This window comes from Microtus oregoni, unplaced genomic scaffold (genome assembly GCF_018167655.1).
Source record: "Microtus oregoni isolate MIOR12 unplaced genomic scaffold, Mior012 000040F_ref0000088, whole genome shotgun sequence".
NCBI classification, from domain to species: Eukaryota; Metazoa; Chordata; class Mammalia; order Rodentia; family Cricetidae; genus Microtus; species Microtus oregoni.
This window is the reverse complement of record NW_024543207.1, coordinates 7312111-8465543: the sequence shown is the minus strand read 5'-3', so window position 1 is coordinate 8465543 and position 1153433 is coordinate 7312111. Positions and strand designations below refer to the sequence as shown.

Genomic DNA, 1153433 nt, shown 5'->3' with positions numbered 1-1153433 from the left:
TTGGGTCATTCCCACAGTCAAACATAGTGGTTCACAACTGCAAAATTTTAATACTCAGTTAAATACTATTTAAATAAAATGGTTTCTTTATTGTTCAAAAATGGTTATATGGATATTAATGAAATATGCCACTACTAAAGATATTCCTATAATTTTATATATTTCTTTTATCAATTACTATGTTTTATATTCTTCCCTTCCAGGATTAGCTGAGTTTCTTCTGTTATTTTCATGTTTTAGATTTATTTATTGAATCTCACACACACAGAGACATATGAATATTTCACCTACATGTAGTCATATGTCCTATGTGCCTCACATTGCTCGTGAAAATGGAGTTACAGATGGCTGTGAGCCATCATTTGTGTGCTGGAAGCTAAACCAGTATTTGCTGGTGCAACAAGTAATTATCTGCACTGACCCATGCTCCAACCCCTTAGTTACCTCTTAAGAAATAAACCACTGTAAGATTACTTGTGCAATATAAAGCTTTTCAAAGGTCAGGACTTCCAGGCTTAAGTAAAATCATCTAACTGGTTCTCTGCTACACTTTGTATCTGTCTGCCTCTCTCTGTACCACATACCTCTGTCTGTCTTGTCCTGAAATTCTCCCTTTTCCCCTATTTTTTTCTATAGGTTTTCTCTTCTGAGTAAAGTTTCTATGTCTAGTCTCTAGGTATAGAATTCCATTACAAAAATCACATAGAGAAGAAGGGTATTTCCAAAAGCATGAGAATTCACATGGGAATAACCCTGGTGCTCGGGATCACAAGCAGCTATGTGAATGTAGCTGCCTATAGGTTTAGAATGAATGTTGGTGTCCTCCTAAAGTGACCTGTGAAATTTTCCACTGGGCTGATATGATATGTAATCAGGTCTGTGCTCCTTAATGGGAGGGGCTCCCTTACAAAAGCGGCATGCAACTGCTACTCTATGAATCTAGTGAACAGACAGTCAATTATGAATCATGAAACATGATGTGACCACAATCCAAACTTACAACCTCTTTAATATGTGATTTTTCAGAATTGAGCAATGTAAGAGATAAGTTCTGATTGCTTGTACTTCATCCAACAGCAAGTAATCTGTTATCACTGTATGAATAGACTAAGCCAAAGCCCTTGCAAAGCAGTTAATGGTCTCGGAGCATTCAACTTCAGTCATTAGTTGGCTGCCGTATTGAATCATGAGATAACTGGGTATGAACCCACTTCTTATTGTCCTTTGTAAAGTATATGATAAATATCTGGTAGCTTAAATTTCTGTGTATTATGGTAAAGGTTGCATGGGAATTAATATTGCATGGTCACTTATACAGTTCTAATTGAGTAAAACATGTTCCAAACATCATTGATCGACTATAAAATTCTACAAATGTGAGTTTTTATATTTTTCTATAAACACAGGAACCAAGAAGGTAAAATAATTCCATAAATCCATATCTGAGGGCTTCAGAATTACTTATTGTCACTCTAAATGATATCTGGTCCTAGTAGATTACCCTTGCCAATTTGATACATGAGAGATTTAATGGTAAGAAGAATCTGATTTGGGAAAATCTCTCCATCAGAATGCTTCACATACACACACACACACACACACACACACACACACACATGCACACACACACACGTAACTGTACATATTTCTGTATAATTTTCTTGATTAGTTATTGATATAAGTGGCCGCATTAGCTGGGGTCGATGTTGGGTGGTCCCAGCACTGGAAGGTGGTCCTGAATTGTGTAAGAGTGATGAAAGCATGTAGAAATAAGTCAGTAAACACCACTTCTCCATGGCTTCTGTTTCAGTTCCTGAATCAAGATACTTACCTTAAATTCTAGCCCTGACTTGCTTTGATGAGACAAATTTGCTTTGATGAGGGACTGCAAAAAGGAGGTAGAAGATTAAATAAACTCTTTTCTTCCCGTGTCTGCTCTGGTCATGATGTTTTATTACAGCAACTGAAACCGTAATTTAGTAACATTTCTTTGATGAAATTATATTTAGAGTCCCAAGCAAAATACAATATTTAATATTTATATGTTAATTATAGACACTTAAAAATTCTAATGATAAAATACTGCTTAAAATATTATATTACTTCTGAAAACAATATTTACTTCTTCTATACCATGACTGCTAGAATTCTGTGAGTGAATGCCAAATAGTTATGATGAAAAGGAACTATTTGATTAAGTCTAAAAGCCTTATATAAAATTATGGAGTTAAATAGTGCTGAGTTTAAAAAAAAGACAAAAAAAGGAGAGGTCTAACATTAGAACTACTTCTTTCTCTCCATGCGTTGTGGAAAATCGAAGGGAATGGAAAAGGAAACAAAAACCTGGAGATCAAGAAAATAGGACTCATATTTCACTGCTCTCTTAGAATGTGTGTTTCTATCTAAAGTTCCAGAGTGCTCTGAAATATACAGAATAAATGAAGAGTGAATTGAAAGATTAGATAACTTATCCTAATCTAAAATGAGCATAAAGGGTAGGAGTCTAATTTATTATGTATTGTCATCTTGTAATTGAGACAAAAGAGAAGAATAATACACCTCAAATTATAAGGTGAGTAACAGATCGGATCATGTCATTAGCATTCACACTAAGCATCAGATTTAGGATAAGAAGTTTCTATCTAAAATTTGAATAAGAATCACAGAGCTATTAAATTAACTGATTTAAAAAGCTGTAGGTTTTTACTGAAGGGTAAGTCTTCTATGTATGAAAGATAATCAGAATGTGGTGAGATTGGATAAACTGTGGCATTTCAGAGAGCAGACAGGCATCAGGATAATCTGTAGTGTATTAGTTTACAGTATGTATGGAGCTTTTATGGCATTCTATAACAGGACATTTCTGGATTCCATTTTGCGCTATGAGAATTTAGATGATTTGTAGGACTACAAGAAGGAAGAACACACGTTGTACTAAAGATCATAAAGGATTTCTGAACTTCAGTAGAGATTTAAATCTAGGTCACATGTATGTATGCTGAATATACTTAAGTAACTTAGATTTCCCCCTGAATTCAGTGAAATCAAAAGGGATAAATATTGCTTTCCTGTCTGCTTTATACTGACACCTTTCAATAGAAATCACTTAATGTCCTCTCTTTTTCCCCTACAGGTCATTTGTGTATATATTATGACTTCCATTAAGTGTTTTTATGGGATTTCTAAGTAGCTGAAGCACTGGGTCTCTGTTTCTTTTTCACTCTACTGGGCTCTTTCCCTTCTGCTTGTTTGTTTTTGGCCAATTATAATGTATTAGTTTTCTTTTGTCTTATTAAACTTTATTTTATTATAGTTTATTACTGCCCCATAAAAGCTTGTCTGCTTTCCAATAAGAGATAAAAAGAAAGTGAATATGGATGGAAAAATAGGAGGGGAGAAGCTAGTAGAGAAAGAGAAAAGGAAAACTGTAATCAATATATATGATAGAAGGAAAAATCTCTTTTTTAATAAAAGCAAAATAGTTATGAAGTAGAATTATAGAATAATAAACACCCATGTCTATTTAAATTCTCCCAGATGTTAAAAAAATTAAGGGTAAGTATCAACATTATCAGAAACTATTTCTTTCATAGGAGAAGTAACCATAAAATTCAGGTTTTCCAGGAAGATAGAAGAAACATGTGTGGCAGGAAGTTAATTCTCTTCTCCCCAAGTTGGATTAAATTCAAAAGATAGCAGCTAGTGATATTTGATGATACTTGATTGAAAATTATAGGGGCGTAAAATGGCATCCATCTAATAGATAATTTGTGTTTCTTTGAGAAGACTGTAACTGTAGTCTTGTGGTATTTATAATATGTTCCATTAGGAATTATAATATATAAGCAAATAACCTTAGTGTTTGCAAGAGCTTATGGAAATTAATGACATTTTAAATGAGATAAGTAAACACCGAAAGAAAGGAAAAGATTGATGTTTGGAGAAAAGTAGAAAAACAGGAGTATAAATGAATTTAGTTGGATTGAACTTGAGAAACAAATTAACTTGTAGAAATGATAGACTGTTGCAGTCAAAGAGAGGAAAATGAATTAATCTAGTAGGCAGTTGAAATGAAAAAGGGAAATGGATTACAGAGCAGGTAAAGTGTGTCTGTTTACCAGCTTCTGAGTCTAGAGGAAAAGAACATCCACATAAAATCAAGCCATGCATTTTTACAAATACAGTTAGGCAGAGGGGGACAGTGGTAGCCTGTGGTGCCTCATGAGATATTCTTACAAGTTTGTGAAAGATGTCCACATATATGGGATATCAAAACCACGAACATGGGATTTCAGAATGACAGCACAAGTCTCACTCTGTACTTTGAGGTCATAGGGTTAACTTGGCTAAATTTCGTGAAGCATATCTTGCTTGATATTTAGAGACTAAAAAAGAAAAGAATACAGGCTGTTCTAACTAGTCCAGTCTCCTCCTCATTACATATGTTGTATTCTCTCCACTGTGTGTGTGTGTTTGTGTGTGTGTGTGTGTGTGTGTGTGAGAGAGAGAGAGAGAGAGAGAGAGAGAGAGAGAGAGAGAGAAGGGAGGGAGGGAGGGAGGGAGGGAAAGAGAGAGAAAGAGAGACAAAGTTAAGAATTTATAAGAATTCATAGAAACTCAATAAAAAATTTTTCTGAAAGAAATAATGAAACCACCTCAATTCCTAAATCCTGGTACACTAAGTCATTAATGTTCCTTTGAAGAAGCTACTAACTTCAGGATTCCTGCAAGCAGAATATATACCAGTGCCAGTTTAACAATACAGAAAGGTCTCCAAGCATGAAATGATAGCTTCAAAAGGCACACTGAAAATAATGGAAGTTGAAATTTATGAGTACCAGGTGTTTAGTGCAGCAATGTTAAAGAGATGGAGAACACTCATTGATTAGGCTATGAAGGGAAAAATATAGAAAGAATAGTAGTCAGCGTAAAAATTTGCATATTTATATGATATTCTCATATGTATCTGTTGAATCAAATGGGAAAAGTTCCTGGGTTGTTTCAGTAATTACTTAGACAATCGGCGTAGAGGAATCTCAGTACCAGGGAAGGAACAAAGCAAGACAGAAAGTGTTTTAGCAGAACTGTGTTCTAAGTTTAATGTAGAACATAAACAATCAAGGTTAGTCTTAAAGTAATATTAATTTTCTAAGAAACCAGATACCCCTTAGTTTCTCAGGTACATCCCAAATTCATATAAGACTACCTTAAGTAACCCTAAGTTCAATGTTCAAACACACTCATTTCCATTTTCACAGCGGTTTTTCAAAAATTACTTTAAAAAGAATACATAGAAATAAGGAGCAAAAAAAGGGAAATGAATTGCAGTAACATTTTAGAATTTTGTGCTCTGAAAGACCACATATAAGGATTTTTGGAGTCCATTCCCTCTGGTGGAATACCTTGCTCAGTCTTGATATAGGGGTGAGGTGCTTGATCCTACCTCAACCTTGTATACCAGATTTTGTTGACTCCCCAAGGAGGCCTTACCTCCTCTGAGGAGTGAACAGGGAATGGAATGAAGGAGGTTGGGGAACAGAAGAAGAGAAGGGGGAGGAGGAGGGAATTATATTATTAAACATAATCATCAGACATGTCATATATTCCTTGAAGCCATTAATCTTTAATAATTGAAATTTTATGTCAGTACTCAGCATTATTAATTTACAAGGAAATGCTAGACAAGCTGCAAGTCAATGTTTCCTTATACCTCTTGAACTCACTACATCAAAAATCAAGATGATGGAGAGAATAGAGTGATATCTCCTGACCTCTATATTTGAGTAAAATTTAATACATCCATTGTGAAAACTTTGGGGAAATCTTCCTCATCTATCCGCTCCACCATATATGGACATCAGGAGTATTTCTTAAAATCTATTTTCAGTTACTATTTTATTTAATAATCATGTATATGCAAAATGTGTTGGAGTCTAATCTATCACCAATTTTCTCCCCTTTCTTTCTTCCCTTCTCTTTTACTCCCAAAGTCTCATGCTTTCTTTCTTGTGGATTTTATTTAATACCTTCTGGATCCATTTGTAGGAAGCACTGATTCCCTTCATCCACAGAGAAGCACGGGGGGAATCAAAACTGTTAAACATACAAGGTCGTCTCCTCCAATGGAGAAATATATAGCCTGCTTGTCATCTAGAAGGCTTGGGGCAAATGGTTAAGAGCATGTTGATCCTTGTGATATCTGGGTGGCCAAGACCATACTAGACCTTACCCCAGAGTCTTATTATTAGCTTTTTTCCCCAGTTAATCTACAGAATCTATCCTTGTGGGAAATTAACATGTACTTTACAAATATTTTGATGTAATCATACTTTAGGCTTTCTTGTGCACATGAAATTGAGTCAATTATCAGCCAAAACTTTTCCAAATTGTGCTGTACTTCTGAAGCAACATTGGCTACTGAGGATGTGTAACCAAAGTGCTGTCTTGTTTCCTGCTGGTTGTTACTCTTCTGCTGCAGTACTCACAAAGACCCTTGCTTACATATAATGTCATCTGTGTATGTATGGGATTGTGACCATTTTCTAGAGCTTTGGTGGTCTTTCAGGGCATGGAACCCTGAAGAACACCCACCTCCATAGACACCAATTATCAAAAACGTATTGAGAGACTCTCTCCATCCCTAATCTGTTTCAGGGCTGGGCCTATACAGTTTTGATAAAGTTACATTTGACAGCATCATATTTTTCTTCTTCAACTCATCAGCTACTTAGTACTTCTTTATTTGGAACTTATAAGCCAGAAGTCACTTATTTTTACCAGCAAGCTTGATTAAACTGAATATTATATGAATTAATTAAATGAATTTTTTTATGTTTCTTTGTGTTTTTTCCAATAAACATTCAGATTTGAAAAGAATGTTTTCTGGAAGTCATAATTTAAAGATGTAGAAAAAATATTGATCAGAAAAAAATCAAACTTCTAATATTGTTCTTTTACCAATGCCCAGAATATATTTTAAATTTCCCTTAACTGATGGAGACATATAAAGGTCAAAAGATTTTGTTTCTTGAAGTTGTTTGTTTTACTTTTGAAAAAAATTCTGTAATTGTGATTGAATGGTCCTTTGAGTGTTTGTGGTCATCACTAATATCCACCAATAGCAGAGCTCTTTCACTACCCTCAGCCTGACAGCCCTGCCCCTATTAAATAGAAAAAAGTATTTCAAAATAGTGTGCAGATTAACTTTTCCTCACTTGGGAGCTGTGACCTTTTGATGATAAATGTGGCAAAAACGCAGATATTGTACGTGACTTTAAAAGAATCGTCTTTGTCAAAACCTGGGAAAAGAGATTCTTTTCAAGCTACGTTTGAAACTGATTTATAATATTAAAATATGATGAATGAGAAGAGGAGGAAACAATAAATTCTAATGTGACTGAGCTTTCAATAACTGGAAAATGCATGCTCATCAGAGAACTCAAGCTAAAAAGTTTAAATCTCATAACTCAGAGATTTCATATCTTGATCTTAGTGAAAGCAACTGATCTCCTTACAAATCTGAAGATTATTAGATTCTTCTCCCACATTTTAAAGTCAGTAATAGAATTGCATACAGTTAGCATTTTCTCCCAAGTGAATTTCTGTAGTTGGAAAAACTGCATTTACAGCTTGCTACAACTTCCCACTTCCTACTCAGCATATAATTTTGACAGTTTAGTTAATGTAATAAGCACTTTCCTATAGGTGTAAAATGTGCAAAATATTTGTACCTAAACCATGGGATTAATTAAAGTAATATATGCAGAACACAGTCAAACTTTGTAAATATTATTCATTCTTTTACTGTTTATTGATAATAAAAGTAAATAAATAAAATATTTGAAATTTATAGTCAATCTGATTTCAAGTTAATGATTTTCTTATCAAGTAGATCTTTTAATATATTTTTAAAATCTTCCCTGAGTTTGCCACTGTGCAAATCAGAAATTTTCAGGTAAAAAAATGGTTGATAGAAATGGTTTGATTATACTACTAATTTGTTTATTAAGGTAATCTAAGTAGGAAAAGTTAAACATTTTGTGAAATACCTAACACAGGGACTTTTTAATTTTCACTAGGTAACAGCACTAGAATGGTTTAAACAGTTAGGCATCAGGTTTCTTTCTCTTCTGATACAAGATAACTCTCTCAATTCATGATTTTAAAGAGGCAAAAGACCACTCCAGCATTCCTGAGTATTCAGGTCAGGTAGAAGAGTTAATTTTTGTGTATCATAAAAATGCAATTTCATTAACATGTGTACCTGATGTCCCTGGCTTTTATTATCTGGGTTGTCAGAGAAAATCAGTAGAACATTATGGGAAGCCCAAGTAGGAGAACATTCCTAAAACCTTCTCTAACAAAGAAGAGAGTTATCAGACACAATGGCCTCTTTCTGAGTACTCAGATCTGCTAAACTACCCAATGACAAAGTGAAAAGAGACAGCGTCTTCCTATTATCAATATTATACTTACTTGTAGCACACAGGCAAATATTTAGTGAAAGGATGAAACCCCAAGGCTTGAAACTCATCTATAAATCAAAACATCACAAGAAAATTAGAATACATGCAAGGTTATCTTTTTATTTAACGTAGGATAAAGTTAGTTTGTAATGCTTCTTCTTCTATTGAAAGAGAACTGATTTATGTTTAAAATAAGATTTAAGTATATTAAATAACAGATTTCTGAAAACCATGAGCAAAGATTTAATCCTGAGGGACACAACAGTACCTGAAAGGAGAGGTTGGCATAGTTCTGAGAGTCTTTCTCTGAATTCACTGAGAGTGGAGAACACTTGGGACAGGGACATGTGCTAGCCATCATAACCTTTTGCAGAAACTTTATTGTCATTCAAAGATAATCCAAAATGATTAATAAACATCAAGCAAACACTCCTGCCCACGCAGCACTCATTCAGTAAGCTCACGTTTCTTCCTCCAAAGCTTCCTTAAGAATCTGGGCTTGAAACCAGGTTAAGTTCCTGTCCCTTCTTTCAGTCTCTGTCTTTTCCACAGGAGATGGGCAAAAGGGGTACAAGAAAGAGACCCAAAGTGGATGCTCCTTTCTCACTCTGAGACCAAAAAGATTAAGATTCAATTGAGAAAAATTTTAGAAGATCCAACCTGAATATGGATGGCTTTTCTAAGAACAGTCAGTTCAGTCCTCTGGTCTGAGAATGAAAGATATCATGCTGCTTGCCAATCAAGCATTGACAGATACAGAGAAGGACATGTTTTCCAGGCTACAGAGATTGATGGTAATGGATTACATGAAATTAATCAGTAAGTAAAAGTATTGACAGAGAGAAGATGAGTTCTATTACTTTTAGGCACACTGTCCCTTCTGATTACTCTAAATGTGCTGACAGCTTTTCTTCAGGGAAAACAAAAAGAACATATTCTATGCTGTATCTTATGGGCTAATACAAAACTTCACCAAACTCATGAATTATGTCAAACTGTCCTAAAAAAAAAAACACAGGTACCAGAAGAATTTTTTCATATTTTTTTCTTGAGACACTCGGGGAGTTTTTAAAATCACCAACCCAAATTCTGAAGCAGCAAAAAGATTCCTGACCCTGAGAGGCCACTAAAGCCTGAATGAAGCCAAAAATCAGAATAAAATTTAACACATTTCCCCTGAGATACAATAACACCCTGGATACCTACTAAGAAGCACCACCAATGAGTTTATAATTGAGAACAGATGTAAACCGAGACTGCACATTCATTTTCCGACTGCTCAGACCCAAATAATCACACAGAAATACTGTCATAGGCCACCGTATTTCTTTATTAACCAATGGTAATAAAATATATTCACTGCATACTGAGGGGAATCCCACAACAATCAGAATGATTGCCCAAAGAAAGAAAATTAAAAACAACAACAGAAAAAGGTATTAATCTAGTAGTTGCCATGACAACAGCTTAGCCAAGGCCTGCTGAGAAGAGGAGGCCTTCTTCATTGATCAAGATATGTGTATTTTTTATTAAGAGTTTTTGAGAGGTAAGTTTAAGCTGACAATAAGACAACCGAAGTGTCCATAATCACCAGAAGGTAAACAGTATAGCAAACAGACTATGGGTTGTGACCCTATAGAGGGTCAAAGGACCCTTTTACATGAGTTGCTTAAGACTGTAGGAAATATCAAATATTTATATTTATGATTCAATACTGTAGCAAATTTACAGTTAAGAAGTAGCAGCAAAAGTAATTTTATGATTGATGTCACCACAACATGAGGAACTCTATTATTTTTTTCACTTTTAAAAATACACATGGCATTTCATATGGTTACTTTTATAAAGATTAAATGATAACCAGGGAATAATGGCCTGACTTTAAGGAACAGTTATATAGTAATAACTACCTGAGAGGTTGATCTTAAAATACAGGCAATGAAGTATGGACATGCAGTGAAATGAAGTGTCACAGCGAATTATGGGAATGACTTTTCATTTGACATTCATTATCAAGGTCTGCATAACTGACTAGAATCTGTTTCACATGTTTATTTGTGAGAACGGATTTCTTTGTTAAAGATAGTTTAATGAAGAAAACTAGACTGAAGCCAAAGAAAGTTTTCATGGGTTACCACTCTTAGTGGCCAATCATCATTTGATATTATCTGTCAGAGGGATGTTTTACTGAATGACGCTCGATAAAATATTTAATTTATCCTTCATGCAATTTTAAAGGGTGGTTATCTGCACTGATCAATTAAATATGAAGCAATTTTAAACCTACAGTAATTTATAGAACAAAAGAACATGAGCACAACATTCCCATCAAATGCTCATACTCTATAATTAATTTTAATTGCCATTCAATTGAATTTAACGGATGTGCTTAATGGCTCCGTATATCATTTTCATGTTCTTACTTCAAATCCTACATTTTTATTGCCATAGTTTTAAGGTTTTTTGAATGTCTTTTTAAAAAATGTGCCATTTTTGGAAAGATTTATTATGTATTCATTGTTTTGTCTGCATGTATGCCTGCAGGCCAGAAAACGGTACCAGATCTCATTATAGATGGTTGTGAACCACCACGTGGTTGCTGGAAATTGAACTCAGGACTTCTAGATGAGCAAGCAGTGCTCTTAATTGATGAACCATCTCTCCAACCACCAGTTTTCTGTCTTTATCTGCAAAAACTGCAACACATTTGTGACCAAGAAAGTCACAGGGTTTTACCTCTCATAAATTTATGGATCAAACAAAACAGGTCTTCATCAAAAATTAAGGAGAGTATTTCAAAGTACGTATATGGAAAGAAAGGTATCATGGAAGCCAGTCTCTGAGAGTAGTTACCAAATACTTTTCTACAACCAATTCTGTGTATTTTAAATGCATGCACATTATTAAGAGGTGGTTTGTGATATGTATGCCTAAGTGAAAGCATGTGATTCTCTTCATTTCAAATGTATCGTCTCTTTTACATTGCCTATTTCCATTTAAAGTATTAGTACTTTTACTTTTGATATTATAATGTAGCCAATATCATTGTCTTTTTGCTTTACTCCTTCCAAATGTTCCGTTTCTTCTTCTTGCTCTTTTTCAAAGTTCTGACCTTATTTTAATTAATGGTTGTTATATACCTGTGTGTGTATGTGTGTGTGTTTATATGTGTACACTGCTAAATGTATGCGTATTACATGCTTAGTCTGTGCATGGTTAGTTTTATGTATGCTTTCAAGGCTGAGCATTCAGTACAGGATAACCAAACTGTGTTCTTCCCTAGATAAGCCTATTTATTCTACTCTCAACATTCCTCACTTGACTTTATTTCTTTTTGTGGTTTTCACCCCATTCACATCTACATATCTATTGGTATCAATCACCTTTGTTCTATATACAATACTTAACAGATGATTGTTCTTCTGAACACATATAAAAACAATATATTGCAAACCAGGAACCCAAAATAGATGTGGCACTCACATATTCCTGTCCAGAGAAATTGTATGCAATAATTTTCATACAATTTTCAAAAATTCAGTATCGTTTTCGGCCGCTATGCTTTGAAGAAACCAATTGAATAAAAGAGATTGCAAATACATGATACACCACAGATATTATTCAACCAACATTGTCTTTCTTGTTTACACTGTTTGATTGATGAGGCACTGTATCATTAATTTGATTGTTTCAATTTATAAAATGCCTATAATTTATATGTGTGATATTTTAAAATGTAGCAGGGCATAAGTCAGTTTGCATATTTCAGTTTCAAAATTTATGTTCCGTTTTGAGGAATTGGATATAAATTATTGGTTTTGTGAAATTTATGGGACAGCAGTTACTTGTGTTCCAAAAATGCTAGATATTTTTAGATTACTCCAAAAAGAGTAATATAATATATAAACCCCACAACAGTATGTATTCACTTACATATGCACTACCAACCATAATTGAGATATTAGGGTTAATCTTTCTGATATAATGTTATTTTCCCCTAATTTATATTTCAAACTATATAGTACCTTACTTAAAGACTTTTCAAAAAATATGTTTTATTATAGTCTTTCCCCTCCTCTAAATTCTTCATATATCTCTTCACAATTTCATGGGGTTTTTTTTTGTCTCTTAATAAACAATAAAAAAGAAACAACAAAAACCCGAAAGAACTAAGAACAAAATGTTGAATGTATACTAAATCAAAAAATAACACACACTCAAGAAAGAGTAAGGTTCATTTTGTGCCAGCAAACTAATCCTGATTGTGAGTTTGTCCAGGACTGTGGTGGATATGCCCAGTAAAACTCTATTAGAGAAAACTGATCTTTCTTGCTGGAAGGTATAATTGCAAATACCTTCTTGGTTAGGATGTGGGACTTGGTGCCATTTCTTTTTTTTTTTTTTTTTTTTCTGTTCTGGAATTCTTTTCTGACTTCAATTTGCTCACGTCCTGAAAATATTGTCAGTCTCTGTTAGTTCATATTGCAACAGTCCTGATCTGGGAGCATGAAGAGGTTCCTCAGTCATTCCCCACCTCTGCCTTTTAAAATCTTTCCCGGACAATTCTCTTATAGATCTCTAATCACCCTAGCAATTGAGAGAGGGCTTTGCGATGGATATCCCACTTAGGAATGAGTACTGCAAAGTCACACACTGTGCACATTGTTCATTTGTGAGTCTCGGTGTTACTTATTTTCCACTACAGGAAGAAGTTCTGTGATAAGAGCTGTACTACGTTGTGATGTACAGGTGTAGCATAATGAAATTATGTTCCTATGTTCAATCAACGAAATAACAGTAGTAGGTTTTCTTTAGGGTCTGTGACCATTAAAGCCCTGTAGTCTCAGGTCCTTCACATCATTTTCTTTGCAACATGATCAACCTTAGATGTCAGTTCCATCTCAGAGTAGGCGGTAAATCTGATTTTCAAAAAGTTATTGGTTATGCCCATAGCAATTTTGCCAATATTGTATGAACATCTTGCAGAAAGTTTGTAGGGTTTGTAGTTGGGTGAGATTGGTGATTCTTTATGGCATGAATTCTATTTGTTATTAATAGTAAAATCCCAGAGTCAGATACAGGGGTTAATGCTGAAGAGCAGAGAAGCAGAGCATAAGTCATTAGAGAGTTGTTTTTCCTCTACCAATGCTCAGACAGAAGGGGCAATTCTATCTCAGACTGTATCTCCAGACTGCATCTGTCTCTGACTGCAATGAGCTCTTGTCTCCTCTATCCCTATATTACTCTCTACACCCAGTCATATCTCTTCCTGTCTCCACCTTCTTAGTGCTGGGATTAAAGTTGTGGTACTGCCAAGCACTGGAATTAAAGGTGTGAAAGCCACCATTTTAATGGCTTAGCTCTGCACTCTGATCTTTAGGCAAGCTTTATTTGTTAAAACGCAAACAAAATATCACTACAATTCTTCTTTTCTTGTGCCAGGTATAGCTACTTCTGGCACTATGAATGCTAGTCAAATGGGTGAAGCTTCTTATTGGGCACCTGCTCTGTTTTTCTATGGTCAGGGACATGAGTAAATTATGTCTTTGGACAAAAGATTATAAGGACCTGTTATGGAGGACCACCAAAGGCATTGGCAATGACTCATAATATTTGGTAGCCTATGGGACAGACACCTTTTACAAATACCTCATCAAAATTTAGCCCATTCCTGGTACTTGAGGCTTTACTTGGTAACATAAGATGTCTAATTAAGGCATTTTGTTCCCATTATACGGTAGCTATATTTACTCTTTTGTATATGTATGCATCTTATGAAGCTTCTAGAATAGTAGGATACCATCTGAGTTATTCAAAAAGCTTTTAGTATCAGCTTTTATTCTCTATAATTCCTACCTTGCCTGCCGTTCGAACACACGCCTCATTTAATCCTTCTAATCCCCCCTTATTTTCTCATAGCTCAATATTCTCTTTCACCTTCCCTTGAGAATCTTCTTTTCCTTCATCATCCCCAATGAATTCTCCAGCTTTCATAGGTGTTCTAAGTAGAACATACACATCTAAGACACTTTAACTTTATTTTATTTTATTTTATTTTTTAACTATGTGGGTGTTTTTCTTGCAAGTAGGTCTATGCAACAGGCTCTTGTTAGTATCCTAGGAGGCCAGAAGAGGGCATCAGAATTACTAAAACTAGAGAGTGAAAGAAAGCGATGATAGTTAACATAGATACTAATAATCAATCCCAGGTCCTCAGAAAAAGCAGGCAGTGCACTTAAGTGCTGAAATGTCTTTCAAACCTTAATATAATTCTAGCATGCTGAACCTTACCCTAGCCTTTTAATTTATGAGTGTTTACCAGTCATCTAAATATTTTGGTTTCCCACTTTATGATAGAAAGACTTTGAACATATCAGATATTATATGTTTAGAAACTCTCAGAAGGATTATTTTCATATTCTTTTTTAAAACTTCCTGTTACTTTAAAAATAAAAAAAAACACATGCCATGGAAATATTAATTGTATCCCTCATACATGTACACCTTATTCACTATACAGCTTTGCAAAATAGATGAAATTATTGCTTTTCTTCATCCATGTGTTTTCTGAATACATTTAAGAAAGAGACATATTTCAGTTGACATATGGCAGTTAGTTCTAACAGCTGTACATATGTTAAACATTCTGGATAAAATTTGAGAAGATAAAGTCATCATATGCGCTCAAGATAATCTACAGAACCATAGCTCAAACTCCAGGAGATATTTTTAGCACAAAAAAAATTACATGCAGTTGCAAAGACACTGCAGTATAATTTGGTGGGGTTACAGTGATTATCTCTATAAATCATTCTAACCAGTCTTAGCTTCCATTCAGGAAAAGCTTAGTATTGAGAAGGATTTGGTACGGTCAATATGAAAAGTAGAAATAGGGTATTTCTGATAAAGGTATGGAAGCCAAGTGTACTGGCATGAATGTTGTGATTCACTGAGATTCAAAGGTGTTGGGGACATCACAGTGATTTAATGTCTGGTCAGTTGAATGAAAAAAAATTAAATATGCAAGAAATGCCTAATTATAAAAGTTGTTCATAAACAATTGGAATATAAGAGTTGTTGTATGACATTGTTATAAAGCATAACCTCAGTAGAAGCAATACTCTGGGTTTATCCTCAAAACTACCTAACAAAAGACAGAAAGGTAATAGTTAAAATATTTGTGAACCTAAGATAAAGTTGAAGTATTAGAAATGATAAGAAAAATACTGTGCTAGCTCAAGATAGACTGAGTTTCCAGAATCAGAAAAGATAATTATACAGTCAGAGCATATGACTGTTTTTTAATCAAACTGCATTCCACATAAAAGAAAAAATATTATTTTATACAGTTTCTATAACTTGTTAATGAAAATTGAGTTGAAATGTGCTCAATAATTCACAAATGAACTAAACTATGCAAAATCTCATTGCAATTTATATGCAATAATGTAATTCTTTTAAAATTTACTTTAACTAAAACTTTTACAGAAAAATATTGATATGTTCATCCTGAATCCTATAAGCAAGCACTATTCAATAGGAAAACAGGAGGCCTTCCTATTAGTGTCATGCATCTACGCACCATGTAAGAGTTCACTGATGAGACATGTTTGAACGTAATAGCAATATTAGGTTCAGTCTTTATGATTTCATTTCATAAATGAAATACAAATTTGTTAGGTTATATCAGGCTTGAAATTTTTACTATATCATGATGTATCTATTTCAAATCTATGCAGTTCAACATTGTGTATGGGTATTCCAAAACAGGTAATTGAACTAATAGAAACTATTAAGTTCAAGCAACTCTCGTCAGAATTGGATGAAATTATACTCAGCCATGTTATCTGAAATAAGGCAGACAAAGTCATACAAAAGTTTTCATTTGTACGTGGAATCTAAAAGCAATGAAAAGAGAACAGGTGCCATTTACCATGATTAAGGGTAGTAAAACTATTGGTCAGGGGAGGTCTGAGAGGCTGACAGGATGATAAATACAATGATGATGTGTATCAGCAAAATATATAAATGTTCATATAAAAGTTTATAGCAAGTATTCCTCAGTTCTTCCTTTGTTTTGAAAGATATAAAAAGGGGTAAGGAAAGATGATATGAACCCAATTTTAAGATCAAGTCAAAGTTTGCTTGCAGAATATGTCTGTTTAATTGTAATGCATACTATATTAGAAATCCTTATTTTAGATTATCATTATTTTGGTAGACTCTTCCAAACTTCACCACAATTAGTTTTTTTTATAATAATGAAGGATATTCTGAAGATTTTAAATAGCTGTCTAGCTAAAAATTTTAGCTGACATATGAGTGTAGATGCCTCCAGAAAATGGAACCTTTGAGACACAGATGATGATCATACATAATTCACCTGATTGAACTTAAGTTTCAAGTTCATTTCTTCTCTTTGCCAATTTAATCTTCTGGGGCAAAGGTAGAGAGTTAGGTGAGTTTGGGAACAGGATAGATGGTCCTACTGCTACTGATCACCCTGTGTCTATTAAATGTGCCCAAATTTTACCCCAGAGACAATATGACATTTTTTGTCTTCAGAAGAAATGTGTCAAAAATAAAAATAAAAAAATAAGAGAAATGTGTCCACTTCCTCAAAAAGTGATTCTATTTTTGCTTTCCAAGAAATCTCATAATAAGGCATGCTTCAAGCCATCATGGAGAACTAACATTGACAGGAGATCCTGAAGATGCCACAGAAGAATACCCCCTGAGACCCTGTTTGCTCCCTCTCTCCTGAACCGCCTCTCCAAACACTTTAGAGCCTCGGCTACATCTTCTTTACACTGGCACTGTCAGCTCTGCTGCGCGGTCGTTCTGCTAAAATTCTCTCACTTATTTCTTTTAGATAATTCTCTCTGTATTATGTGCAGTGAAGACTATGTCAACTTCACTGAAGAACTTGAATGGGAAACAGTTAAATTGAAGTTTTAACTTTTTAGAAATATTACAAAAGTCTAAATGTCATGTTTTCTATTTTCACTGGAGCTTATTCTTCAGGCTTTTTCCTTCATTTGTAACTATGGAGAGTGCCTTTCTTGAATTTCTCCATCATTTGTAATGTGTTTTTATAAAATCTCTCATTATTTAATTTTAGAAAAAGTTTCAACGAGTAAAACATCTTGTTTGCTTTTGTTGTTATTATTTTTAAAAGAGTATTTCAAAAGAAAAAAAATAATCGGATTTCTGGTTTGGAGAGGAATCTCAGAGTAGATGAAATACAGGGCTGTATACAAATGTGTAATTTTTCTTCACTTCATCTTTAGGCAGTTAGCTGAAAATTAACTAGATAATAACCATTAAAGCTAGAAATACATTAGTGGATTACATTGACAGATATTCATATGTTGAACCACCTCTGCATCTCTGGGATGAAGCCTACTTGATCATGGGCGGATGATTTTTTTTCATATGTTCTGACATTTTATTGAGCATTTTTTGAATCAATGTTATGATGGAAATCAGTATGCAGTTCTCTTTATTTGTTGTGTTTTGGTGTGCTTTGGGTATCAGGTAACTATAGCAACATGGAAAGAGTTTGGCAATGTTCCTTCTGTTTCTGTAGTGTGAAACAATTTTATGAGTATTGGTATTAACTATGTTCTGAAATTCTGGTAGAATTCTGTGCTGAATCCACCTAGCCCTGGGCTTTTTGATTGTTTGTTTGTTTGTTTGTTTTATAGTTGGGAAACTTTTAATAATTGCTTCTATTTCCTTAGGGGTAATAGGTCTATTTAATTTGTTTATCTGTTTTTTGTTTGTTTTTTACTTTTTTAAAAATTTATTTATTTATTAAAGATTTCTGTCTCTTCCCTGTCGCCGCCTCCCATTCTCCCCCTCCCCCCATCAAATCCCCCTCCCTCATCAGCCCAAAGAGAGATCAGGGTTCCCTTCCCTGTGGGAAGTCCAAGGACCACCCACCTCCATCCAGGTCAAGTAAGGTGAGCATCCAAACTGCCTAGGCTCCCACAAAGCCAGTATGTGCAGCAGAGACCCACATTGAAGTATCGGACAGAAATCTCATGGTCCAAATTAGGAGCAGAAGGAGAGAGAGCTTTGGTATATGGTATTTATCTAAAAAAGTGTCCATTTCCTTTACATTTTCCAGTTTTGTGGCATACAGGCTTTTGTAGTAAGATCTAATGATTCTCTAAATTTCCTCTGTGTCTGTGGTTATGTCCCCCTTTTCATTTCTGATATTATTAATTTGCAAATTCTCTCTCTGCCGTTTGATTAGTTTGAATAGGGGTTGGTCAATCTTGTTGATTTTCTCCAGGAACCAGCTTTTTGTTTCATTGATTCTTTGTATTGTTTTCTGTGTTTCTATTTTGTTGATTTCAGACCTCAGTTTGATTATTTCCAGTCTTCTACTCCTCCTGGGTGAGTCTGCTTCTTTTTTTTCTAGAGCTTTCAGGTGGGCTGTTAAGTCTCCAATGTGAGCTTTCTCTGTTTTCTTTAAGTGGGCACTTAGTGCTATGAACTTTCCTCTTAGGACTGCTTTCATAGTGTCCCATAAGTTTAAGTATGCTGTTTCTTTATTTTCATTGAATTACAGGAAGACTTTAATTTCTTTCTTTATTTCTTCCTTAATCCAGGTATGGTTCAGTATGTTCAGTTTCCATGAATTTGTACGCTTTCTGGGGGTAGCATTGTTGTTGAATTCTAACTTTAATCCATGGTGATCTGATAAGACACAGGTGGTTACTAATATTTTTTTGTAACTGTGGATGTTTGCTTTGTTACCGACTATGTGGTCAATTTTCGAGAAGGTTCCATGAGCTGCAGAGAAGAAGGTATATTCTTTCCTATTTGGGTGGAATGTTCTATAGATATCTGTTAAGAACATTTGCTTCATTAGCTCCATTAACTCTCTTATTTCTCTTTTAGGCTTCTGTCTGATTGACCTGTCCGTTGGTGAGAGAGGAGTGTTGAAGTCTCCTACTATTAGTGTGTGCGGTTTGATGGCTGCCTTGAGTTTTAGCAATGTTTCTTTTATGTACGTGGGTGCTTTTATATTAGGGGCATAGATATTCAGGATTGAGACTTCATCCTGATGAACTGTTCCTGTTATGAGTATAAAATGCCCCTCTCCATCTCTTCTGATTGATTTAAGTTTGAAGTCTACTTTGTTAGAGATTAGTATGGCCACACCTGCTTGTTTCTTAGGTCCATTTGCTTGATAAGCCTTTTCCAGCCCTTTACTCTGAGTAGGTGCCTGTCTTTGTGGTTGAGGTGTGTTTCTTGTAAACAGCAGAATGTTGGATCCTGTTTTTGTATCCAATCTCTTAGCCTGTGCCTTTTTATAGGTGAGTTGAATCCATTGGCATTAAGTGATATTAATGACCAGTGGTTGTTAACTCCGGTCACTTTTTTAGATGTAGAGTTTGTGTGTTTCCCTTCTTTGAGTTGTGTTGGTGAAGGGTCTCTAGATGTCTGAGTTATTGTTATTGTTGGACTCCTTGGTTAGTGATTTTCCTTCTATTACTTTCTGTAAGGCTGGATTTGTGGCTACGTATTATTTAAATTTGTTTTTATCCTGGAAAATTTTGTTTTCTCCATTTATACTGAATGAAAGCTTGGCTGGGTATAGTAGTCTGTGCTTGCATCCATGGTCTCTCAGTTTCTGCAGTACATCTATCCAGGACCCTCTGGCTTTCATGGTTTCCATGGAGAAGTCAGGTGTAAGTCTGATAGGTTTACTTTTTAAGTAACTTGGCCTTTTTCCTTTGCAACTCTTAATATTCTTTCTTTATTCTGTATGCTTTGTGTTTTGATTATTATATGGCGAGGGGATTTTTTTTTTTTTGATCCAGCCTATTCGGTGTTCGGTATGCTTCTTGAACCTTCGTAGGTATATCTTTCTTTAGGTTGGGAAAGTTTTCTTTTATAATTTTATTAAATATATTTTCTGGACCATTGAACTGCTGTATAACCCCAGCAACACAGACATTAAGTGCAACATTGAATAAATGGGACCTACTAAAACTGAGAAGCTTCTGTAAAGCAAAGGACACTGTCACTAAGACAAAAAGGCAACCTACTGACTAGGAGAAGATTTTCACCAACCCCGCAACAGACAAAGGTCTGATCTTCAAAATATATAGAGAACTCAGGAAACTAGACTTTAAAATGCTAATTAACCCAATTAAAAAATGGGGCACTGAACTGAACAGAGAATTCTCAACAGAAGAAGTTCAAATGGCCAAAAGACACTTAAGGTCATGCTCAACCCCCTTAGCGATCAGGGAAATGCAAATCAAAACAACTTTGAGATATCATCTTACACCTGTCAGAATGGCTAAAATCAAAAACTCCAATGATAGCCTTTGCTGGAGAGGCTGTGGAGGAAGGGGTACCCTGATCCATTGCTGGTGGGAATGCAATCTTGTGCAACCACTTTGGAAGTCAGTGTTTTGGTTTCTCAGGAAAGTTGGGATCAACCTACCCCTGGACCCAGCAATACCACTCCTGGGAATATACCCAAGAGATGCCCTATCATATGACAAGAACATTTGTTCAACTATGTTCATAGCAGTAATATTTGTAATAGCCAGAACCTGGAAACAACCTAGATGCCCTTCAATGGAAGAATGGATGAAGAAATTGTGGAATATATACACATTACAGTACTACTCAGCGGTAAAAAACAATGACTTCTCAAATTTTGCATGCAAATGGATGGACATAGAAAACACTATATTGAGTGAGGTAACCCAGATCCAAAGAGATGAACATGGGATGTACTCAATCATAATTGGTTTCTAGCCATAAATAAGGGTCACGGAGTCCACAATTGGTGAACCTAAAGAAGCTAAGTAAGAAAGTGAACCCAAGGAAAAACATATAGTTATCCTCTTGGCTATGGGAAGTAGACAAAATTGCCGGGAAGAAAATTGGGATCTTGGGGGTGGGGTGAGATAGGGGTAAGGGGAGATGGGGAGAGAAAAGTGAGAAGGGGAGGATGGGGGGAACTTGGGGAAAAAGGAGGATTGGGATAAAGGAAGGTTGGATAGGGGAGCATGGAAGCACAATTCTTAGTTAAACAATTCTTAGTTAGGGTTGGCAAGAGACTTGAACCTAGAGTGGCTTCCAGGAGCCAAAGGCGATGTCCCCAGTTAGTTCTTTGGGCAGCTGAGGATAGGGAACCTGAAATGACCCTATCCTATAGCAATACTGACGAATATCTTGCATATCACCATAGAACCTTCATCTGGTGATGGATGGAGATAGAGACAGAGACCCACACTGGAGCACTGGACTGAGCCTCCAAGGTCCCAATGAGGAGCAGAAGGAGGGAGAACATGAGCAAAGAAGTCGGGACCACGAGGGGTGCTCCCACCCACTGAGACAGTGGAGCTGATCTATTGGGAGCTCACCAAGGCCAGCTGGACTGTGACTGAAAAAGCATGGGATAAAACCGGACTCTCTGAACATGGCGAACAATGAGGGCTGATGAGAAGCCAAGGACAATGGCACGGGTGCTCCCCCCTCCGTCCATATCTAGGAAGGTGAACATCCAAACTGGCTAGGCTCCCACAAAGCCAGAACATTAAGTAGGATCAAAACCCGGTGCCATTGTCCCTGGCTGCTCTTTGGACTGGAGAGGGAGGGAGAGAGGAGTAGGGGGAGGGGGCGAAGGGTGGGAGGAGGGGGAGAGAAATGGGAGGCTGGGAGGAGGCGGAAACTTGTTTTTTTCCTTCTCTCAATAAAAAAAAAAAGAAGGAGAGAGAGCAAGAGCAAGGAACTCAGGACCGCGAGGGGTGCACCCACACACTGAGACAATGGGGATGCTCTATAGGGAACTCACCAAGGCCAGCTGGCCTGGGTCTGAAAAGGCCTGGGATAAAACCGGACTCGCTGAACATAGTGGACAATGAGGACTATTGAGAACTCAAGAACAATGGCAATGGGTGTTTGGGTCTTTTTTGTTTTTTAGTTTTTTGAGACAGGGTTTCTCTGTAGCTTTGGAGCCTGTCCTGGCACTAGCTCTTGTAGACCAAGCTGGCCTTGAACTCACAGAGATCCGCCTGCCTTTGCCTCACGAGTGCTCGGATTAAAGGCATGCGCCATCACTGCCTGCAAAAGGAAGAGAGAAAAAATGCAAATAAGCAAAATCAAAACTGAAAAGAGACCATAACTACATACACTGAGGAAATCCAAAGAATCATCTAAGAGAAACGGACTATTTTCTGCATTGATACCACATGCTAAAGTTAAAACAAAACCAATTCTGTAGAGTACAGATTTTTGAAATATGACCTAATGATTCTTTGGATTTCCTCAGTGTTTGTAGTTATGGTCTCTTTTCACTTTTAATTTTGCTTATTTGTATTTTTTCTCTCTTCCTTTTGATTAGTTTTAATAAGGTTTGATCTATCTTGTTGATTTTTTCAAAGAATCAATTCTTTGTTTCACTGATTCTTTGTATTGTTTCCTATTTTTTCATTTTAGTAATTTTAGTCATCAATTTGATTATTTCCTGGCATTCAAGCTTCCTGGGTGAGTTTGCTTCATTTTGTTCTTGAACTTTCCAGAGTGTGTTAAGTTGCTAGTGAAAGATTTCACCAAATTTTTTATGTAGGTATTTAGTGCTAACAACTTTCCTCTTAGCACTGTTCTCACAGTGTTCCATATGTTGGGTATTCTGTGCACTTATTATCACTGAATTCTAGAAAGACTTTATGTTATTTCCTTATTTCTTTCTTGAACCAGTGGTGAATTCAGTTGAGTGTTTTTAGTTTGCATGGGTTTGTAGGTTTTCTGTAATTTGTGTTGTTGTATTTTTTTTTACCTTAATCCATTGTGATCTAATATGATAAGGGGGTTATTTCAATTTTTTTGATTCTATTAAGATTTGCTTTGTGACTGAGTATGTTCTCCATTTTAGAGAAGGGTCTATGAGATGCTGAGAAGAAGGCATATTTTTTTGTGTTTCAGTATATATAGCAGAGTCCAATCTTTGTCAACAATAGTGGAGCAGTCTTCTGGCAGGTGTCTTACCTGATGGCCAGCTGCTAGAACTGTGATGGACAGGGAAGGGCATTAAATGTGCCCCCAGGCCCTGTGGAGTAGATAGTGGGGCTGTTGAGGAGGTCTACCAGTCACTCAGCTCTTCCTCCATTGTTTGTCATTGATAGTGGAGTAGTCTGCTTGCAGGTGTCTTACCTGCTGAGCTGTTGCTGGAACTGTGATGGACAGGGAAGGATATGAAATGTGCCCCCAGGTCCTACTGCATAGACAATTGGGCTGTCCAGGCGGTAGATTAGTCACTCACCTCTTTCTCCAATAAGTATAAATCATACCAGTGTTCCAGTCTTTCACTTCAAACACATGATTTTTTTCACTAAATATGCATTATGGCCTTCATTTGTTGTTAAAACAAATTTATTCTTTCAGTTAAACACTTTGTAGTGACCAGATAATAGATATTGGGATTTTTTTGTGTGCATTCTTTTTATCATTTATTAGGTTTTAAAACAATACCAATCCAAGTTCTCACTCCTTCCTCTCCTCCCATTCCCTTCACAACCCTTCCACCCCATCCCCATCCAATCATCAGAGAGGGTAAGGCACATTGTTTTGTGGAAGGTCCAAGGTCCTCTACTACATCTAGCCTGAGCAAGGTATACATTCAAAGAAATTAGGAACCCCAAAACACAGTACATGCAGTAGGGATAAATCCTGGTGTCACAGCCAGTGGTCCCTCAGTCTGCCCTAGCCATGAGATTGCCAACCACATTCAGAGGAACTAGTTTGATCATATGCTTGTTCCTTCCTAGTCTGGCTGGTGATGGTGAGCTTCTATTAGCTCAGGCAAACTGTTTCAGTGTATGAATCCATCATTGTCTTGACCGCTTTGCTCATATACTTATTCCTTCTACTCTTCAACTGGACATTAATAGCTCAGTTCAGTGTTCAGATGTGGGTCTCTGCCTCTGTTTCCATTAGTTGCTGGACAAAGGTTCTATGGTGATATTTAAGATATTCATCAGTCTTACTACAGGGAAAGTAAAGATCAGGCCCCCTCTCCTCTATTGCTTGGGGTTTTAGCTGGGGTCAACCTTGTGGATTCCTGGGAATTTCTCTAGAGCCTGGTTTCTGCTAACCCTATAATGGCTCCCTCAATCAAGATATTAGGAATGACAGAAATGAAAGCAAGGAAATGAATATTGGAATTTTAACTTAGAAAATATTTACTATTCTAGTTATTCATTTGGAGAATTTCCTAGGCTACTATTTAGTTTGAAACAAAACATAGATTATTGTGTTCTTCAGGAGACTTCATGAAACTGTATCCAAATATCTGAGATGGTTTAAGAAGGGAATTTGTGTTTTGCTCACAGATTCTGAGAGTTCAGCCCATAGTCAGCTGGTTCCACTGTTATTATTTTGTAATTCTATAATTAAGGGAAAAACATGATTTCAGTGGTTGTGTGTGATTCAGACTGCTCATCACATTGCAGCCTTTGAACAGAGAAAAACAACAAGAAAGGTTCAGAGCCAGACATTCCTTTGAAGATGTGGCTTCACTGATACATTTTCTCCAACACAGTCCTCATTACAAAATTGCATAACCTCTCAATAGACAATTAACATTTATATCTGTGTATAGATTATTCTATTGATTATTACAAAGTCCTCCTCACATTGACATCTCTGAAACAAATCACTGAAAACCAAATGCAGCCTTCAGTGATCCAGTCACTATTGCAGTCAACAAATTGACAAGGAAGATGAAGCATGTGTTTACCATACTGTATTGGTTTCCTTTCTGTCTTCTTCTTTTTTTTTTTTTTAAAAAAAACAGGTTTTGAGTTGTTGTTAGCTTTCTTTCTGTCTTTGTTTCTTAATATGATTAATAAGACATCCTCTTGACTATCAGGCATTATTTCTCATCACATAAAAATGATGGAAGTTCAGGCAACTGTATTATCTTTTAAAGAACTAACATTTAGGTAAATACTTTAAATGTTATTATATAAAATTCAATATATTTTATGCTTTTATCTATTAAATTTATTTTGCCCAACAAAGTTGGTAATGTCATATTTGTATTTTATAATTTTGTGCTGTTATTAGAAATGGTTAAAGCATTTACCACAAGCAGTGAATAGGTCTCATGGAAACTGAATAAAACAGCGTTCCTTTTATTTCTTCCACCATTTATGAGTAAAATAAATTAGTTTGAATCTGTCCTTATTACATACAAGATATAATGCACAAAGGAAAGCAAGCTGTTATCAATGATAATGTCAAAGGACATTTGGTTTTATTTTCATAGTGGAATATCAGCTTCCAATTAAAAGTCAAATCCTATGTTTCAAAAGGTTAAATAGAGTAATATTTAATGGGAATTATGGTAGGCTAAATTAATGCAGCATATGCACAATAGAAAACTAATCCCTGGCCCCATTGAAATGTACTTTGGACATACTCTGTTAGCCTCTTTAAGGTCTAAAATTCTTGTAAATGACCGTCTAAGACTTGTATGAAGCTACTTCATAAAAACATCTATAAAAGAATTAGTTTTAGTGCAATTCTGTTCAGATATTTAAATTTAAAATGAAATATTAATATGGCAGAGTATACAGGCCTGGGAAAGGGTAAATAACAAATTAAAATTTGAAAAGATCTAAGTGTGACTTATGATTTGGTCACGTCCAGGTGACTCTGTGATAAAGTGAAATTATGTTAATGGTCTGTTTCCTTGACTGAATGCACTGATCACGATGGCTGAGTCACAGGGCACACTATGATGTGTTCTGTTTATTTCATTACTGTGTTCTATCTAGGAGGTATGGGTCTGCTATATAGCTCATAATCAAAGATAAATGTAAGGTACTGTTTCCCAGATCAATCAAAAGTAACTTCTGAAATGCTCAAAGCTGAAAATTTGAAGTTGATTTCTATTGAAGATACTTTTACAAGCATCTAAACTGAAGAATGTGAGTGGTTCCATCAGGCACTGGGAGGCACCTAAACACCTATAGGTCACATAAATAGTCACAGAGCGCTTGCATTAATTACGCTTCTTGTTGCTGTGACAAAATACCTAGTGAGCATCAACTTAAGAGTAGAAGACTTTATTTTGATTTGCACTTTGAAATATTAATTTTGTCGTCCTGTGGAGAACATTGCAACAGAATCAGAAGTAGATTGATGGCACTGTGTGGAAAAAAGAAAGTGAATAGGAAGTGGGGGGGAAGATAGAAAATCTCCAGGACCACCTTCAATGATCACTCCAGGGATGCTTTAATTCTTAAAGGTACCATTGACTATCCCAGACATGACCACTAGCTGGAGATGAAGTGTTCAGAAACTCTAGCCTACAGGGGACAATTAGAATTCTAAAGCTTAGCAGCATTAATGGAATGAATATTTTCCACACTACAGATAATTATCAAGTTACATTGAATAAAGCATAAAAATTTTGAATTTTCTCAACATGATGTCTCAATATCAACAACATTTCCTTTTCCACTCCTATTATGTGGCTTAAGAGATTTTTTATTTTTTTATAATTATAATTTAACTTTTTTTTTTCTCTTGTGTTCATATGCCTTTACTTGCAAGTTTTCATTGCAAATTCACTGGCCTAGTTTAGGACCTCTGATTTCAGCTACACTATCAATCTTGTGCCCTCATTGGAACTCCTCTGGGATATCATCTTACTTCTCTGTGTTGTGGTGCTTTGGGTCTGCAGGACCAGCCCTTTTACATTCTCCCATATATCATAGGTGGGGTAGCTGTTGGGGTGGGCTAGCTCATAACTGTGGTTTTTGACCTGCAGGATTGGTCAGCCCACCAGGCTTCCTGGTGGGAAAGCTGGCCCTCCGGTCAAAAGAGCTCGAGAGATGTCCATGCCCTCACCAGCTGCAACAATCTGTAGAATGACCCTAGCAATTCACCTAGGCAACAGAGTAAAGCTAGCCTTGATGATCGTGGTGTTTCAGGTCCCAGTCTGAGAAATGAAAGCAGGTGAACTGGCCCCATTCCTTGCTCATTGCTGCGAGGAGTGAACTAATCCAGACAATGCTGGGGAGCTTACTCTGGTAGTGAGAACCAGGATTTTCTAAAGTTTCAGGATACCAATTCCATGACCATTTTGGCAAGAAGCGTTATATTAGGCACGTAAGCATTGACTTAGACAGTAACTGAGAGCTTACATATTAACAGCAAAATAGAGACATAAAAAGAACAAGATGGTGTGTACGTTTGCAAGCTCACAGCCAATTCTGGCAGACACACCACTGCAAACAAGCTTATACCTGCTAATCCGTACTAACAGCTCACCAATTATAAACCAAATATTCAAATGACTGAGTTTTTGGGTTCCATTCTCTTTCAAACTACCACATTAAGCATAAAAGTAATTAAGAAATGTAAAATTCAATTGGAGAGATAATAAATTCTATTTGTTATGCCAATAGAGCAAAATTATTTGAATGGAAGTGAAAAAAGTATTATTTTCTACTAACGTTCAACTTCCAAAGTCCTTATACACATAAACTTGCTGGGAGTGACCACTATATTTTCTTGATGTTTCCAGGCAACAAATGCTGTTTAACTCAATGTTAGGTTTGTATATAATTGATTCTGCAATAGAGACATTATAATCCTGAAAATACCATATAGATTACTTTAATTTGTGTGTGGAGAAACATGATCCACAACTGAGAGAATAAAAAAAAATTGTTCATTTTCCTTTACTGAGTATGCACCTCTGCATTTTATTACAAAATAAAAATGAATATGAAGGAATCTATTTGAGTGATAAAATGGCCTTTTTAAAATAGATACTTACATGACCCTTCCCTGGTGCAAATAAGTATTAACTCTTTAAAACACTAGGGGAATATTTACTATATGGAGAACTTAATCTAATAGGACCTGAAAACCAAGTTACTCTGTGGGAGAATCTGGCTTATTAAGTTCAGTGATGCAGCACCCAATGGTATTGAATTTTAAAAGAATTCATGAACTTAATATATCATCCAAAACTTCAAATGAAATATAATTTATGAAATATTTATTACCCATGATTATCATGTATTAAACATAGAATTTAAAACTCTCAGCAAATGTTGTATTTATCTCAAGAAGTATTGAATACCATTTGACATTAAGCAGACTTCATATTTCTAATGAACATCATCTCAGACTTTGATACCTAGCTCATCATGTTGTCATTCAGAGGTCTGTATACATCTCTAATCATTGTCCATATCCTTTGAATTGACTTCAACACTACCTATTCATGTCTTTTCAGGGAACTCTATATCTATGTAGCTAAGTTCACTCTTTGTCACTTTGACAAAAATTAAATTAGATTATATAGAAATATTTTAACAAAAAATATCCTATTATAACTCTAATCAGTATTTAATATATAGTTACTTGTCTGCACTAGTACAATGAAATGAAACATTTGCTTTAACTTCTGTCACCCCATTGTTAAAAGCAGACATTATGAACAGTTTCCTTCATGTTGAGTGTGTGTCAAAGAATGTCAAAAGTTCTCAAAAGATTAACCTTTCAGATTTTACCTTATCATCAACTGACAACTTATCAAGAAAGAACTTACCAAGAAATTCAAGCTACCTATTGAAACATTTAATTGATATAAAAGTTGATAAGCTTTTATTGTGCAGTATCCTATAATAACATACTAAATGAAATACAAATACTGGATACTGCAAACTGCACAGATATTCATATTTATTTCTCAAATAATAAAAGAAAATATGTCCAGGATTTTTTTTATTTTTAACAGAATATAATTACTAAAATTCTATAAAATCTCTTAAAATTATCAACACGCTACCAATATTCTATTAAGCATTTGCCTTCTTGTAAACATTATCATGACAGAAATATGAAACTATTTTTAAGAAAAGTATGAACTTATTTAGTTTTCCAATGACAATTATATAACATAATTGCAGTAAATTCACACATAAAATTTAGCATATACACAAAGAGGCAAATACTGCTATATTTTAGAAAGAATCACATTTTAGTTTCTAAGTTGTTTTTCATATTGTACTTTACTAAAATAATAAATTAACATTTAATGTGTTCACTTATTTTTTAAACTAGTCAATAGACACATTAAGGTTTTCATTGTGTTTCAGGGGCATGAGAGCAAACAGAAATTCAGGATTCTCATAATCCAGTTAGGAAAAAAAAATATTACACAGGATTACAGATGAAAATAATTCACATGTCACATGGAATATATGCAACTTAAATAGGCACAATTAAGAAATAGAAAGTCTGAGAATATATGAAGAAGTTTTTGCTGTTTTTTTTTTTCAGCCAAGGGAAAAAGTAAAGACAAAGATAACAGTGTGCCCATGCAGCCATGTGCAAGGACATGATGAACTGGTATAGGTTGTCTGAGAAAATGAGGTTTGGATGAGATGTGAATGGGGGTCAAGGTTCATGGGCTTTGGTAAGGGTTTCCTAAAGGCTTCATAAAATCTTCTCCTTTTATTCTGAGTAAAACTTGGAATAGTTGAAGGATTTGTGTCAAGTTCTCATTCACATTTTTAAAGGGTGAAGGATGAAAAACATCAACATGGGGGGGGGGGGTCTTACTTGTTCCATTTGTCACTTTTTTTTCCCCTGACACTAGGTGAAGATTGACATTACATGATTACACACCACATGGAAGCAATGTTTTCTCAGTGGTGAATCTACAAAAGGACATTTAGCAGTCACCTTTAAGCATGGTTTTTACTAAATCAATGGCAATCTACTTTGGAATTACAATCGATACAGAAAAATAAAAAAGTCCAGGATCTTCTGTAAAGTGCAGAAAAAAAAATGCATGGATTAGGAACAGAGTGAGCAAGTCTCTCTCTCTCTCTCTCTCTCTCTCTCTCTCTCTCTCTCTGTGTGTGTGTGTGTGTGTGTGTGTGTGTGTGTGTGTGTGAAATTTCAGATAAATATTCAGGAGCTTATGACAGAGTATGGTTTTCACCATAAATAAGAGAAGAAGAACAGGAAGTAAATTCAGGTCAATATATAGCAATGAGATTTGGAAAAATATTAGTTGAGACATTCAACAAATATCCAAAATGAAATATCTGCAAAAGAGTTAGTTATATATACTAAAGAACATTATATACTAAAGTTTTGTGATTAACAATTAGTTTGTAATAATATATTCATTTAACCTTTATACAGTTCCTATGAAAATTCAATGTAAACTTTTGCTTGCCATTCAAAAATTTCTTTTAAGAAAAGGAAGGTTTGCTCTAGTTTCAGTGTCCGGTAACATCTAATAACATGTGCTTTTATTTTGTGATTTCAATAAATAGTAGAAGAAATTTATGAAGGTTTATTTGACGAAAACCTTTTGTGGTCCCTGAGACCATAGTGCCCAAACGAACTCATGTAGACAAGATGATCAGCTAAGCACTGAAAACATTGCATGAGAAAAAAAAAAATTGCCAGGACAGGTTGGATCATTGTGCCATAAACTAGTATTCCCACAGTCCAAAGGGATTTGAAAATATTAAATAATTCATTTCAGATATAATTTGCATTTTAAAGTATTCATCATTTTGTATAACATATTGAAGTCTCATGCCTTCCACTTCATCCTGCTGAAATCGTTAATTCTCTCTTTGTCTTCTGTTTCTGTGACATGCTCATTCCACCTAGGAGTCACTTCCTAACCCGGTGACCACCTGCCTTAATGTCACGGTTCCAAGTGTTTTTGATCAAGCTATATTTAGGCAGAAGTCTAACTCCATTTCCTAAATCTCCTAGACTATTGTTAACCTCTCATTTTGCTTTGTGTATAATGCCTATTCATATGTATATACATAAATTATAGTTATATATTTATATATAATTATAAATTCATAATGGTCATGAGTATGGTAAAAAAAAGCATAGTGTATTTAGAGTCCTAATTATCTGAAACTTCTTAATTTGGCAGAGATCTTGAAAGGTTTTTCTGTACATAAAGTGAAATATTGTATGCTTGACTATAAAAACCAATTCAAATGTTTAGTGTGCTTAATCACAAATATTTTCACTGTTAAAAGAATATATAAATATAAAATTATGGAATATATAGTGATATATATGTATCACTAAACAGATTCGTGTCCGTAATCTATCTTCAGTATTAGAAAATAGGTGGAATATAGATTTATGTCAGTCAATATAGTGTTATATTAGTACAAAGAAGCTATGAAATAGATCACCAGTTCCTCATAAAAAAAGGTATTGTAGTTCTTGCATGGAAAGTCAGTACTTTGAACGTGGAAGTAGGATCAGAAATTCAAGTTCATTGTTAGCTTTACAGTGAATCTGAGGCAAATTTGTGCTATCTGAGACTGTCCCAGAAACAAAATCACTCAGTGTGATTAAGTCAGACTTCTGTTACTCATTATTCCCCATTGTCCTGAAAAAGTCACACTATTATCTACAGAACAGAGGCATTTAAAGTTTATATATATATATATTAAATATATATATTAAATATATATATATACAAATATATACATATAAATAAAGTTTATATATATAAATAAATATAAATATATATGAATAAAGTTTGTGTATATATATATATATATATGAGTGAGAATATTCTGTTTAAGTAATACCTAAAGTAATTCTGACAATTAAGACAAAAGTAGATATGTATCCCTTTCTAACAGTAAATAAAGTATTAGAAGCTATCTGGCAGACAGTAAGATCACAAAGTATTTCAGTGTCAAAGAACTACAATGATTTAACATATGTATGCATCAAGTTGTGCAGTTTAATTCTGAGGATCATAGCAACTTTTCAATTTCCATTGTACATAGGACAGGTAACATCCTATTTATCAATCCAATAAAAATATAGATTCTGGCCTGCTTTTTCTATTGAATCCTCAACTTAAAGTAAATGTTAATAGATTAAAAACATTTATTAAGAAGAGTAATAGAAGAGATTAATGGATCTGTTCATTGTTGGCCTGCTGAAAGACTGATGTTAATTCAATGTATGATTTCTATATGTACTTAAAATTAAGTTTACCATAATTTTAGAAAAGTATAGCTCTTTTTATTCACTTACACATTTGTTCCCTCAAGTTAGTTTGAAAGCAAAATGCCCTGTCTATTGTATACATGTTGGCTTAATTTCCTGTTTAAAAACTGACATTGTTACTTTCAACTAAAATCTAATTAGATAAATTACTTTATAATGAAGCTAAACTACACAAAATTCACTCCTTAGAATAATGCTTTAGTGTGAACAATTAATTTGTTTTCTGAAATGAACACTAATGATCTGATTTCAACTTTATGTTCTTTTATACTCTATGCTATGCCTCTTAATGTTTAGAACCATTTATGCAATAGATATTCAAAAGAAGTTGAATTAATAAGCCACTACGCGGAGGAGTTCATTTTATAAATGTTAGAGATTTATGGTATGTCTTTCACTAAATTTTTATACTGCATATTTAAAACCACCACTTCCCTAGTTAAGAACAATGGATTAGATGTCACGAACAACAGCCTGAAATCCAGGAAGATTTTAATAAAAAGGAACCACTTGTTTGGTAATAACAATCCATCTACTTCATCTGCTTAGCATATAAATTAAAGAACATGGATCAAAGTGATTACTATAAATTGATTAGTTCTCTGCTTAGTGCCAATGCTGCTGTGCTAGACAAAGACTAACACCTGTTATAAACATCACCTCAGAAAACTCAAATTTTATTGAAATAATTTTGTTGTGTTCCTACAAAACTTCATATTCTTTATGAATTTAAACTCTATAACAGAAATGCTAATAACTAATAATAAAAAGCAATGGTAAATATTATCAAAGATATTCATAAAGATACAAATAAAATTCTATTATACTTTCTTCATATATTCTAATGGGATATGTGCCTTCTTGATACCAATCTGAAAGGCTGTCTAAATGAATACTCTATTTAATCACAGATATATGAATTTTATTATTATGCACAGGTGAATATATTTGTAAATATATTTGGCCATATAATATCAATTTTAACTATTTTATAAATAAAAGTATATATTTTATATTAAATATAGTATAATCTAAAGGTTATACTAATTTGATATATAATTTATATTAAAAATAGAATTTGTTATAACTGTTATAAGGTCTCACTAAGCAGGTTACATAGTGAATGTTTGAATATATTTTTGAGAGTTTTCTCTGTATGTTTTGTAGCTTCTAAATTTCTCCTTGCGTTTCTTAGGTTCCCCTGGTACTTCTAAACATACTTCTCTTTTTAATTACTGAACTAAGCTCATGGAAACTTATGATCTCTAGACAGACAGCTGTGGAGCCTCTGTGATACCAAACTAGGTTCTCCATATGTGGAAAACAGTGGTGAAGCTTGGACTATCTGACCGGCCCTGGCAGTAGAACTAGAATCTATCCCTGGTGCATGAGCTAGCTTATTGGAGCCCATTCTCTAAACATATTTCTCACATCTTCTATGCAAGATGATGCATGTCTTTAATACTAGCACTTGGGAGGCAGAGATGGAGCAATTCTGAGAAGTTCAGGCCAGGCTTGTCTATAGAGTTCCAGACCAGCAAAACCACTTAGTGAGACCCCATCTCACAAAAACAAGAACAAAACAAAACAACAAAAAGGAAAACCTTTCCTTTTCCATGATTTTTTATTTTAATATTTTGGGGTAAGTTAGAACATATATATTCCAAAAGTAATTTTTGTAAAGGAAATTAGTTTACTTCTAATTTAGGGTAAATTTTTATTACATAAGTTATGTAAAATGAATTGAAGACCTTGTCTTGGAGTGTGCTACACTTAAGATTGAGATATAAGTTAGAAACACTTGGCATTGTTATGCAACAAGACTAAAGAATAAACGAGAATGCAGCCTTTCTACATTTCATAAATATTTAGAGCATTTTCTACTGGTTGTTTTCTCCACTTAGTGCAAAGAATAATGTGGGATGTTGTTTTGTATATGTGTTGTTTTTATTGGTTGATGCATAGAGCTGTTTTGGCCTATGGCAGTATATAATATTGCCAGGCAGAAAGAGATATATAGAGTAGGCAGAGTCAAGGAGACCCCATATAGCTCCTGAAGGAGGCAGACACCATTTGGCTGCGCATGAAGCAGGAGGTAACAAGCCACGTGCCCCATTGTAAAATAGAAAATAATAGAAATGGGTTAATTAAATATATAGGAGGTAGCTAGCTCTATGCATAAGTGATTGGCCAAGCAGCGCCATTATTAATACAGTTTCTGTGTGATTATTTGGATCTGGGCAGCCAGGAACAAAAGAACAGTCTCCCTTTACAAAGGAATAACAAAACAATGAAAGAAACTCCTTTTCTTTGATGAATACATACTCAAAGTATATTGGAGTCATGGAGACAAATAAAATCTTGTGTACTATAACAGCAAAAACAAAGTAATAAAAAAGGCACAAGTGGAAAATAGGTATCACCCAATTCTGACTGAAAATGGGGAAACATAGAGGTAATTTCACAGGCTAGGTATTGTTTACAAAGATGGAATGTGATTGATTGATTGATTAATGGGCATCATAGCTACAAGAGTGCTTACTTTGTAGTGTGACCCCCAGTTCAAAAGAAAAAAAAAATGTGAAACCATTATCAGTTACGACAGGATAGAATCAAGAAAGTAATTCATCAGTTGAACTTCTGTAGACTGGACATAGCCTTTCTGTAGGAGATCATGGTCATTGGCCTCCTGAGCTGGACAGAGAAGTCACACTGTAGATGGCTGCTCCTGATGCATTGGGGAGTTGCTATGGTCCACAAAAAAAATTTCTTTCTTTGTAGTTGATAAAAACACATCAAAGCTGTATCTGTCCACATTGCTTTAGATTTCACTAAGCTGGTAGTTGCTTTTTTGTTGTTGAGACAAAATATCTGACAAGGGTGGCAGGAAAGAGGAAGTGTTTATTTTATATCATAAATTAAGAAGGGGGAAGGCGTGGAAGCAAATATGAGGTGGCTGGTCACATTGCATCCTTCTCAGCAAGTCAAGAAAAGTTAATGAGAGTGTAAAAACCTTAATTACTGCTGTGCAACGCTCCCATGTGTCTGCGCTCTGTGCGCCAGCACCCAGTTCACGAGTTTCGGGCAAGGGGACTGGAGGTTAAAATACACAGACACACACAGACAGAGAGACAGCGACACTGGTCATCCTTGAATTCCCCAAGAATACCCCCTTTATTGTGTTCAGGGGCAGATTATATAGAGATAGCCACGCCCCAGCCAAACCCACCAGAAACCACTCTCCTGCCATCAGGAAATCCTGAAGGTCTCCTGCTCAGAGCAGCTGTAGGGACTCAGATCAGGGGATTACAAGAAATTCAGGATCTGGGGTCTCACTGCTCCCAACATCTTACCTCTTCCAGTAACCTACTTCTCCCAGTCAATGTTCAAGTTCTCAACCAAAATTATTAGCTGGAGACCAAGCAAACACATGAGCACGCAGGAGAGATTTAACCACAGCAGACATTGAAAAAAAGCAAACATTGAAAGGCTTAACAAGCAACAAGCAAACAGTTATAAAATACAATTCTCGAGTCTTTAGAGTTAGTTCATGATTAGTTTCCAGATTTGCTATCTGGTGATGGTTTGATCGTTGTCTCTAGGCATTCAGCAAGGGCTTTGTTATGTTTAGAAAAAAAATGAGCTTTTCTCTAACTCTGCAGTAATGCCTAAGTTTTTGTTGTATTTTTATACGTAGTTGTCGTCCATGTCTTCACTCTTCAATGCATGCCCTGTGAAATTGACAAATAGTTAGCATACTTGTCACTGGTGATGAAATTCCACATCTCTTCTTTCCAAAAGTTACAAGCATTTCATTTGTAATTTATGGTCACACACGCTTTGACCAGAGGAGGGCTTTATTATCATTTGTTCTGGTAACAGAAACATAACATGTGAAGAAAAAGTTCCCAGGGGAATGCAATAACTACTTTAACTCTAGATGACAGACGTCTGCTGAAATGGTGGAAATTCATTATGGCTGCTGACACTTGCACCGGAGAAAACTGATGCCAATGAAGAAATACATCATAGTGTGAGCTTTTGTCTATGTAGCCTATTGTCTATAGGCCAATTACCATGAGCATTCTATATAATTTACAGGCAGCAGGGCATAACAGTTAAATTAAATAACGTATTTGTAGTTAAAAATAGAAATGAATCAAATTGAAAAGCTTCAATACCACATATGATAGTTCCTAATGACTGAGTATCATCACAATGGCCTTGACTAGTGCTTTCTTTGATGTGACTAAATGGTTTCAAGCAGATGTTAAGATGGGAGAAATAAAACACAAGCATTTAAAAAAATTCTTTAGTTCATAATTTATATTAACTACCATGTTGATCATGGCATTGTTTATTAGAGATAAGTAACATGAAATTATGAGTGTGTCAACAGATAAGATGAAGGAAATATAGATATATATATATATATATATATATATGGGTACCTATAAAAATTCACATGCCAAATGTTGTGTATTATTATTTAGTCATGTAGAATAATGAAACCAAATCATCTTCAGGAAAATTAATGGAACTGAAGATTATTGTATTTAAAGGCACTGTCATATTCAAATCAGGACATGTTGAAAATAACACTCACTGCCCACTTTCTCATATATGCAGTCTATATTTAAATGAAAGATGTGCTAGTCAGTTGGAGACCATTTTGGAAGAGCAAGGAAATCAGGATGTTGGTGATGCAAGAAGAAAAGAAAATGAGAGTTGAGCCCATTTCCTATGGTGTGGTGCAATGCTTTGCCTTAATACAGAGGGGAGGAGCTTAGTCCTACTTTAACTTGATGTGCCAGGCTTTGCTGGCTCCCCATGAGAGGCCTTACACTATGAAAGGAGTGGATGGGTGTGGGCTGGGAGGTAGACTTGAGGGGCGGGAGGAGGTGGGTGGAAAACTATGATTGGAATGTAAAATGAAATTCAAAAATTAAGTAAATAGATGGGGTATTAAGGTTTTGTTCAGACAAGAAGTGAAAGTTTACAGCTATATTTAATAAAAGTGTAGGAAATTACACAAGACTACATTATGTATGTTTCATGAAAATGAAACCCATCATACTGTATAATTAAAATTTACTAATATAACTAAATGAGAAATATCACTGAGAACTACAACCACTACTTAATTTTCCCTTAATTGTTTTTGCTTGTTAGATGATTGGTCTCACATTTCATTGATGCCTCCCCAGTGATAGGAAACCATATTTCCCAGAATTGAATTAATTACAGACAAAACTTGCACAATACTCAATAGGTCCACTTAAATAAATCTTCTGTAAAGTTGAGGTTAGTCAGATTATCAGAATACTGTAAACAATAACAACACTGGTTGCATAGAAATGCTTCTAATGAGGCAAAACAATTTTCATGATAGAGAGTCATAACTTCAGTCATTATCAACCTCACACATAGAAAGCAGAAGAGTGACCAGGCCCAGGGCATCTGAACTGCTTTGGTAGCAGCCGACACGCACACATTAACAACCTTTTATACAGTAATCAGTGTCCTTTGCTACTGCCTCATTTACACTTCTAGCTTTGCCGAGAGCTTATTTCAACACTTTTTCATCAGCATTTTACAAGTGTCAGGAAAATCTTTGTAAAGAGAAACAAATAATTTAGAAAGGCATTTTAAAGTGAATAATGGTTTCTAGACTATCACCCCTGTCTAAGGAAACAAACAAATAATTCCGAGACTGCTTTAACAGCAAGTCTTAGTGTTCCTTGTAGCCTGAAAGTCTAGTTACTAGAAAAGGTGGATTCCACCTGAACATTTTCTAGAGCAGTACTTATATACTGTTTGAAAAATGAGAAGCTCTTTACCTAAAGCTCGGTTTGGGAAAATAATGGGCTGGTAGTCTTTCATAATTGCTAAGTTGAGTCATGGCATTTTAAGGTGTCAGTAGGATTTGCTCAGGGAGAGGGTAAAAATCCAGGTAAAATTAAAGGTATATGAGACTGGAATCCAAATAAATACTGCCATGAGAGACCCAAACCAAAGAGTTACATTCCTTCAAGCGGTAGCTCAGGGGTCCCTGGGGAAGCGTGATCTGCTAATTCAACTGAACTCCCCTTTAGGCAGAGCAATTTCAGTTTAAAATGTTCAGTGATGTTTTATTTAACTGCTTCCACTGGAGTTCTTTTGATCAAGTGGGAAGGCTGTGAAGTCCTGAGCAGTGGTAGCTCCTAGGTTGCTGCCTCCGGGGTCCCATGATGACACTGCTGACTACTGTCCTGTACTTCTGCTGTCTGCCATATACGTCTCCCTTCAGTGGGAAAGGTAATTAGAAAGTTTCTGTGTTGAAGATGTGCTGAAAGAAGTCTGAGGATGTACTGCTGAAGGATTTATGAATTAAATTTCCCCGCTGAGCTTCAGTGAAGGTGACAGCTTCTCCACTTACAAGCATGTTTTTAATTTAGACAGGCTATGCATGGCAAGAAACAACAACAGTCATTTCCTTTTACAAGCCTTATTACTCATAAATCATGGCAGCATCAGAGCTGTGTTAATTTCCAGAAGTGAACAGACAAAAATTCAAGGCAATGTTATGGATTTTACTTCTCACCCCCACATATGTGTAGATAAAATAACATTATCTCTACTTTCAAAAAAAAATGTAAAGGTAATGCTGACGTGTTCTCACGGAAACATTGTGAGCTGTCAGCAATTGTTTTAAAAAGCATTAAAATTAATGTTTTGGTTTGTGAACAAGACACAAAAAGACAAACAAATCCAACATTATACAATATTAATGGTAATATCTCTGTCTTATGTATATGGATGCTCACTATACTATGTCAAACTAACTGTTGTAAATTTCACGAGAAAATGTTAGAAAACAGAAGGAGATTTTACAGTACATGTGAATATATGTGTACTCACACATATTTGACAGTTGCCAATTATTATTTGTTCTGAAATAAGTGATGTTAGTGCAAATGTCTTGTATGTAAGTTTCTCAGTAAGAAAATTGGAATTCTTAATGTTTTGGAGGGAGGCTTGGAATTAGTGACTCTTGCAGCACTATTATATGCTAGTTACATAAGAAAAGTAAATTATAGTTGAGAAATTGATTCCATTTAATTTGCCATCATCCAAGTTGACATCTGTCTCTCTCTCCCCAATATATTGCAATTCAGTGATGAGAATATGAAATTTAGCCTTTGAATGGTGCTTAAATTTAATGATGATCACACATCATTTGGCATTTTGCCTTTCTGTTTTTATGCTCACTTGGTCCCACGCATTAATCACTATTGAAAAATAACCTGAAGATTCTTTAAATAAACTCTAGTCAGTATCACATGCCAAAGCAGATGATCAAAATTCTGGTGAATGGTTTTAGTCAAACTAAGTTTCCAGCAATGCTTTAATGGATAAGGAAACTGAAGAAGAAATTATCTTTTTTGATAAAGACCAAAAATATGCCATTTTAGAGAACTTAAATAGACTCAGGGGGCATGATCCTAAATAACCAGCCAGATCAAAGAAAAAGGAAGATAAAGAAGTTCTCTCTTGTCTGTGTAATCTAAAGTAATCACGCTCAAAGATGTATAGGGGACAATGATGACAACTGAAACCTGGGTGTAGAAGATTGGGGAAATGTTGATCAACTGGTGACCAGTTTTTCTTCAACATGTAGAATAAATGCAAACATCTGTGTATAAATGTTGCAAGGAGTTTTCTTGATGAGCGAAGAGAACTGCATTTTCTTATGTGTATAAAAACAAAGAGAGAGTAGCTACGAATTATGATGATTTAATAAATAAATGGTTGTAGGTTCTCCAGGATCAATGAATTCACTAGCGTCAAGTTAGTTAGCTTGATTTCCTGTACCGGGCTTGATTTCTTTCTATTGAGTGTGCTTTAAGTACACCTAGAGAGCTGTTTGCCACATAGGTGTGTGTACCAGCCACTCTTGCACCGGGAGGTTGTCCTGCCATGCTATCAAGAGTGGGGTGCAGTGAAAGCACTCCAGAACGAGATATTTACAGAAGTGAGGGTTCATATCAAGACACAAGTTTAAACATAGAGCTTTTACAGCTAGGACTGTTCCAAAACAAGGGTGTCTTGTGTCTATGTGAATAAAAATATCTTCAGTCACAAGCAAAATTTTTGTCAGTGTCTCCTCTGTTTTTTGTCGTCTTTTTTTCTAGCTAAATCTTTCAGTTTTTGTAAACCAGTTCCTGAATATGCCAGGTATTCCTTCATTTCTATTTTCTGGGTTAATTTTTGATGTTTATTGAAATTGTTAAGCTTGTAAGAGACTAATTAGCAACACAAAGAAATACATTCTACCTCAAGTAGTGCTGTCTATGAACTCACTGTTGATGAGTCCCTCTTGAATCCTTAATGATTCAATTAATTGTTTCTCTGAACCAGGCACTCACTGTACAACAGGTAGTAAATCCCTAGCCTCTTTTCTAGACTATGAGCTATGACAAAGATTTTAAAACTATAGTGTAATGACATCTCATATCCGCCCAAACCACGATTCTGCCATCAGAATTCTACTTTCTTATAAATGAACTATTTTCCTTTCTATACAGGGACACTTTATAATTGATAGGAATATTTTTAAAGGTTGGGGGAAATAATTAGAGATAAATTATTTCTCCTTTTATGTATAAGTGGACATGAAATGCAGTTTATACTATACAAAAGGAACATTTAATTTTTATAATATATTATTATTCTTCACTTCAATAAATCTATCTATTTATTTATTACTCCTTTTAACTAGAACTGGCCTCTCTAATAAACTATTCGCTCAAATATTTCTTCCTCCAGGTTGACTTTGTATACAACCCATGTGACAAAAACCCCAATATTACAGCTATAAAATGAAGGAGTTCCAAACTAAATGGATAGGGATCTTATGAAAATGTTTCCTGCTGGAGTCATCATAGTGAGAACCTGTGTCTGCCTGTAATCTTTAACTTGAGAACATCTTAAGGTTAATCTTTCCATTCAGACACACTAAATTGGTTTTATTTAAAGCTTCTATTTCTATTATATTCATTGACAATATTGAGTTAGATCATATTGGGATATGAAAAGGAATTTGGGTGAGTAGTATATCTCTGTAATACTTTCAAAGAAGTACATTTAATGGTAAATGGGACTTCCCTCCTATAAAGGTTTGCTGCAACATTTTATAAAATATATTAAATTTAATACATTTCAATGCCTAATTGTGTCATACTGGCACAAGTAATATTACATTTATCTCATTTATAGAATAGAAAACATATTAGCAAGAGATTATATTATAGTCCTTTCGTTTTGAAGCCTTTCTCCTGTGAAAGAATGCATCCAAGCATTCCCTAACACAGAAAATTTGAGGCAGTGTTTTCTTGATTGAAAAAATCAGTCTTATGAATAATATACTTAAAGCAGTTATGAATTTGATTGCCTAGATTTTTTTCATGTATCACATATGTTCACTTTTCATTTAAAGTGAATATGAAGCAGAACACCTAATTTCAAATACTATCTTCTCTCACTTTTCCACTTTTTGAATATGAAAGATTTCTGACTTGATTTGCTTAATGGAGCACATAAAAACTAATGTATTAGTTTTTATGATATAATAAACTAAGTTAGAAAAGCCAGTAAATCTGTCATTTCAATTGAACTGATCTTAAAACATATAATACCAATTATTCTTGGAGATAAAAGCACAGTATTTAAAATGAATCTGTATATTACATACTAAAATTGGGGAAATGGTAATTTATTTATATAGTTAGAAAACACACATGCTTGAATAATCTACATGAAATTCATGTTTGTTTTGATTATTCTAATTACATTTTAATGTTGTAGAATGTTTTCAGAAAGTTGTCTCTTCCTGATATAGCATTTCCATTCAACTTCATAACATATTATATGTACATTTATTTGAATTTATTGATAATTTAAGTTTATTATGAATTCCTATTGCTATAAGTCAATCTCATTTTCTTCAAAGGAATGACAAATACATAACTTATGTATGACAATAAGTGTAAATATATATAATGTATAACATATGTATGATCATAAATATAAAATGTTTATATTAAGTAGTGTTACTTCAATAATTGGGAAACTTTTATATTCAATTCTACTTTGTTTTTATCTAATGATTTCAAGTCATTAGATTGAACTAACCTGAAATATTTATATATTTCCAATACTCATCTGTTTTCCCCTTGTTATTTTTTTGTTATTGTTGTTGTTTTCTGAGACAGGGTTTCTCTGTCCTGGAACTAGATCTGTAGCTCAGGCTGGCCTTGAACACATTGATCCACGTACCTATGCCTCCAGAGTGCTGGGATTAAAGGTGTGTGCCATCACTGCCCATATTTTTATATAGAATCTATTTATTTTTATTTTAGTGTATTTGGTGCTTTATCTGTGTGTATGATGTGTGAGAGTGTCAGATTCCCCTGGAAGTGAGTACTAGACTGTTGTGAGCTGCCATGTAGGTGCTGGAAATCAAACCTGGGGTTCTGGACAATCATTCAGAGCTCTTAACCGCTGAGCCATCTTTCTTTATGTATATATGATGTATGTAGAATTATTTAAATTTTCTTCATCCTATACTATGTCTCTCCAAATAACCAGCCTTTGATTCTAACTCTCTTGCCATTGATATACTTACCAAATCTTTTAAAAGTTTTTAATATTTTAAAACATTAATATAAAAATCAATGTAATACTCATATATTTATGTGTATATGTATTCATGTTCATATATAAATATATATTAGATCATGCTGGCTTCAAAGTCTCTTTGCAACTTACTATAAATGACCTTGAACTCATGATTCTCCTGCCTTCACCTCTTTGGTGTTAGGATTACATGGGTGAGCCACCATGTCCACCATTTTACACTTATTGTAATACACTATTAGTTTTTGAGGCATGCCTATGTATTTCAACAGTCTTATGTGATCATACATTTTGATCTCACCTCATATTTCTCCTCTGATAGGAAATAATTCCAAATATTTTTATTTACCCCATGCTGAATCACATGACACATTGTGACCTTACATTCTATCTCACTTCATTTTGTTCTAGGCATATAATATTGTGTGTTTGTACACTACTGTTTAAACTTCTATGAAAGCAGTTAATTTAAAAATTCACATAGCTTTGGCTTTTAAAAAGCTAACTAAGGGGACAAAAATTTACCATACTCAGGTTTAAAGTATACCTAATGAACTAATGCTCCAGAGATTTAAAAATTATAAAGAGCTCCTCAAAATTCTAAAAGATCTTATCATAGAAAATCACCATAATGGCATTTCAATTTAATGCATTGTCCCTAGGCTCCTATATAAACTAACCAACTAAGCGGGTTTTTTTTTTTCATTGTAATCTAGCCTATACTCTTAGGCTAGTTTGCAAGTGTTTCTGTGTACATGCAATCACTGTATACATTTAATAATACCCATGGTAAACGTGAAATTTACTCCTAATGTTGAATTTTTATATAGTTTCCTTTCTATTGCTAAATGAAGAATTTTTGGGGATGAGTTAATTCAAAATATCTGAAGTCAGTCTGAAAATGTATCCTAGTCTTTATAAATTTTCTGATAATACAATCCTTTTAGATTTTTTACATTAACTAATATATATATAAGTTAATATTATTAAATTCAATATATAAAACTGTAGATTCATAAAAATATTCCACTTATTAAACAACTAATTATCTCAAAAATAGGAAGAAGATAGATAGATAGATAGATGATAGATAGATGATAGATAGATAGATAGATAGATAGATAGATAGATAATTAGTAGTGGTTTTGATGAGACTGGCCCTTCATATATTTTCAGATTAAATTAAAAATCGATGAGATGTCACAGAAGGATTAGGAAGTGTGGACTTTTTGAAGTATGTATGTCTTTGTAGGAAGAATTTTAGTAGTAGGAATGGGATTTAATATTTCAAAAGGCCCTACCAGGCCTTCTTTCTCTCCCTTTCTCTCTCTCCCTCTCTCTCTCTCTCTCTCTCTCTCTCTCTCTCTCTCTCTCTCTCACACACACACACACACACACACACACACAAACACACACTTACTCACTCTCTTGCTCTGTCTCCCTGTCTTTTCTTCTCTCTCTCTGGCTACTGCCTTAGGATCAGGATATACGTTACTAAGATGATAATGCCCTGCAACTAAGTACCCAATTAAATGTTTTTTTTTTTTTTTTTTTTTTTTAATAAGAGTAGCTTTTGTTGTGTCTATGAACAGCAATAAAACAGTGACTAACACAGAAGTTAGTGTCTGGGAGAGATTTATTGTTGTGACAAGTCTGACCATATTACTTGTTTGCAGAATGGACTTTGGGACTTTAAACTAGAAATGCTGTTGAACACTTGAAAGAGGACTTAATAGACCATACTACTAGTGAGAACTCGGATAAATGGTAGGGAAGGAACTGTGAAAAGTGGGGGGATGGGTCCAACTCAAGATATTTACAAAGAGAAGGCATTGGTGAGAAGCCTGGAAACCATTCTTGCAACACTATAGTAAAGAATGTGGCTGCTTTCTGCCAGCTCCCCACCACGCCCCCGCCAAAGAAAAAAGTTAGCCTGAGACTTAACTGAAGAGTTGTTTGGAGATACTAAAAGATCTTTAAATGCTGCTTAAAGGCCATTCCCACCTGTTTAAAAAATACTACAGTGATGGTGGTTGTGCATAGGATAGGAGACCTGCATCATGCCTGGTGTATTTATGACCTCTTATTATTTCCATTTGGAAATTAAGTTTGATATAAGGAGATACAGTTTGGTGACAAATTGATAGGGTTTTCACTTATGAAGAGATGTTCAAGGAAGATCTTTAATATGGAACTTTTGAAGTGGCAAGGTCCATCTGTAATCTGGACCACACCTTCTCATGGTAGCCTATTTAAAGGCTAAGGATGACAGAGGTTTCTGATTTTTTTTTCTTTGCCTTAGCTCCCAATTCGCTAGTATTAGGGAGAGCCTTCTTCTTTAGAATTCTGACAGATACTGAAGGGCAGCTTAGACATCCAGCCTCATGGATGGAACAACTATTAGATCTTTAAACAGTTCAGTGGAAGATAGTCGTTGTTAGACTAGCTTTTTCGCAGTCTTTATGCCGCTTTCATAAATCAGTAATTTATATATGCATTACTGATTTGTTGTAATATATAAATACACACATATATAATATATATACATACATACATACAAACATGTATACACACTCACATTTTGGGATATATCTGGTATACCTGCATAGAAAACATTTGCTATTTATCTGAAATTCAACTTTAAATATCTTGGTTTTTATCTGGAAAGTCAAAGTTAAGAATAAACGTTTATTTATTTTTAGTTTCCAGAATTTTCCTGTATTCATTTTTAAAGTATATAATATTTCAATATATTACTTTTCTGTATATGTACCTGTAACTTTTTATTTATTTGTTTGTTTACAAGATAAAATATGAAACACTTATTGAATTCCTCTCTTGACCAATAAATGTGATAAAACACACAACTTTTTTTTGGAAGATACAATTTTCTGGAAATTTGTAGTAACTCATAAATCACAGCGACATGAAGTGGGTATTATAATAGAAAAATGTATCTCAGTGGCAAGAACATGCCTGTGTTAGGATCCAATATTCACAATGAGCAAAGATGAATGAATATGGGGTGATGAAAAATGGTCTAAGTGTGGACATCAGCATGACAGTATGAGAGCAGAGAGCGTGAGTATGAGAGGAGGAGTTTAGGTAAGACTGGACAATCACATGCTGTGCAGAAACAGTGACAAGTGATTATACAGTGGAAAGACCTTTTGCACTTTGCAAAGATACCACAATGTCCACAGTAATTATAAGACCAAGCAGTAAATAACGAGTGTGCATTACAAGAGAAATAAGTAGTATTTAGTTTGAGAAAAGGTGATTAAATTTGTAGCTTAGCCAGAGTCTCCAGTTATGTGAGACAGTAAGAACAGGCAATTTTATTCTTTCTGCTTCTTTGTAATACCATTTTTTAAATATTTATTTATTTATTTTTAATTAATTAATTTATTTATTAAAGATTTCTGCCTCCTCCCGCCACCGCCTCCCATTTCCCTCCCCCTCCTCCGATCAAGTTCCCCTCCCTCATCAGCTCGAAGAGCAATCAGGGTTCCCTGACCTGTGGGAAGTCCAAGGACCACCCACCTCCATCCAGGTCTAGTAAGGTGAGCATCCAAACTGCCTAGGCTCCCCCAAAGCCAGTATGTGCAGTAGGATCAAAAACCCATTGCCATTGTTCCTGAGTTCTCAGTAGTCCTCATTGTCCGCTATGTTCAGCGAGTCCGGTTTTATCCCAGGCTTTTTCAGACCCAGGCCAGCTGGCCTTGGTGAGTTCCTGATGGAACATCCCCATTGTCTCAGTGTGTGGGTGCACCCCTCGCGGTCCTGAGTTCCTTGCTAATGCTCTCTCTCCTTCTGCTCCTGATTTGGACCTTGAGGTTTATGTCCGGTGCTCCAATGTGGGTCTCTGTCTCTGTCTCCTTTCATCACCTGATGAAGGTTAATATTCAGGAGGATGTGTATATGTTTGTCTTTGGATTCACCTTCTTATTTAGCTTCTCTAGGATCGCGAATTATAGGCTCAGTGTCCTTTATTTATGGCTAGAAACCAAATATGAGTGAGTACATCCCTTGTTCCTCTTTTTGGGTCTGGCTTACCTCACTCAGGATAGTGTTTTCTATTTCCATCCATTTGTATGAAAATTCAAGAAGTCCTTGTTTTTTACTGCTGAGTAATACTCTAATATGTATATATTCCATACTTTCTTCATCCATTCTTCCATTGAAGGGCATCTAGGTTGTTTCCAGGTTGTAATACCTTTTAAAAGTCATTTTAGTAAAAATAAAATGCTGGAACATGGATGACTGTATCAGCAAAAGTCTTGCTTCACAACATTAGGACTTGACTGCAAACATCCAGTAGACACTGAAATAGATGAGAATGGTAATTCCAGTGCTGCAGACCTGGAGACCTGGAGAGAGATGGATCATTGGACTGCCATTCTATCATGCTTGCTGAACACCAAGAATAGTAAGAGATCCTGCCTCAAACTCTAATGTAGGTATCTGTTAAAGAAGACACCTGCTATAAAATTCTAGACTGCTCAAATGCTGCACACACACACACACACACACACACACACACACACACACACACACACCGAGAGAGAGAGAGAGAGAGAGAGAGAGAGAGAGTAAGAGAGAGAAAGAGAGACCTTATTCCTTATTACAGGGTTAAAAACACCAAGGGTGACTTAAAATCCTTAAGAAAAATTTATTTCATATATTTTATATTTATCTTAAATCCCTATATATAGAATTTAAGCATATGCACCTGCATGCAAAAACAATTTGAATGAAATTATACCAGTTTGAAGTGATAACCTTCCCTCTAAGAGCTATAGACTATCTATAAAAAAGAACAGTTCTAGATATGGAAAACCTCTCTTGAAGCTGTTGGTCACAAGATTCCAATCTCTAAAAGCGATATAAGCTACTGACATTGTCCTTAGTTGGCTCCAAAACCTTGGAGATATGACACTATAGATTAGCGTATAGGAACTGGAAATATCAAGCTGAAAGTGACCTATATGTACTCATTGTATCCATGGTAACAGAAGATGCAATACAAGCCACCGAGGAAGAGGAGAACTTTGTAGTTTTTCCCAGCTGTAAAGCCTTTGAACCTCAATGATGACCAGACTTGGGAAACTGTCACAATGATGCAATAGTGGCACTTCTTTTTGAGGTAAACAACTACTTCTAAAGCTGACTCAACAGAAGAGAATCTATGTCAGAACCCAAACCTTAGTGGTCAGCCTTGGACATATATTTTTATAAGCAAAGCTAAATGGACTCAATAGTTTGCATACATATGTACATATATGTATGCCATTGCATAGTTCAAAAATAATAAATAAAAATGTCTTTATGAAATTTTAAGTGAGAAATTGAAGAAGTTGGAAGGAGGAGAGGGATGTGGAAAGATATAGATTCAGTGCTTGTAGATAAAGTTCTTCAAGGAAATAAAATTAAGCAAAAATGCACATATAATATAAATTAAAATCAGTCATCATATCACAAATTACTTTACTTCAAAAAATACAAACATTTTGAATTACATCCAATTTATAACTTGAGTTCCTTGGTACATTGCTTATGAGGTCATAGATTTGAGTAAAAATGGGACAAATATTAATTAAGGATGATAGTTATTATGCTTTGTTAATCTACTTTTACATTCTAGTCCATTAAGCATACACGTATATTTGTAATATTTTCCCATGAACATTGCTTTCAAGTTATTTTATTTATTTTAATTATATCACTATTTATACTGAAAATTGACAAAATCCAAACTGTTTATATTTTTCCCCATCTAGAAGATGAAAAAACAATAGTTAATTGATTATTTTAATGAAAACGTTTATGGTGATATTACATTCTCTTTAACTTCAAATTTAAATCTATTCCATAATGGTCTCTATTTGGATAATTAACTGTTAATATTCAGTCAAAGAAAGCGCAGTTGCCAAGTATAATCAGTCTGGACATTCCAGGTTGGTTTCCTAGATGTAGAAAAAAATCAAAGGATTCTTTGGGTATTACCATGTTGGATGGTGGACAGCAAACATAAGAACCAGAAAAATTGTAAGTCAGAGAAAACGGATGTTGTCATTGGGTGGCACCATCCTTTAATTTGCACACTTCATGTACTGATCCTCGTCCCATTTCTGTATCCACATTCAGCAAAAGCCACTGCCATGCACTGCACTCACTTGCACAGTTGTTATTCTACCACTGCAATGAGATCCATAATTGTTTCTGTAACAGACGTTGAACTTCTGTCTGTAATATAAAGACTGTAAAATTGAAAGCTATAGTTAGTGATAGTGGTTATTCTAAATATTTTTCCCTATAATATTGTCAAATAGAAAAAATTCCTAAAGAACAAATTTAAAAGAGGTAACATTGGAACATATTGAAAGTATCTTCCAGCAAGAAAGCTAATGAAATATAACAAATGTGATACTGTCTTGTATGTGTATCCACAAAATTAAAGTTTTATGATTCTGAAGTTTTGCCCTGTAAAGGTATTTTCAAAATAGTTTTAAGAAAGAAAAATGAAAAGGAAGTCTTTCTCTAAAGCTGTGCAGGTCTATTTATTATAACAAAGTTCAAAAGCAAATTTATGAAACTAACCTTTAAAAAAAAATCACTGGAAAAACTGTTCCCAAGCCATATAATCTACCATTTCTTGTAAGAAATAACAAGAAAGATACTGCTGAATTAAAATAAAATCAAGTGAGAGAATATATAAAAATAAAAGGTAAAACAGAGAAGAAACGGAATGGACTTCCATCATTTTCTTGAGGTATTCTTTAGAAAAAAAAGGGCTTGACGAGTAGGAAGTCCTTCTGTATATGTGTTGCTTTTATCAGTTAATGAATAAAGAAACTATTTTGGGCCTTTAGTAGGACAGAGAAGAGCTAGGTTGGGAAAACTAAATTGAATGCTGAGAAAAAGAAGTCAGAGTTAGAGATAAACAATGGAGCCTCCAGAGGAGGAAGATGCAAACCACCTGTTGGAACCTAATCAGTAGGCCATGAGCCTGGTGGTAAAATATAAAATAGTGGAAATGAGTTAACCAAAAATATAAGAGCTAGATAGCAATATGCGTAAGCTATGAGCCAAGCAGCGTTTAATTCATATAATCTCTGAGTGATTATTTTGGGGATCTGGGTAGCCAGAAAACAAATGAGCAGCCTTCCTCAACAGAATGTTGTTTTTGGTTTTGTATCACTGTGTGTGTGTGTGTATGTGTATATGTGTATATATGTATATATATATATATATATATATATATATATATATATATATATATATATATTATTTTAGTTACTGCCGTTACAAAGGTCACCAGAATATAAAGGGTAAAGGCTGGACCCAAAAGCCAGACCATTAAGATACAAAATAGCATTTTTTTCAACTTTCCACTCTATAAGTTTCTTATAGATATGTTTCTTAAAAATTCATTTCCAAAGCTTAAGTATAAATATGCACTATTAAAGTTATTGTCAAGCTTAAATATATTAGATATATTCAATGAGATATAGTCATCTGATAGGAATAGGACACAAATATAAAAATACATATCCGTAGATTAAAAAGTTTACTGTTAAAATGCCTTTTAATCATGCCTACTTTGTCATTATTAATTGTATTTGGATATGAAGACTTCCTACATGGCAAGAAAAGGCTCCTGGATAAAAAAAAAGGTGGCATATGTGTTCATCAGCCATATAGAAGGACGCAATTATGCTTTATGAAGGGAAAACGAGGGAATTGGGAAACCATCATGGAAAGAGAAACAAACCAGTTATAGAGGATAAGTATCTCATTTCTGCCATATGTTAATCTAAAAAAAAAAAAAAAAACAAGAGTGAAAGAAAAATGTGACCACACGGAGAATGGAAATCTGAGGCAGACGGTGAGGAGAATGGGTGTTGATAGAGGAAGTGAATAAAGAAAGATTCAGTTGTGCTGTTTCCATATGGAAAAGTTTCACAAAATGTCAAGTGTTAATATCTTAGAATTTATCTTGTTAGAGTGAAAGAAATGGTTGAAACCTTCAAGTGTGTTCTGTGGGATTTTCGAGATCACTGGAGGTTTAAATTTAGTATAAATAACAATTTTTCTCATATCTTCATATCACTTCAATGACCTGACACAAGGTAAAATTTGTCAGTGAAGACCATCCCACAGTGATGCGTGGCTGCATGGCCATAGGCTTAAGTAGAGGGCAAGCAACAATGTACTAACATCTCTAAAATTATTAACAAAAAAATAAGCCTTTATTTTCTTAAGGAGAGTAATCTCATATATCTGTTACACTCACGGTAACTTCACACATCCATTGGCAAACTGACTCAAATTTTGAGGCCCTGCTATGTGCTTATTTTGATCTATACTATGTTTCGAATATATAAATCTATTCAAAGAAAGTTTTGTTACTGATTTGAACTAGTGTCATTTTGTCATCTTTTCAATAGGCCTTGAAATTCGAACATATTTCTGCATTTTTCTCTTTTATTTTGACATATTTCCTCCATTCTACCTTTCACTAATTCCTGGTACCTTTCTTTCTTTTTTTTTCATTGTAAACTTTCTTTTTTTATAATTAATTAATTTATTTATTTATTAAAGATTTCTGCCTCCTCCCCACCACCGCCTCCCATTTCCCTCCCCCTCCCCCAGTCAAGTCCCCCTGCCTCATCAGCCCAAAGAGCAATCAGGATTCCCTGCCCTGTGGGAAGTCCAAGGACCACCCAATCCATCCAGGTCTAGTAAGGTGAGCAATCAAACTGCCTAGGCTCCCCCAAAGCCAGTATGTGCAGTAGGATCAAAAACCCATTGCCATTGTTCTTGAGTTCTCAGTAGTCCTCATTGTCCGCTATGTTCAGCTAGTCCAGTTTTATCCCATGCTTATTCAGACCCAGGCCAGCTGGTCTTGGTGAGTTCCTGATAGAACATCCCCATTGTCTCAGTGTGTGGGTGCACCCCTCGCGGTCCTGAGTTCCTTGCTCGTACTCTCATACCTTTCTTATCGTGCCTGGTACCTTTCTTAAGCATCATTTAAAATCCAATCTTTTGATACTCAAATTTGGAGCTTCTGTTTCCATATTTTTATTTCCTGTCTCCAGTTTCTGTTTCATTCATTGTTATGTCAATTTAAAATTGAATTTATTCCTTTGTGTTGTTGTTGGTCACAACATGCAAAATATTTTCTTTCCTTGGAATTTGAGTGACATGGTTAAAGGACTTTTCTTTACTTGATTGATTGCATGTATAACGGGGTCTGACAGAGGGTCACTAGTTAATGAATATTTGATGTTGTTGCTAACTTTGTTAGCAAGAAAAACAGTCACAACAAAGCATGAATCCAGGCACCACAGAAAATAATATGCAAAACACACTTCTTACTGGAAGGAAATAGTCTCTTAGAGGTTCAATTTATTAACTCAGAGATAAAAGAGTAATTGAAATATGAGTGAAGTAGTTATAATGATAATTCATTGTAAAGATAAAAATGTAATAAATGCCTATCTCTCTGAAATATAAAAGAGTCAAGGATAGATCAGAAAGGAATACTTATGGGACAATGTTCATGGTGGACAGGAAATCTGGATTAGAATGACCTTCTGACCATAACAGAGTGTAGTAATAAGGGACGGCGGGGCTGCATCCCCAGCACCCCAGCTGCCTGGCTAGCTTATGCCCGAAATAACAACCCACAAACTGTATTCATTTAATCACTGCTTGGCCCATTTCTATCTAGCCTCTTCTAGGCTAATTCTCACATATTAATTTAGCCCATTTCTAATCATCTGTGTTGCGCCCCTAGGTGTGCTTACCGGGAAGATTCTAGCCTATGTCCATCCTGGGTCGGAGCTTCATCGCGTGCGTCTGCCTGGGAACTGGGAGCATGGCGTCTCTCTGAGGCATCCGCTCCCTAGAGGAGAGCTGTGGAGTCTGAGCTCACTTCCTCTTCCTCCCAGCGTTCTGTTCTGTTTACTCCTCCCACCTATCTTCTAACCAATGAGGGCCAAGTAGTTTCTTTTTATTTAACCAATGACCTTCCTCCATCATTTCCCCTTTTTTGGTTTAAACAAAAAAAAAAGGCTTTAACTTTAACATAGCAAAATTACATATAACGAAACAGTTATCAAGTAAAAGTTACAATAATCTTTATCATAACTAAGGAAAACTATAACTATATCTAACTATTCTTAACTCCATCAAAGACTACAGAAAGATACAATACTACCTAAGCAAACAAGAAAAAAAACAACTTTTAAAACTCTAGAAATGACAGAGACATCTCGCTACGTGGACAGTCACCCAATGTTCCTCTGTACCGTTGGGGCATCCATCTTCAGCCTTCAGGCCCATGGTATCCAGCAGACATTTCCATTAAGCAGGAAAATTCAAAGTAAGTTCAGTCACTATCTGTTGTGTCCTGCAGAATGTCTCGCAGACTCTTTCATGAATCAGGAACCCCGAAAGATCATCTCACCTTAGGCAAGTTCAGTAGTCCTCTCTCTGCGGGTTCTCTGTGTCCAGTTTATGCAATAGTCCAGGCAAGAGCAGTTTCTTGCCCCAATGGCTATCAAACTCCATAAGGTGCCTCTTCGATGCCCATCTTCCTCTTGAAGTAGATTGGTGCTGTCAGGAGAAGAGTGTCTCATTGTCATGAAAAGTCCTAAGTTATTAAAACAATTAAAATGCCATATTCTATAATCTTTGAAAAATATGAAGAATGCCTATCTAAAATATATCTACGCACATCTAGAAAATATTAACTAACATGACTACAAACTTGACTATTATTTATGATTATCCATCAACAACCTATATTTCCTAATTATACATTACATTTTAATAATGAACTACACAATCACAATACCTTTATCAATATAAGAAATACATATACATATAACAAAATTGACCATGAATCTCTATCAATAAAGCAAAATCTATACTAATGCAAATTATTCATACCTATATCATATCCCCCTTTAAATGTAAAAGAACATTTATAAACATTTTTTGGGAATATGAGCGCAGTTTTTTCTCTCCAAAAAGCTTCCTGCTGAATGGGGGCGTTGTTAATTCATGGCATAACCTGTGTGCTAGTTTCATCTCAGTTGGCAGTTGAGCGAAGCAATTTTCTGAAGATGTTCACAACAACCCTTCAGGAGGGCGTGGTCCATCATATCAAATCGGAATAGAAGAAATGAACAGGGTCTCACCCTCTGTAAAAACAAAATAAGAAACTCCTTTCCAAAGCATCATGTCCTTAGATCCAAATTTCAAAGTCAAGGCATCAAAATATCTATGTTGGATTAGTTCATCAGCATTTATAAATAAATATCTTTTAGCATCTGTTGCTCCTTCCTCAGCATTTAAATAATTTAAAGAGAGCATAATAGTATACAATATCAAAATTCTCTGTGTATTTTCCATCTTTGTGCAGCTTTGTTTTAACCTCTATTTTGTTTATTTTTACTTTTAACTCTTTGCTTTTTGAGACAGGTTCTCTGTATCTTTGACCTGAAGTAACTCTGTAGACCAGGCTGTCTTTGAACTCTCAGAGATCCGCCTGTCTCTGCCTCCCAGGAATTCGGGATTAAAGATGTACACTACTACACCTTGAACTCACAGAGATCTGTTTGTCTCTGTCTTCTAGGCACTGGGATTAAAGGCGTGTGCTACCACACCTTGAAGTCACAAAGGTCAATCTCCCTCTGCTTTCCAAGTGTTGGGATTAAAGGTGTGTACTACCACACACAGCAACTCTCTTCCTTTTTTTTTTTGTTTTTTACTTTAAGAACTTCAACTTTTAGTCTGCATATATTTTTAACACACTGTAAACCATTTAAAAATTTTCTTTGTCTTTGAATCTCTCTTTACTGTATATCTCTCTTTTTCTGACCACATGAGTCTTTAATTTACCAAGCAATATCAGTAGGATTAAAGGTGTGGCTTTGCCGGCTAGATGTCGCCCATTCCTTAGCTTTCCAGCCTCATGGCTAAGGTACTGGCTGTAGTCATGTTTACTGCCACAACTCTATGGCATTTCAAGGTCCCTGCCAGCAAGCCAGCTTCAGCAGCCTGTGCTTGCAAACCGCACGAACCGCCTGCATAAAAGAGTCAAAGAGTTTGCCCTGGCCGGACAGCCCAGAAAGCTGGCATTTTTGGCATTTTTAAATGGCACAGCTTTTTTCCTGCTATGGCTGAAAACCGAAAAGCATGCATTCAGCTTTTTGTCAACACCATTTAAGTGTTTCGTGGCAGGACCTCTTAATGAGCTGCAGGGTTTTGCAGCTAAAGCTGAGTCAGGAAGCTTCTCTTTGATGAGAGCGCTTGCTTGCCTCTAACAAGCAGAGTGCCAGAAATGCTTTAAAGCAGAGTTCAGGCTGGCAGCACAGCCACAAGAAGCTGCACTTTAAAATGACACAGCGTTTTTTTCTGCTGCTGTTGCCGAATCAGGAAATCTCTCTACAGCACGCTACCAACAAACAGCAAAAATCTGTGTTAAACTCTCTCTCCCTTATTTTTAAGCCTTCTCAGGTTTTTTAAGTGGGTTTAGTCCATCACATTGGGAGCCATTTGTAGTAAAAAGGGGCAGCGGGGCTGCGTCCCCAGCACCCCGGCTGCCTGGCTAGCTTATTCCCAAAATAACAACACACAAACTGTATTCATTTAATCACTGCTTGGCCCATTTCTATCTAGCCTCTTCTAGGCTAATTCTCACATATTAATTTAGCCCATTTCTAATCATCTGTGTTGTGCCCCTAGGTGCGCTTACCGGGAAGATTCTAGCCTATGTCCATCCTGGGTCAGAGCTTCATCGCGTGCGTCTGCCTGGGAACTGGGAGCATGGCGTCTCTCTGAGGTGTCCGCTCCCTAGAGGAGAGCTGTGGAGTCTGAGCTCACTTCCTCTTCCTCCCAGCGTTCTGTTCTGTTTACTCCTCCCACCTATCTTCTAACCAATGAGGGCCAAGCAGTTTCTTTTTATTTAACCAATGACCTTCCTCCATCAACAGAGTAACCTTGGTGTTTGGCTAGATTTCTCCAAATATAACATAAGTCACTATCATTTCTAACGAGGGAAATAAATTGAGAAGATATTCTTAATAGATTTATCTGTGAACAAGCCTGTTGACATTGCTTTTCGTGCTGTGATAGCGCAGGTGGCCTTGAACTGCTTAAAAAGTAAGCTGACTAATCTGCTAATCAGAGCTCTTGGTCTCTGCTTCAGTTACTTCTTCCTGAGAACCATTCTGACTGCTAATATACTCTCCTCTTCAAGGTTAAGGTGATCTTGAAATGAAATTCTCATAATGTAAAAATAATTATCCATTGACTATGGTATGCCATGTCGTGTGTACATGAAAAGAAAGACATTTTCTGAAGGGAATTCAAATACTGAGTGTCAACACTTTAGCTGAGAACTGGTCAATTGAGTAATGAGTCATATTATAGGCAGGATTAGTTTTGCAACAGATTCAATGCACTCCTATGATCTGTCTCTCTAGTGGTGATAGAACATTCTGTAACTGTTCAATGTGATTTACAAAATTAGTTGTTTAAGATAGAATGAATTTATAACATAACTCTTTCAGATAGGATTCAGTAATTAGGCTTTCTTCTTAAAATAAGCAACTGCACAGGACTAAATGTCTCTGGGATTCGCTAGACATGACTGACTTCCTACGTCTGAAGCTTCTAGATTCTACTTCTGGGCACACATGTTGCTTATTTCTTCTAAAGCCACTGAATCTCTTCTGAGTTGCTTTTGTTAGCATATCTTTTTCTGAGAACAGGGCTGGAAACATATTCTCTATTTAAAGACTCTATTTAAACATTGGATCTACCTGAATAATTAAGAATTATTTCTCCAAAATAAAGTCTATAATCTTAATCAGTCCTCCAATGTTCATTTTTATCAATAACAGAAATAAATATAGCACATGATTATCTCTGATGGCCCATACTTTGTCTACTGGTCCAATCACTTTCTTATTGAAGTAAGTAAATTTAGTATATTACACATACTAAATGAAAATTAAGATTATTCATATTTTATCAAATATATTATTTGCAAAATTGCAAAACTATTTTTTACAACTGTGGTGGAAATTTGCCAATATTGCAAATATCACTTTAAAAATAAATGTTACATTATTAAATATTCTACTTAAATTTTTTTTGTGTGTGTGTGTGCTTATTGCTTTAGCTGAGATTTGAAGCACTATATTGAACAGAAAAGTATTGATAACCTTTCTTGTCCTTTATTTTATTGGAAACACAGATTTTTGATGATTTTATTTAATAATGTTTGATTGATTGTCTTGTTTTTTGTTTCTCTTTGTTTTTTCTTTTAGCTTTTGATGGCTGTATGTTTGTGATGTGCAGTCTTCCTTGTGTTGTTGACATACAGAAGACTGTAGGCAAGCATGTAGGTCATTTTCTTAATTAGTAATTGGTGGGGGGGCACCCTACCTTGAATGTTTCTATCTCCAGGCTGGTGATCCATAGGTTCTATATACAGCAGGGCATACAATCCATGGAGAACAAATCAATAAGCAAAAGTAATCCAGTAAGTACTTCTGCATCAGATCCTGCCTCTTGGTCTCTAACCTGTTTGAGTTCCTTTTCTGACTTCCTTTTATGATGACCAATGATGTGGAAATATTTGCCAAATACCTGCACCCCCACCCATACACAAGTTGCTTTGATCATGGTCTTTCATTGCAGCAATAATAAATCTGATTAAGCATATGCAAAGTGAGTAGCAGTGTCCATCTGACAAAAGAGGGTATTATATTCCTCAGAGATAGAGGCACAGGCTGTTGGCACCCTTTGTGCCTGGCTTCTGGGAAACAAATTCTTGTCTCCTGCAAGATGTGAGCAATCTCTTCATTCTCAGAATTCATATTTTCCAAAGATATATTATTTCCTCTCTACTTGCAATTTCTTTGAAGGCATTCTTTTAAATACTTGCTGTTATTATTCCAGTTTGGGAAACAGTGCTTGAGTTTAATTATATTAGTGTATTACTTATAACAAATGAACACAAATAAATGAAATGAGAATAAATATTCCTAAGGTGTAGAGCAACACTAATGTCTAAGATAGTCCATATCATAACTAAAATTCACTTGACTCATTTTATTCATTTAATAAAGAGCTACAGCAATACTAGGCATAATACATAGTTCTCCAAAACATATTAAAAGCATATTTTTTAATTTAGTTTGTTTTTTATGTAGACCCAAGAATACTCTTTTCTATCAATATTCTATTAAATATCTTAACATATTTGGCCCTAAAATACTTTTAATATACTGCTTGGGAAATTCTCAAATTGTTTTAGTCTAATCTCATGAAGTTATTGTGCTACAAAATCAATAATCAAGCTCCTAGCAGCCCATGATTTCCCTAATGTATACCTCCTGATAAAACAGCAGTGTTGTAGATCAGCTGCTTTAGCATGAGAATCTCAGGCCAACGGTATAAAGTCCACCAAACATAATGTCATGCCAGATAATTTAAATTGCCAGGTGGCCATGTAAACATTAAATCAGCCTGCTGTGCCTAAAAGGAAAAAAGAAAGCAAATTGTTCTTGATTTTCAGCATGAACTATGATGTCTAAGATCACACAAGCCAAATCAATTGCTGTACATCAATCAGGAGTAAGAAAAATCATCTTTCAATGTAGAAATGTCATCAGTAACAGTTATCTTCTAATTGCTTTTTGAATCTATGAATTATTCTATTTCTACTTCATACATTGTTACAAGAATCCATCTGAATTTTGCATGAGCCAAATTGATTTATTTTGCTTTTTTGCTTTGTTTTGTTTGAGACAAGTTTTCTCTGTTAAACAGTCCTGGCTGTCCTGGAACTCACTGTGTAGACAAGGCTGTCCTCAAAGTTACAGGGCTTTTTCTGTCTTTGCCTCCCGGGTGCACCAGCATTGTCTAGCTAACAGCAGTTAAAATGACATCATACTTAGGATAACACTGACATTGGATATGGTTTACTGTTTTTTTTTTTATATTTGTATTAAAGTTCTACATATACTTCTTTCAATATTGCAATTATGATTTTATGTATGCAGTAGAACACCCTTCCAATGGGTCTCTTTTTCTTTCTGTTCTGTGGGGACATCTGATAAATGGGGATATAGTAGTAGGTTTTGTACGTATGTTGTGCAGGCATAGATAAAACTTTGTTTTTGGTCCCTAAGTCTATAATAAAAACACACAGACAAGTGGATTGCCAACATCCTTTAAACCACTCAAAAATTATAGATGCTCAAAGTTTGAAACTGAAATATCTTTAGGGTCATGCTCTGAAATTATGGAGGTTTAAGGGCAATCTGGACTATATAATAATGCTCTTTTAAATCTAAACAAAACAATCCATTAATTCTTATAGTTAGAACATTATATCAGCAATCATAATTCCTGAATTAAGGACAGAAAAGAGTACACTATTAAAAAAAGAAAAGAAAAAAGAAAGGAATTGTCAATGTGATCTGTTCAGGATAATTACTTTCGGGAACAGATGTGTTCAAAGGTCCAGTAAACCTCTGGTTTCTTCATTTATAAAACTTGAAGAAGTATAGAGTTGACTTCATTAAAATAAAATATTTTGTAAATTTTGGACAAGTCACACACTCCTATAAATTTTTATAACTTTAATTTGATGTTCTTAATAACTCCAAAGACAGTGACAGAGCTCTAACAAAATTATTGCATATGATTTCAGTGAAAAACAAGTCATGTACCCTTAACCTTTAGTTACTTTTATGTTCTCAAATAGACACATGTCTATCTTTCTGGTTCATTTTAGCCTATTTTTCATCCTTTGCTTTGAAATATTTTCATAAATTATATCGCTATAGTGCAGCATCTATATTGCAGTCCAGCAAAGTTCCTACCTCTGTCTTATCCAGTTAACTAGTTGTACCTTGTTGAATTATCAAATATCATATAATCATGTGACAAAAAGCAACTGGCATCTATTTTAACTGATATGGTGGAAAGGGTGAGTGACAGGAATTGTTATCCGACTTGAAGTGTTTACCCCAGATGTTAAATAATGTTCCCTTTGACAAATACTTCTGTCAAAGCAAAGACTGATGAATGTCTGAGCCATGACAAAGTAGACACACTTCCTTGCCTACTCATGTCTGAGCCTCATCATAGCAAATCTTAACCGCAGTTTCTAAGCAGTTTGTCTTCTTGTTTACTTTTCCTAGTAATCCAAAACATAATAAAAACTCACTGTTTTCAAAATGTTTTGGAAGTCTATAGTAGTTTTGAAATTTATCGTATCACTTTGGATCTTTTATATAACTTCATCCAGTTGGAAGATTGTTTGTGTGTGATTCATCCATTTTTAGTGTCTCTCTCTATACAGTTTTCAATCATTAAATACAAGAGTGGCTTTCATGTGGTATAGCTGTTGCTTTCCACATTCTATCTATTAAAACCAGACATGGATTTGGTTAAAATTAAAATTCATGGAATAGATAAGTAGTCTCATCTTTTATGTGAGAAAATTCATGTGGTAACTTATCAGTATAGGGCAATTAGTTTACAGATAGCTATTCAATATTGATATTTTTAATTCTAGTTCTTAAAGTCAATAAAGCATAATAGTACAGGATAATTTCAAGGACCCCCATAAGGATAGCAAAAAGAGAGAATGAAGAATACAGGGAGAGTTTTAGCTATAAAGATATTAGATAATAAAAAAAAATCACCATAAAACTGCAAGAAAAACAAGTACAAAGAAAATCAAGTAGCTGTAGAGATGAATTAAAATGTGTGAAAAGACTGTACTCTCTACCCAGGACTTGTCACATGGTGATGGTTTCCAAAAAAATTAATTTTATTTTTCATCTATTCCACTGAAGCAAAATTATGGATGCTGATAGGATATAATTAAAACATACTGTTATTGTTCAATTCACATTGAAATATTTTCGCATCTGGACAAAGAAGCACTAAAAATAGCAAGAATGATTTTTTTTTATAATCAGAATCAAGACATTAAAGATGTCAAGATATGAATTTTCAAAACTGTATGCCATTTAAAATGTACACATATTATTTTGCTTGACAATTTCAAAGGGCATTTCATTGTGTCATATGAGGAAAATCAGTACTTTTTTCCCTACATTTTATTAAAGCAAAAAGAATTATCTATAGCCAATTGCCCAAAACCTAAAACAGAAGTTTTACTTTAATTCCAATTGAGTATCTTACACAATATGTTATATGACACATAACTTTGCAGTTTTAGATAAAATTTCAGAGGACATTTAAAGTATTTAAAGACAACAGATTTAGCAAATACAACAGACTTACAAATTTTTGAAATAGTTCATCACTATATGGATTTACAGCCAAACAACTATATCCAATAGAGCAAGAACTATTTTGTTAATAGAAAGTCTTAAGTTTAATGGGCTCAGATTACAGTTAACATTTTAGCAATAGTACTTCGAATTAGAAATCAACATTGACTTTAGTGCTTTTTATTTTCCTTGCTGCTGATTTCATGGTCTGTTAAGAGAAATTATAGAACATAATCACAATTACACTAACGACAGATCATTAACAAAGTAAGCCACCCTATAAGAAAAAGCTAAAAAATATTTCTTAGGCAATATTTTAACAATAATAACTTGCATAGTTATCAATATTTTATATAGAGTTAAGCTAGTGGCATGGTATACTGCTTATATTATATAAATTACTTAATTTTTAAAATATGATTTGTGAAAGTAATGACATGTGAAGTAGGAAATTAAAATGGCTGAAAATGTCTTTATAGAAAAGGGTTTATATGAGGATTCAGAAATTCTCAGATAATTACTTCTCACTGATATTTTATTAAATGAATAAAAGTTTAAATTCACATAAAATATCAAAATTAAAATATTTATGAATGATAGTTTAACTGAATTAGACTGAAGTGGCATACTCAAATATTTTCATATATCTCTAGAAACATAATCTTATAGTAATAGGTAGAAGATAACAGGTAGATTATTACCATTTAAACAGAAAAAAATGTTAAACTTGCCTATGCTTAAGAAGAAATACGCAGTAAGAAGAAGTAGGTGTAAGGCAGCAGTGATTCAGGCTTATTTATTCAGTGTTTTAGAATTCCTGTGGTAAATGAAAGGTATTGTCTAGAAGATTTAAAGAGCCTTATAATGTTTTTTTCTATACTTTACTCCTATTATTCACTTAGGAGTGAACACATACCATGTTTGTCTTTCTGGGTGTGGGTTGCCTCACTCAGAATGATTTTTTTTTTTTAGTTCCATTTACTTGCCTGCAAATTTCAGGATATTATTGGGTTTTGTTTTTTTGTTTTTGTTTATTTGTTTGTTTTTGCAGCTAAGTAATACTCCATTGTATAAATATATCACATTTTTTTCATCCATTCTTCAGTTGAAGGGCATCTGAGTTGTTTCCATGTTCTCGCTATTTTGAATAAAGCTGCTATGAACATAGTTGAGCAAATGTCCTTGTGGTGTGATTGAACATCCTTTGGGTATATACCCAAGAGTGATATTGCTACATCTTGAAATAGACTGATTCGCAATTTGCTGAGAAATTGCCATACTGATTTCCAAAGTGGCTGTACAAGTTTACAATCCCACCAGCAGCAGAGGAGTATTCCCCTTACTCTACATCCTCTCCAGCATAGGCTGTCATCCGTGTTTTTGATTTTATTCATTCTGAAAAGTGAAAGATGGTATTTCAGAGTTGTTTTGATTTGCATTTCCCTGATGACTAAGAATGTTGAATAATTCTTTTTTATTTAATTTTTTTGTCATTTTACATACCAAACCCAGTTTCCCCTTTCTCCTCTCTCCAACTCTCAACCTCTCCCCTTTCCTGCCCTTCCACCCACTCTTCAGAGAGAATATGACATCCCTTGGGGAGTCAACAAAGTCTGGCATACCAAGGTGAGGTAGGACTTAGCCTCTCCTTGCTGTATCAAGGCTAAGCAAAGTATTCCACAATAGGGAATGTGCTACAAAAAGTCAGTTTCTGAACCCCTGATTAGTCCTTGACCCACTGCCAGGTGCCTACCAACAGATCAAGTCACATAACTCCCATCCACATTCAGAGGGCCTATTTTGGTCCCATGCAGGTTTCAGCTGTCAGTCCAGAGTCCCTGAGCTCCTACTAGTTCAGGTGAGCTGTTTCTGTGGTTTTCCCTATCATGATCTTTACCGCTAATTTTTTTTATGGTGCTTTCTTTTTTTAAAATTATTTGATTGAGTGATATGTTTTTCTCTGTTCCTCTTTCTTCCTCTCCCCTCCCCATTAGCTCTCTCCCATGAACACTCTCCCATGGTCCCAATGCTCTAATTCACTCAGGAGATCTTGTCTTTTTCTGCTTCCCATGTAGATTGGATCTGAAGACCCTAAGAGAGACCCCTCTTGCTCATAGGCTCCCTCCTTTCTCTCTTCAATTGAACTCCAGGATCTCATCTTGGTGCTTGGCTGTGGATCACTTCATTTGCTTCCATCAATTATTGGAAGTAGGTTCTATGTTGACAATTAGGGTAGTCACTAATCGTATTATAGTGGAGGGCCTCTTCAAGAACCTCTCCTGGAGGAGGAGGTCACTTGTTCGTTTCGGCCACACAGAAACTGTATTATTTAAATCACTGCTTGGCCCATTAGCTCTAGGTTCTTAATGGCTAACTCTTACATATTAATTTAACCCATTGGTAGTAATCTGTGTATCGCCACGTGACTGTGGCTTACCGGCTAAAGTTCTATCTGGCTCCAGCAGGGCTACGTGGCTTCTCTCTGATTTCGCCTTCTCCCTTCCACATTCAGCTTAGTTTTCTCTGCCTAGCTCTCTGCCCTAAAGCTTTGCTATAGACCTAAAGCAGTTCCTCTATTTATCAATGATATTTACAGCATACAGAAGGGAATCCCACATCCACTCTCCACTATTGCTAAGAATCTTAGCTGGTGTCATCCTTGTGGATTCATGGGAATTTCCCTAGCACCAGATTTCTTCCTTACCCAATAAAATGGCTCCCTTTATCGAGATATCTCTTTCATTGCTCTCCCCTTCTGTTCCTCTACACTTATTTTATTTAAACCCAAATGAGAGGGCATTCCTAATTCAGTTAATGTAATCTAGTGCATTCCTCACAGACAAGCCCAAAAGCCAGTTCAATCAAGAAAATCCACTGATAGCCTCATCTCAGCTGATTATGTCAAACTGATAATTAAAAGTGACTATTACAACTTCCTTTCATACTTGTTTCTTAGTAAGTATTTGGTCACAGTAAAAGAAAAAATAACTAATAGGCTTACATTTAATATAGAACAGATAAAACATGTGGATTTAGGTTTAAGTTCATTATACATTTGAAAGAAAACCTGAAAAATCATATCTAAATAAATAAATGAATGAATTATAGAAAATAAATAAAACAAAATAACAATATTGGGTGAGGATCAAATATTACGCAGAGGATGATGCAGTACAAATTATTTCCACTCAGCCAAAAGAACCAACCCAGCATGTGTAGAAAAGATGCTTTTAGTAGATTCTATGACAGAAAGTAACAGCAAAGATGCATAAAGAAAGGAAGGAAAATTCAGTGTAGTTGCTCTTGGAACAGTAACTTGTCTTGGCCCTGAAAGCAGTACATATCACAACACAGACAGAATCTGAAGAAATATCTAAGTTCCTTGCCTAGCACTATTTCTTACAGACCCTTAGAAGAAACAAGATAAAAATATTCAAAATTATTCCATCACCTAATGTCTAAAAGAGCTTTATGTGAAAATTCTCTTTTATAAACCCAAATTGGAAGTCATATTTTAGTCTGTGAGCTAAATTGGTCTTTCTGACTTTTTATCTCACCATTTGCCGGTATAGAATCTCAAATAGACCATCTGTTTCTGCACATTCTCTTATCTAAGATGAAAAATACAACTGGTTCAAGAGAAAAAAAAGAGAGGAGAGACCGCTGACCTTACACTGGGGTCACTGGTTAGATGAACTTCCTAGTGTTACAGCTCATTATCTATTGCAGAATGGTGTGGAGGGATGAGCTCATGCAAGCAAGACAGCCTATTTACAGAATTGAAAAAAAATTGGAAGACAAGGAATTATTATATAATGAACACACAAAATAATAAAAGTATTTAAAACAGGGTTATTTAGATGCATCTGTGAAATATTTTAGACATCTAGTTTTGAAATTGAACATCGTAGTTTTATTTTTATCTCATTTCTGCCTTCTATAATGATATACTAACAAAATATGTAATATTCCTTTTATTATAAAGGTTTTAGACAGCAGCTTCTTGACACTATGTAAAGCATATATCTGTTGTGGTTCCTTGAGGAAGATAGACACCTAAACTAAATATCTCCTTATTCATTATGGGGACTGCAAACAAGCCAGGATCTCTACATTCTCTTGATATTTAAATTCGGCAAGGAAAATTTTGAAACATATTACACACATTTTTTTGTCCATTTCTGATATGTGTCATCTCTCGGTGTCCTTCATAATTTAAAGACAACTTATTAACATCAAAAGCAAAGTAAAAATATTGTTTTGGGTACAAAAAGGTTAATTCTTAAGGATAGTTTAATAAATTGGACGGAAAAAAAGGTCTATGTGATTTTGAATAAATTTTACTTCATTTGAACACAGTAAAATGCTAAAGTAGAAAAGGTGATTTACCACTTCTACCTACTTTAAAGCAGGATGAAAATTGGTCACTATGAAGTCATCTGGTATTGACCATGGAACTGACCTTATAAATAAGAGGAGGTTCATATTCTTGGGAGATCGTCATTCATGAACATTAAATGAATTCCAGGACAGTGATATCCTGTAGAGGGTCCCTCAGGATATTTTCCAGGGGCTGTACCTTAGTAAAAAATTCACTGTATTTGGCGGACTTCTCGACAGGCGACAAAGAACGACCACCACACCAGGATTCCACTCAGATCACGCTTTTACTGGAGTGCCCTTGATTGATGGGGAGCAGGGAATGAGAGGGCGGGAAAACGAGGAACAGGGAGCTGAGGGGAAGGGAGCGAGGGGAGAGGCAGCAGGAAGCGAAGGGACCGGGGTGCACTTAGGCAGCCGCTTAAATAGGGAATTGGCACACGGGTCGCCCTGTGATTGGCTGCCACCAACAGCTGACACCAGACCGCATCGGGATAGGTTTAAGGATCCTCATCCACCGCACATGCGGGAAGCCGGGACATGCAGCTCTCAAAGCCATAGCCAAATATGGAGTTGTTTATAACCAACAAGACAGGATGTCGGTGCCATCTTGTAATGGCGATCCTGTCCGGCTCACTACAACTGTATAGATATATGTTTTTTATATGTAGAGATAAAACTTTTTATGCTAATGTGCTATTATTTCTCATATGACTCCCCAAAAAACAAAGTTTGGCTAATTCACTTTATATCCAAAATTTTAAACTTGGAAATAAAAGTGTGTTAATATTAGACAAACTTTATTTTTAAATATCTGTAATGCATATGACTTCCATACATAGTGCCATCTTTCATAAACATTTATGTCTTCTACATTTTATCTGAAAAAAAAACACAATTAAGGTCCAAAGCAATGTCAGGCACACAGTAATTTTTTTCCAGATTTTTTTTTTTTTTTTTTTTTTGGTTTTTCGAGACAGAGTTTCTCTGTGGTTTTGGAGCCTGTACTGGAATAACTTCCTGGGCCATACTATCCCTCAAAACTTGTCGAATAATCCCTAAACCCAAAGAAACAATGGTTCCTTTCAGAATGTAAGTTAGTTGTTTTGGATACCATATGCCAATCAAAAGTCCTGATGCAGGAATCTCAGAGAACACTCAAAGATGTTAAAAGTAGGAAGCTACTTCCCTGTCCAGTTGTGTGTTCTCCATGTTTTTCATAGCCTGTGTTTTATGTAGTTATTTTTTCCCCCTTGAGTAAGAGCCTGGAAAGAAAGCTCAGAAAATGTCTGGCAGTATTTTGTCAATAACAATTAATAGAGTCCATATCAAGAGTCATACAAGGGTCTATATATTATGGGAAGTACGGCAATATGATTTATAAATACAGTGTTTAACTAGAAAGAATGCATTTAGTGTAGCACCAAACCATATTGATTTGAGTAAATTGGAGTAAATGTTCTGATAGCTGTTGGGTGACACTTTAGCCAGGGTGTTCTCTGCTGCTTTACAAGATTCAGTGCATGGCTGCTTCAAGATCTTTGGGTGTCCAAGCTTTGTTTTCCTTTTATTTTGAACTAAACACAATGCTGTAAGACTAGACCCATGTTTTTATTGTTCTTCAACTATTGCACTTTAAAAACTATTTTAAATGTTTATTCCCAATTGTTTTTTATTTTATTTTCCATCTGGTTGGTTAAATTTATAGTCACGCTTGCTTCAGGTCTTCTGACAGAAATACTTCTTCATTGTCCCATTTAATTTTTTATGTGATCTTTCTTTTCTTCCCGAAACAAATAATACTTGTCCAATTTTACAAGCTTTCATCATTAGAACCAGGTGTACTTGAAAGGAAACAGTGCACCCTTCTGTCCCCTTAACTCTTCAATCTAGTTTAAGGAAGAGAAAAATGAAAAATGTATAGGTCATGTGTTAAGAGTCTTGAAAAAAATATGTTTGAAAGAGTGTGAACAGAAGAGATGGTAGAAAAAAAATTGCAGAGAAACGTAAAACACTACAATCTTAGCATAGACAACCAGGAAAACATTGGGATATATTTTTAAGTGACTTGTTTCTTTTATTTTTGGTTAAGAGTGTTGCCTGGAAGTTTAAATTTTGGACCATCTGTGTGCCTGGACCTCTAGAGACCAGAAGAGTCACGGAAATTGGAAGTAGCTCTGTCTCAAAATCAGCAGCTGCTGAATCATCTTCTTGCCCAAAACACTGAGATAAATATAAGATTCTTAAATATGCCACCTTCCCCCCACCTCCATAACACAGCCATATACGAAAGGAGGAATAACTGGAGTTTAAAAAGCTCTGAAGGAAAGAAAACACTAAAGCACTCCCTACCATCTGCTGCACAGCATGCTTCTGGGGATCTCAGTGCCCTCCAGTCACCTACCCAAGGCATGACACAAGGCTTGTCCTTCTACTACATAGCAAGGCACAGAATGCTTGGTGTCATGACCAGCAACAAAGATGACTGTGAGTCCATTATGAAAAGACTTCAGTCCACTTTCTAGGTATACCTGATCATGGACCATGTGTACAGATCCATGGGTATTTAGCAAACCACACAAAATGTGGAAGCGTGCCAATGTGAGAATATATTCATATAGATTGGCTTTGCTGGACTTTCAGATTACAATAACAAAACACAAGTCCAACAAAACCTGCCAGCTTTTTGAACAAAATAGATCAAAAAATGAAAGGACCGAGTCAGGCAGGACTGGATAGGTGAAGTGGTCATACTTTATGTAGAGAAACTGTGTAAATAGGATGGACGTCACCCACAGCCCAAAGAGGAGCAACTGGCAGATACTAATCTACTGCTAGTAGGTACCTGACTGAGTACAGCATGGCATGGTCTATGGGGAAGATTCACCTTATCAGAATATTAAAATTCTACTTGTGAAGCAGTTTGGAAATACACTCATTAGTAATGAAGTTTTCATTTTGGTTTCAGTAGACTTTAAATTTGGACATGTGGGAATTGTTTTGAAAATCATTGCTTTGTTCTGGAAATTCCTGATACTGTATCCCCCTTCACACACTTCTAATTAATTTATATATTAAATTGTAGCACTTTAAAAGGAATTGTAAAATATGAATTAGCTGTGCTTGAATTACAATTAGAGAAGAGAACAAAGAACAATGAAAAACAATACAGAGCGGTGTACCATGAAAAGTTTGTGATATCTCACTAATTTATGAGTCTGTTTGAAATCAAAATCTTAGTTTTATACTATGTATTTGACATTTGTGAAATTTATATATGCTATACTTCAATATGCTTTACATTGAATGCTTTTTTTTTTTAAATTTATTTATTTATTAAGGATTTCTGCCTCGTCCCCACAACCGCTTCCCATTTCCCTCCCCCTCCCCCCGATCAAGTCCCCCTCCCTCATCTGCTCGAAGAGCAATCAGGGTTCCCTGACCTGTGGGAAGCCCAAGGACTGCCCACCTCTATCCAGGTCTCGTAAGGTGAGCATTCAAACTGCCTAGGCTCCCACAAAGCCAGTACGTGCAGTAGGATCAAAAACCCACTGCAATTGTTCTTGAATTCTCAGTATTCCTCATTGTCCGCTATGTTCAGCTAGTCCGGATTTATCCCATGCTTTTTCAGACCTAGGCCAGCTGGCCTTGGTGAGATCCCAATAGAACATCCCCATTGTCTTAGTGTGTGGGTGCACCCCTTGTGGTCCTGAGTTCCTTGCTCGTGCTCCTTCTCCTTCTGCTCCTGATTTGGACCTTGAGATTTCTGTCCGGTGCTCCCGTGTGGGTCTCTGTCTCTGTCTCCTTTCATCGCCTGATGAAGGTTAATATTCCTGAGGATGCCTATGTGTTTGTCTTTGGATTCGCCTTATTTAGCTTCTCTAGGAACATGAATTATAAGCTCAATGTCCTTTATTTATGGCTAGAAACCAAATATGAGTGAGTACATCCCATGTTCCTCTTTTTGGGTCTGGCTTACCTCACTCAGGATAGTGTTTTCTATTTCCATCCATTTGTATGCAAAATTCAAGAAGTCCTTGTTTTTTACTGCTGAGTAATACTCTAATATATATATATTGCTGGAGAGGTTGTGGAGAAAGGGGTACAATCACCCATTGCTGGTGGGAATGCAAACTTGTGCAACCACTCTGGAAAGCAGTGTTTCGGTTTCTCAGGAAATTCGGGATCAACCTACCCCTGGATCCAGCAATACCACTCTTGGGAATATACCCAAGAGAGGCCCTATCATACAACAAAAGTTTATGCTCAACTATGTTCATGGCAGCATTGTTTGTAATAGCCAGAACCTGGAAACAACCTAGATGCCCTTCAACGGAAGAATGGATGAAGAAAGTATGGAATATATACATTGAATGCTTTTTTGCATTGAATATTTTACTTAGTATTTGTACATGTAAGTAAAAGCATGGTTGGATCTGATATAGTGGTACTTAACATTTCTAATGCTATGATAATTTTGTGCAGTTCCTCATGCTGTAGTAAACTAAAGTCATAAAATTATTTCATTGCTACTTAATAACTGCAAATTTACTACTGAAATCTTCATGAAATTTGACTCTTAATGAAAATTGTGAGTCTCAAAGGGGTTGCCAGCAACCCACAGCTTGTGAACAACTGATCTGATACATCCTCCATTCTCTTTCTTCCTAATCTGTCTCTTAGGGTCTCCCACAGCGACTGTAAAACTACTTAAAACACACACATTAGAGAGTGAATGACTGAGGATGGAAGTGGCCTCCTAGTTTGGAGTACTTTTGATGCTTGTTTGAATTGGGGACCATGCAGTTCTTCGAGGATTAGGTTGTTCTCACATAGTAACCAAAAGACAAAACTTAAATCACAATGACAACATAAAGAAACTCATAGAGAGAAAGACAAAAGTAGGGGTAATAGAGGAACATTGTGTGGTGGCACACAACTTTAATTTCAGTAGCCACACTAGTTAGCCATAAAAGTCAGGTGGTGATGATGCATGCCTTTAATCCCAGCACAAGAGAAGAATATAAGATGGGAAAGACATGTCTCAGCTAAGTCTCATTCTGAGGATTCGTGGAGGCAGAATTGCCATTTCACTCTGAGGTAGAGGAAAAAACTAGTAGCTAGCTGCTTTGCTCTTGTGATCTTCAGGTTGAACCTTAGTATCTGTCTGAGGGTTACTATTATTTGTGCTAAAGTAGATTATTTATTTCATGTGTAGCTTGAATATACGCAAAATGTGAATTTTATTTTAAATGATCTATGGTTAACAGATCCTACCTTAAGGCATTGACTAGTGGCATTTTTCTCCCCAAGTACACACTATTTTACACCTAGTAAACTGTCTTTCTTTACAATATGTCACAATTTAAAGCTCTTGTTTGTCTTATATTTCAAAATAATATGTGATAATACATTCTAACAAGAAATTCCAATTACTTTTACATTTTCCTGTGTGTGTGTGTGTGTGTGTGTGTGTGTGTGTGTGTGTGTGTGTGTGTTTCGGGGATGTATGGAATTCATATTTCTGTTCAGCTCTAAAATGACATATATACCAATGAATCTGTTGGAGGAGGCCAGACTAAGATGTCCTTTTTCAGATACCACCCTTGTTTTTGAAGTAGGATTTCCTCCTGGCTTGGAACATACTTCATAGCCTGATTGACCTTTAAGACACAGAAATCCACCTGTCTTTGTCCTTCATGGTTGGAATTACAAAGACCTGTTATAGCATTTTATTTAATGTAGGTTGTGGGAATTGAACTAAGTCCTTCATATTTGTGGGACAAGCATTTACTGACTGAATTACTTCAGCTAATTATTTTTTGTATTTATAAACTAAATACAATCATTGCTGCTAAAATTATATTTTGCCAGCTCTTGGGAGTATAAAGGTAAACTAAAGAATCATATTTAGAAGCCATTGTAGTATCATCTTGCTTTACATTCGTATTCTCAGCTTCTAAGGAAATCAAGTCATTGAAACATTAACAAGAGGAAGCACCCAAAAGAAAATTTTAACACGAATGAAATTGTATTAAGTCAAAAAGGAGGAAGCACTAAAGAGAACAGAACTGGGATCTATGGTGTACTAATAAAGTAACTAGTTCCCCAAGGAGCTGACCCTGCCCCTCTTAATATTCAATATGCAATTCATATCATGAGGGCTAGTTGCACAGCATTATATAGCATCATTAATATTCTATTATATATCATCTCTAAAGAACAGACACAGCTCAGTTTAGCCAGAAAGAATTTTACTTCAATGATTTTGCTTGTGATTAACACAATTATCTCTTTTACTATAAGAAGAGATTATATTTGATGGTTTTGTTTCCCGCAGCAAACTAATTTTCTGCATGACCAGCAGTGATGTAATGTTGATGATTTTAATTAGAGGCAATTATTTTCAAACTTAAACCAAAGACAGGATGCAGATTGTAATAATATGCCTGAGATACACAGAAAATTATGTCACTTAAAAAATAACCTCTTAATCTCACAATGTGCTTTTGTCTGGAACTGTGTAATAAAGAACACATGACTGCAACAGATAAAGTCCCATGTCTTCTGGAAATTCCCCATAATATTGAAGCTGACAAGGTAATGTTCCCTTTTAATGTGTTCCATAATTGAATGTGCTATATTGCTTTCAACTTAAAATAAAATATTTTGACTGAGACAAGGAAACATGAAAAGTGAGTATAATAATGATGGTTTACTTACCAAACTAAAATGTTAATATCAGACTTTGGAACATAATCAAAGATCCAAAGTGAATTGGAACAAAACTAAGCTATCAGTAGTTGTTAGGACATTGAAATGGAGGTCATCTCTGAGGACACCAAACAATGTACTGAAGCTGTTCATATTCTTCCACAGGTAATCCTCTTTTAAAATTGGGTTTCATATTTGAGCATAGTGTTAGTATGATTTAGGAAGTGACTTGAAGCTCACATAAAAAGACTAGACAGAGAAGAGTATAAACTTAATATGTTTAATTGTCTATAAAATAACTTCATTGATTTTCATTTGAATTATTTCCCATGAGCTATCATTAGTGATTATTTTTATCTTTTAAAATTAATTGTTTATTAGTTTCATTTAAAAATGTTATATTATACTAACAATTTCTTAATTTGTATGTATGTATATAGTATATAATAGGATCTTCCTTTGAGAGAGAAAATGAATTGTTTCCTCAGTTCATCCATTTTCTCTCAAATTTTGTAACTTTTATTTTCCTTACATCTGGATTATAATTCATGTTATATTTGTACCAGATTTTCATTGGCAATTCATTTGTTGATGTACAATTAATATGGCTCCATTTGCTTGCAAACACGAATGCAGCAGAAACAAACAGGTGCAAACATCTCTCAAGGTGCATACACAGTTCTCTTAGTATATGCCCAATTATGAGCATTGATGGTCCATAAGATACTTAGATATTCATTTTTTGGTAATTTCTGTACTGATTTAAATACTGTTTGTATTAATGTTTACTCATACCAGAAGTAAATAAATCACCTTCTTTCCATTTCTTCAAACATTTATTGTCAGATTTTGACGATAGCTATCTTCCTTGGGTAAGGTTGAATCTCAAAGTAGTTTTCTTGCCTTACCTGCATCACCATGATATCCAGGGAAGATAAATACCTTCCTTTAAAACAACTATTGATGTCTGGACAAATAGATTATCAGTTGGAAGCATTTGCTGCTCTTGCAGAAGAAAATGGCCCAATATACAGCACCCACATGGCAGCTTATAACTGTATGCAACTCCGTTTCCAGGGGAAATGATGTTCATTTCTGGTCTCTGAATGCCCCAAGCACATGCATGGTACACAAACATACATGCAAGTGAAACAGTCATACACATAAAATGAAATAAAAGTGCATGTTTTTAAATATTTATTGATCATTTGTATTTCTTGGAAGACTGCTTACTCAATTCATCAGACTTCTTGTTGATTGATAGTTTCATATCCTCAAACATTAAGTTTCTGTGATTCTTTGTAACTTGTAAATATTAGCCTATGTCTGAGGTATAAGTCACAAAATTTTCCTTCCATTTTGTAGGCTGTCTGTATGTTCTACAGATGCTGAACTGGGGTAGAATAGCTGTCTTTCACAACCATTTACCATTTGAAACTCAGTGTCACACTTTGTGGAGTTTATATTTCATTGCTCAACAAAAAGAGTGGTAGGTGAATAAAAGTATAGACTACTTTTCATGCTTTTTACTTTTGCAATATTTTAAATATAGAAATTGTATTAATTAAAATAGAGAAACTGTTTTAATATCATTATTTTGCATTAATTAGATGCATAACACATTTTTCCCAAGGGCATGTTCCTAGTCATTGCAACTCCAACCATGGTATGCTCTTGACATTTATCTAAGTAATAAAACCTTCCCAACTCTGCAGGAAAGTGGATTAGATAAAGTGCATCATGTTCTGTGTAATCACAGCTTCAATGTCCCAAAAAAACAACTCTATCCATTTAGTGCTACTGGTGGTTTTTTTACTTGTTATAAAGCTCTCTATTATATTGCAATATAAAGACTCTAGAAGATACTTTGTTAATCCACATATAGATTAGCCAAGCACTATGTCTAGGATCTAGGTAAATGTAAGACAAATATGCATCAGCTAGATTTCCAGGTCCCACATTGGCAGGAACGAAGAATGGCATTTAATCTTAAAAAAAAAAAAATCCATCACTCTACCTTAAAATTAAGTCAGAATTAAGGAAAAATATCAAGGGTCAAAGAGATTGCTCAGCAAATAAAGGCTTTTGTTGAAAACCTGGGGGAACTGAGTTCTATCCTGAGCACATAAATAAAAGTATAATGAGAAAACAGACTCTACAACGTTGTTACCACAAATATGGACACATGTGTTATTATAATATTAACAATGATAGATAAAAATTAAGAAGAAAAATAGCACCAGCAAACAAAAGGATTTCTAATGTATAACAATATTGTACATTAATACTAATTGAAATATTATTTTATAATGCTACATGCTTTGAATAATATTGACTTTTCAGTAACAATAAATTAGATTTTCAGAAGAACTACAAAATAAAAAGTCATAAATTGTTCTTACCAATTTCATATATTCTATCCCTTAATGTATCAAAATTTTAAAATAATTTGTCCATTCAATACTAGACAACGATATTCAGGCTGTTAATCCCCAACAACTACTTTTTTCAGAATAACTTAAGGTAACATATACTGTCTAACAGTATTAGTACCATTTCCTAGTTTAGATATAGAGCTTCTAGACTAAAGCCATATTTTTTCCAAAACTTAGTTTATAGATTAGCATTCACAGCTTTTTTTCAAAACAACAGCATGATTATGATTTATATTAAACACAATGTGGATTCAATCTTGATAGCACACATGGTAGGGCAAACTCAAGTTGTCAGGAATGAACTGAATCAAATCCATCCTGACTTCTACTCCATCCGTTGTTTCATAGTGCATAATGTAATACAAATGTCTCAGACATTCTGACCTCCATCCACTCTCTGCCCTGTTGGCAGACTCAGCTCTTGCTTTTTGTTTGCTTTTGTTTTTTTTTTCTTTTCTTAATGCATGTTTATTTCTCGAATCTTTTCCAGTTGATCACTAAACTTTAGTTCCTCTAGGCAAATAATAATATTTCAAACTTCAAGTTTTATTTCTTTAGCATAAGGAATTTGGAGAATATTTTTAAATAACCCCCCAAAATTGGGAAAAAATCTTGCAAACATTTCCACAGTTCTAAAGATACAAATAATTTGATAGTAACAAATATTTTTGGAATACTTTTGGTTTCTCTTCTTCCTTTTACTATTTTTGTTGTTATATTTGTTTTGTGTGCTTATGTATTTATTTATTTTTTTGTGTAGAGCTGTTGGTGGGAAACTGCTTGTTGGTTCCCAGCCTCTCAGCCTTGAAATAATGACACAGAAACTATATTATTTAAATCACTGCTTGGCCTATTAGCTCTAGCTTCTCATCGACTAGCTCTTACATTTTAATTTAACATATTTCTAGTAATCTGTGTATCACCATGTGGCTGTGGCTTCCCAGGCAAAGTTCCATCTGGCTCCAGCAGGACCACATGGCTTTTCTCTGACTGTACTGATGGAGGAAGGTCATTTGCTAATAAAGGAACTGCCTTGGCCCATTTTATTGGTTAGAACATAGGTAGGTGGAGTAAACAGAACAGAATGCTGGGAGGAAGAGGAAGTGAGCTCAGACTCCACAGCTTTCCTCTCGGGAGCAGACGCCTTAGAGAGACGCCATGCTCCCCGCTCCTAGGAAGATGCACGCGATGAAGTTCCGACCCAGGATGGACGTAGGCTAGAATCTTCCCGGTAAGACCAGTGCTACACAGATGATAAGAAATGGGCTAGTCCAGGTGCGAGAGTTAGCCTCGAAGAGGCTACATAGAAATGGGCCAAGCAGTGATTAAAAGAATACAGTGTCCATGTAATTGTTTCCGGTAAAGCTAGCTGTGCGGGTGGCGGGGTGCTAGGGACGCAGCCCCGCCGCTCTTACTTCAACACTCTACCTTCTTTTTCTCAGCATTCAGTTTAGTTTTCCCCACCTAGCTCTGTTCTACCTTATCGCGCCAAGGCAGTTTTCTTTATAAATTAGCCAATCATATTCACAGCATACAGAGGAGAATCCAACATCATAGAGTCTCAGGCACCCCAGACTACCCTTTAACAATTTATATAACCGAGGTTGACTTTGAACTGCTGAGCTTCCAGTCTCTACTTCCTAAGTAAGAAGATTAAAGGAATGTCCAAACACACAACTAACATATTTTCTTGCTAAGTACAATCTATAGTAAGAACACTGAGCTATGACAAAATAGGTTTAAAGACACAATATATGCCAATACTGACCAACTGGAGCTCTACTGGCTGCTAATACATTTTCTATATTCGTAAATTGTGAAATGTGCCATTTACATATATTGAATTCATATTTCTGCAAACTCAACAAAAATACTTATATATGTTTAACATAGTTCTCTTTACTTTATTTATACCTTGTTATGTTGTTTAAAAAATGAAAGTAATGACCTGGTGAAATGATTTTGATTTTGTTTTTATTTTGCTGAAAGTAATTTTTCTACAATCCATTTTTATCAAGTTTAATATCTGCCAACCAAGTATTCAAAACCAGTCATTTATATTCTTCTTACAATGGAGGTCAGACCTGAAAAATATCACAAGAGGGCATAATGGTAGGCAAAAGTTATAAAAGAAAAATAAGTTCCAAAAAGCATAAATCAGTTAGGTCCTGGTACTTTAACCACCTTCTGCTATCAGGTAAAGGTCATGTCAAAGAGTGTTTGAATTATAATATATGGAAAACTAGAGAGAAATGAAATAATTCTTTACAGATACTGATAATTCTCTCCTGTGCGGCTTGTGCTGCATACAACATATTTGATGGGGATTTAATAGCTGTCAAGGTCAACAAGAATAAAAGATACACTTATCAGTTTAGTCAGAGTGGGTCATGACCAAAGAAAAAGGTATGTCTCACTTCTATCTTATTTCTGTTGCTGGCCAAAACAAATGTATGAAATGCTGTTTTTTACCTCATAATTTGACTCACCATCATTATTGGGGAAGTCAAGTAAGGAATTCAAGTAACTGCTGTCATCATATTCACAGTAAAGATCATACAAAAGTGAATGATCCATGCTGTCTGTTTGTTTGTTCATTTCATTCTCATAAAGTTTTCTCTGCACTTACAGACTCCAGGGTCTACACACCATGAAATAGCAGCACCAAAACCTGGTTGCCTCTTCCTACACTAATTAAAAATCAAGACAACCCTTCAAAGACATGTTCACTGGCAAACTTGATCTATACAATTTATTCAATTGCAACTGCCTTCCTAGGTGAGTGGAGGTTGAATCAAGATGATAGTTAAAAACTAAACACTGTAGACAAAGATTTTGACTCTGTTGAAGAAGACTATCCACCTCAAAAGGAAGAGCTGAAGTATTAATTGTACTTATGTCTAAATAAAAAACAAATCATATTTACTATGATTTTCTGGCCATTATGTTGGCAAATAAGGTGGACACTGATGTATTAAGACCCCTCTCTTTCTTTTGGGTTGCATGGTCCAGCCTTATATGAGGGTTTGTGCTTAGTTTTATCAAATATTGTCATGCCATGCTCATTTGCTATCCCTGAGAGCGCTGCTCTTTTCTGAAGGTAAATGGCAGAAGAGTGTATTTGGGGTAGAAGGGGTATGTGGGGTGGAACAAAGAGAATGGAGGCATGGAAAACTGTGGTTGGTATGTATTGTATAAGAGAGGGGATAAAAGGAAGAAAAAAACTGTCATCAGTAACCACGATGAATCAGCAGAAACCAAAACAGGAATAAAATTACCTGTAACATCTTGAGTTAGATGTGTGGCTTTTCCCCAGTGAATTTATACCTTTTACCTAAACAGGATGCACACTTCCTTCTGTCTGTCAGGAAAGATCAGCCCAGTGATGGAATGATATCCTCTTAAGAGAATGCAGAGTTGGAGTATGGACAACGCAGGACTACTGAATATGACCCTCTTTAAACCCAAAACATCATTTTAAATTCTTTTTGGCTATTACCTAATACAACTACTATGTTCTAATTTTGTTGATAGCATACCTTCCCTTATTTTATAGAACGATAAGTGTTTCTATTTATTGTTTTCAAAACAATATTGATGTTGGTCTGTTAAGGAAGATAAACATAGAAATTTTGAACTACTTACTTCTAATCAAATATGAACCATGGGTTATGTTTTGGTTGTAGTGAGGGGATGTACTGTACACAGAAGGATTCTTTATTGATGGTCAAATTAGTATGTCATAAAATGTTTCACTTCCTATCTTAAATCAGCCCTCTACTACTCCTTGAACATTTAACAGCTCCCTGGTTACTTAGACACATGGCAGAGTGATAAAACTATTAATATCATTTCTCTACTAATACACACTTGAATGTATCCATGCAATGACTACCTGGATAGAAATGCAAATCTTATATGCAAACACATGGAAAATCTCCTTAAATATGTTCTTATATTGCAGTTACTTCTTATTTCTTTTATGATAAATAGAATAACTGAGTGAAAATGCTTTAAATGCAATGTTGTGATATTAAAGAGATCACATTCTGCATGCCATAGTGAGGACCTGGATAATATTCCTCAAAGCTTGGCAGATCAGCAGACTATTTCGCAGCTAGAGGGAATGATGCATAGAAGATCCTCTGAAGATAAACCTTTCTCTACCTAAGAGGAGAGCTGCTTAAACTAAGGATAAACAACTCAATAGTTTCAGGAATTCCTTGAAACTGAACTGATACACTAGTCTCCTCACTCTATAAACTATGTTTGTGCTTTTTTTTTTAATTTTAAACTGTGACTTCCATGATTATAATGTTGAAGTATAGGCTTTTGGCTCATTTTTAATAATCTTTCGTGTGACATGTTGTGACATGAGAGCCTGTCCCTTTTTATTCTTTCCTTGCAGGTCAATCTTGGATAATTATTTAAAAAGCATGTTTTCCTCATTCAGCATTCTTGTTAAAATCAACCGACCCTACACATAGGGGCTACAACTGAGCACTTGCTTCTCAACCACTGATTGTGTTTCTAACCTCAATTCAGCATAAACCCATTTTTGTCACAATAATTTTTTTTTTTGGATTTTTCGAGACAGGGTTTCTCCGTAGCTCAATAATTTTGATATAAAAAAGAGAACTTCATAGAATCTATGAAGACCCTTTGATTCATGTGGTTTTGATGATGTCTTTCTTATTTTGAAAAGAAAAATCATATTGGAATTTTGGGGCAAGTCACATTTAATCTGTAGGTCTCTTTAATTGAACTGAAAATATATAATATTTTTTCAGTCATGAGCACAAAATATTTGTTGTTTATAATGGTCTTTAATTCAATGGTATTTTGTGATTTTTGATTTACTATAACTGACATTTCTAATTTATTTTATTTTGAGTTTTTTTTTCTTTTGCATAATCTTATGAAAGCAACTGTTTTATTAAACCTTTAATCTATTTATCAGATTGTATATTTAAGGTGAATAAAATCATGTTGATTTTGGCTTTACATGTACACCCTGCACCTTTACTGAATTTAATAAAAACAGGAGTGGCCAGGAGTCAAGGAAAGGTTGAGAGGTTTATTCTTTGGAGTTTCTTTTGTCTTTTTGGGCCACATACATTGTCATGGATTTCGTTTCCATTATAGAAGCATATGGTCAAATATTTACTGTATAATAATAGAATACTGTCTACTCTACACCTTGTCATCATTGAGGAATAAGTTTTAGATATTAATTTGCATATGGATATAATATACAAAGAAGATGAAGGCATTATTTATGGCTTATTCATTACTAATCATTTGATGGCCATATGATTTTCTAGGATTTTTGCTGATTTGCTTTTTTTCCCCCAGTTTCTTTTCCATAGAAATTTTGTGTCTGACTTTGTATTTGTTAACTTAATGAAAGAAATTTCAAGTTCTAAATTCCTAATTCGACAATTAAAAGTTCTTTAGACTAGTAAGGCATCAGTAAAGGCACAAGTACTACTTATTGCCACCAATTAATAATGATTTTCAAAGTTACTGTACCTAAAATACCCTGTACCAATACAATCTTATGTTAAAAATTTGCAAAGATATGACTCTAAAATATCTAAGCTATTTCGATAAAGTGAAAGAAAAGTCAAAATAAATACTATGTATTTCACCCATTTTTATCTTTTTCCCTTGAACGGGAAAAAAACAAAAAGAAATAACATTTGCTTCACGTTAAGTGATTTAGGTCAGAATTCTCACTTGAAAAATTGCATTTCTTTTTCTTTGGCTCTTAAGTAGAAACTGTTCCTTTAAATTTTCTTTAAAAATAAGACACAACCTCAAATTTCATTTACAAACTTTTGCATTACATAGAAGTGATCAAGGACCCAGAACTTATAAAATTAAATTTAATTGCCTGGAAATACATGAGAATTGAAAGAGCAATTAAATGGACACTGAAATTACTCCTTAGACTTTCATTCTTTTAGGAACAGAGTACAATCCATCTCATTAAGACTAAATCTTCTGAAACGTGTGTAGTTAGCAATGAAAGTTTTAGATAACACTCAATTCTGTAGACAGGAGAAATTTGACTTCTGCATATCCCTGACTGAGATCCCAACGGGTGTTGAAAGTAATCTGTAGTTCTGAAGAAATTCTTGAAGACAGCTGGATTCTAACACCCTTTAGTGCCAGGTACCTTTTGTCTTCATAATACTGAAACAGCAAAAGTACTTCTGGAGGCACTAAATGTATTCCCCAGTGTTCTTCAGGTTTTGTAACCTATGTGACAGACACTTTTGTTCTATTTTGTTTTGTTTTAAGTGTGCAGTAACATAAACAAAAGCCCTGTGTTTTCTTGACTAAGACTGTTCTCTACTAATACTTCTAAATACGAAGAAATTGATGGGAGAATTTGATGATTTTGAGATCACAGTTAGTAGCAGATGCAAAGTTGGAATTACTCAATCCAAGAAAATATGCAATAAATATAGCAATTTCAGCTTTATCATATCACCAGGGTTAAGAATTGAAATAAAGTATCATAGCATAACAGTAATGTGAAAGATTTGGAGAACAGAAAGCAGCTCTTTATTCTTGAAAAAACATATTTATGAAGGCATAACTGGGAAAGTTGTCTTCCCAAACCATAATAACCAGCAGAGGTGGGTGAGACCTTTTGTTACTTTTCTCTTATTCTTATTCTTTTTTTTTCTTGCTTAAAGTCTTTGATATAATGAATAGTTATTCTTTTTTATATGTGTTATGATCATTAATATATAGGCATACACCAAATTAAGTCATTTGATATTTCAACAAACTTTTTCATCATAGTATCTGGAGACAGGCTCCAGAGACTTTGGCTAAGTAAGTCTTCACTCCTCCCTGCATCAATACCAAGTTCCTTAGACACCAAAAGTCTCACAGAAAAAAAATTCCATCATTCCATTTGAAATGTTTTATTGATGTATTTAAAATAAGATTTTACCTTAAAACTAAATTGTTGTTTAAATATTTATGTTTCATTCTTTAAGTAATGTAAATTTTTAAGATTATTCAAATCTATATTGTTAGTGTCTTGCTGTAAGGAAGCATTCATTGCAGAAGCTTTAATCTGTACTAAAGTCCTGATCTCAATCTTTTCTCATACTGAGAGCATCAATGTTGACACAGTTTAAGTGTTGTAGAATATTATTTTAATGATTGCTATTTTGTTTATGCTCTGGAACATTTGCTTATCGATGCAAAGATGTGTTTGATTAAATAAAGTTCATCTGTGCTCTGGAGGCTGAGTCAGCACCTAGCTGACAGGAAGTAGTAGGGAGGATCCAGGTGGAGAAAAGTTTATAGGGCGTGAAGAAGTGCAAGGACAACAGGAACAGGTGAGCTAGGTGAGCTGCTTGCTATTCAGCGTCTCTGGGAAGCAGGATTCTACCTCAACCTTTCAATCTTCTTTAGTGGGACAGTGATTACGTAAATTCACTTAGTGGTTTTGAAAGAGTCAGTGCCTGAGGAAACAGAATGTCTTCACACTATGGCTCTTGTGGTCTAACTGCTGCTGGTAGCAATGGAGTTACGATTGCTAACTAGGATAGCTTTAGTTTAAAAAGCAGACAGAACAGTGAACAGCACTTACACAGAAGTAAACAGGGCAGAGAGGTATTCTTCATGGGTGTTATGGTAATTTTTAGTGAAAAGAAGCAAGATCTTACTCCTTCTCAACTATTTACATTCTTCACCATATGCTTTGTTACAAAAAATTAAATACCCAAAGTTTCATCACACACTTTCAGAAAACAACGCTCACTGTGTCAGCGCATTGGCTACTGTGCAGCATGAATCTGTCATAGTGTCAAGTTCTGCTGATAAATTTCCAGTCCATTTTCATGAAAGAGGCCAAAGGTCTGCTATGTTAAGAACATTATTTGTGTGTTTAAAATACAGAGTATTATTCAGGGAAAGCATCTTACCTGGACTGGGCATCTTCTATAATCAGGCAAGAATTTCAGAGGAGAGAGTGGGACACAAACTCAGGTATATAAACTTGGACCTACAGTGTATCCTGTCTACAAGATGGAATGGGTAAGGGTGGTGCAGAGATTATAGGAGTGGCCAATGAATGACTACTCCAGCCTCAGACCCATACTATAAGAGATAGTCCAACAATGACACTGCCTGAAGCAATGGGACAGAGAGGTTGGATAATCAAGAAACCTAGGATAGAACTAAACAACAATGAAGAAAAAATATCAACATAATGAAGTCTGGCAGTATTCTGCTAGACTCATAGATTGATACCAGCCCAATTGTCGTCAGAGAGACCTTTTCCAGAAACTGATGCAGAGACCCACAGTCAAACACTAAGCAGAGCTAAGGGCACACTACTGAAAGAAGGACTGTAGGAGCCAGAGAGGTCAATGACATCAGAAGAAAATCAATAGAAACTACTAACATGGACTCAGTTGTTTACAGCAACTGAAAGGACAACCAGGGAGCTGCATGAGACTGACTCAGGCCCTCTGCACACAGTTACAGTTATGTAGTTTGGTTTTCTTGTGGGACTCCTAACAGTGGGTACGGGCAATGCCTTTGACAATGTATTGGCTTTAGACACCATAATTTTCACACTGGGTCCCCTTGCTCAGCCTTAATATAAAGAGAGGAGCTTACCCTTATTGGAACTTGATATGATATCCACTGGGGGCCAACCTTTTCTGAATAGAAATGGAGAAGGAGAGGATTGGGTAATAGGCATAAGAGAGGTGGCAGGGAGGAACGAGAAAAAAGGGGGATGGACAGCTGCAGTTGGGGTGTAAAATAAAGAAATCAATTTGAAATTTTAAAAAGGAAACAGAAAATGAAGAAAAACAGGATTGCCTACTGTTTTGAAGTTCAGACTCTATCAAGAAGGAATTAAAATAATTTTAATATTTATGGAATGATTTGAATCCACTGGATAGTAAGGACCACACCAGACAATGCAAATATTTAATTCATGCATATGTAATTTTATATACATAAGCAACAGACTGAAAATTTAAAATTCTATTCACAAAGATATATCCTCACAGTCCCAGTACTCAATAGCTATGTATAGCTCATAGTTAAAATGATATAAAGCATTTTTTCAACTGTAGAAATTTCATTTCAGCCATGCTGTGCCTGTCAAATAAGGGAATAGGAGAAAAAGAAAGATAATATTTCCCCATCTAGGAAGACTCATGAAACAGCATTTTTTGCAGAGAATTAAAAACATTTTTCATTAATAAAATATAAATTATAAGGTTATGAGTAAAGGGAAATGTAATTGGATTTTTAGCCAAAGGCAAGATTATGGCCTTTTATGTCAGTTTAAGTAACCTAGAATTTATACTCTAGGCCAGGGCATATTTCTGCAATAATGTTCTTGTAAGCAGGAATTCGTCAGACATTAACAGGGCTGAAATGAAAAAGAAAGTGAGAGAGAAAGAAAGATTTCACAAACTAAACAGAGAAGGGCAAGGATTTGCTCTAAGTCTAAGGATTTTATTCACTTTTGTGAATAAGAAACCCGGTCTTGGGGCTAGAAAGAGGCAATTGTCTGTGGTGGGTCTGCAATGAGTGCTGACCTCTGAGGACAGAAAGACAGTGAGCCTGGGCGAGAAGGCTAGATGCAGGTAATCAGGCACATGCGTTTTAGAAATTATTTTCTTTATTTATTGCTTTATAAATAATACCATTCAAAATTTCCACTTCCTCCCCTCCTCCTGCTCCCCTATTCACCCTCCCCTCTCTCCCTCCAGTCCTAAGAGAGGGCAGGATTAAAGTCCAAGGCCCTCCCCCTTTAATCAGGCCTAGGAAAGTGTGCATCCAAACAGACTAGGATCCCAAAAAGCCAGTACATGCAGTAGAGACAAATCCCAGTGCCATTATCACTGGCTTCTCAGTCAGCCCCCGTTGTCAGTCACATTCAGATGGTTTGATCCCATGCTCCTTCAGTCCCAGTCCAGCTGGCTTTGGAGAGCTCCCATTAGATAATGAAAACAGGTTGGTATTGGCATAAAAACAGAGACATTGACCAATGGAATTGAATAGAAGACCTGGATACTAATCCACAAACCTATGAACACCTGAGTTTTGACAAAGGAGGTAAAATTATGCAATGGAAGAAGAAAGCATCTTTAACAAATGGTGCTTGCGTAACTGGATGTCAACCTGTAGAAGAATGAAAATAGATCCATATCTATCACCATGCACAAAATTCAAGTCCAAATGGATTAAAGACCTCAATATTAATCTGAACACACTGAACCTGATAGAAAAAAAAAGTGGGAAGTAGTCTACAACAAATGGGCACAGGAGACCACTTCCTATGTATAATCCCAGTAGCACAGACAATAAGAGCAACAATGAAGAAATGGGACCTACTGAAACTGAGAAGCTTCTCTAAAGCAAAGAACATTGTCATTAAAACAAAAAGGCAACCTACTGACTGGGAGAAGATCTTCACCAACCCCACATCAGACAAGGTCTGATTTCCAAAATATATAAAGAACTCAAGAAACTAGACATAAAAATTCTAAATAACCCAATTAAAAATTGGAGTACTGGACTGAACGAGAATTCTCAACAGAAGTAGTTCAAATGACCAAAAGATACTTAAGGTCATGTTCAACTTCTTAGCGATCAGGGAAATGTAAATCAAAACAACTTTGAGATAACATCTGACACCTGTCAGAACGGCTAAAATAAAAAACACCAATGATAGCCTTTGCTGGAGAGGATGTGGAGTAACAGGAACACTAACCCATTGCTGGTGGGAATGCAAACTTGTACAACCACTTTGGAAATCAGTGTGGCGGTTTCTCAGAAAATTGGGAGTCAACCTACCTCAATGGAAGAATGGATAAAGAAAGTGTGGAATATATACACATTATAGTACTACTCAGGGATTAAAAAATAATGACATCTTGAATTTTGCATGCAAATGGACGGAAATATAAAATACTATACTGAGTTAGAAAACCCAGACCCAACAATATGAATATGGTATGTACTCACTCATTAGTGGATTCTAGCCATAAACATAAAAATTAAATAGTCTGGCATATTATACGAGATTCTCCTCAATCTCTCATTCCAAATTTATGTTAGTTGATTACGTAGAATAGCTCATTTTCTCTTTGGACATATCTCTTTCTACTTATGTTAGGAATGAGTATTTTATTCCTTCTTACTTAGATAATTTTGGAGGTACTCAATAATTGCCTTATAATTTGTAATTGCATTCTAATTATGAAAACAATAAGCCACTTTTTCTTTGTCTCTTCTCTCTAATAGTGGTGTTAAAATTGTCTTTGAAAATAAGAATACACAGTTTATCCTGTCTTTTGTAATATACTAAATATCAATCCTGTTTCAATTCATCAGAGGAATTTTCAGGATCATTATGGCATATCAGTTTATCAAACTGACAAAATATCAAGTTTGCCAGTATGCAGTGGACCTTTGCCACAAAAAAATTCTAGAAATAATTATCTGGTTTCATTCTGTTTGATATTGTAGTCCACAGATATAATCACTATAATAAACTTTATTTCTTAGGAGAATCAAATTGCAGACACTTATTTTGTCCCTTATGAACCAAATGATTATGCTTCATCAAGCTTGAATTTGTTTGGATGTCACTGTAGTTTACTCAGCTGGTGAAGTTCTTTTTCTAAACTAGTAATTATGCACAGAATTGCAGTTTCAATAGATATTAGACCACATGATTTATTTGTAGCTATGATTTGCCTTTTTATGGTGCTGGTATCTTGTCATTTATTTTTTTAATGAGGTTATGAATTTGTGATTAAAAGCAGTTTGCTGAATTTCAATTACTTTGTTCCTATTGGTTATTTGGGCAGCAATACATGTATACATATAAATTTTTGTAAAACCTGGATTTCAGCACACTCACAAAGGGGAAGGGGCTGGAGAGATAATTCATTGAGCAAAGTAAAGAAAAAGAATGAAAACACGGATGAATATTTCCAGGAAATAAAAAATATAATCACATTGGTCTAATATGTTGGTAGGGAGTACAGAGGAGATGATTCCTAGGGTTTACTGTACACAAACGAATCAAAGGTAAGAGAGCCATAACTTCATTGACTGACCCTATATTGGGCCAATAAAAAGACGCATGATAAAGAAAAGAGAAATTCCCAATAATTTTCTCTGTCCTTTACTTATATGGACATGGGTGTGGATCTCTAAATATTCCTATTCAAAATATTTACACACACATATATACCTCACAAAATTGTAATCAGTATATTAATGAAGCAATCAGTCAGTCAATATCTCTTATTATCAAATGATTCTTCCAATACTTGAAGTTGTTATACAAATGATTTTTATAGGAACCTCCAAACAAGTGGGGCAACAACAAAAGCTATAGGATATTTTCCACAGCCTGATGAAAAGGACTTAATGGTGAAGACAACACCTATACAACTTACTGAGCACAGAGAAATTGAGCTGGGGCCTTATTAGAACTTTCACCTTGCTATAGACCAGTGTTCATGGTACTGGTAGGAAATCTAAATGCTACCAAGGGAGAAAGGTAAAGATCAGCCCAGTGTTCTTGTTTGTGGAGTCAACAGCCAAGATCTGAGTTTATTTAAGGACCTATTCATAAAAAGGAACTCAGATTAAATACAGCTCAGGTAACCATGTACCTAAGACTGAGGGACCAGGAATCTAGGGGAAAACCAAATAATATTATTATATTAAAGGAATATAGCAATAAAAGACCCCTAACAACAGTCTGCCCTACTCATAGATTCCTTACCTTGCTCAGCCATCATCAGAGAAGCTTTCTTCTACAGTAGAGGGAAACAAATATGAATAATATGCAGAAAGTAAGAGCCCTAAATGTGATGTCTCCATCAAACCTGTCCCTTCAGGGCTCAGGGACTTCTATAGAGAAGAGACAGGATAAGCATAAGAGCCAGAGGAGATGGAGGAAAAGAATAAAACAAAATTTTCTCTAAGCACAGGGGCTGGAGAGATGGCTCAGCAGTTAAGAGCATTTTCTGCTCTTCCAAAGGTCCTGAGTTCAATTCCTGGCAACCACATGGTGGCTCACAACCATCTGGAATGAGGTCTGGTGCCCTCTTCTGGTCTGCAAACATACACACAGATAGAATATTGTATACATAATAAATAAATAAATATTAAAAAAAAATTCTAAGCACAACAGGACCAACCCACCAATGCATAGCCATTAGCTTTCTCCATGGGAGTTTCACTGGGAAAATAAACCACTCTAAAGGGTGGTCCTGTGACTAGAAGTAAATGGTCAGCACAAAGTGATTTCAAAAGCATCTTTGGAGGTTCCTTGTCTCGCAATGTTGTGTCACAGCATTTTTTTTTTCTTATTCACCTTCCAAGTCCTTGATATTATCACTTCTGTTTTTGTGAATTTATTAGTTCCAATACGGGTCTGGTAACTCAGCTCAGGTACTCTACAGAAGCAGAACATTCTTTCTCCTGCAGAGTCATCTCTCCAGCATAACAATTTCTTTCACAATATTAAAAACAGAGAATAACTAATGAAATGTTCGAAAATACTTTATGTGTTAGGCAATATATTAAATGAGTTACGTACAGAGTTAGACTTTTCAAGCAAACATACTTTAAATTATTTTTAATTTTATTGAAACACTATTTCTAAATATTCTGGGCTACAAATCCTAGTAGTTTGAACCCTAGTAGTAAAAAACAACTCGAGGTGTTTAACTTATTTGGCATCATGAGTTGCTATACTTTTTATGCTGAGGTAGTCTGCATACTGAAAGGGTAAGAAATGTTTCTATGGTTTATTTTATTGCTAGTTGTATGTTTGTATGTGTGCATCTATGTAGGTGTGTGCATATGAGAACAGGTGGCTATGGAGGCCAGAAAAGTGTTTCAGGTACTCTGGGCTCCGTTGTGGATTGGAACTGAATTCATGTCCTCTACAGAAGAAGTGAGTGTTCTCATTTGCTCACTCATCTCTCCAGGCTAAGGATACATGTTCTTTCAATATTCAAAATGTCATGCTTTTGTTTCGCTGCAGAAAAGAACTATTTGCCAAATTTCATTTTGCTAATGTATGCACTGAAAGTTATTCAGTCGTTAAATCTGAGATTAGTATAGCAGACTATGTCATTCATACAGATTGACATCTCTCCTTACTAAAAAACAAAAAATAATAAGTATATCAACTTCCTCACTTTAAAAATGATGGCTCATATTTGTGTGTAAGATATTATAAGTGAATGAAAGAAATAAAAAAGGAAAGAAAGGGAACATGAGTGTGCTAAGGAATGGTACACGTGAAGCTTTAATATATATAATAGGGAGAGCATAGTTGGAGGCGGACAAAGGCCATCTGGGAGAGCTCAGAATGGACGTGTCCAGACTGAGCTGTTTCCTGGGCAGAGACCAGGAAGTGAAGTGGAGAGAGGGGAAGAAGGTGCAGCAACCAGGAGGTCCATGAATGCAAAACGAGATGGCAAGCGAAATAGTTGGGTTATATAGGGCATAAGAGCCCAGCCCCTGGCCTAAGAGTGGTCTGGGACAGATAGGGGCTGAGGAATGCAGGGACCCTCGTGACCGGGTTCACTTTGATATGTTAAGTAGGCACCTCAAAAGGCATCCATTGACCGGGTTGGAAAGCTAACAATAAAAATTCCAAATTATGAGGTAAATTTGTAAGAAACTGTGTGTCTCTAAGCAAATAGTTTCCTGAAAGTAAATTTTAAAATGTAGAGAAACATAGTTTGATCTTAAATTCTAAAGACAGACTAACTCCTATACACTACTTAGGCTTCTATTCAAGACTCAGCTGAGGCCTCAGACCCTCCATAAAATAATCTACCCATCACAGAGTTTCTGTGTATGTATAATATGACACGTAAAACTTGGTTCACATAGCAGTGAATGGTCCTGGCATGAGGCTTATTATAAGCTGAATCATGTTAAGAATTTACAAAGAAAGGGAAGTCTACAACCGAGAATAAATAGATTCATCAATAACACAAATGGCACCATGTGAGGGAGAGACATTTAAATTATTAGGAGGAATAAAGTTATTTAACAGAACCTGGGAAGATATCCAGAAATATTTTATGTTTTCCCTGAAAGATAATTTAATATACTAGAAGTATAGGACAATTTTCATGGGAAAGTCCTAAAGAAAGGAAACATTCAAATACCATCAAATAATGCTTCCTTCAAATGATTACTAATATTTATATTATTAAGAGGATATGATCAGATTATTGTTGTCTATGATCAATTTTCATAATAAGAGAAGATACTGTAATAAACTTTTGAATTTTATGATGGTTTTACAATATTTAACTTGATGTTAATGAATTCCATAAATGATCTTCAAGATCACATTTGAGTATTAATAAATGCATCTCCATCATTGTGAAAAGCATTACCTTTTTCCTATACTTGCCAAATTTAGCTCATATTGTTTTAATTAAAGTATAATTGCATTTCTTACCTCTTCCTTCTTCTCCCTCTAACACCCAACATATCTACTCCCCCAAATTCTCAACCACTTTTTCTGTAGCTGTTGTTGCAATGTGTACATATAAATAAACAGATAAATACCCCTGCTGAAAATTCTTTCACTACTGCCTTCATGCATGTTTCAAGTATCATCACTCAGTATCAGGGGACAATCAGAAGACTCATTCCTGGGGAACACTAATTCTTCTTCTCACAGAAGTTGTTAAATTGTTTGTATCTTTCCATCTAGAGTGGGACACTGTGAGATTTATAAATCTACATTGGGGTTTCTAATATTGTTGAAAAGGTTCAAGTCTTGATTAAACAGCTATGTTGTTGAAATTTGATGGGTGAAGCCTCTGTGTTAAAGCTAGAAGACACAATCTCACTGAACCCTCTCTTTCTATGGCTTTTAATACCCTTTCTATCCCCTCTTCCATGATGTCCCATGAGGAATAGGTGCAAGAATTGTGTTGTAGATACATCAGTCTGAGCTGGGCACCTAATGTTAGTTGTTCTCCACATCCTGACTAGCTGTTGTTTCTGAAATGGTCTCATTCTCCAGATTTTAAAAAGAAGCTTCTGTGATAAGTGTATAAATAATGATGTAGAATGAATTAAGGATTATATCAGAGGTAAATCAGAAGTAGCAATAGTAATTCCTTCTCTGAGGTCCCTGACTTCACTAACCATGGATTTGAATAAGTTTTCAGCCCTATTATGATTTTGTTCCTGTTACACTTGCCTTAAACACACCAGATAGCTGTTGGCTATCCCCAAGATGTAAGTGCCACTATTTCACATAAAGGGGGATCTAACAATGCTGGTCATCATTATGGCTCTTAAGTACCAGAACTAAATAGGCATATTGATTGCTGTCCTCCCTTGGCAGCTTGAATAATACCTTCCAGTATAATGACATGTAGTCTTTAGCGAGATGACTTTCTAGTCAGATCCAAAGTAAATCTTTGAGTCCTATGTACAAAGTAAGTAGTATCTTTTAGCAATTTATTTGAAGGGATTTACCTTCAACTTATGGGAGGTCGCCAAAAGCTAACATATATTGTTTTGAAAGTCTCTTGGTTTGTCCTGACCAACAACTTGAATAGGAAGATTTTCACACTGGCTTATGGGTTTATTTTTATGTGTTTGTTTGTTTGTTTTGTCGTTTTCATTTTGTTTTGTTTGGTTAGGTAGGCTACACCTCTTTGAGGAAATGATGTCATCCTAATGGCATAGTTTTATAAAGTTGTGTGTGTGCATGTGCCCATTGCTGTGAAGAGACACCATGAACACAGCAACAGCAACTCTTTTAACAGAAAGCATTTGATTGTGATTTGCATACATTTCCTGAGGTTTATTCCTTTATTGTAATAGCAGGGAGCATATGGGCATGCAAGTAGACAGTGTGCTCGAGAAGTAGCTGAGAGTTCTACATCCGAATCCCAAAGGCAGCAGGAAGAAAGAGTTGCTGGGCCTGGCTTCAACTTTTGAAATCTCAAAGTCAATATCCAATGACATTTTTCTTTCAATAATACAATGACACCTAAACCTTCCCAAGTAGTGCCACTCCCTGATAACAAACATTGCAGTAATTCAAATAGACTCATGTCTGTGGGGGTCAGTCTTATACAAAGGACATAAATGTTAGTGATATAATATAAATACATATGAGGATTTACGTGAAAAGCAAGAGTGTTGGTGAGAAGGCAATGATTTGTGGCTTCCATTTTGTTCTTTCTCAGGCAATGGTGGAAGAAACATCCCAAGGCATCCTAGACTTGTGGGGTAAGTTTGCTTTGCCATGAATCCCGTTTTTCCATGATAAGAGCTTACTTTTCCTAGGGTTTATGCTTCTTTACTTTATAGAACTTTACTCAAAAAAAGACAGTTATTATTGTCTGTATCTTATGAAGTTCCCCTTAGTGTTTTCTCTAAGCACATTTTATGGAGGATGCTGGCCAAAGCACACAATGAAACTGCTAGTCAAACCAATGCCAATATCTAATTTTTCATTCATTATATATATATATATATATATATATATATATATATATATATATATATATATATATACAATAATATCTTCTAGTGCCATGTCTATTTGATGCCTATGAAAAACAAGAGGAGGGTTTTAGGTGCTTTTATTTGAAGTTACAGACAATAATGAGACACTATCTCAGTGCTGAGAATCAAACCAGGGTCCTTCGGAAGAATTGCGATACCCTTATCTGTTGAGGTAGATTTCTAGTCCCAACAACACATCAGTGTTCTCTGACATAAACAAAGGAAAGTTTTGGTGGGCAGAGTCTATGTTGAGCAATGAAAATAGTCAACTAAGAATGTACTTAAATTAAGGTTTTCTGGGGATTCAAAAGGCAAAACTGCTCACAAGAGATGAGATCAAGAATGTTTTTCCCTCGGGTATTGACATGACGCCTTTTGAGAATGCTGCCCTCTGAATTAAGTGGAATCTCAAGATTCAAATGATAAAAGAAAGGAGGAAAAGGAGAACAGACAGACAGTAGAAGACAGTGGTGTGTGTGGTAGAATACAGCACAGTGGGTGACTACTTGCTTAAAACACATGAAATTTCAGATTCTGGAAACAAAAATAGAAAATATTTCCAAGCATGTATAAATAAATTGATAGTTTTCACATGCTTGCTTTTAAATGATTTCAAATATATTGTTACTTCTCTAGTATAAAATTTGGACTGTGAGAATAAAAATAGGGAGAAACTGAGGTACCAAATAATCATATTTTTTGGTGTGTGATTTTTATCTGTCAATTTTTTCAAACTGAGTTAGAATTACTAACTTTCAAAATTCAGAAACAGATATATTATTGCAAACTTTGGTGAACAATAGCCTAACGTTCAAAACCTTTATGGTAACACAGAATAAATTCATTGATAAACAAGAATATAGTGTTGATTTATAGGATAGTATTTAAGGTATCACACGCACATACGCATACATATATATAAATATACATATATAGGTTTACGTGTGTGCATGTGTATGTATGTCAAAAATGCAGTGATTGTCTCTGGAAAAAGAGGAAAAGTACTTAGGCTTTTATATAATATATGTTCTAAAGACCATTTTTATTAAATAGTCATGTCATGTAGGTATTTCATCAATGGTTATAAGTATATTATTTCTCCACAAAACACGTTTTTTCCTGAAAAAGTCATTTTCTATCTACACTGTGTGTGTGTTTGTCTCTATGTGTATATTATTTTTTTCCACTGTCTCATGGAGTGAGTAGATCTTCATGTACTCCAATATTGGAGAACTCACCTAATACCTAAGGCTGCTTTACTTAGAAATATCTTTCTGGCATTTGCTCTGCAGCAAACTTTGTGCACAGACTAATTTGTTCTAATGTTCTTCCCTTCAAAACAAAAACAGAACTTTCTATTTCTTTTAAAATTACATTTGCAGAGAAAGCATTACTGTACTTTATTCCCATATATCTTTCCAGGAAGCTGTTTCTGCTGTCAGTATTTTGTTTTATGTGTTAAGTTAAAATTCAAAATCTAAATATTTCATTACATTGCTAGAGGAATAGGCACTGAACGTGTACAAATAGAGGAGTTTTCTATATCATCCATATTCAACTGTTACAGCATTTTAAATACGTTCTTATTTACATACTTTTCTTAGTATGCAACTAACTATATTAGGGCCACAGTACTAAATGTGTTAATACATTTCTACTTCGACTTAATAAAAAAGTATACTTTTCTAAATCACACAATGTACATCTATATACATACATTCTATATACCATGAACTGGTCCCTAGTCAGCTGTCTCCTATTCTCCATGAGCCATTTTATCAACTAATATTCCATACTTTATATTTTTACATGTCTCTGTACTTTTTCAATCTGGAATAAGCATAATTACCTCTCAGTAATTTTCCTATTCTTGATTTCAGTATCTTCCAATAATGCCTGATATAAATGCATTATTTCATAAGCATCTTCTAAGTAATAATTAGAAATGAATTAAAAAGGAGACTAGAAGAAGAGAAATCCTGCACATTCCTTATCAGAGGAGTTCATGTTTCCCAAATGGAGATTTAACCCACATACAGGAAAGATCATTCTAAAGACAAAGACTGCATGATCAGGTATTGCTTTCTCATTTACTGGGCTTGTTTTCCTACAAATTTGCAAAGGATTCTTGATGTGAAATGCCCCTCTGTATGCTGTGAATATGCTTTGTTACCATTGCTAATAAAGAAGCTGAAATGTCCAGTTACAAATTGGGCCAGCATGGAGCAGGTACATCCACATAAAGACTGTGAAAGTTTAAAAAGGAATGATTCTAGAAACATAAAAACAGAGTCAGAAACGGCTTCTTAGTAGCTGCATTTTTTTTTTTTCAGATAGTCTCCTTTTGCTGGCAGCAAGCATATGCATGGCTCCTTTAAGACATGGCTTTTTGGTTCCTGCTGGTGGTACTGAAAGCGTTTTCAGGAGCTCTTGATATGGAGCACTTGAATGGGGTTTTGGCAGCATATTTCAAGCTGCTACATGGAGGTGTACTTAGAGTTTGGGACATGAGCCTGACTCTCATTACGGGCTGTGAATTTACATCTACCATGTTGGAAAGCTGAAGATGGTGGAGCAAACAACCAAAGCCTTGGCTTTGGTCCTAGTCATGCCTGCTTAGCATATTAAAAATAATTCCCCTGGTCAGAAAATTATTACAGATACAAAATAAAGACAGAATCAGATCATAAGGCCTCTAAACAGTTCACAAAGTGTTTGATAAATATCCATAGACTTAGCATATAGAAGATAAATGATGGAGGAGGGTCATCTGTCTATGTGTTACTTTCATTGGTTAATAAAGAAACTGCCTTGGCCCTTTGATAGGACAGAAAATTAGGTAGGCAGAGTAGACAGAACAGAATGCTGGGAAGAAGGCAATGAGGCAGACACTATAGCTCTCCTCTCCAAGATGGACACAGGTTAAGATCCTTCCCCATAAGCCATCACCTCGTGATGCTACACAGATTATTAGAAATGGGTTAATCAAGATGTGAGAATTAGCCAGTAAGAGGTTAGAGCTAATGGACCAAAGTAGTGTTTAAAAGAATACAGTTTGTATGTTGTTATTTCTGGTGTAAAGCTAGCCATGCCAGAGCTGGGCAGGAACGCAGCCCGCCACTCCTTCTACATTAAGCAATTTGTAACATGCTGATCACAGACTACAGTTAAGAGCTCGACCTCCTGAAAGAGCCAGAGCTGTTTGTGCAACTAGCACAAATCAGGAAGCTGCTGTTTCTTATTCATATGAAATGCTATAACTCATTTCCAATTAACTCAATAAAATATACATAAATTCTAATATATTAGTACACATTAATTTTTTTTAATCTGAATTTAATCAGGTGACTGTAAACTTTACTGTAACTTTGTTTAAGGTATATATAAAAGTGAAATTTTGTGTATATGTATTACACTCACAGTAGGAAGAATTGATGTATTTGTTCTATGAGCAAGATTACAGTATTGCTAAATTCCACTTAATACATTTCTAATCTTAGTAGTTCACACAACATATTCGGCCCTTATAACCTCAACCAAATACCTGCCCAATATAGTGCCAAGTTAATAGATTTTGTTTGCTCAACTGAAAAATCTCAAGAGAGACAAATGTAATGAAAATCTCTGGGAAGTGGTTCAAGTAGTATAAACGAATTTAAAATTTCCTACTTTTCCCTGATAAGAAGGGCAAAAATCGTAAACCAGATGACACAGCAAAATACCATTTAACATAGAACTTCAATATTATTTCACTGTCTTGGTAACATTTTCTTCTCTACCTGTGTTCATTTATTGTTATCAGAAATGATAACAGCATATACTTAAAATTCATAGATAAGATGGACATTTTTATTTTTTTCTTTTTATTTCTTTTTAATTTATTTTTTATTTTTTAAATTTCATCTTATATTCCAACCCCATTTCTCCCTCCCACCCCTCCTCCTCCCTCATTTGTCTCCCCACCCACCCAGTCCCCCATCAACTCTTCCCAATAGCTAAGGGCTCCTATGGAGAGTCAGCAAAGTCTGGTATATTGAGTTGTGACAGGGCCAAGCTCTCTCCTCCTACATTAAGGCTGAGCATGACATCCCACCACAGGGAATGGTCTCCAACAAACTAACTCATGCATCAGACACAGAACCTGGTCTTACTGGCAGGAGTCCCTCAGAGAGTCTGAACTTCAGAATTGTATTTCACAGATGGAAGTCCTAGACCATGAGAGAATGGAATAGTCAAGGAGGGAGAGAGACAGAACTGGAGAGACATGAGTTTGGGAATATTTTCTCTAAACTACCAATACTCAGGATAATTATTGTTTTAAAAATAAATAAATAAAAATTAAAAGCAAAGAAAAATAATATCCTTGGTGAATTAAAGAGAAATAGAAGTCTACATAGCTTCTACCATATATCCAAGAGAATCAATTTAGGAAAAAAAAACTATTGAATCAACACCCTCATTGTTCCATTAAGCGGCACTACCTACCACTGGAGTTCTAAATTTTGGATATTTGAAAATGTTGCTTCTTTATCACATTTAATAGATTTATTTATAATTCTGAGTTTACTTACATATTTTTTATAGATAACATATTTTTCAATTCTACTCTTATGTGTTCTTTTTAAAATTTCCTTAAGAAATCCATAGACTTATTAGAATGGGAAGCCAGTGTACAATTGTCCTGTTTCTGATGTTTTAGGTGAACTTTATAATCTTCTCTCTGCTAATGCCTCTTGTTTTTTAAGTACTTAGATGCATTTCTGTGTATTTTCATAGTTTTCAAATACAATTATACCTTCAGCATGTAAAAAACCAACTATTGTTGATAATTGACAACTTTATCATAAAGATAAGTGTCACCCTGCTTTGACTAATAAAAACTAATTAACATCTTCATATCAATCACTGTATCCAAACAATATTCATTCCCCCCTGTTCAGCTTCTCAATTCCTGGTAAGATGTCACCATACCCTATGACAGGCAATGTAACTGAAGATCATTCAACCTTATAGCACTAAGTTCTTTATAAAGAAACAAAGACCACTGTATTTTCACCGTGGATTAGCAATAAACAAATGATAAAGAAACTCAGTTAAAGTATATCTGACCTTTTCTGTAAATCACTGAGGGTATTAGAACATTGCTGTTCAACATTGTATAAGCATGTATATTATCCGAACTTTGAGAAGTCTTTCCATCTTCATTTAGCATCCACATTTAATTTCCTCTCATAATTAGTATTAAATGTCCCATTTAGAGCTTGTAGGTCCTTATGCTCACTTTGAAAGTTTCTTCTCCCCTGTCACTTTATGTAATTTCTGGGTCATTCATTTTTCTTTCCTCCCAATGGGATTTCTCTCATAAAAGTTACTAGATTGACAATGCTAGTGAATTATACTTCTATCTCTTTTTTTCTTAACAGTCTGAAACTATTCAACTGTGATAAGGCCATTTGCACCAAAAGAAATACATTTGGGCCTAATTAACTTCTGTTCATTAAAAATGACCTTGTTGCAGCGAAACTGGCATTTCAACAGATAGAGTTAGAGGTAGCAATGAAGGAAGGGGCTGTTTTAGACCTCTCTCAGCCCTCTTCTCATAATGATTCAGATAACATTAAGTTTTGGCGATGGGATTAGTATAATCATCTTTAATAATATGGCCTATTTGTGCATCAATGCAAATAGTTTCTTTTCCCCCAGTGAGCATGCTGTTATAAGAAAATCTCCTCACTGCTTTGTGCTGCTAACACCCGATGCCCACTTCCAACAAATGTGTCCTAAGAAGGAAGACAGAAGCCACAAATTTCCCCCAAATACACTGCCGTTTACCATGCCAGAGGAGCAGCGAGTTGTAATAGAAGTTCCAGGTGTCAGTCCACCAGAAGGGAATCTTCTGAAGTGTCAATCTCGTTTAGGCAAGGCCATGGGACCATAGACCCTGAAATGTCTTTTGTTTCTGCTGTGCCTTTACATGTTTGCTGTAGCTCTCTTTCTCTGGTATTTAGCATATTGTGAGTGGAGAATCCCACTGCCTCTAAAATGATGTGTTTATCTCTTGGAAACACCCCATTCTAAGGGGCATTTTTTTTTTTAATTTTTTATTGAGAAAAAGAAATAAAAAGTTTCCGCCTTCTCCCAGCCTCCCATTTCCCTCCCCCGCCTCCCACTCTTCTTCCCCTCCCCCCACTCCTCTCCCCCTCCCTCTCCAGTCCAAAGAGCAGTCAGGGTTCCCTGCCCTGTGGAAAGTCCAAGGTCCTCCCCCTCCGTCCATGTCTAGGAAGGTGAACATCCAAACTGGCTAGGCTCCCACAAAGCCAGGACACGAAGTAGGATCAAAACCCAGTGCCATTGTCCTTGGCTTCTCATCAGCCCTCATTGTCCACCATGTTCAGAGAGTCCGGTTTTATCCCATGCTTTTTCAGTCACAGTCCAGCTGGCCTTGGTCTAAGGGGCATTTTTAAACTGTGGTTTGTCATAGAAATGACCCTACCATAAGCTGTACTGTCTAATTTGATTATAATAATGGTGGTTTATACAGAATAAAAATAAATACAAGGATATGTTCCACAGGGTCTGTGAGTTTCACCTTAGGAGTTACATGGATTGTAGCTCAAGTTAATGATTACCAATTGAGTCCCAGAAGCCCAGCTGATTTAAATTATTTTAACCTTAATATTGGGAGGTGCGCTTACCTCAAACTCACAGAGATCCGCCTGCCTCTGCCTCCCGAGTACTGGGATTAAAAGTGTGCACCACCACCACCTGGCTCACTGATTCTTTTTCATATATAAATTTAAGCTTGTGATTCCTTTAAGATTCCTTATAAGATTACCTTTCAAGAGAAGTAATTGGCTTTTTCTTTGTGACTGCAAAATACATTTTGCCAGTAAAGACCTGACAAGAACAACCTTGCTTCCCCTTGTGGTTAACCAGAAACAAGTTGCTTGGGTATGAATGTATGTGGGATCTTGGGGAAATTTGTTTTTCAACTGTAATACATAAAATGTATAATCATGTGAGGCAATGAAAAACATGTTTTTATATATAATCATTCACTTAAGAAATGGAATGAAACAGTTTTGACTCTTGTATTGCTGAAAGATTCTGTCGGTGTTAGAAGCTGTAAAACAATATGAGAAAAGACAGAGAATAAAGAAAAAAAAAATAAAGAAGAAAACTATCAAGAGAATTTTTGAGTGACTTTTTTCCCTAACCCCACTCAGTTTGAAAAGTCTATCTTCTCTGACACCGTGAATTCCTTTCAAAGCCCTGTACTGCTGGAAGCTTCCACACACAGTCAGTAATGTATGCAGGATTATATTGCATTAAATCATAACACATTTGTTTTTGAAGAAGAAATAGAAACTTTATAAACAACACTATTCATTATGTATGTTTACATCTGTATTTATTTCTTCTTTTCCCATAGTTCACTAGTACATAAGCTGTCTTTAGCTTACTGTTTTTTCATATTATATTCATAACAAGAAAAACATAAATTCTTTATGCTTTTGTCTATTTATTAAAAATATTTTATTCATCCACAGTGGTCACTCTGCTTATTAACAAGTAGTAAACAAGGATAATCAAATAGTGGAAATTCTCTTTCAATATTTTATAAGGTATTTTCTTAGCTCAGAAATTCACTTTATTTGAAGTAAATTTGATCTCTTAGTTCACATTTGCCAACAGTGCTCTCCATCATGGCTTTTATCCTCATCTACATATTCATACTCCTCATGATATGCTAGCTAAATGTGACAGAAATGCATGTGCATTATAAGTTACTATGATGGAATGCCTATTTGATATCCAGTACTGAAATTAAATCCTGGTTTTTATGTAGAAGAGAAAATCAGGTCATATTATCTTTTTAGAATATCTAAATTCATATTTAGATGGCAAACAGTATTTATTGGAAACAATATTTTTAAGACAGAATTTTGTTAGTTCAAATAAATCTATGTAGACTTAAAATTGGAAACTGCAATTTGGTTTTTATGTGGGCTTTAACTAACATTTACACTATTCCTTATAATATAATAGTGATAAGTGAAAGTTTTGTCCCACAATGTTAAAATATGTAGGTTTGAAGTTGGGTGCATTTAGCAATCTGAGTCCCTCATGACTTACCCACTTTGTGACCTTCAGTTTCACATCTATAAATTAAGGATAGTATGTATATCAACAGTCTCATACTGGCTTATATTTTCAAAGTAGTCTGGGATACTTTAAAAGCATCCGTGTAGTCCAATGAGGAGAATTTGTCTGGGATATATCTGAAATAGACATAACTTAAACGTCACTGGGCAAGTTGCTTTCAGAAGCAACTGATGAAACTGATAGTATGATCGCTAATATGTCCAGTAAATCAATAAAATCAGAACATATCAGTATACTATATGTTTAATGTTGATAAGATATAATGTTTAGAGACTCGAAATGTTGAAATATACCCTCGTGGAGCACTGAAGTATATGTGTCATGTGAAAAAGATAATTTCTGTTCAGTTCTTATGACTATTCACCACTGCCTGCGAACATCAGCATGTGTTTCTAGGAATAGATTCTCCCTGGTGCTTTTAATGACTGAAGCTTCCCACACTTGCCACTCATCAGAAGCTCGAGCCCTGTGGGTTGCCACTGTACAATTGACTTGCTCACGAAAAGTCATAGGAACACAGGAACACAGAGCTCTGAGCACTGTGGAGCACAATCTCAGGATTCCAATTATTCTGCAGTGCTTGGGAGACTAGAGAAAACAAAATCCATCCCCAGCTTTAATTCTCAGAGACATGTCTTTGCGGCAATACAAGCAGGCTACTTAGAACAAATCAAGAGTTCCTGATAACCTACAAAACTCTACTTCTAGGAATCAGATTTTCATGGGTAGTATCAAAGAATTCAATATATATCTTACTTGAAAATTGTTAAGTATTAACATAGGGAGAACATGTTCTTAATCTTAGAATAATTCCTTCATGTTGGGGGGGCTGATATCATGTGCACTGTCTCCTCTTCAGACTTTAACTAAAAAGTGACACATTCTATTTTATAAACTTTAAACATATTCAGTATCATATTCATGGAAAAAAGGAACATATATGATGTGGGAGTATCATATATCAATCTGTTGATTTCATTGGTTAAGCAATAAAGAAACTGCTTGGCTCTCATAGGTTAAAACATAGGTGGGAGGAGTAAACAGAAGAGAATGGAGTTTTTTATTTTAGCCATTCTGACAGGTGTAAGATGATATCTCAAAGTTGTTTTGATTTGCATTTCCCTGATCGCTAAGGAGGTTGAGCATGACCTTAAGTGTCTCTTGGCCATTTGAACTTCCTCTGCTGAGAATTCTCTGTTTAGTTCAGTGCCCCATTTTTTAACTGGGTTAATTAGCATTTTAAAGTCTAGTTTCCTGAGTTCTCTATATATTTTGGAGATCAGACCTTTGTCTGTTGCGGGGTTGGTGAAGATCTTCTCCCAGTCAGTAGGTTGCCTTTTTGTCTTGGTGACAGTGCCCTGTGCTTTACAGAAGCTTCTCAGTTTTAATAGGTCCCATTTATTCAATGTTGCCCTTAATGTCTGTGCTGTTGGGGTTACACATAGGAAGCGATCTCCTGTGCCCATCTGCTGTAGGGTACTTCCCACTTTCTCTTCTATCAGGTTCAATGTGTTCTGACTGATAGTAAGGTCTTTAATCATTTGGACTTGAGTTTTGTGCATGGTGATAGATATGGGTCTATTTTCATTCTTCTACAGGTTGACATCCAGTTATGCCAGCACCATTTGTTGAAGATGCTTTCTTTCTTCCATTGTATACTTTTGGCTCCTTTATCAAAATGAGGTGTTCATAGGTTTGTGGGTTAAAATCTGGGTCTTCTATACCATTCCATTAGTCGACTTCTCTGTTTTTATGCCAGTACCACACTGTTTTCATTACTGTAGCTCTGTAATAGAGTTTGAAGTCAGGGATGGTAATGCCTCCAGACAATCCTTTATTGTATAGGATTGTTTTGGCTATCCTGGGTTTTTTGTTTTTCCATATAAAGTTGATTATTGTCTTCTCAAGATCTGTGAAGAATTTTGATGGGACCTTGATTGGGATTGCATTGAATCTATAAATTGCCTTTGGTAGAATTGCCATTTTTACTGTGTTGATCCTCCCAATCCAAGAGCAAGGGAGGTCCTTCCATTTTCTGGTATACTCCTCATTTTCTTTCTTCAATGCCTTAAAGTTCTTGTCAAATAGATCTTTCACTTCCTTGGTTAGAGTTACCCCAAGATATTTTATGCTATTTGTGGCTATCGTGAAAGGTGAAGCTTCTCTGATATCCCTCTCTAATTCCATATCATCTTACACCTGTCAGAATGGCTAAAATAAAAAAACTCCAATGATAGCCTTTGCTGGAGAGGCTGTGGAGGAAGGGGGTACCCTCATCCATTGCTGGTGGGAATGCAATCTTGTGCAACCACTTTGGAAATCGGTGTTTCGGTTTCTCAGGAAATTCGGGATCAACCTACCCCTGGACCCAGCAATACCACTCCTGGGAATATACCCAAGAGATGCCCTATCATATGACAAGAGCATTTGTTCAACTATGTTCATAGCAGTATTATTTGTAATAGCCAGAACCTGGAAACAACCTAGATGCCCTTCAATGGAAGAATGGATGAAGAAAGTGTGGAATATCTACACATTAGAGTACTACGCTGCGGTAAAAAACAATGACTTCTCGAATTTTGCATGCAAATGGATGGAAATAGAAAACAATATCCTGAGTGAGGTAACCCAGACCCAAAAAGATGAATATGGGATGTACTCACTCATAATTGGTTTCTAGCCATAAACAAGGGTCACGGAGTCTACAATTGGTGATCCCAAAGAAGCTAAGTAAGAAGGTGAACCAAAGGAAAAACATATAGTTGTCCTCTTGGCTATGGGAAGTAGACAAAATTGCCGGGGAGAAAATTGAGATCTTGGGGGTGGGGTGGGATGGCTGTAAGGGGAGATGGGGAGAGAAAAGGGAGAAGGGGAGAATGGGGTGAACTTGGGGAAAAAGGAGGATTGAGATAAAGGAAGGTTGGATAGGGGAGCACGGAAGCACAATTCTTAGTTAAGGGAGCCACCTTAGAGTTGGCAAGAGACTTGAACGTAGAGTGGCTCCCAGATGCCCAAGCCAAGGTCCCCAGTTAGGTCCTTGGGCAGCTGAAGATAGGGAACCTGAAATGACCCTATCCTATAGCAATACTGACGAATATCTTGCATATCATCATAGAACCTTCATCTGGTGATGGATGGAGATAGAGACAGAGACCCACACTGGAGCACTGGACTGAGCTCCCAAGGTCCCAATGAGGAGCAGAAGGAGGGAGAACATGAGCAAAGAAGTCGGGACCACGAGGGGTGCACCCACCCACTGAGACAGTGGAGCTGATCTACTGGGAGCTCACCAAGGCCAGCTGGACTGTGACTGAAAAAGCATGGGATAAAACTGGACTCTCTGAGCATGGCGAAAAATGAGGGCTGATGAGAAGCCAAGGACAATGGCACGGGGTTTTGAACCTACGTAATGTGCTGGCTTTGTGGGAGCCTAGCCAGTTTGGATGTTCACCTTCCTAGAAATGGACGGAGAGGGGAGGACCTAGGACTTACCACAGGGCAGGGAACCCTGACTTCTCTTTGGACTGCAGAGGGAGAGGGAGAGGAGTGGGGCGAGGGGGAGAAGGGTGGGAGGAGGGTGGGGCGAGGGGGAGAAGGGTGGGAGGAGGGGGAGAGGGGTGGGAGGAGGGGGAGGGATATGGGAGGCTGGGAGGAGGTGGAAACTTGTTTTTTTTTTTCTCCTTTTCTCAATAAGAAAATGGAAAAAAAAACAGAACAGAATGCTGGGAGATAGAGGAAGTGAGCTAAGACTCAACAGCTCTCCTCTTGGGGGCAGATGCCTCAGAGAGACACCTTGTTCTGCTCTCCCGGCAGATGCATGCGATGAAGCAAGCTGCCAGGTTAGACATGCTGAATCTTTCCCGGTAAGACCGGTGCTCACAGATTATTAGAGATGGGTTGATCGGGATATCAGAATTAGCCAGTATGGGCTAGAGCTAAAGGGCAAAGCAGTGTTTAAATGAATATAGTTTGTGTGTTGTTATTTCGGACATTAGCTAGCAGGCGGCCGGGGTGCTGGGGACGCTGCCTCGCCACTCTTATTACAACACATATATATCATATATAATAAGTAATTTACATAGTTGTGTTTAAATAACAGCTAATGTGCATTGTGTAAATATAATGTGTATTATAAAAGTGTATTTATATATAACTACATGTAATTTACATACTGAAGATAAGTTGAAGTAAAATATTTATCTAATTTCCATGGCTATCCTTATTCATCATAATAAACTATGATCTAATACATTTATATATTAGGGGTTTATCAGTTAATTATTATTATGAACATGAAAGTCACTGAATAGTTTAAAAATATCATTTCCCACTAACATCTATGCTTGTTAGCTCAGGACCTAGAAAGCTCATTGTGAATCAAATCTGTGTATTAAGTTCACATCTCCCTTTAATGTGTTCACATTCTTACTTACTGACTACACAAAATATACTGTCTTATGATAATGATATGAGGCAGGGTGCTTTTTTAAGTTTTCTCTTGAATGCAGAATATGGTGATAATAACTTATCTAGAACTTGACTCTGGAGAAAGGTTAGACTAGTAGTTAGCTATAAATACTTTATTCTAATATTAACTTATATAAACTTAAACCACTTTCAAACTAGTCATTAGCATTTTTCTGTCATTTAAGTATAAATATATGTATCTATCTATCTACTGTCTACAGAGATTTGATTCTACATTTGACATTGTGTGAAATACAAAATATGAATAAATACTCAAAAGTGTGTAGAAAATGTGATTATCTTCTAACCCCAGCATTGGGGAAGCAGGTGCAGGATTATGGGGTACTCAACTAAACAGGGACTTTCAAGACCCTCTTAATCAAAAATAATAAAAATTATCTGTAGCAAACAAAATGAAAAATGTTCTGCTTATATAGTATGTATGTGGTAGTCATTTAAAGATACTAGTTTTCTGAAAAAAACTGAATCATCAGGAAGTTGGCCAACTGTACTTTAATTCGAGTGGAATCTGGCTACCATTTTCTAAGTAGAGTTCATGTTCCTGGGGGAAGCACAAGCTTTGGTTGAGGCTCAAGATTATTCCAAACTTACTACCAGGATTTTCTTGGAAAAATCTCATCTGACCATTTGATGCTAATAAAATAGAAATACATTAAAAGTTAAATATAAGCCAGTCAACATGGATAGGTTGCATCCCTCCTTCGTAGAGCAGAGAACAGATAGTTTATTCTTTTGTTTATGTGTGTGTGTGTGATTGTGTGTGTGTGTGTGTGTGTGTGTGTGTGTGGTATTTGTGTAAGAACTAGGGCTTTGCAGCAGTACCCGCCTTTATTCCTCCACTGCACTATGATTTCAGGTGCAAGTTATGAGGTTCAAAGCAGCATTCCTCAAAAAGCTGGGCCCTAAACAGGACTCTGACTGAGCAAACAGAAGCTGGATGTAGGTCTCTGTTTACTGTAAACAACAGATGATTTTGCTTTTGCTTTTTTTTTTTTTTTTTTTGCATTAATGTTGTTTTGTTATTTTGCTGAGACAGGGTTTCTCTGTGTAGCCCTAGTTATATTGGAATTCACACTGTAGACCAGGATGGCCTTGGACTCAGAGTTCCTCCTGCCTCTGCCTCCCAAATGCTGAGATTAAAGACTTGTCACTATGCCTGATTTAAAAAAAAGAAGCATTCAAGGTAAATTTCTACCAGAAAAGCGGCTATCCTAAACTGGGTTTCTATTATCAGGGACTACCTTAAACTTCACCCAAAGGTAAATTCTAGGCAAGGGTACCTCGTACCTGGTCTATCCAAACAGTCTCTTTCAACTCATCACTCCATTCTGATGACATAAAATGCCACTTTACTCTTCTCTCTGCCCCAACCCGGAGACAGCTTGGCAGTTTGATTCCCAATAGACCTTTCTTTCCACCCAAGAAGCAGAATTGATTGCTGGGTTCAATGCCCTTGCTTACACCAGGAAGTTCTGGGCACTTTCTTTATACATGAATCACTTCTCTCCTTTGATTTTAGCTGGCACTCTTTTGCTGTGTGTTGGAGGCAGCATCTTCTCAGTGTGCAAACTCTTTACTAAAATAAACTTTCCAAGAATTTTATTTTTCTTTCTTACCACGTTTTTTCTTTTCTCTAATTGGTAGGAATTAGAAACACTGTTCTGCAAAAAGAGCTATTACTAGATTAACAGGTCATGTGACCTTACAAGTTGATACAGTTGTTTGAGACAATTTTCCCTGCAGTCCTGTAGGGGTTTAGGAGAGACTTCTGTTCAAGGAAATGGAATTCATCTGGCCTCAGTGAAGAGCTGAAAATCCAAAATACTAAAGCATAAAAGTTAATCCAAGGGACCACACATGAGGAAGACTGATTCATCGGAAGGCATCTTGGGAGACGGAGTGAATAATTACATCTTCAATGGCATAATTTACTTTTCCTTCCCCCAAATCACTTGCTCAGAGCAGTCATTTAAGGATCTGCAGTCATGTGGTTAGTTGAAGACTGACTCCTTTTCTGAATTATTCAGAAAATCATAATTTCTTTTTCATTTCCACTCCTTCTGATTTTGTTTGGGGCTGAAGTGAATTTTATCTGGTATTCTTGGCTGTTGCATATGTTATGAAGCCTTCCTCCTTGCCATCCTGATGCTTGTCTGCCATGTGACTGATGTGTATGACTGATTAATTTAAATGGCATGTCTCTTTTAATTCCCTAGTGTTTATATCCTTTCTCTGGGAAGCTACAGGGATTTGCAGTTTACCTGTCTTGGATTTTCACTTTTAAATCTAATAAAATTGTCCTCAAGCTTCTGTTGGTTCCAAAAATGCTAATAAAAAGACCAGTGACTCAAATCATCGTCAAATTACTTAATCAAGCATGTTATTTCATTTTGTATATGAACTGTCTCCTCTTTAAAGGCAGGGTTCAAGAAAGCAGCAACAAGGTATACATAATAACAGGTGGTTATAATAACCTTCAGAAACAAAAGTAGGATTGTAAGTACATATTAATTTTTCAAAACAAAGCATGATTACCCTTTCCTGGAACAAGCAGTACAAAATGATTTGTAGTTAAGGTTACAGATGAGTCATAGCCCAAACTTTAAAAAACAGAGGGGATGCTGTTCAAACCTAAAATGGAGGCAGACTGGTTCGTCACTTCCTTCAAATTCCATTCTTTGCTTCTTTATTAATGGTAATAAAATTCCTGAGAAATGCTCCTAGCCACCCTAATGACATGGCATTCCAGATGGGACTCTTCAAATTTTTGGGTGAAACAATGATTGGCCCGTGAGAAATCCCATGATTTGTTTTCAACAGATGGGTTTAATGGTTATGTGTCTTCTTCACTTCATGCTCCCTCCCGGACAAAACCTTCTTTGTTATTAATTTGTCAGATATGCTTGCTTGATCTAGAATTCCTGAAAGGCTTTAACTTCTAGAATTACCTAATTCTGAATTCTTCTTCAGTTCTTTCCCCCTTTTCATATCAGTTTCTAAATTAGCCAAAGTCATTGGAATTAAGGTTGACTCTTATCCAATAAGGAAGAGCTAAAGGATATAGGATTGCATTAAGGATAAAGCACTGCGGCCCTCTTGGCTATGCATGAAGTTATCTAACAGCATATTCTCTTTAGAAAATGACTGCATTATTGGGTGATTTTGTGTAGACTGTTTAACCATCCACATTGCCTCCGTGTTTTTATATCAAAACCATTTGTCAGTTTCCCTAATATGAACTTTGGGGTGTTTGGCTCTTTTTTGTCCCTTAATGGCCATCTTCTCTCTGTTACCAAAGCTGCTTCCGAAAACATTTTCTAAATATAGATTTAGTTTTGCATATGTAAAATAGGTCAGAATTATTGAAATGCCTTTTTATTAATAGCTAAGAAGCCAATGGGATAATTTTCATTTGTCTCCACACAGGAAATTTTCAGAAAATGTTCATCTGTGAATACATATGGGGAAGCCATTGAGTGGTATTTCAAAGCCATTACCAAAAGATTTTATGGTCCTTTTAGCAAACGGACCGAAGATGAGCAAACGGATAAGTCAGATGTCAAAAAACCTCAGTCACTTTTGCTAACACAGTTTACTCTGAAAATGTTTAGGTTTCAAATGTGTTCATCTTCAGCCGGGCTTTTAAATATAAATCAAAGAAAAACTAAAAAATGAAAAAGCGAGGAAGTGAATAGCTAAAGAAAAAGAAAAGGGATATGAGCAAAGGTTTTGAAATATTTCAGAGACTACAGCAAGACGATTTCTATGCTCTTTAGCTTAGGGTGCTTTTTTTATGTTGGATTCCTTGTTCTCCACGAGAGCTGCCGAGAAAAGCAAGTGGGAGAGCCTGTGAAAGGAGAGAGCAGAAAGGATGTTCTTTTATATATTCATACTTACTTTTTAAATCAGTCATTTCAGAATAAAGCACAGCTATATAGATTTTTTTTTAAAGGAAAACTCACAAAAATATAATGGGATATTTCTGGTCTACAAGTTTTAAGTTGAAGTTTCTTAATGAGTATTAATTTTAGGCCATTCTCTATATGAGAACAATGGATTTCAGCAGAATTATATTGGCCATAGGTATTGCTAGATAAGAGAGGAAAAAAAGATTTAGAAATTGAAAAACACAATGACAATATGCCAGCATAAGATTTATTTTAAGATCCTTGGCATGACACACATTATTTGCTCTAAGGTCAGCCCCTTGACCTTCCAGTACTCATTCTGAAAGAGCTGTTGTTAGCACTAAATTTGAGAGTCACAACATATGCATCAAGACAGTCTCAGCTATCTGTTCTCACTAAACCAATTTAAAAAGAGAGAGATTAATAGGGGAAAGGCCACATGAATAAGTAATAGAGGTCTACAAACTCCACAAGTCTTCCTTTGTCATTCCTGGAATAAGAAAAAGTTGAAATAGAAGACCAATGATTTACACATCAAAGCATTCCTATCCAAGTGTGACCCATCTCTCCAGAGGGCCATCATTGACTACATCTTCTAAGGTGGGTCTTGCCTCACCATCACGCCCCCCCCCCCCCATCTGCGCTCTATGTTCTAGAATCCAGTTCGAAAGCTTCGGGCAAGGGGCTGGAGGTTGAGGAAACACAAGCAGAGACAGACCAACACACAGACCTCCAATTGCTAGTACAAAAGCCTTTCTTTAATAGCACCATGGAGGCTTAAATACCCAGAAGTCAATGGCCAACAGGTAAAAATCCCATCCTCTGATCCTCTAGGCAAGGCACAGCTTTTAGTAACTTCAATGAGAAGGCTCTAGACAGCTGAAGGCCAGGACTCTAAATGGTCCCTACAGACCATTTGGATAGAACTTCGTGAAATTTCTTTCCAGGAGACAAACTTCTTTTCTGTTATGTCTTTTCCTCTTTGGAAATGCCTGGGTAAATATTTGTTTATCTTATGTACATTATTTCAAGACCAATAGTTATATTGAGAGTTACAGAAATCTCTTTATGTCTTTATTTATGTTGGGCCAGTTACACCCATTCTCATTCAAGGACAAATAATTCTTCAGTCATCCTATAAATCTCCATGGTTTTAACAAGAGGTATCCATACTGTTAGATCGCAACACTACCAGTAGGTAGTGTTAGGTCTATAAGCTACCATTGCTACCTGTTACCATACATTACATAGCTACCAGTACTCTCAAATGTGTCTGAGCTTAACCAGGGAAGGAGGCCATGAAGAAAGAGAAACCCAATCACACACAATACTCAGGAACTCTGTAAACTCAGAGACCCGTTTCTTTGTCTGGAGATAGCTTCCCTTTTCGATTATCATTTTGCCTATGTATTTGAGGCGGAATTTTCTCTTCTACTTTTTTAACAGTCCATGGCATTTCAACTACCACAAAGCATATCCTACTTTATTTTGGACTATCTCCTGTTCTGTCTCTAGAAACCTAAATAAAAGTATTTATAACCATAGGGACTGGTCACTTACTAAAAATACTTTAATTAGGAACAAAAAGCTACTTCAATTTGAGAAGTATATATTAAAAATATAATACAATCCTAATTAGTCTTATCAAATAAAAACACAGGAGTCAGATATTGGGGTAAATGCTTAAAGATCACAGGAGCAAGCCGCTCTAGAGACTTCTTACCTCTATCGAATCCTCAAACAAAATGGTGGTCCTATCTCTTCAAATCTTCAGACTGAACATCATGAGTTCTTGTCTCCTCCTGCCAAATATTCCTCTCTCTGTCCCCTAGTGATGGGATTAAAGGCTCTTAAGAACTGAGTTTGAAGGTGTGAGGTCTGTTTCTTTTTGAGACTGGATCAATCTAGTGTAGCCCAGGGTGACCTTGAAACTCACAGAGAATATACCCAAAAGTGGTATTGCTGGGTCTTTAAGAAGGTTGTTTTCTAATTTTCTGAGAAATCACCATACTAATATCCAAAGGGACTGCACCATCTTGCATTCCCACCAGCAATGCAAGTAGTATACCCCCTTTTCCCACAACTTCTCCAGCATAAATTGTCATCAGTGATTTTGATCTTGGCCATTCTTACAGGTGTAATATGGAATTTCAGAGTTTTTTTGATTGGCCTCTCACGTTCCAACTTGCAGCTGATTGTTTGTGTTGTTACCGCCCAATCGGTGAGAAGGAATTGAACGAAAGATGGAATTACTTGACTCAAGATGCTCGATGCTGGATGGACAAAGCTGAGCAATCCAGGAACAAAGTACATCTATTAAAGCCATAATTACCTTTCCAAATTAGGCTTGCCTTCTTCTTACCTAATCAATTAAGAACCCACTATCAGTATTCCTCATAGTTTGACAGTATTTAAGTGATTTCAGTAAATTTTAGAGATTATAAATTGCATATAATTATATAATGTAATTATATAATTACATAATTTCTCCTTCACTTTCCTCACTCCCATATGTGCCTCTTTGCTCTCTTCCACACTCCTGATGCCGTTTTCATTAATTGTTGTTACAGGTATCATTACTACTGCCTATTAAGGGCCACATAGTCAAAACTCATTGTCTAAATTATAAAAAACTCCATTTTGCTATGGAAAGTCACTGAAATTTTAATTATAATTTTTTCAGATTATAAGATTATGTTTTTTGGAGTTTAATCTCAAGAATAATGGAAGAAAAACACTATTTTTTTATTTTTAAACTGTCTTTGCATTGTTTTCCACTTAAAATATTTTATAATTCATCAGTTTCTTTTAGCTTACACATAAGAAAATGTAGCCCCCATCTAGTAGACACTGAGATGTGTATTATGTGTGGAAAAATAATATACACAATGAAATGATACTGATGGAGCCTTGTGAAATGGATATTAGTTGCTTTTTAAGAGACCAAGACAAATACAGATCTGAAATCTTTCTTTTTTTTTTAACTTTTTTTTATTGAGAAAAGAAAAAAAAAAACAACAAATTTCCTCTTCCTCCCAGCCTCCCATTTCCCTCCCCCTCCTCCCACCCTTCTCCCCCTCCCCCCACTCCTCTCCGCCTCCCTCTCCAGCCCAAAGAGCAGTCAGATTTCCCTGCCCTGTGGTAAGTCCTAGGTCCTCCCCCCTCCGTCCATTTCTAGGAAGGTGAACATCGAAACTTGCTAGGCTCCCACAAAGCCAGCACATTACGTAGGTTCAAAACCCCGTACCATTGTCCTTGGATTCTCATCAACCCTCATTGTTCGCCATGCTCAGAGAGTCCAGTTTTATCCCATGCTTTTTCAGTCACAGTTCAGCTGGCCTTGGTGAGCTCCCAATAGATCAGCTCCACTGTCTCAGTGGGTGGGTGCTCCCCTCATGGTCCCGACTTCTTTGCTCATGTTCTCCCTCCTTCTGCTCCTCATTGGGACCTTGGGAGCTCAGTCCAGTGCTCCAGTGTGGGTCTCTGTCTCTGTCTCCATCCATCACCAAATGAAGGTTCTATGATGATATGCAAGATTTTCGTAAGTATTGCTATAGGATAGGATCATTTCAGTTTCCCCATCCTCAGCTGCCCAAGGAACTAACTGGGGACCTCGGCTTGGGCATCTGGGAGCCACTCTACGTTCAAGTCTCTTGCCAACCCTAAGGTGGCTCCCTTAACTAAGAACCGTGCTTCCATGCTCCCCCATCCAACCTTCAATGATAGCCTTTGCTGGAGAGGCTGTGGAGGAAGGGAAACCCTCATCCATTGGTGGTGGGAATGCAATCTTGTGCAACCACTTTGGAAATCGGTGTTTTGGTTTCTCAGGAAATTCGGGATCAACTTACCCCTGGACCCATCAATACCACTCCTGGGAATATACCCATGAGATGCCCTATCATATGACAAGAGCATTTGTTCAACTATGTTCATAGCAGTATTATTTGTAATAGCCAGAACCTGGAAACAACCTAGATGCCCTTCAATGGAAGAATGGATGAAGAAAGTGTGGAATATCTACACATTAGAGTACTATGCTGCGGTAAAAAACAATGACTTCTCAAATTTTGCATGCAAATGGATGGAAATAGAAAACACTATCCTGAGTGAGGTAACCCAGACCCAAAAAGATGAACATGGGATGTACTCACTCATAATTGGTTTCTAGCCATAAACAAGGGTCACGGAGTCTACAATTGGGGATCCCAAAGAAGCTAAGTAAGAAGGTGAACCAAAGGAAAAGCATATAGTTGTCCTCTTGGCTATGGGAAGTAGACAAAATTGCCGGGGAGAAAATTGAGATCTTGGGGGTGGGGTGGGATGGGGGTAAGGGGAGATGGGGAGAGAGGGGGGAGAGGGGGAGAATGGGGGGAGCCTGGGGAAGGGGGAGGATTGGGATGAATGAAATCTTTCTTAAAACAAGGGCTCAGGCTACTTTCTCCCTAGATACCAGCATTATCAAAAGACTACAAATCATACTGTATGCACTGACTCAGCATATATGGTAAAAAAGGGTTATCAGGCTCTGTTGTATTGGTATGTTTTAATATATATGTGTATATATAAACATATATATGTGAAATAAATATATTTGCAATATAATTAGATATAATTATAATTTACTTAATAAATTTTAGTTACTTATCTTATTCTCAAAATTCTTCACCATTTTCTTATATTATCATTATGGTTTAATCAAATAGACTTCCTCCATCTGTGTCATATTCTGAACACAGACTCCACACTATCTGAAACAGTTTCTCCTGAATGACAATTCCTATGACAACAAATGAATTCGTGTCATCATAGGCTTCTTGAGTACAAATCAATTGGAATACATTTGTTAGATGTTAGAAATGGACATTTCTTATCTTCTCTGCTCCCCACCAAAAGGGGAACTGAGCTAGAAATCCTAACCTTACTTTGGATCTGTGCAACGAAGAAGGACTAGAAATTGAATTAATCACTACTGGTCATTAATGTAAATCACAATACGTACATAATGATGCCCCCATTAAAATCAAGAAGGATATGCTCAGTATTCCCAGGTAGATAAATAAATAAAGGTGCCTCGAGGCATTTATTTAACTGAAGAGGACAAAGAAGCACAGTGAGCTGTCATTCAAATGATCCTTCTCTTCATTCTTCAGGATGGAAAGGTGAATAAGTAACTAATATTTTATGAATTTTTGTGGGTCACTCTCATAATGATGAGTAATGGTCTCTTTTTTATTTCTTTGCCAGTAATCAGATGTACAAGTGACAAACTCAGTATGTAATTGACAGTTGATAAGTAGGCAGTTTGTGAAATGCAGACATTAATCCCAGGATTTAAACAGTGTCAGGATTGCAGAAGTCAGCTAAAATGTAAGAAACTGTGCTGCTGTCAATTGCTAGCTTTATTGTCTATGTTTAGAGCAGCGTATTCATAGACTAAAAATGAAAAGGAAGCAAATTTTTTGCATTTTACTTATGACTCCAAGTAGTACTAGATAACTATAATGCAACAGAATCAGAAAGGCTACTATTATTAACCAATATGACATTGTTATAAGTGTGCATAGTGACATGTACATTGGCTATTTGCTCATTCTTTAAAGAACTTTAGCCAACAATGTCTCCTTGATGAACACCAATAAAATATTAACAAATTTGATGTTATGAATGCAGCATCTAACTGATATATATGTTTTCTGTTCTTTTTTGAAAGAAGCATCTTTTTATTTTATTTAATTTTGTTTCATTTTTCTACATACAAATCCCATTTTCCCCTCCCTCCCCCTCCCCTTCACTTTTCACAATTTCCCCTTGCCCCACCCAGCATATCTTCCTCAGAAGCCTTAAGGCCTCCCATGGAGAGTCAATGATTTCTGTCAGAGCACCACTTTGAGTCAGGACCAAGCCCCCACCCCTCCCATGTCTAGATTGAGTTGCTCTTCATAGGAAATGGGCTCAAAAAGCCAGATCTTTCATTAGGGTTTGCTACTGGTCCCACTGCCAGTAGCCCCACAAACTGCCAAAGCCACCTACTGTCACCTGCTGAACCAGGGGAGCTAGATCTTTCTTATGCAGGCTTCCTGTTTGTCTGTCTGGAGTCAGTGAGCTCCCACTAGTTCAGTTCAGCATTTACTGTGGGTTTCACCATCATGGTCTTGACCTCTTCGCTCATGTTATTGCTCCTCCATCTCTTTGACAGGACTCCTGGGAGCTCTGTCTAGTGGTTAGTTTCACACCTAATTACTCTGCACCTGCATTTCTGCATCTGTTTCCACCAGTTATTGGATGAAGTTTTCAGGAGATCATGTTTATTTCCTCTTCCTAGGCATACATGTATGCCTCTCTTCGGGTCTACTTTGTTACCTAGCTTCTCTGGTGTTGTAGACTGTAGGCTGGTCATCGATTGTTATGCCTAATTTTTACTTGAGTGAAATACCATATTTGTCTTTTTAGGTCTGGTTTACCTTACAGAATGTTTTTTTTTTCCACTTTTGTTCATTTGTCTGCAAATTGCTTTGAGATACCATCTAAGAAGTGTCAGAATGGTTAAGATCAAAAACTTTGAAGATAGCTTATGCTGGAGAGGATGCAGAATAAGGGGAACATTCCTACATTGCTGGTGGGAATGCAAACATGTACAGCCACTTTGGCAATCAGTATGGAAAGTTCTAAGAAGGTTGAAATCAATCAACCTCAAGACCCAATAATACCACAAGGACATTTGCTCAACTGTGTTCATAGAAGCATTATTCATAATAGCCCGAACCTGAAAGCAACCTAGGCTGAATCAACAAAGAAAATGTGATAAATTTACACAATGGAGTACTAGTCATAACATCTTGAAATTTTTTTTTGTCCTTGTGAAGAACTGTGAGTGTAGTGTTAACCATATTCACCTTTTAATGGTTTGTAAACTATTATAATTTCTTTCTGAGTTTCTAAAGTTTAGAAATTTTAGGAAGTTACCCAAATTGTAAAACTAGCAGAATTCACACTCAAGCTTGTTTTTAACAGAAAAAGAAACATGTGTCAGATAATAGCATGACTACTTCTGCATGATATTTTATAGATGTAAATATATTTCCTAAATCTCACTATATGCATTATTTTGTAGACATAAAATAAGCTTCTATTTGGTAGGGTGGATGTGACTATTCATGTGGATTGTCAGAATAAGAGCAAAGGCTTTCACTAAATTAATATTTACACGCCTAAACTGGAAGAAAACGAAAATGAAAGGAAAAGTCAGAAGACCATGCAGAATATTAACCTACTTGTTTATTCATCTTCTATGCAAATATTTATCAAGCATCTCAAGCATCCAGCAGTGTTTGCTTTCCCACTGTCTCTGTTCATCTGTTTGGCTGTAGCTCTATCCTGAAGCATTATTTTGTAAAATTAAAGTTTGCCTAATCTGATTGGTCCATATGCAAATTCTAAATAAGGCAAAATCTGTACAAGAGAAAACACATTCACACACCTCTCAACACCATTCCAACGTCAAGGGACATTTACACTAGAACAAACGAAGGAATAAACACTATTTATTCCTCATTCATAGTCAGAGAATAATCTAAGAATTCTTTTTTTTTAATTTATTTATTTATTAAGGATTTCTGCCTCGTCTCCGCAACCACTTCCCATTTCCCTCCCCCTCCCCCGATCAAGTCCCCCTCCCTCATCTGCTCAAAGAGCAATCAGGGTTCACTGACCTGTGGGAAGCCCAAGGACTGCCCACCTCTATCCAGGTCTCTTAAGGTGAGCATCCAAACTGCCTAGGCTCCCACAAAGCCAGTACGTGCAGTAGGATCAAAAACCCACTGCGATTGTTCTTGAATTCTCAGTATTCCTCATTGTCCGCTATGTTCAGCTAGTCCGGATTTTTGTATTTTTTTGAGATTATACTATAATTCCCTAAGTTACCTCTTTCCTTTCTTCCCTGCATTCTTTTACATGTATCCCAACCTGGCTCTCTTTAAAATTCATGGCATGTTTTTCTTTAATTGCTTGTATGTACATGTGTATTCCTAAATGCTTATAAAATTGGCCATTTCAGTTTGTCTAAAGTCACTTGTATGTGTAATATCAGGACTGATCATTTGGCTTTGGATTGTCAAATCATGTGCTCTTTCCTGAGGAAGAATAATTCTCTATCACTCTACATTTTTTATTGCCTGTAGTTGTTTGGTAGGACTTAGGCCTCTTGAGCGTTCCCTTTTCCACAGTAGCATATGTATTGCTCAGATTTGTTCAGCTAAGTTTAGGCACCCACGGTGCCAAGACTCCATGGGCATAGCTTCTCTGACATTGCTAGGAGACTCAATCTCTTAAGAAACTTCCTGTCCCTCTAAAACTTAAGAGTGTTTTCTTTCCATTTCTACAAGGATCTCCCAGCTTTAGACATAGGAATTGTGTGGTAGATTTATCAGCTGGGACTAGGCTCCACAGCTCTTCATTTTGATCAGCATGTTTTCCTGCAATGGTCTGTGCATATTTCAAAGAGAAGTTTCTGTGAAGAGCCTGGTAAAATTTTATTAACTCATTAATATAAACTTCAGTAGTTAGCAGTTGTAAATTTCCCTGCAAAATATGTGACATCACAGCCTCAGGTAGTTGGTTAAACAATCCTTTTTTTCTTTTTTTATTGCTTTATAAATAATACCATTCAAATTTTCCACCTCTTCCCCTCCTCCCATTTCCCACCTGCTCCCCGACTCACTCTCCCACTCCCTCTCCAGTTCTAAAAAAAGGACAGGGTATCCTGCCCTGTGGGAAGTCCAAGGCCCTCCCTCCTTCATCTAGGCCTAGGAAGGTTAGCATACAAACAGACTAGGATCCCAAAAAGCCAGTTCATGCAGTAGAATAAAATCCCAGTGCCATTATCATTGGCTTCTCAGTCTGCCCCCATTGTCAGCCACATTCAGAGAGTTCAGTTTGATCCCATGCTCATTCAGTCCCGGTCCAGCTGGCCTTGGTGAGCTCCCATTAGATCAGTCCCACCGTCTCCAACACTAGACATAAGAATACCACTTTTATGTTTTAGTCAGAGTTTTTCAAGGGTCTCCCAAACACTGTAGGTTGTTGTTGTCATTGATTGCTCCCAAGAGTTTGAAGGTAAGTTCCTATTGCTAGAGACATAATATCCTTCAAACAAAGAACCAAGAGCATACAAACTAGTTCTGCCCGTGCAGACTATTCCATTATGAATAGCTTTCATGTTAACAAAAGACACCATGCAAGCTACCAAAAGAGGTGAGCAACCAACCGGCCAACCTATCTATGGAATCTATGAACTATAACAATGACTTTCAGGGCACAACAACACTAAGAGTGCAATTGTGGCTCTTGGTACTAACCAAGAGCTCTTTATTTGGGCTTTCAAAATATATTTAACTCACTTCTTTATCAATTCATGTAAGTAAGTCATTGCTCTATTAAAAGAGCTAGAACAGAAAAGGAACTGAGACTTAAACTATCATGCCCCTCAGGGTCATACAGGTAGACTTTAGTGACATTACTGTAAGAATATTTGGTTTCTCAGTTCATTTCCATGCATTATTAGTGTTAATACTTCATGATTCTTAAATGATTTAAAAATCACCATTCAAAATCAATTTATCTTCCTAATGAAATGAAATTCATCTGTTTTATGTTGTGGAATATTCCTTCACACTGTGTGAAGATATGTCACTGTGACTGGTTTAATGATCAATAGCTAATTAAGATTTTCTGGGCAGAGAGAATACTGGGAAGAAGACAGAGTCTCCAGACTGTAACAGAGAATGCAAGACATGCAAGAGGCAAAATCCACAGGCTACATAGAAATGCACAATGAATTAAAATGGGTTAAATTTAAGTTTTAAGAGCTAGTTAAAAATAAGCCAGAGTCATAGACTGAGCTATCATAATTAATAATAATATCATAATTAATAATAATTCTCCAATGTGATTGCAGGGGAAGGCCAGTTCAAGCACCCTCTCTGCTACTGCTAAAAGTCTTACCTGGGGTCATCCTTATAGATTCCTGGGAATTTCCCTAGTGCCTTGTTTCTCCCTAACTCCATAATGACTCCCTCTATCAAGATATCTCTTTATTGGTCTCTCATACCATCTGTCCCCCAACTCTACCATACCATTCCCCCATATTTTCATTCCCCATCCTCTCCCCTTTATCGCCCCCACCCCCAGTTTACCCAGGAGATCTCAGCTATTTCCGTTTCCTAGGGCATTCCAAGCTTCCCTTTTATGGTCCTCTTTGTTACCTAGCTCCTCTGGAGCTGTGGACTGTGATCTGGTTATCCTTTGCTTTACAACTAGTATTGACTTATGAGTGAGTACATATCATGTACGTCTTTCTGATATCAGGATGATCTTTATTGTTACATCCATTTGTCTGCAAATTTTATGATGTCATTGTTTTTTTTCTTTTTCTTTTTTTGTTTTTTTTTCAACATTGTGTAAATGTATGGAAGAATGGAGAAAGAAAATGTACATTTACACAATGGAGTATCACTCAGATGTCATTGGTTTTTATAGCTGAGTGATACTCCATTGTGTAAATGTACCACTTTTTTTATCCATTCCTTGATTAAGGGTCATGTAGGTTGTTTCCAGTTTCTCCCCTTCCCCTGTAATCAGATTGGTGACTACCCTAAATGTCATCACAGAACCTTTATCCAGTAACTGATGGGAGCAGAAGCAGCCAATCACCAGTCCTAGATCCAAAAACATAGTGGAAGAGGGAGGAGGGATTATATGAGCAGAGGGGGTCAAGGGCATCAAGAGAAACTCACAGAGAGAGGCAACCTGAGCTTGCTAATGCTCATAGACTCTGGGCTGATAGTTTGGGAGCCTGCATGGGACCAAATTAGGCCCTCTGAATGTGGGTGACAGTTGTGTGGCATGGTCTTTTTATGGGTTCCCTAACAATGGTAGAAGGATCAGTTTCTGGTGCATGAGCTGACTTTTTGGAACCTCTTTGCTATGGTGGAATGCCTTGCTCAGCTTCAGTGCAGGGGGAAGGGCCTGTCCAACTGAGTGTGCCAAGCTTTATTGAATCCCCATGGGAGGCCTTACCCTTTCTGAAGAGTGGATGCATAGTGTGGATTGGATGAGATAGAGAGTGTGGGAGGAGGGAGGAGGAGCTGTGGTTAGTGTGTAAATTGAATAAAAAATTAAAAAAAATAATGAAATATGAAACAACCAAAAAATAAGTATCCATATCATTATTGGGGAGCCAACAGGCCTGACAAACAATGACTACACTTTCATAGTGAGAAAAATAATTGCACCCTTTGTTCTAAACTGTGGACTAAAATGAAAGTCCACTTTGAATTTGATCAATATAATAATACCTAAATATGATATTTGACTTAAAATTTGCAGATCTGGCTTTAGTCACTGTGAGAGCTATATGTATTATGACAACATATTGAAAGTGTGTAAGAAAGATTTGTGATACTGACAGGGGATTTAGGATACAGCAAACGAAAGCCTAACATTTTAAGGAGAAAAGCAGTACAGGACTGAAGGAACATCTAACACATGCCTGAGCCACCACCTTGAAACAAAGAAGGGAACTTCTCAGCTGCCATTGAGTGCTAACTACTAGGAAAAGGTAGAGATGTGTGACCTAACACCTAAGAGACCTTTCATTGGCTCCACTCAACACTATACTAATAATGCCTGCTTGGAGATGTAAGCTTGAGCATTTTCAACTTTGAATGATTTGTCCATCTCAGTTCACTGTCCTTTTCAGAATATTTTCCAATACCAGGGACTGCATTCGAGATGAAAAAAATATTAGAGCTATATAATATATAATTTCAGCAAAAAGGTTGTTTTGCATTGTTATATTCTTTTCACTCAGGGTGAGTTTTCTCCATATATCTAACTGTAGTTGAACTAAACAAATTGAGTCCATGAGCATCATAACTTACAAGCAACACAAGTAAAGATTCTACTTGAGCTTTCTAGATTCTAGCATTTTCTTCCTTCTTTTCTTTCTTTTTTTTTTTTTTTTTTTTTTTTAAGGAGAAGAAAATGCACCTTGTTAGCCAGAGCTACTTACTTCAGAGTGACTGTTCAAAATTATCCTTCAGGGAGAGTTTGACATTGAACGCAACAAGAACTGGTTCTGCAGTGTGTTATAAATATTAATCGACTCACCGCTCTTCTCTATTAAATCCAATCTTCAACTGAGGCATTCTTTAACACATAGTAGTTTTCTATTAAAGGTCTCCACCAGTGAACAAATCGCTCAGTTAAACTGTTGACAGTAAGGTTATTTTTAACTTTATCTTGTAACATGAGATAATAGGCTATTTTAAATAGGACAAATAGTGCAATTTTGTCCAAAACACAATAATGTAAGTTAAGGTGTTATAATCTAACTATTAAAACACAATTCATTGTTTTCTTTAATATAGAATCTAATCCTATAAGCAAGGTTTATTCAACTGAATAAATAAAGTCTTTGGTATAAAATGAGAAAGTTTAGCTATATTTTACCCAAATACAAATATATTTTAAGCATAAGTTTTTTCCTATTTCAAAACATCTATAGATACAAGTTTCTTTCAATGGTTAATCTAAGTACACACATTTAAACTGTTTGAAAAAATTTAAACTTTACTATTAAAATTCTACAAATACTTGCTTTATATGCCCCCCTTCCTCCTCATTCTTTGTGGTGTTTGGTGTGTGTTCCTGCACCTGTGTTCCATTATGTCTTCGCAGAGGTCAGAGAACAAATTAGGGAAGTAGTTTCTCTCCCTCCACCTGTGGGTCTCAAGGATGGCCCTCAGAATTTCAGGAATGGTGGTAGGAAGGGACCTTTACCTGGTAATCATGCTGCTATTGTAATGATGTTTGCACCAGAGGGATCCTAAGGTTTGGTGCAAGCCCACACTGTGGGGGTGAGGGACAGACAATTGGCCATGCAGATTGAGCTTAAGTGAGAAGTTTATTGAGAGAAGGGCTAAAGGGAAGGAAGAGACCAGCCTCTGGGGACAGGAGCAGCCAAAGAGAGGGGGAGAAGGGGGACAGGGAGAGAGCGGGGAAGAGGGAGAAAAGAGAGGTAGGTGGAGTTTGCTTTTTAAAGAGTCAGGATACTGCCTGCCTGCACACTGGTGTGATGCAGGGCCACTGACTGGTCCTCAAAGGGCAGGGCCAGGTGTGTCTGGATGTTAATGACTACCCCTTAATTATTTCTGAAGTTTGGATTTTAAATGAGTCTAGAGAGATTTTAGACAATAAGATTTTAATAATTTGGTTCAGGAAGTTAATGATATCGTATTTAGTTTTGGCAAACAAACCTCAATGTATACTGACTGACTAAACCTGATGAGACCAAGGTACTTACTGTGCTAGCTAAGAACTATCAGATTGTATAATATTTTTGAAGAATGCTACAAAAGTGAATTCTCTTGCTTAGTTTTCTCTCTGTTCCGTTTTAGTTTCTCTCTCTGTTTCCTGTCTGAGTATGAGAAATAATTTTGAAAGTTCCTGTACCTGTCCCTTGCTGCAATGGAATTTTGCACCTCTGAAAATATAAACTAACACAAGAGCTTTCTTTTATCAGTTACTTTGGCCATGGTACTTTATCTTAGCTACCAATAAGTAATTCATACACTTAATTGAATGTTTAACTTAATTGAATTGAATGTTAAAATTTGTCATTAATTTTCTAAAGACAAGGTTAAAAAAATGCATGTTATTTTAATGATAAACAACCAGTTACCAACCATATAATTATATAATGTTCAGCACAAAGTAAACACCATGGTCTGCAATACGGGACGTTAATAAAACATATTATTTTGCAAAATGATTTATTTCCAGTTTTAGGTTTTTATTGTTTGGTAAACTCATACAAGTAAACAATGTGTTTTGATCAAATCTATTCCCCATTTGTTTTCTCCCTTCTAGATCCTTCCACACCACATTGCATTAGGAAATGTGAGACATATCCTTAAGAAGCTCATGTTTGGAGCCTGATTTCTGTATTGTTTTTGTATTCTTCTTGGGAAGTAATGGGACATTTAGAATATGACAATGTGCTGCAAGACGTATGTCACTGTGGGCAGCGTTTGGTGCTTAAAGCCTTCACCTACTTCTGCTTTGCTCTCTGTTTTCTGTCTGTGGATTAGGTATAATTTTGAAAATTCCTGTTTCTGTCACTTGCTACAATGTATTTTTGTACCTCTGAAAATATAAACTAACACAAGAACTTTCCTCTATATGTTACTTTTGCTCATGGTACTTTATCTTAACTACCAATAAGCATTTAATACACACCAGCACAACCACTACTTTCCCTTTCTATTTTATGCATTGTCATTACTATTTTATCATCATCATCATCATTATTAGAATCCACTGAACCTGCTTAGCGCTGTCTGTATGATCATGATGACAGGATAACCTACCAGAGCTTTGGAAATCTCTCGGGGGAAAACTGACTGTTTATGCCCAAGTGGCCACCAATTGCAAGTGCAATTACTTAGGAGTGAAACTTCATGAGCCCCTCTCACAACTTTTCTGATGAGCATTAATAGAAATGCTAATCAAAAGTACATTAATGAACACTAGTAAGCACAAATAAAGGTGTTCTTCACAGATTTCCCTCAACTTCAACATACTTCTTCAAGTGAAAATGGAGAAAATGCCAAAAATAAAACACACTGTGTAACATACCATGAAATATTGCTCAATCACAACCTAGAGAATGGAAGGCTAATTATCCCTACCTTGGTGGAAATAAATAATGAACGAGCATACCATCTAAAGACAGTACACATCTTTAAAACATTAATGAATGTGGGAGTTTGCAAATAGAACACTTCAATTTGGAGGAGGCAACTACTCTGAAATGCCAAGTCTTTTTTATCCACACATCAAATATATTACTTTAGGAATTCCTTCCCCTGCTGATATTTCGGGCCAGGGTAGAAAGCGTGAATTATTGATCAGATCACCATGAAGCAGTCATTTACAATAGTATCTACCACAGATAAAGCGCACTGCCACGGCAACAGAGCCTCACTTCTCATCTTTAGTGCTATCGGGACAGAGCATGCTTCAGAATCGCACCGTACTCAACTCAAAGATTTATGAGCTTCTAGCCCAAATGCAGCATTGTATATCCAGTGTCATGGGAAATGATGCAGACGCTCCACATCATTTATTTGGGCTGGCACTGGCATTGATCCGCAGGTGAGTAATAGTTGCCCCTAAGGTTAAAACACGGGATGAAGCACACGTTTTTCAGTTTTAAAATGTGAACATTAGTCTAACATCTAGAAAGTGAAAGGAATATGTGTTTAAATTAGTTGACTTTTTAACTTATTAAAATAAAGAAATAAAACTTTTGTCTGAAGTCTTTGTATAACTCCCTATATCCACAGAATCTGAAGTAATGTCCGTTTTCCATTCAGTCCTTTCTTCTGAAAATAACGTTTTTTTAGCTTGTTCTTTTTTTATTGACACAAGTTAGTTAAAGGAAAGATGTCTAATGTGAGAACAAATTCTGTTATCAATCCTAGTAAGGAGTAAATTCATCTTTATATTGATATATCAGTATGCAAAATTAAACTGTAATAGTATAATTTCTAAAAAATGAATTATAAATTGACATGAATTGAATGCTATCTAATATTAAAAACAATTAATGTTAATATTCATATTTCTTTGCCTTTATTAATGTCCTTTTAACATTAATTAAGAATTTAAAATTACTGCTTGTCAGGAGCTACCTTTTTGGGGTGACTCCTGCTGTGAATCCTAGCCAGAGAAGATTGGTAGGTTCCAGGGTAGGGGTATGGGGATTAGAAAAATTTAGGAGGAACAGAGTTTAGAAAGATTCACATAGCCAGAATAGTAACTGGAGGGCAACTCAGCAAACACTGGATGGTACATTCTTCTTTTGAAGTCTGAGTTCTAAGTTTGTTTCTCTTTACTTTTCCTTTAACATGATGAAAAGTATAAGCAGAACAGTTATTTACTCTAATACTTGAGATATCAAGTCATTGTTTCTTGAGACAAGCATTCTGTTGTATAGGCAATGAACCCACCCTAGACCAAGTATCCTGAAAGGAACCACTTCCTAGGTAAAACCTGCTCTTTCAAAAGATGGAGCAGAAGTATATTTGAATTCTCTGACATTTGTTCATGGTGGATGGAATTTTCCTCTATGGGCTGACTTAATGTTCAAAATACCAAATAACCACACCCTAGGTCAGGTTGTGTAGCCACAGTTGTTGTCAACAACTTTAAGCAACCTCAAACTCTCTGACCTTCAGACAACATGGAATAGGCCCATATGTTTGACCTTCCACAAATGTTAAACTGAGAAAACCTTTACAGTATTGAATAAATGTAAATTAATGTAAATAATTAAGTGCAATTCTTAATTCAAAATGTAGAATATCATTCAAAAAATATTAGCAGCCGAAGAGATATCCATGGCTGTCAACACCTTCTAGCGTACTTTTATTTTTATACATGTTTTTCTGATATGAATGGCACATAGCAAACTAATAAAACATAAACATAAGGAGTGCGAATCTATAATTGTATGATATATCAATATAAGAATACTTTTGTAAGCAAATAAAAATATCACTTTCTTGAGTCTAAGTAAGTTCACAAATGAAAAGTTTGCTTTGTAAGATATGGTGCCTATATGAACACAAGTGCGTATCAAAAATGTATTATCTGCAAAGAGGTGATTTGTTTCTTTACATTCTTTTGATGCACTGAACCTGACTGATGGAACATGACAAAGTAGGGCTCACTAAGACCTTCTTTTTCAGAATGGGAAAAGACATGCTGTGGATGAAATATTCCCTGTACAGTGGTGAATGATTTGAAGTGCAAGCTCAAACTGATTTCCTCTTGATGATTTAGGGCTGGAAATGCAAAAGCTCTTACTTTTTAGAGTATAAATTGGCAATGGAATTCAACCCTGTGTTACTAAGAGCCGAACTTATTGTCATAGTAGCCAGAGTGCTTGACAAAATGGCCGATAAGAGCAATGTGCATCACTATTAATTAAAGAGTTGAAAGAGGTGCCTCTGTGCATGCTCAGGATGCTTCTCAGGAGGTCCCGTGACATACATTTCATAGAATTCTTAATTTAGAAATATTCAGTGGGTATTTCCAAAGAGAAAGTCAGAACCCGACCTTTGGACATTGTGTAGACAGGCACGAAAGGTCATGCAGGAAGTGTCCATTCAGTTTTGGAATGACTTTGCCTTTGTCCATGCCAAACAAGTAGATACAGTCAATGTACTGGGTAGCCTCAAAAATACAAAAACATTTTTTAGGAGTATTCCAGAGAAAATATTTGTTGCCTTCCAAATGGAAACAAAGATATAGAGTGGTCATGAATTACTCATTTTTGACAAAGTTATTATATATCATTTTGGCCAAGAGGTAAGCTATAGGTGGTAATAGGAGTCATTTCTGACTCCCTTAGCCAACTATATGTGCACATCTTTTTTATTTTTGTTTCTATGCTTGCTTGCAATGTTTTGTTTTATTTTCTGAGACATGGTCTTTTCATGTAGTCCTAGCTGTCCTGGAACTTTCTCTGTAGAGCAGACTGGCATCATATAAATCACAAACATTTATATGTTTCATCCGCTTAAATTCTGGGATTAAAGGTGTGCTTCCACCAAAACACCCACCATCTACGTCCATCATAAAAATGTGGTCACCATCAATAAAGATATGGTAGTAATGATGTTTTTGTGGCAACTTTTACCTCAGCTGAGCTATTCCCATGTTTGTCTAAACAACAGAATCTTGAGTTCCTGAGCACTATGATCACACTAGCTGATGTGGGCAAGGCCTAACTATCGCAAGATAAACACACACACACACACACAAGAAAAACTTATAAAAAGACTTCTCAATGGTGACAGCTTTTCTGTATTGAAATTTTGCTATGCCATTGAACTTGACATTCTTACAAATATACTTACATATATTGACCATAGTGTTGACATTAATATAGAAGATGATGATGGAAATACCATCCCCACTGCAACTGTTGAATGTAGACTTGTCTTGCAATAATTCTAATGAAGGAGGTGAAATGATCATGCAGTGAAACTTTTCAGAAACATGAAGAAACTGAACATATACTAGAAGACGGAAATAATTCCCACCCACATGCGGTTTTTGAAAATGACCATGTTACTAAAAGCAATCTACAGAATTAAGGCAAGTCCCATAAAAAAATTCTACATAATTCTTAATATACATGAGAAAATAATAATAACAATATTAAAATAATAATAATAATCTTATATTTCTGAAACTACAAAAGACACAGGTTAGTTAAAGTAATCTCTAACAATAAAAATCTGCTGGAGGTATCATAGTTAAAAATTTCAAGTTTTACTACAAAAATGTAGTATTAAAAACAAACAAATCCATGGAATTGGGGTATTATCAGACACAATGATCAATGGAATAGAATTGACTTACATATAAGGCCTTACTCCTTCAACGACCTGATTTTTGATACAGATGCAAAAAGTACATATTATTGAAAAGATAGCAACCTCATCAAATGGTGCTAGTCAACCAGGCTATATCCACGTAACAAAATTTAACTAAATCCTTATCTCTAGTCTTGCACAAACATCATGTTCAAATGAATCAAGTCTTAAAATAACACCCCATATCTTGAAGATAATAACATGCTCAAACTTTCCAGTACAGGAAAGTCTTTCTGAACAGGACTCTAAGATTTGGTTTGACGTAAGTTTGTATAGGGCTTTCGTATTTATAACCACTGTGAATCCATAGGTGGATGGATCTACCCTGCTGTAGTCAGAGGACACCTTTTCATTTCAATCACCCACTTCCTCAATTGGGTGTCACATAAAGTATTTTAATCAAGAGTCTTTAAAAAATCTGGTGCTTTACCTGTTGTTTTGGTTAGTTTTATAGGAACTTGGCATGAGCTAGAGTCATTTGGGTAGTCGGATTCTCAAAACAAGCACTCCTATAAGATAGGCCTACGAGCAAGTCTGAGAGGCATTTTCTTGATTAGTGAATGACATTCAAGGATCCAGCCAACTGGGAGTGGTTCCAACCTTGAGCAGGTGGCCCTGTTTTGTATGGAAAAGCAAACTGAGCAAGCGATAGAAAGAAAGTCAGTGAGCAGTGTTTCTCTATGGCTTCTGCTTAGTTTCTGCCTTGATTTATGCGATGACTTCACAGACTGAAGTAATGTAACCTCAGAGTTTTAAGAAGAAATAAACTTTCTACTCCCCAAGTTATTCTTGGTCATGGCATTTGATCACAACAATAGAAGCCTAAGACATCATTCTAACAATATGAAAGATATGGTTGTCTGCATTTTCTTTAAATAGCAATTTTAGTATACCAATATTAACATTTTCAGTAAGATACTTTTTACTGGATATTTGGTGACTTATTAACTGAAATTGGTGGTTGGAATCATTAAATTTACCTATAAATCCAGTGAAAGAATTTTGTTTCCTGGTGTAGATTTTTAACTCACACATTTACATCAACATAAATCAATATTCTGATAAGTTTATAGTTACACAGTTTAAGGACACCAACACACATACAAAGACCACAGCCACCACCATGATCACTAACAACATTACCAACACCATCAACAGTGTCATCGTTACCAACACCAGCACAGTGCTACTGGAAGCAATTTTAGGCAGTTCATAATCAGCATGAAGCAAAGATCCTGGTCATAAAGTATATGGAGACTAATCTGACTCTCATCTGTAACCAAGCAAGGCATTCTGTGGCGGAACTGGGACACCAACTCAGCCGCAAAACCTTCAATCTACAATGTGCTCTGTCTATAAGATGTGCTGGGATAATGGTAGCTCAGAACTTGTGGAAGTAGCCAAACAATGACTGAATAATCTTGCGACACAGTCTGTGAGGGAGGGCCCAGGCCCTCCATTGTCTGGGTAGCAAGGCGCGCTGGGAGCAGGATAGCTCAGAAACCTAGGGTGGAACCAAATATGTGTGGCAAAAAAAAAAAAATAATAATAATAATAAAATAAAAAGCCAATGAAATTATTTCTAGTCCAATTATCATTAGAGAGGTTTCCTTGGATAGCTGATGATAACAGATATAGAGGCCCACAGCCAAAAATTAGCAGATCTGGGGAATCCAGTGGATGAGGGTGAGGAAAGATTGTGGGAACCAGAGGGGTCAAAGGCACAGCAGAACATGGCCGACAGAACCAACATGGCAGAAATCAAAGGGGCTCATAGAGACTAAACAGGCAATCACGGAGCCTGCATGGGTCTGCACTAGGTCCCCTGAAAATATGTTAGGGTTGTTTAACTTGAAGCTTTTGTGGGATGCCTAACAGTCGGAGTGGAGGTGTCTTTTCCTGGTTTTGCCTGCTCCTGTTGCCCGTTTTCTCCTACTGGGTTATCTTGTGCAGCCTTGATATAAGGGTTTGTGCCTAGACTTACTACGTCCTGTTATGTGTGCTCAGTTAATATCCCTGGGAGAAGCCTTCACTTTTCTGATAATTAATGGAAGAGCAATGGTCTGGGGGAGAGGGGAGGTGGAAGGGGATAGGGGGAGTGGATGAAGGGAAACTGCAGTTGGTATGTAATGTATGAAAGACAAGTAAATAAAAAAGAAAACACCGGAGAAATTAGCGTTAGAATTAAAGAATACTGGTGGATTATTTACAAATATTTATACTCTTTTTTCCCATTAAGCTTTTAGGGCTATAAAATTGGATATTTATTATCATTATTCCTTCTATGGAATCCTATATTATAATTTAAGCATTCTTATTTATTATCATGTAAGACAGACATAACAATGTAGAACACGCAAGATTTCTCATCACATAACTCACGTACTTATGGTGAAAATAAACATTTAAGTTTAATTAACTAAGAAACCTGAAGTGTAAACTACCATTACACTGTCATTCAATGGATCCATAAAATGTTTGAGGGAGATTCTAAACCATTTTACCTCAGAATATTTAATGTACAGAGCAGGTTTAATAAAGATGCAGGAAAGGCCTCTCCTTTTTTTTCTGAAGTATCCACAAATATCTATTTGAGGTGGACACCCACACTTTGTGTTGCAATGTGAATAGTTTCTGAACTAAGTGATCCAGTTAGGGAGACTTCACATTTTCCAAGAGCACACTTCACATTTTCACATGATTCATCTTTCTTATCCATTTCTTTTTTCTTTTTTTTGGGGGGGAGAGGGGGTTTCAAGACAGGGTTTCTCTGTAGCTTTGGAGCCTGTCCCGGAACTAGCTCTTGTAGACCAGGCTGGCCTCGAACTCCCAGAGATCCGCCTGCCTCTGCCTCCTGAGTGCTGGGATTAAAGGCATGCACCACCACCACCCGGCTGTTATCCATTTCTTGAGCACTCAAAGTTACAGAGAAAACAATTCTAGAGTCCCAAATGTCCTGATTTATGTAGTGGGGAGGAAGAGTCAAGTGTGATTCCAGCCAGGCATCTTTAGGAAGGATAATTAGCAGGAAGTTGGGAATGAGAGCCTGGGGAATATTTTATTTTCCGCAGGGTCTAAAATTAGAGAAACTGGTCCTCAGAAGTGACTCCACCAGGCTATAGTTTCAGAAAGATCACATCACATGTAATTAGCATATCACCATGCACAGGAAGGATTCTAAAGTCAAGGTCTTAAGCTTCTGCTGCTGCTGTCAGGCTGACTGTGATTAGCATTCTAAAGGCAGATAATTGAAAACTCTATTCTCCCAATGTGTGATGCCAGGATCACTGCAGAAGGCTGCAACTCAGTTAAAACACTTAGGTTTGTTCCAAGAATAAAATTGAATTTTGTGCCTTTTGGGTGTAGAAACATCCATTGCCTATATTTATTAATAGTGGAGAGATTCTCTTTCCGTCTCGATTAATGTGTGCACAAATATAAATACTGTTTGCTTGTAAGATTAATTATATTCACAATCTTAATTATGGTAAGAAATCAAGTACTTGTGCAAATATAGAGTCTGTGGAACTGTAATAGACAAGTGTCACCTCCAATTTCTTTCACCTTGGAAATCTAAATTTTATTAAATGGGCAATGAAGAGTGAGTAACAAAATGTGTTTTAGCAAATGCAGATACTCAGGGAATGCATATAAATTTAAAATCAAGATTTATGTAAAATGAAGCAAAAAGTAAAATAATTTTTACTAAAGCTGATAATATAATACCAGTTTGGAAAAGTACTTCTTGCTATTATTTAAATAGGTTGGCGCATGAAATATTTATTAAGTCATAAGATATAGAAAACAGCATAGAATTCATCTTGTTGTTAAAATAAATTTCTTTAAAATTCAAAAAATCCAAGCAATAAACATTATGTATGTAGCTAAATATGTATACATGTATTATTTGTGTATCAATTATCTTTCTCTATCATCTATCTACTACGTATCCATTAATTCCCACTACCTAGCTATCTGTCATCTATCTCAATCAAAATTTCATCCTCACTAAGTTTATAAGTGATGACATGAAGGTGAGGCTGAATTTAAAAAGCTCTGATATCTTATTTGAATTGTGTAAATTAAGTGAATTACAATCTCTCTCTCTCTCTCTTTCTCCCCCCCCCCCCGTGTGTGTGTGTGTGTGTGTGTGTGTGTGTGTGTGTGTATTGCTTAACTGTTCCCTGGTGTATATTGATTCCACTGAAGCTTTCTATGCACATTTCCCATTTATCTCTGGAGCTCATTTCTATCCCTTTAGAATGTCAACTGTTCGGTGACTGCTTGGACCATTTGGATGGGTGTGGCTGTGCCAATTCCATGTCTACCATGTACAAGGGCTGCCACGTCTTACATGGAAACCTCAGTTATTCTATAGAAAGATTGAGATCTGAAGAAGATGGGTAGGGTTCTGGACAGATTTTGAAAACGTCCTCCACCGGGTTCAAAACTCTTAAAATCTGTTAGGACCTTTGTATAAGAGTGATATCATCACTTCATTTTCTTCCTGCCAAGATCTGCTACCAGCTGGACACTACTTGCAACCTAATGTTACTTAACCTATAACTATCACAACTTGATTCAGAAAATCTTCAAATCTAAAGAAAAAAAGAATAGGTTTGGGGGATTAGTTAAAATTGTGGAAGATTTTTACATAGTAGCTGATTATTGAAATATTTTTCTACTACTGTATGGCAGATACTGAATTTAATAACAAAATTTTGTTCAATTAAATGTCAACATTATAAGACAAATAGCTTCATTTTATAATACGAACTTAAAAATTGAAGAATACTTAAATAGCTCAAAAGATTAAAATAATCTATAATTCAACTGTGGTCCCTATAAATATTTATGTTTAGTTACATCAACCTTTTGTGGTAAAGAGAAAATTCTTACTCTTAAACAAAGTACTCCTTTAAACCTTACATAAAGGAAATCTCTAGCAGTATATTTAGGTGACTCATTAAGCACTTTCTTCAAAAATGCATCTAGAGCATCTGATAGAAGGTCATCTAATGATCAAATCATGCTCCTTCACTAAACCAGTAGATGGGAAAATGTAATTTCTTCTTACTGAGAGACAAAAATAAATTTTGTAAAAAAATCAAAGCAAATGAATTGATAAAGGGTATATTACAACTAAATGTTGCTGTTGTTATTTAAAACATATCTCGTTGTCTTGCTTCACAGCCTTCATCTCCCGTGTGTAAAAATCTGTGCTCCTTAAGTCACACTTAAATGGCTTTCCTAGTAGGCGTTCCCAAAAGTGAAAGCACCAGTTTTTGCTATAATGACAAATGATTTCTTCAACCAAAGAGACATACATTTGTTGACTATTCTGAAACACAACTTGAGTCATTTTTTTTCTACATTTCAGTCTTTCACAAGAATCATAGGGCAGAATTGCTAAAGATGTCAAAAGCTGAAAGGTTCAAGTTAGGGTCTCAGTTAAGCACCTAGCTCTGTGGCTTTCGAAAGGCCTTTTATATCGTTTTCTCTGTAAAAGACTTTCTTCACTGTGTCTGTGAAAATGATAAATGGAGAAAGGAAGAAAGAAAGAAGACACAGAGAAAGAATCTTGTCATTTAAAACATGTTAAGTTTAGGTACTTGGCATAGTGTCATTACTCAGCAAATTAACTATCATCAGCATCTAATTGCATTCAGATTTTCTCCATGCTCCAATTATGCTTGGAATTAAATGCATATGGTTTGTAACCTTAGCATTTTAATATTGAGACACTCTGTTGTTAATATATTTAATGGATAAATATGTAAATTCTTCCCATTGTATAACATGTACTGTATCACTTTAAAGATTTCTTAAGATAAGTTATGGTAATGTGAATTTTATGTCAAATATGAGAAAAGACTCAAGGTTTTTCATATTTTCAAAACTTCATTTATTAAGAGTTTATATTTCCCAAAACAAAGTATACAACTATATAAAATCTTCTTATGCACAATTTGAAAAAATCATAATGTCATATCCTATATTATCCTATATTAGAAATTAAAATTTTTATGCATAAACATGATGCATACATATTGTATATTTGAATATCTTATTCTCTGAACTAAACAGTCTACACATGGTTTGTCCCACTTATCTACATCATGATTACAAGTATATTTCTACATTGCTTTTCTTACTGCTATCATCAATGCTTAAAGAGAAGCAATGCTAAGAATGCCTTGCTTATTCTGGACCACAGTTTTACTGTGTAATCCGTGATAAGAAGTTTTTGGTAACAGGGGTGGTTCTTACCAGTTGTGGCAGAATGACAAAGTTTGTTTCTCACAGAGTATATGAGGATGTAGAGAAAATGGCCTGCATTCTGTTCATTTAGTTGGCTTTCTTTCTTCATTTCTTTCTTTCTAGCCTTCTAACTTTTTTCTTTTGTGTTGGACCTATGCTCATGTCACCATACTGCACCCTATCAGGACAGATATTCCTTCGTCACTAAAACCATCACAGACATTCCTGGCAAAGCTCCTAAAGATAAAGACAGTCAAGGAGGTAATATTAAAAGTCATTAAATTAGCCATCACAATTTCATCGTCCGTAAAATTGATGAGCACATTATTTTGAACCATAACATTCTGCCTATTATCTCTAACTCTCATGTACTTCTCGTAAAGCAAAGCGTTTAGTCCTCATAGAGTTTCTGAAAGGATTCATGCCATTCCAGCATGATTCAGTAGTCAAAGATCTATTCTGAGATTCAAGTCAACCCCTTCACTGTGAAACTTTGTAAGCTAAATAGAAAATGTTCTAGATAGTTCCAATACAGAATAGGAAAAAATACATAGTTTTGTTCTGCAATTATTAATATTGTCAACTTGACGACATGTGCAACCACAGAGGAGACTAATTGTATTTCAATGTCAGAGTTTCTAGATTAAGTTATTTGAGTTAAGATTGAGGGGACAGTGCTATTCTATGAGATAGGTGAAAAAAGGTGAGTTAAACATTCATCAGCACCCATCTCTCTATTCTTTATGATTGTGAATCCAATGTAACTAGAGGCATCATTCTTCTGCCTCCATGCCCTTCTACCATGATGGACTGAACATAAGAAATATCAACCAAAATAAACTATTCATTCCTTACATTGCTTTAGATTAGAATTTTGTCACAGTAATCAGAAAATAATACATTTGAAAAGGGAAGGAGGAGAGGGTGAAACAAGACATATTCAGGCAAAACACAACTATAATCAGAAAGAAAAACACAAGAACTAGTATGGCTGTTATATTGAGAATAAATTTGAGCAATGATGGTGAAGATACTAAGTATGGAAACAGTGGAACAAAAGTCAAAGGTTTGGGGTTATTCAGGATAAAGAGAGAACAAATCATTGAATTGTTATATTTGATGCTTAACCAATGTAACAAACTTCATAGTTGCCTGTGGAGATTATACAGTTAACATTTAAGGGGCAAATAAAAATCACTGAGTTAGTAAAGAATGCTATAGTTTGTTTGATATTATGTTCTCGATATGAGTATCAGTCTTCTCTTGTACTTCTAATCATCCTTCTTTTATCTATACAGTGTTTGAATTACAGTATTACAGTACCATATGCTGTTAAGAGTACTGAGGAATCAAGACAATCTTAAGCTAACGAGAAAAGTATTTAATGGGTATACTTGATGGCCAGGTGAACTTAGTAACCAGGTAAGTGGCTATAAAACTTTGTTGTATTTAAGAGAATAGGATGCCATTACAGCTTAGTGTTGATTGGTATACATAGTACTGATCACATACAATCATTTGGTATGATTTTTATATGATTTTCTTAAAGCTATGAATAAAGAAGGGTGTGTATCTAGAATACTTATGGATTTGGGAATGTACAGTAAATGATGTTGCTCATATCTTCTGCTGTGGTACCAGAGATGATATAATCATCTGCCAGAATCTAATGACCCTTTTATCAGAATCAAAGTAGACATGGTTGTAACATTTGTCAAAAACCCAAAACCTATAAGTAATTCTAAATTACAGAAATCTTAAAACAACTACTAGAAATACATATAATTGTGTAGTGCACACACACACATACATACACTCATACACTCACTCAAACACACATTACACTGCACACACACACACACACACAGAGAGAAAGAGAGAGAGAGAGAGAGAGAGAGAGAGAGAGAGACTGAGAGGGAGAGAAAACAGAAAGTAAACTGGTCATATCAATATACTCAGATGTAAAAAACCTAATTATGTGCCAAATTTTTGTAACTGGGTTAGTTCTGAAATATATCATCTAATGAAGAAATTATTGGATTTTTAGTTCATAACCAGAATCATTACCCTAAACATATAAGCCAAAACTCTGATGCACCTAATTTTATTTAAAATTGTGCTACTTTAAGTAGATTTAAAGATACATACTAGCATTAATCCATTAATAGTATGGTTTTAATGCCCCATTTTTCCAATCGACAGGTCATTAGGACAAAAAATATAACAGAGAAGCATAAACTTTATTTTTAGTGATGACAAGGTTTTTGATGAGTTTTGTTTTAAATTACAGATCTATAAAATTTCACACAAAGTAAGAACTCTTTTGTCCAGGAATACATTCAGGTACATTAATCACATTGTCTCTTGAAGTATGCTTATTATAAAATGATAATGTGTTCATAGCAGATACAAGAGCAAAAAGTTAGGCTATGTGAAATTCATTCAACGTAGTGATTTATTACATTACGTGGAAGAATTCAAGTACTTTCATCCCTATGTACTAGCTAGACAGATTTAACACTATCATTAAATAGAATGCCAGACCATGTAGTTATTAATTGCTATATTGCTATCAATAATGACCAGTGTTAGTATTCCTACTGTTAACCCACCTAGTACATCATTTCTGAAACTTTCAATATGATGGTTTGCCTTCCTGGTTTCCAACAACTGTACCTCAATCTTCGACAGATTATCCTTGTAAGATTGTTGGAAATGTTCCAAGTATAGATGGGATGCACTCAAACCAAGTGGTTTTGTGGGTCTTCTTCATTTAATCTTTAAATTATAGCAATGCATGCACCAGATCAGAAGTGGAAACAGAAGCAATTTCAAAAAATTAATGAAAACATCTGTTTCTCTTTCAAATTCTGAGTGGAAGTTTTCTGCCTGGCAATCAGATGAAGAATAGCTTGTTAATCTTTAGGACAGTAATATTATCAATTCATATACCTAGTAAGAGTTCCCATCAAGAATTTGTAACGGATTCTCCTGATTCAGTAGGATAAGTTAAGTTTTTCTGATTCACAATAAGCAAATGAGTCCTCCAGAGAAGACTCAGATGCAGACAAAGAAATCAGCAGAACTATCAACAGAGCACAGGGAATCTGTCATAGGGAACTGTTACATCATATCTAATAATATAGCTATTGTAGAAAAGAAGCAGATATTTGCAGTGCATGTGAAAAATAAGGCTTATACATGTTTTGTGATATGCAACTTTTTGAGTCTTTGTGATGTATCATACAGTTTTTCCTTAAATAGTTCAAATGGTCAAGGCCAGAAACTCTAACTATTCAGAACATCCCAGGAAGGCAGATCATATGTTCAAGACCTCCCTGGGCCGGGCGGTGGTGGCGCACGCCTTTAATCCCAGCACTCGGGAGGCAGAGGCAGGCGGATCTCTGTGAGTTCGAGGCCAGCCTGGTCTACAAGAGCTAGTTCCAGGACAGGCTCCAAAACCACAGAGAAACCCTGTCTCGAAAAACCAAAAAAAAAAAAAAAAAAAAAAACCTCCCTGGGCTACAGCCCAAGTTCAAAATTCTAAGACAAGAACTGGAACTCTAAGGCAACCCTGGCTCAGAATAAAATAAATGACAATAGTTAGAAAAGGGCCTGGGAAGATGGCTAATAGGTTAACAGCAAGATTATTACAGAAGATTTGTGTTTCTAACCAGCCAATCACAAAGTAAATACTGTGGTGTCACTTATGAGAAATTAAAAAAAAATCAATTTCAAGATAGAGAACAGACAAGAAGTTTCTAGAGGGGGAAAGTATAATAATGTTTGTCACAGGGGAGAAAATTTCAGTTAAAATTTGAATGTGTTCTAGGGAGTAAATATACAAGTTTGGTGGTAACGGGTATGCTAAATTTTGGATTATGGTAATCATTATACCATATATGAATATCATTGTCAAATAATCATGTGTACCCACTCAACCCCCCACATATGCACAAACACATACACTCATGCATATACCATAAAGAAATGGAGAAAGCATAACCTGTTGTGTGTTCCATAAAATCATGGAAACAGCTTTATCATGATGCTATAATTTTGTTCAGAGGTTGATAATATATTTAGAAAGTTGTAGGGATAAGTCCCGCCCCTTAAGGGGCGTGTTCGCCTCGGGCTAATGTCTGCCTATAAATTTGGTGAGCAAGCTCCGAGCTCGCTTCTGCTTTCCTGGTCTCCGCGGGAACGGTGGTTCTGTAAGTCTATTTCTACATTAAAGCTATATATATATTTTTACACTCTGTCTGCATTCGTTTACGCCGCTACATTTTGGCGTCCAACGTCGGGCTATTTTGCCCCCGACTCAAGCGGGTAGCCCGCTAGCTAACACAGCACCCTCCCCGGTGCTGTTTTTCAGTTCGTGACTCTGGCCCCAGTGCCGAGTCCGAGACACACTCGGTGACACAGGCCCATTCTGCCTGCCTTGGCTAAGTTTTGCAGCGGATCCCCACTGCCTGAATTAGCAGAAGCTCAAGTACTTGCGGTTTTGCAACAAAAGCTGCCACAGCGTCAGATTTGGTCTGTTACAAAGTGACTTGGCCGGTTGTGGTGGCGCACGCCGGTAGGATTTGCTGAAGGAGGCCGAGGCAGGAGGATCACAAGTTTGAGGCCGGCCAGGCAGTGGTAGAGCACGCCTTTAATCCCAGCACTTGGGAAGCAGAGGCAGGCAGATCTCTGTGAGTTTGAGGCCTGCCAGGCCTTGGTAGTGCACGCCTTCAATCCCAGCACTTGGGAGGCAGAGACAGGCAGATCTCTGTGAGTTCAAGGCCAGCCTGGTCTACAAGAGCTAGTTCTAGGACAGGCTCCAAAAACACAGAGACCACCACTGGCAGGAACCGATCTTTGCAGGTAAAAAAATTTTCTTTTATAAATAAAATGTCTGAACACATTACTGTTCAAGAATTTAATGATTTTTTTAATTGTACCATGTGGGAGATTTTACAAGAGGTGTCTATCACCCCACATATATGGATCCTTCTGGGATTCATAGTTTTCATTGGCACCAAATGGTTTGATAATAGAAATATGATAAAGTCTTTACGAGACGAATCCAGGATTCTTAAGGTAGAGATTGAACGCTTAAAAACAATTGAGAATGATAACAATCTTCTCAAGAATCAGTTTGAAGTTCTCCAGGCTGATAACAATCTTCTCAAGAATCAGGTTGAAGTTCTCCAGACTGATAACAATCTTTTCGAGAATCGGTTTGAAGTTCTCCAGGCTGATAACAATCTTCTCAAGAATCAGGTTGAAGTTTTTCAGGCTGATGTTAAGGAGAAATTCGTTACTATGGAAGAGGGAACAGCTGATCTGGACCATAAGATTCAGTCCCTTTCTGTAGGAAATGAAACATTAACTGAGAGAATCAAAACTGCTGAATGTGACAATCGGATTTTGTCTAAAGCTTATGACAGATTGACGGAAAGATTGTCAATACAAGAAAGCACGGTTTATGCCATAAAAATTATGTCCAAAGATGAGATGTTATCTCTAACGGACAAACTTCATATTTTAGAATCCTCAATGAAGGCTTTGGAACATAATTCTGGACAGGAGATTCAGACATTGCAGAAGGCAATGGTGAATAGAATTGAAAAGATTGAGGAATTTCTAAATTCTGATGAGGAAGAGCAAAGGGTAGAAAGGCAAATTTTAACTACATCTGTGGGTAAGTCTCTCCGGGACAATTTCCACAAAGCTCTACCTACAGCTCTACCTGCCTTTCCAGTAATAACAACAGAGAAGGTGATTGGTTCCAAAAACCCTAGGGTCATCAAGGAGGATACATGGGAGCCTGTGCGTATGAATGATCTCAAGGAAATAAAACAGGCTGTCATGACTTTTGGGATGCAAGCCTCTTTTGTTAAAGAGATGCTAAGATCTTGGGCCACGACAAGCAGAGCAACCCCCTCAGACTGGCTCCAGCTGAGCTCTGCGGTACTCGAGAGTGGACCACAATTGAAATGGAAATGCTTATTCAGGCAAGAGGCTAGACTCTTAGAACAGCAGGAAAAAGCGAAGGGAATTGACATTTCCCTAGATCAAATTCTAGGTGAAGGGCCCTTTTCCGATCCTCAGGAACAAGCTAATTTGGATGAAAACACACTCTCCATGTGTACTACAGCAGCCTTAAGGGCTTGGGACAGGGTACAAGACCCAGGACAGAGAATGGAATCATTTGTCAGAGTTAAACAGGGTCAGAGAGAACCCTTTAGTGACTTTTTACAAAGATTAACTAAGGCTGTACAAATAGGGATATCTGACCCAGAAGCAAGACGTATAATGATTGAGTCTTTGGCTTATGAAAATGCAAATGTGGAATGCAAAATGATTTTGGGTCCTTTAAAGCTCAGATCAGCGCCTTTGGAAGAATGGGTCTTGCATACACTCAATGTTGATACATTTGATTATGGCACTGAAGCATGGGTAGAAGAAGCAATTTCCAATGGTAAAAGGAGACACCAGAATACCAAATGTTTTAATTGTGGCAAAATGGGTCATATGAAAAGGAATTGTAGACAACGGGTTTTCAGAAATAATAATAATTATAATAATAATGCATCTTTCAGAAATAATAATAATAATAATAATAATAATAATAATAATAATGCATTATCTAGAAATAACAGAAATAGGAGGACTCAGCCTTCAGGTTTATGTAGAAGATGTGGAAAGGGCAGACATTGGACGAATGAATGCAGGTCTACAAGAGATAGACAAGGCAACCTGATACAGTCGGGAAACGTGAGAGGGGGGGCCTCACAGGCCCCCATGGCAAACATGGTTCAGTCATATCCAGTTTCTGCAGAGAACGTGCCTCATCAGGACAATTGGGAAGCCCCATGCCTACTGTTACAAGCAATAATGATCAGAAAGATAAGTTACGTGTGTTTTGGCAAACTTCTATAAATGATCAAAGACCTAAACTGAGAGTGTGTGTAAATGGCATTTTTATTACTGGCCTGCTGGACACAGGTGCTGATGTAAGTATCATTACCCCAGAATCTTGGCATCTGTATTGGCCTCTTCAGAATGTAAATGTTCAGCTCCTAGGAATTGGAACCCTATCTCGAGTAAGGCAGAGCACGAGATGGGTTGAATGTATAGGGCCAGAGGGACAAATAGGAAAATTAAAGCCATATGTAGCCAATATTGCAATGAATTTATGGGGTCGTGACCTATTACAACAATGGAATACTGAAATTAACATTCCTGCTAAATCTAGAGCCTATATTTCTGAGAATAATATTAAAAGATATTACAAACTGAGAAAACCGGCCATTCGGGCTGTAAAAGAACAAGCAATTGATGTCCCTTCAGAGATACCAACAGCCTTGCCTCTAAAATGGTTGACTGAGAAACCAATATGGACAAAGCAATGGCCTTTAGCTGAGGAAAAGTTACAGGCTTTAGAACAGCTGGTACAAGAACAATTAGATGCTGGACATATAGAAGAATCTACCAGCCCTTGGAATTCTCCTGTATTTGTGGTTAAGAAAAAATCAGGTAAATGGAGAATGGTGACAGATCTCAGGGCCATCAACAAGGTTATTCAACCTATGGGCCCTCTGCAATCTGGAATTCCTTTGCCCTCTTTATTACCAAAAGGATGGCCTCTCATAGTTATTGATTTAAAGGATTGTTTTTTCACTATACCTTTGCAAAAAGAAGATAGAGAAAAATTTGCCTTCACAGTGCCTACTTATAACAATTCTCAACCTTCGAGGAGGTACCACTGGACCGTTCTCCCCCAGGGTATGTTAAATAGCCCCTCCCTGTGCCAATATTTTGTGAACCAACCATTGCAAATAATACGCAAGAAATTTCCCAAATCTATAGTATACCATTACATGGACGACATCTTGTTATCCGATTCAAACATGGATACCTTGAACAGACTGTTTGAAGAAATAAAGATACTTTTACCTAAATGGGGATTGCAATTAGCTCCTGAAAAGATTCAGAAGGGAGATTCTGTTAATTATTTAGGTTATAAAATAGGTTTGCAAAAAATTAAGACACAAAAAGCACAAATTAGGAGAGATCGCCTACGGACTCTTAATGACTTTCAAAGACTGTTAGGAGACATTTCCAGTCTACGACCAGCTATTGGAATAACACCTGATTTAATAATTCATTTGAACAAAACCTTGGATGGTGATAAAGATTTAAACAGTCCCAGAGAATTAACAGCTGAAGCAGAAAAGGAACTGACAATGATTGAGGAAAAATTACAACAGGCACATGTGGACAGGGTGAATCCAGAGCTCGATTGTATTCTCGTCATACTACCATCAAAATTTTCTCCTACAGGAATTTTAATGCAGAGAGTTGATATTATTTTGGAATGGATCTTTTTACCACATAAACCAAGTAAGAAACTGAAAACTTATGTGGAAAAAGTCTCTGAGTTAATTATAAAAGGCAAGCTGAGACTTCGTCAACTAGCAGGCATAGACCCAGCAGAAATTATAGTGCCTTTCACTGCTGATGAACTAAAGAAATTATGGGAAGATAATGAACCATGGCAAAGAGCTTGTGCTAATTTTTTGGGAGACATTAATAACAACTATCCAAAAAGCAAGCGGCTTAACTTCATAAAGAGAACTTCTTGGATTCTTCCTCGAATTGTCCGTGATGCTCCAATAACTGGAGCCCATACATTCTATACTGATGCCAATAAATCAGGGAAGGCAGGTTACAAATCAGAAGACTTGGATAAGGTGGAACAAAGTCCATATACTTCTGTCCAGAAGGCGGAGTTATATGCCATTCTTATGGTACTAAGGGATTTTAAATAACCTATTAATATAGTTACAGATTCACAATACGCAGAAAGAGTTATTTTACATATTGAAACTGCTGAATTTATACCTGATGATACTGAACTAACCTCATTGTTCCTCCAGGTTCAAGATTTGATCAGGAACAGGCTTTGCCCTATGTACATAACACACATCCGATCCCATACGGGTCTGCCAGGTCCTCTAGCACAAGGTAATGCAGAAATTGATCAATTATTGATTGGTAGTGTCCTACAAGCCTCTGAATTTCATAAAAAACATCATGTTAATAGCAAAGGTTTGAAGAAAGAGTTTTCAATTACATGGCAACAAGCTAAGGAGATTGTAAAGAAATGCCCTACTTGCTCTTTCTATAACCAAACGCCACTGCCTGCAGGGGCTAATCCAAAGGGCACCCAAAGGAATGAAATCTGGCAGATGGATGTGTTCCACTTTGCAGAATTTGGCAAATTAAAATATGTACACCACACCATAGACACGTATTCAGGTTTTCAATGGGCTACTGCCCTGAGCTCAGAAAAGGCTGATTCAGTAATCACACATTTATTGGAAGTTATGGCCATCATGGGTATACCTGCGCAAATAAAGACAGATAATGGTCCAGCATATGTATCTAAGAAAATGAAACGCTTTTTTGATTATTATAATATAAAACACATTACAGGTATACCAAATAATCCTACAGGTCAGGCAGTTATAGAAAGATCAAATCGTACTATAAAGGATATGCTGAACAAACAGAAAGGGACTGAAAATACCCCCAGAAATAGATTACATAATGCTTTACTAACCTTGAATTTTCTTAACGCTAATGAGAAAGGAACGACAGCAGCAGAAAGACATTGGATAATGGAAAAGTCTGCTGAACTAAATCAACCGATTTATTTCAAAGATGTGCTGACCTCTCAGTGGAAGCCAGGAGATGTGCTACATTGGGGAAGGGGTTTTGCTCTTGTTTCCACAGGAGAAGAAAAATTGTGGATACCATCAAAATTAATAAAGTTTCGATTTGAAGAGGAGAAACCTCTTGGAAAGGAGAAATGACAACTCATCCACAACGATGATATTCATACAGGTGGTAAGAAAAACATATAGAATGGGGGCAGGGTTCTGTTCTTATCTCCACAGGAAAACACTCATCTTTGAGAAATTCAAGGGACCCTGGATGTTTGGATACTGACAGATGGAAAAATACCTGCCCAATAGGAAATATCAAGACAACTGAATGGGTTGTGTAAGTAATATTAAACCATATTTCTAAATTTATAAAGCTGGTTTTGAAGTTGGACTCTGGCTCAGTCCCTCTCCAATTCCAAGCCTGTTAGTAAGAGAAAAACCCAGAGTTTCTGGAGTTTCTGTCTCATGTCAAGAGCCATGATATGGGACAGAAAGAAATATGAGTTTAGAAAACATCTTTGCTTTTCTTCATATCTATCATACTTTTCATTGAATATATCTATCACGTCTTTCATTGAATATATATATATATATATGTGTCTATATATGTTTATATGATTAATGTTTAAGTTTTTCATAATGAACAATGAGTTTTTCCTGAAGTGACATTTGAAGTTTCCAGGAAGAAGATGGGGCCCCATAACAACAACTCCACCTGGTTGATATGACGTCATGATACTGATAGCGCTACTACAAGACCTGCTTTGGGTACCAGCTGCACAAGACAGTTCCAACTTGGTTAGCTGAAATGGTGCACATCTTATACAACATTTTGGCCAGACCTGCACAAAAATACTCAGAGACTATTTGCAATTTTAAAAGACATTATCTTGAAATTTAACCATCATTTTACTTTCACAGGATCCCCCAGAAAGAACGTCGCCCCATGACAGCTGGAAGTAATTCTAGAGAACGACGTCCCCTCTCCCAGTAAAGTTTGCCCTTAGGTTTAGGGACATCATTTAGGGGTTGATTATAATTAGTATATGATTGAGGGTTGGGGGAGGAATTTTATAAGCTCAGGGATCATTTTGAAAAAAAAAAAGAGGGAATGATGGGATAATAGATTTATAATTGTGAGTTACTGCTTTTAGACAAATATATTGGTATCAATTCTTGTATATTGAAACAAAGTTAAATTATATTGACTATTGTACGCATGCATGTTTCTACCTCTGTTTAAAACATTTTTATGTATTGACATATATTGTATTGATATATATATATATATATTGTATATATTTACCACATTGCAGTGTACATTTCTACCTCTGATTAAGATACTTATATAATATTTGTGTATTGATATATATTTACCTACTGCAATGTATATTTGTACATTGTTTATATTTGGAGGTCATTGTCCTCATTTGTTTCACAGTCGTTTATTGTCTTAGTCTTTAAGTTAGATAGATATTGAGAATTATATAGACTAATTGTCATCTAAGTTTGTCATTTATAATTAGACTAAGCAGGTTCTTTAGATATATAGAGATTATACTCAGTATAGATAGATAATCTTCAACCTCTTCAAAGAGCTGTAGAAAATGGCCTTTAATCTAACTCAGAGTTTCGTGATAGTGAGACACAATTGCTCCTGGCAACACCGCTCTATTCCCGAGAGAATGTTGAGCACCAAAAGCACTCCATCTGGAGCCTTTCTATTTGGCAGAACTGGCCTTTGGGCAAAGAAATGCCCATACCTCAACCACTGACACAGATACAGAGCGTGCATCAATGGATAAAACAGGACTGTCATATCCTGCCAAGACAGGGTAAGATAGTTTTGAAAAGTTCCTTGCCTTTAATAATGGTACGTCAGTTATGTTAGGCCTTAGCCAAAATTGGTTGACTCAACGTTGCAAACGAGACTTTGGGTGATTGCCCAGGTAGTCAGTTGTCTCTGTCAATTGTTGCACATTTTGGATATATCTCGTTTGTTGAGTAGTGTTTATTCCCTTCTCAGATCTTTGACTGAGTTGAAGATTATATAATTGTAGTTACTCTTTACATTATTTGGACTTCTTGAGATAGAATGTTTAGCAAAGCTTTTGTTCTCAATATTGTTTGTTGTATTTATTATTTGTTGTTATTGTATGTAGTTGTATTTGGTTTAGTTCTGTCTTATTTAGACAAAAAGGGGAGATGTAGGGATAAGTCCCGCCCCTTAAGGGGCGTGTTCGCCTCGGGCTAATGTCTGCCTATAAATTTGGCGAGCAAGCTCCGAGCTTGCTTCTGCTTTCCTGGTCTCCGCGGGAACGGTGGTTCTGTAAGTCTATTTCTACATTAAAGCTATATATATATTTTTACACTCTGTCTGCATTCGTTTACGCCGCTACAGAAAGTAAACAAGCTGTGACTTTGTTTTTGTTTCTGTGTTCTAGTTATTATAAACCCTGGCATTACCTTAAAGCAAAGTGTTTCTATTGAGTTTCTATCTTTAAATCCACTGTCCTTTGACAGATGGGGGCCAGCCAGTATCTAGTATGCCCTCAAGGCATCTTTCTTATTATTCCTCTCAAAGTATTTAGCTATTTCAAATGAAGCGAAAATCTACTTACTGTGTGTGTGTGTGTGTGTGTGTGTGTGTGTGTGTGTGTGTTGTCTGCATGTTTGTCTGTACACAGCATGAAGTGTTTTTTGTGGAGACCAGAGTAGGTCATTAAGTGGATGAAGCTGGAGTTACAGATGGCTGTATGACACCATGTAGGAGCTGGAATCCAATCTACTGAAAGAGCAGCCAGTCCTTCTAATCACTGAATCAGCTCCCAAAGGATGATAACATACCTTTCTTGTCTCCAACTTTACAGGTGTGTCTTTTTTTAACTAAACAGCAAGTTTTTTGAAGCCATTTAATCTGTTTGGACTCATAATATTCACTGTAAAGCTAGCTAAGACATCTGGAAATACTCATGCCATGGCCCGATGCTGTGCTTTTTAGTTGAAATTTCTTACACTTAATAAAATGATCTATCATGGCAATAATCAGCCCTACAAAATGATGCAGAGGATATAATATGTAAACAAGTGATCTGTCACACAAGATAAAGAGCTTCTTGTTTTTTCCATCTGCATCCTCATGCACAGAGTCTACACAGCTTATTTTTCTATTAGCCCTTTGATCATTCAACTTTATATCAGAAGTACCTGTAATCTCCAATACAATAGTCTCAGCCTTCTCTAAGTCTCTTTCTCCAAATCTTTCCAAACTCCCCATCTATTTCAGAAGCTTGTGAACCCAAGGGTCATCCAAGTATGCCTGCAGCAAATTTCTACTCCTTGAATAGATTTCCTTTGTGACCAAAACTAACCAAATGAAAAGTGAAATGGCAAATATTCCTGAAACAAAGATTTCAAAGAGGGAAAAAATTATATTGGCTTGAGGGTTTGCAGTCTGCAGTCAATGGGCATTTGGGCTTTGTTTTCGGGCTTGTTGCACAGCAGAGATGCCCTGACAGCAAAGAAAAGCCCTCAGAGAGGAAATCTGCTTGAAGGATCAGCACATCATGGTTGAGAGAAAGAGGACTAGAATTTACCTGGAAGGCATACCTCCAGTGATGTCTTCCTTTAAATACATTATAATAGCATAATGACCATATGGATTAACCCACTGATGAATGAAGATAACACTCTGGTTTGGTTTTGTTTACTTTTTATTTTCATTTTACATACCTAACCCAGTTCCACCTTCGACCCTTCTCCTGCCATTTACTCTTTCTATCACATATACTCTTCAGAGGACTAAGAACTCCCTTGGGGAGCCAATGAAGTCTGGAATACCAAGTTGAGGAGGGACCAACTCCCTCCCCCCTTGTACTAGGAGGCCACTTGTTTGTTCCTGGCTGCTCAGCCCCGAAATTACCACACAGACACTGTATTAACCAAATCACCGCTTGGCCTCTTAGTTCTGGCTTCTTATTGGCTAGCTCTTATGACTTATTTTAACCCATTTCTATTAATTTGTATTGCCACGTGGCTGTGTGACTCTGCCTTCTTTCTCCCACTATTCAGTTTAGTTTTCCCCACCAAGCTCTACTCTGCCCTATCACTGGCCCAAAACAGCTTTAGTAACCAATGGTATTCATAGCATAGAGAGGGGAATCCCACATCACTCCCTGTATCAAGATTCAGCAAAGTATCCCACCACAGGGACCACAGGGAATGGGATCCACAAAGCCAGTCTATGCACATGGAATAAGTCCTGGTCCCATTGCCAGGGTCTGGCCTAACAGATTAAGTCACAAAACTGTCACCTACATCTTAGGGCCTAGATCAGTCCCATGCAGGTTCCCCATCTGTCAGACATGAGGCTAAATTTTTTTTTAGTAGCTAGTCCAAACCAGAACTTATTTAGGCAGTTTCTGTATCCTGTATCTGCTACCTTAATATTTGATATATTTCCCTTTTCTTTGTCATACCTCATTATTTTTCTTTGAGTAATATAGCATAGGTACCCTTGAAATAAATGTCTCTATCATCTTAAAATTTGCTCTTGTTTATGTTTCTTGTTTGTTTGATTGTTTTCTTATTGGCTTTCTGATACTATTCATTACAGTTTAAGTTCTTTACCTAACAAACCCATGCAAGTCATTGTTTTCCTCATTAGCTCTCAAACAAGTAGAACTTAATTTTATATTTCTGAAACACTACGTTCAAGTTCTGCATATATTGACATAAAATGTTAACACTGTTTTAAACACTAGTTTGCAAGTGCTGCTTAACTTTTACTCTCTGCTTGCATGCTAATGAAACCTAGACAGATGTAATGGTTTTATGGTCCTTTTGATACCTGTGTTTACATATGCATGGGCATGTCCATAGCAGAAGGGTAATTGTAGTGCTTCATATTTCAAAGAATATCAGCACATTTTGAAGTCTTTTGTAGCAATCTTCCTCACCAGATTTTCTTTTTATACAATTTCCTTAGCCTTTTCTTGTCTGTCTTCAATAATTATTTTCCTCTTCAGGTAGCACCAATGTTAAATGTTTGCATGTAATTTTCCTTCAAAATGTGCTCAGGAAAAATATATTCAATCCGGGAAAACTCCCAGTAATATATTCTGGAGGTTAATTTTGCAAATAGGACTGTGCGATCACCAGATATATCTAACAGTGAGTGTTTTCAAGGAATTAATGTTTCAATAAGCTTCAATTTTATTTTTCTCCTTTAAGGCTGCCATGCTGTGGCTTACAGGCTTTTGGATTTTGAGAATATTGTGGAGAGAAAGGAAAATAGAAATGTAGTTAGTTAAAACATCCCCAAGTTGGCTGTTGTTACTGTGATGCCTGAAATTTCCTTGAACAAGGCCTCTCTGAATTGCTGAAGGCTTTGGCTAATGTCTGAACTTGTAAATTTTATGGAGAGAGAGAGAGAGAGAGAGAGAGAGAGAGAGAGAGAGAGAGAAGAAGAAGAAGAAGAAGAAGAAGAAGAAGAAGAAGAAGAAGAAGGAAAAGAAGAAGGAGGAGGAGGAGGAGGAGGAGGAGGAGGAGGAGGAGGAGGAGGAACAACTGAGAGACATGAGAGGAGAAAGTGAGAGGAGATCCTTGCTTTGGGTTTGCATTTGCTGATACATCATTTGCCTTAGAATCTTTTTCAAGTTTGGTTGGCTAAGCAGCTGATACTTCTGTTGCTGCTTGTATGCTCAAGCACTGATCTGACACGCAGCTGGAGCTCATGAGAACAACCAGTTTTCAGAGCCTTGAAAGCATCTCTATCTAGTTTTATAAATAGTTCACATCTTCCAGTGCAAATGCACTTTCCACTCTCACACAGTAGTGATCTCTTGTCTTTTTCTCGCTGATGTCGGAAATTCTGGGGTTTGATCTTTTAATTTGGAATGCTTGACTGTCGGATTACAGAAAAAAAGAAATACTGAATGTCCATATTTCCAGAAATACCATTGCTGGCCTTATTTTGTAACATATCAAATTTCCTTCAGAGTAATTAGAATCAGTTACCTGTGTGCCATTCTCCCAGTTACATTTATTTTTAATGCCTTGTTCACCAATCTAAATATCAATCCCTGGCTATATGCCAATATCCAATCTTCAAAGCAACTTATGATCCAGGCAATATAATACACTAACAAAGGTACAGAGGTTTCTGCCCTTTTGTCAATCTCCATTTGACCCGGTTCTAAGGGATGCCTTTCGTAGGACTGTGAGAACACATAGTACAGCTGAGCATACATAAACCTCCAATGACTGGTCTGACTGGTTATATGAAAGATACGTGTATCCTTTCCTATATACAGTAACTTCCCCTTATACATGTTCAAATATACAGGGTCTTACTTTATGATAATGAAATACAAAAGGAAATTGTTAAGAATTTACCTCCTGGTATTTCCATATTCAGTCTATTTATTTAGCAAGGTCTTCATAGACCAGACAAGTTCGCATCATGAAGGCCATGAAACAGCAACACCCATCACTCCTGCTGTTCCCTTCATTTTCTTTTTTTTTTTTTTTTTTTTTTTTTTTTTGGTTTTTCGAGACAGGGTTTCTCTATGGTTTTGAAGCCTGTCCTGGAACTAGCTCTTGTAGACCAGGCTGGTCTCGAACTCACAGAGATCCGCCTGCCTCTGCCTCCCGAGTGCTGGGATTAAAGGCTTGCGCCACCACCGCCCGGCTGTTCCCTTCATTTTCCTTCCCACATTTGAGTCCACCAGTACTCTAATCCGTGAAGGGTGCTAACCACATCAGGATGTAACTTTCCTCACAGTTTACCCACTTTAAAAACATACTCAGATTCTTACCCAAAAGTAAGCCCCTTTGTCTCCTAGGTTATTCTAAATCAAGTCAAGATGATGGTGATAGTTAATTACCAGAGTCAGAAAAATGTCTACTATTCTCATTAAATTTCCTTTTTCTTCCTATGGCCTATTTAAAGATGATTCTATTTTAATTAGAAGTGGTATGCCCTTTCAAAAGCAAGGAAATTGCAAGAAAATTTGGCAGTTCAAGTGTTTCTATTGTTCTGTTGTTCTGTCCACATTTTAATCTCTCTCTCTCTCTCTTTTTTTTTTTTTTTTTTTTTTTTGGTTTTTTTCGAGACAGGGTTTCTCTGTGGTTTTGGAGCCTGTCCTGGAACTAGCTCTTGTAGACCAGGCTGGTCTCGAACTCACAGAGATCCGCCTGCCTCTGCCTCCCGAGTGCTGGGATTAAAGGCGTGCGCCACCACCGCCCGGCCACATTTTAATCTCTTAATCTTACATTTAAGAAATCTTCTCTTGACCATCTGATGTTCATTACATAACCTAAGAAAGTTATTAAAACCAAATGTTTTAATGCTGAAACAATGCAACCCACAGAAATGGACTTGATTGTCAGCTAAGTCTACCCAGGGACAAACATAATTAAGCTAAAATATTAAAATCTGAGAAATGAAGCCAGGTGGTAGTGTCGCACGCCTTTAATCCCAGCACTCGGGAGGCAGAGGTAGACTGATCTCTGTGAGTTTGAGGCCAGCCTGGGCTACAGGAGCTAGCTCCAGAACTGCCTCCAAAACTACAGAGAAACTCTGTCTTGAAAAACCAAAAAAGAAAAAAACAATCTGAGCAATGATATTGAACATAAATATCAATGTTTTATTTTTTATTCATAATGGGTTTCTGATTATTTCTTCACAATTTTTTAATCTATAGACTGATTACTTTGGAAAATCATTACTACATCTAAATAAGAATCAATATACAAATGAAACATTGAAAACGTTGATTAAACATACTTCTTTTGTTTTTAGCAAACCAGTTTACATAAGTATAATATAATTAGAAAAATCTTTAAGAAATTGTATATATAATATACATATATTAATATATATTATACACATTTACCTTTTCTATTTTTTATTATACTTATAGTACTGGGAAAAGCCAAGTTCTCCTGCATGCTAGGTAAGCTACTTTCTCATCTAGCAATGACTCTGTCCCCATACTATGGTTGGTGAATTTCCATACCTTTGTCAACAATGATGAAGATTTCTACCATTCAAAATTTGCCTAAGTATGATATTGTATTATATCTAGCTAATAATCCTGTGTCAAGCAAACCCTATTCTACATTTTTTAACCCACAAATGTGTTTTAGTTCTCCAACACTTTGCAAATATAATCAAATGTTATGTACTCTTTTGGTTTCCTTAATTTATCATAATTATTTGGAAATTCATCATTGTAGCTAAAAAATATAGTGATTAGTTTAATTTCATTGCTAAGCACCACTGTGAGTTCTTTTTACACAGTCTGTATCCACTCACACATTGAAAGACGTTGTTTATTTTGTTTTGCTCCTTGGTTGACATTATGAAAAATGTATAAGTAAATACCCATTTCAAGACTGAAGTGCACATACAACAGTAAACTAACTTTCAGTGTGGTAATGGTCCATATGGGAACTTTAGGAAATGGTTTAGCAGAGGCTGTATCTTGGTGCTTTTTCACTCTTGGCACAAGTACTATTGTTACTCTATTCTTTTAAAGTATCATATACTTTCTTCAGACATTCAGGAGAGTGCCCACTCCATCACAGTGTGGTTTGATTAGCAAATTTAATAATGAAACTGTTTTACACTTTAATATACTTATTTAACACTTAGATGTGGAATATTTTCACATATTTTTGCGAGCTTCAGGCAAGGGGGCTGGAGGTTATAATACAGAGACACACACAGACAGAGAGACAGCGACACGGGTCATCCTTGAATTCCCCAAGAATGTCCCCTTTATTGTGTTCAGGGGCAGATTATATAGAGATAGCCACGCCCCAGCCAAACCCACCAGAAACCACTCTCCTGCCATCAGAAACTCCTGAAGGTCTCCTGCTAAGAGCAGCTGTAGGCACTCAGTTCAGGGGATTACAAGAAATTCAGGATCTGGGGTCTCACTGCTCCCAACAATCAAATTATCTTATTACTTAACCTTTTATTATATTAATATTGAGATGCAAACAGATATAATAATGTTATTATTGAGTTATATATTATGGAGATATAAACTGATATAATAACATGATATAATATGTTTATTAGAGCACACTGCCAATTTATTCAGCTATCATTTTCTCATTGAAATTGTATGGGATAGATTCAATATTTCTTTTGTTGAAGTCTGATATATGTATGCTATTTCTCATTGTTATTGTATGTTTCATAAACTTTTACAGTTGGTTGTGTATCCCTAAAAGCATAGGTGGATCTGCATCAGTGGCACCTCTTGTATGAATTTGTTTTATTGTATTTCCATCCTATCAGACAGTCATGTAGAAATATATGATATTTCATTATTATTACATATATATTTAATCGATTTTTCTAAGTATTTTCTAAGATTTTTTTTCTGATCTTTATAGCCATATTATTAAGTTTTGAGGTTCCATTTTTAAGTCCTGCATTCCATTTTACAGGAACATATATTATCACTTCTAATTAAATTATATGGGTTCAGATTTGGAATTCAAGGCTAAAATAAATTGCATATAAAAATGATAGTATATACATTTTAAAGATGCTATTAAAATGTTATATTATATCATCATTGTTTTCTTTAATTAACATGCCAGGATTAAGAGCTGGTGCTGTAGTTCAGCAGAATGTTTGTCATGGATGTATCAAGTCTAATATTAAAAAAATACATCTTAAGCATTCATTATCTCAGACAATTGTATGCTATATGTATTTTTAGTTTTTCAAAAATATGTTTAATATTTTTAATTTTATTCATGTACAAGAGAATGTTTGTGATACATTAACAGAGGATTTCATCACAGTGAAAGTAAGATTCATAAATAGAAAGTGTTGGTCAGGAAAAGAAAAGAAGTTAGAATTTTTTGGCGTATTTCTCTCTCCCTTGGCAAGCTGATTTGCAGAAAACTATCACAAAGATTACCCTACCCTCGAGCAAACCAAGACCACTTATAAGGGAATGTAATTTCAGTTATTTATGGCTTTCCAGAGACACCATCTGAATCCAATACTGTCTTGCTTCTCTCTGGGCAGTGATGTTGTTTTTCCATCTCCTGACGTCTTCACTTTACTTAAGCCAGAATTGCAACATTTCCCTCTTTATGATCCCCCAGTATACCTGTATTTGATTTCTCAGCCTCTGGCATATCAACTTTATGAATGAGCTATGAATTCCCAGTCTTACTATACCAGACATGACTGTTGAAATTTGAAACTGAGAAAATTCTCTTGGTGTATTTGCTGTCAAAAACAGATAGACTGGTTTTGGCATCGAAATATAAAATCTATAGACTTTCATAGAAGACATTTCTATGCTTGGATAATTTTTATTCAATAATATTTTGTCTCTGTCCCATTTATTTCCTTTTGTTACTGTTTACATATATGTGTATTTGTCACAGTCTCTTCTGAGAATATTGGTATGTAATTCATTTCTGGTAATTAACACCTTTATTATTTTATTATTATTGTTGTTGTTACTATTCACTATGTTGTTGACTATTAAGTTCAGTAAACCTTTTTATAATTTTTTATAAGAATCTTGGCCTAATACACAAAATTTAGACCATCAGGCTCAATGATATAAATATGCCTCTGAAGTTAATTACACATTTAATTTTTTTAAAAAGCTACTAAAGTAGATAACAATGGAAAATATTAAATAGTACATCATTCTTTTGTAATTAAGCCGGAAATAGCATATTCTCCTGGTGAAGATCCGAGGCTTCCTTCAGAATTCTTAGTGTTATCTCCAGGTTATAATTCAGTCTTAAGCAAAAACTTCTACTAAAATTTCTCAGCATACTTTGAAAACTTAATAGCAATGAGAATTCAGAAATCACCCTCAGAGCATACAATTTGCTTTGGAAAATGAGATGAACTTGCCAAAATGTTTTAAAATTCTTTTCATGAATAAGGCAGGACCACGTTTGTTCAAGAATAACACTTTTTCAGTGTTGGTCATCACTATATTTTTATACATGTTTCTGTGTTAACTTAGTCTTTGTTTGTTTTTCCCAATTAAAAAAAATACCTAAGTAATTATGTAAAAGCACAGAATAATACAATTTGGGATTTAGAATTGCCTTCTCAAAGTTCAAGTCTCATAGTATTTAATAGACTTCATTTTGAGCTCCACTTCATTTTTTTTTTTGTTAGAAGAAATACTTCAGGCATACTCTACAGTCTTTGTGTGACTTTTTCATTCTCATAAAATGAATATTATTAACTTCAGTTTCATTATCTGTGAATGTTAATGATACCATTATCAGTTTCTGCTTTCATTACAATACACAATAACAATGGGGCCTGTTTTGTTAATTCTATACAATTGTAAACTACAATTAGAGATTTGATCATTTCCTGTCAAAGTACTATTTGGTATGATATGATACAGTCTCAAAAGGCTGCAAGCAACAGGGAATGGTGCTTTTTATTGGCTACACAGTCCAGAGGAAGAGAATAGTGTTACCCTGCAGCTTATTACGTGATTACATAAAGATGTTTTTACTTAGTACATGTTCATTGCCTTGTTGATTATGGCATAGTCAACACCTGATGGGTTTATTGGGATGTTTTACAGAAGTGTTGTATTTGCACCACATTTAAACTAACTGTTTCTAAAGCATCTCTGATAAATCTAAATATTACCAAAAGGATGAGCAGCCAAATCAACTACACATGGAACTTTATTAATTGTTTAAATGGAACATTAAAAAAAAAACACAAAATGTCTGAAACAGCCTTATAAAATAACCCTTACTGTCTTTAACAGGAAGATATTATGACTTCATATTGAAAATAATTGTAAACACAAAAATGTAATTTTATTTTCCAAACTTCTTTTTCTAATATTCTGTCATCATTTATGACTACAAGTTCATTATCTACTTTGTGGTTAGCCATACTTCATAAATCTAGCAGTTCGCTTAACATTAAACATTTTGCGTACACTACATTCATCTCCTTAATATGTAATAGACAGATAGTTCTTGTACATTTCTGACAAACAATGTTATTTTAACATCTTTTTCTTTACTTAAGATCTCTCAATTTACCCAGGAAGATAGAACATGATGTTAGTTTATATACCTCATATTTTTTTTTAATTTATTTTACCTCAGTACTACAGTTTCCTCTCCCCCCTCTTTTCCCTTTCTCCCCATCTCCTGTCTACCCTTCTTTCAGAAAGAGCCAGCCCTCCACCATGGGGGTCAATAAAACAAGTCATATCAAGTAGAGGCACGGTCAAACTCCTCCCCCTGCATCAAGGCTGAGCAAAGCATCCCAGCATGGGGAATAGGTTCCAAAATGCCAACTCATGTGCCAGGGACAGACCCTGATCCCATTGTAAGGCCCTGATAAACATAGCAAGCTACACAACTGTCACCCACATGTAGAAGGCCTAGGTCTGTCCCATGAAAGCTCAATAGCAGTCTCCAGATTCAGTGAGCTCCCCAGAGCTCAGGTCAAAAGTCTTTGTGGTTTTCCCCATTATGATCTTGAATCCCCTTGCTCTTACAATCCCTATTCCCTTTCTTCAAGGACAGCCAGTTCAGGTATCCTCTCCACTCTTGCTAGGAATCCTACTTTGAGAAATCCTTGCGTATTCCTGGGAATTTCCCTGGCACCAGGTTTCTTCCCAACCCCAAAATGTCCCCAGCACATCTTTCCTTCCATTAGTCTTGTTGTCTGACCAGCCCTCTACTTGACCAAGCTGGTCCTTCATGTTGCCTTTGCACCATACCCTCCTCTGCCACTTCGCCTGTCTTCCCCCAGTTTACACAGGGGAGATCTCTCATCTATTTCCCCTTCTCTGGGAAATCCATGTGTCCCTCTTACGATCTTTTTTGTGACCTAGCTTCTTTGAAGCTGTGGATTACGGACTGGCTATCCTTTGCTTTATATCTACTATCCATGTTTGTCTTTCTGGGTCTGAATTACATCACTCAGGATGATCTCTTTTCTGGTTCCATCCATTTGCCTGCAGATTTCATGGTTTTTTTTTTTTTTTTAATACAGCTGAGTATACTCCATCATGCAAATGTACCACATTTTCTTTATTCATTCTTCCACTGAGGGGCATCTTGGTGGTTTCAGATTCTGGTTACTACAAACAAAGCCTTACAGAAGGGTTTTTTTTTTTTTCAGTTTCAGGAGGTCTCACTTAATAATTGTCAATCTTGGCATCTGTGTTATATTTAGGAAGTTTTCTCCTGTGCCAATGCGTTCAAGGGTAATTCTCCCTCCAGATGTGTCACTCAATGCAAATCTTTACAGAGGCATTCCATGGTGTTAGGATATGAATACTTTTTCCATTTTTTAAAGTCTCATGAAGTCTATAAAGTATATAAACAAGCATGTTATATGGTTTACATAAAGTTCATCTAACTCCAATTTTTCTATTCTATCAAGTGATCCCATATTGATACCTACATTAGTCTTTGAAGGACAATCAGTGAATTTCTTATTCATAAGTATTTTTACTCAGTTGTTATCTTCTTCCCCCTTGGCAATGAAAACAGAATGTCTTGCTTTCATATACCTTAACGTGTTCTGTATGTGTTCTCAGAATAATTCTGCTCTCAATATTCATTGCTAGTGCTTAACCTTTTTCCTCACAGCACTTTCCAAGGGTGGAAACATCAGATCAGTGTGTCTGTTTTGTAACACCTCTATCCCTCTTTACTCCATATGTAAACTTGAAAGAGTAGTTTTGTGTCTCAACAACATCTTCGATTCTAGGTTTCTTTCTTATTTTTTTTCCATAAAAGTATCTTAAAATACTGACCACTATTACCATCTATTGCATCCTCCTTTACTAAAGGGGCCCTATTTTCAAAGTCCAGGACTTGGTTTTTAAACAGTTTATTCTATATTTATAAAACACAGAGTACTACAGGCAGGCTAGGCTTTAGAGTCAAGCTTATTTTAGCTCAGATTCCAAATTTTGAAGTTTACCTTTATTTTATTAATTCTTAGAAAACTAGATCACTAGTTAAAATTCCCTATTCTTTCAGGAAACATCGTGAAAGTCCGATTCCTAACTTTCTAAAAGAATTTCGTTCTCACTCAATTAGTATATAGTAATCTATCCATTAATCTAAACATACACATTATATGTTCAAAGTAACTGCATCTGGCCATATTATATTCTTCATCTAAATATATCAACCCTCCTCCATCATACAACATTAGTGCTCCATTGATCTTTTCATTCTGACTGAAGGAAGACAATTTCAAAATTGTTTTAATTTGCATTGCCCTAACTGATATGGACAATAGATACTTTATTGAAATATTCCTTAGCCACTCTTTTTTTTTCTTATTTTGAAAACTCCCTGTTCATTTACCAGAGACCTTTTACTTGACACTTTTTTTTTGTGGGGAGGTTTCGTTATATATTCTGGATATTAATCTTTTGTCTGATTTATTGCTACAAATATTCTCCCATATTATATAAACTTCATCTTTACTCAATTGGTTATTTCTTTAGAACAGCAAACACTTTTTAGTTCTATCCAGTCCCAGATGTCAACTGTTAGCCTTACTTCCTAAGTTAATAGAGTCCTATTCAGAAAATCCTTTTTAGTTCTATCCAGTCCCAAATGTCAACTGTTAGCCTTACTTCCTAGGTTAATAGAGTCCTATTCAGAAAATCCTGTCCTATACCTGTAATATGTAGAAAACTTAATATTGTCTATTTTTCTTCTATTAGTTTCAGTTTTAAGGTTTAGTTCTTTGATTCATTTGAAATCAGTTTTTATTCAAAGTAATATGTACAGATCTAACTCCGTCATTCTAAAGGTGTGCATCCAATTTTCCCATATCCATTTCTTGGAGATGCTTTCTTTTCTCCAATTCAAGCTTTTGGCATCTTTATCAAATGCTAAGTGACTGAAGTTACCTATATTGATGTTTATTTCTTCAGTTTTGTCCCATTGGACTACCTGTCTGTTTTTGTGCCAGTACAATACTGCTTTTATTACTATGGCTCTGTGATAAATCATAAGACATAAAATGTTTCTATCCAACAACGTTCTTTTAGCTTAGGATTCTTTTCACTACCTGGGATCTCTTAGCAGATTTCAAGTTGGTGCAGGCATTGTGGAAATAAATGTTAAGAATTCTCAAAAACTGAAAATAAATTTACCATATGAGCCAGTTATAACACTATTTGGCATATTCCCCAAGAGCTTACTATCCTATGGTACAGGCATTTTACTACTGTTCTATTCATGCTTGTTAGGAAAGAGAAATGATTTAAATGTTCTTTAATCCATGAACAGATAAGGAAAATGTGATACATATATACTATGGAATGCTATTCAGCTGTAAAGAAAAATTATCCTATGAACTTTTCATGGTGTTAGATTTTTTTTCTTTTACTTTAGCCCCATGTTAAAATGCCAAAATTTTGTTGGTTGTTTTTCACCCTATTTATTCTTTGCACTTTTGGGCGCCCACTACCCAGTTCCCAAATAAATCACACAGATGGAGGCTTATTATCACTTACAAATGCCTGGCCATATCCTGGATTGTTTTAGGACAGCTTTTTTTTTTTAACCTTATCTCTGCTATCTTTTGCCTCTGAGCTTTTATCTTTCTCTATTTCTTTATACCTTTCTTTACTTCTTTCTCCATGACTTGCTGTGTTTCTGGGTGGCTGGCCATAAATGCCCTTCTTTCCTCTCCTTGTTCTATCTTGCTCCTTCTTTTTCCTCCCAGATTTCTCCTCTTATTTATTATCTCTGCCACCTAGCCCCGCCAACCTTTCTCCTTCTCCTGTTGGCCATTCAGCTCTTTATTAGGTAATCAGGTGTTTTAGCCAGGCAAATAATCAAGCTTCACAGAGTTAAACAAATGCAAATTAAAGAATGAAACACATCTTTGCATGATTTAAACAAATCTTCCACAGCATAATCAAGTGTAATACATCTTACAATAATATTCTAGAACATTTGCAGATAAGTGGATGGAACCATAAATGATCATACTTAGAGAGGTAACCCAAACCCATTAAGCAAATACCACATGTTCTCTATCGTAGACTCTGTCTTCTGTTTCTTTAGATGTACTAATTGAATTCATCAGGAAATTTAAGTATTATAGGACAATTGCCAGTAAAGGAAGTTTGGGGAGCAATAGAGAAAGAACATCAGTATACATATAGTATGATCATAGAAATTGGAATGTGTGATTTTAAGAAGAGAAATAAAGGAATGGGGTATGGGTAAATAAAGACATAGAAGGGGAATGGCAAAATAACAATAAAGGTGTCTGGAAAAGTCTTAATCACAATATTATCTATTTACCTTACAAATCTATGATGCACGTAACTGTTAGGAATATTTCTTAACACGAGTTCCCTGCTGACGCAAAAATTCCCAATTAAGCCCAATCAAAACAAGCCAAATTAAGAAATATCCAGGTTTAATGTAAGATCTGCCCTCTCGGGTGGCCCCAAGGGAGAATCGGGAAGCTGCAGCCTGAACAGTCACTCAAGGGTCCTCTGTAGCATTGGCTCATCCATTTTTGGCTTTCAGGACTAGAATATTTGACAAATATTTCGGTGAAGCAGGATATTCTGCAGGGTTACCTTGTTCTAGAGAAAGTTCAGCAGTCACTTTCTTTTGTGTTCTGCTTTTTCTATTCGGATGGCATACTGTTAGCAATTGAGGCAAAGGCTGTTTCTTGCCCAGTGACTAACATTTGCCACAAAGAAAGTAAGCTCCATATGGAGTTTCTTCAATGTCCGTCGTCTTCTCTGAAGTAGATTGATGTTGCCATTTATTACCAATCTAAACTGTATATATCCATACACCCTTGTGATTTCCCCTTGAATAATCTACAAAAAAGAATAAAGTGTCAACAGGAATAGATCAGAGGTAGAGAGAATTCTATATTTTTGTCTTAAAATCCTCTTTATTTTTCTAGAATTTGGGGCTTTTATCATCAAGTAGAAAAAGAGGCATTCTAGGTTCAAGAAGCATTTCAAGTAGTAAATGACTGTGATTTTAAGAACATCTTAATCTGTGCAATACAATATTGAAAATTTGTGAATATTTCTCATTCAAATGGTATGAGCGGCTAAAAGAGTTATATAAATGTTTGTAATTATTTATAATAAACATTACTCTCAGCATGTAACCATTGCAAACAGTAGACTGCTATGATGGGAAAAGAAAGGCAATAAGCTTTGCTTATATCCAACTAAGTGGGAGAGAAACTAGATTTTATTATGCGAAATTGTATTAGTTTTCTATTGCTATGCAGTCAATTATCACAAATCTACAGACATAAAAGTACATTGACATAACACTTCCCATTATTCAGAAGTCTGGATGGGCAGCAACAGCACATTTCTGTGTAGGATCACCCAAACTAGGAGTTATAGTGGAAATTTAAGTCCAAGTTAATGCCAGTTAACAGTCAAATTCTGCTCTTGTAGGTTGACAATTAATATCCCTGTGACTTTTTTTTTGTCCTCATGGCTATTGATAGTGATCCACTTCATCTTGAAGAATTTAACTTTGTACTCGTATTATGGATCTCGTTCTCATTCATGGCACTAAGGGAGTCTAAGCCCTTGCCAACTTTAAATAATCTGAATTTCTGATTTGCCAAAAGATGGCACAAAATTTTGTTGCCATAAATGCTCTTAGAACTACGTCAACACAGCATATATTAACTCCTCCAGCTAAAGCCACACTAGGATTGTTATTTTATTATAGTTTCCAAGACATTTTTATCATCAACTTTATTCACATTGGTTTCAAGTTAAAACAGTTGAAAATATGAAGATGGGTTACTCAATTTCAAATAGTGCCTAGCACTGGCATTTTATATTTAGAAGACTACTGAATACATATATTAACAATTTTACAATTTTAAGTAAAAACCTTGGGAAAGTCACTATTATCATTCAATTTACTAGGTGAGAAATTGAGATTTATGAAATATTCCTTCTCTTCACTCAAGTGCATTTACTTAAATTTGGGTGAATTCCAGATACAGTCTTTTAAGTCAGATGTCATCACAAGTCTTGAAGGAAAGTAATATTTGATAAATTGACATGTTTGGATGTTTGCATTATCTTCATAGATCTTCTTTATGAAAATGGCCAATTCTAAGAGAAATTTCAGAGAAAGCTGAAAACCTATAAAATGTGCTATCATTGGGTCTTTCCATATTCTGTCCAGTCCAGCAACCTGGTCACTTACATAAGCCTCTTATTTCTCTGTCACTTTCTTTCTTGATGAAGGATCTTCTTCATGAGTTTTATGCAACAGAGGAATATTTCCTTCCTTTCTTTCTTTCTTTCTTTCTTTCTTTTTGTACAGGAATACTTTCACATTCCTGGTTTAAGATTCAAGTAATGGGTCAGTTTTGAAGGATGGGAAGGTAAGTCTCTTAAAGTGTTTCCCTGCAAAGCTTTTCTTAGTCGGATATTGAGGAGACTAATTGGAGTTAAGTTTTAATTGAAATGTTTTATATATTTGTCTTATTCAAAAATCAGATGAAGCTAATAAAAATCACTAAAAATGTGTGACAATAATTAAAGAATATCAAGTAGCAAGATGTTACAAGTGATCACTATAATTTGTCTAAGTCATTCAATGGTTGTTTCAAAGAGCATGCAAATATGGATGAAAATGCAGTTCAAATATTCAAAATCAACTCAAATTCTACACAATTACAAATAAATTAGTAAAGGAAAGAAAACTATTTTTATTTGTATTAAAACCACACATAAGAAATTTAAAATGTTTAAAGTAAATTCAAAGGTTTACTACAGTTTTGAACTTTTTTTTTTCTAAATTTCTAAGACATGGAGTGATTTGGAGCTAAGATAAACTATTCAACAGGGTGGTGGTAGTCCATGCCTTTAATCCCAGCAGATTTAGGCAATTCTCTATAAATTGGGTGTTTTCTAAATTCTAGAGATACAGTGAAAGATATGGTAGTGGCATTTGCCTTTAATCCCACCACACAGGGACAAAAAGTCAAATAAAGCTTTTAATAGGCATTTTTTTTGCATACTAGAGAAATAACAAACCATATTAAAGACTATTATAAAATCCTCTATATAGTTACTAGAAAGGCAGCTGATTTCCAAGCGGAAAGGAGCAAAAAAAGGCATTTGTGACTACCAGTAAAGTCTTCTCCAGGCAGCAATCCTGACCAATATTGAAGCAGAAAATACTATAATTACGGATATCATATTTATTGGTGAATAGGAAACTGATAACTCTTCATGAATCAAAAAGTATCCGATCAACATTTGCCTGTTGGCTTCTATTGCAAGGCTTTCCATATATGGAGAATAGATATTCATTCTTTGATAAACAAATCTTGATAGATAATGACTCATGGGGAACCTTATACTCAGTCATTGCCAACCATTCAATGGTCAAAAGAGTAATTTTTGCAATGATGGTTTGGATCCATTCAAAGACAGAGTTTTTTTGCAAGCTAAGCCATAGAAGGAAAGGTATTCCAGTGGGAATGGTACCTATCTGAATTCCCTTGTAAGCAGGATGTGGTAGCAAAGAAGTCTCTGCCTTCCTGCACTAAGGAAATATCTCAGTTGTTTTCAATTCCCATCCCTAAACCACCCAAACCTCACCCAAAAGAGGAACCTATTGAACTGTGGGAACCAACAGAATGGTCACAGCATTTGGCTAACACAAGGGTTACTGATTGTATAGTAGTTACTGAAAGAAACAAAAATAAATCTGAAGGGATAGCCTATAGACAGGGAGATGGAATGAATTTTAATGGGGAATGAAGAGACAAATCGACACAGCACACTGAAGAAATAGCAGCACTATTGGCTATAAGAAAAACATAAGGAAGACAAAAGGAAAGTCTGTCTTCTCCAATTCATGGTACCTGTGCAATGGTATATTTACATGATGATCAAAATGGAAAACTACTAACTGGCAGATAAGTCACAAAGTTATCTGGTCATGAGATGTATGCGCGGAAATGGCAAAACTTAGTAAAACTTAGCAAAGACATCAAATTTTATATAGCTCGCACAGGCAAGACAGACAAAACATCTGAAAATAATGAAATAGTGGACAAATTGGCCTCATGTTTAATTATGACTAGCATATTAAGATTTTTCTTGGAACAGATTCAGAATAAATCAGAAAGAATGAGAGACTATACATTTTAAGAACTTGAAATTTTTCCCTAACACTAAAATATAAGGAGAACCAAATCAAACCAAGACAACTCTATGAGAATAACTATTATAAGGAATCCATGGGCAGGTGGTGGTTCACACCTTTAATCTCAGCACTTGAGAGGCACACACCTTTAATCCCAACACTAGGCAGGCAGAAGCAGTTGTATACGAATTACAGTCATTTCAACTTAAATGCTGCTTTCAATAGGCAGGCAAAAATTCAAAGTGAATGTCTTTGTGATCTAAAAATAAATACAATTAAACATTGAATTTAAATATAAAGAAAAAGGGAAATATAGATAAATTTATCCACATATTATGGTATATTTAGTTTCAAAACTTCAAAAGAATTTTTAATTGAAAGATAATACTTTTTGAAATATAATACTATATTTATTGCCAAAAATATTTAAATATTTTGCCCTAGAAAAGTTATCTCCTCCCCTGACACAAAAAAAAAAAACAATCAAACAAACAAATAAAAGTCCAAAATTAGGATTTGGGCAGTGTTTTGCATTTATCCTTTCAGGAGAGTAAAAGCTAAGGAAACCAGAAATCCGTGGACAGGTGTAACATCTGAAGAAAAATGATGATGCATCAAGAGAAAATTTGCCAAAAAAAAAAAAAAAGAATAAATTAGGAAAGTAATATCACCCACTTTCAACTGACCTGCCTGAAATCCTTACCCAGAGCCCCAGATTAGCATCAGATTCAATCTTTACTCAGTGACTGTCCCTTGCCTCCAAAAACCATCCGAAGATCAGTTTTGGACTACAAACTGCTCAGGCCATCCAAATTGCTAAGTTCATATGAGACTGACAGGAACATTTTACCGAACTTTGACCTCAAAAATACTTAATCCTAAAACTGCTGAATACAGACATTGTGGAAAGCTTGGCAGAAATAGCTTCATTATTAAAAATAGTTTTATCTTATTAGAGTTAAAATCTGTTCTTCTTTTCTACACTGTTATGTGTTTTTTTTTATTCTATTGAGCTATAATTTTTTTCTCTGCTCCCCTTCCTCTCTCTCCCCTCTCCTTCAACCCTCTTAATGGTCCCCATGCTCCCAATTTACTCAGAAGATCTTGTCTTTTACTTCTTTCCTTGTAGATTAGATCTATGAATGTCTCTCTTAAGGTCCTCATTGTTGTCTAGGTTCTCTGGGATTGTGATTTGTAGTTTGGTTTGTGTGTGTGTTGTGTGTAAAAACCACTTAAGAGTGAGTACATATGATAATTGTTTTTCTGGGTCTGGGATATCTCACTCAATATGATGTTTTCTAGCTCCATCCATTTTCCTTCAAATTTCAAGATGTCATTATTTTTCTCTGCTCTGTAGTACTCCATTGTGTAAATGTACCACATTTTCCTTATCCGTTCTTTGGTCAAGGGGCATTTAGGTCGTTTCCAGGTTCTGGCTATGACAAACAATGCTGCCAAGAAAATAGTTGACCACATGTTCTTGTGGCACAATTGAGCATCCTTTGGATATATACCCAAAAGTGGTATTGCTGGGTCTTGAGGAAGGTTGTTTCCTATTTTTTTTTGAAAAATTGCCATACAGATATCCATACAGGCTGTACCAGCTTGCACTCCCAACAGCAATGCAGGAGTATTCCCTTTACCCCACAGCCTCTCCAGCATAAGTTGTCATCAGTGTTTTTGATCTTGGCCATTCTTACAGGTGTAAGACAGAATCTCAGAGTTGTTTTGATTTGCATTTCTCTGATAACTAAAGATGTTGAGAATTTCCTTAAGTGTCTTGCAGCCATTATAGATTCCTCTGTTGAGAGTTTTCTGTTTAGGCCTGTACTCCTTTTCTTTATTGGGTTATTTGTTTTTTTGATGACAAATTTTTATGAGTTCTTTGTATATTTTGGAGATCATAACTGTCTCATGTGGGGTTGGTGAAGGTCTTTTCCCATTCTGTTGGCAGTCATTATGTCTTGTTGACCATGTCCTTTGTTTTATAGAAGTTTTTCAGTTTCAGGAGGCTCCATTTATTAATTGTGTCTTTCAGTGTCTGTGCTACAGGTTATATTTAGGAAGTGGTCTCCTGTGCCAATGTGTTCAAGTGTACTTCCCAGTTTCTCTTCTATGAGGTTCAATGTGACTGACTTTATGTTGAGGTCTTTGATCCATTTTGACTTGAATTTTGTGCATGGTGATAGATATGGATCTATTTTTATTCTTCTACATTTTTATATCCAGTTATGCCAGCACGATTTGTTAAATACGCTTTGTTTTTTCCATTTAATATTTTTTGCTTCTTTGTCAAAACTCGGGTGTTCGTAGGTGTGTGAATTAATATCTGGGTCTTCAATTTAGTTCCATTGGTCCTCCTGTCTGTTTTTATGCCAGTACCAAGCTGTTTTTAGTACTGTAACTCTGTAGTAGAGTTTGAAGTTAGGGATTGTGATGCCTCCAGAAGTTCTTTTATTGTAATGGATTATTTTGGCTATCCTGGGGTTTTTGCTTTTCCATATGAAGTTGAGTACCATTCTTTCAAGGTCTGTGAAGAAATTTGCTGGGGTCTTGATGGGCATTGCATTGAATCTGTAGATAGATTTTGTTTACTATGTTAATTCTACCTTCCAAGCGCATGGGAGATCTTTCCACTTTCTGGTGTTTTCTTCAATCTCTTTCTTCAAAGATTTAAAGTTCTCATAAAAGTCTTGCACTTGTTTGGTTAGAGTTACTCTGAGACATTTTATGCTTTTGTGGCTATTGTGAAGGGTGATGTTTCTCTGATTTCTTTCTCAACCCATTTATCATCTGTGTAGAAGAGGGCTACTCATTTTTTGAGTTAATCTTGTATCTTGCTACATTACTAAAAGTGTTTATGAGTAATGTCTTTCTGTGTTTTGGGTATCAGGATAATTGTAGCCTCATAAAAAGAGTTTGGCAGTGTTCCTTCTGTTTCTATTGTGTGAAACAATTTGAGGAGTATTGGTATTAGTTCTTTGAAAATCCTGTAGAATTCTGAGCTGAAATCATCTGGTGCTGAGCTGTTTTTGATTGGGAGACTTTTGATGACTGTTTCTATTTCTTCAGCAGTTATAGGCCTGTTTAATTTGTTTATCGCATCTCAACTTAATTTTGGTAAGTGATATTTATCCAAAAACTTGTCCATTTCCTTTAAGTTTTCCAATTTTTTGTGGAGTACAGGTAAAAATTTTCCATTTTAATTAGACAAAAAGAAGGAAAGGTTGCAGGGTAAGTGATCACACTGTGAAACCTGAGATTATTAGAGAAATCTCTTTTTCGCTGTGGCGTGAACTCAGCTTTAACACACACTTTCGTTTAAGAGCTTTCTCCTGGGATTTTGTAAACAGGATTAAGTAAAGTCAACCCTAGGTCAAGAGGCAGAGCAAGCAAGCAGCTGACAGGAATCAACCTAAGATTATAAGAGGGATTCATGAGGATGGATACAGAAATGTACAGATAGTAGAGGAAAGGATATTCAATTTGAGGAATTTTGTTTGAAACAGCTTAGAATAAAGGCTCTTTTTCAGAAGTCCACAGTTGAGAAAGGTCAGACATATACTTTTCTGCTTCTCTGAGCCTGCAGGTTTTCACACCAGTATCTGGCTCCCAAGTCTTTATTGGTAAAATCAAATAATTGAGATTTAGATAAAACCAACAGTACAGAAAAAAAAATTTGGACATAGCTGTGGTACTTTGGAATTAAATACGTAAATATTCAAAATATAAAATACTTACCTCATTAAAAGACATGTTTTTTTTTTTTTTTTTTTGATTTTTTGAGACAGGGTTTCTCCGTAGTTTTTTTTTTTTTTTTTTTTTTTTCCTGTCCTGGAACTAGCTCTTGTAGACCAGGCTGGCCTCGAACTCACAGAGATCTGCCTGCCTCTGCCTCCCGAGTGCTGGTATTAAAGGCTTGCGCTACCACCGCTTGGCCCAGATTTTTTTTTATAGTACTGACCCTAAGGACTCGAAAGCTGCATTTTATAGAGCCCATGCTCATTCATTTTACATAGACCTAACAAGGTTCTCTCTGCAATTACTAGGCCTGCAGTCCATATATTATAAATATTCACTTTCCCCATTATTTGTAGATGAAGCCCTAGAGTAATAAATAATTACTCATTTCTCTTTTCTTTTTTTTCCTTTGACACAAAGAGTAACAAAGGCTCTCTAGAGTATCGTGGAAGAAGAAGAATCAAAAAGAGATGAAGGGAGCAGGCATCCTGTTAGGAACTCTATGTAATTCCAGAGAAATATAATGAATATCATAATATATGTTTATTATAGTAATATATTTAGTGTAGTAAATATTCACTTCTATATATGTGTTCACTCTCATCTGATTACAGTACCTGTATTAATTCAGTGCCTCAATAGTCTCTTAAGTATTGCTATGCTATAAACATTACATAGAATTTTTTAGTATGAAAGCACATTAAATTATGTCATTGTATCCAGTAAAACTAACAATATAAAACAAACCAACAAACCTGTTGTTTTTTTACATTAAGGAAACAAGAACAAAAGTGCTGAGAATGTTGATAAGGAAAGAGGCTCAAGTCTTCCTCTCAGGGCAAGTAGAATATTTTTTCTTTGTGTTGTTTTCTTTGGATAGGTTGTAATCACGTCTTTGCAGCCGACTAGAGAAACATATCTACAGCAAATGGAAAACCCACCTGGGATGTAGACTGTAGAAAGAAAATAATGAAGGCTTTGAAGGAACTTTACATAGGTAATCATCCACACTAGGTTTCTCAATGGACCTTCGGATTATTCTGGCCTTCCAATCACTGAAGCTACAAAAATGATTGAACTCAGAAAGTGATTAAAGAAGCCATTCGAGGTAAGACACTGCCTGTACTAGAAGATCACAGATTTACTGTGGGATGTGAAGTTTGTTTCAGAAAATAAAATTATGAACTGTGAATTAGAACAAGAGTTTATAGGTTAAATAAAAGAGGTTATAAGTTAAATCTCTATACATTACCGGGGAAAGAAAGTATATTGTGGGAATATTTATCACACTTGTTTGAAAAGAAATACACCTTGGTAAATGATAGGTTAGGAAGTAGTCATGAGATAAATTATCTAATTATGAAGTGGACGCTGAAAAAATATAAATTAAAAATATCTTAGAAATTAGAAAATGCAATTGTAGGATTTTAAGCTTAATTGCATTACTGGAAATAGCACTTTCAGCCATACTGACTGTATCTTGTTATATTTCTGAATGTTATAGAAGAGCAAGGGCTTTGAAAAAGGCAAACATTGCTAAAATGAAGTTCATATTCATAATCAGATTAATGAAATAGGTTACATAATTCTAATGAACTTTGAATTCTGAACGACTTTACACAGTATTAATTTTACATACAAAGCAAATTAGAGTCCAATTTTATAATGAATTTTTTCTGCCCTATAACAGCAGGATACAGAGTTATTAGTAACACTCCATGTTTGTGCTAAAAGATGTCAATGTCCTTTTCTCAATTATTTTTGCTTTTTGAAAAATTTTACTGTATACTCTGTTGTAATTTTCTCCGAATTTTAACCTGGAGGGAGGAGGAAGATTCTAAATACTCAGATGTTCAGCAAAATATCCCACACTTAGAAATCTCAAACTTACAATGAGCTGTTTGCAAGTCATATAGGGAAATCCAGGGAACCAGTTCTCAGGAATCCATCCAATCTGCGATACACTTCTTAGTGAAGTTGTCTTTAAGTTATCTATGCTTCTGTAAGTGACTCTTTGTTCACGTATTTTTAAGAAATCTCAGTAAACCTAATATTTTCCTTAATCAGTTTTGGTTGGAATCCTTCTTTTGCACTTTTGACAAAGCCTTGTCAGAGACAAACAGATATTCTATGATCCTCCTTGAAAAGTCAATCAGCATTGTTTCTTCTTTATCCTGAACCTTTGACCCTGGTCTATGCTAGACATTCCTATTTTCTAGGCAGAAATCAATACCAATAGTAGCAAGGAAAACACAAATTCAGGTGTTCTGAAATCAAGGGAAATTCATATCCTTTTTTGGAATGAAACCTCACGAGTACTTTACAAAATATGAGAAAAGAGTTTTCTTGAAACCAACAAGTCTTGTCTGATAAATTATATGAAGAAGTCATCACACCGTGCTCTCATAGGTAAGTCCTATCGAGTTGTCACACAGGTTACCTTATGTAACAACATATCCAGACTATGGCATATCCTTTTCCAAAAATCCATCTCAAATTTGCTTCTTAAGAAGATATGTCTGAAATTTCCTAACAAAATCAATTCCTTAAAAACAAAACAATATACTCAAATAAATAATAACCTATAGGTTTTAGCTGACCTATATTAAGAGTTTAGTATATCAAGTAAATAACCAAGTAAGTCCCAAATATTTGCCCTTGGAATTCAGAAAAGGCAGAAAAGCTAGAGGATGAAATCGGCCACAGAGCTGTCGATCTACCTCTTTGTTGCAGTAACTGAGCTCTGTATTGTTCTTAGGGGCATAAAATATGAGAAAGAAGTCATGATCTAAGTTCCAGACAGCATTTGCCCCAGGAATTCTGTCAGACTATAATAAAAGAGACAATCATCACAAAAATGTCAATTGTCAATTTGAAGAGTAGCTACACACTTGCAATAATCAATCATTCAAATGTAAAAAAAGAAATGAAGAATTCTGGATGAAAAATGTATTCTGAAATATATAAAATATTGTCAGTTTTCTATTGCAAGTTATACAGTATGGAAAAACTAAATATAATTTAAAGTAAACATAAATTACAAGATTCTAGTTGTTTCCTTCATAGGTGTTATTTTACTTATATTTATCTTATTTTAATTTATTAAAAAAGCTGTCTTTTCTTGTTTTACATGCCAATTCCATTTCCCACTCTCTCCCCTCATCTTTCTCCCTCCACCTTGTCCCCTACCTCTCCCACCCACTATCCACTCCTAGGAGATAGTAACGCTTCCCATAGAGAATCAACAAGTTCTAGCGCATTGCTTTTGAGGCAGGACCAAAGCCCTCCCCAATATATCTAGCCTGGGCAAGGTATCCCTCCAGAGAGAATGGGTTCCAAAAAGCCAGAACAAGCACTATGGTAAATACTGGTCTCACTGCCAAGGGCCCCACAGTTTGCTCCAATTGCCCTTATTATCACCATTATCTTTCTGGACCAGAGTCTGCACATCCCATATACTTGTTCCTGTGGAATTTATCAACAGTAGAAATGAATTTCAATGTAGCCACCACATCTGAATTGCTGATAGTCCTGACTACTGAGAAAGCGACCATTTCCTTTTTTTTTTCTTTTTCACAGATGTATTTCATTTTTCTCTTTGGCGGGACTGAGTGTTTTATCCTGGGGGCAATGACTTATGACTGGTTTGCTGCAATCTGCCATCCTCTGTCCGACCCAGTGATTATCATCAAAAGGGTTTTCGTGAAACTAGTGATATTCTCATGGATATCAGAGATCATGATAGCAACTGTGTAGACCACATGGGTGATCTACTGTGGTCACAGGAAAATTAACAACTCTTCTATGAGATTCCTTCGGTCCTGCAGCTTGCATGTGCAGACATGTTCCTGTTTGAAGTTTATGCCTTCACAGTCACATTTTGATTATCATGGTACCTTTTGTCTTGATACTCTTGTCTTATGCTCGAATTCTCTTTGCCATTCTCAGGATGCCATCCACCACAGAGAGGCGGAAGCCTTTTTCCACGTGTGCCTCTCATCTCACGTCTGTCACCCTCTTCTATTGCGGCCAATATAACTTATACCCAAATCCAGGTACTGACCAGACACCAAGAAACTGATGTCATTGGCTTATACACTGCTTACTCCTCTGCTGAACCCACCGATCTACAGTCTGAGAAACAAGATGAAAAGAGCTGTGGTGAAATTATGGCAAAGAAAAGTGACTTTACTCACAGCTTGATTTGTTTTGGAAGTTGGCGTTTTCTATTGCGTTATTGAATTCTATATGGATTTTTAAGGTGGTGAAAAAATAGAACATTTTTGGTGAGTATTTTCTCTCTTAATGTCTCCATACTTGAAAACATATCAGGCTAACCGTCACTTTTAATACTGCCGTCGGTTGTTTTAAAGAAGTATAGTCTTCTGTAACACATGATGAACAGATGGTTGATCCACTTTGTATTATTAACATACACATCATTGCTAGAGTATTGCTATTAAGTAGGTTCTTTAATAAACATACAATTCTTTGAAAGAAGAGTTTAGAGAATCTAGGCAAATAAATGTAAAAAGCACGTTATCAAACTTTCACTTCACATTGTTGTATATAGTTAAACAATCAATGATTATTCCACACAAATGACTGGATTGTAGCAACAGTTTGAGTGTCAAAGGGCTTTCCAACCATGGTGAACATAAAGAATACTCCGTTTTATTTCTTTATATTTTATTAAAGATTTTTTTCATACAATATATTCTGAGGATGTTTTCCACTTCCCCTATGCCTTCCATTTTCCTTCCTCCTCCCCTCCTATTCAGTTTGCCTTTGCATCTCTTCTTAGAAAAAAAACAGGCATATAATGAATAATGATAAAATAAAATAATATTTGAAAAAGAATAGAAAATTGGAATCGGAAAAAACAAGAAAACAGAAAAAAAGAACAAAACAAAAAACACTAGACAAATGCACAGACACAGAAACAATTGTACACAAGTTTATACAGACAAGAATCCCATAAATGCATAAAACTGTAAGCCATAAATATTCACAAAGAACTTGTTATATATATATATATATATATATATATATATATATATATATATATGCCATTATTCAGCATTAAGTGGCAAAGACGCTATAAAGTTTCTTCTTTTGGAAAACAGAAAACAGTGGATCGTGCTGTTGCAACAGGAAAGACCAGATAGTAAGCCATAGTGGAAACAAAGATGATTCTGCATGATCCTGCTTCAGGCTTAGGGATTACAGTTGTGGTAAAAGCCTTGGGGCCAATGGAAGTAAAGCCAAAATCAAGGAGTGAACTCCCCATCCACAAAGTGGTCACGAACAAGAAAATCAAGTTTGTGGAGGAGATCAACCTGTTCTCCCTGCATATGAAGTATTTCAAGATTATTGACTTTTTCTGGGTGCATCTCTGAGAGAGGAGATCATAAACATCATGCCAGTGCAAAAGTCAGTGGACTGGTCTCAAGGCCTTTGTAACTACTGTGGACTACAATGGTCATGTTGATCTTGGTGTTAAGTGCTCTGAGGAGGAAGACACTGCCATTCCAGGGGCCATCAACTTGACCAAGGTTTCCATCACCCCTGTGCAGAAAAACTACTTTGGGTACAAGACTGACAGGCCCCACACCATTCTATGAAAGATGAAAGACCACTGTGGTACTCTGATGGTATGAGTCGTCTCTGCACACAGAGGCACTGGCATCTTCCCTGATCCTGTGTACAAGAAGCTGTTGCTGATGGCCAGTATTGATTACTACTGCATATCAGACAAAGTCTGCACAGAGACCCAGGGAAGTTTTGTAGAGGCTACCTTTGAGGACATCTCTAAGACCTACAGCTAGTTGATTCCTGATCTCTGGAGAGATACTGTGTTCAGCAAGTCTCCTTACCAGAAATTCACTGATCACCCAAAAACAAACAAAACAAAACAAAACAGAACAACAACAACAAAAACCCCACAGCAGAATTTCCGTTCATAACACTCTTAACATAAACAAATGAGGCATAGTTTTATCCACAACTTTTTAAAGTATTTTCTATATTGTTTTCATTTATTTTAGGCACAAAATTTAGTAAGTTTTAACCAGTATTAGAGTGCATTCCATATTATTAAACCTTTAAAATCGTTTGAATCATGCAGTCATTAACTGCGATTGGAAAACTAGAATTAATGTGAAGATGGGATTCTTTTTTTTTTCTTGTCTGAAACAAAAACTGCAATTGTGATATATTGAATAATATAAGTCAATAATAAAATGAAATCGAGAGTACTCCATGTCCTTTACTCTACAGTGGATATGAAATAGTTAATGATTTTGCTTTCTGGTTGGGAACTTTGCTGTACTATTATTGTGTACTATTTGTAGAGTGCAGAAGCACAAGTTTGAAAAGAAGCAAAATAAATGGAAATTTTTAAATTATATTTTTAAATCGCAAAATCTGTAAAGATCTTTTGCTAATAAGTTATAAACATCAATTTCAGAGTGAAATGATACATATTAAAGAGGAATGCTCACTGTGCACACGTCGCTAACCGTAGCCTTGTGAGCCAAATACTGTTATACAAAAGATACTCAAAGCAGTCCTTTATTTATTTATATATAGCACAGGAGACAACAGGAGGTTGGATAAACTGTGAGTTGGACCCCACGGTACAAAAACTGCCAAGGGGCAGAGGATGTGTCTGACTTATTCTACTGTCGAGGGGTAGGAAAGGCAGCCCCATTCAGGTTAACCTTGTGTTACCTGTCTCACTAGACTCCACTATTAAAATATGATTACACTTCTTAAGCACAATATCATTGCTGAATGTGGTGTTCCATACCAGTTATTCAAGCACTAGAGGATGAAGGAAGAAGATGCAAATTCAAGAACAACCTGGGTTACATATTAGCTTTAGGTCTAGCCTAGGCTATAAAAGGTACACATTCTCAAAAGCTTTTAGCATCAGAACAAAACACAATTGATAATAATACTATTCTTTATAAGAATACAAAACACATTTTATACAAAATGATTAATTTGATAGTACTATTAGGTATAAAAACATTTATGTTTCTAAACATTACTAGTTTAATAATCAATTTTTTTATTAGTGCAGTGATGGTAAGGTTGCAACTTTATAGTCATCTTTATTAAGAATACTTATTTATAATGCCTAATGTTTTAATCTGAATTATCTCTCTATTTCACAATGACTGTTAAAATATTGTTAATATGCTGTGTAATTGCTAATGAATATAGGCACCCATTAAAGTAATAGCTGCTTATTAGGGGTAGCAAAGACTGAATTATATGTAGCTGATTTAATCTCTCTCTCATATCCAATTACAATAAATTACCCTTAAGGACTATCTCTAAAATTAAAAAGTAATTAAATTAAATCCAAACATATTTTTATTAATAATTGTAGGAAGACCTTTAAAATCATTGTATGTAACATAAATATTATCATCTAAACGTGTGCTCATAAATGAGATGAGTGCACTTCAGAATCCTTTGTAATTCCAAGAAGATCTACTGGTTTTATAATTTACCTAATGGATTAACATGAGTTAGCATATTTTTTCTCACTAATATGAAAGGTGATCCTGGACATCACAGTTAGGAAACTACAGGCAATAGTAACAGTTACAGAGTCCAGAGGGGATGAATCCTGCTTCATTATTTTTCTGTGGAGACCCTAGGAATAAATCCTCCTTGGTAATTCCAAACTTCAGTGATAGACTCAGTGTATTCCTGCCCAAGACAATAAATTTGAGTTTCCAAAACTGAAGTTCACATATTGAAACTAGTTATCTAATTGTTATTTATGTGGTATGGATCCTTATTTTTTACAGAGAAAGCAAGTGGAGACACAATACAGTCTCATTCTGAGGACAATATCTAAGCCAATCTGCAAACTAAGTAGAAATAAATGGTTTTTAAGCTAATTAGTTGTAAATAGAATATGATTCCCCAAGAGTCTGAAGAGCTTTTTCTAACATCGTACGTAGTTTCTGAAGTTGCACATTCTTTGTAAAAAACACAAAACAGCTCAAATACAAGTTTAAAAACCTTCAAACCAAATGAGGAGCAGAAGGAGGGAGAACATGAGCAAGGAAGTCAGGACCGCAAGGGGTGCACCCACCCACTGAGACGGTGGGGCTGATCTAACTGGAGCTCACCAAGGCCAGCTGGACTGGGACTAAAAAAGCAGGGGATAAAACCGGACTCTCTGAACATGGCGAACAATGAGGGCTGCTGAGAAGCAAGGACAATGGCACTGGGTTTTGATCCTACTGCACATACTGGCTTTGGAGGAGCCTAGGCTGTTTGGATGTTCACCTTCCTAGACCTGGATGGAAGGGGGAGGACCTTGGACTTCCCACAGGGCAGGGAACCCTGACTGCTCCTTGTACTGGAGAAGGAGGGGGAGGGGAGTGGGGGTGAGGAGTGGGGGGAAGGAGAGGGAAAAAGGAGGCGGGGAGGAGGCAGAATTTTTTTAAAAAATTTATTTATTTATTAAGGATTTCTGCCTCCTCCCCGCCACTGCCTCCCATTTCCCTCCCCCTCCCCCGATCAAGTCCCCCTCCCTCGTCAGCTGGAAGAGCAATCAGGGTTCCCTGACCTGTGGGAAGTCCAAGGACCACCCACCTCCATCCAGGTCAAGTAAGGTGAGCATCCAAACTGCCTAGGCTCCCCCAAAGCCAGTATGTGCAGTAGGATCAAAAACCCATTGCCATTGTTCTTGAGTTCTCAGTAGTCCTCATTGTCCTTTTAATAAAAAAATAAAGTAAAATAAAAACCTTCAAACAATGGGTTATATTGGGTTGCTATTTTAGGGGCTTATTCTTTTTTCTTTCTTTCTTTCTTTTTTTTTTTTTTTTTTTTTTCGAGACAGGGTTTCTCTGTAGCTTTTATGGTTCCTGTCCTGGTTCCTCTTGTAGATCAGGCTGGCCTTGAACTCACAGAGATCCGCCTGCCTCTGCCTCCCGAGTGCTGGGATTAAAGGCGTGCATCACCACCGCCAGGCTGGTGTCCTGTTTTTCTTATTCAGATCACAGTTAATTGTTTTGATGACTTCATAGGTATAACTCCTCTGATATTTCTAGAAAAGGAAAGCTTACAACAAAATCTCTGTGCTTCTGTCTTTTAACCCTCTTCTGCAATGATCTCTGAGATTTAGGTACAGGATATGTGTTCTACATATATCTCATGAAGATAGGTATCCCAAGATCATTTGTTCATTGTGATTTGATATATTGTGATTAGCTGTAATAATCTCGGTCTTTGCATGGAGACAATTTAAATTGCCTGTTGAAAACATAATATTCCATTTTTTAAGACTATTAGTTTATAAAATTAATTTCATTTTTATTTCATGTTTAAATCACTGATCTAGGTTAGTTGTACATAGACAATGAACACTTGATGAGCGACTGAAGAGCCGCAAGGAACGCAGGCTTTAATCTTTTCTGTTTCGCAGCAGTCCAATTGCAATAGGCACATGTTGCAAGTGCTGAGGTAGACAGCACGGATCTCAGATTACAAAGTACAGGCATTACCTTGGATTGCCACTTTATCTGGAATTCCGTGGCAGATGCTGCCAGTGCCGAGCCACATCCTTTTGCTATTGCACGCTCCCTGTGTCCTCAAAGTGAGTTCACACAGACAAATGTCAGAAGTAAAAGGAAACTCAGACTGTGGAGAATACTTCTTAATGACAGAGGTAGGAGACAGACTAAGTTGTCGTAAAAGTCTAGTGTGTAAATGCCAAGGTCACCACCGGACACAGGTTTAAAGGTAAAAAAAAAAAAGGTAGGCAAAGGACTTGCTCACTGTGAGAGTCTATTTTCTAAAGAATCCTTTTTTATGTTCTTCCCTTCTATCAGCTCACCACACTCTATGGTATCTCTGGAATCACTTCTCAGTTAAACCCAATTGTCACTGTCTTACTTCTCTTGCTCCTGGCGACTATGTAAGCTTTCCTCCTTCAAGTGTCTCCACATCAATGATCTTACTTTTGCTTCAGTAATCAATGTGTGGGGCAGTGAAGGTGTTTTTCCCTACTCCCTCACATATGGGGATGCAGCCTGAAAACTAATATCAACTAAGAAATATTTCATACATATTTGAATGACTAAGGAAATAAATGCATGTGTGATCAATAAAAAATAAGGCATGAAATCCCAGATAACCCAGTGGTGATTATCTATGTTCCAACTGCCTCTGGGCTGTTAGAATTGCTGCCTTGTTCTGATGCTCGTCTGTTGATTTCATTTTTAATCTCCTATTGTTGGTTTTGATGTGCATTTCCTTTCTCTCCTTTTTCCATATTTCCTCTCAAGGATCCGTTCACATATTTGCTTTGTTAGATGGCCAATTCTGTTTCAATGATTTTTTTTTCTCAATGTTCTTTTTTTTCTTTTTCTTATCCTGAAAAACTTTCCTCCATGTATAGATGTCTTTTTTGTATTACATACTGGATTGCTGGATCTGAGATTCTATTTAAACCATGTAAGTAATCATATCCCTTAGGACGGCATACCTTTATTCTTGACAAGTGCAGCGCACTGCGCCCCCGTTTGCACTCTCTGTGCTAGAATCCAGTTCTTGAGCTTCGGACAAGGGGCTGGAGGTTGAGGAAACACACACAGAGACAGACAGACATACGGACCTCCAATCGCGGGTAAAAAAAAAAAAAAAAAAAGCCCTTCTGTAATAGCACCATGGAGGCTTAAATACCCAGTAGTCAATGGCCAACAGGTGAAAATCCCATCCTCTGATCAACTAGGCAAGGCACAGCTTTTAGTAACTCCAATTAGAAGGCTCTAGCAGGGAAGAGCAGCGGAAGGCCAGGACTCCAATTGGTCCCAACATCAAGTAACTTAGAAAAAAAGAATAAGTATTTTATTTTGAAATTTCAACTTCAGTTAAATAAAAGAACTTATAATATTTTAATTAATACAACACTTTCAGTTCATGAAAGTCCATAAAGAAAAAAAGGTAATATGGTTTAACTCGATATATGTGTGAATGTTGAAGTTGTAAAGAGATGACAAAATTGCTAAAGGGGTTCTCTGTGACGTACTCAAGGAATAGCATAACCTATGCCTAACAAAAGTCACTATTGTATCCCTAAGCTCAAAGAATCAATTGTAGGGAGATGATCTGAGCATGAGGGAGAGAGTACTGTACCTAAAGCATCATTTGGAGGAGTAGAGAATTATCTTATAGCACCTTGGAGATTTTGAGTTTCCCACATATAAAAACAAGGGAATATAATGACTATACTGGTTTGGATATCTTCTGTTGTTCTTGCATTTATTACTGACTGGTCAAAGGAAATAAAAGTGAGAACACATAAGTCATTTAATTTCTACAGAACAACCTGCCACAATAATGGATCAGAAGAAGCTATGCTACAGAAGGAATAAATCAGCAAATAAAAGGTGTACACACTCCTCACAGATAAAACCTATCAGTGCCACTCTAGGCCTGTAATTTCCCAGTAACTATTAACTGAGCATCATAAATATTTTGAATATTATTTAAATATCACAGAAATACTTCCTATTTTAACTATGTCACATTTATGATATTCCTCAGGAAAAGATGACAAATAACACACTTGTCATTTAAAAGGCTCCTCATTCACATAATTTAAAAAAAAATTAAAACTGGAATGACAACTCAAGTAAATCTACCAATTTAAAGAGTATTTGCTTCCGTCTATAGTTAAAATAGGAAGTACTGTTGAGGTATTTCATAGAAGTTATACTAGAAATGGTAATTTTATGATATCTATTAAAATTTATAACATGGTTTTGAAGGTTCATCAAATCAATTAATGTTATTCTATAATAAAGACCTTTAAAATCATTTCACAGTGTTCATATACCTCTAAACATCGGATTGTTGAAAATTTAACACATTTAAATGTTAAAAGTATAATAAATTTAATTTAAAAATCCCTGAGATCAATGAGATTGTGTGGCTTTTACATAGGAGCTGTGCAGTAATGTCTGTCTAGTCAAGCTAGGAAAATGATGACAGAACATGTGGAGTGAGCAATGATTATGATTTTCACTTAGTCTGACTTCAGCAAAAATCAGAAAGGCCCTGCAGTGAATTGCAGGAACATTATTCTAATGTTGTCTTCACTTTTAATGGGAAGACATAAGAATGGTCAGGCTATCAGCTCTTGAAACCTTGTTCCTCCAACAATGAAATGTAATGCTGCTATTTATTAAAATAAGGATTTTTTTTTATTATGGACATGGAGATAAGTAGTAAAGCCTGAATTGGTCTCCTTATTTGTTCAATTAGCCTGACCTGGTATAATTGTCAAGGAAGCTCAAGTAAGTCACAACATTTTGAAAAAGGGTTAACCATTTGAATATCTTTGCACCCAATCATACACCATAATGTAATCGAGGCCAGGAAACTTAAAGAGTAAATATTAATTTTTATACTGATCATATCAAAGAAAAACGGTGTTGTCTTTTTACTATTGGCAGAATTATAATTTATTTTTTTTTAATTCTTTTTTTTTTTTTTTTTTTGGTTTTTTTTGAGACAGGGTTTCTCTGTGGTTTTGGAGCCTGTCCTGGAACTAGCTCTTTTAGACCAGGCTGGTCTCGAACTCACAGAGATCCGCCTGCCTCTGCCTCCCGAGTGCTGGGATTAAAGGCGTGCGCCACCACTGCCCGGCTTCAGAATTATAATTTCATCATCAAAAGTGTTTACGAAACATTGTAATATCTTCCATAGAATAAATTTAATCATGTTATAATAAAAATAAAATTTTGGAGTTTGAAAACAGTGTAACACCGAAATCTGGCATTCACAAACTCTTCAACTTATGTAATCCCCACACTTCTGTGGTGAAGGATATATACCGCTTCTCTGTTTTATTTTTACTGAAAACAGATTTTTATCCTCTTAAAATATATCCCAATTATGATTTTTCTCTCTATTTTTTTCTGTTCCTCCCAGTTCTTCCTCTGCTCCTCTCCCATCAGGATTCACCCTCTTTCTGTTTTTTATTAGAAAACAGGCTAATAAAGTATAGAATGATATAAAAAGACAAAATATAATAAAACATTGTGGAGAGGACAAAACAAACGGACAGAAAAGAGCCCAAGCCAAGGCAGGAAGGACAGTCAGAGATGCAGAAGCCCCCTCATTCACACAGTCAGGAATTCCCTAAGACAGTGAATGAATTGAAAGCCATACTACATATGCAAAGGATCTACAGGGTAAAAGAGAGAGGAATATATACATACATATATAGAGAGATAATACAAATAATGTGAAATTGAAAATAAAAAAAAAACCCACTGACACACCATCTTGAGAAAAGCATACTTCAAAACTGCGGAACCTTTTTTTTTTTTTTTTTTTTTTTTTTCTTTTTTTCCGAGACAGGGTTTCTCCGCAGGTTTTTTGGTTCCTGTCCTGGAACTAGCTCTTCTAGACCAGGCTGGCCTTGAACTCACAGAGATCCGCCCGCCTCTGCCTCCCAAGTGCTGGGATGAAAGGCCTGCGCCACCACTGCCCGGCTAAAATTGCACAACCTTGAAGGGAGGAATTGTTAACGATGTCCTCCTATTTAGGACAGAGGGACCCTAAATCCTTTGCTCTCTGCACATTTTCCCATTGTCTATCTTTGTTTGCATTCCCATGTTGGTTTTTATTTTCATTTTTTGGGTGATGTTTGAGAGAGAAATTTCTTGACTGTGAGAGGGTAGAAATTGACGGTAGTGAGGGAATGGAAAGGATATCATCAAAATATACAGTAAAAAATAATTTAAAAAGGAAAAATTTCTCAGAATGCATTTATTGTGGCATTCTTCAAAAGTTAATTCCTCTTTATTCAATTACAAACTACTTCTTTCACTGTTTCATTTTAACCACAAAGAAATACGAATAATAGCAATCAAAATTTAAAAACAAGACATAATTATATGAAGCAGAGCCTTTGATTATTTTCATTTTCCCCTAGTCTTATCTTTAATACTTCCATAATGCTTATAATTAAATTTTATATATAATGTTGTGTTTTCTATCATCTTCATTTTCTATTTTTTAGAAGGTACATTGTGTTAGTATTTTCCTACAATTAAAATCATTATGATATACGTCCACGTTCTCTTTTGTTCCTTTCTACTTATTTCATTTATTTGCAAAAACATTTCTTTGTCCTAAGGTTAATCAATTCTCCACCAATGTCAAACCGTCCCACCAATAACTGGCACTTTCTTCCACAATGTGTAGGTTTCTGTGCTTACTTTCAATACTGACATTTGCTCAAGGTCCAACACTTTCATTCAGAGAAGACTTGCTTTTCTGATTATTTGTTCAGAGAATGATTCTCCCCACACACAGTCAGGAGGTTCTACAACTCATGTTGGAGACCAGGTTGACAAAAATTCCACCTCAATTCTATGCACATTCTTTCCCCGTGTTTCAATCCTGCAGTCCTCTATACAACAAACAGAATTTCATTTAATATCCCACTCATATAATGTCATATGTATGTATAGTGAAATTTTTGAATACACAATCTTATTTAGAATTGTTGACTGATAAAATTTGAAAAGAATAGATGGGAAGTTAAGGAAAAATTGTCTCTGTTATTATTTGAAAGAAAATGAATCATTTAAAATGATTAATAATAATCTTGACACCTATAGGGACATCCTAAAACTTCAGGTCAAAAGTTTGAAAGAAAAATTAATTATTCATACTTTTAAGTAAATGAAATGGCCTAGAAATATGAAATTGAGTCTCACATAACTGTCTTCTCTTATCTCTCTTAGGATTTCTCCATGGAGTTCTGTGCAGAAAACATCATTCTTCACTGTTACTGATGTGGTGTTAGTCAAAGTTTATGTCTTAATAGTAAAATAATTAAAAATATTAACATGAGTCTTAGTTCTTTTTTATTCATTAGTATTATTCACACTTTTTACCCAAAATGTGTGAGATCTCACCATTTAGACAGTTCTCAATAACACATCAGAGCTAAAATGGGTATATGGTCAGAAACAATAAAGTCAGAGGCAAATTAATCTGCAGAAGAAACTCACAATTTCCTGAGAAATATAAATCTATTTTTTAAGAGGAATCTAATGTATCAATTTTATATACTGGGGATTTCATAGGTAGTATAAAATTCAACAGGGAAATGAAAACCAAATAAATGAAATTCATAGTGAATTATTTAAGTCTCTGAATAATTTAAAACTTCACTGATGCGGCACAAAAACAGACTTAGCCACTAAAGAAAGAACCTCAAAGTGTGCAAACGATCCTGAAGGACAGACAACTGGAAACTAAATTAAATACAGGACCACATTAAATATGTGCAGGAGTGTGGAATTTGAAGTTCAGAATCAAATCAAAACAAAATAATAACACCGAACACTGTAGTGTATAACAGGATTCTCAGTCATGTATTGTTTCAAGATTTACAGGAGTGAAATATTTTACCCTACTTTGTGAAATTTGTCAGGTAGTTGCTTCAAAAGTTTAATATACCCAACAAGTTCAACACAGGATAAATGTAAATGAACACAAGAGGGCATTTTAGAATGATGTTCATATCAGCTTCTTTATATAGGTAGCTATAAATTTCCTAAGTATTTAACAATAAAAGAATCATTAGTAGAAGTACCATTTTGTGTATCTTCATTGATTGAAGTATTCTCGATGGTCAACAGAAACAACCACCTCTTTGATACAGGGTCTTTCCCTCCTAATTGAATATTTCCTTAAGGCAGTCACAGCACTCTTTCCATAGATTCACCTACAGAAAGGACACATAATCTGTACTGCAGAATGGTTGTGATGTGGCAATGAAGTTCTTCCTCTGTTTGAAGCTTACTTTTCTCCTGTTTTATCAATTTAATTCACCTAAGGAGGAGTTTATTTGTGTGTACTGTTCGCGACAAATATTTCAAAATGACTGGAGAGGCAGGGCAGCAGGCAGCCAGAGTGGAGACCTGAGACAACACACCTTAGCCATAGACACAATAGGGAAAATAGACAGTAGACATGGGGCAAAGATGTAGATCTTCAATGTCTGCTCCCGGTGACACGACCTTGGGGAAGCCTCCAGATTTCAAAGGCTTCATAACCTCTCCAAAGAGTGAAACTATTGATGAACTATCTGAGAAAATGGGGGGATGTTAGCATAAACTCCTTATTTCATGGTTATTTTGCTAATTTAACTCTTTATTGATTCTGTGTGGATTTCACATCATGCATCTCAAATTCACTCATCTCCCTGATCCTTTGCACCTGCTCTCTGCTCTTGCACCCCCCCCCCCGCCACGGTAAAACAAAATAAAATTTAAAAGAAAAGGAAAGTCTCTTGAGGGGATCCTAGGTGTCCACGTGGATGTCCCCAGCTAGGTCCTTGGGCAGCAGAGCAGAGGGTGCCTGAACTGGCCTTGCCCCACTATCACACTGATGATTATCTCGATTATCACCATAGACCTTTTGTCCGGCGATGGATGAAGATAGAGACAAAGTCCCTCATCAGGGCAACGGAATGAGCCCCCAAGTTCCACTTGAAGAGCAGAAGGAGGGAGAAGATGAGCAAGAAAGTCTGGACCGCGAGGGGTTGGTCCACCAACTGAGGCAGTGTGCCTGTTCTAATGGGAGCTCATCAAATGCAGCTGGCCCACAACTGAATGAGCATGTGATCAAACCGGACTCTCTGAATGTGGCTGAAAATGGGGGCTGACTGAGAAGCCATTGATAAAGGCGCTGGGACTTGTTTTTAAGGCATGGTCTGGCTTTTTGGGACTCTAGTCTATAGGGATGCACAGCTCCATAGGCCTGGATGCAGGGGGGGGGGGGCTTGGACTTTCTACAGGGCAGGGTTCCCTGCCCTCTCTTAAGGAGGGAGAGGGAGGGAGGAGGGGGAGGGAGGAAGGGAGCAGGAGGGGAATGGGAGGAGGGGACGAAGTGTACCTTTTTGAATGGAAAAATAAATAAAAAGAAAAAAAGAAAAGGAAAAAACTTGAAAAAAGAAATAGCTCGTGGAAACTATAGTGTTGTAGTGTGACACAGTGCGTCACTGTCGAAAACGGACCCTCACTGGGACTCCTCTTAGATATCCTGCTGTTCTCCTGTGTCATGGAGAACCTGCAAATTTGGGATTACAGGACAGTCCCCTTCATGTGCTCCATCAAATTGTATACTGTTGGATGTTGGCGTGGGTCAACTAATGGCTCAGTTCTGGGCATGGCGGGGGGGGGGGGGGGGTGGGGGTGGTGGTGGGGGGTTATTCAGGCTACTGGCTCTTTCTGGTCCTCAACATGAGGATGAGCTCTCCAGCACTGCCCAGGCTAGATTATGCTATGCAGTAAGCAGCCAGGGGTAGGCACCATTCTCCTGCTTTCATGTCCTAGGAGCCTGCCCACCGACACATAAGCCACCAGGAAGAGCTCTACGTTGCTCAGGCAAGGTACAGGGGCCACTATCTGCAAAGCTGCACTGGGTGAGAGGCAGCGCCAAATCTCCCACTTGCCACAGGCAATGGGAGCAGGACATCTTTATGTTACTCTTGCCACCCTCATCTACAAGGTCAGCTCTACTGTGCAGCAGGCAGGATGCCTGCTTTCCTGAGTGCTGCAGCTGGTGTCTCAAGAGCCTGGGGACAGCATTCCCACCTGGCATAGGTAATGAGGGTCGGGGGCTGGGGAAGGAGAGCATCTCCCTCTTTCTTATGCCACCATGTGGCAGATGAACTGTTGGACCTTCAATGCACACATTGTTGGGATCAGCTCACCCTTGCCCATATCAGAAGGGTCGGCTCCACTGTGTTGCCCAAGTGAGGTACAGAGTCTATGGTATTCCTAGCGCTGCATCTGGTGAAGGATTGCGTCAGTTCTTCTGCCTGCTGAAACTGGTGAAGGGCAAGAGAGGTGGGTATTTTTTGCTAACCCAGGCCACCACATGGCAGACAAGGGGAACAGAATCAATGCTTGACACTCACAACTTCATGGTCCTGTGACCCTCATACTGGCCAGCAGGGTTAGCTCTGTCCTGTTGTCCAGGAAAGATTCAGGACTTGCTCTGTCTTGGTCTGTGTTCTGTGAGGTGAAAAGTCAATTTTCCTTAGTGTTGCAGCTAATGAGGGGCGGGGCCAACTCTGTGCAGCCCTATCTTCTCTGCCTTAAGGGGTAACAGGCACATCAGCATAGACCACGGCTGAGGCAGGGCCATTGGCAGCACCTCATGCCCTATCCCCGGGTGACAAGCAGGTCACACACATCAGCCCACTACTCAGTGCTGTCACCTCTTTGCATATACCTCTTTCCACAGGCCATGAGCCATTATGTTTCTCCTCTATAGCCCACGCTATGTTTTCTAACAATAATAAAGACTGAACAGCATGTGGATCTTTTATTTCTAATCACTCATTTGTGGAAGATCTTTAAGGATAGTGCATTAAAATGAAATTAAGAGTCTGAGTGTGGAAACCACTTAGATATTTCTCTTCTGTTTTCCCACTTGCATTCATATATTATCTTATGATCTTCAAATTATTTTGAAAATAAACACACTTATTGCATTTTATCCTGATCATGGTCTTCCAAGCCAGAAACGAAATGTCAGAATGTATTGAGTAATAACATAATACGACCTACATTTCTATTATATTATAATTTTTCAAGCAGGTAGTTAATTGTTCATAAATATTGCTCCTTTTATTCCAATGTATATACGTCTCGTTGCAGTATCGACTCTTTTCTCATATTGCACACTAAAGAGTAACTAAATATGGATCTATGAAGGTTACATAATTTTTAACAGTGAGTTAAGGCCTTGGCAAAGTTCAAAGTGTTCCAACAGAATTAAGAGCAGACCGAATACTGATAAAGGTGAAATGCATGCATGGGAGTTGCATGAGGAGTTCTTAGTGTCTGAGATGAATTGAGCAGCATGGCTAAATCAAATCATCCATGGGTTCATGTAGAATGAGGGAAGCCGAAAAGGTGTGTGCAGAGCATTGTCCAGATACAGGAACAGATAAAAGCATTTAAAGTAGAATGTATCTTGAGATTTCTGTCCGGTGCTCCAATGTGGGTCTCAGTCTCTGTCTCCTTTCATCGCCTGATGAAGGTTAATATTCAGGAGGATGCCTATATGTTTGTCTTTGGATTCACCTTCTTATTTAGCTTCTCTAGGATCGCGAATTATAAGCTCAATGTCCTTTATTTATGGCTAGAAACCAAATATGAGTGAGTACATCCCATGTTCCTCTTTTTGGGTCTGGCTTACCTCACTCAGGATAGTGTTTTCTATTTCCATCCATTTGTACGCAAAATTCAAGAAGTCCTTGGTTTTTACTGCTGAGTAATACTCTGATATGTATATATTCCATACTTTCTTCATCCATTCTTCCATTGAAGGGCATCTAGGTTGTTTCCACAGGAGCAGAAGGAGAGGGAGCACAAGCAAGGAACTCAGGACCGCAAGGGGTACACCCACACACTGAGACAATGGGGATGTTCTATCGGGAATTCACCAAGGCCAGCTGGCCTGGGTCTGAAAAAGCATGGGATAAAACCGGACTCTCTGAACATAGCAGACAATGAGGACTTCTGAGAACTCAAGAACAATGGCAATGGGTTTTTGATCCTACTGCACGTTGCACGTACTGGCTTTGGGGGAGCCTAGGCAGTTTGGATGCTCACCTTACTAGACCTAGATGGAGGTAGGCGGTCCTTGGACTTCCCACAGGTCAGGAAACCCTGATTGCTCTTCCAGCTGATGAGGGAGAGGGACTTGATTGGGGAAGGGGGAGGGAAATGGGAGGCAGTGGCGGGGAGGAGGCAGAAATCCTTAATAAATAAATAAATTTAAAAAAATAAATAAAAATAAAAATAAAAAAAATAAAGTAGAATGTATCAACACTGGAAATCCAGGTAACTAAAAGTCCTTTGGAATGAGTGAGTTGTTGAAGGTTGAAGTGTCATTATGGAATTTAGGTGAGGTTGTAATTATATTATACTTCCTATATATTTACATTCTCACACATAGCTTTTTCTGTTACAGCTTTAAAATGCTTTGTTTTTAAATGATCCTAACATAACCATATTGGTAGAAATGAAGACATTCTAAGACAGTGCTTGTGTCCCTCATTTTGGCTCTCAGACTACTGAGGAAATACCTTTTGCCCTGGAATTAGGGTTGTACCAAAAACATCTCAGGTTGAAGAAAAAAAAAAAAAGGCTTGCTTTCTTGTGTCAGCCAAAAAAAAAAAAAAAAAATAGCACCTAATCAGAACACCTTATGAGATAGACTGGAGCTAAGACCCTGACAGATGGTACTATACTTTGTCCCAAACTACTTAATTATATCTCCCCTTTTCCTATATGTTAGGACAGTGGAAATGAACTCAAGTTGTGTATCACTGCCCCTCTTTCCAACTTTTCCTAATGTTTGGTCATCAAATTGACTAAATTTCTCTCTCTCTCTCTCTCTCTCTCTCTCTCTCTCTCTCTCTTATTATTTGTTATTTTATTTGGCGTGTTGTTGATGAGTTGATGGCCCTCCCTTTATTAAGGGCTTCTAGGGCACAGAATTGATACTTGTAACTCCTAATTGTTTTAATATTAGCATATAACCTTCTTAACGTTCAGTAGCAAGTTATTCATAATTTTCTGCATTTTGCCTCTGGTTGGACAGTGATTTCACAGGAATGATAAAGGACAGAGTGAAACTGTACTGCAATCAAAATGGAGGATTTCAAGGTGAGGAACATCCAAGAAAAATATTGTTTAGGACAATATAGTTTAATCCAAAGCCAGAGAAATCCTGCTATTGACATTTTTGAAAGACTATTATTTATCTTTGCTTCTGCTGAGTGGTGCAAGGTCCTCTGAACTTTTCCTGAACCTTTGTTATATATTACACTAAGTTATTTATGAGCATACAACAAAGGAACAAGAACAAATGAGAAAAAAATTCAATTTAGAAACTGCTGACTTTAAATGGGAAAATAACTGTGAATTTATAATGCCTCTATATTTCTATACAGATGGTAATTATCACTGAATGTATCCCATATTCATCATGTCTTACTTGCTACTGGATCAGTCTAAGCATAGATCTTTGTATCATGCCATATTTGGAAAGATTCTTTAAAATAATATACCTTACAGCATTTTTAAAATGTGGATCACTTCCAGCATGGCCTGAACCCTTTGTTGCAGTTCTGGTAACCTCTCAAGCAGATCAGTGAGCTCCAGTCACCAAACTCTGTGTGCTAAAAGAGTCTTGATGTCCCCAGCTATAAAATTCTTGATTTTGGTAATATCCCACATGTTTTATAGAGGACCAACTAGGCATACTTGTCAGGAGAATAAAATCAGAAAAGTAATAGCAAACATCCTGATATTCAAGAAGTTTTCAAGCTTCTTCATAGATTGGACAGTCCAGCTCTAAGTAAAACTAATTGCATCACATGACTAGGTCAAGATGATGACTCCCTTCAAGATAATGTCTATAGAAATGTGAAAATGACCGTAGTATTTGCCTGAAGTTCTAGTTTAAAGTTAATTTATATATATAGTGCATGAGAGATAATTTTATCACTTATCATATCTAAGGAAACATATTTCTAGAACTTTCTTTCCATGAAAACACCTAAAATGCTTGTGTCCATAGCTACATACTTGAAACTTTATTTCTCAATATTAAGCTAGCCAACAAATTCTATCACCATTTTGGAAAATCAAGCTGACATTTATTACAATAAAGTATTTCTGACAATAACATAATCAATACAGAAGAGATTCTCAAGAAAGTTCTTGGATATAAAAGTAGAGAGAAGCTGGTAGCTATGGATACACAACATATGTGGATGAGGGTATAGAATCAGGATGCTGTCTTTTATGCTCATCAAGTTCTCTCACTAAACATCCTTGAGTAGTTGTGTTGTGTAAATATTACCAATATTTACTAGTTGTCAAAAGTCTTCAAGCTTATTCAACTGTGATCTCATTATGAAGAAAATGGTAGAATGGGGCACTTTATTGTTTATTCATCTAAGAGTGGTTTCCCATTTTCTAAACAAATAACATCCTCATGAGAGGCTTCATGTCCCATATTCTGAGAGGAAGAAGAGTGAAAAGAAGCTAGTTATTAATTACAAATAATGCAAAGCTGAACAAATAGAAGAACTGACACCAGAAGTTACAAGTATGTAATATGTGGGTAATGATAGTGGTGTATCAAACTTATACAGTTATTGGTTTGAATTATAGAAGGGTTTATTCCAACTAGGAAGATGTTCATTTGCACATCACCCTTGAAGAACAATGGGATTGTCTCATCAGAGGTTCTTTTTTGTTGTTGTTGTTTTTTGTTTTTTGTTTTTCGAGACAGGGTTTCTCTGTGGCTTTGGAGCCTGTCCTGGAACTAGCTCTGTAGACCAGGCTGGTCTCAAACTCACAGAGATCTGCCTGCCTCTGCCTCCCGAGTGCTGGGATTAAAGGCGTGCGCCACCATCGCCCTGCTTCATCAGAGGTTCTTAAGTTTGACCTGAAAATTACATATGTGTGAAATAACTTGTACATTGTGTGAAATTAATTTTAAGGGCATTTTTATGTATTTCTCATCCCATCTAAATTGAGTATATTATAAACTTATGTCCAGTGGATCAATGTATTTTATAGAATTAATGACAGAAGTAATCATCTTTTAAAACATTACACTGTAAAATTTATTAAATCCAAATAATTTTAGAATATTTTTCAAACAGTCTTGTTCAAAATGCAATCTTTCTAGCTCTTGATTTTATACAACTACTGTGAAAACAATCCTTTTTTCTTAAATAAATCCTGGAGCAATGTGGTATTGACTTTAATTAGCAATCACAATAGCCTGTGTTTGATAAAAGAAGGTTGATTCTTCATTTTTTGCTTTGTAGTAAATAAAAAACTATGTATTTATTATTTGTGGGGTATGAATGCATTGCTACTTATCAATAATATATTTAACTTCTATGTGCTTTATTTGACCTAGAGTACATAGCCATAGTTATTGTATATTTTCCAAATGTAGTTAGTAGAGCAATAAAAAAGGCATACACCATGATATTTCTTTAAAGTATTTGAATATTAATGAGTGCTTTTATGAAAGTGTAAACAGATTATAGGTGTAGTCAGAAACTTCAAACTACGTATTGGTTTTTAGGAGGAAACTATTTTAAAAAATAGAAATATCTAAAATGGTGTTAATTAAATTTCCTCCCTTAACCCTGGTTTGCAATCATTATACATTTAAAGTAGCATTGACACTTTTAGAAATTGTCTCAACGCCTTCTCCAGGACAAGACACAAAAGAAGAATGACGAAGTGACAGAGAACAAAGGGATTTTCTAGCTACTTTATAAAGCTGAATCCTGATTTTCTGTCGAGATTCCGAAGTGGAAGAGCTTTGTGGCAGGGATTGGAAATTAATCTAGTAGATAATTTTTAAACAACTTCTCTACAGAATGAAAAATGAAACAGGCTGGAGATAAGTCAGAGATTATCTACCTTAGGTATGTCAACAGGAGACAGAGAAATGTTCCAGAGACAACTTAATCACAGAAGAAAGTCCAACAAAGATTTGTGTCAGACTTCTGAAAATTATTACCTTGGAGTCCAAAGGAACTGGAAATTATACCTCAGAGTGTCTCAATTTTCTCATCTGAGAGAAAAAAAGTTTAAATCTGACAGCTAAGACACTGATGAAAATTCTTTGTTAACATTTTTTCCCCTGAAGTTGTAGCACAATACACAATATGGGTTGCAATAAATAACTGTTTTTTGGTATGATCATTTTCTCTGAGAGTGAAATTCACTGGGCAGCATGGCCTCCTTCAGATGTTAGATTTCTTTCAAACAAAACTGTGCAGATGTGTCGGCAGATGGGTCTCTTTGTCTTCATGCAGCATGCTTCTTTGGAAAGTGTAATGTTTGGAGACATTGTTGCAGTTATGTTTACTGATTTTAATTTTTGCTCTAAGAAATTTTACTTAAGAAAGGTGTGACTGCAGCTAGATAATTTAATGAGATAGAGAAAAGTTTTCTTTGATATTATACTGAAATGAGGAGCATTAATTTGGCAAAGTTTTATGTGGAATTATATGGGACAGGAGTTCACATTAATTAACGTAATGTTGTTGCTAAATATTCATTAATATTTTCTCCCATATGTAAAAATTATATGCCGATGTTTTCACTATTTAGTTGTACACTTACATCTAGCTTATTTTACACAATGAACTATGGAAGTATTTATCAAGTATTCTTCCTAAACTTTAAATTGATCATATTTTTTGGGTAGGCAGCATAGCAGTAATAGTCTTTAAAATAATTGCAGGTTGCATTCTGGACATGACCTACCTACACATCACTGGATCTTAATCTTCGGGTAATTATCTCAGATTCCTATCTGCTTCTGTGTCTGCTGTGGGACCATTCATAAACCGAAGACCTGGTGTATTACGCTCACTTTGTTTTGCATGTGACCTTTTCAGTGTTTTAAGGCACTTCTTTTCCTTTTATTGAAAAGAGATTATTTTCTCAAATAATATATCCTGGTTACAGCTACTTTTCCATTTTAAGAAGTTTGTAAAAATGTCATTATAAGTCATAATTAGTAAGGTTTGAGGTTGCATTCTACCCACTGCTTGTGTCTTCAACTTCATACCTTTTTAAAAAGTGACAACTTCTGCATTACATTCCTAATTAGCAACTTTTCAAGGAAGTATATTTCGTAATTTAAAAAAAAATACAAATTTTGTGAAATTTCATTAAAAAAATTGAGCCAGGTGGTGGTGATACATGTCTTCAATACCAGCATTCAGGAGGCAGAAACAGGTGTATCTCTGTGAGTTTGAGACAAGCCTGGTCTACAAGAGCTATTTCCAAAGCAAGCCCCAAAGCCACAGAAAAACATTGTCTTGAAAAACCTAAATAAATAAATATGTAACGTAACATTTACAAAAGGACTTATTCAACTTTCCTTTATTTATTGAAAGTTTAGAAATCGTAGTTTACATTTTGGATTCTTAAATAGTTCATATTATCATGTTTTTTAAGATGCCCAAGTTTGATTATTCCTATTTTATATCTATCACCATGCACAAAATTCAAGTCCAAATGGATTAAAGACCTCAATATAAATCTGACCATACTGAACCTAATAGAAGAGAAAGTGGGAAGTAGTCTGCAACACATGGGCACAGGAGACGACTTCCTACGAATAATCCCAGTGGCACAGACAATAAGAGCAATAATGAATAAATGGGACCTCCTGAAACTGAGAAGCTTCTGTAATGCAAAGGACACTGTCATTAAGAAAAAAAGGCAACCTACTGAATGGGAGAAGATCTTCACCAATCCCGCATCAGACAACGGTCTGATCTCCAAAATATATAAAAAACTCAAGAAATTAGACATTAAAACTCTAATTAACCCAATTAAAAATGGGGTACTGAATTGAATAAATTTTATATATATTGAAGTATACATTATCATTAAATGAAAACTTTAAAAGTACCAAAGTCACAAGTTTTGCAAAACATTGAGAAAATAGAAACACGGCAATAAACACAGATGTATCACCTTATTATACTTGCCTGTGCCAGCCATCAGAGGCTTATTGACACTGATGTCTATGAATAGAATTGCATAGTTCTCCCACACTTTCTCAGCACACAGGAACCTCTATTATTGAATCTGAAGCATAGCAGGGAAAGGCTAACATAAACAGAATGAATTTTTTAAAATTATTTTGAGGCTAAATAAGTTTCAATTTTAGAATCATTCAAATCTTGGAAAATTTGAATATGTAAATTTAGATCTCTGGAAGATGGAAGCCAAGCCCAAATGCAGAGGCATTTATACTTTATACATACCACATGATTTCCTTTACACGGTATGCTTGCTGTGTTTGTATTTTGATTCTGTTCAACTGCATGATAACATTTAGGTGTCAAAAAATTTCATATGTTGAAGCAGTGGAGAGATACCCATCATTTGATAAGCTACAGGTATGGGGACATGAGAGCATGTGCTGCATTGACACTGAAGATAAAAGAGGACATAGTGCCCTGGACCTATCCTTGCAGAGTTCTAAAGAGCAGAAACCTGAAGCTGCCAGGGATGTGGTCTGCTCAGTTGTTAAAATGGGAGACAATGTAACAAAGAATATGATGGAGAATATTTGAGCAAGATTCTCAACATTGACCATTTGGTTAACACATAAAATAGACACAGAGAAAGAGAGAGAGATAGTGACAGAGACAGAGAGAGGAAGATGGAGACAGGGACAGAAAGAGAGACCAAAAACAGAGACACAGAGAAAGGCAGAATATATATACACATAAAATCAAAAAAAAAATATTTCGAGAATTTTGCATTTCATACATTTTGAACTAGGATTTGTATTTTGGATTTTAATTGTGCACACAGGAACAGTTTAAAGACATGAGAGGTAAAATTATTGCCAAAAATATACAAAATTTGACAATAGTCAGAGAACAATAAGGTGACTATAGATTTCCTATGAGGACAATTTTACTGCAGATTTCCATGAAAAAAATAATGCATTTATCGGGCATGAAAGAAGTAATAACTTATCAAGACTTCATTTTTACATGTATTTTATACGGTCAGATTGAAAAAAAAAAGTCAAAAATGAAAACTCCTGTATTCAGTTACTAATTTTGGTTGTTTGGGGCAGTAAACAATAGTAGATAGGCAAAGAATCAGTGAAAACATGGTGACCATGGGTCACCTTTAACTGATATTTATCAACTCCTCCATCCAAAATAAGTACTAAGAACTGTCTTTTCAACATGGCATGGAGAGTCACCAGGAGAAACAGTATTCTGAGTTTTAAATGCATGTTAACAACATAAATAAAACAATTCATGTTCTCAGTTAACAATGGAATTAAAATTATGAATTAAAAATCTGGAAATTTCTTCAAATTCTAATAGAGTAGACAAAACCTCTTAAGAAGACACTCAATTAAAGAAAGTTTTCAGAACTTGAAGTATGTTTTGGACTAAATTATAGACAAATTTCATCATTTTACATTTTTAAACATTCATTGTATTCAGTTTTGGAACGTGTCTATCACTAATACATATACAAAAGAAGATAATATGTCTTCTATGTAACTGAATGTTGGAACTAATAAAAAGCCTTCAATATACCTGAATATTATACCAAAAAAATCAAAAAAAGAAAAAGAGAAAAAAGAACATTTCTAAAATTATTAACTAAAGCATAGGTAAAGTTACTAAAAATGAGTAAGTGAAAGAGATAACCGAATGAAGATGAACATAAATTTATAGAATAAATAAAATAAAATTGAGAACATTCACACAACACCAGCCAGTTAAAGAAGGCAGATGATGCAGAGAAGCAGTCAAGAAATTAAATGCCGGAGGAACGCAAGGGTAAGGACATGAAGGAAAGTCAGAAGATTAGGAGTATCCGGCAACTCAGGAGATCTCCTGAGTAAATCGGGAGCATGAGGCCCTAGGTGGAGGGTTGAAGGGGAGAGGAGAGGCAGGGAGGGGAGCAGAGCAAAGTGTAGAGCTCAATAAAAAATCAATAATAACAAACAAAGATAAGGAGTGGCTAAAATGAGAAATTCTATCAAACTTTGAATGATTTACAAATGTCGACCCTTTTTCCTCATAAACTAAAAAAATCCACACAGGACACACAGATACTGCTGTATCTATTAATTAATTGAAATCTGCAATCAATATGCTTTCATCAATAAAAGTAACATGTTCTGCTTAAATCACTGTATGTATAATAAAGCTTTAAATATGAACTAATGTGCTATCATAAAATCAATTTCCAGAATAAAAAAATGTAACACTAAACTATTTCTTTTTAAAATTACATGTTCTAATATTGAACTAGCTAGGTTGTTAATATATTTTATGAAAAGATTATCTCACACTGCTCTCCATATTGCTAACAACATTATTAAACTTTTTCTAGATAAAGGGAAAAATGATATAGACATCACAAAAAAGGAAATGTTTGTAGTTGAATATGAAAGTAATATTGTCATAGCACTTAAATAGCTTACAGATCTCCTTTAAAATAGTAAACACAATAAATGGCAAGATGCAACATCATTTAAAATTAAAACCAATTATTTTCCTATATTTCACTATAACAATTAGAATAAAATGAAACATTTATGATGCACAACAAACTAAAACTAAAATTATTAAATTATGACATGTATTCATATAAAGAATACTGCCAAATTATTAAAAATGACTATCACATTGGCCTACCAGTATAGGAGTTCAATGATTCAATATTGTTGAAATATTCATTTTCGCTTACTAGATTTATGAATCCAATGCAATTCAGAAGGAAATTAAAAAAAATTACTTTCTCAACATCACAAATTGGTGACAACATTTTTAAACAAAGGAAAAAACTTGAATAGCTTGTGAAATATTGAAGAGCAAAGGAATAATATAGCGATCAATGAACAGTGTGGGCAAAAAGAAATTCTTGTTAATACAACCAACTAATCCTCCAGTAAAAGATTCAAGAGCAAATTGTCAATAATTTATTAGTAAAAACTGTGCTTTAACAAGTGGATGGTAGGCCGGGCGGTGGTGGCGCACGCCTTTAATCCCAGCACTCGGGAGGCAGAGGCAGGCGGATCTCTGTGAGTTCGAGACCAGCCTGGTCTACAAGAGCTAGTTCCAGGACAGGCTCCAAAACCACAGAGAAACCCTGTCTCGAAAAACCAAAACCAAAAAAAAAAAAAAAAAAAACTAGTGGATGGTAATGTTCATGATCCCCAACCAATTACCACATTCTCATATCTGATACAATTCAATGGAATATCATCATAAGCCAAAAAATAAAATAAAAAATATGTGAGCTGTAGAACTGCATCATCTCTAAAGAGCATTTGATATTTGTGTGGAGAACCCAAGTATGGTTTCCCGCATGCATATCAGGAAGCTCACAAAAGACATGAACCTGTAAGTACTGATGATCTGACACAATCTTCTGATGTCTGCACCCTGGCATGCTAGTGGACTTACACACATGCAGAGACATACTTATAAAAATTAAAACATATTTATTGATAATGGATTTCAGCTAAAAATCAAGAAGAAGGAAAATAAAAAGCATGTGCTTTAATAATGATACTTTGAGCAACTAAAAATCTATAAACTGGTAAAAGTATATTCAAAACATGTATCTAATCAAGGAATTTCACTCAAACACAATTTTTAAAACTAAAGAGAATTTAAAGCATTATGTTTAAAACATATATACAGGAACAATGAACAAATATCTCAAAAGTGCAAACATAAATGCAGCAGGGTATGTAATCATATGAAAATGTTCTTAGAATTATTTGTCCTGAGAAATAAAATATCTAACATGCATGAGCAACATACTGTTCCATTCCTATGAAAGCAGCTCATATCAAAGCAAACTGGCAATGCCAATATTGTCAAGACAAGAACCCTCAGTTGTGGGAAAGCAAAGCATTGCACACTTGCTCTTTTTTCAGCAGTGACTTCTTTGTGGTGTTAATGTCCTGCCATTAGGCTTCTCAGTATTCGCCTTCATGATTTAAAATCATATTGACACAAAGACCTGTGCATGAACAATGATAGATGTACTATTGCTTATAATCAAAAAGATCTTCACACAAGCTAGACACCTTTCATTTGAGGGCTAAACTATGGAAAATCCATACAAGGAAATGCAATTCTATTAAAGTCAATGGATTATCACACTCATGAAATCATGTATGAGTCTGAAATTCAGATTGCTCAGTGAAAGAGCCAGACTGTAAAGGCATCATACTCTATCATTGTAACTAAGGATATTATAGAAAAGAAAATATGAAGCTGGTAAATAAATTCATGTATTCTAGTTCAGGGGAGGCACTGCAATGTGTGAAAGTGTGGGGGTCTTTTTGAGCAAGCAAAATTCTATTCTTAGAAATGTAATATTGATATGAGCTGACCACTTCCAGTCTGTCCATGGAAGCTGATGAAGTCAAGGTACCTACTAATCTCAATGCATGAGGTTGGGCATAGTTGAGCAAGATACATTGAGATGACTTCTAGTCTCTGTCTTTGCACAAAGGTATACAAAGAAACACACAGACATGTGCATAGATGCACATATAGGCACACACAGTAAAATCTTATCATAATCCAAATATAGAAGTCCATATTCATAGGAATAAATAATCAGACTAGATAACTCTCTCATGGATAATTTAAATGCATTTTGTAGATTATTTTTCATTAAGACAAGAAACATCACTCTGTACTTCATTCATACAGACAGTATAGACAAATTTTCTTTCAAATACTGCAGTGAGCTTGGGGGAAGTATTTAATTTAAAGTGATGAATTTGTCAGTGTGTTTCTGCCAGATGTCAGGGAGCCAAGTCATTTGGCTAAGGTACCTCTGGTTTGATTTGGTGTGTATGGCACATTATCTCTGATTTTCTTCCCAAAGCAGGTACTGTAAGAAAAATTTCATCAGGAAAATATCCACAAAAAACTCAACGTGAAGGCCATGCAACAAAAGATCTGTTGTTGCAAAAACTGTAAGGAACGTAAAAACCAAAGGGTGAAGAGATGATGAGATCTTTGAGAATGCTGAGGAAATCTGAATGATCTGAACGTGTACCTATTGTGGATGGAATCTTAGAAGAGTAAAACTCATTAGATAAAAATTAGAAAATCAAAATAATCATAAATTTTAGTTGAAATGTATTTGTGCTGTGCTAATTCAACAATTATGAAAATGTGTCATAAAATAATATGTCATTTGGGAGGTTTGATTCTACATATATGTATTTTCTATATCATATTAGCAATTTTTGATTAATTATTTAAGGAATAGACAATATAGCAGTAAGACAGTCAATTCCAATACTCAAAATAATGATTCTGAATTTCTTAGAGGAAGTATAGTAGTTTTATGGAGAATATGTGAAGAGGAAAGGTGAAAAGAGACGCTTGTTGATTATGGGGAGGTAGAGGAGAGGAAAAAACGGAAGAAAGAGGAAACTGAAGGAACAGGAGGAAGGGAGGGAAGGGGAAGTAGGAAGGCAGTGAAGTGGACAGAGGATGGGAGGGAAGGGAAAGTAGGAAGGCAGCGAATTGGACAGAGGAAAGGAGGGAAGGGAAAGTAGAAAGGCAATGAAGTGGACAGAGGAAAGGAGGGAAGGGAAAGTAGAAAGGCAGTGAAGTGGACAGAGGAAAGGAGGGAAGGGAAAGTAGAAAGGCAGTGAAGTGGACAGGAGGAAGGGAGGGAAGGGAAAGTAGGAAGGCAGTGAAGTGGACAGAGGAAGCAGTTCAGAGCACAAACAAAATGGAAATTCTAGATTTAGAAAAGGATCAGATAGAGTTAAATGTAATGAATTTGAAATCAAGAAATGCATCTCATATGGATGTATTTCCACATAATTTTATGGTGTAATGTGCTTATATAAAAATATGTATGCATATGAATTTAAGAACTAGCCATTGAGAAATAAAATTTGCAAGTAAATGGAAGAAAAAAATCATTCTTTGTGAGGTTTCTGAGACTCAGAAAAACAAATGACATGTGTTCACTCATATGTGGATATGACTTTATAAATTAATAATAACCAAATTACAATTCCTATAACCAGAGTGGTTAGGAATGGACACAGGCAGGGCTTCCTATGAAAGGATAAAGAAATTGATAGTTAAGGATGGATGTGGGGCCTTGAACAGGAAGATCTTTTGTCAACAAATGAAGTTCTTGTTACCAGATATGGGCTGCATTTAATTGAGTTTTTGGACAAAAGGGTCCCATATGAATATCCAGACAAGGCAGGCTATTGCTAAGACTGCACCTGACTCTTTATAAACTGACTGGCAGGCCCCATTACTGAAGACAAAACCTACACAACTCATTGAACATGGAGAAGTCAATCTGGGGCCTACATAATGCTCTCACCTCTACATTCTAGTGTCTTGATACAGGAGGGCGCTCTTCAAAGACCAATATAAATAATGTAAACACTCACTGAGACAGAAAACCTTTGATCCGCAATATTGTTCTCCTACAAAATATGCTAGGACAATGATGGCACCAAACATGTAGGAATAACTAAGCAATGTCTCATTTGACTTAGGGCCCAGAACTGATTGGGTAACCATGAACCAGAGAATATATAGGCCTGAGATTTGGGTAAAACCAAACACTACTCTTAAAATAATGTAATAATAAAATGACTCCTAATGGCATTCTACTATACTAATAGATCACTGCCTTGCTTACCAGTCACCAGAGAAACTTCCTCCTGTATCAGACAGAAACAAATATAAAGACCCCCAGACAGAAATTACACTAAGAGTAAAAGTCCTTGGAATGCACAGCCCTAAACGTGAAATCTGCACAAAATTTATTTCCTCAGGATTCAGGGAATCCTGTGGGAGATGATATATAGAAATGGGATATAAAATATAAAAGAATCATGGGTAAAAGAGTATACCAAGAAAAAAATGCCTTCTAAATCTACATTATTGAGACTCACATGAACTCACAGAGGCCAAGGCAACATGCACAGCATTGCATGGGTCTGTACCAGGTTTTCTGATTATACAAAATGTTTTAGTGTTTACGTGGGATTCTTGAGTGTGAAAACTATCTTGAGTGTGTCTCCTGTCTTGGACTCTTTTCTTTACATTTGTTTGTCTTATCCAATAATGATGTGTTAGACTTTGTTTTATCTTATTTTTTCTTGTTTTATTATCATGCAACAAAAGCTTCTTTGTTTTCTAATGAGAGACTGAAATGAAGTGAATGTGAATGGGATGGGAGGTAGGAAAAAACTGGGAGAAGTAGATGAAAGATGAAAGAAGTAGATCAGGATATAGTTTATGAGAAAAATATTTTCAATAAAAAGAAAATAATTTTCGCAGGGCGGTGGTGGCGCACGCCTTTAATCCCAGCACTTGGGAGGCAGAGGCAGGCAGATCTTTGTGAGTTCGAGACCAGCCTGGTCTACAAGGGCTAGTTCCAGGACAGGCTCCAAAACCACAGAGAAACCCTGTCTCGAAAAACCAAAAAAAAAAAAAAAAAAAGAAAAAGAAAAAAGAAAATAATTTTCTTAATAGCATTGATTGGCTAGAGGAATTTATTACAATGGAGAGGAGTAAATGTTATTGATAAAGAAATGAAAGCATAGTGACAACTCTAATGGTAGATTTTTACTGGAGCTATGCAGGTACAGAGTCTAAGAGAAGGGAAAAAAAAATCAAGTGAACCGGGAAGTAGAAGGAGGAGTGGGAAGATGAGGGATGATCATATTCCATCCTCTTTATCAATTGCAGAAAGATGAAAGTAAAGATCACTGAAGTTTCAATTATGGAGGTACTAGTGAACTTCAAAAGAAATGGACTTCAGTTTCTATGGCACTGAGAACTGAGTGAGGTGGGAGTCTGCAGTTTGCACTTCAGAACTCTGCCAAAATCTCAGCTCTGCCACTGCTAATTATGTCTTATTGTCTATAGTTCCTAATAAGACCAAGATGTACTTACTCATATGAAAAATAGATATGACAACATTTGTCTTATCAACGTTCTGTAACCGTTTCACATTTAGAATAATTTAGGCATTGTATCCCTCAATATTAAAGGTATCACTTTAAGAAATGGAGGTAGCAGTCAGTGAAGAATAGTTACTGTCTTAGATCATTTTGTTAAAAATATATTCAAGTTTTCAGTCATGACTCATACTTTCTTTAATGATGACCAATTGAGAAAATACAAGATATGAAAAGTGCATTTAGAAACCGCAGTTTTAAGGAGGGTAAGACCTCTGAAAAGGCTGGACTTATTAGAGGATGAAAATGGAAAATAAAAATAAATGGATTAAAGATTCTTTGCTGTATTAGGCTTAGGTTGTTGATACTGATGCTTGAAAAGATGCTTTATGATATTGTTTCTAATATATGGGCTGTCAGTAATACACAGATATATCCTTTCAATCAATTTTTCTTTTACTATGCACTTCATACTTTGAATATTGTGTAAAATATCAATTAAAGAACCAATAGTGTGTAGGTTATTTTTCTTAATAGTTTAATGTTGAACTATAATATGACCTAGAACTTCCAGAGGCCACTGTTAATGACATTTGTAAGCACAATATAATATTCATTAGCCTGAAATTTGGAAGATACAAACAGGAAGAGTTCCATTATGGATATTGAAATTAGATTTATTCAGATTGTCACAGTTAATGGGTTTTAATCCCTTATTTATTGTTTCTCATTCTTACTCAAATTGTTTGTATTTTCTTGCATCATATTTCTTCAATTTTCATAAAACTTTACACGTGTAAATAAGCTTAGCTGCCAAGGTAATTCAAAACACTTTTAATAAACTTGCCAGTTAGATTGATTGCTGAAAAATCTGTATCATTAGAAATTATGAGAAATTCAGTGAAGGAATTCAGTGACATTTCACTAAACTAATTGGAAATATCACCCTATGTAGTCATATGTATAAGTATTATGTATACATAAACAACAGGAAAAACTTGTTCCCTTTAGCTGTTTGTTACAGTGAATTTAACAACTAAATTCTCAGAATTTTTCCCGATTTTGTTCATATGTGTATGTCTGAGAAAGATTAAAATGATAACTATTTAAATGATAAGGGAATATGTGTGTTTTTTTTTTTTTTTTTTTTTTTTTTTTTTTTTTTGGTTTTTTGAGGCAGGGTTTCTCTGTGGCTTTGGAGCCTGTCCTGTGTTTTTGGAAATCATTTGTTTACACTGTTTTTATAATAAACATACATGGATGTGTCTGTATTGATGTTTTATGTTTTCTCTAAACCAGGTGTCATGTAGTCCACATAGCAGTGAGTGTTTGGGGTGTATGAGTTGAGGGCTAATGGTGCAGTGATAGGATTATAGGCAGAACTCCACGGTGGATCATCACGTTATGGCAAGAGTGAAGCTGGTCATCCAAAAGCATACTTTGTCAGATGCCACTAAAATATGTCGAAATCTAGACATTTCAAGGAGGGAGAAAATTGGAATGAGGAAAGTGGCTGAGGGGAGTAAATCTGAAGGTATTTCTAAGACAATATGATTTCCTTCCCTACGCTGCGACTTTGCATCTGACTCAGTGAGAAAGATGAACATGTAATTGCTATATGCAGCTCTAATCAAAGTGATAGGAAGCTCAAGATGTAACTCACATATTATTAATTATAAAATAGAAATAAGAAAAACAAATTGTAACAAACACCTCTGTAATTAAACAGAAAATCCTTGTAAAGAAGATGGTTATAACTAGAAGACATAAATGAGATGACCACCACAAAATAGGATAAAATATGCTGGAAGTAAAATTTAAAAGATAATACAGTTTACTATTAAACAATGAATATACAATAACCAAATGTTTAAATTACAACAAAGTAAAACTTAAGATTGCACCAAAGTGAACAAAGAGAAATATCACAGTATCACAAGTTCCAAAGCTCCATAATAAAAGGGGTAGAAAAGACTTAGTTATTAAAATGACAACATAGAGGCTTAAAAGGGAAGTCTTTAACACTGAGAGTAGGAAAATGATGATTATCCTCATAAAAATACTATGGCTACTTTGATGAAGGATGGATACAGGCATCACTCTGTATCACCTAATGAGTTGATGATAGAATATGAGACAAAATAACTTTCTCAAGCAAATGTGTTTTACATTTAAGCATGTGTATATGTGTGTTTCCATTGACAGGTATCCACATGTGTGTATTCAGGTACATTTTAAGTCCAGAAGTGGGTATCAAAATCCCTGGGTAAGGGAGTTAATGATAGCTGTGTGCCATCCTGATGGTGGTGCTAGTAACTAAACACTGGTCCTTCTTTAGAACCATAAGTTCTCTTAAAACTGAGCAATTTCTCCTCTCTCCACATTATTTTTTAACATAATGAGAAAGCAATGGTTTGAAGTAAGTTTTGGATAACTAACCAACCTACTACCTTTTAAATGGTAAAATGAAAATTTTTTGAGCAAAAGATCTTATGCAAACCATCCTCTCATAATCAATTTTTTTGTTAGTAACATAGTACTAATTTAAACCACCTCTATTCTAAAAAATACACTTAATCAGGGAGCCACTAAAATACAATACTTTCATATATATATATATATATATATCCATTTAAATTATTATTTATTGTTTTTCTTGTTGTTGCTATGATTTTTATTGTTCCAATGTATTTGTAATTCTTGTGGTGGATTGCCTGCTCTCTTATGGTATTGCCCTGTATTATATAACACCCTCATATTTTCTAATAATACTGATGTTTTTGCATAATTTTTAAGGAAGGAGAACATCCATCCCTCAATATCTGGGTTTTCATTATGTTATGATGTTTTTATATTTTTACTTCACAGAATAATTTTCATATATATCAATAGAAATAGTTGTATAGTTTTCTGAAGTAGAACTAGAGAGTTTTAATGAATGATCAATCAAATCCCTACTCAATTTAAATATTTTTTTATGTACAACTTCAAATATCCATGAGTCTTTAAATGATCTTAGTCTGTAGGTAAAATATTTGCTATGCTTCATACAGTCATTACTCTAACTTAAGGACAAGAAAATTTCAATTAATTGTACATGGTACTGCATATAACAAATACGTTTCACTAAAGAGAATAAAACACTGGAGGCCAAGGAATTTGATCCAGAGGACATTTTGAGTCAAAAGAGTGAATATGGTTCAAAGCACGCAAATTTGTTTTTAGTATACATCAATAACACTGCTTCACTTTTCTATATTGATTGTACACTTCTTTGAAAAGCATTGAAGGCAACAGACAAGTCATATATATGTACATATGTAGATCTATAAAGATAGACATGCAAGCCAATAACAAAATGTGGTTTAGTTGTTTACAGCTAAAATCATTCATATAAATTTTCAGCATTTTTATATTGCTTAATGCTTGAATGAAAAACAATACCTATTTGCATGAATAAAAACATCCCAAGTGTAACCGATATTGAAATATTAGGCTTAGTCCTTTCACTAGCCTAAAAGATATTATTACCCCTCTAATGTAAGCACCAAAGGATCTCTTTTACACATCATATATTATTTTGATCATTATATCTAAGCTTATTTTCATATTACTTTTATTGGTCATTGTCAATCAAATGCTAGTTAAAAAGTATATATTGTTACAGTCTTCAGATTGGGATTGGACAAATCCACATGCTCAAGTACCAACCCAAATTCCTTAGACTGGGATACTATTTGGTGATAAGGCCTTTAATAAGGTAAACCAGGTAAAAAGAGGTCTGTGGGTAGATGCTGCTCTAATAAGAAGGCTGCCTTATGAAAAGAGAAACAGAAACAATCAGAGACCATACCAAAGTAGAAAGAGATAAAAACAAAAAAGGAAGGAAAAGAGGTTTTCTCCAAGACTAGGAGAAGATGGTGAGAGGAAACCCCATCTCCAAGACATGAGGAAACATTGTTGTTTAAAGACATTTTGTCTGTGATAAGTTGTTATGATCATCTTAATAGTTAATGATGTAATGTAGGAAATGACAAAGATATTTGGAGTGGTATGTGTGATGAAAATCAAGTGCTCCACATTGCATATTTTCATATCTTCTTAGTTTTGTAGTTTAAAACAATCTGTCTCTCAGATCTTCATGTCTTCATGGCTTCTTCTTAGCAACTTTTTGAAAAGGCAGTTATATTTCCTGTGAAAATACTAAAAGCAATGACAATCTTTAATAAAAATCCTGTCTTTATAGGATGTGGTCTGGCATATCAACCTCCTTCGGGAGACAATCTTCATACATAGTGAAATAAGAAATAAGTCATATTAGGTGTTTTCTTCTCTAGTATTAAATGCAATTATAAGTTCTATAAAACAGTTGCTTTTCTCAGATGTGAAATCCTGAAATTATTTGTTTCTTTATTACATGAAAACGGAAACAGCAGTGGAATGGTTTGCTGACTCAGAACGTTAAACCCTATCACAAAGGGGAAAGATGAGCCTGAAGAAGAAGGAAAGCACAGACACAATGGGCATATCCCTACATTATAAAATATTGGAAAATATGCATTTGAGAATTGGCTAAAATTTATTTGTCCATCCTTTACATTTCTAAGACCCACAGTGTGCAATTTTATTTTCACAGCCTCACAAATGATAATGATATTCACAGATATTTTATAACATATCTTATGTATGCATATTTAAATAACCTTAATTATTCTCTATGTATATCATAGGTAGAAGTGGTCAGTTGTTACAAACACATTGTTAAGAATAGTTGTTACTTTATGTTTAGTTTTCATTTGCTGTATCACGTGAAATTTTGAATAATGGATTGCCCGTGTTCAATTGATTTGAGCCTTGTTTATTAATGTTGTCATAAATCCTACCATTTCTCAGAATTTGCATAAACTGTAGAAGTTCTATCAGAAGAATTATAAGGAGTAATTTACATTAGGATTTTTGTAGATGAGAAACTGAAAAAAAGTGACTCTGAGCCAATATAAAAACTGAGTTGACAAAGTTCAAATCAACATCACTAGAGCAAGTGAATCAGCTTCCTGGCATTGAAGTTTTTCTCCCTTTGGGATTTAGTCAATGCTTTGATTTTAGAAGTCCCTGACTCTTATTTGTTCAGTAGTACCGATTAAAAGTTCGTACATGTTATAAATCACATTATTTGATATGCATTTTCTTGGAATCATTCATCAAAGTACCACTGACGAAAATGCTAGGAATTTGAATGGAGACTTTTTCTCATGTTTAAATGAGCAGTATATTTTTCTTTCAGAAATTTCAGGAGAAACACATCTGAAACTTTATCTTCGACTGGAAAATTAAAGGATTTGTTGATATTTTAAAACCAGTTTTCACATACCAGTTTAGAATTAAGCAAACCAATGTTTATTTGAAGGTGGAATTTGAGCCCTGAGGCATCTTTTTACAAAGAGGGATCGTTATAATATCCTGTATATAATTTTAGTTTTTGGAAAAGTTAACAGCTTAATTAACATCTTTAACATGAAATAATGTTATGATTTAAGCATTGCTCTTAGAATTCATGACTTACATACGGAATTTCATGTCTCATTTATTCCAGTTTCTGAAAGAATAGGAAAAAACAAATAATTTTCAGTTTACAATTTTGAAAAGGAAACATTTGCCTTCTAAAAAGATGGGGTTTGGGAAGTATTCTTCTTTGTTCTTGAGAGGAATGAGAGTCAGCATGTCGCTATTGCTCCTTGACAGAGACACGCCTGGTTTGTTCCTCTTCATCTCGGACTCCTGCAAAGCCATCACAGCGGAATGTTGTGTACACCACGTTCAATGATAAGAGTTTCAATAGGCACTTTAGTGGAATTAAGAAAAATCTCACACTCTTCCACCGTGATGCCACATAGCTATCTTCATTCTAGGTTGTCATGCCAGTGAATTGTATTTAATATACCTGAGCTCTGCTCAGAGTGTTCCTGAAATAACAAGACAAAACAAAGCAAGGACGCATTATAGGATTTATCTTGTGTCATCAGAATAACTCAAGATGACAAGACAGTAAATAGGACAAATTGCTAGAAACTGGATGATCAAAGGAATCTTGTCCTGTAGATTCTGGAAGTGTGTGTGTGTGTGTGTGTGTGTGTGTGTGTGTGTGTGTTTGTTTGTTTGTTAACATTTTTTTCTTAATATTTTTGATAAAATTTTCTTCTCTAGATGTGTATTAACCAGTCTTTTTGTCTTCCCTAGGTCACATTATCAGGACTGTGTCTCTCCTCTTCTCCAAACATGTCTGCCAAGACTTTAAAGCGGGGCCCCCAGTCTGTGAGATAGTCGTAGTCCTGGTCTGCTTCTGTCGTGAGAGAGTCTATGGAGCTGAGTGACTCTGCCACTGACCCATTTCCCTCATACGCATAAGTGGCCAGGGAATCATATGGTGGGGCAGCTGGATCCGCATCATTTTCCTGTAGCCTTTGGTGAATAAAATCCCTTATGTCTGTGTTGTCTTCCGCATGTGGTCTGTGACGAGGTAAACAGAGGGAGTCTGGTTTTATATCCCTGCGAATTTTATTCTCTTCAATCACCTTGGGATTTCTCAGAGCCCCAATGTCAAAAGCCTGGGTGTCTTCCTCCCCACCTCCTTCATCATCATAATGGATGACATTGTCTCTTATGTCTTCCTTAGATGTCATCAAGGTGTCTTTCTTCCTCTGCCTTCTCAATGCTACATACAGCACAACTATAGCTAGAAGGACACACAAAAACCAATTTGGTAAGTGGAAGCACATATATCACTTACTCTCTATAAATGCGAAAGTAGATCAAGAATAGCTAAATTTCTTTAATGGCCTCATAATATGTTTATAGTTATAATAATATGATCAATAAGGTTATCACGCATATGTTTATGAATTTTCTAATGCCAACTTCACATTGAAATGCTAAATAGTAGAAAACTATAGAAAACCATTAATAATATTAAATATTTTTCTATTACATTTTAGTATTTTGGGCTCAGAGAAAATATTATGGCAATAAAAAATGGATATGTACTTAGCCGGGCGATGGTGGCGCATGCCTTTAATCCCAGCACTCGGGAGGCAGAGGCAGGCGGATCTCTGTGAGTTCGAGACCAGCCTGGTCTACAGAGCTAGTTCCAGGACAGGCTCCAAAGCCACAGAGAAAACCTGTCTCGAAAAACAAAAAAAAAAAAAAAAACAAACCAAAAAATGGATATGTACTCACTCATAAGTGGATACTAGCCATAAAGAAAGGATATTGACCTATAGTTTACGATCGTAGAGAAGCTAAGTAACAAGTGAACACTCAGAGAAACATATATAGATCCACCTGGAAAGTTGAAATAGACAAGATTACCTGACAAAATTGGGAATATAGTAGTGTAAGGGGTGAGGGACAAGGTGGACGAGGAGGGGAGAAGGGGAGGGGTGAGGAGAACATGAGGGAAAGGGATAGTCAAGATGGAAGAAAGACGGAAAATGAGAGCAAGAAAAGAGATATCTTGATTGAGGGAGCCATTATGTTGTTAGCAAGAAACCTGGCTTTAGAAAATTTCCCAGGAATCCACTAGTATGATTCCGGGTAAGACCCTAAGCAATAGAGGAAAGGGTGCCCAAACTGGCCTTGCCCTGTAGTCAGAGTGAAGAATATCTTAAATATCAACATAGAACCTTCATCCCAACATCCAGTTGAAGAGTGAGAGGAATGAGAATATGAGCAAAGAGGTCAACAACATAATGTGTACACCCACTGAAAAAGTCTACCTTAGCTAATGGGAGCTCATCAACTCCAGCTGAACTGAGAAGGAACAAACACAGCACAAAACTACTTCCTCTGAATGTGTTTGACAGTTGCATGACTGGGGCAGACTGAGGAGCCACTGGAGGGACACCAGAATTTATTCCTATTGCATGTATTGAGTTTTTGGGAACCTATTTGCTTTGGGATATCTAGCTCATCCAAGCTATAGTATGAAGAGCCTTGGATCTTCCCCAGTGCAATGTGCCTTACCCTTTCTGAAAAGAGGATAGGGTGGTATGGGGGATATGTGGAGGGAATGGGAGAAATGGGGGGAGTGGGAACTTGGATTGGTATGTATAATGAGAAAAAATAGTTTGTTTTTTAAAAAAAATTAAAAGATAAAAATAAAATAATGTGGTGTACCTATTGATTGCAATTGTTATTTTATCTTTTTATTTCTATTTTCCGAATACTCACCATTAAGTTAATGGTATTTATTATTGAAAACATAAGCAGGAACATAACGACAAGATGAAATAAGTGTTCATCTTTTGGACAACAGTCTCACGTCCTTCCAAAAGAATAGCATTAGTATAAAGGCAAGTGTGTATCTTTTTTTCATAGCAGAGATTAAATGAGAGCCTAGAAAATGTTCAATGGTAAGAGATGATGTGTTTATTCCCTCTCTCACCAAATTTAAAGTTGAGCATATTGGAAGGAAAGTGGAGCCTTAGATGTTGCTTCTTAAATAATCCATGAATGGTATTTAGGACTGTACAGTCTTCCTTTGGCATATAGAATATTCAATGCAAAGTCACTGATGCTGATATCCCAGGGGTTGGGCAATATACTGAAAACCTTGAAGAGCATTACTATGTGTCAAAAGATTTAACAGTGCAAAGGTAGAGAGTCAGGCTCTATTTGATTTGGAGGAAAGCTATCTATAAGAAATACCAGGCATGCAGGTTTCTATAGTTTATCCTCACTCCTTAAAAGGAGACTAAAACTGTGCAATAAACAGTATGTGGCTGAATATTCAGGAGTAAATGTATTTTGAAACAGAGTCTTATATAAGACAATGATAAAGTGATTATTATTTATGAAGAAGAGTGTTAATAGTACCTAGACTAGTACAAGAAAACTATGGCTATTCAGGAGGAATTATGGAAGATAATTACACAGCAAGCACCATCGATATTGGTGAGGTAACAATTTGTTTGTTTACTTCATGAGGGAACATGAGCCAAAGGAGAATACCTACAATAATTTGAGCCTTGTTATGAAGATAAACAAGTACTTCCAGATTCAATTAGCTTCATGTTTACAAAGGAGAATGGGTACATTTGAGTTGATATCTAATACTAATTAAACATGGATAATTTCTATGTGAGAAATCTATTTGAATATACAGCTTGAAGTTTGTAACACTAGTAAAAACATATGCTAGACAAATGTCGCCTTGCATTATGAAGACATAATTGAATGCTTTGTTCATGTAACCAAGCTCTCCGCAGAGAATTAATACTTACACTGTTCAAATTCGTCTAGAAGTTACTGTGCAACAATGAGTGTCGATTTTGGGAGTTTTCTCTATAAGGTATTACTCACTGCTTATCATTATTTCTATTCTAGAGAAAAAGCTATTGTCCTGCTTTTTAAAGAATTTTTAAATGATGACTATTGTGTAAGCTCAATTCCCGGGTTTATATCCGTTTTCTTTGATTTTAAAGAGTGACCATAAAAATTTTAAGTTATTTTAGGATGGCAGTGTAAGCAGAATGTAAACATATTTAAGGTCCCTTTAATCTCTGCCTCTTTCATAGACCCTTTGCTTTCTTCTTTTCTTTGTTAGATGGAAATTACAAAGTATTACTCATCTGGGATATTTTAAAACTACCATATTGTTTTTATTAGGCAGTGACAATTAGTAGTTTTCAAAGTTAATAGAGAAATTGTTTTATTTTGTTTTTTATAATAAAAATTTATTTAATGGAACTCATTGGAAGTATAATTTTGATAATTAAGGATTGTATTACAAAGCATGAGAATTTATGTAATCCTATTGTAACTATCTTTTAAGCTCAAGATTATTGGGAATAATTAGCAAGATTTTTATGAATGCCATATATTTTAGAAGGTTAAAAAATTTCAAACCCAGTTTACACACATAAATCTGAGAAATGTTTTTAAAATTGATAGTTATCACAGAGATTTTCTTGGTAGAAAAGAAGTAAAATTTTCAACATTAACATTCCTCATGACGTAAAGACATTGATGATGTTATATGGAAAATACAAAATGGAAAACATATTTAATAAAAATTGTTTCTAATAATTACTAATATTCTAACCAGCTCAGTAAATGTAATTAAATAGACATGATAATTTGATGTGGCATATAATACAGAGATAGAGAGAGATACAGAACATACGGTTATATGGAAACTAACCTAAGAGTATAACAATGCATAGTAGTATTGCAATCAGAGCTCCAGTGCTCAGTCCTACAGGTAGGAAAATTGCTTCCACATTACAGGACAGGATGGTCCCATCAGAGTCACATCTGCAAACACGAATCGTCATTGTGCTCGTGCTGCTCTGGACAGGGTAACTGCTGTCCTCTATTACAACTGGGAGGAAATACAATTCTTGCTGCCTGCGGCTGTATCCATTTCTCCGGGTTTCAATTCCAGCTGTGTTGTCTGCAAAACATAATATTTATGATAACGTAGTTTCTGTGAGTTTCATTTCACCTTTTAAATTGGTGTCTGCTAAGTAGTAGGAAAGTCTTCTTAAATCAGTAAAATGCATTCTTATTTAAATTATTGATTAGATTATTATTGAAACTGTTTAAATGTAATCATATGTAATTAAAACAATCCTCTGAGAAAGAAGAAACATTCATCTTGATGGTGTATGTATTAAATGTTCCATTGAGAAAGAAGAGCTTTATAAGGATATGTAAGAAGTTAGGTTCCCTCAAGTTTTTTTTTTCCTGATATCAAAATCAAATTCAGTGGAGGGAAACTTCTATGAATATTATTATTATAAATACAAAAAGTCGAATATTCAAAAGTACAATATTAATAATATCTTTTGAGATGTTAATAATATATTTAGTTCATTGTATCTTTAATGAAGCCAAAAATTATATTTCACTTTGACTAATACAAAGAAAATACCTAAATATATGATATCAAATGCATTTATTCTTACATAGAGAATCCAGCATGAGAGCCAATGGAAGCGTTCTCGTTCAAATGATCACAGGCCCCATTTCTTTAGACATCAGTATTTTTAATGTACTGTTATGTAAGTACTGACATCTTATATATTGTAAAGTGTTATTAGCTTCATGATCAAAGAATGAGTATGCTAGTTTTAAAATCATACATTTGGTGTATTTTTTTATTCACAGATATTTATCACATCACACCATAAGACAGAGCCATACCATTCAAGTTCATTAGTGAGAAATATGGATATTCAGACTTCTCTCTATTCACCCACAACATATGGTTTTCTCCAGACAGTCTTTCATTTGGCCCGTTGTCCCCATCATCATGATATCATATCATTTTACTTGTTTGAAAAACAAAATCCATTAGAACTTCAGTTTTCTCATCAAATATAATATCAGGTGCTTGGAGTAGATTAATGCACAAAGTCACAGAAGTAAAACTTGAAACTTAATACAATTGATTCTGGCATAGAAATGACTTGGCTTACACTTTTTAACTTTATGATAGTAAGAAAGCGTCTCAAAACAAGTACTCTGTTTGTACTTGTAGCAAATACCTGATGCATTTTAAAGCTTTTCAAAATTTGTTAGATAATGTTGTCCAGTGGGAGTTAGTGTGGATGTTCTTCTCACACATAAGGAAGTCTAGAGTGAGCTTTACACTAGATAAGTTATAATACATTATCTGCCATTGGATGTTTTCTGTTTTTAGATTTAGATGGTTGAGAAACATTCCCACCATGAAATGAAGAGTACCCATCATCTAATACAACAAATGTTTCCGTGCTGGGTGTAATATTATCAGATACAGTAATATAAGAGAAGTGTTGATAGTAGAATATAATTGTGGAAGTATAGTGGAAGAAACGATTTCAGAAGCTGTATCTAAAATTATTTTAATAGACTCTTTTGAAGTATTGTATTAAAGGTTTTGTATGTGATCACAATAGAGAAGTTCTGAGTTCTACATTAATTAGGAAAATACTCCCTGTTGTGGCCCATGGGAAATCAAGCAGTGAGAATGAAATCCTGTTCATTCTAATTGAACTGTCTGATTCACAACCTCTGTACTATTTGTTGCTCAAATAAAAGAAATGAATACAGAATTAATTTGCATGGATAAGATATTTGCATATTATTATATGACTTTATTCCAAATAAGGATGCAATCAATTTCTCAGAAAAATGCTTTATTTGTTTAAATAATTAAAAGCCCTTTATAAAGAAAGTAAGCTGTCTTATCTATGCGTTGTAAAACTGTTTCTAGGAAAAGCAGTTGAATCATCCTCTTGTGCCCTTTGACAAAATTCCATTAGAGGTGAGTCTGTAAGTGGTTATACTTACTTCTGAAGTCATGAACTGTAAAATTTGGTTTGATGGCAGCCTCTGGTGGTAATCTAAAGGAGAATTGCTGCCCAGCAGGTGAAAGATCTCGGTCTGCAGCACTTACTGTCTGAATTATCTGAGACAAAGTTGAGATTAAACTTGAAATCACTCATGAATTTCACAGGGAACTCTACACAACAGTCTAATAACTTTATTTAATAAAGAACATAGATAGAGAGAAATGCCACTTTTCGAATCAATATCAGTGGTCAAATTACTTACACATACCTTTTGTAAGCATTTCCCTAAGGTTTTGCAGATAATAATGGCAGCTACAATCAGAGGACACATCCTAATTATAAATCAATATCTGTGTAACGAAAAAGCATTGAAAATTTCCCAAACAAACAAAGAAAAAGAGCCTTTCTTGCATGTTAAATTAAGTGATATATATGTGTTTCAGACTAAATAAGAAATTCTACTAGAAACAACGCATCTGATTACATCAGTGTTCCTGTAAGAGCAAAATTAAAGAGCAAGTACATTGTGAGTGCTGATTTATTTAAAAAAAAACTATAAAAAGAGAGACAAATTAAAGAATACATGCCTGTTTGTGTTGCTATATTACTCTACCCATCCTCGATTGCTTAGGATTAAATAATACGTATTTCTATGTTACTTGGACAAGGAAACATTCAAATCTCTGTTTCAAAGTGTCTCCCAAGTTGTAAGTCATTGTTAAATCTAAATAATTCAGCATTGATCTCTTAAAATTTAAACTAAAAGTAACTTTAGTTTATCCTGGAAAAATGCAATTAGTTGATTCACAAATGAGAAGGAAAACAAAATAGGATATCTAAAAGCCATATACTACAGAAAATATTTGGAAATATGTTAGAGACAGGACAGAGAATATAGAAAACTTTCAAGCATATGAATTAAACAATTTTCTACAGTAAGAGTTTGGATGTTCCACACAATGGTAAATGATAGAAAAATAAAAGGATAGATAGTAGAAAGTTTCATGGTAGATTCTACTCTATAGATATGTAGATAATTAGATACAACCACAGAGCATATACATACACATATTCATATATATGTGTGTGTATATGTATGTATGTATTCTTATTAGACAATGATACAGGATAGATAATCTATCCTTATATATAGTTCATAGACAAGGGACATAATAGATGGGTCCAAGTTTAACGTGCCCCAAACCTACATATTCTGAACTCTCAAAGAAGATTTCAGGGTCATCTCTTTTTAAAAGGGTTTTCTAATAAAAAAGAAAAAGGGTATTTGTTAAAATAGAGCCTCTGGGCACACAAGCTTATTTTTCATTACTTTCCCCACATGAAAGGAAAGGAAGTTTAACTCATATAAATTTTATTTTTGCCAAAGTTCAAATCTTTAAGGTGTAACAAACTCACATTTAATTTTGTAGAGGATAATTCCCAAAGGCATTAATTCAAATAATTATAAGATTTTTATTTTTTTTTTGAAATTTTTATTAGATGTAAAATAAACTTAATGTAGTGGGACATTCAAAAATTAAAAACAATCTAATATACACAATTTTAGTTTATGTATTCTAATATTTCAAATAATCAAATTGACATTATTTATTAATAGAGAAATAGTACTTCATCATTTACTATTTCAGTCTCTGAATCAAGAGGTGGTTATATTAATTATCTTTGTTATATTCTGTATCCATAAAAAATTGAGGCTGCTACATTGTTCTTTTATTAGCTTTACATCCATCCATCTACCATTAATTCATATGAGTCTAGCTTCATTCATATTAAATTTAATAAAGACATATAATGCCGGAAAATAATTAACTCATGTGTAATTTTGTCTGGACTTAAAACTTAAAGCATAAACATACAGGTCATTGTACACAGTTTGTGAAGAGTATTGAGAACATACCTGCCCTGGTTTGGCATTTTCACATACAGCTGTTTCATATGGCACAGATATTTCTGGCGGAAATTCATTGACATCTAGGACATTAATCAGTATGTTGACTTTGCTGGTCAATAATGGGTTACCTGTTGAATACATAAAAAGATAATATTTGTAAACATGGATACTGCTTCTCTGAATGATATATTTGTTCTCAATAATTTTTTATATAAAATGGAAAATAATCTTCAGTTGTAAGGTATCAACTGCAAAAAAAAAAAAAACAATGACCAATAAGAGAGTTATTGAGGAAAAACTAATGGAGAAGGAAAAAGACACAGTCACAGGTAGGAGTAACTGTACTGGAGGAGGACACACTCACAGGTAGGAGTAACTGTGTCCTGGAGGAAGACACACTCACAGGTAGCAGTAACTGTATACTGGAGGAAGACAGAGTCATAGGTAGCAGTAACTGTGTCCTGGAGGAAGACACAGTCACAGGTAGGAGTAACTGTGTCCTGGAGGAAGACACAGTCACAGGTAGGAGTAACTGTGTCCTGGAGGAAGACACAATCATAGGTAGGTAACTGTGTACTGGAGGAAGACACAGTCATAAGTAGCAGTAACTGTATACTGGAGGAAGACACAATCATAGGTAGGTAACTGTGTACTGGAGGAAGACACAGTCACAGGTAGGAGTAACTGTGTCCTGGAGGAAGACACAGTCATAGGTAGCAGTAACTGTATACTGGAGGAAGACACAGTCATAGGTAGGAGTAACTGTGTCCTGGAGGAAGACACAGTTACAGGTAGGAGTAACTGTGTACTGGAGGAAGACACAGTCACAGGTAGGAGTAACTGTGTACTGGAGGAAGAATCACTCACAGGTAGCAGTAACTATGTAGTGGTAGTGGAGAACCACATGGTAGCAGGAAGGAGTAACTGTGTAGTGGAGGAAGACCAGGTAGCAGGAAGTGTACTAATACATTAGCAATAGTGTGGGACTTTTTGCCTAGTGTGATTTATTTATCTTTTTAAAGTTAATTCACTGATCTTACCTTACCAAATAATGATACTTAGTTTACTAAACAAAATACAATTTTCTGTGTTGCACACATATAGTCAGAAGTTTTAATATCTGGAATATTTACGATATATACATAAATATCTCAAACTCATCTTCTATTGGCGTATAGATTTAAGTAAAATAGAATTAAGGGGTTGATTATAGAAAGACAGAAATTATCCTTAAATTATTTCTGGAACTAAGAAAAAGTAAATTTTTGATTAAAACTCATTTATTCCTTTATGACCTCCCCACCAATGTCTTTGGAGCAAGGAATCACTGCCTAATGTGAATTTTATATTTTATCCCCTGCCAGTGTTCATACTTGGATTCATATCATGTGTTGAAAAATAAGACTGAAAATTAATTATTAAGGATAAAAGCACAAAATACATAATATTTTTAAAGCTACCTTAGAAATAGTTGCTTAATTAGTGTAAATGTACTTAAAAATTTTAGTAAATAGGTAAAACTGTGTTTTATTTTCTAAGGAAACTAGAAATCAACAATAATCATAAAACAGTGGCCCCTTCATTGTAACGTTTAGTGTGTATTGATGATCCATAACATATTGCACAGGTGAGTTCAGACTCACAGCATATGAAATATAGTCATTATGATAAGTTTCTTTTTTTTTTCTTTTAAACGATTTTTTTTATTGAGAAAAGGAGAAAAAAAAAAACAAGTTTCCACCTCCTCCCAGCCTCCCATTTCCCTCCCCCTCCTCCCCCCCTACGCCCCCTCCTCCCACCCTTCTCCCCCTCCCCCCACTCCTTTCCCCCTCCCTCTCCAGTCCAAAGAGCAGTCAGGGTTTTCTGCCCTGTGGTCTTTTTTTATGTAAAACTCTGAAGATTGGTGGTATAGATTTCTATTAAACTTACAAATGGAAATAATAAGGACAAAATTTTAAATAAAGGCTTCTGGATCATTGTAAATTATTTTACATAAATATAACAATATTTTGACTATAAAACCATGTAGTGAACTAATCCATAAAATCAAACACTAATAAAATTCATGAAAAGCAACACACTGGTTTAATTCTACACTAACTGGTAAATGGATAGTCTCTACATTATCTGAGATGCAGAGCTCACGTTCAAAGTACAAGATTCACACTTTATTTCATTAAGTCTCTGTGGAGTTGAGTTGTCTTTGACAGGAAGAGAAATTTCTCAACTGCATTTATAAAGAAATTACTTTAATAATCTATAAAAATAATTTAAATGTATTAGTATAGTGATATTTTATTATGTTTTAATTAATAAAGCTCTCCTAAACACAAGAAAAGGAAAACAGCCAAACCACTAGAGAAGTCTTACCTCTACCACGGCTGGGTGATTGCAGACTAAGCGGACTAAGTCTCTCTCTCCTCTCATTCTATATTCCCTCTAGTGCAGGATTATAGGCACCATCCCCTATCTTTGCTTCTGCATTGATCTTGTGTACCCTAAATCCAGAGATTAAAGGTATGCGCCACCACTGCCTGACTTCTAGTGGCTTAGCTTTGCTCTTCCGATCTTTAGGCAAGCTTTATTTATTAAAACATAAAGAAAATATTACTATATACTGGACCAATTTTAATCCACCACAAATTTATCACAAATTTGTATATTGCTATTGTTTGGTTGCTTGAAATTTAAATTAACACCCATTTCCATAAGTAAATTGTTGAAAATATTAACATTATCTTGTTAATAGTCTTTCTCCAAAGGACTTTTTTATTTTTCACATTTTAACTAATACAAATCTTTGTTGTGTGTAATTATTCTGTGCACTGTAGGATATCTAGATTTTCCAAAATTAAATGTCACAAAACATCATTGTAGATATCAGAAAACGAATGTTCAATTACGGAAAAAGGAAAACAATAACAACAATTTTACAGGGTTGAAGTGAGTAATAAATTCACTGACTTAATTCTAGCATATTTTATTCTATCATGTATGTTTAATTTATTTTATGGTATTATAATACTATACAAACCTCATTTTTAATTCTTAAGTGCCTACTACAGAAGTAAAACATCTCTTTAACGACTAGTGTTATAAAATAAATATGAAATAATTTGTCAGTATGTAATTTATAGACCAAAACAGATTTACTTAATTTAAAGATATAATTTATTTTATTTTGTTGAAAATAAAGTGACCTGTTTACTGAGTCATCATAACCATATTTGGGACAACTATGACAAAATTTCTTTATATCTAGTATATCATGAAGATTTTGATGAAAATCCTAGATAGTAAAACCACATAGAGTTTACATAGTATTGGGAGTATTTCAAAAAATATAAATTGTGAATTTTTCCTGGAACAAATTATGGAATCAAAACATCTTTAAAAATAATAGAGAAGTGATATTTTATAACTAAAATATAATTTAGAATTCATATAAAGTTACAATTTTCATGCTAGTCTTCTTAATGTTAAATGGTACCATCAATAGCAAGAAGCGAATACATTAGCTTAATCAATATTTCTCTTTATGTAGAATATTAATGATCCTTATAGAGTTTATAAGATAAACTCTAAAATCTATAGATGAGGTCCAACGTTACTGTTGAGTTATATATGAGACCAAACAGGAATTTAGATCTGTGCCGAAGAGAATTCACTGTGATGACAAGCACTGTCAACCCCGCCAGAGGACCTGAGTTTAATTTCCTGGAAGCTTTCAATATTCTATAACCCTATTTTGAGTGCTGAACCCATCTTCTGGCTTCCTTTTATACCAGGCATGCAGACGTGACCTGAATACACACACAGACAAAGAACTAAAGACATACCTCTGGCTTCCTGAAAATTTTGAACACATGTAAACTTACTCTGTCATGCACATGTACACACAAACATACACACACTCCTACACATATGTTAAAACATTTAAAAATATAAACACAGCTCTTCCATAGTTACACCCAGACTGATTTGAAACTGAGCAACGCTCCCAGAACAGAATAAATGTTTGTAGTACTTTTTTATTTGAAATGTAAAATTAATATCTAAAGTATTACAAATTTCTGCCAGGTGCTCAAAGTAATATAAGGAGGGAAAAAAATATTCCAAAGGGAATTGACAAAACTCTCAAAAGACCAGAGCAGAAGGAAGGAGACCAGGTGTTTCTCATAAAGATACTCTTGCCAATAGCTAAATATTAAATATTCTCCCTTTGTAATTGAGAAGGATGTGAAACATCTTTGAGTGCATTATCAAACAAATAAGTTCTGCTTTCGCTCTAAGTCGGGAAAATTGTTTCCTGTGCCACAAGCAAGCACAAGGAACTTCAAACAATCTGTGTATTCTAAGTAAGTGTCTCAAAAAGTCCACTTAAAGCTTTAGTATAATCCACACTTATCTTAATATATGTTCTCTTGAAAAGAGAAAAGGATAGCTTTTCAAGTTCTTTCCTCAAAATTCAGAAAATATTTCACAGTAAGTGACTTCATATGCTTATTTTCTTCTTTTTAAACTTATACAACTCTGAATAACATAGATACAAAGAATATCTGTAGAAGAGAAGTTGATACTTCTGCAAATTCTGGAAAGTGATGAATAGAAAAGGGTGAGGTTACACAATGAAAATCACTTCTAGGTATTCCTGCAATCTTGCAAACAGGGCTCTCTGGCAGCTGTCACAATTTCTCTGGACTTATGCTATGAGGCATAGGAACAGGTTTCTGAGTTTCCCCGGGAGACTATTCAGCTGTCAGTCCTAAAATAAAAAAGACCTCAGCAGGGACTCATTTAAGAGTGTTAAATCCACAGAATTTCAGTTTAACGTTGATTCTGCCCACGCCATACTTACTAACTTTACTTGCAATTATGGAGAAATTATACTGTGCCGTGCTCTCTCTGTCCAGTAATTCATTCGTGGCGATGGTTCCTTCCGTTCCATCTATTGTGAAGTAGCTGTCCCCATCACTCTTCCAATCTATAAAGTACCTGCACGTTAAAAGAGTAGATGCAAATGTGCAAGGATTACACATGAATCATAATGGCAGTGGGGCTAACTTGACACAGTTACTTATTTTCCACCCTGTAGCTATTACCCACCATGCAATAAAGAAGACTGTAAGTGGCAACTTCTTTATTGTAAAGTCGGTATGCTCAAGGGGAAACTGGAAATAATGAAAGATTTAGTACTCTTGCTGTTCGGATTATTTTAGGGCCTTGACACTTTGAAAGCTCAGTAGAGACTAAGTTTCGAAAGCTGATCATGGTTTTCCTTAACCTGCTGAATAGTAAAACTCTAGCAAGGAGTAAAGGAATTCCTCAGCGATAGCAGTGGGAAAGGTGAGGGTTGGAGAGCGATGTCTGCAAACTGTTAAAGCTGTAGGCGGAACAGACACAGTCTTTGTGTTTCCTTGAGAGGGAAAATACTAACAGTACAGGAAGCAGATGAAAATAAACACAAAGTTTAAAGACTCAAGAAAATTATTTCTCCTTAACCAGTTATGACTTCGTAACTTTTAAGTTTTTGAACATCCTTAGTCAGATAATACTGTTTTCTCTGCAATACCTAGGGAAAAGAATCAGAGAATATGAATAATAAAACAGAAATTAGATTTTCTTAACATTCAGATAATGAGATACATGTGGGATGATAGGGATATTTTTGTTCATAATATCAAAACAATTTTTTTAGAGTATTGGATTAAAATTCTAGAGCCTTGAACATGCTAGAAATATGCTTTGGCACAGAGCTACACACAGAGAAAGACCAAGCATTATAAAAGGTAAAAGCTAGCACTGTTTTTCATGACTGTAATCATTAAATAATTCATCTTCATAATTATTCAAATTGAGCATTATATATATATATATATATATATATATATATATATATATATATATATATATATATATCATATGAAGAAAGCAAAGCCCAGAATCTGAAAAAATTGCTTGTGTTTATGGACCAATTTAACAGTATTTGCCACATATCCATCACTAATTTCCATGTACAACTTGAGATAAAATGCTGTATTGGAAAGCTAGTTTGCTAAAATGGAGGTATAATGTGCTGCATACTGCCTAGGTATTTCATGTCATATGAAACCCATAGAAGTTATAAAACAGCTGGGCGATGGTGGCACACTCCTTTAATCCCAGCACTCGGGAGGCAGAAGCAGGCAGATCTCTGTGAGTTCGAGACCAGCCTGGTCTACAAGAGCTAGTTCCAGGACAGGCTCCATAGCTACAGGGAAACCCTGTCTTGAAAAAACAAACAAACAAACAAAAAAAAAAACAAAAAAAAAGAAGTTGTTAAACAGAGAGGTCAGTGCAAATGATAGTTTTACACTTGACCAAGTGAACATTTCCAAGCCACAAATGAGCAATTATTTTAATCATGAAAATTTAGTGATGAATTGTGCACTGTATAACGGGTTATTATTTTGAGAAATGTTATGTGAAACTCATGTGATTTCAGCCATTGCACTGAGAGATCAAATGCAGTTGGCCTTTACAAAAGAGCTGTATGAGCTTGACATGCCAATATCTTTTAGTAACTGATCCAGCAACAAGTTGTTATTGTTATTGCAAGGTATGATCCATGCTGTTGATCTAACTTTGATATCTCAGATATCTCTGAATAACATAGATACAATAGATCTGTGATTTTAGAAAGCATTGAAGTCTCACAATTTCAGTGGAATAACTTTTACTATAGGAACACTGTTCCCAACACAAAAGCAGTTATGGCGCATTTAAAAGTTAAGGAACTTTGAAAATTTTATTTTTCTTTTTTCGATTGCATGCCTTTTTCTAAACAAGAAATGTTTTATCACATTATTCTTTTTCTTGGCACCTCTATTCAACTAAACATATACCTAACTCAAAAAGAAAGTTGCAGCTTGTTAGCCTCGTTAATATTTTAGGAGGCACCATTAATGCGGATTGTGTTCTCTGCATAATGGACAAGTGTCTAACTACACACTAAACACCATGCAAGAGGTAACTGCATAAAATGAAGTATAATGCTCACTCCCGATGGTGTGAAAAGACGTTTATCTCTAGATGATCTCACCATCTGATAGATGATCAGAAAAGGCCTTGCAATAGTGTCAAGAAAAAAAAATGCCTCATATAAAATAATGGCTGAAAAAAAAATCTCCCAGCATCTGATGATTGGAAGGTACTAGAAGGCTGTATAGAAATGGTTCAGGGAAAGACTAGCAATCACAGACAAGAGAGAAAGAGCCAATTTCACCTGCATTAGCCGTAGAAACCCTAGGAAGGAGCTATAGAAAAGCTGTGCTCTTAGTTATTATCATAGAAAGAAGATAGAGGGGCACAATACCAGAAGTGATTCCATTCCTGGAAGTATTTTCATATTATAATAAGGCGCTGAGTCTATATGTGGTAAATGACACATTATTAAGGGGAATACTAAAGCACCGATTAAACATCAATTGCTTTGAAAGCCATGTGTTGGAGCATTCAAACAAGACAGCATTGTTAAGTAAGCTTGTTTTGCCTTGCAGAATCTTCCAAAAGACAGAGTAACCTAGGCGGCAAAACAGGATTTGATTCATGAAACTTTAAGAAGTGGTTAAAATATGATAGAGTGGGCTGCTAAATGAGTCAAGATTCAAACACTCACTGGGTAGTTAGTATTTTTTAAAGATACAGAAAGCAATAGTGTGTGGGCAGGAGGGGAAAGAATGAAGAATTAAGTATGTATTCATTATCAGGATTTTAAAAAAATCATATAGAATCAGGATAGTATGAAAGAATAAAACGGTGCTTTACCTGAAGAATATTTAAGACATTATTTTTACCATGTTTAAAAATTATTAGTTACTAGGTAGTCCTTATTCCATGATATGTATGTACAAGGACCAATACTCCATTTTCTCTTAAAATACTTGTAAATTGCAATAAAGTTGTACAAATGTTACAATAAAGGCCATATTTCCAAAGTTAACACTTTCATATTTCCTTCAGAACTAAAATATATCCGTATATACTGATATTTAGAACTCACATATGAGAACATTTTACAGAAGCCATGGCTTTTAAGCCCAAAATGCTTAAATAAATTGTTCCAAAAGCAAAGACAACGGGTTTGTTCCAATATTGTAATTATAGTGACATGTTCATGTCTATGCAGAAGCACATCTGTGTGCAAGCATGTGTGTGTGTGCCTGTGTGTGTATGCAAGCATGTGTGTGCATGTGTGTGTGTGTGTTTGTGTGTGAAACATGGATACTATTCTTCTACAGAAGTTTTCCAAATATTTTGAGACAGGCTGTCTCATTAACCTCGAAGTTGTCAGTTAGGGTTGATTGTCTGAGCAGTGAACAGCTATTTCTTCTTACGCTGCCAGGGTTTATAATTGCTTGGCACCAGACCTGTTTTTTTTATTATTTTTGTTAACATGAACTATTGAGATTATTCTCAGGTCTTTGAAATTGCATGCCAAATACGTTGCTGACGACCCTGCCTCTGATGTCCTTATTTCCTTTTTTAATCTCTGATCCAATGCTTTTGTTTACATTGAATATTTTCAAATGCTATATGAATTTGTTTAATATGATTTTTACTTTTAAATCTACATTATCTTTTAATAGCTACTTTGAATTTTACCATGTGCATACATCTGATTTGAATTCATACTAATTTAGATCCAGAAAGTTATAAAATTTTTACTTCAATTTGTTTATGCATTATGACATATTTTGTAATTATTAACATATATTTTTATATATTATATTAATACATCTCACAAGTAGAGCTAAGCTTTTTTGTAGTCATTTGCTCTTATAATTTATGCTTATTAAAGCTAAGGAAGGTATTTGGGGACCAACTATTTAGCTGTCTATTTTTATGGGTTATTTTACCCTGGGTACCTCCTCTCAGCCTGTCTTAGGTAGGGGCTAAAGGAGATTCCTGTCTTCCTATTTTCTCTTGTGAGTCAAGAATTGTTACCATGAACTGGAAGAGCCAGCTTGGGAGAAATACAACATATAGGAGGAAATGGATGAGCAAATAAGAAACAGATAATTTAGACTCAAACAGCAGAGATTTACCTTCTGTTATTTGTAGTAGGAGGCAATAAGGAATGTTGCTACTGTGAAATCCCCAGTGTGGTATTGTGAACCTGCATATGATTGCTGCCTAGGAAAAAGCTATGTGTCCTTACCATAGACAAGTCTATGGTAGGCGTTTATGTCATGGTACATGATAGATATTCATGAATGTGTTGTGTACATAGATCTGAGGTCTAACAACATAATCTGTTAGTGGACTCAAGGACTGTTAATTGTAACACAATAACACTAAGGGTACAGGAGTGGAACCTATATTTTTCCAGCAACCAACAGCTCTCTTATTGGATTTAACTTCTGCTCAACAAGAAGAAAATCATACCGGTACCTGTTGAAAAAAGTTTCTGTCCCACCAGGTCCCACAGCAGTTCAGTCCCAAAGAAACACACAAAGCTCTACCTTAATTATAAACTGGTTGGCCTAATAGCTCAGGCTTCTTATTAATTTTTACATCTTACATTAACCCATTATTCTTGTTTGTGTTAGCCACGTGGTTTGGTACATTTGTCAGCGAGGGAGTCTCATCTTGCTTTCTCTGTGGCTGCGTGATAATGGCTGACTGACCTTTCCTCTTCCCAGAATTATTCTGTTCTCGATGTCCTGCCTCTAACCCTGCCTTGTAACCCCAACTATACTTCCTGCCTGGCTACTGACAAATTAGCATTTTATTAAAAATAATACAAGTGAGAGGATAAAAGACCATTGTCCCACAGCAGGTACCAGAAACCTAAACAACTACCAGGGCTGGCAAAGTCATTAACTTTGTGTGAGAGCATTCCAACATCACTATACTAAGCCATCACAACCATTAGCTACACTCCAAATATTATACCCACAGGGAAGTATAGGCCTCATACTGAATCAAGAAAATTTCTCCTTGAAACAGACAAAGAACATTACAGAAAGCAGAAACCAATTGAAATATAGAGTTGTGGAGCCTGGTCATAATACATATATCCACAAACCAGTTCCAAAATGTATGTTTCGGTGAACAATGTGAAAGAAGCAACAGAATGATTATAAGAGCCAGACAATAAAGAAGTTTGTGGTGATATTGTTGGAAGTTACACCTATAATGTCTCTTCCTAAGCATGAGCTCAACATGGAAAATAACAATAGATGTGCTAAAGCAGGAGAAAGAGAGTTCAGGAGGCCTCAGTCATACACACAAAAAAATGATGGACACATAAGGAATACTCAGAGAGGAAGAAATAATCTTTCAGAAGAAAGAGCACAGCACTTTGTGTTCGATAACAAATATTCAGCCCTGAAAACAAATATAAAAAATTTTGTGCATGTTAATCAGTATATGTTTAGAAAAAAAAATATATATGCATGTTGCAACAACTCATGTAAAAGAAGCCATGAATTCAGAAGAGACCGAGAAAAGGTATGTTTGAGGTAGGAAATGAAAGGTAGGACTTGGTATTTATATTATAACCTCAAAAATAAAACAAAAAAGGAATTAAAAAGTTTTCATTGCATTTCTGTAATAAGCTCTTTATATGTTGTGTTCTCATGGAAAATTTTCCAGAAAGAGTAAATAAATACTTTTTATTAAAAATTGTTATTACTATTTGTGTATGTTTATCCTGGATAGTTGCCCAAAGAGTTGCACTTTTGCCATTTATTAAATGACATCTCCATCATTTTTTTAGGTCATTTATCCTAATGACCTAAATTATCTGAATTACCTAATGTGCAATAGCTGTATGCAATGATTATTTCTTCTGGGAATATAACAAGATAGAATAACACTTATTTAGAGTGTACAAAGCCCTAGACTCAATTCACAGCACCAAATATAGAAATAAAATTAAATAACATACTTACACTTCTCTAATCTTTTTAGGTAAAGGTATACATATATTACGAAGAATAAAATAGCTACTTATCTCATTATACAAGCTTTATCTTTTAGTTTAGTGTACCATCCATATGCAGTGTGGTATATTTTTATGAAATAAATCACAAAAAAACATTAATTTTGTTCATATATGGTATGATTGGTGACCGTGTCATTCCTTCCAGTGTCTATTTTCCTTGTCTCCATTGTAATATTGGAAATAACTACAGCTTTAACTAGTTGTCAAAAGCAATACAGAATGTTATAAATATGAAACGACATAAATAAGTTGCTCTAATAAATTATTCTGATTAACTTCTAAGCATACTTTTCACTTCTTCCATCTTTCTTTTATGCATTTTGGAATCTTTTAAAATTTATTCCTTTTTATTTATGTTACATCATCTGTTTGTCAATGCCAAAAATAATCTTTTCACACATTTATGCTTATTTTGGGCATTAAACTGTGGAAAACATCAACCTGACTTTAGAGAAGTGGAACCACACGCAGTCCTCCCGCATCTTTTCAGCTTTAAACTTTGGTCTTTAAACTATGAGTACAAGGATGCAGGCTCTGTCAATCCCAGTGATTTTTTAGCCTCTTTACTGTTTAGCACATCTTATCTTTGATGAGTATCACTTGGTGAGATCTGACACGTTTTCCTCTAGATGATACCTGGGAAGCATGATTATTACATGCTGCAATATGGCTGACCTTGGTATTTGGCTCAACTAAATATCCTCAGCATCATATCACAGTTGACCAAGTTTAAAGCTGGGGCTTGCTTTTAGGTTCTACTCTGTTGCCTTTTACAGACCTCAATGAATTCTCTACCTGACTAAAGAAACAATTTTTAACAGTTTCCACTTTTTACTGTAATATTTGCCCAATTAAAAGAAATAAAATGTCTGCAGAATATTGACAAGGCAAATATCCTAACATATCATGATATTTGCAGAATGATATACCTCTAGAGTATTGATGAAATTATCAGGGACTAGAACTTTCAGAATGAACCCTTTCATGCCTTGCTTTGGATGCTACAGTCTGACTTTAATCTAAACGTTCACTTCCCTAAGACTTACCTTTCACCCAAACTTCTGGAAACTTTTATTTAATACCTAAGTGTCACCTCATGCCATTGACTTCTGCTATTTTAGGTTCAGAACTCTGAATATTAGTTACTCAAAATTTAAATATGCCTGAGCCATGAAAGCCCATGGTGCATTCTGATTCCAAATAAATTTCAAATAACCTTGATAATAAACATTGTACAAAAGTAATTTAATAACTAATAAGTAAAGAGAAAGATATGTTAAATATGTGTTTCCTCAGTACTGCAAGGTAGTCAATAACCTACCTTTCAGAAGGTAAAACGTAAATACAATTAGTTCAGATTAACGACTTGAACCATAATCACCTGAGCCAGCTTTTTTCTGGTGGTGGGAATTGATTGACATGAATCGTAGCAGGATAACTTCAAAAATAAATCCTCTAGACACGCCGGGCAGTGGTGGCGCATGCCTTTAATCCCAGCACTCGGGAGGCAGAGGCAGGCGGATCTCTGTGAGTTCGAGGCCAGTCTGGTCTACAAGAGCGAGTTCCAGGACAGGAACCAAAAAGCTATGGAGAAACCCTGTCTCAAAAAATCCAAAAAAAAAAAATCCTCTAGACACCATAATTAAATATACCAATAGGATAATATGAAATTATTTGAAAATGAAAAGTTAGGATTTCTTGTTTTAATCTTCATCAAAATCATCAGAGTGTATAGGTCTGCATCATGAGGTCATGATGTCACTGAATTTTCCTATAGACCATTAGCTTGTCCTAAATCCTTTCTTTTCTCTCCTTTCTTTCTTTTTACTTTTTCATCCTGGGATTCTCTGTAGCTTTGGAGCCTGTCCTGGAACTAGCTCTTGTAGACCAGACTGGCCTCTAATTCACAGAGATCAACCTACCTCTGCCTCTTGATTGCTGGGATCAAAAGTGTGTGACACTATTGCTCGGCTTGCCTAAATCTTTTAAGAAGTTAAAAGTCATATTTAAAAACAAGAATATATATTTTGATTTTTACTCCAACTTGATGAATTGTATATTTTCAAAGTTAAACATGACATATTTCAGATTTAGTTAGGTTTCTGCCAAGGTTAAATCATATAAATGTGTATAAAGAATTTAAGTGTTTTCAAGTATTCAATAGATTCCAAATATACCTAGTATTCTAAAAAAATCTCCATTGTATAATTTTACTGTCTCTATTGATTTATTTAATAAATTGTTGAAAATTATAAAATTAAAAAAATAAATATAAAGTAACTAAAATCTTTCACGCATATAAGTACTCTGTGGTTGTTTGAAGAAAAATATTCTCAATAGATTTAGGCATTTGAATAGTTTGTCGCCAGCTGAGTTTTTGAGATGGGGCTATGATGGAGAAGTTATATCACCAGAAACAGGTTTTTATGGTATATGGCTTTATTTTATTTCTAGTTTTTTTTTTTTTTATCTTCCTATGTAATGTTTACTGTTGAGGATGTGGGATCTCAGCTTTCTGCTCCTGCTGCCATGTCTTTCTAACATGATGGAATACTCAATCATCTGGATCCATAAGCCAAACTAAACTTGTCTGTTTCCCCATAAGTTGATTTTGCTCATCGTGTTTTATCACAGCAACAGAAAAATAATAATTTATACTCAGAATACATTTAAGAAAAAGATGAATCATGTCTCCTTCCCTGGAATATGGATACTTTTGTTCTAAAATATCCTTATCCTTACTGAAGCCATGATTTGATACCATAAAAAAAAATGTCTAGTCTCTCTTTAAACTAAGGTCAGGGAATGTTTAAGGAAATCTGGGCAATTTTCTCCTTCATAACAAATAAATTTTTAGACATTTTGAATTCATTTTATATTGATGGCATTTATCACCAATATAATTAAATCCTTAGACATTTAACTGATGGAAGGCCTAGTCTGGCATGCACATTTGAGTTCAGACTCAAACTGGTGCATCCCTGGAACACCATCTGCCCATACTATCAGCAAACTTGAGGCAGCCTTTGTAACACCCTCTGTATGCAGGGCTAGTCAGGGGAATGCACAAGATGCTGGCCCACCCACATAAACTCATGCTCCAAGCTAAAACTGTGATAGCACTGTTTGCCCACAAATCCCAAGAAGATTCGACTAATTTGTTTTGTTCATGTAAGTTTTTGCTTTGCCTCTGAATTGGAATCACCCCTGTTCCTCCAACTCAGAATCAACACCGAGTATCTGAAGACCAATCACCCTCCCAATTCCTCATTAACCATACTTGAGTAATAACAAAACAGAACAAACTTACACACCAGCAGCCTAGAATCTACATCAAACACATGAATGTTTTCATATTGTGGGCTTTATGTTACATAAACCTAGCAACATTTCCTCTTGTCAAACCTCATTTTCTTAGAAAAAAAATGTTTTTAATGTGTTTTTCAGGTGTTTATTTTAGTAAAGAAATCCCTCTGTTCTCTAGTGTCCATAAACACAGCTATTGGAAACTAAATGACTTTAGCACATTTGCAAGTAGTCTTCATGCAAAAAATTGACTCAGAACAATAATTCTCTTGGGGGGTCTTAAATACTAAGAATAGCATAGCAGCAGCAAGTCAAACAAAACAAACCCCAGAGATTAGCAAATTCAGCCACTGCTGCAGTTTCTGTATTACGACTTGTCATAATGGTTTACTTTTCCTTGAGTGCCATTGAGGTACTTCCTACTAACTTCTACCTTCCTGATCTCATCATGAACATCAATTTACCCATAGTATTTCTATCTCGTCATTGATATTTTTGGATAGTGTCTGTGAGTTTATTTCCTGCATATTTTTAAATGATTTAAGAATACATAATGTATGTTTCAGTGGATTCAGTTTAGGCTTTTGTTAAATGAGAGTGGTTAGCTTTATTTATAATTAATGAAATAATCCAGGAATAATGGTTTCTGTCATAGAAACCAAGATATATTTTCTTAGTGTAAACATTAAAAATTCATCCTCATAGACTCTACTTTTCTGGATTACAGTGTAAGAAGTTTTTCATATACTATGTTTATTAATTAGAAGATAGAATACATTTTGCCTGTTTCCTTAAAATAATGATTATTTCAATAGATATTAGAATGAAAACAAACAGTCACAAGACAAATTAAAATGTTATTAAAATACAGAATACCTTTGAGGCTTATATATTATTTCATTTGGTATTTATAATGAAAAAAATAATATATGTATCTTAGATCTATCAAAATATCCATGAGCCTTCACCAATACACATAGGACTAAAGGAAACCAAGTAATGCTGAGAGCAGGAGAAACAGTCTTCTCTAGGGAAGAGCCCAATTAGTGATTCAACACCAAATAATCAGTCCTGAGACTATACATACTAATGACATTATATGAACTGAACAGGTTGTATTCGTGTATTTCAGAATATGTCTGTATATACATGTATGCATGTAAAAACTATTGAAAACATGAGGCAATGGAGTTGAAAAAGTATATGGGAAGGTTTGGAGCAAGGAAAGAGGAAAGAGAAGTGCGATAGCTATGTTACAATCTCAAAAATAAAGAAAACATTAAATGTGTATGAGAGCTGGGGCACGGTGGTGAGTGCCTTCATTTCTGAAAGCAGCACAAGGGAGGGAGAAGCAGGAAGATCTCTGTGAATTCAGTGCCAGTCTAATCTATATAACTTCCAGGAAATCCAATAATATGTGGAAAGAGCCTCTTGAAAGAAAGAAAGGAAGGAATAGAAAGAAGAAAGAAGGAATAAATATTATACATTTCTTCTTTATTCTTCTATACATGTGTATGTATATAAACATAAATATATATAAACAAACAGTTGTTTATATAAAAACTATCCATGTAAATTATAATTGTGGTCATTCTGGGAGTAATTCCTAAGCTAATTAATAGGGATAAACTTATTTACATAAATACAAGAGTTGAAATACAGAAATCTTTATAGTTTCCTATATGCTTTTCTATCTTTGTGATAACTCTCATAGCTGGAGAGAAGGTTTATAGGTTAAGAGAATTTGTCACCGTGTAGAGGACAATAGCAAGTTCTGAACAGCTACATGGTAGCTCACAGCTATTCATAATATCAGATCAGATTCAGCAGTTTTCTTCTGACCCTCACAGGTGGCAAGCACACACATGGCAAGCATACATGCTGAAAAAAAGTTCAAAGACTTCAAACAATATGTAAGTCTAAAATACAAAACAAAAGAGTTATTTTAGTAGCTAGATAAATTAACACAAATCATGACATTTATTTAAGGAAATGTCTTCACTTTTTATGATGTGTTAGACTGTATTCGAGATGTATGGATTGCATCAGAAGGAATGTATCGACACAATTCCTCTTGTGGAGTTATATACTGATAGAAAAAACCACCATAATAAGTCACATGCTCAGTTTTTAAAAGGTGCAAAAATTATATCAGCTCTTCCTTCCTCTTATTAGCCTCAAAAAATCTCACACAAGCATGTGAAAAACTATGAATAATTCTCTAATGTTTGTCTTTCCCTTGGGATAAGTCAATTATTCATTTTATAAGCAGTTTTAGGGAGGTGGTAATTCTGTGCCAGAATTCTGTTATTTTGCAGTGCTTAGATTTCTGCACTTGTGATAAAATGTCAAGTTTATTAGATATTATGCTCAAAATTAGCAGATATCCAATGTCCATGTGACTCATGAGATATCTTTTCCTAAAAATGACAGAATAACAAGCAGAACCTCAAAAAATAGATGCCAGGTAGGAAACCAGACTATAGTATAGTTTGTATTTAAAATTGTTCCCAGAAGGCCTGTATAGTCAATGCTTATTTGCTAGCTGATGGGATAGTGAGAGATGAACGTATCACAAAAGTTAAAGATTGATCATTTGAATTATCCCCTTGTAAATTTATAGATAGATGGAATACTAGGAGTTAGGGAAGTGCTAAATAATGCAGACCATAGGTGTATGAAACTGATTGGTCTTCCTTTTCAAAAGCCTTTTCTAGTTCTTTTTCTGAAATCAGATGCCATGGGTTGAACAGCTTTGTCTCACTAGCGAGTAATTGTCAGAAGTTGCCAAAGTAAGGAAACATAGCGACAACAACTGACTGAACCCACTCAACCTGATCTGAAAATCCCCATTCTCCCTCAAATAAGATATGTTTGGGTACTTAGTCACAGTGCTGGAATATCAGCAACACAACACACCAAACGACAAAGGCTAGCCAAGTGAAGGTAGGAAGAAATGAGCATGGCTGTACTGGTGGTGAAGATGGAATAAGGTCCACCTCTGTCCTATATGATGAATATTAAACCAAAGTAAACCTTTCTGTGGCAGCTGACCAGTTCTTGATAAAGGAATTCCAATTTTGGTTTTTGATGTGATTAGTATGATAAGGGTGACTATAGGATTGGTAACACTTATAAAAATACCCAAAGAGGAAAATCATGATCAAATGCTGCAAAAGATGGGAATATAAAACACACAAATATAAAATTGAATAATATTATGTAATTTTACATTTTATAGATTTAAGAACATATTTTTCCTATTATTAATAAATGAGCAAGCAGATTTTTACAACAAAAAGACGACTCAGGGCCCATGTTTTCTCAACTGTCATGATTCAAGTTTCTTGTTTACTACAAGGAACTAAGGTTTCATGTCATTCAGTAATACGTCCGTCTTTTGACAACTCCTCACAGGGATCAATTAGCTCCATCTGTGTCTGTTCTTTTGGGGATGTAAGTGCTTTTCATGAGAAGTAAAGTGAGGATATTACTTTAATTAACTTATAGTCAGACTATCAGATGGTAGCATCTGTGACAAAGCCTAAAGAAACAGTGGCTGCAAGATATTTTTTTTATATAAAATATGACTTTCTATTGTTTCCCTCATGTAGCCATGTTTTTGTGTTTTCCAATTTGGAAGTCTGTCCTATTACCTAATAATATGGTTCACTTGCAGACTTCCCACATTTATTAGTTGAAAATATATTCTTGTTGCTCTGTGCGTATCATTATGCCTTGTCACTGTTCTTAACACAATATCCGAGCAACTTTTATTAAACAACTCTGTGTGTAATCTAGATATCCAGGGCCATGATGAACATAAATGTTCTTTTGCTGAACTATCCATTGTTTCTACCAATAGTTAGACTGTGGAGAGTTAGATATACATTTTCACATTTGTTATAAACATTTAACATTTCTGAAATAACATGTTGTAGAATATTACTTTAACTAGGCAAAGGTGTGTTACATTAGTTTATGCTGTGAACTATTACTCATTCTGTGTAGAAGTGTGTTACATTTATTTATGCTGCATTGATTCAATTTATAAAAGTATATTACTTTTGTTTATGCTGCATTTGTTGAATTATGTAAAAATGTGTTGCTGTTTCCCCTTGCCCACCTAAGGTAGATGATTAATCCATTAAAACAATGAACAACAAATAGTTAGTCAGGAGAGGAATAGGTGAACCTTGCCTGTAGAGAGAATAAATAGGAGGAGCGAAGAAGGATGAGAAAATGAGAGAAAAAGAGAGGGACATGCTCAGGATGGAAGCTACCAGACAGCCCAAAACTGGGGGAAGTGGAGTGAGACATGCAAAAAAGAAAGAAAGGTAAAAGAAATGTAGGTAAAGAGAAACAGGATAATTCAAATTATAAGAGCTAGCAAGAAATAAGAGCTAAGGTAAGGCTAAACATTCAAAAACTAATAACTCTCCATGTCATGATTGGGAGCAAGTTGGTGGTTCAAAAGAAAGCCTGTTATGATAACCATTTATGTTCTACATAAAGTAATATAAATCTCTTCATCAGATGATTTTATTGCCAATAAAATTCATCAAGAGTGAGAAGGGCTTCAGCAACTGACTGACAAATGACAGCACACCAATATATAGCAGTTTTGTAAATCTCTCACCAATCACTGTATGTCTGTGTATAGTTTTTAAAGGTTTGGTAATAATAAGAAGTATAAAAATAACTAGTTTCCAGTTAAGAACCTGGAAAGCATTCCACTGAAATATTGAGTTTCCAGTAGCTGTTTGTCTCCCCTTAAATTAGTCAGTTGTACTTTTTTAGAGTTCCCACTTGAATAAAATATGCTTTGCAGAATATTCCTAGGCACTGTGTGAAAACGTGTAATTGTAGTGGGTTTAATAAAGAGCTGAATGGCCAATAACTAGGAAGGCAGAGGGTAGGCAGGCCTTCTTGGGACAGAGAAATTGCATGGAAGGAGAAAGCCAGGGTTAACATCCAAACACAGAAGAAGAAGGACATGAAAAAGGAGAGATAAAACCTGTGAGTCACATGGCAATATGCAGATGTATAGAACTGGTTTACATAAAGTCATAAGTGATAATTAGAAACAAATCTAAGTTAAGACTAAATTTTCATAATTAACACCAAGTCTCTTTGTCATTATTTGGGGGCTTGTGGTCCAAAAAATCTGGTATAAGATGAAAAGATTGAGTATATTGTTCCAATATCCAAGCCCAGATATAAAAAATGGCATTTCTTTTAGATTTGCAAGTTGTGCGGACTTTATCCAGTTAGGATTTGGAATTATGAAGGTAACATTGCTACTTCCTTCCATATTTTATATACGGAATAAGAATGTGTGGTCCAAGCCAGGCGGTGGTGGCGCACGCCTTTAATCCCAGCACTCGGGAGGCAGAGAGGGGCGGATCTTTGTGAGTTCGAGACCAGCCTGGTCTACAAGAGCTAGTTCCAGGACAGGCTCCGTATCTACAGAGAAACCCTGTCTCGAAAAACCAAAAAAAAAAAAAAAAATATGTGGTCCAACCTTACATGACACATACATTCAAATATCATTATTTATTTTCAAAGTCTCAATGTAAGATAAGAACTTGCAGAGAATGGTTCTAGCCAAGAATCTCTCCTATGTCTTGTTTAGCTGCTATTTATAGGAGACATTAGATGTGAGACTCTTGTGTTAATAATGGAATAATTTAAGAATTTTGGGAATGTTTATTTGGAATAACTATATTGATTTGATTTGTGAGAAGATAAGAAAATTGGTGATGCGGATTATAATGTTAAGGTTGGGAGATTTGTGTTGCCTTTTCTAAAAGGATCTTGTCTTTAAATTCTCCCATTACTAATCTTGAGAATCGTTTAAATTTGTGTTGTTCAGTCCCTTTTATAAATGATGTTTGAGTGATATGTTCAGCATGACACCACTGTAAACAGTATTGTAAGGATATGTAAGTATGTAAGGACTTTTACTGGCTGTTTCTGTTGAATTTTATAGCAATAATTCTATCCTTATACTAATAAGCATTCATCAAATTTTGTGGCACATTCTCTGCTACTTCTTGGCCTTACCTTTAGTAATTGTATTCATTTTCTCATGTTGGCATAGTTAAGCTTTGCTTGTCTAATGCCCATTAAAAATTGTTCTTCTTACCTAACAGCACTACTGCCCATATCTAGGTCTTGGGCTGTGACAGCCCCGATGATGGTCCCCACAGGAGTGTCTTCATAAACCTCCATGGTGTAAAGTGGCTTGCTGAACACCGGAGGCTCATCCACATCCAGCACACTAATTTTGACTGTAGCAGTGTCTTTAAAGGGGCCAGCAGAGTGAAAGCGGTGGTCGAGGTGAAGGTTGGAGGCCTCTACTTTGAACGTATATGCCTTCTTCGTTTCAAAATCCAAAGGCTGTAAGAAGGACAAAATGAGGATTCACGTTTACATAGATCTGGGCAGAATTGTTGAATACTGTTTCTAAGCAATCTGTCAGCTGCTCCCAATTAATTACATTTTCAGCTTCCCTCCTTGAGAAACACGGGGCAGAGGAAACACAAGGTAAATATTTAAGAATACTAAAGATCAATAGCATGTAGAAGTAACCTATAATGTTAATTATGTAAATACACAGAATTGAATATGTCTACATGTGCACATCAAAGTAGACAGGGCAACTCATGTTTCTCCTAAGCAATGTGCAAATAATAAGGAAAATGCTAGTTTGCTTTTATCCAATACTGACATCTACTGGACAAAAGTAAAGATAGGTGAATTTGGAAAAATAGAGCAACAATGAAATTGGATTGTCTGACTATATAGATTCCAGGTGCATGAAGAATGCTAGACACTCGCTTTCCTTTTATTTTTCCACTGGTGCCATTTTCTTTTAAAAGTCTTAAATGCACACGTATTTTATTAGGAAGAAACTATAAAAATTTAAAGTAAGTACAATGGTAATTAAAGTTGCTTACATCGCAGGATTATATGCAAGACCAATGTGTACTGAACTGCATGGCCAGAACACATCACCAAGCATCACGACCTCGAGCATATTGGTAAATTATAGATGACCTTGAAGGTAACCTAAGAAGTCAGTTGGGCATATGCACGGATACAGTTTAGGTGGGTCCCACTTGCAAATATAAGTTCTTTCATCTCCGTATGACTCAAATCATTGCTCTCTAGGAACACTGTGGCACTTAGACACATTTTAGGAGGAGTGCCTGTAGACAAGGAATCCCATCATGTCACTTAGGCTGGTTCTGAATTAACAATCATGCAGTCTCAGTTTCCCTAGCGCTGTGATGACAGGTGAGTCTTATCACACTCAGCTTTGTGTTGCATGGGCCGCATAACATAGTCCATACAAGCCCAAAGGAAAGCTAGTTGCCTGGAGAAAGGAACAAATATTGCTCATGTTGAAGAAAGAAGAAACTGCTACAAACATGAGAATGTTCATCTTGGAAATGTTAGCACAAGACAAGGGAGAAACACATTTTTGAAGGGTCTTCGTGAAGAACAAAGGGGTTAGAGAAACAGTTTGAATTCTTAATATTGTAATTTACAAAAAGGGATTTTCACACATTCCTTTTAATGGGGTACATGCTGGCAGTACATTATGTTTCTTTTATCTTAACAAGAATGTCTTCATTGTTTAAGAACATAATACTTTTAATGACAATGAGACACATATGCTCCTGGCAGCACCAATTACTTCAAGAGGAAGATGGGTATCAAAGAGGTTCCTTATGGTGTTGGTTAGCCATTTGATCAAGAAACTGCTCTTGCTTGGAATGCTTGTCTGGATATGCAGGACCCACAAAGAAATAACTGTTGAACTTGCCAAAGGTAAGATTATCCTTCAGGGTTTCTGCTTCATGAAATACTCTGCAAGACATTCTTCAGGATACAGAAGAAAGTGACTGATCTGTCTTTGAAATTTCCTGGTTCATGGAAAAGTCTGCTGGAAACTTTGGGCTTCTAGGCTGAAGATGGATAAACCAATGGTACAAAAGACTTTGTGTGATTGTCTAGGCAGTGAGATGTCTCTGTCTTTTCTACAGTTTAAGTTGCTTACACTGTACTTTCTGTTTACTTAGGTAATATATCCTCTGGAGTCCTTGATGGAGTGAATAAATTTATAGTTATAGTTTTCCTTAGTTATAATAAAAGATGAAGTAGATATAAACATTGTAACTGTAATTCTTGCTTGATAACTGTTTTGTTATATGTATATTTACTATGTTAAATTTAAAGCCTTCCTTGTTGTTTAAACAGAAATGCGGAAATGATATGGGAGGTTCTTCTATGTGTTGCTTTTATTGGTTAATGACTAAAGAAAATGCCTTGGCCTGTTGATAGGGCAGAACTTAGGTAGGCAAGGATTGAATGAATGCTGGGAGAAGGAAGGTGGAGAGAGAAACCATACAGCCACCACTAAAGTCAGACATGCTGAAACTTTGCTGGTAGAGCACAAACTCATGGTGATATACAGATTAATAGAAATGGGTTAAATTAATATGTAAGAGTTAGCCAATAAGAAGCTAGAGCTAATGGGCCAAGCAGCGATTTAATGAATAGAGTTTCTGCGAGGTTATTTTCAGGTGTAAGCTGCCAGGCAGTAGGGAAGTGGTCTCTCCATACAGCAAGGATGCAAGTATGAGTATGACATTCTCTTCACTTTTCTCCCTGCTTTCTCCTACAAATTGAAATGCTTATACTTGTGCAACTATGAAAATTCATTCCAGATAAACCTGAAAATCATTTATTTATTGATTTTTTATTGCTTACAAACTTCACCAGTCTGAATGAACTTGGATCCCTACTCATATGTCAATTTCAAGCAAAGAGAGGACAGTGAATTTCTGAATCCCTTTCTCTTTTCTAATAGTCATTATTTTGAAGACAGGCTAGACTATTCCTTTTCAGAACTCCTGATTTAAAACAATAGGCAAAATTTTAGTTAAGGTTAAGAGAGAAAGAGACAGAGAGACAGACAGACAGACAGAAAAGACAGACAGAGATAGGAAATAACTTATTTATATGTATAGGATGTTATACAACTGAAAATTTACATACTGACATCTGGAGAGAAAAATTTTAAGAGAAACACCACAGTTACATCCCAGTCATGGTTCCTTCTTCAAGGCCCTGACACTTAAGCAACTTCTCCTCACAAAACGCTGCATCTCAGTAAGAGCAGAGAGAATCAGCAGTCAGCCCTTTGATTGCATGTAACCACTCATTCTTCTTATTACCATCTTAATTTAGGGGTAATGAACTTAATTGGCTAATGATCCCCATAAAGTGCCAGCATTTAAAAGAAGTACAATATAATCAAGGTTCATTTAGAATTTTAGAAAATGAACTATTTGTGATGAAATTGAATTTTGTGAAGCTGAGTGTATTTCATTTTTGCACAATAAATACAAAGTAAATGCAAACCTTCTGACACTACTCACAGCCCATCAGATCTTACAAATGTTTTTAGATGGTTAAGAAAGTGATTGGGAAAATAGACTGATAGACTGCGTGTGACAACGTCCGTTCCCTCAGCTAGAAATATGTCACCTATAGTCAGATTTTCAGGGGGAAAATCACATTGTAAGGAGCTATGCAATAAGCGCTGACAATTTTACTGAAATGGAATATTTAGTTTTAATATCTCCCTAAATAAAAAAGAAGAATTAGGCTGGGTAGTGTGGCACACCTGTAATCCAAGCCAGAGGCAGAAGCACACAGATCTGTACCTTTGGGCCAGTTTGGGATAAAAATTGAGTTGCAGGACACAGAGAAATCCTGTCTCAAAATAACAATAAGCAAACAAAAAAATAAATAAATACATACGAATTATTAAAGTTATATAGCGACTTTCCCCTTTTACATTTTTGTTATGTCAATACTATAGAGAGTATTACAATCAGATAATTTTTTTCTCAACTTCAATGATTGTAAAAGTTGTTAACCTTTAGGTGAGTTATTCTCCATGTGATTCTTGAGTTCCTGCTTCTACATAATATTATGTGGAATTTGATGGATTTCATTATTGGCTTTTTGATGAATTTAAAACTAAGTAACATGAGCACACAGAATGCACCATCATCGTCATCATCATTATTACTCTATCCCCAAAGATGGCTAGCATCTGTATTGTGTGATCCAAAACTGAGTGTGGGAATGGCCTTTTAATAATAGCATATCAACCATCAAGCTATTAAGTGTTAAAGAAAAACAAAGTATACAGTTATAAGGAAGGTACCTATTCATTTGAAATATGATTGATACTCCAACTTAATTTGTTGATGTTTTCAAAGCAAGTGAAGAAAACAGCCTGGGCTACCTTCTCAGAGGCTACTTATGAGGAAGGATACGTGTATTCATATAGTCAGTCACAGAAATGATAGAAATTAAGGATGATTACATACCAAAATCTAGTGCAAAAATAAATATCAGCACTAAACCACAGGCAAATAAAGTCTGGTGGCAATTGTATGCATGGAAATGGTCCCTAAGGTTGATATCCTGGCAGCAAATAATAATTCCTGTTGAATAGTCCTGAATAAAGGACATGGTCACTAATATTTTGACCAACAGCAATTATCATTTGTCAATCTTTACATCCTCTTGTCCTTTTGCTCCATATTTCGTGATGAACATGCATCATTTTTCATCAACACAATAAGGCAATCAATCACTCTCACAAAAATACATCCTGCACTAAGATTCTGCCTTGCAGAGTTGAACAATTCTTAACAGTCATTGAAATGGTATGTTTTCAAGGAACTTATGATCAGAAGGTGTCATTATCTGAAAAGGAAGAGATCACTTGTGGACAAAGAATTTGAAACAGAGTTTTTAACAGACTAAGGCAGGACAGAAACATATTGGCAACATCATCTTGTAAAGTAAGCTTACTATTCTTCCTGGAAAATAAAGATAAAGCAATCAGAAAGACGTTGGTTTTGGAAAGAATCAGTTTCAGAGACATAGTTTTAAGCTGAGTAATCTCAATTTTTTTGTCTGAAAATAGGCATAAGAGACTGGACATATGTCACAATCAGAGTTCAAGTGTTCAAATCAATATTTCAATAAAATGTGATCAAGCACTCAATAATTCAAAGATGCCTCTGTACTAGGTAAGCATGTGCCTGTAAGGGAGAAACAGACTGAAACTTGAACTTTTGAAGTAAAATTCCTCTATATGTATATGTGTACAATAAAAGCCAAATTTTCAAGCAAAATATTTTCTAAATAAATTATGTAATTATGAAATACAGTTTTCTTGCAGCTTGTTCAAAAAATCTTAAAACAAAACTATTCATTAGATATTCAGTCATTTTTTTCTATACAAATATTTTTACTTGATTCCACATTTATTACAATACTGCCAAATATTGGCAGTTTTAATAAATTAACTTAAAATTAAGTGGCACTATTCCAATGACTGCAATTAATGACAATAATATTAAAATCCATCCAGTAGTTGATACAACGCAAACCAAATCAAATACAAAACTGTAAGAACATCTAGTACTTCTCTGCACAGATTCAGCAAATATTTTCCTAAAAATAAAATATCTAATAAAATACTATATTATTGATTTAAAAACACACATATGTATCATTAAATACATTATAAATAATTTCTTAACACAGACTTTTTCACATGGTTGAACACCTATGCATTTTAAACTTATGATTTCTAGCAAGCTGCATCTGTCTGAAAGAGTTATCTTTCTTCTTTGAACCACATGATTTCCATTTGTGTAATTAACTTTATTTTTTTAATATTTATAAAATATAGCTAACTTTGCGTTTCATGCGATTAAAAATAAGAAAATCAATATACCAAAAATGAGAACAGTAAGCCAACCTAAAGTACTCCTTTAGCCAATGATAATTTAAAACCTTCTATGTACTGGAGTGATATTTTTTGCTTATGCAGCAAAACTACAAATGTGGTGAACTACTTTTGGGGACATAAAACACAATGAAAACAAATATTCTAAAAGCATGTACCATATGCATCATAGGAGATTATGATCAAATGTTTGCATTTTGGTAATAAAGAAAGAGGTAGGGAAAAGATTAATGAAGACCTTCATCCTGCAGGGCTTTCTTTGTAGAAAGAATAAAGTGTAGAATTGCAATCAGTCTGGTGTCCTGTGATCTTACTTATCTGTGTCTGCTGAATATACCCAAAATGGCATCAGAGACTGTGAAGCCTCTTCTGTACATTGCTGGGGTTGAATGACAGAGAAGGACTCACACAGGACATTCAGATGGAGCTTCATACACTCACTTTCGGAGCAAAGGATAGAAAAGAGAAGTAAGTGGGATGGCAGGAAGAGAAGCCAATGGAAAGTTAGAAATGAGGAACAAAGTAGACTTAGGTCAAAATATAGGCTGGATAGTGGAGTGCTAACTGTGATTAGGAAAAAAAAAAGCTGGCAAAAGTAGGTCCAGTGACTGGAAAGCAGGTTCGCCAGATTCATAGTTTAGGAAGTGTGAAAGAGAAAATAGGAGAATATGTTTTACATTTATACCTACATTTTATGTGAGGCTTCATATATGCGTGTATATCCATGTGGAGATGTATGTGTATGCATTTATACCTTATTATGAAGGACTTTTTATTTTAAATGAGGTCCATAGGACATGTCTTCCATTATTGCTTTTCATCTTATGCTTTTAGGTAGGTTCTATCCCTAAAACAGGAACTCATCAATTTCCTTAGACTCGACTGGCCTTTGAACCCAATGTATCCACCTGTAACAGCCTCCACAGCATTAGGATTGCAGTCTCATTTCCGAGCTGAATATGGATCTGAACCAAGTCCTTGTGCTTAAATAAAATATCCTTTATCTACTTGCAATAATGTCATATCTCTAACTCCAAATATAAAAATTTCTGTAGAGAGCAGATATGGAATATATTGCTATATCGTTTGAATAGTAAGTCAAACTTTAAGAGTTTTAAATATAAAAGATAGCACAGAAATCTACCTTGAGTATTGCAAATTTTCAATAATTTAGAACTGAGGATGTTTAGATGTCTAGAAAATTGAATTAAGGTTTTTATGATATGCATGTGCGATACATACATTGATAGTGACTGACAAGTATATATATCATGCGCTGATTGCCACATGCATGCTGTGCCTGTGGCGGTTAGGATAGTGCATTGAATCACAGTATTAGAGTTACTGACAACTGTGAACTGTCAGGCGGGTGCTAGGCCCCTTGGCAGAGCAGAGGGCACTCTTAACACACAGCCATTCCTCCAGTGCCAGTTAAAGGAAAACCCAGATACTTTTTAAAAGAGAAACCTAATGTTCATAGACACAAAGTTTACAAATTTTTTTCTTTAGAATAAGACATAGTAAAGTAGACACAAAAGTGATTAGAGAAATAGCAGATGTATGTACAAATTTTGTCATGTTCCAGAGTTTTTCTCCAAACCAACCACATGGTGGTGCTAAACTACCGCATTACCTGAAAAGGAATCTAAAGTCTTCAATATTGCTAAAAGGAAGAGGAATTTGGAAAGTTACCAGTTAGTCAGCAAATACAGTATAAAAAGTTTCCAATAGAACTCATTAACACCTGCCCATTGTTTGCATAAATAGTAAGTAATGAATTTAATAACCCATGCTGGAAATCATTCTGCTTTGAATTTAATGTCTTCTATAGTTTATATAAATGTTAACTAGAACTTACGCCAGCTAGTATAACAACTTAAAGATTTTTTGAATTTGTAGAGTTGCTTAAATTATCATAAAAAATAACATTTTGATTCCTTACTTAACAAAGTTTTATTATCACTTGTTGGTTAATAAAAGGTATTTTATTGAAATAGTACAGAATTATTGATGAAATTTTGCATGTTACTAAATCAGACTTTCTGTAACATAAATGTTCATTTTAATATTATAATTACACAGACAAGAGATAAACTGCCAAAAAATATTTCCTTGAATAAGTTTGTAGTTTCTGTTTTGAAAAGTTTTTAATCAAATTAATTATTTATTTGTATAGATATTAAAGAAATACACAACTTATTCTCACTTATTAATTGTTAATTTTAAAAATATAATTCATGCAGCTTTTAAACTATCATATTTCTTTACTCAATGTTACCCATCTCTCACTTTTTACACGAGAACAAATTTGATGGCATTTTTATTCTTGTTTTGCTAGCATTCCTATAGCTACAGTTCTCAACAATGTTTAAGATGATTTTGATATTTTATTCTTAGCTCAGTACACTATGATATGAAGTGAGTCAGTGTCCTTATTTTTTTCAATATCTTGTGCCTTGAAGAAGTTTTTAAAGTGTCATGGTGCTACTCTGAATTTAAAGTGACAGAGAAATGACATTCTGTCTGAATCTTCATAAAATGAATAAAAGTTGAGTTTAAAACTAAAATAAATAAGGATGTCTTCCTCCATTCTCCTCAGCTCATATAAACCTGAGCACTGTATTCATCTACCTACATCCCTGCTCCTCCGAGGACAAGAAGGAAATGAAAGTAGTAAATAGGAAGCAAGGGTGAGATAAAAGATAAAACACAATGGAAATGTTCACTTCACAGCACAGAACATTCTAAAGCTTAAAGCAGATGCTAAAAAAGAAAATAATCATAAAAAGCTAAGAACCTCACACTTTATTCCTTAGTTGCATCTCTGAATTTTTAATTGAAATCTAAAGAAGTTCTTTTAAAAGCACTACATATTCATTTCTCAAATAGAGTTTTGACCTTCCAAATGAATTTGGTGTATGTAAAACTGTGAATGATGAACTTCATTTTTCACTGAAACCCTTACATTGGGTTTCCATGTTGAGATTGCAAAGGGGGAAATATTCTAACTAATTTTAGAACATAATGTAACCTGAGGTTTGTATAGACTTTTGTTTTCATCTTTATTTTCATCGAGTGACTTCTAATAATAATAATGTCAAAGTGGCCTCCTACTAATATGTTGATTAGATGTTTGAAAATTCGAAATATACATTTACCAAAGAAGATAGACAATGTCCTTTAAAAATTAATATGACTTGTTGTTGTTGCTGGGTTTTTGTTGTTTGTTTCTGTTTCTGTTTTTAAAAGAATAATTGATACTCCATTGTACCTATACTTTGGTTGAGGGACATTGAAAAAGGGCATCATAAAACTATTAAAAAAAGTCATACCTGAGTGAAGCAACCCAGTCCCAGGAACACAAGCATGGTATAAATTCACTTATAAGTGGATATTAAGTGTTAAGTTAAAGGATAATCATACTACAGTCCACAGACCTTAAAAATCTGAGAAACAAGATCGGCTCAAGGGAGAACACATGGATCTTCCAGGGAAGGGGAAAAAGATTATGCAGGTAAATGGGGGAGTGTGTAGGAATAGGAAAAGAATGAAATCAGGGAAGGGGTCAGAAGGAAGTAAAGAGAGTATTAAAAGAGGTTATTGGATATAGGGGAGTTGGTGTCGCGCTCTGTGGTCCCCGACTGCTCTCTATGCGCTAGAACTCAGTTTGCATGCTTCGGGCAAGGGGCTGGAGGTTGAGAATACACACACACATAGACAGACCCACTCACAGACCTTCCAACACTGGTACCAAAATACCCTTCTTTAATAGCATAATGGAGGCTTAAATACTCTGCAATCAATGGCCAACAGGTGAAAATCCCATCCTCTAGGCTAGGCACAGCTTATAGTAAATTCGATTAGAAGGCTCTAGACAGGGAAGAGCAGCTGAAGGTCAGGACTCAATTGGTCCCAATAGTTAGGGAGAGATATGGAAACCTAGTACAATGAAAAACACCCTGAAATCTACAAGGATTACCCTAGAAGAGACCCCTAATAATGGGGGATATGGCTCCTGAACTGGCCATCTTCTATAACCAAGCAAGGCTTCCAGTGGTGAGACTGGGACATCAACAAATTTGCAAAATTGTTGACCTACAATTTGTCATGCACACAAGACATGCTGGCATAATGGTCACTCAAATGCCGTAGGAGTGGCCAACTCATGACTGGTCTAACTGGAACTAGAGGCAGGACAGTCCAGAGTCAAAGGAGAGAACCAAACACTACTGATCAAAACAACAACAACAAAAATAAATAAAAACTAAAAAAGAGTCAATTAAATTATTCCTAATGATATTCTGCTATACTCATAGACCAGAGACTAGCCTAACCCAACAGAGAGGCTTCACTCTGCAGTTAATGAGACCAGATGCAGGAATCCATAGCAAAAATTGCGTGCAGCTTGTAGAGCCCCACTGAAGATGGGAATGAAGGATTTTAGGATCCAAAGGAGTCAGTGATACCACAAAAACATAGAACACAGAAAGAATCAAATAACCAGGGCTCATAGGAGTTCACAGAGACTGAAGCAACAATCATGGAGCATGCATGGGTCCCAGCTAGATTCTCTGCGTGGATGAGGAGATGTGTCAAGTCTTAATGCAACATATATATATATATATATATATATATATATATATATATATGAGTGGATGTTGATCAAGTTAATTTTGGAAATTTCATAAATTTTTCACCTGTATATTTTTATTATTTAAGAACCCTTAGCAAAGGTTTTAATCAAGAAATGCATCTATGAGTGTTCAGGTATAGAAAAATCTTTTTCCATACAGTACAACATAATCAATGAGCGATGATACAGAAGTTTAGGCTTTCTTGCAACATCTGCTGCATTTTTTTATTTTAGGTATACTTTTTAGAGTTACTCAAATGAATGATAAAATTTTCCAAGGAGGCTGAGTATCTATAAAAGTGCACTTTTCTCTTCAAAAATACAGCAGGATCATCATCAGTTCATACATCTCATGTCTGTAAGCACCGTATTCCAAGCCTATAGCACTTTAGTGGATTATGTATATGGTACCATCACTAGGCTATTTCTATCCTTTCTCCTCAGTCACAATTTTCATTAATGCAACCCGAGTGAATGAGCTTTGGGTATATGAAAATGATTTAGTCTAAACTCATGGTTGTTTATCATGATCAGTGTCAGAGTCGTACCCTGCTTATAGGTTTTCCTCCTCCTCTTGGGTCTTCTCTCTTCCCAGCATCCTCTCCCCACTGCCCTGGCATGATCTTTCTCTTTGTCAGTATTCTTCATCAGAGGTTTTGGAAAGATTACTGCTCAGGTTTTCTGGGAACATACATTATCCGAGCATCACAGTGTTAAGCTTGCTTCCTTCAGCTGCAAGTCTTTCTTGACCAATTCTCTAAAAGACTCTTCCCTCTATGTGCTTATTGACACTTTATAGCAATGTATGTATTTCCAGCTTTAGTTTACCACTATCAAGTCAGCCCACTTCTCAAAACTGCTAGAAGCTGTACAAAAATGTTTCTATTTCAAATTTATCTTCCAAGTCTTGGGTAAGTCTAGTATTCAGTAGCTGCTCCACAAATGTCTACTGAATTTTACTTTGATGTTGTAAAATTTATGGTGATGAATTAGATGTAAATATTGATTTTAATATCAATACAATGAATAATGTTCTATTACAGGAAGAAACAAGAAACATAAAATGAAATGGATGAAAACCAAACAAATACTCTAGAAGAGAAGCAACCAATGGTCATTCACAGGTATGATGCCTATGAATCACAATAACCTACAAAGCACAATAACTTTAAAAGGTGCAGTAATGGCACATATAACTTACATGTAAGCAACAGCTTACTAATTTAAGTTAAGGCCCACTGATCAAGAGGGAAGTCATGCCTGGTACCAGACAGCTAGCCAACTACCCTTGGCTAGTTAAGTCATGGAATTTGGAGGAAGGTTACAACTGCTTCTTTACTAATCCATTATAATCCCTAACCCCATAATACTTTATGCCCACAGAAGAGATTAATTCTCACATCTCACTAAGGAAACTCGTCTTTCGGACAGACAGAGAAAATATAGAAAACCACAAACAACTGAAATGCAGAATTGTAGAGCCCAGTCCTGATGGGTATACCACTATACAGTTTGTAATACTGTTGAAAGATGGAGAAAATAGTATGCAGAAACCAAAGGAAAATGGAGTTTGATATTTGATGTGAGTTTGTGTCTCCTAGGAATGTCACAAGCTACAATAAAGTCTCATCAAAATGAGGGATGAAACACAGATTAGCATGGGGACCATAGATATGCTAAAGCACATTTTTGGATGGGTGGTTTGGGAAAAGTCCAGAGGGCTTCTTCCCAATACAAAGAACTATGGGAATCTGAGAAATGTTTATAGTGGGAGAGTATACCCCATGGAAGAGCAAAACCACAGGAGTTAGCCCTGAAAACATGAGATGGAGTTTTTCACTAAACCTAAAGCTTTTCAATTTAGCTATGCTGAATTTCCAGTAATTTTCAGGAACTCCCGCCTCATTGCTAGAATTCCAGAATTTTACTGTGTGTGTATGTATGTATGTATGTATGTATGTGTGTGAGGTGTATGTTACTCTGTGTGTATGTGCGTGCATGGGTGTTTTCCTGTATGTTATGCCTTTCTTGTGTTCTTTCTTTGTTTCTTTCTTTTTCATTTTTGTGTGTTAGTTTGTTCATTTTGTTGTCCTCTTCTGTTTGTCATTTTTATTTCCTTATTTGTTTTCTTAAGGAAAAGGGTTTGGAGATGAGAGTATGAGAGGTTATGAGAATCTCGGATACTGTGGAGGGGAAGGGGTAAGCCCTGATCAGAATATATTGGATGTAAATAATTTTACTTTCAATACAAATTCTTCATAAAATTCTAACATCTCTTTAGTACAAGCTGCTATAAAATAAAACACACACACACACACACACACACACACACAAACTTATGATAGCTCAAAATGAACTTCATCTTTCAAATTGGAAGTGAAATAAATATCCAGAGGAGAAAACACCAAATCTTACAGCTAAATGTCCATCAACTGTAGTATATAATGTAATTTTATAGACTGCAGAGCTTAGGCAGTCCCATCCCTCTACTCTTACCCTTGCAGCTCACACAGCACTATCTTAGCTAGAGGCTTGGTCCCCACTTCAACCCAGCTTGATGAATCATCTATGTCCTGACAGCTCGTGTTTTGATGCCTCCACCAGTTGAGACTTTACCTTCACAGCCACAGTCAGGAGCTTTTTAGTGCCTTTGTTAATTAGTTTCATGTCATTTTGACCAAAGATAGTTAACTGAAATAAAGGAACCTCAATTGAGAAAATGCCTCCATAGTATCCAGCTGTAGGCCACTTCCTTAATTAGTGATTGATGGGAATGGAGGCCAGTCTTTTGCTGAGTGGTGCCATCCCTCAGCTGGTGGTTCTAACTTCTGTAATATAGCAGGCTGAGCAAGCCATCATAAATAACCCAGTCAGCTTATTATTACCCTCCATGGCTTCTGTATTAACTTCTGTCTGTTTGAGTTCCTGTCCTGATTTCCTTTAGTGATGAACAGTGTTGTGGAAGTATAAACTAATTGAATTCTTTCCTCCCCAACTTGCTTTTGATCATGGTGTTTCATTACCATAATAGAAACCCAAAGACAGTGCTTTTCTATGGGTACTTCTTAGAAGTGGAACTTTGATCCACAGTTCCTAGCTTTATCTGCTCTCTGTATCCCTTTTGTCTTAGTTAGGGGTTTTATGGCTGTGGAGAGACACCATGAGCACGGCAACTCTTAGAAAAAAATCGCCTAATTGGGGTAGCTTGATTCCAGGTTCAGAGATTCGATGTATTATCATCATGATGGGGAGTATGGAAGCATGCAGGCAGACCCAGAAATTAACCAAATCTATGAAACATCTAATTAAGAATGTGTTCCCATGTGATTCTATATTCTGTCAAGTTGGCAAAACTAAACCTCACTCTCTGTCAGCACCCTTTTCCCTAAGTATTCTGTTGCATGGCATCTCTGTTAGCCATTCTGTCTCTGCCTCCCTGCACCTTCTCCAGTTCTCTGGTACTTCCTTTCCCAACTCCCGTTCTGTTTATCTTTCTTTAAAACATTTTACTTTTTACATAATTATTTAAAGATCCCCTCATCACTTTCTTGCTACTTCCACTAAATCATTTGTTACATTCATCTTCATTTAGAACTTTAGAAAAATGGGCAGAATAAAGTCAAATTCTGATAAAATACTACACAAATCACTCCTCCCATCAGACACCGTTCATATTCCCCAAAGACTCCTCATAAGCCAGAACTTAGCTGTCCATGCTTATGTCAATTCTTTTCCTTCAAGCTTTGACTAGAATAGCAATATAATAGTAGTCAATGGCTTTTCTGTCCTAAATCTTATCTACACAAGCTAGTAGTCTTTTAAGGTAACATTAACAATTATGCATAATGCCAATTACATATGTGCTTCTTTAAGTAGTTACAATTTGATCATTTCAACTATGTTAGTGTAAGCGGTTTTCTCTATACCTTATTTAAAAATTGATCTTAACATTTAAAATGTTACATGACCAAACTAAGAGATCTTAATGCTCTACTGAAGATATACATCTATAAACATAGACATACATTGTGTGAGCTTATATTTCATAAGTATTTTTAGTTGTAGAAAAGTGGCTATCAGTTTCGCTGCTTTTGTTTTTTTATTTATAGTTTGTCAACATTCTGAAAATTCGTCTATATACCTTTTTCAATTTGATGATTCCTTCTTGTGTATCTTCATCTGTGACAATGTCAAACAAATTTCCCCCATCTCCTGGAACAATGTTGTACTCAATTTCTGCATTTTTTCCAAAATCAGGATCTACTGCCCTTATCCGTCCAATTGCTGAACCAATAGGAGAAGACTCAGGGACTTTCAGGTGGAAGATGCCTAAAAAGAGACACATAATTTGCACAGGCATAGGAATCTGTTTGCTCTGTTTTAAAGTATAGATATCAATAGTAAATCACTGATAGCTTTATAAATCAAATTCAAAAATACTTGATAGCTAAAGACTATAATTATATGTAATTGTTTCCTGATGTAACATTTTAACTGAGCACAGTCAGTAATGGAGCATGATAAATCACAACTACTTTGAGAAAATATTCAAATGCCAATTATATATAAGTGGATTAATTATTAAACATGATCTTAGAAGCATTCCCAATCAGTATCAATAAGATTAATCAATACCAATAAAATAAGGTAGGAAGCAAAACCCAGAGAAACCCTAGATAAACCCAACATAGATAAATACATAAGTTGGATAGTTACCAAAATTACCTATATTTAGATATTTTATTGTTTTAGTGTTCTTTTTAAAAAGTTTAATATAGTCAATAATTTTAAGTCAAGCAAAAATATTCTGTTATGAGTTATATATAGTCCCAAAATTTCATTTCAAGAAAAAGCTAAATATAAAATGCTATAGTGTAATTTCAATAAATTTTAACATGAATTAACTTGGAACATTAGAAAATACTTCAATATAGTTATTTAATCAAGATTTAAATTTGATACCTTAATTACTTTTAGTATTAAAAAATGGACAATTAAAAAATGGTAATTTCTACCACCAGGTGGAGCAATACTATTACTGAAAAATTGACATTGAAACAGAAACTATTATAAGATTTTTAATGAAGTGTAAGACTGAAAAATAGTATTATAAATATAAATTTTGACATATTAAAAGTTCTGGGATTTCAAATAAAAGTATGTAACTAATACAGCACACAATTATCTTACAGTTTTTGCATTGCCTATAAGCCCAGATTAGTGTTTTAGTCTATGTTCTGTTGTTACAGTAAGGAAAGGACAAAAATGGAAGGAAAAAATAAAACACAAAAGTCAAAGTCTTCATTTGTTACTGACATTCCAAGTTCAAATTTCATTAATGGGCTTTGAAAAGCTCTTTTCTACTATGGAAGTATCACTGTTATACATTGTATTTTCAATTTCTAGTTGCATCAGTTAAAGTTAAGATAGGAAGATAATCAGCATGTTTCTTGTACAATGACATTTCTTTAGAAAATCATCTATTAGGACATATAAAAGAACATTGTTGAATTTCAGTTACTTTATTTCTTATTCATTATGTGTAAATGTGTACAAACTTTCAAGTTTTGTTAACTTAAAGAACATGGTCATTTTCTCAGAAAAGATGTCTGCCCTGCCTTTTTAAGATATGTTTGTATCCAGTGAACATTTCTGCAATAGAATATATATTTGACTTCAAATGCTTAAACATCCACCTACTGTAAAATAAATTTCTGCTTCATACATTGTCATTTATTTCTCAAATTGCAAAGCTTATAAAAGATTTTGAAATTAAGGCAAGTAGTAAACCAAGAAAATAAAACAAAATGGAAAACCAAAACAACAAAAAACAGCCACATGGCAGATGACCATGTTTTCCATTGTGTCTTTGCAGATTAGGATAAAAGCAGACATTCAAGTACAGTAAGATTTTTGTAGAAAAAAGGTGTGTAACAGAGGTCTACCCAGCTTGGGTCTCCTACTTTGTCGAGGAAAATGAGAACATGACCACTACTAGATATGTTTAAGGAAAAGAAATGGTTTGTTGTAAGTAGGAAGGAAAGAGTAGCTGAAGACATCTGGAAGAGTCCAGACTTACTTAAACCATGAGAAGAGAAAAGGTGAGACGGGAGAGAAAAAAAGAGACAGAGGGATTGGCAAGCTTACCAAGAAAGGAAACATGGACCAAGAGGAAAAGAGGCCAAAAGAGTGTGTACTCAAAATGACTGAATAATTATAGGCTCAGAAACTGGGGGAAGAGAAATCCATTCCCTGGGCTGGAGATGTTTAGCATAGGGGATAGGTGCTTAGAGAAGCCATTGGTACTGGGTGATGCCGGGAGGGCTGACCAGAGTCCATTTTAATATGTTAAATAGGAACCTCTCTTAGTCATTTAGTCACTTGCCCTGGGATTGCCTTTAAACCTTTAAATCCAAAAAAGAAAATATTTTCTTTCTTTCTTTCTTTCTTTCTTTCTTTCTTTCTTTCTTTCTTTGATTCTGTGTAGATTTCACATCGTGCATCCTGATCCCAATCATCTCCTGTCCCTTGGCTTATGCAGTCTACTCTTGCTACCTTCCCTCCCAAAGCAAAACAAAACTTAAAAATAAGACCAAATAAAAATCCCAACTCTTTCTTAAATTTTAGCTTTCACCAAAGTCTTACTGGGAAATGCCTGCGATAATACCAACTACAAATTACTTGAATTTTTCATTAATGTGGCAAGATGTTACAAGTCATAGCTATTTAAGGCACACCAAGTTAACTTCTCATAGACAAAATACAAAGCAAAAAGTCAAGCACAGAGTATGTTTCATTTTTTTCCTTTCATTTTTAATATCAAATTGAAACATTAGAAGCAGTATTTATATTATGTGCGTGCCTGAGTAGTTATAATTGACATAAAATTCTGAAGCTACATCACGTCCCTTGAACTGGTGGATGAGCAGATGTAGTACAATCACATGGCCCAGTAGTACTGGGAATGTTCTTGAGGATTTCCTGACAGGACAAAAAGATGGAGGTCTGTGCTGAACAATCCACTGTAAATCCTCCTCTGTTCAGGCATTGAATAATTATTGCTAAATGTACGAAGGAAATGGCTGACAATGAATGTGAGAGCAACAGGAATCTGTAGATTTCATTGGAGACAGTGGGAAACAATGAGGGCACAGTGGGGGTGCAGCTGCGGGAGGGAGGGGCAATGTACAGATGAGACTTTAAAAATATAAGGCCATGAGTCAAAGGCCGTGGAATATTTCTGCTTATACTTTGGCATCTGTTCACAGAGAACAATTTCAAATTATAGATTAAGTTCATAGTGTAGCGTTTGATGGCAAAAACTTAAAATTAATGTTAAAGTAACTATCAAGGAGAAATAACATAGTCTGATGTCATCTCTAGGGGATTATAGTTAGTGAAGTTGTATTGTCAGAATTAAGACTTCCCAGTGTGTTTGCAAGGGGGCATCTTAAATTCTGAAAGGTAATCTAAAGGCCATCAGGAAACTCAGACTAGAGATGAAATGGCCTCCTTTTCTAGGCAATCTGCTGAGATATGAATTTCCTGTTTTATAGAAGGGCATTTTATGAGGCTAATAACAGAAAATGTGAAGACAGCTATTCTTTGTTGCACTTTATCAATATAAGCTATGTTGTGAGAGCAGTTCTTTCTGAAGACTGTCAACACATATGTCCAAAAGTCGATTATTCTCTAATGGTAGTGGAAAACCTGTGATAAATTGGATTCTTCTCATTTTTCACCAGTGATTGACTTGATACTAAGAACTCAGTAGGCATCCTTGAGAATTAAGATATAATCAAAGGAAAGCAGTGGGTTGTGAATTCAATGTTATTGACCTGAACTTTTAGAATGCCTATAAAACACAAAGGCACAGGGCAGTGTTTTTTCTGATCTTTGCATTTCAGGCATACACTTTTATTGACATGGCAGACATCTGTGTTCATCATGACTAGTATATTATAAAAGAAAAAAAATATAACATATGTTGTGATAAAATCTACTGAACGTGGGGGAAATCAGTGAAACTTTGTGCTTGTCATGTAAGGTTGTTTAGGTTTCCTCCATTTATTTATTTTCCAATGACTTGGCATTTTATCATTGCTAGAATCTAAACAGCAATGCAGCTGAGGTCATTCAGATTCATTTAAAACTCTGAAGTTATGCCCAACTGTGCCAAAGCTAAATCAGCAAGACGTACAGTGACATTACATTGCCATCATTTCTGGTTGCCTCATTTTGATGCATATAAAGCATTGGAATGGTGCTACCTGTACAGCACAGATTAAGAAATGAAATCAGGGACAAAGAATTGTTCTCCAAGTCTGTCAAATATATGCTCTCATTTTTATCAAATATACACATTATGCCTAACAACATCACCAATTCCCGAGAAACAGAGAAAATTGTATGCAGGAGATTATGTGGAATTTCAGTGATTGATTCTGTAATTTCTTACAGACAATGTTTTGTGTTATTTCCACTGCAGTAAACATAGCTGCTGCTATAGGTTAATTCACATTCTTTAAGTGACGTTGCCATATGAAAAAATCATGGCTTGATTATATTTGGAGCATTACAACTTATTTTGTAGGGAGAGGGAAAGAGAAGTCAGAATCTATTGCCACCCAAAACCAAAGCTCTAAAATATACTTTCTTTTATTATTTTGTTCCAAGAAAACTAAGAAGAATAAGTGAAGAAAACTATATATATACATATATATGTGTGTGTGTATGCATGCATAATTAACAAAATTATATTATACCTTAAATAATTATGTGATTTATAAAGCCTCCAAGAAGAAACTGCACAAATGAATTATAAAATACCATAATAACATTTGGCAAATGAAAATAAAAATTAAATAATCCAGTACATATTCTTTTGAAGCACAGCATATTTATAAAAAAAAAATAGGAATTCAGATTTCAACTGTACTTAGAAGTGAGCCATCCTTGTAACTGGGAGTTCGAAGCAATCCAAAACAATGTAAATCAAAGCAAATGCTAAGAGGGAGATTTATGTGTCTGGGACTAAGCAAAGTTTTTCTCTAGAAAGGAAAAGCTTCATATTCAGTCTCTAGAAACATAAAAATGTAACTAACTTAAAGTAAATTCAAATCAATTGTAAGTATTAGAATATTAGCAATATTGGAAAACTTAAAATAATTCTTTTCAGATTGATTAAAATACTGATAATTTTGAGTTACCAAAAACATAGTAAAATATTACATTTGAGAATGAAATTTAGGAACTACTTAACTACTAAACCTGTGATTAAGTGATTGGATTTAGACATTGATCCAGTGATAATCCTCCATTGTCTCTGTGACTTACTATCTAATGTCATACAAACAGAAAATGTAGACAAACAAAAAGTTGCTTTTTCTGTTTTTCTTCTATCTTTATGCCAAAAGGCTAAAACCTACAAGAAACCATCTATGAAGACCTAATAAATTCTGATCGGAATTATGAAAGTCAGTTTTTTATCTAACAGAAAACAAACTTATATATTTATGGAGAATTATCAGATTTCTTTATTGTTACACTGATGGGCTAGCTGCAAACGTAAGGAAGCAGTTTCATTCCACGGCACTAGAGTGACATTTTACCTCTAAGGAGAGTTGCAAATTCTATTCAATGTTTATGATATGTAGACGGAAAACACGAGCTGGGTCCTTGTGGCATTGAGCTTGTGTGATCAGCTAGTGGGACACATTCCAAAATGAACCAGACGACAGTTTGATAAGTTCATAATTTCCTGCCTCACTGTTTTCTCCTCACACCCAATGTGGCCTGTCAATCCTGCCATCAGAAGGCCTTTACACAAGTTGACGTCTCCACAGCCCTCTTCATGTTCCTTGATTCCTAACTAAAAGACGGGGCTTATTATTTCAATTCATGTTATCCACTAATTTACATATTTTAATGATCTTTTTGTTAATGTAATTTGACCAAAGCCACCTTTAGTTAATTATGACTTTACAGAATGCAAGAATTGGTTAGCAGAGCAAACTCCAAGGAGTAGCCTGGTACCACATATGCTGGGACCATTACATTTTAAACGCATCATCAATATTGCTTGAAAATATGCAGATTTTAATGCGAACTAATGGTCATTTCTCTATGACTTCTATTTTTATCTTCTTATAACACTGTTTGCCTTATTAATTTTACTGCTTAATCAAATGGTGGATTTGAGTGGACTTCAAATACAAACAAATAAGAGTAGTTTCAGCTTCCCCACCCTTCAAATGCTGCCACATTAGTGATCAGAGTTCAACAGGCACATAGAGTGTCGTGTCTTTCTTTAGGGTCCGATCACTCCTTCAATTTTTTTTTTTTTTTTTTTTTTTTTTAGGGATTCTATGCTTTGTTTCTCCTTGGATAAAGCCAATGCTGAAATAAAATATCAACTATAACATAACTGATGCTACTTTAATTGTAAGCATCTCTAATACCCAGTTTACCTTTATTAATTAGTAATGCCTTTTACATTTTATTAACTAGTGCACCAACTGTTTTAGAATTAGAACCACTCCTCCCCTGTCTGTAAGACAACCAGGACCTGCAGCAGGTGGGAAATTAAATGCACAAAACATGGCAATCCTTTCTCTGTCGAGTTTTTGGTTACCATCATTTTGCCTGGGGTATTTCCACACTCACGTGGGACAGCTAAGCTAAGGATGGATTGCACAGCTTTAATCCTCTCCCGTCCATTGTTCCTGTTGGCATGATGGTTTTTGACAGGCGTTCCTCACACAGTCTTCAACACAGAAACATTGCCTGTGTACTGATGGCACAGTACCCTCAACATCCAGATTCTTCACTGGTCTACTCACATCCATGTCTTGTTTCATTAGATTTCTCTGGCAGATCTTTGCATAACTCTGGCTTTATTTCCCTTTTGCAAAGACATTCTTTACTTCCCTGTTGTCGTGTAATTAGTTTTTCTAATAAATTGTATTCCTTCTCCTCTCCTTCCTTTCCTCGGACATTTTAACTTTTCTAAACACAAGGCAAACATTGTCATGAAATCTCCAATCATTGTCATGAAAAGAAAATTGGGCATTATTATTAGCTCAGGGCAAGCAGAAGGCTCTCCACCAAACCTAGCGAGGAAAGGTAATTTTCCACTTCTTTATGAGATGACAATGCTGCTTCCCTCTCCACAATAGTTCCTCTGGGCAAAATTTTCCTATCATCCCTCACTGTAAAATGATGTTTTAATAACCATTAAATACAGGTTTTGACTGATGACTTGAAATATTTTTTTTTTAAAAAATGTGTTTTTACTAAAATTTCTGAAATTTCACCTGTTCATGAATTATTCATCTAATTCTAGTATCAGCATTGAACTACCCAAATCATTTCTCATTATATCTTTTTTTTGGGATGATTAGAAAAAGAAGGCAGCACAGAAATAAGTAAAAATACATCAGTGTAATTGTTCTGCGTTATTCTTATGTGCATGATTCATTAATCTACCCATAAACTACCTGACAGTCAAGGCCAGAAACCTCAGACTGTACTTAGACTCTTTTTCTTTAGTCTATTTCCTTACTCTTTTTTCTTCTTCCTCAATGTTTTTATATTTTGGATCCATTTTATATGCATTTTCTTAGATTTATATTTAAAATTATTATCAAATATCTGTGTATACATATATCACATATATAATAGTTATAGTATTTAAAACTAATATTTTAGATAGATAGATAGATAGATAGATAGATAGATAGATAGATAGATAGATTGAAAAACTAATATTTTAAATATCTTCCCTGAAAATCATAGTATCTTGGCCTACACACATTGTGACTTAGCTCTGAAATTCTCTAAAGCCCCTACTGCCCAATCCCTTTACTGATAGTTGACTATTTCAGTGAATACTACAATAGTATTACAATTACATTACCTGGAGTCCTTCCTCCAGAGCAAAACGTCCCTTAACATCCTAAAATCAACATACTGCTTCCTAGAGAGTATCCTAGGCATTGCTACTGGGAATACACAGTGCAAACCTTATGTCTGTGCTACGTAGTGGGCTTCGAACTTTATTTTGCTTACTACTTTCCTCTTCTTCAGGTGACATATTTTTGTCACACATAACTGAAAATATAGAATGAATCCTTTCTGTTGTACTCATAAGCACCATGTTAATTTTTATTCTACCACAGAGATAATTTGGAAAGAAATATATGAAACCTTTAGGCAATCTGGGTTTCAACACAAAGTAGAGAATATACTTGTAGCAATCAATCATGTAGTCCTTTCCATTTTCTGTAATTTTTTAAGCATTTTATTAAAGTTAGTTAATTTTATCCTCACATTAATACTATGAGATTGACACTACTATAATAATTTACTGTTATTCAGGTCCTAGTAAATGTTTAACAACTATATTGGAGGAGGCAGAGGCACTAAGTCTAGGAAATAATTTTAAGTGTACGTTCGTTTCTGTTGTGAAAAGTTTCCAACCATAGCCTTTTACAGCTCAGTATGTGATACGATTGAACATAGATTTAAGAGACGAGCACAATTGACTTTGATGATTGGGTTGAACCAACTACCAGTCTATAAAATTAAAAAGTCCAGGTCCCAAGCCTGATGGAAAGGACAGTGAAGTGGTATTGGTATTATTATTTTTTTTAGCTACTACATGATTCTGCATTCACTCCACCCACATCACCTGATCCCCCTTTCTGTAAATCCATCAATACTGGACAGAGGCATAAACTCTCAAAAAACATGAATGACTCAAAATTCATAACCTCAATGCCACTGTAATATGCAAATACCAGTGTAAGTGTTTTGATAAGTTACTTGTAAGGAGATTATTTCCAAACTTTGAACACAAAGTTCAAGGTAACTAACTGCCTTTTGTAAAAGCATTAGAAAACTCAAGGTGATATTAGAAGAAACCATAGCTCTAACTGTGAATTGATTAAATTTTCTTTAAGACAAAAAGGAGGAAAATTGATTGTAATTCTTCTTGTTCTAGTTACTTTTTCCTTCATATATTGTATTCCTGCATTATAGGTAACTAACATTATATTTAATACTACATCTGTGGTGATTAGAAGAAGCATTGAAAACATATGTATATTATCATAGAAGAGTCTTCTGCCTATAACACTTTCTGAAATTGGATATGTCAAAGAAGCCAATTCCATCATTTAATAACTGCCAACATAATGCTTCTGGTTCTACAAACTATGTATATTTAATATACTTAATTTATAACCTCTATTACTGTTACAGACTACTAAGTATGATGGAGACCTTGGCAAGAGCTCACAGTATATCAAACACATCAATAACGTTCCATTGTTCATCAATTATACAGAATACATTTAATATTCCCCTAAAGTCTCCATTAAATATGTAAACATTTCATTTATTTGCTTTTTCTATGTAATCTCTTTCCCACCTAATAAAGTGGGCCACGCTGGCAGTTTCAGGAATATGGAACAATATTATAGCATATCTTAAAATAACTGTAGTTTTCTTTTAAATTATTAATAAAGTGAACACCTAATGTAATGATCTGCTAAGAAATGTAAGGATTTTAAATTTTCTTTAGTATATTTCTTTTCTTCAAAAATCCAGTCTCTCATAATTTCCCTTTGTGTGACATTATGAAGATAATCAAGAAAAGATTGAAAATCTCATTATATCAACATTTTACTCCAAAGTAGTTACTTGAAAACCACTATTTACTGACTTTTAAATCTGATGCTCAGTTTTAATTTTCTGCTTTTTGCCTGCATTTTTGAAACATTACCTAAGTCTTCCTAGGTTTTTAGTTCATATCTTAAATAGCTTTCTTCTGATATTCATACAATAGAGACTATCCCCACTTTTAATTTGGTAATTACTTAGAAGTGTTTTTTCTTTCTTTCGTTTTTTTTTGTTGTTGTTGTTTTTGTTTTTACACTGCTAGGTTGCTAGTAACTCCATATATGGACTTCTTTCGATATTACCTTATGTTTTTAACTGGTCTCACAACTTAGGAGTCTGTTTGTTCGCTACTAATAAGTCTTAGAATAGCTCTCAGTAAATGATATTGATGTTTTCATTTCCCAACCCTCTAAGATTTGCTCCATGTGCTTGCAGATGTCCTTGTGCATTTCTATCATGTGCATATCTCTATAATAACTTTTATTGCAATTTGCATGATTTCCTATTAATTTTCTAATTATCCTCATCATACAGCAACAGCTTGAGAGAACAGATTAAAATTTCATTCCCTTTATAGTGTATGAAACAGAAATCACATGCGTTTTGTTAATTTTAGCTAAATAAAACTTGCAATAAAACTTCCTTGTCTGCTTTATCACTTTGATCAATTATAAGGTAAAAGGAAACAAAGAATTATAAACCATATTAAATACATATCAATGTTACAATGATTTTGTTTGCATGATTAAATATTGGCACTATTATCAAAAATTACTTATTAAAATTTAGAGGTATTTGTATTTATTACTTTTCTTATCACTTCATTATTCTTTGATTATCCTTTAGACAAAAATTAAGCAGAGTGTCTTGTCATTAATCTGATTTTATCTGCGGCTCGAATCCTCATTTACAGTTTCTATGTGCTGCTTAGAAATGCTCTTTAGAGTCTCTTACATATTACAGATTTGATATTTTCATTATCTCTTATTCATGTCTTTCACAACACATTTTGTAAGCAGAGAAAATGATAATTTCTACTAGGATAATCTGTTATTTAGGTTTCAAGATAACAATGTCTTTCACTGTGCATCAGCATTTCTTTTTTTCTTCTTTTTTTAATTCTTTTCGCATTTCTTTTGTCTCAATGTTTACTCATATAAACCATGTAATTGCACAGCGACCCTATGACATCATCTTCAGCATCAAAATATACCACATCCTTAAAGACATTATTCTAACATATTGATATATATGTAAACAGTCCACTGAAGTTGCACACATCAATACAGAAATGTACATCCCTATTTTAGCACTGCAGCATTCTACAAACAATTGTTTTCTGTACCCATATGCTCAATTACAGAACAGGCTGGCCCTTAAATATGCTATGCTTGGCATGCATTGAAGATTTTAATAATATTCCTCCTTATCCTTGGAATACATTCTCTTCTCAAATTCTTCTGTGACATACTAGATAATTTCCACTCAAATGCTCAGTCTATACAAATATTTCCCTACTAATCCAATGGAGATATACTTGTGTTTCTTATTGATAAAAATTATAGCATCAATGATATTCTTACTTTTAGAAATAAATTAAACATTATAAATTCACCTCCCTCCTTGCCATAGTGTATTTTTTTCTGTTTGTTAAGTGAGGAAATATATATTTTAATTCCTATCTTTTCAGTATCAATAACAAGATGTTTATATGTGTATATGCTTATACAAATACATGCATACATATGTATATACATGTTTTTCTGTGTGTGTTGCTTTTATTGATTGATTAAAAAAGCTGTTTCAGCCAATGGCTTAGCAGAGTAAAGCCAGACAGGAAATCAAAAGAGAAATATAGGGAGAGAGTAGGCATAGTTAGACAGATGCCATGTAGCTTCTGAAGGAGGCACACAGCATATAATTTCCCAAGAATCATGAGGTAACACCCCATGAACCTCACAGTAAAATTTAAAATAATAGAAACTGATTAGTTTAAGATTTAAGAATTAGCTAGGAATACACATACATTATTGGCCAAACAGTGTTGCAATTAGTATGTATACCTTATATGTGATTATTTGAGTCTGGGCAGGTGGAAAATGAATGAGCAGTGTCTGTTTACATTTACATAAACCTAAACTGTATATGTATATATAAAATGCAAGCTAGACTGCAGAAAGATATTTTCCAGTCAGATCCAGATCATGTTACCTGAGTTTCATATCTTAATTGTGTGATGTCTTCAGCAATAGAGACCTCAAACCCTAAGAGTCAACCAAGTGCTACGCTAATTATTATTTTTGTTGTTGTTATAGAAGATGAAGGCTTTCAGCATTGCAACTTAGACATCAACCCAGCCATAAAAACTTCAACCTGCAATTTGTCTTGCCTATAAGATGAGTTGCGGTAATGGACACATAGAACTTGTGGGAATGGCCAAACAATTATTGGTACAACTTGAGGCCAGTGCCAAGAGAGGTTTTCATTGCCCTACACTCTTTAGAGGGCCATGAACGAGAGGCTGGACAACCAATATTCATATCCCATAATATAAAATTAGAATTTTAATGAATTATTTAAATAAAAAATATTTGAGTCACAAGAATTGTACCTCATTATCATAGATGACAAGGCTATTGAAATATGTACATATAATGGAGTCTAAGTATAGCTAATTAATCTGCATTAAAGTATTATGGTTTCTAATTTCCTTCCATAATATTTGACTATCAGACTTTTATTGATCATGAATTGAAACCTTTACACAAAGAAAATATATTGCAATTTTTTAAAAGAAGTTAAGATGATGATATAAAATTTAGAAAAAAACAACAAAACATCTAAATAGAGAAATAGTGTCAACAATGCAAATTTTCTTATGTAATCCCAGGAACAAATAATACTTGTATTAAAAGTAAAATATTCTGTATTTCAATTTATTTAAAACTGATGAGGAAAAGAACTACAAATGATTAAATCATGCTTCCTCTAAAATCATGAATGAAACCACCCAGCCTTAGTATTCTAATTCTGTGGAGCACAGAAATAATCCTCGCAAATACATCAGAAAATGAGTAAGTACCAACTCATGTTAAATGTAACACTCCAAAGAAACCTGGATGAAGCAAGTGTGAGAAGCATCATATCTCTAAAGGAGACAGTTATAGAGAAGTAAGAAGTGAGAACCATTCCATTTTCCCAGAAAGTAAAGCAATTCTCACCTATCACAAATCTACAATGAGGTACATATTGATCAGAATAAAAGCAATATTCAGAAAAACAACATGACAGATTCTAAACTTCTCAAATGGTTCAACACATGCCCTTGCTAAAAATAAGTCACAAAATCTATATATGGCAACTGTTTATTATAAAAAGCATGGTAGCATATGTTTATAGTTAAGTCTTGCCTCATATTTTATGCATTTAGATTAATTTTTTAGTTAGCAAGCTATCATGGTCAGTACACTAGCAAGTTGCTAGAATGTAATTTCACTCCACTTTAATAGCAAAGGTATGATTACACCATTATGGACCCGCCTATGTGTTGTGTGATATTTTGATCGTGTTCTGACAAATGAAACTTGCTTGGAGTCAGAGAGTAGAGCTGGGCACTAGTTGACCATAATTGACCACAGATGTTTTGGGTGACTGAGGACAGAAAGTAAGGCAGGGCAGAGAAGGGTCTCGGTTTCGGCCCTTTATGAGGAAGAAATGGAACAGGTAGGAGAGGACTGGTGGCTTTTCTGCTTCTCTGATCTTTCAGGTTTTACCATGATGTCTGACTCCCAAATGTTGATCAATAATAATTAGACTAACTCTTCCATATTATCATAACACAAAGCACAATTTCCTTTAAAACTTAAAGGCATATATATTTTATTAAAATCTATAATAACCTGCTTCCTGGATATCAATAGTGTTTAGAGATGTTTTTTTTTTCTTTTTGCGGCATTAAGATATAACATGGTCACTCACCTCTTAAACAGTTTACCTGAGTTAATGGGAGCTCATCAGCTCCAGCTGGAGAGGGAAGGAACCAGCATAGGACCAATCTAGACCCCCTGAATGTGAGTGACGGTTGTATGGCTGGGCAGCCTGCGGGGCCACTGGCAGCAGCACCAGGATTTATCTCTACTGCATGGACTAGCTTTTTGGGAACCCATTCTCTTTGGATGGATACCTTACTTAGCCTAGATATAGTAGGGAGAGCCTTGGACCTTTCCCAAAGCAATGTGCTTTACCCTCTCTGAGGAGTGGAAGGGATGGCATTGGGGGTTATGGGGATTAAATAGAAGGATGAGAGGGAATGGAAACTGGGAATGCTATGTAAAATTTAAAAAAGATAGTTTGTTTTCTTTTTTAAAAAAATAAAAAAATATTAAAAACAGATATGTCATAGTATATTTTATTATTTTATATTATATTATTATCCTTTAGAAGCCTGTTTTTTTTTTCTAATGAGAGACAGAGATAGAGTGGATTCAGATGGGAGAAGAGATAGGAAGGAACAGTAGGAATAAAGGGAGGGGAAACCAAAATCTTGATATATCATGAAAGAGAAAAATATGCCATGGTAAGTAATTTCTTTTAGAAACATTTGCAAATATGGTGAACATGTAGCTGACATACTTTTCGGGAATCGAGGTGGGTTGTCATTGACATCAGTAAGGGTAATATTGACAATTGTTGTTCCAGCGAGGCCACCGAGTTGTCCTCCCATGTCCTTCGCTTGAATGAGGACCTGGTACTGCTCTTTGACTTCTCTGTCCATGTTTGGCAACGCTGTCCTAATAACACCTGTGGGGGAAAGTGATAGCAGACTCAATACCACAAACAGAATGCTTCCCCTGACTCAGTTAGACAGAAATAAAAGAAAGTAGTTATGTCTATATTTATTATCAGTGAAACATTAAAATAACCTAAGTACCCTTCCATCTGGAATGTGGCTGTTTATTTATTTATTTATTTATTTTGATCTTTCCCAGTCGCATCTTCAAATGTAGTCACGAGGGAAACAAGAGAGTGACAGTGTTTCTCAAAGCCCAGGACATCCCACCCCAAGTAAACTAAGTTACAGCACATTTATATATCTGGGTCAACTCTGGGATGAAAAAATTGTTAAAACTTTTAGATTAAATTTACACGTAGAATAATTCAGGTAATTAAACTTGCGAGTGTATAATTCTAAAGACTACTATTAACATCTCAATTCTTTAATGTTTACCAAAAAATCCACCTAATTTAAAACACATAAAATGTCTTATTTACGTAATGTGTCGGTTTTGTCTTTCGGTAATTTCTCTAATTATTTTAGCTGAAAAATTCCATTTTCTCCCACTCCCTTATCTGTCATCAGATATAATTATTATTGTGTGTTATTTGAGACTCCTTCCATCAAGGTAATTCAGTGTCCAGGATAGTGTCTTATGTTTAAAACTCATTTAGTATGTGATTGAATAGATTAACAATTGGGTGAATGAAATTTTTGCAGTTTTGAATCTGTATCGCATATGCATATTTACATACAGCAGACATTTTTATTTTTGTATCCTGGTGTAAGAAATACTTTATATTTCTGTTTATTCATGGTAAAAAAAGTAAAACTTTCAGAATAATATGGAAGTTGAATTATTTATTTTATATCAAATTCCAATAGCCAAGAGTTGTAAGAGGTAGATATTGAAGAATCTTTATTTTAAGTACACATGACTTTGACAGTAGTAGGTTATGTCTTAACTAAAAATGCATGCATGAATAATAAAATATCAGGCATCAATACAGTATATACCATTCAGATCAGTATGCCAGCATACATCCATATATCTGAGCTTGCTACCATCTACTTTCCCGTTGCTATATTTTTGCTAATGCATATTGAACTGCAATCTGAGAATTCGTCTGTCACTTGGCAGGAAATAGTTACAGAAAAGACATCCATCACTTTTGGTCCTAATGCTTTATTCATGAATTGGTACTGACACCATTTGATCCGATCTGTCTTCTCTTCAGCATGCGCTTCTGATGCTCTATTTTCAATGTTAGTAAAACTACGACTTTTAAACTTCACATCTCAGTGTTGTCTTACATACCTTACACTATGCGGCATCTATCTGATGGACAGTGTTCACATTTTCAAAATAAATGCCTGGTTTTGACACTTGTCATTTGCTGTCTCTTCATATCACTGGTCATGTACAATTTCTACTCAACTCACTATACAAAAAGTCCTTTATTTTCAATGTCCATATAGCTTTGACTCTACATCACCCATTTCTCTACCTTATTCATTCCAAGGTTAAAAATTTCAAAGCCGAGAAAATACTATATGAAATGGGATAAAAAGAAGAGGGTGAGAGAGAGAAGGAAAGAAAACAAGAGATAAGAAATGATGCTCCAGGGTTCATCATCAGTGACTTGCTTCCTTCTATTAATAATGCTATACTTTGGGTTCACTGTAGGTGAATATATCTATAATGTCCCATTTGTCATTAATAATTAATAAAAAAGTTTTCAGTTTTTGGCTATAGCTACAATCAGATACTGTGTTATAAATAAATGTGTATGAAAATAATAAGTAGGCGCTGTGCAGATGGCTCTGTGGAAAAGTTTTTGCCGTGTACTTGTCATAGGATTGGGCTCCCAGGTATTTATGTAACTGTCATGTGAGTGTGGTAGACCACTTGTAATCCTGGCACTGGCAGACGGAGAGAGGAGATCTTCAGAGAACACAGACTCAACAGATCTCCTGACTCAGCGAACTTTTCTCTCCACCTACAGACCCTGCCTCCATATATAGTGCGGTGAGGAATCAGAGAAGCCATACCTGGTGGCCCGCTGTGCTCCACATGCCCCCATACAAATACGTGTGCTCATGTCATACACAAACACAGTTGCTAAAATAATAACAGTAATTCAGTCAAGCATAGATCATTTATTGTATTTTCCATATAGCACATCATCTAGTAGTGTCAAACTCAAATTGTGATGAGACTTTTACTTATAATTTTATTAAATATTTAATACTTTAGTGAGAATGCATGTGCCACAGCATGTGTATGTGAGAAAATGTCAAAGTATACCTGCAAGAATCTGTTCTAGTCCTCTCCTTCTATCATGTGGACTCCAGAGAGCCAATTCAGTTTCTTAGGGTAGGCCTGATAGGATGCACCTTCAGCCTCTAAGTTTTGCTAGTGTTTTCCCATTTAGTTGTCAAGGAACAACTATAAACTCTTATGCATGCATAGGTACAAATGAAAATGAGACCAAAATTCTTTCTTCCTATGACTCAGTTTAGTCATTGATAGCCTTTTCCTCACTACAAAAAGCAATTACATTTTTCTATATGACAAGTCTATCATTTTCTGGATTCATGCACACCTTACACAGAAACAGTTTTTCCTTTATTTTCTTCATGTATTATATATATATATATGTGTGTGTGTGTGTGTGTGTGTGTGTGTGTGTGTGCATGTGTATGAAAGTATGTGTATATACATGCCTTGCACAGCGCCCTCATGTCTGCGCTCGGTGCGCTATTACCCAGTTCGCGAGCTTCGGGCAAGGGGGATGGAGGTTAAAATACACACACAAACAGAGAGACAGCAACACGGGTCATCCTTGAATTCCCCAAGAATGCCCCCTTTATTGTGTTCAGGGGCAGATTATATAGAGATAGCCATGCCCCAGCCAAACCCACCAGAAACCACTCTCCTGCCATCAGGAACTCCTGAAGGGCTCGTGCTCAGAGGAGCTGTAGGCACTCAGATCAGGGGATTTCAAGAAATTCAGGATTTGGGGTCTCACTGCTCCCAGCATATACCCATTTGTGTAAGACCAAGTTTGTGTTGGAAATCAGAGGACAGTTCTGTGGCATTAGTTCTCTTCTTAAACCCTTTGTTCTTTAGGAATTGTATACAAGTTGTAAGGCGTAACAGCAAAGGTCCATAATTGCTGAGCTGTATCACTCACTCAATATTTTCCTTTCAAGACTAAACCCTCCATGACCATTCTGTTGATGCGTGTATCTCATCATTCCTTTAGCAAATTCATCAATTTATTCAGTGCATTTTTGTTTGCGTGCATTGGTGTGTATAGTCATTTCTGTAGCAGTTTACAGAAACATCATTTCTGTGTATGAGGTAGGCAGAGTACAAACTTGTGTGTCTTTCTCAGGAGTTAACTTTCATAGATTTTTGAGACAGGTTCTCTCCCAAAGACCTAGAGATTCCTGACAGCTCAGCAACCCTGAGGAACTGCCATCTAGCTTTGGGATTACAAGCATACACCACTGCACTTGGCATTCCATGTAGGGTATAGATATCAAACTCAGCTCCCCTAGCCTGGGCAGAGAGAACGGTCTGAACATTCTTTTCCTGCAGGCCCTGCACATCTCATTTCTAAAACTGACACTGTTCTGAACTCTTGAGATCTCTTGAAATCTGAAGTTGAGGAATTAAAGAAAATAATGCAGACAGAAGTTTCTGTCCTGCCTGGTCCTGTAGCCATTCAGTCCCAAATAAACACACAGAGGCCTATATTAATAACAAACTCAATAATATTACTCTAGTAATATGAATTACTAACTTAGTCAGTAGAGCATGAGACTCTTAATCTTAGGGTAGTGGGTTTGGGCCTCACATTGGGCACCATTTGTAATCTGAAACTGCACTTTCTTTTTCCATCTGCGCAGACCCAAATAACCACACAGAACCTTTAAAATCATATTCTGTTTTGTACTCTATGCTCACATATTGTTATTGCACATGTTGCAGAACAAAAAGAACACAATATCTGTGTTTCTCTTATTGGGTGAGTATTTTCCTTGACAAATGTTTGCTTCTTAATATACATTTACTTCCATTGATTCTCTTGTACTTGCATGTACAGAGTCATATCAGTTTATTCATCCAGATAAATGAATAAAAGATTGATTACTTTGTTTCGGTAAACTCCCAGCTTTGTCTTTAAGGGAAGAAATTATTGTTTACCAATATTAACTTAAACATTTGAATTCTGTAAGACTGTATTCTGAACTTGCACCAAGACAAATTTCAAGTAATAAAGCATCATAAGGACTCATAATATTTGAAGGATTGCCTCAGTACATATGATGTTGACCTTTGTTGAAATTTTAGTATCTGACCTTACAGGAATTAACCCTGTTTAACCTTAAAGCTACCTATAAATATCAATGTTTATACTTGAAGACAAACACTAATTTCGTGCATGAGAAGCTCTTCTTACAAGGAAGGATCGTGAATGTGGTAATTCAGAGATCCTTAATATTGTGAGAACAAGCAGTACTTGAGTGCTTATCTATGAACAAAACCATTACATAATCTCTAACTTAAAGCCATACCACAGAGGACAGAAGAGAAAGAATTTAAGAGGCACAAGACCAGGAGAAGGGCAATGTAATACTATCTCCAGGGTATGAAACAGTTTTTGCAATCATAGAGTCCCAACAACCACTCTTGCCTACACTGGGCCTACATAAGACTCAGCCTGTTGCCAGTCAATTGTTGCCAGTTGAATTTGGGATATACTTGTGGGATTTGGTTCTGCCATAATCCACCTGGCTGATGTATTGGTTATTGGGAGGTACTTGGGGACAGCAGTCATTGTGTTCAGGTTTTTGGCTTCTATGGAGTTCACTAGGTTTCAATAGCTTGTTTCAAACCATGGCACCAGAAATGCTTCTGGTTGACTTAGTCACCAAAGAAAATAAAGGCACGAATGTGGCATATGATGTGTAAAGGAGATAGCAGAGCTTAGTGGGTGAAAGCAATCAAGTTAACTTTACACATACACAAAATTTCAAAAATTCAGATTTAATAAAGTTATAAAAAATAAGGATGAGATATCATATGGAAGTAAGTTTTATTTTGGACACAGTCTTGGGATTTTTGCTGCTAAATGTAAGGGATACATTCGGGTGCAAGTTTCTTGAGAATTTCTCCATAATTGGGCAATCTTTATCAGGTTTCTTCCTATGAATTCTGAGGTGGGCAGGGTTGTATAATTTAAAGTATCAAAAGTAGTAAAGGAAGAAATCAAGTAGATTCTATAGTTTTATTCTTACTGATTATGAAGAATTCAATAAATGAGCAGAAAAGAAAAATTATAAGAGATATGTTTTCTTTCTAAGAATATTAACCATATCTTAAATATTTGATTAAAATTCTGGAGACAGTTATGTTGTGTTTATGGAATTACATATAGGCTTTTAATGATAAATTGCACTTGACATGGTAAAAGTCACAAATTTTATATTACATATATTTTTGCCATACTATAAAAAAAGGATTTTAAATTAAATAAATGATCCTGAAATGAAACATAATAAACCTTTCTCAAGTGCAACCTGTTTATTTAAAAAAAAATATAGCCACATGACACAATGCACTAATCTATAGTTGTTTAAATTAGACTAGCTTGCAGAAAAAAAAAACTCTTAAAAGAATTTTATAGAAACATTAAGACAATAGAGTCAACTATTCATAGTAACATTGGTTTCTTCAAATGGAAGATTGCTTTCATGGGCATGGAGACACAGTGTCCTGATGTCAACGTCGTAGATTAAATGTACTACTATTGGTGTGCGTTTTTTTTCCACAGACTATAGTTCTTCTTGAGCTATATATTTTGAGATGATACATGTGTGATGCCATGTTTTATTGACCTCTTAAAATATCACCCAAGAAGAGATTCTAGATCAGGAATTATTTCCATAAGCTGCCATGGGCATGCCTCTAATGCTTTGGCTTAATTATTAACTGACATGGCTCAGTATGGATAGCTCCATTCCATTTGGCATGACTTTAATTTTATAAAAGCAAAGAAAGCTACCTGAGCCTCAGGTGATAATATGTAAGCAAGGATCTATGCATTTATTCTCTTTTTGTGAATGTGGTTGTAATGCTTCCAGTGCCTATCTTGGCTTCTCACAGTAATGGACTAAATGCTCTCAAGGTGGTTTTAGTCAGGGATTTTGTCACAGAAACAGAAATTAAACTGAACCAACTGTTTAATATAATGTTTACCATCACATAACCATAAAATATGATATATGAATTTATGATATTTTAAAAACTCACATATCTTCTTATTTTAAAATTCTACTGAGTAATTGTTTAAGATAAAGAAATGAATATATACAAAGTAAATTACTTCTTGGTTAAAGCAAATAATTTGGAAATAAAAGAACTTTTATGAGAAGTGAATTTTTTCTTGGTTCACTTCACAGGCTGCCTCATTTTCCCTTAATGCCTATATACACACACACACACACACACACACACACACACACACATACATAGGACGTTTGCTATTATCCACTGTGAAAGTAGAGTTAGGAATGTTCATCAAACAGTAATATTAATACAGAAATCATTTACATATTCTCGTTTCAACTGAATAAGTAATGAGTATATTTATCTCTTTCTAAATGTGTAAGCACCAACAGTTTTTATGAGGCTCTCCCATTAATAATAGTTTTAAATGGTCTCTACATTCAAATAAAAATGTTAGATAATTTTGGTTTCCATGTATTTTATTTAATAACAGCAAACTGAATCAGAAAAGGCTCTAGATAGCTGGAACAAATGGAGACTATTTCTGAGAAATTGCAGTTATACTTGATTTTTGATTTTCTTTTATCTACCACAAGGTGATAAATTTGACAAAAGTCATCTTAATGGTTTTTGTGCATGAAGGACTTGTTTTCATTCTCTTAATGAAGTGCCTCAACATCCATTCTTTTCCTGGCTAGTGGTCTGAGGCATTGTTACAGCAAGACTTCTGTCTCCAATCAAAATCAATGCCTCTGAAATTTATTATGCAGCTGATGTTTAGAAGAGATTTACCTTTACCTCTAAATAGCAAGGTTCATAGCAAATTTTAAATACAAAGTTATGGAGTTATGAAGCACATACATTTTCTACTGCAAAATAATACTTTTCATATACATTAGGATTTACTACCTTACATACAAAGTACGTAGAGTTTTAGATTTACTCACATAATTTTATATGTGGTTTTATTTTATAGCAATCATTTTAGCTAATTTAATATGCTAAAAATTATTTTTCCTATATTTTTTATTCAGATAATGCTTCAATCCATCACACCTACAATAATATTTTTATTAGATTTCAGTCTTCCCGGGAAACATGTTTGAGTTTGCGTAAGTCACCCGCCCTGTAGAATTCATCACCACAACTCTAAGTTTGTGGGCTCTCTTACTCCACCAACCACTCCACACATCAGGGTTACTGTCTGCTTGTCTTTGTGTCTCTGCAAGGGGTTCCTTAGGGACTAAAAGGGGTTAAGCAACTGAGAAGATCAGTGCTTTTATTTCTAGTCATGGTTTTCATTAAGGGAGATCTATAAGAAGAAGGGGCAAACAGGGCCTCCATGAGAAGATGGAAGGTTCACAGAAGTTTGCTTAATAGCCAGGCTGTATATTCTATCTACTGTTCTATTTCTGAGAAACTTTGTCAACTTTACATTTACAAAAGAAATTCCTGAATCATTTACCTCTCCATCTTTTCATTTTTTTTCCTGCAAATATGTGTGATTTTCCCTAGTTAAACTTCAGTAACTGGTCAAACAATATTCATGTATGTCTTCCCCAATTTTCTCTCCTAGTTCTTGGGTAAATAAATTGTAATCATTATTTCCACAGCTCATAGTCTTTTAAATTGGGTAGTCTTGCCTTTAATTTCTGACACTCTGTCCAACTAAAAGAGAGTCACCATTTCTAGACCTTCTTCAGTTAAAATTCCCTCTAAACACATTTCTTAAAGTGGACAAGTGAGAAGATTTAGAAGAGAGAACTGCTGGCTGTCAAGTCTGATGGCTTCAGTTTTATCCCTGAGCATTAGAGTTCGGAAGAAGAGAACCAACATATTCCCACAAACTTTTCACTGATTTCGACACATATGCTACTGTGGTATGAGTATGCATAAACACACACACACACACACACACACACACACACACACACATTCTACATGCCAAATAAAATACAGTATCTTAAAAATATTTCTTCAAAACTTTATTTGAGACTTTTCTTCTTTGAGATTTTTCATATTTAGAATTGATAAAAGAACATTATATGATGTGTATGAAATTTTTAAGCAAGTAATGTAAAATACAATGAATTCACTTAAAGATATAAATTTAAATTTTCCATTTGAACAAGGATGATACCAATGCAAATGCCAAAATGGATTAAAAAAAATGTTCTCAACTTTCAGGAAAAATTGAGGAAAGGTAGAAGAAAGGCATTTTTCCCCAAAAAAAGAGTACATCTTGGTTGCCCAATGTCAAATGATCAGTCACATAATATAAATTCAAATAACAATATAACAATATATGGACTAGTTGATTATATTTAGGAATGCATATTAATTTATATATTTTCATATGCATAAAATAATAACTAGTAAAAAAGGAAGCAATGAATTTGAAAAAAATGAAGAAAAGTGTATGGGAAGATTTGAAGAGAGAGAAATGGAATGGAGAAATATAATCTCAAAAAAGTGAAAACATTTCATTTTAATTTGGATGTATTCCTTCTATTTTGTTTACAATTTTATATTATACTAAGCTACCATATTTATATTGAAATCTATTTTAACCTATATTTAATAATTATTTTAATAAGTGCTATTCTGAAGTTCCTCTTTAATTGTGATATGTGATGTCTTGTTTTTTTCACTGGTCACAGTAACTGTCTCCTTAATGTAACTCAGCATTTACAACCAGATAATCTGCAAAGGAACCTTCTTATCATTCAAACCTGGAGCCCTGGATCAATTGTGAATGCTGACTTACTAAATACAGGCATCAGAACTGATCTCTCTTGACACAAATTGAAAAGACAGAAGGATTGAATAAAGAAAAGAAACATAAAATTGACCATGTGTATATATCCAAGCACTTAATATGCTACGTATAATAAAGCTAGTTTTGAAATTTCAAATTCATTTATAGACTTGTTCAAAACAGAACAAAATAGAACCAACCCACCAAACTAACAGAAAACATAAAAAAAAATGGATCTGTCTATAAAGAACATTTCTAAAAGAATCAATGTTTTGGTTAATTAGGTTCCCAAGCGCTCAGTTTCCCTCATTGCAAGCATATGTGTTGTATTTCTCAAAACCAACCCTCTATAGTACTTCTGCAGATAGCAAAGGAAAGTACAGATACTTCTGAGTCATGGTTAAACAATAAAATTGAACACAACCTAGAAATCTGATATGAAATGATAAATAAAAATACGAGTTTAAACTGATGAATAAAAGATTAGACATGAGATATTTTTTTAAAAGGTAAATAACTCCTAGCTAACAAGTTTGGACCTCTTTCATAGACATGCAAACATTTATATTTACAAAAAGCTCAGGAAATATTTAAGTATTTACTCAGTAAAAGAAAATATACCTCCAGCAGTCATATAAGTTGGTATCTCTTTTTTCAAATTATGGCTCACTGATTTTATATGACTACAATGAAATGGGCAATATTTGATTCCAAAATTTAATTAAAGTTGAATTTTTTTGAGAGAGTGGTGATAATGTTGTGTCAAATTAAAACATTACCTGTCTTGGGATCAATAGAGAAGTAAGGTTGGCCCTGAAGGATGCTGTAAACGACTCTGGCGCTGTTTCCATAGGTGGGGTCATCCGCATCTGTGGCCTTGACCTGGAGCACATAGGCACCTGCAAAGTAACATTATGTCATTTTCCTAGACATAGATAAAAGTCACACTTGACTGCTCTATGAATGTTTTCAAGACATTTTGTCCCCAACAATTACTTAAGCAATGTAATCAAAATATTGGGCAGTTTCAAGTCCAAGTGATGGTGGTTAACCCTCAACCAACCACAAATTGAATTATCTTAACTACTGAACAAAGGCAGCAAAAACAAAAAGAGAAGAACCCTTGAAACTACTGGCAATAATGCTAATATTATTTCACAGCAAAAATCCAAAATTTATTTATTTTATTGGTTTTTACTGAGCTCTGTATTTTTCTATGCTCCTCTCCCTGCCTTTCTTCTCCCTCATTCAACCCTTCCCTCAAGGTCTCCATACTCCCAATTTACTCAGAGAATATTGTTCTTTTCTACTTCCCATGTAAATTAGACCTATGTAGGTCTCTCTTAGTGTCCTCATTGTTGTCTAAGTTTTCTGGGATTGTGATTTGTAGGCTAGTTTTCTTTGCTTTGTGTTTAAAAACCACTTATCAGTGAGTACACACGATAATTATGCAAAATTTATTTTTTTAGTGCCAATATAATGGAATACTGTGATATCGTAAGTCTACTATGTGTGTGTACCCATGTAAAAGCAAAGAAAATGTTAAAGAGACATCCACACTGTGGAAACAAGAAAGTCCTAATATTATGACCCAAAAATTGGAAAGATGCTAAGTAACCATTAGCCAATGAATGAATAAAAAAATACAGTACATAAACACAGTGTGATACAACAAAACTATGAAAAATACCGGAATCCTGGTGTTTGAAGTAACACAAAAAACTTCAAGTTCTTTGTCTTAAGTGTTATAAGCCACCCGAAGAGAGAAAACACCAAATGATCACACAAATGTATGTGATCAAAACTAATGAGCCTCACAGAAACTAAAGATTTAAGGGTGTTTACAAGAGGTCTGGGGATGTAGTGGGAGAGGATGAATCTTGGTCAATGCTTACTGAATTTCACTTGCACAGGGACAAGCAATTTTGGTACACTATTGCAGAGTGAGGTAACCATGATAAAATAACGAGCTTTAGATGTCAAAAACTAGAAGAAAGCTTTATTAAATTTTTACAATATAGAAATGAAAAACATTTGAGATGAATAAATAATTATATTTAACTTGATTTTATGATTAAATGTATCATGTATGAGAACTCTCTTTGTATTCCATGAAGATTTGCAATTTTGTCTATACATTATGTTCTATGTTTTATGTTTAATGAATGTGTGTATATAAACTATAACAAGTGAACAAGCTTTAAAATGTAGGCAACAATAGAGTTGTTGTTGCATTTGATACATATACCAAATACGTTTTAAAAGCTATTTCTTTCCAGGACACAGATCACTGAACTGAAAGGCATAGCAACATTTTTATTGATTTACACACCAAGGAAACCGTTGGTTACCATTTACATGAGCTCATCTGCTCATTGTGGATGCTTGAAATTCATGATTCAAATATCAATAGAGGAGCTAAAAGTTTTAGAGGCTGCTAAGTGATATATAACTTCATTTATAAATCAGTAATGGCCTCTTACCATTAGGAAACCTTTAATTAGAAACCAATATTAAAGAAATCAAGAAAGCAAAAATGATCGCAAATAGTGGCACTGTCCAAAAGCAGGAGAGGGTCTTTGGGTCTCCAGACCCAATTAATTGCAAGGTTTGGGCCATAGGAAATGATTATAGCTAAGTCAAACTATTTGAATCTTTTCTCATTTTCTTAGAATTGTGCATAGACTTAGATACTAAGAAGAACAGGATATTTTTGCATATATATATATATGTATATATTAGTTTATAACCACTTTAAAACTAACTCTTATAAATGCTATGCTCAACATTACTGTTCTTAGTTTAGAATAAAAAAATGAACAAGATATCACAAATTATAACCAAAGTCTTCACTAAGCAGAAAAGGGTCAATCACGTCATAGTCTGTAGCAATTTCTAAAAATATGTAAAATGTGCATATAATAATGCAAATAAAAATAAACAATGTATATATTAATATAGAGAAATGTATATGTAACTATATTTCACGTAAATAGTTAATACCACATATATCCAAACTATTATGTGGAACGAGCTACTTAAGTTAATTGGGAGATGTAGTGTAAACAACTGACAGTTAACTGTCAGGATTCAGGAACTAATCATTCTCCTATCAGTACTTTCTGCACTAAAAAAATAAAAGAAAAAAAAAACTACACTATTTAAATATAGAAATAATGTTGTAAAAATCTAATGTTATATATTTATCTTTGAGATTATTTTGGAGTTTTCAAACTGTATGACTCGGTCAAAGCTAAGTAAGAAGGTGAACCCAAGGAAAAACATATAGTTGTCCTCTTGACTAAGGGAAGTAGACCAAATTTCCGGGGAGAAAATGGGATCTTGGGGATGGGGTGGGATGGGGGTAAAGGGAGATGGGGAGAGAAAAGGTAGAAGGGAAGGAGGGGGGACCTGGGAAACAGGAGAATTGGGATAAAGGAAAGGTGGATAGGGGAGCACGGAACCACAATTCTTAGTTAAGGGAGCCAGTTTAGGGTGGGCAAGAGACTTGACCCTAGAGGGGCTCCCTAGTGCCCAAGATGAGGTCCCAGTTAGTTCCTTGGGCAGCTGAGGATTGGGAACCTGAAATGACCCTATCCTATAGCAATACTGACGAATATCTTGCATATCATCATAGAATCTTCCTCTGGTGATGGATAGAGATAGAGACAGAGACCCACACAGGAGCACTGGACTGAGCTCCCAAGGTCCCAAGGAGGAGCAGAAGGAGGGAGAACATGAGCAAAGAATTCGGGACCACGAGGCGTGCATCCACCCACTGAGACAGTGGAGCTGATCTACGGGGAGCTCACCAAGGCCAGCTGGACTGTGACTGAAAAAGCATGGGATAAAACCGGACTCTCTGAACATGGCGAACAATGAGGGCTGATGAGACACCAAGGACAATGGCAGGGGGTTTTGACCCTACTTAATGTGCTGGCTTTGTGGGAGCCTAGCCAGTTTGGATGTTCACCTTCCTAGATATGGATGGAGGGGGGAGGACCTAGGACTTACCACAGGGCAGGGAACCCGGACTGCTCTGTGGACTGGAGAGGGAGCGAGGGGGAAGGAGTGGGGGGAGGGGGAGAAGGGTGGGAGGAGGGGAAGGGAAATGGGAGGCTGGGAGGAGGTGGAAACTTGTTTTTTGTTTATGTTTTTTTTTCTTCTTTTCGCAATAAAAAAAAGTTAAAAAAAAAGAATATAGTATAGTAGCATTTTATAGGTGAACTGTACCCAATGCCAAGAAACTGCAAGTAATGACTTGTAATACACATAATTATCATTAGTATTTGTATTATTATCAATAATAATATATTCAACTTAGTATCTAAGTTGGAACTTGTGCAAAAGCTTTTTTCAAGCCTTCCACATATAAAGAAATCCTTTTTCGTTAAATATTACCTTTTTCTGGAACCATCCTGTAACTACCTTAACAGGTTAGCATCCTTATTTTCTTAACAGAGCATAGCTAACACGCTCTTTACCTATTTTTCCGTCCAACTTAGTTTACAGAGATGCATGGTTTCTCACTCAACAAACAAAAATTATGTCTCTTTCTATTACAATTTAAAGTTAAAGATAAGACAAAATCAAACAATCCTTTAGTAGATTTGTATACCTAATGGTACTATCTCAACTCAGCTGTCTCCTTTATGCCTTTGCGACAGATTCCAACCATACTTCCAGAGAGCCTTGCTCTTCCTTCCTTTCAGTTTATGATGAGTCTTTCAGGCAGGGTGTTCTTGCTGATCTAATTAACCTGCTACCTGGAAAAAAATGGCTTTTCCAGCAGCTTCCCAGCCTCGATTTGTATCAGGGTGTCCTTTGTCTGATTACCCATTTACTACTTTATACCCATCAAGCCTTAGTACATTTGGATTCCTTTAACTCTTAAGCATCTTCTGTGCCCTCTCTATCTCCAATGACTACTACAGGGGAATCTTCTAAGGATCCAGAACGCAGTCTTAGAAATTCACCTCAGATGGCTTTATTTACTGCTCCTGTGCCAGCTCTCAACTTTTAAATATCAGAAGACAGATTTGGTAAACAACCAAAACTGAGAAGATTCATCCTTTGTAGTCTTCCTGTAATCAACCAGTCAGTCGACTCTGTACCATGTCATTATATACTGTGTCCTCAGCTATGAATGCCAGCTTCGATGGTTCTCATTAATGCGATCTGGTACACATTTATCTGTTTTCTTTATTTGCTTAAAGTTTTATTAAATGAGCAAATACAACAAACTTCAATAAACTTTTTCATATAATAATGGGCATTTTTAAGTGTTTGGTGAAAATGCCCACAACAAAGCTATATAAATACATTATTCATGGAGTGTCAAGTACATAACTTCCAGCATTAATGAGTCATGTTCTTATTCACTTGTGAATATTTCAAAAACTCCTTTGAATATTATACTCCTATGGATGATTAAAAAGGTGATATGTGGATGTATTTTTCACACATATTAAAATACAAAAACTCACATTATAAACCTTGTTGGATTTTATATTTTTTTTCTTATTTCAATTAAAATGTAATTTTATCACTTTATTATTCCTTTCTTCTTTTTATCACTCCCCCGTCAGATCCTCTCTTTTATACATATAAAATATTTATACATATGCATGTAAATGAACAAACAACCAATAGTATTTGATGAATATGTCTGCTTCCAGGACTCTTTGGATCACCTCACAGGGGGCTTATCCCTGGGAAAGACATTAACTCCCCTATGTAATTGCTAGTTGTCTATAGCTCTTGATCTAGCATTTAAAATTTCCCTCTCTACACTCAAATGTCAACTGGTCTTTGAATCTTTCAGGTCTTGCTTAGGAAACCATGTTCTTGATATTTTATGGGTAGTTTCTCATAATCACCACATAGCACAGTCTCATAGCATTCTTTCTGATCTTCTGGATCTTGAAATCTTTCTGTTCCCCATTTCAGAATTTTCCCTGAGTCTTAATTTCTAGAAAAGACCATTTATTTTCCTTTTTAAATTTATTATTATTATTATTAATATTATTAACAACTCAACTTCAAATTCCCCTTCTTCCTCTCCTCGACATCCCTCACCCCACCTCCCCTCTGCCCTACCATCCACTCCATTTCTTTTCAGAAAAGGGCAGTCTTCCCATGGATAGCAACAAAATAGGGTATTTCAAGTTTCAGTAACATTATGCACTTCTTCTTGTTTTAAGGCTAGTCATGGCAACGCAGTATGAGAATTAGGATCACAGAAGCCAGAAAAAGTCAGAGACAGTCCATATTCCCACTGTTAGTAGCCCCACGAGGCGACCAAGCTACACAACTGTAACATATATACAGAGGGCCTTGGTCAGTTCTGTGGAGGCTCCCTGGTTGTCAGTGCTGTTCTTTGAACCCTATGAGGCTAAAATGGCAGATTCTGTGAGGGTTTTTTTTTTTTGTGTGTGTGTGTGTGTGTGTGTGTGTGTGTGTGTGTGTGGTATCCTCGATCCCTGTCTATCTTAAAATCCTTCTTTCCATTCTTGTGCAGAATTCCATGAGCTCTTCCTAATACTTAGTGGTGGGTTTCTGCTTCTCTTCCCACAAAAAAGCACATGTTCTTAAAGATACTGTAGAATTTGTATGTTGATTAAGTCCGTTTGAGATAACCAGAACTATTAAGATAGACTGGGAAAGACATCGCCCATTAGTGTTCCACAGAGTGTTGGGTAAGTCTCTCCAACTACAATTCTAGTATCAGAGCTGTCCATTTTTCTTTTCTTGGCGCCTCATCCGACAAAGCCCTTCCTTGCTCCAGAGTAACCTCAGTACATATAATCATGTGGCATTGACTCATGATTCTTTATTTGGTCCAAAGAGGCAGAAGCAATTTGAGGTCATAAAATCTCTTGCTACATACGAACTAAACATTTTAGACTATACATATTTACACCTCTTGATCAAGTAGTACATTGATGGATAAGAGCATCTATTTTTATGAGCACTTCATCTCGTATCTGTATGCCAAAAATTCTATTCCATGAATATCAATGCAAATGAAAATGCTTCCTGCAAGAGTGCTCTGAACTTCAATTTATGGCTAGGGCACAATGCTGCATCTTTCCTGCCTAATACCATTTGAAAGTGTCTTCACAGATACTGTTAAGAAATTCAACAGAAATTATGATAAAATGTGTGAGATTGTAATGCATTTACTCAGGGGCTCTCAGAATCTAATAGCTATTGCATTTATTTCCTATGTCCCAACATGTTCTTAAAAGAACACTGAAATTTCAGTTAATTCAAACACATTCAGAGAAATTGCCATGGCCTGAACTATATGTCAATTTAGATCTCATTTAATAACTATAAAGATATGGAACATGATTTCTTTTACTTGATTATACTGCTTAGTCACGACAAGTATTAGATGGAGTATTCATTTATCAGTCATTTATCTATCACCCTGTTGAGTTAGATGTAGCAAAATCATTATGTTTAATATGTTTATAAATATATAATATGTTTACATAATATATTATATATTATATAATAGTATATATTTATATGTATATGAAAAATCCAAATCCTGGAATCAACTAAGTAGATGTAGCATCTATCAAATATTACTAAAATAATAATGAAATTTTCACAAATTTACCTTTCCAAACTTCGCTAAAATAATAATGTAGTTTTCACAGATAATTTATAACCCCATTGTGAATCTTAGCATATATTGTAAACTACTCATCTGTGAATTCATATATCACTATGTACATTATGCTTCTCAAATCAAATCTGGAGACGTCAATAAGATCAAGTGTAAACTAACACAGCTCCTGCCCTCCTTTTTCTGGAGAGCATTGATTGTTTAAGTGTTGCGTAAGTATTACATTTCACGTTGGACTAACAGGAAGAGACTTGCAGTGTCCTGCTAGGAAAGGCTTCTTTTCTATGACTACTATGTGCAAATGATTAAAGTACATAACATTCTTTCAATAATTTGAAGGACACATGGCAGGAGAAAGCCACCCAAGAAACCACAGAAAGGAAATGAATGCTCTTGATTAAATCTGAACAAATCTCAACCTCCAAACACTGTGATGGTTTGAGGACATAAATCCTGTTTCATGTGCTATTTTGGACTCAAAGTTAGAGTGACAATTTCTGTTTCTCACAATTCACAAAATTTTGGTACGTCATTGAAACCTATTCTTGGTCACATCAGTTTTATAATGGAGATAAGACCTTCAAGAAAGTCATTTATGAATTAGCTTATGTGAAAATCCCTGAGCAAAATAAATGATGCAAAGTACAATTTCATAAAAAACTCTACCATTTCTTCAGCTTTCTAATGAAAGCAGAAGGCACCAGTGCATATTAAAAATAATAACGACTCGGATTTTCCACAGTAACTTCCATATTACTGAAGATGGATCTATTGGACATGGGAGTTTTCAGCTATCACTACTCAAAACCTCTAAGGAAACATGAATAGCTGTTTACAATGTGAGTAGCAAGATTATTTGCTACCTGAAATCTTTGTTTTTTTTTATTTAAAATGCATTCAATTTCTCCAAATATCTTCTGGAAAATCCCTTTTCACCCACAGAGCTTTGTCACTTAATTTAAGGGAGGTAATTGTCTGATAGTCTCACTGGAGAATAGACAAGTGAGTTTCACTAGGATAATGATAACAATAAAAGGACTTAGGCAGGATTACACCTACTTCTTGCTGTTTGCTTCTTAGATTAAGACTGAACTCCAATTCTCTTTTCACTGTCTACACCAGCCATGGAAGAATTAGATGTTCACTAAGTATACTTCACAGAGTGACACCATCAGAGCTTTCCGTAATTGGGGTGTTAGTCTTCTTGGAGCCCAGCATTACCCTTGGACGATTGTTAGTCTATACACATGTTCCTTCAGTTTCCTCAACACTGATTCTGCTATACTGAATTCTTCTGCAAAGAAAGAATGGTGTTCCATATATTCTCCCGTTTGCTTGATGGTATTTAATTTCTTGATAGAAATCTCTTTAAGTTGTCTCTATTAATGAATTTCTCAACATCATTTATTCTGGCTCTCACTTGCTTCTCTGGTAATTTCTCTTCCTTAAAGAGTTCTTTTCTCCTCCCTGCATTAAAACGTTCATGTGTCCCCAATCCAAAGAAGCTAAGTACCAAGGAGGTCTTAAGTGGGAATGTTTGTATCTCCCTGGGAAGAGGTAATAGATTTCTTGAGTATATTAGAAGTGGCTAAGTATAGAAACAGGAGGGATCAGGTGGAATAAGTGGAATTGAAAGTACTGAAAGAGATGACTGGAAAGGGGGTGCATTGTGTGTTGAGGGAGAAACAATGCAATGGAAAACTCCAGGAATCTATTTAAGACTCTGAGCAATATCAGACAGTAGCTTGAACTGGCTATCTCCTGTAACCAGGCAAGATTTCCAACAGAGGGATTGGGACTCAAACCCAGCCATATAACCTTTGACATAAAATTTGTCCTGCCTACAAGGTGAACTAGGGTAAAGGTAGCACAGAAATTATGATAATGGACAAACAATGACTAGCCCAGCCTGAGGACTAAGCTGCAAGAATCAGCCCAAACCTCACACTGACTGGAATGTCAGGACTCAGAAGGGGGGTATACAGAGACCTAGAAAAGAACCAAATATAACTGGAACACAAAATAAAACAAAAGTCAATGTAATGGTGCCTAATGATGTTTTGCTATACTCTCATATTAGTGCCTAGCGCATTGCCACCAGAGAGACTTCACCCAGTAACTAATGGAAACACATGTAGAGATCCACTGCCAAATATTAGGTAGAGCTCTAGGAGACCAGCAGAAGATGGGGAGAAGGGATTTTGGAAACTAGAGGGGTCAAAGACGTCACAAGAAAATTCACAGAATTATAAGGACTTAAAGAGACTGAATGGGCAAAAAAAGGAACCTACACAGAACTGACCCAGGCCCTATGCTTAAGTTACAGTTGTGTGGTTTGGTTTTCTTGTGCGACTCATAACCCTGCTAACCGGGGTAGTCTCTTACTCACCTGTCACCCTTTTGGACTCTGATATTCTTACTGAGTTGCCTTGTCTAGCTTTAATATAAGGACGGGTGCCTAATCTTACTACAATTTGATATGCTACGCTTCTCTCCATGATATCCATGGGAGAAGGTGAGGAGGGACTGGGAGGGGAGGAAGGAAGGGAAACTGCAGTTAGGATATAATAATATTACTAACATTTTAAAAATCATTTGAAAGAGTTAAAATAAATTCATGTGTCCTAGATTTTTGTCTCTCTTATTTGACTCAGTTAATAGCCCTCTTCATGTACCTCTCAAGGTACCATTGACAGACCTAGATCAAGATTCTTATATTCATGGTGCTTCACTGTAACAATTTGAGTTAACTTCCTTAAAACAAACTTGCATTATATTCTAAATTTTTTATTCAATATTTAAAATTATTATCATTTATGTTCACTGTCTTTCTCATTGAAAATATATTGTTAAGCCTCCCATAAGCTTCAGCCACATTTGTCTCTTTTTTCATTTATTTTTGAGAATTTATTTATATCCTTTCCTCCCTATTTTCTCTGTGGTAGTTTGAAAGTAATTGGCCTCCAAAAGCTCATATGGGAAGATTATCATGATGTGTGGCCCTTTTTGAGTAGATGTGGCCTTGTAAGAGAAGGTAAAGCCTTCTTGAATGCAGTTCAACTTCATTTTCATCATTACTTTCTTTCTTTCTTTTTTCTTTTTTTTCTTTTTTTGGATTTTTCGAGACAGGGTTTCTCCGTAGCTTTTGGTTCCTGTCCTGGAACTAGCTCATGTAGACCAGCCTGGCCTTGAACTCACAGAGATCCGCCCGCCTCTGCCTCCCGAGTACTGGGATTAAAGGCGTGCGCCCCCACCGCCTGGCTCACTTTCTTTTTTTTTTTTTATTCATGTTTTCTAGATGGTTTTTATTTCTTGTTTCTAATCATTTATCATAGATACATTAGTATTTACTCACTGTGACCCAGAGAGTAAATTTAGTTTAGCAATAACACTAATTTTGTTTACTAATTTTTGAAATTATATGGACTCCTCAGCTTTTTAATTATTCATTCAAACATCACTTTTTGGTTTATTATGAAACTGTTTATTCTATATTTGTTTTTTTGAGACAAAGGGTTTCTGGTTGTGCTGGAACTAACTCTGTCCTAGAAACAGGCTGGCATAAAACTCATAAAGATCAGTCTGGTCGGCCCCCCAGCCCTGGGATTAAACACATGTGGTACCACACCCGGCACTGTTTATTATCTTAAGAGAAATAGCCAGGTGGTAGTGTTGCAGGCCTTTAATCCCAGAACTTGGGAGGCAGAGGCAGGTGGATCTCTTTAAGTTTAAGGCAAGTCTAGTCAAAAAGTGATAGTTTCAGGACAGTCACCAAAGTTATTCAGAGAAACTATTTCAAAAAATTTACATACATACATACATGCATACCCATACACGTGGGTATGCATGTATGTATGTATGTAAAATCCCTGAGTTTTGCATATGCCAATAGCTTTTATTTAGAGGTCTTGTTATTAGTTCCTTGTATGATTAATATCCAGGTTATCATCATCATCACTTTCTTAAATGATTATCTTGCCTCTGAATGTCTCTACGTTTCCACGTGTATCTCCCACACTACCCAACTGTTCTCTATTGTCTCAATAAAAGAAAGGTCTCTTATACATAGAGTGCTGTTTCTAATTCTCTTCTTGATACATGCTGCCATGGAATGCAAAAGAGTCCCTTTACATCCATTTTACAGACAGGTTTTAATATCTCCTCTTTCAGAAATTCAGTTCTGTGTTAAGAGTACCCTATCTCATATCTCATTTTCTACTTAATTTACTTTGAATGTATTAGTGGCGGTAAGGAATTAATAATGTGTTGTTTTCTTCATGAAAAAACTAGAAATAATTGTAGAGTTTGGCACACGATTCTTAACTTCATAGGTGTTCGTTGTGTATGTGAGTATAAGAACAAACTTGAGCTGGGCGGTGGTGGAACACACCTTTAATCCCAGCACTAGGGAGGCAGAGGCTGGCATGTTTCTGTGAGTTTTAGGCCAGCCTGTTCTACAAGAGCTAGTTCCAGGACAGGCTCCAAAGATACAGTGAAATCCTGTGTTGTAAAAAAAAAAATACAAAAACAAAAAATAAAACAAATATGTGTGGCAAAAAAGGAGAAAAAGAACAATAAAATGTCTTTGAATAACCAATATTTAGATTGTTTGAAAAAGGCCTAGGTACATGACTCCAGAAAATTCCTACTATGCAATCATGAGGAGCTATGTTCCATTGCCAGCACAAACACACACACACACACACACACACACACAGATACACACACTTATGCACACTCACATGCACACATATCTAATTATACTGCAATGTAGGTATTGCAGCTTTTTCTGCTGGTTAATTCAAATAATTGGATCAAGAAGAGAGATACATAGAAAGAATAGCTAAGAAGAAAATTAGGTGCAGATATGATTAAACTACCATGTATAAAGAGGGATGAAATTTTCATTTCTTTTTAAAGAAAAGGAAAAAAATAGTGTATTTTAGGTCCAGTTAAAGGAGATTGTTACACGATGGCTGAGAGGATCTGAAGGCATGTGTGGGAAGTGTGCTGGAAGAAGTCTTCCTGGTCATATTGCATCCATACTAAAGAACTGCAGAGTGGAAGGACTGGGCTCAAAGCTACACACCTTTGAGAGCTGTCCCAGTGCCAACCCCTTTCTCCAGTAAGACTTTCTTTCATTGAAGGCACACAAAATTCCTATACAGTACCACAATCTGAGGACCAAGTCTTCAAACACATGAACTTATAAGACATATTTCACATTCGAAACACAGTCAATGCTATTCCACAAATTAAATGATCTTTAAATACCAGACTTTACAAATGATCTAGTAGATCATATAACAGTTGTATCATTATAAATAAAGTCATAATATGTATTATTGCATAAGCAATTTTATTCATATTTGAGATTCAATCCATTTTAAACAAATATACAAAGTACTTGAAACAGAGAAAAACATACCCGATTATATATTTAAGATAAAAAGTAACATGGATGTTATTCATTAAAAAGATTGGATATAAATATATTTCATTATCCATAACAATTACATGCTGTTTTACCTAAAAAGGCTTCAATAAAGAAAAAGGGAAATAATCCCTGCCCATATTTTCTAGCAAATAACATATATATATATATATATATATATATATATATATATATATAGTGTATATGTGTGTAGGTACATATATGTGTATATATATATGCACACATATATATTTGTTTTTATTTCTGAAGTAAAAACTGCTTTACAACTTTATTTATTTTCTTTCCTTTAAGATGTGTAGCTAATTAAAAGAGCTCCTGGAGAAGAACGGGAGATGTGGTGGTTCCTGCCTCACTGCAAAGGTGCATTGCAATGAGATTATGAGGCCTCAGTTCACTGGACATATTTCCTCACAGGTCCCTACTGTTTATAGCAGAACTGTAGTTGGAGAAAAGACAGCATTGCATTTGTGAAACTTGGTCTCATAAAAACATCACAAATAAAATTCTCTGAAGTTCAACCCTGTTAGCTGTTTGGAAAATAAAAGATTTTACTGAAAGAAGCCTTTTTTTCCAATGTACACATTCATGTGTCTGACCTCGGCAAGAAAGTTCCCTACATTATTAAGACATTTACTGCTTAGCAAACCCAGAAAGATGCACCCTCCAGACTTTTTGAATTCCAAACCCCTTAAAATAGAGTTTGACTTTCTTTGTTTTCGCTACTTTTTTTCTACTGGATATTGAAGTATGTACATTTATAAAAGCAACAGTGGTGCTCTTGTTTTTCAATATAAATGATGGATAATGACTTCCTTTACTAAGTACACTTTGTGTTCGCATCACAGGCCAAAGCTGTTTATTCTTAGCATGTAAGTTCCCCCATCCTGGCAATGTCTGACATTTATTGCCTACAGAAATAGGTAACACATCAGTTGTAGTCTAGGACACTTCCCCTTACAACTATATTTGTCTAACAGAAGATAAATGTAAAGATCGTTTCTGTCACACAGGAAATGTAGGAAGCAAATTTAACTGACTGATATTAAATGCATCAAGTTCTCCAAAGTCTATCCTACTACTATACACTATTTTCTATTTAGAAACCAAATACAGTTCTAGAAGTGCATTTGTTTAACACTTAGTAATTTTCTTTCTTAAAATCTATCTTTGTCTCTCTGAACCTCTCTCTAATTCTTTTTCTCTCTCCTCTCCTCTCTTCTCCTCTCCTCTCCTCTCCTCTCCTCTCCTCTCCTCTCCTCTCCTCTCCATTCCTCTTCTTTCTCTCTCTCTCTCTCTCTCTCTCTCTCTCTCTCTCTCTCTCTCTCTCAGTGTGCATGCCATAATCATAGGTGCCTTCAAGGTCATAAGATGTCAGAGCTTGGCAAGTTGAAGTTATGACTGGAAGAAGTGGGTGCTGGAAAACAAATAGAGGTTCCACGGGAAAAACAGGATGTGTTCTTTACTTTTGAGCCACATCTGCCTCCCCCAACAAAGATTTCCTTTTCCGTGCTCACATGTTGCCTGTCCTTTGGTGATTAAGATCTCTTTCATATACATTCATGGATTCCTAACTCCCACATTTCCATAATACGTCATCATAACTTTTTTATGATAGATCAAAACTATTTATTTATTTATTATATATACAATATTCTGGTTTTTTTTTTTTTTTTGGTTTTTCGAGACAGGGTTTCTCTGTGGTTTTTGGAGCCTGTCCTGGAACTAGCTCTTGTAGACCAGGCTGGCCTTGAACTCACAGAGATCCACAATATTCTGTCTGCGTGTATGTCTTCAGGCCAGAAGAGGGCACCAGACCTCATTACAGATGGTTGTGAGCCACCATGTGGTCGCTGGGAATTGAACTCAGGACCTTGGAAGAACTGGCAATGCTCTTAACCACTGAGCCATCTCTCCAGCCCCCATCATAACTTTTTGGAGGAATTCTTCAATGACTATTTTAAACTCTATACTTTCATTGATGTTATGAATGGGGAAAGTTAATTATTTAATATTTGGTACAATAATGAAGGAGAAATAAAAAATAAATCCTGAAGTTTACTGTCAGTTATTTTATGTGAAAAACAACTTGACTGATGCATCTTTACTATTATAACTCCTACAGAGCTATAATCTCAATGGACAAGAAAAAAGATAATTACTATTTTCATATTTTATCATATGTGCACAATTTGGAAATGTGTTACATTCATTAAGACATATTTTAGAGGTAAAATAGCTCATTATGCATTCTCTGAAGCGATGATGTGTGTAAAATACAGGATGACACTTTCCATGTATTTGTAAATGAGAAAAACAATAAAATCTAGTTTTATTAAACTAGACTAATATGAAAAATGATAGTTGAGAGAGAACATGCATCATTTGCCTTTTGTGGTCTGTGTTATATCACTCAATATAATATGTTCTAGGTCAATCAATTTATCAGTAAATTTCATTTTTCTTTACAGCTAAATAGTATTTTTATGTAGATATAGTACAATTTTCTCACCCATTCATTTATTAAAGTACATCTAACTTGTTTCTATTTCCTGCCTATTGTAAGTAGGCAGTAGTAGCCATGGCTGCGCTAGAATCTCGGGAAGGATGCCAAGATCTGTAAGCATATACTACCATGTGGCATTGCTGGCTTCTATGGTAAGTTTACTTTCACTTTTTTGAGTATTCTCCATACTATTTTCCAATGTGGCTGCATCAAAGTTTACTTCCACAAATTTGAAATGAAGGTTTCTCCCTTTTGTCAGTTGTACTGTTGATATCAGCCATTCTCACTGGAGTGAGAACAAATCTCAAAGTTTTTAAATATATAATACCCTAATTCCTAAAGATGATAAACACTGTTTTATGTGTTTTATAGTCATATTATTTAAGTTAGTTCCTTAACAACTTTTATAAGTAAGTGCAGAACATGGTTGATATTTTTGGTGTGACAAGGCAGTCACCCAAAGTGATGATCAGTGTCACAGGACTGCTGATGGCACAGCCTCACCCTGCATGGCCAAATTCCCCATGACTCTCTGAGTGGTGCTGGAGGGCAGCAGACCCCTTGAGTTAAGGGCAGGCGTGTGAACAGCATCTGCCTGATGCCTTATTGAGAATTCTCTGTTTAGATACTTAGTTTTCCAAACCCTCAAATGTAAGTATACAAAAATATGTATAATACATAGGCATAACATACACTAGAGGAAGTTAAGACACTGGGGTTGATAATGCCCCCAGAAGGATCAGGGATTAACAAAAATTAAAGCATCAGGCATGAAAAACCTCATTTTGAATGGTAGGTAAAAATAATCTAATATCAGAAATATGTCAGAGCCAACAGACATGTTCCTGTGGAAGAGGGAAATTTTCATGGGGTCGCTACTCCTAGATAAAGAGGTAAAGGAATTTAATGACTGCTGTGAGAAGGAAGGATGGCCTCTGCCAGGTATGAGTCAACTTATTGGTTGTGGAACATAGAGTCATCAACCCTGAAACCATGTATAGAAAAGCAGCATAAGCAGACTTAGCAGACTGTGTGTAAATATATATATCAACTTTGGTTGATAGAAGGACGATGGAATAACAAAAGTTACTATACCATGTATAAAAAAAACCCCACCATTTGAATGCTTAGTCAAGATATCCCACGTGATTCCCATAACCATGTAGATTATAGATATAGCCTTTATATATCTCTCAGATTTTGTGGGATAGTTCCTAATTATAAAGAGATTACACATTTAGGACACACTTGTTTGTGTGTGTACAGCAGTAAAACAATAATAAAGAAAAAGAGCCTTTAAATTGAGGGGTTATACAGGGGATTGAAGGAGGGTAGCTGGTAGAGGCTTGAGGAAGGAAGAGGAATGGTAACAGTGATATAGTACTACTTCAATCAAGATATATTAAAATATTAAAGCAAACAAATATATGTTCTGGCAGAAAATGTAACTACTACTTTTGAGAAATAATGAAGATGAAAATTTAAGAAATTTAGAAATAATCAAACAAGTTTACAATAGTAATTCTTTTTTATAGTTGGTATACCTTCTGTAATTTTCCTTTGTATAAAATGTATACAAACACCATGATGTTTTGATAGAATGTTTTGTAGGTGATCACAATTATGATGGATGATAAATAAGTTCAGATATTAAGATACGTCAATTTACCTAGACATCTGAAAAGAAACATTCACATGTTCTATACTGAAATGAATTTGCATATATTGTGATTGCAGTTCATATATCTTCATGACACATGTGTTCTTATTATTTTTAGGATCTTTACAACATTTTAGATAAAGCAGAATTAGGAAATTGTTGTCTATAAAAGATATATTGAATATATGATAATATACCATTACCCTTTTTCCACCTCTACGTTTACTTACAAACACTGAAATTTTACACCTGATTTGGGAAAAACATTATAAATAAATATTAACTTTCCAAATTTGATAGTCTCATAATTGATGAACCAGTGGGTACTTAATCTTACATTTTTTAACTCTATTTTATGTGTCAATAGAAGGTGTTAAATGAACTATATAAGTTTATCTATCCTACTGTAATAAGAAGAAATGGAATTCTTGCCTTCAAAACCAAAGCGTGTTCCTCTCTCAATCCTAAAACAAAGCTTCCCTCCATCAATACTGACACAATATGAAGCAATGTTGCAGTTTGTTGGTGTGCTAAATGTAGTAAACATAATTACAATTAATTCAAGTTGTCTTCCTTTCTATTGTTTCTTTTCACAATAAGTACTTTTAAATGCTTGTCAGTGAACTAAACACCAAAGGTCAATATTTTGATAAAGTCATGAAATGTGGCTAAGTTCAAAGTAGCTGAATTACTCTCGAAGGGAAACAACAAGAGCTTTCTCCTAGCAAATCAATACTCCATAGTGAGAGCTTCTATTTTTACTTAACCTTTCCTGCCAACTTCATCTTATTAATTATTTGGGGAAAAAGGTCCTAGAATATAGCTGGATGAAATACAAAGTTTAAGAAGGAAGGAAAGAGGAAGACCAGAAAGGGAAGGTGTAAAACAAGACATTTTAGTGAAAATTGTAAAGAGTCAAATCTAGTTTTAACTGCTGGATGCAAGTCTGAATTTTTTTGGAAATGTCCCAAGTCCCCCAAGAAAGTCATGTTTGGCTGATGTGATACATTCCACTTTCAGTTCAATGTAGATAGAATCTTCGTGTTCGTATAAAAATCAGGCTGAAATTCTTACCATTTCCAATAATAACTAAGGCAATAACACTGAGAAAATCTTCTCTTTGTGGAATGAAAGCTGTGAAAGTTAAAATGATGGAGGGGTGATGTTTAATTTGTTCAATAAGCAAAGATCAGTGATAGATGCACAGCTACTGGATTTAAAAACAGATCCTTTTTGGAGATGAGTCACATGATTATTCACTGTGGCAGTGAACTTTCTGGATGGTTCCTATTATATTTTCTGAAATGGAATATCTTCCTTCAGTCTCTAAATTTTAGAGAATATTGTAGCCATGGTGGTATCATGTGTCAGTGAGGTGAGAAGGGTCTCATTTTTGGTATTTTACTCAGATTTCTCAATTGCATGCTTTCTTAACTCGAATAAGTAGTTAATAGGATTATAAAAATAATAAGCTTAACCTATTAGTATAAGTTTTTCCTCTGTGGTTTTAAATAGTACATAATATCTCAGTGGTTTATAGAACATAAGAAAATGTTTCATTTGCACAAATGTATGCTACTTATGTCATCAGACATTTGTGTCTGTATGAATTCTCTTACATATGCAACCCTTTTGGAATCTAATGGGAAGAGTTGCCAGAGATTAGGGCTATCTGTTTTCTGATATGTATAGGGCATGATGCTGACTTGGATTGAGAAAAAACAAATTAGTTATCCTATTTGTTTTACCCCACCCCCACGCTACAAAACTTTCTTGACCAAAGAGTCCATGTTTAGTGACTATAAACATCCTCTGGTACTGTAACAAAATGAAGGATTTATGGGACAAGAGTTAATGCCTAAACCATACACCACTGATGTGGGATTCCACTCTGTATGCTGAGAATATCACTGGTAAATAAAGGAACTGCTATGGGCCTATAGCAGAGCTATAGGGGAACAGAGCTAGGTAGCGAAAACTAAATGGAATGCTGAGAGAAAGGAGGCAGAGGCAGAGAGAAACCATGGAGCTGCCACTGGAGAGAGATGTGCTAAGACTTTGCTGGTAGGCCATGACCTCATGGTTATGCACGGATTAATGGAAATGAGTTAAATTAAGATGTAAGAGTTAGCCCATAAGAAGCTAGAGCTAATGGACCAAGCACCAATGTAAATAATATGTTTTCTGTGTGATTATTTTGGGGCTAAGGATCCGGGAACCAACAAGTGGGCTTTCTTTCAACACACCACCATTACAACTACATAAGTACACTCCTCACTTTAGGTGAAAGAATTATGTTGACTGCCATTTCCCCTCCATTTCTTTTGTATCTAAATGTTATCCAAGGTAACGTTCTCTGCATCATTTTCCCATTTTTATCTTTTTGAATATCAGTATTTGTCAGTGGTCATCTCATTTTCACTGCACTCCGAATGACCTACATTTTCATCATTGCCTCTTGGGTTCATTGCAATGTTTTAAGCATTGATGGATTTTTATGAAGGTTGCTTTCACTGACTATTAAATAGAAACAGTTATCAAAGTAGAAAATAAGGTCTGGGGATTTTGCTAAAAACGCAGGATAAAAATTGGTCATCAGTTGTACCCTTCAAAGCCACTGAATTTTCATTATAATATCATATAATATCATAAACTAGGAATTTTGGAGATATTCAAATTCTCATAATTAGGCATTTTACTATTATATTGTTGGATTTAAATGCATTTGGAATCACTCTAATCTCTGCTGTTGAAACTGTTTTCAATAGTGTACTATGCAGCTATATTCACTAACGTGAATATAAATAAGCAAGCATGACATTGTATCACCTCTTTCACTAATGGTTTTTGTAGTGCACTAGACTTTAAAGAATTCGTTCTCAATAAATGGATCATGACTCCTTTGGGGGTCAAACAATTCTTTCACCAGGGTGACATAGCAGATATCCTGCTCATCAGATATTTACATTACAATTCATAACAGTGGCAAAAATACAGTCATGAAGGAGCAATGGCAATGAATTTATGCTTGGGGTTCACTACAACTTGAAGAACTATATTAATGGGTGGCAGTGTTATGAAATTTGAGAACCACTAGTGGACTCCTGAGAGAAATATAGAAATAGAATAAATACTTACTTAGGCAAATCAAGCAAGGATATTTTCTATGCTTTTTAAAAGTGTATGCATGCATGTGCACGAGTGTGTGCGTGTGTGTGTGCACGCGCTTGAGAATGTACAAGTATCTCTGTAGGAGATTTCTGATGCATGTACCTGTGAAATCAGAGTTTAACTTTAGGTACTCTTCTGTATTGTTCTGTACCTTATGCAGACTAGATCTCTTATTGATCGTGGATCTCATCATTTCTACTAGCCTGGTTGATCAGAAACCCCTTTGAATTGTCCTGTCTACAGTCATGGAGTGACAAGCATGGGAAAAAGCATCCAGCTTTTCCCCTGAGTGCTGGGCACCTGACTGAGGTCCTCATGCTTGCACAGCAAGCACTGAGCGATCTTTCTATGCTTCTTCAAGGAGTTAAAAAAATAACATAGAAGAGTAAATCAAAGTTATTATTATTACTATTATTATTTTATTTTTATTATCAGCTGTAAAACCTTAAATGCTTGTGTTGAAAGCTTTTATTATGACAGCTTATAGAGACAATAGAAAGTAGTATGTCTTGAGCTATACATAATTTATGTGTAACTGTTTTATAATCAGTACAAAATATATCTCAACACATAATGCACACAAGCACACACTAGAACCAAGACACAATGAAACAAAGAAAGAAAGGGAGAAAGCTCTGTTTCTACTGACAAACTTGTAAAAAAAAAAATTACTCACCGAAGTTAGAGAATGCTACTGGTCTCCATTTGGTTGCTTTCAAACATTATGGACCTACCTCCAACACCAAGTTAATTAATTCTGTTTCCATTTCTATCATTTGCTTTTAAATTGTCATTGTAGCAATTTTATGTCACATTTTTATAATTTATAAATATCTTTCTGAATTTTTGTGGATATTCTTCTCCACTTCCCTAGTATCCTGAAAAAAGTCAATAAATTTGCTTGGTATTTACAGTTCCAAAAGGTGTTCTGAGAGAGCCTGAATTTGTCCTTCTGTCTGCTCTTTCTACTATAAATTCTTTGGAGATTTTATTTAAATAATTGTTTATATGGAAACCACAAATGAATTCTGGGAAGGCATTATGGTTCATATGGGAAGATAACAACAGAAGCAAAGAAGGCAGCCCTGGCTCTGTGTAGGGAAATTAAAACATGGCTCTGCACGCATACATATCTTAATGCTTAGAATCATCTGACTAAGTTCATCATAAAGGTCATCCTTTTGCTGATCAAAACGTCTGCAGGACTTTTTCACAAGCATTATGCATATTCAATAAGAAAACTGCCATGCCTCATTGCCTTACTCAAGGTGCAAATGCACTGCTGGCATTAATTACTTTGCTGCCACACACACACACACACACACACACACACACAAAATGCGTCAAACTTCATCTAGTCCATTGTTCCTCATTTCCAGCTGATCCACTGCACCGTATCTCCTGCTGGTTAGTGCACAGAGTTCATTCCCTCCATTGGGGAAGTAGTTTAACAAAGCTGTGTGACTAGGTACAAGCATTAATTTGTGAGTGTAAAAACGGATAGTAAGAAAAATTCTATATGAAACTGTATGATAGTACAGCTTGTAACTTTGTCCATACATAGAACAAGCATGGGATAAAGGCCTACTCCAGTGTTGTATAAGACCTTGCAAATTTTGTTTATGGTATTGCATTACCATCTTTTAATATCAGCCAAAGGATAAGCATGGGCCAGGCTAAATGCCATTTCCTCCATGCCTTGGAATTCTTAAAATCAGTTGGAACCCTTAGGAAAGAAAGATGGGATTTCTAACTGTCTAACATGTGTGCTTTCCAAGCAGAAATGTTGATGTATATGAATACATTCTTTAGCATAATGGTTAGAATGATGAATAGATTTTTCTAGATGGCTTTGACTATTTGACTCAGCCTAGAGTCACCTGCAAAGAGGATCCCGATGGAAGAGTTGTCCGGATGAGATTGCTTTGTGAGCATGTCATTGGGAAATATTTTGAGTGCTAAATGCATCTCATTTTCCTGAGATAAGAGCTGGATGGGAAGCAAGCCCAGGTGACCCTCTTGTCTCCACTTGCAACCCCAGCAGAGCAGGCATGTGCGATCACACCCAGGTTCTCTTGCGGGTTCTGGGAATTTGAATTTTGGTTCTCATCCTTGTGCAGCAATTGCTCTTACACATTAAATGTTCTCACTTAACCTCCCTGGGAGTTTAAAAAAATCCACATTTTAAAAAGTAGGCTATTATTTCATATATTGCACATTCACAAAATAGCTAAAATAATTTCCATCTCTAAATCTGGTAGCACATTCTTTCCAATATACTTACTTCATACCTGAATATCATAAGAATTCATAGCACATTCTGAAAATTAGCTCCTCTCTCTTCTCCTTGTGAAATTTTAGTTGTCATAACAAGTTTTAATGACAGAAGTTGATACAAATTCTGCAAAACCCAATCATCAATTCAAGACAAATTGCAATGCAATTTGTATATGAAAAGTAATGTTCTGTTGACACAGTTTTCTTATTAAGTTTGCTGATGAGGATTTAACCTTGAACTTTCCATATAATAAACATATATTTTAACATTAACCAGTACATTAGTGAGTCAAATTTCAAAATGTGTATGTGCATCTGTATGTGATATCTAAGATTAGCAAATAACTGAAAATGCGTGAAAGAAAATGAACTCTAATATGATAAATATTTAAATTTTTGATATGGCTTGTTTCAGTGCTTCAAAAACTGATGCCACCAATACATCATGCCTTAAACCTATAACATTTAATGTAATTTGTCTAAAGTTCCATTACAAAGTTTAAATTGTATACTGTTAGAGGAAAATTCAAAATGTAAAGAACTAGAATTATTATTCTTTGGTCTCATGATATGTGGGAAATACAAGACCACTGCTATAAAACTGGTTATGAGTAAAGCTGAAAAAACAGTACAACCTCATTAGTGTGCACATTGAATAATGTAGTACAACATGACAGCAAACAAATTCAAGTAAAATATTGTTCTATAAGGGAATTTAAAATAGGAGAAAAATGTTATTTTTATTTTAAGAGACTATGCTCATGGGCCCTTTTTTTTCTCCTAAGTATGGTTAAGAGAAATTTTCATAAATTTTCATCATCATATTAGGAATTCAAATTTATTGAGTCAAATTATATGCTAGATGTAGATGTACAACATCTAAATATATGTCATGTACTCTTATGGTATTATTATAATTTGGATTTTTCTTTTGAAACAATCTCTGAATGATAACTTCATGACACAAGATGATATTGGGTACATGAAACACAAGATGGCTGTTACACAGAAGGAAAACATAACAGCATCATGATCTTTGGGTTTGAGTAAGAGCATAATTTGAGCATAGCATAATGTACTTAATGCCTCAACATTTTGAACTATCCCAAGTTAATGCTGGTAGATAAGAATATATAATTAGATGACCCTAAACCTCCTTAAAGAAACTTTAAAAAAAGAACTTGCTGTCTATTCATAGTATGGGTAGAAAATTTCAATAGGACATTTTTCATTTAATGTTACAATGAGCACACAACCCCAAGTCTTGCACTCATCCAGGTGAGATCTAATGCTAAGGGATATTCCTGGCTCCTTTTCCTTTTTCTGAGACAGGTTATAAGATATCTGGTTTACCTTGAACTCACCCTACATCAGACAAATTTTTTCCTTTTTGATTATTGAAATAATCACAAAACATAATTATGATAATATAAACAAAACCAGAATATGACAAAACCAAAAATGAACTACAAAACCAAATACTGAGAAAAAAGCAAAAGAAATAAACACACACACACACACACACACACACGAAAACACAAATCCCATCAAAATATAAAATATGAAACCAAGATATATGAGCAAAGAGCTGTAAGGTAAGAAAAAGTGAAGAAAAAAGACAGATGAAGCAGTAAGACAAACCAACCAACCAAACAAAAAAACAAAACATCCTGTAACATGGTCATGGATCCTTACCTTTTTTTTCTTAGTTTTTTTTTTAAGTAAAATGAATATCGAAAATAAAACTATATTTTTTTCATTTTATATCCCAATCCCAGTTAGAACTCCTTCTCCTCCCCTACCCTCCACATATTTCCCCAAATACACCCTCCATCCACTCTTCAGAGAATTTAAGGCACATTGCTTCGATGAAGGACCAGAGAAATGGTTCACAAAAGCCAGCACAAGCAGTATGGATAAAGTATGGTCCTACTACCAGGGATCCAGAAGTCTGCTACAGCCGTACAACTGTCACCCACATTCAGAGGGCCTAAGTTGGACCTATGATGGCTCCTTTCATGTCTGGATGGAGGTAGTGAGCTCCCATTAGCTCAGGTAAAATGTGTCAGTGGGTCTCACTCCTCCCACTTTTCCACTGGACTTTGGGAACTCAACCCAGTGCTCTATGGTGCCATAAAATAGTCATACAAGGCCAGTTTGGGCACCATATCCACTATTGCTGGGGGTCATCCTTGTGGATTCCTAGGAATTTCTCCAGGGCCAGGTTTCTTGCTAGCCCCATAATGGCTCCCTCAATCAAGATATCTTTTTCCTTATTCTCCATCTCTGTCCTTCCCCCATCCTGTGTATCCCTATCACTCAACTTCTGCTCCACCTTCCTCTTCTCTTCTCTTCCTCCTCTTCAGCCCTCCGTTCTCTCCCAATCCTCATGTTCCCAAAATTTTCAGGAAATATTGTCTATTTCCCCCTTCCAGGGGGATCTATACATATTTTTTCTAGTTTCATCCATTTGCATGTAAATTTCAAGATGCCATTGTTCTTTTACTGCTGAGTAGTACTCCATTGTGTGAATGTACCATATTTTCTTTATTCAGTCTTGTTTGAGGGGTGTCTAGGTTGTTTCCAAGTTCTGTCTATTAAAATTAGGCTGCTCTGAACATAGCTGAATAAATATCTTTGTAGTATGATTGAACATCCTTTTGATATACGCCCAAGAATGATATTGCTAGGTACTGAGATAAGTTGATTCCCAATTTTCTGAAAAACTACTATACTAATTTCCTGAGTGGTTGTATAAGTTTCCAAACCCCCCAGCAAGGGAGGAGCGTTCCCTTTTCTCTCCATCTTTTCCAGCATAAACTATCATTGGTGTTTTGAATCGTAGCCATTCTGGCAGATGTAAGATGTTATCTAAAAATCATTTCGGTTTGCATTTCCCTGATGGTTAAGGATGTTGAGGATGTTGAACATTTCTTTGTCTTTCAGCCATTTGAGATTCTTCTGTTGATAATTCTATGTTAAGATCTGTACCACATTTTTAAATTGAATTATTTGATATTTCTATGCCTAATTTCTTGTGTTCTTTATATACTTTGGAGTTTAGTCCTATACTTGATGTGGGATTGATGAAAACCTTTTCCCATTCAGAAGGGTGCTTTTTTTGTCTTATTGACTGCATCCTTTGCTTTACAGAAACTTTTCAGTTTCAGGTGGTTCCATTTATTTATTGTTGCTCTCACTGTCTTTGCTACTGGTGTTATATTTAGGAAGTGGTCTCCTGTGCCCATGCCTTGAAGTCTAGTTCCCATTTCCTCTCCTACCAGGTTCAATGTGGACCAATTCATATTGGGGTCTTCAATCCATTTGGACTTGAGTTTTGTACATGGGGAGAGATATGCATCTATTTTCACTCTTCTACATGTTAGCATTCTGTTATACCGGCACCATTTATCAAAGATGCTTTTCTTTTTTTTCTTTTTTTACTTTCAAAGATGCTTTTCTTATCATTGTATAATGTTAGCTTCTTTGTCAAAAATCAGGTGTGTGGCCTAATATCTAGGTCTTAGATTAGATCCCATTGGTCAATCTGCCTATTTTTATGCCAATACCAGATTTTCATTCCATTAGCTCTTTAATAGAGCTTGATGTCAGGAATACTGATTCCTCTGGAAGCTCCTTTATTGTACATGTATGTTTTGGCTCTCATGAGTCTTTTATTTTTTCACATAAAATTGAGTATTGTTCTTTCAAGGTCTGTGAAGAATTATGTTCGGATTTGATGGGCAGGGCTTTGAACCTATAGATTGCTTTTGGTAGTATTGTCCTTTTTATTATGTTGATCCTACCTAACCAAGAACATGGGAGATCTTTCTGTTTTCTGGTATCTTCTTCAATTTCTTTCTTCAAGACCTAAAGTTTTTGTTTAAGAGGTCTTTCACTTCTTTGTTTAGTGCTACGTCAAGATATTGTATGTTATTTGTGGCTATTTTCAAGGGCAATGTTTCTCTGATTTCTTTCTCATCTTTATTTTATCATTTATGTATAAGAAGGATATTGATTTTTTGAGTTGTTTTTGTATCCTGCCACATTACTGAATGTATTTATCAGCTGTAGGAGTTGACTGATAGAGTTTTGGGGAGTCATTTATGTATACTATTGTTGGGAGCAGTGAGACCTCAGATCCTGAATTTCTTGTAATCCCCTGATCTGAGTGCCTACAGTTGCTCTGAGCACGAGCCCTTCAGGAGTTCCTGATGGCAGGAGAGTGGTTTCTGGTGGGTTTGGCTGGGGCGTGGCTATCTCTATATAATCTGCCCCTGAACACAGTAAAGGGGGCATTCTTGTGGAATTCAAGGATGACCCGTGTCGCGGTCTCTCTGTCTGTGTATTTTAACCTCCAGCCCGCTTGCCCGAAGCTCGGTAACTGGGTGCCAGCGCACAGAGCGCAGACACGGGGGTATGGTGCAAGGCATACTATCATATGCAAATAGTGAAAGCTGGACTTCTTCCTTTCCAATTTGATCAAGATCCCCTTGATCTCCTTTTGTTGTCTTATTGCTCTAGCTAGAACTTGAAGAACTATATTGAATAGATATGGTAAGAGTGGACAGCCTTGTCTTAATCCTGCTTTTAGTAAAATCAATTTGAGTTATTCTCCATTTGATTTGATGCTGGTTGTCAGCTTGCTGTATATTGCTTTTATATATTTTGTATTTTTGTATATTTTTTAGATATGTTGTTTGTACCCCTGATGTCTCCAAAACCTTTATCATGAAGGGGTGTTAGATTTTGTCAAATGCTTTTTCAGCATCTAATGAGATTATCATATGTATTTTTCAGTTTATCTATATGGTGGATTACATTGATAGATTTTCATATATTGAACAATTCCTACATCTCTGTGATAAAGCCCACTTGATCATGGTGAATGTTTTTAAATGTGTTTTTTGATTTGGTATATTGGGGCTGGAGAGAGGGGCCCAGTAGTTAAGAGTGCTCATCTAGAGGAACCAGGTTCAATTCCCAGCACCTGCATGGCAGCTCACAATGGTCTAATGGTCTAATTCTAAGATCTCACACTCAAACACAGATATACATACAGGCAAAACACTAACAGACATAAAATAAAAGTAAATAAATAGTGGTTTGTTAACACAGTGATGCTCCTCCAGAGAAGGCTAATTTATCATTTATGAGTGATTATCAATAGCAGGTAGATCTTCCAATCAAATCACCTCTTATTCAGTGGGGTTCCCTAAACTCTGAGGAGACAGAATGGATGAAGACATTAAACTTAGGTTTTATGTTCCAAGGTCTCTCCCTCTCGGTACAATGTCCAGCTGTAGATCATTGTATTTATTCTCATCTAATGCAGGAGAACAATTCTCTGACAATGTCTAAACAAGTCCTTGACCTAGTTTCATAGCAGAATGTCTTTAGGAGTCATTTTTTGCAAGGTTTCTTTAGCAAACAGTAGTATTTGATTTACCCCTATGCCCCTGGCCTATTTAGCCTCAGGTTTGTGATCATCTCAATAGTGCCACAGATGGATTCCTCATGGAGATGCTGCAATTTCAGTCTGGGATTGTTTGGTTCTTTCTCAAGTTTTGTGCCTCTGTTGCACTGATACATCTTCTATTCAGGTCACCATTGTAGCTGGAAGAGTTTTTAGTTCAGTTGGGGTCTATGTGTCTTATTTGGTATCATGCGTAGTTCCTTCCAGCAGCGTGACCACATTAGTCTGTAGGGGGAGATGGCACTAGGTAGGAGCTAGCGTAATTTCTCCATTTTCTGTGAGTTTACTTGGTGCTATCTTCAGCAATAGTCTTTTCATCAGTGTGCTGCGAGAATCCAATTACCTCAGCAATACCCTAGGTTGTCTGTGTTATCTCACAAGGCCCCTTCAGTCAACAAGTTGATTAGGTATTATCAATTACCAAAACAAAAACTTCATTTGTGACAGGAATCTCCATTTAGGTCTTATCACACAGGCTAATTTTTGAGTTCATTGAGATCACCTTCAAATACGTATGTAGTTTAGGAAACTTCATTAGGTTTCCATACACTCCTCAGCATCCCTCCTAAGGATCTGAGATTATAGGCCAAAACCCAGAAGTTTGCATATCAATACTCCCCATGTTATAATTTTAAGTATTATATATACAATGTATGAGATAAAATAAGGCTGCAAAAAATTAACAATGACATTTAAAATAAAAGTAAAAGGAAAATAAATTAAATGAAAGTCATCTTCCATCTTTGCCAATGAATTACAAGATTTCATAATAACTATGGACCCAAAAGAGCCGGGCGGTGGTGGCGCACGCCTTTAATCCCAGCACTCGGGAGGCAGAGGCAGGCGGATCTCTGTGAGTTCGAGGCCAGCCTGGTGTACAAGAGCTAGTGCCAGGACAGGCTCCAAAGCTACAGAGAAACCCTGTCTCGAAAAACTAAAAAAATAAAAAAAATAAAAAAAATAACTATGGACCCAAAACAAAAATTATTGAATGATTAAAATTGTTAGTGCTATTAGTCCAGTATTACAGGAAAGAAAAACATCACTAAACATGTAAAGGACTTAGCATCTATCTTGCCATTTAATATTATAATAGCTGTGGTATTTTTTTTATCAAAGTCATCATAAAATTGAAAGGTTCCTTGTTAATGACAGGCATGACCTTATGTAGTAAAAGTTCTATTTTGAATATTCAGCAACTACTTAAGTCATCAGAATAAATCAAAAGGTTGGCTTAGCTCATGAATAAATTAGATAAGGAATTCATATTATTAAAATTCACTGAAGAAATGCAATTGTGAAAAAATGAGGTGAAATAGCTTAATTTTTATTTTATGTTATGTTAGTTTTTTAGAAAAACTTGAAGCACCAATTGAAGTTGTACATGTAAAGGAGTTGAAAAAAAATGGGAAAATGTTGATTTGAACTTGTTTTTGTGGACTCACTCAGAAATTGCTACCTGAGAAATAAGGAACCATTTATCATAGAAAGGACAGATTCCCAGTGGATGAAATTTTTTTTTCAGCTTATTCATCAGAGTTTGCCAGATCATTCAGGAAATCTCAAGCTATGTTCCCCAGTAGAGTTGTTACAAATCTATGTTGTCTTGCAATCTTTATCCTACTATGAGGCTGTTTTTTTTTTCTCCTTTTTATATTGGCTGTAAGTATACCCATGCTTGAAACCCAAATTTAGCTATCCTTACCACTGTAAATTGATTTTTCATTTTTTTTACTAGAATTCAGTTTCTCTCCTGTACTTTTACAGCGCTTTCTACTTCTTTAAAATTAAACATTTATTGCATGCCCACTCAGATTATAGAACCTCTTGACACTGCTAGCTCATTCATTTCTTTTGGTATTAGCTGATCTAATGGGAACTCACCAAGGCCAGCTGGACTGGGACTGATGGAGCATGTAATCTTTCTATCTTTCTTTCTTTCTTTCTTTCTTTCTTTCTTTCTTCCCTTCTTTCTTTCTCTTTTTTTCCCTTTCAAATCGCTAAAATTTTACAAAGATCTCACAGGCCCAAGGATCAGATGGATCAATAGTGAGAAACCTGGTCATCCTACCAAAAGAAATGTGCAAATTCAGTACAGTCCCAATGAAATTCCAGGTCATTGTGTATAGACAAAAAAAAAAATCCTGAAATATATATGGCAGGACAAAAGACCAAAAAGAGCCAAAGCAATCCACAACCAAATTAATACTAAGAGGGACATCATAATATCTGATACCAAGCTATACACTACAGAGTCTTGTAAGAAATACAGAATGGAATTTTTGTATAACAGAGACATAAGTCACAGAAATAGACTTGACCTTGCATGTTCAAGGACACACAACTACACCTAACAGATTTTGGACAAAGAAATGAAAACTTTTTTGTAGAATAAAGATGTCTTCAACAAATGGTGATAGGAAACCTAGAAATCAATATGTAGAAGAATGGAACTAGATTCCCATTTTTCACCTTGTACAAAACTTAAGTCAAAATGAATCAAGAACCTTACCAAAAGACTTCATACCTTGCAACAGCTAAAGGTAAAAATAAGAAGTAAATTTTGGCATGTAAGTATAAGCAAAGGATTTTCTGAGTAGGATTACAGTAGTAAGGGAAAATTGACCTGCTGGACAGAACATGCTCATGGGTGCCATAGTGACAGGACTGCTACAGGTAAGTCACTGGTTCTTTACTGTATCTCAGGCTTCTCTACAGGAAGGAATCTGTAACTGCAGGTTTCTCATCCCCCTGGTCCTGCAGCTGCTTGTAAAATAACCACATAGAGGCTTAATATTAATTATTTACTGTTTGGCCTATTAGCTCAGGCTTCTTATTAACTAGCTTGTACAAGTTAATGCATTTCTATTAGCTTATATTTTAGAGGATCGTGGCTTCTTACCACATATTTTGCTTTTCCAATGGTTGCTTGCATCTCCCTGATTCTGCCTTCTCTTTCCACATTTTGCTTGGATTTCCTACCTGGGTCTATTCTGTCTGGCTATTGATCAAATCAGATTCTTTATTAACCAATGGTAATAAAGCATATTCACAGCATACATAGGGATATCCCACATCAGGAATCCATGTTTAGTACTAGAAACTTAGTCAAACACCCATATCTAAGGAGATAATAGAAGTATAATAAAGCAAACTATTAATTTTTAGCTAACTTGGCAAGTCATCAAATCTCTTTCTAAATCTCTTATGTTTATGCTCATAGACAAAGGATACTCTCAGTCTCAATCATGGAAGCTTCTTCAAGCATTAGACACATGTGAATTTAGAGAAACATCCCATAGCTCCACAAAATGCTGAGAATGACAGACATATGAAGGATTACCTCTAAGCCAGCCATTTATAACATTCCTTAAGGCTTAGGAATCATTGCTGAAGAGGAACCTGAAATATCGTAACATCTAAAAGATATGAGAAGGGCTGTGAAATGCCAGCCATTAAGTACAGCATGGCTTTGATAATCATGAGCTCGTTGTAGCCGTGTGCACTGACACTGGACCTATACAAGTTGGTCTTCCAACGTTATTGTTTATGGATGAGGAAAGTGCTTATGAAGTCCTAATGGGAATGAACTACTGTCACTTGCCCCATTCTATGATGTGGGAGGGTAGTACCTTCCAGTATATCTTCATTGGTAAACCTATCAGACCCTAGTGGATTATTCCAACCCATGCTCACACAGAAGGGCAGGCCCCAGCTAAACACTGAGATTCAGCACAAGACCAAAAAGCATGGTTATGGGAAAGATATTTATTTGTAGTGAAGCAACTGGTTACCAGTAGAGAGAATAAAAGAATAAAACAAATATATCATAAACATTTTGGGAATGCTTCCACAATAGCATTCCTTAATAAAAATATTTTGTTTGTAATAAACAGAATATAGCATAATATTTCCATATAGCCAGAACTCAAGAAATGTGTGGAATATGAAGAAAAAGACAAAGATGTTAACTGATGAATCTACTGAAGTTATAGTTTACTAAAATGTTATTATGACGTTTTTAACTATATGATTATCTATCATAAGACCAATCAAAAATATCTGCTCTTTCTTGGATACTTGACAACAATATTAAAGCAAATTCTGGGTCTCAGTTCTTATTATTCAAATAATGACACTATATATATGTGTGTGTACATATATATATATATATATATATATTCATGTGTAGAAAAAATTAACTTGAAAATTCTTAAGTTCTGTTCCATATTGATTAAGAGAGAATATGTTTTCCTGGGATGTCAAAATGATTCATATGTACATTTTAGTATTGAAAATTATGCTCTGAAAATTTTCAAAATTTAGGCAGTCATTATGGGGGGTACTTGATATATCTATTCATTTGGTAGACATTTATTTCTGTGTTTAGAAAGAATGAATTCTGTAGTGTTTTCTGTAGCTCATAGTGAGATTTTGACACATACTTTGGAGTGTAACAACACCCTATGAGCAGCAGTATAACAAAGAGGAACTCTAAAGAGTGACTGGGACAACTTTGAAATTCGTCTTTCCACATTGCTCTGTAGAGGAAGGAAAGGTGGGAAGAGGTGCTGAATAATAAACTCGGTGAGTCACTTTCTGACCCTGCTTTCTTACGTGACTTACTGAACATAACCCTTTTCGCAGACATTACAACTTTTGTCTTTCATGTCCCCCTCCCCAAAGGTTGCTTTCTATTTGAGGTTGCAATTTTAATATAAGAGACTGAACAACTGGATCCGAATTTAGGGGTTGCTGACAAATGTGTCTAAAGGCTAATCATGCTCTGCCCTTCCTTGACCAGTACAGCCCTTTGCTATGTAAATAGATCCTTCTCATCCTCTGTCTTACTCCAGTAGCCCACTCCTCATTCTCAAAAATGAGTTTTCTTGATAGAGCTCCTGTGAGTATCAGTAGTGAATGTGATGAACTAGTCATCACAAAAGACAGTTTTTGTCTCTATAGAAGTACAAACGACATCTAGGGAGACTTATTTTCTGGGATGGATGATCACAGAAATTCAGAAAATTCCCAGAAACAGTGGAAATTGTGGCTGCAGATTAGCTGCTAGGTAAAAACTACTAAGAGGGATGAGGGGTTAAAAAATATGGATGAATTCCTTTTAAAACCTCCTGTCAACTTTCTCTTGTGAGTGTTTCAGTAGAGTGTGTAAGCACACAGCCAGTGACCCAGATAGGAAAGGAAAGAGAACAGGGGGATGAATTTCTCACTAATCTTAAAAGCACTGAGTAGGATTTAAGTGGTAGCTATGTGTGAAACTGCCAAGCAAGCATTTAAAATATAACTTTCTTCCATGTTGGCAAGGGGAGGGAGTGCAGGTGGGTACTGTGGAAATCTGTATCATGCACCGTAAGCATGATGAAAATTGATTCAGGAAAGCATACGATTGCTGTACCAGTTTCATGTGGGAACTTAAATGGGATTTCTCATGTATCCCTTAGTTGCTTCCACAGTCAACCCAGATGATAATCTAAGATGATTCATTTGCTTGCTTCCTGCCCCCAAACTCTAGAGCTATGCAAGACTGCTGGGGCAAGAAGTTGGTAGAAATAGTTATTATAGGCTCATCTGTTATTAGGAGTTGCTTGGGCTCTCATTTTCAAGTGTCAGTAGCAAATTCCACCATATGTATTCCTGCATTAGAAAATAAAGTTTATTTGCTTACCATGTTCTCCCCTAACACTTTGAATGCCCAGAACCATCATCTGCTATTCAGTCACCACAGTTTGATCTCATTCTTTGCATCTACATGTGTTTTCATTCTGAGGCAAAAGTTGGTGATGCATGCATGCATTTCAGAGTGTACTATTTCACCATGACAATCAGGAGACCATAGAAATGAAAACCCACATGTACATTATACATTGCCAACTTATATAGGTTTCTTGTCTCTGAAGGTCCTGTTTAGCCACATTACTAAAGACATCCTAGGGTAGTCATACAGAAAGTGCCGTGGAACAAATGTTGTGGATGTGCAAGCATATTAATATTCCATAAAGTGATCCCATTTTTAACTCTTCTGTCCCCAAATCATTGGCAGAAGAAGAATATTTTTGTTTATGTTTGCAGTAGGTGTAGAGTTTGATGTTGGATAGTTATTTATTTCTTTAATTTAACTACCTGAAAGATGTTTCTCAAGTTAGCCCTGGGGTCATATGAAGATATCAAGGGGTTATTTTCTTTATGTTCTTTTTTTCAAAACTTTTCTGACTCAATAGCACTCTCAAACTTACTGTTTGAGACATTTCTTTTCCTCCCTTACTAATGTATGTTACCCTTCTGTCCTCTTCTTACAGCTGATCAAATAAAATGATAAAGAAAATTCTTCTGACTGAATCTGTGTGAACATCAAATCTAACGATGCCCTATGCCTTCATCATAGGGGCATTCTTCCTGCCTCTGGGGATGGGGTGAAGGCACTGTGACCTGTCCATTGATGAAATTCTGGACAGAATATCAATACCCACACTGCTGTATCAATATCATTTAATAGGTTAGTGACCCATGTCTACTGAAACATGTTGGCTAAGTAAAAATTCTTACACCGCCTAATGAAAGCTGAGAGGCAGAGAGTTAACTGTGACTTCAAAACATACAACTAAAAGATTATTATATACTTTCCTATTTTTTGAAGTTTTCTAACTAGAAGTACGATGAGTCATAGCTTGTTATCATCTTTGTTAGCTAATATCCCTCCTCTATTTGACAATATTTACAATACCTGAGAGATAATCTTCTGGATTCACCTGTGAGAGATTCTGTAGATTATATCAACTTCTATAATTGTCTATGACAAATTCTATTTCTTAGACAAATTGAAACCACACAGTCATCCTAACTGTAAAGAGTGCCTTCTGAAACCCAGAAATCAAAGGGAGAAACTTTCATTTACCATCTATCTTCATTTCTTACTGATGGGTTCATCTGCTCTGTTGCTGCTACCACCACAGTGACTATTGCTGTTGTTATTGCTTCGGTCATGCTTCATTTACATCAAGACCCAGATTTTTTATCCTTTCAACATGGGCACAGGACTAGGAATTCCAGATCCAGATCTGTGCCAGCCTGGGCTTGTGGAAGCATCCAAATACCTGGACTGAGCATCTATCTGGATTTTCTCTTTTGCGATATGAAAACAATCATTATTGCACTATACAGATCACACTGGCAAGCCAAACTAATAAACTTCCTTTTATTATTTATTTGTGCTATTGGTTCAGTTTCACTAGAAAACCCTGACTCACCACCCATCAGGATCAGGTAGTGGACGTTTAAGGGCAGTAGCATGTTTCTATAACTCCTGCTAGTGATCCAAAATGTGTTTCATAATTGTCATCAAAACAATGATAAAAGACCCTAATATGTGGTTAAGTCCCAACAGAATTGGTTTCAGATGGTGATATCCATACTCTTTTCAGTTATATGGAGATTTAACAAAGACAAACAAATTGCAGAAGCTGCTGTTTACCACCTTAGAGTTGACTCAGCACTCAAGTGAAGCTATTGCAGTGACAGAGAACCAGAGTTTACTTCCCAGCACTCGACTCTGGCAGGTCATGACCACTTGTAATTCTTCCTCAAAGCAATCGAATGCCCTCTGAGAAGGACACACATGCACACATACACAAATAATAAATAATGTTTATTTCCAAATGTGGTGAGTTTATTTTACTCTGAGATTTCATGACACTACAGGGACTGCCATAAAAAGTTGTGGGAAAAGTGAAATGGGAGGAAGAGGATGTGACGTAGTTGCGGTGAGTCAGATCATTTCCTTTAACACGACACTTCATTGAGACCGAGGAACACATTTAACACTGCAGAATTTAAAAAACAACAATGACAACAGCAAAGATACAGCTTTGTCTCCTTAGAGTAGAACCAAAAAAATTACTGATTTTATGAAAAGGAGTTCTTACAATCAAAGACAATTTAACTTGAAAAATAAGCAGCATATCAGTGTTCCACCATTTTCTTAATTTTCCACTCATACACCCTAGAGCAGACCCTAGAAACAAATACTTAACCATTACCATACTTAACTTGGCAGTATGGAATTTCGAATCTTGTGGGGTACAGTGGGGATCAGATGGGAATTTCTTCTGGTCATGGAGAGAAAATAACTGTAATTTGACACAAAGCTAGATTGTTCCATTTTTTTTAAAAGTCTGTTCCTTGATTATTTTATTATCTACAAGAGAGTGGTCAAAAGTTATTTCACATTTTATGCCCAGGCAGGCACTTATCTAAATAAGTTGCCACCTAGAAAATGTATATGTGTTTGAAGTGGAGCATTTTAGATGCACTACTGAGCAAACTCCCACTTAACAATGGCTATAAAAGCAGCCTACACTGTCTTAATAGAGAAGCATCCCTTAGAGAGTCACGCAGCAGCAAGGCCAGGAATGGTGTAGTAAAACACTTTGGATCTAGAGGTTAAAATGATTTCAGCTGGTCAGCTGCGTTTGCACCATGGTTCCTTTTTATGCCCAAGCCTCTTGATTCAGACAAGAAAAAGGTACCTCCTTGCAGCTTCTGCTCTGCACGTTTGCTCTCAGCCACATTGCGAGAAAAAGAGATACACTTTTCTTTGATACAGCTCCAACATTAGAAGATTTTCACAAGTGTGTTGGTTTGAATAAACATACTCCCCCTCATAGACTCATGTGTCTGAGTGTTCGGCCCATTTAGTGGAATTATTAGGAGGTACAGCCTTGTTGGAGTAGGTGTGGCCTAGTTGGAGAAAGTATGCCACGTTGGAGGCAGACTTTGGGGTCTTACATAAACCAAGTCTTATATAAGGTTACACAAGCCCAATATGACACCCAGTTTTTCCTACTGCTGCCTACAGATCAAGATGCAGAACTCTCTGCTTGTTCTCTAGGAGCACACGTGCCTACATCACTCCAAGAACATGTCTGCCTACATCCTGCAATGTTTTCTGCCATGACAATAATGGACTAAATCTCTGAAACTGTAAACCAGCACCAGTTCAATGTTTTCCTTTCTAAGAGTTGCAGTGATCAAGTTGTCTCTTCTCAGCAATAGGAACCCTAACTAAGAAAAGAAAGGGAAACTATATTTTCTGTTTCCTCCCTCCCTCCTTCCTTCCTTTATTTTTAAATCAAAAGAACAAAAAGGTTATGCTAAGTGTCTTAGTTATGGTTTCTCTTGCTGCGACCAAAGTCCTTTACCGAAAAGCATGTTTGGGAGGAAAGGGTTTATTTGGTTTGTACTTCAGCATTGCTGTTCAGCACTGAAGGGTGTCAGGACAGGAACTCAAACTGGGAGAGCGTTGGGGAGTGCAGCTTACCAGCTTGCTTCCCCTGGCTTATTCAGCTTACTTTCTCATAGAACTCAGGTTCACTGGCCCATGCAATGTACCACCCACCATGGACTGGGCCCTCCTCCGTCCATCACTAATTGACAAAATGACTTACAGCTGAATCTCATGGAGGCATTTCCTCAACTGAGGCTCCTTCCTCTGATGACTCAAGTTGACCCACAAAACCAGCAGTGCACTAAGATATGGGGCAAGGGGAAGAAAACTCTGTTACATCAAAAGGCTTAACAACTCAAACCTCTCTAAAGGCTTACCCAAATCAAGGTTTAAACCCTGCTTATGTGGAAGAGTGATTCAAAGACCCTCATCCTCCCTACTACCTCACCCCTCCACAGCACTTTTCCTACCATAGGCTTTAGTAATCCCAGTCTCTGAGATCACAGTGCTGGAGACCCCAGCCAAGACCAGTTAGTAACTTTGTTTCTGGAAGCCAGCTGCTCTTTGTGGACATTAATTGAGGTTTTTATCCATGTTCTGGATAGTACCTGGTAATAGTCCTTGGATTGTTTGAAAGAAATTAGTTATTTCAAAACAATTTATAATATATAAATTTAGAATGCTTTAGTCTTTCCAAAAAATAATTACTTTCTGAAGCAAAAACTTAGTGATAACCATTTTTGTTCCTTTCACTAATGACAATGGGATTATTTATTTTAGCTTAAGTAGTTCTTAGACTTTAAATTATATTATATGGAAGAATTTTGAAGCTTCCAAATATCTAATGAAAGTAGGCCTATTCTAAGTTAGGAAAATTGAAAATATTTTGTTTTTGTTTGGTTCTTTTTTTTTTCCCCCTCAGGACAAGTTTCCTCTTTGTAATAACTCTAGCTGTCCTGGCTCTTGCCTTGTAGACCAGACTGATCTTGAACTCATTGAAATCTGCCTGCCTCTGCCTCCCAAATGCTGGGATTGAAACTGTGTGCCACCACTGCCCAGGTGAAAATCATTAATTTAAAAAATGTATTTACTAGAACTATCATTACCACTGATAATTAATTTTGGGTGAATATTGGCTGGGTTTTAAAACGGAGAGTACAGCTGAAAGAAACGCCACTGTGATATTCATAAAAAATAATTTTAACTTTTTTTGTGAGGCATCTAGTTCTCAAAACTCATGTTAGATGATGTAGAATGGACTAAGTATGGTTGAAATCATTCAGATAGCAGACACTGAGCATTTACTTACAAAAAAATTAATAAAATATTACTGTAAAATATCAAAAATATCAAATAGAAATGTACCAGATTTTCACCTTTATGGCTTATTAAATTTATACTAACTATTTTCATTTGCACTCACTTGTGTTTCTTGAAGAAAAATGTGTTATGTAGTTGGTCATTTGAGCAAATGCACTCCTCAGAAGAAAAATATAAAATTCTATAAATATCATCAATTGTTAATACTCATGTGTATTTAGTTTAAAATTGACTAAAGGTCAAAAATCATTATTTTTGTGTTTGTTTGTGTTATTGCTCCAGAGCATGGTGGCTATATTGTGGGACATATGCCATTTTAAATACCCCAATCAAAGTTAATGAAATCTACTGCCTAAGGTAACACTGAGACTTATAAAGACAAATCAGTTCAGCATTTTTTGTACAGTTTTCAATCATAAAGTGGAAGAAAAGTAAAGCAGGCCGAGACTGTGTGTTCATATATTTCAAGATAAAATTAAGAACTGAAGTGTAATGTTTTGAGATACGCAGTTCTAACACGCTTCTCATTCCAATAAATAGTAGGTAGGATGAATATGATCCAGAACCTGAGGACAGGTTATATGATTTCCTGAGTGAAAACAAAATGAGGCAGAGAAAGGAAATGGAGTAGAAAATTGGTAAACAACTCCATTGCTTCCCCGAGAGACTTACATAACTCTAAATGCAAGCCATTAGCTCTATATTCAACCAGGTCACTTCAATAAGCTCTTATACAACAGGATTTAAGGAAACTCATGTGTTCCTGATGTTTCAATACCAAGACTGAGGAAAAATGATACTATTCCACCCCATTTTGTCCAGATTGTTCTAAAACCCAACTGTTATATGCAGACTATTTACAGCTCTACTGGTAACTGAAGACAAAGCACTGTCTTTTTTAGATTACTAGATAATCTCTTGTAATGTGCATCTTTAACAAAGTAATTGTCAAATTGAACTTTATCAACAATAGTGGAAGATGTCCATTCCATGACAGGAACACAACATCACAATCTGTAGCCAGTGAGGAGGTAGAGGCTGGCAGACCTTAAGGCTGCGAGGTGATTTTGGAATGTGATCAGTTGAGACCAGTCATGGGTGCTCTGGTTCAGTTTCCACAAGACAGGTGAAGAGAAGAAAAGACTGGTAAGGGTGATTGCTCTGTTGGGGAGCTCAGGTTTTAGAGGAGTTATTATTGAACTACAAATAAAAATTTAAGGATGTGAGGGGCAAATAATTGAGAGAGCAAGTTTAAACATTGAGAAGCAGGTCTACTCTTACTGAAGAGTATAATGAGTTTTGAAAGCTAGATATAGATTTCCTCTATAAAGAATGCTTATTCAAAAAATGGGGAGAGTCACTGTGGAACCCCCTCCCCAAATGCATGCTAAACAAATGAGGCATTCATTGTATGAGAGAGGAAGATGCTTCATTATTTGAAGTGAGATAACTCCCAGATGGCCACGATAATCCCAAAATAGAGGTTAAAATGTAAGGCTACACAGGTAACTCAATATATTAACTATCAAAAGAATAAACAACCAAAGCAGTAATCATCATTCCCTTACCCCCTCATACTCTACATCATTTGTTCTCATTTGATTTTTTTTGAATATTACCATTTTGACAGGAGTTAATTGGGATCTTAGAGTAGCTTTCAATAACATTAATTTACGAGTTAATGAAGTTTAATAATTTTTGAAATGTTTATTATCCATTTACATGTCTTCTTTTGAAAATTCTTCATTCAAATCAACAGCACTATCCAAAAGCAAAAGCACAAACAGCTAATAAATTTGAAAAAATGATCATGGAGAGTGTTCAGTATCTTTAGCTCTTAGGAAACTTTAAATAAAAACTATACTGAGTATTGCACACTGTATACAGACAAGCAGGCTAGTAGTCATATAAAAAGATATTAAAATTTGGACTTTTATCTCATGCAGTCATATTAGATTTTAAGACACAGAAAATGGACTCTTGTGTGAATACAGGATAATATAGCCAGCACAGAGTGCAAGAGAAAGGTTCTTCTAAAACAAAATATACAACTATCAGTTTATTTAGCTGTGTTGTTCTTGACTATGTACCCAAGGAAATTTGTCATTATCATAGAGTAAATATCTTTATGTCCATGTATGTTTCTCTGGTCACAGAAGTCAAAATACAGATCTATATTTCATGTTCAACAAATGAAAGAATAAAAGTATGTATATGTATAATGGAGTATTGTGTCCTAAAGATGAATAAAAGCATATCATTTTTTTTGTACTTAGAAACTGTCATGTTCAATGAAATCTGGTAATTTAGAGTCAGGTGATATTAGGGTCTGATGTGGGAGTTTGCCCCTCATCTACAAAGGTTAGTTCTAGTCTGCCCTTTGGTATTCTGGGGAACCTCTTTTTAGTCAAGCACTATTCCCCATGTTCCTGTGAAGTTATTTGGTAGATATGGTTTAAATCACAATAAATTAACTTCAAATGAACATCAGCAAATGATTTCAGTGGGCCTTACCCATTCATTTTCTGTAAGAAAGAGGATGCCTGGGGAAAAATATGCAGCTGAAAGTTTGAGACCCAGCTAATGCTCCACTTTTCAATTTTCAGATGACATGCAGGTTTTAGTTTTCTCGATTAGTATGAAACCAAAATCCCAACAGTTTTCCCTGTGTATGACTCTCCCACTTGCTCTCCATCATTCTTTAATCATGCACATGTATACACACATTCATTGATTAACAAAGGATATGATGTCATTTCTGTTGACAACACAGCGTGTGGCAACATTTTCAGTGGACTCTGAGAGAACATGTGGCAAAAGACAGCTCATCTTCTGACATGATAGCTACCTTAGTTTGTGTAAACTAATGGAGAGAACCCTAGCACAGAACGTTTCTCTGGACAAACATTCTTCATTAAGTAAAACAACTTTATATTTGTATGTATCAAAGTCTCTGAATATGTTTAAGTCCAAGAAATTAAATAAGAAGGATGATAACCCACCCAAATATGGATAATGCTTACCTTTATTCTTAAAATCTTCAATAATTATACCTCAACCCAAAGTGTGAAAACCATGTCTAGTTTCCCGTTTGATTGCATAATTTCTTTCATTATTTTTCTTTTTATGAAAAGTATGCACATTAACTTAACTTAGCAATAACTTCAGAACTCATTAAAAGAAAAATTAAGTAAAACTATTTCAAATAATGTTACCACATTACTGTCCAAATTTGTATCCAATATTAATGATAAAATTATTAAATCCTTTAAAAAGTTATTATCTATTTCTTTAAAGGAAATATCATTTTGTGAAATAATTTAGGCATGGAAAACTAATCTATTACCCTCTCTAACGTGTCTATAATTAAAAATCTAAATAATTTACATTTTATCCTATAGTGTCTAAGAAAAAAATGATGTTTAATAGTTTCCTTTTTCTGTGCACATAGTGAAGAGTCTTGAAATTGTTTTCAAAGTCTGAGATTCCTTTATAATCTGGAGGTGATTAATAATAAAGGAAACTTGGGACACATTATTCATGTGTCAGATAATCAGATTTCAGCACTCCCCTAATCATGAGCCGTCTAGAAATGTGTAATTAAAGGTAAAAGACACTGAGAAGATATGTAACATAGAAAAATGGAAATGAATGAATACTATAAACAACATTACCTTTATGTATTGTTGGTTTTTATTAATTCTTTTGAGAATTGTGTACAATGTCTTTTCACTATATTCAACACCCAATGTGTCTGACATCCACTCACCTAATATCATATCTTTTTTTATTTTTATTTTTTAAAAACACCATCAATTAATTTTTTGATATTTCAAAATACAGTTTCTCTGTGTATTTTTGGAGCCTGTCCTGGAACTCATTCTATAGACCAGGCTGTCGTCAAACTCATAGAGATTGCTGGCCTCTGCCTCCCAAGTTCTGGGGTTAAACGCTCATTTATTCTTAAATATGGTCTTCTCCATAATTCGTATGACCTACCATGGTCCACTACCTTAAAAAATGATGTTCTTCCTCTCAAATTATTGGTTTTACTATAGATACAAATCTTTATACTTTTTTAAAAGCAAAATTATTTAGTTATGGGGAAAATCTAAAAAAATTTCATATTATGTTTCAGCGTACCAATTTCAAATTAACTTGTTTTAAGACAATATTACTATAGAATGTTTACTTTTTAAAAAGTGTTTCAGGGGATAGAGAGTTGATTTAGCAGTTAAGAGTCCTTGCTGTTTTTTCCAGAGAACAGAGTTTGAGTCCCAGAAAAATTCAATAGATATGTATTGAGCTAGTTTATATGAAATGCAATAATAAACTCAGGGAAAAGATCAGCGTTTCTTTTTCATCCAACACTTAAAATCAGTGTGAAAGAAGAAGTTAAATATTATTACAGTTTGGGCAAGAATTTGAATCTAATAGAAAATGTCAAAATCCTGAGTATTTCCTAGGAAACGCACACACACACACACATGCACACACACACACACAGACACACACACACATTCTCTCTTTCTGTATCTCTCTGTCTCTCTTTTCTCTCTCTCTCTCTGTTTCTCTCTCTCTCATCACACACACGCACGCACACACGCACACACATTCTCTCTCTCTCTCTCTCTCTCTCTGTTTCTCTCTCTGTCTCTCTCTCTCTAATACACACACACACACACACACACACACACACACACACACACACACACAAACTGTCTGTAGCTGCCATCATGCCCCACAACAGGAAAACAAGCAAACCAGCCATTAATAATTATGATTTGTAGTAATTTTGTAGTTCATGACATATGGTTTTACTACAGCTCTTGCTATGGCTTTAAAAATTGAGATATTTTAACTGAAACTAATATAAAGCAGAAAATCGTAAGTAAAACTTTATAATGCTATTATCATTCCAACCCACTTTTTCAACTGAACCAAAAAAAAAAAAAAGAAAAGAAAAGAAAGAAAAAAAATTGATGTTCTACACTGTTTGTGTCTGGAGATTGCTTTCTGGGAGAAAAAAGCAATCATATTTTAAATTTAGGTATTTAATGAGAAAGAGATAGCTTGGACAAATATTTCTATATAATTTTTAATTTTATTATTCATTCTGCTGCAGACAGTCATAGATCATAGGCAGCGTTTTCATTATCGTTATACAAAGCAACAATCTTCACATTAGGAAAGTAGAAAAGTAGTTTTCATTTTACCATGAAAAAGGGGAAATAAACAATGAACCATAAAAATGGTTCGGACACAGTTCCATGTGCACGCTATTGCAGCTTGACGTCATTATGCAAAAAGAACTACTTCAGATTAATTAATCTTTCTTAGATTATTTTTTCATGAGATGGTTTTGTTATTGTCTCAGATCTTCAAGAAATTCTTATTTATGGCTACTTTTGTACTTTTTAAAATTGCTTTCAGTAAAAGAAAAATGAGAATGCTATTTTGTCTACAATTTTTATTTTCACATGATATGAAATTAATAATATTTTATAAAGAAAAAATAGATTTCTAAAGAGGAAGTATGGGTTACTGGATGTACTTTCAGTGATGTTGGAGCCTTAAAGAATTTTATGATGTCAAAGGGTGTGAGATGTTTTTATCCAGATACTTCTGAGCAAGTATGTTCAGTAAAAAACTAAGGGATATATAAATATTTATCATCAATTGACATATAATTGACTACGAATTGTTGGATGTAGTCAGTTCAGTTTTGGAACTACTATATTTTCAGATTCATTTTCTGTTTTAATGATTTGTTTTGAGGATGTGTGTGTATTTGTGCACATGAGTTCTGATATCCATCGAGGCAAGAGACATTTGATTATCCTGGATTTAGAGAAGTTATTGAACACTACACATGCTTTCTGTGAGCCAAACTTCTGTCCTCTCACAGGAGAGAATGGACTCCTAACCACTTAGTCACATAACAGGCTCCACAATTATTCTTTTTAATACTTATTTTAGGGGGATAGTAAATCAGTGTTCTTTGATCTCTCCATTATGCCTGCTATAATAGCTTAATAATCCACTCCATTAATAAATCAGTAAAATTTTGAACACATATCCATTTTAGCTGTGTACAACTGGCTTAAGGAAATTTACTCAGCAGTAACTCCTTGCCATATACTTGATAGGATTTGTGTTTCTACCAAACACATAGTGAAATGAAAAAAATGATGGCTTACTTTTCTCCTTCAGTTTCCATAAGCATTCTGCAACTAATCTACATTACCTGCTTAATTAGCCTCTTTATTGAAATGCATCTTTTATTATTTATGCCACATTATCTAATAACTGTGAAAATACATGTGACATACACTTTCTTAGTACAATGCTGATTCTGACCACTAGATGTCATGACACCACTTACAAGAACAATTTGTTCAATGGCTCACTGGAAAACACAGTAATAAATACATAATTAATTAATTCAAAAGTCAACATTATCTGTGAGGAATCATTTATAGACATTAAAATCTAATTAATATAATATTTGCTGCATAAAGTTGATTATAAATGTGTCACATGAGAATCGAGCCAAAATAAACATTCTTATTATTAAAGTTTGCTTCTGAATTACTTCCCTTCAAATATTCAAGAAAATAAACATTTCTCTATCTTCCTTAGTGATGACACTTCCAGTGGTAATATTAGAACAAATATTCTCATATTAAGTTTAAGAAGTAGATGAGAACATATTGTTTGATAGTTTATTTTACATAGTTCCTTACTACCCGTCTAGTACTGTCCTGATACATTGTTTAAGAGCACACTGAGCTTAAAAATAAAACAAATTTCAAAAATGCATTAGATCATTTGTCATTTTTCTCCATCACTGAAAATATATGTTGAGACATCAATGTCTCAGCATTGTTTCTGCTCCTGAGGGAGCATCAATGAATAAAGCAGAAGATACCAATGGAGGGCATGGATGGAATATCATGTTCTGGTGTAAATGTAAAGCTATCATTTATTACAATACAAAGGAAATACTAGAAAGAGTGACTTCTGTCTGAAATCAGATATTCTATCTTTTTCAGAGGATATCAGGTTTCTTTTACAAAACTGAGAACTTCCCATCAGACCTTAAGGAACATGAAGTTGATCAGAAATTCCTGAATCAAAAGGGCATGTTTGTGTGACGAGGCTCAAAATCTGTTCAGAGAAATTAGGTGCCTTATTATGTTGCTGTTGTCATGGTTTATGGGCTGTACTTGCTACCATTTCATGCCAGCCATCTTCTTTGCTTTTGTACTTCCAACAATCCAAAACTATTTAAAATGTGATGGCGTAAAAACAGGCACAGTGGTGACACAAGGAAGGAGTCAGGACTGTTAAGATAGTCAGGTTTGCTTCCGCAAAAGAAAACCGCCTAGGCAGCTGATCCTTGCAAGCTTCTGATTCTTCCCAGTTCTGCATCTACTGCTCACATTTTGAAGATTACTCCACAAAGGAGAGAGCCCTTTCTTCTAAAGCAATAGAATGTTCATGTCTCTTTGGGGTCTGACCTTGAGGAAGATAAAGTTGATCAATTTATTGCCTGAGAAGATTGTATTTTTGAAATGCAAGGAATAAAGAAAATGATCACATGAAGGCAATCAAAAGAAGCCCTGCAGTTTGGAAGAAGAGAAACATACGGCTTCAAGCAGTAACTACATTCAAATTATTTAATACTCACAGTTATAAAGAAATAAAAGCATGTATGTACAGACACACACACACACACACACACACACACACACACAGCATTATACATATACCTGTTAAAGTGTTGTGTTAAAATAGTTCAGGCAGGATAGCACTGATTTCGCCCAATGGTCCTGAAGCTTATGTGTTTACTGTGTTTCTACAGGGAAACGAAATTCCACTTTTTTTAAATTTAACGTTCCCTTAAAGCAATTTTCTTCTTTATCCACCTTTATTTGGTACTGACCGACCGAGTCCATTCGTTCTGATCTAAAGTGTGTGTAGCTGGAATCCAGTGCTAGTGACCATGCCTATTCCATCCATGAAAGCCCTCTTTGAATTAGCTCAGGCAGCCTCAGTGGGAGGCAGTCAAGTTGACTGGGGCCACTCCAGTCACCAGATGAAAGCAAGTCAGTCCTTGCTGTTTCCCCATGGCTCAACTGATGCCAGCTCAGTTTTCTCTTTTACACATGATGGGGGAAATCTGCCAGTATGGATTTTCCTCTCTGCATTATGAACTAAAACTCTCGCTGTGCTTTCTACTGCCTTAAAAATAAACAACATTGACCCCCAAGGACTCAGGGAAATCAAAGGAAAGTGCATGAATGCCTCTACAAGCACTTGCCCTTGTAAAATACCTGGAGTTTGTCTCCATTGATAGGTGCTAATTTTAACATCACATATCTCTAGGAGTCAGTTTATCAACGTGAGGTCATGTTTAAAATTCTACATGAAGGGAACAGGGCAAATCTTCTATGTAACGTATGTGTAACTTTTTTTTTTTTTTTTTTTTTGGTTTTTTTCGAGACAGGGTTTCTCTGTGGTTTTTGAGCCTGTCCTGGAACTAGCTCTTGTAGACCAGGCTGGTCTCGAACTCACAGAGATCCGCCTGCCTCTGCCTCCCGAGTGCTGGGATTAAAGGCGTGCGCCACCACCGCCCGGCCGTATGTGTAACTTTTGTAATTACTTTATCAACTTCTTATATGAAGGATACTCAATGATTACCTTGATCAGATAATAAATAAAGGAAGTGCTAAAGAAAGTTTCCTTAGCCTCAGGAAGATTTGAAACTCTACTCAGCAAGTCACCAAGATGTACAGAATCACAAAGTCCCTCCATTGCTAGGGTTATATGAGCAGTATATGAGTCCCCAGGAATCCTGTCACACAATTAATACTAAAAGTTCAGTGCAAACCCATATTTAAATAAAAGTAATAGAAATTCACCAATTATAACTTAAAGAGTTATTATTATTGTTGTTACTTTTATCTTTTCAAAATTTGGGAAGTGTCTGGCAAGATGGCTAAGAGTGTTTGCTCTTCTTGCAGAGGGCTGAGTTTGGGTCTCAGAATTCGCATGGCTGCTTACAACCACTTAGCACTCCAGTTTCAGAGGACCTAGCATCTTCTTCTGGCCTCCTTGAGCACAGGGCGTACATGCACTTCACTTTTGAGATTGAGATGTACAACCCAAGTTGTTTCATTCTAGCTTGTTCTTGGTGCGAAATCCTTTAATAATTTTGAAAACTATTGAAGTTCACTTTATTCCTTGATCCCCTCAGAATACATCCAGGTTGTTTCTGCTTTCTTTATTAATTCTCCATAAAGAATATTATATTAATAACAATTCTTTGTTTGTTAACACTTGATAGTTTGGACATCATTGTTTTCCATGACCTTGCAGTGGATTTTGAAGAGATTATGTAAGCCAAAGAGATGCTAGTATGAATTTCAAAATTAAAATTCTGTTTTCTCTGGGAGCTTGTGCTAAGTCATGGATTGGATTTTTTTTTTCTGTTGCTGTTGTTCTTTCTCTTCTTTTTAGGGTCAGAACAAGGAAAAATGAATCATTACTTATTTTTAGCAAAAAATAAAAGGAATTTGACTAATTATTGGCCCTCTAGATATAAACCATACAATCGATGTGTCTTTGAGCAGGAAGGTGAGTGCTGTCAGAAAAGATGAGTGTGCTGCCTCTTTCCTCTCTGCACAGCTTGCTATTTCAGTTTAAGGCAGCCAGTGTTTGAGCTGAAATAACTCCACTGATGCTGCTGACTCTAACTTTGAATGTTATGATTACAGTCTTCTTGTACATGCATTCCATGAACTCTGGAAGATAGGTTGGCAGTTAGAATGGACAAGGGCCAGGGTGATATGTTCAATGGCTAAGAGTTTTTTTGTTCTCTTCAGTCCTGACTGAACTCTGTAAGTCTCAACACTTTAAGCTGATAGGTAAAGCAAATGCTTTAATCACCAAACACTTTAATTCACTGGGTGCTGGGTTTCATCTAAAGCACTCAAGCTCACAAAAAAACAAACAAAAGTTGTTAAGAAACGTTGTGTTTGGTTTGACCTCTGAATGTGAATCCTTAAACTATTTGGTAGAGTTATTTTAGAAAAGAACATGAAAACAAGCATTTCACTACTGGATATGGTAGGATTTCATAACTTTCCCTTATGTAGCTTATAGGTAATAATACGTTGAAGCTTTACTTCAAATCTTTCAAAACAATTGTTTCAATACATTCACTTTGCATCTTCAAAATGGATGCATAGTCTAAGAATTTTTGATTGATATCAGAAATAGGGGTGTGATTTATATATTCATATTCACATGTTATTGCTACTTCTTATCTTTTGACTGACAAGTCTTTTAGATCAATAATATGAAAAATATAAAACAATGTGATTGGTCATTAAGAGCATGATCCAATTTGTTCAGGAATTAGCATTTAATTTGCTCTATATAGTAAAGCTGAAACAAACCAAAAATACAAGAAAAAAATTAAAAAAAAACCAACAAAAATGGAACAAACAGCTTTTCATATTCCTGGAGCAGCATGGATTTGGGGGTCAGTTTGTGCATGTTGTTATTTCTGTCTCCACAATGTTTAATACGTGTGGAGATTTCCTCAGGAACTCAGTTCATTTTACAGCTTCTCTCCTTTTGAAGAACAAGAAGATGCTTAAAAACCCTGAATAAAATCAAAATTGGTTCAAAAGGAAATTATTCTTCAAGTCTTCCAAAGTTATGTTTCAGAGATATTTAATTAGATAGACCCTTAAGTCATTAGCAAAATAATAATAAATTTGAAAGGCTCTGACTATAGTTAATAATAACATAGTAATCTATTTTGAGGCTACAAGTACTTTTTTTGCTATTAAAATCTAAAATACTTTTCTGTAACACAGCACAACATATGTGGTCAAGATAAACAGATGTTACATATGAATATATACAACAGCCATATAATTAAGCACTAAATTCAATTGTAAAATTCATTTCTCCACGTGGATTTATTATACCCGATTTTGTTCTTTTGCATTCATACTTTTCTGTATTCTCATATTACCTAAGATATTTGAAGATAATCATAATATTTTCCCACCACTAGACAGTATTTCTTAATGTTCAAATAATAACTGTGAACATTTATTCATACACAGTAGCCCCTCTTCAGGCAAAGCCAGGCCAAGAGATGACTTCAAGAAACTTGAAAGCATAGTTGTTTATACCCCACTGACTTTTTATTTCATTTCCTTGGAAGTGAATTATGACTCCAATAATATGATTTTGGTTAAAAAGTAGAAGGAATGATTTCTGGCATCTTGAAGGGGAAGATCTAAAGAGGTTTTAAATTATATTTTGTCGTGAAAATACGCATCTTGTTATCTTTCTTTAGATGTTAGAATCTTTCATCTTGCTTGAAAGTTCAGATTGATCTGTAACCTTTCTTTTTTGAAAAAATTGTATGTCAGACACTTTGATGTGTTGTGCATATTTTTGCTCAGAAAGCTATACTGATGCTTTCAGACCACAGCTGAGTTGCAATTGAATTTTATGTACTATCCTATGACATTGAGATAGTGCTGGTTTGCCCTGGGAATCAGACTGGCCTACTTTCAGTTTTGTGAGCAATTCATCAGCTGAATTATTGACTTAAATAATTACATGACTTAAATTCTACAGATGAGGATTACACAAAGATGATCATCTATTAGACACTGATAAAAAGTTCTTGAAAGGACTTTCATTTGTGGGTGAGAACCAATGAGTATCATCATTCAGTTTCAGACATCCCCCTTTCCTTCATCTTCTCATACACTATAACCCATCCTCTTACTACAACCTCCCACTCTCCCATCGTTATAAATTTTTAACTTCCTTTCTGTCTGCTATCTTCCAGCATTCTCTCCTCCTACCTCCTTAAAAATAGATCTTCTTCAGGCATTTCCATTCCAACAACTAATCATACTGGTAATTAAAATGTAAACACTTACTGGCTTGAGAAATAGTTTAAATAAACTATCGAGTAATATTAATTATACAAACCAAGTGGACTTTAATGAATTAGCTCACAACTGGATATACTTTTTCCATGGACAAAGGGGTGAGTATACACTTGGATTATTAATAAATCTTAAACACTGAAAATAAATGTCATAGCAAAGGGAATGTCTATCCCATGCCCAGAAAAAATGAGGTACAGTTATTGTCATGATGTAGGTAAAATAAAGTAATGTTGGTGGGATGTTTTTATTCTGTTTTCTATATAGAAATTTAATTAGACAAGAACTAAAAAATGAGGGAGTGGAGAGGAAGCTGGTTATTTGAGGAAACCATTTTAAGATCTGGAACATTTTCTAGGACAATAGTTGATTTGTTGGACAATGGTAATATCTGGTGAGAAATCCCATCAGCAGATGCCACCTCTTGCAGAAAATTCAGCATGGGTACATTTTCCCTCAAGGTAATACAATAGTAGAAATGTGGAATGGGGGGAGACATGAGAGTAAAAACAACTGGTTAATTCTGGAATGATTATTTTTTAAAGAAAATTTAAATATGTGAAACAAATTGATTACATACAAAATCTAAAGATACTTAAAAATTACAGAGAGTCTTTGGTAGGGAGGACTAAAATGGAGAAATTTTTATTACATCCTAGTGTGTGTTAATAAGCATTAACTTATTCTGGATAGCTGAAATGGTTATAGCAAGGATTAAGTTTCTGGAAAGTAACTGGCAATAATAATAACGATGAACCATACTCTTAGTTATCTATCTCTTTGGGGGAATACCAAAATCACCAAGAATCCCAACAGGCATAGTAGTAGCAAGAATACGTATGGGCTTCATATGTCATAATGTGAAGGGCTAGATGAGCTCCCATGTGTAGGGGGGACAAGAAGCACTTTAAGCTCTTATCCCAGGGCTCATGACAGGGTGGTGCGCTTTACATGGAAGTAACTTGTGGTGAAGTCAATGATGATGAAACAAAATTCAGTTTTTGTGAGAGCAAGGCAATGAAGAAACTATAAGAAATTGAGAAAATCTATGTTGTTATATTTGTTCTTGTTTTTTGTTCTGTTCTGTTTTGTTTTTTTAATGACAGAACACATGTTTGAGTTGCTGAAGAACAAAAGATATGATGTGCAATGGTTTGGAATTCTATAAATCATCATAGGAATTTATTGGATATATGCCTTCTTTCTAAATTGGGTGTTTATGCATTTTCTAATTTTGTTAATAGTTTTTGTTGACATTATGTAGGTCATATGCTTCATTTATTTGCTAGTAAAGTTATTTATGTGAGCAGATATTTTGCCCTTTCAATTTTATTTTACTTAGGTTTGACATTAATCCTAAAAGAGAAAAATTCACATTTGCTTTACATTTTGGGGTGAGCAATAACATCAGAGGCAGAGATTATCCTTTCTTCTCTTGTCTTCTTCCCACACTCTCAGTTCATCCTCTCGGTTAACCGCACAGGCTATAAGAAATGGCCTCAAACAATCACTTCTCATAGATTTTCAGGACAGAAAGGAGGAAAGATAATCTTGTCAATATGAATATTTTATGGAATAAAGAAAGATGTGAATCCAAAAATGCATTCAAAATTTTTCTAAAATGGAGTGATATGTACTTTTTTATTTTTATTTTTTTTATTTTTTTTCCAAGTGTTGACCATTTATAAATAAGTACATTTGCTTTCATACATACAGCTCATTGTACAGTTGACGCTCTTTGTTCTCAGCCTAATATATCGAACACCACACAGTCGTGAACTCGTGCAGTGGGGACACCCCACACCCAGCGGAGGCCTCCAGCCCCGTGTATAAGGAAGACATTTCCTTTGCTGTACTTGCTTGAACAGTTTTATTGTCTGTACATGTGAGCTGTGTGAGATAGATGTGAAAAGTTTAAATGAATGCATTTTCCTGCCCCATGTATACAGAGTGATATGTACTTTTAAAAAACTCAGTTCACAGGAAACGGATGGATTGAGTGGCTTAAATTATGATCATGAAACTAAAGTAGATTCAGGCTGTAAAATAGCAAGGACAACAAAATAATTGTAACTTGTGGAAACTGTTATATTGTTCTAAATCTATTCATTGTTTGCTTTGTTCATTTTCTCCTTTCCTCCACTAGACTTCCCCTGGGGTTACTCTGGGAAATCATGCTTTCAGAAATAGAATATGTATTAAGACATATTAGTCTTGATACTGAAAGAAACAAATGATTACTACTTTTTACTAATTTTCAGACAGATCATATATATATATATATATATATATATATATATATATATATGAAAAATAAGGAACTCAAACACTTCAAGACACTGTGACATTCGATCTGGATTTGTACACCTAAGCAAATGAGACTAATAAGACTGCTCTTATTTATTTTAATATCCAGTTAACTAAAGGGGTTACAAAATTTCTACCCTCTCTCACTTATTTTGAATACCAAATGATTCTTAAGGATAAAATTGACTACACTGATAATTTGGTGTTAGTTAATGGAATCTGAATGGTTTTACTAACCAGAAAGTGATAAAACAAATACATGTGTTGTAATTTGGCCACTTAGCTTTTGTGTCCTGACCAAGAAAAGTCAATATCAAAGATTGATTAGCAGTATCAAAAAAGGATGTTGCAATAGCCATGTAATCATTTGATGCCTGAATGACTTTTTGCATCTCTCGTATGTTAGCTTTTATGAGGAATAATATATTTGTTAATCCTGTGGTAACATGTGGAGTGTATGTGCCTGATGGTTTTTATATCAAAAGTACCTGCTTGTTTGCCAAGAAAAAAAATCTCAATTTATGTTGTTTTCACATTTTACTCTGTTTTAACAGCAATTTTACATTCAAGAACTATGTTAAAACTCTCCTTGATGGAACTTGTTCATCAAGAATTTTTCATTTTTTGATTTTGTGCCAACTTTTTTTAATATTGGTCATTTGTAGAAAGATTGTAGCACACAAGGTATGTTACATCCTTTTTCTCTTATATGAATGGTTGTAAAAATGAAGAAAGGAAACTGAACAGTCTTCTATATTCATTGTTGTTTGCTTCTGACTCTAAGCTGCCTACAGCTCCTACCACCTCGACCCCCCTGAAACGAATGAAGAGACCTTGAACTGTGAAGTAAAGGAACCCTCTCTTTCTGAAATCGCTTTCCTCAGAATATTTTATCATGGAAATGGAGCAATGGGAAAAAGAACCAAGACAGTGGGTTTTCACGGAACAATCTAAGTCTTTTAAAAGAAGTATTCTTTGCGTTAGTTTCAATACATGCAACAATTTGTGCATGCAAAATCCGCTGGTTGGAACTTCAAGTGGTCCTGATGGCCTCAGATGCTGCATCTTCAGAGCTATAACAGTGTATCTTATTAGTATTCTAGAGCATCTGATGCAACGATTTACAGTATTCAAAAGCCTGTGAAATTGTGAGAATATTAAAAGATGTGATAGAGGAAAAAAAAAGCAGCTAAGGAAAAAAAGAAGAAGAAAATGAACATTTCCTTCACACTTGTTCCCAGCTGGGATTACAGCTGCTTGATTCATACCATCTGGGGGTGCCTAATTAGAAACTACCTAGAATAGTCTTTTAAATAAGTAATTTGAGAATCAACTTAACATCAGTGGCAGTTCATCTCCCTTAGGGTGGGAGTTAAGGTCGCAGGATCTTGTGGATCAATGAACAAAAGAAATACATACTACTCACCGTGTTTGAACAGTGTTATTCTTCAAAGAAGCAAAATGCCACTTGTTCCGACAAAACGTAATAAATCGGTTGCTGACTGATGAACCATTAAAGTAGTAAATTGTGAAAAAAAAAAAAGTCTTGCCTCTCAGATACATGAACAGGCTTATTACTTCATGGTGTTTTAGGGAGCTTTTCAAATTCAAATCTAATTTTCAAAATACAATAATGCATCAATTGCGAAACAAACTGCACTTTTGTCTACCAAATCATTCGACTAATTATGGGTAGATTTTTCTTCTTAAAGGGTTTTCAATACCTTCGGGACAGACCTAGGGAGGTTTAAAAGAAAAGTTTTGTTTCCTGTTTAACCTAATGATTAAAAATTTCATTAACCGATCAGGTTGTTTTTGATTAGAAAGTGTCCCTAAGTTCCTTAAAATCAGACCCATGCCTCCGACAAACAAATGGTTAGTAAGCACAAAGTGAAGCTTGTATTTTGTGACTGAAGAAAAAGACTCTAGAACTTTGAAATGTGTAAACCTTTCATTTTAAGTGTCTTCATTCATGTTTGTTATCTGTCACCGTCTTTCAGCTTTATAAAATAATGTTTGTGTACTACAGGAAAATGAAAAAAAATATCATTTCGATTGCTATCATAATATGGTGATTTTTTTTTTTTTACCTGAAGCTAAGTTGAATACGGAAAACTATATTGCCCATAGGAACTTGTGCAGAGGCAAACTGAAACCGAGGAGAGGAGTCTGAGAACTCTAGGGTTAGTATTCATCAGTTTCTCTTCTAATCTGACAATTCAGCTGCAACAGTGAGACTTAGCTGTCATTAATCCTTACTGAAAATGAAATAGAATTGTTTCAAACATTGAAGACAACATTTCAGTGTAGGCACTTATATTCACATGAGATTGTTGAAAGGAATGTAAAGGAAAATGTTGATGAAATAATTAATAATTTATAATAAATGATGTTTTATATGATCATATATAGCTCTCTTGGTAAGACTAAGATTAACAATGTGGTTTCAATTTCTCATTGTCATTGAGTGTCTCTGTCCTTATCAATTATTTGTTTTACAACCTCCCCTTTGGTTTCAGAGTAGTTATATTTTGCAAAAGATCCATAAAATCTTATTTATTTATGATTTTATTTAGTATCTGAGAAGTGTCCTGGACAATCTTCAGTCTCAGCATAAGTAGAAAACAGTGTATATTCATCAATAGTACATTATCATCCATTGTCATCAACTCATTTTGTTATAATAAGCAGAGAATTCCCAGATGATAATCTGAGAGTTTGATATTTAGTTCTTAATAACTAAGCCTATTTACCAAAAGGTACAAAATTAAAAACATATTTTATATCAATTTGTAATTGATGGTGTTCCTTCTTTATTATAACTTATTTTACTACTTAGAATATTTATTTTATTTGTGTAAACATCAAATAATCTATACAGCTAAAATTATCTATGCTGCTGACCTAAAGAGATTTACACACAACAAAGTGATCACCCAACTGGTCCTCAAAAGACACTGTTGGAACAAGGAGCAAGATGGGGTTAGTGACAATTTTGTACTTCAAAAGTGGACTTCAATAAGTCAAATTTGTCACACTTTCAAAGGGTTAAGGACATTTATGTGTATGTGTTAGAAATATAAAAAGACCACATTTAAAACATCATTTCAAGAACAATGGCAATGGGTTTCTGATCCTACTGCATGCACTGGCTTTGTGGGAGCCTAGGCTGTTTGGATGATCACCTTACTAGACCTGGATGGAGGTGGGGGTTCCTTGGACTTCCCACAGGACAGGGAACACTGATTGCTTTTCGGGCTGAGGGGGGGGGACTTAATTGGGGAAGGGGGAGGGAAATGGGAGGCGGTGGCGGGGAAGAGACAGAAATCTTTAATAAATAAATAAATTAAAAAAATCTGAAAAAAAACATCATTTCATGGAAAATGAGCTTTATGATCCACAATATATAATATGTTCATGCAGGTGGAATCTCTTTTGACTCAAGATGTATATTAATGACACAAGCAGATCTACACAGGTAGATCGGTGGAAGATGTCAAATGAAAAACAACTTGCTATAAATATATTCACTGAATGGTTTAAACCCCCGCATAAGAATAGGAGATAGTTACAGACCAGTAATCAGATATTTAGGAAGAGGTTTACATATGCCCAGCGTTGAAAAGAGGAAATGGAGAGGCAGCAAAGCAGAAAAAAATTCATTCCCCATTCTTTCCCTGAACTCAGATGTGGCAGTGTGCAGTGATGTGAAACTTTTATAATCAAAGAGAAGATAAAAACTCACCAAAAGCATGAAGAAGTTGCTAAATCTTTTTACTATATATGGATTCTAGGCACAGCCATGAGATTTATCTGATAAAAGGGTTGCTTGAAAACAGCAAATTTTATCACTGTGTGTTTTTCTTTGGAAAATATTATATCTCTTCAACTTCCCTAAATTCAGACTTATGACTCCATAATGCACTGACACAGAGTCCTGAGCACTGTATTCATTTTGACTGGTGAATTTCATAAGTTTCAAATTAGGCTCTGTCTCTTATTTCTGTGTCTCTGTATCAGTGTAGGTCTTCCCAGCCAAGTGCTCTATCAGTCGGCCACACCCCTAAGGTCACTGAGAAATATTTCAATGGTAAAGTAAAGCATCTACATGATAGGCTGGTTCAATTATTAGAATAACAATGGTGATTAATAAAAGGATCCCCAGAATTCCACATTGATGATAGGGGGAAAGAAATTTTTTGTAACATAAACAAAATTTACATAACTTCCAACTATACCAAATAGAAATATGTACTATTACTCTAATACAAGTAACTAGTGGGATGCTCACACCCTAATTGACAGCCAGAGTATAGATTTTTTTTTTTTTTTTTTGGTTTTTCGAGACAGGGTTTCTCTGTGGCTTTGGAGCCTGTCCTGGAACTAGCTCTGTAGACCAGGCTGGTCTCGAACTCACAGAGATCCGCCTGCCTCTGCCTCCCGAGTGCTGGGATTAAAGGCGTGCGCCACCATCACCCGGCCCAGAGTATAGATTTTTATCTTGAAGGTGTACCTCTTAGTTCTTAGTGCAGTGATATTTATGGTACAATGTATATTTGAAGCACAGTCAATGTATCTATGTGATTTACACAAATGTTTTTCACATAGCATCTGTGCCAGATTTTTCAACCAGGACATCTCTTACCTCCATGGTAAAATCATAAAATTCTGTTAAAAATATGATCAACAGGTAGTTCAAACACAAGATTTCCCCTGCCTTTCCAAAATAACAGCATCATAAACATGAAGAGATTCTTGATAACTTTCAACTCCTTTATAAATAAAATGAGTGTAATCATCTCTTTAGTTTTTTATGCTCAGTCATTCTTTAATTTCCTTGACCATCCTTTCTGTGATGCATGGTGAGTGTCTTATTTATAATTAACTGATGAGTGATTAAATAAAATTATGCAAAAATAAAAGTTCTAATGGACATATTCGAAGTATTTCATTTGTTAATTTAAATAAATGAGTTGACATTATAATTTATTACATATAAGAACATTTGTCCATTAATAGAGGTTTTCAATTAAATTCTGATACAGCCTCACAAAATTCTTGGATTTATTTTTTCTGTTTTTCTTTTTTATTGATTTTTATTGAGCTCTACATTTTTCTCTGCTCTTCTCCCTGACTCTCTCCTCCCCTTCAACACTCTCCCAAGGTCCCCATGCTCCCAATTTACTCAGATCTTGTCTCTTTCTACAATCCTTGTAGATTAGATCTTTGTATGTCCCTCTTAGGGTCCTCATTGCTATCTAGGTTCTCTAGGATTGTGATTTGTGGGCTTTTATTTTTTGCTTTATGTTTAAAATCCACTTATGAATGAGTACATGTGATAATTGTCTTTCTGAGTCTGGATTACCTCACTCAAAATGATGTTTTCTAACTATATCCATTTGGCTGCAAAATTCAAGATGTTGTCATTTTTCCTGTTCTGTAGTACTCCATTGTGTAAATGTACCACATTTTCCTTATCCATTCTTTGATCGAAGGGCATCTACATTGTTTGCAGGTTTTGGCTATGACAAACAATGCTGCTATAAACATAATTGAGCACAAGTTCTTGCGGTAAGAGCATCCTTTGGATATATACCCAAAAGTGGTATCACTGGGTCTTGAGGAAGGTTATTTCCTAATTTTCTGAGAAATCACCACACTGACATCCAAAGGGGCTGTGCCAGCCTAGTATTGGCATAAAAACAGACAGGCAAACCAATGGAACTGAATCGAAGATACGGATATTAATCCACACACCTTCGAACACCTCATTTTGACAAAGAAGAAAAAAAATCGAAGGGAAAAAAAAGGATATTTAACAAATTGTGCGGGCATAACTGGATATCCACATGTAGAAGAATGAAAATAGACCCGTATCCATCACCATGAGCAAAACTCAAGTCCAAATGGATCAAAGACCTCAACATAAAGCCAGCTACACTGAACCTTATAGAAGAGACAATGGGAAATGCTTGGATTTATAATGGCAAATAATGTCTTATTATGTAGAATTATCCCCAACATATAAACAGAAAAAAAATGATAAAAATTAAACTTTCTTCAAATACAAAAAAAATGATGCATTCTTGACCTTACACTCTCACAAGACACAAAATGAGTGCACACATGTGTCTCTGTGTTGGAGGAACAGTGCCTAGCATTACCATAAAAAGGAATAAGAGGTTCTTTTAATTGTCCACTTCACCTAGTCCTCCTTTCTCTCCTCCACTTTTTTCCCTTCTCACTGCTTCCTAGTTATCTATCTGTTTACTTCTTTTCCTTCTAATCCATCATGTTCGCATGACTTTGCTACAGCACAAAGAGACTGTAAAGTGCAGTGTTTTCTCAGACTTGAGATCACAATCTAATTGTTAAAGTTTTATTCTATGCACACTTCCATGAAAACCCAATTTGTGTTATTAAAAGTTCTTATTTAGTTTAATCTTGGTTCATGCAGACACTGCCAAATTTTCACAGCACAAAGTTTCCCAATCCTCATAGATAGAGCAGTGAAGATGGATGAGTGCTTAAACTAATGAATTTCTGCTATAGTAGAATGCAGCATTTCTTTCTTGCCCTTCCCTCGTATTTCTAAACAATATCTAGGCACTTCAATTCTTACCTTTGTATATTTTAATTTTAAAGTATTTTTAATATATGCACATTCACTATACAGCTTATATTAATCATTTGATATTCAGTAGAGGTAAATATTCAAATAACCAAAAAAAGAAGAGTTTATAAGCATTAATCCTCTTAATCACAGAAGATGAAGTCATTCAAACCAATGATATCTACAGGTTGTAAAAAATCACATCAGAAGCATTTCACAGGGGGACAAGTGAGAGGAAAAAGTAAAAATTTCCCTCCGTTACTGTCAGGGAAATCATAGTAAAGAAGATCCACTTTAGTAGAATTTTTAAGAAGTCATGGTAACTGCTTGAGTGGAAATAATCGCTTCATCAAAAGAAATTTCAGGCCTGAGCAAATACATTAGACAGCCCTGGGATTTCTCGGGTGGGAGGAATAGTGTGAGGGTACAACAGAGGGAAATTGGCAGAATAATTGGTGTCCTGAGGGTCAGCTCTTAAAGTCACATAAGAGGTGAGGTGAAAGGAGGATTTTACTTTCTCATAGGGTGAGTGCTTTGTGCAGAAAAGTATTTTATTTAGTTTTTAGATTGCAAAGAAATGGCTTTCCAACTTGGACACTTTTTTATCACTAAAGGGAAAAGAAAGACCATATTTATGGGACTGTTGCAAAGGTCCATCTAATGATAATTTGAACCCAGAACTATGGTAGAAGTTGAAGAATCAGCAGGAAATATCAATTATAGGTTGATTATATGGACTTCCCAGGAAAAAATGAATGAGTAAAGGTACAAATTTTATCTTACATACTGCCTGAATTATTTGTTAGCAGTTACCCCAACTTAGGTCTCAGGAAGGGACACCAACTGTACCCTAAATCTTCTATATTATTTTTAAGAAAAAAAAATACTTTACTTGCTAGAATCCATGGAGGGAAAGTTCCATTCCCAACTATGATATTTATTATCTAAAATAAGCCTCTGTCAAGAACAATGGTGATGCCTATACATTTAAGGTCCTTTAAGTTAGAGACCTCTTTACAAAGGGCCATTGACACATCTCTCTAGGCACATTTGCTGTCTATAAGGAGCATTCCATTTCAATATTCAGCATTTTGCTCTACTTCAGGAGTTTTCTGTCTTCTTTAAGGGCGCAGGGGACATCAGTAAGAAAATGATGCCAGAATGTTGAGCCAATAACTCTAAATCAGAATGTTATACATTAACAAGAGATCAAGGAGTAGTAGACACTGTCTCTATTCTAGCTACATAGATATGACTTACTGTTCTACCTTCTAGTCCATTGTATAGAGGATCAGCTTCCCTGTTCTCTTGCTCACCCTCTCTCTCTTTCATCTTTCTGTCTCTCTATTTCTCTCCTTACCTTTCTGTCTCTGTCTTTTTCTCTATGTGTCTATTTCACTTTTGTAAAACAATAAACAGATGAATATAAATAAATAATGTATTGTATAAGTTAACTTTAATTTCTTTACAAGTAGTGTGAATTTTGACATATTTACCTGGTGAGCAACAGAGCCTGGGGAATAAGTTTAATAGTAAGATTCGCACATGATAGAAAACTGAATCTATGTCATTAGGAGAAACTTCCTAGTGTATGTGTTGTATGCAAATAAACAGAGAAAGTACAGAACACAAGCCTGCTCTGAAGTAGGATAAACCCTATTAAAGGAATCCTGATTATGTTGAGTAAGACCCCAGAGAGAAAATTCTAAGTAGTTTATAATGCCGAAGATGAGAAGAGGGTCCTGTGACACACAACACACTTTTCCAAATTCTCCCACTGTTCTCACTGACCAATCTTTTGGTTGTTAATTTCTAGCGTCACTCACCGGCATTCATCCTTGTACTTTCCAAACCAGTCTGTACTTTTTTAAAATTTTGGCTTTTATTTTCTGAACTGAATTCATTCTGGGAATACTGTTTCTCTATTAACTCATTCACATTTTACTCCTACTTGAGTTTTTTTCTCCATGACTCAAGAAAGGTGATTTTTTTTTCCTATATCAGGACATGGCATTGCCTAAGCCATTTAATGCATATTAACAATATTTTAATAATTTTTCATAAAGTAAAACAGAAAGTTAAATTGTTAATATATATGTTTATTGAGTATATTGTGTGTGTATGTTTGTGTGTGCAGGGTTGTGGCTCAGCATTAGGGCATGTGTGGAACAGGCAAAAGGACTTATCTGCAGGGTCCATCACAGAAACTAACAATAAACAAAATAAGCTCTACAACACCTAATCATAAAAAATATAAATAATATATTACTAGATACTTAAAAAAGAAATGCTTTGTGACTAAAATTGATGGAGAATATTGAATAATCAATAGCATACATACATAATCTTCAAATTTAGCAAGCACATAAAATGATGCATTAAGAAAGGAGGATATTTGAACCTTATTGGGCATGTATGTGAAAAGTTTGAGAGACTCTGTAAGTCTTAATATTAGCGAGAGAAACAGAAATGTATACAAGAAGACAGCATGCATTGTGATTCTGTGTCACCTATCTTAATTAGGATTTCTCTTGCTGTGAAGAAACACCATTACCACAGCAACTTCCATAAAGGAAAATATTTAATTAGGTGACTTACAGTTCAGAAGTTAAGTCCATTATTGTCATATTGGGACATGGCAGCATGCACACAGACATGATACTGGAGAGGTAGCTGAGAGTTCTACATCTTTTATAGGCAACAGAAAGTGGTCTGAGACATTGGGAGGTAACTTGAGCAGATATGAGACCTCAATTCTCTCTTATATTGTGACATACTTCCTCCAACAAAACCACAGTCACTTCAGTAAAACTACACCTACTAGCAGTGCCTCTCCTTTTGGGGTCTATTTTCTTTCAAATCACCACAATCTGCTCTCTGATCTCAAAGTCTTGTGGATATATATTATAATGCAAGAATATACTCAATCCAATTTCAAAATCCCTATAGTCTATAATAATCCCAAACTTATTAAGAAGTCTAAAGTTTAAAGTCTCTTCTGAGATTCATAAAATCTCTTAACAATAATGGACTGCAAATTCAAAATAAGAAAGCAGATCACATACTTCCAACATATAATGGGATAGGATATATATTACCTTTACAAAATTTAAGAAAGGGAGAATAGTGAGAAAATACCACACAAAAGTAAGACAAAAGCCCTGGGAAAACTACCAACTGTGCATTTCCATATCAGATGACAAAACACCCTTCAGATACCCTACATCTTACAGCTTTGTAGACTGCAATATACTTCTTTTTTTGGGATGGTTACTCTACTTATTAGCAGCTTTTCTTAGCAGGTATCGCACAATTCTGGCATCTCTAACATCTTCAAGAATCCAAAGCAACCCAAGATTCACCTTCATAATATCATGCAATGGCCTTCTAGGCCTGGTCTCCACAACTTCCTTTAGTTATGGAGAACAATTCCACAGCCTCTTTCTTCTATGCTTAGCTCTAGAACCTTGTGGGAAAGCTGCCAAGTCTTGTTCCTTTCTGGGCCTGGGACATGGTCCTCTCATTCAATTACATCCTCACCAACTTTCTGTTTTTAATGGTTTTCTTCACTGCCTAAGTGTGGCTTGTCTTGAACTTGTTCTGTAGAAAAGGCTGACCTCAAACTCAGAGATCCACCAGTTTCTGTTTCTGGAGTACAGGGATTAAAAGTATATACCACCACACCTACTCTACGTTTTCTTAAAGTCCTTTTCACAAGTTGGAAATTTAGCTGGGTGGGGTCTTTCCCTGAGGTCACCATGCCCTCTATTACATTTCTTAGTGGATTTTTCTCTTTGGGTACAAGACTTAGCTACATTCTACTTCCTGGTGCTGCTTTTCTCCTCAATTTTTACATTCTGTAAATTACCCTGCTCATCTTGCTCCTTTTAATTATAAATCTATTTAATAGTTACTACTAATAACCACATGACAGTCTAGACTAGGCTGTTTTGAGATTTCCTCTGCCAACAGAATTAATCCAAAACCTTCACTTTAGCCTCAGGAAGACACCAGGCAAAGGGAAAAGACAATTGCTTTCTTCATCAAAATATCACAAGAATGATCTTAGGCCACATATTAACATTCTTATCTCCAGAAATCTCTTGAGACAGACCCCTATAGTTCATCAAATCATACTCTGCCAAACTACCATCCATGTTCCTGTTCATGTGGCCCATTAAGCAGCACTTAGTACTTTCAAATGCTTTTCCAATCCACAGTCCCAAAGTCCATATTTCAGCAAAAGAAAAGGATGATCAGACATATCAGAGTAACATCTCAACCACTGTTACCAACTTCATTCCCTTATTGTCATGACAGAGCATGACAGCTTGAAGGCAGACATGGTTCTAAGCAAAAGCTCAGAGATCTACATCTGGCACTGGCAACAGGAAGAGGTCTTAGACACTGGGAGGTATCTTGATCACAAATAAACCCCTCCTATACAGTGACACACTTCCTCCAACAGGATCACAAATACCCCAACAAGGCCTCACCTCCTAATATTGCCACTCCTTTTGTGGACCCTTTCCTTTCAAACCAACACACCGTCTTGGGTACAAAGGGTCCATGGGGTAATAGATTTCTGTGTTTTAGCACAGTCTATGGGAACCATTTTGATTCTCAAGAAAAATATTAGCTTCATAAATTACAGTCAGATTCTTCATGTCAATACTTATCATGAGACATCCATAATTTTAGTGTCCAGGACACTGGTTTCATTTCAAAGTTTAGTTGTTTGAGAACAGATTCTTAATCTCAATACTTTTCATAGTGCATCCTTAATTTTAGTGTACCACACAGTGATTTCATTTCATATCTTAGTTGATCATGGACCTAGACAAAGATAGGCAACAATTATTCTGGTTGTTAAAATTCTTTTGTTTTACCAGTGAAGAGAGTAATCATAAGCCCAGCATGATCTAGAAAGCATCAGTTTAGAGAAATTCTGCATATAGAACCAGCTGCTTTCCCAAATATCCACCACTGTTTCTCACATTTATCAACACTATAAAAGGAGAAAATCCATCCTTTCAAATTCACCATCAGAGGAATGCTTGAAAAAGGGCTTGTGTTAAAATTACAGATTGAGATTATTTTTGTATTTAAACATGTTGACTCATACTTAGACAGCTGTTGATTTAGAACTATCTGATTTAGCAAAAAAATTTTTTTAGCACTCCTAAGATTCTGACTGATCTCTACAACTTTGTCCTTTTATAAACATTTAACTACAAACTCATCCAGCACACGAGAAAGAAAATACTGGTGCCATTTTGTCCATAACTATAATTTGCGTAAAAGAAGGACATTTTCTTTTCTACCTCTTATTCTGCATATCTTCTGATTCTTCTCAGAAGTTCTTTGGTCAGATCACAGAGACGAGACTGCTTTTCAAACTATTCTCCCCTTTTATTTTCTTATAACACACTTGAAGGAAATAGTTCACTGATTAGAAATTATCTGAAAATTGCTATTGGGATTTTCTGCCTAAATTGAAAATGTGGAAATATTCTGCTATAACTCCAGATGCAGTTAGAAATATTTTTATTCTCAAATGAGTTCAAAAGATCTGCAAAATGCTTACACAGAAACTCTGTTTACATAATGAAAACAAGAAGTACCATTAATAGACATGGAAAAGGAAGTTTAGTAAGTCAGGTTATAGATGAATAAATTATATGTGCACTGATAAAAGAAAATTGTAGCCAATACCTCTACAGTGTTATATGAAAAAAATCTTTGAAAATATTATATACATAGAGCAGGAAAAATTGCTTGCTCATTGAGCTTAGATGTTCTGAATGTTTAAATCTTCTCAAGTATTTACAATAATAAACATTTTTGAAGTTAAAATATTTTCAACATAGTTATAAAAACAAAGTCTTTTATTTTGTATTCATGATAAACAAAAACACTGATAAAGGTTATGTAATTCATTGAAAGCAACCCTGAGATTAGAAAACAGGCAAATCTTCCTTTGGACTTTTACAGTCATTTTAGGAGACTGAAAACATGCTTCTGTTTAAAACAGTGTTAATGATGTTTCATTTATTATCAAAAATAAAATCACTATTGTTTGTGCTCATTTGATACAAAAGCAGGAATATGTCCAAATTGCTCCAACACAAGAACCTTGTGCAGTGAATCCCAAATAAATTAAAATGTTTAGAACTATTTCAAGACAAAATTCGTTACAAGTACCAACTGAGATGAGCAGAGACACTTGTTTCAAATCCTAATAACCTACATGACACATTTTGCACAAATATGATGGAAAAAAATGTTACTGCAGATTGTTTTGTTGTAACTTGGTGTAAGTTGCCTACCATCACTGGCTACACACAATGAATGATTGTATGAATGGAAAAACAAGAGAAAGTATCATTTTCTAAATTTCATTTAAAAACTTTAAGGCATGATCAGTACTCAGTGAACTCTAAATTTTTGCTGACAGTGACTTATGAAAATGTTATATATCATTTCTTTTAATGTATAAACATTTTGCAAGGCAATCCAAAAGGAAGTATCACAGACATTTTCATAAGTGTGTATGGCATTTGGATAATTTCTTTCTTCTTTCCATCCCAAATGTTCTCCTTTCTTCCCTCAATGTCGTATCCTCAATTTACATACATTTTGAAAAAAACTACCAGAAAGTTAGAAATTTACCTGTGAATTGTTTGAAATATATGTTGTGCTCGAGTCTTACTGTGAGCACAATACAGTCAAATCTCACCAAGTTCTGTAAGTCTCCCTCACTTCAAAAGGCACGGAGTCTCTGAAATGAACTTTAGTACAGCCATTATAATATTCGCTGCTGCCTCCAAGCTAGCTTCAGGTTATTTTAGTTACTGGAAGCAGCATTCATTTTCAAAGTCTTTTTACAACTATTCATAGGTAAAATTTTGTAGACACATACTGCAGCCAAAGGCAAGTTTTAAAATGGCAAAAAGTCTCTCTGAGGAAAATATACTACCAAGGTATCAAATGAAAATGCACCTTGTTTAACAACTTTTACAACTTGATAATGGTTTATACAACTGTCCAACTTTTATGAAAAGCAAGAAATAAAAATAATAGGACTTTTAAATGGCATGTACTCTCAAGTCCATAAAACCACACATAATTTTATGGGAAATTCATCCTTAAATTACATTTTTTTAAGTCCAGATGTTTCAAATTATAATTATTTTGTCAAGTAGTATTTAAAACTGAACTTGGAAAATGTGACTGGTCACTCCCATCAAAAAATTCCATTCCAATCTGTTTGAAATCTGTATCAAACCCCAATCAGCATTTGAGTAGTTAGATATCACTGTAATCTAAGAACTTCATGAAGTAATTCGTTTAGAACTGACTATATATTTAGTAGGCTGGCTGATGTTCTTTGATTTCACAGTAAAAGAGAAGTGCCAAATGGCAAGTAATATAGGGGTAGGAGAAAGAAATTTTCATCTGGAATCCAGATCAGAAGATTAAACTTTCTTAGATTTTAATGAACAGATCTGCTCTAGGCTTATTTTTCTAAAGTAGATTACTTGTCCAAGTATTTCACTGTCAAGAATGAAAAGTGATAAATGTGTACTAATTGTCAATGTGGTAGACAGACACAGAGGGTCTGCACATTTCACAACCCAATCAGTTATACTTGTTAGTTTGCTAGCTAGCATGGTAATACAGATATTATTATTCTGGTGGTATGCTGCTCCTGGCTTGCTCTACATGACTTGCTTAGCCTTTTATGATATACCTTGCAAGATCATCAGCATGAGCATTGGTGAATTGGGCCATTCTACACGAATATTTGTCAAGAAAATCCTCTATGGGCTTCCCACAGGTATGTATTTTACTGAGGATCACTCTTCCAAAATGACTCTTTGCTTGAGTCAAGCTGACATCAGAATAAGTACCAAAGGAATGATTTATCCCAATTCGAGGATCTTGTCTAGTGTTTTAGGCATGTATGAGTGGTAGGTTATTGAAGTAGCCAGTAACATTATATCTTCAGTCAAGAGTAAAGGGAATCTTATGCACCCCTAGCTATATTTTCACCTCTTACATTGATAAAATATTTGAAACACGATTATTAAAAACTCAGAGATGGAAATTGGGGTTCAACCTAAAGATCAGAAAAGTAAAACAGACACTTGCTCTTACTTCTACTTCAGTCCAAAATGGCATCCTGCCTACAGGAATCTCAGAATGAGACTGTGATTGAGAGCTGTCTCTTCCCATTTTATAAGCCTCTCTACAGCTGGAATTAAAGGTATGCACCTCCAGTATTAAAGGCATGCACTGCCTGGTTTCTCTGGTAACTAGTTTGGCTACTGAGATTAAAGGTGTGTATTACCATTGCCTGGCTGACCAGTTGAGTTGTTTTATGTTCTGATAGTCCGGTCATCTTAATTTATTAAATGCAAGTGAAATGCCACTGCAAATACCCACTTATGGAATGTGCTGCTATATCTTCGTACACCAATTAATTTTGGACAATGCTCTGTAGATGTTTTCAAAGGCTGATCTAATATAGACAGTCTTTTATTGAACTTCTCTTCACAGGTAGATTATGTTGGCAAATAAAACTAGCTATCATGCTTATATTTGCATGGTATTAATTTCATGTTCTTATTTTTTCTCAAGTTCTTTTAAGTAAAAAACAACCATCATTAACATGATTTTAAAGCCCATGTTAACTTTATTTTTCAAGGTAATAAAATTTTGTTATAATTCTCTTCAATATGGTTGTGGAGGAAAACAATACGATCTTAAAATTTTAGTGAACTAAAGATTTGAATTTTAAGAAATTCCTTATACTAGCTGACACATAAGCAATCACCTGGAATATCATCTTTTCTTTGGTGTTGCGTCCTGGTGATAACTTCATCTTTGTACTTTTTGCCCCTTCACTGAACTGTACAGCAATTGAATGATAGTTGTTTCCCCTATCTAAGGGGCTCATTATTCAGTCTCAGCTTACTTAGAACTCACCATATAGATCACATTAACAAATACAGAAAGTAGATAATAGAATAGAAAAAAATAGGTTTGAAATCTAGTGTCTTAAACCAATTTTGTAGGAGACGTAACCTAAAGTTTCCAGAAACAGAGGAAACCCTTAATGATAAACACCCCAATATATGCCAAAAGAATGCAATAACAATTAAAACTGTGAGCAATAAAAAAGTTATGAAAACACATAAAATTAAATAACATACTTATAGAAAACAGCAATTAGATTAAAGCAGATTTTCTGTAGTACTGTTTCATTTGTATTTTAGTAAATAAAGCTTGCCTGAAGTTAAGAGGGTAAAACAGCTGCTTACAGACTAAGCAGTGCTGACACACACCTTTAATCCCAGTAGCCTCCACTCGTTTACCATAGAAACTGAATAGTAGTGGTCCACATCTTTAGTCCCAGAACTATAGAGGATTAGAAAATGCGGAGAGACAGCTCTCACTCACAGTCTCATTCTGAATAAGAGCCAGTTGCTGGCTCTTTTGCTTTTCTGACCTTAAGGTTGAACCAACATTTCTGTTTCAGGGTTTTTATTAATTGTGCTATGTTTTTTTTTTTTTTTGTCTGAATCTGGGAATGCAGGGTGCTGGAGAGATGGCTCATCAGCCGAGAGTTCTTACTGTTCTTGCACATAAGTGAGTTTTTGTCTCATAACACAATATCATGGTTCATAACCACCTGTAACTATGTCATTATCTTATTATGGAGCTCCTTAGATGACAGGGTTCTAATTTTTGCTTTTATGGTACAAATACGTTCTTAAGTTCAAAATAATTATAGCTTGAATATATTTAATTAGATTTTTTGAAGGATTTCTTTTAATTCTATCACCTTCTGCTCTGTTAGATACCTTTGATTGGTTTTTGTTTAGAGATTGTTTTGCGGGTCACACACTCTCCATTTTTCTTCATTTGAGAAAGTTTCTGTATCTTTAGCCGTTGAAAGTTATTATTACTAAATGTACAATTCACAGTTCAGGCTTTTTTTTAAACTTCAAACATAATTTATTGTTTATTGTTTTCTATTCTGCATAAAATTTGCTGTCAGTTATGTGACAGTGTTTGGAATAATGACTTGCTTATGAAGCAAGAATTCTAAAGAGAACCATATGGAAATATTCTTTCTGAGGTGTCAATTAAATTTTCAAAATATTTATGTTGTAACACCAAAGTAAATACCCCCACCCTCACACCCCACTGCTCTAATATATATATATATATATATATATATATATATACAATATAATATATATGAGAGAGAATGATATATAATATGTAACTTGAATAAAACTTATAGTATCAATAAACTAACCTAATGATACAGGAAAGCAATAAAATGTATTAAATCATGCCTTCTTCACATGAAAGTAATATGCCCTAAATTAATAAAACCAATATTTGAAATATAACAAACAGGATAAAAATAAGAAGAAGCTGAAATGCACAAGAAAAGCAAGTTCAGGAGTGGGCTTTTGGAATGTATTTCAGGAGTGGGCTTTTGGAATGTATTTCAGGAGTGAGCTATTGAAATGTCTCAGAATTTAAAGGTCCTTATAAATGCAAGCATGAGAGATCTGAGCTCTAATGTCATAGCACACATGGAAAAGTCAAACAAGGTTATGCATACCTTTAAATCCCATCCTTTGTGAATTTAAGACAAGTGGATTGATAGCATTTACTGGTTTCTTGCCGAGTTCCAGAATTAGTGAGAAACCAAATATGAATGGCATAATTCAGAGATAGAGCAGGGTACTCAATGTCCACTGCCTTCTGTATGAGAAACCCTCACATGTGCATGTGAACTCTATACACACATACTCACATATACATATAAGAAAAAATAAATGCATAATGTCCATGTTAGCCTATATCAATATTATATTGATAAGAAATGGTAATATATTTCAGGCACAGTATCCTCAAGAAATGCCCATTGGTTTAAGAGTTAAGAGAACAGCTTCTCTCTATGTTATTACCTATATTTTCCTTACATGTACAAGTAGTATACCTTTCTTCATTCTTCTCTCTCTGTACTGTACTTATTGATTTATTCTGTGACAGATAGTACCCCATTGCATACATTAATTTATATGTTGCATTAGAATTTAGTAGGAAAAATATTTCAGATCTTAGACAGTAAAATAGGTTAAAAACTTTATAATGTGTTGTCAAATATGACTGATGCCAAAATTGTTAAATATGCCTGATGCTAATATTACCAAATCTGGTTAATGCCAATATTGTCAAATATGGCTGATGCTAACTAGTACTGGGAACAAGGGGGAGGAAATAGAGAAGAAGACACAATACTTCCTTTCACAGTTTTACTTGATATGAATGAGTGAAGATTGTTGTTGTTTGAATATGAAGTACAACCCATGAGCTAATGTATTTCAATACATGTTACCTTCCTGGAGAAATAGACCTCAGGGCTTTAAAACCCAGGCCTTCTTTTTATTCATTCTCTACTCCTGGTTACTGGGGTTTTCTGACTATTCATCCTATTGCCCTAGCTAACAAATCTCCACCATGATGGAGAGTACCCTTGTTATAATGTAAACTCAAATAAATCTTTGCTTTTCCAATTCATTTGCTGTGTAGTAGGCTGCACCAAGTAGAACAGTAACTAATACAGCTAATACAAAAGTGTGGTTTTGTAAATGATATCATTGTGGTAACAAGCCTGAGGAAATGGAGACCTCAGAATGTTGGAGGTGCCATAACCATCCCTGAAGGACAGTTGCAAAAATAAAGAAGGATCAAATGCATGAAAATCTGTGTTGATAGTTACGGCTACCTATGGCATTTAGATCCACAGTGAGTCTATCAAGAGGCCCCAGATACCAGACATGGAGCTCAGATTTTGGTATATGCCCTAATGAATTAGTCTCTGCTTCAGTGTGCTATTAACTTATTAGGCTCCCCAATTCTCTGTTTTGAAATAGGAATGTTATCTTTGTATCAATACATGTTCTATCATTTTTGTTTGTTTGTTGTTGTTGATTTTTCGTTTGTTTTTGATTTGTAGTTATCCCAATAAGAGATTGTCTTAAATTTCAGAAGATATACGGCTTTCTAATTAGTGCTGATACTAGATATGAATAAGAGTTTTGCAGACATAATTATTATATTTTACATCATGAGATAGCCAGGAGTTAATGGAGTTTACTAGAGGAACACTGTGATTTATATGTAAGGTACCTTGTTTAGGCACATGTGTTTAAATATTTAATAACTAGATGGTGGTACTGTTTGAGAAAGTTGTGGAAACTTTAGGAGGTGAACGCTTCTAGAAGGAAGCAGATTATTGAGAGCATGAAGTAAATTATTATAACCCAGACATATTTTCTGTACAGTTTCTACTTCCTGACCACCTGAATAATAATAACTCTAGCTCCTTCTCCTGGCACAATGTGAGCTCCACTATGAGAGACTGTATTACACTTGAGGGGTGAGCAAAGCAAACCCTCACTTCCTTACATTACTTCTTGTCTAATATTTTGTCACCGTGAAGAATAAAGTACCAAATACAAAGGTTGTGCTGAAAAGCTTTTTTAATATATAGCTAAGAGTTGATTAGAAGAAAAATTGCTTCAGTTAATTGCTATTATTCTATAGTATAATATGTCTTTGAAAATTTAGAATGCTTTGGATTGAATTTGCAGCACCACACCTGTTAAGTAAGTTAGACAAATGTTCTACTACTAAAGTACATTACTACCCAAATAACACTGTTAAAAGTCATTTCAAATTCAGACGGGCTCAGACTTTCCTCTAAATTCTTATATAGTTTGTAGTCTATAGATAAAGTATCTAGTAGACAAGCAGAGAAATACTTGTAGACAGATTCATGCATATAGATAGATACGTACATATACATACATACATACATACATTCATACATACATATTGTGATGCTTTGTTTTCAATTGTCAGTTTGACTGAATTTAGTTTCATGGAAGATATACAACTCTGGGTTTATTTTGGAGGATGTTTCTAGAGACTGAGGAAGAGAGAACTACTGTCATCTGGGAAGCACCATCCCTGGGAGTGAGATCCAGGACTGAACAGAAAGGAAAAGGCTAACCACCAACAATTATCTCCTGACTGTAGCCACAAAGCTGTGTACTCCTGCTGGCATGCAGTCTCTGCGGTGATACGATGTACTTTCTATCTGAGTCAAAGCCCTTGTCTTCAACTCTTTAGTCAAGTACTTTGTCATCTTAATGAAAGTAATAACTAATATATACTATATATATATGTATATATATATGCTAAGCTTATGAATAAGCTTAGTCACTAAATACATTAGAGAAACTTGAACGCAATAGTATATTGTCCAGATTTTATGAAAAATATAAGCAAATGGACCAGAATGGCTAATGAATCAATAACACAAAAATTTTAATTATGTACATTTTTAAAGTCACAAACAGCAGAAATATTATAAGATATAAACTAAATATTATCACTGTACTATTTCAGTACAAGATCATTTCATCATGCTGTCTTGGTAATGTTGTCAAGTATACAAATGGTTGTTTCCTAGAATTTACAACTACTTTTTTATGGCATTTTTCATTCTGGCCCACTGATTAGAATCAAGAAAATTACTTAACTACATATCCTAGTTATTAAAAAAATCATTTTTCTTTAGGATATTCATGAATAGCGTTTACTTATTTTGTGTGGAAGCAGTTGCTTCTCATATATTGCTTCGTTGTGCTACTTGTTTGTGTATATGAGTTCCTTATATATCTGAATTACTGGTGAGCTCTTATTAAAATATAAGAGCATTTAGCAATAGGCCAAGAAAAAACAAACTCAATGGCATTATTGGAAGTTCCTTGCCACACAATATTATGTCAAGGCCATATATATATATATATATATATATATATATATATATATATATGAGTCCATTTTACCATGATAGTCTTTTACATGTATATTTATGACTTCTAGTTTAGTGTTTTTATGAAACCTAAAAAGCACGTACATGGGACAGCTTATAGGGAGGAAAGGGCACTGGAAGATGATGCAATTCAATGATAATCTGAAAATAATTGATCCCCTGTAAGCAGGAAAACCAAAAGCACAAATCCCTAACCAATCCTGCATCCCACATTGGAAAGAAAGGTACTTAATTTCTGAGGTACCAAGTCAGAATAACTTTTTACGTAAACTAAAATATCATTTTTAAAAATATCAAGTTAATATCCAGAAGTGAAACTTCATTTTTTTAAATTCTTCAGGAGGCTTTTAACTACCAGAGCATCTGTCTGTTCTTTTATTTTATAAAACAAGAGGGATTTTACAAGTGGAGGAACAACTGATGTGTGTCAGGAAGAGGGAGAGATTAGTTAATTGAATCGAGGGTTGGTTTGTCTCAGTAGCTTTCCTTCTCTGGGTACTATTTGATGATATTTTTAGCAAAGAGATTATCCACCATTAAGTTTAAAATCAACAAGAGAATAGCGGGATTTTAAGAAAGACAGGAAAATTGTATGAGTGACATATTTTGATTTATATGGGAAAAGAACTGGTCCCAGAAGATGCAGAACACAATTCATGCTGTTGAGTAATGTTTTTATATTATTTTCCTTGTGAAGCTCATGTAGAAGAATTTGCTGGAGGATAAGAATATAGCAAACTAAACATGGGCATTATATTATTTTCAGCAGTGTGATATTTGTTTGCATGTTGTTTGTATATGCAAATGAGCGAATTGTGTGAAACTAAACCACACCTTCCCATGTACTTGGCAAAGAGTGTGTGATCAAATCTTCAGTCCTGTCTAATTTTCACCCACAATTTTCTTTACATACATATGGTACTTATGTATCCCATTTTTTTAAAGTGGAAAAAATAGGTAATTCCAAATGATAAGTTACATGGCTACATAATTTATATGCTAAGATTATGAAATGAACATTATTTTGATCAAACACTACTCACTTTGTAAAGACTCCAACCTCAGTAGAATACTTTCTCCAAATTCATTCTACTTAATGAGTTTTTCCACATATCAGCAACTATTTAAACACATTTACAGTAAATTTACAGCTATTTCCTGAAAAATTTAACCTTTGAAAATGTAAGAATGATTTCTTGTTCTGGAATATGTAGTCCTTTATATAGTCCCATGTAAATAAGATTAAAGGATACTATGATTATTTGTAATATTAAATAATTAAAAGTGTAGAAAAGTGTTTCACAGTAAAAAATTATTCAAAAAGTTTATTAAATGTATTACTTTTAGTTACCTTAGAATTTAGGCTTTCTGTGACAATTTTACAATTGAAATTTTGAAATTATTTTCCATTTCAACATTCTCTGAATTTGAATATTATAATTATCAACATAAATGATGATTTTTTAAAATAGTGAAATAGGCAATTCACCATATTTTAAATGAGAGTTTAATAATATTGCATTATTTTACCTTTCTTGTGCCAGGTATTTATTTACTTTCTATCTTTTAATTGTTAATCTACTGTTTTTAATATTACATAAAGGCATTCATAGCAGATAACTAGGCAGGTTTTATCAAATCTGGATATTTCTACTTCTTAAATTTGAGCACACGTTACATATGAAAGAACATTTCCTGAAAAAAGAAAAAGAAAAAAAAACAAGTCATTGTTTTGCTCCCACATTTAACGGTGAAGTCTTATTTGTTAGAAATTTATTTCATATAATACTTTTAGAGTTCTTCAAGTTGAGTTGATGTTATTAGGCTCCACTTCTTGTAACATGATCTGCATTCTGGTAAGGCGAATAAATTCAGGCAGGGACTTGCACACCATTGGAAAAAAATAAACAAAACATGGATTGGACATCTTAATTACTTGTTTCACACTTTTTTATCTTATTATTTATTCATTCATCTTTTGTCTATTTATTTATTTTAGAACAGTCTTTTCTCATTTTACATACCAATACCAGTTCCTTCTTCCTCCCCTCCTCCCCACCTTCCACCCATCCCACCCAGTAATAGCAAAACTTTCATAGGGAAATGGGGAATAATAGTTCATCAAATCCTGTAACTAGGTGAGAATCCCTTGTCAGTTGATATTCGCTGGGGAGGGAGGAGTCAATGTTTGTTTCAGGGATGCTCTGGGGGTATTTTCACCTTGATTGATTAGAGCAATCCATCAGTTTCTGTTGGTTGACAGTTGTGTCATTAATATTAGTGCATGCTTATCATTATTCCTGGACACATTTTACAATGAGAAGTAAACATAAATGAATTTAGAAACTAGACCTGGCTTCTATGTGGATTATGTAGTCAAAGCAACCGAACCTCAGTCATTTCCTGTAGCCATCACTGGGTTATGTAGGTGCCACTGCTCTCTCATGATCGCTTACTATAAAGCAATAGACAATTGGGCCTAGGTAGCCTCCTGTCTGCTTTTGTGTACAAAATATAAATAGAATATAGCAAATAAGAGAAAACAGCCCCGCAGCTGGAAGGCAACTTTAAAGAAAAATGATGTTCATAGCTATCCTGCCAGTAGCTGGCAAAGCACTTCTTCTAAAACATATTTAATGTTTACAACCACTCGGAGGCTGGGGAAAGAGTAATGCTTTGAAAACACGTTTAATGTTTTGTACCACTCTGTGGCTAAGAAGTGAGGCCTGTTAAAATATATTTAATGTTTAGAGTCATTTGGCAGTTAGGCAAAAAGAAACTTGTTGTTAATTTTTAACATTTATTGCTGCTCAGTGACTCTGAGCACAACTATCGCTGCTGCATGCTTTATGTTAGGGGACACACTGTGCTGCTCCTAAAACAATCTGTACATTTCTCTCAAGGCTACACAAAGACTGTCAATAGCCTTACCTTTGCAATTGTGCCACTAATAAAAATGCAGAAATCAAATACAGAAATAAAACGTTCCTTGGACACATAGTCATAACATCCTATGGCCTTGGAAATAGCCCTGCCAGGCAGGATGCTAAGGACACTTCACAGCTGACACAGGACGGACTTTCAGGCACAGCTCACTTTCATCAAATGTGTTAAGGCCACTCAACAGATTGGGAAGTGCAAGTGTAATCTGATAATTGATGTTTCTTACAAATCAACAGCTTGTCTGCCCACATTAAGGTAACAGAGTCCTCTACACCAAAGGAAATGTAAATTGCAAGAAAAGGTCGATTTTGTTTTTAAATAAACTTGGTTTAGTTTACAGAAAGGGTGAAGGAAAACACTGAGGTTTCTTTGTTGGGGTGGGGGGGGGGGGGAAGAACTGGCTGTCTGAGAAAGGGGAAAACGATAAATAGCCAGGACCTCCGTAATCAATGCCTTCTCTAGTAGTCTCCAGAGAATGAGTAACAAAATTTTACTAGGACCCTTCTCCACATAAAGTACATTACACAGGAATAGTCTAAGTGCTCTATATGTTTCTCTTGCATATTTTTCATAACCTTAAGAATAAAGTATTATTATTATTTCTTAGTTTCAAGTGAGGAAATCAGAGAACAACTAAGCCAAGTAATTTTTATAGACGCCCAGCTCTGGAAAATGGTAGAGGGTCTCTTCAAAGGAGGAAGGGCATCCAACTATGAACAATTAAAATACCAGCATGCCACTAAAACAGGTTATACAATATAAAAGAAAGAGGAATGCAGACAGAGGAAGCAAGAGCCTAAAATAGGGACTGTGCAATTATGTTTATTCCCCAACTCTCAAGTCTAGTCAGCTGGCCAGAATGATTGACGTATAATGACTCAGTCCTCTGTGTTGTGCTGGAACCCATTTTTCAGCAGATATATCAAGAAAGTGATTTCCTGTCTTTCTCACCATTTTATCTTGGGTGTACCTGGGTTAAGAAGGTAGACTTACTAGTGTCACATATCCCCAGAACTAAATCTTGGATACCTGTCCCCAAAGAGAATTCAGTTTTTTGATGTGGGACTCATGTTTTACAAGGATGGAGATTTGAGCATCTTAGAACAGACTAGATACACGACTGCATAGGGTAGATCACAGTGCATGAAGTGACTGCTCGGATCTCCACTAGGCACAGTTTCATTGTGTTTCTGATCTGGAATACCCCATTTTCTGAATGAAGGTGGGCCTGATTATAACAGCTAGAGTGGTGCATGAATGAGGAGAAGTTTTAGATTGATGCAGCAGGAACTAGAGACTATTGTTATCATAAGTACTCTCACCAAGTGGAGCTTTTCGTCTTAGCACACCTTTAGCCAAGACCTTGGCAGCTTACTAAGATGTCACGAGTAAGAAATACCCTGCTTAGGTACTCAGATATTTATATTTATGTAGGTTAAGGAATATATGTTGTACATTATTATAGCCTTTGGACAACTATCACATAATATTAGGTAGTTATTGCACAACTCTCCCCAAGTACTGAAACAACTTCACCTGTAAGGAAACAGATCAAACTATATTACATTTGGTAGGATAACAATATAAAGGTGACAATAGATGTTTCTATTGGACAGGAAAGATGGCTCATCACATAGTACTGCTTGCCACACGAACACAATGATCAGGTTTCAAATTCCATAGCCTGTATAAGAATTAAGCACTATAACAGTTCTATATACCTAGTGATTCTATATAGAGATGGGAGAGAGAGACAGAAGAACTGGCAGCTCGTGGATTAGAGTTTCATCTCTACAAAGTAGTAAAACAAGAAGAACGGGTCCTATCTCAAACAAGGAAGAAGGAAATGACTGACACATGAGGATTCCCTCTGACCTCTAGGTAGATCCTTTGGTACACTTGTAGTACAACTAGCACTTGAACACACACACACACACACACACACACACACACACACACACACACTCAGACATATACATACTCACATACACATGAGAGAGAAAAATATGAATAAAAAAACAAGAAAAAGTGTTTATCATTAATTTCAGACAATTATAAACATCCTTATTTCATACTTGTTGAAACCACATAAATCCAAAATATTCTAAAATATACCTAGGAAAAAGTTCACAAGTTTTAGCATAATGTATTTCAAAAAAGACTTTCTTTACTGAACAGAAGTAGTAGAACAGGAAATACATGTTATTATGTGTTTAAAATTTTAGATGCATTGTGAGTTGAAGCACTAGTGTAAAATTATTGAGACACTTGATAAAGTTCTGATAAAATGGAGCCTAAAATTTAGAATGCAAATTCCAGACTTTAAAAATTATATTTTGATTACTCAAGAATATCTTAATAGGGAAAAAGCCAAAAACAAAACAAATAAAAGTAGTATTATTGCTTTAAGCTTCTGACAATAGTTTGCTAATTTAGTATATATAAAAGTCAATTGTCCTTGAATTTGTCCTATCTTGAGATTGGAGAAGGTGCCTGAACTGGTCTTTCCCTGTAATCAGATCGATGGCCACCTTATTTGTCTTCATAGAACCTTCATCTAGTAACGGATGGAAGCAGAGGCAGAGATCCACAGCTAACCACAGGCCTTGGCTCCCTCAGAACAGTTGAAGAGAGGGAGGAGTGATAATATGAGCAAAGGAGTCAAGAACATGACGGGGGAAACCCATAGAAACTGCCAACCTGAACTAGTGACTGCAGGCTTAATGCTGGGGAACCTGTATAGGACCAAACTAGGCCCCTCTGATTGTGGGTGACAATTGTGTGGTGTGGATAGTTTGTTGGGATACAATGGGGGCAGGATTCATCCCAAGTGTATAAACTGACATTTTGGAGACCAGTCTCTACGGAGGGATGTCTTGTTTAGCCTAGATTCAGAGGGGAGGACCTCCTGCCTCAAGTGATGTATTAGATTTTGTTGACTTCACATGGGAAGCCTTACGCTCTCTGAGGAGAAGATGTGGGGAGGAAGGTAGGGGAAACAGGAGAAGGAGAGGGAGGGTAACTGGGATTGGTATGTAAAATAAAAAAAAAGAAGATTGTTTTTAAAAATAAAATAAAGTCAATTGTGGAATATTATTTAAGTATGTAAGATGTGTTACATTTGTTTAACTATGTAAAGATTGTTGCATTTGCTCAATTATTTAAAGATGTTTTGCTGCTTTAAGCTAATAGTTGGATAAAGGCATCCAATTTAGAACTGAACACTTCAGGGTAGTTTACTTTCACTTAGAGTCATTTATCACATCCTTCCTCTCAAGGTTTAGGGATCCATGTGGAATAATGACAGTAAGGACTGTAAAAGCCAGAGGTTTAAGTAATTTTAGAGAAGCAACATTTCCCGACACAATGAGAATGATACACATATGAACTTAAAGAGACACAGACAAACTGCACAAGTTTGAGACTAAATAAATAAATAAAGGTCAGAGGATGTTAGAGAATAAGTATGAACAAAACGGCAACCCTGTTCAAGAAGCAATTTGCTAAAGATTGCAGTTGGGGAAGGGGAAATCAATGTTCTTTGAGTGACATTGCTTACATCAACCACACTGAAGAACAGGCTTTTTGTTCAGGAAGAATTGTTCAGCACTCATTGGACTCTATGCTTGTAGAGCCTTTTTTAAGTGATAGAACTTGAAGTGCAATAGGTAGGGGTGAAGAGAGGATATGGAAGGAGTTGAGGTATAGAAAAAATATTATAAAATATATTTGTGAAATTCTTAATGAATAAGTAAGTTATCAAAAGATCAAAACATAACAAAATTTCATTTAATGGTTCTTAAAAAAATATCATGTAAAAGCAAATAATGATCAAAGGGGGGAAAGGAGACCTATACTTGTTCTTTATATTTATTTTCAGTAGTTTAATTCTATTTATCCGATTTCTTTAAATTTATATTAGTCTTACTTGTTAACTTGAACAAAAAGAAAAACACCTACTACTTTGGTAAACTTTAAGCAAGAAGCCCTATCATCAAATTATGCATTATACCTAAATATAGCATAATGAAAATGAGACAATATCATAATTTGCTTTAAAAATCTTTAAGAAGGGCCATTAATGTTGTATACTGAATTTAAATTTTTCAAAAGGATTTAATAGTGGCTAGCCAGAACAAAAGCAGAATGAGCAGTTGTGATTAACTTTGTTGTAAACCCATCCCTGACTCCTTATGCATAAAAATTATGACAGGATGGTTTTAAGACATCTAAATATGAAGAGAGACACTCATCTCCAGCGTAATCATCTGGTATTTAACAATTGTTTAAGTAATGATAAAACACAGTCCATAAATCTTGTTTCATAATTGAAAAGTCCTAACATCAGTCATAGAGACCCAGTCATTGACATTCCAATAGACTATCCCATATGACTAAGGTGAGTGTTGTAATAGGGAGCTGCGGGCTGTGTCCCCAGCACCCGGCCGCCTGCATTGCTAGCTTATGCCCCGAAATAATTACACGGAAACTGCATTCTTTTAAACACTGCCTGGCCCATTAGTTTCAGCCTCTTTTTGGCTAGCTCTCACATATTGACCTAACCCATTTCTAATACCCCTGTAACACCACGAGGTGCCTTACCAGGAAGATCTTAACCTGTGTCTGTCTGGAGTGGGAGAGCCATGGCAACTCCTTGACTCAGCTTCTTTCTCCCAGCATTCTGTTCAGTCTACTCTGCCTACCTAATTTTATGTCCTATTAAAGAGCCAAGGCAGTCTCTTTATTTAACCAATGAAATTAACACAAAACAGAAGACTCTCCCCCATCAGGTGAGGGAGAAGAGGGTATAGGCTTGGATGCGCATTTAAAATGTAAACTTTCTGCAGTCCAGAAAAAAGTAAATGAAACCCCTTGATCCCCAGATGCATTATCATCAGATATTAAGGAAGGCACATTATTATAATTCACTGTGCTGTTCACGGTCTTAAAGAATTAAGAGCACATTCATAAAGTACAAATTTGTCTCCAAGGAGCTGGATCAAGAGGCAATTTCCTTGGGTCAAAGCAGAAGCACTTTGTCTTTGAGCATGCATCCCTGGCAGATTGGATATAACTGAAAATTTTATCGGAGCAAACGTCTTGTCAAACAGCTCATAAAGTCATTAGGATAAATTTGAATTTTGGAATATTAAGTGCATTGTATTGTCATTAAAATATTAATTTCCTTGAAATCTCTACTTCACTTTCTTACTATTTCCTTCACTTCCATACTTGCAGTCTTTGTAATACTCACTTTGTATAATTTTCAATGTACAGATATTATCTTTCCTTTTTATAATAACCTGTGATTAAATTTACCTTTATATAATAAACTTTATTTATATATCTGTTTATGTTACAAGTACCATCTCTTTATATATTTGTGGGTTTTTTATGAATATCTTTTTATTTTTGGTGTTATCATTATATAAAAAATGGCTTTTCTTATAACACACACACACATGCCACATACCTTGAGTGGGCTATTCTTGTTATTTTTTTTTCTGTTCACAGTCATTGGTTAAAAAATGTTTATTATTAGAGAACACCTAAATATCTGTATATGTTGGATATGTTATAGAAATAACTATATTGTCAATTAAGTATGCAACATGCCAGTGAATCTGGGTCAACAATATTTAGCAACCCAAATAAAATAAAATGAAAAGAATTGCATACCAAAAAGAAACTAGAGAAAACATCTGCTCTTAGATTATTAAAATATTGAGGTTTTCCCAAATGGCAATATGGCTCTTGTGCTGAGTTGAAGTAGTCCAGGAAAACAAGGAAGTGTTATGCTCAGAATCCCTTAGAGTAGTTGATTAACTTTATGTTTGCTATGAAAAATACAAGTACAAGTTGTCACAAGTCCAACTACCCTCCAGAAACCTCAATTTGATATGTATAAGTAAAAGGCCCATATACAATTCTTTGTACCTATCTGAACATTTAATTTATAATGTATTTAATACCTCTTTTTTAAATTTAAAAGTAGAAAATTTTGCTTATATATTCAAAGAATATATACTAACACAGAATATCACATGCTTTTGAAATTTGATTAACACTCTTCTGCTATATCTGTCTTTGTTCTCTAAGCATCTATATTATATGATAAATTATTGATAGATAGTAAGATGATAGATAGATAGATAGATAGATAGATAGATAGATAGATGATAGATAGATGACAGATAGATGATAGATAGATAGATAGATAGATAGAATGATAGATAGATAAGATAGAGAGATAGATAGATAGCCTGACAGATGATAGGCAAATAGGAATAATGGAGAAGTACAACCATAACAAAGTTAGTAGTGGTATCCAACAGCCTGTTTGAATTTATTCTCATAAAAATTGCTATAATATCTTAATATAATAAATTACCTGTTATCCCAATATTTCAAAATCCAAGACCACTTTAGTTCTCACTTCCCTACATTCCTCCAAAATTTTCAGACTAATTATTTTTTATATGCTAACTGAAAAAATTTATTTAAGGGCTTCCTTGGAAGGATGTATTAATTTTTCCATTAATGTGATGAATTAACTATTAATATTATGATACAGAATTCTTCTAATAATATAGGTGTGTTTGTGTGTGTGTGTGTGTGTGTGTGTGTGTGTGTGGTCATATGGATATTGTTTTGACTTAAACATATAATTAATGATTTTTCTAAATTCATGCTGATATTTCCAATTTACACAAAGTATGCTAAACAGCATTACCACTTAAAACATTGTACTATTATTTCTTCTCTATCTAGAATATCAAGATTTTTTTCTGAGATTACTTTCTAATAAGATTTGTTTCCGTCTGATTGCTCTTCTAAATCTTCTGCAATTATAAAACTGCATTAGAAAGGCATCTCTGTATCAAAAAACTCCCAAGACATGCAGTCCGCACTATGCACAGTAAAACTAGAAATTTACATGAACTATTTCAGCTGGTTTCTCAATTGACAAAGAAAATGCATTCCAGAATGTTTGATAAGTCACATGCAGAGTGTAAATCCATGTGACGTTTCCTTAACCACTAAGGTGCTTCTACCTTTGGATTGTGTGCATAATATACATTGCATAGTTAGGACACTGTAGAAAAAGCAAAGATCCTCTAAGACACACAAGACTAAGGAATACAACAAAGTAGCACACGTATGGTTCAAGTTAGAATCTGTTAGAAAACATTAACTATACCTTCAAAAATTGATAGAGACTAGGAATTACGTTGAACTTTAACTGTGGCTGGGCTATAGTGTTGCAATATTCAAGACATACTTTAAAATTTCCTTTAAGAGGATCAGATGTCTCGATTAATATGCTTGTTATTGTCAATCAAGCATGAGGCACTGAGTTCAGATCCCCTGAACTCACATAAACGTCCAGTTGTGCCAATACAATCCCATAATCCAGGTGATGTGGAGAAACAGTGGGAAGACTGACAACAGGCCAGCTGATCTGGTTGCCTATAGATAATTGTCTCAAAAATTATGCGAGAGAGAGACTAAAGACAATACTCCATGTGTACCTATGTCCTCCACATGCCTACACATATATTCAAATACGTGTACACATAGGAACATTTACACAGATACTAAATTAAATTCCATTAAGTTAGAATATTTTATTTACCAAATTATATTGTATGCAAAATAGGACTTTGCAAATTTATGCTGATGCTAAAATGTTACAACAAATTTCTGTCCTTTTTATTAATTATTTTGAGCCAAGGTCTCTATTAGAGCTGGATAAACTTAAACTCAAAATGTATCCACTGCTGACCTTGAACTTATGATTCTCCTGGCTTACATGTCCAAGTGCTGGAAGTACAGATATTCATTGTCCATTCACAGGTTTAATAAATGTTCTTAATAATAATGATATCACTGTACTTCAATAACTAATTTCTAACAATAACATCATGCTAGTAGATTTATAATTTGAAGACAGGGGAGATATATTTAAACAAGAATTGATTTTACACATTTTATTCTAGGAAATATACAAAGAAAACAATATGTCTTCTTTTTAGGTTCATTTCTGGTTACAATGCAATGCATACTTTAGCACTGTACTGTGATTTAAGAATTACTGTATGGTTTTCAGAGGTAATTGATAGTTAACTCCATCACTGAATAGTGTCAATGACAACCAAGTACATGCCTGAATGAATTATACATTTAAATATATGAAGATATTATGAGTTCAAGTAAATCAATTAACTAACAAATAGTTCAGAATGGTGCATATTCCATTTATATGTATTCTTAGTGGTGAAGAAATAATGGAAGTTCCTAGAGCAAAATAAATTTTAACTTGTGAACAGTAATTACTTCCTGCAAATAGGATGTCTTCATCAGTATACAGAAAAATTATTGAATAGGACTCAGAGCAACTGATAGAAATTTCATTTGTCTACTCACCCACAGGGGACATTTCTGGAACACTAGCGACATAAGGTCCATCCAAAAACTTTGGCTCGTTATCGTTAATATCCTGCACTTTAATGATGAACTCGGATTCAGGCTCCAAGGGTTTTCTCGTTTCTATGTCCACTGCCTGGGCACGAAGTGTGTAGAAAGGTTTTTCTTCTCTGTCCAGACTTCTTATTGCATGAATGTCGCCTGTAGTTTCATCAATTGTAAAAACGGTCCCAGCACCATCTCCAGAGAGCGTGTATTTAACAGTGCCCTCTCCTTTGTCCAAGTCAGAATGCAGCTGAGAGAGAGACATAGAGACACTGAGATGATTATATGCAGTGCAATTTATTTAATCAGAGAAGTTAAATAATTTCTTTATAGGCTTTCATATTATATCTACAACTTCTTGATTATAGCAATTAAAAAAGTGGGTGGTGAGCTAGCAAAAAGTTGAGAGCTTGTTATATAACAAAGGATCCAAGTTCAACCTCTAAAACTCATGCAATGCCATATACAGTAGATAGCATTGTCTGTAATCTTAGCATTGCTACTGCAACATGGAAGACAGAAACAGGAGAAGCTCAAAGAGTGTAGAGGCAAATTATAATTCTATACAAGACAGCAAAGAAGACTCACTGTTATATATAATATGGAAAGTAAGATAAACACTCAAAGTTGTCCTCTGACCTCCAGACAAAACATGGCTTTCACATACCTACACCCATTCATTTCCATATGCCCAGAAATGTTTTGAAAAGAATGAAATAAATTTTAAATGCCCAAAAGTTTTATTTTAATGCACTAGCTACATGTGTACCTATATTTACTGACAATTTTACATTTCAATATTTTAAAAATATTGCATGATCAATCTTATTTCTGGATACTTCACAAATATCAGAAATTTAACAGTCCTTAGTACACCAGCAGGAATCAAAATAGCTGTTTTGACAATTTTCTTGGTAATTAAACATGTTTTCAAGAATAACATATTCATAAAGTGGAATAAAACACATCTTAAATATAGGTATTGTTTCATTTCAGATAATCACTGTTTAAAGAAATATTAACTGAAAAATTACAAGTCAGAAATTCCAGAAAGACAGAAGATAGAATCCAAGGACTGAGTCCAGCTAGATGGGAGGTAAAAAGAAATTATTGAAATGTGTCCTGAAGGGAAGGGTGAATTCATTCAGTGCTATAAAGAATATCTCATTTTCAGAGTGTTCAAGTCAGTTGTCCAAGACTAGGTAGTTGGTTGGGGAAACCAATGAATATTCTTTCAGAAAAACAGATAATTTACTTCTACCTTTCTATCTTTATATGTGTATAAATACATTTTTATATTCTAGAAATACTGTGATTCAGTTAGTTTATTTTAATATTCAACACATATTCATGTTAATATATTATATCATATAATTAGTTACACATTAAGGTCAATCAAAGAGAGACTCAAAAAAGAATATATTTGTCATTATGATACTATGAGTCATTATGGTTCAACGTGGAGTTCAAGAGTAATTGGATGATGAATATAGCCTGGGAAATTTATAAGGCTTCTGAGAACAAATGAATACATGAAATATTGTGTAAATGAAAGATTATGTTACATATAAATTTGTTGATAATATTATATGCAATATAAATAAAATGTATTAAAATTTTAACTATAATATTTAATAATTTTATTTTAGTTTTTATTTATATGTTGTGTGTAGGTACATACATTTGAGTACACTACTTTCAGAAGCCTAGAAGAGGGCATTTGGTCACATGAAACATGAGTCAAAGATGCTTGCGAGCTGCCCGTTGTGGGTGATGGGAATCAAACTAGAGTCCTCTGCAAGAGCAGCCAGCATTCTTAACCTCTGAGCATTTTTTGAGCCTCCAAAATTATAAATTATGTTGTTTTTATTCAAACATTACTCAAAATACTGTAAACGGCTCTTTTGAGAACAGATATTTGGTTTAATTATCAAAGTTTACTCTGAGAGTCTGTTTTAATCAGCACATCACTCAAAGGAAAGCCTGTTATACTTGATAGTCCCTGTAATCATTTTTGCCTTGACCTTAAAATCTATATATATGCACTATTCTACTATAAAAGATTTTGTTATGAGGACTTTTGCTTTTATTAATGTTTTAACATGAAAGAGGGCTTTGAAATTATTTTCAATTATATGTTCATTCTTTTATACTTAGATTTCTGTGAATTGGCAGTAAAATATATCACTGAAAAATGTAATTAAAAATGTAATCTCTGATTTTATCTTTAAATGTCAAATTGAGCATTTCAGATTAGTTTCAGTATAATAATACCATTCATAATGTAATTAAGATGAATTCACTCATGTTATAAATTTGTATTCATATCTAAATTTCCTCTCAAATATATTTGGTTTTTGAATGTAATTATATAAATTTATGAATGCTTGAGAGAAATACTTAAAGAAATAAAAAAAAGTCAGACTCTGTGGTTTGGATTATTCTTTAAAAGTTTTTATGTGTTTTATTTCAACATAAGGGAAATTTCTGGGAATGATGGGACGAAGGATTTTTTTTATACTGCTGTAAAGCATGGGGAATTTGAAGCGTAAAATCAAGCTGTAGAAACATGTTCTTTAAACTTATGAATTTCAAATCACAATTGTCAACCACACTATTAAAGATATTCAGTGCAGTGGGTCTTACTTTCACTTTCAAATTTATGTTAAGGTATAAGATAGGCAAAGGCTCAATGCAATAGGGATGGTTTTATGAGCAATAACCCGTTTGCAATGGCTTAAAGAATATGTGCAGATATTTTGGGAACTGAGTGAAAATCTTAATTGAGTTTTCACAATGTGGTTCAAGTAAAGTTACCTAAAAAAAAAAATCCATATCATTTATTTAAAGTTAAAACTGTTTTCTTTTCAAGCTGACTTAAGAATAAAAAAGCAGATGTGCTGTCATCCTATCAAAAAATCCAAATTAAATCCAGTTGCTGCTATTCCCTCCTTTAACATCTATTGTTAACTGTCTATTTCAATTATCTAGTCTTACTGATATTGAAAAGTCAGAAGATATACATTAAAAAGTTCTAAAACTGTTAGCTAAAATAAATTGATAAATTCTCAACTCATTTTAGTGGTGAATCACACAACAGGTTTTTTTTAATATTTATTATTATTTTAGTTATACGAAGGTTTTGTCTGCATATATGTATGTGTATCACATACGCTTCTGGTTTCCAGGGATTCCAGAAGAGGATACAAGTCTACTGCAACTGAAGTTATAGAAACAGAGATGTGACCATTAAGTGGGTTCTAGAGATTGAAGCAGGCCTTTTGCAAGAGCCCTGAGTGATGTGATATCCTGAGCAATCTCTGCAGGTACTGCACAGCAAAGTGTAGAAGAAAGAGATTACAGGCACATACAGGTCGCTTAGGCAAAAGCTACCAATACTGTTTTAGTCCTGATTGACTGTGGCATTTGGGTGACCAGAACCAGTTATAGTGATTTACCTAGTATTGAATTACCCAGTATTTAACTAACCTACATATATAGAAATTAGTGACAATTAGTGTTGGGTATTAAAAAATCTCAGTGAAAACATAACACAATTTTAATGTAAAGTTGTACAAGATAAATCTTGTCTTTTAAAACTGATTACAACTTTTTAAAACATACCGTCTCATTTTATAAAGACCATTGTCTCACTCTTTTGTATTAGCTGACTTAGAACTCCCTTTGCAGACCAAGCTTGTCTCAAAGTCACATAGACCCACCAATATCCACCTCCCAAGTGCTGAGATTATGTCAGAATATATCACTATGCCTGTCTAACTCTATATTTTCATTATGTAAATGTAGAAAACAAAGATTGTAAAAACAAATCAATCCTGTCTGCAAATGTAATCATATAACTATTTCTCTGTGCCTGTATTAGATTTTAAAAAAATAGTAGCCATTTTCCAATTACCAAAGCCATAATATTTTTTCATAACCTTTGAGGTTTTCAAAATCATCCTTTTAAAGCCTACATTATATTCATATGTTGAAATAGACTTAGTTAAAGGACAGTGTCAATTTTCTCATAAATTATAAGTTGAAAGTGTGTATGATAGATGTCGTTGCGGCGACATCTGTTGGGTTCCAGCCTCCACAAGTTCATCCATTCCAAGGTAGGGTCGTATGGATTAGGGAAGTTAGTCAGACAAAAGATATACAAAAGAAATAGAGACACAGAATTAGATTAGGGAGGTCAACACAGCAAATACTGAATTTGCCTGTGTTTATTTTCCATATGCTTTATATACCCAAGTCCAAAAGGGGGAAAGAAGGCAAGACTGTTTTACCATGACGCAAATAAGGAACAAACAAATTACCTCTTCAATACCCGAAAGATCAAGTAACTGTATCCTGAGTTATGTATTCTTCTGTTTAGGCAGGACATACAGCAACCGTACCTTAGGCCAAATATCCTGTAGACAGCCATTCCATGGGTCAAACCTCTTGTCATAACCTTGAAGGAGTAAGAATATCCCTGATTGCTCTGACCTTTCGTCAGGTAGAAACAGATTTACTTACATGAAACCTAGCAGAGGGATTATTCATTTGTGTGTTTTCTTGTGCTTATTTCCTTAAAATAACACGTAACTGTGAAAATAGAAAATATGACATTTTTTTTAAAGAATCTTAAGAAACGTTGTAACTTCAATGTTTCCAGCAATTGGTGTCAATAGACAAAATTGTTTTCTCCAGTTTTCTGATGATGGAGTTGAGGCTCAGTTTATGCCATGTAGTTAATTTTATGCTTTATTTAAATAAGAACTAAGAATGTCATTCCTCCTCTTTGAATAGTGTTAATTGTTAAAAATATATACTATATCACTTTATTTAGTTGTCTGAAACTGCAAACAAAGGCTATTAATTATATAAAAATAACTGCTATGTCTGTGTCTTATTCCAAGTATTAAAAATAAGGTTTATCTGAGTGGGTGCTACAACATTCGCTGACTGAAGCCGCCTACTCCAATAGGATCATCATTTAGCATTTGTCACTTAAAATAAAATCCACCCCCCCCCCCAGAAAGAGTACCATAAATGATGGATGTAGAAATAGTCACTGTCCAGATAGGTTTTTCTGTGAAGGCGATGGCGTTATTTTCTGATGTGTTCCAAGTCATCTCAGATGGTGCGTGAAAATGAGATGCCAAGAGAGGCTTAAAAAAGATGCTGAGGCCTAGCTTCAGTGTGGAAACAAATCTTGAATTTCAGTGCTTAAAAGTTTGAGAAAGCTAATCTAAAATTAAATGTTTACCAGCCACTCTCTGTACGTAGTGTGGAACTGCTGCATTAAAAGGCAGTTAGTTCATATTTTCTGTGAGTTGAAAAGTGCACATCAAATGGGAAAAGCCTGTGTATAAATATGCCGAGCACTGATTTTTATTTTCATTTGCCATTTGCCAGGGCTTGTTTAACGAGCATACCGAGAACATGGAGGTAGCTGGGAGGAGAAATAACTGATTTTGGCAATGTAGTTGTTCCTATAAAAATGAAAGAAAATTTGTATCATTATGGTTTCAGGAGCAAATATTGTGATTTATACATGAATTACCAGATAAGCATGTTATGGAAATGTCATCAAACTATCAGTTTGTTGCTAAATGTAACAATGTTCTGAAAAATTGTTTCTTTTTTATGTTGTGTACATGATTCTGGTGAGCTTGTGTATGAGCTCATGAATGACATGGTACTTAGCTAGAGATGAGAGGACAGCTTCAGATGTTAGGCCATTTGAATCAAAGACTCTCTTGTTTACGGCTGTATAGCTCAGGCCAGCAACCCCAGATCTGCAGGCATGTTCCCATCTCAGTCTACCAGCTTCCTTGAGTGTTATAATTATAAGCACACACTGTCTCTCTTAGAGTGGAAGTGGGTTCTTGGTTTTTAAGACACCGGTTCTCAAGATTTCACAGACAGTGCCTAACATACTTGGGCTTCTCACCAGACCAAAACATCTTTCTGTATATGCTCCCAAAGTCCTAGAAGTAGGCACACTTGCTGGAGGGAGATGGAGAAAAATGGGTACTGTTCTTAGGAAGCAAACAGAACAGCTGTCTTGAGAAGAGTGAACAATAGAAAATTGAAGCAAATCATTTTCAAGGAATTTTACCTAAACTGATTTTATTTTTATTATTATTATTTTTTTATTTTTCCATTCAAATATTTACACTTACTTCCCTCCTCCCAATCCCCTCCAGCTCCCCCACATCCCCTCCTCCCTATCCCTCCCTGCTTGAGAGAGGGTAGGGAACACTGCCCTGTGGGAAGTCCAAGCCCCCCCCCTCCACATCCAGGCCTAGGGAGCTGTGCATCCATATAGACTAGGTTCCCAAAAGCCAGAACATGCCGTAAAAACAAGTCCCAGTGCCTTTATCAATGGCTTCTCAGTCAGCCCCCATTGTCAGCCACAATCAGAGAGTCCGGTTTGATCACATGCTCATTCAGTCCCGTCCAGCTGCATTTGGTGAGCTCCCATTAGAACAGACACACTGCCTCAGATGGTGGACCAATCCCTTGCGGTCCTGACTTCCTTGTCTTCTTCCTTCTTCTGCCATTCAACTGGACCTTGGTTTTAATATACTTTCTTCTTTAAAATGTTTAAAACCATAATTAACTTTTTAAGTGAATCTTGATCAGTAAATCGCTTCTGGTTTCAAAATCCATTTCAGTAATTTCTGTCTTAATTTCCAAAACAACATTTTCCCTCTTTGTTCAGTTCCTTTGCCTGTACTTGTACATTCTTTTCATCTAGAATCCTTATGGTGAAGGCTATATTTCATCCATGTTCCCTAAATTATATACATTTGCTTACTGTGTGAATTTTCATTTATATTTGACTTAATGTTAAAATGACTTATTATTGAGGTGTTTTGAACAAAAATAACCCCTGCCTCCAGGCTCAAATATTTGAATGCCTAGTCATCAGAAAGTGTTAGTATTTGAGAGGATTATACATAGGATGTGTGACCTTTTTGGAGGAACTGTATCAGTATTCACTCTTATGCAGATCTTTAGTGCAAAAGAGCAAGATAGGCAAAACAAACAAACAAACAAAAAAATAAAACAAAAAATGTCAATGTGGGTAAAAAAGACTGATAGAAAAGGTTTTGTTGGAGCCGTGTCCTGTGCTCAAGAAGAATGACACTAAGTGGAATTAAGGCAACCCGGGTCAAGGCCCCACCCAGCTAAGCTTCTAGCCATCACAAAGGGAATAAGGACAAGTGCAAGCAATGAAGGAACCCATAAACACAGGAAACTGATACAAATGTAACTGAAGGGAAGGGCCAGCATTCATCCCCAGGAAGCAGCAGAATTTAGTACTTCTGGACACAACCTTCTAGCCATAGGGTCAAGGACATGAGAAAAAAGTGTGGAATCCCCTTCATGGCTAAGAAAAGCCTCCAAAGCTAGATGTATGTCAGGGGTGCTCCACCGTAGAGACCTAGAAAGAATATTGTGAGAAGATAAGAAGGTGAAGCCTGGATTATGTTAGAGTTCCCAAGATAGGGAAGATAGCAGAGCCATCAACAAAGCTGAAAGTCAAGCCTCAAAGTCCAACAAAACTTTAAAGTCCAACATCCCCAGGGACAGTTCCTCTAACAAGATCACCCTTCATAATACTTCTAATCCTTACAAATAGTGACATTTCCTGAAGATTAAACATTGAAATAAATAAACCTGTCATGTTAATTCTTATTCAAATCACCCCAGTAACAAGACATTTTAACAAGGATCATATATATTTACATATATATATATATGCATCGAAATTCATACAATAAATTGTAAGTTGAAGAGCACTTTAACATCAGACATAAAGATACAGAATTTGGAGTTTGTCCTGCTGGTTTTTGGTTTTGCTTTGGTTTGGTATTTTCCCCCTAAGCTCCCATTTCTTCCTCTTAGAATGATAGTTAGATTCTGTTACATTGTATGCTGAAGAATGTGTAATCTAATTTTTTATTTTGAGTTTACAGAAAGTTACAGTCAAGAAATCACCTTGAGTCTCAAAGTAGACTTGAACTTTTGAAGTTTAAATAATGTTGAGACTTTGATAGACTATGGGGACTTTTATTATTATTATCTCAATTTTTCCTGGTTTTTCAACACAGGATTTCTCTGTAGCTTTGCAGCCTTTCCTGGAACTAGCTCTTGTAGACTCCTCTGGTCTTGAACTCATATTTTACCCAAAACACAGTTTCCTCTTCCTTCTCTTTTCTCACTCTCCTCCATTTCTTTTTTTTTTAAATTGAGGAAAGGAGGAAAAAAAAACAAGTTTCAACCTCCTCCCAGCCTCCCATTTCCCTCCCCCTCCTCCCACCCTTCTCTCCCTCCTCCCAGCCTCCCATTTCCCTCCCCCTCCTCCCCCCACTCCTTTCCCCCTCCCTCTCCAGTCCAAAGAGCAGTCAGGGTTTTCTGCCCTGTGCTAAGTCCTAGGTCCTCCCCACTCCGTCCATATCTAGGAAGGTGAATATCCAAACTGGCTAGGCTCCCACAAAGCCAGCACATTAAGCCGGATCAAAACCCCCGTGCCATTGTCCTTTGTGTCTCATCAGCCCTCATTGTTCACCATGTTCAGAGAGTCCAGTTTTATCCCATGTTTTTTCATTCACAGTCCAGCTGGCCTTGGTGAGCTCCCAATAGATCAGCTCCACTGTCTCAGTGGGTGGGTGCACCCCTCGTGGTCCCCACTTCTTTGCTCATGTTCTCCCTCCTTCTGCTCCTCATTGGGACCTTGGGAGCTCAGTCCAGTACTCCAGTGTGGGTCTCTGTCTCTATCTCCATCCATCACCAGATGAAGGTTCTATGATGATATGCAAGATATTCGTCATTATTGCTCTAGGATAGGGTCATTTCAGATTCCCTATCCTCAGCTGCCCAAGGAAATAACTGGGGACCTCAGCTTGGGCACCTGGGAGCCCCTCTAGGGTCAGGTCTCTTGCCAACCCTAAAGTGGCTCCCTTAACTAAGAATTGTGGTTCCGTGCTCCCCTGTCCAACCTTCCTTTATCCCAATCCTCCTGTTTCCCCAAGGCCCCTCCTCCTTCCCTTCTAACTTTTCTCTCCCCATCTCCCCTTACCCCCATCCCACCCCACCCCCAAGATCCCAATTTTCTCCCTGGCAATTTTGTCTACTTCCCTTAGCCAAGAGGATAACTATATGTTTTTCCTTGGGTTCACCTTCTTACTTAGCTTCTTTAGATTCACCTATTGTAGACTCTGTGACCCTTATTTATGGCTAGAAACCAATTATGAGTGAGTACATCCCATGTTCATCTTTTTGGGTCTGGGATACCTCACTCAGGATAGTGTTTTCTATTTCCATCCATTTGCATGCAAAATTCGAGAAGTCATTGTTTTTTACCGCAGCGTAGTACTCTAATGTGTATATATTCCATACTTTCTTCATCCATTCTTCCATTGAAAGGCATCTAGGTTGTTTCCAGGTTCTGGCTATTACAAATAATACTGCTATGAACATAGTTGAACAAATGCTTTTGTCATATGATAGGGCATCTCTTGGGTATATTCCCAAGAGTGGTATTGCTGGGTCCAGGGGTAGGTTGATCCCGAATTTCCTGAGAAACCGAAACACTGACATCCACAGTGGTTGCACAGATTGCATTCCCACCAGCAATGGATGAGGGTACCCCTTCCTCCACAGCCTCTCCAGCAAAGGCTATCCTTGGTGTTTTTGACTTTAGCCATTCTGACAGGCATAAGATGATATCTCAAAGTTGTTTTGATTCTTCTGTTTCCCTTCAAAAAGGGTAGGCCTCCCAGGGATATCAACCAAACATGATATATCTTGTGGTACATTTTTACAATGGAGACTATTGAAGATGGACTGAATATATTTGTACACAATGAAATCACTACAAGCCTACGTGTGTCACTAAATCTAATGTGGTGGTTTAAATAAGAATTTACTCTATGGCTTTATATATTTGAATGTTTACTCAGGGAGCTGCACTATTGAAAGGAATAGAAGGATTAGAAGGTGGGCCTTATTGTAGTAATTGTCTCTTGTCCCTCCCTCCCGTGGCATAAAAATTGACATGAGGATCAGTGGATTCTAATTGAAGACACAGATATAAATACACCTATCTACACACAACTGATCTTGCTAAATAATCCATACATATACAACAGAAAAAAGAAAGTATCTTAAAAAGATGGTGCTGGTCTAACAGGATGTCTGTATCTAGAAGAATACAAATAGATTTATATTTATCACTCTGCACAAAACTAAAGTCCAAGTGGATCGAAGATGTCAACATTAAACCAGAAACACTGAACCTGATAGAATAGAATGTAGGGGATAGGCTTGAACACATCAGCACAGGAGACAACTTCCTAAATAGAACATTGCAGGTTTTTGACACTAAGATGGACAATAAATGAGACCCCATAAAACTGAGAAGCTTCTGAAAGCAAAGGAAGCTGTCAATAGGACAAAATAGCAGCCTACAGAATGGGAAAAGATTTTCAGCAACTCAAAACAAAGAGAGCCTAATATCCAAAGTATATTTAAAAAACTAGGCATTAACAAACCAAATGATCAAATTTTTAAAAATGGGGCACATAACTAAACAGAGAATTCTCAATAGAGAAATATGAAAATGCATCAAATGACTTAGAAATACTTAAGAAAAAGTTCAACATCCTTAGCCATCAGGAAAATGCAAATCAAATCTCCTTTGACATTCCATCTTACACCTATCACAATGGCTAGTTCAATAACATAAGTGACAGAACATGCTGGTTAGGAGGATATGGAGCAAGGGTAGCTCTCCTCCTTTGCTGGTGGGAATGTATCTAAAGTCACTATGGAAATCAATATGACGGTTTCATGGAAATTTTGAAATTGATCTACCTCAACACCCAGATATAACACTATTTGTCTTATACCTAAAGAATGCTCAGTCATCCTTTATCAAGTATCACAAGGATACTTGCTCACTACGTTCACAGTGGCTTTATTAATAACATCTAAAGTTTGTTGCAACGCTTGAGGAAGGACCAAGGTCCTCCCTCCTGTATCTAGACTGAGCAAGGTATTCTTCCTTAAGGACTGTTCTCCAAACAGCTAGTTCATGCACTAGAGAGAAATACTTTTCTCATTTCTAGTGAACTCACAAACTGCTAAAGACACACAACTGTTACCCATATTCAGAGGGTCTTGTTCGGTTTTGTGCAGGTTCCCCAGCTATCAGTCCAGAATCCAGGAGCTCCCACTAGCTCAGGTCAGCTGTTTCTCTGGGTTTCCACATCAAGGTCTTGACCACTTTGCTCATATCACTCCTCCATCTCTATGACTGACTCCAGGAGTTTGGCCCTGTGATTAGCTGTGAATCTCTGCATCTGCTTTCAACAGTTACTGGATAAAGGTTCTATGATGGCAATTAAGATAGTCATCAATCTGATTAGAGGGGGAGGACATTTTAGGTACCCTCTATAACTATTACTGCTTAGGGTCTTAGCTGGGGTCATCTTGTTGGATTCCTGGGATTTTCTCTAGTGCCTGGTTAACCCCGTAATGGTTCTCTCTTTCAAGGTATCTCTTTCCTTTATCTCCCTTTCTTAAATTCAGTTGAGATTTAAAGCAGTATATTATTAGCCTTATTCATATGCCTGACCTCCACAGATAAACAATTTTAAATAGGCAGAAGAATAATTATTCAAACATTCTGGGTTGGAATTCTTTAAATTAGATACAAAAGATTTTCTATATTTCTCTTGGTAAGTTTGGAGATGATTAAATGTGTCTTTCATTCAAGTTGAATCGTAATATCTCAAAAACATCATGACAATCAATATTTTATCTATCAGAAAAGCAATTAGAATGTATTTAAGATATAGTTGGCAGACACATGAAGACCATACTGGTGATATTCCATAATCCTACCCAAGTAAAACTTCAACACAAATATTTGTATTCAACAGCCTTAACTACCCAAAAAATATTTGCCATTCAAAGACACTCTGCTCTACTGAGAGGACTCATTCCTTGCTAACTTGCTTTTAGTGAGTTGAACTAACAGCACGATGCTTCACAATGTTCGGAATTCCTTTTAACAGCCCAGGGTGAACTAAAAGCTCCCATGCCTAGAGAAAAAACCCAGAGCTATTTTTCATCTGGAAATGTTTCACCTTATATCCAAGAAAATAGAGATCTGTTTCAAAAGCCCGCTTTCTCCCACAGGACATACTAATCAAGATTAAAGAAGAGGAAAGCAAGTTACATTGCTCTGGAGCACCAAAAACTGATGTTCAAAGATGTATTGTGCAAGGTGCTGCTGAAAACACACACACACACACACACACACACACACACACACACACACACTTCTACCCAATGTTCCCTTCATTATTTGCTTCTCCTTGAATATTGAATGCATGATTTCATGGTCATTTTACTTTGTATATTTATATATATTTATATTTTGCTCTAAACTTCTACAAAAGATTGAGAGGTCACTGGATTGATGAAATCATTTAAAAGTGAAAATTTATCCCAATCCTCCTGTTTCCCCAAGTCCCCCCCCTCCTTCCCTTCTACCTTTTCTCTACCCATTTCCCCTTACCCCCATCCCACCCCACCCCCAAGATCCCAATTTTCTCTCCGGCAATGTTGTCTACTTCCCTTAGCCAAGAGGATAACTATATGTTTTTCCTTGGATTCACCTTCTTACTTAACTTCTTGAGGTTCACCTATTGTAGACTCCGTGACCCTTGTTTATGGCTAGAAAGCAATTATGAGTGAGTGCATCCCATGTTCATCTTTTTGGGTCTGGGATACCTCACTCAGAATAGTGTTTTCTATTCCCATCCATTTGCATACAAAATTCGAGAAGTCATTGTTTTTTACCGCAGCGTAGTACTCTAGTGTGTATATATTCCATACTTTCTTCATCCATTCTTCCATTGAAGGGCATCTAGGTTGTTTCCAGGTTCTGGCTATTACAAATAATACTGCTATGAACATAGTTGAACAAATGCTTTTGTCATATGATAGAGCATCTCTTGGGTATATTCCCAAGAGTGGTATTACTGGGTCCAGGGGTAGGTTGATCCCGAATTTCCTGAGAAACCGAAACACTGACTTCCACAGTGGTTGCACAAGATTGCATTCCCACCAGCAATGGATGAGGGTACCCCTTCCTCCACAGCCTCTCCAGCAAAGGCTATCCTTGGTGTTTTTTCACGGAACCACAATTCTTAGTTAAGGGAGCCACTTTAGGGTTGGCAAGAGACCTGACCCTAGAGGGGCTCTCAGGTGCCCAAGCTGAGGTTCCCAGTTAGTTCGTTGGGCAGCTGAGGATAGGGAACATGAAATGACCCTATCCTAGAGCAATACTGACGAATATCTTGCATATCATCATAGAAACTTCATCTGGTGATGGATGGAGATAGAGACAGAGACCCACACTGGAGCACTGAACTAAGCTCCTAAGGTCCCAATGAGGAGCAGAAGGAGGGAGAACATGAGCAAAGAAGTGGGGACCACGAGGGGTGCACCCACCCACTGAGACAGTGGAGCTGATCTACTGGGAGCTCACCAAGGCCAGCTGGACTGCGACCTAAAAAGCATGGGATAAAACTGGACTCTCTGAACATGGCGAACAATGAGGGCTGATGAGACGCAAAGGACAATGGCACGGGGTTTTGATCCTACTTAATGTGCTGGCTTTGTGGGAGCCTAGCCATTTTGGGTGTTCACCTTCCTAGATATGGACGGAGGGGGGAGGACCTAGTACTTACCACAGGGCAGGGAACCCTGACTGCTCTTTGGACTGGAGAGGGAGGGGGAAAGGAGTGGGGGGAGGGGGAGAAGGGTGGGAGGAGGGGGAGGGAAATGGGACGCTGGGAGGAGGTGGAAACTTGTTTTTTTTTCTCCTTTTCTCAATTAAAAAAAAAGAAAAAAAGTGAAAATTTAGAAGAGAATTAATATAATTTCCCCTTTACATTCATAAAGTTATAAAAACATCTTTACTAAGTTGAAGTTTAGGTGATTAAACAGTTAATAATATACAAAATTTTATCAAATATAAAGAAACTGCCTTGGCCTGTTGATAGGACAGAACTAGGTAGGTGGGCTAGACAGAACTGAATGCTGCAAGAAAGCAGGACAGAGTCAGAGAAACGCCATGGATCCTCTGCCCGAGACAGAACCTGGTTTGAATCTTTGCTGGTAAGCCACTGTCATGTGGCAATATACAAATTAATAGAAATGGGTTAAATGAATGTAAGAGTTAGCCAATAAGAAGTTAGAGCTAATGGGCCGAGCAGTGATTTAATTAATACAGTTTCTGTGTGAATATTTCAGGTATCACCCCGTCCTGAAAAATATTTATGAGCTAAATTATAAAACTTAGTATTCTACTTAAGTATAATTTTAAATGACTACTACTAATTGATGTTACATCATGTCTGTAGTCTCTAAACTAGTCATTTTAATTGTTTAAAATTACATTTATTTTTATTTATTTTGTTTGTCCACAAGGTGCACATTTGGAAGCAAGAAGATAAATTCGGGAGTTACTCTGCTTCAACCAAGTAGGGACTGGGGTTCAAACACAGGTCCTCAAACTTGGTTTGATGGAGGTACCTTGAGACACTGAGTCATATTGCTGACACTTAGTCTTTAACAAGTGTGTGATGGCTACATAAGATTTATTTTATTTTTAGGTTATTCATATGCTATCAAGTCAAATAAGGTAATAAAATCGTTTAAACTAAATCATTTGTAAACCTAATTCTCCAATAGTATGCATGATAACTAGATTCTTTGCTTATACATTTGGTAGTGATATTATTATTTATTATAAATTATAAATAAAAAATTTGGATTGTCTTAGTCCTTATCATCACTATATTGTCACTGTCATTTGTGTTCAAAACTTATTTCTTGTTCCATTTTTAATTTTAAACTCTAGCAACATCCTAGCTCCATTTGGTAATATAAAATACGTTATTTTACAAAATCAAATAATGATGATATGGTCAATATGGGTACCATTCCAAAATAAAACCCTTGAATCTTTTTGGTGCTGCTGAAAAACATATAATTTATTAATAAATAAATATATGTTGGAAGTAATTGGAAGATAATTTGGAAGAATTGAGATATCATAACTGTTATATAAATCAAGGAAGTAGGTCCATGTCATTTCCTATCTGATGACCAATTCCTTGCAAAATATTAAAAAGACTTTTTCCTAAGAGTAAAGGAAGATGATTTTGTGGTCCAGAGCATCATTTGATGGAGATGAAGGAAGCACGGTGTGAGATGCTGTTGTCCAGAGCATTATCAGGTGGAGAGGCAGGATGTACAAAGTGAGCTTCTATGCCTTTGTTCAGAACTGAGACTTTTGATCATATCCTTTTACTTTCCATGGTCTTACTCAAGATGACAAGATTATTTCTGTTTAATTTTATTTATCATTTGTGTGTGTGTGTGTGTGCGTGCGCGCGTGCCTGTGTGTCATGTGTATGTTTGAACATGACAGGATAACCTTGTGGGATAGGTTCTATACTTGCATTTTCAAATGAGTCCTTGGGATTGACTTCAGTCATCATGTTTGTGCAGTAAGTTCTTTTAGCCACTGAGACATCTCAAAAGCCTAAGGCAGGAAACACTGATCTTTGCTTTGACGTATTGACGTATTCCTACACGTGCTGCTCAAGGGGGTATAAATATCTTTTTGTTGTAAGTTACCTCGATTAACTTTTTAAATGGTAGGATGAAACCTGCCTGCTTGAATACCTACTTATTTTCCTTCTGTGCTTCTTTCTCCCTTCCCTTTTCTTATTACCTATTCTGCTGTGCTATCAAGTGAACTCACTATTTCATGTATAAGGAACAAACACTCTGCAAACTAAATTTTATCCCAAATGCTTTTGAAAGATAATTTAATTAATTAAATGAATTTTTTCTTAAGTTTACTGGGAAGTAAAATACATTCAGAAGGTGGGTACAGCACAGAGAAAGATGTGTGCAGTTTTGTGAACTATGTGAAACTGGGAGCAGGGTTTTGGTTCATTCTTCATGGAGGCCTAGCCATCCTTCACAGTGCATTGCAATCATCACTTTTTGAGTTGATATACCAATTAAAAGGAGGTTAAAAATTTGCTTGCACAAAATTCCTTGCAACAAACAGCATAAATAATATTGGAAGAAAGTTAGATGCAATTGCACTTAACTGAAGAATAGATCCAAAATTGGTTTGCATCACAGCTGTTGTGCTTGTTTCTGGAGAAGCAAATCCAATGTACAGGGAAACATGTACATTTATGTCTAAGAAAGAATAAGACTCTCTCTCCATCCCAATACAGCCCAGAACAGATTATTTGATTATGAGAATATTTGTTCATGCTTTTTTAATATTCGATATGCCAATGGTATATCAAGATATACACAGCTTAGCGAAGAACTGTAGTTGTATATTGCCAAGATTTCTAAAGCACCAAGATATCTGAAGATGAAAAGTAATGACTTAGAGAAATGGGAAAGATGCTGACATATTATTGAGAGAAACAATAAAATATCCTTAGGAAGCAGATAAAAAGATAAAAATAAAAAGAACAAGGAGAAAGAAAGGGATGGGGAAGGAAAGAATAAGGGGTGGGAAAGGAGGGAGAAAGGGTTAGAAGAGAAGAGACAAGGAAGGATGGAGGACAGAGACAGGAGAGAGAAAAAGAGAACAAGAGAACTGAAGAAGTTAATTATGCAAGAACACATAATGTTCTAAAAATGAAAATAAGTAACATACATAACACTCAAGTAAATCTCAAAAACAATTAAATTGGTTCCTTCCTTATAATACTTCAACATGCTCAAAAATTCTGTCCTTAAGGAAGTTTGACTGATTATTATGAAAGTTACTGGGTTCTCTCGGATCAGCAGACTTTCCTTGTTTGAATGATTCACTTATTCTATGTTTATGAATATTTTTCTGTATATAAGGATGTGTATCATGTTTTTTTTTTTTTTTTGATTTTTTGATACAGGGTTTCTCCGTAGCTTTTGGTTCCTGTCCTGGAACTAGCTTAGCTCTTGTATAACAGGCTGGCCTCGAACTCACAGAGATCCACCTGTCTCTGCCTCCCGAGTGCTGGGATTAAAGGCATGCCACCACCGCCCGGCCCGTGTATCATGTTCTTATAGGATACTCTCAGGAGCCAGAAAAGGATCTTGGATCCCCTGGGACAGAATTTACTAATAGTTGTGCATCACCATGTGAGTGCTGAAAACTTATCTTGGATACTCTATTAGAGCAGCTGTTGCTGGTAACATCTGTGTTACCTCTTCATCTCCAGCTTTTCCCATTTTTATATCCACATTTCTCAGTACTTTCCAGTAGGTGCAAGGAGGACATTTACCACCTTGCTGAAGGTATAGATTCTTTCCCAGAATCATGGTTCCCAGGCTGGAAAGGACAGCACCCATTTCTACCACCCACTTCATCCTTTGAATCTTACTGAGTTTACATTTGTGATTTTCAAGTCATTTCATTGCCATCATGATGATATGAAATAAGTTTAAGAAGAAGGGGTGAACACAACAAAGTTCATTTCATTAACTGATATTGCAGAATTGTAGATATAGTATTTCAATATTCTACAACCCGTAGAGTTGCTAATACATGTTTGGACTGCAAGAATACCAAAGAGAAAACAGTGGCACTCTTTTGGTATCTTATTGTTTAGAAAGTAGAAGAAAGAGGATCAAGAGTTGAAGGCTAGCCATTTTACCTTGTATGTTTGATCAATGTGTGCTCCCAATAGCCTGTCTTACAAAGCAAACAAAAACATTTTAATAGCAATGAAGCTAGTTCAAAGATGTATTTGTTTATACTATTTTACAATTCAAGACACTTACCCGGGTTATTTTTTTAAAGATTGATTTAGTTCATTTTCATCTCTGTGTGCCTGAGTGCACACACACACACACACGCACACATACAGGCACACACATACACATGCGCATGCTCACATGGACACACGGACACACACACACACACACACACACACACGTGTACCATGTGAACATCTGGCACCTGAAGAGTTCAGACACAAAAGATAATCAGGTTCTTGGACCTTGAGTTAAAGTATGTTTGAAGTTGCCTTGCAACTTCTGGAGACCAAACTCCTGGACACTGCAAGATCCACTGTTACCATTGAACGATCTCTCCACACAGGTTCTTCCTCATTTAACACATTTTTTAAGTCATTTGTTTCAAATTTACATATTTCTGTTAACATTTGAGGTTGGGATTTTGTTTTCAATTGGAAAACAGAATCAACATGATTGTGCCACATCTAACAACTTCTGTTTTCAGCTGATTAAATATTGCATATGTAAGTACATAAGTCAGGTGCTTAGTAATGTTTTAATATATTTAGAAAAGTGAAAAGTACTCCTAAAATGTGCTTATTAGTTAGCAAATCTAAATTATGCTTGCTTTCTTTGTTTTATTGTGTAATGCATTAAGTGATCTAAAATCCATGGTCATGCACAGTAAATATTTGGAGATTAAAATCCTTAATCCCTCATTTATTTGATATTACTCTAACCTAATAATTCTTAGTAGATTTCATTTTTATATCTTTGTAAGATACAGGAAATTGCCATTAATTGGGCTTGATAACTATTTTTTGACCCCTAAATATGCCAAATTTAACAATATTTGTATTTGTGTATGCTAATTTATATTAATTGTTAGAACTCTTAATTGGGTTCAAAGTCATTTAAAGAAATCCCTGCCAAGATCTTACCTTTAGCTTGTCAAATTGATGTTGGCTTTATAAGTTTTAAAGCACTTTTATACTCACAGTAATCCTATTAGTGGCACTGTGACTCCTAACATCCTAGTTTGGTAGATGTGGGAATTAGGGCCCAAGCTGCTGACTTAGCTCAGGACCCACAAGCAGCAGGAAGCAGAGCAAGGACTCCAATCAGAACACCTAATCCCTGTGTTTCTGATGAGCACTTCAGCCAAATCAGCTCGTATTTAATTACATGACATTATGCCTTGTGTTTCTTAAACATTTTAGAGTTGTTAGGTTTGAGACGGAAAAATAACTTAAAAAGAAAGAAAACCTAAACCTCAACAGGCCAGAATCCTTGGTCAGAAACCTGGCAGCAGACAAATTACCCAAGATTGTGATTTTTATGCTTGACATCAGCTTATTTAGAAAGAATTTACCACAATTGTAGCATCCCATATAGACTTGTATTACTGTGAAGGAACAGTATAAATAGTTTCATTCAAAAGCACTTTGGGCTGTCTATTGTAATTGTGCTATTAAACACAGACTAGAGAATATGAATTACTTGTTTACAAGAAGCCGGGGATCCTGTTGTGAATTACAGGCATACTAGAACAAAAGTCATTCATTCAAAACACTCTCTTTAAAAAGAAAATCACGTAATGTGCTGGCTTTGTGGGAGCCTACCCAGTTTGGATGTTCACCTTCCTAGAAATGGACGGAGAGGGGAGGACCTAGGACTTACCACAGGGCAGGGAACCCTGACTGCTCTTTGGACTGGAGAAGGAGGGGGAAAGGAGTGGAGGGAGGGGGAGAAGGGTGGGAGGAGGGGGAGGGAAATGGGAGGCGGGGAGGAGGTGAAAACTTGTTTTTTTTTTTTCTCCTTTTCTCAATAAAAAAAATGGAAAAAAAAGAAAATCACCACTAAAAATTTAAGAATGTTGTTTTTTTCTTATTTTCTCTTATTATTATAATAATAATAAAAGAAAAGAATGTTGGTTTTTTTTTGTAATTAAAAGCAGATCCTGTACGTATCCTGTTTAAAATACAATGCGATATTATCCTCTAGTGTAGAAGCTATCTTTACATAGGACACATTTGTACCATTGGTTTTGATGATAAGTTAGGAATAATTAATTTGCATCTAGGAAAAGTGTGTTGTGCTTACATTTATTATTATATTATCAATAACAGCTATTTAAATAGATGATTTTTCCTATGGTTATCATTGCTTAAAGTATCTGTTCTGAAAGATAAATGCTCCTTAGACACATTATGAAACAAGTAAGTCAATTGTAAATGGACTGATGATGATATCTACTTTCTCACAATAATTCAGTCACTCAAGGAGACACGTGTGTATGAGGATCTTTGTTGATGGAAGCATACATGCTATATGTGCAAGGGACAAATTATTAAAAATAGTATTTATGTTTTCCTGCTAGCATAATCACATTTTTGCAGAACAGATAAAAGAGCAAGTACAGATACATGATATGAAACCGTGTTCTAAAGAGCAAATTGCAAATATCGAGCACCTGCTAACTTCCAAGGGTGATGTGAAGGTGACCCATTTTCAGTGCTTCTTATACTTTGGGGATTGCTTTCGTATGTTAAAGCAGAAATTCACTTCTCTGAGGTCTTTTTATTTCTTTCAGCATTCTATAGTAACTACTTAAAATTGAATTTGAAAGTATAATATCAATTCAGACACGTAAACATAACAACATCAGTAGCTTGCTCTCATTTTTCAGAATAGAGGCTTTCTGAAATATTAGTTCTTAAGAATTCATTACTCTCCTGCTTACTTCCTCTATTGTTATCATAAATATTATCTAATTTGCATCATAATTTTTACATTACACATTCATTTTTTTTTCCGTAGCAGAAAATGAGTAATCTTGGTGTAATGTGTTAGTGAACAGTAGTTCCAGCAACCGGCAACTACTGTGTGTAAGAATTGTACTAAGCTGAGTATTGTCTCTAAACACAGGTCAGCTGAAAGGCTTTTCTAACACTTTCATTATAAACATATTAAAGAAGGTATCATTCTTACTGTTTCCTTATTTCCCACTAGGCTTACCAGAAACTTTCAAAAGCGCATATCTCCATTTTTACTTTAATATGGAAAAAAAGAGAGAAGCAATCCAAAAATAAATCTTCCACTGATATTATAGTTGCTTCTGAGAAAATGTATACTATGGAATACCTAAATGCAAAAAGAGTTATTTTGAGCATATGAAATGATGATTATTAAGTTCACAAGCAAAGTTATGAAAATAATTGCTTAATTTGTTATTGATTGAAGTCCAGACAATTACTACATCTCTACATTTTATTGCATTTAAAAAAATAATTTCTCTGGTGTTAATGCTATCCAAAGAGTTCAGAGAATCCAAATATTTGTGCTTATTTGTATCTGTAACTTACGTTTCTATAGCTGATACCTGATATTATTAAATCCACAGGTATATAATTTTTAATACTTTTAAAACATCTGTTTAGCTCCTACTGCTCTTTCATGACGTTTTACTCTGTCTGTCATTGCTGATTAAAGTAAGTTAATCGCAGAATTTATAAGACTTACTAGGTACTTACCATATTTCACTGTGTAATTTTAGGATGTAAAGCTAAATCACTCTCATTACAGAACTGAATCCAAATCTAGATTTTTTTTTTTGTTTAGGTATAGATGGACCACAACATATGGGGAAGTAGGGAGGATTCTAAAATGTTCCCCCAAACTAGATTGTATTTTTTTCTTTTTATTGAGCTCTACATTTTTCTCTGCTCCTCTTCCTGCTTCTTCCCTCCTCTTCAACCCTCCCCCAAGTTCCCCATGTTCCCAATTTACTCAGGAGATTTTGTCTTTTTCTACTTCTCATGTAGATTAGATGTATGTAAGTCTCTCTTAGTGTTCTCATTGTTGTCTAAGTTCTCTGGGACTGTGATTTGGATTTTTCTTTGGGTTGATTTTCTTTGTTTTATGTTTAAAAACCACTTATGAGTGAATACATGTATTAATTGTTTTTCTGTGTCTGGGTTACCTCACTCAAAATGATGTTTTCTAGCTCCATCCATGTTGCTGCAAAATTCAAGATGTTATTTTTTCTGCAGTGTAGTACTCCACTGTGTAAATGTACCACATTTTCCTTATCCATTCTTCTTCAGACAGAGGTCTGATCTCTAAGATATAAAAAGAACTCAAGGAACTGGTCATCAAAATAACAAATAATCCAATAGAAAATGGAGCACATACCTAAACAGAGAACCCTCAACAGAGGAATCTAAAATGGTTGAAAAACACTTAAGGAAATGTTCAACATCCTTAGTCATCAGAGAAATGCAAAACAAAACAACTCTGAGATCCCATCTTACACCTGTAAGAATGGCCGAGATAAAAAATACTGATGACCTAGGACCCCCCCCCTTTCTCAATAAAAAATAAATAAATAAAAAATACTGATGACAGCTTATGGCTGGATAGGTTGTGGGGTAAAGGGAACCCTTCTGCATTGCTGGTGTGAGTGCAAAGTGGTATAGCCCCTTTGGATGTCAGTGTGGTGATTTCTCAGAAAATTGGGAAACAACCTTCCTCAAGACCCAGTAATATTACTTTTGGGTATATATCCAAAGGATGCTCAATCATGCCACAAGGACATGTGCTCAACTATGTTCATAGCAGCTTTGTTTGTCATAGCCAGAACCTGGGAACAACCTAAATGGCCCTCGACTGAAGAATGGATAGAATATATGAAATGCTGATCATATTTAAGCTAAGAATTTTGGGGACAAAACTGTCTAAAAGCTTCCAAATATCAACATGGTGGCGAATCTTGTTTTACACTGAAGTAAACAATACAGAGAATTTTAATAAAAAAAACTCTGTTTCTTTCATTATAATCATAACATTTAAAGGAAAGATTTCAAAGCTATTAATCTAGTATCCAAAGAGCTCAATATTAAGAAGTGCAGCACTTCCCTCTTATAAAGTGTCTTGCAAATATAAAAGATATTTGTTTCCTCATTTGGATCACGGTGGCAACTGAGTCTGCTTGTACTGTTCAAAGAATGATTGTTAAAGTTTACTCAAATGCACAGATCCATGAATTTTATTGTGTTGCCTAACAATATTCTCCAGGTAAGCCATCCTCTCTTTAAAACAAATGACATTCTAAAAATGAACGTTTACCAGCCTCTTCATTATAGTGAACTCAGTTTGATGTAGCCAAGTTGGGGTTGATGTCATTCTGTAGGTTTGCTCTGTCCCGCTTTCCTTCGTTAGTCAAAAGCACACATAAACTTTGCAATGAACACTTTGAAACTTTTGTGTTTGACTTCTTCTTATTCTACTCTTAGCTATGGTCCAAACTAATTGTTCTTCACTCTTTGTTAAGGGGAGCATTTTTCTCTGAGCTTCATTTTTTTCTGGATAATAAGTTTTGATGTGGTTCACATAAAAAACACAAATAAAGATGTGCTTCCCTTTAAAGCAGGCTCCATTTATCGCTATATAATATGTAGAGTAATTTTTCTTCAATGACCCATCTATGCTTGTGGGTATAACAAAAGTGCTGCACATTTTATCTTCTGAAGCAATATCAGAATGGTGACATATTCTTGCTCAGTCCATATACCAGCTTCTAAGGAAGCTTGAGATTTATTGGCCTATTCACATGGAGACAATATGGCTCTGTATAAAGGTATTTGAGAAATCAGCTCAAACATCTAAGATTTCTCATACAAGAGTTAGTGATATCTGTTTGAAGTGCCAACTATTCTTATTATAAAGAAATTATTTCTGTCATGACTGTAAAACTGACCTGTCTAAATTATTATTTGACTTCCCAAACATCTGAATAGTCATGTCAGCTCTGCCTGAAGTGGGGTGACAAGAGACGGCTTTTATGTGGATTCTGATCTCTTATCAGGTGTTGTGAAACAGTAACAAGTATAATTAGAATTGGTCAGTAGAAAATAGAGTGGCTGAAGAGATGGCTTGGCAGTTAAGAGAAGTTGCTGCTTCTGCAAGGGACCAAAGTCAGTATCCTAGGACCCACACAGAAGCTCACAACATATATTACTCAACCTCCTGGGCACTGTGACCCAGTGCCCTCTCTGGCCTCTATGACATGTGCACATGATTCATGTAGGTACATACAAATGTTAATACATAATCAATAAAACTTTGAAAAGGATAAATAACTTATAAAAGTAAAGAATGACCTCATATATCATATCTACAGTGACATAAAATCAGGCCATTAGAACCGGATTGCACCTTAGAGAGCATTGTTTCAATTAGTTGATTTCTCAAATGAGGAAATTAAGAATCAGAACGGCTAAGTGATTTTCCCAATATCATATCTCTATTTAATTACAGAAGCCAGAATAGAAACTGGGTTATACAACCCTCTATTCAGGGTTCCTTCCATTACTCTTAAGTGAAATGTACTGTTATAATTTGGAGAAGTTTGCTCACAAAAGTAGCTTCACGGTACTGGTTAGATCAAAGTACTCTGTCACCATAAAAGGTAAAAGAGTGGAAAAATAAAGCAAAATAATTTTTCTAGTATGATAGAATCTGTTAAAATAGATTAACAAAATAAATAAATCTATTTTAACAGATTCTATTACACTAATTTCAACATAGTCCAATCTAAATCCATTGCAACATGTTTATAAAAAATGTCAATGTCACAGAAAAAGCTTCAAAGATTTTGAATAGATCAATGTTTAGATAAAAAAGGTCTGCATCAATTTCAAGCGTAACTAACAATACAAGAAGAATAAAACTTGGAAAAATTAGTAGATAAAGGCTGTACTGACCAACTTTGCTTTGCAAGGAAAACGAAATGTAAGTCAAATGAAATGAGATGTTTTGTTTACTAATAACTATACTAAAATTTTCAAGGTCTCATGAAAATAAAACACTTTAGTAATATTATCTTCTTTGAATCTTTAACAATCATTTATACTTTACCAACAAAGAGGATTAGTCTATAGCTTAGGATATCCCAGTCCTTGTCACATTACATTATGCATATGGGTTGAGAGCCAGAGAACAAAACCAAGAGCATATATATGTATATATGTATATATATATAGCATGTTTTAATTTATTAATGTTAATTATATACAAATGCATATATTGTATGTCTTAATTTATTAATGTTAATTTTATTATAGTCCATTTTGTATGTTTTGAAACAACAAACTTAAACTTTGTGTCCAACTTTTATCCCTACTAAAAAAGCCCAAAGCTTAGAAAGATAAGCAGGCAGAAAAAGGTTAGTATTCTCAGCAATGCACATTTTTTATCACGCATTATATATTGTTGGGAATAAAATTTTATGAAATTATAGTTACAGCCCTGAAATGGATTTTAAATCTCTTCATTTTTGTATGTCACAAGTGAGAGCTGTAAACCTTAAAAATTAAAGCTGTAGTGTAATTTATCTTACCGATAAATAGTCTGCTATACATTAACACTTTTGAAGTTAACAGTAATAGACAAGACTTAAAAATGACATTTCTCCACGGGAAAGCATGTGATAAATAGTGAGAGATACCATGAACATCACTGCAAGTGTGTCGCTTTAATACACAGAGAGGACTTTCCTCTCGGTACTCATATATTCAGTTTGATATATGGACAAGAAAACATCAAGTTATCTCTATCTTTTAATAGCTGTTTCTGCCTATACTACAAATGTTTAAGCAAAATTGATCTGCAAATTCTCCTGGCAATGGACAGTTGTACATAGCAGTGTACCTGAGGACTTGGAGATACTTAAAATTCTACAATAAGGATAAACTTCACAGGCTTGTTTCCAAATGTGGAGCAGAATATTTAGACGTTCTTGTAGCAAATAATTTGTGGGATGTGCATGGATATTTTAATAAAAACCAAAACTTTCTAAACAAAAGTAAGCATTCAAAAAGACTAGGTTTTTTTGTTCATTTTGTTGATTTTCGGTACAGAGAGAATCTCTGTAACAACCCAGGCTGTCCTGGAAATTTTGTAGACCAGGCTGGTCATGATCTCACAGAGTTCTGCTTGCCTCTGTCTCCTAAGTTCTTGGATATAAAGATTGCATGGTCCTGCCACCTAAAATCCTGTTAATATCCGTGGCAGGTGCTGTAGCCAGAAACCAAGTGGAAGTCCATGATCCATGCTCCCCCTCACAAAAATGGGCAAGGGAGTTTCATTTGCAATGGTAGAGCAGGCTGCATACTCAACAGACCCACAGTTGAGAATGGGAGACATAGCAAGCTTTGGTGACAACCTCCTTGCCCCAAATAAGATAAAAATAAAAAAAGAGACTGTCTAGACAGGAAGCCACCAAAGAGTTAAGCTACAGCACTGGCCACAGATATTGTTCTAGTGAGTATATAGGCAACACAAATCAGACTTGATATTTTCTTTCTTTCTTATTCTTCTTTTTCTTTTGGGGGAGGTTATGAGGATAGAAGGTGGACCTGGAAGAACTGGGAAATGAATGTGATTGGGATTTATTCATTACATAATTTTTACAAATAATCAATACAAATATTATATTAAAAATACTAGCCATAGCTCAGGGAACCCTGTGGAAAAAGGCGAGGAAAGACTGTGGGAGTAGGGGTTGAAGAATACCAGGAAATCATGAGCTATCGAATTAACTAAACAGGACTCAGGTGAATTCACTGAAACTGAAACAGCAAGTGAGGGGCGTTCACAACTCTATACAAGGTTCTCTGCAAACATTTGGGTCATTAGCTTGGTGTTTTTGTGGCCCTCCTAAAAGAGGGAGCGAGTGTATCTGTAACTCTTTTGCCTGTTTCTGGGACTTTTTTCCTTCTATTGGGTTGCCTTGCTCATCCTTAATATGAGACCCTTTTCCTCCTCTTATAGTATCATGTTGCATTTGGTTGTCCTCTCTTGAAGGTCTTCTCCTTTCTGAAGGGAAAAGGAAAGGGAGAAGATCTAAGAGGGTGGGGAGGTGGTGGGAGTGAGAGGAGTGGAGGGAGGGGAAATTATGCTTGGCATGGACTGTATGAGAGAATAATCTAATTCAATTAAAAAAAATAAAGATTGGTCATGCTGGAAACACCCAGTCTTGCAAGCAGAAGTTATAATGTAAAGAAAAAGGCAAAAATACTGGTGTTTGTGCCATATACTGGCTTTTGTTTTCCTATTTTATTAAAAAAATCTAATAATTTTTCTAATATTCTAAGAAAATTAATTTCCTCTCCTATGAAATCACATATTAATTGTAATGAGCATCACACACACACAGAGGTACACTGGCATGCACACCAATAAATACAATCGAAACCAACTGCAGTTAGCTATGCAGCACGATAGCAGTAAAGGCTTTGATACACACATAAGTGTCCACATATTTGTATCTATATGTATCTTAGCCATAAATTTCCTTCAACCCCCTATGATACCTGACTCCTGTCTTTCACAAATCACACATGAGATTCTTTCGCCCTGATGTCCGTTTTCTCTTACTATATACCAAATTGGTGTGATGATATAGTTAGATTGTGCAAGCAATTTCATTCTTGAAGTATAACTGGGCATTTTTGTTTCATTCATAAGTAAATCATCAAATTACTCAGTAAAATTTAAAAGGCAATTATTTCTCTGAAAATTAAAATAGATTAACCTATTTTCTTACACTTGTCTGGTTAAAGTTTTACTGATTCGAGATAGTAATGAGATAGATGCAATGCTAGCATTTCATTTTGTCAGTCTCTTCCTTAGAGCTGCTTGAGTAAGAAAACCAGTTTCCTTCAGAAACTATTTACCTTTTAATAAATCAGCAATCCACAGCTACATTTTTCTTTTTCTTTTGGTGTCAAGTGGGGTTTTATTCTAACACAATTAGAAACAGATGAAGAAGAAAGACATTTTAATTCAGCACGTTTCATTTGTGTCTAATTAGGGTTGTTAGTGTATCTAAAATTTATGTTTTTACAAACTCAAAGAATTCTAATCCAGGACTTCGACCTGGATTCACTTTGAGCAGAACAGACACACTCCAGATAAGAACTGTCACTCAACAGCCAAAGCCCCCACCACCTTTCTCATGTCTTGATAGGCTGCCGCCCCCCCCCCCCCGAATTACCAGGTCCTAAAGAAAATTATTTTTCTAAACTTATCCTTGTCCTCTGCGTCATGTTAGGGTCAAGAGGGACCAGACAGTTCCACACATCCTGGAGAGTAAGGTGAAACAACCAGGTCTTCTACGACATGGCCAATGTGGCCAGCACCCCAGCTTTCTCAGGTCCCTCAAAGAGAGTCGATGGCACAGATCAGCAGGAAGCAGTCTTTAGAACGTGGCGACCCATTCTTGTCCCACCTTCTATAGCCTTTAATTTCCTCACCTGTTTACCATAAGAAAAAGATGGGAATGTTGTGATTCAGGCATTATGCTAGACCCTGTCCCCTGGCAGGATGTACTCAGCAGCACTATGGAGGCTACATCACTATGTCATCTCCACCTTGTGATAAAGGTCTCTTTAAAGGACAAGCTCCACCCATTTTCACTAGCTTCTTGCTTCTGAAGAGACAAGTAGGTCTCTCACTTTTTCTCTTTCTCTATCTCTCTTTTTCCTCTCTTTCCCTTTATCTCAATAAAACTCTCCACTTAAGCTATGACTGTGTGACATATATGTCTCTCACTGTCTATGGCTTGGCCCCACATGCAGCCAAGGACCCTCTCGCACACAGAAATTATTACAATGGTAAAACATCATAAGCCAGATACTAAATGTCCAATTTTGTAAGAAAGTGTATTTACCCGTTAATAGGACCTTCACTTCTCTGACACCATCCAGCTGCCATTTTCATTTCCAATGCACAAGAAATGATTGGGGGAAAATGATGTGGGAGTGTCATATATCAATCTGTTGATTTCATTGGTTAAGTAATAAACAAATTGCTTGGGCTCATAGCTTAGAACATAGGTGGGTGTAGAAAACAGAGCAGAATGCTGGGAGAAAGAGGAAGTGAGCTCAGACTCGACAGTTCTCCTCTCCGGGGCAGACGCCTCAGAGGGACACCATGCTCCCAGCTCCCAGGAAGATGCTAGCGATGAAGCTCCGACCCAGGATGGACATAGGCTAGAATCTTCCTGGTAAGACCAGTGCTCACTAAAACCGGTGCTCACAGATTATTAGAGATGGGTTGATCCGGATATCAGAATTAGCCAGTAAGGGCTAGAGCTAAAGGGCCAAGCAGTGTTTAAATGAATACAGTTTGTGTGTTGTTATTTCGGCCGGGGTGCTGCGAACACAGCCCCGCCACTCCTATTACTACAAAAAAAAAAAAAAAAAAGCGGGTTTTTTTTTTATTACAAATTTAAGTTGCAATTTATTTCAGTTTAAATCAAGTACTCAGAACTATACAAGGTGAAAATATAGATAAAAATAAAGACAGTTACTATCCAATATCATTATTTTTGTCACATACTTTTTGTAATGTTCAAAACAAAACTTCATTATGTCAAATACAGACACGCTATCTCTGGTATTACTAACTGTATATAATGCCACCTAATTCAAAATGAGTCTAACAGGGTATGAAGCCCGATATTATTTTAGAACTGAATACCAACCCATTAAAACCCCCTTTAATATTGACTGCTCCATCAGCTAACACTAAACTGTTTTTACAAGAAATATGGATTGATCTGAGTTGAAAAGAAATCATAGAACATATATTTCCAGAATGTGTTTCTGAAAGGACTACAGCCATTAAATGTCTTACTTTATGCCTGTGATGGATCTCAGCGTTAGTGAATGGCAGCATTTAAAGATAGCTCGTCAATACTGCCTGTCTAGTCTACAGGAGCTAGCCAGCTATGGGACTTTGCAGGTAATATTGTGCAAATGTCTATGCATCAACATTTTCCACTGTGAAGACTAAGGGGAGTTTGTGTTAGTTTTAAAAGTGGGGTTATTATACAGGTAAAATGTAAAGTACTATTTTAATGGCCAGATTTTGGAATAAAACAACTTCCGTTTGGCTCTATGTTCTGTGACTTTGTTCACACACACACACACACACACACACACACACACACACACACACAGAGAGAGAGAGAGAGAGAGACTTTGTATATGATGGACTACATTTTGAGAGCCCCCAGCCAAGACTACCTACAGCTAAGGTTATTAGCACGCATCACCATGATGCTTGGGTAAAGCACACTCATTCTGTATAATGTAAGGTTGACTGTGGCAGCAGTGAAGCACAAGCCAAATAAACATTATAAACCATATATACAGTAATCTTGAGTATGTTTTAATTATATGAATTGCCAGTCATTAATGCTCTCTTTCTTCTATCCCGTTGCCATGAGAGCAATCAGTTCGATCACTGAGGACCAGCCATGTTTAAAGGCAGGCTGTCTGCCTTTTCTTATACTTCAAATTATTTCCTTTTATTCTCATACTTTATGGCCTTGCTCAACATCTCTCTCTAGTATATAAATATCCTGTGAAACTCAGAAACAGGGGTCAAATTTGCCTAGAGGAAGATGATATTTTGAGATAGAACCATGCAACGGACAAGTGAAGGTCCCAGAGAAGGCAGATAAACGAGACACATCTATACAACAGGTCTGCTCATTCTGGATACAGAAACAAGGAGCTCGGCTAACTCTTTCCATTTGTGCTGAATAAATTTATGCATGGCAGATTTTGCAAAGGATATAAAGTAAGGTAATTGCTGCTCATTCCTGTTACAATTGGAATTATTTCATAGGATTTTACTGCATGAAAGCTGCATAGCAATTAATAGGGGGCTGAAATTGTTCTGTGAAGAATCCAGCATTGCTACAGCCTGGCCATGAACGAAACTTGTAAAAAAGCACAAATGTTTTACTCACGAGGCACATAAATACATTATTGTAAAATTCATTTACACTATTGTTTTGCTGTGAAAGTGTGTTTATATTCAACTGAATGTCCACCCAGCTTCAAATAGAGCGTTCATGAGTCATAAAATGAACAGAGAATTTTTATTTGTACTTTATTCTTTACTTATGGAATCAAATTAAAAAAAATGACCAGGACAATTTTCTTCACAATTACTCTTTTTTTTTTAACCGAATCGTCTGCTTGGCAGTTAAATTTATTTTTGATAAAATGTAATTTAAAAATGAGCATGAATTTAATAATTTGCATAACTACTATGTAAATAAGTTTTCACTCTAAAACTTCTCACATTTTATAACTTTTAATTAAAGCTACAGAAATTAAATCAATTTTCACTCGCTTTCACTATTCACAGTTGATAGCTTCTAGCAAGTAGGTGAATGGGGAGAACTGATCTTTAAGGGGCTTTGCACTGCAAACCTGACCGTACTCCAGTGAGTATATGGGCAACACAAATTGGAGTCTCCAGGTTATTGCCCATTTGGAGTCCCTGTCCTGCTTTCCTCAATGATGTACCACAAAGTAGAGGCAAAACCATCCTTTCCTCCTAAGGTTCTCTTGGTCATGGCATTATATCACAGGACTACAAACCCACTCTAGATCAGGGCCTTTGTACCGGAAAGCCACATGCAGAAGATAGGAGACAGATCTTTTCTCATGTCTTGTAATAATACATACATACATACATACATATAAATGAATAAATAAATAAATTTTAAAAAAGTATATAGAGCAAGGGAAATGTATACAGGCAAGTTTGAAAGGCTGAAGGGCAAAACAGCTAAACTGTAATTATATTATAACCTGATTTTTTTTAAAAGTAGATTAAAAAACCTAATATATGATTTGAAATTCTAGAGGTATTAGTAGGAAATATTGGGGAATTTCAATAGCATGTGATTTTATGATAATATTCCAGTAGAGCAGGCAAGTAAGAATCATTAAATTATATTATTTGGAATGATAAAACTTCTACATAGAGAAGGGTGTACTTATGAAATAAAGATACAGTCTAAAGAAAGAGAGTGAAATTTCCACTAGTTACACTTCTGCTAGAAAATTAAAACAGAATGTAGTGATATTTTGTTCATGCTTTAACAAATCAAGCTTGCCTGAAGACCAGAGTGTGGAGCTAGCCAATCTAGTTAGCCGGAAAAGCCAGGCAGTGGTGGCACCCCTTAATCCTTGAGCTCTGAAGACAAAGATAGAGGGATCTCTGTGGGCTCAAGGCCATCCTGACCTACATGAGATTAATTAAACCTAAAAGAAAAATAGAGTCAATTGGTGGTAAATTCACACCTGCAATCCCAGCACTAGGGAGGTGGAGACACAAAGTAATCTGGATGGGTGGGTGGAAAGATGAATATAAGGTGGGAGGAAACAGGAGTTCAGGATTCAGTCTGAGGTTTTGTAGAAAAAGCATTCATTCTCAGGATTCAGAGTGACAGGATCTTGCCTATTTGGTGTGAGCATTCAGAGAGGTGAGAAATACTAGCTGGCTGCTCTGATTCTCTGACCTGTCAGTTTGCACCCCCTAATAGCTGACTCTAGGTTTTAATTTTATTAGACTAATTAGGATATCATTACACAACAAGAGATAAATAACCAAAAAGGTTAAGCATCCAAAATCCAAAGAATTCAATAACTAAATTGAAAAATAAAATCAACCGACAGTTATCTAAAGATGAGATGCAAACTCAAACTATCATAAATAGCAACTATCACATTTAGTAAAACTGAACTAGATATCAAACCTATGGTTTGTTAATCTAGACCCTAAGAGCTTCCATCAGTTACAGACTAAGCCTGTGCACAAAACAAAGGATAGATGAGCAAAGTTTCTAGATATCATTCAGCTTCTCCAAAAAAATACAAGTTAATGCCATACAGACGAAGCACATTATATTCATGTATTTAGGAATATATATGTATATAGCTGTATGTATGTATGTGACAACAGTCAATGTCAAAAAGAGGCCATGAATTCAAAAGAAGGTATGGATGAGAATATGAAAGGGCTTGGAGGGAGGGACGGGAAGGGAGAAATGATTCAATTATCTTATAATCTCAGAAAATAATAGAAATACTTTTAAAATATTATTTCTCTAAGATTCTTTCAAATGCCTAGTAGTCAATAAATTGTATTTATTTTATTAATCAAAGAATGAGTGAATATTCAGCTTGCCAAATAATATTTACTCTAAGTGAAAAATGTAATTGCAATATTGAGACTTTTTTATAAAAAATTTAATTTGCCATGCCATATCAAACGTTTTATGCTTAGAATTACAAAGTTTGTATCTTCTCTTTGTTTTAACATATCAGAGTGGTGAGTTTGTTTTACCAATGGGAGGACTCAATTAAGATATGGTATGAAGGTGGCAGAGGCTAGAAGTCTACCCCAGATTTAGTGGACCCGTCATCTTCTTCTCCATGAATGAGACACTCAAACCTCTTTACTGCATCACTAGCTATTTTATTCCCCTTCTGTTGCAAGCCACCTATTCTTTCCTCCCTCTGCTCATTTCCATTTTGAAAACATATGGCCGTGCATTTTCATAAGACACTTGTCAAAAGACAATTCTCCTATCATGCAGTCTTTTAGTAGTAACTGTCAAAACTTGTCATAAGCCAGCGCTCACTGCGTGTAGTTACAGAATGAACACTGTTTGGCACATTGGAAAGCTCGTGCTCATTGATAGGAATAAGAATGGTTCCAAGGTAGCTCAATGAAAGTGAAACTCTTGCAGCGACCTTTAAGTTTCCTTATGTTCTGGACTCTACTAATCCCTGCCCCCACTGTTTCTTAAGCCTCATTTGTTCTTACATGACCTCTCACTCACTGAATGCACCCTGACCTGCCGTCTAGGGGAATATGAATTAGCCAATTCCTTACTTTTTCTGCTCCCAGATATCCATATGGCTAAGAGCCCCTCCTCTATTCTGCTTCTTTGTAACCATGGCTTACTCGATTGCTAAATAATTCTAGGCACTTTTCACAAACCATCTTGCATGTTTTACCCGGCATTTAAAATACATATTATATTGTAAATTGAATAATAGTTTCCACGATAGCAAGAGATATGTCCTGGTTTTTGTCCTGAATGTATTTCCACCATGCAGGAAAGGTCTCAATCACTGGGATTATTCAAAAGATAATTTAGAGTTAATATGTAATATTGCCAATATTACTTCAGAGCTATTTTCCTTTTCTGTAAGTTACTGGATCTTTTTCAATGTTTCAGTGCCAGCACTAAGTCTCAGCTAGTGGTGGAATGGTTGTCTTTTCCGTAAAACACTTGTGTTCAATTCACAGTGCTACATAAAGAAAGAGAAATCCCACTCGTTGTTTCAGTAATTGGAAAGCTTAATAAACTCACCAGTGTGCTCAGCTTGGCTTAATTTGCTGGGAAGGTTTCCAGATTGCTCATAACCTTTGATGTACACACGGTAGATTCAGGAAACTACCTTTCAATGGGTTCTGTAAAAATTCGTCACTACCTCAATTAAAATCTTTTCTCATTTTCTCTTCAAGTATCATACTCCATTCTGCATTACTCTATATCTGTCTGTACTTCTCTTGTCTCACATTCCGGTTACTGAATTCAGTTTCATCATTTCAATCCTCATTCATTTACTCAATATTCTTCTTAGCCAGCCTCTATCTCTTCTGTTCCAGATGATGTCTCAAAACCTGTACCCATTTTGTCTGTTTCTTTCTGTCTTCAGATATGTACAAAAGAAGCATTCTACTTGTGCAGCAATGTCATGAATTATCACTGTAGATATATAATGGCAGTACATGAATGGGAATGTATTCTAGCTTATTTAGCCATTATGTATTGTGTTTGTGCCTTTAAAAGTCATGTTTTCATCAGAACTGCATAAAAGTTTTATGTCAATTAAAGTAAAATGAACACTTCAGTAAACTCAGCTATATGCCTCTACTAAATTTATATTAATATATGAAGGCATTTTGTAACTGTTTCAACTGAAAAACACTTTGGTACTGTTTCAACTGCAAAATCTGGTCTGGTGAAAAGCATTTGCATAATTGATAACACTCTCTGGATTTGCTTGTTTACCTTCGTATGGTTGGATTGAGAATCACTGAAGAATGACTTGGGGGGGTTGGGTACACATTTTCAAGTCGTCAAGCAAACCCTTAGAGGGAAGGAGATTATTTTGCCCTTTATCAACATCTTTCATACCTCATCTTCAGCATATGTCATTACACCTGTTGATTGTAACCAACAGAATAGCAAACACTATTATGGGAAGAACATTACATATCAATTCCTCCCCTCAAAGGTTTGTTACAACATTAATTCAACAGTTGTATAGTAAAAATGAGCATACTAATGTATTCTTTTTCTCACATCATCTTACTAAAATATTCATTAGAGCTAATAAATGAAAATAAATATGGAGTTAATTTAATTCAATATTGAAAAATTCCCACAATTGTTGAATGCAGTTTCATTATATTGTTTGATGAGATCAGTTTAGGCTAATATTTCCAGAAGTATGTTAATATTAAATAGGGCTCTGTCTTAAGGCAATGAGATTTAAAGTTTTATAACAGTTTCTCTTCCTTTCCCATTTTTTTTCCATCTCACTTTTTGTATGAATATAAATCTCTGTTTCTTTTTTTTCCTTTGACCATGAGAAGGCTAGGGTAGATATCCCTAGCCATTAACCTTCCATCCATTTAACAAACTATACTGTGTGTTTCTCACATTTAACCAGGGTTGACTTAGCAAGGCTTTTATTCTGGGTGAGTGCCCAGCTTTACCCAAATCACGAATGCTCTTTGCTTCACAGATCTCCATTGCTTTTGCTTCCAAAACCAATTATACCTTAGCTAATCTCTTGCCCCTTTAATTTTCCTTGATAGATTTCTGAGTAAAATGTGCCAACCACTAATGGATTATTACTTCCACTCTTTAGTTTTCCCATTCTTGGGGAAAATGTAGATGCTTTGTTCATACTTACTACAAATAAATTATTTTTAACTCTTACCAATAGCAACATTTATATTCCTTGTAATAATACATATTTAATTCTCATCATCTCACGCTTTCTAAAATCACCACAATATTATTATATATGGTGAATGTACATGTACCTGTCTATACATCTAAACACATTTGTTCATCTATCAATGGGATTTCTTTTCTTTACTTCAAGTTGTTGGGACTAGATCCATATTTATTCATGTGCTAAAAAGCCTTTGAAGGAATGTTTTCTCTGAAAAATTACTTGATTCCCCCTCTGAACAGTGGTGAAATGTCCTTTTCTTTTCACATATGCCCTTAAGAGTCTATGTATTCTCATATTTTTAAGTTCCCATGTCAGTATTCAAGGAAATAACAAAATCATATTGCAGATTGGAATCAAACTGAAGTTAGTGATGGCAAGCAACATGGTAAGAACTTCCTGGGAGAACAGTGGGACAAGGATTTTCTTTGTATGTTGGATATGCTACACAAGGTTAAACCAGCCTAGGCATGAAATATTAACCTTCAACCAAATAAGCTGAATTCTTATATAACGCTTTTTTGAAGGCTTATGTAGATTTAATGTTTAAAATATTTGTTCCATGTATATGGTCTATTAGTCTTTGGGAAGAATAATGGGGGATATGTAATTATCTAAGAAGAGTATGTTTGCTTCTGACTAAGTGAAATAACTCATTTTTGTCATTTAATGTTTTGAAATCTTAGATCCCACAACCCTATATTCTGCTTGTAGCTGACTTTAAACCTTTGAAATGCATTTGGTTCAAGCTGGTAGACACATTTGTTTCCTGGCATGGATCCTTTCTTCCTTCCTTTCTTCCTTCTTTCCTTCTTTCCTTCCTTCCTTCCTTCTTTCCTTTCTTTCTTTCTCCCTATGTATACAAGGTTCTGCCTCCATGTATGCCCGCACGCTAAAAATGTGTCTTTGTGTTGATATGTGCAGGTAAATTCAGATGCCCATGAAGGCTGAAGCACGGATATCATGGAACTTAACTTACAGGTGGGCCTCCTAAACTATATTTGGGGAATTTGACTCAGGTCCTCTGGAAGAGCATTACATGTTTTTAATCAGTGTGACAACTCTTCATGCCCATTTTTAAAGCTTTTATTTTTGTTTGTTTTTTGTTTTTATTATTATTATAGGGCTGGAGATATGGCTCTGTAGTTAAATTTACCTCTTATATTCATAGAGAAGTTTGGTTAAGTTTGCAGCATCCACATGGTGGATCACAACAATCTCAAATTCTGTTTTAGTGGGTGTTTGCAAGTGTATGTATATACTCGGGTGTGCTGTGTGTGTGTGTGTGTGTGTTTGTGTGTGTGTGTGTTCACCGTTAATTACACAATTAGGTACAAGAAAAAATTGTTGGTATTTGTGCTCTCCTACCATGTGGTCATACAGCCTGTACTCGAGTATAAAGATTAAATAGCAAGTGTCTTTAAAACTGAGCCATCTTTAGGTGTGGTTCTCCATTATGCTTTTAAATATCCAAGAATATAAAATGGAGAAAAAAGGAACTGCCCCTTCAAAAAAAGTTAAGTGCTTGAAAAAGTTCGGTAAAATTTTCCTCAGTAGAGGAGAATACTGAATTGGTAGACCTTTAATTTGGTTCAGTAGCTTAAATTGCATCATTATCGTTTAAATGCACATTTCATCTATTCTAGAGAATCTAATCATTTGTATTTGAATAGGTAACAATTTATGGGCAAAATACTTTTACCATGCAGGTTTACACAACTGCATTTCACAATGAAAACAAAGCAGAGAAAACACTGCACAGAACGGTTGAAAGTTGTATTAGCTACTCTTCAGACAGTGGCCTAATACACAGAATTTGTAAATGACTACAGAAATTAAGTTACCAAATGACTAAAACTGCCAATCAACAAGTAGACAAATAAGTTAAATAGAGAGTTTGAGGGAAAAAGAAAGAAAGAATGAAAGAAAAAAATGAAAGTCAAAATCATTTTGAAAACTATCAGTAACCACAGACTTTGGGGAGTGCAAATTAAAACTACTTTGAGATATGTCCTTAACCCAGTAACAATGGCAGAATGCCTGTCTTAATCAAATCTAAAACAAATGCTGGAGAATATTTGGAGAAATGAAATCTTTACAATGTAGGTAGGGGCAAACATTAATAAAGCCATTATTGACATCAGTTTGGAGACTTTAAAATAAATACAAATAGAATCACCATATAATTCAGCTACTTCACTTCTGGATAAACACAGAACTCTGGATTTCTAATGTGAAATTTCTATTTCTAATGGTGAAAATACCTACCATAAAGGTATTTATTTTCATTCTCATGTTTATTATTACTACATAGAAAAGAATTAGAATTACCATTGTTGTTCATCAACAGAAAAATAAAGAATAAATATTATATGTATGTTTATTACCTTATATTTGTGAAATAGAATTCAGCTCTAATGACAAATGAAATTAAAATATTTTGCAGGCAAATGAATGGATTGAGACTACATATGTTTAAGAGAAGCCAAACAATTTCAGAAAGAAAAACATGCATGTTTTCCCTTATATGTATAACATAGGCACTAATACATTTATTTATATATATACAAATATAAGCATAGGTATAATATAACTTGTAGAAAACAAGAAAAATAGAAGGATACAGTTGCAGAAAAATTAAATGCAGAAAATGGCACAAGTTATGAAAAAGAATACAAAGCTAATTCTATTTTAGTACAAATTGTGTCATTGCTGGAGGGTGGATAAATGCCTAAATATATACTTTATACTGAAAGTGCAGAGTCCATCGTGAAGTGCAAGGATTTCAGAATCTATTTTAAAACTATATAGAAGTCCCTTGCGTTTTATAGATTTTGATTTTCATTAATTTCAGTGTGTGTATATTTAATTTGCAATTTTATATAATAGGGTCTATACAATTAAAAATACATTGAGTTCATGTAAAATAATTCAAATTTTATTTTGTGCACAGAACAAGTTGATGTAGTTGACATGTAAGTGTTATGTATAAATGTAAGTTCATTCAGTAAGTTTCTGAAAACCTTAATGCAAATCCAAGCAAACCAAATAACAGAACATTTCCCAATAACTTAAAGTGCGAGATAAAACTAGAGAAACTTTGCTTGTTTTAGTTATGCAGTCTATGCTGGCTGCCTGAAATGATTAAGATAGACATATATATTGCACTAAATACTATAGTCTTTGGATGAAACTGTGGTTGGTGATTGACATATAAAGAACTTCAATTATGGGGGAATCTATCACTATAACTGACTATATTTAAATATAAGCAATTTTCTAGAAAACAAAATAAATAAAATGAAAATAAAAAAAAAACAAGAAAAGTCAATCTTCTATAGTGAAGGATGGAAGAACAAGACCAGGTGTGCTTGGTCTCTTAATACTGTATTAATTATTGATTCAGTAAGATCCATGAAATTTTAAACAAAATGAGGTAAGTGTTCTGTGTAGCACTATCATGCTGGTTGATGTGGTTTGCATTTTAGATCCGTGTTTAGGCAACAGAATATGTAATAATAACATTCCTGTAATTCCTTCTCTATTATCGTGCCATTGTAGAAAACTCAGGTAAGGTTGTGAGCCAACTTTTCTTCAAGCTGGCAAATTGCAAATGGCTCTGTTAATCTTTAAACTATACAAGTACTGTTTTTGGTGCTTGCATATAAAAGGGGAAGATAACTTTTTATTGTCTTCTCCTATCCTGTTAAAAGTCATCATTAGTACTGAATTAGAGTCCCAAGTATAAAAATCATGTTTAACATTATTTATGACCTACATTATTTATCTTCAAATAATTACAGTGAGATTAAGGCTCCAATATAAAAAAAAGGGATGATCCATTTTTACAAACAACACAAGGACCCTGAAAAAATCTTCTATGAAGTCTTTAAACAATTTAAAATTCTCTAATTAGTGAATACTATTGTTATCTCATCCTAAATACTACTATATTATACCAAGTCTGGGATATCACATATTCCAAAAAGGAAGAAGAAAGGTGTTGAGAACTATCACAGGAATAACACAAAATAATAAACTACTCAAATAGTTTACCCCCCTCAAAAAAAAAAAAAAAAGACCTGGGAGAACACCACAGCAGAGTCTGTTTCTAAGTGTGAAAAGGAATATATTAGCAACACACAGCATCTTCTTAGTCACAATTTTGACAACAGTGTAACAAAGTCATTTTCAGAAAGCTGATGTAAATCCCTACTCTTTAAAGAGATTTTCATATTCCTTTCCTTCTAATGTGTTTGGCTGTTGATGAACTCATGCAAACTGAGAATATTATTGGTTGAAATATATTTTAAGGACTGATGATATACCCCTATTTTAACACATCTTTTTACTGTGTGCAAGGCTCAATTCAACTCCAATATCACTGCATTTGAGAAAAAGAAAAAAGACAGAGAGAGGGTACAAGGGAAAGAAAGAGAAATGCAAGGTAGAAATCAAAAGAAAGAAAATAGAAGCTGCATTTGATTCCTGTAGTATATGAGCAACATAACCTGATAACACAACATAATACAGTGTCAGGGCTATTTTCTATCTTGATCTGATGGCTGGTGCAGCTATGCACTGGCCAGATTGCATACAGAGCACCCTGTTACCCATGGCTAGCCCAGACGAAGAAAAGTGGAGTTCAAAATTTGAAGAGTCTTTTTCTATTGAATGCCTCCTGCCTTTAAACCATTGTAAAGTTAAGCAACAATATTTCAAATCCTCTGCAATTGGAGGCTTTGGGCTCAGAGAAAATGAAAGGAAATGGAAACATTTTACCTAAGAATGGTAATTTTAAAAATAACCTTCTCAGAAGTGCTGATGTAGGTGTCAGAACCAGTCTGCATCAGAGGCCACCGTGTAACGTTTCTGAGCTAATGGTCCAGAGAACTGTGACCAAGGACTCCTTAGGGATCCTTCCCAAGATCACATTTTATCAAGTGAAGAAGTCTTACTATGTCAAAGAAAGAATGCAAGTAAAAATAGCAGCACACTAGAGAATAAAAAAATTAAGCTGCCCTCAAATTCAATAGTGTGAGTTAATGACTTGTATGAGGGGCAAATGATAAATGGTACAGAATATATCAGATAGGTTAATCTTAAGTGCAGGTGGGCTACTTAACTTTGTCATTAAAGCAAGGGATAGAAAGGGATACATGGCTATAAATTATAAACTTACAATACAACAGTATCCACTGACTATTCTGATTGAAAGTTATAGGACAAATCATTGGATTTGTTTTATACTCTTAAATGATGTTTAAAATTTAAAGATTTTTTTCTTATACTCTATAATTTTTGATTATTTTATATAATTTTGATTTAATATAACTACCAAGTCCTCCAATAGCCTTTAGTATTCCTCACTCATGCTTACTGATTAATTACCTAGGCCATCTTGTTCCTCCAAATCTAGCTTTTTCTTCCTCCATGACATTTGTAAACACTTCCCTTCTTTGTGTAGTTACTTCTGTCACTTACTAGTTAATTTTCAAAATGATGCCACTGACTATGAATGTTAATAGTGACTAACGGTACACTAGTTTGTTGCTCACATTGCACCAATCTCAAATGTCTTATGACTTGCAATTATAATTTATGTTGAATAAATAATAAACATTTTGGTAAATTTTAACATACATTCAAATGTTTGAGACATAGTTTTTTGGCTTGTATTTTTTGGTGTGCATAAATAGCTATAATGTAGAGTGAATGAAAGAAACAAATTATCAATAAACACTGAACAATAAATATTTCAAGAGATAGATGGATAATATAGGCTGAAAATGAATTATGAAGTATTTTTCACATAATAAAAGCTTAGGTCATACTGAATTAGTCCTGTAATGTGTGTTTTAGGTGAAAAGAGTTAAACATACTTTATTAAGACAAGAGCCTGAGTTGTTTGAACTCAGAAGTGTATGAGTTCCAGGTCACTTGCTCAGGACAGAAAAAACACAATAGATAAAGTAATGTCCTTATTACATTGTTTCTAGTCACATCTGCTACTTGTCAGTGGTGAGCCTTCCTTGAGAACAGACTCAGAGTTCTGTAGAAGTTCCTGCCTTACCTGTCTCTCATGATGTACAAAGATCCTCATTTCTCTGATTCAGAGGAGGAAAAGTTGTGTAGAAATTCCTGCCTCACCTGTCTCTCATGATGTAGAAAGGTCCTCATTTACTTGGATTCAGAGGAGGAAAGGCCAGCAGAGAATCATCAAACTTTTCAAATCATTTGAATTTTATCATTTAAAGGTGCGTTAAATACTTCATAGGGAGGCCTTAAAATAAATTATGTGAACCAATGGGATAACGAAAAGAAAAGTAGTTGTCATTGTGAGAGTGGATTAGGTAGAGCATGGTTTTAATTTAGGGTTGTAGGGAAGGCTGGAGAAGAAAAAGAAGAGTTAAGTGTTGTATTTTTTCAGTAATGTAAATTAAAAAGAAAAAATTAATTAAATTCAATTTAATTTAAATTAAATTAAAATAAAAAGAAAGTAGGAAATTATTAGTTGTTTTAAAAAGAAAATATAAGCACATAACATATAACATTTGTATATCTGTGCAATATATGTATATATAATATAGTATATTATGCCCAAATCCTAAATAATATCATTGTATAACCTATTAATAAGAATCTGAGAAGAAATCTGTCCAGAAAAAGGAAATGAAACAAGAGTATAACCAGAGAAAGTGTCTCTCAACTTTGTAATATATATCAGCTGCCACAGATTCAATTTTGAGCAACTCCTGTTCCTTGATTATCAGTTACTTGCATCAAAGGGGACAACAATAAGCAGAGAGACAGTCATTCCAGTGAGAGGCACAGAGCAGCCTTTCAGAATGCCTGTCAGAGGAGAGTGGAGTGTCAGCCTGGAAAGCAGTAACATTCTGCCCTCATGTCTTCCATTGTTAGAACAATCATTTCACAGCCACCAATGTACATGAATAACCTCCATCTCCAGTTTGTTCAGTTTTACTGATAATTATTTTTACATTTTTTAAAATGACAGTGAACTCTAATTTTAAATGTGGATACTTTCAGGAACTGTTGCAATGTGTTTAATGCCAAACACACCAGTTAAATATAGCCATAATGACAGACTATAGAAATTGTCCATATTATATTCCCTCAGCATTACAGGAACAAATGAAAAAAGGCTGGAAATCAGATGTATTGTCCAAGATCCACTTTCTCCACAATTATTTAGACACATGTTTAAATTCTTTCTCAGCAATTACCTAGCCCAGGGTTTTGTGTTATTTCAATTTGCCAGGATTGAAAAGAACACAACTTCTTTAGCTATCATGTTGCAGGACAGAGTTATTCACTGAAAAGCAAACCTAGATGTTTCAAAAGACATAATTATATGAAATTTGGTATCCATGTGTTGGTTGAAGAGAAAGCTTCATTATGAATAATAGCTTAAATTTTTACAGGAGAGGTAGAGCTGATTCAACCATAATAGCTATTGTATAAAGCAAAAATAAAATAAAATATAAAATATGAAATCTTAGCTTATAAATACCAATAATAAAATTTTGATGAACAGGACTTTAATCTATAGGCAAAAATAACAAGCAAAGATGGATATTAAATACCAAGAAAGTAGAATGAAGGAAAATTGTTAGAAGACAATTAGATACAAGTAACACAACCCTCAAGTGTTATTACTAGGGTCAAAACAGACAGTGCAAATTTCACTCCCTGAGTGACACCTCATCTCTGAACTAGTTTGCCTAATTTCATCTTATTTTGAGTCTTTATCATATTATTCATTACTGACACTATGTGCTAACAAACTTTTGACAAATGTATATTGCATAATACTTGAATCACTTTAAACATAACTATCTTTTCAAATCCTGATAATTTATAGTGTATCATTCAAAATACTTTGTTCTTTTGTTTTAAAATGTGTATCTCATTTCCTTTATCTGTAGACACCCACCGCACATCTGCATTCCAGAACATCTTTCTCCCGTGTACGAGTCATTTCCCATTGACCAATCTTTCTCCATCCCTCCACAGCCTAATTTCTCTAGCTACTAGAAGAGATTATGGACAAAAAGTAATTTCTTGTACTTGCATTCATTTGTATTTTAATAAATAACGCTTGCCTGAAGATCAGAATAGTAAATCAGCCCCACTAGCAAGTCTTCCAGACCAGGCAGTGATGACACACACCTTTAATCCCAGTAACCACAGTAGCTTGCCACAGAAACCAGGTGGTAGTGGTGCACACCCTTAATTCCAGAACTAGAGAGGATAAAAAAATGAGCAGAGACAGGTGACACTTTTAGTCTCATTCTGAAGTTTCCTGAAGGCAGGGTCACCATTTTTTGGATTGAGGTCGTGGCAAGAGCCAGAGGCTGGCTGCTTTGCTTTTCTAGTCTTCAGGTTGAATCCCAATATTTACCTCTGAGTTTTTATTAATTGTGGTTCATTTTCTAGACAATCCAGGAAAATGATTTATGCAAAATATAAGACAAATTATTGAAATTTTACACAAGTCTGTATCATATCTGCAGATATAGGTAACTGAAATAATGTATAATATCAGTGCTAAGAAGATAACAATGACCAAACATCATAAATATTTGTACATACACACACACACACACACACACACACACACACACACACACACATATATATATATATATATATATATATATATATATATATTAGTTATGCCAGAGTCATTCTAAGAGTGATTTCTGTATATTCAAACACTGGGATGATTGGAAGCACAGTGACTTACCCTCTGACTCTCAAAGACCTAATCAAGAAGGAAAAGGAGGTAGATTGCCTGTATTATTGGACATCAAGATATAAAGAGTGATTTTTTTAATTGAACAGATGAACCACAAAAAAGTCTTTACTCATCTATGAATGGACATAGTTATTTCAATATTCAATATAGTGCTTCTGTGACTAGTACTAGAGTGGGGGCAGACTGTGGTTGTATTTTTCAGCACATAGATTTCATTAGGGATTGCTCCTGCTCTTATTGCCAGTTGCCCTACAAATTGTCCAAACCACCCACTGTGACCTGCTTTCAGGAGGGCAAGATTGGTTTTATGCCGGATTTCTGGTTGTCTGTCTGGAGTCAATGTGCACCCACTAGTTTGGGTTAGCTTTTCCTGTGTTTCCCCATCATGGTCTTCGTCCCTTGCTCATGTTATCACTCCTTCCTCGCTTTGACAGGACAATTGATATACAGAACAGACACATTGAACCTGTCCAGATTAATTTTTCTGGTATTGTTGAATGTATAAATCTTAATGTAACCTATAGTACAAATGTTTAGTTCTATAGAAGACAGTAAGGAGAATTAAGTATGCAAATATGATTTGTATATTTTATTATATATTTAATGTTTTATATGTATGATATATATGTACTCTTTTATGTCATAATTAAAACAGTAAAAATAAAGCCTTAAAATACATCTGAAAATGATCACCAACAAAATACCATACCAAAAACTTAATTATCATATATGCTAGAATTAAGCTCACTTTGTGATTGAATTTTAATGTAAAAAATATTTTAGTTTGTGAAGATACTAATTTGTTTTGGGTTTTATATACATACCTGCTGCCATACACACAGGGACACATGCATGCTAGCAAATTCTGGACATAGATTTTCCAGAACATGACACTAGTTTAATATTATAAAAACTTTTTAAAACGTTTTAAATGTAATTTAGTCAATTTTCAAATCTAAATTATATTTATGAGAGCCTCTAAACTATACAAATGTCAGCTGCCATAACTCATTAGAGTTATAGGTGCATCCCCTTCTGAATCCACAGAAATTTATTGATTGATTCTGAGTACCTACCGTTCCTATTGATCAAGATTAAGCTAGGAAAAACTACTAACTCTTGGGTACATACTACTGGCATTGACATATAAAGACAATTAGTTGACTGCTATTTTCCTTATATTGAATAACAAACCCACGAAAACAGTACCGTAGAGGGTCTGATCAGGGACCAACGTTAATGGAAATTAAGTTTTCTCTGACTCACTGCTTTTCAGTTGATGGTCATATTCTTAACAGAAGCCAGATGTTAATATTTCTGCTACAGCATTCCCCCCCCCATTACCTACGATGAATGAATATCAAGAAGCAAGGAGTTTAGTAGCATATCATATATTTGTTATTTTCATCCTACAATTACTGGACATTAGCCAACTATATTAAAATTCACTTAAAATATAATGATACTGAAAACTCTTTTTGTTCACATAGAAAGCACATTGTAAAAAACAGGTATTTCAAGCATTTGAGAAAACAGTACATATTATCCATCCATGGCGTGGTTTTGTTGTCAGCCTGTGTAAATAAAAAATATAATTTTCATTTTCTTTTTATTCTTTTTTTGCAAGCATTACTCTGAAATAATTGGTGTAGAGAAGGATTTCGAGCTATGCCACTGATAATGTGTTTTCTGTATGTCAGAAATGTCTTTGTCCTCTAGAAATAGAAAATATTGCTAATCTTTAGTGCGAGAGAAATCTAATCAAGCTGTGATTCAGGTTTTAAAGCATTACTAAATATTTTAATCAAGAATTCACATGAAAATATGTTTATTAATAAACTTTTGTAAACAAAACCAGAAATGATGCCTTTGCAATAACTCATTGCCTTGATTTAATAGAGCAATTTCTGTTTCTCCTCATCTAATGTACGGCTAATTTGATTGCCAAGAGAATAAAAATTGATTTAAAAAGTAATAGATTAAATTAAAATTAAAATACTTATTTTAATCATTACCTACAGATTTTTCATAATTAAATAAAATCTGAAAATTAAGAAAATTGAGAGAGTAAAATAAATGCAATGGTATAAATAAGTCATATATTAACAAAATATGAATTAGGAAAATACTTTGAATCACAGTTTGAACAGCAATACCTAGGAAATGAGGTAGAATAATGAATGCCTCTTCAGTAAGTAGAGTCCCTAAAATGTCCAAGCCTGAATCTTTGGAACTTTTGAATACTGTTTTACCTAACATGCTAAAAGTGATGATGCAGATTTGATGACAATAAGAATGTGTATGTTTTGTGTTTGTGTGTGACAATAACATTTAAAGAAGAATAAATAGAGAGAAGAAATAGAGATTAAAGAAGAATAAATAGAGAAAGAGGCAAGAGAGGAGGAGTTGGGGGAGAGGGGAAAGGGTAGAAAAATGTAAATATAGTACTCATTGATGTCACTCTCATGTTACTGTGACTTGCTTTGTGATGTTTGCTTGTTGCTTGTTGGGGGCCTGCTTTTTTTTTTTATTCAAGTTTCATAATTAACATTTTATTTGTCAAATATTTTCTGTGCATATGTTTACTGTAAAAATCTTACGACCGATCAAAAAATCCTTTCACTTTATTCTCTATAATCTTGTATAAGAATTAATTACTGTGGAAAATTTAACTACCTATGGATTTTCATTTTGTACATATTATTTATTATTAGTGATGAATCAAGTAATAATGGGAACTACATACCTTAAATTTAAAGAATTCAATATAATTTCAATTCAACTACTATCTCATCTGTCTAATGAAAAATTGTAACTCTCATACTATAACCTCTTATCACCGTTAATTTTGAAGAATTCCATGGATAGACATTGTTTAAATGTGGACAGGTCATGTGTCTGCGCAAGGGGGAGACCAGGGGAAGCTAGGAGTACAGAGAGGGAAAACTGGTTGGGATGTATTGTATGAGAGAAGAAGCTGGTTCCAACTTAAAAAAATAAAAGAAAGAAACACATTCAATAGAAAAACAAAGAAATTTGGAGGTAATATTATCCTACATTATGCAAGTGTGCACAACATAATTATAGGTTTCCTAAAAAAATTTGAAGAGGGGCTGGAGCAATAGATAATGTATTAATTGTCTTTTTAATCTTCCTGAGGACTGTGGATTCTGTCCAGGACTCAGGTTTGTGCTCAACAACTTTCTGCAACTTCAGCACTAGGAACCAGAGGCCATCTTCCACACAAGCCAATAAATTCTCTCTCTCTCTCTCTCTCTCCCTCCCTCTCTCTCTCTCTCTCTCTCTCTCTCTCTCTCTCTCTCTCTCTCACACACACACACACACACACACACACACACAGAATATAACAATCTTATTTTAAATGTTAAAACATAACCTGAGAATATTGGACTCCTGTTGTAACACCAGAACGATTGGTCCGAGAAACGCTTATTCATAATGAATAAGTTTAAGTCACAGCAGCTCTAACACAGTCAAACAAGTACTGCTAGAAAGCTGAAAATCCAGGAAAACAGTTTCCTCCTGTGTACCCAGGTTCACTGCACTGAAGTTTAATTCATTTGGTCTCATATCAGGCTTCTGACCTGAACTCTTAAGATTCTAAGGTCACAATTCACTTATTCCCTCAATCAGCAATCGGGAACAAATACAACAGCCTACTCCTCAGCCTTAGGAAGTAGCCTTTCAAATGCAAATATCTTGGCCATTCTTACAGGTGAAAGATGGAATCTCAGAACTGTTTTGATTTGCAAAACACTGATGGCAATTTATGCTGGAGAGGTTGTGGGGAAACGAAAACACTTCTGCATTGCTGGTGGGAATGAAAGCTGGTATAGCCCCTTTGGATGTCACTCTGACAATTTTTGAAAAAAATTAGTAAACAACCTTCCTCAAGACCCAGTAATACCACTTTTGGGTATATAGCCAAAGGATGCTCAATTGTGCCACAAGAACATGTGCTCAACTATGTTCAGAGCAACATTGTTTGTCATAGCCAGAACCTGGAAAAAACCTAAATGTCCCTCAACTGAAGAATGGATAAGGAAAATGTGATATATTTACACAATGGAGTACTACACAGCAGAAAATAATAACGACATCTCGCATTTTGCAGGAAAATGGATGGAGCTAAAAAACATCATTTTCAGTGAAGTAACCCAGAACCAGCATGTACTCACTCATAAGTGGTTTTTAAACATAAAGCAAAGAAAACCAACCTACAAATCACAATCTAGGTCCCTAAGAGAGATTTACATAGATCTAATCTACATGGGAAATAGAAAAATACAAGATCTCCTAAGTAAATTTGAAGCATGTGGACCTTGGAGAAGGGTTGAAGGGGAGGGGAGAGGCAGGGAGGGGAAAAGAGAAAAGTGTAGACCTCAATAAAAACCAATAAAAAAAGGGAAGAAGAATACAAATATCAAAAGAGGGTTTATCAGATTGAAATTATGGGCAGTCTTCAGGAACTAATGTCCCAATCACTTGTTCATGTGTTGTTGCTGGATTCATAATCATTCTACATAAGGAATCTTTTATTTATTTATTTATTTATTTATTTTTAACTGAAAGTAGATTTTTCTCTACTACAATATATCCCAATTAGTTTTCCCTCTCTCCACTCCTCCTCTACCTTTCCTCTCCCCCAGTTCCACCCATCCTTGATTTCATCTTCAGAAAAAGAGTAAGCCTCCAAGAGATAACAGCCAAACAGGACAAATTAAGATACAGTAAGATAAATCAAAAGCCCTCATATTAGGGCTACACAAGGAAACTGAATTTTTTGTTTGTTTGTTTTGTTTTACTGTTATATTTAAAATGGGATTTTTTTGTGGAATCTTGGCCATCCTGGCATTGCTATCGCCACACTAATGGTGGCTCATATCTATTATTAATTCCATTTTAGTTGCCAGAACTCAAAACCTCTTATAAGAAGACAGGCAAAAAGTATTTTTTGATTAAATGCTTTATTATAGTCTTACTATGCACCAAACACTTCAAGAGACTTCTCTGAGTTCTCTTCCTTCTCCATTCAACATATTTAATTAGGAAGCATCTTAAGTTTGACCTTATATCTGTTGCAGGAATTCATTCCACCAGTAGATTTGGGGTACCAGACTTAGGGTGTGACTTCAGTCTGCAGATGTGACCTCTTATAAGGAAAAATAGAGGCCATCTCTCTCTCTCTCTCTCTCTCTCTCTCTCTCTCTCTCTCGTTCTTCTGCTTATTTGGATGACAGGAGAAGAGCAGGTAGCAGCAGTTGGTGCTTCTTCCCCTTGGGCAGAACAACTGGGGCATGACTAACGTGTCCTGTATCAGTAAGTGTTCTTCCCTATTATACATCTAAATAAATTATAAATTATTTTTAACCATTCTCAGACTCTCTGAGATTCTTTTTTTTTTCGAGACAGGGTTTCTCTGTGGTTTTGGAGCCTGTCCTGGAACTAACTCTTGTAGAGCAGGCTGGTCTCGAACTCACAGAGATCCGCCTGCCTCTGCCTCCCGAGTGCTGGGATTAAAGGCGTGCGCCACCACCGCCCGGCTCTGGCATTCTTGCTATATATGCCTCCATTGGATTATCTTCTTTCAATTTCTAATAGCTGTGTAAACATCTTCATAGATTCCCCTTCTAAAATTCGATGACTCTGTTCTAGTTTGCTTTTGCTGACTATGATAAATACTTGGGCAAAAGCAACTTTGGAGCTGAAGGATTATTTTAGCTTACAGTTTACTGCTGATCGTAAGAAGTCATTGAGTCTTGTCTAGGAGTCAAATCAGGAACTCAAGTTAGGGTTCTATAGACAGTAACTAAAGCAGATCTATGGAAGAACACTGCTTTTTTTGCTTGTTCCCATCACTTGCTGAGAATGCTATATTATACAGAGGTGCCCCAACTACCTCAGGGTGGCAACATCCACAGTAGTTTGAAACATCCCATACCAATTATTAATTAAGAACCTGTGCTCAAACATCTGTGAACAATGACAGTGTTATGGAGGCATTTTCTCAATTCAGGTTCAGTCTTCCCAGATTACTCTAGCTTTTGTCAAGTTGACAAAAAAATTAATCAGTGCAATCAACACTTTTTCTCTTTGACATACAAATACATCACCACTACTAAATCATGTCATTTCCTTTCTTGGTTTTCTCCTGAGGTATTATATGAATATTATATATGAATCAAAGACTAATTTTAAAAGTCACAGTGCTATTAAAAATTATCTAACATTCTAAAAGTACATTATCCATAAAATATCAAACATCTATTTAAAACTGTTATTATCTCAATTAGAGGCTCCTGCAAAAATTAAAAAAAAAATCAATAACAAAATAAACAAACAAACAAACAAACAAAAACCTAAACCTAATCACTTCCTATTCTAAGAGGCAAGAACCAGGGCACAGTTACAATCGATTCAAAGCAAAATCAAGTTCCAACAGTAAGAACTGCTCATTGTTTAAAGTCTAAGATCCCGTCTCACTCATAAACTTTTGTTTGCAAAGGATGAAGTCAGTCAAATTTCTCTGTCTCTGCCCCAAAAGTTTGTTTCTTAGGCTTAGGTTAAAGACATGCTATGCCTGGTACTGTCCTTGTTGGTTTCCTGGGTCTTGATATCTCCCATATTCTTGAATCTTCACTATACCTGTGTCTGCACCTTCACCATGGGTCTTTGCTGACCTTTCATGGTACCAAACACCAATAGAACTGTCTTTCAATGGGACAACTCTCTCAACATTACTTTCCAGCTTCCTACATATTAGTGCAATAAAGCTTTGAATACTGAAGGACTTTTCTAATCCCAAATCCAGATAGTTCTTCAATACCACGAAAATAAACATGACCAAGTAAGTCACAGCAGTAACCCATACTCTGGTACAAGGTTATGTTCTTGACTGCTTACTCTTGCTGTGATGAACACCATAATCAAAATAACTCCCAGAGTCACGGTTTTATTTCATCTCACAGTTCAAATTACAGCACAAAAGAAGTTGAAACAAGAACTAAAGGTAGGAACCGAGGGGCAAGAATTAGAGCAGAGACCTAGGAGGAACACTGCTTATTGGGCTGCTCTCAAAGTCTGAGACAGTTTGTTGCTTTGTACCACCCAATTGAGCCAGCACCACTCACAGTGAACGGGTTCATCTCACATCAGTCATTAATCAAAAACACCCCCCCCTTCCCAGCTTTTCTGCATCCATCAGGTTCTTTCTTGCCAGATGACTCAAGAGTCAAGCTGACAGTACAGTAGTCAGCATAATATTCTATCATTTTAAAATTTCTAATGGCTATGACAATATCTTCATGCACTCAGTGCTTATACAGTGCATGATTATGTCCTTATCAAAGAAATCTATCAATGTGTAAATGTGATTTATACATACGTAAGTGGTGGCATAGTCTTATCTTTCTTCACATTACTTGTCTCTTACATGCCGGTGCACATAAAAGAGGAACCTCTAAGAATCTGACTGTTTTTTGTATTGATGCCTAAATGCTCAAAATATGTATGTACATGTGTGAGTATATATATATATATATATATATATATATATATATATATATATCCTAATTTCAAAAAAAAAAAGTCAAAGCAACCCATTGCAGTGGCAGCTTTTGACAAACTTTATTGCTTTCTTTACCTGGGCAATTCCTTTGCATGTATTTTTTCAATTTTTTTTCAAGCTCCTAGCTTTTTATCAAGACTTTATACTGCCTTTTCAACTGTTCTTTGAAAATCAGCATCCTTTGTAGTAGTATATCCACATGCATATATTGATTTAATCTTGGGTACCTTTCTTCAAAGTCACAACCACTATTGCTGACATTGGCTCATCCAATGCCTCTCTCCCTACTTAACATTCCCAAAGCTGCAGACCCTGATGTATTGTTGGGGTAAGCTGTTTGTTCTTCCCGGCTGCCCAGAACCAAAATGATCACACAGAAACTGTATTAATTAAAACACTGCTTGGCTTATTAGTTCTAGCTTTTTATTGGCTAACTCTTATATTAATTTAACCTATTTCTATTCATTTATAAATTGCCCTGTGACTGTGACTTACTGGCTAAAGTTCCCAGCATCTGTCTTCAGTGGCTCCATGTCTTCTCTCTGACTCTGCCTGCCTTTCTTTCTCACAGCATTCAGCTTAGTTTTCCCTGCCTAGCTAAGTTCTTCCCTGCTATAGGTCCAAAGAAGTTTCTTTATTCATTTATGGTAATCACAGCACTCAGAGGGGACTCCCACATCAATGTACTGGAATAATCTATTCATTTCTCTAGTACATGTGTCACTGACTAAACTTAAAACAATAACTTTCAATAGTCTGTATTTTTCTTATGTAATTTCAAGTATATTTAAAATTGGATCAATATACTATGAGCTCCCATTATATTACATTGCCTCTATGCAAATGCCTTAACAACTGAGAATGTTCACTGAGTTGTGTCTGCTGTTTAACTATCAAAGGCAGAAACCTATTGCCAAACCTGATTTTATTGCAATTTCTAGAAAGAACTAGTTAAACTTATTTCAACAACTAAACCCTTCTAAACTCTCTTCAGTTGTATTCTGCTTATAAATCAGTCAGCCTATGTCAGTTATCACTCGGCTAATCTCAGACTCTTGGAATCAATTTAGTCTTCGAATTCTTTGACAATTTCCAACTTTTTACTGTGGCACATTCCAAGCAATTGAGAAAATTACGTTTTGTTCTCCATCTTTGGAAGTACATAGAAAGGGTCTGAAAAGATAGGAAACTCAGAAGGCAAGATTCTCTCACTTGAGTTCAATTTATGAAATCATGAGATATTGCCCCTGTTATTATAGTCTTAAAAGTAACATGAATAACACAGTTTTGTAAGTTGATGACCTTGTTGATCTGTGAATTAATATTTCAGGGTGTTATATTGAAAATTCCAAAACTTGATTCATTTAATTTAGCACAAATGTGAACTCCAATATTACCCCCATTCTGTCCTAAAGAACTCTGGGAAAAGAGCTGCTTTTCTCTTTTGCCCTCCTCCCTATTTTACTTCTAAAAATATATATAAATATCCTAAGCAATTACGGTAAACATTATACATTTCCATTATAGGTAGAACTAGAATAATGTTACTGAGGTGCTGTTATAATAAAGTTGCTGTTACTAAGATAGTGTATTTTAAAAATTCATACTTTGAAATTGTTTCCTTCATAACCTCATATAGACAACTGCCAATTAGCTAATACTGTGTGATAAAAGATGTCATTTATGGAAAAGCCTTTGGCCTTGAACCAACAATGCACATATTAAAATCAAAAATATATCTATTAATTTTTATTTTCCTTACCTTGAATAAATTCTTTTTGCTTTCTCATATGAGTATATGTGTGTTATACTTTCCTCACATTTTTCACAATAAAGAAATAGTAATTATTCTGTTGCCTTCTTCCTCCCTGTTCCCTCCCTCCTTCCTCCTTTCTGCCGTTTTTTAGTTCCTTATTCAAACTCTTTCTTTTCTACCCCTATCTCCTTCTTTTCAAGCAACTGATTCATTTTCCCCTGGTAAGTACTACCAACAGCCTAAAGTCATGTTCACTTACCTTTTTATCAAGGTGTTTGCTAATGCTTTCTTAGTCTGCATAATATCAAACTAGAATCTCTGAATGTGGGCAAAAGTTGCGTGGTTAGGACAGTGTGTGGGGCCACCGGAACTGGGACCAAGATTTACCCTTAGTACTCGAACCGACATTTTGGAGCCCATTCTCTTTTTTTTTGGGGGGGGGGGGGCGTACCTTGTTCAGCCTAGATACAGGGGGAAGGGCTTTGGTCCTGCTTCAAATTGGTGTGCCAGCATTGCTGACTCCCCATGGGTAGCCTTATTCTCTCTGAGGAGTGGATGGGGGATTACGGTGGAGGAAATGTGGGGGCAGAAGGAGGAGGGGAGACGGGAGAAAGGAAATGCAATACCTGTGAGAGCCCACCTGCTCTTCTAATTTTTCTTCTATTTTTTTTAAGCTGTTTATCTAGTTATGTGGAATCACAGAAGCAGAGCTCAATTTTGACATTTTTAGACATAACCCGAGGCATTATATATGCTTATCTGTTTTACTTTGCTTTCTGGTGAAGCAAGAGAGGAACAAATTTTATTCATATACTTTTGACTTGCAAGGTGTGTGTTTTCTGTTAATGATCAGTAAGTTATTCAGAAATCTGGTCAGCAAATGATATAAGTGCATTTATTGCTTTCTGAGTAACTTTATTTCCAAGGATATGAAAATTTTCAGGTAAATAAGAAAGGATTAAAATTGTCTCAAACTTTGCAAGAACAAAAGTATTGACTTTTAAAATTTTCATCAAGAAGATAGGTAAACCAACTAACAAAGAATAAGAATATTAGGCTCAAAAAGAAGGACTTGAAAGAGGTCAGATATTTCAGAAATGAACTATTGTATATTTTACCCTCTATGATACTACAATAAGAATGATACATAATTATGGAATTTTAAAAAGAGATTTTTTTGAAGGGAAATTTGTTATTGCAATGTGTGTTAGCGTATTAAATTTTATTTCTTTTATTTTAGGAAATTGATATATATATATATATATTATTAAAATATCAATCCAGATAAATGAAAAAAAATATTTTGTCTACAGTCCCAATCTACTTTTCTGATTTTCCTAAAAATATTTGGAGTAATGTGTCCTATGTCTTAACATTTAAAGCTCTTCAATGAAGTGAAATAGAAATTTTGTCAAACATTGTTTATCTAATTAACTAATTGTTATCTTTTTCTTCATTGACTCAATTACCATATATTTTAAGTTAAATTCATTTGGCATTCTTCTTTATAACTTTTTGAAGCAAGCATCATGAGGTTGAATAATATATGAGAGCTACATGCCTGTCCAGAGATTTTACCCCCAACCCTATCAGTTGGTATCTTACTGAACTTTCTGTTAACACACTTGATATGTCACGAAGCATATTAGCACACTGTCTGATAAATGCCTGTCTCTACAGGTACATCTCTGTTTCACCATACTTGCTATCTGAGCTGTGTAACCAGAGAATCTTAGCCTTGGGCCTCAATGCTCTGATCTCATGAGGGACTTATGGCAAATTAAAGAATGTCCATATTCTTCCAAAGTCTTTTCCTTTTAATAAAATAAGGATGACAACACTCCTCAAAGTAACTGAGAGATTAATAGAATAGTGTCTTCATATTTTTCACACAGACATGCCAGAGCATCGGTAATGAATGTGATGCTTTTATTAAATTCAGAGCTTATCTCTTGTTTGTTCTGTCCTCCTCTTCATAAAAATATCCAAATATGTGTACTGTTCAGATCACTTCTAAGTATTCACCAAAGTAGATTTCCTAGGTTAACATACTTATATGTTTAACAGTGACGTCATTGTTTCATAGTCAACAAGAATTAGCCTCTGTTTTCACTGGAAGTCACACTTTATAATTCTTTAATAAGTGAGGTAGTTTTTAAGAGTGTTGGGAGCTGGGATAATCAGTTTAAGCAAGAACTTGATAAAACACAATTAAAGAAAAAGCAAGCTTATCTTCTTTACTTTTTACTATTTACTATCTTTGTTAATTTTTGGTGATTATAATATAATTAAGTCATTTTCCTTTTCCTTTTTTCCCTGCAGATCATCCCATGTAGAACAAGGAATTTTCAGTGAAATTTTATTTTCTAAAATTGTAAAAAAGCTTTTCTCATGTTCTCCCTCCTTCTGCTCCTCATTGGGATATTGTGAGCTCAGTCCGGTGCTCCAGTGTGGGTCTCTGTCTCTATCTCCATGAGCAAAGAAATCAGGACCACAAGGGGTGCACCCACTCACTGAGACAGTGGGGCTGACTGTTGGGAGCTCACCAACCCCAGCTGGACTGTGACTGAAAAAGCATGGGATAAAACTTGACTCTCTGAGCATGGCAAACAATGAGGGCTGATGAGACGCCAAGGACAATGGCACTGGGTTTTGGTCCTACTTCATGTTCTGGCTTTGTGGGAGCCTAGCCAGTTTGGATGTTCACCTTCCTAGACCAGGATGGAGGGGGGAGGACTTTGGACTTTCCACAGGGCAGGGAACCCTGACTGCTCTTCAGACTGGAGAGGGAGGGGGAGAGGAGTGGGGGGAGGGGGAGGAGTGGGAGGAGGGGGAGGGAAATGGGAGGCTGGGAGGAGGCGGAAATTTTTTTTTTCAATAAAAAAAAATTGTAAAAAACTACTCAACAGTATAGCTACTTAAAAATGGACTGACCACAGATGACATTAATAGACATGCTAATTCAGGTGAGAAAAGTTAGTGATCCCAAGTCCACAAAAGAACTAATCCTGAAAGAAGGAAGAATATTCTTCTCCTTGTGAGAAGACACTGATAGATTACATCTTATTTTAATCTTACTTTTCTTTCACATCTCAAAGTAAATTTTTAATTTTTGCTGTATATCCTTCTTTAAACTACAATATAGATTACCTAGTAAATATAGTGAATAATACTCCCTGAAGTTTATGTTCTATAGTTGAGCATGTAGTTTAATGATAAATCATTTTTAAATAAATTTGCTTAGAGTACATAGCCCAGTTTCCTCTCTTTCCTTCCTCCACGCCCCTCCCTCACCTCACCTGCCCTCTATTTGGCTATGAACATAGTTGAGCAAATGTATTTGTGGTATGATTTTGCATCCATTGGATATATGACTAGGAGTGGTATTTCTGGGTCTTGAGGTAGATGGACACCAGTTTTCTGAGAGACCGCCATACTGATTTCCAATGTGGCTATTATACAAGTTTGCACACCAACCAGCATTGGAGGAGTATTCTGCTTACTCCATATCCTATCCAGTATTGAGGGAACAGGCTTTTTCTAAGTTGTGGGAATACATAATAGAATAACATAATTAATTATGCTATGGAATCTTTCTACTGATGGGAATATTTCTTGACAAGGGATTTTGTTAGGATCTGTCCAAGTTTAGTTTATATAGGAAAATTAAATTGCTCTTAGATTATATGTTGTAATTCCTGTGAAAACATACAAGTGAAAGAAAAAAAATTCTGTCAGTTCTATAGAGGCTGTTACCAAGATCAAATACACCAAAATTCTGTTATGTTTCTGCTTGATGCAAATGGACAATGGATAACCAAGACAGACCACATAAGAGACATTCACATTAATGATCAGGAAAACTTGGTATCAAATTCAATACTATGGAAAGAGAAAAATAGTGGTATTTCATGATGAATGTGTACTAACCGGCATAGGCTGGCACTGGGTATAATGTTTGCCAATATTTATATAAGTTTAAGGAATTTTAATACCGGGGCCATAACTTTTGAGTTCCAAACAGCTTTTGGAATGATGTATACATTATTTTGTCCTCATGAAGCATATGACTTACTTCTTTCAAAGTAAAAGGGGATGTTACTAAGCAATTCACTCTTATTTCACAGATAATCCATTAGCCAAATGATCTACCTTTGTATCATAAAATATAACCCAAGCTTTGGAGAACCAGCAAAAATGATTTTCCAACCCTGAGTAGACAATGGATGACATAAAGTCAGTAGCATTCAGTATCTCACACACTGCAGAGTCAAGGAATATTTATTCATACAATACACATGGGATAAGACCACACGTTCGACTCCATTGGCACACTGGAGCTAGCTTTCTAATGATCTCAGGACAGTAAGCAAGAGTGACCTGCTTTTGTAGAACTCTACCATTGAAGTGTAAAACTGATTAAGAGCCTTCTGGAAGCTGTGATTTCAGTATTGAGAGTATTAAAGCTTACCTCTTTATATAAATTTAAATTTTATTCTTACCCTAAATTTCTCATAGCTTCTTCTCTTTCTCATCATTTAAATCTTATTTGTTCTTCTAATGTTCCCCTAGGAAGATGAATGTATTAAGAGTATACATAATTATGAATGTAAGTAATTATCTTTCCTAATTAAAGTGAATTATTTCTCTACTCAATTACCTAATTATTAACTTCATAACTGCTCTTAATTATTTGAACACAAAGTCTTCACTTAGTTGTACCTATTCACTGACATAATTCATTAATAAATAAAATTCAAAAAAGGAAAGAGGATCTATGAATTATGACTAGGATTATATTTCAAAACTAATAAAAGTACAAAATACTTAGACCTTAAATATACTCACTGTCCCATATGACAACTGAATTTTGGTACTTTAGGAAACATTTTGTATATCTGTGTTTTGATTAGTAGGAATAAAATTTAAAAAAAACCTGACAAATTAGTATGTTTACAAATAAAAACAGAACTATAGGTAACACTTCTAACTACTAAATTTGAAATACTTCCATAATGATGTCTTCTATGCAAAATAATTTTACTTCAATATATATTTCTATATATATAATTGTAAAACTAACTTTTACGTTGATAAAGTGAATATGAGATAAGCAAATATCATAAAGCAAAACATTAAAATCAACCAAAGAGTGATAAATTCTTTCAAATAAGTGATATATTTTGTTTTCATCAGGAATAATAATAATTATATATTACATTTCCACAGTTTTTTATATTAGGTATTTTATTTTTGTTTACATAAAAATATGTTGAATTAAATTGATTTTTCTAATGCATAAACAAATATGATTAAGCAAGCTCAATCTGCATTGATAAGAAATATTTTTCTCTCATTATGATCTTTATGAATTTTTATATATAATAAATTTCTCCAAGAAATAAAAAAATAAAATGCTCCAATTATTTGGATACAGTTTAATAAGGGAAATGGGCTATGAACATAGCTTTGTTTAAATTGCCTGTAAACTAAGGGAACCAAATCTCCAAAATAGAACTGTAGTTCCAAGTATGTGAGAAGATGAAGTCAAAGACCCATGAATGAAATACGTGCTTAGGTGATATTTAATGCCCCCAAAATTAACAAAGCAAAGTAAATAAAACCAATAAACGCAAATCTGCATCTCTATCTCTTTCTGCAGAATATAACAGTTCCTCATAAATGATTATTTTGATGCAGATAAGGAAAAGTGTATTCTATAGAACCCAAATATCTCCTGTAAAGCTCAAATTTTCATATTATGCCAGTTATTAGACTATGCACAGGGTAAAGAGAAATGAGAGGGATAGAATAGGTTCATAATTGATCCTCAGGTGAACTCTGCATTCATCTCCAGCTGGAAGATTTAATAATCTGCAAGATAGCTAAGATTTTCTTTCCATATCGACCCAACTGAACAGAAGATAATTGTCTGAAAACAGTGTGATTATTCCATACAACAAAGATGCCCAATTTTTCCATCACATCTGTATTTTTTTCTCAACAATGTTATGATAACCAATTCCATGCTTCTGTGAATCCTGAGTCCTTAGAGTCAGAACAGGATGCGGGAGGAAGATTTGATGTCCACAGATAAAGGACTCAACTTCTAAGTTATATCTACTTTTATTTATTCAAGCAAACATTTTCTTTTAAAGATCACAAAGTAAATAACTTATGTTCTATGAGTCAAAGATTCTATCAGGACTATTAAATCTTGCCATTGTAGTAGAAAGGTTACGCACAATATGAACAAAAGTAGCATATTGCTGTAACTCTTATAGGAATTTATAGCAGGGAAGATAAGGATATAAAAACAACATTTTAAGCTCTACCCTGACTTCATATTTGATTATCTTCTGACAGTTTTTAATTTTCTTTATTTTTCAAAATATTTAATTAGGAGTTTCTGAACTTGACATTAAGAAATGATGGGCAGGGAGTTTTTGAACCAAAAATTATTTTCAAGTTGCACAGATACTTCAGATTTCTTAGAAAGAAATGGGTATTTTCTTTGAACAAACTAAGAGTCAAAAACATTTCCACTTTACAGGAAAATAAATGGACAAATATAGGAAAGGACACAAATTCTGAGGACCTAACCTACTCAGACACAGAATGAGATAAATATTTTTCTAGCAAGGTTGGACACTGAAAGTGATTAACACCTATTCGTAGAAGATTGCTACATCATAGTCCACATAATCCACAACCATTCAACAGATTGGAAGTACATGAGGTATTTTATAGAAGAATGCATGGAATACTGAAGAAGTTGTATAGGTTTAAAAGCAGTGGTATGCACACATTTGAAATTCAGCAGCAGTTCTGTGTCTGTTGGGAATCAGGATTCAGAAAGTAACTCGTGGTAAATTGTTTCCTCCCATGGAGAAGTTTTATGATTCTTAAAAAGATTTTTTAGAAAATTTTAGAAGGAGTTATATAATGTCAGATACATTGTTGTTTTTGTACAAATATTTAATTTGAGCTGTTTGTTCACAGTTGCTTTCCCTCTCCAGAGACAGCGTTGCCCTCTTTACACTAAGATGCTTCTAAGTCATCGTGTTTTTCCTGAACTTGGGATTATAGGTGTAAACGACTACCAACTTTTTAAAACCTGTATTAGATTTGATTGTACTCCTCTTTTGGACTTATAAGCATTTTTCTATGACAGAGGGGGGGAAGAAGAAGAAAAAAAGGAGGAGGAAAAGGAAGGAGAAGAAGAAGAGGAGGAAGAGGAGGAGGAATAAGAATAAGAATAAGAATAAAAAGAAGAAGAAGAAGAAGAAGAAGAAGAAGAAGAAGAAGAAGAAGAAGAAGAAGAAGAAGAAGGGGGAAGGCCAAAGGAGGGACAGAGAGAGTATCATTTATTTCTGTTAATTTCTCAATGTGTTTTTTTTAAATAAATGAACCAAAACCAGTTGCTGTTGCTTAATAAATGAATGCCTTTCAAACTTTTCAACACGTGTTGAACTATTATCACATCGTATATGCTGTTTCTATTGCATTAGAGTACTGTAGAAACAGGTATCTGCAGATCTATTAGTTCCTTCACAGCAGACAGCTGTGACACAAATGGGAGTTTTTTGAGGAAATGTGTGAGCACGATAAGAAACAAACATTTTGAGGATACTCAAAAAGTTTACATCAAAGCAGAATTTGCTGGCAAATTGGTATATTTAATAATTTGATGCTTTTAAATTGATTCTTAAGGTATAAAGTATATGCTTTCCAAAAATATATGTATTTATATATGTACACTCCACACACATGCACATGCACACGCACACGCACACACACACACACACACACACACACATATATATATGAGAGAGAGAAAAAAAATTTATATTTAAAAACTATGACACCAGTTTTCCAAGGACAACTTTAAAAGTATTTAAATCATAATTACAACTAGATGGCACCATCAATAAATTTTTAGTGGTAGGTATGTCTTCATGGTCAGTGTGACAACACTTGTGTTTATGTCATTACCGTATCATGAGAGACTATCATTGCATTGTTTATATTCCAATGACTTGGGTGCCATAGAATAATCTTTGTGCATAGTAAATATCATTCCTCTCATTGATTAATAAAGAATTACTGGCCTAAAGCTAGGGAAGAAGGGATTGTGTGTGAAAATCTGACTAGGAGAATGCAAGGAAGAAGGGCGGAGCCTCAGGAGCCACTAGCCAGGTGGAGAGGATATAGCATGGTGAGTGCCAAACAAAGGTAAGCTAGCCACATAAAGAATGCATATTACAAGATAAGGACTATTTTAAGTTATGTGATCTATTTAGGGAGAAGCCCAAGCTATCGGCAGAGCATTTATAATTAATAATAAGTGTCCACGTGGCTATTTAGGATCTGGCTAGCAGTCCTGACATAAAACTCCACCTGCACTTGGGAAATAATGTTTTAACTTACAAATTTGAATTCTTTGTAATAAATGACAAGAATATCATAAAATCCCAGAAATATTTCCAAACTGTTCAAATCATTTAAAAAACCAGTAACTTTAAACAATTAAAAAGAAATTTGGCTCCAAATAAATTTTTTTTCTAATTACTATTTATGGTAAAATAGTAACTCTTAATTTTAATTGATGAATGAAGCTTATCAACATATTTATGGAAAAACTATATTCCAAATAGTTAATCTAATAAACCATCTGAAAAACAAGTTAATTACCTCTATTTTTATAAGTTCTATATATACACTGGGGATGCTATATTTATTTAAGGATTTTAAGTTTGTTTTGAGAAACATCATTGATGTCCAAAAATATATTGGGCATGTATCTTCTTATATTCACTTTTAATTTTTCTTTAATATAACTCTAAGGTTCACATTGGGGATATGAGTGTGGGATATGAGTTCTGGATGTAAATGATATTATATTTCTTAGAAAAATAATGGAAAAGCAAAGAGAAGGCATCTCCTTTTACAATCTAGTAAGCAATTCACTTTTTGGAAGAAGTTATTTAAATTGCTTTTAGTGTTATCTAGATAAGTCAATATATTTTATGAAGTTTGAGGTAATTCTTCATAGGTCTCTCATACTCATGAAAGTCTGATTTAGAAAACACAATCTTGAAAAATCACTCCTCTTTCCAAATGAAGATAATTTATGCCTACTCCCCAGAAAATTATAGACAGTGTCTCCTTCTAATATTCATGGAAGAATTCTCAAGTGTTTTGTATAATGGTCTCCAAGCATGTACTAGAACCATCTTGTTCAGTCTCATTGTTCCTTTTTCCTTTAGGGCAATTTAGACTGACTTCATTTTTCTGTCATACTGCAAATAATGACTCAGATTCTGTCATCTCCTTTCTTCTCCCAACATTCATAAAGAAGTGAGTGATGATGTTATAGATAGAGTATAGATATTAACAATGTGGAAAGGTAGGCACATTCTGTATAAGGAATGTGTGTAGTCATCCTAATATAAGGGGATTACACTGTTGTATGTTATACAGGCAAAGGGGTTAGTCAGTTTCTAAAGTCTATTTCTAAGGCAAATATTTTATCTTTTAGTAATTTTATAGATTCGTTATTGTGGTAACTACTGGTAACATTAAAAACTGTCTTACCTCATGAGCATTGAAACATATTTAAATATCCTCTATCTATAGTCTCCAAACCCCTTTGTAAATTTTTTTTTTTGGCAGAACCAAGTCAAGGTTGAGCAATCTTTCTAATAAATCTTTACTTGGCTCAAATCTTATGAAAATATATGACATATGTTAAAACTCAATGATTTTAATAATAATTATTCACATTAGATAAGTACTTTCTATTTTCTGACTGTCTTTCCATGATGATGGACTTTCCATGGATTTCCCCAAATCCTTCGAATTACCTCTCACTACCTGAAATAATAACATCATTACAGAGGTCCAACAATACAAATGTTCAGAGACCCATGTGTTTTTAATACCAAATAACGGTTTAGAGGAATGTTAACTAATAATGCATTCATGTGCACATAGATACACTGTATACACAAATGTAAGTATATCTCCTATGCTTTTTGCTTCATGTCAAATGCACTTATGATATTTCTGCTACCAAAAGCATTAAGTGATTTTGATACCACACTATCTTATTAGTCATATAAATTGACAAGCAAAAGTTTAATTGCGTTCATGTAGCTAGCTACTCTATGACATGGAAATAGAATCAATATTTATTCTTTATTTTAAATAACTGCTACCAGATATTCATAGGTAACATGGTGGTATGAAAAGAAGGGAGAATATAGAAATATAATTTATTTTATTCTCTCTGTGAAATGGGAAAAGAGTAGAAGAAGAGATGAACAAAGTAGAAAATGAGTGAAGAAATATATAATTTTCAAAATAATTGTTTTCATGAAATTATTGATCAGGAATACAATCATAGTCCTGAAACTCAATTAAAGCAGTTAATACATTGAATTTTTGTGATATACAAATTATGAAACAGCTATCATGCTAATAGCAAGACATAAATTATAAATTAAATGAACTAGCATAAAATGGATATCAAATACTTTAATGAAAAAATAATTTTGTTTTTTTGAAACAGAGTTTCTCTATGTAGTTTTAGAACCTGTCTTGGAGATCTCTCTGTAGACCATGGTGACCTCTGACTCACAGAGATACACCTGCCTCTGCCATCTGAGGGCTAGGATTAGTGAGGCCTGTACCACCACTACCGGCTCTTGAATGAAAATTTAACATAGTGATATTTTCCTTAAATCTCAAGCAATTTTTCTGCTCAAAGGAATTCCTTTCCCATCATATACAAATATGCTTATTTAAAAGACAGCCTCAAACTGTGAGAACTATAACATTAAAACAATGATGGAAGAGTCATGATGTTTACCTAAGTATCAGGCTTAACTAAAGAAACGGAACAACACCAACCAAAATGATTCTTCCAGAGATGTAGCTGTGGAAATAGCAGGTAGCTAAAAGTGCTGTAATGAGAAGCAGAATAAACCTTTTTAGCATCAGCACAGATTGGAAGGATTCAACCTAGATGCCCTTCAATGGAAGAATGGATGAAGAAAGTATGGAATATATACATATTATAGTACCACTCAGCACTAAAAAACAAGGACTTCTTAAATTTTGCATGCAAATGGATGGAAATAGAAAACACTATTCTGAGTGAGGTAAGCCAGACCCAAAAAGAGGAACATGGGATGTACTCACTCATATTTGGTTTCTAGCCATAAATAAAGGACATTGAGCCTATAATTAGTGATCCTAGAGAAGCTAAATAAGAAGGAGAACCCAAAGAAAAACATATAGGCATCCTCCTAAATATTAACCTTCATCATGCGATGAAAGGAGACAGAGACAGAGACAGAGACCCACATTGGAGCACCGGACAGAAATCTCAAGGTCCAAATCAGGAGCAGAAGGAGAGAGAGCACGAGCAAGGAACTCAGGACCACTAGGGGTGCACCCACACACTGAGACAATGGGGATGTCCTATTGGGAACTCACCAAGGCCAGCTGGCCTGGGTCTGAAAAAACCTGGGATAAAACCGGACTTGCTGAACATAGCGGACAATGAAGACTACTGAGAACTCAAGAACAATGGCAATGGGTTTTTGATCCTACTGCACATACTGGCTTTGTGGGAGCCTAGGCAGTTAGGATGCTCACCTTACTTGAACTGGATGGAGGTGGGTGGTCCTTGGACTTCCCACAGGGCAGAGAACCCTGATTGCTCTTTGGGCTGACGAGGGAGGGGGTCTTGATTAGGGGAGGGGGAGGGAAATGGGAGGCGGTAGCGGGGAAGAGACAGAAATCTTTAATAAATAAATAAATAAATAATTAAATAAAAAAGAGAACACCCTAATAGATTACAAACCTTCTTAGAAATATAGGTGAGGTAGGAGTCAAGTAGAAGCAAGAGCTTTGAAATAATCAAACAAATTCAAAGTGTCCTTTTCTGTGAATTTTAAATTTCAATGTGAGCTTTCCATTTCTCTCTAGTTGTTATATTTGAATGCCAGTGGTGCATTTTACAAAGAGATTGAGACACACTTCTTCGACGATTGGGTTGGCATTATAAACCTTTAGTCTTTGATGTACAGGTCTCATTCTGATAGTAAGAGCTCACTCATTAGGAGTCAATTGAAGAATATAAGCCATATTGAGGGCCCATCAAAAACTACATCATGGAACAGTGAAAAAGTAAGAAGGCAAGCAAACAATAATGAGGCCTAAAAAATGGATTGTAAATATGTGAATATAATTTCTGGTATAATTTTAGTGCCTTTGAACTCAAGTTACAGTTACATAGGTAGGGTAAAAAGATTCTATTATTAACTTTTCATTTAAAGAAAAATGTAAAAGAAGAAGACATTATTTTTTTCAGTGAAGTTATTTATATTATAATAAGCAACTATTCTTCTGTTTTTATTCTTAAGTAATAATCCAAATTAAACAATTACAATAATTCTAATGAGCTTTTGCCACATACATGTGTATATCTTGACTTTGTACAGGTGTATGTCTTCCTGTGTGTTTTATACACCAGTATTTACTAAAAGAACATTTAAATCCTATACATTAATTTAAAAACTACAATAATTATCCAGGCATAGTCTCACAGACTTATAATCCTAACTCTGGGGAATTCATGAATATAATTTTATTGGTAGTGACTATAACTTTCTTCTGGATTGCTGCATTCAAGCTTATGCCTTCAAATGTTATTCCTCAGTTTGGATTGTTATTTTGTGGCTTTTGAAGACCTAAGGATATAACATGCATTTGACAGAAGTGGATCATTGTTAAAAGGCCTTTAAAAGCTTTTGTTCCCACCTTCACCCGACTCTTACAGATGACCATTCCGCCTCCTTTGTTGATTCTCTACTTATCTAGATATGAATAGTTTCTACCATACACTCAAGCTGCTTTAACTCCTGTCATAGCAGATGATGCTCAAATTTTGATAGACTTTGTTTTCCTGGAAACAGGAGCCAAAAATATACTTCTTTTCTCTTAAATTGTTTCTGTCATCATGATGAATAATTACAGTTGGACAATGGTTTTGTACCTTATGAAGAATTGTGATTTGTATTGGTTTAACAAAACACTGTTTGGCCAGTAACCAGGTCGTAAGTATAGGTGGGGTGACCAGAATAGGAGAATTCTGGGAAGAGGAAAGGCTCAGTCTACAGTCGTTACCCAGACACAGAGGAAGCAAGATGAAAATGTCTCACTGATAAAAGATACATGGCTAACACAGATAAGAATTATGAGGTAATTCAAGATGAAATACGTAGTCATTAAGAAGCCTGAGCTAATAATCCAATCGGTTTGTAATTAATGTATACCGCTGTGTGTTAATTTGGGACTGAATGACTGTGGGCCCTGGTGGGTCAGAAACCTGTCAACAAATAATGTGTGCAATACAGCAGCACATGGGAACATTTATGCCCATTAGTCCAGGATGTTTCCAGATGGGCTTCTCTATGTTAGTACCTTTCCTGTTTAACCGTATTACCCTAAAAAATTCACAGAAAGACAAGGAAGCCAAATTCCCTTGCTTTCTGTTTCATTTGGCTTCTGATGAAAAAGAAAAGCCTGAGGTTGAAGTTGCATTTTCCACACTAAAACGTTTTAAAAGTTCAACTTTATCACAGTTACAGTACTGGCTGAGTAAGAGAAAGCTGTTTCCTATAACTCTCCGGGCCTGGGTCAAAACTTAGCATTATTTTGGACTGGTCAATGTCTCAACCAAAGTATGTCCTCTAAAAGTTATGATAACTCTTCAGGAAGGTGTATAAGTCTCATTCTTATCCACAATTGAGACAGGAGGACTGGGTAACCCCTCGATGAGACGATATACATTTCCTTCATAGAGTTCTTGTTCTCGAATGCAATAGTTTACAAGGCTTATATTCTGTGGCTTTATTATTCTACCCATTTTCCTAATGTTCTCAGTTCTTATGTCTGCTTCTTTCTATAGCTGCTTTCATACAGCTTCCATACCTATCATGTGGCAGCTTGTCCGCCATTTGGCCTAAGTACAATACTAAGTTAGCTTTAAGGGAATTTTTAACTTGCTGGGCTACGTCTTTCCTCTTCCAGGCAGCTGTTGAAGTATATGGCCAGTCTCCACTGGGGAGTATCTCCTTTTTGTTTATTTTTTACTTTATGTTTACAGAGTTTAATTGCCATTCTTTTTTTCTTTACTTTTATTTGTTTCAAGGTAGTTTCTCACTGTATAGCTGGAGCTCTCTATGTAGACCTCGGAGAACTCGAACCCACTGAGATATGGCTGTGTCTGCTTTACTGAGCACTGAACATTTAAAATTGTGCTTCACCATGTCCAGCTGGTGATAAATAAATAAAATTGTTTTGCGGCCTTCATTTCACTTAGTTTATAAATTCTTTTAGGTATAAAAGTAGGAATCCCAAAATGGAGACCTCATTTTCCAAACATCTTTTAAAATGTCTGAGTAGAAAATCTTCATTTTTTTTGTAACAGATCAACAAACCACATTGTCATTTCACATGGTTTAATCACTCTTATGATATTTGTATTGATTTGGGTTGCTAAAATTGTCTATGTGTACTCTGATGCTATTTTACATGTTTCTGTGTCTTTTGTGCTTTAATGACCCTACGACTAAAATGTATGTACTTTCAGTGAAGAAAATTATCCTTCTTCATTTGGCTGAGTCATATCTAATCTGTTGCAACATGGAGTGAAACAAGTTGATTGTGATTGTTCCCACATAAGAACAGAAGGTGCCAGAAGCCTATGTTTTTCAATATTTTATCTGGACTTATAACTGTCTTACCCTATGCATTTTGCTTTTTTCTTTCTTTCTTTCTTTCCTTTCTTTCTTTGTTTTTTCTTTCTTTCTTTTCTTCCTTCCTCCTTCCTTCCTTCTCTCTCTCTCTCTCTCTCTCTCTCTCTCTCTCTCTCACACACACACACACCTACACTCCATATTCATTTTTATTGTGTGAAGTACCTCGACTCTTCAGCTATTGTTATCAAAAAGGCTCTCGAGAAACAGAACCAAGGGTATGATTATGAATTGTATCTTAATTTCTGGAAATAGTTTTCTACTACTGGTATATTTAAGCATCTATTTTTTTCTGCATCACATGAAATGTGAAGTGACATTATTCTCAGCACACTCCTAAGCTACATAGCCATCTATATGATATCTCCAAGCCCATTACTCAAATTAATAATTGTGATAAGAGTGGTTGATTCAAAGACACATGGCAAAGCAGAGAGAGAAAGGATGCCCCGAACAAATCAATTTCCAGCTCAAGAAACATCTATGACCTACAACTTTTTTTTTTTCATTTGAAAAAGGTACTCCTTATTCCCTGTGTATATATAGAAAGAAGATTTCTGAAAAACAAAAACCAGAGGAAACCAACCACCACATTTCTACTCTCATCCTTAATGGCAAAACAAAAATTGAGTTTTCAACATTGCAGTTTCTTCCTATAAAGAAGAACTTTGCCTCAGTAAAAATGGAATACAGAATGTTTGCTTGGGGATGAATGGAGAGATCCAGTAAAACTTGGAACATTGTGTTCCTAAAGTCTGGTGAGGCTTTTTTGTTCCCAGTAGAACTGCCTTCAGCACTGCACATGAAGAAATTAACCTGCATTGCCTAAAGAAACTGTAATATCCTTCCCTGAAGCAGTTTCTTTGCAGGGCTGCTGAGTTTCCACCCCACTGCTTCTTTGCTCCTAATTCTATTAGTAGAGATGGACCCAGTGGTTCCCTAAAGTTGAGGAGCAATGTGCTATTAATGAGAAGGCACACTACACACCAAAAGAAGCATTTTATTTTTTCTTAATTTATATAGATTAAACTCTGGAAAATACATGTGGGAAAACTAAGATAGTATAAGTGTAGATTAATGATGAAATAAAAAAAAATAATGTCAATGGAAATGAATCTACTAGCACTAGGACACTAAACAGAGATTCTACTTTTAATGCTACAGCCTGTAAAGTTAGAAAGAATTCTGGCCTTTGGCTTATTTGATTGAACAAAACATGGAACAAAATGTTACCCAATTAAAATGAGTGCAAAATGATCACCTGCCTTGATATATTGGAGAAAGGATATTCAAAGTTTTAAGGAAAGAATACTTTCAGGGAAGTTACTATAATTCCCCTTCACCTACCTATGGATAGAAAGAGGAAATGGCTTTCACCATCATTATGGAAAACTGACTGGAGGAGGAAATCCAACACCCAAGTTATCAATTTTCTGTCTACTATAAATTTAAATTGCCACTGGATTTGGTGATTCAAGTTACCAAATCTTTGAAAGACAGAATAACACTCTCAAAGTCCAAAGAAGATTTGCATTGTCACTATAAGGGTTACATATAAAAAAAAACAATACAGACATTAAGCATCACCTGGGTGTGCACTCTTCTCCTAGGAATAAGACAGATGGTCATATTCAAATCTACCATCACAAAAGTAGAATGCTATTAATGCCTTATTTGACCAGCATATCCAAGAACTTTGTACGTGAAGTGAAGGAAATGCTTAACATTGAGAGTCACCAACCTCATTAATTTCTAGATTTAGGGCCCAATGAGTCTCAGAGTCCCTCGAGTGAGATGATAGCTGGGACCGTTTGAGAAAGGACATTACACACACACACACACACACACACTATTAGTCTTTCTCAAATCTCTGGATCGTGGTCTGCAGTTCTTTACTCTTATGACTTTACACCAGAAAAAATAATAATCAGACATTTCAGCAACAGACCATAGATATGAAAGACACTAATTATAAAAGAACCAAATTGCTACTTTGTTCTCTAAGGAGCACGGAACCCATGGTGTTTAATTGATAAATGTAGTTTAACTCCAGTCTGTTCCATGGCTGTGCCTATTCTCCCCACCCTTTCCTATTCTAATTGCTTCTCTAGTATAAGAATTTATAATTGAAACAGATAGAGTCGGTGACTGGTAGAATCTCCAAATGGCTTCCCTCATCCATAGAATAAATGCTAATAAGGTGAGAAGGGTCAAGTGAAAACCATCAGTATGGCTTCTTCCCAGAAAACACTAAACCAAAAATAATGCTGAATTCCTACAGGGTTTACAATGATAAATGCTAGCAACAAGGACTCACAGCCATGGGGCTAGAGATCCTTAGACTCCCATTCAAATTTCCTGTTTGGCCTGTGGAGAAGACAGATGGGTTTTAGATAATGACAATGGATTATCATAAACTTAACCAGGTGGTGACTCCAATTGTAGCAACTGTACCAGATGTGATTTCATTGCTAGAACAATTAGCATATCCCCTGGTACCTGGCATAAGCTATTTATATAGAAAATGCATTTTTTAGTACTGTGAGAAATAACTAAGTTAGCAGTTTGCTTCATGTTTGCAGGGCAAACAGAATAACCTACTATTCTGTCTTAGAAATGTTTTAAATCATTTTAAATCCCAAGTTCTTTATGATAATAAAGTTAATAGGAATTCTGATCATGTTCATTCATGGGATTTAAGAGGGAATACCTGGGATAGGATAGAAGGAAAAAAGGGTGGAGAAAAATGATATAATTGCATTATAATTAAAGCATATTTTAAAGAGAAAACAATTATATACTCAGAAATGAGAGTGAATGCTAATAGATTTATATTATAATTTACTAAAATTAATATTTAATAATTCATTGTAAAATGTCAGTAGTATATGTATTTGCAAGTTATATAAATTAAAAAACTTTTCTGTAGGGATAAGTCCCGCCCCTTGGGGGGCGTGTTCGCCTCGGGCTAATGTCTGCCTATAAATCCCTCCTATGAACCCCACTGCAAGTTCATAGCCTCTTTTATTATTATTGCTACACATGTACATGATACATGTGTATGTATGTATCTATGTGTGTGTGTGTAAAACTTTTGTTGTTGTTGTCTTCTGTGTATATGTTGTTTCAGAGATGTTTATGTTCCATGGAAAAATTTTTAAGAGTGCTCATTCTTGAGAGATGCTAATTCTACTTTTCCCAGCATTTATTAGTTTCCAGCATTGATTGGTTCTTTTTCTAGAGGTAAGACTATGTAAAATTTCCTCCCTTCCACAGTAAATGATCCATCAATATTGACATCATTCCAGTTTTGTTTATGCAGCGATTCCTAGAAAAACCTTACCACAACAGATTTCTAGATATTCTGTTCTTACATTCTTTCCACTCTCTTTTCTATGATGTTTCGTATCAATAGACACAAGAGCTGCCATGAAATTGTATCAATTGGGTCAGGGCCCTGGACAATCTTTTGCAGTTTTCTGTGGTGGCCTGCATTCAACCTAAAAAGAGATAAGCTACACTCATCCAGGAACACAGCTGCACAAAGTGTGTTTCTAGACTGTATTCTAAGTTTATATCTTTATAACTGTAGATTAGCTCATCTCTCATCTCTTATCACAGAAGCTTTTCTACTCAGTAGATGCAAATATACACAAAACCCCACAACTGTTCAACTACAGAAACTTGCTACTAGTCATATGTGTGTTTTAACACTGACAGCCTGGGATTGGATAATTTATGGGTGAGGTAGCCTTTGCTGAATACGAATACTACTCTCAGCAGTCAGGGAGTTCCTTTATTTATGGGTGGGACTTCATGAGATTTTTCTATCCGTGTTGACATGCCTATAGTTATTTTACATGTTTTATTTAGACAACATTATTGAGAGATTTCATACAGAAATCCTCCCTTTTATGTATAAAAAGATGCGATCTCAAAGCAGACTTCTAAAGACTCTGCCTCTTACCATCTTTTTATCTTCAGTTTTAGTTATTTAGTTATGCTTCCTGTGCCTGGGGCTTAATGATTGCATTGCAGATGAATCCATTGTGGTAGGACAAAATGCAGTCAGTTGTCCTCTACATTTTCTCAACTGTAAATTTCTATTATAATATTCACCTGCTTCAAAGAGAAACTTCACTAAGAGAAGTGAAAGTAGAATTTATCTTTAGATATATGGATATGAGAATAGAATGTGGGTAATAGAATTTAGTTAGAAATTATACTGGTTTGGGAAAGTGAAAGTAGTATGTTATTCTTCAAAGTTCATGACATTTCCAGGTATAAGTCTTTAGTTGGCTAGATTCAAAGTATCAAACATGATTTTTCTCCTATTGAGTCTTAAGAACAATACAACAAATGTTGTCTTACTCAAGGTAAATATTTCTTGATTGCAACACTGGAGATACATTGTGATCATTTCTGTTGGCGACAGATTTGTTATCTTTCTAAGACAGCTTGCATAGCTGATACTATGAGAACTGATTATAAGTGTATACACATGTAAACATATAAAATTATGAAACATGACTCCTGGAAATAGTGCTAGACTCAATGTTTCATAATTTTAGCGTATGATAATATGTGCACACACATAATATTATATATGAAATATAACTTCACTAATAAATATAAGTTATTTTTTTACTTTTTCGAGATCTTTAATTTGTCTTTCTCTTTTTTGTGTGTTATCCATTCTCTGCTTTTAATATCCTGAATCCTGTTGTTTTTTCCATTTCTTGACCCATAGTACATGTGGCCTATGAATCGTCCTTTTTCGAGGTAATTCTGCCTCACCCCAATTCCATATACTTCATTTTTACTTGCCTATGTTCTGTGATTCCTCAAGGTTATATTCACATCCATCAAAATATTTAGACCTATGCAGGACGAATTAAGAAAGAACATGCCTTGTTTGTTTTTATGTCTCGGTCTGGGTTAGCTCATCCTGTATAACATTTTCCAAGTCTATCTATATAGAAAGTTCATTTTGTTGCATCTGAATACTATAACTCCACTGTGAATACATGCCACATTTTCACTATCTGTTAATCAGTTTAAGGTTGTTTCCATTTCCTAGCTATTACGAATAAAGTGACAACATGGCTGGACAGCTGTCTCTGGAGTAGGGTTTGGGTCTACAGGGCATATGCCAAGGAGTATTACAACCGGTTAATATGATAGTTCTATTTCTAGCTTTTGGGGAATTTTTCTCACTGATACCGACATTCGCTTTACCCATTTGCAATCCTGCCAACAGTGAAGTAGAACTCACTTTTCTCTATATTCTCATTAGCATTTGTTGTCAGTTATTAGAAAATGTCCATTTTGCCCATGGATTTTACAGTTTTCTGGAAAAAAGGACAGTGTGTCTGCTCTTGATTGTATGTAGTATATCTGTGTCATATTAGGTACACGTATGACTTTGTTAAGACTTTTATCTACACTAATCCTCTAAGAATGATTCTTTTGAGAATACTACTGTTCAATTGTGTATCAAATTGAATGTTTTTATATTTCTATAATGCCATACTTTAAAAAAGTGGATTCACATTTCTGGGTGTACTAAAATATGGCTCCCTAAGATCAAAGAGGTCTTTGAAAGCTCAAGGCTTATAAATACCATTGCATTATACATTTGCAAGAAAAAAATATCTTTCAAGACTTATCTCTGGTTCTTTCATATCTGTGAATCTTTCTTGAATTCCTCAACATCCTGCATATAATCTCATCCTTTGCTGTATCAACACAATCACTAGGAATGTGTGAATTGTACTATATACAGAAAATAATTGAAATTATGTCACTTGAGAAAATATTTTCTAGTACAATGAAACATGCTTAATTATATTAAAATATAAGTTTTAGAATATTCTAGTTATTCATGAAGTTACCTCATTTTTAGGGTCTTGGTTTTCTTATGTTCAAAATACAGATACTAATAACATCCTTTGTAATTCTATTTTGAAGGCTATGCAAGTTTATCTATGTAAAGCAATTAAAACAGTGCCCAATGGAAGCATTTCATAAATTTTACCTATTATAATTGCAACTTGGGGACCTTCATATTTCCATTTAGCCCAAAATATTTAATGCTGTCTCAAGTTATAATGCATTCTGCCTTTAAAATATGGTGGAAAAGCAGTGTATCTAAAAGGAGTGTCTACAAGTGATTCAGTTTTGACTATTTCTTTTTTTTTTATTTTTTTTTTTGAATTTTATTTTATTTATTTTTTTTAATTTATTTATTTATTAAGGATTTCTGCCTCGTCCCCACAACCGCTTCCCATTTCCCTCCCCCTCCCCCGATCAAGTCCCCCCCCCCATCTGCTCGAAGAGCAATCAGGGTTCCCTGACCTGTAGGAAGCCCAAGGACTGCCCACCTCTATCCAGGTCTCGTAAGGTGAGCATTCAAACTGCCTAGGCTCCCACAAAGCCAGTACGTGCAGTAGGATTTCTTTTGGAAAATACAAAATGAAGAAATACTCTCAGCTGCAGTTTATCCCAAATGTTAAAATGACAAGTCAAAATTTTCCGTAAGATTAAATGGGCAGTATTTTCTTGGAGCATATGCCAAGACTATGTCAGAACAGTTTTATAGGCATACAGTGACTTCTCCCTGTGAAAATCAAAGAAATTATGTTTTAATCTGCATATATTCTAAGCTTTTGCTCTTATTACTTTCCTTTCTTTTTGCTTGTGCTTTAACTGATAAATTCATAAAATATATTTTGCAGATGAAACTGATATCTATATTACATTACAGATATTATATAAGCTTATATTTATCCTGGGTATATTACTAAATGAAAAAGTTATTTTTGTGGAAAGGACTGCCATTTTCGTAGAATATTACTCCACTTTTAGCAGAAATCTTTAATAAATAAAAAAGAAAGGAATAAAATAATATTAACCATAAGCAATGCCATAGTTTGATTCCCCATGATCAGGTGCCAATCTCAGTATCTTACAATATTAAGTATAAAGTTGTCAGTCCCAATGTTGATGGCATATAAACTATGCCAGCATCTCACTTGACTCGATTGTGTGAGGCCATCTTGGTGTAAAGCTTTATTAAACTCAATATCTCTCAAAAAAGTTTTCAATAGAAGTAATCTGATAATTATGTTCTTCTTTTATGATATTTCTAAAAAGATACCGAATCTCAAATCTGAGTCTTGTTGACAATAGTCAGCAGACCACTGTGCTGGGTATTCTTTAATGTTCCACTTTCCTTGTTCCTGAATCATTTATTGTTTAAGCTAATTAACCTTTCTAAAACCAGACTCAAAGTCTTTTCTAGAAATAAAAGGAATGTAAATATATTTATGTCTGTGTACACATATGCATACAATGTCATGAATCAATCTCTGTGCTGTCATAATTCTATTCCCAAATCCAGAAGCATCAACATAGAGTTAATCAAACTTTAATTAGTTTTCTTGTAGAAAAAAAATCTTGGCAACTGATGTTTCATTAATTTAGAAACACATTTTTGTATGATAGCCGTGTATTCTTAGCACCTATTACAATGAGAATTCACATATCTATAGAAAATGGTTATATTTACACACAAAAATTTAAATATTAGACATACTCCTTTCTAATCCAATTCACAAGTAACTAATCCTCCAGTCAACTAAATTAATTCTATACTGTCATTTAAATTCTGAAGATGAAATTTTAAATTCTCAAACAATAGTTTCAAAACTAAATTCCTAGATCCAATTTATTTGTATACATTGGGAGAGGAAATAATACTCTACCAAGGAAAACTCTCACACACACACACACACACACACACAAAATCATTCCAAAATTTTCTACGAATTATACTTTTATCACCTTCAATTCTGGTACCTAATATCCATGTATCTGTCTCAGTCAAAAACAAAGAATAAGGTAGTCTCTTTAGTCTTTTGATACGAAATATCAGGTGATGTCAGAAAGTGTAAGCAGAACTAAAATAATTGATGTTGTGGAGCAGATTTTGAAATCCATATTCTTCTTTCATTACCCCGTATTTCTAATTCTAATAAATAAATAAATAAACAAGAATAGTGTAAAAGAGCTACATGAATTAATCATAACTAAAGTATTTATATTAACATTTAGGCTAACATGATAGGATTGAGGGATCATATAAATGTCCACTTTGTGTATTACACTCAGAGACGTCTGCCTTCTAGAGTTACATCCTCAAAATTGTCTGAGAGTTTTCTTAGTGTTAGTGCACTACTGTAAGCACTGAGGGTATCCTGTTCTGAATTGAACTTATGGGGCTTCAATGTCTTTCTGTCTATTTTGTGTGAGTTTTATGTTCCACACCGTTCATGGGTTTTCAGAATGCTTAGAAAAATATTGATCAGATACCATGATTTCTGCACTTATTCCAAGTTATTTTATTGCAATTGTTGCAATTTTCATTTGTAGTTTTACTTTAAGTTCATGTCATTCAATCAGCAGGTTGCAGTAACATATTTATGAATTTATACATGTGTGTGTGTGTGTGTGCGTGTGTGTGTGTGTGTGTGTGTGTGTGTGTGTGTGTGTGTGGTAATAATAAGCAAAGAGCAAAAGACCAAAAATGTGAGAAGTCAGGGCAATATGGAGAGTTGTAGATTAATGTAATAATATTTTAATAATAGTTTCTTTTAAAAAAATAAAGAAGTCACATGATTACGTTAAAGTGATTACTTTCTTAAGGGAAAAGGTTTTTTTTTTTGTTTTTTAGAAAATCATACATTCTATATATTCTTAAATATGTAAATTGTAACAAAATATTAGCAAAAATATTCATGCAGTTCCTAGACATTTTAGGTAAAAGTATCTTGCATAGGTTCTCCAAACTCCTAAATGATTACATCTTCAAAGATTTTAACTGGACTGAAAATAAAATGGTACAATTAAGTGTAGTATACTGTGCCTGCCAGATATTAGAGGAGCAACCACGGTCTGGTAAACATGGTAGTCAGAAGAATGGATCTGGCCTGGGTGAAGACCCAATATTCCTGTTTTTCTGGTCAATCACTTGAATAAAGGAATACCAACTGCCCTTCAGAAAGGAGAGAACATCAGTAGAATAGAAGGGGCCCTCACTATAAGACATGTTAAACAGATATGGAGATTAATTCCTGTCCCCATGCATAAGCCCCATAAGCCAATTTGAGGGCACAGGAGTTTTGCTGGGTTTCCCCACTTTTCTCAGAAGGCTACATTAATTTTCCATTTTCAGTTTTCAGCCTCTTCTTGCCAGTGCTTTCAGGAACATAAGGAATGCTGCCATGTGGCAGAACTCTGTGTCAGCAGCTCAAAAGACTTTCTATTTTTTTTTTATTTATTTTGCTGTGTTTGTTTGCTTGTTTGTTATTTATTATTTTCTTCTCTACTATTATCTTCTATACATTTATGAAGCTTCTGAGATTTACTGTTTGCCTGCTTTGGGATTTTTTTCTTTTAAATTCTAATTTCAACAGGGCTAAAAGAAATGTGGTAAGAATAAGTGTAATGTGCAAGTCAGAAAGAGAGAGAGCAAGAAGAGAGAGAGAGAGAGAGAGAGAGAGAGAGAGAGAGAGATAACTTGACTGATATGCTGCCAAGCATGGTGACCTGAGTTTAATCCTTGGGCCCTGCCTGGTGGACAAAGACAGTAGACTCAATTAAATTGTCCTTTGACCTCATACACATATTCTTTATATTTGTGCTTAGACATGTGTACACATAGAAAAAATGTGCACACATAGAGAACTGTTGCTGAAACCAGACCATGATAAAAAATGTATTAGAAATGAACTCTATGTAGTGTGTTACAGTTTAAAGGGAAAAGAGTAAAGATATAACACCATTAGGAAGGACTAACACTTTCAACTTCTAGTATTTATGCATGACCATTTGTCCTTGAGTCTGGAAATGGACGACTATTACAGACTGTCAATCAACACTGATGCACTATTCCTATTCTTTCGAAGTAATATAAGCCTTTCAAATTCTTGTCATCAAAACTGGGAACAGAATATAAACTATCTTAACAAACCCATGGGAGAATTGGAAAATAGAAGCAAAAAGGGAGAAAGGGATATTGCAAGGCTTACTGGGCTAGACTCAGGAAAAGGAACCATTTTCTGGTCACTGCAAAGCATCTATACACAATACACAATTCATACTCCCCTTCCTTTCAAGTGGTTGCCAAAAGAAAGCCAGCATTACCTTTCCCACATATTGAGGTTCGGAGCCCATGTATTCTTCCAGCACAAAAAATTGATTCCATACCCATCCACGTTTAACCCGCTGGAAATGGGGTTGTCTCCCCGGCAGGTGGATAACATTTTCTTTTGATTGTGTGGCTACAGTTTGTTGTGGCTGTGGCTGAAGTGGTGTTAGGAGACCTCCATCAAACAGGATCCAGAGAAGCAGGCATAAAGAGTTCCTTGTAAGCATTGGCAAAGACTTTCTCCCACAGTAGAGTAATAAATACTCCAGTACTTAATGTGGAGTGGTAGGATCCAGGGTTGAAGTGTCTGTGGCTGTGACCACTGGGCTTTCCGTTTTAGTAGAGAGACAATAATTCACACATTGATGCTCTGGAGCTTTCTTCTTTATTACATTCCATCTAAAGAGACCTAGAAAACAGATCAACAAACGTCCATCAAGTTTGTGAAACTCCATGGTGACTTTCATAGAAACTATCACTGCATCTTATTTAAAAAATATGATTAATTGAGGAGTGGCTGACCCACTTCAACCGGTTAGTTTAGATTAATTACCTTACGACTGTTTTCTACACAGTGCTTCTTATTCTGTGTCCGTAAATAGTTTTTTTTTAATGTTCTGATAGCACACCCATTTCATAGAATAAATGATATAATACAGAAGTTTAAACTGTACCCAGGATCTACGGCTTAGACAAACAGAAGCAGGATTTATTTCGGCAGTAGAAACCTGGGATTCACACCCGTAAATATACTCTGTTATTCAGTTGTCAATTAGTAAGAAAGCTGTTTCAATAAGGAAGAGGTTAAACTCCCAGCAAAATAGAATATTTACTTGAAATCCTAACCAAATTATTTCCACAAAACTGAGCAGGTGTTTTCTTTAGTATTGCACACCTTACATTTTCATGGGTCATCTTTGCTCTTCTGTGAAACAGAAACTTTTCAGTCGCCAGGTTAATATACAGACTTTGAAGAAAGGAGATCTTGTATTCTCAACTTTCACCCTTGGGATGTGAGGAGAATGCTTAATTCTAGGAAGTAGCAGGAAAAGAATCACTCTTTGACAGTAGTGGTGCATTCCCATGATTGGAAAATGGCTGCCAATTCTCAAAGGGCTCCAAACAGCTCAGCTAATCAGCCCAGCAAGGCAGCAGAGGAGCTCTAATCCTGGGAGTAAGTGTGGCACAGAGAAGGTAAGGTCACTTCCAGCTGTGCCTGACTTCTTTATAGCTAATCTGAAACGTGAATGCAGTTCTGGTGTCAGAGATTTGGTTTCCCAGGCTGCCTGATCTCCCTGATAGCTGAAGAACCTGTGGATGACCTCCAGACTTGAAATCCTTAAAAATAATAAATAGGGTAATTAAATAATTAATAGACAAACATGCTCTGGAGGAAGACACATTTGTGCTATGTCTTAAAAGAAATCGTGCCACAGTTTTATAATAAGGAACTGTCAAGTGGTATTTGCACTATAGAAATACAGTGCACATAATTCATCTATGTACAGAGCTTTTAACAGGTTTTATGCAGCTGTTTTAAATTCCACTCTTTTAGAACAGGTATTCGAGTACATTCTGTGCTAATCTCATTATTTTATGACCGTAATCTCCATCTGAAATCATTTTAAGTTTTCACAACTTCAGTAAGCAAATCAACAAATGTTTTTAGTTCGTGATGGCCATTTCAGCAGATCCAAGTCTCTGGTCACACATGGGCTTTTAAAACACTACTAGATCACAGCACTGAATGCAAGCAAATTGGAAAAAGTCTGTTTTTTTGTTGTTGTTGTTGTTTTGTTTTAGAGGGTGGGCATTTTATTTTTATTTTGTTTTGTTTTGCTTTTAGAGGAATTAGAAACAATTTATGGTTGTATAACATATGAGGAAAGTTATCAAGCAATTAACATGAGTATACTTCCCCCATGCCCAAAGGTATTGTGCTAAACGTAATAGCAGGCCTATTCTTTGTATTCAAGCATCTATAGAATCATAAAGGAGATGTAATTCTTATGAAGGGCATGGCAACAGATATGCTTTATCCCATGTGCCGTATCTCACATGAACTGTTTAAAAATGTTTGCTTGTCTATTATTCTTAATCTCGGGTAGAGCCAGAGTGACTTTACAAAGATTTCCATGGCCTGGTATGGGTCTGGGGAGGCAAACATCCTTTTAGCAGAGGCAAGAGTGGAAAAGCAGACATCATATATCAGAACAGTGGAGCAGAGTATGAGACACACACTGACAAAAACGCTTCCTCTAACTGTATCTCCAGAGCCCGAGGAGAAATCACCAGTTCACTTCCTTAATAAAGGACCGACTGCCTATAAATTACAGTGGAAAAGGTTTTCTCCCCAAAGAGTGGAATTTATTAAGATCAATTTTAAACACAATTCTAGATTATTTGTAGCACCAATATTAAACAATTATTCAGTGATGGATAATACAAATATTAGTAGTTTGTAGTCTATGTTAAATAATAAATCTATACAATTATTTTTTCAGGAACTTTAATTACAAATAAGGAATAATTTTCTTTACCTCTTCCTTTGTTAAATGCCTTGTTAATTTGCAATAGTAACTGGAAGTGAAATTTATTAAAGATAGCAGAAATGGAGCTGTAATTCCCTCCTTGTCTATACCTGGCAAGAAAACCATTATAATTTTGAAATTATTTTGATATCGAACATAAAATAGGTTTCCTTTCATGATATTTTGCCTTAAATATAATATAAAATGTGATTTACTTTATGAATTATGTCATTTGGATCTTTTTTTATTCTGATATAAACAATAAACTCTTAAGGATTCTAGGAAAACCCAGTAATTCAAGAGTGTAACTGATTGAAAATATTGTTTGAAGATTTTAACTTGATGTTTATGGAAACTTTTCTCTACAGTCTCATATTAAAGTTGCACTTGGGTTAAGTTAAATGGCTAAGAATGCACAGAACTTTGTGGAACTTGATTTAACTTAACTGGGAGGAAAGTATGTGAGATACTTGTGGTAGAAAAACCTTAACTCTTCTGTTTTAAAAACAGCAGTGGATACAGGGTGTAGCTAATTTTTATTTTAATTTGATAAGATTAAATTTTCTAGAAAAGTGATAAAGCAAACCTGTTGGAGTTCCCTGGCCTGTACCCAGAGAAAATTGCTACAGGCTAGAATAAAAAAAGGGTACAAGGAAGACGCTTGCTTGGGCAACACCCCCACTTTATATCATGAGCTCTATGAAGGAAAATTCTCTGTTTTACATGCCATAAAGGACTGGAACATTTAAACCTGTGAGTGAATTACAATTCCTTTAATTAAAATTTAGTTATATTTTGTGCAATGACTTTATCATATCTCTTCTACTTGTTCACTTTTCTAGGATGGAAACACCAACTTTATTAATTCTACCTACCTACCTACCCACCTAACTACCTACCTAACTACCTACCTGACCCATCCATCCATCCATCCATCCATCCATCCATGTATCATTTATCTATCTACCATCTATCTATTGGATTTTTGAGACAGGGTATCTCTCTGTAGCCTTGAATGCCCTGGAACTTGTTCTGTCCAACTTTATTCTTCAGAGGCAATTTTCTGTCTTTCAGAAGCAGAATGGGTAAATAAATCATGCTGTAGATAAAAGCCAGGGCTGTTCTTAAAGATACCAATAACAGAGTTATAGTTTGTGTCAGACTGGGTAGCTAGAATGTGCAAACTAACAGTCAAATCACATGGTCTGAGATGCCTACAGCTTTCTATGTTGAAGTGGAGCTAAAACAGAGAGAGAGAGAGAGAGAGAGAGAGAGAGAGAGAGAGAGCGCTTTCGAACGAGTAGTTGGATATTTCTTGGCCTGTTTTTGATTGATGCCATTCTGTGTGTTTGTAGGCAGTGTTATGTTCTGTTCTCTATCTTGCTTCAAGGGAGATTTCATGGTGGTCTTGTCTGTATTATTTAATGACACCGTTCATTTGAGACTTCCCTTTCCTGCTAAACTCAAATTCAGCATCTTTGGAAGCATATACATCTACTCTTTAGAGAAACGATCACTGGGACCAAGAAAGATAAGATGAGGAGGAGAGGAGGCGTGGACACAACTGACAGAGCAACTACGTGGAGCTTCTTTTCCACTCCAGGACTTGGTGCTTCTTTCAGGAAGTACCGTCCTTAGAAAGGTGTGGCCCCTATCAGGGCAGGGGGCTGCATACCGGAAGAATCTGCTGAACATTTATGAGTTTTAAAAAGTTATTGGAAACAAATAAATGAATATTAAAAAGTTATTGGGAAGAAAACACAGTTTGTAGTTCCAGTTCCACTTATTTTTATATAATTTATTCCTATATGAGAGAAAAACTTCCTTCTAACAGTATTCTAAGAAGTAGGTATACGACTTTTTTTTTCTAGAGGAAAGAATTACTCTGCAGTTTAGCATTCATAGAACGATTCTAGTTAACAATATTGAAAGATTTAACCCCTGCTTTAAAAAAAAACACTGCAAAACTGTGGGTTTAAGTGAATTTTTCCTCTCATTTTATTCAGGTATCTGTCACAGCAGTGGACACTGACTGACACAGGCAGTAAACCAGCTTCTGTTGCCTCTTATAAGCAAAAGTAAGATGTTTGTATGCATTGAAGGTTTTGCGACTGCAGTTTATGAAATCCACTGCTCCTAACTTTCATTGCACAGTTGTTCAGGATGCAAAATAATGCCTGAGGTTTGACTGAAATGAAAATGGCTGCCACATTTTTTTTTTCTCCCAAGGAAGAAAAAATACTGAGTGAAATGTGGATTTCTACATAGAGGACATTACCACTTCTCAGGAAAGAAAAGATAAATAAATTAATTATAGGAATAAATTTGAGTCATGTTATAATTGTACTATTTGCTCATCCTCAAATAAATATAACAATATAGTATCAAAAGTCATCTACTGTAAGTTTAATAAAAATTAATGTTAATATTCAAGTAAAAATTATTTTAAAGAAAGTTCATCCAGAGAATAATTTCTCAAATGTTGACTGTAAATTGGTAGATGATATATTAGTTACATTTTAGGAACTTACTGATAAATGAGTGAAAATTCTTCATCTAAGCCAAACAACCAAACAGAAAAACGAAGAAACCATCTATATTCTGGGAGATGTAGAAAGAACAGGAAGTAAAGAATTTGAGTCATAGTACAGATGTTTTGTAATGCATAGAAACATTTTGTAGAGGATATATTGACTAGTTCATTGTTTCAAAGGTACAGAATCTTCATATGGAATACTGATGGGATGAGGAAATATATGTCTAAAATAGTTTAGGGTTTTAAATTGAACTTTAATTTTACATCAGGAAAAATCAGAACAATGGTTAAGCCGGAACATATAATCCTTTCTAACAAGAAGCTTGACAGTAGGCATTGAGAGAGTTGCTAGGAACCATAGACATGTAAGCTTAAAGTACAGCTATAGTAACACGATCAAGATTATTAGAAAGGTCTAGCCATAACATGGAACTTTCAGCAAACACCAATTAAAGTTGTTTAGGGCTATAGGTAGCTCCCCAAAGCTACAAGCTTACCTTAATAAATGGCAGAATATTTCTGCTAACAAATTTAAGGGACAAAACTATTATTGGGATTTCTAGAAATGTAGAAATATATTTTGCCTCTTTAAAATAAATACTATATTTCTTAACCAGTTCTTGAAAGACATCACCTGAATAGCAAACCCAATGTGCAGAGTAATCTTTCATGTGATTTACTGGAAAGATGGTGAGAGATATATTAAGGACTAGATGTAGACATCAGATGATAATTTGTAAGTATTAGACAGTGGCAGAAAAGAAAGAAAACTCTAAGGAGGAGAAATCCCTGAGTAATCACCGAGTATTCCCTTTTTAATGATTCCAGACACTTTGGAGATCAAACAAGACTCACAATACCCTTTTCCTTCCAATACAAATTTTCTCTAGGGTGAACACTTGATATGCCAATTCAACTTCAAATGAAAATCCCCAAAGTAATTACATTAGCCTAGCCAAGGTTTTTCTGGCATCTTGTCACTGACTTCTCTGTTGCTTGCCACTGAGAATTATTACCATTTTATGCTTAATATAATATTAAAATAATACATTACTATATTACAGTGTTGACTTAAAACAATCTGTATGATATTTCCTTTTGTTTTACATTTTCTACAGGGTAAGAAATATAAATGATTTCTTATGTTGTAAAATATTTATAGGTTCTTCCCTGATTAACAGATAAAAGTTGTTACTGTCAGTGTGGTTTCCTCAGAATAGAAGCCAGTTTGACATATTCTCTCTATCTCTTCTCACTTTCCCTCCTTTACACCCACGTGTGTACGTGCATACGCACACACACACTCACACGCACATGCACACACATACACACATGCACCTACGTGCATACACAGACACACACATTTTAATTTTCTGCTATGGAAACAAGTTTCTCAGGAGATGACACATAATGTCCTTCGCTCATGCCCTTTGGCACACAGCAGGAAACAATGAAGTCAGTCACATTTCCGAGTGAGGAATAGACACTGAGAGGTTCCTACATCATCAGGGACTCTGAGGAAATGATCCCACTGTGAGTTACACAGTATCTTTGCTCTGTTGACAAATGAATATCGATGTCTGCTCATTCTTCCATACAAAATGACAGCAGATAGCATTAAAAAAAAAAACAGAAAGTCATACACCTATGATAGCTTCTGAGCTCAGAACTTGAAGCATCCTGTCTCCTGGAAGTAGATCCAACAATCACTCTTATTTATTCATTATTTTATTTATTTGTGTTACTGTTTTTTTTTCTTTCTCTCTCTTTCTCTCTCCCTAAGGACTTGTGATGTTCTGCAAGCAGGTAAAATATTTGTTATTTTTAAACTCTAAAGGATGATGCATGTAGCTTTCATTCTTAGAGTGGAAAGCCCAAAACAGCGAGGGGAGAAATGAATTTCACACCTGTGCAGCTGCTCCTCAACACAGCTACCGGGATGATAAATAAACCACCCTCTCTTTGCTGCTGTGAGGAAGTAAATGAATATTGACTTGGACAGATGCTAAGCCTCTCTTTAATTTCATAAATTGCATTGTATTCCCTCTGTATTGCCAGGAGGATTTTTACCACTTCTTGTGCATTTAATCATTTATTGCTTTACTAAACAGCTAATAAAATCCAAGTGCTAGACTACTTTCCAGATTAATATGTCTTCTTGTGAAATCAATGTGATTCCGTGCTTTCAAAATTGTTCTTATTAAAGATTTTATTTTGTAAAAGACAGCAGTCTTTGTATGGTGTGTCACCATCTCAACTATACACAGAAATTTCTATTTCCTATATACCTCATAGAACTTTACCTTAGAGTGAAGGTTTTAGAGGTAACATCAATGGCATGAAAGTGTATAAAATAATGATACTGCATAATTAAAGGAAACCACAGCTACATTTCAATTCAGGTTTTTGACAAAGGACATAAATTTGCTTAGACATTGCATGTTGCATCAGTATGATTCAGAAGTAAAATCAATAGTGCATTTGTAAGAGGAGCACTCATTGAAGCCAAACCAACTGAGAAGCTGTCCCTAATGAGGCTGAACTTTCACTGAATTCATAATGGAAAGTTAGGAGAAAATTTGATAGCAAATCTAAGGCATAAAATATTGAGCAGTGAAGCAATCAATTATGAAACTCCTCAAGTAAATAATATCAAAACTATATTGTACTGTGTATGACACAAGATGGCTATTTATTTTTGATACTTACATAAAAGAAAAAAATATGAAAGCAATGAGCTTCAATGTATGTGTTGCTTAGATGCCTTTTGTATCTTTGTTTTGAGACAGGATCTTACTGTGTAAGGCCTTCTTGCTTGTAATTCTCTGTGTAGATCAGGCTAGCCCTGAGCTCATAGAAATCAACTTCTTCACAGCAGTGGCTGGCATCACAGGCTTGTACGTCCAATCCTACCTAAGGTGTTTAATTTCTTCATGTAACTGGCTGCTTTTGTAATTTCCAATTACCAGTGGGGTATATACTAATTTGTTAGCTCTTTGGCAAGAAAGTTTGAGAAACTCATTAGCTAAAGCAATAGAAATGCATTGTTTCATATGTCTGGTGAGTAGAATCTGAAATTAAGATGCAGCCAGGGTTGTGTGGGCAATTACAGAGTCAGTTCATGGCTTTTTCCAACTTCTCAAGGCCTCCACATTCCATAGCTCCAAATCTCTCTAAGAAACAGCAAGATCTCCTGTTGATTCAATTTTTTTTCTGATTTTTGTTTAAAAAATACCCACAGTGGTTGGAATAGACAAATCTTAATACTATATTTTATTTTGGTTATATCTATAAAGAACTTCACTCCATATAATGTCATAATCAGGAGGAATGATTGATGTCAATATGCTATGGTAGACAAATACGTTGCTCAATCAACCCCTCAGTATGTGACTGTATATGTATGCATGTATGTGTGTATGTATGTATGTATGTATGTATCTATCTATCTATCTATCTAATCTATTGTCTATAATATTCCTATCTATTATCTATTTTCTCTCATGTATATATCTACATCTTTATGTATCTATGTATCTGTCATCCATCTTTTCATTATTTTTCATCTATCTTACATCTATTTATCTACCCACAAACACACTCACACTCACACACACATATATGTACATATGCTTACACATATTTTTATATCTATATGTACATACACATAAATGGTGTGGGAGAATGGTCTGTATTTTGTCAACTACATTTTAAATAAATGCTGATGGGACAGTAGCCAGTCAAGAAGTAGAGGTGGGACAACAAGACAGGAAGTTGAAGTGGGTCAAAGAGAACAGGAGAATTCTGGGAAGGAGGAAGCCCATTCCTCTGCAGTCCATGACCCGACCGCAGAAGAAGCAAAATGTGACTGCCTAGCTGAAAAAGGTAGAAAGCCATGTGCCTAACATAGACAAGAATAATGGGTTAATATACGTTATAAGGGTAAATAAGAAGCCTGAGCTAATGGGCCAATCAGTTTATAACTAATATAGACCTCTGTGTGATTTCTTTGGGACTTAACGACTACAGGAACCAGGTAGGACAGAAAACCCTGACAACACACACACACACACACACAGACATATAACACATACTTATACTTTTGCATATCCATATACACATATGCATACTTTCTTCCTACATTGGGGTAATATAGTGTTGTTTGGCTTTATTGTGAATGGTATATCCAGGTTGTTATACATACATACATATTTATAATAGATGCAATATAGGAACTGTTTTTAATAGCAAATTTATTATTGTTTTCTTAAATGTTTCTATGTCTTATGCCCATTTGTTATTTCATTCTCTAGTAAGGTCATTTACATTTGGAATGTATTTGACTAAGAGTGAAGTACAATTTTGTCTTTATTTTTCAAACAGACAGGAAACATTTCCAAATATATTTCCTTAATTAATATATGTAATGAAATCAAATAGAATGAGGACATGTGTGTAAATGTTCCCTACTTTTTAAAGTACATCAGTAGGGAAAGTTAAAGCTGTTGGACACTGCTCTTTATAACCAGAATCTACTGAAAGCAAGCATGGAGCTGTTTTTTGTAGTCCCCAAACTGCATGCCTCCACTGCCTCCAGCTTAAAGACAAAAACAAACTAAATAAAAAAAATGATTAAGAGATCGTCATGCTCATCCAAAAAATAAAAATAAAATTCTTTTGAGACTTTGCAGGAATTTTTTTGTCTAGCAGGTGATAATATTTTATTGTGCTCACATGTCCCTTTCTTATCTCATCCCCATGTTCCACATTCTGCTAGTAAAAGAAGGAATCCTGTACACATGTTAATAGAAATGCAAAGCCGAGGTTTACATGTTATAAATATAGCAGGGACTATTCCATACTCAGTCAATAGGAGAGGAGATTAAATTAAGGAGGCTTTTGTTGTTTTAAGCCTGGCTTCTCGTTCTTCTGAACATCATATTTGTTTAGAGTCACAGAAGAACCCATTTTCCCGAGCCTCCAGTTTTCTACTAGTGAAAATCTAAGTCTCAAGATGGCAAAATTAGTCATACAAAGGTCTGTGACACTAAGATTCTGTACACTAAGATACTTTTTCATTTGAGAAGTTTATGAAATTGCCTGAAAATTGTCATACATTTCTCCATTTTCAATGTAAAATGCCTCTGTCACGTGAAATAATAAAGTAGAAAGTCAAATTAACTTTGTAAAAGTTGTACAACACACTTTAAGTCTAATTTTAAAATATTAGGGAATGTGTGTTTGTGGCACAGTGTGTGTGTGTTTTTGGGAGAGTGTGTGCCTGGTACAGTTCATGTGTGTGTGAGAGAGAGAGATACAGTGTGTGTGTCAATGTGTCTGTGTGTGTGGCACAGTGTACATGTGGGGGGCACAGTGTACGTGTGTATTTGTGGCATAGTCCGTGTGGTACAATGTGTTTGTGTGTGTATAGCAGAGTCTTTGTGGATTTGGTACAGTGTATGTGTTTGTGAATATTTGTGGCACAGTGGATGCGTGTATGTGTGTGTGGCAAAATGTGTTTGTGTGTTTCTGGCACAGTGTATGTGTCTGCGCATGTTTGTGGAACAGTGTGTGTGTGTGTGTGCGGCACAGTGTGTGTATGTATGTGTTTGTGTCAGTGGCAAAGGGTATACATGTGGTATAGTATTTGTGGCAGGTCAGACGACAATTATGTGAACATAGACTCAGTTCTGCCTTTAATCCTTTTATGAGTTCCAGGGATTGAATTCAGTTCTTCAAGCTTTTCTCAAAGAGGGTTTTAATTGTTGCACCATGCCATAGGCCAAAAACTATACTAAAAGTCTTGATACATGATAAATAATATACTGGTTTATAAATGTAAGACAGGAAAGGGGAGAGGAAAGGAACAAACAGAAGTATCAGATTTGCCAATTTCCTTAAATAAATCACATCTGCGCTGAGGCTTGTTCCACCACTGAGTTCATAGGAAAGGCTAATGCAGATTCCTATCCTAGTACTGGCCTTGTAGCAAAGGAAAACAGGGATGTGAGTGCGCATGATAAAAGCAATGGAAACACAAAATAAGGTTAGAATTCTAATCTCTCCAATAATGAACTAGATTCCCCTATGGCAACATGGAAAGATCTTAAAATGAAAATGTCAAAAGCATAAATAACATGGCACAGGTAATACCTTGAAAAAGATTATTTCATCAAGTTAAGATTAGTGTCATCCCAATCAGGTTTTATGAGAGTCATTAAAGGAAAAGTAAAAAGAATGGATTGTAAGAGCATATACATTTGACTATTTTATTTGCTGAATCATGGAAAGACAAGATGAGCAACCAACTCTAAGATACGACACCAACTAAAAAGAACTGTTTTTGCAGTGATACTATTGACAGTGATGGGAGTTACAATGTCCACTCATTTGTAATGCTGATGTCTACCAGAGGTAAATACTAAGAAGCACAATAATCATGCCAGTTTAGCCCAAAGTTCAACAACTACACTCACCCTGATCTAATTGCTATGAAGATACCACAAATGCAAATTGTCTTCGCTCACAAATGGATATTTGCTCTAAAGTAAAGGATGTATAACCAGAGTACAATTCAAAGCCACAGAGGAACTAGGAAACAAGAAGGGCCCAGGGACAGATGTTTGGATCTCCCTGGGAAGGGGAAATAGAGGAGAGCTCCTGGGTAAACTGGGGCAAAGAATCAGGTTGGTTGGATTGGTGGTCAGCTGGACAGTAGAGTACTGAAAGATATATCTTGATGCAGGGTGTGTGTGGAATTTGGGGATTAAGAAGAAATCTAGTGCCAGGGAAACTCCCAAGGATCCACAAGGATGACCTCTGCTAAGACTCCTAGCAACAATGGAGAGGGTGCCCAAACTGGCCTTCTCCTGTAATCTGATTGATCACTCCACAAATTATCAGCAGAGAGCATTCATTTAATAATTGAATGATGCAGAGATTCGCAGCCAACCAGTGGGCCATGCTCAGGGATTCCTTTTGAGGTGAGGGAGGAGGGATTGCATTAGCCACGGAGGTCAAGGTCATGATAGGGAAACCTACGGACACTGATGACCTTGAGTCTAGTTTGATCTACAGAGTTAGTTCCAGGACAGTGAGGGATACACAGAGAAACATGTTATTGAAAAACCAAACGAAAGAGAAAGAGGAAAAGAAGAGAGGAGAGGAGATGAGAGGAGACAGATGAGCGAAAAGAAGGAAATGATGATGGGCTACAGAAGATTTCTCTGTAATAAAATGTTCCAGGCCACCTTTTGGCTTGTAATGAATTTGAAGGGGCTTAGAAATACATATTATTATTGTTTGAACAACTACAAAATGAATACAAAAGCTTTTATATAGTTTTAATTCACTAAATCCAACATTTAAGTAGATCATCTATTTTATACAGTAATGCTTTAATTTGAAAAGATAATATCCCAGTAAAATTTATACATTTTATATTAATAAAAATGTACCGAGTCAAGTTGTTGTTCTAAAAAATTATTACAATATTTGGTTAAAATATAGCCTATTTGAAAGCATTAATTTACATTATTCTCTAAGGTGTTGGAGATGGAGGGAGGACAGTACTCCTTATATGATCTGTCCGGCTTTTTGTCGTCCCACAAACCAGGTGTTGACTATAATTTGCCTCTGTCATTACAGAAGACAAAGAAAGGCTGTGGCCTAGGATTTAAGTGGGTATCTTTAAGTTCTGAGCAATAGCCATAAAGTCTCCCTCCAGAGCAAAGGCCAAGCAGGTTTAGGACTAGTAACAGTGATTCAGATTTTTCTAAACTCAGAGGTCCCCTTCTGTGAGGTAACTTTCTGTGTGTGCAAATGCCACTTCATCATGTTTGCATTGCCTGTGGCATTCAAAGTTCAAAGAACAAGCCAAAGACAATGCTGGTACATGGGCTCCTGCTATCACCCTGGGTAATGAAGTGGATTGGTGCTGACCTGTGAGTCTCATGTCTTCTCCTCCAGCACATAAAACAGCAGCCATACCTGTGGGCTTACAAGAGGGTTAAAACCTTACGCACCTCATAACTCTTCACATGAATCAAGAGGAAACAGATATATTCCCAATTCCTGTTTCTTTTTAATCATGTGTAGCTATATGAAATAACTATTTTATTCATAGAAGAGATCAAAAGATATTATTCACATTATGTAAAATTTCAATAACCCAGATGTTCTAGTACAGCTGATGCAGGTTCGCACCCATTTTCCAAAGCTTAAATACTTCTCTCACAGAGGGTGTGTGGACTGATGCTTACTTGACAGGGTAGAGCATGAAGCTAAACACGTAGAAAGCACTGTATATCAGGCACAGGGAGAGAACCAAATCTGCTCATCTATTTCTACTTCCGTACAAATGTCCAAATGACTAAGAAAGCAAGTCTTTAGAAATTAGAAATGATTGAAGTGTGAATATGTATATTTTTGTCACATGTATCCAATAATCGCACATTGAGAACTTGCATTAAGTGTTCATGGTACCTCTAAATATTTGCAAAAAATACGTGACAATAAAATACACTAAAAATCTGGTTTCAGTTTTGTTGAGTGCTCTACCATGTCTTCATCAACATTCCAAAAGTCCTCATACTAGATTAGTTTAAAAAGTTGTTAGAGCTGGGCTATATTGGCACACACCTTTAATCCCACCATTTGAGAGTTCGAGGCCAGCCTGGACTACAGAGCAAGCTCCAGGACAGGCTCCAAAGCTGTGCGGAAAAGCCATGAATTTAAAAACAAAAAACAAACAAACAAAAATAAAGAACAACAACAAAACAAAAGTTGTTGAATTCTTGAAACAGCTTCACTACATTCTCCAACATGCAGAAAGGAAGTGAAAACCAGAGGAAATTATCATGGATGCATTTTAGGTAAGGACTGTTCAGTGGCAGAAATAATTTTGATGTTTTTCAAAAAGAAAAGGTCTACTGTTCTCAGGTTTATTTGTTACTTGTGCACATAAAATACACTGAAATCTATTGGAAATTGCACTGTAGATTTTAGATATTACAATAAAATATTAATTGTCTCATTACTAATATTTTATTAACAACCTTGAAATTAATTTTAATTTGTCAAAATAAATGAAATATATAATATTATTTTTATACTTGATTATTGTTATTAATGTGTTTGCATACATGCATGATGTATAAGCAGGGGTAAGAAAACATTCTGTAGTCTCATCTCTCTTTCTACTTCATCATAGATTTTCATGATTTTACTCAACTCACTAGGCTTGATTAACAAGCCCCTTTACCCACTGAATCATCTCACTAAAACCTATTTAGGTTTCAGTTAATGATTCCTGGGATTCAAGAGATGGTTCAGGAATTAAGAAGATACAAATATTGATCTTACAGAAGACAGAAATTTGATACTCAGCACCCTCAAAGAGCAACTCAGAATTTTCAGTAACTCCAACTCCACGGGATCTCACATTGCTGGCATCAGCAGGCTTCTGAGCTCCTATAAAGCTTCTTTCAGATGCCTACACATATACATTATTATAAATAAAATGAATATTCCCTAAGCAATCATATTCTTTTACTTTTCTTGAATTAATGGATAGTACTATTTCTTCTACTTTACCAATGTCTGTCTAGAAGTAATACCAATGTCATTAACTCAGTGTTATGCACTTCTGAAATTAAAGATGATTATTGCAATTATATGACAAAATAATATCATTGCTATACATATATATTTATGAATATATGTGTGCATGTATGTGACTGGGTATCACCCTTTATTCTAGACTAAATAAAATATAAAATGTTTAGACAGAAGATGTATATTACATTAGCCAATCCTCAATTTTTCTTTGGATTAATGCTTTAGGCACTGATGAAGAATATATGAACATCCTCAACACCTTACTGAATAATTCAAGATAAGCTTCTGATGTATTTGGCACTCCTGTTTACAAGTGAAATGTTCATTTACATAATCACATTCTGCCCACTTGAGTATTCTCTGCACAGTTTGCACTTTCCTATAATGTGCTTGTTCACCATCTGTCCTTGATTCTGGTCAAGAGATGCTTCATATTTTCCAACGCTTTGCATAGTAATTGTACTCAGCCAAAAGTCGTTTCTACTAATACACGGTGTGCTGGTGCACTGTCGGTAACACATGCTGGGCGTTTGCTGGCTGAAAGATGGCCTCCCCTTGGAAGCGTTGCTTCTACAAATGAAATTCCCAGTCTATAGATATCAAATATACTTGAGAGTCTAAGCGTATACCCACATACTTACACATCCTCCAACTATCATGGAGAGACTACTCATAAATGCTCATTTATGTGCCTGCAGACACTGAAGTGTTTTGAGTTATCTGTAGTCCATATTTCTAGATCTTAAATTTAAAATTCAATGTAAATGTATTTTAATTTTCTCCTAGTACTTCAAATATTTTTCTTTACCTGATGTCCTTTAAGATTTATAGAATAAAATACTATCGTATTGAGAAATGATATAAAACTTCAGTCACTGTGATAAAGTAGTTCCCTCTCATGATAAACAACTTAAAGTTGGAAAAAGGTTATCGTTTCATGATATTAGGAGTTCCAATCCATGTTTAACCACTTCCACTGCTTTGGGCCTGAGACAGTGTAGAAATTTTGGTACCAGACACATTTGGGGGGAAGAGAGAGAGAGAGAGAGAGAGAGAGAGAGAGACAGAGAGAGAGAGAGACAGAGAGACAGAGAGAGACAGAGAGAGAACTGGGTGACAGAACAGATCTGAAAAGCCATTCCAGCAAAGGATCTACTTTCATTAATACAGCAGCTTCTTCAAATTTCCATTGTCTCCCAATACTCCAAGTTATGAATATATCCGTGTATGAGGCCACTGATGAAGCCATATCCCTCCTAACCAATCATTTTGTATCTAAACCAAAGACCTCTGAACAGGACTGCAAAGCCTCCGACAAAAGCTACAAAATCTTCAAAGACTTGGGGAACATTTCAGATTTATGCTAACACAGTCATTCAAAGGTATCAGGAAGGCTTTTCTCTTTTGGTGTTCTGAAAATAAAATTAATTTTAAATCTTTCATTAGAAAGCTAAACAAAACAAAAATTTTCATGACCGAATTTTTCTAAAAGACATTCGAATTTCAATAAGCCTGACAGAATTTTCTTTTAGGATAAGGGTCCAGTTTGCTATTACAAATGTATAAAATACCAAAATTTTTCTTTTGTTCTTTTTCATGCAATAATTTACGTGTACACTAGTGCCTTATTATGTTTAGCACGTTTATCTACTCATATTACCCATTCCTAACTACTAATTCAGTTTTAATTTGATTTTATGATCATGTGAGTTACCAATTGCAATATTGACCAACTTAAACTTCAGAAGTTAAGAGGTTCATTTAATCTCCACTCAGCATAGTCATTGGGTAAGATGCACTGATTTTATAGTTGTTGCTAGTCCTTCTTGATGAATCCTTAAGTACATTGATAATTTTCATTCTTGTATCCTGATATAGAGCTCCAAAATCAGCAGAGGTTAATCATAATGTTTATTAAAACAATGCAGGTTTTTTTAGCAATAGTAATGGAAGCATAATTGACAGGTCAAACTATACAGTGAAAACTTAGTTTAACTACCTACACTGTGACTTCCAAAATATAAGCAAATCCTTTACTATTTTCCATTGCTAAGTCTGTCTAAGCCTTTATTTCTATTAATTGAGAAACTTAATTAGAATGTTCCAGTTCCTTCTGTTATAAGAATGTATATTCAAGGAGATTAGCCTAGTCCATGGTAGACTGAGCTGTCACTAAAGCATAGCAGTGGTTATTTTAATGTAAGATTAAATTATGATCAAAGAAGCAGTTATTCAAATAGATACCAAAATAGAATAATTTGTTATTCTCTTTGATTTTAATGTTTAATTTATTATAATTTTCAGAAATCTCCTAGGGATTATTCTTATTTTAATGATCTTCTATACTTCTATGTTTCTCCATGGGCCTTTTATCAGACAGAAGATGATTCTGTAGGAAAAGAACAAATGTTAGCTAAATTGCTGCATTGCTGTTCTGCTTGCAGTATTAGCTTTCAGAAATTTCTTCCTATTTAATATTTATTATAGGCAATGCTACATACTTCCTTTCAGGAAAGCTTCACTAAAACTAAGAATATGTAAACAAATATGTGAGTACCATGTGTTAATATATTAAGTCATGGTGTTTTCTTCTATTAACTCATACACGCCTAGTTACAGTTTAAGATGATCTAATAAGGGTAATATGGACATATGAAACTCATATTCATATCATTATCCAGAGTACATTAATGCTAACATTTTATATAATGGGCAATGTTTCAATTTATTTAATTACATTAAATATATTTTACTATTTAACTTAGCCTTAAATTGGACTACAGCTTTACAAGAGGAGTGTTTTCAAGCAAGGTAAAAGATGCTGAAAACATATAAGCACAGAACTCTATAGATTTATTAAAGTTTTAGTTTTTTTCTTATTATGTTCTCTTCTAAAGAGACAAATAAGTTACAAATATAAACAGTCATTGAACACATAAAAAAGATAGCTATCAAGCCTAGAAGCTCTGAGTCCTCGAAATTTTATTTACTTATGCATATACATAATTATACACAAATATATACAATTATATATACATGATTATATACACATATCATATACAAAAATACACACTTATACATAAGTATCTTATACTGACAATCAAAATACAAAGTCCTCACACATGAGAGTTAAACACTATACCAGCTTGAGTCTTGAGCTGTTATTTCTCTTGATATTACTTTTCGGGTGTAGGTAAGTATTACAGATTGTATCTCAGTTACAGCTCAATTTTCACCTAAGGTCATGCACTGGTTTTATCATCATTAAAGACTGTTCTTTGTCTAATAATGTTAATTAGAGCAATTTTTAGCTTGTATTATGGCTTCCAGTTTGGGGTTTCTATTGGATTCCTTTGTGAGCACATTTGTTTTATGTATATATATGCTTCTTGTGTTTTCCTTTGACTTTGGTTCTTTTGTACTAGCCTGATTACTTTGCTTATTATTTATTTTATTGCATTAAGTTGATATTCTTCAGATGCCTGTTTAATTTCTAACAGTTGGAAGTGGTAGAATTTTGTTTGGAGAAGAGCTTGGGAGGAACTGGGTGGAATAGGGGAATGGAAAAACATAATCAGAAAATATTGTATAGAAAGAAAAAGATAGAGACAAAGGTTATGGGCAATCACTAGGTTACAAGAGGCCCAGTATCATGAATGAATTACTGCATTAAGTGATCTACTGGGTTATTTCGAATGGGCAGAAATTGTAGGAAGAGGAGATTCAATGGAAGAAGTAGGTAATGAAGAAAATAGTGTTCATGAGTATGTCTTGTCTCTGACCATGACAAACCCTAAGCATGTCCTCTAGTAAGTTGATTCTTTCAGGTATTTTTTTTTTCATATAATGGGAAAGCTGGTTAACACACTAATCAGAAATAAATGTGTTTGTGGGGCTATAGGTACAAAAAAAAAAAATGCCAGAGCGTTTCAAGTTGTGTTTGCTCTGATCAGTGGATCCTCAGACTCCTGTTGCAGCCTCTGTTTGCTGTGTAAGGTTTGGCATGGAGATACTGCCAACTGACTGGTAGTCCTTATATGCCCGATTTCCTTTGCGGTGGCTTCTGTTACAACTGTCAACTTGATAAAAAAGAAATCTAGGGACCTGTGAGAAAGATCTCAGCTAATAAGACATTGTCGAGATTGGGGTGGCCGGTGGGTTGTCTGTTGAGTGTTTTCATGGTTATGATAATTAATATGGAAAAGACCAGTTTGCTGTGGCTGCACCAGCCATTGGGTGTGGTTACCGGGTTGTTTGTGATGGAGAAAATAAGCAGAGTAATAAGGATGCATAGTTCTCTCTCTCTCTGCTTTGGCTGTAGATGTTACTTTCTATCTGTTTTAAGTTCCTACTGTCTTGACATCCATGCTATAATGGATTGCATCCTTGGATTGTGAGCCAAAATAACCATTTTCTCCCCTAAATTGCTTTGCAGCAGGGAATCCTATCATAGCAACACAAGTGAAATGAAAACACCCTCCCTGGTCTTTCCCATCAGAAAGAATAGACCACTTTTGAGAGCAGACTTAAAAAAATCTGCATTTTTGTTGTTGTTTGTTTTTGTTTTGTTTTGTTTTGTTTTTTTCATCACTATAGCAGAACAAGTCTAAGATCTGGCTAGGGATTGGGGATTCCATAGAAGATGACTGTTTTTTTACACTTACTGATGTTAGATAATTTGCTTGGTCTCAACTTTGGAAATGGCACAGGCATTTGTTCCATGGACAATGGTAATATCTACTGTGGGACAATGTTTTACCCTGCAATGAGGCCAGTAGCCAGGCAGGAAGTATAGGCAGGGCGACCAGACATGAAGGCAGGGCGATGAGAACAGGAGAATTCTGGGAAGAATAAAAAGTAAGTCTGGGTGATGACTGCAGACTGAGTCCTCTTCCCAGATGTAGAGGAAGCCAAACACAGAGGAAGCAAGATGTGACTGCCTCACTGAAAAAGGTACCAAGCCACGTGGCTAACAGAGACAAATTTATGAGCTAATATAAGTTATAAGAGTTAATCAGAAGCCTGAACTACTAGGCCAACCAGTTTATAATTAATGCAGACCTCTGTGTGTTTATTTGGAACTGAGTAGCTGTGGGGCTGGGTGGGACAGAAACTCCTGTCAAAAATATTCACCTTTTGTAAGCCAGTGTTGGCAACTCAACATTTATAATTAACATTTTACCCATTTCAATTGCCTACATAGAATTCTGTTTGTTTTTGTTTTTGTTTTCCAGTAGTTGTGTGATCAGGATTGTATCAGTAAAACCCCTCGCTGCATGGCACTTCCACATTGGCATACTTTCTGATGGTGCAATACTTTTGGTTAAATTTTCAATCGGGCTGTGTGTTCTCTTGACACTGATTATGCCTTCAATGCTCCAGTAATTGCTCAAATTTTTAAACGCACCTGCTACACAAAATAGACTAAAGGGCTTAGAATCTAAAGAAAGGACTATGAATGGCCTCTTTTAAAGTAATTTTAAGTAATCTTCTTATTACAGTGAGAATAAAAAGCATCACAGAATAGCTGTTATCTTGAAAGTTGTTCTATACTTCATATATATATATATATATATATATATATATATATATAATTTTTTTAAGGAAGGGAGAATGATGGCTTTCTTTTTAAGTTGTTATCCTGTTTGGGGGAACGGTCATATTATAGTTTCTAAGCATGAACTAAGCTTCTACATAAACATTCTTTTCAGAAGCTACACATACTAAATAGTTGCTTCCTTTGCACAGATACACAAAAGGAAAAGTTAAGATGTGATAAATTACATACCCCATCTCTCTGCAAAGGATAAATCAGCTAAAAGTGTGAAAATGGCTTTTACTTGAAAACAAGGAATGAAATGTTTTCCTGACAACACAGCATTTGAAAGCAGAGGTGAAGCTTTTGAAACATTACTTATTTGCTGCAGCAACTGCAAATCTCGGGAGAACAATTTTGAGGCTAACAATCCAGGAACAAAGAGGCTTAAAGTTTACATCTTGGTTTCAGTCAGTAAATCCCAGGATAATCTTCATTGTCTTTTAGCCATTCAGAAAAAGCACTCCTTTATTTACATAGATGCTATTTGATAGTATTCAAACACTTCACATTTTAATGCCCTTGATAATATTGACAACATAATTTTCAGTTATCACCCAGGACTACCTTTTATAGCAGACATTGGAGTGCTCTGCATTTTAATCACAAGATCACATTGTCTGCTTCTATAATGGTTATATTTACACACACAATAGTTTTGCTTGCATAGTTTAATTTTATTTCAGAATTTACAATTATTCTTAATGTTTTTAAATATTCAAATAGTCACAAGAACATCATTTCTACTTAGCTTCAAAATGGATGTGACATTAAAATAAGAACATGAAGTATAAGATTTTAGTTAGGAAGTCATTACAACTCATTGCCAATAGATGGTTCATTGCCTCTTTTTCCATGGCTATATTGTTGTGTGTTTGAATCTTCAAAGAAATTCAGTTTATATATACATACATATATACATATATGTGTGTGTTTGTGTGTGTAAACTGCTATAATATAGTTAAATGTGATTTCCCTTCATTGACCATTTGAAAACACAATGTAAGTTATGTCAGGATTAGAACCCTGGATTTTCACAAATGTGACCTTGTGTTGTAGTTAGGATACACAGACTTTCAGCACTCACACATGCTACCCCAGTAATTTATTTACAAAATTCATATTATTGAAGAATAAATAATTTTACTGTTTAAAATTACTATTAGTTAATCACAGTACAGCAATATAAACTTGATTGATTTGTGTGGGATAAATAATAGCACACCAGTATTCAAGAACTTTTTTTTTTTGGTTTTTCGAGACAGGGTTTCTCTGTGGCTTTGGAGCCTGTCCTGGAACTAGCTCTCTAGACCAGGCTGGTCTCGAACTCACAAAGATCCGCCTACCTCTGCCTCCCGAGTGCTGGGATTAAAGGCGTGCGCCTAAGAACTTTTTTTTAAGAAAAGATTTCTTCACCCCTAATGGAATAAGATAGCAAGATTTGATAGAAAGACTCAAGACATCAAAGTTCTACACACTTGCGTGAAGATGAAAGAGAGTATCTGTCAAGGCAATAGTGACATAACATGCTCAATAATCAATGTGCTTAAGAAACAATTTCCAACACAAATGATAAATGTGACTAGCATCAGTGTTCAACTTTAGTTCAGTGATATTTTAGGAAAGAATCAATCATGTGAAGGTTGGCTTCTGTTCAACAGAGCAACGAGATAATGTAGGGGGTACTTTTTAGCTACCACATTTATGGTCACCAGTAGCAGCTGCACGAGAGAATTAGCCCACTGCCTCACAGCCCTTCCTTCAGCAAGGCTGCTATGTCTGCACCATCCTCGTTTTGTCTATATATTTTTATTCCAATGAGTGTTTCTCTCATTACTATTCTCCTGGAACTAAGATTGCACTTATTTCATTTCTTTTCTGTTCGTTTGTGGTAAAGAAATGAAGGAAGGATTATGTTATGATAAAATAAAACGTAAAAAGCCAAAGGCCTGATCACAGGACTACTGCCAACCTTGCAAATTCGCTCAAGCCATGGAGCCTTTCTCTTCCACTCTTCATTTCAGTAGATAAAGTTCACACTAATTTCCATACCAGTGTTAAGTGCCACGATGATGTAATGTATATATTGAATTTCTTATATGGACTAAGTTATTTTCACATTGCCATTAAAACAGAGAAAAGACTTGGGAATTACCTCCAATTCTAAATTTGAGATAACTTTAAGAAAATGCATTAAATGGTATTTTGTATTATTAAATGAATAATACAAAAGCATAAGAGTAAAATGTTGGATATGAGTCAGAATGTAAGGACTGCCTTCCCTAAAATCTCCTAAGAGCTACTGGACCTTGATTTAAGAATCTGGATATAGGGACAATGAAGGCTGATGAGAAGCCAAGGACAATGGCACGGGGTTTTGATCCTACTTCATGTTCTGGCTTTGTGGGAGCCTAGCCTGTTTGGATGCTCACCTTCCTGGTCCTGGATAGAAGTGGGAGGACCTTGAACTTCTTGCAGGGCAGGGAATCTGGGCTGCTCTTTATTCTCAAGAGGGAGGGGGAATGGAGTGGGGGGGAGGGGGAGAGGGGTAGAGGAGTAGGGGGAGGGAGCGATGTGTGCGAGGAGGGGGAGGGAAATGGGAAACGGGGAGGAGGCGGAAAAAAATAATAAAATAAAATTTATTCTCAAAAAAAAGTATACAAGCAAAAAAAAAAAGAATCTGGATATAGTTCAGTTCTGCAGTAATAAAATGTAACTGTTATTTATTTTAAACCTATACTTGTTAGTCAGTGTTTTAGTGATCGGCAACACAGGAATATGAATATAAGTGAGGCAAGTCCTATAATTTGATGTGATTCCAGTATAGATGTTGACATATGTGTTCACTAATGAGTGCAGCAGTAAAAGTATTAGTGTGAATGCTAACACTATGCTTTTCTTTATTTAGTATTTGATATTAAAGTGCTTCATATAGATTATATAATTTGACCATTATCAGTATGGAATGATTTTAAAGGTTACCTTTATTCATTTTATGAGGTTGAACAAACACTAGCAATGGTAATTTAAAAAAAATACTGAACAATACATGCTCAAAATGGTAAAATAAGATTTATCCCTGGAGTCCCTAATACCATTAGTTTTCAGTGAGAAAATAATGAGTATATAAATTAGAGGCAAATTTAGGGTCACAGAGAACGCAAACACTAAGCCCTGCTCAATTCAAAACTCTTTTCATCAAAAAGTTGTGTGTGCAGAAATTCTTTTTTGTTTTAATGCACCCAATAAACCTGAAGAACAGTACAAAAAATTGGACACTGCTACATCATCTATTTCTTCAGATACATTGAGAGGAAAGAGTTGAGATTTCAACATATAAATTAGAATTTCTTGTCAAAGTACTTTATGTCTTTACAGACAAATGCACTGACAATCTCCTTGAGGTATCTATGACTTGATTATCTTTTATATTCACTCACACAAACTAAAGTCATTATGCAAAGGAAAAATGGAAATGTGTTATGTATCCAATTTTAACATGGCTATATCTCCAAATCTATATCAGTGTCCCAGGGTTGCTTGGAGATTACAGATCTTCATTGTTAAGCATTGGTATTATTCTCAAAATAATAGGAAGCTAATCAAAATTCCATTTAAGAGGAGACAATTTGCATCAGAACTAGGAAACTCCATTCCACAAGGATAAAGGTTGCTGTTCTAAGAGCAAAGCAACTGTAACAAACATGCCTTACTGCCTTTTATTGATTATATTTATACCCCTAGGAAATCAAGGGGGAAACTTCAGCCACTTTATTTTCTTCATCTTTGAGGAGAGTGAATCATCACTTTCTGTTTATGGTAGTGTTGAGTCCCAGAGATAATATTTCCTTTTAGATCCAAATTCTCAAAGGTTAAAAATCTATTTCTTTAGAGGAATCTTCTCAGTGTTGGACAGTGTCAACACAAGTTTAATTTCTGCCTTCACAGCAGAACTGAGAATGGAAAGGAATACCATGGCAGGACAAAAAAAAAATGTACATATACATATTCAATGGAATTTAAATTAACTTTCAATGCACAGTCACAGGTAAAAACACAAGATCAAAAAGCAAAGCTACATCACAGGGATAGGCTTACTTTGCATATGAATAAAATTAGATTTCAAGTTATGAATGTTATGAATAGTATTGGACACTCAAATTCACAGGCAAAGGTAAGAAAAAATAAAGCAAGTAAAGTACTATGTTGGCATATTCTTATGAAAACTTTACCCTTATGAAAAGTTTATTTCTATGGACATTTGCAGATTTTAACATGAATGATATCTCCCATCTTATTTAATATATATAATTCTGAAAAGGTTAGCATATATATTAGAACAGTGTTATGGAATCATCAATAATATTCCTTTCAATAATAGTTTATAAAGATAATCTGAAGATTTTTAACATTCTTCCAAATCCACCCACACCTCATCTACCCACTGAAGCTTATTTTTTTGTATCCTTAGAAAAAGTCCTGAAAAGTAATTGTGACTGGCCATATACTCTTGGGTATGGCAATCCACTGGAGCATAATTGAGCTACCCCGAGCCACACCCTTAAAGTGAACTGAACCCTCTCCTGTAGAAACCATCAACTGTCTATAGTTCCTCAGTAATGGGTATGGGGTCATGAATGGCTGTTGGGGAGAGAGAGCTGCTTGTTCATCCTGGCCACCAGGCTAGCTTAGACCTGAAACAATCACACAGAAACTCTATTAACTAAATCACTGCTGGGACCATGAGCCCTAGTTTCGTATGAAAAATAATTTTCTGTTATTGTAAAATCACTTGGTCTGTGATAGAAGGTGTCCATAGAGATTAACATAGAGTTTAACAGGATGGCAGTATCCCTACAATACATATATAAATGGTTCTTGCTGTATAAAAAAGTCAACCACTTAGAAAAAAGAGATGTAAGACTCAAGGTTTGTGCATAAAATGGCTTGAACATGGTTTAAGTTTTTGAGTCTTAAGAAAGCAGAGAATTATTTAAAAACAGGCATGCTAGTGTAAATATTTCAGAAATAAGTTCATTAAACATGAAATAACCTAAAGTATTTAGATGATTTTGAATAAGAAATCAAACATGAGCCGGGCGGTGGTGGCGCACGCCTTTAATCCCAGCACTCAGGAGGCAGAGGCAGGCGGATCTCTGTGAGTTCGAGAACAGCCTGGTCTACAAGAGCTAGTTCCAGGACAGGAACCAAAAGCTACAGAGAAACCCTGTCTCAAAAATCAAAAAAAAAAAAAAAAAAAAAAAAAGAGCGAGAGAGATGGGTTTGTTTTCTTCTTTATTCTTTTTTAATATAAATTGATTTCCAATTCTCAATTTCTTCCATGGTTCATGATGTTTATGTGAAAAATAACAATAGGAAACTTAAGAAAATATAGAAACTGATATTAGAAAAAAATAACACATTGCCTTGTACAAAAACTCCAGACTGCTTCTAAGAAGTAAGTGAAGCACTTAAGAAAATGTATCCAGGCATCCAGGTCATAAGTACACTAGGTTATAAAGTATCCAACTTTAACCATCAGCTGTTTAAGTGGACTTCTGGCCTCGGTAGGCTGCTGTGTTCTGCTCCATACCCCAATTCTGCTCTCAGATATTATAAGACAATCAATAAAACCTATTATATATAGCATATTTGCTTTAAGATAAAATAAATGGAAAGGGCAGAAATTATGTGTATTTTTTGTTTTACTTCCAAAATGCATCCCCTTGTCAAAGTAGTCTGATATTCTGTCAGTGGGCATTACTGCACTGTCTCTTATTTCTTCAGCCTCATCGTAGCAAGTTGCAGAAGGGATAGCAGCCAGAAAGCATGCCTACAGAATCTGAAACCCTCAAATCAAATTGTCAGGATACTAAGATTTGCCTATCTTTTTAGCGGTGTCATATAAGACTGTTAGGTATTCTACCTAATGTTTCTTCCTCATTGATTCATCTGGAGTTTATAAAATCTTTCAGGATAAAGAGATTGCATCCAACAAGAGAAAAATAGAAGAGAGCATGCAAGAGAGATGGTGAACTAATTTTTCTTGTGTTTCATGGAAATATCCTCATGGAACTCACTGTTCTAGTTTCCTATCAGATGTTGTGATAAAATATCCTGGCCAAAAGAACAACATAATGGGGAAAAATGGATTATTTGCTTTAAAATTACAAGATATAAAACCTATTGAGACCAAGGTCAAGTGGGTAGTCCAATAAAGAGCAGAAAGAAATCAGTCCCCATTCTCTCTGATCGTATATCCTTTCAGACAGCTGTCTCTTTTCTCATGTAGTTTAGGATATCCTGTGTAGGGAATGTTGCCACTCAATATGGACAGATCTTCAGCATCAATTGACAGTATAGACAAAGTCACACAGGCAAGTCTGTAGGCCAACCTGACAAGAAAATTATTCAGGTAAGACTGTTCCCTCAAGTGACTGTTGATTGTAGTAAGTTGACAACAAAAGGATAACAGTCACACTCAGCGTCATATATTTAAAAATAAATCATCTCTTTCTTTAAAAAAAGAGGCTTAAAATATGTTAAAGCAGATATAAAAGATTCACAAAATTCTATGTAATTCAATTTTAATTTTGTTTACTACACTATGGTCTTTCTAATGTTTATTTTATTTTAAAAAGAGAAAAAACTATCATTTTTCATTTTACATATAAATCCCAGTTACCATTCCCTCGCTTCCTCTCATTCCCTCCACCTAACTCTGCAACACCAACCCCGAACCACTCCTCAGAGAGGTTAAGGCACATTGTTTTGGGGAAGGTCCAAAACCCTTTCTGCTTTATCTAGGATAAGCAAGGTATCCACCCAAAGAAAATAGGTTCCAAAAAAGCCTATACAAGTAGTAGGGACAAATCTTGGTGCTACTGCCAGTGGCCCTGCAGTCTTCCCCAGTCATTCAACTGTTCCCCACATTCCGAGGGACTAATTGGGACCTATGCTGTTTCCTTCCCTGTCCCACTGGAGTAGGTAGGCTCCCATTATTTCAGGTAAAGTGTTTCACTGGATGTCCCCATCACAGTCTATGCTCTTTTAAACAGGCATTTTCATAGAGGCAACTCTAAGAAGAAAAAAATATGTTGAAATAAAAGAGAAGTGTGTATGAAAAGAAATAATTAAATAGAAATATATATGCAAGAGAAAAATAGTCTGAACCCAAGAACACCACACATGATTTTAAAGTCTTTAGCACTGTAGATAATCAATTCAAATTTTATTTTATTTTCTTCAGTGTCTTGAAGTTTATATGTATGTGCTATATACATATATATGTATCTATGTATATTTATTTTTGCATGATACTTTGGATTTTCAATTTTTCCTTGTAGCTCCAAAACATTTAATCATGCAAAAGAAGCTCAGAGCTAGCAAAAGCGCATCTGATGTCTCATATGTATTTTCTAGCATATGTCATAATTTTCTGGATGGTAAAAGGTTCGTTCACCTCTGGGAATAACAGTGAAAAGATATCACTGGTGTAATACCATTATGGACTTAAACACTTGTTTATTCATAGAGATAAATGTGTAATGCTAATCTATTATGTGAAGGACATCTAATATAATGAACTGACACTACCAGTTTGGAGGCTTAATAGGCTACTCTAAGTGGAACATTTAATGAAAGATATAGGCTGTGACCTAATGTTCATTGCACTTAGTTTCTAAAGTGCCAGAAATTGATGTGGGAGACAAGGTGCATTATTGTTCTTCATGGGACCTTTGTATTTATTAACCATGAGTCTATGATAATGGGATTCACTTTTCTGTTGGATTAATGTTCAAGGTTAGATGGAAAGATGAGCTCCTGCTCTGGACCAGAAATGATTTGCCCATTGTCAATTAGAAGAGGAAAAGGGCAAGGTGGAGGTTGATCTTGGCATTAATAGGAACAATAGTTGCTGAGGATGCATAATGAAACTCAATAAGATAATGTCCTATAATCGCATATTGCCAAAGCTCTGCATAGTGCAGAGACCTTTTATGATTGTCATCTAAACAACATGTAATATAAGATAATAATAGTTCAACTCCTTTCTTCTTAAATTGATAGATAATAATTAATGAAACATCCATTTGATATAGATATTGTTTTATATACTTAAGACAAACCTATCTTTTGCATCACATAAAATTAACTATCACCAATTATTTAAAACTTCATCTTTTTGTATATATGTCCTCATGCATATGTATTTGTTTATCTTTAATATAAATGTATATAAACATATATTTACACATATAATGGAAATATGAATTAAATTAAGTAAGAAAAAAATTAATCAAAGGTTTTTATTTCTGATGGGTTATGTATTTAATTTTAAAAGTAGACCTTTGTGCTATACTTTACCTGAAAGATACTGTTATTTTGAATAATTTGCCCCATTTATTCTGTCTCAATGATAAGAACAGTCCTCACAATTTCCTGAAGGCATTTGTATTTCATATTGAAAAATCTTGGAACTAAGTGGTCTGATGGTATTGTTTACATCTTCCCCCTAAGATAACATTTTTAACTGTGTTAGAGCAAGGTAGAAACATGTATATTTGGTCATGTGTATTAATCTGATTATTATAACTTTAACAGTTTTCCAAAGTTAAGTAGCTTTAAAAGTAAAGAGGCTTGTTTGGGATTATAATTCTGGAACCAAACTCACCAGCCTTTATCTGGTGATAACCTTCGTGCTGGCAGAGTCCCAAGGCTCCATAAGAAATCAAATGATAAGCAACACCTTGACTGCTCCGGTGTGTCTGACCCATTTCTCTTCTGTTTTTTCTAACATCACCAGTATTCAAGAGTTAGGAACCTATCTGGGTGACCTTTTCCATGTCCCAACCCACTACCAAAGGCCACACTTATCAACACTGTCAAGTTTTTCACATTTTTAGAACTTTCCCATGAGGATTAAATTTCAACCGGAGTTTTGAAGAATATAAACCATATTTAAATAACTGTAAACTATTTCCTAAAAAAAAAAAATATTTACTAAACAAAAATTTTTATAAGGAGAAAATATTATCATAATTGTAAATCAATTTCTGTCACCAAGCAGTCTTATAGAGGTTGAAACATAGGGTATGAGAGATGGCTCAGTATTTAAGAGGACTTGATGCACTTGTAGAAGGCTGGAGTTGGTTTAACAGCACCCACCTGTTGAAAAAGCCATTCTAGCACCATGGGAACTCAAGCTGCCTTCTGGCCTTGACCAGACACATATGTGATGCACATACAAGCAGGTAGACCAAACACTGATACATACATAATACAAATAGCTAGATATTTTTATGAAGAATATATCTAGATAAATGACTATAGTAAAATTCGCTATGTGAGAAAAAGTTGAAATTAAAAATTCTTCTTCTAAAATGAACCATGTTGCTAATCAGACATAACAAATCAGGCATGAGTAAAGTTTTATTCACGATGAATGAGATGAGTGTATGACAAAACTGATAAATAAGATGTAAGTAAGCAAAAAAAAGGGGGGGGAATCCCTTCTGACATGAGAGATAGATTCAGTTTTGTTAATGTGTGATCTTAATCATGCGGCAATTCTGTGTTGTCATACCTAGGTAAGTAGAATGATATTGGCATGTCTCACTTCATAAAATCACCAATAGCATGAAGTAAAAACAAAAAAGTGGGCATTACAAATGCCAGGAAACTACACAAGTACCTGCTCTTAATTTTAATGCCTAGGACTAAAATTATTACCATTCTAGCCAATGAGTAAAAGCACAGCAGATGTGCAAGTTTGAGCAAGCTCTGGGCAAAATTAGCTCAGTGATTTTATTTCAAAGGCTGTTTGGATGTGAACTGTAGGATATAAAATTAACAAAAGTAGAGACTTAAATAAAACTGTAGGTCTTTGAAAGTTAACATAGGACACCAGGCACACCTTTTAATCTTTCTCTGCCATCATCCCTAGCACAATGGCTAGTTTTCATGGTTCTCAGGAAACAATAGCATCATTGTGTTTGATTGTTTTGATTTCTATATTTTTCAAAGGAAACTGTCAAAAAGATAAAATATACTATATGTGTGATGTCTATATCATTATTAGGAAGCAATATCCTTTCAAATGAGAAGAGTAAGATGTGTTTATTCTAATTAATAATAATTTGCAAATTGTTGGCCAGAGCAATTACAGAGCTATGGAAGGACACTGGCTATGAGAAGTAGATAATATCTTGAGAGGTAGTATTGAAAAATATTTTGAAGTTTAAGGGTGAGCCTCAAGGTGTAATGTTCTGAAATTGTGAAAGTGAAGCAGACTAGATGAGTTTGTGTTTAGAAGTCAAGATACCCTATTTTACCAATTGAACCAGAATTCAACATAAGAATTCAAGGAAGAATTTGTCCTCAAGTAAATAAATGGCATATGAAGAATTACATATTAAAATGTTTGATAGAATTCTGGCTTTAATGAGGAGCTAATGAAACCAACTTAGGAGAATCTGGAAAAATAACTGGAAAGAAGAAAGAATGAGATGTCTTAAGTCCTGCATACTGAGGCATTTGACTATAATACTGAATCTTGTGTAGGAGAAGCAATTTCCAAAGAAATGAGGAAAAATCTAAATGCCAAATGTTTTATTTATGTTAGAATAGGATATCTGGGAAAGGACTGTAAACAAGGAATTCCTAGGAATAATATCTCCCCTGAGAATGGCAAGAGTAGAAGGACTCAGCATGCAGGTATATGTAGAAGGTGGGGCAAAGGCCGACATTGGAACAATGAATGCAGATCAACAAAAGAGAGACAAGGCAACCTGTACCACCAGAAAACTCCTTTGGGGGCCTCTCACAGACCCCCAAGTCAAAAATGGTCCAGTCATTCCAAGTCATTGTGGAGGACATATCTCACAAGGAAAATTAAAAATATCCAGAGCCTTCTGAATTAAATAAGCCAGGGTACTTCAAGGATGTGTTGACCTCACAATAGAAGCCAGGAGATGTGCTACATTGGGGAAGGGGCTTTCCTCTTGTATCAACAGGAGAGGAAAAGTTATGGATACCATCAAAATTAATAAAGATTCACTTTGAAAAAGAGAAATCTCTTGAGAAAGAGAAATGATGGCTCATCCTCAAAGTTGACAAATAATAAGGTGGTAAGGCAACCTCATAAGGGTTAGGGAAGGGTTCTGTTCTTGTCTATGCAGGAAAATACTCATCTTCAAAAAGTCAAGAGACCCTGGACATCTAGATGCCTAAAGAGGAAAAGGTAATTATCCAGATGGATAACAAAGCAAAGAGAATTATCATGTGTGAGGACATGTCATTTTAGGGTAAGAATCTCTGAATACTAAATAGAATTAACTTAAAAATCAAAGCTGGCTTTGGAGTTGGACAACTGCCCTGTCCTTCTCTACATACAAACATGTTAAAAGAAAATTTCAGAGTTTTCATCTTATGTCAGGAGCCATCTGGTATATGACAGAACAAAGAAAGAATTTAGAAAATATTTTACTTTTCTTCATACCTCTTTTTAACCCTATAGTACATTTCATTGAATATATGTCTATATAAATAATGTTTTTCGCAATGAATAAAATTTTCTTGCAGTAATCATTGAAGTTTCCAGGAGGAAGATTGGGCCCCAAAACAACAACTCCACCTTGTTGATATGATGTCATGATGCTGATAGCTCTATTATAAGACCTGTTTTGGTTCCAATTTGGCTAGGTGAAATGGTTTACTTTTTTTTTAACCATGTTCTGACCAGAACTCCAAATAGAAACCTCAGAGAAACCCTACCAAATACTCAGAGACTATTTGAAATTATACCAGACAGTAGTCTTGGTATTTAACCACCATTTTATTTTCACGGGATCCAATAGAAGGAACATTATCCCCATTACAGCTGGAAATAATTCTAGAAGGTGACATCCCCTCTCCCAACACAGTTTGTCCTCAGTGTTAGGGACATCATTTAGGGGTTGATTATAATTGTTATAGAATTGGGGGTTGGGAAGAAAATTATGTAAGTTCAGAGATTTCTTTGAAAAAAATAGGAAATTGGATGTGATAGTAGATTAGTGTGAGCTTACTCACACGAATAATAATAGTGAATAATAGAGTGAATACTTGTGAGCTATTATTTATAGAATTTTTACTTTGGTATAGATGCTTGTACATTGATATAAACTTAAATTATATTGAATATGTTCCTATTTTGTCTACAATATTTGTATACCTAGGCAAAGTTATTTTGTCATATTGTATGCATACATACATTCTTCTACCTCTGCTTAAAGCATTTTGTATATTGATACAATTTTAAGATCTTTTATTATATTTCAATATACATTTTTTTCTTTTCTTTTCTTTTTTTTAATTCTTTTTGGTTTTTTTTTTTTTTTTTTTGGTTTTTAGAGACAGGGTTTCTCTGTGGCTTTGGAGTCTGTCCTCGAACTAGCTCTGTAGAGCAGGCTGGTCTCGAACTCACAGAGATCTGCCTGCCTCTGCCTCCCTAGGGCTGGGATTATTCAATATACATTTCTATCTCTGATCAAGATACTTATACATTGCTTACATTTTGAGATCATTGTCCTCATTTGTTGCACAGTTGTTTAAAGATTATTTAATATTCTGCAATGAAGACTGTCAAATCTTGCCAAGTCAGGATAAGATGGTTTTGAAAATTTTCTTGCCTCTGAAAATGGTCTGTCCTGGAGGCAGTTCCTGAAGCAGAGGCCATGGAGGAATGTTCCTTTCCGATTTCTTGTTTTACTGGTTTTCTTGTACAGTTGCAGACCACCTGCATCTGAACTGCACTGCCCATGAGGTGGGGTGGGAACTAGTACAGCAAGAAAATATTCCACAGATTTGCCCACAGGTCAATTTAATGGATGCAATTCTTCACTTGTAGTTTCTTATCCCAACGTACTTTAGCTTGTGTTAAGTTGACAATACCAACCAGGACAAAAGATTTTCCTGATTAATTGAAGGGATGTAAAAAGACACTATAGGTATAGGCCATACTGATGAATATTTTGCATATCTCCATAGAAACTTCATCTGGTGATGGACGGAGATAGAGACAGAGACCCACACTGGAGCACTAGACTGAGCTCCCAAAGTCCCAATGAGGAACAGAAGGAGGGAGAAGACGAGCAAAGAAGTCAGGACCAAGAGGGGTGCACCCACCCACGGAGACAGTGGGGCTGATCTATTGGAAACTTTTATACAAATGTTTATTTATATCCTGTCACTTCATCTACCTTGTATGACCCTCTTGAGCTTGTACCAACAGTAGATTCCTTAAGAGTAAAGATTAACAATTTGGCTCAGAACTTCATTAGCCAGAAAAAAAGGAGTGTTTATTTGCAATATTTTGGAAGAAAACAAAACAAATTAAAAAAACAAAAACAAAAACAAAACAGTTGAAACCAGGAGAAATTCATTTGGATTGGGTCCTGTTGGCTTTTTGTAAATATTGTTGAGTAATAGTCAATGATAACTTCACTGTGCAGAGCCCAGTGGGCAGAGTACTGATCATAGCATCCCATAGTACTCCCTTGTACTAGTAAAGTATTTCTAGGAGCAGGCTAGGGAGTTGTAGCATTTATTGTCTTTATTAGGGAAAGAAGGTGATAGGAAAATTTGTGAGAGTTGCAAAGTGAATACATGTGACATTGACTGAAATGGATTAACTCCAGAGGAAAAGCCAGATACATCTTTGATCTTTTAAAAAGCAGCTGGATAGAAGAAAGCAAGCAGCAGGAAGGGAAAAGATTTGCCTCCTCCCATCTCCTGATGCTTCAGCCTGGTGCTTTAAATATCCCAGTAACTACCTCCTTGTAAGTCTGTCATCTTACAGTAATTTCAAATGTAGTGAACTCCTAAAGCTACGAATGCTTTATTAAGCTACAATGTAAATTTATTTCTCTCCATAATCCCTGTCACTTTCCCTGTCTCCACATAAAACTCGGGAGATGTAACATTTCATTATTAATTACAGCCACAGTGAGCTGGCTGTCAGAGTGGAACCCGAAGTGCTGCCTCCACCCGGCTGCTGAACTTTCAGCCATTTGCTCATTAGGCTCAGGGTGGTGATGGAGTTGAGAGAACCTGCTGTTTGTAATGGACAGTAGACCTTAAAAGGAAGGCATGAATTGCTCAACTGAGAAAACCAAATGACACAGAGAGTGGACCAGAGTAAGAGCAAACTAATTGCTCCAAAAAAGAAAGTTGTGTCTTTAGAGGGAGGCTTTATTTTTACAAAGGATGTGAGAGTAACTCTAAGACAGTATGAAGATACTGTGAGATTGATAACTGAGAGTAGTCAGCTTAAAGGAGTAGAACATGAAAAAACATAAAACCAAGTAAATATAAAGAAAATAAGGCTACAATGATGCTTCCTTTTTTTTCATTTTTTGTTTGCTTGTTGTTGTTGTTTTGTCTTTGTTGTTATTGTTGTTGTTTTGTTTTGCTGTTGTTGTTTTCGAGACAAGCTTTTGGTTCCTGTCCTGGAACTAGCTCTTATAGACCAGGCTGGCCTCAAACTCACAAAGTTCCACCTGCCTCTGCCTTTCAAGTGCTGGGATTAACCACTGCCTGGCTGGCTACAATGTTAACTTGTGTTTTAAGTAATAGGATACAGATGAGTAGCCATTTTAAAATGACTTTTCAGTAACATTTAAGCACAAACTTTGCAAGATGTACTTTTCTAAGGGAATGCAAGTCAATGTTAGAGTCTATGAACAAAAAAGAAAATGAAAACTTCTCTTTCACATATAAGATTTTATAAAATGCTGATTTGGGGGCCAGGGGTCCAAAGCACTGACTGCCAAACCTGCAACCACAATCTCCATCCACTTTCCTGTGACCAGAACTCAGAATGGGAAGAGAGAACCAAGCCTGAAAGCTATAGTCTGACTTCTAAGCACATAAGATGTGCACACACACACACACGAAATGCATTGATAAAAAACTTTCTATATTTTTCATTCCCTAAATACAATAAACTAATGAATGCACAGTATTTCCCAGCTTATTTTCTTTAATTTTTAAAATACGTGAATTATCTAAACAGTAAGCTACAGTATGAATAATTCATGAGTTCTGTTGTCTAGTCATTAATACAAACGGTGACAAACAGGAAATGTAGATCAGGTAAAGATATATGCCAGGTACATACATGGAGTAAAGGATGAGCATGGAGACGCATGCAGAATGAAAGGTGTATGAGGACACACTTGGATAGAACAAGTGATGTTCAGGTAGAGAGATGTGTCATACTTATCAGAGCTGTTAGGAAAGCACTGCTCTCAGGTGTGTTCTGACGCTTGTGGCAGAGAGAATGGAAAAGACCAGTTGATTTCATTGCATCCTCAAATGAAATAGATCATTCTATGATGGCTCAGCGTAGATGATGGGGACATCATGCTATCACTTGGAGATCATATCTACTAAAAGGATTATTATGAGCATATTTGAGACTGAAAATATAATTAGGATTTTAAGTTGTTATTTCTTCTTATTCTTATGTTCAGCCTCAATTTTATGTATGTTTATGTATATTCACCGAGAGGCTGACAATGCCGCATTTTCTTCATTTCTACTATTATGTTGTTGCTTTGGGATTCCAAAGATGACTCAGAGGTTAAAGATACCTGCTATCAAGTTGGATAGCTTGAATTTGATACCTCAGTCCCAATTGGTGGAAGGAGGAACCAATGACCACAGGTTGTTTCTGATCTCTACATATATATATATATATATATATATATATATATATATATATATTTATATATATACACATATACACACACACATACACACACACACACACACACATATATATATATATGCCTACAAACAGAGTCACATACAATAAACAAATAGCTAAGAAAAATGCTTTAAAAAGATATTGTGGAGTCTTGTTTACCTAAGCAACAAAAAAATGAAATTAAGGAGAATAATAAGTCCTTATATCATTATTGAAAATCTAGTTTTAAAATGAAAGAATAACTTTGGAACTTTGAAATTACCATTTATTGCCTAAAATCTTAACTAAGGGGAAATTATAATTCTAATATTAAATGAAAGAAAATTATAATTAGTAGAAAAATCTTCTAAGATGAGCTAATTCTACAAAGCAAACAATTAAAAAGCAAATGTATAACTTTAAAATGTAAGCATTTATTAGACTTCATTTTAAATTAGGCTCATTTTTGGACACATATCATGATGGTAAGACAGATTTTCCACATCTCAGAGACACACATTTCACAGAAGTAACACCTGCTAAAGAAACAGAAACACAGTTCATTTGGAAGTTTAAATTTTTCATATCATATAATAAATGGGGCTTATCTACCAATAATAAATGTTACATAGACCAAAGTGTGTGACTGCAAGCAAAGTAGATTGAGACAAACTTTCCCAGGGTTTTAGCCTTTTTGTGGTTTGTCACATATTGGAATAAATCTGAATCTTTATGTGAGTTCTTTGAGTCTCTTGGGACTGACATTTCTCTTCCTGGATGATGCTTTAGGACATTTACTAAATATACCACTGTGTACTTTGCAGTGATTAGTGACGACTAGACTCAGTGACTGCTCACCTCTATTATAAAGTCCCATTTAACATTTCTGATTATAATTGTAGAAAATAACCCCATGCGTTCATGGATGTGTGCTTCTCTCAATCCAGCCCATCAATTTTCTGGGAGCAATTGCCATAATTTAAACCTCCACCTAACTCTTCCCCTTCAATTGTAATTGGAAGCACCTATTTTTAAGGTAGTCTATTCTTGTGCCATTATGTTATCTTGGTAATTTATTGAGATCCCACTGCCCCAAAGAGACACAAGGGTACTATAAATAAATCAGCCTGATCATTGCCTAAACTGAGTTCCATGGATGCACAGTGAGTTCTCAATAAAGAGATGCAGGAGAAATGGCTTTCTGACTATAAAGCTATACATCCTCTTGGTTGATCATTTTGATATGTCATTAATTTATTCTCATCAAAATTGAATATACATGGTCACATAAGTGCAATTTATCGCCATATATTTAGATTGTAAGACAAAATAAATATGCTAACTTTACCTATTGACATTATTAATTACAAGAAAATGGAAGCATTGCAATTTCCACTGTAGAGCCAGAGATATTCCACAGTTTATACAGTTGCCTTTAAAGTTCTCCTCATGGTAACTTTCATTTGCTATTAACATTCAATATAATGTTCTCTGTTTTCTAAAGCTCAAGCTGGAACCCATGACCTTGTATTGCTTTTATACACATTTCAAGCATAATTTAGTGCTCTAGCTTGGCCCAGAAATAGTAAAGATTTGGGTACAATGTTTTTCACTTATAAAAGCCCTTGTCACATAACTGAGAGGTTAAAGCTTTAAAATGCATAAAAAGCTGTATAAAATTCTGCTTATTTTTAATTACGCAAGATATAGGGTGATTATAAATAGTAATCTGAAAAATCGGTAGATATACTTAAATAATTCTTTTGAACTGATTGAAAATGAAAGATGCCTTCTCTCCTCCAAAACTGTTTATAGCATGGCTTGGTAAAACTTTCAATGGTAGAAAATAAATTTTTTTTTTTTTTTGATTTTTCGAGACAGGGTTTCTCCGTAGCTTTTTTTGGTTCCTGTCCTGGAACTAGCTTTTGTAGACCAGGCTGGCCTCGAACTCACAGAGATCTGCCTGCTTCTGCTTCCCAAGTGCTGGAATTAAAGGCGTACGCCACCACCGCCCAACTGAAAATAATATTTTATGAAAATAAATTTTTTCCTTTTATTTTTGGATTTAAGGTCTCTATCATACTTGTCTTTTAATTGAAGGTTTTTAACTCAAGTTAAAATTTAACATGCTAAATATGCTTTATTATAAATAAAATCAAATAGGTTTTATGTCATATAAGTTTTGTTTGATTGTTTGTTTTGTTTATTTTTTGAGACAGTGTTTCTCTGCAGCTCTGGAGACTGTCCTGGAACTAGTTCCTGTAGACCAGGGTGACCTTGAACTCACAGAGATCTTCCTGCCTCTGCCTCCTGAGTGCTGGGATTAACCACTGCTCGGCGGCCATATGTTTTAAAATAAATTTTTACAGACTAAATATTTGTTTTACAATAAATTTGTTATCTATATTTCATTCATAGATCTTATACAGTGTCAAATTTTCAACATATTTTATCATTTTATTCAATAAATAAGATGATTCCACATGCATGGGTACATTGGTTTGAATGAAGGTTCTTATAAATAAGGAAAAATATTAGACTTCAGCATAAATTATAAACTGAACTTTTATAGACAAAAACTCAGAAAGTAATTAGAATACTTTAATTTTTTTGAAGTTTTGGTAGAGGTAAGCTCAATTAAAAATTTCCTCTCTATATATTTCTTATTTTTAGAAGACAACAGTATAAATCTGTAAAAAGGTTAATGACCTGGAATTATAAATTTAATCATTGTTATTCACTATGATTATCAAATGAGTAATTCTTTTTAAATTAGACATTAAAAAATTTAAACTCCACTTGCTACTTAAAATATGTTACTTTGTATGTGAGCATTTAAAGCATAGAGCTCCTGCTCCCTTGGTGAAATCAGCATCCTCAGCTAAGAAGAATGAGAGTGTTATGTTGGTAGGAGGTTCACAGACGCATGTGTGCTGGCAGCATCCTGTATCAAAGCATCTGCAATGACTGTTTGCATTATGTTGCCATTTAGCTGGTGTCATCTCTGTGTCACTTGCCTTCATTCTACAGTTTGCACGAAAAGAACGCATCCCACAGCAATCCTGCAAATTCTGGAAGTGTGTGGTAAACTGTCAGAACCCCTTGTGTGATTTGTTTATCATGATATTTTATTTGGCATACCATTTCTCAATAGATGGAGTTCTTCCAAAATGCAAAGGAAATTGCCTTGATTAAGGCATTTTCCAAAGTTTATCAACATCTAAATGGAGAAGGCTTAATTCTTCGTATTAGTATTTGGTTCAAGTCAGCAAAGATTTCCTGACACATTGTTGTTGATATAATTAAAAGGGTCCAGCTTTTCTTTCTTCTGTCTGTCATCTGAGAGTATGAGCAAGTGCCATGTGGCTGCATCTTAATCACGTGCAAGCTGGAGGGCCATCCGTTGAAAGCCTGTTTCAGTTCATAGATATGAGAGATTGTAATATTTTAACATTTCCTGCTGCCAAGTTGCTAAGCAATTAAACTATCTTGGCACGTTGCTGCCAGTTCATCATGAAGAACTACTTCAGCTTTGCTTCGTCTCTTGATGAAACAAATGGAAGGCAGCTGCACCAAAAGGCCCTTCAGAAACTTGTTGCCAAACAAATCCCTGGAACTTTCACCTATTTGCATTGCTAGCAGAGATGGCCAGACACAGAGAAATCCTGTGTATGCATCAGCATAGAAATTAAGTCTTAAATAATCCTGATAAAATTACATGAATATTAGCTCATTATAATTCTAGCCCCATGCTGCCTTTCCTTATTCCCATCCCCAAGGCATACATAAATGTGATGGTTTCTCAACTAAAGACATCTTTCATTTCAATGTCAAACTAAAGTCAGACATACTCATAGAACCATGGTTTAAATTAAATATACATTTCTAGTTGCTTTTTACCCAGCTTTAAACATTTTGATTTCTCAAGTATTGTCAGGGGTATGCCAGCTTGACAACTCAAATAGAAAATAATTATAAATAAAGCCCTGCAATAAGTGTATCAAAATAATAGTTTATTTTTATACATCACATATATAATTATTTATATATGTATATAATTGGACAATATAACATATATTTTTCAAAACTTTATCCTGGTGCATCTGTATATTTCTAAGTATTTGGATTTAGGTATATATATAAGGCCAAGAAATTTAGAATCTAGAATTCTCTTTCCCTATTTCATAATCATTATAATCATCATCATCATTTTAATATAAACTTAATCAGATCTTGAGTATACTGAGCTAAATTATTACTATGCCAGGGAATTAAGAAACCACCCACCTAATGCCTTAATCAAAGGATCCTGATTTGGCAGATCTCCTTGAAGGTTAACAAACATAAATTTCAAGGGGAAAACCCCTATGTGCAAAGTCATGCAATTCTTCTTCAGATCATCCACTTGAAACCTGTTTATATATAAACTATGACACTCTTGCCTCAGAGAGAGATGCCATGTTCCTCTGTTTGCCCAGATTCATCTCTGAGCTATCTGTAACTCACTTTGAATTCTCCACCCCCAACCCGGATTGTTCTAGGCAAATCAAGATTGTATGACCCAGGCACAATAGAAGACCAAGTTGTGAATTTTCTTTATAACACACATCTCCCTCATTTTACAGAATCTTGATTCCTTACTAACCTGTAATCTCTACAAGAGCTGAGACCAATGTTGGATATTTATCCCATAGCTAGAGAGATTCTTGGGGAATATCCTCAATAATCAATGTGCTGGACACTGAGGACAAAGTGATATATTTAGTTGTCATGGTTTGTCTATTACTGTCTTTGCCTTTGAGAAAAGTAAACAAAGAGATACAAACAGATCAATTATAATAGTTGTAAAATCCATGCAGGGTCAGTGGAGTACCAAATAAGTAAATAGAAAGTTTAAGTCCGGTGAGAGAGGCAGGAAAATGTTTAAGAAGGAACTGCATTTGATGCTTAATTTAAACAGGCCTTCATCAATTAAAAGAAAGTTGCCAGGCTCTAATGTGTACAGAACAAAAGTACTCAGAACTTGACAAAACATAGCAAGTTATTCCTGAAGGAAATATATTCTTAGTCAAGGTTAACCAGCCAGGTTTGCATGTCAGAAAGCTGGTGGGCACATAGGGCTTTTCCTTTATGAGTACTGTGAAGGAATTAGGGAGAGAGATGATATTGGATATTGGTGACTAGGAGATACCATTAATGAAATAATAGGGAATGAATCGACGAGAAATTTTCATGAAATAATTGAGAACAAACCGGAAATATTTGGAGTTTTAAATTACTGCTATGTAGGTTGTTTCTTTCTTTATTTTCTACCTTCTTTCCTTTCTTCCCTCCTTCCTTTCCTCCCTCCTTCCTTTCTAACTTTTTTTCGTCTGCTACTGTGGCTACAAAGATTTTCACTTAAACCTTATGCATGGGTACTGGCAATGAGAAATTAAGAAATTAAGTGGTTAGTGGAATATAATAGAAACAAAGAACATTGGAAATTTGAATCTGTATTTAATTATCAAACTTGACTTTAGAGACCTTGGATTTGAAGTGTTTCTAAGATATGTTACTAGCGATGATAAGACGTTTTTCACCACACAATTCATTTTGATCATATTTCCCCACCTATAACTCTTCCCAGATACTACTAAAATCCCTAATCAACTCTCTTTTTATTGTTTTTCTTTCTGCTTTCTAAAAACAACTAACAACAAAGAAAAAAAAACAAACACAATCCAATAAGACAAAATTGTAAAAACAGAATAATGAACACACAAAATAACATCAAGTCAATTTTGTATTTTCCAACTATTCCTGGACATGGGGCCAGATATGAAATATGCTTAACATTACAAGTGGTTGGTGAAATCGGTGAAATCTCTATTTCTCATCCCAGCAAATATCCATTGCAAAGAGCTTCTTTGTTAGAGGTGGAAGTTTGTGCCCACTTCCATTTCCCAGAGCTAGGATTGAGTCTGATTTGAATTTGTGCCCATATTGTGTGTATTGTCACAGTCCCTTTCGAATCCTGTGTGGATTAATCATGTTCTATATGGAAGACCCTGGTCCCTAGGAGTCATCTATCACATGACTCTTACAATCTTTCTAGCTCCTCTTTTACATAGATCCCAGATCCTTAAAGCAGGAGATTTGATAAATGCATTCATTAGTACAGAGTTATTTAAAATGACTGGCTTTATATATATATGCATATATTTATTTATTTATTAAAGTATTTCTGTTTCTTCCCCCGCCACCGTCTCCCATTTCCCTCCCCCTCCCCCAATCAAGTTCCCCTCCCTCGTCAGCCCAAAGAGCAATCAGGGTTCCCTGCCCTGTGAGAAGTTCAAGGACCACCCACCTCCATCCAGGTCTAGTAAGGTGAGCATCCAAACTGCCTAGGCTCCCACAAAGCCAGTATGTGCAGTAGGATCCAAAACCCATTGCCCTTGTTGTTGAGTTCTCAGTAGTCCTCATTGTCCGCTATTTTCAGCGAGTTCGGTTTTATCCCAGGCTTTTTCATACCCAGGCCAGCTGGCCTTGGTGAGTTCCCGATAGGACATCCTCATTGTCTCAGTGTGTGGGTGCACCCCTCGCAGTCCTGAGTTCCTTGCTCTTGCTCTCTCTCCTTCTGCTCCTGAATTGGACCTTGAGATTTCTGTCCGGTGCTCTAATGTGGGCCTCTGTCTCCTTTCCTCGCCTGATGAAGGTTAATATTCAGGAGGATTCCTATATGCTTTTCTTTGGGTTCTCCTTCTTATTTAGCTTCTCTAGGATCACTAATTATAGGCTCAATGTCCTTTATTTATGGCTAGAAACCAAATATGAGTGAGTACATCCCATGTTTCTCTTTATGGGTCTGGCTTACCTCACTCAGGATAGTGTTTTCTATTTCCATCCATTTGCATGCAAAATTCAAAAAGTCCTTGTTTTTTACTGCTGAGTGGTACTATAATATGTATATATTCCATACTTTCTTCATCTATTCTTCCATTGAAGGGCATCTAGGTAGTTTCCAGGTTCTGGCTATTACAAACAATGCTGCTATGAACATAGTTGAGCATATACTTTTGTTGTATGATAGGGCATCTCTTGGGTATATTCCCAAGAGTGGTATTGCTGGTTCCAGGGGTAGGTTGATCCCGAATTTCCTGAGAAACCGCCACACTGCTTTCCAAAGTGCGGATCTCCAAAATATATAAAGAACTCAAGAAACTAGACCTTAAAAGGCTAATCAACCCAATTATAAAATGGGTCACTGAGCTGAACAGTGAATTCTCAACAGAAGAAGTTCAAATGGCCAAAAGACACTTAAGGTCATTCTCAACTTCCTTAGCGATCAGGGAAATGCAAATCAAGACAACTTTAAGATACCATCTTACGCCTGTCAGAATGGCTAAAATAAAAAACACCAATGATAGCCTTTGCTGGAGAGGTTGTGGAGAAAGGGGTACACTCATCCATTGCTGGTGGGAATGCAAACTTGTGCAACCACTTTGGAAAATGACTGGCTTTTTAAAACCAATTTTTAACATAATGTTTTTAGGATTTATCAATACATAAAGGAATATTAGTTAAGTATATTACTGCTGTGATAAAAAATAAAAACATGATTTAAAGCACCTGAAGAAAGGGTTTATTTGACTCACATAACCAGAATCACACTTCACTGAAGGAAGCCAAGGCATAATGGGCAGAGAGATTAGATGCAGAGGCTATGAAGGAATATTATATACTGGCTTACTACCTCTGGCTTCCTCAGCCTGCTTTTATATAGAACTCAAGACTACCAGTCTTTCGGTTTTCCCATGCACTATGGCCTGAGCCCTCCACTCAGAAAATGATATAGATTGCTTGCCTGCAGCCCATCATATGCAGCATTTTCTCAATTAGGATTATCTTCTTTTAGAGGTCTCCAGGTTATTGAAAATTGACAAAATAAAACTCTAGCCAACATACAACCTTACTACTATGTTAGAGACATTTATGAGTTCACCCAATTTTATTTGATAGAGTAAGAGTAAAATGTCTGTGTTGCAGAGAATGTCCCTGGGATAGGAATTCTATAGGTAGACATTTAAGCACATAAGAGAAAAAACAATAACCTTCTGTAGATATTTGCAGGAAGCAAAGGAAGACTTTCATTAGATGGCCAGTCTAAGCGCTGTAGCTTCTCAGCTACAGTACTGCTTTACTGCGCATTTGTCAAACTTTACTCTGACTTCCGAACATTCTTACTAGATTTATAGACACTTTCATCCATGCATGAGTGGGATGGTGACCTTCTACTACTCTAATAAATGTGAATTATAGAAAATAATAATTTATTTCCCTTTGAAACATAATTTTCTCCTTTAAAAGTCATCTTCCTGATAGTTAATGAGCAGAATTAATTTCTGTCATCTAAATTTACTGAATCTTAAAAATAATATCCATGGGTTTAAGTCCAATATATTTCCAGGAATAAGTAGACTGATGGAAATCTTAACCAACTAATGCTAGTAAAGAGATAATTGATTTATGTTACTATCAGCCCCAATTATTTTAGTTTGTCTACTCTTAATTGAAACAGCCTTAGTTATAATTTTATGTGTGTATAAAATAAAGAAGAAGAAATAGAAACATTGACCGTTTTTGGCATCATGATCCACACTGTAAGATCTGACAATAATTAAGATTTTTCAATAAAGGTAAAAGAGAAATTTTTGATGGAAATGGGCTGTATCTTCCATTCGCTATGGAAAAGCATCTCCCAGGTTAAAATTTAAATAGATTTGTCTAGTAACAATTATATAACAGTTTCTTCCAAATTCAGCGATTTGTGATAAGGAAACAATGGTAATTTTTAAACTGTACCTTCCCTGCTAATAATGTAACAAAAACTACATCTGTTGAAGTCAGAGACAACTTCTAGCACAGACTCTGAGACAACAGCTATGAGAATCATTGTAAATATAGATATTCTTTTTTTAAGTGATTATTTTAAATTATGATTTCCTGATAGCAGGACCATAAATTTGCCATATATAACCAAGATTTGATATTATAAATTTCTTCCTAAATTTTATTCTTTATTTTCTTAACATCACCAAATTATCTAGCGCTTCCACGGTATAAAGGTGAGTCTTCACTGTCAACTTAACAGAATGTAGAATCACCATAGAAACGTTTTCTGGGCATGCCTAGGCAGGTTACTCAAGAAATATATAACTGGAAGAAAAAGACCTGCAGTCAGTATGGTGCCATGGGCTGAAGTACAGACCTGAATGTAAAGGAAAAACTGAGCTCCTCACTTGATATTAGATACACATGCCTGCTTATATCATATTCCTGCTACAACAGATCAAGCTGCTCTCACTGCAGTCTATGCCATGATTTCTGTCCTTTCCACAGAGACAAGCTAAACCCTTCCTTCCTAACTTACTTTGTGAACAGAGTGACACACATGATATTCTTCTGCTAGAATTCACTGAACTTGAATACACACGTGTGTATATAAATCAACGAATGACTAATTTTTGGTAAAAGGTAATTATTTAAGAGTTTTCAATACAATATGATTTAATTATTGAATATTTTTAAAGGTGTTTAATTAACCCTTTTAAAATATATGTAATATAACATTCTATCTAGATCACTGGTTCTCAGTCTGTGGGTCACAACCCCTCCATAATCAGTACTTATCAGACATCCTGCATATGGCATACTTACATTAAAATTCATAACAGTAACAAAATTACAGTTATGAGGTCACAACAAAAATAATTTTATTGTTGGGTATCATCACCATGTAAGAAACTGTATTAAAGGATTGCAGGATGGTTTAGAACCACTGATCTATATTCTTAGGGAAACTAAGTTCAGTGAAAAAATAAATATCTTAATAACATTCACAATCTATTTTTCCCATGATGCTCACTTGTTTTTATAATATAAAGGGCATACACTTTATTATTTAACCTTCAATTAGGCAACTTTCCTGATATTGTTTTATTTTTTGCTTTTGACTTGTTCTTAAAAGCATTGGATAATTCAGAGCTTTCTTTCAATTGTCCTTAAAAATGTATTGATTTTTCCCCATTATTGCTCATTCAGTAATGACTGCATCAGCTAAATCTATTGACTTCATTCAGAAGATCATAAGTCTACTCATCTCATTGCTCATTCTGATATCAGACAAATCACTATTCTCTCACCTGAATTAGTACATTGATAGATTTTATTTCTATGTTCCCTGCAAATTTTCTTCCTTCTGCAATGAGAGTTTTAAACAATAAATCAGATGCCATGACTTTTTCTGCCTTCCACCTTCCATTTCTTTTGTATTATACCTTAAACAGAATTTGTTCTCCAGTGTAATTGATTGGGATGGATGATCCAGTGTATGTCTAGGTCTGAATGTAATTGCTTTCTCTCTTCTCTAGCTTCTGCACTCCAGTTCTCGAACTCTCTCTCTTGAACTTTCTAGCAAGCTCAAACCTCTCTTCCTCTCTTCAGCTCAGAATCTGTTGCCTTCTGACAAAATAGCAATATTAACAACAAAAAATCTCAAAACTCATTCTTCCTTTTGATATTAAAATATTCAATTCAATAAACTGCCTTGTATTTTTCTCATTTTTATCACTACTTCTATAACATTGTTCACTTACCCATTTTTTTTGTTTTCCTCTCCATCACTTTTTATTTCCTTTAATAATGTGGAATATAAAAACTGACAACAATTATTTTTATTTAGTAACTTAAAAACTAATTCAACCAATTATTTTTATGTCCATTATCAATGGATTTTATTGTGTGATTCAGGTTCAAGAATATATGTGTGTTGTATAATTTCAATAGTTAATAAGTGTTTGATCACAGAACACACGCAAATACACACACACACACAATTAGACTATATTATTCTACAGAATTTACCTGTAATTTCAGTTATGGAAAACTTTGTTTAGATTACAGAAAGAAAAATACTAAGTGATTTGGACTGGAGTAGAGCCATGCTTTGTGGTTTGACAGAGTGATACTGAAACGCTGATAAGTTGAACTGTCTTTCTCAAGAAAGAGGGTTCAGAGTACAGTGTGACATTACTCTGGTTTTCTTTACCTTTATGCAAAGACAGTCTCAAATTTGAATATCTTTATCCTTCCATAGTAATCAAGTTATACTATATAATTATATTGAGTAAATTATGAATTGTATGTTGATACAAACTTTGAAGCTCTTACCCATGCACTGTTTTGTGTCAGTATTCCTAGTCTGTCCTAAGAGCAAATATACTCTAGAGACACTTCAGTCCATTTAAATAGGAGACAGAATCAAAAAGAAACAGTATGAATGGGATAACAAAACACAATGTCAAAATTAACATGAGTCTCTAAAGTGAAGTACTTTATTTCTGAAGTGTTATGAACTTGCTGTAATTCCTTATCTAAAGAGAAATATATATATTTTTAATGCAATTACACCATAAGAAAAAATATCTGTTAACATAAAAAAATACATTGATGAAGAACTGGATTGGTATTCTCAAGAATGAGTAGATATAAGAGGTTATTGTATTTGAGATGAGAATGTTAAGATTTCTGAATCACAACACAGCCTAGAGATTCAATTAAAATACATTCTTACTAAGTGGAGTATAAAAGAAACATAGTGGCTGCTTGAATCTTTCTACTGTACAAACCCATTCACACCACTTAAATATTTTTAATATGACAATGTGCCTGAGTTTTACAGTATCCACATTGTTCAAATATAAGATTAGCAGTTGCAAACACTTAGTTGTAATAGCCTATAAAACAAGCAATATTTTAACAAGATAATTATAATCAATATGGGTTAATGAGGTGTGTGCAAACTGTATAACTTTTGGAAACTTTGCAAATAATCAAGAAGCATACTCTGTCTACCCCAACTGAACAATTCAAAATTCCAAAAATATAAAAATGAAATACACCTGAATCGTCACGGTGTACTAAATACTTCAGGCAAAGTTTCTATAATATAGCTTTAAAATTCTTTGTCTGCTAAGGGAGCCATTGAAATATGTCTGCCATAAACCTTTTTATTTTATCTTTATTTCAATCATGGTGATAGTTTCAAATTTCCACACAGTTTAATAACAGGTTGAATGAAACTCTTATAGTCATATAACACAAATTATTTAATTATTAAATATAGTTTAAGATGGATTTATTTAATAAAATCTGTCTTTTCAACTATATGATGATCCACATTTAATTGTGCTAATTATTTTCTTATAATATCAGACTTCCTGACAGAAAATGGAGGATATGTACTGTATATTCATGTTTAGTGAAAGAAAAATCATTAAGGATATTTTGTTCATTTTTCCGAAGAAATAGTTCTTATTAAAAAATAATAGGAGAAGTGTACCCCAAATATAAAGATCAATTCTAACATTGCTTAAAATGAAGTCACAAACCATTGAAAATTCACATAAAGAAGACAGGTAGCTTTCTCTTCAAATGAGTGTTGATGTGTCGTTTTTATCTTCAGTGGTTTTGGCAACTTACTTTTGTATCATGTGAAAATAATAGTCTCCTAGAAAGCTGTGAATTGTCTATTTTCAAGACTGTATGAAACATGGCAGCTTAGCTATAACCTTCAGGAAGTTCCAGGAGAGTGGCTTATAAGTGCAACTAGGTGTTATAAGTGAATAAAACCACTCCTCTTTGGGTTCTTAAATCAATCTATTCTCATGCAAACTTAAATGTGTACACTTATTCTTAACTTGTCTGACCTTTATACATGTTAATAATCAAAGAAAATTCTGTACTCTTTATTGCTTGATATTTCCATTCTCTTCCTTAGTTTGCTCAAAAAAAAACAAAAACAAAAACAAAAACAAAAATCCCTAGCTTTTTCAATTTTCAGCACCATTTTAATGGAGAACTAAGTGAATTTTAGGAAAAAAAATATATATTTCTTTTTTTGAGACATAGATTTCTTTTGCTGTTTAAAACAGAAATTCCATTCCCTTTTGGTTATTTTATTGTTGTTGTTTTCCCATGACCTGATCCCCAACTTATATTGCAGGTATACACTCAGTCAGGTGTATTTGTCAGATACCACTTTTGTGTTGCCTAGAAAACAGGCAGAGAGTGCTCTGGTATCTCTATGAATGCATTAATCATCTTCTCTAAGAAGTGAAAGAGGGAAAACACACATATGTTAAAGGGGGTTTATTTACATAACAAACACCATGTCAACCAACACTGGCTGTCTCATACAATAGGGACAAAGAATTCTGTAGTTTCTCCGTCCACAAAGCTGGATGTCCCAGTAGCGCAATTTAGCATTGAAGCCATGGAGAACCACTAGTCTCCAGTCTACAATGGAAGATGAAAGAAGTTCCTTTGACAATCAGTGTAGGAATTCTGAAGAAACACAATAGACTAGATCAGCATGCCATCAAGAGTTAAGACAGGGAGAGGAAATGCAAAATTGTCTTCTGCAGTGCCCTTATATTGGGCTGCTACCAGGTGACACCCATGTTTAGAATGGATCTTCCTACTTTAATATTCTGATTAAAAAAATTCCTTACAGCAATGCCCTTAGCTTCAGGTTGTGTTTTAGTTAAATCTACATCCAACCAAACCAAGATTAGTATCACAATTGGCAAAGATCTTCTTTCACATTAATGAAGCCATAGTTTTCTTGAACAGGCTCATATAAAAGAACATGCACAAGCAGCAAAGAGAGAAGTAGGGATGCTGACAGATAATTGCCATCCTGGCTCTATAGAGTAGGAAGTGTAAGACTCAACTTGCTGACCATCAACTCCAGTCTAATTGGTGAAAGTCCGGTTAATAAAAAAGTCTGTGTCAAAGAATGCAAATGGCATTACTTAGACTAACTCTCAAGTTTATCTTTTGGCCTCCACGTTTGCACACACAGAACCCATACACTCATCAACATATATAAAAATACAAATATGCAAGCATCTTTATTATGTGGATGTTTGTATGCCCACACTTACACATGCACACAAATAGACACATCAAAAAACAAGTAACATATTGTAATCACCCTGATTCACTCTGGTATCACAATGAGGAGAAAATGTTTTGAAACTATCATACATGGTGTCCATCAGGTAGTGATCAGGCTACCCATGGTACCTTTCCAGGATGTCTGTTATCTGTCCTTTTTTATCTCCTAGCTTTGATTTCTTGACATGCACAAGTCATGCTGTGCCTCTGCTTTGCATTTCTCTAATAGTGTGCCAATTGTACTACCACCTACATATACAGGGCACACTTAATTCCTGGCTCTGTAACTTCTAGCCTGCTGTGTGCATGGACTTCTCTGTGCAAGCTGTCTCTACCTTTGAGGCTCATCTACCTGTCATTTCAGTCATCTGCAGTTAAAAGCCTTCTTTTCAAATTGGGCATCAGTTTGAGCGATTTAATTATTTTTCCTCACTTAATCCTTATTATCCAGTGTTGCAGACATGGTGTGAGGACCGTCCACATTCTGTCACTGATATTGTCATAGATATTACTGTATATATATATATATATATATATATATATATATATATATTTCATTGTTTCTCTTTTAAATGTAAGTGAAGATTTTGAGAGGTAGCTTGATCAGTGCCACACAGCAGAGGTAGGGATGCTTTAGTATGTGACTTCATTTTCAGAACTACTATGGCAAACCATCTCAGATTTGTCACCTTAAAGTGCCAGGAATTTATTTTGTGTGTGTGTAGAAGGCAAAAGCCTATAATCAAGATGTCTCAGACTTTTATTCGGTATGACATAGGGAACTCTATTCCATTTGCCCGAAAGACTTGGTAGGTACTGGCTATCGTCCTATTCAGTCATCATCTGGCCACATATGTGTCAACTTTCTGGGTCTCTGTGCCTTATTCCAATTCCCATCTTCTTTACAGTCAATAATTATTACACTTAGGATTCACATTTTCAAAGAGGATGTCAACCATCTTGGGATAAACTGTGTACTTGTTTCCTGAGAAAATACAATTCATCCTATTAAAATAACTGATTTCCAATAGCAGACTAAGTCACCAGCACAATAAGCCCTATGACAATTGTCTTACTTGGGGATTTCCTTTCCAAGGCTGGGGCACGAGCTCACCACGTTATTTGACTGCATTTGTTTTATGTGCAGAACTCTGTGAAAGTGGACTTGATTTCAAATAGTGCTAAGAAATAATTTAGAGAAAATTTATAATGTTACAAAACTACTCTGTCAAAACAAAATAAGTTTTGGGGCTTCCTATTTAAACATATTTTTTTCTCCTCCCTCATTAACCTCTAGAATGGCATCCTGTAAGAGAAATAATGGGAACTACAGACACACACTTGACATATGAGCTCATAGAATACAGTGTCTAAGCAGAAAACACTCAGCACATATTAACCAAATCTAATACACAGGGCGATTTATTCAAGAAATGTTCCATTCAAGTTTATATGAGCATAATGCCATTTGTCTGTAAGTGACCTCACACACGTGTCTGGTATTTTGTGTGTTTTAGTCTCTTTTGGAGACAAATGCAAGCCTTTTCTGTAAAGTGAGTAATAGAATCCTTAGAGTTTTTTAATCCATTAGATTTTGCACTTGGGACTCAAAGGGTACAATATAAATAGAAAACATGATCCAAATATATAATCTAGAGCAATATATATATATATATATATAATATATATATATAGTATTAGGTAGTGTATTAATTTTTGTTGTGTTTTGTTTTTGGGTTTTCAAGTAAGGGTTTCTCTGTAGCTTTGAAGCCTGTCCTGGAACTTCCTTTGTAGACCTGGCTTGCCTCAAAATCACAAAAGTCCACCTATTTGACTCCCAATTGCTGGGATTAAAGGCTTGCACCACCACTACCCAGGGATGATTTGTTCTTAGTTATCAGAAAAAAGGGTGTCTTACAGAAATTGAGACATGAATGAGTTTGTTTTTAGATCTCTAGTGACAAAGCACTTTATCAGTATTTTATAGTTCATAGTGGAGCAATTTATGTAAGGTATAACAGTACAGCAGGCAGAGCTGAACCTATGTAATTTAATATGGTATATTTTTACTATTGTTCTTTGGATGCGCAAAAACAATATAGTATCCTCCCTAGGGGGATAAAGCAGGAAAGAGATTTATTATGAATATTTCCTGTCCTAAGAACATGTGAAAAGTGATAGCATAAGATGGACTTTTATCATCTATGACTGTTCCAATCAAGACAGTTTTTGTGCAGTATGCATAGGGCCTTTTCTTTACTTCAAAATTTATGTGACTTTCTTTTAGTAAGGAAATTATATTTTAAAATCTTATACACACCCTTAATATGTATTGATAGCTTACGGTTTGTTAATTCCTTACAGTGATTAATCGATTTTAAATTTATGTCTGCCTATGAATTTATACACATTAATTTGGTCACATGAAAATTCATTTATTAAAATACATAGTAATGAATTTCAGTCAATTTAGTAGTGGGTACAGGTGTCAAATATATGAACTTGACAGCCAATGTTTAATCATGGATATTTTATTGTCTCTGTAACATTTGCAAAATAATAAAGACTATTAAAGCAATACCAAAGGCAAATCCTGGAGCTTACTTAAAAAATTTTAATAAGTAGAAAAATTAGAAGGCAATGCGTAATGCTTTCGGAACAATGAAAGCTAAGAAAGTAAGAATAGCAAAGGCTTGTGGTAGGGTGAGATTTTAAAACACCAAATACCATTCAAATTTGCCTAACCATTTTATGAAGGGAAAAGTTCTCTATCTGTTTTGTGACAACCCAAAATCCTTTATAAAAGCTCTGGGTTCCCGTATATTGTTTTCTCACTGTCATTACTTTGGCCTCTAAGTAGTGAAATCAGTACTTCCCAAATTAAGAACACGTTAGGCATGGAGGTCCTCATTTACCTAATCAAGAGAAAATTATTCTTAAGTAAATTTCCACCCAAGAGCAATTGCAAAGTAGGAAATTATGCATCAACAAAGCTATGGTTCAGTGGTTTTTGAAGGAAAATAGGATATTTCCCATTTAAAAAAGTGGATCTGGAGGACATCAGCATCAACTTACTTAACAACTAGACTTTATTGATTCTTTTATTCACATGAAAAGCTTTGGAAAATAGAATACTCTGGGCCACACATGTTCATATTTAATTAGCTGAGCTTTAAACACGGATAGTTCTGATCCAAGAAGGTTTAGAGAGAGCAGTTACATTGCATTTTCTTTCAATACCTGACTTATCTCAGTTATAGAATGTCTCAATGTTAATGGACATTGCCCTAAAAGGAAAGCTTTACTTTTGTAGACATATTGATATTTCATTGAATATTATTATATTTCTTCTCTAGCCACCTACAAAAAATTTAGTTGTTTCCATGACTAGCCTATAACAGATATAGATGGTTTAAGCATCAGGTGGTAAGAAATATTTAAGTAAGAACTCAGTGTCTCCAGTGCCTACTAGAGTAAATGCTAAATATATCTTAATGGATACTTCAGTTTAAATTACTCATTGGAATGATTTGAAAGGGGAATACATATGTTGAAAATAAATGACTAAATAAGCAGTATAAGTGAATGAAATATTGTGACCTAAGTGCAGTCAATATAGAAAACTAACCCATGGTCCCATTAATGGATGGGTGAATGAAGAATAAATAGTTCATATAAAATCAGATATAATTAAAATTTAAGTCTAAGGGGACTCAGTTTATTTATGACAACCCAGAAGATAACACATTAACTTGATAGTCCAAAACAGGGAAACAAAAACTTAAATGACAACTATCATTTCATTATGCAATCTGCAGAGTAAATGTAATAGAGAAAAACCTCATACAGCATGGTGTCTACTAAGGTGAATGGGAAGGCATTTGTTAAAGCAATTAGGCACTTATTTTGTGCAGAGTGAATAATCTCTTTAGAATTAAGGAATAATAATATCACTATAGTTGAGAATAAGGTAGTGTGTGTTTAGAGTTTGCTTGTAGAACATTTAAAATTTTTTGCCTTACAGAAAGGAACATGTAAGGTAAGTGAAGTAACTTGATGATGGTGATTATTTCTCAATGCCTATGTGTAGCAAGACATTTTATATTGCATCAATATGTAGGCCTTTATTAAACAAAACCAGAATAATAAGAGGTAAATAAAATCTTTTGTCAATAGCAATAACAATAATGTTTTAAATAAATAGCAACAGGGCCCTCCAATGAACTCTCATAATCATCCAGTACTGTACGTTTTGCTCCATTTCTTTTCAATGGATTATTTTACCACAAATTTAGCTTCTTACTATGAAGGTAGTATTCTACCATTTCTTTTGGACAAAAAATGTTACGACCAATTAACCAAGTGCATAATCATCAGGGGGAATGATTGTAGAAGTCTATGCTCACAATCATTCTTCTATTGCTAACAACAATGGTTTTCTTGTGTTCACTTGACAAGGATCCTGTATTTGTAGCCATCAGTGGCTGCCCTCGGGTCATACCACATGGTTGCTCCTTGACAGTATTGAAGAACCTTCTATGCAGTCTAAAACGTAAGCAGTTAGGAGAGTATTGATCATGAATTTTTCTCAGATGGAATATTTGAGATGGAAGATAAACCCTAAGTCTGGATCATTTGTGTTCAGAACACATATTTTAAATTCGGTCCATACTTCCTGACTGCATCCCACTTAAAAGGACGTGAAAGATGGAAGTTTGGCTTTTTGCCTGCTGGCCTTCACTCTCGCTGGCAAGTTTATTGACCCTGTTTCCAACCCGTTCCATCCCTGGTGTGTAAACCTACTTCTTCTGGATCCCAACATATGCTGAAAATTGGCAACTGTAAAGCATTAATTTGGGATTCTCTCTCCCTTATTAATTCCTTCTGTCAGTACTATTTCTTTAAAAACACCCTCACTAATACAGTGCATTCAAGGCCATTCTGAACTGCATAAGATCAATAGTTTGAAAAATATGAACTTTGTATGCGTTGAATTCCCATGATACTTTGTATCTCTCTTGCAGCTCTTCAGCTTGTAGCTAGAGCTAACTCTTTTTCTTTTATAAAGGGTTCATATGACAAAATAACGAACAGTTTAAGTTCAACTAAAAATATCCATCATTACAGCTTACAAAGTAAAACCCACTGTGTTGTCTGAAGCTCAGTATTGTGAAGAGTAGGCAATAAACAGCAGAATAAAATGCTGAAGGACAAACTTACACTGCTGACTTGTTCAGTCTATAACTGAAAATTCTCAACAGCGTAAATGAAAAAGTAAAATAAAAAGATACTGGGAAATTTTAGCTAAAATTTGATGCCACTTTTCTAACTCACATTGTTTGATTGACTAACTACATTCAAAATACTTATCTTAAAACCTAAAATAAGGGTATCTGCCTCACCCCTCAACAAATAAACTTCTTTGAAGTGGACGGACATGGACAGTTATTACAAAAATCAACAACTGATTGAAATGAAAAGAACAGCTATGCGATGCCCAACCCCAACTGATGCCTCTATAACACAAATCTACATAGAAAGGCACAGGGAAGATCATAGAATGAAATCTCGACAATTTGTTGCCTATACAAGATCTGCACAGTAATTTTACCAGTTAAGATCCTATCATGGATCAGGCAAGAGAGTGAAATTTCAAAAGGCCTCACCTCTGCATGAATAGGTGATAGCACTTTAAGACTGCTCAGAGATGGCTATTAGTCTTCTCCAGGGATAAAATTTCTGAAATGTTATCCAGTTCCAGGTTCTGAGCTCTAAACCATGCATCTTCTAAACGGACGCTACAGGTGATATTTACACACATTTCTATATAGATATGGTTGAAACATATGCCAGTCAATTCATGTGTAAAATTGTCAAAATAATCTAAGTCTGCAAACAGATATATGTCCAAGTCTTTGTTTGAGGAAAATTTGTTTTACAGATGGTTCACGCTGATTAGTAAAGTTTTGCAAGGAAAAAAGACATAATATCATTTGATCATGTTATCATCTAACCGTGGTCTTAGATAAGTCATAATGAAGTGTCACATTCTATATTTTAGAAAAGGCTGAAATTCCTTTGTAATGCTACATTCTATGTAGGCATCATGTTATGGGAGAGAACAAGAGACTTAAGACACTTTGATGACCCTCAAATCTCTTAAATGAAAGTTAATATTTTACAGAAGGAAAGAAGTAGATACAGAAAGACAAACAGCATTAACATTCTTTTTTTTTTTTTTTCGAGACAGGGTTTCTCTGTGGTTTTGGAGCCTGTCCTGGAACTAGCTCTTGTAGACCAGGCTGGTCTCGAACTCACAGATATCCGCCTGCCTCTGCCTCCCAAGTGCTGGGACAGCATTCACATTCTTAAAAATAGGCAGAAGCAAAGCCGATCCTGTGCCCCTGTGTTTGTTTTATGGACTAGAATGATAGCATTCCTTTACAAACAGAGGCTCTATCGCAGTTCTTTCTGCCGTATGGGCATTCTAGAGTTTTCCACATAACAAGCCTACATTTCCAGCAGGAATAAACACAGGTCCCATTACTCTACTTCCTTAATTCTTGATTTCAATGGGTAAGTCAGTGTACATATGTAGCCCTAGGGGTTCTCTGAGGATGAACAAAGCAAGACGGATTCTTTACTTACTGACAAAATAAGAGAGATGATACTATGCTTCCTGCTCCTGCTTTCACATACATGTTTGCTGAGAATTATGGAAGAGGAGAATCTCTGGCCTGGCCTAAAAATTTTATGTGAGCACAATCACTGTCCTACATTGTTCAAAAGCAACCATTTTCAGTTGCAGTAGAACAACTAATTGCCTCTTTCTCATAATCCCTCCAGAGCATCCATGGAGATTGCTGGGATATAAGCACAATACAAATGGAACACTAATGAAAAGGGTATGCAGGCAGCAAATATAAATTGAATGGGGAAAGAAATGCCAAAGAGAAAGAACAGAGTCTTTTTAAAGACAAGCCAACATCATTGTTACTATGCAACAGGCTGTGCCTATTCAGCCCTGCTCATATTCTAAAGAAAAACCTTCAAGAAAATGGTTGAGAGTCATTGTCTTTATCTTATTTTGTGAGTTTACGCCTACATGTGCTTAAGGAATCACAAAGAACACAGAGGATTTGCTGCTTTTTGATCATTGGGAAACCACATTAAATCATGGGCGTATCTAATTTATCTGAACAATGATGATCTCAAAGTACAGCATTTTATGTAGGATATCAAGTAGTTTGCTGGGATTTGCTAATACTTTTAAATTTGAAATCAGTAATAGAAAAAGAACAATACACATGGGAGGACAGAAAAGTTTTAAAGTAAAATTATAACTACCTGTAGTACCAAATGGTCTCCTTAACCTTTTGACATTTTAATTGTGGAACCATTTTTCACTGAGATGGCATACATTCTTTCATATGTATAATGCAGTCCATGCTAATGTGTATTGATTACAGTGTAATGGGATGCCAGGGTGTTGGAATTGTACCATAGTGACTGTAGAATGTATCTGTTTTCTTTCTTTCATCGTTTATAAATGGAAGAAAGACGGTATGTTTGGGCAATGTGTCTTTATAGCATATGAACTTTAGTATTAACAGGTTAAAAAGACAGGGTTTAACAATGGAAAAATCCAGAGAGCAGCTACATCAACAGACTTGTAAGTCTTTCACCTCTGCATTGGAGATGCTGCAAAGAAATCAATAGTTTTCATTGAGTGGAACGATCTAGCTGCTTGGGAGATATTTGCATCTCCCTGACAGGCACTTTGTAAGGGCTGGTTCACCAGGGTCACAAGAGTCCAGATCATTTGCATCCGGAGCAATTTCTCTCTGTCCTTTCCCTGTTATAACGGATGGAAGATTGAACCTGGCCATAAAAGGGAACTCATTATGTCTCAGCTGAGAAGAGTAATTTCGTAGGTGTTCTGACAGAGCAAAAGTATCATGCAGTAATGGTACTTTCTCACAGATACTCAAATCCAAGCACACGTGAAGAAATGGAAAGAACACACACAGTTTTTTTTTTTTTTTGAGTATTCAAAACTATTGAGCTGTCATTTACCAAATAAATACGGTATGTCCTATCAAGGTCACTGAATAATGAATTAAAATGGATATATAGATCACTTGCCAACAAATATACAGGAGGTAAAATATTTAGGTCACCTCTCCAAAACATAAACTCATCTATATTTTAGTCTGACCTTTAAAATTTACACGATATGAATATAAAATAAACTTACATTATAAAATGATGAAAACTCTTGTAATTTTTTAGTAATAAAGGAAGAACAAGCAAAAATATATCAATTGCAAGAAGGCAATTCTGAACTATTTTTTAATTCAAAGTAAAATTTGGTAGCTCTAATTACAGGTAATATTTTAGCATATCTATTTGAATCGAACCTATTGTTCTTTGAACATCTTTGTAAACATGTATTGAGCAAAAGTTTAAAAACCACTTTTGTTCCATGTTTTCTATCCAACTAAAAATTTCACTAAAATGGAATTCACAATTCTACAACAAAATTAATCTTCTAGTATTCAAGAAAACTACTGTCTGTAAATGACATGCATTATTGCATTATACTAGATGTTATAGCAAAATATTGTGAGCCAGATAGCTGTGTCAGGAGGTATTCTTTGCCAGTTTTAGTGGGAGTAGACTCTTTCAAAATATATACTTTTCTCTCAGAAGATATTGGCTTTTTTTGTTGTTGTTGTTTTAAGTTTGTCACAGCTTTGTTCTGGGCACATTCTCATTTATTTCATCTCGTAATTGTGGCTCTTCCCTTTTCACCCCAGAACACTCTCACTCAGTACTGACTGCAGTATTGATGCAATCACGGAATTACGCCCTTCAGCACTTTGCAAGGAAACAGCATTTGCCTTTAAGAAAAGAAGGAGTAATCAGGCAATGACTCCAAGACTCCACTGTGTAAGTCCCTAAATGGATTCTCGTAGCCACTCTTGTTATTTCATGGAACCCATTCTGTAGGTGGTTGCCTATTGTTTTTCTCATAGACACACACAGGGAAAATGCATCCATATCACGGGGGAATATGCTGACTTTCATGTTCATCATGGGAGGCTCCCTCACTATAAAACAGCCATTCTCCATTCTTCTTGGACATTCCAAACATTTGTAGTCTATGTTTATTGAGTTGTATTTGCTGTTGCTTAATTGTTACCTCTTTCTTCATGTCTTTCTATAATATACTGGTAGAACCCATGTTGTATAGGAACAGAGGCTTTACCCTTTCGGTTCACTGATATATCTCAAGTATAATACAGTGAATGGATGCTGCTATTCAGTAAGAAATTTTCTATTTAAAAATTCCTAGTAGACAATTAGAGACTTCTGCTTTTCTGAGGCCAGACAACTTATCTCTAGCTATGGTGAGGAGCAAATGTGCCATAAACTGTCCTCTCTGGGCTGCATGCATGTCCTCTGTGGATTGCATGCTTGTTTCCTGTGTTCTGGTCACTGCTGAGACTTCAGGCACCACCAAAGTCACCCAACTCTACCTGCACTACTGCCATCTCAGCATCACAACATTCTTTATAGAGCACAAACTGCGGTCATCTAAGGAGGTTACTTTCTCATGCTAATGGGAAAGCAAAGGGGAGAAGAGGATGGAGCAAAGGCCCTCAGAAGAATTAGCAGACAAGAGTGAAAAAAAAAACAAAAAAAAAACATTTGAATCCAGTTTGTTGTTTGATGAATTTAAACAAGGGGCTGGACAGGAGGGCTTCCTGTTACCCCCATCGAGATTGGGAAACATTTGTATCATCTGGAAGAGAGCAGCGTGGTCCACAGGAGCTCTATGGACTGGTCGGGAAAAGGAAGGGAGCTATAGGGGATGACTGCAGGCCATGATCATCTGCAAGCCTCAGTGCTCTGCTGTGAGATCTCAGCCCAAGCACTGCAGCTGTGGGTAAATTCCAGAGGTTCAGAAAAGATGTTGGAGTTTCAGTACCAGGAAATAAGAAGGGGAGAAATTCAGAACATGACAAGGAATAATGTGGCCATCTCTGTCATTTCAGGAGAAGCCAGGGAAATAAAGTATAAAGTTTAAACTCATACACCCACCTAGTACCTCAGCTTTGACTCAAACCAGTTCATTCTTAATGGGGAAACAAGTTTCCTTCATGTCTCATCTGGATACATATTTCTGACCTGGTGATGCTTAGCAAAGATTATAGCCCATTCCACAGTGGTGCTTGGCAAAGATGGCAGTTCCCTAGTGGGAAACAGCACCCTAAAAGAAGTAATTTTGTCTTAGTTGCTGAAAACTCATGGAGAGAATAGCTTGTCCAACAAGATCCATTGGTGATTAAGAAATTTCTTAGGCTGTTCTTGACTTCAGGAATTAAAAATTAAAGGTATTAGGGGCCATAACCTGTCGTGCAAATGAAGCAAGTGACAGACAGAAGAGCAAGACCCGGTTCTTTCTAAAATTTTGCAGGTTGTGTGGACTGATTTCTCAACAAGATCAATTTTTGAACAGGCTTAGCTGGTGTGTCTGTAGAATTCCACATCAATGTGTTTCACAGTGAGAGCAGCCACAATGCCTTCTATACGCTAGAAAGTTTTTGAGGAACAGATTTAATTAATTAAAAGGATAAATGCAAAGAATAAAAATGATTTTAGAGGCGACTGAGGTCAGATATTTCCTGGCACATGCAAATGAATGCAATTGTTGATATTTTAAAAACCTACTACTATTCACTATTTCAAGGATTTTGATACATTAATCAGTTAGAAAATCAGAATAAATTTTTAAATGATCAATTTTATATTGATACATTTTGTTGTAAGCCTTTATATGATATAATTTTGCTCATGAGCTGTTGTTTATGTTTTGCTTTTATGTACTATTTAATTATATGATACGATATGTTCATAAGTTTTTAAGTATTTTGATAGACAAAATTCATGTAGCAAAATATTAATTTACAGTAATTATAAAGAAGCGCTTGTTTAGTTAATATAATTGTGTGCTATTGGACTTTATTTAGAATCCATTGCAAAAAAAAATAAGTTTAGTTTTGAAAAATATCTTCTGAAATGTTTGTTCCATGATAGAGAACATAAACTATTTTGAGTAAAATATTTGGACAAATTATTTTTAATTATTTCTAAGTATTGTTTTAATAAGTAAACCTATGCAAATATCCACTTTACTATCAGAAAAATATTTACTTGTTATAATTCACTTTTTATGTTCCAATATGAAGTGTTAGTAAGAATACACCTTTTTACCCAAATATAAGAAATGGAACCAAGATTCAGCCTTTCTCCTCATATATCATTTTTGTTTGTTTTTCTGACACAGGTTTCTATGTTGCTCAGCCTGACTGGGTACTCAGCATGATTCGGTCACTCTTACTTGATGGTAGTATTTCAGGTCTGCACCTCCATTCTATTCCTATGTCACATATAAAACGTGTTTTGAGATTTCAAAAGGCCATACCAGGCCTAGCCTTTCTCTTCTTGCTACCTGCAGATCCAGATGTAGAACTCTCAGTTGCCTCTCCAGCATCATGTCTAACACTGTACTTCCTTCCATGATGAAAACAGACTAAACCTGAAACTGTAATCGAGCCCCAGTTAAATGCTTTCCTCTATAAGAGTTGCTGTGAGCATGGTGTCTCTTCACAGCAACAGACGACTAAGACAATGATGCTCTTAGGATCCCCATTGGGCCCCTCTGTTCTCAGGCCTTTTAACTTGCCACTGCATTCAGGACATTCACATTTGGCTTGCACACAGACAAGCAGAGATGTCCCAGGGAGTTGACAGCTTCCCTGGGGATGGTCCTTAACCCATCAAAACTCATGGGACGCACACTCAAAACTGGCATGGCATTTCATGAGGACAATGCTAAGGATTGCCTCAGGCAGAGGACCCCAATAGAATGCACCTCAAATGGGCACAGGGATTCCTGTTCATTCACACAGCCTGTGTGGCTCCCTTCCCTCCTGGTCTCACTTCCCTGTTCTAGTTCCTGGAGTTGCCTCCCAAATAAACTTTTTGCACCAAAAAACAAAAACAAAAACAAAAAACAACAACAACAACAAAAAGGAACATGTGTTTTATAGGAGAAAACTGATATCTCAACTTTTTTATATTAACCACATTTTGATCAGGAGTTCAAATAGGAAAAGACGTATTTTAGAGACAGCGTGTGAGAGTTCTGAGGTGCCCCAGTCACATGCATGATGCTAAGCAGCAGAATATATAAATATATAAATGCCAATCAAGCACATCACTCACACAGCCAGTGACTTGCTGAACAAAAGATACTCCTGGGAATCAGAATGACCTTACACTGCCAAGCCAAAGGAGATTGAAAGTTTAATGCCATGGACAGATTTTGACAAAGGTAATGGTGCTGGCGTCCTTGCTTTGTTCCTACTCTCGGGAGTTATAACTTTAAAAGCTTTGATTTTTGTTTATCATGACAAGTTCTTCAAATATATAGCTCTTTGGACCCAACAGTTCTTGCATGCCCTATTTCTGTTCTCTAGACCTGGAATAAACCATACAAAGAGAAAGCATGGGCATTTGTCTTTGGAAACACATAATTTAAACTTTAATTTTACTTTAGCAAATAAATATTATATGTATTAACATAAACTGATGATATTGTTATGAACATTACATATAACTTTATATTTTTACACTAGTTACTGTTACATCAATATAAAATAGATGATGTAATTCACATGTGGAGAAGAGATGTAGACTTCCCTCACAATGCTGATGTCCCAGTCTAAGAGGAGTTGTTTCAGAACTCTGGACCCTGAAGGGGGTACAAATGGCAATGGTAGGGTATATGCTATTCCATTGGGTGGGATGATCAATAAACAGGTCATGTTTCTACAGTCCTCCCTAAGCATTTCCTACCTTCAAAATTTTCAACATATCCAAAATCACAGCATGAACCCATGGTTTGTATGAACTTTGAGAAAGGCTCAAGATATGAACTAGAGCAATCGGCGTTACTGTTTCCATTTATGAATTTTACATGAGTCTTCTTATTACTTTTAGGTATTAATGAAATTAGAGTAGGATCAAGAGTATATCTTTCACTATAATAATTTTCTGCTGACATATGAATATTACTAGTTCAAAGAATAGCTTAATACTTTCTTTCACAATTACCTTGATTTTCTTCATCTCTTTTCTCAGCAGTAGAATGAATACAGTTTCAGGTATTCAAGGTATCAGTAGGGTCATCGTTTCCCTTCTTAGGCATGTAAATGGCACATATGTAAGTGGATATGAAATATAGTCTCTTTCTATACCTCTTCTCTGTCTGAAATTATTGTGGAATTCATTCCAATATCACCTATGTTCTAGCTAGAATGACTTGTCACACCATGTTTATATGTATGTGTATGTTTATACAGAAATTGCTCAATTTCCTGTCATTAGAGTCACTTATCAAGTTTTATGTGTTACACTACCTGAAGGGGAACACTTATTTTTAACACTTATTTTTAAACTCAGCATGCATTAGAGTCTGACAAAGCAAGAGGATAACACATTTATGAAGTAATAACAGGTATCACTCCTTAGTTTTTTCAAATTATAGTAAAATTAAGGACTAATAATCTATATTTGTCATTTGTTTATGTGACTTTCACTTTTCTATTTCTTTCCTTACTGTTTGTCCTTACAGATTTACATGTGAACAAATATTTCTGTTGAGCATTATTCCAGTACTGATTTGAGTTATATAGTTTACTCTCTGATACATTTGGAATAAAAAATAAAGACTCAAATATATTTCTTCAAAGAATAACCAGGGTAAATAATAATACACAGATGGGACTTACAATACACAAATGAACAGCAAAGAAACATGATCCCTCGCCTTGAGATATACATCTTCTTATGTAACCTCCTAGTGACAACTGCACTTTACTACAGAAGAGAACATGCTTCTCTGTCAGGCCAGAATGCAGTGACACTTTTTGGGATGCATTTGTCTTCTCTGTTTCTCATTTTCTGATCTTGATCTATTCAATTCCCTCTTTCTCTTTCTTATTCTGTCTCTGCCTGCCTGTCTGTCTGTCTGTCTCTCTCTCTCCATCCCTCCCCCGCTACGTATATGTGTGTGTCACTTTTCTACTTCTACTTTCCTCCTGTTTTCTCTTTCTGTGATTATGAATGCAGATAGAAGGATGGATAGATAAGTAGATGGATGGATGGATAGATAGATAGATAGATAGATAGATAGATAGATAGATAGATAGATAAGTAGGTAGATAGATAAGTAGATAGATAGATAGATGATAGATAGATACTTATATGCATTTTATAACTAAATATCACTTTGCATTTGACCTATTTTACACTCTACTTGCTTTTGCACACACACACGATGCATAATTTACACTTCACACTGAACACATTCTTGTTCTGCTCTCTTAAATAGTAAAGAATCAATCATGCTAACCCACTTACAGAGCCAAAGTTCTTCCTTGTACTCTGAAAACCTCTTAAGAGTCTAAAAATGAACAGTCTTATTCATAATGATGACAGCATGCATTTGATTTGCATAGAACCTTTTCAGTCAAACTGTTAAGTGGCCCAGTTAGACCTCTGACTGCAGGAAAGAATGCAGAATTGTTTAAATCCATGACCTTGAAAAGTCTTACAGTCACCTCATTCTGAGAAACGTCACAGTTGAAAGAAAAAAAGAACTATGTCTCTGTTACAAATGTAATTACACCCACTGTAGACATTACTTCTCAGGACCGATTCTGTGGCTGTCTTATACAGTATGAAGGAAGAGAAGTAATATATATGACATTGTTTGGGGATTCACTTCCTTGACCAACATAATGTTAATTCTTTTATAAATAACATCCCATTTTTATTCTATTTCATCTCTTACGCTACTGAGATATCCTTGTTGAAAGGTATTGAAATTATAAGAAAATAAATCTAGTTGTTTGATATCACATATTTAACAGGTAGTTATGTTTTTGGCTCAAGTCCAGAAATAGCAAAAATATTTTTTTCATCCTAGGTAAAAGATTTTTTTTTTTTAGAAAGCTACTTGTTCTCAAACTCAGGAATGTTACTGTTTATTTTGACCTATTCTGAAGTGTTATTTTTTGCTTTATATTATTATTTTTTTCATAATTTACATTAGAAGACAACTCGCTTGTTATCTAACAAGAGTCAAGAAGGGGGTAGGACTGTATGGGAGTGGAGATGGGGAGCAACCCAAAAGAGGAGCGCGAAGGGAAACTGTAATCATGATTTATTACATGGCAGAAAGTAGTTTTTTTTCAATAAAGTAAGAAACTCATAAGACTATAAAAAAAAATAAAACACCCTTTCTATTAACCTATTGTACTACTTCCAAGTGTCTATGAGAATTCCATTTCTTTGTGAACTAACTCTACCATTTGTAAAGTGAAAGTAATTGGAATAACCCACTAAGTTTTATTTGCCTTTATAGTCTTTGTTTCTTGTTATTTGTCCAAACATTATACTTAAGCAAACTCTGAAAGTGAGAAATATGCTGAATAATTGTATACATAAAAGGGTCAGAAAAATGAATTTTAGAAAAATAAAAATATTTCTGGGTAAAGGCCAAGTATAGCCATGCCTATTTTTCCTCAAAATATTTCATTGAAATCATTAGTATTTAGAATAAAAACATCACAAGATCTTTCAGTTGTTCTGGCTTTTCTCGGCTTATCCATTTTCAGGAATTAAATCACACAATTGATTTCTTTTTTCTGTCTCAATGGGAAGTGGAGCTGTGGGGGAGTTCTGAAGCTTCAAACTTACAAATGTTGTTACTAAAATGCTGAGCAACTCATAATATTACTTATCTTCCAATTCCATCTATTTCCTTACAACACCATGCATGTCTTGGTAACAGAGCCACAGAGTGTTTGGATCTGAGAGTGGTTAGTGAATTCTCTGTGGTAATCATGATGCTAATAATAAACTTTTCCTTCTGACTGTCCTTTGAATTGAGTTATGACATTCATGTTTTTCTTGTTTTACTCATTCTGTTAGTAGTTACTGTTAACTAAAATACTAACAAAACTACAGTTGTCAAAAGTTTATTAAGCTTTTGGAATGTCTAATTATCTAACCCCAAAATGTTGCTTGGTAGACACTTGAAAATAGGCTCTCTGTGAAGTGCACAATCCTTTGTTCCTTCCAGTCTTAAGGATTCAAAGTAGACATGCTTGCATGTTATTTGGAAAGACACAATTTAAGTATATTTAGTTCGAGGACTATCATGATTGATATAAACACTTCTTAACAGGGTATCAGGACTATGCTTCTACTCCTGGCCCCTTGTTTCAAAAAGGCATCAGATTTTTGCAAGCACTCACTGGTTTTTTTTTATATTGGTATCATTATCACTTGCACTGATGTGATAATTCTGACCTACCACTCAGAGATCTGTAATGAGTAATTGGGTAATCTCCATTAAGTGCTTCGAGCTACTTAGAATAAATATACGATATGGCTATTAACCATTGATAATATAGATACTGCTGTGATGTTGTATCTGACTGACTGCCCTATGATTACAAGGGAAATTATTGTAATAATGTGAGTGAATACATATTGATTTAAAAATATCTCCCCTGTAATATGTTTGTGAATACTTTATTGTGAATGAGCTAAACAAAGGGCAATACTCAGTGAAGGTCAGTTACATGTTTAATGATACACACTTGCTGCCAGATTATTTAATAGGTGTTTCACTTTCAACATAATCTAAGTAGGTACTATTTATTTATTTTTTTTTACTCTTTAGTAATTTATAAAACAGACCAGTACACTGAAATTTTAATGATTCACCCAAACAATATCAATAGCAAATTTTGGAGCCATAACACAATAATGTCACTCAATTCATGGGAACAACTGTTTTATATTAACTTCTCCTATATTTCCATTTGTATTCTATTCATTGCTTTGTTCAAAAAAGTATACATGATTGGTGATCTATTATTTATCTCCTTGAAGACAATCATGAGAGGTTAGTTCAGGAAACTTCCCCTTGGGGGGAAAAACATTCAAGATGGTTTGAGATACAAAGAAAAGTAGTGTAAGAATGTGTTAGTCTAAATAAAGGCAGTTTCATTTTGAATAATCAGCTCTCCGTAACTAACTGGTCCTTGTATGGTGATTTCAGTTGAATCTTGTGTTTAGATGTCTTTCTTTTTAAAATAAACATAAAATAAGATTAAAAAAATACTGAATGAGCTGTTAGCATGTTCAAATGAGATAGACACATATCAACTGTGATAATTTGGCCAATAAATAAAAGAAAACCTCATCATAGTGATTTAAATAATAAAGCAAATTTTTGGTTCTCAAACTGAAAGACCAAAGAACCATGAAATTTAGTCTATTAATAAAAAGAAACCAGAAATTTTGTTGGATCCCTTAGAACAAGAGTTACAAATGGTTTTATGACCTATACAACATGATATCTGGGAACTTGACTTTGATTGCCTCAAAGATCAAATATTATCTCTCCAGGCCTTGAGTGGTTTAATTTCTAAGGCAGATAAAGTCATTCCATCATTGTCTGTGAAATCCTCAGCATGGTATCTCTGCCTTCATTTCCCTTTTGCGAATGACTGAAGCAGTTCCACCCTCCCCCATAGATCCATGTGGCCATCCACAAGCCAAGGGAACGCTTAGCTTCCCTTGTTTCCCATTAAAAGCTCTCTTTAAATCCTTTTAGATTTTCAAGGGATAAAAACTTAAGTTTGTGGATATTCCTGAAATTAATACACGGAAAATAAAATTTCCACATGTAGCTAAATTAATCTAGACCTACTCCCTTCATCATGGACTAAAGCTCTGAATTTCAGAGTCCAATAACTAATAAATAAATGTTAGTTCCTGAGTAAGATTAGCATCCATTGAGTAGGAAGTATTTCCACAGTATTTACTGAATAGGCAACTGTGGAGAGTTTGCTATTATCCCAGTGTTTTATTGAGTATATTTCATTTTTCTCTTTAAATTCTTAGTATCCCTAAAGTAAAATCAAATGTATTTAATTATAATTATTTTGCAATATACATAAGATATATAATATATTAAATAAAAATATATTTTATTTAATATACATGTTTCCAGGGCCTAATTAATTGAATTTTTAGTTCTGTGGATTCTGTGGCACTTCTAAATGACATTTGTTTATCTTGTTCTATAATTCTGAAGGTGTCCCACAATTAATTTTCAAGTGCAAACACATACATCAGACTCAATATTCATGTGGTTGTATATGACCGTTTAGAAATCAAGTCACCATGTGTAGTAAACCAAACCACACACAAAACAGCAACTAATGTGCCTTGCCAAATATAGATTCCATTTTCTTTACACTTTTACATCCAAGTTCATTTAGTTTTCAGTGTAACAATTTATATTGAGTGTGTGTAAGTACTCATACACTACAAATATACATATCCGACCAACTTCTAGTGGTCTAGGAACGTCTATGACTACCCTTCTACATGAGTTGTAACAAACATTTTGAAGGATTCTTCCTCTCTACTTTACAACACTGGTTAATGTTTTCCTTCTAGGAGATGGTAAGATGTAATTTGCACTGCTTTTATTACAGTGTGAAGTCTGTTATGCGCTCTAGCTATTTGTGTAATTATATTGTTCCTTCTACTCCTCTAAGATAATAAAGATATACCTAACATTTGCATAATGCATAATTTTGCAGTATTTCCCATGGTCAAATAATTTACTTCAGTACAATGCATATTATATAGCAAAGAATTCCAGTCAAAAGATTTTGGTAACTCTCAACTAAACAAAATTGTTGAGGTTATAAAAGTTAACATGTAGCATCCCACTCAATGTAAAATTGATAGTATATGCCACGTTACCCATAAACATTATAAGTATCACTATCCATTGATTTCTTAGCAGGGCTGGCATTTGGACACATACATTAAAATCTTAGTAACACTATGAGTAATAAATCACAAAATAATTTCAAAATATATTGTTATTTTAACTTCACATAATACTAAGAAAAGTTAAATTGAGAACTAATATAACCACATTCTTTAGACAAAAGGCAATTATAGTAAATTATAGCATATTATTTTCTCTGCACATTTAAAGAAAATGAAATTAGATTGTAACTAAATATCATGCTGTCCTCATTACAATATTCTAAACACATGCTTCTATCTTTATTTGCATTTGGAATTTCCTTTAACATTTGGGAAATTGCATTGTGCTTTGTAAATACTTTTAAAATGTTTGGTTTAACGTTCATATAGTTTAATAGTAAATAGCAAGTAAAAAACAAGAGAACTATAAGCAATGTGTATGATGGTATGGATACATGTTGCACAATATTGATATGGAAAACTTTTTAGTTGAAGATCTTATGGCATATTTAATAACTTGTCTATATCTATCAAAATTATTTGTCTAGAATTTAGTGAGATATCAGATGTAAATCATGATCTGAGAAATTGACTCTGACAGAGCCCTAGGTAAAAAATGGGATGACTAGTCCTCACCATAATGAATACAAATGGAGCTTTACCTAACTTATTAAGTGAACCACAGGAATTAGTCAATACCATTTGTCTTGAGGACAAGTAGAGACTGAGCCAATGTACACAAGAAAAGGTTTTATTAATGAAGATGTGCAATTAGCAAATGTCCTACACAAAGTAGGTCATGAATAATTAAAATCAGAAAATATATTTTATATGTACATACATAATTACAGGTGTATGTTTGGTATCAATTCATTTGTGAAGATATAGATTTTGGTCTCATAATTTACAGCTTCTGAATTTTCATTTATTCTATCTTAAGAATATGTAACACTGAATGAGTATCAAATCAAATTCCGAGGACTTTATTGATGTCCTTTCTTAGTGAACACCTTTACCATAATTTTAAAATGAAATGTATGTTTTTTATGCAGAAATACATTGAAAGTTGGACCAAAATATAATTTAAAATCTATATTAAATCCACAGTCATTTGATTCCCCCAAACATGTTTATTTCTCAGTCATCAAGTCATTTTAACTATAGTGGGAAATGCGCAATTTTGCAAAACTTCTATAAAATATATTTTTTTTATTTATTTTTTAGGCTGAATAAATTCTCTGATCATTCTAGTTACATAAAAAAATTAATATGTGTTACCCTCCCATGTGACACTATGTTTTAGCAATTGTAATTTATAGCCAAATATTCCTACACAAATTCATATTAAAATGGAAATTAGTACAAAACCACTTGGAAAAAATAAGAATTTGCTAAAACTATGGAAAAATGAAATGGTAATACACATCAAAGGAACACAGTTTCTTTAGGACAGTCTCAAGCAGAGGAGAAGTCTATATATGAAGATAGTCACAATAAAAAGGGAAAGTGCCAATGACAGGCCACAATTTAGGTGTACTATTTTAAGGTATATGAAATTTGATTTGAAAACGATAAAAGGGAGTTTTGATTTCATCATTTAGCATTTAGTACTAAAGTGCTAGATCTCAGACTCTGAGGGTACAGCCATGAGTGAGCTTACTCTGTAAGACTAACACAGAGTGAAGAGATGCCCACTCTTCAAAACATCAATAAGCATTGTGGGTGGGCAACAAGATTCTTCTTTTCTTCAATTTAAAATCCTTAGTTAGTTTTCCTTCTTCCCTTTCCCAACATCCAATGAGTACCTTGTTGCAGGAGGTCATCCCACTCCTCCAGCCTATAGCTGCTGAGATACCAGCCCATTGGGGCGTAGTCTTTCTCTGTTTAAAAAAGCGGCCACTTCCCTCTCCTCTCTCTCTTCACTTCCTGCTCCACTGGCGACTAGATTCCCTTCCTGGTTGCACAGAGGGCTGACGGTGATCTGTAAGTTTTTTCCCCTTTAAATAAATACCACCCTATTAATCATAATTCCAAACTGGTGTGGCATTGTTTGTGACTTACTCCTTCAGTTGGCACCCAACGTTTGCTGTTAGGACCTCTCCTTCCCCCACTCAGCTGCCGGCCACGAGTTTGGCTTGGAGCGAGCCTCCCTTTCTCAGCTTCCTAGGCCGGCAGGCAGCCTTGTGGCCTGTGTCTTGTACATGGAGCCAGCAGCTTAATATAAATCATCACACACTGGCTTTTATTGCTGCAGTTCTTTATATTTTCTCTTTAGACACCTCAGATTGACTTCCAATCCCCACGCACCCTATCGTCTGCCTCCCCACATGGATTTAAACTCCACAGGTCTGCATAGTCTCCACCCACGTGGTTTGCTCTTTTCTGAGTCATTTTTAAATCTCCCTTGCAAGCACAGCTCTTAAGTGGCTCGAACCAGAGCACACGGTTGCTGAAAGCTGCAACCCCTCAGGCTGACTCTGTCACGTGGAGGCATAAGCGGCTTCCAGGTTGCTCTTCTCTAACCCTGGATTCTGGATTTCTGGTTCCGTCTCTGGAATTGATTTAATTACATTTACTTTGTTGAGCAACTTACATTTTCCAGTTTTTAACAAATACTAGGCAGACTCTGAAACAGGACTCTGATTTCATCACGACTTGGCAAGAGCGCCACCTGCTGGATAATAGGTAATATGGCAGTTTTCGTTTCCAATGTGAATTTTACTGTTCTGGTTACCAAAACAATGGGTTATATCATGCAAGGTATATATGACTATGGGGATAACTTATTTTACTGGTTACTAGGTTTCAGTATTCTTTTGCATATTCTATCATTTAGGAAGAAAATGGCACTCCTAAGAACCATACAATCTTTACTAGAAACTCATGCAGGTCAGGAGGTTCAGGATTCAAAAGAGACAATAATAAAGACAATAATAAAAAGACTTGAAATGATTAAAGAAATGATTGGAGCTGGTGAACAGAGTAATAAGGCACAAGGACAGGATACAATGCCAACAACAGCTATTAGAACTGGCTTACCCAAGGTTTTAGCGGCATACCCTATACTTAATTCTGACAAAGCGTCAACTTCTAAAGGCTCAAAGGGAGTCAGAGAAGCTAGATGGACGCCAATAGCAATGAATGATCTAAAAGAAATTAAATAAGCTATTGTTAATTTTGGCTTGCACTCTGCATATGTGAAGGAAATGATAAGGACTTGGGCTTCTAATGCTAGAGCTACCCCACATGATTTCCATCAGTTAGTGTCTGCAGTTTTAGATAATGGACCTTCCTTGATGTTTGGAATTTATTTCAGAGAAGAATCCAAACATATGGAACAGCAAGGAAGAGCAAAAGGTGTCGAGGTTTCCCAAGATCAAATTCTTGGTGCAGGAGAATATGCTGATCCACAGGTCCAAGCTCTTAATGATGATGAAGTACTGTGTCTATGTCACCAAGCAGCTTTAAATGCTTGGAATAAGATACAAGATCCAGCAAAAAGGGTTGAATAACATACCAGAATTAGGCAGGGACAGAGAGAACCCTTTATTGACTTTTTGCAAAGATTAATTAAGGCTCTTGACATAGGGGTAACAAACCCAGAAGCTAGACAAATACTTCTTGAATCTCTAGCTTTTGAGAATGCAAAAATATAATTGGGCCTTTAAAGTCTAGATCAGCACCTATGGATGAATGGATTCAGTATACGATGAATGTTGAGACGTTTAGCTATAACGATGAATCTTGGGTAGGAGAAGCGATTTTCACAGCAATTAGTAGACATCAAATTGCCAGGTGTTTTAATTGTGGTAAATTAGGACATCTGAAAAGGGATTCCAGGCACAGAATTTCTAGGAATAATGTCTCCTCTGGGAATGAAAAAAATAGGAGACCTAGGTCTTCAGGTATATGTAGGAGATGCAGTAAAGGCCGACATTGGTCCAACGAATGTAGGTCAACAACAGACAAACAAGGCAACCAGATACCATCGGGAAACTCCTTGAGGGGCCTCTCGCAGGCCCCCAAGCCAACAGTGGCCCAGTCATTCCCAGTCACAGTGGAGAACGTGCCTCACCAAGAAAATTAAAAGCTCCAATTTCTGCTGTAAAAAGTAATACTGGTCTAAATGATGAATTACATGTAGAGGATCAGTCAAAAAACACAGTAGGACAGAGTAAACATATATTTTGGCAGACTTCTATTAACGATCAAAGACCAAAGCTAAGAGTCTGTATAAATGACACTTTTATTGAAGGCTTATTAGACACAGGTGTGGATGTAAGTATCATTACTCCAGGATCTTGGCATCCAAATGGGCCTCTTCAAGAGGTAGATGTTCAGTTTCTGGGAATTGGAACCCTATCTCGTGTAAAACAAAGCACAAGATGGGTTGAATGCATAGGGCCTAAAGGACAAATAGGAAGACTAAGGCCATATATAGCCAATATTGCCATAAATTTATGGGGCCATGACCTGCTACAGCAATGGAATACCCAGATTAACATTCCTGTATTTCCAGGAACTCATAATTCTGGGAAGGATATGATGAGGTATTATGGAAAAAGGTCACCAGCCATTCAGGCTGTACAAGAACATACAGCAAATACCAAACCTTTAGAGATACCAACAGCCCTACCTTTAAAATGGCTAACTGAGAAGCCAATATGGATCAAACAGTGGCCTCTAGCTGAAGATAAGCTACAGGCATTGGAACAGCTGGTGCAAGAGCAACTAGATGCTCACCATATTGAAGAATCAACCAGCCCTTGGAATTCTCCTGTGTTTGTTGTAAAAAGGAAATCTGGTAAACGGAGAATGGTGACAGATCTAAGAGCTGTCAACAAAGTAATTCAACCTATGGGCACACTACAATCTGGAATTCCTTTGCCTTCTCTGTTACAAAAAAGATGGCCTCTTATTGTTATTGACTTGAAAGATTGTTTTTTCACTATACCGTTACAAGAAAAGGATAGAAAAAAATTTGCCTTCACAGTGCCTACTTATAATAATTCTCAGCCTAATAGGAGATATCAATGGACTGTCCTCCCACAGGGTATGCTCAATAGTCCTACATTGTGCCAATATTTTGTAAGTAAGCCATTGGAAATAATTCGTAAACAATTCCCCAAGTCCATAATTTATCATTACATGAATGACATCTTGTTATCTGATTCAAATAAAGATACTTTAGAAAGGACGTTTGAAGAAGTAAAGAAAGTCTTGCCTAGGTGGGGATTACAAATTGCCCCTGAAAAGATTCAAAGAGGAAATTCTATTAACTACTGAGGTTACAGAATAGGGTTAGAGAAAATTAAAATGCAAAAGGCACAAATAAGGAGAGACCAGTTAAAGACACTTAATGACTTCCAAAGATTGTTAGAAGACATTTCCAGTCTATGACCAGCTGTTGGGATAACACCTGATCTAATAGTTCATTTAAACAAAACCTTAGATGGTGATAAAGATTTGAATAGTCCAAGAAAACTGACAGCTGAAGCAGAAAAGTAACTGACAATGATTGAGGAAAAATTACAGGAGGCACATGTGGATAGGGTGAACCCAAATCTTAGCTGCATTCTAGTCATATTGCCTTCCAGAATTTCTCCTACAGGGATTCCAATGCAGAGATAAGATATTATTTTAGAGTGGATATTTATACCTAATAAACCAATAAAAAATTAAAAAACTTATGTGGAAAAAGTCTCTGAATTAATTATAAAAGGTAAGCTGAGACTTCGTCAACTAGCAGGTATAGACCCAGCAGAAATTATAGTGCCTTTTACTACTGAAGAAATAAAAAAGTTATGGGAAGACAATGAACCGTGGCAAAGAGCTTGTGCTAACTTTTTGGGAGAAATTAATAGCAACTATCCCAAAAGTGGTAGACTTAACCTCATAAAAAGAACTTCTTGGATTCTTCCTAGAATTGTACGTAATGCTCCAATAACTGGAGGCTGTACTTTCTATACTGATGCAAATAAATCAGGGAAAGCAGGTTACAAGTCAGATGAATTGAGTAAGGTGGAACAAAGCCCTTATAATTCTGTCCAGAAGGCAGAATTATTTGCCATTCTTATGGTGCTAAGGGATTTTAAAGAACCTCTTAATATAGTTACAGATTCACAATATGCAGAAACAGTTATCTTGCATATTGAAACCGCTGAATTTATACCAGATGACACAGAGTTGACTTCATTGTTCATCCAGGTACAAGACATAATCAGGAATAGGCTTTGTCTGATGTACAAAACACACATCCGGTCCCACACAGGTCTGCCTGGTCCTCTAGCCCAAGGCAAGGCTGAGATTGATCAATTATTGATTGGAAGTGTGTTGCAGGCCTCAGAATTTCATAAGAAGCATCATGTCAATAGTAAAGGACTAAAGAAAGAATTTTCCATTACTTGGCAACAAGCTAAGGACATTATAAAGAGATGTCCTACATGTTCTTTCTATAATGAAACACCGTTGCCTGCAAGGAGTAACCCAAAGGGTACTAAGACAAATGAAATCTGGCAGATGGATGTGTTCCACTTTGTGGAATTTGGTAAATTAAAATATGTACACCACACCATAGACACGTATTCAGGTTTTCAATGGGCTACTGCCCTGAGCTCAGAAAAGGCTGATTCAGTAATCACACATTTATTGGAAGTTATGGCCATCATGGGTATACCTGCACAAATAAAGACAGATAATGGTCCAGCATATGTATCTAAGAAAATGAAGCACTTTTTTGATTATTATAATATAAAACACATTACAGGTATACCAAATAATCCTACAGGTCAGGCAGTTATAGAAAGATCAAATCATACTATAAAGGATATGCTGAACAAACAGAAAGGGACCGAAACCACCCCCAGAAATAGATTACATAATGCTTTATTAACCTTGAATTTTCTTAACGCTAATGAGAAAGGAACGACAGCAGCAGAAAGACATTGGATAATGGAAAAGTCTGTTGAACTAAATAAACCGATTTATTTCAAAGATGTGCTGACGTCTCAGTGGAAGCCAGGAGATGCGCTACGTTGGGGAAGGGGTTTTGCTCTTGTTTCCACAGGAGAAGAAAAATTGTGGATACCGTCAAAATTAATAAAGTTTCGATTTGAAGAGGAGAAACCTCTTGGAAAGGAGAAATGACAACTCATCCACAATGATGATTTTCATACAGGTGGTAAGAAAAACATATAGAATTGGGGCAGGGTTCTGTTCTTATTTCCACAGGAAAACACTCATCTTTGAAAAATTCAAGGGACCCTGGATGTTTGGATACTGACAGATGGAAAAATACCTGCCCAATAGGAAATATCAAGAAAACTGAATGGGTTGTGTAAGTAATATTAAACCATATTTCTAAATTTATAAAGCTGGTTTTGAAGTTGGACTCTGGCTCAGTCCCTCTCCAATTCCAAGCCTGTTAGTAAGAGAAAAACCCAGAGTATCTGGAGTTTCTGTCTCATGTCAAGAGCCATGATATGGGACAGAAAGAAATATGAGTTTAGAAAATATCTTTGCTTTTCTTCATATCATTCTTTTCATTGAATATATCTATCATGCCTTTTAGTGAATATATACATATATGTCTATATGATTAATGTTTAAGTTTTTCACAATGAACAATGAGTTTTTCCTGAAGTGACATTTGAAGTTTCCAGGAAGAAGATGGGGCCCCATAACAACAACTCTACCTGGTTGATATGACGTCATGATACTGATAGCGCTATTACAAGACCTGCTTTGGGTAGCAGCTGCACAAGACAGTTCCAACTTGGTTAGCTGAAATGGTGCACATCTTATACAACATTTTGGCCAGACCTGCACAAAATACTCAGAGACTATTGGCAATTTTAAAAGACATTGATCTTGAAATTTAACCGTCATTTTACTTTCACAGGATCCCCCAGAATGAACGTCGCCCCCATGACAGCTGGAAGTAATTCTAGAGGACGACGTCCCCTCTCCCAGTAAAGTTTGCCCTTGGGTTTAGGGACATCATTTAGGGGGTGATTATAATTAGTATACGATTGAGGGTTGGGGGAGGAATTTTATAAGCTCAGGGATCATTTTGAAAAAAAAAAGAGGGATGATGGGATAATAGATTTGTAATTGTCAGTTACTGTTTTTAGACAAATATATTGGTATAGATTCTTGTATATTGATACAAAGTTAAATTATATTGACTATTGTATGAATGCATGTTTCTACCTCTGTTTAAAACATTTTTATGTATTGACATATATTGTATTGATATATATATTGTATATATTTACCATATTGCAGTGTACATTTCTACCTCTGATTAAGATACTTATATAATGTTTGTGTATTGATATATATTTACCTACTGCAATGTATATTTGTACATTGTTTATATTTCGAGGTCATTGTCCTCATTTGTTTCACAGTCGTTTATTGTCTTAGTCTTTAAGTTAGATAGATATTGAGAATTATATAGACTAATAGTCATCTAAGTTTGTCATTTATAATTAGACTAATCAGGTTCTTTAGATATATAGAGATTATACTCAGTATAGATAGATAATCTTCAACTTCTTCAAAGAGCTGTAGAAAATGGCCTTTAATCTATCTCAGAGTTTTGTGGTAGTGAGACACAATTGCTCCTGGCAACACCACTCTATTCCCGAGAGAATGTTGAGCACCAAAGACACTCCACCTGGAGCCTTTCTTTTTGGCAGAACTGGCCTTGGGACAAAGAAATGCCCATACCTCAACCACTGACAAAGATAAAGAGCGCGCATCAATGGATAAAACAGGACTGTCATATCCTGCCAAGACAGGGTAACATAGTTTTGAAAGTTGCTTGTCTTTGAAAATGGTATGTCAGTTATGTTAGGCCTTCGACAAAGTTGGTTGCTTCAACGCTGCTAATGTGACTTTGGGTGATTGCCCAGGTAGCCAGTTGTCTCTGTGATTTGTTGCATGTTTTGAAAGTTGTTTTACTAAACTTCCTAATTACCCAGGTAACATTATTTCCCGTCTCAGATCTTCGATGGGGTTGAAGACTATATAAATGTAGTTACTTTCTCTCATGACTTGGCCAAGTTATTTATTATACAAGACCTAAGCTAGTTAGAATAGGATATTTGTACTTATTGTATAATAATTTCATAGTAGGTTTAGAACTCTCTTATTTAAACAAAAGGGGGAGGTGTTGTGGGAGGTCCTCCCACTCCTCCAGCCTATAGTTGTTGAGATACCAGCCCATTGGGGCGTGGTCTCTCTCCCTTTAAAAAAGCGGCCACTTCCCTCTCCTCTCTCTCTTCACTTCCTGCTCCACTGGCGACTAGATTCCCTTCCTGGTTGCACAGAGGGCTGACGGTGATCTGTAAGTTTTTTCCCCTTTAAATAAATACCACCCTATTAATCATAATTCCAAACTGGTGTGGCATTGTTTGTGACTTACGCCTTCAGTACCTAACTATGATGAATATATAATTAATTAAAAGCCTGCTTAAACAACTCTGCAGAGTCTTTACTACAGTAAGAAAAAAAGTAAAATAAGGCTAAGAATGTAAGTCCATAGACCACTTGCTTAGCCTACATCAATCCCTGAGTTTGACCTTTAATAACTAGAAAAGGGATAAAGGGGATAGAAGGTTAGATTAAAATCGTAAATGCCACCACATAAAAAGAGGGTTTGGTCACTTTTATCATGGCTGTGAATAATATGTTGCTCACTTGAAGGAATAAGCATTTACTTTTGCTTGTAATTTCAACTCAACAAGTTGGGCAATGGCATGGTGACTAACACAGCTTATTCTTCAACAGGAAAATATTTTGGTTTAACTTTTCCACATCTTGGTAAATCAGGAAGAAAGAAACTTGGACCAAAGACAAGATAGTCTATAACCCTTAGAGGCTTAAATCTAATGGCATATTTCTGAAAGCCCTTCCTAGTACTTCAAGGGTTTTATAAATTATTGAAGCAGTGCTACCAATTGTCAAAATACCTGAACATTTAGTGAACATTTCACATTCAGACCAAGTGAAGTGATGTAACTGCAGCTTACTTCCCACTGGTGACATTCTGTATTACCATGCTATGATTTTTCTCTTCAGGGAAATAAGAATCTTTCCCTAAATAGCAAGGGTTCCTTTCATTCTTGTAATGTGAATTGATCACACTTTTATATCTGCAGAATGATAATCTCTTTAGAATTTCAGGTTTTATTTTTTTCTACATTTCAGCTTAGAGCCAAGGAAAAAGTCAGGATAAGCTGCTACAGATGGTACTACCCAGTGTGGCCTCAACTGAAATGCTGACGGTGTCCTGGGACATCACCAATTTAATTACTGCCATGATCACAAAAGCCTTTCTTTAGTTATTATGAATAATGTATTATGAACAATGTGGCTATATCATTTTTACAAAGGTTAATAATTATCCTCAAGTGATCAACACTTGTTGGAAGGATGCTAATACTTTTAAGGAAATTATTTTTCATTATCCTCATATTTTTAACTTGACAGATATTTATGTTATAAAAATAACTTTTTATATTTATCTGCTATAAAAATGGGTAGCTCTTTATACTTTACACATCTTAATTCTTTCCCATTGTATGATTTCATAGTTATTAGATGTTGAAATTGCTGAATAAACATAGAACACTTAATGTGTATTACCCAGAAGTCATTATGAAAGGTTGCAGCAATTTACAATAGTAACACACACACACACACACACACACACTTACTGAAAAATATAGGTATTTTCCATTGCTTTAATTTGAAAACTTGAGTGAGACACATAATTAACATTGTATTTGGATTCTGTTGTATCCAATATAGTATTAGTCCAAATTTGAGAATAATGAATCCATCCAATATTAATTCAAAAATATCTTCTTTTCAAACTTGATTTGTGTGGACAGAAGTTTTTGTCCTGTTTGGTTCTACAGCTGTTCAGTCCCAGTGAAACACACAGAGGTTTAAAGTAATTATAAATTGGTTGGTCTATTGACACAGGCTCATCTTTAAGAGCTAGCTCTTACAACTTAAGTTAATCCATAATTCCTGTCTGTTTTAGCCACATGGTTTGGTACCTATGATCAGGGAAGCATTCTCATCCTGCTTCCTTTGCATCTGGGTGAGGACAGCAGACTGAGCATTTCCTCCTCCCAGAACTCCCCTTGCCTGGTTGCTTCACCTATCCTTCCTGCCTGGCTAATGGGCAATCAGTATTATTAAACTAATACTAGTGACGAATCTTTGAAGTGCATTTCATACAGCAGATTTGTATTTTAATATTAAGTATATCAGAAATTTTGGCATTTGTAAATAGCATTAATTGTCTAACCACCAAAAGTCAGCGTTTGACATGGCTTTAGCAGCTAACAATTCAAATGAAACTAAGTTCAAATTCGGACCTCTAAATTTGAAACTCAGGGTTTGTCTAAACTTGTTTTTGTAGGGTTAAAATGTGTTATAACTGTTTAGAACTTTTATTGGAAGATCATAGACAATAGAAAATGAAAGCAATAAGAACCTCTAATGAAATAGCATCTCACATTCATGCATTTTTTTTTCAAATCAGAAGTATTAACCTTGCTACACTTATATATCCATGGTTTCACTTCCCTAAAGAAAATGAATATGGAGAAACAATTAATTTTATTGTAATTATTTGTTTTGTTTTCAAATAAAGGTTAATGACACACTACAAGAAATTTTTGTGGAGGCAGTTTAATTGCTTTTATACAGTTTTTAAAAAAGATTTATGCTATAAATAGAAATTACTAAAACTTTTTTAGATTTTTTGTCTTAATGTAATTGAAAATAAATAAAAACCATGATCCATTTCTCATTATCGTAAAGTTAGAAGACTAATTCAATGTTTCAGAAGTTAATTATTGCAATGCAAATGTTAATTCAAATTGTTACTTTCTAAAACAACTTGTTTTTTAGAACTTAAAGTGTGTTATTTAGTTAGAAGTTTAATTAAATCCAAAAATGTTGGTTTATGTACTTAGCTTCTGTGATCAAGATACCTTCAAACTGTTTAATTTGGTTGCTTTTAATGTTTTCACTAGATAAAACTAAAACTAAAGAGTTTTAATCTAGTCATATAAGGACATTTAGAAACATAAAAAATCAAATTTATGTAACAATATAACTTTCTATTAACACTGTATATAAATCCCTACCCATAAGAGTCTTAGGGAGATATTTAGTGGAAATTTTACAGACCTTATCTTAAATCTTAAAAAAAAAAAATGAGAAGCATTACTTCACTAAGCAAATACAGGCCACAGGTATTAGTCGGCATAAGAAGCAACTGTCACAAGGAAACCGAAGTGTCAAGTTCAACATGTATAGGTGATCTCAGGCTGCTATGTGGGAAGTAGGTTCTAACAGATGAATCCAATTCAGAAATAGTAAAAATTGAACACATACTTTATTTGCTAGACCGCTTGGTAGTTCTCTTTAATTTGACTTCCACAAGCTTTCTGCGTCACATACAAATGACTTCATAGATAGCACAGGTAATAAATAGATCTTTTATGTGAATGCCTAACCTGACACCTTTGTCTTCTTAGGTCGGAAATAGGGGTTCACAGTTCTCAGTACATTGAACAGAAGCTTTGAATTTAATGGCTACATTTCCTACTTATGAAACTGAATTGGTACATGGAGAAGTATCTCACCAATCTGCCCAAAACACAAAAATTCACCTAATTCTTAATGGTATGCATTTTGAGAGGGGGTTGGAGTGGAGGGTGTGTATGCTTGTATGGCTGATAAAGCCTTTAAGTAAGATAATCACTTTATGAACCTTCTCTATACTATTGAAAAATACTACAATTTTTAATTGGATTTTTATTAAAATATAAACTAGCATCACCAAAACTGCAATCATTCTGTTTGATAGCTGATTGTCTTGCCTTTATAGTGCCACATCTGCAACATATAATGATAAAAAAAAATTATAAAATCTGATCTATATCCTATACATCCAAATAAACAAGCTGAGAGCTATGGATAATATAATCTTTGTGATAAATACTAGAGAAGCATGAGAAATTATTGACTTATTTTTTATGTTCTGACTTTATATCTGAAGCTTGGCTAGTCGGCAAAGAGCCTAGTGTTGGACAAATGAAAACATATTCAAATCTAAAATGACACATACTTGTACCTAGTCTTCCACCTACTAAGATAGTGACATGAGTCAAGAAATGTGATATCACAATTAATTTTCCTTACTAAGTCGGCAACTATGACAAATATTGTCTGCGTGGAAAGAAAAATAATATATTTAAATAATTAGTGCATCATATCTGAGTAGGAGCTAATAAAATACCTTTCGCTCTGGATGGATTTGTAAATAAGAATGTAATGAAATGGACTCACAAAGTTGACCCTGTTTTAAAAACTAAAACTAGTGTTTCCCTGTCAAATACATGTCATTTGGCTATCATTAATAACATTTACAATAACACCTTTAACTAAGCTGACTTTCAAGGCTATATGACATCAGTATAGTATGCATGCCTTGCCTAGGGCTCCTTCTTCATTTCCTCCTCAATAACTTCAGCAAGACCTTTTCCTTGGGTACCAATTTCCAATCTTAGTAGCTGTTCAGCTTGTTGTCAAAAGCAAACAGAGAGTGACTGCTTTTGTTCTATGAATTTGCACAATAATGAACTGAGATCTGAAACAAAGAAACCATGTAATAGAAAAACAGAAAATATACACATTTGAACATTAATCTTCTTCACATTGGGGTCTTTGGTACTGTTGCTGTCTTAAGAAGAGCAAGAATGAAGTCAAGGGAGGGAAGGGATCTGTTGGGTGACCCGTGAAGCTCTCAGCTGTGTAAGGAGGTGGAAGATGGTGCTGTCTTTACACACACCACACACTCCTCATTTCCACTTCTCTACAGTGAAAGTAAGACTACCCTGAAGTTTTTCTTAAAATTTACTCTAATCAGCAAAACTTCTACTATATAATGGGAATTTAAATTTGTTATTGTTGTGATACCAATTCTCAAGGTATTACATGGATACTTCCTCCTCTACTATTCTTTACACATAAGACCCCCTCTTTGCTTAGCTTCAAAAATAAACTCCATGTGTTACCAAATGTCATGTTTTCTATATTTGCTTCATTTCTCCTCCTTCTTTCAACTGCTCCCATATAGTAATACCCTTTTCTCACTACATAAAATCCATGGTCTCTTTCTTTACTATTATTTCTATAGAGAAGTAAGAGCTAGTAGCATTTTGTACCCATATGGAGCTGTTTGTAAATTTTCATATTTTTGCTTTGGTTTTACACAAAAGACTAATCTCGAGAGTAGATATGTTCTACTACTGAGCTGCACTTACAAACTAATATTTGGATAATCTAATAACATTAATTGAAAATACTGCTGCTTGTTTTGCAGTAATGTTGAAGGACTTTATAGCAAATTCAAATTCAAAATTAAATTTGAATCTTGTATAATTTCAAGACAAATCATTGAGACACCTGAGCCATTTCTGTGATTCTAAATAACCTAACAGGAATTCACTGGATCTCGTCCCAGGGAATTTAAGTTTCCTTAAGCTTCTTGGGGTAGGATTTATGGTCACGTACCTTCCATTATTATAAATTCTAATTTTATACTAACTTCTAACAATCACAGCATAAAATCTAAGAAAAATAAGGCAGTCTCTTTCGAAAACAGTCTACAATACACAGCTGTGTAAAAATTTTAAAGGTAGTACTACTGTCATTTAGTAAACTCTTCAAATGAAATTTAATATTGTTATCTTTTGACTTCACTCTGGTGACTTGATGCTACCGAGGAGATCTAAAGTTTATTTCCAAGTATACATTTAACCTTTTTGTTTGATTGTAAATAAACTTTTAAAAACTTTTTATTTATTTTTTAAATATTTATTTATTTATTATATATACAATATTCTGTCTGTGTGTATGCCTGCAGGCCAGAAGAGGATACCAGACCCCATTACAGATGGTTGTGAGCCACCATGTGGTTGCTGGGAATTGAACTCAGGACCTTTGGAAGAGCAGGTAGTGCTCTTAACCTCTGAGCCATCTCTCCAGCCCCTAAAAACTTTTTAAAATAGATACTTTATGCGAAAACATCACAGAAATTACATACATGTGACTTATAGCTTGTTCTTTATATACCCATAGTAGACACATTTTTAATCATGCAGTTGATGGAAATTTGAATATCTATAATTGCAATTTGGTAATAGATGGATATGAAAGTATAATTTGAAAGGTATTTAATAATTCAAGGTTTATTAATAAAAAGTATCTGAGTAAATTTGTCTAAAAAAATTCTAATTTTAGAGGATAAACCTAATGTCCTATCTATTTCAATGTATTTAAAGTTTAAACCCATTAAATCAAATAGAAGTCCTATTTAGGAATATTATAATGAAGGAGGGGAAATGCATACACATCTTAATTATAAAGGCATACTGTCAGTCTAAGTAACTAGGTCTTCTAACTAGATCTGCTGACTGATTAACTAGTTCATCTTTTTGGCACTTCTGTTCATATAAACCACTGGTGTCACTAATTAGTATTACTTATTCACTACTAATTTTTCTTAGGCAAACATTCCCACAGGCCAGTTTCTGGGACCTTGGCTTGAATGATTCTAAAGTTGCCAGCAAGTGATGAGGCTGAAGAAAGTCACCTGTCATTCCAAATCCCAGAGATCAACACTTTTATCTGAGACATGGAAATGTCTGCCTTTCATCCCTGAAGTGGAAAGAACTTCAATAAACAATAACCATAGAAGGCCAGGGAGATGTCTCTGGGTAAATGTTTGCCTAACAAGCATGAGGACCTGAGTTCAGATTCTCAGAACCGATGTAAAGCATGGTGTAGACACAGCCATCTGTAATGCTAGAACTTCTAAGTGAAAATGGGAGGTAGAATCCCTTAGTGGCTTCAGGGCAGTTATCTTCCTGATATTGGAAGGAGACAAGGTTGCCAGGCAAAAATTGGAAATTTGATGGTCGGGATGGGGTCAGGGTAAGGAGAAATAGGGAGAAAAAAGTGAGAAGGGGAGGATGGGGAGAGCTTGGGGGAATGGGACGGTTGAGATGTTCCCAAGTGTCCATGGAGATATCCCCAGTTATCAGTATGCATCAGTAAACATCAAGAGTCTCAGTCCCAAGACTGAAAGCAAGATCCAACACCTGTATTTCTACTCTGATCTCCAAATGCTGACTATGGTACTCACACACATGATCTCTCTCTCCTCTCTCTCTCTCTCTCTCTCTCTCTCTCTCTCTCTCTCTCTCTCTCACACACACACACACACACACACACACACACACACACACACATTGAAAACAAAACAAAAACTTTAAAAAGTAGTTCCAAGCCATGTTTTAATGCCATAAACTCATCCAAAGAAGATAGAGACATCTTTTCTGTTTAACAGGAAACCGAAAGGTATCCTTTCTCACCTTTCATAGCACTTGGCATTCTCCACAACTTTTGCCATTAAATCAACATTCCTTTTAAACTGAATATCTCAAGAGGGCTGATTCTCTTCACTTTCAAGTCCATTATGACCCTAAATGCATTAACCTGCACTGTCCACATTTCTTCCTCTGCTGTCACATAAGATATACGCCACATAAAATAAAGATCGTTGACCTTGAAGTCGGTGAATGAGAAAAAGTACATTTAGTAACCCAGACTTGATCTGAGCCCTGTCAAAGTGATTTCTTACTCCACTTTGCTAAAATAGTGCCATACGTTATCGCATCTGGGTTCATGTCTTACCGCCGAGGCAGCCCTCTAGAACGGGTGGGATGCTTAGTCACACTTTAGATGGGCTGTTTGCATTGTCACTGTGATTTAAGGTTAAGAGTATTGTGCAGGGAAAATACAACTGAAATGAAGAATGGAGGCAAGACAGCAAGGAATGTGTAATTAACACTTTTAATGCTAATTGGTATTCCTCGGCAACTCTTAGGTGCGGTATGGAGATACCCTATGCACTTCGTTCAACACGGCGCTAGAAATGAAAATGGGAAACAGATCTGATCAAGGCAACTGTCTCTGACAAGTTGACATCTACCTACACCATTACGGTGATGTACAATCTCACAAAACTTTCATAAAACCCTCCTGCCTATTAGCATTTTAAAGGGCTCTGCGACTTTCATAGTCTCATTTCAGAGCTAGGGATGTTTCATTATCCTCAATTAAGACTCCCTTAGAAGGAAGATTGGCAAGCACTTATTTATATATTTTCCTTACAGGCAACAAGGGAAGCATGGATTTTGTAAAGTAGGCAGGGTGCTGTTCTGTGCTGCGTTAGGAAGCAATGCTGATTTGGAATAACTCTCCTTATGGGCAGCTATCCCTGTTAAACAGAAACCATAGTTATGAAATGCAATTTTCTTTGGAGCAGAGAACTAACATGGTTTCTTACTGTGATTCAGCTATGAGGTTGAAACATGATGTAATGTTGGAAAAGCTCCTGAAAATTATTTTTGTTAAAATGTCATTACATCCCAAACCATTGTGATAACTTTAAATCAGCCCTATTACAGTGAGATGTAAGATATATATGGATATTTCTTATACATTGACATTTTACATTTTCAATAACTAAGCACTTTCATTTGTAATTTGAATATGTGAACTCATTTTTGAAAACTTGAGAATATGACACTGCCTCTAACTAACAGTAAAGTTGATCTATATCTAGCAAAAATTTTGCATAGTTACATCACTATTCAGACTGGTTAGTTCCTACCACTGTTCCCTTCACTAATAATTAACTTATTTCAGCAAATATATGCACATACATTATTAATAAATATTAATAATAACATTGGAAGTAAATCACATTATTAGTAGAATCATTCTACATAGGAAAGATAAAAATCAATAATTAAATGTAAACAAATTAAATGCTGAAAAATTGTATTGTATATACAACTCAGGTCAAGACCAATAGTAAAAACACATAGAATTATCATTGTATTAAACATAAAAAGTTGATTATCTACTTGTTCGAACATATTTATTTTGTTAGGCACCATATAGGTCAAGTAAATGTTAGTAGTATTATGTAATGAAGAAATTTATGTAAGCCTATTGATTTTGTTTAATTTCTAGCTAGCTTGCTTCTTTGGGTAGTATTATCAACTTGAAAAAGGGTAAGGAACAGCCGTATATTGTTGTTTTCTTCTTTGAGTATTGGTATTACTACACACAGAGGCTTGTGCTCTTTTGTTCTTATGTCCAGCAAGTCAGCATCCTCCTGTAACCCCTCAGGCTGGCCCTGTGTGCCTCTCTAGGGCTGATTGCTCACAGCTGGTGAGCAGGCTCTACCATCCCTGCCCTTCTTGGCAGCAGATGTCTCTCACTTAGGCACAGATGCTTAGTACCCACCCATCCCTAACATTAGCCTTGTGTTCTGGGCTAATTGGGCCAGCGGAGTCACAATTAAGACTTGAATAATTAGGTAGCCAACATGATTACTTTTGTAATTAATTCTCATATTGAGTCATCATCATCTGTCCTGGGTGATGACCATTGGTCCAAACTTAATTCAAATGGGCCAATTAGTAAGGATTGAAATAAAAGCAACAGCAAAAGCACCCAACAGTGCTTCTTGGAACAAAAGCAGTTTTCACCATGTGTAGATGTATAAGATCATCTTTCTATTAGACTTGTATGGGTATAACTTAGATGATGCACAGTCATTTCAAGTCTGTGAATGTCACTGTATTTGTATGCGGCAGTTTGCAAATGAATCCATCTCAAAAGAATATACTTTATTCTCTTTAACAAAGTTTATATTATAGTAAAAATACGTGCATAAAATCAACCTCAAAGTGAGCAGCCTCCTTTCTCTTGCTTTCAGAGAGCCCAATCTTAACATTTTCATGACTTGCTTACATGTTGCACCTTTTTGTCTGTTTTTCACATCTTCTCCAGCCCTACATCCGGAAATGTCACCTGAGCAAATCTGAGCTGACAGACACTGATAACTCAGAGTCCAAAATGGAACTGTGAGAGGTGAATTTTCTGCTCGTTTCTCACAGGAAGTGGCTTGAAGCCATTTTGATTAATCAATTTTTCCATGAAAGGATCCAGAAGTTCCCTGAACTATTATTCAGAATTGATAAAGGGATAAAAAAAGCATGAAATAAAAAGTATCAAGGAGAAAACAGAACTGCAGTACTGGTAGAGATTCAGGTGCTTTATGAAGACCGTTAGCATTTAAGCACAGATGCTGGGGAAATTTTTAAATTTAACAAATATGCACTTGTTCCTTTAATAATGTCACAACCTACACATGCCTTTTGTCTATTTTGCAGAAATTAATGTTTCTGGCCACCTATATTAATGTAAATCCCAATGTCTACAAACTTACTATAACTTCACATATTCTGGAAATGTTTCTTAGGGAGAAATACATTCATAATTTAACAAAAATAATAAATATCAAGTGGGTATAATGGTTTAGCCAGTGAAGTTACCTGTTGCTGAGCCTGAAAATCTGGGTTTTAGTTCTGGGATGCATATACAGGAATGAGAGAACCAATTCTTCCAAATTTTCCTCTGAGTTCCAAATGCATGTTTTAGAACATGTGTAAGTACTCAAAAGTATGCATTATAGAAACACACAGAGATGCATACACACAGACAGTAAATTAAAATAGAAAAAATTAGAAAGACATTTAATGATGTAACTTGCTTAAACTAGATTTCTGGAAAGTTGTCTTTGAAATTGTAAATCTTATAGATATTAAATAACAGAAAAAGTTCTTTTCTTTTCTTTTTTTTTTTGACAACATTGCTAATTTAGAGGGTTGCATATAAGCTTACAGTCAACCTTTGTAGAAGGATTCTAATTTGCCCTGAATGTCAGCCTGCTTTTTTTTTTATTTTTTTAAAAGGTCTTTTTTATTGTTAAGTCAGAATTTCATGACAAATTAAGAATCTTTTCAATGTTTGAGGGAATTAGAATGTAACAAATTCAAGAGACTGATTGTAGTTACATTATAGTATAGACAACCTAGTTTACCTTACCAAAATTAAGTGTTACTTCAATTCTTTTTTTTTTTATTTATTTTACATACTAGCCACAATTTCCCCTCCCATGCCTCCTCCTGCTCCCCTTCTGCTGCTTACTCCCTGTCTTCCCCTACCCATTCCTCCAAAAGCTTAAGGCCTCCCATGGGGAGTCTACAAAGCCTGATGCATTCAACTGAGGCAAGATCAAGCCCCTCTTGGCTGCATCAAGGCTGAGGAAGCCACCCCACCATAGGGAATGTGCTCTAGAAGGCCAATTCATGCTCCAGAAATAGATCCTGATCCCAATACCCAGGGCCCCTGAAGCAGAGCAAGCTACACAACTGTCTTCCACATGCAGAGGTCTTAGATTTTTCCCATTCAGGCAGCCTGTTTCTTGAATGTGCGTGACTTAGATGAAAAATGGTCATTTCATGATGTTTTGATTTTTTTGTTTTGTTTTTGTTTTTTATGATTCAGACTTTTATTTATTTTGACATTTTTTATTACTTTATAAATAATACCAATCAAAATTCCCACTTCCTCCTCTTCTCCCACTTCCCTCCTTCTCCCCCACTCACCCATCTCCCAGCCCCTCCCAGTCCTAAGAGAGGGCAAAGTACACTGCCCTGTGGGAAGTCCAAGGCCCTCCCCCCTACATCCAGGCTTAGGAAGGTATGCATCAAAAGAGAATAGGATCTCAAAAAAGCCAGTACATGCAGTAGAGACAAATTCCAGTGCCTTTATCATTGGCTCCACACTCTGCCCCAATTGTTAAACCACAATCAAAGGGTTCAGTTTGATCCCTTGCTCATTCAGTTCCTGTCCAGCTGGAGTTGGTGAGTTCCAATTAGCTCAGGCACGCTGTGTCAGTGGGTGAACCAACCCCTCGTGTTCCTAACTTCCTTACTCTTCTGAGTTTTGATGTTTTTAATATCATATGTGAGGAGATTTGTAGAGCTAGCCACATCTGACTGGCACATTCTTTGTAGGATTGAAATTTGTGGAGAAATGACTTGGCAGTGAAGAGAAATTGATGCTTTTCTATAGGACCTAGGTTTTGTTTTTGGTAGCAATGTGGTGACTCACAATCACCTATAATTCCATTTCCAGGGGGTTAGATGACCTTTTCTAGCCTCAATGTGCAGCAGGCACACACATGGTGCACATGAATTTATAAAGGCAAAACAGTCATACAAATCGAATCAAATAAATACTTTCAAAAATTGGTCTTTGTGCAATTTCGCCAGTAGGGATTTTACCAGAGCAAATTACATGAAGTTATCTGAACAGAACAGGGGACATCATAGAAGACAAGACAGTGAAAATAAGGTTTTAAATAAAAGCAGTTTAATGAACTCAGAATAGCATATATAAATGTCATCAATGATAGCTAATACAAATTAAATTTATAGAGGATCTTGGTTTTTCTATCAGTAAGAGTTTAGTGAATGGAAGTGAAGAATAGTTTTTTAATGGATTGGGTAGGTGTTTTCATAGTCAGTGCTTACAAGGGTTAAGGAATTTAAGGGAATGTTCTTTGATAATTGCATAGAATTGATTCTAGGTTGTGCTTTGACCACATGGTAGACATGAATTTGTTATCTATGTTGTAAGACCGTATTTAAAGCAATCTTGTTGCCAAAGGCAACCTGAACCCCTTGTCAGATATAAACAAAAATTTTGAAAACACTTGGGTACCTGACCTAGAGGTCATGTGTCTCCATCTCTTGATTGCATTTTCGCTATCCCATTTCTTATCATTCTTTATGAATTTTACTTATAAATCAACTCAGCAGTCCTTTAACTTGTTCTGTATGTTCCGGGTAAGGTTGAGTTCAATCTCTTTGTAAAAACTGACCAGACAAAGAAAGAGGAAGGAACAGTCTGCCCAAAGGGGTTGCGATTTCTCAAGAGTATTCTCAGCAGGAGTTTCACCTTGCAGATGACTGGAGTTCAGAGGAGGAAAAATAAGAATATTTTTTCCAAAATAAAGAGTGAGCACCTGGGGAGTCTTCACCCACAGCCAGGGGATTCATTGAATGTTTGTGATATAGCAATCTAGCCAGAAGTCCTTTGTCATCATAAAAGTATCATTTGATAGAGATAGGACACAATTTTATTATCCCAGTACTAGGCATTTGAAGTGCCAAAGGTCTGTAATAAAAGTTGTTTCAATCCTTCTGGTAAACAGAGGTTTTTCTTAGCTGAGAAATTATTAGAAAACCTTGGGGGCAAGGTTGAAACTAGGGTCAGGGACAAAGACCAAGATGACTGGAATTGAGAGATGTTGAAAAATTATGAAAAGAAGGCCACGGAACCATGAGGGCTAGTGTGATGCAGTTCATGTAATAAAAATAAAATTCACAGTCATTGCATGACTTCTATAAATCTGACACTGTGCTAATTACATTTATTGGGCACTGGCATTATGCAATATTCTGTGAGTTGGATAATATTTTCTGTGGTATACAAAAACAAGAGGATAGGTCATTTAAAACGGAAAGAAAACAGCTTAAAGAAAAAAGAGTCATAAACAATAGAGTCAAATTGAAATTTTAGTGCATTAAAATGAAAGAAAAACATGTTTTTTTTGTCACTGAGCCATAGTCATTGAATGTTTTTTTATAGTTCTCTATATGCAAGCCAAGGAAAAACAATTATTATTTTTCTTAGAGAAAGTGTATCTAGTATACACTCCATATTTTTATAGTTTTTTATTTGATTCTTTAAAATTATGAGAACCTAGCAATATGCTTTATATATTTCAAATGCACATAAGCAAGAAACCCTTTAATTGATTTAGTCAACACAAAATTTGTTACATGAAATGATTTACATTTCATCGTCTTGTGAAAAAACATAACATATTTAGTTTCTATTGCTCCCTCTTTGCCTTCTTCTCAGACATAGCTTATTGTGAGGGAGCAACAACCTGAAAATAAAGTGTTCAATTTTTCTTCTGGAAATATGACAGAGAGAGAGAGAGAGAGAGAGAGAGGGGGGGGGGGGGATGGAGAGAGAGAGAGAAGCATAATGCATTATAAATGATAAATTGTAACAGGACTCTGTAAGCATCTTCTTAATCACATGTTCTAAAACCAGAAGTTCAGGGGAATTCAATTAGAGTATTACTCACAACAACAACAACAAAAAGACAAGACAACACATAGTATAACATAGAAGGAACCTTAGTGGTGACTGTGTGTGTGTGCATGCACATGTGTATGAGTTTATGTGGGAGGTCTCTGTGTGTGTCACTGTGAGTGTGTATACTTTAATGTGCATGTGTGAATGTGTGAATCTGGTATGTGGTCTTGTGTGGATGTTGGATATGTATGTGTGTATGCGTATAGATTTTCTTTTATGTCTGAGAGACAAATCAAATGTTCCTTACTTGTACCTAGTATAATATATTCCCAGGGGCATTGGCTATACCAGGCATACACTGACAACATTAATACAGTGAATTTGTCCCAGGTAGATAGAGGAAATTTCACAGTATTCAAAAACCTCTTAGTTCTTTTAATTAAAAAATCTCCGATCTGCAGAGGAAATTGAGAATCGTATCCAAACCTGCAACCTGGGCTTAGGACAATTTCCAAGGCATCCCCAGTCTCACGGCAGCCTCCCATCCCCCTCTCTATTGCCACTTCAGTCCCCTCTAGCTCAACTCAAATCACTATGCATTTGGCAAACTGACATCGCCCTGTACCTTACTCCTTTGAAATATTTTACGTGATGAAGATTGCTTCTTTTCTCAAATAATTTTTTATGCAATTCCAACTTCCCAATATCTAGACCGGTCTGGGAACAAGATCAGGTGTAGATATTCATAGAATGCGACTCGGTTTTTCATGTTGCTTATTTTTATATTCATAGTTTTGGCCTGAGGATGAAGGAGGCGAGGAAACATGTCAGGTTTGCAGGAAGACACTTGGCATGGAGGACATTCAGTAGCATGGCTTCTGCTCTTGCTGTGCTTTACTTTATCTTGGTGTTTATTGATTTTATGAAGGTCATGTATTGGCAAAAGAATGTTATAGCACTTTGTCATCTAGAGCTATGTTATCATCATCTATTTCCTAAAATACTGCTGCACGGTAAAAAGTTTGGGTCAGTAATTTTACTTCTGTGTCAACTTTCACAAAGGTGATCACCACACACACACACACACACACACACAGACAGACACAGAGGCATGCGCACATGCACACGCACACACACACACGGGAACACACACACACAAAATCACCACTTTTAAAATTTATAAAGTATCTCAACAAGTAAGGATTCTTCCTGATTTATAATTTGGATAAAATTTGCTGAAATTCTTACATACGTCTTCTTTTCTTTTCATATAAATATGTTTCCAGTCAGCTGAAAAATATGAAAGATTTCTTGTGGGGCTCTTGCAAATTAGTGGGGAAAAACTCATTTACTAAAAAAAAATGAATAAAGAGAATATTATCTCCCTCACAGTAAAATCAATCTCAACTTCAGTTTTAATATCAAGATAAATTATTTATAATTATAACAAAGTTCTGAGAGAAAAATTTAAAAGAAGTTATTACATATACTTCCTATATTGTATGTGTGTTATGCAGACATGCATATTCACACTTATTCAGGCACCTTATGGAATTTGATAGCCATTTGGGCAAGAAACTGCTCTTGCCTGGACTATTGCATAAACTGGACACAGAGAACCTGCAGAGAGAGGACTACTGAACTTGCCTAAGGTGAGATGATCTTTCGGGGTTCCTGATTCATTTTGAAAGAGTCTGTGAGACATTCTGCAGGACACAACAGATAGTGACTGAACTGACTTTGAATTTTCCTGCTTTATGGAAATGTCTGCTGGATACCATGGGCCTGAAGGCTGAAGATGGATGCCCCAACGGTACAAAAGAACTTTGGGTGACTTTCCAGGCAGCGAGATGTCTTTGTCATTTCTAGAGTTTGAAGTTTCTTAGTTCTTGTTTACTTAGGTAATATTATATCTTTCTGGAGTCTTTGATGGAGTTAAGAATAGTTAGTTATAGTTATAGTTTTCCTTAGTTATGATAAAGATTATTGTAACTTTTACTTGATAACTGTTTTGTTATATGTAATTTTGCTATGTTAAAGTTAAAGCCTCTTGTTTTGTTTAAACCGAAAAAGGGGAAATGATGGAGGAAGGTCATTGGCTAATAAAGGAACTGCCCTGGCCCATTTTATTGGTTAGATGATAGGTGGGTGGAGTAGACAGAACAGGATGCTGGGAGGAAGAGGAAGTGAGCTGAGATTCAACAGCTCTGCTCTGGGGAGCAGACGCCTGAGAGAGACGCCATGACCCGCTCCAGGGATGAAGCTCCGACCCAGGATGGACATAGGCTAGAATCTTCCTGGTAAGTGCACCTTGGGGTGACATACACAGATGATTAGAAATGGGCTAAATTAATATGTGAGAATTAGCCTAGAAGAGAATGGGCCAAGCAGTGTTTAAAAGAATACAGTGTCCGTGTAATTATTTCGGCGCATAAGCTAGCCGGGCAGGCGGCCGGGGTGTTGGGGACGCAGCCCCGTCGCCGCCCTTATTACTTCACTCAGGATATTCAGACTGCACTGTGTTCAACAGGCAGTGACAGAGTTGTGTGGGATGTGGATCCAGATTGTAGTTGTCCAGAAAGTATTAGAACATTACATTATCGTGAACTAGTGTATGCTTGAAATTCCTGCTACTGGGGAACTGAGTAAGCTTAGGTGGAAGGATCAGTGATTTTTATGTGTGTGTGTGTGTGTGTGTGTGTGTGTGTGAAAGAGTACGGGGTATGAGATTATATTATTGATATTATAGTGTATATAGAGGCTGGGTAAAAGTGCCTGGGTTGCCTGGGTAAGTAGATTTTCATATGAAAGGTCCAGTGACTCTTACTTACTGCTCTGCTAATGACTATTGAATTCCATTCCTCTAATCCATATCAAGGCATTGAATAAATAATATTAAGTTTTATATGATCTTGAGAAGTACATTAACCAGAATCCAAAGCACTGGTAACAATGGTATAAATCTTTCCAAGGCATCACCCTTTGAATGAACCAATTTGGTTAGCAAAATATCTTAATCTTTCTGCATTTTTTTGCATCAAATCATTATATTTCTTAGATCAGGTGCCACTACAAAAGCAATGAAAAGCAACAGCAAGAGAGAGGAGCTATATCTACTGAGTCATTAATGTTAGGACACATGAATGGACACAGAAACCATCATGATACACACAGAGAAGACAGTGATCATGGCTTTATATCTTGAAACTGTCCAAGACATATCATAATGTAAGCTATCAGCTTGAAGTATATTGAACTATTTTATTAAAATTAGTGTGACACATTTATCACTGCATACAGAAGCACTTTGTGCTTAAATTTGGACAAGACTCCATTTCTATGTCTCTAAATCAAAGTGTATTTTACACAACTTTCTTGTGGGAAAAGTTTTTTAAAAACAAAATGACTCAGGATCCAGGAAGGAAAAATTACTAATGTCTAATGATACTTCTTTGGAGACCAGAAATATAAAAACTACGATGTCCAACTTGTTTGCTATTTTTTCTATTATGAGCTATTACCCTGTTATGTTTATAAAATGTTCCGCCTTAGACAGTAGCCACAACATTCATTTATCTTTGCATTATGTTTCTCTCTGCTTTTCAGATGTTTGCCTTTAGGGGCACTGATAAGACACACACACACATACACAAAGCCATTATATTTTGTGGGCCTGCGTTAAAAATCACATCGCCTCCTGACAAGCTATTTAAAATGTCATTTGTGCTTTGTGAAGGCTTTTTGAAAAATCCTGAGACCTAGACCCAAGTGACCCAGACTGTGTTTCTGCAAGGATTGCAATTTCCTTGTGAGGATTATGGTTCCAGGGAAGATCGCTTCTAAATATCCATGAGAGAAATTCGTTCCAGAATTAATGCTGCCATTTGCTATATATTGATTTTTAGAACATTTCACCTAATGCCATGTAAAAGACAACAAATAAAATGAGCTTTAATTACAGCAATATTAAGTATAACAGGGCAATCATTCCCTACGCATGGAAGGTCATCATATAACAATTCAAGCTGTGCTTGGAGTTACTAATTCACAAGCATAGCTAGTTTCTATAGATTGTCACATTTTTCTTTAGATCATAAATGCTAAGAATAAGAACCAATTTAGTTCTATGATAATAAATATTGTAGAGTTATGAAATTAGAAACCACAAAGTGGTTTTTTTTTGGGGGGGGGCAGGTGGTGGTGGCGCACGCCTTTAATCCCAGCACTCGTGAGGCAGAGGCAGGCGGATCTCTGTGAGTTCAAGACCAGCCTGGTCTACAAGAGCTAGTTCCAGGACAGGCTCCAAAGCCACAGAGAAACCCTGTCTCGAAAAAAAAAAAAAAAAAAAAAAAGAAACCACAAAGTGTTGTTTTTGAACAAAGTGGACTTGTGACTTAAAATATTCATGTTCATTGATTACAAATGGATGAGAATGCTATCCTATTATTTCACAGATAGGAACCAATTGGAATTGACTTTTATTCAATGTGTATGAATAATTTCTATTGTTCACTTAAATACAATATATCTACACAGCCTTTAAAGTAGATATACTGCTTCAAATTTAACAAACATAGTTCAGTGGTTATAAACATAGTGGAACTTTGGAATTCATTTAATTATTATCAATGTCTAAATTTGCTGACATGGTATAGAAATAATATGAGGGCCAAACATATTTTTCTTAAATAGAAATAATTCAATTGTCAAAGTAGAAACAGATACTATCTTATAAAAATAATGACTTCATTTTTTGAGAAGGAACTAAGTTAATATTTTCACCAAGTATTTATCTATATGTCCCTGGGAATGTAGACATGAACAAGAAATGTCCAACATCTCCAACAAATGACCAAGATCTTATTAGTAAACAGTGGAATGACTTCGCCGATTCACATATAACATGGATAAAGCGTACCCCAAATGTTAAGAAAGGAGGGTGCAGCCATCAGACCTTGCACATAGAGAATTTCATGAACATTTAGGTTACCTTCACAAAGGGAGGACAATCCATACAGGAAGCTCTAAGATAAGAAAAAAAATGTTTATATATTTATATTTGTATTTACAGCCTTCAATTTCCCTAATAATGTTGGGCATTCTTTTGTGGGGGACAAGTCTGTAGCAAGAGACCATATGGAGAGTGGCCGATGATGGTGACATGAGGCATGGAGAAGTGAGAATAAAAGTCTCCATGAGGGGGGATTTAGAAAGCAGGACAGAAAGGTCCAGATGTTTAGTAGATACTCAGGCATGACTAGTGCAAAAAGAAAATCAGCTGGCTGTATTTATAACCTGACACACCCGGTAGAGTTTAGTCTGTTTTGCTTACTCCCAGTTGAGAGGGAAAAAAAAGGTAAGAAGACTAAGAAGTGAAATAGAAAGATGCACTGATCCTGCCATTTCCCACCCTGCCTTCTGCCTGCTTCTGGTAGTCCTCATTACTTTCTTTACAAAACTGTTTTTTTTTTTTTTGGTTTTTGTTTTTGTTGTTTTATTCATTTTACACACCAACGACAGTTCACTCTCCTCCCCTTCCTCCCCACCTCCTCCCCTTCCCAGCCATTTCTTGGAGAGGGCAAGGCCTCCCATGAGGAGTCAACAAAGCCTGGCAGAACCAAGCCCCTCCTCCTTGTGTCAGGGTTGAGTATGGTATCCCACCATAGGGAATGGGCTTTAAAAAGCCAGTTCATGCACCAGGGATAAATCTTATATCAGAAGCCCCACAAAAAGACCACACCACACAACTGTCATCCACATTCAGAGTGTCTAATTATGTCCCATATAGGTTCCCCAGCTGTCAGTCAACGTCAGTGAGTTCTCACAAGTTCAGGTAAACTGTCTCTGCGTGTTTCCTCATCATGATCTTTACCCCCCTTGCTGTATATAATCCCTCCTCCCTCTCTCTACAACTGGACTCCCAGAGCTCAGCCAAGTGTTTGCTTGCGGATCTTTCCATCTGCTTCCATCAGTTCTTGGATGAAGGTTTTATAATGACAACCAGGGTAGCCACCAGTCTGATTACAGGGGAAGGCCAGTTCAGGCATCCGCTCCACTTTGCTAAGAGTGCTAGCTAGGTTTATTCTGGTGAGTTCCTGGTGTCCTTAATACATGATAGATTCTATTCTAGGCATTGTCTCTGCATCAGTGGTCAGAGTGTGTTCTCAGAGGTCATGGTTGTCACATGGGAGAACAACAGGCAGTACTTAGTAAATGTGAGAATTTAAAAAGCAGGACAAACAGTGTGTCTGTCACAATTTAGATGAAATGATAAGAAAAACATGGTTGAAAATTAGCAATGACAGCAATACAGAATTATGTAGAAACATGATGAGACTTCACCAGGTTTTCTTTGTTCCCAGTTTCTTATCAGTGCTCAGGGATGAGAAGAGATACTTGGTATACCTGATCAACCTGGCCTAGGAACACTAGACAAGTCATATGACCGCAACTAGGAAAGAAACTGCATCTTTTTTACTATCATGGGTTAGAGAAAGAAGATGGACTAATATGAGAGCCACATGCCTTACCATATGCTCCTAACCAGGAGCACCACCCTTCTGAAGAGGGTGGGTGTTAGAACTGTAAGGTGTTGAATAGGCAAAGACAGCTTAGCTCATAAAGGTTCTTGCTGCCAAACTTAAACACCTGAAGACCCTCGTTTGTCCTATGTGGCCTATATAGTAGACGAAGAGAATGATCTTATTCCTGGTTTTTTGTAACCACAATAACTTCCCTGATACATGTGAAAACTCACACAAACATATGTAAATGCATGTGTGTGTGCACACACATACACACACACAAATACAATAGTATAATAAAATTTTGAAACAAAGAAATACATTATTGGAAAACAGGATGCAGAAATTCTAAAAACAACACCTAGAGAAATTTCACACCCCCTTGGTATTTTGAAGTTGCTTGTCGAGAAAAGCACAACTCTGCACTTCTATATCATCATCACCTGGGAATAAATAGAACCCAGCTACTAGACCATTTCTGTGTACACTGATTTTTATCATGTCTCTAAGCTTTGCTTCTTCAGTTTTCTTCCTCAACCTTCTAATTTAAGAAAGAGAGAACAAGACCCAAGAACCTGCTGCTATAATTCATTATAAGTTTCAACATAGACAATCATGAGGATATGTGATTTGGAATACAAAAACAATGTATTGCATTGCTGAAAATATTTCTCTATGATTGAATATCTCTGTATAAATTGGTAAATAGATAGAATTTCAAAAGAGTATCTTTATCAGAAGTTACAATTAGAATATTTAAATCTAAGTATATTTGTGTTTTTATATAGGATTTAAATATTCTTGAGATAGCCAAACTATATTCATTATTCAGACACCCAGGAAAATTATCCAGTGTGAATGCTCCATTTCAGAATAAGGACTATTTCTGAACAACGACTCAAACTTACAGCTCATGCTTGACCATGCAGAAATTAATATTTATACATGCATTTTGATATAGCTCTAGTTTGACTGTTAAAGTTTTTTCCTACCCTTCAATCCAGTCAGTTATTGAATAAAACAGTCAGACTGGCACTTTATATTTTACAACTGTCACTTCTTTCAGTTTTCTTCAGTAAGAATCAAAATAAAGGCTTCAATTGCTACGTTAGTCCTCTGCCCAAAGTAGGAAGCTTTCTCTAAATTGACTCCTACATTACACTCCTTTAGGACACATTCCCTCACCAGTGGAAATCCAATGAAAGAAATTGCATTTTCTTAAAATGCAAAGGTTCTGCCATGAGCGCGGTGTAAAGAACCAGATCTCGGAGATTATGTCCTTGCTGTTTATTCCTGCCAGAAGGACATAGCAATAATCTCTCCTTGCTAAGTCAAGTGGAAGATGAATGACTAGCAATGCTTCCTTTTCACAATATTTTCATTTTCATAACACTTGACAGATTAGGAGTGACTTAGACCCATTGTCTCCTGCATACTATAATTATGACCATGTCAAAAAACCTAAGAACATAACTACCTTAACTGATTGTCCATAGCTATGGAGCAAGTGCATGCCTTTAAGGGAGTTAGTCTTTGAGTGAGGTTACATGCAAGTTATATGTCTATATGTCTATAGATGTACCCTATCTACTGGCTAGAAGGATGATAGCTTTATAAGTTGTTAAGTCATTTATAATGTTTTAGTTTGCAAAGGAAGATTTTTTTTAATTTGAAATAGTTAAATGAGCTTACACCATTAATAAGAAAAAAGTGGGGAAAGTTGGAAATTGTCTTGGTATTTTATGGCATGTCTATTATAACACACAGGACACAGAGACTTGTTGTCTCTCCTCAAGGAGGCACCCTTCTTGCATTAGCCTTAACAGTAAAACAGAAATATTCCATCTCTTTTTTGTTTGTTTGTTGGCCTAAGGTGATTTATTGTATGCTAACCTATCTTAAATGTGCAGCCTTACATACGATTTTTGTAGACTGTCATTTTTGTGACTCTCAAGTTTATCTCAGCCCCCTCATAAAATAACCACAAAGCAATTGCAATTTAAATTCAGCAATTTAGAGACCCAGTATTTTCCCTGAGAGTATCTTTTATTTTATGCTTTTCATGTAAGGACAAGGTGGTCAGTAGGTATTTGTGCAATGACTGAGACTAGTCACATTTACTTCTGGTCTAAAATGTAAAGACCACCTAATCTTCATGGAAGTAGCTATGCTTTCTACCTGTGTCCCATCACCTGCATTTTTGCAAGACAAGTCTATACTTACGACACTCATAGTTTAGAAATAAGATATAAACTTTAATATATTAATTTTCTGTCAGTTTACACAAATGTAGAATAGGCCAAAAATTTGTCAGTCAATAAAACTATGATTAAAATTCTGCTTGTTGATATAGATTACCTGTGGGTGTATGTGTGTGTGCTTGTGTGTGTGCGTAATATATAGACACATTCTTTATTTTCTTCCTAATTGTTGTTGGACTTTGTTGTGCAATATATAATTATATAGTGTAATTTGATTTAAGAGATTTTTAAATTTCATCTGTTTTGATTATTTCCTAAGTATAGGTATGCATATCATATTCATGTTGGTGCCTATGGAGGCCAAAGTTGTGTTGGCAGAGACTGTTTATTTGTTCCCTGCCACTTAGACCTAAAATAATCACACAGAAACTATATTATTTGCAATACTGTTTGGCCAATAGCTTAAGCATATTTCTAGCTAGCTTTTATATCCTAAACTAATCCATTTCCTTTCATCTCTGCATCACCATAAGGTCATGGCCTACAGGTAAAATTTCGGTGGGTTCCAGTGGAGGTGTCTGTCTCTGTGGTGGCTACATGGTTCTGCTCTCTCTCTCTCTCTCTCTCTCTCTCTCTCTCTCTCTCCATCCTTGTTTGGATTTCCCACCTGGCTTTACTCCACTAAGACATTGGCTGAAAGCAGTTTTATTCATTAACCAATAAAAGCAACACTTATACAGAAAGGACTTTCCACACCAAAGGTGGGAACTGAATCCACTGAAACTTGAATTGCAGAATTTTTTTGAGCCATTTGTCTTCAATGTTGGAAAGCAAATCTATTTCATTTTGTTTTGTTTCACTTTGTTTTTGCAAGACGAGTAAGTGCTCTCATCTGCTAATCTGAGTTCCTAGGCTCTATGCTCTAGTTTTTAGATTTTAGCAGATAATTGGAACAAAAGGTATTACTGCACATCACAGACATACAATCTGGCTTACACTTGTAGTTTTATGACAACTCTGGTTTGGCACTTAATCGTATTAAGTTTTCCAGCTTATTATTAATTTTCCATCATCACTCCACTTTCAACAAATAATATTGTATCTATTTTTGTATAGAAATCCAGGTATTGCTAAATTATAGACAGACATTGTTTCTTCATATGAGAATGTTTACATAAGCTCATAAGAAACAAATAAACTTTATTGAATTTAAATCTATTAATTGTTGTTATCCTTATTTGAGTTCACATCTGATATTCATTTTCAAATAGTAATTTTTCTATATTGTCTAATATTATACTTGTCTTTGGGATGAATATGAATTACCCTTAACTTCTTTTTTAATCTCAGATTGCTAAAAATGACTTTGGATTTAAATGATTAAGCATGTATGTGTGTACATGTGTGTGTGTGTGTGTGTGTGTGTGTGTGTGTGTGTATGTTTGCAAGTGTGTGAGGGTGTAGAGAGAGTGTGCTGGGATTTGGTATTAGGAACTCACACATGCTAGGCAAATGCTCTAGACTGAGCTTTAGTCCCAGTGTAAATTTTATGAAGTCTTTACAGTTCTTTACTTTTAGGGACTGTTTTATTCTGTGTAAATGTGTCCCATAAAATGTTTTCTGATATTGTACAAGGCATATATTATAATCAAGTAAATCAAAACGGATATTCCACATAGCTCCAAGATGTATACACGTGACAATAATATAATAAGTTGGAGAAAAGTAAAACATGCATTCTACCTAACATAAAAGCTATATTTCCTTATTATTTTACATTCACTCAGTGTGTGTGTATGTGTGTGCATATGCTTGTACATCCATGCATCAATGCACATGTACATATGTGTACTACAGTTCACAGATGGAGCTGAGAAGACAAATTGCAGGAATCTTTTTTTCTGTTACACCATTTGGGCCATGGGAATTAAACTCACATTCCCAGCCTTGGTGGCAAACACTTCTACCTGCTGAGTCATCTTGAACACCTGAACTCCTAATTTCTCCATTCCCTCATATGTTTCTATAATGAAATTTAAGAATATGGCAACAGCAAGCATAATAGTTCTTTGTTTTGTGTTTATATAAATACATAGAACACACTGTTCTTATTCATTGGTTGCCATACACTTCATTGATCAGAATGTCCTATAAGAGTTCACTGTGCCTGATGTTGCCATCAGCTTGAACTTAGTACATGGGATAGTCTATGCTACAGAACTGATGCTAGCAATGAAAAATGATTTAATGTAAAACATGTTTTGGTTATTTACCTCTTCATCTACTTTGCTTAGAAGTATAGAGGCGATTACGGCTACCCTGGGTAGTGACTATAGTTAACACAATTTTCCACAGTTATCTTTAAATCCTAGAGAAGCCATCCTATTCCAACAAAGAGATAGACATCTTGGAGCTATAGAAAGAGCAACTTATCTTCAGGCATTGACTGAGAACACAGACAACCAGCCAGAACACCAGCCTACATTTCTTCTGCAAATATTGTATCCCTGTGTAGGAAGCAATAGCACTGGCCTGAATAGCCACCATGGGAACTGCAGCAGGATGGGGAATTAATACAGTGCTCTGATATCTTTATAAGATTTCCCATCTCATGACACCTATGGAAGGAAAGTGGAATCAACATTTGGGAAATATGACTAATCACTTTAAAACCACATTTGGGATACCATGACAAATGATACACACAAGGCAGCTACATATTTTGTTTGCACTTTAATATTTCAGATTAGTTATTGAAATTCAGTACAGAAAGTATTGTGACAATATGCAATTTTACTTTAAATAGTGTATCTAATTATTTAATAATAGATTTATAGTGATTGACCCACACAATAGCAAGGTACACAGTCACTATTCTCCTTTCTTAAGAGTGGTAATCAATAGATCCTCTGTAAATTTATGGTACAAAATATTTTTGTTTATCTTGATCTTACTGACCATAGTATGGTAATAATACTTCAGGCTATATTTACATGTGCAAACTAAAGAGGAAATAATAAAGTTGGCATCATTCAGTTTAACAGTGGAAAAAGTTTTACCACTGCCTTTCTAGGGACCATCCACAAAGTGAGAAGAAGAACACACACAGAAGTAAGATGAATTATTTACTGGAACTAAGTGTATTTTTGCCCTAAACTATGAGTGTCTGTTAACCTAACCTCAATTCACTGTAGGTGGATAACTGAAATAACCTCAGAAACAACATACCTAAAAGTTGAGATTTTGGTATATAACCTTAAATTCCCTTCCCTACAACAAACATTTCAGAAAACAGTTTTTTTTTCAAAGCTTATCTAATAAGAGAACCCCTTCTATCTTGTATGAGAACTATACCTTACACCTATAGAATAATCAATCCTTTAGCTTAATTTCTCTGAAAAAGTTGATCAAACACTGTAAACATTTAAATTTAAGTTCTTAAGTGCACACTTTTAAACTCTCAGAGATTCAGTCCTGCATCCTTAAACCTAACAGAAGTACAGGGATATTGTGGAAGTAGAGACCTGCCACAGAATCTCAGAAATTGTTTGCAAATTTCTTTACCCCCAGAAAGGTTTCTGAGTTGAATTTTTTCTCTTATATCAAGAAACAACGTCAAGCAAAATCAAGTTACCTTGACACCCTGCAGGGCTCTAATCAAATTATTAAAGAAGCAAAGAAAGTCGTCCACCTTTGCACATAATCTTTTAATTTCTATTGATGAAAAACAGTACTATCAGATGTTATAAGACCACCTCCACTATACCGTTATCCCCAAATACAGGCTCCGATCCAGGACCCTTGCTTGTAAAACTAAGCCTTGCCCTGCCATAGCCAGCCACTTACTGCAGTGCAGAATGTCAGCGCAGACAGTAAGAACTTTCCGTGCAGGGATTCCGCGCGATACAGCCAGCCAGGCACAGCAGCACTTACCTTAATTGAAATACTCTCCGTGATCAAGTGAGAAATCCTTCAGATCAACCGTAAAACGGTGGGCAGATCGAAGTTTTCAATCAACACCCACAGAGTGGCAGCGTGCACTGCTCCTTTGCCTCTGTTTATGCCAAGCTCCTCGCTGTCTGAAGGGAGAAAAAGATCAGCTGAAATCCTTGGAGATTCCCAGTGAGTAAATGAGGACTGAGCGATGTTTTCTAGCGGGAGTTTCTCCGTGAGCTTGCACTGTTTGCTGGCTCCCTAACTGCTGTGATGGACGCCTGTCAGGTCTCTGGAGCCAGGAGGTATTCATTGACCTGATTAGCAGGCAACGCTCCCTGTGTGCAGGCAGAGCATGCGGAGGGCTTGTGGGTCTCCTGGGAATCAGAAAAGGAACCAAGGCCACTGGGGAAACTGGTCTTTCCCAGTCTGATGGATAAACTCCAACTATGGCTATAATTTATAGGGTGATTAGCCACAGTGTTAGCCATTGCAGTACTTCAGCAAATTTTCTTTCTCCAGCCGATTTTGCAAGACGCATTCATGTTAGATATAAGGCACAGGGAGACGATTACTAGACTGATCGGGCTCATTTGTAAGCCGAGTCTAAAGCTGAAACATGTTTAAAGCAATGCGATAAAAGAGATAGCTGGATTTGCCTTTGCCCCTAGCCTGCCACATATATCAACCTTTGTCTAACTAAAATGACTTTAAAGGTTTATTACAGCCCTCCAGAGGGCAACTCTCTGACTTGTAGAAAGGTGGTATTCATACTAAATAAGCATTATCTGGCAGTTTTGTACAGACACAAGCATATGCACCAAAGCATGCAAAACAGAGGGCTGCTCTGTACTTTTTTTCAAGTAGCATTTTTATACTAACATCACATTTACAAAAAAGGCTTATATTACCCAGAGTATCAACAGAAGAGTCTATGACACCTAACAGAGACATCTTTTCTCTTATCTGTAAATGTTGCTGGGAAGAAAGAAAGAGCAATAATGGTCATTGTATCCAAGGAAAAAATAAATACCAAGAGGCTGTTTAAATGTAGCCAGGTGTCTTTACCTCTCTGCTTGTCCCCATTCATCGTTCCCCCTCTCACCCACTTCTCAGTATCCTCGACTCTTTCACATCCAAAGTTACGAGGCCCCCGGAGAGATCTAATGCTCTGGAAAAGGTCACGGAACTGAATGTTGAAGCCCCAAATGGTTAATTTTTGACAGCTCTCACTTTTGCAGGAGAAAATTATGCAAATAACATAAAAAGAACAGATGAAAAAAGTCATTTGCATGTCTTGAGGGTGAGAAAATTCTCATTGCCAGAGAGGAAACTGACAACTGTCCTCTCACAGTAATAGTGTGTGACACATTCAGTGTGTCTTCTCCATGTTAGGTCTCAACTGGGACAGCTGGCATCCCCTTGGTGTGCCGGGTGTGTGTGTTTGCGAGGGAGGTGTGCTCTTCTTGCTGTGCAGTGCTCACGTGTATTTGAGACATCTCCCCAATCCATACTACAAACTGCCTCAACACACACACAATAGGGGATTTGTTTGCCTTGTCCACACCAAATCAACTTCCTGTTTGGATTTGTCTCATTAATAGACTAACTCGGTGAGGAAACTTCTAGGTGAAGTGAAAGCTGAAGGTTGGAACTGACTTGCTGCGCATAGGGCCAGACTCTCACTGGGAGAAGGCAGAGATTCCTAGGGGGTGGTCCCAGAAGGAGAGGCTGCTTCAGCATCCCATGAAGAGGTCTGGTACTCCCTCAACTGGTGGAGGGTGAGAGCTGAAGGTGAAGAAAAATCTTGATCGATTCACTTCAGAAGGAAACAACTCTTGCTACTCTTAGGCAGGAAGCACATTATCCAATTATAGACAGGCGGTGGAGGACTCCCGCAGAAGCGAGGCTCCTTAAATCGAAATTAATGTACCCGCTCGTAAATAGCAAGCAGGAACTACACCTGCTAATTTCTTCACAGAGCGCTCCAGCTAGGCTGTAACAGGGCACTTACAAGTGGTGCTCACTAACATTTTATGTCTCTGATGTGTAGGTGTTCATGCAGTTAAAGCACTCTGCACCTGTATCGATTAGAGTACTATTCAGCGCACCTCCGCTTAAAGAGTGGCCTCTTTTTGGAAACTTTTTAAAGCCTTAACACTGTACTTACTTTCCTGAATCCTGTCCACCAGCAATTACTGTTTAAAAGGAAGGGGGATGCAGCAGGAACTCCCTTTGTGCCAGAGGACATGTTGATTGAATAATGTTAACACTCATGATCCTTCCTCATACCAAAACCTCGTTCCCCACCAAGACCCATTTCTACAATGTGTCTTCAGTATATATTACTCTATGCCAGACTCTAAATGGGTTTATGGGACTATGAACAGAACAACAGAATTTTGTGAGAAGAACATGAAAAGACATGAGTAACGTGACAGTACTCGGTGTCTTAATTAGGGATTCTATTGCTGTGATCAAATCACATGATCCAAAAGCAAGTTGGGAGGAAAAGGTTTATGTGGCTAATATGTCCATATTGCTGTCCATTGGAAGGAAGTCAGAACAGGAACTTAAGCAGGGCTGGGTCCTAGAGGCAGGAGCTGATGCAAAGGTCCTGAAGGAGGTGCTGCTTACTGCCTTGCTTCTCCTGGCTTACTCAGCATGCTTTCTTCATTTTCAGAGGACAACTTTTAGAAGTCGGTTACCTCACTGAACCATTTGGGCTCCGGGGATCTAACTCAGGTAGTTATTCTTGCTCTGAAATACCTTTACCAATGAGCCATCTTGCTGGTTCTCTTTCAGCTATTTTGTTAATTAAAGCTCAAGGAATATAAATAAATTGATTATTGCTAACCAGGCAATATAGTTAACTGCAACTGTAAAACTTCAATGATATTTATGAAATTTCCAGTTTTGAAAACAAAAGTAAATCTGTTGGAGGACTTGGGAGAGTCGCCCCTGTGCCAGCCTGGGCAAAGCATTTGAATTGGCCTTGACAGTGGAGATGTGAGATATCTAGTAGGAGAAATGGCCCCAGCCCTCAACTTCCTCATGACGGCAAGGGGTGAACTCACCAAGACAATGCAGGAGAGCTCGCCCTGATGGCGAGGATGAGAATGAGCTGGCAGACTGACCAAAACTGCAACTACCCTGGCCCAGAAACAGGATTATGGGGTGGCCCACCCCGATATCCACCCCATCTGTGAACAGCAGACCCAAAGCAGCAGGTTCTCCCACTACACTGGACAACAGCAGGATAGCAAAGAAGATTCCCAGCAAAGGCTCAGCACCGATAGAGTAACAGAAACCAGAGGCTTGAACAAGACAATTGACTCTTTACAATGAACACTTACAAGTAAAGATATATGGACAAATGGGTTTGCTGCGTGACTCCTTATGTCACACTGTAACTTCAATGAGATCTTTTTCTTTTATTTCTTTTCTTTTTTTTTAAATTTTATGGGGGGGGCTACAAAGGCAGAGGGCAAATATGAAGGAACAGGATATGAATGGGATCTTAATGAATGATGTGAAAGAAAGAATAAATGAAAAGAAAGTTGAAAAAAGGAAACAAAAGATGTTCTTCCCATGGGATATGAAAATTGCCTTGTCATTTTTGTTATAGATTTATATTTAAATAAATATTTCATAGCCATAGTTTATCTTTATTTTGTTATTGCTGTCTGTTTTGGCTTTGTCTTTCCAGAGGGTTTCTGTGTGTAACAGCTCTAGGTGTCCTGAAACTCGCTTTATAGACCAGGCTAGCCTCAGACTCACAGAAATCCACCTATATTTGCCTCCCAAGTGCTAGGATAAAAAATATGTGCCTCGACTGCTCAGCTACTTTTGCTTTAATATATTATTAGAAAATAAAATCCAAATATTAATGAGCCTAAAACTAAACTACATCTATGATATTCAATTTTTTGTAATATATAGTGTATCTTGGTCAAATAAACACCCAATGTTCAAGTAACATCTTCGAGGGGAACACAAAAAGATAGGAAGAGCCAGAGAATCAGGGAGTCTTTTTTAAAATCGTGTCGTCAAAATATGAAGGGAAGCCATACCCTCAATCAGAGTATGACTGCCTGAACAAGACCTGAACAATGACAACACCAATAGACCTGCCAATTTAGATAACTGGGGAGGGAAATCACACAAGCACTGCTTCTACATAAAGAACTATAGGCAATTAACTACCAATGAGAGCGAGAAAGAGAGAGAGAGAAATTATTTACCTCAGAGTAAACCTTCTAATTGGTTAATTAGTTGCCCAATACCAAGTGTTCATCTCTGAAAACAAATACATAAATGCAACACAAATGGACAGTAGTGTGTGTGTGTGTGTGTGTGTGTGTGTGTGTGCACAGAAATGTTTTCTGCCTCACCCAGTCCCAAGGTCCTTTTAGACAAATCACTCAGAGGCTTAACATGAATTATAAAGTGTTTGACTTATTAACTCAGGTTTATTATTAAGTAGTTCCTACAACTAAATTAACTCATTTCCCTACCAAATAAATTAACCCATTTCTATTAGTCTGTATTTTACCATGAAGTTTGTGGCTTGTTACCTCCCATCTTGCTTTCCCTGAATGTGAATGCTGCTGGCATCTCTCTGACTCCACCCTTTTCTCCCTATATTTCTGCTTGGCTTTTTCTACCTGACTTTATTCTGCCTGACTATTGCTCAAATAAGATTCTTTATTAATGAAATTAATAAAACATATTCACAGCATTCAAAAGGATTATCCCACAGCATATGTGTGATCTTCTCTGTATGTAACAATAATAACCAGAGAATAACGGACCATGATTTGAGAAGGAGAACAAAGGAGAAAGAAAATGGAAATGATGTAAGTGTAATAAATAAAATCAGTTAAAATTAAAAAGCCTTATCATTTAGTTGTTTCACTAACATCCTAAAATGTAGTGGTCATTCATGATAGAAAACTGGTTATTTCAAAAATTTTTATTGAAATATGCATTAACTACACCAAATTTAGTATCAATTATGCTATCCAAGCTTTGTCTACAAACTCCTAAACAAGACTTAAATACAACCATTTCATCCTTCTTTGAAATTACTAGACATATTCAAAGATTTCAGAGAAATATTGTGACTTAAATACAACCATTTCATCCTTCTTTGAAATTACTAGACATATTCAAAGATTTCAGAGAAATATTGTGACCACAGTTTTTTAAATATGTCTGATACAAAAATCTGTCTATAAAGAAATGATGATCACTCAAATTAATTCAGCCTTTACACTTTGCCAGTAAGTTTCTTACTTATTATTTAATTTTATTCTTACAGGAATCTTAGGAAATAGGTTACCTTAAATATTTTTTATCATATTTCCATGACAAGAAAATGAGAAATAAAAAGGGCAAGTACTTGTCCTTTTGACTTTGCTCTTTGGGGAGAAACACAATGGTCTCTTTTCTCAGTTAGGGTTTTACTGTTGCTGTCAAACACAATGACCAAAAAGCAAGTTGGGGAAGAAAGGGTTTATTTGGTCAAAACTTCACAATTTCCATTCATCCTTGAGGGAAGTCTGGACAGAACTCAAACAGACAGGATCCTCAATGCAAGAGTGGATACAGAGGCGATAGAGGAATGCTGCTTACTGGCTGGCTCTGCATGGCTTTTTCAACCTGCTTTCTTAGGAACCCAGGATCACCAGCCCAGAGATGGTACCACCCAACACTGCCTAGGCCCTCCCCTGCTGATAACTGAGATCATTCCCTACAGCTGGATCTCATGCAGGCGTTTCCTCAATTTAGACTCCTTCCTCTCTGATGACAATTGCTTGGATCAAGTTGACACACAAATTCAGCCACTACATCTTCTTTTCAGGAAAGTGTTATTGTTTTCTGCTTCCTAGTAAATACAATCATATGAATCATGGTGTAAAAAAATGGGCACCAAATGAGAGTACACATTTAAATACCTATATTCAAAAATATTCAAAATATTCAAAAATATTACTAAAAAGTGCAAACTTATTTAGGTTTGTCCCAAATAATATAAATGATGACCATCTTTTAATGGAAGGAAAATTATCCAGAGCCAGTGGGCGAGTTACAGTTGATATGTCCTGGGATATTTGCTTAGATACTCACTTTGCCAGATATTGGCTACTTTTACATATGCTTGGAATATGTTGTGATAATTTTCTAAATGTGAGTTTTAAATTCTTGTATTAATTTTAAGATTCCAAATGACTTTATATTAAAATATTACTTCATTGCAAGTTTTGTGTGGATTTAATAATCAGGAAAAAAACAAGTTCATAGCGTTGGTGTTATTTTAAAGATTAAATAAAACTAAGCAAACATTGTAGTAGCAACTGATCATGTAGCATCAGCAACAAGCTAACACTTTCACAAAAATATATTCTGATTAGTAATAGACTCTCACAAGTTACAGTAATTTCTGCCTCAGTCCAAAACCATGAAGGTTATGTAACTATATTTACTAACATTTAAGAAATATTTTTCAAATTATTGAGACTAGCTTTTCTTATATACACTGAAGAAAGTGAGAAATTATTAAATTTAGAAGGGGATCAACACTTTCTTCATACATTCTTCCATTGAAGGACATCTAGGTTGTTTCCAGGTTCTGGCTATTATTTGTAACATAGTTACAAATTGTTGCTATGAACATAGTTGAACAAATGCTCTTGTCATATGATAGGGCATCTCTTGGGTATATTCCCAGGAGTGGTATTGCTGGGTCCAGGGGTAAGTTGATCCCGAATTTCCTGAGAAACCAAAACACCGATTTCCAAAGTGGTTGCACAAGATTGCATTCCCACCAGCAATGGATGAGGGTTCCCCTTCCTCCACAGCCTCTCCAGCAAAGGCTATCATTAGAGTTTTTTATTTTAGCCATTCTGACAGGTGTAAGATGATATCTCAAAGTTGTTTTGATTTGCATTTCCCTGATTGCTAAGGAGGTTGAGCATGACCTTAAGTGTCTTTTGGCCATTTGAACTTCCTCTGCTGAGAATTCTCTGTTCAGTTCAGTGCCCCATTTTTTAATTGGGTTAATTAGCATTTTAAAGTCTAGTTTCCTGAGTTCTCTATATATTTTGAAGAAAGTGTGGAATATCTACACATTAGAGTGCTATGCTGCGGTAAAAAAACAATGACTTCTCGAATTTTGCATGCAAATGGATGGAAATAGAAAACACTATCCTGAGTGAGGTAAACCAGACCCAAAAAGATGAATATGGGATGTACTCACTCATAATTGGTTTCTAGCCATAAACAAGGGTCACGGAGTCTACAATTGGTGATCCCAAAGAAGCTAAGTAAGAAGGTGAACCAAAGGAAAAGCATATAGTTGTCCTCTCGGCTATGGGAAGTAGACAAAATTGCCGGGGAGAAAATTGAGATCTTGGGGGTGGGGTGGGATGGGGGTAAGGGGAGATGGGGAGAGAAAAGGGAGAAGGGGAGGATGGGGGGAACTTGGGGAAAAAGGAGGATTGGGATAAGGGAAGGTTGGATAGGGGAGCACGGAAGCACAATTCCTAGTTAAGGGAGCCACCTTAGGGTTGGCAAGAGAGTGGCTCCCAGATGCCCAAGCCGAGGTCCCCAGTTAGTTCCTTGGGCAGCTGAGGATGGGGAACCTGAAATGACCCTATCCTAGAGCAATACTGACGAATATCTTGCATATCATCATAGAACCTTCATCTGGTGATGAATGGAGACAGAGACAGAGACCCACACTGGAGCACTGGACTGAGCTCCCAAGGTCCCAATGAGGAGCAGAAGGAGGGAGAACAGGAGCAAAGAAGTCGGGACCACGAGGGGAGCACCCACCCACTGAGACAGTGGAGCTGATCTATTGGGAGCTCACCAAGGCCAGCTGGACTGTGACTGAAAAAGCATGGGATAAAACTGGACTCTCTGAGCATGGCAAACAATGAGGACTGATGAGAACCCAAGGACAATGGCACGGGGTTTTGAACCTACGTAATGTGCTGGCTTTGTGGGAGCCTAGCCAGTTTGGATGTTCACCTTCCTAGAAATGCACGGAGGGGGGGAGGACCTAGGACTTACCACAGGGCAGGGAAATCTGACTGCTCTTTGGGCTGGAGAGGGAGGGGGAGAGGAGTGGGGGTAGGGGGAGAAGGGTGAGGAGGGGGAGAAGGGTGGGAGGAGGGGGAGGGAAATGGGAGGCTGGGAGGAGGAGGAAATTTGTTTTTTTTTTTCCTTTTCTCAATAAAATAAAAGTTAAAAAAAAAGAAGGGGATCAAAATTGAACATGCTTTCAGAAGTTTGAGACTAGGATGAGAATTCCTCCACTAACTGGCTTTATAACCTTCAGACACTTAAAAAACTTACAGTTAATAATTTCACAGGAAAATGTAAGTAAATTAAAATGTATTAACTTTAAGATTACAGCCAGTGCCAAAATACATTATCCAACTAATAGTTTGTGATATCCTTTCTACCTCCTGCAGAAATAACCTGGCAGTCAAGAAGAAAAGGTTATATGTAAAATCACGTTTTCTCCTCTCTCACCTCTCAGTGCTCCTCACAGTTTAATTTTTTCATTCTATAAATAACATTATAACAAGAATATTTTGTTCATAGTCTAAAGTAATTTATGAATCAGCCATGAGTTGCTGATTCTATGTTCCACATAGTGTAAGTGAAAAAAATCAAGGTTATGAGTGTTCTTTGATAATTTTTAAATAATTATAACATTTTTCTTCAATAAAAATATTTGATTTTGTCTGACTAAATTAATGGTTAATTGTAGTTTTTCCAAAGTTTTGGAATAGTAAATTAAAATTGAATTCATTTTTGTTTAAATTAATTAAGAATTAAAAGGAAACACATATTAAGACCAATATGAGTGCATTTCAGCCATATTTTTGCATTCACACTAAAATAATAAAAAAGTATGAATAATTAAAAGGAAAGGGGCTTTCAGGTGATATTTTATTTGGGAGTAAAAGTTTCTTTGTTAGCTCAGAATTATATTTTGTATTGTATATACATGCATTAATTCTAAAAATAAAATACATGATATTAAAAGTTCGCTAGCAATATATAATTTTAGATTCATTCTAGTCAAGTGAGAATAGTGATGATCAAAATTTTTACTAGAAAGTACAAATCACGCCTATTTCTTCCTTGCTAATAAAAATTTAAAAATCACTAGATAGCTGTATATTAAAACATATTCATGTATAGTACCGAGTATCAAAAGAGAAGGTTATCTTTTTATTGTTCAGATGGAATGAGTCTTTTTGGAGAATGTAAAAACACTTTTAAAACATAGACTTAAGTGTGGAAACATACAGATGTCCGTATGTTATAAGCAGGACCAGATGTGTTGCTGAGTTTACATTCCTACAGTTTAATACATCGTTCTTTAGTTAGTCTGATTCCTAAAAAAATAAACTTCATATTATTATTTTAAAAAGTCATTTCTATAATCATAAGTCTTTAACCACAATGAATAGAAAACAACTGACATTACCAAGTCTGACAAACATGTGAAACACAGGCGCATATTGTTGAAAAGAATGAAATTACAAAATTAAGATGAAACTATAATTTGATAATTTCTTAAGGAGTTAAACATAATGTCTATATAGGATGTAGCTAGTCCTCTCCTGAAATCATTATCCCAAACAAAAAAAAACATGTGTCTATGCACAGTCTTTTACATACTAGTGTTCAAATATTTATAAAGGCCACAAACTGAAGATTGTCCACATATTGCTCGAGAGCAGACTAGGAGAGTTTTAATACCTCCCTGGACTGAAGTACTGCTCAACAGAGAGCCTAAAGGGGGAACCAGTTGCCTTCTTGAAAACTAAATTGTCACCTGATTAAGTCAGTGACAAAAATCATAAATAAACTCAATGATGATATTCTGGATTTATGTAACATTCAAAGCTATGTAAAATAATCCATAATGTAAGACAATTAGTAGGTGATCGACCTGATAGGGTTAGGAGAGAGTGACAGGAAAGCATGTAGAAACCTCTCTGGATGATAAAAATGGTCAATACATTGCTTATGGTGGTGGATTCAAAGTGAAGTATGTTTTTAAGACATATGTAACTTAAAATGTTAGTATATCCATCTTATTTAAGTATGTAACCTGCCAAATAAATAAAGAAAACTGTCACAATAATTAATATATTAATATCCTATCATGTTCATAATAATCTGAAATTTCCATATATTTACTGATTTTCTTTTTTCTGATTTTATTTCTATTTGGCATTAAAGTGTGTGTGTGTGTGTGTGTGTGTGTGTGTGTGTGTGTGTGTGCGTGCTTAGTGCAGTTGCCTAAGGAGGCATGAAGAGGGTGTCAGACTCCTGGAGCTGTAGTTACAGGTATTTGTGAGCTGCCTAGTGTAAGCTGAGACCAGTTTGGTCCTAAGGAAAAACAGCAAGTTTTCTTCTAACCACTGACCCATCTCTCAAGGCCTTACAGTTATCTTTCTTTTTTTAAAGAATACCTATGGAATAGGGAGAAATCACCTATTTTATATTCCTGACGGTTTCTCAAATTGCACAAAAAATTCTCTATTCAATTACAGTTTAAGACAACTTTAAAATTAATGTCCTAGTACCTATTCAGATAATAGTTTAGTAAAAATTTATATGGAAGAATAAATGCCATCAGTGCTCAAAATATAAGGGCTGTAAAATGCTTAATTCCTTCTGGATGCATAACTATCTTTGCACATTTGTTCCTCGCTGCTCTACACCGGTTACTGGAGACCATCCTAGCACGGCTTCAGCACCTCGTCTACAGCCAGTGAAATATGTTATAGAAAAACAATTGTGTTTCCTGGGCCCCTAACTGAGTTTGACAGGCTGGAAGATGAAAATACCCAACACAGCATCATAAACTTGAGCTTGCTACAAAGTAGCTATCAAAAGATCCGTCTTATTCTTATTTACTTGATTATAAAATAGAATGCTTTATTGAGACCTTTTGATGACTCTATTAACCTCTACATGCCGTGTTTCATCCTCCATTCATTTGCAATGACTGGAGTGCCCAGTTTCTTCTCCTGCCAAATTGTTCTTTCTCAGTCTTCGCAGAAGTCAATAATTTGCTGCCACATCAAAGGAAATAAATGTCTTCTATCAGCTTTATTGGCTCTGTTTTCCTTATTAAAATAATTTACCTCTCCACAATTATATGAGGTTGAGCATATCCCTAGATGGTGGGGAGTCTGAAGTAAGACTTTCATTCTATTGAGCATCAAATATGTAGTAATGACGGAGCAGTGCTGAAGACAATAGCGACTCTCAACGTTACTTCCTAACACTAAGGCAACACAACAGAATGGCACCCAGAAATCCTGCATCCTTAGGCTAGTTCTCTAAATCAGATTTGTCTCTGTTTCTTCAGTTGAAAATGTGTGATGAAATAAGAGGTTAGCTCAATCACAAGGAGTACTGATACCAAATGATTCAAGAGATTCACGGCCCTAATGAGGGAATGAATGAACCATGGCGACTAACTCGAAACTGGCTATAAAACCAACAGAGAAAACATACTAGTGACGTAGTTCAGTGGACAAATATTCTCACTGAAAAAGCCTGGCCCGAGTTTGATCCCAGAATCCAGGGTGTAAGAAACAAACTAACAGATGACTGTTGTCCGCTGAATTCTGCATGTGCACCAGGCAAATGAATGCTTACACTCACAGGCATCACACACACACACACACACACACACACACACACACACACTCACACTCACACACACACACACTCACACACAGGCATCACACACACAGACACACACACACACTCACACACACACACACACTCACAGACATCACACACACCACACACACACACTCACACACTCACACACACACTCACACACACACACACACAAATAAACGAAATATAAATAAATAGCAGGTTCTTCATACATTATGTATAACCCTAAATGAAACTAAGCTTGAATTCTAAAGATTATGTATTATTTGAATACAATAACAGGTAATATTGTATATTACTTATATTATAAAACAAGAGAAAATGCTCTGATTTACTTTTAATCATCATCATGAAGCTTATAAATAGTGGATTAACCACTTTCAGTATGAATGAAAAAAAAATATAATAAGAGTCTGGGTAGAAAAATCAGGGAACAATTTAATATTTTAACTAAAAGCCAAGAGTGGTGGTCCACAAGTTCAAGGTCAGGCTGGACTACCTGTAGAGTTTCACACCAGCTAGACGTACATAATGAAAACATGTCACAAAAATTGTTTGACAAAATTTTAATGAAGGGATATGTATAGTAATGTGCCTACATTTGTCTGTGGGGAGGAATGTAGATTCATGATTTCTATGTAAATGAGCCAATACCATTTATATTTTGAATAAAAGTGTGCTAACTTCATGCTTGTTTTTGTTTTTAAAGTAGATGCTGTTTTTTTTTTCACTTTCAGTTTTAGATATCTTTGCCAGTTGTGCCAACTTTCGGTGCCTGTGCCTCCAGCATGATGGTATCAATTTATTATGTGTAATCCATTTTCACCCATGTATAATGGGAAAATCAGGAAAATGGAAAATGAGCTTTTAATCCCATGGGAAAATGCAAGTTAATGTGCAGTACTTGGCCTTTGAAGAAGTCCTCATCACTATTATAGACACGATCTTTTCACTTTCTGCTCTACACCACCTAGACTTTACTTGTGGCAGGGACGGAATCATATTGAGGTTTGGAGCAGAAATAGACATTTTGTTAAATTTGTAAATTTTATTTTACGTACCAACCACAGCTTCCCCTCCCTCCTGTCTTCCAATTCCCTCCCACCTCCTCCCTTCAACTCCCTTCCTCTATTTTCTCCTTCTCCATCATTCATTCAGAAATGGTAAGGCCTCCCATGGGAGTCAAGAAAACATATCATATCAAATGGAGACAGGACCAAATTCCTCCCCACTGCATCATGGCTGAGTGAGGCCTCCTACCATAGGGAACAGGTTCCAAAAAGTCACCTCATACATCAGGGACCGGTCCTGGTCCCACTTCTAGGGGACCCACAAAGAGACCAAGCTACACAACTGGCATCCACATACAGAGGGCCTAGGATGGTCCCATGCAGGTTCTCTAGCTGGTGGTCTAGGGTCCTTGAGCTCCCACTAGCTCCAGTCAGCTGTCCCTGTGGATTTTCCTGTTATGATCTTAACCCCCTATGCCAATATAATCCCTTCTCTCTATCTTCAACTAGACTCCTGGAAATCGGTCCAGTGTTTGACCGTGGATCTCTGCATCTGATTCTATCAATAAGAGGATGAAGGTCCTATGATGAAAATTAGGGTCACCAGGAGAAGACCAGTTCAGACACATTCTCCACTATTCCTAGGAGTCTTATTAGCCAGAGTCATCCTTGTAGATACTTGAGAGTTCCCCTGGGACCAAGTTTCTTCGTAACCCCAAAATGGCCCCCTTTCTCAAGGTATCTCATTACTTTTTCTCTTTGTCTGTCTTCCAATTTGACCATCCCAGTCCCTTATGTTCCCCTCGAACCATCCCCTCTACCAGCCCCGACCCCAGTTTACCCAGGAGATTGCATCTAATTCCCCTTCCCTGGGTGATCCATGCATTCTCCTTAGGGTCCTCCTTGTTACCTAGCTTGTCTGAGACTGTGGATCCTAGCCTGGTTATCCTCTGCTTTACATCTAATACCCACTTAAACACAGTACATACTGTGTTTGTCTTTCTGGGTCTGGATTACCTCACTCAGGAATTTTTTTTTTTTTTTGATTTTTCGAGACAGGGTTTCTCCGTAGCTTTTGGTTCCTGTCCTGGAACTAGCTCTTGTAGACCAGGCTGGCCTCGAACTCACAGAGATCCGCCTGCCTCTGCCTCCCGAGTGCTGGGATTAGACTTTTTGGATAATACACGACACACTTAATTTTGTTATTCATAAATGGTTATTTACTCAGAGCTGTAATCTCAAAATGAACATTTCATTTCCAAAGCTACCATACTTATATCTGTACATAATTTCTGAAAATTTATCTCTGATTCAGGGCTTATATATCATTTTTAGTTTTTGAAATGAAAATATAATTACATCAATTTTCTCCTTACACCTCTTTCCACGTACACTCTTTCTCTCAAGTTCATGGCTTTTTACTTGAATTGTTGATCTATATTAATAATATAAAATACAACCTGATTAATCAATATGCTACTGTATGTATAAGTGTATATGTTTTCTAGGTCAATCATTTGGTATTGGACAACAGATTGATGAGCCTTTTTCTAGGGAAGACAATCTCTCCCAATCTCAGCATTTTTTCAGTTGCCTGTAGTTTTGTGTAAAGTTGGGGATTCACAAGATTTTCCCCCACACTTGGTAACACGCCTATTGGTGTAGGTGTAATTCTTGTCCTATTTACACATAGCCATGATGTTGACACTTCATGGGTGTATGACCCTGCTAATTTTAGAATACACAGTCTCACAGCAGACTTACTGTTCCTCTGAGTCTTACTGTCTTTCCACCCCACCGTGTGTCTGAGGTGCAGGAGTTGTGCTGCTGATGCATCTGTTGACACTGGACACTATGCAGACACTTGTCTCTGCACAATCCGCAATTATAGTTTACCATAATGGTCTCTAACTATACTAAAGTGAAATCTCTCTGATGAGAGGTGAGAGTTATGCTTCTTCGGGGGCATAAGAATAAATGTGTAAAATAAGCTATGATTACGGTGGTTAAATAAAGTGGCAGTTTCAGATCTCCTTCACGATCAACGATCTAATTAGTCTTTGGTAGCTGGCTGGGTTTTCAGTACTAGGTATGATTTCCCTGTTGTTGAGCAGAGCTTAAGACAAACTAGAGAGCTATTGGTTACCACCAAGGTATGCAAGACACAACTGCACCCTTAAGGCTATTGTGTCATGCTTGTCACTGTTGTAGGACATGAGTGCCATAACTGGTAAGAATATAGTCTTCCCTCATGAAAGCTTATGTGACACCATCTGGTGCCAATAAAAAGCTAGTGCTCATAGAGAAAGAAATTCAGGTCATATCCAGTTGTGATTCCTGAGAAAGAACATTTTTATATATACACATGTTATATATGTATATATATGCATGTAATATATATGTGTAATACATATACACACATATATTATATATTATGTATATAATTCTGATTTTAATAAAAATTCATGTGGTTAAGTAAATGAACTATCAATTATTTTTATAGCATTCAAGTCTTTCAAAACTCCAAAACATAGTAAAGAAAATTTAATGGACTACTCTGATCCCATAGCAACATTTAAAACTTTCACATCCCTTAAAATAACTTATTTCATCCCTATGTTCTTACTTATCTACTCAGCTGCTTTTAGTGGGAAAAAATACAACCCATTTTATTCTGAAAGTTGCAAAAAGTTTTTCCCTCCCTTGCTTCCTCTTCTCTTTCTTCCCTTCCTCCCTCCCTTATTTCTTTCCCTACTTTTCTTGTTTCCTCTTCCCTCCTTTCGCCTTCTCTTTCTTTTGCATTGCTAATCACTCCCTTCCTCACTTCCTTCCTTTCTTCTTTCTATCCCTTGCTAGCTTCTTGTCATCCTCCCACTCAATACCTGAAAAATTACTGTTATATTGTTTTATTTTTCTCAGGTGAGTAATACCTTTGGTTGTACTTTAGAAGTTAGTTCAATAGAACCTACTCAGACTTCTACAGTTGAGCTGTTTTTATACTTTCACAATTAAAATGTAGTGTCAGTATCAATTTACTGCAGGCTTCTGAACAAGTTAGCTGGAAAGGAAAATTCCACAACTCACATTTCTCAAGACTTCCTACTGACAATGGTCAAGAAACATTTGAAAATATATTGTTCTTTTAAAGCCTAATAATTGATAAGGTATTTATTCCATGAAAAACTTCAATCACATATATTCACTTGTTTGAGTAAATGTAATTTTTGTATAAACGAACCTATTTTTGGTATACAAATCAAACTATTTTCTGTAATTTAAATGATGAAAGAAGATCACTACTTATCATAATTTAATTTTAAATCTCCTGGATCTTAAATCTTAGGGCTTACAGGACATATTTTCTTGTGTTTAAAGATCCTATAACAATCTGAATATTCAGAGAGTTATGTATATGGACTGACTACAAAACAGAAAGTAAATACTTACTGACCACATGATACCGTGCATGTGGAATAAAGTGCTGGCTTCATAGAAATGATTCACCTTTTCTGAGTCTATCTTTTTATCATTATATTTAAGAGTAACACAAAAATATGTTAGAGAGTTTGATTTCCTGACGCTTCTTTTCCAGTCAGGACTATGAAAAGTTTCACAATTCATGCCAACAGAAACACTTTCATTTAGGACAGTTTTCTTAAAGGGATAACAAAAGAAGAATACTTATTTTCATTATGTAATTTTTATTTTTCTTTAAATACCAAGAAATGGCTTTATGATTTCAAATGGGGAAAACACTACCTATTTAGAGATGCCTTTTAAAAAGCTTTTTAGTGTATGTCATATTCCATAATGTCAAGCCAACTTTACAATTTCATTGATATCTCTGTTCACAGCTTGCATTTGTTCTCTCTCTTTTTTAAACATTACAAATTTACTTAGGTAAAATGAAGACAATTTTAAAGACAAAGATATTGTACCAGTTTCCCATTTTATAGTTGGCGGCTGTTCAATAGCTCTTAGATCATATTTTGCCAGTATTTGCCATCCTAAATCCAAAGCCTATCCTTTAGAAAATATAATTTTTTTTTATTTTTTATTGAAAAAAAAAATGCTGCCTCCTCCCAGTCTCCCATTTCCCTCCCCCTCCGCCCACTCCTCTCCCTTTTCCCCCACTCCTCTCCCCCTCCCTCTCCAGTCCGAAGAGCAGTCAGGGTTCCCTGCCCTGTGGAAAGTCCAAGGTCCTTCCCTCTCCATCTAGGTCTAGGAAGGTGAGCATCCAAAATGGCTAGGCTCCCACAAAGCCAGCACATTACGTAGGATCAAAACCCAGTGCCATTGTCCTTGGCTTCTCATCAGCCTTCATTGTCCGCCATGTTCAGAGAGTCTGATTTTATCCCATGCTTTTACAGTCCCAGTCCAGCTGGCCTTGGTGAGCTCCCAGTAGATCAGCTCCACTGTCTCAGTGGGTGGGTGCTCCCCTCGTGGTCCCGACTTCCTTGCTCCTGTTCTCCCTCCTTCTGCTCCTCATTGGGACCTTGGGAGCTCTTTCCGGTGCTCCAATGTGGATTATTTTCATTCTATACAATTGTGACTTTATATTTTAGAACTTTTAAACTCAGTCCTATATTTATGAAAATATATGAATCATGTATTATTAATAATCATTTCCTGAGAAAATAATTCACAATTTGTATCTTCATTTATAATTAAAGAATGCAATTTATTACATTAATGACATAGGGTGGGAATAATTTGAGTGTAATGCAAGATGTTTGATTCAGATACAACTAAGTTTCTGCTCTCTGCTATTAATAGATTTAATTAAAACAAATTCCAAATAATTATGAAACCCTTTTGAGTGAATGATTTAGCAGGAATGTAAACATAAAATATTTTAAAACAATATTTAAAGTAACTGTTATTACTATTTTATAGTCTTTATGATTTCTCTCCATAGTTGCTTTTGATAGAAAGATGTTTTCCCTCTTATGGAGAACATTGACTGATTTCATATTAGGTGCAGGAGAAAAGAAAGTCAAGTCTTTCTAGCTTGAGGTCTGACTGTTCATTATGTGGCCACCTTCCTGTAGGAGTTCTGGAGACCACATTCAAGGTCACCAATGCCTTCATATCTAGAGAGATAGGGAACTAGACTGAACGACTAGTTAAGGGGAAAAGCCTGTTAAATTCAGGTGTCTCGGGGTTAAATCCTTAAATTTAAGCAATTCCTTAAATTCCACAGTGTGATAGAAATTCTAGGTAATAGAAGGAAGCCTGAATCAGCCCCAGAATGAAAGCAATTGGGGGTACACAAGGTGGTACTAAAGCATAAGCACCTTAGAAATAGAGACTAATTTCTCCACCCTCATATACTCATCAACCATTCTTGCCATTGGAACTTTAACAGGGTAGAAAACAAATGAAATGAGTAGGCAGATCCAATATCAACTAGTAACAAATCCTAAGAGGTGAATTTTTAAAATTCATTTTACACACACACACACACACACACACACACACACTTTAAGCATTTTTAAAAGGAGCAGTTTCATATTAATGAGGTAGCAACACTAATTTATTTTATATAAATAATTGACTTTGAATAATTTGTACTCAAGGACTTAGCACATCTTCAATATTTTCAGCATAAACTGATGTTTTATTTTATCAGTGCTTCTAAAGCCAGTATTATGAAAACATTGTGAAATATCAGGAGAATATTTAGAGATACTTCAGTTATTTTTGAAAATTCTGTCCTAACTCAATACCAAATTCATTTACTGACTGTTTTTTACAACCTTTATCTTTTATTGATAAATATAGAAGAATATAAAATTAGAGGACAAAAATGCTGAAATAACCAGATTTGCTGAATCTTATTTCTTGTGCTCCCATCAAAGTACATTACAGAGTAGTTCCATTTCATATTTTAAATCTTGGAACTGAAGCACAAACTCAGTACTCAGGTATGGAGATAATCAGAATCCATTGTCTTTTAATTATTTTGTTGTTTTTGGTGAGTCAGCATTATCAGTAGAATTTCTTCAGTCTAGGTAAAATCACTCTGTACGTTTCAATATATGAACCATTTCCCACTACAAACAGAAGACAAGAAAGGACAGTGATCTCACTGCTGAATTATATTTATGGGACGAAGGCTCAAAGGAATGTTACCTGACATGGGTAGAATACATTTATAATTTCCCGTGTTATGTTCATAAATATAAAATGTGGTCATCATCCTGTTCCATCTCTTCTAGTTGGTAACATAACTCTAGAGGAAAACTAGATATTTTAGAACCTTGGCTTCAAGCATTTTATTAACATTAACAAATTCAAACTCTACATGGAGAAGAGTGAAACTGTAGTATCAGAAGGCCCCTAGATCTAAGCATTCCAATGTAGTCTCTGGAAAACCCCAGAAAAAGATGCACATACCCTAAAATGAGCTCCAGCATCAGATGCGCCCACTCCTATCACTCATCCCCTCTCGACCTTTCTCATTTTGAATTGTGTTACTTTTTTCTCTTTAGTTGTTTTATTTTTATTTTTCTCTGATAGATTACTTCCTGATTCCATTTTCCCTTTTATTCCCTTCACTGAAACCTCTTCTTATCCCACCTCCCTTTCCCTCTGATCCACCCCCCTCCTCTTAAAGAGCACAGGCTTCCCAGAGACATCAAACAAACATGCCAAGATATAACAAGATAAACTAAAACCAGGCACATTAAGGCTGGGCAAGGCGGCTCGGTAGGGTAAAACTGTCCCACAAGCAGGCAAATGAGTTAGACACAGCCTCTATTCGTACTGTTGAATTCCATGAGAATGCCAATCTACTCAGTCATAACATATATGCCGAGTTCCCAGGTCAGACCCATACAAGGCTCCCTTTTCTCTAAGAGCACCATGACTCCCGGTAAGTTGATTTTATGGATCCTGTTCTTGTGATAACTCTGACCCTTCTCGTTCCTTTCGTCATTACTCCCCTTCGCTTTCCAGAAATCCCCTAGTTTGCCTAATGTTTGGCTGTGGGACTCTGAATCGGCTCCATCACTTGGTAGATAAAGTTTCTCTGATCTCTTTGAGAAGGATTCTGCTAGGCTCCAGTCTCAGAGCACTTTGCAGGCAGGGAAAGCAGTTTGTTCAAAGGTTTTGTGATTGTGTTGGTGTAACTTGAGGCCTAGACTAGTAACAGAAGACACAGAAGTTCTGCATCCCTTATTACTAGGAGTCTTAGAGTTACTTTCATAGGTTCCCTGGAGTTTCTTTTGCATTAGGTTTCTAACTCTCCTCCAAACAACCCCAGATTCCAGTTATTTCTCCAAGTATTTTCTCCCTCCCACACTGATCCCTCTTGTTCCCAATCCCATCTGCCCCTAGGTCATCCTGAAATCTGTTTCCCAGGAAGATCTTTGGGTCCCCTCTTAAATCCTCGTTTTTGGTTAGCCTCTCTGGCCTGTGAATTGCAGCATAATCATCTTTTCCATTACAGCTAATATTCACTGACAAGTTAGTACACATCATATACTAAGCACCATGTGTTTTCAGTAAAACTTTGCATATCACAACATATGGTAGTCACTAGTCTGAGAAGAGGTTGTGACAGGCAATGCTCTTTGGTACTGTATGGTATGGCAATCCTATGAGCAAGGTTTGCAAGCGGACTTTCATTAGATATGAGCCAGAGGACAAATGAGATGTGAGACAACCACAGCAAACTATGTGGAATCATCCATAGGAGTAGCCAGGATGCAAAAGCAATGATGCCAAATATTGCATCTTTAAAGATAAGCTCCATAAATCCCTGTATTCCCTAGACATTTATTGCATACTGTTATTTTTTGGGGAAATATATTTAATATGTATTATTCTTTGGAGTATGATCATGTATAAAATGCGCAATATCATAATCATATAATAATGTCCATTTAAAGGGGAAGATATTGAGACAAAATATGGTTATGACATGAGACAACCTCACTTCAATTCATCTTGTTTGAGGTTATTTGGATAATAACATCCAAAGCAGTATATTCATTCTGGCTCTGATACACGATTGTCCTATGTACATGAGAAATATACTTTGGGAATACTTTTTTTTTTTTTTTGGTTTTTCGAGACAGGGTTTCTCTGTGGTTTTGGAGCCTGTCCTGGAACTAGCTCTTGTAGACCAGGCTGGTCTCGAACTCACAGAGATCCGCCTGCCTCTGCCTCCCGAGTGCTGGGATTAAAGGCGTGCGCCACCACCGCCCGGCTGGGAATACTTTTTTACCTTGAAATTAGTACACAATCTTTTAACTAAAGGAAAAATATAAAGTTCAGAATGTTATTCACGTTTTTATATAATCACTTAAATTTCAACCATTTAAAATGTAACACCCTTTTTGTGAGTCATACAAAAATAGGCAGAAAGTCATGAGCTCGTTTGTCAACCAAGGTCTGTGCCAGTCACGATGTACACCATGTACCCATAGCCTCAATAAGCTGTGGTATTTTGGAGGGGAAATTTTAACAAGTCTTGATTTATAATTATACAATATAGAATGACATAATTCATTAAAATTTTAAAATAAGGTTTCTATAATCTTTATACAAACATATACTAATTTGTTTAAAACATGTGAAGTACAATCTCTTTGAAAACATGACTTTCAAGAAAATCATTGGGGGCAGGCCTCAGGGTCCCCTGTAAGGGAGCCGGGCACCTTCAGCTCCGGCGCCAGGTTTCCTGCGCGCTCCTGGATACCCCCCCCCCACTTGCTCCATTCATCCCTTTGGCCCTGGATCATTGGGCTACCAGCGGCCCTGTTTAGTTGCTGAGGAATCCCATCAGGACGGGTGAGTGTGTGCTATCCAGGGGCGGCTGTCATGGAAGAGAGCACAAACCCCCTCCCCCAGCTCCTTCTGCAGGGCTGTCTTTCTTTCGCATGACCCAGCACCCCCAGCACCCCTCCCCAACCCTGCCCTGCTGTATGCTAGGACCAGTGCTCAACTTTAGTTTTAAGCTCCTAAACTAAGGCAACCCACCCAGAGCGGTGAGTGCCTGCCTACCGGGCAGGCCTCAGGGTCCCCTGTAAGGGAGCCGGGCACCTTCAGCTCCAGCGCCAGGCTTCCTGCGCGCTCCTGGATACCACCCCCCCCCACCCCCCCCCACCTGCTCCATTCATCCTGTTGGCCCTGGATCATTGGGCTACCAGCGGCCCTGTTTAGTTGCTGAGGAATCCCATCAGGACGGTTGCTGAGGAATCCCATCTGGACGGGAACGGTTCCTGCTTCTACACTGAAGAGATATACCCTGAGAGTCAATCACAGCAAAGACTGGACCAAGAGACCAGGCCTCTCCTGGCTCCATTTGAAGGAAGAGATGGGAAGGCGCCAATACAAGAATTCCTCCAACAATCTGAAAGGCAACATGACACCACCAGAAACCAGGGATCCCGAAATAAGAAGAATTGTACACCCTACTCCAGAAGAGTTAGAAGAAATCGACTCAAAAGTGAACTATATGAAAATAATAGAGGACCTTAAACAGGAGGTGAAAAACTGCCATAAACAATTAGAGATTACAAACAAAAAGGTAGAGGAAATGAATAAATCGCTCAAAGACACGCAAGAAAACCAAGAGAAACAAGAAAAAGCAATCAAACAGGTTAGGGAAGCGGTTCAAGACATGAAGAATGAAATGGAAGCAATGAAGAAAGCACAAACCGAGGGAAGAATGGAGATGGAAAATCTGGGTAAATGAACAGGAATGACAGACACAAGTACTAACAACAGATTACAAGAGATAGAAGAGAGACTATCAGACACTGAAGATACCATAGAGAAAATAAACACACTGATCAAAGAGAACAGCAAAACCAACAAATTCTCATCACAAAACATTCAGGAAACTTGGGACACAATAAAAAGACCAAACCTAAGAATAATTGGAGTAGAAGAAGGAGAAGAAGTGCAGCTCAACGGTACAGAAAATAAACTTAATAAAATTATAGAAGAAAACTTTCCCAACCTGAAGAAAGAGGTACCTATGAAGGTTAAAGAAGCATACAGAACACCAAATAGGCTGGATCAAAAAAAAAAAAAAAACATCCTCTCGCCATATAATAATCAAAACACAAAATACACAGAATAAAGAAAGAATATTAAGAGCCGCAAAGGAAAAAGGCCAAGTTACTTATAAAGGTAAACCTATCAGACTTACACCTGACTTCTCTATGGAAACCATGAAAGCAAGAAGGTCCTGGATAGATGTACTGGGATGCAAGCCCAGACTACTATATCCAGCCAAGCTTTCGTTCACTATAAATGGAGAAAACAAAATTTTCCAGGATAAAAACAAATTCAAACAATACGTAGCCACAAATCCAGCCTTACAGAAAATTATAGAAGGAAAATCACTAACCAAGGAGTCCAACAATGCCCACAATAACTCAGTCATCTAGAGACCTTTCACCAGCGCAACTCAAAGAAGGGAAACACACAAACCCTACTACTAAAAAAGTGACCGGAGTTAACAACCACTGGTCATTAATATCACTTAATGTCAATGGGCTCAACTCACCTATAAAAAGGCACAGGCTAAGGGATTGGATACGAAAACAGGATCCAACGTTCTGCTGTCTACAAGAAACACACCTCAACCACAAAGACAGGCACCTACTCAGAGTAAAGGGCTGGGAAAAGGTTTATCAAGGAAATGGACCTAAGAAACAAGCAGGTGTGGCCATACTAATTTCTAACAAAGTTGACTTCAAACTTAAATCAATCAGAAGAGATGGAGAGGGACATTTTATACTCATAACAGGAACAATTCATCAGGATGAAGTCTCAATCCTGAATATCTATGCCCCGAATATAAAAGCGCCCACGTATGTAAAAGAAACATTACTAAAACTCAAGGCAGCCATCAAACCACACACACTAATAGTAGGAGACTTCAACACTCCTCTCTCACCAATGGACAGGTCAATCAAACAGAAACCTAACAGAGAAATTAGAGAATTAATGGAGGTAATGAAGCAAATGGACTTAACAGACATCTATAGATTATTCCACCCAAAGAGGAAAGTATATACCTTCTTCTCTGCAGCTCATGGAACCTTCTCGAAAATTGACCACATACTCGGTAACAAAGCTAACTTACAGTTACAAAAAAATATTAGTAACCACCTGTGTCTTATCAGATCACCATGGATTAAAGTTAGAATTCAACAACAATGCTACCCCCAGAAAGCCTACAAACTCATGGAAACTGAACAGTCAACTTCTGAACCATACCTGGATTAAGGAAGAAATAAAGAAAGAAATTAAAGTCTTCCTTGAATTCAATGAAAATAAAGAAACAACATACTCGAACTTATGGGACACTATGAAAGCAGTCCTGAGAGGAAAGTTAATAGCACTAAGTGCCCACTTAAAGAAAACAGAGAAAGCACATATTGAAGACATAACAGCCCATCTGAAAGCTCTAGAAAAAAAAGAAGCAGACTCACCTAGGAGGAGTAGAAGATTGGAAATAATCAAACTGAGGGCTGAAATCAACAAAATAGAAACACAGAAAACAATCCAAAGAATCAATGAAACAAAAAGCTGGTTCCTGGAGAAAATCAACAAGATTGATAAACCCCTATCCAAACTAATCAAACGGCAGAGAGAGAATACACAAATTAATAAGATCAGAAATGAAAAGGGGGACATAACCACAGACACAGAGGAAATTCAGAGAATCATCAGATCATATTACAAAAGCCTGTATAACACAAAACTGGAAAATGTAAAAGAAATGGACACTTTTTTAGATAAATACCATATACCAAAGTTACACCAGGACCAGGTGAACAATCTAAACAGACCTGTTGGTCGCGAAGAATTAGAAGCTGTTATCAAAAACCTCCCTACCAAAAAAAGCCCAGGACCAGATGGTTTCAATGCGGAATTCTACTAGAACTTCCAAGAAGAGCTAATACCCATACTCCTTAATGTATTCCACAATATAGAAACAGAAGGGTCATTACCTAATTCCTTTTATGAAGCTACAGTTACTCTGATACCAAAACCACACAAAGACTCAACCAGGAAAGAGAATTACATGCCAATCTCACTCATGAATATCGACGCAAAAATCCTCAACAAAATACTGGCAAACCGAATCCAAGAACACATGAGGAAAATTATCCATTATGATCAAGTAGGCTTCATTCCTGAGATGCAGGGCTGGTTCAACATACGAAAATCTATCAATGTAATCCTGCATATAAATAAACTGAAAGAAAATAACCATATGATCATCTCATTAGATGCTGAAAAAGCATTCGACAAAATTCAACATCCATTTATGTTAAAAGTCTTGGAGACATTAGGTATACAAGGGTCATACCTAAATATAATAAAAGCTATATACAGCAAGCCGACAGCTAACATCAAATTAAACGGAGAGAAACTCAAAGCCATCCCGCTTAACTCAGGAACACGACAAGGATGTCCACTCTCTCCATACCTCTTCAATATAGTACTTGAAGTTCTAGCAATAGCAATAAGACAACATAATGGGATCAAGGGGATTCGAATTGGAAAGGAAGAAGTTAAACTTTCGTTATTCGCAGATGATATGATAGTGTACATAAGCGACCCCCAAAACTCCACCAAAGAACTTTTACAGCTGAAAACACCTTTAGAAATATGGCAGGATACAAGATACACTCCAAAAAAACAGTCGCCCTCTTATACACAAAGGATAGGGAAGCAGAGAGGGAAATCAGAGAAGCTTCACCATTCACGATAGCCACAAACAGCATTAAATATCTTGGGGTAAATCTAACCAAGGTAGTGAAAGATCTATTTGACAAGAACATTAAGGCATTGAAGAAAGAAATTGAAGAGGATACCAAAAAATGGATGGATCTACCTTGCTCTTGGATTGGGAGGATCAACATAGTAAAAATGGCAATTCTACCTAAGGCAATTTATAGATTCAATGCAATCCCCATCAAGATCCCATCAAAATTCTTCACAGATCTGGAGAGGACAATAATCAACTTTATATGGAAAAACAAAAAACCCAGGATAGCCAAAACAATCCTATACAATAAAGGATCTTCTGGAGGCATTACCATCCCTGACTTCAAACTCTATTACAGAGCTACAGTAATGAAAACAGTGTGGTACTGGCATAAAAACAGAGAAGTCGACCAATGGAATCGTATAGAAGACCCGGATTTTAACCCACAAACCTATGAACACCTCATTTTTGATAAAGGAGCTAAGAGCATACAATGGAAGAAAGAAAGCCTCTTCAACAAATGGTGCTGGCACAACTGGATGGCAACCTGTAGAAGAATGAAAATAGACCCACATCTTTCACCGTGCACAAAACTCAAGTCCAAATGGATTAAAGACCTCAATATCAGCCCGAACACACTGAAAAGGATAGAAGAGAAAGTGGGAAATACCCTACAACAGATGGGCACAGGAGATCGCTTCCTATGTATAACCCCAGAAGCACAGACATTAAGAGCAATATTGAATAAATGGGACCTACTAAAACTGAGAAGCTTCTGCAAAGCAAAGGACACTGTCACTAAGACACAAAGGCAACCTACTGACTGGGAGAAGATCTTCACCAACCCCTCAACAGACAAATGTCTGATCTCCAAAATATATTGAGAACTCAAGAAACTAGACTTTAAAATGCTAATTAACCCAATTAAAAATGGGGCACTGATCTGAACAGAGAATTCTCAACAGAAGAAGTTCAAATGGCCAAAAGACACTTAAGGTCATGCTCAACTTCCTTAGCAATCAGGGAAATGCAAATCAAAACAACTTTGAGATATCATCTTACACCTGTGAGAATGGCTAAAGTCAAAAACACCAACGATAACCTTTGCTGGAGAGGTTGTGGAGGAAGGGGTACCCTCATTCATTGCTGGTGGGAATGCAATCTTGTGCAACCACTATGGAAGTCAGTGTTTCGGTTTCTTAGGAAATTCGGGATCAACCTACCCCTGGACCCAGCAATACCACTCTTGGGAATATACCCAAGAGATGCCCTATCATATGACAAAAGCATTTGTTCAACTATGTTCATAGCAGTATTATTTGTAATAGCCAGAACCTGTAAACAACCTAGATGCCCTTCAATGGAAGAATGGATGAAGAAAGTATGGAATATATACACGCTAGAGTACTATGGTGCGGTAAAAAAAAAAAAAATGACTTCTCGAATTTTGCATGCAAATGGATGGAAATAGAAAACACTATCCTGAGTGAGTTATCCCAGACCCAAAAAGATGAACATGGGATGTACTCACTCATAATTGGTTTCTAACCATAAATAAGGGTCACGGAGTCTACAATAGGTGAATCTAAAGAAGCTAAGTAAGTAGGGGAACCCAAGGAAAAACATATAGTTATCCTCTTGGCTAAGGGAAGTAGACAAAATTGCCGGGGAGAAAATTGGGATCTTGGGGTGGGGTGGGTTGGGGGTAAGGGGAGATGGGGAGAGAAAAGTTAGAAGGGAAGGAGGTCGGGCCTTGGGAAAGCAGGAGGATTGGGATAAAGGAAGGTTGGACAGGGGAGCACGGAACCACAATTCTTAGTTAAGGGAACCACTTTAGGGTTGGCAAGAGACCTGACCCTATAGGGGCTCTCAAGTGCCCAAGCTGAGGTCCCCAGTTAGTTCCTTGGGCAGTTGAGAATAGGGAACCTGAAATGACCCTATCCTTGAGCAATACTGACGAATATCTTGCATATCATCATAGAACCTTCATCTGGTGATGGATGGAGGTAGAGACAGAGACCCACACTGGAGCACTGGACTGAGCTCCCAATGTCCCAATGAGGAGCAGAAGGAGGGAGAACATGAGCAAAGAAGTCGGGACCACGAGGGATGCACCCACCCACTGAGACAGTGGAGCTGATCTATTGAGAGCTCACCAAGACCGGCTGGACTGTGACTGAAAACGCATGGGATAAAACTGGACTCTCTGAACATGGCGAACAATGAGGGCTGATGAGATGCAAAGGACAATGGCACGGGGGTTTGATCCTACGTAATGTGTTGGCTTTGTGGGAGCCCAGCCAGTTTGGATGTTCACCTTCCTAGATATGGACGGAGGTGGGAGGTCCTAGGTCTTACCACAGGGCAGAAAACCCTGACTGCTCTGTGGACTGGAGAGGGAGGGGGAAAGGAGTGGGGGGAGGGGGAGAAGGGTGGGAGGAGGGGGCATAGAGGGGGAGGAGGGGGAGGGAAATGGGAGGCTGGGAGGAGGTGGAAACTTGTTTTGTTTTTTTTTCTCCTTTTCTCAATAAAAAAATAAAAATAAATAAAAAAAATTAAAAAAAAAGAAAATCATTGTTTATTTTTTTACTTTTTCCATTTGTTAAACTCTTAATATGTACTTGTATATATGAGTGTGCATCTTCTTGTGTGATCAAGAGTATATGGAAATGCATGCATGAGTATGTGCAGGCTGAAGGACAATGTTGGGCATCATCCTCTTTTATACTTAGACTTTATTTGGCCCAAAGCTTACCCATTTGGCTACACTATCAGGCCAGCATGCCCTTGGGATCCTCCTTCTCTGCCTTCATAGTACTATGGATACAAACTTGTCACTGCATGTCCAGCACTTTTATATTGCATTGGGGTATTAACCTGTCTCAGTTCTTTGTGATTTCAAGGTAAGCACTTTATATACTGAGCTATCTCCCTTGCCCTAGAACTTTGTTGCTGTTGTTGTTAGCTGGAATAACAGTAGTCAATTTGTTATAGAATTTCCAGAATATACCTAGGTTATTCATTATGTGCTATTTTATTCTTAACAATGCAATTGCTTACCCTGTCTTAGAGGTTTCTGGAGAATAATTAGTTTAATCTCAGACATTTTCTTACAAGGTTGGATATAGTAATAAAACCAAAGACCTTTCACATACAAAAACAGACTTACTTAATATTTTTATATTTTGTAACAGAAAAGGAAAGTTTTGTTGTTGTTCCAAGGTAAGTGAGTGGGGAACCAGTACTTCATGTGCCCAGTTTCCAGGCCTGTATCTCTATGAATAAATGATTAATGTAAGACAATGCAAAAATTATTTCATACAACTGCAGTAGGATTAAGAATCACAGACAATGTTTACAGGTGTGCCACAAGCTGTTTAATATTTTTGTATTTAGTTTCTAGAAAATATAAATCTCTTTTTAAGAGAAAAGTTTATTGATTGAACATTTTTGTTAGATAAATGGATAACCTTTTCTTTTTCCTCTCATTTTTACTCTTAGGAATTACCTAGGGGAAAAAATAGTCTCAATTTGTCATGTTATAGCAGGATGTATGAATCGCAGTAACAAGCAAGACTTCCTTAAAGGGGCCTATATAAAACACAAACAAACTAACGAAAAATCACATAGGGAAGCAGGCAAGTCACAGAAAGGATACAAATTGATATGTACTTGGTTTCTATATTATAGTATATTAGAAATATTTCTTTAGAATATTGACATACACAGTGTTGAATTGAAGGAATATGCTTAAAGTGGCACAAAGTAAATTCATGATCTGTTGTTTCAAATAAAATCTGAATTTATATGGATGTTAAATGGAAGTTTCAAAGTATATATGCATCATGTTACTTGCACCTATATTTTTAATCAAATTAAAGTGTATCATTAAAATTCATTTTCAAAATCTCATGATGCTTAATGCCAAAAAGCATTTTTTTCACATTCATTTATGACATTTTAATATGCTTAACTAGTTGAGAAAGGCTGTGAACAAGTAAAAACAAACAAACAAAACCATGTGTGTTTGTTAGAGAGTGGCATACTGAAGTTCCCTAAATACAAAAGTAGGCTTGTTGCTTGTTTACATAAAACAAATATGAGGCATAATGTGGCTTGGCTTATAAAGGAACTTGGCTCAGCTGTAGTCTCCAGCAAAGGTAATCAAACATTAATTTCGACATTGCTGTCCAAGTGTTTTATAGATGAGATTAAAGCCTGTAATTAGTAGTCTTTAAGTAGATTATCCCAGATAACTTGAGTTGGATTGAGTGAGTCAGCTGAAAGTCTTTAAGAGCTTCACATAAACTTTCCCTAAGGATAATGAAATCCTGCCTGAAAAGCAGCTTGATTAGACCTGCTGTTTGCCTGCCCTTCCTGGAGCCCTTACCTACAAATGCTGAACTGTGCACGACATCCCTGATATTTCCATAAGAATTTGATCACTGTGCCTCATCATATATATGACTACAAAGTGAGCGTCATGCACATATTAGTGTGCGTGTAGGGGATGGTGTGTGTTTGTGTGTGTGTGTGTATCCCCATAATAACTTTTTCCCTATGATAGACCCATCTGATGCCTCTGAATGTTCACCTTATTAAAGATTTAAACAGTCTCTGCAAAATTCCCCAAAGAAAGGCCATCAGTCATCATGGTAACATTAAATGCACAAAGGAGGTCAACAACAGTATCAGAAGCAAAAGCTAAATATCAGATCCAGAGTGAGGCATGGAACATCATATGGAATGAAAACAGTGTCTCAAATACTAAGAAGCCACAATCTGGGAAAAAGGACACATGATTCCCCTTTAGATGCTTGACCGATCATCTCTTGTCTTGTTTCCATCATATATAGTCATGTGAGTTAGTATTGATGAGTATGGATTCAAAGCCCAGAGAGAAGATGACACTAAATAAGATGATTTCCTTCTTCCTTGTTTCCTTTTACTCTCTAAGCCCTCCCATGGGCTATTGTTTATCATGAGTAAATATTTTCCCTAGTAGAATTAATCCAGTTTAATGAATTACCTTGAAACATAAAGGTTTTTACAACATAAAAAAACAGAAGAAATAAAACAAGTGAAGAAAAAAGGATTCTGCATCTCCCTTAACAGTGTATTGGGTACCTATGGAAAGTTCCTTGATGGTCTATACAATCTATTTGAGATTCTCTGCTGACAGGAAGCAGAAAAGCAGGAACATATTATATTTCTCTAGAATCTCCAAGTAAAAAGAATGACTGCAAGAAGGAGCTTATCCTTGAGATGCATAATAAAAGCAACTGTCAAGCTTGCCTGGCCATTTCTATTTTAATAATGAGGTAGTTAGTGTATTGGAGTACACATGCAGAAATTCGTGACACAGCATATATATTATCCACTGCAAGACATGCAACTCTCTCCAATATACAGGGAACATATTATTTTTATTACGAATTACAGGGAAAACATACATTAAATCAATTGTGCTAATTATAAGAACGAACACAGTACAAAAGAGGGCCATGGTCTTTACTGCCTTTGAATATACTCTGCCATCCTTTTAAACACATGGACTCAACATAAGCCATATTGAAGACAAGTACGTCTGCATACCTCCAGATTATGACATAATAATCTTAGACAGTTTTCTTACAATGCCATGCTTATTATCATTAAATTTTAGCATTTAGTGTGCTAAATTATACTGTTTACCATATCTAGGTATGCTGGTAACTTTAGATATCAACTTGACATAACATAGAATTAACTTTGAAGAGAATCTCCATTGAGAAATTATCTAGACCTGGCCTGCTGTCACGGCTGTGGAGTTTTCTCTTGATTTGTTTTGATGTAGAGAGATCCAGATCGTTTGTGGGAGGCACCACTTCATGGGCTAAAACTGTGCAAGAGAGGAAAGGTTTCAGAGGATAAACAGCGATCGAGGGAGGATGCGTTTATTCTCTGTGTTCTTGACTGTCAATGTGCTATGACTAGCCGCTTGAGCTCCTGCCCCAGCATCCCTAAAAATGATAGATTGTAACTTGGAATTACTATACAAGGCAAGGAAACCCTTTTCTCTAGGTTGATTTTGATGAGTACGTTTTAAAGCAACAATAGAAATGAAATTAATATACCACTTTAATACAAATCAAGAAAATTAGGGTAATGAGGAGATGACAACCAATTGCTTTATTCTCAATTAATTAGGAAAGAGATAAAGTTTTCAAGAAATATGGACCTCCTCTCATTTGCAATGAGCTCTATCTAAGTTTAAAATTCTTTGTAGTAGCAGAAGCAAAAAGACATATGAAAAAAGGTGGGGGCTAGAATCATCTGGACATAAGAGACACAGAGGTTAAAGAATTAAATGAAAACTTTTCAGTGGCTGTACATGCACCCAACAAAAATATTCTGAATTATAAAATGCTAACAATGATTGAAGTTTTTCATCTTGAGAAACTATTTCTGAAGGAATTCTTTTGCTTGGCTTTCAGGGCCTTCTTTGGTGCTTTTTAAAGCTGATTAATTTACCATCTTCACAGTAAAACTCTGGAGAGAAGCTAGGTGGAAAGTTTTGGCCACTGTAATTTAGATCCTCTGAGAACATTCCCTGAGTCGGAATATGGGGTATCTCAGGGAGGCACAGCTTTTATACAATTATTTGTAGTACTACTTCTTTAATGTGTTCAAAACCTTGGAAACTTCAAAGATACAAAAAGAAAACCTGGGGGAAGGTTGCATCCCTACCCATCTAGTTTCCTGATTTTTTCATGTCCACCTTAGCACTGAAGTAGCTATTTTATGGTACCATTAAGCAACATACGCTGTGAAGACACTATTGCTGTTGATAGTGGAATAATGTATGTCCAGCAACATGCTGCTCTTTTTAATTCTTTGTTTGTAAAGTGATTCTCCTCATATTTATTACATAAGAATGGAATACAAGATTATTACAATTTCAAAAAAAGATTATTACAATTTCAAAACATTTATTCTTTGCAAGGAGTGCACATTTAGATATTGCTGGAATATTTTCAGTGTTAGCTTCATTATTTAATAATTGAAAAATTTGGGTGAATGGTTTTAACTTTCAAACCCAACTTTTAAAATTTATTCTGTTGGGACAGAATGGCATCTCTTTTTAGGATTTTTGTAAAGGTGTAATGAAATAATACTAACACTATTGAATCAGTATAAATTTATCTTTATCTTCCCCTGTGTTTTCAGAATTAGCTGGATAAAAATTGGTGTAAATAAAAATATATTTAAAAATATGACATTCTGTCATTGACTAATTAATTTCTTCTATGTTAACAGTGCAAGCAAAACTTTTTAATGACTGTACTTGTTACTTTCTACAATAATTAATACAAACTTAATAAATAGCAAAATGTATAAAATAGATACAAATATAAGAATAACAAAAAGAGCATTGACCACAACCAGCTGGATGCTTTGTTCATGTGTTCTCACTCAAACTTAAAACTATTGAGGAATAGAGAGTTACATTATTTAATATTATTTAAGGGAAATATAAAGGTTTCTAAAATTTTAACAAATAATAATGGGTAAGTTTCCCTCTGTGAATATTTTATGTTTAGTTTCAGAACATATAACGAATGAACCAATTTATCTTTATTTAAAAAATACTATGAATCATTTACTTTACTGACTTCTGATCCTCATTATGTGTATTTTTATCATGATTTGGAGAAATTTTATTCTATACTCACTAATGAAAACATAAGCATGATTCTAATTAGCTTGCATGTGCCCTAGGAATGCACAAATCCTTTATTAGAAATGAGAGATGAATTCTGGTCACCACCTCTAAATGCCAAATTTATTATATTCTTGGGGAAAATATGCTTTCTCCTAATTAAAGCTATATGCTCCATAATGAACAAGGCAGAATTAAAGATAAAATACCAAAGAAATAACTTGCTTCTCTATGAAAAATTTACATTAATAGAACTAATTTTGCAATACTTTGGAAGTTTTGTTTTTAATTTGTCTGTTTCTACAAGGACAACAACTCCTAAGTTGAGTAGATTTTTTTTGTTTATTCCAATGAATTTAAAAATTAAATCCCTGGCATTTTGTAAACATTCACACCCTTGACACCATTCCATTCCTATAAAATCTCCTCCGAGATTTTGTTTTTCTTTTAATGTATTCTGGACAATATATTGGCTTTCTTTGTTGTTAGTTACTCACTATTCTCCTAATCAGTTTAACATGGCACCCTCTCCTCTCATTCCCTTAAGTGGAGATGAATATTTCTGTTCATTCTTTCTAGTGACATTGCTGTATCACCAAAGGCATAAGATATATATTAAAATGAGTCATGATTTAATTTTTAATGCATCGGCAAAAGAGTAAACAAAGAAGTTTGAAAAAGTTCGTAAATTCAAATCATGGAATATATAAACATCTCAGTTCATTATTCATTTATTTGGAGAAGTAATACAGTCTTTTTTTGATGTTTAGATGCACAGAATCATATGAGCTTGTGTAGCCTAGTATACACATGCTTACACCCCTTAATAATTTGTGGTTCTTTTTTTTTTTTTGCTTTTTTATTTTATTTATTTTATTTATTTATTAAAGATTTCTGTCTCTTCCCCGCCACCTCCTCCCATTTCCCTCCCCCTCCCCCAATCAAGTCTCCCCTCTCTAGTCAGCCCACAGAGCAATCAGGGTTCCCTGACCAGTGGGAAGTCTAAGGATCACCGACCTCTATCCAGGTCTAGAAAGGTGAGCATCCAAACTGCCTAGGCTCCCACAAAGCCAGTACATGCAGTGGGATCAAAATGCCATTGCCATTATTCTTGAATTCTCAGTAGTCCTCATTGTCCGCTATGTTCAGCTAGATTTTTTTTTATATTTAAATTTATTTATTTATTAAAGATTTCTGTCTCTTCCCCGCCACCTCCTCCCATTTCCCTCCCCCTCCCCCAATCGAGTCCCCCTCCCTCATCAGCCCAAAGAGCAATCAGGGTTCCCTGCCCTGTGGGAAGTCCAAGGAACACCCACCTCCTTCCAGGTCTAGTAAGGTGAGCATCCAAACTCCCTAGGCTCCCACAAAGCCAGTACGTGCAGTAGGATCAGAAACCCATTGCCATTGTTCTTGAGTTCTCAGTAGTCCTCATTTTCCTCTATGTTCAGCGAGTCTGAAAAGCCTGGGATAATTTGTGGTTCTTAACCCAAACTTATCATATGTTTTTCAGACATGTTTTGTACAATATAATTTGAGAACACTTAATTTCTGCTCCTTTAAAAAAATTACATTTCAACTTTTCACTTACCTAAGTGCTATGCTAGAATCAAGATCTAATAATTTAAAGATTGGCAGGAGGTATTGAGTTAGAAATTGAAAACAAAATGTGTGTTTGAAAATAGTCTGATTACTTTTTAGATAAGAACCTCAATTTGTTAATAAGTACTTGCTAATAATATTAAAATACACACACACACAGACTCACACACATAGGGAGAGAAAGAGATTTATTATTGATCATTTGTAGAAGTAGTGTCCATTACGAAGTCAAAAACAATAACAAAACTTAGAGAACCTAGCAAAAGAAGTTTAAGTTTATTTTTCTCATCCATCTGGCTGTCATATAGTATTTGAAAGTGTTAGCTTTATATTTTCTCAATATTCTCAATATTGTAGACCACGCTCATATGAAAATAGTTTCATAGCAAACAATTGTATTTAGCTGCCAAAGACCCTTGAGCACAAAGGATAACATGATGCATTAAAAAGAGGGAGATTCCTGGACGGATGCTGCACGAAAGGGTGGCACATTCACTTGTCTTTCTTCCCTTGCTCTGCTGTAAGAAGTGGGCGGGAAGTTTACTTATTATCTGTGTTTAGATTTCTAAAACATGAAGACAGGAAAACAACAGGTGGACAAATTACTAAAAATGACAGATTAGGATAGTGTTTTTTTTTACTTCCAATAACATCACAGTTTTATAATGGCAAGGTGGATGAACTCTTAAATATATGATTATAATTTAGTTGCCCTGTGGATATACCTCTAAGTTGTATATGGATGAACAACCTACAGTATCACAATGATGAAATTTAATTTTTGTTCTCTTTTCAGATTTTATTTTAACATGTAGCTTTTAATATGAAAATTTAATATCTGAAAATTAACAATGTGGTAAGAAATTAACATTTTATATTAGTGATTATAGTTAGTATGTTACACTAAAATCTGGTATGGAACATCATTTATTAGATCAAATTTATCCACCCTCTGGTGGTGAGATACTTTAAGCAAAGATTATAGAGAATTTATGAAGTATAGTCAGGGTTTTCTTAATTATTTTAATGATTATTTCTTTTTAATTTAATGAGTGTTCACCAAACTGCTCAGTAGTAGATTTTAGATTAAATATTAGTTATGAAATTAAATAAAAAGATATATAGTTCCATTATGATAAAATGTAAGAAAATGCCATGGTTAAAATAATTATTTAGTTGGTAACAAAAGATGCATATAAAATTTAATTTTATGAGGTAGCTCTTCTGTTGGAAAGTATTATTTGGAAACAAATGGTAATCCATTGATAAAATTAGGAAAATACACCATGTGACATTGAACATTAAATAAAACAGAAAATTTCAAATATGATATCCTAAAAGGAAACCAAAACCAAACTTGCTTCAGCTCATGGAATTAAAGTGGTTATGTCAATGATCATGAGTGCGTTATATACCTACATAGAGATTCATTTCTGCAAAAGAGGCAGAAATAAGTGGTGAACTTCAACACTATATGAAAAACATGCATGATTCCTAGAGAAGTACGAGCATACACATAAATGTAAGTATTGTAAAAATATTTTCCTCATATGTTAATTACTGATTGATATGGGATGTCCTGTATATATGTTGCTTGTTATAGAATCATAAAAAAATTAGTGTGTCAGTAACTAAACGTAACTAAGAAAAACAACAATATCAGAGGGGTTCCCAGGTGTCCAAGGAGATGTCCCCAGCTAGGTCCTTGGGCAGCAGAGGAGAGGGTGCCTGAACTGGTCTTATCCCATAGCCACACTGATGAATATCTTGCATATCACCATAGAACCTCCATCTGGCAATGGATGGAGATAGAAACAGAGATCCACATTGAAGGACTGGACTGAGCTCCCAAGGCCCAGATCAAGAGCAGAAGGAGGGAGAACATGAGCAAGGAAGTCAGGACCGCGAGGGGTGCGTCCACTACTAAGTGGTGTGACTGATCTAATGGGACCTCACCAAGACCTGCTGGACTGGGATTGATGGAGCATGTGATCAAACCGGACTCTCTGAATGTGGCTGACAAATAGGGATGACTAAGAAGCCAATGATAATGGCACTGGGTTTTGATTTTAATGCATGTACTGGCTTTTTGGGAACCTAGTCTGTTTGAATGCACACCTTTCTAGACATGAATGGAGCGGCGAGGGCCTTGGACTTCCCACAGGGCAGGGCACCCTGACTTCTCTTAGGACTGGAGAGGGAGAGGGAGTGGGAGGAAAATGGGAGGATGGGAGGAGGTGGAAATTTTTAATAAATAAATAAATTAAAATAAAATAATTGTGATGAAGTTATTCTTTTATTCACCCATCCACTCCCAGTAAACGTATCCTAACATTAAATGTCCTATAATGAATACACAGCTAGTTCTGTGTGTGGCAGGGGGTATGAGATTTGGGAACATAAGACTAAAAGGCAACCTTACTCATTCATGATTCCCTGAGTGTTTTCAGCAAAGTCTTTCTTCTTAGCTTGTTCCTATGTCCAGTAAACGAGCAGCATCATCCCATGCCTGCAGTTTACTAATAAAACTGTCACCAGTAAGTCAGTGTTACTGCTTTTTTACTGTTTGACATAAAAATAAAACAATATTAATGTGAGTGATCAAACACCAAATGTCATTTCTTCACAGTCAGAATAGTATTTTATAGAGAGTCTCCTAAGGTATAGTATTTTTTGAACAAGAGAAACAGCAACATTTTATCAGTGTCGGGGCTACATTTTTGATGGTGAATGATATAAGGTTGGACAAGGGAAACAAGATAAGGCCTATAAATTCCTAGACAGCACTGAAAGGTGACTTGTACTTGATCAAAGTTTAGTCTGCATTCGGTTGTTTGATACTCATCTGTACCAGTCACACTGAGAGCAGTCGGGCATGTACCCTTAGTGAAAAAAACATTGTCCCCAAAGTATCACTTGTTTGTAAACACGTGTGAATAATTTGAAGTAGTTTAATAAAATGAAAGCACTTACATAAACTTTTTATTAGTGCACATCAATTATTCATACTAATTAGTTTAATTATGGCACTTCACATTAGTTACTATGATCATACTCCTTTCCACCACCAGTTTTTCTCCTCCCACTTATAAAAGTTTAATGTTAAGATAGAAAATTGATGATGAAGGAAGCAAAAGTTAGCAATTCCAATTTCTCTGTTTTTAAAAGTAGAAATCTTATAGTCTTTCAAATTCATTTGTCTTTTATACCTTAGTTTTCAATATTACCTTAGGAGGTTGGATATCACATAATAAAGACAGAAATGAGGGAAAAAAACTCATATAAAAGGAAAGTTTATCTAATGTGTGATGTTTAGGAACTATACATTTATCATCCACTTTGGTGCATGACGCCAGTTTGCACTCTATGCGCCTCCATACAGTTTGTGAACTGGGAAAGGGACTGGAGATTGAAACAAAGACTTAGAGACAAAGACACAGGTCATCCTTGATGCCATATGCTCCAAGAATGCGCCCCTTTAATGTGTTCAGGGGCAGCTTATATAGGGATAGCCACGCCCCAGCCAAAGACACAAGAAACCATTCCCCTGCCATTATTTCCTTACTTATCCATTAATCCAGTTTTCAGACCTTCTCAGACCTTTGTACAGTGAACATTCATTAGTAAAAACTCACAACTGGTCAAAGTTCAATGGATAGGCACCAGCGGAATGCTCAGACCCAAAGGTGGTATCTATATCATTCCTTTTGTCTCAGGGAAAATCAGAAAAGAAAGGGTAGAAATATTGTAAAAGTCATAGTTTGAGGGGGAACAGAGTAGATTCATGTTGTCTGGGTATCATAGAACTTCGAAAATCATTAACTCATAGCAAGTATGGTCAACTGTACAAGACCTTATGCCCCAGAGGGTGACTCCACACCCAGGAGTATATTGGTAGCACAAATTAGAGTTTAGAGATTATTTAAATAATCCAAAAAGAGGGCACTAAGTAGGGAGAGTATTGAGATGTCGTTTGATCTGGGGACATTAGGGATGGTTATGATCAAAGTACATTGTATGAAATTCTCAAAGAATTAGTAAAAAATTTTAAGCAAACACATAGATGTGTTTTTAACATTCCAGAAATGAATAAAACTTTGAAAATTTCACTTAATTTTCTGATATTGTATATAGAAACCTTAACCCAGGAAGAAATGAAATTTAAAGTTGCAGCTTTGAGATATAAATATTCATCAGAAACACAATAATTGTAACAGACAGAAACAGTTTGTCCTGTGAAATTCTAAAGGAAAAAAAAGTATTTTATAGTATTTCTAAGAGGAGATGCATACATAGTATAGACAATTTTTGTCAGTAATAAACAACAATGAATTTTGTAGCTCACCAAGAATTCCTGGTTTTGATCATTTGGCACTGAACAAACTGGAAATTTTATTTTAGTTATTTAATACCAGAACTCTGTAGGTAGTTGCAGAAAGAAAATAAATTTAATGTCATCCTCTGATACAGTTCAAGGCCATTATGGACTATATGAAGCACTAGATCATAAAATAACATAAAAAACAATACATAGATGAATAGAAATGGGTTAATTTAAGATTTAAAATTAAGTTAATAAGAAGCCTGAGCTAATAGGCCAAATGGTTTTATAATTAATATAGTTTCTGTGTGATTATTTGGGTCTGAATGACTAGGAAACAAAAGCACAGTCTATGTTTACACTTAGTCTGGGCACCCCACCTATACTTCCTGCATGGCTACTAGCCAATCAGAGTTTTATGAAATCAATATGAGTAAAAACTCTCTACATAGTACAACAGCATTATCCCACAGCAAGTATTTCTGGTAAAAATAGCAATAATTTTAGTGAAACAACGCACCTCTTTTCAGATTTGGTAGTTATAAGAACTCAACTGAATAAAATATAAGTTTAAATACTCTATGTGCTATTTTAATAATCTTCGATGTAATCAGGATTTCTAGAATTAAACTGTAGAGAACCTTACTACAAATGTATCTCAGAAAAAGCAAGAGGAAGAACAGATGGCTGAGACCCATTTCCACTATAGGTCCATGATTAAGTCTGCTTTACCTAATAAATTCATAGAAGCACTTCTACAGATTCAAAAATATCAAAATTACCTTAAAACTCCTCTATTTGCCTGGAGGGGTGCTTACATTTTCCACTCACTTTCCTAACATTGATAAATTACAATAATAAGAACTTCACTATATTGCATTTTCATCTATTCCCACACTAATGGCCATCTTACTCATTTGAGACAGAGGAGGTCTTTTGAATAATCCAAAGCCTTAGTAGCCTTAGGTATCAATTAACATCAACTGTTTTAGAAGATACTGAAAATATTTCTTCTCCAAATGATTCCATCTTAAATTCAAAAAGCAGGGAGGGAAAACATGTTTTTCATTAGCTAGCTTTTAAATAATATTATTTGGGGAATTCTTTAATGTCATCTAAGAATTTATAGCAATAAGCATTATAGATTAATAAAACATATTCTAGTCAAATAAAGATGTGCATTAATTTAAAAATATAAATCTTTAGTTTTTTGTTAGTTCAATGATTATGTAGAGATGTTATATATAGTAAAGAAAGAAAGGGAGGAAATCTTGGGTATATCTTTTTTTATTTATTTATTAAAGATTTCTGCCTCTTCCCCGCCACCGCGTCCCATTTCCTTCCCTGTCCCCCGATCAATTCCCCCTCCCTCATCAGCTCGAAGAGCAATCAGGGTTCCCTGAACCTGTGGAAAGTCCAAGGACCACCCACCTCTGTCCAGGTCTAGTAAGGTGAGCATCCAAACTAACTCTCTTGGAAATGTTGATATCCCTCAGCCCCAGCAAAAGACATTAATACTGCATATTAGAATTTGCATAAAAGAGATTTAAAATCAATTTTTGAAAAGAGAGTAAAATTATTATTAAACACATTATATATATATATATATATTAATAATTAACACTGAGGTTCAGAGCCAATTGGTGAAAGATTACTGAACAATGGTGAAATTCATTTACATGAAAGAAGGTCTCTGAGAATCACCTTACAGATTTGCTCCAGAAGAAATGCAAATCATGATTACAATACTGACGACATTTTAGGGAAAATAAATGCATCATCTCAAATGAAATGCATTATCTAGTTAGTCTAGCACTCATGGTGGGAGGGTCTGTAACTTAATACAGTTGATGAAGTTGAGCAGTACAGGAAGCCTATGTTGTGGTGGCACCACTGAACTGCCAGTATGGTTATCATTCTAAAGTAAACAGCATGCTGCACCATGAAATGCAGCAGTCAACGTGAGATGCTGATGAGCTGGGACCTAACAGACAGGAAGAGGGCAGAATGACAACGTTCGTTTCTTGGTTTTGAATTCTTGTTTTGTGCAAGTGTTTAGAATTTATGTAAACTCGCCAAGGGACATGACTCAGTAACAGCACCTGTATGCAGGCAAGAGAACTAACTTCGGCTCTGATCCCCTCAGTCACTTAAAAGCTGAGTATTATCTTGTATTCTCTAACCCAAGCATTTAGGGGTGGTGGTGGTGATGGTTGGGTTCTAAGAACTTTCTAGTTAGCCAGTCTAGCGAAAATGAGAAGCTTCTGGGTCAGTGAGACACCTAGCAATAGAGGAAAACACCCTTTATCTTCCTCTGGCTTCCAAGTATACTTGTGTAGCATACATGTGCACATATTTGCACACAATAAAACACACACACACAAAGAGAGAAAGAGAGAGAGAGAGAGAGAGAGAGAGAGAGAGAGAGAGAGGGAACTAAATAAATAAAAGTAGAAAAGTAAAACAATAAAATTTAGATTGTAAAACATGGTATTATGAGAGATGGCTAACCTGTATTCTTCACCAGGCCTGTGATAAAGGAAATAATTCCAACATTGAGAGCTGAAAACAAGCAAACAAGCACAGAGAATTCTTTCAAGAGTCCACTGGGTAATCTAAGTCATAGTTAGATTCTCATGGATAACAATATTGACTATAGGCATTAAGGGATTCTTTTTACTATCCCATAGGATACCTTTTATTTATATTTTATAATTATCCCAAAATAAAAAAGAGACATAAAATACTTTCAAAGAAGTAACTGGAAGTTTTTTTTTTTTTAATGAGCCATAGATATTTTTACAAAAAAAATCATTTATATGTTATGGACATTTAAAATTATATTCATAAGAAATATAATTGCTAGAAATTTAGAAAAATATCTTAAAATATTTTTATTATCACCATACTAAAATGAATTTGGTTTCTTCTTATATTAAATTATTTAAAATGACCGTATATCAGAATATTTCTAAAGAAGCCTGACTACTGTTTTTTTATTTTTCTTTTCTAGCTCCAATTCTTTGTTAACTTTTTCTTTTTTTCTCCCTCTCATGTAATTCTCATTCTAAATGAACTGTCTAGTACAGATTTGTGTGCATTTTAACATTTTAAAACAGCATATTTACCTTGCCTCTTAAATGTTGTCCTCATCTTAACATTTTTATTTACTCAGACTCTACATGAACAAGACTCGAGATTAATACATCTCATCGTCTGAGTTTATGACCGTTTAACTTAACATTGCCACGCCCAAATAAAACCTGTGTCCAGATCCTAACTTCTTTTTTTTTTTTTTTTTCAGATCCTAACTTCTTAAACTTAGTCTTTAGTACTGTGATTGTAATTTCAACACTAGGGTTTTGTCAATGGATCTCAGGATCCGACTCCTGTATTAGTTGGATTTCCGTTAGAAGAGTGGGGCAGCTGAGAGCATGGAAAGTGGCAAGAAAGAGAAAGAATTGTTCCTCCGTTTTGTTCAGTTAGAGACAGAATATCCCAAAACGATATGCAAGTGCGGTCTCCCACTTCTCTCGATTCCAGCAGAATCAGTCATGTGATGCTTTTATGCTGTCTCATGACCAGCTTCCACAGATACCGAGCACCCACTGTAGCCTGCTTCAAATGAGAGGGGAGATTCAATACTGCCAGTCTTTCTCTTCAGCCATCTTCCACGTTTTGTTTGAACTATTAGAGTTGAATCTCAGTTTCCTTTTTTTTCTTCCCCTCCCCAACTGAAACACAGTATGTATATTAAATAGCTTTGTTAATTGGATTTGTCAAACAATTTCTGCACTCAGCTCTAGATGCAGTATTCTAAGACAATCGCCCTCAAGTATTTATTAGTAAAATGTGTATAATGTGATAAAAATGTGTCCCTTTTATTCTTTGATTAGTTAGGCTTATGAAAATAGTACTCAAAACTCATATTGGTTGAAAAGAAGCAACTAGTTAAGTAACTGAACCATTGAAAAATTAACTTTATTTTGAATTTAAAAAAGGAAAAAAGAACTGTCAAAAATAAGAGAGGAAAATAAATTAAAATAGACATTATTTATCATGATATAATTCAAATCTATGTGAAACAGAATTCAAAAGAAGAGCTTTGAATGTTGCTAACACAAAACCTCATGAGTGTACATAAAATATTATAAGGTATATTTTTTGAAAATATTTTGTGATTTGTGTCAGTTTTCAGCTCAAAATTTGTAGATGGCAATGTGTCATATAAAAAGTTTGAACATACCAGCAGTGGCCATCAATTTTAGTTGATTAAGGCAATGAGCATTAAAAGAAATGCGTTTCGAATTGTGTTTAAGAAACTGTTGAAACAATTTGAAAGGTAAGTAAAGGAGACAAGATGAAAGCACAAGAGACAGGTTGAGTGCTAATTTATTTGGGATTGCTGAGGACTGTCTTTACAATCATGTTTAATTAAGATCTATCAGAAACAAGGAACCAACTGTGAAGCTACAGAAAGCAGAGTTTTGTTTCTTTGATGGAGCAATGGTTGCTTAAGGTGTGTCCACAATGGTTGATATTAAAACCCATGGTTCTTAAACAGCTCGCTAGTATGCACATTCGAGCTCTACTCATAGGAAGAAACTTCAGCCTTGTTCTGCTGCAGACTTCATTAAGAGACCTTAGATGAGAGGTCATAGGCCATAGGGGGGAAATATTCAACTGTTTTTTTTTTTTTGTCTAAATGGTGATGTTGTCATAATATCATTTACATGCTTATATTTATGTCCAGAAAATGAGTGTTAAGCCCAGCTTTCACCACGAATGTCAAAAGTATAATGAAACATGCTTTAAAGTAAGAATGAAAAAGCAGAAGAGAACTGTGTTTGTTCTAAACTTCTTATCCCATGCCATAGTGTATTTCTAGACCCCATTTCTGCAGTGTCACTGCTAAAATTGAAAGAATTTTGATGAAAAATAAAACATTTCTGTTGCCCTGACCATTTCAAACAAGTATTGAGAATGGTATTGGTTATCAATCTAGTGATGTGCAAATCGCAGAGAACACATATGTATTTCTAATGTTGCTTTAAACCACAGAACCCACCGAAACTGTATCATCTTCCCAGATCACAAGTATGGATATCAGCACTCTCAGGGCCATTTCATGAATACACGGGACACATGCTGTATTTTTATGCCTTTTCATCATCTGCCTTCATGTGCAGGAAATTTAAGACATTCAAAGTACTCTGTTCTTTTTCACCCATGGAACTCATGTATTTTTAAATATATTTGCCTTTGAGAACAAACTGTTCAATTTTAATTAATTCATGTTACACTGAGGAAAACTTTGAAGTTGACCAAATCGAGGATTCTCATTTCAAAATTCTGGTAAATTAATAATAATAAAAAACAAACCACACAGAGAATAGTAGTAAAATTCCCCTGAGTTGAACAGCACTGTTCTTCAAACTACAGGAAAAAAAAAAACAGGGTAAGTTATTTTATTAAAAATATGTAATTAGCCGGGCGGTGGTGGCGCACGGCTTTAATCCCAGCACTCAGGAGGCAGAGGCAGGCGGATCTCTGTGAGTTCGAGACCAGCCTGGTCTACAGCGCTAGTTCCAGGACAGGCTCCAAAGCCACAAAGAAACCCTGTCTCGAAAATCAAAAAAAAAAAATATGTAATTAGAAATATACCTTGCAAAAGTTTGTGTTTGTGTCCATTAAAGCTCAAAAACGATGTCTCCAATACCACAAATTATACTTCACAACTGGGACTGGCAGGTTATTTTTCTGATTAATAGAATACTATAGCTTTTAATTCAGTGCTGAGTTTTTATTTATTTAAGACTGATGATTTTTGACATGACATCTATGGTTGCCTAAAGTCTAGAATATGTATACCACATTTACTACAAAGCAGGATGCTATAAAATGTATATAATTTGCTGCTAATAGAAAAAAAACTTTTTAATATAGGGATAAGTTCTAAGGAGATTCCAGCTATGGCCATTGAAATTAATTCCAAAATTGTTAACTACTTTACTCCTGCCCTAGACAGAGCAGTAGTATAGAGTCCAGCTTCATTAGGTGAATATAATGTGAACAAAATCACTGAGCTCACATCCTAGAAGAAAGGCTTTATACTTCAATACAACTTTGAAATAGCTTGTTGTACTATGTTTCAAAACTTACAAAATGTAAATATATTTTTAAATTCCTTATAAATATGAAACATAGCTCCTTTACAAGGTTCTAGAATATACTTTATTGATAGAATTTGATTTAAAAACAAGCATGTTAAAAGTAAAAACATGGCAAAAGTCACTATCTGAAAACTGACATCGTAGTTGCATTGCCAACACCAATATAAACACAGTTCATTGAATGTAGGGAGGCTGAACTATTGCCTGCAAAGAGTATTCACCCTTACATTTCAGTCTCTTTGCTTCCAGAAAGTACTTTGCAGGCTACAGGAAAGGATATTTAGACACCAACCCAGCTGTAAACATCCCAAGTGATAAACTGTCCTACTGCAAGATGACCTGGGCAATAATGGCACAGAACTGGTGGGAATGGCCAACAAATGTTGAATTAACTTGAAGCCCATGCCATGAGAGGAAGCCTATGTCTTACCACTGCTTAAGTGTACAGAAACCTGAGATTGCAGAGCCCAGATACCTAGGGTAGAACCAAACATGAATGGCAACTAAAAATAATGAAATGATTTTTAATCATATTCGGCAATATACTCTAAAATTGGTGCCTTGGCCAGTTGTCATTAGAGAGGCTTTCCTAGAAGCAGATGAGAAAGAGTGCTGCTACACACAGCCAAATATTGTGCATACAGGATGAATTGGGGGTCCACCCAGTTATAGTACAGGAAACTCCAAGGAAGCAGGGAGGAATATTGTAAATGTCACAGGGGAGGAAGGAGAGCATGTCTGGCAGAATAATTATGCAGGGCTCACATGGGCTCACAGAGACTGAAATGCAAGCTTGGGGCCTGCATGGTTCTATACGAGGACCTCTGTATATGTCTTATGGCTTTTAGCTAGGTGACTTTGTGGGACTCCTAATGGTGGGAGTAGGTTAATATCTGTCTCTTTTGACTAATCTTGGGACTCTCTTCTTCCTGTTATGCTGCCTTGTCCATCCTCAGTATGTGGACTTTTGTCTTGGTTTATTGTATCTTGTTTGGTCCTGTTTGACTACCCTGGTCTTTTCTGAAGAAGAAATAGCAGAGGTAAGTGGATCTGGAGGAGAAATAGGAATATGGGGGAGAGGGTGGAAGAGTGTAGGGAGGGGAAACTGTGTTGAGATATATTGTATGAGAGAAAAATTTATTTTCAATGAAAAATTTTAAAAATTAAAAAGATAAAAGAAGCATGAATATGAGCAAAGCTGAATGGACTAAGTTGTATTTATATATTTATACTATTATATATCTTTGTGTTAGTGTTTTTATAAAAGAATAATAATTAAAGTTGAAGAGGTCATTGATTTGAGATGGATTTGGATGCCTAAGAATATTTGGGGGAGGAAGAGAATGCAAATTGGGGACTCATAGATAAAATTTGAAAATTAGTATTTTTAATTTACTTACATATTTTTTATTCAACAATTTGTTTTCTGTTATCCTACTTTCTTTCACATTTGACTGTCCTTTTGGTCACTGCCAATTGTTCTCTTGTTAAATGTAAGTGTGCTTTCCTGTTTCTGCTCATTGCCAAAATTACAGCCATTTTAGAATACACAGTAGAAGTTTTTTTTTTTTTCATTTTCCTAACAAATATTGCTCTTTAGAATTATATAACTCATTGTACAAATTAAAACAGGTCTTATCTTGAAAAATGAGGTCATAGCCTGAAGCAAACTTGTTCTTAGTAGTTTTCAAACACATTAATGTAGCCATTATTTGAAATTGTGGGAATAAAATTCAAACTGGAGAAATATATCATCTCCACAATATTAATAACCATTTGGCTGACACTAATTTTCAAGTTTCTTGGTTGTTGTTAAATCTTCATTGCCCAGAAAGGTGTTGAAAGAATAATTCCAGAAGAGGAAAAGGGAGATGAAGTACGAAGACCATATGTGATCATAAAATAAATAGCCTTCATGGCAGGTGGCTAACTCTCAAAATTCAAGCCCAATATTCCAGAACTTTAATAGACAAAAACATAAATATATGAAGGCTCTATTTAGAAATATAAACTGTCAAAACAATAACTTTTTAAAACAATTTTAAATGTTGTTAAAAATGTCAGAAGTGCTTTTTAAATTTTATTTTTAAATCTTTTGAGAAATTTATACATGAATGGAGCAACTACTTCACTACTGCCTCTTTCTCCTTAATTTCATCATGTTCACCATCCCTCCCAAATTTATGCTTTCTTGTTCTATTATTATTATCATATGTATACATAATCTATGTACATGTATAATACAACCTAATGAGTCCATTAAGAAGTGCTTATAAGGCCTGAGGCAGCAAAGTCCACAGAAGCAGGACTGAGCCAGCCACCAAGGCCAGAGCAGGCCTGAAGCAGTGAACTCCACAACAGTAGGCCTGAGCTAGAGACCTGGGCCCTAGCAGACATTAGACAGTGAATTCCACAGGACCAGGTATGAGTAAGCAACCATTGAGTAAGTGGGTCAGAGCAAGAGACTTCTGTTGGTCTGGTTGTTATTCTGGGATCTTCAAGAAAGTAGACCTGTGCCAGGACCCCTGCAGGTCCAAACGTGAGTCTGGGAGCTCCAAGGAACTAGGCCTGAGCTCGGTATTCTGTGGGTCTGGGCTTGAGTTTGGGACCTCCTAGCAAGTAGGCAGGAACCAGAAAACTCCTCAGGTCTGGGCATGAGTCTGAGACCTCTAAGGGAGTAGGCCTGAGCCAGGTCCTCTATGGGTCAGTCACACCCGAGTCTGGGACCTACGAGGGAGTAAATCAAAGCCAAAGACGTTTGCAGTACCAACCACAACCCAGGGACCTCCAGATCCAGACTGAAGACATTTACAGAAACAGTTCTGAGATGGCAACCTAGGCCAGAGTAGGCCTAAGACAGTGAGCTCCACAGACCAGAGCAAACACCAGGAGCACTGAGTGATCAATGGGGTAACTGGAACCATGGCACTGACCGCACCACAATGAGCAATCATCTGAGGCCTGGATCCACTGGCACCCGGAAGATTAATCACCGGAGTCACAGACAGCCCCAACTACACTAATTCGAGGAAAAGTTGAGTAGACAAGGTAAGAACACATGCAGCACCACAAAGAGCAACATGACACCAATAAAACTAGTGACCCTACAAAAACAAGACATGAACAACCAAATATAGATGAAGCAGAAGAAAATGACCTAAAAAAATAGCTTCAGAAGAATGTTTGAGGCTCTTAAAGAGGAAATGATAAATCCCTCAAAGAAATGGAGGAAAAGACAAACAAAAAATTAGAAGACATAAACAAATTCCTTAAAGAAAACCAAGAAAAAGGAATCAAACTTATGAAAGAAACTATTCAAGACTTGAAAAGTGAAATAGAGACAAGAAAGAAAACAGAAGCTGAGGGAATTATAGAAACAATCACGAGAAAACTATCAGAAATCACAAATGCAAACATAAAGAGCATAATACAAGAGATGGAAGAGAGAATGTCAAGCACTGAAGATACAGTAGAGGACATAGACTCATCAGAAAAAAACAAAAACAAAACAAAACTGAATAGCCAAAATGATCCTTTACAATAATAATAATAATAAAAAAAAAAAAAAAAAAAAAAACTTCTGGAGGCATCACAGTCCCTGACTTCAAACTCTACTACAGAGCTACAGTACTGAAAACAGCCTGGTATTTGCAGGAAAACAGACAGGAAGACCAACAGAACCAAATTGATTACCTGGATATTAACCCACACACTTTTGAACACCTGGTTTTTGACAAAGAATCAAATAATATCAAATGAAATAAAAAAAGCATATTTAACAAATGGTGCTGGCATAACTGTATGTCAACATACAGAAGAATGAAAATAGACCCCTATCTCTCACCATGCACAAAACTCAAGTCCAAACAGATCAAAGATCTCAACTTAAAGCCAGCCACACTGAATCTCATAGAAGAGAAAGTGTGAAGTACACTTGAATGCATTGTCATGGGAGAGCATTTCCTAAATATAACACCAGTAACACAGATACTGAGAGAAATAATTAATAAATGGGATCTCCTGACACTGAAAAGATTCTGTAAAGCAAAAGACTTGGTGAACAAGACAAAACAACAGCCAACAGAATGGGAAAAATCTTTGCTAACCCAACATCCGACAGAGGTATGATCTCCAAAATAGTCAAAAAACTCAACAAATTAATCACCAAAAGAACATAATCCCCCTCCCCACAAAAATGGAATACAGACCTAAACAGAGAATTCCCAACCAAAAAATCTCAAATGGCTGAAAGAAATTTAAGGAAATGCTCAACATCTTTAGTCATCAGAGAAATGCAAATCAAAACAACTCTGAGATTCCATCTTACACCTGTAAGAATGGCCAAGATCAAAAGCACTGATGACAACTTATGCTGGAGAGGTTGTGATGGAAGGGGAATACTCCTGATTTACTGGTAAAAGTGCAAGCTGTCACAGCCCGTTTGAATGTCAGTGTGGCAATTTTTCAGAAAATTAGGAAACAACCTTCATCAAGACCCAGTAATACCACTTTTGGGTATTTATCCAAAGGATGCTCAGTCACGCCACAAACAGATATGCTCAACTATATTCAAAGCAGCTTTGTTTGTCATAGCCAGAACCTGGAAACAACTTAAATGCCCCCTGACCAAAGAATGGATAAGGAAAATGTGGTACATTAAAACAATGGTGTACTACACAGCAGAAAAAAATAATGACATCTTGAAATTTGCTAGAATAAGTAACTAGTATATGGCTGTGTGATAATGACTTTATTAACCTAGGCTCCCAACTCTCGCAGGAAGTGTATACAGTGTTCTCCCACAAAATGTGAAACTAATTCTTAAAAGATGTCTCAAAAAACAACAACAACAACAACAACAAAAACAAAAAAAGATGTCATTCTCTTTTTAGTAGTTCTGCTTCTCAACTGTTACCAATAAACGGTTGTTTCCTGGCATTTCTTTTAAGAAACTAAGCCTGTAGTGCGAATTCTAATTGGTCTTAATAATAAAAACGCAGAGTCAGATATTACGGGGTGAAAGCTGAAAGATCAGAGAAACAGAGCAGCCATCCACTGGCTCTTACCTCAATGAAATCATCAGGGAGAATGGGGTATCCTGTCTCTACAAATCTCAGACTGAATCCTGAGTTCCTGTCTCCTCCTGCCTTTTATTCCCCTCTCTACCCAGCCATATCATTTCTCATCTCCACCTCCCTAGTGTTGGGATTAAAGGTGTCAGCCACCACCACTTGGCTCTCTTCTTTAGTGGGGTTCAGTTTTGTGTCGCCCAGGGTGGCCTTGAATGCATGGAGATATGGCAGCCTCTTTCTCCCAAGTCTGAGATTAAAGATGTGTGCCACCACTGCCTGGCCTCTATGGCTAACTAATGTGGCTAGCTCCACACTCTGATCTTCAGGCAAACTTTGTTAGGTTACAAGCAAAATATCATCAAATATGCTGCTTTGAACCTTATTACATTCAAGATTATTAATATGGTTTTTCATTGGGGTTGATGATTTAAATGGTCGTGCTGAATCAAAAATGCATGAACTTATTCTATACATTTAGATCACACAGCAATTCCAGAATGTAATTATTAATCTAGGTCACCATCTACATAACATTGGGCATTTTTTGCATAAATAAATAATATACATGTGCATGAACTTTTAGAAAATGTAGTAATAAGGGCGGCGGGGCTGCGTTCCCAGCACCCCGGCCGCCTGCTCGGCTAGCTTATGCCCCAAAAAACAACACACAAACTGTATTCATTTAAACACTGCCTGGCCCTTTAGCCCTAGCCCTTACTGGCTAATTCTGTTATCCCGATCAACCCATCTCTAATAATCGGTGAGCACCGGTCTTACCGGGAAAGGTTCAGCATGTCTAACCTGGCGGCTTGCTTCATGGCATGTGTCTGTCTGCCCAGGAGCCTGGAGCATGGCATCTCTCTCAGGCGTCTGCTCCCAGGAGGAGAGCAGAGCTGTGGAGTCTGACCTCACTTCCTCTTCCTCCCAGCGTTCTGTCCTGTTTTATCCTCCCACCTATCCTCTAACCAATAAAATGGGCCAGGGCAGTTCCTTTATTAGCCAATGACCTTCCTCCATCATTTCCCCTTTTTCGGTTTAAACAAACAAACAAACAAAAAAAAAGGCTTTAACCTTAACATAGCAAAATTACATATAACAAAACAGTTATCAAGTAAAAGTTACAATAATCTTTATCATAACTAAGGAAAACTATAACTATAACTAACTATTCTTAACTCCATCAAAGACTCCAGAAAGATATAATATTACCTAAGTAAACAAGAACTAAGAAACTTCAAACTCTAGAAATGACAAAGACATCTCGCTGCCTGGACAGTCACCCAAAGTTCTTTTGTACCGTTGGGGCATCCATCTTCAGTCTTCAGGCCCATGGTATCCAGCAGACATTTCCATAATAGCAGAAAAATTCAAAGTCAGTTCAGTCACTATCTGTTGTGTCCTGCAGAATGTCTCGCAGACTCTTTCACGAATCAGGAACCCCGAAAGATCATCTCACCTTAGGCAAGTTCAATAGTCCTCACTGCGTGTTCTCTGTGTCCAGTTTATGCAATAGTCCAGGCAGGAGCAGTTTCTTGCCCAAATGGCTATCAAACTCTATAAGGTGCCTCTTCGATGCCCATCTTCCTCTTGAAGTACATTGGTGCTGCCAGGAGCAGAGTGTCTCATTGTCATGAAAAGTCCTCAGTTATTAAAACATTAAATGTCCTATTCTGTAATCTTTGAAAGACATGAAGAATGTCTATCTAAAATATATCTCTATATATCTAGAAAATCTAATTAACATGACTACAAGTTTTACTATTATCGATGATTATCCATTAACAACCTATATTTCTTAATTATACAGTACATATTTAAATGAACTACACAATCACAATACCTTAATCAAAATCAGAAACACTTATATATATAACAAAATTGACCTTAAATCTCTATCAATAAAGCAAAACTATACTAATGTAAATTATTCATACCTATATCATATCGCCCTTTAAATGTAAAAGAACGTTTATAAACCATATTTGGGAACATGGGCGCAGTTTTTTCTCTCCAAACTGCTTCCTGCTGAATGGGGGCGTCGTTAATTAGGTCTTTCACGGTATAACCTGTGTGTTAGCTTCATCTCAGTTGGCAGTTGAGCGAAGCAATTTTTTGAAGGCGTTCACACCAACCCTTCAGGAGGGCGTGGTCCATCATACCAAATCGGAATAGAAGAAATGAACAGAGTCTCATCCTGTGTGAAAACAAAATAAGAAACTCCTTTCCAAAGCATCATGTCCTTAGGTCCAAATTTCAAATTCAAGGCATCAAAATATCTATGTTGGATTAGCTCAGCAGCATTTATAAATAAATATCTTTTAGTAGCTTTTGCTCTTTCCTCAGCATTCAAACAATTCAAAGAGAGCATAATAGCATACAGTATCAAAATTCTCTGTGTATTTTCCATCTTTGTGCAGCTTTGTTTTAACCTCTATTTAGTTTATTTTTACTTTTAACTTTTTGCTTTTTGAGATAGGTTCTCTGTATCTTTGACCTGAAGTAACTCTGTAGACCAGGCTGTCTTTGAACTCTCAGAGATCCGCCTGTCTCTGCCTCCCAGGCATTCGGGATTAAAGGTGTATGCTACTACACCTTGAACTCACAGAGATCTGTTTGTCTCTGCCTTCTAGGCACTGGGATTAAAGGCGTGTGCTACCACACACAACAACTCTCTTCCTTTTTGTTTTTTGTTACTTTAAGAACTTTAAATTTTAGTCTGCATATATTTTTAACACACTTCAAACCATTTAGAAATTTTCTTTGTCTTTGAATCTCTCTTTACTGTATATCTCTCTTTTTCTGACCACATGAATCTTTAAATTACTGAGCAATATGGGTAGGATTAAAGGCGTGGCTTTGCCAGCTAGATCCAGTCCATTCCTTAGCTTTCCAGCCTCATGGCTGAGGTACTGGCTGTAGCCACGTTTACTGCGACAACTCTATGGCATTTCAAGGTTCCTGCCAGCAAGCGAGCTTCAGCAGCCTGTGCTTGCAAACCGCACGAACCGCCTGCATGAAAGAGTCAGAGTTTGCCCTGGCAGGACAGCCCAGAAAGCTGGCGTTTTTAAACGGCACAGCTTTTTTCCTGCTACGGCTGAAAACCGAAAAGCATGCGTTCAGCTTTTCGTCAACACCGTTTAAGTATTTCGAGGCAGGACCTCTTAATGAGCTGCAGGCTTTGCAGCTAAAGCTGAGTCAGGAAGCCTCTCTTAGATGAGGTGCTTGCTTGCCTCTGGCAAGCAGAGCAGACCGGAGAACACAGTGAGTCTAGTTGCCATCAAACTAATTGTAGCACTTTACTCCAAATGCTCTATTCGAAAGCTCTGTCTCCCGCAGGAGCCAGACAGAGATCGCAATGGCAGCATAGCCCCAGGAAGTCACGCTTTAAAATGACACAGCATTTTTTCTGCTACTGTTGCCGAATCAGGAAATCTCTCTATAGCACGCCACCAATAAACAGCAAAAATCTGTGTTAAACTCTCTTTCCCTTGTTTTTAAGCCTTCTCAGGTTTTTTAAGTGGGTTTAGTCCATCACGTGGGGCGCCATATGAAGTAATAAGGGAGGCGGCGGGGCTGCGTCCCCCACACCCCAGCCGCCTGCCCGGCTAGCTCAGTAGGTAGAGCATGAGACGCTTAATCTCAGGGTCGTGGGTTCGAGCCCCACATTGGATGCCAACTGTAGTAATAAGGGCAGCGGGGCTGCGTTCCCAGCACCCCGGCCGCCTGCTCGGCTAGCTTATGCCCCAAAAAACAACACACAAACTGTATTCATTTAAACACTGCCTGGCCCTTTAGCCCTAGCCCTTACTGGCTAATTCTGTTATCCCGATCAACCCATCTCTAATAATCGGTGAGCACCGGTCTTACCGGGAAAGGTTCAGCATGTCTAACCTGGCGGCTTGCTTCATGGCGTGTGTCTGTCTGCCCAGGAGCCGGGAGCATGGCATCTCTCTCAGGCGTCTGCTCCCAGGAGGAGAGCAGAGCTGTGGAGTCTGACCTCACTTCCTCTTCCTCCCAGCGTTCTGTCCTGTTTTCTCCTCCCACCTATCCTCTAACCAATAAAATGGGCCAGGGCAGTTCCTTTATTAGCCATTGACCTTCCTCCATCAAGAAAATATTTATGGAATTTGATTTCATTCATATTTTACCATTTCTAAAATAAAAAGGCAATAAAATATTTAAATAATCTATGGCCTCATTCTATTTTATAAGTTCTCTCCCTCCATTGTTTAATTGTTATCTTTGGCAAAATATTTGTGTGTTAAAAAAGTCGTTTTAGATGTAGTGAAAGCAACACTATTCTTTGAATAGAGCAATGTGGATATAAACGATAAAAGCATAAACAAATAAAAGAAGTAACTCAGTTTGACTTAACTTTCATGAAAGAACGTGTGGGAATATTTGTCAGAGGCCATCTTAAATGATAAGGTCAGAATGATTGTGACAGCTGTATTATGAACATTCTCAGCATGGGGCAGCAGTTTTGAACCTATGAACACCCTGATAATAATTCCATTTTATCATCTTAACTGAAGCTATAGTCAAAGATTTGATTCTCAATGATTCACTCTGAGCTCAGGATAAAACTGGGTCTCCATGAAAATATAAATGGGGAAAAAATGTGTCCTCATTTCAAGTTCATGGTCACATTTAAAGGTCTGTGAACTTCCGTGGAAACCTCGCAAGTCTTTGTCTTCAAAATGTACAATTGAAATTTCCTGTTCCTTTCCATCGCAAAGCTCTTAGGACCAATAACTGTGACTCCCTTGCTACTCAAATGATAATGTTTTTAAAAGATATTATGTATACTGTATAAACGTTTATAGATGCATTTTAAAAATTGTTTCTTTGAATGCTGTTATTACTTGATGAATTGTAAAGTATTTTCTGAGAGGAGGTCACTGGCACTGACATAGAAAAGACACCAGATATAATGAGAGATAGGTGTAAATCTGAGATAAATAAAGTCCTACCCAAGCTGCAGGAGTGAAGAGCATTTTGGACAGAGTACAGAGAGCAGGGATGTCAACTATCTATTTTAAGCCATCCAATTTATGGCTAAAACACAAGGTCTGGTGTTATTTTTTGCCCAACTTCTAAAGTCTTGGTCTATAATGTTGTATTATACAAACAAAATACTGTGAAAATGTCAAGCAATAATGAGAACAGAAATAATCAGAAAACAGTAATTTATACTATGAGAAGTCCCCATGACTGCTTATTCCAGAACATATTGGAAGATTTTTATTTGAATTTTCTAGAAAAAATATCACGAATTCGAGTTTTAGTTACATTATTTCATTATGAGTTGGTACTTTCTTGATATCATAAAGAATTTGTTTCCCTATCCGTTATTTTTGTGGTATTGCTTATGTGAGCAAGATGTGTGCACCAGCGCAACCTTGCTAAGATTCCAATCTGTGTGTGCAATGCGTTATAGGCTGTCACCCCAAATCGTTTATGGCAAGACATTCCTTGACTTATAAACATTTGTCAAGGTCAGGCTGCTGTAAATGACCCTCAGTCTGCAAACTGAGAATCATCATTCCACAATAACTTTTCTCAGACTATGAACTGCTAGACTGAAGTTTTCTTAGCTACCCAAGAAAATCGTCACCAAACTTCAAGGATAACCAATTAAACCAGAAATGAGTTCAGGCCAGAAAATAGGAGTGGTATGGGACTCAGTCGGTGACAAAATGCTATGTATGTGATATAAGTGGACTATCCATTGTGCTTTACATCAATCAGCAGAAGGTTAGAATTCTTAAAAGAAATTGGAAACAGTAAAAATTGGGATTACTTTAAGCAGACATTCTAAAACATTATTTGCAAACATTTTCTTGACAATTAGGCAAAAAAATCAGAATCATTGGAACTAGACTCACTTGTGATGAAATCTTAATCACTTTACCAACCAAGTTACATTGCCTTAATTCGTGAACACTCAATGATTAAACTCTGTTATAAACCAGATATTTTAATTAAGACTAAGTTTCATCTATTATTTCAGCTTTTCCACGTGCAAACAATGAATTCTTGGTGAAGATATTTACCATTCTTTTTCATGTAGGATGAATTCTTTTGGCAATATTTGGTAATTTAATTGAAATGTGCTCATTGAAAGTGTCATTTGTCTTAAAAAAGAAGATGCAGTTATTCTATCCCAGAAACAAAATATATGTTTAACCATACTAATTGGAAGAAAAATATGAATTAGGAACTAAATTGTAGCATCATTTTACTTTTTTATAATAACCTCCACAGGAAAATCATATTTTCTATCTACAAGGAATTCTAAGGTATAAAGTTAAAATGTAACTATACACAACCACATGTAGAATAATATAAATATGTTGAAAAATGAAATATATCCAAACATGGGCATTTGGATATAATTAAGATCTGACAGGCATAAAAACAAGGGCATTCAACAGCACTGACAATGGTGATTGACTTTAATTTACAGGCACGTCAATGAACTATCAAATGTTAATATTTATGGCATCTCACACTATATTTACTGAGTGACACCTAAAAGTCATAATGTTATGCTTTGTTGACTTTTAATTAAGCATTAATCTCAAAATGGCAGTTTCATTTTGTTTTACCTTCAACATGTAAGTACTCTATTTCACCTTGCGAAGCTGACAAGCCCTATGCAGTACATTCATATGGTGGACATTCATCCTGCTAAGAATAAGGAAGGAGACCATGGGCATTGACAGAATGCACTGAGATTGCTGAGATCCTCTGGAATTGCTCAAGACCAATGATACTTCAACACACGGGACTTACAAAACCATAGCTTAGTTAGTTACCTATGCTTCATGAGAGTTAAATACAGTGACTAAAATCAGTTCTCAAACTATAGCATCTGTGGTCATAAGGGATATTGTTGAATAACTCAAACAAGAGAGTTATCATATAAAACTGGACTTACTAGTTTCCAGATTCACTGTGAGGCTTATTATGGTTCATGGCAAATCGTTTTAAAATTATTATAATTGCTGTTTATCTATGAAAATTCCTGGTGGCTATGCATAAGTAATTTATGTAAGGAATTAATAAACTTGTTTTTCCCCTCTAAAATATAATTCAATTTAGTCTTTAAAACCACTGAAGAAAAAAAAAGAGTCAGAATGTCTCTAATAATTTTTATTTTATAATATTATTAGATATAAAACCCAAAGAGTCACTTTTAATAAAATCATCTTTTTTAGTCTTGTTTTTACTTTTGACTATCATGATATCTGCACTGTGGAAACAAAGCAGAATATAAATTGTGCACTCCTTAGGGTCTTCTCTAATAGCAGAGAAAGAGATCAGAAAGTCACAAAAGGTAATGGTGTTTGGGACTACGTGATGACTGGCATCACTTCCATGGGGTTATTGCTTGAAGAAGATCTGTTCTGAAAACATTCTGTGAGCTCAACCACAAATAGGAATTCTGGCAGCAGCAATGGTGTCTAATATTTTACTACACAATTAAATGTGCTTCCTTATGGACAAGCCTGATAATTTTCATCTATGTCAGTGTTACAAACACCCATTTTCTTTTAGGTAGGTAACATGTAAAATTTAACTGAAATTCTCTTTGAGAACTAAGGTACACGTTGGTATTACTTTAGAAATTAATGAATATTTGGGTCAGAGTATAACATAACATGTACATCAGAGAGTATTTTATATATTCTCTTGGATGAGCAGGTATCCTAAGGGATACAGGAAAGCACTTTGATACATCCTAGATAAAAGTAAAGCTTATCTTACAAACTGAATAGTTTCAACTGTTGGGAGACAGGAAAGGAAGGATTTTATTATCTGAAAGAGGCTGAACTCTTTCTTTTTTTAGGTACAGTTTGAATTTCTGTGAATCATCTCATGAATTGCTCATGATGTATGCATCTTTTTCATTGTGATACCCTGTATTTCCAAGCTGCATAGTTAACATACCTTCCCTAATTACATGCTTCTAGGTGACTTCTCAAGATTGGAGACATTTGTAGTTACAGCTTCTGATCAATTTAAACCTATCCTCATCTCTTCGCCATAATACTGACAACCTTCGTTTTACGCTGCACCTCATGGCTACTTATACAGGATTATTGTTTATGTGTTATTAGAGAAGAGAAGGAATAAATTGAAAGAGCTGTAAAAGGGAAAATGCATTACTCTTATAGAAATAACTTGAGCAATTTCATTGTTTTGATTTACTTGCTATAAGTTTCAGTTCTTCTGTATCTCTTTCTCTATACAGAATGCCATTCAATTAGCCTCTGTCTTCTGGACTGCAACATGACCAACTAGAAAATGGAAAAGTAAATGCTGCACTGGTTATTAGATCTACCCAATTGGAGGTCCTTCTGTCTATGTGTTCCCTTTATTTGTTAATGAATAAAGAAGCTGGCGTGGCCTGTGTCATAAGGCAGAGTGTAGCTAGGCAGGGAAAACTAAACTGAATCCTAGGAGAAGGTAGCGTGGGAAAGAAGCCATCGAGCCTCAGCCAGAGACAATCACCAAACCTTGCTGGTATGCCACAGCTATGTGGTGATACACAGATTCATAGAAATGTGTTAAATTAAGATGTAAAAGCTAGCCAATAAGAATCTCGAGCTAATGGGCCAAGTAGTGATTTAATTAATATGGTTTCTGAGTTGTCAGTATTTATAGCTCTAGCCAGTGAATATGATAGGTAGTGACAGGGAATGTTTTTATAGGTTTCTCTTGTTCTCTAGATAGAGTCATTGAAAGGGGGTTTTGTCTCTAGTCTGGGAGTTACCATGCCCACCATGTATGAACACATGTAGAATGTTCAGAACAAAGAAATTCAGAAAAATTTTCTAGCCTACAGAAGTGTGCTTACTTATAGCCTTTTACATGTTAATAGACAGAATATGAGCTATTATTGTTTATTCATTTCCTGTAGGTTGAAGCTTCTCAATCTTTATACATAAAAACCATGTTTTTATGAACCCAGTTGAGTACTTTATATGATGATCTGTGGAAGTAGAACAAATTGCAATTGCTATTGCAAACTATCAATGTATACACAAATGGGCAACAGAAAATATGCAAGGGATTTCAGAGGGCCGGGAAGGATGGACCAGGAGAATCACATTACCTCATCTCCACTAAAGTCTTGCCAAAGAAGCTGATTATTACTGAGAGTTAACATTTCAAGGAAGAGCAGAGAGATGACCCAATACATAAAGGACTTTCAGCCTGAGTATTGAGTTACATCCCCATTTCCCAAGTAATATTTGGGCACAGAAGTGTTCATTTGAAAATCCTGTGCTTGGGGGAAAAAAGCAGGAGTGTACTTGTTGCTCGTTGGCAGGCCATCTTAGTCAAGCTATAAGCTCCATATCCACTGAGAAAGGGTGCAAAATGGTATGTGATGGAGCTCAAAGAGCCAGCAATGATATCTGAGTTTCATATGAAAGTACAAAAGCCTGAATACCCCTATATCGATACATTTTGTGCACGTGTGTGTGCACACGTGCATGCACACACACATACACACACACAACAAAGACATTTTAGAAAAATCTTTCTTCATTCTTTATGTCAGTCTATTTCATATACACATTCACTTACACACATACAATTGAAATATTTATATATTTGTATATATGCATATGTATATAAATATATAGCATAAATTTATTCATCTATCCTTGCAAGTATCTGTAATTACTGATTTATATTTCATACAATCTTTTCCCATTAGTCTTCATGTAGCAATTTATGCTATCTTCAGTATATAAATTTAGCTCTGAAGACGAGCATAAGTTGCTGTAGCTGAAGGCTTGGACTTGAGAGCAAAGCATCCAATTAGCTCCTAGGACAAAAACTCCCTACCCTTCACCTGAAATGATGTTCTGCCTACAGAATATTATGAGCACAATTATACATCTTTCTATGATATGAATAATTTATAGTTTTGTGTTAAGTCAAAAGTTAAAAGGCACCGAAATATTCCATGAAAATAGTTTTAAAACACAGAAGTTTGTTCCACATAAATTTGACACAAAGTTGGTGATTTGCTTTGCAAGGGAAAAATTCAACCTGATCCCATCATCGCGACATGGGAATTTTGAGGAAGAGTACTTCAAGTTATAAAATTTTGATTGGTTCTTCTTATCTTTGTATAATTACATACATATTCATATATTTTAAAGCATGTTCTTTATCTGTGTTTGAAATGTAATTTTTAAAAAGGTGTTTTCTAAATCAAAGCCATCTGTGAAAATGGCTGGAATCTGAAATTTGGTATACTAAAGAAATGTCTAAACCTCACTCTTTATCCATATCCTCTTACAGATGAGCTTGATATTCTCTGGAAAGAAACCATTGCATAAATACACTCATTGAATTTTATTCACGCTTTTCCCATCTGGTTACTAAAAATGAAAAGATCATTATAAATGCAATTCAATTTTTTAACCAAAGGCCATACACATATCAAAAATACATTATTAAAAATGACATTATTTTATCCTCCCTGTATATGTATAGTACTATTTGTTTTAGAGAAAATGTATTTCTTCATATTTCTGTTCATTAAATGGTATTTACCTAAGGAATGAAGACCAGATTTACAATGTGGAAAACAATTCATCATATTCGTAATTAAAATATGTTATAGGGTGTGGCACCTTGTGAAGTTGCATAATCAAAGGATGCAAGCATGTTGAATAACTTTTGAAAAGTAACAGGAAGTATACAGAGAAATAATATGGAACTAAAATATTTTTACATCTTTATGCAGAATTTCTGCATTGATCATGAGTTACAAACAAGACTGAGCAATAAAAAAAAAGAAAGACAGATAAAGGTGACAGAGAAAGATGGTAAAAACACAATATACAACATATAGCACACTGTTTTATTCTATATGGAATTTCAAAATGTGTTAAGAAGCTATGGAAATGCAAAATAAATAGGAACGTTGGCAGCAGACCATGGGTTTAGACATTGGATGTTCATCCCGAATACTCCTACAGTTGGCTAGAAATATATCTTCTTACTTGTCTACCTCTATTAATGTCATTGTGAAAATAAATTTTTGTATTTACTAGATTTTAAGAAATTACAATGATTTTTATTATTAATATCTCATTTGAATTATGTCTTTGTGTTAGAATTTTTTTTTCCAATTTGCCTTAAATTTTGAGATTTAATACATACTCATTCAGAATCAGTTTGTGTTACTGCAGTAGGTTGAATTGTATACAATCCCTTAACTTGAAAATACGTGTTATATCTTTATGTCCCTGTACCTCCAAATATTTTTTTTTATTTTTAAAATAATCTTATTTTACATGTCAATCCCAGTTTCCTTTCCCTCCTGTCATCCCACTCCCTCCATCGTTTCCCCACTCCAACCCCATCCATTCCTTAGAGATAAATTAAGTTTGTACTAGAAAGCGATTTCTTTCAAATTATATACACCCTGTGTATGATGGCTCATGTTTTTATTGCTGGAGAATCAGGAACTGGCAACAAAAAAAATGGATCTGTGTTGTAGAAGAGGTCTCAATATCACACACAAACACACACACACACACACACACACAGAGGTTTGCTGCTTTGCCCCATTTGATGAGCCTGATGGTAGGACTGCTAAGCTTACTTGCCTTCCCATGATTCTTATTCATGTATCTTTCTTCTACTTGAAATTAGCATCTAAGGAAAAAAGAAACAGGAATATGCGGAGTCACAGATGCTTTTCACACTTAAATCAAAAGTATAGAACTGAAGTGGTAGCACATCACCCTAAAGTTTCCTAAAAAAGAACTACCCCAGGTTCCTTGAAAGCAAATGAATTCTTGAATTCAAAGTAGACTTTGTGAATGTTTAGAACTCCAACAGGAAAATAAAATAGTTTACATTTTCTAAGAATGTGTAAATCCAGAGACTGTTTTATGCATATTTAACAAATTGCTTTCATTTTGTGTCTTTTTATCACACATAACAATATTTTCATACAAATACATATTTCTCATTCAAGACATTTTAGCTAACGGTAGTTGTAGTAGTAGTTAAGCAATGATAAATTGTGATTATTTAATCGCTGTAATACTCAAAGCATTTACAAATAATGATATATATTTTTAATAAACAATTTTGAAAATGGATATGTAAATTTTTCATTAAAGTAGCAAAGGCAAACTTATCTTAAAGTGTGTAAGGTAACAGGACAAATTATGAAAAATAAATTTTATAAATTTAATTATTTATTATCGCTTATTTAATCTAATTCAATAAGGATTTATTCACTTAGATTTCTTCAGTTTACAATAATACCTACAATTAATTTATAGAATTTGTTGAACATAAAACCCTGTCTCAAATCCTGTCATGGTTTTATTTTAGACTTTAAATCTGTGTATTTGATTTAATGTGGATATAATGTTTGAAAATAACTGCATTAAATAGAACTATACGCTTAGGCTTGCTGTTTTCAGAAATTCTCACATCAAGGGATCATTATTATCTGCTTAATTTATATTACAAGTTTTATAGAAACATAATTCTAATGCACAACAATTTCTATATGTTTAGAAAATTCCATGGGATACTCTATGAAAACCATTTTTAGCCCGGGAGGAAGCTAGAAGCAAGAGCTCACAGTGGAGCCCATCCTTAATCAAGATCTTCATTTGCAAATCACCAACCTGAGAAAGCACTGAATTAATTTTTTTAATTAACATTTTCACTTGAAAATGACTGGATGAAGAATTGGGTTTTGTTATAGCATTTTAAACAATTTTGAAAATGGATATGTAAATTTTTCATTAAAGTAGCAAAGGCAAACTTATCTTAAAGTGTGTAAGGTAACAGGACAAATTATGAAAAATAAATTTTATAAATTTAATTATTTATTATCGCTTATTTAATCTAATTCAATAAGGATTTATTCACTTAGATTTCTTCAGTTTACAATAATACCTACAATTAATTTATAGAATTTGTTGAACATAAAACCCTGTCTCAAATCCTGTCATGGTTTTATAATAAGATTTAAAATATGTGTTGAGAGTTCTTTTAACAGCAAGTATGGAACCTTCTCTTTTGAGCCGTTTGTTGCAAAGATATTGTTTATAGCTTAAGGAGTTATTCAAAGGCCTGTCAGAACATGCAATGGAGTTTTTTTTTTAACATTTTCAATTTCAGAGCTTTTCAACTTCAGTCAACACAGGTTTATATGACCTTTGTCAGCTAGATTATTGAATTATATATAACACTTCTATCTACATTAAAACGGTGAGTTAAATGAATATATTTATTTCAAAACCCTTATTCACTTGTAAGGATTATCAGCATTCTAAAGGTTTGAATAATATATACAATTTCATATTGCATCACAGCATATGCTAATTTTAAGCAATGAATTCATTTCCTCTAAAGGACAGTTTCTCTATCACTGAGTTTCTCTCTCACTGAGAATAAGCCAAGATGACAAAACCATGTTTTATGGAAATAAGGGTATTTCTAATAATCAAAATTATTTTCTTTTATGTCTTTGTTAAAGTTTTGTTAGTGGTTAGATCAGTAGAACCAGATATTAGTATTATTCTCATATATATTTTTACCTGTAAGTTTTAAGGAAGCTACACAATTAAGAAGCATCATAGAACCTTTAAAATTGTTTAAATACATGGATGATTTTGGATGAAATTACTAATTATTCATTTTAAACTTAATGTGTTTGTTGCCTCTTCCCTCTCGCATTGTTTGCTTATATTTCTTTATATTCTGCCTCCAGCTTGCCTCATTCTTAAGGAAAATTCACATTATCAGAAAAGCAGCTTTTTTTTTTTCAACCATGAGAAGAAACACATTTATTGTTAGTCCTTAACTATGATAGTTCAATGCAGGCTTCTGTCATAGAAGTTTATATCCAATGCAGACCTTTTAATTTCAGGCTCTGAAAAAATATTTGTAGTATAAGCTGCTTAAGCTTCTTATTTTTATCCCTTCATTTAAATGGTGTTTATGAATAGCTGATGGCAGGGACTTTGAAACGCCATAGAGTTGTAGCAATAAGCATAGCTCCTACTAGTGCCTCCTCCATGAAGCTAGACTCTCAGAAAGCTACATATTGGGTGGATCCCGTCATCAAGCCACACCTTTAATCCTGTCTATATCACTTAGCAAGTTAAAGACTCATGTGGTCAGAAAAAGAGATATACAGTAAGGAATGATTCAAAAAGACAAAAAAAAAAAAATCCCTCTAAACAGTTTACATTGTGTTTAAAAATGTACGTAGGCTTGGGAGAGAAAAGAAAAATGATGAAGTCCTGAAAAAAAAAAAAAGGATAAAGTCCCACGTGTTTTCTTTGAGACTGAATGGCAGCAGGACTGGGCGAGACAGAAACCTCTCTCAACACAGATATGATTTGTTAAGAAATAAATTTGACTTGAAGGTTGTGGACTGGAGGAACCAAAGAGATTTGCTTGTCTTCATTGAAAATGGCAGAGAAGATGAAGAATTTTTTTTTTAAGTGGGAAGGAATTGCCTACAGTACAATAAACATTAATAGGGAAAGATAGAATATATTTTATATTCATCACATTCATTATTTCAAAAAATGCAAGGAAATGCTTTTCCTTTAAAAGTGCTCTGATTTATAGTTAGTAGAGTAATACAGTCTCTAAAACATGAACAAGATAGCTTTCTTCATTATTTCTAGCCTCAAAGTAAAATTATTATATCTCTATGAATGTATACATCACCAGAAGGCTAGGCATATATTTTCTGATTTACAAAATTACATACTGTATTATAAACAATGGGAATTACACAGCACAACTTTGAAAGAAGTATGTTGAGCTACATTTCATTAGGTAAAAGTTTAGAAATCAGTAATTATTTCCCAGCATTATTCAAACTAGACAAAACTTGTTGGCATTTTTGAGAAAACTCCGGCAATGACAGTTACATGAGTTGGAGCTATGAATTTTGAATTAGCTTACAATCTGCACCTTTGTATGGAACCACTCTGTTATTCAATTTAGATGAAGCATATCTGTCTACTCAAATATCCATTTTTTCTTTTGTGGAAAAATAGTCAACATACTCTTTTCTTGGATTATAAAAATTTTGAGTACTTTATTGATGTCTATAGGCATTTTACTCTCTAGTAGCAAGCCAGACATTTCCTGCTCCTATTTAACTATATCATGAGTTCCTTGAATAATAAACTTTCCCTGTCTTCCTAATTCCTTCATTGTCAGTTTCTAAAAATTGTTGTTTTACTCTTGATTTCTATGATATAGTTTTAATACTTTTAAATCATAATTTATAAAACAACCTTCAGTACATTAAGATGATTTTTAATATTTTTTCTTTGTATAATTACACATTTAGAGGTAGTATTAGAGAAAACACATCCTTCATTCATTTATCCAATGCATTCTGCAGTCTGAACCTCAGTTCTTAGCTCTGATTTTTAATCGGAAAAGGGAAACTTTCCCCTTCAATTAGTCATACACTCAATTGGCTTGAAAACTATATATCATCTTAGATAAGCAATCCATCTTTGCTGGCACCTGAGGTAGAGGGGCCATTCTTTACCTTAGAGCACTTCAAGTATCTAAAACTGAAAATATGAAATGAAACTCTAACACACAAGGTTAGAGAACAGCAGAGTCAGGTTTCATCGTCTGCAATAAAGCTAAGTGGTCAAGGTGAGAAACAAAAGCAATATCCATGTTTTGTGAAATATAAGTCAAATGTGAGCCAGAATGTCAGGAATGATGAATATTGGGGAACTCTCCCAATGCAGAAAAACACAAGTCTTTCTCTCTCTCTTTCTCTCCTCTCCTCTTCTCTTCTTCTCTTTCTGTTTCTCTCTGTTTCAGTCTCTCTCTAATTTCCTCTTAAGGAAGTTTTACTCCAGTCTTTTAGTAATTGTAAATTGAATAAATATTTGACAGTAAGAATTTTTGCAGTCAGGCATTGGTGGCACAGAGACAAATACAGGTTCTAAGAGATCGAGGCCAATATGGTCTACACAGTAACTTCCAGGACAGGCTCCAAGGCAAGACAGAGAAACCCTGTCTCAAAAAACAAAGCAAAACAAAGAGGAAAGAAATTTTTGTTACCACCACTTATCAAACTATTTTTGTGGGTATTTTGGTTTGGTTTGTGACTGAGACATTATTGAAATAACAATTTGTATATAAGGATGCTTTGCCTTCTAATCCTATCTTTTGAAATATTTTGTGATTCACTGGACAAAAATGTCACGGGCACCCTCGTCCCGCAAGGATGACGCAACCACTGGAGCTCTTCTCACTGCAGTTTTATTCCAGGACTTTTTACACCTCTCTCTCTCTTCCCCTCTCTCTCCGGCAAACCTCCCCCAGCCCTTAAGTAGGCATGGGCTGCCAACCCCGAACTGCCAGGTAGGCACTGCCCATAGGCTCACGCATATGCAGGCAACTGATAATCATTGCGTGATCATAGAATAGGTCAGGCCTTAGCCATAGGAGTTGATTATCATAAAGAGCACTCTCTTTCGGGATCCCAGAGGGCGGGAGCCAGTACCATCAGGTGGCTCCACGCAGCTCTCTACATTGCCATCAGGTGTGGCTCTCTACACAAAAAGAATCAACATTTTCCAACATGTTTTAATTTGGACAGAATCCCCAAGGAGCACATTAATGGTCAAAAAAAATTTGCAATAAAAATTGCTTATATCGTGAATGCAATATTGTCCCCTCAACCCATCACATACATGAGACAAGAGAATTAAGTCCCCGATTCATTGCCAGACAGTTATTCTGTAAATAAAGTGAGGCTATAGTTTCTCAGAGCCTGAACCATATGACATACTTTCTCTACCAGGCTGAACCTTTTAAATAGCACCAAACACTGCATCCAATTGTGAACCAAGTCTATGGGGAGATTTCTCACTCAGACCACCAAAAGTAGCTGCAAGAGTTGTCATTTTGTTGTGACGGGCAATATAAGGAAGAACATAATTATTTTGTCTCAATGGGAAGTATCCAGTCTATAATGAACAAGAAATGCAAGCAGCCGGGCGGTGGTGGCGCATGCCTTTAATCCCAGCACTTGGGAGGCAGAGGCAGGCGGATCTCTGTGAGTTCGAGACTAGCCTGGTCTACAGAGCTAGTTCCAGGACAGGCTCCAAAGCCACAGAGAAACCCTGTCTCGAAAATCAAAAAAAAAAAAAAAACAAAACAAAACAAAAAACAAACAAACAAAAAAAAAAAACAAACAAACAAAAAAAAAGAAATGCAAGCAGCAGGAATTGAGGATTCCGTTCAAGTGGCCCCTTCAGAGGGAAGCAGAGGGAAATAAATATAGATGCTCATTTCCCTTCCTTTTCATTCAGACCAGAACTCCCGCTCTCAGAACGGCGCCACCCACATTAAGGATAGGTCTTGCCATGGCAATTAACCTCACCTAGTTACTCCTCCATAGACACACAGAAAAGATCTTGTTCACAGTGGTTTCTAATTCTGTATACTTGACAGCCCAGATTAAATTTCATAGAAAGTTGAGAATCTAAGAAGTAATTCATGATTGAAATTAAAGGTATAAAGTTTAAAAAGATGATTTTATTTATCAAATGTTGCAATATATAATCACATGCTGTTAATGCTGCGTTCAGAATTTTCAATATTAGTTATTACTGAAGTAGAATATTTAAACTGTAATTAGTAAAGCAGAATAGATATAGTGTAATGAATGAACTCTGGGGTTACCAATAGATGAAAAAACAAGAAATTATAGACACTCACTAAAAAAATTAGAACAAGGGTTATAATGATGTAATTTCCACACAACTGAAGACTGAAGTAAATTGTTATCAGAAAATCACACAGTAAACTTCCAAATTAATTGGAAAATATTCTTATATATGTGATATATATTATAAGTAATACGAAATTAGTGATATCACTAAGAACTATTAAATAGAATTCTGTTATATTTAATATTAAATACTAACTGTTATAGTTAATCTGTTACATTTAATATTAAAACCTTAATGAAAGGATGAGTAAATTATAAAACATAATAGCCAGGTATCATATCTGATATGAAATGTACTAAAACCATTCAACTGCTTCCTCTGCTTCTAGACTATTAATACACTGTGAAGAACTGCCTCAGAGTCAGGCTGCTATAATTTCCCCGACATAATGACTGCAACCTCAAATATGTGCTAAAATAACCTCTTCCTCCCTTAAGAAATTCTTTCTGCAATTTTTCACCACAAAGACAAATGGAACAAAGGTAGAAAATTAGTACAGAAGCAGTCACTTCTGTGAGAGAACTTATGCTGTCTAGTTCTATGTAAATTAGCAACAGCTCGAAGCCTAAGAGCAAGCCTGTGGTCCATTTCCTGGTGGAAGATGGATGCGGGAGGACCCTTTCACTGTGTGCAGTGTTCTACTTGGGGTTTTGGTCCCCAAGAACACAGGCTGCACAAGCCTTGGGGGACAAGTCAGTAGGCAGGACTCCCCTGTGGCCTCAGCACAAGCTCCTGCTTCCAGGTTTCTATCTCAACTTTCTTTGATGTTGGTCTATGATGTGGAATTATAAACCAAATAATCTCTTTCTTTGCCAAGTTGCTTTTGGTCATGATGTTTTATCACAGCACTAGAAATCCTAACTTGGACAGACTTGATGATGCGATTCTCTGCTGTTAACAATTGGATCATTGCCACGAAAAGGGAGGTGGGGAGAAATAGAGAGGAAAATAACAGGATAAAAGTCACCTGATCAGGGAAACAGAAAATGGGGTGCTCTTTAGGAAGGGTGGGTTGGAGAAAAATGCAAAAGAAGTTGGAACGAGAGTAAAACGGAAAAATAAGATGAGTGAACTAGAATGGGGTGCAGGAAAAGGCGGGCTCCTTTACCATGGGAAAGGGAGATAGGAACAAAAGAGGGAGTTGGAAATAATAGCAAAAAAAAAATCTGAAGAAGCCACAAAAAGTCACGTGGTTGTCGTTTTATCAAAAAGATAGCTATATTGCATATAATTCTGTATATAAGTGGACATACATAGTTTTATTCAACTTATCTTGTCTGAGTTCACAATGTTCCCTCCATGTGTCAAAAGCCACCTCACAAAAATCCAAACTAGACAATGGCTTTTGAGTTATAGGGCTTTCCAAGAGACTCCAAAAATAAAAAGCCCCTTGCTGGCCTTGGATGACCCCAAATGTTAGAAGGTGAGTTCTATTGTTGAAGACACCATGCACTTCAGAAATAGATCCTAGAGACCCCTGAGCTGGAATGAACCTGAATGCCCCTCTCCCTGAGGACTAACTTTCATGGTACCAGATAGCAACATGCAAACTTTCCAAGGAGGGAGGCCACCAACAGTTCTACCCAGCTATGACGTCTACAATCACATCAATGACTAATATGACACTATCACCCTAAAGAAACAGTGCTGTTTTAAGTTGGCAGGGATCAAGAGCTCTCTATTGACTTAAGAGCCAGACAATAATAGAAGATACATGCCTAATACTGGGACGCTATCTAGAGTACTGGTGAAGTCATGGCTATGGAAGGAGAATCTACAACCTCTAATTTACTAAAGTAACATAACCCATGACAAGAATCAATAAACATTTATCATTAAAATCACAGATAAGTCTGGTTCTTCATCATTCAGCAAGAAAACTTTTGTTTGTAACACATAGAGTCCACTTCAAAAAAAAACCCCAAACAATCAAAATGCAGAGTTGTGGAGCCCAATCCTAAAACTTTATAACAAAATTGTACAAAACACTGTTATATCTAAACTTAAGAAATAGAGCAATTGTAAGGGCCAGAACATCAGGAAGCTTGCAATGAGATGATGTTTTCTAGCAATTTCAGAATTTATACTCATAAGGCCTAGCTAACATGACTGCACAAACATGAGGGGAATAGAGATGGTTCGATTGGATGTGATAATGTGGACTTGGTAAAGCTCACAAGGCTCCAACCTTAAAATGAACTATCGGGAAATGAGGAAAACTTTAAATGAGAAATGTGGTCTTTCTCAAAAAGAAGCCCTGAATAGATATATAAGATAACAATATACAGACTGGGCACACACATACACACATGGACACAACGCAATATACACATATACATACTTATACATACACACAAAATATATACATACCTTTAGGGGCTGCAAATCAGATATCCTGCACATTATATATTTACATAATGATTCATAATAGTAGCAAAATTACACTGAGAATGTAGCAATAATATACTTTTATTATTGTGGTTCAATACAATATGAGGAATTGCATTAAAGAGTCACAGCATTAGGAAGATTGAGAACCACGGCCTTAGTTCTACTTCTATGAACATGGACACAGAACAGTCTCCTGCCACATGTCTTCAGGTCGCCACGGGGAAGCTAGGCAGGTGTACTTACAGTGGTTTTAATGTTAAAATACAGAAAACCTGGGTAAGCCCACGTGACACCAAAATTCAGCATGAAGAGGGAGTTTGGGAATTGATAGCTAAGCGAGGGAGAATGGAGTTTTCTGTAGGATTAGCCCTTGGTTAATCTACCATATTCCAGAGGCCTGGTCATATATTCAAGAATATCTGTTCAGCACAAATTGGTCTTGAAATGTATAAATAAAAAAGGAAAAGAAGTGGACATAAAGAAAGTGGATATGTAAATGGAAGAGAATCTGGGAAAAGCTGTGAAATTGGGCATGAATATCAGTCTATGTGCTACAAAATTGTCAACCAATGAAAACATTAAAAACGATGGTTTAAAAAAAAGAACAATAAGTAGCATTTTCAATATATGAACTACAAAAAACTACAGTACTGAAATTAGCAAATATGAAATATTTCTAAACAAATAATTGGTTGAGCATTGGTTTTATATAAACTTGTTTACTACATTTCAAACACACAGCCATTTTATCATACAATATACTTTTTATTAATATGGGAAATTAAACAGATAATATTCTCAAATAGGAAATTTCACCTCAATTTAAGAGCTTATAAAAGATTCCAGTAATACTTTCTAAGCAATAAAGTTTAGTTGCTTTGTTCAATAGAATATTAAATATTTAATACAATGAAATGCAGTTTTATTCCTATGATTAGCAGCACAACTCCCCAACCACATAGACAACAAGTAGCTGTATAAAGTCCCAGAGACTGACAGCATTATTTTAAATAGAAACTGTTATCGTATGTATGATATATGTCTATTCAAAAATAACACCTGAAAATTTAGTTTTCACATCATTCTTAAAGTTGTGGGATGTTTTCAACAGATGACACAAATAAATAATAAAATCTGAACTTAGAAAAATCGCTTTTTAATGCTCAAAATACCTTCCTTCCACACTTTCAGAATTAAGAGAAGAAAATCAACAATATATATTGCAAAATAGACTTCTACACAAAATTTAAACTTCTTCATGTTATGATGGGGCACAGATAATATTTTCAGCCACAATATATTAAATGGGATTAAAGTATTTTTTCCAAAAATTATAGAAGATTCCTGGAATTGGAATGAAGATGAGGATAAATTTTGAAATCACAATATTTTTTATATATTCAGACCATTTAATACATATGCCATGAATTATGAAGTTATTTTCATCTGCAAATAGAACAATTCATGTCCATTCATTAAGTTGAAACTGCTTTAAAAAAATAATGCTCCAGCTAAGAATTCCTTGCTCTCAATCAGGCCACTAGTTAATTTTAATTATGGAGATTGATGCTTTAATGCACCTTAAGTGCCAAAATTATTGAGTGTAGCAGGAAGGTACAGAATGGAAAAGTATTGTACAAGAAAAAATAATATTTAGGGAAAGCGATGTCACTAATAAATATGAATTGCAACTTACAATAAATTATCTGTGTATTTGAGAATTTAGGGATGAAATTAACTAAAAAAAACAAAAAATAGACTGATTTGTTTAGCAATATTTCATTACTAATATTCACTAGTAATTTCAGTATTGCTTTTTAATTTATAACATAGCTATTGGAAATACCAGTAAATTTCTTTTGTATAATTTTTATTTTTTATTATTTTATCATATTTGAATATTTCTTTTTTATTTTTCATTCATGTTTCTCCTTAGATCAATGAAAAATTTTGGAAAATTAACAAAGTTATATCTTCCATGTTCCCTGTTAATATAGATCATGTTTATGTTATTAATAATTCATTAGAATTCATTGAAGAATTAACCAATAAACAATTTGATGATGTGTTGGGATTTGTACCTTACACATGTTGAGATAAACACAAGAAATTTTAAGTGAACTATTCAAGAAATATCTCATTTAGACTGAAACTTTTTTAAAAAAGTCCTACAGACGATGAGTGACTGAACAGTATTTATTATTGAGGGACAATTATTGTGATGAATAAAAAGAGAGCAAATCTGAGGAAAAAATAGAATGAAAATGTTTACTGTAAAATGAAGAATCCAGTCAAGATGTAAACTATTACAGGAAAATACAGACATGGATTAGTAGAAGAGGGACAGAATGTTTCACATATAGCTACTTAATTATTCTTTGATGGTTTTGTATTTTTTTGTTGTTGTTGCTGTTGTTTAAGTGAGGATGAATCAGAAACTTTAGAATGCTCATGATACGTTGTAAACATTTGAGAAACATAAAATTCTGTTGCAAAGAAATTAGAGTATGAGTTAAATAATTATACAAGAAGTAGCATTATGTGACTGTCACTATATTTAAATTAATCTGATTATATTTAGATTTTTGTAATGCCTGAAATTTTTGATCACCTTGAATACATCACAAACCACATTTAAGCTTTGTTTTCTCCGGGCCAAGGGGGAATTCTATGTAAAATTTTTAATGTTTCTTTTTTTGTTTAAATTTTCATGGTATGTCTTACCTGTCAACAAAAAACACTACTTTTTCTCAGTTTTTGGACAGGTTTTTTTTCTCAGCTTTTAGGCAGATAAATCAGTAAATATATGCCACTGCCATTATTTGAAAATGTTATCAACATTTTTAACTAATTAAAATATTAAGACTTATTAATTTTAAGTGTTTGAAGGATTTTTCTGAATATGTGCATATTCAGTAATGCATGTTTTGTTTTTTGTTTTTTCCCCGATGGATGCCAGAAGAGGGTGTTGGAGTCACTAGAATTGGGAGTTCATGTAGTTGTGAACAGTTTTGTGGATGCTCGGAACTGAATTCAATAAATTAACAAGTGTGTTTAACCACCCAGCTGTCTCTCCAGCTCCACAGACTAACTTTACTTTTCTTTCATTTTACTTTTTAAAATTCTTCTGTCATATATTACATCCTAACCCCCATTTCCTCTTCCTCCTCTCTTTCTTGTCCTCTACTTCCCCTTTCCCCCGATCCACTTCTCCATTTCTCTTCTGAAAATGGCAGGCATCCCAGCCATATCAACGAATCATGCATGGTAAATAAAGTTGCAATAAGACCAGAGACAACCCTTCATATTAACGCTAGACGAGGCAAACGAGTAGGAAGAAAAAGGTCCCAAAAAGCAGACAAAGGCACAGTTCCTACCCCTACTATTAGGAGTCCCACAAGGACATTAAGCTGCAGAACCTTAACTCGCTCGGTCCCATACAGCCTCCTAGATTTTTAGTTCAGTTTCTGTGAGCTCTAGTGAGCCTTGTTAGTGGATCCTATGGGCCATTTTCCTGTGGTGTCCTTGACCCCTGAAATCCTTGGCTCCTAAGTACAGAGAGAGAGAACTGCAATTGGGAGGGGGGCATTTCGAGGGTTAGGTAGAAACCTAGTGCAGTGGAAACTCCCAGGAATCGTCGAGGGGGACTCCAGTGAAAATTCTAGTAATGAGGGATACAGAGCCTGAACTGGATATTTTCTGCATCCAGGCAAGGCTTCCAGTATAGGGTTTCCTACACCAACCCAGATCAAAATAAATAAATAAATACATTATTTGAATAACAATCTGCCCTGCTTACAGGACTTGCTAAGGTAAAGGTGGCTCAGAACATGCAGAGTAGCCAGCCAATGACTGGTTCAACATGAGACGCATCTCATGAGAAGGAGACTACACCTGACACTGTCTGGAGGGCCAGGGAAACTAACTTTTGTTAGTGTTTGGGAGAAGGGAGGGTTTTTATCCCCTCCATTCATTCTTTCATTAACACGAAACGTTCTTGGGGAAGTGGAAAGAGATGCTAATATTCTGGATGTTCGCTTTATTGCTTTTCTCCACTCTTTTGCAGAGTTGCACATTTTCCAGAAATTAAATCCCAAGAAAATTGGCTTTCACTTACACTAGATTTTCACTGGAGTGCATACATACTAAGCATGGTAATGAATTGAGAAGTTAATACCACAGTTCACACTGTGGGTATATATTCATTTAAACTTGGGTACATTAAATTCATTCTTTCTTAAATTATAACTCCAGTAAGTGACTAAATTTTTGGAAATGACATTTGGATAAAATTAAAGTTACTCCACACACAAGTAGCGTTATCTGAAAAGCACATCTATTTTCTCTGAAGATGTGGACAGCCAAAAACCACGAAGTAAAAGTGTGGGTGCCATTGGGTCTGTGGTCTGTGCTTTGGCTATGTAAAGCTTCAGAAATGACAACAATATTTACTAAGAACCCACAATAAATATGCACTCGTTATGCCTCACTATGAAAAAAATTACAACTGTCTTCTTGTGGCTTTGAAAATGACCATTTAATATAGGCATTTTATTTAATATAGGCAAAGTGGATATGTCTTCAGGCTATGGTTCCAAATTGTATTTTCCTTTAAATTCCAAAGGTCAAAATTATAAATACTCTGAGTATTTCTTATCATATTTTCACTTGCAAAGAACTGATATCCTTGACTAACTTATTCCTGTTTTTGATTGAAAAGCTTGAATTATAATTTTCAAATTATAAAATTTAAAGATTTTGTAAAAGCTATCAAATTTCAAGACAATATATTTTATCCTAGAATTCCAGTGTTATGAAATGATTCCAAAATGTGGGAATGTAACCTTGGAGAACCTGATGTGAGTTTACTTTGTCTGACTCTTTCCAAGAACATCAGTAATTTTTACCTACAAAAGTCTTCATCTCTTGAATACATAGAGTTGCTTTGATGTGATAAATGAACAAAAGCAGCCTCATTTACTTTATAAATTTATCTTAAAGGTAAAAGAACCTCATATGTTACATAATTAAGTCTTGAAATTATTTAATTTATTAATATTTTATGAGTCAATACAAATTAATATATCGTGGGGGAGTCAGATGCTTTCCAGTGTTACTATTGGTCATAAAATAGAAAAATGTGTATGTAAATTCATTTAATAAACTTAAAACTGAGTTTTAATCTATCATTTCATGTCAAAAACTAAGTAAGCAATATATATTTATCAAACCATATATTACACAGTATTTAAATTTTATCTTTACTTATCGTCAAATAAAGTAAATTGTGGTTATAGTTATATGTAATCTACTGATCTTGTCTGAAAAAGCTTTTCAAACAAGATAAAATCCATGATTTATCTATTTATTCATTAAATATTTCAGGGGCACACTATGTACCCTGGATTGTTAATAATGTCATGCCCATAAACGATGTCAATCTCAGAGATGGCAAAGATAAGAGAAAACATTGATCTCACCAAATATATTCCATAAAAGTAAGAACCAAAAAATAAAATGCCATGTGTGATGATATTGTGAGGCTGTACCTGGGGAGATCAGTACAGATGTCTATTCATGCCAGATATAATATCAAAAACAGGAAAACTAGATACTTTAGTACAGCCAAGCTGCTTGAAAATCTGAGTTATTGAGGTGATTTGCAAAAGTATGGGTAAAGCCTTATTTTTGGGTAACTCAAAGGCTTCTGCATCACCAAAAGGGAGATGTTGTGTGGTGTGGCTTTCACAAAAGCCACATTCCTGTGGTATTTGTAGGTAGAGTAGTGGGTTAGAGTGTCTCCTTATAAAATCCAATTGTTACTGATTCTATAACCTAGGGGATGTGAATATCTTGTACGTTTCAGGAACTTCCTGAAACTTGTGATGTTTACTTTTTGAACCTAGTACTTGTTTATTTTCGGAGACTTAACAGCTCTCTTTCCAAGATGGAATGGTTCAATCGGAAGGGATAAATAAATAAGAGAAATCTTTACGAGGCAGAACCCAAAGGAGATGTTTCTGTCATTTCTGTTTGTGCAGCTCCTTTGGGAAGGTTTTTGTTGTTGTTGTTTTTTATTGTTTTTTCTGGTTTGCTAGTGTTAGTCATTTTAAGAGTCTTTGCTCCCCTCTAAATCACTGCTCACTTATTAGTTTCGTGATAAGATCTATCCTTCCAAATACACCATAGTTACTCCTTTTCCATCCACCACAAGTGCTTTATTAGTGTCAAAGTGAAAACAAAACAATGACATCGAGTCTCTGAATCCATGAGTTAAAAATACTATTTTCTTATTTCAGATTCATTTCTTTCATATATGCTCATATGTCAGGTTGGTGTTGTGTTGAAATGTGTACATTTGTGCAGGGGACTGTGGATGCCAGAATTTATCATTTCCCATGGCACTACAGTTACAGGTGGTGTTGAGCTACCCAAACTGTAATCAGGCCTTCCTCAAGAGAAGCAATACTCTTAATCATTGGTCCACTTCTTCAGATCATATACAAGTTTTTTTTTTTTTTTTGTCTATGATACAGGACACTCAGCAATGCCCATGGTGAACTATGAGATTTGGAAGACTACGGTGTGCTTTGACATGGAGTTAGTTCTTAATGTGGCAAAGGCAATTGAGGTAATGGTTAAGAAGGGACTGCTAGATCTCAAATCTAGAGAACCACAAGATAACTAAATTAAGATCTTAAGAACTTTAAAACAACTTTTCAGGTGCTGATTTTTAGGAGGTGTGTGTGTGTGTGTGTGTGTGTGTGTGTATCAACATTTCATTTGGTGATTGTGAGAATAAGTCTCTGTTATGATCAATTCAATGTCATGAGTGCATATATTATTTACTTGGCATACATTCAGTACTCTTAACTAATGAAATGTGAAATCAAAATGGCATAAAAGGGCTAAATTGGAAGCATAGAAATCAGTTGATGACATTCGACATTCAAACCCACATAATCGAGATATGAAGGTGAAATACTAAAACTCCTCGTATCTTCCAGTGTTTATGAATGATGGGCTGTGAATAATTACTAACCATTCTTATTTGAATGTACAAGCTACCCTTGGGCATCAATTATAACTGAAATGAGGACACAAGCAACAGCTATGTCTGAGAAAGGTGTGTGTCGAAAGTGTCTAAAAACATAATCGCTTTCCCATCAAGGAGCAAAGATATCATAAACAGACACATGGGAAGGACACTTATGTCAGCTATGCTTGGATTGTGCAATAAGAAAATAACTTGATATATTGTACTACTATTTCCATTTAGTTCAAAATAGTTTCTGATACCTTCCATAATTGCTCCAGTACCTGATAGGTTTTGGGAAAGTAATATCAATATTTATGGTATGTAAACAAGTAGAGAGAAAGCATAAGAGGGATTAATAGAAAATGAATAGAAGACAAACAATAGAGTAAATGATTAGAAAAAAATCAAACAGGAAGGGGAAGGAGCATGAGGAGGGACAGCTAAAACTACGGTTCATTTGAGGGATCATATGGAAACAGAATGCAGTAAAACTTCTTAAAATGTGTAAATATATGGAAAAATGTACATGGAATTACTAAATAATGGAGGAGACAAACTCCCGTTTTTGGTACCAAATGAAACATGCACGCCGGGAATGAATTACATCTAATAAAATTGTTGGACAAAAAAAAAAAAAAAAGAAAATAACTTGATATAAGGAAAGTTGCCTCTCAAAGAGCTACTAAGGGAATGAGATCTTGACTTTAATTTGGAATGTATCTTTTGTGTTGTCAAAAACACAAGAAGACCCTAAGCACCAGCATTTTCTTTTAAATAGTAAAAAATCAAACAGAAGCGAGCAAACATATTGTTTCTGTTGTGAAAACATTACCAGTTTTCTCTCTTTAATTGGAATCTGGGTGCTTGTCTCTAAATCATATCAACAGCAGGAGAAACCACAGAGATATTTTCAGTTTCTTATTTTAAAAGCTTCCAGTTATAAATTCCCACCTACGTCTACTTTATTCATTAGCCTTTGTTGATGTCAGCCTCTTTGTCTGAAACTCTCTCTCCACTGTGTTAATTGCATCCTTGGATATAGTATTTTAAATTGCATTTACAACTTCTGATCTGTTTCCCCTCAGTTAAGGCTTGTAGCCCTCAGTAAGGTTTCCAAAAGCATACACTGAAATTCTCTTTAAGTCTTTGTGTGAGTGTGTTTGTGTAAATGTGTGTGTGTGTGTGCGGGGGGGTGTTGTTGAAAAGTGAACCCAGGGCTTTATGTATGTTGGTCAAGTTGAATCACAATGATGTCATATGTCATAGAAAAGAAAGATTAGGAAGAGGGTAAATTTAAAATTCTATATTGTCTGACTGAAGCATCAGTATAACACTGGAGCTTAAACACAGCTCATAAAGAGTCCTTAGAGCTCCTTGAATTTGTTCAGCCTCTGGATCTGGCTGCACTGGGGAGGCTGTGACCTTGAGGAGATGTGTGAACGCTGAAGGGCAGCACAGCTGAAAACAGTCAGCTGGCCAGGCTAATTCTCTCTTCAATTGAGATGCAAGTGTCTGGGAGCAACCCTGTCCAACAGGTTCTACTTCTACCATATCCAAGTGTTCACTTCTTTCTCTTACATCCTTTGTAGCTTTGTAGTGACTGCCTTAATTTTGTCTTATCTCTGGGGTTAGTGTTTTGTTTCTTGATTTTGTGTGTGTGTGTGTTTGTACATGTTCTTTGGTGTGTGTATCTGTGTGTGTCCTTTTGTGTGTGTGTGTGTACTTATACACACAGCCCTGCCAGTTGTCATGGTAATGAGTTTTTTGCTGTGATTAAATTGCAAAGGCTCTTCCCCCTGCTCTTACATGAAGTACACAAGAACTAGCAGCTAACCATTTTGAATGCTAACTCATTTGCCCTGTAACTGTTACTTGAACTGAAGCGATTCTCTCTGCATGCACGCTCTTTGATGGATTTTTCCTTTTGTTCTGGTGCTTTCTTCTAACACAAGTGCTTTCTTTTGTTGCCATCATGCCAGCCTACTAAATATTCACTCCTATGTCAGAATCCTTCTTGGCAACAAAACAGAGTTTATAGCGTCCTTTCAATCAGCCCCAGAGGAGGCAAAGGCCTCCATCCAGGATTTGTATCTTTAATCATCTTATTGTTCACAATGGAAGGCATAGTTCCTAGTGAAGTGCTTTTGCGCATTTGTACCCATGATGGAGTTGTTATTCTTTTTATTTTCAAAGGAGAAGAATAGGGAGAGAAAAGGCCAGGGAGGGGAGACAGTGAAAGGAGAGTTGAACAACAACAAAAAAAATATAAATAAATAACCGGGGCTCTCTATCCTAAAAGGTTCAGGGGGAATAAAAAACAAAAAAAAAAAATGTGTGTATATTCCTGAAATTTTGAAGTATGACCCCTCACTCACAGGTATCAGCAAAAAATTCCATAAGGAATTGCTTTATGAAATGGTCTCAATGACATTTGAGCCTGTCTTGAGATGTTGCTTAACTAAAGTGCTAACATGAGAGGAAACGTCTTCTCAGTCCTGCTTCTCTCCTACCTCATTCTCCTAAGGATTTTCCTATAGTTGGTTCTAAATTCCCCTGGGATTTGAAAGGAGAGACTTAATTTCTTAAAGGTGTCTCATGGGCCTCCTGCCCTTCCTGACATACAAGCATTAGAAAGCTAAAGAACAAATAAATGACTTCTATTTAATACCATATGCTTAGCAGGAGATTGCTTGTCATAATTATTCTAAATGTCCCCAAAAGAAGGGCCATGTTTTTTCTAACAGTTTGCTTAACTAGTGGCAAGGCTTTAAAAACACCCTTTTTGCATTGGCTTTTAAGAACTTGATGTGAGCCTCTACTCTGACTCTTGAAACGAATTGTATAAATTTCTATTATGAGGGTAAAATGCATTTATCTGAATTATTACTGCAATTTATTTAAAACCGTGGATTTTTTCCCTAGAGATATTAACTTTTACTCTTGTCTCAACCAAAGGTTTGAAAAACCTTGACGACCACCTATTTTACCAAGGACATCTCATCCATTTCCTCTTCACAAGGCGATCCATGCTTCCCTTTGAGGGTCCTCCTTGTCACCTAACCTCTCTAGAGACTGAGGAAACCTGGTTATTCTTGGTTTACATCTAATGATATGGATATCTTTTATATGACATTATTAGTTGTAAAGGGGTTTCTTTTGTGCGAACATTTCAACACATAAAAAACAATTTTCTAAGAGTGAAATTGGTAAAACTAAAGGAAGACAGTCAATTATATAATATGGTATATAATATGGTAGTAATATCTCAATAATGGTGTAAATGCAACATAAGAAATATAATATTAACTGACATGTCAGACTTCACATGAAAATCCAAAAGTCAGCTGTGCTAATTAATACAGAAAGGCTTATATATAAAACAAAACAAAACAAAACAAAAAACAGACTTTTAGCTACAAAGGGAATGTTCAGTTAACATCCTGTGTCACTCAAGTTGTCCAATCCTTTAGGTTTAGAGCAGGTCATTTGGGAATTTTTCCAGAAAATGAATATCTTGATAGATAATTCCTCTCAGACTCTATTTCCCAAAAGTAATTCTCTTTAATGAGCTGATTCCATTTAAGGAGGAACTAAGTGAAATCTGCCTCAAAGTCTCTGGGTCCTAAGTCCTCCCATTAGTACAAAAACAAGTACAGAGACTGAACAGAAAATAGGCTAAAACAATAACCAAGCCTAAATATAATTAATTAGGATACATGGGCTTCAGTCTTTTGCCTCTGATTTAATAACACTACAGTCTGACATTTTTCCCTCATGGCAATTTGATATTTTCTCATATTTCAAGTAAATCTCTCCCATAGCATCTATGTAATAGAGGAAGAAAACAATGATCTTGTTATCCATATGGCCACCTTGAGGGCACAGTGCAGCTTGCAGAGCACATGGTGATATTTTTGGTGTCAATAACAACAGCTAAATACCATGAGTTCTAATTACGCCATGTTTCATCATCATGAATGCTCCCTGGGCTCTTTATAAGTCAATCATTCTGAAATGCTCTGTTCTGATTTTCATGAATTAGGACAAAGTCACCCTCACTCACCATCTGAAATCTCAGATGTTCCTTCCCATTCAGCAGTGAAAAAAAAAAAAACAACTTTTCCTTGGCAACTCAGGCAATTTTCTAGTTAATTATGTAGATACAATTTGATGATTTGCTTATTTTATAGCTGAAAATGCTCTATTGCACATTCATTAATTTTCATTTTACTTATACAACTATTTCTTCATATTTTAAGAACTCATTAAAATAATTAAAAAGTCTTTCCAGTAAAGGAACCTCTGCACAGGTTGAAAGACCATATTCCTATTTTTTATTAATTTCACAATATTTAGAGTAGGTATCTCTGTATCCAAATATGATTTATTTTCCCAAACCTTCACTATTAAGAATAATATGCTAGAAAAAAAGACAAAAAATGTTCCATAGACATCCTGCATTGTTTAGGTTGATATTCCTAGGAATCCCTTAAAATAATGTGTAAGCAAGATTACAAAAAGACTTATGCAGTAATAGATATTGGTGAAAGGATAATATTATGAATAAAAGTAAATCATTTGGTGATAAAAGATGAACAAAGTAGATTCTGTTAAGCAATCATGTCATTAATCTGAATGCTTTCCACATTTCTGTATTAGCAGGTGGGAATTCCTGAACAAACCATATGACTGTTTCTAAGTTCTGACATGGTGGCCTTTGAATGGCAGGTTGCACAGCTGGTCGGTAGCAGGTAGTATATGATTTGTGGTACATCCAACAGTGGCCTTTTTCTACCATTATGATGAGTCTCTACTAATACAAGCTTGAGTAGATCTTATCAAAATAATTTCACATTAATAATCGCTTCTAGTTCATGAATCTGACAGCACATTGTCAGTCCTTGAAAAAAGGCAACCACGTATATATTGTTCCCAAACATTATCAACATTCTAAAATCAAGACAAAGCTAATCACTGTATTTGCTGATTCTCAACTTATCGAAATGCTGAAATGATTGTAATGTGTGGTACCTGCTATGTATTGAGCATATGGGTCCTGAACACATGTAATTTTATTGAATAAAGATCTTTTGGGTACCTTACAGAGAAGAGATATTCATATTCTGAATAACCCTAATTAAAACACAGAGATTGAGGCTGAACTCAAGGTCTAATATTTTCTCCATGCTAGGCTTCCAACAACATGACAAATAATCACATTAGACCTCAGTTTCCCATAAATTTTTTTTACATATTTGTCTCTTCTTATATATTAAAGAGCAGTAGAATGGAATTTCTAACATCTAATATCAATAGCCAGGATTGCCAGGCTAACAGCTTTCTTAAAGGTAGAAACCCATTTGGGGTTTGTTTTATAAGGATTGGAGAATGGGGCCTGAGAATGCAGGCAATGTTACATCTTAATCTGTTAATAATAATGAGCTTCAGGAGCACCCACAATCACTTTTATTTACATGTATCATATAACTTTAAGAACCAATAATCCAATGAAAAAAATTGAATTACTTTCTATTTCTATATTTTCATTTTTCATCGTTGTGGAAAATGAAAGCTTATGTTCCAAAATACCTATTAAAAACCAAACCTTTCTGGATGGAGATGGAGTGGATGGGGGAGGGGTAGAACGAAGGTGGGTAAAGGAAATGGGGTAAGAGGAAGGAGGGAAAACTGTGGTAGGGATGAAATAAACGAAAAAAAATCCATAAAAAAACAAACAAACAAACAACACAGCAAACTTTTAAAGTTCTATAAAATTTTATCAAATAAAGAAAGGTAGATGTATATTTCCCTATTCATTCCACAAAGTGAAATAAAAACCTAGGCATAGGATATAAAATAGATTTCAAATATTATAATAATGGAAGTAAATAACAAAATGGTCAGAACTCCAGAAACCAAGCACAGTGGGATTTATTTTGGATAATACATTTTAGACATAATATTGAGGAATACAGTTTCCTCGGATTGGCAGTTGGTATCAAAAATTTATACCCCCACAAAAGTTTGCATTCTTCATCCAAAGATCCCCAAAATGTTCCAAGCAAAATGGAAAGGTTATAGGAAGAATCTGTCGTACTTTGAGAAAACATTACCAAACACAATAAAAAGAAAAGAAAACTTTGAGCATTCATGCCAATGCTCAGACTGGTTGAATAGAAACCTAGACTTCAAAATGTATCAAAATATAGCATGGTAGCCCTTGCATCTACCCAACTCGGAGCAGAGGATAAGGAGACACTAAGCCATTGCGTTCATTTTGCCAGTGGACACTGATGGTGAAAAGAAGATCTTCATTCCTACTAACATTCTGTCCTTTGTGGATGATATCACAGGAGGCCTGTGAGAAAGGAAGGACTCTGGTTCTTGCCTGACATTAAAATTAAACAAGATAGAATCAGTAAAGATCTACCAGCAAACAGGAACCCTTATCTTTATTTTGAAATAATACAGATTCTGCCTCCTCCTTCATCCTATCAATGAGGTCAACCTTCTACCTTGCACTATTACATGACTGAGGAAAATCAGATAAAGTACCCATAGCTCTCAAGACTGGGACAATTTTCCTTGAATGAAAAAGAAAAAAATCAATAGGTCTCAAATCAAGGTAAAAATTTGACAGAATTATCTGCAAAAACTATGTTTTAAAGAAACCATTATATATTGCTTCAGGAAGCAATTACAAATATCCTTGAAACACATGAAAAATATTGAACATAGTTATAGATCTTTACAAAGAAATAAAAGATGTAAAACAAACCAGCAGAGAATAGACAGTCAAAATAAAGTCACTGAGCGGCAACTCAGAATAGCAATTATATAATTCAGAAAGCAACAAGGAAAGAGACTGCAAAATAATAAGCAAAGCCATAAAGTCCTGTGAGGATTTAGCTAAAGGTCTAAAATTCACATCATCAGTCTCAGAAATAAAGGATAAAACACTGGGAAAAGCAAGAGCTAAAATCTGCTTTCTAAGATGACAAAGGATAAAAAAAACCTATTGACTCATAAGCTGGGTGAACTCCAAATAGGATAAACACACATAAATCCACATTTAAATAAATCATAGTCAATCTTGAAAACTCCAAAGACAAATAAAAATGATCTCAGTAGTGGCAAGAGAGTAATTATACCCCTTGTAAGTGAGGAAGCCAGCATTCATGACAGCAGATCTCATCAGAAACCATATAAGTCAAAAAGTTGCTGCATTAATTTCTCAGGAGCTGGCAGAAAACAATGCTGCCAAAACCAAACTCACGAAATTACAAAAATCCCAAGATATGTTTAACAGAATAAAAATTACATAGCAATTAAAAATAAAGTCTTCTTAAGAAAATGATAGGGCCAATCTCTAATCATTAGGACAAAAGATTTAACAACAGAAATACATATTAAATATAAATATAGTACCTCACCTTCTGGCTAATATTCTAAAGTTTTGAGGATAGCTGAAACAAAAATAGCAATACCGACTCATGAATTTTTAAACATACATAAGGGAAATAGTTTAAGCAGCTAATCAATAGGGGAAGTTAAATGGTATAATGAAGTTAAGATTTTTGCGTTAAACTTTCAGTTGTAAAGTATCAGACTATAGTAAGTCACTGTTTATAATACCCAACTGAGAAAAAGAAAACTCTACCAACTGACTGATTCAGATATGAGGAATGTATCAAAATGGACTTGCAAGATTTGATAGTATTCTATCATCAGGAAAGAAAAAAAATCAAAGAATCTAAACAAAAAGTAAAATGAAAAGGAATAACAATGTGTACAGCCTAATTTATAAACAATATTGGTAATGATGCTAAGCAGAAGTAATACAAGTATAATGATAAATAAAGATATTGTTAAAGTGGGATTTAAATATGACTGAAAGAATTTTTCTTGTAGAGAAATTAATTTGCATATAACAATACACTACATCCATATTCAGATAATGTTGGGACATTATAACTTTATTCTATCTCGGTTCACTTGATTGTCTTTAAATGTCTAAAAATGAAGCGTGAAAACCCTAAAAACCCTAAGTTCTTTTGTGTGCCCATGTCAGTCACAAGTAGTCAGTCTGACTTGACATTCAACTTTGATGTTATGTTGGAGGCTTAGCTCTTGAGGGGAGAGTGATAGAGAGTTAGATACATTTTAGGGGACAAGGAATCTATAGAGGAATGAACCTTCTCAGTAGCCCCATTCTCCAAATATGTTCTCAAGAATTCTTCTTGATGTGAACTCTTGTCCATTGAGGGAAAGAGCCACATAGATAACAATTTTGCTCCCTTCTCCAACTGTTTATATAAACAAAAACAGAATTTCAGCCAAAGCATTTGGAAAGGTCTTTAATTTTGATTAAATGGTGACAATTCACTGAAACCAAGAAAATAAGCAACGCAGGACTAAAACTAAGGACTAGACCATTGATAACAAGGTCATTTATAAATGTTTATCAACCACCTGACACTCATTTTTCTCACTGTTCACTATTCTTTTTTCAGTCCTAGTATTGACCAATCTAGAGCCAAAATTAAGCTTTCTATTCTCCTTCTCTGACTGCCCACTCAGCCTTAAAACCACTGTATCATGTAGGAGGACAACGGGCTTTGATTTTAACTGGAAGCCCCTGTTCTTTTATTTTTCCCAAATAAAGAGCTGTGTTGTCTTTTAAAATAATGATGTTTCAAGACTGCATTTATATAAAATAGTCAGAAGAGATAAAGTCTGGGAAACATAAAATAGGTTAGTGACTTTAATTTAGATGTTACCCAGGGGTAGTGAATGAGTGGCAATTGGGCATAAATGAGTAAAAGTTATGGGACTTTTCCTTAATGTAGTAACATGACCTAGAATCAATTGTACTAAAATCATTAAACATATAAACTTTATGGCATGTGAATTATGTCAATGGAACTATTAATTGTCCTAAAAAAGTTCCTGAATATCTTCTCATTTGCTTGTAATCGAGTTTATATTTCTTGTCTTAGCTTATCAGCTTCATACCAGTACCCCATGTATCTAGTTTTACTTCCAGGGTTACAATTACAGCAGCTGTCTATTTGTAGAATATCTCAAGTATATTACCCACTATAGAATCTTTTAATGATTCTCTCTTACTCTGATTCATTTTTTCTCTATGATTTAACCTTGTGCTTCTCAGGAATATTTCTAGTCTGACAAGAGCATTAACTATTTTCTGCTGTTGTTACTTGCTTTTGGATTATTTATTCTAGGTTAGAAAGCAATATAATACATTTAATTACTTGATAGCTCACACTGATCATTGTACTGTGTTCTCACTCCTTTTCTTCCCCACTCCCCTCCTACAGGATCTTTTACACACTCTAGCTACTTTCCTTTCTTTGCCAGTTAGTCCCAATTTCTTATCAGAATGATTTCACTACCATCTCTAATCTTACATCCTTTAGATCTATACTTTGTCTCATGATTATTTCTCAAGTTTATGACTTTCACATACATTTTTATAATTGTTAGAAGATATAGTTGTGTAGATAACTTAGATCCCATTCCTATAATGATCACAAAAAATAAAATGAAAAACATTTAATATGATAAAACTGATAGATCAGTGAATAAAAGGTGTGTGTTCAAATGGGGGTTACCTTTAGAAGGGCCTCATGAATAACCAGAGAGTATATCACTGTTTCATCCTGTCATTTTACAATATTGTATTATCACCTTTATTTGAGGATCATAATGGATAGATCTAAAACCATGCCCACAAAAATGATAGACATGAATGAGGGAAGATACTTGTAGACAGGGAAGGATATAAAGTTGGAAGAGAGGGGAGAAAAGATGAGAAGTGGTAATAATCAAAATTCAATATTTACTTGTATAAACTTATCAAAGCATAAATTTAATCAATATCATAAAAGTTGGTACATTCAGTAAAACTGAGTACAGTCTACATAGGAAAACGTGTAGAGTCTATATACCCTACTTTTTAAAACAAATTTGTTCATTAGACAAAGTATTGCAACTATATGACACTTTCATTCATACAAACATGCATACATTTTCATCATAACATTTTATTTGCAAAGCAATGCCAAGGCACTGCTATGTCAAAATTGAAAAAAAAATTCATTAAGGTGTGATAGTTCTAGGAAGTGATAATTAAACATGAAACATTCATATCCTTGCTTTCCTTTTCAATTTCGTACTGGTCCACTAATATGCTCTCTCATTACTTTGTAATGGTGTATATCATTTACCTGTTTCCTCCCTACCTTTAGATACACATATTTTTACAGGGCATGCCATGGCACTATTTCCTGAGATTTTTTTCTCATGGTACCCCATTCTTGCAAATACTGCAAACTGTTAAAAAACTTCTTTCACTCTCTTGGCAAGTTAGATGGCGGCAGAAAATAAATATTTGACTGTTTTAACCACTTTTCAGAGCAAGCCCTATGCCCAGGAGTACTTTGGCAACACAAAATATACTGTTTTTTTATGTTTGTTTGTTTGTTTGTTTGTTTGTTTTGTGTGTGTGTGTATGTGTATGTTTATTGCAACGTACTGGGGCTTTTAGTTTCTTTTTATTATGATATTATTGTCTTGTTAATTATGTGTTTATCTTGAGTTTTGAGAGAGAGAGTACATTGTCTGGGGAGGAAAGTGGACAGGGTCTGACAAGAGTTGCGGGAAGAAAAAGGTATGAGAAAATATATTGTACAAAATGTTTACATATAAATGTACTTTCTACCTCACATCAAATAAAAAATTAATTTGATTTTTTTAACTGTCCCGATCGTTCCAACATTTCACAAGTGCTTATAAAGCAGGTTTTCTATAGAATTTATGCTTTGAGAACTGAAAATTCTTGCAAACATTCATTCACTCTTTCTATCTTGTACTCTGGTGTGGCGATATAGGTTCAGACACCAACATGCAAGTAGAATGCTGTTTCACATGCTTATGAGGTATGTCTCATTTCCTTCTCCTCCTCCTCATGGTCTTCCTTCTCTACCTGTCACCCTGAAGACAATTTTGAATGCATTCTGACTATAGTCTGGGTGACTCCATTACAGATAGTTTTCACATCCAAGGCATATATCCATTGCCTACCGTAACTGCACAAACTCCTCCAAGACTTGTCTGTTATCATGTGGGGATGGAGTGGGGTTGTTTCCCTGAGGTTCTTTTGAAAATTAAAACGTTTGAAACTTTTGAAATGCTTGTCCTGGTTAGTTCATGGGGGCTTTTTAAATTTTATTTTTTAAAGAAAGACTATATATTTTAAGACTATTCATCACAGATTGAGAAAGTGTCATATTTTAAATCAGTGTCTTATAGCCAAATGAAGAGAAAAATGGAAAGTAAGATAATATATGGCAGATGAAAACATAAAAAGGTGTACTTCAAGACACAGTGTGAGGTTTCTAAATTAATTTCTGTCTGGTTTGACTGTTCAATATTATACCTCCAGTCCAAATATTCTTTGGAAACTAATATTTGCACAAATCAGGATTATTGCTCACATGTACATGCATTTAAAGATAATCATTATGATTGTTGTTGCATCCAAAGTAAAATTACAATATATATTTTCTCTATCTAGAAATAAGGAACACCTATGCAAATTAAAGAAAAATCAGCAATTGAAATAAAACGTTGTATATGCAGTCAATTATAACTTCCTTAAATTGATAAGCGAAAGTGCCAAACCTAGGGCCATAAAACATAAATGTGTTTGCAGATAACTTCCCATAGGGCAAGGAACCCTGATCACTCTTTGGGCTGACAAAGGAGGGGGACTTGATTCGGGAAGGGGGAGGGAAATGGGAGGCGGTGGCAGGGAAGAGACAGAAATTTTAATAAGTAAATACATTTTAAAAAAAGACTCCAAAGGAGTAGAAGAGTTTTAATGAGGGCTTTAGGATAAGAGATGAATCCCACATTGTTAATATGACAGTAAGAACAAACATCAAGACGTCCATACAAAAAACTACAAGAGGACAAGGAAAGAAGATGGTCACCCACAAGCCAATAAGAATGTCCGTGAAGACAAGGGCTAGCCACTTCAAAATTTGACATTTCCAGCAGTGTGAATGAAAATATTTGTGGCTGTTTAAATACAAAAACAAAGTGGGGGTCATCTATGCCTTTATTCCATTAGAAAGCAATCAAGCAAACAAATAAGAGAAAATAAATGCAGATAGCTTACTGTTATCTTCTGATAACAGTTGTTTATATAGAACTCTCTACTCATTAGCATAAACAATTAAAGATAATGAGAGGTAAATGGAACTCAGAGGCAAGAGAAGTGAGGAAACATGCTATTTGCATGAGTTTCACAAGATGAACTTATCTAGACATTGTAGTTCAATTCAAAATCCCATTATATCCTGACTATCTTAGTCATAAAGCTAAGGAATGACAATTTAGGAAGACTCGGGCTTAGAGAGGGCATTGGTAGAGGCGAAAAGATAGAACCTGGGACTGTGGCCTCTCCTCTGGGAAAGTAAATTAAAAAGGCCATTTTGACCAGATTCCAGGATCCGTACTGCTATGCTGCCTGGGAGGCAAAACTACTCAAAAGGGTTTTAGAGAACTGCAATACTACAGAGATCCTCTGTCGAATGTTAAAATATGAATATTATATTTCAAATAATATTTGCACTACATAATTTCAGAATACAGAGATATATTAATATATGATTATTTGTTCACATGTGTGTGCTCTTTTGAAGAAATACTATGATGATGAATAATGAGGAAGACAAAGTGATACAATGCCCTACAACTGTGGTTTTATGGAACCTACAATCATCCTAATACATATTTCCTGTTATTTCAATTACTCTATTTTTTTCCTGGTAGCACAAACAGAAATCATAAGAATTGTGTAGGTAATATTCAACATTCATGTCATTAAGGACCCTAATGTGAAACCTTATAATAAATCGCTAATGTGATCATTTGTCCAATGGAAAATAACATCTACTCATATTTAGGGTTTATCTGCAAAGTGGGAGACGACTTGAAAGTTTGTGAAGTAACTCTGTTATGTGGATATCCAGCAAACTCACTTTGAATCAGTGTGCTTGGGCTAGAACTTCACTCTTGGAATAATAAGTCCCATAATCATGCTGGCAACTAAGGCAAGGTTGCTTTTTACAAAGCTGCCCTTGCAGGTTCTTCATGCTTCCATCCTAATTTACAAAGTCCAGGCCACTTAATAGGAAGAATCGTTTCAGTTGTTTTGAGGAAATTAAAGAACTGAGAAAGACTTCATTGTGAAAACAATCAGTAGAGAAACTTGTTGGTGCCAAGTGGAGTGTCAAATCAAATCACTTCAGAGAGCAGTCCTCGTGTGTTTCCTTTCATTAACCGCTGGAAACAAGTGATTTCTTGTTACTACAGTTTTCTTGTTGGTATCTGCAAATCTATAGAGACATTACATAGCACTTAGCCAACTTACCTTTTTAAACTTGCTTCTGATATAATTATCTTACAGTCTTTGTGCAACTGGGAAAGATTACCACACTATTGTTGCTGGCCTACCATGCCAAATATCTGGGCATTGTTGTTAGCAAACTGTCAACTAGGAATCACCGCTCATTACCTCCCCATGAAACATGGGGTTGGAGGCTTCTTTTCCCCTATGCGAGAATCATTTGTCAAATTTCCATATAAAGGTTGCATGAACTTAAAAGTGTTATGAGTTCGCTCCCCAAAGAAAGCTCACACTTTTTGTTGTACTTCATAGATATAATCTAAGCTACAGGGATTACCTGTGTCTGGTCTGAAACCACTGTCCTGCCTACTCTTGAGGTATCACTTGTGTGCTGGACATGATGTTTGATAAAGCTAGACTTCTAGAAAACTTGTAGTGCTGACTTTGAAGCCTGTCTTTAGACACACAACATACCATTGTGTCTTGCATGCTTACAGGTATAAGCTTGTATATAAACATGTGAAGCTGGGCAAGTACATTTTTTAGGTGTTACATGCTTCTCAATTATCAACATTATATATGCCAATTCAAACGTTTTATGATTTCACATATGTAGTAGAAATGGAGATGCATCTTCTAATATTAATTAATAGTAATAATAATAAACAATCAGCATAATAAAAATGAGTCAGGAGAGATGACAGGGCAGTTGAATACATACATGTACTGCTTAACTGCCCAGTCATCTCTCCTGTTTCATTTGTAACATCTACCAGTGCCCAGAAACCACATACACTGGCTCATAACTGTCTGTAACTACAATTTCAAGGGTTCCAATGCCTCACTGTGACCTCTGTGGTCACCAGGCACACGTGTGATAAATACACATGCAAATAGGATTTGAAACACACACATAAAATAATAAATAAAATTTGAGTTTATTTTTAAAAATAAATCTTAGTTTTTTATGGAATATAGTTGGCCTGCCAAAGATCTTCTGCTAATTTCTGCAATAACTGGAATTATGAGGAAAATAGGAAGAATTAAACACAAATATGAAAATAAGAATGTGACCATCTAGCTATGGAATATTCTGCCCTCCTACAAAGACCCAGCTACATAAACATTGATCATCAGCTTCAGCACTAGTTTTGGAAAATCTAGAAACGCTGAGAAATGTGGTTAGGAAGCTACTTTCTAAGAATGTTCCTCTCAAGCATTTCTCTACTTCTCCATCTGGTCAACATGGACTTCTTGCTTCTGACTCTTACAACAACACTAGTAATCAAAAGAAATGTCACCAGGAGCAATCAATTCTCTGGTATATCTCCATTAGAGAAAGAAGATAAAAATATTTCAGAACAAATGTTCTACGAGGATGACCTTATGAAATCAAAATAATTTCCCTAAAGTTTTCTTTTTTTAAAAACTGTAGTCTATTCTCTTAATATCTTACAGTTTAGAAATTTTTAACACAGAGATTTTTAAATACCACAAATGAGCTATATACTATTCTTTTTAACTGTAATTGTCAGGATATTGCAGTTTTGGAGTTAGTTAATAGATTCCAAAGATATATATATATATATTCAAATATATGTATTTTATATGTGTATAGGTATGCTTACACATATTTATGTATATATATATATATATTTATGTATATGCATGTGTGTGTGTGTGTGTGTGTGTGTTCCTCCGAGTACTGACTAGATTGGACAGAAGGTATTTATTTAGACTAATAACTATACAATATGTCACGCTCTAACAATGTCACATTCTTATAATAGAGATGGGCAAGATTTACAAACACTTTTATTCCACAGAATAGTGAAATGCCTGAACCAGTGAGTGAGCTTTTTTATTGACAATGTTTAACATTAAAATATGTCTACTTATATCAAAATGTTAATTTTAACTAAAAGGGCTATATAATTGATGGGTGATTTATAAATTGCTGTTTCTTGGGAAAATAATATGTTTAATGCAATATTGCATTCTGTGTAACTTTACTTTCAGCAATGTTTCATGGTGCCATAGTCCATCAACTGAAAGTTTTTGTTCTTATTTATTTATTTGATAGTAGCTGCTTGCAGACTTCCCACATGTGTCCCGCTACAGAACATCAAGCAACAGTCTATGTAAATTAAGCACTGGCTATGGATAGAGTTATAATTTTCTTAATATTATGATTAGGACAAAATTAAGTCTAACTGGAGCAAGACTTAGATCAGAATCTGGGTTTCCAGTCCAAATTAAATAACTCGTCCTTGACTTTTACACCATCAGCAAATTTGATATGCATTTCATAAATAGCAAAAACAGGATGACTTCAGAATGTTGTTTTAATGAGTTGAGTCTCGTGGCTGTAACCACACACTTGCTATTCTCTGAAGCTTCCTGTATAGTATGAGCATCAGTCAGATTCAGGGAACACTTAAAAACCAGAGCAGACAAAGGAAAGTAAAAAGGCCACTTAGGTTTGCCAGAAGAAAATCACAACAGATTGCCTTCAAAGAATTCTCAATAGGCACTGGTTTAAGATGCCCCTCGTGGAGGGACATTCAGTCAAAGTCAAACTTTTAGGAATCTAAATAAGAAAAGAAAAGAACAAAAACAAAAATAACTACAAAAAGTTAAGCAGATACTGAGATTTACAAAGTGTTTAGTTGTTTATTCTTCACACAGTAATTTGATTTGCTTTAATATTGTTTATGAGTTCAGGAAAAAAAATATACACTAAAAACTCAGAAATATTTTACTTGGTATGCTTTTCTCCTCTCACTTCCATGTTAAGCTTCAGTGGAACCCAATAAATAGAAATTAATGATAAAAACGATGACTCTATTGAGAGATATCCTTTGAAACCAGTAATTAAGTCAACATGCACCTTAACCATGAATATGTCTTTCTAAAGAATTTGAAAAATGTTTATTAAAGTTTTTCTGTGCTTATTTTAATAAGAGGTGAAGAAACTCCAGAGCCGGGTGGTTTATGCTGTTGATACAGGATTTATTTATTATGCTCATTCATGGGACAGGTTTTGGAGGTAACTGTTTGGATGTTGCTCACTGCATTCTGGGGCAAAGATCTCCTGTAAATCTATGGACTCAGTTATAGCCAGAATGAATATCTTATACATTAAGTTTCTTAAGTTACACTTGATTGAACAGAGTAACCAACTTAAAAGATGATTTATAATTAAATCCTTATCAATCACAAGAGCGCCAATGATCTGTATATTTGGTGCTCAGTTTTCATTTAAAATTGTGCAGTGCCCTGTCAGGTAATAAGAGTAATCAGTTTCAGGTAATAGACAATAGATTTTTGCAGCATGGTCACATTTGGAATTGATCAGCAACGGCATGATGATTTATCATTCCCAAGATGTGTACTACATCAGAAAGCTTAACCCGCACAGGGGAGCAGCCAACCTAAGTTGGAGAAATTTACAGTGCAATCCATCAGTAGTCATAAGGATGAGTCACACATTTTACCTGTTAAAATACAGAAAACAAAGTAAATTGACTTCCTTTTATCATATAATTCAGGATTGTACAATTAAAATTGCATAAACTCTCTTATGTAGCTTCATTCCTACTCTTATGAAAACTACTTACAGCAGCATTCAGGAGGTGGAAAAATGTCAGTGTAGGCTGTGATGGTGAAGGTTTCCTTATTTACGCTGTTTTCCACTCAATAAACTACTAAAGAATTATTATATCTTACTTCATTATATATAGCTCATCTGTTATAAATAGCTCATATGGATCATGAAAGACTTAGTGTAATGATGTCCTTGAAGTATGTTCTTAAATTATTTTTACAGGAAAAAGAAGCAGGGAGACCATGTGATACTACAATGTCTATATTGATAAGAATGTCCAACCTTTTGACCTTGTGACCTGAGGCTGTCTTTTATAAATGCGCCAGGCCTTAATCAGAGCATGTTTTTGAGTGTGGGAGGCCTGAAGACGGCAGGATGGCCATAGCCATTATTCATCCAATCTAGGCTTAAGTTTAAACTATTTTCTTGTTATTTTCGGACTTCATTGATACATCTGTAAGTTGAGTAGTAGCTCCCTTACCTCACGGAGCCATGAAGAATATAAAATGAGTTGCTACTGTAAGTTTTGTAAATAATGATTTCTATCTTAAACTGATGTCGGACTTTTATATGTAAATTGTGATCAATTTCCACACACCAGAAACAGGTAGCCTGTTTCTTATGTGTTTATGCAATGAAGTAGCCTTGGTTCCCATTGTCAAAATCTTGTGGTGAGACTATATAGTAATCACAACTTTGAAATCTGTTTTTTAGTATATATTTGGAAAATCAGTTAGTGAAACATTACTGAGACATCACATCAATAGTTCATCTCCACTGATTTTATCTCCAGCTACAATCCAGGATGGAGAGCTCAGAATAAAACTTTGTAGCTCAGATAGAAATAAATAGAACAATTCATATATTTAAGTGTTATTTCAGGCCAATTAACTCTGAAAAGCGAGGTATCTATTGATATCTATTACTATTTCCAATTCAATGCAGCTTCAAAGCTAAATGAAAAAAAAAATTACACGAAATCAGACAATGCAAGGCCCCTATTCGGTCTGATATTTGCTTTATTAATGCATTAATGCAACTCAGCAGGTTTGCCCATACAAATGTGAAAATAGGGTTTCCAGCGTTCTAAATTGTAATTGAATGTAATCATTTACAGGAAAATTAGAGGCCAGCTTGCTTTAAACAGCACAAAACCAAGCTGGCTAACCTAATAAAGCATTGGCAGAGGCTGTTATCTAAATAGGAGGCTGAGTGCACATTCCTTGTTCCTGTAAAATGCCATTCATATAAAATTGACTAGGATTTATAATTTTTGTTAATAATTCAAGGTCAGTGAAAAGCAGGGCATGTGTGTTGGCCCCAAAGGCGGATCAGGAACCACCCTGCTATGTTGTTGGATGGGAAACTTGTACCTATCCAGAATCTAAAATTAGATAGTAATTGACAATTACAGTATATGTCCTTTTAATTATATACAGATGATTTTAAATTTTAAACTATAGCGAACTGAGCTTCATTTGACTGCATTGAAACATGCATTGATTGTATTAATAGTAAGTAAAGGGACAATTTAAAATGAAAAGGCAGAAATCTTGCAAGTATATTGAAATTCTTTAATTTGGGGGACATATTCAATCTGACAGTGCTATGCAATATGAATAAATAATGAGCCAGTGTGTCAACCTCACACAGCACTGTTTTGAAAACCATATATAATGTATCATTAAAGTGCTCAAAATTTGAATTTGTGTAATAATTTGTATTTCAGGGTAAGTCATAAAATTAACTAACCAGAGGAGACTAAAGGTATAAATTTACATGACCTTGATTTTGGAAGGTGGGATTTTCTTCCAGTTCACTTGTACAAATGAACCAACAGACAATGTAATCACAAACTGCAGGGCTCATCAGAATCAATGCACTGGATGAACAAGCTGGAAATGCATTCTGGCTAGGATGTTGAGGGGATTGTAGGTGGATGTATCTAATTGCAGGGGATTAATCATTGTGAAATACCGTATTATTCCACACTTCAAAGCTGTTAAGTTCATTTTACTCATTTATCCTTTCTAAAGTTAGCATTTAGAAGCAAAGCAAAAAGTAAGGCTTGCTCTTAATCCACAATTTATCTCATTTCCCAGCTGGCTTTCCATCTTGTAAAACTGCAAAGAACCATTATGCTAACATTCCAGGCATCTACCAGCACACCCCATTAAATGAATGTTCATATTCTCCTGGATAGACAGGATTATAGAAGAAGAAAGCGACATAAGGAAAACATCTTCCTTTTCCAGGTTTGAAAAAAAAAAATCATGAATGTTTAAAATCCTGTCAAATCAGTCCTTGAATCTGGCAGAAAATGCACTGTGTACAAGTCATTTCCTTCCGCTTCCATTGATGATAATGATGATGTGAAAATGACAAGGTTTAATACTGCAGAGGGTGCAGAGACAATGTGATTTGTTTTGCATGTTGCCTGTTCTTGTTAAGTATACCTTGTCGGGAAGCCTGCTCATGAAAATAGCTTCTAGGGATGCAAATCAGCCAATGAATTCGAGCAAATCGACATGCCCAAGGAAACCTCTAATCCCACTCTAATTACCAAAGCTAGAAGCTAGAGCATGGCTACTTCCTTTCACCTTGCTTCTTTCTCATTTTTGGAGGAAAGGCATCATTTGAAAGGGCATTAAAGATCAGAGGAAATACATTTTCTAGTTGACATGAGACATTTAATGCAATAGAAATGTCTAATTGGTGTCATGGAAGGTCAGGTGGCTTTGTCCTGCACGCAGGGGACTCACTGGGAACGAAAGGTCAGCCTGTGATGTCTGCGAATCTAGGAAAATTGTATTTTTCAAAAACACAAAGAAATACCAATTGCTTATTACAAAAAAAATAAGCAAGTAAATAGGTGTCTTTTATTAAAATAGTCATTCTGTGAACTGTCAATAGTTTATTTTGTATTAAAATGTCAGTGTACTCAGTGGGCCACTGACGGAGAAAAAAATGTGTGCCTGTATATGTATATATGACTGTGTCTAAGGCAAAATTGTATTTGCTGCTTAAAAATGACAATTCGTTTTAAAAATCAAAACTAAACTGATTCTTTTATAGTATGAACTATCATTGATGAAAGAAAAATTACACGACTTGAGGGCAAGAGAAGTCAGGTTGAGGCAAGAACGCAAATACTTTTTCTTTATTCTTATTAAATAATCCACTATTTTTGAAGTTCTACAATCCTATTAACTCTCTTATTACACTATTTAGAGCAAGTTCTTGTTATGCACTCTGCACCTCTACTAATCCTCCAAAAGGTATGGCGGACTCTGAGCAATAACTAGATGTTTTCTCGGCATAAGTACAGGATAGCCTGTAATTCATGTCTCACAGCTCTTCCTAGTCATTTGGATTAAATAGGTTCCACAATATGTTTATGTTGTATATGGAATATAGTGATGGCATATGTCAGTTGTCTGTAAACTCAGAAGACAGTATTAAAATTTTGAGGCCAACCTGGGCTAGAGAGCATGAATTTGTAAAACACACATACACTCACATGCATGCACACACACACACGCACACTTCTATTAGATATATTAAAATTATATATATATCTGAGCTGAACTAAGGAATTTAATTTCTTGATGTATGCTCGCTAAATGTATCTCGTGTACACATGTTGTCAATACATAGTTCCAGATAGGCTTATAATCACATTAATACTTAATGACACTTCAGTCTGTATTCATGGGCTAAAACCAAAATTAAGCATTTACACAAGAAAAAATCTAACATATTAAACCATTGTTTTAATGTACTAGTTGAAGTAACAATCTGACAATGGGAGCTAACTGGAGACCTGTTTGTATCATAAAATAATTAACCTTTTAAAAAATGTTTGGTTTTAGGAATTCTTGCATGTGAAATACTCAAGGAAATAAGATTAAAAGCTATAATATCTTGAGAAAATATCCTTAGTTCAGTCTTCAAATGATATATTTGAATTTATCAAACAAATACAACTAAATTAAGAACAAATTTACAAAGGCAAATAAATCAGAACCAGAATGGAGATAATAATAAAGAGACAAGGGTTTAGTTTTTAAAATAAAACTAAATGCTTAATATATCTGAGGTTCAATAAACATAAAATTTAGAAAGGCATAAAACTGCCCCTGTTAAAGAAATGCTAGGATGTGGTAAAATGTTATGAAAAGAAATAACACTAAAAAACTATTAAACAGGAAATGGGTTTTCAGCAAAGCAAAATGAAACCAAACCTATTCTATGTGCAGATATCAGTCTGAAAACAAAAAGTGAGAAAGCTCACAAACCTTATTGTAGATGCTCAGCTGAAAACAATACTAGCATGCACACAGTTTCAGAAGGCTAGATAAGTCTGTGTAGTAGCAAATCCTAGGAGGCCAAGTCCTGGAGTCAACCTTTCTCACAATCCCCTTTTGACCTGAGTTCCTATGCTTGATTCTAGTCAATAAAACATGACAAAGATGAATGGATTTCATAAACCTTCAGACTCAGCAGACAAGGAAAAGAATTCTCTCCCTGACTCTGAGGAAACAAATTCCTTCCCTGCAGCTCAGTCTGAGTACTCCCATGTGGAAGAAACGAACAGGGTTTTGGGAGTTGAGGGCAACCTCGGTTAATACCAACAAAAACCAGTTCCCACAATTCTACAATTGTACAGAACTGAAGATTGCCAGGAACATTATAGCATAGCAGAGGATGATAAATTTCTAATATGACCAAACCATAGTGACTCTTTCAGAACTACCAAGCGGTTCTGGAATAGAACATGCATTCAAACTGAGCCCATACTTGTTTTTGACATAATATTTGTACTTGAGATAATACTTAAATTTTAGATAATAAGTTATTTGTGGTGAAATTCATTTATCGCATCAGAAAAAAGAATGCTCTGACACATCTTTCCTGCAGCTTTACCTTATAGACAGTAGGAATAAATGAGTACAGAGGGACAAACAATGACCCTAAGGGAGTTGAATTACTAGTCCTCATGTTAGTCCTTTGAACAATATGGAAATTCTCTCTCTCAATGACCATATTAGTCACTACAAATATGATTCCATTTATCTCTTTAGGGTGCTGGAACTTTGATACATCCAATGGCACTTATATGGATGCTATTTTGCTTAGAGCTGTTTGTGGCATTTAATTGTTTTTTTAAAGGAATGTAATTGAGATAATTTGTACAAAAGGAGGCTAAAGAACTGAAGAAACTAATGTTTGGGAAGAAAGACACTGAGACAGAATATAATCCTAAAAGTGAAGTGGATTACCAAGAGTATCATGTAAAGATTGTGGTGATCTATAAGATCCTGCTGACAATTCATATGAAAAGAAGTCCATATCTGGTGCTACAATTTTGGTTTTTGAATTTTGTTTTGTTTTGATAGTATGGCATCTGAGAGAACACCTCTCTCCTCACTAGAGTATAACCGTTATAAACTCTTCTTACATATGTGCATATAACTATTTTAAGTGGATTATATAAATATTTCTCAGAAAATAAGGAAACAACCTTCCTCAAGACCCAGAATTATAAAGTAAAACTTATTTGCGAGTTTATCCACCCAAGTCAGAATTGCTAATAATATTTTTTAAATGATGACAAATTATTTGCATGAAAGTGAGGGGAAGGGAACAGTTAATCATAGCTGGTGGGTGTGAATAGTGGTAGAGTCATTATGGAAGTCAGAGTGGAGGATACAAAAAAAATCTAGAAATATATGTACCATATGATCCAGATACGCCATTCTTTGGAATATTCTTAAAGGAACCGAAACCAAACTTGAACAGCTAGCACAAACAAGCATCTCTACAGGTAGTCATAGAAAAACTTCATAATACAAGTGAACACAGGTAAATAGCTTCACCTCTTTTCCAGTGAAGTCTACATATAAAACAAAACAAAATTGCCCAGGTGATAATGATTCTGCAATAGAGCATAATACTAATGCAATGATTTATAGATATCTCTAAAGACAATCAACTTATAGTAAAATGTTAGTGGCATGCTCTTTCCTACAGAAAATAAAGGGCGTGTTTTTGTGGTGGTGTATGTATGGATCACATAATTTCAACATTCAGTTTAGAAGTTCGTCTGATTCACATAGATAAGATGTTAAATAATCTGACTAAGCTTTTTTTTTTCCCCACAGAGCTATTGTTTGAATTGGCATGTATAAAAATTTCCAGTGAATTAAGTTTGGTTTTCAAATTGACACGTTTTAAATGAAAACAGGATGTCTTGAACTTTCTGGTGTGATCAAGCCTGGATATGATGTGCTGGTGTTAAAAAACACCTAACTCCAATCCTGACTCTTACTCTCTTATTGCTGAAGCTACAATCACTTTAGATTTTTTTCTTTAGCATCTGTGCGTAATGATGGCTTCTGCTGAGCTTGTAGTCAATTACAGCCTGGTACCTTTAGAACCATATTCCGCTGATTCCTTCCTTGTACTCTAATTATCTAGTTAATCTTCTAGAAATTCATTGTAGAAAGTACTCTTTCTTTTGAAATGCATGCCTTGTTAAATATTATGCATTATTCTAATCTGGAAAAATGTTCTGGATCACAGTTTTTAAACTGAGCTGCCATAATTGTATTACTCACAAGTTCTATAAATTGTACTGTTATAGTAATGTAAGTTACTAATGTTTTGAATGCATTATTTAACATTAATAAATTGAAATGTATTAAATATTTTTTGTTTATTGATCTTAGAATAATACTGCCATTTAAATGGCCAGATTTTGGAGGTATGATGCCTGTTAAAATGATTAAAGTCACCTGATTCCCTAGCATAGATACACATTTCTGTGGGTTTATTCTTTTAAATGAATATTAAAAAACAATTTTGTCAAGATTTACTGACTGCAGACATACTTCATTTAACTATAGCAATTTCAAGGTTGATCAGACTAGTAATTATTTCAAAAAGTGACTGTCGGTAGCCATGACGTGCTCCTGAAATTGACTGCCTTCAGTGATCAATGCATTTTGTCTGAAATCTGTACACATTAAAAACACACCTTTCTGAATTTTTTTCTTGATTTAGATTCATCAAAACTATTTTCATGACTCTTTGATCAGGGAATCTAAACTTTATGATGCTTAGCATTTCCAGCTAGTCTTATGACATAATCTTGTAGATATTTTGATTAATATTTTCCTCATATTTTTGTTCATTCTGCTTCTTTAATTGTTCCAATAATTATGTGAAATTGGTTATGCACATATTTTAAAGAAAAATATCACATAAATTAATATAAGAAATGAAATATGTGTATTAGACACACAAAAATATGCATATACAATTTCTACATTGTATAGTAGATTTAAAACACAATTTTCACATTTATCAAAAATATCTTGTTTGAGAGATTTAATCTACTAAACTGGTGCATCTCTTGACAGGTGAACATGAAATCTCTACAGAGTCCATAATAATAGAGACTTGTTCAGAATATGTTCACCCTCCATGAGCTTTTAAAAGTATCTGTTCATATACAATGTAACCAGCTGGATAAGGTTAGAGAGAGAAAGTCAAAGTCTCTATTACTGGGGAGTTTTCTGTCTTAACTACTACTTGAAATGTGTCTCACTACAAAGATGAGTATGTATGATTCAGATCACCTTCAGCTATCTAGGAAGGAGCCAAGAGCTACCCTGGTTTGAATAAAACAGAAGCCAGTTTCAAAGGGAATTAATTTATGTTTAAAATGAGCTTAAAACTTCCCTTAGATTCTTTTGAAATCAAAGGATTGGAGCTAAAATATTTTACACACTCAGGGTCACCCACAGTTTTTTTTATGACACATAATGATAATTAGCACAATTATTTGTACCATCAATATCATTCTGATTACTATGCTATTTATTGTGATGCTAGCATTACATTTTCTAATCATTAAACTTTGAAACTTCCAATATAGTAAAGTCTTAGTGGAATCAAAATATTACTATCCCATGTGGATTAAAATAAATTTAGTCAGTTTTCCTGAGGTTGAGAGCATAGACTTGGACTTTGCCATCAAGCAATTTCAAAAGAAGCTAAGAGGTTAAGCATTGTGCCTTTGGGGCCTCTTGTCTCTCTATTACCATGTTTCATCTTCCAGCAAGTAGTCCTGTCCTGAGAAGCTCATTGTGGAAGGCCGAATCAGAAGCTGTTATTGTGGAGAAGGTCAGCTGCACAAGGAGGTCTAGCCTAGCAGCAAGATTGTAGGCAGCAGAACTCCCAAAGCCATGGTAGACTAAAGATCAGAGAAGTCTCTTTGAACTGTGCTGACAAAGATGCAACACTTCTTGCTAAAAAATCCATGGCTTCTTTGAAGCATTGGAAATACTGAGGCCAAATGATACCTATCTTCCACCTTAGTGCAGGCATGGAGGTACTGTCAGTTTCCTAAAATTGTGTATTCTAAGATTCTTTTTACATTACCGTGTAAATTTATCTTATCTGCTAAATCAAGGTCATGAAGCACCTAAATTCATTGAAGTAAACAGCACTTTATTTCTTAGTTGAACTGTAACTGGAGGTTTCCCTTCTGCCTGCTAGTTCCCGAATATCTACTTTGAGGTTTCACATTAATTACAAACTGTTTGGCCCATATTAGCTCAGGTTTATTGTTGATTAGCTCTTACATCTTATATTAACCCATTTCTATTCATCTTTGTATTACCATGTGGCTGTGGTGTTACCTCACATCTTGTTCCTCTGGCTATTGCTAGCATCTGTCTGTCTCCTGTAGCTCTGTTTCAATTTCCCACCTTACTCTATTATGCCTGGTTATTGGCAAAATAAATTTCTTTATTAACCATTGGTAATAAAACATATTCACAGTCTGCTGAGAGAAATCCCACATCATTGATTTTTATTCTTTATTTAAAACTTCTATTCAATGATATATTTTTTTGCAGATAACTAAATTACGTTAAGAATATTATAGAAAAATACTGTTCATGCTCCACTATCCGCTCAGGGATCTCCCATTTCTCAGTCCTAGACATCAAGACTATCTTCTCTATCCCCCTTTACACTCAGTCCCAAGACATTTTTGCTCTCCCCTGGATAGACCCTGACACCCACCTCTGTACCTAACTTACCTAGGCTGTGCTAACCAGCAGTTCTAGGACAGCCCATACCTATTTGACCAGGTATCGACTTCTGATTTATTCTCTTTGTTTCTCCCCAAATCTAAACATACACAACCATCCCCTTTGCAGTGCACCCCTACAAATTAGCCAAAGGGACACCTCTGCTCTTCTACAGTTCTTGTCCAATCTGGGGCTATAGAGTCCCACCATCTAGCCCTCAGGTCATCTCTTCTGATGCAGGATTACTCACTGCATCAGTGCACAAAGCCATTAACTTGGATAGAATACTACTAATCCAGCGCCTCCTATTTCCCTCTACCAAAAAGGAAATTTTTATTATTCCTGGCTTCTTATGCTCCTGGATCCTCTCCTTTTCTCTATTTGTCGGCTATCTATAGGAGGTATCCCTGTGCCTTACACAAGAACCTTTTCTCACACCCATTACCAAGTTTGCTCAGAAACTACAACAGATACTCTTTCAGTTCCCAGCACTATACCTCAGAGATCTAACCTGATTTTGTACCAGAGAAAGAAGGCTATATCCTCAAAATCCTAGGCTTCCAAATGGAAATGTTTATTGCATTTGTGGCATACCTGTCAAAGAAATTAGACCTTACCACCCTTCATGGGCACCGTGCACTTGCCCGTTAGCAACACAGAGTTCCTGATTTGGGAATAAGAAAAATAAAACTATCAGGCAACCTGCCAATTCCCACAACCTCTCCCACCTCTTAGCATATACAGGCATACAAACTCTACTCCTATTCTGGCTTCTCTCTTCAGATCCTCTAGTAGAAATGCCATACTTACTTTCCAACCATTCCCACTAACTAACAAGTCAAAGCTTCTTTCCCAAACAAACCAGACCATACACCATCTCATTTTTGCATTGAAACCTTAGAGAAATCCCTGACACACTTCTATCACATGTTAGAGAGTACACTGCCTCAGGCCATTCTATACCAGGTACACAGAAGGCTGCTCCTCTTTACCTGAGCAGGCATGAAAAGGAAACTATATTATAATGTCATACTGAGGTGCTTGAGGCACAGACCCTCCTTGTCCACAACATTAATCAATACACTGAAGTAGTAGGTTTCACTCGTGCCTTTCAATCCGTACAAGAACAATCTCTAAGCGTCTTCGCAGACTCCAAATATGCCTTCCACATCCTTCTGCTGCACTCTGATATCTGGAAAGAGAGCAGGGACGACTAACCACAAATGGAAGATCGATAACCAACTCAGCTGAAATCATGTCTATGCTAAAGGCCTCCCAGCTCCCCATGGCTCTATGTCCTGATGATGAGAATCAGTAGCGGCAAGAATTTGTTGAAGACACCAGGCACTGGGAATCAATCTAAAGGGCAGGGTGCCTCCTATCTTGCCTCACAAGTCCACCCCTTCCCATTTCCTTACCTTTTGTAATTCAAAAGCGGGAGGAATGTTTGTAAACCAGGAACCACTCATATTCAAGAGCCAGGTAGGTGCTCCCTCATTCTCCACCCTACCTACAGTGATCCAGCACCAACAACCACATCATCATCAGCCATCAATGAGAAACATTTTCACTGTGGCCAACGGTCATGTATTTTCCCTATGCGCATGTGCCATGCCCTTCATAAAGTCTATGCCATCAAGGTCTGCACCTTTCCATCGCCACTCAGAGGCAGTCTTTTGTATATCCCTCCCCTCCAAAACCAATTTTTCATGTGAGATCTGTTATGTGGTGTGTTATTCTTTGTCCTCTGATCACAACAAACATGCATACACACACACACACACACACACACACAGACTTTTATAACACATTGCATCTAATCTCTCACAATCAGGTAGTCAACATTTATTTCTATTCAGTTTCAAGGTATTTATGATTTTCCATATTGTGTCATTTTTCATCAGCTTTTAAGGTCTTTAATTTCTTGTTTCATCAAAGAACAATCTCTTTAGAAAAAACAAAGGAAAATAGAGAGCTAGTAGCTCTCTTAAAGATTTAAAAGCTGAAAAACTATGTACAAGTATGTGCAAAGTTGGCATCACATTCTGAAAATTAAGGCCTATAGTTCCTTTTCTGCATGTAAATTAAGCAGTTGTATACTTCTATGTATTATAAGTTCTCAATTAAAACAGCTAAAGCAAAATTTAATGTTTATATAAGTGTTTAATTTCAGTAATGAAGACTATGAAGAGAAAACAATAACTCAGTAACATCTTAAATCCCCAACATTTGATTAACTCAGATTCTGGTCCTATTTATTAAAAAATAAATCACAAGTATCACAAAACTTAAGCATACTATTCAACAAAATGTTCATGAATAAACAGTATTCTTAAACACTTGTTCTCCCTTTCTGTCATTCCTCCAGCTTGACCTTCCTAATCCCTCATATTCTCCTCCCCCCTCCCCTTATCCTCTCTCACTCCCCCCTCCACCATCTACCCTCTATCCCCATACACTCAGGAGATTTGTCTATTTCCCCATCCCAGGGTAATCCATGTATGTCTTTCTTATGGTCTTCCTTGTTTTCTGACTTCTATTACACTAGGGAAATTCCCAGGGATTCAAAAGGATGACCACAGCTAAGAATCTAAGAAATAGTGGAAAGGGTACCTTAACTGTTCTTTCTCTATAAGTAGATTGATGACTACCTATGAATGAGTACATATGATCATTGTCTTTCTGGGTCTGGGTTACCTCACTCAATATGATGTTTTCTAGATTCACCCATTTGCCTTCACATTTCTAGATGCCATTATTTTTTTCCTGCTGTGGGTGATTTATCCTTCTACAGGCAACTAGGCTGAGACTGGAAAAAAGACTTTTTCCGAGGGACTAGCACACCGATAAGATACCAATAACAAGTGGTCAGCCCTGAAAACATACACACAATAGTATACAATCTTGGAGAGCACATAGCTTACAGAAAGCCCTAGAGAAATCAGAATTGTGCGACACAGAACTTTTTTTTTTTTTTTTTTTTTTTTTATCAAGGGAAGGCAACGGTGCCCTTTCACCTGGAAAGCTGGTTGGATGCTGTCTAACAACCTGGTGATCTTTAGCTAATCAATAGTCAGGCTTCACCTGAATCCCCCAGAATCCAGGGTATTGTTTAGGACTTTTTCCTAAGCTCTGTCTCTCAGTCAATAAAACCTATTTGTCTGAAAGGTATCCCATGTACTTTGCATTCGTAGTCAATAGAAACCATCCTTTTTCTCATTACAAATACTTCTTCTCTAAGCCTTTTCTTGAACAGGATTCCTCTGTCAATGAACAGCCATCCTAATGGTACACAGGTGCTTCATGAAATGTAATTTGCAAGTGATTTCCAATGCAGCAATACCTAAAGATTTCTTGTGATAGCTGTCAAAGGTAAAATCTTTTCAAATTTTACTGTATTTTTAAGTGTGTAAGAAAAATAAAGCATTTGATCATACTAGAGGTTTTTGATCAAGGATGGACTAAAGTCATGCAGACCTTAGTTTTCATTTTTAGCTCACTGGGAGGAAGGTTCCCTTGCCTGCTGTGGAGTTCACAGGTACCCCAACACAATCCAAAGTTATATGTACCTTCCCAAGATGGTTTTGGTGATAACTGAAACGTTTCTCTACCCCTATAAGCCTCTCCACCAATGCAACAATCTAAATTAGACCAAATCAACCAAATTGGAAAATGCCTAGGATTAATGGATAAAAGGCTCCCAGCTGATTTTCCAGCCCCCCTGAGAAAGGAGATGGAAAAAAAAAAGACATGAAGCCTATACCTCTGATTTCTGGGGTGGGGTACAGTGTAACTACCCTGTGGATGTATTCTTGAAGCATCACTGGGGGAGGGCTCATCATTGGGCTGGCTTTCTGAGATAAAGCAGGGTTTGTTACTAGATGGGGGAGGGGACGTGGGCTGGAGCTTCTACCTCAACAATAATATATGGAAGAAAAAAGAAGAGATTAATAAGGTTAACATTGTGGAGGAGAAAGTAATTTGGTTACATTTAAATAGACAACAAAAGAGAAAAATGAATAACGGATCTGGGCTAAGTCAAGCTGTGAACAGGACAAAATAGGGACAAATCAGTGGAACATAATGCCATAGTCAAGTTGTCCCCTCAAGGACACTTGATTTGACTTTTCATGAAATAACACACACACACACGATATTAATAATGATATATAATATAAAATTGATAGCTCATAATGCTGCCTCAGGTTTTCTGATTATTACATGAGCAAATGGTGAGTTCAAACAACAGCTATAGAGATTCACAATTATGTTATTTTCCATTTTGAAATAAATTAATGATTATTTAATATGATATATTTTCAAAGTTGCAGTTCTGCAAAGATTTATCTACACTTATTAATTTTCACTCAGAAAAAAATGTAATTGCAGTATTCACTATGAAAGATAGTATTTTTTTCTTTTTTTTGAAAGATAGTATTATAGTTATATTTTTTGTTTCATTTTGCTTTTGACGTTGTATATTGTATTGGACTTTAGATCTACAGCTTTACCACATGCGGGGTAAGTCCTATAATACTGGAACAATTAACTTTTAATATATTAACCTCATATATTCATTTTAGTATTATCACATAAAAATGTAGTTTTTTCATGATAATTTAGTAATGACACTATTCTCATGATAACAAGCATATTTCAATCTCTAGTTATTTAATGCTGGTAAGTCTATCAGTATTATAGTTTATTTTAATTGGGGATTAAACCAGGGCCTCATGTAGTCTCTATATTATTTTAAAGCATAATCTCTACTGAGATATTTCTAAGCTATAGATTACCATAGTGCAAACAAACAGTTTTTAAACTCAGTTTATCTCCCTGCTGTCACCTGTCTTCCAGTGGTTCTCACTGAAATGAAAATTATTCAGAGAACATTTCTCTTTGGAAAATGGAGCAGCAAACACCTTGAAAAACTCTATGTGTCATTGTCATAATTTATTTAATTTCAGATGTCACAGTTTTTGATTTAATAGTCTATAGGACATTTTTCATATTTCAAATTCATGAAATTCTTGATATATGACTATCTTTTTGGTATATGGAAAATAATTTTAGGATACTTTTCTGTAAGGAATCCAATAGATTTTTTTCCAACTATATTATCTTGTTTCCCCTTTAAGTTTTAGAAAACTAACTTATTTTTCCCTGGTATGTGTGGACAATAAAATTGGATTTGTTCCTGCCTTTTATCCTCTGTTTATCCGAACTTTCTTTTAAGTAATTTATTCTTTGGCCTTTCATGTTACTGAACCTGTTTTCTTTTTGCGTGTTTTCTAGTATTGAGAGACATAGTAAGGATATGAGTTGCAAAATATAATAATACTTCAAGAGCATAAAGGGAAAAATCACTCCTATAATGCAGGGGTTGTTTTCTGGAAGTGAAAAGTGGGAGCTGACAGGATTACCTTTCTGTCTTGCTGAGTTTATGAAACCTATAAAGATTACTGATGAAATTTAAATAAAAAAGGGTAATAGAAAACAGTATTGTAAATTTTAACCACCGATTTCTTACAGGGGGTTGAGCATTAAATCCAATTCTCTCTCCCATTATAGGGTAGCAAGCCAGAAAAAGCAAGCTGGTTTACTATTTGGCTTCTCTGCCCATGGCTGATACAGATACTGGAGGCAGAGCTCTGTGAACTAGCTAAGCCATCTGCAGCACAACAGTGTAAAAGCCTCTGACATCTTGGCCTTGCACTGGACACTCCTGGGGCTGGTATAGACACCTGCTTCTGTATCATATCTGCCTGACCATTTGATGCAAATGATAGAACTGCGATCAGGTTTGCTGGGGACCAAAACTGCTCGGGATCATGTGAGAACCATAGAATCCATTTTAATCAGACGCCACGACCAAATTGGAAACTAAAGAGGTCCTCACTCACTCTAGTTTGATGATCTTGAAACACTAACTATGGAAAGAGAAATGTGGTACATTTACAGAATGGAGTACTACACAGCGGAAATAAATAATGACTATGTAACTGTCATTTACTCCTGCTAGAAAAGAGAAAGTCAATTTTCTCGAAAGAAATAACACTGGTAATAGCAACCATTCCAGGGAAGAGCTCATGTTCAGGAGTAGTTGACTAACAAATGATGGACACCACAGTGGTGTGTGTGTGTGTGTGTGTGTGTGTGTGTGTGTGTGTGCGTGCGTGCTTTTATTTGGTTACAATTTGTATTTATTTATTTATTTTTGAAGTGGTTTTTCTAGGTTTGAGGAATTTTGTTGTAATATGTTTTGGGGTTGCTTTTAGAAAAAGAACTTAAAATTGGATTGGTAAGAATAACAAATAAAAATGTTTGCTATATTCTTTTTAATATATCTTCTTCCTTCTTTCTAAACAATCCTACTTAATAACACTCAGACTATAAGTTAAAAATAAACAAGAGATTTTTCATGAGAACAGCTTTATTCAAGCACTTTAGCAGAACATGGCTTAATATCTGGGTGCACAGGTAGATTAGAAGAAAAGTGGAAAAAGCAGCACACACAAAAACACACAAACAAGCAACAAGATAACTAACAGATTCTTTTACATTTAGGATGCCTCAGTGTTATAATTAGCAGTATTGATGCCATGTAGAAAGCCAAGTTCTAAATAAAGAGGAGTTAAATACCAGCAGCAATGTTCCTGACTTTTTATAACTTCAGAATTTTGTTTACAAGAAAGCACTCGTTTATAAACAGAAAATTCTATTGTGACATGACTTGGTTTATAGCTTTACTTTATCTGTGATATATTAATAAGTAAGTAATATGAGATACAATGATATGTTTCTGCTCATTCTGTAGCTAAGAGGCTAATCCAACAAACTTTGTCTGTGTATGATAAACATGACTTTTAACTGTTTGATGAATTATGTATATCCATTGAGAATGGAATACATTTCCCTCTACTAAGATTAAAGCTACAGTGTCTTCACTCACACTAACATACAAAGTGAACACCTAGTTTATATATTGGCTCCATGGTCCCCCAACCTACATTAACTAGAGGACATGCTTGTCTAGATTAGGTTTGATTAATTTATTTTATTACTTCTTAATTTTTCTTTCTATACCTCTGAAAAACATTTTCACCTATTTGAAATACTGAAGTAATATTTGGTACAAGAATAATATTTGATATAACTTTCACAGTATTTATGCTCTTGTTGGAGGACATGCATAGTTGCAAATAGAATCGTCCCAGTTGTTCACAGTCTCTAGAAAAGAAGACAGCCTTCCACACAGGAAAAAAAAATCGTTGTGTCTCAAGAGTTCTATTGAATCTTTATTGGCCATTCTTACAGGTGTAAAATGGAATCTCTGAGTTGTTTTGATTTGCATTTTTCTGATGGCTGAGGATGTTGAGCATTTCCTTAAGTGTCAGTCAGACATTTTATATCCCTCTGTTAAGAGTTCTCATTTTAGGTCTATATCCCATTTTTTTTTTTTTTGATTTTTCCAGAAAAGGTTTCTCTGTAGCTTTGGTTCTGTCCAGGAATTAGTTGTTGTAGACTAGGCTGACCTCGAAGTCCTAGAGATCTGCCTGTCTCTTTATCCCGAGTGCTGGGATTAAAGGCATGTGCCGCCACCACCTGGCCTGTACCCCATTTTTTTTTTTTTTTAATTTTTCGAGACAGGGTTTCTCCGTAGCTTTTGGTTCCTGTCCTGGAACTAGCTCTTGTAGACCAGGCTGGCCTCAAACTCACAGAGATCCGCCTGCCTCTGCCTCCCGAGTGCTGGGATTAAAGGCGTGCGCCACCACCGCCCGGCTGTACCCCATTTTTTATTGCATTATTTTTTTCTTTTGATGACCAGTTTGAGTTCTTTGTGTATATGGAAATCAGCTCCCTGGACAGTGTGGGGGTTTGTGAAGACCTTTTCCCATTCTGAAGACTGCTTTTTGGTTTTAATTAAAAGTTAGGAACAGGGAACTTAAGCAATGCAAACCTATTAGCCAACTAGTCTGTGTGGGAAGAGAAGGATGGACACATGCTTATAAGATGCCTCATAAAGAGCAGGAGGGAGTCGTTTCTTCTTCTCAAAGCAAACATCCTCACAGCTTCTCTCTGTTTATTGAAACTGGCTTCGCATATGGAAACACAGATTTAACAAACTCTGTTTGGGATTTTCTCTTAGCAAACACTCTGGGAAACTGAGGGAGGTGATGACAGGAGACATTGTTTAACTTTCTAGATCAAAACACATACTTACTTGCTGCTTGATTAATGCTTCCACAAAATAAGACTTGTCTGATTCATATAAAAAAATAAAACCTACATATTTTAGGAACAAAGGCAGTATATTGTTACCCAAAGGTACTGAGTAGAAATGTAGGCTTTTCCATTACCATCCTTGAGTAAACCATCAAAAACGATATGTAGAACATTTGTCTTTTGGTGAATATTTTGTTGTATTATATCAAAGAAAGTTACACCATAATTTTGTTTTAAATTATTATTTTTGTATTTTGGTGATTCTTCTTTATACCACAGATATGAATGAGGATAATAAAAGAAAGGAGCAAAGGTTAGTGGGCATGAACTGCCCAGGAGTTACCATCATCACGACTGATGTGATTAAGGAAGTGTAAATGTTAATAAAGGTGATTATGTGGTAAATCCTACACAATAGAAAGAAATATGACCATAGCCTTGTGTTATGTATCAGTTCAGTAATAATTAAGTACATGAAAGATTCATGATGAGCCTTTTCGCATTGCAGTCCCAAATGAGAGCAATCATACTGACCTCTTATAGTATCAATGGAGAGAATGAGAAAGAGATGAGAAAAGAGGTAGGAAATGTTGAGGATTTATGAAAAGACAACCACATGGTGCAAAAATCATAAATCAAACTCTTTAAAATTTGTGACATTTCAGATTCCATAGTTCACTCCCTTTGAGTAAATTGTGGATTATTCCAGAGTTCTTTTAAACAAAAGAATCATCCATTGGTGTTGCCTTAGGCACATATCACACAAACATAAAATTATGGCATGACTTTGGAACGAGAACAGATATGTTGGGATGTCTCAATTTGTTCATGTATGCACTGAATTAAAGCAATGCTGAAATTTGAAGAAAAAGCAATAACTGGTTATAAGAATATAAAGATTTGTTACCACTCACATCATCAAAATGCTTCTCAAAGAAAGGAAACAACAGCAATAATGTTTACTAACTTTACTCATAGCAAACTGCATTTCAAACTAGAGTACAGAATATTGGTGGAAAACACAATATGTTCTCACGGAGCTCACCCAAATGAAAGTAAGAAATATTCTTTTCAGAATAAAAAGATCGAGAACACCACTTTGTATTACTATATGGTATAATCTCACTTTGATAACAAAGGTTGATGTGAAATTCCCCTCAGTATGCTGTGAATATCTTTTATTATATAGCAGGACAGAATATAGCCAGGCTGGAAGAAACATAGAGAGAGAGTAAATGGAGTCAAGGAGATAACAGTTCTGATACTGCTGGGTCGGAACAGTGCTCATACCTTGACTCTGGGAAGCATCGAGCAACACATGAAACCTTATTGTCTGAGTAAAAGCATGCTTTGCAGCCTGGAAATGTCTTTGTGTATGTCTGTGAGAATCTGCTCTGCTTTCTTGCCTGTGCACACGTAGTAGCCACTATCTAGCTGCTTGCCCAGGCGGGAATTTTCTCTTAACCCCAAGTGGGCATATAAGCACCCTAAACATGTGGCTAGCCACACGGGTTAGTCCCAAACATATGGGCACCATCTGTAAGCAGAGACTGTTTAATTGTTTCCCATATGCTGGACCCGAATACTCACATGAAACTATATTAATTACAACACTTCTTGGCCAATGACTCTGGCATACTTTTAGCTAGCTGTTACATCTTGAATTAACCCACTTCCATTATTTTGTGTATCGTCATGAGGCTGTAGTTTATCAGCTTAAGTTCCACTAACCATCTCCTTCAGCTTCTACATGGCATCTCCTGACTCTGCCTACTCTCTCTCTATATCTATTCCAGCCTAGCTATATTTTGCCCTGCTATAGGACAAAACAGATTCCTTATTAACCAATGATAATAAAACATTGGTTAATTGGTACTCACAGCATACAGAGGGGAATCCCACAACAAGAGGTGGCCAAATTTATTTAGAAAATAGTAATTTTCTAAGAGTGGAGGTACACACATTATTTAGAGTGTTTATTTTAATATTTATGTTGATGTGGAGAAGTTGAATAAGGATCTAAAGTGCTCATGAAATACTGTCTGCTATTGGTACAGACAGTGAAGCTCCCTGGCTTGATGAAATCATTTTGTCTCAGGAGTTACATGGTTCATTTCGATTGTGATGTTTGGAAAACAATTTTGACAGTGAGAGATATTTAGTCAATGATATTATTAAGTAACATTTTGATGTTCAGCTCCTGACTTATGCAAGATAAATCAGACACCATGCCATTTTTCAAAGAGTTTATACTCCTTTAGGAGATAAATTGCACACATAAATAAGCAGATGATAAATAGATATTAATAATTGTCACAACATGAACAAAATTGAATGAAGTTCTATGGATAAAGTAGAAATATTGACTGCCAGATTAATTAAATCTCTATAGACTAAAGTTCTTTCCTCAAATAAATGCAGCATAAATTCAAGTCCAGATTAATTGGTGCACAAAAACCCAGTAGATTCCTAGTAGTTAATAATTTTCAAAAAGTTTTCTCACAGAGAAGAATGCTTTATCTCACTGGGATTGAGTTAAAACACTCTATATAATTTTCAAGTTTCATTTATTTTCCTAAAGTTTCCATAGTTCTGTGAATTCCTCTTAGTTTAGTTTACTGATACTTTTATGAATAAGGATAATCACAACCATCCCTTCCTGGGAAGATAGAGGGGCTAATGACAGAAAATTCTTGCTGAAGGTAAGGGTGTCGTTTTCTCTAATAGTGTAGCTACCTATTGGCTACATATTAAGATAAAAAACAAAGATGTTCACAGTAAGATATTCAAAGAATACCAAATTATAATTAGGAAAGGATGAATATAATCATAAAACATGGAATATTCAATGAAAATGTCATTAAAGGGAGAAGGAGAAAATAAATTAGAATCATATCTTTTCAATTATCTTAACTTGTTATAATTAACTTGCAAGTAAAAAATAAGGACAATATTATCATAACTTATTATATAGAAAAATTGAAATAAATATGTCTCTTTGAATGATTATTTATGTTTAATTTTGGTTTTACATCTTACAGTTTGATCTTATCCTTCTAAGGACTTCTTCCCTTTAAGGAAGTTCTGCCTATGCCCTACTTTCTACAAACAGAGAAGCTGGAGAACAGCGACATCTGTGTGAAGATAGATAAATATGACTGTCTAGGAGATTGTACACCCTCTTGTTCTATATTCGTGTACATAATTTTAGAAAACATATGATTGATTGGTATGTCTTGGTTTCTTTTTCTGAGGGTGTGTTAAAAATCCTCTGACAGAATCAACGCCAGGTAGAGTTAGAGTTGTATCATGTCCTGCAACTATGCCTTTTGCTCCAATGTACTAGATCCTTAAATTGTGAATTAAAATAATCCATTAATTCTTTAAGCTGCTTTCATCAGTTATTCTGTTAAAATATGAGGAACATGGTTAGAATAGTTAATAATAAATATGACATTGTTTAATATAGTTTGTTATAAAGGAGAGACATTTACTTCTATATTAGAAGTAGCGTTGTGACATTTGCAATACACTAGGGCTCTGCAATTTATATTTATGTAGTAAGTAGCGTGTTCTTTCTTTGCAATGTATTAGTTGAACTGTTCAGAGACTTTAACAGAAAATAGTCTCTTTCCTTGATTGATTTCCTCAGTCTGTCTATCTCTCTGTGGAATTGACTCTCTCTGGTTACCTGTTTCCCTCATTTTTGTCTTCCTTCTTTTCTCCCTTCTCTCCTTCCTTCTTTCTTTTCTTCCTTCCTTCCTCATTCTTTCATTTGTTTTACAGATTACTGTTTTTGAGTAAAGTGTGTTTTCAAATTAGCAACAGCAGCATGCCTGCTTTAGCTTTGTGAATGCTACAAAATACTGGCAAATAACACCACATCTCCCTTCTACAAATTGAAACTTTTTCTTCTATTTTATCCACTTCAAAATGTGCTTTGCTCCTTAGTAAAAATATAGAGTATAGTTTAGAGTATAGATTTTCTTTTATGATTTATATTTTTGTGTATGTGGAGTGAGGGTATGTGTGCATAAGAACAGATGCTTATAGAGTACCTATGAGGGCAGCACATTCCTTGAAGCCAGAGTTAGTGGTTGTTGTGAGCTATCTGTCATGGGTGTTGAAAACTAGAGATCTGGTAGAAAAATTGGTGCCTTACCCACTGAGTCATCTTTCTACACCCTCACATGTATATTTATAAACATATTCAGATATTTATGATGTCAAATCTACCCAATCCTTACGAGTTTCCTAGTTTTAACATTTGTCTTAAGTCCCCTGGGTTTAAGTATGTAAGTTAGTTTGCTTCGCTAACTTCTGAAACACTATCATTTTGCTCCTGGCTGTAGTTAATTTGATGGTGTTTTTTTTTTTTTTTTTTTTTTTTTTTTTTTTTTACTAATAAGTTCCTAATTAGTATCAAGATAAATTCAATTGTCAGTTCAATGTAATTCTGTATTATGGACATTCAGGATGCTGAATGTTTATATTAATCTTCTCGCTTTGAAATCCACCATTCACCTAGCAGTCTACATGACAAAATAACTAATTTTTGTGGCATATTTCTTTAAATATGTATTACATGTTACATTTATTCATCCTCATTTGTTTAATTATGTAAAGGTGTGTTGCTTTTGTTTATGCTGCATTTGTTTAGTTGTATAAAGATGTGTTACTGTTTCACCTTGCTTGCCTAAATCATCTAATTGGTCTAATAAGAAATTGAATGGTCAATAGCTAGGCATTAGAGGGATAGGCAGAACTGTGGGCAGAGAGAATAAATTGGAGAAAGAATCTAGACTCATGAAGAGGAAGAACAAGGGAAAAATAGAGGGATATGCCCAGAATCAGTAAGCCAGGCAGTCGTCAGCCTGGCAGACATGAAATTGGTCATACGGAATGAAAGAAAAGTAAAAAGCTCAGTGGCAAAACATAGATGAAGAGGAACTGAGTAATTTATGTTATAAGAGCTAGTGGGACAAGCATAAGGTAGACCAAGCATTGAAAAATAATCATAAGTCTGTGGCATGATTTGGGAGCTGGTTCATTGCCCAAAATAAAGCCTATTACTTTGGCATTCCAACGTGAGTCCCAGATTTCCATATAGAACCTGTGAAAGCTGAAACGGAGATGAGAGAGACAACAAAGGATATAGCTCCTTTAAGAGGCTCTTCCAAATACCAAGCACTCAGGTAGCTGGCAGGTTAAGGAGAAAAAGCAAGCTAACTAGTGGCACCAGTATGGTAGAGCTAGGGCAGTTTGACACAGCTCTCAGTAGAACACAGCTCTTGGCCAGGCTCAAAGGGCATAAAGCTTGGTATTCATGGACCCAAGTTGGAGAGATTCAGTCACTAGCACAAAACCCTTATCAGTTTACACTTTGACTCACAGACTCAGAAAAGGCTAGAGACATGCAGTGAGGACAGGTCCAGATGGAAAACAAACCAAAACAACAAAACTCTATAAAGGTTTACAATGTGTTTTAAAATGTGCATAGGTTTAAGAAAGAAAAGAAAATGGTTATAGACAATCATAGAAAAAATAAGTCTCTTAAAAATAATATCAAAGTCTTTAAAGAGAGGGTAAAGTAATATAAAGAAAAAAGCCATGAAAAGATGGGAAATACAGAAGGAGACTGAATCCTGAATGGTGCTGTGCTAACTCTGAGGTTTTTGAATGATGATGAGTGAATGACAGCTATTGAGAGACAAGGGATTATAAAAGTGATGCTGAATTAAACCAACCTAGACACTTTAGGAATGCATTAAATTTAAAATGCAATTCAGGGGCTGGACAGATGGTTCAGTGGTTAAGAGCTTTGCCTGATCTTTCAAAGGTCCTGAGTTCAATTCCCAGCAACCACATGGTGGCTCACAACCATCTGCAGTGAGATTTTTGTGCCTTCTTCTGGCCTGTAAGGATACATGCAGGCAGAATACTATATACATAATAAATAAATAAAGACTTTTAAAAAAGAATCTATTTAATAAAAATTAAAATAAATAAATAAATAAATAAAATGGAATTCAGAAAATGTATTGTGTTGGGAAAGAGTTTGTGCATTTGTTTCCAGTGGAAATGAAAGGCTGTGGATTCCTTTAATAGAGATGAGGTTTAATTGCAGGAGACTTGCTCAAAATCTTGGCTACAAACATAAAAATCAATATACCAAGAAAGACTACCAGCCAGATGACATACACACTGATCCTTCTGCATTAGGAACAGTTCTGAGACTGGCCAGTAAGGGTTACAACCAGTTTTCCTACACGTTGATCTTTATCTTAAATTTTTTTAGGGTACCCAAAAGAAGTCATCACCCTCAAACAAAACATGTATGCAAAGGACTTACTTTTTGCTAACTAGTATATTTAAAGGTGTCAATGGATTGAAGATCTGTCATGCATAGTATAAATATAAAAAAACATAAAAGAATAACTATAGTCCACAGGTTATAAATTATATAAATCTTTTGGAATTTTTATTTGAAAAATGTTTTTATCAAAATTGAATGGCAGTGTTAAGAGGTGATAAAATGAAATGACATTATCTTATTGTGATTATCAAATTTTTAAATTATTAATAATTTTGAGAATTTCTTGCATGAGTGTGCTGTTATTACACTCCCTCCACACCTCCTATTCCATCATCTCACCCCTCCACTCTCAGATTCACAATTTTTTTCCTTCTACAATTACTATTTCTAGATACAAATAAAACTTACTGAGTTATTTACTATTGGTTGAATAAATACCTGTTTAGGGATAATAACTTGGCTTTGTAAACTTTAAGGGACTAATTGCTTGAGAAAATCCTTCAAGAATCCATTCATGTCTAATGCTGTAAAACTAAACTACTCAAGGCTGAAGAGGTCATAGACTCTAGAGACCATTATACTTTCCACAAAACAAATAAATGTTAGTATTTTATAAAATTTCTGAAAAATTTTCCATGAAATTATTGAATAACTATTTTAATATTATCTGAATAATAATATTCAGTATTAATACTTTTATAATTTTAATTCTTTTTTCCTTTTGAAGTATTAGAAACTGAAACCAGTGTTGTGAATAAAAAGTAAATTTTCTACCACAGAATATATTCTGACATATTTAAGACCTACATAATTTAGGACTACATTAAACAGGAAAACATGGAATTATTGAGAAAACTGGTTATAATATACTGTAATCAAAAACTGAAAAGTCATTTCTACAAGTTAAGTATGAGTTAAAATATTTTCCCTTCCTACTGTCAAGAGTAAGAAAATATTCTGAAAACATTAGCTAGAAAAGCCTGGGAGGGTGATAGAGCTAACTAGCACTCTTGGGGATACACCTTGGTGACCCTTGTCATAATAAATATTCAGGAATATGCCTGAGAAAGTTGGAGTTCTCTGTGGATGATACAGTAATGATCTGTAGACAGACATGTACAAATAACAATAGGAAGTAATGTCCTCAATGATAAGTAAATTCATGGAGATAATTTAGTTAGAATATACCAAGAAAAATGTAGAAAAGTCCTTGCATGCTAAAATGTTTCTCTATAAAGATTTATTTCAGTTGCTGGAGAATAAAATAATTAGATCATTTTTGGCAATTTAAGCTCTGAATTGAAATATTTATGAACTATTGAACTGAGAAATGACTTGGAATTGGTTCTGATTTTAAGTAGAAATATCTCCAAAAAAATAACATATATAGTTATATATATATATATATATATATATATATATATAAATATGATATACATTGTAAAACCATCCTCAATTATATCAATGAATATTGCATTTCTATAAATAATACAATTAAGTATCATGTAATGGGAATAAATCATTATTTTCAGAACTAAAAGAACATATTTTCTTTTATTAATAGATTAATACAATTTATGATGTTTTCAAATACAAAAATTAACTTAGTCCTGGGTTTCCTTATCAAATTATGCCTTTTTTCCCTTTATTTTTCTTTATTTTAAAATAATGATTATTATATATAATTAGTTTAACCAATGCTTTGACCGGGGTTTTTCTCAATTTTTAGTTAATTACTGTGAGTGTTATTTTTAATGAAAAATCTGTTCTATACATTATGTGCATTAACTGCCTTTAGGAATAATTCTAATGAGAAGATAGGTACAATATTGTGTAGCAAGCAGATAACACAAGAGAAATAAAAAAAAGCAACTCTAGAACTTCTTAGGTAGTTTTTTATAGAGCAAAGACAATGGGAAAAAATAGTATGTGAAAGAAACCATCCTATAAACAATAGTTTAGGAAAGTACCAGTATGCTGTACTTCCTCTCTAACATATTTGGAAAACATTTAGAGTTTAAGAAACTCAGTGTAACAATCATATTCTTATGCAGGATTTGGGTTAATTTTAAGGTAGAATGAAGATTTAGGATTATTTAAATAGAAACTTAAAGAACTCACTTGATCCAGAGGCAATGATAGCAGCTTACATCAAGGCGGCCACCATGTTAACAAACAAATAGTACATTAGCAAAGATAGTTTAGGAATCATGTAGGCAGAAACTCAAATTTAATTTGTCTAAATTAGAAAAACCTGTGTCTTCACAACAGAGGAACTGTAGTATCTTCTAAAGGAAAAAAACAAGTACAAAAGAAGACCTCCCCATGTTTCCTACAGGTGATTTAAGTGTCCAGTGTGTTTCCAGAGACAATGTGCAATTTTCTGTTTTGGGTCATGTAGTAATTTAATTCAATATTGATGAGGACACACAGTCATTATCATTGTTCCCTCTTGTCATTCTCACCTACAATTTTACATACTCAGTAAGGGGACTTTCCTTGTCTAGAAAAGATCGCATGTATATGGTATTTAGTGGTTCAAAACCAAAAGAGAATATTGCCGGATAAGTATAGAGTTTATAAAAAGTTTGCCAATTCATTGGCTTAACAAGGTCACATGGACACAGTTTATCTTGCTCACTGTCACGAAGAGTGCCAGCTTCATTCTAAAATGAGCTTTCCTGGTGGACTAGGATGGTTTCCAGCACAGTGAGAGTCTAGTGCCTCCTCATTTGCATCTGCCTGAGAGAGAACTGGGGCAGTGTAGACAAGTTGTCATGAGCTCTCCTCTTGGGGAACTAGAGGAACTAAGCATCTCCCAATACAAAGCAGAGACCTCGCACTGCCCATTTCCTGACCCAAGAATATCCATTTCAACCGTTTCTCGCACCTAACTCACTTTCAATAAAAATCCCCAACGTGTCTTTAGTTTTGAATAATACTTAATATGAAAGTATTTAATTTCTCAGCTGTTATGACACACTTGTGTTGTGTTTTCCCAGCTTACAAAGAAAACAGGATGCAATCATTCTGAAGCCTAACTGTAAACTCATTAACACCACATTTGAGTGCCTATGTCTGGGAGTACTGAAGGTGACTTGGAGCATCAGAAATCCATACAATGTTGCTTGAATACCCCACTTAACTTTTCTGAAAATCTTGTAAAGATTGAATAACAGGGTAATATTTCACTGATTAGTAAAGGAAAATGTAAGACGGTCAAAGTTCTTTGTGGCCAATAATGCTCGCTTCACCACTAACATAGAGTCTGCTTCAGTTTTATACTTTCTTATCCTTAAGTCTTGCTAGTAAACATAATTCCATAAAGCAGCTATTGCAACATGAGCAAGTAAATGTACTGTGTGAATACCGAGTCAGTTATTTCAGGTGCCGTTGAAATTCAAGAAAAATGTGTTAATGTATTGCAAGGGAATAAGCTGAAGGACGTTTGCCTCATTCTTAAAATTCATAGTTTTCCTGATAAATATAAATCTTATATATTACCACAGTTTGACCAAAAACTATTTCCTTGCAGATATTTATGTAGTGTTTTTTCCTTAGCTTAATGATAAATAGTTTAGAATGCTACCATTAGCAGAGGAGGCACTGTCATAATTCAACAACAGCAGACACATAGGTAAATGAAAAGTAGCTTTGATAAGTAAGATTATAAAATGTATAAAGCTGGAAGAAATATAAACTTTTGTTTCAAGAAGGAAAAATAAATAATTATGAGTGGAGACTGTAGTTACCTAAAATGATTGCTGACAAAATTTCTAAAGAAAAGATCATTATATAAATACATTTATAATAATAATTGGCTTGTTTTGTTCAATTGATGATATTGAACTACATGTTTTCATATAAATCATGAATCACATCTAAACTTTTAGGTAACATTTGAAACAAAATACATTGAAATTATCTTTATAGTTTGGAACAAGTACATGTCAGTGATTCCCAACTCAGCAGATATAATTCTTCTTTAAATTGAAATAATTGTCCTTACAATTGTTTTTCTAAATTCCAAAATATAGGAATTTATATGTGTATATGTTTTAACTGATTACATTTCTTGAAGTGTGAAGTATCTTGTAAAGTCAACAAAAAAGTTATGTGAGTATTCATTTTCTTACACAGTACATTTCTATATTTTTTTATCATAATTTTTTTAGTACATAGATTGGAGCACCGGACATAATTCTCAAGGTCCAAATCAGGAGCAGAAGGAGAGAGAGCACGAGCAAGGAACTCAGGACAGCAAGGGGTGCACCTACACACTGAGACAATGGGGATGTTCTATCGGGAACTCACCAAGGCCAGCTGGCCTGGGTCTGAAAAAGCCTGGGATATAACCGGACTCTGAACATAGAGGACAATGAGGACTACTGAGAACTCAAGAACAATGGCAATGGGTTTTTGATCCTACTGCACGTACTGGCTTTGTGGGAGCCTAGGCAGTTTGGATGCTCAACTTACTAGACCTGGATGGAGGTGGGGATTCCTTGGACTTCCCACAGGTCAGGGAACCCTGATTGCTTTTAGGGCTGAGGAGGGAGGGGGACTTGATTGGGGGAGGGGGAGGGGGAGGGAAATGGTTGGCGGTGGCGGGGAAGAGACAGAAATCTTTAATAAATAAAAAAAAACAAAAGAGATAGGTATTAGAAGATTAAATGCAACAGAAAATTAGATAAATTTTGTATTGTCTTAGAAAATTATAGGAAGAAACTGAATGTAGGCATAGGGAAATTAATACCAATAATGAAATGTTAAAGTACAACCTGCAAAGATTAATTCAGCAGGTTATAAGAACAAGAAGATTCACATTATCTGTGGATGAAGCAGAGGTTCAATTACTCCATGTAGCGAAATGTGGAAAACACATATTGCCAGTTGCTAGAATAAACACAGTTGTTTGTAGACAGAAAAACAAATTGACTTAAATTTCCATGTCTCAGGTGTTGATGTGATCATTTTGATGTTGATGAAGAGTGATAATGTTATCACTTCCTAGGAACTCCAAAATCTATGCTCAGCGGCACTATGAACTTTCCCATGGCTTTCCTTTGGCTAGTCTAAGTCTCGTGGTCTGCTAAATTGCAGGAGTGCTATTATGACAGCTAGGAGCTGTGGTCTCCTGCAGCATAACCCACGTTTGCATCATATGTCAGACAAGATGCATGTCTCTGACATGAGTGACAGGCTGTTAACAATTTTATTTTCAGATACTAAACTCATAAGATTGACCCTTAAATTTCTGAGTTTTATCTTCTAGCTCTGATCTATTTTCTTACCTGTGAATTGGAGGAATCACACCTTTCAAAGACTATTTGATGATCTAGTGGTGGAATATGTTTAATATTTTTACATAAATTCTGAAGGGCAGTTAAACTATATCAATACCAATTTTAACTATGGCATTTGCAGTAATGAAAGAGTAGAATAGAGTTTAGGCTTACAGCTAGATAAAGGGACGAAATGAGAAAACTCATGGAGTCTTTCAAGACATAAAGAGGCCTTTGAGTTCCTTGAAAATGGTAACATTAAAACTACTTAGTTGGCAGGTGGCACATGCCTTTAAACCCTGCACTCAAGAGGCAGAGGCAGATTGATCTCTGAGTTTGAGGCCAGTTTGGTCACAGAGTGAGTTCCAGGATAGCCAAGGCTATGAAGAGATACCCTGTTTCTAAAAAAAAAAAAAAAAAAAAAAAAAAAAAAAAAAAAAAAGGGTTTCATAGTCAACAACAAAATAATCAATTAAGAACAGCAAACAAAAACACCCATGGGAGATTTTTTTAAGTACATATCATATTAGTTCGGTCTAAAGCATTATCTTATGGAAATTTATCTGTTTGTTTTAAAGTATTTATTCTCAAATACTCCTTTTTTATGCATCTAAGGAGTAAATAGCTGAAAAAGTGGGGCCAATGTTAATTTTTCTTCTAGTGTCCAAATATTGAATAGGCTTTCATTTAAAATATTAATCTCTAGGTTTATTGGCCTCATAGTTAAAAAAACTGTCATTAGATAATAATAATAGTAATGACAGAACATGAGTGAGCCCAAATAAATATTAACCTTTATTATCACAGTAAAATCATTACTTTTCAATGTTATCTCTATATAGAAACATTTGTACTCTTGAAATCAGCCAGTTTGTTTAAGTCTAATGATTCTATGTTATGATACATGAACAATGATATATTTGTATTATATTAAATTGAATTAGTATTCTTATACTGTCTTAGCAATCTCTGTAAATTTTCAATGTGTGTAATAAGAATGCATAATTATACAAAGCTCATTTTATGTAAACAGTATAATTAAAACAGAAACCTCAAATGTTATCAACTGTCAAAATGAATATTCTTATAACTTAGAAAATTCTGGCTTACTGCCTTGCAATTTAGAGGACATTAGGTAACTGGCTTTAAGGACACTAAATATATTCATAGGCATGTAAATGAGACTCAAGAAGGTATTGTATAAGAAATAGTAGAGAATAAACTGGATTGCTTGTTGTCTCTATGGTAGTAAAGAAGACAAATTATGGCAGTGTTCTTTTAAAAGACAAAAACCAATGAATCTGATACAAGGAAATAAAACCTACAGTTGATTACAATACAATCGACTCCGTTTTCATAAAAGAAAATTGTCATTCTGAAATTTGGTCATCAAATTGTAAATGGAGTAAGTGCATTCTACTTGTTTAGTGCCCTTAGAGCCTTTGAAGATATTATATGCATATATTCAAATGCTGACCTGAAGTCAATGAAAACTCATGACACTCAAGTTAAAAAATTCAAATTTAGACAAGGCCATTGAGAAAGACCATCTGAAAAAATCTAATATTAAAGTTATACTTATGATTGAACAGCCTTTACTTTCCATATTTTAAAAATGTCAATAAATTATAGAAATCTCGAAAGCAAGATTTGATGACACCTGCAAAAGTTACCTTTAATTTTATTCTATTTTCAGCCCTTCCTTTTGCCACGAAGTGACCTCTTCCAATATGAAATTTTATATTATGATGCACAATTCAGTTTTCCTCCAGTTTTTATTTCTTTAGTGCATAATTTCTATAGTCAGAATTTTTATTATTCAGGCAATAAAGTCATATTTCATTGTGTTACTTAGAGTGGAGGGTGTTCCAAATATCGATAGATTAAGCTTGTTCACTGAGATTATTGTGTTGTCTATAAATTCTTGTTTGGGGATATGAAGTTTCGTGGGCTTAGTGTAAGATGTTACCTTTTTCAAGTAGATTTTATTGTGGACACCTGTGATTACAACTACATAGTTCTTCCTAATTCAGATTTACCACTAACAGTTTTTAGCATGATAAAATTTAAGGGGTCCATGTATGCTGGTGCACACTTCAATCTCAGATTCAGTGGACAGAGGTAGGAGGATCTTTTGGAGATAGAGACCAGCCTGGTCTATGTAGTGAGTTCTACACTATCCATGAATTCATAATGACACTCAAATAAAAAAAAAAAAGAAGCATCAATTTTCAATAAAGATTGAGTTGGTTCAAGGAAATATTAAGTTCAGAAGAGAAAGAATAAAACATATGTAATATATAATATGATAATACAAATAATGTGTAATTTCAACAAATTATTTTGAAAATGCATCTTTACTTTCCTACTGAAGCAACCCAAACACCTAGAAGTTACAATAACCCCCAGGGATGAATCATAATGGATGTCTCATTATTTCTTTTGTTTGCATCCTTCTTTGTTTTTGTTTGTTTCTTTGTTTTTCGAGACAAGGTTTTTTTTTTTTTTCTGAATTTTTGGACCTGTCCTGAAACTTTCTCAATAGCCTAGGGTGGCCTCGAACTCTGAGATACCCCCGCTTCTGCCTCTTGAGTGCTGGTATTAAAGGCATGTGCCTGGCTATGTCTCTTGGATTCTTTGTGCAGTTCCTAGATGCATGTTTTTCACATTGACTAGCAATTTTGAGCATTCATTCACTTTGGATCCTCATAATTTTCCTGATGATCTTGACTTATAACCTTAATGCATTTCCAGTTTACTATGAAATGTGACAGTTGGTATTTATATATACACCTGAACAACTTTAAACACAAATTTGTCTTTATTTGTAAAGAGAATTTGTAAAATTCACTGTTAATGAACTGTTAATTAACTTCCAGTGGTAGTGACTCATGTGACCCTGGGTGAATATAGTATCAAACTTTTATAAATTAATATAAAAAGGTTTTATGTGAGAATAAAATAAGTACAAGAAAGTTCCTGTGCTATTAATAGCACCATTGTAATGAAGGTTATTTTACTACCTACAATACAAAAATGAGGTTCAGAACAACATGAACATTTAAATAATTAGATCATCTTTAAATAGGTTATTGCTAATTAAACCTTAGTATAAATTAGATTTCTTCCTTTTCTTTCCTTTTTTCATAGGCAGGATGGCTACTAAACTGTTCAAATAGAATTTTCCATTAAATATAAATTTCCAAAATGAGGTGTTCTAACAATGCACCTTCAGATAATAAGTATAATAAATATCTGGGGAAATAAAGCCATTTTATCCAGTATGCTGGGAAAATATGGAAGCTTAATATTAATTAGCACCAATTAGGAATGAAACATTCTTTAACCACACTAGCCAGCTCCACTATGTTCTCCAGTCTGATGCTTTTAAATCACCTTGGTGATTACAACTCTTCTATATTTTGTTTTAGTTTAGCTGGCTGGCTAAGTTAACAGGTAGGAAGATGTATACAACAATTTGGAGTTCTTGTTTAATTACCCCTTTTAACACCTAATCATACAAAGGACAAAGAAGTCCAGATAAAAGTGCATGAATACATTGGACCCAGAGAAGATGACTTAAAGATATTGAACAATTTTATTTCCTGTGTTTTATTTTTATAAATACTGGTTTTCTTCAGTATAAAGCAAATCTGTAATAATATAATAAGAGCAATCTTCTGCTAAGGCAGTATATACTGTATCTGAAGCTTTATTTCTGCAATAGAGTGTTTCAAAGACTAAATGTCCAACTTTAAAAGGCTTTCCGTGATGCATTTGGTAGTCTCACTGATTTAGGAGATCTAGCAATTAATCTTCTAGGATGGAAAAAGAAGTAGAAAATGGCACATGAATTATAGCTATCATTAGAAAATCCCTATGCATACACAAGGAACACCAAACAGTGGCAAAACTGGTCACCGATCGCATTGCATAGTGACAATGCTATATTTTCAGGCTTAGACCAAGTAATGAGAAAACGGAGAACAAATGGCTAATTTCTAGGTAATCTCCTATCCCCTTGCTAAACAATGCTGAGATTACTTAAAAAGAACCCTGGGTTTTACAACGGGGCTCAACAGGGGAATGTGTCTCTTGCTTAAGCCTGAGCAACTGAATTCCACACCCAGAACCCATGATAAGTAACCAAGTCCCACAATCTGTCCTCTTTTAATGCCATGCATGTGCTTACACTAACACACAACATTTCCAAATAATTAATAATGACAATAATAATAATAATAATAATAATAATAGAAAATCAAAAGGGTACTAATAATTTCAGTGCTATTTATTAGTAGTTTGTATACTGACTGGTTTCCTTAAAGAAACACTAACTCCTAGCCTGAAGCAGTGAAATTCCTAGACTAGCACTTGCAGTGCATATTAAAAACTAACCTAACATTCATCCATAAATCCAAAGGCATTCTGTGATAAATTTCCCTTAATATCAATTAATTTCTAGCCTTGCAATAGCTTTCACAAAATGACATAGCCTAAATCAAATGTTACAATATATTAAAACTTTAGTATCTTCCCTCATTGTCCAATTTATCAATAACAATTTTTGATGTTGAATTTCATTTACAATATTTAAATAAATATAAATCAGTGACCTTAACTTCCTTTTTCTTCTTCTTCTTCTTCTTCTTCTTCTTCTTCTTCTTCTTCTTCTTCTTCTTCTTCTTCTTTCTTCTCCTTCTCCTCCTCCTCCTCCTCCTCCTCCTCTTACTTCTCTTCCTCCTCCTCCTCCTCGTCGTCGTCCTCCTCCTCCTCTTCTTCTTCTTTTTGTTTTTGTTTTTGTCAAGATAGGGTTGACTCTGTAGCTTTGGAGCCTGTCCTGAAACTAGCTCTTGTAGACCAGGCTAGCCTAGAACTCGCAGAGATCCACCTGCCTCCTGAGAGCTGGTATTGAAGGTGTGCATGACCACCCGGAATTAACTTCTTTCTTCTACATTCAGACATCCAGCTTTCCAAATACCATTTATTGAATAGGCTATATGTTTTCTTTTGTGTATTTATTGTTAACTTTGTCAAAAACTAGGTGACTATAGTTTTACGTACTGATATTTGAGAGTTTGATTTTTTAACATTGGTCTTCACATCTATTTTTGTGCCAGTGCCATGTGATTTGTGTTTCTATAAGCATATAATACAGATTAATACCTGGTATGATTACCCATCCAACATTAATTTTGTGTAATAATGTTTTGACTATTTGGTCTGTTTTATGTGTATTTTGTTGGTTTTGATTTTATCTGATTTGAAGAATATTATGGGACTTTTGATTATGGGTTGCATTGAATTTATTAATTGATTTTGGAAAGATGATCATTTTAAGTTTTTTTTATTTTATTGATTCATGCGAACTGAAAGTATTTCCATTTTCTCATGTCCCCTATATCAAGGGTATAACAGTGGCAGTTTTATCTTGGGAGAACCCAACAGCCATCCAGTTGCATTTAAGACATGCTCAACAGAAGGGAATTAATCCCTGATATTGTAAATGTAGTCAACTATCTAATGTTGATCAGGACATGGACTTTAGAAAGAACCTCCTATTTTTTCCACTTTCCTAATCTATTACAGTTTCTAAATTCATTCTAAATACTTATCTTTATACACACATATAAGCATAGCTCTCAACCTTCATGAAATAAGCTTCTTTTCAAAGCATATGTAAATCATTACAGTAATCTACATGTGTTGGAAATGCAAAGAAAAACCAAGTGACAAACAAAATTGATATGCCTACAATGCAACCCTGACACCTAAAGACAGAACTTAATGGAAGATTAGTAGGAAAGATTGTAAAAATTGGATGATTATGACATCGGCTAGGATGTAGTGTTTTCTATATAAGATGGGTAAGATATACCAACAAAATATCAATTATAAAGGTAGTCTAAAGAGTATCTGACCAATAATAACATCAGTTGACATGCCAGTGTGGATGGAGTAAGTCTCTCAAGGCTTTATTACTAGAGGATAAGTTACATGTAATTAATGGCTCCTGAACGACGGAAAATTAGTTTTATTTCCCCCTCTAGGGGTGAGCCACAAGATGAGAATGTAGAGCAAGTATCAATTAAAGAGGAAAATATTATATCATTTAAATGTATTATAAGGTGTTTTAAGTAATAGGAACATATTATTTTAAGATAAATAAAATGGTTACAGTAGAAGTGAAATTTTACTTTAAAATAAAACAAGTGTACAAGCAAAATTACATCATATCATAGAGATTAATAAAAATATTCTCACTGTGTCCCGATAAGGTGGTGTATATAAGTGACTAATTCTAAAGAAAGGGGAAAAGTTTTAATATCTAAATTTCTTACTGTGGGATACTTTTTCATTTTTTTTTTCTAGACAGGGTTTCCCTGTAGCTTTTTGGTTCCTGTCCTGGAACTAGCTCTCCTAGACCAGGCTGGCCTCTAACTCACAGAGATCCACCCGCCTCTGCCTCCCGAGTGCTAGGATTAAAGGCGTGCACCACCACCGCCCGGCCTTGTGGGGTACTTTTTAGATACTGATTTGATGCATCTCAGTTTCATAAAACCCAAATAGATTATATAAAACATACAATTTATAACATATCATTAATTTTTAATAGTTATATAATAAGAATGACATTAATTTCAGGAGTACTATCACTACTCAGTGTTAGATATATTTTACTCCTAAATATTAAATTAAATATAACTCTTCTGATAACTCTTAATTATAACTTAATTATATTTAAAGTTGTGGATGGAATATTTATCACTAAGAATACCTATTCTAAAAGTTTAGTGTTTATTTCTGTATTGCTTCCAGGAGAACCAAATAATACCAACAGTATGCCACTGGTCGAGCTTAAGCTTAAAAATAACCATCCAATCGCTTTTCAAAACCTTTGAAACATCTTTTCTTATGCTTCTTGACAGCTGAGGGCAAACAAGGTTCTTTGTCAATTTATGGCCGAGCCAATACCTGTAAAGATCCTCTGAGATTACTGTGAGCTTCAGCTAATGTCCGTTTCCTTTATGCTACATCTGGGCATTGAAGACTGACGGCTTCCTGGTTAGCTATCTGTCTCCCAGAATCATTTACCTGGAGTGTAAAACGAAGAGTGATGAACTTTTGGGGTGGACTTAATATTTAGCACATTAAAAGCTAATTTATTAGAGATTAATGTGACCTTAACTATACCAGGCTTTCCTCATTTCATTTTACTTTTTGAGAAAGAGAAAAAAATTCCTAATGGGAAAAGTCCAAGCTATCTAACAATAGGCTGTTTGTTAGGAAGTTTCATATGTATACAAATCATACACAGCCAATTGTAATGCTTAGAAATCTTTGTCTGGCTAGACTCCTAGAAAATAAAGACTCCAGATTTAACTTGAAGAATGGGTAGTCCTACACTCTACATATAAAAATAAATAATTTTATTTATTCAATATATGTGACCACACCTGAAATACAAAAATAAGAGTATAACTGTCTTATTTGAAAAAGACTAAAATTTAAGTGAAGTTGTAAATTTATTACATTCAATTAAAAAATTCATTTTCCATGAAATAATGTTTTGAAAATTACATAATTAACATAATTAGAACTCACATGTCAAACGGATATACAGGTTCATACAAATACATATCTTAGTCTGATTTCACAGATAGTCTAGCATCCTTTGTATTAGAAGCCATGTAAACTCTTGGTGTATGTAACTAGAGACAGATTAGCGTTTTTTCCCTGATATGTGTATAGGATGCTTTTTCTGAAAGGAAATGGGTGCCATGGTAGAAGGCTCAAGATTAATTTGATATATTTTAAATCGTTTTTTTCTCCTTTTTGAATTACAATAACAAAGGCGCAATTTACTGTGTAAAAGTCTATTTATTAATACTTTCATTTACAAAAGAAGATCTAGTGTTGCAATAAAATTGAGTTCAAATGCATGGAAATCTTGTATCTTTTGCAGAAATTATAAAACATGTAAGCAAAATTTATATCTATATAGAGTAATGAATACATTCTTTAATGGAAAGTCTGTCCTTTAAAAGATAATCTGTACTTCCATATAGTTTTTTCAATTTCTATATGTTATTCTTTTCCTTTTATTGACGTCACTTAGGTTAAAGTTGGCAGTTCTTTTGGAAGTTGAGATTTTAACAGGGGGAGACAGAACTGCATTACTAAGAACAAAAATCTCAAAACTTAGTTGCAGGAGAAACATTCATATGATGCAAAATTAGAAAATTCTGTAAGCATGCGCACATCCCAATTGAACACAGAAGTAGCAGAGTTAAGACCTTTATTTTAATAATGTTGCTCAAATGTTAAAAGGCAGAAATACGATCTTTTGGCTGGGAGTTTGGTGAGTCAATAAATGACCAGGTGTGTAAACATGATCACCTATGTTCAGATCCTCAGAATGTCATGTAAAAGCTAATTTTTTTTACAGCAACATAAATCTGCAACCTTTGTTCTATGGAGATGGAACAGGGAGATTGGAGCTCATAGGCCAAGAAGCCTAGCTAAAGATGTATGTTTAGCTTACAGGCTCTGTCTCAAATGTAAGATAGAGCGCAACTGAGTGAGACACACAGCTGTACTCTTGGTCTCTGTGTGCATACATATGACTGTGAGCACCCACATGCAAATGTGCACTCAACCCCATAAAATTGTACATGCACCACACACAAAGAAGAACAAGCTTTCTATTTACTAATGACATAGTGTGGCATTAGCCATTGTTTCCTTGGGGTGATTTTATTTGTTGGACATTGCCAAATATGGAGCTTTATAGTTATACAATAAAGGTAGGAATAAACAATGATTTTCAATGCTACAACTGAAAGCAAGCACAGAACTCCGTACTTCCCTCTGAGACACAAGCTATATGTCAAATATTCTCATGCTTGGAAGATTTCTAAAATGACTTGGCATTAGGGGTGTAACTATGAAGGATAAATCAAAAGAGTCTGGCAACAGTGTTGCAAGATGTTAGTAGAAGTGATTATCACAAATGCAGACTTAGAGAACATAAAGCCACTAAGAATTTCTAATAGTTTGTTAATTATCATTCACTCATTCATTAAACAAATACAGTCAGAGTATCAGCTGATTTTAAGTACATACTGTTAAAATAATGAGGTTGGAGAAACAGCTGTGAAGGTAAGAGAAACTGAGGCTTTTACAGAGGATCCAAGTGCCCATAAAGCAGGTCACAAACAGTTGGAACTCCAGTTCCAAGGAGGTTACACCTGCTTCTGGCCTCTGCAGCAATCATGCACACACATGCTACACTTACAGATATTCAGAGAAAACACTCGTGCACACAATATTAAAAAATAAAAACTCATCAAAATGTACATTCATCAGTTCTATGTAATTTATATTGGAGCAGTAAGAATTAAACTTCCAAATCAGCACACGACTTCTCAACTCACTTTAATAATATAAGACTATCTCTACTCTATTATTTTCATTTTATGCCCTAGAGTGATGTGGCTATATGATTTTATGAAAATATATTTTACATTCAGCGACTTGGACTTTACTTGATATCAGAACCAAAATGAGTAATACAGCTTGAGGTCACATAACTTAAAATTGATAACCTACTGTGTACTTAGCAAGTTTCTTTAACCTTCCTTTAACATTACATAACAGCCAACCTCATTTGCCTTAGATTGTATATATAATCAACTTTTACAGCCTAAGCTAGTGCATAGCTATTAAGAGAATATTCTGACACATGAATAAAGCACTTGCACATGCATGTTCTACTAATAAATGTTGAAAATAGAAAATAGGGTGAAAACTGTTTTATAAAAATTAATAGCCAATGTAAATGTTCCGAGTTACATAAAGATATTGCTAATAGCATTTTTGTCTGTTATCTGGTTCAGCTGGAGTCATTGACTTGATTTCTTTTAAGTGCTGTTGTAGATTTCTGTAAAGTGTCCTTCATTTTTTTTTCTCCCAGAGATGCTTTATGTGCTGTTCAATTAAAGAGAAATCAAAGCCCTTTGTTTGGGTCACACACAGAGAGACAGAAGGACAGAGAATATACTTAACATCAGGCAGACAGCAATGCAGACTCATATGACCCAAAGAATACAGGAAGAAAATGACAGAACACAAAGAAAGAGAGACAATAGTAGAGAATTCAATTCTGGGTTTGATCTCACTCCTAGGGGAAAGGATTTTAATTTCTCCATTCCTATGCATTATTGCTTAAGTTTAATGTTAATTCATTCAAATTAACACAAATTAATATAGTTAATTAATACATACTGATTCATAAAACACCTTCCAAAATACTCAGTGATATGAATAAATATAAATATATATTTTTAAAGTAAAGTTTTTAAAGAGAAAAGTGGAGATAATCTTTCTTTTATAGTTCAGTAATAACAATAAGAAATTATAAAATATTCAGTCTCATACATAATAACAAAAATAAAGTACCCCAAAACATCCTACTGACAACATCAGAAAAGCTTAGGAAATGAGTGAGACATATGCACAGACTGACAAACGCACACCCCTATGCAAGCCCACCCCACACACACACATGAGAAGATTTTGGTTACAGAAAGAGAAAGACTGAGATCTCACTCAGGAAGAGGAACAGGTGCATATATAAACTAAAAGAAGTAGTGATCACATGTGTAAGACCTGCCCAAGATCAAGCCAGACTATATCACAGAACAGAGAGGGATAGGAGCACCAAGTCCTATTCACAGATGAGGTGCTATTGGCAAATGATACGTGCTGGGGGAGGAAGAATCAGTTTTCATTAAGTGTTGGGCCTGCTAGAACAATCAAGTAGCAGTGTAAGGGCATACATACAAGATCATAAGGCAGTACAATCATACTTAAAACAAACAAAGAAGTCACAATGTTGGCAGGACTGAGAGGCAAGAAAATCTCAGGGATATTATGTTATGGAGGTGAATATGACCAAAATACATTGTACAAAATACTCAAAAACCAATTAATTATAGAAATAAACACCTAAAAATTAGAACAGAATCTACCATTTGATGGTTGTGTACACCTTTAAATCCTAGTACTCCAGAGGCAAAGGTAGGTGGTATTCTGTGAGTTTGAGGCCAGTCTGATCTACAGAGCAAGTTCCAGGTCCCAAAACAAAACAAAAAAAATGAAAAAAATAAAACAGAATCACTGACAGCTATGTCTACTAAACCTACTAGACATTGTTTTAATTTTTATATCTTTTTATTACTTTATAAATAATACCAATCAAAATTTCCACTTCCTCTCCTCCTTCCACTTCCTTCCAGCTCCCCCCCCCACTCTCCCCTCCACCTTCTCCAGTCCTAAGAGAGGGCAGGGTACCCTACCCTGTGGTAAGTCCAAGGCCCTCCCCCATACATCCAGGCTTAGGAAGGTATGTATCCAAAGAGAATAGGATCCCAAAAAAGCTAGTACATGCAGTAGAGACAGATCACAGTGCCATTATCATTGGCTTCTCAGTCAGTCCCAATTGTCAGTCACATTCAGAGGGTCCAGTTTGTCCCAGTCCAGCTAGATTTGGTGAGCTCCCATTAGATTAGGCACATTGTCTCAGTGTGTGGACCAACCCCTCTAGGTCCTGACTTCCTAGAGAAGCTACGTAATAAGGTGAACCCAAAGAAAAACATATATAGATCATCTTGGAATTAGGCATCAGACAAGAATGCCAGGCAAATTTGGCAGCATTGGGGTGGGAGGTGGGGTGGTAGAGGGATGGGGAAGACTGAGGGGACAATGATAGTAAGACCACACTGTCCTTCTCTCTTCCACTTTCCATATTGAGTGATGTTTATTAGGTCACATTCTAGACCTTTCTTTTAATCCTTTATTCACTCAGTTTCAGGAAAGTAAAAGTTTTCAAATGACTTGGGAATAAAAAAGGACCTATAGAGGTCAGTTTCCCTTATGCTCTCTATTAGCCAGCCTGTCTCTGTTCTGTAAAGAAATCAAAGGTTGAAATGGTTAGTTAATTTTACTCTAATGTGAATATTAGGCAGGCACATATTGTTCTTATATTCAATCTCCAAAGGTGTGTCAGTAATTCATAAAAGTTAACATCTGCTTCCATACTCTTGATCTCTGTAATTGTCTCTTAGCCAGCTTTGTAAGATTGCTGATTTTGCAAGTTTAGGTAACCAAGAAACCTTAGCCTTTCTCAATGGTTCACTGAAGAAAATCAAGGTTTTTTTTTTTGTTTTGTTTTGTTTTTTTTGGAGGGGGCAGGGGTTAAATTAAATTAATATTACGGATATTTTAAACCTCCACAATTTATTTTGCAGATAGAAAAATGTCACTTGAATGTTACTAAATAAATAGATATTGTTTACTAACTTCATAAATGATCAATGTTGAAGGTAGAATGCTATGTTCCTCTAAGAACTTTGTTAAATAAAGGTGTCTGGAATTTGTTCTGAATACAACTGAGAATGTAATAAGCTTCCTATATTCTAGGGAGCATGAAGAGAGTAAAAAAATAGCTGTGCCTAGAGTCTGGATAAGCTACAATGCTGAAATGAGTTATAGAGTAAATGTACCAACATCATCTGAGTGTGATAGAGCAATTCGTTTCAGAATATTTTTTAATACCTCATAACTCTTTTACACAGATCTTTCCACCACTCACTGATAAAAAAAAAAGATGCTCAGGGGCTGGAGAGATGGCTCAGTGGTTAAGAGCACTGCCTGCTCTTCCAAAGGTCCTGAGTTCAATTCCCAGCAACCACATGGTGGCTCACAACCATCTGTAGTGAGGTCAGGTGCCCTCTTCTGGCCTGCAGACATACACACAGACAGAATATTGTATACATAATAAATAAATAAATATTAAAAAAAAAGATGCTCAATGTGTCCATATTGCTTCAGCCACTTCTAGCCTAATGGCTTCAGTCTTTCACTGCACAGATATTTTGTTCTTGAGGTGAAAAGTATGGTGGCCATGAATATGGTATATCCCCATCCTTATCTTAGAAAATATGCATGCTTTAGTCTCAAGAATCGTTAGCAGAATTTGGCAATGCTAGGGCTCTTTGCAAGAGGAAATTAGCATAGACTACTTAACTTAGTCAAATTCTATACTAGCTCTTAGAGAGGCAGAAAGAGAAAATTTTAAAGTAAATAAAAGATGTGAATTGAAAGGAGCAATAATGCCAAAAAGGTAGAGACATAAGGGATGCCACAAAGATATTAAGATGCTTGGATGTGAACCTGCAGGATCCTGATTAAACATTATGAAATTAGGAAATGGTGAATAAACTGTAACCATCACAAAGAATTATGAAGAACAGTGAGGATTTGTCTCTCTGTCAAGTAATCCCCAACTAACACAGTTCCTATCATTAATACCAACCATCACTTCCTGTCTTGGCCTTACTCAATTTTTTTCTCATCTTGTATTTTTGGGTTAGTATCAAGAGGTAAGAGTTAATGATGACATACTCTCTCTTATATGCTGAGGATGATTGATTTGCAAATTTTATGAATTTGTTGTGCTGGGATTTTATTGTGTTTTTTACCTTTCTAAATATCTCTAATCAAGCTTATCTGTAACTAGAATCAAGACAATTATAACAGTACCATAAAATATTCCCTTTAGAGAATTGCTGCTCTAGGATCTCTAGTGCCCAAAAAGAAAAGGGGGATTAGTGAGGAAACTTTTGCATGGTAATTAAGACAATGGAAATCTAATTGAATCAAAATTCTAGCTGCCATAATTTCAGTACACCACATATCTATAATTGTTTTTGTTCATTTGTTTTTTATTTTATTTTGTTTCTTTGTTTTTTAACTTGAACTTACATAATGCTTCTTTGTTCACTCCCTTGCATTCACTATAGATCAAAGTAATTTTACAATATTCATGTTTTCTTCTCATATTTTAGGATTACAAAGTTTTGTATATTATAGAATGGTGTATAGATTCAGCACTCTATATTCTCCTTTCTTCCTCAGGTGGGCCTTTGTGAACCAGAGAGAAGAGGTTGTTCTCTTTCTCCTCTGTGACTGTGTGGGAATCAGATTGTGATGTATGGTTAATGAAATGAAATAAAATTTTGTTGCAGAAATTTTAGACATTCTATGAAAAAAATGACAGCAAGGTGCCCATGATCCTTCATCTTTTCCTAATGACTGGGGATTGGACACAATGTTAACCTTAGAAACTAAGCCTTCAGTACTGAAATGACAAAATAAATGATTCAAGTCCCTTAGGACTTATAGAGTCAAGTCAATCCGTATGCCTAGTGCCCATACTCATCGATCATTAAGTGAGAACTGCTATCCTCTTTCACTGAGGGTCTATTTTGCTTATGTTTAAAACTAATCTTAATTGATGCAGATTTTATCTTAAGTTTAACTCTCTTGATGAAAGTTTAATAATAAATGCAGTTGGCTTAATGGATGGTGTCCAACAACAGATGGCAAGGACTCACAAGGCAGACTGGATAATTTGACCCTACAACATTTTAGCAAAGCTTAGTAAAAAAAAAATAAATTATCTGTGTTCCTTTATAGAGCAGATCACGTGCTGTCGAACTTGTAAATTGTGTTTTGATATTATTATGAGTTAAATCTCATTTCATTAAAATAACACTTCAAAAATCTTAATCTACAATATTTTAGAAATTGACTTGAAATACAAATTGAGTCCTTAAAGCAGTAAGTAAGTAAAAATGATTATATAGTGAACTCAAATTCAGAATCGCCTCACAAGAATAAGAAATTGGGCTTGTTTACAGACCAAAGAAAGATAATGCAAAGACAAAGGGAAAACCAAACAAAAGAAACTTCCACTTGTCCGGGAGAGAGCTATAGTAGGAAATCAAGCCTACTAGAACCTTATTTCTGTAACTCTGGGATCATGATATTTAAGACAATAAAATATAGTATATTAATTACCCCTGCTAATGAGTAGAGTTTTATAAAACAGAATAGGAGTCTAAATATAACCAACAGCAGTAATTAAATTAAGAAAGGCCTTCTCCAAACGCAGATTGCACTCATTCACTTAGAGCACATCACTAATGTGGAACATTTTGGGGTAGAAATGCAAGCTGTTGTTCCTCACAGTGAAGCAGCTGGATGTACTCGCTCCCAGGCAGCTCAATACCAAGAGGTCTGTGGTCTTTCCACTGAATTGGCTTGAATGAGTTCTCAGGCAAACAGTGGAAATTGATGTGTATAAAATATATAATCAAAAATGCTTTTTCACATTAACTCACCTTTATAACAGTATTTCTAATTAAAAACAAGAACAGGAAGGATGGAGATGTGAATGAAGCCTCTTACACATGAGTCTTTAGATGTTATTATTGTTCTCTTACGATGGTAAGAATGGCTATAAAGATGTCTTTCTTTCACAGACATATTGGAGTTTCATGACCTTCCAAGCAAAATAAATAGAATGTTATAGTGCTGGAGACTGTCTTTTTTTGTTCTACTTTGCAATTTGCATTTGAAATAGTTGCATATAGGGAGTCCTTTGACATCAAAGACATCAGTAGTTTGTATATATAAATGATTCTTTCTGTCTTTATGATCTAAGTTGTAAAATCTTTCTTTTAAAACACTCCTTAATTAAGTATGGTCTACTTTGTTTTATTTTAAAATACAAGAACGTTCTCTTGGTTAAAGAATGGTAGATGTTATAGTTCCTGCATGAGGATGACAGTCCACCATTTTGGAGTTTACTAAGCTGAAGATAACTTCATAAATGCAGGGAGTTTTCTGCCTCGTGACAATGGTTTTGGATGCTTAGAGCAGAAGAAAACAGCAGTAGTACTAAGGCATCTGTGACATATTTAAACACAGTTTTATATAATTAGAGATTAACAACTATTTTAGCTGGTATAATTGTGTGCCTGTGAATATTTGTGTGTCCACTTATTTTATTATATATTACATATGTAGCCATAACTTTGTGTACTGATTTCTATCATCTATGTATTTGATTGTCCTTCTATCTAGCTAACCAGCTAACTACTTAACTACCAATCAATATACCTATAATTTATCTTCTTAGAATTTAGGAAAATATCACAAATTCTTTATAATTTCACAGATAATAGGTAAATATGCCTTCCAAAGGACAATAGAAAAATCATATATGTGAGAGATATCTTATTGTTTGCTTTTGTTTTTCCCTTTTAAGTCGTAGTACAAAAACCAAAATCAAACAAAAATTATTTCAAGCTTAGACTGCAAGTCCTCGATACAATAAACCTCCATCCATTAAAGTATCATTTTAATGCTTCCAGCCCCAGTAAGGACATCTGTTTCATTGCCAACCTCACATGTGGACAAAGCTCATAATGGAACAAAATAAGCCTTCCAGAAAGAAGAATCCAAAGGCCATAGAGGACAATGAAAAATATAATTCCTGCCAGAGAGCAAATCCAGCCACTAACAGATGGTCTAACAAGAATTAACTACACTGCCAGTGCTAGGAGCCTTCATTTCCTTCCCGTCCTAATGCCTACCTTCTCTTTTCCACCCTTCCTTTGTTGAATGCAGGTTTTCAATGACTTACTCATTACCTAAATACAACTGTGTTCTTAGTGTAATAGAAAAGCATACATTAAATTTTAAGTTGAAAAAAAAATAACTTCTACAATGAGCAGAATTTGCATAAGAGCTATTTTAAAATGTTGTGTTATATAGGAAAAGCCAAGACACAATAATTTTTTAATAAGCCTGTTACTTCAGAAGTCATTTTGCTTGCTAAATAGTTGAACTCAGATATGTACAAATTCCTGAAGTAATTCCTTCTTGATCAGAGAGCTACTTTCGCATCATCAGCAACTTGGAATGTTTTGAACAGACCGTTTTTAAAATCAGAAACTGCCGACATCACTCTGAAGTAGTACACTTAGGGACATTTCACTTCAGGTCATCATGGCAACCCTTACATTTGGGAGGTTGATGCAGAACAACTTCCATGAGTTTCATTGGAGCCTAGGAAGCAATATTAGGTTCTGACTCTATTCCCTCCATTCTTTTCCAGTAGAATATTCTCAACTTTATTATTTTTTCTTCAACATCATTTTTTAAAAATTTTTCTTGAGCTCTACATTATTCTCTCTCTCCCTATTTTTTTTTTTAATCTTGTAAAAGAAATCAGTGTTTGGTCATGTAGAAGATGCCAACATAATTAAGAATAAAATGATGTTAATAAAATAAATTAAAAGTTGGAAATACACACTCTAAGAGGATTAAAGTGTGGGTACTTAGTCTATTATTTGAGTAGATTAGGAATATTATCCGTAAATTCAGTTAACTCTTTAGGATGGCAGCAATAGAGAAGGAATCAGTCGGAAATCCAACATTAATTCCTTTTTCTAACAATGCTGACAGTATTGTGAAAAGGAACCCTACAATATTTCCATAGAAATTTTAGGATAAAACTGACACTTGGACAGAGAGGAAAGAAAACTAGTGGAAGGAAGGTAGATCCAAAAGACTAGTTCAGATTTAAGCTTCCCAAGAAGGGAGAAAAGAGAGCAAAGAGGCAGAACCGCAGTGAGGTATCGAATGTATTTCCTATAGATCATTAAGAAGGAGTCAAATTGGTAGCATTTGCATTTGTTTTCAACTTTTTCTCTTTTTTGAAATTTTGTATTGTTTTTATTGAACCATATTTGACTCTGCCCACTTCCCTTCCTCCTCCTACCCTTTCTGCCCTCTCCCATAATCCCCATGCTTCTAATTTACTGAGGAGATCTTGTCTTTTTCTACTTCCCATGTAGATTAGATCCATGTATGTCTCTCTTAGGGTCCTCTTTGTTGTCTAGGTTCTCTGGGATTGTGAATTGTAGACTGGTGTTTCTGTATTAATGTCTAAAAGCCACTTATGAGTGAGAACATATTATATTTGTCTTTCTGGGTCCGGGTTACCTCACTCAACATAATATTTTCTAGATTTATCCATTCCTGCAAATTTCAAGGTGTCATTTCCCCCCTCCATTGTGTACATGTTACTAATCTTCTTTATTCATTCTTTGATCGAGGGTCATTTATATTGTTTCCAGGTTCTGGTTCTGACAAATAATGCTGCTATGAACATAGCTGAGCACATGTCATCATGGTATGATAGGGCATACTTTGGTTATACAGCCAAAAGTGGTCTTGCTGTGTCTTAAGGTAGGGTGTTCTCTAACTCTCTGAGAAATTGCCTTACTGATTTCCAAAGGGGTGTACCAGCTTGCACTCACACCAGCAATGCAGGAGTTTTTCTCTTTACCACACATCCTCTCCAGCATAAGCTGTTATCAGATTTTTTTTTTTATCTTGGCCATTCTTAAAGGTATAAGATGGAGTCTCAGAGGTTGTTTTTATTTATTTATTTATTTATTTATTTATTTATTTATTTATTAAGGATTTCTGCCTCCTCACCGCAACCGCTTCCCATTTCCCTCCCCCTCCCCCGATTAAGTCCCCCTCCCTCATCTGCTCGAAGAGCAATCAGGGTTCCTAACCTGTGGGGAGCCCAAGGACCGCCCACCTCTATCCAGGTCTAGTAAGGTGAGCATCCAAACTGCCTAGGCTCCCCCAAATTCAGTACTTGCAGTAGGATCAAAAACCCACTGCGATTGTTCTTGAGTTCTCAGTATTCCTCATTGTCCGCTATGTTCAGCTAGTCCGGATTTATCCCATGCTTTTTCAGACCTAGGCAAGCTGGCCTTGATGAGTTCCCAATAGAACATCCCCATTGTCTCAGTGTGTGGGTGCACCCCTCTTGGTCCTGAGTTCCTTGCTCGTGCTCCGTCTCCTTCTGCTCCTGATTTGGACCTTGAGATTTCTGTCCTGTGCTCCAATGTGGGTCTCTGTCTCTGTCTCCTTTCATCGCCTGATGAAGGTTAATATTCATGAGGATGCCTATGTGTTTGTCTTTGGATTCACCTTCTTATTTAGCTTCTCTAGGATCATGAATTATAAGCTCAATGTCCTTTATTTATGGCTAGAAACCAAATATGAGTGAGTACATCCCATGTTCCTCTTTATGGGTCTGGCTTACCTCACTCAGGATAGTGTTTTCTATTTCCATCCATTTGTATGCAAAATTCAAGAAGTCCTTGTTTTTTACTGCTGAGTAATACTCTAATATGTATATATTCCATACTTCCTTCATCCATTCTTCCGTTGAAGGGCATCTAGGTTGTTTCCAGGTTCTGGCTATCACACACAATGCTGCCATGAACATAGTTGAGCATATACTTTTGTTGTATGATAGGGCCTCTCTTGGGTATATTCCCAAGAGTGGTATTGCTGGATCCAGGGGTAGGTTGATCCCGAATATCCTGAGAAACTGCCACACTGCTTTCCAGAGTGGTTACACAAGTTTGCATTCCCATCAGCAATGGGTGAGTGTACCCCTTTCTCCAACTATGTTGAGCATTTGAGTGTCTTTCAGCCATTTTAGAGCCATCTGTTGAGAGTTCTCTGTTTAGCTGTACACCACATTTTTAAATTGGATTATTTGTTCTTTTGATGACCAACTTCTTGATTTCTTTGTATATTTTGGAGATCAACCCTCTGTTCAATGTGGGGTTGATGAAGATCTTTTCCCATTTTGTAGGCTGCTGTTTTGTCTTGTTGATCATGTCCTTTATTTTACAGAAGCTTCTCAGTTTCAGAAGATCTCAGTTTTGAGCTAATCTTGTATCCCGCTACATTACTGAAATTTTTTAAATTGACTTATAGAAGCTTCTTGGTAGAATTTTTGAGATCACTTATGTAAACTATCATATCATCAGCAAATAGTGAGAGACTGACTTCTTTTCAGATTTGTGTCCCCTTGACTTCTTCTTGTTTTCTTAATGCTCTAGCTAGAATCTGAAGTACAATTTTGAAATGATACGGAGTAAACAATCTTGTCTTGTTCCTAATTTCAGTGGGATTACTATGAGGTTCTCTCCATTTAGTTTGATGTTGGCTTTTGTCTTGCTGTATATTGCCTTTATTATGTTTATGTATGTTCCTTGTATCTCTGTTCTCTCCAAGATCTTTTTCATGAAGGAATATTTTATTCTGTCAAATGCTTATTCAGCATCTACTGGGATGATCTTGTGTTGATTTTTTCATCCAGTTTGTTTATATAGTGGATTACATTGACAGATTTTCATATGTTGAACCGTCCCTGCATCTCTGGGATGAAGCCTACTTGGTCATGGTGAATGATTTTTCTGATGTGTTCTTGGATTCTGTTTGTTAGTATTTTATTGAGTATTTTTATTTCAATGTTCATGAGTGAGATTGATATTAATTCTCTTTCTTAGTAATGTCTTTCTGTGGTTTGGGTATCAGGGTAATTGCCTGATATTCTTCCATCTTTTGCATTCTGCTGTTTATGCTTACACTTTGGATTCCTGGTTGTTTTTCTATATTTTCCATTTCCAGAATTCCCTCGGTTTGTGTTTTCTTTTTTCTTTTTTTTGTTTTTTCGAGACAGGGTTTCTCTGTAGCTTTGGTGCCGGAACTAGCTCTTGTAGACCAGGCTGGCCTCGAACTCACAGATATCCGCCTGCCTCTGCCTCCCGAGTGCTGGGATTAAAGGCATGCGCCACCACCGCCCAGCAATGTGTTTTTTTTGTTTGTTTGTTTGTTTAATTTTCAAGTCTTGAATTATTTCTTTCACTTGTTTGATTGCTTTTTCTTGGTTTTATTTTAGGGGTTTCTCGATAAATTCCAAGATTACTAAGATTATCTGCATGTATAAACAGAACTCTGCTTGCAGAGATGATAGATATGCTTTAGAATTCTTAAATATAAAATTCCTGATTCTCTTTCATGTTATTTTCTAGCATAACATAAAACCTACGTAATTTTACATGTGACTCAATCCAGTGTTCACTATAGTAATAGAAAACACATAATATGGCTCTGCAGTTTTTGATTTAATTTCTCTTTGCCAGAATCATTCTGCTGTTTTATTTCATGTTAGTTCATAAGGTAAAACAGGGGAACATCATCAAATAAGGACATTAATATATGGATAAACATTCTTACATGTTTGTTGAAATTCTGCATTTGATTAAAAGAGCTATAGCAGCTATGACTTTCCAACCACCAAAAAAAATCTCATGCATCAAAGTAATGTCTAACCTTTAATGTGATGCATCGTATGGCATGATACTTGTAGGAATGAGTGAGCAGAGAATACTTATGAAGAAAGCACATGTTTAAGGAAACACTCTTTGCAATTAGAGACATACATTCAAGATTGCCTGTAGCTCTATGTGTGTCCTGTGTACGATTAGCTGCTAGTAGTAGTGTTATAAAAATTGTCAGTTATAAAATATTCAGTGTGAAAATGAAAATTAACCAAGAGAGATATTTTAAAGTTAATCCTATTCAAACACATTATACTTTGTCAAAATTATATGAGAGCATATGCACAAACTATTTTCTTTCTCAATCCAGTATATGGCCTAACTATCACTTAATTCCTTAGTAATGAAATACCAATATACTGAAGATATATGTAAACTATTCTAAAAATGCTCACAACTCCCTATAACCAATACACAAATTAACTCTTCCCAGCATGATTAATTAATATGTCATTATTATCTCTTGAAGTCTCACATACAACATTATTTCATATATAAGACACTTCCCCAACCAAATTCCAAAGATCTCAATGCAATTAAAATACATATCTCAATTCTGAGCAGTATTCCATTAGATACAGTATCATTGGCATAAGAAACAAGGTAACATTTTAAATGATGAATCTATTTATAATCAGTCATTGAATTAGTTTTGACAGAATGCAGTCATCTTTGTTACACCAGTCAAACTGGGTGATTGTAAGTTACCAAAGAGAGCAAAGACACTGGTGAGTTCAGATTTCTTCACATGTATGCATGTTGCAGGGCAGATCATAAAACAGACATTAAATGACAATTTTCATTTGATTCTTTTCAGTACCTTTATTAAAAATCATTGGAATTCTCTATATTCATTGTCTTTGATAGCACTGAAAATAAATCTGTGAAGAATAGAGCAACAGAAGTCCAATACTATAAGGAGTCTTCTCCCTGCACTGGGTTTTGTCTTTTTCATAAACTTCCTATACTCTAATTCACAAAGATGAACATGGTAACTAAAGTTACATATTAGAAGTAAATTGTTTAGCTATAGTGCTACAAAATAAGTACAGATTATACTCCAGAATGCATATCATACTGAAATCTTAATATGAGAAAATTTTTAAACCTTCTAAATAAAATTATTTTTTCCTCTGAGAATGATATCACTTAGACAAATGACCGCAGATCCCCATGCTTTAAATGCTCAGTCTTGTGGTTGAGCATATCTGGAGGTGGAGTAGACTTCTCAGGTGAGGCATCATGCGTTTGTGTGTAGGATGCTGCATAAATTAATTTCACTTCCTCATTCTGTTTTGTATCATGCCATATGGAGAATGGGCCTTCTCTGCCATTCACTCTTTCGCTACCAAACTCTCACAGCAGGAAATCAATGGATACTGAATGACCTCCCTATAACTCTGGGCAATTTAATTTGGTTTATCTCAGGTATTTATTATAAAAGAAAAAAAGCTGTTCACCACTTAGTTTAACAACAATAGTATACTTTTATTTAACAATAAGTCAAATTAAATGTCAGAGATTATTCATTCCTAGATGTTAGTATTTATCTAATACTGAGAAGCTACAAAATTAAAAACACTTGTTTTTAACAACTCTATGTCATTTTTAATTGTAACAATGCATCAGTAAGTGGATAATAATCCTATGTTATAAATGACAAATTTATTTTCATTCAAAGTACTCTTGATGAATTCATATGTTTAGTATGTAAGTAAGGGTTCATATACTGCCAACATTTAAACAGCTCAGTCCAACATCGTGGAAAACTTAATCGTGTTTAACCATAAATAACCTTCACAAACAATTGTGAGACAGCACTATTTTATACGGAAAGATTATTCTATGTCATTATACTTCAACATTATTTTCCCACTGAGGACAATTTCTAAAGGTACATGAGCTGTTAGTGTTCAAAGATGTGTAATTTATTGACTCATAGTATTGATGGGAGTGTTTATTTTTTAACTTCTATACCTTCACCTAACATTTTAGTTGCTATATTTTCAAAATTCAGACAAGTCAACTTCAACCAATGCTATATTGTGTACTATAATAGCACTTTTTTTTTAATATCATCACCATGGAAAATGTTCAAAGATGTGGTGGTTTACGGTTTAATGACTTCAGGGATCAGGTACCTAATCATTACCTTATCTACCAAAGTGAAGACTGAGCTTTGAGTTTTATTAGTGAAAAAATATAACAATGCTTTTAATGCATTATTTGTTTTGTTTCACTTAAACATTCAATTTAATCACTTCTCAACCATTTGGCAGAGATCAAGTTTTGCTATAGATAAGATAAAACAATTTCATGTATATACATTTGTGGATTAAAATAAAACTCATATCATTTAATTATTTTACTTTTTTACATAATACAGAAAAGTACAGAAATTATTAAGATTTAGGAGTCCTATAAAATATTTCAATATATGTGTATATGGCATAATATTTACAATCAGGTCACACATTTATCTGCTTTTTCAAACATTGATTATTTTTTATGTTAATCAATTTTTTTATGTTATGGTTTCAAAATCCTTCCTTCTGTCTATTTGTAATGTACAGCACATTATTGTTATTGACTACCAAGTCACTGTGCAGGAGGGCTTCTTCAGCAGTGTATTTTGTCAATTGTCTATTTTTTTTTTTGCCATCGTTTTTACACACTACACTCCCAGCCAAAAAAAAAAAAAAAAACCCAATAATTTTTAATTCAATTATCTTTCTTCAAGCTCCAGGGTAAAAAGACCTCACCACTGTACACTTCCCATTAAATTTCAAGAAGATACCAGTATTCCCTAGATCTTTCTTTCCAATCTTTATCATGCATAAGAATCAGCTCATTTCATCATTCTAAATCCAATGAGGCTTAAAAACAAACTGTCGTGTTTTAGGCGAATATTGATCACAGTATTTATATATTATTATATAAAAAAAACCCAGGTCCACACCTTATCCTGATTTGCCTTTACCCAGACTTAATACGAGGGAGAAGCTTAGTCCTACATCAATTTGGTATGCCATTCTTGATGATACCACAGGAGGCCTGCCATTTCTGAACAGAAATAGAGGAGAGTGGATTGGGGGAAAGGGTGCAAAAGGGAGGTGGGGGCAGGGAATGGGAGGAGAGTGAAGAGGGCAAGGTGCCATAGGGATATAAAGTAAATGGATAAATCTAGTGAATAAAAAGTTAATATAAAAAATAAGAATAAAACATTTGTGCAGCCATGAGAAGAAAAAATTTAAAACACATCCAGGACATAGTTTGGATCTAATCAACTAATTGAGTAAGAATTGGTTTGGTTGAAAAAGCTTTCAACCAAATTCCAAAAGAAGTTCTTTTCGCCATTTTTCTTATGTTTAAGTAGAAAAATTAATGTCGTACCCACAAATCAATAAATACAATATTGAATCATGACTGCAGTCAATTTTAATCATTTCTTCTTGAAACTAGGTTAGTATGAAACATCGCATAAGGGCAAATTGTCTCAACTACATTAAGTCAAGAATAAACTTATAAAGTCTCTGAATGTTTTAGTTGCTAAACCTTAGTAAACCACAGTTATTTATCTGGTGGATAAATACCAGAACGTATTTAATGCATCTAGTGTACGCACATAGATGGTAGTAGAAAGGAAATTATGTTCAATTGTAAAGTTTTAATTGTGCTTGGGAGTTACCCTTATCATAGCCACTAACCTTTTCTAACAAACTAATGTTCAAAATATCTGAATTGGAATATTGGAGTAAAGCCACCATAGTCAACTCATGTGGAGAGTTTTTATATATGTGCTGCCTCAAGAAGATCATATTCACATTCCATATAAGAAAAAATATCCCCCCCTTCTTTACCCTCACATCAATATTTTGCCTTCTCCAGATCTTATTCCCATCTATCACCCTGTCCTTTTATTCACTTCCTTTTTGCTTACTTTGTCTTCCCTGTCATCTTCCCATAACTTTCACAATCTCCATTACATTAGTCATTTCCCTTGCAGTGGTTCCTATTTGATTAAAAAATATGCTTTAACCTAGTTACAATGATTTCAAATTCACAGCCTGAACCATAATTCCTTTTGTACCAATCCAACATGTGAGGAAAGAGATGCCACTAGAGGACTGAAAACTATGCCATATCACAATTGTTTATAGAAAACTTATTTGATAAAGGTCAATAAAATATCATGAAAAGAGTGAAGAGAGACAGAGAGAGGGGGCTTAATTTAAAGAGATTGACTATTGTATCCTGGTCCTTTGTAGAAACATTAAAAAATAATGGTAACGATGAGGAGAAATGTAGCCAGATTGAATTTTAACAAGCAGGGAACTGGCTGAATAGGCAGTTGGTATTTAGTTTGAGGAAGTTCATTTTTCCTTCTGTATAGTCTGTACATAACAGCCTAATGGCGTACCCTTTCAAGCTGAGAGAATTGCTTCCTTCATGAATATGTGGAAAGTCTAATTACTTTGAATCAAAATCATATATTCTTCAAGATTACAATTTATACTACACAAATCTTTCATCATTTTCTTTCATATAACACCTTGATTGAAACTCATGAACCAAATTCTCTCAAATCCTTATGTGAAACATCTTTATTATAATTCCTGAAACTACTGATTAATTTCTAAGCATTGTCATATTAATCAATACCCAACTTTCTTCTTGCAAACCTGCTTCAGAATCAACCTCATGAAGACTTTTCTTTGTAAAACAGTATTTTATCTAGCATTAATTTTATTCAACTTTCTACAATGCTAATTTTTTTTATCATTTCCAAGTCTCCTAACACCACCATTCTTTCATATCTCTTGCAGCATATCCATATTTCAAGCTGTTTTCTTCCTCATTAAATTTTCCATATATTCAACATGAATTTAGTGAATCAATGTAACAAGTCATTACCTAGAGACTAGGAATTATTTTATATACAAGAACTTTATTTTTAGCACTCCACACAAAACCCCTATTTCACTTTAGTGATTTTGTGAGTTATGAGGGAAAAGGCATGTCATATTTGAAAAGTATCGAGTTTTCAAAAATCTGTGACACGGAATTGCTTGGTTCTCTCCAATAAATCAGCATCTTCAAAATTATAGCATCTTTGCACAAGACATGAAAATAACAAGCAATTAATGTTTCCTATCAATGATTGAAGGGCAGTGAAAGAAATCTACTGCTGAATTAATGCAGCAAAGAAGTGGTTACAATGTTTGCCCACTTTTTGAGCAAGATTAGTTTTCCATTTCCTTTGTTATACATTTTCAAGGCTGTTTGCTCCTTGAGGAACTACCTTCAGTGCTCATAATTATAGTGGAGGGGGTGGCTTTCTGCTAATGTGTTTGTTAGGAGTAATCACCCACTGGAGTGTGGTGTGCACTTTGCATGCTCCAGAAACCCTAGCTATTTGAAGCACTTTAATAAGTAATGCCTTCCAGAAATGAAGAGGATTACTTGAACCTCAGAGGGTCCCTTGAACCACAAGGAAATGTAAAAGATTAAAGAAAAATGTTTAGTGATCAGTGATATATCTCTTTTTGTAATGTAAAGAAGGAAACAAATGAATATCTTGCTCCAATATAGAAGAGCAAATAATGAATGACCAGTATCAAAGAGTAGGGAATTTTATCTGAAAGCTTTGTAGAATTAAGATACAAAATTCAGGAAAATTATTTTAATTATTTTTATCAGTCATTTTAGAATTTTCTTCTTAATTCTTTTCTCTTCACTGATTATTCAAGCTCTTGATAATTGATAAAGGCAATCTATATCTGCCTTATTGTTCCTGCAATATTTTGCCCTCATTGGGTATTTGGCAACAAACTGTTACCCAGCAATTGGAAATTTTACCTGGAACAAATGGTAATTATACAGGAATGGATGATCACTAATGTGCATTGTGGATCATGCAGCACTAAACAGCTGAATATCCACTAATGGCTTTAGGTTGTTTTTGTTTGCCAAGATTCTAAAATTGAAATGATGCCCTTATTACGCTTGGAAAGTTCCTCCTATCAAAGCTACTGATGGTTCAACATTCCTCAGAGGTTTCCTCATATTGTATTTTTGATATTATTTCTCATAAAAAGAGAATGAAATTTAATCATTCAACAGGCAGTTTGAGGTATGCCCTATTGATGTTAACAAATAAAAACATTTTAAATTGAAACAGACATCTATGTTTGCAATGTTCTTGAGAAGATTAAAAATATGGAACATTTCCCCCTTAACATTTTACTTAAAAGAATATCTTATCCAGGCAGTGTTTCATACTCCTTTAATCCCAGCACTCTGGAGGCAGAGGAAGTCAGATTTCTGTGAGTTCAAGACAAGCCTAGGCTACAGACTGAGTTGTAGGACAGCCAGGGCTACATAGAGAAATCTTTTCTCAAATAAATAAATAAATAAATAATAGAAAAAACGAAACAAAGAAAAGAGTATCTCAGCTGCCTTTACTTCTGTAAACTATCAGTATATATAATATAATGTATATAATACATAATGTATATTCCTCTATAATTTTCATTTAAACTTAAAATAATAAATAATATTATAAGGCCGGGCGGTGGTGGCACACGCCTTGAATCCCAGCACTCGGGAGGCAGAGACAGGCAGATCTCTGGGAGTTCGAGGCCAGCCTGGTCTACAAGAGCTAGTTCCGGGGGACGGGAACCAAAGCTACAGAGAAACCCTGTCTCGAAAAACCAAAATAATAATAATAATAATAATAATAATAATAATAATAATAATAGTAATAATAGTAATAATATTATAGTATAAAATCAAAATAAGTCAAATGAAGTAAAAACAATGTTTTTACTAATTATATAGGCATCATTATTTTCTTTGAACACATTTAAAAATACTTAAGCTTTATAAATATACACAAGTACAAACACATCTTTCTCTTGTTTCAGATAGCTTTGCATATAAGTTAAAGTAGGTTTGAATAACTACATAGTTAAAGCAGACCCTGAATTGATTCTCCTCCCTCTGACTCCTAATTGAAGAGATTAAAGGTGTGTGCAACCATGCCGTACTAGATCATTTGCGTATATTTTAGGATTATGTAGGTAGCTGTTTTTGTGGAACTCCCAAAAGTGGGATTGGGGGTATCTCTAAGTCTTTTGGCTGCACTTAATACCCTTTTCCTTCTATTGAGTTGCTTCATCAAGCCCTGTAATTATTGTCTGTTATTTGGGTTTGTTCCCAGTATAACTGTAACTTTTTTTTTCCATTTTTTTTTTATTGAGAAAAGGAGAAAAAAAAAAACAAGTTTCCACCTCCTCCCAGCCTCCCATTTCCCTCCCCCTCCTCCCACACTTCTCCCCCTCCTCCCATCCTTCTCCCCCTCCTCCCACCCCTCTCCCCCTCCCCCCACTCCTCACCCCCTCCCTCTCCAGTCCAAAGAGCAGTCAGGGTTCCCTGCCCTGTGGTAAGTCCTAGGTCCTCCCCTCTCCGTCCATTCCTAGGAAGGTGAACATCCAAACTGGCTAGGCTCCCACAAAGCCAGCACATTATGTAGGTTCAAAACCCCGTGCCATTGTCCTTGGCTTCTCATCAGCCCTAACTGTAACTTTTTATGCTATGTTCACTCGAGATTCCTTGAAAACCTACTCTTTCCTGAAAGGAAGAGGAGGAGATCTGGGGAAGAGGAGGGAGGAATTTGAACTGTGGAAACAGTGGAAATTGCAGTTGAGATGTGTTGTATTAGATTATATATATATATATATATATATATTAGATTATATATACGTATATATATATGTATATATATATTTATATAATTTCAGAATTGTTTCTCAAAATTTTTCTCTTCAGAAACTTTCTATAATATAGTGTAAGTGGTTTATGTTGAGGTACTCACAGCCTAATATAATGTTCTGAAACAAAAGTTCATTAGCTTTCAGATAAAATCTCAGCTACTGTGATAAGCACTCTTTTCATAGCTGCTATTTTACTCATTAACCCAAAATAAAACACTGAAAAAAGTTATTCATATTCTCTAAAATTAATTGTGATAAACATTTATTTTCAAATTAGCACTGTGAAGATTGGTGATTTTAGTTATTTTTGGCTAAGGAGAGATAATTAATATTTAGTTTTCATATGCAAACTAGCTTAACATATTTAGACCAGAAGTCTTTTCAGCTAGGAAAATAGTGGCAATTTAGTAAAATCTGTGTACTTGGGAAACAGTTAGGTAGTTTTGAAAGTTTAGGGTGAGGCCACCTGAAATTTATAGAACAACTTTCAGTCTAACATGGGCTACAAAGCACATTTCCATTTCAAAAAAGTATATGTACATACATGTATGTGTATCTTGTATAAATAAACATATTTAATATTTCTGTACATAAGTATTTAACTGTCACCTGTGCTGTTTTATTTCCTATGTGTTACGAATCCCAAAGATCAAAAACTAAGAGTATTCTTCTCCTGGCTTTCTATCTCTGATCTCCTACTTAAATTTTATGCTTGGCTTTAAATTGTCTTGAAAGTAATAAAAAATATTTATATAGTAAATAATTTATTTTTAAAAATAATTTTAGAAAAAAATATGTAGTAAAGTAACAATCATCATAAATTAAGAATAGTTCATTGCTTTCAACAATTACACAATACCAACCTTTTCTGTATACTCTTTTTGAGTATGGAACTAGTATAAAAATTATAACTGAATTTTCAGAAAAATCATGAATTTGAAAGTTAATGTGATATTGTAAGTAGAGCTCATATTTATCAACAACTCTTCACAAGAATCAAAGACTTCAAATTCTTAGACTAACCCATACTAAGTGGAAATATTTGAATAGTTTCAAATGAAAGTCTGAAACTGGAATGGTCATTTTATTTGTATGTTATGAAGTGACTATCTCAATATTTATGTGAACTATTCATTTCTTTCTTTAGTATGCTTTTCATTTTGATATTATGTCAACTAATATTATGAAAGTTTGGACACAACTGAGTAGCTGAAAGCCAAGACTGATGTCAGTCTAGAACACTGAGCATTGTCAACTTCCTTTGTTTACACACTATATACTTTTCAACCTTTCTTTTATTACTATCTTTTTCTTTCATATTCTCGAATTTTAACAAATTTTTATGTTACAAGGATTGAATCTGACTTTGTCTGGGTGACCCATGTTAATAATGAATTGTGACACTAGTTGCTATCTGTAACCTCCCAATTTTCTATTCTGTTAATATTGACATACTCATGCTTGAGCACCTCAAGCAGTTCTTCCAAAAAATTGATTTTGAGAATGATCCAGTCAAAGGTCAAAATCTGAAGAGGACATATTCTCAGGTTAGCATATGATATTATAAAAGAAACTGAAAGGGATCTAATGTAAAATTCTTCTTTTGCATTCAGAGGTTGGAAGACATTGCTATTTCCAAGTTGGATGTAATACAAGTAAAAATAAGTTTTATCAGTTTTAAGTTATGATATAAAAGGTACACACACACTCCACGTGTGCACATGTGCATGTGTGCATGCACACACAATTGTGTATTAAAGCTATGTAGTCACGCTCTTTTTCTCTAGATGTGGTCATGGCCCTAGCATTGTATTAGTCTATGTTTCTCGTGTTCACTCTCGCGAAACTAGCACTATTTATCTGATTTCTTTGCCTTGCTTAAGCAGTGCTCATGCTCTAAAATTACATTTTGTAAAAGGGTTTTATAATGAATAGCTACAGATATGACATTCTCAGGCTTGTGTTATCTCACCTACTGTTAGGTGTACTGTTCAGACTAGTGACAGGGGCACCGAAATGTCATCATCCACATCATCTGGAAACCTCTTCTAAAAGTTCAGAACTGTCCCTCTAATTAATAACTTGTGTCTTAACTCCAAGGCATAAATGTCATACACAAAATGAGCCCAAAGTGACTTGTTAAAATAAATCTCTCAAGAAATTTAAAAGGAGCAGACCAATTAAGTTCAGGCTGGTAGTTAAGGACTCTCAACCAATAGCTGTCAATTATGCGGCATATTGTCTGTGTCAGGACTTTTCTGCATCTTGGGAGCTTCCTTAATCCTTTGCCTTTCCATAAATTGGCTTAGAAATTCAGAGATTTGAATTCCACTATTTTATTTGATTTAAAGTATGCTCAGAAATTGTCAGTCTATTTTACTAATACTTTGAGTAAAACATTTGTAGTTTTTCTATGTAAGTGTCTTTCATCTATCCATGTTAATGGATAAAAATCCTGCCTCCTGATGGAAATAAGTTCAGAAAACATTGCTTATAAGCAAGGGCCGATAAACTGGTCTTATTTATAAATAAATTTTTTGCTCTGTAGCTTTTGGTAGTGTGAAAAAGAAAAAGTACTTTCAACTTTCAGCATAGAGTTTATAACTGCATATACATATGAAAGTGTATGTATATGAAAATTAGAGATGCATATCGACATGTAAATTTAACTGATTTTAGGTGTGTTTTAAATGCAAATGGGGAATTGGACATACATGAAGGGAAAATAAAATGTTTAAATGATTATGAGTAAACAATTTTGAGAATTTTTATTAGTTGTCAAACTAATTAATTTTTTTAAATTTTCAAACTAATTAATTAATTTTTATTAGTTGTCAAACAAATAACAGTCATATAATACCAAAATAAACAACACCGTAGGATTTTCAACTAAAATGTCTATTTAAAATGACACATCAAAGGGGAAAATGCAGAAACAAATATATTCACTTTTTTGTGTGGTTACAATATAAACATTACACAATCTTCTATGAAAAGTATTTCTGTAAATATGTATGTACAAGTGTCTACACAAGTATGAAAACTCAGAATTTCACTACTCTATAATTTATTTCTCTTTGCCTTTATCTAAGGAGTAGGAAAAACCTAATTATCATAGAGAAAAGTATCAGGGATAATTTTTGTTGCTATTTCTAATAGTAGAGCTGAGTGAATAATTTTAAGGATACCAATTATCGCCTCCATAAAAACTTTACTCTTCTTAATGGTTTTTATCTTATGAAAGCAGACTTCCTAGTCACCTACCTTTATCCTAAAGAAAATGCAATAATCAAAGTTGCCACAGCTGTCTTCCGTTTTATTTACAGTTATTTTCCAGTAAAGGTTCAGAGCAGATGTATCTAGTTTAAGAACAGCTTTTAATCTTTCAGGTGAAAAAAAGTATATGACTTGGATAAAATGGGAATAGCTTAAAATCCTCTAAAGTCCCAATGCCTTTCAGTTTCAGAACTCAGTGACATACATAAAGAATTTTGAATGTAAATGCTGTATTTTTTGTTGCTCTGTTTGTTTGATTTTATCATATAATACTGGGTTTGTTCTAGGTCCTTCACATATATGCTTTGACGTAGCTTGGAGTTTTTGTGGGAGAGGGGATATCTCTGACTCTTTGGGCTTCCCTTTATACTCTATTCCTCCTAAAATGCCTCATCTAGCTGTGATGTGGGGGAATATGAAAAGTCTTATTTCATCTTGTTAAGTTGTGTTCAGCAGGAGGCCTATTCTTCCAGTGTGAGCAGTAGATCTTAGGGAGAGGGGTGGTTGTGCTGTGGGGGAGTGGAGGGAAGAGAGGATCAGGCAGGTTGTATTAGCTGATGGTAATAGATGCAGAGATCGACAAACAAACGTTCGATGGACCTCTGAAAATGACTATCAGTCCTAAGTCTTATATATTGTATTACTTCAATTTAAATACAACATCTTCAGCACACCTCCAAGTTAGGAAACACACACATTTGTCTGGTAACAAAGAGGCTTTCTTTTATATATGATGATCCATAATGAGCTCAATAGACAATACACTAGTGATAGAAGTAATGTGCTATCTATTCACATTTTGGGTTAGACAGATGATTCAAGAATAAACACTGCCTGGGGCATAGCAAGTACATATTTGTTAAGATTCATCCTTTTTTATATCCTATGTACAGCAATGCTAATTCTCTTATATTGTTTAACATAAGTAGAGGAAACAACGATATGCTTTACTTGAATGAATCTCCTAAGTCCATTTTAATATCCTATTAAACTTAGTATACATTAAACTTTTTATTCTCCCCAAAATGTGATGTGGAAGGACCTTCTGTCTGTGTGTTGCTTTTATTGGTTAATGAATAAAGAAACTGCTTTGAACCTATAGCAAGGCATAACTTAGGTGGGCAGGGAAACTAGGCTGAATGCTGGGAGAAAGAAGGATAGAGTCAGTGAGATGCCGTGGAGCTGCGGCCAGAATCAGACATGCCAAAACTTTACCAGTAAACTACTGCCATGTGGAGATAAACAGATTAATGGAGATTGGTTAAATTAAAATGTAAGAACTAGCCAATAAGAAGTTAGAGCTAATAGGCCAAGAAGCATTTTTATTCTATATAATTATTTCAGGTTTAAGCTAGCCGGTCAGCCAGGAACCAAACAAGCGGCCTTCTCCAATAAAAATGTACTTTTGGTATCTCATCAGTCCCAAATACTGTTTAATTTATTCTCTTCAATTGTTTCTTGCAAGGTTTTTCTACAGTCCTGTCATTTTTTTTCTAAGAGAAAGCACCAACAGGGAGACCTTCGCAATCATAAAGAGAAGTCATGACAACTTTATTGATGAGCTCAAAGCTGCCAGTGAACGTATGAGAAGCCTGATATATGACTAATATCCTTTCATGAAAGAAAAATCAAATATACTCAACCAGTGGGGATAAAAATAAAGAAAAGAATTGACTTTTCATTAAAAGTTCAAGACTAGGGGTTTGATTGAATAATATCGGCCATATTCATCATTCAATTTCTGTTTATTTCTAAAAAAAGTAGAATAATAAATCAAAAACTATATTTTGTGTGTATTATTATATCTTTGAGTTTAAAAAATAGCAATAAGTGTATAAAATTTTTATAAGCACAGTTATGCCAAACTAAGAAATTTTCTTTAATATATTCAATACAGATGGAGTTCAATTGAAGCACAGATCAAAATGCCATTAACTAATATACTGTATCATTTAAATAATCCACTGATAAAACAAGGTCTATATTTATGATTTGCCTAAACTCCCTGAACAATAAAATTAATGTTATCTTTTATTTTGATTCTATGGTTTGAGATATGTTTGAATAAAACAGACTTATGGAAAAATTTAAAAATACCTTCTAAATTAGATTTTGATCCTACTTAATGTGCTGGCTTTGTGGCAGCCTAGCCAGTTTGGATGTTCACCTTCCTAGATTCAGACTGAGGGGGAAGGACCTTGGACTTTCCACATGGCAGGGAACCCTGACTGCTCTTTGGACTGGAGAGGGAGGAGGAGAAGTAGGGGGAGGAGAAGAAGGGTGGGAGGAGGGAGAGGGAAATGGGAGGCTGGGAGGAGACGGAAACTTGTTTTTTTCTTTTTCTCAATAACTCCCCCCTCCCAAAAAAAGAGGGTGTTTGTGGGTGCCAACAACATATAATTCAGTTTTATTCTAAAATATTTCTGCCAGGCACTGGTGGCATAAAAATTTAGTCCCAGCACTCAGTAGGTAGAGACAGAAGGATCTCTGTGAGTTCAAGGCCAGCCTGGTCTACAAGAGTTAGTTTCAGGATAGGCGCCAAAGCTATAGAGAAACACTGTCTCAAAAAACAAAACAAAACAAACAAAAAATGTATTTCTTATGGTATCAGCAAACATTCTGTAAGATATAAATACTAAACATTAGGAAAAATTTGTACAAGTAAATGTTTTATCATATTTTTCGTGAAGCACAAATTGAAAGTACCTCAACTGTTTTAGCACAAACAAAGGAATCTTCATTTCTCTCATGTCCTCATGTATTAAAAATAAGACGTAAAAGTAAAATGCAATATCTAAGAAGAAAAATTTGTATGAGAGAGATCATAGAATTCCACTCAAATACATATGTATTTCAAAATACTGTCAGCTTTTATTTAGACACAGTAAAATTGATTTACTCATTCTTGTAGGGTTTTGCACAAAAATACAACATAAACTGTGATAAGAAATCAGCACTATCACAGTGAAAATTTTCTTCAATAATTCTTAAGGAAAATGAGCTATTCTTTCATACAAGTGTGAATGAAATCTTTTGGGGGAGGTACTTACTTAATTAAAAATTGTAAATATTTTTTCCAAACAATATATACTGATTATGCTCTTGCCTTTCTCATTTCCTCTAAGATCTGCTCCACTTAACTTTACACCTTCTGCCTTCTTTTACTCCTCTTTTTGAAATAAAAGTGACATTTATAAGAGCAAATTAAGCATAAGAAAAAGGAGAATAGAGAGTAGGAGAAATACATACACATGCAGACAAGTCAGACAGAGAGACAGACACACACACACACCGTATTTCACACATGCACACAAACCCCATTAAATTCAAAAGCAGATAAAATAAATAAATAAATAAATAAAAGAAAGAAAAGAAACAAATTTAGCCAACGAGAGAGGACAAGAAAATGAAATAAAATGTTAACAGATAAAAAAAATCAAAAGCAGAAAACATAATATAATATATAAGCAAAAATACCAGTAATATCAAGCATATATAAACAAAGCATTATGGGACAAAAAAATACCTTTAAAAATACTATTAAGTTGATTTTGTGTTGGCCATCTATTGCTAGGTATAGGAGCTGCCCTTGAAGGTGGTGTGTGTGTGTGTGTGTGTGTGTGTGTGTATGTGTGTGTGTGTGTATGTGTGTGTGTTGAAATACCTGGAGTACCATCACAATTTTAATAGACAACCTGTCTTTCTCTAGATGACATTCTCTTTTGGTGTCTACATGTTCTTAATTTAAAATCATAGAGTTCCTATTACAAAAATTACCTTCATCTTTAATATTAAATATGCACCAGTGATACCTTGCTCAGCCTTGATATATGGTGGAGAAGGACTTGGTCCTGCCTCATCTTGGTATGAAATGTCCTTTACTTCTTAAGGGATGCCTTATTCTTCTGAGTAGTAGATGGGGTGGGATGGGCCAAGTTGGGATCGGGAGAAGGGGAGGGAGAGGGAACAGAGATTGGTACGGAAAATGAAAAAGAAAATGAAAAAGGGAAATGTGATGATATTTTTTAATTCAAATGAGACCCTGGAAACCCAAGAGTGACTCGTGCTGATCTCTGCTCTGCTTGCTGTTTCATTGGCGTCAGTGAAGAAACCATTAGACTGGCGAAACACCGAGACTTTGTTATTACATGTTCTTGAATTTTGTGGGGTTTTCCTTTTAATGAACAGGAGGAAACATGAAAAAGAACACATTGCTTCTACAGGAAGTAAATTATTGGCAGTGTCCCAATAGAGAAGAGAGATAGCAGGGTTTCATATAAAGCCGTTCCACTCCAAAATGCCTTTCAATTTGTGATGGAAAAAGTTTTCAATTTTGTGTTATTGACATTATCTTGCTTATCATTTTTATTAGCAATATTCCATGTGTTCTTAAAATCTGTATAAAACTGCAATATTATAAAATAATAAAATTATTCAATAAATTATCTTGAAAACAAAGTAGGCTAAGCATTATTAATAACTGTCTCTTTAACTGCAGAAGAAATTTAACAGTCCATTTTGGTACCTCCTTGTCTATCTTATTTCAAAATTTTAAGGTCTTTCATGATGCATTGAAATCAGGGAATAACAATATTAAAAACACGTGCTGCATGGTTATTTATAGATCTACCCAGAAATGTGACCTCCAGAATTGATGTCTTTATAGAATTTAGCATGGCCTTGCCATATATCAACACCTAATTTATATTTATGATATCCACACAGATGACCACTTAATAGCTCAGAACCACCATTGAACCAAATGAAATACCGACTCACCTTCATTCTCACGTCTATTAAAAATTCTCTCCATCTTGACAAAGGAAATACCATTATACTGCCAATAATGACAAAGTCATCGAGCTTATATGTCACCACTGTTAATTCTCACATTAATTTATTTAGTACATTTTCCATCTACATCTTAAAATCCTTGTATCTGTTCTTTTCTTTTACTATGTTTGCCATAATTTCTATCCCACGTCTGAGCTTAAATGTTATACTCCTTTTCTTGCCTATGTCCTTGTTTTGTATTTCTCAGTGGGTTAAATGTCTTTTTAAAAATTTTTAAGAAATCAATTGCTGAATGATTTTCTCTGGCTTTCAGGGAATTTCAAACACAGTTCTATTTCATTCTGGCTGAAAATGTCTGATTATTCTTAGTCTAGTTGACTGAAACCATGGTTAGCAGCTGGGAATTTCAAAATTTTTCTTCTACTCAGTTTATTAGTGTTCTACATAACAAGGCACGACCTCCTTTAGAATCCATGAACGATTTTTTTTCAAACTGTATTGCTTTTTGCATAAATTAACAGTTTCCTTTTCTATTTAGCATCTTAAATCCCAATCTTATTTGAAAAGATTCATTGCTCATTCTTTTCTTCAGCCACCAATCAGTAATTCTTTATTATATTCTTCTGTTTCTAATCTATGTGTTATTTTTAATGCATTGTTTTTTATACATATTCATTTGTGCAGGGATATTAATTACCTTGTCCACAACAACATTAATATTTAAAGAATCCTTGAAAGATGGTAGATATGCATTAATTATAAGGACAAACCATTAAGTGAATGCATAGGTCATTTCTAAGTTTAAAATTATGATATTCAAATAAAAGCATATTAAATATAGAGTTTATTAATGTTTGCCTACTTGATTAAAATAAATAGATTAAATCCTCTACTACAAGTACAACAAATAGATATAATAGTAATGATGAATAAATTAAATCCCCTATAGATGAACATTGTGGTTCTGAGGCAATATCTGAGACTTGATAAAAGCTTGTTTATCATCACACAGTAAATATTTTGTACAAAAGAGCTGATAATAACAACATATCATAGGGCTAAAAAGAGATTGTTTATCTGCAGAGACCACAGAGCATTCATTCTCCTGACATAATATACTCTCTGTTGTTTGTCTTATTATCCTCATGGTTTTATCAGGGATGCACCCTTGGTTATTCTCACATCTGTTAAGATCGTCTGGGTCCTGCTGTGATAACGAATGTTATCATAGGCTTAGGGGCTTATCCATGCCAAACCTTATCTTCCCTTGTTCTCATCACCTACCAGGCAGGAGCTCCACTTAAAATTCTTTCCCGTGTGTTTCCAGTATTGAAAGAGCTATAATTTCTGCCCTTCTCTTTCTCTGAAAGAAGAAGATAAAGTTTCACAGTGAAATTATTATGGAAAAAAATATTCTGGTCCAGAAATGGCACATCTCCTGCCAACTCTTTAACTGGAATAACACAGAGCTTCAAAAAATTCAGGATTTATGTCATAAATTATCAGTATGTACCTGAGAAAACAATTCAAACTATTTATTGAAAAACCATAATGACTGGTATAACAGAGTTTAGATGTGTTTATATAAATGGCCATCAGTTTTTACGCTTTTCTTAACATCAAAGGCTTAACTCATTGTTAGTTTTTCATAAATAGCTCAGAAATTTTCACTCATGTAAAAAATCATGTATTTATAATTTTTATTGTTTGTCATTCCTCCAACAGCTCCTTCTAGCTATCCTCAATCTATCCCCTTCAATACTCTTAAATTGATAGCCAGTTTTCCACTGATTATTACTACGTGTGTATAGTACAATTTTCTCAGCAAATTTTTGTTATTTATGTCTGTATAATAATTACTCTTCATTGGCCAGCTAATGATGGATCTCATCCCTGATAGGGGTTAAGGAAGTAAGCTATGGTTGTCTAATCTGTCGCATTTTAAGTGAGTCATTAAACCGAGGGACCTATTCATGTCACTGTTTTGTAAATCTGAGTTTCCTGACATGTTTCTGTTTCCTTTATAAACCTGTACAGACATTGTTTGATTGTAGCTTCTGGCTCACCTCCACACAGTCTAGGTAGCCAGTTCTGTATCTCTCATCTTTTCTCCAAATCTTACCCACTCAGAGAGTCTCTGTACAAAGGAAAAGCACCAAAAAGCTTAGCCCAACATTCTTGGGGCTGCTGCAGCTTCCTTTCCTGAAGATGGCAGCTGCCCTCAAGTGTCTCCCTAAGCATGCATCTTTTGATCATTCTTGCACACAAACCCAGCTATCCAGCCACGTCCTCACCCCTTGCCTACAATCTATAAAACTTTCCTTGAACATATGACTTCTCTGGCCTCATTCCCTGAAACCACTGAACCTGTTCAAGACTTTCTTTGTTCAATAAACCTGTTGCTGTACTTTTGTCAATTTGACTTGATCTGGCTCACTGCTTTGTCGATAAGCTGAGGCAGAAAACCTATTAGAAATTATTTTTAATGGTTTGCCTGTTGGAGAGAACTGGGTATTAGAATCCTCCAAAGTCACTGCATTGTTATTAATCTATTGTCTTAGCTCTAGTGTTCTGTACTTCATTGATGCTTTTTTCTAAAAAAAAAATCTTTGTATCCAGGAAGTACCGCAGAAGCATTAGAATAAGAGTATGAACCAGAGAATGAAGAGGATGCTGTGGAATTATATATTTTGGATTCAACTCTTACACACAACTAACCCACAGTATTAGTTACCTTCACAAAACCTGCAAACTATCAAGCCACTTAAAAGTAAGGACATGAAGTGAGCAGAGCCCCAGAGATGAGGCAACACCTATGATTAAGAAGCTATTGACTGTTATTGGCTCCTGTTGGAGCAAGAGTCACCTTAGGGTGGTAAATTATTACTAATGGATTCTGATGCCCCAGAGGATGACAGCACACCATGTGAATATAGGGAACAAGAACTTGATTCATTGAGCCATATAAAATAAAATGACATGAATTTGAAATTGGGGAGATGCATTGGAAAATATAGAGGAGGATTGGGCAATGGATATGATGTATTATTATACTATGGAAATTCAAAAAAATAATAAAATATTTTACTTTATTCCTGGGTAATCAAGAATTTGAATACTGACTATGTATTTGAAGTTATTATTAGTAATCTTTTAAAATCAATGGATACTCTATAGTTACAATGTTAAAAAATATTTAGTTTCATATGACTATATAATAAAGACCGTACAGCACAAAATTAAATATATTATATCAGAGCTTTTTATTTCATAATATTTTTATTGATTATTTGGGAATTTCACATCATGAGCCCAGAGCACACTCACTTCTCAGTTCTCACAGGCCTTTCCTGTCCCCTTGAATGCCCCCCTACCAGAAAGAAGAAAAGAACAAAGTTCAATTTATGTTTCCTATCTATTCACTGAAGCATGGTCACACTTTGGTATCTAGACCTTTAATGCAAACACAGTCCATTCTCACCCCCACCCCCACCAGAAGTCATCAATTATGGAGAGATGCATTTGAGCATCCTTATTATATTTTTAGGAGTTATCTTCCATGGTTTTCTGTTTAGGCTGAGGATGGAGTGTGGTCAGGGTAGGGGTTCTTACAGAAGCCTTCTATGTACCTATTTCTCAACTGTGAGTCTGCAATTATCAACACCATGGTAAAATTAGTTTCCTTGCCCCTTAAAGACAGTGTGAGTATAGATCATGGACTTATATATTATTTTTGAAGATAGCAGGGACCATAAGCTTCCACTTGGTCTCCAGGGTCAGCATATGCCGTAGACCTTAGGGTTGTCTCCAGTGCTAATACTGACCACAGACAATAAATAAACTCTGTCACTGCACAGACCATAGACACCATCCTAGCTTTCAGAGCAACATGGATCAGTGACATCAACATGACCTCAGGTTGCAGCACACACCGAAGACATAATGGCCTTTGGTAGTAATATGGATATCAGCATAACCCCGGCTGCAGTAGGAACATGGATCCAGATATATTTTTTTAGAAAAGTTAAATAACTTTTCAGTGTAAGTAAATGTACTTTAACAACAATTGATTCACCAAATTCCGTTATTCACTTACTGAAACCCATAGTCCATGAAGCAAAGGAAAAGAGATTTGGATTTTCTTTCATTTCACATAATAGAAATCAATCATTTTAATTAGCTTTCTAGTTCAATTTTCATGTAAGAAAATGATTTCTATACTAAACAGATATGGTTTCATGAATCATACCAAAATAGCACTCCAGCTCTTTTGTTGTACAAATACATTCCCTTTAGAGCTGTCGTTCATAGTTAGTCAGATTTCTACAAAGGAGAGAAAACACACTCTGTGAGAGGACCTTCACTTGTGCCATAGGTTACTTAAAATCAAATATATGAGAGAATGCCTTGACAACTCTCAAGTTATGGATGTTGTGATATCAACACAAAGTGACCAACAGACTTCATAGCCATTGCAGACATTCTTCCTGGCTGTTAGTTCATACAGCACAGTCTTTGATGTTCTAACTGTGTGAGAGTGTTCTCATTGTCTAAACCAAATCACCTCGCAAGTGCTCATCTTCCACAATAAAATCACACAAGGAGTTAGAGTTTTAGATGGTAAATTTGGGCTAAAAGACATCTTCACATCTTAGTACTGGTAAAATAATAATGAAAACTGAATATGAAAACTGAAGTATAAATAAGAGTGAGCATATTCAGTCCTTTGAAGATTAGAAGTGAAATTCGAGACAGTTTTAAAATGCTACACAATCTGATACTTGCTTTTAAAAGCATATATACGTTTTCAGTCAGGCATTACCTGTAGAGTAGAAGATTAGAAGAAAACCAAGTAAGAGCCATGATAGATGTTTGCATGAAAGTTGATGTGGGCTTTTTAAAACATGACACCATTTTAAGTGATGAGAAGAAACTTTACTGGCATTTACTGATAAGAATAGAAGTGTAGCATCTGGATGGTTGAAGATATAAGCAGATAAATTCGGGAATGATAAACTTTGTATACTAGAATATTTCAATGTTGGGTTTGGTGGTTAGTTCATACATGTGATCCAAGTACTGTAGAAGCTGACGTATGAAGATCATACGCTCAAAGCATACTTAAGTTAGATGATTACTTCAAAATTGATTGGAAAGATTTAATGAGATCTTAAGTAAAAAATAAAATGAAGGCAGGTAGTACCATCAACTTGCCTAGCATTAGCAAAGCCACAATTCTAATGTCTATTATTTTAGTAAAAAAACATACAAACATATTCAAAATAAGGTCATAAGCATAATTACCTTGAAAATTGTGAGCAAAGGGAAAGTATAGAATCAGAACTTCTAAGAGTCAAAGTTTACAAGTTTATACTCAGCAATTATTCAAATAACATTAACAAAATTTAGAGAATTAACTGTAGGAAAAGGGAATAACTATGTGTTAGCCATACAATATCGTTCATTACAAAAATTATGTAATTAAATTATAAACTTGATATCAAAACTTTGAGAAACTTAAAGCTGGAAATGAGTAACATTGTATAAAATTCAAGTCATGAATGGGTAAACACATTTAGAATCCAATCACTGAGGTCAACATTTCACCGTTTTGGCAGTGTCTTATTTTTAAAAATAAAATCTGCAATCAAAGAAAAAGTATGAATACAAAGTATATGAGAGCTAAGAGACGGAAGGCAATTTATAGTGAATAAGCAATAAATAACCTTCAGTGAAATTGTGAAATTTGGAACAGCACCATCGGGTTCTGGTCAATACACATTAATTGACTGGGTGGCAGAACAGACAACCTAAACTATCAACCTGACATACGTGAACCATGTGAAGATTATATTTGCTTGTAATTTTCTGGACCAACCAGCCCACTACATATTTCATCTGAAGAAATTCAATAACTAATATATAGCTAGAAAACCTGGATAATAGCAGATGTTATATGATAATCCAAAACAAATAAATTATGGGTATTTATTATCAATGACTTTATATAATAAGTAGTTGTAAATATAGTTATGTTATGAAACTTTAAGAATGGCTGTTTAACAATCCAGCCTTACAAGTCTCCTGAGGGCTAAATATCAGGTAACTCTGATGAACTCTTACCCACAGCAATGGACAAAATTTAGGTTGAGATTTTCTCAGATCTTATGAACATCTGGTTTGGCTGTTTTTACATTTACTCACTAGATATCCCTACAATTTGTGACATCTAAGACATAGAATTATTGTATGTTTGGGAATCTACATCTGAAATAGCATAGGCTATAATGACTTTTAATGTAAGAAAATTTGCAAGTATATGTGTGTGCTACTCCTCTGAAAATTAAAAAAAAATAGAATGGCTTCTGTAAATTTTGAAAATTTCAAATGGTAAATCATATAAATTTAATTCATAACACACTCAAAATTCATATCTGATATAACTTCGGTGAAAGTTTGATATATTTCTGTTAGATAAAGATACATGTTTCTCTATAGGTAAAGGGACTCTGGCTGGTGAACTTTTGCTGAGCCTTGAGGAGACAAATAACTTGGGCTGGTGGCAATTTAGATCGAGAGGATAACATCAGCTTTTAGGAAGATTAATAATATTACTTAGTAGAATTTAAAGGTACACACTCCCTGATTACTGCACTAGAAATAATGTGTTTGCTTCTCTTTTAATAGTAGGGGTGGGAGTAGGATATCAAGGATAATCCATCTCCTGGAGATACAGCAGCCCTTACCAAGGTAAAGCAATCAGAAAACACAGGCATATTTGTTCTAAAACACTGAACTGCAGCCTAATTCAAATGGACCAATCTTGTTCTGCTTTCACAACAAGGCTTGCTATAATTGACAATAGAAGCACCACAAATACTGCATACCTATTTCAGCTGTGCCTACTTTGAAAAACAAATCCAAATAGGGTGGCTCAGGATTAAGAAATGTATTTTCACGTAACTTTGAAAGCTATTAATCTAAAATCAATCTGTAATTTGGACTATGTTCTCTTTAAAACCTAGAAGGAAATAAATCTACTGGTCTCATCTTTGATTCCAGGGCCTTGTTGGAAATTCTACCTCCTTGATTCCCAGATGTCATACACACATCTTCTGAGTTTTTGTCATATAAGCCTTTAGTTTTTTATGAATTTTTATTTTCTCTTTGAATAATAATCATTTGTGTTAGACCATTTTCTTCCCTAATTAATTCATCTTAGCGTGTTTTGTCTCCATGCCTGGCAAAAATTATTTATTTTCAAAATAAACAAAAATTAAAGTAGCACTTATGAATTAACACTAACAGATGAGATGTTTAAGAAATTTCATGATATTTAGTGATTTTCAGGTTATAAAAAGATAAAAATGCACAGAAACTTTTGGTTATGGCTATCAGTGATGCATCTCTTTTAAAGAAATATTATTAACCATCAATTTTCATGACTATTTCATTTTAATGTAGTGATAGCAAGCTGTACAGATAGAATAATCATTATACAAACAGAAAATAGTGATTAATAAATTAAATACACTTGAAGTCTATCATAAGTTCTAAAACAAAATGCATACACAAACGTAAAAAACCTCTAAGTCTTAAAGAATATCTTAAGAAATAATCCTGAAGATACTGTTAGGGAGTAATGTGACCAGTATGATTGTATTTCTGAAAGCATTTTGAATTTGATATCAGTGACACACACACACATACGCACAAACAATTTAGAAAGGTATGTGAAGATGGTTAAGGGATAGTTTTATATTGTACATTTACTTTTTCTTCAATAACTTTATTTTTGTTCACTTATTTACTTATTTATTTAAGAATTTGTCTGCTAAATAATTTTCAGGCTCTTTTATTTTTACTTATTGTACTTTCATATTAGTCTGTACCTGGGCATAGAGCAGGGCAGTAAAGAGTAAGTGACAGGTACCAAGTAAATATTTTGAATTTTCTTACATTTTTATATCTGTTGGGGTTTCATTATATCATCTAGATTACTGTAAGCTTAACTATATAGCACATATTTTGTTCAAACTCTCAATCTTTTCACAGTATCCTGTGACTATGTCCAGACTCAAATTTTCAAGGAGTATGACAGCTTATAAAAAGGACATCCCTGTAAAAATTACCTCGTATTTCACATGACTGATTCTTCACAGATATATATATTCACATTTTAAAATAAAAATCAGTCATGAATCTTGCAACTCATTATATCAAAATTATACAAACTCAAATAAAGAATTTTATACTCAAACTACATGGAGATCTATCATCAAACATTATTACAAAAATATATCAAAAATATTACAGATTGTACATGTGTGTATTTATATGGGTGTGTGTAGCAAAAGCAGAAGCTTGTTTTTTGAGTGTATGTGAACACACACACACATACACATACATATATAAATATTTATGAACATAGATCTTCCTAAAAATTATCCAAAGTATGCAATCTGTATAATTTATTTGTACGTACATTTTCAATGAGGATCTTTTGGTTCTTGATATTCCATTGGTGTATTATTTTCTGGTAAACAATTTCTCCTGATTTCAACTTTTTTTGGTGCCATAGTTCATAGTGTAGTTTGAGACAACAGAGACTTCCACCTATGTTCTTGTTCTTGTTCTCTTCTGCTTCTCCTCCTCTTTGTCCTCCCAGTCATTGTCATCATTGTCGTCATTCTTCTCCTCCTTCTCTTTCTGTTCAGTCCTCCTTATCCCTCCTCTCCTCCATCATCTCTCTCTCTGAGACTTGATTATTTTGCAGAAGATGAGAACAACCCTGAACTTAGGACAGTGCTGCGTCCTTGTTTGAAGCTCTAAGATTTACGATATATGCCTTTTTGGTTTTAAATGTTTCTGTATCTCAGACCTGGGACTGTATGTAAGCTCAATAGGGATTTTTCAACAAGCTAGGGCAATGATTTTTTTTTCATTAAGATTATTTATTTTTATTTTAAATTTATGATTGTTTAAATTAATTTACATCTGTTATCCACATATGGTCTTAGCACCCGTGATGGCCAGGAAATGGCATTGAGTCCCCTGGAAAAGGAGTTATAAAGTTTGTTAACCTCCATGTGGCTGCTGCTCCTCTAATAATGATCCTCTTGGAGATCAGCCCGGTCTTGTAATGATCAGTGTTTCTTTATTTACATTAAACATAATAGAGATAAAAATTCTGTCCTGTTGGCCTGGCACATTTCTGTTTTAATTGACTGACAGCGTTCTTTTATTATATTCTTTGAAAACCAGTTCCTCTAATGCGTTCATTTGCACTTTGCATGGAGTAAAATAACAAGTAAATGTTTCTCAACGGAGAAATACACTGGCCACACTGATTTGCTAATAAAAATGCACTACACACCTGTCAACCGAACAACAACAACAACAAAATGTTACTGTCTCAGAAGGCAAGAATCCAGAAGTCCATTATGAAGACAGGAAAGCTTGGTTTCTTGTGAGAGATTTGAATGAAGTACTTGCTCCAGGCTCATTCTAACATATTTCAAACATGAACTTCCCTTTAGACTTTAAATGATCTTCCCAAACACCTGCCTATGTATAAATTTCCTCCTTGTACAAACGTGTAGCCATATTAGATTATGGTTCTCTCCCAATGACCACTGAACTTGATAACTTCACTATTGAAGACATTGCCTCCATATTATTTTCTGTCATCCAATCTCAAATGGTTTGCCCTGAAGATATATTCATAAAAGATTCATTATATAGTGCAAACATTTATATTGATTTTTTTAGGAATATACACACACACAAACACACAACATCAATTAAAGAAAAATAAGCCATGATTTTAATGAGAGCATGAGGGGATTAAAGGACCAGTTGGAGGCAGGAGGCAGGGGGAAATGATGCCATTATATTAATTTTAAAAATATTTTTAAGGGGTTGAAGAGATGAATCAGTGGTTAAGATCAGTGACTGTTCTTCCAGAAGGCCTGGGTTCAACTTTCAGCACCCGCATGGCAGCTCACAACTGTCTGTAACTCTAGTTCTAGTTCTAGGAGACCTGACACTCCCACTTAGGCATACACACAGGCAAAAACATAAAATAAAAAAAAATGCATATAGAAGAAAAACAAATAAATTAAGAAAAAACACCAATTCAAAAACATTTTTAAAATATATTCTGAGACACTGGGGATTAGCAGCTGATCGTAGAAAAATGTAGAAAGTGAGCTTTCTATAGAACAGAAGAGGTTTAATGGGCAATACTTATTCCTAGTATTTTCAACCTACTATTAATTATTAATAACTACATACTTACTGTTCATTGTTTCTAAAATATCTTCTCCCTAGCGTTATGAGAAAATTGTATTCCAAAGTTGATTCTGCAGCAAAAGTCAACGCGTACAACTGCTTTCATTGACAAGAAGTTCCAAGATCATTACTGTTCAGTCTCACAGAGAAATCACACTCAATTTCTACCCAAATTTCAGCTAGGCTAATTTCCCAAAGCTCTCCAACTTTTCACATTCACTATCTGACATAAACGAGCATTTCTCTGTACCTTCTTCCCTCCATTCCTCTTTTGTGGAAAAAAATGAAAACAAAACAGGAATTTTAAGACATGAGAATGAAAACTGCTGGGTTAACTCTGCCAGTGTTGAAAAAAAAAAATCAAAGGGAAGGTAGGGCCTTCTGGTGAAGAATCTTTTGTCTTGATGAATAATGAATTAGCATGGAGAACATAGTCTTCAAAGCCTCTAGCACTGGCAAGTATGGTGTGTGAATCTAAATGCAATCTAAAGTTTCATTTGGATTTGTTCTTTCTAAAAGCTTTACATATCTAAGCATTGAATGCTAGTTTGTTTTAATGTAACTCCTGGTTCAACAGGAAGATAAATTGCATATGGGAGGTCTTTGTCATCTTACCTACAGTGTTCTTTTGTCAAAGATACTTCACAATTTTTTAATTATTTTCTTCTATTACAACAGTTGTGTATTGTTTCTGCTCTTTTGGATTTTTGAGGGTCCCACCACCCGGCTCCCAAATAAACCACACATGGAGGCTTAATCCTAGTTTATGAATGCAGGCATTAGCTTGGATTACTTGTCCGCTTTTCTTAAATGATTCCAACTACCTTTTGTCTCTGGGCTTTTATTTTTCTTAATTTCTGCATATTTTTATTTACTTCTTTCTTTGTGGCTTGGTGTGTAGCTGGGTGTTTGTCCCCTGATGTCTTCCTCTCCTTGTTTTTTTGTTCCTCCTTTTTTTTTTCTGCCTTTATTTATACTCTCTGCCTGCTGGCCCCACTGATCCTTAACTTGGCTGTTCAGCTCTTTATTAGCCCATCAGGTGTTTCAGACAGGCACGATAACACAGTTTTACAGAGTTAAATAAATGGAGCATAAACAAAAGTCACACAGCTGAAAATAATATTCTCCAACATACAACAATCCTTATTTTCTAGTTCTTTTAAATAATATTTTTATTCATTGGCGATTTCGTACATGAATAGAATATATGTTGTTCCTATCTACCAACGCTCCTTCTGCTTTCAGTTCCTTTAGAAATCCAACCCTAAATATCTTCCAGCTCTGTGTTTTCTTTTCAAATGATTATGATAAAAAATTGTGATTAGGTTATTCTATCCATATTAGAATTATCCTAAATGAAAACTGCTGAAAAGAACAAAATGGCCCACTGAAATTTCTATGAGTTGGATTAAACAGCTAGAATTTTGATGACATAGTGAGGTTGAAAAGTTGCCAGTCCAGTGCTAATTTGCTCAGTCCCACTTTCCAAACAACCAATGGGCGAAGAGATCCTGTGACCTCATCAATGAGCCGTTTTTTTCCTGCTTTTCTAGAATTCCCTTTGCTGATCTTTCTACCAGTGTATTTGAAAAGAGAAGTGATTAATTATAGCCTCTGTTTTGGTTCTATAAAATGTTCACAAAACCGTTACCACATTGAGACATAGAACTTGGAGGAACCTCAGCAAGTGTTTCTAAGCCATGGTCTCTCATATCAGCTGGGCTTCACATTCACGCTGTCATATGGGGAATATTTCTGAGACTTCTGAGTGCTTTCTCATTCTGCATCAGACCCTCCCAGAGAATCTTAAATTCTGCTTTGCCCACAATCATGCCATTTCACATTATAACCTATGATAATAAATTTGGAGTAAAGTATAATTACAACACACTAGCATGTCTCTGAAGTGGGTCCTTTATGGTGGCTAGAATTCAACTATATGTCTGAAGACATCATCACTCTCTCTCCTAAAGGTAGTAAGTCCTCAACTTGTCCTCACTGAAGGGAAATTAGTAAATAAACACTATAATAGATCATTTAGGGACTTCATCATATCAGGTAGACTCTTGCTATACTGTTTCAAAAATGAGTTTGTTAAAACTGAACTAGGCAAACAAAAAATGTTATTGAGAAAAAAACTTCATGGCAAACTTAAAAAGCAAGACTACATAGGTCCTAAACAAGGATTTCTCTTCTCAAATGTCTCAGATCTCAACTTATAATCTTCTCGTTTCCCTGCAATCATTAAGTGAAAGATGGACATTCCGCCCACGTTCACTCCACCTTTCTCATCTGGACAGGATCATGCACATTCCTCTGTCTAGGTTGCAACTAAAACAGGAGATGTCTTCACATTTTCTATAATGACAACATCTATATTCCTTGCGCATGGAATCCTATGCTCTAATGGTATTTCCTTCAATAGACTCAGGGTATCGTCCATTGTTATTTTATCCACTCTACAGCAAATAACCAGTAGCAGGATTATAAACATATTCTGCAGCACTGCCTTTCATCTTAGTCAAATATTTCTACCTTCACAGATTTCACTCTACATGCAAGGTTGTTTGTTCCAATGTTTTATGAATCTCTAGGGTCAAAATTTTCAGTCATCTTGCTCCCATGGCTCTTTTGTCATCTTTTCTGGGTGAGATTCCCAATATTTATCTTTACTTCTTCAGGTTAGTCTATGGTCACGGTGACCTATGACCTCATAAGACTACCAGGTTTGGGTCATAATTTTGCTTAAACAGCATGGTATAACATGAACCAATCCCTATTTTCTAATTTTTTCTCTTCTTCTATATTTCAAGATACCAACTTCCAGAGAATCATTCCTCCCCCCCCCAAACTTTGTGAACTGGTTCATTTCAGGCTGTAGTGAAGAATATATTAAAAAAGAAGATATTCTCATCTTTGTTAAAATAGTAGGAAAGTTTTATTCATTATAATTGGTAGAAAGGGAAAGAGATCACATTGAATTTAAATTTTAGCAAAGTCCTTTTGGGAGATGCCAGCAAAGATATGATGGAGGACTCAATGAAGAGAACATGTCAGAGAGTAAAAACCAAGAGGCATGATATTCTTTATGCATAAATGCAATTCTTGATTAAGAATGGGCAAATATTGTTTTCCAGGTTCCATCATTTGTGGTCTTAGTCATATACTAAACTTTGGTAGACTCTTGATTATCTTTAAAAAGATGTTTCTTAATAATGAATTGAACAGATTAAAGATTGAATATGATGTTCAAATTCAAGGAAGATCCACAAAGAGGGTTTAATAAAATCTAAAAAATATGTATCATGGAATTAATATTCATTAGGTACAACTTTCTTTTTTCAAGTTGAACTCTGAATATTATAACTACTTGGGTTTTGTTAAGGGTCACCTTCCTCTACTCAACTCAAACTAATTCAAACTTAACATGGGAGTCTAGCTTTGTACTATGGCTTTCAATGAAACTTCTGTTTTACTAACACTGTTTTCAGTATTCCAAAATAAATATTTTTCATGTATTTCACTTATAAATATAGAATTATTTACTGAAAATGAATTTTAAAATATTTATAAAAATTTACAAATAAATGATTCTAAAACTGTAACCCCCAGAGTTCTTCCCAAATAACTATCTTGGTCTTATAAGCATCTTTGTCTTACTAAACATATTTGTGCTTAAATGGCATAAACAGCAGCATATTTTATAGTTCAATTTAATTCATCTCTTTGTGTATTTCCAAATGCTTTCTGCCAACTCCCTACCACTTTCTCTTCATGATAGATTCAAGTTTTTAATTGTGTTTTTTAACCTGATCTACATTCATAATTCAGTCTCATCTTGGTCACTTTAATCTCACTGTATGTGCTATTTTATGTATACAGTATTTTCTTCCTTTAGTAACCAGAAAGATAATTTTCAGTTAGAGTCACATGGTATAAGTTGTTGGTCCAATGACCTCCAAAGACCTTTATGATAATGAAGTGACATATGACTTTTTAGGTCTAAACTTAGTTGTCCATAGAATTCTTTCTTTGAGCATCATATTATTCAACCTTGTGTTATTAATCTTATCCCTCTAGCTACTAAGTTATAAGAAGAAAATATTTATTAGCTTTACAACTTTGAAGGTTCATAAACAAGATCACTTGCTTTGACTTCTATTGATCTTGGTGGACGTGCCCCACTTTTAGAATAGTACATATAAACACAAAAAGTGTCTGTCATCATATAAGAATTCAGAGAGATAAAGGAGAAATAGCATCATGGTTTCGGCAAGCATAGCAATGGCCTATGGAATGCTAAACAATCTTGCTTCCCAAATGCATCATAATCTCTCAACAGTACCAGTGTAAAATTCAAGAATTTAGTAAGCTTGGACCCTAAAAACAAACTAAGAGTTACTCAAGTAAGACATTGAAACACTCCTGAATTTTCTCTCCCTTATTTACTGTGTTCCAGCTATAATTACCTAGCAAGGAATGCCTATTACATGATAGTTATCACATCTGTGCCATTGACAGGATATTCCCCGTACAAAATATTGTTTCTATGATTTTGATGTTTAGCCTCTCACTGAAGTCACATTTATGCCAAATTTGAAGCCTTTTACAAATTCCCTGCATAAGACATTTATGCCCTTTTCTGTATTGTCCATGGAAAATAACTGGGACACATTCTTCTCAACATTTACAGCCTATTAATACATATTGTACATAAAAACCTGCAGCAATTGTGACCATATGCAAAAGACTTACATTTCACCTTGGAGGTAGGAGGGGTTCATGAAGCTCTACTGGTAAATAAGAAGCCATTGGCATTTGATAGCTGTTGGGAGCCTGAGGGTCAGTTTTCTTTAAGGATGTAACCTCTAATACACTGACCACACTATAAGGCTGGCCACAGCTTCAAAAGGAGTTGAGTAACAAAAATTGAACATGTTTAAAGAGGAAAAAAAGGAAACTAATATTTGAGATCATAGAGAACTGAGCATGAGTAAGGCACATATGAATATATTGCTGAATTCATGGGTTGGATATAAACAAAAACATGGTATAAGAATTGCAAACAATTAATAAAGATATTTTAAAAATCATAGTATAGAACTATTTTGAAATAAGATAAGATATAATGCAGCATTTTATTTTTAACACCTATTAAAGAAAAAATCTACTAATCAAAAAAATTGGTCGCATTTTTTGTTGCAATATGCATTATTTTAACTAAAAGGTATACAATGTAACAGCATGAATGTAAGTATATCTGCATTAGAAAAGATACTTGATGACTACTTAATAGCAAAAACATAGTTTGCATTGTATAATATATTCACTAGGATAGACTCTAAAATTCAGATGAGATAAAACACATTTTCAGTCTAAAACAAAATCAAAACTATACAATAGAATGTAAAATGAATTCAGGCTTTCATAGTTTTTCGCTAAGTTTCCATAAGGTAATTTATTCTAAAATTGAGAAATTACATTTTAATCTTTAAAGACATGTAATATAGTTGAAAAACCCATCTTGACTCCAATGTTAACCAAGAAACAAGATATTCTAAATGTAAATTTTTAGTCACATTTTTTTTTTAAGTCACCTTTAAATGCTAGGTGTTGTATAAGTAGTAATGTACCAGACCTTGGAAAATATTCAATATCTTAATCACTCATAAAAGTTCTGAGAGAATATTTTTGCTCTGTACCAATGTTACATTAATATAAACAGTAATGAATAAAACTGGTTTCAATCTAAATGTTAAATACTTACTCAGTGCATTTTGTGGGGGAAAATTAAGCTTTTGCCTGCATAATAGCTTTCTAAGTTAAAGCTTTATTCATGTAACTATTTTAAATATCAATTCTAATAGATTTGACAGCACAAATTTGACAGTGTGACTATCAGCTAGCTATTTTACCTCCTTGGAAATCTTTATTATTTTTACTTATAAGAATCAGAATTTCTCTCTGACATTTTTATATAAATGAATTAGAAATTATATGCATATATAATCATTTAAAAATATAATTTTCTTGTATAAATGAATATCTTTAAATACATATAAGAGTTAGTCTAAATAAGATGATTTAGTTCTTATTAAAAGATACAAGTAAAATGTGTTAAACTTGCCATCTAATCTACATTAAAAAATAAATGTAGAGTTTACATTACATTACATTTCAAATTCTTATAGACTAATAACTTAATCATCAATGAAAATTCTATGCCCCTCATCTAAATCTGATACGGGGTAAATTCAGTCTTACCTGTGAAATTTCCTCCAATCATGCCACCTTCCAAACTCCTGCTGTGAATGGCAGTTAATATTGCAAATGTAAATGTAATTAACATTTTTAATTGTGCAAAATGCTATCTAAAGAATGTAACATTATTGCTGTATTGACATGCACCTTCTAATTTGCATACTACATTTATAGACAGTATTTATTTCGTTTTCTCAAAGCAAAAGGAGTTGCACTGCATATTGAGAACTTTAGAGGTATTATATTATATGTAATATCTTATCTCAAAAAAATTTATAAAAGCAAAAGTAATCAAATATTTACCTACTTTTAAAACTGAGTCAGTGGTTACATGCATGATGTCAGGATCATCACTGAGGAAAAGGGAGGTACTTCAGCAAAATTGTTATCATTAGCTATAATAAAGTTATTATGCTTGCGCTTAAAGAGACATTGGTTTTATCTCATATTTTAATTATTTTATCATATACTCTACACTACCTTTATTTATTAAGAAATTTAGCGGAGGCAGGCAGATCTCTCTGAGTTCAATGCCAGTCTGGTTTACAGAGCGAGTTCCAAGAAACAGTCAAGACTGCCCAGAGAAACCCTGTCGCAAAAAAATAAACTTAAAATAGGGGCTGAAAGGAAAGCTTAGTGGTAAGAACACTAACTGATCTTCCAGAGTATCCTATTCAAGTCAAAGCCAACACATGACACCTCACAACTACCATAATTGTAGCTCCTGGGGGTACAATGGCTACCTTTGTCCTCCATATCATATGTACACACCTGGTTCACAGGCAGTGTAATAGGCAAAACATCCATACATAAAAAATAAAGATATATTTTAAAAATAATTTATTTACTTATTTATTTTTATCAGTTGTTGTGTGGTTCTACACTTGGTATATGGGCCATTCATCTTTTGATTGCTAGCCATCCAGGCATTGTCAGGCATGGGCTACCTCCTGTGACATGCTTCCCAAGTTAAACTAATCATTGGTTGGCCACTACCACAATCTCTGAGCCATCATTGGCCCAGCATATCCCGCAGGCAGTACAGATTGTTAGTTGAAGGTTTGGTGCCTGTGTTGTTGTTACAGAAGATGACCATTAATTTCTAATAATATTCTGCCATACCCAGAGATCAGTGCCTAGACCTATCATCACCAAAACGACTTCCTCCAGCAACTGAGGGGAGCAGATGAAGAGAAACACCTCGAAATATTAGGCAGAGCAGAGGTCGGAGACCAAGCAGAAAAGTACAAAAAAGAATGGTAGGAACCAGGTAGACTGAAGATACCAGAAAAACATGTCCCACAGAATCAACTAAGTGGAGCTCATAGGGGCTCCCAGAGTGAAGAGGCAATCTCAGAGACAGTACGGCTCTGTGCTGGTCCTCCTCTTACAGACTGTGGTTTTGTTTGGAGTTTTTGTGGTACTCTTAACAGTGGGGATGGAGATATCCTTGAGTATTTTGTCTGTTCATGGGACCCATTTCCCCCAATTGCGTTATCTCATTTAGCTTTTATATGAGTGAGACTTTTGCCTAGTTTTATTGTATCCCGTTATGCCTTGTTCAGTTGATACCTTTGGATTTTGCTTTTTTTTCCCTGAAGGGAAAAAGAGAGGCTGTGAATCTAGAGGAGAGGGAATATAGAAAGAGAAACTGAGAGCGGTGAAGAAAGGGAAGGTTGTGGTTGGGATATATGAGAGAAGAATAGACAAAAGCAAAGAAAAATAAAATAAGAAATTTATATTATTGGTTCTCCCAGAAGCTTAAAAGAAAAACTCAATTGCAACATGACAAATCAAGTGAAAAAATAAAACTCACAAATTGGAAGAAATGTTTTCCAGTCTCATTTTTTTTTTTTAACAGAGGATACTGAGTTTTGATGAAAGCTTTTGACAAACTTTTAAATCCTAAGTTAAATCCACAAATTTGTTGGTGTGAGAACACATTGCTCTTTGAGGATAGCAAACATAATTAGCCTTTTCCCTATCAGCTAAGTAAGTCACTATTTCTATAAAAATACATTACTTGAAATTAAATAAATACTTTTAATGCACACATGAGATTTTATACGTATTGTATTTTGTGAGCAGTTGTCTATTCCATTAAAGTGTATCCCTAACAATGGGGCCAATTCCATGCAATGATATTTTCTTTCTTCACTTTCTGAAAATTCTTAAGTAAAATAAAATTTTCATTGGTGTTTATACTTTAAGTGCTCAACTGGAAAAATAATTTCCAATCACTTGGTATTTAAAAGGAAATGATCTGAAAGAATCAATAAGCAATTAGCAGTTGCTGAATACATTAGCTATAAGTGAAACAGAGTGCTTATTCAAACAGATAAGTGCATAGTCAGCTGCCTCTGCCGATGTGTTCAAATAAATAACACTAAAAGCAAATTTGTTGTGATATTAACGACTCTTGCCCTCAGGAGCCTTACAGAAGAAGCTCCACAGCAAGTGTCTACTAACTAGACAGATAGAGCTGGTGAGGAAAAAACTCCATTTGCTATCAATTACAGGTTTACAACCCTAAATAAGACAGAGAGCAACAGAGAGAGGCACCCCATATCGTTTTGTATCCATACTTATACACAGACACACACACACACAATCACACACATGAATACACACACACACTAATACACTCAACACCTAAGATGTTCACTTAATTTTAATTGTACCTTACCTACAGCTATTGTAAAAACTATGAATTTTCAAGTTTTTGAAATTAGCACATCCTTTAACAAATTTTGACACATGACAAACCCAGCTAAAATAGAAAGCAAATATTTAGGAAAGCAAAATATTTTCCCATATAAGAAGTAGATAATTTTTTCCTTATCTAGACATTAGCGCACATTTCCTTGAACATACATTGTGTTCTTTTTCTCCCTGACATATACTCAGCTTATGTGTAACCATTAAATTTTTACCAGGTAATATATATGTCTGGGATTTTCCTGAACAATCCCATTCACCTTGTAAGATAATGAGTTGATATATGTCCATCATAAAATGTCCAAGTTAATGCAGTTAATTCTCCCCCATGGCCAGGATGTTCCCACAGTGATGGACACCCATTGACAAGTTAATGCTTCATTTGTTCAGCTGGTACTTCACTAAACTTTCAGTAAAAAATTGCCCAGTGACTTTCAGAAAGTATACAGGAAGGCATGCAACACCAAATAGTATTCTTTATATTTCCTCTGCTGTAATGATGAGAAGGATTAAAGATTTTCAAACAATTAGTATAGTTAGACAAGGGAATATAAACTTAGTAGAGAAAACACATGAAAACATTGACTTTTCATTGACACTATCCTAAGTCCAAAGTTTTGCCAAGTGGAGTTTGGAAGAAAATGAAAAATATATTTAAAATTAGAACTGCCTCAGGTTTGCAATATCTAAACAAAGTTTAGCTGACCAGGGAACTAAATATACACAGAAATATTTTCTTGTCCTCTCATTAACCATTATTAAACATTTGATCACTGCAAAGAACTGTTCTAAGTTCTGTTCAAGCAATAGGCATGGTGTCTTTTTTTCTCAAGATTGTGACAAGATTTCTCAATAGAGGAAGGCTTTGTCAATGCCCATGGGTCTGATGCATTTGGCCTTATCAATGATGCACACTCAAGCAGGACTCCAACACATCCAGTCAGAGCTTCTCTGCACTGATCTAGTTGTGACATCCAATAACTTGCTTCCACACAACTGTTCTCCATGAGCTCATTCACAAAAACATTGTCAAGCAATTGCTCCAGCTATGTTCACTTTCTTTTCTCATCTGTCACTGTAGCTAGCTGTGTTGTACTAACCCTAAGGTCTTTTTTGAAACACATTTCTAATTCTGCTTCCTAGAATTCTTTTTTTTTTTGCTTCCTAGAATTCTATAGGTAATTTTTATATTCCATTTTCTTAAGATATATGGCCTTTAAAGATCACATAATAATAATGCAAATTAATATATTCCAGATTTAGATTTTAAATGCTGTGTTAATTCAGGTAGATAAATCAAAAAGACAAGAGATTTTAAATTATAGATATAGTTGAAACAAGAATGAGAATTAATGATTAAAAATAATTTTGACTAACAAATGTGATAAAAATTTGATAGCTATTACTTAAAAGAAGATATAGACAATGTCAGTGATTCTAATGGCACATGTTTCTGACTCATAAGCAAGGTGATTATTAGCTCTAATTTATAAATGCATGCCCTGAAAGTCAAATATATCAGAGGTTACAAAGACTCTTCTGCTATTACTGGTGAGAGGTTCATGCCTGTAAAAAAACATGAATGATTCTGATTGAGAATCAATAATGCTGACTAAAATGCATTAATATTTCACTTCTAGGTGTGCAACCTGGTATGTTGCATACGCTGAGTAAGCCCTCTACCCGTGAACCATATCTGCAGCCCAATATTGCACACTCATATACACATTTGATCAAAGAGTAGAAACACTTCTTTTTTAGATATGATATGGTTGTGGTGGTTTGCATGAGAGTGACCCACATATCCTAATGTATTTGAATGTCTTGTCCCCAGCTGCTCTAGATGTTTGAGAATGATTAGAAGGAGTGGCCTTACTGGAGAAAATCAATCACTGGAGCTAGACTCTGAGGTTTCAAAAGACAATGCCAGGACTTTCTCTCTCTCTCTCTCTCTCTCTCTCTCTCTCTCTCTCTCTCTCGTGTGTGTGTGTGTGTGTGTGTGTGTGTGTTTGCTTCTCAAGAGAGGTGCAGAGCCTGTGCTCCCAAGTGCTGCAGCTGGTAAGGGACAGTGCCAACAGTGCCAGCTGTCCCACACTCACGACCTCAGGGCAAGCTCCTCCACCCATCACAGGCCATGAGAGGTGCGGGGGGAGGGGAGTCATCTATCCCTCACCCACTCCACCATATGGCAGATGAGGAATGGGGTCAGATTTTCCACACATGTTCTCAGAGCAGATTACCTTCATTAACAGGGACATTTCTAATGGACCTCCAGGTCAAGTGACAAGGTCCTCACTCGTGAGTCCTGCAGCTGGGGAGGGATATTTTCGTTATAAGGAATGACTTTGCAACTGTGCCTCTGCATACCAAAAGAACAATAACTAAGACAAAGGTAGTTTGAAAAAATGAGGAGAAATGTCAATCACATTATTTTACAGTCTGGCAATCACGCTGATTGATATACCAGAAGAAAGAAAATAAAAAAAAAGATTCAAAAATAATGGCATTAGAATTGACATTCAATATATAAAATTTTAAAACTATAAAGAGAGGGAAACACTGAGTCTTGAACAGGAAATTTATGCTCCGTGATGTACAAGAGAAATGAAAACAGTCTATTAAAGAATGTTAAGCCTTAACTAAAGAGTACAGGAACAGTATAGAAGCAAATAAGCAATGCTTTCCTTATGGTTAGAATACCTGAACACATGCAGTAAGGTGGTGCCGAGATCCAGAGGAATAGCTCACACTGCAGTAGATTGAAATCCCCTAATAGTCAATACATTCATGAAGGACTGACCAGGTGCTTACAATTGGGGATATCTAAATAGGGAAGAGCCACCCTGAATATGGCTAGCACCATCCTGCAATGGGATGTATCATGTGAGTAAGTGAGACTAGAGCTTAATATCAGCAAATAAACCTGATTATTTGTTTTAAGAGAAAATGTGTTGTGGTGGTTTGAAGGAAGTGGCCCCCAAAGGAAGTGGCACCATTAGGAGGTATGGCCTTGCTGGAGTAAATATGGAGGCAGGCTGTGAGGTCTCTTTTCCTATACTTCCTATACTTTCAGTCAGTGTGACAGGTCGTTAGTTGACTTCCTGTTGCCTGCAACATATAACACTCATGGTTCCCATACAACATCTACCTTAGTTAGAATTTATTATTGCTTTGAAAAGACACCATGACCACAGAAATTGAAGAAAACATTCACTTGAGGGTGGATCACTTACAGTTTCAGAGGTTCAGTCCATTATCACCATGAAAGAGTGCGTGTCTGATTGCTGGCAGGTGTTGCTGGAGCTGAGAGTGCTACATCTTGCAGGCAACAGGAAGTTTACTGACTGCCTTGCTGAGGGAAGCTTGAGAAATGATACCTGTAAGCTGGCCCTACAGGGACACACTTCCTCCAACTAGACCTCACCTCCTAGTAGTGCCATTCCCTTTGGGGGCCATTTTCTTTCCAACTAACACATGTGTTAAAGTTTAAAATTGAAGACAATCGTATACTTGACTAATTCTATTTATTTCAAATGAGACATGTCTTTATGAAATCAAATGTCATTTGATTTCAATAACATTTTGATATAACTTTCATCATAGTAAAGTATTAAAGGCAAAAGCAAATTTATGTAACATATTCTAGAATTGAGAATGGTATAACCTAAAGGAAAGTACTTTGTAAAGCAGAAACATACCATTGTAGTGTTCTCGTTTAACATGATTTGACAGATCTGGCATAGAGAACAATTGAGACTGACAGCTAAGTAAGTCATCAAATGAAACCTGACAAAATTCTTTGTCTGCTTCTCCCTTTATCTTACATTATTCATTAAAAATAACTTAACAATCTAAATCAAAAATAGCCGTTTATGGAAAATAGATTATATGTTTTTAAATCCCTTGGAGGTTAATTGAATATACCATTAATATGTCAATAACATACTATATTATCTGAGTGTAATATTTCACATGTGCATTAACCAAATAAACCATAAAATTTAAATTACAGCATCTGTAAATTCAAATTAATGCAGTCATTTTAGCTAAGGATATTATTTTCTATATGCTGACACATTCCACCCATAATGATTTGATGACCATGGAGAATACTTGTTCATGTACCTTGCTAATTCCTGAGTATGGCAAAGGTTTCAATGGATATTCTCCTTTCCTAAGTAAACTAACCAATCCAGAGCACACACATTAGCTGTTTTCCTTATTGGCTATCAAATTCTGGACCACACCTCATCTGTTCTAAGGACACAGAGTCTAGTAATCAGGCAATTAGAGATCCAGAACCTACTAAAGTATTTGAATCAGTCGATTCTAAACACTTGTATCTCACCTGTTCCTCTGGTTAAGACAACAGGTACACCATTCCTATGAATAATCATTTGTATATACTTTCCTCTTGTTTTCACTGCTGTGGGCATTTTCTCTATTTGGCTCAGTTCCATTTGAAAAAAATTCTGTCGCTAGGGAAATGTGAATGCATGCCCTCTATTGTGACAATATTGAGTCCTCACATCTACTTTTGCCAAATGATATTTTTAAATCCTAGATACTCATAACATACTCATATGCCAAGTCATACATCAGATTATTTTTCAATATTTTGAGTTTGTCCTGAGAAATTTAAAGCAGGATTTTAAATCACATTTTCATTTAATCTGATAAATAAAATTGTAATGACTGAAACAATAATTACAAATATGTTATATGTAATTATAGCTTTAAGTATACCTAGAAATATTTAAAACCACAAAATATTCATGTTTTTACAGTATGCTATTTTATGATCATTAGTTACAGGAGAAAATTTTACTGGTTAGTAATTAAGAGTAGAAACTGGCTCTAATGAAGAGAAATACTACACTTTGTTTTCATTCTCTTACATTGTCCTATAATGCTTGCTAGTGATACAAATTACTGTGCCCTATTGAAAATATGCTTTGTGGTCTAGAGTGAAGAAAGCATTGTTTCCTTACCGAAGTGGATGATAATTAAGATACAACAAATATCCTGTATGAAATGAACTCACATACGAACATACAAGTGAAAGAACAGAACAACAATAAAAATGTTCTGATGAATATGAGAGATTAAAAAATTCCAACTTAAAAAGAAATTCATTAATTTAATAATTTTGTTATTTCCTTAAGCAGTGGCCATAAAAATTTGCAGATGAGCATAATTTGAATTATGCTCTTTCTGCAAATGAAAATACACTATATGAACCTCATTCAATCACCAGATTCTATTACTATTATTCTTTATTCAGTTGGGTAATATATGTAAATCTAGGTAGGCTATAATATGAGAACCTAGGACTGCTATTCAGATGCAGGGATGTTCAAAGGCACATGACATAATCGTGATTTCTTCTTCTTGTAAAATCTTGGCTTCCACTGAAACATGTAAACGATTGCTAAATTCTACAAACGGCTATCTGGATGGTGCATTGACTTCCTAGGTATGTCACAGCAAATTCCTGTGGTCAGGTGGATGACACACACACACATTTGCTTCATGATTCTAAAGGTTAGAAACCCAAGATAAAGGCATTGATAGTGTAGATTTTTCTGAAATGTACGTGGCACATCTATCCTGGACCTTCCTACTGTACTTGCAGATGACTGCTTTCTCACGGTGCTATCACAGTATCTCCCCTGTGTGTCTGCATTAGTTTTTCCTTTCTCATTTGCCATTGGTCACAGAATATTGGATTTGGGTTTAACCATGAAGACCTCATTTTGTTTAATACTTCTTTGGATTCCATAACTGTAGTCATGTTCTGAGATGACATAATTTAATATGCAAGTTTAACTTATTTCTTTAAAAAATAAGAATATAGAGGCAGGACAAAATTAGTTGACAAGTGGCAGACTTTACTACAGGAGTCCTGACTAAGTCTGGCAGGAGCAAAGACAGCAGGCCTATGAGAATGTTTTCCTCTACTGAAGGCAGCTGACAAGGCATGCAAAACAGGTAACAGGGTCAGTGTCCTGGACATCCAATTTCCCTTACCCAACATCTTTCTTAACAAAAGTCACACAGCATCTTCAAATCATTCATAGTAAATGATTTTCCATTTGCTAACAAAATCTTCATTTATCATTCATCTACCAGATGTCTTAACTTTCTCTCTCTCTCTCTCTCTCTCTCTCTCTCTCTCTCTCTATATATATATATATATATATATATATATATATATATAAATTATTCTAAGTTAGAGCTCAATAATTAGCTCTTTCTAGATATAATTTCTAAATCCTCATTCTATATGGATACATTTCTTTCATTTTCCTAGAAAATCAAGTTGTGTGTTTGCTTCATAATTATGTTATTTACTAGCTCAATATGGCCTTAGATAATTATTGATTATATATAAGATTCGGTCTCCTTATGGTAGATGAAATGCAGTTCTGCATTTGTAGCAATCAGAGGCAGTTGATCTTCCTGTATATCTTTATATGTATCTCATATGTCATCAACAGCTTCAGACATTGTGACATACTGTCTTTGTCTTTACGTGTACCAAGTGTCACACGGTTAGACCTCATCTACCAGTTTTTACTCACTGTCGTTAATTCTCCAAGTATTTGATCTCATCCAATTCCCTATTTATTATTCATCATATTTTAGATGATTTTACCTCAGAGACATTTTATCTCTACATTAATCTAACTGAACTCTCAATTTCTTCCTGACATACCAACATTTGGAATGGCATTATTGTCGTTTATGAGTCTAATTATTGTAGGGTTAAGTCATCCCCTTTATGGGGCGGGGTTTTCCTCGGGCGAATGCATACAGATAAATGGGCACGGGGGGGGGGGGGGGGCTCCACCCTTTTTTTCCTTTTTCCTGCCTCCTGTGAAATGGCTAAACGGAAACCTCGGTTCTGTAAGTTTGTTTAAACATTAAAACTGTATATATATTCTTTAATATCTGCCTTTGCATTTATTTACTGCCGATACAAATTATTTTATATAAGATATTTATTTATTGGTTAATGTTTTCATGTCACACTTATGTACTTTGTAAACTCTGGGAAAGGAGCATACTAGATTGTGTAATTTTATCCCAAAGTTCCTGAATCAGTTTATAAGATATGCTGACAAACTCTTAAATAAGCAAACATATCAGGGAATCATTGAATATAATGAGTAAATTTGTGTATGCATGAATATATATTAAGCATTGTAATTGTGACTAAGAATAGATATAAAGCACAAAGAATGTGCTTTATAGATACATAATTGTAGATAGAAAATTGACTTACTATTTTAACACATGAACTGAAACTTTAGAGGACCTGAGTTGGTTCCCAGGACTCATGTCTAATGTTTCATAATCAACTGTAATTCTAACCTCATTGGATTTTATCCCTTTCCTAGAGCCCATAGGCACCTGTACTCACCTCTCATAACTTGTATATTTAATAAGTAATATTAAACTATAACTATTCAAAAGATGATTTTATTATTAAAACTAGAATTAAAATTTCGAATTAAAGATTTAGCTTGAAACTTCATCTAGTCATTATCTGTTATTTTGATTTGGAAATACAAGTGTTTGTGAGAGTTTCATCCAATGTATTTCCTTGTAAGTGGGTACCTGTTTCTACTTCTTTGCTAATTCAGCCTAGGGTGCAAAAAAGGGATATAAACATATAATTTCAGCAAGGTGTGAGGCTGTTGGAGAAAGTCTGTCATTGGGAGTAGACTTTAGCTGTCAAAACCTATGCTAGGGTCATAGTCTGTCTGTATCTTTCAGAAACTGCACCAATGCTTTCCTACACTCTATCATGCTCCCCACTATGATACTATTGGACTAAACCTTTTAAATGGTAAGAAAGCCTCCAGTTTAATTGTTTCCTGTTAAAAGAGTTATGGTGTCTATTCACAGCAATAGAACACTGACTTAGAAACCAAGTCCCTGATGATCACAGGTGTAAACCAGTGTTGTGGTATAGATCTATGAATTTAATGTAATGCTTATTTGGATTCAATAAATTCAATGAATTATAAGTCATTAGATAGAAAGCTGTACTTTTCTCTTAACACATATCTGTTCCTGAACAAATGAACAACGTGATGAACAGAACATTTAGAAAAGCTTTATATATTCACAGGTTTTATGGGTGGGATTATTAAAGCCACTCCTTTAAAAGTCTAAAGTGTAAGGATTCTCTGAAGTTCCTGGGTAGAAGGGGACTAAACAAAAGGAGGACAGCACAAAAGAAAAACATTGGATATATACTGAATTACTGAGCACAGTAAGCAAAAGTTTTAGAAAAAGCTAATCAGCTTTGAAATAAACTCACAATTTAATATTAAAACATAAATAATAAGCAAATATACCTCAAATAAACAAAATAAAGTAAAATAAGATGAATTGGGAAATGCCTGGGAAAGGATTTGTGTATGAAAGACATATATAGAAGATAGAAGACATCTTACATGTTGGTAATGGAATGGTGCAGGTTAAGGGGAAGCACTGTGATACCGGGAGGAATGTAGATATGAGCAAAGTGAGAATCTGAAATTCCCAGACCTTGTGAAATTGTTGCATGAGAAATTTTTGTAGGATATAAGGTTTTGCATTTCCTCAAAGGTGATGAAAGTGATTTGAATTAAAGATGATAAATCAAGCAAGCAAATACAAAGAATCACTAATATCTTTGTAAGGTTGAATACTTCACTAAAACTTACTGATGGTTTTTGGCAAACACATGTGCACTCTGTAATAAGACTAATATTTTTACATCATGAACCAATACTCACTTTCTTTATGAATATATTTATCACTTTGAAAGAATATAAGGTGAAAATCTAAGTTTCAAAAAATTACGGTGCCGCTCCTTACTCTGTTACATGAATAGCAGTTAAAGGAATAAAGCTTCTTTTCGCACAACTAAAGAAACAGTTCTCCTCTGTTTTTGCTGGTACTGACAGGCCCAATGCTGGCATAGGACATATGTTCTCTATCCAGCTTCAAGTTGTGCTTAGAAGGCAGGCCTCTCCTGAGGCAAGAGAATAGATTTCTAAGAACATGAAAAGAAACAGAATGAATATCATGCTTAAGGACTAAATTTATTCATGTCTCTCGAATATAGCAAAAAACTTTAAAGGAGAATAGCACTCTGCACAGAATGTTCTTCAAAAGTGATGAGCAAAACTCTGAACATCAGTTTTCTTTGTCGATACTCAGGTGTGGAACATTAATAGTTAAAAGTGAGAAAATGATAACGTTTTCAAACATACTAATTTAATTACTAGGAAAAATCACTAAGTGTATTTGAGGGAATGAGTTATGATATCCAAGAATATTAAATCTTCCCAGTTTCAGTATCATCTTTGTTGAAATAGGAGCAGCAGGCTGCGTCTCCAGCACCTGGCCGCCCGCATGGCTAGCTTTACCCGAAATAATTACACGGAAACTGTATTCTTTTAAACACTGCCTGACCCATTAGTTTCAGTTTCTTATTGGCTAGCTCTTACATATCAATCTAACCCATTTCTATTAATCTGTGTAGCTCACGAGCTGGCTTACCAGGAATGATCATAACTTGCGTCTGTCTGGAGTGGGAGAGTCATGGCGACCCCTGATTCAGCTTCTTTCTCCCAGCATTCTGTTCTGTTTTCTCCGCCTACCTAAGGGTTAGCCTATCAAATGGGTCTAGGCAGTTTCTTTATTAATAAGAAATCACTCCCACATCATTTCCCCTTTTTCTGTTTAAACAAAAAAGAAAGGCTTTAACTTTAACATAGTAAAATTACATATAGCAAAACAGTTATTATGCAAGAATTACAGTTACAATATTGGTATCTATTTTATCTTTTATCATAACTAAGGAAAACTATAACTATCTATCCATTCTTCAACTCCATCAAAGACTCCAGAAGGATATAATATTACCTAAGCAAACAAGAAATCAAAACTCTAGAAATGACAGAGACATCTCACTGCATGGACAGTCACCCAAAGTTCCTCTGTACCATTGGGGCATCCATCTTTGGCCTTCAGGCTCATGGTATCCAGCAGACATTTTCATCAAGCAGGAAATTCCAAAGACAGTTCAGTCACTTTCTGCTGTGTCCTGCAGAATGTCTCGCAGACTCTTTTATGAGTCAGGAACCCAGAAAGACCATCTCACCTTTAGGCAAGTTTAGCAGTCCTCTCTCTGTGGGTTCTTTGTGTCCAGTTTATGCATCAGTCCAGGCAAGAGAAGTTTCTTGCCCAAATGGCTATCAAGCTCCATAAGGATCCTCTTCAATGCCCATCTTCCTCTCGAAGTAGATTTGTGCTGCCAGGAGCAGAGTATCTCATTGTCATGAAAAGTCCTCAGTTATTAAAATATTTTAAATGCCATATTCTGCAGCCTTTGAGAGATATGAAGAATGCCTATCTGAAATATATCTCTATATATCTTGAAACTCTAAGTAACATGACTACAAACTTGACTATTATTTATGATTATCCATCAACAACCTATATTTCCCAATTATACATTACATTTTAAAAATGAACTACACAATCACAATACCTTAATCAAGATCAGAAATACATATACATATAACAAAATTGACCTTAAAATCCATACCAATGCAAATTATTCATACCTATATCATTTTCCCCTTTAAATGTAAAAGAACATTTATAAACAATATTTTGGGAACATGAGCGCAGTTTTTTCTCTCCAAACTGCTTCCTGCTGAATGGGGGTGCTGTTAATCAGATCATTTAGGGTGTAACCTGTGGGCCAGGTTTATCTCAGTTGGCAGTTGAGTGAAGTAATTTTTTGAGGGTGTTCACAGCAACTTTTCAGGAGGTCGTGGTCTATCATACCATATCGGGATAGATGCAATCCATAGGGTCTGGTCCTCTGTGAAAACAAAAGAAGACCCGCTCCAAAGCATCATATCCTTAGACCCAAATTTTGAAATCCTTATGATATCCGTTCTGGTTCCATTTGGCAGTCCGTATAATGAAATGTCTCTCTGTATTTAGCTCCTTCACAGTCAAAAATTTTAAAGAAAACACAAAGTACATAATCCAGACTCTCTGTGAATTTTCCATTTTTATGTGGCTTATTTTTACTTTATTTCTCTTAATCTCTTAACTATCTGTATTCTGTCTCTTTAAAGACTTTACCCTTTTTTTTTAAACGATTAACTTTATTCTCTATATTTTTTTTCTTCTTTCTCCCAAGCCTACGTACATTTATCCAACAGTGTGGTCTTTTATGTCTGAATCTGTTTTATTGTGAATCTGTAACATTTTTTTTTTTTTTTTTTTTTTTTTTTTTTTTACTATCCAGGAGCATTTCTTAAAATGTTAAACAGTTCTTAAAAACTTAAGTTGTGCCACATAGGGGTAATATGGTACAGCCTGTTTCCTGCCAAATCTAAATCTTAACTGCTCTATTATTATGGTAATTAAGGCAGTTCCTTCCTGAGGTCAGCACAGTTTGGCATGGAGCAGCTGCTCCTGCCTCAGATCCATTTGGTGCCCCTGAGCCACAGTTCCAGGCACACAGCAAGTCCACATTGGAGCCACAGTCAGCAGTTTAATTTGAGACTGAGTGTGCGGCATAGAAACTCTTTTCATCCAAGTTACAGCCAAATCTGACATGCAGAGCACTGTGCAGTCTGAAAACACGTCTCTGTATGGTGGCAGGAATCCGCCATGCTCTTCTGCCTGTCTAAGCCTGATTCTGCCTTCTGCCCAGGTGCAGGCAGGCAGAGCTGAGCCATCGGCATGGTCTCAGAGCATTCTCCTCCAATCCCAAGCGGGAACACAAACATCCAGTCCCATAAAAGCCGTTGAAATGCTTTAAAGCCAGAGTTTGCATTGGCCGCATAGTCCCAGGAAGCCATGTTTTAAAATGATGCAGCTTTTTTTCTGCTGCTGTTGCTGAATCCAGAAATCTCTCTATAGCACGCCACCAACAAACAGCAAAAATCTGTGTGAAATTCTCTCTCCCTTATTTTAAAGGTTTTTCAGGTTTTTAAGTGGATTTAGTCCATCACGTCGGGTGCCACTCTGTTGAAATAGGAGCAGCGGGCTGCGTCCCCCGCACCCGGCTGCCCGCACGGCTAGCTTTACCCGAAATAATTACACAGAAACTGTATTTACCACAGAGAAACCCTGTCTCGAAAAACCAAAAAAAAAAAAAAAAAGAAAAAGAAAAAAAAAGAAACTGTATTCTTTTAAACACTGCCTGACCCATTAGTTTCAGTTTCTTATTGGCTAGCTCTTACATATCAATCTAACCCATTTCTATTAATCTGTGTAGCCCACGAGCTGGCTTACCAGGAATGATCTTAACCTGCATCTGTCTGGATTTGGGAGAGTCATGGCGACCCCTGATTCAGCTTTTTTCTCCCAGCGTTCTGTTCTGTTTTCTCTGCCTACCTAAGGGTTGGCCTATCAAATGGCTCCAGGCAGTTTCTTTATTAATAAGAAATCACTCCCACATCACATCTTCTATATAGTAATGGTGACTTTAATGAAATATAAATGTGAAAAATGATGATAACTTTGGAAATATGTAAGCATATCATATAACATAGGAATACAAATATATGTCAGGAAATTCATTGTTTCAGACATTTCATTAGTAGAATGATAAGGCAGTTCTGAAGAAGACAGAAACATAAGTCCTGTTCATAATATAGTGGAACCTATGAAAATATCTATAATCAGACTATGAAACTTCTAAATGTATCCAGTTATACTCAGCTGATTTGAAGTGGTGGGTGTTAGGCAGATTCTCAGAACTGGTAGAGTAGAGGAGGAAGGAACTTCATTGCATTCACATCCCAGGGAAAACAATCTCTGATTTGTTAAAAGGAATGTGAATTGGTCTAAGGTCAAATGCTCTACTATATATTTAAAACTTGAAAGTACAGGGGATGAAGAGATTGATAAATTGTTCAGATCATGTATTATTCTTGCTGAGAATGTTAGTTTGTTTCTCAGACCCGCAATGAGTGGCTCAAAACTACCTATCCCTTCAGTTCCAGGACATCCAATACACTCTCCTGGTCTCTTTGTGGATTGTACTCTCATGCAAAAACACAAATAGATGTATAAAAACTGAATGCAAAAAGGGCTATATCATATAATCTCATAGGATTTATGCTACTTGAAGACTTACAATAAAGACTTATGAATAAAGGAAGAGAGTAAAGGTAATGAGCCTCAAGTCACACTATTGAAATATGCCTGTGTTGCATGGAAATGTAGCTAACTCAGCAAAAATCTGTGCTTTTTATGTGGCGACTGATGTAAAATCCCTGACAGTTGTATCAATGGAACTCCCTAAGTTCTGTTGTAGAATATACTATATCATTAATAGTAATTTAGTGATTTACTAACAGAAAATTACAGATTTCTTTCCTTTTAAACTTGAAAATAGATTCTTCCCTCATACATCCTGCCTCAGTTTCCCTCCCTCATCTCTTTCCATGTCCTCACCATCTTCCTTCTTCCCCAACTCCCTCTGTTTCCTCTTCAGAAAAGAACAGGTATTGAAGAGATGACAGCCAAACAGGAAAAAAAAAAACAAGATAAAATAAGATTCAAAAGCCCTCCTAATGAGGCTGGACAGGCCAACCCAGAAGGGAAAGAGGTTTTAAACATAAAGCAAAGAAAACCAGCCTACAAATCACAATCCCAGAGAACCTAGACAACAATGAGGACCCTAGGAAAAGAAGTAGACAAAGGCGAGATCTCCTGAGTAAATTGGGAGTATGAGGACCATGGGAGAGGATTGAAGAGAAGGGAAGAGGAAGGGAAAAAAGGGGAGCAGAAAAAGATGGATAGCTTAATAAATTCACACAAAAAAGAACCACACAAAAAAAGTAAAGATACACCCATTCTCACTGTTGGGAATCCTACAAAAACACCAAGGTAGCAGCTGTAAGATACACAGAGAGGACTTGGGGCAAACTCATTTTGGTACCCTGCTTGCTTCTTCAGTCCCTGTAAGCCCATGTGAACTTTGCTTAGTTGATTCAGTAGGCCATGTTCTTTCTCCTGGTGCAGATTTCTTCCTATTTGTGGAAGTAAAAATTTCTAATCACCAAAACTCCGTGGTTATGCCATAGAGAAAATGATGAAAAACTAAAATTGAGTTTTCCCTGAATATCATATTAGTGTAATATCTCTTTGGTCATCAAAATGTGTTGTGTTAGCATTTGGAGATGGATGGCTATGAATAGTTATATCACTATTTACTTTAAGATGTTGCACAAGAAAAAAGTAGATCTTTCCAGAAATCCCTTACAAGCTTATTTCTTGGAATTAGTTAAGCTCACCTTCAGCTTTCTTGTCAAACTTATTCTCACAATTGTAACATCACTGCCCTCATCAGTATAAACAACGTAGTCTACACTGACTTTTTCTGCCCGATCTCTTTCTATCTTCGGCAGCCCTTGACCCAGATGGAATAATCTTTGCTGGACTTGGTTTCATCATTTAAGCTTGTTCTCCTTCACTGACCACTTTCTTCTGCCTATTTTCCTTATTCCTGCTCCCTCAGATCTTTCCAGAAGGATGCCCCAGAGCCTTGTCTGCTAACATTTCATTTCTAACAAAATCATATGACAAGCTGCTCAGATCATAGCATCGTGCCATGGTTTTAGTCCGTTCTGCCATTTCCCAGGTGTGTGATCTTGGAGATAATGTTCCTGTGTCTCTTAGATTCACCTCCCTCATCTGCAAATGAGTACAACATTAATACAGCCTTTCTTGCACGGGCCCTAGGAGGATTTGTTTAATGAATTAATACCTGATTATAGTGTGTGACATATACAGAATATTGTTTGCTAAGTGAATTAATTAAGGTCAATTAGATATTATTCATATACCAGACTCCATCCTTGAATTGTTAGGACTATGACTCAGTGCCTAGTCAACATTTTTCTTTTTTGCTGAATTTTCGAGACAGGGTTTCTCTATAGCTTATTTCCTGTCCTGGAATTAGCTCTTGTAGACCAGGTTGGCCTCGAACTCACAGAGATCTGCCTGCCTCTGCCTCCCGAGTGCTGGGATTAAAGGCATGCGCCACCACCGCCCGGTGTCAACATTATTTTACATGTTTAAAGATAAAGCACCCTCAGCCTGTAAAAAAAAAAAAAAGGAGGGGGGGGCGTGGCTTCCAGTTCACAGTCCACCTCATTGTCATCATCAGATTACCCTGTCTCCGTTTACTTGCTTTTGTTCATTAGACATCTCCTAGTTTCTAGATAGTTTTTGTTTCTCACCTGCCAGGTCAACAATTCCTCAAGAAGAATGTTCTGCTACCCGTCTGTTTCTCTTCATTGTAATTAACAGGAGATAAATGGTTCTTGACTACGGGAGTCCTTTTAGTGATTTCCATATTTCATCAAAAAAAAAAAAGCAACCCCCTATATTCCTCTGAAAAGCATCACTGTCCATTAGACCTCATCACCTACAGCCCTCTTTCATCTCTCCTAACCTCAGTGCTCTGATCTGTTTGCTGGCCTCTGTAAATCAATGGTGTTTCACGCTGATGACTGAAAATTCTATTTCCCTTTGGAATTTGTATTCTAAAAGTCTTACCTTCCTCATTTTTCTATTTGTGTTGACAAAATGCCATCTCTAGGCCAATCTGTGGCAAGTTGTGGGACAGATTCTTGACTGATGCTTGATATGGAATGGGACAATCAACTACTGGCACACCAACACTTTTGTTCGTTTGTGAGGATAAACGTGACAAGCAGGGCTTTTTCATGCTCTATGTTTCAGCCCCTACCTCCAGATCCTGAGCTACCTAAATTCCTGTCTTAGTTAGCTTCCCTCCACTATGGAGTCTATCAGGGCATGTAAGCCAAATAAATACCCCCTTTCCCGAATTGCTTTTCGTCATGGTGTTTTATCCTAACAATAGAAAGCAAACCCAGATACCTTTTAAACTATTTTCAAAGTTACTTTATTGAGAAATTATTATCTAAATATATGTTCATAGTTTGAAATCTGCAATATTATTTTCCCTTCCACTTGCAGTTACAAATCTTTCCTGGCAGTACGGACAGATATTTTTGTATGGCATTTTCAACAATCTTTAATCCATAAAGTATTTTATTGACTGACATACATTTTTTTCCTAATTTTCATGTGTATTTTTAAAGCCTATCCTGGTTAGCTCTTGTAGACAAGGCTGGCCTCGAACTCAGAGTTCTACCTGCCTCTGCATCCCGAGTGCTGTGATTAAAGGTTTGTGCCACCACCACCAGGCTGAGGCTGTATTTTTTTTTTATTTTTTTTTTTATTTTCGAGACAGGGTTCCTCTGTAGCTTTGGGTTCCTGTCCTGGAACTAGCTTTTCTAAACCAGGCTGGCCTGAGGCCGTATTTTAATTATGATGTTTATTCCTTCCATTTACCCTCTCCAAGTCCTCCCATATACTCCTTCCCACTCTCTTTCAAATTGTCCTGTTTTCTTATCAACTGTTATTACATGCACATGTCTATTTGTACTTACATAGACATTTCCAACTGTAATCTATTAAGTCTATATACTACAGTGCATGTATTGAAATGATTGTCTTTAATAATTTATCCATAACTCAGAAAATAATCTATGCCACATCTTATATAAAAACTATAGTAAGAAACACTCTTGGGTAAATTAATGCATTTGTCTGTAATTACTATTTTATTGTCATGAGTTTGGATATTTTCTGTAAAATGGTTGAAGATATGAAGAAATCATCAAGGAGAGGTTATTATTTGGTAGTATGTCACTAACATCATTAAGATGTTCAAATTATAATAGAATTTGTTTTGTAATCTTTTTTTGAGAAAAAGAAAAAAAAAACAAGTTTCTGCCTCCTCCCAGCCTCCCATTTCCCTCCCCCTCCTCCCACCCTTCTTCCCCTCCTCTCACCCTTCTCCCCCTCCCTCTCCAGTCCAAAGAGCAGTCAGGGTTCCCTGCCCTGTGGTAAGTCCAAGGTCCTCCCCCCTCCGTCCATATCTAGGAAGGTGAACATCCAAACTGGCTAGGCTACCACAAAGCCAGCACATTAAGTAGGATCAAATCCCCGTGCCATTGTCCTTGGCTTCTCATCAGCCCTCATTGTTCGCCATGTTCAGAGAGTCTGGTTTTATCCCATGCTTTTTCAGTCACAGTCCATCTGGCCTAGGTGAGCTCCCAATAGATCAGCTCCACTGTCTCAGTGGGTGGGTGCATTCCTCGTGGTCCCGACTTCTTTGCTCATGTTCTCCCTCCTTCTGCTCCTCATTGGGACCTTGGGAGCTCAGTCCAGTGCTCCAGTGTGGGTCTCTGTCTCTATCTCCATCCATCACCAGATGAAGGTTCTATGGTGATATGCAAGAATTTTTAAAAATGACGATAACATAATGGAAGTTCTTAGCAGTGTTGTTGTGGAAAATGTATGAGTATCTGAGTTCAAGATATGCTGTATGCACTTGTAAAAATTTAAAGAATAAAAGAAATAATACCAATATAGTAGAAATGAAGATAATATATATTAAATAAATATCATCGCTCCTGTACTTTTATTGTTCAACTCTTAATTTAACTTAAATTTATGGATGATATTAATTAAATACAACCTAATGCATTAATGCTTGTATACATTACAAAAGGTGTAAATAAAGTCAGGTATTCCCATGTAATAATTATTTAAATGTTTTCATGGAGAAAAGTGTTTTATCCTGTCTAATGGGAGTCTATTATTTATCAGAAGATTCTGGGATGCCACACTTACAGTTAATTGACAGATACAACCAATAAGTCATCATTTTCTCTATTCTTAGTTCAAATATAAACCACAAATTTATTTACCCTTAGTAGTCATCCTTGTTTTATTCTTTCCCTTATTCTTTAGAATGGTGACTAATAAATACATTCTTGTTAGAAAACAGAGAAAGATGCAACATATACAAGGCCAGCAAGAGAATAGTTTAGGCTTTTATCAACCTAAAATTGTGTAATCATCATCCCATAGAAAGGAAGAGCAGTGGCTGGGCGGTGGTGGCGCACGCCATTAATCCCAGCACTTGGGAGGCAGAGGCAGGCGGATCTCTGTGAGTTCAAGACCAGCCTGGTCTACAAGAGCTAGTTCCAGGACAGGCTCCAAAACCACAGATAAACCTTGTCTTGAAAAACAAAAAACAAAAAAACAACAACAACAAAAAAAACAAAAACAAAAACAAAAAATAAAAAAAAACAAAATAAAAAGAAAGGAAGAGCAGTATCAAAAATGCACAATGAACTAGAGTTTATCTTTTTCTCCTCAAACTGGATAGTTATGTGGGTCCCAGATGGGAAATTTAATGGCTCAATACCTTATACAGAGTGTGGGTGCCACTAAATGAACATAGATGGTATTTTCTTCATTCTGATACCAAAGAAAGGGCTATATGACTTTATGAAAGCAAGATCAAGCCATTGTAAATTATAAACATAAAATAAATCCAATTAAATATATAAAACTATCTGCCAATCATGACCATTTACCTTAGGTAAGTTTTAGCATACGAAATCATGGCAATCTGATATTAAATTAGGGAATCTGAAACAAAATTTCCTCATATACTGACAAATAGTTTCAAAATTCTCATCAAAAAGGATCACATTATTTCTCTGGCTTATCCTTGTATTTTTATATAATTAGGAAGTTCAATTGTATCATAAACTTGATTTAAAAGGATACTGGAAAAATTAACAGATTATTATATTTAAAAACTTTTCAAATTTGATTAAGGTTCTTACCCTCAGAAAAAAAAATGAAACTTCTCCTCTGTGTAGGATTTACTCATATGCATCCAAAGACATTTGATTAGAATAATTTTTCAAATATAAACAATTAGTAACAGATCATTTATTTGCTAAATGTTATAGGAGAGAACCAGCTGCCTGAATCACCATCCTTGGAAAACTCCTGAGTTAAAGTTCGCTTGTGAAATCTCACTATTTAAAAATATCCTTTTATTTAAACAGAAGGATCTATGAGAAATAGATAGCGTTAAGGTCATTTTCTATATAACATCCTGGAAAAAATGTATTCTATCTAACAAATTGTTTACATTTCACTATGGTTTAGGTAGGTTTACCAGAAATGTTCTTTGTTACTCATTCAATTTAATTTAATATGTAGGAGGTCTCTTTTTAATCAACTTTAAAATCATGTTCTGCTGACTTGCAAATCAGAAGGTCAATGCTAATTGCGAGGAGTCATAACAACTCTGACACCTTCTCTCCCTGCACAAAGAGTGCTGCTCTGTGTGTTGTGATACTTGGCTTCTCCATATTGCATTACAGGGTTAAGAAGATGAATGTTCATTGCTTTTAATCCTCACCATGATTTATGAGTCTCTTGATATCCTTTCCCTAGAGCAGATACAACTGTGTGGTTGTTCTGCCTGCTGCTTAAATTACACAGACATCTGCAAAGTAAATTATGGATTGTTGTTCCATAGACCATAACTGAGCATTCTCTTCATCTCGCCTGCAGTATTTTTTTTTTTTTATTAGAACAAAGAGTCTCTATTCTCACTGCTTCTGTACTGAGGGAATGCTAGCTAACCAGAATGATAGAGCGATGTCTTGTACAGAGACTTGATATCTAATATTAAAGCTGCATAATATATGAGCAGGGCAATTTTAAAGATATCAGAAAAGCAAAAACTCCATTTTTATTCCTCTCTTTTATCTTTATTGAAAGGATAGTATCTTAAGGCATGCATAGGACAGTGACATTTAGAAGCAATTGAAATATGTTCCATGGAATAAAATCCATGCAAATGACTCTTGGTTGGTCAGTCTTGTATATTTTAATGTCACACTGTTTCCTAGAATACTTAAAATTAAAAATTGAACAGATAAATAGAGAAGAAAATTTGTGTACAGTGAAAGAATCATTGTAGAATGTTCCCCTGCTGATATTTCTCATAGTGAACTTGCTCTAGCAGTCCTGCGAATATAGACTCTCGGTAAAGAATGGGAGCATCTTTCTTTTGAATAAAATCTCTGACAGAGGTCAGGTTGAAATAATCAGTTGATTCTGTATTCCCTTTTCTTTTCTGTACTAGTTAATCTAGGGGGATGATGAATCATAAATCCCAACGACAAGACCATTGTAAAATCCTAATAGGCATGTCTAAAGTTATTAACCTTTGACAATCCCCCCAAATTAGAAATTTCTCTCCATTTATTTTCTTTACGTCTGTTAATTGCAACCCCCAAAGAATTCTGTCTGAAGAGACTGTACTAACCATTTGCCAGTTGATCTTTTTTTGTCTCTTAAAAATTACATTGAAAATTAAGGTACTGTGAATTATTTTGTGAGCCCCAGTTGTCAGGTCTGCAGGGTTCTGTAGGCACTGAAAGCAGAAATGTCCTTTCAACTCCAGCTGAGCAGGCCTGCTGCTTGCTCTGGGTCCATCAGCTTGTGTGTTTCACCTCACCAAGAGCCCAGAGCTGGTGTTTCTTGAGGATCAGGACCAGCCAGTCAAACCAATCCTTTGAAGACTTATTTTTTTCTTTTTCTAATGATAGTTCCCATATCTGGTTATTTCTCTTACTGTCAAAAGTTCATTTTGAAAATATTACTTTCTCCTAACGTTCTCTTCCTCATCATTAAAATACAAAAATACACTTCAATCTCAAATAATTTTATTTAGTTAAAGTATCATCAATATAAATATGCCTTCAGAAAAATAAACATCTTAACTGCCAAACAAGTACAAGCAATTTCCTTTAAAATGTGTGGGTGATGAACAGAAACAAAATTAATATGGATCTCTAAAATGTCAGAAACCTATATGGAATAACCATACTGCCAAACAATTATCTTAGAAACCTGTTTCCCCCACTTCCCCATATCTACAATCCCATTCAGGCATTTCTTTCTACATTTAAAAAAAGAACAGCAACAACAAAATACTGTCTTCTGCATAATAGAGAATCCAAGCCTAACTCCTTCCCCGCTCCCCACCATCCAGATATATCTGCCAAATTTTCTCAAACTTAATATCCATTTAATATGACAAATATCTAAATGGTTTAAAGTTTACTAGGCAAAATTTTCCTATTTCCCATTTTTATTATGATCTATAATAAATATGTTTGCCTAAAAGATGACAATATACATAGCCAAGAACTCCTAGATACAATTATTTAGTGAGTTTTGTAACACATTACAGAAGTTAACATTCCTCCTGCTCCTCAGCAAAAATTATAAGAAATAATAGCACTTCAATGGGCTTCAGAACATTTGCTATTTGAAACTAAAATAATATACAACATTCATATTAATAAAGACTATCTATATACTTATAACTTTATTATTGTTATAAATTATTTCACTATTTGATTTTAAGTAGGTTACTATCAGTACTGCTTCCATAGGTGAATGTTTTGAAAATATTAAGAAGAAAACATTGTCAAAATATTCTCTTTGAATATCTTAAACTTTGTGAAATGCATTCTCATTAATGAGTATTGAATATCTTGATATCTGTATGTTTGTCTTTTATCATGTTGGGCTCAACTTGTTTTTAGTCATTGTTACAAATTCATTTTAAACACAAATGAAACACAGGACCCCTGAGAAGATCACATTTCTCTTCTTTAATTGGGGAGAAAAAGACACATTCATATTTTTAATTGAGTCTGTGCATACTGTTCAGTTATAAATCACTTGCCTAGTTCTTTGAGATCTTAGGAGTGATCTCCATCACTACAAGTAAATATTACTAGTTAGTTTAGAAGGTTTAGCATTACATTTATTTTACATCATATAAAATATCTAGGTAGAAGTATTCATGAATTTTTAAGAGGGGAAACTTGACAATGACTTTTCAATAAGTCAAATTTTCAATGTCAAGATAAGCTACTTCCTAAATAAAAATTTTAAATATTTGTATGATTATCGATACAAAAATAGATGACTAAAGGGGATAGAGAAACACAAAACAGTCCAGTTCATTTAAAACTTCATTTGGAAATTTTATCAGAATACTGCAGAATTCTTACTCAATTGACAGTAGGAACTACTTGATAATATTATAGAACTAGATTGAAGTTGACCATGATTTGAATATGTTTAATCTCACAAATTAATCACTAAAAATAAAGTCATCAGTTTTATACTTATCAAGTATAGACATGCATGGAGAATTTTTACAAATACCATAGCAAGAACCCTAAAAGCCTATGAGTTTAATGACTTGCCTGCCTAACCCCTTTAACCTTTTCTTTCTGAGATTCTACCGTAATGGTAACTCTTAATTGATCACTGATCAGGAACAGAGAATACCAAGGCTGTTTTGACTACATGCTAAGAATAGTGTCTACCATTACCAGATAGAAAGTTTCACAGAAGCAGTTTAATTGCTCTGTCCATGAAGGTTAATTGAGAGTCTAAATATCAGGGTGCAGATCCCTGTCATCCACCAGGAAAAGCAGCTTGGAGTTGTCAGCAAAACCAGCAATTGAACCTGGCTGCGCCATAATAAAAATAATAAATATAAGGAAGTGCATTACTTCCTGTCTCTTTGTATAAAAACTACTTCCAATATTTGCTATCAAAGTGAGACACATGAACATGTGACTGAGCCCAACTATGAAAGGGTAGAAACAGTATCAAAAAGCAGGGGGTAGAAAAAGGACATCCATTGTTTCTTTGGCTTTTGTTTTGGTTTTTATTAGGAAAAAAAAAACCACCAGGTTTAAATTTAAAATGTCTGAGGAAAGCTCAATAAATAAATACAATAAAGTCCTTGGAAAGAGAAATGATTGCATATGCTTCATGATTTTATAATCAAGAATAACCTTTTATAAATATACAAAAACCGTAATATTCCAATTTAGGACAAAATAAATATTTTAAAGTTTTATATGGAATTTGTTCTTTGAAGCATTTGTTTTGAGCTGCAAGGCACATATTTTTGATAAAAATCTTTCACATACCTTTAAAATGGCTATCATCCTTTTAATACTCCAGGCTTCTTTTGAGTTCCAACTTCATTACAATCCACAGAAAATAGACCAATCGGGTAACTGAGCTAGAAGAGAAGCACATACAAAATTTGAATGTCCTTTACCTTCAAATATATATGCATTATACATTTTCTTCTAGTAAAACTTGCCAGTACAAGAAAGAAAGTTCACAGGGACCCGGGAAACAATGTAATATCTTGTGAATATCAGAATTTACTATTTTATTAACATGTTATAGGTGTAGAATGGTCACAGCTTCTGATTGCAACAAATGTACCTTTAGTAACAAATATTGAATCATTGTTTCATGCTTATCTTAATTTCAATTTTTTATACTTAGATATATTATCTTTAGTCATTGAGTATCCTCAGCTTCCTTTTGTGAGTGATATATATATATATATATATATATATATATATATATATATTCTTTGCTTTTAATGATTGATTATGGAAATTTTGAAAAGCAATGTTCATGTTACACTGTACAGAAGATGGGGCTCACCTGAAATCTATCACTTGTGTTTCTCATGGTTACACAGGGAATAGGAGTTGAAGGGCAGGACCTAGAAGTGAAGAATCATTTTCACTTCTTCATGACAAGGAAACTTGTCCACATAACTTATACTTTCTTTGGATATTAATCATTAATTGTGGTTTATTACACAGTTTTTTTTAATGCAGAGATGGCTCTGCCTTAAAGATTGGGCTCACAAAGAAAAAAAAATACACAGTTCTTTTCTGTGAAGTTACTTAGGTTCTTCCTTTATCTGGAGTTAAAGAAAATATGCTGTTTTGAGTTCAAAAACAAATCCAAATTCAAGATGTTGAGTTCTGCATGACTGAGGGAGAAATACTGTGCTAAAAGCTTATAATTTTTATAGGAAATATTTCCCTATTTGTGTTCTTTTATTCATCACTTACCATTCGTCTATTCATATAGTTATTTAATGATTTATGTGCAACAGTCAGAACTCAGTTATCTCTCTAGTATTCTGTCCTATAATCTAATGCTGTATTGTTTAGTTTGTAGTTCATATGATTTCATCTTTGGCCTTTGTGAACTCTTTCATATACATTTCCTCCTGTAATACCATACTGTTTTTTACATTGAACATTTAACTTCTAGTGTAATGACATATCCCACATTAATCTCACAGTAAAATTAATATTAAATAATATTAATGTTGAATCACAGTATCTTCTGTCTCTTCTGTAAAGAAGGTCACTTCTCAAAACATCCTTGGTTGCTTTTAATGAGGGTTTTATTTTAAATTTTTTTTTACTAGCACACACTATTTTATAGTGAGGTTGGCATATAAGAACTTTGCTTATTGTAATAGTGCTTTATAGTTGATAGGAAAGGACCTTTATAAAGAGCTGAAGTAGGAAGAAGTATCTTGCTGCGCACCCCGCCCCCGTGTCTGTGCTCTGTGTGCTGGCACCCAGTTCACGAGCTTTGGTCAAGGGGACTGGAGGTTAAAATACACAGACACACACAGACTGAAGCACCGCAACAAGGGTCATCCTTGAATTCCCCAAGAATGCCCCCTTTATTGTGTTCAGGAGCAGATTATATAGAGGTAGCCACGCCCCAGCCAAACCCACCAGAAACCACTCTCCTGCCATCAGAAACTCCTGAAGGTCTCCTGCTCAGAGCAGCTGTAGGCACTCAGATCAGGGGATTACAAGAAATTCAGTATCTGGGGTCTCACTGCTCTCAACAGTGTCTCAAAGACAATCTTGTCTAATACTTATGTTGTGTAAATTTTTACTTACTTGAGGAGAAAAATCTTTGCGGATGAGATTAATGTAGGAATTTTGATTTAGTTATAGTTCTCTGTAAACCCAAAAATAGAATAACAAATATACTTAAAAATGAAAAGCAGTTGTTATTTAATATAAAGGAGAGGTCAATGGTTAAGTAGAGAGAAATTAGGTGTTAGCTTTAGTGAATGCATGATTTGGTCTCGAATAATGCATGCAGCAAGCTCTAGAAGAATCAAGGAATGTATTCTTCCCTAGTTCTTTGGAAGGGATTGTAACACAATAAGGAAACTCATGATTTCTACTGAGTGACACTGATTTTAGATTTCCAAAAGGCACTGATTTTAGATTTCCAAAAGGCTGTTCAATCAATTAATTTAAGAAATCTCTATAGTTGTAGCAAGCACAGGATGGTGGTTGCAAGTCTAGTTCAATTCATTCTGAGATTTGTGCCATGAGCCTCCAAACTCTGCTTTTCAGATATTAAAGGCACATTTGTTTATTTGTTTTCTTTTGTGTGTGTTTGTTTTGATGGTGCGGAGGATTGCGAAGGCAAACCCTGTAACACAGATTTACGTCCCCGGGTTTACCTTCCAGACTTTTGACTTGAAGAATTGTGGGAGAACACACACCTCTTGGTTTTGGCCTCTCTTTTGTGTGAATCATTGGTCACACACAAAAGAAATTATATATATTTAGCATATATTAATCAAAATATGTAATATACTATAATGCTGTTGATGGTGAATTTTTTATGAATTCACACCTCTAGTAAATCTAATGGTAAATTTTCAGTTTATATGCAAATCATTATTAATTACCATAATAATAAAATGATTTCCCATGTTTTTAGAAGTTGAATTATTCTTTATTGACTAACAACACAATGAACATATTTCTCCATAATCCATACTCAATTTGTTGATAAGTGATGAAAATAATTTACTGTGATTGTTATGATGATTAATAATATATGTTAATTTTATATATTAATTTATAAAAGTTAGTTTCCCAAATAAAATCAAATAACTGTCTTTATCTTTTAAAGTAATAAAAGTGAAGAAAATATGGCCACCATAGTATTCATCAACTTCACAAAATATATTTTTTTCTTAATGACTAATCAATAACATTTTCTACCAACTGTCAAATAATGAAAGAATAAAAATATAAGATCATTAATAAATAAATATATTCTCTGTTTGAGATTTGAATTTTAGCTATGTTTGATACCTATTGATCAATTAAATGAGGAAAGAAAATATTCCTTATGGAGATTAATATTTTATCACATTGTTATTGAATGATATTTATTTTAGAAATATATTAGCTGCATTTTTAACCACAGGCATTTATTACTTCTCAGCCTTTCATCTAAGATCATATAAACATGTCCATTTAGTCGTATAGTAAATCTAATGTTCAGTATACAAAAATTAAAGTTTAATTTTAATGCAATGACTAAAATATAAATAAGAGAACCATATTGTGAGGCTATAGTTTTTGTTAGGATTGAACAAAATGTATAAACTAGATCTGTAATGTCTACCTTCAATCAACCACCAGAAAAATTAAGGATGCTGATGCTCTATACAACAGTAAACTGATAGAAACCTTCATGAGTAAATGTAAATGTTAACTATTAGAATGATAATCTCTGAGACATAGACTCTCTTCCAATATCACTATTGATTACCTAAGTAAACTTAAAAGAATTATACTAAATATCTTCAGTTGTGTGAACAATATAGTCTGTCATAATGACTCCATTGTCATTATACTGTAAGAAAGATTCTGGGTCCAGGGGTAGGTTGATCCCGAATTTCCTGAGAAACCGCCACACTGCTTTCCAAAGTGGTTGCACAAGTTTGCATTCCCACCAGCAATGGATGAGTGTACTCCTTTCTCCACAACCTCTTCAGCAAAGGCTATCATTGGTGTTTTTTATTTTAGCCATTCTGACAGGTGCAAGATGGTATCTTAAAGTTGTTTTGATTTGCATTTCCCTGATGCTAAGGAAGTTGAGCATGACCTTAAGTGTCTTTTGGCCATTTGAACTTCCCACAGGGCAGGGAACCCTGATTGCTCTTTGGGCTGACAAGGGAGGGAGGGAGACTTGATTGGGGAGGGGGAGGGAAATGGGAGGCAGTGGCGGGGAAGAGACAGAAATCTTTAATAAATAAATAAATAAAAAAGAAAGATTCCATTTGCTAATACGCCAATGATCAGTTGTGTCTACAGTCCAGGAAAACTTTAGCTATATAAAGAAATACATTTAGGTCTGAGCATGTATGTCAGTAAGTTAGATGTTTGCCTTGCATGCATAGAATTATGGTTCAATCCTCAACACCAAGTGAACCCATATATAATCTTAGCATATAATCATGGGATAAATAAATAAATAGGATAAAAATGGTATATCCAGATTATTTGAAGGGTACATGTATTGTTAAACCCTAAGCAAGAGAGAGCTTGACACAACCACAGTGAGTTTCTTTTCCAGTAGTAGAGTTATTTCTATGATGTCTAAGTACACCACATAACTATAAACACTGAAAAGAAGTTATCGAGTAGTTAATGTTGGAAGACCAATATTGTCTATTATTTATAAGCAACACATACACTGATATTTATTTAAGTCCATTATTGTCCTATTAACTTTAACTTTCAGTAAAACATATCCTAAAGTCATCCAGACACTGCAAATTCCTAAGAGATGTGCAGCTCCATTCTCTTGTGGGATTCCTAGCAGTGGGATCAGAGACTCGCTCTGATTCTGTTACTGGCTTTTGTAACCCTGCTCTTCATACTGGGTCACCTTGTCCTGCCCAGTACCCAAGGAAGTTTTTAGCCTTAGTGAAACTTGATATGCCATGTTTTGTTGATATCCATGGAAGACTTTCCTGAATGCAAAGAGATGATGACTCGATTGGGGGATGGAAAAGATAGTGTTGCAGGGCAGATACTGAAGGAAAGGAGGGAGGAGAGACCATGACTGGGCTGAAAAATAATTAAATACACTTTTAAAAAGTGTGTGTATGAGGGAGCTCTCAGTTGAGGGATTGCCCAGATAAGATGGCATTTCTGCTGGAAATTGTCTTGACTCTGCCCAAAATGGTTGGTACTATCATTCAGCAGGTGACCCTGGGTTGTATAAAAAGGTAGAATAAGCATGAGCCAATAAGCAGCATTCCTCCATATTTCCCTTTCTAAATTCTTGCTTTGGTTTATACTTTGATTTCCTTCAATGATGGATTTACTTAGAAATGCAACCCAAATCCTTTTTGTTTGTTGGTTCCATTTTTGGCTATAAAAATCCAAAGACATTTCTCAGTGTAATTTTACCATGTTTCAGGAATATTTATAAAGTAACAATAATCTATATTCTCAAAATCATACAACCACAAAGCTGCATAAAATTATAATTTCAATATCTTAAAGAATTGTAAGTGATACACTAAAATATAAAAGCTGAAACACAGTAATAGAGTATCATGAATTGGCTGATATGTGTATGATCTTACGATATGGCATAATCTTAAAACTAAATCTAACACTCCCATTCTATCATTTATTATTTTCTAGGCAAAAAATCAGAATTCATTCCAATAACTTTATTTTGCTTGATATGAGGTACATATTAGCTGCTGATTGTATTCCTACTCTGCATTACCAATCCAGAACTTTTTTCTGTCTACCTGTGTTGGTGTTTTCAAAGACTGTAGAAATTTCAAGGATTTATATTATGGCACAACCATATACAGCAGATGAGTTCTTATGGCTTAATTGATAGGTTTATGTATAAAGTTGACAAGAGGTAATAGTGTGCTTAATTGCCAACTTAAGAATCCAAAGTAACACAAGAAGGACAGTTTAGATTAGAATACTGACCAAATTAGGTTGGCTAGTGGGGGTGCATGGGGGCTGTGTTCAGTGTTAGTTGATGTAGGAAGTCCCCAGTTCACTGTGTGAAGCTTTATTCTTTAGGCTGGTGGTCCTAGGCAAATAAGAAAGGTTGCTAAACATGAACCTGTAAGGAAGCAAGAAGCAGTTCCTGTCAGTTCCCACTCCAATCCTTTGCTTGAGTTCCTGCTCAGTTTTCTACACAGCTGTTTGTTTTTTTCTTCTTACCCCAAACTGCTTTTAATTACAGTGTGTTACAGCTACAGCAAGGAGACTAAAACATTGATGAGAATATTAAGAGCCCTGAAATTATCCCTGATAGCAATTATCTTATACACTAAAGTTCAACAGTGAGCTGTCTGGGAGAGAGGACCATGTGAAAGTTGTTGGGATACAAATGACCATCACTTGCTTCTTCAAGTTCAAGCTCTGACCCAGGTACGACCCCACGACCAAAGAAAACTGCAGGCACAGGAGAAAGCCTTCAAGGAATGCTCTCAAGGACAATAAAAAATGCAAAGGCCAGAAAGTGCTGAAAGGAAGACCTTGATAGGGTGCTAAAAGATACTATTTATTTAAGCTCTGCTTGCAATGCTATCTCTAGAAGCTAGATAAACAGTATTTGAAAAACAGTACAAAAGAAGAAAAAGTTATTCATTCCTGAAATGAACCCAGAGTCTTGTGTCTTTTTCTATCATCACCCTTAATTCTAGGTCCCTCTGACGTCTTCTGCTGATTGACCATGACAAAAAAAAATATGTGTTATAATATTACATAAGATATATATAAATGTATATATATAATTATCACATAATGATTATAGGTATAAATCCTTTAGCCCATTATCTAAGTGGTGGTGAAACTTAGGTTATATATTAATAACCTAAAGTTCTGCCTGAATACATAGTGTCCATCTTCTCACTGATGGTGAATTAATTCAGATCATCAATTATTCATGCAAAATTGAACTGTTTTTCTTTTTAATATAACTCAGGTGTGTAGGCTTTCTACTATTACTCTGGTGTATTCAAGCTTATCTTTTAGAACTATTTATTACTTCAGACACTGTAATTTCTACTGAGCACACATCATAAGTCAAATTTTTCCACATTCCATCTGTGTTCTTTCCGAAATTCAGATTTTTCTCTGTGCCGTCAATGGAAGCTCTGGAGTTGGAGCTATCTTCAATGCACAAGTAAGCACATCTCACACAGACTATTTTCATTTCACAAGTTCTTACTCTCACATTATTTGAGTTGCTTCATTTCTTGTATTTGTGCCTTATTTTAGATAGATTTTTGTCCTCAACTTCACTACCACAGCACAGACAAAATTCTTTGTTCAATTCTTGGCACTTTGGGTGTAGCTAAGCTAGATAAGCAATAACAACCTAAAAGCAGTCTAACCAATGTGAATGAATACCTCTCTTATAACCACCTTTGGGCCACACTTAATGTTTTCATGCTAGCAAGAATTACGTGAAAGTGAGGAGGTATCATGATGTTGTTGAGTCCTATTAATGGAAACCTACTTTCCTTGGCCAAAATTATTAAATTAGAGTTCTACCTCAAGACCTGAGTAGAGACTCACATTTTACATTGTCCAAGATTTCATAAGCTATTGTCCCATCTCTTAAGAATTTCTCCATCTGTGTCTGCCCAATGCCTTGCCAGAGGATCAGTTCTAAGCACAGTTGAAAGACTTAGAGCCATGTTAAAATGGTTGAGGTAATCATTTTTACTTTAATGAGACAATACATTTTAATCCCCCAGAAGCACTCCACTCTATGCACTTAACTACAAATCACTGCTAACATCTTTTCTTTCTGAAATGATAACTTTATGTGTTTCCACTTTATACCACTTCACAAATTAACCCAACCCCTAAGCATGCATACTGGACATTCTCATTCTCTCCAAAAAAACTCTCTGATGACTTTGCAGGATTCTTGCCAACTTCTATTGCTGAACTCTTAACTCTGACCTTTAGCTCAAAAGATACATATATCTTCTTATATCTTTATTCCTTTTACCAATATCACACTTCTCAGCAGCTGCCAAGATTGATAACTAACCACCTTTTACTCCCTTCTTAACTTCTAGTGAAATGGCCCATGAGATTCATTCTGTGCTCACTTTAAAATTATTTTAGCAACATGACCAAAAACTTACTAAAGGAAATACAGATTGTTAAATCAGTTCCTACAGAATCTATAATTATTGCTCTCCACTCGCTACCCTATAAACCTGTACAGGCTTTTCCCAAAACGATTGTACAAATAATTTCCCAGTTGAGGAATTTACTTTAATCCAACCCCTTTTTATTGCAAAACTCTAGGAAAAGTAGTGAGTATAGCTAATCAACTTTACCAGCTTCTGTGCACTTTAAGATCTCCCATTATTTTTCAGCTAGATTCATCTGTCAAGGGTTTTCTGCAATTCTGAAGACAACTCCTTCCGACCTTAAAATTTATATTCATAATTCCCTTCCTGAAGCCTCTTTCTTGGATTCATTTTTCTTCTTCCTTTTGACGACTACCTAAGTGATACTATTACAACTTCTGAATTCTTTTATGGAAATGCCAATGTATATATGTAAAAAATTTAAATATTCTTTCCATAGGTACTGTCATGGCTTTATAATTTCCCCATTTTCTACTTCCCAGTTGATATTTTCTGTCTGTCATCTTCTGAATGTTACAGAGGCAATTAAAGTGTGACAGAGTCTATCATAAACTCATTCCTTGCACGCTACTAAGGAAAGCAACTTGTCCCCAACCACGGCTTAGTTTTCTCTTTCCCTCTTGCTCTTTTCAATTCCAGCTTATTTCCCAAATGTCAGACATCATGGGCTTCACCTGAAAGGCTAATAATGTTCAGTCTCCTTTTCACAATTTGTCTTAAATCTGCTGCTGCTTAGGCCCCATGCATCTCTATTGCATTACAGATTTTGTTAGCATCCTTTCTTTTCTTACACCTTTAAATTTTAATCAAAGTAATATTTTTAGGAATACAATTTTCATACCCATCTTCTTCTTAAAAATTGTTAGTGTCTTTTAAGCCCCATTAGTGAATATTCCATTTCCATACTTGCATCTACTTTTGTGTGGCATATTAACTTGCATTAGAGATATAATAATATTCTGAAGACAGTACAAATACTGTTTGAGTCATTTTATGTCAGATAGAATGTTCAGTTGAAATAGTGTAGTTTGATGTTTTTTTGCTCTTACTCTTTGGCTTTTTGGCTCTTATTCTTTGGAAGGCCTGCCAACCAGCTCTCAAATAAGTCTCAAAAAAGGCTTATTCTTCCTTATGAATGGTGAGCTCTAGCTTGACTTGTTTCTACCTGGCTTTTCTTAAATTATCCCATCTACCTTACAACTTATTTATAATGTTTAGCAATTGAAGTTATGTCATCTGTCCTTTAATACTCTTCTCAATTGCTAATTCAATTATTACTAATTTATTTAATTTCAAATTTTAATATAACCTCTTCTACAATGAAACATTGGAATGTGCATCTTCTCTATCAATGTTCTATCTCAGGTCTAAAATTCTCTACTAAATTTCAAATGACCAAGTACTAAGTATATTCACTAGTCACCACACAAATGTGTAAATATCTGATTATATATATATATATATATATATATATATATATATATATATGACGCATATAATTTACTCTACTTGCTATCAATATACAGCTTATTTGTACTCATTAAATCCAAGAGCATAGAATTACAAGGAAAACACAAATACACAGATCTTCCAGTGTCAGATTAAACTAAACTAAATTGCAGCATAAAAAGACTTTAGAAACTCACAAACACATCATCTCTCATATGACACGGGTCACAACAAACATATGACCATGACCAGCAAAAGTATATAGAGATGGGCAATAATCACTGTTAAATCATTCACATACTGAAACAACCTAACTTGCGAAGCTTATCCTTGTTCATTATAACAGCAGATATATGTTACATAAAGGGGTCAGAAAATTATGAGCAATTTCTCTGCAAGCATGAACACCCAAAGAATCAGCATTTCAATCCTGATAGAAATGTCTAAACACTGGAAATGTATAAACCACAAATTAGCAGATATTTTTGGCTGTGGGTCTCTGTATTTTCCCCACCTGTTCCAGGAGGAATATTCTCTGATAATGGATGCATTCAGCACTGATCTGTGAGCATAGCAGAATGTTGATAGTAGTCACTTTACTGTTACATTATTTCAGCGGGAAGGCCACTATTATAGACTAAAGAACTTGTAGTTACTTTGGTGTTTACCTTTGCCTTTAGGTAGTGTGCAAAGTACCTTACAATGCCATGAAAATAACTAGTCCATAGGGATGAAAGCTCTAGGCAGGCACCAGTTTACCTTCTCTCTGTTCAATTATGTATGTAGGTGTTGTCTTCATAAACAGTGCCTTAAGATCACTTTGTGGAGAGACATAAATAGTTTTGGCTATAGCAGGGATTGCTTGGGAGTTCTCATGACTCTTGTTGTCAACAATTTAAGTTTATAATCATTCTCAGTATTGTGATCTTCATTTAGTGGCAATAGATGTACAACTGGGACTATGTCTCACTGTCATTTGGTGATTTCATTTAGATGAAATTCATATATGTATATATATTTTAGGAAGCTTCTAGTGTATTAGATTTTTATATAGCCTCTAAAATGGTACTTAGTTGTAGCATTTCCACCGTCTATTTCGTCCGTATTTCTTTGTACTCTCTGTTTCATACTCTTGTTCCAGGTACCATCTACACCCTCCTCAAAAAATAAGTCACTTTACAAAGTCACTTTAGGAATTATATAAGTCTGAAAAATCCAGTGTTGACCTAGAGTATTAATATTAAGAAGTAATCCAAAATGAAAATAGGCCAATTTAATTTAGTGTATATAAAATGTTGATTAAATTTCTTTGGAAATCAAATTTTAATAGAGTGCCTTAAAATTAGATATGGGGGCTAGAGAGATGGCTCAGAGGTAAAAAACACTGACTGTTCTTCCAGAGGTCCTGAGTTCAATTCCTAGCAACCACATCGTAGCTCACAACCATCTACAATAAGATCTGGTGCCCTCTTCTGGCATTCAGGCATACATGGAAGCAGAACACTGTGTACATAATAAATAAAATATTTAAAAACAAAACAAAAAAGAAACATTAGATATTATCCTAAGAAAATGCACTGACAGTGTGTTTTTGGTATTGAGATCTTTAAGTGGAATATTTTTGGTTGTCTGTTAGAATTAGTATAAAGAAAAACATGTTTGGCGCATCAATATCTACATGTCAGATCCTATGGACAGTGTGCATTTGCTCATGTGTAGAAAAGACATATGACAAAGCAGCTGTCTTTGAAGTAATCATTTGGTTAATATGGTGGTAATCCTTTATGAGTCTTAGAGTAGAAAGGCAAGCTGATAGAGAGTGTGCTGGGAACTTTAAGCCTGCATCTTTCAAGCCCTAGATTATCGTTATGATCTCTTTAGACTTTAGTTTCTCAAGAGATGCTATATTCCCTTATCTTACTCTCTACTTAGGGAATTTTGTGCTGAATTTGCAAGAATATGTGTTTTCTTTGTAGAAACATTATAAGTCAGTCAATGTTGTCCGTCAGTGAATGATCTAATATTCTGACTTCTGGTTCTTGCATGCAGCAATTATGTTAACCATACCTCTGTGCTTTTGGATGCTGAATGCCTCTAGATGGTCCCTGACACTTTAGATTCTAATTTTTCATTCATTACACTGAAATTTCACAATCCAATGACTACAGTTCTCAAGCAGAAAAGAGTACTCACAGAACTATTCAAGGACATCAGGGATCACCCCATGAATTTGTTTCACAGTTATGAGGTTACACTCTGCAGACACTCACTGTATAGGTTAACTAAATTTAATGGCAAATGTAAAATCTAGAGTATGCAGAAAGACACGAAAGTTGAGGACATATAATTTGGGAATAATCAAGTATCATAATAGGTGGGTAGACAAGATATGGCTTTGTATTGTCTTTTGTGTGATGAGCATCCATTGTATGTAATTATAAAAATGCTACCATGTATACAATTAGACAACTAATAGATGCTCTTTAAAGAAGTTTTACATGAGCAGTCCCTATGCAATTTCCCTAAGTCATTTACATAAAATACGATCCCTTGTTTTTTTATAATTTGCTCACTATTGGTAACTGTTGGTTCCTGTTTCAAACAACCAAATGACCTGTTAAACCTCTAGAACTCTCAGAGTTGAAAAATCAAAGACTGATTCACAAATGTGTGTGGTGCTCCTAGTCTCTGACTGAATTTCAGGCTTTCTCATGGTGGAATCACCCTCTGAACATCAGTGAGCTCAACTGTGAGAAAGGCCTCATGCATCACTTTCTGCCCACAGATAAGAAAGGAAAAGCAATACCCCAGTTTAAGACTGTCACATAAGAAACAGCTTGTCTTTTGCAAGCATGAGTTTTCTGTTCTTTTCAAGTCTATCTAAGATATGAAGAGTCAGGTTCACAGTAGAAGGAAAGTCTCCTTTCAACCAACTAATTCAAATATTAATCTTATCTAAATATATCATGACACTAAGCAGACACTAAAAATAATGTTTCACTGAATTTTGAGACATTCAGTGGCCTCGTAAAGTTAGCAAATGACAGTAACGATCACTGTCTCCTGAAATACAGGAAAGATATTAGAGAGATTGGGCAGCATTATCTCAGTACCAACTTATTAACGGTAACTGGAGAAATGTGTTCTCTCTTGCAAATGCATCATTCTTCTCTAGAATGTAACTGTAACAAGGGGTCAGCATGAAAGGGACCTCTGCAGACTTGGAGTCTATTTCCTGTCAAACCTGTCTCCTGAGGGAAGTACTAGAAACTGCACACCAGGACAACTCAAAGAGAAAAAAGGATCGCCAACACGAGCAGAATGAAATGAAGCTGTTAGACTCTGAGTTTTCCATCCATTGCAATAACTGACAATTTTGCTATAGAATTTTGTCTTTTCTATTTCAAACTGCTCGAAATTATTAAGTTGAAGATGGAACTTACAATAGTTTCAAGTAAAACTCATGCCATGGAACAATAAGTTTCTATTGAAGGATCTGTCTCAGAGGAATGAAATTATTATATAGGTATCATTTTAAAAATAATTTATCTATTTCTAGGAAGTGGAATTGAAATAAAAGGGAACATTCAGAACATAATTATATGAGTATATATGCTTTCATTTTGTACCAATTTTCCTTTTTCATATTCCAAACATCTATATCATCTTAAAATAACTTTGTATGGACTCATTTGAAGGAATAGATAAGAAACTATCTTAAAGTCCATTAAATGTATTGTCTTCCAATATTTTGGAAGGGTAGAGTTTAAAGATGTCTAATATTTTACCTGAGAGCATTATTTCTCTGTAGGAATTCTGTCCACAGAAAATACCTATCTCACTAAAGTGCTGATCCCTAAGTTTGGACAATAAAGTAAAACTTAAATTCAAAAGATGACAACAGCTATATTTGTTTGGGACTGAACTTTTTCAGATATTGTTAGTTGGATTTCTTAAACCATCTTAAAACTTAACACCTAGGATGAGAATAAAAACATATTTTCCTAGAAAATTCAAAGTATTACAAAATTCAAAGTACTTGGGTGGCAGAGGAGGGTGATTTCTGTGAGGTCAAGGTCAACCTGTTCCACAGAGCAAATTTCAGGGCAGCCAAGACTGCACAAAAAAGCCTATCTCAAAGAAATAAGAAAAATAAATGAATAAATAAGAATAAAATAAAGGAAATAAAGAAAGGAAAGAGGGAAAAGATGTCATTAATTTAAGCAAAAAACTATTTCTTTGGAATACTATCCTTTATTACATAATTTACTTTATTAGCAGGATTATCTATCTATCTATCTATCTATCTATCTATCTATTTCATATATAGCCTTATATGTGTTATTTGAAGAAAACTTTTCTCTAAATCTTAAAAAAATGTCTTTTCTTGCTGTTTCACATGGCCTAATTCACATACTCTGAAAACTATTGATGATAATGTAATAAAGAAAAATAGTTGTAGCAAAAGTAATTTTTTATGTGCAATTATAATATACTATAAGTACACGGTTTGGAGAAGTCAGACTTTTAAATGGAGAAAGGCAAAGAGAGGTATTCTGTATTTTATGATGCTGTTTAGCATTTATCTTCAATTTTTGTCTGTGTTATCCCTCTTACATTTTATAATCTGTAAATTCGTTAGTAAGAGCCTATGATATCTAAAAATAACTGAGAAACAAGCAGTTAGGTTAATTTTGCATCCCTTTGATCTAAATGTCCATTATAGCTACCACTTCCATAAAAACAATTATTGAGTATTTTAATGGAACCCATAAAACATGTATCTCCAAAACATATAATTCTAGTGAGAAGGAGATGTTAATGTCAACTGAAAATTAATGCATATATTAAAATGCATATTTTGTATATGTAAGCCCATAGAATGTGCTTCAGTTATAGGGACATTTTTATTAAAATACTTATGTCTGTCCTGAATCTCTTACATTTATACTATAAGCACAACATACAACCACGAAGGAACAGATAAATTAGTGGAGCATAATAAGGTCAACATCTAGTATTTTAAATTGTAGTAGGGAGCGGTGGGCTGCGTTCCTGCCCATCTCCACATGGCTAGCTTTATACCCCAAAATAACAACACACAAATTGTATTCTTTTAAACACTGCTTGGCCCATTAGTTCCAGCCTCTTATTGGTTAACTCTCACATCTTGATTAACCCATTTCTAATAATCTGTGTAGCACGTTGAGGTGGTAGCTTACCAAGAAAGATCTTAACCTGTGTCTGTCTCAGAGAGGAGAATAATGGTGACTGCCTGACTCAGCTTTCTTTCTCCCAGCATTCTGTTCTGTCTACTCCGCCTACCTAATTTTCTGTCCTATTAAAGGGCCAAGGCAGTTTCTTTATTAACCAATGAAATCAACACAAAGCAGAAGACTCTCCCACATCATTAAATGGCAATGTTCAAACATTTATGAGTGTTCCTATATCTACTTATATCTATCTATCTATCTATCTATCTATCTATCTATCTATCTATATTTCTATAAATAAATTAGTAATTTGTGGACATATATGTGTAAGCTTCTATCAGTGTTGAAACATAAAAGAGACTTATCATTGTTCTTTTAATATTTTGTATTTTTGATAGTATGAAATATTTCCTATTAAACATATTGCTTCATATGCCTGCATATCTGTACTCCTCTTTACAAAATCCAGAAATATAACCATGAAACAAAACCAAACAGGAAATTCATAATTCACAAAGTAGAGACAATAGAATTGGCCCAATATACATCAAATAAAGCAATGAGACAGAACATGACTCCCTTGGAATATCTGTTAAAGATGAATAGATACATGTTAAAATGAAATTCAACTCGTACCACAGAATCCTCAAGGTGAGCAAAAGGAGAAGTGCCTAGTAAAAGGAAACACATAGATGGCCAACCAGAAAAGATTAAATGAAAGCCAGCATGACAAGCAGAGAGACTCCCACCCTCTGATCCCCTGCACATCTCTTTCCATCACTGAAAGCTCAAGTCTACACTTAGAGACTCCGCAGAGGAGAGCCTATGAACCAGGGACTCTATAAGCTATGAAGGGACCCGGAGACTATGTTCGTAAGGTCATCTTTCAGTTAAAACACAGGCAGCGGTCAGTTTCCTGGGAAATTTGATGGACAATCTACATCAAGTTGGCATGGTAAAAGAAATAGTGAAATTCAGAAGGAAAATAATGGAATAGCATTATTTTATACTCAAACACACTCCAAATGTCTTGTGTCTCTATTCTGGAAGAATTACAGGCAGCCCCTATTATTGACCCTGCCCTGGATATATCTGCCGATTATATGTGTGTGCCGATTATATGAGTGAATATTTCATATGCCCTCAAGGCAAGATCTCTGTGTTCATATATTAAGAGAGTGTTATTTATAAGACCTGTCCTGCATACAGTATGAGAACAACAGTTTGCGTTTTGTGTGGATAGTGCTAATGTATAGAGAATAGATATTTTATACATTATTATTACACAGTAGTTCCAAATAAGAAAATGACAGCAAATTAGAAATCAGTATCTAAAGGGAAGGTATTTTTAGGACACTCCACATGTTCTTCAAAGCTTGCCTTCTAAAGGTCAAAAATACGTATTTGAACTCTAAGCTTTCTAATTTCTAATTCTGCAAGATTTCTACTGAATTAAGGCTTGATTTAATCTCACTATTGGGGAGCATATACATAAGTCTCCATCTAACACTGACAGATCTATAGTATGCTGACTCCTCCTGACTCTGAACTTTCTTGATGATTTCGAGTTTACAAAGTCTCCAGTGTGAATGAATCAGCATTAACATGAGAAAGCTAAAACCCCGAACCAATAATCCCCAAACGGTTAGAATAGATGAAAGTTGTTACACGTACAAAGTTCTTGTGCTGTGTGAACACTTATTGTAATCTGCACTAGCAAGGAACCAGCATGTTTAAATATTAGAAAATAAGCTTAGATTATGGATTATGCAACTTTATTATTTCTCTCAGTACTGGAAACTCAAAGGGTGAAAGAAATATTGAATAAGAATATCATTAACACAACCGTTAAACAATGAAATGTAGAAAATTCAAGATGCTGTTTGATACTCTAAGCAACCACTCGGTACTCCACCCATTTCATTGCTGGATGTATCTGCTTGGCAAGCTATAGTGCCGTGAGAGCTCCTCAATCCGCACTAGTTACCTGGATGGATTTAGAAGAAACAGTTCAGTTTGTCCTCATCTTTTATTAGTTGTCTTCTGTCATTTCCTCATAGTGACACTTACACAAATCACTATTCCTAACCACAGAAACACAGTAGTACTGAAGAAAGCCCAGCACCCACAGAATTGTACTCTACATATTTCTGATAGGACTGTTACCTGACTTGCAATAAATTATTGAATTCATCAAGAATTCTGTTTCTCTAAGTATGTGATTAGTTTTAATGCTTTTTAGGTATATAAATAATTCATTAAAGAAACTTCCTATTGACAACTCAATAAATAAATTAGATCAAAGCATAATCACTATGCCCATGTGGAAGTTCAGGTTTGATGATGAATTCAAATTGGGCATAGTAAGAAATCCTAAAGGTAATAAGCAGAGTTTAAGACCTTTGGGAAATAAAGATAATCAAGGCACTTAGAAGAGGATAATAAAATTAATAAGACATTTCAGACTCAAGTTTAGAGGAGCTATCAGATGATTTCTCACTTAGATTAACATAATGTCATGCATCATATGATGACATTTCAATGATGAACAACAGAAACACAAGTTTTCTTATGAGATTCTTGTAGAACTTGTTAGTACCAAACAGTTGAAGAAGGGTCCAAAGACAAAGAAAGTACATAGGAAGACACAAACAATGTATAAAGTCTCTCATGTGGGACAGAATATTTGCGAACATCAACAAGTTTACTAAAAGCTTCTCTCAATGGTATATCAATATGCCCCATTCAAAAGCTCCAAGAGCATCTTGAAAACAGAAATAATGTAAAAATATGTAGATGAGAAGAGATAGGAAGTGTCGTCTTGTGCTTCTTTCGTGGCTCCTGTGCTCAAACACTAACAGAATCTATGGTTATCTAAACAGATCTGAATAAGACTGTGCTTGTTGATGTTCACTCATGAAAATGAAGGATCAGGCCTTCTCCTGGTTGTCAGGGGGGTACTGATGGCTGTAGGCTTCTGGCAGATGGAAAGATACAGTTGTAAGTTGTGTAACCACTGCTAAATTACCCATGCTTCGACAGGTAGTTCCACATTCATGTCAAAAGTTTGACCCTAGTTAAATTCAGTGCGTCACAAACAACAATAACAAAACAGAAATACAAGTTGGGGAGGGAGCTTGCTGGGAGGATGAAAGGCAGCTGAGATGAGAGGAGGATGTGGTGAGTGTGACCAGAATGTATTTCTCACACATATAAAACTGTTCAAAAATAGTGATTACTATTATTACCATAAGTTTCAAAACACAGAGCCTAATAGAAAAACTTTTCATTAATAACAAGAAGGTACAAGCTGCACTATATGCTTAGAAGTGACATATTCATAAGGCAAATATACAGGTCAGAAAACCACGAAGACAAATGTCTGACAGTAAAGATTTGACTTAAGTAAAGGCTTTTACCAGCCCTTCAACCATATTTCAATTTGGTTTGTTACAGCAGAGACGAGCACTTTGTCAGTGCGGATTCTGGAGTAGAAGACAATAATATTGACCACCTTGAGTCTATGTATCCTGGAAAAGTTTGTATGTTTCTCAGTGTAAAAATAGCAAACTATGAAACTAAAAATTTCAAAATTAACAAAATTTTATTAACTACATAAATTATATTTTTAATGATATAACATTTGAATTGTTAAGCAAATGTTACAAAAATTCCTTAATATAAACAAAAAATAATAATCTCAATATAACCTAAGTACAATGTTTTTATAAACTATAGTAATCTATAGCACTGTCTAGGAATTATATGATATAATTATACTTTTCTCCTGCTTCTTTATGGAGTGACTTCCAGTCCAGCATAAAAGTACATATTAAGATGTTTCACTTTCTTTTTGCACTTAGCTATATTTACAATGTTTAGTTACACACGTTTATGTCACAATCACCTAAATTACTACTGTGCTAATATGCTACATAGAATTTTAGTCAAACAGTTTGTTATAGTACGCATGGGAAATAGAATATGCCAGCTGAGCTTGCTTAAGTGTACTCTCAGGTATATGAAAAATGAAACAATTGGTTTAGAAAGTATTTCTACTAAATTCATATCCATCATTTAGTGATTCATGGTTCGATCTATCTATCTATCTATCTATCTATCTATCTATATGTATCTATCTATATATCATCTATCTACTCTCTATCGACTTATCTATCTAGCTATCTATCATCTATCTACCAATCTATCATCTATCTACTATCTATCTATCTACTTGTCTATTTAGCTATCTATCATCTATCTATCTACCAATCTAGCATATATTAATTATATATTATTCATATTCTATTTTCATCTTCTATGTATCTATGTATCTATCTAATGTATGTATGTATGCTTTGTGTATTTATAAAGCATATGATACATTCAGATTTTTATGGTTTTAATTTTAGCACATTTAGTCTTTGCTTCTTCAAGTTTTATTAGAACTAATTAATGCATAAAATATGTAAGGGAAAAACATGCTTTAGTCTTTTCTTTGAGCTCAGATATGTTCAAACAATTAAGAAGTGTACAGTCCAAAATAGCTTTATGCAACATTAAGTAGATTGGTGCTCCCAATCTCTCATTAGAGAGAATCTAAGTCTTCACCCTCTCCTGGATCCACAAACTGCAGTGACAGCCAATTTTGAGGGAAATTGGAAACAGTCGTCCACTTTCTTCAAGGGTGTGTCATCTAATGTGAGGACTTCTAGGCTATCCTAATCTAATGAAGAAAACACATACCACATTGGTTGCAGGGACATAAGGGGTAGTCAGAGAAAAGTGAAAGAAAAAAAAAGAAATGGAGAGATAAAAGATGAAGAGAAAGTAAAACACAGGGACCAGTACAAGATTCCAGGACATCTTGGAAATGAACAGAAATCCAGTTAATTCCTGCTCCTTAGCTAAAAATATCTTCCCTTGCATTTAATGCTAAACTTGGGATTCTAAGAAAGTATTGCATAATAAAAAATGATAATTATTAGTAAAGTGATCATAAAATATTAAAGATTTTTTTTTAAATTTATAATTATGTAATACATTCCTAAATTTCTTTAAGAATATTTATTTTATAAGCATATAAAACTAGGGCACTTTAACACTTCTTCCATATTACTGTGGTTAAATACACATGCTTAGTGCCACTCTACCATGTAACTATATATAAGTACATGTAACTGGATGCCTATGTCTCCTATTCTACCATTAGTACGACAAACACTGGATGCTTTAGCAAAACAACATTTATTAATCTTTCAACATATTATCCATCAATTTGAAGCACTAAATCCTGAAATAAATATCCTTTTCTTGAGATAAAAATCTTTGAAACACTGTGAATAGAAAAGGTTAACTGGCAAATTAAATGCTTACAAAATTATAAATTAGGAAACTTCAGTAAGCCTTAGTCTAGTTCTCTGTGACCTTTGTAAGATAAAGCACAATATGATTATTCTCTGGATGTTTCTGAATACAGGGCTCTCCCTTACTAAATCATCAGCCACTTTTCAGTGCAATAACAAACACTGCCTTTGAAGAGCTGGTATGAAAATTCACTGCCTTTGTTTTCTAAGCAGCAGTTTTGTTTCTGCTCACTCTATGTTCACCTCTTTATGACCCATACACTGACTGTGGAGGAGTAATCTCAACCTTCTGTGATAATGTATTCTGTTGGATTACCCAACAACAGCAACAAAGACCATAATGTTATCAAGACCTCTCCTCTAATGCCCGAATGGTGAGTACTATATAAGCATGTGAATATGGCAACTCTAAAGGGAAAAAATAGTGAGTAAACACAGCATGAGGCCCATCGATGCCAGTAGCTACTATGTGCTATGGTTGGTCTTTGTAATATTAGCATTGTCTCCTCGAGATCTTCCCATGTGCCAAGCATTAAAATTCAGTGTCTAATAGTTATTGAAATACATACAGAGAAGTAAATGTGTATTAATGTGTTATACATTCATTACCATGAATGAATAATTATAAATAATATTGAATTTTCTGCCTACATACTTCTTTGTTCTCTAAAATATTGTATATCATACTTAAATAATATGTTTTAAAATAAATTTTCTTTGTATTTTGAGATTATAATTTTATATTTCTCTTCTTTCTCCTCCATTCTTTCACATATTCCTTTTTGATCTTATACAAATTCATGTTCTTTTTCATTAATTGCTATGTGCTTCTATGTGTGTGTGTCTGTGTATGTGTTCCTAAACTTTTTTCTTCACATTAGCTTTCTTTTTATTTTATTTTATTGATTTTTATTTTGCTCCACATTTTTCTACGTGCCCATCCCTGCTTCTCTTCTTCCCTTCAACTGTTTCCCAAGGCCCCCATGCTCCCAATTTACTCAGTAGATCTTGTCCTTTTCTACTTCCCATGTAGATTAGATTTATCTATGCCTCTGCTAGGGTCCTCATAGTTGCCTAGGTTCTTTGGGATTGTGATTTGTAGGATGCTTTTCTTTGGTTTCTATTAAAAAAAAATTATGAGTGAATATTTGTGATAATCGTCTTTCTAGGTCTGGGTTATGTCACTCAAAATGACGTTTTCTAGCTCCATTCATTTGCCTGCAAAATTCAAGATGTCATTATTTTTTTTTCTGCTCTGTAGTACTCCATTGTGTAAATGTACCACATTTTCCTTATCTATTCTTCAATAGAGGGGCATTTATGTTGTTTCCAGGTTCTGGCTATGACAAACAATGCTGCTATAAACATAGTTGACCACATGACCTTGTGACACGATTGAATATCCCTTGGGTGTACACCCAAAAGTGGTACTACTGGGTCTTGAGGAAGGTTGTTTCCTAGTTTTCTGAGAAATCACCACACTGACATCCAAAGAGGTTGTACTAGCTTGCATTCCCACCAGCAATGAAGGAGTGTTCCCTTTTTCCCACAACCACTCCAGCATAAGTTGTCATCTGTGTTTTTGATTTTGGCCATTCGTATAGGTGTAAGATGGAATCTCAGAGGTTTTTTTTTTTTTATTTGCATTTCTCTGATGACTAAGGATGTTGAGCATTTCTTTACTTATCTTTCAGCCATTTTACATTCCTAGCTTTTCATACCATTACAGACTAGTAAAAGCTATTGTAGTTGGAGCAGCGGGCTGCTTCCTGCCACCCGGCTAGCTTTACCCGAAATAATTACACGGAAACTATATTCTTTTAAACACTGCCTGGCCCATCAGTTCTAGCCTCTTATTGGTTAATTCTTACATCTTGATTTAACCCATTTTTAATAATCTGTGTAGCACCACAAGGTGTGGCTTACCAGGAAAGATCTTAACCTGCATCTGTGCTGGGTGGGAGAACCATGGCGACTGCCTCACTTCCCTTCTTCACAGCATTCTGTTCTGTCTACTCCACCTACCTAATTTTGTGTCCTATCACAGGCCAAGCAGTTTCTTTATTAATTAACCAATGAAAGCAACAGATAGATTGAAGACTCCCACATCAAGCTATGTGTGATATAAGTGCACTCTGTCCAGGCTCGCATGTGTGTGCACAAACTTAGTTGAACACGAATAACATAATTCCACACTAGCTCAGAACTGAGTAAAATAAAGGTGTTCTTTATTTAGGTAGAACTTATAGATCACAAGCCTTTGTAAAAATTGAGAACAGGAACGGAACCCAACATCCAGGAGAGAGAGAGAGAGAGAGAGAGAGAGAGAGAGAGAGAGAGAGAGAGCAATTGGTGGCTACCCACATTTTTGGTATCCAAGTTATGCCCAAACTGGTCCAACCTCTTAAAGGCCATTGGCTGAAATGTGTTTCCCATCATATGGGGTAAAGAAAGGTGTTAAGCTTCTTGTTCTCTTAGTCTCCCTTTTAATTTTTTAGAGAGGTGTTGTAGGATATTATTTTAACTAAGCAAAAATATGTTACTTTTGTTTACATTTTATTTGTTTAGTTATGTAAGATGTGTTACATTTGTTTCACCATGTGTGTCTGAGGCACTTTATTGGTCTAATCAAGAGCTGAACAGCTAGTAGCTAGGCATGAGAAGAGACAGATCAGCTGGCCGGCAGAGAGAATAAATAGGCGAAATCTAGACTCAGGAGAAAAACAAAGAATGAGAGAAAAAGGAGAAGAGAAGGAAGGACACACCTGGGGCAAGTAGACAAGAAGATACCATCCAGACAGATGTAGAGAAGCAGTGAAAGTAAGATATACAGTGAGAAACACAATAAGCCCCAAGGTGAAAGGTAAGTATGGAGAAACAGGTTCATTTAAATTAAAAGAGCTTGCCAAACATGCCTAAGGTAGGCAGAACATTCAAAGCTATTAATAAGACTCTGTGTCATGATTTGGGAACCAGTTTGTGGCCCAAAAGAAAAAAGTCTGGTACAGACAGGGTATTTCACTGAAACCAGAGATAAGCTATCAGCCAGAAAAATCCATATATCTTTACATCTTTTCCCTTAACCAACTCCGTATGTGCATTGGTCACAGGCTCTTATGTATACACACCAGCTTTATGAGTGGGCATTGAGTTCTGCATTAAGTTCTTCATCCTTGCGATCACACCAACTTATTCACCATCTCTAAATTACAATTTCTAAGTTGTAATTATTATGCATAGTTGACAATGAAGAACTAAAACCTCCCAACTAGTGCTTAAAACTATAATTTGTTTGGGTACTCTGGACTCTTTTTTGCTTATTTATATTACAGGTTAATTGTGTGAACTCTAGGCTACATAATCTATGCTTAGCTCAGCTCTAAATCCACTTGATTGCACAAAGACCTCTTCTTAGCTTTCTTTTTTATGATTTTCCTTATGTAAACGGACCCTTGCCTGACCTAGGGAAATAACACTGCATTTTAAAAAGAATATTCAAAATTTATTAGAAAGATTAAAGTCCTAACTCTTGGGCTTTGACACACTAAGGGCTTTTCCCTCTTAAAGCCTGAAGACCAAATAAGCACCTTTTACTATGACCTTGAGACATAGACAATCTCTTACTGTGCTGTTAATAGAAAATGGTCATTAGAACAGTTCAAACTTTCAATATATGTACATCAAGCAACACTTTAAATGTAATAAGATTGGTGAAGAAATGTTCTTTATTGCTACCAACTGGGTAAAAACAATGCACTTAAATTTTTAGCTTAAACCACCTGTTGGAAGATGTTTCCAGAAATAAAAAACAAAAGAACAAAAAACAGTATTCCTCACCCATTTATTTTTATCAAAACTGTAAGAAACCATTGTTTGACCAAATTAGATCCATATATTTAGTGTGTAGTTGGTGCCCTCACTGGGGCGAATAGATATTTGTTCACATATTCCTGCAAATATGTCCTGTAACACATGCACGTGAAATCATTGGTAAAATGCTGTACCATCAAATTTTCTTGAATAAAAGTGGTTTTCAATTTTATTTTACTTTATTGTTTATTTTATATCTTTCCTAGTTATACTTTAGTAAGATCTTGCATGCAATACTGGTGCTTGATATGTGCATATATCTATTGTCTTCTGAATACTAAATGGTTGAAGAGTTTGACACTTGAAATGTTTGACACTTGAACACAGTGTGAGTAATCCTAACCAACTCCAGAATAATATATTACATTAAATGATATTGAATTAGTTTAATAACATAATACTACAATGCATTGAGAATACAGATATAAGTAGAATCTTTACAATATAAATGTCAGAAGAGCAATTTCAATGAAACAAGCATGCTGAAATTCTGGGTATACAAACAAATATCTTTATAAATAGTATCTAAGAGTATGCTTTTGAGGGACATGGAAAGTTGGAATTATTCTTCCTTGAAGGTTCATAAATTAACTTATAATGAGAACTACACTTCCTGGATCATTTGGCTTGTCTACATATCACCAAGAAAATATGTGTAAAGTAATTGTTTAATAATGAATTTGAGCTTAGCTCATTAACAAGTTATTAAATTTTAAAACATATTGACAGTTTCCAAATCCCAGAGTGAGTGAAAGAAGGACTGATGGGAAAGGTCTTCCTGGAAAGTGAGGTGACGAATCTGCCAATGAGCACAGCAAGCTGACTCTTGTGCTTATCCACAGGCATCATGCTGTCAAGATGATGTATGAAAACATGTATCAAAGCTTGCTGTAAATATGTGGTGTTTATAAACCAAGATACAGATAAGTGGCCAAGTAAATGATGTGCTGCCGAAATTCAATTCCAGTGGAAGTTTGTTCATTTGTCCTTGAGCTGGATATAAAATCACGTGTGAACAAAGAGGTGACAAGTACATATGCACTCTCTATATAAACTTGTACGCTTTCATCGAAGTGGCAAGGTTATAAAAAGGAAATCTCTGAAACAGACCTCAATCTTGGTATCCAGTGATTTTATGATGTCAGCTCAACAACGTGATCATATTGCTTGCTTCCTAAAATGTTAGGACAGCTATCAGACTGTTTTTAATGTACTCTCTTTGCCTACATCCACTTCAGTACTTGCAACATTCTGTCAACACTATGTCCCTATTGAATGTCAATGAGATGTTCTACAGTGATTTCTTGTTTGCAAGCCAATATTCCAAATGAGCTACCAAACATGTGTTGATGGACATAGAAAATCATTCGCTTTTTTAGCACAGAGAAATTTTATTTTAAATCACTTAAATATAATATGTTATCCCCAGAGGATAAGTATATCAATTTATATCTTATAACTGATCCAGATAATATTACAGATACATGTGGAGCTGACACTATATCACCTTGCTAATTAAATGTACTGCAGAAGAAAATACAGAAAATCACACAAATTCCTATTATGCTTAATTTGAACTAAGAAATGTTTTATCTTTAAATTTTATATGTAAATATAGTACATGTATGGTACTTTGCTTTACCTTTGTTTTATATCCTTTATATTACTATTAGATTATATACATATGTGTGTGTGTTTATGTGTGTGTGTGTGTGTGTGTGCATCCATGTGAATGCATGTGAATGACCTATGTAAATACCAAATGCTTTGCTCGTCACTCTCCACATCATTTCATGGCACAGTATCCTCCCATCTGCACTGATTTCTTGCATTTTACATGGCTTCTAGAGATATGAATGCAGTTTCTAATGCTTGCACAAGAGGCACTATATACACAATAGCAATTTCTTGCACCTCAGGAAGCATTTTGACTATCTAAGAGCACCTTTAACTTCTTTTTTTTTTTTTTTTTTTTTTTCTTTTTTTTTTTTTTTTTAAATTTATTTATTTATTAAGGATTTCTGCCTCGTCCCCACAACCGCTTCCCATTTCCCTCCCCCTCCCCCGATCAATTCCCCCTCCCTCATCTGCTCGAAGAGCAATCAGGGTTCCCTGACCTGTGGGAAGCCCAAGGACTGCCCACCTCTATCCAGGTCTCGTAAGGTGAGCATCCAAACTGCCTAGGCTCCCACAAAGCCAGTACGTGCAGTAGGATCAAAAACCCACTGCAATTGTTCTTGAATTCTCAGTATTCCTCATTGTCCGCTATGTTCAGCTAGTCCGGATTTATCCCATGTTTTTTCAGACCTAGGCCAGCTGGCCTTGGTGAGATCCCAATAGAACATCCCCATTGTCTTAGTGTGTGGGTGCACCCCTCGTGGTCCTGAGTTCCTTGCTCGTGCTCCGTCTCCTTCTGCTCCTGATTTGGACCTTGAGATTTCTGTCCGGTGCTCCCGTGTGGGTCTCTGTCTCTGTCTCCTTTCATCGCCTGATGAAGGTTAATATTCCTGAGGATGCCTATGTGTTTGTCTTTGGATTCACCTTCTTATTTAGCTTCTCTAGGAACATGAATTATAAGCTCAATGTCCTTTATTTATGGCTAGAAACCAAATATGAGTGAGTACATCCCATGTTCCTCTTTTTGGGTCTGGCTTACCTCACTCAGGATAGTGTTTTCTATTTCCATCCATTTGTATGCAAAACTCAAGAAGTCCTTGTTTTTTACTGCTGAGTAATACTCTAATATGTATATATTCCATGCCACCTTTAACTTCTTAAAGGTAGGGGATAGGAAAAATGAGAAAACATCTATAACATTTGAATGCAGCTGTCGTTACTTTGGATAATTCTATAGTTTAACAAAATTCTTAGGGAAATATTTTAATACTCATTTCAATATAATAAAGAAATAAAGCTCCTCATAAAATCTAAATTCTACAGTATTTTATTATACAAACTAAAATTAATTGACTAACGATGGTTTATTTTTGGTACTCTGTTACTTTGATGAAATTTAAATACAATTACACCCATATTCAACTTTAAATAAAATAGTTGCTGTGAAAACCATGGTCACATATCATATGACATTAGTCACCAAGACTAAAAGATTCTTTTATATACAGAAAAATCTCAAAGTGAAAAATATACATGCTATTTTTGTTATGCAATGTATTGTATGACTTATTACATATCAATGTTAATAGGACATGTGTATATTAATTAATATACACAGCAGTTACAATCAAAAGAATAGTTACCACATTTCACACTCTATGCATTTCAACATTTCCCAGCCCACATATAAAATAGGACCTCACTGTTCTTAGAATGATCAGCTTGAAAAAGGAATGGTCCTGTTTGACTTCTGTCTCCAAGGGAAGCCATTTGTTTGCTGGTATTTAGGTTTGTACTTTTAGAAGTGACTAATGAATCCTATGGAAGAGCCATTTCTGCCCAGCACATTAATTGCAGCTATCATGTCCACTGAGCCATCAATGATCCTACCTCCGGCTAGGAGAAGACAATGGTGTCAGGCACTTGAGTGACATTTCCACTGTCTAAGCCCCATAAAATCCCACCTGGACAGGCAGCTGCTGCAGGGCCTTGGCAGTCTGCCAGAACTGCTTCATTTCATGCTTCTGCCTTTTAACTTGAACATGAATTGGGAGATGATGTGCTCAATGTTCAGGGAAATGATGCAGAGATCTTGAATCTAAAACAGACAGGACTTCACAATTTCCAACTCACGTGACATGAGACACTGGTATCTGGAATGCCAACGTTCTAAATAAGCTCAATGGTGAAGCTCCTCATTCAAATTTGGTGCAAAATTCCTTTGTGGAAAGATCTAATCATATTACTTCAGAATTAGTAGCTCTATCTCATTGGTGAGGCTATTCATGGTCTTCTTGTGGTATGCAAATGATGTCATCATACACCAATACTTTGTTTTGTTATATTATCAATTCTAAATATTAAAAAATATAATATTGAGACCTATACATTTCTAATATCTCAGAAGAATCTAGTATCTGTAATTCAGAAATATATGTGATTCTGGCCTTTTCTATAAAAGTGAGATCTAGGACCCCGATTTTCTGATTTTTCATACACTCACCTGTCATATTTAGGATATCTAAGATGTTTCTGACCTTTTGATCATGACTTGAATTCCAAGTTAGCACCCCATGTCTCACAAATATTATGAACTGAACATAATGACATATCAATGTTTATTTGCTTTGCTCAGGCTACAAATTTACTAAACATGATTCCTATTCGATTCAAGTTGCTTTTACCAAATAACATATTGGTAGGAGAGTAAGGAATGGAGAGAGAGGCGTCAAGTCTACGGTAGGACAAAAAGAACAGAGGAAAGTGTGTCACCCATAAATGCAGTCTATGTAACAAAACATCGACAACCAAATCAGTAAATTTCTAAATGTGGGAAAAAGTTAAAGCTGTAGAAGCGAACTTATAGAGGGTCCCAAGACTTTGGGTTCATTGGACCTTTTCTGTTCTCTTCCCCACCTCTATTCTCAGGAGTAATGTTCCTTTCATAATAAATCGTGTCTACAGCTCTGGTTGACCATGTGTCTATTAATGGAAGAGTCTTTAAGGGAGTTATGTCTTCATCTAAAACTTCTGTAAGCCTGAATAACTGACTATACGTTCAATGGTGATAAAGACATTGGATTATTGCAGGTCCAAAGCCCAATAAAAATGAATTATGAGCTATTTTTAGCCCATCTTATTAGCCATTTGTTTCCCACCTTTGTGTCTGACCTAACATCCTCACAAATAAAAGTGCCAATGTTAGAAAAATATGTTAATTTAGCAAATCACAAAGCGAGCTCCCACCAACCCAAAACCTAAAAATGTTGCTGGACAGCATCTAGGACCAATAACTGAAGCTTCCCCACTTTGCTGTAACCTGCTTCTAAGACATCTCAACCAATGTATTTGAATTATGGCATTCTTCATTCTGTCACTTTAAAGAGGAGAGGATGCATGAACTGGTTTTGCCCTTAATCTGAATCTCTTAAATGTCACCATAGTACCTTCATCCAGCATCCTCTGTAAACAGAGGGGAGAACCACAATGGAGCACTTGGCTGAGCTCCAAAGTTCAGTAGAAGAGTAGGAAGAATGAGAATATGAGCAAAGAGGTCAAAACCATGATGGGGACTCCCACATAATTTACCTGAGTTAATAAGAGTTCACCAACTCAAGTCTGACAGGGAAGGAATCAGCATAGGACTGAACTAGACCCTCTAAATGATGGGGCAGTCTGCGGGGCCATTGGCAGTGTCACCAGGATTAATCCCTACTGCCTCTACTGACTTTTTGTGAACCCATTCTCTTTGGATGGATACCTAGCTCAGCCTAGATATAGTAGGGAGGGCCTTAGATCTTCCTCATAGCAATGTGCCTTACCCTCTGAGGAGTGGATTGGGGGTGGAGTGGGGAAGAAGATTGAGGGAATGGGAGGAGGAGAGGAAGTAGGAACAAGGATTGGTGTGTAAAGTGGAAAAAGATAGTTCTAAAACACACACACACAACCTATTACTCCATGGGAATATGGTATTTGTGATGACCCAAATCTGTGTCCTGTGTCATGGCCATTTATATTAGGCTCAAAATGAGCTCTCTTACATCCTCTGAGATTTGTGTCTAGAGTTGACAGTCTTTAGTTCAGTAATTTGCCCCTTACAGAAGAACCTGTGAATTCAGAGGGTGCTCTCCATGAAATGATCCATATCCATGCAGAGTTTTGAAATCATTGTATGCATTAGACAACTGACCATGAAACTTTGCCTTTTGACATTGACTAGTTCATCACTCTGTAAAGTATTATATAAATGAGAGAGATGAAAAGGTGTATAAAAAGCTATATAAGTCAAACACTGTAGGATGGACAGAGTTCTCTTTTTCTTGCCAACATTTCAATCTTAATACTTCTGTGTGCTCACCAATATGAAACACATGGAATCTGTTCCTTTAATAATAAATCATGAAATTGAAATTATGTATTCATAGATTTAATTTATGATATTTAGTCAATATTAAGAACTTGGAAATAATTTCCCATTTGTGGATAAGCAAAGAAAAAACACTGCCTTGGTATGTAGTAATTTCTTCCAAGACAAAAACTTCGATCTTGAAGGAAAGCTTGTTAAAAAGTCAGTGTGTTAACAGGTAGGTGAAACAAAAGAATGTCAGAAGTAGATGTAAAATATTCAATCCTGCAGAAAATGTTATATATATATATCAGCAAGTAAACAACACAAATTATCTTCAGAAAGTTCCTGAGACTTGGCAGAATCATTAGAACTTTGTTCCCCATGCAGATATCAATACTACCAATCTCTTAGAGATCTTCTCAAACAAATTGAATAGTGGCTTAGACCAACTGAAATACCTGGAAATGATACTCTCCAAACTGTTGATTTACCTGCAAGTCATGTAGTGTGTTCTAGATTTCTAGATTTTGTGAGCTATTACCCAAGCTTCAGTGGAATTTGGCGATAGAGCTCTCAGAGTTATTTCTGCTTCGATAAGTAACCCGTACCCCACTTTCTTGTGTGTGATGCAAATAAAGTTCATTGCATTGTTTAATAAAATTGGACTTTAGGTGTGCCCTTACTTTGGTTGTTTGTTCCCTATTTTGGTTGATAGACTTTTATTCATGTCTATCAACTCACAGAATAATCCTTCATAATCATTCATAAGCTCTGGAATTTTCTATTGCATGAATCCCACTAACTTTTAAGAGCATATATTTTAAAAAAAATACCAATAGTTATATATTCGGATACTGAAACTCAATAGACATCTTTCTCTATGGTAATCAGTAGAAATTAAGCACGTTAAGAAATGAAAACGACTCACTTTGCTGATCAGCTGTACAGTGATGCTTTCTAAGTTACCTTAAAGAATATAAGTGCAGCTGTAAACCAATTTTCATGATTTATACTAACTAGGAGAGTTCCTAGAAGTGGCCCTAAAATTAATGATCAGCTTGTAGTTACCTTCAGTAATGGTGTCTCTAAGTGGAACTTCCTTAAGAGGCATACTCTGACTTAATTATAATGACAGCCCATGTTTATCACCCTGTGATGAGGAACTTAAAATGAATTACCATAAGTTGCGGTCGTTTTGACATGAGGGAGAAAAGCAATGAAGCAATGCAACATGAGAAGAAAAATTCTAAAAATAGCATTTGTCAACTGAAACCAGGCACCATATTTAACTGCTTATTTTAATGATGTTCGTGTTGCGGCTGCAGCTCTCTTTGCATGAGTGTGTAGATCTCCTTAGTACATACTGCTCTGATTAGTCACCTTGATACAAGCTAGAGTCATGTGCGAAGAACTCTCAATTTTAGTAAATGTCGTCATAAGATTTGTCTGTGTACAAGATTGTGGTGCATTTTCTTGATGAGTGACTGATGTTGGTGGACCCAGCTGCCAGTTGACAAGTGGTCCAGGGTACTATACTAAATCAGACTTATCATGCCACGAGGAACAAGCCAAAAACAGTAGTTCCTGAAATGCATAACAACCTCCTACAAATCAATAGGAGAAGTGATATGTTCTTTATGAAAGATGATGCATAAATAATCAACAAACTCATAAAAATGAGCTTAGAGCTATAAAACATCACAGAATTACATCTTAAAATTATTGCAGTCCAACTCTGCATTTCTATGAGAAGGATAAAGTGAGAAGGCACTATCAAATATTAATGATCATGTAGAGCTGGTGATTGATAGGATTGGTAAGTATTCAGTTAATACAAGCACTTCATCAGAAACCATTTGGCTATACCATCAAAATAGGGCACATATAGAATATTTATGGTTACATTAATCTATGTTGCACATGTAAGCCACATGACCTAAAAGTTGTACATCTAAGTACATACTCAAAAAAATATGCTTTATATATTCCCCCATAAATATCTACAAAAGTTGTAGTAATTTACAGCAAAACAATACTTAGTAGTTCATTACTGGAAAGATTCCCAAATACCCAATGGTAGGAGAGCAAATATAATATAATCATGCAATGGAATATCATTCTGTTGAGGAGAGAAGTCTTAGGTGATAAATAAAAGGGCACAGTTAGGATTTCTGGGATATGGTGTTTTCAATGATAATGACCTCAATAGAATAATATATTTAAATGATTTATTCTTAGTAGATGGAACTGTCTATAGGGATTAAGAAGTATAATCTTTTTGGAGAAGATGTGTAAATAGTATGATCTTTGAAATTTCAAAAGCCCACACCATTCAAACTCTTTCTCTCTGTCTTCTACTTGAGTGTAAGATTTAAACTCTCAGATTCTGCTCCATCACCATGTAATATTTGTGCTTCTTTGTTCCCCACTATGATATTGATGGACTTACCCTTAGAATTGTAAACTGTCAATACGCTCACCAGAAGAAGAAAGGGAAGGAGTAGTAGTAATAGTAGAAGTAGAGAAGAAGAAGAAGAAGAAGAAGAAGAAGAAGAAGAAGAAGAAGAAGAAGGAGTAGGAGAAGAAAGAAGAAGAAAGCCCTTCTCTATGGCCTTTCATTAGTTCCTGCCACCATGTTCCAAAATTATTTGAGCTCCTGACCCTTCTTTATTCAATGATGGACTATGATGTGGAAATATAAGTGAAATTAACACTTTCCTCTCCAAGTTGTTTTACCACAGAAATATCAACTCAAAAATTTTCTGTTTCTTTCACTAATACGATTTTAAAGAAATAGCAGTTGAGATAAAGCTTATCATTCTAAATAAAGGTTTTCGGATTGGAATTATTTTCAGACATATAAACTGCTGTGCTTTGCAGTTGCCCCTCATGCAACAGTCACCAGGAATGTTTGTTCAATTGCAACAACCAAAATTGCTTAGGGGACTGGCAGAGAACTGCTCAAATACAACAAAACCCACACTGATAAAAACTGTGCCTCAGAATTAATAATCAAATAAAGAATCATGTTTGATTATTTCCTTTCCTAGTTGTAACCATTTTATGTCTCTTTTATCTAATTTCTATAACTAAGACTTTAAGCAATAGACAAAATGGTAGTGGAGAGAATATACTCCAATAGAAAGAAAAATATTCCATTCAAAATAAACTGAAAATTATTTTTCAAATATATATCTTTTTTTATTGATTTCTATTGAGCTCTACATTTTTCTATGCTCCCCTCCCTGCCTCTCAGCCCCCCCGTCTTCAATCTTTCCCCAAGGTCCCCATGATCTCCCAATTTACTCAGGAGATCTTGACTTTTTCTACTTCCCATGTAGATTAGATCTATGTAAGTCTCTATTAGTCTTCTCATTTTTGTCTACATATCTTAACAGAGAATCAGAAGATATCTATAATAAAACCTTCAAGATATTGTAATAGACCATCAAGGAGATACTAGAAAATGGAAAGACATTTCATACTTCTGAATTGGCAGCATTAATATTATGGCTTCTCTATCCATATTAGTTAATAAACTTGATGTAATACCTATCCAAATTTCCATGACACACTTTCAGTTTAGGAAAGTCAATAAAAGAAAACAAAGAGAACCAAAAGAGACCATATATTATCTAATACTTAAGGATTAAAAACTCTTATGTATGTATTACAATAACTGATCCCAGACCTGTCCCTGGCTCCTAGCTGGCTTATGGGAATCTATTCCCCATTCTGGATTACTTTGACCTGCCTTGATGCAGGAAGAGGAGCTAGATGCTGCCTCACCTTGAGGTGCCATGCCATGCTCTGTTAACGACCATGAGAAGCCTGCCCCTTTCTTAATGAAGATAGAGGAGAAGTGGATGGAGGAGGAGATGGGAGTAACGGGAAGGGAAAATGAGGAGAAGAGGGATGGGAAAGTGTGGCCAGTATGTAAAAGAAAAAAAAAATGACAAAAATAAAGTAAAAAAAAAAACAATCAATAGTTGATCTCAAATTATGCTATAGAACCATCGTTCTCAATCTGTGTGGGTTGTGACCCCTTTAGAAATTGAATGACTCTTCCACAGATGATAGCCAAGACCACTGGAAAGCACAGATGTTTACATTATGATTGGTAACAGCAGCAAATTTACAATTTTGAATTAGCAACAAAATAATTTTATGACTGGGTTGTCACCAAAACATGGGGAAATATATTAAAAGATCACAGCTTTAGGAAGGTTGAAAACCACTGTTATAGAGCTATAGTGGTAAAGAGAGACCAATAACATATTAGAAAGCCCCAAAATAAAATGACAAAGCTCTACTCAATTAATCTTTGAAAAAAAAGAGATAAAAGCATGTAATGTATATATATATATATATATATATATATATATATATATATATATATCCCATTCAACAAATGGTTCTGGCCAAACCATATTGTTCCTGCGGGAGAATGAAATTTGTTTTATATTTTCCTCCTTGTACAAAATTAATTCAAAATGAATCAAAGATATTAAACTAACACAAGCAAAAATACAACTTATTGTCGAAAACAGAGGCTACCCTTTGATATATTGGCATAGGAAAAATCTTTCTGAATAGAACACTAGTAACTTAGAAACTGTCCTCATGTATCCACAGATGAAAATCAGGCTCTGCATTGGAAATAATAATCAGAGCAAACATAGAGACTATAAAATCGGCGAAAATCGTTGCCAGCTATCATACACACCGTTGACTAATAGCCAGAAATTACCCCAAATTAAATACTAAGGAAATACAACTGCCAGTCAACAACTGGGCAAATAAACTGAAAAAGCTGTTTTCAAAACAGGAACACAAATGTCAAATAACTATTTTAAGAATTGTTCGATATTCAAGGAGAGGCAAATCAAAACTTCTATGTGTTTCCCTCCCACGCAAGTCAGAATGGCTGTCATCAAAAAGTCTAACGACAAACGCTGTAGATGATCTCAAGAGAAAGGAATCTTTATTTGCTCTCTGAGGGGGTGCATTTTAATGCAGTCACTGTGGAAATCAGTTTGAAGTCATCTCAAACATTAAAAATAGTACTTCCATAAGACCAAGCTAGCTATTTCACTCCTGGCACATACCTAGAGAACTTCACAATTAACTATAGAGATATTTACACCCATTTTAATGCTGTTTTATTAAGTAGAGTAGAAAAGAAAGTCAACTGATGTGTCAATCAACAGAGGAATGCATATTTAAATTTTGGTATACATACATATTAATATACATAATATATATGCTTTATGTTTAACATATGTGATGCAACAGACATATATAATTACATAACTTATATACCATAGTAATATGTTTGTATATTATATATAACATATTATTTTATATATAATAAATATATGCATTGCATATTAAAAATCATTGTCTCTAGCATGTATTTTGAATGTACAATACACAAGTGAGGTCACAGAATGTCAGAACATAAAATAAAATTCATATTCTCTCTCATATGTGAATCCAATAATGCACAAGTAAACTTAAATATATTTTACGTGTGAGTGCAATATAGCATGTAAGAAAGAGAAAAAAAAAGAGTGAGTAAAAGAGGATGAGGAAGGACCAGGTGTAGTAATTGGCATGAGTTATCAATAGTACAAAGCTAAGTCATTTTCTAGTTCAAACTCTGTCATGGATTTTTCATTTTCGATGGTGGTTAAGTGAATAGAAATATATCCAGTTGTGAAAGTTAGAAATTCAATATGAAGCTTCAAAGCTTCCAAATGTCTATCCAAACTGTATAGAAAAAGTTCGTGAGACATATAGCTATTAGATTCTTTTTATTTCTATATCAATTTTGAGTGAGATCATGTACAATAAACTAATAATAAATAATAAGAAAAAGACAAATCAGTCTTTAAAAAATTTCACGTCTCTTATGCTAACCCTTTCTCAATTTGCTGTCCACACCATCCTAGCGCTCTTGTCAATCTCCATTTCCGACATAGAGAATAACAAGGTAATGCCAGGATCTAGCTGCCACTGAGGCTACAATGCCTGTCTGCAGAAGCTCTTCCCGTTTTCACCTGGGACTTAAGTGAGATTTTTGCCTTAGAGTCCCTAGCTAAGAGATTCCCAGGTGCCAGGTTCTCTCATCTAGAGAACTGAGACACAAGTAAGCTTTTTACCAACCACTTCCTCATCTCCAATCTGACTATAGTTCTGTGCTGTGAAACTGAAGGAACAGAACAAACTCCATTTTGAGAAAGTGCTCTATTTTAGACAGGACCTAATTAGGGGGTATAAATGCAGCCCAGCAAAGTCATGAACTTCCCAGGAAACTGTACGGGCCCACCAGGGGACTCAAGCAACATCTGCTTGTTTCAGAAATCCTTGTAGGTACCTAATTAACCACTGTTTCGACTGTTTCATCCAACGAATTCAAAAATTATATACTTTTACCCAAGCCCCAAACACCAAGACTTGTGGTACCCTACTTGCAGTTTTTCCCTTTAAAAAGCCATTACCCCGAGAACTTGGCACCTTTCTCCCCTACCTGCTACATTGTTGTGTTGGATTGCTGTACGAGTTAGACAACTTGTAATCAATAAGCCCAAATTTGTTTGCATTGGATACTGGTTTGTTGGTGGTCTTGTTTGGGGGTGCAGTGATGTGGCCATAACATTTGGGATCTCATCCTGAATACCCAAGACCCTCAGACTCTGGAACGAGGGGTTTCTGTCCCTCTGTTAAGTCTCGTTATTCATCTTTGTTGGCCCTTTTGTTTTCCGAAGTGAACAGAATGTGTGATGTGGTCCAGTAACGGCCGAGGTCACAGGCAAAGTAGTTTAGATTCCTATTCGTGTTGTTGAAACCATCAGTGGATGCTCTGAGAGGGCCAGGACCATGAGGTTCCAGAAGACATTCTGAACCATGTGGAGGGAGAAAGTGAGTTCCAGCTCCACTTGCCCATGGAGGGAGATCATGGCTTTGAGTCTCACCTCCCCTTGGAGGAATCTCCCAAGGTCCGTTTGATCAAGGACTTGGAGAGAGCATCGAGTCTGGATGTATGGTTTTTGAAGTAATTTAGCCAAAACTTTTTCTATGTTCTTGTTGGGTCGAACTCTCCTCCTGTGCCTTTGGTCATTTGTGATGTTTGTGTTTACCTGTATTTGTGTTTCACACTGACTGATGCTATGGCACAGGTGATTGCTTCCACTTTCCCTTAGTCTGCTTCCTGGGCATGAGCACACATGCCTCACAATCTTTCAGTTCTGGTAATGTAGAGCTTGAATGTGGGAGGAAAGGGAGAGACAGGGGATGGATGGCTCTTCAGAAGGCAGTGGGAGTGGAGTGGCTGAAAGTGGCTGGCCACACAAGCTGGAGCCTGGGGCAGAAACTGATGCCTCCACCCCCCACCCCTGCTGATCCTTCCACAAGGCTATAGCCAGCTTGTCAGATTATTATATAGGGAGGTCTAAGGATATAATCATAAGCTTTGAAGGTCTCAAAAGATGATTTATAAAGGCCCTGCCTTTATATTTGGGGGGTCACCAAGTTTGAAGCAGGTGGGGACCTGCACACCTGCACTTGGAAAGCAGGGAATTGAAAGCTTGCAGTTGAAATACTGAAGGAATGTGAAACATAGATTCTGAGGTCGTGGCCAGAGACGTTAACATTTTTTTTTCAGGAATACTGCAAGCCAAGGACACACTCTGTGCCCACCAGCGCCACTCCCCCTCTTTTCTTCCCTAAGACAAGTTCCTCTTCACTGTAATGACAATCAAAGTTTCCTCTGCTGCCCCACCAGTACCCCATTTTAATTGTTCTATGTCCTGGTTCTGCTTGAAATAAAAATGTTAATTTATACCAACCTGTATGCTTTGGGAAGCATTGATTTTAATGTAAAAGTCAGAGATGCATTATGATTGCTTTTGTTTCCACAGAGGGGAAAATGGGTTTTAGTCATTTATATCCAATGTGTTACAAATACTTATTATCATTTGAGGAAATTTGGTACAACTTATTATTAAGGTACATATTTCTGCTTTTGTTTTATATGTTATATCTATGCAATGTTCTGGTGGAAGAAATCACAGAAAAAGACTTTGATGAAAATTTAAATCTCTGAAAAATGAGGAAAAAAAGACAAAAAAATGACGGAGGTTTTTATGTTGTCTGAAAAGCAAGAAAATGCTGGAGACTGAAACAATAAAGGGAAGGAAAGAAAAAGAGAATTTTATTTTAAAATGTCTGGCTAAACCAGAACAACAAAGACATAGAGTGCTAGACCTAAAGTTAAAAAGTATATATATACCACGGATTCTTCTCTGTTATTTTTAATAGATTTTGAAGCTACTTGGTCTGTATGTAGGCATAATTAATTTATCCTTCTGGGATCTCTGGTAGGATTGCTGGCTAGGCTAGCTATGACTTTGTCAGCGTGGCAACATTGGACGACAGATCCTTCCACAAGGCAATAGCCAGCTTGTTAGCTCATTATATATAGAGGTCTGAAGATATAATCATAAGCTCTGAGGGTCTCAAAAGATGATTCAAAATGTAAGTCTAGGTTCTATAAAAATGATTCAGGTTTCTTTCCCCTTCTATGGGCATAGTTCTGTTTTAACGTAGAAAACTAACTACTGACTGTTTGGTCACAAGCTCATAATTTTAGTTTTATCCTGGTTACCAACTAAACATAAACTCAAGGACCTTTCTCATCAGGCCACAAGCATCTCTGTCCAATCCATACCTGGCACTTTGAACAGAAAAAGAATATACTTGTTTCTAGCCCAATTCTGTAGTTTTTGCTAAGACACAAAGATGCAAGTCTACTCCTGCCGTTTTAAAGATACCTGTTAATCTTCTTTTACTGTGATTTGGATTTCAATCTTGGCCTAAAAGTTGCAAATGTATTATTTCCTTTAAGTACATCCATTTTAACTTCTGTTTGAACTTGTCTTAACAGCTTGTCACGTGACTGGCAGACACACTCAAGAATCAGATGCAGACTACAACCTGCTCTGAAGGACTGCAATCCTGGACTAGTTGAAAGGTGATGTGGACCAGTCCTGCTGATGCAAAAGTTCCCTGACTCTTCAACAGAGTCTACAAACCAGCTGTTTCTGATAAACACTCCATTGGTTAAATTTCCTCTTTTCTTTTGACTAGGACTTCAGTCTTCTGAAGCAGTTACAGAAAAGATTATGCTGTACTGCGATCCCCAGTTGACAGGCCATCTCAAAAGAAAGCTTCCTTACATGGTGTGGGGGGGAGGCTATGTGCAGCACTGGATAAAGAATGATGTTTCTATGTTGACCATTCAGGGCCAATCAAAGAATCTATGGCCACAGTGAAGAAAAGACTAGCCAAGTGCAAAAGAGAACAAGAGGCAAGCCAAGGATGGTGTAAAAGCTCCCCCTGGTTGACTACCTTAATCTCCACCATAATGGGCCCCCTCCTCATACTAATTTTAGATTATTTCCAGCTAATGGTCACCAAATATCAACTGATAGCCCTGATAAAATTGGGTAATTTAAAACAAGACCGAGACCAATGATTGAATTCTCATAGGAACAAGAAGGATGGAGGAATAAAGGAGCAGAACAAACTCCATTTTGAGAAAAAGGTCCATTTTAGACACACTTAACTATAGGGGTGAATGCAGCCCAGCAAAGTCATAAACATTCCCAAGAAACGGTGCCTTCCCTGGTCAAAGTGATCACCAGGGTATTCAAACAACATCAGTTTGCTTCAAAAGTTCTTCTAGGGCCGGGCGGTGGTGGCGCACGCCTTTAATCCCAGCACTTGGGAGGCAGAGGCAGGCGGATCTCTGTGAGTTCGAGGCCAGCCTGGTCTACAAGAGCTAGTTCCAGGACAGGAACCAAAAGCTACGGAGAAACCCTGTCTCGAAAAATCAAAAAAAAAAAAAAAAAAAAAAAAAAAAAAAAAAAAGTTCTTCTAGGTACCTGATTAACCACTGTTTTGACTGTTTTGAAATTTCCCTATGCCCGAACCAAAGAATTCAAAAGTTGTATACTTTTACCCTTTCCCAAAACACCAAGGCTTGTGCTACCCTGCTTGCAGATTTTCCCTTTAAAAGCTCATTACCCTGAGAACTTGGGGCCTTTCTCCCCCACCTGCTGTGTTGGTGTGTTGGGTTGCTGTCCCAGTTAGCTATCTTGTAATCAATAGTCCCAAATGTGTTTGCATTGGATACTGGCTCTGTGGTGGTCATGTTTGGAGGACCTGTGACATGGGCAAAACAAAACATCCTCAATATTAGGAAGGTATGACACAAAGCTCTCATTTCTGCCACATGAGCCTATATTTTCTCTCTTCAGAGTTCTTTCCATGTTGTCTGTCCAAACAGTGGGCCCTGAACTCTCTTAAAATTCTCTCCCATGTGTTTTTTTTATCTGTTTGTGTCTTGACAGCATAATGACATTTTAAATAAAACCTGTCCCAGTCACAAATCTTGGTGTCCAACTGGACCCTTTTTGGTGACATTTTAGGAATCTTCTGATGGTTACAGTAGGAGGCAGTGCAAGGATGCTATGTCTGTCCATTCTTTCCAAAGCTTATGTCATGTTCCTTAAAGTTATTTGCCTTGATAGAAGAAATAGAAGGGTTCTAGAAAAGAGGTGAGCTCCAGGGCTTAAAGAGACTAAGTCCCTTGGACATGGATATGCCACACCCAGGCTAGAAATCAGCACTCTGGGATGAGTGTCAGCTATGTGGATTCCAGTACAATAAGAGCACTGTCAGTTGAGACCACCAACTTGGCATTCTCGGTTTGCTGACTTCTTAGACTTCTGACATGGAAATACTGAGCATCCTATAAACCACATCTACTGAAGGGATAAATAAGTGAAGTGTACGCACTTACAATACACAAGCCCACAAACTGTAAGAGGAAACAAATCAGGTAGTAAGTGAAAAATGATGCTTCTGACCGCATTCCCAGAGATATTAAAATTCCAGATCGAAACACCATTCTCTGAAGTTTTCAATAGCTTTCTGGGTCTAGGTACTACCACATGAATATGGAGGGAAAGGCACATTGGTTTGTACAGCATGGCTACATTGCATAGAATGCCTTGCTCTTTATAGTACGGAGTTCAGAGCCACTGTCCGGTTTGCCCAGAATGATTGTCAGAGGGAATGGGCTAATCGGTCCTCCCACTGCCAGCCCATTACCACAATCAAGAATTTCAGAGAATCACAAATGACAACCTTAGTAGTGTGGATATCGTCACCTTTGTTTTCACTGTCAACTGTATTGACTTCCTTTCCCTTCCAAAGAGGCTGTAGCCAGCAATATCTGGTCCTGATTACTCCTCTGTCTCGATGGGTAGGTGTGTTGTGTGTCCTTGAGCTGTGTGTGTTGTAATCTCTTGCTTTTGCCCCAAGAAATAAATATTTTAATTATCTTTCATCAAATATGGAAAACATCAATAAGTATAATGTGTGGGCTTGACTTTTCCTCCTGTCTTCTAAATAAAAATATGACTTTGCTATAAATTTATTTTGAACGGTAAATGAAAACTGGTTAATATTTCCTAAAATTCCTCAACTAAGGAAAAGAGCAGTAAGAAAGGTAAATATGCTTATTTTCATATTCATATCTAGATTACTATGGAACCACAACTATTGTTCCCTAAATGGTGGAGTTTTTATTTCACACCATAGAAAACACAGAGTTGGAAAACAGATCAAATTAGATCAGATGGCATCCCCGCTTGTCGATTGAGGGCATATTCCATATTCTGAGAACACTAAAGGATATTTGAAACTGTGGACTCTGTCAAATATTATTATTATTATAATTTTCAAAAAGAAAGTAAATTTCATGTGGACTTTCTTCAATGCCCATTATCTATTATTAGAATAGTTTTGCCAGGAGCAGAGATGTCTAATGGTCATAAAAGAGGCTGTTATTAAAACATTTTAAATGTCATATTCTGTAGATCACTGAAGTTTTTGAAGATGACCTATCTATCTAAAATATATCTGTTTTTACCTATAAAACATATCTAAATGACTAAAATTAGTTTATAATAGGAGACTAATTACTACCCTGCATTTCCTTATTTTCCTAAACAGTTGGTAACTTTCAAGGACTAAAAATTTGCATTATATTGTTAATTGTACTGCATAATAGAAATATATGTACAGTATTTTCTAACAAAATTAATCTCTAGTTTGTATCAATATATTGAATTTGAATACAATATATAAAAATCCAAACAAATGTAAAAAATTTAAAATTGGTAGTTGCTTTCTAAAAGTAGATCCAATCATCTTCCTTTTTATCATATCATATCTATATCTTCCCTTTTTTCTTTTTTAAGTAGATTCAATAATATACCCTTTTATCCTACTAATAAACATATTTCAGCTCACACATTTAACATGTTTGGAAGTATAAATGCATATAAAACACTTAAATTAACTTTTTGTTTTTGTTTTATTCTGTCTCTTTCTTGTCTTATCTAATAAGTTCGGTTTTGCTTGAGAAGCAGCTCATGGAATTCCTAGGAAATATTAGTCTGCAAGGACAAGTACAAGTTAACACTTCTCTCTGACTCCTTAGAGATTTTTTATCTTATATGTAATACACATTTTCCACAAGTAGATCTGTGCATGCATATAGTATATGCTAATATATATGTCATCATGTATAAAGTATATTACATGTATAATATATATAGTATATCAGATACTACATATATTATATAAAACATATTGTATAAATTTATGTATTACATATCATATAATCATATACACATACAATACATACACACAGGTATAAACACATGTGCATATATATATGATTGTGTGTATTGTATGCATGTGTGTATGTTTATGTACATATACATATGCGACTAAATATAAACTGCTGAGTTCACATATAGAATCTTGTATGTATATATATATATATGTATGTATATATATATATATATATCTTCAGGGGTGACCTCTTAGAATTGGATTACTAATTATGGGGCTCATGCATGTAAACAACTACTTAATTCTTTCTCACTCTACCTTAGCAGCCTGAAGCTACTTTTCTACAGATGAGGTTCCATGAGAGTTCTACTACTCTGTCTCTTTTGACTTGTACTGATACCTATCTTACAATGATGCTAAGCAATGTAGAATTAGATGATGCTCTTAAACAGTGATTCCTGTTGTTTACAATTGATAAATGATAAAAGGAAAAAGAATGAAGCAATGCTAATTAGTTGTATATATATGGTTACAATGCAACAACTTATTCCAAAGTATGCTTTTTAACTCTCTTGACATTACAACTCAATTAGCTTGTTTCCCTACTAGTCCAGAACTGCTACATCAGTACAAAGATTAATATACTGTGCATCATAAGGAGGTTTCAGAGTATCTGTCTTAGTGTGAGAAGTGCATATAAGTACCATGCAGTGTATCATAAAGTAGCCCTCTTCTTTCCATTGTAGGGAATGCATATTTCCTATGAGAAGAATGATTCCAGGTGACAACTATTTATTTCTAAACCGAAGTTTACTAAGTATAAAATATATTCTGGCACTATGTTGTTAAAAGAATATCAGTCTACACTTATGCAACTGCATAAAATATACTCATGCCATACACCTATCCACATGATTTAGTGATGGGTTTCTATGAGATCCTTCAGCTTCCTTTGAGGTGGATGGTATACAGTTAGGGAGGACAGATTCCTAACCCTGAATTTATTAGGTCATTATGCTGAGACACTTACAGCAATGTAGTTCAAAGGACTTAAAGAGGCAATCTCCGGTGCTGGCTCAATACCCATCAAGCTGGGGGACAATTTACCTGTAAAGGATGCATTTGAGCTGCCCTGAAAACGTGGAGAAAAGCCACTACAGCAGTTGCATTTAAATCAGCTAGAACTATCATTAGATTCAACAGCAGCAAGTCTTTCTTGTGTCACTTTGAGGCATGAAATTGTTTAAAATTGTGTGACAAGAATTAATATACCAACAGACATGTAGGGCAAAGTAGACAGATAAAACGGCCATTGCTCATTGATTCAGGATACACTTGAGAAGCAAGATTAGTGAGGTCACAACAAATTCTTCACATGGACTTATATATGGGTATGAGAATCTTTGGATGACAATCTCAGATTGTAACAGTTCTCAATTTGTGGATTTAAAATGAATGCAAAATGGATAAATTAAAGAAAATCATATTTATTTCATTCTCCTCATTTTCTTGGCATATTTGTGCCTTCATATAACTGTTAAACCAACAGGTAAAATTTTAAGAGAAATATTTATTAGTGAACATCTTTAGTAAAAACATTATTATATTTAAGTAATTTTTGAGCCAAATCACTATATCATTAAAATATTGTCTAGATTATCATGTGAGAAAAATACTAATTTATTGCATTGCCTACTATGGATTTGTCAATTGTTCTAAAACACACGATGTAGAAACAATCATAATTACTGCTATAAAACCAATACCAACTAAAAAACTGTATATTTCTGAAAACTCTGTGGAATGCGCAAAGCAGTTTATTGCTGAAAAATGTTGATTGAACAAAACAATCAATAAGTTCCTATCTGTGCAGTAAATCTTATTTAGAAAATGGTGAAAAATGACTTACCTGCAACTGTGCGATATCAATCATATAGATGGAAATAAACACTGTTCTTTTAGTTTAAGAAGCTATGTATTAATCTCCTCTATAAAATATCAGGAATATCAATTACATATTTTTGTTAGCTAGCTCTATATGGTTTTTAAAAAGGTTTATTTATTTTATTTTCGATGTATGAGTCTTTGCCTGCATATGTGTCTGAGTAACATGTATATGGCTGGTGCCCATGGCAGAAAGACAAATGATGGTTATGTGGTAGCATGTGGGAGAATATCTACTTCACTGTACTGAATATTGTTTATATAAAACAATAGACTTGTTATGCAGTTATGTAGATGCATCGTCATGGGAATAATGACATATATGAGCATACTGTTCTGAGAAATGAGAAAAGTAGATTCTCAATGACTGGCAGATGACTTGGCATAATGAGTGTATAAAGTCACAAGTTATGTGTCATTCAGTTTAATGTGTATTACAAAATGATTTTTCTATGAATTTTATCATTTAATATATAGCTTCTAAACCCTTTCATTTCCTAATCAGATAATGTTAGTAAATAGCAGGTGTCCTTTCTACTTTTATTGATTTCTTAATTTGAGGTGAAATAAAAGCATGAGAAATATTTCTGCTTATCTGGGAATAAAATATGTAAGTGATATTTTGTAATAATCTATCAATACATCAAATTATCTTCTATATTCTTTATAATGGGATATTTTGCACCATAACTGGTTTATTGTTTAAACAGGCAGCTTGTCTGAATGCATTAAAAGAATTTAAAGAAGCATAATTTCCATGAACAATACCCAGAAAGAACAGAATGACAAATCTGGATGAAATACTGATTGAAATCCAGTCTTCTGAGCACCACGTTCTGCAAGCCTTTCCTTCAACTCTTTGTGAACCTTTATTAGGGCAGGATTAACAGGACAATACCTAGATGTGAGGTTTAAAAATAGTTTTAGTTTGATTATTCTGCCCACTAATCTGCATAATTTATTTGACCTTAAGTTTGAACTTCCTTTGAACCTATCTCATGAAAAATCACATTATCTATGTTAACTATAAGTTATCAAAAAATCTCCAATGACGCCGTTTACAAGTTTTCTTTAATCTTGCAATAATAACTTTAATCACTTCAAGTATATATAAAATATATCAGTTAATAGAGTTAATAAAGCTTGTGCAGACATGCAAGTTAGCTAACCCAAATGAGGCAGCTTACTTGTACCTGTCTGTTGACACTTCTCTTCATATCATGAGCAAAGCAGTGACTGCATTTGAGTCAAAGGCAAAGTATGGATTTCAGATGTGCCCTCTATGACTGGAGCAACTATCTCCTTCCTGTCCAGTGTCTATAATCTAGATCTCCATCACATTTGTTTCTATCTGGAAATACACTAAACTGCATAAGCTCTGCAATGTTTAAATTAAATACACGAGAAATTAAAAAAAAATAACTTAGTTTTCTTCATAGGCAAAAGAAAATTTTATGGCTGCAAACTGTTGTCTTTATATCATTTTATCTTACACAAGACATCATGCTGTTTATGTGTGTCCCTGTATTACATCTGACCATATTTTATGCAGGGCTAACACTGAGATGTAAGCAGGGTCAGTACTTATCAGACTTCTAGTTTCTCTATTGGCAACCGTGTGTGTGTGTGTGTGTGTGTGTGTGTGTATTAACTTTTATTGTTTTTTTTTTATTTCACATCACGCACACACACATATTCCAATAATTGTTATTTTATCATGATGGCATTTCTTGCAGCAACTTCAATATTCATTTCAACCATATTTTCAAAATGTTGCCTCTAGAATTGCTTTTCAAAACTAAGACAGAGAAAAAATTGGAATAACAGGGACTTTATCATTCACTACTGGTTGGAATGAACAAGGTACATCTCCTATAGAACACAATTTATCACTTTGCTAAGAATTTCAAAATTCCCTATCACGTTTTTCAGAAATCATTGCCTTCATTTTTAACAAAATATTTAAAAACCTCATGCCCAAACAGAGAGATACACAGATATTTATAGCAGTATTATACATAGTTTCCAAATTATGTAAAAGACCCATATGTCCTACAGTAGGGGAGAAGGTAAGTGGAGTAGAGTTTGGTATATTTAGAAAAAAGAACATTATTCAGATATAAAGCAGAAATGAACTATGAAGCATTGAATGGCATAAGGCAAGGAGAAAGAAGCCAATTTGAAGAAATTATGCAATCTGATTCTATCTATGGAGTATCATGAGATTGGAAAAATTGTTGAGATACTTCAAAGATCAGTGGAATACATGAATTAGAAGATACATAAAATAATGTATGAATGTGAATACTCCTGTAATGCTGGATATCTTTTAGTCAGGTTTCCATTGCCATAGAATGTCTAATGCATTGAGTGAACCCTAATGTAACTAATGGACTTCAAGAGAGACTATATCAATAACAGTGCATGAACTGTTACAATTATTCTACTTGCTGTAGAAATAGCAATCAGTGTTAGAGTCCTTCTTTTACCTGAATTGGCCTTATAGTTAAGCCATGGTAGCACACATGCACAAAGCAAACAACAACAACAACAACAAAAATAAACAAGAAAGCCATACCACTGCAGTAAGAAGTACTGACAATGGATGAAATCAAAACTTGAGGAAATAGTCAGAATTTACGGTAGCAAAGATGTGACAAATTTCTGCACAGTTGCTCCTTGTTCTTAGAAGGTTGAAGCCATTCTAACAAGGAGAACCTATCTCAGTAATGAGAAAATATTAACAATATACACTCAATGAATTAAGTTTACATAAAGATAATAACTGAATGAAGGTTGCTTCAATGTCTAAAGCTACTAGACAGTACACATCTCAATAAATGCAGCAAACCATATCTAAACACATTTTTTGTAAGAAAACATGGCTTACTACTGCAGAATATTTAACTGTGTGATGATGTTGGCTAGCCTAGAGTGAGTTATCACTGCAGGCTCCATTTAATTGATGTAGATATTTCCTTGTTTATTTTTTGTGCCTTTGCTGTGGCATGAGCCATATACCATAGCAAAGAAATTAAAGCAAATCAAACAAGAACTCTTAAAAATCTATTTATATAGACCTAATTATTGTGATCTAGCTATTACTCTGTAAGTATGCTTAATTATGCAATTGAAACCTGTTATTAAATTAAAGCAAAAGAATTTTTCCCCAGGCTAGGATATATTTTATTCATTTTTATCTTAAATAAATCTCATATTGGTAATATGTTGTATAGTCTAGCACAGTTATGCTGAAAAAAAAATCACATCACACAAGAGAGTCTCAATCTTCCCCATTGAAATCAGAGTTCCACCTTTCTTAATAATTATTTAATTTATATTTAAATTTATCTTGTATTTTGTTCTTGATGGGGAAAGACAGAGAAATGAGGGAGTAGGAATAGAATCTAAAATGAATGTGTGTGAGTGAGTATGCCTGAGAGAGAGAGAGAGAGAGAGAGAGAGAGAGAGAGAGAGGGAGAGAGGAGAGAGAGAGAGAGAATCATGAGATATTAGATAAAGAGAGAGAGATGCAAGTCTCAAAATAAGAACAAAAAGAAAAAATAAAGTTTATATTTGTTTGGAGAATCGATAAAATTGGTTAAAAGCTTGCCCATTGATTAGCAGGTTAAACTAATTGGACATTAGTAATTGCCTTAAATAGTTGAATTAAGGAAAGAGAGAAACCGATGTTAGAAAAGCAGAACCTAAGGCATGAATAGAGATAAACATGATGAAGTAAAAATTAAAATCCACAAGCCTGAAGGACAATTAAGTTAAAGACAGCTGTTAAAAATAAGAAAAGGTGTGTTTGGTAGTTTGAATAACAATGATCTTTGTAGTCACAATGTTAGAAAAATTGGCCCCAAGTGTACTGTTCGGGAAGTTTTAGGAGGTATAGCCCTGTTGGAAGGAAGCATGTCACAAGGGTGGGGCTGTAAGACTTCAAAAACCCAAGGCAGTCCTGCTGTCTCTTTTTCCTTGCTGCCCTTGTATGAAAATGTGAAACTCTCAGCTACTGCTCTAGCAATGTGTCTGTTGGCTTGCTGCCATGATGAGCATGATCAAAGCCTCATAACCTACAACCAAGGCCCCAGTTAAACGCTTCTTTTATAAGAGCTGCCTTGACCATGATGTCTCTTTGCTTTAATAGAAGAGTAACTGAGACAGAAGTTGTTGCTGAGGATTAGAGTATTGCCATGACAGGCCTGACCATTTTGTTTGTTGGATAACTATGAAACATTCTTCTATTTAGAACCAGAAAGTGTTTGAACACTTCAAGTGGGACTTAATGGACACTCCTAGTAGAAACATGGAAGACAGTAGGGCTGAGAGCAATTTGAACTATGAAAGCCCAGCTCAAGAGGTTTCAGGAAGGACAAAAATCAGCAAGTGTCCTAGAGATTGTTCTTGTGCCATTTTGAAATAAAAGTGGGGGGTGCTGCATTTTTGCTCTTGTTCTGAGAATCAGGAAGTAGCTAAATTGAAGAGTTTTGGGGTTTATATCATTGAAGAAGAGATTTCAAGAAAGACTTGTATTGACCCAGATAATCCTAAAACCAGCAAAAGGAAAAGGCATGAAGGAATTCTCAGGTTTGAACAACAAAGAGAATTTATACATTTGTAATTCAAAAAGGCATCAGGTTTCAGTCCTAGCAAACTGAAGAACTTGGTAACCTTAGTCACTTAATTCTGGCTCTATAGTCAAAATTGTATAGTAAAGTGGTTTTGGAATCTTCCTTTTAAGAAAACCAATGATGCCCTATATGTTTTCCTTAATGGAAACCCCAAGAGGTAATTGTATCAGCTGTGAAGTTGAAGACTGGGTTGCATTGGAGACTCCAAGACATTGGAGACACCAGATCTGTAGGATAACGGCCGAGAAGAACTGCAGACTTTCTTAGGAACCAGTACAACAGACAGAAGTGTGTGGGAGTAAGCAAACCTGAAAGGGAAGAATCATCTAATTATCACACTTCAACATCAGGCATGGATTATCAAGATTTGGAGCCTGCCTTCCTATTTTCAGTCTCATTTTGACCTGCATTTCCTCACTACACATTTCCTGCCCTCAGGAAGAAGGAGCAGAGGACGGAATGAGGTGGTTTGAATGGGAATGGCCCTCAGAGACTTCTATGGTGGATTGTTTGGTCACATGTTTGTGGAACTTTCGGGGATGAATTACAAAGGTCCGTTTTTGGATGAGGTATGTCCCTTTGATTTTTCAAAAGCCCCCCTCCCACCCTTGCACACTGCTTGTAAATTAGAATGTAAAACTCTCAGCTGTTGCTCCAACATAATTTCTGTATGTTTCCTGATTTTATGGTCATGGTCTAACCCTCTCAACCTCGAAGTTAATGTCTTCTTTTATAAGAGTTGCCTTGTTCAATATGACTCTACACAGCAACAGAGCAGTTACCATGACAGAGGACATGACACACTTATGGGAAAACTTCTTTGTATGTATGAGCATAAAACAGCCTGGCTTCTGATACTAAAGCTTAGATTTTTTTTTTTTTTTTTTTTTTTTTTACAAAGAGCTGACATGGTGGGATCATGGTTGCTTAAGAAAAGATGAACTCCTTAAAAAGGCACTTGAGGTTCCTAATGTGAACACAGTATTTTTGTTATTTATTCTTTCCATAGCTTATTCTTTGACAATAAGCTCCTTACACGCTGAGTTCTAATTAATATATTTAAGGACAAATATTCCTTTCTATTTTCTTAGAGTAAAAGAACAGACATAAGTAAACATGTAAAAAGTTAAAAAAAAATTGTTGGTGAAAGTGCTGAGAATTGAGTAGTGTGAGTGCTTAGTACTAAACGAGAAAGATTTTGTCATTATTAAATACTATTGGTATATTTAATTTGTATTAGTGTTTTGCTTGCATGTATGTATGCATATCACATGACTACAGATGTTAGAAAAAGGTATGAGGTCCCATAAAATATAATATACAGATGATTGTGAGCTGCCATGTTGGTTCCGGGAACAAAATCATGGTCATGTCTAAAAGTAACAAGAGCTTGTACCTATGGGAACCATTTCTCTAGTCAGAAATAAGACATCCTTATCAACTTCCCCATCAGAGATTTGGGAACACAGAAAATAAAATATGTTGCAAAGACCGTGAGAACGAGAAAAAGGGGGAAAGTACTGTAAGATGTCTTTCTAACACGACAGGGCCAATATATGCACAAAATCAAGGCAGCCAGAACTTCCAGTTTGGGGGCCAGAGGAGCACCTGGCTCCCTCCTGAGAATCTATCTGTAGCCGGTGACTACAGGAGGAGGAAGTGATATTCTTTGTTTGGAAGTTTGGTCTTTTATAAATTTTCCACATTCAGTACGTAGTACCATGCACATAAGTATACAGGCAGCTAATGGATAATGATAGAACTTAGTGGGCAACGAGGTTTTTTTTAAATGTGGACCATATAAAATTTGGAAAGAAATATGTCTCAGAAAGATCATTGGATTAGTTAGAAATCTTAATTATTGTCTGGATAATATCTTTCATTGTATATGCAAGAGAATTTTTCAAAGAACAAGCAAGAATATTTATTATAGTCTTCTCTTACCGACAATTGACAGTTTCCAAGATTTAAATGAAGACTTAAAACTGTGGACAACATTAAGCCCTACATATAATATGTATTTTTATTGGTCAAATGAAAAAGAGCACATGCATTAGACACAATAAAACAACAAAATTGCCAGTACTAGAAAGGATTTATAACAAAAAATACGAAACACGAAGAGCAAGAATAATAAAACCTATTTTTCATAGGCATAAGAATACCTTAGGAATAAAGATACAGTTATGTTACTTTAGCATGTTTTAGAGGCTTTTAAAACATATACATATACATACACACACACACACATACACACACACACACACAAAATCAAAGTGTCAAAACTGGAAAGGAATATGTTGATCTGCTGGTCTGCTTGGGAACATCAGAAGTCCTTTACTTATAAATGAGAGAAGAGATGGGCATAGCGTTAATCTCTCCTCTGTATCATGAAAAGTTACTAGATAGACTATCAAACAATTTATGGGGTAGTTACAGAAGCTAGATTCACTAATGAACAACTGGAAATGGGAACTCACCAGGCTTTCTCACTTGGATTTCCTCGTGTCTTTGCATGACCCATATTCCTTACCACTCCTCCAGGACCTTATAAATTCCTAGAGTCAGAAATACTGGAAAGCCACCTCTTTATTTGGAGTTCAAATAAAAAAAAATAGCTTATTCTACTTCTGGAAGTGAAACTGGCAGATGAGTAAATTTACCATATAAAACAACATGAAGATCAGAAAAACCACTGGCTAAATTGTATGGGGCTCTCAATAAAATGGAAATAAAACAAGAAAAGAAAATATAAAGTACAAATCTATAACTTTATTCTATTTTAACTCCATGAAACTATCAGAAAATAGTATCAAGCATGACGAGATGATTATGGCTTTATCATTTAAATAGTAAAAATGTAAATGCCATAGGAATCAACATTCATAAGGTAGAAGCATTTGTTGATGCTTGTTTCCAATTTGCTTGAAATTCTATATAATAGGGAAAAAAGATAAATTTCAGTGTTTGGCTTCTCAGCATTTGCACAAATGTTAACAGTATAAACGTTACGACAGCTGTGACAGCAACCACAGAAAAGCATTTCAACAAAGAACAAGAGAACCTTTGTCACCAGTATTTTATTTTATGTTTTGGTTAAGTGTTTCTAATTAAGCATAAAGGACTTATTTTGCACAGCTCCAGGTTGGAAGCAAAGCAGTTTGCATAGTTTTGAATATGGCATTACGTGCAATGCAGTTCTCAAAGTTCTTTAAATTCTGATGAAATTTAAAAAAAAGAAAATATTTTGTTTTCGCGAGTTATTTTTATAGTCATTTGCCTTAAAAAGAACCATGTGATATTTGACTCAGAGAATTGCTCATCTATAAATAGGCATTTTTTAATCTCCACAGCCAATGCCATTAAAGAGCTCCATCCATTATTATAATTTAAGAGAAAATACTACATTTATACTAATAAGATGCTGGCAAAGTCACTGAAATGATCTCATTTTGATGATCTGATTATAAAAACATTCTCTCAATTTATTATAAGGTTAACAAAAGTTTTAAAAACAACAACAATCACGGCACTTTTAAATTTTCTGAGGGTCTCATGAAAACCATCGATTCCACCAAGAATCTAGCAAAAATAATGACAAAGTTAAAAGAAAGAGACAAGTGGCCAAGATCACCTGAGGATGTTTATATTACATAAGTGTCTTGTGAAGTCTTTGATTGGAACGCCTTATATAAATTCCTGGAACTGCTAAGAGTCAGAAAATTACTTCCTTTAGTCTTACGCCAGCAAGGTGAATAGCATGCTTGCCAGAGCAGAATGCTATTTTGTGCATAACTAATGGTTTTCAACAAGGTGCACAGAAGGTGAGGCCACTTGATATTCAGCTGCTGCAGAGACATAAAAGGGGCTAACACTATATTTTGTCTTGCAGAACATTGCAAGTCATGCTTCTTTTGCAGTTAGCAATGAAGATAACACCAGACTGATGTTATTCAGCTTTGATTCCTATGCAGTTTTGCTTGAAAGATGAAATCCTTGAGTCATATTTTGAATATTTCTTCAGAGTTTCAGTGTGACTTAAATAACTGCTCACATATTTATAACTGAGCCACACTGTATAACAAAAGACATTCAGTGAAGAAAACAGTCTTTGAGTACCCATATGTAGGCTGACAAAATTGCTGTTAATTCAATATACCATTTCTCCTTCATTAGTAAGATGATGATATTTTCCATATAATAAATAATACTGGTAATGCATTGTTAAAGAGACAACATAAATGCACGTTACATATGTTATGATATATATATATGTGCAAGTTAAAACATAGTAATATATGCTTATATTCAAATATTTCTGATGTAAAAAGCTAGATTTCATAAAACTAATGACAATGAATATTTTACCCACCTCGGAGACTAGGTGCTATTTCATTATTTTATGTTTTTGGTCAGATGAGAATTTCCCATTTTAAAAGTCGTTTCCAGAATACAAAAGCTATCAGATTCATTCAATCAAAATTTTGTTTTCAACTTGGAGCTAAGTTAGTCATCCAGGAAGACAAGGGTGAAAGGTTTTGTCAAAGGAAACTGAAGTCCACAGGGCCTTAATACAATCTGAATGTCTGGATGTCTAAATTGTACAGAGTACACACAATTTCAAGTTATCAGTGTTTCAAGTGTTTCCTAAGGACGGCATCTAGATGACATCTTCAGAGGAAGAGCTGGGCCTTAGTCAGCTTTTAACTTCAGAAAGCAAACATGAGAATCAAATATTTTTTCCTTATTTTTTCTTTTATGGAGCATGGTTTCTTGCAGCCCAGATGAGACTTAAACTTGTTTTACTGCTGAATTTCTGATTCCTTGCCTTTGCTTCCCAAGTTCCAGGATCACAGATGCAAGCCACTGAGCCATACTTAATATCAAGCATTTATTAAATGTAGCCATATTTAAATAAATGAAAAATAATTAATTATTACTGGAGATAATAATGGTAAAACAGAGTTCAGAAGACAGAATATATAGTACATAAACTCTTTATCGGTGTAACTCAACTATGCATAAGAAACAAAACAATTAGGTGTGATAAATAATGTCTGTCTATTCAGGTAAATTTGACAAGATGTCAAATAAAATGTATCTCATGATTATGAAGTCTATTCAATTTGTTATAAAACAAGACAGCATATATGCTTGTCTGTAAAAATAACCAATGAAATATTTAAGTATTTGAAGAGAAAGAAAAATATTCCGATGGAATTAGTTTTTTGTAAGACTCCAAAAATTGGAAATTTGACTTTTTAGGTAAAAATAACGGTTAGATGAAAAGAAATCATAAGATACAGAAATCGAATATGAAAGTATTTCTACTTTCTCAGCTGAGAGGAGATGAGTAATTTTTGAGTCCTTCTTTTTTAACATAAGTAGTTAGTCAATTAACTAGATAAAACTAAGATACACAAACAAGAGCTTCACTGCATAAAACAAGAAAGGGCTACAATAAGTTACTGTTCATATCTTTCCAAGGACTGCACCCTGTGAAATTTTCCTCTTCCTGATCATCAGTGCCTAGTATCTCCCTCCTTCAAATATAGCCAAAGTGTTGTTAACCATGAAATAAGAAACTCATAGATTGAACCATAGCTTCTAGGAACTACTCATTGCCCCAGAACCTATCAGCTCTCATCTGAGATTTTAACAAATAAAACTTTGGAGCAAATTTTACTCAAATCATTCTATTTCTACTTCCAAAACTGAAAATATTATATATGAACTAAAGTTAGAATAAAAGTGTCATAACTGTGTTAAAGATATTAAAGCCTGGCTGACAAACTAAAAAATTCAAAGTATTATAGGACCCCAGCCATATTTTTTATGTTATCATTAATCAATGCCAATTCAGTGTCAACATCTGTGTTTGACCTGAAATCCTTATTATGGCAATAAGATAAAATCAAATTTATTCTTCTGATCTTCAAATGGACCTTGCGAGCTCAGTCCAGTGCTCTGATGAGGGTCTCTGTCTCTATCTCCATCAGTCGCCTGATAAAGATTCTATGGTGATATTCGAGATAATCATCAGTGTGATAGTGGGGCAAGGCCAGTTCAGGCACCCTCTGCTCTGCTGCCCAAGGACCTAGATTGGGGACATCCCCGTGGACACCTGGGATCCCCTCTAGAGCTAAGTCTCTTGCCAACCCTAAAATGGCTCCCTTAATGTAGATATCTTCTTCCCTGCTCCTATATCTGCCCTTCCTCCATCTTCACCCTCCAACTCCCCCAAGCTCTCTCCAGTCTTTCCTTTCTCCCTTCTCTCTCCCCTTCTCCCGTTCCCCCATCCCCACCCCACCCCTACCCCACCCACATGCTCCCAACTTTTGCCCGGCAACATTATTTGGTTCCAATTCCCAGGATCTATATATGTTTTTTTTTTTTTGGGGGGGGGGGGTTCACCTTGTTATTTGGCTTCTCTAGGCTTGTGAACTATAGGCTTAATGCCCTTTGTTTATGGCTAGCGTCCACTAATGAGTGAGCACATACCATCCAGTTGAAGAGCAGAAGGAGGGAGAAGATAAGCAAGGCATTCTGGACTGCTAGGGACTGGGCCACCTACTGAGACAGTGTGCCTGTTCTAATGGGAGCTCATCAAAACCAGCTGGATTGGGACTGAATGAGCATGTGATCAAACTGGACTCTCTGAATGTGGCTGACAATGGTGGTGGACTGAGAAGCCATTAATAAAGGCATTGGGACTTGTTTCTAATGCATGTATTGGCTTTTTGGGACCCTAGTCTATTTGGATGCAAATTTTCCTAGGTGTGGATGGAGGTGAGAGGGCCTTGGACTTACCACAGGGCAGAGTTTCCTGTCCTCACTTAAGGAGGCAGGGGGAGGAAGAAGGGGGAGTGGGGGAAGAGGGGAGGAAGTGTAAAATTTTGAATGGAAAAAAATCAAATTTATCTATTTTACAACATAGAAACAAGTGTAAGGATGTCATCAAATATCTGAGTCCTATACCAGAGATGTAACATGCTACCTTGTTGTTCCACACATTTATTTTCAAAATAGCTTAAAATACTATTCTTCTGATCTGTGGACATTTAATTCTCATGACACAGCTATAGTATTCATTGACTTTGGAACATAAATGGAAAAGTGAATCAAATTTAAAGCATGCTTGTTGAGTTTGAAAACCTCATGGATGTCTTCGTACGTGCTGGCACACAAATGCATGGTACTTCAGTGAGTCACAAATGAAAACAGGGAGATCAAGGTAGAGACTGAGACCAAGCTGGGGACTGGATAGTGTTTGTGTGGGTCTATAGACTTCTAAATTCTCAGTCTTTTTTTTAGTATACTACTAAAATATCTAAAGTGATACTGAAACAAGCTATTTTATATGAATTATAACTCTCAGTTTTCATAATGAAACACACAGGGAAGAGCAAAATAAATGTAATAATAGGAAATAACTGAGTTTTATAATGGACAATATGCAAAGAGATGATGTGATTGTAGATGGGAGACAATACTGTAGATTTTAAAATTCTGTCATTTTAACTTCACTAACTATATATACTGTTTATAATTTGGGTGTATTTTATGATATCTACAGAATGTTCCAAAATTCATGAAGAAGAGTGTTGACTCAGTAACAGCTCTCAGGGGAACAGCACTAAATATACATATTAAATGAATTACTTAAAGCTATTTATTTTACCGTGTGGCTTTTATTCAGTTCTTTTGTAGCAGAAACTTGACAATGATTTACAGACAAACTTTTTAGACTCTTCCTTAACTTTAATTATTGTTATTTGTCTTTGGTCTCTAGAAAAATGAGATTTACACTGAAAACCTGGCACAACTTAACGTGTTGGATAGTACTGGCCACATTAATTGAGTAGAAGTACTAAATAATTTAGACCCAAGCCTATAGTGTGTCAAGCTAACTTCTCAAAAGTGACATGCCTGAATTATTTTTAACCCTACCATTATGGACCCATTTGCAAACAAAAAGGAATCTAAAAGTTCATCTATAAAGAACACTGCATAAGGAACATAGAAATACCAGTTGAAAATCTAAACACTGGGAATACTACCTCAGAAGTTGTTCAAAGCAATGATGCTTCACAGAAATCTGCCAAATATTGGCATCTGTCCCTCATCAGGGTTCATTTGCCAACACGAGTGGGCAAACAATATATTTCGTTAGTCAGCACTCTTTTTCCTTATTGTAGGTTTACATATAATACTTTAGGGTGATTCTTCTTTAGTTTTTCTTCATTAATTTTTTTATTCAGTTGTAGAGATCAAATAAAGGGCTGTGCATCTTTGAAGGCAGACTTTGAACAAATGCATTCTACTTGTCTGTTACTTATCCTACTATAGGAAGATGATTGCTGATTGGAAAATGATTTTGCATAGCTAAATTTATATGAAAGTAGGATAAACACATATAAAACAAGACTTCATATTCAACTTCTTTCATCAGTTTGTACTAGTCCTTTCCTAGCTCAAACTCACAGTTTCCTATGTCAATCTAGCATGCTTAAAAAATTAATCATTCATAATGGATACTATCATTTTTATATTTCTGTATAGTTACAATACATAACATAAGCAAGAGACTTTTGTCTATTTAATTTTACTTGCACATGTAAAATTGTGATATAGAAATATTTGACTTATTGCTAAGGTACTGAGGCAAAAATAAATGAGTCATTATCCAGATAATAATCGCTCTGGGCATACACATATAACCCTAATATGTACAGTTATGAAAGGTAATGCCAGAGTAATAGCGTAAGTTAAAGCATCATACACCTATGATGTGTGATAATTGACCACACTATGTGAAAATGTGTCCCTTTTCTTCCTCACCTGGCCAAGGCACCTTTATGATTGGTTATTAAATAGATGGATGACCAAAATCTGTGCAGGAGAGGATAAGGTGGAATTCAAGGCAGAGAAAGGAACTCTGGGAAGAATCAGGTGTTCTGGATTTGCTGGCAATGCACAGAAGAAGTGGGACACATGATACTGAGTAGACATACTGAGCCATGTGGCAAAATATTGATTGATATAAATGAGTTAAATTAAAATTTAAGAGATAGTTAGGAACAAACCTAAGCTAAGGCCACACTTTAATAGTTGAGAAAAAGTTTCTGTGCCATTACTTGGGAGCTGACATTTGGTCCAAAGAAAAACCTGCTACAAACAAACAGAAAACATTTTTTGCATATTGGTCTTGTATTATTAATGAATTTACTGAATTTATGAGACTCCACTTTCTTTCAAATCCTTGAACAAACATAGTCAAAACATAGAGAAAACTCTATCTATAGCTAAAGGTTTGTATCTGTGGACATTAGTCATACCTGCTTCAAATATTGGTAATAGGTGATGACTGTCCATTCCTATACTGACATGACATTGAAATTTATGTTTTACTAAGTGTTTCTATGCACAAATTCAATAGTATAAATAAAGTTGGTAACAGAATGTGTTAAAAAGCAGAAAAATAAGTAATTTTCAAGAGGAATATTTAATAACAGTTAATATTGGATCTCCCTAAAATAAAAATAGACAATGAACAAAATATAGGTATTCATTTAGCATGACTTGGTTTTATATGAAAATCATATAAATGCCATCATAGTGAAAATTTAAATCAAATAAACAAATTAAAGTTTCTGAGTAGTACTAGTGTGTATGGAGAAATAAAATTGCTTTGAATTCTTTGTAGTATTTGATAGTTTGTAATAATTACTAAATTAATATTTTACTTCCTTAGAAGTTCATTCTTCTAAAGAATGTTAAGGTGAATGGTGCCTCCTCATTACTTAAGTACAATATAAAATATTGTCATTTTATTTTTCCCTAAAGTGGCAGATAGAAGATCATTTTGCATGCATAGTTTATTTTTCATTTTAATTCATTTCCCCTGAGGTTTAAATTTTCTTTCGGTTGGTAACAAGGATGTCAAATCTTTACAGCAAACTCATTTAAAACTGCAAAATGGAATGCTTAGTATTTTAGATCTTATAAAGCTTAGGGTAACATAAATTCTATTCATATATTAATAAAAAGAGAAACAATCTCTTTAGCTAAATACTGTGATGGTTAAATTTCATAGTATTCTTCTCACCTTAATTCTTAACAAACATTTTACTTTACTTTTGTGGAGGAACAGAAGTTGGACAATTATTAAACTTCATTGTTTGGATTATAAAAGTCTTCCTAGACAAATCCAGGAACAGTTTCCAGTGTTGCTAGTATTTATCTCACGAGCACAGCATGTAGAAAACTGATTTTATAGCTAGAGATCTGTCAGCAGTCATCAATCCAGTTTATTCCACCCTCAAGTAAAGACGTACAGATTTTAGAACGGGAAAGCGTTCTCCTTTTTAAACCAAGAAATGAATATATAGCACAAAATTATAATATTCATTTGACTTTAATACAAAATATCTCTTTCCAAGACTGACTTAAAATCTTTTTCTTCTCCCTGATATTTAGAATTCTTTGAATTTGTAACAATCACTTTTGAATGTATGCTAAAATGCAGCTTAATACGTAAAGCTGCTGTAGTCGTCTATTATGCTTGGGATTGTCTTCAAGAAAAGACCTCAGATTGCCTGGGAGCCTATAGGGTAACTCTTGACCGCTGAGTTCAGTTTTTGAGTTAACTGAAAATTGAAAATCCTAGCCACATTAACTGAAATGTTAATGGAACAACCTTTAGCTAGACACCATTGGTGAGATGTCTTCCTCAAACGTCTCCCCTCTGATCTCAAGTGTGGGTTACATGAATGGTGGTGTGGGAAGAGCTGAAAGGATATGGTGGAGAATAAGCCATAATCAAAGTATGTTGCATGCATTTTCAATTAAAGTTTTAAAAAATACTAACTTGATGTTTTCTTTTCACATTGGAACATGAAAGCTTGCTAAGCTAAATTAGTGTTTCCAGATACGTTCTCTTCTTTGGCTCCAAAAGAAATATTCTCTTATTATATTTGTGGTAAGACTGTGTTTTTAATCTCATACTAGAAAAACAGGACACTCAATACAAAACAATTGATAGTGACATGAGAACAAACCAGATTTTTGTCTGCATTCCAGTAGAATATGATTTAGTTGTTTAACTAAATGTGAGGAGAGAGGGAGAGATAATATTAAACTAGGGGATGGATGTCCCTTTATATTTACTATCACATTTTAAAGGTCATATATCACAGCAACACAATGACCCTTTGTGTGACCCTGATTAGCTCTGTGCCCTTGTAAAAGCACTTCACCATCTCAGCTCTGCTCTATCCAATGAGGATAATAAGGAAGTATGCTAAACGTGCAGAAACCCACCTGATCAAGAACAAGGCTGTTGTGCATGCTAGATGTCTCCAGTTTCATTTAAATTATGAAGCTTACACAGTAAACATGACCACAGTTATGAGCCAAAGAAAGTCATAACAGTATATTTTAAATTTTTTCTGAGTAACTACTTGATCACAGAGTGATATCTTATTCCAGGTATTACAGAACTGTGGACAGCCTGGAAGGCAGAAAGTTATAAGGGCTTAATTTAAAGTCATTGCAGCCAAGCAAATTAACATATTTTAATAACTCCCTACATCATCGTAATAAGCCTGAGGCAGTTGCAGCATGTGTAGGCTGAGGTGAGGAGACAGTACTGAAGGAAAGTAGATAAAGTGTAAACAAATTCAAAGATGATAGCAGTTAATGGAATAGGGAGAACGCGATTATACCTCCAAATGCAAGGGCAAGCTCTGATATAATTTAGCGAAATTGGATAGTTAACAACTGCGTCCTAGTAACACTGAAGTTCAGAAAGCATTCCAAGGATTCGTTCCAGCTTTAGGAATAATCCATACAACTCATTAAAGAATACTGCTATCTTCATAACATTATGGGAGAAAAATCTAACAGTATTTTTCCACTCTAAGAAAATCCAATTACCTAAAACCTGACAACAATCACTATCTGAAAAGAACAACAAACCTAAGTCTCAACTAGCAAATTGCTTCACTAATGTAGTGAATAAACACGTCCAAACACTGCAGTGTGCTCACATAAGCCGAGGATATGACTGTTGGCGTATTTATCAGTGTTGGCATTTAGAGCAAACCAGTTGATCAATTCATCATTCTAATATTACAATAACTGATGTCTCTCAAATTTTATAATCATTCTTAATATTCATCAGTTTTATCTATTCCCCTTAAATGTGGTCCCATCTATAAATATTTTTATTCATTTCTAACAAACAATAGTAATTTAAGAAACAAAATTTAATTAGGCTTCAAAACCATATCCATAACTATTAATGTTTTATTTAAGATTATTTTTCACACATTAAATTTAACCTGGTGATTATGCAGAAAATGCACCTTCTAAGTTTATATTACCTTCTTTTCTAAAGTTGTCATGAGCTACTCATGTTTTTTCTTAATGAAACTAAAGTGAGGACTTGCTCTCAGCAAATTAGAACAAGTTAATAATTGCCATTATCATGCTTTACGTTGTAACAATTTAATTTGTGTGTAATTGCAATACAACGAGTATCATCCTATTATATGCTATGGCTTCAGATTATAAACAGGCTCTTAGCTTCTACAAGATGCTTGATCATAGAATTAGATAAAATAACATATTGAATTTTATTGTTCTTCTAGAAAGCTCACTTTCTACAATCTCACTATGCAGGTTTCATAGTTTTGAACATTCAAAAGCAGGCCAGAACACATCAGATATTTCTTATTTTCTTTCTTTATTCTCTTTTCATTTTTATTTATTTGTCGCAAGAAATGTTTATGAAGACAGGCGGTGGAGGCGCACACCTTTAATCCCAGCACTTGGGAGGCAGAGACAGATGGATCTCTGTGAGTTTGAGGCCAACCTTCTCTACAAGAGCTAGTCCCAGGCCAGGCTCTTCAACTACAGTGAAACCTTGCCTCAAAAAACCAAAAACCAAAAGAAAAAAAGAGAAATATTTATGAAATACATATTTCTTTGTAAGAAACATTAAACTCCTTTTTTATTTGAATTGATCTTTCCTGGCTCATAAATGTCTTCAGGGTTCAGTTAGTAAGATTATGGTGTTGATTCCCTGTTGTGTCTGACTTTTAAATAAAACAATTTAACAAAAAAAACAGTGATCTCAGTGATTATATTTATCTCAGCATGCATTCTACTTCTCTCTGGTTTAGACAATTTGAATTACAATAAAGACCTAAGACTATTATAAATTCTAAACACTGTATAGTTTTTACATCAGTATACAAGCCTGACCTGACTGATTCTTTGCATCTCTGCCCAGCTTCAATCTCTGGATATGGGGCATAGCATAGAACTTCTATCTTACTCAAAACCACACACTTGTAAATATTCACATAGAATTTTCCTTCATGTTGATAGGCAAGTGCGGCACTGCTTCCAGGTTAAGACTAAAAGGAAACCGTAATCAAAATAAAGATTTATGCAAAGTTAGAATACATGAAATCAAAAAATATTTTCTTTATTACTCATACTGAAATTTCTCAAAGGTGGTTCATTAACTTTCAAGGTTATTATTTTTGTTTACTCTGAAATCCATTTTACTTGTGTTCAATGCTATTATTTCTGTCTACCCAGAAAAGACTGCTTTTTTATTGTGTAAAATGACACGAGCAAGGAAATCTGGTTCCTCACTTATATTCATAAATTTGAGGTTTTTAGCATTTGTTAAATATTTACATTAGTTTTTATCACTTATGCATGCAACACTAGTATTTATATTATTATTCTACTACCTCTAAGAAACCTTAAGGCCAGGGGACATGACCAGAATATCAGACTGATTGCCTTTTTCCTTCCTAAATGTAAAATGAAATGACAGTATGCCTTGACACTTTGCTTTTGCACAAAAAGGAGAGGAGGAGTTTCATTAACGCATCTTCCTCTCTATGCTAATCTTGAAACTATCTAGCTGTCTATGGAATAAATAGAACACATTATGAGATATAGACTGGTGTATGCAATGAAATAACTAAATATGGGAAATAGAGAACAGCAATTATTTTGTGTCCTGGGACTGCCTTCAGCCAATAACCTTTTAAGATACTGCACACTTTGAGCGTGGTCTCGTGCACTATAAATGCAGATGCAAAGCATGCATATCTCCCTTTTTTTCTGGCTGGATTCTGGTCCCAGTTCTCAATGCACACAGAGTACTGTAGATCACTACACTAACTGTGAAATTAATCCCAAATAAATAACCTAAGTTATACTCCATTCTGGGCTATTGTGGAACTCTTCGATACCACAATTTTGCACATCAATAAGGCCAGATTCTTATTCTAGATAAATAATATGATAAATTAAAAAAAAACATTAGCACTTATAGCATGAATAAAGTAGTGCCAGCTAGAGTAAAACCTAAATTTTCTACATCAGTTAACATAAAAATGACTCCCTATTTCCCTATTGATATTCAGACAATGACTATGGAGACTTTCCTCCCAGATGAGTTTGACCTGTGTAAAGTTTGATTAAACCTAACAGCACAGGCTTAATGTTATTTTTCTTCAAAGAGCCTGTATGTCTAACTTGTTGTCGCAAGAAGAATGTTATTCCTCTAGTAACCTTTTTTCAGCCTCCCAAACATATCAGCAACTTTGTTATTGTTAGGGAATTTTTTATTTCTCTCCATTTTATCTTCTCTATATGCATTCTTACATATACTTGTATATATACATTTCAGATATTCAGGTTTATACCTTTGTATGTATAACACATTGCATGCATTTTCCCCAGATCTTTATTCTAATCTGTGTCTTCTGTTATTAAAGTGTAACCACTCATCTCATGAACAGGAATAAGTCAGTTATGAATGTGTTTAAGTTTATTCATTTCCATAGTTAATTAAGGCTATTCTAGTTAGACTATATTAAAAATGTTTGCCAACATGCTCATTCTTCATGCTAAATTTTGAGAACTTAAATTCTGACCTATGTGGAGTCTGTATCTTCGGCTTCTTTAGACAAACTCAAGTCGTTCCTGCAAGAAGATATGGAAAATGAAGGGTTGACTGAGGGGGAGAATGAGAGCTTAGGACAGATTCGAGGATACTATGAGGACAGATAACTAACAACTAAACAAGATCGTATTGAGTGGGAAGATTCCTCACTGTTGTCTAGCTGACAGAGAGCCAGAAGTTGCTCGCTCTACTGACTGTGACTGTTACTGCCTGAGAAACATGGTTCAACAGTCCAAAGATCCTAGCTGACAGCCAACTTTTATTGTTTTGTCTAACTGGCATGCTATTGAAATAACTCCAAATGACATATTGTTAAAGGGAATGTCTGTATTACACCATTTCTCCATAAGATCTAGGGATCATTGTGGAAGAAGGTTCAGAAGATTTTAAGAGTCAGAGTCAGATGATGCGGGATTCCCCTCTGTTGCTATGAATATGCTTTATTACCATTGGTTAATAAAGAATCTGCTTTGGTTTATAGCAGGGCAGAATATACCTAGGTAGGAAAACTAAATTGTATGCAGAGAGAAAAAAGGCAGAGTCAGGCAGATGCCATGTAGCTGCCCAAGAAACAAGATGTAAGGTAACATGCCACAAGCCTCATGACAAATTATGAAATAATAGCAATGGGTTAATTTAAGATGTAAGACCTAGCTAGGAATATGTCTGAGTCATTGGCCAAACAACATTATAATTAATATAGTTTTTGTGTGATTATTTGGGTATGGGTGGCAAGGAATTCAAAGTGCGTTATCCATTTACAGCCAGACATGGTGGAAATAAAGAAACAGTGTTTTCTAGATACAATAGGGAAGATACACACAAATTAAAAGGGGTAGAGATACTTTTCAAAACACCTGAAAAAGCTCAAGCCAGAAAAATCTCCGCATCAAGTAGGGAGGTAGACATTAAATCTCATAACTACAAAAGAGGCATTGGCAGTTGCTAGCCTCTCAGAGAAGAAACAATTTTTTTTTAAGGATGTGGTCCCTCATAAGTTGACCATGCTCCAAGAACATGCCTTGACGCTCCTGAGTATATGGGCAGCCCAGACTGAACTGAATAAGTTTTTAAAAAACGATGTCACAAAGTCTGACTGATAACAAAGACAGGAAATAAGGAAGGTTTTATAAGGTCAGTATAATCAAAATTCATTGTATGAAATTCTTAGAGAACATATGAAAGCCTCTATTACTCCATACTCAGTAACATCCATTCTAATCAGACTTCTAAAATTCATTAAGTAATAGCAAGTGACATTGCTAAACTACACTCAGGCTTTAATTTTTATTTTCATAATTATTGATATAATATCATTAGAAATTTTATTATGAATATCATGTTAATCAAAAGAAGTACTGAACATGTTTGAGAATTCTGATTTAACACAAGGCCCTATAATTCTATATGATATTTTATCAAAGTCAGGATAAAGAAATATTTTTCAATTTGTCACACCAGGAAATAGGAACATGAGCACGCACTTTTTAATTTAGTTATTTGTTATGACTCCTTAATTAGGTGATTATGGAAACCTCTCATTGTTTCTGCTTCTCAGCTCAGGCTGTGCAGGACCTGCTTCTGGGGAGTCGTCTTCCATTGAAGAGTAAAGACTTGGTTCACAAAAGGAAACACATACAGGGAGGCTAATAGATAAACAGTAAAAGAAATTTCAGGGCACCTGAGCAGAGCAACAACAATATACCCCGCGGAAACTAGCAATAGGTCAGTGAACTGAAGCGGGATTCCTAACAGTTTTCTAGTTAGCCGTTTTCTCTACTGGTCTTCTAAAAAGTGGCCTATATTTGACCGAGAGTAATATGTTGACCAATCTCATCATTGTGCACAGAGACTCTCTACTTAATAACAAATTGGAAAATGACTTCAGACTGGAAAAAAGTACCAGCAAAAAAATTTATATTGAGGTATAAGTTTCTCTCATTAAGTACTATACAGGAACCAAGATGAGGAATTTTAAACCAATTATTGAGATATTTTTTCTTTTTCTTTTTTTATTAATTTTTTAATTAAAAATTTCTGCCTCCTCCCCACCTCCCTTTTCCCTTCCCCTCCCCCCACTTCCCACGCCCCCCTCCAGTCCAAAGAGCAGATATTTTAAAATATATTCATATATACTCATAGAGAGGACAACTGACTTAAGAAAAAAAATCAATGGCTTTTAATTGACCACATGCCTGGGTAAGTCAACACCATGGAGTGTTTGCTAAAATAAGATAATGAAATAATAAAATATTTTAATGGAAGGAAAGAGTCTAAAACAATTTAGTTCCATTGTTAATTATAACTAACTTATATTTGCCTTGGATGTCATGGTTTCTTGAAAGATAATCTAAAATGAAATAATAAAGAACTGCCTTAAATTTCTAAAGGGTGTGGAAACTGCAAATATAAATAAAAAGTCGCAGAGGCTTGACACTTAAATTAAAAATAAAATTATTAAGAGTGTTTCTACACACACAGAAAATCACATTTAGAAACTACATGCAGGACCTGTGACGCCTTTAACAGCATGCTTTACAAGAATCACATACATTAAATTTCTATGATTGACATAAATCGAAAAATCTAGCCAGCTAGCCATGCATGGAAAACGCTTGCTGGTGAAAATGCAAGCAGGTATAACCCCTTTGGATGTCAGTGTGGTGATTTCTCAGAAAATTAGGAAGCAACCTTCCTCAAAACCTAGTATTATGACTTTTGGGTATATATCCAAAGGATGCTCAATCGTGCCACAAGGACATGTGCTCAACTATGTTCATAGCAGCCTTGTTTGTCATAGCCAGAACCTGGAAACAGCCTAAATGACCCTTGATCGAAGAATGGATAAGAAAAATGTGGTACACAATGGATTGCTACACAGCAGAAAGAAATAACAACATCTTGAATTTTTGCAGGAAAATGATAAGAGCTAGAAAACATTATTTTGAGTGAGGTAACACAGACACAGAAAGATAATTATCACATGTACTCGCTCATAGGTGGTTTTTAAACATAAAGCAAGGAAAGCCAGCCTACAAACCACAATCCCAGAGAACTTAGACAACAATAAGGACACTAAGAGAAACTTACATAGATATAATCTACATGGAAAGTAGAAAAATATAAAATCTCCTGCAGTAAACAGGGAGAATGGGGACCTTGAAGGAGGGTTGAAGGGTGGAGGGGAGAGGCAGGGAGGGGAGCAGAGAAAAAATGTAGACCTCAATAAAAATCAATTTAAAAATGTATGCTTAGATTACAGGGCTTTTGTTTTATCTCATTCATTTTGTCTTAGGAATCTTTTGCAATCTTTAATCGCTTTCATTTTGATCATGCCTAGCTCCTAGCACTTGAGTATTTGGCTGTTTCGACTACTGGAACACAAATGGTTATAGTTTAATTTTTGGTAAATGTTCTTGTTGATTTATGAGATTTTTGAGCTGTTTCTCTTAAAGCTGCTGTTTTTCCCTTCATTCTTCTTGTCATTATATTCCCTTTCACCCTTCTTTATCTACAATTATCCTTTTAACTACTAATGCTGATACAATCAGCTAAATTTGAAAAATGTGATGGGCAATCCCTGGCCCCTTTCGAGTCACATGAGGGTTGTTTTCCCCTTTTGTAGGATACCTTTGCAACTGGTTTCTAGAACATTTAACAATAATATCTTCTTGAGTTAGTGTAATGATTTATACGCTTCCTCCTCTGTATCCTGACATCTTTGTAGTTGAGCATGTTAAGATTTACATCTCAGTCAATTTTTCTTCCCAAATCTATTCACATTTGACTTCCTTATATGAATCACACTGGATTTTATTTCATATCTTGATGTTATCTATTCCTTTTTGTAATGACTTTTAAAATCACATTACAAATGTAATATTCTACTGTAGGTTCTAACTCATGAGACAACTTCACTTCAGAGGCTTTAGAAATTCAAATTCACCAAGTCATACATCAAGTAGACAAATAAAGCATAGTAATAAAAGACATTAGTAAAGGGAAAATAAGTTCATATCATAAAAACTCTGCTCAGTATCTTTAGGTGCTCTTGAAAATTAAGAATATATTCTACATATTTGTTTATATAAGCATATGCACATGTGTTTTTAGGTGAATATTAATGTCACTGGTTAACCAAGGTATCTTCTACAGTACTTTCCACTTTATTTTTTGCGAGAACATCTCTTACTGAACCTGGAATAAATAGGTTCAGCTAGTCTGGTTGGCCAGTGCATTTCCTGGATGTACCTGTCTCAGCCTACCCAGCACTGGGGTTGCAGATATGTAACAATACGGCCTGCTCTTACTTGGATACTAAAGATCTGATTTTAGATATTCATGCTTACATAGTAGGCACATTGAAGACTAGGCATTTTCTCAAAACTTTTCATAATACTTTTAGAGTATTTCATGATTTAAAGAATAAGGTATGAAGCTTATTTCAGAAAAAAAAATGAGAACATCCTTAATTTTGAAAAAGCATTTACATGATTGTTTGATACTGAAAGAATATACAGAATCATCAGCTTTCATGTAGCATCATAGGAAATTCCAGTATAATGGTTTTCTTTTTCTTCTTTTAACGTGAACTTAGAATTATAAGCCCTCAAAAGAGAAGGAAAAGCACATAAATCATCACACATCCATTATTTTGAATTCAGCACAAATTACACAATGCTGTTTGAAATTATAGGTTTATGTATCCTCTGATTAAAAGCACACTGATTCTGAATATTTTAAAGATTATCATTTTTGAACACAAAATATGCAAATATTTAATATAAAACTGATTACAGAGCTCAATTTGCAAAAATACTGCTTTCTGGAGATATTTTTTTTTTGCCCATAAAACACTCATTAGTGTTTTTTAACAAATCCTCTGTGAAAAGATAAATCCTTACAATTTTCTCTTTAACTTTTAACCTTTCAATGTGTTCCAAATAGTAATAATGTAGAAAAAAATATATCAAGATCACTTACCTAGTAAGTATGCTTGGAAAATTACAGTTATTTTATTCTAGATACAGTGTGTACAGATTGTGATGTTGTTCATGTGCTGTTGTCATTTTAGAGTGGAGCCTGGACATTTTCAGCAGATTTCAGTCCGCTGAGGTTCATAATGTCGGTCTGCTCATTTTCAGTCTGTGGGTTTCAACCTTTTCTCCTCCGCACCCCTCTGCTTTCCTCTCTGCATTTCTGCTACATCCTTCTATTGTCTCACACATTTTCCTTGACTATAAAACTATGTGTTTTATTCTATTAGTGGCTTGTCCTGGGATAACTGTAAAATTTGTCTTTTTCCAATTATGAGAGGTGTTCTATAAATTTTCGTGGGTATATTCGTTTTGAGCAGAGTGTCCATAATTCTCATTAATGCTGCCCATTTGAATGTGATCTATTGCTTTCCCTTAGAAGTGACTTCAGCCTTTCCCTAATGCAGATTCCTTTGTATTCTTCTTATCCTTTCTTACCTATGTGCAGTCTCTCATAAATGTTTTACAAGTAAGCCATTTATTAATTACAAACTAAACTAGTAAGAGAGCAACTAATTTTTTGAAAGGGGGTAATATATTACTTTTGAAGATACTATAGGGATGTCACATAAAACATTCTCAGAGTAAAGCCACCTGAGAAAAAGTTAAAAACTGAACTAATCCTAATTTACAAAGGACTTGCATAGAGTACTCAATGGAACAACAACTTATATGCATTTCTGAGTGTTTTCTCTTGATTTGTGCACAGAGACAGACCGAACCTGGAATGGACTTATAAAACGTAAAAGCCAATCAAAGTGAAAGAATTCTTCCAAAATGGTAATACATTATAATTCTTCCAATCCTTCCACATAGTCCCAATCCCAGCGAGTTAAGCTTTCTAATATATGAGCCTATGGGGGCCATTATTATTGAAATCACCAAACTTTTGCAGCAAATGTAGCAGATGTAGAAATTCACACATTAGTCAAAATGTATATAATAAAGGATTATGGAAATAGTATTCTTCAGCATATGGATTCTACATAAATATATTACACATAAACACATAAAAATTGAGTAAAGGGGAATTTTGGCTGTTTTTTTCTTGGAAATTAAGACAAAAATTAATAAAATAGCTTTGAAACCTAGGGAATCATTTACAGATCAACAGTCATTTCAAAGAGATTAATTATAAACAAGAAAACACAGGGAATAGATAAGCCAAGTGCAGCAAGTCAAAAGAGGTGAAACACACACACACAAGCAAATACACACGTACACACAAGCACACACACATAAACACACACACACCTCCACCACCAACAACAAAATAAAAGATTAAACGAACACTGAACCCTGATATCTCTCTACATTAATGATCTCAATTTAGCAATAAAATGACACAGACTAACAGAAGAGATGTGAAAACAGGATTCCTCCTTTTGCTTCAGCCAAGAAACATACCTTACACTAAGCATACATATATCAGAGTTAAAGGATGGAAAAGGATATACCAAGCAAATGGACCTAAGAAGCAATCTAGTGTACCCATTTTAATATCTGACCAAATAGATTTGAAACAAAACCAATCAGAATAGATAAAGAAGGACACGGCATGCTCATCACAGAAAACATTCACCAAGGTGACACTGCAATACTTCACATTTATGCAATAAACACAACTGTAATCAAGTTCCTAAAAGACATACGGCTACTGTTTAAATCACATATTGACCTTCACACACTCATATTGGAAGACTCAATACCCCATTCTCACTAATAGACAAGCCACCAACACAAAACTAAACAGAAATACAGTAGCTTACTTATAATAAATCTAAATTAATAATATACAACTATATTACATTATAAACTAAGTAGATATGAGAGACATTTACAGAGTGTTTCACTCCCCCCAAAAAAACTAATTTATGTTCTTGTTGTGGAATAATCCTTCATCTTATTTTTTTGAGTTCAAAGTTTTTATTTCTAATGCTTAAAAATATCTATAGTGATTAGAAACAGGTACCCATAACACAGAGGCCAGAAGACTAAAGCCTTCTTTATTTTATTGCCCATTGTAGAGCTTCTTCTGTCTGAAAGGAACAATTTAGTCCTTTGCTTTTCAGATTTAATTATAGGGTCCACATTTTGTATTCAAATATTCTGTTTTTTAATTAGTCTTCCAGTTCAGGACACTGCATTCCATAACTGTATTCTTCTCCTTAACTTTAATTCTTTTAAGATTATTCTTTTAGTTAATTTAAGACAGTTGTTTAGGTAAAAGTGGGAAAGATTTTACTGCAATCTTTTGAAAAGAGGGGCAGATCATCTGGATAATGTCACTGAAATTTAGAAGAGTATTTGTCTTTGTGTGAGACTAGGTTCAATTTTACAGTAATGCATTTTCATCTTTGTAATCATATATTTATATTAACTTACTCTTTATACAGAAAAAAATGATGTGTTTACTATAATTTTAACTTTTCAAGTTAATTTTAGGAACACATTGATTAAAATAAAAAGAACAACTGACTAGTCTTTATTCTCTAAATGTTCAGAAATATAGTGCAGAATATACTAAGCCTTCCTTAAATTAACGACTTTATGCCCACTTTGGATTTACTTTGAGTAATATTTTGGCACAATATTTAAATATTCAGAGCACAGTAAATTTTCAAACATTGATTTATTCTTTCTACATTTAGCCCAGTGTATTCCCAGTTTACATTTCTTCCATCTTATGTTGTATTTTTATCTTATGATAAAATAAGCTAGAAAGTATGAAAAATGTCAAAAATAAAATTTAATTAAATTTAAGTTCATAAAATGTACTGTTTATGTACAAGTCATTGCTACAACAATTCTAGCTACAACAGCAATCCCACATATACTCACTCATAGGTAGTTTTTAAACTAAAGAAAAGAAAACTAAATCACAATCCCAGAGAACCTAGACAACAATGAGGACCCTAAGAGAGACATACATAGATCTAATCTACATGGGTAGTAGAAAAAGACAAGATCTCCTGAGTAAATTTGGAACATTGGGAGCTTAGGGGAGGGATGAAGAGGGGAGGGGAGAGGCAGGGAGCGGAGCAGAGAAAAATGTAGAATTCAATAAAAATCAACTAAAAAAAAGAAAAAAAAAACAACTTATCTTTAAACAAAGTATATTTCATACTTGTCTTACCATTTTTTGTAAGATTGTTGTAGTGCTTTTCTAGAGTAGATAGAAGGAGATATTTTTATTAAATCAATTAGCAAATAAAAACCAATGATTGAATGGATAACTGGATGATACTTTTGTTAATTTTTAGTGAATATTTCAACATATATTTCTGAAATATTTTAATGCATAGACTTTTAAATACAGTGATAATTTCCACTCAGGGATAGGAAAATGTTTATTTTTTCCACATAATAATTTCACAGAGTATAATTATTTAATGAAGCATCAGAGAATCATAAAATATTTGATGAGCTAATTAGATTGATTGCTCAGAAATGGGAAAAGTTCTGATGAACTGGCTTGATTTCTAACCAACTAGGTCATTTCACACTAAAAATGGTATTCTGAAATAAGATGTTAATTTGGTTTTACAGAACCTTACCCCTAGAATGTTTATCTGCAACATCTTTTTGTTCAGAGAAAATGTATATTCAAAATTGAACACACATTTTAGGTAATTTCTGAATTACCTAGACAAGTGTTGATTAGTAATACACAGAAAAATATGAAACTACTATAATGTATTAAAGTACATAAAATTAATACCCTATTTTGCTTTGAAAAGCATGCTTGATTTACATTTTTTTATTCATTTCACATGTATATGAAGTGGGGAGAGTGCATGCCGTCAAAAGCATGTGTGAGTCCAGGAATACATGCTGGATTCAGTTTCCTTCTTTCACCTTGCAGAATCTGAGGAACTTACTTAGGTCATTCATCCTTGGTACATACTCCTTTATCTTAAAAAAGCCATCTCAGTTTACTTTAATAAATCCTTTTAATAATGTTTGACTCATGATTTATACTTTCTATAAGTTATTCGGCAGAAAAATAGTATATTTACATATCTCTTTATTTATGATTGAGGTATGTTTATTGAGTATAAACATTGGTTTAAGAAAATTCCATTCCAGAATATTATGTACTTTTACAAATATATTTACCTCCTCATGTTGCCCCATATCTATCATCTCCACCTTTCTGTCTCCTGTTAATACTCTTTGTGTTCTAAGTTCCTTTTATTTTATCACACAAGTTATATAAATATGTGTATATATATATATATATATATATATATATATATATATATATAGTTCACAAATGAAAGCAAACATGCAATTCCTGTCTGTCTCAGTCTGCTTGATTGCACTTAATATGATTCCCCAAGTTGCATCTATCTTCAATGAAATGACATAATTTCATTCTGTAAGCCAGAATAAAAACTCATTATGTATTTATGCCACATCTTCTTTACTTGTTCTACATTTGATGGATGCCTAGGTTGATTCTTAATCTGACAGTGAAAATAGTGCTAAATTGAATAGGGATGTGCTAGGATCTCTCTTGTGTCTTTTTTTTAAGTCCTTTAAATACTTATTCGGCAACAGTATAGCCAGATCATTGTAGTGGCTCTTTACTCAGTGAAGACCAAGAAGGACATGTAAGCAGACAAACATCCCTTGTATTGGGCCAGAGAGCCCAGGTCATGGGTGATATGAATACACAACCAACTCAAGATAATATAAGAGTTATGAGGCTTTGTTTGTCTGATTTGCAAAGGGTCTGAATTATTGTTACCCCCTCAACAGAGTCTATGTGTTTCCATTACTCCAATTATTTGATGGAGTTTTTTGTTGTCTTCATTATAGTCTCTGATACAGGTGATATGGAATGTCAGTATTTTCTTTTCTTATAAATATATGCTACCCATAGTTTCCCTCTCCTCCATTCCTCCTAGTCCTCTACTCCCACTCCATTGTCTCTAAGATCCATCTTAGCATTTACTTTCAGAAGAGAGTAGGACTCCCAAGGATATCAATGGAACATGGTATTATAAAACACATTAAGAATAGGCACATGTCCTAAATCTTGATGAGGCAACCAAGGAGGAGGAAATGGATACCAAAAGCCGGCAAAAGAATTAAATACAAACCCTACTGGTCTGCCAATGTGGGCTAACAACATTCACATAAAACGTGAGAAAGCTTGGAAAAGAATTCTCAGTGCAGTTTCTTGGTAGCTGCATTCACACCCCCAACCATGGGCTCTGTTTGATGGAAGCAAGCAGAGGCACCATAGAGTCTTTAAATGCAAAATCTCATTCCATGTACACATAGCAAACACACTTAGTATTGCTCTGGGACAATGGTCTCGTACCCTGTAAAGATTTTTCACTTGTATTGATTTAATAAAATGTTGATTGGCCAGTAGCCAGGCAGGAAGTATAGGCAGGGTGACCAGAATTGGAAAATTCTGGTTAGAGGAAAGGGGCAGTCTGCAGTCATCACCCAAACCAAGAAGAAGCAAGATGAGAATGCCTCACTGATAAAAGGTACCAAGCCACGTGGTTAACACAGACAAGAATTATGGGCTAATTTAAGATGTAAGAATTAATTAATAAGAAAGTCTGAACTACTAGATCAACCAATTTAAAATTAATGTAGGCTTAAGTGTGTTTCTTTGAGATTGAATGCTTGTGGGATCAGGTGGAACAAAACATCTGTGTCAAAAAAGTATGTTCTTACACCATTCACAGCAAAGAGACAGAAAATAAGGTGAAAAGGTCCAAATTTACATATATTTATATGGGGACAAGCACATTGATGTAACTCCAATGTAGTCTTCAGGTGTGAGAGAAGATAATTGGAAACACTATCCAAAAGAACATTCCTTCTTGTATATAGCATTACTTTTCTAAGGGGTATACATATACATATATATTTACATGATAACCATAGTTAAATTGGAAAATCAATATTTAAGAGACTTAAGTTTTTTATGAAGGAAAACAAATAAATATGCATATTGCCCATTAAGTCAACAATCACAGAACTTACTTTCCTTTAATATTAGCAATTAGATGAGATGAGACAGTTCATGCAAAACAACTTTTCATTATTTCAAATTATTAAAGAATTCATAGTTCACAGATATATTTCAAAATAATTAGCTGTCAGGAAGTCATAAACCTTATATAATTTCATGAAAGGATAGGAATCTTTCCTTTGATTATGTTGATTCAATATGCAGTAGCCAGCTGCATTCACAAAGAATTTATGTAACTTATTCCAATCAAGATGATAGGTTCTATGTTAAGCTAAATTTATATTCCATTGAGGTTAGATACCTTTAATGAAGTCTAGCATATTAGAATCATTCAGCAATTATGGAAAAGTGTCACTAACTTAAAAATGACTAAAAATTTACTGAATAAAAGGGGGAAATAAAAAAATATTAAAAATAATATTATGTCTTGTTTCATGACTTTCTCCAGATTCAAGGTCAACTTGCCATTTATTTATTATCTTACTAATGCAATAACCTAAGCATGCAAAGACCAAACCAACCAAACAAACAAAAATCAAGCAGAAAATTTGAAAAAAAAAAAAGAAAAAGAAGCATTGAAATATTATGAGTCAAATGAGACTCAACTAGACTAAAGTATTTTCTCCCAAAATATATTTTTCCTTATGAGATGAGAGGTAGTACAAAAATGTCAATGCATTGCAGGTACTGCAAGCTAAATGCATCTGCCATATGTAACACACTGAACACATTTTATATGCTATTTTCATGGTGCTAGTACCTTTGGGATTACAAAATAGTAATACCCTCATTAACAGAGTGAAGAGTATTTGAATGCTGTGCCAACATTTAACTCATGCCTACCAATCGAAAAGGGAAAATGTTCTTTATTGACTGGAAATAGGATCTTGTTTGAAGGTAATTGACTCTGTGTCTTTCATTGATATAATGCTGTCTCCGGAAGAAACAAAAGCTCAACTTAGAAAACAAAGTATATATGTAATGGACTGATCACTTTCTCTTCACTCAAGCACAGATTCTATTGACAGATTGAAAATTCTGACTGTCTGTGAATCAAAGGATTATACATTATCTAGTCCATTTAAGAAGTTAAAAATCTCTTCAAATAAGAGATTCATGCAGACACATGGCACAGAAAATATAAGAATGCAACAACTTTACATAAAACAGATTGAATTATAGTGGAAAGTAGCAAAAATAAAAGACATTTCAAGTTTTACATGCATGTCACACACAGGCTAGTTTTCTAGAATAATCAATGTTCTAGGTCCTTTGAAACATTAACATATTCTGACTTGTAAATTGTAAATCTATTCTAAAAGGATAGACTTACAATTAGCAGTTTATTAAACTCATCTCCATCAGAATTAGAGGGCAGCAAATATGTATGCATATGTCCATCGTAGACATGCCTGTGTGTGTACACACAAAAAGGACTGGAGAGGATGCCCAACGATGAAGTTTCAGGGCATTAGAACAGTGAACACTTGATATACTGTAGATATTATATCATGACATATACAAGGAATGAAAATGAAAAGTCCACAGAAATTGGAGCAAAACCCAGAGGTAATAAGATCAAATGTTCTAATTGAGGAAAATCTCTAGTCGCAAATGTGGCTTGGGATCAAATAATGAGAACTTACAGGGGCTTATATGCTTTTGTGCTTTTCTACCAGGACACCAACAAAAGCAACCTTGCTAAAGTCAGAAGTGAAAGTCTTATTTTTTCCATTGTTCAAAGGGAAGAAGTATAAGAACAATCCCTGATTTTAGATTTACAAAATACTTTCGGGTGTTTTCCTATAAAATGGACCCAGCTGCATTGGTAGGACAAAACGAAAGTAGCTTCATTAGAGAGATTTCAATCTAATAGTAGTTAACCTAAACCATTACCAGGGAGGTCAGTCTTGGAAACAGGAGAGAGCAGGATGAAAAAAAACAAAAAGAACTAGTGTATGAGCATACATGAGATATGAATTTTATTCACAGTGAATATTGTTACTGCCCTTAGACATAATCACACTGATGAGGTAATGAAAAATGACTTTTTTTTGGTTGAACTCTGAAATACAGAAGACTCAAAGTCTATGAAATAAAGACAAAAGAGTGCCAGGGTTGTCCTATCTGCTAGGCAGAAATATGTTCTTCCTGATAAGAGAATCAGGGGTGTGACTTCAGCTAGATTCTACTTTGTGCAACTTGACGTTTACTAAGATGATGAGTAGACCCTTTACAGCACCGGTTTGCTATTCCCAATTTCTCCTGTATTAGAGAAAGAATCGACATAGATATTTCTGCAAAGAAATACATAAACTGCTAGTAATCTCATAAAAGGCACATCCTCATACTACCACCTTAGTAAATAGGTAAGTGCAAACAAAAACCTCCACAATGTACACTTTTTGTCATGGGGATGGAAAGTTTTTCACTTGACATGGTGAACAACAGCATGGGCAAGGCTATGGAGAAGCCATGACTCTTATCCATTGCTGTCACCTTGGGAAATATTGACACCTCAGAAGATTGAGCAGAGTTATCACATAATTCAGCTATTGATTTATAAGTATTCATGAAAGAAAACCTAAAATGTTGGGGACTGCAGACCACCAGACCCTGAGTATCCTGTAAACAACTTGTTTTGCTCTGCTCTGGGCGGCCTGCAACTGCTCTGAACATGAGACCCTGATGACAGGGGAGTGGTTTCTGGTGAAACTGCAGCTCAAAGATCCCAAGAGCTGGGGCATGGCCAGAGCCCTATGTAAGCTAACAATAAAGGCTGCATCCGTGTTTCAAGGATAACTTGTGTCTCTGTGTCAAAAGAAAGAAATGATGCTTGATGTCTCTGCACATTTGCATGTACCAGACAGAATTAGCTTTACCAGGCTATCTGCCTGTAGTGCTGCAGCATAGTATACAGTCTGTCAGCTAGACTCCTCCATGGTATGGTTGAGGGGAAGGTTTATGGTAGATATGAGAGAGAGAGAACCATCAAAGGCACCTGGAAGTGTCCAGAGAAGAAACAGAAAGTAAGAGAGGAACATGGACATGGTTAGACCGGACCATGAGAGAAAAAAGAATAGAACAGAGCAGAGGGTAGGTGAGACACAGAACGAAGCACAGCATGAGGCAGTAAAGTGGACAATGAAGAAGAGGAGGGAAAAAAAAGCTCACTGACTCTGAAATGACAGATGGGGAACTTACATAGTACCGAATTAGGTCTTCTGAGTGTGGGTGACAGTTATGTGACTTGAATAGTTTGTGGGGCCACTTGCCATGGAATGAGTATTTATCTCTAGTATTTAAACTGGCTTTTTGGATCCCATTCCCTACGGTGGGAAACATTGTTCAGTCTAGATACAGGGGCAGGGGATGATCTTGGTCTTCTCCCAAGTGATGTGACAGACTGTTGGCTCCACACTGGAGGCCTCTAGTTCTCTGAGGAATACATGGGGAGTGGTCAAAGGAAGGTATGGGGACAGGGATGAGGGGAGGAGTAGGAAACTGGGATTGGTATAAAAAAATTTTAAAAAGTTTTTTAAAAATAAAGTAAAAAGAAAACTCAAAAAAACTAGACCATCCTGTCTTTTTTGTCCATACTATTTGTTTCTGCGTTGAATTTAGATAGTTTCAGAGATAACAATAGACACTTCCTCTGTCTAATGATGAACCTAAAATGTCCATGCCTAGGGCTAATTTTCCATCTGGTTATGAACTTCTACAAATAGGATACAGAAATGTAAAGCCTGTAAAATTTACTTTCTTGATTCTGCAAAACTGAATGTGACAGTCTGACTGTATGTTTGGTTATTTCTCCAATGACACTATCAGAAAAAGAAATTTCCATAATAATTTTAATGTTTTTAAGTGTAAATATTGATATACACACCTCCCTTGTCAAATCTAATGATTATTAATGTATATGGGCTTATATTAGTATGATTCTTATTTTATACAACCAAAGAGTAAGAGTAGGCTTATTTGCTCTGACAAGGTGAGGTCGCCAAGACACTATTCATGAAGCATACAGTAAATAAATTGTGCTTTCTACTATATAATTTAACAGATTAGTATAAACTTTCAATTTCGAAAATATCCTTATATTTTGCTTTTAAAATGTTCTACGTGTATTCATGCATATCTTGACATGTTACAGGAGGGATTAGATATCAGTAAAATACATACATTTCAAAATAAAATTACATTGGTAAAGATGAGTAAGAACGCAGTGCTGAGTGATATGGAGAGATAATGATTTTATTAACATTTGAGGATTATTTTCAATAGCAATCTTCTCTTAGATGCTGGGTATCATAATTTTAAAGAAGAATTTCAAAAATGGATAAGGGATAGTTAAGAAATTTTGCAAATAACGAAAGTTTAACTTCTTCCTTTCCAATTCGAATCCCCTTGATCCCATTATGTTGTCTTATTGCTATTGCTAGAACTTCAAGCACTATATTGAAGAGGTATGGCGAGAGTGGACAGCCTTGTCGTGTTCCTGAGTTTAGCGGGATGGCTTTGAGTTTCTCTCCGTTTAATTTGATGTTAGCTGTCGGCTTGCTGTATATAGCTTTTATTATATTTAGGTATGACCCTTGTATCCCTAATCTCTCCAAGACTTTTAAGATAAATGGATGTTGAATTTTGTCAAATGCTTTTTCAGCATCTAATGAAATGATCATATGTTTTTTTTCTTTCAGTTTATTTATATGATGGATTACATTGATAGATTTTCGTATGTTGAACCAGCCCTGCATCTCTGGAATGAAGCCTACTTGATCATAATGGATAATTTTTTGGATGTGTTCTTGGATTCGGTTTGCCAGTATTTTGTTGAGGATTTTTGCGTTGATGTTCATGAGTGAGATTAGCCTGTAATTCTTTCCTGGCTGAACAAGGCGAACAATGAGGGCTGATGAGAAGCCAAGGACAATGGCACGGGGTTTTGACCCTACTTCATGTTCTGGCTTTGTGGGAGCCTAGCCAGTTTGGATGTTCACCTTCCTAGACATGGACGGAGAGGGGAGGACCTAGGACTTACCACAGGGCAGGGAACCCGGACTGCTCAATGGACTGGAGAGGGAGGGGGAGAGGAGTGGGGGGAGGAGGAGAAGGGTGGGAGGAGGGGGCATAGGGTGGGAGGAGGGGGAGAAAAATGGGAGGCTGGGAGGAGGCGGAAACTTTTTCCTTTTCTCAATAAAAAATAGAATTAAAGCTAAAAAAAGAAATTTTGATGTGATATTCTTGTCAGGTTTATTATATATTTTAATAACAAAATATATACATTTGAGTGTAGAAAACAATATGACTATAGAAGATATGTAAGAGTTAGCTTTCTCTATTGTCTTCTTGCTAAATAGAAAGATCTCATTTTTCAAAGAATAAAATGTGTCTGTCTTTGCACTCATTTACATTTTATAAATCATGAAATATATGAAAACTTTGGGACAGATGCACTTCTTAGAGCTGAAAATTCATGTTTGCTAATGAAATAAGACATGTTTGTTAAATGCCCATGATACACCAGGCTATATTTTGAGCTTGTCATAAAGCAATGATATAGAGAGATGAATACATTCTGACTTTGAGAACAGATCCCTCAGAACAGCAGAGACACTTGATTATAATGCTGATTAAATTGCATCTCTGGGCAAAGATTTTTAAGGCAAAATGTAGGCTATGAATAAAGCTGAGGAGACTGAACTACAACATGATCAGAAGGTGCTTACTAATGGGACTAATTTTGTTCTCATGATGAACAGAACTACTATGTATAGAAAACAGTTGGAAATATATTGTTTTCTATTCTGCTAGACATGAGATAGAGTTCCAAAGTCATTCAATTTGAAAATAATAACTAAGTTTGTGGTTATTAATTGAGAAGACATTGCTTATTTTGAAAGAGTGTGTGTGATTGGAGTTTCAAGATATGTAAGGAAGACTAGAACATGTACATAAGCCAAGAGTGTGGGTGAGTTTAGTGTCTATCTCTGTCTCCATGAATAATCCATTACAGACTGTCATTTAGAAAAATAGGATCCAGCCTATTTGGTGTTCTGTATGCTTCTTGAACCTTCATAGGTACATCTTTCTTCAGGTTGGGAAAGTTTTCTTCTATAATTTTATTAAGTATATTTTCTGGACCGTTGAGCTGCATTTCTTCTCCTTCTTCTACTCCAATTATTCTTAGGTTTGGTCTTTTTATTGTGTCCCATATTTCCTGAATGTTTTGTGATGAGTTTATTGGACTTGCTGTTTTCTTTGATCAGTGCGTTTATTTTCTCTATGTTATCCTCAGAATCTGAGATTCTTTCTTCTATCTCTTGTATTCTGCTTGTTATGCTTGTTTCTGTAGTCTCTATTCGTTTACCTAGATTTTTCATGTCCAGCCAGCCCTCTGTTTGTGTTTTCTTCTTTGCCTCCATTTCTGTTTTCAAGTCATGAACTGTTTCCATTATCTGCTTGATTGTTTTTCCTTGGTTTCCTAGGGTATCATTCACTGATTTACTCAATTCCTCGAACTTTCTGTTATACTTCTCATCCATTTCTATAAAGGAGGGGGGGGGACTTGGGGAAACAGGAGGATTGGGATAAAGGAAGGGTGGATAGGGGAGCACGGAACCACAATTCTTAGTTAAGGGAACCACTTTAGGGTGGGCAAGAGACTTGACCCTGGAGGGGCTCCCAGGTGCCCAAGCTGAGGTTCCCAGTTAGTTCCTTGGGCAGCTGAGGATAGGGAACCTGAAATGACCCTATCCTAGAGCAATACTGACGAATATCTTGCATAGAACCTTCATCTGGGGATGGATGGAGACAGAGACAGAAACCCACACTGGAGCACTGGACTGAGCTCCCAAGGTCCCAATGAGGAGCAGAAGGAGGGAGAACATGAGCAAAGAAGTCGGGAGCACGAGGGGGACCGAAAAAGCATGGGATAAAACTGGACTCTCTGAACATGGCGAACAATGAGGGCTGACGAGACGCCAAGGGCAATGGCACGGGGTTTTGATCCTACTTTATGTGCTGGCTTTGTGGGAGCCTAGCCAGTTTGGATGTTCACCTTCCTAGATATGGACGGAGGGGGGAGGACCTAGGACTTACCACAGGGCAGGGAACCCGGACTGCTCTTTGGACTGGAGAGGGAGGAGGAAAGGAGTGGTGGAAGGGGGAGAAGGGTGGTAGGAGGGGGAGAAGGGTGGGAGGAGGGGGAGGGAAATGGGAGGCTGGGAGGAGGTGGAAACTTGTTTTTTTTTTCTCTCCTTTTCTCATAAAAAAATTGAAAAAAAAATACAGTATTTTAAGACAAATATCAAATCAGTAATTACCACCTAGTTAGTCCAATTATTTCCTATGTCACCTATCATCGAATTGTTCAAGAGGAAGATATGTTTCAAAAATAATTTATGATTGTGTCTGACTTCAAGCATGGAATGACAAGGTATGAAATTCACAGTAAAATGACCAAAATCTGAGACATCACTAGCAATGAAAATTCCATTAACCCATCTGCAAAGGATCTAAAGACGTCTTTTGTCTAAGCACACAAGAAATTCAAGATAGTAGCTGAAAGTGTACATTTTTCCAAAAATTTTTAATACAGTGATGCTCAACCTTCCTAATGCTGTGATTTTTAAATACAGTTTCTCATTTTGTAGTCACCCTCAATCATAAAATTATTTTTGTTTCTTTAGTAGGAAGGCTGCTTGTTGGTTCCTGACTGCTCGGCCCCAAAATAATCACACAGAAATTGTATTAATTAAATCACTGGTTGGCCCATTAGATCTAGATTCTTATTGGGTAACTCTTACATGTTAATTTAACCCATCCCCATTAATCTGTGTGTTACCACATAGCTGTGGCTTACTGGGTAAGGTTCTGAGTGACTGTCTGTGGTGGCAGCTCCATGGCTTCTCCCTAACTCCACCCTTCTTTCTCCCAACATTCAATTCCATCTTCCATGTCTACCGAAGTTCTGCCCTGCTTAAGTTCCAAAACAGTTGCTTTATTCATTAATGGTAATCACAGCATACAGAGGGAAATTCCACAAAATGTTTCTACTTATAACAGTAATTTTGTGACTCTTAGAAATATTAGTGTAATCACCCTCCTGAATATTAACCTTCATCAGGCGATGAAAGGAGACAGAGACAGAGACCCACATTGGAGCACCGGACAGAAATCTCAAGGTCCAAATCAGGAGCAGAAGGAGAGAGCTCGAGCAAGGAACTCAGGACCGCGAGGGGTGCACCCACACATTGAGACAATGGGGATGTTCTATCGGGAACTCACCAAGGCCAGCTGGCCTGGGTCTGAAAAAGCTTGGGATAAAACCAGACTTGCTGAACATAGTGGACAATGAGGACTACTGAGAATTCAAGAACAATGCAATGGGTTTTTGATCCTACTGCATGTACTGGCTTTGAGGGAGCCTAGGCAGTTTGGATGCTCACCTTACTAGACCTGGATGGAGGTGGCTGCTCCTTGGACTTCCCACAGGTCAGGGAACCCTGATTGCTCTTCAGACTGATGAGGGAGGGGGACTTGATCGGGGGATGGGGAGGGAAATGGGAGGTGGTGGTGGGGAAGAGGCAGAAACCTTTAATAAATAAGTAAATTAAAAAAAGAGAAATATTAATGTAAAAAAAAAGAAAAAGTAGGAAACCAGGACTCTGATCAAATTCAGTGACAAAGTTCTCAGTTCTTCTCTGTCATTGCTCTCCCTATATCATTAGCACTAAAATCTTGGCTGTGTCTCTGCGAAGTTTAACACACTTATCATTCTGGAATTAAACCACAGTTACCACCAAAAACATTGTAATTTTCTCATCTGCTTGTGCTAGACCATTTCTGGGCTGTAGTGTTGGGAGATGCTAAATAGCTTCTGTATCGACATTTGAGAGATAATTACATGGAAATAAAACTCTAGAACAACTATGTCACTTTTAAATTTAAGAATATTAATTAGGAAAATAACATTTTTTACATTTTTGGAATTTTAGATACTAATGTAGAGTTTATTTAAAAAATAGATGTAATGTCCAGCATTGAGAGACCTGTAACACTTGCATATTTGTCCTTCTGATAACTATAATTAAAAAATATAAGTAATAAAAAATAAAGTTCTAGATGGTATACTTAAGTGACATAGTAAAAGACAAGGGACATTATAGCAATTAGAATCAATGTCTCTAGTTATTCAGAATGAATAACGAGAACTTCTTAAATTTTTTTTTTAAATTCCTATACTGCTAGTTAATTGAATTGCCTACTTAATGGGAAAAAAATAATATCCCTAGAAGGTTATCTGATAATAAATATATGGAAACACTACATTTGGAATCTAATTTTATTCTTTTCTGAATGGGATCTGCCTTACCATGAAAATCTTTTGATAAAATCTTATTCTTTATGAGCACATCTCAGGGATAGTTGTGTATGTCAACTTATTGCTTAACTAATCATATATTCAAGCTGTGGAAGGAGTCTAGAAGTTCATGAGCAGATGAGTCAGTGGAGAAAACACGATGTACATATGCTGGAATTTTAGTCAGCTATGAAGAATGACATGATGTCAATTTTAGGAGAATAGATGAATCCGGCATGTATCATGAAAAATTACATAATATCACATGCTTTATCTCCTATATGCATTCTATAAAATACGAAAACTTGTAAACAGAAATATAGATGAGAAAGTAAAAAAAAAACACTAAGGAGAGATGGAAGATTTGTGTTTGTATGTGTATGTGTTTGTATGCATGCACTGGTATATGATAAGTACACATATGCACATATGTCTCACAGAAAGAAAACTCTGAACAAAGGAAGGAGAACAGAAAACAGAAGAGGGTAGTGAAGCAGAGAGACATAATAGGGTACAAGGCTGCATATAAAATGTTATTAAAGCTGCATATTAAATGAAAACATATAATATTATTCAAAACCATGAAAACTAAATGTATATATAATATCAGTTAATTCTCTATCATTTTTTGAGCAGAATAGTGTCCTTAACTGGATTGATTTGGCTGATACTATTTTTAATTTAATAATCTTGGCAACATTTTTGAAAGATCCCAGACCTCCTTGAGATGCCCGGTGATTTGTTATAAAATGAAGTATACACAGTCATATGTGTAGTAAACTGCCACATTTTATGAACTTTACCATTGCAGCTTGGCTGCTTTCTTCAACAAGCTTGTGTTATGGGTACAAAAGTGGAGAGAGAAAGAACTTTAGAAATGTGCATGTAACTCTTCAGTGTACATGCAACTCTTCAGTGTGCCCTGGTGCTGTTCTTCTCTGCGGTTGCGTAACCTTTGTGGAATGAAATAGCAGCATCTGGGTAGGTAGGTTATCTGCAGCTCTGGTTCTGTTCTAAGAGTTCTTTCTGTTCCTGATGTCATTAACTCCTGATGGAGGAAGGTCATTGGTTAATAAAGGAACTGCCTTGGCCCATTTTATTGGTTGGAAGCTAGGTGGGAGGAGTAGGCAGAACAGGACGCTGGGAGGAAGAGGAAGTGAGCTCAGAGTCTCGACAGCTGTCCTCTCGGGAGCAGACGCCTGAGAGAGACGCCATGCCCCGCTCCCGGGATGAAGCTCCGACCCAGGATGGACTAGGCTAGAATCTCCCCGGTAAGCGCACCTTGGGGTGCCATACACAGATGATTAGAAATGGGCTAAATTAATATGTGAGAATTAGCCTAGAAGAGAATGGGCCAAGCAGTGTTTAAAAGAATACAGTGTCCGTGTAATTATTTTGGGGCATAAGCTAGCCAGGCAGATGGCTGGGGTGTTGGGGACGCAGCCCCGCCGCCGCCCTTATTGCTACAAACTCCACCATGACTGTCCCTCCATCAGGTAATATAATCTGAAACTAAGCAAAAATACATCTTTTTCTTTTAAAATTATATCTTCCAGGTATTTTGTGACAGTGATGAGAAAAAATGGCTAGTAGAATGTTGCAATATAATTAACTAATACTGAAACCATCCTCATGTCTAAATGTAAGCCAGAGTCCTGCAGTTATAATAAGCATATGTCTATGACTGAATTTCAAATGATGTAGGAAAAGCTGATTATGCTTATGTCACCATCTTTTTTCAATTTATATATATATATATATATACCCCCCCACACACACTATTTGCAGTTCTCTATTTTCTCCTTTGATGATTTTAAACTAGATATACATGTCTATGTGTTTACATTTATATATACATATATATGCTTATATGCACATATATACAAAAAGATAATTCAAAGATTATTAATAATAAAATTGTTTGTTACAACTATGATAAATAAGGAAAGGAGGAAAGGACAACAAAAAATAAGCCAGAGACAGTCGCAAATATGAGACATCACATATTTAAGGAAACTTTCACATTGCTTTGTAATATGTAGACTTATCTGTGAAGTGTTAGCCCATAATTGTTTAATACATTAGCAAATTAAATATGCTGGTCATATCATTTTTGCTTAATGCCTGAGTTAACTCATTACACAATTCTGGTATGTATCCTTACCAGTTGAAGATTTCCTTTTACGAATCTCGTATTTTAATTACACATTGCTAATTGACACACAGAATTTCCATGACACCGATATTTGATTATGGTATTATATCCATTTGTCTCATGATAGAAACTGGACTGTTAGTGCAAGAAAACAACATATTTTGCTTATTCCATCTTTGTAAAGTAGAACTTGAAAGCTTAGTTCTGACTCATATCATGTCATGCTTAATTAGCATATATCAGGCAGGTTTTAATTTTGTAATCACTCGAAGTTAATTCTAAAATTCACCATGAATTGCTAAAAACAAAATGTAGGAATGATAATAATGAATAATATCCATAAGCAATTATCATAGCTATTGCTAGGTGCAGATAAATTTTGTTCATTTCATGGATGTAAAACCTGAGGAACTAAAGCTTCCAGAATTCCAAGATCAATTCTCTACAAAGTATATAAGCTGATTTTTATGTCAGCTTTTTCTACCTCTGAAAATAACCACAGTGTAACTATCAGTTGTAATTTATTTTATGGCAATATTTTTGTTCAGCAATCAAATTTTTATATTAATTTTTTACTAGAATTATGATTGCAATGTGATTTCCAGTTGAAAGATTATTCCACAATTGCATATAGCAATTTCCCTTTCCTCACAGCAGGTGCTCTTTTAGAACAGTTATAACTTTGGCTACTGTGGACATTTGTCAACTTCTTCTTTTTTTTTTTTTTCATACAAGTGCCAAGACAGGCTCCTTTCAGGACAAGAACCCCCTCCTCAGTATTGTGATTGCTCAGCAATGGCACCCAGTGCAGACATGGTCCTGTACTCACCCTCTGAGTTCTAGAAAACTATCTTCTCTGTCAAGGGCATCTTTGCAATGTGTGCTGACACCAATTGGCAGGAGACTTTGGGTATAGGCTTGCTGCTGTCTAATCAGCACCACATTTATTGAGGAACGTTCACATTCTTCAATATCCCAGTCAGAGGTCAGTGACTGAGGGGAAAGGCTTGCTTTTCATAGATTATACAAAAAGATCCTGTAAGAAATTCGTAACTTGAGGTCCATGCCTTCAAGGCCACACCTTCAAGAGAAGGACCCCATGTCCACACTGCCTGGATGAGACTGGATTGCACAGAAACCTAGGATAGAAGCAAACATGACAGGCGAACAAAGAAATCATACAATGAAATGATTTCCTAAAGGTATTCTGCTACAGTCATGGATTGGTACATTTTCAGTTGTCATCAGAGAGACTTCCTCCAGCAGCAGGAGAGTCCAGGTGCAGAGCCCCAGGTGGATATTATAAAGAGAAAGACTCTAAACTGGTGGTGTCAATCACATCCTTCCCTTCAGACACTGGGGAACCGCAGAGAAGAGGAGAAAGACTGCAGGAGGAGTCAGAGGTGATGGAGACCCCAAAACACAGCACACTGACTCATCTAATCAGGAATCACATGGGCTCAGAGACTGAAGGGACTAGCGTAGCACCTGTATGAATCTATGCAAGGTCCTCTGTGTACATGTTAGGGTTGTTTGTTTGATGGTCTTGTGGAACTGCTAACATTGGGAGCAAGTGTATCTCTGACTTTTTTGCTTGCTTTTGAGACTCCTTTTCCTCCGCTTGGGTTGCTTGTCCAGTCCCAATACAAGGGATTTTGACTTGACTTCCTGTATCTTTTTTTTTTTGCCTGTTTGTCCTGCTCATTTCTGAAAAGGAGACAGAGGAGGGTATTTATACTGTTGGGAGAAGGGAGGGAGGTTGAGTAGCTAGGAGGAATGGTCTGAAGGGAACCTGAGGACAAATGTAGGCCATCTTTAATTTTATTGGTAGCCACATTTGTACTGTCTGTTCAGAATAACCTTGTTTTGGGGAGGAGCCATCATATCTTTTAATACTAGGCTGCTTTTCAGGTGAAGATTGACCACATCACATATTAAATATTGTCAAAAAATTATAGCATTAGTATATCAGAGTGAGCATAGCCTTGTGAGTTCTTGTCTAACAAAATTGAAAATTCCACACAACAAGGTGTGCTTTTTTGATCCAAACAAATCTAGGCTCTTTCTGTCTTTTATTAAACATCAGTACAGACTTTGTGGTAAACTGTAGTGCAGACTTCATAAGTACCTGGCTTTTTAGTTAAAGTTCTGTGATAGTGTATCTGAATCCCAACTAGACATTTCTGATGAACAGTTTTGGAAAATGTTATTAGCAGAAACCTTTAGAACTTCAGTAGTTTGCAATTTAAATCATTCTGAACTTTTATTTAATGAGGATAAGATAATACTTTTTCATCCATCTTATTTGTCTGACAATAAAAATAAATCAAATGTTCATAGCACCATTATTCATAATAGCCAGGACCTGGAAATAAACTAGATGCTTTTCAATTGAAGAATGGATAAAGAAAATGTGGCCCATTTATACAATGGGTTACTCATCTGTAAAATAAACAACAACAACAAGCAATTTGCAGGCAAATGGATGGAACTAGAAAAAGAAATATTGCGTGAGGTAACCCAGACTTGAAAGACAAACACAGCATGCACTCACTAATAAGTAGATATAAGATGTAAAGCAAAGGATAACCGGACTACAGTACAGAGCTCCAGAGAAGCTAGGTAGCAAGAAAACCCCTAAGAGGAACAAAATGGTCTCCCAGAGAAGCAGAATTAGATGGATCTCCTGGGTAAATGGGAAATGGGAGAGAGCATAAAAAGGGAGATGAGAAAGAGGGAACAGGATGATCAATGGGGGAAAGGGATGTGGTGGAAAAGCAATGAAAGAGAGATCTTGTTAAAGAGAGCCACTATGGGGTTAGGAAGAAACCTGGTACTAGGGAAATTCCCAAGAATCCAGAAGGATGATCCCAATTTAGACTCCTAATAATAGTGAAGAGGGATTCCTAACTGACCTTCCTCTGTTTTCACATTGGTGAATACACCAGCTACAATCATAGAATCTTCATCCAGCAACTGAGGGAACCAGATGTAGAGATCCACCACCAAGTACCAGACCAGTTCCAGGAATCCAATCAAAAAGAGGGAGGAAGGAATATATGTGCAAATGAGGTCAACATCATGATGGAGAAATCTACAGAGGCATCTGAACCTAGCTCGTGGAAACTCAGGAACTCTAGCCTAACAGCTATGGTGTCTCTAAGGGATAGAACTAGGCCCCACCCCAATATCAGGAAAGAGTGGTGAAGCTTGGGCTATCTATGAGACACCTGGCAGTAGGACCTATTCTTGTTGCATGAGCTACCTTATTAATACCATGCTCAGTCTTAGTGCATGGGGGAGGAGCTTGGTCCTGCCCCAACTTAAAGTGCTAAACTGTTGACTTTCCATGGGAACCCTGACCCATTGGATGTGTGTGTGTGTGTGGGGGGGGGCTGTGGATGGAATGCAATATGAAATCTAAAAGTAATTTAAAAGTAAAGCAAAGAATATGAACTCCAAAAATGACATTTGTGACTTTAAATTTCGTTTCAATTAAGGTCTTTCAAAATAAACAAATACTTTCTATCTTTATTACCTACCTTTATGTTCTATGGAGCATTACATGAGTGATCTAACAATACCAAGGGAAAGTTTGGGTAAACAATTCAGTAATTTGATAGCAGTTTTATTTAAGATGGAAATGTTAGGAAATAATTATCTGTCACGGCTATAGACTTGATTAATTAAGTGTAGATAGTAGATGACTAAGGTAATCCCTAAAGACATTGATTTCATGGAATAACAACAGACAATAATTACATTTATGAATAAACACATTAGGAAACCCATTAGTGTATAATATTTATGCCTACATTTTCCCATATGAGAACAAAATAGTGAATTCTTGAGAAGGTCAGAAACACTTTTCTCATCATATTGTATTTCATTTTGACTGTAAGAGGTTTACGCTATTGGTAAACTTAGCTGTGGATATAAGATTAAGATTTATAATTTAACAGTTCAATATACTGGCCTAGAAAATGTTGGTAACAAATGTTTTTCTAAGGGCCATGATTATACTGGTACCAAGATGTTGGCTAGGCTCCTGCTACTAGGCATGGTTTCCTCATGTGGAGTGGACCTTAGGTCCAATTGGATGTTTTCACTAACAAATAAGTGTCAGTTATTGCTCCTTTACAGATATCTTGCCATGTTGGTTATTGTTGGAGTTCATAGGTGTTACATCTGGGCAGGACAATTAATTGTTTCTCTCCTTTGGCAGCTTCAGTATTATTCTGGGGTACCATAGAAGCTAGAACACAGGATGGGAGCTTTCAGCTTAGATTCAGATCAAATTATCAAAGTCTTGTCTGTGGTGTTTCCAGCAATGGGGGGCTTACTGTCAGCTTCCAAGAGTTAATTGATGGCTACAACAATAACATATATTGTTTTGAACAATAACTAAGAGTGATCTCATAACTACTCAAATAGGGATTTCTCATGTCTGGTACAGGGTACAGAATTTTTTTGGTTAGTGGCTTTCATAAGGTACTCTGCCATAACTTCCTCTAAGATAAATATACAGATGATAGATAGATAAATAGAAAGATTGATAGATAGATGATAGATAGACACAGAAGGATCTGAGAACCTACAAAGTAACCCTTAAAATTCCTTCATCACAGGCATGATGAATCTCTTTAAGAAAGGAAAAGGAAGAACAGAAACTAACTCATCTATGATGTCAAGCACCAGATGCAACAGAATGCTGTCTCAGCCCTGGGCAGAAGTATTCATGTTCGCTACCATGGAATAAGTAAACAAATTGTCTGGTCAGAAAGAAAAATTATACTGATTATGCTTCCTCTTGATGGATTTTCATTGACTAAGGAGCATGGACTCATCAACACCTCTTGAAAGAAACTGTTTTTTTATCCTTCTCTTCACTTCAGATAAAAGTTGTTTATCATCCTAATTGCAAGGGGTGAACTATCTAAATCATCAAAAGACATTGAGCACATCTCTTCCTCTCTGGTCAGTTATTACCAAGTTCATCAATTAAATAAAAAGAGTTAGCAGTGTTTGCTTTAGTGTGAAATTGAGCATCTATCTGTCTGTGATATTTCTTCAACTTCAATTTTTTGTTATCATTACTGTGATTGATGGCACTTTTTTCATAGAAAATGTTTCTAGTAGAAAATTTTATACTTTGGAAATGAAGAACCCAAGAAGGAATGAAGGATAAAGTTCAGACTAATTCAAGCATGATAGTAAAACAGTAATAATATCAATGAAAATAAATCATTGTTTAGCTTCTATGTGTTCAAAAAAAAGTGAGAGAACTTACAAAGGAAAACAAAATCTTCTTGTTACAATCGTGCTGCAGACATTATCCAAGGCCATATTCTAACCTATTCTGCCATGAATGATGATTTTCAGGTAAGGGTGGTGAAAGGTTAGATGTGAATATGGTTAGTAAGAAAGGCATCTCAGAAAGAGTGGAAACCACAGCAGAAGCAGACAAATATGTGATGTGCATATAGTAGACCCACAATCAAAGAAAAAAAGAACGGGGTGTAGGAAGTGCCAGCAAGACTTATTCTTGAACTGGTGCTGTGAGCTGCTATGTAACCAACATTTCTAATAATTGCTGACATGATAAAACACATTCTAATGAATTTCTGAATAAACATTTAAGTTTTCTTTTTCAAGATGAGCTTTCAGAACGATCTGTAGCCAATTACACACAGCAGAAATCCACAATCTCATCCATTGCCAAGGTTTCTGCTTCTGCTCTTTTATAATCATAGCGATAATATTTCTACTTTCAAGAGTCCACGGAACCAAGTCTGGAGGATCATTTAATATTCCTTGTTAAACTATTTTCTCTGATATTATCCTCAATAACCAATGCCATTTCTGTGTATGACCCTGGTATCAGCATGATTTGTCTTAGTAGCCGATTCTGAAATATTTGAAATCTTATCTTTCCTAGGAGAGAAAAATCAGAATATTGTGGATAAACCACAAAAATACAGAGAAATAAAGATTTCACAGATGGTAAAGAAAATGCTGTCATGAAAGCCTCTTGTAAAAAGTCACCACACTAATATTTGAAAGGGAAGACCACACAATCTACTCATTCAATCAGAAGACATAATGCAACTATTTACTCGATTTTTGTAATTGAGACCATTTTTCCAATTTTCTTTATTCTTATCAGAAGAAATTCATTTATTAAATTTAAATCAGAAGCCTCACAGCTGTATTACAGTGACTATCCTAAATTATAATTTAAATATAATTCAAAATACCAGTCCATCAGTCTAGCAGAAAGAGGCAAAGGTGATACCATGGACAGAGGAAACAGTAACAGCACACCCAGGCCCAAAGAGAAAGAATGCTTCAACTACAGAAAATCCAGTGGGGTTTTGTGTCATTTGTTGCCTTAAGTGATAAAACAGTATCTTCAGTGTTTGCATTTTTTACAAACTATTTTCAAATTTTGTGTCATAGATGCATCTGCATGAACAAACTTATTATATGTACACTGTCTGGGGATTTTTCTGCATTATTCTTATATCATTCATATCAAATACACACTGGACTTGTCTTTACACCTAAAATCTAGCTTCCTTTATTAATTTCTTACTTGATTGATTAATTGATTGATTAATGTCACTGAATTCTCAGTGTTTCAGTTGTCATTTATTACTGAAGTTTTGCTTTCATTCACACAGTCTTTGTGGCTAATGCTAGGTTGTATTATTTACACTTAAACTATAAATGATATCCAGGTGGTGGTGGCACATGACTTTAATCCCAGCACTTGTGAGGCAGAGACAGCCAGTTCTCTGTGAGTTCAGGTCAGCTTATTTACAGAGTGAGTGCCAGGCCACCCAAAGCTACACAGAGAAACTCAGTCTCAAAAAAAAAAAAAAAAAAAGACAAACACATAGGCATCCTCAGGAATATTAACCTTCATCAGGCGATGAAAGGAGACAGAGACAGAGACCCACACGGGAGCACCGGACAGAAATCTCAAGGTCCAAATCAGGAGCAGAAGGAGACGGAGCACGAGCAAGGAACTCAGGACCACGAGGGGTGCACCCACACACTAAGACAATGGGGATGTTCTATTGGGATCTCACCAAGGCCAGCTGGCCTAGGTCTGAAAAAGCATGAGATAAATCCGGACTAGCTGAACATAGCGGACAATGACGAATACTGAGAATTCAAGAACAATTGCAGGGGGTTTTTGATCCTACTGCACGTACTGGCTTTGTGGGAGCCTAGGCAGTTTGAATGCTCACCTTACGAGACCTGGATAGAGGTGGGCAGTCCTTGGGCTTCCCACAGGTCAGGGAACCCTGATTGCTCTTCGAGCAGATGAGGGGGGGGGGGGACTTGATCGGGGGAGGGGGAGGGAAATGGGAAGCAGTTGTGGGGACAAGGCAGAAATCCTTAATAAATAAATAAATTTAAAAAATTAAAAAAAAACCCACAATAAGTAAGTAAGTAAATAATATTAAATACATTTGGTTTGATTAAGAAGCTCCTAGGAAATGAGTAAATTTCACTTCTTACTAGTAAGAGAAGAGCTTCCTTGGATGTAGGTGACAGTATTCAATAAGTAAGAGATCTCGATGATGTAAGAAAGGAATTATGCACATCTAGTTTAGGTAGGAGCAAGCTCTTCCCCTTTCATTCAGGCAAGACCAGATAATCCAGCATGGGTAACAGTTTACCAAAAGCCACCTAAGCACCAAGGAGAGTGTGCTGATATTTGTGTTTGCTGTAACAAATCAAGCTTGCTTGAAGATCAGCGTGTGGAACTAGCCACACTGGTTCGCTATAGGGGCCAGGCAGTTGTGGAACACACCTTTAATCCCAGCTCTCCGAAGACAGACACAGATGGATTTCTGTTAGTTTAAGGCCATCCTGGGCTACATAAAACTGTTCTAGTCTAAAAAAGGAACAACAAAGCAGTGGTGACTCATACCTTTAATCCCAGTATTTAGGGGACAAACTCCTTAATCCCAGCACTAGGGAGGTCAACAGATTAGGGAATATAAGAAGGAGGAAATAGGAACTCAGGATTAAGCCTAAGGATTCTTTATCATTTTAATTTTATTTTTCAAACAATCTCATTTTACATACCATTTTCTAGTTACCTCTCCCTCCCATCCTCTGACTCCCCCATCTTCTCCCCACACCACGTGCATCCACTCAAAGGGTGAGGCCTCCCATGGGGAGTCAACAAAGTCTATCACATCTCTTGAGTTGGAACCAAGTCTCTCGCCCCCTGTATTTAGGTTGAGCAAGGTATCCCTCCACAGGGAATAGGCTGAAAAGAGCCAGTTCATGCACGAGGGGTAAATACTGGTTCCACTGCTAGTGGACCAACAAACTGTCACAGACATACACCTGTTACCCATATTCAGAGGGCCAACCTCGATCTTATGCACGATCCCCAGCTGTCAGTCTGGAGTTAGTGAACTCCCACTAGCTCAGGTCAGCCATTTTGCTCATAATATCACTTCTCCATTATATTGCTTGGCCTCAGGAGTCTGGTCCAGTGCTTAGCTGTGGATCTCTGCATCTGCTTCCATCAATTATGGGATAAAGATTCTATGATAACACCTAAGGTAGTCATCAGTCTGATTACAAGGGAGGGGCGTTTTAGGTATCCTTTCCAGTATTGCTTAGATTCTTAGCTGGAGTCATCCTTATGGATTGCTGAGAATTCCCCTAGTGCCTCGTTTCTCGCTAACCCTCTTCCAAGGTATCTCTTTCTTTGCTCTCCCTCTCGGTCCTTCACCCAATGCAACCTTCCTGATCCCTCATGTTCTCCTCCCCTCTCCCCTTCTCCCCTCCCCACTCTCTATGATTATTCCCTCATGTTATAACTTTACTTAAGAGATATTGTTTATGTCCCCTTCCTGGGGGGATGAATCATCTCTTTCAGACTAAGGAGTTGGTGAGGTAAGAGGTTGCTGTGGCTTACTCCTTTGTCTCTCTGAATTTTCAGCATTTACCCCAATATGTGACTTCAGGTTCTTCTTAATAAGACCAATAAAAATTTTTCACTTCAGGAGAGGTCCTGCTCTCTCTGTTAGAAGCCTTAAAAGAGACCAAGCAACATGATTGTCACACACATGCAAAGGGCCTAGGTCGGACCCAGTCATTCCCTGACTGTTGGTCCAGCATCCCCCTGGCATTCCCGTTTCAGGTCTTCACAATGAACAAAATACATTAAACTCTTGTACTTCTAATGTTTAATCTGAACAGTCCTTTTTCTTTCATGAGGAGCTATCATGTTTTTATGTTTGATCATCAAGAGCAATCCATAAACAAACATTGCATTGAACTCTGAGTCTTGCTGAAAAAAAGAGGAGGGATTATATCTGCCAGGGGGGTCATGATGGGGGAACCCACAGAGTCAGCTGACATGAGCTTGCAGGAGCTCATGGACATTGAACCAACAGTCAGGGAGCCTGAATGGAACTGACCTAGACCCTCTTTATGTGTCTGAAAATAATGTAGCTGAGTTTGTTAGTTGGACTCCTTAGAGTGAGAGCAGGATCTCTCTCTGCTTAGCTGACTTTTGTTAACATGTTTGCCAGGCTGCATTAGCTGGTCCTGCCTCAAACTTGATGTGCCACTCTTTGTGCAAACCCATGGGAGGTCTTTTTCTTTAGGAATGGAGATGGAGCAGGAATGGATGGGGAGGGGGTAGATGGGAAAGGGGAAGGGTTGGAGGAAAGGAGGGATGGAAACCTGGTTGGCATTTAATATAAATGAAAATAAAAGTTATTTAAACTAAAAAAGAAAGAAAACAAAAGGCAGCACTGGTCTACCTGTCTATCAGTATTCCAGAAAGTGATGACAATAACTTCAGGCATTTTGCATCAAAAGTGGTCATTTTTGGTTTAGACATCCACATTGCACTTTAAATACACATGAAAATGTATAATACAATATTCTGGTTTTGCATGAAGTTAAATGGTCTGCAAACATTTAATCACATTGACATTATAATAAAGGATCTGTGGTGTCTTATTTCAAAATTTAGTATCTTTAGTCTGATTTGTTATCTTTAAATTGTCTCCTCTTGCTGACTGTGAGGTAATGTTTGTTTGCAAGAACATTACACCCGATTAGGAGAGAAGTCATATATATATATATATATATATATATATATATATATATATATATATAATTATTATTATTATTATTTCACCTTGTGAAGTAATATGTAGAAGTGATTATTAAGAGGAAAATGCCAGATACGTATGTTGCAGTATAAAAAATGTTTCAGCTTGTTTAAAGATTGACTTTGGGGGCCTAGAATTTGACTGTGGATAAAATGATATTTTACAAGCTTGATGACTGTTACCAGTCCTGATAATCCAAGGAAAAGCCAGGAAGATGGTGCAACTGCTGTAATTCTAGCACTTGAGAGGCAAGACAGGGTATTCCTAGGTCAAAATGGCTATACAGTCTACACAACAATGACCTCTGTATGAATACTGAAGTAAGGAATATCCCTCAATTACCAGAAAAGACGGTACATTGATAAGGAAAACATTCACCATTAATCTGCATTGCATGCACACCTCCCTCCACATACATGTGTATATATTCATCAATATATGTAAATATGCATATATACAACTCATAAATCCCTTAAAATAACTCTCTTCCTAAATGCTTCAAAAATAAATTAAACTTAATATAGTTTGCTAAGATGTACATTGTCAAAGTGTTATTTCTAAGGGTCCTTATGAAACATCTATTTACTAAATTCTCCAAAGTTAAACAGTGAAACGATTATGAAAGACTATACCGATACAATTCTATATTGAAAAGGATAATTTAGTGACTACATACAATACAATTTCATACTGTCTTCTAGTTTTGTCTCTTTTCTTGTTCTTGCTGTGCAAGTGAATGACTTCTCTCTGGTACTGGTGCCCAACAATTCTCAGAGGTAATAATGAAAAAATTAATCACTTTAATTTATTATGTGTCTGTGAAACTTTACTGTTGATGGTTAAATTGAATTACAGTTACAGAGATACCTGACTCTCCAAGCAGTAGAAAAAAAAAGGCAAGGTATATTGGAAGAGACTGAAAATATTTAATAATATTAAGACTTCATGAAATTGATATAGCTCTTAATGGCAGCCCTCAATTGCTTTCTCAGCCCTCAGTCTCTACTGCAATAATTTTGATTCTTCACCCTGGGAAGTCAGATGGTTTCACATTAATGCCTACTTACTATGGTGATTTATGTTGTATAGTTTCAAATAGAGCACTAGAAATCTGTGTGATCTAACTATCATTGATTTCAAACGGCATTTCCTTTCATTGAAAGCATTCTCTTTCAATGAACTAGTAAAATGATTCATGCACACAGAAAACAGAAATACACTCAGTCAATCTAGGCTTTCCCAGGAGACCATTCTTGAGCACTAATATCCATTTTCAAGAACGCGAGCTTTTGATCAACACAATTGTGTTTGTAATATCATGCATACAGCTACTGGACACATTATCAGTGATGTTGCAAATGAACAAGATAAGGCTGCATTCTTGCCAGAAGAATTTAAAGATGAAAAGTTTTAAGTTTCAAGATTCAAAGATCTTTCCAAAAAGTTGTAAAATTGAAATTGAGCCATCAAAATCATTCCTCCTCCTCCCGCCACAAATGCTGCACCTTTTAAACAAAGAAAAATCTTTCCTTCTGAAGCTAAATTAAAAAATGTACATTCTTCTTCCTTCTCACAGAGCAGGGGACACATTGAAATACAACTACTTGCAATAAATCAAGCCTGACATTACTTCCTGTAAGTACCCTAAGAGCTAAGTGATAGATTAACATTTAAACATGGTTTGAGTAAGTATGGAATATAGAAAGTTCAGAGTCATAACCATGTGCTGAAAATGAGCAATGACGAGACTGAGTGACCCAATCCTACATTCTTCCTTACTTTATTTTGTCTGGAAAAGAGGATGATTTTTTTTATTTAAAAAATATCTGGTCTGACAGAATATTAAGATACGGGATAGTTGCTCTTCTCACTGACGACAGTGGTTATGACAGATAGAAAAAAAATACAACAAAGGAAAAAAATAAAACAAGGAAGCACAAGCATGGGCCTTAGATCACTAAACAAATAAATGAGAAGAATGCAGGCTATTCCAAGTGTTCTTATTTCTACTTAGATGACTTTATGTGACAATAAGATTAAGAAAGGAATTTTCCTCTCAGTTGTTTTCAGAAGAATGCTCAGGCAATTACCAAAACATTCACAGCCTCGGATTATTTATATTCCTCTTCAAGAGAATGTACTTTAAAACCCATTCACACATTTCACTTATTATAACAAACAGTTGGACATCTGAGAAAAATAATTAATATTATTTACTTATGTGGCCCATAAACCACTTGGAATATTTTCTCATTAAATTAAACTTATCAACAGCTTCATAGTTTTTAAATAAATGGAATATCAGTGAGAGATAGCTTCATTTCATGAAAATATTGAACTTTTGTTCATGTAAATAAAGAGGGTTATTCGAATATAAATTTCTCAACCAAATTACAGACAATAGAACTGTGGGTTTATCTTTTTTTTTCTTTTTTTTTTCCTTTTTTTATTTTATTTTTTACTCCGTGCTTCCGTGCTCCCCCATCCAACCTTCCTTCATCCCAATCCTAACTCTTCCCCAATCTCCCCCCATTCTCCCCCTCTCCCCCCTCTCTCCCCATCTCCCCAACCCCCATCCCACCCCACACCCGAGATCTCAATTTTCTCCCCGGCAATTTTGTCTACTTCCCATAGCCAAGAGGGCAACTATATATTTTTCCTTTGGTTCACCTTCTTACTTAGCTTCTTTGGAATCACCAAGTGTAGACTCCGTGACCCTTGTTTATGGCTAGAAACCAATTATGAGTGAGTACATCCCATGTTCATCTTTTTGGGACTGGGATACCTCACTCAGGATAGTGTTTTCTATTTCCATCCATTTGTATGCAAAATTTGAGAAGTCATTGTTTTTTAACGCAGCATAGTACTCTAATGTGTAGATATTCCACACTTTCTTCATCCATTCTTCCATTGAAGGGCATCTAGGTTGTTTCCAGGTTCTGGCTATTACAAATAATACTGCTATGAACATAGTTGAACAAATGCTCTTGTCATGTGATAGGGCATCTCTTGGGTATATTCCCAGGAGTGGCATTGCTGGGTCCAGGGGTAAGTTGATCCCGAATTTCCTGAGAAACCGAAACACCGATTTCCAAAGTGGTTGCACAAGATTGCATTCCCACCAGCAATGGATGAGTGTTCCCCTTCCTCCACAGCCTCTCCAGCAAAGGATATCATTGGAGTTTTTTATTTTAGCCATTCTCACAGGTGTAAGATGATATCTCAAAGTTGTTTTGATTTGCATTTCCCTGATTGCTAAGGAGGTTGAGCATGACCTTAAGTGTCTTTTGGCCATTTGAACTTCCTCTGCTGAGAATTCTCTGTTCAGTTCAGTGCCCCATTTTTTAATTGGGTTAATTAGCATTTTAAAGTCTAGTTTCCTGAGTTCTCTATATATTTTGGAGATCAGACCTTTGTCTGTTGCGGGGTTGGTGAAGATCTTCTCCCAGTCAGTAGGTTGCCTATTTGTCTTGGTGACAGTGTTCTTTGCTTTACAGAAGCTTCTCAGTTTTAGTAGGTCCCATTTATTCAATGTTGCCCTTAAAGTCTGTGCTGTTGGGGTTACACATAGGAAGCGATCTCCTGTGCCCATCTCCTGTAGGGTACTTCCCACTTTCTCTTCTATCAGGTTCACTGTGTTCTGACTGATATTGAGGTCTTTAATCCATTTGGACTTGAGTTTTGTGCATGGTGATAGATATGGGTCTATTTTCATTCTTCTACAGGTTGACATCCAGTTATGCCAGCACCATTTGTTAAAAATGCTTTCTTTCTTCCATTGTATACTTTTGGCTCCTTTATCAAAAATGAGGTGTTCATAGGTTTGTGGGTTAAAATTCGCGTATTCTATACGATTCCATTGGTCAACTTCTCTGTTTTTATGCCAGTACCACACTGTTTTCATCACTTCAATTTCTTTCTTCAATGCCTTAAAGTTCTTGTCAAATAGATCTTTCACTTCCTTGGTTTGAGTTACCCCAAGATATATTATGCTGTTTGTGGCTATTGTGAAAAGTGAAGCTTCTCTGATTTCCCTCTCTGCTTCCTTATCCTTTGTTTATAAGAGGGCGACTGATTTCTTGGAGTTTATCTTGTATCCTGCCACATTACTAAAGGTGTTTATCAGCTGTAAAAGTTCTTTGGTGGAGTTTTTGGGGTCGCTTATGTACACTATCATATCATCTGCAAATAACGAAAGTTTAACTTCTTCCTTTCCAATTCGAATCCCTTTGATCCCCTTATGTTCTCTTATTACTATTGCTAGAACTTCAAGTACTATATTGAAGAGGTATGGCGAGAGTGGACAGCCTTGTCGTGTTCCTGAGTTTAGTGGGATGGCTTTAAGTTTCTCTCCATTTAATTTAATGTTAGCTGTTGGCTTGCTGTATATAGCTTTTATTATATTTAGGTATGACCCTTGTATCCCTAATCTCCCCAATACTTTTGTCATAAAGTGGTGTTGAATTTTTTCAAATGCTTTTTCAGCATCTAATGAAATGATCATATGGTTTTTTTCTTTCAGTTTATTTATATGATGGATTACATTGATAGATTTTCATATGTTGAACCAGCCCTGCATCCCTGGGATGAAGCCTACTTGATCATAATGGATAATTCTCCTAATGTGTTCTTGGATTCGGTTTGCCAGTATTTTGTTGAGGATTTTTGCATCGATGTTAATGAGTGAGATTGGTCTATAATTTTCTTTCTTGGTTGAGTCTTTGTGCGGTTTTGGTATCAGAGTAACTGTAGCTTCATAAAAGGAATTTGGCAATGACTCTTCTGTTTCTATATTGTGAAATACATTAAGGAGTATAGGTATTAGGTCTTCTTGGAAGTTCTGGTAGAATTCCGCATTGAAACCATCTGGTCCTGGGCTTTTTTTGGTAGGGAGGTTTTTGATAACAGCTTCTAATTCTTCGCGACCAACAGGTCTATTTAGATTGTTCACCTGGTCCTGGTTTAACTTTGGTATATGGTATTTATCTAAAAAAGTGTCCATTTCCTTTACATTTTCCAGTTTTGTGGCATATAGGCTTTTGTAGTAAGATCTAATGATTCTCTGAATTTCCTCTGTGTCTGTGGTTATGTCCCCCTTTTCATTTCTGATCTTATTAATTTGCAAATTCTCTCTCTGATGTTTGATTAGTTTGGATAGGGGTTTGTCAATCTTGTTGATTTTCTCCAGGAACCAGCTTTTTGTTTTATTGATTCTTTGGATTGTTTTCTGTGTTTCTATTTTGTTGATTTCAGCCCTCAGTTTGATTATTTCCAGTCTTCCACTCCTCCTAGGTGAGTCTGCTTCTTTTTTTTCTAGAGCTTTCAGTTGGGCTGTTAAGTCTCCAATGTGAGCTTTCTCTGTTTTCTTTAAGTGGGCACTTAGTGCTATGAACTTTCCTCTTAGTATTGCTTTCATAGTGTCCCATAAGTTTAAGTATGTTGTTTCTTTATTTTCATTGAATTCCAGGAAGACTTTAATTTCTTTCTTAATTTCTTCCTTAATCCAGGTATGGTTCAGAAGTTGACTGTTCAGTTTCCATGAGTTTGTAGGCTTTTTGGGGGTAGCATTGTTGTTGAATTCTAACTTTAATCCATGGTGATCTGATAAGACACAGGTGGTTACTAATATTTTTTTGTAACTGTGGATGTTTGCTTTGTTACCGACTATGTGGTCGATTTTTGAGAAGGTTCCATGAGCTGCAGAGAAGAAGGTATATTCTTTCCTATTTGGGTGGAATGTTCTATAGATGTCTATTAAGTCCATTTGATTCATTACCTCCATTAATTCTCTTATTTCTCTGTTAGGTTTCTGTCTGATTGACCTGTCCATTGGTGAGAGAGGAGTGTTGAAGTCTCCTACTATTAGTGTGTGCGGTTTGATGGCTGCCTTGAGTTTTAGCAATGTTTCTTTTATGTACGTGGGTGCTTTTAAATTAGGGGCATAGATGTTCAGAATTGAGACTTCATCCTGCTGAACTGTTCCTGTTATGAGTATAAAATGCCCCTCTCCATCTCTTCTGATTGATTTAAGTTTGAAGTCAACTTTTTTAGAGATTAGTATGGCCACACCTGCTTATTTCTTAGGTCCATTTGCTTGATAAGCCTTTTCCCAGCCCTTTACTCTGAGTAGGTGTCTGTCTTTGTGGTTGAGGTGTGTTTCTTGTAAACAGCAGAATGTTGGATCCTGTTTTCGTATCCAATCTCTTAGCCTGTGCCTTTTAATAGGTGAGTTGAGTCCATTGACATTAAGTGATATTAATGACCAGTGGATGTTAACTCCGGTCATTTTTTTAGTCGTAGAGTTTGTGTGTTTCCCTTCTTTGATTTGTGTTGGTGAAGGGTCTCTAGATGTCTGAGTTTTTGTGGTCATTGTTGGACTCCTTGGTTAGTGATTTTCCTTCTATTACTTTCTGTAAGGCTGGATTTGTGGCTGCGTATTGTTTAAATTTGTATTTATCCTGGAAAATTTTATTTTCTCCATTTATAGTGAATGAAAGCTTGGCTGGGTATAGTAATCTGGGCTTGCATCCATGGTCTCTTAGTTTCTGAAGTACATCTATCCAGGACCTTCTGGCTTTCATGGTTTCCATGGAGAAATCAGGTGTAAGTCTGATAGGTTTACCTTTATAAGTAATTTGGCCTTTTTCCTTTGCAGCTCTTAATATTCTTTCCTTATTCTGTATGCTTTGTGTTTTGATAATTATATGGCGAGGGTATGTTCTTTTTTGATCCAGCCTATTCGGTGTTCTGTATGCTTCTTGAACCTTCATAGGTATATCTTTCTTTAGGTTGGGAAAGTTTTCTTCTATAATTTTATTAAATATATTTTCTGGACCATTGAGCTGCACTTCTTCTCCTTCTTCTACTCCTATTATTCTTAGGTTTGGTCTTTTTATTGTTTCCCATATTTCCTGAATATTTTGTGATGAGAGTTTGTTGGACTTGCTGTTTTCTTTGATCAGAGTGTTTATTTTCTCTATGGTATCTTCAGAATCTGAGATTCTTTCTTCTATCTCTTGTATTCTGTTGGTTATGCTTGTTTCTGTAGACTCTGTTTGTTTACTTAAATTTTCCATGTCCAGCCGGCCCTCTGTTTGTGTTTTCTTCTTTGCCTCCATTTCAGTTTTCAAGTCTTGCACCGTTTCCATTATCTGTTTGATTGTTTTTCCTTGGTTTTCTAGGGTATCATTCACTGATTTATTTAGTTCTTCAAACTTTCTGTTATATTTCTCATCCATTTCTATAAGGGCATTTTTTACATGCTGTTTAAGGGCGTCAATCACTTTCATGAAGTCAACCTTTTCTACTTCTTCTTGATTAAGGTGTTCATGTCCTCCCGTTGTGAGGTCGCTGGTTTCTGGTGGCTTCATGTTGCTTTTCAGCTTGTTGGGCGAATTCTTGCCTTGGCGTCTACCCATCTCTTCTTCCAAATGTTCCCTTATGGATCTTCTTTACCGGATCAGGTCTCCTTGCCTACCCAATGCTGGATCTCCCCAACATTGTCTCTCCCCAATGCTGGGTCTCCCCAAGGCTGGGTCTCCTGGCGCCGAGAGATCAGGCCTCCGTGCTGATGGGCAGGTGACAAACAAAGCGCCTACCCTGCTTGGTGCAGGCAGGCCAAAGAAACAAAGGAACTCCCGTCTGCTTGGGTGCCCCGAGGATTCGGACCCAGTGCCCAGACAGGCTGGGCTGGGTGATGTTATGTGCAGAAAGGGGGCGGTGGGGCAAATTGGGGAGGGTTCTGGATGGGAGCTGGGTGGGCTAGGAAGAAAGAGGAGGTATGCAGGGAGTGGGGGCCCTGTCGAGAGCTCAAGAAGGACAGGGGGCCAAGGAACCTCTGAACTCCCCTTCCCGGGCTGGCGCTGCAGGGTCAGAAACTCACCCCAAGGCTGGGTCTCCTGGCGCCTAGAGCGGGTTTATCAACATTACTGATTTGCAACAGAATTTAAGGTAGTGACTTATCTTGCCTTCGTTACTTGGCTATTAAATATGGAGAACAATGGTGTTATGTTTTGCCAATTCATGTGAATACGAATTAAATAATATTAATATAGTAATGCATATTGTTATATATATTTAACGCTTATAAAACTTTCCAGCATGAACTATGGCAGTTTAGCTCTGTATAAAAAGCTGGTAATGTCATTATGTTATTTAAACTACAGAAATCAATTTTCTGCTGTTTGAAAGTTGAAAGTCTAAAGAAACACTTGTTAGCATAGTCTGCCTCTGAAGAAAGCAATCTTCCTGACATTGTATTGTATTTTAAATAGATTTTGGTTTAATCACATTATCTGAATATCAACATTTTTCAAAGTTTCTTATAGTTTCTGAATATTCTGTTTTTTCTGAGTTATTAGTAACTAACTCTTTTATGATTCTGAATTCTTTAAGATTCTCATTTTACCTCACATCTTTAATGTGAAGGAGAACTAATTTTGAAAAATGGTGACATGTTATTTTCTTGTTATCATCAAAGCACTTCCTCCTTGACTGCCCCTGTTCATGGAGAAATAAAGTTGGCATTGATATTTATCTCACATGCATTCTCTCCCTCAGTCCCAGGTTCCCTGAGGCTGTAACGACCACATTACCCTCACCTGCTCTTTTAGAGAGAACCCTCCAGACCACCGAGCAATGAATACCTCAGCTTTGAATTAAGTAACTCCTTCTGTGTTTCTTGATTAGACATTTACTGACAGGTGGATGGTCTAGAAAACTATGTTCACTTCTACCCAGTGCCCATGACTGAATTTGATTTTTTTTCAATTTATTCATTAGATTAAAATAAAGAACAGGGATGCCTAGGTCCCTTACCAACAGTTCCTCCCCAGTGCGTCTCACTGAATTTCACATGTGGTCAAGGTTGACTAAAATCTAGTAGTAAATTTTTTTTTCACCCACATGAAAAAAAAAAAAAAAGGTATTCAAAATGCTTGATATATGTGTGTGTGTGTGTGTGTGTGTGTGTAGATATAGCTTTATAGCTATTCCTTTAAAGATTATTTAACTACTATTTTAACAGACTCATGTTAAAATGTGGTCACGATTTGTACAATGATAAAGAAAAATATAAACATTTAATTTAACCTACTTCTAAAATCAATATGCCCCAAAGCAACACAGGCTCTTGACACTCCTCTTGATCATCTACCGACAGTATTTGTTAGTATGCTACTGCTGAATATTCCACGAAGTCTGATAAAAGTACATAGAGAAATACATTTCGGTATTGTACAAAAATCTCTCCATGTTGATTAGTTTTTATAGTGTCAAAGTACCAAATGCAGCCTATAAGTACAGATATGATAAAATCTAAATAGCCAATTATTTATTAGTTTTACCTAGCTGCAAATCCCGTGAGCAACAATCACAATCAACATGGCAAGGTATGTCTACAGCAACAGAGGCTCAAACACTAGTAGAATAACTACACTCCTAATATTGGATTTAAGATTTGCTCCACAGGAGGAAATGTATGTCTGGTACCATAAGTCTGGACAAGAACACATGTTTAGGGAGATTATATATCACTGGTTTGAACCTACTACTACTATTTTGCTAAATGCACATAGAGTCAAACTATTCTATAAATTCACACCTCCATATTCCTAGTGTAGTATAGCTATTTGATCTCATCAGAGTGTTTTCTTTTTGCAATGATGGGTGTATAGCACAGAAATGACAGTTAGTCAAAGTGCATAGAATAACTGTTAGAGTACTCAGGCACAAAGAGAACATGTGCTGGACTAGAGTCAGGGACCAAGGTGAAGTAGAAAGGTAGGAGTGACGAGTTGGAACAATAGGCGCAAAACCCTGCATATTATAGGCTGTCTGGACTCATGGACGCCACGCAGCTGGGTTCACACGTGTGATACATGCATATGATCTAGCCTCTCAAGTTTCCATCTTAGAGAGGGAGGGTTTAATGAGTCCCTACCCCTATAGGAGGAACTAGTGATTATTTATGCTTTCTAAGGTGGGAGAATCAATTTTCCTAAAGAACGTAAACACTAGAAGATTCACCATACTCCAGTGGATAGTTCCACACCTGTGAGTGTAGGCAGTACATCAAACACATGAAGTAAATACATATATAATAAAAGTTTTATAGGGAAACTGAGTGTTCAAGGAAATAAACATATTTAGCTTGATAAAAATATTACAGAATGTACAGGTGTAGGATAATATTAAATGGTATCTCATAAGTATGCATTATTTTGCCTTAATGTATTGGAATAAATAAATTTAATTAAAAAATTAAAATGATGTGACTGAGTGTGTAGAGGATTCAGGACAGATCAAGGAAGACTTAATGAGGAAGAAGTAAGTTTGAATATCATCAAAATACTCGGTACGAATATGATATTTTCAAAGTTAATTTAAATAAAACATCCTCATACTAAAAATTATCAATGTTAAATCTATATTAGAAAAATTAATAACATCTATAAAGAAGACAGAGACAGGTGGTAGGAGACTAGTTGTGCTAACACAACGCCAGTGTTCCTAGCACACAGAGTCTAAGGATTGAGGGTCCACCATGAAATGAGCTTGCTTTCACAGAATAAAAATTCTGCCTCTGAAATCAATATACGCAGATATTACACATACGCACAGGGTATTTGCAATGCTTGTTTATGTGTGTATGTACAAAATGGTGACTAAGTTCTTAAGTATGAAGTCTCAAAGTTAAATCAATAGCAACAACAACTAGATATTACTCGTTTCTTGAAATATGCTAGGTGCTTTGCTATGCCTGAGAACATGCAATTCATACTCAGCAGAAGCATTATTATTAATAGGGGTGTCACTTTCTGCCTTTCCCTTTCTTTGCCTCTCCTGAGCTGGCTGAGTTAATGAAAGGTTGAATGACTTGCCTAAGGCTATCAAAACTTTGACACAGGTATATGTTTTCTTTATCCAATTCCTGTTTTGTTTTGTTTTGTTTTGTTTTGTCTTACCATGCATTATGCTACCGCACTTGTGAGACTGGGAGCCATATGATTCATATTTCTTTACATAATATCATTAGATGAACAAAATTGAAGAATTAAAAATGAATGATATGAACTGTATAGTTGAAAATTCTTGTGTCTAAAGTGTTTGTCAATTTAACATTATACACACTACCAGATTCAAAGATATCTTGCATCCTAAAACAAGTATCTTAGATGATATCTGACTGCATAATGTGATACCAGCTTTCTTAAACAAGCAAAAAATTATCATATTATTTGAAAATAATATAATACTACCAATGTGTAAAAATTGCCATATGGTTCATGAAATGTTTGAGATATAAATGAGCTATATTCACATTATATGACACTGTTTCACAATGACAAAGCCAAAGAAGATTCAGATATGACCATTTAGACAAAATCTCTTAGATAACTTGAATTCTGCAGCAGGAATGTGTAAGACAATATGGTAGCAATATTCTCACTTATATGACCATGCCTTTTTAAAAACAATATATATACACAGATATATGTATTTATTTAGGTTATGATAAATCATACATGTGAGTGTAAGTGTTTAGAAATCTAATGGACAATGTCAAGCTTGATGTGTGTATACTTAAATCACAAAATACATAGAAAATGCAGATAACTTTATAAAGAAAAACATTAAAAAGTAATACATTTGTTAGTGCTGTGTCTACATTAAATTACAAAGAAATGATAGACAGTACTTAATCCAACAATCAGACGTGGTTTTTATCACAAAAAGATGAGTTAGAAAATTATTTATGAAGACACATACAGGGACCTGTAGAAATAAGAGCGGTGGGGCTGCATCCCCAGCACTCTGACTGCCTGCTCGGCTAGCTTATGCCCCGAAATAACAACACACAAACTGTATTCATTTAAACACTGCTTGGCCCATTCTCTTCTAGGCTAATTCTCACATATTAATTTAGCCCATTTCTAATCATCTGTGTGTAGCACCCCAAGGTGCGCTTACCGGGGAGATTCTAGCCTATGTCCATCCTGGGTCGGAGCTTCATCCCGGGAGCAGGGCATGGCGTCTCTCAGAGGCGTCTGCCCCCGAGAGGACAGCTATCCAGTCTGACCTCACTTCCTCTTCCTCCCAGCATTTTGTTCTGTTTACTCTACCCACAGGGCCAAGCAGTTTCTTTATTGCTTAACCAATGAAATCAACAGATTGATATATGACACTCCCACATCAGGGACCCTCAAAGGTATGACTTGTCTCATATTTCAAGCTTGGTGTGTATAAACATCAGTGCTTTGATACTACCTACCCAGAAATGTCTATTATTTTAAAGTGTTGTTCATGATACCATGGAATCAGTTAACAAAGGATTATTTTTTTAAAAAAAGAGACAAACTATGTGTTACAATTCACCACACTTATAAGGTGTTTTTCAGAGACAAGTGCATTTCTTATCAACTTGGTCACTTTCCTCACATAAATATATTCTCAAGTAAGTAATTAGAAAGAGATCCTAATTGCTGCAGACATTTAGAAGTTGGAAGATGAGCCGCATGCCTCAGTGTGCTCTGTGCTCTCTTATCAGGGGAGTAGCAGCATGTTAAAAACCTTCCAGCATGGGCAACCTAGCCACAAAGTGCTCTAAGGTAATGAGCCATTACTCTGTATGCTACTTGCCACAGTGACACATGTACAACATCAATGTCAGAAGTTACTGAGAAAGGACATGACAGGAACCTATCCATAACTGCATGTTAAGTATAGAAGCCAAAATAGCACAGGGCACATTAGGCAGAAGAGGAAATATTTAAACCTTGTGGTATTTACTTTGCTTGGAAAGATAAGAAGGCCAGTATTTTCACTATTACTATCTCCTCTGTCCCCAGTAATATTATCTATTATTACAAACTCTCTTCTTTCTCCTCACAGACCCATATTATTGTATTACTAGCATATATTATTTTTATTCTATATAAAATAATAGATGGTGTGGTATGTGTGGTAATGTATACCAGTAATTCTAACATGTGAGAAGAACAGGATTTCAAAGTTATCTTCAGTTCTATCAGAAGTTTAAGATCATTCATGCTACATGAGATCCTGTGTTATAAAAACAAAAACAAAATAAAAATAAAAACAACATTTAAAGTGCAAAGAGATCCTTTTGAAGCTAATGGAAATATGGTTGATAAACAATTGTGTAAATGTATTCAAATAAGCTGCATAACACAACGTCAAATAGGTGCATTGTTAGTTATATTTATTTTTATTTAATGAATCTGTTTACAAAGCAATGGAAGTACAGTAGGAAGTATTTGCAATTTCAAAATCCTAAATTCTATCATATAAGCAATACACTATTAAAATTGAAGCAGTAGAAATCTAAAAACCAGACTATTCTGGAAGTAGGAATACATTAACATAGACTGGTATTTGAGACCTAAGCTCAGAACAAATACTGAATGGAATTGATGAAATTAATATTCATAGGTGCCATGCAGATAAAAAATGATATATGTGTGAATTATTGTAAAGAATTAATATACAGCAGAAATTAAGACTCATAATGATAATGAAATTACAATGAGAGTAAAGAGAGAGTAAGCTAAGCTATTTTTCTTTTTTTAATAAAAAAATCATTTTATTGCAATGAGTTCACAAATAAAAAGATCATGCAGCTAGATTAAAGTTTTCATTCCCAACCTCTATATTTCAATGAATTCACAGTTAGAATGAACATTCTGAATCCATGAAGTTTGGCTTGGTGCTTTTGCACTTTCAAAATCAAATATATATATATATATATATATATGTATATATATATATATATATATACATATATATATATATATATTCAGTATATATATATATATATTATTGAGAAAAAAATTTCTGCCTCCTCCAAGCCTCCCACTCCTCCCCCCTCCCCGCACTCCTCTCCCCCTCCCCCCACTCCTTCATCTGGTGATGGATGGAGATAGAGACAGAGACCCACACTGGAGCACTGGACTGAGCTCCCAAGGTCCCAATGAGGAGCAGAAGGAGGGAGAACATGAGCAAAGAAGTCGGGACCACCAGGGGTGCACCCCCCCACTGAGACAGTGGAGCTGATCTATTGGGAGCTCACCAAGGCCAGCTGGACTGTGACTGAAAAAGCATGGGATAAAACCGGACTCTCTGAGCATGGCGAACAATGAGGGCTGATGAGAAGCCAAGGACAATGGCACTGGGTTTTGATCCTACTTTATGTCCTGGCTTTGTGGGAGCCTAGACAGTTTGGATGTTCACCTTCCTAGACCAGGATGGAGGGGGGAGGACTTTGGACTTTCCACAGGGCAGGGAACCGTGACTGCTCTTAAGCTATTTTTCATAACACAAATGATCTTTACTGTGGCTGAGCGATAGTAACGCTATCATATGATTATCATACAATATCACAGCACAATAGTCATCCCCACCAGGATTAGACCAGCATCTGAATCACTATTTTTTCGTTCTTTCTGTGCTATTTTTTAATACATATTTTTAAAAAATATTTTGAATCTTTTATACATGTGTGATATACTTGGATTATTTTTGCTTCTCCTTTTCCTTCTTCAAATCCTCCCATGCACTCCTGTGAGTTTATGACGGCTCCTATAACTATCATTATTACATATATATGTGTGTGTGCATATTACACAAATATGTATATCATCTGTGTGTGCATGTATGCATGTACAACTTATTATGTTCATTTGGTGCTGCCTATATATACCTGTGCTTAGAGCTGACCACTTGGGATAAAATAACATAACTGAAGTCCCCCATTGAAACATGATCCCTATAGTCTTTTTAATCTTGGCACGTAGATGCATTAATTGCACAATTAAGTAATATTTAATTAGATTTAATTTTTAGACTTTATATACTCTTTTTATAGTTGATATCAGATAAAAGCACAGGATTTCCCAAACACAAATTAGAAAAAAAGTATTTAATCAAACACTTGTTTGAAATGTTAAAGCATCCCTCAAAAATGTGTGCTTATATGGAATACGTAAATAAGCTGTTGTAAGTAAGAAAACATATTTCAAGGAAGTCAGATAATAAATAAACCAGAAATAAATTCAAACTACCTGGAATACTGACAAAAAAGATCATTCTTATTAGAAGAGACAATGAGAAGGATCCAAGTAGCTATGCACTCGAATAAAACAGGGCGATAAAAAAAAAAAACTACTAGATTTTATGAAGAAATACCAACACATTATAACATTGTTGCTTCAAGCACACACACGTGCGCGCGCGCACACACACACACACTAGCAAATGGGTCTTCATCAAAAACTGTTACAGGAGGTCAAATTGACAGAACATCATTTGTATTCTTTATACAGGTAGTGATAATTGCCTGGTGTCTCTTCTGTCTCCCAGATAACACTACTTTGCCATAATGGCTACCATTCTATTATTAGAGTCCCACGCAGCTATGCTCATCTCTGCATACAAGTATTCTGGGTCACCTTGACCAAAACCACTGATTGAACTCACTCTGAAGCTAGGTCTTAATTAGTATCTTCAGCCTTGAGCTCTTCATTATTTTCATCAACTCTCCTTTCAACAGTTCACTTAGATGAAAAACAGGAATTTCAAAATTAACTTCCTTATCCCCTTCTAAGCATCTTTGCTTTTCTGAAGGATCACAGTTCAACCATCATTTATGCAGTAGCTCAGATCAAAGAATATAGAAGCTTAGAATTCAGGGTTAATTTATGTTTCTCTCACACATGTTGTAACATTTCTCGCAGCAAGCCCAGTTAACACTCTTTTAATGTGCTGTGAAATTCACATCATGCACAGCGCTAACCCCTTTGCATCCATTGTCCTCCTTTGTCTGAGATAATGCAAGACTGACTCTCTTTATATAGCTGTTCACCTGTAGGGCAACACATTATTCTCAAGCTTGCCATGCAACCTAAGCCAGAATAATTATTTAAAATGCAAATTAGATCTTATCTGAAGTCTTCTGCCTCCAGTTCTTTGTTAGATTTCTGCAATACCCATTTACTAAAACCCAAGTCTCTGCCATGTCAAGGTGTAGCTACATGATATAGAGAAATCTATTATAAAGAAGCACTTCTCTCACTATATTTCACGTCATTCACCTTTGGTTTTGTCTTCAACAGTCTTCCTTTCTCTCACACTCTATTATTATTATGTAATAAACACATATACACACACACATAAGTCCAGCCCAGCCAACAATATCCATTCTCATGCCTAGAAATATCATTTTAATATGTAGAAACACTGATTCCACTCTAATGCCTCCCAACCTCCCAATTATAATATTCAGCTTCCTAGTGAAAAACTCTTAGAATATTATATTTTTGAGCTCATCCTCTTTCACTTCCCCTTATTTTTCAAATTTTCCTTTTACTTACCAGGATACCTTTAATTGAACTACATCTGTCATTTGGTTTTATCTCAAGAGTCACCACTAATATTTGTGAATTTTAACCTAGAAATACATCTCAACTCTCTTTAGTCTTCAAGCTCTGACCAGATTGAGGAATAATTCAACATTACCTGTTACTTAGATGGTAGGAAAAACTTTTACCTTTTCTTGATCTAGTATATAATCCAAATTTTTATTAATTTTCCTGTAAATAAGCAAAGGTGGCATGGCAATTCTTATCCCTAATTTTCAGCTATTGAACCCATTGGTTCAGTCTCTATAGAATTCAGTCTAACAAGCATCCAAGCTTCCTTCAGCAAACAGACTATGGGATCATTGGCAACTGGAGCCACAATATTCAAGGACCAGCCATATTAAACATTCACAGAAGTCCTGAAAGAATCCCGAGAGATTGTTGTTCACTATACTGAATCCTTAAGAAAAAGCCTCAATCTGGGCTGTTGAAAACAGCTTGAACCAGATTTGTATGTAATAAACCTGGATGAATCATTTATATCTCAGTTGTAAGGATGGCATTTCTGTGATAGGGTGCTAATTGGTAAGGCTATGATTGGTACAATAAAATGGCTGTCAATGGTCTACATAGTTCTTCTTTGGTTATGTAATCAAGCCAACCAGATCGGTTCCGTGAGTTTGTTGAGAAGGATTTTCTTGTGCTACCTATATTCCAGTGTTGTAAAATCATACTCAATAACTGTTTCTCTGGAAGGGTAATAGCTCACCTTTTTATTGTAGTATGGATTATAGATGGGAAGGAAAAGATGAAGAAGAGAACGTGGCTGCAGAGAATAGTTGTAGACCTGGCTCTATGGCTCAATAAGAACTGAGCAGCTAATCCACTGCAGAAGCACAATATCCTGTCTTCAGTAAATTTGATACCACCTAGTAGAATACCTGAAATGGATTCCTCCTAACTTCTAAACCCTGATACTAAGTTCTAAAGATTCCCTACCACCTCTGAGTATACAAGATAGGATAGTTATAGTCAGACTTCTCTTTGGGCTGACAGCTCATAAGTAACGATAAGGATATTCATTATTTATGAAAGTCAAGCCTACAGCTTAGTCTTGTTTCCAACTAGGTCTTATATCTTAAATTAACTTATTTATTTTAATTTATGTTCTATTATATGGCAGTACCTCTCTTCCATTCTGCACCACCTGTTTCCTCTCGGCGTTTCCTGGAGTCTTGAACCCGCCTCTGCCTTACTTTCCCCTTGAAATCTGGTCTATACCTTCTATCTAGTTATTGACCCTTTAGCTTTTTATTGCTCCTATCACAGCAATACACCTTCATAGAGTGTACAAATGTCCCTCGACAGCTATTAAATATAAAACGTAGATAACTGCTTGACAGTGGATAATCAGAAGACAGACCGTGCACCAGGAGGAAAACCAATTCACCCACCAGGAGCCTTTGAGTAGCAGATGATTACTCTTCAGTGGTTCCAGCCTGCACTCAGGGCCCAGTTTCCAAGCAGGGTTGGAGCAGTCTCTTATCTTCCACTCCAGGAACACAAAAATCTATTCTGAATTTTCCTAACAATGATCACTAAGTTGTGAAAGAGATCTGTTGTCTGATAATCATCCAATAGGGCTAGATGTTTCATATTCTAGGCTGAGAGCCTTAGCACTGGCTGATGACAAGGCAAAGCATTCGGAAACTCAAGGTGTCCTGAAGAACTCTAAGAGTAGATGGGTCCTGCTGTGCTGTATCCATCCACGTGTTTCTGAAGATCGGGGCTGGAAAACAATGACATGAAAAGAGGCACAAGAGGAACATTAAAAGACCTTCTGGCCTGCTCATCATTTCCATAAAGGTAGAGGAATAAAAGTCCTCAGCCAGATGATTGATGATTTATCTTCTTGTTATTTTGAGGAAAGAAAGGGAACTTCAGCTTGATCATTGAAAATAGTGTAAAAGATAGGCTATCCATGTAAAAATGTATACTAAAATGCACAAACAGATACTTTATGAAAGACACTGTCAAATCCCAGTAGTAATTGAATATATGCTCATCTAAAGATTCATCTAAAAATGAAAACAATGGTTATTACTCTAGGGGTATAAAGCTTTTATAAATGTCTTAAATATCAAACTGTAGAAAATATCAGAACAAACTGAGGTTGCTTACTTAGTTTTTGGTATGGTAAAGTAACAAAAGAGGGCTCTGTAAAAGCATTTAGCAGCATCTTCCAAGCAAAACATCTGTCAATTCTGTTTAAACAACAATACAACATCTGGGATAAACCTAAGAGAGGTTAATGCATCTTGTAGCTAAGTATGTGTATCTCTACACATGTATCAAGCATCTATGTTTCACTTAGGATTTATTTACTTTCTTTGTTGCCATACATAAATGAAACCTCGAAAGTATTGTACACACACACACACACACAAAAAAAGAAAGGAACAATGAAAGTTTCCTCAAAGCACAGACCTCATTGGCTGTTCTTGTAACACACATTTTCCCACTGCGACTGAAGCCTTCTGTGTCTTCGAGTTAATTACCTCAGGTACATGAATTTTTATTGCTCAATTATTCACAGTATTATGATTTAGCTAGTCCACATTTTAAAACTAATTTGATAGGGAAATATTTTTATGGCGACATTTATCACCAACAAATGAATTATAATTCTAAATGTATTCCTAATGTGTTTAATCAGAATTTTATAATGTATAAACTCAAATTCATTTGAAATAAAGTTTCAAAATGGGGAAGAAAGGAAGGAATTATTAGAGCATGGAAAGGAATAATAACTGGTAAAATAAAGTAGGAAACCTTATGCCCTAACTTTTTCATCAATTATATTGAATTTTATATTAAAAATGAAAAGAAGACCATGTACTAGCTTAAATCATAGGAAACTATCTGCTTAAAAAAAAAGAAGAAGAAATATTTGTGAAAGCTGGTGTTACCTGGGTTAATATTTGAAATCATAGCTAGTCTCTTTAACTAAATTCAAATTTTCCAGTCTAAAAATGATCAATAAAATCCACTATTTGAGCTTGTGTCATATTTTTGAAATGGGTATACTACTTGATTTGTTACTGAGTTAAGCAGAAATTTGGGGAAAATATTTTGTTTTGCACAATACTGGTTTTTTACACACATATAATAGGAATCATAAACTCCACAATGTAAGCCATCAATATTTACTGTCTTAAGTTCTGAAGGGGAGTATATTATAAGATGTTAGCAGACTTACGTTTCTTTTTAGAAATTCTTGGGGAGTTAATTCCTGTCCAACCTCTAAAAATAGCCTTCACCTTTTGGCTTATTGACTCAAGTTTGCAGCTATGAGATAGGAGGTTAACAGATGCTGGACAGATTGCAGTAAGCCATGGATGAACAAGAGATGCTTCAAGTAATTCAATTGGAATCACCACATAGACCAGTACATAGATAGATGCTGGCAGGCACTTATACACACAAGGACTTTACATAGGCACATATGCAAACTGGAACATAAAGTGCTCAGATGTAAGAAACAGTACTGCATAAATACACACAGAGTTTCAAAGGGAAAGGTGAATATGTTTGCCTCAGACCTCAAGGATTATTTTTAGGTAGATTCACATAAAAGGTGGCAATCTATAAGAAATATTTGTATAATAGATTAAATACATCACGATTTACTTCTGGGTTTCCTACTTATCAGAGATTAGCCATTTGTGCAGTCTCATAGTTCCCTGTCCAGTGTTGGTCCATGTCTATATCCACATCAGCACCATGTTGTCTAAACTATCCCCCATGGCTATCAGTATTCTATTTTTGCGTTTCTTCTTACTCAAGTCCAAAGAGAAGACATCTTTCTGTCCATTCTTAGGTAGCAGCACCTACATTTTCCAGTGAAGGAATTTCTACTTTTAGGAAGGACTATACCTGGCCAGATTAAACAACCTCAATAATCAGCATGTGAAATTTTTAAAAATTCACATCTGTAAATGTACTTCTTTAAAAATTATATATATAAATATAGATGATATTTAGATTAATATATCTGTGTGTTATTCTTATCAAAGTATTTCTGTCATGCAAGCCATCATGTAAATCAACTACTCTTATGTAAAACAAGTTTATGACTCATATTTTGGCCCAGGAGTCAAGACCAAGAATCACATAGATAATTGGTGTTTATGATCTGAAAACTAGGAAGACAAAAGAAACAATAGAGAAAGCAAATGCAGAGACCAGAAAAACAAGGACAAAGACCTGAGACACACACATATTAGCAGATTGTAGTCTGTCTGCATCACATCAGACATTTAAACTCTTGTGTATGTTTGGTGTCATTGGGGAGCTTAAGATGTCCAACTTTATTGGAAAACTTTGTCACTGAGTTTATGGTTCAATCCTAGTCCTGTTTGCTCTCTCTGCTATATGTCTGAGGTCAAAGATAAGAGCCCTTAGCTTTCTGTTCCAATTGCCATGCCTACTGCTTGCTGACATATTTCCCTGTCATTATAATGGACTCTGTAGCCAGAGGGCAAAATGAACTCCATATATAAGTTGATGTGACCACAATATTTTATGACAGCAACAGACAAGTAACTGATAAACAGACTATGGAGTACGTGGAAGGAAATGCAAGAGCACAGATTACAGAGTTCGTAGAGTGAGCAATGGTGGAGGTCAGGCACTGTTGCCATCCTAAAGTCAATTGAAGAACTTGAAACAATGAAACAACACAAAGGTCAACCACGTTCTTGGGCAGAAAATATGAATGTTGAGAAATAATCAGTCACTACATTTAATTAGAAAATATGATCCTCTTGAAGATCAGTTGCTATGATAACAAATTAAACAAACAAGAATAGTAAAATTGTACATCAATGAATATAATCTCCTTTAAATGAGTTTTTATGGGAACTTGGAAGAGATACAGTGACACCTAAAAGTAACAAAAAGTTTTATCTTAGCTTATTTTGTTGATATCATTTTTATAAATAATTGAATAGTGGAATGCAAATGTGCCAAGGAAACCGTATAGGAAATAAAGAGTTGAGGAAAATGTAAATTGTCTTGATTCTAGGAGTGTTAGGCTTGGACCCAGAGACGACTACTTCTCATAAAGCTAAAAAAGTGAACCTCCGAAAATGATACACAGCAGTGTTTGAATACAGGAGTTGATAAAAGGAAAGATATATGAACCTTTTGTGTTTGATTCAAAGTAGTCAGTCCTGAATTCTAAGAAACCATGAAAAACTAGGCTCCAAAAAGGAAAAAAATATTTATTATGGTATAAAATGTGTATCCATGTTAGGAAAAGATATGGACTTGATATTAGGAAATGATATGTAAGAGTGGACAACATTGTATGTCTAGATGATATTTAGTAGGCTGTGTAGTCATAGTATATTTCAAGCTTTTCTTTATGCCTAGGTATTTCACTCCTGTAGTTTGATATGTGCTTAGAAATTAAGGTATCTTCCAAAAGAACTAACTGCTCCAAAATGAACAAGAGCATATGTTCTTTAGTCAAGCTTTATACTTTAAGAGACTGCTCCACAGGGATGGGGAGAAATAATAAATACCTAGATTTGCAGAATGCAAACTGGCATATAAACAAGAGGAATAGTAATCTCATTTTTCTCAAAGTAACATATTAGTTCATCATACTTTCTCATATGCCTAATGGTAAAACAAATAATTACAGAATAAAAGTCCTGGAATTAAAAAAGACATCATCAAAAACCCCTATGAAATGCTCATTCAAAAGAGGAAACTTTGACTTGTCAGAATGCTGATTTTAAAAGGTTTTCCATGCTCTTCTATTCTGAGATTCACACCCATTTAAGGGAGGCAATCTCTCCTGTTTTCTATTCCATCTTTGGTAACCTTTATGGTATATTATCAAATAAATGAATAAATAACAAATCCTGAATCAAAATAAAGTCTCTCAATGTGTTAGTTTTCCTCATTTGAAAATGGAAACATATAATTTTGCTTTATATACTTGTAAATGTTTATGAAAACATTGTAATGGTTTAAGTTTTGTATAGATACAGTTTTTATAAAGGATTAACATTTGTATTTAATTTCATTATGTTAATATTTATAAATATAATACTAGTTATGATATAAATTCTTGCTAGTAATATGAACATTTAGAAGGGGAAATGTTTAGTAATACTTAGGAGTTAAGCTTTGAAGAGAAGAAGTGTTTATGAAGCATCTGGAAGAATCCAGACTGAACATGGAAAGCAGAATAGGTTGGGCTATGAGAGAACAGAAAGGTAGGCAGATCATGGAGGAAGAGAAGAGGAATAAGAGAGGGGACAAGGAGAGAGAGGAAAAAAAAAAAAACAAGAGACCAATAGTGAAGCCAAGAGAAGAGTCAAGAGGAACTGAACTTTTAAAATATATTTTATTCTTGTGATCCAAAATTTAAAATATGGAGGCAAGAAGAAAAAAATTTCAAGATCATCTTCAACTGCATAGTTAGTTCAGGGCCAGCCTTGCATGTATGGAACTGTATACCATTTGGGATAGCAGCAAAATCTACCGTATAGAAGGCTCTTACAAAAAATCCACTTTTTTCCTTTATATAAGAACAAAACTATACATACCAGTTGTTTTATACTGATTTTAAACTTCTAATTATTCAACCTACCTTACTTGACTTTATTAGAATAGATTAAAAACTATAATTAAGAAATATACATAGATATATAAACAATCTAGAGATAGCAAGAAAGACTCTCAGTACACTGGACACCTCATCCTGAAAGAAGGCTCTTTATTTCCTGATGTTCTATCTGTGGGTCAATTTAGAGTGAGGGAGACACTATTAAATATTTGAATTTTGGTGTATTAACCTAACGCTTATGTCCCAAAATTACATGTCAGACCTTAGAGACAAAACAAAGGACATTTATGGGTTCATAGTTTAGACTGGTATTTTTATGTAAAGATACATTGTATTCTTAAGCATGCTCACAGAATGTTGACATATTATACATGTCTATTTAAATTCAATAGGATGTACAATATGACCAAAAGGGAACATGGTAAGACATAAACTGAAATAATATAAGAGGCTTCTTCTGGATAAAATAAATCTTTGCTCACCAAGCTTTCACAGTGTTTTATGCTCTTGTTGGAGGACATGCAAAGTTGCAAATAGCATAGTCCCAGTTGTTCGCAGTCTCTAAGAAAGAAGACTGCCTTCCATACAGGAAAAAAAAAATCGTTGTGTCTCAAGAGTTCTATTGAATCTTTATTGCCCAGGCCCTTAATAAAACTCCTTCCCTGCTCTGTCAAGATCTGCTGAGGGAGTCAGAGTCAGAGATAAGCAAACAGACAAAACAATCTTGCGATATAGTGAAAGTGAGAACTGCATTCCTCATAAATTAGGTGCTTGTGCTGGAATAAATTGCCCTTCATCACACTGCAGTTTCCTCCTAAGAAAAGTCTGGTACAGGGGAATCATCTCACATCTATCACACAGAGTTCAACAGTTCAAATTTGTCTTGATGAATGAAATCATCACTTGGGCCAGGCTGTCAATTTATCTAGCTCTTTTAGTTTAACTGGAAAAGCCCAGTTAACTAAACTATCAGTAAAAGATGCATCAAACATTGAATTTGCTTAGTATTATGTTTATTCATTACAATAAAACTTATTTTGCCTCTATGTTAAATTTAACCAAAGTCAGCAAAACATAGTTTTGCTGATTAAAACACATTAAATATAAGTTTAAAATTTTTAAATAATTAAGAAAATGTTATCAATAACACAAACAAAACATATATATATAAACAAATATTACATTATCAGTAACTGCATCCTAAAAAATATTAAGACAAGATTTGCACAAACCATTTATTTTTTTAAAAAAATTATTTATTTATTATGCATACAATATTCTGTCTGTGTGCATGTCTGCAGGCCAGAAGAGGGCACCAGACATCTTTACAGATGATTGTGAGCCACCATGTGGTTGCTGGGAATTGAACTCAGGACCGTTGGAAGAGCAGGCAATGCTCTTAACCACTGAGCCATCTCTCCAGCCCCAAACCATTTTATAGTAATGTTATAGTGTGCAGTAATCAAATCAGAGTAATAAACGTTTCCATCTCAAAAATTGTTTTGCACTTTAAGAACACTGTGCTATTGCCAGATATTTTAAACATACCACAAATCATAAATACTAATAGTAATTTGAAGGTTGAGTAGGAAAAAATCTGTAATATTCTCATTCATAATATTTGGCTGTTCCTCAATGGATTCTATCCTTCTGTCATAAGATACTAACTTCTGTGTTCCTTCCCGTCCAATTCTCCAGTGATGACTATTACATTCATTTCCCCTTCAAGTTGGTATTTTAGTATCTCTCAAACACATTTAGATGTCCTAAATTGTGGCTTCTGATTCTGAAAAGATTAGGAATTGAATACACAATTTCTAGGTTTCTTGACAAAAACAGAGACACTTCCTTGGGATCCTCTACCTCTATTACTAAAAATAGGTTAGAAACATGTGAATAAAAATGGAATTATATTTAGGGAAAGTTGTAAAGTCCTGACACTATGTTTTTTTGAAAAGCCCTAAGATCCAATATCTGTTCAATTTTCTTACATTATGTACAGAGTGACCTTTCTCCACTGTAATTTTAAACTTAAAGTAAAAAACTAAAAAAAAATATATTTCTGATTTCTAAAAATTAAAATATCTTGAATTGGTGATTTGACATGTAAAAATGAAATATATCTCAGAAATATTAAGGTCAAAATTATAATTGAAGTTTTGACAATAAAATGTAAATTTTTTAACATCATATATATGGTAGGTATGTCTGAAAATTTATCTGAAATGATTCTAATAGAAAAACAAAAGTTAAAAGACTTTAAGGGAAAGAAAATGGATGTTTTTACACCAGGAGCAGACACCGATATTGAGATGATTATTTCCTAGATGGTCTGGTGGCTGTGGGTGCTTTTTTATTAGGTCTTAGAGTAAGTGGTAGACTCTATAGTGTAGCTTGAGAATAGTCATGCATCACTGTTAGCTGTCTGTACAAACAAGATTTCTTTTATTCCTCTAATTGCACATTAAATATATCAGGCTGTACTTGCAAGAAGGAATACAAGTTCTACTACAAGATCTACAGAGATGCCATCTCAAATCTCATAGAACTTATAACATTGCTGGATTCAGACACTGTGACTCCTCACTGTATGATAATGAAAGTTGTAACTGCTCTTCTTTTTTGCTTGTTTGCCCAACTGGAAAATGTTCATCATTGTATAAAATCAGTGGATTTACAAAACTTAAAAGCTTAGGCATCACATGAAACCTAGAGACAAAAGTGATACAGGGGATGGGAAAGAATTGTAAGAGGGGGATGGGTGGATAGATTGGATCCAAATTCCTTACATCTATGTATGAAATTGTTAGTTCTAAAAATTACAGAAAGAAGAGAAGGACTAATTCATGCTTTGCCATAATCATGTAGAGAGAAATGGGCATTTCTATGTAGTAAAACCATAGCATGAGGGACAGGTGGGAATGACAGACAGTAGTCAAGAGAAGTATAGCTTACTAAAAAACGTCATTACAAAGAAACACAAATAAATAGGACTGGAGAACTATTTCTCAAAAAATGAGAATGTAACTAAGGAAACAAAAAATAAAAGGGAAGGCAGTCATCAACACCTTAACACTAAGTCTTGTCTACCCTACAGAGTAATGAGATATGTTGACCATGCTTTCATTAAAGTACAAAATCTTTCAGGGGTCGGGTTTGTAAATGAAATCACTTGATCTACACAATGTTTAGTTTGGATGACTGTGGCACAAAGCCAGAATATAAATAGAGCGTGTGAATGCTGCCAATTAGTAGTAAGCCTTACAGAAGTTTTGATGAAATTTGTTGTCAGCTGTTGCAGTCCCTGAAGATGAGGTTCTGGCAGAGGCTTCCAGATCTTTTCACTGGGAAGTGTTTGCTAATATGTTGCAAGTGGCTTGCTGGACAGAGACTGAAAAACAACCCTGATTGCTGCCAATGTTTATATATTTATAACTACTTCTTCGCTTCCCCAACAGTGAGAGTACACACAGCCTTAAGCTCTTTGCAAGGTCAGGGAAAACTACCATCATCAAGTTATTCTAAGTTTTTATAATTACCAACCACGGCATGATTTTATTGTTACATTAACAACCCTAAATATATTTATACCATAGGTTCACGTTTTTATTCTGCACATATAGCCAAAGAGATTCTAAACACAGAAAAACAAACGCTGGGCTGTTAAGATAACTCAGCGGGTGCATGCACCTGCTGCCAGGTGGGACAATCTGAGCTTGCTCTGTGGAATTTATATGGAAGGAGGGAATAGCTCTTGGAAGCTGTCATCTGACCTCCCAGTTTCACTGTGTGTGCTTCCATACATACTTACACACAGAAGTAAATAACTTGGTGTAAAATTGAAATAAAGGATGAAAATGTACATATATGTTTATTCAAAACTACAGTAATAGAAAGCATCAGGTGTCAAGCACCAAATCTCAGAAATTCTCTGAATAGTGATCTGTTTATGTTTTTCCTTTTAATCATTGATGCAAGGAATTCCCACCGCAGTTGAAGAAAGACTTCCAGCCAATGATGATAAGAAAATACATCTTGAAATTCCACACATTATTACCTAACCAAATCCTCTACAAAGCTGAAAACTGTTTATTATTATTTCAGCATTCTTATGATGGCATATGCTATTATTAAGACTAGAAATGACCCACTTTTATTAAAATGGATTACTCTTCCTAAATAAAAATAGTGAAAATGTGTAAGAAGTTCAAGAGAGATCATGGCAATGATGATGCCTTCTTTCATTGTAATTACCGTGGGTGACTTAAGAAATCCAGAAAATTGAAGGTTTAGTACAGTAAAATCTGAAATAATGCAACCGAATTTCAAAGTTTATTTATAACATTAGTGTGGGGTTCTGCTGAAGTGAGTTTTGAACCAGAAAATTTTTGAACCATTTAGAAGAGGCTATGCCATGCTTTGAGAAATGATAGTAACTTCTACATTAACTAATAAATGTATATTGTTAACATAATATCAGCATAACACTGAGTTGAATTTCCCCAATTGTTTCTATAAAAAGATGAAGTTTTGGAAAAAGAAAGCATAGAGAAGAGTGGAAGAAGGGAATCTTAAGATGTTAAAAACAAAAGAAATAAATCGGGCAGTCTATTTTTGCAATGCTAACTAGTCTTAGTTCTTTTTGCTAGGCATTTTTGAGTGTTAAGAATGATTTGGCAACACACCTTTAATGCCAGCACATGGGCACAGCTGTAGATGCAAGCATATCTTCAAGTTCAAGGACAAACTGGTAAACAGAGCAAGTTCCAGGACAGAAAGGGTTACAAAGAAAAACCCTGTCTCAACAAAAAGAAAAAAAAATAAAAATAAACAAAGACCTCAATATTAATCTGAACACACTGAACCTGATAGAAGAGAAAGTGGGAAGTAGTCTACAGCACATGGGCACAGGAGACCGCTTCCTACGTATAACTCCAGTAGCACAGACAATAAGGGCAACATTAAATAAATGGGACCTCCTAAAACTGAGAAGCTTCTGTAAAGCAAAGGATACTGTCATTAGACAAAAAAAAACAACCTACTGATTGGGAGAAGATCTTCACCAACCCCACATCAGACAAAGGTCTGATCTCCAAAATATATAAAGAACTCAAGAAACTACACTTAAAATGCTAATTAACCCAATTAAAAAAAATGGGGCACTGAACTGAACAGAGAATTCTCAACAGAAGAAGTTCAAATGGCCAAAAGACACTTAAGGTCATGCTCAACCTCCTTAGCGATCAGGGAAATGCAAATCAAAACAACTTTGAGATATCATCTTACACCTGTCAGAATGGCCAAAGTCAAAAACTCCAATGATAGCCTTTGCTGGAGAGAATGTGAGTAAGGGTAACACTCATCCATTACTGGAGGGAATGCAAACTTGTGCAACCACTTTGGAAAGCAGTGTGGTGGTTTCTCAGGAAATTCGGGATCAACCTACCCAAGGATCCAGCAATACCACTCTTGGGAATATACCCAAGAGATGCCCTATCATACTACAAAAGCATTTATTCAACTATGTTCATTGCAGCATTATTTGTAATAGCCAGAACCTGGAAACAGGCTAGATGCCCCTCAATGGAAGAAGGGATAAAGAAAGTGTGGAATATATACACATTAGAGTACTACTCAGCAGTAAAAAAACAATTACATCTTGAATTTTACATGCAAATGGATGGACATAGAAAACACTATCCTGAGTGAGATAACCCAGGCCCAAAAAATGAATATGGTATGTACTCACTCATAAGTGGATTCTAGCCATAAATAAAGGATATTGAGCCTATAATTCATGATCCTAGAAATGCTAAATAAGAAGGTGACCCCAAAGAAAAACATATAGTTATCCTCCTTGATTTTGGAAATTGATAAGATTGCCAGGCAAAAGTTGGGAGCACAAGGGTGGGGGTGGGGTGAGAGTAAGGGGAGATGGGGAACGAGAAGGGAGAAGGGGAGGATGGGGAGAGCTTGGGGAGATGGGATGGTTGAGATGGAAGAAAAGTAGATATGGGAGCAGGGAAGTAGATATCTTAATTAAGAGAGTCATTTTAGGGTTGGCAAGAGACTTGACTCTAGAGGGGTTCCCAGGTGTCCAAGGAGATGTCCCTAGCTTGTTCCTTGGGCAGCTGAGGAGAGGGCACCCGGACTGGCCTTATCCTATAGCCCACACTGATGAGTATCTTGCATATCACCATAGAACCTTCATCTGGTGATGGATGGAGATAGAGACAGAGACCCACATTGGAGCCCTGGACTGAGCTCCCAAGGTCCAAATGAGGAGCAGTAGAAAGGAGAACATGAGCAAGGAAGTCAAGACTGCGAGGGGTGCACCCACCCACTGAGACCGTGGGGCTGATCTAATGGGAGTTTTCCAAGGCCAGCTGGACTGGGACTGATGGAACATGTGATCAAACCGGACTCTCTGAATGTGGCTGACAATGAGGGCTGACTGAGAAGCCAAGGAAAATGGCACTGGGTTTTGATTCTACTGCATGGACTGGCTTTGTGGGAGCCTAGTCTGTTTGGATGCTCACCTTCCTAGTCCTGGATGGAGGGAGGAGGACCTTGGACTTCCTACAGGGCAGGGAAGTCTGAGGGGGAGTGGGCAGAAGGGGATGAGGTGAAAATTTTTAATAAAAAAAAGAAAAAAAGAAATTGAGATGCCAATGATTATAATCAGAAAAAAAGAAAAAACATTAAAAAAGAAAGTTGAAACATATGCATTTCCTCTCTAAGGTTCTAAGCAGTAGACAGTTTATGAGAGAAAGGAGACTATTATGTAGGAAATTCTGCTGAAGCAGCATTTCTGAGTTAATCACTGAAAGTGGAGTAGGCTATTTGGTTATGACAGTTATTTGAGTCATTTCTGTTACTGTAAATAACCATTTATCCATGCTGTTGTATACAGATTCCTATAATTCATTGGTTTATTAGCTGTACTTGAGTTTAAAAAATGTCTTTGGTCTGTCGGTTTTCAGTTCTATCTCATCAGTGAACAGATTTTTAATTCCATTCCCCCAGTAAAACAGCAACAAAACTGAAAAAAAAAACAGCAATACAGTCTGGGAATTTTTTGTTCTAAGAGCTTTCTAGATTATTACTTTCAAGCTTGGCATATTGCAATCGCTGCATATCCCAGTTACTACAAGCTCTCCTGAGTTGTGCTCTCCTGAGTTGTCCTTGGTGAAATGATTCTAAATCCTGTTCAACTTGTTTGCCACACATCTCCAATTAACATGTTTTAAAGGCTCAATATAAGTCAAGGGATCCATCAAATCTGTTCCAGTGGAAAAGAAATAGTACCTATTGTAATTGTGAAGATCTGAAAAATAAGTAAACTGTTAATTAAAGTTGAGAGAAAATTTCATTTTTTTCCCTTCCAACTATTTTCGAAAACAAAAACTGCATACTTAATGTGGCACTGATCTTGTATACGACTTCGTGCCTCTAGTTCTACCCGTCTTTGTTTCCTTTCCATAATTTGTAAAACAGTAAATTATTTGTCTTTGTACCCTCCTCCCACATCATATCAAGACACTTGTGCACTTCATTCCATCAACAAAGATGAAATGAGCATGCCTTAGGAATTAAGAACTTGTGCTTTCCGAGTTAACTGTCTCTGTGAGTTCTGAATGAACTCATCTTTCTTATCTTCTGTTTTCATTTCTGCCTTTTAGCATTTCTGTGTAAGAAAAAAAAATGTGGAAATGAAATGTTTTTAAATGAAAACATAGTAAAATTAAATTCTAAGCAAAGTCAGTGAGCTTAGGCTATGTGGGTAATACCTTTGGTTATAAAGCACCCCCACATCAATAAGAATAAACAGCTGAGAGTCTGATCATGTATTACCACTTAGTGAATGGATTTCCTCTGAACCTCAGACTATTAATGGTCATAATTGTGTATTGTGACGAATATTACTATAGTTTCAGCGTAATTGTTAAGTGTATTTGGAAAGGGGGCCTTTAGCTAATCATGTAATTTGCATTAAATCAATGGCTCCTATCACAAGGTGTTCTTTCTGGCAGGAGGTTCTTACAGCAGCTCTCCTAGCATAAGGCTTCTAGCAGGAATTTGTGTCAAGGTTCCAGGTAAACATAAATTGGACAACTGTTTTTTTTTAATTTATTTATTTATTAAGGATTTCCGCCTCCTCCCCGCCACTGGCTCACATTTCCCTCCCCCTCCCCCGATATAGTCCCCCTCCCTCATCAGCTCCAAGAGCAATCAGGGTTCCCTGACCTGTGGGAAGCCCAAGGACCGCCCACCTCCATCCATGTCTAGTAAGGTGAGCATCCAAACTGCCTAGGCTCCCACAAAGCCAGTACGTGCAGTAGGATCAAAAACCAAATGCCGTTGTTCTTGAGTTCTCAGTAGCCCTCATTGTCCACTATGTTCAGCTAGTCCGGTTTTATCCCATGCTTTTTCAGACCCAGGCCAGCTGGCCTTGGTGAGTTCCCGATAGTACATCCCCATTGTCTCAGTGTGTGGGTGTACCCCTCGCGGTCCTGAGTTCCTTGCTCGTGCTCCCTCTCCTTCTGCTCCTGATTTGGACCTTGAGATTTCAGTCCGGTGCTCCAATGTGGGTCTCTGTCTCTGTCTCATTTCATCGCCTGATGAAGGTTAATATTCAGGAGGATGCGTATATGTTTGTCTTTGGATTCACCTTCTTATTTAGCTTCTCTAGGATCTCTAATTATAGGCTCAATGTCCTTTGTTTATGGCTAGAAACCAAATATGAGTGAGTACATCCCATGTTCCTCTTTTTGGGTCTGGCTTACCTCACTCAGGATAGTGTTTTCTATTTCCATCCATTTGTATGCAAAATTCAAGAAGTCCTTGTTTTTTACTGCTGAGTAATACTCTAATATGTATATATTCCATACTTTCTTCATCCATTCTTCCATTGAAGGGCATCTAGGTTGTTTCCAGGTTCTGGCTATTACAAACAATGCTGCTATGAACATAGTTGAGCATATACTTTTGTTGTATGATAGGGCCTCTCTTGGGTACATTCCAAAGAGTGGTATTGCTGGGTCCAGGGGTAGGATGATCCCGAATTTCCTGAGAAATCGCCACACTGCTTTCCAGAGTGGTTGCACAAGTTTGCATTCCCACCAGCAATGGGTGAGTGTACCCCTTTCTCCACAACCTCTCCAGCAAAGGCTATCATTGGTGTTTTTTATTTTAGCCATTCTGACAGCTAAATACATCCTACAGCTGATAAACATCTTTAGTAATGTGGCAGGATACAAGATCAACTCCAAAAAATCAGTTGTCTTCCTATACACTAAGGATAAGGAAGCAGAGAGGGAAATCTGAGAAGCATCACCTTTCACGATAGCCACAAATGGCATAAAATATCTTGGGGTAACTCTGACAAAGGAAGTGAAAGATCTATTTGACAAGAACTATAAGTCTTTGAAGAAAGAAATTGAAGAGGACACCAGAAAATGGAAGGACCTCCCTTGCTCTTGGATTGGGAGGATCAACATAGTAAAAATGGCAATTCTACCAAAAGCAATCTATAGATTCAATGCAATCCCCATCAAAATCCCATCAAAATTCTGGACAACTGTTTTTGAGACAGATTTTAGATAAGGTCAGTCCTCCAGGCCAAGGGACACTATTCAGATAAGGGCAGGTAGAGGCAGGAAGTTTTGCTGGGGAGGGAGGGACCTTCCATATTGCTGAGGTTTTGGAAAATGCTTCCAATCCATAAGAGACTGCAACCTCAGCCAGCCAGAAATACCTTCCATGCCTTCCAACACTATAATACCATTTATAAATATTTTATAGATATAAATTCCATGTGGGCTTTGTATCATTCTAAGGTTTGATGCATTTCCTAGAAAAATTCCCTAGAATTTCTATCTGTACTTTCTTAATGCAGGTGTTTTTTTCCTACCATTTCATTTCAATTCTCTAAGTGTGATTAGAATGAAAACTGACATTATTACAATATAGTAAATGTTTATTTGCATGGTAAGAGGTTTAAATTTTTCTTTTCTAATTTTTTTCTGTTGCCTTCATTCACTAAAGTAATTAGAGTTCGCATATGAATATTAAATTAAACTATTTTTTATTTGTACTTTATTCATACTAATTATAAGAATGCACATACAATGGCCAACTTGAAGTGTAAATTCATTTTTGTTAATTTTTTTATTTGATGGTTTATTGATAAATAGTTTATATATGAATATATACTTGAATGTATTGTATACATGCTCAAACATTTGGGTTTGTGCATATCACAGTGAAATTGTACATGAAATAATGAAGACATACAACTTTACTCTCAGGTTTTCTAATGGTTGTCTCTTTGAAGTGTGCTCATATGTGTGTGTGTATGTGCATATGTGTATATGTGTGTGCGACTAAGAACAATTAAAATTAAATGTTTAAATATGCAGTAGACTATTCTGTATGCTATTTAGTAGAACTTTATAATTAGTTTATTCAAACGCTAAATAAACATATGCAACCACGAAATTTCTACGCACTAAATCTTAGGTAAACTAGTCCCCATTAACAGTTAAAAATAAAGATTCCCTAGTAAAAGAAAAGCTTTCCCCAATAACAATTAGTAAAATAGAAGACTTCAGGTTGACCTTGGCCATCCACATTTCTATTCTGTTAAGGTGAATATTTAAAACTCAACTGCGTATTTTTAGCCATGAAAAAAAAAAGTTGAGACAATGATAATTGTGAGTAGCAGAACAAAGCAAATCTGCTGGGTCAGTAACCAGATGCCCCTGTAGCTAACACAAAATGTCGATTTTTCCCCTGTTTGTTTTCATATGTTTGGCATATATGTTGGCATTTCCTTGGGGACAATATATTCTCTTCTGGTTTCCATTTTGTTGTCCTGCTGTCTATATCTCTTCACAGCACCTATCTATGGTGAGTTTCCTGTAATATCAGCCTCACTGGTCATGCTGGTTCCATTAGGTTTTGTCTGTTTTTGTGGTTTAGTTTCTGTGTTTATTATTATCATTATCTAATTATTAATGTTGAGAAAGGTTTCCCGAGAACAGATCAGGCTAGTATAAATCTGACTACTACTAACCCAGCCTAGTATTGAATTTAATGAAATCTTCTTGATTCAGACTTGTAAGTGGTAAGAACACAAGCTCAAACCACAATGCTATTTTGAAGCATTTTTTATAAACACACGTACAGATGTACCTTCCTATAATAACAATTTAACATAAGTAATTGATCTCTGGTTTCTTTTTAGTTTGACACAAAAAAGTGGCTTTCTGTGACTATTGCCATTGATAATCCTTAGCAATAAAGGCAAAAATCCCCTTTGGTTCTATATTAAAGTGATTATACTGATAAGAACTGAATCAACCTCCAGCTTAAATATGTGAAAGTTATAAATTTGCCATGTCCCCATTACGACATAATTTACCATAAGTTACTTGTATTAAGTATGAGCAAAATCATAATAAATTTCCCTCCTTATTGATGTCTCTCTAATACCTTTTATGCCAGTTTCTCATAGCTATGACCAAACATCTAAGCGTAAAGATTAAAAAGTAAGAAAGATACATTATCGCCCATAATTTTTGACGTTTCTATCCATGGCTTTATGTGCCTACACATAAAAATCATATCATTTTATTCATCTTTCTGTATGAAATATAATTGATGATCCTTATGTAAAAGTATGTCTGACCTCCCTTTTCTTCCTGATAGTTATAATTTATTTTTCTAACTCTGGGCATTGGTTTTACCCTCTTGAATATGTTATATTCAATCTACTTCCTGTACCAGAAGCCAATTATCAATACTCAGTTGTTGTGCTCCCTCTAGTCATTCAAAATCATAAGTGTACAGAGAGTGCATATCACAAACACGATTTCATTTAGACTGCCAGCTGAAAGATTGCTTGAAAAAAGATTCACACAGTCTACACTGAAACTAAATTATTTTTTAAACAAACAAAATTATGTTGTTCCCAAATGCATATTATAATTTTAAGTAGAGCAACAACTTTGGCAAAAATAAAAATTCTGTCTCAAATGTTCAAGAATGTAAATTATCTCTACCGACCTGTTCTTCTTGGTTTATGAATGGATGTAGTCTTCAGAGACCTGCCCTTGGGGATATATGACCTATACTGATGTTCTCTAGATTAACATTAACTTTGCCTCTTTTCATATTTCCACTGTACAGTGGTAATTCATGCAGGTAAATGCAATTTTGACATAGATTTCATATTAAAGTATTTTAATAAAATTGATTTTATAGTAAATAACATGCATGACACAGCTTTTGCTCATTTATCACTAAAAAGAAATTTGCATAATTTCAGAATATCTCCAAAATTATATTCAATCCTAAAAATCAAGGAAAAATTTAAATACATATTTATATATGCTAAGTTTTCACAGAGAAATATATTCATATAGTTGTACTTATACATTTATTTCTATTTTTACATGTTTATTAGCATTGAGAATAAATTTTGTTCTGCCAAAACTCACTTAATTTAAAATGGGTCATTCATTAATATGATGATCTCGTTACTATTGTAACCTCAGGTATGTAATTATTATAATGTCAAATAAGTAATGCAGTATGAAAACGCTGATAAGTATTCTTAAGGGAAAACTCAACAGAGGATTAAATAGCTGTCAACAATTCATTTCGACTGTCAGAGAATCATTAGAAGAATCCTGTCTTGAGGCGAGAGACATGACTCAGTGGTTAAGAACACTTTCTCCCCTTGCAGATTACTCAGGCTCTATTCACAGCATCTATGATACAGTTCACATTCATCTGTAAAGTTTTATTCCATGGGTTCTGATGCCATGTGCTGACCTCCATAAGAACGAAATGAATGTGGACAACACACTAAAATGTATAAAATATGAATAAATAAACCTTGAAAAGAAAGATCTAGCCTTTAAACCCCATGAAAGTTTGCAACGTTTTCAAGACCTTAAAATAATTCTACCTCTTTTCTAACTTGAAGTATATGTTGATTTTCTATAAGCCTCCCTTGCTGTAGAGAAAGGACTTTTCTGCCTTGCCTCATGTTGCACACCATGTCTGCATCTTCTCAGATTCTCTTTTATACACCATATTACTCTGTGATAATTCTGGCAAAGTGTGGGCCTTTGTTAACATAAAACCTTTGGGGATCCTAGGATTCTATATCACTTCTGTTAGCTCTTCCACATAACAAAAACAGGAAGAAGGATACACGGGGTCTTCAAACTGGGGTCTCTTCCACATCTTAGGTCACAAGTTAGTCAAATAAGCATTCACTCTGTATTTTTAAAATTAGTAAGTGAATGATTTGAAGGTATTTATGAAATAATATCTGTCTTTAGAGAAAACTGGAAAATAAATTTGTGTAATTTCTTTCAAGGATAATCAAGTAAAGTTTATGCTAGTCAGGAATATTTTAACTATATTTGACTATGCTTAATAATAATATTCACATTGACAGATTAATCTAACTTGCAGTAATTGTATAGGTAGTTATACAATCTATTGCATATATGAAAATCAAAAATCCCATTTTTCTCCATCTTTGAAGAAGCTCAGGATATTGACAAAAAAGTTAAACATAAACACAAAGTGACAACTGAGTTGAGAGATGATGCCAACACAAAACACAAATTAGACTGAATGGCACATGTTGACATCTGCAAAATTTTTACAGATGTCAATGACTTTGATCCCCCTAATACCTACTGATTTACTATTTGAGGCAGTTCCACAGGTAGCTGGTTGCAGTCTCTCCCTTCATTATAACAAACCACCTCTATGACATTTCCATTTTTCTGTCATTGGGGAAAATATACCAGAATTGCATACACAGGGTGCCCCATTTTACAAAAGCTCTTCATATTTCTAAAAACTGTAAGAGCAAGATCTCAGTTGAGGGAAATTGGAGCCAGCTCCCCCATTCTGTTTGTGAACTTAAATTCTATGACATGAAAATAGTGAGTAAGAGTTCTGTCTTTACATATATGTAAAAGTATGATAAACACATATAGATGCAAAGACATATGCCCTCCTCCACAGGAATATCATACAACACAGATCTGGGACCCATAAAACATGTGAAAGCAAATGTAAGAAATAGATAATGATAATAAACAAATTAAAAAGTAAAAATTGATGGGGGAACTGGAGCTGGAGGACCAAATGTAGGAGGGAAAATGGGTGAAAAAGAGAAACAGAGTTGGAGGCCCTACAGAGACGGTGTGGAGACAGAGTGTGCTTACGTTTGTGTTAGGGTAGAATATGCGTGAGGTCAGAGAACAAATTTCTCAAAGTATTCATGTTTTTTTGCTTTGTTGTGACAAGGATTTTGTTTGCTTGTTTGTTGCCATGTGCAATCTAGGCACACTGTCTCTCAAGTTTCAGGTTGAATCTCTTGTTTCATCCTCTTCTCTGTCATAGGTATCTTTGGGTTTCATATATCACAACCACCACATCCATCTTTTTTTTTAATTTATTTATTTATTAAGGATTTCTGCCTCGTCCCCACAACCGCTTCCCATTTCCCTCCCCCTCCCCCGATCAAGTCCCCCTCCCTCATCTGCTCGAAGAGCAATCAGGGTTCCCTGACCTGTGGGAAGCACAAGGACTGCCCACCTCTATCCAGGTCTCGTAAGGTGTGCATTCAAACTGCCTAGGCTCCCACAAAGCCAGTACGTGCAGTAGGGTCAAAAACCCACTGCAATTGTTCTTGAATTCTCAGTATTCCTCATTGTCTGCTATGTTCAGCTAGTCCGGATTTATCCCATGCTTTTTCAGACCTAGGCCAGCTGGCCTTGGTGAGATCCCAATAGAACATCCAGTTCACATCCATCTTTTTACATGTGTTCTAAGAATTGAAATCAGATCATCAGTCTTGCACAACAAACACTTTAACCCACTGAGACATCTTGACCTTCCAACAAAAGCTCTCAAAAATAAAGTCTACTTGATTGTTTTTCCTTGGTTTCCTAGGGTATCATTCACTGATTTACTCAATTCCTCGAACTTTCTATTATACTCCTCATCCATTTCTATAAGGGCGTTTTGACCCTAGAGGGGCTCCCTAGTGCCCAAGATGAGGTTCCCAGTTAGTTCCTTGGGCAGCTGAGGATTGGGAACCTGAAATGACCCTATCCTAGAGCAATACTGACGAATATCTTGCATATCATCATAGAATCTTCATCTGGTGATGGATAGAGATCGAGACAGTGACCCACACAGGAGCACTGGACTGAGCTCCCAAGGAGGAGCAGAAAGAGGGAGAACATGAGCAAAGAATTCGGGACCACGAGGCGTGCATCCACCCACTGAGACAGAGAAGCTGATCTATGGGGAGCTCACCAAGGCCAGCTGGACTGTGACCGAAAAAGCATGGGATAAAACCGGACTCTCTGAACATGGCGAACAATGAGGGCTGATGAGACACCAAGGACAATGGCAGGGGTTTTTGATCCTACTTAATGTGCTGGCTTTGTGGGAGCCTAGCCAGTTTGGATGTTCACCTTCCTAGATATGGACGGAGAGGACCTAGGACTTAACACAGGGCAGGGAACCCGGACTGCTCTGTGGACTGGAAAGGGAGGGGGAGAGGAGTGGGGGGAGGGGGAGAAGGGTCGGAGGAGGGGGAGGAGGGTGGGAGGAGGGGAAGGGAAATGGGAGGCTGGGAGGAGGTGGAAACTTGTTTTTTGTTTATGTTTTTTTTCTTCTTTTCGCAATAAAAAAAAATAAATAAAGTCTACCCTGCACACATATAAAAAATAAAAGGGCATTCACAGAGGAGAGAGTTTGAGGCTGGCACATAAATTGCAGAACTTCTAGCTTTGAACCTGAACTGCACAGACCTGATATAGGGCCTGAATCATACTCACACTGTATGAATTAGAAAGATAACTTAGTCATTCTCAGCTCAGTACAGTCTGAAGCAAAGCCATAATAAAAAATATTTTATATAGTTATTGTGCAAAGTACTGTGCGAAATGCACAAACATCACTAAGACGTCTGAGTACAAAAGAACCCTTGCTGTTTTATTCTAGTTGTTATTGTAATTATTGATGAGAGTATCCTCTGTTATTATTGTTCATTGTTATTATTACTACACTGTGTCTTCTTTTTCATAAAAGCAAACAGCATCCGCCAGTAGAAGCATTGTACTTAATATAAATAAGAAGAGAAATGAACTCTGGGAAATTGGAAAAGTCTCCCAACTCAAGTTGAAAAATGATAGGTTCTAGTATGAAATCAAGCTGTTTAGCTCTGTTTTATTCTCTTCTTTCAGTGGCCATAAATGAACAATGTTATATAGCAAACTTTCTTGAAAATCAGACCATGTTGGCTTTTTCAGTAATTCCTACAAAACACACTTTGGGGACTACTTGGAGCTCTCTGGAGTTGCATAGCATGCATTTTTCTTTCCTCACCCACATTTTTATGCATAATCTCTCTTTTTTACATTTATTTCTATGAATGACTTGTCACTCATCCTTTGCATCTGAAGTCCTGAAAAGTTTTTCTTCAATCACATCATTATGTGTTTAACAAGTATACAGTGACCACAAGTATATATACAAGTATTATAATATACAAGTATTATAATATCCTGATGTTTAGAAAGCAGGGTTACTTTATATTACTGAGAGCTTAAAAGTGTGTTATAAATTTCTGACATTTGTACTTTAGAAACAATGCAAACACAAACTTAAAGGCTGTAAAGGATTTGCAAATCTATTAACTTTAATTTATTCTCTTAGTATTACATGCTCTGAATTATTTACAAATAGAAAAATCTTTAAAGTTATAATGTAAAAGGAAAGTTACCTTGCAACAAACACTTTAAACTAATCTTGAATATATTAGCAATAACTGCTTAAACAAAATGAATATGTGTCTGTTTACCCACTAATGCAACACAAGTATGTATGTACTTATAAAATACTAAATTGTTGGTTAAATATTATTACTGAGATCATACTTCAAAAATTGGCATGAAGCTGTAAAGGTCATTTTTGAATTGCATTTCCTCTCATTCAAGCCCAGGGGCAAAATCAAATATGTTGTATCTCTGGTTAATATTGTTTTTGCTTCACTCTGGGTGAAGTATGGCTACAAAATCATGATGTTTCAGATTGTTTTCATTGTAGTGAATTTACATAATCATTTTTCAGGGATAGTGCATATTCGGCTATAAAATGTAAGTTTTATAGGATTTAAGTCAAAAGCAGATTTCAGTACTTGGCCTCACATAATGAGTGCACAATTTCCAATTCTCAAAATTTGATTAAAGACAGGCCAATAAATATTTATTCCCAAACTATCATTAAATATTGCAAGTTTAGAAATATTTTCATTATTTTAAAATTGAGAAATACATTTTTGGAGACAGGATCTTATGTATCCTTGGGTCTCAAATGTGCTATGTAGTTGAAGATTTCTTTCCCATGCTGATTTTCATAATGAGTATTTTACCCAAAGCCAAGTTTATGGTAGACAAATGTTCTACCCACTGAGTTGCCTTATAAACTCTTTAATTTCTTAAGTTAATTTAAAAATATTATTAGTTAAAACTGTCAAGATTTTAAAAATACATATTCAACCTTTGTTCATATTTTAGAATAGAATGGTGGAAAAATAAAGAGATAACAGTTTCCCTTTGCTTGCTTTGTCTGGTGGCAAGATGCCGCATCTTTTAAGCAGTTAAGTATAGAGAAATTATCTCTAAGCATATACATTCATGGACACATAAATAAAACTACAAATTCTACAAAGTTTTGAAATATTTTACCCAGTTATAGAATCACCTTGAGGTCCTGTAATTAATAGTTTTCTGACCTTGGAGTATAAGCTTTGAGCCCAAGTACATCCAGAATGGTTTATACAGAGGACCAGGGCTTATTCAAATAAGAACTGGATTCAGCTATTAAAACAAAAACATCTTTACAATGTTGACTGCTTAATCAAAGAGACTCTTCTGATATCAAAATTTCAGAATATCCTCAGTATCTGATAAGTGTACTGAGCTTGATACTTACTAATTTAGAAGAAGTCATAAAGTTTGGTAAAACTTTTAACAATTTGAACAAAACTATTACTCTTAAAAGTTAAGACAGTTTACTTATATAGATATTCTAGCCTCCCACATCTCACTGAAAGGCAGTAAATGCAGCAAACACGATAAATACCCTCAGGATGAACCTTGGACACAATGAAGAGTTTATTGTGAATGATAAGGAGAGATTTTTTACCTTCCCCGACTTGGACTATCGAAATGTCCTAGGTATCAATTATCTTTCTAAGCCATTTTCAGGCTGAACTCTGAAGATATATTTGCATGTCTCTCTCTAGTAGAGTAGTTTCAGTAAGAAGAAACAACCTTGTGTAAAATTCCATTTTTTGATACTTTTAAGATTATGCTGCAGTATTAATTCAGTTTTAGACATGTTTTTACACGTAGTGATAAGAAGAATGAAGTTCTAGTTATCAACTTGCTATTTAACTGTATTGCAACTATTAAAGCAGAGTCTACGTTCGTTTTCCAACCCAAGAACTTCCACAGTGATGATCAATAAACATACAGTTATTTTTTATACAATCACCACTGAAGAGCTAACATTCCCTTCTTTTCTTCCCTACCACTTCCAAACTGTAATGAATTTTTTATTATCTCTCGTTTAATTTCATGTAGGTTTATTCTTGCTGATAACATGATCTATTGTTCTGTGAGCCATGGCAAGACTGCCATTTCTTAAACCGAGAGCACTTATTGGAAATTAAACTTCTACTAATGTATTATAATTATTACTTGAGGGTAATTTGCTGCTCCAGCAGGGAGCCACAGCCAATGTTATGGCAGGGTTTCTACCAGGGAGCTGTTAATATTTCTTCTACGCTCAAATCCCACATAATGGATCTTGCCTAAGGCTGATTAATGATTTCAGAGCCGGAACAGTGATTTGTAGCTAAATCAGTCCTCAGTGGAGAAGATTCAGGGTTATTTCAATCAATATTGTTAAATAAGTATAAACGGTAACTCCAGTTAACACACAAGTATTCTAGTAGGTAAGAAAGAGCAGCAATGAAAGCAAGTAAATAATGGTGATCCCCCATCCTCACAATTCATTTACACTTACGGCAGATACAAGGGAAAAACACACTGCCGTGTCATCAAACCCACAGAATTGCTTCAGTGCAACACATTTTTGCCTGTATTGAAAAAGCAATTTCCTAAACAAGTAAAAAGAAATTGAGCTAAGTGCCTGAAATAAATCAGCATTTTCTCTCCTTTCTTCACTTTGTATCACCTTCCTTGCTAAGGATCAAATTGGACAAATAACTCAGAATGTAACTTATCCAGAGCAGACCTCAAGAGGGATGGGGTTTCATTTAGAATCATATCCTAAAAGCATACACAGACACCCAGAATTGTTCAGTTTGTCTAAGCCCCAGAGATTATCTGCCCAAGCTCTCATGAAGCAAGAATATTACAGGCGGTAACCTTGAATTCCCTTTGCCTAGAAATCTACATGAGGAATGTATAAAACCATTGCACCAAAGTCATTTAACTCAATTATTTGTTAATGTAAAGTCAATATCAATAAAAATGCAGCAGTAAAACTGTGGTTAAAAATGAACCTATGGGCCTTAATGTGTGTCTTTCAACACACATTTCACTTATCCTCCTACCTCCTACTGTTCCATTGCTTTCTAGAATCCTGATAAACATTCTCTGGGTCAAAGTCCAGCTTTTGACTGCAAAAGTTAATTCATGAGCAGCATCCAAATAGTAATGCAAAGCCAAGCAACTACCTTGGATAAAATCTGAGGAAAAAAAAAACCCACACTGATTATGAGCAATAGCATTAGAATGACTTTTGAAGTGTGAATAAGAACTGTTCACATAGTCACCAGAAAAACATAAAAGATGGCAGCAGCATTGTCTTATGTTCTCAAATGCCCAGCAGATTTTGTATAAAAGGAATCACTGTAAAAGACACACTGAAGAAATATAATGTATTAAATCTGCTATTCAGAAAAGAGTTAGAGAAACAAGAATTGGGCTCTTACATACCACATCCATGATTTATTTCTATTCAAGGCTTCATGGTCTGTTCCGATAGCTCTCCCTCACAAATATATGCTGTCCGACAATAGATATTATTCCTCAAGCAGAATCTATATGCAAGAACATATTAACCTTCAGTTGAATCAATACCAAAGTTTCCATATTGACAATATGTGATCTTTCTTCAATAGACTTGAAAAGTAAAGTGCAAGGGGGAATTTTTCTTCAAAATATGCTAAACATATTTTCTTATGGCTAACTTGAAGTTATATCTAGATTTCCTCATGGTTTGAGATCCAATGGAATGGGAATCATAACATGTTAGCCAAATAAACCATTTCCTCCACAAGTTGATTTTGGTCACAGTATTTAATCAATTCAATTGCAAACCTATCTAAAAATACATATAATTTTTAATTTTAGCATACTTAAATTTATAAAACCACTTCTTTAAGCCAGTTTTAGAATAAAATGTGACCTCAATTCACATCTATACTTCCAAGCAACAAAATATATCCTGTACTCAGGACTGGACAATCACTAATCTATTTTTTTTTTTTTGACAACTTTAACTACTCTGGACATTTCATGAATTCAGAATCAGAAAAACATAGCCTTTTGTGACCGGTTCTTTCATTTGAAAAGGTTTTAAGAGATATTGGTATTGACACATACATTAATGGTTCATTCATTTTTAGTGGTAAATAATGTTTCCATTGCATGGATATAACACACTATGTCCATTAATTCATCACTTGGAAGACAGTGAGTGTTGTTTTCAATTTTTCTCTATCATTAATAATGTTCTTTTGAGCATTTATATTCTGTATTTTCTGTGAATATATATCTTCATCCCTCTCGTGTATATGCCTAGAAGTAGAACTGTTGTACCATAGAATAACTAATGTTTAACATTTTGAAGAATAACCAACCTGTTTTTTACAAAGTACAAGGGCCATTTTTCATTGCCTGAAGAAATCTATGAAGCTCCCATTCATTTTATGTCATTCCTTACATTTGTTATTCCTTTTCTTTCTGATTATAGTAATCCAGGTGGATGGGAAATAGCATTATGCTCTGGTTTCATTTAAATTTTCTTACTGACTACAAAGAGAACATATTTCATATGTGTATTGCAAATAATCTTCTATTAAGAGAAATATATTTATGCTATTAAGCATTTGACTTTTTAGCATAATACAATTTAATTGTAATAAAGCTATGCTCTCTCTATTCATCCCCATTATGTACGTCAACAAGTATTTTCTAATTCTATGCTTTTGTTTATTGTTTTATTATTATACTATGGTGTTTTCTCATGTACAAATATTGCTGGGTTTTTTTAGGTCTATTTTACCTAAATTTTCTTTTAATGTTTCAAACAAATATTGTATCATTTCCCAAGTATGTTTAATTAGCAAAAATCATCAATATGCAAACTTAAGTTATATTTTGTGAATTTTTGTAGCTTTAGTTCTAATATTAATCCATTAGAACTAAATTCATTAGATCTCTTTTCAGTGTTTTTTGTTTTTTAATAATTGGTACAGAATCCAGCTTTATGTCTTTTATGTGGATATGCTGTTTTTGCAATAGTATATGATAGAGAGTCCAATATTGTGTTGGAAAGAATAAAGAAGGTCTTGACCCCATGTAGGTTTCTGTTTTCTCATTGGTAGTATGTGGATAATAATAAGTTCCCTACTGAATTATAGCATATTCATTTTGCAGGGGGATCTGGGTTACCTCACCCAGGATAGTGTTTTCTAATTCCATCCATTTGCATGCAAAATTCAAAATGTCATTGGTTTCTACTGCTGAGTAGTACTCTAATGAGTAGATGTACCACACATTCTTTGTCCATCTTCAGTTGAGCGGCATCTAGGTTGTTTCCAGGTTCTGGCTATTACAAATAATACTGCTATGAACATAGTTGAACAAATGCTTTTGGAGTTTGACTGAGCATCTTTTGGGGATATGCCCAAGAGTGGTATTGCTGGATCCTGAGGTAGGTTGATTCCCAATTTTCTGAGAAACGGCCATACTGATTTCCAAAGTGGTTGCACAAGTTTGCTATCCCACCAGATGGCTCACAAACATCTGTTACTACAATTACAAGGTCGTTCTGGCTTCAGTGTCTGGTAGCCTCACACATTTAAGAAACATGACTTGAAATTCAAATTTTTTAACCTGGGAACGTTCATAAAGATAGAATGTAGGAGGGATTTATACTTAAAATTCATGATCTTCATCTCTATCCATCACCAGATGAAGATTCTATGATGATATGCAAGATATTCATCAGTATTGCTCTAGGATAGGGTCATTTCAGGTTCCCAATCCTCAGCTGCCCAAGGAACTAACTGGGAACCTCATCTTGGGCACTAGGGAGCCCCTCTAGGGTCAAGTCTCTTGCCCACCCTAAAGTGGCTCCCTTAACTAAGAATTGTGGTTCCGTGCTCCCACACAGGAGCACTGGACTGAGCTCCCAAGGAGGAGCAGAAGGAGGGAGAACATGAGCAAAGAATTCGGGACCACGAGGCGTGCATCCACCCACTGAGACAGTGGAGCTGATCTACGGGGAGCTCACCAAGGCCAGCTGGACTGTGACCGAAAAAGCATGGGATAAAACCGGACTCTTTGAACATGGCGAACAATGAGGGCTGATGAGACACCAAGGACAATGGCAGGGGGTTTTGATCCTACTTAATGTGCTGGCTTTGTGGGAGCCTAGCCAGTTTGGATGTTCACCTTCCTAGATATGGACAGAGGGGGGAGGACCTAGGACTTAACACAGGGCAGGGAACCCTGACTGCTCTGTGGACTGGAGAGGGAGGGGGAGAGGAGTAGGGGGAGGGGGAGAAGGGTGGGAGGAGGGGGAGAAGGGTGGGAGGAGGGGGAGAAGGGTGGGAGGAGGGGAAGGGAAATGGGAGGCTGGGAGGAGGTGGAAACTTGTTTTTTGTTTATGTTATTTTTTCTTCTTTTCGCAATAAAAAAAAAATTCATGATCTTCGCAAATGACCAACTAAATAAGACTTTAGTTGACTATTCTTCTCTCCTCAACTTTTGCCCAGACAAGCAGATGAGAATAAGGAGTTCACAGAAGATCTGTCAGAATACAGTCAAATCATATGAGTGGAAATGTGTTTATCATCTAGAGCACTGGAGAGAAACATGGGTAAGTAGAAGCTAATCCCAATTTACATGAAAACGATGTTAGAAGGAAAAACTCGGTTAGAGGATAGGGAGAAAACTTACTCTGTAAAACTTGCCTTGAAATCATGAGGACCTGTGTCTTATCTGCAGGACCCATGTCAGAAGCCAAGCATGATGGGACGTGCAATTCAGCACTAAGGAGGGAGAGGAAGGGAGTTCCCTAGGCTCACTGGTCATTCAGGTTGGTCTGCTCACTTAAATGTCAGCAATCTTGGCTCATAAATCAAGGTGTCTGGCACCTGAGAAATGACACTTGAGATCGTCCTCTGGCTTCCAAAGGCACAGGCACAGATAGGAATATGTATTTTTCACGCATGCTAACACTCAAACATAAACACGAACCAACACACACATGCATATGTACACACTCAGACACACCGATATTTACCCAAAATTATTTAGAATTTAAAAGAATTGTTCTTTTAACATATTTAAAACATCCTAATGAAGTGTGTCAATATAACAATACAATAAAAAACATAGAAATATATGTATGTTCTATTGCTCCTTCCACTTTCAAAAAAAATAATAGCATATGATTTTAGGTTGAAAGCCCACTGCAACATGAGTTCATGCAGTGCAGAATTTTTAGAACATTGATCGATAGATAGTGGTTCCTGCAGTGAAGGAACATTTATATTATCCTCCAGTCTCAGAACCACCAACACCATCTGGCAGCCTGAGTATGTTTTTCTCATCATTCCAAGTCAGAGAAGAGTGTTAATTGTCTCACTGCTCCCTAGAACAGCAAATATAAGAAACAGTTTCTTCTTTCCCTGGATGAAAAAGAGAGTGCCAGAAATGATGGACTGTCAGTCAACTTTACATAAATCTCAAAACTTCAGAGTAAGCTTTCACACCAGAGGGACAAGACCCAAGAATGCTATTAGAATCTCCCGTTGTTAAAGGTGCTTCCACTTGGGCTAGAAAGAAAGGAGAGTGGAGAATCCCACTCTTGAAATACTTAGAGGGAGGGTGTGTGAACAATAGCAAAACTGTCAATTAATGCCTAGTTACTTTGAACTGGTGTTAAACGATTGATTTCAAAGTGGGATACTACAAACTGCTGTGTAATTATTGCTATGAGAATTATTTGCAGCCTTGACTAAAAACAGAAGTGTTAAGAAGAGGAGGGGTGGGTTTAAAATTAGTTTTTTTTTAATATCTATGAATGTATCACCACCATAGAGATCTTATAGCATTCAAGACAATGTCAGGAATACAACGCACTCCGTTTCATAATATTTATCATTAGCTGAAGACACTTTTGAAAATGTCCTAACTTCAGGAAGTTTTGTTTACAGATCCTGAGTCAAAGGAAAGACTTCATTTGAATAAGGAACAGTGTGACTGCATTCTCTGGCTTTGGTCTATGTAAGTTATGATTGAAATAATAGCAAATTGAAAGTTCTTAGAAATGTAAAGAAAAAAAAACCATAATCCGACAAATCAGGAGGCAGACAGCGGTGGATTCATGAGTCCGAGGTCAGCATGATCTAAAAATTTAGGGATACACAGAAAAACACTGTTATACACACAAAAACACACACACAAAAGCAATAAAAATTTTAAAAAGAATCAAACACGTGTGCTATACTTTCAGAATATTAGATAATCTTTGTAATCTTTGTCAATGTCACACAGATTTTTTTCACCAAAATCAGAGTACCTAAAGAGGCATAGATTTTCCTACATGAAGTAGAAATACAGACTGAAAGATTTATCTATAATTAACAATTCAATTTTATTGTATTTTTTTGTTTCTACAAACTATAAGAACATTTTAATAAGAGAAGCTTGAAGTAGCTGGACTAATAAAGACAGACAAAGCAAAATTGTTTCAATCAAAATCCCATCTTATTTCCAAATATTTAATTTAATTTAATGTATATATCCAAACAGACACAGGCACAGGCACTGATACAGGCACATACATGTGCATGTGCGTGCACATAAACACACACACACACACACACACACACACAATTCCTAGGTAAAGAGTTAAATTAACGTTACAAAACTTAATTTGATTTGTTACCATGTGGGGACATACAAATTGAGAATAACTGAATCCATGTTTCTAGACAGGGTCACTGACACTAAGATCTAAAATATACTTTCTCTTATCCTGGGTTGAGGTGATGGAGGAAGGTCATTGGCTAATAAAGGAACTGCCTTGGCCCATTTTATTGGTTAGAAGATAGGTGGGTGGAGTAAACAGAACAGAATGCTGGGAGGAAGAGGAAGTGAGGTCAGACTCGACAAGTCTCCTCTCGGGAGCAGACGCCTTAGAAGAGACGCCATGCCCCGCTCCCGGGGGAAAAAACACGCCATGAAGCTCCGACCCAGGATGGACTAGGCTAGAGTCTTCCCAGTAAGACCGGTTCTCACAGATTATTAGAGATGGGTTGATCGGGATATCAGAATTAGCCAGTAAGGGCTAGAGCTAAAGGGCCAAGCAGTGTTTAAATGAATACAGTTTGTGTTTTGTTATTTTGGGGCATAAGCTAGCCAGGCGGCTGGGGTGCCAGGGACACAGCCCCGCCGCCCCCTATTTACTACATTGAGGTGAAAGTTTGACCTAGTATCATGGCTCCAGTGTGAGAGTGGGAACTCAGAAGAAAACTGAAAGCTACAGATGGCCCGATCAGTACAGTGAGTTCCTCTCCCCCTAGCTGAACACTGGATGCTATGAAAGCCTCTTTCAGTTGTCATGAGAGTTTTGTTTATTTTTCCTCAGGGAAGTTGTTTATGTACAGCTTTTTGGTAACTCAAACAGGTTATAAAAGATTTTAAAGTCGTCACATATGTTTATAAGCACAGAACATTTCAGAAAACGTAAAAAACAATTCATGGATTTCACAACAGTTCAACAAGAAGACAGTGTTTTAAGTCATCAATCAGTTTTATTTCTTGTCGACCCAACCCTGTAGCTTGCTGTCTCTATTCTTTCCAAAATGATACAGTGGGGTGGCTGTATCCTTTCAATTTTTCCAGAAAAGATTTTCTCAGTAGTGGTGATTTCATATGCTGTAAACCATTTGAATACATATTTGAAAGATTTATTTTGTAATTAACTAAACATATCTTATAGTTATCTTGTAATAAATAATTTGCTTGCAACTCAACATAAAAGAGGTATACAAATCCTTCTTTAGGGAAGCCCTGCCCTTCAGGCCTCCCTCTGTTAGTAAAGAGCTTCAGCTGTCTCTAGGCTGCCCCCAGCAGAAAATTATTTGCAATCTTTTGTGATTCACTTTTTCCTTAAAGGCATCTTTCTGCTTAGGCCTTAACTGCACCAGGCATTGACTGTCATCCTTTTCTTGAGAGATAGCAGGATTAGCTGCTCATTAGATCTTATCATGAAACTGTAACTGCAGCTGGGGTGCTGGTGAGGGGCTTGGGGAAGAGGAGAGGCAGGAAAATCTGCCCTTTCCTTACTTCTCTTTTTCACACACAGTAATTAAACATCCATTTAATAGCCTCTCAGCTAATTGTTTTCCATAGCTTTCCCACTTTGTAGATCTAAAGGGCCGGGAAGTTGAACCATTTTATGTCACAGTGATCATTGTTCTTCCCCAGAGAGAAAGGAACTTGTAGGTGGTCGATACTATATTTTCTGAGGGGTAGAAAAGGGAGGAGAAATATCTAGAAAAAAAAATAATGTTACTGTATATAAAATTAAAGGCAAAGTAATGAAAAAGTTACAGCAATTGCCTACCTATCTAAATGCTCTTTGCTTGTTCCATGGACTCTGAATGAGCTCCCACAAATCCTAATAACTTTATGAAATACCCAGTTGCTTTATTTACAGCACAACCATTGAAACTGACCCTGGAAATCACTACTCCATAGCCTGTTTTCTTTAAATATGTACTATATCTTACAATGATTGCATTTGTATTGCAAAATCATGTCAGATTGTATTAATTTATTTTCATATTTAAGTTTTAATACTGTACATAGTTGTGGGTCATACACATTATGAAGTCAGTAGCTCTGAGCATAGCAAACTCAAATAAAGAGAAAGTAATAATGGAAATTTAAGTACATGCTCAAATTAAAAATATTGACAAATTTACTGTGTATTTCCTTTAGAAATGAAGATTTTCTAAAAACGATATGAAAAAGTAAATTGAAATAATTAGACAAACATTGTTCATAAATGATCTAATCTATAAATCTAACATTCAATTTCCATCAATTATTTAACTATTACTAAATAATCCATATACTCACATAATTTGTTGTTGGAATGTGTTTGAAAACCCAGTCTTATTTATTTATAAAATCCCATCTACACATGGTCAATGAAATTACTGAAGATTGAAAATATTTCAAAAATTAATATAAATCAATAAAGCAAGCGTTTTCCATGCATGGCTAACTGGTTAGATTTTTCAATTTACTTCAATCATAGAAAGTTAATGTATGTGATTCTTATAAAGCATGCTGTTACAGGCATCACAGGTCCTGTATGTAGTTTCTAGATGTGATTTTCTGTGTGTGTAGAAAATTTATATATGTATATATGTGTGTGTGATAGAGAGAAAGAAAGAGAGAGAGGAAGAGAGAGAGAGAAGTAGAAAAGATAGAAACAGAAAATAAAGAAAAAGGAAGGGAAAGAACAAAGTATGAGGATCAAAACTCATATACACTCTTTGTGGTGACGAAATAAGAAGTCTTAGCCATTTTTTTTTTGCATCCATTTTTAAACAACCTAGCTTCTCCATTTTGAGCAAGTCAAAGCATGGATAAAAAGCCACAAGAGAAAAGGAATAAGGGCTAAGTCTTCCCAGGTTCCTTGGGTCATGATTCATGTAGTTCTACCTGTTTGGAGAGCAATATTTTTCAAAGAGTCGGAAAGCAAACTGTGTATTGTGCAGCTGCAATGCATGAATGATCTGACTTGGGAAATAATTTCTTGAATTGCCTTCAAAATGGTGATGCAATGAAGAGGGCCATGCAGGCTCTTAGCACGTATACACTGTTCATGTGCATATAAACCTAAAAGCAATAAGAGAAAGATTCAGACTTGCCCTTCAAATGTGATTTTTTCTTCTTCAACACAGAAGTGCTGACACCATAGAATTTAACAAACTTGCTAGATCTTATCATGAAACTTGATGTTCAATGGCTGAATACTTTTGAAGTTGTTACACAGAGAAAATAAATATGGTCACATAAAGTAAAATATAGAAATATCCAGTATTGAAGCCAATTACAATTTCCTAGACTACAATGGATTTTTTTCCTTTTTAAATTTATTTTAAAACCATCTTTTCTCATTTTACATACCAATCCCAATTCCCATTCCCTCCGCTAATCCTGCTTCCACTACTCACCCCATTTTCCACCCCACCCCCACTCCCAACCACTCCTCAGAGAGGGTAAGGCTTCAGCATGGGTACTTTTTGTGAAAGCATTTCCCATGGGTGCTATCCTAATTTTATTGATCAAATCACTGGCCACATAGCATCTTCCCTTCAGTTTTTGTTTTTAGAGTTAAACAATTAGAGAAAGAAAAATAATAGTGTCACAAGAGTGCCTTCAAATATTGAGCTGTGGGTCTTTATGGAATCACTACTTTTTCCAGTGACTGTCCAGTCTTCGTCATTAGGTAAGCAGAACAGGTGTTTGCTAAGGTGAAAAAACATGGTCAATTAATGAATCAAATAAATGAGATTCAATAATGGACAATCCAATTCACAGGTGGAGATGCCAATGAGAGGCAGACGGCATTATAAGACAATGAAGTTTCAACTGGTGCAGAATGTTCCCAAAATGAAAAAAAAAAAATAAAGGAAAATCAGGTATGATTTAATGAGTTTAGAGAAGGGAGATAGATGACTCATATTAGCCCAACATTTTATAGTGCTGATCTCATAGAACCATATGAACTAGATAGCATACATTCTGGAGTACTATTTTTCCCATGGGAGTATTAATTATAAGTTTAATAAGAGCTTACAGAAGTGTCTTCTGCAAGCTACCGCAATGAACACATTTAGTTTTCTGTTCTTTTTTAAACATTCAGAAAAAAAAAGAAAGAAAAGAAACATGTGTTTTGGATGCTGAAGATTGCCCTCTGAGGTTCTGTTTCAACATACTTATTTGCTGATAGGACTCTGACACTTCTTAACTCTACAGCAAAGTATGCACCTGAAGTGACTAGCTGCAGCACATACTAGACAGAACTGAGATTGTTTTGTTTTGGTTTTTGGTTTTTAGAGAAATGGTTTCTCTGTAGCTTTGGACCCTGTCCTGGAACTAGCTCTTGTAGAACAGGCTGGCCTAGAATTCACAGAGATCTGCTTGCCTCTGTCTCCTGAGTGCTGGGATTAAAGGCGTGCGCCACCACCGTCCGGCTAGGAACTGGGATTGTTGTTCCTTTAATATTTCCCTAGTTACAGATCAATTCAAATATGTTTATGATATTGACCTGGCCCTATGAAATGCCCATTACAATGTTGTTGACAGACTATTCATAAAGTTGCTTATTTTCTAAGGAGAAGCCACGAAGACAAAGATTTCCTTACAGTGAATATTGTTGAAACTATCATAGGTAAACTGCAGTAGCTATTGTATTAATATATATGCACTGTGAGTGTGTGCACGGGTGTGCACGTCTGCTCTTTAGTGCACGTCTGCTCTTTAATGTGCATGGAGAGGTCAGAAGACGACTTCAAGTAGGACTCATTGTATTCCATTACAGCTTACTTGAAGAGGATATAATTTTTGCTCACCACTCTATATGGAAAGTTATGCTACCAGGCCCAACTGCTCTCAGGGATTCTTCTGACTCGTCTTTTTACCTCACTATAAAACCAATGGGGTAATAGATGGATCCCACCATATCTGAATTTACACGAGTTTGTGGAATGTGAACTCAGGCTTTAATGCATGTTCAGTAAGCACTTTACCCACTGACTCATGTTCCAAACCCATAAATAATGTTTATGTAAAAGGGATAGGGGAATACTCTGAATTAGTCATGAGAGAACTCAGTTACTGGAATCTTTTATTTCTTGAAATTTTCTTGCATCTCACTCAAATATGAAAGATATATAAGTCTTATTTTATCCCCAAATGTGAAACATAGATAAATGCGCTACTTTCATATACTTTTAAATAAAGTTGCTATTTTGCATCTTAAATTTTTAATTTTTTTATTATTTAGTTAGTTAGTTGTTTAGTGTTGCAGGGGAGTGGAATCACTTTCTGGTATAAACGTAGGACTAAGGACAACTTTCAGGAGCTGCTTTTCTATTTCCACCATAAGGGTTCTGGGGATTAACTGAGCCATCAGGCATGGCACCGAGTGCCTTCACGTGAAGGGCTCTCCCTCCACTACATTCAAATTCCCTTGGAAGAGGGAGAAAAAAATAAACATTCTGGATATTGATATCTCTAGATGTGTGTTGTTTATCACACCTCACAACAGGCCTTTGCTTTCTTCCTTGATAGACCCTGGGATGAAGAGCACACATTCAATGTTACTTCCAGCTTGTTTTATAAATCTTTTCACTCACAGCCTTTAAATTGCCCTCAAAGGATTTGTCCTTACCTGATACCTCCCTTATATTCTAGGATATTTCCTAGCACGTTCTGAGAGCCTACATAGATCTTAGAAAATCCTGTAAATGTTACAGGTTGATAGGTTAATGGTACATTTTTGTTAGGGCATGGTAGGACAATTCTGTGTTCACATATTTCCTACAATCTCTTCTTTATTAGCCCTTATTCCATTACTGACCATTGGTAAAGCAGGTATACACTAAATTTTCAATGTAGAAATTTTAACAAAAGATCTAAGCAGAGAGCTATCCTTTTACCATTCTGTTGTTCATCATTGGCTTATCACTGTCCAGGGTATATCTATAACAAGGATTAATGCTCATAGTAAAATCTGTTATAGATGGTCATAAGGCCCAAGTTATTTACTATGAGACCAATGGTCTACATTCACTGAATACTATTCATTAGTGACCATGTATCCAGTCTCTGCTTAAGTATTAGATCATTTTTACAGCAAGAAGAAGGGTAGACTTAATTCTAAGATCTTTCAATAAGGAGCCCTGCCTTCTGATTGTCATAGGTATTTTTCTTTTGGGATTCACAAAAGGTATTTCTAAAATTCTATGAATAAAAATCTGTGAAGGTGTTCAACCTCTTTATAAAATGCTGTTTGTGTCCAAGTTACACACATTTTTTTTCTGCATACATCCAATAATTTTTAAGTTTCTGGTAGTACCAAAAGTCATCCTCACATGGGGAAATAGGGATCCCTTTTGGGGTTCTCACTGACAAAATAATTTAATAATGAATGCATAAAACACCAATTTTAAAAGAAAAACACCAATGCCTGTAAAAGCTGTACATCTCATCTCAGCTGGTGCGAGATTAGAGAAGACAAGAAAACTGAGGTGTGTCATTTAAAAATGGCAAGGAAGACAGACACAGGGCTGAATAATAGCCACATGGCACAAAGAAGCGCTTTGGAGGAAGAGAACTGAAGCCCAGCATGTTGGGAAAAACAACCATCAAGTAAAACATACTTAGGGCAGGGCTAGAAAGAATAAATGAGTTACATATCTCTGAAAAACTCATGAGATGAGTAATCTAGACACAATCTGAATAGAGAAATGCTGGAACTAACTGATGTTAAAATCCAAATAGACTTAATAGATGTTTATAAACCATTTCACTAATACAGGAAGAATATACCTTCTCAGGACACCATGGAAAAGAAAACTGAAATACCACCCTTCATACTATCTGACCACCATGGATTAAAACTGAATAACAACAAAATCAAATGAAGTCACAAAAATTGCACACCCTACTACATAATAAAAGAAATGGATCCTTCTTGAATTGAAAGAAAATAAATACACACTATTGATGTGGGAGTGTCATATATCACTCTGTTTATTTCATTGGTTAAGTAATAAACAAACTGCTTGGGCTCATAGCTTAGAATGTAGGTGGGTGGAGTAAACAGAACAGAATGCTGGGAGGAAGAGGAAGTGAGGTAAGACGCCTCAGACAGAGACGCCATGCTCCGCTCTCCCAGACAGACGCAATTCAGCTCCGACCCAGGATGGATGTAGGATAGAATCTTCCTGGTAAACCAGCTCATGGGCCACGGCAGATTATTAGAAATGGGCTAGTCCAGGTGCGAGAGCTAGCCTAGAAGAGGCTAGATAGAAATGGGCCAAGTGGTGTTTAAAAGAATACAGTTTCCATGTAATTATTTCGGGTAAAGCTAGCCTTGGGGGCGGCCGGGTGCCAGGACGCAGCCCGCCACTCCTTATTTCAACAGATGGCGCCCAGACGTGATGGACTAAGTCCACTTAAAAACCTGAGAAGGCTTAAAAATAAGGAAGAGAGAGTTTAACACAGATTTTTGCTGTTTGTTGTTGGCGTGCTGTAGAGAGATTTCCTGATTCGGCATCAGCAGCAGAAAAATGCTGCGGCATTATAAAGCATGGCTTCTTGGGGCTGTGCTGCCAGGGTGAACTCTGGCTTTAAAGCATTTTAATGGATTTTATAGGACTGGCTGTTTGTGTTCCCACTTGGGATCGGAAGGAGAGTGCTCTGAGACCATGCAGATGGCTCAGCACTCCCTGCCTGCACCAGGGCAGAAGGCAGAATCAGGCTTAGGCAGGCAGAAAAACATGGCAGATTCCTGCTGACATATAGAAAGATGTTTTCAGACTGCACAGTGCTCTGCGTGTCAGATTTGGCTGTAACTTGGATGAAAAGAGTTTCTGGGCTGCATGCTCAGTCTCAGAGTTAATCTGCTGACTGTGGTGCCAATGTGGACTTGCTGTGTGCCTGGAACTGTGCTCAGCTCAGGGGCACCAAATGGATCTGAGGCAGGAGCACCTGCTCCATGCTGAACTGTGCTGACCTCAGGCAGGAACTGCCATAATTACCATAATAATAGCACAGTTAAAGTTTAGACTTGGCAGTAGACAGGCAGTACTGTAATACCCCTACATGGTGCAACTTAAGTTTTTAAGAACTGCTTAACATTTTAAGAAATGCTCCCGGATAGTAAAAAAATGTTACAGATTCACAATAAAACAGATTCAGACATAAAAGACCACACTGTTGGATGAATGTACGTAGGCTTGAGAGAGAGAAGAAAAAAAAATATAGAGAAGAAAGTTAATGGTTTAAAAAAAAGGGTAAAGTCTTTAAAGAGACAGAATACAGATAGTTAAGAGATTAAAAGAAATAAAGAAAAATAAGCCATGTAAAAATGGAAAATTCACAGAGAGTCTGGATTATGTACATTGTGTTTTCTTTAAAATTTTTGACTGTAAAGGAGCTAAGTACAGAGAGACATTTCATTACATGGGCTGCCAAGTTAAACCAGAATGGATATAAGGGTATTACGATTTCAAAATTTGGGTCTAAGGATATGATGCTTTGGAGTGGGTCTTCTTTTGTTTCCACAGAGGACCAGACCCTGGGGATTTCTTCTATTCAAATTTGGTCTGATAGACCATGCCCTCCTGAAAGGTTGCTGTAACACCCTCAAAAAATTACTTCACTCAACTGCCAACTGAGATGACCCTGGCACACAGGTTATACCATGAAAGACTTAATTAACGACACCCCCATTCAGCAGGAAACAGTTTGGAGAGAAAAAACTGTGCCCATGTTCCCAAAATATTGTTTATAAATGTCCTTTTACATTTAAAGGTGGAAATGATATAGGTATGAATAATTAGCATTGGTATGGATTTTACAGTCAATTTTGTTATATGCATATGTATTTCTGATCTTGAATAAGGTGTTGTGATTTGTAGTTCATTTTTAAAATGTCATGTATAAATAGGAAATATAGGTTGTTGATGGATAATCATAAATGATAGTCAAGTTTGTAGTCATGTTACTTAGATTTTCTAGATATATAAAGATGTATTTCAGTTAGATAGACATTCTTCATATCTTTCAAAGACTGCAGAATATGGCATTTAAAATATTTTAATAACTTAGGACTTTTCATGACAATGAGACATATCTGCTCCTGGTGGCACCAATCTACTTCGAGAGGAAGATGGGCATTGAAGAGGATCCTTATGGAGTTTGATAGCCATTTGGGCAAGAAACTGCTCTTGCCTGGACTGTTGCATAAAATGGACACAGAGAACCCGCAGAGAGAGGACTACTGAACTTGCCTAAAGGTGAGATGGTCTTTCGGAGTTCAAGACTCATGAAAGAGTCTGCGAGACATTCTGCAGGACACAGTACATAGTGACTGAACTGTCTTTGGAATTTTCTGCTTCATGGAAATGTCTGCTGGATACTTTGGGCCTGAAGGCTGAAGATGGATGCCCCAACGGTACAAAAAGAACTTTGGGTGACTGTCCAGGCAGCGAGATGTCTCTGTCATTTCTAGAGTTTTCTTATTTCTTGTTTACTTAGGTAGTATTATATCCTTCTGGAGTCTTTGATGGAGTTGAAGAATGAATAGATAGTTATAGTTTTCCTTAGTTATGATAAAAGATAAAATAGATATAAATATTGTAACTGTAATTCTTGCTTGATAACTGTTTTGCTATATGTAATTTTGCTATCTTAAAGTTAAAGCCTTTTTTTTTTGTTTAAACAGAAAAAGGGGAAGTGATGTGGGAGTGTCATATATCACTCTGTTGATTTCATTGGTTAAGTAATAAACAAACTGCTTGGGCTCATAGCTTAGAACGTAGGTGGATGGAGTAAACAAAACAGAATGCTGGGAGGAAGAGGAAGTGAGGTAAGACGCCTCAGACAGAGACGCCATGCTCCGCTCTCCCAGACAGACGCAATTCAGCTCCGACCCAGGATGGATGTAGGATAGAATCTTCCTGGTAAGCCAGCTCGTGGGGTACAGCAGATTATTAGAAATGGGCTAGTCCAGGTGCGAGAGCTAGCCTAGAAGAGGCTAGACAGAAATGGGCCAAGTGGTGTTTAAAAGAATACAGTTTCCATGTAATTATTTCGGGTAAAGCTAGCTTTGGGGGCGGCTGGGTGCCGGGGACGCAGCCCGCCGCTCCTTATTTCAACACAATATACCCAAACATATTGCTACAACGTAGGCAGTTCACAGAGGTCAATTCATAGCCATAAGTGCCTACATAAAAAGTGGACATATTTCATACTATTATCTTAGCAACACATATGTAAGCTCTAGAACAGAAAGAAGAAATCACACCCAAAATAATAGATGGGAAGAAATAATCAACCTTGGGCCAGTGCTCAATAAAGTAAAAACAACTATCAAACAAACAAAATACAATGAATCAGTGAAACAGTATTTGGCTTTTTGAAAACCAAAAAACAGAGATTAAGAAACCCATATCCAAATAACTACAAGGCAGATAGTTAAGTGTTAATCCCAAGGGTGAGAATAAGACTGCTACCACAATTTGAGGCAAGCTTGATTTTTATTGGGTGCCAGGGCTAGAGATTGCCTCCTAAGTCAGGCTTTGGCCCCTTTTAAGGAAGAAAAGCATGAGTAGATTTACAGAAGTGAAACAATGGGGCAATAAGAACATAGAAAACATATTTTAAAATGCATATTATGGTCACCCACCATGATATTAGGGAGGGTTCATGAGGATCAGAAAGAGTAAAGAAATTCTAAAAAAACAAATCAAAGCAATGGCTTGGGGAAGATCAGGTTCCAGGAAACAGAACAACTCAACTCTATCAGTAAGAGAAACTTATTTTAAAAATACAGCATAATGGCTCCTATCTTCAAAATTGAGTAACACAGGTTCCTCAGTAAGAAAACACTAACTTGAAGGGGTAAATTTCAGGGGGTACTTCCACAGACAAAGTATTACAGGAAACTAAGAAATATTGAGAACTGAATGAATAAGTTTTCCAGGTAAGAGTTCACCAATTGTTTATACATTACCATGTTGATAGCCCTTTTTAGAGATTGTAAGGGTTGCATTTATATGTTTATGATAATAAATTTGAAAGACAGCAAGGCAGGTAATGAGGGGAATATGAGTAAGAAAAAGGTAAAAGAAAATAGTGTAATTATATTTTATTTCAAAAATGTTTACATAAAGAATAAAAAGACAATGATACACAACTAAAACATTCACATACATGTAACCCATGATATCAACTGCTTCCAATTGATACTAACAGAAAAAAATGTAAGATTACAGTATTTTGAGTATAAAACCAGGAAGCATTCCTCTAATTCAATAAATTATTCAAAAGAAAAAAGTATGAATACTATGTGTGCCACCAAGGGAGAAGATAATTACTTTTTGCCTTTAATATGCATGGAGGGATAAAGAAATACAATAAGACAGAAAAACCCACATTGCCAGATTGTTTTGTGTTTAATCATTACTTTTATGTGTTTACTAATAAGACTAAAATTCATGGAAATTTCTTCAGGATTTCTCCCTTATTATAATGATATAGTTAATCAAAAGGCTATAATAAGGTGAAATGGAAAACTCTTTTTACTATACTAGGATCATTTGCATTTTCTTTGAATAATTGTAGCAGAATTTCAGGTGGCATATGTTATTTATACCATTTAATTATGGGGAAGATGCAGGTAACTTTTAAATGTACTTTACAGTAGGTATTTCAGACCATTAAGTGAGCTTTGTGCAAAGACATCATTTCTGGAATAACTGCATGTAGAATGGCAAGTTCATTCTCAAAGAATCTATTGACTTAGCAGGTTCTCAATGTGAGGAACAGATGTGACCCATCTCAATAATATCTACATATTGATAGGTATCTGAACAGTAAAATATACTCATAAATGCTATTAGTTCCATTTTAGACTTATTTCTTTGGTTATTAATACAATAAATCATGGTCTATTTTCTTATGTGTCAATAACTGAGATTTCACCAAGTAGGGCATAACAAATGACAGATGTAATAAGATAATTTTTGAATAGATAACTTTTTCATGATTATAAAACAATCCATAGTCAAATAAATATAGCTTGGTAAACAAAATAAATGTTTTATAATTTTTAACTCAAGAGTCATAATATATATGTTCTACTGTCTATATTAATTCTTCAATGAAGTACTTAATTTTATCTCAAATACTTTCATTGGCATAATGCTATATACATATTCCCATTTGAGAGTATGTACTTAATTATTTTCATGTATTATTAATTGCTTTTCATCAGTGAATACTGGTTTTAAATCTGTTTCTAATAGAAATATTAACAAATTCATGAGATGAGTCATTTTTTTCACATATCACAAAAAAATTCTTGCTTATATTGCTTAGTAAAGAACTTTTGACATTACAAACGCTGTGCAAAGCTTGCCCAAAACAGAAAAAAGCAAATTAGTTTGTAATGCTTTGTCTCAGAATTTCCTTTCTATTCCACTGCTGTTCTGAAAAGGGAAGAGAATTCATTCTTAGTATTGCATTGTTTGGTATCTAAGAAGGGAAACACAGACAATAAGATGAAAGGGGTCATGTACAATTATGTCCCTGGTCCAAGTGTCTAAATGTTGGGTTTCAGAGTCCTTCAGTCATACTCTTAGTCGGAACAACAGAGCTTAGCCTATATCTGTACAATCATTGTGCTTGCTCCACTGAGAACTGGCTTTATTTCAACCTAATCACACTCTGTCCAAATTACTTAGGAGACAGAGTCAAGAAGACTCTGTATTAAGCAATCTAATATGCATAAATCCCTTCGATTAAAACTCTGCAGGATTATTTTGCATGTAAAACATACAGGCTAATTACCAGTGTCCCTTAACCATGCTAATGAGAATATCTATGAAAATCAAGTTCTTCTTTGAAACCTTTTCGAAAATTGTACAATAAAATAGCGGACAATAACAAAAAAGAACCTGTTAGCTTTATACTATGTCTTTGCCCTTATGTGAACATTTACTATTTATCATTTTTCTCACAGTATCATCTACACTGGAGACATTAAGATCATTCAGAAAAGTACTAGTGTACTTAAGGTTTAGGCTATGATCAATGTTATTCATTATTAAAGAATTACACAACATCAAAAGCAAAAACACCACATTAACAAATGTTAATTCAGTAGAGAAATCAGAATTTTCAGTCATTTTCAGCTACATATGTGTGTGTGTATGTGTGTGTGTGCGCTTGCATGTGTGTATACATATATATTGAAAATATTCATATATACACATATATTGAAAAATATACATATTGATTTCTCTCATCAAAATACATATGGGTATTTTATGCTTTCTATAATCTAAGAAGCAAAATTGCATGAATACATCCTTTAATATTTAAACAAATGCTTTATTTAAATTTGAAAACCTAGACTATATATTTAATATTTAACAGAGTTATCATGTTCTAAGTTAAAATTAGCATGTAAGTTATTTTTGAAGTATATTTTCATAATATTGGGACGGCGGATATAAAAACATGTCCTATTTCTTATACAAGTCCAAATTTAAAGAATATTTTATTTGTGAAACTAATAAATATCCCTTCATTACCTTTGTACTTGCCCTATGGCATACATTGGATATATAAAGTTAGATATCACTCTCAGGATTCATGCTTTCTAGTTCACTAAACACCAACAGTCTTTGGGAAACACATATTCTACTGGACAAAATTAAATCTAAAAGTGCAAGTCTTTTAATAAGTAATGAAATTAAAGTAGGAGTTTATAAGGAACTACATGAAGTTGCCTTAAAAATTAAATATTTTTACAACATGAGTACAAGTAAAAGGAAAATCAAAGGGTGCAGTAGAAATACAAAAATGAAAGGAGACAGAGACAGAGACCCACATTGGAGCACCGGACTGAAATCTCAAGGTCCAAATCAGGAACAGAAGGAGAGAGAGCACGAGCAAGGAACTCAGGACCACGAGGGGTGCACCCACACACTGAGACAATGGGGATGTTCTATCGGGAACTCACCAAGGCCAGCTGGCCTGGGTCTGAAAATGCATGGGATAAAACCGGACTAGCTGAACATAGCGGACAATGAGGACTACTGAGAACTCAAGAACAATGGCAATGGGTTTTTGATCCTACTGCACGTACTGGCTTTGTGGGAGCCTAGGCAGTTTGGATGCTCACCTTACTAGACCTGGATGGAGGTGGGTGGTCCTTGGATTTCCCACAGGTCAGGGAACCCTGATTGCTCTTTGGGCTGAGGAGGGAGGGAGACTTGACTGGGGGAGGAGGAGGGAAATGTGAGGCGGTGGCAGGGAGCAGGCAAAAATCTTTAATAAATAAATAAATAAAAGAAAAGAAAAAAAATGAGATACATATGGTTAACTTTAAAAAACTACACACACACACACACACACACACACAACAAGTATTGGAAAATTTCCCAAAATATAGAAAGCTACATGTTACTACCAAATTATTATCTGAGTAAGCTTGTTGGAATCTGTAAAAAAAAGGCTACATATTCTATGAAAAAAAGAAAACATTTAGGAACTACTGATGAACATGGTTGTTAACTCAATTCTCAAGTCATTTTAGGATTTTCATCTATTGCAGCAAACTGACAAAAAAAATAAAGTCTAGGTTTTAGCTGCCTGGTTATTTATTAGGAATCAGAAAAAGAGGTTTGTCACTTCTATGGCCAGACTCTTCAAAAGCCAAGATTTTGGTATAAGGAAGTAGATGCTTGAAGTCATGCATCAACAAACACAGGAGAGTGGAAGAAGACTCTCATTTGCAATTGGGAGTCAGTGTTCCTTCTGCTCTAAGAAGCAATAGGAAAAGATAAAACATAAGCAAACATTGAAAATTCCTTAGGTGTAACAGAACTATGAGATCTGGGGAAAAAATAATCTCACCAAAGAAAGTAATAAAATGAAAAATACAAAGGGCTTAATGTATGGTGTTTTCTTGGAATAACAAATAGTAAAAACAAGGCACAAATGCGCAGATAAGTTAGGTGCATAGGTAGAACAACAGATAACATAATTACAGGGGAAAATTGATCTATCCCTAGTCTTAAGAATGTTCATTTAGCTTATCTCTCATCAGATTTGTATTTGATTTTTTTGCTCCCATATCCTATTGTGTGTGTATATATGTGTACATACATATAAACAAAATATATTCACAATGCATATACATATAGATATAGACAATAGCATATGAGAGAAAAAAATACAATATATACATATATAATAGGATATGTGACATATGTATATACGTGTATATGTAGAATAGAAAATATATGTATATATACACACATATGTGTATACGGTATATGTATTTATATAGATGTATATGGCAGGTATTTATAAACTTATTCTCATACAGTAATATAAAAATCAATGAAGTTCAGAGAATTAACATATGGAAAATAGTCATCAATTACAAAACACTTAAGGTGAGAAAGAGTCCCCCATCGACTAACAGAAACTCAAGTCACAGTGATTGATTGCTGTTGTAGCAAAACACTTATGAAGTTTAAAATAAAAATTTCTGTGAACAAAACTGAGTGTTCGGATCATTGAGCCCATGGCAGACACTGAGGGAACTGCTCCCGCAGTTATGTTTTTTTCTCCTTTCCTTGGCATTGATTATTTTTCTTTTCTTTGCTGAATATCTACACAAAGTACAGTCCATATTACTCAGTTCTGTTGTACTCAGGTATGATTATACATTACTAAACGTTTAATGGTTAGTTGCTTGGACAACTAATCTATGCTTAGGTCATAGTAAAAAAAAAAGATGACAAAATATAACAGTCTTGCTTCTTGGTCAAAAAATGTGTGTGTGTGTGTGTGTGTGTGTGTGTGTGTGTGTGTGTGTGTATTATACTAGCTTTCCTAGACTGTCTAAGCCTGGGCTGTTACTTGTGAAGCAATAACCTTCCATGGTCATAATTTCTTTAGCTCCATTGTTTTATGCTACAGCTAAATTTACTTTTTAATAATTAGAGACTCAAAACCAGTGTAAAATTATGAAATACCTAACAGTGATAATTCATAGTACTCATAAAATGAGAGGATTTATTATTAGCTGTGATTTATATTTGAGGTTTTCTTTTCTAAATCTAGTCTAGAGAGAATAAGAATGAAGAATATTCAGATATGTTGAAAACAAGTGTTGTATTTCAAAATAAATTTTAATGCTCTTTCAGATGAATAGGGTAAACAAAATACTATCAAATAAAGTATTTATGGCAATAGCAAGTGAGGAAAACTAGGTTTTGTGTACCAGTTGCTTCTGAGATTAAAATCTGACATCTTGGTGGAAAGGCAATTTAAACACAGGACAATAAAGCTGATACGATTTTTAAAAACAGGCTATTTTAAGGTAGGGAATTAAGAAGGGGTGAAACAGTAGAAAGTTTGTTCTAAAGGGAGGTGAAAATTTTTACGATGAAAGAAAGTTGTAATCTCAAGTAGTAAAGACCTCAAAAAACAGCTTTAGAAAAGCCCTGGAAAAACTGACTTCAGTGGGTCCCTCTCTCTCTAAAATTATATATAGTAAAGATTGTTCAGAGTCATTCTCAGATGAGATGAGCTTCCCAATAAAATCTCAGACCAGCCAATCAACCTGGAAGAAACAAAAACGTTCTGAACAGCTTAGAAGAAACAACAGCTGACAAAACTTTCTTCAAGAGGCTCAGAGCAATCGAAAAATCCAGAAAGAACATACACTGACATCAAAATGCACAGCTCCCTGTAGGTTGATCTGTGCGCTGGGCTCCATGTTTCCTGCTTGCTTGTACTGTCAACCATCCTGGAGTGGGTTTTGATGATACATGTGACTTTAAGTATTTTTTTTGCTCCTATCTATCTATCTATCTATCTATCTATCTATCTACCTACCTACCTACCTATCTAAGCATATATGAAATGTATTTTAGGTACATACTTAGTAATATATATCCTCATGAGTTTTCCGGAAATACTTGCTGATTTTACCTTCTTTTCTCATTCTTCTCCATTTATCTACCTCAGTAAATAATTAGAGCCAACTAATTCTATTTCATGTCTCAGAGTTCTTATACCATGCTATTCCCATCTCTACTGCTTCCTCCCCTACAATGATAGCTTTTATACTTTCCTAATTGTTCAGTTACTCCAGGATAAATACTTATATCTACTTCTCTGTCAGCTCCTGATGGTGCTCTAGCTTGTCTTCCAGAGATGAGATTTTAGTCTCTGATAATGAAGACACCAAGAAATTCAGACACAGGTCCCAGAGGTCTCCAAATTAGATCTGAGCTGAGAACCTGTTCCCAGAGAAATAGCAGTCAAGCTATCAAAGAAGGTAACCTACCAAGACTCACACCCAGATATGCTTCATGGGGACCACAAAATTAACCAGCATAGTATGATAACTCCAAGGGTGTAGTAGTGGCACTCATACATTGACGGTGGTCAAAAAATTTAAGACCTGCTCAACAAGATGGATACCATGTTTGGTAACAGAAACCTAGCCTACCACCCAAGCAGTTGTGTAGTCTTGAGGGAGACCCTGCAATCTCTCCTGAATATCTTCTAAATATTTTTTCTTAAAATTTCTACTAGGTTCAATTAGATAATATACAGCAGGATTCCTCTCTGTATTCTGTGAACATGTTTTATTACCACTGGTTAATAAAGAAGCTTCTTTGGTCTATGGCAGGACAGAATAGAACTAGGTGGGAAAAATAAACTGAATGCAGGAAGAAAGAAGGCCAAGCCAGACGATGCACAGTGTCTCCTGAAGGAAAAAGACACAAGAAACTTACCAGTAAGTCAGTCTCGTGGTGATACACAGATTCATAGAAATGGGTTAATTTAAGATATATGAGCTATGTAGGAATATGCCTAAGCTATTGGCCAAGTAGTGTTATAATTAATATATTTTCTGTGTGATTATTTGGATCTAGGCTGCCAGGAAAGGAAGACACAATCTCCTTTATAACTTTATGATAATCATGAGATATCGACTCCTGGAAAATTGCCACTGTTGGCACACACTGCAGAATCACGCTGATGTTGCTCTTCTTTTTTTATTTTAACTTTCTTTTTGTTTTATTGAGAAAAAAAACAATTTCCGCCTCCTCCCAGCCTCCCACTCCTCCCCCACTCCTCTCCCAGTCTCCCCACTCCTCTCCCTCTCCCCCCACTCCTCTTCCCCTCCCTCTCAAGTCTGAAGAGCAGTCAGGGTTCCTTGCTCTGTGGAAAGTCCAAAGTCCCCCCCACCCCCGATCCTGGTCTAGGAAGGTGAACATCCAAACTGGCTAGGCTCCCACACAGCCAGAACATGATGCTGCTCTTATCTGTTTGTTTTTTTTTTTTTTTTTTTTTTTTTTTTCTGAGACAGGGTTTCTCTGTGGCTTTGGAGCCTGTCCTGGAACTAGCTCAGTAGACCAGGCTGGTCTCAAACTCACAGAGATCTGCCTCCCAAGTGCTGGGATTAAAGGCGTGCGCCACCATCGCCCGGCTTGCTGCTCTTATCTGTAATGTCAGATTTAGGAGGTTAAATCAGAGAAGTCACTGCAAATTTAAAGACAGCCTGGGTAGGTAGTAATGTGTACGTCAATTTGTAGTAAACAAAAATCAATTCTAAATCTCTTGGAACAGACTGGACTTATCTTCATGTATGGTGCATATGTGTTAAATGAACTGATCACTAGCTCATTCTACATTTTGTTTTACTAAAGGCCATGAACATTGACATAGTTAGCATCCATAACTCAAAATGTTATGGTAAGATTTAAGTAAGTTGTGTCTGGAAAATTTAACATGTTATGTACACCCCATCAATATCTTCAGTCAATTATACAAAAAGAATAAGCACAACAAATTGTGGAATATTATTCCTGACACATAAATGATGGTGACAGAATGTGTATGTTCTGGAGTATGTAATAAAACATGCTACTTCATTATATTGGTTATTATTTAGTCTATCCTCCTTCTACTACTAACTTAAGTCATAATTCCTCATAGATTTTCTGTCTTTTAAAACTTCATTGTACATATTCCAAGGGTTCTGATGTTACTAATAACATTCCAATGTTATTACCAATGTCTCCTTGTATCCATAGGCCTACAGCAATCCTTATTCCAGTTAAGGATTTATTTAAGTGTTTCTAAGTATTAATTTAGTGTAGAGAACAACTTTCGTTGTTGCTGGCCCTTAGTGAAATTGCAGTCCCTACTCAAATTACTAACAATTTACAATTTTGTTTTTGATTTTTTACTTTATTTTCAAATTTCAAGAATGAAAATATTTTCATGTTATACAATGAGTGCTTCTGTGAGACTCAGAGCTCTTGTTGACTGGAAGATGATTTAGCATTTCCTGGTATGTTTGTCTGTTTTTAACATGGCATGATCTATCTGTTCTATCAACTACATGCCTGGTACTGACAACATTTTGTTTTGTTCTCTATTATTTTCCTCTCCCCATTCTTTTCCTTTTCCAGTATAAACACATTCATACATTTGACCTAACTAGTTTATCTCCTGACCTGTAACCACAGATCAAACTCTCTTTTCAGAGGTTTTGTTAGAGTATCATAACCATTTTAATCTGCATATGATGTCCCATTAGCTACCATGGCAGACAGTGTGTTATGAATAAGCTATTGGCTCCACAGGGCAAAAACACCCTTTGATCTTTCTACCTTCCAAAAAATACTGGCCCATAGTTTTGAACAAAGATACTTTAAAATCAGACATTTATACAAATGAAATATTCTTTAACTTATGAGACCAATTTTAATAAAGTTATATTTAGGTATAAACATGGAAATATGTAAGAAAAAGATAGAAAAAAGTTGATTAAAGCTTAAAACAGGGTAATTAATAAGCATTTAAATACTGGCCTCAGTAATGAACTCATTACCCCATGGAGACATTTAACAGTCAATTTATTCCAAAGGCCCAGCTAATTTAGCAGTGATTCTTAAAATAAGCTGATTTTTAGTGCTCACATTAAAGTCCTTTTATCTCAGAAAGCCCCTTCCAGTGAAGAGAGAAACATGCAAAATGCTATTTTTCATTCCATTTGGAATAAAATTTTGGAGTGTATCTGGCTTTTTTTTTCAGTATGCAAAGTAATTCCAAACTTTTGTTTAAAAGATATGCCAGCCCTGGTTAGTACATAGGCAAGAATGTGCCATGTGTAGAGAGCCCTATTTCCGTAAAGAGTTGGTTACAGTTTCAAACTTCTGGTTAACATGGTGTTCAATTTACTGCTCTACACTAACTTACTTTGAACTTCTGAATTCCTCTGTTTTCAGCATAGACACTTAACACTTCATACTAGGAAAAAAAATATATGACATTTTAAACATGTTTTTTCTGTCATTCTGTCTTTGTCCATTGTCTACATCCTGGATGTCTCCTTTCACTTTTGTGATATTGTTGTAACATATAATACAAATCTAACTGATTGGGTGGGTAGTACTTACTTGTGTGGTTGCTCTCAACCACAAGGTGAGTTCCTGGTGAACACTGACATTTGGTACACATTTTGCATCTTCAGCAACATTATAATGCCTGGTATGTAGTCGGCATGTTCCTGTACAATAGAAAGCCTGAGGCTTGAAATTAGAGCTTGTGGAAACATTTTTATAGTGTTAGTTTCACCACAGTCCCCGGCAGAGTCACAGCACAAAGCAAGACTGATGGTTCTCTTTATTTTCAAGACACTCTGTGGATGAGGGACTTTAATAATACACAAGATATTTTGCCTTAAAATATGCAGTTACAATTCACAATGACTGTTTTTTATATTTCCAATTATAGATATGATAAATAGTACAGAATATCCTAAATGCAATGTCAGGGAATAATCAAAAGCCTATGACTGATATAAATACAGCTCCAAGCAAAAAAACAGGATAATTTAAAAAGTTAAGTGAGGTTTAAAAAAAAAAATCCATGCAGATGTCTTGCCAGATAGGAGTATAGATAGATACAGTCTTCAGCTACTTCACGTGCATGTCCCTGCAAACAGATGCATATCTATATTCACACAGGAAGCTGTGTATGCTTGCATATTAAGTATGACACAAAAGTGAGGGTCCTGATGAAAATAACTGCTCTCTATGGGAAAACTCTAAATAGGATGCTAAATTTGTTCTTCTTCCCATATGTGGTTATAGACCTTGAGTTTTATATGAAAAAAAAAGCATGAAATTCTGGTGCTTCTGTTCCCATTGTATTGCTACCACACAGAATTATTATAAAATATCACACTAAATGACTCTCTGCTTTACTGGAGGTGTCCCTTTAAATATATAGCTGGTAAGCACTGAAAAGCCCATTGCAATAGAGTGGAAATATAATGTAATATGTCTCTATAGAAACACTGAGGAACTTCGAAAACATAGTACTGCAGTAAAGACGATAATAGCTAATTCTTTTCAATAAAATGATTATGAGGTTTCCATCTTACATAGCCCTCCTTTCAAAAATGCAGGATAGGTTTATTGCAAACAATTTCATGATTTATACAGGTATAAGAAGAAGAATAGACCAAAAAAAAAAACAGAACAATAGAAAACATTAGTGTGTTAGAGAAATGGCTCAGTGGTTCATAGAACATGCTATTTTAGCAGAGACCCATGGTTCGAATCCAGCACATATCTGTTAATTCATAAGCAGCTGTAACTCTAGTTACAAGGGAACAAATACATGCCCTCTTCTGAATTAAAGCATGCACCAGACATGTACATGGGCCACATATAAAGAAGCAGGCAAAACACCTTGCACATGAAATAAAATATATCTATAACAAAATTAAGTAAACCATATTTTTCACATGATCAATCCAACATGTCTCATGTCAGTTTTACACACACACACACACACATACACACACACACACACACACACACAAATACATGCCAAACACCACTGTGTAAGAAATGTATGTAGTAGGCTGTTTTACATTCCTCACAACTTTCAATGGAAACATAAGGAGCAGGATAGTGAAATAGTTAATAGGGACAGAACATGAATATGTACAGAGGATATATATATATATATATATATATATATATATATATATATATATGTCAGTCGGGACATCCTGAAACAATACCTTGGGAATAATTTTCGCAGCAGACAATAGAAAATACTAAAGAAAACTTTCTTAGTCTTACTACTACATGTATAGTTGTTATGACTATTGTTTTTGTCTCTAACCTTGTTGGATATCTTTGAACAATTTCAAGTATAATGTTTCAGGACATTCATCAAGGGAAAACACTGTCATACATAGATGAACTCTGAATAAAGCACAAAAGGCCATCTGTGAGACTAGAACAGATGCAGTTGTTCAAAACATTTTATAAGGATTCTGAAGGTTAAGTAGTTAGTATGAAGCAATGGAAAAATAGAGAATAAAATTAAATATAGAAATGACCATTTGCATAGTATTTATCATAGAATTGTTCTGCCTTGGGACTGGAAGCTTTGCTCACTAGTTAGCAGCTAATCTGGATAATCTGAGTTTAGTACACCCTTTTAGAAGCCTGCAACATCATGTGATTTGACACTTCTGTTCTCCATGGGCATCTGTACACATATGGACATATGTAGGTGAAGACCATTTGTTTCTGTCACCCAGATCTAAAACAATCACACAGAAACTATATTATTTGCATTGCTGTTTGGCCAATAGATTAAGCATATTGCTAGCTAGCTTTTATATCTCAAATTAACCCATTATTATTAATATGTGTATTGCTACATAGTTGTGCCCTACAGGTAAGGTTCTGTCCAGTGTCTGTCTCCTGGATGTCTCCTATAGCAGCTCCACAGCTTCTCCTTGACTTCTCTTACTCTGTTCTCCTCTATCTGCTTGGAATTCCTGCCTTGCCCTATTCTGCTAAGCCACTGGCTGAAACAGCATTGTTCATTAACCAATAAAAGCAACACACAGACAGAAGGATGTCCCACACCTGACATGCCCACATGAAGACACATATACTTACACACAATTAAAAATTAAAATAAAAATTGTAAATCAAAGTTCTTTATTTATTTATAAAATTGATTTCCTATGAGAAAGATAAAATAAGGAACAGGGTAATGGATTAGTGTTGAAGAGTAATTATTGCTCTTCCAGCTCTAGGACACCATTTGGTGCAGACCGGTTGTGGAATATGAGTCTAAGATGTGTTACATTCATTTATGATGTGGAATATTTGTTTAATATTGCAAAAATGTGTTGAAGAAATAAGGGTTCAAATAAAAAGAGAAGGAGGAGGAGTTATTAAGGAAGAGGAGGACATGAAGAGAGGAGCCAGCTGCCTTGCCACAAAACCAGTCATGGATTCAGAAGGAAAAATATATAGAATAAAGAAAGATAAAATGCCCAGAGGCAAAGTGTAGTTAAAGAGACACTATATAATTTAAGTTAGAATAACTGGCTAGAAATAAGTCAAGTTAAGGCGATCTATTCATAAGTAAGAATAATTATCCATGTATTTATTTGGATTCTGGGTATCTGGCCCCCCAAAGAGTTTAAAAAAAAAAGTCTTCACAGACCCATGCAGGAACTGTGAATGGTGCCTCCGTCTCTTAGAGTTGATATGTGTGTTGGTCATGTTGTATTTATAAGGCCCCCTTTCCTTGTTGTACTCCATCCCCTCTGGCTCTTACAGTCTTTCTGCCTCCTATTTCTCAGGGTTCCCGGAGCACTCAGGTGAGGGATTTCATGGAGTCCTCCAATTTAGGGCTAAGTGTTTTGTGGTCTATCCCTCACTTCATATTATCTGACTATGTGTATCTGATTTGACTTATAATCTATTCCGTTAGATGAAATTTATACTACATGCTGCTTGTGGGACCAAGAACCTGAGACTAAAAAGCCCATGAACATAGAGTAGACCTAAATACTCTTGCTCAAATAAAGGAATAACTTTTACTGACATTTTGCTATACTCATATTTTCCAATACCTTTCTCAGCAAACTTCAGAGGCACTTCCTCCTGCAGTATTTGAGAAGTTTCTTTCTTAATGTCATTTTACATATGAATAAATGTTTAAATTATCAAAAGTCATCAGAAATTTTTAAAAAATTCATACTGGAAGAACTATATCATAGTCCACAAAAAGTTCAAGCCTTGATCTTATATTGCACTAGTTAACAATATATGGCATAAGAGTTTATTTGAATTTTCAATTATCTCAGCAATTTTAATATCTTACTGACATTTAAATTATTAGATTTCTTGATCCTGGAAATTTATTTCAAAGAGCTAGTTTGAGTCAGGAAAAATCCAGAGTAGGCTTACAGAGGTTAAGTTTAATAATTTTTATGAAAGATGAGAACTGTAGCGAGAGGTGGCTCATCAGATAAAATGACTTGTTTTAGAAGCTTGAAAACGGGAGTCTGATTCTAGAATGCACAGTGGAAGGAGAATTGTGACTTCAAAATTTATTCTGGTACCTCTACATACATGCTGTGGCACACAGGCAGTAGCATAAATAATAAATTTAAAACACTATTTCTCCTCATTATAATTACATTTACATATTTTGAACTGATAAGTAGCTTTTAAAATGGAAATATATATATACATATTTATATTATAAATATGTATATATATAAATATATATGTGTGTATATATACTTTCAGAGAGAAGTCTTGATAACTAATTAATAAAAGCTGTTATATCATATCTAAGTACTTTGAGTCAAACAGAAGAAAAATTTTAATATAATTTGCAAAATATGTGTTCAGGAGAGATTAGTGTATTTAATTCTGCAGCTGTTTTCTTTTTTTAAGATATAAAAATTCTAACGAGTGTGAACAGGATCTTATTAATATCCCTTAAATGCTCAGGACAGCTTTATAGGAGTAGGAACAAAGTATATATGTTGCAGTCAGCATTTTTTACATCACAGTTTGCTTTTATTGAGAGAGGATACTTGAGAACTGCTTATTAGTATTTTCCTTATTACACTTTTATCAGCATTTTCACATGTGTATCACACAGATTGTGGGGGAAAGGCAGTAGAACCTAGGAGGCTGAAAGTTCAATAGCAAGAATGCTGAGGAATAGAGAAGACATAGTTGTCATAGCAACATCATTCAACCATATTTGTGTTATTCTTTTCCTACTAGAAGTATTTTCAAAGATTCACAAAACTGTTTCTCCTCATATGGGAGTGTAGTCTGTGTGCTTTTAATATAAAAATCTTAAGGTAGTGCTAGCCTAGACCGTACTCCTGGGAAGAAACAGGATATTTGAAATTGAATGCACAGACTTCATCATTTAGGGGGATTTTTTTTTTAACCAAAAGAATCTCCTTGGAATAATGTACAGTTTAGTCTAAACTTTCCATATCATTCTAGGAGATAAAGACAAAAGCACACCACAGCAATGTAAAATTCTCCCAAGTTTTTAGTTAATCGTTTTGCTTTTATTTCCCAGTAGTTTTCAGCGATTTTTATAATAAGTGGAAGGTGTAATGTCTCTTTTTAAAACATGTTCCCTTGCACATGCATTTCTGAATGAAGGCATGACTTTTCTAATCTTTTCCTATCCTTGTATCCACTATATGTAGATGAAGAAACTCATAGTGTCTAGTAAAAGCAATTTTAGATATGCCATCTACATTTTCTAGAAAAAGATATCATAAGAAAGAAAATGTTTACACAAGCATACTAATTGGAAATGCCATCCTTTTTATTTCAGAAATACTGTATTTTTTTTTTACCTACAGACTAACTAGCTTACAAAATTACTATTACATGAAACCTCCAAGCCTGCACATGGATATATAGTATGCAGTTCAAGAATCAGGAAGATTTTAAGACACAATGAATTTTTTCATATAAAAAATGAAATTAACAAATAAAATGCAACAAAATAAAACAAACTTGAGTAAATTGCCCAGAGCAGTACTGTTGCACTGTACTGTTGTATCGTGTCCAGGATCAAAGTCCAGATGAAGCTTATTATATGGAGAATATGAGCATTTAATGAATGTGGTGCCATAAATCGAATTTATGAAAGGACACCTATCTTGGAGGAGAAACTGGAAGGAAGAGAAAGAGTGCAGATTTTATGGAAATACAGTGTATGCATGCAAACAATTCTTAAAAATATCAATTTATTAATGTAGTTTCTTCTGGTGGTTTTGGGATGGTTCAGATATACTTATAGATATATTTTAATAGAACTTAGTGATTGAATAATTTTTTAAGCATGGAATCATTTACTGTCAAGAATCATACAAAAAAGTAGGATGTTAATATATTTTACCATATTGTTTACCGGGTTAAACAATATCTTATTTTAAAAACCAGAATACAAAATCTGGAGGGTTTGAAAGAAAATGCAGTAGTTAATATGTTCTACAGAGTACCCTTCAGCCTTAATTGTCTTATAGCTCCAGTGAGTAAGAGAAGCCTTCATATAGGGTGAGGTTTCTAAGAAAGGAACACAAGTTGTAAGTGCCCCGTCTCAAAGACCACGTTTAAAAGACCATGTTATTCTTTCCGTGTGATTTAGCCCTATTTTCAACAGGTATTCAGTGATTCTCAGATATCTAGCCCGTGTGAAGTTTTTTTTTTTTGTTGTTGTTGTTGTTTATAGCTTAAGATAGGATATAGGTATATTGACTCTGAAGACCTCTATGCAGAGATTTATTATTGTGAAGACTAACTTATAGAACAGAGAAAGAGGCAGTAGGTCTAGAAAGCTCCAGATAAAGGAAGGTCTTGAGGGCATGGGGAGTCTAAACATGCTGAGATCCACATCTTGAGAAATAAGGAAATGATGTTAAAAGCACATTAAGAAAGAAAATAAAGGATTCCAAGTAGACCATTGTAATAATGGAAGCAGGTGAAGAATAGGAAGCATCAAATCTTTAGGAAACCTGTGGAAACATCTTTCTGACATTATATATAAGAATTGGGTTACTGTGTCTTTCTATAGAATAATTGAACTCTCCATTTTTCTTGATTCCCCAGTGCTCTAATACTCTATCTTTTATATACAAATAAAGTAATGAAGGAATAAATACAGGACATTCTCATATAATTCTCACAATCACCAGATTTATCTAGGATTCTTTGTTCAGTTGAAAAAAGACATTCTGTGAAGATTAAGTAATCTATACTAAGTATCTTTGAGACAAATACCTGTAAATCAATAGACTGAGTATGTCAATTATCATCCCTAAGAACTGTGGATTTCTTTTAACCAAATAGGCTTCAATGCAATAAAAAGACTGACACTGCCAGATGCAAGCAATCCGACAGTCTGATTGCTGCAACATTGTCATTTCAGCTTTTCCTGGGTCTTGAGGCAGTGCCACAATACATCTCTGCCATCATCAGCTTCCAGATGCTTATTCCCTTTAACTCAGGCTAGAACTGTGCCAACCACCTGTTTCTGAAGTTGCTCCTGGTGTTATTTCTCAAGAGAACACTGACTAATATATACTACTAAGTAACAACATTTATGAAAAAGTGTTCTCAGATGGGGAAAACATCATGAGTAAGATAAATTGAGTACAAATGGTAACAAGAAAGTGATGATAGATATTATCTCTCCTAAGCATAAAGACAAAATGCTGCTCACTTTAGTTAGGAGAATATTCAGTTTTATGTTTCACTTTGTAAGACTATTTGCCAAGTATAATTTTGGTAATAAAAATCCCTCAAGACGATTATACATGAAATTTTAACTTATTTTACTCATACTTCACTGTATTTACATACTTTAAAATATTAACTCTATCATATTTTATATATTAAATATATATTAACGTATGAAAAAGAGTGAGGCATTTTCAAAAGACTTTATCTGCCTTAGTGATTTTTATCTCTATGTTATGAAAATATACATAAAAATCATATTTAAAAAGTCAAAAATCTTTGGTACAAATCTTATTTAGTGATAACTCTAATTAAGTATTTATTTAATAGTCTTGAGTCAACTACGTAATTTTTAATGTAGTATAGTATATCCAACAGCTTATGAAGTCATGTTTCCATCATCTGGTGCTTTGTTATTTGAAATGTGTTTGTAACTCTTCTTTAGAAATAGTTGTGAAGAGTGATCTTTCTCTGATTTCTTTCTCAGCTTCTTTATCATTTTGTTTACTGGAGGGCTACTGAATTTTTTGAGTTGATCTTGTTTCCTGTCACATTACTGAAGGTATTCATCAATTGTATGAGCATAACTTGAGGGAACGGAATAATTGAGAAGGAAGGACAGAGATGAGAGCAGGAAAAAGATATTTTGAATGAGGGAGCCATCATTGGGCTAGCAAGAAACCTAGCACTAGAGAAATCCCCAGAAATCCACAAGGATAACCTTAGCTATGACCTTAAGCAATAGAGGAGAGGGTCCCCAAACTGGCCTTGCCAGTATTCAGAATGATGAATATCTTAAATATCACCATAGAACCCTCATTCAGCAACTGATGGAAACAGGTGAAGGCAGAGACCTGCATCAGAGCACTGGACTGAACTGCCAAAGTCCAGCTGAAGAGTAGGGGAGTGAGAATACGACCATGATGGGGACACCCACTGAAACAATCTTCCTGAGCTGATGAGAGCTCACCAACTCCAGACAGACAGGGAAGAAAACAGCATAGGGCCAAACTAATTCCTGTGAATGTGGTTGACAGTTGTATGGCTTGGGCAGACTGAGGGGCCACTGGCAGTGGCAAGAGGATTTATCTCTACTACATGTACTAACTTTTTGGGATCTTATTCTCTTTGGATGGATACCTTGCTCAGCCTAGATATAGTATGGAGGACCTTGGACCTTCCCCAAATCAATGTGCGTTACACTGTCTGGAGTGAATGGGAGGAGGGGAAGGAGTGGGAACTGAGATTGGTATGAAAAATAATAATAAAAAAGTTTTCTTTTAAGGAAATGAATAAAGTAGTTTGTGGGTCAAAGAATATAAACAATTTTTTATTGTTTTGGCTATAAAACCACTAACTGCCTTAAAAATATGAACACCTATTGTTGCAGTCACTATTATAGAATAGAAACTGTGCCTTTAAACACTTATCAATGATTTTTATTCACACTGGAAAAATTACCTTATCATTAAAAATATGGACTAATTTGAATGATGTTAACTATTATTTCTTACAGGTAATTCTAACTTTATGATTAATACTTTTAGCCTGTTTTACTGAGAAATTTCCCTTGTTTACAAGGAGCGGTTAATGTAGAGGAATAAATCTAGTGTCGCCATAAACAGCTCGCCCCTCTATAAACTTTCAACTAGGCCAACTATACATTTATTGAGGTGTACTCATTTCCTGAATTAAGGAATCACCTCTCTGCAATCAAGCTCTTTGCCTTTGATTTTTCATACAAGCTCACAACCAATTAAAATAGGTATTAATAGTGTCATGTTTTATGCCATGCGATTGCTCTGTAATTGCTGTGATAACAGTACCACCACACTTGCTACCTGTCTGATTCTGGAGAAGTCCAGGTATTTTTATTCTCTATATGCTTGCAAAGAGATATGAAAGATAATGCACACCTGATAGAATTCAAATCAGAATAAGTTAATACGTATATGTAACAGATTTGATAATCATATGGTGTCTAATTGTCACTGAATAACTTGATATTAGCAAGCAAAATATGTCTGTGTTCTTATAAACATTAGTTCTAAGTATCAGACAGTTTCTGGATTATGAATGTTTTCATTTAGCTTTCTGTATCTAAACTCTAATGTTGCCTTATAGTATGTTCCGTAAACCACTAGGACAGAGTCTTTATACCATTTGCCCTTAAATATTTACTTATTGTTTTTGAATAGATGGATATATGTGTCAGCATAACAAGTTCTCAGTTGAATAGAGAAGCAAATAAACTCATAAATAAAATCTCGGTGGAACTTTAAAAACTGGAACAGGTGTTAAGGACCGATTTGTGAATATCTGACATGTTTTTAAATTTAAATCTCTCACCTAGAAACATCAGTTAAATTTAAAATGCAGTGTTTAAACTGTGATTCTAGCAATTAAGCAATGTTCTCATAATGGCTCAGCCATTTAAAAGGTCAAAAATATTTACACTGTGTGGAATTTAGTAATTGGGCTATGTGTGAAATATAATAATTGGTTCATCTGTCAATTAAATATTACAGCATTCAGCAATTAATTTTTCCAAAGTACCACTGCCATGTGTATATAGAGGAACACAATCTGTGTCTATGCAGCTAATATCTTTGCTGAGTGCCACCTGAAAAAGATATTTAATTGAAACCCATGCCAGCATGCTACATTGCTTCCGCAGGCTAATTGGTCTTTGGAGACTGGTGGTATACCACGTTCACTCCTCCGAACCCCGCATTAACAACAATTTACATAAGGACGTATCATCTTATAATTAGGAGTAGGATTAAAATAGAAGCAGGAGAAAGTTCACCGATCAGTATTTTATATTACATAAGCTTAACAAATATCTATCAAAAATCTATGAATATAGATATAAGGATCATTTTATAAAATTAAAAATATTATTGTTATTTTGTGCTCTTGGAAAACAAAAACAGTAGCAATAAAGCATTAAATATCACGGGTAATTTTTTTTTGTTTCTTTTGGACAATTTTTGGGAAGAATTGTATTTTAAGTCAATGAGAATCAGTGCAAAATTTAACAAAAATGGGAATCATGTGTATCTACCTAGCAATCATTATTTAATGTGAAGAACATATAGCACACAAACACAATAGTTACCTAAATTCTTAACTCTTATGCTTGTCCTGTAACATATCAAATCAGCACTCTGTTAAGTTTCAGGAAAACCCAACGGGAAAGATCCCATTCTTAACGTAAGCAAACTTTAGCTTCAGGTATTTACATGATCTTTTCAGACCAGTGATGACTAAAGGAAGTTAAAATATTCACTCATCGTGTACTATACAGAGAGGAGCCCCTTCCGCAGCAGAGCTGCAGTTGTCGGGTATGCTAAATGCTGAGAACAGCTCAGATGCAGATTGGACAGGACAGCTGAAATTTCAACATATCCCCAGTGTCTATTTCCATTCTTCTTTCCTAGGTGTTTCCCTATGTCTAGGGCAATGTGTACTTTAATAAATTAATTATACTAAACATACTTAAAACTCACTTTTTAGGCCATACGAATTGGATGACCCATTGTTTACTGAAGTTATTTTTTTCAATCATACAGAGGTCCTACTCATAATCACTCACAACATTTCTAATTATGGTGACACTTAAATATTCAAAGCCAATATTCAAATTCGTTCCCATTACTAAATTTGGCATTTTTCTCCCTTTAACAAACATTTTTTTTATTTTAATTCTCTATTTTGTATTTATTGAGCTCTACATTTTTCTCTGCTCCCCTCCCTGCTTCTCCTCCCCTTCAATCCTCCCCCAAGGTTCCCATGCTCCCAATTTACTCAGGAGATCTTGTCTTTTTCTACTTTCTACTTCCCGTGTAGATTATAGCTATGTAAGTCTCTCTTAGTGTCCATATTGTTGTCTAAGTTCTCTGGGACTGTGGTTTTTAGGTTGGTTTTCTTTGTTTTATGTTTAAAAACCAACTATGAATGAGTACATGTGGTAATTGTCTTTCTGTGTCTGGGTTACCTCACTTAGAATAATGTTTTCGAGCACCATCCATTTTCCTGCAAAATTCAACCTGTCATTAATTTTTTCTGCTGTGTAGTAATCTACTGTGTACCACATATTTCTTATCCATTCTTCGATCAAGGGGCATTTAGGTTGTTTCCATGTTTTGGCTATGATAAACAAAACTGCTGTGAATATAGTTGAGCACATGTCCTTTGGCACGATTGAGCATCCTTTCGATAAATACTCAAAAGTCGTATTACTGGGTCTTGAGGAAGGTTGCTTCCTAATTTTCTGAGAAATCACCACACTGACATCCAAAGGGGTTGTACCAGCTTGCATTTTCACCAACAAGGCAGAAGTGTTCCCTTTTCCCTACAACCTCTCCAGCATAAGTTGTCATCACGGTTTTTTATCTTGGCCATTCTTACAGGTGTAAGATGGAATCTCAGAGATGTTTTGATTTCATTTCTCTGATGACTAAGGATGTTGAACATTTCCTTTAGTGTCTTTCAGCAATTTTATATTCCTCTGTTGAGAGTTCTCTGTTTACATCTGTCTGTACTACATTTTTTTATTGGATTATGTGATCTTTTGGAGTTCAATTTCTTAAGTTCTTTGTATATTTTGGAGATCAGACCTATGTCTGATATGGGGTTAGTGAAGATATTTTTCCATCCAGAAGGCTGTCATTTTGTCTTGCTGACCATGTTCTTTGCTTTACAGAAGCTTTTCAGTTTCAGGAGGTTCCATTTATTAATTGTTTCTCTCAGTGTCTGTGCTGCTGGGGTTATATTTAAGATGTGGTTCCCTGTGCCAATTCATTCTAGTGTACTTCCCACTTCCGCTTCTATAAGGTTCAGTGTGGCTGGCTTTATGTTGAGGCCTTTGATCCATTTGGACTTGAGTTTTGTGCATAGTGGTAGATATGGGTCTATTTTCATTTTTCTACATGTTTATATCCAGTTATTCCAGTACCACTTGTTAAATATATAATTTTTTTTCCATTTTATATTATTTATTCCTTTGTCAAAAGTCATGTGTTCATAGGCATGTGGGTTGATACGTGGGATTTTTATTTTCTATTTATTTTATTTATTTATTTTTATTTTCCAGACAGGGTTTCTCTGTAGCTTTTGGTTCCTGTCCTGGAACTAGCTCTTGTAGACCAGGCTGGCCTCGAACTCACAGAGATCTGCCTGCCTCTGCCTCCCTAGTGCTGGGATTAAAGGCATGTGCCACCACCGCCCTGCGATACGTGGGTTTTTGATTTGGTTCCATTGTTCCTCCTGTCTGACTTTATGCCAGTAACACGCTGTTTTCAGTACTGTAGCTCTGTAGTAGAGTTTGAAGTCAGGGATTGTGATGCCTTCAGAAGTTCTTTTATTGTACAGGATTGTTTTGGATATCCTGGGTTTTTGCTTTTCCAAATGAAGTTGAGTATCATTTTTTCGAGGTCTTTGAAGAATTTTGCTGGGCAATGCATTGAATCTGTAGATTGCTTTCAGTAAGATTGACATTTTTTTTTCTACTGGCTCACTTGCTCAATGGCTACTCTCTTAACAAACATTTTTTAATAATGTTAAATTTTAGGATATTTTGGCTCAAGTTTTCAATTTAGAATACAACCACTACATAATCTCTTGAATACTGAAGTATGTTCCCTAGTTTCTTGAAATGTAAGAGAAGTAAATACAAATGTTTGTTACTTATTTAGGCCTTCTCTTTAAAAAATATATATAGTTTAAGTAGATAGATAACTATGGGAACAGACTAAGAATATTCATTTCAACTCCTTATGCTTTGGTTCTTTAAGAAACATCATTTTTCCTCTAAGAAAATAAGAGCAAACTGTTATTGTTCTCACAACAACCATAAATGTAAGATTATCATTAAATGCAGAGTTCATAAAAGTTCTTGTTAAAATATTCGAAAATAACAAAAACAGAAAGTGTTAAACACAATGACCTGTAAGAACATATCTTTGAGTAAGCATGTACAAAAGCAAGCAGCAAGATATAAATAGGGGACAGATATGCTGATGCTAAGTATTGTTTTCTGTATCTCCCAGGAAGCTACTTCCAGTATTGTGGTGGTTTAAGTGAAATACAGAAGGTCGTACTCACAGTCTTCAGTAGTGGAAATTATGGTGTGTAAAGGATGATGATGGGCTTCTCAATACATAAGTGGGGAGACTGGATGCAGAAAAGTGCATGCCAAATATTGTTAGCACTTCCAGGAATCGAAATAAGGACCCACATAAAGAAGTAAAGCATCTATAAGACCTAAGGGTATGTAAGGAAAGAAAATATGCTAGACAAAAAAGCAAAGATTATGAGAAAATCTGGAAACCTTGACATGTTCGGTACAGAATACCATGTGAGCAAGAATCAGTATGGTCAAGGAAAGACTTTAGTCTATTATTCAAAGGAAGAACGGTATATTGTTAAGATCTGAAGCCTCTCTTGTCTATAGAATGCACTCAAATGACTCTTCCTAATTCTGTTCATTGAATGTATGGTACACTATGAATGAGGAAATGAACAAAAGTAATTTACCTGAAGGCTCATGCAAGGTGAGGATATTTGACTTAAGTTTGGTTTTTAATGATTTTTTTACAGTTTAACTTTTTTATTAACACTTGGGCCAACAGTCCTGTCTTTGACACACATAAAGAGATAGGATAGAAGTGAAGTTGATTTGGGAAAGCGGGGCATCTTGTTCATTTCAGTTCCAGAAACAGCTCTTCTACTCAAAGGCAAAGAGTAGCTAACTCTCCAGCTTTGGGTTTGGGTAATGAAATCAGAGCAGACAACTGAGGCACTGCCAGGTGTGTTTTAATTTACGAGCACAAATTGAAAACCAGCTCAGAAACAATGGGGCCTACACATCACAGCACATGAGCACTGGCATTTTCAGGAAATGAGACTCATGTCTAAAGATCAGGCAGAAAATGAATCTGAAAAGCTACCTACAACCTCAAAGTTAGGCAATATCTTAGTGTCTTGATTAGTGAATGCTTTACCATGATTGGAAAAAAAAAAGTTCTGTTTCCATTAAATATCAAATCACAAAATTGAAATATTAGTTGTTTTGAAAGTTCTCTTTGTTTACTAAATATGAGTCTTATAGATTTTGACTTCTAATTTCTAAAAAGCAAGACTAGAATATTAAAAAACAGTCAATTGCTCTAATTCCATTTTACTGAGATAAGTAAATTTAAGTCAAATAAAATTGTAGTTACTGTGTAAATAAAATAAATGCAATACCAAAACACTACTATATACATCTTGAACTTTATCTTCCCTCAAATATTCAGGAAATTGAGGAAAAGAAGAGAGCCCATTCTGCTAAATCTTTGACCTTATCCTGCATGTGAAAACCCAAGATCAAAGACTAGACTCAGTTGTATTTCTGTCCTGTTGTCCAGTCTGATGTGACTGCCTAAACATATGCCCACCTATAACATCCTAAATCCCAATTCCAACCTGTTTCACCCTTCTCAGTCTAGTGAGCCACACCTGTGCAATGTGGAAACTCTAGATATTGCTATGGGTACGCAGAATATCAAAAGAGTAATAAAAAAAATCTTCCCTTTTGGAATAGAAATATATATTCTGTGCCAGGGCATGTTACAAATATTTAACTTGCCTTTTGATTTTAGAGGGGATTTCAGTTGAATAATTACCTTCAATTTCAGAAGAGATATGTAACTTTTCATTTGTTGAGACTGAAAGGCAATAGGAGCTTTGGAAGTTAGGCTAAATGAATGCATTTCCAATAATGATATGATCATGAGCCTATAGTTGAGAGAATGAAATGTGGGTAGTTTGAGTGAGAATGGTACATTCACATGTTCACATGTTTGAATATCTGGTCCCCAGCTGGTCGAGTTGTTTGGGAAGGATAAAAAATGAATGACATTGTTAGAGAATGTATACCAAGGGGAGTAGCCTTAGGGATTTCAAAGATTCATGTAAGTACCATTTTACTTTCTCTTTTCTATTTGTAGTTTGAAATGTGAGCTTTCACCATTTCCTGCCACAATGTCTTCACTCCTTCACCATCTAAACCCAAAATCTCAGTGAGAGTTTTAATTTTTAAAAGTTGCCTTGGTCATGGTGTCTTACCACAACAATAGAAAACCAATAGATCTCAACTCAGTTGCTAAAATTCTCACCAGGACATTTGACCTCTTGCCATATTGACCCGTAAATACATTAATTTTAAATTGTAACCTTTCCTTTCTTATCTAAATATGCCATGTTGACATCAAAATCACAATATTAAAGATTACAACTTTTAAAAGTCAGACAGTATTTAAAAGTTCCCAAACTTTAAAATTCCACTTCAAAATATGCACTCTAAAACATGCAAAATCTCTTTCAAACTTCAACCACTCTCTAAACTATCCATTTTCTATAAAATCACTAAGGTCTCAAACTCCAAAATCTCTCTAAGATGGCAAAACTTCTACAAAATATTCAAGGTCTTGTAACTATGGGTTGCTATAAAATTAAAACAAATTAAGCATTGTTCACCCCTGGACTAAGCTTCTGCAAGCTGACCCTGAGATAATACATCAGAGATTTGGCGTCATTGAAGCTGGTATCTTTTTAATCATAGGCAATTCTTCAGTCCATTGACCAGAGCAAAAGATTCTTAATTCAAACAATTGAACAGCCCTGATAATATCTTTAAGAAACTCTCAAGTTCCCACTGAAATAGCACAAGCCAGGGCTTCAGTGGCTTTTCTAGTCCCAAACCCCCATTTCCAAAGTCCTTCTCATTATCTTTCCCAAGATACATCTAGGTCTGTGACATCAATGCTCCATACGTACTACCAATTTCTATCATAGCTAGATTTCTAAATCTGTGATAAAACAACAGGATCAAAAGCAGTTTGACCAGGAAGGGGTTTATTTGGCTTATTCTTTTAGATCATAGCTCATACTAAAAGAAATCACATTATAAGCCGGGCGGTGGTGGCGCACGCCTTTAATCCCAGCACTCGGGAGGCAGAGGCAGGCGGATCTCTGTGAGTTCGAGACCAGCCTGGTCTACAAGAGCTAGTTCCAGGACAGGCTCCAAAACCACAAAGAAACCCTGTCTCAAAAAACCAAAAAAAAAAAAAAAAAGAAATCACATTATTAAAGACTCCAGTTGGAGTTGGTGAGCTCCCATTAGCTCAGGTACATTTTCTCAGTGGATGAACCCCTGAGAAAATGGTCTTGTCTTCTTTGCCCATACTCTCCCTCCTTCCACTCTTCAACTGGACCTTGGGAACTCAGTCCAGTGCTCTGATGCTTTTGTAGTATGTTTGAGCATTTTTTGAGTATATTCCGAAGAGTGGTATTGCTGGATCTTGAGATAGATTAACTCCCAATTTTCTGAGAAACCGCCACACTAATTTACAAAGTGGTTGCACAAGTTTGCATTCCCACCAGCAATGAATGAGTGTTCCTCTTATTCCAAATCCGCTCCAGCATACGATATCATTAGTGTTTTTTTTTTTTGATTTTAGCCATTCTGACAGGTGTATCTCAAAGCTTTTTGATTAGCATTTCCCTGATCGCTAAGGAAGTTGAACAGTACCTTTTGACCATTTAAACTCTTCTATTGAGAATTCTCTGTTTAGTTCAGTTCCCTATATTTTTTTAAATTGGGTTATTTAGAATTTGAATGCTTCATTAAAATTGTGAAATTGCAGTAGCAAGAGATAATATTATTTGATTTCATAGAAGCAAACAGAAGAGCCTTGGATTTCTTTTGTCCTAGGTAGATTTAGGAAAGTGACTACAGAGGGATTTTATCTATTCTGGACCTGGCATGGAGAGGCTGGTGATGGCACTTCAGGGAAAACGATACTGATGAGAGCAGAATGACTCCAGTAATGACGAAGGGCTTTGACTGCTTCTTAACACAACTGGGCTCTCTAGTTAAGCGAAAGTAAAAGTGTCTATAACTTAACCTACAAGTGTAACTTGATCTACTTTCTGTGTCATGAGAATAATTGTAAAGAACAGAAAAAAACAAAGGACAGAAGATTCAGCTAGAAAGTTCTGGTCTTTGTCCAGGTTGAAGAAATGACAGCTAAATTAATCAAAGTTTGCACACGATGAGATACACAAGCAGAATTCAGAAATTAAATATGCTAGAATAGTAAGCTGTTATAGACCAAACTGCTGTCCAGAAGTCTGGACTGGGAGTTGGAATCAGAGACAACTGACTGAAGGGTATGTTTTGGCTTTTATTACATGATGCAGGTAATTTGCAAAATTAGGATTAAATGTTAATTGAGAAATAAAAGTAGAGACGAGTTAGGTTTTCAGCAAAATAATGAAAAATATTGAAATAAAATAATTTGGCATCTGGGTAGGTGGATCTTCAGGAGAAAAGTAAAGTTTTAACTAAATAAAAACCTTTGAGACAGATAACAATTAGTTGGGATGATTAACATTTTAATATTAGGTGCATCTGAACTTAAAGTAAAAAAAAAATAAATAATAACACAATGGACAACAATTAATTATGGTTTGGGGAACCTGACTAAAATTTACTGGAAATGGAAAAATGTAAAAGGAATAACAAAATGTTTAAGTTGTCAAGACAGAGGAGACAGGCCAAAGTTAAAAAAAAAATTAGCAAGATATGGGAATCTAAACTTTAAGACAGGATTTTATAATTCTAATAGTGTCCTCTTGAGAACTTCAGTGTTATATAGCTACAAATTAAATATACGATAACTAGGATGTAATTCCTCAAAGTTGATGACTGTGTCTTCTTTTGAATTTAATTCTCAGTAAAAGTATGTCATATTAGTCAACATTGCTAAGCATAGTTTATAGATGCAATTATATTTTACAAATAAAGTTAATTTACATTAGATTTTTAGAGGGTTTGTGGAAATTGTTGTTGTAAGCATAGTTTTTATCCTCAAGTTTCACCTTTCATGATAGCCACAAACAGCATAAAATATCTTGGGGTAACTCTAACCAAGGAAGTGAAAGATCTATTTGACAAGAACTGTAAGGCATTGAAGAAAGAAATTGAAGAGGATACCAAAAAATGGAAGGACCTTCCTTGCTCTTGGATTGGGAGGATCAACATAGTAAAAATGGCAATTCTACCAAAGGCAATTTATAGATTCAATGCAATCCCCATGAAGGTCCCTTCAAAATTCTTCACAGATCTTGAGAGGACAATAATCAACTTTATATGGAAAAACAAAAAACCCAGGATAGCCAAAACAATCCTATACAATAAAGGATTGTCTGGAGGCATTACCATCCCTGATTTCAAACTCTATTACAGAGCTACAGTGATGAAAACAGTGTGGTACTGGCATAAAAACAGAGAAGTCGACCAATGGAATCGTATAGAAGACCCGGATTTTAACCCACAAACCTATGAACACCTCATATTTGATAAAGGAGCCAAAAGTATACAATGGAAGAAAGAAAGCATCTTCAACAAATGGTGCTGGCATAACTGGATGTCAACCTGTAGAAGAATAAAAAATAGACCCATATCTATCACCATGCACAAAACTCAAGTCCAAATGGATTAAAGACCTCACTATCAGTCACAACACATTGAACCTGATAGAAGAGAAAGTGGGAAGTACCCTATGGGAGATGGGCACAGGAGATCGCTTCCTATGTGTAACCCCAACAGCACAGACATTAAGGGCAACATTGAATAAATGGGACCTACTAAAACTGAGAAGCTTCTGTAAAGCAAAGGACACTGTCACCAAGACAAAAAGGCAACCTACTGACTGGGAGAAGATCTTCACCAACCCCACAACAGACAAAGGTCTGATCTCTAAAATATATAGAGAACTCAGGAAACTAGATTTTAAAATGCTAATAAACCCAATTAAAAAATGGGGCACTGAACTGAATAGAGAATTCTCAGCAGAGGAAGTTCAAATGGCCAAAAGACACTTAAGGTAATGCTCAACCTCCTTAGTGATCAGGGAAATGCAAATCAAAACAACTTTGAGATATCATCTTACACCTGTCAGAATGGCTAAAATAAAAAACTCCAATGATTGTCTTTGCTGGAGAGGCTGTGGTGGAAGGGGTAACCTCATCCATTTCTGGTGGGAATGCAAACTTGTGCAACCACTTTGGAAATCTGTGTTTCGGTTTCTCAGGACATTCGGGATCAACCTACCCCTGGACCCAGCAATACCACCCCTGGGAATATACCCAAGAGATGCCCTATCATATGACAAGAGCATTTGTTCAACTATGTTCATAGCAGTATTATTTGTAATAGCCAGAACCTGGAAACAACCTAGATGCCCTTCAATGGAAGTATGGATGAAGAAAGTGTGGAATATCTACACATTAGAGTACTACGCTGCGGTAAAAAACAATGACTTCTCAAATTTTGCATGCAAATGGATGGAAATAGAAAACACTATCCTGAGTGAGGTAACCCAGACCCAAAAAGATGAATATGGGATGTACTCACTCATACTTGTTTTCTAGCCATAAATAAGGGTCACGGAGTCTACAATTGGTGATCCCAAAGAAGCTAAGTAAGAAGGTGAACCAAAGGAAAAATATATAGTTGTCCTCTTGGCTATGGGAAGTAGACAAAATTGCCGGGGAGAAAATTGGGATCTTGGGGGTGGGGTGGGATGGGGGTAAGGGGAGTTGGGGAGAGAAAAGGGAGAAGGGGAGAATGGGGGGAACTTGTGGAAAAAAGGAGGATTGGGAAAAAGGAAGGTTATATAGGGGAGCACGGAAGCACAATTCTTCATTAAGGGAGCCACCTTAGAGTTGGCAAGAGACTTGAACCTAGAGTGGCTCCCAGATGCCCAAGCCGAGGTCCCCAGTTAGTTCCTTGGGCAGCTGAGGATAGGGAACCTGAAATGACCCTATCCTATAGCCATACTGACGAATATCTTGCATAGCACCATAGAACCTTCATCTGGTGATGGATGGAGATTGAGACAGAGACCCACACTGGAGCACTGGACTGAGCTCCCAAGGTCCCAATGAGGAGCAGAAGGAGGGAGAACATGAGCAAAGAAGTCGGGACCACCAGGGGTGCACCCCCCCACTGAGACAGTGGAGCTGATCTATTGGGAGCTCACCAAGGCCAGCTGGACTGTGACTGAAAAAGCATGGGATAAAACCGGACTCTCTGAGCATGGCGAACAATGAGGGCTGATGAGAAGCCAAGGACAATGGCACGGGGTTTTGAACCTACGTAATGTGCTGGCTTTGTGGGAGCCTAGCCAGTTTGGATGTTCACCTTCCTAGTAATGGACGGAGAGGGAAGGACCTAGGACTTACCACAGGGCAGGGAACCCTGACTGCTCTTTAGACTTTAGAGGGAGGGGGAGAGGAGTGGGGGGAGGGGGAGAAGGGTGGGTGAAGGGGGAGGGAAATGGGAGGCTGGGAGGAGGTGGAAACTTGTTTTTTTTTTCTCCTTTTTTCAATAAAAAAATGGAAAAAAAAGAAAAAAAAGTATGTCATATTAGTCATGACACATTGCTAAGCATAGTTTATAGATGCAATTATATTTTACAAATAAAGTTAATTTACATTAGTCTTTTAGAGGGTGTGTGGAAATTGTTGTTGTAAGCATAGTTTTTACCCTCAAGTTGGTCTCATTAGTCTGAAATTGGACAATCATTGTTATATTGAACATTGTTTCATTGTATATATTTGAAGGTGCAGAAAGTTTTATTCTTTTATATATATCTTCTTTTAAATCAGTGTTTGTATTTACTCATATATTTGAGGTAATTTGTTTTTTAATTAATTATTTTATGTATTTATTAAAGATTTCTGCCTCCTTCCTCCCCACCATCGCCTCCCATTTCCCTCCACCTCCCCAATCAAGTCTCCCCCCTGGTCAGCCCAAAGAGCATTCAGGGTTCCCTGCCCTGTGAGAAGTCCAAGTACCACCAACCTCCATCCAGGTCTAGTAAGGTGAGCATCCAACCTGCCTAGGCTCCCACAAAGCCAGTACGTGTAGTAGGATCAAAACCTAGTGCCATTGTTCTTGAGTTCTCAGTAGTCCTCATTGTCTGCTATGTTCAGCGAGTCCGGTTTTATCCCAGGCTTTTTCAGACCCAGACCAGCTGGCCTTGGTGAGTTCCCGATAGATCATCCCCATTGTCTCAGTGTGTGAGTGCACCCCTTGCGGTCCTGAGTTTCTTGCTCATGCTCTCTCTCCTTCTGCTCCTGACTTGGACCTTGGGATTTCAAAGACCTGGAAACGACCTAGATGCCCTCAATGGAAGAATGGATGAAGAAAGTATGGAATATATACGTATTAGAGTACTACTCAGCAGTCAAAAACAAGGGCTTCTTGAATTTTGCATGCAAATGGATGGAAATACAAAACACTATCCTGAGTGAGGTAAGCCAGACCCAAAAAGAGGAACATGGGATGTACTCACTCATATTTGGTTTCTAGCCATAAATAAAGGACATTGAGCCTATAATTCGTGATCCTAGAGAAGCTAAATAAGAAGGTGAACCCAAAGAAAAACATATAGGCATCCTCCTGGATATTAACCTTCATCAGGTGATGAAAGGAGACAGAGACAGAGACCCATATTTGAGGTAATTTGAAGATATTGCCAGTTAGCTGGCATAACTCATTAAATGCTTTCAAGTATTTTGCAAAAGCATTTCAATCATATCCTATTCTGAACAGCAATAGCAATATTGTACTCCATTTGTGGATCAATAAAGTATAAGTTAATATATATTTATATATCATATTTTTAACAGTTGCCAAATTCCATTTAATTTTTTGAGGTGTATCAAATCATGAGGAAAAACAAAGTGAACTTACAGTGGACAGTTGAAGGTAATTACAATAATTTCAGGGCAGAAATACTCAGCAAAAGGTTACTGATTATATACAGATATTAAAAATTAAATGTATTATATTACAGATGCTATTTATTTTGCTTTTGCATCACAGCAGGTACAATCAATATTGCTGCAGGCATAGATTTATAAAATTTTCTCCATCGATAATCCCATTAGAGGGAATGTTTGCACTCAAACACACATTTTCTCTTAATATTCATTAACATAAGAAACTACAGAAAAATAAAACTCTTAATGTACCATGTATTATATTAATTAAAAGTAGAATGACTCCAATAATTAAATGTTCATAGAAACCAGAAAGTGTGAAAGCTATGTAAACAGTGACTTTCATGAATTATGAGGCCAATTCTTACTAGCCTTATTTCTTTTAAATCTGTTAGTGTTTTCTATGAGACTGACGCTTATAAGACTTCCTCTGCTATTGCATTAGGACTGTTAATGCAGTGATGAGGAAATCATGCAAGATGTGTTGTGTCTTAAAGCATACAGATATTTGTAGAAGACAGACAAGTAGAGCAATAAGCAGAACACCCGAATGAATGTGGCTTCTGGAGGGTTATTGTCAGAGAGAAAAGAGGGGAGGATGTTATATATTTTGACCACACTGTGAAACTCCAGACTGTCAATAAAGATTACACAAGCCCAGGTGTGTGGAGCCAGCTACTGGCTGATCAGAACTGGCCATAAAAAAGCCAATGATTTGGATGGGGAAGAAGCAGAGGAAGGAAAGGGCGGGGATCAGAGTTAGCCTTCCTCTTGGTTCTGGGACAAGGGAAAAGATGCTCTATTGCAGAGTCTTTGTGCAAAAGACACAGTCAACTAGCTGCTACTCAACCTCTCTGAGAGAATAGCTTTTCACCCCAGCCTTTGACTTCTGCATCTTACTGATAAGTAAAATTGTACAGACGTAATTTTATACTACATATTGCTCTGTAGTGACTAGAAGCCCCACCGGGTCACAGCCAAAGTGACTGACAGAGAGATGACAGGGGGCATGAGGCATCAAATGGTAATGAAAATATCAGTAATTCATGTGCAGCTACGAAGCTGACAGAAAAATATTGAGCCTCATGAAGCCTGGAAGTAAGGCCCAGTATAACTTCCTGAGCCTAACTTGAGTTTGGTGTCCTGTCTTTGGCCATGACGTGAAGCACAGCCCAATCTAATCCTGCCTCTGCCCAATCAGTGCTAAGACTGAAGAATATTATTGGCCCTTATTCCTTACTCCACCTCACCCTATCCCAAAACTCCCACTCCCTATCACAATCCTATATAAGTTTCTGCCTAATACAATTAAATGAGATCCAGCTTGGAAAAGACTCCCAACACAGTGTCCTGTGTTTCTCTCTGGTGGCCAGGAGGGAGGTTTAGTTCCTCGACACTCATTATCCATCTAAGCCCCAAGAGAAGACTGGCAGTACCAGCTCTGCCTCAGTCCTGTCTGTCAGAGATCCCAGCAGAATGGGTGAGGAATGGGAGAATGCTGACCAGCCAATAGGTCTGCGGGTGAGGCTACCCTCATAAAATATGCGGCAGTCCTTTGCTAAAGAATTTCTGCTTTGGTGTCCTTGTGAATTCTTCAAAGTATGGGCCTCAGCATATCTGAGAGACAAGCTTTACAGACCTGGACCAAAGCTTGCCCCTTGGCTGCTGGATGGTAGTTTGTTTGTCTGGAACACGTGGGATCGGGTAGAAACACATATTCACAGAGCCCAAATAGAAAAAGTAGAAATTTCTCCTTTAGGGGCTATTCCAGTTGTTTCAGCCTTAACGACGTATTTAAAGAGGGAAAACCCTCCTCACCTGTAGGGAGCAAAGCAGTCTGGCGGCGGCGAGGGTGGGGGGTGGAGTGGGGTGAAGGGTGGGGGGTGGATCCAAATCAGCAAATCAGAACAAACCAGATCAAAAGGTTCCTTCAGAGAAGGAAACTACACAGAAAGAAGAGTTGCCACTTGAGGACCCAGGTTTGGGGCATTCTCTATACCAGTCCCTAGACCCCTTTGGCAGCAGTTCTTGACCCTTAAGGAGTCCCTCGCCTCCAGATCCCTCTACAAACCCCTTTTGAGCACCCTCTTCCCCGCTGCTTTATTGCCCGATAGGAAAGTCCCCTCACCTCCCCAGCATCAGAGCATGGAGGGAGCTTTAGGAATGAAAGAAGCTGCTTCAGGAGCCACAGAGGGAGGAGAAGCAAGCCTATTTCCTGTTAATGTTAATCTAGGTGGTATCTGGCCTAATGCCTGGTACTCTTGGGAAGCTCAGGATGTCAAGGATCTAAAAAAGGCTGCGACTGAAGATGGGCCAAATTCACCCCGGGCTGAGACCATCTTCCAGGGGCTAGCCCATCAATCTTGTACCACCAGGCACTGGAAAGACCTTGCCAGGGCTATGATTACAAGACCTCTGTTTCTCAAGTGGGTACCTTCTTCAGAGAAGAGTACCAGTTCCAAGCTGAGTGCAATCAGGCAGCTAATTCCGCTATACCCATCACTCATGGGATGCTCGCTGGTATGACTGATCAGTATGCCACAGGCCTTCAGCAGCCAGCTATCCCCTCCCCTGCTCATATCTGGACTGGTTAGGGCACTGGGTTTAGCCATTGGGAAAAAAAAAATTAGAGGAGGGTCCCAGTGAAACCCAGATCTTAAATGCTTACCCCAACATGGTAACAAGGGGATGAAGGTAATTATGGTTCGAGGGAGTGTCCTACCCCTGAGGATTTTCTTTTTGCTTCTCCCGCAGAAACAATTGAAGATGTGCCGCTTGTCCTAAAGTTGATCAGAGTTGCCCAACCTCGTGATGGAGGATTTGGAAACCCAGAAAATTCCAGAGCCGTCCTGGCCAATCAGATGGGAAATCCCCGTGATTACCAGAAGTAGAAGACATATTCGTGTTTGCCCATAAGCAGAAGCTTAATTGCATAAATTAATTCTCTTTTGGTCTTCTACATTTGAAAATTGGGAGAAACTAATACTTAGTTATAAGTCTTCCACAACAGTTTCCATTGTTCACAGAAGACTGAAGAGTTCAAATGTTCTATTAACTCACTTGCATTGCTTGTATTGAAATTATTATGCTCCTTTCTTCATTTATCCCTCTTAGTAAAAAGGGGAACAGCTGCTCACCATCTTCTATTTTTATTTTATAAATTTGAAATCTATTATTATGCAGTCTTTACATTCATACTGCTTACATTAAAATTTCCAGATTGACTATTTGAAGTAAAAAGGACTGCAAACAGCTTAGTCATCTCTATGACCAAAATAACCTGTCAGTTATCCATCATCAAACCAAAGAAATGAAGACCAAATTGTGAAGGCAATTAAGTCAGTAAAAATACACAAGTAGACAATTGGGATATTTTAGAAAATTGGACAAATGAAGTCATCACATTGTGTATCAGATCACGAAAAATTGTACAACCAAATTTGACAGAGGAATATTTATTTTAATCTAATCTGAAAACTGAGATGAAGGCAATTGGAAGTGCTTCTTTTGATATCTGCTGAAATCTTGAAAGAAACTAGGCAAGAACATGGTCAGATATGAATCTGGATAATATTACAGCATAGGGCAAGGAATCCTGAGAATATTATTTGGAGAACAGAAAAATCCAGATGACAAATAAAATTATCAAAGAAAAGAGAAGACAAAGATAGTTTTAGTAAAATTGAAAATATAAGAAAATCAGGAGTTACCAAAATTTAATGTTAGAGTCAGAGGTTTAAAAGAATTGAGAGTAGATACAGTGATCTGGAAAGGACACACACACACACACACACACACACACACACACCCCACACCTACCTCCTGGTCATAAATCATTTTGTTATCAATAATAAGATTCTAGAACATCCCATTTAATCTTTCTATGAGAATATAAAGCAATTCGGCTAATAGGTTACGTTTGTTATGAAGGGATAAGTCTGAATCAAATAAAAGTGTTAGGAGTTTGTAGTAATTAAGAAATTAAATAACACATATTCATGTTTATTTTTATTCTTAGCATCAGCTATTACATGGAGAGTGAGCTGAACCCGGGGGACATATGTCTGAAGTGTAAAATTTGGACATTATCTAAGTATCTGTTAGTCTTTAACTCTTAATCACTTAGTCACATTCATTATAGATGTTTACCCCACTGCTATACTTTCTAATTTAATTACACAATCACATGTTTATTAAATTGCATCCAGTGATTTTGCATCCTTATGGCAATTCTAAGCGACAATTCACAAAGAGTTTGTTAGCTGCAAACTGATCAACTTTATGATGATGATGCTTGCAAATTGTTGCTTCTCAAGCAAATTTATGTTGTAGTTAAATTTCATAGCAGGACAACATTTTCTAATCTTTTAACTCTTTAAAAATATTAGATACCAGATTGCAAGTTTTGGTTCAAAAGAAAACCACATAAGTGAGAGCAATGTATGAACATGAATGAAACCCGTGTACACAAGTTATAAAATTACCTCTGCTAGAAAAGGAAAGTTTAACATCTTCACTGTTGACATTTTAATACATGAATAATGAATTAGTTTTTGTTATCCTGAATTATTTACCTTCATCTACTGGAATCCTTCCCCATCGTTCATGCCTTTTAATTTGTATGTGAGCCACTGCACTAGAGTCTGTTGACTGAGCATGTCTAAGTTGAAGTTGTTATTTACTGAAGAAAGAAAAACTTATCAGTGACTACACCACTGAAGAAAATGAAACACTGAATTAATATTTTGGAGATTCTTCACTTCCGTGTAAGTTAAGACAACATGATAAGCTTTGATCATCAAAATACGTGTGTAGTAAATCATTAAAACTTTGTTTTTAAAATATACAAGTATACCTCAAAAGTATAAAGTAAGACATTTTAGCACTTTTATTTATGTTTATTATATAGTCTGCAAGTAATTGATCATTGTTTTAACTTTTACTGTCAGAAATTATTTTTGAATTCCATATATCTATACTATATTCACTTCATTTCTCCTTTTCATCCTTCAGATATTCTAATTCTTTTTAAATTGTTGCATAAACTTGAATAATAATTTAAAATATAACAAAATCACAGTTGTATCATATCAGGAGTTTTACTGGGCCATTTATTTTATTCTTATGTTTTTACCCAGAAAAATTCTTCTAAGACTTTGTTAAAGGTATTGATGCTATACACTTCTTCTGAAAACTACTTGATTCATAAATGGAAGATTTTCCAAATATTTTAAATTGACATATGTTTACATAAAGAACTGCATATATGAGGAAATGTCAGGTAATTGTGAGGCATTTCACTTAAGGTTCATAATGATATGATAACATATATCAGAAGGAAATGGAAGTAAAACAAAATCATGCCAAGAGGGATATCACCAGTGTTTACTACAAGAATTTATGTATTTTCTTTAGGAATTCTCATTTACTGACAGGGCAGTTTATGTTTTGGGCCATGTGACAGCATAAAATTAATGAGAACATAACTTTGATGGCTCCTAACCTAATAATTATTGATTCTTAATCTATATATGAATATAAAGGTTTTCTCAATAAATATGAAATGTGTAAAAATAGAAGGAACTCGAGAGATGGTTCAGAGGTTAAGAGTAGTTGTTGGTTTTGCAAAGGATCAGGATTTAGTTCCCAGTAATCATGGAATATCACAACCATTCTTAACTCCTGTTCCAGGTTAGTCAGTAGCCCCTTCTGTCCTGTTCCTGCAACAAGTACAATGTCGTACATATATATGTGAAGGTAAAACAATTATACACTAAAATAAAAGGAAGCTTTATATTAATTATTAAATTTCTAGCTTCTAAGTTGATCACTAACTATGGAAAATGTCAAGTCCCACAAATATAAACTAATTTTTTATTATTTATATCTTTCAGTGTGATGATTTGAACTGTCCCTTCGGTTGTTTAAGCCTCATTGTCATTCACAACTCTGTGATTTTAATCACTTCTTTGTCTATGTAAGGAGCTGATGGACAGTAACACTGAATAGAGTTGGAAACATGAAAGTGAATTTTCTAAGTTTAGGGTTCTTCAATATCAGGCACCATGGGTTCTTCTTTCCTTGGGTTTGATTTTTATACCTGTCTCTTTGACTTGCCCTGAAGTTACAGATAAAAGCTGATCACTGAAAAAAAAAACTAATAGCACAATGCTTGAATAGCTCTGAAAACCGCCCTTATGCTTTTATCAAGTGTAACGGTTGTGATACAAGCATGTTTAAGAGTTTGGATTGTGTCTGTAATACAGAATATTTACCTCATTCAATGTGTATGGTTCCTTGCTACCATAGATTAAAAGGGAACATAGTTAATATAAATCTTTGGTGAAAAAAATGCATAGCAATGTCCATATGTTTGCAGTGTTAATTAATGCTAATAGCACTATTCAGATGGTTGTATAATATTTGCCTAGCAATTACAAACTCATGGTTCCATCAAGTGATTTACAAAAATAAATAAGTAAAAGTTAAAACCAATAGGATTTTCTTTTTTGATAGGATTTGTTAATGGATAAGTACATGGGGAATATAAAGATATAGGATTGTATATTTTCAGCTATTTGTCATCAGCAGATACATACTATTATTCAAAACCTTCATTAAAAGCAAAAATAGAACATTAATATAGAAACATACTTAGGACCCTGTTATCTTTATTGCTAATGCTCATATGCTTTTAAAAGCTTATAAAGCTGAGCAATTAAAATATGAAATTCACTTACAAGATTTCTGATAATCCTTGGTAACCTTTATTTAATAGCTTTATCTTTCTCTGAATAAAATCTTATGAAGTTGAAATAAAGAATGAGTCTCTTATGAAATCCTTAAATGAAGTGAGTTCTAAAATCTTTCATGCATTATACTGCCAATCACTGTGCACGGTCCCATTCAAGTTCATAATCAGTATTCTAAAACAGTGATTCCCACGTGTGCCTTGTAGGACAACATCATGAAATGGAGGGGGATGCGGAAAAGAAAGCTCCCAGAAGACCTTTACGTGACACAATGTGTGAATCAATTTTAATTAATTCTGCCACTTTTAGTCTGTCTGGAGTTTAGAAAAGATTGCTATCTGCCTCTGAATTTATAGCAAAATAATGCACAGAGTCAGTGCTATAAACTGATAGTAGCTGATACCTGGGGCAAGAGCTCCCAGTCATCCAGCGCTAGAATTGGGAGCACGTAGAGCACTGAAACATTAATTGTATTATATCAATGCATCTTTTATGCACATGCATCACAGTTACATTTCCTTATCAATGACAAGCAAGTTGTTCATTTCATAGTGAATCCAATGTGAGACAATCAGTCTTAGTCAAGTAAGGAGCTTAATACAGAATAGAAAATTCTCACACACCAATGCATTTTTGAAAGGATCATTACAAAGATGCTCAAAAGGGTTCTTCACATAAGATTGAACTAAAACTTTTGCCAAGGACTTTACACACCCGTGCATGTAATGCTAGATATAAGAATGCCCAGTGAAATAAACTAGACTCCCAGGTATAGTCTCAACACATGAGATGAAATCATATTCCTGAGAGAACCCCGTGAAATTCCCTCTTGGTTTTTGACAAGCTCTTCCCATAAATCTCTAAGATATATTTATGCTTGTTGTAGTGCTTTGTGTAGGTGATCAAACAAAGTCATTGGGAATCTCAATCATTGTTATTAATATGGCAGTAAAAGTTAACAAAATGAAGTGGATTGTTTATAAACCATGTAGCTCTGACTAGCCTCATTCTTCCTTTCTATTTCAGATTGGCTTGGAACTTGACTGATCATGGTTAGTTCAGAAACTACTGTATTTTCAAGATTTCCGTATCTTCATGTGGTTCTGTGATGCATGAGTTTTCCCTAGGAATCTGTCTCTAATTACTCCTGGGGAGAGGACTGCAGCAGACCAAATAAAGGATTTCATGCAAATCTGGCTTGGTGACTCCTTGCGTTTAATTGGAATAAATAATATCCACACCATGAAAGGTTATTTGTTAGATATGGAAAAGTCATAAACAGGTATATCGTGAAAGAAAAGTCCACCTTTTCACAAAACTGCTAACTGTTTGCTGCTTTCATATCATCAGGAAGATAGAACCTCGTAGGCCAGGTAAATTATTCAAGATTTCAATGGGTGAAAGAAATACAGAAGATCCATCTTGGGAGGGTCTCATGTACATAAAAATAACTATTCAGTTATAAAAATGTAAATGAGTATTCATGTCTAAGGGAATAGTTCTACAATAACTGCATGCAGAGTAGGTGTTCCTATTATTTTTTTAAACCCTTTAAGGAATTAACATAAGCAATCACTAAAGTTACCCTTGAGCAGGATGCCACATGAAAGATGAGAAAATTCAGACTCAAAGCATGCAAACAACTTGTAAATTCAAAATGTGCTAAAATCTAAACTGGGAATAGAACCCTGACTTACAATCTCACGTCTGTTCTTCTAATTGGAATAATGTGTGGTGTTTAAAAAACAAAGACCAAAATTACGCCTACATTGATTACAAAGATTCCACAACAACCACAAAAAGGAAAAGAAAGAAAGAAGGAAGGAAGGTTAAAAAAAAATTCTACTGCTTGTTTAACTCCTCTATAACTTTTCTTCGATCTCTTCTATAGGCCTATACAATTTACTTTAACAACAAATTTGCTTGTTCCTACTCTCAATATTTCTACGAAAATATTTATTCTTTTCCAGTTTTAGGGGCTAAGTTGCACTAAGATTAAGTACAAAAACTTGTTTTGTAAATGAGGAAACATCTTGAAGATACGGAACCAATAAGGGCAATTTACTTTTCATGACCAAATAATTATTATTTTTTTTTATTTTTTAAAAAAGAAAACAAACTATCTCTTTTCATTTTACATACCAATCCCAGTTCCTACTCCTTCCCTTCTACATCTCTCCACTCTCCACCCCCATCCACTCCTCAGAGAGGGTAAGTCACATTGCTTTGGGAAGGTCCAAGGTCTTCCCTATTATATCTAGTAGGCTGAGCAAGGTATTCATCCAAAGAGAACGGGTTCCCCAAAAGCCAGTACAAGCAGTTGGGATATATCCTGGTGCCCCTGCCAGTGGCCCCTCAGTCTGCCCCAACCATACAATTGTCAACCACATTCAGAGGGACTAGTTTGGACCTATTTTTTTTCCTTCCCTATCCAGCTGGAGTTGGTTAGCTCCCATTAGCTCAGGGAAACTGTTTCAGTGGGTTTAAACTGTTTCAGTGGGTTTCCCCATCACGGTCTTGACCTCTTTGCTCATATTCTCACTTCTCCCACTAATCAACTGGACTTTGGGATTTCAGCCCATTGCTTTACTGCAGGTCTCTCCCTCTGTTTACATCAGTTGCTGGATGAAGGTACTATGGTGACATTTAAGATAGTCATCAATTTGACTACAGACAAGGCCGGTTTGGGCGCCCTCTCCACTATTGCTTAAGCGAGTCTTAGCTGGGGTTAATTTTGTGTGTTCCTGGGAATTTCTCTAGTATTAGATTTCTTGTTAGCCCCATAATGGCTCCCTCAACCAAAATATCTTTCCTTGCTCTCCTCTATGATAGTCAAGATAGAGGAAGAACAGAGATGAGACCAAATGGTTATTTATTAGCACTTGCCTAATTAGTCTTTCGTCTCATTAGCTATCTAAAACAACCGTGACCTAAACTGTATAAAATTCATCGTTGAATTGCCTAAATTCATTTATAAACTTCAATGTATGCATTAACTTCTCTATGCTATATTTAAGCCTTTTGAATTAACATTTTCCTTTGTTTCAGTCAGGATTTTCAGAGAAACAAACAGTTGGATATGGACATGTCGTTCTGTCCTCTGAAAGTTATGCCAGGAAATTAATTGACTCACTTTTGTGGGTTGATGAATCCAAGTTCTGGAGAGTGAATTGTAAAACTGGAAATTCATAGGAATGTTGTTGTTACACTTCAAAACAAATGGTGGTCTGATCCCACAGAAAGAAGTCAAACTCTTTTCTCAGGCATTCAACAGACTAGATGAGCACTCTACTTAAAGAATTGTTATATATGGAAGGTTCATCTTCAATGCACTTTTAAAGCAAGATCCAATAAGTTTTTAGATAAATATCTGACTACTAAAACATAAACAAATTGACCTTTCCCTTGTGTCAGTAAATAAAATTTGGTTTGTAGCATTTATATTCTGGTAGCATTTCTGAAAAGCAGACAGCTGAAGGAACAGTTTTTAAATATCAGTCATAATTAGAATTTCCAAACACAATCTAGATTTCATTAATTATAGACTCTACATAGATTAGGGTCATGATTTGAAGAACTTCTGTGTGTTAAACATGACATTCTCAGTGCTTAGGTAATGTCTAACAAAAGCATGTCCTCAGTAGGTAGTTGAATGAATAAACTGAATGAATAGAAAATTAATAAATCAGATATTGTGGTACCTTCTTGTTTGAGGAGAACTGTTTCATTATCTAACCACGTGAACTGCAAGAATACTTGAATTTTAGTAACTGACAGTAGGTATGTATTTACAAGTCCTAAAGCTGGATTATAATAATGTGCTTGCAAGAGATATTAAGATTTAATCAACATAAAGAAATAATCATCCTCTGTTTTCTTTTAATGGTGATGGTTTTGCTTCGTGTAAAAAATTAAGCATAAAACCCTAATGTTTATGCAAATATCAGTAATTTTATAGCATGCTGAAAATTTTAATATATTTTCACAAGAATAACTCATTATATTTTATTATTCTTTGGAAATAATTATGTTTATTTATATTTATTGATAATTACTTTCACTTTATAATGAGTGATGCTCTCTAGGTACTTGACCTGTCATTGTTTTCACACTTCTCCATCTCAAATGAGTCTAGGTGACACAATCCTGAGAAGTCAATTGACACTCAGCTTTACATGAAGACTGAAGAAGTTCCCATTCCTTGATTTATGAGCTCGGTGTTTCACTCCTACTATTTCATAGTTAAAAGTTGTTGGTTTTTTTTTCAATTTTCACCTCTTCTAAATCTTCATAAAACATCTTGAAAGCAACTCATTTTTCTTATATCAGAAAAGAACTGAAAGTTCCCATTGAAAACCTCTCTGGTGTATTTCCTTCTACAAGTATCTCTATTTCCTCTAAGCAGAAGACCTATATTAGACACAGATGATATAAATGAACCATGCCCACCCTGAAACTCTGATGCTGATTCTGCTATGAAGTTACCACTCAGAAGGAACTTTATTTAAACTAGATACTGGAGATATAAGCTGATAAATATTTAACTATCTGATTCAGTTCTTGACAACCACTTTATCAATCACAATAATAATTGCTCTGAGAAAGCAAATTTTCTATCAGGTCAATTGATATCTTAAATGTGACTCTAATACCTCAAATTATTTCTTTATTTTTTGAACTTATAGCTAAACACTAAACAAGGCATAAAAATGATAAAAATAAAAAGTAGATTTTATTCATAAAATTGTTAAAATGAAGACATCTATGCCCATCATGATTTGCATTTCTGTGAATAATAATTATTATCCATAACTTGTAATTATTTTTAACACCCATATACATATTATAAGACAGAATTTTTAAAATAGATTTGTTACAGCATAAATTTACAATTTTAAATGGATAAGTTTAAGTCCATTTTGTTTGGTAAAAAAATCAATACAATTATTTTCTTAAGAAAACATGTAAATGGTTAAAAATTTTGAATGACTACAGATCCTAATATTTTTATTTACAGAAGTAAATTGGTACACACAGAGAATCACTATGTTCTACCTCAAACAGCTAATCAATCAATGTAAATTAGGTTTTCTCTATACCAACTTACGCATTACAGAAAAACCTGTTGTGCGCATGTGTATGTAAACATGCATGCATGCATGTGTATGACTGCTCCTAAAATTGTTGTTTTAGATTATAATATTTGTCTTAAATAATTTTATATAATACTTTCTGTCTTAAAAATAATGCACAAGGACAATTTCTTTTGTTATAAATATTTACACTTCAACATAACTAGCCAGTGGAGTAAAGAGTTATGTTATTGCTTTTTGTAGAGGAAGGCCGTTTTACTTTAATCCACCTAGCTACATGTTCAGGACTGAGGACTAAGAACACTTTAATCAAACTGTTTCAGTCATTTTCTACACATATCTCATTCTAGAAAGATAAGAAATCCAACTATTAGTTTCCTGATTTCTTCAGAAAATCTCTGAAATGAATAAATCTTGATCAAATGTTCATTCATTAGAGTAAAGAAGCTTTTTGTTTAGGTCTACAGTTATCTGTACAAACAATTTGCCTTCTAGATATAGCTTAGCTCTTGTAATCCCTTCCACACCCTTCCAAGTTTTGTTTGTCTGAGGACAAATCCTAATCTATCATTTTAGGTTTGACTTCTAAATATTGGAAATTCTTTCTTTACTAACACAAAAATATTAAAGTTGCAACTGATCATAATTACTGTTCTACTGGAATTTTCAATTAAACCTAAGAAAATAAATTAAAACAAGTTGTAAATGTATCTAGGAAATGAGTTTATTGGGTAATGAAATAAATTAAGCCAATCCCAAGTAGTTCAAGTCTTAATTTATGTTTATTAAAGGAGGAACATTATACAATTAAATAATCAACTGAATAAATGAGGCCTGTAGTCACTGTACAATACTTATATATAGATTTTTAGTATACCTCTGTTCTTTATTGCAAGGAACTGTGAACCTAAATTAATAACTCTAATTATACACTGACATCTGCAATATTAGCACTAAGCAAAATTATACAATTTTATTAAAAAATATTTTATTTGTAGTCTGTAAGAAAGATACTGCTTACTACAGTATATAGTATATAGTTAAGTGAAATACTATTTTTGGTTTATAACAATGGTTTCTTTATCATTATTTAGAGTTTGTATTTTGACCTCTCATTATCAAAATAGTATAGAAGAGGCAGGTAAAATATAGTCTGTATTTAAAACAAGAATCATTTTAATAGAATAATCACGTGTAATTACACATGATCATCAAAAAATATAGTTACAAATTATTGAAAAAAATTTATTTCCATATTTGAATTTGACAAAATTTTCTCAATATTATGAAAAGAATACAATAATGCTGAACTCAAATCCATTTCTTCTCATTATTACTATTTAAAATTGGGCTGCTTTACCAAGACACAAGATTTTTATGATAGGTTGATTTCTATGTTTTTCAGGCAATGTTTTTAAAAATAATAAATAATGAAAAGTAATTTAAGAATAATGTTCAATAACCTTTTATAATAAAATTAACATGTGTGGTTATCTGCTCTAGAATATATGGAACTGACATTGAATTAAACCACTAAACTCTATCATGTTATGTTTTATTTTATTCCAATAATTGAATCAAAACATGTAGACACAATTTTGAAAAGATATATAAATATCGCTAAACCACTTTTATCTATACGGGTTTTGTTGTAAAGTGTGAACTTTCCACTAGTAGTTATTTTTTTTTCTTGGTAAAGCTGTGTAGCAACTAAAGTGTTGGTTTATTAGCGATGAAAGTCGATTGAAACACAAGACAACACTCTCCAATAAAGTAACACTGAACAAATGTTACATAATTTAACAACACCTGTAAAAAGACTGGGAATATGATGAATACAAGTTACACGAATCCCATATTGAGGACAAATACAAGTGGAAGTATTCCTCTTTGGTGCCATCGAGTTCTCAACAAGTTGTGAACATACATTATTACACACCTTACTTCTCAAATGCGGAGATGCCAACTGAAGGAGACAAACTACATAATCACCCATCCTGTCATCATGAGAAAATGAATCCCTGGAACTTTTAGTAAACCATTGTGGAAAACAGAAACTTGGCTGTTTTTTTTTTTTCTCCAGTGTAATTATTTCTACATAAATCAAGGAACTTGTAATAAAATATATTGGAAGTATAATTTTAAAAATAACTATACTGAGTACGACCCCTGCATCAACATGGAAAAAATTGTTCCCCCCCCTTAGAGAAAGAAAAGGTCAACATTAGATCAAATTACTTAGATGCATTATCTAACAATAGATACACAATTGAAAGAATACAACCAAAATGACTGCATCAGTTTTATGTGATATTTTATAGAGATAGAATTTTAAACTTTTGTAACTTCTGGTTTGGAAAAGACAGGAAGAAGATTTCCTAAAAATGTATTTTTATTTGAAACATGTTGCTTTAAGTTTACCAAATATATGTAAAATTTCTTTGGTTATTCAGTTTGTCTCACCTTCCTGATTCTGAAAAACCATTAATACAATTCTTCATGTTGTGGTGAGCCCCCCATCATATCATTAATTTTGTTGGTACTTGATAACTGTAATTTTGGTATTCTTATAAATTTTAATGAAAATATTGGTGTTTTACAATGATTTGTGATCCACGGGCTTGAGAACCACTGACTTATATAGTCAGAAATGTGGACATGCCGAGAATAATAAGAATAATGTTAAGTATGCTACACCAGTTGATTTCACTGACTATTGTTTTCTGTATTTATAAGAGAAAAATCAACAGTCTGTCCAAGCAGAAGTCTGAATACTCCAAGCACTGACTTGCAAACATTCAATAGTCCTATAATCCTGTATAGATCAAAAAGTAGTTCCAAATGAGACCTGTCCTGCCTCTACTGTCCAATATGTGCTGTAGAAGTCTTTTAAAATAAGACAATAGGTAAAGAAAAACAGAAAATAGAATTGGCATATCAACAAAATGACTATTATATTAAGTCTCTTTTGGACTTTTTTTGCACCAAAACCCTTGATTTATTTTAGTAAATACTTAAGCTTCCTTTTATTTAAGAACAAATTCGGTCGTGTTAGGTATCAATTGGTTATAACTGCCTTTAATGGATTTTTTTAAATTTCAAAGCACACACACACACACACACACACACACACACACACACACACACACACCACTACCAACAACAACAATGAAACATGCGTAATGCATATAACACTGATGATGTGAATGACAGAATATAAATTAAATATAGAAAACAAATATGTTTGGTTTCTTTGGTGTCAGAGTATCATTTAAAAGGAATTTCAAATTATATGAATGATAGAAAAATGTATACTATAAACCATGTCTTAATATGTATTTTCACGTTAATCTTGTATTATTATTATTATTCAATTTAGTGCAATGAATTTAGATCGTATTTTTTTGATAATTTGAGGGGTTTAGTTAATCTTCACTGTCCACTTCACTACAAGTATAAACCAAATGGAAAAAATGTCTTTGTGTGTATGTATCCATGTGGAAACATTCCAGATTGACTTGACTGAAGAAAAAAGCCTCATCGTGAATTTTGGCAACACCTTCCCTCTGACTCAGGGTGAGTTGAGCATGAGTGTTTATCTTTTGTGTTTCCTGATTGCAGATGATGGATTCTCATCTGCCTCCCTGCTCTCCCTATCTATTAATATAGACCATAGAGGATGCTCATTGAACTCGAGTAAAGGCATACCCTTACTTTGTCTGATTTTTTTTTTAGACGTTTTATGATAGTAATGAAAAAAGAAAGTAATACTGTGAGGATAGCAAATGCTCGCTTTGGTCTTTAATATCCATATATAGAGGTCAAATACTATATTCATAATTCATCATATACATCTAGGACTCTCTAACCCAAAATAAACATTCATTTCTTTTGGGGGATTTTTGCAAGTTTCTCTGCTTATGCACTACATAAACCCAAATATGAATATTATTCAAAGAGTGTCTTAGCCTAAAGTCAACACAGAAATTGATAATAAGTTCAAAATAATTCAAACTGATTTAATGAAAACCTATCCACTGCTTTCCAAATGCCATTCTGTTGAACATTTTAAATGGTGTGCTTTTATCTCCAGATAATCACTTTCACTTTCCTTTTTTAGAACCTTTGTAGGTGGGTGGTGATGGCACATGCCTTTAATCCCAGCACTCGAGAGGCAGAGGCAGTGGGATCTCTGTAAGTTTGAAGCCAGCCTGGTTTAGAAGAGCTGGTTCCAGGACAGGAACCAAAAAAAGCTACAGAGAAACCCTGTCTCGAAAATCAAAAAAAAAAAAAAAAAAAAAGAACCTTTGGAATCTTTTTTTCTTTCAAGAGTAACAAATACAGATTTGCTTAGTGAGTTCCTGTTGTATTTGTGTGAATACCATAAAAAATTATTATTCATTTATAAAATGAAGGCAAGAGCCCTCTTAACATACTATACTTATCTCATTAATGAAATATTTAAGTAAGCTTCTACCATTGGAATGATACTGGGTGTAATGGATCAACACATAAAGACTTGATGTTTTTTCTGTGTGTTCTTACTATTACAGGTTGGTGCTTGTTGTTTGCTTTTTCTTTTTGGTTTTGTTTTCCTTGGATAGTGAGAACTAACCTAAATTTAGGTCAGCATGGTATTGGGAATATCTGGGAGTCTGAAATTATTTTAAAATTAACTAAGATAGTTACAGTCCCAATAAATGAGAGAGAAAAAAGTTCATTTCTGCTTGAGTTTCATAACTTTTGTCCTTTAAAAAGCAAAGTCCACGTATTTCCCTAATAATGTGAACTTAATCCAAATAAAACAAAAGGCCATGAGAACAAGATGTCATGCATGGCGACACAAACCTTAACTGACTGACACACAGAGAGCACAGACAATATATTTTTGCAAACTTTATTTGTCAGGATATATTACACATTTCTATCTCAGAATACAATAATAGATAATAGTAAGAGTCATGTGAGAGAGTAATGTGATAAAACTAACATCAAGTATTTTCACACATGCTATAAAATCAAAGCAAATTTAGCATCGAAATTTGTAGGTAAAAAGAAATGCTAAGAGCTATATTAGCATACTTATTAAATGTGCATAGAATGTATATATACAGAAAACAATGTAATATAGAAAACAAAGAGACATTTTATTACAGTAAATTCACCTGAAAAGAACATGTTTGGTTTCTCACGAAAAGAAAACACCTGGTTTTGCTCAGATGGAGCAAGCTTCACAGCATGAGACACCTTGTAGCCTTAAAAATTGTCATTGTTATATAGAAGTTAGAGGTTAAAGAATATCATAATCATACTAGAAGTGTGTCATTTCTAAAATCAATATATCGCTGACACAAAATCACTACCCATAACATTACCTTAGGAACATGATGGTTCACAATGAAATACTTGAACATTTGATTTTAAAAATTTAGTGCTGGCAAGTATTCCATCCACTTAATAGAACCTTTTTTTTTTCATTAACATCTCTGAGAGATTAATTCATCTTGATATTATTTGGAGATTTAGAATTTTAAATAACTCATATGGTTATTTTAAGTTAAAGTCAATATGGCTGTGAAACAGAAAACAATAGACAATAGGAATTGACATAGATAAAATGATTTTTCCTCTTTGGTGATATTAATACATTATGTAAGATACCATAGTTAGCGTTACATTGAAGCTCTACAAAGGGTTAAAAGTTGAAATAAGATTAGTAAGTAAAAGATTTTATAGATCCAAATATGTATATACTTTATTACCTTATGCAGGTATATTTAACTATCTTGAGAATTCATTTCCTTTAGAAAGGATGACTCTATTAATAGACACTAAACAAGTACAGAGACAATATGGATTATTAATAAGTGTCTTTGATAAGTAAAAGTAAATAATCATGACATCATTATAGTCATTACTAAAATAAAGATACTAACATTAAAAACAAGGTCTGGGTACTCCCTTTTTTCACATTATTAGATTTGAATCTTTTAAGTAATTTAACAATTAATTTGACAAATCAGTGTCAGCATCTACTTCTTCATATTTACTAATGATACAGGAATAGATAAAGGCTCCCTATGTATTTCCAAAGGAACTTTCAGTCTTCCTATATGTGATGATTGTGTGTGTGTGTGTGTGTGTGTGTGTGTGACGTGTATGAACTAAGAAGGTGACTACCAGAACACATCACTTAATCTACTAAGTGTGTAAGCAGAACCCCAGCACAGAATGCAGTGTTCTCATGACACTCTGGTGAAAATGGAGTCCACAGGAGAATTATATTCCAAATTTATAGAGGGATATAGGAGGGTTTTTTTTTTTACTTTTGGAAAAATGAAAAGTATGTCTTACCAAGTTATGAAATAAGGAAGAAATTTTAGAGACTGCATTCTAAATTTAATGTAGGAACAGGATGTTTCTAGGAATGAGAGAAGGAATTATATGGAAGTTGTTAGAGACGTGAAGAAGAGGAGCAATGTTTAAATTTGGTAAATAGGGTGTGATCAACACTAAAAATTTGTTAAACACAAAAGCTTACCTAATAAAACAATGTAAGTTTTACAAAAAAAGACTTTTTTATTTTTATTTTTTTCCAGGTGGTGGTGGCATACGCTTTTAATCCCTGCTCTTGAGAAGCAGAGGTAGGGGGATCTCTGTGAGTTCAAGGCCAGTCTGGCCTATGGAGTTGGTTCTAGGAGAGTCAAGGCTACACAAAGAAAGCCTGTCTCAAACAAAACAAAAAAAATAGCTCTTTTTATTATTATGAATATTTTTAAACACAGTCACACAGTAAGTGATTAAAATAAAATATAAGATGCATGTGAACCACACATAATCTTGTTTAAATGTTACTAAACATTTGATGGAGCATGTGTTGGCTTCATTCAGAGGGAAAAGTATGAACAATCATGTACAATACTTTAGTCTGTTTTATATAGATGAGATTCTATGTTTTTGTATATCGCATGGTATGCCCTTTATAATATTCTAAAGGTGTTCAGAATGTCAACTTCATGTTTGTGGGAAGTGAAAGTGCTAGATATTCAAAGTCTCAAAGCTACCTAGGAAGAAGAATTGTAAGAGCTGACGGAAATGTGTAGGAAAAGGATGACCTTCTAGGTATAATGATCCCCTCCTCACATACTGTTTTCAAGTGATATTGTGTCAGGCCTTTTTTTCAAAATTGGTAAATGATATAAAACTTTATTGTTTATAATCATATTTTTAATTTATAAGTTCTTTTGCAATAAATACCTCTTCAGTGAAACTCATATATTCATTTTGGATGAGAATGGTATTTTATTTCATCCAAATAACTGATATATATTTGTATCATTTTTATGTATTTTAAGGATTTTATTAATAATTAATCCTGATTATGGGTTAAACGAATTAACAGTAATTATTTGAGTGATTTCTTCTTCTTCTTCTTCTTCTTCTTCTTCTTCTTCTTCTTCTTCTTCTTCTTCTTCTTCTTTTTTGAGACAGGTTTTCTCTGTGTAGCTAACTCTTTCTGTCCTGGAACTCCCTTTTTAGACCAGGGTGGCTTCAAACTCAGATATCTGCCTGTCTCTGCCTCCCAAGTGCTGGGATTAAAGGCATTCAGAACCACCTAAGGGCTCTATAAAATTTCTGATGGCAAGCCATGTGTGTGGATGTGAGGGTTGTGGGTAGGAGGTGTACCCTGATAAATGTCTTCTATGATTTGTTATTCAAGTGTTTGAAGAAAGAGAAGAATTTTATTTTCTTTAATTTGCAATAGTTTTTTAGTACAAATTAACTATTGTTTCCATGAGTTTCAACTGCATTTTTCACTTGTTATTTGTCTATTAAATTTATTTGGATTGATTTATTTATTTGGGTATTAGATTATTCATTTATTAGTTCATTACATGCTCAGCAAAATTTGTAGCTCCAAAATGCTGAACTATCTCAAACATGAATATCTCCATTCATAATGCAGTCATTACATGTATTTTTGATGATGATTAATGTAGATTAGGACTTGCAGTCTTGTGGGCTTATTACTATCTCAACACTTTCATTGATCAAAAACATTGTAAAAGTCACTGCTAGAGTTCACAGAATGGAGGTCTATGGGGAGCTATCCTTGCAGCAGGAAAGAAAGAGATCTTACATTTCATACAAGCAGATTCATCATCTTGTATGATGCAGAAAATGCAGAAATAGCTACTACAATCACTGAGAGTTATGCTTCCTCCTGCATCCTTCTGTCACACCTTGAAATATTCTGATACTTAAACCAATGCGACAAATTAATTCTAATGACTATTTATGCATGTAATAACTATAAATGCAAAAAAGAGGTCATGAACCTGAAAGAGGGCAAAGACAGAAATAAGGGAATGTTTGGATTGAGAGAAGGAAAGGGAGAAACCGTGTGGCTGTAATCTCAAACTACAAAATTAACTAAGTAAATAAGAAGTTTGCAGCATTATATAGCAAAGTATTTGGTATCAAAGAAAGGATATTTATAAGACTATGTTTGCCACCTTTGTGTGTCTCTAACTTTTGTTAATATTCAAGAAGACGGGTTATTTTAATCAATTTTAAGAATCAATCTCTACCCTTAGTCATTCTCTCATATTGTAGGTGGAAAGAATTTCAGAGCTTCCAGGGTCAGAGTACACTAAGATAATTTGACCTTCTAGTCACAACAGGACCAAGATACACACACACACACACACACACACACACACACACACACACACACACAAGAGACTGTGGCAGCATGCACTGGGCCTGCACATGTGTGGGCCTGGTGGGGTTCAAGCATATAGAGTAAAAGCGGACACAAACTCACACACTTAGCAGAGAAACTATCTTACAGAGAAGTAGATAACTTCTCACCAATGAAAAATTAGTTTTCCTCAGTTGTCTCACTGGGTATACAAGTCACTGTTAAGGTCAGGGCCCATGATTGGCAGTGAATGATCAACACTAAATGAACTCAGTGGTATCTTTATAGGTGTGTTTTTTTGTTTGTTCATTTTGTTTTGTTTTGTTTTTGTTTTTAATTGGGGAGGTTGTTGGCTCATTATGCTTTATCTGGGCAATGTTTTCCTTTCCTTTTCTTTTTTTTTTCCTGTTCTTATTACTCTTTGTGTGCTTTGTTTATTGATAATGGTTACTGATTTGTGATTTTAGGGAAATTCTGGGTACCCCATTTTGTGTGTTTCTGAGTAATGTGCTTCTTGTACATTTTCTTTGGCCATTTGTTATTCTGTTTCTTTTGTATTATGCAAGTTTCATTTTAATTTTTATTATTCTATTGTTGTTATTGCTACTTTTAGGTGCCTGCTTGTTTTCTAATGACAGAGATCAAGAAAGAATGTGGCTTCAATTGTATATGGAGGTGGGGGAAGCCCTGGGGGATCTGAGAGTGGAACAACCAATATATATGTTATATATATTGTATATATATATATATATATGGTATAGAAATCCATTTTCAATAAAAAATATTATGCCTTCCTAGAAAACTTATATTTTGAGATATTATGCCGAGCTCTTCTAATTTGATTACATTATCTTCACAAAAAATGAAATTCCAAAAAATATAATTCATTAACCATTAATCTCTACTATGTCTTGTTTTTTTCATTTTTTACTTTAGAGTTAATATATGTCCCAGTATTAAAGGAGGCTTACACTACTTAGTTACCATCTTCTTTGAGATCTAATGCACTACTATTTTGAAGCCATTTTTATGTTTATCAAAAGATACTGTAGGAAACACTGAGAAAAATTCCAGACATTGTTGTCTCTAACTTGTCCATTAATATGTTTCAAATATATGGGAAAAAATCTTACTTATTAGCAAATTCATTTCACAAAAGTTTTTTATGTTTGATGACTGACATGAAACTGTGTCTTATGTATGTCATCTCAACTCAATTAAGTTCATTTTTAATTAAATAAAATCAGACAACTTCACTAATTTATTTTAGAAAATCATAAATTGGGCAATATATTACATCCTGAAATTTAAACGCTTAAGAGTTTCTCTGCAGAGATTATGAATTAGAGAAAAGCTGAACTAAAATAGTGAGAACCTGTTTCAGAGGCAAATGATGATCATCAATTCTTAAACCAAAAGTTAACCATGTCATTGAAGATAGAAAGCAATCTTTTGTTTACACAATTTCTTTGCTTCACATTAATTCTGTTTCTTGCTACATAATATAGTTAAAGTCTGTAAAATGAATTATTATATTTACACATTTAATGTCTATTTTTTCTGTAATAAAGTAAAAATAACTCAAAGAAAATTATTGTTTTTGAATTTTAGGGAATCTAAGTAATTTAACTGCTTATTGGTAACACTGACATTTGGGTTTCAAGTTAAGTGATCTATGGGTAAGCATGTACATATAATTTTCATAAAAAGCATTTTTAGAATATTTTGTGTAGCAATGCTTGCTCCCAGACTTTATAAGTCACAATTTTAATAATAATAGGAATGATTCACTTTCTTCTTAAAAATAATTGCAACTAATACAACTTGATTTGGGGTAGCAGTGACATTCCCCACCCTATTTTGTGCTTTTAAATCTTCTCACTTCATTTTATTTGACACATAATGAAAAAAATGAATATTTGGGTGAAATGTTCATGATTCTAGCCAGATCTCTGATTCTGATGCATGAGTTGTGATATTTGGATGTATAGCCAGAATGAGCAGTACATATAAATTATGTCTGCTGATATTGTGTGGTGTGGAAGTTCCTTCACAAACAGAGCCAGAAATTGCACAAAATGCATATTGATTTCATTTGCAAATCATACCAAAACACAAAGCTGGGGATGGAAGCTTATTCTTACCTGGTTTTATTAATCACAGTAAGATTACTTTTGTATATCTCAGAATCCATGTAACTTTTTGCATTACAGAATTGGAACTTTGAAGTACTTTGTATACAATGTACGTATAGCTTATATCATAGCATCATCTACTACTTTTTGTTCTGTTTCTTATATCTAGCTTTTAGCTACTAAGCCAATCATCCCAAAATATTCTCCCAGCACTGAGATCTTCATTTCTTATTTCTTTCCTTGTTCTGACCTATTTTCTTCCGTTTTTAACTCCAATCCAGAACTGGAAAGTTTTGTTAGCTGCTATTCTCAGCAGCACTGGGCAGATTTCCTTTGGAAATAAGTGAGTGAAATCACCTATGATGAACTGTGCTCTCTGTAGTACCCGGTAATTGGCGCTATTAATTTCTCAGTCTTTTTTGACCAAAATGTACCTTCAAGGAAAGAACGACGAGGTGACAGAGATAAGCTCCTAGAAAGTCTTCAATAGCTGTCAAGGACTTGGAGAAAATATTTTTGGAAATGTCATATTGTTAAAAATAGATTTCTTTGCCCTTGATACTCTTATTTATCTATGAGGATATCTATTCTCTTATAGTCAAATGTTCAAAACTATTTTATAATATCCTTCCTCAAATGAAAGGAGCTGTCTGCTTTTCTATTATCTACTAATGATACTATCATTAATGTAGAAAAATTAGTGAGATTTGATGGAATGCTACACAGCAATTAAAGGCCCATGAGCACATTTTATGTCTTGACAATGAAGAGACAGGGCAGTTACAGAGTGTTTCCAAAACAAATTGAATAGAAGCTGCCAGTCTCTCTCACATTCTTACCACCAACACTCACTAACACTGTGAAAGGATTATAACTTTGAGGAGAATGAAGTTAAGATGAGGTGCTATAGCTCTAGATGTCATTTTTCAATGTTATATATACAATTAAAAGTTACCATGGTTGTAATATAACCTAAACTTCATTATTTATTATTGCAGCATCATGTGATAATGACTAGCTTTTATTATACTATCTATCTATGATCAATTCCACATTTTGGATATCTGTCACTTATTCATACTTTAAATGTTATATCAGAAGTACTATTCTTACCCTATCAGAGAAGAGTTCTGATTTACTTATAAATACATGAGCCACAAGCCCAGGGAAATTACATTGAAGGTTAGCCACAGCTGTGAGGAACCACAGGTTAATGGAAGGAGCTCAGTTCAGTGCCCTCAGGTCTGTGCTGAGTTCAGTGACTCACTCCAGCTTTATTAACCCAAGGGGAAAATTGGGTTAGGAAAAGCTTTGTTAAACTCAGATGACTCACAGGAAATAGGTTTTCTCAGGTAAGTGAGTTACAAATCAAAATAATAGAAGGTTTCTATATTTAAAGAACTTTCAGTGAATGACGCAAGGGAGTACAGGCATATGATATCCATTTCTAAACTGTAAAGTGCAATATGTTAGTGCTGATAGCAATATTACTAGAAGTATGTTTAAATAAACCAAATTCTCTGAAAGAGCAAACAGAAGAGAACGAAGCATTTAAGGTAATCATTGATGTCTCATATTAAAAGCACTTTAATATCACACAGTTACAAAAGTTGGATGATTTCTCTTGTACAACATTTGACAGTGAGATATGTCTAAAAGTTCAATCTTAATAAGCAAGTCATGAGCCACAATAAGATATAAACTGACTCCTATTTGCACCGTCCCTGACCTCACTCTGTCTGCCAGACAAGAAGACAGAGAGGCTTCATTCAGTTACTGATGAAAGAAGTCATGGCTAGTTTTTCATAAGCCATAACTTGGCATCTACAGCATTCTAGAACCACCCTTGCAACCTAGATTTTACTCTTACAGTGAAAGAAAAGGAAAATTTGTCTATTGTTGTGGAATTTTTTTATCTTATTTGATATTACATTTAAAAGAACAGTGCAGAGTTTTATACTGGTGGAATAACACTAATACACAGTTAAGGGCAGCATGACAATATGTCACAACTTTAGAACTAAAGTCACAATAATGAAACCTTTCAAATATATCACATGCTGTATTTGAATATATCCCAGAAACACACAATGCATTAACACAATTAATCACACCAAGGGCTGTAAAATGTAGGAGATATGTGTAATAAAACTTGTTATCAGCATACAAATGCTAGTACAAATTTTCTTTTTAGTTAAAAGAGACAAATTTACAGTTATTTCACTAAACTCTGCAGGGTTCTGGAACAAAAGAACTTATTGAATTTAATATATTTCTCATAAAAGTGTCTCAGAAGTATTCATTTCATGCTTGACACAACTCTTCATGGGCACTGTGATTTTTTTTTAAATTTATTTATTTATTAAGGATTTCTGCCTCGTCCCCACAACCGCTTCCCATTTCCCTCCCCCTCCCCCGATCAAGTCCCCCCCCCCCCTCATCTGCTCGAAGAGCAATCAGGGTGCCCTGACCTGTGGGAAGCCCAAGGACTGCCCACCTCTATCCAGGTCTCGTAAGGTGAGCATTTTATATCTAAGATTTACAATAGGTTAGTTGTTTCGGATGATAAACTCTCAAATTGAGGAGATTTTAATATTGAAAGATTTCTGTTTCAAATATAGCAAAGTTTTCCAGTTTCAATATAGAAAAAAAAAAAGAACCCTGTAGTGAGTTCATTTTCTCAGGAACAATGCAGCTATAATGGTTCTATACTTACTTGGAAGAATCAAACAAAAACTATAAACTATTAGCTTTCTCTTTTTTTGGTTGGGGTGGAGAGTATCTCCTTTCTGTGAAATGGAACACTTCAGACAGCAAAAATAATTTTAAAATTATTGAGTTTCTTATACTTTCTTGTTATTTAAAAAGATAATTAAAATATTGGTTGGGAAAACAGCTGTTCCTAAATTTTAACACACCCACCATATACAAAAGCATATTAAAGTCAGTTGTTGTTATAAATAAAAGAGAATATAATAATTTTTAAATGTATCTGATGACATCATTGTTACACAACCATTGATCATTTCTTTGCAGAGAATAAATAGAACATGTTTTGGGGAGGTGTGATTTAAGAGATGTTTTTTTAAAAGAATATACATGACTAGCTACCCATAAAATCTGCTCAAGGAGGTTGGGTACTGGTTAGCATACAGATCATAGTCAGTACTGGATTAAAGATAAATTAACTGTTCTTACTGTCTGAAACCAATGCTGATACTTATTAAGAGCTTTGCTAGTTCTCCTAATCTACTGTATTTGCCCACCTACAAATAGCTGATTCTAAAGACTTCTACTTACAAAAATTCAGGCCCTACATATAGCAAGGTGGATCAGCACGAACGAAATGACTTCGATCCTGCCTGGACATTCTCAGTGCTCTAGTCTCTGTTTCCTAGTACTGGGTAAGACTCTATGGATATTAAATGCCTTACTGGGAATTTAGACATAAATACCGTATGATAAAAGTTATTATTAGCCTTAAAAACCACAGTTTTCCCAGCACTCGGGAGGCAGAAGCAGGCGGATCTCTGTGAGTTCGAGACCAGCCTGGTCTACAGAGCTAGTTCCAGGACAGGCTCCAAAGCCACAGAGAAACCCTGTCTTGAAAAACCAAAAAAAAAAAAAAAAAAAAAACAAAACAGTTTTGATTTATACTGGAGTTAACAAGTTTAACATTGAATCCCTCTTGTATTTGACAAAATATCAAATATCTGAAAACATATTATGAGAAAATATTGAAAAGGTGGGTGTACTTATTCAAGACTGATCTGGACTGTGTCTATTGCTTCTTTCACTCCACAATCATGTCTATCAATTCGTTCACAGTCAAGACTTAGTTTCTACATGTGTTTCGATAATTGAGAAAATTTCTTTAATTTCAAATATAAACAATTTGTTCTCCATATACACAGTTCTAAACAGTTCTCTAAGAGTATATATGAACCAGAGATTTGTTTGGTTTTAATTCTTTAAAAACTCACACATATATAAAATATATGTCAGTTAAATCCACCCCTCATTATCTCCCTTCAGCTATACTGGGCACATCTCAACCTACCCCACAACACTTCACTGCTCAACTACATATCCCCTGTCCAGTTAATTCATCTAATGTGCGTTTGACTTTTGGGTCATCTATTTGAATAAGAGCAACCATCCTCAGCAAAAGTGAAACTTCCTCAGCAACCATCAGGTGTCACAAGTTCCTTGATTAGGGATGAGGAATTATTGACAGCTGAAAATTTTAATTGGCTTGGTTTTGTGCAGGTCTTTTGGAGGTTACCACAACAACTATGCATCTGTGTGTATAACAACCATGTTATGTCTGGAGGTTAGCACTTCAGAACATCCCACCTCATCCTCCAGCTCAAAGGTAGTCCAGTAGGGTGAATACACATTGGATCATATTCTGGTAAAATCTAGATTACTATGTACTATGCTCACTTGGGAAAATTATGTTCTAATGAACGAAAAGTGCATTTATTATTCTATATTTTATTTGTTTTTCTCACAGGCATAATTTATGGCTAAGTATTAATAGCTGATATGATAAAGCTGTTTGAATTTTAAGAGAATTGACCATTTTATTGTGCTAAGCAAGTACAGTTTGTGATGTGCCAGGTATGTAAACATGAATTTGACAAAGGATAATCTGCCCAATTTTGACAGAGAGGTCTCTTAGGTAACACTTGGAGGACTACTAATATCACCCAGGGTTATCATAATACAAACTTTATTCTATGTTTATATACTAAAGCCCATTGTTAAAGCCTTTGATGGTTGGGCTTGATAAGGTTATATTGTATAGAATCACCTAGAGAAAACATTGATGTGTTCTGGATGGGTCTGAGTAGCCAACTTCTGCCAATGCCCAGCCCAGCTATAAATAAATTCAAGCGGGAAAAAACAAGGATGCGTGCACCTGTTTACTTTCTGAGCAACCGTATCTATTTCTGCCTCTGCTTTCCTCTAGTGTTCCCAATTACAGCTTCTTTAGCCTTCCATCACAGGTTAAATACCAACAAGACTGCTGAGTCTTTCCTAACTCCCAGAACTCTATTGTGAAAAACAAGGCCTCCAGATCTGTGGATTGTAAAGCTTCCTGGTTGACTGCTTCTTCTGCAATTAAATCATTATTGCATTATCTAACTCTGCATATTACAGGTAGCATTAGACTTTCAACATTATTTTCACTTCTTGATATATTATTCTTAATGGTATTCTAATTGGATTAAGGGCATGACATTCTTGTACCAAGACAGTTGAAGTAGGTGGGTAGTATATTTTCAGTCTGCTTATTCTGCTTCCATTCATGAAGTGTAACATCCCTGTTAGCTCTGCTGGTACTATATTATAAATTGATATCCATTTATCTCTGTCAAGCAAACTTTCAATCACTTTTACATGTGCCATTGGAGAAAGTCACTACCCTTTGTATGGTTGGACTTTTGGGTTTGGTGATAAGACCTTACATCTCTCATTAAAAACATCTTCTTCTTCCTCCTCATCTTACTCTTCTTCTTCTACTACTAATTTTTTTTAGTTTATAATGCCTTTTTATTCTCTTTAATTGAATATATATATATATATATATATATTCTATAATGGTTCCCTTCACACAACTCCAGCGAGATTCTGCAGATTTTGCTGTCATCAGAATCTTACCCCTTTTGCTTCTCTTCAGAAAACAGAAGTTGAAATAATAATAAGGTAAAATGGAAACAAACAAACCGAGTAGATCCAACCAAGAATCAAAAGAGAAAACAAAGGAAATAGCTTGATATACACATGTAGGAATCCTCTAAAACCATAAAGCCAGAAGCCAAAATATATATAATATATATGTAAAGGCATGTACAGGAAAATACACTGCCCATATTTTATGAGACAAATAACCTCCTTAAACTGTTCTTATTAGTTGTGTTTCTTAATACTTTGTTATCCAAATATTTCTACATCTTTATTCTGCTGAATACCTTGAACTGGTAATTATCAGTATCCTTCAGTATCCACTCATTAAAACTATAATTTCCAAGTTACAGTTTAAACTGAAAATGAATAAAGAAATTGATAATAATGATTTTACATCTGAGGAGATTCTTCAAAACTCTGCTGAGAGAGGGAAGGTACTATTGTATATTGATCCATGCTTTACTATGGCTATGTCATTGAGATATTAATGAAAAATGCTTTGATCAAAAACAGTCTTCCTTGTTTCTTTGACCTATTTGTGTAATCTTGCTTTAAAAAAACAGGGCAATAGACTTGGAAACTCTTAAATTATGCTCTCTCAACTTTAAAACCATGAAAATCATATGTCTAAAATTGTCATTGTTTTTTTTTCTTTTTATGGTTCTATATTGATTTGATTTGATTTTTTAATTTTTTTATTGAAAATTTTCATCTCCTCCCCTCCTCCTACTTTCCTCCCCTCCATCCACTTCTCCTCCCCCACCCTCTCCAGTCCAAGTAGCAGTCAGGGTTCCCTACCCTATGGAAAGTCCAAGGTCCTCTCTGCTCCCCTCAGGTCCAGGAAGGTGAGCATCAAAACAGACTCGGTTCCCACAAAGCCCATCCACACTAGGTTTTTTTTTTTCTATATTTATAGACTACATGTGTGTAAACATTAAAGAAATTGAAAAGAGGACATAAATTCCTTTCTCTTTAACAGACACTATATCCAGGAAATGTCTTATTGATAAACAAGGAGACACAATAACAACTTCTCATTTGTGAAGGTATTAATAATGACATTGTATAGTTAGTGTCACACATTTATAAAGGAAATATTTGATGTGGGATTCCCCTCTGTGTGATGTGAGTACCATTGGTTAAACAAAAACTGGCTTGGCCTTCTACAGTAGAAGAGAGGTAGGCATGGAAATCTAAACTCAATGCTGTAATAAATGAGGCAGAGTCAGGGAGAAGCCATGGAGCCACCAAAGACAAACATGCCGAAACACACAGATTAATGGAGATGGGTTAAATTAATATGTAAGAGTTAGACAATAAGAAGCTAGAGCTACTGGGCTAAGCAGTTTTTCATTAATACAGTTTCTGTTTGATTATTTTGTGAGTCTGGGCAGCAGGGAAGTGAGCAAGTAGGCTTCTTACTACAGGTATAAACATCACATTTGCCTTGCATTAACCTTTTACAGTGTGAAGTAGCAATGCTACAAAATAATTGACATCCCCCAGAATGCAACACACTGTACTTGAACCCCATCATTTTTCCCATTATATTTCTCTGTCTGGGAATCCTTCTCCACCTAATCAATTTTATTTATTCAGTAAATTTCAAATATACAAAGAAGTGAATGCCCCTGTTATGTTCTTACTAAAACATTTGTCTAATGGGTACATTTAAATAAGAGATTTATTCTGTTTTATGGTTCAGGACAAGGACAAAAGGTCATTTCTTCCCAGGCAAAGTCTAGAGGTATTATAGGGTATCGCAAGACACACAGGAATAGCTGTGACAAGTCTATCATACTGGTCTTACAAGACAGCATCTAAAAAATATGCATTCATGTTTTCTTTTAATGTTAAACAGTGAAAATATATTTCAGTAATTGAAAAGAGCCCACAAAACCCCATCTTTCAAATCCATGAAACCATAAAAATAAAAAGATTTCAGTTTAAAAGCTATCATGTTTTGTGACTCAGTGTAGCATCCTTTAATAAAAAGAGGTCATGCAATAGGGAGGCAAGAGAGGAGTTATTTTCAGGATAGCAGAATTTGGACTGATATGCTTTGAAGGAGGAAAGTACCCTCCATTCTGTTTCTCCATCTGACTCCATATGCTTTCCAAGAAAGCTAAGGAATGCAGTCTCTGGAAACCAGCAGAACAAGGAAACTGATTCTTTTTTGTACCTACTAGAAGAAATAAATCCTGTTTTAAAGACTTATGACCTCTACCATTTAAATAATTTTTGTCGCCAATTTCTTTAAAAATATAGTTATTTACTATAATAGATATGAAAAGATAATGGAAATGACTGTTTTAAATGATGTCAACACAAAAATCCATATTTACTTAAGACCCAAATATAATCCTAACTTCAACGTTTGTAGAAAACAAAAATAACAAAACCCACCAACAACAAAACAAAATCTAACAGTCTCTATCAAAAACATACTGTTGAACCTTCCATTGAGAGACACACAGTAATACCTTGCCAGAGATGGGAAAGGAGTAAAAGAGAAAAGAACCTAAGTCAAAGACTGAAGATTAAGTGACATGTCTATCATATGTCTTAATGTAACTTATATGTTCTCAAGCTGCATAAACTTTGAGCTCAATTCATAGAAAATATCTTTTGTTTACATCCAACATATTCACATTATAGATTTTATGTATATAAGCATATGTATGTTTACACAATAAATCATATACTTATACAAATATTTATTTCTTTTTTTTGTTTTTTTTTTTAATTTATTTATTTATTAAGGATTTCTGCCTCGTCCCCGCAACCGCTTCCCATTTCCCTCCCCCTCCCCCGATCAAGTCCCCCTCCCTCATCTGCTCCAAGAGCAATCAGGGTTCCCTGACCTGTGGGAAGCCCAAGGACTGCCCACCTCTATCCAGGTCTCCTAAGGTGAGCATCCAAACTGCCTAGGCTCCCACAAAGCCAGTACGTGCAGTAGGATCAAAAACCCACTGCAATTGTTCTTGAATTCTCAGTATTCCTCATTGTCCGCTATGTTCAGCTAGTCCAGATTTATCCCATGCTTTTTCAGACCTAGGCCAGCTGGCCTTGGTGAGATCCCAATAGAACATCCCCATTGTCTTAGTGTGTGGGTGCACCCCTCGTGGTCCTGAGTTCCTTGCTTGTGCTCCGTCTCCTTCTGCTCCTGATTTGGACCTTGAGATTTCTGTCCGGTGCTCCCATGTGGGTCTCTGTCTCTGTCTCCTTTCATCGCCTGATGAAGGTTAATATTCATGAGGTTGCCTATGTGTTTGTCTTTGGATTCACCTTCTTATTTAGCTTCTCTAGGAACATGAATTATAAGCTCAATGTCCTTTATTTATGGCTAGAAACCAAATGTTCCTCTTTTTGGGTCTGGCTTACCTCACTCAGGATAGTGTTTTCTAAGGTTTGATCTCCAAAATATATAAAGAACTCAAGAAACTAGACTGCAAAAGGCTAATCAACCCAATTATAAAATGGGGCACTGATCTGAACAGAGAATTCTCAACAGAAGAACTTCAAATGGCCAAAAGACACTTAAGGTCATGCTCAACTTCCTTAGCGATCAGGGAAATGCAAATCAAGACAACTTTAAGATACCACCTTACACCTGTCAGAATGGCTAAAATAAAAAAACACCAATGATAGCCTTTGCTGGAGAGGTTGTGGAGAAAGGGGTACACTCACCCATTGCTGGTGGGAATGCAAACTTGTGCAACCACTCTGGAAAGCAGTGTGGCGGTTTCTCAGGAAATTCGGAATCAACCTACCCCTGGATCCAGCAATACCACTCTTGGGAATATACCCAAGAGAGGCCCTATCATACAACAAAAGTATATGCTCAACTATGTTCATGGCAGCATTGTTTGTAATAGCCAGAACCTGGAAACAACCTAGATGCCCTTCAATGGAAGAATGGATGAAGAAAGTATGGAATATATACATATTAGAGTATTACTCAGCAGTAAAAAACAAGGACTTCTTGAATTTTGCATACAAATGGATGGAAACAAATATTTATTTCTAATACATATGTATGGATGTTTAGCCTGCCTGTATATCTGTGAAGCAGATGCATAAGTGCATAAATTGGCCATGAAGGCCACTGAGAGCATCAAATCTTCTGGAACTGGAGTTACATAGAGTTGCAAACTGTCATAAGTCTTTAACTTTAACTCCCTGCCATGTAGTTGCAGGGAGTAGACTGCTGTAAGAATAACAAATGCTCTTAAATGTCAAGTCATCACTCAATGCATTACCAGCATATATGCTGAAGTTCATTACTCTAAGTTGAACACCTAAGCAGTTTTTGTCATGTTTTAATCAATCACCATGTTTTCCCTCAAGCCTTAACCTTGACATTGCCAGCACCCCCAACAGATCAAGCAGCACAAAGTTTAGATTTATATTGGAGAAGTTATAAAATTATATATACTTTACATGAAATTTATTCCTAGAAGTAGAAGCATAAGCCAAAATGAGAAAAAAAATAGGTTTCAAAAAGTAACCACAGATTTTGACAAATTATGATCAAAAAATTAAAAGTTTTAAAGATAACTAGCCACACTGTTTTAGATATAAAAGTATTTCTAGTATTTTTACTTCACTAAATTTCAATCCATTGTTTCTTGGAACAAAATTTCTGAATTCCAATTAGATATTTTATGCACACACACACACACACACACACACACACACACACGAACAGAGATGGGGGTTCAGGGACAGGGTCAGGGAGAGAGAAATGCTGTCTCACACACTTGCTAACTCTAATGTATTTTTTAATTACTGAATACTTGCTAGTTGCTTTCAAGATCCCTGCCTAAAATTCTAAACATAGCAAAAGTTAAAATACACTTCTGGTTAAGATATTTAATAATTTTATATTTCATTATTAGATATTAGTCATCTTTTCTATTTTCTGCCTAAAATGAGAATTCCAACAGAAGAGGTTGAAATGTTTTTTCTGAGGGTGAACAAAGAACACATTTTCACTTTTGTTTTGTACATTGTTATTTTCTGTTGAAGATTGAACTTTTTCTCAGCAGTTTTGTTATAGACAGGAAGCCTTAGGCAAAACTATGACAAAAGAAAATACTTTTTTTCACCTTCCTACTCTTCCCTATTCTTGTTCTAACTCAGCACATGTGTTATTCTTATTCTCTCTCTCAAAATACTCCAAAGGTGAACTCCAGGCCTACATTATAATGCTTTACCCAGTTTTGTCTTCTTGAAATAAATTCTCTATATACAAACTTCTCACTCTTCATGTTTGATCCCAATCTGGCTACCCCAACTTCTCATTTCCTCTACAACATCTGCTCTCCAAGCCAATTAGATAAAAATACCACCGGTAACATGTGCCTTGCACATTAACAGTATCACAATAATTTAAATACATGAATTCATTGAGGACTATTTGTAATTCACACATATGTATACACATTTTATAAATATTTGCTCCTTGAATTTCATTTTTGTCATAGAACCTGTTTCTTCATAACAAGAACATACAATTTGATTCAAACCCCAAACTCATAAAAAGAACCTCAAAAGCAAACACAGTCTAGTCCAATATAAAATATATTGAAAAGTAAATTGTACACGATTGCCAAGCCTGATAGTTTCATATATTTTACATGAAAAGGCTATTAAAATACAAACATTAATATAAAATAATAGTATAAAGTTTGTTTTAGATCATTTAACAAATAGCTCATGAAAATAAACATATTGTTTACATATGCAGAGGTTGTTGAGTTAATAACTTGAACGTTTTTCTTCTCTGTCCCACATGAATGATGAGTGTAAACAGTGGTCAGCCACTGGTAAATATTTAGACAGTCTCTTAAAAACATAAATATTAGAGGAACAATTAAAAACCTACACAGGCTGGTACTTTTTCTAAAATATGAAGGCTACCTCAGAGGTGACAAATGAAAGTGCTTCCTAAATAATTTTCAATTTCCGACTTCATAATGCATAATATTCAAATAACTTGGTAAAATGCATATGTGCAGTTGTATTAACTTGTTAGGGTTAATGGATTGGAAAATAATACAATAAAATAGTCAGAGAGGAATGGCTGTTATACTTTTATTTGCAGTTGGATGATGAGATATTACTGCAAGGAAACTTTCACATGAATTGCTTTCCCAGTTAGTTCCTTGGGCAGCTGAGGATTGGGAACCTGAAATGACCCTATCCTAGAGCAATACTGACGAATATCTTGCATATCATCATAGAATCTTCATCTGGTGATGGATAGAGATAGAGACAGAGACCCACACAGGAGCACTGGACTGAGCTCCCAAGGTCCCAAGGAGGAGCAGAAGGAGGGAGAACATGAGCAAAGAATTCGGGACCACGAGGCGTGCATCCACCCACTGAGAAAGTGGAGCTGATCTACGGGGAGCTCACCAAGGCCAGCTGGACTGTGACCGAAAAAGCATGGGATAAAACCAGACTCTCTGAACATGGCGAACAATGAGGGCTGATGAGACACCAAGGACAATGGCAGGGGGTTTTGATCCTACTTAATGTGCTGGCTTTGTGGGAGCCTAGCCAGTTTGGATGTTCACCTTCCTAGATATGGACGGAGGGGGGAGGACCTAGGACTTACCACAGGGCAGGGAACCCGGACTGCTCTGTGGACTGGAGAGGGAGGGGGGGGGGAGGAGTGGGGGGAGGGGGAGAAGGGTGGGGGGAGGGGGAGAAGGGTGGGAGGAGGGGGAGAAGGGTGGGAGGAGGGGAAGGGAAATGGGAGGCTGGGAGGAGGTGGAAACTTGTTTTTTTGTTTATGTTTTTTTTTTCTTCTTTTCGCAATAAAAAAAAAAGAAACATTTCTGCATCAAAAAAAAAAAAAAAGACCACTCATCTTTAACTGACTCATTGCAAACCCAAATTACTATCTTATTCTAATCTCTAGCAGATAATTGCAACTTTTTATCATAAAACACTCTTGGCATCTCATTAGTGAATATGCTTTAAACGAGTTTAGCATTTACTTATACTGGAAATATAAATATGCACACACACAAATGCACAAGCATATAGATGCACATTTAACACACACGTACACACATATACATTGACAAAACACAAATACACACATTCCCACACATAAAAATACACAGAGATGCATACACAAAAACACAAATACATAAACCAATTTTTGAAGAACTACATTTCTAGAGCCATTTTCAGAATTCAAAGCACATTACCTAATGAAAATGGTAGTTTCTAAGATCAAAATTTAGTTCTTTGAAATATAGTATAATTTTACCAATAATAGTAAATAAATGGGAAAACTTTAAATACAATAGTATGTTTTCAATGATAAAATCTTTGAATATATTTTATTGAAAGACCCACAGAGAAGAGCAATGATAGAACCTGGCTTTACAATTAATTATTATGAAGGTGGTAGTTCATTCAACTGAAATACTCAAGTAATGGATAACAAAAAAGATTATATATCATACATATATTTTTATGCTCCTGATATCACAACAAGAAAAGGCACACTTATAGCAAATATACTGTAGTCCAAATCAGCTTCCTTCTTGGTTAAAAAGTTATTTTCTTTCTTAGAACGTATTGTTATTTGGTAACTGTTCACACTTGATTTATCCTGATCCTTATGTCCAAAGACTCTTTTACTTTTTGCCTTACAAGTTTTAGAAAATGACTACTACAGACTTTCTATAGACCTCTGCTTCCATGTGTGCAGAGCAACTCAGGTCAATAAGATTTGAACATTAAAGTAGTAGAGTGATTACAATGGATGACATCAGCAGGTCACTTTCACACCTTCTGTAGTAAGGCTGTACTTCCAATGAATGTTAGCAAATAGATAATTATTTGAAAGCATGGTTACAGTAACTTACAATGTATTTCCATTGTCTTAACATTTCTCCAGCCTCCACATTTTTTTCTTGTGCTCCATTTTTATTCCTATAACTATACATTTTTTAATTAATTAATTATTTAATTTATTTATTTATTAAAGATTTCTGCCTCCTCCCCACCACCGCCTCCTATTTCCCTCCTCCTCCCCCAATCAAATCCCCCTCCCTCATCAGCCCAAAGAGCAATCAGGGTTCCCTGCTCTGTGGGAAGTCCAAGGACCACCCACCTTCTTCCAGGTCTAGTAAGGTGAGCATCCAAACTGCCTAGGCTCCCACAAAGCCAGTATGTGCAGTAGGATCAAAACCCAGTGCCATTGTTCTTGAGTTCTCAGTAGTCGCCATTGTCCACTATGTTCAGCGAGTCTGGCTTTATCCCATGCTTTTTCAGACCCAGATCCTAGAGAAGCTAAATAAGACCGTGAACCCAAAGAAAAACATATAGTCATCCTCCTGGATATTAACTATACATTTCTTTACAAGATCCTCATCGTCTTGCCTTTCAGAACACCATATTATAAAAGTCACATAAGTATGTACCTTTATAACTTGGCTTCCTTGATTAAATAATATACTTGTAAAGGCCACCCTTTTATTTCACTGGATGGATGGTTCATTGGTTTTATTTTAATATATATGTGTGAATGTTTGGACTGTGTGTATATATGTGAAGTGCATGTGTGCTGGGCCTCTGCATGAGCTAGGATAGGGTATGGGATCCCCTGAAACTGGAATTAAAAATGCCTTTGTACTCTCATATGGGATCTGGGATATGCAAGAGCAAGGAGTACTCTTAACAACTGATAATTTTTCCAGTACCAGTTCAATTAATTTAAGCATTGAATAATATTCCATTGTCTAAATGTACCATACTTCATTTGTTCACTCAACAATCAGTATTCTGGCTGTTTCCTAGTTTGGACAACTGTCTCCAATGCTACTATAAATAATTGTACCCCCTTATATTAAAATTTTTTTAACTGCTTTGGGTAAATATTAAAGAGATTTGTAATATGTCAAGTGCATATTTAGTTTTCTGAGACAAACTAAAACATATTCCAATGCAGGTTAAAATATACTTCAGTATAACTCACAAAAATTGAGTTTCTTGCTGTGCTTCCTAGTCAATGTTCATAATGTTCATGGTCTAAATAATATTCATTCAATTAGGAGCATAGTGACTCCAAAGCCTGCCAAATGAGGACCTCTTCCCAGAGATGCTCAAGACCACTGCCACAGGGTATTTAGACTGAGCTCGCCAAAGAAATAACACATAGTTTTCCAGTCTTCCTTCCCTGTGTTCTCTCTGGGGGCCTGGAAGGACACCTTGGAGTATTGGTACCTATTAAACCCGAGCTTGTTCTAATTTGGTTTGATGTGGTCTGATTTGGATTGTTATATCAGTGGAGAGGTTTATAGGGCTGCAAAACTTTTTCACTTGCTTAACTAATTTTCTTACATATCAATTTGATTAATTCTTCTTGTATAAGAGGTATCAAAATAAACTTCTAAAGTTCCTATTCAATCTGCCAATATCACCCACCTTGTTTTCTGTAGATTTTCTGTTAATTGAATATTGAAATTGAAATTCTATACTAATGTCCTTCATATTGCCCAATTTTCACATAACTGTATAATTTGTGATATTCTATAGTGTTTTCTTCTAAATTATTGAAATTTTCTTAATCAATGTCTGGGTTTACTTCTGAGAATAATATTAAATTAAATCTCAAAAAGCCTGTTAGTAACATATTTCATCACAGATAAAAAACAGAAGAAAAAAACTTATGTAGTTTACATTTTTAACAAAAATATAATTTTTGCTGTTCCATTAAAAAATGTACATACAGAACAGAGTTTGGCACTCTGTAGTGAATGACATCACAACAAAAATCCTATATATAAATAAAATAGATTCCTGTGTTACCAAATATGAAATATCTAAATTTCAAAGATTACCATTGTTTCTTACTCTATCCTACCTGCCTACAGTAGTCTTAGCCTCAAACTGACCAATCAAAAACATAAATTACTCTTGCTAAAAAGGATGTACATTGTTATTACTGGTTATTCTCTACATATAAAAGACCATGTTGGATATAAAAGTCAGTTCATCAAAGTTTACAGATGTTGCTTTTTTTCAAATTATTTTTTATTTCACATACCTAAAAATAAAGCATTCAAATTTAATCTATGGAAATTATTTTCTACAATATCACTATTGTAAGCCATGAACAAAATCTGAAAGTTTGTTATTTAGACAATCTAGTTCAGAAAAAAAAACATCTAATTCTGAAAAGAAAGAATTGTATTTAACTACTGCAATTTCCTTTGAACTACAGGGTTTCTAGATGTAGTAAACATTAAGGAAAAACTACAGTGGAAAACTTTTCTCTAGTTCCTGTTGCTAGCAGTGTGATATAGCACTCTGGAAGGTGGCTCGCATTCCTCCTTTTCGTGAGCTAAATATAGCACCGCTGTCCATTCAGTAACAGTTTTAAATGGTTCTGTTCAAAATAAACTAGAATCCAAACCCTTGTGATGTAAGCTACATTCTGAGCACATCTCTTCACATGAATAGAAACCTATCTCAAGTTTTCTCTCAGCAACATTCTGAAATGTTGGCCAGTTGGCCTGCAGTATCTTTTTAACTACACTACATATGTTTGGGAGTCACTTCCTCTTGCCAGAAATTCCCCTTCTATGAGAGAATAAACCTATGCACTCCTTCTGAGTGTGCAGCTATACCATACTATAACCTAAGTTGGACATCCTTAGAGTTTCTACCTGTACAATACCACAATACTATTTGACACTAAACAGCTGATAACAAATAATTTTATGTTTTATGAAGATTGCTTAGTTTATCCTGAACAGCAGTTTTTTTCGAGCTGAAAAAAATCATTGCATAAAAAAAAGAATTTATAATCCCAGCACTTGGGAGGCAGAGGCAGGCAGATCTCTGTGAGTTCTGTGAGTTTGAGACCAGCCTTTTTCTACAAGAGCTAGTTCCAGGACAGGCTCCAAAACACCCTGTCTCGAAACCCCCCCCCAAAAAAAAAGGAAAAAAAAAGAATTTAAATGTGTTTAATTGCCTGTATATATTGAGTAAAAGCAGAGACATATAGGAACTGGTCAGTAGAGTATATATTGCTATAGTTTGGACTTGACTAATTTAAGATTTTTTGCTGTTTTTGTAAAGTTTCTCTGTTATTGACAGTATTAAAAGTCAAACTGTGAGGAAATAAAGGGAGGTAGGAATGGAGGGAAAGAGAGCTGGCCTACAGAGAGAGTGATAAATGAAACTTGCTCATGTCAATTTGAGGATTTGAGGGCTGGATTGGAGTAAGAAGGGGGATTTTATTGTATCTGAATATAATTAATATGTATTAACTTTTAGAAAGAACTGGGATTTGACCAGTATTTAATGATACATACTGAAGTAAATTTTCTTCAGGAAATTTACTCTTAAACTTTCAATTGACTGAACACAGAAATTTTAAAACCTTTTTTACTGTTGTTGGTTTTGTTTTTCTATCTATCTATCTATCATCTATTTATTTTTTGAGACAGTGTTTCTGTGTGTAATAGTCCTGTCTGTCCTGGAATTTACTTCATAGACCAGTTGGGCTCAAACTCACAGAGATCTGCTTACCTCTGCCTCCCAAGTGCTGGGATTAAAGGTATGTACTACTACTGCCCTGTGAAATTTCAAATCTTAAATCAAATAAATGATTGTAGATGCTAACTAGGGCTTCAAAGCAAATTGGTAGGAATACTCTGGTTAATGACTGATCAAATGATCAGTGTTTTAATGAGGCCAAGACGAAACATAAAACTTTCAAAGCTAAAGGTCACCTATAATCAGCTGATGAACATTTCAGGCATGGGAAAAATACAAAGCTGAGAAGATGTGATACATTGACTTAGAATGTACAATAAAATGACTTGTGAGACAACTTGACATTATTTTCCACATTTTACAATATCCAACTTGTAACAGTAATTTTCACACTCAAAGAGCCCTTACATATGCACAATATCTCACATAGCAATACTTATATGAGAAAAGTAAACATAACAGTATAAATAAACATAATAATGGTGCAATTTGCATAATAAATTACTGCAAAATAAATTGATTTGCATTAATGGCACTGAAACATAGCCACATTGTTTGAAAACTGATTCTATTCATATAAAGACATGTTCAAAAATAAACAGTTAATATTAATTATCAATAAATAGTCATAATAAATTATTTTTAAATGAGATTTTTGAGCTAATAATGTACAGCTATAGTTTTACAACTCCAGAATTAGAAGCAAAAGGATTGTGTTTAAGACTAGACTGAGTTACATATTGAGACTGTCTCAATAACAAAAGCAAACTGAGCAACAAAAATAGTAACAATGATAAAAACAAGTTAACTTGAATGGATTTGAAAAATAACAACCCCAAAACCAAAATATTTTTTTTATTTTCTTTATTAATTTTCTATATTTAACGGATTGAAATTTGAGTACATGGTTGATAAGTTTGGATTATGAAATTTTGGAATATTTGCTAGGTATATCTTACAAATATAAGAATGTTTTTATTAAGTTTTTTCATGCTATACAAAATACTGAAATAGATTTAAAGTTAGAAGAGCTGAATAATATATAAAAGTATAACTTCAGTTCTTAAACATCCACATACAAAATTCTTGTATGTAGAGTGAAATAACATACAACTATAACATTAGATTGGTACTTTGGAGACCTAATAGCAAGGAAATTAAAATAATTCTCTAAACTCCAATCCATCTTCTAATTGTATAGTTTTGCATATTAATATCTATATGTTTTTATAGTTCACATCCTATCCAGTCAAACAAATATCAATGTAAGTACTACAAGTGAATTTACTTCTCTTGAAGTACCTATCAATGTGTATATAAGGTAAAACTTCAAAGGCAGGGAAGTTAGATTTCTAGAGTGGCTTCAAGTGAAATGAATACATAACATTCCTCATATCTGTTTACAACAAAAATAAATACTGTTAAAACTATTCACATTCATCCTTTATGAACCACATGCCATTCCATCCCATAGTAAACATTCTAGTGAACACAATGATAGTAAAACAGAGCTAAATAATACCTCAGACATCAAACTATTGCTGTGTAAACTTCCTATATATTATAGATTAAACTATGCTTGAATAATAGGGATGCTGAGCAATATCAGTTAAATCCTTTGTAAAGGTTTAAAATGGTTTACAATGCTGAACAACACTGTGAAAGAGAATCAAGTGATATTTTAATGTACTTACTGTAAATCTAAGAGAATTGCTTCAGTATAGCTTTTCTGATTACACTGCATAGAATCGAAATCAAGAGAAGACTTTGCATTTAGCTGTTCTGTTACAAATTTCAAAAACTCACTAAGTAGGTCCCATTTATTCAATGTTGCCCTTAATTGATGTGGGAGTGTCATATATCAATCTGTTGATTTCATTGGTTAAGCAATAAAGAAACTGCTTGGTCCTCATAGGTTAAAAAATAGGTGGGAGGAGTAAACAGAACAGAAGGTTGGGAGAAAGAAGCTGAGTCAGTCAGTCGCCATGATTCTCACACTCCAGTCAAACGCACATTAAGATCATTCCTGGTAAGCTAGCTCGTGGGCTACAGCAGATTATTAGAAATGGGCTAGTCCAGGTGCGAGAGCTAGCCTAGAAGAGGCTAGATAGAAATGGGCCAAGCGGTGTTTAAAAGAATACAGATTCCATGTAATTATTTCAGGGCATAACATAGAGCTAGCCATGTGGGCAACCGGGTGCAGGGGACGCAGCCCCGCTGCTCTTACTACTACACTTAATGTCTGTGCTGCTGGGGTTATACATAGGAAGCGATCTCCTGTGCCCATCTGTTTTAGGGTACTTCCCACTTTCTCTTCTATCAGTTTCAGTGTGTTTGGACTGATATTGAGGTCTTTAATCCATTTGGACTTGAGTTTTGTGCATGGTGATATATATGGGTCTATTTTCATTCTTCTACAGATTGACATCCAGTTATGCCAGCACCATTTGTTGAAGATGCTTTCTTTCTTCCATTGTATACTTTTAGCTCCGTTATCGAAAATGAGGTGATCATAGGTTTGTGGGTTAAAATTCGGGTCTTTTATACGATTCCAGTGGTCGACTTAAGGGCAACATTGAATAAATGGGATCTACTAAAACTGAGAAGCTTCTGTAAAGCAAAGGACACTGTCACTAAGACAAAAAGGCAAGCTACTGACTGGGAGAAGATCTTCACCAACCCCACAACAGACAAAGGACTGATCTCCAAAATATATAGAGAACTCAGGAAACTAGACTTTAAAATGCTAATTAACCCCATTAAAAAATGGGGCACTGAACTGAACAGAGAAATTCAAATGGTCAAAAGACACTTAAGGTCATGGTCAACCTCCTTAGCGATCAGGGAAATGCAAATCAAAACAACTTTCAGATATCATCTTACACTTGTCAGAATGGCTAAAATAAAAAACTCCAATGATAGCCTTTGCTGGAGAGGCTGTGGAGGAAGGGGTACCATCATCCATTTCTGGTGGGAATGCAATCTTGTGCAACCACTTTGGAAATCAGTGTTTCGGTTTCTCAGGAAATTCGGAATCAACCTACACCTGGACCCAGAATTACCACTCCTGGGAATATATCCAAGAGATGCCCTATCATATGACAAGAGCATTTGTTCAACTATGTTCATAGCAGTATTATTTGTAATAGCCAGAACCTGGAAACAACCTAGATGCCCTTCAATGGAAGAATGGATAAAGAAAGTGTGGACTATATACACATTAGAGTACTACGCTGCGGTAAAAAACAATGACTTCTCGAATTTTGCATGCAAATGGAAGGAAATAGAAAAGACTATACTGAGTGAGGTAACCCAGACCCAAAGAGATGAACATGGGATATACTCACTCATAATTGGTTTCTAGCCATAAATAAGGGTCACGGAGTTTACAATTGGTGAACCTAAAGAAAGTAAGTAAGAAGGTGAACCCAAGGAAAAACATATAGTTATCCTCTTGGCTATGGGAAGTAGACAAAATTGCCGGGGAGAAAATTTTGATCTTGGGGGTGGGGTGGGATGGGGGTAAGGGGAGATGGGGAGAGAAAAGGGAGAAGGGGAGGATTGGGGGAACTAGGGGAAAAAGGATGATTGGGATAAAGGAAGGTTGGATAGGGGAGCACGGAAGCACAATTCTTCGTTAAGGGAGCCACCTTAGGGTTGGCAAGAGACTTGAACCTAGAGTGGCTCCCAGGAGCCCAACGCAATGTCCCCAGTTAGTTCCTTAGGCAGCTGAGGATAGGGAACCTGAAACGACCCTAGCCTATAGCAATACTGACGAATATCTTGCATATCACCATAGAACCTTCATCTGGTGATGGATGGAGATAGAGACAGAGACCCACACTGGAGCACTGGACTGAGCTTCCAAGGTCCCAATGAGGAGCAGAAGGAGGGAGAACATTAGCAAGGAAGTTGGGACCACGAGTGGTGCACCCACCCACTGAGACAGTGGGTCTGATCTATTGGGAGCACACCAAGGCCAGCTGGACTGTGACTGAAAAAGCATGGGACAAAACCGGACTCTTTGAACATGGCGAACAATGAGGGCTGATGTGAAGCCAAGGACGATGGCACGGGGTTTTGATCCCACTTAGTGTTCTGGCTTTGTGGGAGCCTAGCCAGTTTGGATGTTCACCTTCCTAGATATGGATGGAGGGGGGAGTACCTTCGACTTTCCCCAGGGCAGGGAACCCTGACTGCTCTTTGGACTGGAGAGGAAGGGGGAGAGGAGTAGTGGGAGAGGGAGAGGGGTGGGAGGAGGGGGAGGGAAAAGGGAGGCTGGGATGAGGCGGAAACTTGTTTTTTTTCCTTTTCTCAATAAAAAAAAACTCACTAAGATATAAACACAGAATAAATCTAGATCAGAGCACATAGGCAACCTATAGTTTTTACTAATTCTGTTCTAGAAAGTTGTTGTGCTGAGAATTAGAATACCAGAAATACCTAAAGAATAATGCAATAGGATTTATTCAGAGCCATATGAAAGCTGAGAAGTGCTGTAATCAAAGGAGTTCTGAGACTCTGCAGGTATAGCATTTGATTTTTGAGACTGAAGTTCCTTGTAGTTGTAGCACAGGTTTTTAATATACTTAGGGAATTTTAGGTATGCATTATTCATTAAAGTGTTTTAGTTGGCAGTTGTTTTAAGGTTGACACAATTTTATCTTATTCTAACCCATGTCAGGTGTGTGATGGCAAGAAAAAAGGTAGCTTTTGATTTTGAATAAAGAATTATTCTATGCCTATATTTTATTGACTCAAACAGCATAATTAAATGTAAACATGTAAAGGGGATGGATAAATCACCTTTTCTAGGTGAAACAATTTTTTGATAAAAAACTTTCAAATACATGAGTATATGTATTTTAAAATATGCACAATATTCTAGGACCAATCTAAAACTGAAATCAAGATAGTATATGCACATTTATCAGTATAAAATAACTAGTATTAAAAACAAAATTAAAGAGTTTGGCCGATTTAACCAATTAAAATTTTAAAACCATTTCTTTTTAATTTTTTATTTATTAGATTTTTAAAAAAATACCAGTTCAAGTTCCCACTCACTCCCCACCAATTTGCTCAAAAGAGAAATCAGGAGGAAAGATGTACTTAAGAACCACAGAAAGTAGATACAATTCTTTGAGGTAAATTCAGCTCAGCACTTATTAAAAGAAGATCTGTTCATTTTCAAGAAAAATACTTTCAAAAACAATATTTTTTGTTTTTTCATGTAAGTTGCAGAAGATGTTTCCATAAAAGTATCAATGTAATATCTCTTACTGAAATTGTCTAAAATACATTAAGATCATGTTACCACAGTAGTATAGCAATTTAAGGATATATTCTTGGTAGTCTTATCATGTTAATTACTTTTTCATAGGACACAGATTCACTCTTACTTTAAACTTAATAGCATTACTTTGATAACCTGCTATAAACTTCTTTTACACAGATGTAGAGAATTGATGCTAAATAGGTTATTTCGAATATTCTAAACCTCAGGCTGCTATACCATTTTGCCTTAGTTAACATAACCTGAAGGAGAAAAAAATCATGTTTGTATCTCCAGATTCATTAATTTATGTTTGCTCCAAGTCTGAAGTAGACAAAGAACATGCTGAAGCCCACTGGGCAATTATTACCTTTGAGACAAGCTCCAGATTTTAGTGATGATAAATCCCTAACAATCTTTTAATAACTTTTATTTGACAAGGATTTATTGAGCAAGCCTCAGGTCCACACACTGAACTGATTCTTAAGTATCCACAAGAGAATAAGAAAACTCAAACTTCTCTTTGTACAAAGACTAAAGCTGAAGATAAAATGTAAAAACTGTCAAGGATGTAAAACCAATTATTAACGATTGTCCAATGTGTATTTCTATCATTTTATTTTCTACCCCTTTGTTCAAAGTCATATTATATTTCCTCAGTGAACACAAACAGAAACACACACAAAAGAAATCCTCAAAATACTACTCAACCTAATTAAAACATGAGTAAATTTTACACAGCAGTAATTGCCCGATCATACCTAAAGGAAGAGAAGGAATAGCAAAGCAATGACAAGCAAATTGATAAGTGCAATAGGAGCCCCAAAAGTGTACAGCAAACTGGGAAACTGCAATGGTTCCTGTGACTGTAGAAACATCCTCTGTTTATGAGCTGAGTGACTGGCTATGGTATTTTCTTATGGCTTGGTGGAGGTTCACTGATCTTGGTCACTTGTTAGAATCATTATCAAGATGTGGTCTATATTCACACTTCATGTCAATTGGGACAGAAAATGGGAAGTTGAGCCCCTATCAAGATGAGATACCACCCTTAAAGACCGGTGAGAATATCCTTTCTGAATATAGGGTGAAAGACATGTTACCATTGTTTTCATGATATATACTCATCACTTGTGCATTCAGAACATTGGAGAGTTTTGTTCTGAGACAAAGAAAGCTGTCATTACTCTTCTTTCATAGCAAGTATGTTGGATGTAACTTAAAAGAAAGTAATTCTGTTTTATCAAAGTGAATTATTTAGAGAAATTTACCCTTTCAAAGAGCTGTTTTGCCAAGATGGAGAACTGTATAATCACACCAGGCTGGTGTTAATGCATTCACAAATTCACAGACTATAAGGCACAACAAGAAAATGAATGTTAAACCCTGCTCTGCTGTATGCTAGGACCAGTGCTCAATTTTAGTTTTAAGCCCCTAAACTAAGGCGACCCACCCAGAGTGGTGAGTGCCTGCCTACCGGGCAGGCCTCAGGGTCCCCTGTAAGGGAGCCAGGCACCTTCAGCTCAGGCGCCAGGCTTCCTGCGCGCTCCTGGATACCCCCCCCCCCACTAGCTCCATTCATCCTGTTGGCCCTGGATCATTGGGCTACCAGCGGCCCTGTTTAGTTGCTGAGGAATCCCATCAGGACGGGTGAGTGTGTGCTATCCAGGGGCGGCTGTCCTGGAAGAGAGCACAAACCCCCTCCCCCAGCTCCTTCTGCAGGGCTGTCTTTCTTTCACACGACCCAGCACCCCCAGCACCCCTCCCCAACCCTGCCCTGCTGTATGCTAGGACCAGTGCTCAACTTTAGTTTTAAGCTCCTAAACTAAGGCGACCCACCCAGAGCTGTGAGTCCCTGCCTGCCGAGCAGGCCTCAGGGTCCCCTGTAAGGGAGCCTGGCACCTTTAGCTCCAGCGCCAGGCTTCCTGCGCGCTCCTGGATACCATCCCCCCCACCCACCCCACTTGCTCCATTCATCCTGTTGGCCCTGGATCATTGGGCTACCGGCGGCCCTGTTTAGTTGCTGAGGAATCCCATCAGGACAGTTGCTGAGGAATCCCATCTGGACGGGAACGGTTCCTGCTTCTACACTGAAGAGATATACCCTGAGAGTCAATCACAGCAAAGACTGGACCACGAGACCGGGCCTCTCCTGGCTCCATTTGAAGGAAGAGATGGGAAGGCGCCAATACAAGAATTCCTCCAACAATCTGAAAGGCAACATGACACCACCAGAAACCAGGGATCCCGAAATAAGAAGAATTGTACACCCTACTCCTGAAGAAATAGAAGAAATCGACTCAAAAGTGAACTATATGAAAATAATAGAGGACCTTAAACAGGAGGTGAAAAACTGCCATAAACAATTAGAGATTACAAACAAAAAGGTAGAAGAAATGAATAAATCGCTCAAAGACACGCAAGAAAACCAAGAGAAACAAGAAAAAGCAATCAAACAGGTTAGGGAAGCGGTTCAAGACATGAAGAATAAAATGGAAGCAATGAAGAAAGCACAAACCGAGGGAAGAATGGAGATGGAAAATCTGGGTAAACGAACAGGAATGACAGAAACAAGTACTAACAACAGATTACAAGAGATAGAAGAGAGACTATCAGACACTGAAGATACCATAGAGAAAATAAACACACTGATCAAAGAAAACAGCAAAACCAACAAATTCTCATCGCAAAACATTCAGGAAATTTGGGACACAATAAAAAGACCAAACCTAAGAATAATTGGAGTAGAAGAAGGAGAAGAAGTGCAGCTCAACGGTACAGAAAATATACTTAATAAAATTATAGAAGAAAACTTTCCCAACCTGAAGAAAGAGGTACCTATGAAGGTTCAAGAAGCATACAGAACACCAAATAGGCTGGATCAAAAAAAAAAAAAATCCCCTCGCCATATAATAATCAAAACACAAAATATACAGAATAAAGAAAGAATATTAAGAGCCGCAAAGGAAAAAGGCCAAGTTACTTATAAAGGTAAACCTATCAGACTTACACCTGACTTCTCTATGGAAACCATGAAAGCCAGAAGGTCCGGGATAGATGTACTGCAAAAACTAAGAGATCATGGATGCAAGCCCAGACTACTATAACCAGCCAAGCTTTCGTTCACTATAAATGGAGAAAACAAAATTTTCCAGGATAAAAACAAATTCAAACAATACGTAGCCACAAATCCAGCCTTACAGAAAATTATAGAAGGAAAATCACTAACCAAGGAGTCCAACAATGCCCACAATAACTCAGTCATCTAGAGACCTTTCACCAGCGCAACTCAAAGAAGGGAAACACACAAAACCTACTACAAAAAAAGTGACCGGAGTTAACAACCACTGGTCATTAATATCACTTAATGTCAATGGGCTCAACTCACCTATAAAAAGGCACAGGCTAAGGGATTGGATACGAAAACAGGATCCAACGTTCTGCTGTCTACAAGAAACACACCTCAACCACAAAGACAGGCACCTACTCAGAGTAAAGGGCTGGGAAAAGGCTTATCAAGCAAATGGACCTAAGAAACAAGCAGGTGTGGCCATACTAATTTCTAACAAAGTTGACTTCAAACTTAAATCAATCAGAAGAGATGGAGAGGGACATTTTATACTCATAACAGGAACAATTCATCAGGATGCAGTCTCAATCCTGAATATCTATGCCCCGAATATAAAAGCACCCACGTATGTAAAAGAAACATTACTAAAACTCAAGGCAGCCATCAAACCACACACACTAATAGTAGGAGACTTCAACACTCCTCTCTCACCAATGGACAGGTCAATCAAACAGAAACCTAACAGAGAAATTAGAGAATTAATGGAGGTAATGAAGCAAATGGACTTAACAGACATCTATAGATTATTCCACCCGAAGAGGAAAGAATATACCTTCTTCTCTGCAGCTCATGGAACCTTCTCGAAAATTGACCATATACTCGGTAACAAAGCTAACTTACACAGTTACAAAAAAATATTAGTAACCACCTGTGTCTTATCAGATCACCATGGATTAAAGTTAGAATTCAAGAACAATGCTACCCCCAGAAAGCCTACAAACTCATGGAAACTGAACAGTCAACTTCTGAACCATACCTGGATTAAGGAAGAAATAAAGAAAGAAATTAAAGTCTTCCTTGAATTCAATGAAAATAAAGAAACAACATACTCGAACTTATGGGACACTATGAAAGCAGTGCTAAGAGGAAAGTTCATCGCACTAAGTGCCCACTTAAAGAAAACAGAGAAAGCACATATTGAAGACTTAACAGCCCACCTGAAAGCTCTAGAAAAAAAGAAGCAGACTCACCTAGGAGGAGTAGAAGATTGGAAATAATCAAACTGAGGGCTGAAATCAACAAAATAGAAACACAGAAAACAATCCAAAGAATCAATGAAACAAAAAGCTGGTTCCTGGAGAAAATCAACAAGATTGATAAACCCCTATCCAAACTAATCAAACGGCAGAGAGAGAATACGCAAATTAATAAGATCAGAAATGAAAAGGGGGACATAACCACAGACACAGAGGAAATTCAGAGAATCATCAGATCATATTACAAAAGCCTGTATAACACAAAACTGGAAAATGTAAAAGAAATGGGCACTTTTTTAGATAAATACCATATAACAAAGTTACACCCGGACCAGGTGAACAATCTAAACAGACCTGTTGGTCGCGAAGAATTAGAAGCTGTTATCAAAAACCTCCCTACCAAAAAAAGCCCAGGACCAGATGGTTTCAATGCGGAATTCTACCAGAACTTCCAAGAAGAGCTAATACCCATACTCCTTAATGTATTCCACAATTTAGAAATAGAAGGGTCATTACCTAATTCCTTTTATGAAGCTACAGTTACTCTGATACCAAAACCACACAAAGACTCAACCAGGTAAGAGAATTACAGGCCAATCTCACTCATGAACATCGACGCAAAAATCCTCAACAAAATACTGGCAAACCGAATCCAAGAACACATGAGGAAAATTATCCATTATGATCAAGTAGGCTTCATTCCTGAGATGCAGAGCTAGTTCAACATACGGAAATCTATCAATGTAATCCAGCATATAAATAAACTGAAAGAAAATAACCATATGATCATCTCATTAGATGCTGAAAAAGCATTCGACAAAATTCAACATCCATTTATGTTAAAAGTCTTGGAGAGATTAGGGATACAAGGGTCATACCTAAATATAATAAAAGCTATATACAGCAAGCCGACAGCTAACATCAAATTAAACGGAGAGAAACTCAAAGCCATCCCGCTTAACTCAGGAACACGACAAGGATGTCCACTCTCTCCATACCTCTTCAATATAGTACTTGAAGTTCTAGCAATAGCAATAAGACAACATAATGGGATCAAGGGGATTCGAATTAGAAAGGAAAAAGTTAAACTTTCGTTATTCGCAGATGATATGATAGTGTACTTAAGTGACCCCCAAAACTCCACCAAAGAACTTTTACAGCTGATAAACAGCTTTAGTAATGTGGCAGGATACAAGATAAACTCCAAAAAATCAGTCACCCTCTTATACACAAAGGATAGGGAAGCAGAGAGGGAAATCAGAGTAGCTTCACCATTCACGATAGCCACAAACAGCATAAAATATCTTGGGGTAAATCTAACCAAGGAAGTGAAAGATCTATTTGACAAGAACTTTAAGGCATTGAAGAAAGAAATTGAAGAGGATACCAAAAAATGGATGGATCTACATTGCTCTTGGATTGGGAGGATCAACATAGTAAAAATGGCAATTCTACCTAAGGCAGTTTATAGATTCAATGCAATCCCCATCAAGATCCCATCAAAATTCTTCACAGATCTGGAGAGGACAATAATCAACTTTATATGGAAAAACAAAAAACCCAGGATAGCCAAAACAATCCTATACAATAAAGGATCTTCTGGAGGCATTACCATCCCTGACTTCAAACTCTATTACAGAGCTACAGTAATGAAAACAGTGTGGTACTGGCATAAAAACAGAGAAGTCGACCAATGGAATCGTATAGAAGACACGGATTTTAACCCACAAACCTATGAAGACCTCATTTTTGATAAAGTAGCTAAAAGTATACAATGGAAGAAAGAAAGCATCTTCAACAAATGGTGCTGGCACAACTGGATGTCAACCTGTAGAAGAATGAAAATAGACCCACATCTTTCACCGTGCACAAAATTCAAGTCCAAATGGATTAAAGACCTCAATATCAGCCCGAACACACTGAAAAGGATAGAAGAGAAAGTGGGAAGTACCCTACAACAGATGGGCACAAGAGATCGCTTCCTATGTATAACCCCAGAAGCACAGACATTAAGAGCAACATTGAATAAATGTGACCTACTAAAACTGAGAAGCTTTTGCAAAGCAAAGGACAATGTCCCTAAGACACAAAGGCAACCTACTGACTGTGAGAAGATCTTCACCAACCCCTCAACAGACAAAGGTCTGATCTCCAAAGTATATAGAGAACTCAAGAAACTAGACTTTAAAATGCTAATTAACCCAATTAAAAAATGGGGCACTGATCTGAACAGAGAATTCTCAACAGAAGAAGTTCAAATGGCCAAAAGACACTTAAGGTCATGCTCAACTTCCTTAGCAATCAGGGAAATGCAAATCAAAACAACTTTGAGATATCATCTTACACCTGTGAGAATGGCTAAAGTCAAAAACACCAACGATAACCTATGCTGGAGAGGTTGTGGAGGAAGGGGTGCCCTCATCCATTGCTGGTGGGAATGCAATCTTGTGCAACCACTATGGAAGTCAGTGTTTCGGTTTCTTAGGAAATTCGGGATCAACCTACCCCTGGGCCCAGCAATACCACTCTTGGGAATATACCCAAGAGATGCCCTATCATATGACAAAAGCATTTGTTCAACTATGTTCATAGCAGTATTATTTGTAATAGCCAGAACCTGGAAACAACCTAGATGCCCTTCAATAGAAGAATGGATGAAGAAAGTATGGAATATATACACGCTAGAGTACTATGCTGCGGTAAAAAACAATGACTTCTCGAATTTTGCATGCAAATGGATGGAAATAGAAAACACTATCCTGAGTGAGGTATTCCAGACCCAAAAAGATGAACATGGGATGTACTCACTCATTATTGGTTTCTAACCATAAATAATGGTCACGGAGTCTACAATAGGTGAATCTAAAGAAGCTAAGTAAGAAGGGGAACCCAAGGAAAAACATATAGTTATCCTCTTGGCTAAGGGAAGTAGACAAAATTGCCGGGGAGAAAATTGGGACCTTGGGTGGGGTGGGTTGGGGGTAAGGGGAGATGGGGAGAGAAAAGTTAGAAGGGAAGGAGGTCGGACCTTGGGAAAGCAGGAGGATTGGGATAAAGGAAGGTTGGACATGGGAGCACGGAACCACAATTCTTAGTTAAGGGAACCACTTTAGGGTTGGCAAGAGACCTGACCCTAGAGGGGCTCCCAGGTGCCCAAGCTGAGGTCCCCAGTTAGTTCCTTGGGCAGTTGAGAATAGGGAACCTGAAATGACCCTATCCTTGAGCAATACTGACGAATATCTTGCATATCATCATAGAACCTTCATCTGGTGATGGATGGAGATAGAGACAGAGACCCACACTGGAGCACTGGACTGAGCTCCCAAAGTCCCAATGAGGAGCAGAAGGAGGGAGAACATGAGCAAAGAAGTCGGGACCACGAGGGATGCACCCACCCACTGAGACAGTGGAGCTGATCTATTGAGAGCTCACCAAGACCGGCTGGACTGTGACTGAAAAGGCATGGGATAAAACTGGACTCTCTGAACATGGCGAACTATGAGGGCTGATGAGACACAAAGGAGAATGGCACGGGGGTTTGATCCTACGTAATGTGATGGCTTTGTGGGAGCCCAGCCAGTTTGGATGTTCACCTTCCTAGATATGGACGGAGGTGGTAGGTCCTAGGTCTTACCACATGGCAGAAAACCCTGACTGCTCTTTGGACTGGAGAGGGAGGGGGAAAGGAGTGGGGGGAGGGGGAGAAGGGTGGAAGGAGGGGGCGTAGGGGGGGAGGAGGGGGAGGGAAATGGGAGGCTGGGAGGAGGTGGAAACTTGTTTTTTTTTCTCCTTTTCTCAATTAAAAAAAATGAATGTTAATAAACTTCAAAAAGGAAATTATATAACACCCCCTCCCCCCGAAAAGGTTTTGTGACTACTGAGGAAGGGTAACTTGCTGAGAGGAAACTCCCCTTTCAATTTTCAGGGCAACTATAGCCATACTTAGTAAGAAGACAGCCAAGAAAAGAGTAGAATAACCAAGGAGATAGCTTAGTGAAATATTCAACATGACAGCAAATAAAGAATTATTTTTAAGGGGACAATGCAAAATATTCATGACAACCCACTTTTTCCTGATGATGGGATTCAAATGAACCTTAAATTATGACCGAAAAAGGACAGACTATCTCAATGACTGAAAATGAAAGTTCATAAAATGTACATAGTTTTGAAGCACCATGTCATGATTAAGTATCTATATTGACTGTATAAGTAATCTGGACATGTCTAATTTCTGAAATACCTATAATTATTTCATAATACTTTCATTTATTATTGAATATTTCTTTCACTGATACAATATATCTTGACCATTTTCATCACTGACTCCCTGCTTAATTTCCCCCTAGTGTTGATTCCAGTACATCTCTCATTCTTTTTCATGTCCTCTTTTTAAATTTTTAGTTTTTAAACCACCAAGTCTAGTCAATGCTCCCTATGTCCAATTGAATCTGAGATCACCCAGTGGAGAGTGGACAATGTACCAGTTGGCACTCTACTATAGAAGAAAAGTGACTGCCCTTTTCTCTTCATTGAATTTCAATTTCTCAGGTAGGTGTGGGGAACTCTTGCATCCTTATCCATCTATGCTATAATTTTTAAGTGTTAAATGTAAAAGCACTCAAGACCATTCCTTCTATATTTTTGAAATAGCTAGTACACAAATACTTGGTTACTCTATTGCTCAGTAGCTTATCATGAATTCCCACTACTATCTAGCTGACCACTTTTATCTATGATAGCTGATCTACAACTATCCATGCTCAATCCTGGGACATTATAAATTAATACAAAATTGTATAGCAAGCAGATAGGAATGTGTGAAAGATGAAAGATGGAAATAACACTTCATCACTGATACAATCCTTTTTTCGTTCCCACGACCACTATAAGCATATATTCTTCAAACATGTATAAACTAATAGAGCACAGTTCCAAACATATGACCATCAAGACTCAATACAATACTAAAGGACATCAAAGGAAGTGACTGAATTTGAGGGTGGTGGCTATGTAAACACCGAGTTGCACACACATGACCTGCCATACTACAATTTGATTGCCACTAAGCATGGCACAAAAATTTATGAATTTTGCATGTTAGGTTCTGTCATCAAAATACAACATCGTTCTTGGAAATGGGGCATAAATAGCTCAGGAAAGGGGATGTGAACAACTAGAGGACTCGGTGAGCATTACAGGAATCATTTAAGGACAAAATATCTGAACTGATAAAAAAAATTACAATCAGATGCTATGGTTTGTGTGACATTTTTCCCAAGAGAGTTCAGTGGTGAAGATGACTCCTCAGAGCAAGATGTGTATAGGTAATTGAATGAAAAAGAGCAAAAGTTTAGCTGAGGAGATTAAAAGATTATGAACAGGTGGTTGAGAGATGATTGCTATCATCAAGGTGACATGTATCAAGATTGGGTGACCTTGTCTGACTGAGAACTGGATTAGTTATAGGGTGGAAGGCAGTGATTCAGGAGCCAAGTCTCTTTTAAATTTAGAGGTGATTTCCATCCAAACACTAATATTGAGAGAAAAGTGTTTCATGCTCTGGTAAAAAAGAGATATGTATAGGATTTTAAGTGGTTTTCAATTCAGATTTGACTAAAGCTCTTGATTCTTAAATATTTGGAATGTGAATTACCCTATATTTCAAATACACAGTAGGAGTGTCACAACAGAGTCACAGCAGATTTAATTCTTCAGGAAGCAAATGCAGTGTAAATGCTAAAGTATTTTAGAACATTAATTAAGGTTTATTGAAGCACTTTGCTTAAAACCATCTTTAAGCATACTTTAAAAATTTTTGTATATTTTACATATTAGTACTGTATTTCTATAAGTACTACTTGTTCTTCCTGTGTCTCCTGGTAATTTCATTTTAAATTAATAATCTCTATTTCTTTATTATTGCTATTCAAATTAAATTACATGTATACATACATATAAATGTTGTTACTATGTGCATGTTTTGTGTCTGATTATTTGGAACAGGATAACTTATCAAGGGGCCTTCCCCTGCAGAAAACTTATGTTCTTTCCTTCATTAGTAATTGTTTGACTGAAAATCATCATCTAGGGATGGGGCCTTGTGAATTTTATCTCATACCCTTTGGAATATCAGCTTGTGTTATTGTGCAGGGATCGTTTAGGTAACCATTCTGCTGGACTATCTTGTGTACAGTTTTTCTACCATGACTAGAAGATATCTAAAAGTAACCATTCTGATCTCTTGGTTCGTATAATATTTCCAAATCTCCTTTTGTGAAATGTTACTCAGCCTTTGATCTAGAGGTTGTATCATAGAGGCATCATTTTAGTCTGGCAGGCTGATTATGTTCAGCCATTACTTGGTTTGCGGTGCATTATTGTGCTTAAAAAATATAACCATTGGTGGGCTTATATTTTTTCTTCACTTGGTCTCAATATAGATATGGAATATCTTAATTTATCTGTCTAATTTTATAATAAAATTATGATAAGAATTATAGATAATTGAAATACACAACAAGTAACAAGGGCATAGAGGCATGAGTGGTATTGACCAAAGCAGAACTTTTATTTATTAAGAAAAATAATATAAAATATTTACAAATTGTATGTGATATCATGATAAATGACTTGAAGAGAGAAAATAAAATAGAGAAATAAAACGTTAGAAGTGTCAAGACTATCAAAAATATTAAGAGTATTTCCAGTATTTCTGGCATAGAGAATAGGGCTCAACTGTACAGAAGAATGAGAAAAAGAAAGCCATGTCAGGAACATGATCCCTATATTCCAAAATCTTGTGATGATAAACTACACCTCTTGGTCTAGAAAGGATGCGTCAAAGTATACTTCATTTCAGGTGAAGTGGGCTATGCACAGAATATTCTTTTGTGCAGTGGAAAATTAGTGCAGAGAGATACATCCTTCCTTCCCTACTGCCTTTCTATTATACTGGAGTTTCCATCATCTGAGAAACCTCAGAATATGAGCTGGGGAAAGAATATGGCATTGAGTTATGATTATGAAGTCCCGCTTTTTATGTAACTGTAGTAGGAAGATAAGAATTTCAGGAAGTGATTCAAATTAAGAATAATGAAGTTAGGATAGGAAGTTAATTTTGTGAGAAAAGAGAGCATGTGATATTGGAAGTGGGGTCTCTAGCTGAACAGATGAGTGAGCTGCTAGCTGAAAAGAGACAATGATAAAAATGAAATGAACTGGATTATAATTTCAGGAGAAAATATAAATGGATGCTAAAGGCTGGGGGAGAGATTCTACGTAGTCAGTAGTTACAGCAGTTAGGACAATTCCAATTTTGCTCATAGAAAGGCCAGGGTTTTCTAATATACATGGGAAATAGAAAAAGACAAGAGGGTTGAAGAGGAAGGGGGAGGAAGGGAGGGTAGCAGAGAAAGTAAATAGTCCAGTGAAAACAACTTTAAAAAAAAAAAAAAGAAAGAGAAGACCAGGATTTAAGGCAGAACATAATTAAAGTCATTCATGTGGAATAAAATCAGCTTTATCTGCGGAGTCATGCTTCAGGAGATAAACTTAAGTTTCTTTATTTTGCCACTTATTATTTGAAAATTTATTTCTAGCTAAGAAATTAGAAGGAAAATTTATTTTTTTCTTTCACAAAGATTATTCCCAATTAGCAGACAATGAAATTGAGTCACAGGAAAGTTAATCTACTGCCCCAAGGAAGCAGTCTTGACAGTCTTCAAACTAAGATTTCCCATACTACTCAGAGTTGCATTTTGCCTCATCCTGAGAATATTTTTATTACAGTGCTCAGAAGAGCTAAATGCATTGATGTGCAGATCTTGCTGAATCAGTGAGATTGAAAAGGCAAATGGGAGTATTTTCGCAAGCAGTCCAAGTGAGATCAATTTGTCAGACTTGACAGGAATCACAGTGGAAAAAGTCTACTTTCCTTGGATGATTAAGCCAATACAGCTATTATTGAGTACAGACAGTTACTTGTTGCCATGTAAAACAGGTGAATTAATGCATGCACTTTCAACCCATGTTTAAAAATTGATTAAATATGATCTAAAACAACAAATAAAATTTTTTTTAGCAGACCTACTTCTAGCAAAATCATCATTATCTTGAATTATTTTTATTCAAACTACCCACATTTTAACTAGAGTTAGGTATACTTGTATTGAATCAAAATGAATCAATTTACTTATATTTGGATAGAGATGTTTTTTTAATGTTAGATTAGTAAATAAAACAGAAGAGTCAATCATGTCTTGGTGATTTTATCACATACATAGATATGGAACCCAAAGCGATTTCTCTAATGAGAATGCTTTAATAACAACTTCAGTGATGAACAGTCCACAAAAGTAAAGATTTCTTCTTGAAATCTAACATCTAATTTACTCTGTCTTGTCCTAGGGTATTCTGTTCACAAAACAATCATATTATTCTCATAATTCTGCTTAAAATTCCTAAGGTAGATTATTTAAATTATAAATGTATTCAGATATTTTTTATTCAATAATTAGCTAAGGTATTTTTCATCTGTAGTTTTATTCCTTGAAAAATAAATATGAAAATTTGTCAAATTATAAGAACATATATTGAGTTATTACTTTCATTCAATTGAATTGTTAACATAAATACCAAAACAAAACATAACTTCTCAAAGTTTAGTTTTTGTATTTATAGAAAAAAACAAAAATCAACCTGATTTAGGGACTAGTATTCTAATTTTTGATTTTACAATTTGCAATATGTAAGACAATATGTATTATGTTTATTACTATATATCCCTTGACAATTTCACTGCAAGTTTCTTTTCTAGGTTTCTCATCAACTGGCTTCTTTTCTTTTAAATAGTTTATGGCTGTGAACATGACAGACTTCTTTTGTCATTGGCTCCATGTTGTTTGCTCATTTCTAAGAATCATTTATTATTGAAACAGCATGATTGATTTCTGATCTTGTTCATATGATGCAATGTATGTGTGTCAGAGGCTGAAGGAGTTGCAGCACGTATGATAAGTGTTCAGATTTTAGCCCACCAGAGCAACGATTCCATGATGGAGAAGAATCTCATCTAAGAAAGGGCTGTGGAACCACCAATTCTGGAAACTGTTGCTCCTGACTGTAATTTCAGATGTGCAAAAACAGCTATTGTGTCTCCCCAATGCATGCATTGTGTGCTATCTCATGTCATGTTTACATATAGTCTCATGTTTACCTTTCAATCTTATAGGCACAGATATTTGCTAGTGTTCAGGAAGGTGATTTCTCATTTCTGTATAATGCTGATATATAGCAAATATACTAGAATATGCTTCATAATTGAATCTATTGTCCCAATGCATTGCCCATCAAAATCCCAGCAAAATTCTTCATAGACCTCCAAAGAATGATACTCAACTTCATATGAAAAGCAAAAGACCCAGGATAGAAAAAAACAATCCTGTACAATAAGAAAACGTCTGGAGACATCACAATTCTTTACTTCAAACTCTACTTAAGAGGTACAGTATTAAAAACAGCCTAATATTGTCATAAAATCAAACAGGAGGACCAATAAAACCGAATCGAAGATGCAGATATTAATCCACACACCTACAAACACCTGATTTTTGATAAAGAAGCAAAAAATATTTAATGGAAAAAGGAAAGAATATTTAACAAATGGTGCAGGCATAACTGGATATCAACATGTAAAGAAATGAAAATAGATTCATATCTACCACCATGGGCAAATCTCAAGTCCAAATGGATCAAAGACCTCAACATAAAGTCAGTCACAATGAACCTCAAAGAAGAGAAAGTGGAAGTACACTTGAACACACTGTCACAAGAGACTGCTGCTTAAATAAAACCCTAGTAGCACAGACACTGAAACAGTTAATAAATGGGAACTCCTTTAACTGAACAGCTTCTGTAAAGCAGAAGACATGGTCAACAAGACAAAATGGCAGCCTACATAATAGAAAAATATCTTTACCAACCCCAAATCAGACAGAGGGCTAATCTTCAAAACATACAAAGAACTCAAGAAATTGGTCATCAAAAGAACAAATAATCCAATATAAGAAAAATTGAGTACAGACCCAAACATAGAACTCTCAACAGAGAAATCTAAAATGGCTGAAAGACACTTAAGGAACTGTTCAATATCTTTAGTCATCAGAAAAATGCAAATCAAAACAACTCTGAGATTCTATTTTACACCTGTAAGAATGGCCAAGATAAGAAAAAAAAAACTGATGAAAACTTATGATGGAGAAGATGTGGGGTAAAGGCAACACTCCTGCATTTCTGATGGGAATGCAAGCAGGTACAACCCATTTGAATAGCAGTGTGGTGATTTCTCAGAGAATTAGGAAACAACCTGCCTCAAGACACAGCAATATCACTTTTGGGTATATATCCAAAGGATGATCAATCGTACCACAAGGACATGTACTCAACTATGTTTATAGCAGCATTGTTTGTCATAGCCTAAACCTGAAGACAACCTAAATTCCCCTCAACCAAAAATGGATAAGGAAAATGTGATACATTTACACAATAAAGTACTACACAGCAGAAAAAAATAACATCTTGAATTTTGCAGGCAAATGGATGGAGCTAGAAAACATCATTTTGAGTGAGGTAACCCAGATACAGAAAGACAATTATCATATGAACTCACTCATAAGTGGTTTTTAAACATGAAGCAAAGAAAACCAGCCTAAAAAAATCACAATCCCAGAGAAACTAGACAACAAATAGAACCCTAAGAGAGACATACATAGATCTAATCTATATGGGAAGTAGAAAAAGACAAGAACTCCTGAGTAAATTGGGAACATGGGGAACATGGGAGAGAATTGAAGTAGATGAGAGAGAAAGGGAGGGGAATGGAGAAAAATGTATAGGTCAATAAAATCAATGAAAGAAATAAAAAATTAAAAAAGAATTAGTAGGGGCCTGGAGAGATGGCTTAAAGGTTAAGAGCACTGACTGTTCTTCCAGAGGTCCTGAGTTCAAGTCCCAGCAACCACATGGTGGCTCACAGCCATCTAGTGCCCTCTTCTGGCCAGCAAACATACAGACAGAACACAATAAATAAATAAATCTTAAAAAAAAATAGTTAGAAATATCTTTAAAAAAAAAAAAGAATTAGTAACTAACTCAATTCCTCCTCACTAAAAATGCTTAACCATGTTTTGTTCTTTTTACTCAAATTACATATAATTAGCTCATTTTTATCTCAGAGTAATTTCAAACTAGACTGAATGTTTCTGTAATTTTATTTTAAGTTAAAAACTTTACAGATTTGCAAAAGGTCAGAGTTACAGAAGTATAACCTAGGTTATTAACATAAACAACCTAAAGAAACATGCTAGCCCTTCACTTTTCTAGTCCGGCTGAGGAAGACCCATGTCTCACAACTTGTGACTCTGGTCACAGTCTTACATCAGACACCTTGAAACCTTACATTGCCATGGTAACTGGTTTTGTCCTTATTGTTTACCTAAGGAATGTGCTATCAGAAATGAGATGTAATTATTGTAACTTTTTTTTTCTTATTGCCTTGTTCTTCCTGTAAAAGTGTATTTAAAGTAGGAGAACAAAGAAGCAGGGAACAATTGAAATGAAGAATTAAAGTCAGAGAAAAGGAATTAAAGTTGCAGAATAATAAAATAAATACCACTCAAATCATGTATGTGAGTTTTTACCCCTCAGATAGAAAACCCTTAAGCTTAGTTTCACTTTGCTGTGGATCTTTGCTTTGAAGCCCGGTTGTTGTCTTAAGATCTTGTCTCTCAGAATATGATATATGTCTTTATGTGGTGGTGGTGGTAGTGGTGGTGATGCTGCTGGTAGTGGTGGTGGTGGTGTGTTTTTATGTGCGTGTGTGTGTTCCCAGTGGTGTGTGCACGTGCACATGTGTATTGTAAGGCAAAGGATGCTAAAGTTAGAATACAATGACTTTTACAATATCAGATGAGACTAACTCAACAGGGTATAGTTTTATGAATTAACAGTAACAAAATACATACTTTATAATAAAAATAGAGAAAAATAATTACTAAATATATTACATCTCAACTTAAATTTTAATTTAGCTATTATAATGTTTGGGAAAATGTCAGTAAAACTTGACCAATAAGACACAGTTACCTTCTGCCATAAGAAATTATAAAATAAGCAATTATTGAACAGGCAATAAATTAGTGAGGTCTTAAAAATTGCAATCATATTGTTTGTTATACGTCTTTAGTCAGAGACATAACACCTTGGTTGCTTCAAAGAGCTAACACTTTGCTAGTAATTTCTTTTCTGAAGACAGATATTGTACTTTGTCACGTAATGGGAAAGCATGTACACTTAGGGGTCAAAGAGACTGGGTTGAGTGTACTTATTTATCATCTTTTTCTAGTTTTATGGAAGTCTGCTGGCTTCTTTGAACCTGCAATTGCTCGGCCTCCTTATTCCCCAGGAAAAGGTGAGTGTTCTATCTGCCCATTCCTTAGCCCCATGATGCAAGACAATCAGATGCAGTAGGGAGTTGAGTCAAGCAGGAACTCAGTTTATTACTGTGGGCATCAGATTATATAGTTTAAATGACATGGTGTGATGTGGGGGTACCTTCATCCAATGAGAGCCAAACCTTCCCTCTGTCTGGAGGGGCATCTACTTAATTTTTGCTGTCTCATCCTCACGCAAACTCGAACCAAGTTTTTCTCAGTCCTACAGTCCTTGAAGTACTTGAACCAGGCCTATTTCTGTTCTATAGGCTTCGAGGTACAGGCCCTGAGATAACTTTGGCTCAACAGAAGTCTAAGAACCTTGACTTAATTGGGACAATTAATTAAAAATTCTTAATGTTTTATTAAATGTTTTAAAATATATCCATAAATTGGAGAAAATTACTGAGGCTCCATAAGCAGGTAGAGCACAAGCAAAGAGTGAAATCAGACATACATATATCAATACTGAAGATGGTGGAAGGAAAGCTGTCATTGCGGGGTCGTATAGTGAAAGGAGCAATGCAAAAATGTCGGTAGTGTTTCCTACAAGAATGGATGTGACAGGGATGCAAAAGTGTTTCTGAGAATAGATTGTTTCAAAATGTTCCTTGGAAATGTGCAACTGAAAGTACTTTTCTCATATGCTCATAGGCAATAAATTGGATAGGACACAATGCCTAGTAATACTAAATTTCTTAACCTGTTTGAATTTAAAAATGTCCTTATAAACCCCAGTAAACTATCAGAAATTCTCTCTGGGTAAATGCTTGTCCAACACAATCTTCAGAATTTTCCTATATTTACAATTTGTGATATATGAACTCACAGATAAATATCACACATACATTAATGTTTGTTAGAGTAAGCAAGACATATAATAAATTGTAAGTTATCATTATATGAACGATGTTAAAACTTATAAGATAAACATCAAGGAAGCTAAGAAAAAATGAGTGTGTCTTATTTCATGGCAAAATTTAAGGTGAATAAGTAGCTTTGCCTAACATGACAAGTGTGTTAGTAATTCCACATAAAGGCAAACTGGAAACTGGCCCCGCACTTGAGGTTTGTCAGTGAAGAGTATGTTAGGTTTGGTGCTGAGTTAAGGTAATTAAAGGGTTGTGGTGGCATTCACTTTCAATGAAGGAGGGAAGCAGAGAGGCAGGCAGGTCTCCTTGAGATCAAGCCAATCTGGTCTACAAAGTGTGTTCCAGGAGAGCCAGGACTGTTACACAGAGAAACCCTGTCTAAAAAAACAAAACAAATCAAAACGTGAAAACATGTATACCTCAAATGCATACTTCAAATGTAAAGGATGGTAAGTTAAACAGTTGTGATAAATTTGAATAAATTCCTAATGATTCTCAGTAGAGGGAAATGAGAAAATGCAAATATCTTCAATGCACCAAGGAACAATTATCATCTTAGGAAAACTGCTTCCCAATAGTATCTTTCATGAACATGAATAACACAAAGGTATAAAAAGCAGGAAAGATAAGTAACTCTGAGGATGTTAGAAAGAGCCATTGAGAAACATCATTTTATAAGATTACTTTTAAATACAGAGTTATGTGTATATACATAGTTTAAATATAGTTATGACCTATAGGGTGATAATGCTTTCTTCAATAATCACAGAGGATCTATCTAACAGAAATTTAAGTGTAAAGGAAGAAAGTTTTTCTTTAAATTTTTGGTCAAGGGTTCCATAAAACTGCAAAAATTATATAGGTATTGTCCTTCCACTGCTATGACCATTGTTAAAACTACCATATATTTTGGACACAAGACTTGGAGCTATCAGGCTGAATTTCAACTGAATACCTCCTTCCCATTGTTTTGGAAAGTGATACTCAAATGCCAAGGTAATTGATGGAGGAAGGTCATTGGTTAAATAAAAAGAAACTGCTTGGCCCTCATTGGTTAGAAGATAGGTGGGAGGAGTAAACAGAACAGAACGCTGGGAGGAAGAGGAAGTGAGCTCAGATTCCACAGCTCTCCTCTCGGGAGCAGAGGCCTCAGAGAGACATCATGCTCCCAGCTCCCAGGCAGACGCACGCAATGAAAACTCCGACCCAGGATGGACATAGGCTAGAATCTTCCCGGTAAGCACACCTAGGGGTACTACACAGATGATTAGAAATGGGCTAAATTAATATGTGAGAATTAGCCTAGAAGAGGCTAGATAGAAATGGGCCAAGCAGTGATCAAATGAATAAGTTTGTGTGTTGTTATTTCTGGCATAAGCTAGCCAGGCAGTCGGGGTGCTGGGAACGCAGCTCCGCCGCCCTTATTACTACAGGTAATGACACAATCCTTATCCCATCTCACCATATAGCTTTAAACCACTAAAATGACCAGACTGGTAAAACATCTCCAGTGGTTAAAGTGGTGTTTTTAATCTTGAATCTTGGGAGAAGTGAACACCTGTCAAATTGTACCCCAGACCATCTCATTAAGAAGAAATTCATGTCTGTACTATATAGTTAGGAAACACCATTGGCTGGAGAGGCCACTGTCCCTAGAGGATAGATAATGTGCTACTCCTTTTCTTTTGAGCCAAACGCAGTTTTTACCTTATCTAAACTGTGTTCTCATACCAACAGTTAGGCGTAGGCTCAGACCTATCAAAGAAGCATTTTTGTTGTTGTTGTTGTCGGTGGTGGTTTTTTTTTTTTTTGCCATAGATGGAGACCACCACATAGTACCACAAGAAGTCAAAATTCAGAGAACAAATGACTGAGATGTCCTTTACTCCAGTTGTGTGTGTGTGTGTGTGTGTGTGTGTGTGTGTGTGTGTGTGTGTGTGTCAGGTTCAGGGGACATTGCAGAGAAGGGAGCAGAAACATTTTAAGAGCCGGTTCCCAGGACTTCTGTTGGAAGATCGTACCTTTTAGACATTAGATGTTTGTTGTGCTCATGAAATTTCAAATTTGCGGTTGCAAAAACAAGACATGCATAATGACATCATCAGGAAACATGGCAATGTGTATGGGGCAGTTGTCACAAGGCCCCATTCCAAGGTGAAGAACTTCAGAGAATCAGACACTACTGCAAGAGAAAACATCAATTTCTTCAAGAATTAGTTTGTTGATAGGTTACCAAATCACAAGTCTTAGCCCTAAATGAATGTACATGGGTGGCAAAACACAGTAAATATATTCAGTGGTATATGATTATTCATGACACACACACACAGAAACACACACATGTATCATATAAATATATATGATGAAGCTGTATTCTTAAAGATAAGAAGGGTCAGAGTACAGAAATAACATTTTTTTTTAGTATTCTTCAGAGTTATAGATCTATTATCTGAATGTCTATGAATACCACTTTTAAAAAATATATCATATTTTAGTGGATAAAGTTGCTAGTGGGGAAATATGCTTTAAGATTAGATACTTGTTACTGAATAAGTCAAGTCATAATTACTATGATGAATTTTGTTTAAAATTTTGATTATTGTCTCTTTAGAAATGTCACTCAGAACTCTCTTGACAATATGTTATTTAAATGCTAATTTATGCATGCACATTTGAAGTTGTATGTATCCTTATTGACTTAAATAGGAAGTGTAGTTACTAGCCTTCAGAAGTGGAAATCATGTTTAGTGTTCTGCAATAGTGGAGAGGTTGCCTGACCTGGCCTTTTCATTTAATTAGATTAGTGACTACCCTTTTTGTCTTCATAGTAACTACATTTCATAACTGATGTAAGCAGATGCAATGCTCCCGAGTCAAGCACTGTATTGAGTTCCTATATTTCAACTGAAGAGAGGGAGAAGGGATCATATGAGAATCAGAGACAGCTGAGCAGAGCTAGTGGGAGCTAATGGACTCTGGACTAATGGCTGAGGAACCTGCATAGGACCAAACTACGCCCTCTGATGTTGTTAACAGTTATGTGGCTCAATCTGTTTATTTTTGTTTTGTTTTATTTTGGTGGCAGGGGAGGCTAGCAGTGGGACCAGGACTTATCCTGGGTGCATGAACTGGTGTTTTGGAGCCCTTTCCTCATAGTAGGATATCTTTCTCAGCCTTGATACAGGACAGGAGAAGCTTGGTTCTGCCAAAACTGTGTATGACTTTGTTGACTTCCAAGAGAGGCCTTACACACTATGAGGAGTGGATGGTGGGCAGGACTAGGGGAAGATGGGGGCAGGAGAAGGGGAGGGAGATGGAACTGGGGTTGTTATGTAAAATAAATAAATAAATAGATAGATAAATAAATAAATATATAAATACAGGAAATTAAAGGAAACAATTGCAATCAGAATTACAATCAGTGCTAGCCGGGCGATGGTGGCGCACGCCTTTAATCCCAGCACTCGGGAGGCAGAGGTAGGCGGATCTCTGTGAGTTCGAGACCAGCCTGGTCTAGAGAGCTAGTTCCAGGACAGGCTCCAAAGCCACAGAGAAACCCTATCTTGAAAAAAAAAAAAAAAAAAAAAAAAAAAAAAAAAAAAAAAAACCAAAAAAAACAAACAACAACAAAAAAAAAGAATTACAATCAGTACATTTTAAGCACAAAACATTGGGTATTTTTTTTTTTAATTTACTTTGGAAAAAACTGATTTCAGGTCAATTCTTAGAGCTTTTATAAACATCGACTCTAGCCCAATCACATTATCCCATCTGCTATAACAGTTTTATAGCTTGATCTGTTGCAGGGGGCTCGAGGTGGGTATAGGACCAAGACTTATGCTGGGTATATGAACTGGGTCTGGAGCCTGTTCCATACGTCGGGATACCTTACTCAGTCTTTATACAGGAACTTTGCATGCCAGACTTTGTAGACTCCCTGAGTGAGGCCTTACCTTTTCTGACCTGCTAATGGGTGATGGTATTGCAGGGAGGTGTAGGTGGAAGAAGTGGAGGAAGTGTGAACTGGGGTTGGTATGTAAAATGAAAAAAAGAATAAAGAAGAAACTGAAAAACTAATCTCAATGACTAAATATAGCAGTTACTGGCAGAAATATATTAGAAAATGAATTTTTGTCCTGTATAAACTGAAAGAACAAATACTTACACTTGTCAATCAAACTAAACTGACTAGAAAAAATACTTGCATTACAGAATATTAAGTGTATAGAAATCCCTGCTTCCATGAATTATGCTAGATCCCAGATTTTAACATATAGAGTCTAAGCTGTTCTTTTTAGTGAGAATAATGTGGAACAAGAGCGATGGTAGACTATTATCATAAAAATTGCTGGTAATGAAGTTACTAATCAGGTTTGTATAAATGTTTCAGTTATGAATTCATTCATTTTCAACAATACCTTGATATATTGATGAGAAATGTTTTCAAATATTGCCATAAAAACCTAGGAACTGAGAATATGCAAGCAAAATGATAAAAAAGCCAAATTTCCAAGAGTTTAGAATACATTCCCATGAAGCACTAGATTCTTATCTTTTGATAATCAAAGAAAATTTGCTTTTGTTGAAAATGCTATTCTAGAAAAAAGATATTAGGACAAAAAGAAATCATATTATCATGGGGAAAATTACTAGATGAAGATATTGCTAAATTAGAAAAGAGCATGGAATATAAACATTGCATTTTAAGATGGAATGTACTCTGAATTGCTTGACATATCATGAATATTATCTCACGCAACTGATATTGTTACCTGTGTTTTCACAGCCAACCCATTTGACTGTATAACAGAAAACTGTATGGGACAAATTATCAGTTGCCTGCACAGATACTGAACTCATTAGGGAGAATGTATAATGGGTCTTATCTAATTATTTACTAACAGGAAAATGTAGCCCCACTCTGGTCTATATACACACGTAGATAGAATTTTTTTCCTTTTAGTTTTACAGGGGTTTGGCGTGCATTTTGCTTGGCCTATGGGATGTGGCAAGTGTAAAAAGACATGTGACAAAGCTGAAATTTCGTATGTCCTTATTGACTTTTACTTGTTTCCTTTTCATTTCTTTTCTCACAATATTAAGATTCTGTTAAAGTTATTGTTATTTATGGCTCTCTGGAATTAATAAACTTAATCTTATTTTTATACCAGTTGACTAAGGCTTGAGTAGACATTGACAGCCTTTATCAACTTCCTATATATAAACATGAGCTATATTAGAATAACTATGTTATCCAGTGTTATATAGCAACTTATGTTATAGGCTGATGTTCATGAAGCAAAAACCTTAAAGATTATTGATCCGTTTGTTTTATATTTATAGTAGCTATTACACATTTCAACATCAGGCTATATAATAATGTCTTGATCTTATGTTTCAATACTTAAACTTAAATATTATTAAAACTTGTCACAGTCTGACTTGAGATAAAATTAATCTTATTCTGAATTCAAAAGAATTGAATCAAGGATAATTTGATATATGTTGCATCATGTAGAAGGCATGACAAATATCATTCATGCGAATCACTGAACACAATTCTATGTCTTCTAAATACGCTAGCTTTAGTTGCTGATTAGGTAAACAATATTTTAAGTACTTTTTCCTGGGTTATAAATCAAGTAACATAATTAATAGCTATATTTTTCAAAATATTCTGGAACCACTGTTTTTGCCTGTGTGTGTGTGTGTGTGTGTGTGTGTGTGTGTGTGTGTGTGTGTAAAAGCTTAGCTATGGTCTAGTACAAAGTTATTCTGCTCTTGGAGTAAATCTTAATGAGAATTTGGACTTGAATTAGCTATTCAAGACACATTATACGTCTTTCCCCTGTTCATTATTGTAAGTGGAAATAATGTTCATTTACAAAGATTTAATGAGGCAGTTTCTGGTTTTGAAGTTCTAATTCATTTACAAGCCCTGTATTTAATTCTATTCCCACTCATAAGAGTTGTTTTATGTTTGTTAATATGTGTCTTAAGTTTGCTGTTAAAATCATTTTTATTTTACAGAAAATAGATGTTTTTTTCATATAATATAGTCTGATTATGGTTTTCCCTCCCCAACTCCTCCATGTTTCTTTCCACATCCACTCTCATCCAATTCCACATCCTTTCTTTGTCTTATTATGAAACAGATATCTAAGGAATAATAATAAAATAAAGTAAAATAAAATAAATTACTTCATGTGAAAAACAACTGCAAATAAAAATTATTTTTCTCTAAGAGTGTCTCACTAGGAAAAGGAAACACTCTTAAGGGGATGCCCTATTTCCTCACAGAAGATGGTCAACATTAAATATTTTTTATTCCTAGAGAACAGGATTAAATGATTCATCAAACTGTTATTATTACTGAATTTATTTTAAACAGATTTAAATTTGATTTTAAAATATAAGCCAAAAAATTGCATTTGTTGTTCTCATAGAAATAGATGATACGGACAAAGAGCAGGGTAAGGAGAGAGAGAGACTGAAATACTAAGAGAGAGATTAAGACTGTTTTGGAAACTAATAATTATATAGTGCTCTTTTAAATTTCTGTGAGCTCTACTTTATTAATTCACTGTTAGGTTTCAGTCTGAGCTTACCCTTGTCTTAATCAGTATTTTCTAAAGAAATAGAACTGATAGAATGAATATGCATAATAAGGAGGCTTTTTTAGATTATCTTACAGGATATGGTCTGAAGAGTCCAGCACTATCTGTCTCACAGTTGAAAGGCCAAGAACCCATCAGTTCTTCAATCCACAGCACCTTTCCATGAGCAGTCGATGCCTGGCTCTAGAGACTTGGAGATCTGTTAGAAAGCTGCTAGTTTTCAGTCTAAGTTGTAATTCTAACAAATTTGAATTTGATACCAGCCGCAGCACTAAGACAGACAAACTTGTGAGAATGACATCGGGCAGGCAAAAATGTAAAGCTGGCTTTTGCCATGTCCTTTTAGGATGGCGGCAACCAGAAGTTGAAGCCCAGATTTAAAGGGAGGTCTTCCTGCTTAAATAACCTGATTAAGAACAAACCTCACAGGCGTGCTCAGAAACTTGGATTTTTACCAGTTCTGGGTGTAGTTAATTTGACAATCAAAATTAGCCACCAGAAGCCTCCGTATCTCATGTGACATTGTGATCAATTGGCCCACAACTGGTGACGCCACACTGGGTGATTGTGCAACCTTTTTGAAATGGTTTTTATTTAGAAGAAATGCTACTGGGAGCAGACCTTTGAAAGTTACTCATGCATCTTTCTTGGCCAGACCCCATGCAAGGAGCTCCAAGGTATGCTCTTGCCTCACAGAGCTGTTCTTTCCAGCACCTTCTCCTTCAGTGTGGACTGGAATCTCTCAATAAAGTGAGCCAAAATAAACTTTTTTCTCTTCATCCTATTCAAACTCTCACAGAAGCTAGAAACAGAAATGTAACTGGCACAAACAATGTGGGGAAATGTATAAATTAACATTAAACAGAGCTAAAACAGATTGTAAATTCTATGAGCCTTTCTTTAATAATTAGGCATATAGTTACCATTTCTTTAATCATTTTTATGAAGCTTATTGAATATTTTGTATCGATTAAGGTGAAACTCAACATAACACAGTCTAGGATATATATATATATATATATATATATATATATATATATATATATATGAATCATCTTTACTAACTTCTATAAATAGTTATACTCTCAACTGAGAGTATGTTAGCAGCAAAACAAATATTATTAGAAAAAGAGGGCAATAATATGAACTTCCAAAAGAAAAAAGAATATATAATTTTTCTAAGGAGAAATAAAAGAATTTGCTATGAAAATTATAGTGAGCAGTAAGTTAATTGGGTAAAAACCTAATGGGGATGGTGAATGTTTGACAATCAGAAATAGAAGGGGGAATAAGAAATGTACCAAATGACTTTGGAATAGTGAGAATACAATGTCCTGGGAATGATGTTAATATCTTCAGAGTTCTCCATAGAGAAGAGGAAGTAATTTCAAGTGGATGTGTTTTGCAAATTTCTAATGGAGGGGTGGTTTAACATATGCAAAAAATGAAGGAAAGACATGGCAAAGAAGAAAAAATAAGGACTACCTTGACATGTGTGAATATGTTTTATTACCGTTGATTAATAAAGAAGCTCCTTTGGGGCTATGGCAGCACAGACTAGAGCAAGGCAGGAATTCTAAGCAGAGAGAGAGGAAGAAAAGAAGGAGAAGTCAGAGAGAAGCCATGTAGTGGCTGAAGGAGACTGATTACCTTACTGGTAAACCATGAGACTTCTGTGAAATACAAAATAGGAATGGGTTAATATAAGATGTAATAGTCAGTTATGAAAACCCTGAGCTAATAGACCAAAAAATGTTTTAATTAATATAGTTTTGTGTAATTAATTTGGTTCAAGGTGACTGGGAAATGGATGAGCAGTCTCCACTTACACCAAAGGGAAACACACAACAACTGACAAAGTAATTGGGATGTAAAGATGAGTAATCATAGCACGAATTGTTATCTAATACAAGATTCTAAACTTGCTTGCCATGCAGAAATAGGGCATTAAAATGACAGAACTGTTTATCTTGAAATCCCCTTCATTTCCCAAAATGTATGTGTCACTAGGAGAAATATAAGATAATATGGGTAGATGAGAATTTCAGCAGCATTTAAATACATTCACTTCAGTTGTGAAGATAAATAGTAAGTCCAAGTCAGCAAAACAAAATATGAAATAAAACATGATTCCAATTTTTTCTACTGAGATTCTTTCTAAGATGTGGCCTCTATATGCCTAGAAATCAATGTGAAGTTTCTTTTAATGCTTGTGTGTTTGTGCATGCTTATTTTATATTTCTCATCATAGAAAACATCTTTTTAAATATATCCAAATTAGTTATAAAGTTTGTTTTTAGCTTCAGATAAAATATGAAACAAAAAGTATATTTTGTGGCATAACTACATGAAGATTTTTAGAACACTACTTGCTTTTCTGAAATAGCCCTGTACTGCAAGGGCGTTGAGTAGAAAAAAAAATTAAAGAAAGTGATGCTAAATATTACCTATCACAATCACTTCACAGAAAGACACGGTCACAATTATGACCTTCAGAGACCTTCCTTACCTGGAAGGTATTGAGCTAAATTATTAAACATGGCTTCATTTTAAGAAAGAGTTAACTGTGGATTTAAAGCTCATGTTGTACTATACCAACATGAAAGGTTTTATGAAGTCTATATAAATACCATGCACACAGTTACAAAGGAACCAACTTAATATTTTATTTGACTATGTCTGATTTGCAAAATCAAAATGATACAGTAGATTTGTAATAGTAGTATTTTTAAATAAAGAGCTGTGGGTTATTTACAGATTAAGATATATGTATAGCTGTGTGTGTAACTGTGCAGCTTGCTTGCCTGGTACCTTGGGAAGCCAGAAATGGGGTCAGATACCCTGAACCTGGAGATAAAGATGGTTCAAAGGTGCCTCGTGAATGCTGGAAAATAGATTTGGGTCCTCTGTAAGAACAGCAGCTTCTTTTAACCACAAAAGCAACTTCCCATCCCTGAGGTTTTTTGTTGTTATTGTTGTTATTGCTGTTTTCCTTTTTAAAAAATGTTTTTAATTGATATATATTTACAGTAGTTTTTTTTTTTTACTCGCTTACTTCCCTCCAATGCCTCATAGCTACTTTTGATAGACTGCTTCAATTTTTAAGTTAAAAATTATTTAAATGCTGTCTATGTTAATTTTTCTATCAATGATTTAACATTGTTATTTTGCAAGGTTGTTGAAATTATAATGTGTGATGTTTTAATGATAATTTTATGAAATGAAGACCCATTATGTACCAAAATTCTATCTTCACTTTTCTCTTTCATTGATAAAATACACATGGCCATAACTGAAAGTAAAACAAAGCATCAGAAAACATCCAAAAGCATAGCTACCCATTATAGGAGATTACACTTGTCCTCATTAGCTTGCATTGAATTGAAAAACATGACCCTTCATTAACTATACACTTCCTGTTTTCCCATGAGGATGCTGGACAGCATGTTTATCAGATGTTTTAGTTAATAATTTTTGACCTTCAACTACTGAACACAATATAATCTTGCTGAACTATTATATTATCTAATGGCAAAGTTCTTCACCTGTTAATTGCATTTGTTTGCGTTTTAGATCAAGTGAGTGATTAGTGTTGATAATGTTTCCATGGGGAAATAGAGGGGAGATAGGAACTAAGTTCAGGAGCTTTTGTTAAGTGCTAATATTTCAAATCAAAGTCACTAAACATCAGAGTTCACAAAGTGAAAAGAAACATAATTTAATAATTAAGTATAATTAAAACAAATAAGAATGATGGGGTAATTTAAAAAATCAATTTTAATTAATTTGAACTCAACACCAACAAAAATATTTCCAAGATATGAAGGAATTAGGTATATTCATTCCGAAAACTCACTTCATCAAAACAATACTGTTTCACTATGATTTTAAAACAAGCGCATCTTAAAATATCCCTCTTCTATACCTAATTGTTTTATTAGCAGATGAGGAGAGAATTCAGCATGACTTTGAATAAATCAGATTTAAATAAATCAGATTGCATTTATTTGGTGCAAATTAGGAATTTAGGTAATCAAATATATTAGCACCTACCTAATCTCTTGCCGGTACTTAAAAACTTACTAATAAAGAATAGTTTCAAGTACATATAATGACAGAATTTTCTAGAAAATACTTACTAGTATGATTGATAACATTTTGCACTGTGATTTCAGTGAGGCATCATACAGCATAACTGCTGATATCAAGAAAGCAAAGAACAGAGAAAGGAGGGACAAAAGGAAGATGAAAGTAGAGAGGAGGGAGAGACAAATGAAGGATATAAAGGAGAGTGGAGGGGGGAAGGAAGAGTGAGGGGATGTGAGAGGGAAGAAGAAAGGTATGTGTGTGTGTGCACAAGTGTATGTATGTACATGTATGTGTGTGTATGTGTGTGTGTCTGAGTAAAAGACAGAACTACAAAAAAAAGGAGAAGACGACAAAGGGTATCTGAGGAGATAAGTATAAGGTTAAATGGCATGTTCGAGGAAAAGAATTAAATTGTATTTTAGAAAAATGAAAACACATTCATACAACATTTAAGCATTTGTGTTTCTATTTTACAATATATGATATTGAGAACAGATGCAGATTTCTCTTGAAATAATTTACTAGCCTTGTATTAACATGTAAAGTTTCAGCATACTTGATGTGAATTCGATTATGTCAGTACCATTATTTCTATATACTTATATGGGTTTTTTTTGCACACATTATATAGAGATTTGTCTTCTTTGGGTGCAGAATGCTTATGTTTCTATGGCTTCATAATTTGGAAAACAGTCACAATAACTGAAAGATAAACCAAATGAGTAATAGACTTATAAACTACAATAAACTTCAAAGTTCTACATGAAAAAAATTACAGATAAGAAAATAGTATAAAGTACATTGTTCTTTAATAGTTACTCATCCACTTCCTCATGTTGGCATAAAAACAAACACATGCATATTGCTCAACTGATACTAGACAAAGAGAAATAGATATGTTATCAAGGCAATGTGATGGTTCCTGATTTCTGCGCCTTTATTATTTCTCTGGAGTCATGGTTTTCCATGGCATTGTTTTTTTTTTCTGCCAAGCCAGAGTTGAAAGTATTTTGTTTTAGCATCAGCTACTCCACTAACAAACCATTAACCTAATTTTTCTTCACTATAATTATTTCCCACTCTCACAGTTATGGTTACTATTGCTGCAATAGATCACTAATACCAAAAGCAAGTTGGGGAGAAAAGGGTTTATTTGTATTATTGTTTCATTTTACAATACATCACTGATAAAAGCTGGGCCAGGACCTCAAATAGGGCTGGAATCTGGAGGTAGGAGCTGAGCTTAATGGCATGGAGGATCATTTTAACTGTGTGAACTATTTGTTGCCTTTCTCCCAATACCCAATACATCTGTATTATACAACCCAGAACTACTAGGCCAGGGCTGGCACTGCCCACAAAGGTCTGGGCCCTCCTGCATTGATAATTAATGAAGCAAATACATATCAGGTCTTATGTCTCTAGACTGTGTTAAGCTGACAAAAAAAAAACAAAAACAAAAAACAAAACTAGTCAGCACACTCCCTTACACCTCCCTTACACAAGCCCAACTCTGAATCTGGACAAAGCTTCAGAAACTTGCCCTTAATGATATTCTTATTATTACTTCCACCCTTTTTGATCCACATGACCACTGAAAGGAAAACTCAAATCCAAAAGTCAGAAATGAACTTCTATTGCATGAATATTGTTTTGCTGTGGATTAAATTTACTTAGAACACTGAACCAGAGGCTGTAGTGTATGAAGTTTGAATGAGTATGGCCTTCTGGAGGGACACTTTTTATAGGCTAATATATTTGAACATTTGGTCCCTAGCTTGTTGAACTGTTTTAGGAGAATTAGGAGTCATGGCCTTGTTGGTGGTGTGGTATGTCACTGGGGAGCTCCCCACTATCTTCAGCTCTCTCAACATTCCTTTTGTTACCTTGTGTTTTGGATAAGCTGTGAGCTCTCCAGCAAAATGTATGCATACCTGCCTGTCTCCATGATATACCCTGCAATTATGGCCATGGATTGTAATCTTCTGAAAGTGTAAGACCTTTTACATTTTTATAAGTTTCCATGGTCATATTGTTTTTGTCTCAGTAATGTGACAAAGTCCAACTAACTAAAACATTACCCATTGTATTTCCCCTTATACTGGGCAAGGGTGGATGGGTTAGTATCCAGCACCACCAGTGCATGTATAAGAGATACATAGCATGATCTTCATGTATTTAAAAGATAAAATGCCTTTTAAAAGAATTGGGTTAGAAATAGATACCTAATCTAAAAAGAGAATAAAAGTGGCACAGAGAAACTTAATAAAGCTTCTTTATAACCTCAGATTCATTTACATATAGGCAATGGTTTTGATATAAATGGAATTCTACTTTGATATGCAAATACTTTCAATAATAAAATTCTGTGTTTGGCACATTATTCAAAGAAATAGTAAACCGTTTTCTTCCATATGAAAGCACTACCAAGTTATTGTAGGGTGTTCTGAAAACTCAGGGTAAGTATGAAGCTAATGAGGTTACTCATAAGGAAACCAAGAAGGTAACCCCAAGTCGCAAGCAGTGTAACTCTCCAGTAAGGCAATGAGAACCTGAAAACTAGACTAATGCAGAGCTATTGGCCCTACCAGTTTTCTTAAAGTTATTACTTGAATTTGTTACCTCTAGTCCAACTATAATTTAATGTAACATAAGGCTTAATAATTAAAATTTATTATCATAACAAAACTGTGTCTAGACACAATTTTGACTCTTTCCATAATTGCATGTATAGTAATTGCAACAGTGTTTGGTGTATGTTAAAGTATAAATAACATTGCTAAAAGAAGGTCTAAATGCAAAATATAGTCACAAGTCCTCAAATTTTATATACAGTGACTGATTTTGTATAATAAAAATCGAATTAAAAGCATAATACTTGTTCAAACTATTGTCATATACCAGATAAATGCATTCCTACTGCTCATATATCAATATGTGTTTGATATTTTAAATACATAAACTATGCTATTATGATTGGATTGAAAAACCACCCATTTCAATAAACACCTGGATAAATCATCTTACTATTTAATTAGAGATAGATTTTTATTATTGATGGGTTATACCAGATTATATGAACAAGCAGAATTAAATATAAATTAAATATAATAACCTATTAGATGTTAAAACGTCTTCGATGCATGTTGAAACTACATATTTGTAAAATCATAGAAATATCATGGTAAGGGTAAGCTCAATATTAATACATCTTATATGTAGAAGTTAAGCAGAATGAAAAGATGTGTTTGAGTGCTACTATAAGAAACAGACCTCTTGGTTGTGGATTGTCAATATTATCAAGCTGAGAACATGTTGCACATATATTTTTGTTTGTTTGTTTTGTTTTTCTTTTATGAAAATTAATTGTCATGAGAAGTAGCCACAGTGTGTATGTGTGTGTGTCTGTGTGTATTTGTGTGTGTGCATGAATGCATGGATGTGTGTTTTCATCCAAAAGTGAAGGAGCAAAAATCTTTTCCAAGATCATTGCCAAGTGATGTTTGATGGACAATAATAGAAGTGGAGAGACAGACACGTTTCATGCTTGTATTGCATGGGTAGTGTCTGCTCTACTTTATATTCTGATGATATATATACACCTAGACAGAAACTGCTGCTCAGTAATGTCTTCTTACAAAATTCAGCATGAGTAGCTAGCCTTGCTCCCACACATGACTGTACATGCTTGCATTCCTAGAAAGCCTTACCATCTTCATTCTTGTCACTGGCCCTTGAGACAGCAAGTTAAGTAGCTAGTTCTTTTCACTCTTCTCTCTTCAACTTCTACCCTCTCACTTGCCAAGCTCCACCTCACAGCTCACTCCATTTGCATATATCATCCTAAAAGTAAAATCCTTATACTCACAGAATTAAAGTGAATCTGGATACTATGACCGAAGTTTCCTTAAAAAGGTGATTCACTGCTTAATATATTAATAATGAAACAGTAATACCAACACATTTTGACAAAGCTGTAAAGGTAGCATTTACAAAAATGCAATACATTATCCTTTCAACATATAGTTTACATGTTTAAAACAGTTACAATTTAAAGTAATGTTCTTCATTGGTGTTATTTTTAATTAATGATTTTTGGTGTTCACACATGTGTATGTATGGTGTGTGTGACAGAGTATATAGAGATGTGTATGCACATGGATGTGAAAACTAGAAACCATTAGTTTTTGCATTTCGAGAAGCAGTCACCTTTTTGTTGTTGATGTTGGGTCTTATCTCTTATATTTTTTAAATGGAGTCTCTTAATTATACTGCTTAATTTCTAGTATTACTGGGCAAATAAATGAAGAAATATGTTATAACTCAGATTGTAATTACTCAGGTACAATTGAAGCCAATATGCTCTTAAAAAAAAGCGCACTACGTATAAATACTTAGTACTGCCATTGTTCATTTCTCTAAGTTCTAAAATTCTACTAGACTTTCTAAACAAATATTCTGCTATTTTTTTCTGTATGTAGGTGCATGTGTGAGTGTGTGTGTGTGCACATAGGCTCATGGGTGCCCTTGGTAGCCAGAAATGGGCTTAGATCTCATGGGGCAGGAATTATACTCAGATGGAAGACACCTGCAGTAGGTGCCAAACATGATCTACAGTATTCTAAAAGAGGAGCAAGCATTCTTAACTCCAAAGCTATTTCCCAATCTTCATTTATATTAATATGAACAAATAATTATAAAGTGTATGCTTTTTAAGTAAACATAAAATGACCCTGAATAATTAGCTACATGCATGAAGTCTTAGCACTATCGCCACATTTAAAAACAAAAGTCCTGAACTGTGATGTCACAGATAGAAGTGGTACTAGAGAAGGAGAAAATATCATGGGGACAGAACTTGAGATTGAGGGCTACAGGCAATATGGAATGAAGGGAGCAATAGACATAGGTTTTCCCTGGGTAAAGCCCCCCAAATTGTTATCCAGTACCAGGTGTTCAGTCGTGGAACCAAATACATACAAGTATACTTTATGAACTATTATATTTGTATATGTTTAGGAATATGTGCATACATGGGTACACACACATATACATATCTTGAACAATAATTAAATAAATAAAGGACATGGATTTGAAAAAGTGGGAAGTCCATGAGAAGGGCTGGAGTCAGGTAAGGGAGAGGGAAAGTGATGAAATTAATTATGAAATATAAAAAAGAAAAGAAATAAAATGAAGAAGTACATATCCTAGAGACTTCTGCCATACATGCTGATCTGAATGGAAAGCCTTCATTTGCCTCAAGCAACAACAACAAAAATTACTCAAAGAAGTGTAATCTTTTGACAGTACCAGATATTGGCCCTAACTCTTGGAGCATGTACTCTACCACTGACCTACAGCTCAATCCCTTATTTGAGGCATATTTTAAGTGGCTAAAGTTGCTCCTTAAGTTAATCACTAAGGGATAGAAGTGATAATTCATTTTTTTTGCTAATTATCCATAGTTTTTGGAGGCAAGAGTAGAAAACTACTGGGACTTGGTGGGAGTCTACACAGACTTTGGATATAGGGGTTAGAGGATTTCTGGGTAAATTGGTGTACGTGAGTTCCATTGAAACATTTCAGCTTGGTTAACTGGATGGAAAGAAGGTCTTGTCGAATAGTGAAATCTGAGCACAGCAAATGTTTGTGCATGAAGTCCATGAATTCATTCTGGACATGTGGATTTGAGATGTTTATCAGAAATGTGATTTATATGCCAAGAAAAGCACATGGGTACAGACTTATTTTGGGTAAATCTGAGCTAGGGTATGTATATTTCTGAGTTTTTGGCATATGGTGTCTAAAATTATGAACTTGGGTGAGATCACTATGGACGTGGGTGTAGACAGAGGAAAACAGGATCTGCTCCAATAATATGAGAAGAATATAAAAAAGACTATATGGTGGTTCAGTTATGGGGTGCTCATGTGAACAGTTGTTTCTGGGAGAGAGGGGGCAGCTGAATATGAACACAGATGAATATTCTGACACATTCACGTGTAATTCACTTGATTTTATATTAAGAAGTTGCATTTAATATACAATAAAGCCTGAAAATATACTTAAACTATAAATAATTATATATCCAACAAAAATACATCAGATGACAAGAACTGAAAAGCCTGAACAGGTTATATTTGAGGGAAAAAGTCCTAAAAATATCATCTAAGGAACTGGAACTGTACGGAAGCCTAAATCAAGCTCTTATTAGTCACTTCTTGGATTAGACTTCACCTCCAGATGGCTTCGCCTAAAATGTAAACATGTGACTTGAAATGGATAATGTTAAATAAGTAATATCAAAAGTATTTTAAAATGTAGATTGGTAAATTTATCACAGATGCTCCTGTATTATTCAAGGGATTTACTCTGAAAAGCCCATTCATAGTTGTTAATACCATAAGTATAAATGGAAGTAATATACCTATTGCATTGAACCCAGCACATAACACTGTAGAGTCGTATGCCTCCTCCACACAGCCTCCATCTGCAATTCATGATTTGCCTTTGAGAAGCTAGCATTACTAGAGTAAATGCAACATACCCTTGCTAAAAGAGAGGTTGAAATACTAAGAGATGAAGGCATATAGCTTCATATCATCCTAAAGAGGAGAAATTGTAGACCAAGTCATTGTCAGTCAGGGATAATCTATACCTGCCTATACACAATTAAACAACAACAACAACAAAATGCATGCAACACAAAGGAAATGAACGTTCCATGATTCTGACCACGAATACAAAAGGAACTGTACAGCCCATGAAGGGGGTTCCATGTTCCTCCAAATGTTTGCCACGAAAAGATATGGCACGTGATAACATCCTGCAATGCCACTCATCTTACAGTTAGAATAATCAAGAGCCAAAGTCCAGATGGTGTTAAGAGTGGCAATCTGGGGCAGGTGGGACATACAGATATTATAGTTCTTGTTAGTCAAGAATAATGCATGGTAACTCTCAGTACTATGCGGCAAGTTGTACAATAACCCAAAGCTACAGACTCTGAGCGAATTTTTCATTTTTGTAATTAGTAACCCAAACCAACTGCTTTCTCTTATGCTAAACTCACACAGTACAATTTTCTAAATATATTTTAATTAACGAATCTAAATCCACTGGTAAAGCCACAACTCAGTTCTGAATGCTTCTACCAAATTTTTATCAGGCAAAAGAAGGTGCATTTTGTGAGGAAGGTCCTATTTTTTAAAGATAATTTTATATCTAACATTTTATCCTAAAATTATCTTCCTGTATTTATAAAGTTTGAAAATTTTTTCTTGGTAAGAGAGAGTAAAAGAGCATATCCACTTTTTAAAAAGAATTGGTTAAGTAACCAATAATGATAATATCTTGGCTCTTGGTTAGAGTTATTAATCACAGCTCTGTGATTAGAAAGCAAAATGCAATAATTTTTCATTGTTGTTTTCTGTGAATCCAAAACATTTAGATGTTTCCCTCCTATTGAAATTTGTAAAAATACTCATAACTTACCAGTTTTCTGTGGTGATATGAACTAATGGACCATCTTTAAATTAATTCACTAACAGAACCAGAATACAGCACAATACTCTTTTCCTCTGTACCACACTAAGGCTGTCATCAAGCACACATGAGCACACTCTTCCTCACCTCCCCCATGGCTGCCATCTCCATTATAAATCACAGAAGGAGAATACATGCAGTTGTTTTCCCACTGTCATTCATATTTCATAGCTTTCAGTGTAGTGCAAAAGTATTTCATTTTTAGGAAGGATTAATACCAGCAGCATTTATTTTCTTCTATGAGAAACACTTAGCTAGCTTTAGAGATTGAAGCAAAGAGGATGATCTTCTTTTGTGTGTACGTGCCTGTTTATATGTGTGCGTAGACAAGTACACAGTCGTGATAATGTTGAAAAGCAAAGACATTTAAAAAGGCTTTGGAAATCATGTAGAATGTGTTTTCCAGTGTATTCTCCTCAATTTTCAAACTTCTTAACAATGATGTATGCCTCGAAAGAGATGGTACAGAATTATAGGGAAATTAGAGTTGTAAAATAAGTAATTACCATGTTGTCAAGAGAGTCAATTTGGGTGCTTGCTGATATATTTATGAGTAATATAACATTTTAACACACTATGGATAGACTTTTTTATGAAGCCATGCTTGTATGGGGGTCTATGTATATTTGTGCTTAAGTATACATACATAGTGAAACAATAGTGGCATAAGTGTGCAATTGTGGCTTCTTTTAGAAGTTTTAATACTGAAGAAACCAGTCATGTATTCCCTATTCTTTTCTCAATAAAAAGAAGGAAAACAAAAGGTAGTTTAAAAGGAATCAAAGACAACAGGCATGGATAAAAAAAGAAAACATCTATCTTCCCGATAATGATGAAGCTGACATGAAATCTGAATAAGCAATTGCTGTTCTCACAAGAAATAGATGTAGCTGAGTTCCCTACTGTGGGCAAATTTAGTCATTCATCTGCAATTCCCGAATATAAAGCCTTCAGAACTTCTGCAGTAAGGTTTCCTACAGTAACTTGCAAATCTAAAGAACAAGAAAGGAAGCTCAACATTATTTGGATATGGTGACATGACCCACATGAATGTTAGGGATAATGGGCAACTTAGCTCACTGCAAATCAAACAGCTCCATGATCCGTCATTAACCTAAGTGAGCTCGAGCTTCACTGAAGCAGCCCTCTAAATGAATAGGTCACTGCCTGTTTAAAAGCTCCGAGATCTGCTAATGTTCCAAGGACTTAAGAGTCTATTAGAGCAGACTGCCTGAGCATGTACAAAATTGAAGGCAGCTGCAGATAGCTAACATGCTTTGATTTGTGGAATAATATTCCTTGGGAGCTGTTGTGAGTCAGGGAGACTCGTTGCTACATTATCTGCATAAATGGGTAAAAGTGTCAAGTTGAAGAGAGAGGACTGTGTCAAGAGATACTTCACGAGAAGAATTAAGTTTCCACTCGAAGCTGACTTTCATAATGCAATTAACTCCATTAGAGAGAATGGAGTCCTGAATACTGCTCAAATTAAGGCAGTACAGTTTGAAGCAGTAGTAATTCAGGAATAATTAGTAATGCCCTCGAAAGAGAGTTACTGAAGTGAACTCTGGAAGACTTTAAGATTAAACCATTTAATTGCTTCTTTAGGTGCTCTGGACTGTATGCAGACTCAAGTCCAGGTGTTAATGAAGATTCTCCTGTGTGTTCTTCAGATAACAGAACTGAATCTTGCAGTCAATTAGGAAAACCTTTGTAAGCCTCTATATACCATTTCATATTCTGTCTCAAATTTCCAAATGCTTTTTGTCTTGCACTCAAGTTGTGTAGTATTCATTTCAAATACTAATATGAGGTGATAGCTTCTGTAATAAACACATATGTTGTAAGTTATGAATGTATTTGTAGGACAAATTATATTTATACAAGTACCTTTATCAAAATTGCACATTTCATTCTTTTCTATAAAGTTTTTTTGCATGCTATCTAAATGTTTCAAACAAGTTTATATATGTATATGTTTAGGTAAATTTATGTGCTCATATTTATTTATTCAATATTCATTCACTAAACTTTTTGAGGTCTTTCAGGTACCAGATGCTGTTTTGAAGAACTCCTGTCACAGAACTTGCTTTTTATTTCCTAACAAAGTAGAGAAGTTTTCTATTCTACAGTGGTATTGCATCTCAACAAACCTATCACTATTTTAAATTATTTTTATCTTTTTTATAAATTAGCTAACTTGCTAGTCACACAGTACACTGAAGAGTATTGGTCATTTACTCTTGTGATGTCATGGAGGAATGAAAGTTGTGTCTTCCTGTTCATGTCTAGAATTATAGGAAGGTAACATTGCTTATGGCTAGCATTGAACATCAAGATTTACAAGAATTACTTACTCAACATATTTTAAATTATATTATCTATAATGTAATGGCATAATCCAGTTAAATAATTAATATTCTTCTATTCCAATTAAAATACATTAAAGATGGATAAAGGTAATGATTCTCCTTGGAAAGCCAGTATAATTTACAGGCAATGCTTAAAAATAATACACAGAAATTATGACAAACCAATTTTACTTAAAATAAAGTATTAGGCTCAATGAAAATGAGGCCTTTTTTTATAAAGAAGAGCTTGGCTAATACAAAAAACGAGAGATTGGGCTAGTCATGGATTCTCAGGCAAGGTTAATTCTTTCATGATGATCTAGATGGTTGTACTCCTGGACACTATACTACAAGTTATGGTAGAGGGAGGATAAATTACAAAAGTATTAACTTAAGGAACAATTTGTTTGTAATTGTACAATCTAGATCTACAATAAATGTGACTAAGATAAAGATGACTGTCGATTTGAGCCAAATTAATCGACTTGAAGGTATATCTATTCCAAACTAGGCTACTATGAAGCTATCAACGCTAATATATAGTAGAATAAGTGGAGACCAGGAAAGTCTCAGACATGATCATAAAGTACCAAGCTATTGGGAATAGCTCTAGCTCTGCATTATATTTTGAGTTATAAATGTTTGTCAAAATCAGTGTGTCAAAGGCTTGATTTCCATACAATAAAACTACTGGGAGAGGATAAAGCCTTCAGTTTGTAGGGCCATTAGAGGACATGTCACTGCACTCTCTTTCTCTCTGCTTGCTGGGCATTGTAGAGTGATATGTTCGCTCTGCTATTTATTGCATGTCATGATGTATCAACCTCCAGGACCTCAAAAACACCAGGAACAGATTGCCACAGACTGCAGTATCAAAACCATGACCCAAAATAACTTCCTAAAGTTGTTTATTTCCAGTATTTTGTGAGAGCTATGAAATTCTGATGAATACATTGTGTAATTCACCAACATGAACGTGATTACAAAGAAGGGTAGTCTAATTAAGCTATGACAAGGACAAAGTAGAAATCAGGAATTGGTGTTGAACAAATAGTTCTTGAAATGACTATCAATATTCAAATGGAACTATGGATTCCTTATATGATGTTAGTCTGATTTGTAAATAAAAATGGAAATCAAGACAGTTTGGAAAACAACACAGAAGTAGTATTTAAACCAACGTTATTGCAAAGGCTTGTGTCTCTCTTGAGTCGCTATATAGATGGTCTAAGAAATTCTCTAAGTCCCTTGATATTTTAGGAAATAGTAACCAGAAGTCTGAAGAAAAAAAAAACTCTTCCAAAGAGAATGAAGATTACAGAGGAAAATAAAATTGTAACAAAATAAAAACCATAAGAAAGTGTTTTTGATTACGATTATTCAAGTATCACAACTGTGTTGTTTTTCATTTTGATGCTTCTGAATTTTATTCTCAATAATTTAGCACTTAAATGTATCTAAATACTTTAAACAGGTCAGCGTTTCTAGGATTCCATCCTGTGTTTTGTGATATCAGGTCTTTGTGGTTCCAGAAAGTTACACCTGCCTGCTCTACAGTGTTCCTTCTTGGGTGTAGATAACTCGTAGGCTGAAGCAGGCCACATACCCTTAGTGAGCCTTATACTTATTTTACTCCCTCTTTTTATTACACATGATAAGAATGCACAGTACTTGCTAAATGACAGTTTAGAATACTGAATGTATTAGAGAAGAAATATCTGATTAAAGCCCCTATTAACATTTCATACTACAGCTTAACTAGACCTAATATGCACACTAGAACACATAACAGCTACAATACAGGGATTCATTCTATCAGGATTTACCTAATACTGAATATCTTCTCAGTTAGCACAAACACTGGAATCTGATTATGAAAAATAAATTTCTCCCTTGGAAGTGATTGCTGATTTCAAATATTTATCCCAGCCTTCTCCTTTTTGCTTAACTAACATATAACTTAGAACCATACCAAAAGCTTATACTCCTATTTCTACTTCATATCCTATTGCTGGGAATTAAGGAAGGGAGGAATCTGAGTTAAACCTTACTTTAAAACCCATCAGCAGTCACATCCCTTGCAGGAATGACAAGGCTTTATGGAACTACTATTTTATAAAGTTGCAGAAGAACGTTTCATTGTAGATATATAGACATGTTTAAGGACATTGATGCATTATGGGAAATGAACCTTTTAAGAATGTCACCACTGTACAAATGCTGTTAAATATATCACAAAAAAACTAGTGTTGGTAAAGTGAACACTGGACTGGTACTTTTGATGAAATCAAGACGAAATGAAAATAAATTATAGGAGATTGATGCCAGCATACCACAACATGCCTTCAAAGTAAAAGTTTCCAAAGCAAAACAACAATTGTACAAAATATTTATTAAAGGTATAATCCAGTAGCAAATATTAATTATTTCAAATATTACGTACAAAATATATTATTTTATGCTATTTGAAATATACTTATATTGTTTACATCAGCAATCTCACAAACTAGTACAACCCTATGATAGCTACAAACCTATAATAGCTATATCACTAGGCATCAATACATTTTGGGCTGCTTTATAATCTATGGGCCCACCATTTAAGGCAAGATCTCTGATAAACTATATCTGTATATTGCTATTTTTAATTTTCATACCCAGATATTTCTTAGAAGATACCTCACCTCTTCATTTCTCCAAATAGCCATTAAAAATAATATCATCACCACTTTTGACTCTATCGACATCTTCTGATTTTTTTTGTATATTTCATTTTTCTTTTGTGTGTGTGTGTGTGTGTGTGTGTGTGTGTGTGTGTAGGTGGGTTTGCGCATGAGTGAATGAATTGTCCATACATGCTAGAAGTGGGCATTTGAACTACTGAATCTGGTTGTGAATTTCTCAGTGTGGACGTGAGGGACCTGAGCTTCAGCCCTCTGCGAGAGCAGTAAGCACTCTTAATTGGCAACAGTCTCCGTAGTGTTATTCAATACTACTAGTCTCCTTTTTTTAAACCTAAGCCTTCTTCTCAATTAGTGATTCTTTCATAATGCAAGTAAGTACGTCAATTTATTGAGTTCTTGCAAAAATGAATTTTTCACATTTATGTATTTAGTATATGGATGTGTGTGTGTGTGTGTGTGTGTGTGTGTGTGTGTGTGTGCATGTGCACGTGGGATTTTTTGCATCAGAGGACAACTTTTAAGAGTTGTTCTTTTCCTCCATGACATGGCCCTGAGGATTGAATTCAGGATACCAGATTTGAGGACAGGTGTCTTTAGGCACTAAGCCATCTCAGTGGCCCAGATGTATACATGCATATATGTAGCCTAAGGGAAGTTTCTTCTTCATTGAGATAATAATGTCCAGCACTTAATAAATCCTGACACATTTTTTATGATTTAATATGGTGGGTCTTATTGTTAGCTGTAGCTGAGGCTTCTGCATTTGAATTTTAAAGAGGACATTTCCATTAATGAGTGTTGCCAATGATGTAATTGTACACCACATTAACTAGTACAAAAAGCTTAGAATCAAGAAGTTAAACAGTTTGCTCCCAAATGCCCAGTGACTAATGATTATGACATTGTTTTTAGCCTTAGTTTAATCTCCAGGACGTCATCAGACAGTAAAGAAATAAGGATTTTAATTTTTATATATAGGAAATGTTTTCATATATCATAATATTTAAAAAACATGAACTATAAGACTCATTAATTGCATAATACATTAAAGTTGTTACAAGATATTCTTAAAACTAACACCCTCCTTTGCTGATGAGTCTAAATTCAAAACCTCTCTTCTAAAGTGGGATACTTACATGGAAATGAAAAATAAATTATACATATTTTAGTCATTTGAGCATTTCAGTTTGACACTGGGGTATAAACCCTCTCGTTTACCAATGAGTATGTATGCACAGGCTTCAGCTTCATCTCTCATGATATATAGTTCTAACACATTCTTGCATGAAAAGTATATATTGTAAGAATGACTTTGCAAGGTATAATAATGTGTTGATGTATTCAAGACAATATGAATTCATTTATAAAGCAGTCATACAGATATTTACAGAATAAAGGTTGCAAAAAAATTCAATGACAGAGAAAATAACTGCTGCAAAATAACAATAATTTATCCCTTACATTGTAAAGACTAATACATTATTAGTGTTTATAAACCCGAATAAAGCTATATGTATAGCATAATGTGTATATTCTCTGGTTTTGATATAAGAGGATGTAATTATTAAATGTCATAATAAAATGATATTAAATAAATAATTGAGATATTAGAACATGTTCCAAGGATATGACAAGAGGAAATTCATACCATATACAGCTTATTTTTTTACTTAATTTTTTTATCGAGTACAGCTTTTACTTAGTCTAATATAAAATTTTACTTATTCCATAGTACTCATCAAATTAGTACATGGTACTTTAAGTCTGAGAAATCATGGCGTTACTTAACACAGCATACATTACACACATTCACACACATTTCTCCTTAGCAGTGTGGTCATGATATATCAGTCCTCCTGCATAGCAATTTAGGAAAAACACATTTGCCTTGAAACCAAAACTCAAAAGTGCTTTTAACAGTTATGTCCCTATAAAATGCTGGATTATCACTTATCATCAGTTAATAAAAAGAATGTCTCAGGTAAAATCCATAAAATTTCAACTCATGCATAACTGAATAATTTATTTTCAACATTTATTTCATTTATTTAAAAAGTCAATATTTTAAGCAGGATGGATGAACTATTTCTGCTTTGGTTTTACTATAAATAGGATTATCATTGACACTATATTATTAACTGGATGCTGTCTATTTATCTGATATTTATGTGATATAATCACATTTTAAAGTCAATGATTTGTTCAAAAATAGACACAATACTGTCTTACCTTACATGAGACCTATTTAGCCACATTTCCCTTTGGAAGTATAAAGATACTTGTAACAAGATGCACTAACAGGTCATTCTATTACTCAAGATTTTAGATTTCGCATTTTTACAAGAAAACATGGCTCACTTCTTTACAGAAGCATTGCCCTGCACCTCTCTAATATATCCCTAGATTTAACGGCACGAAATCTAGATGGTTATAGGTGTGAAAAGATTGTGATACTTCAAATTAACATAAACAGAGTGTAAACAGAAGATCTTCAGATTTAATTCATTAGCAAGCATGATTAGGTGTTCCTCACAATGCATTTTAAGAGGTAAGAGTGACATATAGTCTAACAGACCTGAATCCATAAGATTGATAGTTTTCTGCTTGTATGACAAACTGTTCTATGAATTTCCTCTTGCCACAATCCCAAATATAAAAAACAATCTCAATGTAAGTAGATAAGCATAGTGTCCTAAAATTCAGGAGTAAGTCTCTTAACTCTAGCATTAGTCAGAATGCTTTTCCTGAAAAGGTAAGTACTATTTTTGCCACAACAAGAACATAACACAGGTGGAAGGAATGACAACCATCCCTCCTAAAGGAGCTCTTTGGTTTCCTGGGGATTACGTGAAATGATCACACCACTAAACAGGTCACTGTAAGGAGTGAGCTCCAGTCAGAAAACACTTGGCTTCAAACCACTCTGACTGCTTGAAAACAGCACACTGCAGTAGAAGTTAAGAGTATAGCAACTGGGGACTAGGGAAACAAAGCAGAGACCATAAAAAAAAAAAAAAAAATATGCTTCCGTTTCTCCAAGTAAGGACTTTAGTTTCATGTTAATGGTTGAAGTTAAATTTTGAAGGAAGTATTGTGAATGAAGGAATAGATATTCTAAAGTGGGATTTCAAGTTAATTATGAATCTCTTTTTACTCCAAGAGTTTCCCTAGCAGGTGGAGAAAACCCTCTTATCTGGTTGCTGAGTAAGCAGGTAGTGCCAGTTAGTTAAATGGAATAGTTAAGTACGGTTCTGTACTGGAGCACTCCAAAACAATGTGTCAATCAACTGCTGCAGGAAAGAATACTCAACTGCCTTTCAATTCTGAAGGCATGTTACGTGAGAATGTAAAGGGGGTATTTACAGCATAAATCTATTCCTTTCTGCAAACAATACTGTCAAATAGTTAAAAAGGTATTGTACAGCCTGATGTAGCAGTAAATGATGTTGTGATATTGAGGTTCTGTGCTCATGGATGGCTTGTGTCTAAATATTATTTCATCAATTTCACATCAGATCATAAACATGCTTCTTTAGAGTTTCCACTGTTATGTCATCTCTAGGGTATTTTAAACTGTGCACATACAGCCTGAATATACTTCATGTAAATTCCCCAAAATATGCAAAGTGATTTTCTTGCTGAGAAGTGTGTGAATGAGCTTTAAAATACCTGATGAGAAACTGGAAATCATGAAATGGTTACAGAATCAGCCAAAAGTATGTCAGTTGCCTCGGCATAGAGTACAGAGAAACGTACATGGCAGAGGCATCTCAGACACCAGTACAGAGGTTTCTGAAGCCACCACGATCCCAATACAAGAAGGGGAAAAGAAACAATGGTGTTAAAGTGATATTTATAAAAATGTCAATAATCGTCTTGGAAGAATGCTTAGCTTCTATGCTCTCCTTCCCATTCTTGTAATTCTTGTATCTTTTACTAGTATCAAATAATTATTGCCCTTTGAAAAATTCCAGATCATAATATACAACCCTTAACTGTCATAGAAATTGTCCCATAAGAGTTTTGTGGTAGGAAAGGCAGGTGACTATCCAGTGAGAGATCCACTACTGAAATATTAAATATTTTCACTTTTGTAATTTAAATAGGAATGTTTCGAATTTTTTGTCAATAAAGTAGTGAAGGAAATTGCCGTTTGGAAACGAAAGCATTGTGCTTTAAAGCCACACTAAAAGCATTTACAAAATAACCAGTTGAACATCCATGGCTAACCCCTTTACTTTCACTTGAAAACCTAGCCAAGCTGAGGTGCAGCGGTGGCGAAAACGTCCCTCTCCCTCCACTGAAAGCAGCTTCTCCCTTCTACAGACTTGTTTAGAACTTGCAGAACTTTCCTAAAGCAAAACCACTCTCCAGCTCCTGATTCGTATGCTATGTCGGTGAACACCACTCTCTAGCTTAGACTAGCCCAGCATCACTTTATTAACCATGCACGCTTCGCTGTATGTGTTTCCCAAAGCAATCGCACATGCGAAATCAAACCTCGGTTAGGAAAAAAAAAAAAAAAAAAAAAAGGAGCCTTACCTGATGGCTGAGAGCAGATGCAGCTGCAGGAACAGCCACCTAAAGGGCAGCAGCGGGATGCAACAGCAGCCTTGCTCTAAGGTGCGACTTCTCCCTCTCTCTCTCGCTCTCTTCCCTCTTCTAAATCACTGTAGCAAACCACGAACGCTCATGTTTGTTCCCTTTAACTCACAGAAGGTTCTCAGGCCAGGCAGCCAGCAGACACCACTTTGTTCCTGGAAGAGGCAGCTTCTCTTCTCAGAAACGATTGGACCCTCTCTGTGGCTCCCTCCACATTTACCCTTCAGATCAATAATGCTCTCTGGGCGGGAGGGGTGGTGGTGAGGAGACTCAGCTGCAGTGGCTAGTCGCGAGCCAATGGGGGCTCAGGATTCCTTTCCTGTCATCTCCCCGCCCTCAAAACAAAACCCAGCGTGCCTCTGACACATCACTGAGTTGTGAAAAGTAATGCAATCCTACATTTGAAATGGCATCTTGTTTGTTCTTTTCCCCCATTAGCGTTCACTGTAGAATGCTTTGAATGAGTGAGAAAGGGCTGAATATCCCCCCGTAGACTCCTGAAAGGAACTGGACAGAATGGGACCTTCAGGGAAAAAGAAAGTGACAGCTCCTGACTTGGACCTGATACCGAGGTTGTGTGGCAGATCTGAGAGAAGTTTATGTTCCTGTCCTCACTCTACCAGGGAGTTTGATTCCTTTATATTGTGGAACAAAGCAACACAGTACCGAAGTTGTCCCTTTCTTTTCATGTTTCAGGACCATCAGGCAATCACTGTTGATAAGTAATAGTTAAGAAAGTTTGTTTTGTTTTGTTTCACCACGGTCCACACAGTATGAGGTAGAAACTTGTTCGAATGCATTATGGGTTCTGTTAATTGTTCATGATTTTTAAATATGCATGATTTTCCTTAAAAATTGACAATTATTTCTGAAAATATAGTACATCTTAATGGCAATAAGAGGTAAAAAGGAAAGCTAGTGTTGAGTATATAAGCCTGACCTTTAAGATCATACGTCATTCATGATGATCTTTCTCTGATTTTCACTATTTAATACACTATTATACATCTTAGTGCAACATACAGTGGCAAGGATTTGCTTAAACAATTGAGTTTGCTATGAGAATTGGTAATTTTGTCATTTAAATATCAATAATTCAGTAATTATGAGATAATATAATAAAAGGCAGTAGGAATGTCAAGTGCACAGTTCTGGTGCCATTTAGAAACAAGAATAGGGTGAGAAAAGAAGTATGAGCAACTGCAAAAATACTAATGTCTTTTCAATGTCATTGTCGAATAAGAATAAAATTAATGTGTCTTTCTGAAATCTTTTGTTCCACTGAAGTAATGCAAATAAGTTGATGCATTTGGTGTAGTCAAGCTTTGTATATTGTGACAAGTTAAAATAGCTTGGGGAGGCATTACAAACAAAACAATTTCGCTACCTGTCCATCATGTGAAGAAGGCATGAAGAAACCTTAATATTTACAGCTCTATTGACTGTGTCTCTATAAAAAAAAAGTTAATCCTAACGTTACTGTAAATCGCGCGTGTAGAACATAAAATTATATATATGGCTATCTTGCTAAGTGTGTAGTTAGAAAACTTAATTACAATCTTGATATCTCAACTGCTTTGGATTTGGAATAGGAATGATCATATTCATCTGCCTAAAGAATATTGGGGTGCAAATTTATTCACATTTATGAAGACATCTCCAGCCCAACTGTGGACTGGAGAACACTGTAGTCTTATGTGATGGATACTGCAGGAAAGGTGAGGTATATGGAGTTTTCCACATGGAAACTAGATGATCATTGGTTACACCACAAGAACCTATTCTCTATTGAGTAAAACAAATTAAAATTAATGAAACGGATGTAAAAAGTACACTCTGGTAAAGAGTTAAATAATTACAAAGTATTTAGAACAATTATCATATGTATATAACAGACAAATAAGGCTCAATAGAGAATAAGCCTTTAGATATACAAATCTCCAGAAGGCTGCTTATAAAATAAATGTCATTATCAAAATCATATTATATATAAAGATTAGTATTTTCTCAAGAAAGAGATAAAATAGTGAATGAGGAAATTCATCACAGGATTGTGAAAACTGTCAGTTCCTTCAGTTCCCATTCAGGGAGTCATGCCTTCCATTAGTTTGACTCTATTACAATTATCAATCCATCAGTTATTTATCCATTATTGATATGCGTATTTTGAACATAGGTTTTCACAAATCTTGCTTATACATTTTCTGAAGGTGCTATTTAATATATCTATTCATGGTCAGTTTGCCGTCACAAATTCTTTACTGATTCTGACTGATGCCTCACTTCTAATCTTAAAAATGAAGGAGATAAAGGAGTCACTACAACCATAAGTCTCATTTGAAGCAGCAGTCATTTCAGTTTGGAAGTGGCTAACCTCACCTCTGCTCATATTTTCTTGGCCAAAGAAAAGCACCAACAAGTTGCTAAAGAGAAGTCTATAAAACAGGGTAGTGTAACATTTCTGCAGAGAGGGAGAACCATGGGGAAGACCTCGACTATTTTGAGGAAATGGCAGTCTACCAAGTCTATTCTAGTCTTAAACATCAAGAAGACAACATTGCCTACAAGGTAGTCAGTACATCTAGGGAGGACTCTTCTTTCTTTTCATTTTACCCCTTTTTATATTATATATTTATTTTCAAATTGAAACAATGTGATGTAGAGAAAACCAAATGCAAGAAAACAATGCATAAAACCATTGAAGGTTTCTCTTATTCATGGGTCAATATAGTATGTAGAATGAAAGAATATGTGTCTTAAATATTAAAATAAGGATAAAGCAAAAACTCATGTTGTAGTAGTTTGAATGAAAATGGACCCATAGGCTCAATTGGAGTAGGTGTGCTATTGTTGGAGAATATATGTCACGAGGAGTGGGCTGGAGGGACTCAGAAGCTCAAAACAGTGTAAGTGTTTTTTTGTAACAATGTAAGTTCTCAATGTCTTTTCCTGCGGCCTGTGGATCATGATGAAGAGTATTCCGCCTCAAGTGCCATGTCTGCCTGCTTGCCACTATACTTCTGATTATGACAATAGTGTATGCATGTGTGTGTGGTGTTTGTATGATAATGCATCAACAAACCACATTCTTACATGTCAGAGGACCTTGTCAGCAAGATATAAAACAGAAACATGCTCATTAGCAAGGTTTGCCATTAGCCAAATAGTGAATAATAATCATATGTATTTCTTTCATTTAGGCCCCGTGATGATCAAAGTTTAAAACTTCCTTGTAAACAAAACAAAAATTATCTATGTAAATTGTTACCATGCATATGTGGACATGTATATCTGGATAATATTCATCTAAATAACAAAAAATGAGAAAAACTGTCATTTTGAATATTTGGGGATCCCGAGCAAGGTAGTGATTGTCATAGGGTTTATGTTGATGTGAAGAAACACCAGGACCATAGCAACTCCTATAAAGAAAGCATTTAATTAGGGGACTCGCTTACTATTACAGAGGTTTAGTACATTATCATTATGACGGAAAGCATGGTGGTGTCTAGAAAGAGATGATGTTGGCTGCATCTTAGCTTGTAGGCAACAGCAAGTCATTTGAGATACTGGGCAGTATGCTGAGAACAGGGAACCTCAAAACCTTCTCCCACAGAGGCTCACTTCCTCTGACAAGGTCATAGTCACTCCAGCAAAAACACACAACCTAATAGTGCCATTCTTTGTGAGATTTTGGAGGTCAGTTGTATTCAAACTACCACAGTAGTAGAGCAGGCACTTAGCATTTATGTTACTGAGTGTTCGATACCCACTATCATCAAAGAAAACAATTGTTTCCCTCATTAACTCATAATTGTCATACTAAGCTAATCTTTTATTATTAATAAGCTAAGCTATTATTCAAAAAAAATAATTGTTGAATTTGGACAAATGCTGAATGAACTGATTCATAAAAGAAGCAAATAGCTATTATGTAAATAGTATATACATATGTACTATTCTCTTGTGGCCAAAGAAAAAGGCTTTGTTTCCCAGTAGCATAAAGCAAATATATATTTTGCATCAATTGTATGTATATTTTATTGTAAAATACTATGTTTTTAAAAATATTATCAATAAATATAATATTCCAAATTTATTCATAGTGAATATGAAGCAACACTAAGAAAGAGTGCATTAGTGATGAATGATTAAGGCCCATATACATAATAGTATATTTCATCACATAGAGTCAATAAAACCCACAGATCTGTTAAAAAACTATACCTACAAACCCCAAAATATATACATTGTATATAACAACCTTTTTAGTTAAAAGACACACAAATATATGTGAAGATGTAATAAAAATACTAACTGAAATAAGAAGAAAATTTGTAGTGAATTGCAGCAGTTACATCATAGCAATCTCCTGTTGCTATGCTATGAGCCCACGTATTATACCTGTTACAACTTCTTCCTGTATTTTCCATCTCCATTTTTGCAATTCTCCTTAGTAAATTACATACCCGAGAATAAGAATCAGCTTTCAAGTATTGTATATAGCATATACATAATGTATGAAATATGCTAATTTGTTAGTTACAATCTGGATAACAGCAACTTCATAAATTTGCTTGAGGACTAACATTGTTTTGCTGATAGTTGACTGTGTAGGCTGTTGGTGCCTGTGATCATTGCATTTTTCACAGGTCAGCTTTACACAGTAAAGTGTGGAGTTTGATTTTGCTCTGCATTTCAGGTTTTCATAACTGAAGAATTAGTGATGTGACTGATTGCTACTGAAAAGCCTGGTGTTGAAGACACCATAGGTGTTGTTTTTGTTTTCTTTTGAATAGTAATAACAGTTCCATAATCCTTGCTAATTCGCAACTGAACCATAACTTCTCTGTCTTAAGGTTTCAATTGTTGTGAACAGACAACATGTTCAAGGCCACTCTTATAAACAAAAACCTGAAATTGACCTATATTTTCGAAAGTCAGTCCATTATCACGGTACTACATAGTGGAGTGCAGGTAAACATGGTGCTGAAGAATGAGCTGAGATTCCAATATCTTGACCAACAGGCAACAGAAAGTAGTCTCTGAGATAGTGGGTGTGTTTTGACACCTCAAAGCCTACCTCCATTGTGACATTCTTCCTCCCAAAAGGCCACATCTACATAAACAAAGTGACACTTCCGAATATGATCTTATGGTGGTCAGTTACATTTAAACTATCACACTTTTCATCTACCTCATGTTCTATTAACTACTAAGCCATATGTACAAACCCATGCATGTATCTTTGATACACAAATAAGAATTTAGCCACAGATATCTCGTAGTATCATTGTTAAATAAAAATTTATTTTTTTACTGTGTAGCTCTGAACAATCATTTTGCTTGCTAGCAACAAGAAATATCTTGAAAAAATAATATAAAAATAGTTTATTTTATGTTCCATAGCAATTTTATATTTATTTGATGTATCCTATAGACATACCAAAAATAGATGCACTAGTATTCATAGATTTAATATTCTAAATTCATTTTCTATTAAATTGACTTCACATTTAATAATTAAAATCTCGCTCCTTTTTCTATATATATATTATTGTGTTATATATATTCATACTGTATCAATCACTTTTTTACTTGCATTTCCATGATGACTGAGGTTGTTGAACATTACTAAGTGATTCTTAGACATTTGAGGGTAAGAGGGGTCAATGAAACCACAAGATAATCCACAGAATCAACTAACTTGGATTCATTAAGGTTCACAGATATGGATGGGCAGGGAACCTGCATGGGACTGACCTGGGCACTCTGTATATATGTTACAATTGTATAGCTCAGTCCTCTTGTGGGACTCCTAACAGTGTGAGCAAAGGCTGTCTCTGAGTCTTTTACTACTTTAGGGGACCAACTTTTATACTGGAACCCCTTTGTTCAGCCTTAATACATGGAAGGTGCTTAGTCTAATAAAACTTGATATGTCATGTTTCATTGATATCCATGGGAGGCCTGCCCATTCCTGAACAGAAACTGAGGAGGGATGGATTGGAAAGTGGAAACAGAGGGGTAGTTTTGGTGGAGGGGAAGAATTGGGAGAAGAAGAGGAATGGCAGACTGCAGTCAGACAGTAGATAGATAGATAGATAGATAGATAGATAGATAGATAGATAGACAGGTGATAGATTTCCAAACCATATATTTTTCCAGTTTATTTCCTTCCTGAATATTGGTGTGTTAGAGATACATTTTCTACAGAGATGAGGACCTGAGAAGGCTGCATAATTTTTTTTTTATTTTAACCATGTGTGTAATTCCTTGCCTCTGTAATTAAGCACATCTACAAAGGGGAAAACTTAAATAACTAAAATAGCCTCAGTCTCAATGTCCCCCACATAGCGAACCTTCTGTAAGAATATATATATATATATATATATATATATATATATATATTCATTCAGTGGGCAAGTAAAGGTCACCTCCATTTTTAGAGATTACTACACAGTCAGCATTATGTGAGAAGTTCTACACTAAACTCCCAAGGCTACATTTGAAAATAATAAAATCTTGAAATAGGAAGCAATAGGTAACTGTTATTCCTCATACAATACCTCCAAAGAAAGATATAGAGGAGTCAAGGAAATCTGTTGTAGCGCTTCCCATTCAGTCTGACAGTTAACATACTTGACTTTTACTTCAACATGACAATATACAGAATCCCTATTGTTTGAGATGTCCGGGGGCTCTAGATAATAAATAGGCCATTCAAAGTCAGCATACTTATTAAAGACATGGAAAGATAAGCACAGTTTCTGATATGTGGCCAAGAAAATTTTATTCCATTTGCAATAAATAAAAAAGATAATTATTGAAAACTCTTAAAGCATACCGGGAATAACTCTGTTACACAATGACAACTTTCAAATTGCCATATTTCTAATTATTACTTAATGCAATTCAACAAACCTAGTGTGACATAGGCAGAGAAAACTAAACTGAATGCTGGGAGAAATGAGGCAGAATCGGGGAGAAGCCATGTAGCCCTGCCAGACAAAGATGCCAGATCTTTTCCTGGTAAGCCACTGCCACATGATGATACACCAATTAATAGAAATTGGTTAAATTAATATATAAGAGTTAGCCAATAAGAAGCTAGAGCTAATAGGCCAAACAAAGATTTAATTAATACAGTTTCTGTGTGATTATTTTAGGGCTGAGCAGCTTCTGTGTGATTATTTTGGGCTGAGCAGCTGGGAACCAACAAGCAGTCTCCTTACAACAGTCATTTTAGTTATATTTTCTAGATATAGAGAGAATTTTTTTCAGTTAGGTAGATAATCTTCAAACCTTTCAAACAGCTCCTGAATAAGTCATTTAATATGTTTTAAGAACTTAGGACTTTTCATGACAATTAGACATCTGCTCCCGGCAGCACCAATCTACTTCAAGAGGATGTTGGGCATTGAAGAGCCTTCTTATAGAGTTGGTTAGCATTTTGAGCAAGAAACTGCTCTTGCCTGGACTGCTAGATATTATGCTATATGAACTAGACATGCAAGACCCACTGAAGTAGAACCCAACTGCTGAAGTTGCCTAAAGAAAGTGAAACAGTCCTTCAGGTTTCCTACTTCATGAAAGAGTCTGCCAGACATTCTGCAGGACAAATAAGAAAGTGACTGACAAATTGCCAATATAGGTGGAATTGTCTTTGAAACTTTCTGCTTCATAGAAAAGTCTGCTGGATACTATGAGCCTGTAGACTGAAGATGGATGCCCTAAAGTTATAGAAGAACTTCGGATGACTGTCCAGGCAGCAAGATGTTTCTGTCATTTCTCAAGTTTTGGAAATTGCTTAAAATGAGCTTCCTGTTAACTTAGGAGATATTATATCCTTCTGGAATCTTTGATGGAGTTGAAGAATAGATAGGTATAATTATAGTTTTCCTTAGTTATTATAAAAGATAAAGTAGATATAAATATTTAACTGTAATTCTTGCCTAATATGTTATGTTTAATTTTACTGTGTTGAAGTTAAAGCCTTCCTTTTTATTTAGACAGAAAAGCGGGGATGATGTGGGAAGTCCTTCCACATGTGTGTTGCTTTTACTGGTTAATGAATAAAGGAGCTGCTTTCTCCTGTGATAGGGAATAGTTGAGCTAGGCAGGAAAACTAAATTGAATTCAGAGAAAAAGAAGGTGGAGTCATTGAGAAGCCAAATAGCCACCATAGGAGACAGACATCTCCCCTGGAGCCTGCCAAAACTTAGGCAGTAGGCCCTGACCTTGTGGTGATGCACTGAATAAAGGAGATGTGTTATTTTAGGATATAAGAGATAGCTAGAAATAGACTTAAGCTTTTGGTCAAAGATTATTGCAAATCATTTCTGTGTGGATATTTCGAGTCTGAGCACCAGGGAATGAATGAGCAACCTTTGTCAACACAATATCATGTCTATACTTCTTCTCCCTATACTCCTTTCTGTTCCTTCTAATGCTCCCAGCCCCTCTGCAGATTCACTACTTTTTGTACTTCATAAGAAAAGAATAGATTGGCTGGGTGTTGGTGGTACATGCCTTTAATCCCAGCACTCGGGAGGCAGAGGCAGGTGGATCTCTGTGAGTTCGAGGCCAGCCTGGTCTACAAGAGCTAGTTCCAGGACAGGAACCAAAACCTACGGAGAAACTCTGTCTCGAAAATCAAAAAAATAAATAAATAAATAAAAATAAAAAAATAAAAAAAAAGAAAAGAACAGATTTCTACAAGATTGCAACCAAATAGGAAAACTTAAATATTATATGATGAAGCAAAAATTGTCATATTGCAGTTGGCCATGGCAACCCAACAAGAAAAAAAGTCACAAGAGCATGTTAAGATCTCACATTATGCTAAACTCCATACCTCAAGCAAGATAGTAGCATACACTAGGGTAAATTCCTAAAGTAAGGCTGCAGATTTTTGGTTTTAGTTCAACATATTATAATTCAATTGCAATTTTTGTGGATATATCCTGAAATCGTTATATTTAAGATCATCTAAACTGTACTTAGTTCTTTGAGGTTTAAAATGATAATCTTAATTAGAAATATGGGTTGATAGACATTATGTGTTTAGTTCATTTTGTAAGAACATTGTGTTTCTCCATTCTTTATGATGATATATATGAATCCCCAGGTACTTTAGTTGTCTGCCCAAAACATTTTATGAAAATAACAGCTTTCCATTCATATTTTGATTAATTGAAAGGATATGATAGCCAGCCACATTTCTGCATCACCATGCATCTTCAAGCCCATCATTGCTAAATATATTTCATGTATTAGCCATTTATATCACATTTTTCTAAAATATCTAGTTGAATTTTTGGATCCTTTTAGTTTATTCCTCGTATTTTAATATTACATTTATATTTTATTAATCATGAACTTATAATAATAAATAAATTTCTTCTACTTTATATTAGTAATTTTGTATTGTGTCTTTTAAGACACAATACATTTAGCAGCATAAAAAGAAGGGCTTATTTTGTCTAATAGTTGAAAGTTACAGTCAACTACGATAAAGAAGCCTTAAAGGAATCTAAGATAATCAAGAAGTTGAGAGATGAATACTGATACCCAGTTGACTTTCAGTTTTTTTGCAGTATAATACACTATCTGCGGAGTGCCGATGCTTATATTTAGGGTGGGTACTATTACCTCAATGAATTAAATAAATATCCTCACAGACCTGGCAGATGTTTGTCTCTTTGCTGATTCTAGATCTTGTAAATATGAAATTCAATATTCGTCCTCACACATACACACTTTAACTTTTCTGTAAAAGTTGAACTATGAATATTTTTGTTTGTAATATTTTTGGTTGTTACATTTAATATTGTTTATAGTTTATACATTTGGAACTGTGTCTAAAATTTTTTTTTAGGTGGAGGAGCTGCTAGACAGAGTTTCTCTTTAGCTTTAGGGCCTGTCCTGGAACTTGTTCTGCGTACCAGGCGAGCCTCAAACTCACAGAGTTCTGCCTGTCTCTGCCCCCCGAGTGCTGGGATTAGAGGCATATACCACTATTATCCATCTTTTTTTTATCTTAGTCAGAGGTCACAAAGATTTTTCTAGCATTTTTTGCTAAAAATTTTTATTGTTTTAAGTATTATATTTATGTATGTAACCTACTTTGTATTTTTGAATAGTGCTAGGTTAATCTTTTTGCATATGAATGTCCGATTTTCTAAATGTACATTATTGGGAAAAAAAGAAAAAGGTCTTTTTTCTCCCAATAAAATGTTCTCATTCCTCATGGAAAATCAATTGAAAGAGAAAATGACAAATTTCACATACTATGAATATTTTGGATCATATTTCTACAGTAAGCAAGCTATGTCTGAGAAAATAAATTAAGAAAATCAATGAGGTAGCACTGTCTTCTTTTCATGTGCACAGCTCCTCTCACAGTTTGGCAGCCTGAGTTTGAAAACAAAGGCAGCTTTTTGTTTTCAGGCAGTCCAGATCCAAACAATCACACAGAAACTATGTTAATTACAACACTCTTTGACATCTCAGGAGTATTTCTAGCTGCTCTTACATCTTATATTAACACACATCTATTGTTTTATATTTTACCACAAGGCTCATGGTTTGTCACCTCTTGTTACTATGTGGCTCCACGGCATCTGTCCCCTTCAGCAGATACATGGTGTCTCCCTGACTTTACCCTCTTTCCTCCTGCATTCAGTTTAGTTTTCCTGCCTACCTATATCGTGCCCTGCCACAGGCGAAAGAGGCTTATTTGTTTACCAATAGTACTAAAACCTATTCACAGAGTTCAGAGGGAAATCCCACATCATAAACATGTACAAAAGTCCACCTACTCAGAATTTACTGTTTAGGTATTTGTTATGAACAGTTAGAGGTTAGAATACATATGAATTATTTTTATCTATTTGCAGTTTTTTCTCAGTTTTACTTTTAGAAAGATAGCCAACTAGTAACTTTTGCTTTTATGAATTATTTACTTATTCCATATTTGAGGAATTGTAAAATGCAGTGTACCTTTATTTTAAGATTGGAGTTATTTCTGTAACTGATTGAATTTCCTTCATGTAAATCATATATTGACACAGTTTGGAATAAGAGCTGTAGTCTGCATGGTAACAAGTAGATAGGCTACATTGCAGAAGGGTTTTAAAATTATTTTTGAAAAAAAAATCTGCTACTTATGGAGCCATGTGAGACAGAGCACCCAGCCTGAAGTATTCCTCAGGGAATAGAAGAGGATCTTCAATATTACAAGCAAGAAAGCTGACTCTGGAGTAATGTTAACAGAGCTTAATAGTTCCCAGAGGGAGATAGTTAGAGAATTTATGTCTTACATGCTGATTGGGGAAAAGTCAGGCTTGTACCCATGTCATATATAGAAATTTTCTTCAGAATAAGCCTTTCACTGATACAGAGAATAATTGAGTGCTACTCATAAAATAGACTAGAGGGAGAAGAATTGTTTGTTTTTTTTTTCCTGCCTGAAATCCTAGTACCTGAAACATGGGGGAGATAAAAATTATTATGGGAAATAAAGTGTAAGAATAAAACTAGGTAAAATGCAGAAGGACGGTGGTGGCACATACCTTTAATCCCAGCACTCTGGAGGCAGAGTCAGGCAGATCTCTGTGAGGTTGAGGCCAGCCTGGTCTACAAGAGCCAGTTGGGCAGGTTCCAAACTTGTCTTGAAAAAACAACAAAAAGTTAAAATGGTGAATGATGCTGGAGCAACAAAACAAAATGTAGAACTCACAAGGAGATAAGTAAAGAAAAGTAACAATAAATGTAAGCACAATGGGTGCAATTTTTAGTGATGTCAAGGATTTAGATAACAGGTGATTTCTGTTTTGCACCCATCTGCTGTTACTTTTATTGGTGGCCACTCACTTACTTTGATTCTATTGAATGTATAAAATATCGGATCCAGTGGTCCGGATAACATATAAGAGCAACTCATTGAACATCAGACATTACAGACTTGTTGATCTTAGTTCCATAGTAAATGTCTCCATGTGAATATTTATACAGACATAAATATGTGGCTGGATAAATAGAAGGACTGTTGGTAAGTATATAGATCGTTGATGGGTATAAGATAGATAGATAGATAGATAGATAGATAGATAGATAGATAGATAGAAGATTAATAGTTATATAGAGACTTATAAGTGAATATAGACAGGTAGACAGACAGATAGATTGGGGATACATAAATGTCTTCAGGTAACAATTGTTTTCCTTCAAGTGGAGGCACATCAGGAGTATAATCTGCTGCAATCCTACCAAAAAAAAAAAAACAGGATTTTACTGATTGTGAACTCCTTAAATTACTCCAAGTCAGATTCTGACTTATAAAAATCTGAAGCATCAAAGTTTTCTTTGAATGAGAGATAGTTCAAAGGCTAAGAACACTTGATTTTCTTGCAGATGACCCAGCATCTCTTCCAAGCACCCACATCAGGTAGCTTACAATCACCAGGATCTCCAGATCTAGAAGATTCAATTCCCTCTTCCGGTCCCCTGGTAGACACACATACATGTCACATACACACACATACACACACATGCACACACACACACACACACACACACACACACACACACACACACAGAGAGAGAGAGAGAGAGAGAGAGAGAGAGAGAGAGAGAGAGAGAGAGAGATTGAAAGAGAGAGAGAAAAAACACATGAAAAAAAGTAACCTTAAGTTACAAAAAATTACAAAAAAAAAAAATTACAAAGACAAGTTTAGAACCTGAAACTTGGAATGATTTGATGAACAAGAAAATGTTAAATAGGACAAGTTTCAAATTTTCAGAAAATACAATAGAAAAATTAAAAGAAATGCTCAGGCAATATACGGTGACCTGTGTATTATCCTTTTTGCCTCATACAGAGTGTTAACTTTCCCAACTTTCAATAATGTTTGCTTAGTAACAATACACACAATACACAAATAGCAAAATATAGCCCTTTGTTTTGATTATTTTCCTTTCACTTTTTTGCTCAAAAATATTTTATCTAAAAAATTAAGCATTCATACAATATTTTGCCTTTGCAAACTGGCTTTGATGTGATTTTTAATGCCAACCTTGAAATAAGTCATTAAATAAAACAATGATGATGGGTCTTTGTCACAGTTTCTCTGCCCATATTTCAAATATTAATTAAATTAATCCCAAAGATGTTACTATAATTGTGTTAAACTATACATTTATTTTTATCTTGGAAAGATGAACTAAAAACATTATTTTCTTCAGTCTCATAGAAGAAATATATAAATTAAAAAAACAAAAGTTCTATTTTAAATAAAGGGAGTAAAAAATGAACATAATGGCTCAACCAGTTATTTTGGACATGTAGAGTAATATCAAAACAAATCAACTCTATGTGGATAGTGAAATAGCAGTTATATTTTTCTCAAGTCTGATCACGTTCAATTTAAATTTACAAATCAGCAATAAATAACTTTCCTTAGAAAGTACTTGTTTCCTTCATTTCCTCATACTTTCTATATTCCCTCAGTGATATCTCCTTGAAAATAATTTCAAACCTGTTCAATTTCAGAATAAGTTGTAACAATCATCACAGATACCAAAATATGGAATGCAATCAATTGATAAAATGCAATAAAAGAGAAATACGAACTAAAAAAAACAGAGAATGAATATGTAGCATTTAATTATATTTTATTTAATAAATAACATAACAGTAATTTATCTGAAAACTCTGCTACAATGTGTATATACATTGGACAGAAAAAATGATACAATCAGAAATGAACTGTCTAAGTGAGCAAAGGGGTACAGGGTTTTTTTTTCCCTCATATATACATTTTTTGTCTGTATATATTTAAGAACCTCAACTGAAAATCCACAGAATTTTATATATAGATAGAGTATTTCATTGCATAAAAAGTGAAAGTCGACTGGGTATTAATAATCATCTACTTCTACAATGTCTTAGATTCCTTTATGGCTTCCTTATCATTCTTGACTGTAACTTTCAACTATTAGACAAAATAGCCCTTCTTTTTTTAAGCTGCTAAATGTATTGTGTCCCAGAAACAATTAAAGGTACTAATATAAAGTAGAAGAAATTTATTTATAATGTCATGTACAGAAAATATTTTCCTCCAACTATGTCTCATGATATCCTGTGTTCCCTCCCAGCTAAATTCAATATCCTGTGTTTTCTTCCAAAAGGCAGCCAGCGTCACTCTTTGATATATTTATAAAATTACTTGACTCCCTGTAGTTCACATTTTCTCTTATTTCTTCACCGGATAGTCTTTTGTGCCAAGTAGGCAAACAGGATCTTTTGTTCCAGTAGGATTTGATGAATTAAAAATCATAGAACTTCTACTTTCTTGATCTAATTGCGAGGGTAAAAAATGAGTTGATCTAACATCCTGGATATTTATAAAATACATATAACAAGTATGGTATTGCCCTGTAAGTAATCATTATTTTTTTGGCCATTTTCGTTATTTTACCTCAGCCAATTGAAATATCTAGAAGTCGCAAAATGAGCTTTCTTCTGATCTTAATCTAAAGATTTTGCTTTTTTTTATAATGCTCTCAAAGTACTTTAGATCTTTGAATTTTTAGAAGAACAAATATTAAGAATAAAATGCTTCTTTTCTTGTATTTTACAGTGAAGACATTTATATTCGTTTTCATAGGGACTTCTGATGTGCTACTACATCCCATTTGCAAGTAAATTATTTCAGTATATCAGTGTGGATATATCTCACTCTTGAAGTACCTAGATGCAAGGTGATGATAGAAGGATCAAGGCATGAACCCACCCCAAACTACATACTGAAATGGTGTCAAATAAACATAAGGAAAGGAAGGAAGAAAGGAAGGAAGAAAGGAAGGAAGGAAAGAGAAGGAAGGAAGGAAGGAAGGAAGGAAGGAAGGAAGGAAGGAAAAATCGTTCCCAAGCCATTCTTTGAGTTGAGAGGTGATGTCCCATCTTTGCCTACTGCCAGGTGTTTTACGATGTTGCCAAATAACAGATTCTATTTGGACATGCAAAATAAGTTCTGGTTTGGCCTTGTGACTTTATGTTCAGGTGTCAGGTTATATTTTAATGACTTTACTACATTAGGTATATGTTTATGGGACAAAGATTATGAATATACAGACTATTTGAAAAATTGAATGATGGAGCATATATCCCAAAGCTCATAGTTTTGTCAGACTGGCATTCAGCAAATGATAGGTCTGAAAATAGTACTTATGCAGGTGTAAGAGAGGTACTGATTCTTCTGTCCTACAGAGAGTAGAGGCTCAGCAGAACAAAGGAAGGGAAATTGTTTAGGAGAAAATAAGGTTGGTGCTTTGACTTATAAAAGTCAAATAATGAGGTATCTATATATTCTTAATTTTTTATATTTCATGTCAGTAATTCTAAAGACAATATCAAAAACTTGTTCAGAAAACATAACTCACACATATGTCAGTAAAATGAACTGATTATGGTTGAACAAAGTCTGAAACACCTGGAACAAAGAGCAGGAAAACAAATTTGGTATTAAACTTATAGTTATTAAATAACTATGTGTTAAAATTGGATGATCTATGTTAAAACTAATATACACATAATATTTATCATAGCCCTTTACCTCAGATTTTAGTAACACAATGTCAGATTAAAAAATGATAGATAATAGAAATTAAACAGACAGATGGATAGACAGACAGACAGAAAGACAGACAGACAGATAGCTACTCTAAACAACTTAAATATATGTGTGTGTCCATGTGTGTGTATGTGTGTGCATCTTTATAGTCTAGAGAATGATTCTTCTGGAAAATAAATATTTTTCTGTCTTACTTTGTCTTAGCAGTTATGATGTCCTAAGTATATTGGAGGAAGCACAATTCATTGATGAAAACTGAGTTGATGGTTTCCATACTTGGTTATTCATGAAACCTACTCCATCTTTCTTGAAGTACCACTCTTTCAGATGCAGATTCACTCATATTGTCATTTCTCCCTTGAGCTTCTGTATGCCATTTCCATTCCTTCTTAGAAATCAGGTTCAGAAGCCTATAAATGTGGTCTTTGTTAAGAGTTTCTATTTCTTCTGTTTGGAGTACCTTATACAATAATTAGAAAGTGCAATTTATTGTAATTTTATTTTAAAAACTCAGCTATGAAAATAATAAATTATGATATTCCAGTTTTTATTTTGAGCAAAATATAATCCATAAACACTATCTGAGCAATCCTTGATAAATTATTTAAGCTTACTTGGTCCCAAGCTATTCTACGGGGAAAGATAACATGTTGAAACACATGCTGTGCTGACTTTTCTTCCCTGTTAATCCATGAATCTAATACTGATTTTGAAGACTTATGGGTGGTGAAATGATAATTATTTTAGAAATCCATATAATCCTTGGACCTAGGATTGCAAAATGGCAAGAGATAATCATCAGTTCTATATGATGTTAAGTAAAATGAATTACATTGGGTGAAGCAGAATATTGCTGTTGTTTTTGTCCTTAGAAAGGTAAAATTCTTGTGCAAAAGAATATCAGGTCAAGACACATTAGCAAATGTTATTATTATTAATTTTAAAAAATACAATAACAGGAAAATGGTCCTTTACTGGCAGGAAGTTTCTTTTACATTTATTTGGTGCTGGTGTCACAACACCTGGAATTTCAGGGCTTCACATCAATGTCAGGGTTGACATTTGTACTTAATGAAGGGGATTCAACAGAGAATTCCAAGTCTTACATTGTTTTTTTTTTTTTTTTTTTTTTTTTGGTTTTTCGAAACAGGGTTTCTCTGTGGTTTTGGAGGCTGACCTGGAACTAGCTCTTGTAGACCAGGCTGGTCTCTAACTCACAGAGATCCGCCTGCCTCTGCCTCCCGAGTGCTGGGATTAAAGGCGTGTGCCACCACCGCCCTGCTGAGTCTTACATTCTTATACCAAAAGAAAGGAAAGTGGTATAATCAAAAAGGAAGGGCAACTATTATTACTTTCAAAACATAGCGGACAATGAGGACTCCTGAGAACTCAAGAACAATGGCAGTGGGCTTTTGATCCTACTGTTCCTATTGGCTTTGGGGGAGCCTAGGCAGTTTGGATGCTCACCTTACTAGACCTGGATAGAGGTGGGCCATCCTTGGGCTTCCCACAGGTCAGGGAACCCTGATTGCTCTTCTAGCTGACGAGGGAGGGGAACTTGATCGGGGGAGGGGGAGGGAAATGGGAGGCGGTGGTGGGGAGGAGGCAGAAATCCTTAAATAAATAAATAAATAAATAAAAACTTGCGAGAATATCACACTGTCCAATTTCTCTAAAATGATAAGTTTATTTTGGTATGGTATGTCAGGTCACTGTTGTGTGTAGTTTACTGTGCCTTGTATCAGTATTGAAGTGATTTGTAAGCCATTAGTGATATAATAGTTGAAAATATCATCACTTACCCACATTTTTGTGATTGAATTCACTTTAGAGATTTACTATGGAATGAATGATAATGTTCACCACAAAGAAATAAGAACATAACAGTTACTGTCCATGATTTGAACTTTTTCATGCTAATATAGAGCTTACAATTACTCTAAATATGCATTTTTGTTCTGTTTTTAATTTCTTTAATTTTACTGAATACGGACTTGGGCAGATTTATACACACATACAATTCATTCTGTTTACTGAGTTTCTTCACCCTATTTTATCTGCTCTCACTCTGTGTTATGATTCTGTAATTCCATTTCAAACATTGGTGTGCATGTAGTATTAGTCCTTAGTTCTGTTGAAGTATGGTACAGCATTCAGTGGGTACTGTTCCATATGTCAGAACTTTAGGATGAAATTCAATATTATCTTAAAGATACACTTTTTCCCTCTGTTCACAGTATGAGGTCCACAATATAAATATATTTTAAAAATGGAGCATTTGTCACTGCGTGTGTGTGTGTGTGTATTTGTGATGTATGCAACTAAGTAGCCAGCGCAAACATGTGCTGAACTTAGAGGCTGAGGCCAGCTTTCTTCTTCAGTCAGTTTTATTTCAGTCTCATTTATTGTCTGAGGAGTCTCTCTCCTCCTTGGAATCTGTGCTTGCCATTTCAACTGGACTCACTGGCATGAAATCTCCTGGGATCTATCTCTATGCCATGTTCACAGTATGGGTTAAGATTACACACTGCCATACCTGTTTAAATATATCTGAGCTCAAGTTTTCATTACTGCGCAGCAAGCATTTTACCTACTGAAGCATCTCTCCAGCCGGAAGAAACTGGTGCATTGCAAACGCCATGTTGAGTCTCTTATTTATGTATTATATATATGAGGCTTTGCATATCAAATCAATACCTATATACTAGATATTTGATATTAATACAGACAAAAGATGATATGCAGGTAAAAGTTTTTATTGTTATAGCTTATGTAATAGTGCTTGATTCAGACACTTGGCTGTCACCTTCTTTCTTTCAGACCAAACTTTTAATTTCACATAAAAAGCTTCAGCTTTTCATATTTTGTAAAGTAGTTAATTCTGACTCCACATTGCACACTTGTATTACTGAATCTAAACTTTACCTCTACTTGAAAATCTTTGGGCATTGCATTTTTATTATTTTATTTCTTGTATGATAATTGTAATAATTTTAAATTATATGGTGGAAACAAGAGCCACTGCTTTAAAAAATCTCAACTAATTCTGATGATTCTAACACCTAATGTACTCACTCTATACGCAGAAATGTTAATCTACCAATAGTATTATCATTCATTATTTTCAATATACTCTTTACTATATCTCTGATTTCTTGATATATATTTTTTTTAAATTTCCAACATGTGTTCACATTGTTCGTCCATATGTTCATATGCAAATTTTGGATCTCTGACTTAAAAGCACATTCATACTGCTGTGGCAAATATTTCTAAATGTCAAAATAATGAAATGCTTTCTTAATGTATTTCATGCCTTAAATAAATGCAGTTGATGTGACTGTGGCTATGAGTCACCCCAGCCATATTATTAACATTAATTTTTGCTTTCTTTAGCATTTCTTAATTTTATTCACAAGCTTCTGGAACAGGTATGCAACTGCGATCCTATGAGCAAGTGTATGATGGTACTTGATCATATATGAAAAACAGAAGAGCTTAATAACACTGAATAAAATGATTTGCATTTTTGGAAATATTAAAGCAAATAAAAGTGGTTAATCAATTAATCTTTTATTATTTTCAAACAATTACACTGGATTTTGCAGTGTAAAATTTAAATCTGTCAGTAACATTTATCTGCAAATGTTTCTTACAGTTTTTACATCTGTAATATTTCCATTGTAATATAATTATCTTTTCCATCTACATTTCATACTGGCTAATATATGTAAATATAATATTTACAGATTATCTATTGGGCATGTTTAAATGGATGATGTATACATATTAACCTTTTACACTGTATTGATATCTCATATTTTTGTTCTTTTTTATGTATAAACCTAAATTTAATGAAAGAAAAAAGGGTATGAGAAATAGCGGTCCAAATCAAACCAAAGTGTCTAGACAGCCCCCTATTCCCACTGTTAGAAGTTCTACAGGAAAAACAGGCCACACAACTGTCATATATATGCAGAGGGTTTTGGATAATCCCTTTCAGGCTCCTTGGTTATTGGCCAGAAGAATAATAGCACCACTCACAGCCTTTGGACCACAGGCAAAGGAGGGGGAGATTAACTGGAAGGCTTTTTTACATACCAGGAGGTTCCCATCCTTTCTTTATGGAACAACCAGTCTTGTTCGGAGACGCTGAAAAGATACTTAGTACATGACAAGAATCCCAGTCCAGGATCGCGAGGTGTGCGTTCACCCACTTTGACGGTGGGACTGATCTAATGAGAGCTCACCAAGGCCAGTTGGACTGGAACTGATGGAGCATGTGATCAAACCGGACTCTCTGAATGTGGTTGACAGTGGAGGCTGACTGAGAAGCCAAGGACAATGGCGCTGGTTTCGATTCTACTACATGGACGGGCTTTGTGGGAGCCTAGTCTGTTTGGATGCTCACCTTCCTGGACCTGGGGGGAGCGGGGAGGACCTTGGACTTCCCATAGGGTAGGGAACTCTGTTCCTTGGACTGGAGAGAGAGGGGGAAGGGGAGTAGGGGTAGGGGAGGGAATTGGGAGGAGGGGAGGAGGTGGAAATTTTCAATAAAAATAAATCAAGTAAAAAAAAAAAAAATCTCAGTCCAGGAATGGGGTATATGCAACTGTAATTTGAATCCTTGAGAAGCCAAGGCAGAGGAAGCCATGTGCTTCAGATTAGCCAGGGATATATAGCAAGATGTGTCACGAGAACAAAGAACGACCAAGAAGCCAAGTGGAATAGCTCAAGCCTGTAACAAAGCAATTAGGAGTTGGAAGCAAAAGGATCAGGATTTTAAAGCCAGAGTTAGAATGAAAATCCAAGGTGCCCCTGAAACCTATACTGACTGCTATAGAGAGCTTTGCACACCATTTAATATGGTGCATAATAGAGACCCTGGCCCATGAGGGGCTGAAAACATTTTCTCATTCTCCTCTTCACAGAAGCAGCAGGACACTGTTAGGATGACAACCGGCCTTCAGGAACAGAGGACATCAGTCAGATTCCTGGGAAAGTTTTGAGGGACCCATCCTGGCTTAGTTGCAGGGCATGAGAAGAGAGTGGCTTCACTTTAATAAAGTGATTAGAACCAGAAGGCAAAGGTTTAACTTTTGCCAGCAGAAGCAAGAAAAAGCTTAAAACCAATGCAGGGGTAAGCATACTAGTACTACTCCATGACAGTACTGTCCTCTCACTGTACTGCCCCAGCACAGAGCTGCCCTAAGAGCTGCCCCAGCACAGAGCTGCCCTAAGAGCTGCCCCGGCACAGAGCTGCCCCAGCACAGAGCTGTCCTAGCACAGTGCCTACAGCATTGTCTGGCAGAGTAGGGTTCATCACCACTCTCAAGAACTATAGCTATGTTGCCATAAATAAATAAATGAAATAAATAAATAAAGCCAAAACTTTGAGGAAACACATAACTGAACTGTCATTTTTTGTTTTGAGAAAAAATTGTTAACCATGAATTCAATTATCTCATTAAGGACAGTTTAAACAAAATTTTAGAGGTGTTTTTCTGGCTGTGTGAAGCCAATTGTGAAGGTTTATAGACAAATTAAAAGCTTAATTATCAAGGAGAAGACTGAAAAACTTAGTCTACCCATATTGTGAAGAAAAATATTTTTTTCTTTTCTTTTCCTTTTTCTTTTTAGAAAAACACCACAAAGTGCTTTTGGACAAACATTTGAAAAGGAAACTAGGGATTTATGAAGTATGAAATTAATAGCATATAGTAGCAAAATCCAAGAATAGAAATGGAATTATATCAGTAGGATTATCTAAAGTGCAGGTTCACAGTAACATTTGGTATCAAAAATTCTTTATAGTTCATGGATAGGGACTAATGAATCCAAAGAGGCAGTAGAGATTTCCAAGTCCGACAGGTACACCACAATTCCTTTCTTGCTGCCAGGTGGCATCCTAGAAACCTTTGTGATTGGACCACTAAGCAGAACATATTTGAACTCTTGTAATGTAATAATTAAACAGACATGTTCAAAGGTCATTTCTAATATCTTACACATAAATATTATTTCATAAATAAAATCAGAAGCCTTAGCAAAGTTTGTTATATATTAAACATCTTAACTAAGTTTATGTAACTTTGGTTGAATGTTGTGGCACTGATTTCTGTTCTTAACACTTCACTCCTTGCTATGACTATTTTTACATAAATCAAAATTCAATACTGTGTTAGAAATTAATTTATTTCAGTGCTGGAGATTGAACCCAGGGCCTTGTTTCTGTCAAGAATTATTTTAACACCGAGTTGATCCATAACTTTCTATCCTTGATTTTAACTAGTATTTGGATGTATGCTTTCTCTGTGGTGACCTGTTTGACTCATTCCAACTTTAGATTTTGACAGGTTAAACTTATTATTTTGTCATCCCAAATAAATTATACTTTGACTTGCAGTTTAAGATAAAAAATTCTGTTGCTGAATTTCCATTATACATATATTTTGAAAATTAATGTTTTTGTTGTTCTCTTATTTTGATATATTTTGATCATGCAATGCAAAATATATGTGAGAACTTGGCTTAGATTCTGATAAGATTTATCTTTGATTATATTCATGTTGAAATGTTATGAATAACTTCTATTTGTTTGTAAATGTTAAGGTTCTGTATCTTGTTTGATGATGAAGCACTCAAATGACTGTTCAATTTAATTAAACTTTTCTCTATTTCTGCAATATATCTTATGTATGATTGTTAAAAGCTAGCACAATATATATTAATTTAATATTTGGACACTTTTGCTAACTTTTTTTTTTCTTTGGTACCCTGGGTCTACTGATTTTGATGAACTCTGTAATTCAGTCTGCTTTAAAGGTTTAGTGAAGGTGAATTGTAGTCTATTGGATTACTAAAGGTTGACAGGTTTTTCTGAAGTTATTTTTTACTATATAGTATTATATTCTGAAATGCAAAATATAAAATAAATTATAATCTTTAAAGAATTATCAGATGCATGCTCCAGAAGTATAAAGCACGTATCAGCGTTACGTCCAACCAGAAGATGAGGAAGAAACCTGAACTGAGACCAAGTAAATACAATTTTGAGGTCAAAAGAGAAAGCCAACTCAAGAAACCACTCTGAAAATACCAATATATCAGGAGATAGTTTTAAGTGATATAGCTAAACCTGAGAATCAGCCAGTAAGCAGGACACAATGGTGATTGGATTAAGATCAGAAAATATTTACAAATCAGAGAAAACATGTGTTTTTTGACTTTCTAATTCTGGTATATTGTGCTTAATTTGTCTAACTCCAATTCATATGTTTTCTAGAAAACCACATAATTTCATTCATTAGCATGGCTGAACAAAATGCCATTCTGTAAAATGAATGCATTTTATTTATCCATTATTATGTCAGTGAACATCTACAATGACTTCATAGCTTTGTTAATACAAACAATTCTGCAGTACACATGAATATGAGAGTGTCTGTATAGTATATGCTGCAATTTTAATTTGAAAATGGGCCACACAGATATTTTGTTTAGTATTTGTGATGGTTTGAAATAAAATATCTCCCAAAGGGAGTGACATTATTAGGAGTTGGGCCTTTGTTGAAATAAGTGCATCCTTATTGGAGAAAGTGTACCCCTGTAAGGGTGGGCTTTGAGGTATCTTTGGTTCAAGTATCACTCAATGTGAGACTCAGACCATTTCCCACTACCTGCAAGATGTTGGAAACTTAACTATCTCTCCAGTACCATGTCTGCTTGCATGCTCTCATGCTCCCCATTGAAAACCCAGGGACAGATATTGTGGGTCAACCTGAAGATATGAAAAGCAGGGCAACTAGCCACTGGCTCTTACCTCGACCTCCATCCAAAGTAACGATCCTCCCTCCAGAAATCTCAAAACGAGACTGAGTCTGTGAACTGTCTCCTCCCATCTTATTTTCCTCTCTGGGACTGGAATTAAAGATTTGCACCACTGGCATTAAAGGCATGCACTACCTGATTCTATGGCAATTAGTGTGGCTACTGGGATTAAAGGTGTGTGTTACTGCCTGGTCTGTAAGACTAACAAGTGGGACTATTTCACTCTCTGATCTTCAGACAACCTTTATTTATTAAAATACAAATGAAATGCCACTTCTTCCCATCATGATGATAATGGACTTAACCTCTGAACTGTAAGATGACACCTCAATTAAATATTTTCCTTTATAGGAGTTGCTGAGGTCTTGGTGTCTCTTCACAGAAATAGAAACCATAACTAAGACAGATGCAAAACTTTGAATCAGAAGTGTTGGACAGGACCTACATTTTAAAGTTCTTAGAGAAGTAATGTTCTACTTAGCCACCAAGATTCTCAATGGGAGGGCATATACCTAACATGTTCCCTTAATTTAGAAGGTCATCAACATGACAGAAACATCAAGAAACTGTAGTTTTGATCAGACACTGACAAGGTGCCTCATTTGGAAAAGGAGCTACTTATCAAGACTGATGAAATTAAGTGATACCAGATACGACATAGTAGAAGGAAAGAAATGTCACTACTAGTAGATTGTTTTTGAGATCAATACATCCAAAAATGTTCTGCAGTATACTCATGCACATACACATAAATGCAAATGCACAAATACACACATGCACAGGCACGCACACACACACAGTACAATGATAGTGATATGTTCTTTTAGGGACATTGCAGGACTAGAAGATTATTTTGTCTATTTTGGGTTTGATTTTTTTAGACATTGCCAAAGAAATCATGGTGGAATAAAAGCTGCAGGACCCAAATTTCTTGTAGAAATTTGCTGTTTCTCCTGAGGGGGGGGGGGAAAAAACTGGAATGAGAGGCAGCATTCCATTCCACCCACAGACCATGTGTTCTCTGAGTGTGAGGGAATCTTGAGATACATGCTCCTTTTGCTACTGCAAAAACCTCATGATCAAAAGTATCCTAAAATAAATGTATGGAATATACTATAACCTGCAGAAGGAAAGCTGGCTTAAGTGAATCATATGAACCACTGGTTATGAAAGTCAGGACTCTCAGAATTACTGACATTAGCACGCATTCTTTTAATTTTGCTTTGTTTTTTTAATATTATCATTGAAATCAGAATTACTGCCTTCCAGTTTATTAAATTTGTTTGTCCCATTTTATGAAAAACATGTTTTGTACTCTACGGATAGTTAGAAAATGTGCTAAAATTGGTCTGTAATTTGAAATAAAGATAGCTTTGCAATAGTTTAAAATTCATTCACAAAAGCAAAATTTTCTTATTCTTTATTTCATTTTTTGAACTTAAACATAAGGGAAATTTATGTATCGTGTAGAGAATTGTTTTTAAATCCTTATTAGTGAAAGTAGTCCATTGGTGGAGATTTCCATACGCAATTATACAATGTAAAAGACATACTCAAGTTGAACACCAGAGGGCAAACTTACTTGGAACAGAATCCATTAGGGAAACAAAGAAAATATTGATTTTTTCTTCTAGTATAAAAACTAATAATTACCAGCAATTCAAAATAGATATATGGAATCCAAGAATCTATATCTAGTTTATTAATAGTATAATCACTTGTACAGTAAAAATGTTCCTTTTAGTTAAGGCTTTAATTGTAGCAGAGTTGATTATCAAAAATTACTCTGTCCAGAGCACTCTTCTAGACACTTCTAATTTCCTTATCTTACACATTCAGCCTTACTGTTCACATTACACAATGATGGCGAGTTCCATTTGGTAATGCAGAATCACAATAGATAATTCTAAGTCCATTGCTTGCTTGCATCAGCAAATGTTTACCGCTTAGAATGACACAATTCTCACTTTATGTGAAATGGTTAGGCATGGCAAATTGGATGAGCAGTGTGTGTTTACTAAACAATGTAAATTAAAAGAGAAACTTCTCGTGCTGTGATGACTTGATTTGAATTATACACAAAGAATTTCAGGATTATACAGAGAAAAAAAGTATAAGATGGAAATTAGTGAAGCTGTTTAGAAAGTGAATGGAAAATAAAGTCAAAAATAAGTGAAAAGGAAACCATGGGCGGAAGTAAAGCTAATTTTGAAAGTCTTTTCTTAGGGTGAAAGCTGCATAAGAATGTAGGTGAGTTACCACATACACATGCACACACGCATGCCTTCACATACGTCACCCATTGTTATTTTCTGAATAAAGCCTTGGCAGGACTTTTATTTCCTCTGAGAGTTGAGGTGATATCATAGGCTTTCTGATTTTTATATGTGTAACTCATTAGCATTTAGAGTTGGTTGGAGTCCTCTGTACCTGTGACTACTGTAACAATCTCCCTTCCTCAGAAAGTGTCTGGGCCCCTCAGATCTGATATTGTGTGTCACCACTTCGTGAAGGATTCTCTGACTCCATATGCTCAAAAATTGTCTTCCTACGTTGTTTTTTCTTACTTGTTCTTAATCTGGTCTGCTGATATGTACTAACACACTGGGCATATTTAGTTTGTTAGCATCTTCCTGCCCGATGAGACTCTACAAAGTGAAATGTTCAGGGCTTAAATAAAGTCTATGTTGATGGAAAACACAGCTGCTCTTAAAAAGAAAATAAAAATTTTATTTATAAGCCAACTATGTATGACCAAAGTTTGAAGAATCCAGACTGAAGTATTCTAAGCAGTGTACTCCCCAACAGAAGAAGTCACATAAATGTTTATAGTCACAAAACAAAACAAGTAATAAAGAGTACATTTACGATAAATCAGTAGGAACATTAAGCCGGTGGGCAATGCAGGGAGATCTATAGCTTGTTAACTCTTGAAGGGCCTTGTTGGCTGGAAAAGGTTGCAGTTTCTCATGGCTTAGTAGCTTTTTTATAAGCTTTAAGCTCAGAAACATGGAAATCTCCTCCCTTCCTCATAAATTGCCATGCCCCTACCTGCTCTATTCTGCAGATTGTCTCTCAGCCTAATGGATTGACCTAATCTGAAAGCTTTCTCTAAAGAAGATGCCTGACTTATCATTAGCTTTGCCTTTGACACAGATTCTTGCTAGAAGTCTTCTTTGCTGCTTGTATTAGAAGACTTGTGATAGGAGCAAGCCTTGTAATGCAAATTTGGTGATAACCTAGCCACTGTCTCCAGCCTAAATATTCCCTTTTCTTCTGGGAATAAAGTGGAGCTGCAACACTTAATCATCTCCCTAGAGAGCTGTCTCTACTGACTAACAAGCTGCAGGACCCTGCTCTCTTGCTTTGGTACCCTCGCTTTGGCCCTTTCTGCCTCATGGAAGGTGGCTGAAAATTTCTTTGACGAAGCAAGTCACAGTTTATATGTTCTTGCTTAGCATTCTGTGCCTTAGTATTAGAAGAAGATAAAAGTTTATTAAGCTTTGCCATACTTTCTATTATCAGTCAGTAGTCAAAATGATATGGAGAGGGGGAAATTAAATTGTTACCAAAGGGACTAAGATCTAGCAATATAATTTTGACTCTTACGTACACAATTTCATATTCTTTGCAGACATGGAATTCTACTCAGTTGAGGTCAAATGGTGTAGAGTATACCTAGTATAAACTCAGTTTCTTCAGAAAACATCAGTTTCTTAGAAGATTTTTTTTGAGATTCCTTGACTATCTCATGGATATGCATACTTTAACAAATATGGATGCCCTAATTCATATGCCTGGAATATATTTTCTTGGAACATAGGACATGTACCTACAACTGTGATGCTGATATCTCTGTATGTATTATATGAATGCCCAAATTTATATGTTGCAAGAAAAGTTTTTTTTCTCTAAATTAAAGCCAATTTTGTTATAAGACAAGGATTCATTCTTTCTGCTACTAGGACAATTTGTCTACCGTGTTTTCTACCCTCTTTAATACTCTGTTGTTAATTAAACACAATGTCATTAAAATATGTCATACTTTCCCTAAAATCATTTAGATTTCTTCTCTTTTCTGCTGCTCCCTGGTGTCTATATCCTAATGTATACAGATAGCCACTTCTTAATCTGTTTGTATGTTCTCCCCATTAACATATACTGATTTTACTAAATATAGAAATGGTTTTCTTTTGATACTTAAAATATAACTAAAACTTCATTTTGGGACACATGACCTGCCATAATTTTCTAGCTACACGAAATATGAAATCCATTTTGTCCTGCATCTGTAGCACCACGGTTCAATCCTCTTGTTTGTTCACATAATGGACTGCAGAGATGGCTCTCTAGTTAAGGATGCTTACTGATCTTACAGAAGATAAGAACTTCAGTTGTCAACATCCACATAATGCAGTTTGAGTCTATAACTTAAGCTCCAAGCTGATGCTCTCATCTGTCCTCCAAAGACCCACCACTGATTGTTATGTGCATACACAAACTCCAATATAAGAATATATACATATGCACAATCTTTTTAATAATGAAAAACAAATCTGAAAGCTCATGAATGCAAACCCTATATATCATGTGCACACACATGTTCCTCGTCAGCTGTAAACTATTTTCTTAGAATGTGGTGTCCCTTGCTTGTTCCTGTCAATGGAGAGTCAGTTTTAATTGTAGTAGTTCAAGTATGCGTTGAATGCATTGAATTTAAATTATTCTCTATACAAACTTCCTTCAAAACTCAGCTATACCTAAATTCCTTTAGTGTCTTTCTAATTTATGTTGGGGATTTAAACTGAGGTATTTGCTGCTTCTTTAAATCTCTAAGAGAGAAGATGTTCCAGCACGCTAATCAGCGTTACCACCAAACGTGAATCATGTTGGATACACAGCAGCTGGAATACGGTGTCTAGAGAACATAGTCAGTATAAGGCATAAAGTTGCTGAGACTATGGACCTTAGAACTTGCAAGCGCTTATTGGAATCTCAACTCTCTAGCTTTCCAGAGCATCTTTTCTTTAGAGTATATGTAAGAAAGATCTCTTCTGAGGGAATTCTTAGCAAAGGTTCCATTGGAGGTATCCTCATCATTGGTCTTCTCCTTATAATAGTCTCAAATTTAGATAACATTGACTAATCAGTAGGCTAAAACAAAGTTATTTAAGAGTTGATATAATAGTTAAAGACATAGACTAGTACAACAAAAACCATTTTGAAAATAGACACAAGAAAATGAATTAAGGACTATTAAATTAATCATTCTTTACTTTGAAAGGTTGATAACACAATAAAATAACATGATTAAAAATAGTGACATTTGTAAACTGTTGATATATTTTAACAACCATAACCTGAGTTGGATCTAGTCTTACAGAGTCATCCGCATGGCTCAGAATGTACTGAGATTTCTTAACAATTTGTGAAACGTGCGGGAAAATTTGCTTTCCTCTCTTAAGGCAAAGCAGCACTTGGGGAAGAAAATACTATCAAGCATTGCAAAATTACATCTCCTTCTACAAAATGGGCTTAAACACATTTGTCCAATTTCAAAAATAAACTCTGTCACGAAAAGATAAAGAGTGATAAATATTGAAAACCCAAAGAGATATTTTAGTTTAAAGTCTATTTCATGTCATTTAGAACTACATCTTTTCATTAATTCCTCATTTGTCTGCATTCTAATAGATACAAAGACAAAGCATTTGTAGCAATTACCATGGTGAAGGTGCAGAAAACTTATGTCCATATTAATAATTCAAATTAAGCATGTGGCAGAATTCTGATAGCATAAGACATGACTCGAAATTCTTCAAGTAATGAAGAATAAATGGATTTTTAGTGTTGTGTTCCAACGAAGATTTTATTTTTTTAATTTATTTATTTATTAAGGATTTCTGCCTCCTCCCCGCCACCACCTCCCATTTCCCTCCCCATCCCCCGATTAAGTCCCCCTCCCTCATCAGCTCGAAGAGCAATCAACGAAGATTTTAGAGGTAAATAACTTCATATTTCACATCATCAAGTGAAAAGAAAAAATTCTGATGATGTATCAAGCATAGAATTTGCATACAATATGAAAGATGATTGGCAGAGAAGTGTCTGAGGATGTAGCTGGATTACTGAAATAACTCAATAAAATCAGGAAGGAGATAAATTCTTACTAACAAAGTTGATTCCTTATGAAATGAAGATACTTGCTAAACTTCAAATTCCAACAACCTGAGCTTTGCCTGTACCTCAGTAGTAGAATCCTCAAGACAAGCTTCACAGTCATGGATAGGGCTTCAGGAAAAATATTTTCCAACCTGCCCTTAATTACAATAAAGATTTTTTAAGTAATTATATTTCTCTATTTTTCAACATATTGCTCAGTTATGTTTTATTGTTTGTTTGTATGCTTGGTTAGTCATTTTTTAAAAAAAAATTGTTTTCTTTCATTTTTTAACTTTCCTGTTAAGTTGACTCTTGGCATTTGTTTTTGAACCATTTTATTCTAACATAAATTATATCAGTTTTATTTAGTAAATTAGAAAATGAGAGAAAGCTTCACTTTCCCCAACCCCACTCCCAGCCCCATGCTCCCAACTTTGACCTGGCAATCTTGTCTGCTTCCAGTTTCCAGGAGGATCTATATATGTTTTTCTTTGAGTTCACCTTATTATTTAGCTTCTCTAGGATCACGAACTATAGGCTCAATGGCCGTTGTAAATGGCTAAAAACAACTAATGAGTGAGTACATACCATATTCATATTTTTGGGTCTGGGTTATCTTACTCAGGATAGTGTTTTCTATTCCCATCCATTTGCATGCAAAATTCAAGATGTCATTGTTTTTTTACTGCCGAGTAGTACTTTAATGTGTAGATGTGCAACACTTTCTTTATCCATTCTTCCATTGAGGGGCATCTAGGTTGTTTCCAGGTTCTGGCTATTACAAATAATGCTGCTATGAACATATTTGAACAAATGCATTTGTAGTATGATTGGGTATCTCTTGGATATAGTTACAAGAGTGGTATTGCTGGATCCTGAGGTAGGTTGACTCCCAATTTTCTGAGAAACCACCACACTGATTTCCAAAGTGGTTGCACAAGTTTGCATTCCCACCAGCAATGGATGAGTGTTACCCTTACTCCACATGCTCTCCAGCATAGGTTATCATTGGTGTTTTTGATTTTAGCCATTCTGACAGGTGTGAGATGGTATCTCAAAGTTGTTTTGATTTGCGTTTCCCTGATCACTAAGGAAGTTGAACATGTCCTTAAGAAGTAGAGAGGGGGAGAAAGAAGGGAGAAGGGGATGATTTGGAGAGCTTGGGGGAGTAGGATGTTTGAGATGGAGGAAGGGCAGATATGAGAACAGGGAAGAAGATATCTTAATTAAGGGAACCATTTTAGGGTTGGCAAGAGGCTTGGCTCTAGAGGGGTTCCAAGGTGTCTACAGGGATCTCCCCAGCTAGGTCCTTGGGAAGTAGAGGAGAAGTTGCCTGAACTGGCCTTGATCCCTAGTCAGACAGATGACTATCTTGAATATCACCATAGAACCTTCATCTGGCGACAGATGGAGATAAAGATGGAGCCCCAAACCGGAGCACTGGACTGAGTTCCCAAGGTCCATTTGAAGAGCAGGAGGGAGAATATGAGCAAGGAAGTCTGGACCGCGAGGGGTTTGTCCACCCACTGAGACAGTGTGCCTGACTGATCTAATTGGAGCTTACCAAACCCAGCTGGACTGGAACTGAACAAGCATGTGATCAAACTGGACTTTGAATTTGTCTTACAATTGGTGCCGACTGAGAAGCCAATGATAATCGCCCTGGGATTTGTCTCTACTGCATGTACTGGCTTTTTGGGATTCTAGTATATTTGGATTCACACCTTCCTAAGCCTGGGTGGAGCGGGGAGGGCCTTGAACTTCCCACAGGGCAGGGTACCATGCCCACTCTTGGGACTGGAGGGGGAGGAGGGAGGGTGAGTGGGGGATCAGGAGGTAAATGCAAGGAGGGGAAATAGTAGAGATTTTGAATGGTATTATTTATAAAGCAATTAAAAAAGAAAGCTTCATATTTGTGTGTTTGTATTTAAACAAATTTAACTAGGAAAACTGTAGCAACATATTACCTGATGATGCAAGACTTATTGCGTTATTTAATCTGACCTTTCCTTTCAAGATTGAGAATTTAACACATGCTTGCAACATGAAGCAGCGATGGTATCTTATTACCTTAAAGACACCTATTAGTCGTGTCCAGGACAAATTGGGATTTATTGCTCAAACATAATTCTTCCAAATGTGCTGGCTGTTCATAAGAAGACAGAGAAATATAACTCAAAAGTAACAGGAGGCAGAAATAATTACACACTTCACTCTGCCACAGTGATGTTCTTTTGGGATATGCAGCAAAGTCCCCACATATTATGAATAGGTTTTTTGTCAAGACTGCAGAAGTATGTTTCTAACTTCTAAATCAAGCAAATTCCTATGTCAAAACAAATGAGCAGCTTCAGAGGAGTCAAGAAATAGAAATATGTGTATGAATCATGAACTTAGATTAATGTGGAGCTACAAATACATTTAAATTTTTCACCACTGGTGTTCACTGTGCCTCCAGGATGATAAAGAATGTCACCTATCATTCAAACTGCTTATTCTACTCATCAGACACATTTCATTAAACGTGATAAATTGTGGAGAAGCAGCAGGTAAATTTTATAAGAGTAGTAGGCAATATAATGACCAAATATAATGTAAACTATTTGCTAACCTACAGAACAATACTGTCAAGAGCATTTCAAAGTGTAATGGTTTGCTTATACTTAATGAATGAAGGAACTTAAATATCTACACCAAATTTCTTTTAGAGTGACACCAAATTAATTAATGTTTCTTCTATTTAAATATTTGGATCTTTATCAGTCATTTAACTTGTAGATAACATATCAACATTATTTTCAGGATATAACTTATTATTAAAGACTCAGCAGAGCTTTGGCTGTGTTTGAAAACTGAAACCAAAGACATTTTCCAAATTCCCACAATAGTCATTTTAACTTTCCCCAAGGCTAACTTTTAAAATCCAATTGCAAAAATCAGAGACACAATCTTTCTCTCTACAATACACATAAGAATTGCAATAAGTGAATATTAAAATATTAATCTTAAAATGTACAAGATTTTAGAATAATTAAATTATGTGCTTTATATTCCATGCAAGGAATTGTCAAATGGAAATTACAATATATAAAAGTAAAGTAACATTACTTATAATATTGTTAAAGGCTATCAGCAATTTCTAATTAGCACTAATATTATGGATTCTAACTATATTTCAGAATAAAAGAGATTTTGCCTTTTTATAAGAACTCCATAAAAGAGTTCTTTTTTATTTCAATAAGAAACTGGCTTTTTGTTCTATATAGTCTTCTCACTCTTGTTTCTATGGGTTGCCGCATATGTGTGTGTGTGTGTGTGTGTGTGTGTGTGTGTGTGTTTGTGTGTGTGTGTGTATTCAGTGTCAATTTTCCCAATAAATGTTGCCAAATATTTGAAGAGGACATCACACAAAGAAAGAAATAAGAATAAGAATAATACATTCGTTAGGAGAGAAAGAATCCAATATGGAGATTCTTGGTGTAAAACATCGAGTCATTCCTTTAAGATACAAATTATTTTGCTCATAATGTTAAGAAGCCTATTCCTGACATGGAAAGCTCCCTGACATTTGTTCTCTGGTTTCATTTGCTCCCGAGATGCCATGTATGGTTTATGTATTTTGCATGATGTATCATTTATAGAGAAAGTGATGTTTTATTTCAACTATACTGAAAATATCAGTCCTACTCCTTTTCATTCTTGTAATATATTCCATTATTTTACCCAACTAACTTTAGGTTGATGCGAAGAGTAACATATATATTACTCAATCTCAGTAAAATAAATGAATTTCCCACAGATTTCTTTTTGTTTGGAAGATGAATGGGTTTCCTAAAGTCCCAAAGATCAGTATTTGACATGCACTAACTGAATCTAATGACAAACATAAGAAACTAGACGTAATAAAACATTATTTGCAGCCCAATGCCAGCAGCTAGACTGTTGACAACAGTTGTGAAGTCTACAGATCTTCTGAAATGACAAGAATAATCTTGTCATAGTTACCTCCCTGTTGCTGTGATGAACATCATGAGTAAAACAACTGATAGATGAGAAAACTTCTTTTGGCTCATGGTTGCAGAGGAGAAAGAGTCTATTGTTATTATGGAAGGGAAGCATGGCAGGGGAAAAATATGACTAGCCATGAATGTTGAGAGTTGAGTTTTCACACATGTAACCATAAAAAGCAAGACAAGAGAGAAAACTCGTTAATGACATTGCTTTGACACCTAGAATGCCCAACACCAGTGATAAATAGTCTCCAAAAATTAAACACATTCAAGTGCCTGAGAATGTGGGGAAATTCTAATGCAAACCAGTAAATTCTACTTCCTGGCTCCCGTTTTGTGACATTTTTATAATGAAAAATGTATTTAATCATATTTCAAAAGTTCCAACAGACTTTGAGAGTTTCAACACTATTAAATTGCAAAGTTTAGTTCTAATGAGACTCAAAACAAACTATTGTTAACTCTTTGTTGTAATATGTAATATGTATTAAATTTATAATATATATTATATGCTTCTAGCATATGATAACAAAGAAAATATGTAACTGTTCAAGAAGGAGCAATGGGAGATATAGTTCAGTAATACTGAAAAACCGAAGTTAAAAAACAGATAGACCAAAACATAGCAAGGGAAACTCTAAATCCTATAGCTGTATGTCTGATGCCAAATGTTCCAGAGGGCTCATCGCTGCCTGTCAATTTCCACTTTGTGGCTGGTTCTCTGTGAGTAGTTACTTTTGACAGATATGCTACAGTTCTGGCACCTAAAAAACCTTGTGGTCTCCAATGGTATTCTTGTTTCGCTTTCACGGCCTTACCCAAGGTTCTCTCACTTATGGTTCTCATTTTGAGACTCTCCTCCCAAAAACCTGGCCTCAACATCTTTCTGAAGCTGTGGAGGAAGACTAGGTGAATCCTCTTCCATTGTACTCCTCATGCTGCTTACATGGAAGACACTGACATGTTTGATTACCTACTTCAAATGAACCATGGGCACTATTTAAGGACACCACTGAACACACTTGCAAGAGTTTTTGTTCATTGGTGCTTTCTACTTTGGGAAACTTCCTTAGAGATTTCCCTTTAACCAGTTTGACGCTTAACTGGGTAGTGTGTTTCCCTGAAATAACACTTCCCCTTTTTTCTCTAATGGTTTTTGTTCTTCTTCATTTCATTCTTTATTTCAGCACAAGTCTTGGCAAAAATGTCCCAGTTTCTGGTGCTCTTTTACTTCCAAACTACACACTTGGTATTTATTTTTGCCTCATTTTTTTTAATTTCATAAGAGATATTAAAAATAATCATATATCAGAGTAACATTATACTGTCTTGAAATCTCCCCTCCCAAAGAAATTGCATCACTAATTTTTAATTTAACATCAGGCAAGGTTTTAGGATGAGGATAGTGAACAGCCATCTTCTTGTATCACAGTAAACATTTCTGTTCTCTGAAACCTCCAGAGTCTACATCATTCTCAGCACTAATGTCTCCCAAGCTTCTACTACGATGGGCCATTAAGCTCCACTTACAGTGTTGATCCACTTGTTAGTTCAAATCTATAAAGTCTTCCACATGCTTTCCCCAAAATACCAATGGCAGTTTCCTCAGAGCAATAGCTCATTTCCTACTTGCTATTTGGGTCTTAGTTACTTTTATCTTACTATGATAATAAACCATCACTAAATCAACTTAAAGAAGAAAGTTAATTTTGGCTTGGGATCTCAGTGAAATTAATCCACATATATTCATAACACTTTGATCTGAAGGCCTAGATTAACAACAGGAAATGGACAGAGCATACTGGGAGTGGCACATGGCGTTTGATACCGAGAGGCCTTTTGATACATGGAGGCATGCTTTAATGACACAGGTCCTCCATTAGGGACCACCACAGTATTTGGGGACCAATTACCAAGTACTTTTGAATACAGAGGATAACTCATACAAACCACTAAAATTTCATGCATGTTTAAGTAATCTATATAGTCTTTGTGTACATACTGTCATAAGAATTCTTTATTACTATGTTCTTTGGTAGAGACTAAACCAATAATGAGTATATAAATATAACTATATGAAAATTAAAATAATTATCCTTTAGCATAAGTGTGAAATCAGTTAGTGTATTGTGGATGTTTAAAAATGTGAATCTATTACACCTTGTCTGAAGGTCTGAGAGTTTTAGCTTGCTCAAAGTTATTTACAACTGTGGCTACACACCCTGATTTAGGGTGTGATTACTTGGTGTTTTGCACATTAAGATGGCCCATACAGGTAGATCTACCTCTACTCTGGCCAAAGGTCAGAAAATTTAATCATACTTCTGTTCCTTCTTTTGATATAGGAGGTTTGATCTCGAAAGTGGCTGCCTTCAAGATACCTGGTCTACAGTGGACTCACTACCTAAACAACAGAATATTTTCCCCCTGAATTAATGGATTAATTAATGTCTCAAAACATAGAAGCAAGTAACTGTTCTAGTTATGTTTTATATCGAGTTAAAGCAGTCTTTGCCTTCTTCCCCCTTTTGTACTGGGCTATAAAAGTGTATAGATTATAAACATGGGTGGACTTGGAACTCAGAAGTCATAAGAGGAATTCAGCATTTGGGATCTACTGAGTTGCCCTACTGATGCTATCCTGTGTCTCTGTGTTTCTTATATCTGTTCCTCCTACCTAACATTTTTAATCCTCACACCCCTGCACAATAACATATGAACCTACTGTGGCTAGGATTGTGGTAGTAGTAACCCCAAAAGACCACCTATGGCGGTGTATACATAATAATGATTACATACATACATAATAATGTGCACTGATACTCTGGTTTGGTTTACCAGCTTCCTGGACCCGAATAATCACAGAAAAACTAGATTAATTACAACATTGTTTGACCTATTAGATCATGCTTCTTATTAACTAACTCTTACATCTTATATTAATTATTTTATAGTTTACCATGAGGCCCATGGTTTGCTACCTCTTTCTTCATGGATGGCTACATGGCTTCTCTCTGTTTCTGTCTTTTTTTCTCCTCTATCTCTGCTTTGATTTCCCATCTAGCAATATTCTGTCCTACCATAGATCAAAGTAGATTTTTTATTAACCAATGGTAATAAAGCATATTTACAGTATATAGAGGAGAATCCCACATCATTTATATTGTACCTAACTCTGCAAAAATATTAAATCACAATACATATAAACATAATTTACAATATAGCAATTTATTGGATTTATTAAGAAATAAATTAATAAGGGACTCATTTTTGAATTTATGTAATACAGAATAGAGGTTACTTCTTCATAAATTTTTCACTTGTGAAAAGTGAGTTCATTGACAGATTGGCAGTTTAGGTTTACTAAAATTGGCCCTGAAATGTTGTAACTATAAAGAAATTCTTTCTTTCTTTCTTTCTTTCTTTCTTTCTTTCTTTCCTTCCTTCCTTTCTTCTCTCTCTCTCTCTCTCTCTCTCATACATTCTATCTCTGTGTGTGTAAATATGAACATATTTAGTCTTCTTATCAACCCATTTTCTCCAGTTGATGATATGGAGTACTCTGGAATTATATCCCAATACCTCTGTACTGATAGTGACTATGTGTCTATGGCGGATGAATCACAAATATGTTCTTAATGAACTTAGCACAAGTGGTGAATATGTGTTCTACATTGGAATTGTACCCTTCCATTCAACCTAAATGGATTGTTTTCAAGTTAACTAATGGTAGTCCTGTTCTTAAAAATCAAAGTCCAAGGTTTGCTAAATGGGTGGAGAAAAAAGGTAAGAACAAATGTCCCATGTGTTAGTTTATTATAACACTAGTGACTCTCAAAATTTTAAAAAAAATCAAATGTTAACTTCATCAAATTTACTTCCTACCTAAATACAGAATAGGGAAGAGATAAACAGGTGGCTATCTTCTGGAGCTGTATGACGGGCATCTCCACACTTATATTTTGGCCCTAAGCCGTATATAGCTGTTGTCTATGATTATCCACAGAACATTTCCTGGTGACAAAGAGGAGATACTGTAGAAGACAAAAATATCAATGCTATATTTTGATCTTATTATCACCAGCAGAATATGGATAATGTTTCCGGGATGAATGTTCCCCATGCCTTCTGCTAGTGTAAGTGCACCTGCTAACCATGAGTGGGTCAGGCTGAGTCATTTTTCCTTTGACCATACAAGAGATATAATGTAGAAACAGCTCAGCAGCTGTATATCTTGTTATCATAGAAGAGAAGGGTAAAAACAAAAACGCTAGTTCCTCTTTCTTTCTGAGGGAAAGGAAAGCAAAACCAGCTATGGCATCTTAACTTAAATGTAATCTAAGCAAATATACTCTGGAATTTGTCTATTATCTATGCTATTTATGCATAGTTTGTGCTAAATGTGAATAAAATTTAGTATTTTTTTCTGGAAAAATTTCTACTTTTTTTTTTTCAGGACAGAGTTTCTCTGTGCAACAGCTCTAGCTGTCCTGTAATTAACTCTGTAGACCAGGCTGGCATGGAACTCATGAAGATCTGCCTGATTCTGCAATTTGAGTGTTGGGTTTGAGGCATGTGCCACCATTTCCTGGTGAAACTTTTCCATATAAATCTACTATACCATAGATCAGATTTTAGTTTATGGTTGTGCCCTAAAAATAAATCATTTAAATATATAGCTATACTGTAAGTTAAAAAGACAATAATTAAATTTAGTGGAACTTAAATACAGCATATACCACTGAGGAATTCCTAACAGTATTTGTAGCATAAGGAAATACAAACTGTGGTTTGGATTCATATTTTTTGTGTGTGTGAAATCAGAAAATGTTGCTTTGTTATACTTTTCTAATTTTTGTGGCATTGTCTTTAAAGAATTTAATCTGACTTCATTTCTGTGGGATCTTTTTGGTAGTATGCCAAAGTGTTTTCCAAAAAAGTGAATTGTACTGTTATAAGTCAATGAATTGAATGAAAAAATAATTTTTTAAACAAAGAGTAAAAATAAGTTTAAAACTTGGATTAATGTTTTCAAAGAGGGAAAAGGGTAAGGTTGCAGTTAGATTTGATGAAAACTTTAATGATACTTTTTTAAACTTAAACTATCAATCTTGGACAACAAGTCACTAATGTTACTATATATTTGAGTAATATGGCATGCTTTATACACTGGAAATCAATTTCTTCTTTTCCTAACCTATTATTTGACAAAACGATTGGTTATGAAAACTCTCAAATCTGGACTGTGATCAGTAATATTGTGGCAGGCCATTAGAAGTCCCAAGGCAGATTTTCTTAGACTCCATTCTTGTTAGTAAAAAGAGAATATTGAATCCAGCTGCTTTTAGGTCCCTAGGTGGGAAGTTTTTGAATAAGGAAACATAAAAAGCAAAGAATTCATTCTGCTAGAGTGAAGTAAAGTGCTCCACATCAGTGACTCACAGGAAAAACAAATGTTGACCTTTATGTAGGAAACATGTCTCAGATATTTTCATATGCAAGGCAGATGTTTGACCATGATTTTTTTCAGCCCCCAGGGATCACACATTGGTGTATTTTCCTGAACTGGGTATCATTATTATATAGTCTTGACCTTGGGTGTTTAAACATATACCAGGAGACATTGTGTGCCACTGTTTTAAGTTTCATTAAGAGTATCTAATCTTCCTTGTAAAAACAAGGAATTCCAATGTGGGCTAAATTATCATGAACTAGTAGGGAGAAGATGTGCTATGCAAAATTATTCTACTTAAAGAAATCTCTGAAAATCCTGGAGAATGACTGATAGTTTCTTTTGGTGAGACTCTGAAATATGTCTGTATAATAAAGTGAGACCACTGATGTATGTGTGCAGGAGAATACAAGGATAAGAAGGAATGTGCATTCTATTTTGAAGGCACATATAGTGTTTTATTCATCTATACATCCTAGCTGGAAAGCCAATGTAAAGTTAAATAATTGATTAGTAATGGATTGACTTTCATTTTCTTTTTTCCTTTCTTTCATTTTCTTTCTTTCTCTCTTTTTCTCTTTCATTTTCAGGAAATGAGCATTATTCTAAAATATTTCAGTTTTATCTGAGAATACAAGAACAATTTTCTAATTCTACATGAATGCCTATTACAGTATAACATGTCTCCCTGTGTTATAGCATAAAGATTAGGCGCCACTTTCAGAAAGGGAAAGCCAAAAAAAGAACTGATGAGCGCCAGTGAACATTCTCATTTATAACCTCAGAACTATGGTTCATGGGGAAAATTATTTAAAATATCCAGACTCAAAGAGATCAACTAAAGTGAATCTTAGATCTCTGGTAAAAATGTTAATCAAACCTAAAGCTTTAAGTATAATAGAGGATCAGCCTTCTGAATAAGAAAGAAAAAACTGTATGAGCTTGTAGGCAGAAAATATCAGTCTTTCTTCTTAAACGTGCTGAGGAGAAAAGAGAAAGGTGAATAAAAAAGGACTTGACCCTAAATATATCTACAATCCAAATCAAGACTTTTTTTGCAAAGTGTGGACTTTGAATTGTCCCTACCTCTAAGGTATTGACAGTTCTACTTCCATTGAAACCCTGTGATTCTCTTTTCAATGTTAATATATCAGAGCGTTACAAAGATTCCTACATAATATTTGATCACGCTGAAAGGTACCCTCCTAGAAATAAGGAAATGTTGCATATTTGCTTATATTTGAGGTGTTATTTTCTGTATTCAGGAAGAAAGATTATCTTTAGGGGTGTGATATTTGCCATAAACTTTCATCTCTTCCCATGGGTAGAGGTAATTTCCTGTAGTGTGTTCCTCATATGCATGTTCTTACAAGTGAGCCATTGTGTTCAACATCTCATAACAAGTAGCTAGAGATTAAGTAGATCAAACAACAAGAAGTATTTCCATCAAATTTTGTGGTAACGGAATTCAAGATCAAGTTTTCTGCATGGCAGTTTTGGTGGGGGATCTTTTTTCTTGCTTATTCAATTTTTCTGAATAATGGTGAGATCATGGAGCCAAGGGGACCTCTTCTACCTCTTAAATCAGTGCTATCTGATTAGGAATCACTCTAAAGAGCTCACTCAACCATGCCATTTGAATGCCATATTTCTTAATACAACCAATTAGTGGTTGGAGTTTACATTAGTGAAGCACTAATGCCGTGAGAGCACAGTTTATTCCATATCAGCTGATAGGATGTTCCCAGTGAGCCTTTTGTCACTGACTAGGTTTTTTATTTTGGTTCCATTATTATTTTTTTTTTATTTTTTGGCATGCCACAGCTGTAAAAGAGTCAGAGTATATGAACTGAGATGATTAGTCAACTAATTAACTAATCAATTAATTATTCATTTTTCTAGATTAAATTTTCTTATGCGGCCCAGGTTAACCTGTAATATGAAATTCCCCTGTGTCATCGTCCCAAATGTTAGGTTTGTAGTCACATGCAGCTATACTCTGCTGGACTAAATTCCTTTTTAAAGAATGATACATGGCCAATCATTCAGAAATGGCATAAAAACACTAAAATAGAAACCATAATACATACACAAATGACTAATAAATAGAAAAAATAATTTTATCCCAATATTTCATGCTGTTTAATATCAATGGTGCCTACCTTGAGAACCCTGCCCAATGTTCCAACCTACCAGCTTATCACAGAGTAAGTTGAATATTAATAAAATCAATAGTCAATATTAATACAATATGAGACTTATGTAAATCATTGCATTAATCTGGGATTTCAATCTGAGTGTTTGGACAAGTGGGTTTCTCTTTTGTGTGTGTGTGCTTTCTCTTCAACTCTTATCCTTCTCTTTGTTTTGTGTTGTAGAACATTATTTTAAGGTGTGTTACATTTGTTTATGCTCTGGAATGTTTGTTTAACCATTTAAAGATGTGCTATTTTTGTTTATGTTGTATTTGTTTAACTCTGTGAAGCTGTGATCCTTTGCCTGCATAAAACATCTGATGGTCTAATAAAAATCTGAACAGCCAATAGCAAGGCAGAAGGAGAAAGGGTAGGCAGAGCTGGAAGCCAAAGAGTGTAAAGAGAAGAGAAATGTGAAAGAGAGGCAACAGTTACAGGGGAGAAGAAGGAGTAGCCACCCAGCTACACAACCAGTCATGGAGAAAGAATAAAGAAAGGTATACAGAAATGGAGATTAAAGGCCCAGGGTCAAAAGTTAGACGGGATAATGTATGGGAAGGAAAGCTTGCTAGAAACAAGCCAAGCCAAGGCCAGGTGTTTATGATAAAGAAAACAAGAAGAATGATACATGGAATCCAAGGATAGTGGGACACACTTGATACTTAGCACTTATGAAGGAGAAAGAAAAAAAAAAACTATGAGTTGGTCAACATTCTCTACATAGTGAGGTCTATATTTTATGAGTCTGTATCTTAAAACAAATAAACAGCAAAACTAAATACATGAAATATATAAAATGAATCACAGGAGGTAAAGGGGGCACATGTTAGCTTCAAAGAAATAACATCTACCATTTTTAGAAGGAAAAACAATTAAAACATCAGCACCAAGAACAGCAAAGAGAAATATATTTTAACCTCAAGATGGAGGATCTTCCCACTGTTAGAGTTTTCCATTACTTCAATCACCTGCTTCATAAAGTGCAGAGTTCACGGTGAGAAACTCATCTAAACCTGGGCTGCTCTATTATTTGTTTGGATAATTTGAAGGAACAGACAGTGCACTGGGATTTAAGCTAATGACCTTCAAGATTTATTCTGAGTTTTAACAGTGACTCTAACACACTAACACGTTACATGAAAATGGCCACAGGGAGCTCATTAAGCATTTATTGATCACTATGTGTGAAAAGATAAAAACAGCAGACAGTAGCAGAAAATAGCTAATTTTAGGTTAGATTTAACTGGTTAAGTATAAAGAAATATTTGAGGTATTTTAAACTTATAATAGTGATTAATCTTTAGATATTTTAAAATCCATATGCTCCAATTGTAATTAGGAGATTTATAGATTTTTCTTCCTGCATAAATATATCACAAGCTACATTAAAAATGAGTGTTCACATTCTCTAAAACTTTTCAGATTCTTAATCATCAGATATGATGTCTATATTATATATCTCCCCTTTAGCTAGAAATTTTTTTTTTTTTGAGACAAGGTTTTTCTGTTCTGGCTATCCTGGAACTCACTTGGTAGACCAGACTGGCCTTGATCTCACTAAGATCCACCAGCCTCTGCCTCCCAAAAGCTGGAATTTAAAGCGTTGTCACTGCCTGGTTTAGCTAGAGATTCTTAGGCGAAACATACTCTGAATTTATTTTTTATCCAGTACAATAAAGTTTCTTTTTAATGTGAATGATGATTTGAAATTTTCAAACATAAATATTTCTTTGCATCATTTTTACCCTTTCTGTCACCGTCCAGCTCCTTTCTTTGAGTATTCACTTACTGACAAATAAAATTTCCAGCTTAGATCCCTCTTGAGTCTTTGGATAATTTACTTGGCAAGAGCTAAGTATGATATTGTCTGAGCAAAAGAAGACATTCAAGGGATTTGTGAACATTGTTTTTGTTGTTACAATTTAGATACCAAGATAATTAGTATTTAAAATCTCTATATTATATAAACATTCTAATTTACAAGATCAAAAAAGACAAAAGCTCATTTCTCATAAAATGTAGCTTAAAGAGTGTTTCTTCAGCACTCAAAGCTCAATATGAACTTCTATTATACATTTTTTTGGCATTTATTTTTTTCTAACTTCAAATTTTAATTTTAACATCTCTCTTCCTTTATCTTTTAATCTAGGAGTCTACTGTTACTTTAACACTAAATGACTCATATCAGCTACCTATAAGCTATCTTAGTGGCCTATGCATAGATATATGACCCTTAGAAAATCTAATGGCCACATTGTTTTTGACTAATAAGTATTTTAATTTAAGTAGGCTGTTAAGAAAAAAAATCACAGACCAGTTGTTGGTATATAAGTTTAATTTGCCCCGATTTGGCTTTTCTGCTTTGTAGGAGGCTATACATCTAAGGAAATGCATTAGAAGGTCTTGTTTCACCTGAGGACTTGCTCCACACTCACTCATCTCACGGTACTTTCACAGTTTGTCAGCATACCTTCTGGCATTTTCCATGATGAAATTTACTTTCCTTACCAAAATATTAGTTGACTTAGATCTCATGCTAAAGCCACCGCTTTTGCATAGAATTCTGTAGACTTGATCTCTAAATATAGCTACATTGTGTCCCGCTATTGTCAAATGATTAGAACCTTCTAATTACTCAAGGGGATTTTAGGCTTTCATATGAACATCAAGTTGGATTATTTTAGACATGAGACAGTGTCTAATATCTAAATAAAGATTGGAACATGTTGGATACTACCTAATAATGTACAATGGGGGAATCAATAAGAATGAAGGTGAATGGTTGTTGTTGTTGTTGTGTTTTGATATTTCTAATCTATGGCACAGTGACTGCTTGGAAACCCACCGCTGCCTCAGCTGCTGACTACACCCTCAGCAGCTCCTTGATGCTGAGACTGCATCCTGGGAGGGGGCTTCATGTGCTCTGCTGAGGCATCGACTACTGACTCAGCTGTCTCCACATAGGGAGGCAAAGGCTGGTTTTGATTAAATCTTTATCTTTTTGTTTTATCAATAAAGAATTTGGAGCCAGGAACTGCACTGAAAATTTGCTAGTTTAGTGAATCAGGTAAAGCAGTCAGTGCTTTACTTTTGTCCTCCTCTCTCATACCCCTAAAAGACTTTTCTCCTATGCAATCTGACACAAAAATTTCTCCAATCAGATATCCCTCCCTTTCCTTCCTGTTTGTCTCTCTGACTTCTTGAGTGCTCCTCACTTTCTATGATTACTTCCAGTGAAATGACTGCTCTCTCTGCCTCTTGATCTATGGTTGATTTTATTTAAGTAACACAGTCTTGGGGCTCAGAGTGTGAGCAAAGACACCACAGAGGTGAGCAACACTCATATTCTCAATCTTCTCAAGTATACAAAAATACATAAATCTGTAATAAATTAAAAATTTTCCTAAAATCTAAGACTGTCACATTTGTAGGCAACATCGAATCAAGTATCCTGAGTTTCTACGAAGATTCTAATTGGTAATGCTGTCACAAGATTGTGTTCAAAAAGATAAAATCTAGGACATATAGAAGATAAGTAAAAGATACTTTGCATCATAAACACTAATATATTCAATTCTAGCTGTTGCTTTATTTCCTTTTTTTAATAGCCCAAGGATCAGTCAGGTTGGGAACAGGGTCCCACGCGAGGAAGAGAGGACTAGAATGTCAGAAGCAATAAAAAGGAAAATTGCACAACTTGTCCCTTATGAATATCTCTAAAAATGCCCAGTGTCTTATTGTACAGTCTAAGTAAAACATAATGAGTAGAATCAGCCATGGCAGATGCAATCTCATGAATATGCCATTTGGGGATCTAGAAAGTAATTCTCAACTGAAAATAAGTGTTCACTTGACCCTACTTTCCCCCAAGACACAGTTACATTCCTCCCCTGCCATTTAAGTCAGGAATTCATCCTCAACCTGGTTCTTTAAAATAAAAACATTTTCTTTTGCCAACCTCATTCTGTACATGTAATCAACGTGTACAAATTCAAACAATAAATGTATCAGATACAAACCATCAGGTCCTTTACTCTTGACCCTCATCTGCCAGTTTTGAAGAAATCTTGTTTTCTCCATTTGTTTCTAAAGTTCTTATATATATTTCTGATTTATCTAAGTAATATTTTTATAGCTCTCTCTTAACATGACAGATTTTTTCAAAATGTATTGACTTCATATTTTCAGATGGTGAGAATCTAGCACACTTCCACAAGTCCTATCTCTTTTCATAAAATAGTTTCTTACATAATATATCTTATGCAAATTTGCATTTCTAAATATTATATCATTTCATCACAACTATTAATGAATATTTATGTATTTTTTGCAGCTAGTAGAGTTGTTATAAAAGGACATGGAATATTTGCTGCCAATTCCCTTCCCTAACCTGTATTTATAATCTGTCTTAAGTGAGCATGCAACTCTTTGCCTTAAGACATGGCGTATATTCGCCTAGGCACATTTCTCATTTGGGTTTATAAACAAAACAAGAAGAAATTAGTGACATCCAATCAGAGTGTGTATTCTAATTGGCTTTGTGTTTTTTGGTCTATTCAGTATGGAGAAATTTCATCATAGCAGTAAATCTGTACATGAAATTTGGACATGAAAGGCAACAAGTATCAAGCCTAGTTGTTCCTCCAGGACCAAGTGATAACCAATTCTCCATGAGTATCCCCTACAGTATTTTGATAAGTGATTTGACTTATTCTGACCGTGACTGGTTTCAATTTGATACGTCATCTCTAAGAAATGAAGTTTAATGTTTATGAAATATCTTGCATACATTTTTTTTGTTTTCTGTATTTTCTAAACTTCAAGCTTAATCTACATTATGAGATTTAAATATAATATATGTTGATACCAAAAGGTATGATATTTTGTTAATTTCTTATTTCTTCTACATTTATGCTTTTCTTACTATTAAGAAACCATAAGAATAGGTGATGGTGGCGCAGGCCTTTAATCCCAGCACTTGGGAGGCAAAGGCAGGTGGATCTCTGTGAGTTCGAGGCTAGCCTGGTCTACAAGAGCTGGTTCCAGGATAGGAACCAAAAGCTACAGAGAAACCCTGTCTCTAAAAGAAAAAAAAAGAAACCATGAGAATTATTTATGTGTATGTTTTTGTTGTTCCATATCAACTTAAAGTTCCATCTAGTTTTTTATTATAGTTCTTCATTTTAAATTATTTTTGCTGCTCTTGAACATGTTCTGTAATTTATAAATTTTGCTGAGAATCATTCATATTGTGTGTAACCAATTTCTAAGTATATATTCTATTATGAAATAAATAGATAATATTCTTGAGATTTGTATATTCATGTTCATTAGTATTCTTATTTTCTGAATTATATATTTCTTAACTTCATTCTTAGTTTTTTGTATGAATTTATATATTTCACTTTGTATTATTTTAGGACAACACCTCTGCAATCGAAGCTCTGTTAAGACAGGCAACTTTGGCAAATTTTCTCCAACTTCATTAGTATGTCAGGCAGGTTTTAGGATTTTTGCCTTAGCTCAGGATACGATTGCTGTGATAACATCATGACCAAAAGCAACTTGGTAATGGAAGGGCTTATTTTTTTTTTGCATACACTGAATCACAGTCTTTTGAGAGAATACAAGGCATGAATTGAAAACAAGAGAGAACCTGGAGGCAGTCCTTGAGACCAAGCCCATGGTAGAGCACTTATTGCTCCTCATGGCTTTCTCAGACTGCTTTATTATAGGACCCAGGACAAGCAGCCCAGGAATTTTATTACCTACTGTATGCTGGGCCTTCCAGTACTGACCACTAATTAAGAAAATGACATTACTGCAAGCATGCTAACTACGGACTTGTATTACAGATATGCTTTTTTCGATTTAGTTTCCCCCCTCTCAGATGGCTCTAGTGTGTGTGTCAGGATGACAAGAAACTACCCTGCATAACGTATAAGGATAGAATTAAATGGGCAAGAACTCCATGCTAAAATTATAGGTCTAATGTTGGGATACAGTTTACACTTTGGTGTCCAGAAAACTGCAAAAGTTCTATGCATATACTGCTCCTGTCTTAGTTCACTTATCCTGTTGCTTTTAAAGGGGTTGGAAGTTTTGTTACAGCTAGCCAATCTATTTTTTGTCTGATGTGTTAATCCTCAGGTTTACCATTCTGCCCTCAGATTTGCTCCTTCTGTGTGTTCACTGAATTACTGCATAGAAGAAGGAATGCTTCAGAAAGAAAAATGAACAGTTCACATATCTAGAGGAACATCCCTTTTCTGCTAAGCTTTGAGCAGCTAATCTGTCCTTATGATTACCTCTGTTGTTCATCATTTAGTAATCAACATAAATCTTTGTCTACTGCTACACAGTCTTCTTTTTCCAGTCATAAAATTCTTCATATATTTTCCTATATTCAATGTGTTTGGAATGGGAAGAAAGAAAAGGCATGTGTTTACTAATTTTACCACATTATCCACGTCATACTTGATGAAGCTATGTAGGTCATTGCTAATGAGTAGGATCAAATGAGTATTTTACTCTACTTTGCTAGTCACTCTCTATATTTGTCTACTTTAAAAATAATTGATCAAAGAATGGTGTTGTGTTTCTGGTGTTTTATTTGTTTATATTTGTCTATATATGTCTGGTATTTATATTTATATTTGCATCTTCAGTATATCTTTACTCTTTTGTGATCAAAGTATTTAAACTCCCTTAAAAACATTATAAGATTAGACTGGCTAGCAAACATCTTTAATACCAGCACTCAGAAGACAGATGAAATATGACCATTGAAAAATGAAGATTAGCAGAAGGAGGGAGAATATGAGCAAAGAAGTTAGGACCGCTAGGAGTGTGCCCACCCACTGAGACAGTGGGGCTGATCTAATGGGAGTTCACCAAGGCCAGCTGGATGATGGAGCATGTGATCAAACAGGACTCCCTGAACTTGGCTGACAAGGAGGGTTGACTGAGAAGCCAAGGACAATGGCACTGAGTTTTGATCCTACTGCATGTAATGACTTTGTGGGAGCATAGTCTGTTTGGATGCTCACTTTCCTACTCCTGGATGGAGCCTGGAGGACCTTAGACTTCCCACAGGGCAGGGAACCCTGACTGCTCTTTGGACTGGAGAGGGAGGGGAAGGGGGGTGGGGAAGCAGGAGGAAAACGGGAGGAGGGGAGGAGGTGGAAATTTTTAATTAAATAATAAAAAAATACATAAATAAATAAATAAAAAAGAAAGAAAAATAAAGGTTAGCTTGGTCTACACTGTGAGTTCCATGTCAACTAGGATTATGTAGTGAGACTTTGTGTCAATAAAAAAAATATAATAAAGGTGAGTATTAAGTCCTTTAGTAAAGTTTTGTTTTGTCTCAGTCACAAATTTTACAACTTCTCATTAATACATCCACAGCAACACTTAGGAAATTATAGTCTTGTTCTAATTTTGTAAACGATTTCATTATCATATTAAATATTATTATGGATGCTGTAACCATCAAGAACAAAATAATGGGTTCCAAATGAGAAATATTTGAATTTATGCAGAAAAAGAGAGAAACATCTATTATTCATTCCCGCATTTCTCAATCCAGACACAGTGTCAGGAAGAGCACGAAGTGAAGATTGAAGGAAAAGCTGGGGATGAGTAAGGCAGTCCCCTTTCCACTTTTCTCTCTGCTCTAAGAGGATGGTGATCTTTTGTATCAGTTTGGTTTTACTTTTGTTACTTGTTCTATTTGGCTCACTGTGTCCTCCCATAAATCTTAGGAATGAAACTGGTTAAACTTTACTCACATTTTTCTTGTTGCCCACAGAGAAAGAGAAGTATGCTTTTGTTGAAAATTTCTGCTATTTCTTAATTCAAGTTGTAAAAATATGAATTTAGGCCTCCATGTACTTTAATAATCCTGAACTTAGTGTCTTAGTAATCAGCTTAGTTGTACTAAGGCTTCTTAAAATATATCTCCTTTCTAATGCTGAAGCATAACTTTATAGGTGACTTAAAAAATTTAATGACTTAATCTATCACTTTTATTTAAGCCAAATTTCTTATTGTAGGGTACAAAAACTTCTAAAGCCGGGTGGAATTAGAATTTAAGAATTTAATGAGGAAGTATTAAGTTAGATTAATTTGAAAAGTGAGATCGATTTAAACATGGAACACTTAACCTCTAAACGGATCAGTAGTCCACATACCAGAGCTCTGCTTCACAAAGGAGAAGTGAAAACATACTGCTACAGCAACTCTTTCTGGCCATTTAACTCTCTATGGCTTGAGGTTTCCTTCTGGATGCCAAACTGCTGCCCCACAATTGGTAGTATTCTTCAAGCAAATAATGACTAGCCAGGCAATCCTCCTAGTCTTACAGAAGATTCAGGAAATCAGAAGCACATTATCTAAAAAAGAAAAAAAAAAGCTAAAAATGACCCCCTCAAAAAACAAAACAAAAAAAGAAAGCCCAAATGAACAGGTTATGACTATTTAGAAATACCATACATTTTTCTAAATTGAATGTCATGAAGTCTGTACGTTATTGTCTCGATGCGTTTAATGGCACTCTGATAGAACTCAGTTCCATTTGACTTTAGATTAAAATAAAATCAAATCAAAGAAAACTAAAAGCCTTGAAACTAGGAAGGATGGACATTGGAAATTTTTGTAAATTCTTATTCTACTCTTTTATTGCTCTGTGTCTTAAAATTAGTTAAGAAGGCATATATAGACTCAATTTCCAAAATTTGTGTTTTTATCTTCATCCTTATGCATCATTTTATTAATGTGATTTTTTTTATTTCACTTTCTATTCCAACCACTGTTCTCCCTTCCATCCCTCCTCTGGCCATTTCCCCCTCCTCTCCGCAGCCCATCTCCTGTTCACTCCCCATAAAGGCTAAGGGATCCCACGGGGAGTCAGCAAAGTAAACTCGTGGGAACTTATGCAATATTTTCATTCTCAACTCATTCATAATTGGATGCTGTTAAACAGATGGCATTTTCCCATCCTCTATGATTCCAATTAATCACAATTTGATCTCTGTGACAGATATTTTATGGATTCCGTTCCCCTTTCCAGTAGCCTAGTACCCTGTCTCATATGATGATTTACCGTCTTCTTAGCCCCCGTGATTTCAGAGAAAAAAAGCTAGCTCAGGTGTACTGCCCTCAAGGAGACCTGAGTAGAAGCGGACAGCTGATAACTGCTAGGGAACTTTGAAGAGTCTACCTCATGAATTTCGGAGGTACATTGCTTTTTCGATTCTTAATAGTTTGAGATTGAAGATGCAAGTGAAGCAACTGAAATACTGAATCTAGAGAATTGTGACTGTAAGGCATGCAAGAATATTGGCAAAGTCACTTAAGTCCCAATCCAGGAAAGGGAGTCTGTGTCTGACGATGCTTGGATGACCATGAACCTGAGGCTGGATTGCGCAAAGACCGAGGACAGAAAAGAAAAGCAACAAAATGATTCCTAATGGTATTATGGTATACTCAGAGTTTAGTGCCTAACCCAATTGTCATCAGGGAAGCTTCCTCTGGCAGTTAGTGGCAACAGGGCTGAGACCTACAGCCAGACATTAGGTGCAGGTGGAGCTCAAATTGGAGATCCATGTCAGGTGCCTCCCCTGAAACTTGGAAACTTCACAGAAGGAGGGGGATTGAAGAAAGCAGAGAGGCCGAGGATACCAGGAGAACACAGCTAGCTCACAGAATCAACTATCAGGGCTTATAGACAGTCGCCTTCATGAAATGCATACTTGACATTTGCTTGGATTACCCAGAACTGGGGACTAAAAAGCCCCAAAATTAATGGTAAAACCAAATGCTACTTTTTTAGATGTTTTCTTTTTGAGCATCTACATAGGTCTAGCTCTGGAACACAGCGTACTGAACAGTATTTGCTTGGATACTGTTTACATCTCTGTGAGAGAGATGGGCAATGAACACAGAGATGATACAAAGCCATCAATATCTGTTAAGAGGTTAAAAAAGAACAATGCAGGATAAAAGGCAAAATCCTAATTCATCTGTAAATTGTCATAGAGGACTATTCAGAGCAGCAATATTTCATCGTAACTCAGTGATTGATGTTCTAGGCTGTTCCCTGCTTCTTACTTGCCATTCTTAGGCAAGCTTGTCCTCATAAAATCCCCACACCTGCCCTGTATGAACATATTTCTTGCTCACCCTGGGAAGCATTCTCTTTTCTACACATGGCACAGCCTGTCAGTAATTTTTTTTTCATTTCCCCTTTTTCTCCTCCCAGTCTCTCCTCTTCCCTACCCCCCCCCATACATTCCTCCTCCCCTCCTCTACTTCTGTTTAGGAAAGTGTAGGTCTCTAATGAATGTCAAAAAACTTGGCATATCAAGTTACAGTAAGGCTAAGCAGTTCCCCTTGTATTAAGCCTGGGCAAGGTGATCCAGTATGAGAAGTAGGGTCCCAAAAGCCAGTAAAATAGTCAGAGACAGCTGCTGTTGCCATTGTAAGGAATTTAGAACTAACAGTAACATAATGTGAAGAACTAGCTGTAACACAACATAATGTGAAGAATACCTAGGTCAGTCCCATGCAGGCACGCTGGTTGGCAGTTCAGGTTCTGAGAGTCCCTATGAACCCAAAATAGTTGATTTTCTGAGTTTTCTTGTGATGTCCTTGACCCCTCCTGTTCCTACAATCCCCCCACACACACACACACTTCTACAGGATTCCCCAAACGCGGCCTAATGTTTGGATATCACCATTAGTTACTGGATAAAGTATGAACCCAGAGATATGGTAAGACAAAATATTACTCTGCTGAAACAAACAAAAAATGTAAAGATACAGTGCCCCAATGCCCCAAATGCCCCTTATGGTATCCTTTATACACTTATCAGTGCTCTACTTAGCTACCATTGGAAACTCCTGCAGCATTGGGGAACAAACACAGAGATCCACAGCCAGATATTATGCAGAAAGACAATGGAACATAGCTCTTAAAAAGATGTCTCCATCAAATCACTCCATGTAGAATTGAGGAAATCCCATGGGAAGGAAAACAGGAAGAGTCTAAGAGTCAGAGGAGATAGAGGAAGCAAGGATAACAATGCCACTCAAATCAGCTGAAGAAAGATAATATGAACTCACAGATGCTGAAGTAAGAACACAGGGACTGCCCAGGTCGGCACCACGTACACTGTGTGTGTGTGTATATATATATTAGTTCCCTATTTAATATTTGTTTAGCACTCTGCGTGTGTGAACCAGTGAATTTTTGTGCCTTTTTTTGGACCTCTTTTTCTTCTGTTGGTTTAACTAGTCCAACTCCCATGTTGTTGTTGTTTCTTAGCTTATTATATTTTATTATGTTTTGTTTTTACCTCTTAGAAGTTTGTCTTTTTTCTAATAAGAGACAGAAAGATAGTAGATCAAGGTAGGAGATAAGATAGGAATGAACTGGGAGGAGTAGAGGGAGGAAAAACTATAGTCAGGATATATTGTTTGAGAAAAGAATCTATTTTTAATATGGGGGGAAGATCAGTGTAATAGATGCACAACCTTTTTTATTGTGTATGTTGTTATTAATTTTAAATAAAATTAAACTTATAATGACATGTGATTATTGATATTTTATAATTTACTATAATTAAATTTTATTATAACTTTAGGAATGTCAAATTATTTCTGTGAAAACTGTTTTATATTTACTATAATTTTCTATAATAGATGCATAACCATTTTTATTGTGTATGTTGTTATTAATTTTAAATAAAATGAAACTTATAATGACATGTGATTATTGATATTTTAAAATTTACTCTAATTAAATTTTATTATAACTTTAGGAATGTCAAATTATTTCTATGAAAATTGTTTTATAGAACATATAGTTATGCAGATGAATTTCATCATTTTTTAATAATGGATATTATATACTTTGTTTAAATTTACCAAAAGTATTTGTAAAAATGTGAAAATAAGTAATTGTTAAAGCACCATAATGCTTCAGGATCCTATGTTTTATAGCAAAATATTGTTTGATATCCTTGTAACTATTAATTTTATATCTTTATCTGCTTGTGATATGACCATAAGTGGTAGGATTTTGTTTATGGACTGGAAAGTATAACAAGAAAGTACAAATTATTATATGTCTTAGAATGTTCATTACTGCAGATCACCGTTCTTCATGATTAGTGTGCATCTTCTGCTCAGACTATAATGACTTTCATCTTTATTTCTGTTGGACAAAATCTCATCAGTCAAAAATACACATACATTTAATTCTGCTTAAAAGAAAAACACATTTAGCAAGTGATTTTCTATAGCTATTAAACAAGACATTAAAGCTTAATAGTTTGAATATAGTCATATTGTCTGTGAGATGTAATGTTTAAGAATCAATCATGAATAGAATCACATCACATATAAAAACTTTAAGAATGTCATAGTATAGATTTTAAGAATATAAAATGCTGTTATGAAATCATAAGATAAACATAAAGAACATGAACTGCTACAAGGGTGAATGTTTCTATGAGATACCTGTGATGTGCTAGCTACTAATAAGAGTATTATAGATCAAAGATAAGTAAATACATTCACTTTTTAATGGTCATGAAATTTTTAGAGAAGAAATGTCAAGGCATAGTTGCATATACTTATTATACAATTTAATACCTATTACAGTAGTTATTAAAAGTAAAAGTATTGATGAAAATAGCAGTTATGAATTTTAAAGAGTGACAGGATATATTCATATTTAGCTACATTTCTGTATGTATATAAGAGAATTTGGAGGGGAAAAAAGCAAGAAATAATGTAGATATAATATCAAAAATAAAAGAAATAAAAATAAAGATATGAGAAATCTACATTTTACACACCTTTAACCCCAGTGCTTGGGAAGCAGGGGTAGGCAGATCTCTGTGAGAGTGAGGCAAACCTGGTCTGCAGAACAAGCTCCAGCAAAGATGCCAAAGCAAAGCATAGAAACCCTGTCTCAAAAAAAAAATTAACTTTTATGGCAATGCCAGCATTGCTTGAAGTGATCACTGAGTCTGCAAAGATAAGACTGCCCCAAAAGCCAAAAGTAAATGGAGATTGAAGGGAAGAGGTTCTTAATTAGCGGGTGTGCTGTTTTGAATTAGGTGTGTTCTTTATGTTCTGAAATATTAGAACCCTGGTTACCAGTTGCTGCATTGCAAGAGGACAATTAGGTCCTGTAATCTTACTGGAGGAAATGTCACATTAGGGAAAGACCTTTTATTAAAATTCCCATTCCCCTTGTAGTCTGTTTCTGCTGTGCTCCTGCTCTTAAAGATGCATCGTCTGCTTTTGCTGACCAGCCTGAAACTTGCTACAGGGTTTCTTGCCATGATGGATTCTTATCCCACTGGATCCTTAACCCCAGATAAAAATCTTTCTTTGGCTTGTTGCCTCGTATATGCTGATTTGTCACGGCAACAGAATAGTAACTAGTAAAATAGAGATTGGTTGACAAGAGAATTTCCTGCAGGACAAATTCAAGGGCAGAATTTATTCTAGGGTAAAGAGAATAGACAAATGAAACTCTGTAGAATTTAGCAGAACGTAATATAAAATGAGAAAGGATTGTTGGGTCACATTGTATGCACATCATATTTTATAGCTTACATTTATAACTTATACTGTATCTAATGAAGAGAATATTTGGAAATTTTGAGTTGGCATTGCTTCCTTTATTTAATGTTTTACAGCTGTATTTATCCAAAGATTTCTCAAAAAGAGGAATTCATATTCATCCATTCTTATTCCAGATTCTCTGCTAAGGTGAAAACTCTATGCGGAGACTGCTCATTTGTTTCCCAAAGTCTCAGACCCGAATAATTACACAGCAACTATATTAATTACAATACTGTTTGGCCAATGACTCTAGTGTATTTCAAGATAGCTCTTATATCTTGAATTAACCTATTTCTATCAATCTGTGTATCTCCACGATGTTGTGCCCTACCGGTAAGGTTCCTAAGGTTCCAGCTTTCTTCTTCAGAAGCTACGTGGCATCTCCATGACTCTGCCTACTCTCTCTATATTTATATCTGTCCTGATTTTATACCTGGCTTTGCTCTGCTAAGCCATAGGCTCAAACAGCTTTATTGATTGACCAATCATAATAAAACATATTCACAGTATACAGAGGGTAATCCTATATCAGATAACCTCTCCTAGCTTCATTGGCAGCTACTTACTTATTTATTTTGTGGTATGGCAGTAAAATTTCCAAGACTGTATGATTTATAAATAATAGAATTCAGATTGTCCCCAGAAGTCTAGAGGCTTATGTGGTTGACAGCAACGTGCTCTGAGACTCTCTTGTGTGCTGAGGGTTATTGAGTGTTCAGGAAGGTTAGAACTCTGCTTACTCATCTGAAAGGAGTAAAAGTAGAAGCATCAACAATCAAACTCTTTGTTTTAAATATGGCTTCTATAACATACTTAATTGCATGCATGAAGTCATGTCTCCTAATGCTGTTGCACTGGATCATGCCAGCATGAAATATGGAGAAAATTTCAATATCAATATCAAATATCAAAACTATAATGCCTTCTATGTTCACATAATAGTTACACATAAATATCTATAGCATGTTTTTATCTGAAAGACAAATAATGCTCATGTTTCATAATTTTGTATGACAGTCCCAAATGTTTTAGTGAATTTGTTCAAAATGTTCTTCTTAACATTAATTCTGAAACTGGTTTATTTATGATATTTCAGATTTTAAAAAGTACTATCAACATACACACACACACTAACTCATAGCACTTCAACCTAAAAATGGAGCTTATTCCCCATGGTGAGATGCCATGCTAAACCTTAATGTAGCAGTGGGGGAGGGGTGGTCCTGGTTCAACTTAATGTGTCAAATTTTGTTGACTTCCCCTAGAAGACCTTATCCATTTGGAGGAGTGGATGGGGATGGGCTATGGGGAGAGGGTGGTGGTGGGAGGAAGAGTGGGGAAAGAGCTAAAGATGGAATAAAAATTACTTTTTAAAAAAATAAAATAAGATAAAAGAAAGAAAAAAGAAATCAATCTTTAATTTCATTTATTGAGACAGATAATTTTATTTATTTTTTATAAATGCTTAGCTTAGATGACTACCAGAAGAAGATTTTTGATTCTTTTTTTTTTTTTTTTTTTTTTTTTCGAGACAGGGTTTCTCTGTAGCTTTGGTGCCGGTCCCGGAACTAGCTCTTGTAGACCAGGCTGGCCTCGAACTCACAGAGATCCGCCTGCCTCTGCCTCCCTAGTGCTGGGATTAAAGGCGTGTGCCACCACCGCCCGGCGAGATTTTTGATTCTTGCAGACTGGAGATACAGAGGATTATGAGTCTCCTTGGGGATTCTGGGATTTGAACCCTGGTCCTTAAGATGATCAGTTGGTGCTCATAACTTGTTGACTGGCTCTCCAGCTTAATATTTCCTCTTTACCTAACACCTTTATAACTTCCTCACATGCAAACAGGTTTTAATCATATTCTTTACCCAAGGACTAGACTGCTACTATACTCATTTCAGGGACTGCCGTTTCATCTGCCCAAGGAGTCCCTTATCTATATTCACTTTTTTTTTCACACATTGCTTACTCATAATTTAGCAAAAGAGAACATTGTGCTATAGTTTCATTTTAATGATTTTTTCCTCTTGTTTAAAACACTTAAGCTACTGTGTTCTTCAAGCACTAATATTCTAAAAGAAATATCTCCATATTTCACTATTTAAATTTTTTCAATAATTGAACTTTACGGCCTTCTGGGCCTTGTTTGATCCCCCTTTTGTTACTCAGCGGCATGCTCAGCTCTTGTTCCTTTTGAGACAGGATCATTCTATGTTGCCTGTCCTGACTGCCAAATCACCACAATCTTGCCACTACTTTCTAGGTATTAAGATACCACGTCTCTGTCTCTATGTGTAGTTACCAATAAGCAGTTCCATTCATGCTTGTAATTTCCAATCAAATGTCAAGCCATTTTATTTTCTTATACTATTTATTTTTCAAGAGTCACTTAAATCATGGTTTTTTTTCTTCACTTCTTTATTATTATTAATCTGGTTTTATTATATTTAGATTTTGCCATCACCAAACAAAACTCTGTAGATTAACAACTTGATAAGAATTATTATTTTTTTGTTTTCTTCCGATATTCTATTGTCAGATTGCCTGTTTGTCTGTCTTTCTGTATTGGAGCTTTTTTTTAGCCTAACCTCATGCAATAACGTGTCTGTTCTCAGAATGGCAGTATTAGGTAATCAAAAATATAGATCTAGGTCCTCTTAGAGCAAAATATAATGCAATGAAATTTAAGATACCTCAAAAGTAATCACACAGAGCAAGCACAGGTAGTGACTAAGTCACTTATTATCCTTTGTGATTCTCAAATTAGATTAGAAGTCAAAATTTGGATGTGTGTGTATATTTCTGTGAAAAAAATATTAACAATAAGCCAGGGATAACACTATAGGAAAAATCAAATAAACTGCACTAATTTTTCTTCCTTTGCATTTCTGAATCTCAAAAACTTAAACAATATCCAATGAGGCATAAACATTAGATACTAGAAATTCACAACTTCTATAACGGAAACAATTTAATAAATTATAAACGAGAGTCTATAGTGTTCAGTTTTCCATCACTTGAACCAAACTGCTTACAAAAGGAAATCAACTTACAAATTAACGCACAAAGGAAATATTTATTTTGTCCCTGGGTTTCAGAGATTTCAGTCCATGAGTACTTGGTGGCTTACTTGTCTGGTCTCAAGGTGAGGCAGAGTATCATGGCAGACAGCAGGTATGAAATAAAGCTGATAACAGATGGGATATGAGGAGTAGAAAAAAAGCTTTATGGTGATACAGTGTCTAGAATTTGATATACATATCATAGACTCAATATAATAAAGGCATTGTATGGGCCCTGCATCAGGACCCATATTCTACTATTTCTCTATCTTTCCAATTGTGCTACTGCCTGGTCAACTGGAGTTTGGCTCAGCAGGCTTTAGGGTAATGTTCCAGATCCTGACTGCAGCACAGATCATGTAGTTTCATGACTTCCTTGATGAAATAATTTTCACAGGATTCTTGAAATACTGATGCTACTGACCTCTTTTGGATTCTTACCCAAGAAAAAAAGTATCTTTTAATATAAAATATTTCCAATATGTTTCTTGTTTTTGTAACTACTACTTTTAAAATTTAAATGATAAACAAATCTCTCTGCCATTCTTGTAACCGACAACCAGCTCAGATGCTCTGTAGATGTTTGTCATTTAAAACAATGAGCTATCAGTCTATCACATGTTGTTGTCAGCATATATTCCAGCAGTAAGTCCCTCTCAGCTTCCAGTAAAAATAAAACCAGTCATTAAACATGGAAACCCCTCACTTAGCTTAATTGCTGTACTTACATGATTTCCCATTATGTTTGGCTAGTCAAACATGGTTGCTGGTGGAGGGCTTTCTCTTTATCTCTGCTCATCTTCTATTCTGAAACTGACTTCAGTTTGTAGGAAAAAAATGCTGTTATACATACTTGTTCTCAGCCAGAACAGTTTAGAAGGCTGTCAAATAATTCATCCCTAGCAAACTTGTATAATAGTGCATCTATATAATTTTAAAGTAGATTAAACACCAAGGATGAAAGATTTTGGCTGATTTACCCAAATAACAAGTTGTGTTACATTTAGTCCAATGTTTTGCAACTTAAAATAATCAATTCCCTTTATATTTGAAAATAACCAGTTATTTTCAAGCTACTTGTGTGTTGTGTCTTTATTTATAGCTTCAAATAAAACAAGTTCATCTTTTCATAATTCAAAAGCTTCACAATAATATTACAGTGCTGAAAATTGAATTCACATATATTATCTAGGTCTCATCTATCAATCAACTATGTATATATTTGCATCTATAAACATTCTAGTTTGCAGTGTTTAATATTGAACAAGAGTCTTAGTACTTTTATCTGCTTGATAAGTGATAAGCAATGTACCCCTGAGCTACATTCTCAGCTAACATCTCTTTGTTTTGTGTTATAAATCACCGTGCCTTGAGCTCCTCATCATAATCCTCTAAGTAATTAGTGTACACTTCATTTTACTAAGGTGTATTAGGGCTTACGTGATTATAACAGAAAATACTTTAAATATACATTGCTTCTTTGGTAACACACACACACATATATAGTTATGCCTTTGAACAGACTATGATTACATAACAAATTATATTTATGTTTGGGTGGTGTTATACAAGTTAATGAGCCCACCTGAGATTTTTGAGCAATATCAAACTATCTCTGCCTGTCTGTCTTTCTCTCATTTTGTGTATGTATGTGTGTGTGTTTTAGTGTGGGACTTGCATACATGCTCTGTTTTTCTAAATTGTTCTATTACCCATAAAGACTCAGGAGTGAGATATTGGGATAAAAACTTGACAGAACAGCAGAGGAGCACCAGCTATCCATTTCACCATCCTTTCCAGGTCTGAGACTACAAAATCTCAGAGTCCCTACTTACTCCTTCCTCTATGTCTTCTCTAGCCATATTCCTGGCTTCTCTATGACTAATTCCAGTCAGTTGGTCACCTTGTATCCTCCCCCTGATACAAGGTTTACTTTATTAACACAGTCTGGGGTGTCATAGTGTCATCAGATACTCTGTAGTGTGCACATGTACAAGTGAAGGCCAGAGGTTGCTATCAAGTGTCTTTCTTGAATCCTCTCTCATTTATTAAGACAAGATCTATTTTCAAAACTTGACTGTTAGATATTTAACATATTCTTATCAATTATGTTATGAACAAAAAATGTTTATCCAATTGTTACCTATTTCTTGTTTCACTTTTTTTATCTTATGTTTGAGAAAGAAGAATAAAGAATAATACTGTTTGAGAAATCCAGAGCTTAGTTTGGCATGGGAGCCCACACCTGTAATCTTAATTTGGAAGGCTGAAATAGGAAGAGTGCAATGAATTTGAGGTCAGCCTGATTTGCTTAGTAAGACCCTGTACCAAAAGAAACAAAATCAAATATTAAATAAACAAAGTTTTTAAAAAAAAAATCAACACCAGCCGCTGGGCAACTGTGGTGCATGCCTTTAATCCCAGCACTTGGGAGGCAGAGGCAGGTGGATCTCTGTGAGTCAAGGCCAGCCTGATTTACAAGAGCTAGTTCCCGGATAGACTCCAAAGCTATGGAGAAACCCTGTCTCAAAAACAAAACAACAACAAAAAATAAACACCAGCAAAACAAACAAAAAAAACAAAATAAGAGAGAAGAAAAGAAGGAAGATAGAAAGAGCAAATGTATAAAGCTGTTGCCTCACCTTCCAGGAGAGTATTGAACTACCAACTTTAGAAGACAAATTTGCTAGAATGAGTGAAGAAGTCTGAACAATTTCTACAATCCAACCCTCAAGTTATGTCAGCAAAAGCTGCTTCTCTGTGCTAGATAGTTGTTTTGTCTACTTAGCCCAAACTATAGTCTCCTGAAAAAAACATATCATTTCACAACATGTTTCCATCAAATAGGGCAGTGGGTAAGTTTATGGGTGTGTTTCTTAACTGATGATTGACATGGGTGGGGACAGAGAATTGTGACTGTAAAAGGTCTTGGCACGTGGTCATGTGTTCTTAAATACAACAGGCTGAGCAAGACATAGAAACATTGTCTGTGAATAGTGTGTGTCTCTGCTTCTGTGTTAGTTCTTGCCTCCAAAGTCCCTGCCTTGAGCCCTTCATCACAGAGAGTATTCTTTAAAGTGCAATAAATCATTTCCTCCTCATTTTTTTATCATGTTGTTTTCAATAACAGCAACAGAAAGCAAATCAGTAGAAAAATTGGTTCCAGGATTTTGAGCTATTACTATTTCAGGCCCAATCACATTGATATTAGAGGATTGTAAAGGCTTTTGGAACTTGGTATGGGAAGTCTGTTAGGTTGTCAGAACTTAGCATGTTCTTGCAGCAGCTTAGAAAATAATGTTGAGAGCAGTGCTGACAATGGATACCTGGTTTGTGAAATTTCAGCAAAGATGGGCACAACTCAGAGGATTTGTCAGTCTGCTCATCTGGTTCTTTGAATTAATTCCATGATTCCTTTACAGAAGGGGCTAAAGAATAAGCTATGATTAGGAAGAGACCAGGATCATTGAGGTGAAATCTTCTAGGATATATTTTCTGCCTTTGAGCACACAGAAGTATGGGGGTGCGGTTATCTCAAGCTGACAGCCAAACATTGTAATATGTTGTGGTACCTGTTTTAGTAAAATGTCTAAACACAAATGGATAATGGAAATCAAATGGAGAGATTTTAAGGATTGCCACTGTGAGAGGTCTGGCGAGGTCACTGGTAAGGGTAGAGCATTAGCTGGACTAGAAACTTCAGGAATAAAGAGGTCATTGGGAAAAGTTGAAACTTGGTACCAAGTGGCAGGGCCAAAGTACTTGAACAGAGCCAGGCAGTGGTGGTGCACGCCTTTAATCCCAGCACTCGGGAGGCAGAGACAGGAGGATCTCTGTGAGTTTGAGACCAACCTGGTCTACAAGAGCTAGTTCCAGGTCAAAGCTACAGAGAAACCCTGTCTCAAAAAAACAAAAATAAATAAATAAATAAATAAATAAATAAATAAATCAGAACCCAGTGAAGGCTATTGGTAAATATATGTGTGTGTGTGTGTGTGTGTGTGTGTGTGTGTGTGTGTGTGCACGCGCGCAGTGGCAGCAGAGAGTCCAGATGCTAAGGCCATGTAATGACTGCTTCCTGAGTCTATGAGACAATCTATGACTCTGTGAGTAGCAGAACCAGAGCAGTGGAGCTGAGGTGGAGAAGTGGAAATTCCAAAGCCTTTTAGAATCCTGAAGATTGTGAGAGGTTGCCAGAATTGGGATAAGAGCTGTGTATAGGCGTAAATAAATGCAAATATTAAAGAATATATACAGTTTAATGTTTAAATAAACTTACAGAACCGAGGTTCCTGCTCAGCCGTTTCACAGGGGGCAGGAAAAAGGGACAAACCACCTCCGAGTGCCCAATTTATCCCTATGCATTCGCCTGAGGCAAACCCGCCCCCTAAAGGGGCTGGCTTAACTCTACAGAGCTGCATAATTTGATTTACCCTAATGGGTACTGGTTTGTTTTCTATTCATTTGAACTTTGCCTTGTTTTTTCCATAATGGAGTAAGAAAGTATTTAACTTGTTTTGATTATATAGGGTCCCATAGTTGAACGACATTGAATTTTAAAGACTTAGGCTTTGAAAGAGAATATAGATTCGTCAAATGCTATCGAAATTTTTAAAGAATGTGCAATTTTCAAAATTATGAAAATAAATCCAATAGCATTGAAAAATGTGAGTGTTTAGAATAAGGAAATGGAAGGGGAAATGATATAATTGCAGTATTATCTCAAAACAGCTATACTATGTATTATATTTTGATATTAACCTGAGGCCTGGGGATTTTTTAAAAAAAATAGAAAAGTTATGTTTGATAGTGATGTAGTTGTTTTAAGGGGTTAATATGTTCTAATTAGCATATAAAATATCTCAACTGAGAAATCACCTACATGCAATTGCATTTAGGCACGTCTTGTGGGACATTTTCTTGACTGATAATTGATGTGGGTGTGTTAATGCCATATAGGATGCTAACATCTCAAAACAGGTGGGCCTTAACTGTATATTAAAAAGCACACTGAGCAAGCCATATGTGGCAATTCAATAAGCTGTTTTACTCCATAGGTTCTGTTTCAGGTCTTGCTTTGATTCCTGTGTTTGGGTTCCTGTCTAAAATAAATCAGGATGGATCATCAGTAATAGATGGAACAAATTCTCCCTTTTCAAGTTGCTTTTGAGTATTGTGTTCTATCACTGCATTGAAATAAAACAGCTACAGTTGGTTCCTAAAAGCAATTTCATTGCAAGCTGACTAATTGACAGAGCTTCAGGTGCAGCAAGTGTGACTTAAAGGCACGTTCATGACAGTGTGATCAAAGCCGCTGTAGATTGAGATGTTAACAAATAGTTATCAAAAGAAAAAAGTTTTGACTCAGTGGCCTGAGGCTACATTTCAATGATGCCTGCAAACTGGGTCAGGAAGCTAACAAATCATAGAATCAGCACCTTTAGAATACCTGATGAATAGCACCTTCTCACTTGCCAATTAAACATGAGGAACAATGTTTGTCCATGAAGGAAATCTGGATCATTTTCCAAAATTGAAATTATCATATAAAGATATAAATTGCATCACCATTATTGTATACCTGCATTAAACTCTTCATATAATATCAGCTATTTTAAGCTATTGGGTCTTCTTTTGAAAAGAATAAAGGGTATCCTATTGGGCATCCATCGTAAAAATAGCAATCAGAGTGATGGCTGTGACAAGATGTGTGAAAGGCACCTATGAGCATATTCAGCCAGGGAGTCACCCGAGTTATCCAATTAACAACAATGTTTCATGGGCTTTCTCATGCAAGTGCTCAGCAAAATAAAACCACTTCAGTGTGTGAACCTCATCATAGAAAAGCCATTGAAAAGAAAGTATAATCAACAACAAAACAGAAATTGCATTCAAATGGCACAGCTTTATGGAATGTAACAGATTTAAAATACAAGCCATGTCTTCACTTTGGAAACATGTGAGATAGAATGTAATATGAAATGCGTGAAAAACAACCTGAACAATGAAGCGGTTCTGCTTCAAGGACATTGCTGATTGAATCATTCATAGTAGAGCAAGTGTGAACTGAGATTCTACACTCTTTATGTTTTCTGACAAAAATTGAGAAGATGTATTTTCACTAGATCGGGAATTAGCAGAAAGAGAGAGAGAGAGAGAGAGAGAGAGAGAGAGAGAGAGATTGCGGCAATCAATGTTATTATAATTGCATTTCATTGATATTCTAAAAGGAAATCAATTCTTAGATTTTGAAAAAATTCAGTAATTTTGACATTTGAGATCTCAGAAGCACACCCTGAAGATTATACAAACAATTAAAAACTAGAAGATATTAAATGTATTTTAAAAACCAATTACAAATTTTTCTCCTTGCCACTCTTTCCACCAATCTTTTAAATCCTTTTTTATTGAGAATTTCATACATGCTTATATGTTTTGTCCACTGCCCTTCAATATTGCTCCAACCTCTTCCATCACTATTTCCTCCAAATTTCACATGCGCTGTTGCACAACTAATGAAGTTCACTTAGTGTTGTCATAGAACGCAGAGTCATTTGCTAGGAAATAGGTAGCTTCACCAGTGCTTTTCAACCTATGGGTCACGACCTCCTTGATTTCAAATGGTTCTTTCAAGGGGGGTTGCCTAAGACCATCAAAAATTGCAGTTATTTACATGTTAATTCACAACGGAAGAAAAAAATTACACTGCTCTACAAAGCAAGTTGCAGGACAGATAGGGCTACACAGAAAAACCTTGTCTCAAAAAAGCAAACATAGATAGATAGATAGATAGATAGATAGATAGATAGATAGATAGATGGAAGGATGGATGGGCAGATGGATGGATAGAGAGCATTCCGTGTTGACAGTCTTGAGTTTGCACAGATGTTGTACATGCTGTCACACACATGCACATTCATATATGTAATTGTCCCTGTTCTGTCCAGGAAAATCTATCTTGCCATAATCATTTTGGCTGTTTGGATGAGCATATTTGAATACTTTGTTCCAGTTGGTGAACTGTTTAGGATACAGGGAGGTGTACCTTTTTTTTTTTGTTCAGTTAGTGTGTTACTGAAGGATTGAGTTTGAGTTTTCAAAAGCCCATGACAAGCTCAGTCTGACTTGTAGTCTGCCTCCTGCTTGCATACCACTATGAAGTAGTCTTCAGCTACTGCTCAATTGCCATGCCCTCCTCCTCCCATCATGTTCCTTGACACAGTGGACATGGGCTAACCCTCTGAAAGTGTAAGGAAGTCACATCCCTATTAATTATATTTATTCATAAGTTGCCTTGGACATTGTGTCTCTTCTTAGCAATAGAACAGAAACTAACACAGTCACTCACTGCTCTGTAACTTACAGGCTTTCTGCTGCACTTTTCATAAAGATACATGAACCTATCCTTGAAATATGACTCACTGATTAAGAGCACAGATCTTTCATCAAAAGCCACGGTTCAATTTCCAGTAATCATAAAACAATCATAAATTCTCTCTATTTTCAGATCTAGGCGGAGCCACTGCCTATTTTTGGCTTCAAAGAGGATACCAGGACCACATAAAATGTACAGACAGACATATATACAAACAAACGACTCATAACATAAACATAAAATTTAAGTTATTTTTTTTATAAAACCTTAAAACATGAGAGTCAATGAGGTGTAAGTGGCCAACGTAGGGTTAAGCATTTTCCAGAGTCCCTACATGTCAACAGGTTATGGCCTCCTGTTAATGCTCTTGGTTATAAGATGGAGCTTCTCTGTTGAGGGATAAGAGTTGCACTAATCTGCAACCTCAATATTTTGATGTCTTCATATACAATTTATTTACTTAAAAATAACTGAAAGGAGAAAAAAAGAGAATAACTTATTTTAATGTTTACAAAGCAGTTAAATATTCCAGCATTTCTCTCTTCTCACTAGACAGCATATCCTTATTTCATAAAGAATGATCAAAACTATCAATTGGTGAGTCCTATATTTTTATGTTCTAGTAGTATGAATAAAAAAGAAGATAATGGAGTTGCTGAGGAATCCCATCAGGACGGGTGAGTGTGTGCTACCCAGGGGCGGACTGTCCCGGAAGAGAGCACAAACCCCCTCCCCCAGCTCCTTCTGCAGGGCTGTCTTTATTTTGTACGACCCAGCACCCCCAGCACCCCTCCCCAACACTGCCCCGCTGTATGCTAGGACCAGTGCTCAACTACAGTCTTAAGCTCCTAAACTAAGGCGACCCAACCAGAGCCATGAGTGCCTGCCAGCCGGGCAGGCCTCAGGGTCCCCTGTAAGGGAGCCTGGCACCTCCAGCTCCGGCGCCAGGCTTCCTGCGCGCTCCTGGATACCACCCCCCCCCCCCCCCGCCCGTTCCATTCATCCTGTTGGCCCTGGATCATTGGGCAACCAGCGGCCCTGTTTAGTTGCTGAGGAATCCCATCAGGATGGTTGCGGAAGAATCCCATCTGGACGGGAACTGTTCCTGCTTCTATACTGAAGAGATATACCCTGAGAGTCAATCACAGCAAAGTCTGGACCAAGAGACCAGGCCTCTCCTGGCTCCATTTGAAGGAAGAGATGGGAAGGCGCCAATACAAGAATTCCTCCAACAATCTGAAAGGCAACATGACACCACCAGAAACCAGGGATCCCGAAATAAGAAGAATTGTACACCCTACTCCTGAAGAAATAGAAGAAATCGACTCAAAAGTGAACTATATGAAAATAATAGAGGACCTTAAACAGGAGGTGAAAAACTGCCATAAACAATTAGAGATTACAAACAAAAAGGTAGAGGAAATGAATAAATCGCTCAAAGACACGCAAGAAAACCAAGAGAAACAAGAAAAAGCAATCAAACAGGTTAGGGAAGCGGTTCAAGACATGAAGAATGAAATGGAAGCAATGAAGAAAGCACAAACCGAGGGAAGAATGGAGATGGAAAATCTGGGTAAACGAACAGGAATGACAGAAACAAGTACTAACAACAGATTACAAGAGATAGAAGAGAGAATATCAGACACTGAAGATACCATAGAAAAAATAAACACAATGATCAAAGAAAACAGCAAAACAAACAAATTCTCATCACAAAACATTCAGGAAATTTGGGACACAATAAAAAGACCAAACCTAAGAATAATTGGAGTAGAAGAAAGAGAAGAAGTGCAGCTCAACGGTACAGAAAATATACTTAATAAAATTATAGAAGAAACCTTTCCCAACCTGAAGAAAGAGGTACCTATGAATGTTCAAGAAGCATACAGAACACCAAATAGGCTGGATCAAAAAAAAAAAACATCCCCTCGCCATATAATAATCAAAACACAAAATACACAGAATAAAGAAAGAATATTAAGAGCCGCAAAGGAAAAAGGCCAAGTTACTTATAAAGGTAAACCTATCAGACTTACACCTGACTTCTCTATGGAAACCATGAAAGCCAGAAGGTCCTGGATAGTTGTACTGCAAAAACTAAGAGATCATGGATGCAAGCCCAGACTACTATATCCAGCCAAGCTTTCGTTCACTATAAATGGAGAAAACAAAATTTTCCTGGATAAAAACAAATTCAAACAATACGTAGCCACAAATCCAGCCTTACAGAAAATTATAGAAGGAAAATCACTAACCAAGGAGTCCAACAATGCCCACAATAACTCAATCATCTATAGACCTTTCACCAGCGCAACTCAAGGAAGGGAAACACACAAACCCTACTACTAAAAAAGTGACCGGAGTTAACAACCACTGGTCATTAATATCACTTAATGTCAATGGGCTCAACTCACCTATAAAAAGGCACAGGCTAAGGGATTGCATACGAAAACAGGATCCAACGTTCTGCTGTCTACAAGAAACACACCTCAACCACAAAGACAGGCACCTACTCAGAGTAAAGGGCTGGGAAAAGGCTTATCAAGCAAATGGTCCTAAGAAACAAGCATGTGTGGCCATACTAATTTCTAACAAAGTTGACTTCAAACTTAAATCAATCAGAAGAGATGGAGAGGGACATTTTATACTCATAACAGGAACAATTCATCAGGATGAAGACTCAATCCTGAATATCTATGCCCCGAATATAAAAGCGCCCACGTATGTAAAAGAAACACTACTAAAACTCAAGGCAGCCATCAAACCACACACACTAATAGTAGGAGACTTCAACACTCCTCTCTCACCAAAGGACAGGTCAATCAAACAGAAACCTAACAGAGAAATTAGAGAATTAATGGAGGTAATGAAGCAAATGGACTTAACAGACATCTATAGATTATTCCACCCGAAGAGGAAAGAATATACCTTCTTCTCTGCAGCTCATGGAACCTTCTCGAAAATTGACCACATACTCGGTAACAAAGCTAACTTACACAGTTACAAAAAAATATTAGTAACCACCTGTGTCTTCTCAGATCACCATGGATTAAAGATAGAATTCAACAACAATGCTACCCACAGAAAGCCTACAAACTCATGGAAACTGAACAGTCAACTTCTGAACCATACCTGGATTAAGGAAGAAATAAAGAAAGAAATTAAAGTCTTCCTTGAATTCAATGAAAATAAAGAAACAACATACTCGAACTTATGGAACACTATGAAAGCAGTACTAAGAGGAAAGTTCATCGCACTAAGTGACCACTTAAAGAAAACAGAGAAAGCACATATTGAAGACTTAACAGCCCACCTGAAAGCTCTAGAAAAAAAAGAAGCAGACTCACCTAGGAGGAGTAGAAGATTGGAAATAATCAAACTGAGGGCTGAAATCAACAAAATAGAAACACAGAAAACAATCCAAAGAATCAATGAAACAAAAAGCTGGTTCCTGGAGAAAATCAACAAGATTGATAAACCCCTATCCAAACTAATCAAACGGCAGAGAGAGAACACGCAAATTAATAAGATCAGAAATGAAAAGGGGGACATAACCACAGACACAGAGGAAATTCAGAGAATCATCAGATCATATTACAAAAGCCTGTATAACACAAAACTGGAAAATGTAAAAGAAATGGACACTTTTTTAGATAAATACCATATACCAAAGTTACACCAGGACCAGGTGAACAATCTAAACAGACCTGTTGGTCGCGAAGAATTAGAAGCTGTTATCAAAAAACCCTACCAAAAAAAACCCAGGACCAGATGGTTTCAATGCGGAATTCTATCAGAACTTCCAAGAAGAGCTAATACCCATACTCCTTAATGTATTCCACAATATAGAAACAGAAGGGTCATTACCTAATTCCTTTTATGAAGCTACAGTTACTCTGATACCAAAACCACACAAAGACTCAACCAGGAAAGAGAATTACAGGCCAATCTCACTCATGAACATCGACGCAAAAATCCTCAACAAAATACTGGCAAACCGAATCCAAGAACACATTAGGAAAATTATCCATTATGATCAAGTAGGCTTCATTCCTGAGATGCAGGGCTGGTTCAACATACGAAAATCTATCAATGTAATACAGCATATAAATAAACTGAAGGAAAATAACCATATGATCATCTCATTAGATGCTGAAAAAGCATTCGACAAAATTCAACATCCATTTATGTTAAAAGTCTTGGAGAGATTAGGGATACAAGGGTCATACCTAAATATAATAAAAGCTATATACAGCAAGCCGACAGCTAACATCAAATTAAACGGAGAGAAACTCAAAGCCATCCCACTTAACTCAGGAACACGACAAGGATGTCCACTCTCTCCATACCTCTTCAATATAGTACTTGAATTTCTAGCAATAGCAATAAGACAACATAATGGGATTAGGGGATTAGAATTGGAAAGGAAGAAGTTAAACTTTCGTTATTCGCAGATGATATGATAGTGTACTTAAGCGACCGCCAAAACTCCACCAAAGAACTTTTACAGCTGAAAAACAGCTTTAGTAATGTGGCAGGATAAAAGATCAACTCCAAAAAATCAGTCGCCCTCTTATTCACAAAGGATAGGGAAGCAGAGAGGGAAATCAGAGAAGCTTCTCCATTCACGATAGCCACAAACAGCATTAAATATCTTGGGGTACATCTAACCAAGGAAGTGAAAGATCTATTTGACAAGAACTTTAAGGCATTGAAAAAAGAAATTGAAGAGGATACCAAAAAATGGATGGATCTACCTTGCTCTTGGATTGGGAGGATCAACATAGTAAAAATGGCAATTCTACCTAAGGCAATTTATAGATTCAATGCAATCCCCATCAAGATCCCATCAAAATTCTTCACAGATCTGGAGAGGACAATAATCAACTTTATATGGAAAAACAAAAAACCCAGGATAGCCAAAACAATCCTATACGGATCTTCTGGAGGCATTACCATCCCTGACTTCAAACTCTATTACAGAGCTACAGTAATGAAAACAGTGTGGTACTGGCATAAAAACAGAGAAGTAGACCAATGGAATCGTATAGAAGACCCGGATTTTAACCCACAAACCTATGAACACCTCATTTTTGATAAAGGAGCTAAAAGTATACAATGGAAGAAAGAAAGCACCTTCAACAAATGGTGCTGGCACAACTGGATGTCAACCTGTAGAAGAATGAAAATAGACCCACATCGTTCACCGTGCACAAAACTCAAGTCCAAATGGATTAAAGCCCTCAATATCAGCCCGAACACACTGAAAAGGATAGAAGAGAAAGTGGGAAATACCCTAAAACAGATGGGCACAGGAGATCGCTTCCTATGTATAACCCCAGAAGCACAGACATTAAGAGCAACATTGAATAAATGGGACCTACTAAAACTGAGAAGCTTCTGCAAAGCAAAGGACACTGTCACTAAGACACAAAGGCAACCTACTGACTGGGAGAAGATCTTCACCAACCCCGCAACAGACAAAGGTCTGATCTCCAAAATATATAGAGAACTCAAGAAACTAGACTTTAAAATGCTAATTAACCCAATTAAAAAATGGGGCACTGAACTGAACAGAGAATTCTCAACAGAAGAAGTTCAAATGGCCAAAAGACACTTAAGGTCATGCTCAATTTCCTTAGCAATCAGGGAAATGCAAATCAAAACAACTTTGAGATATCATCTTACACCTGTGAGAATGGCTAAAGTCAAAAACACCAACGATAACCTTTGCTGGAGAGGTTGTGGAAGAACGGGTACCCTCATCCATTGCTGGTGGGAATGCAATCTTGTGCAACCACTATGGAAGTCAGTGTTTGGGTTTCTTAGGAAATTTGGGATCAACCTTCCCCTGGACCCTGCAATACCACTCTTGGGAATAGACCCAAGAAATGCCCTATCATATGACAAAAGCATTTGTTCAACTATGTTCATAGCAGTATTGTTTGTGATAGCCAGAACCTGGAAACAACCTAGATGCCCTTCAATGGAAGAATGGATGAAGAAAGTATGGAATATCTACACATTAGAGTACTATGCTGCAGTAAAAAACAATGACTTCTCGAATTTTGCATGCAAATGGATGGAAATAGAAAACACTATCCTGAGTGAGGTATCCCAGACCCAAAAAGATGAACATGGGATGTACTCACTCATAATTGGTTTCTAGCCATAAATAAGGGTCACGGAGTATACAATAGGTGAATCTAAAGAAGCTAAGTAAGAAGGGGAACCCAAGGAAAAACATATAGTTATCCTCTTGGCTAAGGGAAGTAGACAAAATTGCCGGGGAGAAAATTGGGATCTTGTGTTGGGGTGGGTTGGGGATAAGGGGAGATGGGGAGAGAAAAGTTAGAAGGGAAGGAGGTCGGGCCTTGGGAAAGCAGGAGGACTGGGATAAAGGAAGGTTGGACAGGGGAGCACGGAACCACAATTCTTAGTTAAGGGAACCACTTTAGGGTTGGCAAGAGATCTGACCCTAGAGGGGCTCCCAGGTGCCCAGGCTGAGGTCCCCAGTTAGTTCCTTGGGCAGTTGAGAATAGAGAACCTGAAATGACCCTATCCTTGAGCAATACTGACGAATATCTTGCATATCATCATAGAACCTTCATCTGGTGATGGATGGAGATAGAGACAGAGACCCACACTGGAGCACTGGACTGAGCTCCCAAAGTCCCAATGAGGCGCAGAAGGAGGGAGAACATGAGCAAATAAGTCGGGACCACGAGGGATGCACCCACCCACTGAGACAGTGGAGCTGATCTATTGAGAGCTCACCAAGACCAGCTGGACTGTGATTGAAAAAGCATGGGATAAAACTGGACTCTCTGAACATGGCGAACTATGAGGGCTGATGAGACGCAAAGGACAATGGCACGGGGGTTTGATCCTAGGTAATGTGATGGCTTTGTGGGAGCCCAGCCAGTTTGGATGTTCACCTTCCTAGATATGGACGGAGGTGGGAGGTCCTAGGTCTTACCACAGGGCAGAAAACCCTGACTGCTCTTTGAACTGGAGAGGGAGGGGGAAAGGAGTGGGGGGGAGGGGGAGAAGGGTGGGAGGAGGGGCGTAGGGGGGGAGGAGGGGGAGGGAAATGGGAGGCTGGGAGGAGGTGGAAACTTGTTTTTTTTTTCTCCTTTTCTCAATAAAAAAAAAAGAAGATAATGTTGTTCTACTATATGTTTAGGTAGTGCTTGGCATTTTTTTTCAAATGCACAATAAAAATAAGAACGTTGGATTCAGTTCACAACTCTGTAACTTTTTAATTAATGGGACTTAGAAAAATAATCATTTTATTATCAGTGATTTCTGCAAAGTTAAAATAGAAATTACTATTTCAGGTTTTGTTGTCTTTAGAAAGCACAACAAACTACTTCTCCATAATTAACAATCCAAAATCCCAAATGTTCTGATACTGGTTTGCTGTTTATTTTTATTCACTGCTACCTGCACATCAGTAAGAGACTGAAACTCCAGAGGTGTTGAATTATTTTTGCTTGAGTAAAAAATGTTACACATCATTTAATGCTGGCTGGAGATACTCTGTTTCATATCAAACACCTTCTTAGGTGTTATGAATAAATAACTGCAAAACAGAAACAGAATTTTATTCTTCCAACAGAGTTCACATACCCTGGAAGTGTCAGATAGAAAACAAAACCTAATTTATTACAACAGAATGAGCCCTGTGGGAAAAATAAAGGCAAAAGAATCTTGAGTTTTGGAAGGATTTACACTTTTAGGTTTTGAGGAAGAGGATGCTCCTAAAATAACAAGATTTCAAAAGTTTACAGGAATTGAGGGAGGTGCATAAGTGAGCCATGGAGAAATTAATGAAAGAGCATCTCGAGGAGAGGAAGCAAAGGCTTGGAAGCAGTATTATACCTCATGTTCTCAGGCTGTTGAAGAGGCAAAGAAATCAAAGAGGAGAATTGATAAGAGGAATAGAGGTGTGGTGGTGTGAGAAGAGTCACTAAAGGAATTTCAATCAGTATAGTAAGATTGTCATCAACATTTAACAGAGACACAAGCTGACATTATGTTCAATTGATCAACACTATGGCTGCATTCGGAGGACAATTACTGATGAGTAAGGATAGGTTAGAAAATAGACATAGAAATAATTTCACTACTAGAGTTAGGAAACATTAATTGATTTGCCATGTAGTTAGAAACAGGTGAGAAATGAGAAAACTGAGAATATTGAACGTAGAGTAAAAGACTATTTGTTAGAATAGAGGTGAATTAATTATTTTATTTGCACAGTTTAATTATGTAATCAACTAGTTATATGCAGCAAACTATAAGAAAAATGGCTTTAAGCAGAAGAAATTGTTAAGAAATAAGGATGAAAGATGAAATATTCAGTATGTAAATTATCTATAATTGATATATGTTGCTGGAACATGGTCAAACTCCAGATGGCCAGTTCATTCAATAACAACTGAATTCTTCCCCATCATAAACCAGAAATTGTGGAGAGCTACATTTCAACATTTTTATCAGAATTTACTTTTTAATCGTCTCTGTGTAGCTTAGAGCCTGTCCTGGAGTTCTCTCTATGTACCAGGCTGGCCTTGAACTCACAGAGATCCACCTGCCTCTGCCTCATGAGTGTTTATCATAATTGCTAAATTGCTTTCTGTTAGGCTGTTATTTTTGTGTGTGAGACGATTGTCACAGAAGACTTCTATGTTCCTCTTTCTCAGTTGTGAACCTGAAGTCACTTATACAATCCTTATTTTGAGAGATCTAGTGTCTTATAAAAATGGAATAGAATTTGTTGTCATTGCCTTGAAGTTAACTCCTGTGCTGTACAACAGAGCATATCAAATTCAAACTTACCATTTCCTGTAGCATTGCTATTATTCAAATTATTTATCTAAAACCAGAAATAATATGTCAATATGTACATATGTAGGTATTGTGCCCTACAGTGAAAACATTATAGAAGTCTTCAAATTATTGTTTGTTTATTACCACTAATTATCTTTTAAGTAAATTTAAATGATTAATAAGATGTCAGTTTTCTTAATTTCTCCTCTACAACTCTTTGTGTAGAGTCAAGCTTGTGCCCTGTAATATTTCATTTTTCAAAGAAGAAATTGTGTAAATACATTATGATGATACATCCACTGTCAAAGAAAGTCAGTTTTTTGACTATTAGATAATAGTGTTTATTTATATCTGTCAATATAAGGTATAATTTTTGTGAACAGAGAAATTTACATTGGGGTGTTGATTTTATTTTGAACAATTTTATAATCTTACTACAAAAGTTTCTGCACGGGAAGGAGCTCAGCATAAATCAGTTGCAGTTCTCCATGAGTGTGTTCTTTTTCTGCCCTCTGATTGGTGCTTAGCATTTTGTCTTTGGTTTTTCCAGTTTGACAGCTACTAACCATTCTTTAGATTCAGCTCCAGAGATTTTGTTTGTTTGTTTTCTGAGAAGCTTGGAATGTTGGTGGCAATAATCTTAGAGAATTCTTTGACATGCTTACATAAAATATTCTCATTTTTCCCTTTGAACATGCAATACATCGTCGTAATAGTGTCACAGTTCTTAGATATTCTCATAGAGTGTATTAATTCTTTCCTCTTTATTTTCAGTTTGTGATATGTCTCCTCACGAGCTTTTATCACATTGGATATTTTTTCCCCGAATGATACATACTGTATTACTGAGTCAGCTATGGACATTTCTTTGCAGTATTTCTGATTTCTAACACTAATTAAAAATTATTTTTACAGAATTCTTGTTCATGCTTACATTATACAAAGGTTTTTTGTGTTTCTTTAACTTCCACAGGAGACTATCACATATTAATGAGAATTGCCTTAAATTATCAGTCTATTGCTTCACCTCTCTTGTGTAGGTATGTATTGCCTTTCTAGATCCTTATACTATTTCATGCAAAAGATAGAAATAAGGAAAGAAACAGAACAAGAGTAATGTTAAGTCATGTGAAAAGCACTATGGCAAAGAAGCATTAGCTATTGAATTTATATTCATGAAGCAGAAGGTAAACTGTTTAACGTGTGCTAAAGCTTATAGATTTCAATGTTAGAGGTCACTCTCTCATCTCTCGTTCTCATTTAGTTGTTCTATTATCTTTTGAAACAAGACCTGGGTCTTCTCGTACCCTTTGTTGTAATACAGTATAACAAAAATGCCTGTCATGTGTTTATAAGGGGAAGGCCAATGGGAAACCTTAGATAATCCTAGATTAGGTCTCTGGTAGTGTGTTTCTATGAGTGTTTTGAATTTAAGAAGAGGTTCTTAGCAGCCTTGTAAAGTCCCTTTTTTGATGAGAGACAAGAATGCCAGAGGAGCTAGATGTGGCCATTTTTCTATCGCAAATTTATTAAGCTTTGATAAAATAGGTTTTGATTATTTCTACATTTCGTACTAGGTTTTACTTGATTGGTATGTGTGAGGACACTTAAAAGTTACAGAGAACAGCATATGTTGGAAATATTTTTAAACACTTTCCCCCTGTCCTTACTATATTCTCAAAGAACTTCTTAAAACATATTTTATTTTATTAATTTATCTTTATTTTCAACATTTGAAACTCCTATGGTTCTTACGGGGGGGGGGGATACAACCTTGCTAGGTTCTCTCCCATGCTTCATTGTAGGATGAATGGATGCATTAGAAAATTTTGGTTTTGATTAAATTAATATTTAAACCAGCCTCCATCAACCCATGACTCTCAGTGTAGTTGATTATTTCAACCCTGGCTCCATCACTGCGTGCATTCTAACATATTTTGTTCAACTGAACATGGGCATCCATCACTTTTTGGCAGTAGATTTTTTTTCTTAACTTTACAATAGACATAAGAAAATTATGATTTTTCTCTTTCTTCAGTCACAATTATGTTTGAAGAAAGGGATGACAACTTCCAAACACTTTAAATTTCAGAATAGCAATTAGAATTTCCCCTCTTCAAAGCTAGTAAAAGCTGACTAAACTTATGTTTAGGGTCAAGATACAGACATGAAGGGGAAGATTTTTATACTGCTTACATATTCATCAGTTGAGGGATCTGCTTATAGTGTAAGTGGTCTTCTCTCCTGCTTTCATTTCTAAGGTGCTTAAAAATCGTTAAGAACTCTTTGTGTTTTAAAAATGCAAACTTTCAATCACTTCATAATTAATTCACAGTCTTTTCCATTATTATTGTTAAACACTGTTACAGTTAAAATTGGAACTAGAAAAAACTCTCTAACTAATAATACTATAATTATTAATAATATATTACTATTATTAATAATTATCCAATAATAATTTTATAGAATGTGCACAAAAATCATAAATAATAACAAATATAAAAATTCAGATTTTACATTTTTCTAAGTGGTCTAAGTAATAAACCATAAATTCCTTCAAACAAAGGAATCTTCTTCCTCTTTGAGATTATCAGCTATATTATTAATTTCTACAATTCTATGCAATATGAACTTGTATGAGCTCAAACATAGTCTTACTTAAAAGTCTATTGAATGAAACATAACCATTTCAATGCCTTAGACTCATCCTACATGATTCTTAAGCGGGGATAAAAATCTCAAAGAGTTATGAATTGATTAAAATAAAAAGTAAATCAGAGGTCCCCATCAATTCCCTCCAATCAATGCTCAGAGAATCTAGTAGAAAATGAGTCCGTAAAGCCAATGAGGATATGGGATGCCAAATGAACACATTCCTCTAAAACAACTAAGGAACATATGAATATGAAGTCACAGAGACTAAAGTAGCAAACAGTGCCTAAGTGAATCTGTATCCGATCCTCTGTGTATGCATTATAAATATTAACTTAGTATTCCTATGGAACTCAGAATTGTGAGAACTAGGGGAGCCTTGACTCCTTTGCCTACTCCTGGAATTCTTTGCTTCCTGTTGGGTTACACTGCACAACTATGGTGAGGAATTACTGCCTCATCTATTTATATTTTATTTTGTCATGTTTTGTTGTTATCTCTTAAAAGCCTTTTTTTTTCCTAAAAAGAGACATAAAGAGAATGGGTCTCGTGTGGAGAATTGATGGGAATGAACTGGGATAAATGAAGAGGAAAATATGAAAAGAAAATATTGTATAGGACACAAATATATTTTAAATAAAAGAAAAATAAAAACAGGCAAATTTGCTAGCGTTCTTTCAAAGGAATGTCACTAAACTGCATAAGGGCAAAATATGAAAACTAATCTTGAAAAGATGAAGGGATTAATTTTGTAATACCTGATAGTATGGAAATTTTCTAAGTAGCAACCATGAAACTAGGGTCAATTTGATAGTCAAATCAAGTTGTCATTCATATGACATTTATGGAACTCATGAAGTTTAAGTTCATATGAATTTTAGCTCAACAAATATTCACACCACAAAAAAATCACCATCTTAACTGGCATTAATTAAAATTATTGTCTGGCAGTCTCCACAGAAAGATCAAAAATTGAATGTATTAACAATGTCCCTAAACTAATTGCCTGCAGTGATGGAGATGATGGGACAGACATGCAAAGGGCATCTATTGCTGCTTCGACTTCGTCAGGTTTCAGCTATTATAGTTGTAAATTGTCATCTCAGTGCCAACAGTGCAGAAATATTAGTCAAATGCTTTCAGAAGTTAGGGGTTCAAGAGTCTTTTCAGAAAAGGGTGAAATTGTGTGATAGTGTCCACATATGTCTGAAGACTGCCTCTGGTGGTTATAGCTTTCCAAACGGATTTTAAGGAAAATTAAATATTTCTAACTTTAAATATATTTAATGAGTCTGATACTCAGAAATAATATCTATTTTGTATAAAACTTTATTTAAAAAATCACACTCAGGGTACTACTTATACAATAGTTTTAATATACTTCAAGCTTAAATCTAACTATTATATATGGTATAATATATATATATATATATCATAGTAATGCAGTGAAATGAAGAAAAGAAATCATTTTTTTAAAATTTTAAGAGTTTTTTTTTCTCATTTTCCATACCATTCTCAGTTCCCACTCCCTCTTCTTCTCCAGCTTCCCCCACTTTTTCTCTACCCCAACCCCCTATCCACTCCTCAGAGAGAGTAAGTATGGGGAGTCAACAAAATCTGGAAAATCACTTTGAGCAGGACCAAAGCCATCTACATTACATCTAGGTTGACAAAGGTATTTCTCCAAAAAGTGTAGACTTCAAAAAGCCATTTCCAGCAATAGGGATAAGTCCTGGTCCCACTACATTCAAGGCGTGCCGCGCACCGCAACCCCCGTCTGCGCTCTATCCACTAGAATCCAGTTTGCAAGCTTCCAGCAAGGGGCTGGAGATTGAGGAAACACACGGAGAGACAGACCGACACAAGAACCTCTAATTGCTGCTACAAAAAAAAAAAAAAAAAAACCTTTAATAGCACCGTGGAGGCTTAAATACCCTGCGGTCAATGGCCAACAGGTGAAAATCCCATCCTCTGATCCTCTAGGCTACGCACAGCTTCTAGTAACTTCAGTTAGAAGGCTCTAGACAGGGAAGAGCAGCTGAAGGCCAGGACTCAATTTGTCCCAACTAATCTTTTCATAAAACAGAAGACCCTCCTGTTTTAGGTCATTTCAGAAGAGTAAACCCTTACCAGTCTTTGGGAGGCCTCTTCCCTGTCTTAGGTGGGCCCTTTTCTGTAGAAGTTGCCCATCTATGGAGGAGTCTTCTTAAAATCCATGCTCCACTGGGTGGACAGAGTTGCAGCTGTCTGAAAGCAAAAACAGACAGGCATCTGGCACTGGGGGAGTGAGGGGTCGAAGCTTGGCCAGGGCCATGTTCTGTTCAAATGTGAAATCCGTCTGTGTGCTGGCATTCATGAGCTTTACTTCTGGGACCATGCCTTATGACGGTCGGCCGAGGGGAGTCCTTCTTAACACCTGTACCACGATGGGCGATGGGCTCCTTGGCGGTTCCGAAAGCTTCCACTGTCTCTTCATGGGTGGCCTTTGACAGATCCTTGCCATTGACCTCAATGATTTTGTCATGAACCTAAAGGCCATCTGCTCTGTCTGCAGGTCCATTTTCTAAAATTTTTGAAACAAATTCCTTCAGTTGCTGATTGCTTCTTGTGATTCTGATTCCGCCTGCCTCCTATTGTGTTGAACATTATGTAAACAACTTAGACACAGCCTTTAGTAACTCAAATTAGAAGGAAAGTAAAGATCTCTAGCAGGGAAGAAGAGCAGCTGGAGGCCAGGACTCAATTGGTCCCAACATCGGGGCATAGTTTGGTCCTATACAGGCCCTCCCCCGCTATCAGTTCAGAGTTAGTAAGCTCCCATTAGCTCAGGTCAGGTGTTTCTGTGGCCATCTCCATCATGGTCTTGATCCTTTTCTTTATATTATATGTCCTCCCTCTCTTTGAACTCTTGGAGCTCGGCCCAATGCCTAGCTGTTTGATCTTTGCATCTGCTTCTATCAGTTGTTGGATGAAGGTTCTATAATGGTAGAAGGACACAGACGGGGAGAAAAAAAAAAAGAGGTATCTTGATTGAGAAAGCAAAATGGGTCTAGCAAGAAACTTTGTACTAGGGAAATTCCCAGGAATCTACAAGGATGACCACAGGTAAGACCCTAAAAGCAGTAGTGGAAAGCGTACCTGAACTGGGCTTCCCCTCCAATCAGAGCAATGGCTACCTTAGTTGTTATCACAGAAAACATTTCTTAAAACTATGAATAATGTGAAAAAGTATGTTTTCCTGTAAGAAATACATATAAAATTAGAATAATATGGGTAATAATCATCATATTTCTAAAGACTAACCGTTAAAATATTCTATCCTGCTACAGATTGAGCTAAATAGTAAAACACTTGTGTAACAGAAATATGACCCTGCTGTGAAGCAGAAGGGTGTAGAAGAAAAATACATTAAAGAAAAGAAAATATCCAACAAAAAGAGAGAGAAAAATATCGAAACAACAAAATAGTCTAATATTGAATCTAAATATATATATATATTAGCTGTTCTTCAACAAAAATTAATTAATTAGATGATTAAATGAGTTTTTCAGTATTTTAGAAATGGAAAAAATTGAAGCTTCAAGAGTTTTGTTCCTGACTAATTTTAGTTTTAAATCTATTTTGTTGGATTGGTGTTTTGTTCGCTTATCATATTCCTTGATGCAGGGGGATCACCTTGATCCTGCCTCATATTGATGTACCATATTTAGTCAATATCAATGGAAGGTCAGTCCCTTTCTAACAGTAGACAGGGCAGGCCTCTCATAGATGGGGCAGAGAGTATCTGGGAGGCAGTGGGTGGGAATGAGAGGAGAGGCTGAAAGTAAATTGTGGTTGGTATGCAAAATAAATGAAAAAATGAATTAATAATAACGTGTGTTGTTCCTTTGTTATTTTCAGTTTGTTTAGCTGGTATTTCCTTTGTTTCTGATTGGCCTTGACCTCTCAGAGGAGGAGATGAGGACTTGAACTGATGATCTTCCTGCCTATATATACAGAGAGCTAGCATTACAGACATATGGCACCGCACCCAGTTTTTACGGTGCTGGATATCATATTTTATGTTTTGTGAATACTAAATAATAATGGTTTCCACAGAATTTTATCCTTAGCCTATTTTCTTTAGATGAGTGTTTTGTCTGGCATTTTGAATTTTAATTTAAAGAATATATTTTTATGTTTATTACTTGAGAATTTCATACAGATTTACACAACATTTTTATTAAATCCATTCACTTTTCTCTTCCGCTCAATTCTTTTCCTACCTCCTCTGTCACTTTTTTGTTCTAAGCTCATGTTTTGGTCTTTTTTTAAAAAAAACTCACTGAGTCTACTTATTGTTGACTGTATAGGAAGTAGTGTAGGACCTTTAGCTGGCCGTGGGTAGTATCTTCTGCAGCATCACTGACAAAATCTGACTCTTTTTTTTTATCAGCATCTGCAAATTACCAATAGCTCATTAGCTGCAGTAAAACTTCATGTGCCTATCCTTATGCTTGTTGAGATATTTGCTTATGTAGTTTTATGTAGAATGTGCATTCTGCCACAGCAAGTTCAGGCATACAGCTGTTTTGTCATGTTTAGAAAGGATAATTTACTGTAGGTGTCCACAGTCTCCTATCTTTACAATCATTCCACCCATTATTCCATAATGATCCTTGAATGCGTTGAGGAATTAATATACAAGCATATATCTCAGTATCTTATTCTCTGTGCACTGACTACCAGTGGAAAGGAAGATACATTCATCATCCTGACATTGCATAAACATCACCCTTTTAACTTATAGTAATAAGAGAATGCAGATGAACTTAAGCATTTGGAATCTCATAGGATTCATCTCTTATTTCAATTACTTTATTATTCTACTTAGGTCATAAAACCCACTATTACAGAACTGCAGAAGCAGAAGGCACTAGATAATACTAGAGGTTTAGAGTATTATCACTTGGGGATTAACACAATCATTGAATGGTTGGTCAGCATAGACTGTCCTATCACAGTGCAGTCCATACTCTTTTTTAAATTTCAATTTACATTCCAACCACAGTTCTCCCTCCCCAATTCTTCATCTTCCCCAAGTCCACCTCCTATTGATTCCTCTCCTTCCTAAGGACATGGACTTCAATGGGGAATCAACCAAGTCTGGCACATTAAGTTGGGGAAGGACCAAATGTTATAGCTGAGCGTGTCATCCCACCATAGGGAATGAGCTCCAACAAACTAGCTCATTCACCATATATAGATCCTGGTCCTACTGCCAGGGATCCCCCAGATAGACAAAGTTTCACCACTGTCTCCCACATACAGAGGGCCATAGTGGCTCTGTGCATGGAGATATCACTTTCATTGCTCTCTCACTCCATCTGTGCCCCCTTGACCATCCCATTCACTCATGTTCTCATCTCCCTTCCCCTCCCCTTCAACACTCCCCCCCTCAATTTACTGAGGTGATCTCATCTAACTCCCCTCCCCAGGGAAATTTTTTTAAGTTAAAAAACCATCTTTATAAAGATTTTACAAGGTTTATAACATAAGCTTGTAATTCTAGTATGTGGGAAACTGAGGCAGGATTGAGCACTCAAGGCTAGCCTGAGTCACATAGTGAAATGTCTCATAGATAATAAAACAAGTCTCATAATGCTAGACATGGGGACGATGGCTTGGGCCACCTAGAGAGCTTGTGGACAGCATCCAGTGGGGCAGACATACCTGTGAGCAGTGATTCCATCCCTAGACTAGAAGCCATCTGAAATATTCTCCTATGGCACCATCACCACCACAGCTACTACATCATCACCAGGATCACACCCACCACTATCGTGACTTCCAGTGTCACCAACATCACCATCCCACCACCACCACTGCTACCCCTTCCACAAACATCTTTCATCTTTTATTAATTCGTGAAAGTCTTAACTGACCTCCCTACCTCCCTGCCTCCCCTCTCCCTCCCTACCTCCCCGCTTCTCTTTCTGGTCTCAGTTTATTGAGGGAAGGTCTATCGTTTGTTTGTTTAGATTTATATGTGCACACACATGGACATCAGGAGACAAATTCCTTGGGCTTCCCACAAGTCAGGGAACCCTGATTGTTCTTCGAGCAGATGTGGGAGGGGGACTTGATCGGGGGAGGGGGAGAGAAATGGGAAGCGGTTGCAGGGAGGAGCCAGGGAAGTTTTTTTAATTTATATTTTTTATTGAAAAAAAGGAAAAAAAAAGTTTCCGCCTCCTCCCAGCCTCCCATTTCCCTCCCCCTCCTCCCACCCTTCTCCTTCTCCCCCCACTCCTCTCACCCTCCCTCTCCAGTCCAAAGAGCAGCCAGGGTTCCCTGACCTGTGGAAAGTCCAAGGTCCTCCCCCCTCCGTCCATATCGAGGAAGGTGAACATCCAAACTGGCTAGGCTCCCACAAAGCCAGAACATTAAGTAGGATCAAAACCCCGTGCCATCGTCCTTGGCTTCTCATCAGCCCTCATTGTTCGCCATGTTCAGAGAGTCCGATTTTATCCCATGCTTTTTCAGTCACAGTCCAGCTGGCCTTGGTGAGCTCCCAATAGATCAGCCCCACTGTCTCAATGGGTGGGTGCACTCCTCGGGGTCCCGACTTCCTTGCTCATGTTCTCCCTCCTTCTGCTCCTCCTTGGGACCTTGGAAGCTCAGTCCAGTGCTCCAGTGTGGGTCTCTGTCTCTATCTCCATCCATCACCAGATGGAGGTTCTATGGTGATATGCAAGCTATTCGTCAGTATTGTTATAGGATGGGGTCATTTCAGGTTCCCTGTCCTCAGTTGCCCAGGGAACTAACTGGGGACATCGCCTTGGGCTTCTGGGAGCCACTCTAGGTTCAAGTATCTTGCCAACCCTAAGGTGGCTCCCTTAACTAAAAATTGTGCTTCCGTGCTCCCCTAGGGTCTTCTGGAGGCATTACCATCCCTGACTTCAAACTCTATTACAGAGCTACAGTAATGAAAACAGTGTGGTACTGGCATAAAAACCGAGAAGTCGACCAATGGAATCGTATAGAATACCCGAATTTTAACCCACAAACCTATGATCACCTCATTTTTGATAAAGGAGCTAAAAGTATACAATGGAAGAAAGAAAGCATCTTCAACAAATGGTGCTGGCACAACTGGATGTCAACCTGTAGAAGAATGAAAATAGATCCATATCTATCACCATGCACAAAACTCAAGTCCAAATGGATTAAAGACCTCAATATCAGTCCGAGCACACTGAACCTGATAGAAGAGAAAGTGGGAAGTACTCTACAACACATGGGCACAGGAGACCACTTCTTACGTATAACCCCAGCAGCACAGACATTAAGGACCTCATTGAATAAATGGGACCTCCTGAGACTGAGAAGCTTCTGTAAAGCAAAGGACCCTGTCACTAAGACAAAAAGGCAACCTATCAACTGGGAGAAGATCTTCACCAACCCCGCAACAGACAAAGGTCTGATCTCCAAAATATATAGAGAACTCAAGAAACTAGACTTTAAAAGGCTAATTAACCCAGTTAAAAAATGGGGCACTGAACTGAACAGAGAATTCTCAACAGAATAAGTTCAAATGGCCAAAAGACACCTAAGGTCATGGTCAACCTCCTTAGCGATCAGGGAAATGCAAATCAAAACAACTTTGAGATATCATCTTACACCTGTCAGAATGGCTAAAATCAAAAACTCCAATGATAGCCTTTGCTGGAGAGGCTGTGGAGGAAGTGGTACCCTTATCCATTGCTGGTGGGAATGTAATCTTGTGCAACCACTTTGGAAATCAGTGTTTCGGTTTCTCGGGAAATTTGGGATCAACCTACCCCTGGTCCCCAGGGAAATTTATGTGAACCTTTAGGAGCCTCCTTCTTTCTTAGCTTCTCTGGAACTGTGGATTGTAGTATGGTTAATATCCATAGCAGCATTATTTGTAACAGCCAGAACCTGGTACATATACCCAATGGAGCATTGCTCAGTTTAAAAAACAAAACAAAAACCAACAAAAACCAATGACATTATGAAATCTACAGGCAAATGGATAGAATCATAAAACAAAAACTTCTGAGTGAAGTAACCCAGACTCACACAATATGCACTCACTCATAAGAGCGTATTAGATGTAAAGCAAAGGATAACCGTACTACAGTCCATATTCTTTTGTATTGGAGTCAAGGTTTGCAAGTAGGAAGATGACAGAGAACTATCTTACTATTACCCATAAGGCTGACCTTGGGTCTAACAATGTTGACTCTGATGCTATTTTACAATAAATGAAGAAGTCTTCTAAGGACAACAATATTGATGAAAAAAGCTTTATATGGTACTAGTAGTTAACACTTGCAGCATTACTTATTATTCTATTTTCTTTTTTTTTTACTTTTTTTTTTAAAAAATTTATTTATTTATTAAAGATTTCTGTCTCTTCCCCGCCACTGCCTCCCATTTCCTTCCTCCTCCACCAATCAAGTCCCCCTCCCTTGTCAGCCCAAAGAGCAATCAGGGTTCCCTGCCCTGTGGGAAGTCCAAGGAACCCCCACCTCCATCCAGGTCTAGTAAGGTGAGCATCCAAACTATTTCTTAACTAACAGAAAAAGAAACAATTTTAAAAAGATTTTTACTACTTTTTAGAAACATTCAGACTTTTATTTTTCAACAGAAGTGTGGAAATTCTACCTAATACAGGAGATTCTCTAGAAATATCTTTTTAGATATTTTAGAACACTCAAGTTCTAAAATGAATATTAATGAAAAATTAACAACTCAGTAAAAGCCTGACTATTAATTCCTCAGTCTTTAGAGGCCTAGAAGATTTGTGTCATGCCTGCATCTAGGAATCATGTGTAGTTGATACCTTTTATAGATCAAAGACAATTTTTAATTGGAAATCTTAAAAGATCAGCTGTAGGCATATAGCCAACTGTGGATTTAAAAATGGCACTAATTAAGTACATGTATTACTTGCTCGCTATGAATATATTTATACATTATATTTTCTGCTTATAGACTTTATAACCAAATGTGGATTCTTATGGCTCAGTTTAATTCTTAATGCAATGAGAATGAGGCCAAAAATCAAAAACAAAAATCTAGATTTTTGATTTGATCTAGGAGGATATACTCCTAATTTGTTTACCTATAAGATACTTTAGAGAGATCTATTCCTGGCCCTCTTGAAGAAGTGCTATCATATGGCTGGAAAAGCCTAAAATGGTGAGCAACTTAGATATTATATCTTTGTTCCATCAGAGAATTTCTTTCACTTGATTTCAATACTGAATTCTACCAAGAACAAAGTAAGCTTGGAAAAATGGAAGAAGCTTCCGAAAGGAATTCAATTCTACCTGACACCTGATTTGGAGAGATGCTGAGCAGAGAAGGGAGAAAGCCATGGTGAGAGTCTCATCTCATTGAAACAGTGCAAGTTTGAGACTTTTTTGTGTTGATACTTCTGCGGAATTTATCATACAAAAAAATGAAAACTAAACAATCACACTGTGCTCTCATAGATTTGCGACTTCCTGATTAATATCTAGTTGTTTCATATTTCACAGTAAAGATTATATTCAGACCTTTATTCTTAATCCACTCATATTTGCTACTTTAAACTGATAATTTTATATAAAGGGGCATCGTAGTGGTATTTCTAGTTCAGGTTACATGAGGATATGGAGAAGCAAAACAGCTGTGTCTGAATAATAATAATTGACTAAACTAAATATTACTTTACGGAACATGTTCAGATTCCATGTGGTTATTGTTTATAAATAAGAATGCTTCATGGAAATTCAAATTCTCCTCACAGTGTGTCAGGATATTTTAAATGAAATATTAAAGCATCCAATTTCTTACCTTAAAGTTGCTTTGACGTGTGCGAGGAGGGTCAGAGAAATGGGAAACGGGGAGGAGGCGGAAATTTTTTTTTGCAACAACTAAAAAAAAAAAAACAAAAAAAAAGTTGCTTTGATGTGAGTGTAGAAGTCACATTTTTATTTTATTATTACATGAGAGAATGTCCAAATTTAGTCACTGAGGTGACCAAGAAAAGTATTGAATTGTGATCTACATCTACCTGAAATGATTGATAATGCCATGGAAACATTTACCTGAGTATTAAACAGATATTTCAAATGTTCCTATACTTACATAAATGCAAAACAATGATTGTTTTGAAGAGCTATTTTCAAGCTAAATATAAAAGCTGTATCGCCACACAAATTAGGTAAGGGAAAACACATATCATTGGATAGTAACAGCAGGTTCATACACTGCTCTTTAGACTCAAAGGACAGCATAATTAAGAAAGAGAGTGTCAGAGTGACAATAAACATCAACAATTATTGATTCATTGGATATATTGGTATGAAAATTCCATGATTATGTTTTTGATCTTCTGGGTTAAAAATGTTATTTTTAAAATTTTTTATTTTAATTTTTATTGATAAAAGATTCTTCGCTCATACAATTCATCCCAAGAAGAATTTTCCCTTCCTCCACTTCTCCCAGATCTTCCCCTCTCTCACAGATTCACTCCTTCTCATTTTCTATCAGAAAAGAGCAGCCCTCCAAGAGAATACAGCCAAAAAAGACAAAACAAGATACAATAAGACAAGGCAAAAATTCTCATATCGAGACTGGACAAGGCAACCCAATAGCAGGAAAAGAGTCCCAAGAGCAGACGATAGTCATATTTTTATTAACTTTATATTATAGAATACAGAATTTAAAAATAACAGTGAAAGTAGGGGTTAAATTGATCTCCAATAAGTTAAAAAACTATTTGCTATCTGTTAATTTGTTAAAATAGTTGACTAAACACTATTAATTACAAAACTTTGTAACTAAAGATACAATAGGTAGTAACAACCACATTTTTATGCATCAAGTTCTCATGCTCTGAATGTAATTACAGAAAATGAACTTCCCTTTTATTTTTATACTTCTAGAATCTTCTGATAGCAAACAAACAAAAAGCTCTCAAATTTTAGATTTAGAACTGTGGGTTTCTAATGCCTACTGAGGAAATGAAGGTCATTTGAGGAAAAGTCTCAATCCAGTTAATAATGTTATTTTCACGTAGAATATGATTGAGTTAATGAATCATAATATGTAGGTCTTTTCAATAATCATTCTAAATTTGAATCAATAAAGTATTTTAGTCAAGATAAATCTTAATATTTTATTTTGCTTTGGTTTTTAATTGGAGAATTGAATTGTGATAAGTGCTCCTTAAAATGAGACAGAGGAAGAGAGGTAGATTTGAAAAATAAAGGTGTAAAAGAGGAGTAATTATAACAAATCATATTGCACACAAAATACAAACTCTACTGTAATGAATGCATTTTATCAAACATTGACAATTCTTTATGTCTGAAAGGATTATACATTGCTCATATTGTTATAGAGATTTATAGTTTATAGAAGATCAGCATCAGCAAAAAACTTCTTGAATTCTAGCTGATAAACCTTTGTTTCATCTTGAAAAAGAACTGTAAGAAATATAAATAAGCAAAAAATAAGTGATTCAATTAAAAATAGATTTTTGATGTTGTTTCCCAATATTATATATATTTGAAATATTGTTAATACATGACTATTTTGTATTTTCAAAGTCATTAAGAATCTTCTTGGAAAGATTGTTTTAAATTGAAACAGAAACCCAGTAATGTTCTCTGAAAATATTTATGCTTAAATGCTCAAAAACTCTTACATATTACAACACTGATTTTATGTTGTTTATATGTGTGCCTGACAGTGCTATGTATTTACACTAATATATTCAGCTAATTGATTTACTTACTATAAAACACTCAATACATGTTTATTATAGCAGATTGGTAATTTTCATCTTTCTGGTATCTTTACAGATGTACTTCTCTGTGACAATGATTGCACACTGGTGAGCATAGCTGCTTTCAAAGATGTTTGGAGCTTTGAGAACTGTCTGAGCTTCTTGCACCTTTCTCATTCACAGACTTATTTCACACATAGGTGTATTCTCTTTTTTTTTTTTTATTGCGAAAAGAAGAAAAAAAACATAAACAAAAAACAAGTTTCCACCTCCTCCCAGCCTCCCATTTCCCTTCCCCTCCTCCCACCCTTCTCCCCCTCCTCCCACCCTTCTCCCCCTTCTCCCACCCTTCTCCCCCTCCCCCCACTCCTCTCCCCCTCCCTCTCCAGTCCACAGAGAAGTCCGGGTTCCCTGCCCTGTGGTAAGTCCTAGGTCCTCTCCGTCCATATCTAGGAAGGTGAACATCCAAACTGGCTAGGCTCCCACAAAGCCAGCACATTAAGTAGGATCAAAACCCCCTGCCATTGTCCTTGGTGTCTCATCAGCCCTCATTGTTCGCCATGTTCAGAGAGTCCGGTTTTATCCCATGATTTTTCGGTCACAGTCCAGCTGGCCTTGGTGAGCTCCCCGTAGATCAGCTCCACTGTCTCAGTGGGTGGATGCACGCCTTGTGGTCCCGAATTCTTTGCTCATGTTCTCCCTCCTTCTGCTCCTCCTTGGGACCTTGGGAGCTCAGTCCAGTGCTCCTGTGTGGGTCTCTGTCTCTATCTCTATCCATCACCAGATGAAGATTCTATGATGATATGCAAGATATTCGTCAGTATGCTCTAGGATAGGGTCATTTCAGGTTCCCAATCCTCAGCTGCCCAAGGAACTAACTGGGAACCTCATCTTGGGCACTAGGGAGCCCCTCTAGGGTCAAGTCGCTTGCCCACCCTAAACTGGCTCCCTTAACTAAGAATTGTGGTTCCGTGCTCCCCTATCCATCTTTCCTTTATCCCAATTCTCCCGTTTCCCAGGTCCCCCCTCCTTCCCTTCTACCTTTTCTCTCCCCATCTCCCCTTACCCCCATCCCACCCCCCCCCAAGATCCCATTTTCTCCCCGGAAATTTGGTCTACTTCCCTTAGCGAAGAGGACAACTATATGTTTTTCCTTCGGTTCACCTTCTTCCTTAGCTTCTTTAGGTTCACCTATTGTAGACTCCGTGGTCCTTATTTATGGCTAGAAACCAATTATGAGTGAGTACATCCCATATTCATCTTTTTGGGTCTGGGACACCTCACTCAGGATAGTGTTTTCTATTTCCATCCATTTGCATGCAAAATTCGAGAAGTCATTGTTTTTTACTGCAGCGTAGTACTCTAGCGTGTATATATTCCATACTTTCTTCATCCATTCTTTCATTGAAGGGCATCTAGGTTGTTTCCAGGTTCTGGCTATTACAAATAATACTGCTATGAACATAGTTGAACAAATGCTTTTGTCATTTGATAGAGCATCTCTTGGGTATATTCCCAAGAGTGGTATTGCTGGGTCCAGGGGTAAGTTGATACCGAATTTCCTGAGAAATCGAAACACTGACTTCCACAGTGGTTGCACAAGATTGCATTCCCACCAGCAATGGATGAGGGTACCCGTTCTTCCACAGCCTCTCCAGCAAAGGTTATCCTTGGTGTTTTTGAGTTTAGCCATTCTGACAGGTGTAAGATGATATCTCAAAGTTGTTTTGATTTGCATTTCCCTGATTGCTAAGGAAGTTGAGCACGACCTTAAGTGTCTTTTGGCCATTTGAACTTCTTCTGTTGAGAATTCTCTGTTCAGTTCAGTGCCCCATTTTTTAATTGGGTTAATTAGCATTTTAAAGTCTAGTTTCTTGAGTTCTCTATATATTTTGGAGATCAGACCTTTGTCTGTTGCGGGGTTGGTGAAGATCTTCTCCCAGTCAGTAGGTTGCCTTTGTGTCTTAGTGACAGTGTCCTTTGCTTTACAGAAGCTTCTCAGTTTAAGTAGGTCCCATTTATTCAATGTTGCCCTTAATGTCTGTGCTTCTGGGGTTATACATAGGAAGCGATCTCCTGTGCCCATCTGTTGTAGGGTATTTCCCACTTTCTCTTCTATCAGGTTCAGTGTGTTCGGACTGATATTGAGGTCTTTAATCCATTTGGACTTGAGTTTTGTGCACGGTGAGAGATATGGGTCTATTTTCATTCTTCTACAGGTTGACATCCAGTTGTGCCAGCACCATTTGTTGAAGATGCTTTCTTTCTTCCATTGCATACTTTTAGCTCCTTTATTGAAAATGAGGTGTTCATAGGTTTGTGGGATAAAATCCGGGTCTTCTATACGATTCCATTGGTCGACTTCTCGGTTTTTATGCCAGTACCACACTGTTTTCATTACTGTAGCTCTGTAATAGAGTTTGAAGTCAGGGATGGTGTATTCTCTTTGGAGAATGATTTAGAGACTTTCAAATCATAGTACTGTAAAAAATTGTATAAATTTCATTTTTGCAATTATTTAACTCCATGTTTCTACCCATTTTAATGTGCCATGTATACATCTAGATTTATTTTCATGGTTACTAAGTGTGATTGCAAAGCAAACATTGCCCCACCTATGCCCATCTTCCATTACTGTGATGCTTCAAGTACAACACAAAAATTATAATATTATAATTCCCTGTTTATTGCTCCACCTCTAAAGCATGACAGTCGATATTTTCATCTATCTACTGGTAATAATCTCTCAATAAATTTTAAACCATATTTTATATTTTTGGCATTGTTAAATTGATTTTCATTGAGCTCTACATTTTTCCTGCTCCCCCTGTCTCTCCCCTCCCCCACTCAAGCCTCCCCCAAGGTCTCCATGCCCCCAATTTACTCAATAGATCTTGACTTTTTCTATTTCTCATGTAGATCTATGTAAGTCTCTCTTAGTATCCTTGGTGTCTAAGTTCTGTCAGATTGTGGTTTGCAAGCTGGTTTTCTTTGCTTTATGATTAAAACCACCTATGAGTGTGTACATGAAATAGTTGTCTTTCTGTGTCTGAGTTACCTCATTCAACATTCCATCCATTTTCCTGCAAAATTCAAGATGTTGTTATTTTTTTCTGTTGTGTAGTACTACATATTGAAAACATACCACATTTTCCTTATCTAATCTTTGGTTCTAGTCTTCGGCAAATTGAGGCAAGAGTGTAATTTTCAATAGTGAGACCCAGGCTAATCTGTACACCTTTAACAACATAGCCAATAATACAGTTTTCAAAAAAAATATCATACTTTCTTCCAACAATGATATCTGTAAACAATGATGACATTTTTTGTCACAACTTTTCTAACACTTGATATTATAATGTCCTTGTGGTTTATATTATAACCTTTGTATTTTAAATAAGTGGATATATATAGTTTTGCTATTAAATTCCCTAAATATTTATTTTTGCATTTATCTAATTTGTAATGAAAATTCTTTAATTTCATAACATTATTAAGTTTTGTAATGGGATTCATTTTTGTTGTTGTTTCTTTGGTTGGTTACTGAGCTGGCTAGTTTATGGGGTTTTCAAAACAGGATTTCATTGTACAGCCCTTCGAAGCCTGAAAGTAAACTAAGTTGGTGTTATACTTACACCGATGTTTCTGACTGTGTCTCTCAACTGCTCGAATTGCCAGCGTCAATAAGCACATTTGGCTTAGGATACTACATTTTCCTGTATTGTTTATTTTTGTTAAAATCCTTCTTCAAGTATACCGTGACTTTCTAAGACTAAATTTCTTTACTCTACAACATTGGTCTGTCGTTAGTTGTTCATTTGTCCCACCGAGCTGACCATTCAGGGAGCTGGAGAGTAGCATGGGTCAAAGACATGTTTTGTGGGAGACAGGCTGAGTGCAGCAAACTAGGTTTATTTCAGAAAGAGAAAGCCTTATATACTCTCTACCCTCTGGTAGAGGAGAAACAGCAGCACTGTGACCAGGTCAACCTTTGTGGCATCTGGAGATTGGTTTAGACCTTCTTCTCTCTGGAGGCCCCTTGGCAGACCTAGATTAACTGATGAGGATGCTACCATAAAGCATGTTCATATAAACAGTTTACTCTGGTTTAGGCCAGCAAGGGCCTCTTGGCACTCAGGTCCTATGTGTTTTGCCAAATATCACCCCACACTTGCTTAACCACTTAATGTTAAATTAGGTATTTGATGAATTTACTTCCCTTGGATGAAAAAGTTGATACTTGACTATGCACTAGTGTGTGCAAGGGCATACATGCACACACGCATGTGCACAGAGGCACACACATACACACACACCACATACAAACACGCCACACTCGTGTGCATGCAGATATTCACCCTGGTGTTTTAAGGAAAAATAATTTGAAACCATCAGTAACTATATATTGACATTTTCAAGTAAGTAATAATAATTTGTGGCAGTTAAAGGAAAAATATGAATGAATTGGGATAATGGACATGCTGCCATTGGTCATCTCTCACACATCCAAAATAATGCTCTACCATATTATTTTAGAGTTACAATTTCAACTATTCATACGTATCTGGGGTACATTTAGCATAATGACCACATGCAAACATCTAATAATTTATAATATCTAAACTCTCTTTCACTTCTTACTTTTAGTACTTACTCATTATTCTAAAAATATTCCTAGGCTTATGCTTGATCAATGGTTTTATACTTTTAAATTTTAACTTACTTACTGTGAATCCATACATAATATCTCAGTTGTCAGCTTTATTATACATTAAAATTATTTTCCAAAAATTTGACATGATTTTGAAATTTTTATTTACTATTCTTGTGATATGTTTCCTTAAAATCATTTGTTTTGTTGAAATAATGTCAGAACAAGAGAAATAATCATGCAAATGTTGTTCAGAGTGGGAATACAATTGTTCATTTTGTTAAAAATGGATTATGTTCCCTATTATAGCTTGAGGGTTTAATTGTTCAGAACAAATGCTATATCGACATGACCATCAATTTACCATGTAATTACAATTCTTTATTCATCTATTCCTGATTTTTAGTCTTTAATTAATAAAAATGCAAATTATCTTCTTCCTTTGTATTTTTTAATAAGTATATACTCAATGTCTAGCCTTTTCTAGCCCTATATTATATTTAATAACACAAGTTAATAGATATAGCATTTTATTTTGGTCTATGTATGATGTCCAACAATTTGTAACTATAATATAAGATTATATTCATGAGACTACCAAAATTTTGAAATATAAATAAAAAAATTAATTAATGCTTCCACAAAATATTTTATTTTCAACATTTGATTACCATATGCCCTATTTTGATCAATATTATTATTTCATGTTGGCAAGGGGTTTTCTGTCCCACCTGTTCCTATCCTGCCCAATTCCTGCAGTCATTAAGTCCCAACGAAATCACACAGAGGTCTATATTAACTATAAACTGATTGGCCCATTAGCTTTGGCTTTTTATTAACTCTTATAACTTATATTAGCCCATTATTCTAGTATATGTTATTCATATGGCTCAGTACCTTTTTCCGTGAGACAGTCACATGTTGCTTCTTCTGTGGTTGGGCTGGACTATAGAGGAATGGGCTTCTTCCTTCCCAGAATTCTCCTGTTCTCCTTGACTTGCCTCTACTTCCTGTCTGGTTGCCCCACCTATACTTCCTGTCCTGCTACTGAACAATCGGCATTTATTTAAAATATAATTGACAGAATACGGACCATTCTCCCACACCAGTTTTGCTTATCATATGAGAACACTAAGGTTGAATAAAAGGACTCTTTAATTTTAAATCAGGCTATGAATCTATATAATAAACGATAAAGAAAATTAGCAATAAAGCATTTAACATGGCTGGTGTTCTTTTTTATATCATCTAATCCTTTTTTGAATACAAAATTTATTTAGTCTTTCAAACATTAAAATTATCAATTTTCTGAGTATTCCAATTGCATTGTTTGAAAAAGCAAATCAAACAGGAAAAGGTCATACACCTTTTTCTTCAATATTTCTTTTTACAAGTATTTAACTAATATTTACTGGTTTGTTCATATAAAACAGATTTCCAAGAACATAAGATGATAAGTTAAAAATTCAATGTGGGAAATAAGCAAACACATCTGTAAATGTTGTTTACATAAATTTCACCATGTATATGTTTCCAATCATCATCAGAAAAAGGAATTTGATGTGTTTGAAGAATTTGAAGAAGCAATTGACTGGAAGGGTCCAAGAAACTGGCGTCTGGTCTAACCATGGAAAACTTTGTTGGATCCTTCAACTTGATGAGCAATTTCACAAAGTTCTCATGTCTTCTTAATTTAAATATGTTCTCATAAATATGAATAGATAAGCAAGGACAGCTAGTGGTTTAAAGAAAAATTGACTTACAAATTAAGATAAAAATATCTAAATGGAACATTCAGCATAACTTACATGGTGTAGGTAGGGCTAAATCAAGAAGAAGAAAAGAATTTTAAGCAATTCTCATTAGTTGCTGAGAGAGAGTTAGAAAGTTACTGAATATATGAAAATGAAATAAGCTGCCATATAAAGGAGATATGAGAAACTATGAAATAGCTTATGGATACTGAATGCATGAGTGAGTAAGTAAAATATTTAATCTATGGACTAGGAGAAAAGTAACATGGAATTTTTTCAAATGCATATGGGGAAATATTGCGATATGAAAGGATATTAAAAGATGTGAAGCATTAGTTTGAGAAGTTAAATATTCATTTTAAATGAACTGTGTAAAGTGAGAGGAAAAAGATATGAACAGAAAGATTATTTAATAAAATGTTGGTGTCAAGCATCCTAAAGATGAGACACACTCCTGAAAACCATCAGGCTGTTTGTCAGATCAGCAAGTAATGCAGAAAGGAAAAGAATAATGACACTGTGATGAAGCCAAGTGAATTTAACAGTCATATAGTCATATTAATTACATATTAATTACTATTGCTTCTTTATATCATTCATTGATTCATATGCATAGATTCCATACAAAATCATAAATCAAATGAAATGTTACTGAAATGCTTGCATTTGAGTTAATTTTCACATACACTACTTGCGCACGCACACACTCACAGGTTACTCGTTTCTATCAGTTGTACAGAGTATGTATAAAAGAACTATAGACTAAATGTTAGAAAAAGTAGAATCTATTCCTCACATTCTGAAGGTTGAAAGATCTAAGATCAATGTGTTACAATGGTGGATGTAGTTTAAGTCATTATTGCCAAGGTATTTTGTCTGAATTTTCATAATCATAATTTAATCTTTCCCATCTTCTAACAACAGGATTATTCTACTACAGTTTTACTCTTAGGCCCTCATTTAATCTTAGTCATCTTCGGATATCTATTTACATATAGGCTCCTATCTGTATTTATTGCTTTAAAATATAAAAGCCTAGAATACACAAATGTGTCCAGAATAACAATGGTGTATCTGGTAAAGCAAATTAACACATATTTGCATGAAAGAAACATGGTCACAAACTTTCTGTAAAGCCCAACAAAAGTTTCTGAGATGATCAACTTTTTCATGAATTCTCTAGAATGCAGAACTTCAAGTTATTTGGACAATATTATGGCTATATAAGTGAGTGTGTTTTGAAGGATGAATATAATATCAAAAATTGTCTGAGGAGCTAAGAGATAATGTCAGTTAGGCGTGCATGCTGCTCATTCAAGAAAGAGAAAAAATTTAGTTTTCAGCACCCATTTCAGGTGGATGACAACTTCTTGGAACTCAAACACCATGAGGCTTGACACTCTTCTGGGTTCTCAGACACCCAAAATCATTTGGCTTATAATCACATAAAAACAAATGGATACTCATAAATTATACTTAAAGAATCAATTTAATATGTTGTCTAAATAAAGCCTATGTTTCCTTTCAAAGTTATTCTGTCTGATACGATTTCTTGGTCAGTAATATGAAACAAAGTACTCAAGGAACTGAGGGAAGAAGGAGGACTTAGATGAGAGAATTCTTCCTTCCTAAATGGAGAATATTTCCATTCAGTTCATCCCACATTCAGATGGCTTGTTTCAGGTCACCATGGTCAAACTAATACATTAGTTCTATGTGGATCCCAAGTTTCTCAATACTAAACTAAGCATGTACTTTTAATCCAATTAGAACCTGTGTGTAGCTCCACGGTTGATACAACCATCTTTCTTATGTGGAAAGGGAGAGATAAGCATAGTAGGATTCTTGTTTCAGTAGAAAGCACACCATGTTTTGGTGGATAGTGGGAAAATTCAGCTCACTGAGACCAAGGAGATTTGTCCAGTTTTATTGTGGAAAACCCATTAGTCTTGTTTTGTTTTGCCTTGGTTATTCGATTAGCCATAGGTTACGTTTTATGAATTTAGTAAATGTACTCATACTCACCTTGACTCTTGCTTATCATTCATATTTTTAATTTTTGTATGTTTAATTCATAGCTGAAATTTGTGGTTTTATAACTCTTATTTGAATGACTGTTGATTTCATGTTTGAAATACTCTATGCAGAAATATTAGGTCATTCTATAAGTATCCTATAATATCAAAGAAACTTTAAGGAATATATTAGTTTTGCAAGAAGTGCATATTAATTATTTAATCAGTATTCTTTATAACATATTAGTTTTATCTCTGTACTCACATATTAAATGACATATTTTAAATTTATCATTTTAGAAAGAGGAATTTCAGCCCTGATGATATGAGCTAGCATTTTATATATGTGTGTGATAATATACAAAAATACAATATGAAAATAATTAAAACAATATTATAATTCCTAAAAATATTGTTTATTGAACTTAACATTAAATTTATAAAAAAAATAATATTGATATTTGAAATGTGTAAATGAAGAATTATATCACCACTAAATTTTACTTAAACACGAGGATATTCCTAAAGTTAAAAGTTAATGCAGAAAACTTTATTCTTCTGAGATTTTCCTGTAGTAGTAAGAGCGGCGGGGCTGTGTCCCAGGCACCCAGCCACCACCATGGCTAGCTTTACCCGAAATAATTACACGGAAACTGTATTCTTTTAAACACTGCTTGGCCCATTTCTATCTAGCCTCTTCTCGGCTAACTCTCGCACCTGGACTAGCCCATTTCTTATAATCTGTGTAGCCCACGAGCTGGCTTACCAGGAATGATCTTAACCTGTGTCCGCCTGGAGTGGGAGAATCATGGCGACTCCTTGACTCAGCTTCTTTCTCCCAGCATTCTGTTCTCTTTACTCCACACACCTATGTTTTAACCTATGAGGGCCAAGCAGTTTCTTTATTGCTTAACCAATGAAATCAACAGATTGATATATGACACTCCCACATCATTTTCCCCTTCCATGTTTGCATGTTTATTAATGTCATTTTGTTTGCATCTTGTTTATGCAAACATGTTGTTGAAATATCATAATATGGCTCTCCTTACATTTCTAGGAAATGAAACCTCAGAGCAAGGGAGCACAATGTCTCATTCTCAGGCTATTACAATCTTTCTGGTATATTTACTGTAATATTTCCTGAGCTTTAGGTGCAAGAGATGCTTTGTATTATCAGTTGGAATGGGAATCACAAACTTTCTTAATTATCTGAGTTTTTACCAGTTCTTTTCTTTAATCTGCTCTGTCTGGTGGAGTGAGAACTATAGGCAATTGAAGTTTGTTGAGTGAGAGAAAATATACATCTGCAGAGTGTCCCTCAGTTAGATATGCAGTATCCAATGGCCTTTCCTAAAGTGATATACATAGAATTAACAGGATATTGAAATAGAAGTTATACTTATATATTTGTAATTATATATTTTAACACACATGTAAACTAAGAAACATATACACATGTATATACATATGTAAATGTATATCCATATCTATATTTATATCTATAAATGAAGTACATGGGATAATTTGGAGGAAAAATTAGATTGCAGAAAATTACATTATGATTTTTTAATTTTAACAAATAAAAGCATAGTTTAAAATGTCTTAAATTCTGTGCAATGCACAATGACTTCTCTTACTCTTTTTATGTGTCATTTTTAAGAAGAAAATATATTTCTTAGAAACACATATGTGAAAGATTTTGTATTCAATGTGACTGAAGCAGTCACATGATCATACTCAGGACGTAGAAAAAAGCAGTTTTGTCATTTTCATTTTGCTTGAAACCAAAGCATCTCTGAATGCAAATATTGCATAAACTTTTTACCCCATTAATTATCACTCATTATTGTTCTTTTTACTCCTAGTATGAAGATAAATAACTTTAATGTTTGGCAAACAGTAATTAATTTCTTTATTTAGCAACTGAGTCTCCCTCCTTAACATTGTATATAACTTTATAAAAACTTCCTGAGATCTTTGGAGTAGAACTTTATAACTAGTTTATAAATAAACTGACTCAGCCTGATTATGCTGATTTCAAAAGGATGTTAGTCCTTTGGACGTACTGTAGGATTTGTGTCACTGAATTTTCATGTTGTGCTCTGGTCTGATAACATTTATTTTATGTACTTAGTGTGAAGTTTAAATAAAGCTCTGGAGCCAGGCAGTGGTGGCGCACGCCTTTAATTCCAGCATTCAGGAGGCAGAGGCAGGCAGATCTCTGTGAGTTCGAGACCAGCCTGGTCTAAAGAGCTAGTTCCAGGACAGGCTCCGAAGCCACAGAGAAACGATGTCTCGAAAAATCAAAAACAAACAAATAAATAAATAAATAAAGCAAGCTCTGGTTATAAAGAGACAATGTTGGCCTTGAATACCCAAAGGTTTGAATGTGTACTGTATTTATAAGGGAGTACAATAAATAATTTACTTGATACAGAATTTAAATGGATAACACCACATATACAGTTAACAATTTAAAGGAAGAGGATTCTGGTCATATGTAATGAGCCATTCTAACTGTCTACCTAATTTAGTAGGAATAAATAAATGATCTCAGACATGTCAGGCATTACTGAGGAACAGTGAATACTATTCTCAATTCTATTCCATAATTTAGTGTACTTTGAAATTTTTGCAACAATATTTACTATTTTCTTGCTCAATAATTTCAACTTATACAATTTAAGTAATTATGTGATGGTGTTATAAATTTTAATTCACATTTTCTTAATGTCTGTTAAATTTGTCTGTATGTGGCTGACAATAGGGGCTGACTGAGAAGTCAATGATAACGACACTGGGATTTGATCCTACTGCATGTATTGGCTTTTTGTGATCCTAGTCTATTTGGATGCTCACCTTCCTAGGCCTGAATGGAAGGGGGGGGGCTTGAAATTCCCACAGGGCAGGGTACCCTGCCCTCTCTTAGGACTGGAGGGGGAGAGGGGAGGAGGAGTGGGGAAGTGGGAGGGAAATGGGAGGAGGGGAGGAGGTGGAAATTTTGAATAGTATTACTTATAAAGCAATAAAAAATTCAAAAATATTTGTATATTTTCATTGATTGTACATATGTATTTGGTGTTTTGTTTGTGATTGTGTTGTCTGTTTATAGACTAACAAAAATAATCTGGCCCTTCAACCTTCATGAACAGAAGTGAAACGAGTCACAGAAAGCAAAAGCTATTGTTGTTCTTAACCTGGGGATGATTCCAATTGCTTTATTCTAGGCATATTTAAACACAGCTAGGATTTTGACTAATAATGTAAATGACATGTTTTCTGAATTTACTGTGAAAGAAGGTACATATTTTGATATGGAAGACACAAAAAAGTAATAAATGTTACTATTAATACTTAGTTATTGTGTAAGATAATATAAAACATGATAGTTGATAGAATAAAACTCTATAAACGTATATTATTAATTAATTTTAAATATATCTAATTTTTATGTTAATCCTATGGTCTATTTTGCCATTTAGTCTAAATAGTATTACTGCTTTGTCTTTTAGAAAATTTCATTAAGGTAAAACTCAAAAAAACATATGCAATAGAGAAGAACAATGTAACATTTTAGTGTAATAAATAATTTAGGAAAAGCACTCTTTTGCTGGTATAGGAAAGATATCTATTGAATTGTTTTTCAATTTACTCATTGATGTTCAGAGAATCTGCCAAGTTTATGAAGTGGTTTAGGTGAGAAGAATGAGTTTTGGCAGATTAGAAGCACTTCTTTTCTTATGCTATTTTCTTAAATAATGTGTATTCAACAGTATTTGCAGAAAATATTATTAATTTTCAAGGACACAATTTGATTTTGTAATGGAATAACTTAATGCTAAATCAGCTGAGAAAAAAGTTAAATCAATGTTTCATATGTCAATTAAAAATATTTTCAAATGGCATACCCTATGTAAGTGAGCATATCATCTTACAAAACACATAGATATTTTAAGTAATAATATATTTATTAAACTCAGAAGCATTATTTGCTCTAAAGAACTTGTATACACCAAAACTTTAAACACACACAAACACACACACACACACACACACACACACACACACACACACTACAGCAATAATCCATGAAACAAATTTTAGTTTTCACAGTCAATGAAGAAGCAAATTATAAAGAGCAATACATGTAATTTTCTGGCATGTACAAATAAGCTATTTCTTTTACATAAGAACCTAATTTTCATTTTAGACCTTTAGAAGACTGGTTATAGCTGTCTTATAACTGATTTAAAATTCTACATTTAAACAGTTTAATTTATTTACTTTTTAAAAATATACACATTTTATACCCTGTTTAAATACTTAGTGCACTTGCTATATGTTTGTAATGTTTATTATAATACCTTCAGTGGACTTAAACTGTAGCAGTATAATATTAATACACACACATACAGTACACAAGCTTCATCCTTTTTTGACAGAGGTTCTGACCCACCTGGTCCCACAGCCATTCAGCTCCAAAGAAACATACAGAGACCTACATTAATTATAAATTGGTTGGCCTATTAGCTCGGGTTTCTTTTTAACTTATTCTTACATCATACATTATCCCATAATTCTTGTCTCTGTTAGTCATGTGGCTTGGTAACTTTTATCAGTGAGGCATTCTTATCTTGTGTCCTCTGTGTCTGAGTGATGACTGTAGACTGAGTCTTCCCTCTTCCCAGAATTCTCCTGTTCTGATTACCCCACTTATACTTCCTGCCTGGCTACTGGGGATTCAGCATTTTATTAAATCAATACAAGTGCCAAATCTTTACAGGGTATAAGACCATTGTCCCACAGCACTTCCCCCTCCCTTTTTTTTCAAAACAAGAATTCTGAATCTAATTTCCTTTGTTTCTCTGTTTTCCAGACCATTATCCATAACAACTTGTTATCAACACTCTAAACAAAGACAAATGTCTATAATCTATATTTTGGGAATGTGAGTGTAGTTTTCTAGGCTACTTCTTCTGACTTGGGGAACTGATAATCTTAATGGTGACATTAAGAAAATTTATGATTCTGTCTTGCTGATTAGATAACCTGTTACAAAAAAAGCTATATAAACTGTCCAAGATCATTTTATCTTCCTTTTTAATCTGGAAATTTGAACCTACAGTAGTAAGAAACTAAAAGTGAGAAATAGCCCTTGTATAATCACAGTAAGTTATATATTATGTTCTTTACCTTTTCAACTCCTTTAAAAATCTGCCATTAGAAAGTCCTTCATGATTTGATTCAGACAGCACAACATCACAACTTAAACTTAGCCATCTATTTTTTTTTCCAAACGCATATCATATTGTTTTCTTTATTTATTTCTTCCTTCCTCTCAGAAAATTTAAAAGTTTAGTTATTCAGTTGAATCATCACACATGAAAATGCATCTTTGTGACATAGAGGAAAAACTGTTTACCGCAAAAGCTTTTATTCTTTTTCTTTACTGGAAGAAGGGGGATTTCTTGCATTCTTGTTGATAATTCAAAACTTATCTATACTGCTTAAAGCAGTGTCTAATGAAAACTGTTTTTTTTTTTCGACTTGGCATTTCTTTTAAACACAATCACTTAAAGATGAATCTCTCTCAGTTCTCTGAGAGTAATATGGAGATCTTTGAGGTGGTGGGCACCCAATACATTTTAATTAAACTTGATTTCAAAAACAAATGTAGGACGAGGACAAATGAAGTTTAGTAGAAAACAGAGATGGCTTATTAAGAAAGAATACAATTTCATGAAAGGAAGTGGTTCAGAAATGGGATGGAGATTAGAAACTAAATGGCAATACTGTTGAAAGACTTTAGGGCTTTTATAACCCAATAATGTATGATTTTTGCACAGTATGAGCTTCTACCAAGTATGCTATAAGTTAGAATGTAGGTGCAAAGTGTTTGCAGTCTTTATCTTTGTCAACTGGTTTCTTTCACACATTTATTTCATCCTGTCTGAAAGGATTTTTAGATCTCACTTTCTGTCTTTTTTTTCTGTCTTAACTGTGATAGAATAAAATGCAGGAATGCTCTGTTATTTTGAGTTGGCAGTCATAATCAAATGCCATATATTGAGTGGTTAGGAAAGGATCAGTGCAAGTGATTGTGGAAGGTAGAGGTTCACAATGAGACAAGATCAAGGCAACAAAACCAATTTCATTTTCCAGCACCATTTTTTTTCAGGTAACTTCCTTTGGTTGTGTCTGAATTATTGCCTCTCTGTTTCCCATTATGTATTAAGGAAGGAGACAAAGAGAGAGAAAGAGACAGACAGAGAGACAGAATGACAGATCATCTTCATTCTAGTGTCATATCTCACGAACTGATAAGTATTTTGTGCGCATATATATCTATGCACTTTGTGTAAATGCCTACATAAGATAGAGGAAGATACCATGTGCTTACACCTCTCACTCTCTATTCATATTTTGAAGCAAGCCTCTCATGTAAACCTAAGCTCACCAGTTAGTTAGTGACTGGCTAACAAGTCATATGATATTTTTGTGTATTTACCTCTAAGTGATCAGGTTGTACATATGCAAGTTTTATGTAATTTTTTGAGGCTATATTCTCAGGATATCATGTTTGTGCAGCAAGCATGTTCCCTACTCAATCATCTTCCTACTTTTCTCAATGTATATTAATTATATTTCTTGTACGTTCTGCTTTCAAGGCTTCAATGCATGATTGAAAAGGAAGAACATTCAATTAATAAAAATTTAGTTCAGACAATATGAAACACTCAGTGGAGTTATAATTATTGTTGATCTCTTTCTAGTCACCTAACCATACAATTCAGGATAAATTCTATATTTCTACTCTGTCAATTATTTTCTATTGTGGAATAAATAATAACTGACTTGAATTTTTCTTCAATATTCTAATAACTAAAACTCCCATTTTACTGTCAGTACATTTCCTTAGAGTCAACAGTCAACCATTTTATTAAATGTGAAAACTACAGTTTTGGCAACAGTATGATTCAAAGAAGTCAAACTAATTTTTCCTTTTCCCCCTTTATACTAAACTGCCATATTTTCACTTGAAAATAGCAATTATGTGTTCAAATATAAATATTACTTCCTCCATACTTCCATATAGCTTACAGAAACATATGTGTATAGCTGATACTTAAGACTTCAAATATAGGGATTTTTTTTTCTTTTTTCTTCCTCAATTTTGCAGAGAGTCTCATTCTCTGTGTTTCTGATGTATGTGTGTGTGTTTGTTTTTTTTTCTAACCCTCAATAATTGCAATTCTTCAATTGTTGATTCTGTGTGCTTCTGTCAGTGGTGTTGGAGATTTCTTCACTGCTACCTGTTCTGTTAGAGGTTTTTCCTGCCTTTGATTTCTATACTTTACAGAAAATGAGCCAGAACAAGACCTGGAAACTGTGTCATTTTTGAGAACTTGCCTTGGGATTTCTTGTGAAGATTTCCCACTCATCAAGGGAAAACATTAAGAAAAAGTTTCCAGTGGTCAGTTCAGTTTCTAAACAAAGAAACCATGAAACACAGGATGTCTCTATCTGCTTCTTTTGGTGAGGAAGAAACCTACATCCTAGAAAATCAAATTGGCTGGATGCACATCACTGAGGACATATTTATAGACAAACTTCAGTTTAACATTTAACCTCATGCTTAGTGCCCAGGAGAGGACAGTTCAGTCAGATAAACCTGAGAAAATGCACCTCACAACATAAAACTCAGAGGAGTCTCTCAGGATCAATGAGCTAATAACAGAGTCAGTCATCTAGTACAGACTCAATCACCCAGTCTGATGTGTTTGACTCTCCTTCATCTTTCACTGTCTTGACTCAAATGACACAATGGTACAGTTCTTGTGGTCAGATAACAGCAAGTAAAACCACTATCTTGATGTATAAGACAATGAGTTAACTGAAATTAAGAACCAACTCCCAGACAAGGGATCCTCATCCAAAATATCAAGACTATGATTGGATAGAAGAATCAGTTTATTTCTGATGCCATCGAATGGATCACCGAATGTGAGTATATGAAGATCATGATAAGCCCTAAAGCATTGAGAATAGAAGCTGCAAATTGTCTCCAAAAACACAAACAACTTCCAGTATCTATTTTGAGTATAATAGAATAGAATGGAGTTATGGAGTATATGGGCCCTGTTTCTTTTATTCCCAGTTATGAAGAGGCTATGTAGGCTAAAAGAAAAACTCTGTGTGCCAGTTGGGTGATGAGAAATAATTTTCTTTCTTTTTTCTTTTTTTTTTTAATTTATTTATTTATTAAGGATTTCTGCCTCGTCCCCACAACCGCTTCCCATTTCCCTCCCCCTCCCCCGATCAAGTCCCCCCCCCTCATCTGCTCGAAGAGCAATCAGGGTTCCCTGACCTGTGGGAAGCCCAAGGACTGCCCACCTCTATCCAGGTCTCCTAAGGTGAGCATTCAAACTGCCTAGGCTCCCACAAAGCCAGTACGTGCAGTAGGATCAAAAACCCACTGCAATTGTTCTTGAATTCTCAGTAGTCCTCATTGTCCGCTATGTTCAGCTAGTCCGGATTTATCCCATGCTTTTTCAGACCTAGGCCAGCTGGCCTTGGTGAGATCCCAATAGAACATCCCCATTGTCTTAGTGTGTGGGTGCACCCCTCGTGGTCCTGAGTTCCTTGCTCGTGCTCCGTCTCCTTCTGCTCCTGATTTGGACCTTGAGATTTCTGTCCGGTGCTCCCGTGTGGGTCTCTGTCTCTGTCTCCTTTCATCGCTTCTTGAACTTTGCATACAAATGGATGGAAATAGAAAACACTATCCTGAGTGAGGTAAGCCAGACCCAAAAAGAGGAACATGGGATGTACTCACTCATATTTGGTTTCTAGCCATAAATAAAGGACATTGAGCCTATAATTCATGTTCCTAGAGAAGCTAAATAAGGTGAATCCAAAGACAAACACATAGGCATCCTCAGAAATAATTTTCTTTAACAGGATATTAACTCAGAGCATTTCAGATGCTGCTTACACCAGTAGACCAGAAACCACATGGGATTCCACAAGCTGGTGAGTGGCATTACAGAGCTGATCAGGAGTTCTATCTATCTTCAAGAGACATTGAATGAATTCAGTCAAAGTTTGGTTGAAGTGTCCTCAGCCTTGGATATCCAACTGCTCAAAGCCAGACAAAAGAGTCCTCCGCCGGTCTAGGTTATAAAATCAAAGAGAGAAATATAATAAGCTTTTCAGACTAGTCTGAGGGCTATACACAAAGGAAATGCCATTGTATGGAAAGAATGGAGCTGTATCTGTTCAACCTTAAAGGATATGATAGGGATAATAGTCTGAAAAACTTGACTGCACTTTGAAAAACAACCATATTTTAGGGAGAAAAGTGAAGTATGACTGCTCAATGGTACACAGAAAATTGATGACCTCAAAGCAGCAAATCCCAAAGAAGGGAACAACACAGAAAAAAACAACATCACAAACATTGAAAACTAAATTAAAAGGAGATAGCAATCACTGGTCAATAATATCCCTTAATATAAATGAACTCAACTCACCTATAAAAAGAGACAAGCTAACAGATTGGATATGAAAACAAAATCCATCCTTCTTCTGCGTATAAGAAACACTCCTCAACCTCAAAGAACCACAATGGGCTGGGCCCTCTCACATCAGTTACTAATTAAGAAAATACCCTACAAGCCTGATAGTATTGAGGCATTTTCTCAGGCTGAAGACTTGAAAACACTAATCAGACACATGGAGCACTGGGCGCATAGGCTATTCCCCAAACTGCAATTTGAAGATATTATTGACAAAGTTGAAAACCTGGGAAATAAAAAGGAGGTTCAGATCTGTTTAAAACAAATTCAACTTGATCTCCCTATTGTACATGAAGATTTTGTTAACAATAATGATGAAGTTGAAGAAACTAATAACCTCAATGCAACCGCAGCTGGATTTGATCCCTTTTTGACAAGCTCATCTGACAGCAAGAAGTTGGCTTCTGAATCAAGTAGGAGTATAACAGAAGAGCAGCAACAGAGGATTCAGAGGAATAAACAACTGGCCTTGGAAAGAAGGCAGGTAAAGCTACTGAGTAAAAGCCAGTCCCTAGAAAATGGTGTGATAATGACTACACCCTGGGCACAGACAGTTGGAGAGAGCAGTACTGGTGAGGATCAAGAAGACTCAAGTGGATTAAACACAGATACTGCAGATGTTCCACATGTTCCTTCTGCCAATACAACAGAAAAGGAACAATTCGATGCAAAGGAACCACTCCAACTTGGACTAAACCAGAAATGTTCTACGTAGCCAGACTTCTACAACAGAATCCTACAGCGTTTGGGGTTATTTGTAACTTTTTCTACTTTGCATAAGTCTAAGTCATAAAACTTCTATGGATTCCTGCTTAAAATACAATGACTATTTATAAAAAATAAAAATAGAGTACAGACCTAAACAGAGAACTCTCAACAGAGGAATCTAAAGTGGCTGAAGGACACCTAAGGAAATACTCAACATTCTTAGTCATCAGAGAAATGCAAATCAAAACTATTTTGAGATTCCATTTTACACCTGTAAGAATGGCCAAGATCAAAAACAGTGATGACAACTTATGCTGGAGAGGTTGTGGAGTAAAGGGAACACTCCTGCATTGTTAGTGGGAGTGCGAGCTGGTACCACCCCTTAGAATATTAATATGGCGATTTCTCAGAAAATTAGGAAACAACGTGCCTCAAGATCCAGCAATACCTCTTTTGGGTATATAGCCAAAGGATGCTCAAGCAAACCACATGGACATGTGCTCAACTATGTTCATAGCAGCTTTGTTTGTCATAACCAGAGCCTGGAAAAAACCTAAGTGCCCTCAACAAAAGAATGGATAAGGAAAATGTGGTACACTTACTCAATGGGGAACTACACAGCAGGAAAAAAAAAGATATCTTGAAATTTGAAGGCAAATGGTTGGAGATAGAAAATATCATATAGAGTGAGGTAAGCCAGATGCATGAAGACAATTATCATATGTTCTCACTCATAAGTGCTGTTAAAACATTAAACAAAGAAAACTACAATTCATAATCCCAGAGAACATAGACAAAGAAAGAGGACCCTAAGAGAGACATATATGGATCTAATATGGGAAGTAGATATTATCTCCTAAGTGAATTGGGACCATGGGTACTACTCGAGAAGGTTGAAAGGGAGGGGAGCAGAGAAAGATGTATAGCTCAATAAAATCAATAATAAAAAAGATCAGGGCTGAAATACATTAGCACTGATGATTTAATATGAGATGCTTGCTCACCTTCTCTCATGAGGTCTAGCATGAGTTCTTCACCATAGAGCATGCTGAAACCTTCACAGATGCCCAGATGATGTCTCCAATCCTGAAGGATATAGGGACTACAGATTTGGGACCAAGATTTATACATCAGATGTTGAAGTCTGCCCTCCCATATATGACTACAATTGTTGGCAATGCTAAGAAAGCTGCTGCTGATGCAGATGACTTTGTGCATATCTTACTTTCAGTTTTTCTCCTCTGAGAGAATTCATACTAGATTTTAGAATCTAGGCTAGAACTTCGCCAAAAACAGAGTAAAAATTGAAAAAAGAAATTATTTCTACAGGAAGAATGATGATTTTAGGGTTAAGTGTTGGTTCTGTTACCAGAAGTCAAGGTACTCTCATAATGGAAACAGCAATTTCATTAACACTGTCTGTTTCAACTAACGTAGAGACTGCAATGTCAATCACAGCAAAAGATTAGGTTACTGATGTCAGCTTTTCTAGTCCAATGCTGGAAAAACTTCAATTACTACAACACGAAAAGTACAGAATGGTCTGTTTAATCTATCATTGATTGGGTCCAAATACTCTTATTGCTACTTCTAATATGCTGTCACAAATAACAGCTAGTGTATTGGCAAACGGGCTGACACTAACATACAATACAGACCTTTATGATTGTGAAAACTTATTATCAGATGATGCATATAATGAGTTTACTTGTTCTTAAATACATTGTACTGAAGTTAGACAAGCTTGCCAAATGTGTGTAAGCTTTAGTTTAGCATATGGCATTCTTAATAAGTATAGTACTTAATAAGTACTTTGCTTTTTATTCAAAATGTTTAGGTTTCTTTGACAGAATTAGCAGTTTTTTTCCCATCAATCTTTATGTGCAAGAAATAAAATTGTCAACTATTCATAATTAGACAAAAAGTGCTCAATTTCTGTGCCAATTAGGAGTGAGGGAGACTCCTGTTAACAGTCCTAGGTGGTGGCTACAAAGGACAGCTCATGTCAGTAGCAGTCGAGATTGGAGAGCCCTGGCTAGGAAGTCAAACAATCTTTCACAGTGGTGACTGCCAAAAGCCTGGCTCCTGAGGCCATTTAACAGCCTGCTCCCAGGACTGAATAAGCATCCCCACCCACAAACTAAACTGCTGCCTTTGTGACAGCCAGATGCTTATTTCCCTGTGACTTCCTTGGCAACAAGGATATTAAGCACAGAAATCCCAGTTGGCAAAGAATGCACACGAGAATTGTTGAATGCAGCAGGCTGCATTGATCATCCCACAGCGACAAATGTGTAGGTCAGAGATGGGGACTTTCAGCCTGGTAGCTCCATATGATGGCTTTGGAAGCCAAAAATGAGCCCGTAGCACAGCAGGCTGCTTTATCCCAGTTACAATTGGAGCTGTGCAGCAATTAGAAAAGCCCAGTTTTCTGCTTCTTTCTTCCTGCTCTCCCCAAATACATGAAAACCAAAAAGAAGAAGGGAACTAGAGCAGTGTAATAGTCTTGACTAGGATCACAGCTTCAGGTTTGGTTGGCATTTATTCAATTTTGATTTATCATTTGCATGCACAAACCCAGACACTCAGGGTCTGGGCTCAACATAACAGGACCCAACACAGAGTTTATGAAAGTCTGGCTCTCTGGTGGTTTCTGGTTCTGGCTTGGGGTTTGTCACTCAGTGGTCACTGTGAAAGATAGTAAAAGAAAAATATTTCTCAGAATTGCCGAAGACAAATCTAAAGCTGAGACTTGCAGAAAGTAGGGAACTTGCTCAAGTTCTCAACTGTTTTCAGATCCAAGGCACTGCACCTCTTTCCTAGTCAGGGAATTTGCTCCTAACTTAAAAGGCTACTGCTTCTGCTTCTGAGATTTAACATTCCTGCCTCAACCTTCAAAGCCTATTGGTTTCCAGTCTTCAAGACCTTCCAGAGACAGGAGACCAAACACTTTGGGTACCTTTGTCAGTAACCTATCATTTGCAGTGTTATTTAATATCCAACATCTTCATAACATTTCTCTAACTTCTCCATTTCCTAAAGCCTGCTTTGGTTATCTCTTATCTAGCATGCAAAAAAAAAACCTGCATCTTTGTATAAAATGTGCAAGCTTTAAAACTATAACTGTATCCATCTGATATAAGACAATTGCTGTATTGGGTATTTGTTATATGAAAATAATAATTTGGTTTCCATATTTCAAAGAATGACAAATACATTTGTTCCTTGTGAAAAATAGAAGACTGAGATGTTATTGGTCTTTTAAATCTGAATATATTAGGATATGTTCTGAAACACTCAAGCAATAGAAAATGACGCAATTGTTTAAGAGAAGTCATAACCAAATAATTCAGAGCTTATCAAAGGTAGTGTATACTTTGATGGCCTACCCGGAAAACTTATTCCTAAACAATGATTCTTATGTTTGATCTGTTAAGCTTTATGTATTCCACATTAATGTAAGTCTGGAAAATAAGGTCATTATTATAGTACTTGCTTATAATATTCATGGTTTTGAGTTCTATTTCCTGTAGTGGAGGGAGAGAAATAAGAAGTGGAGCAAAAAGAAGGAGGAAGGAAGAGAGTAAAAGAGGAAAGACATAGAGATAGAGACAAGGAGGGTAAGAGAACATTTTACTTTTGCATTGATCTTCAAGCATAGACTGTATATCAGTGAACACAGGTAGAAAATCGATCTAGAACACGTTAAGTTCTACTTTTCAGCTATCTATTGTTCACCATGAAAAACTGGATATCTGAGGTTATTTAAAATGAAACTGACTATATTAATCATTTACTTAATATGTTTAACATATTTTCATTTTATCTTATGGGGTATATATAAAAAACTAGATAGTAGTATATATATTTATAGGAAGAAGCACAATACAAACATGTTAATATTTTATTAAAAACATTGATACTGAAAAAATTTCTGGATAACTTGTAATATTAAATAAAATTCTATTAGGTTCCAATGTTCAAATTTAAATTACATATCCAATTAAAATGAGTTTTACTAAGTAGAGAGTGCAAATGGCTTATAAACAACATTAGACTGTACCAATAAATCACATAATCATTGTGATTGATTATGTTAATATTTTAATATTTAGCCACATCCAATACTTCCGAGAAAGTTGAAGGTCAACAATTAAATGTTTACTTTATTTCAAAAAGATACTATCACCCCAAAGTAGGAATTTAGAAGAAAAGATGGTGTTCGTTCATCTCAGGTTCTGTAGCAACTGCATACAGTTTTGTAATCACAGAAGTATTTTGGCTATATATGTTCTGATGATTTTCATGAAGCAAAGCTAGAAAGCATAGTGCACTGGAGGCCTCTCAACCTTGTATATTTTAAAGACCACAGATGAGTCAACAATTTAGGGCAGCCCTCTGCACATCCAGAGCATCTCTGAAATCCTCTTCTTTGAAGCCATTGACCTTATTTCTGATATTCATTATGTTAAAAAGTCTTCTCTCAAGCTAAATGCCTGTGTGCCTAGCAGTCTATACTTAGAGATTTTCAGTTTTCAGAATTAATATATTTGATAACTTTTTATTAAAACTTCAGAAGTTTAGATACATAAATCATTACATAAATTTTGGATTTTATTGACCTAAACTCTAAGAGGAATTCGCTCTAGAAAGGTAATTCATCTTCCATTTAAGGCAAGTCTAAGAGATTGAATTGTATTAAGTAATGTGCTGCGCTTTCCCAACTCTGCATTGCTGCCTAGTATAGATTTCTGCTGAGATGAACAAACTCACAGAAACTCTTTGCATTAGATTCACTTATTGAGCTAAAGTCTGATACCATTCTTTTGGAGTTGGGTCAACAGCTTCTTAAAGATGAAGCATACAGTGTATCCCAAATACTTCATAGATGAAAATCTGTACACTCTGTACTGAACTTTTATTTTCAAAGCCATACATGCGATAAATTTGATAAATAAAATTATTAAATTTGTTGGTTATGAAGACTTCAACATTACATTTTACTTCAAATTTTATGTAATATAAATACTAGGTTTAAAAATTATGTTGGTTTTGCTTAGTTTCCTTAGTACAATATGCATATATAGTATATAATATATAATTTTATATTATGCAATTATATATTATGTCTTTTGAATATTTCTCTCAAATGATTTAAATAATCTGTATGCATATGTGTTTGGATGAAAATAAATATATTAGCATGTTCTAATGTAGCACCAGTTGACTGCAAACTCATACTATAGCCATGGGTAACCTTGACATCCTCCTGCCCCTCCTGACCCTATATCCTTAGTGCTGTAATTAAAAGTATATGGCATTAGAAATGACATTTATTTTCTTTTTTATACTGATTCATTTTAAAAATTAGCTCTTAAGGACACCACAACTTTACTGATGATAATGGAACTACTCTGTATACCAAAAGTGGGCAGAAACATAAATGTGTTGCTTGCTTTAACAAACAAAGGAGTTGGCGAAAATTGTGGAGGACTACTCAGGAATAGATAGAAATTTAAAGCTACAACTAATTTTAGATTAAAAATCCTTAGATATGAAAATAATATTGTGGATTGTCTTATGATACACTTATATTCTAAGAATTATGTAGGAGGTCCTCTGTCTTCGTGTTGCTTTCCTAGGTTCATAGAGAAACTGCTTTGAGTCCATTGATAGAGCAAAACTTAGGTAGGCAGGGAAGACAGAACTGTATGTGGGGAGAAAGAAGGGCAGAGTGAGAGACGCCATGGACCCACCACCACAGATAGACATGCTGGAACTTGGTTGGATGAGTTTATTCAGCCTTCTTAATTTTATATGTTTTTTTTTTTTGTGATGGCCACATGGGCTTGGATAACTTAAGAAGGTTCTTGCCACTACAGAAGATTTATTTTCCCTCTCACAATGTCCATTAGTTGCTTGTAGCTCTTCATCTAGGAGTGGAAACTTGTAAGATTCTTCACAATATATGGGTGCTAATAGGTATTTTATTTGCATGTGTCTTGTTTAGCTGAATGTGTTAATAAGATTTCATGAATGTTACCCCTATTGTATATAAATTATGTATTGTCAGACATCCTGATGCCCTGTCTATTAAAATCTTTCCAGCCCTCTTTTAGGATGTACCTTCAGTTGTAGGTATGTATGGGTTTTCTTACAGATGAATCAATTAGAGAGATGCAAAATCCCCGATTTTCTGTTCATTGACCACTTGTGAACTTCTGCAACAGTCAAAGCACAATGATATAAATGTTAAAAATAAAACAAGGTGATTGAATTGAACACTGCTGCTGTATGTAGATACCATGAACACTCTCATGATAATGGTGTCAGTACCTTAGATCCATGAAGACACCAAGGGTTTCCCTTGTGTCAGGCTCAGGAAAATTTTAGAATATTTCCTTGGTTCATTTATAGATGTTGGTAAAAACTCAACCTTTATCTAAAACCATTACAAGTAGAAAATACAGTGTGGATTTTTGTCTCCCCAGATTGCTGAAGCTAGAGATTGTTCCTCTTCCTGGACCTTCTACTGAGATTATTCAATCCTCCTCTTCATTCATGCTATATATAATGAATACATCAAGTTTCTGGGCTATTGCTGTTGTGACTTTGACATGGACATGGACCATTAAATTCCATCTTTTCTGTGCTTTTCCTTGTTTTCCCAATCATCCAAGTCCACTCATTCCCCAAATCTGATAGGTTGTAGCAGTCAACATTGTTGACACACATCTAAAATCTAACTCACATAAGGTCTGATCTGACCAGAATGATGGACTCTACCCCAGACTGATGTACACATTATATACCATTCCCATTGAAATTGCACCTGCATAAAACAAGTTCTAAAAAAAAAGCCAAGGTGTTTATTTTCATTTTTGATGATTTTATGTAAGATACAGTCATCATCTAGCTATGTATATATTAATTGAAGATTAATATTCAGGTATTGCTCACAGTTCTGAATATAAATAATTGTGGTAGAGTTATGTATTCAAAAATAAAATCACATACACCTAAAGATGGAAGATAGCATCTTTAAATAAAAATTAGGTTAAAATTTATTTATTTCTAAAACTTTAAATATAAATTTACACATTGCACATAAGTTAATGTTTTAATGACAGGACTCAAACTTTGTCAGATCAAAATTACTCCTTCAATAGTGTACAGAGTTTAGAAATTTAAATATTTATATCTCTTAATTGTGGGTATATTTTCTACCTAAATAATCTTGGTATAATTTCAGAATCATCTTTAAGCAGGTAGCCAATTGTTAAATGGGAATGGTAAAAACTTACAGAAAGCATCTTAAATAAATAAAATGAGATAAAGCTTTGCAGTTTCATTAAATGAGGAAAATATATAAATAAGTTAAATATATAAATGAGGTAACTATATAAAGGAGGTATATGTATTCTTGTCATGAGTCACAACATAGTCATTGCTTTAATAGTTTTAGAGCTATTTTAAAGACCTGAAACTAATGACACTGTTAAAAATTACAAAAGACATTTGTTTTAGACTCAGCTCCTAAACTATGTAACAAAGGGACAGATTAAGATGTTCGCAGTGAAGACAGTGCCAAGGATTCAAACTGAAAAGGTAAGTAAACAAGAGAGATTCAACCAAACAAGTTTCCTATCTCACACCTTCTTCTACCCAAGAATAGGAGATGCCCAACAAATAAGGAAACCTCATAGACCTTTGTCATAAAACTCTGAGAGCAGAACAATCCTCTGGCTTACTTCACATAATGGAAAGTATCAACCCAACCCCCCACTCCAGGCTCCACATCTTCTCTACAATTAAAAGAACAGAAAAAATCATTTTATTTTCAGAGTAGTGATGGTTACTCTTCTGGTGAATAACAGCTTATCTATGAATATTTTAACATTTGAAATTATAACAACTGACATAAAAATACCCTTGTGCATTTCCTTGTCTCTATGTGAGAGCTCTAAAAATCATTTGGGGATATTAAAATATTACTTGATTCAATTCATTTTTGGCAAAATTTAAGACACCAGAATCTCTTAAGAAAATTATACAAGGATAAAAAGGCTGGTGATGGGAGGTGTCCACACCTAGTCACTTGATCGCTTGGTATTACTGCTCATGTTCAGCTCATTTTGAATTTTTGATAGGTATTAATTAATGTGAACAAATTAGGATGCTGCTATGCCTAATGAGCTTCTTCAATTTAAAAATATCCTCACACAAAAGCCATGAGAGCAAGCTAATCTTTCACAGCATACCTTGGAGTGCGAACAGATGTTTTAATTAAAATTGACTGTGCGACAAATTACTATTGTGTAATTTAATGAATAGTTATCAAAACAACAAATTACAAAACAAATATTTACTTGACCACTGCTGAATTATTTTTTGATCATTGTAGTAGATACTGCTTAGACTTTGTCACATTCTTTGTAATTTTTAATAAGAAAATAGTGCTTCTTCTTTCTTCTTCACTTAATGGCCTGCCTTTGTATTCATCAACCTCCCAAAAATTTTGTGGGGATTTTATTGGTCATTTGTTTCCACCACCAGTAAATATTCAGTTATTTTCATGAGGTGAACAGAATGAACACAAAAAGGCCATTGATGATAATCATCTTTCTGCAGATAGAAAATATAGTTTTTCTTCCTGTATTGTTATTTAAATGTTTGGTGCATTGAAATAAAAATTCTTGCTGTCATCTGTAGGTATTAAGATACTTTAGTAGAGAGAGGGAGAAGAAGATGTGAAGGGGAGGAAAGGAAAATGTGGAGAGAAAGAGAATGTTTTCTGTCAGATGATTGTTTTGTTATATATCTATATAAATACCAAGTATATGATAACAGAAACTAAAATCAAAGCCTGACACATTAAGAAAGTACCCGGTGTTTTATCCTGACTCTTTTTTATGCTTTTTGTGAAATCATAATATAATTACATTTCCCCCTTGCTTTTCTTCATAAAATCCCTCCCATATAACATTCTACCCTTTTTACCCAATTAATGATCTCTTTTCTATTAACTGTTATTGTTTGTATATAACCATATCCACATTTGCATGCTATTGCATATATTGTTTTGTGTGTGTGTGTTGAGGTGGAAAATAAAAGTGTTTGAAGGACACGAAGTTTGTTTCCTATGTAATATTTGGAACCCTTGTAAAAATCAGAAACAGTAATAAAAGTATTTTTTTTTCAAAGTCATCCTCAGTTTTATTTATTTAATGTTTCTTTTTTATTTTTTATTGAAAATTTCTATTTCCTCCCCACCTCCCACTTCCCTATACTCCTCCCTCTCCCTCCCCCTCCCTCTCCAGTCCAAGGAGCAGTACAAGTATTTTTAATCCTAGTTTGTACCTATAAGAAGATTGGAAACAGAGATCTACATATATACCTACATATATATTATATATTAAATATATGCACATATTCTAAAGAATAAAAATAATTTATCTCTAGTGATATTTTAATTCAAATTGTACCAGGAAAAAATATTGTACAGTTAATATTTTATTTAAATATCACTAAAAAAACCTATTGTTCTCTAGATTATTTTTCCTATATAATCAAAATATCAAAATTACTTCGAATTTTGTGTTTATATCATGTTAATTTGAATAATTTATGAGAAGTTCTTAGTCACGTCATCCAGAGTTGAAGATTATATGTCAGAAGAATTTCAAATTAGAATTTCAAATTGTGTACCTTGCATAAGTTTAGAAGAACTACACACCAATATTTGAATAGTAATTTTTTATCCATGGCCCACCCCACACAGCTCTCTCTCTCTAAATATGTATATATGTGTGTGTGTGTGTCTATCACTGTATTAATACATTGAGAAATGTCTAGAAGTAGCTTTTCATTTGCACGTTGACTATATTTAAAATAAGTTAAAACTCATTATTTTTCAAAAGGTGGCGGGGAAGAGACAGAAATCTTTAATAAATAAATAAATAAATAAAATAAAATCACACAAAAAAATATCTTCCAGAGTTGGAAGAACACTATAGATTTTGTACACAAAGTTTGATAGAGGACTGGACCATCACAAATTTCATTTTTCTATAAGGCCTCCTGAGTTAAAGCATGTGCAATATTTAGAAACATGTTTAAAAAACCACTTTTTTATTTTTTGAAATTATAACAATGTCATTTACACTTTCCCTTTATTATCTCCAAACCCTCCCAATGCCACCCATTTTTTTCTTTAAAATTCACGAAATATTTTTTATCATTCATACGTTTCATACATATACATATATGTGTATGTATAAATATTTATAAAATGCAAATATCTCTGTCTGTGCAAAATTACTTTTCTGTATGCATGTTTTCAGGACCAGCTATTTGGTGTTAAATAACAAGTGGTGTGTTTGCCCCAGGAAAGTCTATTTGTCCCCCTCTCTGCATACGGAATGTATTTGCCTTGAGGTCCATGTGTAGGGTTTAGGCTGCCTAGGCTCCCCTCCCCTTCCATGGGCATTATTGCTGTTCGTCTGATGTTTAGAAAGTAATGTTGGTGAAACATTAATGTAGCTTATGACATTCTCTCTCTCTTACTCTCCCTCTTGATTTTTCGAGACAGGGTTTCTCTGTGTTGTTTTGGACCCTGTCCTGGAAGTAGCTCTTGTATATTAGGCTGGCCTTGAACTCAGAGATGTCCTACTGTCTCTGCCTCCCAAGAACTGGGTTTGAAAATGTGCACCACCTCCACCCAGCTGCTTCTGACATTCTTAGGAGAAAAATATCTCACAGGGAATTGTGTGGCACTGTCTCTTACAGTCTCCATGCCCCTCTTATGCAGTGATAACAGAGCCACCGTGAAAGAGCAGATTTCCAGATGTATCAATTAGAACTGATCTCTATAACTCTGAGTTTGAAGGTTGTGGTTTTCTACAGTTCTTGAGATTGAGTGGATAGGGGAGAAATAAGGAGGAGAGTAGCAGTAATATTTTGGAAATGGAAATTTTGGAGGAACTCAAATTAATGAGGTAGCAATATGTTATTGGGAAAAAGAAATTAGGATAAAATAATTGTGTATCTGAAAAATTCATAAGGATCCACATTATTAAGTATCTACCTAAAATACTTATAAAACATGAAAAACTTTGTATAAATGTACATAAAATTCAAATAAGTTTTTTTTTCATTTAGACTTATGCTTCCTATAAACCTAGGCTATTTTTGTAAAACATGCATAAGCAGCCCTCTATTGAGATGATCAAGATTGTCCAAGAGATTCCCCAAATATTACATGATATTGGCCTTGGTTTTCCCCCAGAGTTGAAAGATAAATTCCTATTGATGAAGAAAGTATAAACTTTATAAGCAGCTTAGAGACCTGTGAGCTGGGACTGTTCTGACAGCCCCTTCTGTGAGAACTAGCTTTCCTGTTACTAGAAAGTGCTATACATACTTCCAAAGGAGGGAATCAAATGACAATCTCATCCAGCAATGATGCTTCTGAGCCATACAATGAGCAACAGCATTCCTACCCAGCAATGATACTTATGGACCACAACAATGATCAACATGGCACAATAACAATAAGAATGCTGGTGTACATACCTTAGTGGTAACTAGTAGAAATCTTGTAAAATATATTGTGTCTTTCATAAACATAATGTATGCTTTAAAAAATGCTTTCAATAATACATTATATCCTATTTTTTAATCTTTAAGTCATTGAAATAAGTGTGGGAACATGATTTGGGATTTCCCTCTGTATGCTGTGATTAACATTAATGAATAAAGAATTGCTTTGAGCCTATAGCAGAGCAGGGCGGGATGGAGCAGAGCTAGAAGGGGAGGACTGGACTGAATTCTGGGAGAAAGAAGGACAGAGTCAGAAAGAAGCCATGTAGCCCTCCTGAGACAGATGCTGGGAACTCTACCTGATAAGCCACAGCAACGTGGCAATGTACAGAATAACGGGGATGGGTTAAATTAAGATGTAAGATTTAACCAATAAGAAGCCAGAGCTAATGGGCCAAGCAGTGATTTAAATAATATACTTTCTATGTAATTATTTTGGGGTTGAGCAGCCAGGAACCAACAATTGGCTTCCTTCAACATTAAAATTTTTAAATACTTGGGTAACTTCATTATAAACTCAAATAGAATTAAGGTTTTATTTATTTATTTTTAGTTGGAAGGATAAATACGGCAGAATAAATGCAGGCTCCTATATTATTGGGATGCCTCCAACTCTCAGTGGTCTCCAATTTTGAGACTTAAGCACTTTCACTTTGAAGATACATTTCTTAATATTTGTTTTACCTTAAGTTGGAAGAAATATAAGGCGATAATGTTAAAAACTAAACAGAACTCTATTTGTGATGCAATTTAATTAATCATTTTCCCATTCTGTAGGAGCAGTGTAGCTGGCATGTGACTTCATCACTCCAACTGAGGTGGCAGCATGAAACTTTATAGCACTGCTTCCTCGTGTTATCAAGCTGTTAAATCTGGATTGCCAGAAAGTTATCTTTAAACAAGTAAGCTTGCATCAGTAGAGGACAAGAATAGGAATTAGGATCCACTCAGAACTGGATACCACCACTACTCTCAGCATCTAGGGAGATGAAGGTATTATTTAGCTTTATTTAGTGATGTTAGTTACTTACCTTACTTAGATTAGGGTATGGTGGGGCTGAACAACTGGCATAGAATTCAGATTATAATGTTATAAATGCATTAGTTAGGCCTTATTGTCCTACAAGTTTTACTACTATTTGTTTTGGTTTCTTTTTTTTTCTTTAAATCAGTGTTCCTTAATATTTATTTACTGTGTTAACATTAATTTTTATATTTTCACTTTGTTTGGGCATAAGAATTTTTCTCAATTATGTATATATAATATTTAATTATGTACTATATTCAAGACATACATATATATAGATTTTCATTTAAAATTATTAGTTCTTTTAAAAAATTACAATGTATTTTTATCATATTCATTTCCCTCCTCCATCTCCTTCCATATCTGCTAACACTTACATACCCACCTAGATTTCTGTCCTTTATTTTTTTAACATCAATCAAAAGACCCGTTTGAGCTTGAGATATATTTTTTTGAATGGACTTCAACCAGAAGTTAACATCTTGAGGATAACTTATTCTCCTTCTTATTGGATCTGTCATCTGACAAAATCTCCTTTGCTGTCAGTGAAAGTTCCTGCCCAGTTCTGCTCTCCATTTTGGAATTAGGTCTGGATTAAGATTGCATGGGTCTTTTGCATGCTGTCACGATCACTGTGGACTGATTAGTGCAGCTTTCTAGTTGTGTGCTGAAGACAATGATTCCTTGTAGTTAGCATTTTCTCTGACTCTCTTAACATTTCTCTATGTCTTTCTCTATAGATCTGTATAGAACTGTATGCAAGTGAGTGTGGTGTTATCAGAGGCCACAATTAGGAGATAGTTTGTCTGGTGCTGGAGCTGCAGATGGTCTGAGGTATCAGGATAGGTGCTGACAACCACAATCCATTCTCGTGCAAAAAAAAAAAAATTATGATAAAAATTTATCAACCTTGCAGTACCTAACATGACTCTGCTTTTCCTCTTATTTATAAAATTTAACAGAGGATCTTTCTATGTAGTACTGAATAGACTGGTTTATTTTGTGTAAACTAAGCTTACGTCAAACTCACCATGAGGCACTGTACCTTGTTGTTGGAGGCAGCTTGTTTGTTTTCAGGCTGCCCAGACTCCCAAAATAATTATACAGAAAATATATTAATTAAAGAACTGCTTGGCCAATTATTTAAGTATATTGCTAGCTAGGTAGCTCTGAATTCTAGTATTAAACCATTTTCAGAATTTTATATTTTACCATGAAACTTGTGGCCTACCAGCAAGTTTCCAGCATTTCTGTCTCTTGCTGTGGCTCCATGGCTTCTCTCTTGATTTTGCCTTCTTTCTTCTGGCATTCAGTTTAGTTTTCCCTCCTAGCTCTACTCTACCCTATCACAGGCCTAAGACAGTTTCTTTATTAATCAATAGTATTCACAGCATACAGAGGGGAATGCCACATCATTGCCTGTCTTCTTTCTGATGTATTAAGGAGTTTGTTTCCTTACTCTGGCAATTATTCTGTTTATAAACATTCTATTAACTTAGATGTAGCTTTGTGCCTATAAAATAAAGAGCTTTCAGTTCTTAACTTTCGTTCATGCCATTTTTTTTTCTCCATTAGGAAATAACTTTAAAAATGTGAATACTGGTAAATATATACATTTTGAACACAAAAATTTTTATTCATTGTAATTCATAAGCAGTTGAGATTTGGGAAGTGATCACAACTTTACTGTGTTATTTTGACACATACACACAGGTGAATAATGACTTGGTTCTTCTAGTAATATCCGCCACACTACTAGCGTTTTAGTAAAGTTGAATATCATCAATGTCTTCTATATTCATATGGAAGACTATGTCTATGCATTGTACCAAATAACTAAGAAGGTTAACCTATTTCTAAGGATTTGAAGTTGGTTGTATGTTTGTGTGTGTGTGTGAGTATGTGTGTGAGATAGAGAAAGACAGACAGAGAGAAAGAGAGAGAGAGAGAGAGAGAAATGAGTGTAAAAGAATACATCCAAATCTTGAAAATGATCAATGTTGGAAGAGGATGTTTGTTCGTTTCCCAGCCACTCTGACTCAAAATAATCACACAGAGAGTGTTTTAATTGCAATACTGTTTGAGCAATAGCATAAGCATTTTTCTGGCTAACTTATATCTTAAATTAACCCATTATTATCTTATATTTTACCAAAAGGCTCAGCCATAGGTTCCAGCTGTCGGCTCACGTCTTGTAGTAATATGAGCGGAGGGGCTGCATCCCCAGCACCCCAGCCGCCTGCTCGGCTAGCTTATGTCCCGAAATAACAACACACAAACTGTATTCATTTAAGCACTGCTTGGCCCTTTAGCTCTAGCCCTTACTGGCTAATTCTGATATCCCGATCAACCCATCTCTAATAATCTGTGAGCACCGGTCTTAGCGGGAAAGGTTCAGCATGTCTAACCTGGCGGCTTGCTTCATCGCGTGCGTCTGCCCAGGAGAGCGGAGCATGGCATCTCTCTGAGGCGTCTGCTCCCGAGAGGAGAGCTGTGGAGTCTGAGCTCACTTCCTCTTCCTCCCAGCGTTCTGTTCTGTTTACTCCACCCACCTATGTTCTAATCTATGAGCCCAAGCAGTTTGTTTATTACTTAGCCAATGAAATCAACAGATTGATATATGACACTCCCACATCAACATCTTTCTTCCTCTGGTGGTTACATGGTGTCCCACTGATTCTGCCTTCTTTCTCCCAGCAGTAAGTTTAATTTTCCACCTAGCTCTATTATGCTAAGATATTGGCCAAAATAGCTTTATTTATTTACCAATAAAAAGCAACACATATACAGATGGACTTCCCACACCAATAAAACATTTGAAATTGGTTGCAATCTGAGTTGTGAATATATGCTTTCAGTCCATGGCTATTCATTCTCTGTGCCATACTTTATTGAATATATTTACTCAAAAATATCAGAATTGAATTACCTATTCTGCTACAGACCAAACCTGCCAAGAAATCAACTAGGTTGTCCAAACTCTTCTCATATTTTTCTCTTGCCCTAGACACACAATCTGGCCTCTAGTACTGCATCAGAGCACCAGCTGCAGCCTCCCTTAACCTGTCTACATTTTCTGTGAATCCCAAAAGCTATCCTGTCCTAATCTTCATCCCTCAAATTTTCCCATTATTGAACACCCAAACTCTAGAAGACACACCTTGTTTGCTCAAGGATAGCTTTTCCCAGGGCCACATGTAAGCTGAAGACAGACCCACTCCTCTCCTAGTGCTCCTGAGATACAATACTCAATCTCATTTTCAGGTCTGTCCCTGGAAATCTGCTGTGGCCTCATCCCCAATTAACCACAAATAACTTCTCTTTCAATTTTGTTCCCACATCTTATCCTAGTTACTGATCCTCCAACACCAGCAGACATTCCTTGTGACCATACCAGCTGAATAGGAAAGGAAAATAGGCAAACAAAATACATCACACTTTAAAAATCAACAACATGAAACCAGATACACTGAACCTGATAAAGGAGACTACAATGTCAATAGGACGTAGGAACTGCATAAGCCTTGGGAAAAGACTTTTTTTTCTAACAAATCTACCTCTGATAAAGGGTTAACATACAAAATATATAAAGAACTCAAAAGATATCAAAAAACATATAATTAAATTGAAATGTGATTCAAATAGAAAATTATCAATAGAGGAATTGCAAATGGCTGAAAAACAAGGTAATCAGTACTATTCACCATCTGTAGCCAGGGAAATGAAAATCAAACTTTTTGAGATTCAATCTTAACACCTGTCAGAAGGACTAGGATCAATAACACAAGTGACAGTTCATGCTGGCAAGGATATGAAACAAAAGGAGCACCCCTGCTTTCCTGGTGAGAGTACAAATTTGTGCAGCTACTGTAAAAATCAATACGGCATTTCCACCGAAAGTTGAGAATAAATCTAGATTTCTGAATGTCAAAAAATTGACACTAAATTTAAATATTATTTATAGATTTTTATATATTAAAATATAGTTTTTTTTACCAAAGGAAAAAATCATTTCAAATTAATTGGTCTGCCATCTTTGATTAAATTTGATATTAAATCTTTGTCTTTGGAGCAGGACAGAAAAGATTAAAGTATACATTAGATATATCTGGTGTGTGGTTTTGAAACTAGGGCTTTATGTTTTTTCTAGTATAAAAATATTATCTTAGAAAAAGAAATGATCTTTTCTGATGATAAATAGCGATTGTTTTCCTTTCATTGGGTCCAGGAAATGTGTTAGCCATTGATGTCTCCCATATTACTGTCCAAATTTTTGTGTTCTGTGTTCTGACTGGTACTGTGTTATTATATAGAAGATAATTTGTTCTGCAGTCTACTCCATGAGAAAAGTCTTCCTTTATATCCTGTTCATAAAAAGCCATACTTTTAATACTTCTAAAGTGCCAAAGTTTGTAGTAATAAGAGCGGCGGGGCTGCGTCCCCAGGACCCCGGCTGCCCACATGGCTAGCTTATGCTCCGAAATAACAACACACAAACTGTATTCATTTAAACACTGCTTGGCCCTTTAGCTCTAGCCCTTACTGGCTAATTCTGATATCCCGATCAACCCATCTCTAATAATCTGTGAGAACCGGTCTTACCGGGAAGATTCTAGCCTAGTCCATCCTGGGTCAGAGCTTCATGGTGTGTGTCTGCCCGGGAGCGGGGCATGGCATCTCTCTCAGGCGTCTGCTCCCGGGAGAGCTGTGGAGTCTGAGCTCACTTCCTCTTCCTCCCAGTGTTCTGTTCTGTTTACTCCTCCCACCTATCTTCTAACCAATAAAATGGGCCAAGGCAGTTCCTTTATTAGCCAATGACCTTCCTCCATCAAAAGTTGTATTTAATTTTTAACTGAAATTTTTCTAATGGTGAGATCTTTGATCATGTTTATTTAATTATAAATCAGAATATAATTTTACATTAGACAAAATTCTTAGGTTCATACTATTTTTTTCTGAATTTATAGATACATTGTGATAATAGATGCTATTAAACCAATGAATATTGTATAAAATATTCATTGATTGTCATTCAACTTTCTTTTACATCTCTCCATTAAAAGCCCAAAATGTCAGTATTGCCTGTTGCTCTGTCTTAGATACACAGGAAAGCCAGACACACGGATGGCAATAACTCTATGCTGAAGAGTATGTTTTTTCTGTGTATTGGCTTGCCCTCCCCCATCAAAAAGAACTAATGCACATGTCAAGAAAAGATTATATAAAAGTAAGCAAGCACATACAAAGAAAAATAGCTTTAAATGTCATTCCACTTAGCCTATATTCAGTATAAAAATTTGTGAAAATTATTGCTTTTAACTTGACATTTTGGCTGTTACAGTTAGAATGATGATAAATACCATTTATCACATTTTAAACTATAATTATTAAGTGAAAATAAAACTCTTTTTCTTATTAACCCATTGGCTCTTGTCTTCTGAAATTGTGTGTTCATATAAGACATCATAAAAGTGTTTAAGGCCACCATGTAATATTTTGATGTGTGTATTCATGTTTACTGGTTGAATTAGGTTACATTTATCTTTTCTTTAGGGTGAAAGTTTCAAATCAGATCATGTTACTGTTTTGTAATATAGCAAATATTTTTATAGAGTATATTCACTTCAATATATAATATTATTGCAATCATTCTGACTTCTGTCTGATTTGAGCTCAGTATTCATTGATCAATCTTTGGGCAACAGCTTCTATGAGTACCTCAGTAGCTTTTGAAATGGTTTTAGTATGTAACATACTGGTGTTTAAAGGATGAGTTTAATGAAAAAAAATGAGGAGTTTGTGGTTTGAATGAGACCGGCACCCCTAGGATCATTTATTTAAATGTTCATTGCCCAGTTACTGGAACAGTTTGGAAAGGATTAAGAAGTATGGCCTTGTCAGAGTGGTCTTTAGCTCAGGGTCGTATTTAAGTTTCCAAAGCCTGTGCCTGGCCCAGTCCCCCTCTTTCTCTTTTCTGCTGCTGGAGGATCAGGAAGCAAAGTTCTCAGGTACTGCTCCAACACCATTTCAGCCTGTCTGCAAACAGACCAAACTCCCAACCACGATGGTATTCTACTCACCCACTGAAACTCTAAGCATGTCTCAATCATATGTTTCCTTTTAGAAGTTGTCTTGATTATGGTATGTTATCACTGCAATAGAACTGTAACTAAGACAAGGGCTATGCATTTTCATGATGATATCAATGCTGTTTTTATTTTATAATAAAGTTATAATATCAAATAATAAATATTGTACTTCAGGCATATGTTTGGAACTTTAAAAAGGAAAAAAAACCTAATTAACAGGGAAGTTATTTAATTAGAAAGAATCAGATTAAGGAAGCAGAGAAAATAAAGACCCAAAACAATAAGTGGCAAAACCCTGATATTTATGTACACACTTCCTATTCATACAATTAACAAGAGCAGATACTCATAATAGATAGACTCATATACAAATGGCAATGCACAAATTTTATATAGAAGCTATGTAGTCCAAAAAGAGAGATAAGGAAAGTATTGTTGAAATATTAATTCTGAATTTTTTTGTTGTTCTCAGAGTCAATTGTAAGTATAGTGTTGTCCAGCTGTTGGATAAAATTATATTTACAGTATAGATATATTTTAAAATATTTCATTCATTTTGCATACCAACTACAGTTCCCCTCCCTTGCCTCTTCCCATTCCGACCTCCATTCTTCCCACAACATACACCTATTCACTCCTCTGTAAGAACAAGGCCTCCCATGGGGAATCAACATAGCCTGGCACATCAAGTTGAAGCAGGACCAAGCCCATCCACACTGCATCGAGGCTGAACAAGGCATCCCATTATAGAGAATGGGCTCCAAAAAGGCACTTCATGCACCAGGGATAGATCCTGGTTTCACTGCCAGGGGCCCATCAGACAAACCAATCTACACAACTGTCATCCACATACTGAGGGTCTAGTTCAGGGCCTTGCATGCTCCACAGCTGTTGATCTAGAGTCTATGAACTCCCATGAGCTAGGGTCAGCTGTCTCTGTGAGTTTCCTCTTTATGACCTTGACCTCCCTTGTCCATAGAATCCCCCACCTCTTCCACTGGACTTTCAGAGCTAAGTCTGGTGATTGGCTGTGGATCTCTGCATCTGTTTCCATCAGGTACTAGATGAAGGTTTTATGATGACAGGGTATTCACCAGTCTGATTACAGGGAAAGGCCAGTTTAGGCACCCTTATATTTCTACCTTCTCCAGCACTTTTTTGCATAAAACCCATATTATTTCTGTTTGCATTGAATTGGACTCAATTGTCTTTTTAAATCTGACATGGAAATTTAATCAAGTTAAGAAAACATATACTGAAAAAAATCCTAAATCCCATCCTAAGAGAACTAGAAATAACAGAAGAATACACTTGTCTTCACTCTTAATATAAAGTAGTCCAGCGATTCTTGACCAGGAAGAGAGGAAAGTCTCTAAGTTCCAATTTAATCAATGAGCATAGTGAAATGACACCAAAAAAATAAAATAAAATAAAATCCAGATTTAGAAAGTCTCATTTATTCTGTCCTGAAAAGAAATAGCTTTATATTTGACATAGCCTAATGGTTCCCTGGTCTGTATGAACTTGTAAGATGCATATCTGTATTTTGAGTGTAACTGCTTTAAAACAAAGAAACCTGCAGAAAATTAATTTCCACATTGACTCACTAAAAGGAAAGTGAAAGATTTGAGTGACTGATGGAGGAAAAGAAAATTGGGGTCAGTCAACTGTGTATTTATCTATGATTTCAATTTCAAAGTATCATTATGAGTGCAATTTTAGGAATATTATAGAAAGGAGAAATTTGGGGAGTTTTATTTCACAAATTTCAATCTCAGCAAATGTATGTGTATAGAAAAGTTTGGTTTAATGCACACAATGTAGCTTTATGAATTGGGAAACTGAGGTGTAAAATATAATCTTAGGAGAATTTATTTTACAAATTTTCAACAGAACTCAAGAATTGGAATTATATTTTCAACTTTACAGTGTTAGTTAATTCTCCAAACATTTGTGACATAATTTCCATAATTTTTATGTCTCAGTTAATGTGTTAGTAAAAGAGATGAATAATTTATAAGCATAGGGGAATACTTAACTTGCAAACTTACATAACAAAATATAGATAAAGAAAATATTTTAAATGTCAGAATTTGTGTATAACTTTAGTATACAGCAAGAAAACAAGCAAAGCAAAATACAGTTCTTCCAAACATAATCTGTACTAATTAATAGTTTATTTATTTATTTATTTATTTATTTATTTATTTATTCTGTCTTCATGAGACAGGGTTTCTCTGTAGCTTTGGAGCCTATCCTATAACTCCCTTTGTAGACCAGGCTCATCTCAAACTCATGGAGATCCACCTGTCTCTGCCTCCTGAGTGCTAGGATTAAAGGCATAAGTCATCACATCCCAACCTGAATTTTCTTTCTTTAATTTCTTTTACTATTTTTATTACTTACAATTTTTATATTTAAATATATTTAAATCATCAGGTTCATCCAGTTCCTCTCTTCCTGTCTTCCCATATATCTTTAAGCTTTTTTTCTCAATAAACAAACCAAAATTGCAATATAACATCAAAATGCTCAAAATTTGAAAAACTAAATACAATATTGCCCAAGAAGAAAAAAATAAAACAACAACAAAACACCAAACTTGGTGTGCAAAGTCCTTCTGTCTATGGGTTGCTTTTATTGGTTAATGAATAAAGAAGTTTCTTTGGCCTGTGATAGGGCAGAATGGAGCTAGGCAGGGAAGATTGAACCAAAACGTAACTTCTTATATGTTAATTTCTCCTTATTCATGAATGTAGTAGATTCAGTCTTTATCCAGTTCACTCATTGGATATTCCTCAGGATCAGACACTGGTGTAAATAAAAATAAAATTTATTTCTTTTATGAATTATAGTATATACTCATTTCAGAAAAAAACTTCTGAATATAAATACCTTTCAGAATAAAGATTTTGAAAACAAAATTTATTTAGAAGGGAACATGATATTCAGACTTTTTCCTTCATTTTAAATATGGCCACAATTATGTCTAACTCATTACATTTCTTTAAAAAAAAAACACATCACTGTCTTTAGAATTTTGTGCAATTTTTATATAATACTTCATGCATTTATTTTACAAAACTAGGATTTTATACATGAGTTCTCTGTTTTGTGTAACTTCTATTATTCTCTTTCTGCATGTCCTTGGACCACCTCATGATTTGTCTTCTTCTAGATTTACATTCTTCCATCTTTTGTGTGTGAGTTTTGTGTCTGTGTGAGTGTGTGAGTGTGTGTGTGTGAGTGTACACATGCGCTCGCTATTGGATCTTAGTTAGGGTTGTCTTTATTTACATGTGTTTAGGGACAACCCTCTGGGATTGGGGTCTAGTCCCAGTAAAATATGACTGGTCTATTATCTGTCTTTTCTAAGTCTTGGCTTAGCCTTACTGATTTCACTATTTTTTTTCAAAAATCTGTTAAAGCATTGGTTTTAATTTTTAATAATGTGTCTGAGCATTTTTATGTCTCTATGTGAGTATGTACGAATTCAGGCAGCTATGTTTCAACCTAAAAGTAGTTTGGTGTCATGTATTTTATGATAGAAAGAGAAATAACCAAGTTCAACTTTTCCAGTCTAGCCTTGAAGTGACCTGTCAAAGAATCTTCCTATTTCTTTTACTAACTTATGCATATGCATGATGGTATTCTAATGTTCAAAATTATGATAAGCAAAGTTCAGAGAATGACAGATTCTTCAAGTTTACATTAAAGGTAACATATACATTAAGAAGATGATACTTTCAGTTCCTTCCATGGGTATTAGCTGCTTTTTCCTTCCAGACTTTAAAGAAAGAAAGTGGGAAGGCCTCTGACTTGTTATTCTTCCTGCCTGAGCCTCCCATTCTCTCACACTGCATCTGTCTGCAACTGCTTCTGTTTTTTTCTTTTTCTTTTT

General features: G+C 35.4%; 1 protein-coding gene and 2 pseudogenes across 5 annotated transcripts; 2 read left to right on the top strand and 1 right to left on the bottom strand.

Moving 5' to 3' along the window:
- The first annotated feature begins 124308 nt into the window (after window positions 1-124308).
- Window positions 124309-171867, top strand: LOC121433618 (annotated as a pseudogene).
- Window positions 171868-202905: 31038 nt separating this feature from the next.
- On the bottom strand, window positions 202906-1023693 carry Cdh12 (cadherin 12). 5 transcript variants are annotated; one of them, XR_005972342.1, is made up of 15 exons: window positions 1023413-1023693; window positions 745247-745341; window positions 542470-542615; window positions 437724-438136; window positions 358763-359057; window positions 274587-274706; window positions 264607-264774; window positions 250433-250620; window positions 235956-236209; window positions 220370-220506; window positions 215518-215639; window positions 213598-213715; window positions 211463-211714; window positions 207134-207997; window positions 202906-207042 (listed from the first exon to the last, which is right to left on the bottom strand). XR_005972342.1 is itself a non-coding variant. In XM_041632151.1 (15 exons), exons 4-15 carry the CDS (start codon window positions 437952-437954, stop codon window positions 207165-207167), a joined length of 2109 nt encoding a protein of 702 aa, XP_041488085.1. In that variant the 5' UTR covers window positions 437955-438136; window positions 542470-542615; window positions 745247-745341; window positions 1023413-1023693; the 3' UTR covers window positions 202906-207164. The 5 variants fall into 5 exon arrangements, 4 of the variants coding, with proteins under 4 accessions (XP_041488085.1, XP_041488083.1, XP_041488084.1 ...); XM_041632151.1 differs by having other exon boundaries at window positions 202906-207227; window positions 207837-207997; XM_041632149.1 differs by having other exon boundaries at window positions 202907-207997.
- A 105851-nt stretch (window positions 1023694-1129544) lies between these two features.
- LOC121433617 lies at window positions 1129545-1130802 on the top strand (annotated as a pseudogene).
- Window positions 1130803-1153433: the final 22631 nt, after the last annotated feature.

Coding starts and splice junctions, on each gene's coding strand:
- Cdh12 (XM_041632149.1), bottom strand. CDS start 437,954: ATGCTTACAAGGAACTCTTTATGCCTGCTTCTCTGGATCCTGTTTGAT. Junction 264,775..274,586: donor CTCTATTGATCCCAAGACAG/GTAATGTTTTAA, acceptor TTTCCCCCACAG/GTGTTATTAGGACAGCGTTG. Junction 220,507..235,955: donor ATGGGCAGTAGTGCTGTTAG/GTAAGAAGAACA, acceptor TTTAACGTGCAG/GTACTTTATAGATTGGAAGA.